Here is an 887,136-nt window from a genome sequence, read left to right as displayed (position 1 = left end):
TGGAATGGGAAGAAACCCTAATAACTGGTAAAATGGGATGAACCCTCTGCCAAGCATCTCATGGCGGTCTGCAGAGTATAGATGTAATGTAGAACATCTAAGCATCTACGCTGCGGACAGGTTTCTTTACCAGAAACATAACAAGGGGCAAAGGCAGGATTTCATTGCCTTATATTTGTTTTTGGTTTCTGTGTAAGGGATCTGCTTTGAAACTTTTATTCTATGATTTTTTTTCTTTCTTCAGTGGATACCAGGCAGTCTCGTCTCTAGACCCAGTGGCTCCCAGAACAGCTGATGTTGATTGCTGGAGACAGGCAGTCAGTGCCAGACTCATGGGCTGCTGTTCCAAATTTTCCGCAAGTCACTTCATCTATGCTACTTAATGTTATATAGCAAAATTGTTAGCATTTGTAACACCTAAAAGAGTTAGGCATCTAAGCTCAGCCCAAAGACGGAGGAACCCTTTCATGATATACTCACGTATTGATGAATTAAAGATCATAATGAAAGCTGAGGCTTATCAGTCTCTCCATTATGCCTTCGTATTTCCTCTAGATCAAACAAAAAGAAACACATTCTGATTTATAACTTCTTGAGCTCCATTACTAAATACAGCCAGATTATCAGGACAACTAGCCTCTGTCTGTCTTTTAGAATAGTGGGTGTTGTTATTCCCAGATGGCACACCTATTGTGCAAGAAGAAATTTGATGTTGCTGAAGCATGCCCACAGCTTATGGTTACAGGAGGCTGGTGGCATCACTACTCTCCCAATTCAGGAAACCTGTACCTAGTCAACAAAGACTGAGCTCCCTGGAGTATCCACCATTTGGCATCATCCAAGGAGCATGTGAGGCTTACCGAATGCCACAGACGCTGCAAGCATTACCACCCCTCCCCTCCCCTGTGCAAAAGTCTCACATTGCCATTTGAGTGATACATTTGAAACAGTTTTTACTTTTCTTTAATAAATGTCTCTGCATGTTTTAAAAAGGTGTTAATAAAATGACAGATTTCTTTACTGACACATACATTTGCAAAACATAAATTTCCATAGAAAATTTATTTACAGAATTGTAAGTCCAATAAACAAAGGAAATTTCAAATAAAATGTGTATTTATGTATGGAATATTGTTGATGACATCACAAAATTCTACATAAACCTGTCATTCAAAGTTGAATCTGAAACAGCTTCCATTTAATGCTTCATATAATTTTTTTCTGTCTTCAGAGGTTTCAGTACATTTTGTCTCATCACAGTTGTCCATCTCTTCTTCTTTAGCATTTGTTGTTGTACTGCTGGACAATGAAGAACATTTTTTGAAAAAATGAGACTTTTTGTCTGGTTCTACAGCAGCCAATCTCAGCTGTGTTTTTGCTGAAATATACAACAAAACTAAGATCAGCAATAACTACCAAAGTTTTCAAAATAAGATCTGGATAACAATTTACAACCTTGAAACATCTGGTATACGTATCTGCAATTAGAAAACATGCAGGAGCAACATTAATGGGTACAGCTGGAGCAACTGAAGACCCTAATAAACAGTGGAGTTGTTATCACACAGTTCACATCAAATTGCTAACTGACGAATTGGAACAATACAGTCGGAACCTGTTCCAATATATAGTGTGACATTTCTGTAGATTGTACTCTACAGCCTCCCTCCCTCTTGTGTCTTTTTTTTACTTCCATGGGATTTGGGGGTGGGGATACAGAATGTGCACACCCATGTGTGCATTTGGAAGACGTTAAAACATAACAAATACAAAGAAAGATTGCAAGTAAATGTAAACAGAAAAGAAAGGAAAATAATAGATCATAATTCTGGTTGGATGGAAAGAAATGACAGTGATAGGCTGAATATAAGCACTTTGTATGTGAAATGATACTTACAAAATAAGAGCCAATGTATTATGAAATATGCAAGCAGTGGACCGCAGTTGGAGACTCAACAGATTGTCAAGGAATAAAGATATAAACTGGCCCACATGACTTGAGTAAGTGTTAAAGTTCGGTATTTTCTTTCTACATGATATAGAGGCAAACCACTCAGAACTGACACATGTGAAAGAGAAAGACTTGGTAGACACAAGAAACCTACAAGAAATGATTGACTTCAAAGCATTTCTGTTTCTTTTATATGAGCTGCTGTATACTTTGTGTACAGAAAGAAAACGAAACCAAGGTAGAAGATATGGCATGATTTCAAAAAGTAATTGCCATGACTACTAATACATCTACCCCACTGTGACACAAGACAGACAATGCCTTCATGGAAAAATGTTTACAGTTGCTTATTGTACCCTGGCGTGCACCTCTTCATCCAAAGCAAATTGACAGCCACAAATGTCTTTTCTCAGGGCTCCAAAATACTGAAATTGCATGGGCAGAGAACAGGATTCTACGGAGGACGTGTAAGGACTTCCCAGCATAAATTTTGCAGTGTAGTTGAAACAACCTCAGCAAATGTGGACAGACCCACAGAAGTTTCACTGGGAAGCCCTTACACATCCCGCATACAGTTCTGATTTCTCCCCATGCAATTTCCACATTTTTGGAGACCTGAAGAAAGAGATTCATGGCCATCAATAAGCCAGATGATGAAGTGAATGCCTGGGTACAATCATGGTTCTGTAGGCAGCTTTAAACATTTTTCCATGAAGACATTGACCATCTTGTGTCACACTGGGGTAAATGTATTAACAGTTATGGTGTTTACTTTTGAAATAATAAATAGTTTACTTACTTTTTTCCATCTGTCTTGCCTTCATCTGACTGTCTCTTACATATGATGACGATGGTTGTAATGATACCTCATATTAACAAAATTGGTTGCCTGAGTAATCATCAATTCCTTAATATCATTTTTAGCAGACTGAAGTGTCAAAATGAAACTACTCAACTAGTGCAGAAACATACATGTCAAAAACTGAAATATATGCATTGTAACTGAGATTAAGAATAGTCTTCAGAAATATGAATTGTCATTAGCATGCAACCTCATGTTTTTATGAATGAGTGTTTCAAATTTCATTATTTTCTTTTTCCTACTATGGTGTGGTACTACCTAATGTATTTATCTAATGACTCTAGATTAGCTTACATAACAGAAAGTATAAAAAGGTTTTCTATGTTATAACGCAGAGGGCAAAACCTTAAATGTATGAGGGGAGTCCAATAAGCACTGCAACACTTTTTCTGAGAACAGTTTGGTTTTATTCAGGATTCCAATACACCATATTACTCCCCACTCTTTTGGCTACAAAATCTTATTTTCCAACATAATCTCTGTTCAATGTGAGGGCCTTGCACCACCTTACTGGCAGGGCCTGCATGCCTGCACGATACCCTTCTACTGGTCGATACCTGAACCAAAGTCTTGCTACATCATTAACCTCCCCATCACCCACATACTACTTCCAACAGAGTAAATCCATCATTAGGCCAAACAGATGGAAGTCTGAAGGTGCTGCAAGATCCGGGCTGTAGGGTGCACGAGGAAGAACAGTCCAATGAAGTTGTGTGAGCACCTCTCAACTGCGCAACCTTGTGTGAAGCCTTGCATTGTCATGGAGTAGTTCATTTGCATTTTTGTGGCAACAAACACACTGAACTCATTTCTTCAATTACCCGAGAGTAGCACAACACATTTCAGAGATGATTGTTGCAACCTGAGGGAGGACATCAGACAGAATAAAGCCTCCAGAGTCCCAGAAGACGGTCACCATGACTTTACCGGCTCAGGATGCAGTTTTGAACATTTTCTTCGGAGGAGAGGTGGTGTGTCACCAGTACACGGATTGCAGTTCTGTTTCTGGTTCGAAGGGATGAACCAATATTTCACTGCCTGTGACAATGTTCAAACAAAAAGGGTCACATGATCAGCCTCAAAACGTGCAAGCAATTCCACATAGATGGTCTTTTGTTGCTCTTTAAGGCTTTCTGTTAGGTGTCGAGGACCCAGCCAGGTACACACCTTTGAGCACCCCAACTGACGGACAAGTGTGTCAGCACTACCAACAGAAATGCCCAGCTGAGCATGTGATCCATCGATTACCTTGAATGAGAGTGTCTGCACATTCCAACATTACATAAGTCACAGCTGTGTGTGGCCAGCTGGCACACAGGAGATCTGACAGGTTTGTGTGACCTTGTTGCAATGATGAGGGACACAATGCACAATGACTCAAGAAGGTTTTGTTTACTGCCAGGTCTCCTTAAACACTCTGCAGGTACCTATGAATATTTTTGATGCTCTGGTTTTCTGCCAAAAGAAACTCAATGATAGCTTTCTGCTTGAATGCAACTCCATTACAGATGCCATCTTGAAGGCTAGTACTGCACTGCCACCTATAAGTCATGAAACTATAGGTGCTGAAGTGGCAATTCCCCAAAATGCCCAACAAAAAAATTTCGCGTTTTTTCAACCACAATTGGACCAGGAAAGAAAAGTGTTCATTACTTACTGAATGCCCCTCTTATATATGTCTCTAAATTGGGGGCTGAGTTACCTTCTCCAACATATTTCGCCTTGTCTGCTCCGCCCCAGGAAGAAACTAAAAGTTTCAAAAGCAGGATAGTGTCATGTACTTTTAAGTTTGACTGTTGGCAGTACCAAATATTTTGCCCCTGAAGCAATTCTGTCTTATTATTTGCACCTACTATGCTGTCATGTCCTTTCTAGGTATTACATTAATCTGATCGTTTCAAAGAACTTTAAAATATAGCACAACAGAAAGAAAGAGGTAACAATTTATAAAGCATGCAGTAAAATTTGCAAATTTTTTTTTTTCAAATGAGTTATTATGGTACTCATATTTAACATCCACTAAACAAATATTTTTGTCAATTACAATTTACACTGCTAATTCTACACAGTCTTTCATTTTACAATCCTTTCTGGCTGCAATCATAATTTTCAGAAGTCACCTTCTATCAGCCATTTATACTATATCAATTTTGCAGTTTCCCTTCACAGCAACTTGAAATTTTTGTATTTTCTCAAGTTCTACATTTCTTCTTAGGCCAATTTTTTGATAATCATCAAATTCAATTAAATCATTTATCTAAAGAATTCTTGAGTTTCCAATTCCTGGTTCTACCATAACACAACTTCTGCTACAAAGACAGACAACCACTTCACTTCACACAAGATTAGTGGTGTAAGCACTAATTAAAGTATATATCTAATTTTAAAAGCTATCATACTCTTGTTAAATTGCTTTTCCTCCTCCGACATTTTGACTCTGTAGTCACCAAATGTTGTCCTCATAACTTGGCGTTTTTTTATTAAAGGTGCAGTTTTGCTCTTTAGTACATTCAATGCGCGACTGGCATCTTGAGCTGGAACAAAAGTAATTTAGTTGTACTACCATAAAGCTACGCAACGTATGCGAGCTGCAAGCAACACTAAAGATTTATATATAATACTGTGATCACAGACACCTCTGCAGTCTTATGCAACACAAAAAGCAATTGGTTCTCAGCACACAAAACTTAAAATTTCCAAATTTGTGCCCTAACTGAACTCAAAAAGAGACTTCCTGCTTTTCATAAAAGTTGCTTTAACCATTAGTTTAACTGAGCATGACTCCACACCTGGCTCAAAAATTCATTGTTGCTGATGTTTCCAGCTACAATTTCTAAGCATTTTACCAAAGGTCCTACAACAGGTTACATGGAAATAACACCACTGGTGGAACGGAGTTGAGCAGGACTGTAATTTATTCAGCCACGAGGGATGAATAGCGCAAAGGAGATGAAATCAACGAAGATGTAATGATATGAAATATGTGACCACTGAAAACTGTTGCTGTGTCTCTATGCAGTACAAGCAGTCTTAACAATTAACCATAAATTGACATTTTTAAGCAAGAAGACTAATTCAATAATCTTACAAAATAAACGGGGAATGAGGAGAAGTGAAGCAGTGAAGCAATGCAAGGAGAACAAACCACAAAAACATAACAAGCACATCATGGCTACTCGTCATTATGAATTTCATCCAAAGTTACAGTATGCGCACAGTTTGGCCAGAAATAAAAGTGAGAGAAGTGGAAGCTCCAGATGGCTGTGTGTTTAGAATAAAATAGCAGTTTTTGTTGCAGGTTGGGCAAGGCATGAGCCATTTACATTGGAGTAGTTTCCAGGGAGCAGTTGGTGCATCAGAAAGAGTATGGAATGGTAATCTGATGGTTGTATCCCTCTGCAGAAACATTTTTTTTCCTTTTTATTTTTCAATTTTTACATTACTTACACTGAAAATAAACTGAATTAATGCTCAATATATTATATCTATTAATACGTTCACAACAGGCATTAAAACAACAGGAAAATTTAGGTTTGCAAATAAATTTCCAGGAAGGAATTGAGAGGTGTATACAAGAAAGTTGTATACAAAATTAGATACTTGCACTATTTTACTGTTGTGATTTATGCATGTTGGTTTGATATTCATAGTAAAAACAGGGGAAGAAATAATTTTCTCAGCACCTTACACATGTTATAATTACACCTAGTTCTTTTATAAGTACATAATTGTTTTAAAGTTTCTACAGAAAAATAAACTTGATTTACATTTATAATAGGTACTCTCTCAATGCACTGTTTGGCAGTGAACCATGTGTAACACATCATTTCACCAAATATCGGCAAGGATAGCTGATGTACAATGGAATGTACAGCCTCATGGGGATGCGTTTCCTTTTTCTCTCTCAATGAGATAAGAGCAGTTTTGAAACTTTTCTATCAAATTCTTTGCCTGACAATAACAAGAAACATCGTAAGGTTGCACTAGCAGAATGTATCTGGAGAGTGGGGGATCATTTTAATACTGGACAATGGCAATCCTTCACCATCTTAAATATCTAATCCCATGATTGTGGATTTGTTTGTTTTTGCCAAGAGTAAATTAATAGAGGAAATTCGCTCCCCTGCGTGTAAGAGTTCATTACATCAGTCAAAAGCTTTTTCTTTAAGACTGCTCTAAGTTTCCCAGATTGTGATAAGTAATGATGATAGTCCCATACTTTGCCACATAATCATCCACCATTGTTTGAATCTTCAGTCTAAAGGGCCAATACTCTCTTATTGGCATATGTAGACTGTTGGCAATAATTTTCCAGAAGGGTTACAGCATACTGCACTTTATACAAGTGGCTTACTTTGTTCATATACCGTCATTTCACAAGAACTACTTTTTCCTCTCAATGGTCCAGGATTTGGTTGTATGTCAATTGCTACTGGCAACCTGCAAAGAGAACATACAAATGTGAATATTTTGTTGTATGTGAGGTTAAAAAGAGTATTTCAACTGATGTCAATGAATGAGGATTCTCCACTTGCCTGTCTGATCGATGTTGATAACAAAATCCTTGTCATAACGGGGAGGGGGAGGGGGGGGGGTAAGAGCCTGAGCCCCACTCAAAACTTCTCTTCCCAGCAAGAGTTTCCTCTAGAGTGGCAATCTCTCTTAAATTTCCAAATTTCTGTTTGATGAATCTTATGCTTTTGTTTGACCTCTCTGATCATGTTTCTGAGGTTTTGAATTCCAAATCTAGAAACTCACTCACAGCAGCAAGTGCCCATTGTTGCAAGTTTCTTGTGGTGACTTGTTGGTTACAACTCTGCACTTCTACAAAGTTATCATATGTCCAGGTAACAACAGTGTTACATTTATCCTTTCAGGTTACATGATTTATAATGTGTTCTTCCCAAATTTTCAAATCTTGTGTATCTTCAACTGATGTTGTCCTTTCGCTTTTACATTCTCCAAATTTTGGGTGGGTTTTTGCAAGATTTTGTGACTGAATGGAACGAAATCTAGATTTTCTCATTTTTTTCCATCAGCGAGTCTTTTATACACACTTACAGCTATAGTTTAAGTGAAGTGACTCCGACAGAGGAATAATCCCTGTTCTCTTCTTTGGACCTGGAACCATTACTGGAGCCAACCGAAATGATCATCTCTTCAATTTGTTCTTCCAGCAGTCCATCATGAATCCATGTCTCCTCAACATACCTTCCTGGTATGGCTGACTACCCGAGACCACAAAACGTAATCAGTTTTTGTGGTTACATTTCAATTATTTAACTTGCTGATATTCTAGGAGATGATTGAGGTGTGAAGCTCCTGGTTTCAATTCTACATAATGTCAGGCAATTTGGACAAGTTTGCCAAAAAATAACATAGTCAAAACACACAAAATACTTTTAAAATAGGTTTAGTGCCCAAAACCTGATGTAAGGCTGATGCTAGACTGGCATGTACTAACTGCTGCCACGACTACTGTCACTAACGGTGTTATAAGATCCAACAATTACAGAAGCTTTCTACATATTGTTTAAATCGAGCATAACTGAACTTAAAATTTAAATTTATACACTTTCATAAAACTGGTTAAAGATTTTAGCTTTACCAATCATGACAATATCTATGATACACTTACTAGTTGAAAAATCTGTTTTCATATTAAAATTTCATGAAACAAGCATCGTTAATAATGCCTTAATCTTTTCTGTTAATTGCTTTTCAATTACAGTACAACTTTTGTTCCTAACATGAATCCTGCAGTCAGCTCTATCATAATTACTATTACTCTTCACTGTATTAATCCCACAAAGAATAATTTCAGCCTTCATGTTTACATTATGTTTAACATATTTTTGGATTGCAATACAATCTTCTTATAAATAGGTTGTAACTGAATATCACTGGTTTCATTTCATCATAATTTAACATGTTTTCATACATACATACATGTTACAATTTAAACTTCTGCATGCCCTTTGCATAAACAACACAGCATGATGGTATAGCAATTTCCGATATGTGTGGAATTGTATTCTTCATTTAACACTGTCTTATTCTGCTACATTACAACTAGTCCTGTAGGATAACATCTGCAATGGTTTCTTTTATCAGCTTTCAACCTCACTGAGCATAAGCTGCTTCTTGTTTCTTGCCCCATTATCTTTGACCTCGACCCTTTTATGCTCAATTACAAATTCCATTAACTCTACCTTATTCATTCCAGGTTCTATTTTATTCAATACAACAATTCTTTGTACTCAAAGTAAAATATCCACTTCCCTCGACTGTACTGTTAGAGCTTCCTTTATCACAAGAGAGTGGTATGGCACATTGTCCATCACTACTGTCAAATTCACAGGAATATTTTGCCACAGAGCACTAGAAAACCAGTCCATGAAAATTATAGCATTCATTTCCTCACAACAGTTACTTTGCTTCCTGAAGTGGACCAGTAATAAACAGAGCCAGTGTAAAGCACCATTAACCTGTCACCTTCTCCTAATGGTGCTTTCGTCATCACTTGTCCTGTGTGGTCCATCCACCCCTTGGTCAACATGAGACAAGCGTAAACCCATGTCTCATCCAACCACACCATGTCTTCGAATGAAATGCTCCTTGTGGCATGCAGATATTGGTACCTCGAGACCACTATATCATTTCTCTCAATGATAAACAACTGAGAGAAAAACTTTTCATGCAGTAAATTACGCTTGTGAAAACAATGCTGAAATGATGACCTACTCCTATTGAATAGCTCCACTCCTTTGGTGTTAAGAAGAAGTTTATTTAAAGAGGGTTATTCCTTATTCCACAAAATTTCACGATTGCAGCCTGATAACATCAACTTCATGCCATGATACTTCAGCTGACAATCACTCAATCATCTTCAGTTGAGTGTTCTGCTGGAGATCGTTAGTTCACATCACTACTTTTATACCAAAAATAGGTGTGACGATGCATATGCAAAGACAACCATTATATGAGTGACCTCTGTCAAGTTACTCTCCTTCTTCAAATATTGCTCCATCTATGGTGCACAGGCCACGAGAGTATTAAATTTATGATGGAATGGAGAAGGGTGGCTGTCTGCCATTTCTGGACATCTTGGAACCGGATCTAAAAGCACAACAGGATGGGGAGGGGGGGAGAAAGTAACTTGCAGTCACATAGGGGGGGGGGGCTACCATAAGGGGAGACTCTCCCCCTCCCCCCCCCCCCCCCAAGCCTGAAGTGGAGGACTGCTATAGTTTAGTGTAAAATCTACTCTTTAACACTTTGGTAGAGGCCATCTCATCATCCACAAGGATCGCAGATAGTGAGATAAACAGGCCTACACCTTGCCACAGACCAGCCAGCAGGTCACACTCAACAAGAAAATGTGCTATCGCCACTAAACTACAGCAGTTACAGTGAGGCGTATCCTCCCGACGCAGAAGGAACTGGCAGATTCATAGTTGGCAACACAATGGCATCTGTTTTGAGGGGCCTGGAAAGATGCATGCCACACCTTAGTGAAGATCTGAAGCCTCGGAAAGTAGCTTAACTTTCTGCTTATGCTTGTGAGACTTCAATTTCTGTGAAGATTTCCCCATTTTATCTTCAGTGTGGGAACCACTGGTGCTGCAGGTATAGGGGGCAAGGCAGCTGGCATTCCCTCCCCCAGCTCTAAGACCAGAGTCAGGACGTGTCGTGCAAGATCATGTCACCGCATAATGTATGGACAGTGACACACCAGTCACAAAATCTGAGACTATATCACTCAAATGAAGTCTTTCAAACTTTTTCTCTGCATCTAGGTATGACAGGCAGTCAAGTGTTTTATACTCTTGAATTTTCTTCTCCCTCTTGAACACTGAGCACTGCAGTGAATGAGGAAGGTGCAGTTCCAGAGAGTTGACGCATTGAGGGTGTTTGGTCACAAGGGCTGCTATCGTGGGATGCCCGTCCACATGCTCTACAGATAGCCTCATTAGAACAGTGGGAGGGTATGTGTCCGATACTTTGGCACCTAAAAAATCTCACTGGAGGAGGAAAATAAGGCCCAACATCACACCTATAAACAATGACCTTAACCTTCTCAGGAAAAATTTTACTTTCGGAGGCTATGACAAAAGCTCCATTGTCCACTCTATTAACCTTAGGCCCCTCCTGGATACAGAGAAGAAAATTGGACTCCATGCCATGGCAGATTATTACACAGCTCTTCATCAGCTTGTAGCATTAAGTCCAGATGCAAGAAACACCTCTAATTCTTACTGAGATTGTTATGAGAAGAGATGGTGACTGGTATATCTCCTCTCTTGACGCAGAACTGAAGCGCCAGTGATTGATCAGCAAAACTCCATTTCTGATCTTCTCTATTAGAGCAACCTCCCCAGACCAATCTTCAATATTCTCGAGAAAAACAATGGCTTCGTTGTAGCAAAAGATCCACAATCAGTTCAGGAAAAACCAAGAACTCTGCAAACTGTCCACTTCCTTTTCCGGTTACCTGACTCTTAATCTTGACGCAGAGTCAAAGATGCAAATGCCACAGGATAGTAAACCTCTACATTAAAATCACAATTACTCACTGTCCAGATGGCCATGTTGGCACAGCCACAAAATCCTTTTCCTCTGTATGCATCCAGCTCTACTTGATGCTTATTTGATTTACTACTTACCCAGCACCACCTGTTACTTTAAACCCACTCACATAAATACATGGAAACTGCTTCCAATTTTAAGATATGCTAATGGAGATGTAGATATTACTTCCCTATTATCTACTACTGATCGTTAATTATAGTGTCCCAAACACCAACAGTGCTCAAGAATGGGTTGCACTAGCATTCTACACTCCTGGAAATTGAAATAAGAACACCGTGAATTCATTGTCCCAGGAAGGGGAAACTTTATTGACACATTCCTGGGGTCAGATACATCACATGATCACACTGACAGAACCACAGGCACATAGACACAGGCAACAGAGCATGCACAATGTCGGCACTAGTACAGTGTATATCCACCTTTCGCAGCAATGCAGGCTGCTATTCTCCCATGGAGACGATCGTAGAGATGCTGGATGTAGTCCTGTGGAACGGCTTGCCATGCCATTTCCACCTGGCGCCTCAGTTGGACCAGCGTTCGTGCTGGACGTGCAGACCGCGTGAGACGACGCTTCATCCAGTCCCAAACATGCTCAATGGGGGACAGATCCGGAGATCTTGCTGGCCAGGGTAGTTGACTTACACCTTCTAGAGCACGTTGGGTGGCACGGGATACATGCGGACGTGCATTGTCCTGTTGGAACAGCAAGTTCCCTTGCCGGTCTAGGAATGGTAGAACGATGGGTTCGATGACGGTTTGGATGTACCGTGCACTATTCAGTGTCCCCTCGACGATCACCAGTGGTGTACGGCCAGTGTAGGAGATTGCTCCCCACACCATGATGCCGGGTGTTGGCCCTGTGTGCCTCGGTCGTATGCAGTCCTGATTGTGGCGCTCACCTGCACGGCGCCAAACACGCATACGACCATCATTGGCACCAAGGCAGAAGCGACTCTCATCGCTGAAGATGACACGTCTCCATTCGTCCCTCCATTCACGCCTATCGCGACACCACTGGAGGCGGGCTGCACGATGTTGGGGCGTGAGCGGAAGACGGCCTAACGGTGTGCGGGACCGTAGCCCAGCTTCATGGAGACGGTTGCGAATGGTCCTCGCTGATACCCCAGGAGCAACAGTGTCCCTAATTTGCTGGGAAGTGGCGGTGCGGTCCCCTACGGCACTGCGTAGGATCCTACGGTCTTGGCGTGCATCCGTGCGTCGCTGCGGTCCGGTCCCAGGTCGACGGGCACGTGCACCTTCCGCCAACCACTGGCGACAACATCGATGTACTGTGGAGACCTCACACCCCACGTGTTGAGCAATTCGGCGGTACGTCCACCCGGCCTCCCGCATGCCCACTATACGCCCTCGCTCAAAGTCCGTCAACTGCACATACGGTTCACGTCCACGCTGTCGCGGCATGCTACCAGTGTTAAAGACTGCGATGGAGCTCCGTATGCCACGGCAAACTGGCTGACACTGACGGCGGCGGTGCACAAATGCTGCGCAGCTAGCGCCATTCGACGGCCAACACCGCGGTTCCTGGTGTGTCCGCTGTGCCGTGCGTGTCATCATTGCTTGTACAGCCCTCTCGCAGTGTCCGGAGCAAGTATGGTGGGTCTGACACACCGGCGTCAATGTGTTCTTTTTTCCATTTCCAGAAGTGTATATGCTGTATCTTTTATGGCTGAGCTACACACACTCAAAATTCTCTCAACAAAATGAAGCCCAGCATTCCCCTTCACTACTACCAACCTCACATGCTCATTTCATTTCATATTGCTTTGCAAAATTACACCTAGATATTTAATCAATGTGACTGTGTCAAGCAATACCCTGCTAATGCTGTATTCAAACATTATAGGACAGTTTTTTTTCCTATTCATTCACATGCAATCACATTTTTTTTCTATATTTAGAACAAGCTGTCATTTAACACATCAACAAGGAATTCTAAGTCATCTTGTACACTCAACAATGACACCTTCCAGCACATCACAGCATAATCAGCAAACAACCATAAATTGCTGTTCCCCCTGTCTGCCAGATCATTTATGTATATAGAGAATAAGAGTGGTCATATGACACTTCCCTGGGCACTCTTGATGATACCCTCGTCTGTGATGAACACACGCATTCAAGTACAATGTGCTGGGTTCTATCACTTAAGAAGTCTTCGAGCCACTCACATATCTCGGAACCTGAACTGTATGCTTAGACCTTCATCAACAGTCTGCAGTGGGGCACCATATCAAATGCCTTGGGGAAATCTAGGAATATGGAATCCACCTGTTGCCCCCCATCCATGGTTTGTAGGATATCATGGCAGAAAAGGGCAAGCTGAGTTTTGGACAAGCAAAGCTTTCTAAATATGTGCTGATTTGTGGACAAAAAATTTTCCATCTCAAAGAAACTTATTATATTTGAACTCTGAATGTGTTCAAGAAATTTGCAGCAAACCAATGTTAAAGACATTGGTCTGTAATTATGCAGATCTGATCTTTTACCTTTCTTTTATATATGAGTTAGCAGCACTTTTTTTCAGTCTCTTGGGACTTTGCACTGGGTGGGAGATTCACGATAAATGCAAGAGAAGGAAGGGGTCAACACCACTGAGTATTCTCTGTAAAACCCAATTGGTATTCCATCTGGACCTGGTGACTTATTGGCTTGCAACTCTTTCAGCTGTTTCTCTATGCCAAGGATGTCAATTCAATTTCTGTCCTCCATGTGGGAGTCTGTACGACAATCAACCAACAGTATGTTTCATCATACAATGTATGATTTCATGGCTGGTACTGATATCACTTAGAACTTCAAGTCTGTTGCGCCATAGTCGATGTATATAACTTTCTCCTAACATTTCCTCCGCGACAGCAGGACACATCTTCAGAGGTAAAATGGTGAACTCGAGGGAGCATCGAATATAAAGTTATCCATAAACAAATTGGCAACAACTGGATTAAGAGGACTACCCATAGTACCGTGTCAGTTCGTTCATAAAATCATTATTGTACTGAAAATAGGTTGTGGTGAGGCAGAGTATGAATAACTCCACGACCTATTTTCAATACAATAATGATTTTTACGAACGGATTGATTGGGTAGCTATGGGCAGTCCCCTTACTCCAGCTGTTGCCAATTTGTTTATGAAGAAATCTGAACAGGTGTTATGGACTGCCAGAAAAAGACAGTCAGGTGGCACTTCTAGGTCAATGATACTTTAGTAGATGGACACATGGTGCAGAGTAATTGGGTGCATTCCTGGTACATCTCAACAGTACCAATCCAAAAATACAATTTGCTATGGAGACAGAACAAAAGCCAGCAGAATTTCTTGGATATGTCTGTTGTCAAACGAGGGGCTGATTAAAACCTTGGTAGATAGGATGCACAAAATTTCTGAACCGGCTTATCTAAAAGATGAGCTTGAAAATCTATGGTCGACATTCAAGAAGAATAGTTGTTCTAACAAGGTTATAGATAGAGCACTTAGCCCTAGGGAGAAAATCAGGATCAATGAGGAACGATGGCCACACAAAGGGAAAGTTTTCCTTCTGTTCATCAGCTTGATTACAGATTGTATTGGGAAAGTTTTGAGCAAATACATTCAGACGTATCACAAAGATAAAAGAATATTTAAGATCAGCAAAAGATATACAACATCCCTTGCCTACACCGGTTATATATAAAATTCCCTATAGTTGTCGACTGGTTTATATTGGCACCACAAAATAAAGTGTTAACACCCATCTCGTTGAACACAGGAGGAATAGCCACCTAGGATATACAGATACATCATCCACAATGGACCACCTTTACCAAGAGGATGATCTTGAAATAAAATTCACTGAGACGAGTGCCATATCAAAATCATTGCAATACCATGCACATGTGTAAAGAGAGGCTATTGAGATTTATAAACACCATAATAATTTTAAGAGAAAAGAGAAAGGTGTTAAATTAGACAAAATGTGGATGTCAACATTGCAACTTAAGAATGATGTCTCATTACTTTCAATTGAGAATGTTGGCAACAAGCAATAATCTTGTCGCTGACATCACATGATACACTGTGGTGCCCTCTAAACTGCCTGTATATTCGGCAATCCCTCGAGTTCTGGTTAAAGTTTGTGTACATTGACCACAGCCTACTAGTCCCAAAGTTTTAAGTGAAAATGCTATGTTTGCATGATCCTCCTGTGTAAATGATTTCTTAAACATGAAATTTAAAACTTCAGCTTTCCTTCTGTTGTCTTCTGTTGCCACCCCAGACTGTTTGAAGAGTCACTAAACAAAAACCTTTAACCTGGTTAGCGGTTTGTGATTTTAAGTATGACCAGAACTTTCTCGGGTTCTTCACAATATCTTTCACTAAGCTATGATGGTGAGAATTTCTACTAACTTTTGCCCATGAACATTTGCATTTCCTTTTTTGAACCAAGAGTGCAACAATCTCTGTTTCCTCAGCATTTTCCCAATGTGATTATTAAACTATGGAGGGTCCTTCCATCCTTAACCCACTTGGCACACACATCTCCAGAGCATGATTTACACTCAGTTCAAACGTTTCATATAATTCCCCTACATCTGTCATTGTTGTTGTTGTTGTTGTTGTTGTTGTTGTTGTTGTGGTCTTCAGTCCTGAGACTGGTTTGATGCAGCTCTCCATGCTACTCTATCCTGTGCAAGCTTCTTCATCTCCCAGTACCTACTGCAACCTACATCCTTCTGAATCTGCTTGGTGTATTCATCTCTTGGCCTACCTCTACGATTTTTACCCTCCTTGCTGCCCTCCAATGCTAAATTTGTGATCCCTTGATGCCTCAAAACATGTCCTACCAACCGATCCCTTCTTCTAGTCAAGTTGTGCCACAAACTTCTCTTCTCCCCAATCCTATTCAATACCTCCTCATTAGTTACGTGATCTACCCACCTTATCTTCAGCATTCTTCTGTAGCACCACATTTCGAAAGCTTCTATTCTCTTCTTGTCCAAACTAGTTATCGTCCATGTTTCACTTCCATACATGGCTACACTCCATACAAATACTTTCAGAAACGACTTCCTGACACTTAAATCTATACTCGATGTTAACAAATTTCTCTTCTTCAGAAACGATTTCCTTGCCATTGCCAGTCTACATTTTATATCCTCTCTACTTCGAACATCATCAGTTATTTTACTCCCTAAATAGCAAAACTCCTTTACTACTTTAAGTGTCCCATTTCCTAATCTAATTGCCTCAGCATCACCCGATTTAATTTGACTACATTCCATTATCCTCGTTTTGCTTTTGTTGATGTTCATCTTATATCCACCTTTAAAGACACTGTCCAATCCGTTCAACTGCTCTTCCAAGTCCTTTGCTGTCTCTGACAGAATTACAATGTCATCGGCGAACCTCAAAGTTTTTATCTCTTCTCCATGGATTTTAATACCTACTCCGAATTTTTCTTTTGTTTCCTTGCTCAATATACAGATTGAATAACATCGGGGAGAGGCTACAACCCTGTCTCACTCCTTTCCCAACCACTGTTTCCCTTTCATGCCCCTCGACTCTTATAACTGCCATCTGGTTTCTGTACAAATTGTAAATAGCCTTTCGCTCCCTGTATTTTACCCCTGCCACCTTCAGAATTTGAAAGAGAGCATTCCAGTTAACATTGTCAAAAGCTTTCTCTAAGTCTACAAATGCTAGAAACGTAGGTTTGCCTTTTCTTAATCTTTCTTCTAAGATAAGTCGTAAGGTTAGTATAGCCTCACGTGTTCCAACATTGCTACGGAATCCAAACTGATCTTCCCCGAGGTCCGCTTCTACCAGTTTTTCCATTCGTCTGTAAAGAATTAGTGTTAGTATTTTGCAGCTGTGACTTATTAAACTGATAGTTCGGTAATTTTCACATCTGTCAACACCTGCTTTCTTTGGGATTGGAATTATTATATTCTTCTTGAAGTCTGTGGGTATTTCGCCTGTCTCATACATCTTGCTCACCAGATGGTAGAGTTTTGTCATGACTGGCTCTCCCAAGGCCATCAGTAGTTCTAATGGAACGTTGTCTACTCCCGGGGCCTTGTTTTGACTCAGGTCTTTCAGTGCTCTGTCAAACTCTTCACGCAGTATCGTATCTCCCATTTCATCTTCATCTACATCCTCTTCCATTTCCATAATATTGTCCTCAAGTACATCGCCCTTGTATAGACCCTCTATATACTCCTTCCACCTTTCTGCTTTCCCTTCCTTGCTTAGAACTGGGTTGCCATCTGAGCTCTTGATATTCATACAAGTGGTTCTCTTCTCTCCAAAGGTCTCTTTAATTTTCCTATAGGCAGTATCTATCTTACCCCTAGTGAGACAAGCCTCTACATCCTTACATTTGTCCTCTAGCCATCCCTGCTTAGCCATTTTGCACTTCCTGTCGATCTCATTTTTGAGACGTTTGTATTCCTTTTTGCCTGCTTCATTTACTGCATTTTTATATTTTCTCCTTTCATCAATTAAATTCAATATTTCTTCTGTTACCCAAGGATTTCTATTAGCCCTCGTCTTTTTACCTACTTGATCCTCTGCTGCCTTCACTACTTCATCCCTCAGAGCTACCCATTCTTCTTCTACTGTATTTCTTTCCCCCATTCCTGTCAATTGTTCCCTTATGCTCTCTCTGAAACTCTCTACAACCTCTGGTTTATCCAGGTCCCATCTCCTTAAATTCCCACCTTTTTGCAGTTTCAATCTGCAGTTCATAACCAATAGATTGTGGTCAGAATCCACATCTTCCCCTGGAAATGTCTTACAATTTAAAACCTGGTTCCTAAATCTCTGTCTTACCATTATATAATCTATCTGATACCTTTTAGTATCTCCAGGATTCTTCCAGGTATACAACCTTCTTTTATGATTCTTGAACCAAGTGTTAGCTATGATTAAGTTATGCTCTGTGCAAAATTCTACAAGGCGGCTTCCTCTTTCATTTCTTTCCCCCAATCCATATTCACCTACTATGTTTCCTTCTCTCCCTTTTCCTACTGACGAATTCCAGTCAACCATGACTATTAAATTTTCGTCTCCCTTCACTATCTGAATAATTTCTTTTATCTCGTCATACATTTCCTCAATTTCTTTATCTTCAGAGCTAGTTGCCATATAAACTTGTACTACTGTAGTAGGCATGGGCTTTGTGTCTATCTTTTCCACAATAATGCGTTCACTATGCTGTTTGTAGCAGCTAACCCGCACTCCTATTTTTTTATTCATTATTAAACCTACTCCTGCATTACCCCTATTTGATTTTGTATTTATAACCCTGTAATCACCTGACCAAAAGTCTTGTTCCTCCTGCCACCGAACTTCACTAATTCCCACTATATCTAACTTTAACCTATCCATTTCCCTTTTTAAATTTTCTAACCTACCTGCCCGATAAAGGGATCTGACATTCCACGCTCCGATCCGTAGAACGCCAGTTTTCTTTCTCCTGATAACGACGTCCTCTTGAGTAGTCCCCGCCCGGAGATCCGAATGGGGGACTATTTTACCTCCGGAATATTTTACCCAAGAGGACGCCATTATCATTTAATCATATAGTAAAGCTGCATGTCCTCAGGAAAAATTACGGCTGTAGTTTCCCCTTGCTTTCAGCCGTTCGCAGTACCAGCACAGCAAGGCCGTTTTGGTTAATGTTACAAGGCCAGATCAGTCAATCATCCAGACTGTTGCCCCTGCAACTACTGAAAAGGCTGCTGCCCCTCTTCAGGAACCACATGTTTGTCTGGCCTCTCAACAGATACCCCTCCATTGTGGTTGCACCTACGGTACGGCCATCTGTATCGCTGAGGCACACAAGCCTCCCCACCAACGGCAAGGTCCATGGTTCATGGGGGGGACATCTGTCATATTAGACCTAAACGAAGTCAATTCATTTATCAAATGAGATGCTAGTAACTGCTTATCTGCTTCTTCTAGCACAAATACTCTCCTAGCTTTCTTGACAGATTGATTAGTTTTAGTAGCCATCATTGGTATGATGACAACTTGATCAGTAGTATCTTCTCTATACTGTCACCGCCATTAAAATTAGGCCTGTTTGTAGGTAGAAGTTCTAAAATATTTCCACCATCTGTGGGTTGTCTAACCAGTAGTTCAAGACAGCTTTCAGAAAACTGTGTTCAAATGTACTTCACAAGATTTTCCGTCCATATCACCTGCAGTGAATCTATAGATGTCCCAGCCAATACTCAATGTTCAGAAGATTAAAGTCACCTCCAACCAATACTGCATGATCTTGGGATTTTCGCGCTGCTGAGCGTAGACTTTCCTTCAATGATTCTACAATAATTTTAGCAGAACCTAACGGCTAGTAAATCATTTGATAATTAACTTGAGTTCACCTAAGCCTGCTACTTGTGTCCACTTAACTTCACAGTCAGACTCAATTTTGTCCTCAATAGACAGAATATTTTTGTTGACGGCAATGAACACTCACCCTCCTACAGCACCTAACTGTCTTTTCAATATACATTCCATAATTTGCTAAACATTTGAATAGTTCAATAATTTACTGTTAAAATTTTGACAGTTGAAGTGCCTATTTTGTACACTATCTGTTTCCACGCTATGCATATCAGAGGACCTAAAACTAGCGCCTAGTCTTTAAAAAAAAAAACCTTCGCATTCCACTACCTGAGTAGCAGCTTTCTTTGTGTAGAGCTTCCCTGACCAATCAAGAGCAGTTGTACAACTCTACACCCCACAACATAGGTCTGGAAATCTGCAGCCATGACAACCACAGACTCAACGGAGCCTCTGGTTTAGACTCTCCACTTGGCAGCAAACCAAAGGACCCTGATCAACTCTGGGTACGATGCTGCAAATTGTGAGCTTTGTTTGCACTGCCGACTACCGCACCCTGCCCCCTCCTTAGCCACAAGCACAGTGTCCTCCATGTCTGGATGAGGCCCCCCAGTAAACACACTGAGTGAATATTGGAACTTGGAGTAACAAGTGCAGTGAATTTGGAGTCCTGTGTTGGGTACACTGGAAGGTGCCCACACGCAAAAGAAGAGACACCTGAGGTACCTCACTGCTAGGGCCAGTTTATCCACTGCTGCCACACCCCGAGGCAGCAGCCTGCAGACTGTTGAATGTGGCCATAAGTATCTTCAGTTGTTCACAAACTGCAGCCAGCTGCTCCTGAGTCTGCATACAGCATGCACGCAACCTATCCGTCCTAGTACTACTAACTTGAGTATCAAACAATGAAAACAAATAGAAAAAGCTATTTATATGATTCACTAGTCTCCTGGTGCTTCACCAATGTAGGCTGGCAGCTGACTGGTTGTGATCAATGGTTATTGGCCATCTAACATGAATGACTACAGCACTATAGACCATGTGAGTGTAAACTTCATCTTTACAAAAATGTCTGGCAGATTTGCTGTTGAAACGTTTATGTCATCTGTAAACATGGTATATTTGCACTCAACACTATTCACAGCAGCAGGCAGATCATTATTAAAAATTAGAAACAAAGGACCCAATCCTGTGAGATTCCTTTACCAATAACACCGCAGTCTGAGACGACAGGTGGTCCTGATTCGTAATCCACAACTTCCATAATTACTTTCTGCTTCCTGTTAGATTTTGGCAGGTTACCTAATGAGCCCCTGATACAATACTGCTGGGCTTACTCTGATAGTAGCTGGTGAGCCACTCAACTGAAGGTATTGTAGTCAGATCACAGAAGACAGCCACTGGTGAACTGTCCTCCTTTATTGACTAAAATATCTTCAAAAATTTGAAGACTTACTGTTCAGTCAATGCTTTTTTTTAACCACATTGTTTTCTATACAAAATACTACGGCTTGTTCAGTCAATGCCTTTTTTTAAACCAAATTGTTCTTTATATAAAACACTTAAGTGTTCAAGGTTTTTGACAATCCTTGCATTCAACCATCTGTCAAATACTATTGAAGACACTAAGATGTGAAATCAAACTGTAATTGTTCATCTCTGAAGCACCCTCTTTTTTAAAAAAATAAAAAACGGTTTAAAAAAGGGAATAAACCTCAGTAGATTGCCAAGTCAACGAAGTGGCTCAGTATTAACATATTTGCTAGAGTATTGTTTCAGTTGCTTGCTTGAGGTATTGTCCAAGCTAGATTAAGGATAATTTTTTAATGACACAATGGTATTCTTAAGTTCTCTGGTTCTTATACATTGTCCAGTCACATTAATGTGACCAGCTGTCGAAAGCTAGAATAATCATCTTTCACAGTGCATACTGCTCTGTGACATGCAGGAAGAGAGTAAGTTAGGTTCTGGGAGGTGCAATAAGGATGTGGAGCCATGTCAACTCCAGCGCCATGGCCAGCTATGCAAGATTTCTCAGTTGGGGATCCATGGTATGAACAGCCTGATTGAGATGGTCCCACAGATTCTCGATTGGGTTTAAATGCGGTGAGTTTGTTGGCCAGGGAGTATAAAACTCATCCTGGTGCTGTCCAAACCATGCACATAAATTGTGGGCTGTGTCAAACTGCATTGTTCTGCTTGTAGATACCAAGGACAAAGAAACTGCATGTAGGGGTGGGCATGTGCCCAAGGATAGATGCATACTTCTGTTGATGCACTGTGCCTTACAGAATGATGAGATCACCCAGGGAATGCCATGAAAACATTCCCCAGATCATAACACTCCCTCCTCTGGCTTGGGCCCTTCCGACGATTGTTGCAGAATATTTGTTTTCATATGTTTCATGCCATACATGCCAACAGTCAGCTGTCTGACAGAGCACAAAACATTATTCATCTGAAAAGGCTGCCTGTCACCACTCAGTGGACCAGTGGATGTACAGTTGTGGTACTGGCATGCAAATTCAAGCCTTCGTCACTGATGAACAGCATTCAGCATAAGTGGATGAACCTGGTGCCTGCTGTGGAGGCACATACCCAGTAATGTCCACTGAATGATTTTTAAGTATAAACTGTTGGTAACCACTTGTTTCATCTGGTTGGTCAGTTGCTCAACAACCACATGTCTAATCGCTTGCAGACATCTCTGCAGCCGTCATTCAACCTTGCACCACAGTTACTCGGTGCCAGTTTTGGATAGTGCCATTTTTCCATGCACAGTACACTTTAACCATGGTAGCAAGCAACAGTCTACAAACTTAGCCGTTTCGGAAATGCTTCCACCCTAGGTCCAAAGGCCAATGATCATGCTACACCGAATTTCAGATAAATCGCTCCTTTTTGCATTACAAAAACTGCACTTTTTCTTACCCTCCCCCCCCCCCTTTCCTGACACGCTTTATATACCCTCCACTGCTAGCACTGCCAATTGCCATCTATGTGTGGTTATTGCACATTGACTTTAAACTGAGGTGATGGTCACATTAATGTGGAAAATAACATCATTTCAGTGCAGTGTTTAGATCTTGCTATTTGTTAAAATTGACCGCCTCACAAAGATTTGACTTACAACCTGTGTGTTCAGTGACACTTAGGAAGTGTTCATTGAAGATCCTGGGGGGGAGGGGGGGGGTTATCACTAATTATATATTGTTGTGGTTAATGACGATGTAGGAAGCCTTTAGGGGAGCAACACCTGTCTCACTTTTTATAACATTCCACATACCTTTGACGTTGTTAGTTGAATTATTGGTTATGCCCAACACACAGGGTTGGAAAGGTGACATGCCTTGAGAGTTAGTGAAGACAACAGATGTCAATAAAAATGAATGTTACCGAATCAGAGTGCTCTGTGGCATAGTCCAAAGTCTATGTTCAATCCATTTCACACACTTCTTGTTATAAAGGACAGACTACAAGGTAACTCAAAAAAGCTGTAATACATCATAGACAATAATATGACAAATATTTTGATAGATAACCTATTATGTTCATATATCATACATCAACAGTTTTTACCACATCTTTAACCATTCCTATATAACATTCACACAGCTTTTTAATTTTTTATTCTCTTATGTTCACAGAATGAGTGTTAACACAACACCCCCCCCCCTCTCTCTCTCTCTCTCTCTCTCTCTCTCTCTCTCTCTCTCTCTCTCTCTCTCTCTTACCTTGCCTTGGAGTCATTTTATCTGTATGAAGCACTGCCTCCAACTGGCGAATACACCAGTACAATTCTAACAAACTGCTGTGTCTGTTCACTGCTATCTTCTGCACTTGCAGCAATTTGGTCATTACCATTATGGATTGGTTTTGACCCATTTTTACCCTTGGAAGTATGACCCTATGAAAAAGACAGATCACATTTATTTATTTATCAAATAACACTTTATCATACACCCTATAAACATTCTCTCATACTGCAATGCCTATCACACAAGGATGTAGCTATACATACGTAAACAACAGTGTGTTAGTGTGTTATGTGAAGCATTTCCTCCAAATTTCCTTGTGACAGTTTATTGATGGTCACCATAAAATCCAACTGGACAAGTTGGTGCCTAATGATTAAATTTCATTAATAACACTTAAGATCAAATTCAACTAGATGTCTACACATTTTCTTTCTTTCTTAATTCGCTCCTGGTGAAGACCGAAGCAGTTCCACGAACTGCCGTCTCACAGTTGTCAACATTCTAATAACACACACACACACACACACACACACACACACACACACACGTATGTACTGGTGGTCAGTTTCTTGACACACACAGTACACAGCACTGTCCATTCAAAGTCGTTTGAAAATAAATAAATCAAAATTATAAGAATATGCCTGCCAGTTGAAGTGTCACTTCATGTGATGGCTAACATAGACATGGACCGAGGGATGACAGGGGTAAGTCATCACCCCAGCATTTGCTGTGCAGGGCACCCTCTTGTCCTGGAAATGAGAAATCATTTCCAAAGGCAGGAGAACCAGCTGATTTACAATGGCATAGGACATGGAAGGCAAGGGGAAACCACCATATTAAAGAAGTACGGTTATCCCAAGCATCAGCAGTAAACCATGCCAGTATCTTCCGTAAAATTTTCTGGAGATAAAATAGTCCCCCAATCAGATCTCCGGGTGGGGACTGCAAAAGATACAGACAAGGCGAAGAAAAAGAATCCCAATTTTAACATAGCAACTTGGAACATGAGAACGCTGCTCCAGTGTAGCAAATAAGAAAATCTAAAACTTGAAATGGAACGATTGGAAATCGATATCCTAGGCATATCGGAGATGAGATGGTCCCAACCAGGTGATTTCTGATCTGAAGAATACAGTCATTCACATTGGAACCGACCAAAATAGACCGGGAATGGGAGGAGTTGGAATAATTTTGAGGAAAAACTATGGCTCACGTGTCAAGGGATATGTGCAATACAACTCTTGAATAATGCTAGTCAAACTTGAAACTAAACCAAAGGACACTCTGATAATACAAATATACATACCAACATCCAAAGAAGTAGATGCAGTCATTGACGAAATATATGAAGAAATAAGTAATGCAATGAGAAATGTTAAGGGAGATGAGCATGACTGCCACTGGGGACTGGAATGCAATTGTGGGTGAAGAACCGGAGGAAGGAATTGTTGGCAAATATGGACTTTGACGAAGAAATGAAAGAGGAGATCGACTAATCGAGTTCTGCTCGAGGCACCAATTAGTTGTTGAAAACACACTTTTCCAACATCACAAACAAAGAAGATACACATGGAAGGCCCCTGGAAACCTGAGGAGACAACAGATTGATTACATTCTGGTGAAGGCACATTTTAGGAACCAGGTAAAAGATTGCAGGAGCTATCCATCTGCAGACATAGGCAGTGACCATAACCTGGCCCTCATGAAAAGTTCACTCAAATTTAAATGTTTGAAGAAGAAGCCAGTAAAACTTAAATGGGAACTAGAAAAACTGAAAACTGAGAGACTGGCAAAGCACTATGCTATTGAATGGATTACAACAGATATTATTGAGCCATTAGAAAACATGAGATTATACAAAAAAGACACCTGTTGAAAAAAAATGCACCTGTTGAACAAGGAAAAGCTGCATACAGAAGACTACGGAATTTAGTCAATAGGTAATCTAGGAAGGCAAAAGAAAATTTTCTTGAGGAAATATGCAGGGAAGTCTAAAAAAAATATGCAGAACAGAAGAAATGATTTAGCCTACAGAACAGCAAATAAATTTTGTAACAAACTTTAAACAACACTCTCAGCTACATTAGAAAATAAAGAGGGGAAAATGCTGTTTGGTGAAGAGATGGAAAGAATACACAAAGGAGTTGTATGCCAGAACACCTCTTTCGGAAAAAGTAATACAAAGAGAAGAGCAAGTAGACGAAGATGACAAGGGAGATGACATCTACATCTATATCCATACTCCGCAAGCCACCTGACAGTGTGTGGCAGAGGGTACCTTGAGTACCTCTATCGGTTCTCCCTTCTATTCCAGTCTCATATTGTTCGTGGAAAGAAGGATTGTCGGTATGCCTCTGTGTGGGCTCTAATCTCTCTGATTTTATCCTCATAGTCTCTTTGCGAGATATACGTAGGAGGGAGCAATATACTGCTTGACTCTTCGGTGAAGGTATGTTCTCGAAACTTCAACAAAAGCCCGTACCGAGCTACTGAGCGTCTCTCCTGCAGAGTCTTCCACTGGAGTTTACCTATCATCTCCGTAACGCTTCTGCGATTACTAAATGATCCTCTATCGAAGCGCGCTGCAAAAATAATTTGACAAAGCTCTAGAAGAACCACATGACAACAAACCAATGGGTATTGAAGATATCCCTGCAGAACTAATAAAGAATGCTGATGACAGCATGAAAATGATACTCCTTAAACTTTTAGGTCCATCTATAACACAGGAGAGATACCGACAGACTTCCAGAAATGCATCATTGTTCCTACAGCAAAGAAGGCAGCAGCTACAAAATGTGAACAGTACTGAACTTTAAGTCTAATATCACATGCGTGTGAAACTTGACAATGGGAAGAGAAGAGAGAAGATGGCTAAAGGCCCGGGAGATGTGGTACTATGGTATAGAAGGATGATGATGATGATCAGACAAAGTAACACATGAAGAGGTGCTTAGAAGAGTCTAGGAAACCAGATTTCGATGGAGGCACATCCAAACAAGAAGAGACAAACTTGTAGGGCACAGCCTACAACACAATAACATCGTTGGAATAATAGCAGAAGGAGCTATTGAGTGAAGGAATCAGCGGGAACAACCAAGGATATCATACATGCAACAGATCATGAATGACACTGAATGTAACACATACGTGGAAATGAAGAGGAAGGCAGACAAAAAGAGAGGAATGGTGCTCTGCTGCAAACCAAACTCAGGCTTGAACACTAAAAGAAGAAAGATGCAGCCTGTCAGTTCTCATCAACAAATGTCTTTACATAAATATTATACAACTTTCTCAGCGATACACATTACGGATATTAACATTCTGGGGTTCAAATTCACAGAACGCATACAGCTAACCCAGCTGCCTGCGCCACGCTATACGGGAACACTGGGTAGTCACAGTGGAAGCCAGTACAATGTTGCCTGGGTCCATTAACTGAAACGTTTCAACTACATTGTGATGTTTAGTACCAAAACACTCAATGCTTTGTATCGCATGTAGCTTCTCTATATATCAGATGAACTATACTGATCGATTAATATATGCTTTTACCTCCAACTCTTGAAATCTTCCGTCTCTAAGACATCGGCACCACATGCTGTTAAACCCTAACCTTCCTTCCTTTTTTCTTCAAATCTCACTTGCTAACCTATACAGAACTCAAGTACGAAAACATCACATTCACAGAACTCATACAGCTAACTCAGCTGCCTGCTCCACGCTATACGGTAACACTGAGTAGTCACAGTGGAAGCCAGTACAATGTTGCCTGGGTCCATTAACTGAAACGTTTCAACTACATTGTGATGTTTAGTTCTAAAACACTCAATGCTTTGTATCGCATGTAGCTTCTCTATATATCAGATGAACTATGCTGATCGATTAATATATGCTTTCACCTCCAAATCTTGAAATCTTCCGTCTCTAAGACATCGGCACCACATGCTGTTAAACCCTAATCTTCCTTCCTTTTTTCTTCAAATCTCACTTGCTAACCTATACAGAACTCAAGTACGAAAACATCACATTCACAACAGAACTCATACAGCTAACTCAGCTGCCTGCTCCACGCTATACGGGAACATTGAGTAGTCACAGTGGAAGCCAGTACAATGTTGCCTGGGTCCATTAACTGAAACGTTTCAACTACATTGTGATGTTTAGTTCTAAAACACTCAATGTTTTGTATCGCATGTAGCTTCTCTATATATCAGATGAACTATACTGATCGATTAATATATCCTTTCACCTCCAACTCGTGAAATCTTCCGTCTCTAAGACATCGGCATCCACGTGCTGTTAAACCCTAATCTTCCTTCCTTTTTTCTTCAAATCTCACTTGATAACCTATACAGAACTCAAGTACGAAAACATCACATTCACAGAACTCATACAGCTAACTCAGCTGCCTGCTCCACGCTATACAGGAACACTGAGTAGTCACAGTGGAAGCCAGTACAATGTTGCCTGGGTCCATTAACTGAAACGTTTCAACTACATTGTGATGTTTAGTTCTAAAACACTCAATGCTTTGTATCGCATGTAGCTTCTCTATATATCAGATGAACTATACTGATCGATTAATATATGCTTTCACCTCCAAATCTTGAAATCTTCCGTCTCTAAGACATCGGCACCACATGCTGTTAAACCCTAATCTTCCTTCCTTTTTTCTTCAAATCTCACTTGCTAACCTACACATAATTCAAGTACGAAAACATCAGAATAATCTACCAATACAAGCATACTTTTCTTGTCTGAGGCATTCTCGATTATAATGTTTTCCAATCACTTTCTTTCGGGCGATAGGCTTTATCGTCTGATATGTATGCTCTTTTTAGATCTACTTTGCACCTTAGTACACACACACACACACACACAAACCTAACCCCACACGTCGAATTGGTTGCAAACAATCCGCTTCACATTGAAGTCACTTAAAAACTGAGGAATGCATAGAAGCAGTGCCCCCTAGTAGCTGTGGTGCATAACCAGGTTAACTTGTGTCCGTAGAGTAAGTAGGTATTATGTTTGTAAAGGCGCGTTTACACTAAGATCGCAACATTGTACGGAACATTGTTCGTGGCTAGTAATGGACTACCGATGTTCGCAACATGGTGGCAACATGTTCGCAACAGAAAATCAATGTTCCGCGACTACGTCAGTACTCAGTAGAGATCAATGAAACATTGTTCGTGGCCTGCTATATGACTGCGCAGCGCTAGTGTTCGTTTGCTCTGATCTGGAGTGCAGTGGTGCGTAAATTTCACGTCCCTTCATTTTTATTTGAAATGCAGTGGTTACGAGACAAAATTTTCCAGTTGATATCGCTCTATGAGGCACGTTGCGAAGGTTACAAAAATACTAAAATCAAACATGATTCATCACTAAAAGTTGCTGCGGTGCTCGGCACCAGCAGCGGTGACGTGGACAAAAGAATTAAATCTCTCTTGTCTCAGTACCTACGAGAGAAAATAAAAATAGAGGAAAGTAAAAAAATCTGGATCTGGTACTGACACACTTTACCAAACGAAGTGGTTTGGATTTAAATATCTACGTTTCCTGGATGATATCCAGGAACCAAAGGAGACCCGGGACACAATTGAAGAGGTACACAAGGTTATACTTGCATATGATTAATTTTATTCTCTTGTACAACAATTTTAACTGTAATTATTTTGCCATGGAACAGCTCCTTGTGGGCTCACAAAGTAGTTGGCAAATTCGTCGCGAATTTCCTTGAATGTTTGAGAAGTTCTCCGAGGTAGATTTGGGAGTGCAGTAATGGAGGATGCATTAGCATCTTGTTTCCATGCCCCTGGAATGACTTCACCTGTTCGTTGACAAAAAGAATCTAAGCTTCCTGGTAATAACTTCTTGACTCCGAATTTCTTCTTAAAAAATTGTGCAGACACACTGCTGTCATTGTGATGGTTTGTGCCTTCTGTGGTTGTAATAGCATCGGTTTGCCGAAGACACGAAACACCAAAGCCATAATACCATATGTGTTTTCCACACTCATCCTTGCCCTTGACAATTTGTAGTTATAGACTCTCTCTTTCGAGCCTCTGTTGTGTCTATCTGGATACGGCTTCATGATGTTTTCCTGTAATGGCAAAGCATCATCTGCTGTGAATACGGAATACGTATGGTAGTGGCTTTGTCCCTCCATGTAAACACTCGTGACGTGGCACGTTCAGTTTGTTTTTGTGAATTAGCTCACTTATGGGGGCATTCTTGAAAACACCTCCATCAGAAATCCTCCCTTGGCAGCCAACGTCAGCATATAAAAAGTTGTAGTTGGCGTCAACAACAGCAAGCAACAATGCTAAACGATCCTTTATAGTTACAAAACTCGCTCCCACCAGCAACAGGGCACTTTAGAACAATGTGCTACCCATCAATTGCTCCCACGCAATCAGGGAAGTGGAGTGCCTGGCGGCACACTCTTTTGAACGCCATTTGTCTTCAGTAGCTGGCATCTGAAACAAGTAAATTTGGCATCAGATTTCGCAAGAGCTACCTCAACATGCAGCAGCTGAAACAGAGAAACCTGCAGAGAAACCTGCAGAGAAAGGTGAAGAGGACAACACACCACCTCCACAAAAACAGGCCAAGAGGGGGGTAGGGGGGGGGAGTGGAAGTAGCGACCCCATACTTAATGCAACAGAAATGTTGCATAATATTATGCAGCAGCAACATCAACGCCGACAACAACAGGACTCGGCAACAGATTCCGGAAAATTTGTTGTCACTAAATTGAAAGCGCTTCTGCCCTATGAAAGGGCAGTGTCTACAAAACAAATAAGTGATGTGCTGTACGAGGAAGAACTGAATGCTCTGAGGAAGCAGCAGCATACAATAATAAACACAGACGCAGCAAGATCATCAGCATCAACTTCAACTGCAGATTTCCCTGTCACATTCATTGGCAGCCTATCTGATTTGGATTCTGAAGAAATTATATTCATGGAATGATGCAAATACGTAAATGCTAATATAAAAATAAATATCTAATCAATTAAATACGTCGCAACGTGGCAAGAACAATGACACAACACAAAAAGGCAATATTTGAGAAAATACTTTTAAAGAATTATACTAAACTTATAATGAAGTAGTACAAGCTTCTTTTATATTTCAAGTAAGTATTTAATGGCAGTATATTCTGTTATATTACATACAAAAGTAAATGCTGTAATTGTATCCATATTTTTCAGTGAAATAAACTCAAAACTGCCATTTTCGAGTTGTATCAGTTTTCTTGCTGGGGCATGTGTTTCAGTGCTGTTAACATAGCTTAATTACCTTTACATAATCCTTCAACCAAAGCTTCACAAACTTCAGGAACTATTTGAGACATGGCTGGCTTTGAAAGTGGAATAAATATGCAAGACTTTGATAGGAGTCTCCTGATGCCAGAAAATGAAGAGTAACAGCAAGTCTTTGCTTCACAGGGATTGATTTTCTGAAATTTGTGTCTTTCTTTGAAACAGATGGTCCTATAATATAATTGTGTTTTAGTGACAGCTATGGTGCACTATTGTTGTTGCTCTGGATGTTAAAGAGTAGTATTTGAAGGGAAGACCAGTTACTTTTCATAGGTATGTACAAAAAATGTACTATTGTTGTCATGAGGCACTTTATACGTTGAAAAATATCGAGGCACGGTATTATAAGGCCTTGTATTGTAGAGATAATTTCAGCGATTTTATGGCCATATGTTTACAAGACAGGTGGTAGATAAATTGGGTCTAGTGAAGTAGGGGATACAACCTGTCAGTCACTTATAGATAATAATGTCTTCACTTTCAGCCAGAGATAAAAAAAACAGTTCTGTGTTCCAGATAAGTGCTGTCATTGTACATTAAAATAATTGAATGTGATTTCAAAAGAGATCGCTACATAGTGCTCAAAATATTCTTTATGTGCATTTATTTAAATAATTGGTTGTTTACAATTGATTCGGTACTTAATTCCATTCTTAGTGATATTGAGGTAATTTGGACTATTAGTTTCTTATTTTAGGACAATTTTTAGTATCTTATTTTCGTCTTTAGGTATGGATTTATCTGTTGCGATGAACCTGGATGATTTGAGAGAGGCTAGGGGCGTAAATATGTTGGCTACGATTTGTTTTTACCACTAGGAATATATATATATATATATATATATATATATATATATATATATATATATATATATATATATAAAGATCATGTGACTTACCGAACGAAAGCGCTGGCAGGTCGATAGACACACAAACAAACACAAACACACACACAAAATTCAAGCTTTCGCAACAAACTGTTGCCTCATCAGGAAAGAGGGAAGGAGAGGGAAAGACGAGAGGATGTGGGTTTTAAGGGAGAGGGTAAGGAGTCATTCCAATCCCGGGAGCGGAAAGACTTACCTTAGGGGGAAAAAAGGATGGGTATACACTCGCACACACACACATATCCATCCACACATATACAGACACAAGCAGACATCTCACAAGCAGACATATTTGAAGACAAACTCTTACTCTTTGTATATATATATATATATATATATATATATATATATATATATATATATCCTCTAAAAGATTGCACAAAGATTTATTAAAGTGCCAGAACTTAACATAAGATCAACAACAGAATAACTATATCTTTTTTAAAATTTCACAGATCTCTAATACAAAGACAAATACATCAAAGACACTTGCACACGTGTAACAGAAACAAATATGAACTTGTAATATTATTTACAATCCTTTAACACTCTCCAGCAATTTCATTTCATCACCAAATCAAGAATTTAACTCAGTCTTTATTTTCATTGGTTACTTCCATCCCAATCAAAGTTTTCATTTTTGATAGTTTCTTTGCTGATAAGCCCTTAGTAAGAATGTCACCTGCCTGATCTTGTGTTGACACATATTCAACATTGATCTTCTCATTGCCTAACTGTCATACATACTGATATCATGTTTCAATATGCTTAGAGCATTAATAGAATCCTTCCCCTTTGATTCATTTAATAGCACTTTGATTGTCAATGCGTAAAGTAGGAATTGAACTCTTTTTCAACAACTTCAATTTCTTTCAATAACAGATCAAGCCATACTAGATATTTACTTGCCTCATTGGCAGCAATAAATTCAGCTTCCATTGATGATTGTGCGACACATTTCTGTAGTTCACTTTTCCACATTCCTGGTCCACCTCAAAACTTCATTAAAATTCCACTTGTTGAACGTACAGTCAATTTTTCACCTGCACAATCAGCATCGCTATAACCTTCTATAGCAGAACTGTTCGTTTTCCTAAACTGAATTCCATCATTTATTGTATTCTTCAAATAGCGAAGAATTCGTTTAATTAATTTTAGGTGTGCTTCAGTAGGCGAATCTTGTGCTCTTGAAGCAACATTTACAGCATAAGCTAGATCAGGATGTGTCCCCAGTGTTAAATATGTGAGACTGCCTATAATTTCTCGGTAAGTGTCGATATCAGTAGCTGGTGGTGAATTACCAGGTATCCATCCAGGCTCAATTGGTAAAGATATTGGCTTTGAATCAGTCACATGATATCTGGCTAACACTCTTTTTACATATGCAGTCTGATTAATCTTCATACAATCATTAAATCTTTGGACTTGCAAGCCAAGATAACAATCAACTTCACCTACTACTATATCAAACTCTTCATGTAATTGTTTTGTGTAATTATGAACTGTTTCACCAGGTCCTATTATCAATCCCTCATCCACATGAAATAAAACGATTAAATTTTCATTAAAATACGTACAAGGATCAGCGCTACTCTCCTGAAAATTTGATTTCTTAAGGTATAACTTTAAACACTCATACCAACATTTTTCTGTTTGCTTCAGTCCATACAAGCTTCGGAGCAATCTTCAAACACAGCCTGTGCCATCATCATAACCTTGTGGTTGTTGCATGTAAATTTCTTCCTCCAGTTTACCATTCAAGAATGCTGTTTTAATGTCAAATTGTTTGATGTTTCAATTTCTTTGAACAGCAACACACAAGAGGGCTCTCAGAGTTTCAAACCTAGCCACAGGACTGAAAGTTTCAGAAAAATCAAGCCCTGGCCTTTGGCTAAACCCTTTTGCAACTAGCCTTGCTTTGTACCATAAAATGTCATTGCTATTATCCAGTTTAATTGCAAACACCCACCGATTTCCAATAGCCTTCTTTCCAGCTGGTAAATCAACTAATTTCCAAATACCAACCTTTTGATCCGAGTCCATTTCTTCATCCATTGCAGCTTTACAATTTTCTACATATGAGGATTTCACTGCTTCATCATGGTTCCTTGGACCTTCCCTCAGCATCATCATCTTGGGTCGCTCAGGTTCATCTAGGTAACGTATCGGCCTTCTAATTGTTTGTCCCTCAAAACTCGATGACCATCTGCATTTTCAGTCGCTTCTACATGATATTGATCATCCAGGCTTATAATATTTTCTTTTGGTATTTCGTCATCATTAGAATCAGATGGTTCTATATCATTCATAGTCGATATGTCAACTAATTTGGTAACATCACTCTTCAATGATTGTTTCAATTTTTCATCGTTGAATTTTACATCTCGGCTAACAATAACTGAATGCCTATCTGGAAGGTATACACGATAGCAACACTTATCATAACCAACTATATAACCTTTCAGAGATTTGGCATAAAATTTTCACCATTTCCGTGCTGGAATACAGACAAAACATTCTGTCCCAAATACTTTTAGATGATTCAACTGACTCTTCCCTCTCAAAAATAATTCTGTTGGTGTCTTTTCTTCAACCTTCGTAGGCACAGTTCGGTTCAGAGTATGAGTAGCTGCAAGTACAGCATCTCCCCGTAAAGCTTTTGGAATATGCTTTGCTGACTGAAGCCATGAACGTACCATTTTGCAGGTAATCCTAATTTCACGCTCAGCAACTCCATTTTGCTGTGGTGTATATGACACAGTCAAAGAATGTCTCAATTCAATTGACCCAGCATATCTTCTCACATCGTTATCGTTAAACTCCTTGCCACCATCAGTCTGCAGTTCTTTAATGGTACATTGAGCTTGTGTTTTCACCAACTCAATAAATACTGGCAACTTCTCCTTTAGATCATCATTTTTCAGTAAAAGATATGTCGCTCTGAAGCTTGAGAAGTCAGCTTTAAAAACAAGAAAATATCGATGGCCAGCTAAATCGTTTTCCTCCATTGGACCACAGACATCAGCGAAGATTAATTCACCTGGGCTAGTTGACTTGTTAACTCGTGAACCAAAAACTAGCCTATGACGTTTACCTAGCATACAACCTTCACATAATTCATTGTCTAACCTTACATTGATATCACGAGCAGTCAAAACTGATTGTACATGGTGTTTGGTCTGGTGCCCAAAACTTTCATGCCACAATTGAAGAGTATCAGAAGCTTCCTTTACTACACAGGACTTTCCTTGCTTAATAACTTTCACTGCCAAGCAATAAAGTCCATTCTTGCTTTTAGATAGAGCAATAACAATTGGAATATTATCTCTATAAAATGCAATATTTTACCATCTTTTTGATACTTTGATCAAGACCTTTTTCTCCGGCCTTTTTAACATAAAATAAATTACAGGCACCATCTGGACAACACCATACATCTTCAAAATATCGTCTAGTCCACTCTCTTCCATTAAAAGTTTCAACATCAATACGACCACTCCCAAATCCTTTGATATGCACATTATTTTTAGCACTGTACATTTTCTGTGGTACATCAAAAGGAGTGTATAAAACATACCAGTCTTGACGATTTGTGACGTGATGTGTCGTGCCACTATCAATATACTACTCGTCGCATTCTGATACATCTACATTTGTAGGTAAATTACATAGTTTCAATAAAGTTTCTTCTGGAATTTCTCGTGACAATGTTTTCACAGCTGATAGCATTGCAGAACCATCACCACCACCACTAGGACAGTTCTTGGAGATATGACCTTTGCTTTTGCATTTAAAACACACTATGCCCGTTTTGCAGTCTTTCGAAATGTGTCCAACTTACCACGTGAAAAACATTTCTTCACATCGCGGTTGCTTGAATTTTGCACCTTTTTCGCATTGCCCAATTTAATTTTGCTTCGTTGCTGTGTAGATACACTTCCCTTGGTTCTTGAAAACACTGCAGCAGCTACATTTGTTTCTTCTCTGTCTTGAATTCGCAGCTCATAATTCAAACTCCTATTCTGTAGTTTATGCCATGTTTTGTCAGCTTGTGGTAGATCATGTCAAGTTACGTAAATGTGATCAAATTCTTTTGGCAGTGTCTGAAGCAAATGTGCACACAAATCAGCTTCCACTGTTGGTTTACTTAGCATAGACATCTTTATTTCTACTTCGACAACTTTTGCTAAATAAACTTGCATACCGCCTGATCATTCCCATTCGACATTGTGAAACTTATGTCGCAACATGCGATATTTTCAGCAGATTCAATATCATAAACCTCGAGTAATTTATCCCAAACATCTTTTGCAGTTTCACATGTAGCTACTCGAAGTAGCGGTTTTGTTTCTAGTGACAAAACAAGACGTTTCTTCACTTTTGAATTCGCTTTCGTCCAAGCACTTAATTCCGTTACATAATCTTCAACATTTGTTTCTGGTTTCACAAAAGATCCGCATACAACATCGTAAAGAGCGTGACATTCCAAGACAGCCTTCATGAGAATACGCCAGGTTGCCCAATTTTCTTCGCCATTTAATTTTTCAACCTGTTGTTTTTCTTCAGTCATTATGTTTTGCCTTTATTTTCTCTTTAAGCTTAAAAACTCGTCGAATAACTTAGTAAAATGTCCTCAAAACGGGTGATCGCTTCACAAGCCGTCTGCTTGAATTACTCGATTCTGACACCATTAAACACATCTCAATTATATATCAAATCAATGCTAATCTCAACCACGCCCCTCTGCTACCATGTTAAGATAAAAATACATATATCCAACCTCTAAATAATTGCGCAAAGATTTGTTAAAGTGCCAGAACTTAACGCAAGATCAACAACAGAACAACTATATTTTTTCAAAACTTCACATTTCCCTAATACAAAAAACAAATAAATCAAAGATACTAGCACACGTGTAACAGAACCAAATATGAACTTGTAATATTATTTACGATCCTTTAACATTTACAAATGTGTGGTCTCGTTGCCAAGTATGTTCGATGTCGTAAGTGCAGCGAACATAGGCACCTCACAAGTGTACATCGTCGCCATACTCACGACTTATTCATATGGCGTTGCAGCAAAGATCGGTTGTGGCAGTCCATTAGATGAGGGGCATGGTTCGAAAAAGCTAAACTCGCCTTCAGAGACATTATGAAAATCCCGTACTATTGGCTGTGGCTGTGTGTCCATGAATGTCGTGTGAGTAAGCATACAGTTGTGGATTGGTACTCTTTTTGTAGGGAAGTTTGTGGGGAATACATGAAATATGGGGGGTGGGGGGGGGGGGTCGAATGTTATGGTCGAAATTAACAAGTCGCATTTTGGCAAAATGAAGTAGAACAGGGGGAAACTCCATTGGGATTATGGGTTTGGGGGGGGGGGTTGCATAGTTTCAGATCAAGAGTGTGATGATGTAGTATTTAAAGCACTACCCAATCGAAGGAAGGAAATTTTGGTCAGGTTAATTGAAGATCACGTTGCAGAGGGTGCCATTGTAATTTCAAATGGTTTTCCTTCGTATAGGGATTTAGGGGAATGGAGTTATCAGCATCTTGTAGTTAATCTCAGTATTGAGTTCAGACCATTATCCACAGGGGATTGCACAAATAGAATAGAGGGCTATTGGTCAGCTGTGAAATCTCTTGCAGGGAAGAGGAAACGCCAAATTTCCACACTTCAAAGTCACTTAGACGAATATTCATGGAGGTGTAGTATTCCCCAAAAATATTGCCCATTTTAATGTTTTGTTAAACGTGTTAGGCAAATGTACCATCTGAAAAATGTTAGCTAATTTCATATTAGGATATGGGGGGGGGGGGTGAATGTGTGTGTGTGTGTGTGAGTGAGTGTCTGTAAGTCTTTTCGTAATTTGTTGTGTATGTGGGTATGTGATTTTTGTTGATGTCTTTCTAGGCGAGCTTCGGTTCTTTTAAGAAGTTCCCATATGGTAAGTTCAGCTTTCCATTTTTTCCTTTTACTGCATTTGACTATTTTGACGTATTTCATTGTTGTATTACTCCATTACGTATGTTTCCGTGTACTCCAGTACGTAATAGATATTTCGCATCTGTCGTTCTTCTTTCATTTCCGAGCACTAGTATCAGTACTTTTTCGAATCTGTACTAGCAATATTAAAGGCGAAACGCCCGACACAACTAAAATTTGTATCCATTCTTCACTTGGCCTATATGTGAACTGGAGAGCAGGATACAAATGTTGTGTATAGCTATAGGCCTATAGCTCAACTAAACAATGTGATACTATTGTCACCGCTGTTTTCAAAACTACAACCTTCAGTCGATACTATTAGCATCGAAGGCGAAAAAAAAAACTGTACCCCATATTGAAGTATGGGATACAAATTCTATATGTGTCGTCTTATTGCCTCTTCGCATAGTTCAATTGAGGTACAGGTTGCAAATGTAACGTACTTCCATTTCCACGTTTTCTTTAGCAGTGTAAACATATTTAGGTCAACGGAAGTATGGGATACAAATATTATGCACCTAGCTCCTTCTGCCATCGGTAGTACTACTATCTACATAAGAACAGACTGTTAGTGGTAGCATAGACGAAAGAAACAACACATGGGAAATTTGTATCCCGTGCTTCACTTGACCTATATAGTTCAGTTGAACAACAGGATGTTAATGCTAACGAAAACGAAGAAATCGACGTATGCTAAACTTGTATCCTGTACCACAGTTAAGCAATACAGCTTGACTCAGGTTCGAGATACAACTCATATGTATCTGACGTAAGGTGTTGTATGCTACCAATCTTTCCATCCATTTTTCCCCTTCACTTTCCACAGAGATAATATGATTCAAACATACAATATCCTTAATGTGAAAATCCTACTTGCTTTGATATGTGTCAACCATACTTTTCATCTCTCGCATTCCTTTGTTTCTGAACAGTCTTGTCATCTCTTTCATCTGTGTAATAAATGCTCTCTGCCCAATTCTGACGACATTGGTCAAAGCCCATGGGTTGTATCCCCTGCTTCACTAGACCAGATAAAATAACAAGTTTGTATGAGTAGACTCCTAGTCAGTGTACACATAATGATTCTATGTTCATACGCAGATAAAATTTATACATGGTAGTGTGGTTAATTTCCTCAACTTCACGCAGGGTCTCAAACCCTTGTGTGTAACTAAGTATTTCTGCATGGGACAGATTCCTATACAGTGTTATTGTAATGTAATTAATTAGAACAGATTCGTCAATATGAATAAGCGCAGCAGAAAACAAAAAAAATATGTTGGTTGTCACTTTCTTTTTCATTCCAAAATTCGAGCACTGAATTGACATTTTTTTGTGTGTAATGTATGATTTTAGTTGTGTGATGAGATGGGGTAAGACTTTATAGAAGGGTAAATAAAGAAGGGTAAATAAAGAAAAATTGAAAATAATAATGGACAAGCATGTATTGGAAATCTCTTGCTGTATTTACTGTAACAATTTCATTATTGCAAACGCGCTATTTTTTGTGTCACTTTGGTGCCCTCTGCTTTGTTATTATAACGTGATTAATTACAAAAGAAACTCTACAATATGAATAACTGCAACAGAAAATGCAAACAAAATGTTACTGGCTGTCACTTCTTGTCCCATCACCAAAAAAACATGAATAAAGTGGATTCAGAGGTACGCTACTGTGAGGAAAAAGCAATACCATTGCTCTTCACATCTTTAAGCCAACTTTGGCTCCTGTTGTCAAATAGGTAAGATGTCTGTAGAATACATATACAATGTTCCATGGTACTTCTGAAGGTGATGTATCTGTATCAGCTGTGTAATAACACTGAAAATAGGCTACACACTAAACAGGCTAAAATGCACCATCCCAAAATCACATCACTTGAGCTGCAGCAGATCTCGTGAGCAGAATTCTCGTTCTGTGTACCTGAATGTTCACTCCATGGATTTTTGTAGTCTGCACTTGTATCCAGTGATCTTAATACGACGATCTCACTGATGTGCAACTATGGCACCAGGCATGGATATTTCACAAGCCTCCAGGGAAAGAAGCAAGCCATCTTTAAGTGGGAAATACGAATTTCATCTATTTTTGCGTGACACACAACACAAGTTTATTTTGATTATGTATTATCATTGAAAGATTTTATACACACACTAAAATTAAACACGTTTGCAAAAGGAAGGTGTTTAATTATATATATTGTATACATTCTTCTTCTCTACTGGTGACAGGAGCTGATTCCAAAACTGTGTTAATAAAGTCACTTTTTTTGTATTTCCTTAGCACTCAAGCCATTCCAGATAATTATTGTGAGAGTGCCAGAAAATATAACTTACCAAAAACAGAAAAAAGCTGAGTTCTATGCGAAGGGAAGCAAAGCATAAATTCAACTTCCTCAAAAGAAATAAATTGTCCTTGTTTCATACTGCAGACTACATTTTGCAGTTCAGTTACTCTTTGCTTCGATTTATTTTTCGAACATATATTTTTTTCTCTGTACCACTGTCTAAAATAAGGCCTGACAACATGCAATGATCTGTCTGCATAGATATCTGCGCAAATGTCCGTGAATGCAATAGATCACTGTAAATGCAGTACGTTCAAGCATCACAAGTTTCAATGTACTGCTTGTCCACCATCTGCCAGTGTAGAAAAGAAATTTCAGTGGGAAGCGACTACAGTTTCTTATATTAACCTCGAAGTTTGTTTCATATATTCAGAAATTGTGGAAATTATGATATGGTCTGTGTTTACAAACTGTGGTGCGAAAAACAAAATGCAAGCAAAATGTCAGAGGCAGAAAGACATCAAAATTGTTTACACAGTGGTTACTTAAGCAAAAGCTGTTTTCTCATATAAATTTACTTCATGGGTTGGAGTGCGAACTCGACGACTAGCGTAGTTATTTGAGGATGGATTTAAAAATGTATAACTATGTCTCAGTATCTTTCATTATCAGCTTAACACAATATTGTGACTGTACTCTTATTTAGAAGAAATATGGCTACTTTTTTTGCTGTACTGCGATATCTCACATTATATTATGGCATAGGACAATACTGAGTGAAAGTATGTTAGCAATCCTCTAGTACCAGATCGAATAGATTTCGTTAGTTTGTGATGAAGAATAAACAAAAAAATGTTCCATTTCCCAGTTTGCAATAGGGCCAATCACTCGTAATTTCTCTGTTATGGAATTATAGGCCGTCGCTGCATTCCCTGTGTTTCATTTACCACAAACATATTTGACTTCTACACATTTCAATATGTTTGGTAACGAGTCATATAGTCGCAACAGAATCTGAGTAGCACAGTCACCATATTGTAGTGTCTATGATACTAGACTGTTGCATGGAGGGTCGTGAGTTCAAAACTCACCTAAACTGTAAAATTTTAATTTGTATATTCGGTTTGAGTACATTCTAGAAGTATCCACAAATGTCAAGAAACATTGTACTGGAATGTTCTGTAACTGTATACAGAGTGTACATTTTAAGCTGACAAACCAGAATAACTCGAAAAACAAGCTTCACACGAAAATATGTGTAGCATCTAAAGTTGATTATTTTCGAGGGGGACATCTGCTGGTGCTAAAATTAGCCCACCACGCCGGCCCCCTGGGGATGGGGTGGGGAGCAACATTAAAAGTTCAAATGGGAACACCCATTTTTATTGTAAAATCAGATTCTACATAAAAAACAATGTACATTTTGTCTTAAACATTTGCTTTGACTCTTGGTGTTGACGCTGTAGTTCAATAAAATCCATGTTCTCATTTTTCCGTGGAAAATGGTTGGATAAATAAAAAAGACTTATTTACTTCGTAAATTTTTATTCGCTAAAACTAAAACTCTCCCTCTCTCCCCATAAGGTGGGGTTTGAGAGAGAGGAATTAGAGTTTTATAAATATTGACCCAAATATTAATTTTTTCTACAGATTCAGATAAGTTTTGTTTGTTTTGTGGTCAACACATTTGGTCTTTTGCATGAAGACATCTACTCGACAATTTGAAGTTTTCTTCACGATATTTCAAGTCAAATCAGTAAATGTGGAACATAAAAAATTCGTATGGCATACAGTACCTACATTATTTAACATTCTGATAAGCCACCACAAATGTAGCTGAAGGGAAAACCACACAAACGTGATAATAAAAAATCAAAATGAATAAAACCATTTCAAAACACAGTACACACCAGTTTCACAAACGCTGCTACACCAGGGTCACAAATGGCAAGAACCATCAACACATTCGCTTTTGAAGCATAAGTAATCACATTTATAAAAGTATTCGTGAATTACGAAGTCCAGTGAAGTTTGAATGTGTGGATCATTAGACACAGCCAAGTTTGTTACTTGTCAATAGATGTGCATATTATGATAAGAATGGACCACAACAGGAATATATACTTCTCGTGCATGAAATACGTGTTTATATTCTCTTCCTTTCAGCGGAAGAAGCTAATTATATGCATAATCGAAAGAATAAATTGTAGTTTACGTCACTGAACCAGTGAGATTCGGATGTTTTCACACATAACTCACTATCATTCATGTCTCTTCGTTATATACTAATGCCTGGAACGCAAAAATACAATAATCATTTGGTTGAGTAAGTGGAAAATAATTAGAAGCGAACAGTAATCTTAATGTTGACCTTCTCGCCACTAAGGGCGCTCATATTCTTCCACCAGTCAGATTCACTGGGGTGAAACTCATAAAGGAGCTTCTTGGTTCGTTGCCACGCCAGTTGGAGCATTGCAAGTTAATCAGTTCGCATCTATTTTCCTTATTGAGTGATTTAAGGTTTTCTGTAACTGTGTTTTGTTTCACAGTACACAGAAGGTCCTTTCACTGCATTGTTTTTTTATTTCTGTCTCATTCATGTATTGCACTCTAAATCGCATTGTAAATATGTTGCCTGTATTCTGTTTCGTTTCTGATCACAACCACAATACCTGTATTGTGGCAAGAAAATAATAACATATTTGTTTTATGTGAAACAAAAACTGGTTTCACTCCATGGTGTTCTGTGGCCTTATATTTGCTTCTTACAAATCCGCACGTGAAGTGCTTGATTTGAATGCATTGTGAGTATTCTAATGAACTGCTATGTCGCAAAGAAAAATTAATTAACTTGACCTTTGACTTTGACTCCGATAAGACAGGTACTGCATTTCAACTCTATTTTGATTTTTTTTGTCTAGATGCATAGACCTTAAAATTTTTTACCAGTCTATTATAAAAAGCTGTGAAAAAATTTTACTATAGATAAAATATGTTTTCTTCGTGGCTGCTGTAATGAGGGAATGGGTTAGGTACAGGATGAACTGGTGGTCGGAGGTATCCGTTTCTTCAGTTCTCAGAGAATGCCAGGCAAAGTCAAAGAAAACTGCTACAACGTGCGAAGAAAACTCCGTCTCTCGTGGCAGCTTAAGTACTATAGTCGCTGTACGATTTTCTGGAAACACTTTCAGAATGAGAAGGTTGAACAACAGTGACAGTATTATATCTTCTTACAAACAAACTGCTCGCTTAGGGAACGTCTTTAACACACAAGCTGACAGGCGAAATATCTCGCGTCGTTCGGACTGTGATAGTAGCAGATGCGCCCAGTAGTGTTAATTTGCGAAGAAATCACTCTGCACTGGATTGCTGAACACAATAATCGTTTTATGAAGGTCCAGGAATCCAACATCGAATAAAAGTTCGTAGGCAAGTTAAATTTTTTATTACTGATAATTGCGATTACATGTTGTATCTCCTCTCCACTACAAACTTATCTGACCCTCCAAAGAAAAACACAATGTTTAATCGGCATTTCTTATCCACAACAATTACCAAAGGCATAGATGTTATTATTTCACACCAAAGAGCATTGTCATCTCAAGTACAGTAGCACATCGTCACTGGTACTCGCAGCAAGAATATTAGAGTAATATTACATTTCTTAGGGACATTACCGTATATTGTTTTTCTTCTCTTTTATTCGCATTCGTTTCTGTACTTTCTCCCATTTTATGTAGAGCAGGGTGCGATTTGTGCTTTTTCCAGTGAGGGGGATCTCTTCGGGGGCTATTAGAATTATGTATGTTACTAGCTTGGACCGTGGTGTTACGCATGGTTAAACAGCTATTTATAAATAGATGTTAATGCTGAAACTCACTATTCACGCGTATGCACTATCAGAAAAGCCATACCTTGTTATATCTTTAAAAGTGCATTATAGCTAAAGATTATTTACAAAACCATCTACATACAGGTATACGAGGGGAATTCAAAAAGTAGAGGCACATTTGTGAAGAGCTGTACTTATTCTGATGATAGAAAACTGAAACATATTAATAGTATTAATAGTAAGACTTATTAAAAACTTTCAGTGTTCGGCTCCACAAATTTAAATTATATGTCAAGTTTTACTCCAGTGCATGTGAAATAAACATCCCAGGTTGGGACGCATAAACTAAAAACAGAGGAGGGGATGGTCTGATGCAGAGGGGGGGAAATCCCCCCCATCCCCCCTGCAAATCGCACACTGATGTAGAGCTCCATGTTAGTAGCATCTGCGTAACACTCGTTTCACAACACTTCCTGCAAATGTGGTATCATTTTGACGTCACACACAATATCGACAACTGCAGGAGCTGTTATCGACTTTTGCTAGCGTTCGTTTTGGTCATCTCTGACATACAAATGTATATTTCCCCAACCTGACATACATTCCATTTCAAAGAATTTTGCTCCATTAGGCCTACGCAGTCGGCCAATGAGGATAATCAGCCAATGAAAACAGTCTCAGAAGAGTGGCATACTTTATAGTGTGTAGTGGTTCATGTGGGTTAAATGTGAATAACTGTAGTGTTTTGCAAGATTTGCGGGAAGAATTTCGCCCACAGCCATGACTTACAGAAACATACGTGCACTTGCCACAGTGACGGTAAAGCAGAAAGAGGGACAAAAAAGAAATCACATGTGACGTCTCTCAAAACACACATGAAAACAGAACAGCAAAGTATTAATAGCTTTAAGAACATGCTTACCATGTCTCATGTTCCTTTGCTAAGCTCTCGTGCTCAATGTGCGAAGATTAATATGAATAATGGATTAGTTATTTTGCTTTATGAGAATTGCTTACCACAAATCTTGTTTCTTTATTAGATATCGTGTACAGAGTGCAACGGTTACATGTGCTCGAAATGGCAGGAATTAAGATCGTGTATGGAAAATTTACAAGAAAAAGAAATGGTGATAAAGCAAGTTTGTCTATGGCAGGTATGGAAACATTTACAGTGTGTTTTGTTGTATCTGTATTGGTTTGTATCTTCACAGTAGCAAAATGACACTGTGCTAAGCAATAAATCTATCTTTTACTTGCATCACATTCACAGAATCATAAACAGAGTCCCACTTATCAATCTAACTTAGTTCTCAGAGTATGCTACAGAGCAGTCTATCATCTCAATCAGTATTCCGTGGGGTGGTAAGGATCAATACCACACTCTAGTCATATTTTGTAGAAAAAAATAAAGATAAGAACCATAATTTTAGACTTTAGACTGACTGAGATGATAGACTGGTCTGTAGCGTACTCTGAGAACTAAGTTAGGTTGATAAATGGGACTCTGTTTATGATTCTGTGAATGTGATGCAAGTAAAAGATAGATTTATTGCTTAGCACAGTGTCATTTTGCTACTGTGAAGATACAAACCAATACCGATACAACAAAACACACTGTAAATGTTTCCATACCTGCCATAGACAAACTTGCTTTATCACCATTTCTTTTTCTTGTAAATTTTCCATACAGGATCTTAATTCCTGCCATTTCGAGCACATGTATCCTTTGCACTCTGTACACGACATCTAATAAAGAAACAAGATTTGTGGTAAGCAATTCTCATAAAGCAAAATAACTAATCCATTATTCATATTAATCTTCGCACATTGAGCACGAGAGCTTAGCATAGGAACATGAGCCATGGTAAGCATGTTCTCAAAGCTATTAATACTTTACTGTTCTGTTTTCATGTGTGTTTTGAGAGACGTCACATATGATTTCTTTTTTGTCTCTGGCCTGTCCATTCCCACAACTTAAATCCCATCAAGTATTATGGGGAGACACTTTACATCATGGCTGTATGGACCAATGACTGTCCAGCTGTTCTCTACCACAATGGTGGAGGAACGGAACTCCCTGCCACAAGAACTACTTACCAAATAAATGACCAATGTTGAAGCATGTTGCAGAGCAAACATGGCCGCCTGTAGTGTTCACACACCCCATTAAGAAACATGTGGTACACCTCTATGTATCGTATAAAACAAACGAATGTTGCTATTTGAAACATTCACCAAGCCTCTCTGTTATGACAATTTAATTAATACTAAGAAACATTATTTATCTTAAATAAAGATAACTGGAGATTAAGTTTTTGGAATTGCTCTCTGCATCGAGCTACAGGTGATTACATTTATTATGCACATAGTTAACATTCAAATTATCTTGCTTTAATAGTGCAATTGGTAGAAGCAAAGCAATGTTTCATCCAGAAATAAAATAATAATTGTATTTATGAAAAACTGAAATGAAAAAATTTTGGTACTTGTGGACAAGTCAATGTTTCATCAGTCTTCTTGTTAAAATTATTTGCAATGTAACTGTTTTTATGTACAATTATTGATACAATAAATGTGATAAGTTTTGTTAACAATGTGAAAATCGATTCTTGTTGTTTGATAAAGATGCTTTCAAGCTGTAATAAATAAACATTGACTGGAGACAATACACTGTCTAGTAGAGACTCCTGAGGAAAGCTAGCCCACATGTGCTAGTAACAAGGACTCCACAATACATTCTCCAAGGAATCTAATACTCTTTTGGCAGTGGTGGGGCCTGAGAATGGTTGTAATGTGCTGCCGAAGCTAGTCATGTGAGACAATAGACATTCTAAAGATACAGTTGTGGCGGTATTTTTTCTCATATAGCAATCATCAAGCACTTCCTTACCTCATTCAGATACTGAATAATAAACATCATACAGGTTGAAATCAAAACTGATGCCTTGGTGAGAGTTGATTTGAGCATTGTAGTAAATATAGGAAATAATGTTTCACTGATAGCATGTACCCAGTGAAAACATTTTGCAACAAAGAATGATACATTTGCAATTGTGAATGGTGCTTATATCTTCACCTGCTGTAGTATGTGGAGATGTAAACCTAATGTGCCATCAAGTCCTAATAAAGCGCAATGGTCCACGTCATATAAGACGGTGCTTCCATACATAGAGGTGGAGCAATTGGGAAGTATGGAGGGGATGAAATTTGCCTAAGCACTACAGCAGAAAGCAGGCAAACAAGGGCTGCGTTGCCAGACTGTGGCAGTGTTGAGAAGAATCAAATTCATTTGTGTACTGCACATCCTCTTACAAATTCAGATCTATGAGGAACATAATAAAGGCTGATTCGATCAGTCAACTCGATGGCAGAAATCTTAATTCAAATATTGACTCACTGTGTCAGATGCTCAGCAGCTTTATTCCATGTAAATGTCGGAAAGTAAGAACAACTGACGAACTTTTGTGAAAGTGTTAAGTACAGTTTCCACAAAAAGACGATTATCCAGCAACAAGGCCATAGAGACTGCATACAGTTTTTGTCATTTTGGTGCAATTGTAAATAAATTTGTAATACACAATCGCCTGTAGATAAAAACCGAGAATGAAATTCACAGGTTACAAATCTTTGACATCCAAGCTCTGCAACGTATCCCATAATGGGTAACAGCAGAGATGCAGTTGCAGATTTCAAAAAGCTGACTCAATTTTTCTACTTTCGTTTATTAATTTGTTATGGCATCATAGCTTTTAATAACTTTTCCTAAAGGAAGAAAGTGTTGTCATACAGAAACTTGTAACAAGGATAATCTTTAATGTCCACTCCAGAACTTTTTGAAGGCAGCTAATTAAACAGTTGTTTTCAACGATCAATTGAAATTCGAAAACAACAGTACGATAGCATTCATCATTACAATAAGAGGAAGAGAAATGCTTTACACTAATGAATGATCCATGATACTGGGCACAGAAATGAGTAAGGTATTTTGCAATAAAAATCTTTCACAACTTAATCATTGAAGTGAACAATCTAATAGGTATCGAAATTAACTTCAAACAGAAATTGAAACCATTATATTTGCTTGACAACTCGTTGTCCATAGAATTTTTTAAAAGTGTAAAATTTTATAATATGTTTATGTGGGTGTGTTTGAATGTAGTTAAATTCAAACTACTGTATGCAAAAAGGGATTATGTGGAGAAAATATTAATCCAAAAGACTACAATGTAAATGGTCAGTATGTTGTCATATGTTTCGCTAACAACCATCATTGTAAGTGTAATCTAACGCTTTCCACAGTACACTTAGGTACCACAACTGTTATCCATGGAACAACTAGACAACTTACACCATCTTCGAATAACTCAAGGGAATGCTGCCCTATAAGTACGTGGAAAACAACCGATATTTCGACAGGTAATCCTCCCTCTTATTTTAAGATATTTTCCAATTTGTGCCTTGAAAATGACAGGTTGTTACCTGTCAAAATATCAGAGTGTCTGTCAAATTAATCAGGCTACAATTTCGCGACTGCATAGTAAATACTTGGAAAGGCTTGAAGTTCACAACTGACGTAGAAACTAGTTGATTTGCCTTGGGCAATACATCGAAAATTATAGGTATGTCAATCATAAAAAGTTAATGTTAATATACCTCTTAGCATACAATTTCCCAATCAACAAAGGCTACGACGTTTTCATACACTACAAATACGACTGATGTTTTGAAACACAAAAATATTCTTTTTTAAATTATGAGTCTTTAAAAACAAGAACTATTATTACTGTACTCTGTTCCTGAGTCTATATCATAGTAATACCATCGTCACTGCTATCTGAGTCTGTGTCCAAACCATCTAACTACAAATTTACGATTATAGGTTCAAGGCTTCTATCCATCTTCAGCACCCATCAAAGTCATCTTCCTGAAGCTTTTGAATGTGCTGCACACAATCTGCTCAGGCGTAAGGAGATAGATTGTCTACTGCTCATACAAAAGCGATTCAGTGTCTGCTATCTTAAATGTTTTGTTCCTTTCTGCCACATAGCCTTTAACCTGTGCCCAAATTAATTCGATCGGTCTATACTGGCAGTGACACAGTGGTAAGTGCAAAACTGTGTGGCTATATTCACATGCAAGTAAGTCAAGATCATATGTTTTCTACCATGACTTGTTTAAATTAACAAGCTGCAGGAGCTCTACTTGGGTCTTGCAAATACTGTGCACAATATTTTTCTTTTTAAGCCAGAGCACAATATCCGCTTTCCTGGTGTTTGTACTCATTGTTTTCTATGTCAAAGCTAAGTGATTATTGCTATTGTCCGTTACAATGATAAGATTGTGGAGCCAGATGTGAAAAGAACTGTTAAGTGAACCACTTCTTGAAAGTGACAGCCTTCACTCCTGAATGGTAGTCACTGCTGTTTTTCTTACATCTAAAAACGAGTTTACTCTCAGGAATAAAACAAGAAGAAGAGAATGCAGAATAATTATTCGAGAACCTTTTCCTACAGGAATGTTAAAACCGCCACTACCATCATTCAGTTTCCAGCAGCTTTTCCTGGAAAGATTTTGATTCACCCATATTTCATCCAGGTAATATGCTGTTGAACTACCTTCTATTTTTCGTACATCTTTCTCAGGAATGTGGCTCGTGCTGCGGCTATGTCACTTTGTTCTATTAAAAATTTTCTCTCGTCATTACATTTAACATATTTGAAAGCAATGGTTTCCAAAATTATTTGCATTGACGAAGTGCTTCCTTTGAATCCAATTTTGTCATTCATAATTTGAGCAAGTTTTTGTGAAGTCGGATACTCACCATTCATATACATTTCAAAGATGAAGTGCCTTAAAAAATCGTTGTCAAAGCCATCTTTTGTGTTCCAGGTTTCGTGCATTTTCGACGCTTTCCAGATGACACGAAACTAACTTCTGCTGTCTTTTGTACAACTGTCACACTTTCATTTATAATTCGCTGTACAGTTCTCTTGTCTACAACACATGCTTCTGAAGTCCGTTTTTGTGTCCTCGAAATGTCAACGATGGTACCCCCACTTTCAGATTCACGTTTGAAGAAGCTGTAAGTGCAGTAAATAATCCCCCTCGCCGGTTTGTAAAGCACTTCATGTTCTTGCCGTCACCCGACGTATTTATTTGGAAATCGCACTAACATGTTTAAAGGTAGACGTTCACATCTATAAGGCAACAAGAAAATAACATCGATAACTGAATAAATAATACGCTTTTTCTGTGAACTAAATTGCGTTGTTGTGAAGTATGGCAGGAGAGCTTGCAGCTTGCAGGAGAGAAATTCTTGTATCTCTGGGCTAGCCACTCGGAAAGAGAATGAATCTTTTTGGTCGCCAGCGGTTCGTGGAGGGGGATGCGCAGAACAGCTGAATATTGGGACTCCTTCCTACGTGAAGTGCACTTTAGTGACACCTTATGACTGCTGGTTATGGTATTGTTTCACTATAGAACAAGTTTATGAAATCCGTACATATACACATGAAAAACCCGACTACTGCTCTTATTGATGTTGAGGACATAGCAAAAGTTCAGGGAAATAGTTCAGGGAAATGCCTACGAGCGACTACTGCTGTTTACTCAGCAGTTGGAAGAAATACAATATTCGAATTGAGGACTGTGACTGAACAAACCTCTTGCATGTAGTATCTAAAAGTGTATATTACATATAGTCATTTAGGATGGGAAAAAGCATGAACTACTTAATAAAAAGATGAGCAAATGTTATTACATATGAAGAACGTTTCAGAACTGCTGATTCAAACAGCAGTTAAGTGTTTGCTACACAAAACATGTTACTATTTGGCAAGCTGTACCGAAAATAATGTCTTAAAAGGACTGTAAAGTCAGACAGTGACTGAATTTGCCACGTCGGTACAGTGATGTATAAGAGTGAGGCTGTCTAAGTGCATATAAACCATTTGATGTGCTATCAAATTTGCTCATCATGGTGTTTTTTGGTGGTAATGACTATTGAGAAAAGCCTTGTTACTTGGAAATTGTGTAGTGTACATCATTCGCACAGATCCTATAAATCAGTTTACAGCAGTTCTACAAGACTATGATCATCTAGAGTCTGAAGGCTTAACCGATAATGCAGTAGGCACCATCACAATGTAATCTAACTTCTGGAACATTTCAATCAACTTCAGACATATGTTACTTCCTACTTGGAAAAACAATCAGTGGAATCTCTCTCTGGCTTTTCTGTGTGTTTGAAATTAAGGGGGGACGTGGACAAAATTGGTCAAAAATGATAAAAAAAATTTGCCACCAGATAGTTCTGTAGTATGTTAGGAATACTGTCTCCTATTTCCACAGATAAATTCGAACTACAAATGATAAAAAAGCTGTCTTGTTTCAATCACTGCACAGTGCCACGCCCATTTTTCTAGACGTCACTCTTCTTTTTTGCGATGTTTTATTACTGCCTGCTGTCATAAAAGAATCGGAAAAGTACAGAAAACTGTGGACCCGTTTACGTCGTGTTACATTTGCCTTCCAGTAGCTATCTTTGGCAACTATTATTGTTTGTCGTGCATAAATATAAACATTTCAGTTCTGCTGTTTGTGTGAGAATGACGACGCTGTTCAAGCTCTTTTTGTGTGATTTACCATTTAAAATGCCAAGATATAGTGGTAAAGTCTTTAAGGAAGTAGCTAAAGCCCGCCATTTACGCGTGACTAAACAGTTTCTACAAGTGAGTCAACATAATTCAGCGGAAGATAATTGTGGAACTAAGATGATGAGCAGTTCACAGAAGAAACTTGGAACTTGGGTAGTTTCGGTCCACTAAAGATGAAGTGAGTAGTGGTTTTAGGATAATTGATTTAGAAATTATATGAATGTGCTATTTCCGCCTCTCTCGTATTCACCACTAAACAATCAGCTTCTGAACGCCTTGGCAATAGAATGCAATATCAGTTTGTCAGCAGTAGTGATACAGGCAGTTTTCTTTAACAAAAATCTTCAGACAGAAGATAATGACCCTTTGACTTCTACAGATCTATGTGTTCCATGTGATAGTACGTGGATGAAAAGGGCCCACACCTCCCTACATGGTGTTTCATCAGTTATAAGTGTTGACACAGGGAAAGTTTTGGATTTGCAGGTGATGTCCAAATGTTGCTCTATTTGTGCACAGAGGAAGACGTTAGACAATAAGGAAGAAGAGAGACAATGGCAAATAAAACACAAAATAATCTGTAGCAAGAATTATGATGGTTCTAGTGGTGGCATGGAACCAGCAGGATTGAAATTAATATTTCATCGGGGTGAAATGAGGCATGGAGTTAGATATGTGAAATATCTGGGTAATGGAGATTCTAGTGCTTTCAAATCTGTTGTAGGAAGCAAGCCATATGGAAATGGATGCAACATTGAAAGTGTGTGGGGCGCATTCAGAAAAGGATGGGTGGGAGATTTCTGAAACTGAAACGAGAACAAACAGGTGTAAAACTCAAAGATGGAAAGCCACTGGATGGGCCACAACGCCTGACTGGCAAAGAGATACACAATTTTCAAATGCATTATGGCAAAGCAGTAAGGCAAAAGACTGGAGATATGAAGGCAATGCAGTCTTCCCGAAGCAGTCTTGAACACCATGAAGCCAACATTCCAAGTTCTAGCTCATCCATATTTGTTAAAGAAGTGTACCCATGGTGGAACACAAAACCCGAATGAGAACTTCAACAGTCTCATGTGGAAGAAATGCCCAAAAACAAAATTTAGCTCATCTACTCTTCTTAAAATTGCCACATATGATGCATGTCTGGTGTTTAATGATGGTAACATTGGAAGAATAAGGCCTTTTTGTGGACTAGGATTTGTTGCAAATTGCTTCTCCAAGAAGCTATTGAAGAAGATAGATACAGTGCGTGTTGCACATTGTGAACTGTCTGTGAAGGATATAGCCAAAAGGGCATGCAAGGAACATCAGATAAAAAGAAAACAGGTACACAAAGACCAGGAAGACCAAATGTATGGTTATGGTCAACATTAAGGTACTAGTTTATGGTATAAATCCTTGTACAATCTTATGTGCATTTCCCCAAACGTTCGGTTTCCAGTGTATAAGGAACATTTTCCTCTAAACCATTGGAGATAGAAAAGTGAAATTTTCTGCAGACTTTGTTCATAGTATAACACAACTTCTCATGGTACTAATTTTTTCCAAGCGTTTTTCTGTCAAAATTATTTACTTTACTGTGAAACTGAAATTGCTTTGTTTCATAAATATTATTTTTAAAAATAAATCATAATAGCTCTAAAACTGATATTAAAAAACTGTTCCACACATTTGCTTATCTGATTACTAAGAATTACCTACCACAATAGAAAAGTTGTAAGTAAAGTAATTATTGTGGGGATGTTCTTTTGTGATAGCGCGAAAATTTCCAACAATGCCATGATCAAATTTTTTGAGAAGAAAATTTGAAAAAAAATTCCAGAATGTAGCCCATAACATAATTACCTCACGTGCAGAATATGGTTCTGTTATCTTCCAAACACCAAAAACTGTGTTTCATTATACAAACACATCCATTTTCGTCTATGTCCCCCATTAAGCAGCACCATGAAATTGCCTAGTTATAATGTACTGTTCCAGCGTGCCGGCCGTGGTGGCCAAGCGGTTAAAGGCGCTACAGTCGGGAACCGCGCGGCCGCTACGTTCGCAGGTTCGAATCCTGCCTCGGGCATGGATGTGTGTGATGTCTTTAGGTTAGTTAGGTTTAAGTAGTTCTAAGTTCTAGGGGACTGATGACCTTTGAAGTTAAGTCCCATAGTGCTCAAAGCCATTTGAACCATTTGTTCCAGCGTAACCACAAGTGCTGGAACAAAGATGAAGAACGCAAGAGAAGAGAAGGCAGTGAAACAATGTCAGCCAATGGTGTGCTGATTAGGATCGCATTGCAGCAGCAGCGGCCTCTACAAAAGGAGAATATAAGCACCGCTCCTGCCAGCCTCAGCCACTCAGTAATCGTGTAGTTGTGGACCAGCATTCTCAGAACAGTTATTAGTGATCCACATCTATTGCTTGTTTGGATATTGTCTATAGCGAAGAAAATTACTGTTTGTATGGTGCCCATCGCTTGCGATAATTGTTGTAAATTAAATGCTAAGTATCGTCAGTGTACTTTATTGAAATAAAACTACTAATGTAATGAGAATACAGCAACCCTTAGGCACCCTATACGTGACGAGTGGGCAAGACCCCACGTGTACACCAATGAATTTAGTTTTATTCTTGTTGTGCATATGGATCCACCAAGTGATGTATCAACATGCTATTGCTTAGTCCTGTACATAGAGCAAATCAGCTTGCAATCTTGTGGTGTTACAGCAAATGGTTTGTAAATACTTACCTTAGTTTGTTACATTGTAACTGAATTGTGTCCTTTTGTCCACCTATTACACTTCTGTAGCTTCAATATGGTAGGTTCATTCCTGAGCACAAAATACCTTCTATTTTCGTTTCTCTGATCCTCTGGGGGCACATTTTGCATTATCATGTGAAGGCCTTCTTGCACATTTTGCATAGATAGATCTTTGACGTGTAGTGAGAACATTTGTACATTTACTGTGGGTAGTTCACATACTTTGCGATTGCAAACCCACACCATTTCAGATTTATTTTGCGAGGAGTAGCTTAAAATGATCTGTCTTATTGTAGAATAGGCTAACAAACACCCTTATGGTAAGGTAATTTTCTGAAACTAGACAATGTTCTGACACATCTGTGTATTCAGGTTGTTCACTTTCGGCATTTTTCATGTACAGTAGCTGCATTACTTACCAGTTTGTTATTTGCGTCAGAAGGGATTTTGCTTAGCCTATACTGGTACAAATGTTTTGTTTCTCAGTGTAAGGAAAAAACTTAAAAAGTCTTCTCAGACATTTGTGTGGTGAAGGGTACAGTATTTTTTATAACCTATGTACTTTTTCTTATACAAGATAACATCTGAGAATCTCAATGCTGAGTTCTCTGCCAACATGTTTAGAGCAAATCATGGCATAAGGTTTAGGTGAGAGAGCATTACAATACTTCTTTTTGTAATTAGAGCTACATAATGAAGACAGACTAAGTCTGCATAAATTGCCACCAGCTAATGTTTCCACGACAGTCATATTACCAAACTGTACACTGCAGTCTATAATAACTTTTATTTAAGTAGCAGGGTTCTTTCAATAGAATAATGTGACCATACTAATCGTCAGACATGGCATGAGGTCATTCTTTATGTTTTAAAATAACACACATCAGATTTTTGGCGTCTGGTAGAGGCTCATTATTGCTTCTAGAGCAATGTTTAAATGACAGCATCTTCAGCCACTGAAAAATTGTGTGTCATTAATTCCTGACTTTTGGTATAACATGTGACCTGTCATTAGCAAGCTTTCCATTTAAACTGAAAAAACTAAACATTACATGACTTTCCGGTGGAGCCAAGTGGGATCAAACAATCATAATGACAAAGGAGTGATACCCTTTGATTGCATGAAATCTTGCAGCTGCATACAGCTTCTGACATATGAAACTTCATCAGGTTTGATTCCAAGGGGATTTTTGTACTACACGTGAATTTGCTCCAAGTGGCCCCTCACTTCCAACAGAAAGTACTGTGACCTAGCAAGTATCATCACTGGGTCTCCTCTAGACGCAATTTCTGCCAACATGTCCTTATCCTTCGACCCACATATGATAGTTGTTACTTGATAGTCTGTTACTTAAATGTGCAACCAATTGCAAATTACAATAACCTGACAACAAAAACAAAAACTGAAGGCAGGCTTTTACTCGTCTGTAGGTAACTTATCGGTGGTGCACAGATAAATATAAAAAAAATGACATGTCAAGTTTTTGTAGTATGTAAGTTCTAGATCAGATTTATACATGCACACCTAGATTGGAACATGAAGCTATCCACTCTGTATGCCAAAAGCAGAAACCGGATCAGAGACAAAAAAGAGGCAGCACTGAAACATTGACCAAAGTTGTTTGTGCCCCAAGTACTGTAAAATTAATTTTACTTTTTCTTTTCTTCTATCGAACCTCAAAGTAGCTGATTGGAGGTGTAATCCACAAAAGACAGTATTCGACACACTTCTGAAGATTTAGGCTGTTCTACAGAAGATAACATGACACAGCACAGGTAAAGCTACCTGAAGCAGAATGGCACAGACTGTGGAACAGCGATTATAAGCCTAGTGATCATACTTTGTGAACTATAATTAATACAGTCACTGATTACTGACTGCTGCCTTCCCTTAGTTACAATATGCAGAACAGGGTTAGGCACAAAGCAGCAAAGCCCACTAATTTAAACTCTTACATTTGTCAACTGTTATCCCTAACAGGCACACATTGTTTAGCACTCTGTAGCCAAGTCTAGTGATTCTGTTATTTGTCAGATTTATAAAACAGCAAGAGGACTACACAAGGTTGAAATGCAACAATTAGGTGTACCAATGATATCTACTGCTACTGCAAAGTCTCGCAACTTTAGCAAGGAAACACAAAACTGCGTAAGTAACTCCATTGTTGCCCATAGTGCTACATCAAATCTTTACAAATGTGTTGCTACATCAGAAGGTAATATTCAACTGCATTTATGTGGAAATGTACACATTTTCAACATTTAATGTAGGGTCCACATACATTTATATGTTTTTTGCAAATAGCCATATTTTTCTTTTTTTGTTTTGTTTAGGGAATTATGATACTTTAGTTTTCACCACATCTCATGAACACTTTGTATATTATTATTATTATTTAATTTCAGTTATTGATTTACATCATCATGGATTTACATGGGAAAAACTACCAAATCTTCGTTTGGTAAAAATATTGAAATTTATTATGAAAAATATTTTGAACTGTCTTCAAATTTACAAAAGAAATCGTAGCCACTTTTGACAGAAAATCTGTACCAAGCCAGAAGAAATTATGGAAGTATGTTGAGTTGTGTAGTAGTGAAGAACAGTTTAGTGAATTAATTAATTTTTTTTCTATAAAGTGCCAGCCCATACGACTTGTGTTTAGAGATTGTTCTCCTTAATACTACCACACTGGACAAAGGAGAGAAGTAGACTGACAGCTGAATACATAAAATGGTAAAATTTTATTTGTGTCAACATAAGGAACATTTGGACAAGAATCAGTACAGTGAAAAATACACTAGGGATATGGGACCTAAAGTAAAGTAGGTGTGCATGATGTGTAGGCTATAACATTTTTATTTTGTTTGTTTCATATCAAATGTAGTCATATGATGTCATAAAACATCTAATAATGGTCAGTTTGGCAGTCCTCAGTGGTTTAGTCTGGATCTTGATAGGAACACTGCAGTAACTGTTTTGCAGCAATCATACCTGCTTATCTAAAAGAAAAAAACACAAATCTAGCGCAGATTACCTGGGATATACTATGTATAAGAGGTGTGGTAGTCATACTTCTTTATTTAAAAAAAACCTTGTTTTGTTTACATCCACTCTGCAGAGCTTAGAACATTAGTTATGGTTTGGTTTGATAAATATAAAAATTATGATGCAAACAAAGCTAGTTACATTGAGCTAAAGAGTGAATACAGATCAAAAATCAGGTTAGCAAAGTTTAAGGTCAATGACAATTACATTAGCAAGTCTCACAACAAGTGCAAAGCTGATTTGTGGAATGTTGCTAGGACTGAACTGGAGAGAAGCAAGAATTATAAAAATGATGATTGTAATGTTAATATCACACCAGATGAATTATGTGCCTATTTTGTTAATGCTTGTGACAGAAGTTCCTCCATTGTAACTGAGTCTAATAATAAATATAAACAGGACCTAAAGGATGTTTTCTCATTCCTACAACATTCTGAACACATTTCCTCTACACATGAGTGGAAAGGGTCTATTTAAGTAATACAATATATCAATTGCAACGTTAAGCAGCTCAAAAGCAGAAAACATTTCTGGTTTATCTAATTTTGTAATTTAAAAAGTAGGATACATAATTGCATATCAACTCTGTTTGCTTGTAAATTGGATATTTACTAGTGGTAAACACATAATAAATGACAGTAGTCACACAACTATACAAAAAAGGAGAGAAGTCATGTCCAAGCAAATATAGACCGGTTTCTATAATACCCATTTTATTGGAAGTAGCAGATTACTGTATGCAATTCCAAATCATTAGGCATCTATCTGACAACTACATTCTCAGAGATTCTCAGTATGGGTTCAGACCTGGCTTATCAACCATGAAAGCAGTGGAAAATATTATCTCTTTCACTTTGTCTACACTCAAATCGAAATGTTCTGTCAATGCAATACTTGTAGACCTGAATAAAGCTTTCAACTCTGTCAGCCACAGAATTTTATTCAAAAGACTCTTATGAGTTAAAAGGTGAAGTTCTCTGATTTCTCGTTATCTGAGTGAGAGAAGACAAATTTTACATTTTAACAAAAACGAACGAGACACTCTGGGTGTAGCACATCTACATCTACATCTACGTGATTATTCTGCTATTCACAATAAAGTGCCTGGCAGAGGGTTCAATGAACCACCTCCATGCTGTCTCTCTACCATTCCATTCTCGAACAGTACACGGGAAAAACGAGCACTTAAATTTTTCTGTGCGAGCTCTGATTTCTCTTATTTTATCGTGATGATCATTTCTCCCTATTTAGGTGGGTGCCAGCAGAATGTTTTCACAAACGAAGGAGAAAACTGCTGATTGAAATTTCATGAGAAGATCCCGTCGCAACGAAAAACGCCTTTGTTTTAATGATTGCCACTCCAATTCCCGTATCATATCTTTGATACTATCTCCCCTATTTCACGATAATACAAAACGAGCTGCCCTTCTTTGTACTTTTTCGATGTCATCCGTCAGTCCCACCTGATGCGGATCCCACACCGCACAGCAGTACTCCAGAATAGGGCGGACAAGCGTAGTGTAAGCAGTCTCTTTGGTAGACCTATTGCCCCTTCTAAGTATTCTGCCAATGAATCGTAGTGTTTGGTTTGCTCTACCCACAATATTATCTATGTGATCGTTCCAATTTAGGTTATTTGTAATTGTAATTTGTATTTGTAATCCCTAAGTATTTAGTTGAATTTATAGCCCTCAGATTTGTGTGACTTATCGCATAATCGAAATTTAGCTTATTTCTTTTAGTACTCATGTGAATAACTTCTCACTTTTCTCTACTCAGGGTCAGTTGCCACTTTTCGCACAATACAAATGTCTTATCTAAATCATTTTGCAAGTCGTTTCGATCATCTGATGACTTTACAAGACGGTAAATGACAGCATCATCTGCAAACAATCTAAAATGGCTACTCAGATTGTCTCCTATGTCGTTAATATAGATCAGGAACAATAGATGGCCTATAACACTTTCTTTGGGATCGCCGGATATTACTTCTGTTTTACTCGATGACTTTCCGTCTATTATTACGGACTATGACCTTTCTGACAGGAAATCACGAATCCAGTTGCACAACTGAGGCGATACTCCATAGGCGCGCAGTTTAGTTGGAAGACGCTTGTGAGGAATGGTGTCGAAAGCCTTCTGGAAATCTAAAAATATGGAATCAATTTGACATCCCCTGTCGATAGCATTTATTACTTCATGAGTATAAAGAGCTAGTTCTTTTCCACAAGTACTATATTTTCTGAATCTGTGCTTTCTATATGTCAATAAATCGTTTTCTTCGAGGTACTTCATAATGTTCGAATACAGTATATGTTCTAAAACCCTACTGCAAATCGACGTTAGTGATATAGGTCAGTAATTCAGCGGATTACTCCTACTTCCCTTTTTGAGTATTGGTGTGACTTGAGCAATTTTCCAGTTTTAGGTACGTATCTTTCTGTGAGCGAGTGGTTGTATATAATTACTAAATATGGAGCTATTTTATCAGCATACTCTGAGAGGAACCTGACTGGTATACAATCTGGACCGGAGGTCTTGCCTTTATTAAGTGATAAGCTGCTTTGTTACACCAAGGATATCTACTTCTGTGTTTCTCATCTTGGCAGTTGTTCTTGATTGGAATTCAGGAATATTTACATCGTCTTCTTTGGTGAAGGAGTTTCAAAAAACTGTTTTTAATATCTCTCCTTTAGTGGCACCAGTGACTTCACCGTTGTTATCGCGCAGTGAAGGTATTGATTGTGTCTTGCCACAGGTGTGCTTTGTTATGACCAGAATCTCTTTGGGTTTTCTGCCAAATTTCGAGACAGAATTTTATTGTGGATATTATTAAAAGCGTCTCGCATTGATGTACGCGACATATTTCGAACTTCTGCAAAACTTTGCCAATATTGGGGATTTTGCATTCTTTTAAATTTGGCATGCTTTTTTCGTTGCTTCTTCTACAACGATCTGACCCGTTTTGTGTACCATGGGGGACCAGTACTATCACTTACTAATTTATGTAGTATATATCTCTCAATTGCTGTTGATACTATCTCTTAGAAAACATTCCACAACTGTTCTACACTTACATGATCAGATCGGAGGGAGTGAAAACTGTCTCTTAAAAAAGCGTTAACAGCATTTTTATCAGCTCAGAGCCAGATATACTTTGCGTTTCTTTTTGATGGTTGTAGGTGTTACAGTATTCAGGAGCAACTGCCTTCTGGTCACTAATCCCTGTATTCGTCACAACTCTCACTATTTGTCCAGGATTATTTGTTGCTAAAAGGTCAAGTTTGCTTTCGCAACCATTTACGCTTTGAGTGGGCTCATGAACTAATTTTCTGAGAAAGCATTCAGTACAATTTCGGATGATGATTTTTGCCTGCCGCCGGCTTTAAACGTACATTTTTTCCAGCATATCGAGGGTAGATTGAAGTCACCACCGACTATAATTGTATGAGCGGGTTACTTATTTGAAATGAGACTCAAGTTTTCTTTGAACTGTTCAGCAACTATGTCTTCTGAGTCGGGGGGCCGGTAAAACGATCCAATTAATAGTTTAGTCCAATTGTCAGGTATAACCTCTACCCATACTATTTCACATGAACTATCTACTTCAATTTCGCTACAAGGCAAACTACCTCTGACAGCAATAAATACTCCACCATCAACTGTATTTAATCTTTTCTGAGCACTGTTAGATCGTCTGAAAAAATTTCGTCTGAACTTATTTCTGGCTTTATCCAGCTCTCTGTACCTACAACTATTTGAGCTTCAGTGCTTTCTGTTAGGGTTTGGATCTCTGGTTCTTCCCAACACAGCTTAGACAATTTACAACTACAATACCAATCGTTTCTGCAACTACCTTACGGTGTTTTACGTGCCCACTTTCTGACGGACGCTCCGCCTGTGGTTCCCTGAGACCCTCTAACCTAAAAAACCGCCCAGTCCCTTCCACACAGGCCCCGTTACCCGGGCAGCCGCCTCCTGTGTGTAGTGGACCCCTGATCTATTAAGCGGAACCCGGAAACCCACCACCCGATGCCACAAGTCAAGGAGCCTGCAGCCTACACTGTCACAGAACCACCTGAGCCTCTGATTCAGACCCTCCACTCGGCTCTGCAACAAAGGACCACAGTCGGTGCTATCGCCAATGCTGCAGATGTCGAGCTCCGCCTTAAGGGGCTCCGGAAAGGCTCAAAATCATGAAAAGTTCAATTTTTACTTTTTTGCGTTTCTGAATCTGCAGACTATTACCTTTTAATAGATATATAATTTATTCAATTCCGAAGACTACAACTATTTTTAAATTTTTTTTGAAATGTGTTCTACATGGGCGTGACCCACTGTGGCGCTGTTAAACTGCTGTCAAATGGTGTTATTATTAACGTCCGTGTTCATCAGGTACATTTTAGTGAAGTGAGATTAAGTATGTGTTGAGGCTAACATGTGATGGGTCAATATATATCGCTGGTGTGATTGTCGATTGTTTCATGTTTATTTACTCTGTCGTTATCTCGAAAATATTCGTAATTAATTCTGTTTCTTGAGTCTCTGTTTTGTTGAAGTATAATAATGAGTAAAAGTAAAGTTATTAGAAATCCTCTGAAGGCTTTTAAGAAAAGGAGAAATGTTGGAAAGCCAAAGGCATGTGTCATTACTGTAAACAATAAAGACGATGAAAATCCCCAACATAGCTTGTGTCCCAAAGAAGAAGACAGTTGGTGTAAATATAACAAAGGATTACTAACTGGTGAAGTGTACACTCATAAGCATAGTCTGCCTCATGCAATAATGGAGGTGATAAAACCTATTTTCAGAGACTTAGCAGCACCTGAACTGTTGAAAAAGTGTATTCATGGAAAAACTCAAAACCCCAATGAAAGTGTAAATAGTGTTATATGGTCGAGAATCCCCAAGACTGTATTTGTTGGAATAGAAACACTTCACTTTGGTGTGTATGATGCTGTTGCGACTTTCAATGATGGCAACATTGTAAGGTGCCAAGGTATTTAGAAATATGGGAATGAAGATAGGTTCTAACATGGTACGAGCGATGCTTGCTTTAGACAAGGATCACCTTCGGGCTGCAGACGGGGCTGTAAAGAGTCTAGAAATACAAGCAAGAGTATACAGGAGGAACAAGAGGAAGCTGGAGGAGGAGTTTGCAGAGGATGAAGATAATCCATCCTATGGACCTGGAATGCACTAAAAAGTTAATCCAATCTTTGTCGCTCGATTCCCAAAACTTTTATTTTCTCATACTAATTACATGTTTTCTAAGGATCTTCCAAACATATTTGTTTCAAACTTTCAGTAAATGTTACACAGTACCTTCTGCATAATTTAACACAGCCTTTTTCCAAAAAACTGTATATTTTTGAATATATAAATAAAAAATTGCAAAAAATGTTGTGAATTTTCATTACAATTGAAAAAAAATCATCTTTAATAACTGAACTAAAATTTTGTAAAATCCCTGTGTTAAGTTGTAGCCCATATTCCAATAAATAATCTGTAAAAAGTTCAACTTCCTACCTCTAATACGTTGTGAGGAAAGATGTAATTTATAAGCGTTATTTTAACATTGCAAGTATAGGGCGTTCCGGAGCCCCTTAATCTCGGAAGCAAGACTGGCAGTCTACTATTTCCGCTAGCCGCCCGAAACCAGACAGAATCTGCTCCGATCCAAAGCGACACACATCATTGGTACCGACATGAGCCACCACCTGCAGTTGGCTGCACCCTGTACTCTTCATGGCATCTGGAAACACCCTTTCCACATCCGGAATGACTCCTCCTGGAATGCACACAGAGTACACACTGGCTTCCTTCCCCGCCTTGGCAGCCATGTTCCTAAGAGGCCCCATTACGCGCCAAACGTTGGAGCTCCCAACTACCAGCAAACCCACCCTCTGTGAATGCCGAGACCTTGCGGGCCGAGAAGCTTCCTCTGGAACAGGGTAGACGACTGTATATGGCTCAGCGACATCGTCAGCCACAGAAAACGCCAGAAACCTGTTCGTCAAACGAACCGGGGAGGCCCTATGATCGGCCCCACAGACAGTTTTGCACTGCCTGCCAGACTTTGGAATGATCTCCCATTCGACCACAGGTGAGGGGTCAACCTCAGTGCAGGCAGTAACCGAAGAGGTCACAGCAGTGGAGCGATCGGAGGACACGTGGGATGTGCTCGACGTCCCTCGCATCCCCGCGTCCGATCCCCCACAGCGTCGCCCCTTGGCAGCAGCCTCAGGTTGTTTGACGGAAGCCAATGCAGCCTGAAGCTGTGAGCGAAGGGTCGCAAGGTCAGCTTGCATCTGTACACAACAATCACAGTTCCCATCCATTACTGCACATCTACTGTTTGAAGCTCGTAAAAATATGTAACAAGCGAACAGACAACTCGCCTTAGTAGTAGCAGGGACTAGCGGTGTGCTCTTGCTGACGGTCTAACTAACACTGAGCTGTTCTAACCAAACAAAGAAAAGCCTGCACGATACGAGAGTCGATACAACGGGTCGAATGCAGTGGCGCTACTGTACACTACACTGTTATTGAAATAAAAGTTTGTGCCTAGTAAGCACCTGAACACGCAAGAAATTACAAAAATAAACTAGGAACTACACAGATAACTGAAAATAAGTCGCTCCTGTTTGAAGCTCGTAAAAATATGTAAAAAGTGAAAGGTGTACTCGCCTTAGTAGTAGCAGGAATTAGCGATGCACTCTTGCTGACGGTCTGACTGATGGTCTAACTGATGAGGTGTTCCACGAGGTTCAATGATTGGACGCCTTGCTTTTCATAATTTGTATACACGATTTGTCCAATAAGATACCACATAAAGCCATATTAAATGCAGATTACACCACCTTTGTTCCAGTTGATATTTCCTCAGACACAATCAACCAGAAAGGTATAGAATAACTCAGAATATGGTTCAGAGCAATCGAATTACAAATTAACCATTCTAAAACAATAAATATTTCTTACAGTCTGTGTAACAATGACAACTGTGTTACCTCAGTTAAGCTTCTTGACATTTATCTTAATTCAAAATTCGCTTGCGAAACACACATTAACTATGTATGTGAAATTTAGCCTGAGACACCTATCTGCTAATTAAACTTTAGACTTGTGTGCCTTTTTTACAGCTACTCACATATGCAGTGCTGTTATGGGAAAAAAAGAATTTTTATTTGGCAGAAAATGACCATTAGGTTAGTTGCTGGAGTAAGAAACCATATATCATGCAGTGAATACCTTAAAGGGCTCAAAATACTGACAGTTGCCTCACTGCTTATTCTCAGCTGCTTGGTGCATATCAAGGAAAACCAAGACAGCCGTAAACTGTAACCATGATACACGTCAAAAGCAGATTATGCACTTCTTAGTTACTGCACTTAAAGAAACCCAAAATATTTAAACCTGCATAGGGATACAATGATTTAATACGTTACCACCTACAGCACACGTTGTATCACTGAATGTCTTCAGAAATATTACTAAAAAGTTCCTTGAACTAAACGCCTTCTATATGACAGAAGAATTTAAAATATGCAATAAAAATGATCTAATCTACTACAGCTGCTGTATGATATGACCACTATATTACTTGAGCTATTCCGAAAATTTGTTGCATCATACTTAGTGATTAACAAGTATCAAACATCTCTCATTAATATTTGTTAAAATATTTTTATCATTAAGTATATTGTGTTTATCATACTGTTTCTTCTTTTGTCATCTATAAAATTTTATGGTGAATCTTGTTTTTGTAAGGGTATGAATACTCATTTTGTATTTCATTAGTGCCAATGTTAATACTGCAATCACAGATTCGATGAATTCCACATTACTACATCAACAAACAGGAAATATTAAATGTGAAGATGAATCATGGCTTGAGGATAAAAGTAGACAAACACGCAAATTTCCACAGTTTGGCAAACTGTTGCGATTTGTGGCTTTTGCAATTACCACCATTCCAACCATTTACTGACATACAAATGTTTTGAAACGTCAGAGGTTAATTCACGCTGAAAGTTTTCATTTGTTGATGGTAACCTTGTTCTCATTGATTGACGGCACTGTCGAGCCTTATGTTTGACATGGAATGTATTTTTGGTCAAGAAAATAAGCGCATGTCTGTTGCATGGGTAACAGCTCACTCATATCCCTACCGGCAGAGATATACCACAGTCTAAGATAACAGTCGCGACACTCACAGCTATAAAAGTTGTTACCGTTAGACAACTGGAGCGACACTAGCGCTCTAAGCGGTTAGAAAGCAGAACTTCAGATGCGTCGTAAACACAATGTTTGTTTTACATTTCCTAAGTGATTTACGAAATATTTGAATTATTTTTTTGCCTCCAAGACTCTGTGTAATATCGTAAGACAGAGATGTCCAGTGGCAAGCTACAACACATTTGTGAAGAAACACTTGTGGTATTGGATAGAACTGCAGGTTACCACGTAGATATCAAAGAAATATAAACGCACAGATTCAAATGTAAGAAGCACAGACATGTACCTCTGTGCGCAAAAGAGATCGTCGTCCCATTTGTCATTCCATAGGCTTACTGTTTTTTAATCATTGTCACCTGTTGCCACTACTACGTCATTCATCTTTATCGTATTCTAAGTGGGACAAGCAACTGCCAAATCGCGGGAGAAATATGCAGTGTGTGTAAATCCCAAGTCCTCAAAACCAATAACACTTTCAGAAGTGCTCTCGTATGTTAAATCTGCCGTTACAGGCATTTCTTCCAATGACATAATCACTAGTTTATCGGTATCGGGAAAATGCTGTACCTTATGCTTTAAAAGGTGGAATATATTGTCACTTATCCCACATTTTATTTGCATGCCTTCCACATACCTCTGTAATGTATGCACTGATGGAAGCATAAAACATTCTGACAAAACCTGTATGCCTGAGTGCTGTAATGTAATAAATTTAGTGCAAACTGCTTATTTTCGTCTTTCCACCTTGCAGCACGTTTCTCCTTCAGTGGCATGATAATCTGACTTAACAACAAGTGAAGAGCATCTGTTTTTAAATATTGGAATCTTATAGTCAACAAAATTTGTTTGTCCTTCTCCACTTGATCATTCTGATACAGTTTCTGTTGCTGTCTGTACTTAAAATGATAGGCACTTCCCTCATCCCTTAATAGCTTTGCACGAAGTCTAGCGATCTGCACATCCTGACACTTCACACACTTTTGCAAGACATGAATAACTGCACTTAATCTAGCCACTTCATCGTCAAAGCAGGTCAGCTGACGATTCAGATGAATCTGGCACTGATATATTCACTAGTTCTTAAAAAGGAACATTAATCTTTAATACTCACGTAGTTTCCAAGCGAATCCTGACGATACGGTTTAGTAACCTGATGGTATATACCTCTCAGGGTCCTTAGGAGACCTACAAAAGACAGATGAGGTGTCTTTTTCTTGTTGTTGCTGCAATTTATTGCAGTACAAACGCTCACGTTTGTAAAAACAATTGTACAAACCAAAATAAACAACTACTATTCGCTTTCACGATCGCACCAAACTCAACAGTTTTACTTATTGGCCGCATGGCGCGCTGCTGGCGCTATAGGCAACAAAATTGAAGTGAAGTATCGCGCCTGTTATGTTACTGTGGATACACGAACTGGAAGTGCAGTTGGTTCGCAGGAACACTTATGAGACGAATGTTGTTAACAAAATATTTGTGACAAGGAAGAATGTAAATGTTACTGCTGCCCTTTTCACTCGCAGCAATTTAAACTGTCCTCTTAGTGTGCTCCCTGCCGCCATTGGATAAGCAGCTGCCAGCAGCAAGTCGTATACTCCTAGCTCACTTATTTGTTACATAGTTTAATTCTTAATTTCTTTGCGTGTTTTGGGTACTTGCATTGTTTAACTCATAAATTTCGGGCGTATTATAGTATTTGAGAGTTGTAGCATCGCGTTTTAGTACCTGAATAGTGTGAATTCGCTGTTTTTGTTTTTAACGGCCAGTGTTGGTTGGTCACAGCAAGTGTGCTCCCTGCTGACGTTGGATAAGCATCTGCAGCAGCAAATCGTATACTCCTAGTTCACTTATTTGTTGCATAGTTTCGTATAGGAGGTGTAATTTCGAGTTTCAGTTACTGTAATTGTAAATTCAGGCAGATTGTAGCACAGTCGTTAGGCATTTGTACAGGTTAGTTCATACATTCTTTGCGTGTTTCCCTTGCGTTATCTAGGCACAGACTCGTGTTTCGGATGAGGGCTGAGTTGGCATCCCTTTGTTCACAGCTGACTTCGGTCGCACAGCTTGAGGCTGTTGCCAATGGGCACCACTGTGGGGAGCCGGACTTGGGTATCACGGGGATGTCAACCTCGTCCCGTCTGTCCCCAGATCTGTCTGCCGCTATGGTTGCCCCAGTTGCTGCCTGCAGTGGGGCTGAGCCCTTGCCTGTGGTTGATTGTGAGGTCGTTCCAAGGCGTGGCAGGCTGCGAAAGGCGTCCCCGGAGGCTGATCTGAAAGCCTCCCCAGTGCGTCTGACAAACAGGTTTCGGGTACTGTCTCTGGCTGAGCCAGATGCAGCTGCCTGCCCTGTTTCAGAGGATGATTCTAAGCCTTCAAGGTCCAGCAATCGCAGAGGGTGGGCTTATTGGTAGTTGGGAGCTCCAATGTTAGGCGCGTAATGGATCCCCTTAGGGATATGGCGGCTAAGGAGGGGAAGAAATCCAGTGTGCAATCCGTGTGCATTCCGGGTGGAGTCATTCCTGATGTGAAAAGGGTCCTTCCCGCTGTCATGAAGAGCACAGGGTGCAGCCAGCAGCAGGTGGTGGCTCATGTCAGCACTGATGACATGTGTCGCTTTGGATCTGAGGAAATTCTCTCTGGTTTCCAACGGCTATCTGATTTGGTGAAGGCTGCCGGTCTTGCTTACGAGATGAAGGCAGAGCTCACCATCTGCAGCATTGTTGACAGAACTGACTGCGGACCTTTGGTGCAGAGCCGGGTGGAGGGTCTGAATCAGAGGCTCAGCCGGTTTTGCGACCGTGTTGGCTGCAGATTCCTTGACTTGCGCCATACGGTGGTGGGGTTTCGGGTTCCGCTGAATAGGTCAGGAGTTCACTACACCCAGCTGGCGGCTACACGGGTAGCGGAGGCTGTGTGGCGTGGACTGGACGGTTTTTTAGGTTAGAAGGCCTCGGGAAAGTACGGGGTGGGATGCAATCTCAAAGGGTGCATGGCAAATACAGGACGTGCTTGCATCAAGGAACAGTCGGAATTGTAGTTGTCAATTGTTGTAGTTGTGCTGGGAAAGTCCCTGAGCTTCAAGCGCTAATAGAAAGCACAGAAGCTGAAATCGTTATAGGTACAGAAAGCTGGCTAAAACCTGAAATAAGTTCTGCAGAAATTTTTACGAAGTCTCAGACGGTGTTCAGGAAAGATAGATTAGGCAGAATTGGTGGTGGAATGTTTGTGTCTGTCAGTAGTGGTTTATCTTGTAGTGAAGTCGAAGTAGATACTCTGTGCAAATTGGTATGGGTGGAGGTTATACTTAACAGCCGAACTAAGTTAATAATTGGCTCCTTCTACCGACCCCCAGACTCCGATGATATAGTTGCTGAACAGTTCAGTGAAAATTTGAGTCTCGTAACAAATAAATACCCCACTCATACGGTTATAGTTGGTGGGGACTTCAACCTTCCCTCGATATGTTGGCAAAAATACTTGTTCAAAACCGGTGGTAGGCAGAAAACATCTTCCGAGATTGTCCTAAATGCTTTCTCCGAAAATTATTTCGAGCAGTTAGTCCACGAACCCACGCGAATTGTAAATGGTTGCGAAAACACACTTGACCTCTTAGCCACAAACAATCCAGAGCTAATAGAGAGCATCATGACTGATACAGGGATTAGTGATCACAAGGTCGTTGTAGCTAGGCTCAATATCGTTTCTTCCAAATCCACCAGAAACAAACGCAAAATAATTTTATTTAAAAAAGCGGATGAAGTGTCACTAGAAGCCTCCCTAAGAGACAATCTCCATTCCTTCCGAACTGACTATGCAAATGTAGACGAGATGTGGCTCAAATTCAAAGATATAGTAGCAACAGCAATTGAGAGATTCATACGTCATAAATTGGTAAGAGATGGAACTGATTCCCCATGGTACACAAAACAGGTCCGAACGCTGTTGCAGAGGCAACGGAAAAAGCATGCGAAGTTCAGAAGAACGCGAAATCCCGAAGATTGGTTAAAATTTACAGACGCGCGAAATTTGGCACGGACTTCAATGCGAGATGCCTTTAATAGGTTCCACAACGAAACATTGTCTCGAAATTTGGTAGAAAATCCGAAGAAATTCTGGTCGTATGTAAAGTACACAAGCGGCAAGACGCAGTCAATACCTTCGCTGCACAGTGCCGATGGTACTGTTACCGACGACTGTGACGCTAAAGCGGAGTTACTGAACGCAGTTTTCCGAAATTCCTTCACCAGGGAAGATGAATGGAATATTCCAGAATTTGAAACACGATCAGCTGCTAGCACGAGTTTCTTAGAAGTTGATACCTTAGGGGTTGCGAAGCAACTCAAATCACTTGATACGGGCAAGTCTTCAGGTCCAGATTGTATACCGATTAGGTTCCTTTCGGATTACGCTGATACAATAGCTCCCTAATTAGCAATCATATACAACCGCTCGCTCACCGATAGATCTGTACCTACAGATTGGAAAATTGCGCAGGTCGCACCAGTGTTTAAGAAGGGTAATAGGAGTAATCCATGAAACTACAGACCTATATCATTGACGTCGGTTTGCAGTCGGGTTTTGGAGATATACTGTATTCAAACATTATGAATCATCTCGAAGGGAACGATCTATTGATACGTAATCAGTATGGTTTCAGAAAACTTCGTTCTTGTGCAACGCAGCTAGCTCTTTATTCGCACGAAGTAATGGCCGCTATCGACAGGGGATCTCAAGTTGATTCCGTATTTCTAGATTTCCTCACAAGCGACTTCTAATCAAGCTGCTGGCCTATGGGGTATCGTCTCAGTTGTGCTACTGGATTCGTGATTTCCTGTCAGGAAGGTCGCAGTTCGTAGTAATAGACAGCAAATCATCGAGTAAAACTGAAGTGATATCAGGTGTTCCCCGGGGAAGCGTCCTAGGACCTCTGCTGTTCCTGATCTATATAAATGACCTGGGTGACAATATGAGCAGTTCTCTTAGGTCGTTCACAGATGATGCTGTAATTTACCGTCTAGTAAGGTCATCCGAAGACCAGTATCAGTTGCAAAGCGACTTAGAAAAGATTGCTGTATGGTGTGGCAGGTGGCAGTTGACGCTAAATAACGAAAAGTGTGAGGTGATCCACATGAGTTCCAAAAGAAATTCGTTGGAATTCGATAACTCGATAAATAATACAATTCTCAAGGCTGTCAATTCAACTAAGTACCTGGGTGTAAAAATTACGAACAACTTCAGTTGGAAAGACCACATAGATAATATTGTGGGGAAGGCGAGCCAAAGGTTGCGTTTCATTGGCAGGACACTTAGAAGGTGCAACAAGTCCACTAAAGAGACAGCTTACACTACACTCGTTCGTCCTCTGTTAGAATATTGCTGCGCGGTGTAGGATCTTTACCAGGTGGGATTGACGGAGGACATCGAAAGGGTGCAAAAAAGGGCAGCTCGTTTTGTATTATCACGTATTAGGGGCGAGAGTGGGGCAGATATGTTACGCAAGTTGGGATGGAAGTCATTAAAGTAAAGACGTCTTTCGTCGTGGCGAGATCTATTTACGAAATTTCAGTCACCAACTTTCTCTTCCGAATGCGAAAATATTTTGTTGAGCCGAACCTACATAGGTAGGAATGATCATCAAAATAAAATAAGTGAAATCAGAGATCGAACAGAAAGGTTTAGGTGTTCGTTTTACCCGCGCGCTGTTCGGGAGTGAAATGGCAGGGAGATATTATGATATGTGGTTCGATGAACCCTCTGCCAAGCACTTAAATGTGAATTGCAGAGTAATCATGTAGATGTAGATGTAGATGTAGGTTCCTCCCCAACAACATACTCGGAAATCGCCACATATTCGGAAATAAAACACCAAATACTTATTTAAACTTCCGTTCTCTAATCAGACAGAAATGTTAAATAACAAGGAATATTACAGGAAACTGGCAATACTTTCATAAGAAAGGCCCAGAATGTGCTAACAACACTAGAAAAAGGTATTAGCATCTAGAGAGATACAAACCTACATCCTTCGATCCCAGAACCTGCGACCTCATCTATTACGTTACAGCCATGGTGGTAGAATAAGCCGAGATGGCGCTACAGACTTACGCTGTACGTTGTTTTGAAGCCAGTGGTCGGGGCCTGCCGCCATCTTCGATCCCCCAAAACATTAGCAGACGAGTGTTTACAATTGCTTCTTGTTCGTTATTTCTGTCGTGTGCACGCGATATTTGTTTCATATAGTAGCTAAATGTTACACTGTTTTAGTGAACAACACAGCATAAGGAACGCAACTTCAAACGTATTCGATACTGTAATACAACACGAAAATATGACGCTTATGGCCTCAGTACTGTAATTCCTTTTTGTTCATACACTTCGAATAATCGAGACGAGAAGTATGTGATATGAAAACAGTGATTTCGTAATCCATTTCTATTCACCTTCATTGTGTTTTGTGTCGATAATTGATAAAGCCAGAACTCCAAAAGCAATGATTGATAGTTTAAAGGCACCGATTTGTATTCGTTGCATTTTCAAGTCATATGCAAATTTTAAATGTTCAAGTTTGCAAGAAACTCACCTTATTTCCTTTGGTGTCCCATATATGTATTCAGGGATGATATAAACAAGCCAGCTGTCATGTCAACAAAGTGAAAGATTCGTTAAATTACGAAGGAAACTTAATTTAAGATTGTCAGGCACACTGTAGTTTACACATGTGCTTTGTTCTTAAATTGTACCTACCAAGTGACATTCAGTGTGGCAAATAACAGCAATTTACAGGGTGACACGACAACACAGTAATTAATGTAATGATCTAAGCCTGGTCTTAGCTAGGGAACTTTGATTTAACAAATAGGTAACTCGTTGAGTACTTATAATTTAACCACTGTAGCAGGTGTTCCACACATTATACTGAAGATTTAATTAACTATATGTAGTTACATTACTTTTATATTAAATTATTGCATTTTAAAACGTCAGTCCCCATTTTCAGGATATTTCTTACCAGGACTTTTCAGTTACTTGGGAGTAACCAAGCAATGAAAACCAAGGGTATTGCTCACCTCTAGAGAGCTCTTCGCGTTGGACTGATAGGAAATCTAAAGCCAAATCACAGAAATAAAACCATACTGTAAAACTTTACAGTGCATCAGAATTTCAAGTATATATAAGAAAATAGCGCTTAAATAAGTCCACTTACGAATGAAATGTGATTTGTTTAAACTTTAGACTACAATCAGAACGATTAGTTCACCTGTAAACGACGCAAGCCGGCATTTTTTATCAAAACACTTCACCACTACACGGAATCAAACCACCAGAAGCGAATGTTTTGGGGTAGCTAACATGGCGGATCTTCGCTTGGGCCGGCTTCAAGTTTGTAACGTCACGACAACTCCTCTTATTTTTACCTCCATGGCTACAGCCTATTCATATGATATATGGCTTATGTCTCACTATCATAGTACCTCTTAAAGGCTTCTATGATTGACATGTTATTAACTGACATTTAACGATAAGGGTGAAGTGTTTCCGACATATTTTCAATGCGCTGTCGTCTTGAAGTAGCATACTGCAAATTATATACGAAAAAAGCTAAATATGCGAAAGCAAATATGGCACCTGCCGAATCGACAGTCGATATTGCATGTGGCTTCGAAATGGCATCATGATTGCAGGAAGTGTTGTGAGATGAATCTTACCAGCAGCTTTTGACAGAACTGGTATTCAATATCGCGTCATGGAATAAACGTACTCCTGCTTTAAACAGTGTTACTTCTTGCCAGTGAGTGCCATCATTTCTCAGTGCATTGCAGAATTTGAATGTAGCTGTAGATGAGTATGTGTTGCAGTCTTAGCGAGTAGAGCAGTTGTAGTCAACATGGTCCCTAACGATCAGTACTGGGTGTATCAGCTTTCATGGAGGGCGGTAGGCAGTAGGGGTTCTAAAAAATTTTCATTATGTTTTGATGAAATTTTGACGTTAAGCATTTGGTAAATAATTATTATTACATGTTTTCATTTTCTGCAACTCTGCTTTATAAACTTAATAAAGCAAAGTTGTTTCCCTTCTTTTTAAGTCACAATTACTGTGGAGTTGGAGGGCAGTTAGGATATTTTACTGCTAATGGTAATACAGTAGTGGACAGCAGGGAAAAAAGTTGTCTACCCCTGGACCAGAGCGTTCTTCCTTTATATGCTAAAAATGCTACAGCAGTTATGCAAATGTGTTCACACATTATAACAGGTACTACAAACAAAACATTTTAGCAGAAATCAATGTATTAGAGTCATCCTCTCAATCTTATGAAAATTTCAGTGGTCTCCGTTCAGCACAAGAAAGTACAAAACAGGAATTCAAATAAAAATAATGTGGAGTATGAGCAATATACTTACAGTGCACTTAAATCGAGCAGTTACTCACAGATCCATAAGCAGTAACAAATAGACGTGAGTCCACAGGATAATATGCAAAGAGATCAGGTATTGTTTTGTATAAACCAGGAACAAATATGAAATCATTACCTCACAATAATGTAGTGTAGATGCAAAACTAAACAGAATACAAGCAACGTATTTACAATGTATCTTAAATACTGAAATACACACAAGATCATAATCAAGGACAGAATGCGATAAAACTAGCTTATGTGTCACGTCACGTCAGATGATTTTTTACGTTTTGACATCTGCTAAAGCGCAATTATTTCCACTTGATAATGGCCACATGGCTGACAATAAACATATTTAAAATCAGAAGAGAACCATGATGTCCTTTACGAAATGTTATATGGTTGCGAACTCCAACTATGTGAAATTAATCTTACTTTTTGATTGAGATTTCTTGAATATTCTACTCTGTGAAGTCACAAAAACGTTTCCAGTTACACACTTTACCACTAGACTATGAGACCCACCCATTAAGCATAAATGAAAAATATTATCATCTACTATTCTTACTTTGCAAAGCATATTTGAAGTTCACTGCCAGGTCACTATAAGCCATATTGTCATTCTCTGTTTTCATATTGTAACATGGGTTTTCCACTTCTTATAATTTGGCATTCTGTGGTGTCATGTCTGTGTAATTACGTAGAATGCTTCTATACCTTGTGACTGCACCATGAACAATTCAGTAACAAAATGGGATCACATGTAAGCATAGTAGTGAATCGCTCTATTGAAATTCTGAATCTAATTAATTTAAGCTGTATAGTGTGCGAAAAACAGTGATAAAAGGTGTTTGAATGACCAAGTGACACATGTGTGGGCTCACCTATCTTGTTTGACGAATTTAAATACGCCAAATCGGTGGTGTGAATGGGTTTAACATACTGTAACTGTCAAAAAACTGTGAACACGATATTCAGTGCTGGTTTGGAAGAATCTGTGGTACAAGGCCTCAAACCAGAAAATTATTTGCGGAATATTGCTGGGTGTATTCCTCAAAAAAGTAGAATCACTTTCAACTCCCTTGTTCTCAAGAAGCAAAGAAATAATCATGCTGGGCGATTTTAATGGAAATTTTTTTATCAGTAGTAATGATGGACTAGATTCTGAGAATATAATGAGGTCTTTTCATCTGAGAGTAATTGCTGAATTCCCCACAAACATACAAAAGGACTGGTTTGATTGACAATATTTTTGTAGACAATAACAGAATTGATAACATATGTGTAACACAGATCATAAATGGCCTTTCTGACCATGATGGGCAGCTGTTGAAAATAAATGATGTAAGCCCTGCTAAGAAGAGTAGTTTTATTAGTAGATATTTTAGACTAATCCACAGTTAGGATCTGGAAATCTTCAGTAGACATTTGCAGCAGTTGGAGTGGGACACAGTATACCATGTTAAAATGTCAATGGTAAATTTAATCTATTCCTGAATGGATTTGCTACTCTTTTTGAAGCTGTATTTCTTAAGATAATTTCAAAATGTACCAACTTGAGTGATTGCAAGAGACAATGGCGCACTAAGGAAATCAAAACATCCTTTAAAACACTCAAAAATTCTAACAATCTTCAGGATAGGAGGCACTACAAATTATATTGTGGTGTCCTAAGGAACATGTTTATTGAATATGAAATTTACAGTTCAAGTAATAAAATATAAATAATTTGGAAGGTGGTAAAAAGGGAGACTGGAATAATTTCAGAATATACAGAGAGTATCAAGATGTGTCGTAATGGCAGCATGGTAGAGGAAGGGAAATAGTTGCTAATGTTTTCACCAACAATTGTTTGACAGTAGCTGAGGAAATTGGTTGTAAATTGTCTGCGGATTGCAGCTACTAAACTTGGCACAAATGGACACAGGAACCCAACTAATCAATGTAGCTCAATGATATATCTGTATCTCAAACACACTATAAACAAGCATGCATGTACACAGAAATGATACAAAACAAACCGAAGTCAAAGATCTTCTCTTCCTACATCGAAGTTGTTCAGTTCACTGTCGATAGTCGCCACAGAGCCCTCCCTCCCCTTTCCCCAGCAGTGCAGAGCACAAGGATGAGGAGGGACTAAAAAGGCTGGTGTGGAGCCATGTAGGGTAATTTGGTGGTCGGCTGCTGAGGACCATGTGGGTTGCTCACGTGAGCAGCTGTGTCATGACACAGAAACTCATGGCTGGCTCCAAAGCTGGCACGGCTGGACCATTTCTCAGTGCCCGATGGAGGTTGATGGCATGAATACCTGTAACGACTTAGTCTCAGAGTCAAATTCGTCAGTCTGGAAAGGAAACAGTTGTCTCCATAGGGCGCTGAAGATCTTGGGAAGGTGTGAACAGCAGAACAGTAATGGGGAGGCAGTCGTCTCAGGCAATTCTGGCCATGATATTAGTGATGTGGGTTGTGGATGAGTCATCATGTGTGGGCAGTAGAGCAGCAAACATGAAGACTGCTGTCACAGAGTTGGATGGTGAGGTCCTCAACACGAAAGTCAGAGATGTTGGCGGTGAACACAGCAGCACTGCTTAAGGAGGGGGCAAAGAAGGTAAAGAACGCTCACATATCCCAATTACACCTTCCAGAGGGGAAGTGTCATGTGAAGAGGCAGTGTCCTGGCACACACTGGATGGAGTGTCACACCAGGTAGAGTCGTCATCACATAGGGAGGGGCTTTGTTACAAGTCAGTTCCACGACAGTGGTTGCCCAGGATCCAAGCAGGTTTTAGTCTCTTGATGAAAACTGCTTGGGATTTCCAGTTGAGTAAGATGCATGAACAGCGTCCTTGCATAAATTATGAATTGACAGTGAGCCAGTTCGTTTTCTATAAACACATGTGGCAGGGTGTGTGGTCATTGGGCTGGGGCATGTATGTTCACAGCGTGTGAGCAGACACACTAGACTAGGGCAGGGAGCTCGTCCCAGGGCATGAGCTTGGAATCTTCCACAAACTCGGTCATTAACACTAGGGTCTCGCTGTAGAGGATATCTGCATGAGAACCATTGAACTCATCTTTGTGAGCAGGGCGAATGCTGAGTAGGACCCATGGCAGGGCCTCTGACCAGGAAGCACCTTGGCACACTGAGCAGCTTCCAGTGTGTGGTAACAACATTCTAGAAGCCTGTTGCTCTATGGCATAATTCAGCGAGAAGTAAGGATTGAAACTGTTGTCCCTTGTCAGTGGTAATAGCCAAGGGATACTTGAAGTGCACAATCCACTTGGTGACACAATCACATGTAACCAGATCAATGCTGATGTCTGAAAGAGGTATGGTGCTGAGTCATGTGTTTACCTGATTAATGGCTGAAAAAATGTATCAATACATCTCAGATAGGGGAAATGGTACCACTATGTTGAGATGCACGTGTCAAAGGTGTCCCTTTGGCACGTCAGATTTGCCCAGTGGTGGTTGTATGTGACATCCGACTTTGCTTTGTTGACACAGAATGCAAGCAGAAGTCCATTTGTGACAGTGTTTCCTATGCCAGGCAAATGAAATTCTCTGTGAAGATAATGTCAAATTTGCCCAGTGGTGCTTGTATGTGACGTACAACCTTGCTTTGTTGACACAGAATGCAAGCAGAAGTCGGTTGTAGGTTTAAATCCTGCCTCGGATATGGATGTGTGTGATGTCCTTAGGTTAGTTAGGTTTAAGTAGTTCTAAGTTCTAGGGGACAGATGACCTCAGATGTGAAATCCCATAGTGCTCAGAGCCATTTTTTTGAGCAAGCCGAAGTCCATTTGTGACAGTCGTTTTTCATGCCAGGCCAAATGAAATTCTCTGTGAAGAGGTGTGTTGCAGCCTTGATGCCTGGCTGTGTGAGGTCATGGGTAGCTGAGAAAAGTGTCAGTCAGAGAGGGGCTGGGATGGGAAGCTGGTGACTGTCTATAGATGTATCACATAATATCATGTGAAGAGCCAAAAAAGGTGGCAGGACACCAAGGCCAACGTCGAGTTAGGTTCCTTTCACAGATTTTGGAGTTAAATATCATCTGTCTGTCGCCGTTCCAGCTCATACAAGTCCAAAGGGAAGTGATGGAGTTCATTCCGTTATGGAGCTCAATCTGGAAAGGTAATCTGCAACTATATTTTCTGTCCCTCAGATGTACTGAATGATGGTGGGATATTGGATAATCATGTCTATGTGATGGTATCTCCTCAGAGGAAGTTCCTGTGCTGGACTGTGAATGGCATCGGCAAGTAGCTTATGGTCTGTAAAAATCGTAACCATGTGCCCTTCAGTGTCGTCGCTGAAGTATCTGATGGCTTCATCAACCACAGGTAACTCACAGTCCTCAAGAAGGACCGTAGTGTTGGGTTGTATCACCGATGTGTTGTTGAAGAACAGTGCTGATTGAAGTGTCACTCGCATCAGCTGAGATGAAGATGCATGTCTCTGGGATCGGATGTACGAGCGTGATGGCATAAGTATGTTCAGTCTTGAGTGCGTTGAACACTTGAATTATTTCGTCAGATAACTGTACTTCTCGTTTCCCAGAGGTGTTTTTCTCAGCCGAAGTATCTGTGACTGGGGACTGGATGGAGGCGGCGTGGGGCAAAAGTCTGCAATAGAAAATGACGCAAATTAGGTTAAATCATGGGTAGAGGGTTACCACAGATGAAACTGATGCGATCAGAGGTTGGACGGACGTTGTCAGCGCTGAAGGTGCGATGGAGGAATGTTACAATCACATGGTCCAAATGTGATTTGTTGTCGTTAGTTTCTATGCCCGATCCTCGGCCAGATGATGCTCGTGTTCCAGAGTGGGAGAAGGTTATGATATCGTTAGTGTAGGCATTGGATCATGTGAAGTTGTACAACATACAGTCAGTGAACCTTTGCCATGTCTGGTAGCGTTTTTAGGCCCTAAGGCGTATAGTGGAACTCGAATCGGCAGAATGATGTAATGATTGCCACGTTAGCAATGTCGCCTTTGCATATATGGAGCTGAAGGTATGCTTTTTGGCAATCAAGAACGCCAAACACTCATGTCCCATTAAGTAGCTGGGTGAATTCCTGTATGTGGGGGAGAGGATAGTTGTCGATAATGGTGCGAGCATATAGTTTTTGATAGACACAACACAACTGGACCAAGCCAGTGTGCTTAGGCACAAGGTGAATGGGTGACTACCACTTACTTTCTGAGAGTGTATGATACCCTCATTTAAAAGGCATTAACAACCACTTTCGTGTGGTGTAGTTTTTTGGGCAGGAGGTGGTGAGCCTTGTGGCACATGGGAGGGTCTTCTGGCATAGTTATCCTGTGGCAGGTGCCATTAGTGATTGTGCCTAATTGCACATCTTGCACATACGGACAGTGAATACAGCTGCCATTGTGCGGGATGGAGGCACAGTCAGACAGTACACAGGGAAACAGAATGTCACTAACCTTGGTATGTGGATCCTGACGCCCCAGTAAGGGCGTGTTGGCTGAGGGAGGTGTTTCATAATCTGCAGTGCACTGGTGAGGTGGCAGTGTGTGCAGTGAGCATGCCACGTTTCTCCAACACAGTGTCAATCAGCTGTTTCAGCTTGACATTGCAAGCATGTGTAGGGTGTTAATCTTGGAGGGCTTCATCATATTCTCCACCAGTGGGGAAGTGAGATGAGCAGTCAGTCTAGAGCACTTGCAGAGGCAATGATGGGTGGAGCTAGGGACAGAAACTCCAAAAGATCTTGTGATGCATGGGGCAGTAGCATGGTGCAGTAAGCATGCCATCTGTAGGTCCAGGGATAGGCCAGAATGCTTGAGGATATCGATCCCCAGTATGATTCGCCGACATCAGCTACGCGGAAGTCCAAGTAAACTCCATCCCCAGCGTAAGCTCGACCAGAAATTCTGTTGCACAATGAATATTGATGGGGAATCTGTTGGCAGTGCATAAAGAGAGTTTCAGCCTGATGAAATTCAAGATGCAGAGTCTTCCACTAGATTTTGTGGCAGTGTCTGCTGACTGCTGATTGTGATGGTGCTGTGTGCAGTTGTCGCGAGCCTTCAGGCCTAGAGCTGCCCACATGCAGAGTTTGGGTAGGTGCATGAGGCCAACAGTTTCTCACTCTATTAGCAAATGTAACATGGAACCAGTAGAATGGGTATGCGGGTGGGGAGTGAGGCACTCTGCTGGAGGTGAGCTGCATGTTCTGGTGAAATAGCGGCACAAGTCATCGACAGTTGGGGATCTGGCGAAAGTAGTGCCTGATGTCGGCGGCTAGGTGGTTGTGGATTGCTCTGATATGCTGCGCCTGCTCTCAGTTGGCCCCTGCCACCCAAGTGTACCATAGGGGCCAGAGAGTGTCTATACTGGTGCCAACCTTGTCATCTGCTGGTGTACTGTAGGCGTGGGAATAATGGACCATCTAAAACCAATACCATTATTTTAGTTATGAATAAATGGTATTTCCCGGAATTGGTTGTAACAGATGTTTTCATTTTTAGCTAACAACCAGGTAGAAAACGGCATACCAATTTGCCACAGCAGCAGTGCTAGACTTTTTGGGTTTTAAATAAAACATTTTCAATAAATGAGTAATGTTCATTCGTAAGCTTCCCGCTGGCTTGAAGTATTGGATTACTGTAGAAATTGGGAAAAGTGATCAGCACTACTTTATTAACAACACCTACGGTAAGAAACTAGCAACAAACACATGACCTAAGAATCGATTCAGCATTTCAGAGAGAATAATGCATATGTTGCCATTAGAGGGTACTTGTGTATGTGCAGAGTGCAAAACTTGCCCAAACCCGGTCTGTACAGTAGTTTCTAGCTGCCGTTCTCGGGCATCAGTTTAATTGCAGAATGGCGCCATCTCTGGTTTCGAAGTATTTTACGAAGTGTGCTAACAACGAAACATAATCCTCCATTTGTTTTAAGGGATTAAAAATTGGAAAAGGTTCAAAATACTTGCAACGTCATACAAGGAAGAAACATCCACAGCGTTCTTTGGAAGAGAAAGTAAATTTGATTGATAGACACATAATTTTACTGAAATGCTATAAACTTGAGATTATAACTGAACCCTCAATTTTGTGATTGCTTCACAGTGAAAAATTCATATCATCCAAAAGCAATGATGCAAGAAGTCATCAACTTGTGATTTTTCGCTCTCACTATTGCCACGCCCATCTTCTTCACCGTCGCCACCTCTGCTGATGGCAATGAGACTAATTTCTGCTACAGCCTCACTCCCATATCGATCATGTTCTCCTACTCCTTCACGTTCATTAGAAATTTTCCATCTTTGTTTGAAGTCTAAGTTTATTACTGAAAGAAATGACAATAAAGGAAATCGAAATTTGGTTATTTCAGAAACTGGTTAATTTTGATTGGTTTTAAGAATCAGGTTAAACTGTGCACAAAAAGAACCATTGTATCTGGAAATCGGTTGTTTCAGAAATAACTGCCATCCATAGTGTACTTGCAATTAGGAGTAACAGTCTATGGCGAATAATTATGTGGGCCTGTTCTGCAAGCCAAAACTTAGTTTCCAATCGGTCTGATGAATGCAAGAGAAGCTAAAGCTGTAGTTCATGCAGACTTTTCACTATCTATGGTGTCTACATCTACATCTACATACAGGGTGTTACAAAAAGGTACGGCCAAACTTTCAGGAAACATTCCTCACACACAAATAAAGAAAAGAGGTTATGTGGACATGTGTTCGGAAACGCTTAATTTCCATGTTAGATCTCATTTTAGTTTCGTCAGTATGTACCGTACTTCCTCGATTCACCGCCAGTTGGCCCAATTGAAGGAACGTAATGTTGACTTCGGTGCTTGTGTTGACATGCGACTCATTGCTCTACAGTACTAGCATCAAGCACATCAGTACGTAGCACCAACAGGTTAATGTTCATCACGAACGTGGTTTTGCAGTCAGTGCAACGTTTACAAATGCGGAGTTGGCAGATGCCCATTTGATGTATGGATTAGCACGGGGCAATAGCCGTGGCGCGGTACGTTTGTATCGAGACAGATTTCCAGAACGAAGGTGTCCCGACAGGAAGACGTTCGAAGCAATTGATCGGCGTCTTACGGAGCACGGAACATTCCAGCCTATGACTCGCGACTGGGCAAGACCTAGGACGACGAGGACACCTGCAATGGACGAGGCAATTCTTCGTGCAGTTGACGATAACCCTAATGTCAGCGTCAGAGAAGTTGCTGCTGTACAAAGTAACGTTGACCACGTCACTGTATGGAGAGTGCTACGGGAGAACCAGCTGTTTCCGTACCATGTACAGCGTGTGCAGGCACTATCAGCAGCTGATTGGCCTCCACGGGTACACTTCTGCGAATGGTTCATCCAACAATGTGTCAATCCTCATTTCAGTGCAAATGTTCTCTTTACGGGTGAGGCTTCATTCCAACGTGATCAAATAGTAAATTTTCACAATCAACATGTGTGGGCTGACGAGAATCCGCACGCAATTGTACAATCACGTCATCAACACAGATTTTCTGTGAACGTTTGGGCAGGCATTGTTGGTGATGTCTTGATTGGGCCCCATGTTCTTCCACCTACGCTCAATGGAGCACGTTATCATGATTTCATACGGGATACTCTATCTGTGCTGCTAGAACATGTGCCTTTACAAGTACGACACAACATGTGGTTCATGCACGATGGAGCTCCTGCACATTTCAGTCGAAGTGTTCGTACACTTCTCTACAACAGATTCGGTGACCGATGGATTGGTAGAGGCGGACCAATTCCATGGCCTCCACGCCCTCCTGACCTCAACCCTCTTCACTTTCATTTATGGGGGCATTTGAAAGCTCTTGTCTACGCAACCCCGGCACCAAATGTAGAGACTCTTCGTGCTCGTATTGTGGAAGGCTGTGATACAATACGCCATTCTCCAGGGCTGCATCAGCGCATCAGGGATTCCATGCGATGGAGGGTGGACGCATGTATCCTCGCTAACGGAGGACATTTTGAACATTTCCTGTAACAAAGTGTTTGAAGTCACGCTGGTACGTTCTGTTGCTGTGTGTTTCCATTCCATGATTAATGTGATTTGAAGAGAAGTAATAAAATGAACTCTAACATGGAAAGTAAGCGTTTCCGGACACATGTTCACATAACATATTTTCTTTCCTTGTGTGTGAGGAATGTTTCCTGAAAGTTTGGCCGTACCTTTTTGTAACACCCTGTGTACTCCGCTAGCCACTAAGTGGTGTGTGGCGGAGGGCACTACTCGTTCCAAAGTCATATCCCCCGCCCCCTCTGTTCCACTAACCGATCGCGCGAGGGAAAAACGACTATCTGAACGCCTCAGTACGAGCTCTAATTTCCCTTATCTTTGAATGGTGATCATTGCGCGATATGAAAGTTGTTGGTAATAGTATACGCTCTACATCCTCGGCGAAGATCGGATTTTGGAATTTAGTGAGCAGCCCCTTCCGTTCAGCGCGTCGTCTATCTGCAGGTGTGTCCCACTTCAAACTTTCTGTGAGATTTGTAACGCTCTCGCGATGGCTAACTGTACCAGTCACGAATTTTGCCGCTCTTCTTTGGACCTTCTCAATCTCTTGGATGAGACCCAACTGGTAAGGGTCCCATACACTGCATCACTTCAGGATTCTACCAATAAACCGCAATCTAGAGTTTGCTTTACCCGTTACTTGTATAATCTGATCGTCCCATTTGAGATCATTTCGAATAGTCACACCCAGATTCTTGACGGATGTTACTGTTTTCAGAAACTGGGCATTTATTTTGTACTCGTACATTAATGGCGATTTTCGCTTTGTTATACGCAGTATGTTACTCTTACTAATATTGAGAGATAACTGCCAGTCATTACACCACGCATTTATTTTCTGCAAATCCTCATTAATTTGTTCAGAACTTTGGCATGATACTACTTTCCTGTGGACTACAGCATCATCGGCAAACAGTCTAATGCTGCTGTCAATATCATTAACCAGATAGTTTATGTAAATCGTGAAAAGCAGCGGACTCATTACGCTGGGCACATTTGATGTTACGCTTGTTTCTGTTGAAGTCTCCCCATTCAGGACGACATACTGCTCTCTGGCTGTTAGAAAACTTTCTATCCAACTGCATATGTCATCGGATAGACCGTAAGCGCGCACTTTTTGGAGCAAGCGACAGTGCGGAACTGAGTCGAACGCCTTTCAGAAGTCGAGGAATATGGCACCAACCTGGGAGCCGGTATCTAGAGCCTGTAGTATATCACGCACAAAGTGGGCCAGCTGTGTCTCGCATGACCTATGTTTCCTAAAAGCTTGCTGATTACTGCAGATTGGCCGGTAATTACGTGCATCCGATTTTCTACCCTTTTTATAGATTGCTATGACCTGGGCCTTCTTCTAGTCACGTGGAAATTTCCGCTGTTCCAATGATCTCGGATAAATTATTGATAAGAATGGTGCTATATTTGTAACATAGTCAACATAAACTCTTACGGGGGTACCGTCTGGGCCAGATGCCTTCCTGGCGTCTAAGGACCTTAACTGTTTTATAATCCCAGATACACTAAACACTACGTCAGCCATCCTTGCATTTGTTCGACAATTGAAAGGGGAAATGGTGCTGCAGTCCTCTACCGTAAACGAGTGTTTGAAAGCTAGATTTATAATTTCGGACTTCTGTTCATCATCATCCGTTACATTACCCTTACTGTCAGCAAAGAGAAGGTATTGAATTATTTGTAGCGTTCGTAGATTTTACGTACGACCAAAATTTTTTGGGGTTATTTTTAGAATCTGCATTTAAAATAATGCTTTCAAATGGTTTAAAAGAATCTCTCATTGACTTTTTGACAGCTGCTTTCATTTTGCATAATTTCTGTTTGTCAGTGGGGCAGAGACTACGTTTAAAACGACTGTGCAAAATTCTCTGTTTTCTCAGCAAGTTCGTTGAAACAAGGTGGATCCTTTCCCTCCCCTATATTTTTGCTAGGCACATATTCCTCTAGTATGTGGTAGACAATACCTTTAAATTCCGACCAAAGATGCTCAATATCTATGTGTCCCACGGAGAATGCTTGGAGCTGACTATGAAGATATTCATTAATGACACATTTATTTGCTTTCCCAAACAAGAAAACTCTACGCTGTTTCTTTGATTTTTTTGCAGCGTCCGCTGACATAGAAGCCACAACGACATTATGGTTGCTAATACCTTCTTCTAGATTAACTTCCTCAAAAAGATCAGGTCTGTTTGTCGTCAAGATACCTAATATGTTCCCATCTCGATTTGGTTTCCTAACCAATTTCTCAAGGCTGTATATTGAGAGCGCTCCTATAACAACTTCACACGAGTCTTTGCTTTTGCCCCCTGTGATAAACGTGTAATTTTCCCAGTCAGTGGACGCCAGATTAAAGTCTCCACCTATAACTAGTGGATAATTTGGATATTTATTTCCTATGTACTCGAGACTTTCCCAGAAACGTTCTGCGACGTTTGTTGAGGATGCTGGTGGTCTATAAAAACATCCTAATACAATGGTCACTCCTTGTCTGATTGACAGCTTTATCCAGACTACTTCACAGTCTGACCCAGTATCGATCTCAATTGCATTTAAACGGCTTTTAACTGCAATGAACACACCACCTTCCATAGCATCCGTCCTATCCTTCCTCAACATTGTCCAATTCGAGTTCAAAATTTCACTGCTATTTATGTCTGGTTTCAACCAGCTTTTGGTACCTAACACAATATTGGATTTACTATTGTATATTTTGGAGAGTAATTGGGGGATCTTGCTACAGACACATCGTCAATTTACTTACATGCGGCGCAGGCCAGTCCCGGCAGGCCGGAAGTGTGACGTTTATCGCTTCCCCCTCTTACTAGCAACGGTCGCCCGGTCAGCTGCGGCCTGCTTTTCAACTTCCAGTACTCCATCAATAGCCCGCACAGCGCTAAGTAATACTAGTAGCGCCGCGCTCCTAAGCGCAGAGTCCGCTCTCTTAAGGCGACGTGGTTATCGTCACCATTGTCTTTGAAAGCAATAGACATTGACCTTGCTGGCCAATTCAACAAACAACAGCTTATTAGTGGTCCAAATGTCTTTTGTGGACTGAGAATACAGTTCACATGTGATGTTAGTGCTGTCTTTGGAGGCAGTACATGGTTGACCTTGGCTGTTGTGTAGAGGAATCATGCAGGCTATGGTGGCCTTGAAGTTTTCCATGATGCAAACATTTTGGCTTGGAGGACTTGGAGTATAGTAGAGAGTACAGGATTACTAGCGTAGGTTCCCTGTGGCACGTTGGTTCCAGACAAGCTGTTTAATTTGTCTACAAGGACAAAGAAGAGATGTTGGGCATGAAGTCTTAAACCAGGTGTACATAGATGGCACCAAACTTGCAAGGTCTATCTTTAACCAATATACTCCTTCTGAATATCAAATGGTTCAAATGGCTCTGAGCACTATGCGACTTAACTTCTGAGGGCATCAGTCCCCTAGAACTTAGAACTACTTAAACCGAACTAACCTAAGGACATCACACACACCCATGCCCAAGGCAGGATTGGAACCTAGAACCTAGAACCGTTCGGCCACTCCAGCTGGCCCCTTGTTAATAATATGGGGGATTGCTTCAGCTGGTGGACACAACAGGTAGTCGATAATGACAGACTTTGCCATGGCATATTTATGGTGTGACGGAGGGTACATAAGTAAGTCATTTATGACATCAGCGGAATCATGGACATGGCTGACAAGGCAGACGAATTGGGCGTCATCACTCAGAATGCCATGTATGTCAAGGAAACCATCCACTAATGTGAACCATATACTGGAACTGCCCTTCTGCAACTGAGGTAGCTTCGAGGACTTAAGGTTCTCATCTCAAGTCAGAACTTGGTGCATAAGTATTGGCTGAGCCAACATAAGGTGAGAATGCAATGACATATCCACTATGGCAGGAGCCAGAACTGGATTGAGAGCACCATGAGGAGCGAGAAGCTGATGTGCTGTGTCGTCTGGGGTCTCAATGAGAAGGGTCAAGTGGTGACAGCAGGTGATGCAAGATGTGGTAGGTATGGGCACAAAGTCAACCAGTGATGGTAAGACAATGGTGGTTGTCAAATAGCAAGGTGGTAGATGTGCAAAAAACCAATTGGTTGGCCTAGCAGAGAATTGTCCATCTGCTGGGAGTGAACAACTGGCGGAGGTGCAGGCAGCACAGTGGTGAGACATTGCAAGGTGATACCTGGCTTGAGCGGGAGTCAATCATGGTCTTGTGTAGGTGGTGAAACTTGGAGACCAACGCACTGTCATGTGTATGCAAGTACAAGAGTGTATTTTTCTCACCACTGCATTCTAATGAAGATTAGGTTGGACACATGGTGCTAAGTAGAATATGAATTACATGTTCACTCCAACTGCCTCTTGCATCATTGATGGCACTTGTGCTTTGCAATCTTAGTCAGGTGTGTATACAGGAGAAACAGAATCCGATGTGCCACACAGTAGGGGATTCACTGTTTCAGTTAATGAACACTGAATAAGACACGAAACTGGTAATCACATAACGAAACAGACTTAGTGCCATCAATGTGCATTTCAGCTACTAAACTCGATGGAAACAGACGCAGAAACTCAGCTAGTCGATATACACTGACAGACAAAAAATCGCAACACCAAAAAATAATTTATATAATGAAAGGAAATTTCGGGAATAAATTTGTTTAGGTAACATATTTAAGTGATCAACATTGCAAGGTCACATGTTCATGTAAACGCAAGATAACACATTAAAAATGTGAAATTATGGTATATTAATAACTGGTGTAACTGCCAGAATGTGAATACAAATATGCGAATCTGCATGAATTATAAGGTACAGGTGCCAGGTGTCAGTTTTTGCCACACTCGGTCAGTCAATACAGGAACAGTTAATGCTCTTTGTGGATGACTCTGGAGTTGTCATCCGATGATGTCACCTGTGTACTAGACTGGAGATAGATCTGGTGATCGAGCAGGCCAAGGTAACATGTCGACACTGTGTGGAGCATGTTGGGTTATAACACCAGTATGTGAGCGAGCGTTACCTGTCCGAAAATATCGCCCAAAGCGCTGTTCCTGAATGGTCCAATCATGAGACCGATGCACAAATTTGCAGTCAGGGTCGTGGGATAACCACGACAGTGCCCTTGCTGCCATAAGAAATTACACCCCAGACCATAACTCCAGGTGTAGTCCCAATGTGTGTAGCATTCAGAAAAGTTGATTGGAGGCCCTCAATTGCCTTCCTCCTAACCAACTCACAGCCATCAATGGCAGCTATGCAAAACCCACTCTCATCAGAAAAGACAACGGACCTCTATCCTACCCTCTAATTAGCTGTTGTTTAATACCACTGAAGTCGCAAATACTGGTGGTTTGGGGTCAGTGGAATGCACTATACAGGGCCTCTGGCATGGAACTGTTCTTGAAGTAACGCATTTGTAACAGTTCGTTGCATCACTGTGGAGCCAGCTCCGGTTCAAATTGCCGCTGCCGATGCAGTGCGATGCACCAGAGCCATACATTGAATGCTATGATCTTCCCTCTCAATAGTGTCACGTTGCCATCTGGAGCCCGGTATTCTTGTGACCTTATATTCTCGTGACCACCGCTGCCAGTAATCATGTACAGCGGCTATATTCCTGCCAAATCATTTCGTAGTATCGCAGAAGGAACATCCAGTTTCTTGTAGCCCTATTACACGACGTCGTTTAAACTCAGTGAAGTGTTGATAATGCCGCCTTTGTCGCCTTAAGGGCATTCTTGATTAACATCAGATCACCACATCCAGTCTCAAAAGTAATTAACGCTAAAGATCGTTTAGCGTATACTTAAAGCAAACCTGATTTACAACTTCATAGCGGCGCTACTAGAGATACTATTATACGACTAGCGCGAAATTTGAATATACATCAGCTTTCAAATGTAGAAACATGCCTATCAATTTTCGTTTATGTCGCAGAACTCCTTTTTGGTGTTGCGGCTTTTCTCCATCAAGGTAAATCAGTTATATTTTCGTTTCTCAAACACACTACAAGCAAGTATGCACGAATACAAAAACAATCCAAAGGGAACCCAACTGAAGGATCTACACTTTCTAAGTCGAAGTTTCTCGGTTCACTGTAGATAGTCGTAACAGAAGTACGGTTGAGGCCTTGTACCTTCTACAAAATCAGCGCAGAACAAAATTAATTAGGTGCATGTATCCTATATCACAACGACTGAGATTCAGGAGGTAACGAGCCAAATGAAAAACAAAAATACCACTTTCGTGGACTATAAATTTATCAAAGTACTAAAACACTGCTACATATTTATTCTTAAAGTTATCTGTCTCATATTTAACGAGTCTTTTTGTCAAGGTATAGTCCCTAATAGTTTCAAATTCGCAATCGTTATATCACTGTTCAAAAAAGGCGATAAAGCTGAAATTTTCAGTTACTGGACAAATTTCATTGCTAGAAAGTCTTTCTAAGACCCTAGAGAAATGTATTCAAGAGAATTATAGCTCATCTCAATAAAAAATAACATCCTTAGCAAAAATCAATTTGGTTTCCTGCAGAATATTTGAACTGAAGAGGACATTTTCTCATTTTTCAACTAACTCTTCGAGTCCATAAACAATAAAATGTTATCAGTGGAATCATTTGTGATATGTCCAAAGCATTCGACTGTGTGGATCACAAAATTCTACTTATGAAGGCTGAGCGCTATGGTAAAACAGGGATTAGAGTCACTGGTGGTTGATTATCATGTGCTAATGTGCTACACCACACTATAAATATTTCACTAAAACTATGTCATTTCTCTTCGAATGCGACCGAAAATCTGTTTGAATAAGACTCAAATCACACAAAGATTACGTTATTTCTTTTTCTGGAAAGCAAATAAAATTAACGAGAACATGTTTTGTAGCGCCCTCTCTCTGATACCTAGAAACCAGTGTTAAGTGCTGAAATGATGGACAGCCATACTACAAGCAACTGTTTTCGACTGTGCATGCTCTGGTGTGACACCATCCCTTCTGGCTCTATGAGTGCTTCATTGTTCACAGCACCAGGTCAATATTTTTCTTTCAAATTAAATGTAATGTACTGCACAAGCATAGAGTATAAGGGGTCTTAGAGGCCAGGCTGCAGTAGCGTTTCTGTGGGTAAGTGATTAGCTGTTGTTACAGGTAATTTTTTGACCCAGTTTCGATCCTGCTGCTACCAATTTCTTCTTTTATTTCTTACAATATCAAACGATTCATTATAAAATTTGAATGCATGTATATAGGTCAATTTACACACCGGTTCATAAAATTAATATATTCACTTCAGTTATGATTACTACCCTTGTAAGGCAAAAGGCTGTAGATGAGTGTAAAATTTCTCTGCCTCGTGATGACTGGATGTTGTGTGCTGTCCTTAGGTTAGTTAGGTTTAAGTAGTTCTAAGTTCTAGGGGACTGATGACCGTAGATGTTAAGTCCCATAGTGCTCAGAGCCATTTGAACAATTTTTTTGAGTGTAAAAAAAAGCTTGTATAAGTGCAAATTTAGTATGAAGCTTGTTTTCTGTAGTGCGTACCACAGCAATGAATTTATTAATAGAAGGTGGCATTTTCCATTTGTACTGTATTAATTTGATTTTTTCGCGACCTGTTTCAACCTTCTAGGCCATTCTCAAGTGATTTTGTGGTTCTGGAATAGAATATTATGACTTACATATTGAAATATCACTTCTTCTCCCTTTTCCAGCACTATAACCCATGAAGGGCCTGGGCCTTGTCCAACACCTGTCTCCTCCAATCCTCTCTGACTTCACGAGCCTTCTCCAGTTCCGTACTCCAAATTTTCGCAGATCTGTCTCTATACAACCCAGCCATCACAATCTTTGTCTCCCGACTGAGGAGCTACTCTCTGACTTTGCAGTTCTTGGCTCTCGCTGTTCTTCCATTCTATGCACATGCCCCAACACTATAGCCTTCATGCTTCCACATCTACGGTTATTCGTTGGTTCTTATACAGGGTGTTACAAAAAGGTACGGCCAAACTTTCAGTAAACATTCCTCACACACAAATAAAGGAAAGATGTTATGTGGACATGTGTCCGGAAACGCTTAATTTCCATATTAGAGCTCATTTTAGTTTCGTCAGTATGTACTGTACTTCCTTGATTCACCGCCATGATTTCATACGGGATACTCTACCTGTGCTGCGTTCCTTCAATTGGGCCAACTGGTGGTGAATCGAGGAAGTACAGTACATAATGACGAAACTAAAATGAGATGTAACATGGAAATTAAGCGTTTCCGGACACATGTCCACATAACATCTGTTCTTTCTTTGTGTGTGAGGAATGTTTCCTGAAAGTTTGGCTGTACCTTTTTGTAACACCCTGTAGAGTTCGTACAGCTCTGAATTAATCCTAATTCGCGAAGCACTATTACCATATACTGCTCTGTGTATTTTGGATCCAAGGCATTTCTGATCTGTTGTGTTATTGTTCATGTTTCAGACCCATACATAACGACTGGTTTTATAATCATTTTGTGAACTATCGTCTTCAGCTGTCTTGAAATGTTAGAGGATGATAACATGTTAAGGAAGCTATAATAGCATATTTACCAGCAGCTATTCTTGCCTTTATATCTGTTGGTAACATCTTATCTTCTGTAATCATTTTTCCCAAATACTTAAATTGATTTACTTTTTCAAACCCTTTAAACTATTCAGTACCTCTCCATGTCTATTTGTTTCTGGTGTTGATCATTATTTTGTTTTTTCCTTATTTATGACCAGTGCATGTGCAACCCCTTCACGTTCCAAAACTACATAGGTATCCAGCAAATATTCTCTATTTCTCCTAAGCATAGCTATGTCATCCATAAATCCTTTATTTTGAGTTGTCCCATTGAAAACAGTACCATCTGGTTTGTTTGGTAGTTTTTGCATTACAGCCTCCAGATCTATGTTAGATAGTATCAGTGATGGATATTGTCCTTGCGTTGAAGATTGAAAACTATTGGAGAATTTGCCATTAGCATTTTCGAGTTTGTGTTGCTTAGGGTCATTTTCACAAGTGTTATTAGTTTTAAAGGCATCTCCAGCTCCCATAACACCTTAAAATGAGCTTTTCTATTCGCATGGTCATAAGCTCCTTTAAAATCCGCATACAGCTGATGCAGCGTTATATTTCAGTCATAATACTTTTCCTATAATAACTAAGAGTGAACATTTGATCTGTTATTGCTCTTTCCTTTCTGAAAACACACTGTTGTTCACCAATCGCAGCTTCTGCATATGGTCGCAATTTCTTTTCAGCCTCCTAACCGGTATTGTATTGTGCTATTCCTCTATGACTACTGCATTTTGTTCCACCACCCTTCTGATGTAGTTGTATAATGATGGATGTGTTTCAGTTTGATGGTTTTTATTCACTTCTCTAGATTTTCTGAACCGGTTCATGCTTTTTTTTTAAATATCTCAGTACCAAATACATGAAAATTTCACTTGGTATCTTATCTTTCCCCCCAACTTTGTAGTTCTTCAACGCCTTAACAGTTGCAAATACTTCTTCCAATGCTGGTTTCTCTTCATCATCATTGCTACCAACTTGTTCCACCTGTTCCTGTTCTTCAAATTTCTTGGTTTCCCCGGACTGCAATTCAATTTATATGTCATTATGTAACATTAATATATTCAATTTAGTTACACTTACTATTCCTGTTAGCCAAAAGACTATAAATGGTCATAAAAAAGCAAGTATACAAGCAAATTTAATGTGAAAGTTTTTTCCATAGTGCAATAAATTTATTATATGAATGCGGCTCTTTCAGTTTCACTGTATTAATTTTTATTGTTCACAACTAGTTTCAGCCTTCTAGACCATTTTCTAGTGACATTTGTGGTTCAGCAGGAGGAAACTGTGACTTACATATTAAAATGTCAATATCTTTAAATTTGTGTTTTCCATTCTTTTGGTTCACAAACACTATCTTGTTCGTTTGTCAGCTTCACATTTATAAAAGTATTGTAAATCAGCAGTTGCTGAACCAACAAGGCAACATTTATGAACAAAAACGAATAGAAAACATAAATTTAATGACACTAACATTTCAATTTGTAAAGTATAGTTTTCTACTGCAGATTGTAATTCACCCTTGTAAAAATTATTTTTTGTGTAATGATTCTGGACCAAACAGTCCATAAGTTAATATTTACATTACCTATACAAATAAACGAATGCATTGTCGTTAGTTTTTTCGAGAGAAGCTAGGAGGTTCCTGTCTGCCTGCTTTTGTTTTTTTCCATCCTCCTCTCATCATGTAAGCATTGTACTCTGTAGTTCTGTATAAATCACAATGTGTTAATTTTCAGACAAAATATCTCTGAATACTTTCTTCATACTGTCCACATATTTATGCTAACTTTAATGTACTAACAGTGTAGCTTTTCAGCCTTTTGTCGGAATGATGCAACATTTAGACATGACAAAGATCCGCCACTGACATGACTTTGCTACAAATTTTCAATATCTTTTTTTCTTTCACTTATTATACAACTCGAATCATCAGTTATTCTGAGCAGAAGTCTGTGAATTTCAACTAATTACACTGAATAGAATGATTATCAGATTGTAATATGCAATTTACATTTGAAAAGTCCATCAGTTCTCATGGTTGGTTGTGCTGCTTCCAACATCAGTCTGTGATAATTTCATCTCGCTGCTTCGGCATGTATAGAGAGCAGAGGTGGAAGCCAACCCACACTGACGACCACACCCATAATATTATTAAATAATGACTGTTGTATAAAATGATAATGTTTTGATTGTTCTAATTGTTAAGCTTCCTTTAATGGTTGCGCAATGGTTCAAAACATGATTTTATGGATACCAAAACCTGGCAATGAAAAATTAACAAGCCACAGCAGAATGAAAAACAAAATTAAACTAAGAGAGAATTTAGTATTGTGCTTTACTGCTTGATGTAATGAGTGCTAGACTTTGACTTTATGTTTTATAAATCTAACTATCTCAGCAGTATATTACTTTTCTATCTTTGTTATTCACTTACTTTCATACAGTGCAATACATTTAACAGTGCCAAATATAACAAAATTAGCTGATCCATGGTGTATGATCTTGATATATCTAACACATAATGGTGTGTTCCATTATTTAAGTGAATGCAATCAGTATTGTGGTCATTGAGCAGTGGTATTAATAGTGTCCATTGTCAGTTAATGTTATTTACTGGAAAAAAACGTTTATTTTATTATGGTCAAAACAGGTAAGAAACAAAAAAAATGACAGAAAGACATTCTGGGAACATCTCTTCTGTTGAAGAAAGTAATGGAGTAGAAATTAATTCTGACATGGAGAATATGAATGCTGCGGTGTGTAAAACTAATACATAATCTGAAACTGACACATTTCAATAAATATGCAGTAAACTACTAGTAATGATCAGGTTGCGAACACAATGATTTGACATTCAGCTGCCCCTGCATTCCTTCCAATACAAACTACTAGTGAACTTGATATTCAATGAATGTTGCAAAAAAGATTAACTAAATGACCACTCTGTAAATTAAAGGTGCAATGATTTCCAAGTTCGATGAAGTCTCAAAAATATCACAACAGAGATTTCAAACCCACATAGAGGTAGAAAACTCTGTAAATGATTTCTCTTTATTATCTTTAGCAAATCTTGAACAGCTGGATGAACATAACGTAGAAAATAATAGAAATGATTTCTTGATCCGACCTTCTGTCATCACAGAATTAACAGATGACTGCAGTAACACATCAAAATCTTAAAATTGCTTTTCTCCCTCGCCATCTGCAGACGATAATTTGTTCAGTGGAAGTGGAAACGTTGATGCAGTATCTGGAGTCAAATAGAATGCAAGTGACAGACTGCCACTAAATAAATTTATCAAGGATATGAACTGTGGCACTTTTGTGACGAAATTTAAGAGAATTTGTATAAAAAAGTTTTCAAAATGGCCATAAAACCTCACATCACTCATGAACACAATGTGAAGTGAGTTGAATTTTAATGCATTTAGTAAATGTTCTCACTTATGTCCATTACATAATGTGTATTCCAATGTCAGTAGTGTTTTAGTAGACACAATAGACTGTTATGAAATCAAGCACTATAGTAATATTCTATATGGAAATGTATTTTTTCACAGCCAGCCCTGTGATCTGTGGACAGTAATTTCATGTTATGATAACGTTGTACAGGACATCAGCCTTGTAACACACAACAAAAGGCAGAACTAGACAGTGTCCCATCACCTAATGTCATAAATCTAGGGACAGTAACGAAAGTTTCACATGTTTTCATGTCCCACAACATTTTGTTCAAACACAAATAGTTAAATATTCAGATCTGAAATGGTCTTCAAAGAGTTTTATTGCTAGACGATTCTGCAGCCATACAGGAACTAACTCAAGGCCCCATACGACCACAAAAAGAAAAATACACAATAGCAGGTGTCAGCTGGATTTTCACTCACATTATGACAAGTTAGCCATGTATTAGGTAATGTGTAAACAAGAAACGAAAACAATAGCAAAACGATTTGTCATGCTACATTCCGATGTGTAGCATACAGTGTAACCAATCTATGACTAGTAACATATAAATATCATTAAATGGGTACAGTATGACACATCATTAGCTTCAATCATAATCGTAAGGGGACACAGGTTAATATCAAGAAACACAATACACAGTATAGTTATCAGAGACGCCCTTGTGTTCTTATTGAGGTACAATGAAAAGATAGGTCTTTATGATGAGTTAACCTAAGAAAATACAAAATGTCATGGCCAAAAGGATGAAGTGACACAGGCCATAGTGGAAGCTATTGTAGGTGGTGCGCCAACCACAACTGTTATAGACATGTGCTCCGTAATATGTGCTGATCATACAATTTTTGTAAGAGGTTGAGGAAATTAGGCTCCTTCCCACGCTTCCTCTCCAGAAATGCCAAATCGTGATCGCAGTTGACGTTAAGTCATGTGGTTTTAGATGCAGGTTTTCATGACTGGGATTTCAGGCTGGGATATGGAGTGATGGAATGCCCATTCCTAGTAAATTATCGTTTCGTTACTAAGCGCCTGATGGGTGTAATTTTCTGATGGAGAAAGATGCAATAATCGATTCCTCCTTGGGAAGATGTTTCTTGACGCACAATGACATAAATATTGAACTACTTCTGGACAGACAAAAGTTAAATCACGATAAATACTGCAAGATCTATTGTATACAATTCTTAGCAATGATGATGCCCATAATGTTAGTCACCCCATAACAAATGATGAGGTGTCAGGCTTAAAGAAACTCATAGGCAATAAAGTGATTGAATCTACAGCAACTACAAAGGAACAACAAGGTAAATTATATGATTTATTACTATTTACTGGTATTTACACTTAAACTGTGTATTATTAAAGTCTACATTTACAATATGGAAGTTTGCCCCCCTCGATGTATTTTGGCACAACACATATTCCCTGGTCAAAGCGAGCAGCATTGAGAGATGAGATCAAACAAATGCTAGAATGGAACATAATTGGACCAGTTATATCACTGTAGTGTAGTCCATTGTTAGTGGCAACCAAACTTAATGGAAGTATTCGTCTCTTGTAAGACATACAAGCCCTAAAGACAATGATGGTACCTGTACACACAAGACATGAAAACCTTGATGAACAGTTACAAAAGTTCTATGGTGTAAAATATTTTACAAGTATTGATGTAAAAAGTTCATACTGGGAAAAAGTAAACCTAATGCCAGAATCTAGAACATAAACAGCCTTTATTTTTGCCACTATGAGTTACTAGTTTTGCTTCCTGCCTTTCGAGCTTAATGTTAGTTCTGGTGTGTTCATCACTGCCTCAGACACAGTACTGGGTCCAGAACTGCTAGAAAGTGTGATACTGTATGTGGACAACATTCTCAGACCAACAAATACTGTGGTAGAACATCTACATGTTCTAGAAAGAACACTGGAGAATTTTTCACGAGCAGGAATAATGGTAACATTACAAAAAAAAAACGAAGTTTGCAAGAGATTACATCAAATTTTTTGGCCATATAACACCATCACAGGGAAAGTGACCAGATCCTGATAAAATTAGCACAATCAAGAATCTCCCACACCCAAACACCAAAAAGCAATTAAAACCATTTTTAGGCATGTGTTCTTTCTTTCAGCGTTTCATTACAGACCAATCACTAAACAGCATAGCGTTACTATGGCTTTGGACACAGAAATGCACCAATGGTATTAGTGCACTCAAACAAGCATTATTAAATAAAGATATCTTCTGTCATCCTGACGTGCCCAAAGGTTTTTGTATCGCTATTGATGCCTCATACACAGGTTCTGGGCCATGTCTCTTTCATTGTGGTCAAGAACATGGTATGTATGAAGTAAAAATGATTAGCTTTGCAAGTAGAACACTCAATGAATGTGAACGTACTTATTTAGCTTCATAAATTAGGAACATAGCAATTGTGTTGGCATTCAAAAAAATGAGTTACTACATTTATGGCAGAAATATAGAAGTATATACCAATCACCAAGCTTTGAGTTTTTTGATATCATGTAGCTAATTACACCTATGTCTAATACAGTGGGTATTATCTTTAGAAGAATATTCGCTTGATGTACTTCACATAGCAGAAACAGAACTTTGTAACTGATGCATTGTCTAGACTTCCACTGGATCTAACATAAAATGTAGAAACTCTAAATCAAGTGATAGACTATTGCAGTTTACTCATTAATGACAAATACTACTGGAAATGCTATATTGACCTGTGTAGGAACATGAAAGAACTACAAGAAGCAGATCCATGTTGGCAAAGCAGATCCACATTGGCGAAAGGTGAGAACACAACTGAGACAGGATAATGCAAGCAGTTTGGAATAATGTTACACCCTATACAATAAAGTATTGTTCTACAGAAGGCATCCCAATGCAAATTCTTGGTGTGTCTGCATAACATCTGAAAGCATACATAAACTTATTTGGTATACAAGTCATGTCAAGGGATACTACAGTGCCACAAGGTGTATTAGGTAACTTAACTTCTTTTATTACTTTGCATATAGGTTACGAAAAGTGCATCGTTTACTAACCACTTGTGCCATCTGTTGGAAAGCAAAACCATAAACAAAGCTAGTAAGACTCAATTGCGCTCTATTTTGCCTAGCAAACCTCTTGAAATCGTAGCTGTTAATATTGCTAATCCATATACAATTGCCTGTGGAGGTATGAAATACATTATTGTCTTTATGTGACATTTATTTCCATGTGTGAAAAGTTATATGCTGCTAAGTCGCCTATGGCTGCAGTAATTATCGAAAACAACAGACGATGCATCTATAAATAGAGAGAGCTTTTGCAAGAAACTGGCATACAAATAAATTGAATATCACAGTTTAATACACAAGAAAATCCATGCAAACTAGTGTTCCAGGTATTATACAGGTTCACAGACCACTTATATATCTAATCAATGCACTCGCTGTGTGCAGTATCTCCATTTGTTTGAGCAGGAAGTGAACCATCTTCCTATTTATGATACACATTGCACTTCTGCAGATCCGATGTTGAATATCAAAGAAAGCAATGAGTCGATTGACCCTCTTCAAAAATTTCCAAAACAAGCAGAATCCTATGAAGAAAAGTTAAGATCCATGCTAACTGCACTCACTCTTCAAGCACATCTTAGAAAATCGCAGTATGACAAGAATATCAGAAACATGCAAAATTGTGAAATAGGTAATAATTTTTTACTCAGAACTCACAGCAGATCTTCACAGCTCAAACGAACAAACAGTAACTGGATGTTACTTAATGAAGAACAATATATCTTCACATGTATTTCACACCCAAGTTTTCATTTGCTCACAAATCCTAGAACCAATAAGATCTCAGATTTGTACCCTCATAAAGATTTGAAGACGCTTTAATGCACACAAAACCAGAGAATAAACATTATGAAACATAAGTACTTGCTACGAGAATATTCGTCGTACTGAATGAACTAAAACACATGAAACATCATGTAAACTGACTTTATTATGGAATGAAAATAACGTTTACAACATGCATATGTATCAGCAACACAGGATCTACACTAGCTGTAATCGTATATGCGTTTTATTTTGAAGTTGAAATGTGGTAGCACCAACTCACTTTTACCTATGGTTTTTCTATGTTTATTATACTGCTAAGTATTTAAACCTGTATGGATACAAGGTTACATGAAAATACATAATGTACTAGCCTCTTCTAAAAGTAAACATCAACACTACACTCACACAAAATACTACTAAGTAACATGACTGGTAGTATACTGCTGGTGCAAAGCTTTAAACTAAAGGTTTTTCCTCTGTTCCTTTTGGGTGAGCATCTGTTTGTTGTACTTGAATCATGTCTAATTGTAGGCACTCTGCTATTTTGCACTTACCTACATTAAGTGGTGACATGCTGTAGTGAGTTTCCTCTGAGCAGCCTTTGTGTGTATATAAGAAAGGAAATATTAGCTTCATGATGTATGAATCCTAACACAATTTCTAGAGCATATTCTTAAGGTTGAAAATAGCACAATCGAAATTTTTAAAAATATGTGACACATTAATGAAACAATGTAGTAAGTGACTGGGACAGATTATCTGTAAATATAAAAGCCTACAGTAAATAAGAAACATTATACGAAAGTATCTACACTTCTAATACAGTGAAAAACAAACTAGTGGCGTTTATATGATAAATAGTGACCAATGGTGTGCTGGGACAGAGAATCAGTGCGTTATGCTTAATCCTGATCCCTGATGGGGTTCTAAAGGAACTTTAGGACAAGTAAAAAGCATTTCTGCTAGCTACAAAGGTATGCACTTATCTTGTGGAAAAACTGAAGCTGCTTCCTCCAAGAAGGTATGCTACTGAGAGGGTGACATTGGTTTGCATTGCCCAGAGACTCAGATCACTTGTTCAACACAAACCATCACAGAGAAAACTGCACATGAGATAAACATGGTGCATCACATATGATGGTCATGGGTAAACTAAGCCACAGGTGCGTCTCCTGTAAAACGTGATTGTCGTTGAATGGCTGTGTGATGCAAGTTGTTCAACATTGAACATAGGTGCTAAATGCATATATGTGAACAAAACATGTACACGTAATATTCAGCTTAAGAATTTTATAGTTAAGCAGCATACAATAACGATAAAAGAAAGAAAAAACGAACATTCAATTTCGACTGGATTCAAGCTCTACTTTTGCATTTCATAATGTCCAAGTCTCCTCATTATTCTAAAATCAAATGAAAATAAATAATTTTTAGTGTCTGTAGCCAGTGGAACGAATCTGATAACTAATAAATCATTCACTTATTGGATTGTTCTCATCGAACATGTAAAATCTTATAGTTTGATTTTTTTCTTTTCTAAGAAGCGAATAACTGTTCACAATAAAGCAAAAAATTGTTTTTTAGTCATTCAGGGGGCATTGTAATACCCCTTTCCAAAAATTATTTTTTGTATAAAATTTTGTGTAATGTTTCCAGTCCATTAAATGAATTCGCAATTGCGAACGACGACCCAGGTGTCGTGATAAGCGGGAAATTCGGGTTCGAGTCCCGGAGATTGTTGAACATCCCCATAGCGCTCGTGCGCCGGCTAAACGATCCTGTGACGAAACGTGCCGCTCTTCGTCGGATTTTTTCTATCTGTTCTATCAGTCCTGCCTGGTAGGATCCCAGATAGATGAACATTACTCAAGAAACGGTCGAACAAGCGCCTTATAAGCCACCTTTTAAACTCAAGTCGGTTGATAAAGTTTTACTTTCAGAGTCATTAAACGCTTCTCTCATTGCTCGCCTTATGCTCAGTTTCGCCTCCTTCAGTTTTTGTTTGTCAGCTTGGTTTTTACTTCTCTTCAATTGGACATGAAGTCTCTTTGTTTATGTAGAGGTTTTCTAACACAACTCTTAAATAATGGTGGGTCTTTCCCATCCCTTTAGACCCTTGCTCAGAACATACTAGGGAATATTGCAAGATGACTTTGAAGTTTTTCCATTTGTTCTCCACATCTTCGTCCTTATCATCGAATATTTGATGCTGACTGCTCAGATACTCTGAAATTTGTATCCTGTCACTCTTACTAAATGAAAATATCTTCCTACCTTTTTTAACATACTTTGTAAGAATTTCATATGTGCTATCACAGCCTTAATGTCACTGATACCTTCATCTGTGTTAATTGTTTCGACAACTCCAGGTGTGTTTGTTGCCAGTAGGTCTAAGGAATTACCCTAACAAGTTGTTTCTGTAACTATCTGCTCAAAGTAATTTTCGGACAAGGCATCCAGGACAATGTCACACGAATCTCTGTCCCTGGCACCAGCATGACACTCACAATCTATATCTGACAAGTTGAAGTAACCCTCTGTTACAACAGCATGATCAGGAAAATTACTAACGATATTGTGCAAGTTTAGTTTGAAGCACTCTACCAGTAGAGCAACTGGTCCAAGCTGTCTATAAAAGCATCTGATAACCATTTTTGACCAATCTTTGATACTTGACTTCATCCAGATTAATTCACAATCGGTACCCGTAATAACATCGTTAGATTTTATCGAATTCTTTACTACAATAAACACGCTGCCATCATTGGCAGCTAACCTGTCCTTACAATAATTATTCCAATCTGAACTTAGGATTTCATTGTCATTAACATTCGATTTTCTGTTCCTAATACTATCTGTGCATCATAAGCTTCAGTAAGCAACACTAATTCAGATTGTGTTGGTGTTGTGGTCTTCAGTCCTGAGACTGGTTTGATGCAGCTCTCCATGCTACTCTATCCTGTGCAAGCTTCTTCATCTCCCACTACCTGCTGCAGCCTACATCCTCCTGAATCTGCTTAGTGTATTCATCTCTTGGTCTCCCTCTACGATTTATACCCTCCACACTGCCCTCCAGTACCAAATTGGTGATCCCTTGATGCCTCAGAACATGTCCTACCAACCGATCCCTTCTTCTAGTCAAGTTGTGCCACAAACTCCTCTTCTCCCCAATTCTATTCAGTACCTCCTCATTAGTTATGTGATCCACTCATATAATCTTCAGCATTCTTATGTAGCACCACATTTCGAAAGCTTCTATTCTCTTCTTGTCTAAACTATTTACTGTCCATGTTTCACTTCCATACATGGCTACACTCCATACAAATACTTTCAGAAACGACTTCCTGACACTTAAATCTATACTCGATGTTAACAAATTTCTCTTCTTCAGAAATGCTTTCCTTGCCATCCTCTCTGCTTCGACCATCATCAGTTATTTTGCTCCCCGAACAGCAAAACTCCTTTACTACTTTAAGTATCTCATTTCCTAATCTAATTCCCTCAGCATCACCCAATTTAATTCGACTACATTCCATTATCCTCGTTTTGATTATGTTGATGTTCATCTTATACCCTCCTTTCAAGACACTGTCCATTCCGTTCAACTGCTCTTCCAAGACCTTTGCTGTCTCTGAAAGACCTCAAAGTTTTTATTTCTTCTCCATGGATTTTAATACCTACTCCGATCTTTTCTTTTGTTTCCTTTACTGCTCGCTCAATATACAGATTGAATAGCATCGGGGAGAGGCTACAACCCTGTCTCACTCCCTTCCCAACCACTGCTTCCCTTTCATGTCCCTCGACTCTTATAACTGCCTTCTGGTTTCTGTACAAATTGTAAATAGCCTTTCGCTCCCTGTATTTTACCCCTGCCACCTTCAGAATTTGAACGAGAGTATTCCAGTCAACATTGTCAAAAGCTTTCTCTTAGTCGACAAATGCTAGAAACGTAGGTTTGCCTTTCCTTAATATTTCTTCTAAGATAAGTCGTAGGGTCAGTATTGCCTCACATGTTCCAACATTTCAACATTTCTACGGAATCCAAACTGATCTTCTCCGAGGTCGGCTTCTAGTAGTTTTTCCATTCGTCTGTAAAGAATTCGCGTTAGTATTTTGCAGCTGTGACTTATTAAACTGATAGTTCGGTAATTTTCACATCTGTCAACACCTGCTTTCTTTGGGATTGGAATTACTATATTTTTCTTGAAGTCTGAGGTTATTTCGCCTGTTTCATACATCTTGCTCACCAGATGGTAGAGTTTTGTCAGGACTGGCTCTCCCAAGGCCGTCAGTAGTTCCAATGGAATGTTGTCTACTCCCAGGGGCCTTGTTTCAACTCAGGTCTTTCAGTGCTCTGTCAAACTCTTCACGCGATATCTTATCTCCCATTTCATCTTCATCTACATCCTCTTCCATTTCCATAATATTGTCCTCAAGTACATCGCCCTTGTATCGACCCTCTACATACTCCTTCCACCTTTCTGCCTTCCCTTCTTTGCTTAGAACTGGGTTGCCATCTGAGCCCTTGATATTCATACAAGTGGCTCTCTTTTCTCCAAAGGTCTCTTTAATTTTTCTGTAGGCAGTATCTATCTTACCCCTAGTGAGATAAGCCTCTATATCCTTACTTTTTTCCTCTAGCCATCCCTGCTTAAGCATTTTGCACTTCCTGTCGATCTCATTTTTGAGACGTTTGTATTCCTTTTTGCCTGCTTCATTTACTGCATTTTTATATTTTCTCCTTTCATCAATTAAATTCAATATTTATTCTCTCACCCAAGGATTTCTACTAGCCCTCGTCTTTTTACCTACTTGATCCTCTGCTGCCTTCACTACTTCATTCCTCAAAGTTACCCATTCTTCTTCTACTATATTTCTTTCCTGCATTCCTGTCAATTGTTCCCTTATGGTCTCCCTGAAACTCTGTACAACCTCTGGTTTAGTCAGTTTATCCGGGTCCCATCTCCTTAAATTCCCACCTTTTTGCAGTTTCTTCAGTTTCAATCTGCAGTTCATAACCAATAGATTGTGGTCAGAATCCACATCTGCCCCTGGAAATGTCTCACAATTTATAATCTGGTTCCAAAATCTCTCTCTTACGATTAAATAATCGATCTGAAACCTGTCAGTATCTCCAGGGTTCTTCCATGTATACAACCTTCTTTCATGATTCTCAAACCAAGTGTTAGCTATGATTAAGTTATGCTCTGTGCAAAATTCTACCAGGTGGCTTCCTCTTTCATTTCTTAGCCCCAATCCATATTCACCTACTACATTTCCTTCTCTTCCTTTTCCTACTGTCGAAATCCAGTCACCCATGACTATTAAATTTTCGTCTCCCTTCACTACCTGAATAATTTCTTTTATCTCATCACACATTTCATCAATTTCTTCGTCATCTGCAGCGGTAGTTGGCATATAAACTTGTACTACAGTCGTAGGCGTGGGCTTTGTGTCTATCTTGGCCACAATAATGCGTTCACTATGCTGTTTATAGTAGCTTACCCCCACTCCTATTTTTTATTCATTATTAAACCTACTCCCGCTTTCCCCCTATCCCCTATTTGATTTTGTATTTATAACCCTTTATTCACCTGACCAAAAGTCTTGTCCCTCCTGCCACCGAACTTCACTAATTCCCACTATATCTAACTTTAACCTATCCATTTCCCTTTTTAAATTTTCTAACCTACCTGCTCGATTAAGGGATCTGACATTCCACGCTCTGATCCGTAGAACGCCAGTTTTCTTTCTCCTGATAAAGACATCCTCTTGAGTAGACGCCGCCCAGAGATCCGAATGGGGTCTATTTTACCTCCGGAATATTTTACCCAAGAGGACGCCATTATCATTTAATCATACAGTAAAGCTGCATGCCCTCGGGAAAAATTACGGCTGTAGTTTCCCCTTGCTTTCAGCCGTTCGCAGTACCACAACAGCAAGGCCGTTTTGGTTAGTGTTACAGGGCCAGATCAGTCAATCATCCAGACTGTTACCCCTGCAACTACTGAAAAGGTTGCTGCCCCTCTTCAGGAAGCACACGTTTGTCTGGCCTCTCAACAGATACCCCTCCGTTTGGTTGCACCTACGGTACAGCTATCTGTATCGTTGAGGCACGCAAGCCTCCCCACCACTGGCAAGGTCCATGGTTCATGGTGGGGGGGGGGGGGGGCACTAATTCAGATACTCCTACAATTTACTAAAATTGTATCGACCTTTTCTATCTCTGATCTGCTACAGAAAATATCCTCTGAGGACACTGTGACTGATTTATCAGGCAAATCGTCTTTGATCACAAGGGAGGGTTTCCGTAACCTACAAGAGCCCCATGTGCATGCCACAGCTGTTCCGCTACCTCGGTAGCCTCCTCTTCTGGGTATTGCACGCCTGACCTATTAAGGGGAACCCTGTAATTTTGCATCCGATAGTGGAGGTCGACAAATTCGCATCCGATACCATCGCAGAGTCACCAGAGCCTCTAGTTTAGACCTTCCACTGCCTTGCAAACCAGTGGACTATGATCAACCCCGGATACGATGCTACAAATAGATAGCTTAGTCTGCACCCTGGGTGTGATGCTAATTGCCTTCACGAAATCAGCCATCCGCTGAAAGGAGCCCTCAGAACCCAAGCGGCAGGCGTCATTCGTCCTGACATATGCCACTATATGCAGCCAGTTGCACCCAGTGCACTCGATAGCCGCTAGCAAGGCTTTTTCCACATCGTGGATGAGACCCCATGGAAAACTACCGAGTGCACACTAGCATTCTTTCCCGCCTTACCTGCGATTTCCCTGATATGCTCCATCGACCACCTGACACTGGAGCTCTGAATAACAATCATACCTACCCTTGGCACTTCTCTGGACTGGGCATGAAAATCGGCCTCTCGCCCAACAGGAGAGGCATGCTGTGCTGGCCCAGTGTTGTCATCAACACTGGGTAGCATCTCATACATGTTGCTAAGAAGCAGCGACGCCTGGGTCACCAGGGGATTCCAACAGCACACAAAGGTGTCGCAGGTCTCGTCACAAGCGCCCTTTGATGTCGCCACAGCTCAGAGCATTAGTTGGAAGCATGTCAACAGTAGCTGATGCAGGTTCCAGCTATTTACAGACAGCAGTCGATTCTCCTTGTACCCACTCACAACATGCACAGTCGGTAGCCATATCGTAGTGTGTAAAAACAGGTATAACATTTCAAGTGGCGCTACTGAGTGTAGATTGTATGCAGAATATAGCGAGGAGAACAAAGAAACACTAAAAACTGTTCTGCAGATCTTTCACTATACTTAGAGACGCCAAACTCTTAAACAGTAGATGTATCTACAGTTATCTGTTACTAGAAACTCTGGTTACCCAAAATCTACTACATGAGGTAAGTATGCAAACTAGAATTTCTTATGTAAACTATATGCTGTGTATCAGCACGAGATTTAAAATTAGTGGCTTGATGTGGAGGTTCTGGCGGCGGGAAAATTACATTAGGAAGCCGCTTTACGCAAGGATATGCACCAAGATTTATGCAAAAACAAAGACTTAGACTAATTTGCTAACCATTAATCAACACAGGTACACAGTAAAACACACAGGTATAGTTCACTTCTTTGCAGAAGTACGTGAAAAAAAAACAGAAACTAAATTAAATGACTGTGTATCAGATAATTTCTGCTGCTGCTACCACTGCTGGCACATCCACTCAGCTGAGCATCTGCCATTACACTAGCATGACTTTGTTACAAATTTTCAATACATATTTTTGAAAATGCGAAATACTTTATGAAATGTGTTTCATTTTAAGCACTACTACAAGAACTGAATATGGAGCATCGACATTTCACTTGTTAATAGAACGCTCTTTGTATGAATTAGAATGAAAATCTTAAATTTTGTCTTGTGACCGGTAATACTGCTATAATCAGATTATATTTGAACACATGGACCTCACTTTTCATGTATCTAGTTGTATACTGATTTAGACTGTAAACCTGATGACCATTTATGTATAGGTATGACAAAAATAATCAGACATGTTCTGCATCCTAGTGACAAATCTGTGTCATGGATACTTGGAAGCTGTAAATAAATAAGATAAAATAATAAATAGTGTGTGAAAGCCAAGCATTGTAAAATGATTCAGCTAAATCCGACATATATATATCTGAAGCTGTATTTTGCCTAAATTAGTCCTTTTTCATCAAAAAACTAAGATGGCACCTCTCGATGTGTCCATAATAAGGAAAGCATAAGGTGAACCTTGTTCGTGAAGTAAAGGATCGAAATTACTTCAAAGACTTAATCATTAGTTCCATCTATGTAAATACAGCCACTGTGATACTTTTTCAGCATTTCACCTTGAGTACTAACCATAATAATGAGAAGAAAGTTTTCACAAGAATAAATATCTTAGGCTGCTTACATCTTTTAGTCTGTAGAGCAACACAAACAGATTATGGCTGCTGTTGATCTCATTAACACTTTTTGTACATTAGTGTTACATGTGAATCTGAATTAGTGTATTACATATTATTATATAATTTCTTTAGACATATTCACTCTAACTTGGAAGCACATAGAGCTTCTCTTATTATGTTATATACTGTATGGAATTGTTTCCTTTTGGCAATGTCAAGTGCTAGTTTCTTCTGTATTTGTCAATCCTTAATGATTTACAACATTCTGATAACCCACATGTGTAGTCACACATATTGTATTTTGCATTTACCGCCTCCAGTCTTGGTTATTTCAATTCTGGCAAGATATACCACTTGTTCTTTGTTACTGGTTATGGGACATTATCTGCTCCATGTTATTACATTAAGTGACAACATGTTTCTTTCATTCTACTGGTTACGCTCACTGAAGTTCTAGAAAAATTAAAATGCAGTCTCTTTGATGTGATCGACACATCATGTTTTATGGCCAAATGATCGAAACAGAATTTCTTAGAAACAACTAAAACTAAATAACATTCTGTGAAGCACATGCGTTTCTTTCATTACATATTAAATTACCATCTTCATCATCTTATTTACCACATAAACTTTATGAATGTCTGGAAAAATTTTTCACCTTTAATTTTTGACTGACACATGTATTTTTTCTGGAAGTGTCTGTGATACATATTTTCTTAAATTATTTTTATAATCAAATCTTTTTTCTGCACTCTAAACATTAGGCATGTAGTCACTCAACAACACACTTCCTGCAAGAGATCTAGTCTGCAGAGCGATAGACACACATTAGGGGCTAGACACAAGTTGCAAGGTAGAGGCCCATACCCAGTGAAAACTGTCAGACACCTAACATTGCTTCAACACATTCTATGCATGTATTTCTGTTGGCACATTTTCCTACATGATGTTAACTAAAGTCATCAATGGAGCATTGATGTTTGAAGTTAATGTACTTAGTGAGTAATTGATCGAAGTGAAGGTGGAAGCAAATATATCTCGAATTTCTACAGCAATCATTTATGGCAATCAAATGAACTAATTACAAAATTTTGTAATAATATAAAATTATCACAGAGAATTGTCTGTAATTCACATGGTGATCCTTGGTATGGTGATCCTTGGTACTGTGTAATAATGTTGATTTTATAGACCCACTTCATAATTTGTTTGTAAGTGAATCGTTTGTGTCATGTGAGTAATTTGTGTGTAATTAAAAGTGTGTTGGTCAAATCTATTATTTTAATAACAGGTTATGGGCCAGGCAACATCGAAATGAAAGAAATATAATTTTGAAGAAGAAGACTGAAAAAATTCGATGTGGACTCACTGAAAGAATTTTTCATGAGTGGCAACATAAATCTTCTACAAGAAGCTTATCCACAAAGGGCGAGCCTCTGATACAAGGCGATAGCCATATAGTTTAACTTGCTACCTCTCTGACGCAGGGATAGGAATAAAACAAGTTTCGATTGGCAGTGAAAAAACTTATGGAATGGATGTGACAATTTAATTCTCCAGTTTTTTTCCAAGAAGACATCATTGGATAGGAAGCAATTTGTGCAGGAGGCATCACTTACATTACCAAACATCTCGTCGTCTCTCCCAGATTTGAAATGTGTCTGTCGGAGTTACTCTACAGCAAAGGGAAGGGACAGACGCTATGGATTGAAGGGGTATCACGCATCTCCCCCCCACCACCTATCCCTGGTTACACCTAGGGAAATACTGGCTGAGGGCATAGGTCTTTGGTGATGTGGCTAGTCTGCTCAGCAGAGTTTGAGGCACCATGACCTCAAGGGATGTATCATTGATCCAATCCCTTGGGATAGTGTTGACACTAATCAAAGGTGCTCCTCTCCTTCCTATTTGATTAGCAGTTCCCTTGTTAAGAGACAGTAAATGAGTCGATTTGACTATCGGGATCCTACCATAAACTGCTGCATGTAGATTTCGCTTCGCACTATCAAATCGACTGATCTTAATCGATGCGTGACACTGGTTTCAGGCCTCATTATTTCCTGTTTCTTTCATAGAGTTTAGGACTAGCTATAACCTTTCTTCTGTTCCTGTGATCATAGATTCCATGGTCGTAAGCTACACTGTTTGATTCAAGATTTGTGCCTCAACTTCGCCCACCTGTCTGTGCAAGGTTTCAGGAGCACTTGCGCGCTTGTGTACCCTGTCAGCTATGTTACTCACTTGCTATTCGGCACAGTCGGACCTACAATGTAAATTTCTTTGTATCTCGGCGTTTCCCAGCAGTCCTCTGTCGAACAGGTGGTTGTGGGCTTCCAGTTCCTCTTCTAATTAATTACCTAAAGATTTGAACTGAATCTCAATTCCTGCTTTCTGGGAATCCAGTTACTGATAAGTAATCTCGGTTTGAGAATTTACTTTCTGGTTGAAAACACTAGTATTCTGAACTTGGGAATCGAATTTCAGATTGAGAGTTTTAGCATGCTCAGCATTTTGTAAATACAGATGAGCTTCCATTTTATGTACCTGAGCCATCACTGTCTGCAAAAGACTGACGCTACCACTAGCGACTCACTGCGAGGCAAAACTTGCCTGTATGGGAGGTACAGCGAGAGGTGTTGTGGTCGGTATCGTAGTGGTAGTATCAACGACGGCGACGTCAACAACAGTAGAGACAGCTGTAGTGGCATCGGCGATAGTGTCGGTGGCCACGTCATCGGCCACAGTTGCAGCCGTCACGGCGTTGGTGGGGTCGCTAGGCGTTGCTGTGCGCCCTCAGATCTCTATGTGGCGGTTGGAGCCGTCGGAAAAAAGTCCACAACAGCTGCTTGGGCGTCACCATCCATGATGTTGTCCATTGTGGCATTGCTGGAGCTGGCAGACTAGTGTTGTTCTAACTGCTCATGTTGCAGCGCCATTCTATCGACTTTCGGCCTTAAGACTTCTCTCGTGGCTCTCGTTTTATTTCTCTATTGGTTGATGAATCTCCTCTGACTGTCGTTATCTCCACAAAATTCTGTGCCGATAGTGTCTGGCACTATCTGTAAACTTGGTTAAAGAATTTGTTTTGTCTGGCAGGATGCTGTATAATGCTGTCACTGTTGCTACCAGCCTCAGTTCTCAGGCTGAGTCGAACATCTAAGGAAATGCTTCAGCAGGGGGGCTGTAAATTTCACTTCCCACAGTGTGGTTAGTGAAAAGTGACCACCTGTCATTAATGTGGACTCAAAACAGGACCTGTAACCATTTCCCAAAGTTGTGCCTCCACACCTAAACTATCTCACACAGTGCTTGTGTCCTAGGTGACAGAAATGAAAAGAAATGTCCCAGTTTGTGAAAGAGATTAATATTAAGAGACCATTAGGATCTGAGATTAATTTTTGCTCCATGATAAGGCGTTGACTATGTCCCTACGAGGGACTTGCAGGGGCCACTGATTTGTATGGATACCGGGCAAAAGGTAATAAGGACTTGCAACATTAATAAACAAAATATCTAGAAGCTATAACAATTGATATGCATTCTGAAGTCAGAAAAAAAGCAAGATATAGAGCTACACAAAAAATAGCTGAGAAAACATTAGAGAGAGGACGCTGAACCATCAGAACCACGTTTAGACAACAAAAGGGGGAAGATGTCAATAAATGATTGACACTGCTACTGATCTGTGCTATCATGAAACTCTAACGACTGCCAGGCGAACGAAATGACGATCGAAATCGGCGATATTAGTAAACTCTGTACAAAGTTCTTGTAATGGAGAGTTGAATTTCAATACGGGATGGTTGTGAATGCCTGCAGTGAAGGTCAGGTCGCGGGGAAAGCAGCTACTCCTAGAAGATCTCACTGAATGGCTGAAGTGACAATAGACAGTCCTTTTAAATACTAGCTGGCGCGACACACCAGTATACCTATGGCCTCAAAAATAGTGCTAGTGTCAACCTGCTCAGTGGTGAAACGACTAGATCTGCCTGATGGGCCATATATAGACAGATAGCTTCCTTTTTTCCCAGAGATTTCCTTACCTGGAGCAGTCTCAAGCATAGAAACAGTGCATATCTCATTACCAAGTTGAATCTTTTTGAACGGTTGCCACCTTCTTGAACAAATTATCAACTCCCAAAATGATGGCAGCCTAAATCTCTTTTTTTCTATGAATTTTCTTTAATTTACATATCAAAGATATGCATTGTAGTTAATTGCAGCTTAAGAACTCTGAATAAAGACAAATTTAGACACTTTGACATAGTATTTAGTTTCTAGTAAGTTCGTTGTACAATTGATATTCAAGAACTGCAGCAAAAAATTTAATGTTTCTTCAATATATCACATACCTTTTATTGTATTGGGTATAGGACAAGTTAATTTTAATAAACAGAGAGAGAGAGAATAAGACATAAAGTCAGCATGAATTTCAATTTTCAAATATAAAAAGCCAAATAGTTTTAATTTAAATTTACAAATTAGAGCCATATCTTATAAATGATTTCTAACATAATTTGAATTTGATTTTTCATTGTATGAATGGTAATTTAAATGCATAAGTTACAGACTGTTTTTCACAGCTGAACGATTTTTTTACATAATAAAATCGAAGGTTCTTAAGAAATGTTCCAAGTTTATTTTGGAAGGAATTGTTATTTTCCTGTTGTTCTATTTAGTCATGTTGGTTATTTAATTATTTATCTGTTATAAATAAAACTGTTTCCTATTTAACGCTGTTGTAGACTGGATCCTGTGGATACTACTGATGGTTCTCATCATTTTTATTTTCCTACAATTGCCCAGTCTTGTTTACAGTAAACCCATATCCGAATAGGATGGATTTATAAATGTGAAGGTGATCGGATAAAAGGAAGGTAAGTTAGTCTCATTATATTTTCAGTGATGAATAATTATCTGCGCTTGTCTAATTTCTTCAAGTTACAAACTGTCTTGACTGCCTTTTGCTTTCCTTTTAGGGCCTTCTTTTCCTCATAACATTAATGCATGCCAAAGTAAATGAAAGGAAGTGTAGATACGATGTTTGAATTAGTTTTTACTTCTGGTACTTGGCTTATCATATGTAGGCTGTGGCAGGAGATTGAAAATTTCGTCTGAAGTGTTGTCACTTAACAGTACTATTTTAATGTTCTTTGTAACTGTATTCCTAGAAGTTCAGTTTCAGACCTGAACAATCTGTTGACATAATTCACTATTGCATCACATTATTGCAAAAATTGGGAAGAACAGGAATTCATGAAAGCAGTTTTTCTTTATTTGTTATTATCTTATTTTAATAAAAGTAGTCAATACTCAGAGGCATCGAAACGTCTACTACTTTTGACAAGGACCTTCTGTCTGCAGTTGTAGCTCAAATGATGATGCCACCCAAAAATATTTTTTTTCCTTTGTAATAAAAATGGTTACGGTGAGATAAATGTACTAAGCGATCTTAGATCATGTGAAATGACCAGTTCCTAAGTTGAAGAATCAAAATCCAAAAATCCACTAATGTATAGCTACACGAAAATATATAAATGTCAGCTTATATAAACACATAATGTAATCAGGATGATGATTATGGACTTCTTAAAAAGAGAAGCACTTCAATTCTGAAATGTATTTTTCAAAGATGATTTTGCACAAATAAATCGGCATACAATGATATTTTCTTTGCTACATGTCGTTAGAGGTAAATCTCTGTCTTTGGGCAGTTAGTAGTACGAGTTTGAAGTGTGAGGATGGAGTACGAGTTACCTGTGTTGTGTTAGCATGGTGGTCGATGTTGATTTGTGAAGGGAAATGACTCATAATATATCTATTCAACAATAGAAAGTCCACTAGTGTTCGTATTATTTAACAAAATGAAGTTGAGCATCCTCTATACCACTATACAAAGCTGCATTTCAGAAAGGACTGAACTTACAACTTATGACAAAGAAGAACTGTCTATTCAAATTCTACTGTTGGTATCTCTCTCTGTAGTGTAGTGTGCCAAGTGCTGTGAAAATGCGACCACTGCCCAGGTTATTAACTTACTTCAAAGCTAATAAATCAGTTTTTGGCTAGAAGAGGGTGGTGACGGTCAGACCTTTAACATAAATACTTAACATCATCTATGTAAAGACGAGACAATAGAGCCCATAAATCGAACGCTATTGTATACCACACTTAATTAGTGATTTATTGTACAATTTTTGATTGTCTTCTAATGTATTCTTTGATATCCCTATGCCTTAATATTGTTGTCTGCTGCCTGTCTTCTTGGTAAGGGTATATAAGCTGGTTTGGAATGTCTCTTACTCATTTTGGATTAATTTGTGATTCAGAAAGTCATTGTTGGTTGTGTTAAATGATTTTGATATGTTTGGTAAAAATACAGATGCTTAGTAAAAGATCATTACTGTGTTCTCTTCAGTCCAGATCTTTAAGAAAAGATTGTAAATAGTTCTACATAACTGACATGCAGATTCAAATTTTAAAAAAGCCATGAGATTTTTTGAGTTCTAAAATAAAAACTCTTGCTATTGCCTTCAAAAAAGCCACGAGACAAAATACTGTATCGTTGTCATTCACATTTTCAATTTTTTCCATTTTCAAAGAAGTATTTCATTGACTGATTTTAAGATACCAGGGAAGCTGCAATTTGGAAGTATGTGTTAATGATGTACGTCCATAGCGCTATTGAACTAAATGACTTCTATAGTGTTAAAATAAGCATCAACTGAACAGCTGCATTTCTAGTGTCTGGGTTTCTTGCGTTTTCTACCAGATGGGAATTTTTTTTTAAGCTTAGATTTCCCTGTGCCAATTCACAATCTTATCATCTTTCTGAAGGTTTTTCTCCAATTTTGCTGCAAATATAGTTATCATTAATATGTCTGTTGCCTATCATACTGTTGAATACTCGATTATATTTTTTCATTTACACATATGAGTCAAAATATCACGACCACCTGCTTAATAGCTTGTTTATCCATCTTTGGAACGTCATACATCACTGATTGTGCGTATCAGAGATCCAACAGTTTGTTGGTAGGTTTGTGAAGGTATGTATCATTAGATGTCTACACACAGATCATGTAATCAGTGTAAATATAGCGTCGCTCTTTTACGTTCGTGGTGATGGCGCCCGATAGCGACCCAGATGAGTTCCATAGCATTAACATCAAGCAAATTTGGTCGCCGAGTCATCAACGTGGGTTCACTATAATGCTCCTCAAGCACTGTAGCAAGGTTCTGATTCTGAGACAGGGACAATAATATTACTAAAAGTTGACATCGTTGGGGAAGACATCAAGCATGATGGGATGCAGATGGTTTTCAGGTGTTAGCTGGTACTACAACAGGTCCCATACAAGCGCAAGCGAATGTCTCTCATAGCATAACACTGCTCCCACCATCCTGCGTCAATGTCACGCTGCGCCTTTTGAGCCGCCATTTTCTTCGAAGAAGACGTTTCTGGAGGCGACCATCGAACAAGTGTAACAAAAATGTGATTTACATGAACAGCTGACACATTTCCATTGATCGACGGTCGAATCCCGATGGTCTCGTGCCCATTGCAATCGAAATTGATGATGTTGGTGTGTCAACTTCTAAACACCTAGGGAATGTCTGCCGCAAAGATCAACAATGTCTGATAAACGATGTGCTCTAATACACTTTTGCGTGCACCAGCATTGTACTCTTTCAGCAGAGATGACACAGATCATCATCTACCCAACTTTACAGAGCAGACAAGCCTCTAAGCCCCATGATCTATGAAGAGTCGTGGACATCCTACCATTTAGCATTTAGTGGTAGTTTCACTGTCCTTCTATCTCTTTTTGTAGATGCTCATGACAGTAGCAAATGATCATTTGACCAGCTTTGCCGTTTTCGAGATACTCGTTCAAAGGCTATATATAATATCAATTTGCCCTTTGTCAAAGTCACTTGTCTCAATGAGTTTCCCCATTTGCAGGCCATATCTTTCCTAGGACGATGCCCCATCTTTGACTGCTATGCTAACATACTATTGTTACTGCGTCACATGCCCACAATGCCACCAGTGGCAGCTAGTGTCGTGGTGGGCAGTGGTCATAATACTTTGGCTTATCAGTGTGTTTTCTGGTGCAGTTTTATTGATTTTGTGTAATTAGTGGCCGAAAATTTTCTTTCTGTCTGAAGCTATAATGCCTTTTGTCAGCCAACAGTTATTTATAATCATTTCAGTTCTCTAGTTTTGCTTTTGGAATGGTGTTTGAAACAGCACCAACACACATTTCAGAAGTCATCAAACATACTATCTACACTCCTGGAAATGGAAAAAAGAACACATTGACACCGGTGTGTCAGACCCACCATACTTGCTCCGGACACTGCGAGAGGGCTGTACAAGCAGTGATCACACGCATGGCACAGCGGGCACACCAGGAACCGCAGTGTTGGCCGTCGAATGGCGCTAGCTGCGCAGCATTTGTGCACCGCCGCCGTCAGTGTCAGCCAGTTTGCCGTGGCATACGGAGCTCCATCACAGTCTTTAACACTGGTAGCATGCCGCGACAGCGTGGACGTGAACCGTATGTGCAGTTGACGGACTTTGAGCGAGGGCGTATAGTGGGCATGCGGGAGGCCGGGTGGACGTACCGCCGAATTGCTCAACACGTGGGGCGTGAGGTCTCCACAGTACATCGATGTTGTCGCCAGTGGTCGGCGGAAGGTGCACGTGCCCATCGACCTGGGACCGGACCGCAGCGACGCACGGATGCACGCCAAGACCGTAGGATCCTACGCAGTGCCGTAGGGGACCGCACCGCCACTTCCCAGCAAATTAGGGACACTGTTGCTCCTGGGGTATCGGCGAGGACCATTCGCAACCGTCTCCATGAAGCTGGGCTACGGTCCCGCACACCGTTAGGCCGTCTTCCACTCACGCCCCAACATCGTGCAGCCCGCCTCCAGTGGTGTCGCGACAGGCGTGAATGGAGGGACGAATGGAGACGTGTCGTCTTCAGCGATGAGAGTCGCTTCTGCCTTGGTGCCAATGATGGTCGTATGCGTGTTTGGCGCCGTGCAGGTGAGCGCCACAATCAGGACTGCATACGACCGAGGCACACAGGGCCAATACCCGGCATCATGGTGTGGGGAGCGATCTCCTACACTGGCCGTACACCACTGGTGATCGTCGAGGGGACACTGAATAGTGCACGGTACATCCAAACCATCATCGAACCCATCGTTCTACCATTCCTAGACCGGCAAGGGAACTTGCTGTTCCAACAGGACAATGCACGTCCGCATGTATCCCGTGCCACCCAACGTGCTCTAGAAGGTGTAAGTCAACTACCCTGGCCAGCAAGATCTCCGGATCTGTCCCCCATTGAGCATGTTTGGGACTGGATGAAGCGTCGTCTCACTCGGTCTGCACGTCCAGCACGAACGCTGGTCCAACTGAGGCGCCAGGTGGAAATGGCATGGCAAGCCGTTCCACAGGACTACATCCAGCATCTCTACGATCGTCTCCATGGGAGAATAGCAGCCTGCATTGCTGCGAAAGGTGGATATACACTGTACTAGTGCCGACATTGTGCATGCTCTGTTGCCTGTGTCTATGTGCCTGTGGTTCTGTCAGTGTGATCATGTGATGTATCTGACCCCAGGAATGTGTCAATAAAGTTTCCCCTTCCTGGGACAATGAATTCACGGTGTTCTTATTTCAATTTCCAGGAGTGTACTTCAATTCTACAAAATACTTTTTTTTTTTATCTCAACAGCACAAATTAAATCATCTGATATTGTCATCAGTGATATTTCTATATTCAGTAATTTTGTTCTATGTCCCCCATTTTTCTGAACGTTTAGCTCAACTGACTGTAATTATGTTGTAGGGGCAATGTAATCCATAATTATCAAATAAATATCAAAGTTAATGACATATAAACTTTAAAAATTTCATTGTAGGTGATGAAATCTTTGAGCAATAATTCTAATTGGAGAGTTGACTGTTGGTATTAACACAAAATTATTGACTTTGCACAGTACATCAATTCTCTGGTCTGCATCCTTCAAGCAATTAACATTTAAATTTTTTTGATAAATTTAATGTGAAAATTCTATCACATTCAGAATTATTAAGCTGCTTCCAAAATTAATAATGAAGTTTTTCTAGATTCACGTGCAGACTTTTAGCAACTAAAATATGCGGACTTGAGGGCCTGTTTTCTAAAACTATGACAGTAGATACGAAAATGAAGACATGAGCATTTTATATCCAAATGTATGTGTTTCATCTACCAACGACAGAGAAATGTTTGTAAATGGCGGAAATTGAATTTTAATGATGAGCTATGGAAGTGCAATCTTCTTATGGTATGATGCAGTATGCAAGCCATTGCAACCACCATACAATGGACATTACTGTGTCGTCAGTAGAGAATACAAGACATTCAAAGTTGATGTTATGGGTATGCCAACCACCATCAGTGTCGACAGGCTTAAACCTAGTTTCCGCACACCCTACATTGGTACAGACTTATCTACCCACACCAAGAAATCGACAAATACTCTAGCCGCTGCATCACCCATTACTGCTCATCTGCAATGGACGTTGAAGGCAACCTCTAATGTGTCACAACAGCCTGTGCATGACCTGTTGTTACACGATCCAGACAAGAAGTCTGATTCAATAGAAAATATCGCTGACATTAAGGAGGGAGAGGTGAAATGCAGTGTTATGTGCTGTGTAATGCTATGCACAAGTGATAACTACTTTTAATGATTATCTTTAGCGCAGTCGCTGACTCATCTATTCCTTTTGTTTTTTATACGTTTTATTTTGTTGTTGAATGTGCTTTTTAACAGAGTGGTATGAGTTGCAGTTTAATTTTTATGACGCAGTTAAGGTAATTATCTATCTCTGCGACAACTGGTGACCCCAATGTGATCTCTACTGGCGCAGTATTTAATTGCGTGACAGTAAAGGTGCTACCGTTTTGGCAACAGGACCCTGTGCTGTGGTTTGCACAACTAGAAAGTCAGTTTGTGCTAGCGCATATAACTGTAGGCGACACAAAGTAAGCGTACAGTTATTTAGTTGCTGCAGTCAATGAAGACAGAGCCACAGAAGGGCAAGACATTGTGGCATCACCACCGAGCACTGAGCATTACTTAAGCATCAGGAACTCCCTGATTAATCGACTCTCGCAGTCTGAAGCGAAGATACTGGAGAAACGACTTCACGCTGAAGAACTAGGCGATTGCATCACATTGCAGCTATAAAGCCGACTGTAAGCATTAGGGAGCAACGCAATCAGTGATGGCATACTGTGGAATATATGGTTATCATGCCTACCACACGATGTGCAGAAGATATTAATGGTGAGCGCCAGCAATCTTGATTCTTGGTGCACTTGTGCAAACCATGGATGACATAGCAGAAATTTATCCATCTGCATGCATTGCACCACTCTACAAGCACAGGTTGCTGAGCTCACCATGCATTACGGACCCAGACTGCCAGTAACTGATCTCGTCGTCACTGCTCACTGGAAAGGTGCAGCTGCTTACCTTCATCAGCAAGAGCTTGTTGGTACCATTGACAGGACGGTTCTGAGGCATGGTACAGGGAAACTCAACAGAGAGTCAGTGACGATGGTCTCTGGCTCTCCAGATGGCAGCCATCGACTGTTTGTAATGGAACATGGCACAACGTTTTTGGTAGACACAGGTACTGACATGTCAGTCCATCCATCAGCCATATCGGAAGTCTGTTGACTGCCACCAACGGTTCTACAATCACAACATATGGTCGTGTCACATTAATGCTGAACTTAGGCATATAGTGTAAATTTGAATGGCAGTTCTTCATAGTGGACGTGACAAATCCATACTCGGAAAAAACTTTTTATCGTTTTATGAACTGCTGTCTGACCTCTGTCACCGACGCCTTCTTGACACTACTACCGACCTGCAAGGTAAGGTAGCGTGTGCCATGTGGAAGACACAACAACATGGATGATTACCAGTGATTCTCCGTTTATAGAGCTCGTCAGATGGTTCCCAGAGATCACATGGCAGACTCCCACACTATATTTTGACTACGCCTGGACCACTACTTCATGCTCTACCTCACCGTTTGACACCACAGAAACTGAAGATAGGTAAGTAGGAATTCTCGTCAATTCTTGCGCAAGGAATGTGCCGCCCATCGAGCAGTAGTTGGTAATCTCCACTTCACGTGGTTCCAAAAAAGAATAATGGGTGGCGTTCATGTGGCGATTATAGATGGCTAATTACCGGAACTAATCCAGATCGATATCCAGTACTGCATATCGAAGACTTTACATTCAGTGTGCACAGTACACACATCTGTTCTACACTGGACTTAGTTTGTGCATTCTACCAGATACCTATGACACGAGACGATAATTCTTAGACTGCACTCTGCACACTGTTTGGACTATTTAAATTTATCCAAATGGCTTTCGGACTCTGTAATGCTGCCCAAGCATTTCAACGATTCACGGTTGAAGTCACATGTGACTTAGACTTTTGTCATATGTGTACTGATGATGTCAGTCATGTGAAACTCGGATGTAGAACACCCATCACAATTACAACAGATACTCGCTCGTCTACATGTACGTGGCCTGCTCATCAACTCATCGCAGTGCATTTTTGGAGCAGCTGAAGTACAGTTCCTAGGTGTACTGTCAATGTGCAAGGCACACGCCACAGTAACAGAAATTAGAAGCTATACTTAATTTTCCACAGTCTACAACAGTAAAAGAAATACAACGATTTCTTGGTGAAATCAATTATTACCATTGATTTGTTCCCAATAATGCCCTCCAAGCTGCTCCATTGAACAAATTCTTGCATGGTTCACCAAACCCAAAGGACAAACTCCAGTGGAATAATGGGGCTGTACTGGCATTTACGCTGGAGACTACCATCACATCCTGTGCGCCCTGTTCCATAGCCACCTCTCGCCCTAATGGTCGACACGTCTGCCACAGCAATTAGTGCTGCATTGCAACAGCAAATAGACGAACACTGGCAGCCCTTAGACTTTTTCAGTAAAAGATTATCGCCATCTCAACAGTATTGGTCCACCTATGATCGTGAACTGTGTGCTGCTTATGCTGCTATCAAGAAATTTCGTCACATGTTGGAGGGACAGCAATTCACTCTCATCACAGATCACAAGCCACTAACATATGCTTTCCGCCAGTGTCCTGAGAAAGCGTCACCTCGACAGTTGGGACATGTCGACTATGTCGAACTGTTCACTACCAATATTGTTCACATTGACCGAGAACTGAACATGCCAGCTGACTGTCTCTCTCGGATTGAAGCAATCACTGATGCAGTTGGTTTTGAACCTCACTGCAGGGCAATAGTCAGATAGTGAGTTACGAGATTTGTTATCATACCATCGGGCCTACAACTCTGCGTGTTACACTGCCACCATCGACTGCGCTGCTGTATTGCAACATCTCCACTAGCAAATCGCGACCATTTGTGACCACTGGCTTTCGCCAACAGGTAATTGCCTCCTCCTATCACATGTCGCACCTTGGAGTACGACCTACTACCAGCATGGTGAAACAAGCTTTTGTCTGACCACATATGGACAAAGATTGCAAGCAATATGTGTGACAACGTGTGGCCTGTGAATGAAATAAAATTATCAGCACATTAGGTCACCTCTTGGCATGTTTCTTTCTCTGAATCATTGATTTGAACATGTCCATCTAGACCTTGTAGGATCTCTGCCTCCATCAGTAGGATACACCTACTGCTCTACAGCCACTGATCTTTTTACACTCTGGTCCAAGGATTTCCCTATCGGTGACGTTACCGCCGAAACTATCGCGATTGTGTTCTTCCAGAAATGGGTAGCTTGTTTTGGTGTGTCTCTAGGAATTACAACAGTCCAGGGAAACAATATGACTCATACCTGTTCAAAGCACCCGCTGGGTATTAAGTAGATTAGAGCTACATCTTACCACCCAGCATCGAATGGTTTAGTTGAAAGCATATACCACCAACTGAAAGTGTCGCTTTGATGTCACAACTCACAGTGGTGGATAGAGATGTTGCCCATGGTCTTCGTGGGTCCCTGTACATCGCTGAAAGAGGACTTCTAAGCCACGACTGCAGAACTTGTTTATGGCCAGCCGATAAGGCTGCCTGGCAAGTCTTCGCTGATGTGCCAAACGACTGCATTGACCCATCAGATTTTATACAAAACTGAGTACACACCAGCAACTACACCCTATTGCTCCAAGGGATCAGCAGACGCATCGCCCTTTTGTATCTGACAAGCTACAGGCGTGCCATCATGTCTTCGTATGGCATGATGTAGTATGGGGAATACAAGACATTCAAATTTGATGTGATGGGTATGCCAACCATTATCACTGCTTTCCACACACCCTGTGTTGGTACAGACTCATCTACACAAACTAAGGACTCGACAAATGCTCCAAACGCTCCACTGCCCATTACAGATCAGCTGCAATGGACGTCGCAGGCAACCTCTAATGTGCCATGAGTAGTCTGTGCATGACCCGTTGTCACCCAGTCCGGACGACTCGTCTGATTCAACAGAAAATATCTTTGACAGAAAGGAGGAAATGGTGAAGTGCAGTGTTATGTGCTGTGTAATGTTTTTCACAAGTGATAACTATTTTTAAGGACTATCTTTGGAGCAGTCACTGACTTATGTTTTCTGTTAATTTTTATAAATGTTTTATTCTGTTGTTGACTGTGCTTTTGATTAGAGTGGTGTGTGCTACAGTTTAGTTTTTATGTTGCAATAAAGCTGATTATCTAGTTCTGTAACATGTACTTCAAATGATGTTGTGTTGCTTTCCTAGAAATAAGTAATTATGGAGAATAGTTGAAAGCTAGAATGAGGTTTAACAACACTTTCCCACTTTACAGCATTTTTATTTACTTAGTTGAATACAAAGCCCATATTTTTGCATCATGTACACAAACAAATGGATCGAAACCTGTGCTTCCAAACCATACAATGAAGAATGAGAACAGATCCACCTCATGGCAGCTGCTGAATTTCTTGGGCAAAGATGCATGTGCTCAGCTTTGTTACTGAAAGAAGCCAAAGCAGTAGTCACCAGGTACACTTTCACAGTTTCTGTCTCATTTTCTGATTTGTGAGACGAAGCATTGTTTAATTTGTGGGTTAGGCGTATATGTGAGAAGTAACGTGTGAGTATGGTGTGGCAGCTGTTAAACTAAAAATTAGTTATTCAAAACGCAAAGACCAATGAATACTATTAGGTTCTAAAATCAGGGAAGACTGATGTGTGTGTGCAGATGATATTTACACATCAGCTGTTAGTTAGTTTGCCGAAGCAGACAGCATATTCATCTCCGAATGTTGTTTCTTTTGTAAAAGTGTTCGGGGCCCCTGATTTATATCTGCCTGAAATTTGTTTTCGGACATAACATTTGGGTTTCGTCTACCATGTATTTATCTTTAGTGACACCTCTAATGCCATAAACTGCGTTATAATGGTAATAGCCACCCATATTATTTCACCTGTGTGAACTGTAAATCAAGGTACCACTACAGGAAGCCACAAGCTATGACTTCACATTAGCTGCCTGTGTAAATCTGGTTCAAGTTAAATGACTTTAAACTATCTGACTCTAAGGTCAGGTGGTTGGTAGAATGTTCCCAGAGGTTGGTCGATTGGCCGGTGTAGTGGTGCAGGGATGAATCTGCAAGTTTTCATTGCTGTTTGAGGCTGGTCCTTAACACATTGCAGTCCGGCCATAGGGAATGCTGCAGTCCCTTAGAAGATGTAGACTTTTGCACCTTTTTTCAAGGCTCCTGGCCAAAAGATAATGAAGAAAAGCAAAACCTTTTAACTTATGTTTGTATTATCATCCTATATCTCAACATTTGTTTAAATTTTTTTGGAAGATATCACATATTTACAGAATCATTATATTTTGAAAATTAGAAGATTCAGAGATAGAAAAAAGTTTGTAATTGCAATAAATCGGAATTTATTATAGAATAAATGTACAAAACTATTTCATTGAAATTATACAAGTTTTTTCATTGAGCAAAATTTGTCTTTGTGTTATATTGCTTGAAATAGACAGGTAGACACAATCCTACATAACATTCTTCACACCACCATCTGGTCTCCCTTCTCACTCGTTTGCCAGTACTGTGTGCACCCTTCTCAGAGTAAACAATGCAGTATCTTGATGCATACTTCTGGCTTCTTGTCGATGGGATGTGAGTGGGGAAATACCTTGCTGTTAGCCTGTTTGCTGCTGAACCCTGCTTTTCATCTTCGTTGAAGGTTGGTTGGTTGGTTTGTGGGATTAAAGGGACCAGACTGCTACGGTCATTGGTCCCTTCGTTGAAGGCTTCACCTGATTTCTCGAGTATTTGTTTTCCCATGTTCACCATAAAACTAAACAAGCTGGTTCGTTTGTGAGAGGCTGAAGTTTCTTGTACAGAATGTAAGAATTGACCACACACATGATAAATACATGAAAAAGTACCATTTTCCACTATTTCATCGTTCGTTGTTGAATATAGTAGTAGGTCACTTGCTGATCTCCGTGATCAACACCAGTTTCATTTTCGTTACAATCAAGTATGAGATCGGGCTTCAGTTTTTCTATCATTCCAGCCACGGACTTTGTCTTTGTAAAACTACTTGTCATTCTATGTTTGGTAGAAAGGGCAAACACATCCCCAGTATCTTTCCAGTGAAGTGCTAGTATGGAATTTGTTCTCTTGAATGCTATTTCAGCTCTTCTTAGCTTATTCTGTTTGAATTCCTGTGGTAAGCCTCTTCTGTTACTCATTACTGTGCCAACAGCAGATGCGCCCTCATCAAACAATCTTTCAAATAATTTTACAGAAATATAAAACTGGTCCATGAACAGTGTATGACCCTTACGTACATAACTGTTGCACAAACGAGGCACCACTGAATCTGCACTGTTGTCTTTTTCACCTGCACGAGTGTACACTTCACAGTTCAGTACATATCCTGTTAGTGAATCACTTAGAATGAAAAACTTTATACCATACTGCTCAGTTTGTTCTTGATATATACTCGAAATCGAATTCTCCCTCTGAATGGACATAAACCTTCATCAACTGTAAGACTCTCGCCAGAATAAAAGCTATTCTTGGTTTCCAGTACAAAGTTATTAAAAAGAGGTCGGATTTTGTGTATAGGATCACGGTTTGGTTGACCACTTCGTACGTAATTATCCGTGTTATTCACGTGAAGCATAAAGTGAATTGACCTAAATCTGTATCTTTTTCATGATTTTTGCAGGTAAAGAGGAATCTAGCTTTAGCTCATTGCTCCATTAGTCCGTAACATTTGGTCAGTGACACAACCGAGAATGTAATTGTTATCCTTAAACACAATGACTGACCATTATAATTACCATCTATTTGAGAACTATTTTCAGTTTCAAACCCCTCATCGTCAATTTCAGATCCAGATTCTTCGAGCAGCCTCATAATTTCCTCTTCAGTCAAATTGTCCCCCATTTTACAACAAACGCTTGCGATAAAGAAAACTACAGAAGCACACTGCAAGGACGAATGAGCGGGAATTGTTTTGGCGCCTTTGACACCATCTAGCGGTCGTCCGATATACTACAAGAACGAAAAACTCAGCTCCAGACGTCATCGCACAGACGTAATTCACAGCAACCTGAAATAAAAATAAAGATTCTCCGAGCGCCGACTATTACGGCAATAAATGCGCGCTCGTAGTTTCTACGGGCAGCAACCGGAATGTGTTAATCGATAATTTTTCCCTGCCTTTAACCACGGCCGTCTAGATTTTACTTTCCAATAAGTGACGTACCTTGCCGGGCAAAGAGCACTTTCTGTCTTAATTGTTATTGAAATTCGATATTTTTCTTAGCTCAGACTCAGATGTTGTTTGACTACACATAAAAATCATTATGAAATAATAAAACCTACATTTAGACATCGGTGCGTTAGATTACTAGAGCCTCGTAAAGTTTACGATTGCAGTTGGTACCAGTTCACGGTTTCCGCCAATCTGGTATTGTCAATAGGGTGTATAAAAGTGGCCTTTTTGTAGTATATCTACTTAATATTTTGTATCTGACATACGACTGGAAACCTTATAATTGTAAATAACTAGTGATTAAAGTATGAGTTAGAACTTCCTTTTAATAAAACATGAAGTAGTAAAATTTATGATAGTTAAGTAGCAAGGTAACGTTATCCACACTAATGTTTTAAGGTGAAATATGCATCTAGATGTCCAGTATATAAGACAGTGCCTTATCTCGATCTGTGAGGCTGAAGAGCGGCGTAGTAAGCTGCTGCCAGCCCGCCCCCTTCGGGGGGAATTGAAATTCAATAAAGAAAAAAAAAAAAAAAAACTCGATCTGTTATTCTGAACAGATGATTGAGGCGAAGTTTTTAAGTTCATTCTGTGTTATCATCATTAGGTTATGAGATAAAATAAATTTAATCAACCTCCTTTGGCATCGTTTCGAAGTATCCCACCAAGGGCTTATTTAATACAGTATTTCTTTTTATAGTCGGTTCTTCATATACCAATACTTGACCATGCAACCACCAGGTGCTTCACAGTCGATGTAGCCAAAAGTATATCAGTACTTTTCACAGTGTGGAAATTATAGCCTTCGTCGATGGCACAAGAGCGCCATGAATAATACCTTTTGTTTCATTTCGACTTTGTTATATTAACATCAGCGATGTCAAAAATTCAGTTGCAATGTAAAAGAGCCAATGGTTTGTCTTAAATTCTCTCTTCGGCCAACTTTGTGCAATTATATACCGGTAATCCGGAACAACCGTCAGAAATGTTTACAGCTGTCGCACAGTATCACTGGTACCACAGAACTTCAACCACAGTCATCATACCTAGCCTAGCTGCCAAGCCAGAATACCATACATTGATTGGAATAAAGTTCTTATTATAGCTACACATTGAAATTTACGATACTACTCACTGCAGTGACAACGCTGACGACACCAGCTGAACATTGATTAAAACGTTTTGAAAGAATGTTAATACCAATGCCATAATAACATTATTTGCACGAATACTTTGACATTGTAGAATAATCGAAGCATATAAATTTTGTCCATTTTCAAATAGGTAGAGCCCATGTTTCCTAGCAAAAGTTACTGTAATACCAGGAGTTATTCGTCCCTTGTAGCCTACTTGCTTCTGGTTGATTTTGCCCTTGTTTGTTTGGGGAAAAATAAGACTTAAATGTGCAGTGAAAATATTTGTGAGAAAAAATTAAATTTGCCATTTATATTGTCTTATAATTCCATTATGTATTTCAGTAGGTGCAAGCACACTGCACCCCTTCCCCCCTATCTTTATCTCTATCTGTGTGTGTGTGTGTGTGTGTGTGTGTGTGTGTGTGTGTGTGTGTGTGTGTGAGAGAGAGAGAGAGAGAGAGAGAGAGAGAGAGAGAGAGATGTCTTGTATACAATGACTGTTACTAAAAAAATTGGAAAAGCGTGCCAGTGGATCACGAGCAGTATGGGATGCAATGTGGTCAAAGGAAAGGATTAAGATGACTTTTTAATGTCTAATTTGATTTATGAAAAAGACATGTGTTTACAGCAATAAACAACAGACAGTACATCTTATTCTGTCACTCATCATCCCCAATGTAGTCTTATTATGCAACATCTTTGTCTCATTGCATTCCATACCCATATCCATTACCTCGACAAAAATCTCAAGTTCATTCTTCTGGAGTTACCCACCACGTCTAACTCATTCATTCCATTGTAGTCAAGTCCGCTGCATTCTCATCAGCAACTCCAGTTACACAGTGCATGTTAACCTGTAATTATGCACTGCTTCATAAACACTTTTGCACCCTGAATATGTTAAATTTGTTTATATGTTTTTATTATGTTTCAAGGTCTTATGATGTTTGAAGACTAGGCTTTTGCTAACTGCATTGTCGTTTCCATACTGTAATCAGTTAATGGAGCTGTCATTTCTGTGTTCCTGTTAGTCCGACATGTTGTAATCATATGCCAATCTAAATATGTGTATTTCTAATCCATAACAAAAACAAATTAAACATAACTGTCCTTAATTCACTGCTTTTAATCTGTCTGAAGAAGAAATAACTCCCTTAACTTCTTTCACAGTGGACAATTGAGCTAATGCTAATAATGGCTTAAACAAAACATTACAGTCTCTTGTAAAGGATACTTTTATATAGATGGTGAAGAGTAAGATCTTTACAAAGGGCAAAGGGTTTAATACCCCAGTGAGACCTGTGCAGATATTTCTGACAATTACTGAAATACTGTGCTTAAATCGTTTAGGACACATAGATCAAGCTCGTAAAGGAATCTCCAGTTGTGAAAAGGTGCATAGGTGTCACAAATCTCTCATTGTAAATATAACACTCCTATGATTTGTTTCTCAATGTTGCATATTCAGTCAGAGTCAACAGATGTTCCCAGTTCTCAAATGATACTTCATTAAAAATTTTGAACTGTCCAGTACTGTTTGCAAACAGTTCACTAAATATTAATGCCACCATACAGTTCCCCACTTTTCAATATTGGGGTTGCTCATTGCCCTTTCCCTTTTTAAATGATGGTATGCCTCTTACTGCACTCACAATTTGGCCCACTCCATTGTGCTTGTGACCTGGAACCAGCTGTATGTCCATGAACACTTGGTATGGTCTTCGCTGCCTTATGTGGTTTTGTGCGATGCAGTGTGGTGCGATTCAGCATGTTGTATGGGTATGCTTTGTGGTTGAAGCTACTCACAACTGCATCTTTGAATCAGCCTTTAGCTTGTGTGGATTCCCACCTTCCTCCCAATGTGATTTTAGATGCTCCATTCATACATTCCATTTATCAGTTCATCTGCTCCCTTTGGCCCTTCATCCAATCATATTTGCCTCTCATAGCAGAAATTGCAACATTTTCTATCTGGACTGCAAGTAAATATGTTTGTTAACAGTCATGATTTTGGCTTGCTATGGCATGCTGAACTGACAGGTCTCTGTGAAGGAGTGATTATGCCTTGATGCACTATGATTATGAAAAATAATCTAATAACAGTTCAGCTGGAAAATTTTGTCATTTCTTTTGGTTTATTAAATAATACTTTTAATTAGGGGCTTCATAATTAAATCTGTCTCCTCACAGAAATACCAAACTTTGCTGTGTAATCAACAGGTATGCTATACTTCATTAGCTATCCTTCACTCAAAGTATTTTAACTAAACTCACTTCTTATTGCTGCCATTTATTCATGTATCACCTATTGTCTCAATGGCAGGCTTCACTAATCCACAAACCCACCACTTCATGTATTTCAAGAACCTTCTTCTTCTTCTTCTTCTTCTTCTTTTTTTTTCTTTTTTTTTCTTTTTTTTTAAAAAAAAGTGTAGGGATTGGCTGTGAGGATACAATTAATGTTGCATCCCTGTCTGCACAGAGGATATGTAAGGTTCCTGCTGGTGAAGTGCAGCTACTGCAAATGAGGTGCATGCCCTAGCTTCAGACTAATGGTTGATTTGCAGTTGTAGGTTTTCCCCTCATCTCTTGCAAAAGCAAATGATAGATATGCATCAGCAACAGTTGACTACGGTGACAAGACACATCTTTGGCTGCCCATTTTTTCTGCAGGATGCTAGTCACCTCTAAAATGTGTTCCTGGAATCTAAGCACAGCCATCACAATGATAACATCATATTGGATACTACACACCCCTTGTGCAGAAAATGAGTTTAACTATGAGTGGTGCTGGTGCTCTGTGATGTAATATCCCTGATGAATTACTGGTATTCAGTGTTATCCTGCCGCTCGATGCTGGACATCCTACATTTTTTTAACTTTCTCAACTACATTTAACTCAGCAAAAGTTTCAGTTATTTTTGAGCAACATTTTTTAATCTTCCATACTGTTGATCACACTAGTTTCTTTTGCAGCTGAGCCACTATTTATATTTCATTTTGTCATGTAGCACATGATTGTTAACCCCTAATGCTACATAACTGTTTTTGGACGTAGTATAAAGTCTCACCGCATGATCTGAAAAGCTATTACAGCAATCTCTCCCTTCTTCCACTCTCCTTCTGTTGCTTTCTGAAATAACTATGATCCTTTGTCTGTCTAATAGTCATAGTATGCTCTAGTATTCAAACTGTGAAAATATCAAATTTACTATCACAGTATTTCTTTTTCTTACACTATTTTTCTGTAGTAATGTCTTTGTTTTTCATTGGCTTTTAAAAATTTTATTTATAACTAGCAAACCCAGAAATTATTCACAGTTGCTAAATATATATTGGAACTGAATATATGTTCTGATCTCCTCACCCAACTCTCTGTGTCCATCCCCTCTCAGGTCTGTCTCCACCTCCTCCCCTCTCTGTCCATCACTTCCTCTTCCCCCCCCCCCCCCATATCAATTTACCAACCATCCCTCCACCTCCCCCCTCCCCCCATCCAACACCCACCCCTCTCTGCCCATTTCATCTTTCCCTTACTCACTGATCTTGAGCGGTGTTGATTGTCATGCACTATGAAACCTTGATTGGGAATTGAAATTGCATAAAATAAATGGATAAATCTGTTGGGATCATTGGTATATGTAGTATGAGAGACCTCACCAGCTGTTGGATCTGTGATGATAGTAGCTTAAATGGCAGTATTTCACATAGTTTTAATCTGCAAAGAGGTAGGATTACAAACTTTTGGATGATTCTGATAAGCCCTCAGCCATAAATACAGCTTAATTGTTTCCTGTTAAAACTATTTGTAAGGAAGAAAACATGCCAGCACACATTTGGGTGCCCAGTTTTTGTTTGAAATTATATGTAAGGAGGAGGGATGTATATGAGAGAAACAGTTTGTCTGATGGCTTATATGCCAAGCTATTGGAGTTAAAACTGACTTCAAGAAAGAAAATGAAATTGCACATTTTCACAGCACATCATACCACACTATTTTCTTTGTCACAGTCCGGTTTAAGAGAAAACCTGTACATTACTATTTAAAAAAAACATATAACCAATATCCGTCAATGTTTTGTTGTTTAAAACAGAAAATATGAGCAATGTTTATTAGAGTATTGTGTAAAAATTGGAAGTAATTAGGCGAAGAACTTCACGGGGTATTTGCTAACAACTTTTTCTTGTTGTCTGTCCAAATGTTTATTACAGTATAGTTTAAAAATTTGAAGTAAATTGGTCATGAAATTTTCAAGATGTTTGTTGACAACATTACTCCCATATATATTAAAAACAAATATGTAGCCTATGTTTTTCTAAATTTTTAATAGAGTATCATTTAAAAACTGGAAGTAAATTGCTAAAGAGATTTTCAATATTTTTGGTAACAATGTTAAGCATTGACTTATATATATATATATATATATATATATATATATATATATATATATATATATATATATATATATATATATAACAAAATAGGTTTTAAATGTAAATTTTTATACAGTATATATCAAAAATATTTAGCCTTTGTCCATCTGTAGGTTTATTACAGTATCATGTAAAAATTTGAAGTAAATTGTTGAAGAACTTTTGAGATGTTTACTAATAATGTTGCCCATTTATGTAGTACATATATACTTATATATTACATATACACTACTGGCCATTAAAATCGCTACACCAAGAAGAAATGCAGATGGTAAATGGGTATTCATTGGACAAATATATTATACTAGAACTGACGTGATTACATTTTCACGCAATTTGGGTGCATAGATCCTGAGAAATCAGTACCCAGAACAACCACCTCTGGCCATAATAATGGCCTTGATACGCCTGGGCTTTGAGTCAAACAGAGCTTGGATGGCGTTTACAGGTACTGGTGTCCATGAAGCATCAACACGATAGCACATCAAGAGTAGTGACTGGCGTATTGTGACGAGCCAGTTGCTCGGCCACCATTGACCAGACATTTTCAATTGGTGAGTGATCTGGAGAATGTGCTGGCCAGGGCAGCAGTCGAACATTTCTGTATCCAGAAAGGCCCGTACAGGACTTGCAACATGCGGTCGTGTATTATCCTGCTGAAATGTAGGGTTTCGCAGGGATCGAATGAAGGGTAGAGCCAAGGGTCGTAACACATCTGAAATGTAACGTCCACTGTTCAAAGTGCCGTCAATGCGAACAAGAGGTGACCGAAACGTGTAACCAATGGCACCTGATACCATCACGCCGGGTATGGCGATGACGAATACACGCTTCCAATGTGCGTTCACCGTGATGTCACCAAACACAGATGCGACCATCATGATGCTGTAAACAACCTGGATTCATCCGAAAAAATGGCGTTTTGCCATTCGTGCACCCAGGTTCGTCGTTTAGTACACTATCGCAGGCGCTCCTGTCTGTGATGCAGCGTCAAGGATAACCGCAGCCATGGTATCCAAGCTAATAGTCCATGCTGCTGCAAACGTCGTCGAACTCTTCGTGCAGATGGTTGTTGTCTTGCAAACGTCCCCAGCTGTTGACTCAGGGATTGAGACGTGGCTGCATGATCTGTTACAGCCATGCAGATAAGATGGTTGTCATCTCGACTGCTAGTGATACGAGGCTGCTGGGAGCCAGCACGGCATTCCATATTACCCTCCTGAACCCACCGATTCCATATTCTGCTAACAGTCATTAGATCTTGGCCAACGCGAGCAGCAATGTCGTGATACGATAAACCGCAATCGCGGTAGGCTACAATCCGACCTTTATCATAGTCGGAAATGTAATGGTACACATTTCTCCTCCTTACACGAGGCATCACAACAACGGCAATGCCGGTCAACTGCTGTTTGTGTATGAGAAATCGCTTGGAAACTTTCCTCTATCAGCGCGTTGTAGGTGTCGCCCCTGGCGCCAACCTTGTGTGAATGCTGTGAAAAGCTAATCATTTGCGTATCAGTTGAATTTTGCATCTGTAGCACGTCATCTTCCTGGTGTAGCAATTTTAATGGCCAGTAGTGTAGTTTTTAAAAATTCTAGCCTGTGGCCATCAGAACATTTATTAGAGTATCATGTAAAAACTGGAGGTAAATCGATCAAGTACTTTTTGAGATGTTTGGTAAAAACTTTAAACGATGACTTAGTCTTTATATAGTAGTATAGATTTTCTTCCACTTCTTTTATTTTATCCTGTCTGCAAGACATTGTGCCAGAATTTGCAGGTTTCAACGGGCAGTACCAAGCTTACATCCTCCCTGATTTAATTTTTTCACTGTGTCCACATAGAAAACATGTCAACCTCATCCCGTGTAATGAAGCTACAGATTTCAATTTTTCAGAATCGGCATTATCAGCATTCCATAGATGGTGGTTGTACTAAAATGGCATTATCACCATTCCATAGATGGTGGTTGTACTAAAATGAAGACTATTTCTACTGTACAAATTCATTAATTTATTCAGTCAATATTTTACAGATTGTCTTCTCTGAGACCTTTAACATTCATATAGTGTCTATAACAAAGAACAAGAAATTGTTATCTAGTTTACAATGGTTATAACATTTTTACAGTAATATATATATGATCTGAGAGATAGCTAGATTTCCTCCAGTCCACAGATTTTCTTACCAGGCTATTACCATGCTGCATGCAGTTACTGGCAATGAAGGTTAAACCACATTCACAGTCATTGGCTCCTTTGAGGTGGCTCTGGCTGCTAACTGCTGCAGTGGAACCCAGGAGTACCTTGAACATACAAACACCAACCAGTATAAGGTCTTATAATTGGCATGTAGCTTTCTAAATTCAGTCTCTTCCTCATATCAAGTTCAATATCACCTCCATTCATAAGGTTTCTAATGTGATACGCTGGTGATAATGTCCCTTCATTGTATTAATAACCTTAGTAGGTTACAGAATCAACACAGTAACATTATTTCTGATGCATATTATTTGTTTATAACAAGTTACTTTCAGTTAATGGAACCAAATGCAATAAGTGATCTTCAGTTAAATGCCATGCCAAATATTCTTTATTTGATCCTTCTCCCGTTAAATTTATCAGTGCATATTTAAATGATAAATTATTATGCAGGGCAGGGGGAGAAAACAATATCTAAAACACTTTAACAGTAAGTTATAAAATAAGGGAAAGGCAGTCAGTCACCTATAGCGGATCAGTGCATGCAGCACAGAAACACGTAACAGGAAACAGCATCCACACTAGCTTTTGAGCACAAGTTCTTTCTCTAAGAAAAGCACACACAACCACACCAACATCCAAATGCAACTTCCTGTGGTCACAGTAAGACTGATTATTGATGCTCGATTATTGAAAGCAGTTGCCCGAACTGATGGAAGTGGGTGAGGGTAGCAGGAAAGAGGCAGTTCTTTGGACAGATGACTTTGTGGCAGCATAACAAGATGATTAGATTAGATTAATACCTGTTCCATAGATCATGAATACGTCACTTCGTAATGATGTGGAACGTGTCAGGTTAATAAAAGATGTTTGTACAAGATATTACATTACACAAAATATTGCATGACACTAATGTTTAAGTTGGTTTTTTTCCCCTCCCTTAATTTATATCTAAAAATTCAGCCAATGAGTAGAAGGAGTTGTCATCTAGAAATTCTTCTAATTTAGTTTTAAATGTTGGTTGGCTATCTGTCAGGCTTTTGATGCTGTTTGGTAGGTGACCAAAGACTTTTGTGGCAGCATAATTTACCCCTTTCTGTGCCAAAGTCAGATTTAACCCTGCATAGTGAAGATCATCCTGTCTCCTGGTGTTATAGCTATGCACACTGCTATTACTTTTGAACTGGGTTGGATTATTAACAACAAATTTCATAAGTGAATATATATACTGTGAGAATCCCTAGATCCTTAAAAAGATGTCTGCAGGATGACCGTGGGTGGGCACCAGCAATTATTCTGATTACACGTTTTTGAGAAATGAATACTTTTCTACTCAACGATGAATTACCCCAGAATATGATGCCATACAAAAGGAGAGAATGAAAATAGGCGTGGTAAGCTAATTTACTGAGATGTATATCACCAAAATTTGCAATGACCCTAATAGCATACATAGCTGAACTCAGACGTTTCAGCAGACCATCAATGTGTTGCTTCCAGACCATCAGTGTGTTGCTGCCTCTCATCAATGGGCACACCTAAAAATTTTGAAAATTCTACCTTAGCTACAGACTTCTGTTCAAAGTCTATATTTATTACTAGAGTTGTGCCATTTACTGTATGGAACTGTATATACTGTGTTTTATCAAAATTTAAAGAGAGTCCGTTTGCTGAGAACCACTTAATAATTTTGTGAAAAACATCATTTACAATTACATCACTTAGTTCTTGGTTTTTGGATGTTATTACTATACTTGTATCATCAGCAAAAAGAACTAACTTTGCATCTTCATCAATGTGGAATGGTAAGTGATGAAAGGAGAATAGCATTTGACTCAGTACCATACCTATGCCTATTGTCAAAAATATTATCATGTGGGATATCAAGTAAAATTTGTGACTGGATTGAGGACTTTTTGTAGGGAGGGCGCAACATGTTATCTTGGATGGATAGTCTTCATCAGATGTAGAAGTAACTTTGGGTGTGCCCCAGGGAAATGTGTTGGGACCCTTGCTGTTAATGTAGTATATAAATGACCTGGCGAACAACATTAATGGTAACCCCAGAATTTTAGCAGGTGCTGCAGTTATCTACAATGAAGCTGCATAAATATTCAGCCACATATTGATAAGGTCTCAAAGTAGTGCGAAGATTAGAAACTTACTTTAAATCTTCAGAAATGTAAAAATGTGCACTTCACAAAATGAAAAACGTAGTATCCTATGACTATAATATCAATGAGTCACAGCTGGAATCAATCAACTCATACAAATACCTTCATGTGGCACTTTGTAGGGATATGAAATGGAATGATCACACAGGTTCAATCATGAGTAAAGCGGGTGTAGACTTCGGTTTATTAGTAAAATACAGGGGAAGTGCAATCAGTCTACTAAGAAGACTGCTTACAAATCACTCAAGTAACCAGTTCTAGAATACTGCTCAAGAGTGTGGGACCCATACCAAATAGGACTAATGGGGGATATTGAACATATACAGAGAGGGGCAGCACAAATGGTCACACATTTGTTTGATCAGTGGGAGTGTGTTACAGAGGTACTGAAGGAACTGAACTGGCTGATTCTTGAAGATTGACGTAAACTATCTGGAGGAAGTATATTAACAAAGTGTCAAGAACTGGCTTTAACCCTTGAGCAGGCGCGCCTATGTAAACAGTGCGCCAACCACAAATAACAATTATTTGTATCATTCCATTGTTGTTTTACAGTTGTGAGCCCACTTCTATTCCTTCATTATTGCTTCAGCTGACACAGTGATAAGCTATGATTTTATACATCCAAATGAGCAGCAGAAATATACACTGGTGTCCAAAATTAAAGCAACAAAAGGAAGCTTTGCAAGGTTGAGTTTATTTTGCCACAAAACAGTGTAAACAGGTGATAGTAAAGTATAAACAATATAGAGAATACAGAACGCAAATGACTGCAACATACATAATGATAGACAAAAATGTTCTTCATTTTTTCCAACTTAACGGATTTACAAACACACATTCCGACAACTGGTTAATGCACTCAGTACAGGGTGTGTGACCACCTCTGGTAGCAATACAGGCCTGATAATGATGGGGCATGCTGTGAATGATGTCATCATTATCAAGTTGAGGCAGTAATGCCCATTCTTCCTGCAGAGTTGCTTACAGTCTTGGAGAGTGATTGGTGGATGCTGACGTGATGCAAGCTATCTCCTTAGTACATCCCAGACACGCTCTAAGGGATTCAAATTGGGAGAGTGAACAGGCCATGCCATGCATGCAATATGTTTCGTTTTCAAGAAAACATCAACCACCCACGCTCTACGAGGTCGAGCATTATCATCCATTAATAATACATCAGGGCTGACAGCACCTCGCAACAGCCACTGATGAGATCACAAGATTTCTTCACGATACCTGACAGCAGTTAAACTTTGCTGATTCACCCATACAATTTCATGAAGAGTTCAAGTGGTGAACATAATCCCTGCACACACTATTAGTGATCCTCTTCAATGTCGGTCTCTTTCCACAATGTTTGATTCCCAAAAACTGGTGAACATAATCCCTGCACACACTATTAGTGATCCTCTTCAATCTCGGTCTCTTTCCACAATGTTTGATTCCCAAAACCTTGTTCCACATTTGCCCCAGATGCAAATCCATTGAGAATCAGTCTTCATACTAAATCGGGACTCACCTGTGAAAACAACATTGACCCACTGTTCGAATGTCCAGGTGGCTTGTTGATGACTCCACTCTAGGTATTCCCTTTGTGACGGCATTCTTCCTTTGTTGTCCTCAGTGTTAATGTACTGCCTGAAAAAATAGGGGGTGGAAGTGCAGTACTGTCCACTGTAAATGATGTAGCCGACAGGTACACATTTGTGTTTCACAGTTGTTTACTTTCACTTTTCACATCCCCCATATACACGTTTAATATGGCCAGTGCACTATTGTTTAACTTTCGATAAGCCTCATTAATAGTTTTCAGGCGAACATCCACATACTGCTATAATAGTTTACTGTTGAATATCTAAGAGCAATAAAAAACATAACCACAAAGTTCACAATTCTTGAAGAATAGAAAGGTACATATGGAGCAGACTGTGTCATAGTTTTAACTCACGGCCTAATTGAGTAACACTTATTTCACAGTTAAGTTGGAGCATTGTTGTTGTTCTAACCAACACAGGTTTCTCGTCTGAAACTCAGCCGTGGACTGACTGTCTCAGGACCAAAAATTGGGCCCTTATATATCCTCACGATAATAGGTGCTTAACTACACATTATTGAAGTTTAATTTACAGAAATTACTATTAAAACTTGACTCATTAAATTAACTGAATACATCGAAAAATTGGTTCTTTTTAATAGTTTCTTCTACTGCAAGACTTAAGCCAAATTATTTGCTTAAATCATGGAATTAACAAATATCGTTATGCAAACAATACTTTTGACAAAACTGTTAATTGCTTTGGAATTAATAAAGGACTGGTTCTGCTAACATGTTTCCGAATAGTGCCAAATAGATCATTTAAGAATACTATTATTTGTTCCTCCAAATGTTTATAATTAGTACAGAATTTATATTTGTTTATATGTCAACAATAGAATTTAAGTTATGAAACAATTACTGATTTCACCCAATAACAAAAGATACTAACTAGGCTTAATCAAAGTAAATTAGAAAACCAATTACATCCATAAAACTAATCACAAAATTAATCTGGTATTAACAATGAGGGCCAACGTTACTTTTTTATGAAAATGCAGGTTATATTCACTTACATATATTAATGATACTTAGTTAAAATTGAAAAAATGAATTTAAAGAGGTAGATGGCAAAACAAGAGGGGTAGTAAAATTATTTCAGCTTGCTTCATCACACCTGTGAAGACACATCAGAGGTAGACATACAGCATGTCTCTGACAATAAAGGCCACTGGGCTGAAGCCTTCTGCACACTGTTTGCCTTGATATGACACATCCAGTGGATGCTGCGAGCTCACATGTCAGTTGCAGTGCAGTACTAAGGTGGTAATGTCGTGTCCTTACAGCCAAATAACGGTCCTCTCTTCTGAAGTCATACGTGGTTGGCCCTGCCCTGGTCTTTTGCATACAATTTTGGTCTCTATAAACAGTCGCCACATCCGAGAAACAACAGAACGATTCACATTAAGCCATTGGGCCAAATCAGTTTGCGAGTGCCCTGCTTCCTTTGTTTCTATGGCCCTCCATGACAAAGAGTGTGGTAGGCATCTTCTCTGTGCCATCCTGCACCGTCCATGACTGTTCACACAATGATTGTGGATGTGGGGCTACTCGTAAACACTGCCTTGTTTCATAGGTGCCCTGATGTCATCATTGGCATGGTTGTCTATTGACAAGAATGCCATCTTCTGTGCAGAACATGATCGTACAGACATATGGTTGACAGTTTGTATGATTATATCGTGAATTGGACACAGGAAGGGTAAATAATGTTTTTTTGCTTTAATTTTGGCCACCAATGTAGAATAAACAGTGAGACAGGTGAGAAAAAATCAAAGATGCATGCAAGAAAATGACCCAGATACTGAGCTAGCAGCACAACCCCGTAATTAGTAATCAAATAAGTGTTGGTGTGAATCTGAAGCAACTGTGCTGTTTAATGTTCTAAGTGGGTCATTACTGTGGGGTAACACTTGAATGCAGCAACAAAGTGATACAATCAAAGTTAATTTTATTATTGTTTGATCAAACAGTTACTTAGCTCATATAGTATAAGTTTATTTTACCACTTTAATTAAACTAAGATTAAAATATGATTTTGCTCATACATGTTTACCTTTGTAACATTAAGACAGCTGTACATATGTGTGTATAATGTACACCACATGCCCACTCATGTTATGAAAATTGGTGTGCTCTCTCAAGGGTTAAACTATGACTGCAGGAGCACATTGCAACCCTCAATGTATCACTCACTTAGGGCTCTTGAGGATAAAATTAGAATAATTATTGAAAGCACAGAGGCATTCAAACAGTTATTTTTCCCGCATTCCATGCATGAATGAAATGGCAAGAAACCCTAATAACTCATACAAGTATAGATGAAGAGTAGAGTAGAACAAAAAAAAAGGTGTAGGGAGAGGGAGGGTGGAAGGAGAGAGAAAGGTGAAGATGGAGAAAGGAGGGGCGAGAGGAGGGAGAGGGGTTGTAAAGGGGTAAGATGGGAGATTGGGGGGGGGGGGGGTGAGAGAGAGAGACCGCAGGGGAGGGAAGGGGAGGAAGAGTGGTGGGGGAAGGCAGTTCACGGTCTGAGTGGAGTACTAGTAGTGTGGACAGAAGAGAGAAGGGAAAAGTTATGGTGCAGCAGTGGGAACAGGTTACTGAAGGGGGTTTGTGAGAGTGCTGGAGAGGCAGTTCCTATCTGCACAGTTCAGAAAAACTCGTGCTGGTAGTGAGTATCCAAATGACCAGCATAGTGAAACAGCTCTTAAAGACATTCGTGTTGTGCTGTGCAGCATGTTCGATGACTGGACAGTCAAGTTTGACACAGTTTTGCAGTGTCCGTTCATGGAAGTAGACAGTTGGTTACTTGTTATACCGACATAGAATGCTATACAATAATTGCAGCGTAACTGATTTAGCAGTCATCTGCTTTCCCGTATGGCTGTACCTTTTATTAGATACGAAATGCCTGTTATTGTACTATGGTTGGAGGTTGTGGGTCAGTGTATATGACAGGTCTGGCACCTGGGCCAATTACAAGGGAAAGGCAACCACTTATCTACACTATGTGATCACAAGTATCCGGACACCTGGCTGAATGTGCTTACAAGTTTGTGGTGCCCTCCAGCGGTAATGCTGGAATTCAATATAGTGTTGGCCCACTCTTAGCACTGATGACAGCTTCCACTCCCACAGGCATACGTTCAATAAGGTGCTGGAAGTTTTCTTGGGGAATGGAAGCCCATTCTTCATGGAGTGCTGCATTGAGGAGAGGTATTGATGTTGGTCGGTAAGGCCTCACATGAAGTCAGTGTTCCAAAACATCCCAAAGGTGCTCTATAGGATTCAGGTCAGGACTCTGTGCAGGCCAATCCATTACAGGGACATTATTGTTGTGTAACCACACTGCCAGAGGCCATGCATTATGAAAAGATGCTCAATCGTGTTGAAAGATGCAATTGCTATCCCTGAATTGCTCTTCAACAGTGGAAAGCAGCGTAGGCCTGTGCTGTGATAGTGCCACGCAAAACAACATGTGATGGGGTACAGGTTTGGGAGTAGGGTTGGAATAGGGATGAATAGTGATGTTCTGTAAGTTGGGTGGATGGCGCAACACTACTTTGCATGCTGTGGGTAGGATTTTAGGTAGGATATCTCCCATCTCCACGGACAATGAGAGGTAGTCTAAGCCCTGGAGGAGGATGTGGGTGAGCTTCTCATGGCCAGGGCAATACTGGATAATCAGAGGAGGGGTGCTCAGTGGCTCATTAATAGGTTTACAGGTATTAGAGGAACAAATGGTACTGGAGATTTGTTTATGGATGATCTGAGTAGAATATTATGTGTCAGTAAAGGACTTTGGTAAAGTTATCGGTATATTTCAACAACTCCAGCTTTCCACTGCAGATGCAGCATCCATAGGAAATGAGGCTGTAAGGAAGCGACATTTTGATATTGAGTGGGTTATAGCTGTCAGAGTAGAGGTGCTGCTGGTGGATGGTGTGCTCTAAAAGGATAGATAGATGTGTTTATGCAGCTATCAGAGACGTGGAGACCAATGTTTAAGAAGGTGGCTTGATGGTTCGAGAAGGACCAGGTGAAGCAAATAGGATAGGAATGAGTCCTCCAGATGGTCCATAAATAAGTTTGTATGGGATAGTGCATTGCAAGTGCCCAAGGCAGCATCTACATACATGTGACTACTCTGCTATTCACACTTAATTGACCAGTAGCTTCAAAGCACCATCAGACTATTTCTCTTCAATTACCCTGTCTAACAGGGTGTGGGAAAAATGAACACTTAAATATTTCTGTATGAGGTCTGATTTCTCTTATTTTATAATGAAGCTCACTTCTCCATATGTAGGTTGGCGACAGTAAAATTTTTTCACATTTGGGGGAGAAAGTTGGTGACTGAAATTTTGTGAAAAGATTATGATAGCCATCCCAACTTGCTTATCATCCATGTCACTCTCTCCCGATTTTGCAATAATACAAACTGAGCTGTCCTTCTTTGAACTTTTTTGATGTTCTCTGTCAGTCATATCTGTTAATGATTCCATATAGTACAGTAATACTCTAGCAGAGGATAAATAAGCATAATGTAGGCAGTCTCTTAGGAGACCTGTTGCATCTTCTTAGTGTTCTGCCAACAAAACGTAGTCTTTGGTTTGCCCTTCCAACAACATTATCTGTGTGATTGTTCCAACTTAAGTTGTTCTTAATTGTAATTTCTAGGTATTTAGCCAAACTGACAGCCTTTAAATTTATGTGATTTCTTGTGTAATCAAAATTTAATGGATTTCTTTTTGTACTCATATGGTTGGTTTTGGGGAAGGAGACCAGACAGCGTGGTCATCGGTCTCATCGGATTAGGGAAGGATGGGGAAGGAAGTCGGTCGTGCCCTTTCAGAGGAACCATCCCGGCATTTGCCTGGAGTGATTTAGGGAAATCACGGAAAACCTAAATCAGGATGGCCGGACGCGGGATTGAACCGTCGTCCTCCCGAATGCGAGTCCAGTGTCTAACCACTGCGCCACCTCGCTCGGTGTACTCATATGGATGAGACAATTGCCACTTTTCACACCATTCAAATATCTTGTCTAAATCACTTTGTAATTGGTTTTGATATTCTGATGACTATAGTTGATGATAAATTGCCACTTTTCACACCATTCAAATATCTTGTCTAAATCACTTTGTAATTGGTTTTGATATTCTGATGACTATAGTTGATGATAAATGACAGCATCATTTGCAAAGGATCTAACAGGGCTGCTAAGATTATCTCCTAAATCATGTATGTAGATTAGGAACAGCAGAGGGCCTACAACACTTCTTTGGGGAATGCCAGATAACACTTCTGTTTTACTCTATAATTTTTTATACTATGTATTGTGACCTTTCTGGGAGGAAATAATGGATCCAGTCACTGAGCTAAGCAATACTCCATAGGCATATAAGTTGATCAGAAGTCTCTTGTGAAGAACGGTGTCAAAATAAATATGGACGTCTAGAAATATGGAATCAATTTGAGATCCCCTGTCAATAGCACTCATTATTTTGTGTGATTAAAGAGTTAGTTGTGTTTCACAAGAACAATATTTTCAGAATCCTTGCTGACTGTATGTCAGTAGACCATTACCTTCAAAGAAATTTATAATGTTTAAATACGTATATGTTCCAGAATCGTACTGCATATTGATATTGGTGATATGAGTCTGTAATTCAGTGGATTATTTCTATTTCCTTCTTGCAACTCTCCAATCTTTTGTTATGGATCTTTTGTGAAGTGAATGGTTATATATGATTGCTAAGTATGGGGCTATTATATGAGAACACTTTGAAAGGAGCCTTATCAGTATGCTAGGTGGACTGGAAGACGTGTTTATTAAGTGGTGTAAGCTGCTTTACTACATCGAAGATATATTCTTCTAAGTTACTTGTGTTGGCACTTGTTCTCGATTCAAATTGTACAACGGATTTGTTTGTAGATGTGTCCTTTGAAAGTAAAAACATTGTGAGTCAGGATGTGGTTGGCAAGGAGGATTTGGAAAGAGGTGTTGGGTTTGGTATCAGGAGGATGTTGGGAAAGGTAGTGTTCCATGGAATGGTCATGGGGGATGTTGGTGTACAAGGACATCACCCACAGTGACCAACAAGGAGTATGGTGGTAATGGGACAGGTACTGTAGAGAGACAGTGGAGAAAGTGAGCAGTGCCTTCTATATAGAATGGGAGCTGTTGGCCAACAAAGGTGGAGGTTTGTTCTGTGGGAGCACTGTACGCAGCCACAGTTGGATGACCAGTCGGGAGACCTGTGGGATTGGGTGTGTGCAGTTTGGGGAGTTGTTGAAAGGTAAGAGTGCAGGAGGTTGCTGTTATGAGGAGGCAGATGGATTCAGGTGTCAGGAGCTGCTTAAGGACTTGTTGGACTTTTGTTTTGGGATCATGGTTATGTTTGTAGGCAGAAGTGTCAGAAAAGTGGCAGAGGCACTCAGCCACAAAGTCACTATGGTCATGACCACTGTGATGAATACTTTGTCTGTGGGAACGATGATAAGGTCTGCATTTTTTTCAGGTCACGTGTAGCAATATATCCCATAGAAGTGATGTTGAACAAAAATGCAGGCCGTATCATCCTTCCCGCAGACAAATGCTCCTGCTCAGTGATCATGAATCATAGTGACTACGTGACTGAGTGTATCTGCCATCTTTGATACTTTTGCATTCAAATGTTACAACCATGATCCCAACCCCGAAGTCCAACATGATCTCAGGCAGCTCTTCAAGACCGTAAGTCCATCCCAAAACCTGACAACTGAATATGTCTCTCTGCCCACACCATCAACTCCCAGCAGTCCTGCATTTTACCTACTTTCCAAACTCCACAAATCCAACCCCACAGATCTCCCTATTGGTCATCCCATTGTGGCTGGGTACAATGCTCCCATAGAAAGAACCTGTGCCTTCACTGTCCAACACCTCAAACTATTAACTGTAACTTCCCATTATACATTCAACACACTGCTCGAATCCTTCACAGTCTCTGCACAGTTTCTGTCCCATTACCACCAGGTCATTGGAAGTGATGTCCTTGTACACGAATCCATAGTCTAGACTATGCCCATAGTCTAGTGGCCATTGAACACTACCTTCCCCAACTTCCTGCTGATACCAAACCCACCTCTTTCCTAATTGTCCAAGCCAATCACATGCTGACCTATTCTTATTTCACCTTCAAAGGCCAAATCTACAAGCAAATCCATGGTTCTGCTATAGTATTCGTATAGCACCATCCTATGCCAACTTATTTATGGGCCATATGGAGGAATCCTTCATATCCACTCAACACCTAAACCATTTTGACTCGTTCAGGTTCATTGGTAACATTTTTCAAGATCTAGATTCATGGCAAAAACAACCTTTACTACATATTCCAACTCATCGAGCCACCTTCCTAGCTGTCAGTCTCCACCTCTCAAACAGCTCCATAAATAGGCCTGTCAATATTTGGTGCAACAACCACCAACAGCACCTCCACTTTGACATCTGTCACCTGCTCCATATAAAACATTTTTCATGATCTAGATTCATGGCAAAAACAACCTTTACTACATATTCCAACTCATCGAGCCACCTTCCTAGCTGTCAATCTCCACCTCTCAAACAGCTCCATAAATAGGCCTGTCAATATTAGGTGCATCAACCACCAACAGCGCCTCCACTTTGACATCTGTCACCTGTTCCATATAAAAAAAATCTCTTCCTTACAACCTCTCCATCCATGGACACTGCATCTGGAGTGGAAAATGGGAATTGTCGAAATATACTGATAACCTTATCAGAGCCTTTACTGACAGGCAGTATCCTTTCCAGATCATCCATAAACAAATCTGTGCAATTTGCTCCTTTGACATCAGTAAATCTGTTAACCAGCCACCGAACAGCACTCTTGTGATCACCTAGTATTACCCAGCCATGCAAAGCTCACCCACAACCCACATCCTTCATCATCCTCTCATCATGTCTTGAGATGAGGGATATCCTACCAATCTGCCACTCCTGCACCCTATAAATGATTCCCCTGCTGCAGTATATACCTTAACACACACAATTACATACAAACCCAAACGGATACTCATGTGGCCACAGAAAGCCTGACTGTTACAAGCAGTTGCCTCAGCTGATGAATGTGGGAAGGGGCTAGGGAAGGACACTTGAAGGGAGTAGCAGGGCACCCATGTGTGAGACCTGTCACATATGCCCATCCACCACCTCTTACTGCAGTCCAGACACAGGCACTTCCTACGTAATAAAAGGCGTGACAGTGTGTGAAAGCAGTCACGTTTTACGTCAACTATGCTGCAATTACTGTAAAGCATTCTATGTGGATGTGACAAATAACCAACTGTCTTCTCACATGAATGGACATTGTCAAACTGTGACAAACTTGACCATCCAGTTGCTGAACATGCTACACAGCATGACACAAATGACTTCAGCAGCTGCTTCACTATGTGGACAATTTGGATAATCACACAACTTTATCTGAACTATGCAGGTGGGAATTGTCTCTCAAGCATATCCCCACTCTCACAGTCCCCTTTGCCTAATTGTCTGCTAACCTGTTCCCATCATTGCCTCACCTTACCTTTCCCCTTCTCTCATCTGACCATACCACTCCTTTGCTTTTTCCATGGTGTCGTCTGACCAAAGACCTGTCTCTTTCCTGCTGCCCCCATCAAGTGTCCTTCACTAGCCCCTTCCCATGTCCGTCAGCTCGGGCAACTGCTTTTAACAGTCAGGCTTGCTGTGGCCACAAGAGTATGCGTTTGGGTTTGTATGTAATTGTGTAATTTATTTCGCTAAACGAAAAGATCTAGTGCTTGATGGCTAGTGTGAATGCTATTTTCTGTTACATGTTTCTGTGTTCCACGTATCAATTCACTGTGGGTATATACACTATGTGATCAAAAGTATCTGGACACCGCCAAAAACATACATTTTTCATATTAGGTGCGTTGTGCTGTCACCTACTGCTGGGTACTCCATATTAGCGACCTCAGTAGTCATTAAACATTGTGAGAGAGCAGAATGGGGTGCTCTGCAGAACTCACAGACTTTGGACATGGTCAGGTGGTTGGGTGTCACATGTGTCATACCTCTGTATGGGAGATTTCCACACTCCTAAACATCCCTAGGTCCACTGTTTCCAATGTGATAGTGAAGTGGAAACGTGAAGGGACATGTACAGCACAAAAGGTTACAGGCCAACAATTGAAGAGGGTCGTAATGTGTAATAGGCAGACGTCTATCCAGACCATCACACAGGAATTCCAAACTGCATCAGGATCCACTGCAAGTACTATAGCAGTTAGGCGGGAGGTGAGAAAACGTGGATTTCATGGTTGAGCAGCTGCTCATAAGCCTTACATCACGCCGGTAAATGCCAAACAACGCCTCAATTGGTGTAAGGAGCGCAAACATTGGATGACTGAACAGTGGAAAAACATTGTCTGGAGTGACGAATCACGGTACACAATGTGACGATCCGATGGCAGGGTGTGTGTATGGCGAATGCCCAGTGAACGTTATCATCCAGCATGTGTAGTGCCAACAGTAAAATTCGGAGGCGGTAGTGTTATGGTGTGGTCGTGTTTTTCATGGAGGGGGCTTGCATCACATGTTGTTTTGTGTGGCACTATCACAGCACAGGCCTACGCTGCTTTCCACTGTTGAAGAGCAATTCAGGGATAGCAATTGCATCTTTCAACACGATTGAGCATCTTTTCATAATGCATGGCCTCTGGCAGTGTGGTTACACAACAATAATGTCCCTGTAATGGATTGGCCTGCACAGAGTCCTGACCTGAATCCTATAGAGAACCTTTGGGATGTTTTGGAACACTGACTTCATGCGAGGCCTTACCGACCAACATCAATACCTCTCCTCAATGCAGCACTCCATGAAGAATGGGCTTCCATTCCCCAAGAAACCTTCCAGCACCTTATTGAATGTATGCCTGTGGGAGTGGAAGCTGTCATCAGTGCTAAGAGTGGGCCAACACTATATTGAATTCCAGCATTACCGCTGGAGGGCACCACAAATTTGTAAGCACATTCAGCCAGGTGTCCGGATACTTGTGATCACATAGTGTAGATAAGTGGTTGCCTTTCCCTTGTTTTACATGTTGCTCCATCCAGGAATTTTCAATATTGTTATTTAATGTTAAATTGTGTAGAGTTATTTATTTTTTAAGATGTCTAATGAATTGTGTTCCTCAAGCCTATGTGGAAATTTATTATCTTGCAGTTTTCAAAACTTCATATTGCATGGAGCTATGTTATGAACCTATTCCATTTGTCTCGTGAGATCCTGTTCATGTAGAATATAGCCAATAAAGTAATTAATGTATCTCAATATAAAACACTTTGTAAATCTTCATTTTCTCAGTAAATAAGTCTGTAAAAAAAAAAACCATACATCTATGATATTTTAATTTACATGAAGAAGAAGTTGCCAGAAGCAGTGCAGAGAAAACATTCATCACTAAAATACAAGAAGCAGTTGGCAGCTTTACTCATTAATGCATAGATTGATGAGATTGTTAATAGCTATGGAGTAGTGTGCTATTAATTATTTAATAATTTTCCTCCAGTTGTAGAAGATCTTCCTGGAAATTCATTTAGATATATCATCATTTATCTGACGTCTATTGCTTGACAAAGGTCTTTTCGAAACACTTCCATGCATATGTGCCCCCGTTTGTAATAAAGTCTACACCTGAATTGCCTTCCTCCTTTGTTCCTGTGTATTAAAACATGTCTTGATTTTAACTGTATTTGGTCTTCAAATTTTTGTCACCTATCTGATAACCTTACTATATCCCTTTTGACCTTATTTGATTCCCCGTCCAGCTACACTAACAAATCTTTGAATCTCTAAATTCTGCAGTTTGTTATCCCTAAATAAAAAATAATAGGAGTACTTGGGTTATTCAAGTCCATGATATTATCTATATAACTAAACTTTGTGAGGAATGTGCAGGGAGTGTAGTAACTTGGCATACCCCTTGATCAGAAGTCACTCAGCCTGAACAGTAAGGTAGGACATATGATCAGTATTCATTCTTGGCAGAGTTGTATTCACTGCAGTCTTAGCCCAATTTGAGTGCTTCTGAATCAGAGCGCCTAGTAGCTATACTGCTTATTTGAACTCTGTTAAAATGTCAGTAAACCCCTGGAGTCTTCAGTCAATATTGTCATTTGTTAGTCAATCAGTCTTTGTGTTGCCTATAACACATTTGGTCAAGAGGGGCACGTTTGGTCAAGAGGATAGCAAATGTGACTCATCATGCCGTCTAAAGTGTGGTGTTGGTGATGTGTGATCCCCATAAAGTAATCCATCGACATTGTTAGGTTATGGGTGCAAATAGCTGCATACCATAATTTCCTTGATTGGACATTGGGATCAAACTTGGTAGGCTCACTTTTTGAAGCACACTCGCATAACTGCTTTATTGTCCACACATTCTATTGGCAGAATTAATCAACTATGATGTAATGTTGCAATGTCAATATATTAAATGTGTTTTTACATACATGTCATAATGATAATAATAATAATAATTAGTATTACATCATTTGTTGTGTTTTCAGTCATTGTCAATATTGGTATCAATTAACTCGCAAAGGAAACTTTAAATTAATGATATTATCTACGTAACTAAACTTTGTGAGTAATGTGCAGGCAGTGCAGTAACTTGGTATACCCCATGACCTGAAGTCACTTGGCCAGAACAGTATGGTAAACAATATGATCAGTATTCATTCAGAGTTACATTCATTGCAGTCTTAGACCCAATTTGAGTCTGAGGAAACAGCTTAATGAGAATGTTTAACATAGACTAAAATAAATTTGGTCACATCTTCATTTATCTTCAAGATAACTACACTAAATGTCGTAAAGATATATAAAATAGCACAGTTGTTGATACTAAGAAATAATATTACATGTTTTATGTGAATTTATATATTTTCAGAAAACAGATGCATTAATGAACATCTTTTTCAAAAGTGGCTGGTTTTGTTATACTGCACTGTTGAGCAGTGGATATGTGTGTGAAGGGATCGGAGGAAGAATGTGTTAATCATCAATTTCACAAGGATTAGTTTTATGACATCATCTGTTGTGTTTTTGAATGCACCCATTACTGGTAACAAATAGTTCAGTTTTTACCATTAGAAAGAACTATCAACTGTATAAATTATTTTGTCTTATATGACGCTCTCATGAGCTTGCTCTTTCTAACAAGAACCCCTTCATATGCAGGCTTGTTGCCATAGCTTTCTAGACTTCTGTAGTTGGAATATATTTGAGCCAGTGTTCCTAAAAAACCATCCAAGACGAAAGCTTGTATGTGTCTACATGTGCCAATGCCATTAGCTTAATTTAAAAATCAGTATTTCGTTCAGTGGAATTTTCAGTACTTGGATTTTGGTCATTTCTGGGTCTGTTATGAATATTTTCTATAATTACTACATATTTGCATCAATTTTTTGAATATATTTGAATATACATATGGAAATAAAATTATAATGATTTTATTTTTGACTACGGCTTAATACTTGTATACTAAAAACAACCTTTAAATTATTGTAGATATACTTTATTTTTCAGTTAACAACTGATGCTAGAAGGCAGCAAATCACAGATGTATGTTGTAACAAGGTTTGCAAAGATTTTAGACACTATTGGCAGTAAGCTTGTTGCGGTGAGATTTCATTTTGTAATTTGTTTTTCGTTTCTTACCCTTGCTCCAAAATATGTCAGTAAAAGTGTTCAAAATTATGAGTGGTAAACTAATATTTTTTCATTTTGTATTTCATGAGGTGTTTTTAGGAAATGTAAACAAATTTCCAGTTGTCCTCAAATAATGGTTATTTCTATTGCTTCTGATGTAAAGTACTTTTGTTTCTTTTTTATGTTGTTTGTAGTGTGTCCAGAGCTGTTGCTGATTTATCAAAGTGGCAAAGCTGAAAAGAATCAATGTTCTGTTTTAAATGTATGTGGATGCCTCTGATTATCTGACCACTGTGCTACACTGAACAGCTTGCGCAGCATACTTTATGTATGCTACTATTTTCTGTTTTGCTCTTGTGTGATTTTATTTTGTGCACTGCTAGCTATGCTAACTTGTTTTTTCAAGAATAAATTTTTAAATCCATCTTCTTCAGTAAGTAACAATTTTTTGGATACACATTCTAGATACTGATGCATGCTTGCATCATTTGCCATGGTGTAGTGGTTATAATTACTGTTTGGCATGCGAGTCGTCAGTTTGATTCTGCCTTCTGCAAATATTTATGAGTTGATATTACTGATTTTTGTTAGTTCTTGTTTTTGACCCTGTACTTGAGTCCAGATTGTACATGACCACCAGATAACTCAGACATCAAAATCAGCTTGGTACCAATAAAGCTACACAAAATCTGTCACCTCCACAGGCAGAAACCTAAATACAAACAATATGTGGGAACAAGACACTATACTTGATGACTATAACAACATGTGACCACTTTATTTAACAAAACACATTTATTATGCTGGCCTGCCCCCCCTCCCTCCCCCTGCAGTGTGGGGCACGCAGGAGAAAATGAAGTGATCAGCTGTGTTGTGGTAGGTTCGTGAGGGAGACATGACAGCACCATTTCTCGAGGCTGGAGGCAGTGTGATGTTGTGGATGCCTGAGGCCATGTAGTCCCATAGCCAGTAGGAGAATTCAGAAGTCAGCCCAGTTGAGAGAGAGGGATTGTTGCGTCCCGTGCTGTAGAGGAAGGGTGCTTGTTGTCGATGGAAGCCGGGACGATGTACTTGTCAGTGTCATGCAGAAGCTGTAAGGAGCAGAGAAGAGTGAATTGGGTGGTTGCTGAATTTTTGAGCATATGTGGAGGACTGTGGAGAATGAAGAGGGTGTTGTCTCAGAGTTGGAGAGAGAGAGGGATTCTTGACGCAAAATGCAAATATGTCAACCATGAAGATCGCAGCACTGGGAGGAGAGTGAGTCAATGCTGGTATGGGGGCCACATTGGGAGAGCGCACATCATCCAGTAGGGAGTCCTCACACAGAACGTTGGTTTCAGCGGTTACAGAGGGAGAGCTGAACTTGGCTGACAGTTGGCTGCTGCATTTGGAGGAAAGCAAGTCCATGGATGACATTTCAAAATCGGATGTTGACAGAGGATCTTTGTCACAGGTCCAAGCAGGGTTACCTTGGTTAAGTGACACTCTGTTGTTTCCTGTTGAGGAGAATGTCCAAAGTGTTATTTGTTGGTCAAAGCACCTTGTGCAGGCTGGTGGAAGGAGGGTGTAATGCTGCCTTGACTGTGTCACCTCGCAGCATAATCAATCAGTATGTCATGATTGCAGGTGTTGACAATGTGCAAACGGATGCAGTCAACTAAGGCGAGGAGCTTGGCAGGGGAGAGGAGGTCAGAACCTTCGACACACTTGGCAGGGAGTATCAAAAGCTCACTGTATAAGCATTCAGCTAAGGAAGAGTTTTGGTTGTCTTTAAACGTTGTATGATGCCAGAAACAACAATGGAAGAACCTCTGAAAGGAGACACAGAGACACATGAAGGCCACTTTAAGTACCTGATGCCAATGCTTGACCAGTCCATTGCTCTGGTGTGGTATGTGGTCATGTGGAATTTGTTGACACTGCACAGGGCACATAACCTGGTAAAGAGGAATGACTTGAATTGTCTCCCGTGGTTGGTCATGATAGGAGAGGGCAACTGAAGCAGGAGAGCCATGTAGTGATGAAGGCTCATGCAACCAAATCAGCAGCCTCCATCCACCTGCTGGCATGATTGATGACTTAGAGTATGTACCTAAAACCACCCAAACGGAGATGAGGACCCATGAAGTCGAAGTGCGCATGGCAGAATTGTCCTTTCAGTATTTCAAATTGTCCTAGAGGGGCACGAGCATGATGACCAACCTTGTTACACTGGCGAGGTAAGTGTGTGTGCATCCAAGAGCAACATTTGGTTTTTACTCCAGGCCAAATGAAACATTCTGTCATGAGGTGCATGGTAGCCTTAATTCCTGGGTGTGTCAGGTCATAAATAACCAAAAAATCGTATTTCAGAGGGAGACTTGGACCAGGGGACGGAGAGTATGAAGAGGTATCCCACAGCACTGGATGTGAAGAGCTGGGAAGACAGTGGGATTCCACTGTTAGTGCAGACGTAGTATCTTGCTGCAAGTTTTGAACGCCTGGGTCATCCATCTGCTGGGGCACCAGTTCATCCAAGTCCAAGGGAGAAGAAATAGGATGCACACGTGACTTATAATTGGTGACAACGTTATTGCCCCCCCCCCCCCCCCCCCCTGCTGTAACAGACACCTGTGGTGTATTGACCAACAAGGTCCATATGACGGAACTGTCACGGGGGTAGATCATTGGCAGGGTTGCGGAGTGCATCAATCAGCAGTTTGTGATCATGAAGCTCCTGACTTCATATCCTTTAATGTCCTTGCAGAAGTATTCCAAGGCCTTTTGAATTGTGAGGAGTTCCTGACCGAATGCTGAACTCTTGCTTTGAGAAGGAAAGAGCTTCTTTGAGAAAAAATGGAGAGGTTAGTTGTATCACCGACACATTGCTGAAGAATGCCACTAATTGATTATGTAATTACTTCAATCATGATAGAGATGTGAGCATTATTAAATGGTTGAGATGATAAACCTTTGCCACGTCTGAGCAGTATTCTTGAGACCATATGGCATAAAGCAGTATTAAAACAAGCTGAACAGCATAAAGTTGTCTTTGTACATAGGGATCTGATGATACACTTTGCGACAGTCAGACACACTAAAAATCTGTGTATCTTTGAGTTGTTGAGCAAAGTCTTGTATGTGAGTATAGGGCAGTCGTCCATAATGGAACAAGCATTGAGCTTGTGATAGTCCCCACACAACCAGAACGAACCGTCCTTTGCTGAGTCTAGATGAATGGGCAATGTCAAGTTGCTATCTGATGGATGCACAATTTTGTTATTTAAGAGTTCACAAATGGCTGCTTTTGTGTGATGTATTTTCTTAGAGTTTAGGCGTTGAGCCTTGTAACAGCCTTCTGTAGTGGATAACCTATGGGAGGAATGTTTGTGATCATGCAAATGAGCAATTTGTGTAATGTTTGTGATCATGCAAATGAGCAATTTGTGTACGTGGGAGGAACACACGTGTCAGTATGAGATGGAAGTGCCTGATCTCATGAAACAGTCATAGTTTGAATGTCACTGACCTGTGATGTATGGAATGTAATTGGGGTGAGGGAGCAGTGGACACAGAGGCAGAAGCTGTAATGAAGCAGCTCCGAAATGATTAGGTCATTGTGCAGACAACATGCATCAGGTTGGCTGATGAGCAGTGGACACGGAGACAGAAGCTGTGACATGAAGCAGCTGTGACACAATTAGGTCATTGTCTGTGCAAAGAGCTTGCACCAGGTTGGCTGACACATCAGCAATCAGCTGATGAAGGATGTTGTTGTTGGAGCGGAAGGCACTGAGCTCACAGTGTTGAGTCATAAGCTCAGCTAGTGAGCTAACAAGGTTAACTGTCAAATGGAAGGGCTTGGAGGAAGTGTGAAAAAGGGGATCACAGTAAACCAACAGTGAGGGGGAAGAGGGGTGGGGGGTTCATACTGTACCAGCTATGGGGGAAGGTCGTATTGAACAGCGATGAGACGGGGGGGGGGGGGGGTGTCGTATTGAGCCAATGGTGAGGGGGAGGGGGGGTCCAAGGAACTGGGAATATGTGTGCCTATTGTGTGGGGGAGAAAGATGGCTGAATGCACGTCAGGAGAGAGACTGAAATGCTTAAGGAAATTGTTCCTGAGTACCAGACTGTCCACATCGGCAACATGGAAGGTCTGAGGGAATTGTAGGTTCAGTGCAAGCTGAAGGTGGAGGTCAGCAGCACTGTAGACAGCGATGTCGGAGTTGTTGGAAGCACAAAGAACTAGTGTCATTGTGAGAAGGCTCAAAGGAGTGCGGAGGGGGAATGACTGTGGCATCCTCCCTGTTACTAACAAGAGGTTGCTGGCAGAGTCCAACACATAGTCTGTCACTGGGAGGAGTTGCCATGTTGGACAACTGATGTGAGTAACAGAATCCTGTACTGTCGCTATGAGCTGTGGCCCCTAAAGTGGCCCACATGTTAAATTTGGGGAGATGTAGGAGGAATGACTAGTTGTCACTGAATCACCATACGTCATATGGTACCATCACTGTGGGCTGTGATGTAGTTAAGCCATCCAACGAGCTGTGTTAAAGGTCATTCGTGAAGTCGGGGGGGGGGGGGGGGTGCAGTAGAGGACAGAGCAGGAGGTGTGAGCAGCAGTCAACCAGGGGGCCGGGAGGTAGCTTGTTGAGCTGTAGCAGCTGGCGCATGATCTCGACCAGTTGGGCGCGGAGGTGATGCGCAGGAAGCACGAGCATTGTTAGTATCCTTACAGGTTGGCAATGAACCAACCATAGTGAGAAGTTGTCGGGGTTGGATGATACAATATGTCTGATCCATCAACCAATGTTTGGATTCCAATGTGTCATCGGAGTGTGAAAGTAACTGAACTTGCTGGCCGGCAGGAAGTTTGATGAGCCACAGTGTCCACAAGGTGACATCAGGTGTGTCCTCAGAACCAACGTGTGCTCGAGGGTACCTCCACAGCTGCGAAGGTGTTTTGTCTTGAAGTTGTACCTCATGGATGATGTAATGTATCACCTCATGACGGAGGGCATGGCATGTGCCCAGTGATGAGAGACTTTGCGGTGGTTTATTTATATTGAGTAGGCAGGATGAGAAGCAATCACTAATAAGGTCTGTATGATTGTGAACATGACTCATAAGACAAATAAAATGAGCTTCATAATTAATCATTCCCTGAATGTCTAAGATATTGTCCACCAAAGCAAACCATAGTTTTGGGCTCTCTTTCTACAGCTGGAGAGATTTTGGGAATCTGCCCACAGAAATGTGCTGCAAGAAGCAGGGTAGTCCATTGGCTGACAACTAGATGGCGAAGATGTAGATAGTTGAGGAGGGACACCATTGTCAGCAGAATTTTAATGAAGACTGCAGACGAGGTAGACAGAGGATCTGGTGCATCGTCTGAGGCCTGCATGAGGGGGGGTCGGTGGTCACTGTCCACACATCACACTGGCATGGCTGGCACATGAGGTAACCCACTGGTGCAGATGGGACAACTGTGGCTGCAGGGAAACGTTTCAAAAATTTTGTAGGAAACAGTTTGTATGAGTGAGTGGGACATGGTACTGCATGCGGATAAACAAAATTCACAGGCTGCTGAAGCAGTAAAGATGGAGGTGGCAGTGTGGCAAACTGGTACTGTGATGTAGCATCATGCTTCAAATTGTACAGCACACACTCTGGAGAGGGTGAATAAGCCTGGAAAAACACATAAGTACAAGTAGTTCCTGCCATGGTGGTGTCGGTCTGGTGAGTTTAGGCTCTGAAGCAACAGTATGAAGTGAATGTGCATGTGCACATGAATCTGGGTAGTGCAACAAAGGCAAAGTTTGTGCTTCACAGTCAAACTTCACTGTAGGAGCCAGCTATGAAGGGGTCAAGTCACAATGTGATACGCGATCCACTGTTTACAGGGGTTGGTGTGAAATCGGTAATACACAACCCATTTTTCGAAACTGAAAGAAACAAATTGGGGTCACTAATCTGGGAAAGAGGCACTATACACGGCGAATATGACATGCGACCACTGTATTTAACAAAATGTGTTTATTATGGTAAACTGATAATACATCGTAATTCATCGTGGTGAGAGAAAACAGACTTGAGTCCAAAACCATGATATCATCAAGCTTCGCATCAGTTTAGGCAGACTATCCAGAGTCAGTCCACAATCTACAGTCACCACAAATACATTCCTCTGACTATCTGTGTCGTTAAGGTAATATTGGACAGAAAAGCATCAGTGAGTCAAATACATATGAGACATCCATCACTGTTTTTGGGTGACGCTGGCCAGGCTCTGACTAAATGTATCAGAGATTTGACATATCCATAATTACAAAAGATAGATGACATCACTTGTCTTGCCATTGTCAACTTTTAGTGGTACAGCCCAGCAATGGTTCGAGAACAACAAGATAAACCTCAAGAGCTGGTCCAAATTTCAGGTGGAAATTAAGAAGACACTTTGGGACAATAGACAATAGGTAAGCATAGTTGAAGAACAACTGAAGAACATATACCATTGCCAGGGGTGATGACTTGGTCATATATACAGTGTGTTTTGGGGTGTGTCATACAGTAAATCCATAAAGACTAAAGCTGACAAAATTTCACGTCTGGTTGTCACAGAGGATGCTTGTTAATTACTGCTTTAGAAGAATGTCACCATCAAATCAATAGACTTCATCAAGTAGTGCCTACACTTTGACAAAATGCTCCAGAATAGGTTACACCTAAAGGTATTCAATACAGTTCCCAGTGTTGTACTCATGGCAGACCATCAGACCTTGCATTGATAATCTGGCAATTAATCAGAGAAGAAATACAAGAGTTTATGATGTCTCTTAATGCTGAACCAGATGGCCAGAAATAGCAGCACTGAATGCCGAATCCAACCAGGAGGAAGTAGCATCATTTGTTGAAAAAGTTGATCATCTGCACCAATCTCAACAAGGCAAACCAACAAAAGAGAGTTGGAAAACCTGTAATTATGCCACAATCATGAGATAAAGCCTAAATTCTCAGTGATTCAGATATACCTGACTCCCTTGCAAACTTGATCACTACATAGAGAAATAGAGAACAGAATACTGGTATTTTCCATTGTGGACATCTTGGACATGTCGTATAGTACTGTAGAAAAAGACATCAAACAGCAGAACAGTTCTGTACATGCCACTGAACTCTTATAAGTAAACAGTTGACCAATGAGATTAGGCTCACTGCCATATTCTAGCTGATGTTGCTCTCCATTGTGACAGTGTCATACCCCATCACCATACAAAGGTTTCAGCCACTCAGTCAGTCTCCAAAATTGGGAAAGCTAAATTAGGCAACTATCTATGGATGTGACATGGCCACAGATGAAAATCTTTCTTGTGTGATAACTGCTAAGAAGTTGGGAAATCAGATCGCTATCATCAATGATGACCAACCACTCTGGGCACTAGTCAACCAAGAGGCATCATTTTCTTTAATATTGGAGGCTTATCATTACCAGCTGAAGAAGGCTATATTCTGAGTCTTAGAGGTCATTGTGATGCAGATTGTAAATGAAAAATTTGTCCAACTAACAAGGATTCACGTTTGTGAGGATAATTATCAGTGAGAGAACAGAGAAGTCTAAACTGCAGAGGTCTGTTTGGTAGCAAAAAAAGAACTTAACCAACAGTTGATACCTGCATGCCTAAGATGATCATAACCATCACTAGTGGACACCAAGAACTCTATGTCACCAACTGCCATTAATAGCTGCAACTCATCCACAAGAGTATGTGCATAGGGACCACCAAACCAGTCCCAGAAGGTCAACTCAATGCTGTCAAAATGATATCTTGTGCTACACTATCATTACAGCCTACCCATGAGAGGAATGTACAGTCCAGCCACCAGTGGCTTGTCCATGGAAATTATTTGTGAGTCTTTTTTATTTATTTACTCGTCAAGTTCCGTAGGAGCAAATCTCCAAGGTCATGGAACGCGTCAGTACATGAAATTACAACATAAATGTAATAACAGATAAAAATAAATGTTCATGAACCTTAAAAAAGTCTGTCCATAAATTTAAGTAAACACTATCAGCAATACAATAAAAATCAGCTTAATTTTTCAAGGAACTCCTCTACAGAATAGAAGGAGTGACCCATGAGGAAACATCAGTTTCGATTTGAAAGTGCGTGGATTACTGCTAAGATTTTTGAATTCGAGTGGCAGCTTATTGAAAGTGGATGCAGCAGTATACTGCACACCTTTTTGCACAAGAGTTAAGGAAGTCCGATCCAGATGCAGGTTTGATTTCTGCTGAGTATTAACCAAGTGAAAGCTACTTATTCTTGGGAATAAACTAGTATTGGTAACAAGAAACGACAATAAGGAATATACGTATTGAGAGGCCAATATCAAAATACCCAGACTCATGAACAGAGGTCGACAAGAGGTTTGTGAACTAACACCACTTATTGCCCGAACCGCCCGTTTCTAAGCCAAAAATATCCTTTTAGAATGAGAAGAGTTACCCCAAAATATAATACCATACGACAAAAGCGAATGAAAATAAGCAAAGTAGACTGATTTTTGTGTTGAACGATCACTTACTTCTGATACCGTTCGAATACTAAAAATGGCAGTATTAAGTCTCTGAACAAGATCCTGAATGTGGGCTTTCCACAACAGCTTGCTATCTATCTGAACACCTAGAAATTTGAACTGTTCGGTTTCACTAATCATATGCCCATTCTGTGAAATTAAAATGTCACGTTTTTTTTTTTTTTTTTTTTGAATTGTGTGTTAGAAACTGTAAAAACTGAGTCTTACTGTGATTTAGCATTAGTTTATTTTCTACGAGCCATGAACTTAGGTCATGAACTGCACTATTTGAAACTGAGCCAATGTTGCACACAACATCCTTTACTACCAAGCTAGTGTCTTCAGCAAACAAATATTTTAGAGTTGCCCGTAATACTAGAGGGCATATCATTTATATAAATAAGGAACAAGAGTGGCTCCAACACTGATCCCTGGGGCACCCTCCACTTGACAGTTCCCCACTCAGACCCCACATTACAGCCGTTATCAACATTGTGAATAATGACCTTTTGCTGCCTGTTGCTAAAGTAAGAGGTGAACCAGTTGTGAGCTACCCCCTGTATTCCGTAATGGTCCAACTCCTGGAGCAATATTTTGTGATCAACACAATCAAATGCCTTAATTAAATCAAAAAATATGCCAAGCATTTGAAACTTTTTGTTTAAACCATCCAGTACCTCACAGAGAAAAGAGAATATAGCATTTTCAGTTGTTAAGCGACTTCTAAAGCCAAACTATACATTTGATAGCAAATCGTGTGATGTAAAATGATCAATTATCCTTACATGCAGAGCCTTTTCAATAACTTTTGCAAACACTGATGGCATAGAAATAGGTCTAAAATTTTATCTGCATTATCCCTTTCTTCCTTTTTATAAAGCGGCTTTACTACTGAGTACTTTAATTGCTCAGGAAACTGACAATTCCTAAAGGAAAAATTACAAATATGGCTAAATACAGGGCTAACATGTGCAGCACAGTACTTTAATATTCTGCTGGACACTCCATCATAACCATGAGAGGCCTTAGTCTTCAGTGATTTAATTATTGACTCATTCTCCCTCTTGTCTGTATCACAGAGGAGTATTTCAGACCTCAGTCTCGGAAAGGCATTTTCCAAGAAAGTTATATGATTTCCTGCAGAAACTAAATTTTTATTTAATTCACCAACTCAGTAAATGATTGTTAGATACTGTACATATATCTGATTTATCAGTAACAGAAATATTTTTACTGCAAACTGACTTTATATCATCGACCATGTGCTGCTGACCAGACACTTCCTTCACATCTGACCATATGGTTTTAATTTTATCCTGTGAATTAGCTATTCTATTTGCATACCACATACTCTTTGCCTTCATGATAACATTTTTAAGCACCTTACAATACTGTTTGTAATGGGCTACTGTAGCTTGATTGTGACTACTTCTAACATTTTGATATATTTCCCGCTTTGTTCTACATGATATCCTTATTCCACTAGTCAGCCACCCGGGCTGCCCATTACTGCTAGTACCCCATTTAGAATGTTCTAATGGAAAGCAACTCTCAAAGAGCATGAGAAATGTGTTAAGGAAGCATTGTATTTATCATCTATTTTATCTGCACTGTAAACATCCTGCCACTATTGTTCCTTGACAAGGTTTAAAAAACTCTCTATTGTTGTTGGATTAACTTTCCTACATAGTTTGTAATTAAACAAGACATTGGTTTGAGTACAAAAGCCTTTTAGTGTTAAAATTTGTGCATCGTGGTCTGAAAGGCCATATATGCTTTTACTAACAGAATGCCCATCTAGTAATGAAGAATGAAGAAAAATATTGTCTATGGCTGTGCTACTGTTTCCCTGCACCCTAGTTGGAAAGAAACACAGTTTTCATCAGATCATATGAATTTAGGAGATCTACCAACATACTTTTCTTGCACCATCATATACAAAATTTATATTGAAGTCATCACATATAGCTAGTTTCTGGTACTTCCTACAAAGTGAATCAAGAACCCTCTCTAGCTTGAGCAGAAATGCTCTGAAGTCAGAGTTAGGGGACCTATTAACAAAAACAATTAGAAGTTTAGTTTCATTAAATTCAACTACTGCTGCACAACATTCAAATATCTACTCAGTGCAGTGTCGTGATACGTCTATGGACTCAAATGGAGCACTGTTCTTTACGTACAGAGCCACTCCCCCGCCCCGCAAGGAATTCCTTGAGAAACAGCCAGCTAATCTGCAGCCTGGTAAAGGAAGCCTCTGAATTGTCAGATTATTTAAGTGGTGTTCTGATATACCAATAATATCATAGTCAACATCTATAAGCAGTTCACTAACTTTATCTCTAATACCTCTCATATTTTGATGAAATATGCTAATTCTTTCTCTACTTGGAAACATTACATCCTCGGAAGATGAGCCCTTAGTTAGAGGGACTTCCTTTAAGCAGGTATACCTATCAGCTGACTTCAATCTAAAAATGGTGCACCTCTAACACCAACTACTACAGGGATTTTTCCATGAGTGACACCACCACCCACTACACTGTCACCTATAAGCATAGCCAGCATCTCCTTCCCATACCTATTGAGGTGCAGGCCATGCCTCATAGGTTACAGTATGCTTGTTTGCCCACTGCTTGAATACTGCTCAGCAGAGTGGGATCCGTACCAGATAGGGTTGATAGAAGAGATAGAGAAGATCCAACGGAGAGCAGCGTGCTTCGTTACAGGATCATTTAGTAATCGTGAAAGCATTACGGAGATGATAGATAAACTCCAGTGGAAGACTCTGCAGGAGAGACGCTCAGTAGCTCGGTATGGGCTTTTGTTAAAGTTTCAAGAACATACCTTCACCGAAGAGTCAAGCAGTATATTGCTCCCTCCTACGTATATCTTGCAAAGAGACCACGAGGATAAAATCAGAGAGATTACAGCCCACACAGAAGCATACCGACAATCCTTCTTTCCACGAACAATACGAGACTGGAATAGAAGGGAGAACCAATAGAGGTACTCAAGGTACCATTCGCCACACACCGTCAGGTGGCTTGCAGAGTATGGATGTAGATGTAGATGTAGAAACCCGATCTACTGATAGACCCAACTGGCACCACTGAGATGTGACCCATGCCCTCTGCCATCAGCATCCTCCCCAGCCCCACGTTAATGTGCCTAAGAGCCGCATTAAGGTGCGGTGGATCATGGCGCTGAAACAGTTGCACAAAGTGCACGTTAGTGCCACCAGTTTGAGCAGCTATCTTTACGAGGTCACCACCTACATCATATTCCCCGACCCCATCGAGACTGTTCCCTGCTCCACCCACTATCACTACCTGATCCTCCTTTGTAAAATTCTTACATAACTCCCCTATGCTGTCAGTCACCTCAGCCAACCCTGCACTAGGCTTCACAATGCTGGTGACCTGGTACTCACTCCCCAACACTTCCTGAAACTACTGGCCCACACCTCTACCGCCGTGAGAACTACCTAGCAGCAGAACCTTCTTCTTTCTGCTAGACTTTGTGATTAACCTAGGCCTCCTAATTGTTGAGGACTGCTGCAAGTTCCCTACATCTACAGCTACACGAGGCTCCTCTCCATTCAACTCTGACAGTTGGTCATATCTATTGCATGTATGCAAAGTAAAACTGTCTGAATACCTATTCTTCCTAGCTGCCTTCTTGCCAACTGCTGGTTCCCATTCCCCACCGCCCTTCAGCCTCTTCAACCAATCTAGTTCCTCCTTTGCGCATTGTAACTGCACCTGAAGGGCACAGATCTTATGCTCCTGCTCCTTTATCAACTTATTTCTACTACAGATTCTGCATTCCCAGGAGAGGATCTCCCTAAAATGACTTCTGGCTTCCCCACTGCATTCCCCCAAATGACAATACTTTGAACAAATCCCACACCATAACCCACTACTCACAAACCTATGACAGAGCCCACATTTCTCACTCATGGTAAAATTTTACAGTTACTGAAAAAACTATGTGTCTACGTTACCAAAGTTCAGTTACACCAGTAGAACTATTTAAGAACCAACAATAATGGTATCAAAATTCTCTGCCTATTAAGAAAGCAGCTACACCACAGCTAATACCAATACCAACAAAATTTAACAAAATTATTAGCTAAAACCAGAAAATTCAAACGGCCACTGGAACACTAAGCAAAGTTAAAACACTGAAATATTTCACTAGAAACAATAATAAACGTCAGTTGAAAACTAAAGCACGAAATTTATTAAACGACTTCGATGCACAGAAAGCTCTAAAAAACCCAGCGAGTGAACGATTACAAAAGTTTATTATGTTGTTATTTCGCCACAAACAGCTGAAAACTATTAGATTTAATAACTGTATTACAGAGCACAAATAAGTTTGTCAGTACTTAGCTTTATAACCGCTACAGCTGCAGTGCACGCCGCAAAATGTAAATACCCTACTAAGGCGCGAGGCTTAGACAAACGACGCAAGCACACTCATGAATAATAGACCACTTGAGTCAGTAATACAGGAAGAAAGACTGAGATTAATGAAAATCCACTAATAAGTTACTTTTACAGCAAATATTAACACAAATAAACTTTAAAATAAGTAAATGAAGTCTAAAATTTTATAAAATATTAATGAGCAATTTCAACAGAAGTGCAGCACATGTGACGTCTTGGCTATTTTGCATCAGTTTTTAGATACATTGAAGTCTGAAGTGGAGACAAGACAAACCAAACAACTCAATGTGAAGTACCATATCAAACACTGGGGATCTTCCCCTATCTGTCAGTATACATACAGGTGAACAATGGGTAATACACAAGGAAGTGGAGAAGATATTGTAAAATGACATCTTTCAACTGTCAGGAAGTCCTTGGGACACTTAACCAATTGAAATGGGGTTTATATTGATCCATTAAAAGTAAACACACAAAAGATTTCAGTTATAAGGCACTGCCACTAACAGAATTTCTACAGGGAGACATAAGGAACAAGTAAGATTTCTCTGTATTATCAACAATGTACAGACATCTTCATCATTAGCAGTAGAATTGCACCTGTCCTATTGCCAGTAGCACAAGTGTGTAGTTCCATCTCTGCAGTATTGTGCAAAAGTTTTGGCATTTTGGATGAGAATGCTGAGACGGAACTACATACTGATGCTACTGTTTACAGGATAGATGCAGTTCTACTGCAGAACTGTAAAGAGTGATTGCATACTCCTCCAGAGTACTCGCCAACTCCAACAAGATACAACCTGTGACTGAGAAAGATTGCCTTGCAGTTGTCTGTGAAATCAGTAAGTTCTGAACTTATTTACATTGCAGACCATTCGCAGCTGTCAGTGGCCACCATTCTTTATACTGGTTGGCAGGCCTGGTGGATGCATAAGAACAGTTGGCAAGGATAAGTACTGAAGCATCAGGGATATGGAACCACAATAGCATAAAAAATTAGTGCAAACACAAGGATAGTAATTGCCTTTCATGGAATATGTTGGCAGAATATTTCACCACTGGTGATATCACAGTAATTAACTTTACGCCACAGGCAGATAAAGACTGCAGGACCCTAATTAATAATGTTTTCTTTGGTGAACCTCAGAGCAAGAAAATAACTATTTACCCAGTAACAAATACTCTCTGTCGTGTGGATACTCCTGAGTGGAAATAATTTAGAATAATTAATGACTTCAAGACAAATATTTTTAAGACTAGTTTACAAGACATGACCTATGAAATTTATGATGAACCAAATGCTAGCATAACATTTGATCTATTCCATGATAATTTCAAATCATAAATAGCTTCCCACATAAGCTAATCAGAAAGGACATTAAACAACCATAGACACTAGAGGGATTAAAATATCTCATGAAAGGAAAAGGCATATGTATCTGTTGGCAAGAAAAAGTAGATATTCTGCAGTAATTGCATGCTACAAAAGCTATTCAAAAATGCTAATAAAGCTTATTAAAAAAACAAGGAACATGCTAAAATGTTGAAACCCTTAATTTTGACAACAGACTTAATGCTATATGGAAGGAAATGCGAGTTGGTTCAACCAAGAACAGCATAATATCACTATTGAACTGAATGGAAGGACTATAAATGATCAGTCACAAGACATGTCTGAAAGAACAGACACCACACGTTCATATAATTGATTCACCTCAATGAGCAATGAATTTACAACCTTCAATGTGGATGCACATTTATGTTTGACCCCTAGCAGGAATCTAAAATTAGTGACATGGACAGGGACTGTGGATATGTGGCACTTTTTGAGAGCATACTGAGATAGTCTGTTGTTGTTGTTGTTGTTGTTGTTGTGGTCTTCAGTCCTGAGACTGGTTTGATTCAGCTCTCCATGCTACTCTATCCTGTGCAAGCCTCTTCATCTCCCAGTACCTACTGCAACCTACATCCTTCTGAATCTGCTTAGTGTATTCATCTCTTGGTCTCCCTCTACGATTTTTACCCTCCACGCTGCCCTCCAATACTAAATTGGTGATCCCTTGATGCCTCAGAACATGTCCTACCAACCGATCCCTTCTTCTGGTCAAGTTGTGCCACAAACTTCTCTTCTCCCCAATCCTATTCAATACTTCCTCATTAGTTATGTGGTCTACCCACCTTATCTTCAGCATTCTTCCGTAGCACCACATTTCGAAAGCTTCTATTCTCTTCTTGTCCAAACTGGTTATCGTCCATGTTTCACTTCCATACATGGCTACACTCCATACAAATACTTTCAGAAACGACTTCCTGACACTTAAATCTATACTCGATGTTAACAAATTTCTCTTCTTCAGAAACGATTTCCTTGCCATTGCTGGTCTACATTTTATATCCTCTCTACTTCGACCATCATCAGTTATTTTGCTCCCTAAATATCAAAACTCCTTTACTACTTTAAGTGTATCATTTCCTAATCTAATCCCCTCAGCATCACCCGACTTAATTCGACTACATTCCATTATCCTCGTTTTGCTTTTGTTGATGTTCATCTTATATCCTCCTTTCAAGACACTGTCCATTCCATTCAACTGCTCTTCCAAGTCCTTTGCTGTCTCCGACAGAATTACAATGTCATCGGTGAACCTCAAAGTTTTTACTTCTTCTCCATGAATTTTAATACCTACTCCGAATTTTTCTTTTGTTTCCTTTACTGCTTGCTCAATATACAGATTGAATAACATTGGGGAGAGGCTACAACCCTGTCTCACTCCCTTCCCAACCACTGCTTCTCTTTCATGCCCCTCGACTCTTATAACTGCCATCTGGTTTCTGTACAAATTGTAAATAGCCTTTCGCTCCCTGTATTTTACCCCTGCCACCTTCAGAACTTGAAAGAGAGTATTCCAGTTAACATTGTCAAAAGCTTTCTCTAAGTCTACAAATGCTAGAAACATAGGTTTGCCTTTTCTTAATCTTTCTTCTAAGATAAGTCGTAAGGTTAGTATTGCCTCACGTGCTCCAACATTTCTACGGAATCCAAACTGATCTTCCCCGAGGTCCGCTTCTACCAGTTTTTCCATTCGTCTGTAAAGAATTCGCGTTAGTATATTGCAGCTGTGACTTATTAAACTGATAGTTCGGTAATTTTCACATCTGTCAACACCTGCTTTCTTTGGGATTGGAATTATTATATTCTTCTTGAATTCTGAGGGTATTTTGCCTGTCTCATACATCTTGCTCACCAGATGGTAGAGTTTTGTCATGACTGGCTCTCCCAAGGCCATCAGTAGTTCTAATGGAATGTTGTCTACTCCCGGGGCCTTGTTTCGACTCAGGTCTTTCAGTGCTCTGTCAAACTCTTCATGCAGTATCTTATCTCCCATTTCATCTTCATCTACATCCTCTTCCATTTCCATAATATTGTCCTCAAGTACATCGCCCTTGTATAAACCCTCTATATACTCCTTCCACCTTTCTGGCTTCCCTTCTTTGCTTAGAACTGGGTTGCCATCTGAGCTCTTGATATTCATACAAGTTAGTCTGCATGTTTGTGATAAACACTGTATCTGAGTGGCACAGTGGTTAATGCAAGTGCCTGGTAAGCAGGAGGTCCTGGGTTCAAGTCCTGGTATGGTACACATTTTCACTCGTCGCCGATGATTCTCCATGCAGTCCCAATGTAGCTAATAACTTTAGTTCCCTTTCCTTTCTTTTCTCTCTCTCTCTCCACCTTTAATTTGCAAAATATTATACATTCATTCAAAAACAAAAGCTCATCTGATTTTGAAAGTGTTTCCAGTAGAATACCAAAGATTTGCACATACAGGGTGGTGCATGATAAGTCACCTGATTTGTTTCATGAATAACACATTTGTTGTTACAAGACTTGTAATTTATTGATGTATAAGTAAAGAATACAGCTTGGAAATACAACCTTATGAATCACTTGTCCAATATGACTGCCATTTTCATTTACAACTTCTTCAAGTTGCATACGTGCATTTGTGATGACTCTCCCACACAAATCTTCTGGAATGGCACGGCATAACTCCACAATGATGGCCCTAAGTTGCACTGCATTTTTGGGTTTTCTGTGGTACACCTTCTCTGTAAGGAACCCCCAAAGGAAGAAGCCATATGGGTTAAATGTTCAGGATGTGGGGCAGCCACATTTCTACTCCTGCATAATGTTCTGGAAATCTGTTTGACAATACCCTAAGGCCAAGTCTTTCATGTAGGAAATCAAGCACGGTGTTGGCAGTATGAGGTTGTGGCCCGTCCTGCATGAACCATTGTGTCTGCAATGGAAAACATGAGGCCATGAGTTGAGAAAAGAACTGGTTGCACAGCTTGTGTGAATAGTGTTCACGGGTTACTGTAGTGCTGATGATTCCAGGCTTGACATTGTGACCCACACGCACACTTTCCCCCTGTAGGTGTCTTTTGTGTGGATTATTCGCAGAGGTTCACTTGCGCAGAATCGAATGTTCTGTTTGTTCACAAAGCTGTTCACGTAAAAATAAGCTTCATCAGAAAACCATGTGTTGTGTAGCACTGCCTTTTGGTCTTAATCGATTGCCCACCTTGCAAACTGCAGTCTCCACTCCTTATCTCTCGCAGTAAGCTTATGCGCCACAGTCATCTTGTGTGGATACAAGTGAAGGTTTGATTGAAAAATTCTTTGTACAGATTGGCATGAAATTCCCATCTTGACACTGGCTCTTCTTGTTGATTTACTCAGACTATGAGTCAAAGCCACTCGAACTGCTTCAGTGTTTTGCAGCGAACATACGTTACATGCATGTGGCCACTGACGCTCTGAAACAGATCCAGTACTTTCAAATTTTTTATCTAATCTATGTATTGTCTGTGGGCTGGGAGCCCACCGTGTGCTGAAATGAACATGAAACTTTTCTGTGTCAATGTAATGCTGTTTATCACTGTGAACAGTAACACAATCTTTGTCTTTTGTGCGATGGTCAACTGTCCTTTGTCTGCCATGACAGCAAACTAAAATGGCAGGCTCACAACGGATGTGATGAACTCGCAATGACATCTGGTGTAATTTCCATGAACTGCATGAAGTTGAGTGCACAGCTTGAAAGCTATTGCCCCAATAGTATACTCGTAGGATCAAAATTCAATCTGGTGACTTATCATGCGCCACCCTGTATAAAAACCCTGGTCTAATCTAAAATATGTAATGTGTCACTAACTCAAGGCATTTTTTGAGAGAGACTGAAATATGCCATTGTCAAACCCCTATTTAAGACAGGTAATAGTAATGATGTCAATAACTATCGACTTGTTTCACAGCTGACATCATTCTCCAAAATTTTTGAGAAAGGGATGTATTCTAGAATAGAATCTCACCTTAGCAACAGTAATGTCCTCAGCAAATCACAGTTTGGGTTTCAGAAGGGTTGCTCTACTGAGAATACCATTTATACGTTCTCTCACCAAATTTAAATTAAATAATAAAATAGTGCCAATCGGTATTTTCTGCAATCTATCTAAGGCATTTGATTAGACAAATTAGTAAGTTGACATATTTGCTTATTTTCATTCAGTAATGTCATATGTAATAATGATCTGGGGTAACTCACCTTTAAGAAAGAAAATCTTTGTTGGTCTAAAACATGCTGTAAGAATAATTTGTGGTGCTCACCCATGATCATCTTGTAGACATGTTTGATTTTGAAATTGTGACTAGTGCTTCACAGTATATTTATTCCATTGCGAAGTTTGTTGTAAATAATCCACTACAGTTTAAAAGGAACAATTATGTACATAATTACAATACCAGCAGGTAAAATGAAATTCATTACTCTACTTTAGTGTTGTTTTCAGCATAAAAAGGGATGGACGATGCTGTAACTAAATTTTTGATCATTTACCCAGTGACAGACAGACATGGCCACTCTTCCAGTTCTGTAGAAGTATTTCTATTATTGTAATGTGTCAAAAATGGAGGATAGGAATTACTAACTCACATCTGTGTATTAAATAACTTATAGATGTTCAACATGTAGCTGTATTTATTAATTAATTTGCTTTGTGAATGTAAAACAGCTTGTTCCATATCATAAGATCTATCATGCAAAATTATCCATGAATCATGAAACTAACATACTAACTAACCAGTTATCACTGTGCGAACAAACATTGTAGATGAAGAAAGGGAAGATCCAGTATAATGAAAGACCATAGTGGCTTTACAGAAAAAAGAAGCCACCAAAGGAGAATTCAGTTAAATAGATTAGAAGTTCTACAAAATGAATCATGATCCAGGGAGTGAAAACAGTTTCTTTTACAGCCAGCCATACTCTCCAACATCAGGTCATCTGGGATTTTGTTGGGATCAGAATCAGGTAAATTGCCCAAGTCCCTACCAATTTTTCACACATTGTGTCAACTACTGTAGAGAATGTCAACTACAGAATCAAGTTCCTCAGTCTGTAAGGACCAATTTCGCCTGCAGTTGCTGTGTTTCACCAGACTGGAATTAATCTAATGGAGATATTTCAAAAGCTGACAAATGGGAATAAATGAACAGTAGTGTGCAGTGACTATCTCACCCACTGTGCTGTTTCCAAGGCTGCACAGACTTACAAAGCTCTGAAAAGTGCCAGATTTCTTATCAAAGACATAATTTTGATGAATGGAGCACTATGTGCAGTAATGTATGACCATGGAAAAAATGATTTAGTTTAATTTGGTGTTTTTACAATGTTACATCATCCACAGGATGACAACTGGCTACTACCTGAAGACAATGGCCACAAGGTATGCCTCAGTGTGTTGATATTGGACAGGGATACAAGGATAAAATACTGCCTGTTTGACTTTCACATACAACTCAGCAAAGCAAGATACTACAAATTGTATGTCATTTTTTGCGATCAGTAGGCTAAAATAACACTGGATATTATGTTCCTGTTTCAATCTGTTAATGCTCATAATGATTCCCTCAAACAGCTCATCACTAGAACTGAAGAAGCTTGACAGCTGGCACAAATACAGACCTTGGATGCCTATGATAAGGACTGCAAAAGTTATAATGCCAAACACAAATCTGTAAGCTACCACCAAGATGACCTAGTATGTATTTTTAAACCCATGCAGAAGATCAGGCTGTCAAAAAATTATTAAAAAGCATTGCTTTAGCCAGTAAAGAATCCTAAGTAGGTTGACAGGCATCACCTACAAAGTCAAAAATGGTGATCTTAGATCTAGGAAACAAATTTCCTTTGCGTGAAGTTCTATCATAGACCTAAGACACAGGTCAAAGATAAGGGCTTTCAAAACAAGAAACTTGAATATTTGCCCAACAAGTGAATTGACATGATGAAAGCAATTCCATTTAAATATCACAGTGACCATGAGAGTGTGACAAAATCACCAAAGCATGATAATCTTCCTATGCCATTATACAAAGGGCAAATGACTAGTTCCAGATCCAGAAAGCTGTAGCTCACTCCAAAACAGTAGGCCGATGTTCTGCCAGGAGGGCAATAAAAGTGTGTGCTGTATATCATCCACTGTGGTGTGGTGATTGTAGTCTCTGGCTGGTGAGTTACTGCCCACAGGTTTGATTCCTGTCTCCACGAATCATGATGGTTTGATTTCTGGAAGGTTCTGGGACCTAATGAAAAATTGTAATTTGCTGGCATACTCCATGTATGTATAAATAGGAGCACTCTCTTCTGAGGCAGGTGGTGCTGGGCTACATATACCGTGTGTGCTCTATAAATGTAGTTTCTTTGTGAAATGTTTTTTCTTGTTGATGACTCTGCTGTCGTAACTGGTACTTGATTCAGAATTTTGTGGGACATAGATACTGTATATTGATATACTTTCCTGTTAAACTTGCTACATTTTCTGTATTGTTTGTGAGCTTGTTTATTTGTACATAACTTATCAGTGAGGTTTTTGGTATAATCTGGATCTGCATCTATGTTCTGCAAACCACCGTGAGGTGCATGGCAGAGGGTATGTCCCATTGTACCAGTTATTAGGGTTTTTTCACATTGTATTCACATATGGAGTGCAGGAAGAATGTTTGTTTCAGTACCTCTGTGTGTGCAATAATCATTCAATTTTATCCTCACAATCACTGTATGAACGATGTGTAGGGGGTTGTAGAGTCATCATTTAAAGCTGGTTATTGAAACTTCATTACTAGACTTTTTCGGGATAATTTATGTCTATCTTAAAGAGCCTGCCAGTTCAGTTCCTTCAGTATCTCTGTGACACTTTCCCATTGGTCAAACAAACATCTGACTGTTCATGCTGCCTTTCTGTTTATATGTTCAATATCCCCCATTAGTTCAATTTGGATCCCACAGTATTGACCAATATTTTAGAAATGGTCACATGAATGATTTATAAGCAATTTCCTTTGTAGACTGATGGCACTTCCCCAGTATTCTACCAATAAACCGAAATCTACCACCTGCTTCACCCTCCAATGAGCCAAAGTGGTCATTCAATTTCATATCCCTGCAAAGTGTTACAATCAGATATTTGTACAGGTTAGCCAATTTCAACAGTCTCTTATTTATATCATAGTCATAGGATACAATGTTCTTTCGCTTTGTAAAGTGCACAATTTTACATTTTGGAACATTTAAAGCAAGTTGCCAATCTTTGGACCATTTTGAAATCTTATCAAGAGCTGACTGGATATTTGTACAGCTTCATTGTAGATAACTGCATCATCTGCAAAAATTCTGAAGTTACTATTAATGTTGTTTGCAAGGTCATTTATATACGACATGAACAGCAAGGGTCCCAACACACTTTCCTGGGACACACCTGAAGTTACTTCTACATATGACGATGATAAGATAACATGCTGCGTTCTCCCTACTAAATAGTCCTCAATCCAATCACAAATTTCACTTGATACCCCATATGATCATACTTTTGACAATAAACATAGGTGTAGTATTGAGTAAAATGCTTTTCAGAAATCAAAAAAATACTGCATCTATCTGAGTGCTTTGATCCAAAGCTTTCAGTATGTCATGTGAGAAAAGTGCAGGCTGGGTTTCACATGTTCAATGTGTTTGGAATCTATGCTGGTTGGCATCGAGGAGGTCATTCTGCTCAGGAAACCTTATTATGTTTGAGCTCAGGATATGTTCTAAGATAATACAACAAATCAGTGTTAGGGATATTGGGTGGTAGTTTTGTGGATCACTTCTACTACCCTTTATGTAGACAGGCATGACCTGTGCTTTATTCCAAGAACTGGGCAGCCTGGTTTTTGTTCACAGGATCTACAATAGATTATTGTTGGAAAGGGTGCTAACTCAGATGCAAATTCGGTATAAAATATTACAGGGATTCCATCAAGCCCTGGAGCTTTGTTTAATTTTATAGATTTCAGCTGTTTCTCAATACCACTGATGCCAATACCTGAATCATCTTTTCAGTGGTTGGAGAATGAAATTGGGGCCATTATTGTTGGTTTTCCTTTGTAAAAAGGTCCATTTGAAAACAGAGTTAAGCATTTCAGCTTTTGTTTTGCTATTCTCAGTTTCAGTTCCTGTCTTATTTGCTAGGGACTATTCTGCTATAGTATCCATCGAAGGCATCGCTCATTACTCACTTGACAGCCAAACACATTTCATTCAGCATATCCCTAACTACAGCCATATGTTTTGTTTTATACCTATTATGCAGTAATCTCTGTTTTCTTAGAAGTTTCGTTACAGTGACTTTATACCATGGAGGGTCGCATCCCATTATTGTTCTGCTGTGTACATATCTACCCAGTGCATGGTCAACTATTCTTTTAAACTTGAGCCATAGTTCCTCTACATGCACGTGCTGTGCACTGAAAGTTTCAAGTTTGTTAATGGGATAGGACACTACTGATTTTTTTATCTATACTTTGGTAATTGTTGTTGCCACAACCTTGTACTGGTTACTGATACCAGATTTGATGTGGTCATCCTCAAAGAGGTCAGTTCTATTTTTTGCCATTAGATCCAATATGTTTTCCTCATGAGTGGGGTTCCTGACTATCTATTCTTGGTAGTTTTCAGAGAAGGCATTTAGTAATGTTTCACAGGATGTGTTATCATGCCCACCACTAACAAAACAGTAATTTTGCCAGTTAATTGTTGGATGATTAAAGTTTCCACCGATTATTAGAGTATGACTTGGGATCTTACCACAAGTGAACTGAGATCTTCTCTAATGTTTTCACTCACATCACAAGATGAGTCTGGCAGATGACAAAAGGATCCAGTTATTAGTTTATTCCAACCCCTGATATTAAGTCTTGCCCAAACAGTCTCTTATGCCGCTTCAGTTTCTATCTTGGTGGATTTGAGTTTCTTGTGTACTGTGACAAATACACCAGCTCTATTTCCAATTTGCCTGTCCATTCGATATACATTCAGAGTGTCCCCAGAAATCTCACTGCTATCGATTTTGGGTTCCAACCAGCTTTCTGTACCTAGTATTATGTGGGCTTCACTACTTTTTAGGAGTGCTTCAAATTCTGGCACTTTGCTGTGAATGCTTTGGCAGTTAACCATTAGGATTTTAATACTCTGACCTGTGGGAGACCTTTCTTTTGATCTTACACTGATACTTCTGGGTTTCCTACAGCTATTGTTATCTAGATTGAGTGGAGAGTCACCTAATCTACAAACACCTTGTGTGCAAACCACACGCTGTCTGCTACCTGAGTAGCAGCCTCTGCTGTATAGTGTACATCTGACCTATTTTGGGGGACCCTACACTTTTCAACTCTATGGCACAAGTCCAGGAAGTCGCAGCCTAGCTTGTCATAGAACCTCCAAAGTCTCTGGTTGAATCCTTCCATTCAACTCAGAATCAAAGGCCATGATCAACTGTGTGGACAGTGAGCAAATTGTGAGCGTCATTGAAACTCCATGCATGAGGCTGATCTTCTCAACCTCCTCTGCCAGTTGCTGGAATGACCACAGTTTTCTGGTGGTTGTACCCTGTTCCCTCAGTGGCTGCTGGAACAGCCTTGTCAACATGTTGAATTAGGCTCCCAGTCATACACACCGAGTGCACCTGGCATTCTTTCCTGTCCCTTGCTGCCATTTCCTGAAGGAGTACCATCATTTACCATTTTTTAACTGCTAAAAATTAACAAACCCCTATCCTTCTGTGTTTACCTCCTCTTGACACCAGGCAAAATGGTTTTCCCCAAAACAGGTTAAGTGAGTTCCACTGGTTCAGTTTCAGTTTCAATGAAAGACAGCACCTCAAACTTGTTGGTTACAGAGATCAGTACAACACCATGAGTCCTACCTGGTCCCTCTTCACCCTGTACAGGGCACCTAAATGTACTGTTGACACACTACTCACAGTCAAGTGGACGAGTAATGACAGATTCTGTACTTTTTGCAGAGCAGACAGGATCCACAGGAGAGAATAGTACTTCAGGTACCTCTGGTACCAGCATCATAGATACATTATTCTCAGGAGCTCTTCCATCACACCAACTCATAGCAGCTGCCAATCATTTGACAGTTGTCAGGGCAATTTCCAGCTGTGTACAAACATCAACCACTTCATCCCATGTTCGAGAACAGTGTTCACAGTGGGCCGCATTTTGGGTGGTGCAATGTATTACAGGGCAGTGAACAATTAACTTCAAATTAAGTCTGCTGACTATCTTTTGAGCTGTTAAGCTAAACAGTTGCCCATTCCTTATAAGAATGGAAGCAAATACACAAAACAAGATTTATATTAAGGCAACAATAAAACCTGTGATAAAAATTACTAGTTTCCTAAAACATTTTAAGGCTAGTTATAATTGTTTGCAAACTCAAAAACAGTTAATTTACAATAACTGTGAATAAACATGGTTACTCCTCTTTAAGGGAAAACCAGATGTAATACAGTATGTTAGAATATCTGCTACAGTAACTAAATCACGAATGCCAATTTACTACATATTGCTCAAAATTATGCAAAGGACAATGGTGGCTTTGAAAATTCTCAAAAATGCATGTTTATTTGCGTTGATATAGAATAAAATTCAGGCTGATGTTTTCTTTGGCAGTAACTGTGAACCACAAACATTGATTTGCTATGAAATAAGTTACGTATCCAAAACACTCGTACTGATAAGTTAGGAAAATAAAGTTTTGTAAACGTGCAAAAATTCTCAAAAATAACCTGTTACTCACATAATTTCACAGTGAAATTAGGGAACAATTGTTCTGAACAAGAATAGACCTACTGTTCTCAAAAATTTTAAAAGATCACAATTAAGTTTAAGCCTACAATTGACAGTAACTGCACAAATTATTTCGCAGCACTCATGAATGCTCAAAATTTCACAGTATATCACAATACAAACAGCTATTGATGCTATCAGTGAGAGATTATGCAGAAGTGACATGAACAGTAAAATTTTGCAAGTCTAGAACTTCAGATCAGTACACAGTTCTCGTACACGCAGTCTCACACAAAGGAAAATTCCAAAGTTGGCTTTTATATATAAATAAATTTGTATTGCAGAGATTTTTTACGTAACTGTTTCTGTGCACACTTCTACACTGGCAAGACAAAGAAGAACCATTGATCTTTGCTGTTTTTTTACTATCATTTGTTCCCGTTGAAGGTAATTCTGTGTGAGGGGTAATGTAAATGCTCTTTGCAACATTTACGTAAAGGCAGAATATTTGTGTGTACTTAGGTGATGAGATTTGTTGCATATAGTGGTGTAAGTGGATGGTTACTGTGAATGTAGAGTATGTGTTATTGGTGTTCTTTACTGATTGTCAGAAAATAATTTGGTTGTTGTCTTCATGTGTAACTGGAAACTATTTTTATTTCTTTTAATATGTTGAATTCACAGAGTAACTGCTGTACTTCTTCTTGCTTCCATCAAACAAGAGTATTGTGTCATCAACTTATCTCTTATTACACAACATTCGAAGCAAGTGTGTTATCTTTATTGAAACACTTACTTTTTGAGCAATTTGTGAAGATTTCTGCAAGAAAATGAGGTGTACTACTTCACAGGGCTAGACCTTCCTTTTGCTTATAAATTTTATTATCAAAGACTACATAATTGTTCACATTAAGTTCTGTCACTGTCTGAGTTTTCAAAAGTCCTTGATATGTTGATATTGATTTAATCTTACAGTGTATGCTTTTTTATTGCAAAAGTTATTAATAAAAGGAAGGAGCAGACATGTTCCATAATTCATCTTGTTCATTATTGTTTGCATGAAAAACAATTTCCTAAAAAATGTTAGCTTCATGTGATCGCTTAAGGGCTGCTAAAATGAAACTGTGGCTCTTTTATGCATAGTTTCTTTTAAAGTAGATAGTTCTTTGGCTCAGTTTCTGAGGAAAGAGCCCTTGTGTCAGTTGTTTGGGTTTGTGTACTACCTGCTCAGGCTGAAGTATACTGACTTCGTACTGTCATACCATGAGTTTTTCCGTAATCCGTAAGTAATATAATTTCTGACAGAGGAAGGTGAATCGGAGTTATCAAGGTGAGGGTTACCCCTGCTCAGGAAAACATCATGTACAGTGCTTACATTATCTGCTGCTTTTTTAAAATTTATTGAGAAAATGTTAAAGCTCTGGCAGTGCCCTTAAAAAATTATATTCCGTCTGCACCACCTTTCACTTTGCTTTATTTATATATATATATATATATATATATATATATATATATATATATATATATATATATATATGATGGCTGTTAGGTTTGTTGATAAGCTACTGATGAACAAATAGTACTGAATCACTAGTGCTGTCCTTGTCCAGGGACATATCATTTATATTATGCTCAAAGTGAAAAAAATACAGTGTTTATAGGAAGATATTTTAGAAAATCAAGACTTATTTTACTTACAATGCTGAATAATTCTATGTACTTAATAGTCAATGTATTGTGAAATAGCAATGTATCCAAGTGAAAAGGAATATACAGTTGTTACTTAACTTTACAGATAATTATAATAAATATTCATTCTTGCATACAAAACTTAAGACATGAGAGAATGCCAATGACTTCTGTGAGGTCAAACTTAATGTTTCTCAAAAAAATCATAATGCTGTAGACTATAGCATCAAATTTAATATATTACTTGCACAGAAATTTTATTCTTCTTTCTTCATTTGCAAGCATGGAACCATTACAGAGAATCTATGATTGAAAACTGAAGTTAGATTTAACTGCTTTTCAGCATGTAACTTTCATTGACAAGGAGTACCACAACAGCATCTGAGTAGATATCTCATACCACGAATGCATGTGACCCTGCTTTATTTACAACTTTTAGAGCCTTATGAGTATTTCATGCCAACAAGCATTCCATGCATAACATATGTTAAATATAAGTTGCTTTTTATTTTCAGGTTCTTCAAAATGCTTTGTCTTGCCTGTTTAATAAAATCTAGTGAATTTTTAGGGACCTTGGAAAAATATAAACAACATAAATTAGTCTGAGGCATTAGAAGCTTCGTTGACTCAAAGAATAACAAAATGACCAAATGAGGGCAGCTTCCATTAAGAAAAAAGTCCAATGAAGTGTTTGCCTGATAACGGAGGCAGCACTGACCCACGTCATCCTGCACTGTGAGAATAAATACAATTACATATAAGGAACAAAGGTATATTTTAATTACAGAAAGCAGTAAAGAGAATTATTTACCATGTTGAAATGAACAGCTGCTTTCTTGTTGCTTTGTTTCTTATTTTGTTGAATACACAGTGTGTCTATATTTCAGCTCTGCAGATCATACTGACAACAATCAGTCTGAAAAGGTTACTTTGTCTTTCCAGATATTTACTTCACCTGGTAGAACTATAAGACATGTAGGTGAATGTTTCTATTGCTGGGGAAAAACAAATTACTGAAAAATTAGAGGTTTGAATACACTTTGAATCTAACAGAAATTACAGTGAATGTAAAGAAAAGCAAGGCTAAGTTTGAAACACTAGTTAAAATATCAATGATGACAATGAAAAAATTAAAAGGAGTTGAGAGCAACTAGAAAAAATTCTTTCCTGCCACACATTACATGATATCAAGAACAACATTTCTGAAATTTGATCCATAAAAGCAAAATAGTGCATAGAATTTTATTGCTGATTCTCGAGAAGATGTATTGCAACCAAAAAATAACCAGCTGCTGAATTCGAAAAAAGGTATTGTTAAGATGATAAATGAATTCACCAGTGAGAATGCAGGTGAAAGTACATTGTGAATGAATAACTGACTGGACAGTAAAAAAAATGATCAGTTATGGCATGCAGGGAATAGTATAATGTTTATTTTATTTCTGTATTTGTTTCACATTCTGGTGATCGATGTTGTGATTGTATGACAGGATATGGAATGTGTCAGTTTTACAAATTTGTTATGGTGTTATGTGAGTGGCACAATTATTCATATTTAAATATCTACAGCTTAGGTTCTAGGGCAGAAAAAATAAATTTTACTGTTAAATAAACATTACATACAATATATTATAGAAAAATAAATACATTTACAATAATAAACAAACAGCATCACAAATGAAAATCTTGGAATGTATCTGAGAGTTACAGGTACTATTCATTGTGGTTCAGGAACTTTGGTGTAATATAAAATGACGCTTGCTGCAGAAACTGCCATGAAGTTGGGTTTTTTAACAAGAGTCATCTACTAAACTCTTAATTTGTGAAGGGATGGCATTAAATATCTTACAACCACTGAAGTTGACCTTGCATACCATACTCAGGTTTGCATGCTCATACTGGATACTGGCTTTTCTTCTAGTACATGACTATTGATACACACTATTAAGCTTGAAAAGGGGCTTTTTTCCCTTGTGAAACACAGCAGGGAGAATATTTATATATATTCTGCAGTGGATGTGAAGATTTTGATTTCTTTAAATGTGTTTCTGTATGTGGCACTAGAGTGGACTCCACCCATGATTCATATGGTTCTTTTCTGTGCACATAGTGCTTTTCTAGAAAGTGGCTGATTTCCACAAAATATGATTCCATATGCCATAATAGTATGAAAATAACCATTTTAAGCTAATTTAATGGTTTCCATATTGCTATAAGAGCAGACAATGCATAAAGTGTAAGTTGCAGGATTCAGTCTTTTGCACAGGTTCAGGATGTGGTTTGACCAGTATAGTTTGCTATCAATTTGTAAGCCAGATGTTTTGAATTGTCCTCCGTAGCTATCTGCAGGTCACCTAGTTTTCCTCCTATTTCTTCATCTTATGAGATTGTAAAACTGGATATAGTTTGTTTTGCTGTAATTAACAGAAAGACTATTTATGTTAAACCAGTTCACAATATCCCTAAAAACCTTTTTAGTTGATCCATCAAGTTTGTCTAATGAATTATCAATAAGAAGCTTAGTGTCATCAGAAAAGATGATGAATTTACAATGATCTGTAAAAAGAGGTAGATCAGTAAAAAATAATAATGAAAAGTAGGGGGCTCAGATCTGAGTGCTGAGGCACTCTACATATGTTGGTACCCCATTCCAGTGATGCTGAGACATCTTCTCAACTATCCAGTGCAGCTTTGTTTTCTATTTGAAGGATATGAATAAAGTCACTTCCCTGCTGCACCACTTATTCCTACACACTTAGCTTTATGTGAAAGTATTTGGTGAGTGACACAGCAACACACTTTTGATAGGCCACAAAATATTCAATCATCTTCATCTTTCTACTGGTAGACCCTAGAATATTGGCGGCAAATGCAAATATTGCATCTCCTGTTAGTAACCCTTTCTGAAATGCAAACTGACTTTAGCTGATGATATTGTTTTCATTGAGGTGGTTAACAATCCTGGCATGCATTAATTTATTTAAAACCTTGGAAAAACTTGTCGGTATTGAGATTGGCTGATAGCTTGCAATATCTGCCTTATCTACCTTCTTATAGAGATGTTTCAAAACTGCATACTTAAGCCTTTCGGGAAATGTTCCTTGCTTAAGTGATGCATCAAAAATTTGGGAAAGGATTTTACTTATATGATTGCAGCAGTATTTTAATAATTTGCTATACAGTTTGTCAACTCCAGTAGAGTTTTTACTTTTCATAGATTTAATGACTCTTTCTATTTCTGAAATAGTGACTGTTGTTACTTTGATCTGTTGTACTGTGTAGGTACACTGGCTTGCAGAAAATTTGTGGCATGATTTATGGAGCCTTGTAATCCTATTTGTTCTGTTACTGTTAAAAAGTGTCTGTTGAATATGTGAGCAACTGTTTTTGGATCACTAACAACATTATCCTCATTTTTTATTTGGTTATTTTCATTGTAAAATTCACTTTTCCCTGTTTCCTTCTTTAAAAATTTCCAGATAGTCTTCACTTTATTGCTTGCGTTACAAATTTCTGCCTTCAAGAACATGTTTTTGATGCCTATATGGTATTGTTAAGAATTTTATTGTACAGTTTGTAATGCATAATCTTATTCAGATCATCCGGTCTCTTGGCTACTGCATAGAGCTCCCTTTTTGTTGTACAAGAAATTTTGATGCCATTAGTGAGCCAAAATCTATGACCTGATTTAAACAAATTTTCATTCACTAACTTTTTAGGAAATGTTTCTTCAAACAGAATTGCAGCCTGACTGATAAGTACATTAACTTCGGAGTTTACATCAATAGCATCATATACAGGAGACCAGTCCACATGCTGTAGTTGTTGATTAAAGTTTTCCATGGTATGTTTGTTATAATCCTGATGTTTTCTGATATGAAATTTACCTTTATTTGTACGTTTATTTGGCTTGTGGTTAGGAACTTTCCATCATGATCAGATAGGCCACTTATAATATGTTTCACAGTTAAATTATTGTATGCATCCTTATTTATAAATATGTTATCTGTTAAATTATTAGAAATGGCTGACTCTAGTTGGCCTGTCTAGTACTAATATTAAGCTGTAAGAGCATATCAGGTGTTCAGGATCTGTTCTGTTTCTGTTTTCTGTTAAGAAGTCCACATTAAAGTCACCCTTTACAAAGAATGATTTAGTTTTTCTAGACAGGCAAGACAAGAGTAATTCATTATGCCTCAGAAAAACATACAGATATCCAGCAGGTTCCCTGTCAATTGACAGCACAATAACTGTTGTACTATGTGCTGTTATCTTGATGCGACACACCTCAAAGTGCTGTTCCGTACAGTATTTGCTTAAATGTAGAGGTTTATATACTACATTATTTCTAACAAATATTGCAACACTCCCTTTCTCATACTAGATTTATAATAATGAACAGCTGAACAGAAGTTTTCAATCTATATGATATGGATCCTGTTCATGATATGATGTTCAGAGAAACACAGTATACCTGGTTCACTTCTATATTTTTCATCTTTTAGGTGTGTTAGCGGTTGCTCTATTTTATTCTTATATTTTGATGAACTAAAAAGTTTGAGACTTGGTCACTGCTGCATTTGTGTATTTATTTGGAGCAGTTTTTCCTCAGTAGACCATTTAGTCCTGCTTGACACACTGGAGGCCTATTTTGAATACATGAGACTGATGTTTCACATGGTTTTGAATGCTTTTCTCTCATGGGACTCATCATAAAAAATTCTGAGTTACCTTTCTGTTGTATATGGCACAAGTTGCTGCTTCTGCTGTGTGTTGTAATGTTTCATCTGCAGGTTTTGGTACTGATGGCACTGCTGTTTTTGAGGATGATGCTGCTTCTGCCAGTGGTGTTGTTGGTCCCACACATGGAATCATTGTTCATTTTCTCTGTGCATGCAATGATGTCATTTATTATTTTACATATGAGGTTCTTTCTTTCATAATTCAAATGAATTCCATGCCTGGTATGCTGGCACCTGTCCAATTTACCTATATCGAGGATTCTGCATTTTCTGAACAAAGAACACATTTTTTTATTATTATTATTTTAATGTTAGTTTGATGGAATGTACCCTGTCAGTCCAAAAAGTTTCAAGACTAGATTAATATAAACTGGAGAAAAGTTAACACGATGGCTTTAATGCTTCAGTTGTCCTACATCTTCTCCCCCACTTGAGTACAACACACAGAATGTCCATACAGTGAAACAGCTAGAAAAGTCCTTCTCTGGGATGTTCAGCATTGGGTTGATTGTCAGTTATTTTGCCAAAGTGTTAACCCTTCATGTGAATTTCTGCACTTTGCCATTTTGTAGTAGGTTCGTACTGAGAACACCAAGTCTCATCAACCCCCCAAGTCTCATCAACCACGATGATTTTTCCAGAAAAGAGTTGTCCATTTTTGCATTTCAGTCAAGTTGCAGAAAATATTCACACACTATTTATTTTGTTCAGGAATCAAGGTGTGTGGGACAAACTTTGCATACACTTTTCTCCACTTCAAAACATTCTGGACAATGGTTTGACAATTTGATTCAGAGATGTTGCTCCATATGTTTGATGATAGGACCTCATCAAATGAACAGGAATTTTGACCAAATAATAGCATCAAATTTTGTGTGATTATTATTCTGTTGCTAGATAGTTGACCAAGCACTGGATAAATATGTACCTACAACAGCTCACCATGGAAGTGACCCTCCATGGTATAGTCATTGTAAAGAAACTTCTAAAGAAACAATGACTACTGCATAATGGGCTTAAAAACAAAGCGTAGCACAGTAGCCAGAGAGATACTGAATGAATTGCATTTGCCCATGACACCTTCAATGACTTCCATAGCAGGATGTTGCTGACAGATCCCCCATGAAACTCAAAGAAATTCTGTCTCTGTGTAAAGCATATCAGTGACATCACACTTATTTTACAGGCCCTCATGGATGACACAGGAAGCAAAGTTTTTGGTAACAAAGCAAAAGCAGAAATACTGAACTCTGTCTTTAAATGTCCTCTACAATGGCAGATACAGGAGTACTGTCAAAGCAGTGTGAAGGCAAAATGAGTAATACAGATGTTAGTATCACTGACACAGAGAAATAGCTAAAATCAGTAAAATGAAATGAGGCTTCAGGAACCAATGGAATCCCTGTCAATTCTATAGAGAATCTACAGCTGAGTTGGTTCCTGTCATAATCATAATATACCACAGATCACTCAAACAAGAGACCGTGACCACTGCTTTGAAGAAAGCACAGGTCACACATGTCCACAATATAGATAGTAGAATTGGCCTGAAAAACTTATCCAATATAATTGATATCTTTTTGTTGTAGAATCTTAGAACTTAGTTTTAGGCCAAAAATAATGAGGCAGCTCAAACAGAACGACATTTTCCATGCCAACCAGCATGTATTACAAAAACGCTAGTCATAGTGTTCAACTTGTGCTGTTCTCAAATGGTACTGGAAGCTAAGGATTAAAAGTTATTAGGTGGACTCAGTGTTTCTTTACTCCCCGAAAAAATTGCACTAGTTCCACACTGACATTTATTAACAAAAATATTACCATGTGGGGTATCAAACAAAATTAGTGGCCAGATTGAGAATTTATTGGTTGGGAAAATGCAGACTGTCTTGGATTAGAGAGTTATTGACAGAAATACAAACAGGGATGCTCCAGGGTAGTGTATTAGAACTATTGATGTTTATGTTGTATATTAATGATGTAGAACATAATATTAATATCACCCTCAGACTTTTTGCAGGTGACACAGTTACCTGTTGTGAAATACTATTTGAAAAAAGCAGCACAAATGCCCAATCATATCTTGATAAGATTTCAGAGTGGTACAAAGATTGACAATTACTTTAAAAATTCAGGAATGCAAATTTGTGGATTCCACAAAATGCAGAGAAGGAATCCTTTGAGTACATCATCATTGGGTTACAATATTGGAATCAGTCATCTTATAAAAATTCGTGGGTGTAACAATTAGTGGGGATATGAAATGGAATGACCATATAGGCTCAGTTGTAGGCAAAGCAGTTGCAATACCTTAGATCATTAGTAGGATACCTGGAAAATGCAGTTAGTCTAAAAGGAGATCACTGACAAAAAACTCATTCAACACATCCTGGAGTACTGCTCAAGTGTGTGGAATCCATACCAACTAGGACTAGCAGAAGATATTAAACATATAGACAGAATGACAGCACAAATAGTGACAGGTTTGTGTGACTCGTAGGAGAGCACAGAAATCCTGAAAAACATTAATTGACAGATGCTAGAAGAGAGATGACAATTAGCTCACTTTAATTGTTCTCTGGGGTGCTTCTGATCCTGCCAGGCAGATGTAGTTATTATTTTGCAGTGAATACGCCTTTGCAGACAATACTCTGTGACTCCCCCCATGAACCATGGACCTTGCCGTTGGTTGGGAGGCTTGCGTGCCTCAGCGATAGAGATAGCCGTACCGTAGGTGCAACCACAACGGAGGGGTATCTGTTGAGAGGCCAGACAAATGTGTGGTTCCTGAAGAGGGGCAGCAGCCTTTTCAGTAGTTGCAAGGGCAACAGTCTGGATGATTGACTGATCTGGCCTTGTAACAATAACCAAAACAGCCTTGCTGAGCTGGTACTGTGAACGGCTGAAAGCAAGGGGAAACTACAGCCGTAATTTTTCCCGAGGGCATGCAGCTTTACTGTATGATCAAATGATGATGGTGTCCTCTTGGGTAAAATATTCCGGAGGTAAAATAGTCCCCCATTTGGATCTCCGGGCGGGGACTACTCAAGAGGATGTCGTTATCAGGAGAAAGAAAACTGGCGCTCTACGGATCGGAGCGTGGAATGTCAGATCCCTTAATCGGGCAGGTAGGTTAGAAAATTTAAAAATGGAAATGGATAGGTTAAAGTTAGATATAGTGGGAATTAGTGAAGTTCGGTGGCAGGAGGAACAAGACTTCTGGTCAGGTGACTACAGGGTTATAAACACAAAATCAAATAGGGGTAATGCAGGAGTAGGTTTAATAATGAATAGGAAAATAGGAGTGCAGGTAAGCTACTACAAACAGCATAGTGAACACATTATTGTGACCAAGATAGATACGAAGCCCACACCTACTACAGTAGTACAAGTTTATATGCCAACTAGCGCTGCAGATGACGAAGAAATTGAAGAAATGTATGATGAAATAAAAGACATTATTCAGATAGTGAAGGGAGACGAAAATTTAATAGTCATGGGTGACTGGAATTCGAGTGTAGGAAAAGGGAGAGAAGGAAACATAGTAGGTGAATATGGATTGGGGCTAAGAAATGAAAGAGGAAGCCGCCTGGTAGAATTTTGCACAGAGCACAACAATAATCATAGCTAACACTTGGTTTAAGAATCATGAAAGAAGGTTGTATACATGGAAGAACCCTGGAGATACTAAAAGGTATCAGATAGATTATATAATGGTAAGACAGATATTTAGGAACCAGGTTTTAAATTGTAAGACATTTCCAGGGGCAGATGTGGATTCTGACCACAATCTATTGGTTATGAACTGCAGATTGAAACTGAAGAAACTGCAAAAAGGTGGGAATTTAAGGAGATGGGACCTGGATAAACTGAAAGAACCAGAGGTTGTAGAGAGTTTCAGGGAGAGCATAAGGGAACAATTGACAGGAATGGGGGAAAGAAATACAGTAGAAGAAGAATGGGTAGCTCTGAGGGATGAAGTAGTGAAGGCAGCAGAGGATCAAGTAGGTAAAAAGACGAGGGCTAATAGAAATCCTTGGGTAACAGAAGAAATATTGAATTTAATTGATGAAAGGAGAAAATATAAAAATGCAGTAAATGAAGCAGGCAAAAAGGAATACAAACGTCTCAAAAATGAGATCGACAGGAAGTGCAAAATGCTTAAGCAGGGATGGCTAGAGGAAAAAAGTAAGGATATAGAGGCTTATCTCACTAGGGATAAGATAGATACTGCCTACAGAAAAATTAAAGAGACCTTTGGAGAAAAGAGAGCCACTTGTATGAATATCAAGGGCTCAGATGGCAACCCAGTTCTAAGCAAAGAAGGGAAGGCAGAAAGGTGGAAGGAGTATATAGAGGGTCGATACAAGGGCGATGTACTTGAGGACAATATTATGGAAATGGAAGAGGATGTAGATGAAGATGAAATGGGAGATAAGATACTGCGTGAAGAGTTTGACAGAGCACTGAAAGACCTGAGTTGAAACAAGGCCCCTGGGAGTAGACAACATTCCATTGGAACTACTGACGGCCTTGGGAGAGCCAAGCCTGACAAAACTCTACCATCTGGTGAGCAAGATGTATGAAACAGGCGAAATACCCTCAGACTTCAAGAAGAATATAATAATTCCAATCCCAAAGAAAGCAGGTGTTGACAGATGTGAAAATTACCGAACAATCAGTTTAATAAGCCACAGCTGCAAAATACTAACTCGAATTCTTTACAGACGAATGGAAAAACTAGTAGAAGCTGACCTCGGGGAAGATCAGTTTGGATTCCATAGAAACACTGGATCACGTGAGGCAATACTGACCTTACGACTTATCTTAGAAGAAAGAATAAGGAAAGGCAAACCTACGTTTCTAGCATTTGTAGACTTAGAGAAGGCTTTTGACAATGTTGACTGGAATACTCTCTTTCAAACTCTAAAGGTGGTAGGGGTAAAATACAGGGAGCGAAAGGCTATTTACAATTTGTACAGAAACCAGATGGCAGTTATAAGAGTCGAGGGACATGAAAGGGAAGCTGTGGTTGGGAAGGGAGTAAGACAGGGCTGTAGCCTCTCCCCGATGTTATTCAATCTGTATATTGAGCAAGCAGTAAAAGAAACAAAAGAAAAATTCGGAGTAGGTATTAAAATCCTTGGAGAAGAAATAAAAACTTTGAGGTACGCCGATGACATTGTGATTCTGTCAGAGACAGCAAAGGACTTGGAAGAGCAGTTGAATGGAATGGACAGTGTCTTGAAAGGAGGATATAAGATGAACATCAACAAAAGCAAAACGAGGATAATGGAATGTAGTCGAATTAAGTCGGGTGATGCTGAGGGAATTAGATTAGGAAATGAGACACTTAAAGTAGTAAAGGAGTTTTGCTATTTGGGGAGCAAAATAACTGATGATGGTCGAAGTAGAGAGGATATAAAATGTAGACTGGCAATGGCAAGGAAAGCATTTCTGAAGAAGAGAAATTTGTTATCATCGGGCATAGATTTAAGTATCAGAAAGTCATTTCTGAAAGTATTTGTATGGAGTGTAGCCATGTATGGAAGTGAAACATGGACGATAAATAGTTTGGACAAGAAGAGAATAGAAGCTTTCGAAATGTGGTGCTACAGAAGAATGCTGAAGATTAGATGGGTAGAACACATAACTAATGAGGAAGTATTGAATAGGATTGGGGAGAAGAGAAGTTTGTGGCACAACTTGACCAGAAGAAGGGATCGGTTGGTAGGACATGTTCTGAGGCATCAAGGGATCACCAATTTAGTATTGGAGGGCAGCGTGGAGGGTAAAAATCGTAGAGGGAGACCAAGAGATGAATACACTAAGCAGATTCAGAAGGATGTAGGTTGCAGTAGGTACTGGGAGATGAAGAGGCTTGCACAGGATAGAGTAGCATGGAAAGCTGCATCAAATCAGTCTCAGGACTGAAGACCACAACAACAACAACTCTGTGACTTCAATAAACTTAGTTCTGTGTGTCAAATGAATCAGAGCTGACAATTTTTCATCATGTACTCACTTAAAAATTGCGACAGTCAGAATACCTGCACAGAATCCTAGGATGAAACGTGCCATCATAAGGATCAGTTCACACTCAGAAATGGGATGGAAGATGGTAGGATGGAGGGACAGATCTACAATGTAACGTGCCATCAGAACCACGATGTGACTTTATTTTCTTGGTACACAAATCATTGTTTGTTGCAAAGGAGCAGTCAAGCACAAGAAACTAGATAGTGAATGCCAAACTCCTATTAATGTAATGTCAAGTTTAAATATAGCATCATCAATAAACTGATAAACACAATCAGTAATCAGGTTGGATTTTTATGTTCTGAGTAAACATAGTGGTAATAAAAACTGGAAAAGTTATTTTGTCGAATTTCAAAATGACCAGGTTTGACTACCTATGGCATAAGGCCAAATGCCTGCTTTGAGTGTATAGACATCTCTAGTAAACTCTTTATTACCCATGAACAAACATTGGAAGAAAAAATATAACATTTCCTTTATAATCTTTCTTTTTTGTTACAAAAAGCAATAATATGATAAAACAACAGTAAAATTTAAATTTCATAGTGAAAGTATTTGGATGGTTTCAAAGTAAAACCACTGGGTCTTCTGATGATTTTCATGGCTACATTTTTTTGTGAAATTTTATAAAAAAAGTTCTTTGTTTTCGTTAAACACAAATCAACATTGCATATTTCACACATTGATCTTGTGTGATGCGGTACTTTGGCAGTTGTACAGTGTGCACGTCTTTGAGATTGTCCTCTTTCTGGCATATGGGATGTATTGTCAAAACACTTAGCTGGTGCAATGAATGGCTTGAATCTGTTCTGCTCGATCTGAGACCTCTTGCGCTTAGGATATGATGAAGATGCTCCAACTAGACTGTCAGCTGCAGAGAATCTGAATTGCTTTGAGGATATTTGCTCATGACTGCAATGTTCCATATAAGTGATGAAGGATTGGTATAACAGTGACATCAAGAAAGTTCAGAAAATCCTGTGCCATCACTTTTTTCTTTTTCTATCGACCTCATAGACTGATTTTAACATGTCGGATTTGTCTGCAAGCCTCACGTAGGCTGTGAAACGCATTACAATATCTGGTCATAAAATTTCTACCTGGGAACCATCTTTACACTTCTGTGATGTAGTACTTACTTTTTCAATATTGTGGAAATTTGAAGGAAACTGTATTGGGTTGCGAGCTTTCCAAGCAATTGCTGAAATACCTTTGCTGCTACATTGAAACTGGAATTCTCCCCAGTTCTGAAGTAAGGTGTTTTACAACTCAGGAACCAAAGCACTTTTCTCTCCCCTGGCCTATTTTGCCACTATAGAGTTGATACTTGGAAACATAACCAGGCACATACTGCTTGAGGGTTGACCACCAGTGAAATAATCATTGATTCATCCACAGTAAATTGTTCTGTTGGCTTATAACTTACCGAGTACCTCTTGCTAAGTCAATCCAGCAATGGGCATATCTTGAGCAGCTTATTGTAGCCTCTCTCCCCCATGTGTATGCCATAGCAAACATGAAAAACTGTTCCGAGGCATGAGAACTGAAATGTAGTAATTACGGAGAGCTGGGTCTGAAGACCAGTAATCCCTATGTGAGGATATTTCTTGATACCAATTAATAAATTGATGGCAATTAATTCCTTCATTTCTCATTATCAGTTGGTCTGAAAGCTGTGGAAACTCCAAACTTTTGAGTTGCATACGTATTGGTTTGAAATATTAGACGGTCTAGTAAATCATTACCAAATAAGCAGCCAAATATGTCATTGGGGTTTGCTTTGTTAAAATGGATATTTGAACCATAATTATCTGAAATTCAATAGTTTCTTTTGCAAGCATCTCTTGCACCCATTCGATATGCTCCGTTAGTTTAGCATTTACATTACATACATCATCCTCACTTTCAACACAAACGTTTTCACAAACATCCCCTCCAAGTTAAACTACACGTTCTCTTCAGGTGGAATAAGTTGTGCTTGTTGATCAATTTCTTCTGATTCACTTTCAGTATGTGAAGCAGCTAATTCTGGATCACTTGGAGCTTCAGTAAGTATGTCTATTAGCATATCTGTGGTGAGGTTACAAGCTCTAAATCTCTGGTCTCCTCTGTGGTTTTCTATTCATGCTGACACTCTATAAAGAAAGAAAAAAAAGTCTGCATGTTGGTTTCAAGTATGGGTTCCATGCCCTGGCACTCAGCACAACACTACACTGAAAAGGTGGGCAACTTTCAACAACCACTTTTCTGCTGCAAGTAGTTATCAGCACTGATGCTAGGTGCCACCAGCAATCAGTGTGCAATGACTTCAAGATAAAAGTAGTTGGCCACAAACAGAAGCAAAGTAAAAATATGATTTCAGGCTGAAACCACTGGACCAGAAGGAGTTAAGATGCTCTGGATCCTGTTAATTGTTTTATTTTAGAATAATTATTCATTTAGACAAAATATGATTACTGCACATCAGAAATTACCTACAGTTACATCCAGTATTCTGCAAGAGAACATCCTCTGAAGTAAAAAATAATAAAAACAGCCTCACACTATGTGTCAAAATGAAAATTTGCCATCCACAACACGTTTCTCCTTGACAGCTCCTTCTATCCATAATTGGTTATTGTATAGGATCAAGTAAGTTATATGTTTGTTTCACCATCAAAGCCTCAAAACATATAATGTATAGTATGTGCTTGTACAAATTTTTAAATTTCAGATTGATGTGTGTAATTGATGTGCAAATGACATGTCTGAATTTATATTGTGTATTGTAAATAAGTCTAGGAGAGATGTAACCAATTAATTAACTGATTTTCCTGGATTTATTTATTTATTGGAGGGGGGGGGGGGGGGGGCAATGAGTACTCAAGGTATTTTTCTCAGGTACTTGTCTACATTCCGCACTTGTTTTGAATGTATATATAATTGGAAAGTGATTAATAAAGCATACTATTAGCCTTTTTTGAAATTTTAATTTATTTACATTGCACAGAAACAGTTCACTGTAGATTTTATAAAACAGCTTGTTTCTTCTGTTATGCATTAGAAAGGAAGTTATACCTTTTGGTCAATGCGAACATAATTTTCTTCAGTATGATATCTGTTTATATATGAAATAAATTTCAATGAAAACAATTTCATATATATGAATGAAAACTGAAATATCTACAGTTTGCGCTCTTCATTCTTAAGCAGTATTTCTACATCTACATCTACATGAATACTCTGAAATTCACTCATAAGAGCCCAACAGAGGATTCTTAGAAACACCTAACCAATTAAATGTTATCATGTTGACATTAATCAGAATGTAAAGTGATGCAACTGTTTTGGACAATCAAACTGTAGGAATGGACAATATGTCCTGCACTTCAGACATAAGTGTAGGCTGTGTATCTCAAACTATTCTGCCAAAATCAGATTACCCTATATATCACCACTCTCTGGGGACCTACTAATGTACTTTTAGGGAGAGGGGAAGGATTAAGGATGCATTAACAAACATGTAGTCTCTGTTATACTGATCTGGCTGTATAGTGATGTGATTTCAGTGGAAATAGAATAAGATGCAGGCAGATCCACATCAGAATTTAAATATGAAAGCTTACATTTAGATCTAGATGGAGGTTGTGTGCTTCTGAATGTTTTGGAAGTGGGAGCTGTATTTTTCGAAGGATGAGAGGAGAATACTGGCTGAAAGATATGTTTGTTTATATGATTAGTGTGGTAGTTACAGGAAAGGAAGATCTGGGAGAGAGGTAGTTGGTGTAGAAGGTAATGGATTCAGTGGTGGAGCAGGTACATCAGCAGACTCAATATCACATAAGGCTGGTGGAAATCCCTCATGAATTTAATCAATTGATTTAAGACTGACTTATTTCAAAAACTTTGTGTTACATCCAAATTTGTGAATGATACATTGCCAGCCTGCCTCTAACAGGATGGCCTCACAGTTTTTCCAGTTTGGTGAAATTAGATTCTGCTTGACGTGGGCTGATTCAGCTGAGCCAATCACTCAAAGGGATTTCAACAACCCTGGCAGCATTGCAAACTCACTAAAAGACATACTAGGTCATACAACTGCTGATGCCATTCACATTTCGTGACAAGGTGATTTTTAGCATGTGTACTGGTTCATACAGTAACCGACATTGTTTAGATGCTTCAGAATTGAGAATGAAGTATAAAAATTATTGATTGTAAAAAATTACAGAGTCTTCTGTAGTTATCTAACTGTAAATGAATTGTGCTGGTGCTCAATGTTTGGCAGTTCATCATGAAGAAAATGTTGCTACTCTGTGGGAATCCATATGCTTATATCAGCTTTTCACATAACTATCAGTGGTATTCTAATGTGATGTGTTCTCACGGATTAAGCATAAAAAATGAGACTGGTGCTGTTAGTTCTTAGACACTTTATGGAGCACTGTGCACATTCTTTCGATTGTTTTGCTGCACACGTTAGAGAAGGAAACTTTAAGATACAGTACTCCAGGTGTGCCACATGTACTGAACATATGTAGCAATTTAACTTTGGTTAGAAATTTTGTCAAATTTACAGAGCCACTGAAGATCTACAAGCCAATAAGCATCTGATGATACAGCAATATGTTATGATGAGTCCATATGTCTTACTGATCCAGTAAGTTTTTGTGTATGATTTAAAGTTTAGAACAAGATATATTATCTCCATTTTAAAGAAATATGTCTTGTGGTGAAATAAGTAAAATCATTCCTGGCAAAGAAACTTGAAACAAAACACAAACATTTGGTTGTGGTGTACCTTGAGCATTAATCTTGGGCATAAAAAACAATTGTTAATAGAAGAAACTGAGGTCCAACAATTTATATCTGATCGAAACTCTCAAAGAGACATTATATAAATATCTTCAAATGTGGAAGTTTTGGTGTTGCCAATAGATATTTATAAAAGTAAATAAAATTATCCTAGCTTTTGAAAATAGTAGTTCCTCCCTCAGGGATGAAAGAGGGATAGGTTGGAGAATATTAAAAAGGTCACTCAGATGCCAAGATGAAAAAAGTCCACCTGTTGTCAGGATAAGGAGAGACAAATATGAAATGGGGGGTGTCAGAGGGAACAGGTCAAAGAAAGTGCATTTGGTAAGCACAGAGCCAGTTTTATTCCAGAGATGATGAGGACGGAGTGACAAGTAACAGTAGACTAAAGTGATGAGAAATGAAATGAATAGAACAATTACAATGTAAGAGGAAAATGAGATTGTGGGGGGAATGAAGATGAAAAATGAAAATAATTAAAAAGGAAGTATAAAATAAAAAAAAGATGATGATAAAGAAACAGGAAGAGAGGTTTGTATATTAAAGGATGTGTAAGTCCAGGATGGTGTTGGAAATCCAAGAATTTGTTGAAGAAAAAAAAATCTAGTATAAAGTGGGAGGATCCAAATAGCCTCTATGGTGAAGCCAGAGCCCTTGAGTAATCAGGTACTGCCTTCAAACCTCTTATCAAATGCATCTCACCTTTGGACCTTTGGCTGACCAGCATCTCCAACTCATCACAAACCACCTTCCGTCCTACATATAAGACATCAACCACTTGCTGGAATCTCTCAAATCCATTCCTATTCCTCCAACACCTGGCACCTCCTTGTGGCTATCAATGTGACCTCGCTGTAGACAAATATCCCACACACATGGACTCACTATCTTTCCCAAGGTCCATTTGAAACTCTCCCTAAAACATTATTTGTTTTCACCACCCTAGCCAATTTTTATCTCTACTCATAACTGAGGACCAGGACTACAAACAAATCAGAGAGACTGCTATGTAATCTATGATGATCCTGTCAAGTACCAACCTTTTATATGTACCATATGAAAAAAGTATTCCTCACAGCCTACAAAGTGGCCCTTAGACTTCTTGCACATTTATCAATGACATCTTTGTGGTTTGGAATCATGGTGAAGAAAAAACCCCATTACTCCGTGCAACAGCTTTTCCCAACTCAAAGTCTTGTAGTCCTTACCCAGAGCCAAAGCCACCTTCCTTGACTTTGACCTCCATCTCATTTAAACCCACATCAAAATCTCAATCCATACAAAAGCAACCAATAAGAAACTATGTCTCCAATTTGGCAGCTGCTTCTCATTCCATATCAAATGATTCTTTCCCTACAGTTTAGGCACTCATGGCAAATGTATCTGCTCCACCACTGAATCCCTCAACTTCCGAACCAACCAACTCTCCAAGGTCTTCCTCTCCTGCAACTACCACGTAAACCTTATTTGCAGACAAATATTTCACCCAGTGACTAATACAGCTCCCACTTCCAAAAATCTCAAAAATACATGCCACCATCCAACCCTCTTGTCACCAAGAACTGACCAGGTATCGATACATTACTCAGTTAAGCCCTAAAAAGCAATCCTTTTTCACTGTTTCCCTCCCTACATGACTCATTTTCATCTTCTGTCACCTCCCTAGCCTCCATGACATCCTTGTCAAGGCGTATGAGATATGACATTCCCAGACCATAATCTCTGCGCCAACACTGTTATGCCTGCAGCAGTTCCCGCTGTAAAACCTGCCCCATGCACCCACCCACTTCTACGCACCCCAGCTCCATCACTGGTAAATTCCACTATTTAAAATATAAAGAAACTTGTGAAACAAGGTATGTTGTCTTCCGCAGCACACAGTTTAATATAGGAATGACCACCATTAAATTTGCTGAATATATGAATGGGTACTGAAGTACTGTCTGCCTTGGGGACACCCAGTATCTCATTGGTGAGCATGTTCTACAGTGTGACTCGTGATCCATGTACCTTATTACACCACATGGCCTCTCTGGATCCTTTCATCTGATAATGGTTTCCCTGGACTCAGCAAATGAGAACTTGTATTCCATGTATATAAACTGGCATGATTTATTTATTTTCTTTATCACTTTTTATTTTCTATCTTAGTGCTCCATCTCTAACCCCTTCCTGCCTCTCTGATTGCTTTTTATTCCAATCTCCACTTACTTCTACTTCTTAATTGCATTACTGATTTCTCTTCCCCATTAATCTATCTTTCCACCTCACTCACTCCTAATCACCTCTGGACCAAAACTGGCAAAGTGCTTAAAATAGCATACTACACACATCAAAAAAAGTTTTGCATCACCTTGGTTCCCAAAGTTCCAGAACCTGTATAGAAAACAAGAATAGAGATCAACATAAACATCATTTCTGCCCTTTTTATTGCTCATGAAAACCACACATTGCACGTTGTACCATCATACAGCGAGACCTTCAGAGGTGTTGGTCCAGATTGCTGCACAAACCGTTACCTCTAATATCCAGCAGCACGTCCTCTTGCATTGATGCATGCCTGTATTCATCGTGGCTTACTATCCACAAGTTCATCAGAGCACTGTTGGTCCAGATTGTCCCACTCCTAAATGACGGTTCTGCGTAGATGCCTCAGAGTGGTTGGTGGATCACGTTGTCCATAAACAGCCCTTTTCAATCTACCCCAGGCATGTTTGATAGGGTTCATGTCTTGAGAACATGCTGGTCACTCTAGTCGGGTGAAGTTGTTATCCTGAAGGAAGTCACTCACAAGATGTGCATGATGGTGGCACGAATTGTCGTCCATGAATACCTTGCCATATACTGTGATAATGTTGCAGTATCGGTCGGAGGATGACATTCATATATTGTACAGCCGTTACGGCGCCTTCCATGACCACCAGCGGCATATGTCAGCCCCACATAATGCCACCCCAAAACAGCAGGGAACCTTTACCTTGCTGCACCCGCTGGATAGTGTGTCTAAGGCATGTAGCCGGACTGGGTTGCCTCCAAACACGTCTCCAACGATTGTCTGGTTAAGGAAACATACGACACTCATCAATAAAGAGAACATGATACCAATCCTGAGCAGTCCATTGGGTTGGTGGAACCATCTGTACCACACTGCATGGTGTCGTGGTTGCTAAGATGGACGTCACTATGGATGTCGGGAGTGAAGTTGTGCATCATGTAGCCTATTGTGCACAATTTGAGCTGTAACATGACTTCCTGTTGCTGCACAAAAAGCATTATTCAACATGGTGGCATTGCTGTCAGGGTTCCTCTGAGCCATAATACGTAGGTAGTGGTCATCCACTGCAGCAGTAGCCCTTGGGAGGATTGAGCGAGGCGTGTCATTGACAGTTCCTGTCTCTCTGTATCTCCTCCATGTCCGAACAATATCACTTTGGTTCACTCCTTCCGGGCACAAAGTAACAATGTGTACACAGTCAGACTGCAGTATTGACTGTCTAGGTATGGTTGATCTACAGACAACACAAGCCGTGCACCTCCTTCCTGGTGGAATGACTGGAACTGATTGGCTGTCGGACCCCCTCCGTCTAATAGGCGCTGCCCATGCATGGTTGTTTACGTCTGAACAGTCAAAGGAACTGTGTCTGTGATACAGTATCCACAGTATCTTAAGGAGTTCTGGGAACTGGGGTTATGCAAAACTTTTTTTGATGTGTGTATCATTGACCATTTACCCACTCTGTCACCTCCCACTTCATCTTTGTTTCCCCTTAGCCTCACCACAGGTGATCCTCTCCCATCCTAGCATCTGAGTGACCTACTCTTCCTTTTTAATCATCCCCAACCTACCACTCTTTCCTCCCTGAGGAAGGAACGAATAGATCCAAAAGTTAGGATAATTTGATATAATGAACAATGGAAAATCCAGGATGGAATAACAATAATGTTATGAAATATTATGGTCCGGCCTTACAGGTCAGAGACAGTGGTTATGTGTGTACTAGTTGTACTTGCGTGAACGTGTGTATTTGCCCTATTTAGAAGAAAACCTTTTGGCTGAAAGCTCAGATGTGTAGCAGTCTTTTTGTTGTGCATGTCTGCGACTCAACATCTCCTGTGTGTGTGTGTGTGTGTGTGTGTGTGTGTGTGTGTTTTTGTTTGGTTGTTCTTCATATTTCATGTCTTGAAGGCACTTCAGTATTGCTCAGTTATTCTGTCTCATAATTTTCTGGGTTTTCCTTTTCATAAAATTAAGAGCATGCAAATAAACTATTTTAAACTTAAAAGTGTGCAAGTAATCAGAAAAACCATTCCAAAATTATTGATACAAAATAAAACATATCTAGTTTTGCATACAGTGTAAGTGGACACAAATAATTTGTTACTGTAATTATTAAAACTGATGTAACATGATAATCTGGTGACACACAATTTTCATGATAACTGCATAAAACATGTCCCATATTCTTGCAGATTATGTGTTCACAATATTTCACAGTATGTATGAAGAATTACATCAGCATTTACTTGATTGAAATATAAATTTTTTATGGAATTTTATTGTGTGAGATAATTTCAGAATTGCAAATGTTAAGAAATAAATGTAAGTCTGTTATTTGTTTTGAATATTTCAGCCAGTAGATCATGATTAATTGTAATTCAATCAGCTGGTTTTTAATTGAGATTGCACATCATGAAAAGTAGATTTGGAGATGGAACTTTAGAGGATGGCGCATGAGAGAACTTTTGTATATGTTTCAGGTTAAAAAAAAAAAATAGTCTGGTTATTACCTCAGATGAATGTAGTTTCAGTAGTTCAGGAAATGTTTCATATATAAAAGTGTACAATAAATAAGACATCTGTCTTATACATTATTATTTGGTAAAAACTCGAGTTTCATGTTCTATGTTCTAGTACTATTAACATGATGTTTATGTAAATTAGATAAATTTTCAGTTACTGATCATTTAATTTCTTGTATGGAAATGTGCCAGTACATATACTGAGATGAAAAAGTCAAGGGATAGCGATATGCACATATACTGGTGGTGACACTATTGTGTACATGGGGTATAAAAAAGTAGTGCACTTTTTTGTGTGTGGACTGGATACAAACACACCTCTATCACATAGTCTTGTAATCACTACAAGTAGAAGGCTGTGTTGTGGCCTAACGACAGATCTGCAGCTGTACATTAGCCAGGTTTGATGGGTTGCCAGCTCAGACTACCACAAGAGCTCACAGCTTGAGAAAGGCTGATGAAGCCACCCCATAAAAAAATAATGAGTCAGTGGCAGGGTGAGAGGGCAAGCAGTCCATAGTGCATAATTCTGTGACAAGTTGGCACAAACTGGCCTTAAATTACTGTGCAATATTGCATTAGCAGGGCTGTGATTTATGTGAAAAGGTTCCTGATGTAGGTGTGACCGCACAATGGGAATTAACATCTTTGAATGTGGAATGGTAGTTGGAGCTAGATGTATGGGACATTCCATTTTGAAAATTGTTAGGGAATTCAATATCCTGAGATCCACAGTGTCAAGAGTGTGTCGAGAATACTAATTTTCAGGCATTATCTCTCACCATGGACAGTGCTGTGGTTGATGACATTCACTTAAAGATCAAGAGCAGCAATATTTGTGTAGAGTTGTCAATGTCAACAGACAAGCAACACTGCATGAAATGAATGTGGAATGTACAACAAATGTATCCCTTAGGAGAGCATGGCAAAATTTGGTATTAACAGGCTATGGCAACATAAAACTGATGCGAGTGCCTTTGCTAACAGCACTACATTGTCTGCAGCACCTCTCCTAGACCCGTGGCCCTATCAGTTGGACCCTAGACAACATGAAAACTGTGGCCTGGTCAGATGAGTCCCAATTTTAGTTGGTAAGAGCTGATGGTAGGACTTGTGTGTGGTTTAGACTCCATGAAGCCATAGATCCAAGTTGTTAACAATGCATTGTGCAAACTGTGGTGGCTCCAAAATGGTGAGGGCCCTGTTTACATGAAATGGACTGGGTCCTCTGGTCCAACTGAACTCGTCATTGACTGGAAATGGCTATGTTTGGCAACTTGGAGACCATTTGCACCTATTCATAGACCTAATGTTCCCAAACAATGATGGAATTTTTATGGATGACAGTGTGCCATTCCACTGCACCACAGTTGTTCACGATTTGTTTGAAGAACGTTATGGACAATTCAGGCGAATGATTTGGTCACCCAGATTGCCCAACATGAATCCCATCAAACGTTTGTATGGGACATAATTGAGAGGTCAGCTCATGCAAAAAATGTTGCACTGGCAACACTTTTGCAATCATGTATGGCTGTAGAGTGAGCATGGCTCAATATTTCTGCAAGGTACTTCCAACACCTTGTTGAGTCAATACCATATGAGTTGCTGCACTGTGCTGGGCAAAAGGAGGTCCATCACAATAAAACTAGGTATCCTGTGACGTTTGTCACCGCAGTTATTAGCTACAGCAAAATGCTAATGCATCCTTACCCACCCAGATAACGAAGCATGTTTAAGTGCCCAGTTCCAGGACTTAGAGTGACATGTTGTCTCCAGATTGAATGTGCCATTTGGATTAACAACAGGTTCTAGTGTGCCGGCAAGCCTAGAAATGATGTTTAGGTGGTTTTCCATAGCCATTTAGGTAAATAACAGACCAGTTTCCAGGTCTCACCTCAGTTACATGATGTGCAAACAAAAACACTGTCTCATTTGGCCATGCAATATACACTATATGCAGATGAACTCCTCCCTGTGGAATGGGGAGTGAGATGGCAGTAGCTTAAAAACACCTTTGAGAGTGGTAACCCCTTCATAATAATCATCTATATACAGGTGTGGTTCTCCACAAAATCAGAGAAATACTGTACCAATCCTGACATGACATAAGCTAGATATAGGGCACCAGAATGAATGGATGGACTAAAGCATCCTTAGTTTATGTAATTCACTTGGTAATGTTACATAAAATGCTACGGAACTATAAGATGAAGATCAGGTGCCACAGTGCAAACACATATGTATCACGTAGTGTTTTAATTACTACAGGTGAACGGCTGTGTTGTGGCTTAACTGCAGCCCAGCAGCTGTACATTTGACTGCCACAAGGACTCATGGGTTGCAAAAGGCTGAAGGCCCCCCAGAACGTGACAATGAGTCAGTGGCAGGCTAGGATGGGCAAGCAGTCCATAGTGCTTAATTCTATGATATGTTGGCACTAACTGGCCTTAAATTAATGTTTTTATCTCAAGGCACATCACAATAATGATTTCAAACATAATTTTAAAAGTGGTTTTGGATCTCTTCAACTGTTTCCTTTGTATCTCATACATGAGATTTATGAAGACTGTGAAAACTAAATTGCAGTATATGTCAAAAAAACCATAAATGTATATTTTCAAATTCTCCATTCATAAACAGAAAGTACATCAGTGTTACCAAATGGTGTTGAATTTTACCCAGCAGTTATTACTGATTTCACAGATGTGCACTTTCAGACAGATTGGATTTACTTTGGTTATTGTGTATATTTTTTATTTTTTCTGCCATTCCAACTCTCCTTGAATCTAATTCTCAGCAGTATATTTGCTGCTTTTTTTTGTATGCCTTCCTGCAATCTGATCTACATGAAAATGAACCACAGCACGTTACTACACTGTATATTAGACACAATGTGTTTGATACATGGTAGCATGCTTTCTACTTCCTTTGACACTGGGATAATATTGACCAATATTTGTAAATTCCTCTATGGAGTGGAAGGAATCATCAGTTGTTCTTGAATCGTTCCTAGTGTGACAATGTTTGTGGGTTTTGGGCACTTTACAATGCTGTCAACAGGACCCTATTTCTATTGTCTATCATAATATTTTATATACTGAAAAAAATTGCCCAGTATTTTTATAGGTACATAATTTGCTCATTTCTGTGTCAGATGTAATCAAGTCATGATAGAGGACTTCACTATTTTACTTAGCATGATAAATTGCACTGCTGTTTTCAAATTGTAATTTATTGTGATAGTCCAGTTTAGTGAAGAGTAAATCTAAAGATCAATGTTAGAGCAAATTAAAATCAATATATTATGTATGACATTTTACAGTCTTTATTATTCTCCTCTCTAGAGACAGGGCATGAAAAATATGTACTAAATACATCTTGGGTATACTGTATTGTGTCCCTTTAAGTATGCACTTCACTACAATGGCGAATAATGCCAGACTGCATGAGAGAGTAAGTGTATTGCGAACAGTTGGCAGTGTGCTTAGAATCAAAATGGTGTAAATTAAAATATAAAAGTGATTTACTAAGTTTCAGCAACATACAATATTTACGACAAAAATATACCTTCTTATCTAGTTGTTGTGGGAGGTCTAAATATGCTCATCACAAATCAAATTACTATATTGGCTAGTGAAACATTCCACTGCCGAACAAAAATTCACTCTGGAAGAAAGAGTCATTCTGTAAACAATTTCTGGGTCATGGATTATCCACTTCTTCACTAAATCCTTTATTTCCTCAATGGGTGCTGGTCCACAAAGGTAGGAAGGCGAGCTTCTTTGAAGTTACTAACGTAGGAGAGAGGTATTGGTAGAATTGATGTGAACATGGTTCACAAGGCATGCCTCAGCCAGCAAAAGTACTGTCCACAAAAGGCAGAACTCGCGATTTCAATCCTGGTATGGCGCACATTTTTATTCTGTCAAGAAGTACCATAACATACACCCCATAGCAGTGTGGAATATTACTTCTAGCAGGAAGATTTACACTGAAAAGAAATTTTAGAAGGTGGCTAAGCCATTTCTCAGCCATATAATTTCTTCTATAGGGCTTGAGCAGCAAGGTATGTAGGAGAACTTCTGTGAGTAGGAAAGAGGAACTGGAGCAGCAAAAGTTGGTGTGAGTTGTTCCTGAATAGTTCAACTGGTAGAGCGACATCTGCTAATGGGAATGTTTGTGGTTTGGTTCCAATCCAGCACACAGTTTTATTTTGTCAGGAAGTCCCACTACTCTGTCTGTTGTCAGCTCTTAGTTGGCAGTGATCCTCTGACTGTTATGGGGCTTATAACCCAAAGAGACTTTATCAACCAATCTTTTGTGTAGGGTTGTGAGTTGTACTGCGGTTATACTCAAGTAACAGTGCGTAAAAAGCTATCAAACATAATAATCTCAGAAAATATTTGCAAGCATACAAACTTGCACTATGCATCTTCAGCTTCCTCTACCCTCTTGTAATGAATTACAAGGAGCATGATTTTTCTGTTCTGAAGATGGAAAGTCTGACAGTAAACAGCTTATTTTCATTGAAGCTCATATCCAAATTGGCGATGATTTTTAAGAGTTATATTAACCAAAAAACTAAAATCCTTAATTTTACAGTGTTTACGTAGGTGGCTTCTCCCATTTATCCTCTGTCATTGTAATTCAGTTTAGTTGATTCTTATGAAAAAAATTGATGCACAAAGAATTTAAACAGTTTCAGCAATATTGTGATATCTATGACAAACTTTTTTAAATCTTTTCTCTAATGGAACACTTGTGTTGTTATAGTGAAAATTCTACTATCAGAAGATGTTCTGTTGGTATGCACTAGATACAGATAATGCATTTTTGTTGGCTGTGGAAATAGCATGATCAGATATTGTATCATTTGGATATATTATAGCAGATTTTGTTACACGTTTTATCATAACGAACACAAAACTCACTTTATTTGTAACTATCGACAATATGTTAGAATGGCACAAACATCATTGTAGGCATTCTGCAGATTTGTGAAATGATGGAAACTTGTAATATTCTCAAACACATAAAAAAAAAAAAACATATTGATTAAATTAATTCTTTTAGTAAAAGAAAATTACATATATAGGGTACCACTTGCTTGAAGTTGAACAGAAAGTCTTTTTACTATATCTGATACTGTGTTTCTGAAACAATCCATACCAAACATTTCACTAGCTGCCATGCATTTATTTCTGAAGAGAAAGATGAAGCATCTCCGACTAGGAAGTAGTTTCATGGATAAAAGCATCCAAGGTGTCAGGTATCAATGGAATACAAGTTGTTATCACATTCTCCTTCCTAACAGTGTAGTTGTCATGATTACTAATGTATAATGCCTCCTGGTGTAAAGAGACATAATAGTTATAAGAAAGCCTGTGGTATTTTTTTATATTGGTAATGTGGTCACAGATTTTTTATTACTACTATCTTTAGGAACCTGTCACCTGTGAGCCAAGTATAAATAACTTTTGCTAAAAGAGTTTTGTGCTGTATGTTTCCACACACACCTCCACTTTACTATCCTGGCTGACTATATTGTGCCAGAACTGCAGAACAATTGGTGTGGGGATTTGTGTATGGTGGAATGGGGGAGGGGGGGGGGGGGGAGGAGAGAAAGGAGGTGTGGAGGGGTAGGCTGTTGGCTGGGAGGGAGAGGCAGCAAGTGGCACCAGTAAGCTCTTTCTGGTCGCTACCAGGGAAAGTGTGCACATTTCACAATGAGGAATAGGGTGGGAAGAGGAGATAGAACAGAGGAAGCAGTCATCTACATCTTCATCCATACTGCACATGTCACTGTGTGGTGCCTTGTGGAGAGCACGTGGGAACCAATCACTACCCCCCTCCTCCCCCTTTCTCTTCCTCTCGCTAATGGTCCACGGGAATAACAATTGTTGATAAGTCTCAGTGTGAGCTCGGAACTCTCTAATTTTACCTTCAAGATCTTTTTGCAAACAATTTGTAGCAGGAAGCAGTATATTGGCTGACTCTTTTAGGAACATACACAGTCTTTGTTTTAACAGTAACCCACTTGGTACACACCATACCTCTTTTGTAGCATCTGCCAGTAGACTTGGATGAGCATCTCTCTGAAGCTTTCATACTTACTAAATAAACCTCTAATGAAACATGCTGCATTTCTTTGGTTCTCCTCTATGTCCTCTACCATTCGTATCTGGTGTGGATCCCAGACTGATGAGCAGTATTCAAGTATTGGTGGAATGATGGTTTCATAAACTACTTACTTCACAGTTGGACTGCACTTCCTGAGTATTCTTCCAGTGAATCTTAGTCTAGCATATGTCTTCCCTGTGACTAGTTATGTTTGGTCTTTCCAATTTAAATCACTCCATATGGATACTCCTGTACATTTAATGGATGTGACTGCTTCCAGTGATCGTCTACAGTAACATAATTACACAACAAGGAATATTTCTGTCTATTTATGTACAATACAAGACATTTGTTTATGTTGAGGCTCAGTTGCCAGTTCCTGGATCAAGCTTTGATCCACTGCAAGTCTTACTGCAATTTGCTACAATTTTCTTGCATTGTGATTTCTCAACAGCACCATCTGCAAAAAGCTTCATGGAACTTCAGATGTTGTCCAGTAGGTTATGAAAAGTAATGGTCCAATAAGACTCCCTTGGGGTACTGATGTTACTTTTATGTCTGACTGTACTGAAACAATCTGGGCACCAGTATTTTCTGGCTTCTGGGTCTCATGGAGAAACAGAGTTAGCTGGGTTTCATGCAATTCTTGTTTGCAGAATCCATGCTGATTGCTACAGGGGAATTTTTCAGTCTCCGGAAATGTTATAATACACTCTAAGACAAAAAAAGATGATGCACCGAGAAGAAATTATCCAAAAGGGATGGAAATTGGCAGATGTGATGTACAGGGTGATTATAATTAAAGTTAAACTTTCAAAATGCTGTAGAAATAACACCACTGGTCAGAATGATGTCAAATTGCAACAGAATATCATTGGAGAAGGTGGAAAAGTATGACAGAAGAAGAAAAAAAGTGTGAAAATTGATCCATAGATGGCGCTGTATGTGTCAGAATACGTATACGAAAACACCTAACATGGGCACGACCCAAGAAAGTTGATATAAACATGCCAAGTACATGGCGTTTTCTTCTTTCGCGCCTGTGATGTTTGCCATGACTGTCTCAATGCAGGATCGTGCTCTGCTTTTTAAAGCTGTATAACAAGAATGACGACTGTGCGCATGTCACTCTGCAGAAGTTCTGGACACTGAAGGGTTTGAAAAAAGGCATTGGCCTGATGACTGCAGTGGGTCTTGAGAAAATGATTCGAAAAGACGGGTTCTTTTGGTGTGCAACCTGGTAGAGGGAGGAAATGAATTGATTCAACATCAGTGGAAGCAGTGGCCATAGCAGTGCAGGAGGAGATGAGTGGTGGTGTGCAAACATGTAGTGTATGGAGAATTGCCCAAACATTGGACATACCCGTGAGCGTGGTGCGATCAATTAATGCCAAGCTGAATAACTGCTTGCATAGGGGTCAGAGGTGAGCAATGTATTATTGACTTGCTCAGTTTGTGAAGCTCTTTCTCTTGAATGAATCATCTGTTTCTTCTTTTTTAGAATTCAGATGGGTCGGATTGTGAAGCAAATTCAACATGTTATCCTCGGCAGCATATTCCACCACTCGTTAGTCGACTCTGCTCTTGTCCGCAGTTTGACAGTGGCCATTCACTTGGATGGGCAGTGGTTGGTGGTCCTGTCTTCATAAAATGTGCTGCAGAAATTACTGTGGAGTTGGTATACAATATGAGTGCTTCAGCAGGGCTCCTGCCTCTGATAGGATAGGATAAGCCTACAGTGGGACTGGAGAAGGATGTATTAAGTTTTTGATTGTAGTGCATGGGTTTTGCACCTAGGTCTTCCACAGGGATACGATCCCTGTGTCAAGGGTTCATGAGTAGATACGGCATAAGGATGGACTAAGATGTTATGTAATGTCCTTCAAAAGGGCATTTTTTAGCATCATGCCAAGAAATGAGGAACATCCTAACCGCAACCTCTCCTACACCTTCCAGTGTGATATTCTAATGCGAACCCAACCTACAAGATATTTAGTCCATCCTTAGACCACATATACTCCCAAACCCTGGTCTCATGGGTTACATCCCTGTGAAAGATCCAAGCCAACTATGACCAAGAGAGAGGTGACCACTCATTGGCAGAACACATTGCTGAACGCAACATGCTCATTGTCAATGGCTGCTTCATTACCCATGACATGTGGATCCTTTTCCCCAACAACAGCTTCTCTGAATTACAAAAACTAGGGTATCCTTCTTCCTCTGTTTGATCTTCTCCTCCCAGTCCACATCTCCATATCACTTGTGCGCTGTGCATGACTTCCCCTGCCTGTAACTAGAATAGACTAACTGATGCCAAACTCTCCCAGCCATCAGTCACCCTTTCGTAACTTACTTCTTCCCCTTCCCCAGTTCCTTCCTTGAGTTGATTTGTAGTCACCACACTGTAATCAGCCAGTGACAATGTATCTGTGATCTCTCTCTCTCTCTCTCTCTCTCTCTCTCTCTCTCTCTCTCTCTCTCTCTCCCTCTACTACATGTATGTGTGTGTTTTAAGGATTCATCTGAAAACTAGCAAAGTTCTGAATTCTCAATCATGTTTATGTGCGCCTATCAATGACACAGCACCTCAACTATTCAGTGAAATGCTGCCTGTACTCCTACAATTATTTATAGTGGCCTGTTAATAAGTTTCTGTTTGAGGGCATTGCTGCTGTGTTTATGTAACTTAGCACAACTCCAATGTGAGTATATATGCACTGACATGTAGGTAGGGGATAAATGTGGAACTTGTGTCTTTTTGATGTACATATGGTAAATGTGGAAATGGGAACTGTGGCGACATGCTGTTATTCTTTTCTTGATTGGCAAAGGACAAAGGCCAGCAGACATCCAGTGGAGAATGAAGAATGTGTACAGGGCAGACTGTCTGCTGAAAAGTGTGTCGAAAACTTTCATTATGTAATGAGTGTTGCTACTCCGTGACTGTGCATGTACCCATATGCAATTGTGTAATGCAGGAACTACACCAACTCAATTGGGAGATGACACTCAGGCATCTGCCCTACAATCCTGATATCTCCCCACACAATTATCACAACTTTGGTCCCTTAAAAAAAGGCTCTGATGTTTGACGATTCCTGTCAGACGAGGATGTGTAGCAGGCGGTTATGGACTTCTTCATGCAGCAGGACATGGTGTTTTACCACATATGTATCTTCAACCTGTGCATTGGCGATTTTGCCTGATTGGCATACCAATTCTGGGCTGCACAGCCTTCAAACAGAAACTTTTTGATCATCCCTTATACATTCACTTTATATTAAATAGCAATTATGAAGCATAAATTTGCTAAACAAGCTGTTAATGTTGATCTCAAGAACAGGAACAAAGTAAAATGTTGAACATGTATCATGTGCAATAAATTTACTTTAATATATTATGCAAGAAGTAGCAGAAAAGTAGTACAAATGAATGTGGTGGTTATTTCAGAGGAGGCTTTCTGGTTGGCACATAGTCTACCTACAATAATTTATCCATTGTAAATGAAGTAATTATATGACAACTCTTAATTTTAGATTGTGTTGTGATAAGAGTAGCCAGTCACAACTACTGTAGCTTCATTTCTGTACATCACTAATTTCAGTCATTTCCAAATGACAGGACTGCATAATACCAGTCACAGTGTAAAGAAATTCATCTCTTTCAACACATGGCCGCTCCCTGTTATTCCATACAACCAGTCTGCCACAGTTTTAGTGAAGGAGATTCTGTAGTTTCTTAAAACTGGACAGGCTTTGTTCAAAACCCCAAAATATATATTCTATCATCAGGGGTACACACAAAAAAGAAACTTAAATCCATGTCTCTTAATTCTTCATACATTTCTCCAACACAGAATATGTAAAGCTAAAAAGTGTTCTCCAAAAGTGTGAATCTTCTGAATGTCACTACGTAGTAAGAATGAAAGTACTATATTCCCAAGAAATGTGTCTTAAATGTACATACACTTGGTTTCCCCTGTTGTAACCTTTTGCACTCAGCCCCTTTCTCTTTTGACAGATCCCAATCTAGGAACCATTATCAGCACAGAATAGTGCCTGACCATAATAGTTACATTTATAAAAGTTTTTCTTCAGATGAGAATATAGTACCCATTTCTGTGACCATCACAGAACTTTTACAATAAAGATAGCATAAGTATGTACCATAATTAACAATGTACGTAGATTAACACTAGTCAAAATTATATCTTAGAATACTGTACAGAAGTAGGCTTCTTCCTGGTAATGAATAAACTGTCCCATTCTGCATCCTTGAAGGGTTTCCAACTACATGAATCCAAATTAAATTGATCTAACCTGCTGCATTAAAATATGAAGACAAGACAATGAAATGTTGGATGTATATTACCAAAAATCACGCTGTGTCATACAAAAACATATGTCTGGTGATAATTCCATTTCCAATGGTTGCAGGTCAAAACCACGCTAACATGCTAGTTGGTACTATTTTCTGGTGGAAAGTTTTATTTCTTCAGGTAAACTGAAAGAAAGTGATTATGAAGAAGCACAATTAATAAAATCTCAATAGAAGGAAAGTAGTGGTCATAAATATAATGAAATAAAAATGCAATGGTTCCCTTTATTATTTATTAACTACTGTATTCAGAAAATGGGGAATAGGGATACTTTATATTTACTTTTGTCACTTCCATCACAGTTACATGTGTGTTTAGATGAAAGTGGTTTATACCCGATCATGCATCTGAAGGAGTAATATCTGCCTCATTTCATGGGGGTTATACTGTGTTTGCCTATTCAGTGATATGTGAAGACAACTCATGAACAACAATAAAGATTAAATATTAATTTAAGTGAACAAAGACATAATGAGAACAATATATAATGTTACAATTATCATCATAATTTGATGTGGAATGTAAGATTGGCACAGAAAAACTGATCATTTCTCAATTGAAACTATTACTATTATCAACATTAACGAAGTGTATAATGGGATCAGAGATGTCTTCACAAAAACCGACTTAAAATTCTTTCAAGATATTTTTGATGTAGGTTAAATGTAGGTCAGTCAAAAGTTTGTGAAAATTGTTAAAATGAGTCCCATTGTGTTTTATGGCAGGAATGCATTATACCTCAGACTGTGGTATGACCCCTCTAATATTAAGAGGAATTTACAAATTTAGTACAATAGTTGTGTGTCATCAAACACAAGTTTCCACTTCCTTAAAATATACTTAAATCTGAGCAATCTGAAACATTTGTTGTATTCATTATGCCGAAAGTGTCTCCTTTTTTCCTATAATTTCTGCCCATGTGCTGTATGATTTAAAGAATATTTAAAGAAAACTACACATAAATATTTCTATGTACTAATATGAAAAAAAGCAGTTCACTTCCCACTTCATGCCATGAGTGTTCAATGCTGATTCTTTGTCACAATCAGTACAACAAATTAAATGTTCAGTCTATCCATATTTCACTTGCAAAATATCTTGAAAGACATATTCTTTGTATAAATAACCATTTTTTAAAAAAATAATCACATTTTGGAACTTTGGTGTGATCAATATTCTATCCACTCATTGCAGATATTAACTTCCACAGAGAATAGGTGCATATGTGATGGGAGATGGTTGATTCGATACAAATCGAATGCATTCGACCGTCATTGACAGCCTTCCCTCGCTGCCAACAATATTTATTGCAGGTGGTCTTGTACCAACCTACCTGAGCTCGCTAGCGGAAAGCATTATAGTGTTAGTTGTCGTTTGTTTGTTTACGGTAGCGACGTGAGAGAGTTAGCGATAGCATCAGTGTTATACGCATTCCTTCAGTGATTATGGTTGAAGAAGTGTTAACATTTTGACATATCGTGCTTATTAACATATCCACTGCTACAATTTGCGTAATGCAGTAGCTACGAAATCTCTGTATGAAGGTATTTAGGCAGATGTGATAAATGGAATAGACGTTCAATAATGATTTTTTTCTTATATACACAAAATACAATATGAAAATGAAACAAAGGAGAAGAAACAATGTGAACTCTGTGTAAAGTGTTTTCAAGTTCTTAAACCCCACTAACATCGTCTGCTCTATCTGAACTGGTTTCTGACGATTCACTGGAGTCACCTGTGTCAACAATAAAATTGATGTTATCAATGCCAACTTCCCTAATACCATCGTTTGTCCAGTACTCCCTCTCCAATTGTTCCTCCTTACGACAAGTAGCCTGCCCAGTCATCTTCAGTGACTGACATAAGGGAATCGTCTGCAAGTTTAAGGAAATTTTCCGCAGACATGTCTCCAGTGACATTTTGTTCGCTGAACAATCTTTTTACTTTCGCCCACACAAGTTCGATTGCATTTAGGTCATTTATAGGGTGGCAAGCTTATCCTTCCTGTGACCTTTGCTTGCGTCCGATGTCTCGACAGCATAGAATTTATCTGCAGGCTTATGTAGCCGAATTAACGAGCGGAGAGCCTCCTTTCTCATGTTCTCGTCGCACTCAATTTTTTTTTCCCCCTCAGCCACTCGAGCATTTCCGCCTTGGAATCGTAGTATGTGGGAGGTTTTTCTAGCTGCCTACTGTGATAGGGCGCATTGTCTAACACAATAACTAAGTTAGGAGGAAGATTTGGAAATACCATTTCTTCAAACCACTTTTCAATATGGTAATCCCCTTTGCTGGATCTGGCAAAACTTGAACTCAGCTGCCGTCACAAAACCATTCGTAGAATCAACAGATACTACTATTAACCTTTTAGAAGCTCTTCCCCAAACTGTCACACCAACCATGCCTTTGATTTGCCAGCATTTGCCGCAAGTAAGATTGTCATCCAGCCAAGAATCGTCTGGGTAGAATATTTCGCTTCCTGCCTCCCTAATGGATTTGCTCTGTACAAGAAAACGTGATCTCCACTCCACAATGTCCTCATGTTTGAGTAGCAATGTCCTCTTGTTTTGAGACGTTTTTCACATGAAACCCATTGAATTCGAAATTGTTCTAAGCGAAGTACCACACCAGTTCCATCCTATCATTGATCTCAGAACTGGCATAGTTTCGTTATACTAGGAACAACTTTCTCCATTCCATAAAAGTCTCTTATTGTGTTACAAATGCCACGTTTGTCAAAATCATCCAGTCCCTTTTGAATGTTACTATGTCTTCTATTAAGGAAAGAAAGGAACACCTCTTCAAAACTTTGATCACATTGTACAGTGACTATTTCGAAATACAATACTGTACTTATACACAAAGTCACTGACGTGTAATCAATGACACATGAAAAGAAAATTAATATCAAACAGAGGATTCTACCGATGGACAGTGAAAAAGTAGACTACTAAATTAAACTAACCTTTTCTTCTTTGGTGTTCTTGGAGACTCGTCAGAATTAGTTTTCATAAATTTTACTATTCTCCTCATCGTAGACAGACGTCTTCCTGTGTACTTAGCAGCTCTCTTTCCTGACTGTGAAAGCGGGTAGAACAGTTTCTGCTGCTTTTTTTCCTCGTCGCAGGACTTGATGACATTAAGCACTATTTTACATGCTTGACTTCGTAACATTTTACTCCCTTTGAATTTAGTAGTGGAAGGAGTAGATAACTCCTCAGAAGGACCAGCATCATTCATTATTAAACAATTCTAAAAACAATATTTACCCACAACATAAAACTCCGATGCCGCTCCTCCCACCATCTTCAGTGCCGAGTGTCAACTTTTGTTTGCATGACTAATAGGTAGACTATAGCAGTTCTGGTACACACTGCATTGTTGCCAGATTTGTCCCTCCCTTATGACATCGTCAATGACATCATGCGCTATTGCCAGCTTTTCCTCTCACCTCTGATATTGGCCAATTATTGCCCTATATATCAGATGGTGGGAAATTCAAAAAATGGTAGGGAATTCAAAATACACACACACACACACACACACACACACTGTGTGTGTGTGTGTGTGTGTGTGTGTGTGTGTGTGTGTGTGTGTGTGTGTGTGTGTGTGTGTGTGTGTGTGTGATTTCTTTATTAGGCTGGTTGTTGCAAACAACCAGAACACAAAAAGTGCACACCCTTTTGTGAGTTATGTTTTTCGGTTTCAGTCACCTTTGGAACCAAAGTGAAGCCAATTTGGCAATTGGTAGATGATGTAGATGACCCTCCCAAGAGGAGCATTGGTACAGAAGATGAAATTTCATTTTAGTTAGCAACAGGTTACCCTGAAAATGAGGATCCAGCTATGAGATTTCACATTATTTAGCAACAAGTTACTCTGAGAATGAGGATCAAGCTGAGTTGCTCACATCATGGAGAGTATGTGAAAAAATGTTTCCAAAGTTCGTCAGATCAGCTCACTCTGTGCTTATGGTACCCGCAACAAATGCATCTACAGAAAGCAATTTTAGCTGATCAGGGCTGAGTGTCATTGCAGAAAGATCATTGAGCAGTCCACATAATGTTAATGACCTGCCAATTCTGCATAACTTTATTTGGTAAGGATTATTCTTCAGAAACTGTGTGATTTCCAAGAGTGCTTTATTTAGATGCTGCAGTTATGTTTCCTAACGAAAATTTGTGGTGCCTAATGCTTCATTATTTTTCTTTGTTTCTAGAAGTAGAAGAGTGATTCTAACACTAAGGCAGTTCCACTCAGCTAACTGCTGCTCAGAAATTGGTTTGCAAGCATATTATTTTCTGTAATTCAATTCAATAAATGTACACTTCAAAATACTGTGGTTTTATTTGTTTAAAGATCTGCATATAAACCATAACCTTTGTTTCAGGAGAAAGAATTCGACCAGCATAACATTAAAATAAAGCTCTAAATTTTCTGTTCTTACTACAGTGCTGAATTTCAGTATAGAGTTCTCATTGGTTATCCATGTATCTGTCTGACATCCTAGATACAGCATTTTATCTATTCACTTCATGAGTGAAAATCATAAAAGACAAACTTTGACTACAAGGCCTACCACAACAAAAAAAATATGAAAGGAAGGGGAACTGCATGTTTCCTTGTAACCCTAGCTTTTATATAATTTCCATCATTTACAGCATCTACACATGTTATAAGAGTGTTTGTGACACTAGTAACAATTACAGAATATATCTGCTCTGGATAGATTCTTGAAATTATATATCTTAATTTTCAAACAGCACAAATCAAACATACACTGGTGGAATTAAAGCACTGCTGTCTCATGGGAAGGAGTCCCTCATAATCACAGTAACTGTACTAGTGAATAGACTCATAGTAGGAATCACATAACAAAAAATGTGAATTAGTTATTCTCTCCCTATATATCTTAAGGCTTTTCAAACGGATGAAAGACGCATCACAGCACATGCAGAGGGCTGCATCAGTACTGCAAGCAGGCTGCACAGCTCAGTGTGGTGGTAAGTTGACAAGCTGGTTCGTCAGCTCACTGGCTTCAGTGAGGCAGTCTGTGCTCAGTTTGCCAGCCTAGTGAGCCAGATGGGCCTGTCCATGGACAGTACAGGACAGGCTGCAAAACATGGGCTGGGTGGGTTGAACTTAGCACCATGCATCACTCTACTGCTGAGTTTTCCCTGCACTCCAATGATATCATTGTGGAAGTAGGGCTGATGACATAAGTACATATTGGCAGGAAATTAAAAATTCAAGATGGTGCAGTGTCTTGTTGGAGCGAAATTAAAAAAAAATTCATGATGGCTGACCAGAGATACTGACACAGCTCTATGACATCTGAATCCAAGATGATGATTAAAGATGGGTGCCCAGCGTATTTGTGCTGCTCTGCAACATCAGAATCCAAGATGGTTGACCAAGGATACTTGCACAATCCGCATTGTTCTCAGATTTCCTGGGTTTTCCCCAGTCCCATCTGAGCCTGCATAGGCTGCTATTCACAGCCAGAACAACAGATTTTTGGTTCCTCTGCAAGTTCAAGCTTGCCTTTTAGAATGAGAGGAAATAATATTTCATTATTTGGCGATATGATAACTTTACTTCAACTGAAAAAGAATTACATTGTCATTTATGTATCTTATTCATAATATGCTCGGAACAGTGAGTTCAACCATCATAACTCTAACATATTTGTAAATACATATTCATGTGATGTTTATTTAGAAATATGTTGGAATTGTGATGGCTGGACTCACTGTTCCAAGTATATTAATAATAAGACATTTCTCAGTAGAACACTGTTCTAATAGCAAAACTTGAAGTTTACCACACCATATATATATATATATATATATATATATATATATATATATATATATATATATATATATATATATATATATATATATATATATATAACAGAGGGAAACATTCCACGTGGAAAAATATATCTAAAAAGAAAGATGATGAGACTTACCAAACAAAAGCGCTGGCAGGTCGATAGACACACAAACAAACACAAATATACACACAAAATTCAAGCTTTCGCAACAAACTGTTGCCTCATCAGGAAAGAGGGGAAGGAGAGGGAAAGACGAAAGGATGTGGGTTTTAAGGGAGAGGATAAGGAGTCATTCCAATCCCGGGAGCGGAAAGACTTACCTTAGGGGGAAAAAAGGACAGGTATACACTCGCACACACACCCATATCCATCCACACATACAGACACAAGCAGACATATTAAATATGTCTGCTTGTGTCTGTATGTGTGGATGGATATGGATGTGTGTGCGAGTGTATACCTGTCCTTTTTTCCCCCTAAGGTAAGTCTTTCCGCTCCCGGGATTGGAATGACTCCTTATCCTCTCCCTTAAAACCCACATCCTTTCGTCTTTCCCTCTCCTTCCCCTCCTTCCTGATGAGGCAACAGTTTGTTGCGAAAGCTTGAATTTTGTGTGTATATTTGTGTTTGTTTGTGTGTCAATCGACCTGCCAGCGCTTTTGTTTGGTAAGTCTCATCATCTTTCTTTATATATATATATATATATATATATATATATATATATATATATATATATATATATATATATATATATATATATATATATATATATATATATATATATTTATGATGCTCAGCTTACCTTCACTGTAGCTTTTTTCATTTAAGAGGCTGCATTTTAAGGAACTATAATCATTTAGGAAAGAAAGGACTGCAGAAGGTATTGGCTGTGGCCTATAGTAAAGGGCCAATTTGGGAACTTTTTTCTGATTTGAATATGGGAAACCACAGAAACCCACTTTCAAGGTTGACAGTGGATGGATTCGAACCACTTTGCCTCCTGAATCCAGGGATTTCTAGCTTAATGCCACAAGGTGCCAAGCTATCGAGCTCACAAAAGATGGAATTCTGATATCTCATGGTTTTCCTTTAACTGTACATGTTTCATCATCTGATAGTGTAAGTATACATGCATATTTTAAGATTTAATTGTGCAGGGAATTTCCAGATCCAGTTATTACAGTATTACAAGAGCGTAAATAGATTTTGGACATAAGGGAGGGGGGAAGCAGGGTGCATCAGCTCAGTCGAATTCCAGCAGCTTGCTGAAAAAATCTTTTGGAAGTGAACGAGCTGTAGAATGTGATATCATCATACACTCCTTCTGCACTTCACCCAAAGCCTTCCAATCATTCCATATCAGAACCAGTGTTCATAATTGAGCAATGCCCTAGTGGCCAGATTGGGCGATATTTTGCCAATACTGATAGAATTTTCAGCAAATTTTTAAAGAAATGCAGCGGTTGCCACTTGGGTGATATTTTTGTTGATTAATCCTGTTTTTGGACGGTATAGGAAAACTAATTGTAGTTTGGTGCACTGTTTTTAATTTAATATTATTTGTAATGATGTTTACTACTCCGCTGCATTGTGAAATATTGATATATTTCAACCACAAAGTTGTATCCATCTCCAAATAATGGCTCCAGTGCTAACATTAAAATCTTATAGACAGGTAATTAGTATATCACGGTAGTGCATACATATCTTTAAGTTATTATAAAGCTAGCAGATGAATCAAAATGATTTTCTTCTTCTTTATAGTTAGAAAACTATTCATAATTAGAAACTATCAGAACATCACACAGCACAAAAACAATAAATGGCAGCACTTATGTTATATTCAGCTGCAAGCAAGAACTGAACTGATTAACAAACTAACCAATGAATTCAAGTAGGAACAACAATGTACAATAGTTGGTTTTGGCTAAAGTAGGAAGAGGCAATATCAGATAGTGCTATTGATGTATTGGTAGTTTAAACCTAGCGATGGTTTTGCTGTCTACCACTAGTGCACATTCCGTTTTCGTCATATGACTGAAAATCAAAATATAAAGGCAATCAAAAAGTTTCCATTTGATGGCAGTACAGTCCAGAATTGGTATGCCACTCAGGCAAAATCGCCTTTAGCATAAAGGTAATCATCCCACAGGCGCACCAGGGTGAAGACACCTGTTTGGTAAAACACTGAGTCCTGCTGTGAGAAGAAGTCTGCAACTGCCTGCTGCACATCCATGTATAACAGGAATCGCTGACGCTTCAAGTCGTGATATTCGTGATGGAAGAGATCATGACTATGGCACGTCTTCCACTTGAGTTGGTGTAACTTCTGCATTACGACAATTGTGGTGTGGGGACTTGCAATATCATGAAGCAGTAACACCCCTTCACATCATTTCACAAGGTGCTTTTTGACAATCATGCTGCCCCAAACATGTTCTTCATTCTCCAATGGATGTTTGTTGTTTGTTCTTCATCAGCAAAGAGAAAAATAACAACACACTGGTCCTGTTTGGACACATTTGGTAGTAACTTTATCATTGTTCATATTTCTGCATTTACCACATGCACATTAGAAAGACAAAAATGCCACATTAAGCCGCTGCCACATGTCACTGCGTATATACCCACAACAGAGTCGCTCTGCATTGCATATAGGCTGGCAATGAGCTCAAATGGAAACTTTTTGATTGCCCCTTGTATTTTTCTACTCCACTACACAGTGACCAATTCGTTTGTAATTTCGTTTAGGTGACAATGCGATCTGGACTCCGCAGACTCTCACTTCAGCTCTTTGACACCACAATTTCAACAATTGTCACCCCAAGTTTGGATCTGCCTCTTTCTAAGTTTATGGTTACTTGCACTATGGTTAAACAAGTGACACCTATGCTGGGTTCAAATGGCTCTGAGCACTATGGGACTTAACTGCTGTGGTCATCAGTCCCCTAGAACTTAGAACTACTTAAACCTAACTAACCTAAGGACATCACACACATCCATGCCCGAGGCAGGATTCGAACCTGCGACCGTAGCGGTCGTGCGGTTCCAGACTGTAGCGCCTTTAACCGCTCGGCCACTCCGGCCGGCACCTATGGTGGGGTAGTAGATTGAAAAATCACACTCACCCTATGTATAAAATGGTGGGAAATTCACTTACCATAAGTTAAAATGATGTGAAGCCCTCTTTTAAAACTGTATGTCTCACTGATGCAACCTGTAGATTAGTCAAACACTTGCCACTGCTGTGTGTGTAGTAGGATAGGAAAAATTGGGAAAATCACATTTTTATTTAAACATATTTCACAGTGTGTTGGAGAGAGCCACATGTCGACAATTGACAACACATAATCACCACTGGCAATGAGACTTCACACACCACTTGACAACCACTCCACAATACACAGGAGTGCCACTAGCCCAGAGTCTGGTCATCCACAGCAGCAGCAGGCTCAGACAGATTAGCATCCACATTCGACGTCCTTCCATAGCAGTACCTTATTTGGATCTGGGTTCTCGTATTGTCCTGCATTTCTTTACCACCATCTGTGCTTGCGAATCCCTCCCCACTCACATTCACTCAGAATGGTACACTGTCACAATACCTTCCTCTGGTGTGTTGTGGCATGCAGGATTCTGCAGAAGCATGCCGAGAGTACACTATGGAACGATATGCTACTGTGAATCTACGTTTAATGAAGGATAGTGAAAATGGGAGATATCAATTCCTGGACAGAAGCATGTTATCATTCTCCCCTCACTGCATTTATGAGACCCTAAATCAATGTATATTATACTGATAACACTAAACTTTTCGTTGGAATCAGGAGATGTACGACTAAAATCAGCCAGTTTTCTACACAAAACACAAAAATTTGTCGGATATATGCTTCTACCATTGAACATGTACACGGAAGAACTGAACATAGTTACTCACTCAGCAAACTATGTGTGGTGCAACCACGCCACAGGTCTTAAGCGCTCCTGATTCACTATGTGTTTTACATTGTGTACATAACATCAGATGTCTCTGTAGGATTTCTATATGGATACAGATGACACACATACATTTAATCATTGAATATTCACTTCAGTTTCATGCAGAAATGAACGAATATTGCATCGAAATCAATGAAATGTGTACCTACAGCTGTGAATTTCATGTCAAGCCTGATCCATATCGATATGCTTTCATCTATATACAACATTTACGATCCTAGCAGGGTGTCTCCGATTTTGTTGGGTATCTGTTGTCTCGCTTACTCCATAAGCACTCCAAACAAACTTCTAGAGTTGATCGTACTATCATTACTTAATCTTTCAAGTACATCATGTTTACCTATTTAGTGATGATATACCTATCAATACTCTGCTAGTCTCTACAATGGTAACGTACACAGTCATTGCATATTTCAAATATGCTTTTGGTTTGAACCAGTGCCTACCATAAGCTATCATCTTGTCATTTGTCAAAGTTTGTTATCGATTGTACTTACAAAAACTGACTATTATCAATACTCACCTCACTGAGCAATGTGATGAGAGTGATGTCCTTGACAGAAGTAGAAGTGGAAGCCAAGAGGTTTTGAGGTTTGAACTTAACAGTATGCTGCTGATACTGTACTAATGTGATGAGCAGAACAGAACACTAGCTCACCTAAGTTCTATCTCACAATTACTGTCGAGCATATGGTTAGAGAAATGGGTGCATTTGACTCTCACACCAACATAGGATAATTCAGATGTTGTACCACGGACATACATCCTGCTGGAACACATAACACTGTTGATAATACTTAACTGCAAATGCCCTGCATCTCTAGACACATAAGACGACAGACATAGACAGGATACATTTCCAATAGATAACTAAATCATCTATGATGGAAGTGGGTGATATTGACAAAAAATTGTTGATAGTAAAAAATCTTTTATACAGCCTTAGCGTTGTATAATATTGATGACCACCTGCTGGGACTCAAAAATTGATGCCTAGTCATGGCTAGCAAGAGCAGTAAATCTTATAAATATAGAATAAAGGTTGTAATGCTGAATGATTCAAAAATACATTATCTGCTAAATGTAGCACCATATGATGGTAAACTGAAACCACCTTATCAAGGAAAAACAAAACATCATACAATGAAGGACCTTAGGCGATCCCATTTATGGTACCATCAGAAACTTAACAGTCCATAATTGGTCTTCATCAATGGCTCTGTTGCACCAAATACTTAAGAATTAAAATCATAATGGTAAGTACTGTTTGGTATAAGAAATGAGAATTACCACCATGTTTTACTTCGGAGGGGGCCAAGACGCATGTATGATGAACACAGACTACAGGCATGCTACAAGTGTGTCAAGCAAAAAATCTATAATAAGAAACCATTAGGTTATGGCAGACTGCAGAAAAATCTGTAATGTCTTTATTATTTCAGTAGATTTAACATTGTTTATCAATAATGGGATTGATATTATCGTCATAATTTGTTACAATGGTTCTTTGTCTTAGTTTTAATCTTGCATACTCAATAAGCTGAAAGTTTTTGTCCATTTGTATATATCTGTTCATTCTTACATTAATACGAATGCTAAAAATTTCTTTTCTTGTAAAAATGATAATAAAGTGGTTGACTTTCATTAAACTGCACCTGAGCTACAAGGAAGAAAACGTACAGTTCGTTTTAAAATTAGTATGTATTGGGATTTTATGTACCCCAGTGTTTCTATTATATTGTCATTTACATGAATGTTGTCCCAGGGTTATTAATGTAGTTGTAACGTGGTTTTACATTTAGGGTGCTGAAATTCATTTATACTGTGTGGTTATTATTACAGTGTTCTGACTGTTGCATTGCAGACTGATACATTGCAGAATGCTGAAACATTGTAGGTGTGGTCATCAATCATGCATTCATGGGATATCCTGCAAATATAATAATTACACTTTCTGCCACTAGGTGGAACTATGGCGCTGTAAGCAGTCAAAACGTTATGTAGGTGCAGGAAAAGGGGAGGAACGATCAAACAATATAACAATGGTTCTAGCACATGCTGCATTTATAACATAACATGCTCGACAGTTGCTCCAAGTATATCTGGTGCAATCAGAGTTCAATATAATTGTATGCTATCCTTCAGATCAGAAATATTCTGGATACATGCCTTGCATACACGATATTTCAGGTATCCCTACAACCAGAAGCCACATGGATTTGGGTTGGGGGATCTAGAAGGCCACACATCTTCAAATTGTATATGGATGAAGCAGTAGATGTTGTTGCACAACATATGGCGGAATATAACGCAATATGCTACAGTTCTTTGCATTCATGGCACAGTATAGCGTAAAATGTGCCTCATCCATCCAAAGAATATTCCCCTATCACATGTCATCCATCTTCATGCATGCCAAAAAGCGAAGTCATTATATTGTAGCCTTTCTTGGAGCTTCATCTGGTACAAGTTTTGTATCTTGTAGGGTACCATGTCCAGGTGGGGTATATGGTTTCATTACTGGGGAAGATTGCAACATTTATAAATTGGAACTAATCTAGACCTAAAGCTATGTTACAGATCAATCTGTCATCTCAACCAAGATTTCAGGAGGGGAGAACAGGGACAATAACACACTCTAACAAAACGCTTAAATACTGTATCTTCTTTCCATTTGATAATCAAATACTAAATAACATCGGGAGCTATTTCCAATATAAAATTTATAGGTAGCTAATTTATCTCCCAACATCACATTTCCTGACAGTTTACAATAGCAAATCATACTAAAAGACGCATTTTGGAGAGATCTTTAATGCGATGTATGTTAGCTTCGTTGCATGCTTATAGGTTTTGGTACTTTTTTTCCAAGCAGCAGACGTTTAATGTATTGTGTGCTCAAACCGTGGTGTTTATCAGATTACGTGACGAAACAGTGATGTTTCCATTGTCACTGATGTGCCGTGATTGGCTGAGCAACAGCCATGGAAATTTAAAAACATGTACAGCATATATTATTTACACTTGTTTATTACCAAAATATACATTTTAAGTGATATAGTGTGCACAACCACTCAGCTGCATTGTACATTGCCCTGTTAAAATTGCATGTATACTGTTGCCTGGATTCGCCTTGTTTTTGTTCGTTATTTGTGTTCACATCGAATCTGGGCGCACCACGTCGTTCACTTTCATCCTAACCTCATATTTCAAAATGTTACCTCATAACTTACACAATGAATACATACTGTGTTATTTTCGATTTTGTATTGTGCTGCTTTTATTCGCAAGAAAGTAAAACTCACTAAACTCATACATAACGCACAAAAAGGAACTTGCTATTAATGCATATTACCCACATTCAGCAAGCAAGGAAATTAAAGTACATCAGGGTATATATTTCAGGCACGAGGTAGATTTCGTGCGATTTTTCCTGTTATCATTAGAGAAACTCTCACTAGGTGGTGACACATTACCATCCCTAGTGCACTCTAGCAGAACATTTGCAAACTTATTCCAGCGATGTATAGAATAACCAATGACAGTAACAAAAAAACTGTCTAAAACACTATCAGGACAATAATACTAAATGTTGACTAAAGACGCATCAAAGAATAATATAGATATACAGAGACAGGGATTCAATAGCGAGGTTTCAGAAATTTTGTTCATTCCCTTTTGATGTAAGCAGTGGAACGTGAAAATTGTGTGCAGGTTGGTAGAACACCCTCATCTGGCAATCAGAGTGGCTAGACAATAGTCGTCAGAGGCTATTGCCAGAGGTCACACAGTAACATCACAGTCTAACATAACAGTCGCGACACTTCGCCTCTATTTTGTTGCCTACAGCGCCAGCAGCGCCCCAAGCGGCCGGTAGGTTGAACTGTGAGTTCGGCGCGATCGTAAAAGCGAATAGTGATTGTTTATTTTGATTTATACAATGGTTTTTACCATCGGGAGCGTTTGTAGCGCAATAAATTGCAGCAACAACAGGAAGAAGACACCACAGCTGGCTTTTTTAGGTTTCCTTAGGATCCTGGGAGGTATATACCATCATGTTACTAAACTGTATCGTCAGGATTCACTTGCAAACTGTATCTGTATAAATGATGAATGTTTCGTTTTAGGAGCAGAAAATGGCTAGTTAATAGCAGACGAGAAGACCTTATGAAGAAAGACCCATTTTACCTGTATAGTAATACTAGGTTTTGTTCACTACATTTCGAACAAAACCAGTTCGTGAACGCAGATAATAACAAACGCGTTTGGAATGCAGTACCCACACTGTTTGACATTCCAAATAAGCCCCCCCCCCCCCAACTGACGATGAAGAAGAAACTGCCACAAAGATTCGACAGTCAATCTAAAGCTGTAAAACAGTCCTATGACAGAGAAGTAGCCAGTTCGACTCTCCATGTATCAGTGCCAGATTTGTGTGAATCGTCAATACAGATCTGCTTTGACGATGAAGTGGTTAAATTAAGTGTAGCTGTTTGTGTCTTACAAAAGTGTATGAAGTGTTAGAATGTGCAGAAGCGAAACTATTATGGGACAAGGAAAGTGCCTACAGACACATTGTTTGATAATTATTCAAATATTTGGTTTTTCGTGAAATGTAATGTAATCAGCTCATTATAATGTTTTCAGCATATGTCTCCCACTATTTGCCAGTTTCTTGTCCCACTTAGAATAATATAAAAATGAAGGTCGTACTTGTGGCAACAGGCGACAATGACAAACACAGTAAGCCTACAGAACGATAAACTAGCTGTCGATCGCTTTTGCATGTAGAGGTTCATGTCTGTGCTTCTTACATGTGAGTCTATGTGTTTATATTCTTTTGATATCAACGTGGTAAGCTGAAATTCTGTCCAATGTCACAAGTGTTTCTTCACGAATGTGTTGTAGCTTGCCACTCTATTCCTGGTTTTTGTCCACACTTGCGCATATTTTAGAATCATTTTTAGAAACGTATATGCCTTCTGATACTACACAAACTCTTGGAGGCAAGAAAATATCTCGAATAATTAGGAAATTACGTAGGAAATGGATGCAAACAAACATTATGCTTACGACGCGTCTGACATTCACCTTACCTGCCACTTGGAGCGCTAGTGTCGCTCCATCTGTCAAATGGCAACAACTTTTACAGCAGTGAGTGTCGCGACTGTTATGTTAGACTGTGGTAACATTGACCGACAGCTTGGTCACAGTGCGTCCTATCTCATTTGTTAATTTATGACGGGACTGAAGAGGTTACATTAGGTTATGTTACGTTAGAATCTATTCTATACATGAAGCAGGTTACATTTTACCTTCCAAGAATGGGACGGGTACCACAACACCTCTGTGCTTGGAGATAAGTGCTGCAGTGTGGGGTTGGCTATTATAAGATCCATGTAAACAAGCTGTATCCATCTTGAAACGAATGTGGCGAGTACTGTACAGTCTGTTATCAGTTACTGGAATTACAAGACAAAGTTTTGTGAATATATGAGATGAAGGGAAAAACACCATAGCACAAAAGTTAAAAACGCTTTCACTTTGTGACACTGCTTTCCTTCTCTCACCAGAGATGATCACCACCACCTTAGAAACTAGCGTGTGTTACGAAAATACATTATTTCAGTGATACTATATCCTTTCCACTTCTGGACCAAAGAGTATTTTGGAGTAAAAATTACAGGTTGAAAACCAAGAATCTAATTTCACAGTATTCCCCAACCAAATTCTACATAAATACAATGAACACAAAATGACCAACAAAGATAAGTTATGTAAAAACTTAGAGAATTCTAAGAAAAGGAATTTTTAATTTAATTAAAAAAAATTTTAAAATTTGTTCATGTTTAATAACATGAATAGGTCGATCTTTGTTTCTTATTTTATGTCGATAAATAAAATATAAATGTACAATTTCTTCTAACTTACCATCATAATATATAAAGAATTTAATATATCAATCTGAAAGAGTAATTCTATATTTTTCATAAAAAACTTTTTCACCAAATTTAGTTGTTAAAATTTCAGCATTTGAAATAACAACATTTATTTTTTTTAAATACTGATAATTTAGTTAATACTTCTGAACAACTATTACTAAAATAGTTAAGTTCAATTAATTAAAATGTTTCATTTTTAAGAAACTAAAGTTTTCAGTTTCTATTTTCTCTATTTCTCAGAAAATATTTCATAAGGAAATGGAAACATGAAGTTAAAAGGTCTTTAACTTTTTCTAATTTTTCATTGATATATTTAATTAAAAATTTCCAGTAAGAATTGTGTGTTGTTTCATAAGTTAAATTCTTTCTACCATACATAATAACATTTGCAATTGTATCATTTGCGATATTTTCATTAAAGACTGCACATCATTTCATTGTTGTTTTATAGTAGTTAAACATTCGTTCCTCTGGTGATATTAATTACATAATTGGATAATTTTGAATGAAATTGAATGGACTTGCATTTAGATCATTATTTAACTTATGTCATTCTTTTAAAATCTCTAAAAGAATCATAAGCTTTTAAGAAGTTATTTGGCGGCTCAAGTTTCCATAATTATTGAAGAACAACTACCATTTTTAACATAGATATTTTGTAATGTAACATAATTGAATAAAGAAGAATCAAGTAATTGATTATTTTTTCGATTACATTGCAAAACAACACAAATACAGTGAGGCATAAAAATTCAACAGAATTATAATAATTCATAATATGTAGTTCAAAATTCCTTTTTGTCTGCAAACCAGCAAATTAAATTGTTTGAATTTCGAAGAAATAAATTGAAAATTTTGGATTTTTAAGTCTTTCTTGTTCTAATTTTAGTGAATATTCTGGCAGATACTTAACAAAGGAACAAGAATTTCCATACTTTTTTTAAACGTTTTACCTTCTTTTGGAGGAGAGAAATATCATTTTCTGTAGTCCAACAAAGAATTAAAACTTCTTGAACTTTTCTCGAAGTCCAGGTAATAATTACAGTGAAATCACCTTATTATATACTTTCTTCATAGTTTCTTTTAAAAGGCCAAACAATTCTAATGGATAAAGAACTTCATTATGTTTAGTTTTAATTTTTCCATTGCATATATATATTCTTCCACATTTAATACATTTGAAAGGGAAGAAGTACATCAAATAAGATTTGAAGAAGAAGTAAATGGAAGTCCGATTCTGGATAAATATTATTTCCTCTTTTAATAGTAATAACACAAACAATTTTAAAATTAGTTTAATATTTGATTTAAAACAAATGCACAAAAATCAGTTCCATCCGTGTGACTAACATGAAAAATCAAGTGAAGATATCAAAAATTTGAATGAATCCAGACGCCACCAATATGAATAGCAATTTCTATTTCCTAGTTATTAAGTTTATAATAATTTTTTTCTCATTGACATGAAATGAGTAAAACTTTCTATATGGTTCATGGTTTACTAAGGAAAAAATTTATTAATTCATTTCTAAAACAACTATTACATAAGAAAAATTAAAATCAATTAAATTATAATCTTCATCAGTTATAGTTATTTTATATTTTCAATAATATCGAAAATTGGAATTTTTTAGGATGATTTACTTCATAAATTTTTGGAGCAACAAATTCAGAATTAGGTTTAAAGGAAGCAACAAAATAGGTTACTCTATGAAAATGATCATTCTGTTTAGTAAACGTTCCATCAGCCAAATTAAATTGACATTAATTAATTCAAATGGAATGATTGCAGGAACATCTTCGGCAATTGTTTCTTTATCGTATTCTATAATTTGATTATTAAATCCTGAAATGTGACCGACAGAATTTTATTGACCACAAATAATTTTTTATCACTTTCAATGACAATTCTATTTAATATTTTATCTTCTTTAAAAAGAATATTTAGATATTTCAAATGAATAAAGTTTTTTAGGTTTTTCAAACTATATCAACCAACAGCAATTTCTATTGCTTCTTCATCACAGTAAAGTTCATTATTTTTCGATGTAACATTTGGAGTTAAAAACGTTTGAATAAAAACCAAGTAGTGAAATACATCTATAAGTTTCTCTTATTTGAACAGTTAACCGTTTTTTCAGAAAAGAAGAATTATTACTCAATTTAAATAATCTACTAATTGCAAGTAACAGCCAAATGCTTAAGAAAACATACAACAGAACGTGCAGCCCAAGCAATAATAGCAATACAGGACATCATTATTAATTTTTTAAATACTTTTAGGCAAGGAGATACAAATTACAATCATATTACCATGAAATTATTGGTGGTGATTTGAAGTATACTGAATTCAAAGAAATTACCGTAAATGTTGGACTAAAAATCAATTTATTATGGCAGATATGACAATAAACTTAATGAAGGTAAATAATGAGAAGATACTAAGAATTTTTTAAACATTAGACATAAACATTAAATATAAATGTTTAATGCAAACATTAATCATAAACATAAATGTTAAACATTAAAATGTTGAATGCAAATGTTTAACACAAAATAAAAATGATTATCACATTTTTATTTTAATAAATGTTCGCAAAATACGATCCAAAATTGTATAAAAAGTCAAACGAAATAAAAAAGTAAATCAACAATTAAAAGAATACTTTAAGAAGTGGAAAAAAACAACCGAGAACAGAATAGTTTGAAAATAAATATCAACCAGTTATCGATACAACAAGAAAAATTAAACAAAGAATTGAAAGTTTAGGTGAGAAAGTTTGAAAAGCAATTGAAGTAAATAGAGAAGCTAGAGAACAAATGGTTGCTTACAATACACATTATTTAGCAGAAATTAGTAATATTCAACTTTTAAACAACATGAAAGTCCACAGTTCGACAGTACTTTAAGTGAATCAAAACCCAATAGTTTCTTGGGGTATTATGAGAAAGAAAGAAAATAAAGAAGAGAAAATGTTAATAATTAAATATCAGTGATTCAATGTTATTATTTGTTAATCATATTGAAGACAATGTTTTTGGATTGAGACCTGGTGGACAATTTGAATTTCTTCGAAAATTACCAGGAGAATTCAATGGTGATAAATTAAAAATTGGTTGAAAAGAATATTAATCAAGAGATGGATTAACGCAACTTTTAATTAGGAAACAATTAACTATGGATGATTTAGGAACAGAATATGATCCTCTTGAAGTACAAAATCATACAAGAATTTTATTCGATTCAAATGGTGTATGGAGATTTATATGAAAATGATGGTAAAGCTTTATTAAAAAATATTCAGAAAAACTGGTTGAATGTATCTGGATGAATAACACTTGTGAATTAATTGATGGATTAATAGTAATTCATGGTGAAGCATTAACAGGACATAAAAATTATCATAATGAAAAAGTTGGAATAATTAGAATGTTAACAAATAAATTTAGTTATTTTATTATAAATGATCAAAAAGAAATTTCTTATTTGATTAGATTTTTGAGTAATATACCACATACATTTTGGAAAAGTGAAAAACATGGGAAAGGATTAGTGAATCCCTTGATTAACAAATTACCACCTGAAATACAATTAAAATACAATTATACGGTTATAATTGTGGTAGTCCATCAACCAAATTAGAAGAAAGATTAGCTAGAAATAATAGTTGAATAATCCTTTAGATGAAAAATGTAAGGAACATGGTATTTTTTATTGAGGTAATAAAGGATTTGAAAAAAGACATGAAGCTGCAAAAGAATTACGATTATTTGCAAAAGAAAAAATGTATGCAAATCGTTCTTCATTAGGAGAAAAAATAGCTGCAATTCCAGTTAGAGGAACTATGTATGGAAAACGAACAATAGGAGTGGGTTTAATGTTGATAAAAAAGGAAGGGGTTTATAAATATTCTTTAATAATTTTTAATCTATATAAGTTAACACTTTTGGATTGGATGTACTCCGTTACCTAGTGGAATGACTAAAGCAAAATCAACTAAACTTAAACTCAATAAACAAACAATTATATGTTATTGAATCGTTTTTAACAGATATTGAAAAAAGAAAGAGAAAAAAGTTGGAAGATTACTTCTTTCATTAACTATTCCTGCTGTCAAAAATATTGTTGAATATTTATCGAACAAAAAAGAAACAAAACATGAAGATGGTTTCTTACCATTATTATTAGCTGCATCACTTTATTTACCAACAATTAGCTTACTTGCTGATGGGATTGCAGCAACTGCAAATGCAGTTATAAGTGAGAAAAAGGTGATAAAGAGTTAGAAGAACGAAACAGGCATAATTTATAAATGGAAAAGAAAGGAAAAAGAGTAAAAATGTTTCAAAGAATAATCACAGATTTTAATAATCCTTTATCTATTTTTGACATAGAACAATCAGTTACATAATTAAAAATTAACCATTTTCATGGCGTTTTTATGACAGATGCATTATCTAATTAATCAAACCTTTTAGAATCTGGGATAGTAAATTTAAATACTTCTTATGATGTTTGAACTCACTGGATGTTATCATAAAAATAAAGATATAATATATGTATCTCATTCATATGGTGAAAATATTCATAAACAACTAGCAAACTATGTGGGTAAAAATATTTTCTCCACAATAGCGAGAGAATACAAAATTTCGATTAAGTAATTTGTGGACAATTGCATTTATTTGTTTTAAAACGATTACACATTAATTATACATTTAATAATAATTAAAATTTACTGAATGGACATTTTTGGAAATAAGTTCAATAACAATTTAGGAAAAAAAAATTTTCAATCATTCGATCCAAAAATTATTAATGAATAGATTTCAGTTTCATTCAATCATCAGTTGACTCAAAAATAGTTAATGTAATTAAATAAAATCTGAAAACTCAAATAATATTTTTAAAGTAGCTTAATTTTATTTTAATTTTAATAGTAAAAGAATAGTTAATATCAATGATCCACTTGATTATTTGGATGCAGTTAGTAAAAGATATTTGGAAACAATGCTTTTACAATATAAAAAAAGTGTGAACGAGTTAACTATTTCTCAAAATCATTATAAAAGAACGATATTGAGTAAATTTTGTCAGATTATTTCATTAACACAGATTTATCTCCATACTTAAAAGTATTCAAAAACTTAATTATAAAGTACATGATAAACAAATTAGAGAATTCACTTTTATGACCAGTCGTAAAAAAATTTCACAATTTCAATGAATATGATTTTATCCTTAAAAATGTTCTTGATGTTGGTGAAAACATAAACAGCACTTTAACATTTGGTTATTTTGATATTTCAATGAGTATTGTTAACAAACTGTATAAAATAACTCCTGAAATTCAAGAAAAAAAATAGTTATGCGATCTAATTTTCTAATTTTTTACATTTTTCTGTCAAATCTGATCCAGATTTTGTAAAGATAATTGTATTTGGTGAAATACTTTAATTATTTTTTATCAACACAAATGAAGAATGATAATCACATTTACTGTCTGAAGTGCAGAAAGATTTCCTAAAACATTTAATCTTCATACACTAACAAACAAAAATGGAAAACAGAGAATTGAGGGAATTTGTTCAATTTGAATAACAAAAAGATTAAATTTGTAAAAAAATATTTCAGGTGAAGGTCTAAATATACGTGAACTAATTATTAATGATTTACACAAACCATTGTAATAAAAATTTTAAAGAAAAAAATGTAATTTCTGATTTAGTTAAAACGGATTCTGGTAATCTGAAAGGAATTTCGAAATAAAATAGATGATATAAATATTTATTAAGTGTTATAGATAGTTTTTCGAAATTTGTTTGGGATATTCCAGTTAAAGATAAAAGATGCAAAAATGTACTATATTCTTTAAAAAAATATTTGAGTTGAGAAAACAAAAAAGGTTGCAAACAGATAATGCAAAGTATTTTATAATGAAGAATTTCAAATATTATTGGAAACATTAATTATTATTACTGAATTATATGCGTTTTTATTGAAAGATTTAACAGAACATTGAAAGAAACAACGTGTTAGGAATGTACCCTTCAAGGAAATTATATATGGGTTGACTTAGTTACTAAATTAATTGATTAATATCAGTATACAAAACATTCAACTATAGAAAAGCAACAGAAAGATGTAAATAAAGAAACTGAAACAAACTTATTGGAAACGGTTTATGAAAAAAATATTGAACCTAAATATAAAATTGGCGATAAAGTAAGAATAAGTAAACATAAAGGAAAATTTTCATCAGAAATTTTCGATATTGAAGATTGTATTTATTCAAATCCAACCACATATAAATGGTAATATTTAAACCGTGAACAAATAAAAGGAAATTTTTATGAAAAAGATCTTGTTGATGTTTACCTTGTTGAAAAAGTTTTAAATAAGGAAGTTAATAAAGTAATAATTCACACAATAGGTGGGTAAATAAAAGTAATATAATTTTTTAAAATGTTGATAAATAAGTTCTGTATATAAAGGAGTTAGATAACATAACTTCAGACATGTTTTGTATGGAATATAATTTTCATTATGATTTTTGTTTCATTAAAGTAGATAGAGTTCATTTTGATATTCAAATAAAAGTTAACAAAGACGATTTATTTTCAAAATCATTGGGGATTTTAAGTTTGAGTTGTCAGAATCATATGATTTTAATAAATTTCGTTTATTAGATGCATAACAAAATCTTCATGAATGTCATTTTATATTTTCTTACGAAAAAAGTACTTCTAAATTTAGTTTTATATTCTAAGTTACATTCATTACTTTATTTACATCTTCACGCAGTAGTTCTGGTGAATATTCATCCAAAGTATTGAAATAATTTCGGTAGCAAACAATTCTTATAGTTTCTTTCATTCGATTATATAAATTTACTGAATTTGGTACATATTTAATTATTAAAAATTCTTCACAATATAAATGTTAGTTTCTGATAATATCTGTTTGATTTTGCGCATTTTAATTCTGTTTGAATAACATAATATTAATAATTAATATCATGTAATCTTAAAATAACAAAAGGAGCTCTAAAATTTTGATCACTTAATTTAGGAGCGACATGTTATAATAATGTATTTACTTTTCTATTTCTTTTCTTTCCTATTACAATTGCATCATGAATTACTTCTCTGAAATCTTCTAAATTTTCATCTTTGTCTTTGTGTAAATTTTTTAAGGGAGTTATTTGTTATATATACATTTCTTTTACTTCTTCCATAATTATATGTTCTCTGTGTTTTTGAATTGATGGTAAAACTTCTTGAGTATCTCATTTTTGAATTTGTTCTGCTTTTATCTTATCTAGATTTTAAAATTAAACAATAAAGACCTCCTTCATTGTAACAAAGTTATTTTTAATTTCCTTTCCAAACCTCCAAATTGGAGTTGTTTACCTTTTCTAATGTAATGTAATGTAATGTAATCAAAAGTTTTGCATGTTTTATCCATTTTTTATATTCTAAAAGTTTAACAATATCTTTTGCTTTATACTATGTAGCAGCTGCATGAGGCATCTGTTCTCCATGTTAGGAGTGGCTCTAAAATGCTTGGTGACAGGGTATGTGACTATCCGTCCGTAAAAATTATGTCACATGTTTATGGAAATGTTGTCTTCTGGATCCAGTACAAAGGCTAGGGCGTCCCCTGTAGGTGATGCATGTTGGCATGGCCCCGTCAGTGTGAGAAATATGCAAGGATTACTGTTGCACAGGTAGGGACATCTAAACAAGCTGGCCCTAACATCCCGTCTTGCACCACTCAATGTCGGCACCATGACTGGACGGTACAATGAACTATCTACAGCCCTTGAAACCCGACACATAGACACCTGTGCAGTGCAAGAAACATGGTGTAGTGGAAACAAATCGTATGACTTTGGATGCAGTTACAAGCTGATGTATAAGGGCAAATGCGGATTAACTAGTGGCGTTGGCATTATAGTGTCATCCAAGTTTGACGATAATATCTCTGAAGTGCAAAGATATGATGATCGCGTGATGAAGACTGTGTACACACAGATGGCAGAAAAATCCACTTTTTCAGTGCCTACGCTCCACAAACTAACCAAGCAGCTTCCATCACGGACGCCTTTTGGAGGACAGTTGATGCAAAGACTGCTGAAGTACCCCCCAAAGATTACATCACCATCGCTGGTGATCTGAATGGGCATGTACGGTGCAGAAAGGAAGAACATAACGCTCACGGTAGGCATGGATTCGGAGAAAAGAATGACGACAGTCAGCGTATCCTCAATTTCTCAGAATCTCATAACTTGGCAATTGCGAACACATGGTTCAAAAAGTGTGACTCACATCTAATCACGTATTTCAGTGGCACTAACGCCACGCAGATCGACTACATCCTCGTGAGACGCCATGAACTCAAAGATGTGCTTGATGCAAAGGTCATCCCCTATGAAACAGTTGCGACACAACACCGTACATTGATCTGTAAGCTATGAACCAAGTTGCCAACAAAGAAGCACATAGATCGCACAGGACCTGTGAGAATCAAATGGTGGAAATTCAAGAATAAGGAAGCTGACATCATAGCACGAATTACTTTGTCACCAATTACCACAGTTGAAGAAAGCTGGGAGAAAGTGAAAGAATCTGCTCACGAAGCTGCACATGCAAGTCTTGGGACAACACAACCAGGACGACAGGAATCGATAGAGATACATGGCTTTGGAATGAGACCGTCAAAGTCGTGGTACACACAAAGAAACCATTATATCTTGAGTTTCTTGACGATAAAACACTGGAGCGATGGAATGCATACAGAAGACCCGAAGAGATGCAAAACAGGCTATAGCAGCAACCAAATCCTCACGTTATGCTGATCTATACGCAAAACTTCACACACGTGAAGGAGAGCGGGACTTACATATACTCGCTAAAGCAAGACATCACAATTCAGAAGACGTTCATCGGTTCTATGGAGTCAGTGATGGGACCAGTAATCTGCTAGTTGACTGGAAGAGGGCCAGAGAACGATGGTGCAGCTACTTCAAGAAGATCTCAACAGAACAGTTCCCCCATCCACCAATACCCACTGGCAATGCTGTTGAAGGGCCCATAAGAGAAATTGCAGTCGAAGAGGTCAAGACTGCATTGAGGAAAATGAAGCTTGGGAAAGCCACTGGCCCAGATGACCTTCCAGCGGAGTTATGGTGTTCCCATCATTGGTAGGCAGCTGAATGGTTAACGGAACTCTTCAACAAGATCACTGATGAGGGACAAACATCAAATGATTGGCAGCAGAGCATCACCGTGCCTGTCTTTAAGAAGAAGGGGAATCCTGCTGAGCGCACCGACTACCGTCCAATTCGACTTCTCTGCCATGCCATGAAAATCTTTGAGCGTGTTCTGGACCAAAGGATCCATGAGATCACACAGATTTCCAGAAACCAAGCTGGATTTCTGAAGAACTGCAGCACAACTTACGTGATTCACGCTGCAGGACTGTTAGTCAAGAAACATCATGAGAAAGCCAAGTTCCTGCATCTAGCATTCCTGGATCTCGAAAAGGCCTTTGATCGGGTGCCACACAATCTCATCTGGCTAGCACTTCGACAGCATGATGTGCCAGAGAAGCTTTTTAACAGGGTGCACTTACTTTATACACAGCCGAGAAGTTATGTCCATACAACCTCAGGACTATCCAAGGACTTCCCCATCACAATCGGCGTCCATGAAGATTCTGCATTATCACCACTTCTGTTCATTCTCGTAATGGACAGTGTGACAGCGGACCTGCACTGGCCATTACCATGGACCCTACTTTATGCTGATGACGTGACGCTGGCAGTAGAAAACAAGCTTGATCTGCAGAGCCCAACTCAAGAATAGAGTGACCAGTTTGCGCAACACGGTTTGCGCCTTAATTTGAAGAAAACCGAGTACATGACATCAGACAGACATGAAATGGGAACCATTATGATTAATGGTCAAGATCTGACCCATGTGAGTAAGTTTAAGTACCTTGGTTCCACAATCACCGTTGATGGCCGGCTCACCGAAGCGGTCCACACCAGAACTCAGGCAGCCTGGATGAAGTGGCGAACAACAACCGGAGTCACCTGCGACCACAGGATGAAAGATTAATTTAAAATCATGAATATATCGCACTGTCATCCAACCAGTCGCTTTGTATGGTTGTGAGTGCTGGCCCACTACAGTTGAGACAGAACGCTGTCTAAGTGTAATGGAAACTAAGATGCTAAGGTGGACAGCGGGCCTCACTAAGTTAGATCACGTTTCTAATGACAGCATTAGGAAACAGTTTGGTGTTGCACCGATCCAACACAAGTTGCGTGAGAGTCGTCTTTGATGGTTTGGGCATGTTCTACGGGCCAGTGATGACTCTATTGCCAAGGCGGGTTACACACTTGAAGTCGTCGACAGTAGACCCAAAGGACGACCTTAGCAACGTTGGGCTGATACAATTCATAAAGACCTTGAATGCATGAACATCCACCCAGATGCAGCATGTTATAGAGCGAAATGGAGACAATGGAACCATGTAGCAAACCCTACATGCACGCGAGACAAACGCTGAAGGAAAATAAGACTCTGTTTTATATAGATAGCGTCTTTCAAATCATGTTCCTATAGATTTTAAAAACATTTTGAAATTTGTTCCTTAAATTTTGTATCATGTCTTTTTCTACATCGTAATTCTTTTGGCTGAACAATGGGACATTGCACTGTTGGCAACCCACCCCTCACCCATATGGTGGCAAGGAGATGAAACTACAATAAAGAAAAAAAATTTGTCAATTGTCTGTTCTCACGTGAAACTAAATATTTTATAAATGTGTCATACATAGATCACCGACGCAACTATAACTAATGCAACAGCAATTACGATATGCAAAGTGTACCGGTGTTAAGTGAGTAGTTTTAACTTCTTACTCTGATAGTATTGTTATAACATGCAACTAAAAATAGCCATAGGCCTAAACTGGCCAGTAATGGTACGTAATACGTGATGAAATAAAGGTCATCTGACGTAAAGGATTTGACGGCAAATGATGGAAAATTAAAATCTTTTTATCACCTAAATTTTTTGTTGTTGATGTTGTGGTCTTCAGTCCTGAGACTGGTTTGATGCAGCTCTCCATGCTACTCTATCCTATGCAAGCTTCTTCATCTCCCAGTACCTACTGCAGCCTAGATACTTCTGAATCTGCTTAGTGTATTCATCTCTTGGTCTCCCTCTACGATTTTTACCCTCCACCCTGCCCTCCAGTACTAAATTGGTGATCCCTTGATGCCTCAGAACATGTCCTACCAACCGATCCCTTCTTCTAGTCAGGTTATGCCACAAACTCCTCTTCTTCCCAATTCTATTCAGTACCTCCTCACTAGTTATGTGATCTACCCATCTAATCTTCAGCATTCTTCTTTAGCACCACAGATCGAAAGCTTCTATTCTCTTCTTGTCTAAACTATTTATCGTCCATGTTTCACTTGCATACATGGCTACACTCCATACAAATGCTTTCAGAAACGACTTCCTGACACTTAAATCTATACTCGATGTTAACAAATTTCTATTCTTCAGAAACGCTTACCTTGCCATTGCCAGTCTACATTTTATATCCTCTCTACTTCGACCATCATCAGCTATTTTGCTCCCCAAATAGCAAAACTCCTTCACTACTTTAAGTGTCTGATTTCCTAATCTAATTCCCTCAGCATCACCCGATTTAATTCGACTACATTCCATTATCCTCGTTCTGCTTTGTTGATGTTCATCTTATACCCTCCTTTCAAGACATTGTCTATTCCGTTCAACTGCTCTTCCAAGTCCTTTGCTGTCTCTGACAGAATTACAATGTCATCGGCGAACCTCAAAGTTTTTATTTCTTCTCCATGGATTTTAATACCTACTCCGAATTTTTCTTTTGTTTCCTTTACTGCATGCTCAATATACAGATTGAATAACATTGGGGAGAGGCTACAACCCTGTCTCACTCCCTTGCCCACCACTGCTTCCCTTTCATGCCCCTCGACTCTTATAACTGCCATCTGGTTTCTGTACAAATTGTAAATAGCCTTTCGCTCCCTTTATTTTACCCCTGCCTCCTTTAGAATTTGAAAGAGAGTATTCCAGTCAACATTGTCAAAAGCTTTCTCTGAGTCTACAAATGCTAGAAACGTAGGTTTGCCTTTCCTTAGTCTTTCTTCTAAGATAAGTCGTAGGGTCAGTATTGCCTCACGTGTTCCAACATTTCTACAGAATCCAAACTGATCTTCCAAAAGGTCGGCTTCTACCAGTTTTTCCATTCGTCTGTAAAGAATTCGCGTTAGTATTTTGCAGCTGTGACTTACTAAACTGATAGTTCGGTAATTTTCTCAGTTATCAACACCTTCTTTCTTTGGGATTGGAATTATTATATTCTTCTTGAAGTCTGAGAGTATTTCGCCTGTCTCATACATCTTGCTCACCAGGTGGTAGAGTTTTGTCAGGACTGGCTCCCCCAAGGCTGTCAGTAGTTCTAATGGAATGTTGTCTACTCCCGGGGCCTTGGTTCCACTCAGGTCTTTCAATGTCCTGTCAAACTCTTCACGCAGTATCGTACCTCCCATTTCATCTTCATCTACATCCTCTTCCATTTCCATAATATTGTCCTCAAGTACATCGCCCTTGTATGGACCCTCTGTATACTCCTTCCACCTTTCTGCTTTCCCTTCTTTGCTTAGAACTGGGTTTCCATCTGAGCTCTTGATATTCATACAAGTGGTTCTCTTTTCTCCAAAGGTCTCTCTAATTTTCCTGTAGGCAGTATCTATCATACCCCTAGTGAGATAAGCCTCTACATCCTTACATTTGTCCTCTAGCCATCCCTGCTTACCCATTTTGCACTTCCTGTCGATCTCATTTTTGAGACGTTTGTATTCCTTTTTGCCTGCTTCATTTACTGCGTTTTTATATTTTCTCCTTTCATCAATTAAATTCAATATTTCTTCTGTTACCCAAGGATTTCTACTAGCCCTCGTCTTTTTACCTATTTGATCCTCTGCTGCCTTCACTACTTTATCCCTCAGAGCTGCCCATTCTTCTTCAGCTGTATTTCTTTCCCCCACTCTTGTCAATTTTTCCGTTGTGCTCTCCCTGAAACTCTGTACACTCTCTGGTTTAGTCAGTTTATCCAGGTCCCATCTCCTTAAATTCCCACCTTTTTGCAGTTTCTTCAGTTTTAATCTACAGTTCATAACCAATAGATTGTGGTCAGGGTCCCCTGGAAATGTCTTACAATTTAAAACCTGGTTCCTAAATCTCTGTCTTACCATTACATATTCTATCCGAAACCTGTCAGTATCTCCAGGATTCTTCCATGTATACAACCTTCTTTTATGATTCTTGAACCAAATGTTAACTATGATTAAGTTATGCTCTGTGCAAAATTCTACCAGACGGCTTCCTCTTTCATTTTGTACCCCCAATCCATATTCACCTACTATGATTCCTTCTCTCCCTTTGCCTACTCTCGAATTCCAGTCACCCATGGCTATTAAATTTTCGTCTTCCTTCACTACCTGAATAATTTCTTTTATCTCATCATACATTTCATCAATTTTTTCATCATCTGCAGAGCTAGTTGGCATATAAACTTGTACTACTGTAGTAGGCGTGGGCTTCGTGTCTATCTTGGCCACAATAATGCGTTCACTATGCTGCTTGTAGTAGCTTACGTGCATTCTTATTTTCTTATTCATTATTAAACCTACTCCTGCATTACCCCTATTTGATTTTGTATTTATAACACTGTATTCACCTGACTAAAAGTCTTGTTCCTCCTGCCACCGAACTTCACTAATTCCCACTATATCTCACTTTAACCTATCCATTTCCCTTTTTAAATTTTCTATCCTACCTGCCTGATTAAGGGATCTGACATTCCACTACTGTTTCCCTTTCATGCCCTCGACTCACACTAACTGCCATCTGTTTTCTGTACAATTTGTAAATAACCTTTCATTCCCTGTATTTTATCCCTGTTGCCTTCAGAATTTCAATGAATGTATTCCAGTCAACATTTTTAAAAGCTTTCCGTAAATCTACAAATTCTATAATTGTAGGTTTGCTTTCTTCAGTCTATCTTCTAAAAGAAGTCGTTCCTACATTTATCCGGAATCCAAACCGATCTTCCCCGAGTTTTTTCATTCTTCTGTAAACAATTCGACTGAGTACTTCACAACCATGAGTTATTAAACTGAAGGTTCGGTAATATTCACACCTGCCAGCACATACCTTCTTTGGAACTGGGATTATTACATTCTTCTTGAAGTCTAATGTTATTTCCACTGTCTCACTTATCTTGCACACCAAGTGGGACAGTTTTGATGTGGCTGGCTGTCGTGGAGTGCTCAGTAATTCTAAACGAATGTCTTCTACACTCGGGGCCTTATTTCGACTTAGCTCTTTCAGTTCTCTTTCAAATTCTTCTCGCATTAACGTATATCAACTTCATCTACTTACCCTTCTCTTTCTATGGTTGTGTTTCAAATTCGTTTCCCTTCTATCGCAGTTCTATGTATTCCTTCCACCTTTAAGCTTACCCTTTTTTGCTTTGTTCTGGTTTGCCATTAGAGCTCTAGTGCCACTGCTACACATGTTAAGTGCGTATGCACTATCGCTATGTAAGCCACTCACGTAAGGTATGAACTATTACAAATTACATGATCACCACCAGCCCAAGTCCTTCTTTATGCAGTAAAGGTCAGACTGAAATGGAAAATTTTGTGTGACTACACAATGAAAATAAAAGGCTTTAAATTAATCCACTCAAGTTATCCAAAATCAAGTAATCACACGATAAGGTATGTAGCAAATAAATAAAACTGGATTGTGCACTCCAGTGGTGAGGATTCCCTCCCAGATTACGTTTCATTGCTATCATCGCCACCTTGTGCAGCTTGTAAAAACAACACTGAGATATTTTGAAAAAACATAAGCTTTCGTCCCACTATATTTTGCAATGAAGGTGACTATTTGGTAAGTCAGAAAGAAAACGGCGGGACATATGATATTAGTTTTCAATGATAACATTTATTTCTCAATTCACACTTGAGAAGCAAGGTGGAACGTTCTACCTCAATAGCCGGTTGGTGCCTGAGCATAAAACAAGTGACCAGGTCAACTTAAAATAACGCTCAGGTTGGATTCACACAAGACGATAAAGATCGCAGAGAAGTTAACTATCAACATAAGCTTACAATACAGGAAAGTGATTTATATCGACTGAAACAGTTTTACTCATATAAGTATATGGTACAGGAATTGGTGCCCACAATATATGACGAAACGGAAAGGACACATGGGTGAATAAATCACTGATCGAGCACACCTTAAGCAAAACAGAGAAAGATCAAGAAATCACTCAATAAAGAGTACAGGATTACACAGGTTAGATTATATCTTGAAGAACATCCAACAGATCAACGAGGCTTGGGCAGCTGGGTCACGCAACACTTGGCCCCCAGAAACAAAAGGGGTAAATAAAATATCCCAAAACTATAAAAGTATAGATTCTCAATTAAAAAGTTAGATGCCGGTCATTCAGTCTGATTAGGATCACGTGGTGTAATACAGAAACCTGAGCTGACGACTCACTGAACGAGGAATACGTGACTCAGATGTAAGTAATCACAGGTGGAAATCGGTGTATCTAAGCACACTATAATATGCGGCAGGAAAAGATCGATGAATTAGAATAGAAAGAAACACACGCACACGAACACACAATTATTTTCACACGAACACAAGGTAAAGATCGCTCTAACTTGGCCTACTCATTACGCGGAGAACACTCCACACCACAGTGTTCCAAAGGAACAGAGCAAACCCAGAATACTGAACAAATCGAATTCCCTAACATTAGCGAAGCATTATTTTTTTAACTGAACACATCCTGGAAAAAAAAACATAAAACCCCTCCGTCAGGCTGAAGAACTTACACACTCACAACGACATTAAAGTAGCGAGTTGGCGCTTCAGAACTACGAACCGAACTCACCAAAGCCAGCAGCAGATTGCCTCCTCAGCGGTAGCTCCCAGAGAAACACGCAAGTGAAATGGAAAAGACCAGATGGGTCGTTTCAACCACCAACATAACAAACAGTCAAGGCGCACACACACACACACACACACCACACACACACACACACACACACACACACACACGGGGGATAGACCTCTTTGCCCAGGTAAGGAACATTAAGTTGATTACCCTGTACCATCAGCAGCCGGAAAGCATGCCTTGTAAACCCGAAAAGACACAAATACTCTCTCAGTCATTCACACAAAAGACAAGGTAGAGGAGGAAACACGATAATATAGGATGTTATTCCACAAATATGGACATGGACTACATGGGATAGGTGATTAAATTACACAGTATATAAAAACTCTGAGGCAGAGCACAAGCTGCTTGCACCAAAAATGCCGTATAATTATTGATTTTATTTCAATCCAACTGCTCAGTCTTTCTAGGTCAGTTTGAAGAAGTACACCGGGTATAAGCGGTGCAGAAAATGAGACGGGAAAAAATTAAAATTGGTCAAATGTATTATGAAATGATTCTATAGAGACGTTTCAGTTCATGAAGTTTGTCTTTTAGTTTCCTGTAGGCAGTATCTGTCTTTCCTCTCTTTATACACGTTTCTACATTCTTGCATTTCTCGTCTAGCCATCCTGCTTTGGTATTTTGCCTGCCTCTAGACTTGTAGGCACTTAATGAAGTGACTCCTTCGAGTCTCAACAAGAATTTGACCAAAACAATTACAAATGACAAACCTAAGAACTCACTTGTTGAGCCAGCGTTCTGGGAATCAAAATCCAGAAGTCTTTTAGAATAAAGAAAAACTAATTGGACCTAACTGCACATGCTGATGATCTCCTTCTATCTGTCACTCGCAACAAGAAACAGTAATCAAGAAACGAACGTGGAAGTTCTACTGGATGCAGTTCAGGGATGTTTCAGACTACGAAAACTGTCTATTACACCTCAAAAGTCTACCTATATAATGTTGAAAGGCAGATTAATATACAACCATTATCCACAACGTACTTAGTTTCCTTACTCTCGCCGTCATTTTTAGGCAAGGAGAGGCATGCTACAGAGTGGCGCGGCAACAGTGGTCGTAGGAAATGTGGACAGGAGCAGAAATGATTAGTGAATAAATTAACATAACAAACAGATGATCTGCTTAACTTGTATTCCTCCAAGTGAACAAAGACTCATTACAAATAAGCAGCAAGAACTAGAGTCCAGCCCATATAAAAGCAAATGGGACGAGACTCGCTGTCCTACGCATGAACGAAGGGTCGTAGCGTACCAGCTCCAAGTGCAGACGCCCCATGTTGTGGAGCTCGTAGTCCGGAGCCCGTGGAGGCGCGGTTCAGTGGGCGTGGTCGGCCCGAACTCGTGCGACCGCTGTCGCCGTCGAACGGAACTTCCAGTTCCATTACCAACTTAACGACGCCCATGGGGTGGTATCGATACGAGATACCACAATTTCCACTGTATCTAACTTCAATCCCTTCATTTCTATTTACAAGTTAGCTAATCTACCTGCTCGCTTAAGGTACCTAACAGTGCATAATCCGAGCTATACAACGCCAGGTTTTCCCTTTTTCTGAAGATGATATTCATTTTATTAGTCACCATCTGGAGATCCAAATAGAGGACTGCTTTAAATCCAGAATATTTTATCCAAGACGGTGCCATATGGTTGTAATGTAATAAAATAAAAATTATTTCTGACTCTTTTTCTTTGCTATCAGTGTAATGTAATAGAATGAATACGAGCCGTGACCTATATAAAAAAGAAACACATATTAATGCAATGGGTCAGCATAAAAGAGAAATAACTAATGTAGGAATATTATTAACAGAGTAATATGTTGTTTAATTTAGTCCGACGTGTATAAGCACTCAGTAAACTAGCTCAGTTCTCAGGGTAGTTACGTAATCGTCCATAATTAATTGTCCTTTTCTTATTTACCCAACACTACAGATATTATTCCAGGCTCGTGAGAAATCGTGTGCTTATTGCACCAGAGAATATTTGCCAAGCCTGCTCGATGTACACTACTGCAATACGTAGCTTAACATCGTGGTTTCGTCTTGATTCCCCAATATAAGATAACAAGAGTAGCATCTACAAATGAAATCCTATAATGGAACTGGAATCCTGTGACCAGACCTTTTCTGCCTGGGTTGTTATCTCGTCAGATAAAGAAAATCTGTAAGTAAAATTGTTAAATTATTAGTAGCTGCCTCCGGTGTCGTGGGATCTGAAATAAGGTTAATTGTCCTAACCGACGGCACGTCTCGTAGATGAGCTAAAAGAAAAATGTTAAAGATGTTTCTAAGATGGCGCCTAACAATGAAAATTCTTTGTTAAGGCCCATACCTACTTAAGACAATCCAGGTATCAGACTACCAATTGATTGACCACATACACAAATTCTTTTGAAAAAATAACCATTGTATTTTTCGGGTATTAAGTACAACTTACATTATCAGCTGGTACAGCAAGATGAGCTTTACACAAGAACGTCCTCTTAGGTCGGAATCCAAGCAGATAAGATAAGTGAAAGACAAAGGAAAGATAGTTCATGCATATAAGCGCAAGAGTCCGTGGAATAACATGTCCATTGTAGTTCTATCTCTTCTTCTTTGGCGTACTTGTCGATTATTTATAAAATTCATCGTAATATTTCGTTTACATTTTTTTAAACCCAAGTCCACCCAGGAGAAACAGTACATGGTACAGCTGCATTCCCTTGGATAATATAACAACAGCTGTAGCTGCTTTTTACTTTCAGCTATGCCACAGTACCAACATTACAAAAACATTTTGGTCTATTTCGGTGTTATTCATCTTCGTGTATAGATGATAATTCACTAAGCTGTTTCATTGATGGTATATAGTTCAAATGTAAAGTAGTTTGTTTTCTCTTTTTGGGGGGAGGGGGTTTGGGGGGGGGGAGTAGGAGACAAGCATGAGACTTCGATTACTCTATGTTTGACATTCACACTGGACGCAAGCAAAGGACTGGTATACTTTGTGCTTACAGTGGATTATGAATTGGTCCTGTGGTGTGCTGACTTCGACATCAGTGCAGTTGTCGAAAGAGCTGTTTCTAATAATTTGTTTCTTTGTACGTAGCACCACTGGTTTTCGATGTGGTCTTGGATCACTTTATGTACTTCATTGTTTTGGTTGAGTTAGACTGTCGCAAACGCATGTGAAATTGAAACTGCATAATTTCGAAATCGTTCATGTGAATGAAACAGGGTGAATAAAAGAGCTGAAAGGATCATCCAACGACATTATATTAATGACTACTGAAAAGGCTGGCTGCCTCTCTTCGAGAAACATACTTTAGTCTGACTTCTCCACATATTAAGCTACTCAAGGCATCCCCCTTCCGTAAGGTTGGTGGTCCGTGCAGAGAAAGAGAGGCTAGACAATATATGTGCAGGCAATAATAACATTAGCATCCAAAAATGACAATCTACGAGTGTATTACGGTAAACTTGTCTCAACCCTTCTGTTATACTGCGGAAGGTCACAGCGAAAACCGTACGTTGAGGGATGATAATGAGGCCACAGGTCTGACTTATTTCACGACTGCATTATTTTGGCTCTTAATTAAACGTTCAGGTGTTTTTCTCACTAACAGTCACTACAATTTGTACGAAATGATAGAGAATTATATTTAATATTTTCGTGATTTAATATGGATAAAACTACTTGAAGTGTTTTGTAGATAACGGAACTGATTACATATGTAGTATGTTATCGATACATATAAGGATTTGCACCCATCTAATAGGGCACTGTTGGGGATCAGGGTTGTACATGCAGTTCATTCTTAGGGAATAAAGATGCAAGTAGCAGGTGGCATGGATACAAGCTCAAGTGCAGACATCTTCTGACATAGTCATTTAAGAAATTCACTTCTACAGAACTTACATTTCTCTCTAATGCTAAGGGGATTATGTTGCAACAAGTATTTCCTCAGAATGAGTAGCAGGTAGCTATAACATAAACTTATTTTGAATACTTGCAGAACATTCAGGGAAGGTGTTAGCTACGGAATCAAACAACTAGAAGACCGGCCTGTAAGCGTAACTAAGGGGTACTGTGTTGAAAAATTATCACAAAAATATCTTTATGTTTATTTTCCTCAAATAAATGTTAGTCACGATGTAGAAGATGCGCTGTGTGATATAAATAAGACTCTTACCAACTATAATCTAAACAGTATTACTATGCATGGTGCCACGATAGCTTTAAAGCCATTGCTGATGAAATATTCAGTGAAATGTTAACCGCTGCAGCACAACCAAGCAGACAGAATGAGACTTTAAGAAACTGCTGACACAATTAATTTGTCAGAAGGTCAAGGGAAAAAGTAAATATTTAATTACTAGATCAGTAGTTACTGGCAGTAGAAATTGCTTATGCAGAACAGCATAGACGGCGGAGTTTCACGAGAAGAATGCCTGCTTGTCAACACTTGCGTAGAGATCGTAGATAATGACTTACGGAGTCACACGTGCAGGGCTATCGGAGCGCTATGTGGTCGGTACAGTCAGCAGCGTCGCAGAACATCTGAATAATCTTGCCACGCAGGAGCGTATCGGACAACCTGAAAATGTAAAAACTGTTGGCGAGATAACACTGCAGAGAAAACAAAAAACCCTTTAACGCCCTTATCATATGGACAGTGTTTTATAAACTGCTGAGTCGCTGACATCAGTGATGTCCGATATGTAAAAATCCACTACTGCTTATCTGCTTGCAGCCGACACTTGTGAGTCGTCTTTAAGAATGAGAAACTGACGTGCGCAGGGAGATAAAACGTTTTCATGCCCACTGCAGGTTAGTTACGCTATATGGATTTGAGTTATTCGCGGCGATGGAACTTGGCATCATATTCCATTTGTTGACCATCACCTCATCGCAGCCATACAGTTATGCGTTGGCTGGAAAAAACGGATCTGCAAAGGATCCAGAGGATCGCCCAGAATTGAGAGATCGTAGGAGAATACGCGAAGGAACTTGCCCCCTACTTGCAGCGGTGTACCGTAGGTCTCTAGAAGAGCGTAGCGTTCCAAAGGATTGGAAAAGGGCACAGGTCATCCCCGTTTTCAAGAGGGACGTCGAACAGATGTGCAGAACTATAGACCTATATCTCTAACGTCGATCAGTTGTAGAATTTTGGAACACGTATTATGTTCGAGTATAATGACTTTTCTGGAGACTAGAAACCTACTGTGTAGGAATCAGCATGGGTTTCGAAAAAGACGGTCGTGTGAAACCCAGCTCGCGCTATTCGTCCACGAGAGTCAGAGGGCCATAGACACGGGTTCCTAGGTAGATGCCGTGTTTCTTGACTTCCGCACGGCGTTCGGTACAGTTACCCACAGTCGTTTAATGAACAAAGTAAGAGCACATGGACTATCAGACCAATTGTGTGATTGGATTGAAGAGTTCCTAGATAACAGAATGCAGCATTTCATTCTCAATGGCGAGAAGTCTTCCGAAGTAAGAGTGATTTCAGGTGTGCCGCAGGGGAGTGTCATAGGACCGTTGCTATTCACAATATACATAAATCACCTTGAGGGTGACATCGGAAGTTCACTGAGGCTTTTTGCGGATGATACAGTAGTATATCGAGAGGCTGTAACAATGGAAAATTGTACTGAAATGCAGAAGGATCTGCAACGAATTGACGCATGTTGCAGGGAATGGCAATGGAATCTCAATGTAGACAAGTGTAATGTGCTGCGAATACATAGAAAGAAAGATCCTTTATCATTTAGTTACAATATACTCGTAGCAGGTCAGCAACTGGAAGCAGTTAATTCCATAAATTATCTGGGAGTAGGCATTAGGAGTGATTTAAAATGAAATGATCATGTAAATTTGATCGTCGGTAAAGCAGATGCCAGACTGAGATTCATTGGAAGAACCCTAAGGAAATGCAATCCGAAAACAAAGGAAGTAGGTTACAGTACACTTGTTCGCCCACTGCTTGAATATTGCTCACCAGTGTGGGATCCGTACCAGAAAGGGTTGATAGAAGAGATAGAGAAGATCCAACGGAGAGCATCGCGCTTCGATACAGGATCATTTAGTAATCGCGAAAGTGTTATGGAGATGATAGATGAACTCCAGTGGAAGACTCTACAGGAGAGACGCTCAGTAGCTCGGTACGGGCTTTTGTTGAAGTTTCGAGAACATAACTTCACCGAGGGGTCAAGCAGCATATTGCTCCCTCCTACGTATATCTCGCGAAGAGACCATGAGGATAAAACCAGAGAGATTAGAGCCCACACAGAGGCATACCGACAATCTTTCTTTCCACGAACAATACGAGACTGGAATAGAAGGGAGAACCGACAGAGGCACTCAAAGTACCTTCCGCCACACACTGTCAGGTGGCTTGCGGAGTATGGATGTAGATGTAGATGTAGATTGACAAAAATCGAAACGAGATTGATTCCCCGTCGTTCTATGAAAACATTCAGACCTATTGCGCAGCGTCTGTAAACTCGCTTCAGCGCGCTGTGAGTGCGAGTGAGGAACTTTCTTGTGAGTAATCTTCACACCACCTGAGAGTATGTGTGTTTGTTTGGAGATTATGGACGCTCAGTACCGAGGCTGTCAGCGTCCTTACACATATAAAAAGAAATGAGTGTGGAGAATATGACTAAAATTGTTGTCACACAGTGAGAAGGAAGCGTATAAAATGACAGTCATTCACTCACTCTCACATCAGTTTCTTTGATCTAGATTATCACTCTCTCTCACTCGCCTTAAGACAACAGAGAAAGAATGAAAAGTGCTATATATGGGATTAAAACAGAAATAAAACCATGGAGGAGCTAAAAGAAAAGCATGGGGAAACGTGACTGGCTGACCACTTACAAAAAAATTGGGAGAGCCAGTCATCCTGTTAACACACTAAGAATATATCCCTGAAATAGAACCTTAAAATTCACACCACATTCGTTTGAACGTTACTTAAAACAGAGGGCAGATCTATTGGTAAATCTTCTAGTGCCCTTCAGTCGGAAAACAAAAAAAGTTTAATAAAATATAGTGCTCTGTGATCTGTACGCCACAAGCACGACACATTGGAAGGTCCTCTCGCCAGAACAAGAAGGCATGCATCATAGGGGTGTGGCCTATGCGAAGAGGAGTAAGGAGGACCTCGTCTCGCCGATGTGGCAGGAAGGAGGTACGCCTTGTACGCGTCGTGGACTTTATTAGACGGAGCTTATCGTCTTTCACTTCCAGTCCCTCATCCTCCCATCGATGCAACACACTGTATTTCAACAGCGAGGCTATAGCGTGCAGGGGGATAGAACACTGAAATGACTGAGGATCGCGACAAGCGTTCTTGGCTGCCAGATCGACTCTTTCGTTCCCTGCAACACTCATGTGTCCTGGTATCCAGCACAGGGACATCTCCTTCCCGAGTCGCTGTAGTTGGAGGAGGGTGGCCAGGACATTCTTGCCTGCTTTATCTGCTACGTACAAGCGCTGCAGGGAACGAAGGGCACTCAGAGAATCGGAGCAGATTAGCACTTAAAGAGCTTCTCATCTGCTCTAGTGCCCGGAAGATCACATATAATTCCGCAAAGAAAAGAGTCAGGTCTCGAGGCAATCGGACCTTGAGGACACGTTCTCGCGAACAACAGAGCAACCAACGGAGTCCCCCTATTTAGACCCATCCATGCGGACAGCTACATAATTAATTGTCATGCTCATTTCAAATGTCAGAAATTATCGCATTAAAAGCAGAAACAGCTCCTGTAGCGAACCAAATCTAAAATTACACTGGGCCTCGGCAGTAACCATGGTGGCAAGTGGTTAAAACCCTGGATTTGGGATTTGTAAATGCTACGCACCAAGTGACTCCAGCACGCACTGCACGTGGATCCCAAAAGGCGTTGTAGCTCGTGAATAGTTGGAGAAAAGGCGTTCCAGATGTGGAAAAGTAACAGTATGATATGCGCGTGAAGTCGGAGCTGTGAACAACTTACATGCTTGACGCATGATGAGGAGCTGCCGTCGGATGGTGAGTGGTGATTCTGCAATCTCAGCACACAGACTGGGTAAGGGGCTGGTCCTGTAAGCACCTGTGGCTGGCCTAATCCTCTTATCTAGATCTACACCCATACTCCGCAAGCCACCTGACTGTGTGTGGCGGAGGGTACCTTGAGTACCGCTATCGGTTCTCCCTTCTATTCCAGTCTCGTATTGTTCGTGGAAAGAAAGATTGTCGGTATGCCTCTGTGTGTGCTCTAACCTCTCTGATTTTATCCTCATGGTCTCTGCTTGACCCCTCGGTGAAGTTATGTTCTCGAAACTTCAACAAAAGCCCATACCGCGCTACTGAGCGTCTCTCTTGCAGTCTCCCACAGGAGGTTATCTATCATCTCCGTAACGCTTTCGCGATTACTAAATGATCCTGTAACGAAGCGCGCTGCTCTCCGTTGGATCTTCTCTCTCTCTTCTATCAACCCTATCTGGTACGGCCCCACACCGGTGAATATCGACAATAATCTTCAGGTAAGAAGGCCTCAGATATATACACTGTGCATCTATATACTAGACGTGAATGCACAAAAGCCCCATAAAACTGGAGCAGACGTGGCGTGTCTGCTTCCCAAGATCTGTGACTAAGATACTCGCATTCGGGAGGACGACGGTTCAATCCCGCGTCCGGCCATCCTGATTTAGGTTTTCCGTGATTTCCCTAAATCACTCCAGGCAAATGCCGGGATGGTTCCTCTGAAAGGGCACGGCCGACTTCCTTCCCCATCCTTCCCTAATCCGATGAGACCGATGACCACGCTGTCTGGTCTCCTTCCCCAAAACCAACCAACCAACCAACCAACTAAGATACTTAAAGACATTCAGTGCCTTCTGGGTTCTGGCTTTCAGGTCTCTGAGGCGTGGTACCACGATAGTTTGGAGTCAAAAATGAAGCCCAGACACCTTAATGAGTCTTTAAAATGCAGAATGGTGTCCCTCATACGCAAGTCAGGTAAATTAAAACTACAACTAGAATGATGGAACTTAACGCACACACACTCATCTGCAGAAAACTGAAAACCCATCTTCACAGCTCAGTACAGTTTAAGATGAACAGAAAACAGCAAAATTGTTCACAAATAAGGAGCACTGTACAGGACCCCTTACCGTAGATGTGATACTGTTAATGGCTGTGACAAAGAGGGTAACAGCCACAACACTACCCTGAGGAACACCATTCTACTGATCAAAACGATCTGACAGCAAGTCACCAACTCAAGACCAAAAGCTCTCAGACATGAGGGACCACATGAAAACGGACAGGTGCCCATGAAAGACCCATTGATGGAGCTTCACGAGAATACTGTTTATCCAAATAATGTCATTTGTCTTACTGATATCGAAGAATATACCGAGACAGTGATGTTTAAATAGGAAAGCCTGCTGAATAGCCACTTTTAGCAGGGTCAGGTTGTTGAAAGTGGACCGAAATCTCAGGAACCCACACTGACATCCGCTAAGGAGTTGCTTGGTCTCTAACAGCCAGACCAGGCGACGGTTAGCCATTCACTCCAAGGTCTTCCTACGCAGTTTGTTAAGGCGACGCTATGATAACTACTGGGAGACGTGCAGTCCTTTTCTGGTCTGAGGAGAGGTATCAGAATTGCCTTTCTCTAGCACTTGGGAAAGTTGCTTGTCTGCCATAGAAGATTAAAACATTCGAGGAGAATTTCCTTTGACGCTGCTGGAAAATGTCGAAGCATGCAGTATCGAATTTGGTCGTGAGCAGATGCAGTATCACGAGTCTCTGACAGTGCCAATTCCAGCTCCCATATGGATAAAGTGTAGTTGTAAGACTCAGAATTGTGTGATTCAAAGTCCATCTCGCTCCTCTCTGCAGTTGCACGGTACATACGAAACGCCAGATCCTGGCCGGAATTGGCTGTAGTTGCTGCAAAATGCTCTGCCATCGTCTTAGCGATATATCTGGGCGTTGTTTGGAGACATCCCTATTTCAGCACTGCTGCTACTGGTAAATGACTGTGGGAAAATCCTTCGCATAACTTATCATACTTTTGTAGAACAAGTGGAACGGTTGAGTCCAGGAATGCTTGCCATAACCTTTTCTTGCTCTCCTTAATCACGCGTCGAGCACTGGTTCTCGCAACTCGAAAATGTGAGATTTTCTGCTGTCGGGCAGCATTTAAACCATTGAAGGATCACACATGTGATCCAGATTGCTGAAGAGCATTCATAAGTCCACCAAAGTACAGATTGTTTCCTAAGGTGATCTGAGGACTCTGGTATCGACAGGACAGTGGCATGATGGATCACTCATGTGATGTGGTCTACCCATTCCTGTAGGCTGTCGCAGTGTTCAACACAGGCAGATAGCTGAACAGTGTGCACTTAGCCCTACTCACCATCCATTTCGGTGTCGCCTCTTTTCCATCAATCCTCCATCTAGTAGGTGGATCCATAGTAGAAAGTAGTCGCTGGAATGAAGGTCATGAGTTATTTCCCTCTGAGCTGAGTCCACAAGGGTGAAAGAGCAGAAAGAGATGGCAGCTGCTGAGAATGACCCAATAGGAGCTGAGGAATGAGTGTGTCTACCTGTGTTGATGCACAGCCCCTGAGACATCATATGATGTTCTCCAAGACTCGATTTCTTGGGCAAGTATAGTTTGAGCCCCATAATATATTACCAACATTGAAATCACCCAGTAGGAGAAACGGGCAGGGGAGTTGTTCAATAAGACCTGCAAGAACCTCAGAGTCTACTGCATCCTGCGGAGGTAAGTACAGGGAGCATATAGTGAGTGATCTTTTGACCCACAAGAACTGCAACAGCTACTGCTTGTAGGTCAGTAACCAAAGAGAGAGCAACATCTTCGTAGGATCTTTCCCCAGTCAGGTCATCCCTCCAGTGGAGGTGGAGGGGGGGGGGGGGTATAGCCCTGTAGCATAGAGGTGTCAATGGCTTTGAAATGTTTTCCTATAAACACAAGCACAGGGACTGTGCCTGTGCCAGGAATTTCAGTTCCTCCAAATGAGTCCTGAACCCAGTCACAATCCACTGTAGCATGGGAGGCATTTATCATTTATCATGGGGGGTTTCACTTTCACCTTGTCTTTCTGCCGGGGTGGGGAGCCCACAACAAGTGGAGGGCCAACCTTGGGACAAGATGGTTGCCCTGGGCTGACGTCAAATTCTATTGACTCTGAAACAGAAGCAGCAGAACCTTCATGCTGAGCGACATCAACGTGGTCAAAGGTCTACCGCCTGTTTTCGTCTGTGGTGGAAGGTTCCCATTTGCGTTTTTGGTCTAAGAGGCTTTGTGGGAAGCAGCAGCAGAACTCCGCAATAGTGGCAACTGTGGCTTTATGGTATATGATGTTCTCAGGAGGGCTATGGGCACTGAAACAACTGCAGCTTGACAAGTGCACTGACAAACGCAGTTACTAGTCCTTGCACAAGCAAGCTCCATTGCGTAAAAGCATTGGCTGTCGAAACAGGCTTCTTAAAGGTTGAAGCAAAAGATGTAGTGAATGTGGAAGGCTGCATGGCCTTACAGATGTTCTTCGTCTCTTCAGTGTTTCGATGTCTTAATCTTCTGAATCTCCCTTTCTTCAAGGACGACACAGCAGTCCCTACTCCAGACAGGTTGATATCCAGAGCAATTTACATACTTCGCAGGAGAGGAGCAACCAACCTCATTGTGGGTGGTCTAGCCACATTTGCCATAAGTGGCTTCAACCTTATATCCTAAAGGGGTGTGCCCAAAATGCAGGAGTGTAAAACACAACATTGGGTTGGAGACATAGGATCATAAACACAGGCGAAGGAAACCTGCCTTTTATGCTCTGGGAGTTTCGCACTACTGAAGGTAAGGATGAAGGAGTGACATTTTATTAGATCGCTATTCACCCTTTTCAATACATTTTGCACGTCAATGACCCGTTTTGAGCTCACTCATGTTTCAGTTTCTCCTTGGAAATATTTTGAGATCCCTACACGATACAACACCTTTGCTATAGTTCAATATTTTGTGGAGTTCCGTTTCTACGGAATATTCTCCAAGGCATTTAGCTTTCAGGAGGTTTGTCGCTTGTTGTGAACTACCAGTTTCAACCAATAGTGTTCCATATGCAATCACTTGACGGATTTCAGTGTACCTGCAATACCCTCCAAACCTTCTTCAATATAAAAAGGCAAAACCTTCTCAAAACAGCCCTCTTTCCGTTTCACCATCAAAAACACATTCTGACTGACAGCACGAGTTCTGTGACTATTCAGTGACAAATTCTGTGTAAGTTCTGAGTCTGAAGGACTGGGTCCACAAGTTCTCTTGATAGACTGGGTGTTGGTAACCTGCCAATGTTCCATCCATTCCGCTGAGAGGAGAAAGAGAAAACTTTGAGCGTTCCATCTCGGTCCCACGAGCAGCTAGGGAGCTAGGGAAATAAAAGTCCACCTAGGCAGAGCCTTGCGTGCCTAGCTAAGCCTTGAACAACTGAGATTCAGCAGGTTCCGCAGATGTTGCTCACTAACGACTGTTCGATGTCAACAGCCATGCGTCTCATTGGTAAGCAGCACACCTCGAGATTGAGAGGTTTTTAATAGAGGTTTTTGTATCATCCTCGCGATCTGCGCGGTCAAGTCAAGATTTCTATTCCCAGTGCCACATAATATTCCACTGCCACGCCGCAAGGTGATTGCTGAAGCGTGTGCAGAGCTTACAGTGACAACGGACTGCCGGTGCATACCAGTACCCATCTCAGGAACTCTGAGTCGCCAAGCACGTGCCCAATAAACGATTGCTGAGATCCTGAGGGCCACATCGGCTGAGATAAGTGCCATATCATAAGAGCAAAATCTGAAACAGCAATGGAATGAGTGGCGTCTCTATAAGCCTACACAGAAGTAGATACTACGACAGAATCCTATCGTATGTGTTAGACGACGATTAGACGAGTGTTTTGGCCGCATACAGCGTTGTTTCTGTGGCATGTTCGAAAATAATGTTGGACAAGGTGTTTAAGGATGATAAACAACCATTAGAACGAAAACAATACATTTTATGAAAATGAACATTCACCCACCCATCAACTTAATATCGCACACACACACACACATGTTTCTGTGTGCATTTCGTGTCCCCACCTCTCTCTGTATGAGGGTACGTCCAGCACCGTCGAACTTCATGCTTTTGATAGACCATATATTATAGTGGGGGGGGGGGGGGGATGTGGGGGGCGGCATAATGCTACGTGGGCGTACCGACCTCCAAATCTTTGAATACGATACATTCACAAGCGAACGTTATTTTGATGCTATATTACTTCCCCGTGTGTGTCTTTTTCAGGAGCCCATTCGGCCCTGACTTCCTTTTATGGATGACAATGTACGACTGCATTGAAGTGCATAGGTGGAGGAGCTCTTAGAACGATACGATATTCGGTGAATGGACTGGCCTGCCCGTTCTCCCAACATAAATCCCATCGAGCACGTGTTGAATGCTATGGGGAAACGTTCTGCATCACGTCCAGGTGCACCAACGACCATCCAGCATTTGTCAGCCACGCTGGTAGGGGAATGGAACGCCCTACCACAAGAACTCCTTACCGATCTTGTGGCCAGCGTAGTACCTACCATGTTGCAGAGCATGTACTGCTGCCCGTTGTGACCACACTCCCGATAAACATTTTCCCGCCTTTTGTAATGTCCAGGGAGCCATCATGAATTGCAGTGACTTCACTGTAATTGTTGTCTTTGAATAAAACTGTCGTTTCTTTTCGTCTCATTGAGTGTTTCTTTCAGTTATTTTCTGTCCTATACTGTGGCAGTTCTTTCTATGTACGGTTCAAATGTTTCTATGTATGGTACAAGTTTCGTCGAGATATGTTACTTGACAGAGACATATCAAGCGAAAGTTATTTCCGTCCTTAAGTTTCGTAATCAGTTTATTTTGTTATTATTATTGTTACTGGTGGCGGCAACAGAAATATTTATTCAAATTGTTTCTACATGCACACAAATGGGACTTAGAAGCATATTATACCAGGGGAAAGACAGATACTGCCTACACGAAAATTAAAGAGGCCTTTGGGGAAAATAGAAGCAGCTGTAAATATCAAGAGCTCAGATGGTAAACCGATCCTATGCAAAGAAGGGAAAGCTGAAAGGTGGAAGGAGTATATAGAGGGTCTATACAAGGGAGATGAACTTGAAAGCAATATTATAGAAAGGGAAGTGGACGTTGATGAAGATGAGATGGGAGATATGATATTGTGAGAAGAATTTGACAAATTTGTGAAAGATCTAAGTCGAAACAAGGCCCCAGGAGTAGACAACATTCCGTCAGAACCACTGACTGCCTTGGAAGAGTCAGCGAGGACACAACTCTTCCATCTGGTGTGCAAAATGTATGAGACAGGCAAAATACCCTAAAATTTCAAGAAGAATGTGACAATTGTAGCTCCAAAGAAAACAGTCGCTGACTGGTGTCAAAATTACCGAACTCTCAGCTTAATAAGTGATGTTTACAAAATACTAACACGAATTCCTCAAAGAAGAATGGAAAAACTGGTAGAAGCAGACCTCAGGGAAGTTCAGATTGGATTCGGGAGGATTGTAGAAACACACGAGGCATTACTGACCCTACGACTTATCGTAGAAGATAGATTAAGGAAAGACAAACCTAAGTTTGTAGCATTTGTAGAGTTAGAGAAAGCTTTTGACAATGTTGGCTGGAACACTCTCTTTGAAATTCTGGAGGTAGCAGGAGTAAAGGCTATTTACAACTTGTACAGGAACCAGTCGGCATAATAAGTGTCGAGGGGTGTGAAAGGGAAGCAGTGGTTGAGAAGGGAGTGACAAAGGGTTGTAGCCTATCCCCAATGTTATTCAATTTGTACACTGAACAAGAAGTAATGGAAACCAAAGAAAAATTTGGAGTAGGAATTAAAATTCAGGAAGAAGAAATAAAAAACTTTGAGGTTTGCAGATGATACAGAACCAGTCGCCATAATAAGTGTCGAGGGGTATGAAAGGGAATCAGTGGTTGAGAAGGGAGTGACAAAGGGTTGTAGCCTATCCCCGATGTTATTCAATTTGTACACTGAACAAGAAGTAATGGAAACCAAAGAAAAATTTGGAGTAGGAATTAAAATTCAGGGAGAAGAAATAAAAAACTTTGAGGTTTGCAGATAATACAGAATTCTGCCAGAGACAACAAAGAACTTGTAAGAGCAAGAAACTTCCTGGCAGATAAAAACTGTGTGCCGGACCGAGACTCGAACTCGGGACCTTAGCCGTTCGCGGGCAAGTGCTCTACCAACTTTTTTTATTATTTTTTTTTATTTTTTTTATTTTTTTTACTTTTGCCTTTCGCGGGCAAGTGCTATACCATCTTTTTTTTTTTTTTTTTCATACGAAAATGTGTACCGGGCACGGTTCGCAACCGAATTTCCCGCTTATCGCAAGCGGACGCTTTAACCGCTTTTTTTTTGGGGGGGGGGGTTTATTTATTTATTTTATATGAAGGAAGGTAGGAGAAACAGAAACCTTTATTATTCACAAAATAAACATAGTACGTCCTGCCACATGATAACTTTTCTGGAAGGATCCTCGCTGCCGTCCTACCATGCAGCATGAAATAACAACAAAATCGAAGTGGGGCCACCTCCGGCACCCTAAAGAAAAGTATGTTGGATATGAAAACAAAATTTGAAATACATCCATTTGATAACTGTGTAAGCGTGAGTTTTTCGTAGGTCGCATAGTGTTCTTAGTCGATCACTTTAACTTGGTCGGTTTCACAACGACAGCACCGCCGCTCATCTTTGCGCACCCGGCACACCCCAGGTATATGGCGGGTCCGCAAAAACCGTTACTAGGAAATTGGCATACCAATCCTTGTACTTTTGTAGCCGTAATAGTGTTGTGTGTCCATCTTGCAAGTATTGCCAGTAATCCAGGACGTGGAGTAAGTTCGTACGTGAGTCTCTATAGATGTAATGGACCGTCATACCTGTGATCCACGCCACCGCGTTCGTCTGATGACGCGGAAAATACGTTTCCTCTGGAAAAAATACTGTGTCAGAAGAGACTGCTGTATAGATAGTGCGCCGCATGAACGCTATTATCTTTCTTGCGAGAGTCCAGACAGCCAATGCCTCGCCGCAGACCAGCCGATGGGCGTCCGTATCCAGCACGCCGCATTGCTGACACAAGGGCGAATCCGCCAAATGGATTGCGTACTTTCTATCGTTTGTAGGGTATTTTCGGTTGACGACAATGTACCATGTTGATCTGACTGATGTAGGTAGGTGGGGGTGGTGGACCGTGCGCCACACCACGTGCCAATTAACAGCTGGATGTTTGCGTTCCACCCTATTCCGGGTGATCTGTCGAAGAAGCAGATGGTACACGTCCTTCGATGTCGACTGTCGGGTCGTCGGTAAACGCTCTCCAACGTAACTGTGTTCCACGATGAACGTGCGCACATACGTTAAAGGGGGCGATATATGGCCGACACTGACTGGAGGAAGATGTGATGTTGGTACGAGTTCTTCGATGATCGTCCCCGTAAGCGAGTGGTTCCTGTTGCGCCACCGTTTGAGCATAGTACCAATAAACATGGCACGCGCCTTTTCGTGCACGTTCACTAAACCAACGCCCCCCTCTCGCACTGGGAGGGTAAGCGTGTTGTACTGTACCTTAAAGAGTTGTCCCAGGCACACGTAGTACCCAAAAGCCGCCTGAATCCTCATAGCCATCGTTCGCGTCAAGGGGAGAAGGTGTGTCAGGTGGCACATCATGGGCACAAGATAAAGGTTGACGTGTAACACTCGCTGCAGCATATCCATCGACCGTAGGGCGTTTAGTCGTACTGCCGTGCGGACTCTGAGTAACAGTCTTCGGTAGTTGTCCGCAGCCGTTCCCGCTGTCTCTTTATGAAAGGTGATACCCAAACAGCGGAGGGTTTCCACCGCAGGTAAGGGCCCTTCCGTTCCCGGTTCTAGTCCACGCCCCACATGCATGAATTGTGATTTTCGGTAGTTGACCACACTTCCAGCTGCCATCCCATACGTCTGTAGCCAATCCAGTGCTGTTTGAGTCTCCCTCTCATTCCGCACGAGGAACACAATATCATCCGCGTATGCTCTGCATTTGAATGATAAATGCCGTGGGGAGATCCCGGTAAGACGGCGGCGAAGGCCTGCGAGGCACGGTTCTAAGGCGATCGCATAAAGGAGGATCGACGAGGGGCAACCCTGTCTCACTGATCTTAAGATCGTAAAATACTCAGTTCTCCCTCCGTTGACCACCATCGCTGATCTGGCGCCGTGCAACAGCCGCATCACAGCATTGGTCAGTAATGGCGAGACGCCCATCCTGTTCATCACCGCCGCGAGGTACACATGATCCACGCGATCAAAAGCATGATCGAAATCTACAGCAACCATCGCCCCCCGGAGGCGGCATGCAGCCGCGACGGCGACGACGTCACGATAGTCTCCCAAGGCTGTGTGGATATTACTGATGCCGCCAAGACAAGTCTGATCGGCATGTATTCGATGCTCCAGCGACTTTTTGATACGACTTCCCAGGATGCGCATGAAGATCTTGTAGTCACTATTAAGGAGGGTCAAGGGGCGATAATCACAAGGCCGTTTGCCACCACGGGGCTTCGGTATCGGTATAATGAGCCCTTCCGTGAATTGAATGTGAACCGGTACTTCTTGCCGCAGAAGCTCATTAAACATACATAGCCACATCGGTGTCATAATGGTCACGAAGGCACGGTAAAATTCCAACTGAGCTACCCAAGCACGACTCACGGCCCGTCCTCACAGCTTTACTTCCTTGTAAGAGCAGTTAAACGGAATGGACAGTGTTCTGGAAAGAGGTATAAGATGAACACATAGTTCACTACAAAAGGATGTAATGTACTTTGGAAGTTTTCCCAATGAAGTCCCTGAGTAGCACCTTGAACAAGAAAGTAATATTATGTAGTAAGTCCCTGGAACCTAAATTCAGGAACCAAGTTACCGGCTTGGGAACCTGAATGAAGAAACCCACTTACGAGTGGTACTGCGTGACCCTGTGGCGACCAGATTGCTGATTCATGTTCTTCGACGGGTAGTGACAAAGCCACCATGGACCAGCAAAATATAGTGAGATATTACTCGCCAATTTAAAAATAGAAACCAAATACAACGAAACCCGGATAACAGGTTGCTGCAACGTACCTGTAGCTTGTTGGCGTGGTACAGTCTCTCAAATTTGTCTGTCATTTTCTGGTACTGTTAGCGCACATAGGAAAATCGAACGAGATTTTCTGGATACTTGAAAATATGCTCTTTTCAACTGTGATTAGTTTGAAATTAATTACTGAAAACAAATTACCTAAAAGCAAATTGAAAGTGATCTATTTTTGTAATTCTAACGGAAATCAAATTTTAACTGATATTGTAGAAATTTGGAAAGCAGTACGTGAAAGATATGTTGTTTTGGAAAAAAACTATATGTTGCTGAGTTGTTGTTGTCCAAAGTTTCACGTTTGTAATGCCTTTAATCCACGATCTATAAGAAGCCAAAGTTAAAACTTTATTCGCAGCGCGACTTTTAAGACTACTTTGTGTCACTTTACGTAGCATTGCTAGCCCGTGTTGGAAGTTAAACCCACTGTTATGCGGCGGCTTGAAACACGTTGTTTCTAATGAAACTAGCTTTGAAACTTTAATAGAAAACTGTATTTGTAAAAGGTGTGTCACATGTACCCAATTTTCACCGTTCCGCAATACAACTGTAATTTCAATAAATTTTGTAAATTATCTGAAAACAGTTGGTGAATCAAATTTTGTGCCCCACCGCCTAGTGCTACCGAGCTATTGCGTATTAAGTTTCGTGCTCCGCATGTGTTTACCAGATATAAGAACCGAAGTTTATATATTTCTCGGGCCGTGATTTTCGCACCCAAATTTGATTAAAATTTTAGCATTGTTCTTCCGCGATGGATAATCAAATGCACTTTTTTGCGGTTAAATCGTATCCTTTCTAATGATGCCAGTTTGGAGAGTGCTTAAGAACCTAGTTTTTTGCAAAATCAGATCGAATATACCCCATTTTCGACCATTTTACAAAGTCTTCGACTTTCCACTTAATTTATTCAATATTGGAAAGTGTTACATAAATGAAATTTTCTATTTGAGAACCATGTGTTGTTAGGTTACTACACGGTAAGTTTCACATTCGTCATACCTTTAGTCCCTGATATACAAGGAACCAAACTTTGACATTTTTTCTGGCGCCGATTATTTCGGTCGATTTTGCTTAAAATTTTGTGGCTAAATATCGCTCGCAAAATACTTTTCATTGTTACTATTAAGAGAACGCGCAAAGCTGTACAGGACGGCCAACTTTAATTTCTTTCAAGGAACTATGTCCCAGGTATTACAGCTCAAATTCCCCGGAAATTCGCGCTCGCTCTGCGCAATGTTATGCACGTAATCAAGCAAATGAGTATATCTCGTCCAGTATTGATTCGACTAACGTTAAATTTTACTAATGTTCATTGGAGACATGCGAGAATGTCCATATAAAATTCCGTCGAAATCTGAGATGACTGAACAGAGAGCCATAGGTGAGTTAACGTGGAATTACCCAAGTAGCTGTGCTCGCATTCGGTGGAAAGGGTGGGTGGCGAGGGGTGAGGGAGAGGGAGGGTTTAACATCCCGTCCGGTCCGCTTGATTTAGGTTTTCCTTGGTTTCCATAAATCGATTACCGTAAATACCGGGATGGTTCCTTTTAAAATGAGACGCATCTCTCTCTTCTCCACCTTTTCTAAAGCCAAGCTTACTGTATGTTTCATCTCCTGTGAATACGTACTTGTCGAAGCCTGATCTTCTATCCTTCTAGATGTGGTGCATCATCAACAGTTTCCTTTCTGTCCGAAAGGTATGCGAATCAGTCCTAAACGCATTTCTGTTCGAGACTTTTCTTCCATACTTACACCAAAATTCCAACTGTATCCGCGACTTGTGACAAACCTTGACGATTATGCGCTGCACCATTAACTGGACATCGAGAAGCACCTTGTAGAACACCTTCCATTAAAATGTGTGGTAAGCAACAAGCACAGACATTAAGGGGGCGCTAATGCTATAAGAAAAGATGGGAGACATAAGTTTAGCTTCCTGTCGGTAACGAGGACGGACAGAGCACTTGGTCTTATTGCGCAAGCAGACGGAGAAGGAAATTGGGTATGTCCTTTTCAAAGGAATCATCGTGGCAGTCGTCTGAATTGACTGAGGCAAACCATGGGAATCCTACATGTAAATAGCCGAGCGGTTTGTGGACACTGCTCTTTTCAAATTCAAGTCAACTGTCCTAACCACTGCACACCTAGAGTGTGAAGTCACACACACGGGGCAGTACTTTACACAAAGTTGCCTCGAGGTGATCTGAATGAAGCACTTGATAGACAGATCACATGAAACTTATGATAAGTTCAATATGCGACTGTAGTTGTTTTATCCTCACGGACAACAAATGTTTTGCAAGTTGGCACGTCTCGGACATTTGCAGATTATTTGGCTCGTTTTCGTACGCAGAACATTACAGCGCCACTTAAATTCTATGCTAGTTAAAATCTCATTTAAAGCAAAAGTAAACAACTGCATCTACAATACAAAAACTAAATCAATTTACAGATGTATTTCTGTGAATTGGTTCATTTTTTTCCAGCATCGAGTATCCTAGCTGCTGTTATTAAGATGTGTTCGATTTCCTCAGTCTTTTTGTCGCACATAATTTGCACTTCACACTAATCCCAACTCCCGTAATCGAATCCCAGCAATGAAAGTTCGCTAATTTCAGACTTGTCGCTCATTCGATACCATTTTTGCTACTTCGGCCTTTATTTGCGCTTCTCGTACTTTCTCGTACTTTCAAAGTATAGCGTAAGTGACTCGTCATGTATATACACTGAAGCACCAAAGAAACTGGTATAGGCATGCGTATTCAAATACACAGATTTGTAAAACAGGCAGAATACGGCGCTGTGGTCGACAACAACTATGTAAGACAACGAGTGTCTGGCGCAGTTGTTAGATTGGTTACTGCTGCTACGATGGCAGGTTATCAAGATTTAAGTGAATTTCAACGTGGTGTTATAGTCGGCGCACGAGCGATGGGACACAGCATCTCCGAGGTAGCGGTAAGGGAGAGGATTCTCCCGTGCGACCGTTTCACGAGTGTACCATGAATATAAGGAAATAGGTAAAACGTCAGATCTCCGACTTTGCTGCGGCCAGAAAAAGATCTCACAAGAACGGGACCAACAACTAATGGAGAGAATCGTTCAACTTGACAGAACTGCAACCCTTCCGCAAATTGCTGCAGACTTCAACGCTGGGCCATCAACAAATGTCAGCGTGCGAATCATTCAACGGAACATCATCGATATGGGCTTTCGGAGCCGAAGGCGCATTCGTTTACCTTTGATAACTACACGACACAAAGCTTTACACCTCGCCTGGGCCCGTCAACGCTGACCTTCGACTGTTGATGACTGGCAACATGTTGCCTGGTCGGACGAATCTCGTTTAACATTGTATCGATCGGATGGACGTGTGCGGGTATGGAGACAACCTCATGAATTCATGGACCCTGCATGTCAGCAGGGGACTGTTCAAGGTGGTGGAGGCTCTGTAATGGTGTGAGGCGTCTGCAGTTGGAGTGATACGGGACCCTTGATGCGTCTGGAAACGATTCTGACAGGCGGCACGTACGTAAGCATCCTGTCTAAAAATGGCTCTGAGCACTATGGGACTTAACTACTGAGGTCATCAGTCCCCTACAACTTAGAACTACGTAAATCTAACTAACCTAAGGACATCACACACATCCATGCCCGAGGCAGGATTCGAACCTGCGACCGTAGCGGCCACGCGGTTCCAAACTGACGAGCTTAGAACCGCACGGCCACATCGGCCGGCAGCATCCTGTCTGATCACCTGCATCCATTCATGTTCATTGTGCATTCCGACAGACTTGGGCAATTCCAGCAGGACAATGCGACACCCACACGTCCAGAATTGCTACAGAGTGGCTCTAGGAACACTCTTATGAGTTTGAACACTTCCGCTGGCCAGCAAACTCCCCAGATGTGAACGTTATTGGACATATCTGGGAAGCCTTGCAAGGTGCTGCTCAGAAGAGATCTCCACTTGCTCGAACTCCTTCGGATTTATGGACAGCCCTGCAAGGTTCATGGTGTCGGTTCCCTCCAGCACTACTTCAGACATTAGTCGAGTCCATGCCATGCCGTGTTGCGGCTCTTCTGCGTGCTCGCGCTGGCCCTACACAATACTAGGCAGGTGTACCAGTTTCTTTGGCTCTTCAGTGCACTTTTGTCTTACCACAATTCTTCGCAAGCAAATGGCAAATGGTCAGATTAAAACAGTTGTGGCGGTATTCTCAAAATATTTTGACATTTCTTGATTTAGGTTTTCGTGTGTTTTGGATATGCACTATTTCCTTCTCCACCCTTCCCCACCCTGAGAAAATGCGTTATTTCCAAGCAAGCCGACCGAAAGCCACATGATTGTTGTTCTGCTTTACTAAATTCAATAAGACTGCTGGTGGACGTGGAGATTAAAGTTGGTAATGTAATTTTCTGTCATCTTCTGACTGGTCTGATGCGACCCGTCGCTGCTTCCTCTCCTGTGCCAACCTCTTCATCTTAGAGTTGCCCCTGCACCCAACGTCCTCAGTTATTTGGTGGATGCAGGTTATAAGAAAAAATGTATGGCCAAACTCTCAGGAAACATTTTTAACACATAGAGGAAGAAACTATATTATATGGACATGGGTCCGGAAACGCTTTACTTCCGTGTTAGAGCTCAATTTCTACAACTCTTCAACACATTAGTCATCTGCTTTGAAACGAAGCTTTATCCACGCGGAGCACGTTTGATCTAAAGTGAGAGTTGACTCATGTGGATGAAGCATTCGAAGAAGTGCACCGACTAATAACCTCAGCAGTTGAGTCCCATAGTGCTCAGAGCCAAGAAGTGCACCCGTGCGGAAAAATCAGTTGCCGATAGTTCCTGCAGACTTTGTTCATGGAATGGATACAGCAGGTTATCATGTTGCACTCTCCAGATAGCCATGTAGTCAACGTTACTTGCTACAACTGTCTTACTCTAACACTAGGGTTGTCGTCCAATTGGAGGAAGAATTTTCTCCATCAGTTGTGGTGTCCGTCATAGATCTCTCCCAGTCTCAAGTAGTAAACTCAACCATCCCACGCTCCCTAAGATGACGACCAACTGCCTCAAACGTCCTCCTATCGGGCCACTGTTCAGGAAATCTCTCCAGAAACAAAAGTCGTGCGCCCCGGCCATCACCATCCACTAATCAGCACAGCAAATGTGTATCTACCAACTCGTGATCAGAGTACATTTCTATTGCGCTGTACCGGAAACCAAGTCCGTGATGAATATTAAACAGCTGATATTATGCGCTTGCACAGTCTGTGATGAACATCAAACAGTTGATGCCACGCGCTTGATGCTAGTAGAGCAATGAAGTGAGTCACATGTCAGCATTCTCTTCACTCGCGGGAACAATAAATAATGCCGGTGAACCTAAGAATTACAACTTGTGGTACGTTCTCGCAGAACGTAACAAGGAAGATATTTAAAATATTTCATGTACGTTTCATGCAAAACATGTACGTTTTGTTTCTGTGTACTTCCCATGAATAATGAGATTATGAGGGTAACGAGAATATCAGCTCTAACATGGAAATAAAGCGTTTCCGGATCATGTCTATGCAACACATTTATTCCTCTACGTATGAGGAATGTTTCCTGAAAATTTGACCCTAACTTTTTATTACACCTTTTACAACCCAATCTCTGACTTCTGCTGCAGATATTACCCTCTGCAGCTGCCCCTTGTACCGTGAAGCTATTCCCTGATCCCAGTGTTCTCCATATGTCTCTTTTCTGGCCGAATCTGCAGAGAACCTCCTCACTTCTTACCTTAGCTATCCAATTGCTTCTCTACGTCCTCCTCCAGTACCTCGTTTCAAACGCTCCGATGCTCTTCCTTTCCGATTGTCGAACTGTCCATGGTTAACGTCCATACAGTACCGTACTCGAGACGTACATTCTCAGAAATTTCTTCCTCAGGTCAAGGCCGATGCCTGATGCTACAAGACTTCTTTTTGTGCCCCTTTTTGCCTGTGCTACTTTGCCTTTTATGTCCTTCTTTGTTCGTCCGTCATTTGTTATTTTGCTTCCGAGGTAGCAGATGTCCTTCTTAAAATCTTACTTGTCGTCACTAATTTTGATGTTAAGCTCCTCTTTAAGCTCATTTCTGCTGCTTCTCATTACCTGCGTCCTTCTCGATTTACCCTTATTCATATTCTGTAGTCATTAGGCTGTTGAAAATGGTTCAAATGGCTCTGAGCACTATGGGACTTAACATCTGAGGTCGTCAGTCCCATAGACTTAGAACTACTTAAACCTAACTAACCTAAGGACATCACACACATCCATGCCCGAGGCAGGATTCGAACCCGCGACCGTAGCAGCCGCTTGATTCCTGACCGAAACGCCTAGAACCGCTCGACCACAGAAGCCGGCTAGGCTGTTCAATTCATCCAACATGTCCCGTAAGTCTTCTTCACTTTCACCAGAGGTAGCAAAGTTATCGATAAATCTTATCTTGTTACTGTTTTTCTCTGAATTTTAATCCCACTCCTGCGCCTTGCTTTAATTTCCATCATTGCTTTTCGATGCACAAACTGATCAGTAGGGTCAAAAGACTAAATCTCTGTTTTAGATTTTTTTCAATCCGAGCACATCGGTCTTGGTCCTCTAGTCTTATTGTTCGCTCTTGTATTTCGTAGATAGTGTATATCACCTGTCTTACCAATTTTTCTGAGAATTTTGAACATATTGAGCATATTACATTGTCGAACGCTTTTTCTAGAGCGACAAATCTTATGAATATATCCGGATATTTCTTACATCTTGTTTCCATTATCAAGCACAACGTCAGAAATGCCTTTCTGGCACCTTTAATTTCCCTAAAGCCAAACTGATAGTCATCTAACAGATCCTCAATTTTCTTTTCCAATGTTCTCTGTATTACTCTTGGAAACAAATTCGCTGAATGCGAATATCTTGGCATCATCTGTATCGGGCACAGATGTGCCACCTATTAGTGACATACGAAAATATGTGTCGGTTTGGGACTCGAACCACGATTTCCCTTATCAATGTATAGTAGTAGATATGAAAGTGTTGTGATGTAAGAGCAGTCGGTTAAGAAGAGCGAGAAGCTCGTACACAATTGCTTATTCCGTGTGTGTCTTAGACGACTGTCTACTTGCGATCGTTAACAGCAAACCTCTCGCTCATCACAGGACTTCTATCTCACGTGTGATGAAACGTGATCATTCTGTTTCGATATATTCCTCTAAACGAAGGAAGATTGATGCGATGTACTCCATTCCCCCCTCGCATCTTGGATATAAAATCGAGACTTCAGTTCCATAACTAAGATGATTCTAAGTTAGCAATAGGTGTTTGTGAGGCACTGCAATCCCTGTGTATACATTTCCTTGACAGACGGCCTGTTTACAGAGTTACTGGCGGCATGACGTGTCAAACGCCGCTGCTATGCGTTATCTTTTTCCTTGTAAGTGCTATTCTCCGTTACTAACGATCATTTTATATAGGACTGCCGTGGGCATAGTATAATTTCTGAACCGTGATCGGATGTGAACAGTGGACGCTATACGTCTCTGGAAAGCTATATTTTGCAAGTATCACACATAACCGATGTTTTAAGGAAGTAGTTTTTCCATTTTACAGCTTGTTAACATATTTTATCATAGGGAAACCTGCAAGAAGGATGTATGCCATGCACAGGCAATATATTTCTTACATTGGAATATTAACAGCGTTGCATTCCACTCGACTAATAGGTCAGAAACAAGCGATTTAACATTACAGCTTGTTTTAAGTGCAGAACCGTGTAGCCTTAGGAGTGCGTGTGTTTATGTTCTCTCTTACCAATACTCTCCTAGTATCGATTCCAGACGCTAGAACAATACTTTAGAATTGATAGCGTAGTTGATTTACATAAAATTCTTCAACTCTATCTGTCTAGAGTTCCATCAAGCATAAAAACCACTCGTTTCTTGTTTTTCTTAACCGTCTGCTATTACATCACAACACTGTCAAATCTACTACTATACATTGATAAGGGGTGCTAACCTCCTCGACATGAGCGCATCTTGAGAAATCTTGTGCACTTGGATGGGTGCGGACTCGGCAAACCCCATTCATTCACAAGACGCGGAATATAGCGGACTACTCCTGGTCTGCCGCAGATTAAACTGGTAATGGTGCTGCAGGGTGAGTTGGCCAATGACAGTGTGAGGGCATCTTATAGTCTCTAACTTTATCCTAAGAATGTAAGAAACCCCATCCGCATAGAGACAGACCGTAAAATATGCACAATGCTCGAGGTGTTAGAAATATGTAGATCACTGTCTGATATACTATGATGATGCACATGTTTGAGAATTAACAATGAATGAACTTACTGCACAGTCATCTATCTACATTCGCAATGGTACTCGCAAAATAGAGGAGCGGCGGTTTTGCGATGATACTGATATTGGGAAGCATGCTGTCACATCATTGGTCGGTATTGAAATTGCTGTGTCATTGTTGAAATTGTTCGCGCCATCAACTGTGATGCTTATTATTACAGTACATCGACGGTGTCTTTTCCATCCCATCTGTCCATTGGTAAGCTGTTGATTACCACATAATGATTGACTGACATCGTTTGTTTGAGATGGAGAAAGAGCCTTGGTGGAGGGACAACACCTTCTGGTCATGACTACTAGCACTGAAACAGTGATCACATACATGACTGCAATGTGAGGAATCAATCGAAATGGAACACAGTCATCAGCTATCCTGCTACTGTGACAAATTACTTTAAATATAGAGGTCGTCAATCACTTGCGGATAGCAGTTTGGAAACGCTCCACAACACCACAAAACTCTTCCAATTTCCTTATGTTGTGACTGTCTTTTATTTAAAATTATCCAGTGTGTGTGTGTGTGTGTGTGTGTGTTGTGGTAGCAGTAGCAACGACATGATTTACACCATGCAACGTCTAGTTTTCTGTGAGAGGCAATGGATGAGAACGTGTTGATGTCACTTTTGAGCCTGACACAGACCTTGAAGTCATGGCGGTAAAACAAAATGTATGACAGTGTACAAAGTGTGTTACAGCAGAAAAGAAAAACAATGTTTCAAACAACGACACAGGGAGCCTCGCTTGCGACTGACAGTATAGTCTTTGGGATATGGCCATCCTCCTACAGTATGGGCATTGACACTTCACACTGGTCTGTGCAATGGATCAATACCTGTATATTTAATAGGATCGCCACATGTGCTCGATGCCAGCATGCAGATGGTAATTGTTTTTTATATATAGTAGGAGAGAGATGCGGTAAAAATCTTATCAAGTTCTCTATCACATGAAGTTAGCAGAGCTTTTATAGTTCGTAATTTTCTCTGTTGGATGGTATGGAATAACGGTGATAGAATGTTGGGGTGATAGACGTGATTTGACCTTGAGGGATGCGGAACTACTTCGGACTACAGTACCTGTATGATGTTGAGTCTTCCTAATTTTTCCGATACGAAACACCATCATAATGTTTGTACTGTCTTTATACTAGCTCGTGTTGCAGGAGCGGATTTCCTTGGGCGCTGACCTTACACATCGTACACTGGTAGTGGAACGATGACAACATGTTCCCATTTCCATCAACTGGTCAAAACACGGTCCTGTCACACTAACTCATCTTAACCTGTATCTACACGAGCTGCAGAATGTGGTGGATATGGCTCTCTCCAACTTCTGCACAGTTCTGACTTAAATTGGAACGATCACATGTGCAAAGCTGCAGTGTGGCAGCACAGAGTCTGAGGGGCAGTTGCAAGATGAGTAGGGACTATCTAAAATTTTGCTGTAGCAGGTAGGTTCGAAAAAAGCGACTCGTCTCGAGATATGAGAGTGTCAGAAATATGATTCACTAGTGGCTGTAATCATTAAAAGCCTTCTCCATAGGATGCAACTCAGGTGCACGGTTGAACGGAAAGAATTGATTCCAAATCACAGACAGCATTTCTACCGGAAAGCATAGCAGTAGAGATCTGAAAAGCTAGGGTACATTTCTTATGGCCTCAATCTGCACACCATCTACTGTTTGTGATCTTTCTCAATCAACCATTGCCTATAACCCAGTGGATATATCGCAGAACCTCTGACCTGGCATCGAGAGAGAATGCATTACAAATACTGGAGAAATATCTAGCAGCAGCATGGGGAATCGCAAAAACTGGCTTCATACTGTGTTCCTTAGCCAAATCACTTTCTAAATTCGCTGATTTTATTATGAGCTTATACCCGTCAGCGACGTGTAACCGCACTGTTAATCTGATAATATACACCCCGACGATCACCATCTATATTCAGCGTCGTGGTATTTGTGTGGAATAACCACTTCATTCGGAGGTAATGCCATACCTCGATTTATAAGGCTTGTATAGTTTTTAACATGGACATTGTTAGCGATACCTGTGAGCACCTGTAGAACTAAGACAGCTTGTGATAGTAACATGGTCGCTGCGATCGTGTTTTTAAAATCTGGCTGTTTGTAAGATGATTACTCCTCTCTTTCTAAGACACAGTGGTACCACTCGCAAGGAAAACTTATGAGAGATGTCCACCAATCGGTGATTTTCGCTCAGTATTGTTTCGTATCGCCAGCAATCAGTTATTGTCGAAATATTATACCAAGTTTATAAAGTATGTAAGTATGTGTGTGTGTGTGTGTGTGTGTGTGTTCCGACATGTGCAAAGAAAATGACTATACCCAGTAATAAGGGAGGTATGGATTTGATGTGGAATACTGCGATAGCAAAAGGAATGGAAGCCTTTTTTTTCTTTTACTTGCAAAAGTGTGTCAAGTTATAAGAATGGTACAGATATTTCTATTTCCAGAGCCACAGCCGTCAGCATGGGGTATTTCTGATACTTAGCTTATTGTTGAACATACTCCAATTGAGACTGCAATTGTAACATTTAATTGTAAGTATAGCGATCAAACATAGGACCCCGGTTCCCAGATCTCCTGAAGATAGACGCTGACTGTGGATATTGTATCACAACACACAGTCCATTTGAGTGTTCAGAGATGTCAGTAAACCAGCCCAAAGACGTAAACAACCATGCATGAGCAGCGCCTATAAGACGGAGGGGGCCCGACAGCCGATCAGTTTCAGTCATTCCACCAGGAAGGAGGTACACGGCACGTATTACCTGTACTTCAATCATGCCTAGACAGTCATTACCGAGGTTCGATCGCATCCGCATTGTTACTCTCTGCCAGGAAGAGCTCTCAACAAGGGGAGTGTCCATGCACCTCGGAGAGAACCAAAGTGATGTTGAAACTTCCTGCCAGATTAAAACTGTGTGCCCGACCGAGACTCGAACTCGGGACCTTTGCCTTTCGCGGGCAAGTGCTCTACCAACTGAGCTACCGAAGCACGACTCACGCCCGGTACTCACAGCTTTACTTTTCTGCCAGGACCTCGTCTCCTACCTTCCAAACTTTACAGAAGCTCTCCTGCGAACCTTGCAGAACTAGCACTCCTGAAAGAAAGGATATTGCGGAGACATGGCTTAGCCACAGCCTGGGGGATGTTTCCAGAATGAGATTTTCCCTCTGCAGTGGAGTGTGCGCTGATATGAAACTTCCTGGCAGATTAAAACTGTGTGCCCGACCGAGACTCGAACTCGGGAACTCCCGAGTTCGAGTCTCGGTCGGACACACAGTTTTAATCTGCCAGGAAGTTTCATATCAGCGCACACTCCGCTGCAGAGTGAAAATCTCATTCTGCAAAGTGATGTTGTTCGGACATGGAGGAGATACAGAGAGACAGGAACTGTTCATGACATGCCTCGCTCAGGCTGTGCAGGGGCTACTACTGCAGTTGATGACCGCTACCTACGGATTATGGCTCAGAGGAACCCTGACAGCAACGTCACCATATTGAATAATGCTTTTCATGCAGCCACAGGACGTTGTGTTACGACTCAAACTGTACGCAGTAGGCTACATGATGCGCAACTTCACTCCCGACGTCCATGGCGATGTCCATCTTTGCAACCACAACATCCTGCAGTGCGATGCAGATGGGCCCAACTACATGCTGAATGGACTGCTCAGGACTGGCATCACGTTCTCTTCATAGATGAGTGTCACATATGCCTTCAACCAGACAATCGTTGGGGACGTGTTTGGAGGCAACCCAGTAAGGCTGAACGCCTCAGACACACTGTCCAGCGAGTGCAGCAAGGTGGAGATTCCCTGCTATTTTGGGGTGGCATTATGTGGGGCTGACGTGCGCCACTGGTGGTCATGTAAGGCGCCGTAATGGTTGTACGATGTATGAGTGCTATCCTCTGACTGCAATCATATCGGCAGCATATTGGCGAGGCATTCGTCTTCATGGATGATAATTCGCGCATCCATCGCGCACATCTTGTGAATGACTTCCTTCAGGATAATGAGATCGCTCAAATAGAGTGGCCAGCATGTCCTCCAGACATGAACCCTATCGAACATGCCTGGGGTAGATTCAAAAGGGCTGCTTATGGACGACGTGACCCACCAACCACTCTGAGGGAACTACGCCGAATCGCCGTTGAGGAGTGGGACAATCTGGACCAACAGTGCCTTGATGAACTTGTGGATAGTATGCCACGACGAATACGCGCATGCATCACTGCAAGAGGAGGTGCTACTGGGTATTGGAGGTACTGGTGTGTACAGTAATCTGGACCACCACCTCTGAAGGTCTCGCTGTATGATGGTACAACATGCAATGTGCGGTTTTCATAAACAATAAAAAGGGCGGAAATGATGTTTATGTTGATATCTATTCCAATTTTCTGTACAGCTTCCCGAACTCTCGGAACCGAGATGATGCAAAACTTCCTTTTACCTGTATATGTATATATGTAACTGGTTTCCTGGGACAATTCTGTCTGATGTGCGAGGAGTACGTGGCAGCGGCGGCATGTGGGAGGAACGATCCACGTTTCCAGCTAACGGCAGGAGCCGTCCGAATGGAAAGACTGGTTGGGGTACAGGAATGTAGCTGATTTATCAGTGTCGTCCTCTAGACGGCCGAATAATGAACCAATACTCAGTATGTGTTGGACAGCTTTCGTGATCGCATGTGTTACCTGTGGAAATTTGAGAAGATTCAATATGGATGTGTGTTTGTGCTGGACCATTATTCCTTCCATGTAAATTATCCGGTAGAGTGCTTCTGCACATTTCCCACCTTTATTTGGTTGAGAGAACATCGATTGTGGTGTGTGCATCTAGCAAGTGAAAGACGGGTGGAAGACACATTTGCTGGTTCTCTAGACATGAGAAGCACCTTTGTTAACTTTGTAAATTATGGGGATGATTTGGAATCTGTTATATCACCGACATTGGTATTCGCGAGTGGAAATATCAGTTTCCTCTACTTTTTTCGAGTTTTCACATAAAGATCCTTACAGACGGGATAAGTTTCTAGTTACTCCGTGGTTTACTGACTGCTGCACCTTGCTACAGTTTTGGGTTTCTAGAGAAATAATTTCCGATCTATATCTTCGGGATTATTAAGTGCAAGCGATACTGCTAAACAAGCGATATTGCTATGTGCTTGATATTGAGAAGTATCGCATAAATGGTATAATTTTCTGGCAAACCATGTGAAAATACAGTACATTTGTACTTGTAATCCCAGAGTGTAGAAAGCGAGCAAATCGATATGGTATGTGGTGATATACAGCTAGGTTGGAGATCGGTTTCAAGCTGAAATATTCAAGCTTCCGTCATCAGTGGCAGAGCAGTGTAATTGAGGAACTGTCTTCCTGTATTAGACGATCTGTAGACCACTTTTGCAAGGTTTATCTGTCAGAGCAGTATGGCGATCTGTGCAACATAGTTTTGCTGCTGAAAGTTTCGTCTGCAGAAAAAAACGCAGTCAGTGCTCCCACACCATCAGCATCAGTAATTTGGTGGATGAATCAGTAAGAGCCAATCAGAATGCTCCATTCATTCACAAGACATCCTTTGTGCTGGGACGTAGGAGCCTATACAAACTGGTTCTAACAAGATGGTTGCAAGGTATCTACAGCGGGGTGCTGTCCCTCATCCGCCATTGTGGCGTTAGGACACATCCAGCAGCTGTAAGACACCAAAAATTCCAGCCTTCTCTTCTGCAGGACAGTGAATCCAATTCTGTTTTCTTAATTATTCTCGTTTTCCGTCTGTGCTTAGACATTGCTCTCTTTTCAAACAACAAGATTGCTTTTGTGATTAACGGTGTTTTTGTAAGCGTGCACATACATGATAATGGCTTTTAGTAGTGAGAATGTTTACAGTTTTTCTGAGACGTTTGTTGAAAGCAGGACTTCACGATCTCCAGGAAGGGTAGCACGGGATGCCTCGTTAGGACCATCGGGAAGAACCCATTCGGTGTTATTCTGGACTATTTTCGTAAACAGGTCCTGTTTAGGGCAAGAATTTCCATGTGGACAAGTTGAGACATCACGGAAGCTCCTGCAAAAACAAAAGCGACCGTTAAATGTTACAGTGACACTTTACGATTTCCTAGAGGTAGACTTGGCTCTTATTTATGTAGACATGTGACGTCAGTATAACACTGACAACCTGCGCCTGCAAGGGTTAGCCGCTATGCAAACATCTCGCTCAGCGCTTGACCCGCAACTCTGAAAGCTATACGTCAGCCACGGTAAACAGGTGTGCGACCAGATGCATCTCGCACATGGGAGAGGCTGTCCCGTTAGGATTGCTAGGAAGAATGCATCCGGTCATCATTCTGCCTTGGAACTCTGTAGGGAACAGTTTGCTCATACGTCACGGTCGAATTTCTTAACAACAGTTCGAAAGCTGTTTTACTTGAAACAAGTGTTTGTGCACTGCACTATTTCGGTTGGTTAAGAGTTGTGAACGTGTTTGCATAGTGTAATACATGCATTATTTTTCATAATTTTACATGTGGTGAATGTGTCTGGGCATCGTTGACCTGTATTATTTCGGTAATTTACGAATAGTTTGCAGGTCTGTGGGCTATGCAATGCGTTATTCCGACAGTTTACAATTAGTGAGCGTGTTTGCAGATCGTTACACATGCATTATTTTGGCAATTTACGAGTTGTTTTCGTATCTGTACATCAGGGTACAACATTATTTTGATAATTTACGAGTAGTTTGTACGTCTGCAGGCTATTTATTGTGACCCAAAGCACGTCAGGCGAGTGTTTTGTATTGGTGTAATAAAAATAAACTACGTGAAATCGGTCGCTAAATAAATTGTTCCAACTTACCACCGAAAATAAAGTACACTCCTCCATCTCTCCAGCACGTGGACACAGACTGAGTCCTTTTCCCGCCATTTTTCCCCAGACCTCCAAAGGACATCAGCGCCCTCTTGTGGCAGTACTGTGTACTAGGTCAGTTGGACTTCAGCCCTCATGGTGAACACACTCGATGGAGCTACTGCCTATGACGAATCAAATTGTTTAAATAAACACTGCATGCAAAATAAACACTTATCTCCATCCTATCTAGCAGCCCAGCAAAGATTAAGTCCTTTTCCCACCAATTACAAGGATGAGGTGCTGGTTGGATGACTTAGGTTGGTGGAGGTAGCCCAAGTGACCTGTTTTCAAAAACCTAGTACACAGTACTGCCACAAGAAGGCGCTGATGTCCTTTGGAGGTCTGGGGAAAAATGGCGGGAAAAGGACTCAGTCTGTGTCCACGTGCTGGAGAGATGGAGGAGTGTACTTTATTTTCGGTGGTAAGTTGGAACAATTTATTTAGCGACCGATTTCACGTAGTTTATTTTTATTACACCAATACAAAACACTCGCCTGACGTTCTTTGGGTCACAATAAATAGCCTGCAGACGTACAAACTACTCGTAAATTATCAAAATAATGTTGTACCCTGATGTACAGATACGAAAACAACTCGTAAATTGCCAAAATAATGCATGTACAACGATCTGCAAACACGCTCACTAATTGTAAACTGTCGAAATAATGCATTGCATAGCCCACAGACCTGCAAACTATTCGTAAATTACCGAAATAATACAGGTCAACGATGCCCAGACACATTCACCACATGTAAAATTATGAAAAATAGTGCATGTATTACACTATGCAAACACGTTCACAACTCTTAACCAACCGAAATAATGCAGTGCACAAACACTTATTTCAAGTAAAACAGCTTTCGAACTGTTGTTAAGAAATTCGACCGTGACGAATGAGCAAACTGTTCCCTACAGAGTTCCAAGGCAGAATGATGACCGGATGCATTCTTCCTAGCAATCCTAACGGGACAGCCTCTCCCACGTGCGAGATGCATCTGGTCGCACACCTGTTTACCGTGGCTGACGTATAGCTTTCAAGGTTGCGGGTCAAGCGCTGAGCGAGATGTTTGCATAGCGGCTAACCCTTGCAGGCGCAGGTTGTCAGTGTTATACTGACGTCACATGTCTACATAAATAAGAGCCAAGTCTACCTCTAGGAAATCGTAAAGTGTCACTGTAACATTTAACGGTCGCTTTTGTTTTTGTAGGAGCTTCCGTGATGTCTCAACTTGTCCACATGGAAATTCTTGCCCTAAACAGGACCTGTTTACGAAAATAGTCCAGAATAACACCGAATGGGTTCTTCCCGATGGTCCTAACGAGGCATCCCGTGCTACCCTTCCTGGAGATCGTGAAGTCCTGCTTTCAACAAACGTCTCAGAAAAACTGTAAACATTCTCACTACTAAAAGCCATTATCATGTATGTGCACGCTTACAAAAACACCGTTAATCACAAAAGCAATCTTGTAGTTTGAAAAGAGAGCAATGTCTAAGCACAGACGGAAAACGAGAACAATTAAGAAAACAGAATTGGATTCACTGTCCTGCAGAAGAGAAGGCTGGAATTTTTGGTGTCTTACAGCTGCTGGATGTGTCCTAACGCCACAATGGCGGATGAGGGACAGCACCCCGCTGTAGATACCTTGCAACCATCTTGTTAGAACCAGTTTGTATAGGCTCCTATGTCCCAGCACAAAGGATGTCTTGTGAATGAATGGAGCATTCTGATTGGCTCTTACTGATTCATCCACCAAATTACTGATGCTGATGGTGTGGGAGCACTGACTGCGTTTTTTTCTGCAGACGAAACTTTCAGCAGCAAAACTATGTTGCACAGATCGCCATACTGCTCTGACAGATAAACCTTGCAAAAGTGGTCTACAGATCGTCTAATACAGGAAGACAGTTCCTCAATTACACTGCTCTGCCACTGATGACGGAAGCTTGAATATTTCAGCTTGAAACCGATCTCCAACCTAGCTGTATATCACCACATACCATATCGATGTAGTAAACACGCAATTCGTATCCTACGGCACACAAAATCATCACTTCTGCATCCTGCATATAGTTTGCGAACACCAGACACTCGTACATACATGGCGAAGACTTTTGTACAAAGGTTGGGTCGGTTCCCCTCGGCACAAAGGCGTCATGTTTGTGGCCCCGACATGCTTGCTCGCTTTCTACACTCTGGGATTACAAGAACAAATGTACACTCCTGGAAATTGAAATAAGAACACCGTGAATTCATTGTCCCAGGAAGGGGAAACTTTATTGACACATTCCTGGGGTCAGATACATCACATGATCACACTGACAGAACCACAGGCACATAGACACAGGCAACAGAGCATGCACAATGTCGGCACTAGTACAGTGTATATCCACCTTTCGCAGCAATGCAGGCTGCTATTCTCCCATGGAGACGATCGTAGAGATGCTGGATGTAGTCCTGTGGAACGGCTTGCCATGCCATTTCCACCTGGCGGCTCAGTTGGACCAGCGTTCGTGCTGGACGTGCAGACCGCGTGAGACGACGCTTAATCCAGTCCCAAACATGCTCAATGGGGGACAGATCCGGAGATCTTGCTGGCCAGGGTAGTTGACGTACAGCTTCTAGAGCACGTTGGGTGGCACGGGATACATGCGGACGTGCATTGTCCTGTTGGAACAGCAAGTTCCCTTGCCGGTCTAGGAATGGTAGAACGATGGGTTCGATGACGGTTTGGATGTACCGTGCACTATTCAGTGTCCCCTCGACGATCACCAGTGGTGTATGGCCAGTGTAGGAGATCGCTCCCCACACCATGATGCCGGGTGTTGGCCCTGTGTGCCTCGGTCGTATGCAGTCCTGATTGTGGCGCTCACCTGCACGGCGCCAAACACGCATACGACCATCATTGGCACCATGGCAGAAGCGACTCTCATCGCTGAAGACGACACGTCTCCATTCGTCCCTCCATTCACGCCTGTCGCGACACCACTGGAGGCGGGCTGCACGATGTTGGGGCATGAGCGGAAGACAGCCTAACGGTGTGCGGGACTGTAGCCCAGCTTCATGGAGACGGTTGCGAATGGTCCTCGCCGATACCCCAGGAGCAACAGTGTCCCTAATTTGCTGGGAAGTGGCGGTGCGGTCCCCTACGGCACTGCGTAGGATCCTACGGTCTTGGCGTGCATCCGTGCGTCACTGCGGTCCGGTCCCAGGTCGACGGGCACATGCACCTTCCGCCGACCACTGGCGACAACATCGATGTACTGTGGAGACCTCATGCCCCACGTGTTGAGCAATTCGGCGGTACGTCCACCCGGCCTCCCGCATGCCCACTATACGCCCTCGCTCAAAGTCCGTCAACTGCACATACGGTTCACGTCCACGCTGTCGCGGCATGCTACCAGTGTTAAAGACTGCGATGGAGCTCCGTATGCCACGGCAAACTGGCTGACACTGACGGCGGCGGTGCACAAATGCTGCGCAGCTAGCGCCATTCGACGGCCAACACCGCGGTTCCTGGTGTGTCCGCTGTGCCGTGCGTGTGATCATTGCTTGTACAGCCCTCTCGCAGTGTCCGGAGCAAGTATGGTGGGTCTGACACACCGGTGTCAATGTGTTCTTTCTTCCATTTCCAGGAGTGTATTTTCACATGGTTTGCCAGAAAATTATACCATTTATGCGATACTTCTCAATATCAAGCACATAGCAATATTGCTTGTTTAGCAGTATCGCTTGTACTTAATAATCCCGAAGATATAGATCGGAAATTATTTCTCTAGAAACCCAAAACTGTAGCAAGGTGCAGCAGTCAGTAAACCACGGAGTAACTAGAAACTTATCCCGTCTGTAAGGATCTTTATGTGAAAACTCGAAAAAAGTAGAGGAAACTGATATTTCCACTCGCGAATACCAATGTCGGTGATATAACAGATTCCAAATCATCCCCATAATTTACAAAGTTAACAAAGGTGCTTCTCATGTCTAGAGAACCAGCAAATGTGTCTTCCACCCGTCTTTCACTTGCTAGATGCACACACCACAATCGATGTTCTCTCAACCAAATAAAGGTGGGAAATGTGCAGAAGCACTCTACCGGATAATTTACATGGAAGGAATAATGGTCCAGCACAAACACACATCCATATTGAATCTTCTCAAATTTCCACAGGTAACACATGCGATCACGAAAGCTGTCCAACACATACTGAGTATTGGTTCATTATTCGGCCGTCTAGAGGACGACACTGATAAATCAGCTACATTCCTGTACCCCAACCAGTCTTTCCATTCGGACGGCTCCTGCCGTTAGCTGGAAACGTGGATCGTTCCTCCCACATGCCGCCGCTGCCACGTACTCCTCGCACATCAGACAGAATTGTCCCAGGAAACCAGTTACATATATACATATACAGGTAAAAGGAAGTTTTGCATCATCTCGGTTCCGAGAGTTCGGGAAGCTGTACAGAAAATTGGAATAGATATCAACATAAACATCATTTCCGCCCTTTTTATTGTTTATGAAAACCGCACATTGCATGTTGTACCATCATACAGCGAGACCTTCAGAGGTGGTGGTCCAGATTACTGTACACACCAGTACCTCCAATACCCAGTAGCACCTCCTCTTGCAGTGATGCATGCGCGTATTCGTCGTGGCATACTATCCACAAGTTCATCAAGGCACTGTTGGTCCAGATTGTCCCACTCCTCAACGGCGATTCGGCGTAGTTCCCTCAGAGTGGTTGGTGGGTCACGTCGTCCATAAGCAGCCCTTTTGAATCTACCCCAGGCATGTTCGATAGGGTTCATGTCTGGAGGACATGCTGGCCACTCTATTTGAGCGATCTCATTATCCTGAAGGAAGTCATTCACAAGATGTGCGCGATGGATGCGCGAATTATCATCCATGAAGAAGAATGCCTCGCCAATATGCTGCCGATATGGTTGCAGTCAGAGGATAGCACTCATACATCGTACAGCCATTACGGCGCCTTACATGACCACCAGTGGCGCACGTCAGCCCCACATAATGCCACCCCAAAATAGCAGGGAATCTCCACCTTGCTGCACTCGCTGGACAGTGTGTCTGAGGCGTTCAGCCTTACTGGGTTGCCTCCAAACACGTCCCCAACGATTGTCTGGTTGAAGGCATATGTGACACTCATCTATGAAGAGAACGTGATGCCAGTTGGACTTCAGCCCTCATGGTGAACACACTCGATGGAGCTACTGCCTATGACAAATCAAATTGTTTAAATAAACACTGCATGCTAAATAAACACTTATCTCCATCCTATCTAGCAGCCCAGCAAAGATTAAGTCCTTATCCCACCAATTACAAGGATGAGGTGCTGGTTGGATGACTTAGGTTGGTGGAGGTAGCCCAAGTGACCTGTTTTCAAAAAAATGGTTCAAATGGCTCTGAGCACTATGGGACTCAACAGCTGAGGCCGTAAGTCCCCTAGAACTTAGAACTATTTAAACCTAACCAACCTAAAGACATCACACACATCCATGCCTGAGGCAGGATTCGAACCTGCGACCGTAGCAGCAGCGTGGTTCCAGACTGAAGCGCCTAGAACCGCTCGGCCACACAGGCCGGCGACCTATTTTCCTGCCACTTTCTTAGGTTAGTGGAGATAGCCCAAGTGACCTTTTTTCCGTCAAAATTTGAACTTTCCACCATTTTCTTGGGGAAGGAGGGTAGGGGAGGGGTTAGGTTAGTGCAGGAAGCCCAAGTAACTATTTTGCCGCCAAAATTTGAAGTTCCCTCCGTGATGTGATTACGACAATGCCACATTTATCGCTGCCAACTTGGATCCACCATCTTGAATAAATTTGGCAACAATGCAACGTTAGGTGGTGCTCTCTTCGCCCTACCATTGATACATAGTATTAACCCGATATTTAGAAGTCCCTTGTACTGCTACTTGGCTACCTTGAGATACTTCATAGGTGATGAGGCATTTGTTTATCTTAAGAGAATTCGAAAGTGAGTAGGCTTCCTGTGACAAAGGTAGAGCATGCTGTTAGCACTCCGTCATGAGATAAAAATAAGTTTAATATTCTAGTCCTGTTGGTTGGTTGGTTGTTTTGGGGGAAGGGACCAAACAGCATGGTCATCAGTCCCAGCAGATTAGGAAGGATAGGGAAGGAAATCAGCCGCGCTCTTTGAAAGGAACCATCCAGGCATTTGCCTGAAGCGATTTAGAAAATCACAGAAAACCTAAATCAGGATGGCCAGACGCGGGTTTGAGCCATCGTCCTAGCGAATGCGAGTCCATTGTGCTAGCCACTGCGCCACCTCGCTCGATCTAGTCTTGTGAAGCAGGATTTAACAGATATTAAGCCGATAAGAACAGATCTTATATTTGACGAGGAAATAGAGTCTATAGCATAGTGTTGATCAGTATTTAACGTTACATATTCGTTGTGAATTTCTTTTGTCTTCGAAAATAACATGCATAAAAGGGAGGAATCTACATTTTGCGTGAGAAATTCGAGATGTATGGGCAACAACATCCCTGTCACGGATTGCGTAAAGTGGATTTTCTTAAACTGGGGAGTCTATGTCAGGGTTGGAATTGCAGTTAGAACTCTATGACCAAGCCATGCCGGCTTGTCTCGCAGTGTGCTAGGAGTTAGCTATGCCAGTCTGCATCCAGTGGCAGGCGTTGTCACGAGGGCTCGGCCGACTGCAAGCTTCTCACGACCAGGCACATGCAAAGAAAGGCTCCAGCCAGTCGGCTCTTCAGGCAAACAATATGCTCGGTATATGGTGCTGGACTAGACTGGAAGTGACTGGTCAGTTCTTTTTTTCGTCTTGGTGGTGGTGGTGGTGGTTAGTGTTTAACGTCCCGTCGACAACGAGGTCATTAGAGACGGAGCGCAAGCTCGGGTTAGGGAAGGATTGGGAAGGAAATCGGCCGTGCCCTTTCAAAGGAACCATCCCGGCATTTGCCTGAAACGATTTAGGGAAATCACGGAAAACCTAAATCAGCATGGCCGGAGACGGGATTTTTCGTCTTGAGGTGCCATGTTCAAGTAAGATAACGAGCATCACACTTGTAAAATGTATCATACTTCTGTTGGGTAAGAAGCCACTTGTGACTCGTAAATAGGTATAAGTGTGCTTCATTCCTCAGTGCTGTTACTATATGACTCCAGTATATATAAGGAGATTGGATTTACAGCAGCACTTCACACGGCTAGTATCAATCAGTAAGTGTAAATACGACAACTAGTGTGATTGTTGCTGCTCTTCTTATAACATTGAATAGTATGGGCAACTCTCGTATGCTTCACATTTGTGTTTCTGTGTAGTTTAATGTACCTTCGACAGTTCTTCCATGTCTGTGCGTGTTCATCGTTATCTTCATCGACCTTCGTTGCCATCACTGATGCTGAGGGCGCCTCTGCAGACTTCGTCACCTATCTATCAACTGGTAACTTCACCGCCATCATGCTTTCTCGAACCACTACCACCGTTTGCACCTGCCCCTCCCAATCCCCTACTATCATCACTTAGAGCACTTTCACCTTCCATCCGGCCTATTCCCTTCTCCCAGTACTCTCCTCTCCACGTATGTCATTCTCCATAGCTACCTATTCAGATCCAGGATGAGGACCAGCATTGTCCGGTACAGCTACAACACAGGACTTGCCATCACCATATGTCGACCACCTGCGCCATCACCAGCAACTCCGCCAGATGTTTCTACAATAGGTTTCTGGACTGTGGTACCCACTTCACCCACACACCCTTACAAACAATCCTGTCACCTGTTACCGCCAGTTCTGCCCATCACACCCTCCTTACCCGCAAGAAGACCACCAAATGCCTCAACTCTGACGCTGCCCCCACCCCTGATCCCAAAAACCGCTTAAACAAACGGAAATGCTAGAATTCATGGACTGCCAGGACATCTCAGCTGCCACTACCTCTACAACTCTGCGTACTTCCTTCTCTCCCATCCTGACTCCAGCTTTCTCAAATCCAAAGCTCTCCTTTTCGAAATCAGAAAATATATTCGCTCCTTACCCACTGCTTAGATCATCCCTAGAAGAGACTCCGTCCTCATCAAATCCCTGATCCAGAATTCCATACCAAATTCCTCCAGAAGATCCCCGGTGTCACTTTCAGTCACTATGCAACCTAGCACCCTTTCTACAATCACCCGGACCAAGCAACCACAACCTCTTAACTGCTCCCCAACCCTAACTGCTGTGATCAAGGGGATCGACCCTGAGATCACAATGGAGGAGATAGAGTCTGAGCTCAACTCCCATACTGACCTCGAAGTTTGGAAAGTGCTCTATATCTTTAATGTTTCGGGTCCAACCTTCAAAGACCGCATCTTCACCAAATCCCCATCCACAATCGACAACTCTCCACCATAGGACCCTGGTCCACAAACAACGACAAACTGAAACTTCCTGGCAGATTAAAACTGTGTGCCCGACTGAGACTCGAACTCGGGACCTTTGCCTTTCATGGGCAAGTGCTCTACCATCTGAGCTACCGAAGCACGACTCACGCCCGGTCCTCACAGCTTTACTTCTGCCAGTATCTCGTCTCCTACCTTCCTAACGACACACTGTTGAACCATCCAAATCCCATCCTCCATCCTACCGCTGCCAAAGATGCCTAATGTATAATGACCACCTAACCAATGACTCCAATAACCTTCCCAACTGCCCCCACTGTAAATCCCAATGTAATACCCTCACTTTCCCTCCCTCATGTAATACTGTTAACCTGCCCCACCTGGCCTATTCTTCCAAGCGCAAGGCTCAACCTCCACCTTCCAGACCTGGGCTGATTGTTCCCACAAACCTATTGACAGCCCCACCCACCCCAGAAACTCTCCCTGCCACGTCCCACAACTCAAGACATCATCTTATTTATGACCATAGTTCTTCAAAACATTCACCTTTTCCAGAAGCCACACAACCTACACCAAATTTCACTTGTTGCCCACTCTGTCTTTCACCTTAATACCCAAGCCACCTATTCCCACAACTAGGACAGTTTTCTTTTCACCTGTCTCGTCACCCTTGTTTAAATCCACCCAAGCCACCCATCCTCCTACCCCTTCTCTCCCTAAATCATGGTGTGACAGCAGTATAATTTCCTATTTCACAATATCCGCTCCTTTTCAGCCAAGAAACACCTCTTATTACACACCCTCTCCCAACACCGTGTTGATACCTTCATCCTGAATGAAACCTTTCGCTAACCTCATCATAATATCCACACTTCACCATACAGCCTCCACTGAGGTGGAGTTGCTATTGACCACACAAGAACCTCCCCTTTCAGCTGCAAACCCTCTACAACAATCCTACTGAACACCTTATTCTCACTCTCTTCCTCACAGGCAGAACTATTAACCATGCCACTATCTATACCGGACCACATCATCCCATCCCATATGTCTTCCTCACCCACATAGACAACACCTTTTCCTCCTACACTATTGCTGCTGACCTGAATGTCCACAGCTCGTCCCATGCCATGCTGAACTCTGGCATAGTTCTTCCCCCTTCATGGTGATACAGTCCCTATTCCACTACATACACACCCTGAAAGCAGTTCCATTTCTGATTTTATCCTCACCTCTCCTAACCTCCTTGGGGGTATTACTGCAGCAGTCCTCCACGCCATTGGAAGCAACCATCTCCCTATCCCACACACCATTCCCTACACTGCACACCCCATCCATGGAGCCACTCCTCCTGCCCCTCCCAAACAAATCCAGGACTACTCCCATACCAAATGGGATGCTGAACTCGGAAGCCATCCCTTATCCTTCCACGACCCCCATGACATGCACCATGCTGCCAACTTCCTGCATCAGACCTTGCCAAACGCCGTAACTCACCATATTCCGACGAAACCCATCGACCTAGGCTGCCCCACACTCCCTTCACATGCTCTCCTACTCCTCCATGAATACTGTCGCCTTTACCAAACCTTCCTGCAGACATGTCCGAGACACACTTACATGCCACCGACAACTACAATGACACATCTGAAATCTGCTGACTGCAAATAAAGGTGGCATTTGGCGCCAGACATGCATAAGCCTCGACGCCACACTGCCCATAAACTCCTCCACATACTGGAAGGTATTTACCACCTTGTTGGCAACAACCTTGCTCCATTCTACACCCTCCTGCATGATAATCGCTCTCTCCCTGATAACTTAAGCAAAGCCAACCACTTTGCGTCCTACTTCTCTGACACCTTTACCATCCCAGATGACCCACACTTCGATTAGTCTTTATTCCTGACAGTCCACAAGCGTACCAGTACTTCACTGCTGCCACTCACTTCTAACTTTCAGTACCTCAGCAACATCCCACAGACAGGACTGAGTACTCCAATAACAACACAGACATTCAACAGATACTCCATCACAAATGGAAAACGTGTCCTGGTTACAACTTTGTCACTGCTGTAGACACCTAAAAGAACGTCTGCTATCCTCCCTAGAAATCCTACCCATCCTTTCGAATATAATCCTTCACACAGATTTCTATCCTGAACCGTGAGACCACTCAAATCGTCCTCTTCCTCAAACCTAATAAACGTGCCATAGACACTTCTTTCTTACCATCCCATCAGCCTCGCCTATGTGTGTAGCAAGGTCCTTTAGTCCATTCCAACGTAACCATGAAAACCTACACCTACCAATTCCTGTCCATCAGTGTGGGTCCTGTTCCAACTTTTCCTCTGATGACGAACACCTGTACCTTACTCATCTCCTCTTCCACCAAATCAATAACTGTAGATCCGCCATTTTCGTCTTTCTAGATCTTGAGAAAGCTTACGACTGTGTATGGCATTCTAGGCTCTTCTTTGAGCTCCAGACCTATGCCCTTCCCATAAATTATGTCGCCTCATCGTCTCCTTTCTCTCTAACTGATCATCTTATGTCATTGTCAACAACACCAACTCCCGTATTTTCCATCCCACTGCAGCTGTTCCCCCAGGTTCTGTCCTATCACTTCTGCTGTATGTCCTCTACACTGCTGATATGCCTAAGCTCCATCCTCCTGTTCATCTCCTCCAGTATACCGATGACACTGCCTTCCTCGCCCTCTACTCTACCCTCCAGAAATCCCAACGATCATTCATTCCAGCTTCACCTCAATTAGTTCATTTCACCATGCAACCAGTGGCTCCTCAAAATCAATCCTAGCAAAACACACGCTTAATTATATGCTGAACCACCAGTAGCTTCTGCCCCACGGCATTTACATTACAATTTATGGCTGTCCTATCCAGTTAACAGTCAGGAACCACGCCGCTGCTATAATCGCAGGTTCGAATCCTGCCTTGGGCATGGATGTGTGTGCTATCCTTAGGTTAGTTAGGTTTAAGTAGTTCTAAGTCTAGCGAACTGATGATCTCAGATGTTAAGTCCCTTAGTGCTTAGAGCTATTTGAACCCATTTTTATCCAGCTAACTAACACACTAAAATACCTTGGACTAATGCTTGACCGCTGACTGACATGGAAGTCCCATCTACTAACCATTCAATAGGAAGCCCACAATAGATTAAAATTACTAAAACTGCTAACTGGCCAAACATGGGACTTGTACCCTTCCATATTTCTCCACTCCTACAAATCCCTATTCCAACCCATCCTCTGCTATGTCAATGTGCCATGATATCCTCCCTCCTTGTATCATGACATACAGATCCTTGAACACCATGCACTGCACCTAGAATTTTGAATTCACTTACTGTCCTCCACCTGCATCCTCTACCAATGAATAAAATTTCCCTCCTTGCTATTGCATTTTCAACATCTAGGAGTATCCTACATTACCCACAAACTTGACACCACTCACCCCTTAGTTTGCCCCCTGCTCACTAGTCTACCACCACATTCCTCCAATGCTACACCTCCACACTCCACACCCTCCACATCGTCTCTCAATGGAACTTTAATCGCCTTCTCTTACCTGACCATGAAATTCATCCTGCTATATACCCAGCCTACCAGATGTAAATGAACCTATCCAATCCCCTCCAATCAGGACTCCCTTCCTCTCAACTCCTCACCACTGACATCCTAAGCTTTGGACCAGTACGGTATCCCTATTCACTCTCCCAAATTCTTCTTCTATCCATCTGCCTGGACAGACACCCTCTTAAACACTACTCCAACCGCTACATCCCCTTCATACCCCTCTTCCTTACAGTCCAGGCCAACTCATAACTTCAAACTGGCTTTTTACTACTTTTGCCTCTCTGTCTTTTATCTTTCGAGAAACATTTTGTTGCCCTTTCATCTGCATCAGTCTTTTAATTCATCAACTACTCCGCCTTTTATACTATGTTATGTACCTGAATCTATGTCTTTTTATTATGTCAGACATTCATTTGTCAATTTGACATGGCCAATTTTATACTCTGTTTTAAACTTTTTCTCTCGCGTGGATGAAAAGCAGTGACTTGTATCTGCTGACAGCCCATCTCCTCCCATATAGGGTGCGGAAAATGAAATGACAATAATGAAGAAAAAATATAGCAGCACTGGAACAGTGAATCTCTGTTCCGATATTATTACCCATTCTTACGTCCCTCCCAGCAGCTATTCACTTGTAATCGGTAAGAGGCTAGTCCCTTGCAATTCAGTTATAGTGCTCTTATCACCCATCCTCCCCACATAGGGCTATTGACTAGACTATTATCGAAAATATATTCTCTACAACCACCAGTTATTGATGAGACAGGCTAGAGATACTGTCTAGCACTCGACTATAGTCTGGGAGACGAGTCTTTGGTATTGACAGCTCGGTAGCGTCTTTCCGTTGCCTAGCGACCGCAAGCAGGCAGCCAATGACGGCCTGACTTTGAGCGGGTAGCAAGGGCCACGTTGCCGCTCTGAAACCCGGTCGCGCGCGCTTAAGAAACTTACCAGTGTCTCGCGTGCAGGTGGTGCGGTCGTTCGTCGTTTGTCTGAAGTTGAATTCGCAGTTTATTTCGTTTTTGTTGTTTTTAGTGTTTCGTTGTAAACAATGTCTAGAGCAGCGGGTAGTACCAGCCCAACACAAGAAGTGAAACGGAGGAAGAAAAGTGTGCTACACACCCAGGCCCCTGAATTCGTGTGCTCTGTGAGGGATTACTTTGAGAAAGAAAAGGACAAAGGTGGGCCCTTAATTCCTGTTGTTCAGGTTGTGAAGAGAACTGCAGCAGCATTGAAAATAAGTAAGAACACTGTTGAAAAGATAGGGAAAGAACAGTATAGTGTAGATTGTGACGAGAGTGGCACAACAAAGCTGCACACACCAGGAAAGAAGCGACCGAGAAATAATCAGGTGACAGCTTTGGACGATTTTCAGAAAGACGCTATTCGTCGTCATATATACAGCTATTATAAGAGAAAGGAACATCCCACTCTATCTAAATTACAGGTGTCGCTTCAGAAAGACGATCTTTTTAAAGGGAGCAAATTTTCATTGCGTACAGTGTTGAAAGACATAGGCTTCAGCTATTCACTGTTTAACGGACGCAAAATATTAATGGAAAGGACAGATGTAGTTGCATGGCGGTGCAGATTTCTGCGCAGGATCATGGGTGTGGAATTCGAAAATATAGTGTGGTTAGATGAAAATTGGGGCAATGCCAGCCATTCTTTACGTAGAGGCTGGAATGATGGAACGCCCGAGGGGACAATGGCAGTGCCTGTTGGCAAAGGAGGGCGTATTATTGTCTTACATGCAGGAACATCGAAAGGTTTTGTGCCAAACTGCTTGAAAATGTTTCGGTCAAAAAAGACGGGAGATTACCATGAAGAAATGAACAGTGTAGTATTTCAAGAATGGTTCGAGACATCGCTTATGACGAATCTGACAAGTCCATCAGTGACTGTTATGGACAATGCACCTTATCATTCCGTTGTTCACGATAAGGCACCAACCTTGGCAACAAAAAAAAGACGATATCATTCAGTGGTTGAAACGGCGAAAAGTTATTTCAGAGAAGATTTAAGGAAGGCGGAACTGCTCGAAATTGTGGCACAAAAGAAACCCCAATTTCCAACATATGTAATTGACGAGATTGCTAAAAGGCACGGGCATGAAATCGTTCGGCTTCCTCCATACCACTGTCACTTCAATGCAATTGAAGGAGTGTGGGCGCAGATAAAAAATTACGTTGCTGCAAACAATAAAAAATTCACGATCTCTGAAGTGGAAACTCTCCTTCCAGCAGCTATCAATAAAGTGACAAGCGAGACGTGGGCTAAAATTGTAAACAGCACTGCAAGTGCCATCAGAGAGGCGGCCAAAACCGAAGGGGTTGTGGAAGAATGCATCGAAAATTTAATTATGCATCTGGGAGAGAGCAGTGATAGTTCGAGTAGTGCTGAGGAAGACAATGTCAAATCAGATTCTGACAGTGATGTGAGTGGTGTTTTTCCATTACAGTAACTACAACGTATTCAGGAATGTAAGGAGGGAGTTTGCTATCGATCTACAACCAGATCATCATATTGTGAGTACTTTCTTCAGATTATAACTCTTAATACACTGACCAATTATTCTGTAGCTTGTAGTAGAACAAATTAATAATGCTAATGCTTAACAATGGTAACCAAAACTGCTAATGTTCAACAACTTGCGAAAATAGTTTTCATTTCAGTTGTGAAGTTTAACAAATAACTTTATTATGTTTCAGCATCTAAGATACTTGTACTAAATAGCTCTTATCAGTTTTCGAGTTAATATATTTCAAGCATCAACTTTAAATAAATTCACGCGTACCAATACGACTTGTATTTTGTCTCGCTTTTATTTCTGCTGCTAGAGAATGCGTGTAGCAGACAAGGCGCCGCGTGCTGTGAGCCACGTTCGGCAACAGCGCCGTCTGCCCGCCGGAACTGTCAGTACCAATCACTCGTCTCACGGACTATAATGGCAACTACCCCTCCCCATCTCCCATGCTTCACAACCAGAAGAAAAAAAATTGAATTCTCTTGTTGACTTTTTAATTACCAATTTTTGAAGTACCCTCCAATAGGAGGCGGGGAGTTAGACTGCGCCAATATTCAGAGTCGTCAATATTGGGTTGTGACATCATAATAAGACTGTGCCAATATTCCAAAGATGATGAAATGAAGATAGTATCCTACATCCCTCCCATCAGTGACATGCAAATTGAATTTTTATAAATAATGACTATATTATGATTATTAATTATTATTATATCATCTGCAATACATGTAATTACATTTGAATTTACCACAAAAGTTGGATTTTCCACTGATTCTGAATTCCCCCCCCCCTGGAGGAGGAGGGGAAGTAATTAATTGACCAATTTAATGAATTAGTCAATTAATCTGATATTAAGAATGCGCCAGAACCTCATTGTGTACCTGTACTGCCATCTGATTTCAATTTCGTGTCATGTGTTTCTTCCAGTCTAACTCCTCAGCACAGACTGAGCAAATTTTTCCACCAGTTTCTTCTGGGATGGGTGGGGGTGGAGATGGGAAGAGGTTATTAATTTATCCATTCAATTAATTAATCAATTTCATAACAAAACTGGAATGTTGCCATATCTGCACCAGTGGGAAGATTGGTGAAGGGTCCTCCATCTTGAATAAATTTGGCAACAGTGTAGAGAGGCGTAAAGAAACATTACCAATCTACTATCCGGTACCTGCACAACAAAATACATGCACGTTTACATGCTTGTATTCAACATCCTGGCGGTTACACAGGTACCAATGTATCAGCATTCCACATTTGCAATACCTTATCTCGCACTTACATTAACCTGTGATCCTGCAGTGTTGATCGCTGAAATACGTAACCTGGACAAGTATTCCAGAAATTTCATTACTCTTCACTAATTATTTTTTGGTGCTGCGATTTTTTGCCGTCAGTGTATTTTTCACCTAAACTTACAATTTCTCCATTTTGATGAGCGCTTTCAAAATGCAGTCCATCTATAATAATCCATTGAGTGGAACACAAATGCAGTTAATAGCCAAGAGACACAAACACCTGCAAACATCGTTCGACTAAATCACAGTGAGAGTTTTACCGTAAGCATAACAGTTGGGAAACAAGGTAACCGATTACGAAACACAGCCGACGCGTGTTGCCAAAATGACAATTTCCTCTGCAATCTAATTATAAATCAAACAATACGAGTTAAATTCGATAAATGTAATGCAAAACCACAATGAGTCGAGAGCGGAGGAACTACTCACTGTATATTAAAACTGAAAAAAAAACAACATTTTCGGGATATATACGAAACCGTTAATACCATTGAATTGATAGAAGTGTTGTTTCAAACCGTTTAAAACCTTCTAACAAGGGACAAAAATGGTTCAAATGGCTCTGAGCACTATGGGACTCAACTGCTGTGGTCATCAGTCCCCTAGAACTTAGAACTACTAAAACCTAACTAACCTAAGGACATCACACACATCCATACCCGAGGCAGGATTCGAACCTGCGACCGTAGCAGTCGCACGGTTCCGGACTGCGCGCCTAGAACCGCGAGACCACCGCGGCCGGCAACAAGGGACACCTTTGACCTCTAACACTCGGGATCGCGCAAAACCATGCTTACACTAACACTCTGTCATAAAACAACAATGTCTTGTGTCGTTTCCATGCAAAACTCTGCACTAGTCTGCTAGAGCCATCAGCCGGTGGCACGTTGTACAATAATAACATGAACGATTTACGTGAGTGGTGTAGCTGCAGTACGAATGTCTCTCTTGGAGTGTTCGCTTGCTGCCTATTGTGTAAACTGTGTACAGTGATATCATGAAGAGAAAATATCCTATGAATGTGGTCTAGATATTAGGGACTATTTTGCCACGTGCTGAATATAGAAATGAAATCGGAGTCGAAGTTAGAGAGTTCGCAGATATACACTACTGGCCATTAAAATTGCTACACCAAGAAGAAATACAGATGATAAACGGGTATTCATTGGACAAATATATTATACCAGAACTGACATGTGATTACATTTTCACGCAATTTGTGTGCATAGGTCTTGAGAAATCAGTACCCAGAACAGCCACCTCTGGCCGTAATAACGGCCTTGATACGCCTGGGCATTGAGTCAAACAGAGCTTGGATGGCTGCCCGTGCAGCTTCAACACGATACCACAGTTCATCAAGAGGCATTGTGACGAGCCAGTTGCTCGGGCACCATTGACCACACGTTTTCTATTGGTGAGAGATCTGGAGAATGTGCTGGCCAGTGCAGCAGTCGAACGTTTTCTGTATCCAGAAAGGCCCGTACAGGACCTGCAACATGCGGTCGTGCATTATCCTGCTGAAATGTAGGCTTTCGCAGGGATCGAATGAAGGGTAGAGCCACAAGTCGTAACACATCTGAAATGTAACGTCCACTGTTCAAAGTGCCGTCAATGCGAATAAGAGGTGGCCGAGACGTGTAACCAATGGCACCCCATACCATCACGCCGGGTGATACGCCAGTATGGCGATGACGAATACACGCTTCCAATGTGCATTCACCGCGATGTCGCCAAACACGGATGCGACCATCATGATGCTGTAAACAGAACCTGGATTCATCCGAAAAAATGACGTTTTGCCATTCGTGCACCCAGGTTCGTCATTGAGTACACCATCGCAGGCACTCCAGTCTGTGATGCAGCGTCTCCGAGCTGATAGTCCATGCTGCTGCAAACGTCGTCGAACTGTTCGTGCAGATGGTTGTTGCCTTGCAAACGTCCCCATCTGTTGACTCAGGGATCGAGCCGTGGCTGCACAATCCGTTACAGCCATGCGGATAAGGTGCCTGTCATCTCGACTGCTAGTGATACGAGGCCGTTGGGATCCAGCACGGTGGTCCGTATTACCCTCTTGAACCCACCGATTCCGTATTCTGCTAACAGTGATTGGATCTCGACCAACACGAGCAGCAATGTCGCGATACGATAAACCGCAATCCAAGACCACCTACAATAAATCAGACCTTAAGGCAGATATCGATAGTTGACAATATGGCGGCAATCGTGGGGGGAAACAAACTAGCGTGCTTGTGTTTCCATAACGCGTGTGTGTAACATTGTGTACGTGACGTTCAAGAGAAGCGAAAGCATTTATTACTAGCTGTTATTTATGCTATATGCTGTGAATGTCGTCAAAAGTGCTACGCTAGTATTTATTTTCTGTATTCTGTAGTAAGTTCAGCATAATTTAAAGTGTAAACTGTTCTTGCGATGGGTCGTAGTTGTTGTGTACCAGGATGTAAATCCAATTACGGCAAAACATACGATACCTCAACATTTAAGTTTCCCAAGGAAACAGCATTGAGGAACAAATGGATGAAACTAATTCATAGAGATAATTTTGAAGTGAACGATAAAGCTGTGGTGTGCATTAAGCATTTTGAACCTAAGTTTGTGGTTAGGGAAGACATTTTTCCTGTGGAAAATAGTGAACCAATACGTGAGCCACGAAAAATACCAAAACTAACAAATGATGCATTTCCAACCATCTTTCCTAATCAACCTTCTTATCACACAGTACCAGTTCCTAAGCAAAGGAAGAATCCTGAAGATCGTGTTCAACAGCTACTGGAACATGATGAATGTAGTTTCAGTAAGTGGTGCGAAAATGACAATATACCTGACTTTCAGCATTTTAAAAGCGAAGTGCAGAAAAGGAATGTTTGTCCATTTACAATTTTAGTAAAGCATGACTACGTATCTTTCATTAAATTAAAGGATGATTCAGTCAGTGATGTGCCATTAGTTTCAGTGTGCTTCAAGATATCAAGTTCCTTGGAAGTAAAAGTGTTTCACAAAAATGTGTGTTTGCCTACGGAAACCTTGAAATGGATATTACAGTCTGGGGAGGAAGAGAACTTGAAATGTGACAAGTGGACGAAATTTGACAATCTGGTGAGTCACCTAAATGGTTTCACAGATAACTCTACTGGCACCATTGACAAGATTATAATTTTAGTCAATGTTCTCCAACAAGCACTAAAAGCTGCTAGTGATTTTGACGCTGAAATAGCACCTAAAATAGAATTTGTTTTGGAGCAATTACAACTCGCAATAACAAAGCAAAGTAGATGTTCTCCTGAGCTTTTGATATGGGCAGCAACCATTTGCTTTTCATTTCCTGGTGCCTACCATCACTTGAGAAAAACAAATGTATTAACATTACCTCATACTGTCTATTTAAGGCAGTTTCTATGCAGAATGGGTCCAAATAAACTTTGTATTGGTCCATCACAGGTAGCTTTTTTGAGGGAAAAAAATAAATTTCTTCAGGGAAGTGACAAGGTAATTTCAGTGATGCTAGATGAAGTTTATGTTAATTCAAAATTCTCTTATAAGGCAGGAAAGATACTTGGTGTTGCTGAGAATACTTCAGATACTACAACAGCAGGTACATTGCAGGTTTTCATGGCATCATCTTTACATTCTGATTATAAAGAAGTGATAGCTCTCTTTCCTGTAAAAAATGTTAATTCTGATACTCTACTGAAAATGACAATTGATGTATTGAAGTTAATGCATGAGCTTCAGTATGATGTTGTATGCCTGGTAACAGATAACCATAGCACTAATAGCAAAATGTATCAGCTTATGTGTGGTGGCACTTTACAGCCGTGTATTACAAATCCAGTCGCTCCATCCAAATTTCTCTTTCTTCTGTTTGACAATGTGCACTTGCTTAAGTGTATCAGAAATAACTGGTTGAATGCAAAAAATGAATCCTTCATAATGCCAAATATTGAGGATACATTTGCTTTCATCAATACCTTTCTACACAGTGATGAAGGGAATGCTGCACGTGAACATACTGTCAGTGAAGCAAAGTTTTCAGATTTGAGGAACCTGTTTCATTCTGAGAAAAATAAACTGTTGAAACTTGCCCCAAAGCTAGTGAGAAAGGCAGTATATCCAACTTCTATTGAGAGACAGAATGTTACCCTTGCACTCAGTGTTTTTGATTCTAAAAATGTGGCAGCACTAGAAATTTTGAAAAGTCAGGGGATTGAGATTTCTGATGGCACTATTCAGTTTTTGAAATTAATCATTAAATGGTGGACAGTTTCTAATGTACAGCATCCCATGAAAGGCAAATACACATCAGATGATAATTCTAGCCCAATGACTGGACCTACTGACTCCAAACTTGTGTTTCTTGAAAATTTGAAACCATTTCTTGATATCTGGCATGCATTGCCGACTCATGTAAAATTAACCAATGAAACATACACTGCTTTCTCTCACACACTTGCAACAACAGTTCAGTTATGCAGATACATTTTTAACACTTACAACTGGTCCTATATTCTTACAGCAAAATTACAAACTGATGCTTTGGAAGCAAGATTTGGAGCTTATAGAAGGCTAAGTGGCTGCACATATAATGTTTCAGTTGAGCAAATCTTAGAATCTGAGAGGAAACTGAAAGTAATAAGTCTACTAACGCTCAGATCTACTAAACACGGTGAATTTACATGAAATGATTTTGCAGCAAAAGTAAATGACAGCATAAAAAACCAAAAGTATGAAAATTTAGATAAATTAGAACCTGCTCTAGAGGAACTAGCAAACATTCCCATGATGGATGAAGACTTGAAAGTCTTGGTTTGTATTGCTAGCTACACCAGCAAAACAGTGCTTGAGAAGCTGCAAAAAGGTGGAAAATGTTCAGGCTGTGAAGAAATGTTGCAGACACAGGACGAAATTTTGTTGCAGTGTGAAACCAAAGAACTCCTTTCCTATTTCAACCAACTGAATCGTGGGGGATTGAAGTGTCCTTCTTCTATAATGATTTCCTTGTGTTGTAATATATATAAACTTTTTCAAGTTCTGATTAGCAGCACATATGAACCCGAATTCCTAAAACTTGAAAATCAGAGAGATGCAGTACTTGCCTTAGGAACTGAATTGTGTGAAAATGCCGTTGGTAACCTCAGTGATGTGTGCAAATGTGGCATTCCTTTAAAGACAATAATCAAGAAAAGTAATAAAGTACTTTCAAATATTTTTATTAACAATTACACAAAACTGTTGAATGAAAAGTGTGTTTCAAAGGAAATTGCTCGAACACTAGTCAAACAAAAAAAGAGGAACTCATGAAGACATTGCAGCAAAAATAACAAAACGCAAAGTGGCCAATCTGAGCAGCAAATAAATCCAACAGGTACTCAAAATCAAACACTTCTACACATATTACGTAATGACAGTGACTAGAATTAACTGCATATTGTTTAATACAATTTTGTGCTTTAGTTACACGCTTCATTTATTATTGCTATGTAGCTTCTATTGTGCAAATTATTATTAGTGTCCAAATATGCCATTTACATGTGTTTTGTAGTAGTTTTTTGGATTTGATTTTGAGTTGCATCTCATAATTTTACTTCGTCATAGTTCTTATTACGTAATTTGTGGCTTTTGTGACAACTTTTTATTTAAGTTTGAAGATAGAAAAATACATAACAATACATTTCTTACGCAATTTAGAATCTACTTTCCATTTATGAAGTTTGTAAATTATTCGTATTAGGGTAGTGCTGAAATACTTGGCCTAAGACGGCCGCCATCTTGGTTTTTGTGTGTTGTGGTCCGATGTATTGTAGGTGGTCTTGCCGCAATCGCGATAGTCTACAATGCGACTTTTATCAAAGACGGAAACGTGATGGTACGCATTTCTCCTCCTTACACGAGGCATCACAACAACGTTTCACCAGGCAACGCCGGTCAACTGCTGTTTGTGTATGAGAAATCGGTTGGAAACTTTCCTCATATCAGCACGTTTTAGGTTCGCCAACCTGGTGTGAATGCTCTGAAAAGCTAATCATTTGCATATCACAGCATCATCTTCCTGTCCGTTAAAATTCGCGTCTGTAGCACGTCATCTTCGTGGTGTAGCAATTTTAATGGTCAGTAGTGTATTATATAACATAATAATTCTGAAATATAATGGGAATGACACAAAAATACGCAACGTTACGCTGGATAGATATATTGATTTGGAAGGACATGAAGAACCTGAACCTGAAGGTGGCTGTTCAGGCAGTACACGGTGCTCATCTCCACAGCAAGGGGAATAGTCGAAGTGAGTACGAGCTATCTTCAATCAATCAGTCGAGGCCCAGCGCACTAGAAAATATTAATGACAGAGCACTAGAGAACACTTACGACACAATCGTGGCTTCAATTGCTGTAGCAAACAAATAAGACGGCATAAATGCATAAAAAGTAAATGAAACTGCAGTTTAATCCTAAATTAAGGCACTAGCAAAAGGCGACAATTAGCCCGTTTCAGAGGAAACAGACTGTGGCAAATAAACACTGTAAAAGAGCATTTAATATCGTAATTTGATAAAGCAAGGTCATATGGATCTACAGTTCGCTATTGGCATCTGCAAATGTTGGCGCTAGAAGCATTTAAAATGGTTGGCTTGGACAATTTCAGAGTGTGATTCCTTTTATCGTAATCTCAAGGCTGAATATGGCATTTCATCCAGGCATATTACTACTTTTGTACACTTAAGGACAAAGAAGACGATAACAGTATACGTCAGAAGGCACAACAGTTTGTGGAGGAAGTGAACATGTTTATGACAGAGGAGGGTGTGGAGAAAGGAAATGTTTGAAATAGTGACCAGAGTCAGTTCCAGTATGAAATGTCTGCATCATCACCACTGCCTCATAGAGGAGAGAAAACTACAGACAATGTGTTGCAGTCTGTCCGTAGCTCTACTCACAGCTTTTGATGTGGCTTGTTGAAACTCATAAAAATGACTGTTCGTATGACTGTAGGTGCCACAATCTACGACACCTACAATACATGTATGAGTACTGGGCTCTAGATTTACTCAACAGAAATGTGCTCAAATGTGTGTGAAATCTTATGGGACTTAACTGCTAAGGTCACCAGTCCCTAAGCTTACAACTACTTAGCCTAAATTATCCTAAGGACAAACACACACACCCATGCCCGAGGGAGGACTCGAACCTCCGCCGGGACCAGCCGCACAGTCAATGAGACTTTGTCGTCTTTCTTCCAAGGATACTCATTTATGTTCCCCGTTCATTTTTGTTACATTTTTGTGTGAGCTACAGTTATGTTACGATCGCAGTAAAGCGTTTCTGAATTTTGCGATGTCTACTGGGATGCCTACCCGATAAAGACTTCAAACTTTGGAAAAACAATGTGGAGTTGGTCGCCCTAGCACCTTCTTTGCTATTTCCTTTACAGGTGCACTGAGTTTCCTGGGACTCTTCAAACAAAACAAAGTCTTCTATTCGCCTGCCAAATAACTGATTTCAAGCGATCGTTTCTTAGTATTACCCCTAAATACAGTACTTATACGATATGACGTGCTGAAGACGACTAATCCTCTAATCAGATACTATCGATATCTTTCTTTTTATTATAGGTATTATTTTGCATTCATCCACATCCATGACAATTACTGAAAATTTAGTTGAAACGTTTCTGCGTTTATTTACGATCATCCAACTAAGATATTTTGCTATACACAACAACTTTGTCAGCGAACAGTCTTACAGTGCTACTGAGCCTGTCTGGTGAGTCGTGTACGTACGTATAACGACAACATTAAAGGTCGTAATGCACCTCCTTGCGGCACATTCGAAGCTATAAGGAGCGGTCAAAAACTTTCCGTTCGAGGGCTTTTCTGCAATGTACACGCAACATTGCGCGACTCCGATGCGGGTATATAAGCATCAACATGTAGGCAAGAGATTATTGTAGCATTCGTGTCTTTCTGATGTGAGTGCAGTAAATGCGGAAACGTGAATTAAGGCGGCATTATTACCAAATACATCCAAACAAGACCAACGTACTGTTGCTCTTCTCTTGGCTGCCGAAGGCCTAACACCGGTAGACATCCATCGGAGAATGAAGAAAGTGTACTGGGCAGCAAGTCTGTCGAAAATCACGGCAGCGGAGTGGTGCACCAGGTTCCGTGCTGGTCGCGATTCGAAACAAGACACCGGTCGATCTGGCAAGCCAGCTTCGTACATTACGGACCAACACAAGTGGGAGGCACTCGAACATCCACCCTGTAGGAAGGAAACTGCTGGGGGCCGGAGAAAAACATGGAAACACCAAAAACACAACACATTACTACGTCTAATACGACACAGGAAAACGGCTGGCATTCAAAACAGCTTTCAGTCGTTTCGGAATGGATAAATAGGGTTTTCAAGGGAATCTTATACCATTCTTCCAGCAAGTTAGTGGCAAGTAGACCATAAAGGCTTGTACCACGAGCGGGAGTACAAATGGGTGGGGTGGTACCTTTGAACTGTGTCGTTTTGGACTGTTGCTTGACCGTGCGCCCTGTCCACTCCTCGTACCTGATAATCCCGCGGCGGTCGTACTGTTCTGCTCCACACTGCTGCTGGCTTGCCTGAAATTATCTATCGAATTATGCAAGGGGGTTTAGGGGAGCCTCTCAACGTTAAAACTCAACACTATTCGGCGTCTGGAATGAACAACTATATTCTGAGACGATTAAAGGATATCGCAGGTTGCACTGTTTACACTCTAAATCGTCAATGTTTATCGCAATTAACAATCTTGATGATTAACAATCCAAAATATCATCTAACGATCGTACGCGTAACCGACACGACGCGGGTGATTGTTGATGATGCGGAAGCCGAATAATCGAACGAAAGTTCTTACGCTCGTCACACATACAGATATCTGGTAATAGTCCTCCTTGTCACTAGTAATGGTAAAACACTGTTGGTAAAGTTAATTTTTCAGTTCTCAGTTCTCACTTGTACGAGCGTGCGCGTAACCGTCGCGGCGCGGCTGATTGTTGATAATGCGGAAACGCGATGATCGAACGCACATCCTCACGCTCGCTACAAGACACTGGCAATTGGCTGCACTCTTTTATGGTAATTAATTTTTACTGATTCACATCAGTTCATTCCGGGAGACCGAACACGGCGCGGATGATCGAAGCTGTGCGACGCGCAACGAGAGGATACATAAATACGTCATTGACGGCACTGCTCATTTTCAATTACTTCTTGACGCACTTTCTTCTGAAAAATTTCCATATACCATCACTTTACTATAATAGCACTTGTAGCAACACTTCAACTTCCATACCAACAATGCCTCTCACACGTAGAGCTGCACACTACACAACATAACAGTTCTGTGTCCCGCGCTCGACTCTCTAGACGCGGCTGCCCGCAAAGATACTCCACAACTAAGCCAGCGATATGACAATACGCTTACAGGCTCAATAGTATTGAGATCTGTTGACTGTGATGGCCCAGGGAGCTGCGACAATTCATCCTCGTGTTCACAAAACCAATCCTGGACGATGCGAGTTGTGCGAACAAGGCCCTGTCGTCTTGTAACACAGCACCACCACTGGCGAACGAATATTGAACCATTTGATGGATCTGATCAGTCAAAATGGTCATCTTATCTTTGGCAGTAATGCGACCATGCAGAGTAACCATGTGGCCTATGCAGTACCACGACATGGCTGCCGAAATCATCACCGGACCGCCGTCAGTTTTCATTCTTGGGACATAAAGTTGGAAACAGTGTGAAGCACGACTCAACCGACCAAATGACTTTCTTCCATTGCTCCATAGGCCAGGATCTATGGCTTTGCCGCCACGTTATCCTGTTATGGGCATTTACATCACTGATGTGTGGTTTCGGAAATCCAGCCCTCCCCGAAATTCCCAGCTTACGAAGCTCCCTTCGGACTGTTTCAACGCTGACAGGATTCGCAAGTGTGACATTCAGTTCTGCAGTGACTTTTGCAGTTGTCACCTTGTTATCTTTCGTCACAATCCTCTTTAATTACCGTCTGTCAAGACCACGCAACACACACTTTCGTGCGCGTAGTGACTTAGCGGATGATGTTTTCCCGCTTTCCCTGCATTCGGTATAAAGCTTCGATACGTTGGTTCTTGAAACACTTTGTCTACCTTGGCTACGTGCTCACCCACCTTACGAACACCAGCATTTTATCTACATCTACATCCATACTTCGCAAGCCACCTGACTGTGTGTGGTGGAGGGTACCTTGGTACCTCTATCGGTTCTCCCTTCTATTCCAGTCTCGTATTGTTCGTGGGAAGAAGGATTGTCGGTATGCCTCTGTGTGAGCTCTAATCTCTCTGATTTTATCCTCGTGGTCTCTTCGCGAGATATACGTAGGAGGGAGCAATATACTGCTTGACTCCTCGGTGAAGGTGTGTTCTCGAAACTTCAACAAAAGCCCGTACCGACCTACTGAGCGTCTCTCCTGCAGAGTCTTCCACTGGAGTTTATCTATCATCTCTGTATCGCTTTCGCGATTACTAAATGATCCTGTAACGAAGCGCGCTGCTATCCGTTGGATTTCTGTATCTCTTTTATCAACCCTATCTGTTACGGATCCCACACTGCTGAGCAGTATTCAAGCAATGGGCGAACAAGCGTACTGTAATCCACTTCCTTTGTTTTCAGATTGCATTTCCTTAGGATTCTTCCAATGAATCTCAGTCTGGCATCTGCTTTACCGACGATCAACTTCTTATGATCATTCCATTTTAAATCACTCCTAATGCGTACTGCCAGATAATTTATGGAATTAACTGCTTCCAGTTGCTGACCTGCTATATTGTAGCAAAATGATAAGGGATCTTTCTTTCTATGTATTCGCAGCACATTAGACTTGTCTACATTGAGATCCAATTGCCAATCCCTGCACCATGCGTCAATTTGCTGCATATCCTCCTGCATTTCAGTACAATTTTCCATTGTTACAACCTCTCGATATACCACAGCACCATCCGCTAAAAGCCTCAGTGAACTTCCGATGTCATCCACAAGGTCATTTATGTATATTGTGAATATCAACGGTCCTACGACACTCTCCTGCGGCACACCTGAAATCACTGTTATTTCGGAAGACTTCCCTCCATTGAGAAAGACATGCTGCGTTCTAGGAACTCTTCAATCCAATCACACAATTGGTCTGATAGTCCATATGCTCTTACTTTGTTCATTAAACGGCTGTGGGGAACTGTATCGAACGCCTTGCGGAAGTCAAGAAACACGGCATCTACCTGGGATGGCCCTCTGAGTCTCGTGGACGAATAGTGCGAGCTGGGTTTCACACGATCGTCTTTTTCGAAACCCATGCTGATTCCTACAGAGTAGATTTCTAGTCTCCAGAGAAGTCATTATACTCGAACATAATACGTGTTATCCACGTTCGAATCCACATTAGCTCCGAAGTAACGCCCTCACAACTGCACAGAAGCCTGTCTGACCACGACTGACACCTGCAACAAACTGAGGCCACTGCGCAGGCGCCGTTCCTGGTCAAATACAACAGCGCCACCTCCAGGCCTGGCTAGAATCTGCACCTAAATCGCTTGTTTCCAAAAGAGGCCGACTCACGATTGACAAAACATTCAGGAGGAGGAAAAAATATTCAACCCCAATTGCTTAGTAATTTAAGGGCGAGTTACTTTCTGTCATGTGAAACTGTTCATTTGCTGGACTATATAAGACTATAATTACCTTGTCTGAAAAATAGTTGAAGCTGCTATGTGACTTTTGTCACATGGAATTATCCCCTCGTAGCAATAAATAAGGAAACAATTAACTTCTAAGGTACCTTTTTTAAATTATACGAAAGCAAGAAATTACAATTAATGAATAACAGTATCCTGAGGGCAATAAATGTAATACAAAGTAAATATGTCTGTCCTGAGGTTACTATTATACAGAAGAAAACACTATTACTGTACACAAACGTGTCGTACACTTTCTCAGTGATTTTGAACATAAACCACTGAATGTAAGTTATATTAACGTTATAGCTCTTACGTATTCAGAAAACTACCATACGTTCAGGTAAACACCTGGAGTTGCCCCTATTAGAAAAAGTTGCGTGCTACAATCCGCTGTGTAGAAGCAATAAGGCAATGACGGAGTCCAGATTTAGTTCCTATCGATTCGTATACGGTTCAGTAAACCGAAACTGACAAAAGTAAGCGATTCATTTATGTTTAGGCATGCATTTCTAGCGTCGGTTCCAAATTTTTGTTCAACCTCCGAATAGTGGTATCATAAGTGCCTTCTGCCTCGCGCTGTAAGGTGGCTTGCAGAGTTTGGACGTAAATGAATGTGTTGTGAATTTTCCTGAGAGTGTTTACACTTATTGGCCAGAGACTTAGTTGCTGAGCAAGAGGCAATTCAGAAGATTACTCGCTCAGGAGCTGAACTTCCGGAGGAGAAGTAGGGGTAAGTTTGGGATGAAATGCGTGTGAAATCACACCAGGAGAGAATGGTGAAGTAAACGAGGCAACTGTAGATAAAACTGAAACGAAGCATCTACTCTCCTACAGACACCTGCTGAATATGAGTGAAAGCAGATGGGTGGGAAGAGTATTACAAATGGGGTCCCCCATAGAGAAGGAAATGAGTCAACCCAGTAGCTGGCATGCCGACAGATATTCGGTTCAAATGGCTCTGAGTACTATGGGACTTAACATCTATCATCAGTCTCCTAGAACTTAGAACTACTTAAACCTAACTAAGGACACCGCACACATCCATGCCCGAGTCAGGATTCGAACCTGCGACCGTAGCGGTCCCGCGGTTCCGGACGGAAGCGCCTAGAACTGCTCGGTCACCGCAGCCGGCTACAGATAAACGAGATGCAACCACTATAAGAGAATACCCAGAAAAGAAGCGACCAGCTATAGAAATCAAGAGATAACAACGTCTGAAGCTACTCTAATGTGTAACGGTCGTTCATTGTTTCATCTACAGTCACATAATAGTATCACACTTCTTTGACTTACATTTATTTATAAACACAATTTTAAAATGTTCTTCCTCACCCGTTTTTTCATCTGGAGTCAACAAAAGTAGTATCCATCGCCGCACTTGCTTTGTACATGCGTGTTCATGTTGTACCCATCTCAAAAATCTGCACAGGTTGGTGTATACGTTAGGCAATAACTTGCTTCTTTTCTGAGTCATAGTTTAGTACGCAAGTCGTATTCTTGGCTACTCAGTTTTAATGTAAATGCCCCGAGAATACGAACTCCATAACCATTCATAGTATTCAAATTTTTGTTATTTGAATGCCTCAAAAAACATTTCAGAGTCTTTTCTCTGTATACAGGTAATATTTAACTAACAAAATTCATTTTTCTATTTCGTCTGCTTCAGGTTTGTCACCGTAACTTGCATGATTTTCTGCCTAAAAAAAATGCCTGTAGTTCTTGCTATTCTGGATTTTTAGAATATGATGAAATATTCCTTCAACACTTATGATACAGACTTATTGAGTAGAAACCACTTCTGACTATTGAAAGAAACGTTTATTTTCTACTGGTATTTTTTTAAATCCACAGCGGCAGTAAGTGTAGACATTTACTTCACAGCTACTGTAACCAACGAAGTAACGAGCAATGCAAAGAAGATGCGTTACCCTGGAACCTTGAAAACTTAAAGAGCGAATAGCTGCTCCCCAGTGGTGTGAGATGTTAAGCACTGTCTCGCTGCGCTGGATAGAGTACGTACCTACAAACGACAGCGTCGATACTGCTAACCAATATTGCGAAGCAATAGTTTTCTTGCAGCAGTCAACCGGTATACAATAACACTGACCAGCACACTTGGAACGGGACAGTCCTCACTGATAATTGGGGGCGAAGTCCGCGGGTATCACTTGTAAGTGGTGCGGTGGGAACGTCGCCGGGAACGTCAGAAAATCGAACCGTGCCCTGTTTAGGAACCCGCCATACAACGACACAGTTATGTCGCACTGTAATTGTACTGGTAAAGTCTGGAGTAAAGAAACAAGATACAAAATCTAGTTTGCAATGAACTCCCGTGATATCAGTGTATTCTATAGGTCATCTTTTGTATATGCGAGTTATAATGTCAAAACTGCAAATCTGTGTGTCTGGAAATTACAGGCAGAAACTACAAAACTAGATATCAAGAACACACAAGAAGCTGGAGATATTAATAGCCAATCTACCTTTCCTGGTAATCTAATAAGCATGTGCATGAACCATCTAACACGGAATAGGATAGGAAAACAGTTAGAATGAATAAGTACAACAGAAAATGCTGATTTCAAAGGTATACTTTCACATACAAATAGCTCTGGCGATGAACAAAAATGTATTAAATGACCACAACAACACAAATAAGAATTCACTGATCATGTCAGCCACTAAAACAACAACAAAAAGACATAGAACATAACCATACTGAATAATTACTTAATGCTACACAAAGAAACAACACACACACACACACACACACACACACACACACACACACACGAACATCGAACTACATACAGGCAACAAAAACACAAACAAAAGAAGAACAGACAACACACAGTTACAGATGGTAAGGTTAGATATAGTAAACACACAGCCAACACAACCAGTGAACAGTGAAAGCGAGGAGATCAGGTGAAATGTTTCGAAAATTGTCACAAATCGAAAATTCTGGTGCACAGGGATCAACATAGTACAACACGAGGCCTGCACATATTTATATCTATACTACTATAAAAGGCAATTCGTTGTTTCTATTACTAAAAATCTCGGAAAGAAAGCATCGATTTACTTCAAGTTTTGACACGATACTCCAATGAACATTGGGACAGACATAGGATACATATAACTCACAGACTTCGAACGTGGTCAGGTGATTGGGTGTTACTTGTGTCACACGTCCGTAAGCGAGATTTCCACACGCCCAAACATCCCTTGGTCCACTGTTTCCGATGTGACAGTGAAGTGGGAACGTGAAGGGACACGTACAGCACAAAAGCGTACAGGCCGACCTCGTCTGTGGACTGACAGAGACCGCCGACAATTGAAGACGGTCGTAATGTGTAACTGGCAGACATCTATCCAGACCGTCACAAACGGATTCCAAACTGCATCACGATCCACTGCAAGTACTATGACAGTTAGGCAGAAGGTGAGAAAACTCGGATTTCATAATCGAGCGACTGCTCATAAACCACACATCACGCCGGTAAAAGCCAAACGACACCTCGCTTGGTGTAAGGAGTGTAAATATTGGACGTCTGAACAGTGAAAAACGTTGTGTAGATTGATGAATCACGCTACACAATGTGGCGATCCGATGGCAGGGTGTGGGTATGGCGAATGACCGGCGAACGCCATATGTGAGCGTGTGCAGTGCCAACAGTAAAATTCGGAGGTGGTGGTGCTATGGTGTGGTCGTGTTTTTCATGGAGGGGACTTGCACCCCTTGTTGTTTTGCGTGGAAATATCACAGCACAGGCCTACATTGATTTTTTAAGCACCTTCTTGCTTCCCATTGTAGAAGAGCAATTCGGGGACGGCGATTGCATCTTTCAACACGACTACTGCACGGCCCGTGGCGGAGTGGTTACGTGACAATAGCATCCTTGTAATGGACTGGCCTGCACAGAGTCCTGACCTGAATCGTACAGAACACCTTTGGGATGTTTTGGAACGCCGATTTCTTGCCAGGCCTCACCGACCGACATCGATTCTTCCCCTCACTGCAGCACTCCGTGAAGAAAGGGTTGCCATTCCCCAAGAAACCTTCCAGCAGCTGATTGAACTTATGCCTGCGAGAGTGAAAACTGTCATCAAGGCTAAGGGTGGGCCAACACCATATTGAAATCCAGCGTTACCGATCGAGGGCGCTACGAACTTGTAGGTCATTTACAGCCATGTTTCCGGATACCTTTGATCACATGCTGTAGATAGGCATATCTTTATTTACTTAATTAGGATACTCCTAAGCTGACGTTTGCCAAAGACATCCTCATTCTGGATGAGGTACTTTCGCTGAGGTTAATCCCTTCCAACTCTCCAATCAACACTCGTCTTGTATTCTTGTTTCGTCTATCTCCTCTCGTTCATCCAATCTATATGTCCAAACCATCTCAGCAAACCTTTGTCTATACTTGACACCTCATCTTCTTTCATTCCACAACGCTCCCTAAAATTGACCTTATAAGCGATATTTAACGTCTTAAGTCTTAGTAAAGCTGTAGATATGTTGAGTAAAACTTGATATCACACACAACAACGATTCTATTTATTAACAAAAGTAAATTGTAAGACATGTGTAAAACTAAATCATTACAGTGACTGACGTTTGTATGTCGTTAATTTTAGGCACGACTCCAGGTTCTCATCAATAACACGACTTCTCAGCTTACTCTTCACGAGGTTCATGTTTGGAAACGATTGTTCGCATGAATACGTAGACCCGAATAAGGAAAGAACAGCAAACATTAATTTTTGCGGTTGATTGTGAGTCAGGAATACTATCCTTCGTGTTGAACACTAAGATGTATTCAATAATTATTGATAACATTTCTCGTGGAGGAGAGCGGTCTGGCTAAAAGTACTTTAACAATGGACACAAATAGCCTCGACAAGAAAAACATTTACTTTGATGGTAACCGGTTTTGATCTGTTTTTGATCGCCCTCAGACACTCATACCATGATGGTAGGCGGTGGTGGTATGACGTTCATGGAGTTACAACACCCGACCCACTCACCGCCACAACATACCATCGTGGTATGAGGGTCTGAGACTGACTGACCGAAACCAGTTACCATCACACTAAATGTTTTTACGGTCGAGACTATTTGTATCCATTTCTAAAGTATGATGTCTTCGCTTCAGAGCACTCACCCAAAGATTATTACACAACAGCTAACCATGCAAAAATACGATTTAGAAAACCAGTCATACTAACTTACTATTAATTGTTATTACACAAGATTACATATCTGTGTAACGCTCATTGTCTGTTTCACTTATTTCCGACTCGGAATTACTATTAAAACGATTTCCAAATGATCCCTGCTACAATCAGGTTACAAGAGTCGTGGGATAGTGATATGGTCATAAATACAGATGGTGATAGTATCACGTACATAAGGTATACAAGGGCAATGTATTGGCGGATCTGTTATTTGTACTTAGATGATTCATGTGAAAGCGTCGCCGACGTGATTATGGACACACGACAGAAATTAACAGACTTTGAACGCGGAATGGTAGTTGGAACTAGACACATGAGACATTCCATTTCGGGAATCGTTAAGGAATTCAATATTCTGAAATCTAGTTCAAATGGTTCAAATGGCTTTGAGCACTATGGGGCTTAACACTTGAGCTCATCAGTCCCCTAGAACTTAGAACTACTTAAACCTAACTAACATAAGGACATCACACACATCCATGCCCGAGGCAGGATTCGAACCTGCGACCGTAGCAGTCGCGTGGTTCCGGACTGAACCACCTAGAATCGAACGGCCACCGCGGACGGCTGAAATCTAGTCTCTAAAGTGTGCCATCAATGCCAAATTTCAGGACAACACAGTGGCCGGCAGCATTAACTTAACAACCAAGAGCAATGGCGTGTTAACAGACAAGCAGCACTGTATGAAATAACCGCAGACATCAGTGCGGGACGTGCGACGACCGTAGCCGTTAGGACAGTGCGCCGACATCTGGCGTTAAAGCAACTGGAATCACTCAACAGAGGAAAGTCCACTGGACCTGACTGGGTACCAATTCGATTCTACACAGAGTACGCGAAAGAACTTGCCCCCCTTCTAACACCCGCGTTCCGCAAGTCTCTAGAGGAACGGAAGGTTACAAATGATTGGAAAACAGCACAGATAATCCCAGTCTTCAAGAAGGGTCGTCGAGCAGATGCGCAAAACTATAGATCTATATCTCTGACATCGATCTGCTGTAGAATTTTAGAACACGTTTTTTGCTTGCGTACCATGTCATTTCTGGAAACCCAGAATCTATTCAGTAGGAATCAACATGGATCCGGAAACAGCGATCGTGTGAGATCCAACTCGCTTTATTTGTTCATGAGACCCAGAAAATAGAAAATAAAGGCTCCCAGGTAGACACCAGTTTCCTTGACTTCCGGAAGGCATTCGATACAGTTGCGCACTGTTGCCTGATAAACAAAGTGAGCGTCTATGAAATATCAGACCAGCTGTGTGGCTGGAAGAGTTTTTAGCAAACAGAACACAGCACGTTGTTCTCAATGGAGAGACGTCTACAGACGTTAAAGTAACCTCTGGCGTGCCACAGGGGAGTGTTATGGGACCATTACTTTTCACAATATATATAAATGGCCTAGTAGATAGTGTCGGAAGTCCCATGCGATGATGCTGTAGTATACAGAGAAGTTGCAGCATTAGAAAATCGTAGCGAAATGCAGGAAGATCTGCAGTGGATAGGCACTTCCTGCAGGGAGTGGCAACTGACCATTAACATAGACAAATGTAATGTATTGCGAATACATAGAAGGAAGGATCCTTTATTGTATGATTATATGATAGCGGAACAAACACTGGTAGCAGTTACTTCTGTAAAATATCTGGGAGTATGCGTGCGGAACGATTTGAAGTGGAATGATCATATAAAATTAATTGTTGGTAAGGCGGGTACCAGGTTGAGATTCATTGGGAGAGTCCTTCAAAAATGTAGTCCATCAACAAAGGAGGTGGCTTACAAAACACTCGTTCGACCTATACTTGAGTATTGCTCATCAGTGTGGGATCCGTACCAGATCGGGTTGACGGAGGAGATAGGGAAGATCCAAAGAAGATCGGCGCGTTTCGTCACAGGGTTATTTGGTAAGCATGATGGCGTTACGGAGATATTTAGCAAACTCAAGTGGCAGACTCTACAAGAGAGGCGCTCTGCATCGCGGGTGTAGCTTGCTCGCCAGGTTTCGAGAGGGTGCGTTTCTGGATGAGGTATCAACTATATTGCTTCCCCCTACTTATACCTCCCGAGGAGACCACGAATGTAAAATTATAGGGATTCGAGCGCGCACGGAGGCTTTCCGACAGTCGTTCTTCCCGCGAACCATACGCGACTGGAACAGAAAAGGGAGGTAATGACAGTGGCACGTAAAGTGCCCTCTGCCACACACCGTTGGGTGGCTTGCAGAGTATAAATGTAGATGTAGAATGCGCTATGGCAGCAGACGACCGATGCACCGATGCGAGTGCCTTTGCTAACAGCACATCATCTGTAGCGCCTCTCACGTGCTCGAGGCCACATCGGTTGGTCACTAGACGACTGCAAAACTGTGGCCTGATCAGATAAGTCCCGATTTCAGTTGGTAAGAGATAATGGTAATGTCCGAGTGTGGCGCAAACCACACGAAGCCATGGACCCAAGTTGTCAACGAAGCACTGTGCAAGTTGGTTGTGGCTCCATAATGTTGTGGGCTGTATTTACATGGATCACTGGCTGGAAATGGTAATGTTCTGCTACTTAGAGACCATCTGCAACCATTCATAGAGTTCATGTTCCCAAACAACGATGGAATTTTTGTGGATGACAATGTGTCATGTCACTGGGCCACGTAGTATTCGGGACGATCTGAGTGAATGGTTTGGCCACTCAGGTTGAACAACATGAATCCCATCGAACATTATGGAACATTATCGAGAGGTCAGTTGGTGCACAAAATTCTGCGTCGGCAACACTTTCGCTATTATGGACGGCTGTAGAGGCAGCACGGCTATATATTTTTGCAGGGAAGTTCCAACAACTTGAGTGCGTGCCCGCTAAGTTGCTGCACGACGCCGGGCGAAACGAGGCGCGACACGATATTAGGAGGTATCCCATGACGGCTGTCACCTCAGTGTAGTTCATTAATACATAAATATTTTTTGTCGCCCTATCTGACGCTTTTTAACACACTTCGGGAGAAACTGTTCCACACTGTTCAACAGAATAAATATTCCATGAGGTGCGTCATTCTGCGTCTATTTGGTCGCGTTAAAATTATCCTAGGCGCCTTACTTCGAAAAATTACCCACCACCCACTTTCGCAGACGTCGTCATAAACAGCAAAAGCCGGCGCGGATGTAAGCGAGTACACTTTGTCCACGGCTGTATAGCGCTACTTCTTCAAAATGGACTGGCGCGAACCGTAAACCGACATCTGTGCATGACCTAAGAAATTTCGAACGCACTGTACTTCATGGAAGAGCCACAATGAAGGGGCCAAAGAGCGTCGCGTGGTTCGCGAGCCGCCGTTTGCCGACCACTGGGAATACCAATAGAGAAGGCTCAAGATCAGGGAGAGGTGGTAAGAGGTAGTGGACAAGGAGGAGGGGGGGGCAGGAAGTGGACATCGAGAGGGGAAAGGAGGAGATGAGCAGGAGGAGGAAATGGAGAGAGAGAAGAGGGAGCTGGGGATGGGCAGAGACAGGGCGATGAGGTGATGGACAAGAAGAGGGGGGGAGGAGAAGGAGGAGGAGACAGACTAAAAGAGGGGGAGGAGGAAATGGACAGAGAGAGGGCGAAGAAGGAGATTAGGTTGGTTCAAATGGCTCTGAGCACTTTGGGACACAACTGCTGAGGTCATTAGTCCCCTATAACTTAGAACTAGTTAAACCTAACTAACCTAAGGACATCACAAACATCCATGCCCGAGGCAGGATTCGAACCTGCAACCATAGCGGTCTTGCGGTTCCAGACTGCAGCGCCTTTAACCGCACGGCCACTTCGGCCGGCAAGGAGATTAGGATGTACATCCAATAACCGTAAGTATTTAGCAATTGCAAAGCATTGTCATCATCGCTAGTGGGTTCATATAACAGCAAATTGTAAGTAGAACCAAACAGTAATTTCACCCAGGACTGGGTCGAAAACATTTTTCTACATAAGCGATTTATCTTTTAGCGTAACCCCCCCCCTCCCTCCCTTTCCCCCGTCTTCCCACAAACACTTTCACCTGTGTCACTTTTCACTACTAATCCTGATGTGCATTGTATATAAATCTTGCAATTGAATGCCCATGGCACCCATCTGAGTCTGACCACCAAATGGCCACGATTTATGACTCGTCCTCTATAAAAATTTTACATTTATTGCGCCTCTCACACCCGTCTTAGCTTGTCGCTCCAAACGGCGCTTGTGTCACTCCGACCCTAAGCAAACCCTGAGTATTGGAACAACAGGGTTACAATGCTCAAAGTACCGTTATCCAAGATGGCGGCAATGACGTCATCCAAGATGGCGACCATGATGGCAGCTGATGACACAAGTAGTATTTTCCAAGATATCGGAATTTGGCGTGAAGTTTGAGTTTTGGCGGGAAAGTGCCACGCCCCCTATCCCAGAAAAATGATGGGAAGTTCACATTCCAAGAGGATAATGCATCACACAACCAGTTATCTCTACTAACCAAAGAAAATCACGGGAAGATAGCTCACTTGGGCTACCTCCACTAACCTAAGCCAACCGACCGCCACCTCTTCCTACAAACTTCCACCAAGTTTGAATTCTGCCAGTAAGAAAGCTCACTTGGGGTTTCGCTACTAAGCAAAGATAATCGTGAGAAGATAGCTCACTTGGCCTACCTCCAATAACCTAAGTCACCCGACCACCACTTCCTCCTAGAAACTGGCGCCAAGGTTGAATTTTGGCGCTAAACAAAGGTCACTTGGGGCTTAGCTGGTAAGCTAAGAAAATGGCGCGAAAGAAATGACACTTGTACTAATCTTGATCCCCACCTCATCCTAAGTACTCGCCAGCGAGAAGGACTTGTCTTTATTATTAAACCAATTTCTTGCAGATGTGCTCGCTACTGGGTCCAAAGCCCAGCTGACTTCGTACACATCGCCACCACCAGAGGGCGCTCTCTTAGCTAACGTAATCCAAGATGGCGGCATCCAGTGTGTTCACCACCAGATGCAGACTCCAACTGCCTTGGTACATTTCGTCACAGCCAGAGGGCACTACCGTGACGTCAGATGATGGCGCAAGTAGCGTAATCCAAGATGGTTGCATACATTTTGTTCGCCATGCAGCCTAGTACATATTGCAAGCACCAGAGGGCACTACCGTAATGTCAGCTGATGATGCAAGTACCATTATTCAAGATAGCTGCACACATTTTGTTCGCCATGTGCTCTAGGACACAGCCACTGCACGATCCCATTATGTAATCCAAGATCGTCGCTCAGAGTACGTCAAACACATGTCATCCCTGTAGTCAAGTGCTGAAAGAGAGAGATGCTGTAATACTTCCTCTCTCACGAATCTATAATGGCGTTTGCTGCACGTGAAGAGCCCGCGAGCGCCACAGCGAGTCATCTGGAAGTATGCTAGCGAATGTAAATGAACACATGTGACACCCATATCGTGCATCTAACTTATCATTTACCTAAGTACTTAATTCCAATTCAATTTTAATTGTAGTACATATATGAATCTACGATTTCCATATTCAAATATCAAATGAGAATATTCCCACTTATCCCTCTAGGAGCACAGTGTTCATTCCTGACGTATCACCCTCCACCCCTAGAATGCTGCACTCCCATTGGCTACTGCATTAGTCACGTGATTCTACGCCTTAGAACGCCAGATGGTGGTCTGTAGAGGGAAAATGGCGCGAAAATGACTCAAGCTGCGCTGGGCTGCTGGGGAGAGTAAGGAAGGAGTGCATTCTATTTATTTTTGAACATTTTATTTAGGGATGGAGTACATTTATCACACTGATACAAAAGACACGCCTGCACATGCTTGGGGCCATCTCACAGAGCCCACAGACCTGCAAACTACTTGTAAATAACGCTCTCCAGACACGCAAACAACTTCTAAATTAGCCAAATAATTTCAGTACACACTTGCAGATTACTCCTAAATAATGCAGCACAGTGATGTGTAAACATGCTCAGTACTTGTAAACTGTCCAAACAGCACATGGCGCAGCCTACAGGCCCGCTCGCAAAATAATGCAATCAACTCGCGCAAGCACTGCCCCCCCCCCCCCCTGCCCCCTCACCCTGTCCACCAGACCGCAAAGTGATGCAGCTGTCAGCTGTCAAACCACTCACAGGCCGCCGATCAGGTCCCACAAGCATGAGGAGGCCACATCCCTCTCATGCTTCATTTCTGAGAAATTCCTATCCAGACACGTGTTCATCTAGACACAAGTCCTGGCGCGACCATCGAGGAACCAACGCCGCCGAAAGCAGGTGAAACTAGCATCTTGGAGCCACTGATGACGCGATCGGATTGGAGCGAAGACTTGTTTACAGACTGCAGACGTTCCGAACTTCGCTGCGCGCGTGGGTTTGTCGCTACTCTCACTCTAACTGCGGTACGGCGAAGACGCTGCAGAAATCCATTCCTGAATAGCACAAGCTGCTTTCTCTTAACGATTCTAACAGACCATGCCTGACGTGTGGTTGGCACTTCACCGCACGTAGCTACTTACCATTGCAAGCTCATATAGCAACGTTCTGAGTGTTATACTGAAGCCGCATTACTATCTAAAATAATAGCCACGTCGTACTCTAGTAAATTGCATAGTCCCCCAGAAATACTTAATGTGCGCTTTTGTAGGAGTTGTGTTGTCTCAGCTTGTATGCACGGGAAGTTCTTGCCCTAACAGAACCTCTTTACGAAAATAACGCACAATAACGTCGAATGGCGGCTACCTCACGGACCTAACGTGGTACCTACTCCATCACATGCTACCCTTCCTGCTCTCAACATACACAAATGTTCTCACCACTATGTAGATGCTCCTATATTCCAGCACAAAGGATGTGAATGAATAGAGCATTATGATTGGCTATTATCGAACTTACTCGCCGAATTACTGACACCGCCGATATCGAACCACTGTCCACCTTTTTTCTTTCTGCAGACGAGACTTTCAGCGGTTATTTTACACAGATCGCCATATTGCACTGACAATTAAATCATACAAACTACCATACATACCGTCAAATACAGAAAGACTTACAATAGGACACACAGTCATCCTCCCTATTCTTGCCACAACATAAACCATAGTAACTTTACAATGCAATATATACACATTTTACACAACATAAGCCACAAAAACTTTACAATACAATATATATATATATACACATTTTACACAAACAGTGCAGTTATCTTTTATATCTGTACAGCACCCAAAAAAATTATCGTATGCCTACACTCACACAGGCTATATAACATGATGCTCCCCAGTCCTAGGAAAGCACCATCCACCTTTTCTTTCTTTCTACAGACGTGACATTAAGGTGCAATAAACTATTTTACACTGATCGCCGTATTGCACCGACAACTAAACCTTGTGAAGTGCCATGCATATCGTGAAATATGTAAAGACAACTACTCATTTACACTGTCCTCCCACTTATGCCAGGAGCTTGAATATTAGTGCGTTAAACTGATATCCAGCTCAGCAATATATCATTGTGCACCGTGTCGATGTAGTAAACATACAATTGGTTTTCTATGCCATACAAAATCACCCCTTTTACATCAGAACGCCGTCAGTGTATCGAAGTCACTCTCAGAACTGATGTGCAAAGTCAGGCTCATTTCCCCCTCGGTGCAAACGCACTACTGTTTTTGGTCCGGACCTGCCTGCTTGTTTGCATTTCTACACCCATCTCCAGACTCCGAGATTACATGAACACAAGTATTTCCGTATCGTCTGCCATAATATTATATCATTTTCCCTGTACTTCTCAATATCAAGCACACAGCAGTTGCCACACGATCGCTCATGCAGCTTAGTTCCAAAGATATAGACCTGAAATTATTTCTCTACAAACCCGAAACTTTAGCTATGTGGAGCGTGCTCTAGATAACTGAGTAACTAGAAACGAACAGATCTAAAATGATATTTCTACCTGCGAATACCGATCTTGCTGATGTAACAGATTCCAAATCATGCCTATAATTTAGAAGCCAACTAAGGTCTTTCCCATGTCTAGAGAACAGGCAAACATGTCTTCCACATGCCAGATGCACACACCATAATCGATCTTCTCTCAACTAAATAAGGACCCAAATGTGCACTGCAGCATTATAGTGCTATACAAGTACTGTATTACATTAAGTCTGTCTTTTTCAAATGCAGCATTTCTGAGGAGAGGGTTCAGCTTCACAATATGAGGAGCCACTTTCTAGAGCACATATTGAAATGTACTCTCATCCAGTCCCAAAGGGATTTACAAGCGACTTTATGTCCTCAACTTGCAGCTGCCGTAACAAATTGTATTGTATATCTTTCACATCTCACTGTGAAGTCCACGGCTTCACCCAAGTATGTTTCCTTTCCTTCTGCTTATCTTGCAAATGCAATGACAATGCAATTGCAGTGCATGCAACTGCAGACAAGGTATAATTTTACTTACGGCATCAGTGGCGTAGTGTGTTGATGCTGGCAACGACAATTCATTGCTGGGAATTCGTTTCACCATGAAGTAAATAATTAAATATGTTCTTGCTCTATGGTTGACAGATTCTTGTATGTACCCTTGCCCACTCAGTAAATTAGTTATACTCATAAAATGAACATTTCATAAAGAAACATTTGCATTATATGAAGATGGTGTTGCCAACATCAGCACACTACACCACTGATGCTGTACGTAAAATTGAACTGCAGAGAATAGTATTAAGTAGTCATCAGTCCGACGAAATATTTGATGACAGTGTAATATCCCCTTTTGCGCCATGTCAAAGAAAATTTGATAGTATAATACCAGCCTAAGCTCCATCTATTAACACGGCGCCATGGTTGCCAACTAGAAAATCACTTTGTTGCGAGCATCCGAATACAACTAGCAATTTTTAATGCGACACACTTGAGATTGTTTTATAGATTGACAGATGCACAACAATAGTGTAAACTGCAATAATAGAGTCGTCACAAAAACCAGATGTTATACAGAGACTGTATAGTATCGGAAAGTACAGTATAAGCTTACTATTACGGCAGTGGTGATAGTCATACAGAAGATTGGTAGTAGGAGTAGTACTCATTTTTTTCCTGAAATTACACGACTTCTGCCGAACTAGGGGACAACTGGACAAGAATTGTCGCATGTCACTTGGGAATCCCGAAACACATCACTCCTCATACTGTATAGGCTATACTACCATATTACTGAGTTTCTAATTATTTTGAGAACTGGTAACATGAGTGAAAGAAAAAAGAAAATCATTACTATCGCTGAAAAGCTACGAATTTTGAGAGTTGTGAAGATAAACAGTAATCGAAAGCGAGTGGATATTGCCAAGGAATTTCGAATTTCTGCACCTACTTTAAATTCTATAGTAGCTAAGGCAAAGGAAATTGAAGATAAGTGCATGTGTGTTCGGAATTTCTTCTAGTAAGCGGACACACATTCAGAGTGGGAAATACGAAGTCATGGAAGACTGTTTGTTGCAGTGGTTCAGGCAATGTAGAACAGAAGGCATTCTTTTTTGCAGTACAATGCTTTGTAAAAAAGCAAATGAATTTGCAATTTGACTTGGTGTGGAAAATTTCAGTGCTTCATCAGGTTGGCTGCACAAATTGACGGTAAGACACGGCATCAGCTGTCAGAATGTATGTGGCAAAAGCAAAAGTGTCAATCCCGAGACTGCACGAGATTGGAAGGAAACCCATTTGAAAGAAATGACATCTCAATATCCTCCTAAAAACATTTTCAATGCAGATGAGACGGGCTTGTTTTACAATGTAATGCCTCACCGCACAATGGCATTCAAAGGTGAGAACTGCCATGGAGGAAAACTAAGTAAACAATGTGTAACAGTGCTGTTATGTTCTAACAGTGATGTCTACATCTACATTTATACTCCCCAAACCACCCAATGGTGTGTGGCGGAGGGCACTTTACGTGCCACTGTCATTACCTCCCTCTCCTGTTCCAGTCACGTATGGTTCGCAGGAAGAACAACTGCCAGAAAGCCTCTGTGCGAGCTCAAATCTCTCTAATTTTACATTCATGATCTCCTCAGGAGGTATAAGTAAGGGGAAGCAATATATTCGATACCTCATCCAGAAACGCACCCTCTCGAAACCTGGCGAGCAAGCTACACCGCAATGCAGAGCACCTCTCTTGCAGAGTCTGCCACTTGAGTTTGCTAAATATCTCCGTAACGCCATCATGCTTACCAAATAACCCTGTGACGAAACACGTCACTCTTCTTTGGATCTTCTCTATCTTCTCTGTCAACCCGACCTGGTACGGATCCCGCACTGATGAGCAATATTCAAGTATAGGTAGAACGAGTGTTTTGTAAGCCACCTCCTTTGTTGATGGACTACATTTTCTGAGGACTCTCCCAATAAATGTCAACCTGGCACCCCCCTTACCAACAACTAATTTTATATGATCATTCCACTTGAAATCGTTCCGTATGCATACTCCCAGATATTTTACAGAAGTAACTGCTACCAGTGTCTGTTCTGCTATCATATTATCATACAATAAAGGATCCTTCTTTCTGTGTATTCACAATACATTACATTTGTCTATATTAAGGGTCTGTTGCCACTCCCTGCACCAAGTGCCTATTCGCTGCAGATCTTCCTGCATTTTGCTGCAATTTTCTAATGCTGCAACTACTCTGTTTACTACAGCACCATCTGCAAAAAGCTGCATGGAACTTCCGACACTATCTACTAGGTCATTTATATATATTGTGAAAAGCAATGGTCCCAAAGCACTCCCCTGTGGCACGCCAGAGGTTACTTTAACGTCTGTAGACATCTCTCCATTGAGAACAACATGCTGTGTTCTGTTTGCTAAAAACTCTTTCAGCCACACAGCTGGTCTGATATTCCATAGACTCTCACTTTGTTTATCAGGCAACAGTGCGCAACTGCATCGAATGCCTTCCGGAAGTCAAGGAAACTGGTGTCTACCTGAGAGCCTGTATCTACTATTTTCTGGGTCTCATGAACAGATAAAGCGAGTTGGGTCTCACACGATCACTGTTTCCGGATCCATGTTGATTCCTACTGAATAGATTCTGGGTTTTCAGAAATGACATGATACGCGAGCAAAAAACATGTCCTAAAATTCTACAACATATTGATGTCAGAGATATAGGCCTATAGTTTTGCGCATCTGCTCGACGACCCTTCTTGAAAACTGGAACTACCTGTGCTCTTTTCCAATCATTTGGAACCTTCCGTTCCTCTAGACTTGTGTTGCGGTACATGGCTGTTAGAAGGGGGCAAGTTCTTTCGCATACTCCGTGTAGAATCAAATTGGTATCCCATCATGTCCAGTGGACTTTCCTCTGTTGAGTGATTTCAGTTGCTTTTCTATTCAGTGGACACTGATTTCAATGTCAGCCATTTTTTCATTCGTGCAAGGATTTAGAGAAGGAACTGCAGTGCGATCTTCCTCTGTGAAACAGCTTTGGAAGAAGGTGTTAGGTATTTCAGCTTTACGCGTGTCATCCTCTGTTTCAATGCCATTATCATCCCAGAGTGTCTGAATATGCTGTTTCGATCTACTTACTGATTTAACTTAAGACCATGATGGGAGTGAGAAGCTCCCCCCCACCCCGCCCTCCCAGCCCCCAATTACGATCGAGAAATTTGCCAAGCCCCATTGCTTTAAGAACATTGTCACGTTTCCCACAAAATACACTAGTAACAAGAAATCGTGGATTACGACAAAAGTTTTCAAAAGCTGATATGTTGATGCGAAAACGGGTGCAGCAGGCTGGAAGATTTTATTGTTCGTAGACAGGTGTGCAGCACATCCTCTCCTTACTTCCATTTGAGAAATGTGACAGTGGAATTCTTTCCAGCAAATTGCACGTGTGAGCTCCATTCACTTGACCTTGGAGTAATACATAATTTCAAGTTGCATTATCACAAAATGCTCGTGCAGCATGCAGGTGTGTACACATCGAAAAAAAGGAAGAAATGAAAATAAACATTTTTACAGGTAAGATTTTTACTTGCCATTTATTTCATATTGTGCTACTGGAGTCAAGGAACACTTTGAGAAATTATTAATGAATTTGTTTCTTCTGACAGGCAATGCACTACGTTGCAGCTTCATGGCACAGAGTTTCAGATGATACCATTTGGAACTGTTTCCGAAAAGCCGGATTTGGAAATGAAGTCCATAATCATGGTGGAAATGATCATACTGACGATATTTCACTTAAAGATGAAGAATGGAATCGACTTGAAGAGCAGGCATCATTTGAGGATTATGTGAATATGATGAAAACCTCATCACTACAGAACCCTTGACTATCACTGAGATAGTTCATAGTGCATCGTGGGACCTGGATGAGGAAGAAACTGATGATGAAGATGATACAGAAGAGCCTGAGCATTCCTCCATGACGTTTAACGATCCAGTAAATGCATTAGAAATAATTAAACAATTTGTGATGCACCACAATGTTTATGTCGAAATAATGACAGAGTTATCCAGTTTTGAGGGTACAGTGTATGCTATTGCCGCATCAAAGAAGAAAACAAGCAAAAATTACAGAGTTTTTTACAAAATGACTTATCTTCTGTGTAGAAGTTTACATTTTTCTTTGTATCTTTGTTAAGTATGGTATCTAGTAAGCCTATATAATGTTTTGTATAATGTAACTTTTTATTTACTGGATTTTTCATTTGTTTTTACCAATTAATTTGATAGTATGGTGCTATATTTCAAATATACGTTTTTCACACTTGTACATTTTTTCTGTAGTCCATTGAAAAATGTATAAACATAGTTTTACTGTACTTATAATACTAACAAGTCATTGCTTACTGCACAAAGTTACTGTGATCTCTTTTTCACTTCTTAATTATATTAGCTAGTTATTCTAGTTTTCTCACCCCCAAAACACAGAGAAATAGTGTCCCCAGTTGTGATAATCACAGCTCACCTGATGATGAAAGCAGTATGCTGGGGATGAACTGTGACTGCTCTGTGACTACAACATGTTGAAAAACTGTGCCGGGCTGCCACTGGACTGCCAACAAATACCCAGTATCTCATGACTGACAAGTGTCATGACAGTGTGCCCTGTTGAGCAGCTGAAAGGATGTCTATTGGCTGCTATAAACTTGTCACTCTTCCTCTATAAACCAGCCGAGAATTCTTCCATATTGTAACACAAAACTGACATGGATAACTTGTGTTCATATTTTCTCACACATACACAACAATTTAACGGTGTACCCAGTTATTATAGTCAACCATACGATGTATCATTTTCTTTTGTGAAGTTTCTTCTTTTCTTTTAAAAGTACATCAGATATCTTCTTCTTTTGCATATTAACAATTTCTTCAGAGACACTGAATAACATGTGCTCTACTATAGACACTGTTCTCCTGTAACTATTTGCTGTTGTTGCCCCTGGGAACACATATTTCTTGAATATTACTCATTATGTTTCTTCTTCTTACCTTTTTTATGTCTCTTTCTCTTGCCTTTACTCAGGTCTGTCACAGTCACCATATAACATGTTTCTACTGCTTGCAGGGAGACATTGAACCTACCAGTTATTTACATCCTTCCGGAATAGCACACAACTTTTGTAAAATCAATTTGTTCTTTAATATCTTCTAGATACTACAATTGCCCATAAATTTATCTTTTAGAGCTGGTCCTAATAGTCAGTCCCAGCTAACAATCTTCTTCACTGTGTTTGGATCCTCTTCTCTGAAGATTTCATCAGTCAGCCGGAAAAACAGTTTCTCTTCTCTAACTGCATAAATCACTCATAACCAGAATTCCTTCATTTCAGCCATATATTCTAAAGATTACACTTGATACAATGAACATCAAAAATAGTAAAAAAAAAACTATTGCTGAAGGTAGACCTAGAAGGAGGTCACAGTAACCATGGCTGAAATGTTGGTTTCACCAGTAATAGTTCTGTTCTATATGGCATGATACAATACCCAGAAAACTTTTATGTCAAAGTGTGATGTAACTTCTTGCAACGTCTCAAGCAACTACATATCACAGAATATCATACTGACCAGTTTTGATGGAGTATCCCTGTTCACCAAGGTGCCACTGAAAGACTTACTGAAACTGACTGCAGAGGAATTTGACAATGCTCTGTTGAACCTGTTCAGGCATATAGTGACCTCAACTTATTTTCTGTGTGGGGCCAATACTGCAAGCAGACAGAAGGTGTAGCCATGCGCATCCCAGTGTTTGTCAATACGTTCGTGGAGATACTTGGAGAGGCAGTAGAGACAGTTAGATACAAACCTGTATGCTTCTTCAGGTATGTGGAACTTCTTCAGGTATGTGGGTGATGTGTTTTTGATCTGGCCTCACGGTAGGGAATGGCTCGATGAGGATCTGGAATATCTTAAATCATTTCATCCAAATGCTGGATTCACCATGGAACTAGAAAAGGACTGTCAGTTGCCATTTCTGGATGTACTTGTCAGAAAGAAAACAGATGTGTTATTTGGCAACAGTGTCTATCACGAAACTACATACACTGATTTATACCTGCTAGCCACCAACTGTCATAACCCAGTTCAGAAGAATGGAGTTCTCAAGATATTGGTCCACAGGGCACACATCCTGTTGGACTTAGATAGGTGGTGGTGGTTAGTGTTTAACGTCCCGTCGACAACGAGGTCATTAGAGACGGAGCGCAAGCTCGGTTTTAGGAAAGGAAATCGGCTGTGCCCTTTCAAAGGAACCATCCCGGCATTTGCCTGAAACGATTTAGGGAAATCACGGAAAACCTAAATCAGGATGGCCGGAGACGGGATTGAACCGTCGTCCTCCCGAATGCGAGTCCAGTGTGCTAACCACTGCGCCACCTCGCTCGGTGGACTTAGATACTTAAGCAGTGGAAATGGAGCTTCTACGATTAGTGTTCTGCAAGAATAGATACATAATATCAAGTTCGTGTTTAGTCCACCTACCAATAAGTGAACTACTGAGAAATGTGAAACATGACCTGGTACTAAGACAACCAAAAATTTATACAACTTTACCCACATAGCAAGTTATACATTGGCAAAACAACTACAACAGTGGACATTAGATGTAAAGAACGTCAGAGGCACGCTGCACTAAGACAGGCAACTAAATCAGCTATTGCCCAAAACTGTCCGGAACTCAATCATTCCATGAGCTACAATGAAACGAATGTGCTGGCACTGACCTCCATGTAGTGGGACAGGGTTATAAGAGAATCTATAGAGATAAAGGTGGTGGAAAACATCATGAATCATGACACTGGGTACCAACTCAGTAGAATCTGGGATCCAGCACCAGAGTTTCTGAAAATGGGGGCAGCATCAGGACTCCACAAAAAGAAGAATGAGAGCATGGGACAAGGGAACGAACCACGGACAGAACCAGACCAAGATGGAACATCACAGGACACTTCCAGCAGGAACAGACTGCAGAGGCAACACTTAGAACTGCACCAAAGCAAAAACAGAACACCAGCACATGTATGGATACAAAAAGGGAATGCCAAACGACACTTCTGGTGGGACCGGACTGAAGACACAATGCCTGGAACTGACCATGGAGGGGAAGGCCATAGGTACAAATACTGCACATGTCCCACTTGATAAGCAGGCTCAGGTAGCACCTGATGAAGATAATAAGTCACATCAAAATGTTATGCAGTCTCTGTCCCACAGATCAAAAATAGGATTATCAGTGCATTCACCAGAGCTCCTGGGAAATTTTTTTGTAACAACAGATTGCTGAAAAGTAATACCTCCGAATTTTTTATGTGAAAAATCTTAAAGCTTTTTTTAAATAGAACAAATGTTAATAACATTTCGCATATTTACTCTTCATGTCTACATATTTATTTCTCAACATAAGTCATCCTGACAATGAACATGTTTTTCCCAATGAGAGCCCAGTTTGTTAACACTGTCTACTGTAGAATGTTTGACTTCATTGACATAGCCACAATCTCACCTCTGCTAGCAATGTTTCACCACTGTCAAAGTGAAGTCCTCGAAGCTGTTCTTTAAGTTTTGAAAACAGATGAAACTTGGATGGGGACAGGTTGGGACTGTAGAGAGGATGATTGATGCCAGTGAACCCAAGGTGTTGGATTGTTGCACATGTCACAGATGTTTCACTTGCAGATGAATCTTCAAATTTGAAACTCAATCATAGCATGCTGTTTCTCATGCACCACCATAGTCACATTACACTTCACCATATTATACACTACAGTTTGAAGCCCTCTAGTGGCACAGGACTGCAAATATTAAGACATGAAGAATAAGGAAGTAGAACGCTAATAACATTTGTTTTATTTATAAAGCTGTATGAGTTTTCACATAAAAAATTCAAAGGCATTATTTTTCAGCATGCCTTCATACTATTTTTTCCATCACCTTTGCATCAACATTCTTGCATCCTTACATGAAGGAAACTTTTAGGATTTTATAACAATTGTATATCACCTAAGCAGGTATCATATAGGTAAAAGCATCTCATACAAGGTGTGATTTGAAAGTTTTAAGAATGGGCTTGTAATTGTACAATGGTGGTACTTACATGCTACTGATGCATCTCCTCCAAAATAGTCCCCTTCTGACTGAACACACCGATTCCAACAGTGTTTCCACTTTTGGAAACATTCCTGGAGATTTTTTTTTCCTTATGTGTGTTAAGGATGCTCTCCGAATTTGCCTGAATGTCTTCAATTGAGTCAAATTGCTTCCCTTACAGTGAAAATTTCAGTTTAGGAAACAGGTAGAAGTCCGCAGGGACCAAATCAGGGGAATGTGGCAGTTGTGGCAGCACAGGAATTTTGAATTTGGTCAAAAATTCAACGATGGAGAAGGCATGATGAGCCGGAGCATTGTCATAGTGTAGCACCCAACTCCTGTCTTTCCACAATGCAGGCCTTTTCTTCCGCACCTTGTCATGCAAACGCTCAAGGACACATTTATAATATTCCTGGTTAATTGTCTGTCTTCCAGAGGTAAATTCACGATGCACAATACCCATAGAATTGAAGAAAATCTCCAACAGTCTACACCTTCGACTGACTTTACCGTGCTTTTTTCGGTTGTGGTGAACCTGGAGTCTTCCACTGCGAAGACTGCACTTTAGTTTCAGGATCATATCCATATGCCTATGCTTCATCACCTGTAATTACCCTATTCAACAAATCTGGATAATTTTTAGTCCAATTAATCAGTTCTTGGCACACTTCAAGTTGGTATTGTCTCTGGTCACTTGACAACACTTTTAGAATGAATTTTGCAGACATTTGACACATGTTCAGATCTTCAGTTAAAATTGACTGAACTGCATAGAAACTTAAATAAGTTCATCAGCCATGTCCCTGATTGTAAATCTATGATCAGAGCATACTAAGTCACGAACTTTCACAACAGTTTCATTCGTTTTTGAGGTGGAAGGACAGCCGGACTGTGGTTCATCTTCAAATGATTCACAGCCATTTTTAAATCTGTTGGACCAGACAAAAACATTTGACTGGCTCATACAATTATCTACAAAAGCTGTTTTTAATAGTTCATAAGTCTCAGAAGCTGATTTCCTTGTTTTACAACAAAATTTCACACAAAGTCATTGCTCCGTTTTCATGTCCATCTTCACGCAGACAGAATCCAGCAACAAGCCCTAACAGAATCGCACTCAACCAGCTACCACAACGAATTGAATAAAGGAAATGCTGTTTCCTATCAGAGGGCTTACAAGGACAAGGCAATGACTCACTCTCCACCCTCTGTGTACCCGCCTACCGAACCAGTAAGCAGTAGTGGATCAATTCTTAAAACTTTTCAATCACATCTCGTATTTACTACAAAAATGAAACTCTTTGAAGTTCTGAAGGTAGAAGGGGTAAAATATTGGGACTGAAAGGCTATTTACAACTTGTACAGAAACCATACGGCAATTATAAGAGTCAGGGGCATGAAAGGGAAGCAGTGGATGAGAAGAAAGTGAGACAGGGTTGGAGTCTATCCCCATTGTTACTCAGTCTGTACATTGAGCAAGTGGTAAAGAAAAGCAAAGAAAAATTTAGAGAAGGAATTAAAGTTTAGGGAGAAGAAATAAAATCTTTGAGGTTTGCGAATGACATTCTTGCACGAGCAGATGAACAAAATGAACAGCGTCTTGAAAGGAGGATATAAGATGAATGTCAACAAAAGCAAAAGCAAGAATAGTGGAATGTAATTTAATTAAGTCAGGCGTTGCTGAGGAAATTAGATGAGGAAACAAGACACAAAAAGTAGTAGATGAAATTTTCTGTTTGGGCAGCAAACTAACTGATGATGGCTACAGTAGAGAGGATATCAAATGTAGACTGGTAATGGGACGAAAAGCGCTTCTGAAGAAATTTTAACATATAATATATAGATTTATGTCTTGGAAAGTCATCGGTAAAGGTATTTGACTGGAGTGCAGCCATGTACAGAAGTGAAACACAGATGGTAAACAGTTTAGACAACAAGAGAATAGAGCCTTTTGAAATGTGATACTACAGAAGGATGCTGAAGATTACATGGGTAGATCATGTAACTAATGAGGAGGTACTGAAAAGAACAATTTTTGGTACAACTTGACTAAATAAAGGGATCGGTTGATAGTAAACATTCTGAGGCACCGAGGGATCACCAGTTTAATATTGGAGGGAAATGTGGGGGGTAAAAATTGTACAAGGAGAATAAAAGAGAATACAGTAAGCAGATTCAGAAGGATGTAGGTTGCATTAATTATTCACAGACTAAGAGGACAGAGTAGTGTGAAGAGCTGCATCATATCAGCGTTTGGACTGAAGACGGCAATAACAACGAGGACATGTGATCATCTGGATACCACCCTATGACATCACGTTCTGTTGGTCTTAGGGCAGTGTAGGCCAAGTAATTTATTGAACTTCAAATTGCTTTCTTGTAATGAACCAACTGCCAATCTTAAAAATATACAGGGTGTTAAAAAGCATTCCATATATTTATAGCTGATAGTATGGACCAAAACAAGAAAAATTGACCAGTAAACATGGTCTCGAAATGTATACCTTAAGAGCTATGAGCACTTGTTCATCTTCACTACAGTGAAAAACATCTCTTTCACTGCAAGCTCTTTGCTATTACAAACAAGCTTCAGAACACAGTAAACTAATGAAAACACATTCTGTTGCAGTTAAACAGCAGAGCTTCTAACGTAATCTGCTTGATTTTATACACGACTTGCACTTTTGAGCCATCAGTTAAGAACCTGCCCCATATAGTGTCCAGTCATAGCAAGGCATGTTTCTGTCTGAAGTCTTAGGAAAGCATACAGACTTTGAAAAATTCCAAATTGGTATTGGGTGAGCTCATATGCATTGGCCGGGATGGCACCTGTTGTAGCAGGACAGGCAAGTCGTTTGATAGGAAATGAAGATACCTTGCACCAGTCAACCTATTTGGGACTATGTAAGGTGCTATTAATCTATTGTCAATAAATCCTGCTCACATATTTGCTGAAAATCGGCACTGATGCCTTGTTTCTTCTACTGTTTGTGGATCTGCATCAGCCCACATATGTTGGTTATGAAAATTGACAATCCCATCTCACATGAAACTAGCCTTGTCTGCGAATAGTATCTTTGTTGTAAAAACACACCGTATCTTTGCAACAGCCATTGAATAAAGTGCTTTCTGTCACACTGATTTTGTGCCTAAAGGGACTGTATATGCTGTATATGACATGGGCATAGCAACTGCTCACGAAGCACTGTGCAAGCTAAGAGAAAGACTAAACCTGACAGATGCTGAAACTGTACATACCCTACTTGCAGGACCCTCTTCCACTCATTGCAATAGTCATTCCTCTACAACAGTATGAGTGGTGTGTGGTCTGTCACAGTCCACCATTGTTGGAGCTATAGAGCCAGGAATAATAGGCCTCCATTATACTGGTAAGTGCAAAAATAAAACTACAATGTAAAATCTTCTAAAAAATGTTTTAAAACAAAAACTGGTTCCAAAAGAACTAATACTTGTGCCACAGTTATCCAGATCTGTGAACATAATTTACAGTACCAACTTTAACACATGTTTACTACATGCTGTATCCATGGACCACAAAAGAGGAATGTGTTACCATTTGTTTCCTTTAGGTCATTCTTAATAGCAAAGAGCTTGCAGTAGAAAAGGTGCATTTGACAATAGGGATGATGAGCAAGTGCTCATAGCTCTTAAGGTATGCATATTTGAGCCAATGTTTCCTCGGCATTTTTTCTTGTTTTGGTGCATACTATCACCTCACAAAATATGGGATACTTTTTTCACATTAGCATATTTATAACTAATTTTGTTCTTTTAGGAGAGAAGTTTGTTACACCAAAAGTCAATTGGAAATTGTACCCCATTTACATTGAAGTACACTCAGTTGCTACATATGTTGCATTCCTTGAACACATATCATTGTTTACAGTGACTGTCATTCAACATAGAGAATTTTAAGCATTTAACACTTTTGGATCATCAGTATATCTGTAACCATGGATAACTGATCCCACTGTATTACTGTTTGACCTATATGCAGGGAAATGGTGCTCTTGAAGTTACAGTTTTTAAATGTTTTGAATGATGTATTAATTTTGAAAGGAATCTCCAATGCAACACAACTGTAGTCTAATGCATAACCTAAAATGGACAGGCTAGAGAATTGTTTTTATTATTCTAAACATACACATAAGAATTGTTATAAATGTGATGCTGCAGCATCAGCGACATGGTTGGCTAGTTCCATACCCAAATATCAACATATGGCAATGCAGTATTGGAGATGCATTTCTGAATTAGTACTTAATTCAAAGAATTAAAAATTATACTCTCAAAGGATCACTTGCCTGATCCTGACTCTAATCACCACAAATGACTACTTTGAAATAATGGGTGACCTAGTCATACTGTGATGCATTAAAATTTTACACCTATTTTTTTTGGGAAGGAGTCCTGACATCATACAAAACTGTAAAACACAAACCACACTCACATCACCATCATTTCAAATAGAGTGCAGGTAATGAGGGAAACCCAGGTCTACTCTCAGGTTGTCATATAGCCTTTTCAGTCCCAGTGATAAAATTTTAAAAAAGTTTTTGTAATTTGTTTTCTTGTTGTTACACACAGTTACATTCTAAATTACAAAGTTTATTTTCATTTTTTTCTAAAATATTTAAGGTCTGCAAAAGTTTGCTTCAGGTCTTAACCAATAGAAGAAAAAAATATTAAAGTTGTACTTGTGTGTGTGTGTGTGTGTGTGTGTGTGTGTGTGTGTGCGCGCGCGCGCGCGCGCCCGTTAATGGCCGAAAGCTATGATTGTGTGAACTTTTTATTGTGCTAGTCGCGGCTAAGCACCTCTGCTATATGCTGAGTAGCAACTTTCCTTCTCTTATATTGTTACATTCCATTCTGCATTTTCCATTGTATGATTATAACACATTAAGATTTTTATTCATGAAAATTTAAACATTTTCTTAAGTACACACAAATATATATTTCACTTCTTGTCTATGGTTTTTGTGCATAGCTACATTTAGAGGCTTTCAAAAGATTGTAAATGGCACTATAAGCCAAGTGTGGTGTGATCTAGTGGCAAACATTGAAACTACACATCCTGCATGAATGTGTGACACAAGTCACAAGTTGGTAAAAATCATTTATTAGTTTTACAATGTGAATTTTGGAAGTCCACATATGTCTATCCATGTACTGAAGAGGATAAAACACATTCAGTTAAATTTGTAGTATCAACAATGGTGTTCCACATCTGTGACACACTGGTGACTCCTTGTGACAGTAGAGAAAGCCATGCATCAACAGGTGCTGTCCCACTCTCCCACTCTGAGAACTGACTTTTCCTTTGCTTTTCTCTCTCTCTCTCTCTCTCTCTCTCTCTCTCTCTATCTCTCTCTCTCTCTCTCTCCCCCCCCCTTCCTCTCCAAAAATACTTTAATAATAGTTACAGTACAATTTTCAACATAACACAGACATAGTCTCATCCAGTAACATACAAAAAATGTACTTGTTATTTGGTTTATTCTAGAATTTTCACTTTTTTCTTACCAAATAATTAGCACTGCTATCTTTCACAGGCTAGAGCTACAGCATCATCACTATGTTTGATTGTGATCGTCGTCGTCGTCTTCTTCTTCTCTTCCTCCTCCTCCTTTATTTAGAGCGTAGTCATTATTTTTAGCATATTGCCAAAGCCGACCAGATATTTGGCATATTTGTTGATTTTTCAGTGTTAATTTTTAATGTATGATAAATAGTTGTAGTATGATGTTGCTCTGTGATTCATTATATGTGATGCAATACATTCAAGCATCCACCAGCTCAGATAGCTGTGCACATTAAAGCACCACTTCTGGGACAGGAAGGGGTGCCGGACCCGGAATGAAACTGCCTGGCAGATTAACGCCAAGGGTTAGTGTGCTGGGCAGTTTCCCACATCTCACTACATGAATACTGGATTGGTAACCAAGTTCCATCTCAGTTACACAATTTGTAAACAGTTAGAAAACTTTTGCTTACTTTCACAAGAATAACACCACGAGCACACAGTTGGGGTACACTCGTCTTCAGTCTGACTTTAGAAGTATTTTGTGGAGTTTTTCTCTGTTCAGGAATTTCTCGTTGACAATGATGTACCATTCAGATCCCACTGCCAATGCTAGGTGAACATATCTCCAGATGATGTTCCATTTCAGTCAATAAGATTTTTCTTCTTTTTTTCAAATGGTTCAGTCAAACTGTAAAAATTTATTTTAAACATGTTGCCTTTCAATAAGACCTTGGAAAAGGGTCACTGGGTGTTGCTGCCCAGTACATCTGGGATAAGCAATATGTGCTCCATGTATTGTAGTTTACTTGCTATTAAAATATCTATCATCTTCAACTTTTGAAGTAAGTCCAGTTCCCTGTCAGAGTGAATTTTCAAGTGGCTCTTACTTTGTTTAGTAACTATCTCAAAGCATAGGTAATCATCTGAGCTGGAATTGCATTTAGGTAACACAGTTGTTTTCTTTGTACTGAGCTTGGCTCCTGTCACTGTTGTGAAGTCTCTGAGAATATGTGCCAACTTCGAGAGAGAGGGACTTCAGGTGCTGATATAGTTACACAGAAGTTTGCATCCATTGTGCAAGACATTTTGATGTTATGGAGTGTTAAACATTGCATCTGTGGTGCTATGTTAACCAAAAACAGTTCGACAGCAATACCATACATGTCTACTGACAGTGGACACCCTTGCCTCAGGGATTGACCAGTAGAAGAAACATCTTTGCTCAAGTGCTCATTCAGTAAGATCTCTGGCCTAGTGCTCGTGATGATGACCCATTTCCTGGAGTATCTGTAATAGGTAATTTGTGGATGGCATGGTCAAAAACTGTTTCAAGACCATGAATAGTAAGCTACCTTTGATTTTACTTTCTGCAGCTGTGCAGAAACAGGGTGGAATTATAATGCTTCAACCGGGTATGTCACATTTATGATACATCTCAAAGCTCTTTTCAAAAACAGATTTCATCCTCCATTTCACCACTCAGGTCTGTGATAGACTTCATTGTCTCCACATTCTTGGTAAAATGCATGGAAAGGTCATCAGGACCCATTGATTTTCCTCTCTGTGCCTTGAAAATTGCTAATTTGATTTCATCATGCTGAAAAGGTTGTTCATGAATAATTCTGTTTTCCTGTGTGAGATTCTTCTGAAATATGTTGTTTAGCCATGCATTTGTAGTTACTTGTTGGTTAAGATCACAGAAGTAGCATACACATAAGACATTATTTCATGTTGTGTACCTAATAGTGTCTGGAAAGGTCACTGTCAGTCATCATGGCATTGCACCATCATACTGAATGTAAAATATGGTAGAGGGACACAGTTTCAACTCCGCACGTCTTTCAGTTTTGATCTAAGAATAATGCATATTTGTAATTTTAACTTTGCACAAGGGTTGTTCGGAAAGTATGGTCTGATTTCTTATAAACCTTAAATCAACACAGATTTTTCAAAAAGCTGTTTTTATTTATCCCCTTTCATGTTTCTCTATTTTTCTGCCAGAATTTCCCCATTTGCTTAAATATTTGTCATAATGTTCTGCAAACTTTTGTATCCAGCTACATCATAGACATCTGCTGCCTCTGAGAATAACCAGTCTTTAACTGCTTCTTTCACCTACTCATCTGTTGTGAAGTGCTTGTTGCTGAGAAACTCCTAGTGGAACAAGTGAAAATTGCTCAGTGCCAAGTCTGTACTGACATGATCAGATTTTGGGCCTGAATGGCAGATTGGGGCCTGCATTGTCATGCAGCCAGAGAACTCCAGACATCAGAATGCCAGGTCACTTATTCTGTATTACAAGTCGAAGACAAGCCAAGGTAGCACAGTAAGCGGATGTTTTTGCTGCACAAACTCGACAAACAAAACTCTATGTCTATTCAAAATCACGGCTGTGATAACATTGTGTGCTGAGATTGTCTGCTTGCCTTTGTCTTTGACTGGTGATGTCATGTGGTGCCACTCCACCAACTGATGTTTAGACTCTGGGCCATGTGAGAAACTCACATCTGATGCCCTGTGACAATGTTCTCTAAAAATTGATCACCTTCCGTGTGATATTGGCCCAAAAACTCAAGAGCACAAGCTGTTCTTTCCATTTTGCGTTTCTGGGAACCCAACATGTACACAATTTGCAAAATTTCAACTTTTCAGAGGCTATTTTGTGCAAAGTTGTTTTACACACATTCAGAAATTCCAATGCTGAAGTTGAGGTTTTGAATTGCTAGTCTTCACAAAGCTTTTTGTTCATGAGTTTGATAAAATCTTCTGAGATTATTGATGGTTGATCTGATTGCAGTTCGTCGTGGACATTTTCCCTTCCGTCCTTGAAAGTTCTCACCCAATGATACATTTCAGTGCCACTCATCGCATTGGAGACAAACACCTCACTTATTTGCAATGAATTTCAGCTGCTGTAACATTCCTTTCTGCCCAATACATATGGCATCGTTTGATAAGCAAGGTGTGCCAGGAGTCTAAGCACACACACATTTCAACATTCGCACGACATTCAATTAACTACAGCATTTCGGATATTACTTTTCAAATAACTCTTGTATTTTTTTGATCCTGCAGTATCAGCATTAAGGATGTTTCAACTTTGACATCATTTTCAAAGACATCGATAATAAAATTCCACTGTTATTGCCAAACCAGTACAAATTAATGTATATTACCTGGTAGTTTTTTCCAAGTGTCTGCTGGGTGTAACCCGTGTGAGGTGTTCTAGCTCAGTGCACTTTTCAGATTTCAAATTTTGTCCTTACTTTGAATGACACAGTTGAAACTGTTGCCAATAAATAATCCATCATTGCAGTTTGCAGGTAATTCTAAAATATCTGTGTGGAAAAAGGCTGCTCAATGTTGATGGTTTTGGCCTCTGGACAGTGCGCAGGATTTAAAACCTGAACACTGTTAATGTTCACACATGATTGTACTATTTAAAAGACATAAAACATTGTGATGGGGAATATTATCACCAAATAAAATGTTGGTTTCAGTTTTATCCTTTTTATGGAGATAAAGGATGTGGCAGTATCCACGTACGTAAAAATATTGTCAAACCTCTTGAAGAAATACCACGTGTACATCAGTCCCATACAATAAATCCCTAAAGCATCCAAATTTGGTTTCAGATGAGATACAGTTTGTGTTGAGTGTGGTTATATTAAAGGTTTGCTGGTTGTCCATAATTCTTGCTATCATCATGAGTTATTGCTACATTGTCAAAATATTCTGATCTTGATGTTTCCACACATTGCCCTGTTGTGGTGCTCAGTCTCAGTCTCATCAGAAAGGGCTACTCCTTCAGCTCATGATCGTAAGGAGGTAAGTCATGGTTGCACTGGAAGTTTCACAGGCCACTACTTATTACTCCTCATTTCCAGCTAGTTAAACTCCCACCGAAACATGGGCTTCAGGCTTCCAGGTCACGTACATGGTAATAGCCTGTAGGGGGACCAAAGAGTGAGCAGGAAGTGGAAGGGAGCAAGCTCTCTTGGCGGCCGCAACAAGGAATTCATTTTCCTAGATACCTATTTGTCCTGGAACCTAGCAGATAATTATTTCCTTGTCATACCTTTGGACGAGGAGGAGACAGTCCTGGATTTTTTGTACCATCCTATCCACTGGATACACCTAACCAATAGCAAGAAGGGCACTGGTAATCTGAGCAGATGTGGAATTTCTTGTCACAGTGGCATCCCATCTGCTCCAGTGCCATCAGGATAGCAAACAATTCCCCATAGTAAGTGGAAAACTGCTCTATGAGCCCTATTCTGAGGACAAATTTGGGGAATAAGATGGAGCAGCCTAAGAAGTCTGCCTCCTTACACCCATCATTGTAAATACTAATAAAATTTGGATGGCAATTTAAAAATCTTGTAAAATTTTGTTTTAAAAATATAATCTGGGTACAATTCTTCCTGTAACCATCAAATCCAGCAATGAACCTTGGCCTCTTTAAGAGCCATGGGGATCCCCTATTTCCCCCCCTGGCCTCGGCCATAATGCCCTCCACCTGCAAAAACTTGAGATTCTCCCTCACACAAATAAAAAATGGCCTCACTGCCCATGGACCGTTACAGAACAGATGCTCCATTGGGATTGAGCAAAGGACATGGCTGCTGGCAATTTTGGAGCTGGCAGAACCCTGTAGTCTTGGTGTACCATGGGGAGAAGACTTCTAATAGACAAATGCTCACCAGCGTCTGAACAGAACCTAGCAGCTGGATACATGTGACCAGTCCCCTGTTGGCAGCCAATACTGTCCTGATGAGCCACTTAGAGCATTTTGAGGTATGAAGGCCTGGCTGATCTACAAGTCTGGCATCCACATTCAAGCCAGGATCACATGAAGACTTCATAAAAATTGAGCAGACGTGCCTTGTTGGTTCCCCAAGACCTATGATTCAGGAATTTGAGCATTTTTAAATGTCTGAGGCATTGTAATTTCAGTTCTTTTAAGATCTGGCAGTCACATTAGTCATACATCAAAAGTGAGGCCCTAATATTACACCTTTTTCTCAAAAATGAGAACAGTGCTTCCAGTTTTAAAGTGGATAAATTAAAAAGCAAGCGAGAGCAATTAACATCAACACAGTATTCTCCCACGAGAACTTAATACCTATAGTATTTGCCCAGTCCTCCAATTATCTGTCAAATGCAATTGTCAAGTAGCTGTTCCAAGGTTGGAGTGTGCATAAAAGATGGTGAAGCCCTCCATGAATAATAAACATTGTATGAAAATCCTTACTGTGGACGTAATACTGCTGATCATAATGGCAAATGCCATTATACTTAAAACTCACCCTTGAAGGCCACCATTTTCCTGCTTAAAACGGAGAGAGGGTACATTCTCAACTCAGTACCAAAAAAATGTTTTTTGTACTAAGAACTGTACGAAAATGGGGAGACACCACAGAATACCAACTTGTAGAGTTGCAACAAAATATTATGCCTCCAGGTAGTATCATAGGTCTTTTCCAAATAGAGCATATCGACATGTTGCTTATGTAGGAAAGCTACCCGAATCATTGTTTGGAGCAGAGTCACACTGAAAGCAAAGTGGTAGTGATGTGGCTTTGAAAATCCATGCTAGGCACTGACTGACCATGTGCTCCAGTGTCTTACCTATGCGACTCATGAAACTAACACTACAACAATGCTCATAAACAGCTAACTGGCTGTAAAGCATCCAGCCAGCCTCTCCGGACAGCCACATGTTGGCTTCCTTTCAGGATCTGCCCTATTTGGCAGATGGATCCCTGTAGGCTAGTGGTCACTAATACGAAGGCTGTCACTCACCTCCCACAGAATATTGTCTGCAAGGGCAAGTGAGTTGAAGGAGAGATCTATGGCAAAAGATAGACCTGTAGCAGTGATTCACTGAGTAGCTTTACCCCTGTTTTTCAGCGTAATGCTTTCAGTTTGTGTGAAATTCTTATTCACTAAAGCCCTGATGCAAGTGCTGTTGGTTCCAAATAGGATGCTTTGTGCATTAAAATCTTCTAAGAGAAGAAAAGGAAGGGGCAATTCAGCAAAGAGTTATTTGAGGATCTCACCATCAATGGGTTCATGGAGAGGCAGGTACATAGAGTACACCGTGACAGTAACAAGAGCCTTTATCCTGACGTCCATTGTTTGTAGCATTGTGGTTAAGGGCACAGGCGAGGAGTGGAATGTGCCCTTTATGAACACTCCTAGCCCACCTTTCACCTTGTCACCAATAAGGACATCTTTCCTGTGGAGTACAGGAACATCACTATTTTTAAAACCAGTCTCTCTAATGTAGAAGCAAAAAGGTCTGTCCTGTATGGGTAGTCTCAATTCCTCCAAATGGGTCTTGTATCCATTCATATTGCACTTAAGTATGGAAGCCATTCTAACTTAAGTATGGTTTTAATTTGGCCCTATCTTTGTTATGGCCATGAGGCACCGGTAGAGCAAAGGGGAGTGGAGAGGCTGCCTGGATCTGGTGACATGACATCCAACTCAAATGATATCTGACAGGGCTCAGGACAGCTTTTGACCTGAATGACCCGTCCCTTTCCTTACCCTTTTACCTTCAAAGTTGGTGGGGAAAGTGAAAGTTGAAAAGCACTCTGTCTTTGCAAATGCCTTCTCCACAAACGTTGTTGAAGCGATGCTTTGTGATTTTGTCGTGGCTGCCTGGCTTGCTGTATCTTTATTCCATTTGCTTTCACAGGTGCAAGTCCTGATGGTGAGTAATATTTCACTGAGAGTTGCATTGTTAGCTGCAAGAAGCAAAAGAATGCTTTGTTGGTGCTGCACATTTTAGCACTTTTGACCAAGATAAACTAACACAGCAGTGTTGTTCTTCAGCATGTCAGTGTAGAAGTGTACACAGAATCAGCTAAATGAAAAATCCACGCAATATGCACATTTGTTTATATATAAAAGCTGGCTCTGCAATTACCCTTTGCGTGACACCGCCTGTACGAGAACTATTCCAATTTGAAATTCTAGATTCTGTTATTTTACTGTTCACGTAACTTTTGCACAGTCTTTCACTGACTGTATCAATATCCGTTTGTACTGTGATATATTGTGAAATTTCAAACATTTGCAAGTGCTGCAATAAACTCTTACTGTTATTCTCAATTATAGGCTTAAACTTAATTGTGCTCTCTTAAATTTTTTGAGAACAGCATGCCTATCCTTGTTCAAAACAATTGTTCTCTAATTTCAATAAACAATTATGTGAGAAATAGGTTATTTCCCAAAATTTTTGGTTGCTTACAAAACTTTACTTTCGTAAGTTACCAGTACGAGTGTTTTGCTTATGTAATGTATTTCGTAGCAAATCAGCATTTGTGGTTCACAGTTCTGCCAAAGAATACATAACCCCTGAAATTCATTGTATATCAATGCAAATATATGTGTTTTTGAGAATTTCTGGAAACTACCATTGTCCTTTGCATAATCTACAAACAATCTGTAGTAAAATGGGCGTTTGTGATTTAATTCTGTAGCAGATATTCTCACTAACATATTGTGTTACATCTAGTTTTCTCTTAAAGAGGTGTAGCCCCATATATTACCTGCATTTATCATAAATTAAACCTGTATTCAAGTTTTCAAACAAACATAATTAACCTCAACAAGTTTTAGGAAACTAGTAATTTTTACCACAGGTTTTTGTATTGCCTTAACAGAAATCTGGTTTGTGTATTTGCTTCAATTCCTCTACAGAACAAGCAACTTTTTAGCTCAACAGATTAAGAGCTAATCAGCTGGCTTAATTTAAAGTTATTTTTTTCACTTCCTTGTAATACATTGCAACAGCCAAAATGCAGTCCCACTGTGAATGCTGTTCTCAAACACAGGATGAGTTGGGTGATGTTTGTATGCAGCTTGGAAATTTCCCTGACTACTGTCAAACAATTGGCAGCTACTGTGAATCTGTGGGTTGGAAGAGAGCTCTCTAGAGTTATATATTTGTGATACCTGCACAAGAGGTGCCTCAAGTACTACTCGCCCCTGTGGATCCTGTCTACTCTGCAGAAAACACAGGATTGTCATTACTCATCCACTTGACTGCGAGTGGCATGTCAATGATAGCTCCCGCACAGGGTGAGCGGGGACCAAGGACGACTCGGGGCATTGTACTGATCCCACCAACCAACAAGTTTGAGGTGCTGTCTCTCACTGAAACTGAAACTGTACAATGGAACTCGCTTCATCAGTTCTGGGGAAACCCGTTTTGTCTGGTGTCAGGAGGAAGCATCACCAAAGGGTAGGGAGGAAGGGGCGGGGGTGTCTGTTAATCGTCAGAAGTTCAATTGTATGGCAAATCATGGTACCCTTGAGGGAGATGGCAGCAAGGGACAGGAAGTGATACCAGGTGCACTCACTCAGTGTGTGTGCTGTGTATGTCTGGGGGCCTCATTCAACATGTTGAAGAGGCTATTCCAGCAGCTACTGAGAGAACAGGGTTCAACCAACTGCAGATTGTGGCATATGATGGAATAAATTATGCCTGTTGTCTGGGCTCCAAAGTCGTACTTGGGTCATTCCAGTGATTGGCAGAGGAGGTTGAGATGACCAGCCTTGTGCATGGAGTTTCAACAAAGCTCACAATTTGCATCATTGTCCCCAGAACTGATCTTGGCTCTTTGGTTCTCAGTTGAATGGAAGGACTGAAACAAGGACTTCCAAGGTTCTGTGACAAGCTCGGCTGTGACTTCTTGGACTTCCGCCACAGGGTTGACAACTGTAGGGTCCCCCCCCTACATACGAAGGGTGTGCACTACACATCAGAGGTTGCTACTCAGGTAGCTGACTGTATGTAGCATACGCACAACGGTTTTTTAGATTAGGTGACTCTCCATCCAATCAAGATAACAACAGCTTTAGGAAACTGGGTGGTCTTTGTGTAAGATCAAAATAAATGCCTTCAACAGGTGAGAGCATTAAAATCCTAATGATAAACTGCCGAAGCATTTGCAACTAAGTACCAGTGTTTTAATCGCTTCTGAAAAGCAATGAAGCTCACATAATACTAAATGATTAATGGAAAATCTCATATAAAGATGTGAAGCAAATACTAACAAAGAGATAGAGGGACTGGCCAGTACTTACCTCAGCTCAGTACAGCCGATAGATACACAAAACAGAACAGAACAGAAAATTTACGTATCCTAGCTTTCGGAACTTTGTTCCTTCGTCAGGGAGGAGAGGGGAGGGGGGGGGGGGCGGAAGTGGATTCAGTTACTCACAACCCATGTTATGGAGCAACAGGGGAAAGGTAAACAGGGAGGGTAGCAAAGATGGAGGCATGGGTGTCAGAGGGAAGCCAAAGATATTCTACTGTAAGTACTGTGCCAGCTTCAAACCAAAGAGGATGCATACAGAAGTAAATAGGTATATAGTATAAAGATAAACACAACTATGTAGGATGTGCAGTGAAGGCATGTCAGCTGATAAATGACATGTGTTGTTTCACATGTTGACCTACCTTGAATTACATTGGTATGATGACAACTAAACTAGCTGAGCGCATGAATGGGCACAGATGAACTGTCCGCCTAGGAGATGTCCAGTACCCAGTAGCAGAGTATGCCCTCCAGCATAATTCTCGGGACCTAGGAACCAGCTACACCGTACGTGCCATTTGGCTTCTCTCACCCAACACCAGTCCCTCGGAACTGCAGAGATTGGAACTTGCACTCCAACTTATCCTTTCATCCCGCCATCCCCCTAGACTGAACCTACGTTAACCAACCTCACTCCCATTTACTCTTCAGTCTTCTCTTCTTTCCCTTTCCTCTTTAGCCATTCACGCTTCTTTTCATCCTACATAGTTGTGTTTATCTTTATACTATATACCTCTTTACTTCTGTACGCATCCTCTTTGCTTTGAAGCTGGCACAGTACTTACAGTAGAATATCTTTGGCTTCCCTCTGACACCTATGCGTCAATCTTTGCTACCCTCCCTGTTTACTTTTCCCCTGTTGCTTCATAACCTGGGTTATGAGTAACTGAATCCACTTTCCCTTCTACCCCATTTTTCCCCACTCTCCTCCCTGACGAAAGAACAAAGTTCTGAAAGCTAGGATACGTAAATTTTTTGTTCTGCTTTGTGTATCTATCGCCTGCACTGAGCTGAGGTAAGTACTGGCCAGCCCCTCTATCTCTTTGTTCATATAATACCAAGTACAGAAAGCTGGTTGAAACCTGAAACTGATAGCAGTGGAATTTTTGGGGAAAATTTAAGTGTATGTCAAAAGGGTATGCAAATGGGAAATGGAGGTAGTGCATTAGTAGACAAGAAACTCAAATCCACCAAGATAAAAATTGAAGCTGCATGTGAGATTGATGGGGCAAGGCTAAGTATCAGGGATGGCCACAAAATAATAATTGGATCCTTCTGTCACCTGCCATGACTCGTCTCTTGATGTAACTGAAAACATTAGGGAAAACCTTAGTTCACTTGTACAAAAAAGTTCACCAACCATACTGTAATCATCAGTGGAAACTTTCATCATTGGTGGAAACTTCAATCATCCAGAAATTAATCTAGAAAATAATTGTTTTGTTAGTGATGGGCATGATAAGACATCCTGTGGAACATTACTAAATGTCTTCTCTGCAAATTATCTAGAACAGATAGTTAGGAACCCCACTCATGATGGAAACATATTGGATTTATTGGCACCAAATAGACATGACCTCTTTGAGGATGTCCACATCAAAAATGATATCAGTGACCATGACATGGTTGTGCAACAATGATTACCAAAGTACAACTGAAACAAGCACAAAGATATGTGTGTTCAGTAAAGTAGATTTTAAAAAATCAGTAGTGTCACATCTTCATGTGGAACTTGAAACTTTTAGCACAGGGCAGGAGCATGTAAAGGAACTATGGCTCAAATTTAAAAGAATAGTTGACCAGGCACTGGATAGATGTGTGCCCAGTAGAACAGTCCATAGCAGAAGGGAATCACAACATACAGTCACTATAAAGAAACTTTAAGGAAACAGAGATTACTGCATAACAGGTGTAAAACAAATTGCAGTGCTATAAATAGACAGATGTCAATGAAACGTGTGTGGCTGCCAAGAGGGTAGTGCGTGATGCCTTCGATAATTACCGTAGCACAATATTGTCAAATTATCTTTCACTGAACCCAAGGAAATTCTGTCATGTGTAAAGACTGTTAGTGTCCAGTCCCTAGTGAACAATACAGGAACAGAATCATTGTACTATTGAAAAGATAGATGAATGAATGAATGAAGTATTAGTGTACGTGGTGTTGAGAAACAGCTGAAATCATTAAAACTGAACAAAGTTCCAGGGCCTTATGGAATCCCTTTCAGATTCTATACTGAATTTGTGGCTGACTTACCTCCTTTTCTAACTGGAATCTATTGTAATTCCCTTGAACAAAAGACAAAACCGAATTCTTGGGAAAAGAAGCACAGGTCACACCCATCTACAAGAAGGACAATAGAAGTGATTCACAAAACAACCATACAATATCCTTGACATCGATTTGTTCTAGAATGTTAGAACATATTCTGAGCTCGACCATAATTAGGTATCTTGAACAGAATGCTCTCCTAACGCCAACCGGCATGGATTCCAAAAACATCGATCATGTGAAACACAACTCGCACTTTTCCCATGTGACATACTGAAAGCTTTCGATCAAGGCAGTCAGGTAGATGCAGTATTTCTTGATTTCTGAAAAGCATTTGACTCAATAACACACCTATGTTTGTTGTCAAAAGTTTGATCATGTCGGATATCAAGTGAAATTTGTGACTGGATTTGAGGATTTTTTGGTAGGGAGGATGCAGCACATTATCTTGGATGGAGTGTCATTGTCAGCTGTAGAAGTAGCTATGGTTGTGCTCCAGGGAAGTGTGTTGGGACCCTTGCTGTTCATGTAGTATATTAGTGACCTGGTAGACAATATTAACAGTAACATCAGGCTTTTTGCAGACGATGCAGTTATCTATAATGAAAGACTAACTGAAAGAAGCTGCATAAATATGCAGTCACATCTTCACAAGATTACAAAGTGATGCAAAGATTGGCACCTTGCTTCAAGTATTCGGAAATGTGAAATTGTGCACTTCACAAAATGAAAAAACATAATATCCTATGACTACAACATCAATGAGTCACTGTTGGAATCGGCCAACTCATACAAATACCTTGGCGTAACACTGTGTAGGGATATTAAATAGGATTATCACATAGGCTCCGTTGTGAGTGAAGTCGGTAGTAGACTAATTTACTGGTAGAATATTGGGGAAGTGCAACCAGTCTATGAAGGAGACTGCTTACAAATCACTCGTGCGACCAATCCCAGAATATTGCTCAAGTGCGTGGGACCCATACCAAATAGGACTAACCGGGAATATTGAATGTATACACAGAAGGGCAGTTCAAATGCTCACAGGTTTTTTTAAACTGTGAGGGAGTGTCACAGAGATACTGAAGAAATTGAACTGGAAGACTCTTGAAGGCACACATCAACTATCGTTTCAAGTTAAATGGTGACTCTAGGAACATCCTAAAATCTCCTACATATCGCTCACATAGTGATCTTATGGATAAGATTAGAATAATTACTAACACACAGTGGCATTCAATCAATCATTCTTCCCACGCTCCATACATGAATGGAATGGGAAGAAACCCTAATAACTGGTAAAATGGGATGAACCCTCTGCCAAGCATCTCATGGCGGTCTGCAGAGTATAGATGTAATGTAGAACATCTAAGCATCTACGCTGCGGACAGGTTTCTTTACCAGAAACATAACAAGGGGCAAAGGCAGGATTTCATCGCCTTATATTTGTTTTTGGGTTCTGTGTAAGGGATCTGCTTTGAAACTTTTATTCTATGATTTTTTTTCTTTCTTCAGTGGATACCAGGCAGTCTCGTCTCTAGACCCAGTGGCTACCAGAACAGCTGATGTTGATTGCTGGAGACAGGCAGTCAGTGCCAGACTCATGGGCTGCTGTTCCAAATTTTCCGCATGTCACTTCATCTATGCTACTTAATGTTATATAGCAAAATTGTTAGCATTTGTAACACCTAAAAGAGTTAGGCATCTAAGCTCAGCCCAAAGACGGAGGAACCCTTTCATGATATACTCACGTATTGATGAATTAAAGATCATAATGAAAGCTGAGGCTTATCAGTCTCTCCATTATGCCTTCGTATTTCCTCTAGATCAAACAAAAAGAAACACATTCTGATTTATAACTTCTTGAGCTCCATTACTAAATACAGCCAGATTATCAGGACAACTAGCCTCTGTCTGTCTTTTAGAATAGTGGGTGTTGTTATTCCCAGATGACACACCTATTCTGCAAGAAGAAATTTGATGTTGCTGAAGCATGCCCACAGCTTATGGTTACAGGAGGCTGGTGGCATCAATACTCTCCAAATTCAGGAAACCTGTACCTAGTCGACAAAGACTGAGCTCCCTGCAGTATCCACCATTTGGCATCATCCAAGGAGCATGTGAGGCTTACTGAATGCCACAGATGCTGCGAGCATTACCACCCCTCCCCTCCCCTCCCCAGTGCAAAAGTCTAACATTGCCATTTGAGTGATACATTTGAAACAGTTTTTACTTTTCTTTAATAAATGTCTCTGCATGTTTTAAAAAGGTGTTAATAAAATGACATATTTCTTTACCGACACATACATTTGTCAAAACATAAATTTCCATAGAAAATTTATTTACAGAATTGGAAGTCCAATAAACAAAGGAAATTTCAAATAAAATGTGTATTTATGTATGGAATATTGTTGATGACATCACAAAATTCTACATAAACCTGTCATTCAAAGTTGAATCTGAAACAACTGCCATTTAATGCTTCATATAATTTTTTTTCTGTCTTCAGAGGTTTCAGTACATTTTGTCTCATCACAGTTGTCCATCTCTTCTTCTTTAGCATTTGTTGTTGTACTGCTGGCCAATGAAGAACATTTTTTGAAAAAATGAGACTTTTTGTCTGGTTCTACGGCAGCCAATCTCAGCTGTGTTTTTGCTGAAATATACAACAAAACTAAGATCAGCAATAACTACCAAAGTTTTCAAAATAAGATCTGGATAACAATTTACAACCTTGAAACATCTGGTATACGTATCTGCAATTAGAAAACATGCAGGAGCAACATTAATGGGTACAGCTGGAGCAACTGAAGACCCTAATAAACAGTGGAGTTGTTATCACACAGTTCACATCAAATTGCTAACTGACGAATTGGAACAATACAGTGGGAACCTGTTCCAATATATAGTGTGACATTTCTGTAGATTGTACTCTACAGCCTCCCTCCCTCTTGTGTCTTTTTTTTACTTCCATGGGATTTGGGGGTGGGGATACAGAATGTGCACACCCATGTGTGCATTTGGAAGACGTTAAAACATAACAAATACAAAGAAAGATTGCAAGTAAATGTAAACAGAAAAGAAAGGAAAATAATAGATCATAATTCTGGTTGGATGGAAAGAAATGACAGTGATAGGCTGAATATCAGCACTTTGTATGTGGAATGATACTTACAAAATAAGAGCCAATGTATTATGAAATATGCAAGCAGTGGACCGCAGTTGGAGACTCAACAGATTGCCAAGGAATAAAGATATAAACTGGCCCACATGACTTGAGTAAGTGTTGAAGTTCGGTATTTTCTTTCTACATGATATAGAGGCAAACCACTCAGAACTGACACATGTGACAGAGAAAGACTTGGTAGACACAAGAAACCTACAAGAAATGATTGACTTCAAAGCATTTCTGTTTCTTTTATATGAGCTGCTGTATACTTTGTGTACAGAAAGAAAACGAAACCAAGGTAGAAGATATGGCATGATTTCAAAAAGTAATTGCCATGACTACTAATACATCTACCCCACTGTGACACAAGACAGTCAATGCCTTCATGGAAAAATGTTTACAGTTGCTTATTGTACCCTGGCGTGCACCTCTTCATCCGAAGCAAATTGACAGCCACAAATGTCTTTTCTCAGGGCTCCAAAATACTGAAATTGCATGGGCAGAGAACAGGATTCTACGGAGGACGCGTAAGGACTTCCCAGCATAAATTTTGCAGTGTAGTCGAAACAACCTCAGCAAATGTGGACAGACCCACAGAAGTTTCACTGGGAAGCCCTTACACATCCCGCATACAGTTCCGATTTCTCCCCATGCAATTTCCACATTTTTGGAGACCTGAAGAAATAGATTCATGGCCATCAATAAGCCAGATGATGAAGTGAATGCCTGGGTACAATCATGGTTCTGTAGGCAGCTTTAAACATTTTTCCATGAAGACATTGACCATCTTGTGTCACACTGGGGTAAATGTATTAACAGTTATGGTGTTTACTTTTGAAATAATAAATAGTTTACTTACTTTTTTCCATCTGTCTTGACTTCATCTGACTGCCTCTTACATATGAGGACGATGGTTGTAACGATACCTCATATTAACATAATTTGTTGCCCGAGTAATCATCAATTCCTTAATATCATTTTTAGCAGACTGAAGTGTCAAAATGAAACTACTCAACTAGTGTAGAAACATACACGTCAAAAACTGAAATATATGCATTGTAACTGAGATTAAGAATAGTCTTCAGAAATATGAATTGTCATTAGCATGCAACCTCATGTTTTTATGAATGAGTGTTTCAAATTTCATTATTTTATTTTTCCTACTATGGTGTGGTACTACCTAATGTATTTATCTAATGACACTAGATTAGCTTACATAACAGAAAGTATAAAAAGGTTTTCTATGTTATAACGCAGAGGGCAAAACCTTAAATGTATGAGGGGAGTCCAATAAGCACTGCAACACTTTTTCTGAGAACAGTTTGGTTTTATTCAGGATTCCAATACACCATATTACTCCCCACTCTTTTGGCTACAAAATCTTATTTTTCAACATAATCTCTGTTCAATGTGAGGGCCTTGCACCACCTTACTGGCAGGGCCTGCATGCCTGCACGATACCCTTCTACTGGTCGATACCTGAACCAAAGTCTTGCTACATCATTAACCTCCCCATCACCCACATACTACTTCCAACAGAGTAAATCCATCATTAGGCCAAACAGATGGAAGTCTGAAGGTGCTGCAAGATCCGGGCTGTAGGGTGCACGAGGAAGAACAGTCCAATGAAGTTGTGTGAGCACCTCTCAACTGCGCAACCTTGTGTGAAGCCTTGCATTGTCATGGAGTAGTTCATTTGCATTTTTATGGCAACAAACACACTGAACTCATTTCTTCAATTACTCGAGAGTAGCACAACACATTTCAGAGATGATTGTTGCAACCTGAGGGAGGACATCAGACAGAATAAAGCCTCCAGAGTCCCAGAAGATGGTCACCATGACTTTACCGGCTCAGGATGCAGTTTTGAACATTTTCTTCGGAGGAGAGGTGGTGTGTCACCAGTACACGGATTGCAGTTCTGTTTCTGGTTCGAAGGGATGAACCAATATTTCACTGCCTGTGACAATGTTCAAACAAAAAGGGTCATGATCAGCCTCAAAACGTGCAAGCAGTTCCACATAGATGGTCTTTTGTTGCTCTTTAAGGCTTTCTGTTAGGTGTCGAGGACCCAGCCAGGTACACACCTTTGAACACCCCAACTGACGGACAAGTGTGTCAGCACTACCAACAGAAATGCCCAGCTGAGCATGTGATCCATCGATTATCTTGAATGAGAGTGTCTGCACATTCCAACATTACATAAGTCACAGCTGTGTGTGGTCAGCTGGCACACAGGAGATCTGACAGGTTTGTGTGACCTTGTTGCAATGATGAGACACACAATGCACAATGACTCAAGAAGGTTTTGTTTACTGCCAGGTCTCCTTAAACACTCTGCAGGTACCTATGAATATTTTCGATGCTCTGGTTTTCTGCCAAAAGAAACTCAATGATAGCTTTCTGCTTGAATGCAACTCCATTACAGATGCCATCTTGAAGGCTAGTACTGCACTGCCACCTATAAGTCATGAAACTATAGGTGCTGAAGTGGCAATTCCCCAAAATGCCCAACAAAAAATTTCGCGTTTTTTCAACCACAATTGGGCCAGGAAAGAAAAGTGTTCATTACTTACTGAATGCCCCTCTTATATATGTCTCTAAATTGGGGGCTGAGTTACCTTCTCCAACATATTTCGCCTTGCCTGCTCCGCCCCAGGAAGAAACTAAAAGTTTCAAAAGCAGGATAGTGTCATGTACTTTTAAGTTTGACTGTTGGCAGTACCAAATATTTTGCCCCTGAAGCAATTCTGTCTTATTATTTGCACCTACTATGCTGTCATGTCCTTTCTAGGTATTACATTAATCTGATGGTTTCAAAGAACTTTAAAATATAGCACAACAGAAAGAAAGAGGTAACAATTTCTAAAGCATGCAGTACAATTTGCAAATTTTTTTTTCTCAAATGAGTTATTACGGTACTCATATTTAACATCCACTAAACAAATATTTTTGTCAATTACAATTTACACTGCTAATTCTACACAGTCTTTCATTTTACAATCCTTTCTGGCTGCAATCATAATTTTCAGAAGTCACCTTCTATCAGCCATTTATACTATATCAATTTTGCAGTTTCCCTTCACAGCAACTTGAAATTTTTGTATTTTCTCAAGTTCTACATTTCTTCTTAGGCCAATTTTTTGATAATCATCAAATTCAAATAAATCATTTATCTAAAGAATTCTTGAGTTTCCAATTCCTGGTTCTACCATAACACAACTTCTGCTACAAAGACAGACAACCACTTCACTTCACACAAGATTAGTGGTGTAAGCACTAATTAAAGTATATATCTAATTTTAAAAGCTATCATACTCTTGTTAAATTGCTTTTCCTCCTCCGACATTTTGACTCTGTAGTCACCAAATGTTGTCCTCATAACTTGGCGTTTTTTTATTAAAGGTGCAGTTTTGCTCTTTAGTACATTCAATGCGCGACTGGCATCTTGAGCTGGAACAAAAGTAATTTAGTTGTACTACCATAAAGCTACGCAACGTATGCGAGCTGCAAGCAACACTAAAGATTTATATATAATACTGTGATCACAGACACCTCTGCAGTCTTATGCAACACAAAAAGCAATTGGTTCTCAGCACACAAAACTTAAAATTTCCAAATTTGTGCCCTAACTGAACTCAAAAAGAGACTTCCTGCTTTTCATAAAAGTTGCTTTAACCATTAGTTTAACTGAGCATGACTCCACACCTGGCTCAAAAATTAATTGTTGCTGATGTTTCCAGCTACAATTTCTAAGCATTCTACCAAAGGTCCTACAACAGGTTACATGGAAATAACACCACTGGTGGAACGGAGTTGAGCAGGACTGTAATTTATTCAGCCACGAGGGATGAATAGCGCAAAGGAGATGAAATCAACGAAGATGTAATGATATGAAATATGTGACCACTGATAACTGTTGCTGTGTGTCTATGCAGTACAAGCAGTCTTAACAATTAACCATAAATTGACATTTTTAAGCAAGAAGACTAATTCAATAATCTTACAAAATAAACGGGGAATGAGGAGAAGTGAAGCAGTGAAGCAATGCAAGGAGAACAAACCACAAAAACATAACAAGCACATCATGGCTACTCGTCATTACGAATTTCATCCAAAGTTACAGTATGCGCACAGTTTGGCCAGAAATAAAAGTGAGAGAAGTGGAAGCTCCAGATGGCTGTGTGTTTAGAATAAAATAGCAGTTTTTGTTGCAGGTTGGGCAAGGCATGAGCCATTTACATTGGAGTAGTTTCCAGGGAGCAGTTGGTGCATCAGAAAGAGTATGGAATGGTAATCTGATGGTTGTATCCCTCTGCAGAAACATTTTTTTCCTTTTTATTTTTCAATTTTTACATTACTTACACTGAAAATAAACTGAATTAATGCTCAATATATTATATCTATTAATATGTTCACAACAGGCATTAAAAGAACAGGAAAATTTAGGTTTGCAAATAAATTTCCAGGAAGGGATTGAGAGGTGTACACGAGAAAGTTGTATACAAAATTAGATACTTGCACTATTTTACTGTTGTGATTTATGCATGTTGGTATGATATTCATAGTAAAAACAGGGGAAGAAATAATTTTCTCAGCACCTTACACATGTTATAATTACACCTAGTTCTTTTATAAGTACATAATTGTTTTAAAGTTTCTACAGAAAAATAAACTTGATTTACATTTATAATAGGTACTCTCTCAATGCACTGTTTGGCAGTGAACCATGTGTAACACATCATTTCACCAAATATCGGCAAGGATAGCTGATGTACAATGGAATGTACAGCCTCATGGGGATGCGATTTCTTTTTCTCTCTCAATGAGATAAGAGCAGTTTTGAAACTTTTCTATCAAATTCTTTGCATGACAATAACAAGAAACATCATAAGGTTGCACTAGCAGAATGTATCTGGAGAGTGGGGGATCATTTTAATACTGGACAATGGCAATCCTTCACCATCTTAAATATCTAATCCCATGATTGTGGATTTGTTTGTTTTTGCCAAGAGTAAATTAATAGAGGAAATTCGCTCCCCTGCGTGTAAGAGTTCATTACATCAGTCAAAAGCTTTTTCTTTAAGACTGCTCTAAGTTTCCCAGATTGTGATAAGTAATGATGATAGTCCCATACTTTGCCACATAATCATTCACCATTGTTTGAATCTTCAGTCTAAAGGGCCAATACTCTCTTATTGGCATATGTAGACTGTTGGCAATAATTTTCCAGAAGGGTTACAGCATACTGCACTTTATACAAGTGGCTTACTTTGTTCATATACCGTCATTTCACAAGAACTACTTTTTCCTCTCAATGGTCCAGGATTTGGTTATATGTCAATTGCTACTGGCAACCTGCAATACAAATGTGAATATTTTGTTGTATGTGAGGTTAAAAAGAGTATTTCAACTGATGTCAATGAATGAGGATTCTCCACTTGCCTGTCTGATCGATGTTGATAACAAAATTCTTGTCATAACGGGGAGGGGGGGGGGGGGGTAAGAGCCCGAGCCCCACTCAAAACTTCTCTTCCCAGCAAGAGTTTCCTCTAGAGTGGCAGTCTCTCTTAAATTTCCAAATTTCTGTTTGATGAATCTTATGCTTTTGTTTGACCTCTCTGATCATGTTTCTGAGGTTTTGAATTCCAAATCTAGAAACTCACTCACAGCAGCAAGTGCCCATTGTTGCAAGTTTCTTGTGGTGACTTGTTGGTTACAACTCTGCACTTCTACAAAGTTATCATATGTCCAGGTAACAACAGTGTTACATTTATCCTTTCAGGTTACATGATTTATAATGTGTTCTTCCCAAATTTTCAAATCTTGTGTATCTTCAACTGATGTTGTCCTTTCGCTTTTACATTCTCCAAATTTTGGGTGGGTTTTTGCAAGATTTTGTGACTGAATGGAACGAAATCTAGATTTTCTCATTTTTTTCCATCAGCGAGTCTTTTATACACACTTACAGCTATAGTTTAAGTGAAGTGACTCCGACAGAGGAATAATCCCTGTTCTCTTCTTTGGACCTGGAACCATTACTGGAGCCAACCGAAATGATCAGCTCTTCAATTTGTTCTTCCAGCAGTCCATCATGAATCCATGTCTCCTCAACATACCTTCCTGGTATGGCTGACTACCCGAGACCACAAAACGTAATCAGTTTTTGTGGTTTCATTTCAATTATTTAACTTGCTGATATTCTAGGAGATGATTGAGGTGTGAAGCTCCTGGTTTCAATTCTACATAATGTCAGGCTATTTGGACAAGTTTGCCAAAAAATAACAGTCAAAACACACAAAATACTTTTAAAATAGGTTTAGTGCCCAAAACCTGATGTAAGGCTGATGCTAGACTGGCATGTACTAACTGCTGCCACGACTACTGTCACTAACGGTGTTATAAGATCGAACAATTACAGAAGCTTTCTACATATTGTTTAAATCGAGCATAACTGAACTTAAAATTTAAATTTATACACTTTCATAAAACTGGTTAAAGATTTTAGCTTTACCAATCATGACAATATCTATGATACACTTACTAGTAGAAAAATCTGTTTTCATATTAAAATTTCATGAAACAAGCATCGTTAATAATGCCTTAATCTTTTCCGTTAATTGCTTTTCAATTACAGTACAACTTTTGTTCCTAACATGAATCCTGCAGTCAGCTCTATCATAATTACTATTACTCTTCACTGTATTAATCCCACAAAGAATAATTTCAGCCTTCATGTTTACATTATGTTTAACATATTTTTGGATTGCAATACAATCTTCTTATAAATAGGTTGTAACTGAATATCACTGGTTTCATTTCATCATAAGTTAACACGTTTTCGTACATACATTAAGCTAGCAATGTTACAATTTAAACTTCTGCATGCCCTTTGCATAAACAACACAGCATGATGGTATAGCAATTTCCGATATGTGTGGAATTGTATTCTTCATTTAACACTGTCTTATTCTGCTACATTACAACTAGTCCTGTAGGATAACATCTGCAATGGTTTCTTTTATCAGCTTTCAACCTCACTGAGCATAAGCTGCTTCTTGTTTCTTGCCCCATTATCTTTGACCTCGACCCTTTTATGCTCAATTACAAATTCCATTAACTCTACCTTATTCATTCCAGGTTCTATTTTATTCAATACAACAATTCTTTGTACTCAAAGTAAAATATCCACTTCCCTCGACTGTACTGTTAGAGCTCCCTTTATCACAAGAGAGTGGTATGGCACATTGTCCATCACTACTGTCAAAACCACAGGAATATTTTGCCACAGAACACTAGAAAACCAGTCCATGAAAATTATAGCATTCATTTCCTCACAACAGTCACTTTGCTTCCTGAAGTGGACCAGTAATAAACAGAGCCAGTGTAAAGCACCATTAACCTGTCACCTTCTCCTAATGGTGCTTTCGTCATTACTTGTCCTGTGTGGTCCATCCACCCCTTGGTCAACATGAGACAAGCGTAAACCCATGTCTCATCCAACCACACCATGTCTTCGAATGAAATGCTCCTTGTGGCATGCAGATATTGGTACCTCGAGACCAGAATATCATTTCTCTCAATGATAAACAACTGAGACAAAAACTTTTCATGCAGTAAATTACGCTTGTGAAAACAATCCTGAAATGATGACCTACTCCTATTGAATAGCTCCACTCCTTTGGTGTTGAGAAGAAGTTTATTTAAAGAGGGTTATTCCTAATTCCACAAAATTTCACGATTGTAGCCTGATAACATTAACTTCATGCCATGATACTTCAGCTGACAATCACTCAATCATCTTCAGTTGAGTGTTCTGCTGGAGATCGTTAGTTCACATCACTACTTTTATACCAAAAATAGGTGTGAAGATGCATATGCAAAGACAGCCACTATATGAGTGACCTCTGTCAAGTTACTCTCCTTCTTCAAATATTGCTCCATCTATGGCGTGCAGGCCACGAGAGTATTAAATTTATGATGGAGTGGAGAAGGGTGGCTGTCTGCCATTTCTGGACATCTTGGAACCGGATCTAAAAGCACAACAGGATGGGGAGGGGGGGAGAAAGTAACTTGCAGTCACATGGGGGGTGGGGAGAAAGTAACTTGCAGTCACATAAGGGGGGGGGGGTGCCTACCATAAGGGGAGACTCTCCTCCCCCCCCCCCCCCCCAGCCCTGAAGTGGAGGACTGCTATAGTTTAGTGTAAAATCTGCTCTCCGTCAGAAAATTTAACACTTTGGTAGAGGCCATCTCATCATCCACAAGGATCGCAGATAGTGAGATAAACAGGCCTACACCTTGCCACAGACCAGCCAGCAGGTCACACTCAACAAGCATACAGCATGCACGCAACCTATCCGTCCTAGTACTACTAACTTGAGTATCAAACAATGAAAACAAATAGAAAAAGCTATTTATATGATTCACTAGTCTCCTGGTGCTTCCCCAATGTAGACTGGCAGCTGACTGGTTGTGATCAATGGTTATTGGCCATCTAACATGAATGACTACAGCACTATAGACCATGTGAGTGTAAACTTCATCTTTACAAAAATGTCTGGCAGATTTGCTGTTGAAACGTTGATGTCATCTGTAAACATGGTATATTTGCACTCAACACTATTCACAGCAGCAGGCAGATCATTATTAAAAATTAGAAACAAAGGACCCAATCCTGTGAGATTCCTTTACCAATAACACCGCAGTCTGAGACGACAGGTGGTCCTGATTCGTAATCCACAACTTCCATAATTACTTTCTGTTTCCTGTTAGATTTTGGCAGGTTACCTAATGAGCCCCTGATACAATACTGCTGGGCTTACTCTGATAGTAGCTGGTGAGCCACTCAACTGAAGGTATTGTAGTCAGATCACAGAAGACAGCCACTGGTGAACTGTCCTCCTTTATTGACTAAAATATCTTCAAAAATTTGAAGACTTACTGTTCAGTCAATGCTTTTTTTTAACCACATTGTTTTCTATACAAAATACTACGGCTTGTTCAGTCAATGCCTTTTTTTAAACCAAATTGTTCTTTATATAAAACACTTAAGTGTTCAAGGTTTTTGACAATCCTTGCATTCAACCATCTGTCAAATACTATTGAAGACACTAAGATGTGAAATCAAACTGTAATTGTTCATCTCTGAAGCACCCTCTTTTTTAAAAAAATAAAAAACGGTTTAAAAAAGGGAATAAACCTCAGTAGATTGCCAAGTCAATGAAGTGGCTCAGTATTAACATATTTGCTAGAGTATTGTTTCAGTTGCTTGCTTGAGGTATTGTCCAAGCTAGATTAAGGATAATTTTTTAATGACACAATGGTATTCTTAAGTTCTCTGGTTCTTATACATTGTCCAGTCACAATATGACCAGCTGTCGAAAGCTAGAATAATCATCTTTCACAGTGCATACTGCTCTGTGACATGCAGGAAGAGAGTCAGTGAGGTTCTGGGAGGTGCAATAAGGATGTGGAGCCATGTCAACTCCAGCGCCATGGCCAGCTATGCACGATTTCTCAGTTGGGGATCCATGGTATGAACAGCCTGATTGAGATGGTCCCACAGATTCTCGATTGGGTTTAAATGCGGTGAGTTTGTTGGCCAGGGAGTATAAAACTCATCCTGGTGCTGTCCAAACCATGCACATAAGTTGTGGGCTGTGTCAAACTGCATTGTTCTGCTTGTAGATACCAAGGACAAAGAAACTGCATGTAGGGGTGGGCATGTGCCCAAGGATAGATGCATACTTCTGTTGATGCACTGTGCCTTACAGAATGATGAGATCACCCAGGGAATGCCATGAAAACATTCCCCAGATCATAACACTCCCTCCTCTGGCTTGGGCCCTTCCGACGATTGTTGCAGAATATTTGTTTTCATATGTTTCATGCCATACATGCCAACAGTCAGCTGTCTGACAGAGCACAAAACATTATTCATCTGAAAAGGCTGCCTGTCACCACTCAGTGGACCAGTGGATGTACAGTTGTGGTACTGGCATGCAAATTCAAGCCTTCGTCACTGATGAACAGCATTCAGCATAAGTGGATGAACCTGGTGCCTGCTGTGGAGGCACATACCCAGTAATGTCCACTGAATGATTTTTAAGTATAAACTGTTGGTAACCACTTGTTTCATCTGGTTGGTCAGTTGCTCAACAACCACATGTCTAATCGCTTGCAGACATCTCTGCAGCCGTCATTCAACCTTGCACCACAGTTACTCAGTGCCAGTTTTGGATAGTGCCATTTTTCCATGCACAGTACACTTTAACCATGGTAGCAAGCAACAGTCTACAAACTTAGCCGTTTCGGAAATGCTTCCACCCTAGGTCCAAAGGCCAATGATCATGCTACACCGAATTTCAGATAAATCGCTCCTTTTTGCATTACAAAAACTGCACTTTTTCTTACCCTCCCCCCCCCCTTTCCTGACATGCTTTATATACCCTCCACTGCTAGCACTGCCAATTGCCATCTATGTGTGGTTATTGCACATTGACTTTAAACTGAGGTGATGGTCACATTAATGTAGAAAATAACATCATTTCAGCGCAGTGTTTAGATCTTGCTATTTGTTAAAATTGACCGCCTCACAAAGATTTGACTTACAACCTGTGTGTTCAGTGACACTTAGGAAGTGTTCATTGAAGATCCTGGGGGGGGAGGGGGGGGTTATCACTAATTATATATTGTTGTGGTTAATGACGATGTAGGAAGCCTTTAGGGGAGCAACACCTGTCTCACTTTTTATAACATTCCACATACCTTTGACGTTGTTAGTTGAATTATTGGTTATGCCCAACACATAGGGTTGGAAAGGTGACATGCCTTGAGAGTTAGTGAAGACAACAGATGTCAATAAAAATGAATGTTACCGAATCAGAGTGCTCTGTGGCATAGTCCAAAGTCTATGTTCAATCCATTTCACACACTTCTTGTTATAAAGGACAGACTACAAGGTAACTATAAAAGCTGTAATACATCATAGACAATAATATGACAAATATTTTGATAGATAACCTATTATGTTCATATATCATACATCAACTATGGGGAAGGAAGGGCGCAGCTACTCAATTTTTACCACATCTTTAACCATTCCTATATAACCTTCACACGGCTTTTTAATTTTTTTATTCTCTTATGTTCACAGAATGAGTGTTAACACCCCCCCCCCCTCTCTCTCTCTCTCTCTCTCTTACCTTGCCTTGGAGTCATTTTATCTGTATGAAGCACTGCCTCCAACTGGCGAATACACCAGTACAATTCTAACTGAAACTGCTGTGTCTGTTCACTGCTATCTTCTGCACTTGCAGCAATTTGGTCATTACCATTATGGATTGGTTTTGACCCATTTTTACCCTTGGAAGTATGACCCTATGAAAAAGACAGATCACATTTATTTATTTATCAAATAACACTTTATCATACACCCTATAAACATTCTCTCATACTGCAATGCCTATCACACAAGGATGTAGCTATACATACGTAAACAACAGTGTGTTAGTGTGTTATGTGAAGCATTTCCTCCAAATTTCCTTGTGACAGTTTATTGATGGTCACCATAAAATCCAACTGGACAAGTTGGTGCCTAATGATTAAATTTCATTAATAACACTTAAGATCAAATTCAACTAGATGTCTTCACATTTTCTTTCTTTCTTAATTCACTCCTGGTGAATACCGAAGCAGTTCCACTGTGCTGTCTCACAGTTGTCAACATTCTAATAACACACACACACACACACACACACACACACACACACACACACACACACACACACACACACACACACACACACACACGCGCGTATGTACTGGTGGTCAGTTTCTTGACACACACAGTACACAGCACTGTCCATTCAAAGTCGTTTGAAAATAAATAAATCAAAATTATAAGAATATGCCTGCCAGTTGAAGTGTCACTTCATGTAATGGCTAACATAGACATGGACCGAGGGATGACAGGGATAAGTCATCACCCCAGCATTTGCTGTGCAGGGCACCCTCTTGTCCTGGAAATGAGAAATCATTTCCAAAGGCAGGAGAACCAGCTGATTTACAATGGCATAGGACATGGAAGGCAAGGGGAAACCACCATATTAAAGAAGTACGGTTATCCCAAGCATCAGCAGTAAACCATGCCAGTATCTTCCGTAAAATTTTCTGGAGATAAAATAGTCCCCCCGTCAGATCTCCGGGTGGGGACTGTAAAAGATACAGACAAGGCGAAGAAAAAGAATCCCAATTTTAACATAGCAACTTGGAACATGAGAACGCTGCTCCAGTGTAGCAAATAAGAAAATCTAAAACTTGAAATGGAACGATTGGAAATCGATATCCTAGGCATATCGGAGATGAGATGGTCCCAACCAGGTGATTTCTGGTCTGAAGAATACAGTCATTCACATTGGAACCGACCAAAATAGACCGGGAATGGGAGGAGTTGGAATAATTTTGAGGAAAAACTATGGCTCACGTGTCAAGGGATATGTGCAATACAACTCTTGAATAATGCTAGTCAAACTTGAAACTAAACCAAAGGACACCCTGATAATACAAATATACATGCCAACATCCAAAGAAGTAGATGCAGTCATTGACGAAATATATGAAGAAATAAGTAATGCAATGAGAAATGTTAAGGGAGATGAGCATGACTGCCACTGGGGACTGGAATGCAATTGTGGGTGAAGAACCGGAGGAAGGAATTGTTGGCAAATATGGACTTTGACGAAGAAATGAAAGAGGAGATCGACTAATCGAGTTCTGCTCGAGGCACCAATTAGTTGTTGAAAACACACTTTTCCAACATCACAAACAAAGAAGATACACATGGAAGGCCCCTGGAAACCTGAGGAGACAACAGATTGATTACATTCTGGTGAAGGCACATTTTAGGAACCAGGTAAAAGATTGCAGGAGCTATCCATCTGCAGACATAGGCAGTGACCATAACCTGGCCCTCATGAAAAGTTCACTCAAATTTAAATGTTTGAAGAAGAAGCCAGTAAAACTTAAATGGGAACTAGAAAAACTGAAAACTGAGAGACTGGCAAAGCACTATGCTATTGAATGGATTACAACAGATATTATTGAGCCATTAGAAAACATGAGATTATACAAAAAAAGGCACCTGTTGAAAAAAAATGCACCTGTTGAACAAGGAAAAGCTGCATACAGAAGACTACGGAATTTAGTCAATAGGTAATCTAGGAAGGCAAAAGAAAATTTTCTTGAGGAAATATGCAGGGAAGTCTAAAAAAATATGCAGAACAGAAGAAATGATTTAGCCTACAGAACAGCAAATAAATTTTGTAACAAATTTTAAACAACACTCTCAGCTACATTAGAAAATAAAGAGGGGAAAATGCTGTTTGGTGAAGAGATGGAAAGAATACACAAAGGAGTTGTAGGCCAGAACACCTCTTTCGGAAAAAGTAATACAAAGAGAAGAGCAAGTAGACGAAGATGACAAGGGAGATGACATCCACATCTACATCCATACTCCGCAAGCCACCTGACAGTGTGTGGCGGAGGGTACCTTGAGTACCTCTATCGGTTCTCCCTTCTATTCCAGTCTCGTATTGTTCGTGGAAAGAAGGATTGTCGGTATGCCTCTGTGTGGGCTCTAATCTCTCTGATTTTATCCTCATAGTCTCTTCGCGAGATATACGTAGGAGGGAGCAATACACTGCTTGACTCTTCGGTGAAGGTATGTTCTCGAAACTTCAACAAAAGCCCGTACCGAGCTACTGAGCGTCTCTCCTGCAGAGTCTTCCACTGGAGTTTACCTATCATCTCCGTAACGCTTCTGCGATTACTAAATGATCCTCTATCGAAGCGCGCTGCAAAAATAATTTGACAAAGCTCTAGAAGAACCACATGACAACAAACCAATGGGTATTGAAGATATCCCTGCAGAACTAATAAAGAATGCTGATGACAGCATGAAAATGATACTCCTTAAACTTTTAGGTCCATCTATAACACAGGAGAGATACCGACAGACTTCCAGAAATGCATCATTGTTCCTATAGCAAAGAAGGCAGCAGCTACAAAATGTGAACAGTACTGAACTTTAATATCACATGCTTGTGAAACTTGACAATGGGAAGAGAAGAGAGAAGATGGCTAAAGGCCCGGGAGATGTGGTACTATGGTATAGAAGGATGATGATGATGATCAGACAAAGTAACACATGAAGAAGTGCTTAGAAGAGTCTAGGAAACCAGATTTCGGTGGAGGCACATCCAAACAAGAAGAGACAAACTTGTAGGGCACATCCTACAACACAATAACATCGTTGGAATAATAGCAGAAGGAGCTATTGAGGGAAGGAATCAGCGGGAACGACCAAGGATATCATACATGCAACAGATCATGAATGACACTGAATGTAACACATACGTGGAAATGAAGAGGAAGGCAGACAAAAGAGAGGAATGGTGCTCTGCTGCAAACCAAACTCAGGCTTGAACACTAAAAGAAGAAAGATGCAGCCTGTCAGTTCTCATCAACAAATGTCTTTACATAAATATTATACAACTTTCTCAGCGATCACATTACGGATATTAACATTCTGGGGTTCAAATTCACAGAACGCATACAGCTAACCCAGCTGCCTGCGCCACACTATACGGGAACACTGAGTAGTCACAGTGGAAGCCAGTACAATGTTGCCTGGGTCCATTAACTGAAACGTTTCAACTACATTGTGATGTTTAGTACTAAAACACTCAATGCTTTGTATCGCATGTAGCTTCTCTATATATCAGATGAACTATACTGATCGATTAATATATGCTTTTACCTCCAACTCTTGAAATCTTCCGTCTCTAAGACATCGGCACCACATGCTGTTAAACCCTAATCTTCCTTCCTTTTTTCTTCAAATCTCACTTGCTAACCTATACAGAACTCAAGTACGAAAACATCACATTCACAGAACTCATACAGCTAACTCAGCTGCCTGCTCCACGCTATACGGTAACACTGAGTAGTCACAGTGGAAGCCAGTACAATGTTGCCTGGGTCCATTAACTGAAACGTTTCAACTACATTGTGATGTTTAGCTCTAAAACACTCAATGTTTTGTATCGCATGTAGCTTCTCTATATATCAGATGAACTATACTGATCGATTAATATATGCTTTCACCTCCAACTCGTGAAATCTTCCGTCTCTAAGACATCGGCACCACATGCTGTTAAACCCTAATCTTCCTTCCTTTTTTCTTCAAATCTCACTTGCTAACCTACACATAATTCAAGCACGAAAACATCAGAATAATCTACCAATACAAGCGTACTTTTCTTGTATGAGGCATTCTCGATTATAATGTTTTCCAATCACTTTCTTTCGGGCGATAGGCTTTATCGTCTGATATGTATGCTCTTCTTAGATCTACTTTGCACCTTAGTACACACACACACACACACACACACAAACCTAACCCCACACGTCGAATTGGTTGCAAACAATCCGCTTCACATCGAAGTCACTTAAAAACTGAGGAATGCATAGAAGCAGTGCCCCCTAGTAGCTGTGGTGCATAACCAGGTTAACTTGTGTCCGTAGAGTAAGTAGGTATTGTGTTTGTAAAGGCGCGTTTACACTAAGATCGCAACATTGTACGGAACATTGTTCGTGGCTAGTAATGGACTACCGATGTTCGCAACATGGTGGCAACATGTTCGCAACAGAAAATCAATGTTCCGCGACTACGTCAGTAGAGATCAATGAAACATTGTTCGTGGCCTGCTATGACTGCGCAGCGCTAGTGTTCGTTTGCTCTGATCTGGAGTGCAGTGGTGCGTTAATTTCACGTCCCTTCATTTTTATTTGAAATGCAGTGGTTACGAGACAAAATTTTCCAGTTGATATCGCTCTATGAGGCACGTTGCGAAGGTTACAAAAATACTAAAATCAAACATGATTCATCACTAAAAGTTGCTGCAGTGCTCGGCACCAGCAGCAGTGACGTGGACAAAAGAATTAAATCTCTCTTGTCTCAGTACCGACGAGAGAAAATAAAAATAGAGGAAAGTAAAAAAATCTGGATCTGGTACTGACACACTTTACCAAACGAAGTGGTTTGGATTTAAATATCTACGTTTCCTGGATGATATCCAGGAACCAAAGGAGACCCGGGACACAATTGAAGAGGTACACAAGGTTATACTTGCATATGATTAATTTTATTCTCTTGTACAACAATTTTAACTGTAATTATTTTGCCATGGAACAGCTCCTTGTGGGCTCACAAAGTAGTTGGCAAATTCGTCGCGAATTTCCTTGAATGTTTGAGAAGTTCTCCGAGGTAGATTTGGGAGTGCAGTAATGGAGGATGCATTAGCATCTTGTTTCCATGCCCCTGGAATGACTTCACCTGTTCGTTGACAAAAAGAATCTAAGCTTCCTGGTAATAACTTCTTGACTCCGAATTTCTTCTTAAAAAATTGTGCAGACACACTGCTGTCATTGTGATGGTTTGTGCCTTCTGTGGTTGTAATAGCATCGGTTTGCCGAAGACACGAAACACCAAAGCCATAATACCATATGTGTTTTCCACACTCATCCTTGCCCTTGACAATTTGTAGTTATAGACTCTTTCGAGCCTCTGTTGTGTCTATCTGGATACGGCTTCATGATGTTTTCCTGTAATGGCAAAGCATCATCTGCTGTGAATACGGAATACGTATGGTAGTGGCTTTGTCCCTCCATGTAAACACTCGTGACGTGGCACGTTTAGTTTGTTTTTGTGAATTAGCTCACTTATGGCGGCATTCTTGAAAACACCTCCATCAGAAATCCTCCCTTGGCAGCCAACGTCAGCATATAAAAAGTTGTAGTTGGCGTCAACAACAGCAAGCAACAATGCTAAACGATCCTTTATAGTTACAAAACTCGCTCCCACTAGCAACAGGGCACTTGAGAACAATGTGCTTCCCATCAATTGCTCCCACGCAATCAGGGAAGTGGAGTGCCTGGCGACACACTCTTTTGAACGCCATTCGTCTTCAGTAGCTGGCATCTGAAACAAGTAAATTTGGCATCAGATTTCGCAAGAGCTACCTCAACATGCAGCAGCTGAAACAGGGAAATCTGCAGAGAAAGGTGAAGAGGACAGCACACCACCTCCACAAAAACAGGCCAAGAGGGGGGTAAGGGGGGGGGGGAGTGGAAGTAGCGACCCCATACTTAATGCAACAGAAATGTTGCATAATATTATGCAGCAGCAACATCAACGCCGACAACAACAGGACTCGGCAACAGATTCCGGAAAATTTGTTGTCACTAAATTGAAAGCGCTTCTGCCCTATGAAAGGGCAGTGTCTACAAAACAAATAAGTGATGTGCTGTACGAGGAAGAACTGAATGCTCTGAGGAAGTAGCAGCATACAATAATAAACACAGACGCAGCAAGATCATCAGCATCAACTTCAACTGCAGATTTCCCTCTCACATTCATTGGCAGCCTATCTGATTTGGATTCTGAAGAAATTATATTCATGGAATGATGCAAATACGTAAATGCTAATATAAAAATAAATATCTAATCAATTAAATACGTCGCAACGAGGCAAGAACAATGACAACACAAAAAGGCAATATTTGAGAAAATACTTTTAAAGAATTATACTAAACTTATAATGAAGTAGTACAAGCTTCTTTTATATTTCAAGTAAGTATTTAATGGCAGAATATTCTGTTATATTACATACAAAAGTAAATACTGTAATTGTATCCATATTTTTCAGTGAAATAAACTCAAAACTGCCATTTTCGAGTTGTGTCAGTTTTCTTGCTGGGGCATGTGTTTCAGTACTGTTAACATAGCTTAATTACCTTTACATAATCCTTCAACCAAAGCTTCACAAACTTCCGGAACTATTTGAGACATGGCTGGCTTTGAAAGTGGAATAAATATGCAAGACTTTGATAGGAGTCTCCTGATGCCAGAAAATGAAGAGTAACAGCAAGTCTTTGCTTCACAGGGATTGATTTTCTGAAATTTGTGTCTTTCTTTGAAACAGATGGTCCTATAATATAATTGTGTTTTAGTGACAGCTATGGTGCACTATTGTTGTTGCTCTGGATGTTAAAGAGTAGTATTTGAAGGGAAGACCAGTTACTTTTCATAGGTATGTACAAAAAATGTACTATTGCTGTCATGAGGCACTTTATATGTTGAAAAATATCGAGGCACGGTATTATAAGGCCTTGTATTGTAGAGATAATTTCAGCGATTTTATGGGCATATGTTTACAAGACAGGTGGTAGATAAATTGGGTCTAGTGAAGTAGGGGATACAACCTGTCAGTCACTTATAGATAATAATGTCTTCACTTTGAGCCATAGATAAAAAAACAGTTCTGTGTTCCAGATAAGTGCTATCATTGTACATTAAAATAATTGAATGTGATTTCAAAAGAGATCGCTACATAGTGCTCAAAATATTCTTTATGTGCATTTATTTAAATAATTGGTTGTTTGCAATTGATTCGGTGCTTAATTCCATTCTTAGTGATATTGAGGTAATTTGGACTATTAGTTTCTTATTTTAGGACAATTTTTAGTATCTTATTTTCGTCTTTAGGTATGGATTTATCTGTTGCGATGAACCTGGATGATATGAGAGAGGCTAGGGGCGTAAACATGTTGGCTACGATTTGTTTTTACCACTAGGAATATATATATATATATATATATATATATATATATATATATATATATATATATATATATATATATATATATATATCCTCTAATAGATTGCACAAAGATTTATTAAAGTGCCAGAACTTAACATAAGATCAACAACAGAATAACTATATATTTTTTAAAATTTCACAGAACTCTAACACAAAGACAAATACATCAAAGACACTTACACACATGTAACAGAAACAAACATGAACTTGTAATATTATTTACAATCCTTTAACACTCTCCAGCAATTTCATTTCATTACCAAATCAAGAATTTAACTCAGTCTTTATTTTCATTGGTTACTTCCATCCCAATCAAAGTTTTCATTTTTGATAGTTTCTTTGCTGATAAGCCTTTAGTAAGAATGTCACCTGCCTGATCTTGTGTTGACACATATTCAACATTGATCTTCTCATTGCCTAACTGTCATACATACTGATATCATGTTTCAATATGCTTAGAGCATTAATAGAATCCTTCCCCTTTGATTCATTTAATAGCACTTTGATTGTCAATGCGTAAAGTAGGAATTGAACTCTTTTTCAACAACTTCAATTTCTTTCAATAACAGATCGAGCCATACTAGATATTTACTTGCCTCATTGGCAGCAATAAATTCAGCTTCCATTGATGATTGTGCGACACATTTCTGTAGTTCACTTTTCCACATTCCTGGTCCACCTCAAAACTTCATTAAAATTCCACTTGTTGAACGTACAGTCAATTTTTCACCTGCACAATCAGCATCGCTATAACCTTCTATAGCAGAACTGTTCGTTTTCCTAAACTGAATTCCATCATTTATTGTATTCTTCAAATAGCGAAGAATTCGTTTAATTAATTTTAGGTGTGATTCAGTAGGCGAATCTTGTGCTCTTGAAGCAACATTTACAGCATAAGCTAGATCTGGATGTGTCCCCAGTGTTAAATATGTGAGACTGCCTATAATTTCTCGGTAAATGTTGATATCAGTAGCTGGTGGTGAATTACCAGGTATCCATCCAGGCTCAATTGGTAATGATATTGGCTTTGCATCAGTCACATGATATCTGGCTAACACTCTTTTTACATATGCAGTCTGATTAATCTTCATACAATCATTAAATATTTGGACTTGCAAGCCAAGATAACAAATTCTTCATGTAATTGTTTTGTGTAATTATGAACTGTTTCACCAGGTCCTATTATCAATCCCTCATCCACATGAAATAAAACGATTAAATTTTCATTAAAATACATACAAGGATCAGCACTACTCTCCTGCAAATTTGATTTCTTAAGGTATAACTTTAAACACTCATACCAACATTTTGCTGCTTGCTTCAGTCCATACAAGCTTCAGAGCAATCTTCAAACACAGCCTGTGCCATCATCATAACCTTGTGGTTGTTGCATGTAAATTTCTTCCTCCAGTTTACCATTCAAGAATGCTGTTTTAATGTCAAATTGTTTGATGTTTCAATTTCTTTGAACATCAACACACAAGAGGGCTCTCAGAGTTTCAAACCTAGCCACACGGCTGAAAGTTTCAGAAAAATCAAGCCCTGGCCTTTGGCTAAACCCTTTTGCAACTAGCCTTGCTTTGTACCATAAAATGTCATTGCTATTATCCAATTTAATTGTAAACACCCACCGATTTCCAATAGCCTTCCTTCCAGCTGGTAAATCAACTAATTTGCAAATACCAACCTTTTGATTCGAGTCCATTTCTTCATCCATTGCAGCTTTACAATTTTCTACATGTGAGGATTTCACTGCTTCATCATGGTTCCTTGGACCTTCCCTCAGCATCATCATCTTGGGTCGCTCAGGTTCATCTAGGTAACGTATCGGCCTTCTAATTGTTTGTCCCTCAAAACTCGATGACCATCTGCATTTTCAGTCGCTTCTACATGATATTGATCATCCAGGCTTATAATATTTTCTTTTGATATTTCGTCATCATTAGAATCAGATGGTTCTATATCATTCATAGTCGATATGTCAACTAATTTGGTAACATCACTCTTCAATGATTGTTTCAATTTTTCATCATTGAATTTTACATCTCGGCTAACAATAACTGAATGCCTATCTGGAAGGTATACACGATAGCAATACTTATCATAACCAACTATATAACCTTTCAGAGATTTGGCATAAAATTTTCACCATTTCCGTTCTGGAATCCAGACAAAACATTCTGTCCCAAATACTTTTAGATGATTAACCTGACTCTTCCCTCTCAAAAATAATTCTGTTGGTGTCTTTTCTTCAACCTTCGTAGGCACAGTTCGGTTCAGAGTATGAGTAGCTGCAAGTACAGCTTCTCCCCGTAAAGCTTTTGGAATATGCTTTGCTGACTGAAGCCATGAACGTACCATTTCGCAGGTAATCCTAATTTCACGCTCAGCAACTCCATTTTGCTGTGTTGTATATGACACAGTCAAAGAATGTCTCAATCCAATTGACCCAGCATATCTTCTCACATCATTATCGTCAAACTCCTTGCCACCATCAGTCTGCAGTTCTTTAATGGTACATTGAGCTTGTGTTTTCACCAACTCAATAAATACTGGCAACTTCTCCTTTAGATCATCATTTTTCAGTAAAAGATATGTCGCTCTGAAGCTTGAGAAGTCAGCTTTAAAAACAAGAAAATATCGATGGCCAGCTAAATCGTTTTCCTCCATTGGACCACAGACATCAGCGAAGATTAATTCACCTGGGCTAGTTGACTTGTTAACTCGTGAACCAAAAACTAGCCTATGACGTTTACCTAGCATACAACCTTCACATAATTCATTGTCTAACCTTACATTGATATCACGAGCAGTCAAAACTGATTGTACATGGTGTTTGGTCTGGTGCCCAAAACTTTCATGCCACAATTGAAGAGTATCAGAAGCTTCCTTTACTACACAGGACTTTCCTTGCTTAATAACTTTCACTGCCAAGCAATAAAGTACATTCTTGCTTTTAGATAGAGCAATAGCAATTGGAATATTGTCTCTATAAAATGACAATATTTTACCATCTTTTTGATACTTTGATCAAGACCTTTTTCTCTGGCCTTTTTAACATAAAATAAATTACAGGCACCATCTGGACAACACCATACATCTTCAAAATATCGTCTAGTCCACTCTCTTCCATTAAAAGTTTCAACATCAATACGACCACCCCCAAATGCTTTGATATGCACATTATTTTTAGCACTGTACATTTTCTGTGGTACATCAGAAGGAGTGTATAAAACGTACCAGTCTTGACGATTTGTGACGTGATGTGTCGCGCCACTATCAATATACTACTCGTCGCATTCTGATACATCTACATTTGTAGGTAAATTACATAGTTTCAATAAAGTTTCTTCTGGAATTTCTCGTGACAATGTTTTCACAGCTGATAGCATTGCAGAACCATCACCACCACCACTAGGACAGTTCTTGGAGATATGACCTTTGCTTTTGCATTTAAAACACACTATGCCCGTTTTGCAGTCTTTCGAAATGTGTCCAACTTACCACGTGAAAAACATTTCTTCACATCGCGGTTGCTTGAATTTTGCACCTTTTTCGCATTGCCCAATTTAATTTTGCTTCGTTGCTGTGTAGATACACTTCCCTTGGTTCTTGAAAATATTGCAGCAGCTACATTTGTTTCTTCTCTGTCTTGAATTCGCAGCTCATAATTCAAACACCTATTCTGTAGTTTATGCCATGTTTTGTCAGCTTGTGGTAGATCATGTCAAGTTACGTAAATGTGATGAAATTCTTTTGGCAGTGTCTGAAGCAAATGTGCACACAAATCAGCTTCCACTGTTGGTTTACTTAGCATAGACATCTTTATTTCTACTTCGACAAATTTTGCTAAATAAACTTGCATACCGCCTGATCATTCCCATTCGACATTGTGAAACTTATGTCGCAACATGCGATATTTTCAGCAGATTCAATATCATAAACCTCGAGTAATTTATCCCAAACATCTTTTGCAGTTTCACATGTAGCTACTCGAAGTAGCGGTTTTGTTTCTAGTGACAAAACAAGACGTTTCTTCGCTTTTGAATTCGCTTTCGTCCAAGCACTTAATTTCGTTACATAATCTTCAACATTTGTTTCTGGTTTCACAAAAGATCCGCATACAACATCGTAAAGAGCGTGACATTCCAAGACAGCCTTCATGAGAATACGCCAGGTTGCCCAATTTTCTTCGCCATTTAATTTTTCAACCTGTTGTTTTTCTTCAGTCATTATGTTTTGCCTTTATTTTCTCTTTAAGCTTAAAAACTCGTCGAATAACTTAGTAAAATGTCCTCAAAAGTGGTGATCGCGTCACAAGCCGTCTGCTTGAATTACTCGATTCTGACACCATTAAACACGTCTCAATTATATATCAAATCAATGCTAATCTCAACCACGCCCCTCTGCTACCATGTTAAGATAAAAATACATATATCCAACCTCTAAATAATTGCGCAAAGATTTATTAAAGTGCCAGAACTTAACGCAAGATCAACAACAGAACAACTATATTTTTTCAAAACTTCACATTTCCCTAATACAAAAAACAAATAAATCAAAGATACTAGCACACATGTAACAGAACCAAATATGAACTTGTAATATTATTTACGATCCTTTAACATTTTCAAATGTGTGGTCTCATTGCCAAGTATGTTCGATGTCGTAAGTGCAGCGAACATAGGCACCTCACAAGTGTACATCGTCGCCATACTCACGACTTATTCATATGGCGTTGCAGCAAAGATCGGTTGTGGCAGTCCATTAGATGAGGGGCATGGTTCGAAAAAGCTAAACTCGCCTTCAGAGACATTATGAAAATCCCGTACTATTGGCTGTGGCTGTGTGTCCATGAATGTCGTGTGAGTAAGCATACATTTGTGGATTGGTACTCTTTTTGTAGGGAAGTTTGTGGGGAATACATGAAATATGGGGGGTGGGGGGGGGGCGAATGTTATGGTCGAAATTAACAAGTCGCATTTTGGCAAAATGAAGTAGAACAGGGGGGAAACTCCATTGGGATTATGGGTGTGGGGGGGTTGCATAGTTTCAGATCAAGAGTGTGATGATGTAGTATTTAAAGCACTACCCAATCGAAGGAAGGAAATTTTGGTCAGGTTAATTGAAGATCACGTTGCAGAGGGTGCCATTGTAATTTCAGATGGTTTTCCCTCATATAGGGATTTAGGGGAAAGGAGTTATCAGCATCTCGTAGTTAATCTCAGTATTGAGTTCAGACCATTATCCACAGGGGATTGCACAAATAGAATAGACGGTTATTGGTCAGCTGTGAAATCTCTTGCAAGGAGGAGGAAACGCCAAATTTCCACACTTCAAAGTCACTTAGACGAATATTCATGGAGGTGTAGTATTCCCCAAACATATTGCCCATTTTAATGTTTTGTTAAACGTGTTAGGCAAATGTACCATCTGAAAAATGTTAGCTAATTTCATATTAGGATATGGGGGGGTGAATGTGTGTGTGTGTGTGTGTGTGTGTGTGTGTGTGTGAGTGAGTGTCTGTAAGTCTTTTCGTAATTTGTTGTGTATGTGGGTATGTGATTTTTGTTGATGTCTTTCTAGGCGAGCTTTGGTTCTTTTAAGAAGTTCCCATATGGTAAGTTCAGCTTTCCATTTTTTTCTTTTACTGCATTTGACTATTTTGACGTATTTCATTGTTGTATTACTCCATTACGTACGTTTCTGTGTACTCCAGTACGTAATAGATATTTCGCATCTGTCATTCTTCTTTCATTTCCGAGCACTAGTATCAGTACTTTTTCGAATCTGTACTAGCAATATTAAAGGCGAAACGCCCGACACAACTAAAATTTGTATCCATCCTTCACTTGGCCTATATGTGAACTGGAGAGCAGGATACAAATGTTGTGTATAGCTATAGGCCTATAGCTCAACTAAACAATGTGGTACTATTGTCACTGCTGTTTTCAAAACTACAACCTTCAGTCGATACTATTAGCATCGAAGGCGAAAAAAAAACTGTACCCCATATTGAAGTATGGAATACAAATTCTATATGTGTCGTCTTATTGCCTCTTCGCATAGTTCAATTGAGGTACAGGTTGCAAATGTAACGTACTTCCATTTCCACGTTTTCTTTAGCAGTGTAAACATATTTAGGTCAACGGAAGTATGGGATACAAATATTATGCACCTAGCTCCTTCTGCCATCGGTAGTACTACTATCTACATAAGAACAGACTGTTAGTGGTAGCATAGACGAAAGAAACAACACATGGGAAATTTTTATCCCGTGCTTCACTTGACCTATATAGTTCAGTTGAACAACAGGATGTTAATACTAACGAAAACGAAGAAATCGACATATGCTAAACTTGTATCCTGTACCACAGTTAAGCAATACAGCTTGACTCAGGTTCGAGATACAACTCATATGTATCTGACGTAAGGTATTGTATGCTACCAATCTTTCCATCCATTTTTCCCCTTCACTTTCCACAGAAATAATATGATTCAAACATACAATATCCTTAATGTGAAAATCCTACATGCTTTGATATGTGTCAACCATACTTTTCATCTCTCGCATTCCTTTGTTTCTGAACAGTCTTGTCATCTCTTTCATCTGTGTAATAAATGCTCTCTGCCCAATTCTGACGACATTGGTCAAAGCCCATGGGTTGTATCCCCTGCTTCACTAGACCAGATAAAATAACAAGTTTGTATGAGTAGACTCCTAGTCAGTGTACACATAATGATTCTATGTTCATACGCAGATAAAATTTATACATGGTAGTGTGGTTAATTTCCTCAACTTCACGCAGGGTCTCAAACCCTTGTTTGTAACTAAGTATTTCTGCATGGGACAGATTCCTATACAGTGTTATTGTAATGTAATTAATTTGAACAGATTCGTCAATATGAATTAGCGCAGCAGAAAACAAAAAAAATATGTTGGTTGTCACTTTCTTTTTCATTCCAAAATTCGAGCACTGAATTGACATTTTTTTTGTGCGTAATGTATGATTTTAGTTTTGTGATGAGATGGGGTAAGACGTTATAGAAGGGTAAATAAAGAAGGGTAAATAAAGAAAAATTGAAAATAATAATGGACAAGCATGTATTGGAAATCTCTTACTGTATTTACTGTAACAATTTCATAATTGCAAACGCGCTATTTTTTGTGTCACTTTGGTGCCTCTGCTTTGTTATTATAACGTGATTAATTACAAAAGAAACTCTACAATATGAATAACTGCAACAGAAAATGCAAACAAAATGTTGCTGACTGTCACTTCTTGTCCCATCACCGAAAAAAACATGAATAAAGTGGATTCAGAGGTACGCTACTGTGAGGAAAAGCAATACCATTGCTCTTCACATCTTTAAGCCAACTTTGGTTCCTGTTGTCAAATAGGTAAGATGTCTGTAGAATACATATACAATGTTCCATGGTACTTCTGAAGGTGATGTATCTGTATCAGCGGTGTAATAACACTGAAAATAGGCTACACACTAAACAGGCTAAAATGCACCATCCCAAAATCACATCACTGAGCTGCAGCAGATCTCGTGAGCAGAATTCTCGTTCTGTGTACCTGAATGTTCACTCCATGGATTTTTGTAGTCTGCACTTGTATCCAGTGATCTTAATACGACGATCTCACTGATGTGCAACTATGGCACCAGGCTTGGATATTTCACAAGCCTCCAGGAAAAGAAGCAAGTCATCTTTAAGTGGGAAATACGAATTTCATCTATTTTTGCGTGACACACAACACAAGTTCAATTTGATTATGTATTATCATTGAAAGATTTTATACACACACTAAAATTAAACACGTTTGCAAAAGGAAGGTGTTTAATTATATATATTGTATACATTCTTCTTCTCTACTGGTGACAGGAGCTGATTCCAAAACTGTGTTAATAAAGTCACTTCTTTTTGTATTTCCTTATCACTCAAGCCATTCCAGATAATTATTGTGAGAATGCCAGAAAATATAACTTACCAAAAACAGAAAAAAGCTGAGTTCTATGCGAAGGGAAGCAAAGCATAAATTCAACTTCCTCAAAAGAAATAAATTGTCCTTCTTGTTTCATACTGCAGACTACATTTTGCAGTTCAGTTACTCTTAGCTTCGATTTATTTTTCGAACATATATTTTTTTCTCTGTACCACTGTCTAAAATAAGGCCTGTCCACATGCAATGATCTGTCTGCATAGATATCTGCGCAAATGTCCGTGAATGCAATAGATCACTGTAAATGCAGTATGTTCAAGCATCACAAGTTTCAATGTACTGCTTGTCCACCATCTGCCAGTGTAGAAAAGAAATTTCAGTGGGAAGCGACTACAGTTTCTTATATTAACCTCGAAGTTTGTTTCATATATTCAGAAATTGTGGAAATTATGATATGGTCTGTGTTTACAAATTGTGGTGCGAAAAACAAAATGCAAGCAAAATGTCAGAGGCAGAAAGACATCAAAATTGTTTACACAGTGGTTACTTAAGCAAAAGCTGTTTTCTCATATAAATTTACTTCATGGGTTGGAGTGCGAACTCGACGACTAGCGTAGTTATTTGAGGATGGATTTAAAAATGTATAATTATGTTTTGACGCTCATATGGCAAAAAACTTGTATGAGAAAAGCAAGTTCTCCACATTAGCCAGAGACATGGGCATTAAAATTACTGGCAATAGGAGCTAAAAGCTAGAATTTTTAACTGCAGTTTCGAAACAAGCATTTACTGAAATCATATCCAACACACGTGAGCTTTTTACGCCATCCTGAAGAATGAGTTGATGAAGCGAGTAAAGTACTATAGCTTAGTTCTGACAAGCTATGAATCATATTTATACAGTTTTAGATGTGTCTGAGGTACTGCATGCTTTTCGGAGTTACATAGGTGACCAAATCAGCTTTCAGTTTATTTAGAAGTCAACATTTCAATTCTTCACATGAAATCTACCAGCAACTTTTGCACCAGAATATAAAATTGTATTCTGTACTGTAGACAGGGATTCATAGCATATCTGGAAATTTTTACTCGTAGTATTGTGCTACTGATTTCTGGTTCAGCTCTAAAGCACTCTTGTTATGAACCACAGATTATATTAGGAAGCAAAAGAAGTGTAGTAATAACTATGTCTCAGTATCTTTCATTATCAGCTTAACACAATATTGTGACTGTACACTTATTTAGAAGAAATATGGCTACTTTTTTTGCTGTACTGCGATATCTCACATTATATTATGGCATAGGACAATACTGAGTGAAAGTATGTTAGCAATCCTCTAGTACCAGATCGAATAGATTTCGTTAGTTTGTGATGAAGAATAAACAAAAAAATGTTCCATTTCCCAGTTTGCAATAGGGCCAATCACTCGTAATTTACCACAAACATATTTGACTTCTACACATTTCAATATGTTTGGTAACGAATCATATAGTCGCAACAGAATCTGAGTAGCACAGTCACCATATTGTAGTGTCTATGATACTAGACTGTTGCATGGAGGGTCGTGAGTTCAAAACTCACCTAAACTGTAAAATTTTAATTTGTATATTCGGTTTGAGTACATTCTAGAAGTATCCACAAATGTCAAGAAACATTGTACTGGAATGTTCTGTAACTGTATACAGAGTGTACATTTTAAGCTGACAAACCAGAATAACTCGAAAAACAAGCTTCACACGAAAATATGTGTAGCATCTAAAGTTGATTATTTTCGAGGGGGACATCTGCTGGTGCTAAAATTAGCCCACCACCCCGGCCCCCTGGGGATGGGGTGGGGAGCAACTTTAAAAGTTCAAATGGGAACACCCATTTTTATTGTAAAATCAGATTCTACATAAAAAACAATGTACATTTTGTCCTAAACATTTGCTTTGACTCTTGGTGTTGGCGCTGTAGTTCAATAAAATACATGTTCTCATTTTTCCGTGGAAAATGGTTAGATAAATAAAAAATACTGATTTACTTCGTAAATTTTTATTCGCTAAAACTAAAACTCTCCCTATCTCCCCATAAGGTGGGGTTTGAGAGAGAGGAATTAGAGTTTTATAAATGTTGACCCAAATATTAATTTTTTCTACAGATTCAGATAAGTTTTGTTTGTTTTGTGGTCAACACATTTGGTCTTTTGCATAAAGACATCTACTCGACAATTTGAAGTTTTCTTCACGATATTTCAAGTCAAATCAGTAAATGTGGAACATAAAAAATTCGTATGGCATACAATACCTACATTATTTAACATTCTGATAAGCCACCACAAATGTAGCTGAAGGGAAAACCACACAAACGTGATAATAAAAAATCAAAATGAATAAAACCATTTGAAAACACAGTACACACCAGTTTCACAAACGCTGCTACACCAGGGTCACAAATGGCAAGAACCATCAACACATTCGCTTTTGAAACATAAGTAATCACATTTATAAAAGTATTCGTGAATTACGAAGTCCAGTGAAGTTTAAGAATGTGTGGATCATTAGACACAGCCAAGTTTGTTACTTGTCAATAGACGTGCATATCGTGATAAGAATGGACCACAACAGGAATATATACTTCTCGTGCATGAAATACGTGTTTATATTCTCTTCCTTTCAGCGGAAGAAGCTAATTATATGCATAATCGAAAGAATAAATTGTAGTTTACGTCACTGAACCAGTGAGATTCGGATGTTTTCACACATAACTCACTATCATTCATGTCTCTTCGTTATATACTAATGCCTGGAACGCAAAAATACAATAATCATTTGGTTGAGTAAGTGGAAAATAATTGGAAGCGAACAGTAATCTTAATGTTGACCTTCTCGCCACTAAGGGCGCTCATATTCTTCCACCAGTCAGATTCACTGGGGTGAAACTCATAAAGGAGCTTCTTGGTTCGTTGCCACGCCAGTTGGAGCATTGCAAGTTAATCAGTTCGCATCTATTTTCCTTATTGAGTGATTTAAGGTTTTCTGTAACTGTCTTTTGTTTCACAGTACACAGAAGGTCCTTTCACTGCATTGTTTTTTTATTTCTGTCTCATTCATGTATTGCACTCTAAATCGCATTGTAAATATGTTGCCTGTATTCTGTTTCGTTTCTGATCACAACCACAATACCTGTATTGTGGCAAGCAAATAATAACATATTTGTTTTATGTGAAACAAAAACTGGTTTCACTCCACGGTGTTCTGTGGCCTTATATTTGCTTCTTACAAATCCGCACGTGAAGTGCTTGATTTGAATGCATTGTGAGTATTCTAATGAACTGATATGTCGCAAAGAAAAATTAATTAACTTGACCTTTGACTTTGACTCCGATAAGACAGGTACTGCATTTCAACTCTCTTTTGATTTTTTTTGTCTAGATGCATAGACCTTAAAATTTTTTACCAGTCTATTATAAAAAGCTGTGAAAAAATTTTACTATAGATAAAATATGTTTTCTTCGTGACTGCTGTAACGAGGGAATTGGTTAGGTACAGGATGAACTGGTGGTCGGAGGTATCCGTTTCTTCAGTTCTCAGAGTATGCCAGGCAAGGTCAGAGAAAACTGCACAACGTGCGAAGAAAACTCCGTCTCTCGTGGCAGCTTAAGTACTATAGTCGCTGTACGATTTTCTGGAAACACTTTCAGAATGAGAAGGTTGAACAACAGTGACAGTATTATATCTTCTTACAAACAAACTGGTCGCTTAGGGAACGTCTTTAACACACAAGCTGACAGGCGAAATATCTCGCGGCGTTCGGACTGTGATAGTAGCAGATTCGCCCAGTAGTGTTAATTTGCGAAGAAATCACTCTGCACTGGATTGCTGAACACAATAATCGTTTTATGAAGGTCCAGGAATCCAACATCGAATAAAAGTTCATAGGCAAGTTAAATTTTTTATTACTGATAATTGCGATTACATGTTGTATCTCCTCTCCACTGCAAACTTATCTGACCCTCCAAAGAAAAACACAATGTTTAATCGGCATTTCTTATCTACAACAATTACAAAAGGCATAGATGTTATTTTTTCACACCAAAGAGCATTGTCATCTCAATTACAGTAGCACATCGTCACTGGTACTCGCAGCCAGAATATTAGAGTAATATTACATTTCTTAGGGACATTACAGTATATTGTTTTTCTTCTCTTTTATTCGCATTCGTTTCTGTACTTTCTCTCATTTTATGTAGAGCAGGGTGCGATTTGTGCTTTTTCCAGTCTATCATCTCAGTCAGTATTCCGTGGGGTGGTAGGGATCAATACCACACTGTAGTCATATTTTGTAGAAAAAAATAAAGATAAGAACCATAATTTTAGACTTTAGACTGACTGAGATGATAGACTGGTCTGTAGCGTACTCTGAGAACTAAGTTAGGTTGATAAATGGGACTCTGTTTATGATTCTGTGAATGTGATGCAAGTAAAAGATAGATTTATTGCTTAACACAGTGTCATTTTGCTACTGTGAAGATACAAACCAATACCGATACAACAAAACACACTGTAAATGTTTCCATACCTGCCATAGACAAACTTGCTTTATCACCATTTCTTTTTCTTGTAAATTTTCCATACAGGATCTTAATTCCTGCCATTTCGAGCACATGTATCCTTTGCACTCTGTACACGACATCTAATAAAGAAACAAGATTTGTGGTAAGCAATTCTCATAAAGCAAAATAACTAATCCATTATTCATATTAATCTTCGCACATTGAGCACGAGAGCTTAGCAAAGGAACATGAGACATGGTAAGCATGTTCTTAAAGCTATTAATACTTTACTGTTCTGTTTTCATGTGTGTTTTGAGAGACGTCACATATGATTTCTTTTTTGTCTCTGGCCTGTCCATTCCCACAACTTAAATCCCATCAAGTATTATGGGGAGACACTTTACATCATGGCTGTATGCACCAATGACTGTCCAGCTGTTCTCAACCACAATGGTGGAGGAACGGAACTCCCTGCCACAAGAACTACTTACCAAATAAATGACCAATGTTGAAGCATGTTGCAGAGCAAACATGGCCGCCTGTAGTGTTCACACACCCCATTAAGAAACATGTGGTACACCTCTATGTATCGTATAAAACAAACGAATGTTGCTATTTGAAACATTCACCAAGCCTCTCTGTTATGACAATTTAATTAATGCTAAGAAACATTATTTATCTTAAATAAAGATAACTGGAGATTAAGTTTTTGTAATTGCTTTCTGCATCGAGCTACAGGTGATTACATTTATTATGCACATAGTTAACATTCAAATTATCTTGCTTTAATAGTGCAATTGGTAGAAGCAAAGCAATGTTTCATCCAGAAATAAAATAATAATTGTATTTATGAAAAACTGAAATGAAAAAATTTTGGTACTTGTGGGCAAGTCAATGTTTCATCAGTCTTCTTGTTAAAATTATTTGCAGTGTAACTGTTTTTATGTACAATTATTGATACAATAAATGTGACAAGTTTTGTTAACAATGTGAAAATCGATTCTTCTTGTTTGATAAAGATGCTTTCAAGCTGTACTAAATAAACATTGACTGGAGACAATACATTGTCTAGTAGAGACTCCTGAGGAAAGCTAGCCCACATGTGCTAGTAACAAGGACTCCACAATACATTCTCCAAGGAATCTAATACTCTTTTGGCAGTGGTGGGGCCTGAGAATGGTTGTAATGTGCTGCCGAAGCTAGTCATGTGAGACAATAGACATTCTAAAGATACAGTTGTGGCGGTATTTTTTCTCATATAGCAATCATCAAGCACCTCCTTACCTCATTCAGATACTGAATAATAAACATCATACAGGTTGAAATCAAAACTGATGCCTTGGTGAGAGTTGATTTGAGCATTGTAGTAAATATAGGAAATAATGTTTCACTGATAGCATGTACCCAGTGAAAACATTTTGCAACAAAGAATGATACATTTGCAATAGTGAATGGTGCTTATATCTTCACCTGCTGTAGTATGTGGAGATGTAAACCTAATGTGCCATCAAGTCCTAATAAAGCGCAATGGTCCACGTCATATAAGACGGTGCTTCCATACATGGAGGTGGAGCAATTGGGAAGTATGGAGGGGATGAAATATGCCTAAGCACTACAGGAGAAAGCAGGCAAACAAGGTCTGCGTTGCCAGACTGTGGCAGTGTTGAGAAGAATCAAATTCATTTGTGTACTGCACATCCTCTTACAAATTCAGATCTATGAGGAACATAATAAAGGCTGATTCGATAAGTCAACTCGATGGCAGAAATCTTAATTCAAATATTGACTCACTGTGTCAGATGCTCAGCAGCTTTATTCCATGTAAATGTCGGAAAGTAAGAACAACTGACGAACTTTTGTGAAAGTGTTAAGTACAGTTTCCACAAAAAGACGATTATCCAGCAACAAGGCCATAGAGACTGCATACAGTTTTTGTCATTTTGGTGCAATTGTAAATAAATTTGTAATACACAATCGCCTGTAGATAAAAACCGAGAATGAAATTCACAGGTTACAAATCTTTGACATCCAAGCTCTGCAACATATCCCATAATGGGTAACAGCAGAGATGCAGTTGCAGATTTCAAAAAGCTGACTCAATTTTTCTACTTTCGTTTATTAATTTGTTATGGCATCATAGCTTTTAATAACTTTTCCTAAAGGAAGAAAGTGTTGTCATACAGAAACTTGTAACAAGGATAATCTTTAATGTCCACTCCAGAACTTTTTGAAGGCAGCTAATTAAACAGTTGTTTTCAACGATCAATTGAAATTCGAAAACAACAGTACGATAGCATTCATCATTACAATAAGAGGAAGAGAAATGCTTTACACTAATGAATGATCCATGATACTGGGCACAGAAATGAGTAAGGTATTTTGCAATAAAAATCTTTCACAACTTAATCATTGAAGTGAACAATCTAATAGGTATCGAAATTAACTTCAAACAGAAATTGAAACCATTATATTTGCTTGACAACTCGTTGTCCATAGAATTTTTTAAAAGTGTAAAATTTTATAATATGTTTATGTGGGTGTGTTTGAATGTAGTTAAATTCAAACTACTGTATGCAAAAAGGGATTATGTGGAGAAAATATTAATCCAAAAGACTACAATGTAAATGGTCAGTATGTTGTCATATGTTTCGCTAACAACCATCATTGTAAGTGTAAACTAACGCTTTCCACAGTACACTTAGGTACCACAACTGTTATCCATGGAACAACCAGACAACTTACACCATCTTCGAATAACTCAAGGGAATGCTGCCCTATAAGTACGTGGAAAACAACCGATATTTCGACAGGTAATCCTCCCTCTTATTTTAAGATATTTTCCAATTTGTGCCTTGAAAATGACAGGTTGTTACCTGTCAAAATATCAGAGTGTCTGTCAAATTAATCAGGCTACAATTTCGCGACTGCATAGTAAACGCTTGGAAAGGCTTGAAGTTCACAACTGACGTAGAAACTAGTTGATTTGCCTTGGGCAATACATCGAAAATTATAGGTATGTCAATCATAAAAAGTTAATGTTAATATACTTCTTAGCATACAATTTCCCAATCAACAAAGGCTACGACGTTTTCATATACTACAAATACGACTGATGTTTTGAAACACAAAAATATTTTTTTTAAATTATGAGTCTTTAAAAACAAGAACTATTATTACTGTACTTTGTTCCTGAGTCTATATCATAGTAATACCATCGTCACTGCTATCTGAGTTTGTGTCCAAACCATCTAACTACAAATTTACGATTATAGGTTCAAGGCTTCTATCCATCTTCAGCACCCATCAAATTCATCTTCCTGAAGCTTTTGAATGTGCTGCACACAATCTGTTCAGGCTTAAGGAGATAGGTTGTCTACTGCTCATACAATAGCGATTCAGTGTCTGCTATCTTAAATGTTTTGTTCCTTTCTGCCACATAGCCTTTAACCTGTGCCCAAATTAATTCGATCGGTCTATACTGGCAGTGACACAGTGGTAAGTGCAAAACTGTGTGGCTATATTCACATGCAAGTAAGTCAAGATCGTATGTTTTCTACCATGACTTGTTTAAATTAACAAGCTGCAGGAGCTCTACTTGGGTCTTGCAAATACTGTGCACAATATTTTTCTTTTTAAGCCAGAGCACAATATGCGCTTTCCTGGTGTTTGTACTCAGTGTTTTCTATGTCAAAGCTAAGTGATTATTGCTATTGTCCGTTACAATGATAAGATTGTGGAGCCAGATGTGAAAAGAACTGTTAAGTGAACCACTTCTTGAAAGTGACAGCATTCACTCCTGAATGGTAGTCACTGCTGTTTTTCTTACATCTAAAAACGAGTTTACTCTCAGGAATAAAACAAGAAGAAGAGAATGCAGAATAATTATTCGAGAACCTTTTCCTACAGCAATGTTAAAACCGCCACTACCATCATTCAGTTTCCAGCAGCTTTTCCTGGAAAGATTTTGATTCACCCATATTTCATCCAGGTTATATGCTGTTGAACTACCTTCTATTTTTCGTAAATCTTTCTCAGGAATGTGGCTCGTGCTGCGGCTATGTCACTTTGTTCTATTAAAAATTTTCTCTCGTCATTACATTTAACATATTTGAAAGCAATGGTTTCCAAAATTATTTGCATTGACGAAGTGCTTCCTTTGAATCCAATTTTGTCATTCATAATTTGAGCAAGTTTTTGTGAAGTCGGATACTCACCATTCATATACATTTCAAAGATGAAGTGCCTTAAAAAATCGTTGTCAAAGCCATCTTTTGTGTTCCAGGTTTCGTGCATTTTCGACGCTTTCCAGATGACACGAAACTAACTTCTGCTGTCTTTTGTACAACTGTCACACATTCATTTATAATTCGCTGTACAGTTCTCTTGTCTACAACACATGCTTCTGAAGTCCGTTTTTGTGTCCTCGAAATGTCAACGATGGTACCCCCACTTTCAGATTCACGTTTGAAGAAGCTGTAAGTGCAGTAAATAATCCCCCTCGCCGGTTTGTAAAGCACTTCATGTTCTTGCCGTCACCCGACGTATTTATTTGGAAATCGCCCTAACATGTTTAAAGGTAGAAAAAACACATCTATAAGGCAACAAGAAAATAACACCGATAATTGAATAAATAATACGCTTGTTCTGTGAACTAAATTGCATTGTTGTGAAGTATGGCAGGAGAGCTTGCAGCTTGCAGGAGAGAAATTCTTGTATCTCTGGGCTAGCCACTCGGAAAGAGAATGAATCTTTTTGGTCGCCAGCGGTTCGTGGAGGGGGATGCGCAGAACAGCTGAATATTGGGACTCCTTCCTACGTGAAGTGCACTTTAGTGACACCTTATGACTGCTGGTTAAGGTATTGTTTCACTATAGAACAAGTTTATGAAATCCGTACATATACACATGAAAAACCCGACTACTGGTCTTATTGATGTTGAGGACATAGCAAAAGTTCAGGGAAATAGTTCAGGGAAATGCCTACGAGCGACTACTGCTGTTTACTCAGCAGTTGGAAGCAATACAATATTCGAATTGAGGACTGTGACTGAACAAACCTCTTGCATGTAGTATCTAAAAGTGTATATTACATATAGTCATTTAGGATGGGAAAAAGCATGAACTACTTAATAAAAAGATGAGCAAATGTTATTACATATGAAGAACGTTTCAGAACTGCTGATTCAAACAGCAGTTAAGTGTTTGCTACACAAAACATGTTACTATTTGGCAAGCTGTACTGAAAATATTGTCTTAAAAGGACTGTAAAGTCAGACAGTGACTGAATTTGCCACGTTGGTACAGTGATGTATAAGAGTGAGGCTGTCTAAGTGCATATAAACCGTTTGATGTGCTATCAAATTTGCTCATCATGGTGTTTTTTGGTGGTAATGACTATTGAGAAAAGCCTTGTTACTTGGAAATTGTGTAGTGTACATCATTCGCACAGATCCTATAAATCAGTTTACAGCAGTTCTACAAGACTATGATCATCTAGAGTCTGAAGGCTTAACCGATAATGCAGTAGGCACCATCACAATGTAATCTAACTTCTGGAACATTTCAATCAACTTCAGACATATGTTAGTTCCTACTTGGAAAAACAATCAGTGGAACCTCTCTCTGTCTTTTCTGTGTGTTTGAAATTATGGGGGGACGTGGACAAAATTGGTCAAAAATGATAAAAAAATTTGCCACCAGATAGTTCTGTAGTATGTTAGGAATACTGTCTCCTATTTCTACAGATAAATTCGAACTACAAATGATAAAAAAGCTGTCTTGTTTCAATCACTGCACAGTGCCACGCCCATTTTTCTAGACGTCACTCTTCTTTTTTGCGATGTTTTATTACTGCCTGCTGTCATAAAAGAATCGGAAAAGTACAGAACACTGTGGACCCGTTTACGTCGTGTTACATTTGCCTTCCAGTAGCTATCTTTGGCAACTATTATTGTTTGTCGTGCATAAATATAAACATTTCAGTTCTGCTGTTTGTGAGAGAATGACGACTCTGTTCAAGCTCTTTTTGTGTGATTTACCATTTAAAATGCCAAGATATAGTGGTAAAGTCTTCAACGAAGTAGCTAAAGCCCGCCATTTACGCGTGACTAAACAGTTTCTACAAGTGAGTCAACATAATAAAGCGGAAGATAATTGTGGAACTAAGATGATGAGCAGTTCACAGAAGAAACTTGGAACTTGGGTAGTTTCGGTCCACTAAAGATGAAGTGAATAGTGGTTTTAGGATAATTGATTTAGAAATTATATGAATGTGCTATTTCCGCCTCTCTCGTATTCACCACTAAACAATCAGCTTCTGAACGCCTTGGCAATAGAATGCAATATCAGTTTGTCAGCAGTAGTGATACATGCAGTTTTCTTTAACAAAAATCTTCAGACAGAAGATAATGACCCTTTGACTTCTACAGATCTATGTGTTCCATGTGATAGTACGTGGATGAAAAGGGCCCACACCTCCCTACATGGTGTTTCATCAGTTATAAGTGTTGACACAGGGAAAGTTTTGGATTTGCAGGTGATGTCCAAATGTTGCTCTATTTGTGCACAGAGGAAGACGTTAGACAATAAGGAAGAAGAGAGACAATGGCAAATAATACACAAAATAATCTGCAGCAAGAATTATGATGGTTCTAGTGGTGGCATGGAACCAGCAGGATTGAAATTAATATTTCATCGGGGTGAAATGAGGCACGGAGTTAGATATGTGAAATATCTGGGTAATGGAGATTCTAGTGCTTTCAAATCTGTTGTAGAAAGCAAGCCATATGGAAATGGATGCAACGTTGAAAAGTTGGAGTGTGTGGGGCGCATTCAGAAAAGGATGGGTGGGAGATTTCTGAAACTGAAACGAGAACAAACAGGCGTAAAACTCAAAGATGGAAAGCCACTGGATGGGCCACAACGCCTGACTGGCAAAGAGATACACAATTTTCAAATGCATTATGGCAAAGCAGTAAGGCAAAAGACTGGAGATATGAAGGCAATGCAGAAGGCAGTATGGGCAATACTTTTTCACATGTTGTAAACTGATGAGAAACCAGTAAATGAATTGTGTGAGGCAAAAGCAGCAAACAAAACCTATTCACATAAACACAGTCTTCCCGAAGCAGTCTTGAACACCATGAAGCCAACATTCCAAGTTCTAGCTCATCCATATTTGTTAAAGAAATGTACCCATGGTGGAACACAAAACCCGAATGAGAACTTCAACAGTCTCATGTGGAAGAAATGCCCAAAAACAAAATTTAGCTCATCTACTCTTCTTAAAATTGCCACATATGATGCATGTCTGGTGTTTAATGATGGTAACATTGGAAGAATAAGGCCTTTTTGTGGACTAGGATTTGTTGCAAATTGCTTCTCCAAGAAGCTATTGAAGAAGATAGATACAGTGCGTGTAGCACATTGTGAACTGTCTGTGAAGGATATAGCCAAAAGGGCATGCAAGGAACATCAGATAAAAAGAAAACAGGTACACGAAGACCAGGAAGACCAAATGTATGGTTATGGTCAACATTAAGGTACTAGTTTATGGTATAAATCCTTGTACAATCTTATGTGCATTTCCCCAAACGTTCGGTTTCCAGTGTATAAGGAACATTTTCCTCTAAACCATTGGAGATAGAAAAGTGAAATTTTCTGCAGACTTTGTTCATAGTATAACACAACTTCCCATGGTACTAATTTTTTCCAAGCGTTTTTCTGTCAAAATTATTTACTTTACTGTGAAACTGAAATTGCTTTGTTTCATAAATATTATTTTTAAAAATAAATCATAATAGCTCTAAAACTGATATTAAAAAACTATTCCACACATTTGTTTATCTGATTACTAAGAATTACCTACCACAATACAATAGTTGTAAGTAAAGTAATTATTGTGGAGATGTTCTTTTGTGATAGCGCGAAAATTTCCAACAATGCCATGATCAAATTTTTTGAGAAGAAAATTTGAAAAAAAATTCCAGAATGTAGCCCATAACATAATTACCTCACGTGCAGAATATGGTTCTGTTATCTTCCAAACACCAAAAACTGTGTTTCATTATACAAACACATCCATTTTCTTCTATGTCCCCCATTAAGCAGCACCATGTAATTGCCTAGTTATAATGTACTGTTCCAGCGTGCCGGCCGTGATGGCCAAGCGGTTAAAGGCGCTACAGTCTGGAACCGCGCGGCCGCTACGGTCGCAGGTTCGAATCCTGCCTCGGGCATGGATGTGTGTGATGTCCTTAGGTTAGTTAGGTTTAAGTAGTTCTAAGTTCTAGGGGACTGATGACCTTTGAAGTTAAGTCCCATAGTGCTCAGAGCCATTTGAACCATTTGTTCCAGCGTAACCACAAGTGCTGGAACAAAGATGAAGAACGCAAGAGAAGAGAAGGCAGTGAAACAATGTCAGCCAATGGTGTGCTGATTAGGATCGCATTGCAGCAGTAGCGGCCTCTACAAAAGGAGAATATAAGCGGCGCTCCTGCCAGCCTCAGCCACTCAGTAATCGTGTAGTTGTGGACCAGCATTCTCAGAACAGTTATTAGTGATCCACATCTATTGCTTGTTTGGATATTGTCTATAGCGAAGAAAATTACTGTTTGTATGGTGCCCATTGCTTGCGATAATTGTTGTAAATTAAATGCTAAGTATCTTCAGTGTACTTTATTGAAATAAAACTACTAATGTAATGAGAATACAGCAACCCTTAGGCACCCTATATGTGACGAGTGGGCATGACCCCACGTGTACACCACTGAATTTAGTTTTTTTCTTGTTGTGCATATGGATCCACCAAGTGATATATCAACATGCTATTGCTTAGTCCTGTACATAGAGCAAATCAGCTTGCAATCTTGTGGTGTTACAGCAAATGGTTTGTAAATACTTACCTTAGTTTGTTACATTGTAACTGAATTGTGTCCTTTTGTCCACCTATTACACTTCTGTAGCTTCAATATGGTAGGTTCATTCCTGAGCACAAAATACCTTCTATTTTCGTTTCTCTGATCCTCTGGGGGCACATTTTGCATTATCATGTGAACGCCTTCTTGCACATTTTGCATAGATAGATCTTTGACGTGTAGTGAGAACATCTGTACATTTACTGTGGGTAGTTCACATACTTTGCAATTGCAAACCCACACCATTTCAGATTTATTTTGCGAGGAGTAGCTTAAAATGATCTGTCTTATTGTAGAATAGGCTAACAAACACCTTTATGGTAAGGTAATTTTCTGAAACTAGACAATGTTCTGACACATCTGTGTATTCAGGTTGTTCACTTTCGGCATTTTTCATGTACAGTAGCTGCATTACTTACCAGTTTGTTATTTGCGTCAGAAGGGATTTTGCTTAGCCTATACTGGTACAAATGTTTTGTTTCTCAGTGTAAGGAAAAAACTTAAAAAGTCTTCTCAGACATTTGTGTGGTGAAGGGTAAAGTATTTTTTATAACCTATGTACTTTTTCTTATACAAGATAACATCTGAGAATCTCAATGCTGAGTTCTCTGCCAACATGTTTAGAGCAAATCATGGCATAAGGTTTAGGTGAGAGAGCATTACAATACTTCTTTTTGTAATTAGAGCTACATAATGAAGACAGACTAAGTCTGCATAAATTGCCACCAGCTAATGTTTCCACGACAATTACCAAACTGTACACTGCAGTCTATAATAACTTTTATTTAAGTAGCAGGGTTCTTTCAATAGAATAATGTGACCATACTAATCGTCAGACATGGCATGAGGTCATTCTTTATGTTTTAAAATAACACACATCAGATTTTTGGCGTCTGGTAGAGGCTCATTATTGCTTCTAGAGCAATGTTTAAATGACAGCATCTTCAGCCACTGAAAAATTGTGTGTCATTAATTCCTGACTTTTGGTATAACATGTGACCTGTCATTAGCAAGCTTTCCATTTAAACTGAAAAAACTAAACATTACATGGCTTTCCAGTGGAGCCACGTGGGATCAAACAATCATAATGACAAAGGAGTGATACCCTTTGATTGCATGAAATCTTGCAGCTGCATACAGATTCTGACATATGAAACTTCATCAGGTTTGATTCCAAGGGGATTTTTGTACTACACATGAATCTGCTCCAAGTGGCCCCTCACTTCCAACAGAAAGTACTGTGACCTAGCAAGTATCATCACTGGGTCTCCTCTAGACGCAATTTCTGCCAACATGTCCTTATCCTTCCACCCACATATGATAGTTGTTACTTGATAGTCTGTTACTTAAAGGTGCAACCAATTGCAAATTACAAGAACCTGACAACAAAAACAAAAACTGAAGGCAGGCTTTTACTCGTCTGTAGGTAACTTATCTGTGGTGCACAGATAAATATAAATAAATTACATCTCAAGTTTTTGTAGTATGTAAGTTCTAGATCAGATTTATACATGCGCACCTAGATTGGAACATGAAGCTATCCACTCTGTATGCCAAAAGCAGGAACCGGATCAGAGACAAAAAAGAGGCAGCACTGAAACATTGACCAAAGTTGTTTGTGCCCCAAGTACTGTAAAATTAATTTTACTTTTTCTTTTCTTCTATCGAACCTCAAAGTAGCTGATTGGAGGTGTAATCCACAAAAGACAGTATTCGACACACTTCTGAAGATTTAGGCTGTTCTACAGAAGATAACATGACACAGCACAGGTAAAGCTACCTGAAGCAGAATGGCACAGACTGTGGAACAGCGATTATAAGCCTAGTGATCATACTTTGTTAAGTATAATTAATACAGTCACTGATTAGTGACTGCTGCCTTCCCTTAGTTACAATATGCAGAACAGGGTTAGGCACAAAGCAGCAAAACCCACTAATTTAAACTCTTACATTCCTCAACTGTTATCCCTAACAGGCACACATTGTTTAGCACTCTGTAGCCAAGTCTAGTGATTCTGTTATTTGTCAGATTTATAAAACAGCAAGAGGACTACACAAGGTTGAAATGCAACAATTAGGTGTACCAATGATATCTACTGCTACTGCAAAGTCTCACAACTTTAGCAAGGAAACACAAAACTGCGTAAGTAACTCCATTGTTGCCCATAGTGCTACATCAAATCTTTACAAATGTGTTGCTACATCAGAAGGTAACATTCAACTGCATTTATGTGGAAATGTACACATTTTCAACATTTAATGTAGGGTCCACATACATTTATATGTTTTTTGCAAATAGCCATATTTTTCTTTTTTTGTTTTGTTTAGGGAATTATGATACTTTAGTTTTCACCACATCTCATGAACACTTTGTATATTATTATTATTATTATTATTTAATTTCAGTTATTGATTTACATCATCATGGATTTACATGGGAAAAACTACCAAATCTTCGTTTGGTAAAAATATTGAAATTTATGATGAAAAATATTTTGAACTGTCTTCAAATTTACAAAAGAAATCGTAGCCACTTTTGACAGAAAATCTGTACCAAGCCAGAAGAAATTATGGAAGTATGTTGAGTTGTGTAGTAGTGAAAAACAGTTTAGTGAATTAATTAATTTTTTTTCTATAAAGTGCCAGCCTATACCACTTGTGTTTAGAGATTTTTCTCCTTAATACTACCAATCTGGACAAAGGAGAGAAGTAGACTGACAGCTGAACACATAAAATGGTAAAATTTTATTTGTGTCAACATAAGGAACATTTGGACAAGAATCAGTACAGTGAAAAATACACTAGGGATATGGGACCTAAAGTAAAGTAGGTGTGCATGATGTGTAGGCTATAACATTTTTATTTTGTTTGTTTCATATCAAATGTAGTCATATGATGTCATAAAACATCTAATAATGGTCAATTTGGCAGTCCTCAGTGGTTTAGTCTGGATCTTGATAGGAACACTGCAGTCACTGTTTTGCAGCAATCATACCTGCTTATCTAAAAGAAAAAAAAAACACAAATCTAGCGCAGATTACCTGGGATATACTATGTATAAGAGGTGTGGTAGTCATACTTCTTTATTTAAAAAAAACTTGTTTTGTTTACATCCACTCTGCAGAGCTTAGAACATTAGTTATGGTTTGGTTTGATAAATATAAAAATTATGATGCAAACAAAGCTAGTTACATTGAGCTAAAGAGTGAATACAGATCAAAAATCAGGTTAGCAAAGTGTAAGGCCAAAGGCAATTACATTAGCAAGTCTCGCAACAAGTGCAAAGCTGCTTGGTGGAATGTTGCTAGGACTGAACTGGAGAGAAGCAAGAATTATAAAAATGATGATTGTACTGTTAATATCACACCAGATGAATTATGTGCCTATTTTGTTAATGCTTGTGACAGAAGTTCCTCCATTGTAACTGAGTCTAATAATAAATATAAACAGGACCTAAAGGATGTTTTCTCATTCCTACAACATTCTGAACACATTTCCTCTACACATGAGTGGAAAGGGTCTATTTAAGTAATACAATATATCAATTGCAACGTTAAGCAGCTCAAAAGCAGAAAACATTTCTGGTTTATCTAATTTTGTAATTTAAAAAGTAGGATACATAATTGCATATCAACTCTGTTTGCTTGTAAATTGGATATTTACTAGTGGTGAACACATAATAAATGACAGTAGTCACACAACTATACAAAAAAGGAGATAAGTCATGTCCAAGTAAATATAGACCGGTTTCTATAATACCCATTTTATTGGAAGTAGCAGATTACTGTATGCAATTCCAAATCATTAGGCATCTATCTGACAACTACATTCTCAGAGATTCTCAGTATGGGTTCAGACCTGGCTTATCAACCATGAAACCAGTGGAAAATATTATCTCTTTCACTTTGTCTACACTCAAATCGAAATGTTCTGTCAATGCAATACTTGTAGACCTGAATAAAGCTTTCAGCTCTGTCAGTCACAGAATTTTATTCAAAAGACTCTTATGAGTTAAAAGGTGAAGTTCTCTGATTTCTCGTTATCTGAGTGAGAGAAGACAAATTTTACATTTTAACAAAAACGAACGAGACACTCTGGGTGTAGCACATCTACATCTACATCTACGTGATTATTCTGCTATTCACAATAAAGTGCCTGGCAGAGGGTTCAATGAACCACCTCCATGCTGTCTCTCTACCATTCCATTCTCGAACAGTACACGGGAAAAACGAGCACTTAAATTTTTCTGTGCGAGCTCTGATTTCTCTTATTTTATCGTGATGATCATTTCTCCCTATTTAGGTGGGTGCCAGCAGAATGTTTTCACAAACGAAGGAGAAAACTGCTGATTGAAATTTCATGAGAAAATCCCGTCGCAACGAAAAACGCCTTTGTTTTAATGATTGCCACTCCAATTCACGTATCATATCTATGATACTATCTCCCCTATTTCACGATAATACAAAACGAGCTGCCCTTCTTTGTACTTTTTCGATGTCATCCGTCAGTCCCACCTGATGCGGATCCCACGCCGCACAGCAGTACTCCAGAATAGGGAGGACAAGCGTAGTGTAAGCAGTCTCTTTGGTAGACCTATTGCCCCTTCTAAGTATTCTGCCAATGAATCGTAGTGTTTGGTTTGCTCTACCCACAATATTATCTATGTGATCGTTCCAATTTAGGTTATTTGTAAATGTAATTTGTATTTGTAATCCCTAAGTATTTAGTTGAATTTATAGCCCTCAGATTTGTGTGACTTATCGCATAATCGAAATTTAGCTTATTTCTTTTAGTACTCATGTGAATAACTTCTCACTTTTCTCTACTCAGGGTCAGTTGCCACTTTTCGCACAATACAAATGTCTTATCTAAATCATTTTGCAAGTCGTTTCGATCATCTGATGACTTTACAAGACGGTAAATGACAGCATCATCTGCAAACAATCTAAGATGGCTACTCAGATTGTCTCCTATGTCGTTAATATACAGTAGATCAGGAACAATAGATGGCGTATAACACTTTCTTGGGGATCGCCGGATATTACTTCTGTTTTACTCGATGACTTTCCGTCTATTATTACGGACTATGAGCTTTCTGACAGGAAATCACGAATCCAGTTGCACAACTGAGGCGATACTCCATAGGCGCGCAGTTTAGTTGGAAGACGCTTGTGAGGAATGGTGTCGAAAGCCTTCTGGAAATCTAAAAATATGGAATCAATTTGACATCCCCTGTCGATAGCATTTATTACTTCATGAGTATAAAGAGCTAGTTCTTTTCCACAAGTACTATATTTTCTGAATCTGTGCTGACTATATGTCAATAAATCGTTTTCTTCGAGGTACTTCATAATGTTCGAATACAGTATATGTTCTAAAACCCTACTGCAAATCGACGTTAGTGATATAGGTCAGTAATTCAGCGGATTACTCCTACTTCCCTTTTTGAGTATTGGTGTGACTTGAGCAATTTTCCAGTTTTAGGTACGTATCTTTCTGTGAGCGAGTGGTTGTATATAATTACTAAATATGGAGCTATTTTATCAGCATACTCTGAGAGGAACCTGACTGGTATACAATCTGGACCGGAGGTCTTGCCTTTATTAAGTGATAAGCTGCTTTGTTACACCAAGGATATCTACTTCTGTGTTTCTCATCTTGGCAGTTGTTCTTGATTGGAATTCAGGAATATTTACATCGTCTTCTTTGGTGAAGGAGTTTCAAAAAACTGTTTTTAATATCTCTCCTTTAGTGGCACCAGTGACTTCACCGTTGTTATCGCGCAGTGAAGGTATTGATTGTGTCTTGCCACAGGTGTGCTTTGTTATGACCAGAATCTCTTTGGGTTTTCTGCCAAATTTCGAGACAGAATTTTATTGTGGATATTATTAAAAGCGTCTCGCATTGATGTACGCGACATATTTCGAACTTTTGCAAAACTTTGCCCATATTGGGGATTTTGCGTTCTTTTAAATTTGGCATGCTTTTTTCGTTGCTTCTTCTACAACGATCTGACCCGTTTTGTGTACCATGGGGGACCAGTACTATCACTTACTAATTTATGTAGTATATATCTCTCAATTGCTGTTGATACTATCTCTTAGAAAACATTCCACAACTGTTCTACACTTACATGATCAGATCGGAGGGAGTGAAAACTGTCTCTTAAAAAAGCGTTAACAGCATTTTTATCAGCTCAGAGCCAGATATACTTTGCGTTTCTTTTTGATGGTTGTAGGTGTTACAGTATTCAGGAGCAACTGCCTTCTGGTCACTAATCCCTGTATTCGTCACAACTCTCACTATTTGTCCAGGATTATTTGTTGCTAAAAGGTCAAGTTTGTTTTCGCAACCATTTACGCTTTGAGTGGGCTCATGAACTAATTTTCTGAGAAAGCATTCAGTACAATTTCGGATGATGATTTTTGCCTGCCGCCGGCTTTAAACGTACATTTTTTCCAGCATATCGAGGGTAGATTGAAGTCACCACCGACTATAATTGTATGAGCGGGTTACTTATTTGAAATGAGACTCAAGTTTTCTTTGAACTGTTCAGCAACTATGTCTTCTGAGTCGGGGGGCCGGTAAAACGATCCAATTAATAGTTTAGTCCAATTGTCAGGTGTAACCTCTACCCATACTATTTCACATGAACTATCTACTTCAATTTCGCTACAAGGCAAACTACCTCTGACAGCAATAAATACTCCACCATCAACTGTATTTAATCTTTTCTGAGCACTGTTAGATCGTCTGAAAAAATTTCGTCTGAACTTATTTCTGGCTTTATCCAGCTCTCTGTACCTACAACTATTTGAGCTTCAGTGCTTTCTGTTAGGGTTTGGATCTCTGGTTCTTCCCAACACAGCTTAGACAATTTACAACTACAATACCAATCGTTTCTGCAACTACCTTACGGTGTTTTACGTGCCCACTTTCTGACGGACGCTCCGCCTGTGGTTCCCTGAGACCCTCTAACCTAAAAAACCGCCCAGTCCCTTCCACACAGGCCCCGTTACCCGGGCAGCCGCCTCCTGTGTGTAGTGGACCCCTGATCTATTAAGCGGAACCCGGAAACCCACCACCCGATGCCACAAGTCAAGGAGCCTGCAGCCTACACTGTCACAGAACCACCTGAGCCTCTGATTCAGACCCTCCACTCGGCTCTGCAACAAAGGACCACAGTCGGTGCTATCGCCAATGCTGCAGATGTCGAGCTCCGCCTTAAGGGGCTCCGGAAAGGCTCAAAATCATGAAAAGTTCAATTTTTACTTTTTTGCGTTTCTGAATCTGCAGACTATTACCTTTTAATAGATATATAATTTATTCAATTCCGAAGACTACAACTATTTTTAAATTTTTTTTGAAATGTGTTCTACATGGGCGTGACCCACTGTGGCGCTGTTAAACTGCTGTCAAATGGTGTTATTATTAACGTCCGTGTTCATCAGGTACATTTTAGTGAAGTGAGATTAAGTATGTGTTGAGGCTAACATGTGATGGGTCAATATATATCGCTGGTGTGATTGTCGATTGTTTCATGTTTATTTACTCTGTCGTTATCTCGAAAATATTCGTAATTAATTCTGTTTCTTGAGTCTCTGTTTTGTTGAAGTATAATAATGAGTAAAAGTAAAGTTATTAGAAATCCTCTGAAGGCTTTTAAGAAAAGGAGAAATGTTGGAAAGCCAAAGGCATGTGTCATTACTGTAAACAATAAAGACGATGAAAATCCCCAACATAGCTTGTGTCCCAAAGAAGAAGACAGTTGGTGTAAATATAACAAAGGATTACTAACTGGTGAAGTGTACACTCATAAGCATAGTCTGCCTCATGCAATAATGGAGGTGATAAAACCTATTTTCAGAGACTTAGCAGCACCTGAACTGTTGAAAAAGTGTATTCACGGAAAAACTCAAAACCCCAATGAAAGTGTAAATAGTGTTATATGGTCGAGAATCCCCAAGACTGTATTTGTTGGAATAGAAACACTTCACTTTGGTGTGTATGATGCTGTTGCGACTTTCAATGATGGCAACATTGTAAGGTGCCAAGGTATTTAGAAATATGGGAATGAAGATAGGTTCTAACATGGTACGAGCGATGCTTGCTTTAGACAAGGATCACCTTCGGGCTGCAGACGGGGCTGTAAAGAGTCTAGAAATACAAGCAAGAGTATACAGGAGGAACAAGAGGAAGCTGGAGGAGGAGTTTGCAGAGGATGAAGATAATCCATCCTATGGACCTGGAATGCACTAAAAAGTTAATCCAATCTTTGTCGCTCGATTCCCAAAACTTTTATTTTCTCATACTAATTACATGTTTTCTAAGGATCTTCCAAACATATTTGTTTCAAACTTTCAGTAAATGTTACACAGTACCTTCTGCATAATTTAACACAGCCTTTTTCCAAAAAACTGTATATTTTTGAATATATAAATAAAAAATTGCAAAAAATGTTGTGAATTTTCATTACAATTGAAAAAAAATCATCTTTAATAACTGAACTAAAATTTTGTAAAATCCCTGTGTTAAGTTGTAGCCCATATTCCAATAAATAATCTGTAAAAAGTTCAACTTCCTACCTCTAATACGTTGTGAGGAAAGATGTAATTTATAAGCGTTATTTTAACATTGCAAGTATAGGGCGTTCCGGAGCCCCTTAATCTCGGAAGCAAGACTGGCAGTCTACTATTTCCGCTAGCCACCCGAAACCAGACAGAATCTGCTCCGATCCAAAGCGACACACATCATTGGTACCGACATGAGCCACCACCTGCAGTTGGCTGCACCCTGTACTCTTCATGGCATCTGGAAACACCCTTTCCACATCCGGAATGACTCCTCCTGGAATGCACACAGAGTACACACTGGCTTCCTTCCCCGCCTTGGCAGCCATGTTCCTAAGAGGCCCCATTACGCGCCAAACGTTGGAGCTCCCAACTACCAGCAAACCCACCCTCTGTGAATGCCGAGACCTTGCGGGCCGAGAAGCTTCCTCTGGAACAGGGTAGACGACTGTATATGGCTCAGCGACATCGTCAGCCACAGAAAACGCCAGAAACCTGTTCGTCAAACGAACCGGGGAGGCCCTATGATCGGCCCCACAGACAGTTTTGCACTGCCTGCCAGACTTTGGAATGATCTCCCATTCGACCACAGGTGAGGGGTCAACCTCAGTGCAGGCAGTAACCGAAGAGGTTAGTTGCTGGAGTAAGAAACCATATATCATGCAGTGAATACCTTAAAGGGCTCAAAATACTGACAGTTGCCTCACTGCTTATTCTCAGCTGCTTGGTGCATATCAAGGAAAACCAAGACAGCCGTAAACTGTAACCATGATACACGTCAAAAGCAGATTATGCACTTCTTAGTTACTGCACTTAAAGAAACCCAAAATATTTAAACCTGCATAGGGATACAATGATTTAATACGTTACCACCTACAGCACACGTTGTATCACTGAATGTCTTCAGAAATATTACTAAAAAGTTCCTTGAACTAAACGCCTTCTATATGACAGAAGAATTTAAAATATGCAATAAAAATGATCTAATCTACTACAGCTGCTGTATGATATGACCACTATATTACTTGAGCTATTCCGAAAATTTGTTGCATCATACTTAGTGATTAACAAGTATCAAACATCTCTCATTAATATTTGTTAAAATATTTTTATCATTAAGTATATTGTGTTTATCATACTGTTTCTTCTTTTGTCATCTATAAAATTTTATGGTGAATCTTGTTTTTGTAAGGGTATGAATACTCATTTTGTATTTCATTAGTGCCAATGTTAATACTGCAATCACAGATTCGATGAATTCCACATTACTACATCAACAAACAGGAAATATTAAATGTGAAGATGAATCATGGCTTGAGGATAAAAGTAGACAAACACGCAAATTTCCACAGTTTGGCAAACTGTTGCGATTTGTGGCTTTTGCAATTACCACCATTCCAACCATTTACTGACATACAAATGTTTTGAAACGTCAGAGGTTAATTCACGCTGAAAGTTTTCATTTGTTGATGGTAACCTTGTTCTCATTGATTGACGGCACTGTCGAGCCTTATGTTTGACATGGAATGTATTTTTGGTCAAGAAAATAAGCGCATGTCTGTTGCATGGGCAACGGCTCACTCATATCCCTACCGGCAGAGATATACCACAGTCTAAGATAACAGTCGCGACACTCACAGCTATAAAAGTTGTTACCGTTAGACAACTGGAGCGACACTAGCGCTCTAAGCGGTTAGAAAGCAGAACTTCAGATGCGTCGTAAACACAATGTTTGTTTTACATTTCCTAAGTGATTTACGAAATATTTGAATTATTTTTTTGCCTCCAAGACTCTGTGTAATATCGTAAGACAGAGATGTCCAGTGGCAAGCTACAACACATTTGTGAAGAAACACTTGTGGTATTGGATAGAACTGCAGGTTACCACGTAGATATCAAAGAAATATAAACGCACAGATTCAAATGTAAGAAGCACAGACATGTACCTCTGTGCGCAAAAGAGATCGTCGTCCCATTTGTCATTCCATAGGCTTACTGTTTTTTAATCATTGTCACCTGTTGCCACTACTACGTCATTCATCTTTATCGTATTCTAAGTGGGACAAGCAACTGCCAAATCGCGGGAGAAATATGCAGTGTGTGTAAATCCCAAGTCCTCAAAACCAATAACACTTTCAGAAGTGCTCTCATATGTTAAATCTGCCGTTACAGGCATTTCTTCCAGTGACATATTCACTAGTTTATCGGTATCGGGAAAATGCTGTACCTTATGCTTTAAAAGGTGGAATATATTGTCACTTATCCCACATTTTATTTGCATGCCTTCCACATACCTCTGTAATGTATGCACTGATGGAAGCATAAAACATTCTGACAAAACCTGTATGCCTGAGTGCTGTAATGTAATAAATTTAGTGCAAACTGCTTATTTTCGTCTTTCCACCTTGCAGCACGTTTCTCCTTCAGTGGCATGATAATCTGACTTAACAACAAGTGAAGAGCATCTGTTTTTAAATATTGTAATCTTATAGTCAACAAAATTTGTTTGTCCTTCTCTACTTGATCATTCTGATACAGTTTCTGTTGCTGTCTGTACTTAAAATGATAGGCACTTTCCTCGTCCCTTAATAGCTTTGCACGAAGTCTAGCGATCTGCACATCCTGACACTTCACACACTTTTGCAAGACATGAATAACTGCACTTAATCTAGCCACTTCATCGTCAAAGCAGGTCAGCTGACGATTCAGATGAATCTGGCACTGATATATTCACTAGTTCTTAAAAAGGAACATTAATCATTAATACTCACGTAGTTTCCAAGCGAATCCTGACGATACGGTTTAGTAACCTGATGGTATATACCTCTCAGGGTCCTTAGGAGACCTACAAAAGACAGATGAGGTGTCTTCTACTTGTTGTTGCTGCAATTTATTGCACTACAAACGCTCACGTTTGTAAAAACAATTGTACAAACCAAAATAAACAACTACTATTCGCTTTCACGATCGCACCAAACTCAACAGTTTTACTTATTGGCCGCATGGCGCGCTGCTGGCGCTATAGGCAACAAAATTGAAGTGAAGTATCGCGCCTGTTATGTTACTGTGGATACACGAACTGGAAGTGCAGTTGGTTCGCAGGAACACTTATGAGACGAATGTTGTTAACAAAATATTTGTGACAAGGAAGAATGTAAATGTTACTGCTGCCCTTTTCACTCGCAGCAATTTAAACTGTCCTCTTAGTGTGCTCCCTGCCACCATTGGATAAGCAGCTGCCAGCAGCAAGTCGTATACTCCTAGCTCACTTATTTGTTACATAGTTTAATTCTTAATTTCTTTGCGTGTTTTGGGAACTTGCATTGTTTAATTCATAAATTTCGGGCATATTATAGTATTTGAGAGTTGTAGCATCGCGTTTTAGTACCTGAATAGTGTGAATTCGCTGTTTTTGTTTTGAACGGCCAGTGTTGGTTGGTCACAGCAAGTGTGCTCCCTGCTGACGTTGGATAAGCATCTGCCAGCAGCAAGTCGTATACTCCTAGTTCACTTATTTGTTGCATAGTTTCGTATAGGAGGTGTAATTTCGAGTTTTAGTTACTGTAATTGTAAATTCGGGCAGATTGTAGCACAGTCGTTAGGCATTTGTACAGGTTAGTTCATACATTCTTTGCGTGTTTCCCTTGCGTTATCTAGGCACAGACTCGTGTTTCGGATGAGGGCTGAGTTGGCATCCCTTTGTTCGCAGCTGACTTCGGTCGCACAGCTTGAGGCTGTTGCCAATGGGCACCACTGTGGGGAGTCAGACTTGGGTATCACGGGGATGTCAACCTCGTCCCGTCTGTCCCCAGATCGGTCTGCCACTATGGTTGCCCCAGTTGCTGCCTGCAGTGGGGCTGAGCCCTTGCGTGTGGTTGATTGTGAGGTCGTTCCAAGGCGTGGCAGGCTGCGAAAGGCGTCCCCTTAGGCTGATCTGAAAGCCTCCCCGGTGCGTCTGACAAACAGGTTTCGGGTACTGTCTCTGGCTGAGCCAGATGCAGCTGCCTGCCCTGTTTCAGAGGATGATTCTAAGTCTTCAAGGTCCAGCAATCGCAGAGGGTGGGCTTATTGGTAGCTGGGAGCTCCAATGTTAGGTGCATAATGGATCCCCTTAGGGATATGGCGGCTAAGGAGGGGAAGAAATCCAGTGTGCAATCCGTGTGCATTCCGGGTGGAGTCATTCCTGATGTGAAAAGGGTCCTTCCCGCTGTCATGAAGAGCACAGGGTGCAGCCAGCTGCAGGTGGTGGCTCATGTCGGCACTGATGAAATGTGTCGCTTTGGATCTGAGGAAATTCTCTCTGGATTCCAACGGCTATCTGATTTGGTGAAGGCTGCCGGTCTTGCTTACGAGATGAAGGCAGAGCTCACCATCTGCAGCATCGTTGACAGAACCGACTGCGGACCTTTGGTGCAGAGCCGGGTGGAGGGTCTGAATCAGAGGCTCAGCCGGTTTTGCGACCGTGTTGGCTGCAGATTCCTTGACTTGCGCCATACGGTGGTGGGGTTTCGGGTTCCGCTGAATAGGTCAGGATTCACTACACCCAGCTGGCGGCTACACGGGTAGCGGAGGCTGTGTGGCGTGGACTGGACGGTTTTTTAGGTTAGAAGGCCTCGGGAAAGTACGGGGTGGGATGCAATCTCAAAGGGTGCATGGCAAATACAGGACGTGCTTGCATCAAGGAACAGTCGGAATTGTAGTTGTCAATTGTTGTAGTTGTGCTGGGAAAGTCCCTGAGCTTCAAGCGCTAATAGAAAGCACAGAAGCTGAAATCGTTATAGGTACAGAAAGCTGGCTAAAACCTGAAATAAGTGCTGCAGAAATTTTTACGAAGTCTCAGACGGTGTTCAGGAAAGACAGATTAGGCAGAATTGGTGGTGGAATGTTTGTGTCTGTCAGTAGTGGTTTATCTTGTAGTGAAGTCGAAGTAGATACTCTGTGCGAATTGGTATGGGTGGAGGTTATACTTAACAGCCGAACTAAGTTAATAATTGGCTCCTTCTACCGACCCCCAGACTCCGATGATATAGTTGCTGAACAGTTCAGTGAAAATTTGAGTCTCGTAACAAATAAATACCCCACTCATACGGTTATAGTTGGTTGGGACTTCAACCTTCCCTCGATATGTTGGCAAAAATACTTGTTTAAAACCGGTGGTAGGCAGAAAACATCTTCCGAGATTGTCCTAAATGCTTTCTCCGAAAATTATTTCGAGCAGTTAGTCCACGAACCCACGCGAATTGTAAATGGTTGCGAAAACACACTTGACCTCTTAGCCACAAACAATCCAGAGCTAATAGAGAGCATCATGACTGATACAGGGATTAGTGATCACAAGGTCGTTGTAGCTAGGCTCAATATCGTTTCTTCCAAATCCACCAGAAACAAACGCAAAATAATTTTATTTTAAAAAGCGGATGAAGTGTCACTAGAAGCCTCCCTAAGAGACAATCTCCATTCCTTCCGAACTGACTATGCAAATGTAGACGAGATGTTGCTCAAATTCAAAGATATAGTAGCAACAGCAATTGAGAGATTCATACGTCATAAATTGGTAAGAGATGGAACTGATTCCCCATGGTACACAAAACAGGTCCGAACGCTGTTGCAGAGGCAACGGAAAAAGCATGCGAAGTTCAGAAGAACGCGAAATCCCGAAGATTGGTTAAAATTTACAGACGCGCGAAATTTGGCACGGACTTCAATGCGAGATGCCTTTAATAGGTTCCACAACGAAACATTGTCTCGAAATTTGGTAGAAAATCCGAAGAAATTCTGGTCGTATGTAAAGTACACAAGCGGCAAGACGCAGTCAATACCTTCGCTGCACAGTGCCGATGGTACTGTTACCGACGACTGTGACGCTAAAGCGGAGTTACTGAACGCAGTTTTCCGAAATTCCTTCACCAGGGAAGATGAATGGAATATTCCAGAATTTGAAACACGATCAGCTGCTAGCATGAGTTTCTTAGAAGTTGATACCTTAGGGGTTGCGAAGCAACTCAAATCACTTGATACGGGCAAGTCTTCAGGTCTAGATTGTATACCGATTAGGTTCCTTTCAGATTACGCTGATACAATAGCTCCCTACTTAGCAATCATATACAACCGCTCGCTCACCGATAGATCTGTACCTACAGATTGGAAAATTGCGCAGGTCGCACCAGTGTTTAAGAAGGGTAATAGGAGTAATCCATGAAACTACAGACCTATATCATTGACGTCGGTTTGCAGTCGGGTTTTGGAGATATACTGTATTCAAACATTATGAATCATCTCGAAGGGAACGATCTATTGATTCGTAATCAGTATGGTTTCAGAAAACATCGTTCTTGTGCAATGCAGCTAGCTCTTTATTCGCACGAAGTAATGGCCTCTATCGACAGGGGATCTCAAGTTGATTCCGTATTTCTAGATTTCCTCACAAGCGACTTCTAATCAAGCTGCTGGCCTATGGGGTATCGTCTCAGTTGTGCTACTGGATTCGTGATTTCCTGTCAGGAAGGTCGCAGTTCGTAGTAATAGACAGCAAATCATCGAGTAAAACTGAAGTGATATCAGGTGTTCCCCGGGGAAGCGTCCTAGGACCTCTGCTGTTCCTGATCTATATAAATGACCTGGGTGACAATATGAGCAGTTCTCTTAGGTCGTTCACAGATGATGCTGTAATTTACCGTCTAGTAAGGTCATCCGAAGACCAGTATCAGTTGCAAAGCGACTTAGAAAAGATTGCTGAATGGTGTGGCAGGTGGCAGTTGATGCTAAATAACGAAAAGTGTGAGGTGATCCACATGAATTCCAAAAGAAATTCGTTGGAATTCGATAACTCGATAAATAATACAATTCTCAAGGCTGTCAATTCAACTAAGTACCTGGGTGTAAAAATTACGAACAACTTCAGTTGGAAAGACCACATAGATAATATTGTGGGGAAGGCGAGCCAAAGGTTGCGTTTCATTGGCAGGACACTTAGAAGATGCAACAAGTCCACTAAAGAGACAGCTTACACTACACTCGTTCGTCCTCTGTTAGAATATTGCTGCGCGGTGTGGGATCTTTACCAGGTGGGATTGACGGATGACATCGAAAGGGTGCAAAAAAGGGCAGCTCGTTTTGTATTATCACGTATTAGGGGCGAGAGTGTGGCAGATATGTTACGCAAGTTGGGATGGAAGTCATTAAAGTAAAGACGTCTTTCGTCGTGGCGAGATCTATTTACGAAATTTCAGTCACCAACTTTCTCTTCCGAATGCGAAAATATTTTGTTGAGCCGAACCTACATAGGTAGGAATGATCATCAAAATAAAATAAGTGAAATCAGAGATCGAACAGAAAGGTTTAGGTGTTCGTTTTACCCGCACGCTGTTCGGGAGTGGAATGGCAGGGAGATATTATTATATGTGGTTCGATGAACCCTCTGCCAAGCACTTAAATGTGAATTGCAGAGTAATCATGTAGATGTAGATGTAGATGTAGGTTCCTCCCCAACCACATACTCGGAAATCGCCACATATTCGGAAATAAAACACCAAATTCTTATTTAAACTTCCGTTCTCTAATCAGACAGAAATGTTAAATAACAAGGAATATTACAGGAAACTGGCAATACTTTCATAAGAAAGGCCCAGAATGTGCTAACAACACTAGAAAAAGGTATTAGCATCTAGAGAGATACAAACCTACATCCTTCGATCCCAGAACCTGCGACCTCATCTATTACGTTACAGCCATGGTGGTAGAATAAGGCGAGATGGCGCTACAGACTTACGCTGTACGTTGTTTTGAAGCCAGTGGTCGGGGCCTGCCGCCATCTTCGATCCCCCAAAACATTAGCAGACGAGTGTTTACAATTGCTTCTTGTTCGTTATTTCTGTCGTGTGCACGCGATATTTGTTTCATATAGTAGCTAAATGTTACACTGTTTTAGTGAACAACACAGCATAAGGAACGCAACTTCAAACGTATTCGATACTGTAATACAACACGAAAATATGACGCTTATGGCCTCAGTACTGTAATTCCTTTTTGTTCATACACTTCGAATAATCGAGACGAGAAGTATGTGATATGAAAACAGTGATTTCGTAATCCATTTCTATTCACCTTCGTTGTGTTTTGTGTCGATAATTGATAAAGCCAGAACTCCAAAAGCAATGATTGATAGTTTAAAGGCACCGATTTGTATTCGTTGCATTTTCAAGTCACATGCAAATTTTAAATGTTCAAGTTTGCAAGAAACTCACCTTATTTCCTTTGGTGTCCCATATATGTATTCAGGGATGATATAAACAAGCCAGCTGTCATGTCAACAAAGTGAAAGATTCGTTAAATTACGAAGGAAAAGAACTTAATTTAAGATTGTCAGGCACACTGTAGTTTACACATGTGCTTTGTTCTTAAATTGTACCTACCAAGTGACATTCAGTGTGGCAAAAACAGCAATTTACAGGGTGACACGACAACACAGTAATTAATGTAATGATCTAAGCCTGGTCTTATATAGGGAACTTTGATTTAACAAATAGGTAACTCGTTGAGTACTTATAATTTAACCACTGTAACAGGTGTTCCACACATTATACTGAAGATTTAATTAACTATATGTAGTTACATTACTTTTATATTAAATTATTGCATTTTAAAACGTCAGTCCCCATTTCCAGGATATTTCTTACCAGGACTTTTCAGTTACTTGGGAGGAACCAAGCAATGAAAACCAAGGGTATTGCTCACCTCTAGAGAGCTCTTCGCGTTGGACTGATAGGAAATCTAAAGCCAAATCACAGAAATAAAACCATACTGTAAAACTTTACAGTGCATCAGAATTTCAAGTATATATAAGAAAATAGCGCTTAAATAAGTCCACTTACGAATGAAATGTGATTTGTTTAAACTTTAGACTACAATCAGAACGATTAGTTCACCTGTAAACGACGCAAGCCGGCATATTTTATCAAAACACTTCACCACTACACGGAATCAAACCACCAGAAGAGAATGTTTTGGGGTAGCTAACATGGCGGATCTTCGCTTGGGCCGGCTTCAAGTTTGTAACGTCACGACAACTCCTCTTATTTTTACCTCCATGCCTACAGCCTATTCGTATGATATATGGCTTATGTCTCACTATCATAGTACCTCTTAAAGGCTTCTATGATTGACATGTTATTAACTGACATTTAACGATAAGGGTGAAGTGTTTCCGACATATTTTCAATGCGCTGTCGTCTTGAAGTAGCATACTGCAAATTATATAGGAAAAAAGCTAAATATGCGAAAGCAAATATGGCACCTGCCGAATCGACAGTCGATATTGCATGTGGCTTCGAAATGGCATCATAATTGCAGGAAGTGTTGTGAGATGAATCTTACCAGCAGCTTTTGACAGAACTGGTATTCAATATCGCGTCATGGAATAAACGTACTCCTGCCTTAAACAGTGTTACTTCTTGCCAGTGAGTGCCATCATTTCTCAGTGCTTTGCAGAATTTGAATGTAGCTGTAGATGAGTATGTGTTGCAGTCTTAGCGAATAGAGCAGTTGTAGTCAACATGGTCCCTAACGATCAGTACTCGGTGTATCAGCTTTCATGGAGGGCGGTAGGCAGTAGGGGTTCTAAAAATTTTTCATTATGTTTTGATGAAATTTTGACGTTAAGCATTTGGTAAATAATTATTATTACATGTTTTCATTTTCTGCAACTCTGCTTTATAAACTTAATAAAGCAAAGTTGTTTCCCTTCTTTTTAAGTCACAATTACTGTGGAGTTGGAGGGCAGTTAGGATATTTTACTGCTAATGGTAATACAGTAGTGGACAGCAGGGAAAAAAAGTTGTCTACCCCTGGACCAGAGCGTTCTTCCTTTATATGCTAAAAATGCTACAGCAGTTATGCAAATGTGTTCACACATTATAACAGGTACTACAAACAAAACATTTTAGCAGAAATCAATGTATTAGAGTCATCCTCTCAATCTTATGAAAATTTCAGTGGTCTCCATTCAGCACAAGAAAGTACAAAACAGGAATTCAAATAAAAATAATGTGGAGTATGAGCAATATACTTACAGTGCACTTAAATCGAGCAGTTACTCATAGATCCATAAGCAGTAACAAATAGACATGAGTCCACAGGATAATATGCAAAGAGATCAGGTATTGTTTTGTATAAACCAGGAACAAATATGAAATCATTACCTCCCAATAATGTAGTGTAGATGCAAAACCAAACAGAATACAAGCAACGTATTTACAATGTATCTTAAATACTGAAATACACACAAGATCATAATCAAGGACAGAATGCGATAAAACTAGCTTATGTGTCACGTCACGTCAGATGATTTTTTACGTTTTGACATCTGCTAAAGCGCAATTATTTCCACTTGATAATGGCCACATGGCCGACAATAAACATATTTAACAGTCAGAAGAGAACCATGATGTCCTTTACAAAATGTTATATGGTTGCGAACTCCAACTATGTGAAATTAATCTTACTTTTTGATTGAGATTTCTTGAATATACTACTCTGTGAAGTCACAAAAACGTTTCCAGTTACACACTTTACCACTAGACTATGAGACCCACTCATTAAGCATAAATGAAAAATATTATCATCTACTATTCTTACTTTGCAAAGCATATTTGAAGTTCACTGCCAGGTCACTATAAGCCATACTGTCATTCTCTGTTTTCATATTGTAACATGGGTTTTCCAGTTCTTATAATTTGGCATTCTGTGGTGTCATGTCTGTGTAATTACGTAGAATGTTTCTATACCTGCACCATGAACAATTCAGTAACAAAATGGGATCACATGTAAGCATAGTAGTGAATCGCTCTATTGAAATTCTGAATCTAATTAATTTAAGCTGTATAGTGTGCGAAAAACAGTGATAAAAGGTGTTTGAATGACCAAGTGACACATGTGTGGGCTCACCTATCTTGTTTGACGAATTTAAATACGCCAAATCGGTGGTGTGAATGGGTTTAACATACTGTAACTGTCAAAAAACTGTGAACACGATATTCAGTGCTGATTTGGAAGAATCTGTGGTACAAGGCCTCAAACCAGAAAATTATTTGCGGAATATTGCTGGGTGTATTCCTCAAAAAAGTAGAATCACTTTCAACTCCCTTGTTCTCAAGAAGCAAAGAAATAATCATGCTGGGCGATTTTAATGGAAATTTTTTTATCAGTAGTAATGATAGACTGTAAGTAGGCTGTTTAGGTTTTTTTATTGGTAACGCCACCTCTGTATGAAAATCACTGGCTGTGTGTGTGCAGTCTGTGGCTGCTTTGCATTGTTGTAATACTCGCCATTGTAGTGTTAGGCAGCTGGCTGTGAACAGCGCGTAGCGTTGCGCAGTTGGAGGTGAGCCGCCAGCAGTGGCAGATGTGGGGAGAGAGATGGCAGAATTTTGAAATTTGTCATGAACTCCTATATATATATATATATATATATATATATATATATATATATATATATATGATGATATCAAGGTAAATACATTGTTTGTTCTCTATTAATATCTTTCATTTGCTAACTATCCCTATCAGTAGTTAGTGCCTTCCATAGTTTGAATCTTTTATTTAGCTGGCAGTAGTGACGCTCGCTGTATTGCAGTAGCTTGAGTAGCGAAGATTTTTGAGATTTTTGTGAGGTAAGTGATTTGTGAAAGGTATAGTTTAATGTTAGTCAGGGCCATTATTTCGTAGGGTTATTGAAAGTCAGATTGCGTTGCGCTAAAAAAAATTGTGTGTCAGTTTAAGCACAGTAGTGTACTATTATTGAAAGGGGACGTTTCATACTTTTGTTTATCATGAGGTAAGTACATTGACTTCTGCAGAACTTAGCTTTCGGAGGACGATAACTACGAGACTTCCACAGAGATTATCTTACAACATGACGCACAGTTTAGCGCTACAGGACACGTATTTGAGTGATTAATTTTGTACTTAAAACATTTATTTTTAAAGATTTTTGAATTGCAAAGAAAGTTTTCCGTGATACATTTCATTCCATTGCTGTAATCTGTAACACCTGAGGGCATAATTACATTAATCCTCATGGGGGTACACGCCTACTTTGTGTACCATGTGTTTGGCACGCACAAGGAGCCCTAGCTAATATGGTATTTGCTTACACAACTTTACACATCGGTACCATATTTCTCCAACACAAAATACACAGCTATCTGATCATTTAACTGAGAGAGACAAACTTTTTTACCACATCAGTGACAGATGTTTACGCAATTTCACAGTTGGGTAACTTCACACTTACGATATTGTATTTCGTCTGTACTTTGTGAACTGTTCATACTTTTTCGTAACCATTGTGATACTATGAGAGCTTTGAATGATGTATTTGGTAAGGGAGCATGATTTTAAAGTACGTTTGAGGCAGATGACACTTTTGACATGAGCAGAGAATTTTTTTATGTTTTGAAATTATTGGAGGAAGCTACGACGATTTTGAGATTTGACTGAGGTGTTATGATGTTATTTTTACGACGACGATGTATATTATGCTGTTGCGGTATGTTTATGATCAATAAGATGATGCTATATAAGGAATGTGATTACGTGTTTATATGTATATGAATAATGAATAGAAGGTAGGGACTCTGACTGGTGAAAAAGGATGTTGTAAACCGAGAATCGTACTTTAAGAGTTATGAAATGTGTGTAAATGCGTGAATGTATCACAATGCCGGCGAAAATTTTTTGGACACTGTTATATTCATACGATTTTGTTTCTACAGATTTGTAACGCAAATTCTTGACCTATGAAATTTTTATATGAGACTGTCGCTGTAGCGAAAACTGCTGTCGTAAATATTTCGTTAAGAAAGGTAAGTGAGCGTGACGTAATTCGTTGTGAGCGGCCAGGTGTGCCAGCCGCCTTGAGAAAATGCCATTAGGTGGTAGAAAAAAAAAGGGAGGCCATTATCCTCGCTATTGACATTCCTTTGTAGAAAGCATCGTAAATACGACACGCTAATAATAACTTGGAAACATTCTTACAACTGCACACCTGATTAGGACAAGTGTCTTTCTACGAGAGTTGGGAGAATTTCTACTAACTTATGAAATGTCACATGACTATTGAATGATATTTTTATGCTTTGGTTTGCGTAATTGCTTATTCCATTTGATATCTGGTTTCCAGCTGTCTTGCAGCATTGGTTTCATAAAATAAAATTAAATGCATTTGCTAATGTGAACACTTTCTGTCAACAGATCTATTAAATAATTACTTTATGATCCACATTCTTCGAAAAAGGAGCTCTTGGAATGGAAAGAACAATAAGAAGAACTGCATACTTAATTTTCTTTTCAACTACTTGGTAATTTTTTTGGGAGAGTAAGTTATCGTGATGCATCACTCTAGTGTTAAGATGTGACATAGGTATTAGACATGGCCATTTTTAGTGTAATATTTTTCCTGCTTGGGCTATGTCATGTTTAGAGATAAGTTTTTTTTTGCTGCTGCTGTTTGCCAGGCATAGTGCTACTGAATTTTAATTTGTGTTACTCTGCTAAGCCAGATTTATTTTTCTTGTTTGCTGCTCATTGCCTTATGTTAGTTGTAATTTATGTTGCTTGCTTCGCCATTTGTATTTTTGATCATTGCTGTTTGTGTTAATTGTTTTGTGCTACTGCATTGCCTCATCCCTTAGTTTAGCATCTGAGCTCAGTAGATTTAAGTTGGCTTAAGAGGGGGTAGACTATATAAGAAACTAACTATGATGAATTGGAAGCAATGCATTGACAAGGTATATAAAAAAGATTTGGGCCAAAATGAGTATTGTACAATGAGCCATAATTATTTTGAAAGAAATATGGTTAGAATACAGAAAACAGGTATAGATAGGACTTTTTGGAAATAGTGAGGAACGAAGGGAGATCTCCGAGAAGTAAAGAAAGTTTTGTTTGCAAAATACTGCAGTAAAAGAAACCCTGTCCTTTCCTTGTGTTATCCCACTATGTGTTTGTGTTCCCTTGTGTATTTATGTTTTTCCTGTATTTATATGTTTATCTGATAAGACTTATGTTGTAGAATTTTTCTAATACTAAGCTACATTCACTATGATGAGGAATACTGTTATCCTCAAATATAATTGGTATTAATAATATGTTATTTACCTTGTAAATATGCTTAGACATTATTTATTCTGTTTTGTTTTAATGCTCATGTGTGAAGTTGGTGTTTCAATAATTATTCTGATCTTTTATGTATGTACTCATGTCATAATTCCTGTAACACTGATGTATATGTTATTTCGATTTTTTTGTAAAGCCTGCATTACAAATGTTATCTGTATTGTTATGTTCTTTAATGATGTTTTCTGTATCTTTGTAATTGTATTCTCATGTTATAAAATTGTAATTGACACAAGTTCATCAAATTAAGTAACTTGTAAGTTACATTTCACTGCACACGTTTCTGTTGGTCATAGTATATGGACAATATGTGAGAAGTAGGGACTGTTAGTGTTTGCACGTGTGTTAATAATTCAGAAAGGGACTGGATAACAGCATTGCTGGTTCTAAGGACAATTCCAAAAACTTTGTGAGTGCACAAGTGGTGGTTATGGACTTGCTATATTAGCCGCAAGACTCTTCAATGGTGATTGTGCACCTGCACAGTCACAACAGATGGCTGCTGGCAATCTCTACAAGGACTGCAGTGGGTCTGCACCTCTGGTGGCCCACCAGTACCGTAATCTCTACAAGGACTACAGTGGGTCTGCGTCTTTGCTAACTCACCAGTACCATTATTTCTACAAGGACTGCAGTGGGTCTGCGCCTCTGGTGGCCCACCAATACCGTAATCTCTACCAGGACTACAGTGGGTCTGCTCTGTGATGACCTACCTATCAATAGTCTTCAACACTTCGAATGACTCTGTTGTGGGTTTGCTCTGTTGTGGCCCATTACCTGTCTGCATGTTGAGAGTCAGCACTGTCTTTCCGTTGGAATGACAACGCTACTTCTTCAAGACTGCATGGAAATCCACTACTTCCGTGTGCATTTTCTTTTACTGCTCAGAATTTGAGCAGTGTAGTGTTAGGCAGCTGGCTGTGAACAGCGCGTAGCGTTGCGCAGTTGGAGGTGAGCCGCCAGCAGTGGCGGATGTGGGGAGAGAGTTGGCGGAATTTTGAAATTTGTCATGAACTGTTATATATATATATATGATATCAAGGTAAATACATTGTTTGTTCTCTATTAATATCTTTCATTTGCTAACTATCCCTATCAGTAGTTAGTGCCTTCCATAGTTTGAATCTTTTATTTAGCTGGCAGTAGTGACGCTCGCTGTATTGCAGTAGCTTGAGTAGCGAAGATTTTTGTGAGGTAAGTGATTTGTGAAAGGTATAGTTTAATGTTAGTCAGGGCCATTATTTCGTAGGGTTATTGAAAGTCAGATTGCATTGCGCTAAAAAAATATTGTGTGTCAGTTTAAGCACAGTAGTGTACTATTATTGAAAGGGGACGTTTCAAGACTAGATTCTGAGAATATAATGAGTTCTTTTCATCTGAGAGTAATTGCTGAATTCCCCACAAACATACAAAAGGACTGGTTTGATTGACAATATTTTTGTAGACAATAACAGAATTGATAACATATGTGTAACACAGATCATAAATGGTCTTTCTGACCATGATGGGCAGCTGTTGAAAATAAATTATGTAAGCCCTGCTAAGAAGAGTAGTTTTATTAGTAGATATTTTAGACTAATCCACAGTTAGGATCTGGAAATCTTCAGTAGACATTTGCAGCAGTTGGAGTGGGACACAGTATACCATGTTAAAATGTCAATGGTAAATTTAATCTATTCCTGAATGGATTTGCTACTCTTTTTGAAGCTGTATTTCTTAAGATAATTTCAAAACGTACCAACTTGAGTGATTGCAAGAGACAATGGCGCACTAAGGGAATCAAAACATCCTTTAAAACACTCAAAAATTCTAACAATCTTCAGGATAGGAGGCACTACAAATTATATTGTGGTGTCCTAAGGAACATGTTTATTGAATATGAAATTTACAGTTCAAGTAATAAAATATAAATAATTTGGAAGGTGGTAAAAAGGGAGACTGGAATAATTTCAGAATATACAGAGAGTATCAAGATGTGTCGTAATGGCAGCATGGTAGAGGAAGGGAAATAGTTGCTAATGTTTTCAACAACAATTGTTTGACAGTAGCTGAGGAAATTGGTTGTAAATTGTCTGCGGATTGCAGCTACTAAACTTGGCACAAATGGACACAGCAACCCAACTAATCAATGTAGCTCAATGATATATCTGTATCTCAAACACACTATAAACAAGCATGCATGTACACAGAAATGATACAAAACAAACCGAAGTCAAAGATCTTCTCTTCCTACATCGAAGTTGTTCAGTTCACTGTCGATAGTCGCCACAGAGCCCTCCCTCCCCTTTCCCCAGCAGTGCAGAGCACAAGGATGAGGAGGGACTAAAAAGGCTGGTGTGGAGCCATGTAGGGTAATTTGGTGGTCGGCTGCTGAGGACCATGTGGGTTGCTCACGTGAGCAGCTGTGTCATGACACAGAAACTCATGGCTGGCTCCAAAGCTGGCACGGCTGGACCATTTCTCAGTGCCCGATGGAGGTTGATGGCATGAATACCTGTAACGACTTAGTCTCAGAGTCAAATTCGTCAGTCTGGAAAGGAAACAGTTGTCTCCATAGGGCGCTGAAGATCTTGGGAAGGTGTGAACAGCAGAACAGTAATGGGGAGGCAGTCGTCTCTGGCAATTCTGGCCATGATATTAGTGATGTGGGTTGTGGATGAGTCATCATGTGTGGGCAGTAGAGCAGCAAACATGAAGACTGCTGTCACAGAGTTGGATGGTGAGGTCCTCAACACGAAAGTCAGAGATGTTGGCGGTGAACACAGCAGCACTGCGTAAGGAGGGGGCAAAGAAGGTAAAGAACGCTCACATATCCCAATTACACCTTCCAGAGGGGAAGTGTCATGTGAAGAGGCAGTGTCCTGGCACACACTGGATGGAGTGTCACACCAGGTAGAGTCGTCATCAAATAGGGAGGGGCTTTGTTACAAGTCAGTTCCACGACAGTGGTGGTAGTCGAGGAGGGCTGGTTGCCCAGGATCCAAGCAGGTTTTAGTCTCTTGATGAAAACTGCTTGGGATTTCCAGTTGAGTAAGATGCATGAACAGCGTCCTTGCATAAATTATGAATTCACAGTGAGCCAGTTCGTTTTCTATAAACACATGTGGCAGGGTGTGTGGTCATTGGGCTGGGGCATGTATGTTCACAGCGTGTGAGCAGACACACTAGACTAGGGCAGGGAGCTCGTCCCAGGGCATGAGCTTGGAATCTTCCACAAACTCGGTCATTAACACTAGGGTCTCGCTGTAGAGGATATCTGCATGAGAACCATTGAACTCATCTTTGTGAGCAGGGCAAATGCTGAGTAGGACCCACGGCAGGGCCTCTGACCAGGAACCACCTTGGCACACTGAGCAGCTTCCAGTGTGTGGTAACAACATTCTAGAAGCCTGTTGCTCTATGGCATAATTCAGCGAGAAGTAAGGATTGAAACTGTTGTCCCTTGTCAGTGGTAATAGCCAAGGGATACTTGAAGTGCACAATCCACTTGGTGACACAATCACATGTAACCAGATCAATGCTGATGTCTGAAAGAGGTATGGTGCTGAGCCATGTGTTTACCTGATTAATGGCTGAAAAAATGTATCAATACATCTCAGATAGGGGAAATGGTACCACTATGTTGAGATGCACGTGTCAAAGGTGTCCCTTTGGCACGTCAGATTTGCCCAGTGGTGGTTGAATGTGACGTCCGACTTTGCTTTGTTGACACAGAATGCAAGCAGAAGTCCATTTGTGACAGTCGTTTCCTATGCCAGGCAAATGAAATTCTCTGTGAAGATAATGTCAAATTTGCCCAGTGGTGGTTGTATGTGACGTACAACCTTGCTTTGTTGACACAGAATGCAAGCAGAAGTCGGTTGTAGGTTTAAATCCTGCCTCGGATATGGATGTGTGTGATGTCCTTAGGTTAGTTAGGTTTAAGTAGTTCTAAGTTCTAGGGGACAGATGACCTCAGATCTGAAGTCCCATAGTGCTCAGAGCCATTTTTTTGAGCAAGCCGAAGTCCATTTGTGACAGTCGTTTTTCATGCCAGGCCAAATGAAATTCTCTGTGAAGAGGTGTGTTGCAGCCTTGATGCCTGGCTGTGTGAGGTCATGGGTAGCTGAGAAAAGTGTCAGTCAGAGAGGGGCTGGGATGGGAAGCTGGTGACTGTCTATAGATGTATCACATAATATCATGTGAAGAGCCAAAAAAGGTGGCAGGACACCAAGGCCAACGTCGAGTTAGGTTCCTTTCACAGATTTTGGAGTTAAATATCATCTGTCTGTCGCCGTTCCAGCTCATACAAGTCCAAAGGGAAGTGATGGAGTTCATTCCGTTATGGAGCTCAATCTGGAAAGGTAATCTGCAACCATATTTTCTGTCCCTCAGATGTACTGAATGATGGTGGGATATTGGATAATCATTTCTATGTGATGGTATCTCCTCAGAGGAAGTTCCTGTGCTGGACTGTGAATGGCATCGGCAAGTAGCTTATGGTCTGTAAAAATCGTAACCATGTGCCCTTCAGTGTCGTCGCTGAAGTATCTGATGGCTTCATAAACCACAGGTAACTCACAGTCCTCAAGAAGGACCGTAGTGTTGGGTTGTATCACCGATGTGTTGTTGAAGAACAGTGCTGATTGAATTGTCACTCGCATCAGCTGAGATGAAGATGCATGTCTCTGGGATCGGATGTGCGAGCGTGATGGCATAAGTATGTTCAGTCTTGAGTGCGTTGAACACTTGAATTATTTCGTCAGATAACTGTACTTCTCGTTTCCCAGAAGTGTTTTTCTCAGCCGAAGTATCTGTGACTGGGGACTGGATGGAGGCGGCGTGGGGCAAAAGTCTGCAATAGAAAATGACGCAAATTAGCTTAAGTCATGGGTAGAGGGTTACCACAGATGAAACTGATGCGATCAGAGGTTGGACGGACGTTTTCAGCGCTGAAGGTGCGATGGAGGAATGTTACAATCACATGGTCCAAATGTGATTTGTTGTCGTTAGTTTCTATGCCCGATCCTCGGCCAGATGATGCTCGTGTTCCAGAGTGGGAGAAGGTTATGATATCGTTAGTGTAGGCATTGCATCATGTGAAGTTGTACAAGATACAGTCAGTGAACCTTTGCCATGTCTGGTAGCGTTTTTACGCCCTAAGGCGTATAGTGGAACTCGAATCGGCAGAATGATGTAATGATTGCCACGTTAGCAATGTCGCCTTTGCATATATGGAACTGAAGGTATGCTTTTTGGCAATCAAGAACGCCAAACACTCATGTCCCATTAAGTAGCTGGGTGAATTCCTGTATGTGGGGGAGAGGATAGTTGTCGATAATGGTGCGAGCATATAGTTTTCGATAGACACAACACAACTGGACCAAGCCATTGTGCTTAGGCACAAGGTGAATGGGTGACTACCACTTACTTTCTGAGAGTGTATGATACCCTCATTTAAAAGGCATTAACAACCACTTTCGTGTGGTGTAGTTTTTTGGGCAGGAGGTGGTGAGCCTTGTGGCACATGGGAGGGTCTTCTGGCATAGTTATCCTGTGGCAGGTGCCATTAGTGATTGTGCCTAATTGCACATCTTGCACATACGAACAGTGAATACAGCTGCCATTGTGCGGGATGGAGGCACAGTCAGACAGTACACAGGGAAACAGAATGTCACTAACCTTGGTATGTGGATCCTGACGCCCCAGTAAGGGCGTGTCGGCTGAGGGAGGTGTTTCATAATCTGCAGTGCACTGGTGAGGTGGCAGTGTGTGCAGTGAGCATGCCACGTTTCTCCAACACAGTGTCAATCAGCTGTTTCAGCTTGACATTGCAAGCATGTGTAGGGTGTTAATCTTGGAGGGCTTCATCATATTCTCCACCAGTGGGGAAGTGAGGTGAGCAGTCAGTCTAGAGCACTTGCAGAGGCAATGATGGGTGGAGCTAGGGACAGAAGCTCCAAATGATCTTGTGATGCATGGGGCAGTAGCATGGTGCAGTAAGCATGCCGTCTGTAGGTCCAGGGATAGGGCAGAATGCTTGAGGATATCGATCCCCAGTATGATTCGCCGACATCGGCAACGCGGAAGTCCAAGTAAACTCCATCCCCAGCGTAAGCTCGACCAGAAATTCTGTTGCACAATGAATATTGATGGGGAATCTGTTGGCAGTGCATAAAGAGAGTTTCAGCCTGATGAAATTCAAGATGCAGAGTCTTCCACTAGATTTTGTGGCAGTGTCTGCTGACTGCTGATTGTGATGGTGCTGTGTGCAGTTGTCGCGAGCCTTCAGGCCTAGAGCTGCCCACGTGCAGAGTTTGGGTAGGTGCATGAGGCCAACAGTTTCTCACTCTATTAGCAAATGTAACATGGAACCAGTAGAATGGGTATGCGGGTGGGGAGTGAGGCACTCTGCTGGAGGTGAGCTGCATGTTCTGGTGAAATAGCGGCACAAGTCATCGACAGTTGGGGATCTGGCGAAAGTAGTGCCTGATGTCGGCTGCTAGGTGGTTGTGGATTGCTCTGATATGCCGCACCTGCTCTCAGTTGGCCCCTGCCACCCAAGTGTACCATAGGGGCCAGAGAGTGTCTATACTGGTGCCAACCTTGTCATCTGCTGGTGTACTGTAGGCGTGGCAATAATGGACCATCTAAAACCAATACCATTATTTTAGTTATGAATAAACGGTATTTCCCGGAATTGGTTGTAACAGATGTTTTCATTTTTAGCTAACAACCAGGTAGAAAACGGCATACCAATTTGCCACAGCAGCAGTGCTAGACTTTTTGGGTTTTAAATAAAACATTTTCAATAAATGAGTAATGTTCATTCGTAAGCTTCCCGTTGGCTTGAAGTATTGGATTACTGTAGAAATTGGGAAAAGTGATCAGCAATACTTTATTAACAACACCTATGGTAAGAAACTAGCAACAAACACATGACCTAAGAATCGATTCAGCATTTCAGAGAGAATAATGCATATGTTGCCATTAGAGGGTACTTGTGTATGTGCAGAGTGCAAAACTTGCCCAAACCCGGTCTGTACAGTAGTTTCTAGCTGCCGTTCTCGGGCATCAGTTTAATTGCAGAATGGCGCCATCTCTGTTTCGAAGTATTTTACGAAGTGTGCTAACAACGAAACATAATCCTCCATTTGTTTTAAGGGATTAAAAATTGGAAAAGGTTCAAAATACTTGCAACGTCATACAAGGAAGAAACATCCACAGCGTTCTTTGGAAGAGAAAGTAAATTTGATTGATAGACACATAATTTTACTGAAATGCTATAAACTTGAGATTATAACTGAACCCTCAATTTTGTGATTGCTTCACAGTGAAAAATTCATATCATCCAAAAGCAATGATGCAAGAAGTCATCAACTTGTGATTTTTCGCTCTCACTATTGCCACGCCCATCTTCTTCACCGTCGCCACCTCTGCTGATGGCAATGAGACTAATTTCTGCTACAGCCTCACTCCCATATCGATCATGTTCTCCTACTCCTTCACGTTCATTAGAAATTTTCCATCTTTGTTTGAAGTCTAAGTTTATTACTGAAAGAAATGACAATAAAGGAAATCGAAATTTGGTTATTTCAGAAACTGGTTAATTTTGATTGGTTTTAAGAATCAGGTTAAACTGTGCACAAAAAGAACCATTGTACCTGGAAATCGGTTGTTTCAGAAATAACTGCCATTCATAGTGTACTTGCAATTAGGAGTAACAGTCTATGGCGAATAATTATGTGGACCTGTTCTGCAAGCCAAAACTTAGTTTCCAATCGGTCTGATGAATGCAAGAGAAGCTAAAGCTGTAGTTCATGCAGACTTTTCACTATCTATGGTGTCTACATCTACATCTACATACAGGGTGTTACAAAAAGGTACGGCCAAACTTTCAGGAAACATTCCTCACACACAAATAAAGAAAAGAGGTTATGTGGACATGTGTCCGGAAACGCTTAATTTCCATGTTAGATCTCATTTTAGTTTCGTCAGTATGTACCGTACTTCCTCGATTCACCGCCAGTTGGCCCAATTGAAGGAACGTAATGTTGACTTCGGTGCTTGTGTTGACATGCGACTCATTGCTCTACAGTACTAGCATCAAGCACATCAGTACGTAGCACCAACAGGTTAGTGTTCATCACGAACGTGGTTTTGCAGTCAGTGCAACGTTTACAAATGCGGAGTTGGCAGATGCCCATTTGATGTATGGATTAGCACGGGGCAATAGCCGTGGCGCGGTACGTTTGTATCGAGACAGATTTCCAGAACGAAGGTGTCCCGATAGGAAGACGTTCGAAGCAATTGATCGGCGTCTTAGGGAGCACGGAATATTCCAGCCTATGACTCGCGACTGGGCAAGACCTAGGACGACGAGGACACCTGCAATGGACGAGGCAATTCTTCGTGCAGTTGACGATAACCCTAATGTCAGCGTCAGAGAAGTTGCTGCTGTACAAAGTAACGTTGACCACGTCACTGTATGGAGAGTGCTACGGGAGAACCAGCTGTTTCCGTACCATGTACAGCGTGTGCAGGCACTATCAGCAGCTGATTGGCCTCCACGGGTACACTTCTGCGAATGGTTCATCCAACAATGTGTCAATTCTCATTTCAGTGCAAATGTTCTCTTTACGGGTGAGGCTTCATTCCAACGTGATCAAATTGTAAATTTTCACAATCAACATGTGTGGGCTGACGAGAATCCGCACGCAATTGTACAATCACGTCATCAACACAGATTTTCTGTGAACGTTTGGGCAGGCATTGTTGGTGATGTCTTGATTGGGCCCCATGTTCTTCCACCTACGCTCAATGGAGCACGTTATCATGATTTCATACGGGATACTCTATCTGTGCTGCTAGAACATGTGCCTTTACAAGTACGACACAACATGTGGTTCATGCACGATGGAGCTCCTGCACATTTCAGTCGAAGTGTTCGTACACTTCTCAACAACAGATTCGGTGACCGATGGATTGGTAGAGGCGGACCAATTCCATGGCCTCCACGCTCTCCTGACCTCAACCCTCTTGACTTTCATTTATGGGGGCATTTGAAAGCTCTTGTCTACGCAACCCCGGCACCAAATGTAGAGACTCTTCGTGCTCGTATTGTGGACGGCTGTGATACAATACGCCATTCTCCAGGGCTGCATCAGCGCATCAGGGATTCCATGCGATGGAGGGTGGACGCATGTATCCTCGCTAACGGAGGACATTTTGAACATTTCCTGTAACAAAGTGTTTGAAGTCACGCTGGTACGTTCTGTTGCTGTGTGTTTCCATTCCATGATTAATGTGATTTGAAGAGAAGTAATAAAATGAACTCTAACATGGAAAGTAAGCGTTTCCGGACACATGTCCACATAAAATATTTTCTTTCCTTGTGTGTGAGGAATGTTTCCTGAAAGTTTGGCCATACCTTTTTGTAACACCCTGTGTACTCCGCTAGCCACTAAGTGGTGTGTGGCGGAGGGCACTATTCGTTCCAAAGTCATATCCCCCGCCCCCTCTGTTCCACTAACCGATCGCGCGAGGGAAAAACGACTATCTGAACGCCTCAGTACGAGCTCTAATTTCCCTTATCTTTGAATGGTGATCATTGCGCGATATGAAAGTTGTTGGTAATTGTATACGCTCTACATCCTCGGCGAAGATCGGATTTTGGAATTTAGTGAGCAGCCCCTTCCGTTCAGCGCGTCGTCTATCTGCAGGTGTGTCCCACTTCAAACTTTCTGTGAGATTTGTAACGCTCTCGCGATGGCTAACTGTACCAGTCACGAATTTTGCCGCTCTTCTTTGGACCTTCTCAATCTCTTGGATGAGACCCAACTGGTAAGGGTCCCATACACTGCATCACTTCAGGATTCTACCAATAAACCACAATCTAGAGTTTGCTTTACCCGTTACTTGTATAATCTGATCGTCCCATTTGAGATCATTTCGAATAGTCACACCCAGATTCTTGACAGATGTTACTGTTTCCAGAAACTGGGCATTTATTTTGTACTCGTACATTAATGGCGATTTTCGCTTTGTTATACGCAGTATGTTACTCTTACTAATATTGAGAGATAACTGCCAGTCATTACACCACGCATTTATTTTCTGCAAATCCTCATTAATTTGTTCAGAACTTTGGCATGATACTACTTTCCTGTAGACTACAGCATCATCGGCAAACAGTCTAATGCCGCTGTCAATATCATTAACCAGATAGTTTATGTAAATCGTAAAAAGCAGCGGACTCATTACGCTGGGCACATTTGATGTTACGCTTGTTTCTGTTGAAGTCTCCCCATTCAGGACGACATACTGCTCTCTGGCTGTTAGAAAACTTTCTATCCAACTGCATATGTCATCGGATAGACCGTAAGCGCGCACTTTTTGGAGCAAGCGACAGTGCGGAACTGAGTCGAACGCCTTTCAGAAGTCGAGGAATATGGCACCAACCTGGGAGCCGGTATCTAGAGCCTATAGTATATCACGCACAAAGTGGGCCAGCTGTGTCTCGCATGACCTATGTTTCCTAAAAGCTTGCTGATTACTGCAGATTGGCCGGTAATTACGTGCATCCGATTTTCTACCCTTTTTATAGATTGCTATGACCTGGGCCTTCTTCTAGTCACGTGGAAATTTCCGCTGTTCCAATGATCTCGGATAAATTATGGATAAGAATGGTGCTATATTTGTAACATAGTCAACATAAACTCTTACGGGTGTACCGTCTGGGCCAGATGCCTTCCTGGCGTCTAAGGACCTTAACTGTTTTATAATCCCAGATACACTAAACACTACGTCAGTCATCCTTGCATTTGTTCGACAATTGAAAGGGGAAATGGTGCTGCAGTCCTCTACCGTAAACGAGTGTTTGAAAGCTAGATTTATAATTTCGGACTTCTGTTCATCATCATCCGTTACATTACCCTTACTGTCAGCAAAGAGAAGGTATTGAATTATTTGTAGCGTTCGTAGATTTTACGTACGACCAAAATTTTTTGGGGTTATTTTTAGAATCTGCATTTAAAATAATGCTTTCAAATGGTTTAAAAGAATCTCTCATTGACTTTTTGACAGCTGCTTTCATTTTGCATAATTTCTGTTTGTCAGTGGGGCAGAGACTACGTTTAAAACGACTGTGCAAAATTCTCTGTTTTCTCAGCAAGTTCGTTGAAACAAGGTGGATCCTTTCCCTCCCCTATATTTTTGCTAGGCACATATTCCTCTAGTATGTGGTAGACAATACCTTTAAATTCCGACCAAAGATGCTCAATATCTATGTGTCCCACGGAGAATGCTTGGAGCTGACTATGAAGATATTCATTAATGACACATTTATTTGCTTTCCCAAACAAGAAAACTCTACGCTGTTTCTTTGATTTTTTTGCAGCGTTCGCTGACGTAGAAGCCACGACATTATGGTTGCTAATACCTTCTTCTAGATTAACTTCCTCAAAAAGATCAGGTCTGTTTGTCGCCAAGATACCTAATATGTTCCCATCTCGATTTGGTTTCCTAACCAATTTCTCAAGGCTGTATATTGAGAGCGCTCCTATAACAACTTCACACGAGTCTTTGCTTCTGCCCCCTGTGATAAACGTGTAATTTTCCCAGTCAGTGGAAGACAGATTAACGTCTCCACCTATAACTAGTGGATAATTTGGATATTTATTTCCTATGTACTCGAGACTTTCCCAGAAACGTTCTGCGACGTTTGTTGAGGATGCTGGTGGTCTATAAAAACATCCTAATACAATGGTCACTCCTTGTCTGATTGACAGCTTTATCCAGACTACTTCACAGTCTGACCCAGTATCGATCTCAATTGCATTTAAACGGCTTTTAACTGCAATGAACACACCACCTTCCATAGCATCAGTCCTATCCTTCCTCAACATTGTCCAATTCGAGTTCAAAATTTCACTGCTATTTATGTCTGGTTTCAACCAGCTTTTGGTACCTAACACAATATTGGATTTACTATTGTTTATTTCGGAGAGTAATTGGGGGATCTTGCTACAGACACATCGTCAATTTACTTACATGCGGCGCAGGCCAGTCCCGGCAGGCCGGAAGTGTGACGTTTATCGCTTCCCCCTCTTACGAGCAACGCTCGCCCGGCCAGCTGCGGCCTGCTTTTCAACTTCCGGTACTCCATCAATAGCCCGCGCAGCGCTAAGTAATACTAGTAGCGCCGCGCTCCTAAGCGCAGAGTCCGCTCTCTTAAGGCGACGTGGTTATCGTCACCATTGTCTTTGAAAGCAATAGACATTGACCTTGCTGGCCAATTCAACAAACAGCAGCTTATTAGTGGTCCAAATGTCTTTTGTGGACTGAGAATACAGTTCACATGTGATGTTAGTGCTGTCTTTGGAGGCAGTACATGGTTGACCTTGGCTGTTGTGTAGAGGAATCATGCAGGCTATGGTGGCCTTGAAGTTTTCCATGATGCAAACATTTTGGCTTGGAGGACTTGAGTATAGTAGAGAGTACAGGATTACTAGCGAAGGTTCCCTATGGCACGTTGGTTCCAGACAAGCTGTTTAATTTGTCTACAAGGAGAAGGAAGAGATGTTGGGCACGAAGTCTTAAACCAGGTGTACATAGATGGCACCAAACTTGCAAGGTCTATCTTTAACCAATATACTCCTTCTGAATATCAAATGGTTCAAATGGCTCTGAGCACTATGCGACTTAACTTCTGAGAGCATCAGTCCCCTAGAACTTAGAACTACTTAAACCGAACTAACCTAAGGACATCACACACACCCATGCCCAAGGCAGGATTGGAACCTAGAACCTAGAACCGTTCGGCCACTCCAGCCGGCCCCTTGTGAATAATATGGGGGATTGCTTCAGCTGGTGGACACAACAGGTAGTCGATAATGACAGACTTTGCCATGGCATATTTATGGTGTGACGGAGGGTACATAAGTAAGTCATTTATGACATCAGCGGAATCATGGACATGGCTGACAAGGCAGACGAATTGGGCGTCATCACTCAGAATGCCATGTATGTCAAGGAAACTGTCCACTAATGTGAACCATATATTGGAACTGCCCTTCTGCAACTGAGGTAGCTTCGAGGACTTGAGGTTCTCATCTCAAGTCAGAACTTGGTGCATAAGTATTGGTTGAGCCAACATAAGGTGAGAATGCAATGACATATCCACTATGGCAGGAGCCAGAACTGGATTGAGAGCACCATGAGGAGCGAGAAGCTGATGTGCTGTGTCGTCTGGGGTCTCAATGAGAAGGGTCAAGTGGTGACAGCAGGTGATGCAAGATGTGGTAGGTATGGGCACAAAGTCAACCAGTGAGGGTAAGACAATGGTGGTTGTCAAATAGCAAGGTGGTAGGTAGATGTGCAAAAAACCGATTGGTTGGCCTAGCAGAGAATTGTCCATCTGCTGGGAGTGAACAACTGGCGGAGGTGCAGGCAGCACAGTGGTGAGACATTGCAAGGTGATACCTGGCTTGAGCGGGAGTCAATCATGGTCTTGTGTAGGTGGTGAAACTTGGAGACCAACGCACTGTCATGTGTAAGCAAGTACAAGAGTGTATTTTTCTCACCACTGCATTCTAATGAAGATTAGGTTGGACACATGGTGCTCAGTAGAATATGAATTACATGTTCACTCCAACTGCCTCTTGCATCATTGATGGCACTTGTGCTTTGCAATCTTAGTCAGGTGTGTCTACAGGAGAAACAGAATCCGATGTGCCACACAGTAGGGGATTCACTGTTTCAGTTAATGAACACTGAATAAGACACGAAACTGGTAATCACATAACGAAACAGACTTAGTGCCATCAATGTGCATTTCAGCTACTAAACTCGATGGAAACAGACGCAGAACCTCAGCTAGTCGATATACACTGACAGACAAAAAATCGCAACACCAAAAAATAATTTATTTAATGTAAGGAAATTTCGGGAATAAATTTGTTTAGGTAACATATTTAAGTGATCAACATTGCAAGGTCACATGTTCATGTAAACGCAAGATAACCCATTAAAAATGTGAAATTATGGTATATTAATAACTGGTGTAACTGCCAGAATGTGAATACAAATATGCGAATCTGCATGAATTATAAGGTACAGGTGCCAGATGTCAGTTTTTGCCACACTCGGTCAGTCAATACAGGAACAGTTAATGCTCTTTGTGGATGACTCTGGAGTTGTCATCCGATGATGTCACCTGTGTACTAGACTGGAGATAGATCTGGTGATCGAGCAGGCCAAGGTAACATGTCGACACCGTGTGGAGCATGTTGGGTTATAAAACCAGTATGTGGGCGAGCGTTACCTGTCCGAAAATATCGCCCAAAGCGCTGTTCCTGAATGGTCCAATCATGAGACCGATGCACAAATTTGCAGTCAGGGTCGTGGGATAACCACGAGAGTACCCTTGCTGCCATAAGAAATTACACCCCAGACCATAACTCCAGGTGTAGTCCCAACGTGTGTAGCATTCAGAAAAGTTGATTGGAGGCCCTCAATTGCCTTCCTCCTAACCAACTCACAGCCATCAATGGCAGCTATGCAAAACCCACTCTCATCAGAAAAGACAACGGACCTCTATCCTACCCTCTAATTAGCTGTTGTTTAATACCACTGAAGTCGCAAATACTGGTGGTTTGGGGTCAGTGGAATGCACTCTACAGGGCCTCTGGCATGCAACTGTTCTTGAAGTAACGCATTTGTAACAGTTCGTTGCATCACTGTGGAGCCAGCTCCGGTTCAAATTGCCGCTGCCGATGCAGTGCGATGCACCAGAGCCATACATTGAATGCTATGATCTTCCCTCTTAATAGTGTCACGTTGCCATCTGGAGCCCGGTATTCTTGTGACCATATATTCTCGTGACCACCGCTGCCAGGAATCATGTACAGCGGCTATATTCCTGCCAAATCATTTCGTAGTATCGCAGAAGGAACATCCAGTTTCTTGTAGCCCTATTCCACGACGTCGTTTAAACTCAGTGAAGTGTTGATAATGCCGCCTTTGTCGCCTTAAGGGCATTCTTGATTAACATCAGATCACCACATCCAGTCTCAAAAGTAATTAACGCTAAAGATCGTTTAGCGTATACTTAAAGCAAACCTGATTTACAACTTCATAGCGGCGCTACTAGAGATACTATTATACGACTAGCGCGAAATTTGAATATACATCAGCTTTCAAATGTAGAAACATGCCTATCAATTTTCGTTTATGTCGCAGAACTCCTTTTTGGTGTTGCGGCTTTTCTCCATCAAGGTAAATCAGTTATTTTTTCGTTTCTCAAACACACTACAAGCAAGTATGCACGAATACAAAAACAATCCAAAGGGAACCCAACTGAAAGATCTACACTTTCTAAGTCGAAGTTTCTCGGCTCACTGTAGATAGTCGTAACAGATATACGGTTGAGGCCTTGTACCTTCTACAAAAATCAGCGCAGAACAAAATTAATTAGGTGCATGTACCCTATATCACAACTACTGAGATTCAGGAGGTAACGAGCCAAATGAAAAACAAAAATACCACTTTCGTGGACAATAAATTTATCAAAGTACTAAAACACTGCTACATATTTATTCTTAAAGTTATCTGTCTCATATTTAACGAGTCTTTTTGTCAAGGTATAGTCCCTAACAGTTTCAAATTCGCAATCGTTATATCACTGTTCAAAAAAGGCGATAAAGCTGAAATTTTCAGTTACTGGCCAAATTTCATTGCTAGAAAGTCTTTCTAAGACCCTAGAGAAATGTATTCAAGAGAATTATAGCTCATCTCAATAAAACATAACATCCTTAGCAAAAATCAGTTTGGTTTCCTGCAGAATATTTGAACTGAAGAGGACATTTTCTCATTTTTCCACTAACTTTCGAGTCCATAAACAATAAAATGTTATCGGTGGAATCATTTCTCATATATCCAAAGCATTCGACTGTGTGGATCACAAAATTCTACTTATGAAGGCTGAGCGCTATGGTAAAACAGGGATTAGAATCACTGGTGGTTGATTATCATGTGCTAATGTGCTACATCACACTATAAATATTTCACTAAAACTATGTCATTTCTCTTCGAATGCGACCGAAAATCTGTTTGAATGTGACTCAAATCACACAAAGATTACGTTATTTCTTTTTCTGGAAAGCAAATAAAATTAACGAGAACATGTTTTGTAGCGCCCTCTCTCTGATACCTAGAAACCAGTGTTAAGTGCTGAAATGATGGACAGCCATACTACAAGCAACTGTTTTCGACTGTGCATGCTCTGGTGTGACACCATCCCTTCTGGCTCTATGAGTGCTTCATTGTTCACAGCACCAGGTCAATATTTTTCTTTCAAATTAAATGTAATGTACTGCACAAGCATAGAGTATAAGGGGTCTTAGACGCCAGGCTGCAGTAGCGTTTCTGTGGGCAAGTGATTAGCTGTTGTTACAGGTAATTTTTTGACCCATTTTCGATCCTGCTGCTACCAAGTTCTTCTTTTATTTCTTACAATATCAAACGATTCATTATAAAATTTGAATGCATGTATATAGGTCAATTTACACACCAGTTCATAAAATTAATATATTCACTTCAGTTATGATTACTACCCTTGTAAGTCAAAAGGCTGTAAATGAGTGTAAAATTTCTCTGCCTCGTGATGACTGGGTGTTGTGTGCTGTCCTTAGGTTAGTTAGGTTTAAGTAGTTCTAAGTTCTAGGGGACTGAAGACCGTAGATGTTAAGTCCCCATAGTGCTCAGAGCCATTTGAACCATTTTTTGAGTGTAAAAAAAAAGCGTGTATAAGTGCAAATTTAGTATGAAGCTTGCTTTCTGTAGTGCGTACCACAGCAATGAATTTATTAATAGAAGGTGGCATTTTCCATTTGTACTGTATTAATTTGATTTTTTCGCGACCTGTTTCAACCTTCTAGGCCATTCTCTAGTGATTTTGTGGTTCTGGAATAGAATATTACGACTTACATATTGAAATATCACTTCTTCTCCCTTTTCCAGCACTATAACCCATGAAGGGCCTGGGCCTTGTCCAATACCTGTCTCCTCCAATCCTCTCTGACTTCACGAGCCTTCTCCAGTTCCGTACTCCAAATTTTCGCAGATCTGTCTCTATACAACCCAGCCATCACAATCTTTGTCTCCCGACTGAGGAGCTACTCTCTGACTTTGCAGTTCTTGGCTCTCGCTGTTCTTCCATTCTATGCACATGCCCCAACACTATAACCTTCATGCTTCCACATCTACCGTTATTCGTTGGTTCTTATACAGGGTGTTACAAAAAGGTACGGCCAAACTTTCAGGAAACATTCCTCACACACAAATAAAGTAAAGATGTTATGTGGACATGTGTCCGGAAATGCTTGATTTCCATATTAGAGCTCATTTTAGTTTCGTCAGTATGTACTGTACTTCCTTGATTCACCGCCATGATTTCATACAGGATACTCTACCTGTGCTGCGTTCCTTCAATTGGACCAACTGGTGGTGAATCGAGGAAGTACAGTACATAATGACGAAACTAAAATGAGATGTAACATGGAAATTAAGCGTTTCCGGACACATGTCCACATAACATCTGTTCTTTCTTTGTGTGTGAGGAATGTTTCCTGAAAGTTTGGCTGTACCTTTTTGTAACACCCTGTAGAGTTCGTACAGCTCTGAATTAATTCTAATTCGTGAAGCACTATTACCATATACTGCTCTGTGTATTTTGGATCGTACGTTGCGTTCCCATGGATCCAAGGCATTTCTGATCTGTTGCGTTATTGTTCATGTTTCAGACCCATACATAACGACTGGTTTTATAATCATTTTGTGAACTATCGTCTTCAGCTGTCTTGAAATGTTAGAGGATGATAACATGTTAAGGAAGCTATAATAGCATATTTACCAGCAGCTATTCTTGCCTTTATATCTGTTGTAACATCTTATCTTCTGTAATCATTTTTCCCAAATACTTAAATTGATTTACTTTTTCAAACCCTTTAAACTATTCAGTACCTCTCCATGTCTATTTGTTTCTGGTGTTGATCATTATTTTGTTTTTTCCTTATTTATGACCAGTGCATGTGCAACCCCTTCACGTTCCAAAACTACATAGGTATCCAGCAAATATTCTCTATTTCTCCTAAGCATAGCTATGTCATCCATAAATCCTTTATTTTGAGTTGTCCCATTGAAAACAGTACCATCTGGTTTGTTTGGTAGTTTTTGCATTACAGCCTCCAGATCTATGTTAAATAGTGTCAGTGATGGATATTGTCCTTGCGTTGAAGATTGAAAACTATTGGAGTATTTGCCATTAGCATTTTGGAGTTTGTGTTGCTTAGTTTTAAAGGCATCTCCGGCTCCCATAACACCTTAAAATGAGCTTTTCTATTTGCATGGTCATAAGCTCCTTTAAAATCCGCATACAGCTGATGCAGCGTTATATTTCAGTCATAATACTTTTCCTATAATAACTAAGAGCGAACATTTGATCTGTTATTGCACTTTCCTTTCTGAAAACACACTGTTGTTCATCAATCGCAGCTTCTGCATATGGTCGTAATTTCTTTTCAGCCTCCTAGCCGGTATTGTATTGTGCTATTCCTCTATGACTACTGCATTTTGTTCCACCACCCTTCTGATTTAGTTGTATAATGATGGATGTGTTTCAGTTTGATGGTTTTTATTCACTTCTCTAGATTTTCTGAACCGGTTCATGCTTTTTTTTAAATATCTCAGTACCAAATACATGAAAATTTCACTTGGTATCTTATCTTTCCCCCCCAACTTTGTAGTTCTTCAACGCCTTAACAGTTGCAAATACTTCTTCCAATGCTGGTTTCTCTTCATCATCATTGCTACCAACTTGTTCCACCTGTTCCTGTTCTTCAAATTTCTTGGTTTCCCCGGACTGCAATTCAATTTATATGTCATTATGTAACATTAATATATTCAATTTAGTTACACTTACTATTTCTGTTAGCCGAAAGACTATAAATGGTCATAAAAAAGCAAGTATACAAGCAAATTTAATGTGAAAGTTTTTTCCATAGTGCAATAAATTTATTATATGAATGCGGCTCTTTCAGTTTCACTGTATTAATTTTTATTGTTCACAACTAGTTTCAGCCTTCTAGACCATTTTCTAGTGACATTTGTGGTTCAGCAGGAGGAAACTGTGACTTACATATTAAAATGTCAATATCTTTAAATTTGTGTTTTCCATTCTTTTGGTTCACAAACACTATCTTGTTCGTTTGTCGGCTTCACATTTATAAAAGTATTGTAAATCAGCAGTTGCTGAACCAACAAGGCAACATTTATGAACAAAAACGAATAGAAAACATAAATTTAATGACACTAACATTTCAATTTGTAAAGTATAGTTTTCTACTGCAGATTGTAATTCACCCTTGTAAAAATTATTTTTTGTGTAATGATTCTGGACCAAACAGTCCATAAGTTAATATTTACATTACCTATACAAATAAACGAATGCATTGTCGTTAGTTTTTTCGAGAGAAGCTAGGAGGTTCCTGTCTGCCTGCTTTTGTTTTTTTCCATCCTCCTCTCATCATGTAAGCATTGTACTCTGTAGTTCTGTATAAATCACAATGTGTTAATTTTCAGACAAAATATCTCTGAATACTTTCTTCATACTGTCCACATATTTATGCTAACTTTAATGTACTAACAGTGTAGCTTTTCAGCCTTTTGACGGAATGATGCAACATTTAGACATGACAAAGATCCGCCACTGACATGACTTTGCTACAAATTTTCAATATCTTTTTTTCTTTCGCTTATTATACAACTCGAATCATCAGTTATTCTGAGCAGAAGTCTGTGAATTTCAACTAATTACACTGAATAGAATGATTATCAGATTGTAATATGCAATTTACATTTGAAAAGTCCATCAGTTCTCATGGTTGGTTGTGCTGCTTCCAACATCAGTCTGTGATAATTTCATCTCGCTGCTTCGGCATGTATAGAGAGCAGAGGTGGAAGCCAACCCACACTGACGACCACACCCATAATATTATTAAATAATGACTGTTGTATAAAATGATAATGTTTTGATTGTTCTAATTGTTTATCTTCCTTTAATGGTTGCGCAATGGCTCAAAACATCATTGTATGGATACCAAAACCTGGCAATGAAAAATTAACAAGCCACAGCAGAATGAAAAACAAAATTAAACTAAGAGAGAATTTAGTATTGTGCTTTACTGCTTGATGTAATGAGTGCTAGACTTTGACTTTATGTTTTATAAATCTAACTATCTCAGCAGTATATTACTTTTCTATCTTAGTTATTCACTTACTTTCATACAGTGCAATACATTTAACAGTGCCAAATATAACAAAATTAGCTGATCCATGATGTATGATCTTGATATATCTAACACATAATGGTGTGTTCCATTATTTAAGTGAATGCACTCAGTATTGTGGTCATTGAGCAGTGGTATTAATAGTGTCCATTGTCAGTTAATGTTATTTACTGGAAAAAAACGTTTATTTTATTATGGTCAAAACAGGTAAGAAACAAAAAAATGACAGAAAGACATTCTGGGAACATCTCTTCTGTTGAAGAAAGTAATGGAGTAGAAATTAATTCTGACATGGAGAATATGAATGCTGCGGTGTGTAAAACTAATACATAATCTGAAACTGACACATTTCAATAAATATGCAGTAAACTACTAGTAATGATCAGGTTGCGAACACAATGATTTGACATTCAGCTGCCCCTGCATTCCTTCCAATACAAACTACTAGTGAACTTGATATTCAATGAATGTTGCAAAAAAGATTAACTAAATGACCACTCTGTATATTAAAGGTGCAATGATTTCCAAGTTCGATGAAGTCTCAAAAATATCACAACAGAGATTTCAAACCCACATAGAGGTAGAAAACTCTATAAATGATTTCTCTTTATTATCTTTAGCAAATCTTGATCAGCTGGATGAACATAACGTAGAAAATAATAGAAATGATTTCTTGATCCGACCTACTGTCATCGCAGAATTAACAGATGACTGCAGTAACACATCAAAATCTTAAAATTGCTTTTCTCCCTCGCCATCTGCAGACGATAATTTGTTCAGTGGAAGTGAAAACGTTGATGCAGTATCTGGAGTCAAATAGAATGCAAGTGACAGACTGCCACTAAATAAATTTATCAAGGATATGAACTGTGGCACTTTTGTGACGAAATTTAAGATAATTTGTATAAAAAAGTTTTCAAAATGGCCATAAAACCTCACATCACTCATGAACACAATGTGAAGTGGGCTGAATTTTAATGCATTTAGTAAATGTTCTCACTTATGTCCATTACATAATGTGTATTCCAATGTCAGTAGTGTTTCAGTAGACACAATAGACTGTTATGAAATCAAGCACTATAGTAATATTCTATATGGAAATGTATTTTTTCACAGCCAGCCCTGTGATCTGTGGACAGTAATTTCATGTTATGATAACGTTGTACAGGACATCAGCCTTGTAACACACAACAAAAGGCAGAACTAGAGAGTGTCCCATCACCTAATGTCATAAATCTAGGGACAGTAACGAAAGTTTCACATGTTTTCATGTCACACAACATTTTGTTCAAACACAAATAGTTAAATATTCAGATCTGAAATGGTCTTCAAAGAGCTTTATTGCTAGACGATTTTGCAGCCATACAGGAACTAACTCAAGGCCCATACGACCACAAAAAGAAAAATACACAATAGCAGGTGTCAGCTGGATTTCCACTCACATTATGACAAGTTAGCCATGTATTAGGTAATGTGTAAACAAGAAACGAAAACAATAGCAAAACGATTTGTCATGCTACATTCCGATGTGTAGCAGACAGTGTAACCAGTCTATGACTAGTAACATATAAACATCATTAAATGGGTACAGTATGACACATCATTAGCTTCAATCATAATCGTAAGGGGGCACAGGTTAATATCAGGAACCACAATACACAGTATAGTTATCAGAGACACCCTTGTGTTCTTATTGAGGTACAATGAAAAGATAGGTCTTTATGATGAGCTAACCTAAGAAAATACAAAATGCCATGGCCAAAAGGATGAAGTGACACAGGCCATAGTGGAAGCTATTGTAGGTGGTGCACCAACCACAACTGTTATAGACATGTGGTCCGTAATATGTGCTGATCATACAATTTTTGTAAGAGGTTGAGGAAATGAGGCTCCTTCCCACGCTTTCCTCTCCAGAAATGCCAAATCGTGATCGCAGTTGACGTTAAGTCATGTGGTTTTAGATGCAGGTTTTCATGACTGGGATTTCAGGCTGGGATATGGAGTGATGGAATGCCCATTCCTAGTAAATTATCGTTTCGTTACTAAGTGCCTGATGGGTGTAATTTTCTGATGGAGAAAGATGCAATAATCGATTCCTCCTTGGGAAGATGTTTCTTGACGCACAATGACATAAATATTGAACTACTTCTGGACAGACAAAAGTTAAATCACGATAAATACTGCAAGATCTATTGTATACAATTCTTAGCAATGATGATGCCCATAATGTTAGTCACCCCATAACAAATGATGAGGTGTCAGGCTTAAAGAAACTCATAGGCAATAAAGTGATTGAATCTACAGCAACTACAAAGGAACAGCAAGGTAAATTATATGATTTATTACTATTTACAGGTATTTACACTTAAACTGTGTATTATTAAAGTCTACATTTACAATATGGAAGTTTGCCCCCCTGGATGTATTTTGGCACAACACATATTCCCTGGTCAAAGCGAGCAGCATTGAGAGATGAGATCAAAGAAATGCTAGAATGGAACATAATTGGACCAGTTATATCACTGTAGTGTAGTCCATTGTTAGTGGCAACCAAACTAAATGGAAGTATTCGTCTCTTGTAAGACATACAAGCCCTAAAGACAATGATGGTACCTGTACACACAAGACATGAAAACCTTGATGAACAGTTACAAAAGTTCTATGTTGTAAAATATTTTACAAGTATTGATGTAAAAAGTTCATACTGGGAAAAAATAAACCTAATGCCAGAATCTAGAACATAAACAGCTTTTATTTTTGGCACTATGAGTTACTAGTTTTGCTTCCTGCCTTTCGAGCTTAATGTTAGTTCTGGTGTGTTCATCACTGCCTCAGACACAGTACTGGGTCCAGAACTGCTAGAAAGTGTGATACTGTATGTGGACAACATTCTCAGACCAACAAATACTGTGGTAGAACATCTACATGTTCTAGAAAGAACACTGGAGAATTTTTCACAAGCAGGAATAATGGTAACATTACAAAAAAACGAAGTTTGCAAGAGATTACATGAAATTTTTTGGCCATATAACACCATCACAGGGAAAGTGACCAGATCCTGATAAAATTAGCACAATCAAGAATCTCCCACATCCAAACACCAAAAAGCAATTAAAACCATTTTTAGGCCTGTGTTCTTTCTTTCAGCGTTTCATTACAGACCAATCACTAAACAGCATAGCGTTACTATGGCTTTGGACACAGAAATGCACCAATGGTATTAGTACACTCAAACAAGCATTATTAAATAAAGATATCTTGTGTCATCCTGACGTGCCCAAAGATTTTTGTATCGCTATTGATGCCTCATACACAGGTTCTGGGCCATGTCTCTTTCATTGTGGTCAAGAACAAGGTATGTATGAAGTAAAAATGATTAGCTTTGCAAGTAGAACACTCAATGAATGTGAACGTACTTATTTAGCTTCATCAATTAGGAACATAGCAATTGTGTTGGCATTCAAAAAAATGAGTTACTACATTCATGGCAGAAATATAGAAGTATATACCAATCACCAAGCTTCGAGTTTTTTGATATCATGTAGCTAATTACACCAATGTCTAATACAGTGGGTATTATCTTTAGAAGAATATTCGCTTGATGTACTTCACATAGCAGAAACAGAACATTGTAACTGATGCATTGTCTAGACTTCCACTGGATCTAACATAAAATGTAGAAACTCTAAATCAAGTGATAGACTATTGCAGTTTACTCATGAATGACAAATACTACTGGAAATGCTATATTGACCTGTGTAGGAACATGAAAGAACTACAAGAAGCAGATCCATGTTGGCAAAGCAGATCCACATTGGCGAAAGGTGAGAACACAACTGAGACAGGATAATGCAAGCAGTTTGGAATAATGTTACACCCTATACAATAAAGTATTGTTCTACAGAAGGCATCCCAATGCAAATTCTTGGTGTGTCTGCATAACATCTGAAAGCATACACAAACTTATTTGGTATACAAGTCATGTCAAGGGATACTACACTGCCACAAGGTGTATTAGGTAACTTAACTTCTTTTATTACTTTGCATATAGGTTACGAAAAGTGCATCGTTTACTAACCACTTGTGTCATCTGTCGGAAAGCAAAACCATAAACAAAGCTAGTAAGACTCAATTGCGCTCTATTTTGCCTAGCAAACCTCTTGAAATCGTAGCTGTTAATATTGCTAATCCATATACAATTGCCTGTGGAGGTATGAAATACATTATTGTCTTTATGTGACATTTATTTCCATGTGTGTAAAGTTATATGCTGCTAAGTCGCCTATGGCTGCAGTAATTATCGAAAGCAACAGACGATGCATCTATAAATAGAGAGAGCTTTTGCAAGAAACTGGCATACAAATAAATTGAATATCACAGTTTAATACACAAGAAAATCCATGCAAACTAGTGTTCCAGGTATTATACAGGTTCACAGACCACTTATATATCTAATCAATGCACTCGCTGTGTGCAGTATCTCCATTTGTTTGAGCAGGAAGTGAACCATCTTCCTATTTATGATACACATTGCACTTCTGCAGATCCGATGTTGAATATCAAAGAAAGCAATGAGTCGATTGACCCTCTTCAAAAATTTCCAAAACAAGCAGAATCCTATGTAGAAAAGTTAAGATCCATGCTAACTGCACTCACTCTTCAAGCACATCTTAGAAAATCGCAGTATGACAAGAATATCAGAAACATGCAAAATTGTGAAATAGGTAATAATTTTTTACTCAGAACTCACAGCAGATCTTCACAGCTCAAACGAACAAACAGTAACTGGATGTTACTTAATGAAGAACAATATATCTTCACATGTATTTCACACCCAAGTTTTCATTTGCTCACAAATCCTAGAACCAATAAGATCTAAGATTTGTACCCTCATAAAGATTTGAAGACGCTTTAATGCACACAAAACCAGAGAATAAACATTATGAAACATAAGTACTTGCTACGAGAATATTCGTCGTACTGAATGAACTAAAACACATGAAACATCATGTAAACTGACTTTATTACGGAATGAAAATAACGTTTACAACATGCATATGTATCAGCAACACAGGATCTACACTAGCTGTAATCGTATATGCGTTTTATTTTGAAGTTGAAATGTGGTAGCACCAACTCATTTTTACCTATGGTTTTTCTATGTTTATTATACTGATAAGTATTTTAACCTGTATGGATACAAGGTTACATGAAAATACTAGCCTCTTCTAAAAGTAAACATCAACACTACACTCACACAAAATACTACTAAGTAACATGACTGGTAGTATACTGCTGGTGTAAAGCTTTAAACTAAAGGTTTTTCCTCTGCTCCTTTTGGGTGAGCATCTGTTTGTTGTACTTGAATCATGTCTAATTGTAGGCACTCTGCTATTTTGCACTTACCTACATTAGGTGGTGACATGCTGTAGTGAGTTTCCTCTGAGCAGCCTTTGTGTGTATATAAGAAAGGAAATATTAGCTTCATGATGTATGAATCCTAACACAATTTCTAGAGCATATTCTTAAGGTTGAAAATAGCACAATCGAAATTTTTAAAAATATGTGACACATTAATGAAACAATGTAGTAAGTGACTGGGACAGATTATCTGTAAATATAAAAGCCTACAGTAAATAAGAAACATTATACGAAAGTATCTACACTTCTAATACAGTGAAAAACAAACTAGTGGCGTTTATATGATAAATAGTGACCAATGGTGTGCTGGGACAGAGAATCAGTGCGTTATGCTTAATCCTGATCCCTGATGGGGTTCTAAAGGAACTTTAGGACAAGTAAAAAGCATTTCTGCTAGCTACAAAGGTATGCACTTATCTTGTGGAAAAACTGAAGCTGCTTCCTCCAAGAAGGTATGCTACTGAGAGGGTGACATTGGTTTGCATTGCCCAGAGACTCAGATCACTTGTTCAACACAAACCATCACAGAGAAAACTGCACATGAGATAAACATGGTGCATCACATATGATGGTCATGGGTAAACTAAGCCACAGGTGCGTCTCCTGTAAAACGTGATTGTCGTTGAATGGCTGTGTGATGCAAGTTGTTCAACATTGAACATAGGTGCTAAATGCATATATGTGAACAAAACATGTACACGTAATATTCAGCTTAAGAATTTTATAGTTAAGCAGCATACAATAACGATAAAAGAAAGAAAAAACGAACATTCAATTTCGACTGGATTCAAGCTCTACTTTTGCATTTCATAATGTCCAAGTCTCCTCAATATTCTAAAATCAAATGAAAATAAATAATTTTTAGTGTCTGTAGCCAGTGGAACGAATCTGATAACTAATAAATCATTCACTTATTGGATTGTTCTCATCGAACATGTAAAATCTTATAGTTTGATTTTTTTCTTTTCTAAGAAGCGAATAACTGTTCACAATAAAGCAAAAAATTGTTTTTTAGTCATTCAGGGGGCCTTTCCAAAAATTATTTTTTGTATAAAATTTTGTGTAATGTTTCCAGTCCATTAAATGAATTCGCAATTGCGAACGACGACCCAGGTGTCGTGATAAGCGGGAAATTCGGGTTCGAGTCCCGGAGATTGTTGAACATCCCCATAGCGCTCGTGCGCCGGCTAAACGTTCCTGTGACGAAACGTGCCGCTCTTCGTCGGATTTTTTCTATCTGTTCTATCAGTCCTGCCTGGTAGGATCCCAGATAGATGAACATTTCTCAAGAAACGGTCGAACAAGCGCCTTATAAGCCACCTTTTACATTTTCAACTCAGGTCGGTTGATAAAGTTTTACTTTCAGAGTCATTAAACGCTTCTCTCATTGCTCGCCTAATGCTCAGTTTCGCCTCCTTCAGCTTTTGTTTGTCAGCTTGGTTTTTACTTCTCTTCAATTGGACATGAAGTCTCTTTGTTTATGTAGAGGTTTTCTAACACAACTCTTAAATAATGGTGGGTCTTTCCCATCCCTTTAGACCCTTGCTCAGAACATACTAGGGAATATTGCAAGATGACTTTGAAGTTTTTCCATTTGTTCTCCACATCTTCGTCCTTATCATCGAATATTTGATGCTGACTGCTCAGATACTCTGAAATTTGTATCCTGTCACTCTTGCTAAATGAAAATATCTTCCTAACTTTTTTAACAATCTTTGTAAGAATTTCATATGTGCTATCACAGCCTTAATGTCACTGATACATTAATCTGTGTTAATTGTTTCGACAAGTCCAGGTGTGTTTGTTGCCAGGAGGTCTAAGGAATTACCCTAACAAGTTGTTTCTGTAACTATCTGCTCAAAGTAATTTTCGGACAAGGCATCCAGGACAATGTCACACGAATCTCTGTCCCTGGCACCAGCATGACACTCACAATCTATATCTGACAAGTTGAAGTAACCCTCTGTTACAAAAGCATGATCAGGAATATTACTAACGATATTGTGCAAGTTTAGTTTGAAGCACTCTACCAGTAGAGCAACTGGTCCAAGCTGTCTATAAAGGCATCTGATAACCATTTTTGACCAATCTTTGATACTTGACTTCATTCAGATTAATTCACAATCGGTACCCGTAATAACATCGTTAGATTTTATCGAATTCTTTACTACAATAAACACGCTGCCATCATTGGCAGCTAACCTGTCCTTACAATAATTATTCCAATCTGAACTTAGGATTTCATTGTCATTAACATTCGATTTTCTGTTCCTAATACTATCTGTGCATCATAAGCTTCAGTAAGCAACACTAATTCAGATTGTGTTGGTGTTGTGGTCTTCAGTCCTGAGACTGGTTTAATGCAGCTCTCCATGTTACTCTATCCTGTGCAAGCTTCTTCATCTCCCACTACCTGCTGCAGCCTACATCCTCCTGAATCTGCTTAGTGTATTCATCTCTTGGTCTCCCTCTACGATTTATACCCTCCACACTGCCCTCCAGTGCCAAATTGGTGATCCCTTGATGCCTCAGAACATGTCCTACCAACCGATCCCTTCTTCTAGTCAAGCTGTGCCACAGACTCCTCTTCTCCCCAATTCTATTCAGTACCTCCTCATTAGTTATGTGATCCACTCATATAATTTTCAGCATTCTTATGTAGCACCACATTTCGAAAGCTTCTATTCTCTTCTTGTCTAAACTATTTACCGTCCATGTTTCACTTCCATACATGGCTACACTCCATACAAATACTTTCAGAAACGACTTCCTGACACTTAAATCTATACTCGATGTTAACAAATTTCTCTTCTTCAGAAATGCTTTCCTTGCCATCCTCTCTACTTCGACCATCATCAGTTATTTTGCTCCCCAAACAGCAAAACTCCTTTACTACTTTAAGTATCTCATTTCCTAATCTAATTCCCTCAGCATCACCTTTGACTACATTCCATTATCCTCGTTTTGCTTTTGTTGATGTTCATCTTATACCCTCCTTTCAAGACACTGTCCATTCCGTTCAACTGCTCTTCCAAGTCCTTTGCTGTCTCTGAAAGACCTCAAAGTTTTTATTTCTTCTCCATGGATTTTAATACCTACTCCGATCTTTTCTTTTGTTTCCTTTACTGCTCGCTCAATATACAGATTGAATAGCATCGGGGAGAGGCTACAACCCTGTCTCACTCCCTTCCAAACCACTGCTTCCATTTCATGTCCCTCGACTCTTATAACTGCCATCTGGTTTCTGTACAAATTGTAAATAGCCTTTCGCTCCCTGTATTTTACCCCTGCCACCTTCAGAATTTGAACGAGAGTATTCCAGTCAACATTGTCAAAAGCTTTCTCTAAGTCGACAAATGCTAGAAACGTACGTTTGCCTTTCCTTAATATTTCTTCTAAGATAAGTCGTAGGGTCAGTATTGCCTCACATGTTCCAACATTTCAACATTTCTACGGAATCCAAACTGATCTTCGCCGAGGTCGGCTTCTAGTAGTTTTTCCATTCGTCTGTAAAGAATTCGCGTTAGTATTTTGCAGCTGTGACTTATTAAACTGATAGTTCGGTAATTTTCACATCTGTCAACACTTGCTTTCTTTGGGATTGGAATTACTATATTTTTCTTGAAGTCTGAGGTTATTTCGCCTGTTTCATACATCTTGCTCACCAGATGGTAGAGTTTTGTCAGGACTGGCTCTCCCAAGGCCGTCAGTAGTTCCAATGGAATGTTGTCTACTCCCAGGGGCCTTGTTTCAACTCAGGTCTTTCAGTGCTCTGTCAAACTCTTCACGCAATATCTTATCTCCCATTTCATCTTCATCTACATCCTCTTCCATTTCCATAATATTGTCCTCAAGTACACCGCCCTTGTATCGACCCTCTATATACTCCTTCCACCTTTCTGCCTTCCCTTCTTTGCTTAGAACTGGGTTGCCATCTGAGCCCTTGATATTCATACAAGTGGCTCTCTTTTCTCCAAAGGTCTCTTTAATTTTTCTGTAGGCAGTATCTATCTTACCCCTAGTGAGATAAGCCTCTATATCCTTACTTTTTTCCTCTAGCCATCCCTGCTTAAGCATTTTGCACTTCCTGTCGATCTCATTTTTGAGACGTTTGTATTCCTTTTTGCCTGCTTCATTTACTGCATTTTTATATTTTCTCCTTTCATCAATTAAATTCAATATTTCTTCTGTTACCCAAGGATTTCTATTAGCCCTCGTCTTTTTACCTACTTGATCCTCTGCTGCCTTCACTACTTCATCCCTCAGAGCTACCCATTCTTCTTCTACTGTATTTCTTTCCCCCATTCCTGTCAATTGTTCCCTTATGCTCTCCCTGAAACTCTCTACAACCTCTGGTTCTTTCAGTTTATCCAGGTCCCATCTCCTTAAATTCCCACCTTTTTGCAGTTTCTTCAGTTTCAATCTGCAGTTCATAACCAATAGATTGTGGTCAGAATCCACATCTGCCCCTGGAAATGTCTCACAATTTATAATCTGGTTCCTAAATCTCTCTCTTACGATTAAATAATCGATCTGAAACCTGTCAGTATCTCCAGGGTTCTTCCATGTATACAACCTTCTTTCATGATTCTTAAACCAAGTGTTAGCTATGATTAAGTTATGCTCTGTGCAAAATTCTACCAGGTGGCTTCCTCTTTCATTTCTTAGCCCCAATCCATATTCACCTACTACATTTTCTTCTCTTCCTTTTCCTACTGTCGAAATCCAGTCACACATGACTATTAAATTTTCGTCTCCCTTCACTATCTGAATAATTTCTTTTATCTTATCACACATTTCATCAATTTCTTCATCATCTACAGAGCTAGTCGGCATATAAACTTGTACTACTGTAGTAGGTGTGGGCTTCGTGTCTATCTTGGCCACAATAATGCGTTCACTATGCTGTTTATAGTAGCTTACCCCCACTCCTATTTTTTATTCATTATTAAACCTACTCCTGCATTACCCCTATCCCCTATTTGATTTTGTATTTATAACCCTGTAATCACCTGACCAAAAGTCTTGTTCCTCCTGCCACCGAACTTCACTAATTCCCACTATATCTAACTTTAACCTATCCATTTCCCTTTTTAAATTTTCTAACCTACCTGCCCGATTAAGGGATCTGACATTCCACGCTCTGATCCGTAGAACGCCAGTTTTCTTTCTCCTGATAACGACATCCTCTTGAGTAGACGCCGCCCAGAGATCCGAATGGGGTCTATTTTACCTCCGGAATATTTTACCCAAGAGGACGCCATTATCATTTAATCATACAGTAAAGCTGCATGCCCTCGGTAAAAATTACGGCTGTAGTTTCCCCTTGCTTTCAGCCGTTCGCAGTACCACAACAGCAAGGCCGTTTTGGTTAGTGTTACAGGGCCAGATCAGTCAATCATCCAGACTGTTACCCCTGCAACTACTGAAAAGGCTGCTGCCCCTCTTCAGGAACCACACGTTTGTCTGGCCTCTCAACAGATACCCCTCCGTTTTGGTTTCACCTACGGTACAGCTATCTGTATCGTTGAGGCACGCAAGTCTCCCCACCACTGGCAAGGTCCATGGTTCATGGTGGGGGGGGGGGGTACTAATTCAGATACTCCTACAATTTACTAAAATTGTATCGACCTTTTCTATCTCTGATCTGCTACAGAAAATATCCTCTGAGGACTCTGTGACTGATTTATCAGGCAAATCGTCTTTGATCACAAGGGAGGGTTTCCGTAACCTACAAGAGCCCCATGTGCATGCCATAGCTATTCCGCTACCTCGGTAGCCTCCTCTTCTGGGTATTGCACGCCTGGCCTATTAAGGGGAACCCTGTAATTTTGCATCCGATAGTGGAGATCGACAAATTCGCATCCGATACCATCGCAGAGTCACCAGAGCCTCTAGTTTAGACCTTCCACTGTTTTGCAAACCAGAGGACTATGATCAACCCCGGATACGATGCTACAAATAGATAGCTTAGTCTGCACCCTGGGTGTGATGCTAATTGCCTTCACCAAATCAGCCATCCGCTGAAAGGAGCCCTCAGAACCCAAGCGGCAGGCGTCATTCGTCCTGACATATGCCACTATATGCAGCCAGTTGCACCCAGTGCACTCGATAGCCGCTAGCAAGGCTTTTTCCACATCATGGATGAGACCCCATGGAAAACTACTGAGTGCACACTAGCATTCTTTCCCGCCTTACCTGCGATTTCCCTGATATGCTCCATCGACCACCTGACACTGGAGCTCTGAATAACAATCATACCTACCCTTGGCACTTCTCTGGACTGGGCATGAAAATCGGCCTCTCGTCCAACAGGAGAGGCATGCTGTGCTGGCCCAGTGTTGTCATCAACACTGGGTAGCACCTCATACATGTTGCTAAGAAGCAGCGACGCCTGGGTCACCAGGGGATTCCAACAGCACACAAAGGTGTCGCAAGTCTCGTCACAAGCGCCCTTTGATGTCGCCACAGCTCAGAGCATTAGTTGGAAGCATGTCAACAGTAGCTGATGCAGGTTCCAGCTATTTACAGACAGCAGTCGATTCTCCTTGTACCCACTCACAACATGCACAGTCGGTAGCCATATCGTAGTGTGTAAAAACAGGTATAACATTTCAAGTGGCGCTACTGAGTGTAGATTGTATGCAGAATATAACGAGGAGAACAAAGAAACACTAAAAACTGTTCTGCAAATCTTTCACTGTACTTAGAGACGCCAAACTCTTAAACAGTAGATTTATCTACAGTTATCTGTTACTAGAAACTCTGGTTACCCAAAATCTACTACATGAGGTAAGTATGCAAACTAGAATTTCTTATGTAAACTATATGCTGTGTATCAGCACGAGATTTAAAATTAGTGGCTTGATGTGGAGGTTCTGGCGGCGGGAAAATTACATTAGGAAGCCGCTTTACACAAGGATATGCAGCAAGATTTATGCAAAAACAAAGACTTAGACTAATTTGCTAACCATTAATCAACACAGGTACACAGTAAAACACACAGGTATAGTTCACTTCTTTGCAGAAGTACGTGAAAAAAAAAACAGAAACTAAATTAAATGACTGTGTATCAGATAATTTCTGCTGCTGCTACCACTGCTGGCACATCCACTCAGCTGAGCATCTGCCATTACACTAGCATGACTTTGTTACAAATTTTCAATACATATTTTTGAAAATGCGAAATACTTTATGAGATGTGTTTCATTTTAAGCACTACTACAAGAACTGAATATGGAGCATCGACATTTCACTTGTTAATAGAACGCTCTTTGTATGAATTAGAATGAAAATCTTAAATTTTGTCTTTTGACCGGTAATACTACTATAATCAGATTATATTTGAACACATGGACCTCACTTTTCATGTATCTAGTTGTATACTGATTTAGACTGTAAACCTGATGACCATTTATGTATAGTTATGACAAAAATAATCAGACATGTTCTGCATCCTAGTGACAAATCTGTGTCATGGATACTTGGAAGCTGTAAATAAATAAGATAAAATAATAAATAGTGTGTGAAGGCCAAGCATTGTAAAATGATTCAGCTAAATCCGACATATATATATCTGAAGCTGTATTTTGCCTAAATTAGTCCTTTTTCATCAAAAAACTAAGATGGCACCTCTCGATGTGTCCATAATAAGGAAAGCATAAGGTGAACCTTGTTCGTGAAGTAAAGGATCGAAATTACTTCAAAGACTTAATCATTTGTTCCATCTATGTAAATACAGCCACTGTGATACTTTTTCAGCATTTCACCTTGAGTACTAACCATAATAATGAGAAGAAAGTTTTCACAAGAATAAATATCTTAGGCTGCTTACATCTTTTAGTCTGTAGAGCAACACAAACAGATTATGGCTGCTGTTGATCTCATTAACACTTTTTGTACATTAGTGTTACATGTGAATCTGACTTAGTGTATTACATATTATTATATAATTTCTTTAGACATATTCACTCTAACTTGGAAGCACATAGAGCTTCTCTTATTATGTTATATACTGTATGGAATTGTTTCCTTTTGGCAATGTCAAGTGCTAGTTTCTTCTGTATTTGTCAATCCTTAATGATTTACAACATTCTGATAACCCACATGTGTAGTCACACATATTGTATTTTGCATTTGCCACCTCCAGTCTTGGTTATTTCAATTCTGGCAAGATATACCACTTGTTCTTTGTTACTGGTTATGGGACATTATCTGCTCCATGTTATTACATTAAGTGACAACATGTTTCTTTCATTCTACTGGTTACGCTCACTGAACTTCTAGAAAAATTAAAATGCAGTCTCTTTGATGTGATCGACACATCATGTTTTATGGCCAAATGATCGAAACAGAATTTCTTAGAAACAACTAAAACTAAATAACATTCTGTGAAGCACATGCGTTTCTTTCATTACATATTAAATTACCATCTTCATCATCTTATTTACCACATAAACTTTATGAATGTCTGGAAAAATTTTTCACCTTTAATTTTTGACTGACACATGTAATTTTTCTGGAAGTGTCTGTAATACATATTTTCTTAAATTATTTTTATAATCAAATCTTTTTTCTGCACTCTAAACATTAGGCATGTAGTCACTCAACAACACACTCCCTGCAAGAGATCTAGTCTGCAGAGTGATAGACACACATTAGGGGCTAGACACAAGTTGCAAGGTAGAGGCCCATACCCAGTGAAAACTGTCAGACACCTAACATTGCTTCAACACATTCTATGCATGTATTTCTGTTGGCACATTTTCCTACATGATGTTAACTAAAGTCATCAATGGAGCATTGATGTTTCAAGTTAATGTACTTAGTGAGTAATTGATCGAAGTGAAGGTGGAAGCAAATATATCTCGAATTTCTACAGCAATCATTTATGGCAATCAAATGAACTAATTAGAAAATTTTGTAATAATACAAAATTATCACAGAGAATTGTCTGTAATTCACATGGTGATCCTTGGTATGGTGATCCTTGGTACTGTGTAATAATGTTGATTTTATAGACCCACTTCATAATTTGTTTGTAAGTGAATCGTTTGTGTCATGTGAGTAATTTGTGTGTAATTAAAAGTGTGTTGGTCAAATCTATTATTTTAATAACAGGTTATGGGCCAGGCAACATCGAAATGAAAGAAATATAATTTTGAAGAAGAAGACTGAAAAAATGCGATGTGGACTCACTGAAAGAATTTTTCATGAGTGGCAACATGAATCTTCTATAAGAAGCTTATCCACAAAGGGCGAGCCTCTGATACAAGGCGATAGCCATATAGTTTAACTTGCTACCTCTCTGACGCAGGGATAGGAATAAAACAAGTTTCGATTGCCAGTGGAAAAACTTATGGAATGGATGTGACAATTTAATTCTCCAGTTTTTTTCCAAGAAGACATCATTGGATAGGAAGGAATTTGTGCAGGAGGCATCACTTACATTACCAAACATCTCGTTGTCTCTCCCAGATTTGAAATGTGTCTGTCGGAGTTACTCTACAGCAAAGGGAAGGGACAGAGGCTATGGATTGAAGGGGTATCCCGCATCTCCCCCCCCCCCCCACCTACCCCTGGTTACACCTAGGGAAATACTGGCTGAGGGCATAGGTCTTTGGTGATGTGGCTAGTCTGCTCAGCAGAGTTTGAGGCACCATGACCTCAAGGGATGTATCATTGATCCAATCCCTTGGGATAGTGTTGACACTAATCAAAGGTGCTCCTCTGCTTCCTATTTGATTAGCAGTTCCCTTGTTAAGAGACAGCAAATGAGTCGATTTGACTATCGGGATCCTACCATAAACTGCTGCATGTAGATTTCGCTTCGCACTATCAAATCGACTGATCTTAATCGATGCGTGACACTGGTTTCAGGCCTCATTATTTACTGTTTCTTTCATAGAGTTTAGGACTAGCTATAACCTTTCTTCTGTTCCTGTGATCATAGATTCCATGGTCGTAAGCTACACTGTTTGATTCAAGATTTGTGCCTCAACTTCGCCCAGCTGTCTGTGCAAGGTTTCAGGAGCACTTGCGTGCTTGTGTACCCTGTCATCTATGTTACTCACTTGCTATTCGGCACAGTCGGACCTACAATGTAAATTTCTTTGTATCTCGGCGTTTCCCAGCAGTCCTCTGTCGAACAGGTGGTTGTGGGCTTCTAGTTCCTCTTCTAATTCGTTACCTAAAGATTTGAACTGAATCTCAATTCCTGCTTTCTGGGAATCCAGTTACTGATAAGTAATCTCGGTTTGAGAATTTACTTTCTGGTTGAAAACACTAGTATTCTGAACTTGGGAATCGAATTTCAGATTGAGAGTTTTAGCAAGCTCAGCATTTTGTAAATACAGAAGAGCTTCCATTTTATGTACCTGAGCCATCACTGTCTGCAAAAGACTGACGCTACCACTAGCGACTCACTGCGAGGCAAAACTTGCCTGTATGGGAGGTACAGTGAGAGGTGTTGTGGTCGGTATCGTAGTGGTAGTATCAACGACGGCGACGTCAACAACAATAGAGACAGCTGTAGTGGCATTGGCGATAGTGTCGGTGGCCACGTCATCGGCCACAGTTGCAGCCGTCACGGCGTTGGTGGGGTCGCTAGGCGTTGCTGTGCGCCCTCAGATCTCTATATGGCGGTTGGAGCCGTCTGAAAAAAGTCCACAACAGCTGCTTGGGCGTCACCATCCATGCTGTTGTCCATTGTGGCATTGCTGGAGCTGGCAGACTAGTGTTGTTCTAACTGCTCATGTTGCAGCGCCATTCTATCGACTTTCGGCCTTAAGACTTCTCTCGTGGCTCTCGTTTTATTTCTCTATTGGTTGATGAATCTCCTCTGACTGTCGTTCTCTCCCCAAATTCTGTGGCGATAGTGTCTGGCACTATCTGTAAACTTGGTTAAAGAATTTGTTTTGTCTGGCAGGATGCTGTATAATACTGTCACTGTTGCTACCAGCCTCAGTTCTCAGGCTGAGTCGAACATCTAAGGAAATGCTTCAGCAGGGGGGCTGTAAATTTCACTTCCCACAGTGTGGTTAGTGAAAAGTGACCACCTGTCATTAATGTGGACTCAAAACAGGACCTGTAACCATTTCCCAAATTTGTGCCTCCACACCTAAACTATCTAACACAGTGCTTGTGTCCTAGGTGACAGAAATGAAAAGAAATGTCCCAGTTTGTGAAAGAGATTAATATTAAGAGACCATTAGGATCTGAGATTAATTTTTGCTTCATGATAAGGCGTTGACTATGTCCCTACGAGGGACTTGCAGGGGCCACTGATTTGTATGGATACCGGGCAAAAGGTAATAAGGACTTGCAACATTAATAAACAAAATATCTAGAAGCTATAACAATTGATATGCATTCTGAAGTCAGAAAAAAAGCAAGATATTATTTAACCGAGAGCAGCATCCACAGACAGAAACACAATAATGAAACTACATAAATAATTAATAGTGAACTAGAGCTACACAAAAAATAGCTGAGAAAACATTAGAGAGAGGACGCTGAACCATCAGAACCACGTTTAGACAACAAAAGGGGGAAGATGTCAATAAATGATTGACACTGCTACTGATCTGTGCTATCATGAAACTCTAACGACTGCCAGGCGAACGAAATGACGATCGAAATCGGCGATATTAGTAAACTCTGTTCAAAGTTCTTGTAATGGAGAGTTGAATTTCACTACGGGATGGTTGTGAATGCCTGCAGTGAAGGTCAGGTCGCGGGGAAAGCAGCTACTCCTAGAAGATCTCACTGAATGGCTGAAGTGACAATAGACGGTCCTTTTAAATACTAGCTGGCGCGACACACCAGTATGCCTATGGCCTCAAAAATAGTGCTAGTGTCAACCTGCTCGGTGGTGAAACGAATAGATCTGCCTGATGGGCCATATATAGACAGATAGCTTCCTTTTTTCCCAGAGATTTCCTTACCTGGAGCAGTCTCAAGCATAGAAACAGTGCATATCTCATTACCAAGTTGAATCTTTTTGAACGGTTGCCACCTTCTTGAACAAATTATCAACTCCCAAAATGATGGCAGCCTAAATCTCTTTTTTTCTATGAATTTTCTTTAATTCACATATCAAAGATATGCATTGTAGTTAATTGCAGCTTAAGAACTCTGAATGAAGACAAATTTAGACACTTTGACATAGTATATTAGTTTCTAGTCAGTTCGTTGTACAACTGATATTCAAGAACTGCAGCAAAAAATTTAATGTTTGTTCAATATATCACATACCTTTTATTGTATTGGGTATAGGACAAGTTAATTTTGATAAATAGAGAGAGAGAGAATAAGACATAAAGTCAGCATGAATTTCAATTTTCAAATATAAAAAGCCAAATAGTTTTAATTTAAATTTACAAATTAGAGCCATATCTTATAAATGATTTCTAACATAATTTGAATTTGATTTTTCATTGTATGAATGGTAATTTAAATGCATAAGTTACAGACTGTTTTTCACAGCTGAACGATTTTTTTACATAATAAAATCGAAGGTTCTTAAGAAATGTTCCAAGTTTATTTTGGAAGGAATTGTTATTTTCCTGTTGTTCTATTTAGTTATGTTGGTTATTTAATTATTTATCTGTTATAAATAAAACTGTTTCCTATTTAATGCTGTTGTAGACTGGATCCTGTGGATACTACTGATGGTTCTCATCATTTTTATTTTCTTACAATTGCCCAGTCTTGTTTACAGTAAACCCATATCCGAATAGGATGGATTTATAAATGTGAAGGTGATCGGATAAAAGGAAGGTAAGTTAGTCTCATTATATTTTCAGTGATGAATAATTATCTGCACTTGTCTAATTTCTTCACGTTACAAACTGTCTTCACTGCCTTTTGCTTTCCTTTTAGGGCCTTCTTTACCTCATAACATTAATGCATGCCAAAGTAAATGAAAGGAAGTGTAGATACAATGTTTGAATTAGTTTTTACTTCTGGTACTTGGCTTATCATATGTAGGCTGTGGCAGGAGATTGAAAATTTCGTCTGAATTGTTGTCACTAACAGTACTATTTTAATGTTCTTTGTAACTGTATTCCTAGAAGTTCAGTTTCAGACCTGAACAATCTGTTGACATAATTCACTATTGCATCACATTATTGCAAAAATGGGGAAGAACAGGAATTCATGAAAGCAGTTTTTCTTTATTTGTTATTATCTTATTCTAATAAAAGTAGTCAATACTCAGAGGCATCGAAACGTCTACTACTTTTGACAAGGACCTTCTGTCTGCAGTTGTAGCTAAAATGATGATGCCATCCAAAAATATTTTTTTCCTTTGTAATAAAAATGGTTATGGTGAGATAAATGTACTAAGCGATCTTAGATCATGTGAAATGACCAGTTCCTAAGTTGAAGAATCAAAATCCAAAAATCCACTAATGTATAGCTACACGAAAATATGTATATGTCAGCTTATATAAACACATAATGTAATCAGGATGATGATTATGGACTTCTTAAAAAGAGAAGCACTTTAATTCTGAAATGTATTTTCCAAAGATGATTTTGCACAAATAAATCGGCATACAATGATATTTTCTTCGCTACATGTCGTTAGAGGTAAATCTCTGTCTTTGGGCAGTTAGTAGTACGAGTTTGAAGTGTGAGGATGGAGTACGAGTTACCTGTGTTGTGTTAGCATGGTGGTCGATGTTGATTTGTGAAGGGAAATGACTCATAATATATCTATTCAACAATAGAAAGTCCACTAGTGTTCGTATTATTTAACAAAATGAAGTTGAGCATCCTCTATACCACTATACAAAGCTGCATTTTAGAAAGGACTGAACTTACAACTTATGACAAAGAAGAACTGTCTATTCAAATTCTACTGTTGGTATCTCTCTCTGTAGTGTAGTGTGCCAAGTGCTGTGAAAATGCGACCACTGCCCAGGTTATTAACTTACTTCAAAGTTAATAAATCAGTTTTTGGCTAGAAGAGGGTGGTGACGGTCAGACCTTTAACATAAATACTTAACATCATCTATGTAAAGACGAGACAATAGAGCCCATAAATCGAACGCTATTGTATACCACACTTAATTAGTGATTTATTGTACAATTTTTGATTGTCTTCTAATGTATTCTTTGATATCCCTATGCCTTAATATTGTTGTCTGCTGCCTGTCTTCTTGGTAAGGGTATATAAGCTGGTTTGGAATGTCTCTTACTCATTTTGGATTAATTTGTGATTCAGAAAGTCATTGTTGGTTGTGTTAAATGATTTTGATATGTTTGGTAAAAATACAGATGCTTAGTAAAAGATCATTACTGTGTTCTCTTCAGTCCAGATCTTTAAGAAAAGATTGTAAATAGTTCTACATAACTGACATGCAGATTCAAATTTTAAAAAAGCCATGAGATTTTTTGAGTTCTAAAATAAAAACCCTTGCTATTGCCTTCAAAAAAGCCACGAGACACAATACTGTATCGTTGTCATTCACATTTTCAATTTTTTCCATTTTCAAAGAAGTATTTCATTGACTGATTTTAAGATACCAGGGAAGCTGCTATTTGGAAGTATGTGTTAATGATGTCCGTCCATAGTGCTATTGAACTAAATGACTTCTATAGTGTTAAAATAAGCATCAACTGAACAGCTGCATTTCTAGTGTCTGGGTTTCTTGCGTTTTCTACCAGATGGGAATTTTTTTTTAAGCTTAGATTTCCCTGTGCCAATTCACAATCTTATCATCTTTCTGAAGGTTTTTCTCCAATTTTGCTGCAAATATAGTTATCATTAATATGTCTGTTGCCTATCATACTGTTGAATACTCGATTATATTTTTTCATTTACACATATGAGTCAAAATATCACGACCACCTGCTTAATAGCTTGTTTATCCATCTTTGGAACGTCATACATCACTGATTGTGCGTATCAGAGATCCAACAGTTTGTTGGTAGGTTTGTGAAGGTATGTATCATTAGATGTCTACACACAGATCATGTAATTAGTGTAAATATAGCGTCGCTCTTTTACGTTCGTGGTGATGGCGCCCGATAGCGACCCAGATGAGTTCCATAGCATTAACATCAAGCAAATTTGGTCGCCGAGTCATCAACGTGGGTTCACTATAATGCTCCTCAAGCACTGTAGCAAGGTTCTGATTCTGAGACAGGGACAATAATATTACTAAAAGTTGACATCGTTGGGGAAGACATCAAGCATGATGGGATGCAGATGGTTTTCAGGTGTTAGCTGGTACTACAACAGGTCCCATACAAGCGCAAGCGAATGTCTCTCATAGCATAACACTGCTCCCACCATCCTGCGTCAATGTCACGCTGCGCCTTTCGAGCCGCCATTTTCTTCGAAGAAGACGTTTCTGGAGACGACCATCGAACAAGTGTAACAAAAATGTGATTTACATGAACAGCTGACACATTTCCATTGATCGACGGTCGAATCCCGATGGTCTCGTGCCCATTGCAATCGAAATTGATGATGTTGGTGTGTCAACTTCTAAACACCTAGGGAATGTCTGCCGCAAAGCTCAACAATGTCTGATAAACGATGTGCTCTGATACACTTTTGCGTGCACCAGCATTGTACTCTTTCAGCAGAGATGACACAGATCATCATCTCCCCCACTTTACAGAGCAGACAAGCCTCTAAGCCCCATGTTCTATGAAGAGTCGTGGACATCCTACCATTTAGCATTTAGTGGTAGTTTCACTGTCCTTCTATCTCTTTTTGTAGATGCTCATGACAGTAGCAAATGATCATTTGACCAGCTTTGCCGTTTTCGAGATACTCGTTCAAAGGCTATATATAATATCAATTTGCCCTTTGTCAAAGTCACTTGTCTCAATGAGTTTCCCCATTTGCAGCCCATATCTTTGCTAGGACGATGCCCCATCGTTGACTGCTATGCTAACATACTATTGTTACTGTGTCACATGCCCACAATGCCACCAGTGGCAGCTAGTGTCATGGTGGGCAGTGGTCATAATATTTTGACTTATCAGTGTGTTTTCTGGTGCAGTTTTATTGATTTTGTGTAATTAGTGGCCGAAAATTTTCTTTCTGTCTGAAGCTATAATGCCTTTTGTCAGCCAGCAGTTATTTATAATCATTTCAGTTCTCCAGTTTTGCTTTTGGAATGGTGTTTGAAACAGCTCCAACACACATTTCAGAAGTCATCAAACATACTATCTACTTCAATTCTACGAAATACTTATTTTTTTTTATCTCAACAGCACAAATTAAATCATCTGATATTGTCATCAGTGATATTTCTATATTCAGTAATTGTGTTCTATGTCCCCCATATTTCTGAACGTTTAGCTCAACCGACTGTAATTATGTTGTAGGGGCAATGTAATCCATAATTATCAAATAAATATCAAAGTTAATGACATATAAACTTTAAAAATTTCATTGTAGGTGATGAAATCTTTGAGCAATAATTCTAATTGGAGAGTTGACTGTTGGTATTAACACAAAATTATTGACTTTGCACAGTACATCAATTCTCTGGTCTGCATCCTTCAAGCAATTAACATTTAAATTTTTTTGATAAATTTAATGTGAAAATTCTATCACATTCAGAATTATTAAGCTGCTTCCAAAATTAATAATGAAGTTTTTCTAGATTCACGTGCAGACTTTTAGCAACTAAAATATGCGGACTTGAGGGCCTGTTTTCTAAAACTATGACAGTAGATATGAAAATGAAGACATGAGCATTTTATATCCAAATGTATGTGTTTCATCTACCAACGACAGAGAAATGTTTGTAAATGGCGGAAATTGAATTTTAATGATGAGCTATGGAAGTGCAATCTTCTTATGGTATGATGCAGTATGCAAGCCATTGCAACCACCATACAATGGACATTACTGTGTCATCAGTAGAGAATACAAGACATTCAAAGTTGATGTTATGGGTATGCCAACCACCATCAGTGTCGACAGGCTTAAAGCTAGTTTCCGCACACCCTACATTGGTACAGACTTATCTACCCACACCAAGAAATCGACAAATACTCTAGCCGCTGCATCACCCATTACTGCTCATCTGCAATGGACGTTGAAGGCAACCTCTAATGTGTCACAACAGCCTGTGCATGACCTGTTGTTACACGATCCAGACAAGAAGTCTGATTCAATAGAAAATATCGCTGACATTAAGGAGGGAGAGGTGAAATGCAGTGTTATGTGCTGTGTAATGCTATGCACAAGTGATAACTACTTTTAATGATTATCTTTAGCGCAGTCGCTGACTCATGTATTCCTTTTGTTTTTTATATGTTTTATTTTGTTGTTGAATGTGCTTTTTAACAGAGTGGTATGAGTTGCAGTTTAATTTTTATGACGCAGTTAAGGTAATTATCTATCTCTGCGACAACTGGTGACCCCAATGTGATCTCTACTGGCGCAGTATTTAATTGCGTGACAGTAAAGGTGCTACCGTTTTGGCAACAGGACCCTGTGCTGTGGTTTGCACAACTAGAAAGTCAGTTTGTGCTAGCGCATATAACTGTAGGCGACACAAAGTAAGCGTACAGTTATTTAGTTGCTGCAGTCAATGAAGACAGAGCCACAGAAGGGCAAGACATTGTGGCATCACCACCGAGCACTGAGCATTACTTAAGCATCAGGAACTCCCTGATTAATCGACTCTCGCAGTCTGAAGCGAAGATACTGGAGAAACGACTTCACGCTGAAGAACTAGGCGATTGCATCACATTGCAGCTATAAAGCCGACTGTAAGCATTAGGGAGCAACGCAATCAGTGATGGCATACTGTGGAATATATGGTTATCATGCCTACCACACGATGTGCAGAAGATATTAATGGTGAGCGCCAGCAATCTTGATTCTTGGTGCACTTGTGCAAACCATGGATGACATAGCAGAAATTTATCCATCCGCATGCATTGCACCACTCTACAAGCACAGGTTGCTGAGCTCACCATGCATTACGGACCCAGACTGCCAGTAACTGATCTCGTCGTCACTGCTCACTGGAAAGGTGCAGCTGCTTACCTTCATCAGCAAGAGCTTGTTGGTACCATTGACAGGACGGTTCTGAGGCATGGTACAGGGAAACTCAACAGAGAGTCAGTGACGATGGTCTCTGGCTCTCCAGATGGCAGCCATCGACTATTTGTAATGGAACATGGCACAACGTTTTTGGTAGACACAGGTACTGACATGTCAGTCCATCCATCAGCCATATCGGAAGTCTGTTGACTGCCACCAACGGTTCTACAATCACAACATATGGTTGTGTCACATTAATGCTGAACTTAGGCATATAGTGTAAATTTGAATGGCAGTTCTTCATAGTGGACGTGACAAATCCACACTCGGAAAAAACTTTTTATCGTTTTATGAACTGCTGTCTGACCTCTGTCACCGACGCCTTCTTGACACTACTACCGACCTGCAAGGTAAGGTAGCGTGTGCCATGTGGAAGACACAACAACATGGATGATTACCAGTGATTCTCCGTTTATAGAGCTCCTCAGATGGTTCCCAGAGATCACATGGCAGACTCCCACACTATATTTTGACTACGCCTGGACCACTACTTCATGCTCTACCTCACCGTTTGACACCACAGAAACTGAAGATAGGTAAGTAGGAATTCTCGTCAATTCTTGCGCAAGGAATGTGCCGCCCATCGAGCAGTAGTTGGTAATCTCCACTTCACGTGGTTCCAAAAAAGAATAATGGGTGGCGTTCATGTGGCGATTATAGATGGCTAATTACCGGAACTAATCCAGATCGATATCCAGTACTGCATATCGAAGACTTTACATTCAGTGTCCACAGTAAACACGTCTGTTCTACACTGGACTTAGTTTGTGCATTCTACCAGATACCTATGACACGAGACGATAATTCTTAGACTGCACTCTGCACACTGTTTGGACTATTTAAATTTATCCAAATGGCTTTCGGACTCTGCAATGCTGCCCAAGCATTTCAACGATTCACGGTTGAAGTCACATGTGACTTAGACTTTTGTCATATGTGTACTGATGATGTCAGTCATGTGAAACTCGGATGTAGAACACCCATCACAATTACAACAGATACTCGCTCGTCTACATGTACGTGGCCTGCTCATCAACTCATCGCAGTGCATTTTTGGAGCAGCTGAAGTACAGTTCCTAGGTGTACTGTCAATGTGCAAGGCACACGCCACAGTAACAGAAATTAGAAGCTATACTTAATTTTCCACAGTCTACAACAGTAAAAGAAATACAACGATTTCTTGGTGAAATCAATTATTACCATTGATTTGTTCCCAATAATGCCCTCCAAGCTGCTCCATTGAACAAATTCTTGCATGGTTCACCAAACCCAAAGGACAAACTCCAGTGGAATAATGGGGCTGTATTGGCATTTACGCTGGAGACTACCATCACATCCTGTGCGCCCTGTTCCATAGCCACATCTCGCCCTAATGGTCGACACGTCTGCCACAGCAATTAGTGCTGCATTGCAACAGCAAATAGACGATAACTGGCTGCCCTTAGACTTTTTCAGTAAAAGATTATCGCCATCTCAACAGTATTGGTCCACCTAAGATCGTGAACTGTGTGCTGCTTATGCTGCTATCAAGAAATTTCGTCACATGTTGGAGGGACAGCAACTCACTCTCATCACAGATCACAAGCCACTAACATATGCTTTCCGCCAGCGTCCTGAGAAAGCGTCACCTCGACAGTTGGGACATGTCGACTATGTCGAACTGTTCACTACCAATATTGTTCACATTGACCGAGAACTGAACATGCCAGCTGACTGTCTCTCTCGGATTGAAGCAATCACTGATGCAGTTGGTTTTGAACCTCACTGCAGGGCAATAGTCAGATAGTGAGTTACGAGATTTGTTATCACACCATCGGGCCTACAACTCTGCGTGTTACACTGCCACCATCGACTGCGCTGCTGTATTGCAACATCTCCACTAGCAAATCGCGACCATTTGTGACCACTGGCTTTCGCCAACAGGTAATCGCCTGCTCATATCACATGTCGCACCTTGGAGTACGACCTACTACCAGCATGGTGAAACAAGCTTTTGTCTGACCACATATGGACAAAGATTGCAAGCAATATGTGTGACAACGTGTGGCCTGTGAATGAAATAAAATTATCAGCACATTAGGTCACCTCTTGGCATGTTTCTTTCTCTGAATCATTGATTTGAACATGTCCATCTAGACCTTGTATGATCTCTGCCTCCATCAGTAGGATACACCTACTGCTCTACAGCCACTGATCTTTTTACACTCTGGTCCAAGGATTTCCCTATCGGCGACGTTACCGCCGAAACTATCGCGATTGTGTTCTTCCAGAAATGGGTAGCTTGTTTTGGTGTGTCTCTAGGGACAGTCCAGGGAAACAATATGACTCATACCTGTTCAAAGCACCCACTGGGTATTAAGTAGATTAGAGCTACATCTTACCACCCAGCATCGAATGGTTTAGTTGAAAGCATATATCACCAACTGAAAGTGTCGCTTTGATGTCACAACTCACAGTGGTGGATAGAGATGTTGCCCATGGTCTTCGTGGGTCCCTGTACATCGCTGAAAGAGGACTTATAAGCCACGACTGCAGAACTTGTTTATGGCCAGCCGATAAGGCTGCCTGGCAAGTCTTCGCTGATGTGCCAAATGACTGCATTGACCCATCAGATTTTATACAAAACTGAGTACACACCAGCAACTACACCCTATTGCTCCAAGGGATCAGCAGACGCATCGCCCTTTTGTATCTGACAAGCTACAGGCGTGCCATCATGTCTTCGTATGGCATGATGTAGTATGGGGAATACAAGACATTCAAATTTGATGTGATGGGTATGCCAACCATTATCACTGCTTTCCACACACCCTGTGTTGGTACAGACTCATCTACACAAACTAAGGACTCGACAAATGCTCCAAACGCTCCACTGCCCATTACAGATCAGCTGCAATGGACGTCGGAGGCAACCTCTAATGTGCCATGAGTAGTCTGTGCATGACCCGTTGTCACCCAGTCCGGACGACTCGTCTGATTCAACAGAAAATATCTTTGACAGAAAGGAGGAAATGGTGAAGTGCAGTGTTATGTGCTGTGTAATGTTTTTCACAAGTGATAACTATTTTTAAGGACTATCTTTGGAGCAGTCACTGACTTATGTTTTCTGTTAATTTTTATAAATGTTTTATTCTGTTGTTGACTGTGCTTTTGATTAGAGTGGTGTGTGCTACAGTTTAGTTTTTATGTTGCAATAAAGCTGATTATCTAGTTCTGTAACATGTACTTCAAATGATGTTGTGTTGCTTTCCTAGAAATAAGTAATTATGGAGAATAGTTGAAAGCTAGAATGAGGTTTAACAACACTTTCCCACTTTACAGCATTTTTATTTACTTAGTTGAATACAAAGCCCATATTTTTGCATCATGTACACAAACAAATGGATCGAAACCTGTGCTTCCAAACCATACAATGAAGAATGAGAACAGATCCACCTCATGGCAGCTGCTGAATTTCTTGGGCAAAGATGCATGTGCTCAGCTTTGTTACTGAAAGAAGCCAAAGCAGTAGTCACCAGGTACACTTTCACAGTTTCTGTCTCATTTTCTGATTTGTGAGACGAAGCATTGTTTAATTTGTGGGTTAGGCGTATATGTGAGAAGTAACGTGTGAGTATGGTGTGGCAGCTGTTAAACTAAAAATTAGTTATTCAAAACGCAAAGACCAATGAATACTATTAAGTTCTAAAATCAGGGAAGACTGATGTGTGTGTGCAGATGATATTTACACATCAGCTGTTAGTTAGTTTGCCGAAGCAGACAGCATATTCATCTCCGAATGTTGTTTCTTTTGTAAAAGTGTTCGGGGCCCCTGATTTATATCTGCCTGAAATTTGTTTTCAGACATAACATTTGGGTTTCGTCTACCTTGTATTTATCTTTAGTGACACCTCTAATGCCATAAACTGCGTTATAATGGTAATAGCCACCCATATTATTTCACCTGTGTGAACTGTAAATCAAGGTACCACTACAGGAAGCCACAAGCTATGACTTCACATTAGCTGCCTGTGTAAATCTGGTTCAAGTTAAATGACTTTAAACTTTCTGACTCTAAGGTCAGCTGGTTGGTAGAATGTTCCCAGAGGTTGGTCGATTGGCCGGTGTAGTGGTGCAGGGATGAATCTGCAAGTTTTCATTGCTGTTTGAGGCTGGTCCTTAACACATTGCAGTCCGGCCATAGGGAATGCTGCAGTCCCTTAGAAGATGTAGACTTTTGCACCTTTTTTCAAGGCTCCTGGCCAAAAGATAATGAAGAAAAGCAAAACCTTTTAACTTATGTTTGTATTATCATCCTATATCTCAACATTTGTTTAAATTTTTTTGGAAGATATCACATATTTACAGAATCATTATATTTTGAAAATTAGAAGATTCAGAGATAGAAAAAAGTTTGTAATTGCAATAAATCGGAATTTATTATAGAATAAATGTACAAAACTATTTCATTGAAATTATACAAGTCTTTTCATTGAGCAAAATTTGTCTTTGTGTTATATTGCTTGAAATAGACAGGTAGACACAATCCTACATAACATTCTTCACACCACCATCTGGTCTCCCTTCTCACTCGTTTGCCAGTACTGTGTGCACCCTTCTCAGAGTAAGCAATGCAGTATCTTGATGCATACTTCTGGCTTCTTGTCGATGGGATGTGAGTGGGGAAATACCTTGCTGTTAGCCTGTTTGCTGCTGAACCCTGCTTTTCATCTTCGTTGAAGGTTGGTTGGTTGGTTTGTGGGATTAAAGGGACCAGACTGCTACGGTCATCGGTCCCTTCGGTGAAGGCTTCACCTGATTTCTCGAGTATTTGTTTTCCCATGTTCACCATAAAACTAAACAAGCTGGTTCGTTTGTGAGAGGCTGAAGTTTCTTGTACAGAATGTAAGAATTGACCACACACATGATAAATACATGAAAAAGTACCATTTTCCACTATTTCATCGTTCGTTGTTGAATATAGTAGTAGGTCACTTGCTGATCTCCGTGATCAACACCAGTTTCATTTTCGTTATAATCAAGTATGAGATCGGGCTTCAGTTTTTCTATCATTCCAGCCTCGGACTTTGTCTTTGTAAAACTACTTGTCATTCTATGTTTGGTAGAAAGGGCAAACACATCCCCAGTATCTTTCCAGTGAAGTGCTAGTACGGAATTTGTTCTCTTGAATGCTATTTCAGCTCTTCTTAGCTTATTCTGTTTGAATTCCTGTGGTAAGCCTCTTCTGTTACTCATTACTGTGCCAACAGCAGATGCGCCCAGATGCTCTTCGAGCAGCCTCATAATTTCCTCTTCAGTCAAATTGTCCCCCATTTTACAACAAACGCTTGCGATAAAGAGAACTACAGAAGCACACTGCAAGGACGAATGAGCGGGAATTGTTTTGGTTGCCTTTGACACCATCTAGCGGTCGTCCGATATACTACAAGTACGAAAAACTCAGCTCCAGACGTCATCGCACAGACGTAATTCACAGCAACCTGAAATAAAAATCAAGATTCTCCAAGCACCAACTATTACGGCAATAAATGCGCGCTCGTAGTTTTTACGGGCAGCAACCGGAATGTGTTAATCGATAATTTTTCCCTGCCTTTAACCACGGCCGTCTAGATTTTACTTTCCAATAAGTGACGTACCTTGCCGGGCAAAGAGCACTGTCTGTCTTAATTGTTATTGAAATTCGATATTTTTCTTAGCTCAGACTCAGATGTTGTTTGACTACACATAAAGATCATTATGAAATAATAAAACCTACATTTAGACATCGGTGCGTTAGATTACTAGAGCCTCGTAAAGTTTACGATTGCAGTTGGTACCAGTTCACGGTTTCCGCCAATCTGGTATTGTCAATAGGGTGTATAAAAGTGGCCTTTTTGTAGTACATCTACATATTTTGTATTTGACATACGATTGGAAACCTTATAATTGTAAATAACTAGTGATTAAAGTATGAGTTAGAACTTCCTTTTAATAAAACATGAAGTAGTAAAATTTATGATAGTTAAGTAGCAAGGTAACGTTATCCACACTAATGTTTTAAGGTGAAATATGCATCTAGATGTCCAGTATATAAGACAGTGCCTTATCTCGATCTGTTATTCTGAACTGATGATTGAGGCGAAGTTTTGAAGTTCATTCTGTGTTATCATCATTAGGTTATGAGATAAAATAAATTTAATCAACCTCCTTTGGCATCGTTTCAAAGTATTCCACCAAGGGCTTATTTAATACAGTATTTCTTTTTGTAGTCGGTTCTTCATATACCAATACTTGACCATGCAACCACCAGGTGCTTCACAGTCGATGTAGCCAAAAGTATATCAGTACTTTTCACAGTGTGGAAATTATAGCCTTCGTCGATGGCACAAGAGCGCCATGAATAATACCTTTTGTTTCATTTCGACTTTGTTATATTAACATCAGCGATGTCAAAAATTCAGTTGCAATGTAAAAGAGCCAATGGTTTGTCTTAAATTCTCTCTTCGGCCAACTTTGTGCAATTATATACCGGTAATCCGGAACAACCGTCAGAAATGTTTACAGCTGTCGCACAGTATCACTGGTACCACAGAACTTCAACCACAGTCATCATACCTAGCTGCCAAGCCAGAATACCATACATTGATTGGAATAAAGTTCTTATTATAGCTACACATTGAAATTTACGATACTACTCACTGCAGTGACAACGCTGACGACACCAGCTGAACATTGATTAAAACGTTTTGAAAGAATGTTAATACCAATGCCATAATAACATTATTTGCACGAATACTTTGACATTGTAGAATAATCGAAGCATATAAATTTTGTCCATTTTCAAATAGGTAGAGCCCACGTTTCCTAGCAAAAGTTACTGTAATACCAGGAGTTATTCGTCCCTTGTAGCCTACTTGCTTCTGGTTGATTTTGCCCTTGTTTGTTTGGGGAAAAATAAGACTTAAATGTGCAGTGAAAATATTTGTGAGAAAAAATTAAATTTGCCGTTTATATTGTCTTATAATTCCATTCTGTATTTCAGTAGGTGCAAGCACACTGCACCCCTCCCCACTCTCTTTATCTCTATCTCTCTCTCTCTCTCTGTGTGTGTGTGTGTGTGTGTGTGTGTGTGTGTGTGTGTGTGTGTGAGAGAGAGAGAGAGAGAGAGAGAGAGAGAGAGAGAGATATCTTGTATACAATGACTGTTACTAAAAAAATTAGAAAAGCGTGCCAGTGGATCACGAGCAGTATGGGATGCAATGTGGTCAAAGGAAAGGATTAAGATGACTTTTTAGTGTCTAATTTGATTTATGAAAAAGACATGTGTTTACAGCAATAAACAACAGACAGTACATCTTATTCTGTCACTCATCATCCCCAATGTAGTCTTATTATGCAACATCTTTGTCTCATTGCATTCCATACCCATATCCATTACCTCGACAAAAATCTCAAGTTCATTCTTCTGGTGTTACCCACCACGTCTAACTCATTCATTCCATTGTAGTCAAGTCAGCTGCATTCTCATCAGCAACTCCAGTTACACAGTGCATGTTAACCTGTAATTATGCACTGCTTCATAAACACTTTTGCACCCTGAATATGTTAAATTTGTTTATATGTTTTTATTATGTTTCAAGGTCTTATGATGTTTGAAGACTAGGCTTTTGCTAACTGCATTGTCGTTTCCATACTGTAATCAGTTAATGGAGCTGTCATTTCTGTGTTCCTGTTAGTCCGACATGTTGTAATCATATGCCAATCTAAATATGTGTATTTCTAATCCATAACAAAAACAAATTAAACATAACTGTCCTTAATTCACTGCTTTTAATCTGTCTGAAGAAGAAATAACTCCCTTAACTTCTTTCACAGCGGACAATTGAGCTAATGCTAATAATGGCTTAAACAAAACATTACAGTCTCTTGTAAAGGATACTTTTATATAGATGGTGAAGAGTAAGATCTTTACAAAGGGCAAAGGGTTTAATACCCCAGTGACACCTGTGCAGATATTTCTGACAATTACTGAAATACTGTGCTTAAATCGTTTAGGACACATAGATCAAGCTCGTAAAGGAATCTCCAGTTGTGAAAAGGTGCATAGGTGTCACAAATCTCTCATTGCAAATATAACACTCCTATGATTTGTTTCTCAATGTTGCATATTCAGTCAGAGTCAACAGATGTTCCAAGTTCTCAAATGATACTTCATTAAAAATTTTGAACTGTCCAGTACTGTTTGCAAACAGTTCACTAAATATTAATGCCACCATACAGTTCCCCACTTTTCAATATTGGGGTTGCTCATTGCCCTTTCCCTTTTTAAATGATGGTATGCCTCTTACTGCACTCACAATTTGGCCCACTCCATTGTGCTTGTGACCTGGAACCAGCTGTATGTCCATGAACACTTGGTATGGTCTTCGCTGCCTTATGTGGTTTTGTGCGATGCAGTGTGGTGCGATTCAGCATGTTGTATGGGTATGCTTTGTGGTTGAAGCTACTCACAACTGCATCTTTGAATCAGCCTTTAGCTTGTGTGGATTCCCACCTTCCTCCCAATGTGATTTTAGATGCTCCATTCATACATTCCATTTATCAGTTCATCTGCTCCCTTTGGCCCTTCATCCAATCATATTTGCCTCTCATAGCAGAAATTGCAACATTTTCTATCTGGACTGCAAGTAAATATGTTTGTTTACAGTCATGATTTTGGCTTGCTATGGCATGCTGAACTGACAGGTTTCTGTGAAGGAGTGATTATGCCTTGATGCACTATGATTATGAAAAATAATCTAATAACAGTTCAGCTGGAAAATTTTGTCATTTCTTTTGGTTTATTAAATAATACTTTTAATTAGGGGCTTCATAATTAAATCTGTCTCCTCACAGAAATACCAAACTTTGCTGTGTAATCAACAGGTATGCTATACTTCATTAGCTATCCTTCACTCAAAGTATTTTAACTAAACTCACTTCTTATTGCTGCCATTTATTCATGTATCACCTATTGTCTCAATGGCAGGCTTCACTAATCCACAAACCCACCACTTCATGTATTTCAAGAACCTTCTTCTTCTTCTTTTTTTTTTTCTTCTTTTTAAAAAAAAAGTGTAGGGATTGGCTGTGAGGATACAATTAATGTTGCATCCCTGTCTGCACAGAGGATATGTAAGGTTCCTGCTGGTGAAGTGCAGCTATTGCAAATGAGGTGCATGCACTAGCTTCAGACTAATGGTTGATTTGCAGTTGTAGGTTTTCCCCTCATCTCTTGGAAAAGCAAATGATAGATATGCATCAGCAACAGTTGACTACGGTGACAAGACACATCTTTGGCTGCCCATTTTTTCTGCAGGATGCTAGTCACCTCTAAAATGTGTTCCAGGAATCGAAGCACAGCCATCACAATGATAACATCATATTGGATACTACACACCCCTTGTGCAGAAAATGAGTTTAACTATGAGTGGTGCTGGTGCTCTGTGATGTAATATCCCTGATGAATTACTGGTATTCAGTGTTATCCTGCCGCTCGATGCTGGACATCCTACATTTTTTTAACTTTCTCAACTACATTTAACTCAGCAAAAGTTTCAGTTATTTTTAAGCAACATTTTTTAATCTTCCATACTGTTGATCACACTAGTTTCTTTTGCAGCTGAGCCACTATTTATACTTCATTTTGTCATGTAGCACATGATTGTTAACCCCTAATGCTACATAACTGTTTTTGGACGTAGTATAAAGTCTCACCGCATGATCTGAAAAGCTATTACAGCAATCTCTCCCTTCTTCCACTCTCCTTCTGTTGCTTTCTGAAATAACTATGCTCCTTTGTCTGTCTAATAGTCATAGTATGCTCTAGTATTCAAACTGTGAAAATATCAAATTTACTATCACAGTATTTCTTTTTCTTACACTATTTTTCTGTAGTAATGTCTTTGTTTTTCATTGGCTTTTAAAAATTTTATTTATAACTAGCAAACCCAGAAATTATTCACAGTTGCTAAATATATATTGGAACTGAATATATGTTCTGATCTCCTCGCCCACCTCTCTGTGTCCATCCCCTCTCAGGTCTGTCTCCACCTCCTCCCCTCTCTGTCCATCACTTCCTCTCCCCCCCCCCCCCCCATATCAATTTACCAACCATCCCCCCACCTCCCCCCTCCCCCCATCCAACACCCACCCCTCTCTGCCCATTTCATCTTTCCCTTACTCACAGATCTTGAGCGTTGTTGATTGTCATGCACTATGAAACCTTGATTGGGAATTGAAATTGCATAAAATAAATGGATAAATCTGTTGGGATCATTGGTATATGTAGTATGAGAGACCTCACCAGCTGTTGGATCTGTGATGATAGTAGCTTAAATGACAGTATTTCACATAGTTTTAATCTGCAAAGAGGTAGGATTACAAACTTTTGGATGATTCAGATAAGCCCTCAGCCATAAATACAGCTTAATTGTTTCCTGTTAAAACCATTTGTAAGGAAGAAAACATGCCAGCACACAGTTGGGTGCCCAGTTTTTGTTTAAAATTATATGTAAGGAGAAGGGATGTATATGAGAGAAACAGTTTGTCTGATGGTTTATATGCCAAGCTATTGGAGTTAAAACTGACTTCAAGAAAGAAAATGAAATTGCACATTTTCACAGCACAGCATACCACACTATTTTCTTTGTCGCAGTCCGGTTTAAGAGAAAACCTGTACATTACTATTTAAAAAAACATATAACCAATATCCGTCTGAATGTTTTGTTGTTTAAAACAGAAAATATGACCAATGTTTATTAGAGTATTGTGTAAAAATTGGAAGTAATTAGGCCAAGAACTTCACGAGGTATTTGCTAACAACTTTTTCTTGTTGTCTTTCCAAATGTTTATTACAGTATAGTTTAAAAATTTGAAGTAAATTGGTCATGAAATTTTCAAGATGTTTGTTGACAACATTACTCCCATATATATTAAAAACAAATATGTAGCCTATGTTTTTCTGAATTTTTAATAGAGTATCATTTAAAAACTGGAAGTAAATTGCTCAAGAGATTTTCAAGATTTTTGGTAACAATGTTAAGCATTGACTTATCTTTATATATATAACAAAATAGGTTTTAAATGTAAATTTTTATACAGTATATATCAAAAATATTTAGCCTTTGTCCGTCTGTATGTTTATTACAGTATCATGTAAAAATTTGAAGTAAATTGTTGAAGAACTTTTTGAGATTATTACTAATAATGTTGCCCATTTATGTAGTACATGTATACTTATATATTACATATACACTACTGGCCATTAAAATTGCTACACCAAGAAGAAATGCAGATGGGAAATGGGTATTCATTGGACAAATATATTATACCAGAACTGACGTGATTACATTTTCACGCAATTTGGGTGCATAGATCCTGAAAAATTAGTACCCAGAACAACCACCTCTGGCCGTAATAACGGCCTTGATACGCCTGGGCTTTGAGTCAAACAGAGCTTGGATGGCGTTTACAGGTACTGGTGCCCATGAAGCATCAACACGATACCACATCAAGAGTAGTGACTGACGTATTGTGACGAGCCAGTTGCTCGGCCGCCATTGACCAGACATTTTCAATTGGTGAGTGATCTGGAGAATGTGCTGGCCAGGGCAGCAGTCGAACATTTCTGTATCCAGAAAGGCCCGTACAGGACTTGCAACATGCGGTCGTGTATTATCCTGCTGAAATGTAGGGTTTCGCAGGGATCGAATGAAGGGTAGAGCCAAGGGTCGTAACACATCTGAAATGTAACGTCCACTGTTCAAAGTGCCGTCAATGCGAACAAGAGGTGACCGAAACGTGTAACCAATGGCACCTGATACCATCACGCCGGGTATGGCGATGACGAATACACGCTTCCAATGTGCGTTCACCGTGATGTCACCAAACACAGATGCGACCATCATGATGCTGTAAACAACCTGGATTCATCCGAAAAAATGGCGTTTTGCCATTCGTGCACCCAGGTTCGTCGTTTAGTACACTATCGCAGGCGCTCCTGTCTGTGATGCAGCGTCAAGGATAACCGCAGCCATGGTATCCAAGCTAATAGTCCATGCTGCTGCAAACGTCGTCGAACTCTTCGTGCAGATGGTTGTTTTCTTGCAAACGTCCCCAGCTGTTGACTCAGGGATTGAGACGTGGCTGCATGATCTGTTACAGCCATGCAGATAAGATGGTTGTCATCTCGACTGCTAGTGATACGAGGCTGCTGGGAGCCAGCACGGCATTCCATATTACCCTCCTGAACCCACCGATTCCATATTCTGCTAACAGTCATTAGATCTTGGCCAACGCGAGCAGCAATGTCGTGATACGATAAACCGCAATCGCGGTAGGCTACAATCCGACCTTTATCATAGTCGGAAATGTAATGGTACACATTTCTCCTCCTTACACGAGGCATCACAACAACGGCAATGCCGGTCAACTGTTGTTTGTGTATGAGAAATCGCTTGGAAACTTTCCTCTATCAGCGCGTTGTAGGTGTCGCCCCTGGCGCCAACCTTGTGTGAATGCTGTGAAAAGCTAATCATTTGCGTATCAGTTGAATTTTGCATCTGTAGCACGTCATCTTCCTGGTGTAGCAATGTTAATGGCCAGTAGTGTAGTTTTTAAAAATTCTAGCCTGTGGCCATCAGAACATTTATTAGAGTATCATGTAAAAACTGGAGGTAAATCGATCAAGTACTTTTTGAGATGTTTGGTAAAAACTTTAAACGATGACTTAGTCTTTATATAGTAGTATAGATTTTCTTCCACTTCTTTTATTTTATCCTGTCTGCAAGACATTGTGCCAGAATTTGCGGGTTTCAACGGGCAGTACCAAGCTTACATCCTCCCTGATTTAATTTTTTCACTGTGTCCACATAGAAAACATGTCAACCTCATCCCGTGTAATGAAGCTACAGATTTCAATTTTTCAGAATCGGCATTATCACCATTCCATAGATGGTGGTTGTACTAAAATGGCATTATCACCATTCCATAGATGGTGGTTGTACTAAAATGAAGACTATTTCTACTGTACAAATTCATTAATTTATTCAGTCAATATTTTACAGATTGTCTTCTCTGAGACCTTTAACATTCATATAGTGTCTATAACAAAGAACAAGAAATTGTTATCTAGTTTACAATGGTTATAACATTTTTACAGTAATATATATATGATCTGAGAGATAGCTAGATTTCCTCTAGTCCACAGATTTTCTTACCAGGCTATTACCATGCTGCATGCAGTTACTGGCAATGAAGGTTAAACCACATTCACAGTCATTGGCTCCTTTGAGGTGGCTCTGGCTGCTAACTGCTGCAGTGGAACCCAGGAGTACCTTGAACATACAAACACCAACCAGTATAAGGTCTTATAATTGGCATGTAGCTTTCTAAATTCAGTCTCTTCCTCATATCAAGTTCAATATCACCTCCATTCATAGGGTTTCTAATGTGATATGCTGGTGATAATGTCCCTTCATCGTATTAATAACCTTAGTAGGTTACAGAATCAACACAGTAACATTATTTCTGATGCATATTATTTGTTTATAACAAGTTACTTTCAGTTAATGGAACCAAATGCAATAAGTGATCTTCATTTAAAGGCCATGCCAAATATTCTTTATTTGATCCTTCTCCTGTTAAATTTATCAGTGCATATTTAAATGATAAATTATTATGCAGGGCAGGGGGAGAAAACAATATCTAAAACACTTTAACAGTAAGTTATAAAATAAGGGAAAGGCAGTCGGTCACCTATAGCGGATCAGTGCATGCAGCACAGAAACACGTAACAGGAAACAGCATCCACACTAGCTTTTGAGCACAAGTTCTTTCTCTAAGAAAAGCACACACAACCACACCGACATCCAAATGCAACTTCCTGTGTGCACAGTAAGACTGATTATTGATGCTCGATTATTGAAAGCAGTTGCCTGAACTGATGGAAGTGGGTGAGGGTAGCAGGAAAGAGGCAGTTCTTTGGACAGATGACTTTGTGGCAGCATAACAAGATGATTAGATTAGATTAATACCTGTTCCATAGATCATGAATACGTCACTTCGTAATGATGTGGAATGTGTCAGGTTAATAAAAGATGTTTGTACAAGATATTACATTACACAAAATATTGCATGACACTAATGTTTAAGTTGTTTTTTTTTCCCCTCCCTTAATTTATATCTAAAAATTCAGCCAATGAGTAGAAGGAGTTGTCATCTAGAAATTCTTCTAATTTATTTTTAAATGTTGGTTGGCTATCTGTCAGGCTTTTGATGCTGTTTGGTAGGTGACCAAAGACTTTTGTGGTAGCATAATTTACCCCTTTCTGTGCCAAAGTCAGATTTAACCCTGCATAGTGAAGATCATCCTGTCTCCTGGTATTATAGCTATGCACACTGCTATTCCTTTTGAACTGGGTTGGATTATTAACAACAAATTTCATAAATGAATATATATACTGTGAGAATCCCTAGATCCTTAAAAAGATGTCTGCAGGATGACCGTGGGTGGGCACCAGCAATTATTCTGATTACACGTTTTTGAGCAATGAATACTTTTCTACTCAATGATGAATTACCCCAGAATATGATGCCATACGAAAGGAGAGAATGAAAATAGGCGTGGTGAGCTAATTTACTGAGATGTATATTACCAAAATTTGCAATGACCCTAATAGCATACATAGCTGAACTCAGACGTTTCAGCAGACCATCAATGTGTTGCTTCCAGACCATCAATGTGTTGCTGCCTCTCATCAATGGACACACCTAAAAATTTTGAAAATTCTACCTTAGCTACAGACTTCTGTTCAAAGTCTATATTTATTACTGGAGTTGTGCCATTTACTGTATGGAACTGTATATACTGTGTTTTATCAAAATTTAAAGAGTCCGTTTGCTGAGAACCACTTAATAATTTTGTGAAAAACATCATTTACAATTACATCACTTAGTTCTTGGTTTTTGGATGTTATTACTATACTTGTATCATCAGCAAAAAGAACTAACTTTGCATCTTCATCAATGTGGAATGGTAAGTGATGAAAGGAGAATAGCATTTGACTCAGTACCATACCTATGCCTATTGTCAAAAATATTATCAGGTGGGATATCAAGTAAAATTTGTGACTGGATTGAGGACTTTTCGTAGGGAGGGCGCAACATGTTATCTTGGATGTATAGTCTTCATCAGATGTAGAAGTAACTTTGGGTGTGCCCCAGGGAAATGTGTTGGGACCCTTGCTGTTAATGTTGTATATAAATGACCTTGTGAACAACATTAATAGTAACCCCAGAATTTTAGCAGGTGCTGCAGTTATCTACAATGAAGCTGCATAAATATTCAGCCACATATTGATAAGGTCTCAAAGTAGTGCGAAGATTGGAAACTTACTTTAAATCTTCAGAAATGTAAAAATGTGCACTTCACAAAATGAAAAATGTAGTATCCTATGACTATAATATCAATGAGTCACAGCTGGAATCAATCAACTCATACAAATACCTTCATGTGGCACTTTGTAGGGATATGAAATGGAATGATCACACAGGTTCAATCATGAGTAAAGCGGGTGTAGACTTCGGTTTATTAGTAAAATACAGGGGAAGTGCAATCAGTCTACTAAGAAGACTGCTTACAAATCACTCAAGTAACCAGTTCTAGAATACTGCTCAAGAGTGTGGGACCCATACCAAATAGGACTAATGGGGGATATTGAACATATACAGAGAGGGGCAGCACAAATGGTCACACGTTTGTTTGATCAGTGGGAGTGTGTTACAGAGATACTGAAGGAACTGAACTGGCTGATTCTTGAAGATTGACGTAAACTATCTGGAGGAAGTATATTAACAAAGTTTGAAGAACTGGCTTTAACCCTTGAGCGGGTGCGCCTATGTAAACAGTGCGCCAACCACAAATAACAATTATTTGTATCATTCCATTGTTGTTTTACAGTTGTGAGCCCACTTCTATTCCTTCATTATTGCTTCAGCTGACACAGTGATAAGCTATGATTTTATACACTGGTGTCCAAAATTAAAGCAACAAAAGGAAGCTTTGCAAGGTTGAGTTTATTTTGCCACAAAACAGTGTAAACATGTGATAGTAAAGTATAAACAATATAGAGAATACAGAACGCAAATGACTGCAACATACATAATGATAGACAAAAAATGTTCTTCATTTTTTCCAACTTAACGGATTTACAAACACACATTCTGACAACTGGTTAATGCACTCAGTACAGGGTGTGTGACCACCTCTGGTAGCAATACAGGCCTGATAATGATGGGGCATGCTGTGAATGATGTCATCATTATCAAGTTGAGGCAGTAATGCCCATTCTTCCTGCAGAGTTGCTTACAGTCTTGGAGAGTGATTGGTGGATGCTGATGTGATGCAAGCTATCTCCTTAGTACATCCCAGACACGCTCTAAGGGATTCAAATTGGGAGAGTGAACAGGCCATGCCATGCATGCAATATGTTTCGTTTTCAAGAAAACATCAACCACCCACGCTCTACGAGGTCGAGCATTATCATCCATTAATAGTACATCAGGGCTGACAGCACCTCGCAACAGCCACTGATGAGATCACAAGATTTCTTCACGATACCTGACAGCAGTTAAACTTTGCTGATTCACCCGTACAATTTCATGAAGAGTTCAAGTGGTGAACATAATCCCTGCACACACTATTAGTGATCCTCTTCAATGTCGGTCTCTTTCCACAATGTTTGATTCCCAAAAACTGGTGAACATAATCCCTGCACACACTATTAGTGATCCTCTTCAATCTCGGTCTCTTTCCACAATGTTTGATTCCCAAAACCTTGTTCCACATTTGCCCCAGATGCAAATCCATTGAGAATCAGTCTTCATACTAAATCGGGACTCACCTGTGAAAACAACATTGACCCACTGTTCGAATGTCCAGGTGGCTTGTTGATGACTCCACTCTAGGTATTCCCTTTGTGATGGCGTTCTTCCTTTGTTGTCCTCAGTGTTAATGTACTGCCTGAAAAAATAGGGGGTGGAAGTGCAGTACTGTCCACTGTAAATGATGTAGCCGACAGGTACACATTTGTGTTTCACATTTGTTTACTTTCACTTTTCACATCCCCCCATATACACATTTAATATGGCCAGTGCACTATTGTTTAACTTTCGATAAGCCTCATTAATAGTTTTCAGGCGAACATCCACATACTGCTACAATAGTTTACTGTTGAATATCTAAGAGCAATAAAAAACATAACCACAAAGTTCACAATTCTTGAAGAATAGAAAGGTACGTATGGAGCAGACTGTGTCATAGTTTTAACTCACGGCCTAATTGAGTAACACTTATTTCACAGTTAAGTTGAAGCATTGTTGTTGTTCTAACCAACACAGGTTTCTCGTCTGAAACTCGGCCATGGACTGACTGTCTCAGGACCAAAAATTGGGCCCTTATATATCCTCACGATAATAGGTGCTTAACTACACATTATTGAAGTTTAATTTACAGAAATTACAATTAAAACTTGACTCATTAAATTAACTGAATACATCGAAAAATTGGTTCTTTTTAATAGTTTCTTCTACTACAAGACTTAAGCCAAATTATTTGCTTAAATCATGGAATTAACAAATATCGTTATGCAAACAATACTTTTGACAAAACTGTTAATTGCTTTGGAATTAATAAAGGACTGGTTCTGCTAACATGTTTCCGAATAGTGCCAAATAGATCATTTAAGAATACTATTATTTGTTCCTCCAAATGTTTATAATTAGTACAGAATTTATATTTGTTTATATGTCAACAATAGAATTTAAGTTATGAAACAATTACTGATTTCACCCAATAACAAAAGATACTAACTAGGCTTAATCAAAGTAAATTAGAAAACCAATTACATCCATAAAACTAATCACAAAATTAATCTGGTATTAACAATGAGGGCCAACATTACTCTTTTATGAAAATGCAGGTTATATTCACTTACATATGTTAATGATACTTAGTTAAAATTGAAAAAATGAATTTAAAGAGGTAGATGGCAAAACAAGAGGGGTAGTAAAATTATTTCAGCTTGCTTCATCACACCTGTGAAGACACATCAGAGGTAGACATACAGCATGTCTCTGACAATAAAGGCCACTGGGCTGAAGCCTTCTGCACACTGTTTGCCTTGATATGACACATCCAGTGGATGCTGCGAGCTCACATGTCAGTTGCAGTGCAGTACTAAGGTGGTAATGTCGTGTCCTTACAGCCAAATAACGGTCCTCTCTTCTGAAGTCATACGTGGTTGGCCCTGCCCTGGTCTTTTGCATACAATTTTGGTCTCTATAAACAGTCGCCACATCCGAGAAACAACAGAACGATTCACATTAAGCCATTGGGCCAAATCAGTTTGCGAGTGCCCTGCTTCCTTTGTTTCTATGGCCCTCCATGACAAAGAGTGTGGTAGGCATCTTCTCTGTGCCATCCTGCACCGTCCATGACTGTTCACACAATGATTGTGGATGTGGGGCTACTCGTAAACACTGCCTTGTTTCATAGGTGCCCTGATGTCATCATTGGCATGGTTGTCTATTGACAAGAATGCCATCTTCTGTGCAGAACATGATCATACAGACATATGGTTGACAGTTTGTATGATTATATCGTGAATTGGACACAGGAAGGGTAAATAATGTTTTTTTGCTTTAATTTTGGCCACCAGTGTAGAATAAACAGTGAGACAGGTGAGAAAAAATCAAAGATGTATGCAAGAAAATGACCCAGATACTGAGCTAGCAGCACAACCCCGTAATTAGTAATCAAATAAGTGTTGGTGTGAATCTGAAGCAACTGTGCTGTTTAATGTTCTAAGTGGGTCATTACTGTGGGGTAACACTTGAATGCAGCAACAAAGTGATACAATCAAAGTTAATTTTATTATTGTTTGATCAAACAGTTACTTAGCTCATATAGTATAAGTTTATTTTACCACTTTAATTAAACTAAGATTAAAATATGATTTTGCTCATACATGTTTACCTTTGTAACATTAAGACAGCTGTACATATGTGTGTATAATGTACACCACATGCCCACTCATGTTATGAAAATTGGTGTGCTCTCTCAAGGGTTAAACTATGACTGCAGGAGCACACTGCAACCCTCAATGTATCACTCACTTAGGGCTCTTGAGGATAAAATTAGAATAATTATTGAAAGCACAGAGGCATTCAAACAGTTATTTTTCCCACATTCCATGCATGAATGAAATGGCAAGAAACCCTAATAACTCATACAAGTATAGATGTAGAGTAGAGTAGAACAAAAAAAAAGGTGTAGGGAGAGGGAGGGTGGAAGGAGAGAGAAAGGTGAAGATGGAGAAAGGAGGGGAGAGAGGAGGGAGAGGGGTTGTAAAGGGGTAAGATGGGAGATTGGGGGGGGGGGGTGAGAGAGAGAGACCGCAGGGGAGGGAAGGGGAGGAAGAGTGGTGGGGGAAGGCAGTTCACGGTCTGAGTGGAGTACTAGTAGTGTGGACAGAAGAGAGAAGGGAAAAGTTATGGTGCAGCAGTGGGAACAGGTTACTGAAGGGGGTTTGTGAGAGTGCTGGAGAGGCAGTTCCTATCTGCACAGTTCAGAAAAACTCGTGCTGGTAGTGAGTATCCAAATGACCAGCATAGTGAAACAGCTCTTAAAGACATTCGTGTTGTGCTGTGCAGCATGTTCGATGACTGGACAGTCAAGTTTGACACAGTTTTGCAGTGTCCGTTCATGGAAGTAGACAGTTGGTTACTTGTTATACTGACATAGAATGCTATACAATAATTGCAGCGTAACTGATTTAGCAGTCATCTGCTTTCCCGTATGGCTGTACCTTTTATTAGATACGAAATGCCTGTTATTGTACTATGGTTGGAGGTTGTGGGTCAGTGTATATGACAGGTCTGGCACCTGGGCCAATTACAAGGGAAAGGCAACCACTTATCTACACTATGTGATCACAAGTATCCGGACACCTGGCTGAATGTGCTTCCAAGTTTGTGGTGCCCTCCAGCGGTAATGCTGGAATTCAATATAGTGTTGGCCCACTCTTAGCACTGATGACAGCTTCCACTCCCACAGGCATACATTCAATAAGGTGCTGGAAGGTTTCTTGGGGATTGGAAGCCCATTCTTCATGGAGTGCTGCATTGAGGAGAGGTATTGATGTTGGTCGGTAAGGCCTCACATGAAGTCAGTGTTCCAAAACATCCCAAAGGTGCTCTATAGGATTCAGGTCAGGACTCTGTGCAGGCCAATCCATTACAGGGACATTATTGTTGTGTAACCACACTGCCAGAGGCCATGCATTATGAAAAGATGCTCAATCGTGTTGAAAGATGCAATTGCTATCCCTGAATTGCTCTTCAACAGTGGAAAGCAGCGTAGGCCTGTGCTGTGATAGTGCCACGCAAAACAACATGTGATGGGGTACAGGTTTGGGAGTAGGGTTGGAATAGGGATGAATAGTAATGTTCTGTAAGTTGGGTGGATGGCGCAACACTACTTTGCATGCTGTGGGTAGGATTTTAGGTAGGATATCTCCCATCTCCACGGACAATGAGAGGTAGTCTAAGCCCTGGAGGAGGATGTGGGTGAGCTTCTCAAGGCCAGGGCAATACTGGATAATCAGAGAAGGGGTGCTCAGTGGCTTGTTAATAGGTTTACAGGTATTAGAGGAACAGATGGTACTGGAGAATTGTTTATGGATGATCTGAGTAGAATATTATGTGTCAGTAAAGGACTTTGGTAAAGTTATCGGTATATTTCAACAACTCTAGCTTTCCACTGCAGATGCAGCATCCATAGGAAATGAGGCTGTAAGGAAGCGATATTTTGATATTGAGTGGGTTATAGCTGTCAGAGTAGAGGTGCTGCTGGTGGATGGTGTGCTCTAAAAGGACAGATAGATGTGTTTATGCAGCTATCAGAGACGTGGAGACCAATGTTTAAGAAGGTGGCTTGATGGTTCGAGAAGGACCAGGTGAAGCAAATAGGATAGGAATGAGTCCTCCAGATGGTCCATAAATAAGTTTGTATGGGATATTGCATTGCAAGTGCCCAAGGCAGCATCTACATACATGTGACTACTGTGCTATTCACACTTAATTGACCAGTAGCTTCGAAGCACCATCAGACTATTTCTCTTCAATTACCGTGTCTAACAGGGTGTGGGAAAAATGAACACTTAAATATTTCTGTATGAGGTCTGATTTCTCTTATTTTATAATGAAGCTCACTTCTCCATATGTAGGTTGGCGACAGTAAAATTTTTTCACATTTGGGGGAGAAAGTTGGTGACTGAAATTTTGTGAAAAGATTATGATTGCCATCCCAACTTGCTTATCATCCATGTCACTCTCTCCCGATTTTGCAATAATACAAACTGAGCTGCCCTTCTTTGAACTTTTTTGATGTTCTCTGTCAGTCATATCTGTTAATGATTCCATATAGTACAGTAATACTCTAGCAGAGGATAAATAAGCATAATGTAGGCAGTCTCTTAGGAGACCTGTTGCATCTTCTTAGTGTTCTGCCAACAAAACGTAGTCTTTGGTTTGCCCTTCCAACAACATTATCTGTGTGATTGTTCCAACTTAAGTTGTTCTTAATTGTAATTTCTAGGTATTTAGCCAAATTGACAGCCTTTAAATTTATGTGATTTCTTGTGTAATCAAAATTTAATGGATTTCTTTTTGTACTCATATGGATGAGACAATTGCCACTTTTCACACCATTCAAATATCTTGTCTAAATCACTTTGTAATTGGTTTTGATATTCTGATGACTATAGTTGATGATAAATGACAGCATCATTTGCAAAGGATCTAACAGGGCTGCTAAGATTATATCCTAAATCATGTATGTAGATTAGGAACAGCAGAGGGCCTACAACACTTCTTTGGGGAATGCCAGATAACACTTCTGTTTTACTCTATAATTTTTTATCAATTACTATGTATTGTGACCTTTCTGGGAGGAAATAATGGATCCAGTCACTGAGCTAAGCAATACTCCATAGGCATATAAGTTGATCAGAAGTCTCTTGTGAAGAACGGTGTCAAAATAAATATGGACATCTAGAAATATGGAATCAATTTGAGATCCCCTGTCAATAGCACTCATTATTTTGTGTGATTAAAGAGTTAGTTGTGTTTCACAAGAACAATATTTTCAGAATCCTTGCTGACTGTATGTCAGTAGACCATTACCTTCAAAGAAATTTATAATGTTTAAATACGTATATGTTCCAGAATCGTACTGCATATTGATGTTGGTGATATGAGTCTGTAATTCAGTGGATTATTTCTATTTCCTTCTTGCAACTCTCCAATCTTTTGTTATGGATCTTTTGTGAAGTGAATGGTTATATATGATTGCTAAGTATGGGACTATTATATGAGAACACTTTGAAAGGAGCCTTATCAGTATGCTAGGTGGACTGGAAGACTTGTGTTTATTAAGTGGTGTAAGCTGCTTTACTACATCGAAGATATATTCTTCTAAGTTACTTGTGTTGGCACTTGTTCTCGATTCAAATTGTACAACGGATTTGTTTGTAGATGTGTCCTTTGAAAGTAAAAACATTGTGAGTCAGGATGTGGTTGGCAAGGAGGATTTGGAAAGAGGTGTTGGGTTTGGTATCAGGAGGATGTTGGGAAAGGTAGTGTTCCATGGAATGGTCATGGGGGATGTTGGTGTACAAGGACATCACCCACAGTGACCAACAAGGAGTCTGGTGGTAATGGGACAGGTACTGTAGAGAGACAGTGGAGAAAGTGAGCAGTGCCTTCTATATAGAATGGGAGCTGTTGGCCAACAAAGGCGGAGGTTTGTTCTGTGGGAGCACTGTACGCAGCCACAGTTGGATGACCAGTCGGGAGACCTGTGGGATTGGGTGTGTGGAGTTTGGGGAGTTGTTGAAAGGTAAGAGTGCAGGAGGTTGCTGGTATGAGGAGGCAGATGGATTCAGGTGTCAGGAGCTGCTTAAGGACTTGTTGGACTTTTGTTTTGGGATCATGGTTATGTTTGTAGGCAGAAGTGTCAGAAAAGTGGCAGAGGCACTCAGCCACAAAGTCACTATGGTCATGACCACTGTGGTGAATACTTTGTCTGTGGGAACGATGATAAGGTCTGCATTTTTTTCAGGTCATGTGTAGCAATATGTCCCATAGGAGTGATGTTGAACAAAAATGCAGGCCGTGTCATCCTTCCCGCAGACAAATGCTCCTGCTCAGTGATCATGAATCATAGTGACTACGTGACTGAATGTATCTGCCATCTTTGATACTTTTGCATTCAAATGTTACAACCATGATCCCAACCCCGAAGTCCAACATGATCTCAGGCAGCTCTTCAAGACCGTAAGTCCATCCCAAAACCTGACAACTGAATATGTCTCTCTGCCCACACCATCAACTCCCAGCAGTCCTGCATTTTACCTACTTTCCAAACTCCACAAATCCAACCCCACAGATCTCCCTATTGGTCATCCCATTGTGGCCGGGTACAATGCTCTCATAGAAAGAACCTGTGCCTTCACTGTCCAACACCTCAAACTATTAACTGTAACTTCCCATTATACATTCAACACACTGCTCGAATCCTTCACAGTCTCTGCACAGTTTCTGTCCCATTACCACCAGGTCATTGGAAGTGATGTCCTTGTACACGAATCCATAGTCTAGACTATGCCCATAGTCTAGTGGCCATTGAACACTACCTTCCCCAACTTCCTGCTGATACCAAACCCACCTCTTTCCTAATTGTCCAAGCCAATCACATGCTGACCTATTCTTATTTCACCTTCAAAGGCCAAATCTACAAGCAAATCCATGGTTCTGCTATAGTATTCGTGCAGCACCATCCTATGCCAACTTATTTATGGGCCATATGGAGGAATCCTTCATATCCACTCAACACCTAAACCATTTTGACTCGTTCAGGTTCATTGGTAACATTTTTCAAGATCTAGATTCATGGCAAAAACAACCTTTACTACATATTCCAACTCATCGAGCCACCTTCCTAGCTGTCAGTCTCCACCTCTCAAACAGCTCCATAAATAGGCCTGTCAATATTTGGTGCAACAACCACCAACAGCACCTCCACTTTGACATCTGTCACCTGCTCCATATAAAACATTTTTTATGATCTAGATTCATGGCAAAAACAACCTTTACTACATATTCCAACTCATCGAGCCACCTTCCTAGCTGTCAATCTGCACCTCTCAAACAGCTCCATAAATACGCCTGTCAATATTAGGTGCATCAACCACCAACAGCGCCTCCACTTTGACATCTGTCACCTGTTCCATATAAAAAAAATCTCTTCCTTACAACCTCTCCATCCATGGACACTGCATCTGGAGTGGAAAATGGGAATTGTCGAAATATACTGATAACCTTATCAGAGCCTTTACTGACAGGCAGTATCCTTTCCAGATCATCCATAAACAAATCTGTGCAATTTGCTCCTTTGACATCAGTAAATCTGTTAACCAGCCACCGAACAGCACTCTTGTGATCACCTAGTATTACCCAGCCATGCAAAGCTCACCCACAACCCACATCCTTCATCATCCTCTCATCATGTCTTGAGATGAGGGATATCCTACCAATCTGCCACTCCTGCACCCTATAAATGATTCCCCTGCTGCAGTATATACCTTAACACACACAATTACATACAAACCCAAACGGATACTCCTGTGGCCACAGAAAGCCTGACTGTTACAAGCAGTTGCCTCAGCTGATGAATGTGAGAAGGGGCTAGGGAAGGACACTTGAAGGGAGTAGCAGGGCACCCATGTGTGAGACCTGTCACATATGCCCATCCACCACCTCTTACTGCAGTCCAGACACAGGCACTTCCTACGTAATAAAAGGCATGACAGTGTGTGAAAGCAGTCACGTTTTACGTCAACTATGCTGCAATTACTGTAAAGCATTCTATGTGGATGTGACAAATAACCAACTGTCTTCTCACATGAATGGACATTGTCAAACTGTGACAAACTTGACCATCCAGTTGCTGAACATGCTACACAGCATGACACAAATGACTTCAGCAGCTGCTTCACTATGTGGACAATTTGGATAATCACACAACTTTATCTGAACTATGCAGGTGGGAATTGTCTCTCAAGCATATCCCCACTCTCACAGTCCCCTTTGCCTAATTGTCTGCTAACCTGTTCCCATTGCCTCACCTTACCTTTCCCCTTCTCTCATCTGACCATACCACTCCTTTGCTTTCCAGATTGTGTACTTCATTCTCCTACCACTCTTGCCCACCCCCACCCCCAAATTCTCTCCCTCCCTCCCTCCCTCTCTCTCTCTCTCTCTCTCTCTCTCTCTGTCCCACGTCCCCCTCTCTCCCTTGCTCCCTTCCTCCTCTCTCATCTCCTCTGCTACCTTTTCAACACTATCTTTTCTCTCGTGTTTCCATGGTGTCGTCTGACAAAAGACCTGTCTCTTTCCTGCTGCCCCCATCAAGTGTCCTTCACTAGCCCCTTCCCATGTCCGTCAGCTCGGGCAACTGCTTTTAACAGTCAGGCTTGCTGTGGCCAAAAGAGTATGCGTTTGGGTTTGTATGTAATTGTGTAATTTATTTCGCTAAACGAAAAGATCTAGTGCTTGATGGCTAGTGTGAATGCTATTTTCTGTTACATGTTTCTGTGTTCCACGTATCAATTCACTGTGGGTATATACACTATGTGATCAAAAGTATCTGGACACCGCCAAAAACATACATTTTTCATATTAGGTGCGTTGTGCTGTCACCTACTGCTGGGTACTCCATATCAGCGACCTCAGTAGTCATTAGACATTGTGAGAGAGCAGAATGGGGTGCTCTGCAGAACTCACAGACTTTGTACATGGTCAGGTGGTTGGGTGTCACATGTGTCATACCTCTGTATGGGAGATTTCCACACTCCTAAACATCCCTAGGTCCACTGTTTCCAATGTGATAGTGAAGTGGAAACGTGAAGGGACATGTACAGCACAAAAGGTTACAGGCCAACAATTGAAGAGGGTCGTAATGTGTAATAGGCAGACGTCTATCCAGACCATCACACAGGAATTCCAAACTGCATCAGGATCCACTGCAAGTACTATAGCAGTTAGGCGGGAGGTGAGAAAACGTGGATTTCATGGTTGAGCAGCTGCTCATAAGCCTTACATCACGCCGGTAAATGCCAAACAACGCCTCAATTGGTGTAAGGAGCGCAAACATTGGATGACTGAACAGTGGAAAAACATTGTCTGGAGTGACGAATCACGGTACACAATGTGGCGATCCGATAGCAGGCTGTGGGTATGGCGAATGCCCAGTGAACGTTATCATCCAGCATGTGTAGTGCCAACAGTAAAATTCGGAGGCGGTAGTGTTATGGTGTGGTCGTGTTTTTCATGGAGGGGGCTTGCATCACATGTTGTTTTGCGTGGCACTATCACAGCACAGGCCTACGCTGCTTTCCACTGTTGAAGAGCAATTCAGGGATAGCAATTGCATCTTTCAACACGATTGAGCATCTTTTCATAATGCATGGCCTCTGGCAGTGTGGTTACACAACAATAATGTCCCTGTAATGGATTGGCCTGCACAGAGTCCTGACCTGAATCCTATAGAGCACCTTTGGGATGTTTTGGAACACTGACTTCATGCGAGGCCTTACCGACCAACATCAATACCTCTCCTCAATGCAGCACTCCATGAAGAATGGGCTTCCATTCCCCAAGAAACCTTCCAGCACCTTATTGAACATATGCCTGTGGGAGTGGAAGCTGTCATCAGTGCTAAGAGTGGGCCAACACTATATTGAATTCCAGCATTACCGCTGGAGGGCACCACAAACTTGGAAGCACATTCAGCCAGGTGTCCGGATACTTGTGATCACATAGTGTAGATAAGTGGTTGCCTTTCCCTTGTTTTACATGTTGCTCCATCCAGGAATTTTCAATATTGTTATTTAATGTTAAATTGTGTAGAGTTATTTATTTTTTAAGATGTCTAATGAATTGTGTTCCTCAAGCCTATGTGGAAATTTATTATCTTGCAGTTTTCAAAACTTCATATTGCATGGAGCTATGTTATGAACCTATTCCATTTGTCTCGTGAGATCCTGTTCATGTAGAATGTAGCCAATAAAGTAATTAATGTATCTCAATATAAAACATTTTGTAAATCTTCATTTTCTCAGTAAATAAGTCTGTAAAAAAAAAACCATACATCTATGATATTTTAATTTACATGAAGAAGAAGTTGCCAGAAGCAGTGCAGAGAAAACATTCATCACTAAAATACAAGAAGCAGTTGGCAGCTTTACTCATTAATGCATAGATTGATGAGATTGTTAATAGCTATGGAGTAGTGTGCTATTAATTATTTAATAATTTTCCTCCAGTTGTAGAAGATCTTCCTGGAAATTCATTTAGATATATCATCATTTATCTGACGTCTATTGCTTGACAAAGGTCTTTTCGAAACACTTCCATGCATATGTGTCCTCGTTTGCAATAAAGTCTACACCTGAATTGCCTTCCTCCTTTGTTCCTGTGTATTAAAACATGTCTTGATTTTAACTGTATTTGGTCTTCAAATTTTTGTCACCTATCTGATAACCTTACTATATCCCTTTTGACCTTATTTAATTCCCCGTCCAGCTACACTAACAAATCTTTGAATCTCTAAATTCTGCAGTTTGTTATCCCTAAATAAAAAATAATAGGAGTACTTGGGTTATTCAAGTCCATGATATTATCTATATAACTAAACTTTGTGAGGAATGTGCAGGGAGTGTAGTAACTTGGCATACCCCTTGATCAGAAGTCACTCAGCCTGAACAGTAAGGTAGGACATATGATCAGTATTCATTCTTGGCAGAGTTGTATTCACTGCAGTCTTAGCCCAATTTGAGTGCTTCTGAATCAGAGAGCCTAGTAGCTATACTGCTTATTTGAACTCTGTTAAAATGTCAGTAAACCCCTGGAGTCTTCAGTCAATATTGTCATTTGTTAGTCAATCAGTCTTTGTGTTGCCTATAACACATTTGGTCAAGAGGGGCACGTTTGGTCAAGAGGATAGCAAATGTGACTCATCATGCCGTCTAAAGTGTGGTGTTGGTGATGTGTGATCCCCATAAAGTAATCCATCGACATTGTTAGGTTATGGGTGCAAATAGCTGCATACCATAATTTCCTTGATTGGACATTGGGATCAAACTTGGTAGGCTCACTTTTTGAAGCACACTCGCATAACTGCTTTATTGTCCACACATTCTATTGGCATAATTAATCAACTATGATGTAATGTTGTAATGTCAATATATTACATGTGTTTTTACATACATGTCATAATGATAATAATAATAATAATAATAATAATAATAATTAGTATTACATCATTTGTTGTGTTTTCAGTCATTGTCAATATTGGTATCAATTAACTCGCAAAGGAAACTTTAAATTAATGATATTATCTACATAACTAAACTTTGTGAGTAATGTGCAGGCAGTGTAGTAACTTGGTATACCCCATGACCTGAAGTCACTTGACCAGAACAGCATGGTAAACAATATGATCAGTATTCATTCAGAGTTACATTCATTGCAGTCTTAGACCCAATTTGAGTGCTTCTGAATCAATAAAATGATCTGAGGAAACAGCTTAATGAGAATGTTTAACATAGACTAAAATAAATTTGGTCACATCTTCATTTATCTTCAAGATAACTACACCAAATGTCGTAAAGATATATAAAATAGCACAGTTGTTGATACTAAGAAATAATATTACATGTTTTATGTGAATTTATGTATTTTCAGAAAACAGATGCATTAATGAACATCTTTTTCAAAAGTGGCTGGTTTTGTTATACTGCACTGTTGAGCAGTGGATATGTGTGTGAAGGGATCGGAGGAAGAATGTGTTAATCATCAATTTCACAAGGATTAGTTTTATGACATCATCTGTTGTGTTTTTGAATGCACCCATTACTGGTAACAAATAGTTCAGTTTTTACCATTAGAAAGAACTATCAACTGTATAAATTATTTTGTCTTATATGACGCTCTCATGAGCTTGCTCTTTCTAACAAGAACCCCTTCATATGCAGGCTTGTTGCCATAGCTTTCTAGACTTCTGTAGTTGGAATATATTTGAGCCAGTGTTCCTAAAAAACCATCCAAGACGAAAGCTTGTATGTGTCTACATGTGCCAATGCCATTAGCTTAATTTAAAAATCAGTATTTCGTTCAGTGGAATTTTCAGTACTTGGATTTTGGTCATTTCTGGGTCTGTTATGAATATTTTCTATAATTACTACATATTTGCATCAATTTTTTTGAATATATTTGAATATACACATGGAAATAAAATTATAATGATTTTATTTTCGGCTACGGCTTAATACTTGTATACTAAAAACAACCTTTAAATTATTGTAGATATACTTTATTTTTCAGTTAACAACTGATGCTAGAAGGCAGCAAATCACAGATGTATGTTGTAACAAGGTTTGCAAAGATTTTAGACACTATTGGCAGTAAGCTTGTTGCGGTGAGATTTCATTTTGTAATTTGTTTTTCGTTTCTTTCCCCTTGCTCCAAAATATGTCAGTAAATGTGTTCAAAATTATGAGTGGTAAACTAATATTTTTTCATTTTGTATTTCATGAGGTGTTTTTAGGAAATGTAAACAAATTTCCAGTTGTCCTCAAATAATGGTTATTTCTATTGCTTCTGATGTAAAGTACTTTTGTTTCTTTTTTATGTTGTTTGTAGTGTGTCCAGAGCTGTTGCTGATTTATCAAAGTGGCAAAGCTGAAAAGCATCAATGTTCTGTTTTAAATGTATGTGGATGCCTCTGATTATCTGACCACTGTGCTACACTGAACAGCTTGCGCAGCATACTTTATGTATGCTACTATTTTCTGTTTTGCTCTTGTGTGATTTTATTTTGTGCACTGCTAGCTATGCTAACTTGTTTTTTCAAGAATAAATTTTTAAATCCGTCTTCTTCAGTAAGTAACAATTTTTTGGATACACATTCTAGATACTGATGCATGCTTGCATCATTTGCCATGGTGTAGTGGTTATAATTACTGTTTGGCATGCGAGTCGTCAGTTTGATTCTGCCTTCTGCAAATATTTATGAGTTGATATTACTGATTTTTGTTAGTTCTTGTTTTTGACCCTGTACTTGAGTCCAGATTGTACATGACCACCAGATAACTCAGACATCAGAATCAGCTTGGTACCAATAAAGCTACACAAAATCTGTCACCTCCACAGGCAGAAACCTAAATACAAACAATATGTGGGAACAAGACACTATACTTGATGACTATAACAACATGTGACCACTTTATTTAACAAAACACATTTATTATGCTGGCCTGCCCCCCTCCCTCCCCCTGCAGTGTGGGGCACGCAGGAGAAAATGAAGTGATCGGCTGTGTTGTGGTAGGTTCGTGAGGGAGACATGACAGCACCATTTCTCGAGGCTGGAGGCAGTGTGATGTTGTGGATGCCTGAGGCCATGTAGTCCCATAGCCAGTAGGAGAATTCAGAAGTCAGCCCAGTTGAGAGAGAGGGATTGTTGTGTCCCGTGCTGTAGAGGAAGGGTGCTTGTTGTCGATGGAAGCCGGGACGATGTACTTGTCAGTGTCATGCAGAAGCTGTAAGGAGCAGAGAAGAGTGAATTGGGTGGTTGCTGAATTTTTGAGCATATGTGGAGGACTGTGGAGAATGAAGAGGGTGTTGTCTCAGAGTTGGAGAGAGAGAGGGATTCTTGACGCAAAATGCAAATATGTCAACCATGAAGATCGCAGCACTGGGAGAAGAGTGAGTCAATGCTGGTATGGAGGCCACATTGGGAGAGCACACATCGTCCAGTAGGGAGTCCTCACACAGAACGTTGGTTTCAGCATTTACAGAGGGAGAGGTGAACTTGGCTGACAGTTGGCTGCTGCATTTGGAGGAAAGCAAGTCCATGGATGACATTTCAAAATCGGATGTTGACAGAGGATCTTTGTCACAGGTCCAAGCAGGGTTATCTTGGTTAAGTGACAGTCTGTTGTTTCCTGTTGAGGAGAATGTCCAAAGTGTTATTTGTTGGTCAAAGCACCTCGTGCAGGCTGGTGGAAGGAGGGTGTAATGCTGCCTTGACTGTGTCACCTCGCAGCATAATCAATCAGTATGTTATGATTGCAGGTGTTGACAATGTGCAAACGGATGCAGTCAACTAAGGCGAGGAGCTTGGCAGGGGAGAGGAGGTCAGAACCTTCGACACACTTGGCAGGGAGTATCAAAAGCTCACTGTATAAGCATTCAGCTAAGGAAGAGTTTTGGTTGTCTTTAAACGTTGTATGATGCCAGAAACAACAATGGAAGAACCTCTGAAAGGAGACACAGAGACACATGATGCCAATGCTTGACCAGTCCATTGCTCTGGTGTGGTATGTGGTCATGTGGAATTTGTTGACACTGCACAGGGCACATCACCTGGTAAAGGGGAATGACTTGAATTGTCTGCCGTGGTTGGTCATGATAGGAGAGGGCAACTGAAACAGGAGAGCCATGTAGTGATGAAGGCTCATGCAACCAAATCAGCAGCCTCCATCCACCTGCTGGCATGATTGATGACTTAGAGTATGTACCTAAAACCACCCAAACGGAGATGAGGACCCATGAAGTCGAAGTGCGCATGGCAGAATTGTCCTTTCAGTATTTCAAATTGTCCTAGAGGGGCACGAGCATGATGACCAACCTTGTTACACTGGCAAGGTAAGTGTGTGTGCATCCAAGAGCAACATTCGGTTTTTACTCCAGGCCAAATGAAACATTCTGTCATGAGGTGCATGGTAGCCTTAATTCCTGGGTGTGTCAGGTCATAAATAACCAAAAAATCGTATTTCAGAGGGAGACTTGGACCAGGGGACGGAGAGTATGAAGAGGTATCCCACAGCACTGGATGTGAAGAGCTGGGAAGACAGTGGGATTCCACTGTTAGTGCAGACGTAGTATCTTGCTGCAAGTTTTGAACGCCTGGGTCATCCATCTATCCATCTGCTGGGGCACCAGTTCATCCAAGTCCAAGGGAGAAGAAATAGGATGCACACGTGACTTATAATTGGTGACAACGTTATTGCCCCCCCCCCCCCCCCCCCCTGCTGTAACAGACACCTGTGGTGTATTGACCAACAAGGTCCATATGACGGAACTGTCACGGGGGTAGATCATTGGCAGGGTTGCGGAATGCATCAATCAGCAGTTTGTGATCATGAAGCTCCTGACTTCATATCCTTTAATGTCCTTGCAGAAGTATTCCAAGGCCTTTTGAATTGTGAGGAGTTCCTGACCGAATGCTGAACTCGTGCTTTGAGAAGGAAAGAGCTTCTTTGAAAAAAAATGGAGAGGTTAGTTGTATCACCGACACATTGCTGAAGAATGCCACTAATTGATTATGCAATTACTTCAATCATGATAGAGATGTGAGCATTATTAAATGGTTGAGACGATAAACCTTTGCCACGTCTGAGCAGTATTCTTGAGACCATATGGCATAAAGCAGTATTAAAACAAGCTGAACAGCATAATGTTGTCTTTGTACATAGGGATCTGATGATACACTTTGCGACAGTCAGACACACTAAAAATCTGTGTAGCTTTGAGTTGTTGAGCAAAGTCTTGTATGTGAGTATAGGGCAGTCGTCCATAATGGAACAAGCATTGAGCTTGTGATAGTCCCCACACAACCAGAACGAACCGTCCTTCGCTGAGTCTAGATGAATGGGCAACGTCAAGTTGCTATCTGATGGATGCACAATTTTGTTATTTAAGAGTTCACAAATGGCTGCTTTTGTGTGATGTATTTTCTTAGAGTTTAGGCGTTGAGCCTTGTAACAGCCTTCTGTAGTGGATAACCTATGGGAGGAATGTTTGTGATCATGCAAATGAGCAATTTGTGTAATGTTTGTGATCATGCAAATGAGCAATTTGTGTACGTGGGAGGAACACACATGTCAGTATGAGATGGAAGTGCCTGATCTCATGAAACAGTCATAGTTTGAATGTCACTGACCTGTGATGTATGAAATGTAATTGGGGTGAGGGAGCAGTGGACACAGAGGCAGAAGCTGTAATGAAGCAGCTCTGAAATGATTAGGTCATTGTGCAAACAACATGCATCAGGTTGGCTGATGAGCAGTGGACACGGAGACAGAAGCTGTGACATGAAGCAGCTGTGACACAATTAGGTCATTGTCTGTGCAAAGAGCTTGCACCAGGTTGGCTGACACATCAGCAATCAGCTGATGAAGGATGTTGTTGTTGGAGCGGAAGGCACTGAGCTCACAGTGCTGAGTCATAAGCTCAGCTAGTGAGCTAATGAGGTTAACTGTCAAATGGAAGGGCTTGGAGGAAGTGCGAAAAAGGGGATCACAGTAAACCAACAGTGAGGGTGAAGGGGGGTGGGGGGTTCATACTGTACCAGCTATGGGGGAAGGTCGTATTGAACAGCGATGAGACGGGGGGGTGTCGTATTGAGCCAGTGGTGAGGGGGAGGGGGGTCCAAGGAACTGGGAATATGTGTGCCTATTGTGTGGGGGAGAAAGATGGCTGAATGCAAGTCAGGAGAGAGACTGAAATGCTTAAGGAAATTGTTCCTGAGTACCAGGCTGTCCACATCGGCAACATGGAAGGTCGGAGGGAATTGTAGGTTCAGTGTAAGCTGAAGGTGGAGGTCAGCAGCACTGTAGACAGCGATGTCGGAGTTGTTGGAAGCACAAAGAACTAGTGTCATTGTGAGAAGGCTCAAAGGAGTGTGGAGGGGGAATGACTGTGGCATCCTCCCTGTTACTAACAAGAGGTTGCTGGCAGAGTCCAACACATAGTCTGTCACTGGGAGGAGTTGCCATGTTGGACAACTGATGTGAGTAACAGAATCCTGTACTGACGCTATGAGCCGTGGCCCCTAAAGTGGCCCACATGTTAAATTTGGGGAGATGTAGGAGGAATGACTAGTTGTCACTGAATCACCATAGGTCACATGGTACCATCACTGTGGGCTGTGATGTAGTTAAGCCATCCAACGAGCTGTGTTAAAGGTCATTCGTGAAGTCAGGGGGGGGGGGGGTGCAGTAGAGGACAGAGCAGGAGGTGTGAGCAGCAGTCAACCAGGTGGCTGGGAGGTAGCTTGTTGAGCTGTAGCAGCTGGCGCATGATCTCGACCAGTTGGGCGCGGAGGTGATGCGCAGGCAGCAGGAGCATTGTTAGTATCCTTACAGGTTGGCAATGAACCAACCATAGTGAGAAGTTGTCGGGGTTGGATGATACAATATGTCTGATCCATCAACCAATGTTTGGATTCCAATGTGTCATCGGAGTGTGAAAGTAACTGAACTTGCTGGCCGGCAGGAAGTTTGATGAGCCACAGTGTCCACAAGGTGACATCAGGTGTGTCCTCAGAACCAACATGTGCTCGAGGGTACCTCCACAGCTGCGAAGGTGTTTTGTCTTGAAGTTGTACCTCATGGATGATGTAATGTATCACCTCATGACGGAGGGCATGACATGTGCCTAGTGATGAGAGACTTTGCGGTGGTTTATTTATATTGAGTAGGCAGGATGAGAAGCAATCACTAATAAGGTCTGTATGATTGTGAACATGACTCATAAGACAAATAAAATGAGCTTCATAATTAATTATTCCCTGAATGTCTAAGATATTGTCCACCAAAGCAAACCATAGTTTTGGGCTCTCTTTCTACAGCTGGAGAGTTTTTGGGAATCTGCCCACAGAAATGTGCTGCAAGAAGCAGGGTAGTCCATTGGCTGACAACTAGATGGCGAAGATGTAGATAGTTGAGGAGGGACACCATTGTCAGCAGAATTTTAATGAAGACTGCAGACGAGGTAGACAGAGGATCTGGTGCGTCGTCTGAGGCCTGCATGAGGGGGGGTCGGTGGTCACTGTCCATGCATCACACTGGCATGGCTGGCACATGAGGTAACCCACTGGTGCAGATGGGACAACTGTGGCTGCAGGGAAACGGTTCAAAAATTTTGTAGGAAACAGTTTGTATGAGTGAGTGGGACATGGTACTGCATGCAGATAAACAAAATTCACAGGCTGCTGAAGCAGTAAAGATGGAGGTGGCAGTGTGGCAAACTGGTACTGTGATGTGGCATCATGCTTCAAATTGTACAGCACACACTCTGGAGAGGGTGAATAAGCCTGGAAAAACACACAAGTACAAGTAGTTCCTGCCATGGTGGTGTCGGTCTGGTGAGTTTACGCTCTGAAGCAACAGTATGAAGTGAATGTGCATGTGCACATGAATCTGGGTAGTGCGACAAAGGCAAAGTTTGTGCTTCACAGTCAAACTTCACTGTAGGAGCCAGCTATGAAGGGGTCAAGTCACAATGTGATAAGCGATCCACTTTTTACAGGGGTTGGTGTGAAATCGGTAATACACAACCCGTTTTTCGAAACTGAAAGAAACAAATTGGGGTCACTAATCTGGGAAAGAGGCACTATACACGGTGAATATGACATTCGACCACTGTATTTAACAAAATGTGTTTATTATGGTAAACTGATAGTACATCGTAATTCACTCACAGTGGTGAGAGAAAACAGACTGAGTCCAAAACCATGATATCATCAAGCTTCGCATCAGTTTAGGCAGACTATCCAGAGTCAGTCCACAATCTACAGTCACCACAAATACATTCCTCTGACTACCTGTGTCGTTAAGGTAATATTCGACAGAAAAGCATCAGTGAGTCAAATACATATGAGACATCCATCACTGTTTTTGGGTGACGCTGGCCAGGCTCTGACTAAATGTATCAGAGATTTGACATATCCATAATTACAAAAGATAGATGACATCACTTGTCTTGCCATTGTCAACTTTTAGTGGTACAGCCCAGCAATGGTTTGAGAACAAGATAAACCTCAAGAGCTGGTCCAAATTTCAGGTGGAAATTAAGAAGACACTTTGGGACAATAGACAGTAGGTAAGCATAGTTGAAGAACAACTGAAGAACATATACCACTGCCAGGGGTGATGACTTGGTCATATATACAGTGTGTTTTGGGGTGTGTCATACAGTAAATCCATAAAGACTAAAGCTGACAAAATTTCACGTCTGGTTGTCACAGAGGATGCTTGTCAATTACTGCTTTAGAAGAATGTCACCATCAAATCAATAGACTTCATCAAGTAGTGCCTACACTTTGACAAAATGCTCCAGAATAGGTTACACCTAAAGGTATTCAATACAGTTCCCAGTGTTGTACTCATGGCAGACCATCAGACCTTGCATTGATAATCTGGCAATTAATCAGAGAAGAAATACAAGAGTTTATGATGTCTCTTAATGCTGAACCAGATGGCCAGAAATAGCAGCACTGAATGCCGAATCCAACCAGGAGGAAGTAGCATCATTTGTTGAAAAAGTTGATCATCTGCACCAATCTCAACAAGGCAAACCAACAAAAGAGAGTTGGAAAACCTGTAATTATGCCACAATCATCAGATAAAGCCTAAATTCTCAGTGATTCACATATACCTGACTCCCTTGCAAACTTGATCACTACATAGAGAAATAGAGAACAGAATACTGGTATTTTCCATTGTGGACATCTTGGACATGTCATATAGTACTGTAGAAAAAGACATCAAACAGCAGAACAGTTCTGTACATGCCACTGAACTCTTATAAGTAAACAGTTGACCAATGAGATTAGGCTCACTGCCATATTCTAGCTGATGTTGCTCTCCATTGTGACAGTGTCATACCCCATCACCATACAAAGGTTTCAGCCACTCAGTCAGTCTCCAAAATTGGGAAAGCTAAATTAGGCGACTATCTATGGATGTGACATGGCCACAGATGAAAATCTTTCTTGTGTGATAACTGCTAAGAAGTTGGGAAATCAGATCGCTATCATCAATGATGACCAACCACTCTGGGCACTAGTCAACCAAGAGGCATCATTTTCTTTAATATTGGAGGCTTATCATTACCAGCTGAAGAAGGCTATATTCTGAGTCTTAGAGGTCATTGTGATGCAGATTGTAAATGAAAAATTTGTCCAACTAACAAGAATTCACGTTTGTGAGGATAATTATCAGTGAGAGAACAGAGAAGTCTAAACTGCAGAGGTCTGTTTGGTAGCAAAAAAAGAACTTAACCAACAGTTGATACCTGCATGCCTAAGATGATCATAACCATCACTAGTGGACACCAAGAACTCTATGTCACCAACTGCCATTAATAGCTGCAACTCATCCACAAGAGTATGTGCATAGGGACCACCAAACCAGTCCCAGAAGGTCATCTCAATGCTGTCAAAATGATATCTTGTGCTACACTATCATTACAGCGTACCCATGAGAGGAATGTACAGTCCAGCCACCAGTGGCTTGTCCATGGAAAGTATTTGTGAGTCTTTTTTATTTATTTACTCGTCAAGTTCCGTAGGAGCAAATCTCCAAGGTCATGGAACGCGTCAGTACATGAAATTACAACATAAATGTAATAACAGATAAAAATAAATGTTCATGAACCTTAAAAAAGTCAGTCCATAAATTTAAGTAAACACTATCAGCAATACAATAAAAATCAGCTTAATTTTTCAAGGAACTCCTCTACAGAATAGAAGGAGTGACCCATGAGGAAACATCAGTTTTGATTTGAAAGTGCGTGGATTACTGCTAAGATTTTTGAATTCGAGTGGCAGCTTATTGAAAGTGGATGCAGCAGTATACTGCACACCTTTTTGCACAAGAGTTAAGGAAGTCCGATCCAGATGCAGGTTTGATTTCTGCTGAGTATTAACCGAGTGAAAGCTACTTATTCTTGGGAATAAACTAGTATTGGTAACAAGAAACGACAATAAGGAATATACGTATTGAGAGGCCAATGTCAAAATACCCAGACTCATGAACAGAGGTCGACAAGAGGTTTGTGAGCTAACACCACTTATTGCCCGAACCACCCGTTTCTAAGCCAAAAATATCCTTTTAGAATGAGAAGAGTTACCCCAAAATATAATACCATACGACAATAGCGAATGAAAATAAGCAAAGTAGACTGATTTTTGTGTTGAACGATCACTTACTTCTGATACCGTTCGAATAGTAAAAATGGCAGTATTAAGTCTCTGAACAAGATCCTGAATGTGGGCTTTCCACAACAGCTTGCTATCTATCTGAACACCTAGAAATTTGAACTGTTCGGTTTCACTAATCATATGCCCATTCTGTGAAATTAAAATGTCAGGTTTTTTTTTTGAATTGTGTGTTAGAAACTGTAAAAACTGAGTCTTACTGTGATTTAGCATTAGTTTATTTTCTACGAGCCATGAACTTAGGTCATGAACTGCACTATTTGAAACTGAGCCAATGTTGCACACAACATCCTTTACTACCAAGCTAGTGTCTTCAGCAAACAAATATTTTAGAGTTGCCTGTAATACTAGAGGGCATATCATTTATATAAATAAGGAACAAGAGTGGCTCCAACACTGATCCCTGGGGCACCCTCCACTTAACAGTTCCCCACTCAGACCCCATATTACAGCCGTTATCAACATTGTGAATAATGACCTTTTGCTGCCTGTTGCTAAAGTAAGAGGTGAACCAATTGTGAGCTACCCCCTGTATTCCGTAATGGTCCAACTCCTGGAGCAATATTTTGTGATCAACACAATCAAATGCCTTAGTTAAATCAAAAAATATGCCAAGCATTTGAAACTTTTTGTTTAAACCATCCAGTACCTCACAGAGAAAAGAGAATATAGCATTTTCAGTTGTTAAGCGACTTCTAAAGCCAAACTATACATTTGATAGCAAATCGTGTGATGTAAAATGATCAATTATCCTTACATGCAGAGCCTTTTCAATAACTTTTGCAAACACTGATGGCATAGAAATAGGTCTAAAATTTTATCTGCATTATCCCTTTCTTCCTTTTTATAAAGCGGCTTTACTACTGAGTACTTTAATTGCTCATGAAACTGACAATTCCTAAAGGAAAAATTACAAATATGGCTAAATACAGGGCTAACATGTGCAGCACAGTACTTTAATATTCTGCTGGACACTCCATCATAACCATGAGAGTCCTTAGTCTTCAGTGATTTAATTATTGACTCAATCTCCCTCTTGTCTGTATCACAGAGGAGTATTTCAGACCTCAGTCTCGGAAAGGCATTTTCCAAGAAAGTTATATGATTTCCTGCAGAAACTAAATTTTTATTTAATTCACCAACTCAGTAAAAGATTGTTAGATACTGTACATATATCTGATTTATCAGTAACAGAAATATTTTTACTGCAAACTGACTTTATATCATCGACCATGTGCTGCTGACCAGACACTTCCTTCACATCTGACCATATGGTTTTAATTTTATCCTGTGAATTAGCTATTCTATTTGCACACCACATACTCTTTGCCTTCATGATAACATTTTTAAGCACCTTACAATACTGTTTGTAATGGGCTACTGTAGCTTGATTGTGACTACTTCTAACATTTTGTTATATTTCCCGCTTTGTTCTACATGATATCCTTATTCCACTAGTCAGCCACCCGGGCTGCCCATTACTGCTAGTACCCCATTTAGAATGTTCTAATGGAAAGCAACTCTCAAAGAGCATGAGAAATGTGTTAAGGAAGCATTGTATTTATAATCTATTTTATCTGCACTATAAACATCCTGCCACTATTGTTCCTTGACAAGGTTTAAAAAACTCTCTATTGTTGTTGGATTAACTTTCCTACATAGTTTGTAATTAAACATGACATTGGTTTGAGTACAAAAGCCTTTTAGTGTTAAAATTTGTGCATCATGGTCTGAAAGGCCATACATGCTTTTACTAACAGAATGCCCATCTAGTAATGGAGAATGAAGAAAAATATTGTCTATGGCTGTGCTACTGTTTTCCTGCACCCTAGTTGGAAAAAAAACACAGTTTTCATCAGATCATATGAATTTAGGAGATCTACCAACATACTTTTCTTGCATCATCATATACAAAATTTATATTGAAGTCATCACATATAGCTAGTTTCTGGTACTTCCTACAAAGTGAATCAAGAACCCTCTCTAGCTTGAGCAGAAATGCTCTGAAGTCAGAGTTAGGGGACCTATTAACAAAAACAATTAGAAGTTTAGTTTCATTAAATTCAACTACTGCTGCACAACATTCAAATATCTACTCAGTGCAGTGTCGTGATACGTCTATGGACTCAAATGGAGCACTGTTCTTTACGTACAGAGCCACTCCCCCGCCCCGCAAGGAATTCCTTGAGAAACAGCCAGCTAATCTGCAGCCTGGTAAAGGAAGCCTCTGAATTGTCAGATTATTTAAGTGGTGTTCTGATATACCAATAATATCATAGTCAACATCTATACGCAGTTCACTAACTTTATCTCTAATCCCTCTCATATTTTGATGAAATATGCTAATTCTTTCTCTACTTGGAAACATTACATCCTCGGAAGATGAGCCCTTAGTTAGAGGGACTTCCTTTAAGCAGGTATACCTATCAGCTGACTTCAATCTAAAAATGGTGCACCTCTAACACCAACTACTACAGGGATTTTTCCATGAGTGACACCACCACCCACTACACTGTCACCTATAAGCATAGCCAGCATCTCCTTCCCATACCTATTGAGGTGCAGGCCATGCCTCGTAGGTTACAGTATGCTTGTTCGCCCACTGCTTGAATACTGCTCAGCAGAGTGGGATCCATACCAGATAGGGTTGATAGAAGAGATAGAGAAGATCCAACGGAGAGCAGTGCGCTTCGTTACAGGATCATTTAGTAATCGTGAAAGCGTTACGGAGATGATAGATAAACTCCAGTGGAAGACTCTGCAGGAGAGACGCTCAGTAGCTCGGTATGGGCTTTTGTTAAAGTTTCAAGAACATACCTTCACCGAAGAGTCAAGCAGTATATTGCTCCCTCCTACGTATATCTTGCAAAGAGACCATGAGGATAAAATCAGAGAGATTAGAGCCCACACAGAAGCATACCGACAATCCTTCTTTCCATGAACAATACGAGACTGGAATAGAAGGGAGAACCAATAGAGGTACTCAAGGTACCATTCGCCACACACCGTCAGGTGGCTTGCAGAGTATGGATGTAGATGTAGATGTAGAAACCCGATCTACTGATAGACCCAACTGGCACCACTGAGATGTGACCCATGCCCTCTGCCATCAGCATCCTCCCGAGCCCCACGTTAATGCGCCTAAGAGCCGCATTAAGGTGCGGTGGATCATGGCACTGAAACAGTTGCACAAAGTACACGTTAGTGCCACCAGTTTGAGCAGCTATCTTTACGAGGTCACCACCTACATCATATTCCCCGACCCCATCGAGACTGTTCCCTGCTCCACCCACTATCACTACCTGATCCTCCTTTGTAAAATTCTTACATAACTCCCCTATGCTGTCAGTCACCTCAGCCAACCCTGCACTAGGCTTCACAATGCTGGTGACCTGGTACTCACTCCCCAACACTTCCTGCAACTACTGGCCCACACCTCTACTGCTGTGAGAACTACCTAGCAGCAGAACCTTCTTCTTTCTGCTAGACTTTGTGATTAACCTAGGCCTCCTAATTGTTGAGGACTGCTGCAAGTTCCCTACATCTACAGCTACACGAGGCTCCTCTCCATTCAACTCTGACAGTTGGTCATATCTATTGCATGTATGCAAAGTAAAACTGTCTGAATACCTCTTCTTCCTAGCTGCCTTCTTGCCAACTGCTAGTTCCCATTCCCCACCGCCCTTCAGCCTCTTCAACCAATCTAGTTCCTCCTTTGCGCATTGTAACTGCACCTGAAGGGCACAGATCTTATGCTCCTGCTCCTTTATCAACTTATTTCTACTACAGATTCTGCATTCCCAGGAGAGGATCTCCCTAAAATGACTTCTGGCTTCCCCACTGCATTCCCCCCCATGACAATACTTTGAACAAATCCCACACCATAACCCACTACTCACAAACCTATGACAGAGCCCACACTTCTCACTCATGGTAAAATTTTACAGTTACTGAAAAAACTATGTGTCTACGTTACCAGAGTTCAGTTACACCAGTAGAACTATTTAAGAACCAACAATAATAGTATCAAAATTCTCTGCCTATTACTACTCGTATTAATACTACTACACCACAGCTAATACCAATACCAACAAAATTTAACAAAATTATTAGCTAAAACCAGAAAATTCAAACGGCCACTGGAACACTAAGCAAAGTTAAAACACTGAAATATTTCACTAGAAACAATAATAAACGTCAGTTGAAAACTAAAGCACGAAATTTATTAAACGACTTCGATGCACAGAAAGCTCTAAAAAACCCAGAGAGTGAACGATTACAAAAGTTTATTATGTTGTTATTTCGCCACAAACAGCTGAAAACTATTAGATTTAATAACTGTATTACAGAGCACAAATAAGTTTGTCAGTACTTAGCTTTATAACCGCTACAGCTGCAGTGCACGCCGCAAAATGTAAATACCCTACTGAGGCGCGAGGCTTAGACAAACGACGCAAGCACACTCATGAATAATAGACCACTTGAGTCAGTAATACAGGAAGAAAGACTGAGATTAATGAAAATCCACTAATAAGTTACTTTTACAGCAAATATTAACACAAATAAACTTTAAAATAAGTAAATGAAGTCTAAAATTTTATAAAATATTAATGAGCAATTTCAACAGAAGTGCAGCACATGTGACGTCTTGGCTATTTTGCATCAGTTTTTAGATACATTGAAGTCTGAAGTGGAGACAAGACAAACCAAACAACTCAATGTGAAGTACCATATCAAACACTGGGGATCTTCCTCTATCTGTCAGTATACATACAGCTGAACAATGGGTAATACAGAAGGAAGTGGAGAAGATATTGTAAAATGACATCTTTCAACTGTCAGGAAGTCCTTGGGACACTTAACCAATTGAAATGGGGTTTATATTGATCCATTAAAAGTAAACACACAAAAGATTTCAGTTATAAGGCACTGCCACTAACAGAATTTCTACAGGGAGACATAAGGAACAAGTAAGATTTCTCTGTATTATCAACAATGTACAGACATCTTCATCATTAGCAGTAGAATTGCACCTGTCCTATTGCCAGTAGCACAAGTGTGTAGTTCCATCTCTGCAGTATTGTGCAAAAGTTTTGGCATTTTGGATGAGAATGCTGAGACGGAACTACATACTGATGCTACTGTTTACAGGATAGATGCAGTTCTACTGCAGAACTGTAAAGAGTGATTGCATACTCCTCCAGAGTACTCGCCAACTCCAACAAGATACAATCTGTGACTGAGAAAGATTGCCTTGCAGTTGTCTGTGAAATCAGTAAGTTCTGAACTTATTTACATTGCAGATCATTCACAGCTGTCAGTGGCCACCATTCTTTATACTGGTTGGCAGGCCTGGTGGATGCATAAGAACAGTTGGCAAGGATAAGTACTGAAGCATCAGGGATATGGAACCACAATAGCATAAAAAATTAGTGCAAACACAAGGATAGTAATTGCCTTTCATGGAATCTGTTGGCAGAATATTTCACCACTGGTGATATCACAGTAATTAACTTTACACCACAGGCAGATAAAGACCGCAGGACCCTAATTAATAATGTTTTCTTTGGTGAACCTCAGAGCAAGAAAATAACTATTTACCCAGTAACAAATACTCTCTGTCGTGTGGATACTCCTGAGTGGAAATAATTTAGAATAATTAATGACTTCAAGACAAATATTTTTAAGACTAGTTTACAAGACATGACCTATGAAATTTATGATGAACCAAATGCTAGCATAACATTTGATCTATTTCACGATAATTTCAAATCATAAATAGCTTCCCACATAAGCTAATCAGAAAGGACATTAAACAACCATAGACACTAGAGGGATTAAAATGTCTCATGAAAGGAAAAGGCATATGTATCTGTTGGCAAGAAAAAGTAGATATTCTGCAGTAATTGCATGCTACAAAAGCTATTCAAAAATGCTAATAAAGCTTATTAAAAAAACAAGGAACATGCTAAAATGTTGAAACCCTTAATTTTGACAACAGACTTAATGCTATATGGAAGGAAATGCGAGTTGGTTCAACCAAGAACAGCATAATATCACTATTGAACTGAATGGAAGGACTATAAATGATCAGTCACAAGACATGTCTGAAAGAACAGACACCACACGTTCATATAATTGATTCACCTCAATGAGCAATCAATTTACAACCTTCAATGCCGATGCACATTTATGTTTGACCCCTAGCAGGAATCTAAAATTAGTGACATGGACAGGGACTGTGGATATGTGGCAATTTTTGAGAGCATACTGAGATGGTCTGTTGTTGTTGTTGTTGTGGTCTTCAGTCCTGAGACTGGTTTGATGCAGCTCTCCATGCTACTCTATCCTGTGCAAGCCTCTTCATCTCCCAGTACCTACTGCAACCTACATCCTTCTGAATCTGCTTAGTGTATTCATCTCTTGGTCTCCCTCTACGATTTTTACCCTCCACGCTGCCCTCCAATACTAAATTGGTGATCCCTTGATGCCTCAGAACATGTCCTACCAACCGATCTCTTCTTCTGGTCAAGTTGTGCCACAAACTTCTCTTCTCCCCAATCCTATTCAATACTTCCTCATTAGTTATGTGGTCTACCCACCTTATCTTCAGCATTCTTCCGTAGCACCACATTTCGAAAGCTTCTATTCTCTTCTTGTCCAAACTGGTTATCGTCCATGTTTCACTTCCATACATGGCTACACTCCATACAAATACTTTCAGAAACGACTTCCTGACACTTAAATCTATACTCGATGTTAACAAATTTCTCTTCTTCAGAAACAATTTCCTTGCCATTGCCAGTCTACATTTTATATCCTCTCTACTTCGACCATCATCAGTTATTTTGCTCCCTAAATAGCAAAACTCCTTTATTACTTTAAGTGTCTCATTTCCTAATCTAATCCCCTCAGCATCACCCAACTTAATTCGACTACATTCCATTATCCTCGTTTTGCTTTTGTTGATGTTCATCTTATATCCTCCTTTCAAGACACTGTCCATTCCATTCAACTGCTCTTCCAAGTCCTTTGCTGTCTCTGACAGAATTACAATGTCATCGGCGAACCTCAAAGTTTTTACTTCTTCTCCATGAATTTTAATACCTACTCCAAATTTTTCTTTTGTTTCCTTTACTGCTTGCTCAATATACAGATTGAATAACATTGGGGAGAGGCTACAACCCTGTCTCACTCCTTTCCCAACCACTGCTTCTCTTTCATGCCCCTCGACTCTTATAACTGCCATCTTGTTTCTGTACAAATTGTAAATAGCCTTTCGCTCCCTGTATTTTACCCCTGCCACCTTCAGAACTTGAAAGAGAGTATTCCAGTTAACATTGTCAAAAGCTTTCTCTAAGTCTACAAATGCTAGAAACATAGGTTTGCCTTTTCTTAATCTTTCTTCTAAGATAAGTTGTAAGGTTAGTATTGCCTCACGTGATCCAACATTTCTACGAAATCCAAACTGATCTTCCCCGAGGTCCACTTCTACCAGTTTTTCCATTTGTCTGTAAAGAATTCGCGTTAGTATATTGCAGCTGTGACTTATTAAACTGATAGTTCGTTAATTTTCACATCTGTCAACACCTGCTTTCTTTGGGATTGGAATTATTATATTCTTCTTGAAGTCTGAGGGTATTTCGCCTGTTTCATACATCTTGCTCACCAGATGGTAGAGTTTTGTCATGACTGGCTCTCCTAAGGCCATCAGTAGTTCTAATGGAATGTTGTCTACTCCCGGGGCCTTGTTTCGACTCAGGTCTTTCAGTGCTCTGTCAAACTCTTCATGCAGTATCTTATCTCCCATTTCATCTTCATCTACATCCTCTTCCATTTCCATAATATTGTCCTCAAGTACATCGCCCTTGTATAAACCCTCTATATACTCCTTCCACCTTTCTGCCTTCCCTTCTTTGCTTAGAACTGGGTTGCCATCTGAGCTCTTGATATTCATACAAGTTAGTCTGCATGTTTGTGATAAACACTGTATCCGAGTGGCACAGTGGTTAATGCAAGTGCCTGGTAAGCAGGAGGTCCTGGGTTCAAGTCCTGGTATGGTACACATTTTCACTCGTCGCCGATGATTCTCCATGCAGTCCCAATGTAGCTAATAACTTTAGTTCCCTTTCCTTTCTTTTCTCTCTCTCTCTCTCTCTCTCCACCTTTAATTTGCAAAATATTATACATTCATTCAAAAACAAAAGCTCATCTGATTTTGAAAGTGTTTCCAGTAGAATACCAAAGATTTGCACATACAGGGTGGTGCATGATAAGTCACCTGATTTGTTTCATGAATAACACATTTGTTGTTACAAGACTTGTAATTTATTGATGTATAAGTAAAGAATACAGCTTGGAAATACAACCTTATGAATCACTTGTCCAATATGACTGCCATTTTCATTTACAACTTCTTCAAGTTGCATACGTGCATTTGTGATGACTCTCCCACACAAATCTTCTGGAATGGCACGGCATAACTCCACAATGATTGCCCTAAGTTGCACTGCATTTTTGGGTTTTCTGTGGTACACCTTCTCTGTAAGGAACCCCCAAAGGAAGAAGCCATATGGGTTAAATGTTCAGGATGTGGGGCAGCCACATTTCTACTCCTGCATAATGTTCTGGAAATCTGTTTGACAATACCCTAAGGCCAAGTCTTTCATGTAGGAAATCAAGCACGGTGTTGGCAGTATGAGGTTGTGGCCCATCCTGCATGAACCATTGTGTCTGCAATGGAAGACATGAGGCCATGAGTTGAGGAAAGAACTGGTTGCACAGCTTGTGTGAATGGTGTTCACGGGTTACTGTAGTGCTGATGATTCCAGGCTTGACATTGTGACCCACAAGCACACTTTCCCCCTTGTAGGTGTCTTTTGTGTGGATTATTCGCAGAGGTTCACTTGCACAGAATCGAATGTTCTGTTTGTTCACAAAGCTGTTCACGTAAAAATAAGCTTCATCAGAAAACCATGTGTTGTGTAGCACTGCCTTTTGGTCTTAATCGATTGCCCACCTTGCAAACTGCAGTTTCCACTCCTTATCTCTCGCAGTAAGCTTACGCGCCACAGTCATCTTGTGTGGATACAAGTGAAGGTTTGATTGAAAAATTCTTTGTACAGATTGGCATGAAATTCCCATCTTGGCACTGGCTCTTCTTGTTGATTTACTCAGACTATGAGTCAAAGCCACTCGAACTGCTTCAGTGTTTCGCAGCGAACATACGTTACATGCATGTGGCCACTGACGCTCTGAAACAGATCCAGTACTTTCAAATTTTTGATCTAATCTATGTATTGTCTGTGGGCTGGGAGCCCACCGTGTGCTGAAATGAACATGAAACTTTTCTGTGTCAATGTAATGCTGTTTATCACTGTGAACAGTAACACAATCTTTGTCTTTTGTGCGATGGTCAACTGTCCTTTGTCTGCCATGACAGCAAACTAAAATGGCAGGCTCACAACGGATGTGATGAACTCGCAATGACATCTGGTGTAATTTCCATGAACTGCATGAAGTTGAGTGCACAGCTTGAAAGCTATTGCCCCAATAGTATACTTGTAGGATCAAAATTCAATCTGGTGACTTATCATGCGCCACCCTGTATAAAAACCCTGGTCTAATCTAAAATATGTAATGTGTCACTAACTCAAGGCATTTTTTGAGAGAGACTGAAATATGCCATTGTCAAACCCCTATTTGAGACAGGTAATAGGAATGATGTCAATAACTATCGACTTGTTTCACAGCTGACATCATTCTCCAAAATTTTTGAGAAAGGGATGTATTCTAGAATAGAATCTCACCTTAGCAACAGTAATGTCTTCAGCAAATCACAGTTTGGGTTTCAGAAGGGTTGCTCTACTGAGAATACCATTTATACGTTCTCTCACCAAATTTAAATTAAATAATAAAATAGTGCCAATTGGTATTTTCTGCAATCTATCTAAGGCATTTGATTAGACAAATTAGTAAGTTGACATATTTGCTTATTTCCATTCAGTAATGTCATATGTAATAATGATCTGGGATAACTCACCTTTAAGAAAGAAAATCTTCGTTGGTCTAAAACATGCTGTAAGAATAATTTGTGGTGCTCACCCATGATCATCTTGTAGACATGTTTGATTTTGAAATTGTGACTAGTGCTTCACAGTATATTTATTCCATTGCGAAGTTTGTTGTAAATAATCCACTACAGTTTAAAAGGAACAATTATGTACATAATTACAATACCAGCAGGTAAAATGAAATTCATTACTCTACTTTAGTGCTGTTTTCAGCATAAAAAGGGATGGACGATGCTGTAACTAAATTTTTGATCATTTACCCAGTGACAGACAGACATGACCACTCTTCCAGTTCTGTAGAAGTATTTCTATTATTGTAATGTGTAAAAAATGGAGGATAGGAATTACTAACTCACATCTGTGTATTAAATAACTTATAGATGTTCAACATGTAGCTGTATTTATTAATTAATTTGCTCTGTGAATGTAAAACAGCTTGTTCCATATCATAAGATCTATCATGCAAAATTATCCATGGATCATGAAACTAACATACTAACTAACCAGTTATCACTGTGCGAACAAACATTGTAGATGAAGAAAGGGAAGATCCAGTATAATGAAAGACCATAGTGGCTTTACAGAAAAAAGAAGCCACCAAAGGAGAATTCAGTTAAATAGATTAGAAGTTCTACAAAATGAATCATGATCCAGGGAGTGAAAACAGTTTCTTTTACAGCCAGCCATACTCTCCAACATCAGGTCATATGGGATTTTGTTGGGATCAGAATCAGGTAAATTGCCCAAGTCCCTACCAATTTTTCACACATTGTGTCAACTACTGTAGAGGATGTCAACTACAGAATCAAGTTCCTCAGTCTGTAAGGACCAATTTCGCCTGCAGTTGCTGTGTTTCACCAGACTGGAATTAATCTAATGGAGATATTTCAAAAGCTGACAAATGGGAATAAATGAACAGTAGTGTGCAGTGACTATCTCACCCACTGTGCTGTTTCCAAGGCTGCACAGACTTACAAAGCTCTGAAAAGTGCCAGATTTCTTATCAAAGACATAATTTTGATGAATGGAGCACTATGTGCAGTAATGTATGACCATGGAAAAAATGATTTAGTTTAATTTGGTGTTTTTACAATGTTACATCATCCACAGGATGACAACTGGCTACTACCTGAAGACAATGGCCACAAGGTATGCCTCAGTGTGTTGATATTGGACAGGGATACTAGGATAAAATACTGCCTGTTTGACTTTCACATACAACTCAGCAAAGCAAGATACTACAAATTGTATGTCATTTTTTGTGATCAGTAGGCTAAAATAACACTGGATATTATGTTCCTGTTTCAATCTGTTAATGCTCATAATGATTCCCTCAAACAGCTCATCACTAGAACTGAAGAAGCTTGACAGCTGGCACAAATACAGACCTTGGATGCCTATGATAAGGACTGCAAAAGTTATAATGCCAAACACAAATCTGTAAGCTACCACCAAGATGACATAGTATGTATTTTGAAACCCATGCAGAAGATCAGGCTGTCAAAAAATTATTAAAAAGCATTGCTTTAGCCAGTAAAGAATCCTAAGTAGGTTGACAGGCATCACCTACAAAGTCAAAAATGGTGATCTTAGATCTAGGAAACAAATTTCCTTTGCGTGAAGTTCTATCATAGACCTAAGACACAGGTCAAAGATAAGGGCTTTCAAAACAAGAAACTTGAATATTTGCCCAACAAATGAATTGACATGATGAAAGCAATTCCATTTAAATATCACAGTGACCATGAGAGTGTGACAAAATCACCAAAGCATGATAATCTTCCTATGCCATTATACAAAGGGCAAATGACTAGTTCCAGATCCAGAAAGCTGTAGCTCACTCCAAAACAGTAGGCCGATGTTCTGCCAGGAGGGCAATAAAAGTGTGTGCTGTATATCATCCACTGTGGTGTGGTGATTGTAGTCTCTGGCTGGTGAGTTACTGCCCACAGGTTTGATTCCTGTCTCCACGAATCATGATGGTTTGATTTCTGGAAGGTTCTGGGACCTAATGAAAAATTGTAATTTGCTGGCATACTCCATGTATGTATAAATAGGAGCACTCTCTTCTGAGGCAGGTGGTGCTGGGCTACATATACCGTGTGTGCTCTATAAATGTAGTTTCTTTGTGAAATGTTTTTTCTTGTTGATGACTCTGCTGTCGTAACTGGTACTTGATTCAGAATTTTGTGGGACATAGATACTGTATATTGATATACTTTCCTGTTAAACTTGCTACATTTTCTGTATTGTTTGTGAGCTTGTTTATTTGTACATAACTTATCAGTGAGGTTTTTGGTATAATCTGGATCTGCATCTATGTTCTGCAAACCACCGTGAGGTGCATGGCAGAGGGTATGTCCCATTGTACCAGTTATTAGGGTTTTTTCACATTGTATTCACATATGGAGTGCAGGAAGAATGTTTGTTTCAGTACCTCTGTGTGTGCAATAATCATTCAATTTTATCCTCACAATCACTGTATGAACGATATTTAGGGGGTTGTAGAGTCATCATTTAAAGCTGGTTATTGAAACTTCATTACTAGACTTTTTCGGGATAATTTATGTCTATCTTAAAGAGCCTGCCAGTTCAGTTCCTTCAGTATCTCTGTGACACTTTCCCATTGGTCAAACAAACATCTGACTGTTCATGCTGCCTTTCTGTTTATATGTTCAATATCCCCCATTAGTTCAATTTGGATCCCACAGTATTGACCAATATTTTAGAAATGGTCACATGAATGATTTATAAGCAATTTCCTTTGTAGACTGATGGCACTTCCCCAGTATTCTACCAATAAACCGAAATCTACCACCTGCTTCACCCTCCAATGAGCCAAAGTGGTCATTCAATTTCATATCCCTGCAAAGTGTTACAATCAGATATTTGTACAGGTTAGCCAATTTCAACAGTCTCACATTTATATCATAGTCATAGGATACAATGTTCTTTCACTTTGTAAAGTGCACAATTTTACATTTTGGAACATTTAAAGCAAGTTGCCAATCTTTGGACCATTTTGAAATCTTATCAAGAGCTGACTGGATATTTGTACAGCTTCATTGTAGATAACTGCATCATCTGCAAAAATTCTGAAGTTACTATTAATGTTGTTTGCAAGGTCATTTATATACCACATGAACAGCAAGGGTCCCAACACACTTTCCTGGGACACACCTGAAGTTACTTCTACATATGACGATGATAAGATAACATGCTGCGTTCTCCCTACTAAATAGTCCTCAATCCAATCACAAATTTCACTTGATACCCCATATGATCATACTTTTGACAATAAACATAGGTGTAGTATTGAGTAAAATGCTTTTCAGGAATCAAAAAAATACTGCATCTATCTGAGTGCTTTGATCCAAAGCTTTCAGTATGTCATGTGAGAAAAGTGCAGGCTGGGTTTCACATGTTCAATGTGTTTGGAATCTATGCTGGTTGGCATCAAGGAGGTCATTCTGCTCAGGAAACCTTATTATGTTTGAGCTCAGGATATGTTCTAAGATAATACAACAAATCAGTGTTAGGGATATTGGGTGGTAGTTTTGTGGATCACTTCTACTACCCTTTATGTAGACAGGCATGACCTGTGCTTTATTCCAAGAACTGGGCAGCCTGGTTTTTGTTCACAGGATCTACAATAGATTATTGTTGGAAAGGGTGCTAACTCAGATGCAAATTCGGTATAAAATATTACAGGGATTCCATCAAGCCCTGGAGCTTTGTTTAGTTTTATAGATTTCAGCTGTTTCTCAATACCACTGATGCCAATACCTGAATCATCTTTTCAGTGGTAGGAGAATGAAATTGGGGCCATTATTGTTGGTTTTCCTTTGTAAAAAGGTCCATTTGAAAACAGAGTTAAGCATTTCAGCTTTTGTTTTGCTATTCTCAGTTTCAGTTCCTGTCTTATTTGCTAGGGACTATTCTGCTATAGTATCCATCGAAGGCATCGCTCATTACTCACTTGACAGCCAAACACATTTCATTCAGCATATCCCTAACTACAGCCATATGTTTTGTTTTATACCTATTATGCAGTAATCTCTATTTTCTTAGAAGTTTCGTTACAGTGACTTTATACCATGGAGGGTCGCATCCCATTATTGTTCTACTGTGTACATATCTACCCAGTGCATGGTCAACTATTCTTTTAAACTTGAGCCATAGTTCCTCTACATGCACGTGCTGTGCACTGAAAGTTTCAAGTTTGTCAATGGGATAGGACACTACTGATTTTTTTATCTATACTTTGGTAATTGTTGTTGCCACAACCTTGTACTGGTTACTGATACCAGATTTGATGTGGTCATCCTCAAAGAGGTCAGTTCTATTTTTTGCCATTAGATCCAATATATTTTCCTCATGAGTGGGGTTCCTGACTATCTATTCTTGGTAGTTTTCAGAGAAGGCATTTAGTAATGTTTCACAGGATGTGTTATCATGCCCACCACTAACAAAACAGTAATTTTGCCAGTTAATTGTTGGATGATTAAAGTTTCCACCGATTATTAGAGTATGATTGGGGATCTTACGTACAAGTGAACTGAGATCTTCTCTCATGTTTTCACTCACATCACAAGATGAGTCTGGCAGATGACAAAAGGATCCAGTTATTAGTTTATTCCCACCCCTGATATTAAGTCTTGCCCAAACAGTCTCTTATGCCGCTTCAGTTTCTATCTTGGTGGATTTGAGTTTCTTGTGTACTGTGACAAATACACCAGCTCTACTTCCAATTTGCCTGTCCATTCGATATACATTCAGGGTGTCCCCAGAAATCTCACTGCTATCGATTTTGGGTTCCAACCAGCTTTCTGTACCTAGTATTATGTGAGCTTCACTACTTTTTAGGAGTGCTTCAAATTCTGGCACTTTGCTGTGAATGCTTTGGCAGTTAACTATTAGGATTTTAATACTCTGACCTGTGGGAGACCTTTCTTTTGATCTTACACTGATACTTCTGGGTTTCCTACAGCTATTGTTATCTAGATTGAGTGGAGAGTCACCTAATCTACAAACACCTTGTGTGCAAACCACACGCTGTCTGCTACCTGAGTAGCAGCCTCTGCTGTATAGTGTACATCTGACCTATTTTGGGGGACCCTACACTTTTCAACTCTATGGCACAAGTCCAGGAAGTCGCAGCCTAGCTTGTCACAGAACCTCCAAAGTCTCTGGTTGAATCCTTCCATTCAACTCAGAATCAAAGACCATGATCAACTGTGTGGACAGTGAGCAAATTGTGAGCGTCATTGAAACTCCATGCATGAGGCTGATCTTCTCAACCTCCTCTGCCAGTTGCTGGAATGACCACAGTTTTCTGGTAGTTGTACCCTGTTCCCTCAGTGGCTGCTGGAACAGCCTTGTCAACATGTTGAATTAGGCTCCCAGTCATACACACCGAGTGCACCTGGCATTCTTTCCTGTCCCTTGCTGCCATTTCCTGAAGGAGTACCATCATTTACCATTTTTTAACTGCTAAAAATTAACAAACCCCTATCCTTTTGTGTTTACCTCCTCTTGACACCAGGCAAAATGGTTTTCCCCATCACAGGTTAAGTGAGTTCCACTGGCTCAGTTTCAGTTTCAATGAAAGACAGCATCTCAAACTTGTTGGTTACAGAGATCGGTACAACACCATGAGTCTTACCTGGTCCCTCTTCACCCTGTACAGGGCACCTAAATGTACTGTTGACACACTACTCACAGTCAAGTGGACGAGTAATGACAGATTCTGTACTTTTTGCAGAGCAGACAGGATCCACAGGAGAGAATAGTACTTCAGGTACCTCTGGTACCAGCATCATAGATACATTATTCTCAGGAGCTCTTCCATCACACCAACTCATAGCAGCTGCCAATCATTTGACAGTTGTCAGGGCAATTTCCAGCTGTGTACAAACATCAACCACTTCATCCCATGTTCGAGAACAGTGTTCACAGTGGGCCGCATTTTGGGTGGTGCAATGTATTACAGGGCAGCGAACAATTAACTTCAAATTAAGTCTGCTGACTATCTTTTGAGCTGTTAAGCTAAACAGTTGCCCATTCCTTATAAGAATGGAAGCAAATACACAAAACAAGATTTATATTAAGGCAACAATAAAACCTGTGATAAAAATTACTAGTTTCCTAAAACATTTTAAGGCTAGTTATAATTGTTTGCAAACTCAAAAACATTAATTTACAATAACTGTGAATAAACATGGTTACTCCTCTTTAAGGGAAAACCAGATGTAATACAGTATGTTAGAATATCTGCTACAGTAACTAAATCACGAATGCCAATTTACTACATATTGCTCAAAATTATGCAAAGGACAATGGTAGCTTTGAAAATACTCAAAAATGCACGTTTATTTGCGTTGATATAGAATAAAATTCAGGCTGATGTTTTCTTTGGCAGTAACTGTGAACCACAAACATTGATTTGCTATGAAATAAGTTACGTATCCAAAACACTCGTACTGATAAGTTAGGAAAATAAAGTTTTGTAAACGTGCAAAAATTCTCAAAAATAACCTGTTACTCACATAATTTCACAGTGAAATTAGGGAACAATTGTTCTGAACAAGAATAGGCCTACTGTTCTCAGAAATTTTAAAAGATCACAATTAAGTTTAAGCCTAAAATTGACAGTAACTGCACAAATTATTTCGCAGTACTCATGAATGCTCAAAATTTCACAGTATATCACAATACAAACAGCTATTGATGCTATCAGTGAGAGATTATGCAGAATGACGTGAACAGTAAAATTTTGCAAGTCTAGAACTTCAGATCAGTACACAGTTCTCGTACACGCAGTCTCACACAAAGGAAAATTCCAAAGTTGGCTTTTATATATAAATAAATTTGTATTGCAGAGATTTTTTACGTAACTGTTTCTGTGCACACTTCTACACTGGCATGACAAAGAAGAACCATTGATCTTTGCTGTTTTTTTACTATCATTTGTTCCCGTTGAAGGTAATTCTGTGTGAGGGGTAATGTAAATGCTCTTTGCAACATTGATGTAAAGGCAGAATATTTTTGTGTACTTAGGTGATGAGATTTGTTGCATATAGTGGTGTAAGTGGATGGTTACTGTGAATGTAGAGTATGTGTTATTGGTTTTCTTTACTGATTGTCAGAAAATAATTTGGTTGTTGTCTTCATGTGTAGCTGGAAACTATTTTTATTTCTTTTAATATGTTGAATTCACAGAGTAACTGCTGTACTTCTTCTTGCTTCCATCAAACAAGAGTATTGTGTCATTAACTTATCTCTTATTACACAACATTCGAATCAAGTGTGTTATCTTTATTGAAACACTTACTTTTTGAGCAATTTGTGAAGATTTCTGCAAGAAAATGAGGTGTACTACTTCACAGGGCTAGACCTTCCTTTTGCTTATAAATTTTATTATCAAAGACTACATAATTGTTCACATTAAGTTCTGTCACTGTCTGAGTTTTCAAAAGTCCTTGATATGTTGATATTGATTTAATCTTACAGTGTATGCTTTTTTATTGCAAAAGTTATTAATAAAAGGAAGGAGCAGACATGTTCCATAATTTATCTTGTTCATTATTGTTTGCATGAAAAACAATTTCCTAAAAAATGTTAGCTTCATGTGATCGCTTAAGGGCTGCTAAAATGAAACTGTGGCTCTTTTATGCATAGTTTCTTTTAAAGTAGATAGTTCTTTGGCTCAGTTTCTGAGGAAAGAGCCCTTGTGTCAGTTGTTTGGGTTTGTGTACTACCTGCTCAGGCTGAAGTATACTGACTTCGTACTGTCATACCATGAGTTTTTCCGTAATCAGTAAGTAATATAATTTCTGACAGAGGAAGGTGAATCAGAGTTATCAAGGTGAGGGTTACCCCTGCTCAGGGAAACATCATGTACAGTGCTTACATTATCTGCTGCTTTTTTAAAATTTATTGAGAAAATGTTAAAGCTCTGGCAGTGCCCTTAAAAAATTATATTCCGTCTGCACCACCTTTGACTTTGCTGTTTTTTTTTTTTTTGTATATATGATGGCTGTTAGGTTTGTTGATAAGCTGCTGATGAACAAATAGTACTGAATCACTAGTGCTGTCCTTGTCCAGGTACATATCATTTACATTATGCTCAAAGTGAAAAAAATACAGTGTTTATAGGAAGATATTTTAGAAAATCAAGACTTATTTTACTTACAATGCTGAATAATTCTATGTACTTAATAGTCAATGTATTGTGAAATAGCAATGTATCCAAGTGAAAAGGAATATACAGTTGTTACTTAATTTTACAGATAATTATAATAAATATTCATTCTTGCATACAAAACTTAAGACATGAGAGAATGCCAATGACTTTTGTGAGGTCAAACTTAATGTTTCTCAAAAAAATCATAATGCTGTAGACTATAGAATCAAATTTAATATATTACTTGCACAGAAATTTTATTCTTCTTTCTTCATTTGCAAGCATGGAACCATTACATAGAATCTATGATTGAAAACTGAAGTTAGATTTAACTGCTTTTCAGCATGTAACTTTCATTGACAAGGAGTACCACAACAGCATCTGAGTAGGTATCTCATACCACGAATGCATGTGACCCTGCTTTATTTACAACTTTTAGAGCCTTATGAGTATTTCATGCCAACAAGCATTCCATGCATAACATATGTTAAATATAAGTTGCTTTTTATTTTCAGGTTCTTCAAAATGCTTTGTCTTGCCTGTTTAATAAAATCTAGTGAATTTTTAGGGACCTTGGAAAAATATAAACAACATAAATTAGTCTGAGGCATTAGAAGCTTCGTTGACTCAAAGAATAACAAAATGACCAAATGAGGGCAGCTTCCATTAAGAAAAAAGTCCAATGAAGTGTTTGCCTGATAACGGAGGCAGCACTGACCCACGTCATCCTACACTGTGAGAATAAATACAATTACATATAAGGAACAAAGGTATATTTTAATTACAGAAAGCAGTAAAGAGAATTATTTACCATGTTGAAATGAACAGCTGCTTTCTTGTTGCTTTGTTTCTTATTTTGTTGAATACACAGTGTGTCTATATTTCAGCTCTGCAGATCATACTGACAACAATCAGTCTGAAAAGGTTACTTTGTCTTTCCAGATATTTACTTCACCTGGTAGAACTATAAGACATGTAGGTGAATGTTTCTGTTGCTGGGGAAAAACAAATTACTGAAAAATTAGAGGTTTGAATACACTTTGAATCTAACAGAAATTACAGTGAATGTAAAGAAAAGCAAGGCTAAGTTTGAAACACTAGTTAAAATATCAATGATGACAATGAAAAAATTAAAAGGAGTTGAGAGCAACTAGAAAAAATTCTTTCCTGCCACACATTACATGATATCAAGAACAACATTTCTGAAATTTGATCCATAAAAGCAAAATAGTGCATAGAATTTTATTGCTGATTCTCGAGAAGATGTATTGCAACCAAAAAACAACCAGCTGCTGAATTCGAAAAAAGGTATTGTTAAGATGATAAATGAATTCACCAGTAGAGAATGCAGGTGAAAGTACATTGTGAATGAATAACTGACTGGACAGTAAAAAAATGATCAGTTATGGCATGCAGGGAATAGTATAATGTTTATTTTATTTCTGTATTTGTTTCACATTCTGGTGATCGATGTTGTGATTGTATGACAGGATATGGAATGTGTCAGTTTTACAAATTTGTTATGGTGTTATGTGAGTGGCACAATTATTCATATTTAAATATCTACAGCTTAGGTTCTAGGGCAGAAAAAATAAATTTTACTGTTAAATAAACATTACATAAAATATATTATAGAAAAATAAATACATTTACAATAATAAACAAACAGCATCACAAATGAAAATCTTGGAATGTATCTGAGAGTTACAGGTACTATTCATTGTGGTTCAGGAACTTTGGTGTAATATAAAATGACGCTTGCTGCAGAAACTGCCATGAAGTTGGGTTTTTTAACAAGAGTCATCTACTAAACTCTTAATTTGTGAAGGGATGGCATTAAATATCTTACAGCCACTGAAGTTGACCTTGCATACCATACTCAGGTTTGCATGCTCATACTGGATACTGACTTTTCTTCTAGTACATGACTATTGATACACACTATTAAGCTTGAAAAGGGGCTTTTTCCCCTTGTGAAACACAGCAGGGAGAATATTTATATATATTCTGCAGTGGATGTGAAGATTTTGATTTCTTTAAATGTGTTTCTGTATGTGGCACTAGAGTGGACTCCACCCATGATTCATATGGTTCTTTTCTGTGCACATAGTGCTTTTCTAGAAAGTGGCTGATTTCCACAAAATATGATTCCATATGCCATAATAGTATGAAAATAACCATTTTAAGCTAATTTAATGGTTTCCATATTGCTATAAGAGCAGACAATGCATAAAGTGTAAGTTGCAGGATTCAGTCTTTTGCACAGGTTCAGGATGTGGTTTGACCAGTATAGTTTGCTATCAATTTGTAAGCCAGATGTTTTGAATTGTCCTCCGTAGCTATCTGCAGGTCACCTAGTTTTCCTCCTATTTCTTCATCTTATGAGATTGTAAAACTGGATATAGTTTGTTTTGCTGTAATTAACAGAAAGACTATTTATGTTAAACCAGTTCACAATATCCCTAAAAACCTTTTTAGCTGATCCATCAAGTTTGTCTAATTAATTATCAATAAGAAGCTTAGTGTCATCAGAAAAGATGATGAATTTACAATGATCTGTAAAAAGAGGTAGATCAGTAAAAAATAATAATGAAAAGTAGGGGGCTCTGATCTGAGTGCTGAGGCACTCTACATATGTTGGTACCCCATTCTAGTGATGCTGAGACATCTTCTCAACTATCCAGTGCAGCTTTGTTTGCTATTTGAAGGATATGAATAAAGTCACTTCCCTGCTGCACCACTTATTCCTACACATTTAGCTTTATGTGAAAGTATTTGGTGAGTGACACAGCAAAACACTTTTGATAGGCCACAAAATATTCCAATCATCTTCATCTTTCTACTGGTAGGCCCTAGAATATTGGCGGCAAATGCAAATATTGCATCTCCTGTTGGTAACCCTTTCTGAAATGCAAACTGACTTTAGCTGATGATATTGTTTTCATTGAGGTGGTTAACAATCCTGGCATGCATTAATTTATTTAAAACCTTGGAAAAACTTGTCGGTATTGGGATTGGCTGATAGCTTGCAATATCTGCCTTATCTACCTTCTTATAGAGATGTTTCAAAACTGCATACTTAAGCCTTTCGGGATATGTTCCTTGCTTAAGTGATGCATCAAAAATTTGGGAAAGGATTTTACTTATATGATTGCAGCAGTATTTTAATAATTTGCTATACAGTTTGTCAACTCCAGTAGAGTTTTTACTTTTCATAGATTTAATGACTCTTTCTATTTCTGAAATAGTGACTGTTGTTACTTTGATCTGTTGTACTGTGTAGGTACACTGGCTTGCAGAAAATTTGTGGCATGATTTATGGAGCCTTGTAATCCTATTTGTTCTGTTACTGTTAAAAAGTGTCTGTTGAATATGTGAGCAACTGTTTTTGGATCACTAACAACATTATCTTCATTTTTTATTTGGTTATTTTCATTGTAAAATTCACTTTTCCCTGTTTCCTTCTTTAAAAATTTCCAGATAGTCTTCACTTTATTGCTTGCGTTACAAATTTCTGCCTTCAAGAACATGTTTTTGATGCTTATATGGTTTTGTTAAGAATTTTATTGTACAATTTGTAATGCATAATCTTATTCAGATCATCCGGTCTCTTGGCTACTGCATAGAGCTCCCTTTTTGTTGTACAAGAAATTTTGATGCCATTAGTGAGCCAAAATCTATGACCTGATTTAAACAAATTTTCATTCACTAACTTTTTAGGAAATGTTTCTTCAAACAGAATTGCAGCCTGACTGATAAGTACATTAACTTCGGAGTTTACATCAATAGCATCGTATACAGGAGACCAGTCCACATGCTGTAGTTGTTGATTAAAGTTTTCCATGGTATGTTTGTTATAATCCTGATGTTTTCCGATATGAAATTTACCTTTATTTGTACGTTTATTTGGCTTGTGGTTAGGAACTTTCCATCATGATCAGATAGGCCACTTATAATATGTTTCACAGTTAAATTATTGTATGCATCCTTATTTATAAATATGTTATCTGTTAAATTATTAGAAATGGCTGACTCTAGTTGGCCTGTCTAGTACTAATATTAAGTTGTAAGAGCATATCAGGTGTTCAGATCTGTTCTGTTTCTGTTTTCTGTTAAGAAGTCCACATTAAAGTCACCCTTTACAAAGAATGATTTAGTTTTTCTAGAAAGGCAAGACAAGAGTAATTCATTATGCCTCAGAAAAACATACAGATATCCAGCAGGTTCCCTGTCAATTGACAGCACAATAACTGTTGTACTATGTGCTGTTATCTTGATGCGACACACCTCAAAGTGCTGTTCCGTACAGTATTTGCTTAAATGTAGAGGTTTATATACTACATTATTTCTAACAAATATTGCAACACTCCCTTTCTCATACTAGATTTATAATAATTAACAGCTGAACAGAAGTTTTCAATCTATATGATATGGATCCTGTTCATGATATGATGTTCAGAGAAACACAGTATACCTGGTTCACTTCTATATTTTTCATCTTTTAGGTGTGTTAGCGGTTGCTCTATTTTATTCTTATATTTTGATGAACTAAAAAGTTTGAGACTTGGTCACTGCTGCATTTGTGTATTTATTTGGAGCAGTTTTTCCTCAATAGACCATTTAGTCCTGCTTGACGCACTGGAGGCCTATTTTGAATACATGAGACTGATGTTTCACATGGTTTTGAATGCTTTTCTCTTATGGGACTCATCATAAAAAATTCTGAGTTACCTTTCTGTTGTATATGGCACAAGTTGCTGCTTCTGCTGTGTGTTGTAATGTTTCATCTGCAGGTTTTGGTACTGATGGCACTGCTGTTTTTGAGGATGATGCTGCTTCTGCCAGTGGTGTTGTTGGTCCCACACATGGAATCATTGTTCATCTTCTCTGTGCATGCAATGATGTCATTTATTATTTTACATATGAGGTTCTTTCTTTCATAATTCAAATGCATTCCATGCCTGGTATGCTGGCACCTGTCCAATTTACCTATATCGAGGATGCTGCATTTTCTGAACAAAGAACTCATTTTTTTATTATTATTATTTTAATGTTAGTTTGATGGAATGTACCCTGTCAGTCCAAAAAGTTTCAAGACTAGATTAATATAAACTGGAGAAAAGTTAACACGATGGCTTTAATGCTTCAGTTGTTCTACATCTTCTCCCCCACTTGAGTACAACACACAGAACGTCCATACAGTGAAACAGCCAGAAAAGTCCTTCTCTGGGATGTTCAGCATTGGGTTGATTGTCAGTTATTTTGCCAAAGTGTTAACCCTTCATGTGAATTTCTGCACTTTGCCATTTTGTAGTAGGTGCGTACTGAGAACACCAAGTCTCATCAACCCACCAAGTCTCATCAACCACGATGATTTTTCCAGAAAAGAGTTGTCCATTTTTGCATTTCAGTCAAGTTGCAGAAAATATTCACACACTATTTATTTTGTTCAGGAATCAAGGTGTGTGGGACAAACTTTGCATACACTTTTCTCCACTTCAAAACATTCTGGACAATGGTTTGACAATTTGATTCAGAGATGTTGCTCCATATGTTTGCTGATAGGACCTCATCAAATGAACAGGAATTTTGACCAAATAACTGCATCAAATTTTGTGTGATTATTATTCTGTTGCTAGATAGTTGACCAAGCACTGGATAAATATGTACCTACAACAGCTCACCATGGAAGTGACCCTCCATGGTATAGTCATTGTAAAGAAACTTCTAAAGAAACAATGACTACTGCATAATGGGCTTAAAACAAAGCGTAGCACAGTAGCCAGAGAGATACTGAATGAATTGCATTTGCCCATGACACCTTCAATGACTTCCATAGCAGGATGTTGCTGACAGATCCCCCATGAAACTCAAAGAAATTCTGTCTCTGTGTAAAGCATATCAGTGACATCACACTTATTTTACAGGCCCTCATGGATGACACAGGAACCAAAGTTTTTGGTAACAAAGCAAAAGCAGAAATACTGAACTCTGTCTTTAAATGTCCTTTACAATGGCAGATACAGGAGTACTGTCAAAGCAGTGTGAAGGCAAAATGAGTAATGCAGATGTTAGTATCACTGACACAGAGAAATAGCTAAAATCACTAAAATGAAATGAGACTTCAGGAACCAATGGAATCCCTGTCAATTCTATAGAGAATCTACAGCTGAGTTGGTTCCTGTCATAATCATAATATACCACAGATCACTCAAACAAGAGACTGTGACCACTGCTTTGAAGAAAGCACAGGTCACACATGTCCACAATATAGATAGTAGAATTGGCCTGAAAAACTTATCCAATATAATTGATATCTTTTTGTTCTAGAATCTTAGAACTTAGTTTTAGGCCAAAAATAATGAGGCAGCTCAAACAGAACGACATTTTCCATGCCAACCAGCATGTATTACAAAAACGCTAGTCATAGTGTTCAACTTGTGCTGTTCTCAAATGGTTCTGGAAGCTAAGGATTAAAAGTTATTAGGTGGACTCAGTGTTTCTTTACTCCCCAAAAAAATTGCACTAGTTCCACACTGACATTTATTAACAAAAATATTACCATGTGGGGTATCAAACAAAATTAGTGGCCAGATTGAGAATTTATTGGTTGGGAAAATGCAGACTGTCTTGGATTAGAGAGTTATTGACAGAAATACAAACAGGGATGCTCCAGGGTAGTGTATTAGAACTATTGATGTTTATGTTGTATATTAATGATGTAGAACATAATATTAATATCACCCTCAGACTTTTTGCAGGTGACACAGTTACCTGTTGTGAAATACTATTTGAAAAAAGCAGCACAAATGCCCAATCATATCTTGATAAGATTTCAGAGTGGTACAAAGATTGACAATTACTTTAAAAATTCAGGAATGCAAATTTGTGGATTCCACAAAATGCAGAGAAGGAATCCTTTGAGTACATCATCATTGGGTTACAATATTGGAATCAGTCATCTTATAAAAATTTGTGGGTGTAACAATTTGTGGGGATATGAAATGGAATGACCACATAGGCTCAGTTGTAGGCAAAGCAGTTGCAATACCTTAGATCATTAGTAGGATACCTGGAAAATGCAGTTAGTCTAAAAGGAGATCACTGACAAAAAACTCATTCAACACATCCTGGAGTACTGCTCAAGTGTGTGGAATCCATACCAACTAGGACTAGCAGAAGATATTAAACATATAGACAGAATGACAGCACAAATAGTGACAGGTTTGTGTGACTCGTAGGAGAGCACAGAAACCCTGAAAAGCATTAATTGACAGATGCTAGAAGAGAGATGACAATTAGCTCACTTTAATTGTTCTCTGGGGTGCTTCTGATCCTACCAGGCAGATGTAGTTATTATTTTGCAGTGAATACACCTTTGCAGACAATACTCTGTGACTCCCCCCATGAACCATGGACCTTGCCGTTGGTTGGGAGGCTTGCGTGCCTCAGCGATAGAGACAGGCGTACCGTAGGTGCAACCACAACGGAGGGGTATCTGTTGAGAGGCCAGACAAACGTGTGGTTCCTGAAGAGGGGCAGCAGCCTTTTCAGTAGTTGCAAGGGCAACAGTCTGGATGATTGACTGATCTGGCCTTGTAACAATAACCAAAACAGCCTTGCTGAGCTGGTACTGCGAACGGCTGAAAGCAAGGGGAAACTACAGCCGTAATTTTTCCCGAGGGCATGCAGCTTTACTGTATGATCAAATGATGATGGCGTCCTCTTGGGTAAAATATTCCGGAGGTAAAATAGTCCCCCATTCGGATCTCCGGGCGGGGACTACTCAAGAGGATGTCGTTATCAGGAGAAAGAAAACTGGCGTTCTACGGATCGGAGCGTGGAATGTCAGATCCCTTAATCGGGCAGGTAGGTTAGAAAATTTAAAAACAGAAATGGATAGGTTAAAGTTAGATATAGTGGGAATTAGTGAAGTTCGGTGGCAGGAGGAACAAGACTTCTGGTCAGGTGATTACAGGGTTATAAACACAAAATCAAATAGGGGTAATGCAGGAGTAGGTTTAATAATCAATAGGAAAATAGGAATGCGGGTAAGCTACTACAAACAGCATAGTGAACACATTATTGTGACCAAGATAGATACGAAGCCCACACCTACTACAGTAGTACAAGTTTATATGCCAACTAGCGCTGCAGATGACGAAGAAATTGAAGAAATGAATGATGAAATAAAAGAAATTATTCAGACAGTGAAGGGAGACGAAAATTTAATAGTCATGGGTGACTGGAATTCGAGTGTAGGAAAAGGGAGAGAAGGAAACATAGTAGGTGAATATGGATTGGGGCTAAGAAATGAAAGAGGAAGCCGCCTGGTAGAATTTTGCACAGAGCACAACAATAATCATAGCTAACACTTGGTTTAAGAATCATGAAAGAAGGTTGTATACATGGAAGAACCCTGGAGATACTAAAAGGTATCAGATAGATTATTTAAAGGTAAGACAGATATTTAGGAACCAGGTTTTAAATTGTAAGACATTTCCAGGGGCAGATGTGGATTTTGACCACAATCTATTGGTTATGAACTGCAGATTGAAACTGAAGAAACTGCAAAAAGGTGGGAATTTAAGGAGATGGGACCTGGATAAACTGAAAGAACCAGAGGTTGAAGAGAGTTTCAGGGAGAGCATAAGGGAACAATTGACAGGAATGGGGGAAAGAAATACAGTAGAATAAGAATGGGTAGCTCTGAGGGATGAAGTAGTGAAGGCAGCAGACGATCAAGTAGGTAAAAAGACGAGGGCTAATAGAAATCCTTGGGTAACAGAAGAAATATTGAATTTAATTGATGAAAGGAGAAAATATAAAAATGCAGTAAATGAAGCAGGCAAAAAGGAATACAAACGTCTCAAAAATGAGATCGACAGGAAGTGCAAAATGCTTAAGCAGGGATGGCTAGAGGAAAAAAGTAAGGATATAGAGGCTTATCTCACTAGGGGTAAGATAGATACTGCCTACAGAAAAATTAAAGAGACCTTTGGAGAAAAGAGAGCCACTTGTATGAATATCAAGGGCTCAGATGGCAACCCAGTTCCAAGCAAAGGAGGGAAGGCAGAAAGGTGGAAGGAGTATATAGAGGGTCGATACAAGGGCGATGTACTTGAGGACAATATTATGGAAATGGAAGAGGATGTAGATGAAGATGAAATGGGAGATAAGATACTGCGTGAAGAGTTTGACAGAGCACTGAAAGACCTGAGTTGAAACAAGGCCCCTGGGAGTAGACAACATTCCATTGGAACTACTGACGGCCTTGGGAGAGCCAGTCCTGACAAAACTCTACCATCTGGTGAGCAAGATGTATGAAACAGGCGAAATACCCTCAGACTTCAAGAAGAATATAATAATTCCAATCCCAAAGAAAGCAGGTGTTGACAGATGTGAAAATTACCGAACAATCAGTTTAATAAGCCACAGCTGCAAAATACTAACTCGAATTCTTTACAGATGAATGGAAAAACTAGTAGAAGCCGACCTCGGGGAAGATCAGTTTGGATTCCATAGAAACACTGGATCACGTGAGGCAATACTGACCTTACGACTTATCTTAGAAGAAAGAATAAGGAAAGGCAAACCTACGTTTCTAGTATTTGTAGACTTAGAGAAACTTTTGACAATGTTGACTGGAATACTCTCTTTCAAACTCTAAAGGTGTCAGGGGTAAAATACAGGGAGCGGCAGGCTATTTACAATTTATACAGAAACCAGATGGCAGTTATAAGAGTCGAGGGACATGAAAGGGAAGCTGTGGTTGGGAAGGGAGTAAGACAGGGTTGTAGCCTCTCCCCGATGTTATTCAATCTGTATATTGAGCAAGCAGTAAAGGAAACAAAAGAAAAATTCGGAGTAGGTATTAAAATCCATGGAGAAGAAATAAAAACTTTGAGGTTCGCCGATGACATTGTGATTCTGTCAGAGACAGCAAAGGACTTGGAAGAGCAGTTGAATGGAATGGACAGTGTCTTGAAAGGAGGATATAAGATGAACATCAACAAAAGCAAAACGAGGATAATGGAATGTAGTTGAATTAAGTCGGGTGATGCTGAGGGAATGAGATTAGGAAATGAGACACTTAAAGTAGTAAAGGAGTTTTGCTATTTGGGGAGCAAAATAACTGATTATGGTCGAAGTAGAGAGGATATAAAATGTAGACTGGCAATGGCAAGGAAAGCATTTCTGAAGAAGAGAAATTTGTTATCATCGAGCATAGATTTAAGTATCAGGAAGTCATTTCTGAAAGTATTTGTATGGAGTGTAGCCATGTATGGAAGTGAAACATGGACGATAAATAGTTTGGACAAGAAGAGAATAGAAGCTTTCGAAATGTGGTGCTACAGAAGAATGCTGAAGATTAGATGGGTAGAACACATAACTAATGAGGAAGTATTGAATAGGATTGGGGAGAAGAGAAGTTTGTGGCACAACTTGACCAGAAGAAGGGATCGGTTGGTAGGACATGTTCTGAGGCATCAAGGGATCACCAATTTACTATTGGAGGGCAGCGTGGAGGGTAAAAATCGTAGAGGGAGACCAAGAGATGAATACACTAAGCAGATTCAGAAGGATGTAGGTTGCAGTAGGTACTGGGAGATGAAGAGGCTTGCACAGGATAGAGTAGCATGGAAAGCTGCATCAAATCAGTCTCAGGACTGAAGACCACAACAACAACAACTCTGTGACTTCAATAAACTTAGTTCTGTGTGTCAAATGTATCAGAGCTGACAATTTTTCATCATGTACTCACTTAAAAATTGCGACAGTCAGAATACCTGCACAGAATCCTAGGATGAAACGTGCCATCATAAGGATCAGTTCACACTCAGAAATGGCATGGAAGATGGTAGGATGGAGGGACAGATCTACAATGTAACGTGCCATCAGAACCACGATGTGACTTTATTTTCTTGGTACACAAATCATTGTTTGTTGCAAAGGAGCAGTCAAGCACAAGAAACTAGATAGTGAATGCCAAACTCCTATTAATGTAATGTCAAGTTTAAATATAGCATCATCAATAAACTGATAAACACAATCAGTAATCAGGTTGGATTTTTATGTTCTGAGTAAACATAGTGGTAATAAAAACTGGAAAAGTTATTTTGTCGAATTTCAAAATGACCAGGTTTGACTACCTATGGCATAAGGCCAAATGCCTGCTTTGAGTGTATAGACATCTCTAGTAAACTCTTTATTACCCATGAACAAACATTGGAAGAAAAAATATAACATTTCCTTTATAATCTTTCTTTTTTGTTACAAAAAGCAATAATATGATAAAACAACAGTGAAAAGAGTAAGAAGACATCCATGGTGGGACAATGAATGTGATGAGAACCTGGAGAAGAGACAGAAATTGTGGCAGAAATGGAACTCCACAAAAGATCCTCAAGATCTTGACAATTTTAAAATCCAGAGAAGAGAAACAGCTAAGCTTTTCCGTAATAAAAAAAGAAGACAATTTCAGGATAACCTAGAACAGATTGAGGAAGACTTTAAAAGAAATAATTCTAGAGATTTCTACAAAACTTTTAGAAAACAGCTAACCAAATACCAATCCCCAAATTTATGTTTTAAAGATGAAGAGAACAAGCTAGGTTTGACAAACAAGACTAATTGTGAAATATTAGCAAAATATTTCGAGAATCTACTAAATTGTGAACCCCCCAAAGATAAAATGAGTTTTGAAAACCACCGAAATACTGATACCGAGTCAAAACCTCCAGACGCTGAAGAAATAAAACACATAATACACAGTCTAAAAAACAATAAAGCCCCAGGTGAAGACTCCATAGTACCAGAAATCCTAAAAATAATGGATACCAACCTCCCACAAGTTTTGGAACATATGTTTAAGAAGATCTGGGACGAAGAAAGAATTCCTGAAGACTGGCAGTGTGCCCTGATACACCCACTACACAAAAAGGGGGATAAGATGAATGTTAATAATTATAGAGGGATCTCGCTACTACCAGTAGGATACAAAATTTTGTCGAGGAAATTACTTCAAATCATGGAGCCAGTTCTGGATAAAAAAAATAGGTGAATATCAAGCAGGTTTTAGACAAGGTAGATCCTGTGTTGAACAAATATTTAACCTGAAAACACTAATTCGTTACAGAATCTCAAGAGGCCAGAGATTTGCAATAGTATTTGTAGATTTCAAAAAAGCATACGACTCGGTAGATAGAGAAACACTACTGAAAGTATTGGAAGAATTTGGGGTCGATAAGAAAACAATTCAAATTATCAAACAGACGCTAACAAACAGTAAGGCCAAAGTTAAATTTATGGGTGAAATTTCAAGGAAGTTCGAAATTAAAACAGGTGTTAGACAAGGTGATGGTTTATCCCCAATCCTCTTCAACTGCGTACTGGAAAAGATATTGAGAATATGGAAAGAAGAACTCAAAGGCACCAAGAATGACATCAGAATTGGAACAAAAAAAGAAAAAATAGAAGTGGACTGTTTAGCTTTTGCAGACGATCTGGCAATAATTACAGAAAACGAAGAAATAGCTCAGAATTACTTGGAGAAACTACAAGAAGTTTCGGCCAGAGCTGGACTGCAGATTTCATTTGAAAAAACCGTGTATATGTCTAATCATAGAAATAACAAGAAGAATCTTATTACTAAATACGGCAATATTAAGAGAGTAGAAAAATTTAAGTATTTAGGTGAAATAATCCAAGTGAATGGTTTAGACAAGAGTGCAAACCAGGCGAGAGCAAGGAAAATGGAATTTGCTTTTCAAAAAACCAAAGACATATATAACAAAAAAAAACATTTCGATTCAAGCTAAATTAAGACATTATAAAACTGTCATTAGACCAGAATGCCTGTATGCATCGGAGTGCCTAACTCTTAACAAAAAGGGGGAAATAGAAAACATGGAAAGGAAAGAAAGGAAAATTTTGAGAAAAATATTAGGACCGAGAAAGATTGGAGAAGAGTACAAGCTAAAGAGTAATAAGGAAACATACAAAACTATTGAGAAAGTGAGTGATGCAATGCGTAAACGCAGACTAACGTTTTATGGTCACCTGTCGAGGATGGATGGAAACAGACTAACAAGAAAAGTGTTTGAACATAGTAACAGGAACGAAAAAACCAACAATAAATGGATACAGATGGTGAAAAAGGATTTGGCCTATTTTAATGTCACCCGTGAGTCAATCAGGGACAGGAAAAAGTTTAGACAAATAGTGAACGAAATTAAGTGTTTTCCAGAAGAAACGAAACTAAAGAATAATAACAGGAAATGGTCGGAAGAGCGGAGGAGGAACCATTCGAAAATGATGAGGAAATATTGGGAAGAGAGAAAAAAGATCAAAAAGCCGGGCAAGTGAATTGTTGAACGTGGTCCAAAGATGGCCGAAATCGAAAGAAGAAGAAGAAGAACAGTAAAATTTAAATTTCATAGTGAAAGTATTTGGATGGTTTCAAAGTAAAACCACTGGCTCTTCTGATGATTTTCATGGCTACATTTTTTTGTGAAATTTTATAAAAAAGTTCTTTGTTTTCGTTAAACACAAATCAACATTGCATATTTCACACATTGATCTTGTGTGATGCGGTACTTTGGCAGTTGTACAGTGTGCACGTCTTTGAGATTGTCCTCTTTCTGGCATATGGGATGTATTGTCAAAACACTTAGCTGGTGCAATGAATGGCTTGAATCTGTTCTGCTCGATCTGAGACCTCTTGCACTTAGGATATGATGAAGATGCTCCAACTAGACTGTCAGCTGCAGAGAATCTGAATTGCTTTGAGGATATTTGCTCATGACTGCAATGTTCCATATAAGTGATGAAGGATTGGTATAACAGTGACATCAAGAAAGTTCAGAAAATCCTGTGCCATCACTTTTTGCTTTTTATATCGATCTCATAGACTGAATTTAACATGTCGGATTTGTCTGCAAGCCTCACGTAGGCTGTGAAACGCATTACAATATCTGGTCATAAAATTTCTACCTGGGAACCATCTTTACACTTCTGAGATGTAGTACTTACTTTTTCAATATTGTGGAAATTTGAAGGAAACTGTATTGGGTTGCGAGCTTTCCAAGCAATTGCTGAAATACCTTTGCTGCTACATTGAAACTGGAATTCTCCCCAGTTCTGAAGTAAGGTGTTTTACAACTCAGGAACCAAAGCACTTTTCTCTCCCCTGGCCTATTTTGCCACTATAGAGTTGATACTTGGAAACATAACCAGGCACATACTGCTTGAGGGTTGACCACCAGTGAAATAATCATTGATTCATCCACAGTAAATTGTTCTGTTGGCTTATAACTTACCGAGTACCTCTTGCTAAGTCAATCCAGCAATGGGCATATCTTGAGCAGCTTATTGTAGCCTTTCTCCCCCATGTGTATGCCATAGCAAACATGAAAACCTGTTCCGAGGCATGAGAACTGAAATGTAGTAATTACGGAGAGCTGGGTCTGAAGACCAGTAATCCCTATGTGAGGATATTTCTTGATACCAATTAATAAATTGATGGCAATTAATTCCTTCATTTCTCATTATCAGTTGGTCTGAAAGCTGTGGAAACTCCAAACTTTTGAGTTGCATATGTATTGGTTTGAAATATTAGACGGTCTAGTAAATCATTACCAAATAAGCAGCCAAATATGTCATTGGGGTTTGCTTTGTTAAAATGGATATTTGAACCATAATTATCTGAAATTCAATAGTTTCTTTTGCAGGCATCTCTTGCACCCATTCGATATGCTCCGTTAGTTTAGCATTTACATTACATACATCATCCTCACTTTCAACACAAACGTTTTCACAAACATCCCCTCCAAGTTAAACTACACGTCCTCTTCAGGTGGAATAAGTTGTGCTTGTTGATCAATTTCTTCTGATTCACTTTCAGTATGTGAAGCAGCTAATTCTGGATCACTTGGAGTTTCAGTAAGTATGTCTATTAGCATATCTGTGGTGAGGTTACAAGCTCTAAATCTCTGGTCTTCTCTGTGGTTTTCTATTCATGCTGACACTCTATAAAGAAAGGAAAAAAAGTCTGCATGTTGGTTTCAAGTATGGGTTCCATGCCCTGGCACTCAGCACAACACTACACTGAAAAGGTGGGCAACTTTCAACAACCACTTTTCTGCTGCAAGTAGTTATCAGCACTGATGCTAGGTGCCACCAGCAATCAGTGTGCAATGACTTCAAGATAAAAGTAGTTGGCTACAAACAGAAGCAAAGTAAAAATATGATTTCAGGCTGAAACCACTGGACCAGAAGGAGTTAAGATGTTCTGGATCCAGTTAATTGTTTTATTTTAGAATAATTATTCATTTAGACAAAATATGATTACTGCACATCAGAAATTACCTACAGTTACATCCAGTATTCTGCAAGAGAACATCCTCTGAAGTAAAAAATAATAAAAACAGCCTCGCACTATGTGTCAAAATGAAAATTTGCCATCCACAACACGTTTCTCCTTGACAGCTCCTTCTATCCATAATTGGTTATTGTATAGGATCAAGTAATAGTTTGTTTCACCATCAAAGCCTCAAAACATATAATGTATAGTATGTGCTTGTACAAATTTTTAAATTTCAGATTGATGTGTGTAATTGATGTGCAAATGACATGTCTGAATTTATATTGTGTATTGTAAATAAGTCTAGGAGAGATGTAACCAATTAATTAACTGATTTTCCTGGATTTATTTATTTATTGGAGGGGGGGGGGGGGCAATGAGTACTCAAGGTTTTTTTCTCAGGTACTTGTCTACATTCCGCACTTGTTTTGAATGTATATATAATTGGAAAGTGATTAATAAAGCATACTATTAGCCTTTTTTGAAATTTTAATTTATTTACATTGCACAGAAACAGTTCACTGTAGATTTTATAAAACAGCTTGTTTCTTCTGTTATGCATTAGAAAGGAAGTTATACCTTTTGGTCAATGCGAACATAATTTTCTTCAGTATGATATCTGTTTATATATGAAATAAATTTCAATGAAAACAATTTCATATATATGAATGAAAACTGAAATATCTACAGTTTGCGCTCTTCATTCTTAAGCAGTATTTCTACATCTACATCTACATGAATACTCTGCAATTCACTCATAAGAGCCCAACAGAAGATTCTTAGAAACACCTAACCAATTAAATGTTATCATGTTGACATTAATCAGAATGTAAAGTGATGCAACTGTTTTGGACAATCAAACTGTAGGAATGGACAATATGTCCTGCACTTCAGACATAAGTGTAGGCTGTGTATTTCAAACTATTCTGCCAAAATCAGATTACCTTATATATCACCACTCTCTGGGGACCTACTAATGTACTTTTAGGGAGAGGGGAAGGATGAAGGATGCATTAACAAACATGTAGTCTCTGTTATACTGATCTGGCTGTATAGTGATGTGATTTCAGTGGAAATAGAATAAGATGCAGGCAGATCCACATCAGAATTTAAATATGAAAGCTTACATTTAGATCTAGATGGAGGTTGTGTGCTTCTGAATGTTTTGGAAGTGGGAGCTGTATTTTTCGAAGGATGAGAGGAGAATACTGGCTGAAAGATATGTTTGTTTATATGATTAGTGTGGTAGTTACAGGAAAGGAAGATCTGGGAGAGAGGTAGTTGGTGTAGAAGGTAATGGATTCAGTGGTGGAGCAGGTACATCAGCAGACTCAATATCACATAAGGCTGGTGGATATCCCTCATGAATTTAATCAATTAATTAATTAATCAATTGATTTAAGACTGACTTATTTCAAAAACTTTGTGTTACATGCAAATTTGTGAATGATACATTGCCAGCCTGCCTCTAACAGGATGGCCTCACAGTTTTTCCAGTTTGGTGAAATTAGATTCTGCTTGACGTGGGCTGATTCAGCTGAGCCAATCACTCAAAGGGATTTCAACAACCCTGGCAGCATTGCAAACTCACTAAAAGGCATACTAGGTCATACAACTGCTGATGCCATTCACATTTCGTGACAAGGTGATTTTTAGCATGTGTACTGGTTCATACAGTAACCGACATTGTTTAGATGCTTGAGAATTGAGAATGAAGTATAAAAATTATTGATTGTAAAAAATTACAGAGTTTTCTGTAGTTATCTAACTGTAAATGAACTGTGCTGGTGCTCAATGTTTGGCAGTTCATCATGAAGAAAATGTTGCTACTCTGTGGGAATCCATATGCTTATATCAGCTTTTCACATAACTATCAGTGGTATTCTAATGTGATGTGTTCTCACGGATTAAGCATAAAAAATGAGAGTGGTGCTGTTAGTTCTTAGACACTTTATGGAGCACTGTGCACATTCTTTCGATTGTTTTGCTGCACACATTAGAGAAGGAAACTTTAAGATACAGTACTCCAGGTGTGCCACATGTACTGAACATATGTAGCAATTTAACTTTGGTTAGAAATTTTGTCAAATTTACAGAGCCACTGAAGATCTACAAGCCAATAAGCATCTGATGATACAGCAATATGTTATGATGAGTCCATATGTCTTACTGATCCAGTAAGTTTTTGTGTGTGATTTAAAGTTTAGGAACAAGATATATTATCTCCATTTTAAAGAAATATGTCTTGTGGTGAAATAAGTAAAATCATTCCTGGCAAAGAAACTTGAAACAAAACACAAACATTTGGTTGTGGTGTACCTTGAGCATTAATCTTGGGCATAAAAAACAATTGTTAATAAAAGAAACTGAGGTCCAACAATTTATATCTGATCGAAACTCTCAAAGAGACATTATATAAATATCTTCAAATGTGGAAGTTTTGGTGTTGCCAATAGATATTTATAAAAGTAAATAAAATTATCCTAGCTTTTGAAAATAGTAGTTCCTCCCTCAGGGATGAAAGAGGGATAGGTTGGAGAATATTAAAAAGGTCACTCAGATGCCAAGATGAAAAAAGTCCACCTGTTGTCAGGATAAGGAGAGAAAAATATGAAATGGGGGGTGTCAGAGGGAACAGGTCAAAGAAAGTGCATTTGGTAAGCACAGAGCCAGTTTTATTCCAGAGATGATGAGGACAGAGTGACAAGTAACAGTAGACTAAAGTGATGAGAAATGAAATGAATAGAACAATTACAATGTAAGAGGAAAATGAGATTGTGGGGGGAATGAAGATGAAAAATGAAAATAAAGAAAATAATTAAAAAGGAAGTATAAAATAAAAAAAAGATGATGATAAAGAAACAGGAAGAGAGGTTTGTATATTAAAGGATGTGTAAGTCCAGGATGGTGTTGGAAATCCAAGAATTTGTTGAAGAAAAAAGAAATCTAGTATCAAGTGGGAGGATCCAAATAGCCTCTATGGTGAAGCCAGAGCCCTTGAGTAATCAGGTACTGCCTTCAAACCTCTTATCAAATTCATCTCACCTTTGGACCTTTGGCTGACCAGCATCTCCAACTCATCACAAAGCACCTTCCGTCCTACATATAAGACATCAACCACTTGCTGGAATCTCTCAAATCCATTCCTATTCCTCCACCACCTGACACCTCCTTGTGGCTATCAATGTGACCTCGCAGTAGACAAATATCCCACACACATGGACTCACTATCTTTCCCAAGGCCCATTTGAAACTCTCCCTAAAACATTATTTGTTTTCACCACCCTAGCCAATTTTTATCTGTACTCATAACTGAGGACCAGGACTACAAACAAATCAGAGAGACTGCTATGTAATCTATGATGATCCTGTCAAGTACCAACCTTTTATATGTACCATATGAAAAAAGTATTCCTCACAGCCTACAAAGTGGCCCTTAGACTTCTTGCAGATTTATCAATGACATCTTTGTGGTTTGGACTCATGGTGAAGAAAAAACCCCATTACTCCGTGCAACAGCTTTTCCCAACTCAAAGTCTTGTAGTCCTTACCCAGAGCCAAAGCCACCTTCCTTGACTTTGACCTCCATCTCATTTAAACCCACATCAAAATCTCAATCCATACAAAAGCAACCAATAAGAAACTATGTCTCCAATTTGGCAGCTGCTTCTCATTCCATATCAAATGATTCTTTCCCTACAGTTTAGGCACTCATGGCAAATGTATCTGCTCCACCACTGAATCCCTCAACTTCCGAACCAACCAACTCTCCAAGGTCTTCCTCTCCTGCAACTACCACGTAAACCTTATTTGCAGACAAATATTTCACCCAGTGACTAATACAGCTCCCACTTCCAAAAATCTCAAAAATACATGCCACCATCCAACCCTCTTGTCACCAAGAACTGACCAGGTATCGATACATTACTCAGTTAAGCCCTAAAAAGCAATCCTTTTTCACTGTTTCCCTCCCTACATGACTCATTTTCATCTTCTGTCACCTCCCTAGCCTCCATGACATCCTTGTCAAGGCGTATGAGATATGACATTCCCAGACCATAATCTCTGCGCCAACACTGTTATGCCTGCAGCAGTTCCCGCTGTAAAACCTGCCCCATGCACCCACCCACTTCTACGCACCCCAGCTCCATCACTGGTAAATTCCACTATTTAAAATATAAAGAAACTTGTGAAACAAGGTATGTTGTCTTCCGCAGCACACAGTTTAATATAGGAATGACCACCATTAAATTTGCTGAATATATGAATGGGTACTGAAGTACTGTCTGCCTTGGGGACACCCAGTATCTCATTGGTGAGCATGTTCTACAGTGTGACTCGTGATCCATGTACCTTATTACACCACATGGCCTCTCTGGATCCTTTCATCTGATAATGGTTTCCCTGGACTCAGCAAATGAGAACTTGTATTCCATGTATATAAACTGGCATGATTTATTTATTTTCTTTATCACTTTTTATTTTTTATCTTAGTGCTCCATCTCTAACCCCTTCCTGCCTCTCTGATTGCTTTTTATTCCAATCTCCACTTACTTCTACTTCTTAATTGCATTACTGATTTCTCTTCCCCATTAATCTATCTTTCCACCTCACTCACTCCTAATCACCTCTGGACCAAAACTGGCAAAGTGCTTAAAATAGCATACTACACACATCAAAAAAAGTTTTGCATCACCTTGGTTCCCAAAGTTCCGGAACCTGTATAGAAAACAAGAATAGAGATCAACATAAACATCATTTCTGCCCTTTTTATTGCTCATGAAAACCACACATTGCACATTGTACCATCATACAGCGAGACCTTCAGAGGTGTTGGTCCAGATTGCTGCACAAATCGTTACCTCTAATATCCAGCAGCACATCCTCTTGCATTGATGCATGCCTGTATTCATCGTGGCTTACTATCCACAAGTTCATCAGAGCACTGTTGGTCCAGATTGTCCCACTCCTAAATGGCGGTTCTGCGTGGATCCCTCAGAGTGGTTGGTGGATCACATTGTCCATAAACAGCCCTTTTCAATCTACACCAGGCATGTTTGATAGGGTTCATGTCTCGAGAACATGCTGGTCACTCTAGTCGGGTGATGTTGTTATCCTGAAGGAAGTAACTCACAAGATGTACATGATGGTGGCACGAATTGTCGTCCATGAATACCTTGCCAATATACTGTGATAATGTTGCAGTATCGGTCGGAGGATGACATTCATATATTGTACAGCCGTTACGGCGCCTTCCATGACCACCAGCGGCATATGTCAGCCCCACATAATGCCACCCCAAAACAGCAGGGAACATTTACCTTGCTGCACCCGCTGGACAGTGTGTCTAAGGCATGTAGCCGGACTGGGTTGCCTCCAAACACATCTCCGACGATTGTCTGGTTAAGGAAACATACGACACTCATCAATAAAGAGAACATGATGCCAATCCTGAGCAGTCCATTGGGTTGGTGGAACCATCTGTACCACACTGCATGGTGTCGTGGTTGCTAAGATGGATGTCACTATGGATGTCGGGAGAGAAGTTGTGCATCATGTAGCCTATTGTGCACAATTTGAGCTGTAACATGACTTCCTGTTGCTGCACAAAAAGCATTATTCAACATGGTGGCATTGCTTTCAGGGTTCCTCCGAGCCATAATACGTAGGTAGTGGTCATCCACTGCAGCAGTAGCCCTTGGGAGGATTGAGCGAGGCGTGTCATTGACAGTTCCTGTCTCTCTGTATCTCCTCCATGTCCGAACAATATCACTTTGGTTCACTCCTTCCGGGCACAAAGTAACAATGTGTACACAGTCAGACTGCAGTATTGACTGTCTAGGTATGGTTGATCTACAGACAACACAAGCCGTGCACCTCCTTCCTGGTGGAATGACTGGAACTGATTGGCTGTCGGACCCCCTCCATCTAATAGGTGCTGCCCATGCATGGTTGTTTACGTCTGAACAGTCAAAGGGACTGTGTCTGTGATACAGTATCCACAGTATCTTCAGGAGTTCTGGGAACTGGGGTTATGCAAAACTTTTTTTGATGTGTGTATCATTGACCATTTACCCACTCTGTCACCTCCCACTTCATCTTTGTTTCCCCTTAGCCTCACCACAGGTGATCCTCTCCCATCCTAGCATCTGAGTGACCTACTCTTCCTTCTTAATCATCCCCAACCTACCACTCTTTCCTCCCTGAGGAAGGAACGAATAGATCCAAAAGTTAGGATAATTTGATATAATGAACAATGGAAAATCCAGGATGGAATAACAATAATGTTATGAAATATTATGGTCCGGCCTTACTGGTCAGAGACAGTGGTTATGTGTGTACTAGTTGTACTTGCGTGAACGTGTGTATTTGCCCTATTTAGAAGAAAACCTTTTGGCTGAAAGCTCAGATGTGTAGCAGTCTTTTTGCTGTGCAAGTCTGCCACTCAACATCTCCTGTGTGTGTTTGTGTGTGTGTGTGTTTGTTTGGTTGTTCTTCATATTTCATGTCTTGAAGGCACTTCAGTATTGCTCAGTTATTCTGTCTCATAATTTTCTGGGTTTTCCTTTTGATAAAATTAAGAGCATGCAAATAAACTATTTTAAACTTAAAAGTGTGCAAGTAATCAGAAAAACCATTCCAAAATTATTGATACAAAATAAAACATATCTATTTTTGCATACAGTGTAAGTGGACACAAATAATTTGTTACTGTAATTATTAAAACTGATGTAACATGATAATCTGGTGACACACAATTTTCATGATAACTGCATAAAACATGTCCCATATTCTTGCAGATTATGTGTTCACAATATTTCACAGTATGTATGAAGAATTACATCAGCATTTACTTGATTGAAATATAAATTTTTTATGGAATTTTATTGTGTGAGATAATTTCAGAATTGCAAATGTTAAGAAATAAATGTAAGTCTGTTATTTGTTTTGAATATTTCAGCCAGTAGATCATGATTAATTGTAATTCAATCAGCTGGTTTTTAATTGAGATTGCACATCATGAAAAGTAGATTTGGAGATGGAACTTTAGAGGATGGCGCATGAGAGAACTTTTGTATGTGTTTCAGGTTAAAAAAAAAATAGTCTGGTTATTACCTCAGATGAATGTAGTTTCAGTAGTTCAGGAAATGTTTCATATATAAAAGTGTACAATAAATAAGACATCTGTCTTATACATTATTATTTGGTAAAAACTCGAGTTCATGTTCTATGTTCTAGTACTATTAACATGATGTTTATGTAAATTAGATAAATTTTCAGTTACTGATCATTTAATTTCTTGTATGGAAATGTGCCAGTACATATACTGAGATGAAAAAGTCAAGGGATAGCGATATGCACATATACTGGTGGTGACACTATTGTGTACATGGGGTATAAAAAAGTAGTGCACTTTTTTGTGTGTGGACTGGATACAAACACACCTCTATCACATAGTCTTGTAATCACTACAAGTAGAAGGCTGTGTTGTGGCCTAACGACAGATCTGCAGCTGTACATTAGCCAGGTTTGATGGGTTGCCAGCTCAGACTACCACAAGAGCTCACAGCTTGAGAAAGGCTGAAGCCACCCCATAAAAAAATAATGAGTCAGTGGCAGGGTGAGAGGGCAAGCAGTCCATAGTGCATAATTCTGTGACAAGTTGGCACAAACTGGCCTTAAATTACTGTGCAATATTGCATTAGCAGGGCTGTGATTTATACAGTGTAAGTGGACACAAATAATTTGTTACTGTAATTATTAAAACTGATGTAACATGATAATCTGGTGACACACAATTTTCATGATAACTGCATAAAACATGTCCCATATTCTTGCAGATTATGTGTTCACAATATTTCACAGTATGTATGAAGAATTACATCAGCATTTACTTGATTGAAATATAAATTTTTTATGGAATTTTATTGTGTGAGATAATTTCAGAATTGCAAATGTAGGTGTGACCGCACAATGGGAATTAACATCTTTGAATGTGGAATGGTAGTTGGAGCCAGATGTATGGGACATTCCATTTTGAAAATTGTTAGGGAATTCAATATCCTGAGATCCACAGTGTCAAGAGTGTGTCGAGAATACTAATTTTCAGGCATTATCTCTCACCATGGACAGTGCTGTGGTTGATGACATTCACTTAGAGATCAAGAGCAGCAATATTTGTGTAGAGTTGTCAATGTCAACAGACAAGCAACACTGCATGAAATGAATGTGGAATGTACAACAAATGTATCCCTTAGGAGAGCATGGCAAAATTTGGTATTAACAGGCTATGGCAACATACAACTGATGCGAGTGCCTTTGCTAACAGCACTACATTGTCTGCAGCACCTCTCCTAGACCCGTGGCCCTATCAGTTGGACCCTAGACAACATGAAAACTGTGGCCTGGTCAGATGAGTCCCAATTTTAGTTGGTAAGAGCTGATGGTAGGACTTGTGTGTGGTTTAGACTCCATGAAGCCATAGATCCAAGTTGTTAACAATGCATTGTGCAAACTGTGGTGGCTCCAAAATGGTGAGGGCCCTGTTTACATGAAATGGACTGGGTCCTCTGGTCCAACTGAACTCGTCATTGACTGGAAATGGCTATGTTTGGCAACTTGGAGACCATTTGCACGCATTCATAGACCTAATGTTCCCAAACAATGATGGAATTTTTATGGATGACAGTGTGCCATTCCACCACACCACAGTTGTTCACGATTTGTTTGAAGAACGTTCTGGACAATTCAGGCGAATGATTTGGTCACCCAGATTGCCCAACATGAATCCCATCAAACGTTTGTATGGGACATAATTGAGAGGTCAGCTCATGCAAAAAATCTTGCACTGGCAACACTTTTGCAATCATGTATGGCTGTAGAGCGAGCATGGCTCAATATTTCTGCAAGGTACTTCCAACACCTTGTTGAGTCAATACCATATGAGTTGCTGCACTGTGCTGGGCAAAAGGAGGTCCATCACAATAAAACTAGGTATCCTGTGACGTTTGTCACCGCAGTTATTAGCTACAGCAAAATGCTAATGCATCCTTACCCACCCAGATAACGAAGCATGTTTAAGTGCCCAGTTCCAGGACTTAGAGTGACATGTTGTCTCCAGATTGAATGTGCCATTTGGATTAACAACAGGTTCTAGTGTGCCGGCAAGCCTAGAAATGATGTTTAGGTGGTTTTCCATAGCCATTTAGGTAAATAACAGACCAGTTTCCAGGTCTCACCTCAGTTATATGATGTGCAAACAAAAACACTGTCTCATTTGGCCATGCAATATACACTATATGCAGATGAACTCCTCCCTGTGGAATGGGGAGTGAGATGGCAGTAGCTTAAAAACACCTTTGAGAGTGGTAACCCCTTCATAATAATCATCTATATACAGGTGTGGTTCTCCACAAAATCAGAGAAATACTGTACCAATCCTGACATGACATAAGCTAGATATAGGGCACCAGAATGAATGGATGGACTAAAGCATCCTTAGTTTATGTAATTCACTTGGTAATGTTACATAAAATGCTACGGAACTATAAGATGAAGATCAGGTGCCACAGTGCAAACACATATGTATCACGTAGTGTTTTAATCACTACAGGTGAACGGCTGTGTTGTGGCTTAACTGCAGCCCAGCAGCTGTACATTTGACTGCCACAAGGACTCATGGGTTGCGAAAGGCTGAAGGCCCCCCAGAACGTGACAATGAGTCAGTGGCAGGCTAGGATGGGCAAGCAGTCCATAGTGCATAATTCTATGATATGTTGGCACTAACTGGCCTTAAATTAATGTTTTTATCTCAAGGCACATCACAATAATGATTTCAAACATAATTTTAAAAGTGGTTTTGGATCTCTTCAATTGTTTCCTTTGTATCTCATACATGAGATTTATGAAGACTGAAAACTAAATTGCAGTATATGTCAAAAAAACCATAAATGTATATTTTCAAATTCTCCATTCATAAATAGAAAGTACATCAGTGTTACCAAATGGTGTTGAATTTTACCCAGCAGTTATTACTGATTTCACAGATGTGCACTTTCAGACAGATTGGATTTACTTTGGTTATTGTTTATATTTTTTATTTTTTCTGTCATTCCAACTCTCCTTGAATCTAATTCTGAGCAGTATATTTGCTGCTTTTTTTTGTATGCCTTCCTGCAATCTGATCTACACGAAAATGAACCACAGCACGTTACTACACTGTATATTAGACACAATGTGTTTGATACATGGTAGCATGCTTTCTACTTCCTTTGACACTGGGATAATATTGACCAATATTTGTAAATTCCTCTATGGAGTGGAAGGAATCATCAGTTGTTCTTGAATCGTTCCTAGTGTGACAATGTTTGTGGGTTTTGGACACTTTACAATGCTGTCAACAGGACCCTATTTCTATTGTCTCTCATAATATTTTATATACTGAAAAAAATTGCCCAGTATTTTTATAGGTACATAATTTGCTCATTTCTGTGTCAGATGTAATCAAGTCTTGATAGAGGACTTCACTATTTTACTTAGCATGATAAATTGCACTGCTGTTTTCAAATTGTAATTTATTGTGATAGTCCAGTTTAGTGAAGAGTAAATCTAAAGATCAATGTTAGAGCAAATTAAAATCAATATATTATGTATGACATTTTACAGTCTTTATTATTCTCCTCTCTAGAGACAGGGCATGAAAAATATGTACTAAATACATCTTGGGTATACTGTATTGTGTCCCTTTAAGTATGCACTTCACTACAATGGTGAATAATGCCAGACTGCATGAGAGAGTAAGTGTATTGCGAACAGTTGGCAGTGTGCTTAGAATCAAAATGGTGTAAATTAAAATATAAAAGTGATTTACTAAGTTTCAGCAACATACAATATTTACGACAAAAATATACCTTCTTATCTAGTTGTTGTGGGAGGTCTAAATATGCTCATCACAAATCTGCAGAATGCCTACAATGATGTTTGTGCCATTCTAACATATTGTCGATAGTTACAAATAAAGTGAGTTTTGTGTTCGTTATGATAAAACGTGTAACAAAATCTGCTATAATATATCCAACATTCCACTGCCGATCAAAAATTCACTCTGGAAGAAAGAGTCATTCTGTAAACAATTTCTGGGCCATGGATTATCCACTTCTTCACTAAATCCTTTATTTCCTCAATGGGTGCTGGTCCACAAAGGTAGGAAGGCGAGCTTCTTTGAAGTTACTAAAGTAGGAGAGAGGTATTGGTAGAATTGATGTGAAGATGGTTCACAAGGCATGCCTCAGCCAGCAAAAGTACTGTCCACAAAAGGCAAAACTCGCGAGTTCAATCCTGGTATGGCGCACATTTTTATTCTGTCAAGAAGTACCATAACATACACCCCACAGCAGTGTGGAATATTACTTCTAGCAGGAAGATTTACACTGAAAAGAAATTTTAGAAGGTGGCTAAGCCATTTCTCAGCCATATAATTTCCTCTATAGGGCTTGAGCAGCAAGGTATGTAGGAGAACTTCTGTGAGTAGGAAAGAGGAACTGGAGCAGCAAAAGTTGGTGTGAGTTGTTCCTGAATAGTTCAACTGGTAGAGCAACATCTGCTAAAGGGAATGTTTGTGGTTTGGTTCCAATCCAGCACACAGTTTTATTTTGTCAGGAAGTCCCACTACTCTGTCTGTTGTCAGCTCTTAGTTGGCAGTGATCCTCTGACTGTTATGGGGCTTATAACCCAAAGAGACTTTATCAACCAATCTTTTGTGTAGAGTTGTGAGTTGTACTGCGGTTATACTCAAGTAACAGTGCGTAAAAAGCTATCAAACATAATAATCTCAGAAAATATTTGCAAGCATACAAACTTGCACTATGCATCTTCAGCTTCCTCTACCCTCTTGTAACGAATTACAAGGAGCATGTTTTTTCTGTTCTGAAGATGAGTTGGTGGAAAGTCTGACAGTAAACAGCTCATTTTCATTGAAGCTCATATCCAATTTGGTGATGATTTTTAAGAGTTATATTAACCAAAAAACTAAAATCCTTAATTTTACAGTGTTTACATAGGTGGCTTCTCCCATTTATCCTCTGTCATTGTAATTCAGTTTAGGTGATTCTTATGAAAAAAATTGATGCACAAAGAATTTAAACAGTTTCAGCAATATTGTGATATCTATGACATAAACTTTTTTAAATCTTTTCTCTAATGGAACACTTGTGTTGTTATAGTGAAAATTCTACTATCAGAAGATGTTCTGTTGGTATGCACTAGATACAGATAATGCATTTTTGTTGGCTGTGGAAATAGCATGATCAGATATTGTATAATTTGGATATATTATAGCAGATTTTGTTACACATTTTATCATAATGAACACAAAACTCACTTTATTTGTAACTATCGACAATATGTTAGAATGGCACAAACATCATTGTAGGCATTCTGCAGATTTGTGAAATGATGGAAACTTGTAATATTCTCAAACACATAAAAAAAAAAACATATTGATTAAATTAATTCTTTTAGAAAAAGAAAATTACATATATAGGGTACCACTTGCTTGAAGTTGAACAGAAAGTCTTTTTACTATATCTGATACTGTGTTTCTGAAACAATCCATACCAAACATTTCACTAGCTGCCATGCATTTATTTCTGAAGAGAAAGATGAAGCATCTCCGACTAGGAAGTAGTTTCATGGATAAAAGCATCCAAGGTGTCAGGTATCAATGGAATACAAGTTGTTATCACATTCTCCTTCCTAACAGTGTAGTTGTCATGATTACTAATGTATAATGCCTCCTGATGTAAAGAGACATAATAGTTATAAGAAAGCCTGTGGTATTTTTTTTATATTGGTAATGTGGTCACAGATTTTTTATTACTACTATCTTTAGGAACCTGTCACCTGTGAGCCAAGTATAAATAACTTTTGCTAAAAGAGTTTTGTGCTGTATGTTTCCACACACACCTCCACTTTACTATCCTGGCTGACTATATTGTGCCAGAACTGCAGAACAATTGGTGTGGGGATTTGTGTATGGTGGAATGGGGGAGGGGGGGGGGGGGAGGAGAGAAAGGAGGTGTGGAGGGGTAGGCTGTTGGCTGGGAGGGAGAGGCAGCAAGTGGCACCAGTAAGCTCTTTCTGGTCGCTACCAGGGAAAGTTGTGCACATTTCACAATGAGGAATGGGGTGGGAAGAGGAGATAGAACAGAGGAAGCAGTCATCTACATCTTCATCCATACTGCACATGTCACTGTGTGGTGCCTTGTGGAGAGCACGTGGGAACCAATCACTACCCCCCTCCTCCCCCTTTCTCTTCCTCTCGCTAATGGTCCACGGGAATAACAATTGTTGATAAGTCTCAGTGTGAGTTCGGAACTCTCTAATTTTACCTTCAAGATCTTTTTGCAAACAATTTGTAGCAGGAAGCAGTATATTGGTTGACTCTTTTAGGAACATACACAGTCTTTGTTTTAACAGTAACCCACTTGGTACGCACCATACCTCTTTTGTAGCATCTGCCAGTAGACTTGGATGAGCATCTCTCTGAAGCTTTCATACTTACTAAATAAACCTCTAATGAAACATGCTGCGTTTCTTTGGTTCTCCTCTATGTCCTCTACCATTCGTATCTGGTGTGGATCCCAGACTGATGAGCAGTATTCAAGTATTGGTGGAATGATGGTTTCATAAACTACTTACTTCACAGTTGGACTGCACTTCCTGAGTATTCTTCCAGTGAATCTTAGTCTAGCATATGTCTTCCCTGTGACTAGTTATGTTTGGTCTTTCCAATTTAAATCACTCCATATGGATACTCCTGTACATTTAATGGATGTGACTGCTTCCAGTGATCGTCTACAGTAACATAATTACACAACAAGGAATATTTCTGTCTATTTATGTACAATACAAGACATTTGTTTATGTTGAGGCTCAGTTGCCAGTTCCTGGATCAAGCTTTGATCCACTGCAAGTCTTACTGCAATTTGCTACAATTTTCTTGCATTGTGATTTCTCAACAGCACCATCTGCAAAAAGCTTCATGGAACTTCAGATGTTGTCCAGTAGGTTATGAAAAGTAATGGTCCAATAAGACTCCCTTGGGGTACTGATGTTACTTTTATGTCTGACTGTACTGAAACAATCTGGGCACCAGTATTTACTGGCTTCTGGGTCTCATGGAGAAACAGAGTTAGCTGGGTTTCATGCAATTCTTGTTTGCAGAATCCATGCTGATTGCTACAGGGGAATTTTTCAGTCTCCAGAAATGTTATAATACACTCTAAGACAAAAAAAGATGATGCACCGAGAAGAAATTATCCAAAAGGGATGGAAATTGGCAGATGTGATGTACAGGGTGATTATAATTAAAGTTAAACTTTCAAAATGCTGTAGAAATAACACCACTGGTCAGAATGATGTCAAATTGCAACAGAATATCATTGGAGAAGGTGGAAAAGTATGACAGAAGAAGAAAAAAAGTGTGAAAATTGATCCATAGATGGCACTGTATGTGTCAGAATACGTATACGAAAACACCTAACATGGGCATGACCCATTGAAGTTGATATAAACATGCCAAGTACATGGCGTTTTCTTCTTTCGCGCCTGTGATGTTCGCCATGACTGTCTCAATGCAGGATCGTGCTCTGCTTTTTAAAGCTGTATAACAAGAATGACGACTGTGCGCATGTCACTCTGCAGAAGTTCTGGACACTGAAGGGTTTGAAAAAAGGCATTGGCCTGATGACTGCAGTGGGTCTTGAGAAAATGATTCGAAAAGACGGGTTCTTTTGGTGTGCAACCTGGTAGAGGGAGGAAATGAATTGATTCAACATCAGTGGAAGCAGTGGCCATAGCAGTGCAGGAGGAGATGAGTGGTGGTGTGCAAACATGTAGTGTATGGAGAATTGCCCAAACATTGGACATACCCGTGAGCGTGGTGCGATCAATTAATGCCAAGCTGAATAACTGCTTGCATAGGGGTCAGAGGTGAGCAATGAATTATTGACTTGCTCAGTTTGTGAAGCTCTTTCTCTTGAATGAATCATCTGTTTCTTCTTTTTTAGAATTCAGATGGGTCGGATTGTGAAGCAAATTCAACATGTTATCCTCGGCAGCATATTCCACCACTCGTTAGTCAACTCTGCTCTTGTCCGCAGTTTGACAGTGGCCGTTCCCTTGGATGGGCAGTGGTTGGCGGTCATGTCTTCATAAAATGTGGTGTAGAAATTACTGTGGAGTTGGTATACAATATGAGTGCTTCAGAAGGGCTCCTGCCTCTGATAGGATAGGATAAGCCTACAGTGGGACCGGAGAAGGATGTATTAAGTTTTTGAGTGTAGTGCATGGGTTTTGCACCTAGGTCTTCCACAGGGATACGATCCCTGTGTCAAGGGTTCGTGAGTAGATACGGCATAAGGATGGACTAAGATGTTATGTAATGTCCTTCAAAAGGGCATTTTTTAGCATCATGCCAAGAAATGAGGAACATCCTAACTGCAATCTCTCCTACACCTTCCAGTGTGATATTCTAATGCGAACCCAACCTACAAGATATTTAGTCCATCCTTAGACCACATATACTCCCAAACCCTGGTCTCATGGGTTACATCCCTGTGAAAGATCCAAGCCAACTATGACCAAGAGAGAGGTGACCACTCATTGGCAGAACACATTGCTGAACGCAACATGCTCATTGTCAATGGCTGCTTCATTACCCATGACATGTGGATCCTTTTCCCCAACAACAGCTTCTCTGAATTACAAAAACTAGGGTCTCCTTCTTCCTCTGTTTGATCTTCTCCTCCCAGTCCACATCTCCATATCACTTGTGTGCTGTGCATGACTTCCCCTGCCTGTAACTAGAATAGACTAACTGATGCCAAACTCTCCCAGCCATCAGTCACCCTTTCGTAACTTACTTCTTCCCCTTCCCCAGCTCCTTCCTTGAGTTGATTTGTAGTCACCACACTGTAATCAGCCAGTGACAATGTATCTGTGATCTCTCTCTCTCTCTCTCTCTCTCTCTCTCTCTCTCTCTCTCCCTCTACTACATGTATGTGTCTGTTTTAAGGATTCATCTGAAAACTAGCAAAGTTCTGAATTCTCAATCATGTTTATGTGCACCTATCAATGACACAGCACCTCAACTATTCAGTGAAATGCTGCCTGTACTCCTACAATTATTTATAGTGGCCTGTTAATAAGTTTCTGTTTGAGGGCATTGCTGCTGTGTTTATGTAACTTAGCACAACTCCAATGTGAGTATATATGCACTGACATGTAGGTAGGGGATAAATGTGGAACTTGTGTCTTTTTGACGTACATATGGTAAATGTGGAAATGGGAACTGTGGCGACATGCTGTTATTCTTTTCTTGATTGCCAAAGGACAAAGGCCAGCAGACATCCAGTGGAGAATGAAGAATGTGTACAGGGCAGACTGTCTGCTGAAAAGTGTGTTGAAAACTTTCATTGTGTAATGAGTGTTGCTACTCCGTGACTGTGCATGTACCCATATATGCAATTGTGTAATGCAGAAACTACGCCAACTCAATTGGGAGATGACACTCGGGCATCTGCCCTACAATCCTGAAATCTCTCCACACAATTATCACAACTTTGGTCCCTTAAAAAAAGGCTCTGATGTTTGACGATTCCTGTCAGACGAGGATGTGCAGCAGGCGGTTATGGACTTCTTCATGCAGCAGGACATGGTGTTTTACCACATATGTATCTTCAACCTGTGCATTGGCGATTTTGCCTGATTGGCATACCAATTCTGGGCTGCACAGCCTTCAAACAGAAACTTTTTGATCATCCCTTATATATTCACTTTATATTAAATAGCAATTATGAAGCATAAATTTGCTAAACAAGCTGTTAATGTTGATCTCAAGAACAGGAACAAAGTAAAATGTTGAACATGTATCATGTGCAATAAATTTACTTTAATATATTATGCAAGAAGTAGCAGAAAAGTAGTACAAATGAATGTGGTGGTTATTTCAGTGGAGGCTTTCTGGTTGGCACATAGTCTACCTACAATAATTTATCCATTGTAAATGAAGTAATTATATGAAAACTCTTAATTTTAGATTGTGTTGTGATAAGAGTAGCCAGTCACAACTACTGTAGCTTCATTTCTGTACATCACTAATTTCAGTCATTTCCAAATGACAGGACTGCATAATACCAGTCACAGTGTACAGAAATTCATCTCTTTCAACACATGGCCGCTCCCTGTTATTCCATACAACCAGTCTGCCACAGTTTTAGTGAAGGAGATTCTGTAGTTTCTTAAAACTGGACAGACTTTGTTCAAAACCCCAAAATATACACTCCTGGAAATGGAAAAAAGAACACATTGACACCGGTGTGTCAGACCCACCATACTTGCTCAGGACACTGCGAGAGGGCTGTATAAGCAATGATCACACGCACGGCACAGCGGACACACCAGGAACCGCGGTGTTGGCCGTCGAATGGTGCTAGCTGCGCAGCATTTGTGCACCGCCGCCGTCAGTGTCAGCCAGTTTGCCGTGGCATACGGAGCTCCATCGCAGTCTTTAACACTGGTAGCATGCCACGACAGCGTGGACATGAACCGTATGTGCAGTTGACGGACTTTGAGCGAGGGCGTATAGTGGGCATGCGGGAGGCCGGGTGGATGTACCGCCGAATTGCTCAACACGTGGGGCGTGAGGTCTCCACAGTGCATCGATGTTGTCACCAGTGGTCGGCGGAAGGTGCACGTGCCCGTCGACCTGGGACCGGACCGCAGCGACGCACGGATGCACGCCAAGACCGTAGGATCCTACGGAGTGCCGTAGGGGTCCGCACCGCCACTTCCCAGCAACTTAGGGACACTGTTGCTCCTGGGGTATCGGCGAGGACCATTCGCAACCGTCTCCATGAAGCTGGGCTACGGTCCCGCACACCATTAGGCCGTCTTCGGCTCACGCCCCAACATCGTGCAGCCCCCCTCCAGTGGTGTCGCGACAGGCGTGAATGGAGGGACGAATGGAGACGTGTCGTCTTCAGCGATGAGAGTCGCTTCTGCCTTGGTGCCAATGATGGTCGTATGCATGTTTGGCGCCGTGCAGGTGAGCGCCACAATCAGGACTGCATATGACCGAGGCACACAGGGCCAACACCCGGCATCATGGTGTGGGGAGTGATCTCCTACACTGGCCGTACACCACTGGTGATCGTTGAGGGGACACTGAATAGTGCACGGTACATCCAAACCGTCATCGAACCCATCGTTCTACCATTCCTAGACCGGCAAGGGAACTTGCTGTTCCAACAGGACAATGCACGTCCGCATGTATCCCGTGCCACCCAACGTGCTCTAGAAGGTGTAAGTCAACTACCCTGGCCAGCAAGATCTCCGGATCTGTCCCCCATTGAGCATGTTTGGGACTGGATGAAGCGTCGTCTCACGCGGTCTGCACGTCCAGCATGAACGCTGGTCCAACTGAGGCGCCAGGTGGAAATGGCATGGCAAGCCGTTCCACAGGACTACATCCAGCATCTCTATGATCGTCTCCATGGGAGAATAGCAGCCTGCATTGCTGCGAAAGGTAGATATACACTGTACTAGTGCCGACATTGTGCATGCTCTGTTGCCTGTGTCTATGTGCCTGTGGTTCTGTCAGTGTGATCATGTGATGTATCTGACCCCAGGAATGTGTCAATAAAGTTTCCCCTTCCTGGGACAATGAATTCACGGTGTTCTTATTTCAATTTCCAGGAGTGTATATTCTATCATCAGGGGTACACACAAAAAAGAAACTTAAATCCATGTCTCTTAATTCTTCATACATTTCTCCAACACAGAATATGTAAAGCTACCAAGTGTTCTCCAAAAGTGTGAATCTTCTGAATGTCACTACGTAGTAAGAATGAAAGTACTATATTCCCAAGAAATGTGTCTTAAATGTACATACACTTGGTTTCCCCTGTTGCAACCTTTTGCACTCAGCCCCTTTCTCTTTTGACAGATCCCAATCTAGGAACCATTATCAGCACAGAATAGTGCCTGACCATAATAGTTACATTTATAAAAGTTTTTCTTCAGATGAGAAGATAGTACCCATTTCTGTGATGATCACAGAACATTTACAATAAAGATAGCATAAGTATGTACCATAATTAACAATGTACGTAGATTAACACTAGTCAAAATTGTATCTTAGAATACTGTACAGAAGTAGGCTTCTTCCTGGTAATGAATAAACTGTCCCATTCTGCATCCTTGAAGGGTTTCCAAGTACATGAATCCAAATTAAATTGATCTAACCTGCTGCATTAAAATATGAAGACAAGACAATGAAATGTTGGATGTATATTACCAAAAATCACGCTGTGTCATACAAAAACATATGTCTGGTGATAATTCCATTTCCAATGGTTGCAGGTCAAAACCACGCTAACATGCTAGTTGGTACTATTTTCTGGTGGAAAGTTTTATTTCTTCAGGTAAACTGAAAGAAAGTGATTATGAAGAGGCACAATTAATAAAATCTCAATAGAAGGAAAGTAGTGGTCATAAATATAATGAAATAAAAATGCAATGGTTCTCTTTATTATTTATTAACTACTGTATTCAGAAAATGGGGAATAGGGATACTTTATATTTACTTTTGTCACTTCCATCACAGTTACATGTGTGTTTAGATGAAAGTGGTTTATACCCGATCATGCATCTGAAGGAGTAATATCTGCCTCATTTCATGGGGTTAGACTGTGTTTACCTATTCAGTGATATGTGAAGACAACTCATGAACAACAATAAAGATTAAATATTAATTTAAGTGAACAAAGACATAATGAGAACAATATATAATGTTACAATTATCATCATAATTTGATGTGGAATGTAAGATTGGCACAGAAAAACTGATCATTTCTCAATTGAAACTATTACTATTATCAACATTAACGAAGTGTATAATGGGATCAGAGATGTCTTCACAAAAACCGACTTAAAATTCTTTCAAAATATTTTTGATGTAGGTTAAATGTAGGTCAGTCAAAAGTTTGTGAAAATTGTTAAAATGAGTTCCATTGTGTTTTATGGCAGGAATGCATTATACCTCAGACTGTGGTATGACCCCTCTAATATTAAGAGGAATTTACAAATTTAGTACAATAGTTGTGCGTCATCAAACACAAGTTTCCACTTCCTTAAAATATACTTAAATCTGAGCAATCTGAAACATTTGTTGTATTCATTATGCCGAAAGTGCCTCCTTTTTTCCTATAATTTCTGCCCACGTGCTGTATGATTTAAAGAATATTTAAAGAAAACTACACACAAATATTTCTATGTACTAATATGAAAAAAAGCAGTTCACTTCCCACTTCATGCCATGAGTGTTCAATGCTGATTCTTTGGCACAATCAGTACAACAAATTAAATGTTCAGTCTATCCATATTTCACATGCAAAATATCTTGAAAGACATATTCTTTGTATAAATAACCATTTTTTAAAAAATAATCACATTTTGGAACTTTGGTGTGAGCAATATTCTATCCACTCATTGCAGATATTAACTTCCACAGAGAATAGGTGCGTATGTGATGGGAATGGTTGATTCGATACAAATCAAATGCATTCGACTGTCATTGACAGCCTTCCCTCGCTGCCAACAATATTTATTGCAGGTGGTCTTGTACCAACCTACCTGAGCTCGCTAGCGGAAAGCATTATAGTGTTAGTTGTCGTTTGTTTGTTTACGGTAGCGACGTGAGAGAGTTAGCGATAGCATCAGTGTTATACGCATTCCTTCAGTGATTATGGTTGAAGAAGTGTTAACATTTTGACATATCGTGCTTATTAACATATCCACTGCTACAATTTGCGTAATGCAGTAGCTACGAAATCTCTGTATGAAGGTATTTAGGCAGATGTGATAAATGGAATAGACGTTCAATAGTGATTTTTTACTTATATTCTTATATACACAAAATACAATATGAAAATGAAACAAAGGAGAAGAAACAATGTGAACTCTGTGTAAAGTGTTTTCAAGTTCTTAAACCCCACTATCATCGTCTGCTCTATCTGAACTGGTTTCTGACGATTCACTGGAGTCACCTGTGTCAACAATAAAATTGATGTTATCAATGCCAACTTCCCTAATACCATCGTTTGTCCAGTACTCCCTCTCCAATTGTTCCTCCTTACGACAAGTAGCCTGCCCAGTCATCTTCAGTGACTGACATAAGGGAATTGTCTGCAAGTTTAAGGAAATTTTCCGCAGACATGTCTCCAGTGACATTTTGTTCGCTGAACAATCTTTTTACTTTCGCCCACACAAGTTCGATTGCATTTAGGTCATTTGTAGGGTGGCAAGCTTATCCTTCCTGTGACCTTTGCTTGCGTCCAATGTGTCGACAGCATAGCATTTATCTGCAGGCTTATGTAGCCGAATTAACGAGCGGAGAGCCTCCTTTCTCATGTTCTCGTCGCACTCAATTTTTTTTTTCCCCCTCAGCCACTCGAGCATTTCCGCCTTTGAATCGTAGTATGTGGGAGGTTTTTCTAGCTGCCTACTGTGATAGGGCGCATTGTCTAACACAATAACTAAGTTAGGAGGAAGATTTGGAAATACCATTTCTTCAAACCACTTTTCAATATGGTAATCCCCTTTGCTGGATCTGGCAAAACTTGAACTCAGCTGCCCGCACAAAACCGTTCGTAGAATCAACAGATACTACTATTAATCTTTTAGAAGCTCTTCGCCAAACTGTCACACCAACCATGTCTTTGATTTGCCAGCATTTGCCGCAAGTAAGATTGTCATCCAGCCAAGAATCGTCTGGGTAGAATATTTCGCTTCCTGCCTCCCTAATGGATTTGCTCTGTACAAGAAAACGTGATCTCCACTCCACAATGTCCTCATGTTTGAGTAGCAATGTCCTCTTGTTTTGAGACGTTTTTCACATGAAACCCATTGAATTTGAAATTGTTCTAAGCGAAGTACCACACCAGTTCCATCCTATCATTGATCTCAGAACTGGCATAGTTTCGTTATACTAGGAACAACTTTCTCCATTCCATAAAAGTCTCTTATTGTGTTACAAATGCCACGTTTGTCAAAATCATCCAGTCCCTTTTGAATGTTACTATGTCTTCTATTAAGGAAAGAAAGGAACACCTCTTCAAAACTTTGATCACATTGTACAGTGACTATTTCGAAATACAATACTGTACTTATACACAAAGTCACTGACGTGTAATCAATGACACATGAAAAGAAAATTATAATCAAACAGAGGGTTCTACCGATGGACAGTGAAAAAGTAGACTACTAAATTAAACTAACCTTTTCTTCTTTGGTGTTCTTGGAGACTCGTCAGAATTAGTTTTCATAAATTTTACTACTCTCCTCATCCTAGACAGACGTCTTCCTGTGTACTTAGCAGCTCTCTTCCCTGACTGTGAAAGCGGGTAGAACAGTTTCTGCTGCTTTTTTTCCTCGTTGCAGGACTTGATGACATTAAGCACTATTTTACACGCTTGACTTCGTAACATTTTACTCCCTTTGCATTTAGTAGTGGAAGGAGTAGATAACTTCTCAGAAGGACCAGCATCATTTATTATTAAACAATTCTAAAAACAATATTTACCCACAACATAAAACTCAACACACCAAAGGCAACACAGACTAACAAAAATACCACAGCATCTTTGTTAGACCAAGGTTGGCAGGTATCCAAAACAAGTGCATATCAGATCAAAGTTGTACACTGTCTTTCAACTTTGGTCGATGCCGCTCCTCCCACCATCTTCAGTGCCGAGTGTCAACTTTTGTTTGCATGACTAATAGGTAGACTATAGCAGTTCTGGTACACACTGCATTGTTGCCAGATTTGTCCCTCCCTTATGACATCGTCAATGACATCATCAATGACATCATGCGCTATTGCCAGCTTTTCCTCTCACCTCTGATATTGGCCAATTATTGCCCTACATATCAGATGGAATTCCACACACAGACACACACACATGTGTGTGTGTGTGTGTGTGTGTGTGTGTGTGTGTGAGAGAGAGAGAGAGAGAGAGAGAGAGAGAGATGTCTTTATTAGGCTGGTTGTTGCAAACAACCAGAACACAAAAAGTGCACACCCTTTTGTGAGTTATGTTTTTTCGGTTTCAGTCTCCTTTGGAACCAAAGTGAAGCCAATTTGACAATTGGTAGATGATGTAGATGACCCTCCCAAGAGGAGCATTGGTACAGAAGATGAAATTTCATTTTAGTTAGCAACAGGTTACCCTGAAAATGAGGATCCAGCTATGAGATTTCACATTATTTAGCAACAAGTTACTCTGAGAATGAGGATCAAGCTGAGTTGCTCACATCATAGAGAGTATGTGAATAAATGTTTCCAAAGTTCGTCAGATCAGCTCACTCTGTTCTTATGGTACCCGCAACAAATGCATCTACAGAAAGCAATTTTAGCTGATCAGGGCTGAGTGTAATTGCAGAAAGATCATTGAGCAGTCCACATAATGTTAATGACCTGCCAATTCTGCATAACTTTATTTGGTAAGGATTATTCTTCAGAAACTGTGTGGTTTCCAAGAGTGCTTTATTTAGATGCTGCAGTTATGTTTCCTAACGAAAATTTGTGGTGCCTAATGCTTCATTATTTTTCTTTGTTTCTAGAAGTAGAAGAGTGATTCTAACACTAAGGCAGTTCCACTCAGCTAACTGCTGCTCAGAAATTGGTTTGCAAGCATATTATTTTCTGTAATTCAATTCAATAAATGTACACTTCAAAATACTGTGGTTTTATTTGTTTAAAGATCTGCATATAAACCATAACCTTTGTTTCAGGAGAAAGAATTCGACCAGCAGAACATTAAAATAAAGCTCTAAATTTTCTGTTCTTACTACAGTGCTGAATTTCAGTATAGAGTTCTCATTGGTTATCCATGTATCTGTTTGACATCCTAGATACAGCATTTTATCTATTCACTTCATGAGTGAAAATCATAAAAGACAAACTTTGACTACAAGGCCTACCACAACAAAAAAAATATGAAAGGAAGGGGAACTGCATGTTTCCTTGTAACCCTAGCTTTTATATAATTTCCATCATTTACAGCATCTACACATGTTATAAGAGTGTTTGTGACACTAGTAACAATTGCAGAATATATCTGCTCTGGATAGATTCATGAAATTATATATCTTAATTTTCAAACAGCACAAATCAAACATACACTGGTGGAATTAAAGCACTGCTGTCTCATGGGAAGGAGTCCCTCATAATCACAGTAACTGTACTAGTGAATAGACTCATAGTAGGAATCACATAACAAAAAATGTGAATTAGTTATTCTCTCCCTATATATCTTAAGGCTTTTCAAACGGATGAAAGACGCATCACAGCACATGCAGAGGGCTGCATCAGTACTGCAAGCAGGCTGCACAGCTCAGTGGGGTGGTAAGTGGACAAGCTGGTTCATCAGCTCACTGGCTTTAGTGTGGCAGTCTGTGCTCAGCTTGCCAGCCCAGTGAGCCAGATGGGCCTGTCCATGGACAGTACAGGACAGGCTGCAAAACATGGGCTGGGTGGGTTGAACTTAGCACCATGCATCACTCTACTGCTGAGTTTTCCCTGCACTCCAATGATATCATTGTGGAAGTAGGGCTGATGACATAAGTACAGATTGGCAGGAAATTAAAAATTCAAGATGGTGCAGTGTCTTGCTGGAGCGAAATTAAAAAAAAATTCATGATGGCTGACCAGAGATACTGACACAGCTCTATGACATCTGAATCCAAGATGATGATTAAAGATGGGTGCCCAGCGATATTTGTGCTGCTCTGCAACATCAGAATCCAAGATGGTTGACCAAGGATACTTGCACAATCCGCATTGTTCTCAGATTTCCTGGGTTTTCCCCAGTCCCATCTGAGCCTGCATAGGCTGCTATTCACAGCCAGGACAACAGATTTTTGGTTCCTCTGCAAGTTCAAGCTTGCCTTTTAGAATGAGAGGAAATAATATTTCATTATTTGGCGATATGATAACTTTACTTCAACTGAAAAATAATTACATTGTCATTTATGTATCTTATTCATAATATGCTCGGAACAGTGAGTTCAACCGTCATAACTCTAACATATTTGTAAATACATATTCATGTGATGTTTATTTAGAAATATGTTGGAATTGTGATGGCTGGACTCACTGTTCCAAGTATATTAATAATAAGACATTTCTCAGTAGAACACCGTTCTAATAGCAAAACTTGTTGAAGTTTACCACAACATATATATATATATATATATATATATATATATATATATATATATATATATATATATATATATAATGCTCAGCTTACCTTCACTGTAGCTTTTTTCATTTAAGAGGCTGCATTTTAAGGAACTATAATCATTTAGGAAAGAAAGGACTGCAGAAGGTATTGGCTGTGGCCTATAGTAAAGGGCCAATTTGGGAACTTTTTTCTGATTTGAATATGGGAAACCACAGAAACCCACTTTCAAGGTTGACAGTGGATGGATTCGAACCACTTTGCCTCCTGAATCCAGGGATTTCTAGCTTAATGCCACAAGGTGCCACACTATCGATCTCACAAAAGATGGAATTCTGATATCTCATGGTTTTCCTTTAACTGTACAAGTTTCATCATCTGATAGTGTAAGTATACATGCATATTTTAAGATTTAATTGTGCAGGGAATTTCCAGATCTAGTTATTACAGTATTACAAGAGCGTAAATAGATTTTGGACGTAAGGGAGGGGGGAAGCAGGGTGCATCAGCTCAGTTGAATTCCAGCACCTTGCTGAAAAAATCTTTTGGAAGTGAACGAGCTGTAGAATGTGATATCATCATACACTCCTTCTGCACTCCACCCAAAGCCTTCCCATCATTCCATATCAGAACCAGTGTTCATAATTGAGCAATGCCCTAGTGGCCAGATCGGGCGATATTTTGCCAATACTGATAGAATTTTCAGCAAATTTTTAAAGAAATGCAGCGGTTGCCACTTGGGTGATATTTTTGTTGATTAATCCTGTTTTTGGACGGCATAGGAAAACTAATTGTTGTTTGGTGCACTGTTTTTAATTTAATATTATTTGTAATGATGTTTACTACTCCGCTGCATTGTGAAATATTGATATATTTCAACCACAAAGTTGTATCCATCTCCAAATAATGGCTCCAGTGCTAACATTAAAATCCTATAGACAGGTAATTAGAATATCATGGTAGTGCATACATATCTTTAAGTTATTATAAAGCTAGCAGATGAATCAAAATGATTTTCTTCTTCTTTATAGTTAGAAACTTATTCATAATTAGAAACTATCAGAACATCACACAGCACAAAAACAATAAATGGCAGCACTTATGTTATATTCAGCTGCAAGCAAGAACTGAACTGATTAACAAACTAACCAATGAATTCAAGTAGGAACAACAATGTACAATAGTTGGTTTTGGCTAAAGTAGGAAGAGGTAATATCAGATAGTGCTATTGATGTATTGGTAGTTTAAACCTAGCGATGGTTTTGCTGTCTACCACTAGTGCACATTCCGTTTTCGTCATATGACTGAAAATCAAAATATAGAGGCAATCAAAAAGTTTCCATTTGATGGCAGTACAGTCCAGAATTGGTATGCCACTCAGGCAAAATCGCCTTTAGCATAGCACCAGGGTGAAGACACCTGTTTGGTAAAACACTGAGTCCTGCTGTGAGAAGAAGTCTGCAACTGCCTGCTGCACATCCATGTATAACAGGAATCGTTGACGCTTCAAGTCGTGATATTCGTGATGGACGAGATCATGACTATGGCACGTCTTCCACTTGAGTTGGTGTAACTTCTGCATTACGACAATTGTGGTGTGGGGACTTGCAATATCATGAAGCAGTAACACCCCTTCACATCATTTCACAAGGTGCTTTTTGACAATCATGCTGCCCCAAACATGTTCTTCATTCTCCAATGGATGTTTGTTGTTTGTTCTTCATCAGAAAAGAGAAAAATAACAACACACTGGTCCTGTTTGGACGCATTTGGTAGTAACTTTATCATTGTTCATATTTCTGCATTTACCATATGCACATTAGAAAGACAAAAATGCCACATTAAGCCGCTGCCACATGTCACTGCGTATATACCCACAACAGAGTCGCTCTGCATTGCATATAGGCTGGCAATGAGCTCAAATGGAAACTTTTTGATTGCCCCTTGTATTTTTCTACTCCACTACACAGTGACCAATTCGTTTGTAATTTCGTTTAGGTGACAATGCGATCTGGACTCCGCAGACTCTCACTTCAGCTCTTTGACACCACAATTTCAACAATTGTCACCCCAAGTTTGGATATGCCTCTTTCTAAGTTTATGGTTACTTGCACTATGGTTAAACAAGTGACACCTATGCTGGGGTAGTAGATTGAAAAATCTCACTCACCCTATGTATAAAATGGTGGGAAATTCACTTACCATAAGTAAAAATGATGTGAAGCCCTCTTTTAAAACTGTATGTCTCACTGATGCAACCTGTAGATTAGTCAAACACTTGCCACTGCTGTGTGTGTAGTAGGATAGGACAAATTGGGAGAATCACATTTTTATTTAAACATATTTCACAATGTGTTGGAGAGAGCCACATGTCGACAATTGACAACACCTAATCACCACTGGCAATGAGACTTCACACACCACTTGACAACCACTCCACAATACACAGGAGTGCCACTAGCCCAGAGTCTGGTCATCCACAGCAGCAGCAGGCTCAGACAGATTAGCATCCACATTCGACGTCCTTCCATAGCAGCACCTTATTTGGATCTGGGTTCTCGTATTGTCCTGCATTTCTTTACCACCATCTGTGCTTGCGAATCCCTCCCCACTCACATTCACTCAGAATGGTACACTGTCACAATACCTTCCTCTGGTGTGTTGTGGCATGCAGGATTCTGCAGAAGCATGCCGAGAGTACACTATGGAACGATATGCTACTGTGAATCTACATTTCATGAAGGATAGTGAAAATGGGAGATATCAATTCCTGGACAGAAGCATGTTATCATTCTCCCCTCACTGCATTTATGAGACCCTAAATCAATGTATATTATACTGATAACACTAAACTTTTCGTTGGAATCAGGAGATGTACAACTAAAATCAGCCAGTTTTCTACACAAATCACAAAAATTTGTCGGATATATCCTTCTACCATTGAACATGTACACGGAAGAACTGAACATAGTTACTCACTCAGCAAACTATGTGTGGTGCAACCACGCCACAGGTCTTAAGCGTTCCTGATTCACTATGTGTTTTACATTGTGTACAAAACATCAGACGTCTCCGTAGGATTTCTATATGGAGACAGATGACACACATACATTTAATCATTGAATATTCACTTCAGTTTCATGCAGAAATGAACGAATATTGCATCGAAATCAATGAAATGTGTACCTACAGCTGTGAATTTCATGTCAAGCCTGATCCATATCGATATGCTTTCATCTATATACAACATTTACGATCCTAGCAGGGTGTCTCTGATTTTGTTGGGTATCTGTTGTCTCGCTTACTCCATAAGCACTCCAAACAAACCTCTAGAGTTGATCGTACTATCATTACTTAATCTTTCAAGTACATCATGTTTACCTATTTAGTGATGATATACCTATCAATACTCTGCTAGTATCTACAATGGTAATGTACACAGTCATTGCATATTTCAAATATGCTTTTGGTTTGAACCAGTGCCTACCATAAGCTATCATCTTGTCATTTGTCAAAGTTTGTTATCGATTGTACTTACAAAAACTGACTATTATCAATACTCACCTCACTGAGCAATGTGATGAGAGTGATGTCCTTGACAGAAGTAGAAGTGCAAGCCAAGAGGTTTTGAGGTTTGAACTTAACAGTATGCTGCTGATACTGTACTAATGTGATGAGCAGAACAGAACACTAGCTCACCTAAGTTCTATCTCACAATTACTGTCGAGCATATGGTTAGAGAAATGGGTGCATTTGACTCTCACACCAACATAGGATGATTCAGATGTTGTACCACGGACATACATCCTGCTGGAACACATAACACTGTTGATAATACTTAACTGCAAATGCCCTGCATCTCCAGACACGTAAGACGACAGACATAGACAGGATACATTTCCAATAGATAACTAAATCATCTATGATGGAAGTGGGTGATATTGACAAAAATTGTTGATAGTAAAAAATCTTTTATACAGCCTTAGCGTTGTATAATATAGATGACCACCTGCTGGGACTCAAAAATTGATGCCTAGTCATGGCTAGCAAGAGAAGTAAATCTTATAAATATAGAATAAAGGTTGTAATGCTGAATGATTCAAAAATATATTATCTGCTAAATGTAGCACCATATGCTGGTAAACTGAAACCACCTTATCAAGGAAAAACAAAACATCATACAATGTAAGGACCTTAGGCGATCCCATTTATGGTACCATCAGAAACTTAACAGTCCATAATTGGTCTTCATCAATGGCTCTGTTGCACCAAATACTTAAGAATTCAAATCATAATGGTAAGTACTGTTTGGTATAAGAAATGAGAATTACCACCATATTTTACTTCGGAGGGGGCCAAGATGCATGTATGATGAACACAGACTACAGGCATGCTACAAGTGTGTCAAGCAAAAAATCTATAATAAGAAACCATTAGGTTATGGCAGACTGCAGAAAAATCTGTAATGTCTTTATTATTTCAGTAGATTTAACATTGTTTATCAATAATGGGATTGATATTATCGTCATAATTTGTTACAATGGTTCTTTGTCTTAGTTTTAATCTTGCATACTCAATAAGCTGAAAGTTTTTGTCCATTTGTATATATCTGTTCATTCTTACATTAATACGAATGCTAAAAATTTCTTTTCTTGTGAAAATGATAATAAAGTGGTTGACTTTCATTAAACTGCACCTGAGCTACAAGGAAGAAAACGTACAAAATGGCTCTGAGCGCTATGGGACTCAACTGCTGAGGTCATTAGTCCCCTGGAACTTAGAACTAGTTAAACCTAACTAACCTAAGGACATCACAAACATCCATGCCCGAGGCAGGATTCGAACCTGCGACCGTAGCGGTCTTGCGGTTCCAGACTGCAGCGCCTTTAACCGCACGGCTACTTCGGCCGGCAAGAAAACGTACAGTTCGTTTTAAAATTAGTATGTATTGGGATTTTATGTACCCCAGTGTTTCTATTATATTGTCATTTACATGAATGTTGTCCCACGGTTATTAATGTAGTTGTAACGTGGTTTTACATTTAGGGTGCTGAAATTCATTTATACTGTATGGTTATTATTACAGTGTTCTGACTGTTGCATTGCAGACTGATACATTGCAGGATGCTGAAACATTGTAGGTGTGGTCATCAATCGTGCATTCATGGGATATCCTGCAAATATAATAATTACACTTTCTGCCACTAGGTGGAACTATGGCGCTGTAAGCAGTCAAAACTTTATGTAGGTGCAGGAAAAAGGGAGGAACGATCAAACGATATAACAATGGTTCTAGCACATGCTGCATTTATAACATAACATGCTCGACAGTTGCTCCCAGTATATCTGGTGCAATCAGAGTTCAATATAATTGTATGCTATCCTTCAGATCAGAAATATTCTGGATACATGCCTTGCATACACGATATTTCAGGTATCCCTACAACCAGAAGCCACATGGATTTGGGTTGGGGGATCTAGGCCACACATCTTCAAATTGTATATGGATGATGCAGTAGATGTTGTTGCACAACATATGGCGGAATATAACGCAATATGCTACAGTTCTTTGCATTCATGGCACAGTATAGTGTAAAATGTGCCTCGTCCATCCAAAGAATATCCCCCTGTCACATGTCATCCATCTTCATGCATGCCAAAAAGCGAAGTCATTATATTGTAGCCTTTCTTGGGGCTTCATCTGGTACAAATTTTGTATCTTGTAGGGTACCATGTCCAGGTGAGGTATATGGTTTCATTACTGGGGAAGATTGCAACATTTATAAATTGGAACTAATCTAGACCTAAAGCTATGTTACAGATCGATCTGTCATCTCAACCAAGATTTCAGGAGGGGAGAACAGGGACAATAACACACTCTAACAAAACGTTTAAATACTGTATCTTCTTTCCATTTGATAATCAAATACTAAATAACATTGGGAGCTATTTCCAATATAAAATTTATAGGTAGCTTATTTATCTCCCAACATCACATTTCCTGACAGTTTACCACAGCAAATCATACTAAAAGACGCATTTTGGAGAGATCTTTAATGCGATGTATGTTAGCTTCGTTGCGTGCTTATAGGTTTTGGTATTTTTTTTCCAAGCAGCAGACGTTTAATGTGTTGTGTGCTCAAACCGTGGTGTTTATCAGATTACGTGACGAAACAGTGATGTTTCCATTGTCACTGATGTGCCGTGATTGGCTGAGCAACAGCCATGGAAATTTAAAAACATGTACAGCAAATATTATTTACACTTGTTTATTACCAAAATATACATTTTAAGTGATATAGTGCGCACAACCACTCAGCTGCATTGTACATTGCCCTGTTAAAATTGCATGTATACTGTTGCCTGGATTCACATTGTTTTTGTTCGTTATTCGTGTTCACATCGAATCTGGGCGCACCACGTTCGTTCACTTTCCTCCTAACCTCATATTTCAAAATGTTACCTCATAACTTACACAATGAATACATACTGTGTTATTTTCGATTTTGTATTATGCTGCTTTTATTCGTAAGAAAGTAAAACTCACTAAACTCATACATAACGCACAAAAAGGAACTTGCTATTAATGCATATTACCCACATTCAGCAAGCAAGGAAATTAAAGTACATCAGGGTATATATTTCAGGTACGAGGTAGATTTCGTGCGACTTTTCCTGTTATCATTAGAGAAACTCTCACTAGGTGGTGACACATTACCATCCCTAGTGCACTCTAGCGGAACATTTGCAAACTTATTCCAGCGATGTATAGAATAACCAATGACAGTAACAAAAAAACTGTCTAAAACACTATCAGGACAATAATACTAAATGTTGACTAAAGACGCATCAAAGAATAATATAGATATACAGAGACAGGGATTCAATAGCGAGGTTTCAGAAATTTTGTTCATTCCCTTTTGATGTAAGCAGTGGAACGTGAAAATTGTGTGCAGGTTGGTAGAACACCCTCATCTGGCAATCAGAGTGGCTAGACAATAGTCGTCAGAGGCTATTGCCAGAGGTCACACAGTAACATTGGCCGACAGCTTGGTCACAGTGCGTCCTATCTCATTTGTTAATTTATGACGGGACTGAAGAGGTTACATTAGATTATGTTACGTTAGAATTTATTCTATACATGAAGCAGGTTACATTTTACCTTCCAAGAATGGGACGGATACCACAACACCTCTGTGCTTGGAGATAAGTGCTGCAGTGTGGTGTTGGCTATTATAAGATCCATGTAAACAAGCTGTATCCATCTCGAAACGAATGTGGCGAGTACTGTACAGTCTGTTATCAGTTACTGGAATTACAAGACAAAGTTTTGTGAATATATGAGATGAAGGGAAAAACACCATAGCACAAAAGTTAAAAACGCTTTAACTTTGTGACACTGCTTTCCTTCTCTCACCAGAGATGATCATCAGTAGGGACCACCACCTTAGAAACTAGTGTCTATTATGAAAATATGTTATTTCAGTGATACTATATCCTTTCCACTTCTGGACCAAAGAGTATTTTGGAGTAAAAATTACAGGTTGAAAACCAAGAATCTAATTTCACAGTATTCCCCAACCAAATTCTACATAAATACAATGAACACAAAATGACCAACAAAGATAAGTTATGTAAAAACTTAGAGAATTCTAAGAAAAGGAATTTTTAATTTAATTTAAAAAAATTTAAAAATTTGTTCATGTTTAATAACATGAATAGGTCGATCTTTGTTTCTTATTTTACCTCGATAAATAAAATATAAATTTACAATTTCTTCTAACTTACCATCATAATATATAAAGAATTTAATATATCAATCTGAAAGAGTAATTTTATATTTTTCATCCAAAAAAAATGAAACTTTATCACCAAATTTAGTTGTTAAAATTTCAGCATTTGAAATAACAACATTTATTTTTTTAAAATACTGATAATTTAGTGAATACTTCTGAACAACTATTACTAAAATAGTTAAGTTCAATTAATTAAAATGTTTCATTTTCAAGAAACTAAAGTTTTCAGTTTCTATTTTCTCTATTTCTCAGAAAATATTTCATAAGGAGATGGAAACATTAAGTTAAAAGGTCTTTAACTTTTTCTAATTTTTCATTGATATATTTAATTAAAAATTTCCAGTAAGAATTTGTGTTGTTTCATAAGTTAAATTCTTTCTACCATACATAATAACATTTGCAATTTATCATTTGCGATATTTTCATTAAAGACTGCACATCATTTCATTGTTGTTTTATAGTAGTTAAACATTCGTTCCTCTGGTGATATTAATTACATAATTGGTTAATTTTGAATGAAATTGAATGGACTTGCATTTAGATCATTATTTAACTTATGTCATTCTTTTAAAATCTCTAAAAGAATCATAAGCTTTTAAGAAGTTATTTGGCGGCTCAAGTTTCCATAATTATTGAAGAACAACTACCATTTTTAACATAGATATTTTGTAATGTAACATAATTGAATAAAGAAGAATCAAGTAATTGATTATTTTTTCGATTACTTTGCAAAACAACACAAATAAAGTGAGGCATAAAAATTCAACAGGATTATAATAATTCATAATATGTAGTTCAAAATTCCTTTTTGTCTGTAAACCAGCAAATTAAATTGTTTGAATTTCGAAGAAATAAATTGAAAATTTTGGATTTTTAAGTCTTTCTTGTTCTAATTTTAGTGAATATTCTGGCAGATACTTAACAAAGGAACAAGAATTTCCATACTTTTTTTAAAGTTTTACCTTCTTTTGGAGGAGAGAAATATCATTTTCTGTAGTCCAACAAAGAATTAAAACTTCTTGAACTTTTCTCGAAGTCCAGGTAATAATTACAGTGAAATCACCTTACTATATACTTTCTTCATAGTTTCTTTTAAAAGGCCAAACAGTTCTAATGGATAAAGAACTTCATTATGTTTAGTTTTAATTTTTCCATTGCATATATACATTCTTCCACATTTAATAAATTTGAAAGGGAAGAAGTACATCAAATAAGATTTGAAGAAGAAGTAAATGGAAGTTCGATTCTGGATAAATATTATTTCCTCTTTTAATAGTAATAACATCAAACAATTTTAAAATACAGTAATGAATTAGTTTAATATTTGATTTAAAACATATGCTCGAAAATCAGTTCCATCTGTGTGACTAACATGAAAATAAAGTGAAGATATCAAAAATTTGAATGAATCCAACCGCCACCAATATGAATAGTAATTTCTATTTCCTAGTTATTAAGTTTATAATAATTTTTTTCTCATTGACATGAAATGAGTAAAACTTTCTATATGGTTCATGGTTTACTACGGAAAAAAATTTTTAATTCATTTCTAAAACAACTATTACATAAGAAAAATTAAAATCAGTTAAATTATAATCTTCATCAGTTATAGTTATTTTATATTTTCAATAATATCGAAAATTGGAATTTTTTAGGATGATTTAGTTCATAAATTATTGGAGCAACAAATTCAGAATTAGGTTTATAGGAAGCAACAAAATAGGTTACTCTATGAAAATGATCATTCTGTTTAGTAAACATTCCATCAGCCAAAATAAAATTTACATTAATTAATTCAAATGGAATGATTGCAGGAACATCTTCGGCAATTGTTTCTTTATCGTATTCTATAATTTGATTATTAAATCCTGAAATGTGACCAATAGAATTTTATTGACCACAAATAATTTTTTATCACTTTCAATGACAATTCTATTTAATATTGTATCTTCTTTAAAAAGAATATTTAGATATTTCAAATGAATAAAGTTTTTTAGGTTTTTCAAACTATATCAACCAACAGCAATTTCTATTGCTTCTTCATCACAGTAAAGATCATTATTTTTCGATGTAACATTTGGAGTTAAAAACGTTTGAATAAAAACCAACTAGTGAAATACATCTATAAATTTCTCTTATTTGAACAGTTAACCGTTTTTTCGGAAAAGAAGAATTATTACTCAATTTAAATAATCTACTAATTGCAAGTAACAGCCAAATGCTTAAGAAAACATACAACAGAACGTGCAGCCCAAGCAATAATAGCAATACAGGACATCATTATTAATTTTTTAAATACTTTTAGGCAAGATGATACAAATTACAATCATATTTATCATGAAATTGTTGGTGGTGATTTGAAGTATACTGAATTCAAAGAAATTACCGTAAATGTTGGACTAAAAATCAATTTATTATGGCAGATATGACAATAAACTTAATGAAGGTAAATAATGAGAAGATTCTAAGAATTTTTTAAACATTAGACATAAACATTAAATATAAATGTTTAATGCAAACATTAAACATAAACATAAATGTTAAACATTAAAATGTTGAATGCAAATGTTTAACACAAAATAAAAATGATTATCACATTTTTATTTTAATAAATGTTCGCAAAATACGATTGTATAAAAAGTCAAACGAAATAAAAAAGTAAATCAACAATTAAAAGAATACTTTAAGAAGTGGAAAAAAAAACAACCGAGAACAGAATAGTTTGAAAATAAATATCAACCAGTTATCGATACAACAAAAAAATTAAACAAAGAATTGAAAGTTTAGGTGAGAAAGTTTGAAAAGCAATTGAAGTAAATAGAGAAGCTAGAAAACAAGTGGTTGCTTAAAATACACATTATTTAGCAGAAATTAGTAATATTCAACTTTTAAACAATATGAAAGTCCACAGTTCGACAGTACTTTAAGTGAATCAAAACCCAATAGTTTCTTAGGGTATTATGAGAAAGAAAGAAAATATAGAAGAGAAAATGTTAATAATTAAATATCAGTGATTCAATGTTATTATTTGTTAATCATAGTGAAGACAATGTTTTTGGATTGAGACCTGGTGGACAATTTGAATTTCTTGGAAAATTACCAAGAGAATTCAATGGTGATAAATTAAAAATTGGTGGAAAAGAATATTAATCAAGAGATGGATTAACGCAACTTTTAATTAGGAAACAATTAACTATGGATGATTTAGGAACAGAATATGATCCTCTTGAAGTACAAAATCATACAAGAATTTTATTCGATTCAAATGGTGTATGGAGATTTATATGAAAATGATGGTAAAGCTTTATTAAAAAATATTCAGAAAAACTGGTTGAATGTATCTGGATGAATAACACTTGTGAATTAATTGATGGATTAATAGTAATTCATGGTGAAGCATTAACAGGACATAAAAATTATCATAATGAAAAAGTAGGAATAATTAGAATGTTAACAAATAAATTTAGTTGTTTTATTATAAATGATCAAAAAGAAATTTCTTATTTGATTAGATTTTTGAGTAATATACCACATACGATTTGGAAAAGTGAAAAACATGGGAAAGGATTAGTGAATCCCTTGATTAACAAATTACCACCTGAAATACAATTAAAATACAATTATACGGTTATAATTGTGGTAGTCCATCAACCAAATTAGAAGAAAGATTAGCTAGAAATAATAGTTGAATAATCCTTTAGATGAAAAATGTAAGGAACATGGTATTTTTTATTGAGGTAATAAATGATTTGAAAAAAGACATGAAGCTGCCATTGAATTACGATTATTTGCAAAAGAAAAAATGTATGCAAATCGTTCTTCATTAGGAGAAAAAATAGCTGCAATTCCAGTTAGAGGAACTATGTATGGAAAACGAACAATAGGAATGGGTTTAATGTTGATCAAAAAGGAAGGGGTTTATAAATATTCTTTAATAATTTTTAATCTATATAAGTTAACACTTTTGGATTGGATGTACTCCATTACCTAGTGGAATAACTAAAGCAAAATCAACTAAACTTAAACTCAATAAACAAACAATTATATGTTATTGAATCGTTTTTAACAGATATTCAAAAAAGAAAGAGAAAAAAGTTGGAAGATTACTTCTTTCATTAACTACTCCTGCTGTCAAAAATATTGTTGAATATTTATCGAACAAAAAAGAAACAAAACATGAAGATGGTTTCTTACCATTATTATTAGCTGCATCACTTTATTTACCAACAATTAGCTTACTTGCTGATGGAATTGCAGCAACTGCAAATGCAGTTATAAGTGAGAAAAAGGTGATAAAGAGTTAGAAGAACGAAACAGGATTAATTTATATATGGAAAAGAAAGGAAAAAGAGTAAAAATGTTTCAAAGAATAATCACAGATTTTAATAATCCTTTATCTATTTTTGACATAGAACGATCAGTTACATAATTAAAAATTAATCATTTTCATGACGTTTTTATGACAGATGCATTATCTAAATAATCAAACCTTATAGAATCTGGGATAGTAAATTTAAATACTTCTTATGATGTTTGAACCCACTGGATGTTATCATAAAAATAAAGATATAAAATATGTATCTCATTCATATGGTGAAAATATTCATAAACAACTAGCAAACTATGTGGGTAAAAATATTTTCTCCACAATAGCGAGAGAATACAAAATTTCGATTAAGTAATTTGTGGACAATTGCATTTATTTGTTTTAAAACGATTACACATTAATTATACATTTAATAATAATTAAAATTTACTGAATGGACATTTTTGGAAATAAGTTCAATAACAATTTAGGAAAAAAATTTTCAATCATTTGATCCAAAAATTATTAATGAATAGATTTCAGTTTCATTCATTCATCAGTTGACTCAAAAATAGTTAATGTAATTAAATAAAATCTGAAAATTCAAATAATATTTTTAAAATAGCTTAATTTTATTTTAATTTTAATAGTAAAAGAATAGTTAATATCAATGATCCACTTGATTATTTGGATGCAGTTAGTAAAAGATATTTGGAAACAATGCTTTTAAAATCCAAACAATGTGTAAACGAGTTAACTATTTCTCAAAATCATTATAAAAGAACGATATTGAGTAAATTTTTTATGATTATTTCATTAACACAGATTTATCTCCATACTTAAAAGTATTCAAAAACTTAATTATAAAGTACATGATAAACAAATTAGAGAATTCACTTTTATGACCAGTCGTAAAAAAATTTCACAATTTCAATGAATATGATTTTATCCTTAAAAATGTTCTTGATGTTGGTGAAAACATAAACAGCACTTTAACATTTGGTGATTTTGATATTTCAATGAGTATTGTTAACAAACTGTATAAAATAACTCCTGAAATTCAAGAAAAAAATAGTTAAGCGATCAAATTTTCTAATTTTTTACATTTTTCTGTCAAATCTGTTCCAGATTTTGTAAAGATAATTGTATTTGGTGAAATACTTTAATTATTTTTTATCAATACAAATGAAGAATGATAATCACATTTACTGTCTGAAGTGCAGAAAGATTTCCTAAAACATTTAATCTTCATACACTAACAAACAAAAATGGAAAACAGAGAATTGAGGGAATTTGTTCAATTTGAATTACAAAAACATTAAATTTGTAAAAAAAATATTTCAGGTGAAGGTCTAAATATATGTGAACTAATTATTAACGATTTACACAAACCATTGTAATAAAAATTTAAAAGAAAAAAATGTAATTTCTGATTTAGTTAAAATGGATTCTGGTAATCTGAAAGGAATTTCGAAATAAAATAGATGATATAAATATTTATTAAGTGTTATAGATAGTTATTCGAAATTTGCTTGGGATATTCCAGTTAAAGATAAAAGATGTAAAAATGTACTATATTCTTTAAAAAAATATTTGAGTCGAGAAAACAAAAAAGGTTGCAAACAGATAATGCAAAGTATTTTATAATGAAGAATTTCAAATATTATTGAAAACATTAATTATTATTACTGAATTATATGCGTTTTTTATTGAAAGATTTAACAGAGCATTGAAAGAAACAACATGTTAGGAACGTACCCTTCAAGGAAATTATATATGGGTTGACTTAGTTTCTAAATTAATTGATTAATATCAGTATACAAAACATTCAACTATAGAAAAGCAACAGAAAGATGTAAATAAAGAAACTGAAACAAACTTATTGGAAACGGTTTATGAAAAAAATTGCTAGATACTGAACCTAAATGCAAAATTGGCGATAAAGTAAGAATAAGTAAACATAAAGGAAAATTTTCAACAGAAATTTTCGATATTGAAGATTGTATTTATTCAAATCCAACCACATATAAATGGAAATATTTAAACCGTGAACAAATAAAAGGAAATTTTTATGAAAAGAGCTACTGAAAACCAATCTTCTTGATGTTTACCTTGTTGAAAAAGTTTTAAATAAGGAAGTTAATAAAGTAATAATTAACGTATAGGTGGGTAAATAAAAGTAATATAATTTTTTAAAATGTTGATAAATAAGTTCTATATATAAAGGAGTTAGATAACATAACTTCAGACATGTTTTGTATGGAATATAATTTTCATTATGATTTTTGTTTCATTAAAGTAGATAGAGTTCATTTTGATATTCAAATAAAAGTTAACAAAGACGATTTATTTTCAAAATCATTGGGGATTTTAAGTTTGAGTTGTCAGAATCATATGATTTTAATAAATTTCGTTTATTAGATGCATAACAAAATCTTCATGAATGTCATTTTATATTTTCTTACGAAAAAAGTACTTCTAAATTTAGTTTTATATTCTAAGTTACATTCATTACTTTATTTACATCTTCACGCGGTAGTTCTGGTGAATATTCATCCAAAGTATTGAAATAATTTCGGTAGCAAACGATTCTTATAGTTTCTTTCATTCGATTATATAAATTTACTGAATTTGGTACATATTTAATTATTAAAAATTCTTCACAATTTAAATGTTAGTTTCTGATAATATCTGTTTGATTTTGCGCATTTTAATTCTGTTTGAATAACATAATATTAATAATTAATATCATGTAATCTTAAAATAACAAAAATAGCTCTAAAATTTTGATCACTTAATTTAGGAGCGACATGTTATAATAATGTATTTACTTTTCTATTTCTTTTCTTTCCTATTACAACTGCATCATGAATTACTTCTCTGAAATCTTCTAAATTTTCATCTCTGTCTTTGTGTAAATTTTTTAAGGGAGTTATTTGTTATATATACATTTCTTTTACTTCTTCCATAATTATATGTCTCTGTGTTTTTGAATTGATGGTAAAACTTCTTGAGTATGTCATGTTTGAAATTGTTCTGCTTTTATCTTATCTAGATTTTAAAATTAAACAATAAAGACCTCCTTCATTGTAACGAAGTTATTTTTAATTTCCTTTCCAAACCTCCAAATTGGAGTTGTTTACCTTTTCTAATGTAATAGTATTTTCATAATCAAAAGCTTTGCATGTTTTATCCATTCTAAAAGTTTAACAATATCTTTTGCTTTATACTATGTAGCAGCTGCATGAGGCATCTGTTCTCCATGTTAGGAGTGGCTTTTCCTCCTGCTGGCAGTAGCTCTAAAATGCTTGGTGACAGGGTATGTGACTATCCGTCCGTAAAAATTATGTCACATGTTTATGGAAATGTTGTCTTCTGGATCCAGTACAAAGGCTAGGGCGTCCCCTGTAGGTGATGCATGTTGGCATGGCCCCGTCAGTGTGAGAAATATGCAAGGATTACTGTTGCACAGGTAGGGACTTCTAAACAAGCTGGCCCTAACATCCCGTCTTGCACCACTCAACGTTGGCACCATGACTGGACGGTACAATGAACTATCTACAGCCCTTGAAACCCGACACATAGACACCTGTGCAGTGCAAGAAACATGGTGTAGTGGAAACAAATCGTATGACTTTGGATGCAGTTACAAGCTGATGTATAAGGGCAAATGCGGATTAACTAGTGGCGTTGGCATTATAGTGTCATCCAAGTTTGACGATAATATCTCTGAAGTGCAAAGATATGATGATCGCGTGATGAAGACTGTGTACACACAGATGGCAGAAAAATCCACTTTTTCAGTGCCTACGCTCCACAAACTAACCAAGCAGCTTCCATCAAGGACGCCTTTTGGAGGACAGTTGATGCAAAGACTGCTGAAGTACCCCCCAAAGATTACATCACCATCACTGGTGATCTGAATGGGCATGTACGGTGCAGAAAGGAAGAACATAACGCTCACGGTAGGCATGGATTCGGAGAAAAGAATGACGACAATCAGCGTATCCTCAATTTCTCAGAATCTCATAACTTGGCAATTGCGAACACATGGTTCAAAAAGCGTGACTCACATTTAATCACGTATTTCAGTGGCACTAACGCCACGCAGATCGACTACATCCTCATGAGACGCCATGAACTCAAAATGTGCTTGATGCAAAGGTCATCCCCCATGAAACAGTTGCGACACAACACCGTCCATTGATCTGTAAGCTATGAACCAAGTTGCCAACAAAGAAGCACATAGATCGCACAGGACCTGTGAGAATCAAATGGTGGAAATTCAAGAATAAGGAAGCCGACATCATAGCACGAATTACTTTGTCACCAATTACCACGGTTGAAGAAAGCTGGGAGAAAGTGAAAGAGTCTGCTCACGAAGCTGCACATGCAAGTCTTGGGACAACACAACCAGGACGACAGGAATCGATAGAGATACATGGCTTAGGAATGAGACCGTCACAGTCGTGGTACACACAAAGAAACCATTATATCTTGAGTTTCTTGATGATAAAACACTAGAGCGATGGAATGCATACAGAAGACCCGAAGAGATGCAAAACAGGCTATAGCAGCAACCAAATCCTCACGTTATGCTGATCTATACGCGAAACTTCACACACATGAAGGAGAGCGGGACTTACATATACTCGCTAAAGCAAGACATCACAATTCAGAAGACGTTCATCGGTTCTATGGAGTCAGTGATGGGACCAGTAATCTGCTAGTTGACTGGAAGAAGGCCAGAGAACGATGGTGCAGCTACTTCAAGAAGATCTCAACAGAACAGTTCCCCCATCCACCAATACCCACCGGCAATGCTGTTGAAGGACCCATAAGAGAAATTGCAGTCGAAGAGGTCAAGACTGCATTGAGGAAAATGAAGCTTGGGAAAGCCACTGGCCCAGATGACCTTCCAGCGGAGTTATGGTGTTCCCATCATTGGTAGGCAGCTGAATGGTTAACGGAACTCTTCAACAAGATCACTGATGAGGGACAAACATCAAATGATTGGCAGCAGAGCATCACCATGCCTGTCTTTAAGAAGAAGGGGAATCCTGCTGAGCGCACCGACTACCGTCCAATTCGACTTCTCTGCCATGCCATGAAAATCTTTGAGCGTGTTATGGACCAAAGGATCCATGAGATCACACAGATTTCCAGAAACCAAGCTGGATTTCTGAAGAACTGCAGCACAACTTACGTGATTCACGCTGCAGGACTGTTAGTCAAGAAACATCATGAGAAAGCCAAGTTGCTGCATCTAGCACTCCTGGATCTCGAAAAGGCCTTTGATCGGGTGCCACACAATCTCATCTGGCTAGCACTTCGACAGCATGATGTGCCAGAGAAGCTTTTTAACAGGGTGCACTTACTTTATACACAGCCGAGAAGTTATGTCCATACAACCTCAGGACTATCCAAGGACTTCCCCATCACAATCGGCGTCCATGAAGATTCTGCATTATCACCACTTCTGTTCATTCTCGTAATGGACAGTGTGACAGCGGACCTGCACTGGCCATTACCATGGACCCTACTTTATGCTGATGACGTGACGCTGGCAGTAGAAAACAAGCTTGATCTGCAGAGCCCAACTCAAGAATAGAGTGACCAGTTTGCACAACACGGTTTGCGCCTTAATTTGAAGAAAACCGAGTACATGACATCAGACAGACATGAAATGGGAACCATTATGATTAATGGTCAAGATCTGACCCATGTGAGTAAGTTTAAGTACCTTGGTTCCACAATCACTGTTGATGGCCGACTCACCGAAGCGGTCCACACCAGAACTCAGGCAGCCTGGATGAAGTGGCGAACAACAACCGGAGTCACCTGCGACCGCAGGATGAAAGATTAATTTAAAATCATGAATATATCGCACTGTCATCCAACCAGTCGCTTTGTATGGTTGTGAGTGCTGGCCCACTACAGTTGAGACAGAACGCTGTCTAAGTGTAATGGAAACTAAGATGCTAAGGTGGACAGCGGGCCTCACTAAGTTAGATCACGTTTCTAATGACAGAATTAGGAAACAGTTTGGTGTTGCACCGATCCAACACAAGATGCGTGAGAGTCGTCTTTGATGGTTTGGGCATGTTTTACGGGCCAGTGATGACTCTATTGCCAAGGCGGGTTACACACTTGAGGTCGTCGACAGTAGACCCAAAGGACGACCTTAGCAACGTTGGGCTGATACAATTCATAAAGACCTTGAATGCATGAACATCCACCCAGATGCAGCATGTTATAGAGCGAAATGGAGACAATGGAACCATGTAGCGAACCCCACCTGCACGTGAGACAAACGCTGAAGGAAAATAAGACTCTGTTTTATATAGATAGCGTCTTTCAAATCATGTTCCTATAGATTTTAAAAACATTTTGAAATTTGTTCCTTAAATTTTGTATCATGTCTTTTTCTATATCGTAATTCTTTTGGCTGAACAATGGGACATTGCACTGTTGGCAACCCACCCCTCACCCATATGGTGGGAGGGAGATGAAACTACAATAAAGAAAAAAAATTTGTCAATTGTCTGTTCTCACGTGAAACTAAATATTTTATAAATGTGTCATACATAGATCACCGACGCAACTATAACTAATGCAACAGCAATTACGATATGCAAAGTGTACCGGTGTTAAGTGAGTAGTTTTAACTTCTTACTCTGATAGTATTGTTATAACATGCAACTAAAAATAGCCATAGGCCTAAACTGGCCAGTAATGGTACGTAATACGTGATGAAATAAAGGTCATCTGACGTAAAGGATTTGACGGCAAATGATGGAAAATTAAAATCTTTTTATCACCTAAATTTTGTGTTGTTGATGTTGTGGTCTTCAGTCCTGAGACTGGTTTGATGCAGCTCTCCATGCTACTCTATCCTATGCAAGCTTCTTCATCTCCCAGTACCTACTGCAGCCTAGATCCTTCTGAATCTGCTTAGTGTATTCATCTCTTGGTCTCCCTCTACGATTTTTACCCTCCACCCTGCCCTCCAGTACTAAATTGGTGATCCCTTGATGCCTCAGAACATGTCCTACCAACCGATCCCTTCTTCTAGTCAGGTTATGCCACAAACTCCTCTTCTTCCCAATTCTATTCAGTACCTCCTCACTAGTTATGTGATCTACCCATCTAATCTTCAGCATTCTTCTTTAGCACCACAGATCGAAAGCTTCTATTCTCTTCTTGTCTAAACTATTTATCGTCCATGTTTCACTTGCATACATGGCTACACTCCATACAAATGCTTTCAGAAACGACTTCCTGACACTTAAATCTATACTCGATGTTAAAAAATTTCTATTCTTCGGAAACGCTTACCTTGCCATTGCCAGTCTACATTTTATATCCTCTCTACTTCGACCATCATCAGCTATTTTGCTCCCCAAATAGCAAAACTCCTTTACTACTTTAAGTGTCTCATTTCCTAATCTAATCTCCGTCAGCATCACCCGATTTAATTCGACTACATTCCATTATCCTCGTTCTGCTTTGTTGATGTTCATCTCATACCCTCCTTTCAAGACATTGTCCATTCCGTTCAACTGCTCTTCCAAGTCCTTTGCTGTCTCTGACAGAATTACAATGTCATCGGCGAACCTCAAAGTTTTTATTTCTTCTCCATGGATTTTAATACCAACTCCGAATTTTTCTTTTGTTTCCTTTACTGCATGCTCAATGTACAGATTGAATAACATTGGGGAGAGGCTACAACCCTGTCTCACTCCCTTCCCCACCACTGCTTCCCTTTCATGCCCCTCGACTCTTATAACTGCCATCTGGTTTCTGTACAAATTGTAAATAGCCTTTCGCTCCCTTTATTTTACCCCTGCCTCCTTTAGAATTTGAAAGAGAGTATTCCAGTCAACATTGTCAAAAGCTTTCTCTGAGTCTACAAATGCTAGAAACGTAGGTTTGCCTTTCCTTAGTCTTTCTTCTAAGATAAGTCGTAGGGTCAGTATTGCCTCAAGTGTTCCAACATTTCTACATTTCTACAGAATCCAAACTGATCTTCCAAAAGGTCGACTTCTACCAGTTTTTCCATTCGTCTGTAAAGAATTCGCGTTAGTATTTTGCAGCTGTGACTTACTAAACTAATAGTTCGGTAATTTTCTTAGTTGTCAACACCTTCTTTCTTTGGGATTGGAATTATTATATTCTTCTTGAAGTCTGAGAGTATTTCGCCTGTCTCATACATCTTGCTCACCAGGTGGTAGAGTTTTGTCAGGACTGGCTCCCCCAAGGCTGTCAGTAGTTCTCTTGGAATGTTGTCTACTCCCGGGGCCTTGGTTCCACTCAGGTCTTTCAATGTCCTGTCAAACTCTTCACGCAGTATCGTACCTCCCATTTCATCTTCATCTACATCCTCTTCCATTTCCATAATATTGTCCTCAAGTACATCGCCCTTGTATAGACCCTCTGTATACTCCTTCCACCTTTCTGCTTTCCCTTCTTTGCTTAGAACTGGGTTTCCATCTGAGCTCTTGATATTCATACAAGTGGTTCTCTTTTCTCCAAAGGTCTCTCTAATTTTCCTGTAGGCAGTATCTATCATACCCCTAGTGAGATAAGCCTCTACATCCTTACATTTGTCCTCTAGCCATCCCTGCTTAAGAATTTTGCACTTCCTGTCGATCTCATTTTTGAGACGTTTGTATTCCTTTTTGCCTGCTTCGTTTACTGCGTTTTTATATTTTCTCCTTTCATCAATTAAATTCAATATTTCTTCTGTTACCCAAGGATTTCTATTAGCCCTCGTCTTTTTACCTATTTGATCCTCTGCTGCCTTCACTACTTTATTCCTCAGAGCTGCCCATTCTTCTTCAGCTGTATTTCTTTCCCCCACTCTTGTCAATTTTTCCGTTGTGCTCTCCCTGAAACTCTGTACACTCTCTGGTTTAGTCAGTTTATCCAGGTCCCATCTCCTTAAATTCCCACCTTTTTGCAGTTTCTTCAGTTTTAATCTACAGTTCATAACCAATAGATCGTGGTCAGGGTCCCCTGGAAATGTCTTATAATTTATAACCTGGTTCCTAAATCTCTGTCTTACCATTACATATTCTATCCGAAACCTGTCAGTATCTCCAGGATTCTTCCATGTATACAACCTTCTTTTATGATTCTTGAACCAAATGTTAACTATGATTAAGTTATGCTCTGTGCAAAATTCTACCAGACGGCTTCCTCTTTCATTTTGTACCCCCAATCCATATTCACCTACTATGATTCCTTCTCTCCCTTTGCCTACTCTCGAATTCCAGTCACCCATGGCTATTAAATTTTCGTCTTCCTTCACTACCTGAATAATTTCTTTTATCTCATCATACATTTCATCAGTTTCTCCATCATCTGCAGAGCTAGTTGGCATATAAACTTGAACTGTAGTAGGCGTGGGCTTCGTGTCTATCTTGGCCACAATAATGCGTTCACTATGCTGCTTGTAGTAGCTTACGTGCATTCTTATTTTCTTATTCATTATTAAACCTACTCCTGCATTACCCCTATTTGATTTTGTATTTATAACACTGTATTCACCTGACTAAAAGTCTTGTTCCTCCTGCCACCGAACTTCACTAATTCCCACTATATCTCACTTTAACCTATCCATTTCCCTTTTTAAATTTTCTATCCTACCTGCCCGATTAAGGGATCTGACATTCCACTACTGTTTCCCTTTCATGCCCCTCGACTCACACTAACTGCCATCTGTTTTCTGTACAATTTGTAAATAACCCTTCAATCCCTGTATTTTATCCCTGTTGCCTTCAGAATTTCAATGAATGTATTCCAGTCAACATTTTTAAAAGCTTTCCGTAAATCTACAAATTCTATAATTGTAGGTTTGCTTTCTTCAGTCTATCTTCTAAAAGAAGTCGTTCCTACATTTATCCGGAATCCAAACCGATCTTCCCCGAGTTTTTTCATTCTTCTGTAAACAATTCGACTGAGTACTTCACAACCATGAGTTATTAAACTGAAGGTTCGGTAATATTCACACCTGCCAGCACATACCTTCTTTGGAACTGGGATTATTACATTCTTCTTGAAGTCTAATGTTATTTCCACTGTCTCACTTATCTTGCACACCAAGTGGGACAGTTTTGATGTGGCTGGCTGTCGTGGAGTGCTCAGTAATTCTAAACGAATGTCTTCTACACTCGAGGCCTTATTTCGACTTAGCTCTTTCAGTTCTCTTTCAAATTCTTCTCGCATTAACGTATATCAACTTCATCTACTTACCCTTCTCTTTCTATGGTTGTGTTTCAAATTCGTTTTCCTTTTATCGCACTTCTATGTATTCCTTCCACCTTTAAGCTTACCCTTTTTTGCTTTGTTCTGGTTTGCCATTAGAGCTCTAGTGCCACTGCTACACATGTTAAGTGCGTATGCACTATCGCTATGTAAGCCACTCACGTAAGGTATGAACTATTACAAATTACAAGATCACCACCAGCCCCACCAGCCCAAGTCCTTCTTTACGCAGTAAAGGTCAGACTGAAATGGAAAATTTTGTGTGACTACACAATGAAAATAAAAGGCTTTAAATTAATCCACTCAAGTTATCCAAAATCAAGTAATCACACGATAAGGTATGTAGCAAATAAATAAAACTGGATTGTGCACTCCAGTGGTGAGGATTCCCTCCCAGATTACGTTTCATTGCTATCATCGCCACCTTGTGCAGCTTGTAAAAACAACACTGAGATATTTTGAAAAAACATAAGCTTTCGTCCCACTATATTTTGCAATGAAGGTGACTATTTGGTAAGTCAGAAAGAAAACGGCGGGACATATGATATTAGTTTTCAATGATAACATTTATTTCTCAATTCACACTTGAGAAGCAAGGTGGAACGTTCTACCTCAACAGCCGGTTGGTGCCTGAGCATAAAACAAGTGACCAGGTCAACTTAAAATAACGCTCAGGTTGGATTCACACAAGACGATAAAGATCGCAGAGAAGTTAACTATCAACATAAGCTTACAATACAGGAAAGTGATTTATATCGACTGAAACAGTTTTACTCATATAAGTATATGGTACAGGAATTGGTGCCCACAATATATGACGAAACGGAAAGGACACATGGGTGAATAAATCACTGATCGAGCACACCTTAAGCAAAACAGAGAAAGATCAGGAAATCACTCAATAAAGAGTACAGGATTACACAGGTTAGATTATATCTTGAAGAACATCCAACAGATCAACGAGGCTTGGGCAGCTGGGTCACGCAACACTTGGCCCCCAGAAACAAAAGGGGTAAATAAAATATCCCAAAACTATAAAAGTATAGATTCTCAAATAAAAAGTTAGATGCCGGTCATTCAGTCTGATTAGGATCACGTGGTGTAATACAGAAACCTGAGCTGACGACTCACTGAACGAGGAATACGTGACTCAGATGTAAGTAATCACAGGTGGAAATCGGTGTATCTAAGCACACTATAATATGCGGCAGGAAAAGATCGATGAATTAGAATAGAAAGAAACACACGCACACGAACACACAATTATTTTCACACGAACACAAGGTAAAGATCGCTCTAACTTGGCCTACTCATTACGCGGAGAACACTCCACACCACAGTGTTCCAAAGGAACAGAGCAAACCCAGAATACTGAACAAATCGAATTCCCTAACATTAGCGAAGCATTATTTTTTTAACTGAACACATCCTGGAAAAAAAACATAAAACCCTTCCGTCAGGCTGAAGAACTTACACACTCACAACGACATTAAAGTAGCGAGTTGGCGCTTCAGAACTACGAACCGAACTCACCAAAGCCAGCAGCAGATTGCCTCCTCAGCGGTAGCTCCCAGAAAAACACGCAAGTGAAATGGAAAAGACCAGATGGGTCGTTTCAACCACCAACATAACAAACAGTCAAGGCGCACACACACACACACACACACACACACACACACACACACTCACACACGGGGGATAGATCTCTTTGCCCAGGTAAGGAACATTAAGTTGATTACCCTGTACCATCAGCAGCCGGAAAGCATGCCTTGTAAACCCGAAAAGACACAAATACTCTCTCAGTCATTCACACAAAAGACAAGGTAGAGGAGGAAACACGATAATATAGGATGTTATTCCACAAATATGGACATGGACTACATGGGATAGGTGATTAAATTACACAGTATATAAAAACTCTGAGGCAGAGCACAAGCTGCTTGCACCAAAATGCCGTATAATTATTGATTTTATTTCAATCCAACTGCTCAGTCTTTCTAGGTCAGTTTAAAGAAGTACATCGGGGATAAGCGGTGCAGAAAATGAGACGGGAAAAAATTAAAATTGGTCAAATGTATTATGAAATGATTCTATAGAGACGTTTCAGTTCATGAAGTTTGTCTTTTAGTTTCCTGTAGGCAGTATCTGTCTTTCCTCTCTTTATACACGTTTCTACATTCTTGCATTTCTCGTCTAGCCATCCTGCTTTGGTATTTTGCCTGCCTCTAGACTTGTAGGCACATAATGAAGTGACTCCTTCGAGTCTCAACAAGAATTTGACCAAAACAATTACAAATGACAAACCTAAGAACTCACTTGTTGAGCCAGCGTTCTGGGAATCAAAATCCAGAAGTCCTTTAGAATAAAGAAAAACTAATTGGACCTAACTGCACATGCTGATGATCTCCTTCTATCTGTCACTCGCAACAAGAAACAGTAATCAAGAAACGAACGTGGAAGTTCTACTGGATGCAGTTCAGGGATGTTTCAGACTACGAAAACTGTCTATTACACCTCAAAAGTCTACCTATATAATGTTGAAAGGCAGATTAATATAATTATCCACAACGTACTTAGTTTCCTTACTCTCGCCGTCATTTTTAGGCAAGGAGAGGCATGCTACAGAGTGGCGCGGCAACAGTGGTCGTAGGAAATGTGGACAGGAGCAGAAATGATTAGTGAATAAATTAACATAACAAACAGATGATCTGCTTAACTTGTATTCCTCCAAGTGAACAAAGACTCATTACAAATAAGCAGCAAGAACTAGAGTCCAGCCCATATAAAAGCAAATGGGACGAGACTCGCTGTCCTACGCATGAACGAAGGGTCGTAGCGAACCAGCTCCAAGTGCAGACGCCCCATGTTGTGGAGGCGCGGTTCCGTGGGCGTGGTCTGCCCGAACTCGTGCGACCGCTGTCGCCGTCGAACGGAACTTCCAGTTCCATTACCAACTTAACGACGCCCATGGGGTGGTATCGATACGAGATACCACAATTTCCACTGTATCTAACTTCAATCCCTTCATTTCTATTTACAAGTTAGCTAATCTACCTGCTCGCTTAAGGTACCTAACAGTGCATAATCCGAGCTATACAACGCCAGGTTTTCCCTTTTTCTGAAGATGATATTCATTTTATTAGTCACCATCTGGAGATCCAAATAGAGGACTGCTTTAAATCCAGAATATTTTATCTAAGACGGTGCCATATGGTTGTAATGCAATAAAATAAAAATTATTTGTGACTCTTTTTCTTTGCTATCAGTGTAATATAATAGAATGAATACGAGCCGTGACCTACATAAAAAAGAAACACATATTAATGCAATGGGTCAGCATAAAAGAGAAATAACTAATGTAGGAATATTATTAACAGAGTAATATGTTGTTTAATTTAGCCTGACGTGTATAAGCACTCAGTAAACTAGCTCAGTTCTCAGGGTAGTTACGTAATCGTCCATAATTAATTGTCCTTTTCTTATTTACCCAACACTACAGATATTATTCCAGGCTCGTGAGAAATCGTGTGCTTATTGCACCAGAGAATATTTGCCAAGCCTGCTCGATGTACACTACTGCAATACGTAGCTTAAGATCGTGGTTTCGTCTTCATTCCCCAACATAAGATAACAAGAGTAGCATCTACAAATGAAATCCTATAATGGAACTGGAATCCTGTGACCAGACCTTTTCTGCCTGGGTTGTTGTTGTGGTCTTCAGTCCTGAGACTGGTTTGATGCAGCTCTCCATGCTACTCTATCCTGTGCAAGCTTCTTCATCTCCCAGTACCTACTGCAACCTACATCCTTCTGAATCTGCTTAGTGTATTGATCTCTTGGTCTCCCTCTACGATTTTTACCCTCCACGCTGCCCTCCAATGCTAAATTTGTGATCCCTTGATGCCTCAAAACATGTCCTACCAACCGATCCCTTCTTCTAGTCAAGTTGTGCCACAAACTTCTCTTCTCCCCAATCCTATTCAATACCTCCTCATTAGTTACGTGATCTACCCACCTTATCTTCAGCATTCTTCTGTAGCACTACATTTCGAAAGCTTCTATTCTCTTCTTGTCCAAACTGGTTATCGTCCATGTTTCACTTCCATACATGGCTACACTCCATACAAATACTTTCAGAAACGACTTCCTGACACTTAAATCTATACTAGATGTTAACAAATTTCTCTTCTTCAGAAACGATTTCCTTGCCATTGCCAGTCTACATTTTATATCCTCTCTACTTCGACCATCATCAGTTATTTTACTCCCTAAATAGCATAACTCCTTTACTACTTTAAGTGTCTCATTTCCTAATCTAATCTCCGTCAGCATCACCCGATTTAATTTGACTACATTCCATTATCCTCGTTTTGCTTTTGTTGATGTTCATCTTATATCCTCCTTTCAAGACACTGTCCATTCCGTTCAACTGGGTTGTTATCTCGTCAGATAAAGAAAATCTGTAAGTAAAGTTGTTAAATTATTAGTAGCTGCCTCCGGTGTCGTGGGATCTGAAATAAGGTTAATTGTCCTAACCGACGGCACGTCTCGTAGATGAGCTAAAAGAAAAATGTTAAAGATGTTTCTAAGATGGCGCCTAACAATGAAAATTCTTTGTTAAGGCCCATACCTACTTAAGACAATCCAGGTATCAGACTACCAATTGATTGACCACATACACAAATTCTTTTGAAAAAATAACCATTGTATTTTTCGGGTATTAAGTACAACTTACATTATCAGCTGGTGCAGCAAGATGAGCTTTACACAAGAACGTCCTCTTAGGTCGGAATCCAAGCAGATAAGATAAGTGAAAGACAAAGGAAAGATAGTTCATGTATATAAGCGCAAGAGTCCGTGGAATAACATGTCCATTGTAGTTCTATCTCTTCTTCTTTGGCGTACTTGTCGATTATTTATAAAATTTATCGTAATATTTCGTTTACATTTTTTTAAACCCAAGTCCACCCAGGAGAAACAGTACATGGTACAGCTGCATTCCCTTAGATAATATAACAACAGCTGTAGCTGTTTTTACTTTCAGCTATGCCACAGTACCAACATTACAAAAACATTTTGGTCTATTTCGGTGTTATTCATCTTCGTGTATAGATGATAATTCACTAAGCTGTTTCATTGATGGTATATAGTTCAAATGTAAAGTAGTGTGTTTTCTCCTTTTTTTTTTGGGGGGGGGGGGTAGGAGACAAGCATGAGACTTCGATTACTCTATGTTTGACATTCACACTAGACGCAAGCAAAGGACTGGTATACTTTGTGCTTACAGTGGATTATGTATTGGTCCTGTAGTGTGCTGACTTCGACATCAGTGCAGTTGTCGAAAGAGCTGTTTCTAATAATTTGTTTCTTTGTACGTAGCACCACTGGTTTTCGATGTGGTCTTGGATCACTTTATGTACTTCATTGTTTTGGTTGAGTTAGACTGTCGCAAACGCATGTGAAATTGAAACTGCATAATTTCGAAATCGTTCGTGTGAATGAAACAGGGTGAATAAAAGAGCTGAAAGGATCATCCAACGACATTATATTAATGACTACTGAAAAGGCTGGCTGCCTCTCTTCGAGAAACATACTTTAGTCTGACTTCTCCACATATTAAGCTACTCAAGGCATCCCCCTTCCGTAAGGTTGGTGGTCCGTGCGGAGAAAGAGGGGCTAGACAATATATGTGCAGGCAATAATAACATTAGCATCCAAAAATGACAATCTACGAGTGTATTACGGTAAACTTGTCTCAACCCTTCTGTTACACTGCGGAAGGTCACAGCGAAAACCGTACGTTGAGGGATGATAATGAGGCCACAGGTCTGACTTATTTCACGACTGCATTATTTTGGCTCTTAATTAAACGTTCAGGTGTTTTTCTTACTAACAGTCACTACAATTTGTACGAAATGATAGAGAATTATATTTAATATTTTCGTGATTTAATATGGATAAAACTACTTGAAGTGTTTTGTAGATAACGGAACTGATCACATATGTAGTATGTTATCGATACATATAGGGATTTGCACCCATCTAATAGGGCACTGTTGAAGATCAGGGTTGTACATGCAGTTCATTCTTAGGGAATAAAGATGCAAGTAGCAGGTGGCATGGATACAAGCTCAAGTGCAGACATCTTCTGACATAGTCATTTAAGAAATTCACTTCTACAGAACTTACATTTCTCTCTAATGCTAGGGGGATTATGTTGCAACAAGTATTTCCTCAGAATGAGTAGCAGGTAGCTATAACATAAACTTATTTTGAATACTTGCAGAACATTCAGGGAAGGTGTTAGCTACGGAATCAAACAACTGGAAGACCGGCCTGTAAGCGTAACTAAGGGGTACTGTGTTGAAAAATTATCACAAAAATATCTTTATGTTTATTTTCCTCAAATAAATGTTAGTCACGATGTAGAAGATGCGCTGTGTGATATAAATAAGACTCTTACCAACTATAATCTAAACAGTATTACTATGCATGGTGCCACGATAGCTTTAAAGCCATTGCTGATGAAATATTCAGTGAAATGTTACCCGCTGCAGCACAACCAAGCAGACAGAATGAGACTTTAAGAAACTGCTGACACAATTAATTTGTCAGAAGGTCAAGGGAAAAAGTAAATATTTAATTACTAGATCAGTAGTTACTGGCAGTAGAAATTGCTTATACAGAACAGCATAGACGGCGGAGTTTCACGAGAAGAATGCCTGCTTGTCAACACTTGCGTAGAGATCGTAGATAATGACTTACGGAGTCACACGTGCAGGGCTATCGGAGCGCTATGTGGTCGGTACAGTCAGCAGCGTCGCAGAACATATGAATAATCTTGCCACGCAGGAGCGTATCGGACAACCTGAAAATGTAAAAACTGTTGGCGAGATAACACTGCAGAGAAAACAAAAAACCCTTTAACGCCCTTATCATATGGACAGTGTTTTATAAACTGCTGAGTCGCTGACATCAGTGATGTCCGATATGTAAAAATCCACTACTGCTTATCTGCTTGCAGCCGACACTTGTGAGTCGTCTTTAAGAATGAGAAACTGACGTGCGCAGGGAGATAAAACGTTTTCATGCCCACTGCAGGTTAGTTACGCTATATGGATTTGAGTTATTCGCGGCGATGGAACTTGGCATCATATTCCATTTGTTGACCATCACCTCATCGCAGCCATACAGTTATGCGTTGACTGGAAAAAACGGATCTGCAAAGGATCCAGAGGATCGCCCAGAATTGAGAGATCGTAGGAGAATACGCGAAGGAACTTGCCCCCTTCTTGCAGCGGTGTACCGTAGGTCTCTAGAAGAGCGTAGCGTTCCAAAGGATTGGAAAAGGGCACAGGTCATCCCCGTTTTCAAGAGGGACGTCGAACAGATGTGCAGAACTATAGACCTATATCTCTAACGTCGATCAGTTGTAGAATTTTGGAACACGTATTATGTTCGAGTATAATGACTTTTCTGGAGACTAGAAACCTACTGTGTAGGAATCAGCATGGGTTTCGAAAAAGACGGTCGTGTGAAACCCAGCTCGCGCTATTCGTCCACGAGAGTCAGAGGGCCATAGACACGGGTTCCTAGGTAGATGCCGTGTTTCTTGACTTCCGCACGGCGTTCGGTAAAGTTACCCACAGTCGTTTAATGAACAAAGTAAGAGCACATGGACTATCAGACCAATTGTGTGATTGGATTGAAGAGTTCCTAGATAACAGAATGCAGCATTTCATTTTCAATGGCGAGAAGTCTTCCGAAGTAAGAGTGATTTGAGGTGTGCCGCAGGGGAGTGTCATAGGACCGTTGCTATTCACAATATACATAAATCACCTTGTGGGTGACATCGGAAGTTCACTGAGGCTTTTTGCGGATGATACAGTAGTATATCGAGAGGCTGTAACAATGGAAAATTGTACTGAAATGCAGAAGGATCTGCAACGAATTGACGCATGGTGCAGGGAATGGCAATGGAATCTCAATGTAGACAGGTGTAATGTGCTGCGAATACATAGAAAGGAAGATCCTTTATCATTTAGTTACAATATACTCGTATCAGGTCAGCAACTGGAAGCAGTTAATTCCATAAATTATCTGGGAGTAGGCATTAGGAGTGATTTAAAATGAAATGATCATGTAAATTTGATCGTCGGTAAAGCAGATGCCAGACTGAGATTCATTGGAAGAATCCTAAGGAAATGCAATCCGAAAACAAAGGAAGTAGGTTACAGTACACTTGTTCGCCCACTGCTTGAATATTGCTCACCAGTGTGGGATCCGTACCAGAAAGGGTTGATAGAAGAGATAGAGAAGATCCAACGGAGAGCATCGCGCTTCGTTACAGGATCATTTAGTAATCGCGAAAGTGTTATGGAGATGATAGATAAACTCCAGTGGAAGACTCTACAGGAGAGACGCTCAGTAGATCGGTACGAGCTTTTGTTGAAGTTTCGAGAACATAACTTCACCGAGGGGTCAAGCAGCATATTGCTCCCTCCTACGTATATCTCGCGAAGAGACCATGAGGATAAAACCAGAGAGATTAGAGACCACACAGAGGCATACCGACAATCTTTCTTTCCACGAACAATACGAGACTGGAATAGAAGGGAGAACCGACAGAGGCACTCAAAGTACCTTCCGCCACACACCGTCAGGTGGCTTGCGGAGTATGGATGTAGATGTAGATTGACAAAAATCGAAACGAGATTGATTCCCCATCGTTCTATGAAAACATTCAGACCTATTGCGCAGCGTCTGTAAACTCGCTTCAGCGCGCTGTGAGTGCGAGTGAGGAACTTTCTTGTGAGTAATCTTCACACCACCTGAGAGTATGTGTGTTTGTTTGGAGCTTATGGACGCTCAGTACCGAGGCTGTCAGCCTCCTTACACATATTAAAAGAAATGAGTGTGGAGAATATGACTAAAATTGTTGTCACACAGTGAGGAGGAAGCGTATAAAATGACAGTCATTCACTCACTCTCACATCAGTTTCTTTGATCTAGATTATCACTCTCTCTCACTCGCCTTAAGACAACAGAGAAAGAATGAAAAGTGCTATATATGGGATTAAAACAGAAATAAAACCATGGAGGAGCTAAAAGAAAAGCATGGGGAAACGTGACTGGCTGACCACTTACAAAAAAATTGGGAGAGCCAGTCATCCTGTTAACACACTAAGAATATATCCCTGAAATGGAACCTTAAAACTCACACCACATTCGTTTGAACGTTACTTAAAACAGAGGGCAGATCTATTGGTAAATCTTCTAGTGCCCTTCAGTCGGAAAACAAAGTATAGTGCTCAGTGATCTGTACGCCACAAGCACGACACATTGGAAGGTCCTCTCGCCAGAACAAGAAGGCATGCATCATAGGGGTGTGGCCTATGAGAAGATGAGTAAGGAGGACCTCGTCTCGCCGATGTGGCAGGAAGGAGGTACGCCTTGTACGCGTCGTGGACTTTATTAAACGGAGCTTATTGTCTTTCACTTCCAGTCCCTCATCCTCCCATCGATGCAACACACTGTATTTCAACAGCGAGGCTATAGCGTGCAGGGGGATAGAACACTGAAATGACTGAGGATCGCGACAAGCGTTCTTGGCTGCCAGATCGACTCTTTCGTTCCCTGCAACACTCATGTGTCCTGGTATCCAGCACAGGGACATCTCCTTCCCGAGTCGCTGTAGTTGGAGGAGGGTGGCCAGGACATTCTTGCCTGCTTTATCTGCTACGTACAAGCGCTGCAGGGAACGAAGGGCACTCAGAGAATCGGAGCAGATTAGCACTTAAAGAGCTTCTCATCTGCTCTAGTGCCCGGAAGATCACATATAATTCCGCAAAGAAAAGAGTCAGGTCTCGAGGCAATCGGACCTTGAGGACACGTTCTGGCGAACAACAGAGCAACCAATGGAGTCCCCCTGTTTAGACCCATCCATGCGGACAGCTACATAATTGTCATGGTCATTTCAAATGTCAGAAATTATCGCATTAAAAGCAGAAACAGCTCCTGTAGCGAACCAAATCTAATGAGTAGCAGGTAGCTATAACATAAACTTATTTTGAATACTTGCAGAACATTCAGGGAAGGTGTTAGCTACGGAATCAAACAACTGGAAGACCGGCCTGTAAGCGTAACTAAGGGGTACTGTTTGAAAAATTATCACAAAAATATATTTATGTTTAGACCCATCCATGCGGACAGCTACATAATTGTCATGCTCATTTCAAATGTCAGAAATTATCGCATTAAAAGCAGAAACAGCTCCTGTAGCGAACCAAATCTAAAATTACACTGGGCCTCGGCAGTAACCATGGTGGCAAGTGGTTAAACCCCTGGATTTGGGATTTGTAAATGCTACGCACCAAGTGACTCCAGCACGCACTGCACGTGGATCCCAAAAGGCGTTGTAGCTCGTGAATAGTTGGATAAAAGGCGTTCCAGATGTGGAAAAGTAACAGTATGATATGCGCGTGAAGTCGGAGCTGTGAACAACTTACATGCTTGACGCATGATGAGGAGCTGCCGTCGGATGGTGAGTGGTGATTCTGCAATCTCAGCACACAGACTGGGTAAGGGGCTGGTCCTGTAAGCACCTGTGGCTGGCCTAATCCTCTTATCTAGATCTACACCCATACTCCGCAAGCCACCTGACTGTGTGTGGCGGAGGGTACCTTGAGTACCGCTATCGGTTCTCCCTTCTATTCCAGTCTCGTATTGTTCGTGGAAAGAAAGATTGTCGGTATGCCTCAGTGTGTGCTCTAACCTCTCTGATTTTATCCTCATGGTCTCTTCGCGAGATATACGTAGGAGGGAGCAATATGCTGCTTGACCTCTCGGTGAAGTTATGTTCTCGAAACTTCAACAAAAGCCCATACCGCGCTACTGAGCGTCTCTCTTGCAGTCTCCCACAGGAGGTTATCTATCATCTCCGTAACGCTTTCGCGATTACTAAATGATCCTGTAACGAAGCGCGCTGCTCTCCATTGGATCTTCTCTCTCTCTCTTCTATCAACCCTATCTGGTACGGCCCCACACCGGTGAATATCGACAATAATCTTCAGGTAAGAAGGCCTCAGCTATATACACTGTACATCTATATACTAGACGTGAATGCACAAAAGCCCCATAAAACTGGAGCAGACGTGGCGTGTCTGCTTCCCAAGATCTGTGACTAAGACACTTAAAGACATTCAGTGCCTTCTGGGTTCTGGCTTTCAGGTCTCTGAGGTGTGGTACCACGATAGTTTGGAGTCAAAAATGAAGCCCAGACACCTTAATGAGTCTTTAAAATGCAGAATGGTGTCCCTCATACGCAAGTCAGGTAAATTAAAACTACAACTAGAATGATGGAACTTAACGCACACACACTCATCTGCAGAAAACTGAAAACCCATCTTCACAGCTCAGTACAGTTTAAGATGAACAGAAAACAGCAAAATTGTTCACAAATAAGGAGCACTGTACAGGACCCCTTGCCGTAGATGTGATACTGTTAATGGCTGTGACAAAGAGGGTAACAGCCACAACACTGCCCTGAGGAACACCATTCTACTGATCAAAACGATCTGACAGCAAGTCACCAACTCAAGACCAAAAGCTCTCAGACATGAGGGACCACATGAAAACGGACAGGTGCCCATGAAAGACCCATTGATGGAGCTTCACGAGAATACTGTTTATCCAAATAATGTCATATGTCTTACTGATATCGAAGAATATACCGAGACAGTGATGTTTACATAGGAAAGCCTGCTGAATAGCCACTTTTAGCAGGGTCAGGTTGTTGACAGTGGACCGAAATCTCAGGAACCCACACTGACATCCGCTAAGGAGTTGCTTGGTCTCTAACAGCCAGACCAGGCGACGGTTAGCCATTCACTCCAAGGTCTTCCTACACAGTTTGTTAAGGCGACGCTATGATAACTACTGGGAGACGTGCAGTCCTTTTCTTGTCTGAGGAGAGGTATCAGAATTGCCTTTCTCTAGCACTTGGGAAAGTTGCTTGTCTGCCATAGAAGATTAAAACATTCGAGGAGAATTTCCTTTGACGCTGCTGGAAAATGTCGAAGCATGCAGTATCGAATTTGGTCGTGAGCAGATGCAGTATCACGAGTCTCAGACAGTGCCAATTCCAGCTCCCATATGGATAAAGTGTAGTTGTAAGACTCAGAATTGTGTGATTCAAAGTCCATCTCGCTCCTCTCTGCAGTTGCACGGTACATACGAAACGCCAGATCCTGGCCGGAATTGGCTGTAGTTGCTGTAAAATGGTCTGCCATCGTCTTAGCGATATATCTGGGCGTTGTTTGGAGACATCCCTATTTCAGCACTGCTGCTACTGGTAAATGACTGTGGGAAAATCCTCCGCATAACTTATCATACTTTTGTAGAACAAGTGGAACGGTTGAGTCCAGGAATGCTTGCCATAACCTTTTCTTGCTCTCCTTAATCACGCGTCGAGCACTGGTTCTCGCAACTCGAAAATCTGTGAGATTTTCTGCTGTCGGGCAGCATTTAAACCATTGAAGGACCGCACATGTGATCCAGATTGCTGAAGAGCATTCATAAGTCCACCAAAGTACAGATTGCTTCCTAAGGTGATCTGAGGACTCTGGTATCGACAGGACAGTGGCATGATGGATCACTCATGTGATGTGGTCTACCCATTCCTGTAGGCTGTCGCAGTGTTCAACACAGGCAGATAGCTGAACAGTGCGCACTTAGCCCTACTCACCATCCATTTCGGTGTCACCTCTTTTCCATCAGTCCTCCATCTAGTAGGTGGATCCATAGTAGAAAGGAGTCGCTGGAATGAAGGTCATGAGTTATTTCCCTCTGAGCTGAGTCCACAAGGGTGAAAGAGCAGAAAGAGATGGCAGCTGCTGAGAATGACCCAATAGGAGCTGAGGAATGAGTGTGTCTACCTGTGTTGATGCACAGCCCCTGAGACATCATATGATGTTCTCCAAGACTCGATTTCTTGGGCAAGTATAGTTTGAGCCCCATAATATATTACCAACATTGAAATCACCCAGTAGGAGAAACGGTCAGGGGAGTTGTTCAATAAGACCTGCAAGAACCTCAGAGTCTACTGCATCCTGCGAAGGTAAGTACAGGGAGCATATAGTGAGTGATCTTTTGACCCATAAGAACTGCAACAGCTACTGCTTGTAGGTCAGTAACCAAAGAGAGAGCAACATCTCCGTAGGATCTTTCCCCAGTCAGGTCATGCCTCCAGTGGAGTTGGAGGGGGGTGGGGGGGTATAGCCCTGTAGCATAGAGGTGTCAATGGCTTTGAAATGTTTTCCTATAAACACAAGCACAGGGGCTGTGCCTGTGCCAGGAATTTCAGTTCCTCCAAATGAGTCCTGAACCCAGTCACAATCCACTGTAGCATGGGAGGCATTTATCATTTATCATGGGGGGTTTCACTTTCACCTTGTCTTTCTGCCGGGATGGGAAGCCCACAACAAGTGGAGGGCCAACCTTGGGACAAGATGGTTGCCCTGGGCTGACGTCAAATTCTATTGACTCTGAAACAGAAGCAGCAGAACCTTCATGTTGAACGACATCAACGTGGTCAAAGGTCTACTGCCTGTTTTCGTCTGTGGTGGAAGGTTCCCATTTGCTTTTTTGGTCTGAGAGGCTTTGTGGGAAGCAGCAGCAGAACTCCGCAATAGTGGCAACTGTGGCTTTACGGTATATGATGTTCTCAGGGGGGCTATGGGCACTGAAACAACTGCAGCTTGACAGGTACACTGACAAACGCAGTTACTAGTCCTTGCACAAGCAAGCTCCATTGCGTAAAAGCATTGGCTGTCGAAACAGGCTTCTTAAAGGTCGAAGCAATAGATGTAGTGAATGTGGAAGGCTGCATGGCCTTACAGATGTTCTTCGTCTCTTCAGGATGGATGTGTTTCGATGTCTTAATCTTCTGTATTTCCCTTTCTTCAAGGACGACACAGCAGTCCCTACTCCAGACAGGTTGATATCCAGAGCAATTTACATACTTCGCAGGAGAGGAGCAACCAACCTCATTGTGGGTGGTCTAGCCACATTTGCCGTAAGTGGCTTCAACCTTATATCCTAAAGGGGTGTGCCCAAAATGCAGGAGTGTAAAACAGCACATTGGGTTGGAGACATAGGATCATAAACATAGGCGAAGGAAACCTGCCTTGTTATGCTCTGGGAGTTTCGCACTACTGAAGGTAAGGATGAAGGAGTGACATTTTATTAGATCGCTATTCACCCTTTTCAATACATTTTGCACGTCGACGACCCGTTTTGAGCTCACTCATGTTTCAGTTTCTCCTTGGAAATATTTATGAGATCCCTACACGATACAACACCTTTGCTATAGTTCAATATTTTGTGGAGTTCCGTTTCTACGGAATATTCTCCAAGGCATTTAGCTTTCAGGAGGTTTGTCGCTTGTTGGGAACTACCAGTTTCAACCAATAGTGTTCCATATGCAATCACTTGACGGATTTCAGTGTACCTGCAATACCCTCCAAACCTTCTTCAATATAAAAAGGCAAAACCTTCTCAAAACAGCCCTCTTTCCGTTTCACCATCAAAAACACATTCTGACTGACAGCACGAGTTCTGTGACTATTCAGTGACAAATTCTGTGTAAGTTCTGAGTCTGAAGGACTGGGTCCACAAGTTCTCTTGATAGACTGGGTGTTGGTAACCTGCTAATGTTCCATCCATTCCGCTGAGAGGAGAAAGAGAAAACTTTGAGCGTTCCATCTCGGTCCCACGAGCAGCTAGGGAGCTAGGGAAATAAAAGTCCACCTAGACAGAGCCTTGCGTGCCTAGCTAAGCCTTGAACAACTGAGATTCAGCAGGTTCCGCAGATGTTGCTCACTAACGACTATTCGATGTCAACAGCCATGCGTCTCATTGGTAAGCAGCACACCTCGAGATTGAGAGGTTTTTAATAGAGGTTTTTGTATCATCCTCGCGATCTGCGCGGTCAAGTCAAGATTTCTATTCCCAGTGCCACATAATATTCCACTGCCACGCCGCAAGGTGATTTCTGAAGCGTGTGCAGAGCTTACAGTGACAACGGACTGCCGGTGCATGCCAGTACCCATCTCAGGAACTCTGAGTCGCCAAGCACGTGCCCAATAAACGATTGCTGAGATCCTGAGGGCCACATCGGCTGAGATAAGTGCCATATCATAAGAGCAAAATCTGAAACAGCAATGGAATGAGTGGCGTCTCTATAAGCCTACACAGAAGTAGATACTACGACAGAATCCTATCGTATGTGTTAGACGACGATTAGACGAGTGTTTTGGCCGCACACAGCGTTGTTTCTGTGGCATGTTCGAAAATAATGTCGGACAAGGTGTTTGAGGATGATAAACAACCATTAGAACGAAAACAATACATTTTATGAAAATGAACATTCACCCACCCATCAACTTAATCTCTCAAACACACACACATGTTTCTGTGTGCATTTCGTGTCCCCACCTCTCTCTGTATGAGGGTACGTCCAGCACCGTCGAACTTCATGCTTTTGATAGACCATATATTATAGTGGGGGGGGGGGGGGATGTGGGGGGCGGCATAATGCTACGTGGGCGTACCGACCTCCAAATCTGTGAATACGATACATTCACAAGCGAACGTTATTTTGATGCTATATTACTTCCCCGCGTGTGTCTTTTTCAGGAGCCCATTCGGCCCTGACTTCCTTTTATGGATGACAATGTACGACTGCATTGAAGTGCATAGGTGGAGGAGCTCGTAGAACGATACGATATTCGGTGAATGGACTGGCCTGCCCGTTCTCCCAACATAAATCCCATCGAGCACGTGTTGAATGCTATGGGGAAACGTTCTGCATCACGTCCAGGTGCACCAACGACCATCCAGCATTTGTCAGCCACGCTGGTAGGGGAATGGAACGCCCTACCACAAGAACTCCTTACCGATCTTGTGGCCAGCGTAGTACCTACCATGTTGCAGAGCATGTACTGCTGCCCGTTGTGACCACACTCCCGATAAACATTTTCCCGCCTTTTGTAATGTCCAGGGAGCCATCATGAATTGCAGTGACTTCACTGTAATTGTTGTCTTTGAATAAAACTGTCGTTTCTTTTCGTCTCATTGAGTGTTTCTTTCAGTTATTTTCTGTACTATACTGTGGCAGTTCTTTCTATGAACGGTTCAAATGTTTCTATGTATGGTACAAGTTTCGTCGGGATATGTTACTTGACAGAGACATATCACGCGAAAGTTACTTCCGTCCTTAAGTTTCGTAATCAGTTTATTTTGTTATTATTATTGTTATTGGTGGCGGCAACAAAAATATTTATTCAAATTGTTTCTACATGCAGACAAATGGAAGGACTTAGAAGCATATTATACCAGGGGAAAGATAGATACTGCCTACACGAAAATTAAAGAGGCCTTTGGGGAAAATAGAAGCAGCTGTAAATATCAAGAGCTCAGATGGTAAACCGATCCTATGCAAAGAAGGGAAAGCTGAAAGGTGGAAGGAGTATATAGAGGGTCTATACAAGGGAGATGAACTTGAAAGCAATATTATAGAAAGGGAAGTGGACGTAGATGAAGATGAGATGGGAGATATGATATTGCGAGAAGAATTTGACAAATCTGTGAAAGATCTAATTCGAAACAAGGCCCCAGGAGTAGACAACATTCCGTCAGAACCACTGACTGCCTTGGAAGAGTCAGCGAGGACACAACTCTTCCATCTGGTGTGCAAAATGTATGAGACAGGCAAAATACCCTAAAATATCAAGAAGAATGTGACAATTGTAGCTCCAAAGAAAACAGTCGCTGACAGGTGTCAAAATTACCGAACTCTCAGTTTAATAAGTGATGTTTGCAAAATACTAACACGAATTCCTCAAAGAAGAATGGAAAAACTGGGAGAAGCAGACCTCAGGGAAGTTCAGATTGGATTCGGGAGGATTGTAGGAACACACGAGGCATTACTGACCCTACGACTTATCGTAGAAAATAGATTAAGGAAAGACAAACCTAAGTTTGTAGCATTTGTAGAGTTAGAGAAAGCTTTTGACAATGTTGGCTGGAACACTCTCTTTGAAATTCTGGAGGTAGCAGGAGTAAAGGCTATTTACAACTTGTACAGGAACCAGTCGGCATAATAAGTGTCGAGGGGTGTGAAAGGGAATCAGTGGTTGAGAAGGGAGTGACAAAGGGTTGTAGCCTATCCCCGATGTTATTCAATTTGTACACTGAACAAGAAGTAATGGAAACCAAAGAAAAATTTGGAGTAGGAATTAAAATTCAGGAAGAAGAAATAAAAAACTTTGAGGTTTGCAGATGATACAGAACCAGTCGGCATAATAAGTGTCGAGGGGTATGAAAGGGAATCAGTGGTTGAGAAGGGAGTGACAAAGGGTTGTAGCCTATCCCCGATGTTATTCAATTTGTACACTGAACAAGAAGTAATGGAAACCAAAGAAAAATTTGGAGTAGGAATTAAAATTCAGGGAGAAGAAATAAAAAACTTTGAGGTTTGCAGATAATACAGAATTCTGCCAGAGACAACAAAGAACTTGTAAGAGAAAGAAACTTCCTGGCAGATAAAAACTGTGTGCCGGACCGAGACTCGAACTCGGGACCTTTGCCGTTCGCGGGCAAGTGCTCTACCAAGTGAGCTACCCAAGCACGACTCACGGCCCGTCCTCACAGCTTTACTTCCTTGTAAGAGCAGTTAAACGGAATGGACAGTGTTCTGGAAAGAGGATATAAGATGAACACATAGTTCACTACAAAAGGATGTAATGTACTTTGGAAGTTTTCCCAATGAAGTCCCTGAGTAGCACCTTGAACAAAAAAGTAATATTATGTAGTAAGTCCTTGGAACCTAAATTCAGGAACCAAGTTACCGGCTTGGGAACCTGAATGAAGAAACCCACTTACGAGTGGTACTGCGTGACCCTGTGGCGACCAGATTGCTGATTCATGTTCTTCGACGGGTAGTGACAAAGCCACCATGGACCAGCAAAATATAGTGAGATATTACTCGCCAATTTAAAAATAGAAACCAAATACAACGAAACCCGGATAACAGGTTGCTGTAACGTACCTGTAGTTTGTTGGCGTGGTACAGTCTCTCAAATTTGTCTGTCATTTTCTGGTACTGTTAGCGCACATAGGAAAATCGAACGAGATTTTCCGGATACTTGAAAATATGCTCTTTTCAACTGTGATTAGTTTGAAATTAATTACTGAAAACAAATTACCTAAAAGCAAATTGAAAGTGATCTATTTTTGTAATTCTAACGGAAATCAAATTTTAACTGATATTGTAGAAATTTGGAAAGCAGTACGTGAAAGATATGTTGTTTTGGAAAAAAACTATATGTTGCTGAGTTGTTGTTGTCCAAAGTTTCACGTTTGTAATGCCTTTAATCCACGATCTATAAGAAGCCAAAGTTAAAACTTTATTCGTAGCGCGACTTTTCAGACTACTTTGTGTCACTTTACGTAGCATTGCTAGCCCGTGTTGGAAGTTAAACCTACTGTTATGCGGCGGCTTGAAACACGTTGTTTCTAATGAAACTAGCTTTGAAACTTTAATAGAAAACTGTATTTGTAAAAGGTGTGTCACATGTACCCAATCTTCACCGTTCCGCAATACAACTGTAATTTCAATAAATTTTGTACATTATCTGAAAACAGTTGGTGAATCAAATTTTGTGCCCCACCGCCTAGTGATACCGAGCTATTGCGTATTAAGTTTCGTGCTCCGCATGTGTTTACCAGATATAAGAACCGAAGTTTATATATTTCTCGGGCCGTGATTTTCGCACCCAAATTTGATTAAAATTTTAGCATTGTTCTTCCGCGATGGATAATCAAATGCACTTTTTTGCGGTTAAATCGTATCCTTTCTAATGATGCCAGTTTGGAGAGTGCTTAAGAACTTAGTTTTTTGCAAAATCAGATCGAATATACCCCATTTTCGACCATTTTACAAAGTCTTCGACTTTCCACTTAATTTATTCAATATTGGAAAGTGTTACATAAATGAAATTTTCTATTTGAGAACCATGTGTTGTTAGGTTACTACACGGTAAGTTTCACATTCGTCATACCTTTAGTCCCTGATATACAAGGAACCAAACTTTGACATTTTTTCTGGCGCCGATTATTTCGGTCGATTTTGCTTAAAATTTTGTGGCTAAATATCGCTCGCAAAATACTTTTCATTGTTACTATTAATAGAACGCGCAAAGCTGTACAGGACGGCCAACTTTAATTTCTTTCAAGGAACTATGTCCCAGGTATTACAGCTCAAATTCCCCGGAAATTCGCGCTCGCTCTGCGCAATGTTATGCACGTAATCAAGCAAATGAGTATATCTCGTCCAGTATTGATTCGACTAACGTTAAATTTTACTAATGTTCATTGGAGACATGCGAGAATGTCCATATAAAATTCCGTCGAAATCTGAGATGACTGAACAGAGAGCCATAGGTGAGTTAACGTGGAATTACCCAAGTAGCTGCGCTCGCATTCGGTGGAAAGGGAGGGCGGCGAGGGAGAGGGAGAGGGAGGGTTTAACATCCCGTCCGGTCCGCTTGATTTAGGTTTTCCTTGGTTTCCATAAATCGATTACCGTAAATACCGGGATGGTTCCTTTTAAAATGAGACGCATCTCTCTCTTCTCCACCTTTTCTAAAGCCAAACTTACTGTATGTTCCATCTCCTGTGAATACGTACTTGTCGAAGCTTGATCTTCTATCCTTCTAGATGTGGTGCATCATCAACAGTTTCCTTTCTGTCCGAAAGGTATTCAAATCAGTCCTAAACGCATTTCTGTTCGAGACTTTTCTTCCATACTTACACCAAAATTCCAACTGTATCAAAAATGGCTCTGAGCACAATGGGACTCAACTGCTGTGGTTATCAGTCCCCTAGAACTTAGAACTGCTTAAACCTAACTAACCTAAGGACATCACACACATCCATGCCCGAGGCAGGATTCGAACCTGCGACCGTAGCAGTCACACGGTTCCGGACTGCGCGCCTAGAACCGCGAGACCACCGCGGCCGGCTCCAACTGTATCCGCGACTTGTGACAAACCTTGACGATTATGCGCTGCACCATTAACTGGACATCGAGAAGCACCTTGTAGAACACCTTCCATTAAAATGTGTGGTAAGCAACAAGCACAGACATTAAGAGGGCGCTAATGTTATAAGAAAAGATGGGAGACATAAGTTTAGCTTCCTGTCGGTAACGAGGACGGACAGAGCACTTGGTCTTATTGGACAAGCAGACGGAGAAGGAAATTGGGTATGTCCTTTTCAAAGGAATCATCGTGGCAGTCGTCTGAATTGACTGAGGTAAACCATGGGAATCCTACATGTAAATAGCCGAGCGGTTTGTGGACACTGCTCTTTTCAAATTCAAGTCAACTGTCCTAACCACTGCACACCTAGAGTGTGAAGCCACACACACGGGGCAGTACTTTACACAAAGTTGCCTCGAGGTGATCTGAATGAAGCACTTGACAGACAGATCACATGAAACTTATGATAAGTTCAATATGCGACTGTAGTTGTTTTATCCTCACGGACAACAAATGTTTTGCAAGTTGGCACGTCTCGGACATTTGCAGATTATTTGGCTCGTTTTCGTACGCAGAACATTACAGCACCACTTAAATTCTATGCTAGTTAAAATCTCATTTAAAGCAAAAGAAAACAACTGCATCTACAATACAAAAACTAAATCAATTTACAAATGTAATTCTGTGAATTGGTTCATTTTTTTCCAGCATCGAGTATCCTAGCTGCTGTTATTAAGATGTGTTCGATTTCCTCAGACTTTTTGTCGCACATAATTTGCACTTCACACTAATCCCAACTCCCGTAATCGAATCCCAGCAATGAAAGTTCGCTAATTTCAGACTTGTCGCTCATTCGATACCATTTTTGCTACTTCGGCCTTTATTTGCGCTTCTCGTACTTTCTCGTACTTTCAAAGTATAGCGTAAGTGACTCGTCATGTATATACACTGAAGCACCAAAGAAACTGGTATAGGCATGCGTATTCAAATACACAGATTTGTAAAACAGGCAGAATACAGCGCTGTGGTCGACAACAACTATGTAAGACAACGAGTGTCTGGCGCAGTTGTTAGATTGGTTACTGCTGCTACGATGGCAGGTTATCAAGATTAAAGTGAATTTGAACGTGGTGTTATAGTCGGCGCACGAGCGATGGGACACAGCATCTCCGAGGTAGCGGTAAGGGAGAGGATTCTCCCGTGCGACCATTTCACAAGTGTACCATGAATATAAGGAAATAGGTAAAACGTCAGATCTCCGACTTTGCTGCGGCCAGAAAAAGATCTCACAAGAACGGGACCAACAACTAATGGAGAGAATCGTTCAACCGACGAAACATCATCGATATGGGCTTTCGGAGCCGAAGGCGCATTCGTTTACCTTTGATAACTACACGACACAAAGCTTTACACCTCGCCTGGGCCCGTCAACGCTGACCTTCGACTGTTGATGACTGGCAACATGTTGCCTGGTCGGACGAATCTCGTTTAACATTGTATCGATCGGATGGACGTGTGCGGGTATGGAGACAACCTCATGAATTCATGGACCCTGCATGTCAGCAGGGGACTGTTCAAGGTGGTGGAGGCTCTGTAATGGTGTGAGGCGTCTGCAGTTGGAGTGATACGGGACCCTTGATGCGTCTGGAAACGATTCTGACAGGCGGCACGTACGTAAGCATCCTGTCTAAAAATGGCTCTGAGCACTATGGGACTTAACTACTGAGGTCATCAGTCCCCTACAACTTAGAACTACGTAAATCTAACTAACCTAAGGACATCACACACATCCATGCCCGAGGCAGGATTCGAACCTGCGACCGTAGCGGTCACGCGGTTCCAAACTGACGAGCTTAGAACCGCACGGCCACATCGGCCGGCAGCATCCTGTCTGATCACCTGCATCCATTCATGTTCATTGTGCATTCCGACAGACTTGGGCAATTCCAGCAGGACAATGCGACACCCACACGTCCAGAATTGCTACAGAGTGGCTCTAGGAACACTCTTATGAGTTTGAACACTTCCGCTGGCCAGCAAACTCCCCAGATGTGAACGTTATTGGACATATCTGGGATGCCTTGCAAGGTGCTGTTCAGAAGAGATCTCCACTTGCTCGAACTCCTTCGGATTTATGGACAGCCCTGCAAAGTTCATGGTGTCGGTTCCCTCCAGCACTACTTCAGACATTAGTCAAGTCCATGCCATGCCGTGTTGCGGTTCTTCTGCGTGCTCGCGCTGGCCCTACACAATATTAGGCAGGTGTACCAGTTTCTTTGGCTCTTCAGTGCACTTTTGTCTTACGACAATTCTTCGCAAGCAAATGGCAAATGGTCAGATTAAAACAGTTGTGGCGGTATTCTCAAAATATTTTGACATTTCTTGATTTAGGTGGTGGTGGTGGTTTCGGGGAAGGAGACCAGACAGCGAGGTCATCGGTCTCATCGGATTAGGGAAGGATGGTGAAGGAATTCGGCCGTGCCCTTTCAGAGGAACCATCCCGGCATTTGCCTGGAGTGATTTAGGGAAATCACGGAAAACCTAAATCAGGATGGCCGAACGCGGGATTGAACCGTCGTCCTCCCGAATGCGAGTCCAGTGTCTAACCACTGCGCCACCTCGCTCGGTCTCTTGATTTAGGTTTTCGTGGGTTTTGGATATGCACTATTTCCTTCTCCACCCTTCCCCACCCTGAGAAAATGCGTTATTTCCAAGCAAGCCGACCGAAAGCCACATGATTGTTGTTCTGCTTTACTAAATTCAATAAGACTGCTGGTTGACGTGGAGATTAAATTTGGTAATGTAATTTTCTGTCATCTTCTGACTGGTCTGATGCGACCCGTCGCTGCTTCCTCTCCTGTGCCAACCTCTTCATCTTAGAGTTGCCCCTGCACCCAAGGTCCTCAGTTATTTGGTGGATGCAGGTTGGCCGGCCGCGGTGGTCTAGCGGTTCTGGCGCTGCAGTCCGGAGCCGCGGGACTGCTACGGTCGCGGGTTCGAATCCTGCCTCTGGCATGGGTGTGTGTGATGTCCTTAGGTTAGTTAGGTTTAAGTAGTTCTAAGTTCTAGGGGACTTATGACCTAAGATGTTGAGTCCCATAGTGCTCAGAGCCATTTGAACCATTTTTGATGCAGGTTGTAACAAAACATGTATGGCCAAACTCTCAGGAAACATTTTTAACACATAGAGGAAGAAACTATATTATATGGACATGGGTCCGGAAACGCTTTACTTCCGTGTTAGAGCTCAATTTCTACAACTCTTCAACACATTAGTCATCTGCTTTGAAACGAAGCTTTATCCACGCGGAGCACGTTTGATCTAAAGTGAGAGTTGACTCATGTGGATGAAGCATTCGAAGAAGTGCACCCGTGCGGAAAAATCAGTTGCCGATAGTTCCTGCAGACTTTGTTCATGGAATGGATACAGCAGGTTATCATATTGCACTCTCCAGATAGCCATGTAGTCAACGTTACTTGCTACAACTGTCTTACTCTGACACTAGGGTTGTCGTCCAATTGGAGGAAGAATTTTCTCCACCAGTTGTGGTGTCCGTCATAGATCTCTCCCAGTCTCAAGTAGTAAACTCAACCATCCCAGGCTCCCTAAGATGACGACCAACTGCCTCAAACGTCCTCCTATCGGGCCACTGTTCAGGAAACAAACGTCGTGCGCCCCGGCCATCACCATCCACTAATCAGCACAGCAAACGTGTATCTACCAACTCGTGATCAGAGTACATTTCTATTGCGCTGTACCGGAAACCAAGTCCGTGATGAATATTAAACAGCTGATATTATGCGCTTGCACAGTCTGTGATGAACATCAAACAGTTGATGCCACGCGCTTGATGCTAGTAGAGCAATGAAGTGAGTCACATGTCAGCATTCTCTTCACTCGCGGGAACAATAAATAATACCGGTGAACCTAAGAATTACAACTTGTGGTAAGTTCTCGCAGAACGTAACAAGGAAGATATTTAAAATATTTTATGTACGTTTCATGCAAAACATGTACGTTTTGTTTCTGTGTACTTCCCATGAATAATGAGATTATGAGGGTAACGAGAATATCAGCTCTAACATGGAAATAAAGCGTTTCCGGATCATGTCTATGCAACACATTTATTCCTCTACGTATGAGGAATGTTTCCTGAAAATTTGACCCTAACTTTTTATTACATCTTTTACAACCCAATCTCTGACTTCTGCTGCAGATATTACCCTCTGCAGCTGCCCCTTGTACCGTGAAGCTATTCCCTGATCCCAGTGTTCTCCATATGTCTCTTTTCTGGCCGAATCTGCAGAGAACCTCCTCACTTCTTACCTTAGCTATCCACTTACTTCTCTACGTCCTCCTCCAGTACCTCGTTTCAAACGCTCCGATGCTCTTCCTTTCCCATTGTCCAACAGTCCATGGTTAACGTCCATACAGTACCGTACTCGAGACGTACATTCTCAGAAATTTCTTCCTCAGGTCAAGGCCGATGCCTGATGCTACAAGACTTCTTTTTGTGCCCCTTTTTGCCTGTGCTACTTTGCCTTTTATGTCCTTCTTTGTTCGTCCGTCATTTGTTATTTTGCTTCCGAGGTAGCAGATGTCCTTCATAAAATCTTACTTGTCGTCACTAATTTTGATGTTAAGCTCCTCTTTAAGCTCATTCCTGCTGCTTCTCATTACCTGCGTCCTTCTCGATTTACCCTTATTCATATTCTGTAGTCATTAGGCTGTTGAAAATGGTTCAAATGGCTCTGAGCACTATGGGACTTAACATCTGAGGTCGTCAGTCCCCTAGACTTAGAACTACTTAAACCTAACTAACCTAAGGACATCACACACATCCATGCCCGAGGCAGGATTCGAACCTGCGACCGTAGCAGCCGCTTGATTCCTGACCGAAACGCCTAGAACCGCTCGACCACAGAAGCCGGCTAGGCTGTTCATTTCATCCAACATGTCCCGTAAGTCTTCTTCACTTTCACCAGAGGTAGCAAAGTTATCGATAAATCTTATCTTGTTACTGTTTTTCTCTGAATTTTAATCCCACTCCTGCGCCTTGCTTTAATTTCCATCATTGCTTTTCGATGCACAAACTGATCAGTAGGGTCAAAAGACTAAATCTCTGTTTTAGATTTTTTTCAATCCGAGCACATCGGTCTTGGTCCTCTAGTCTTATTGTTCGCTCTTGTATTTCGTAGATAGTGTATATCACCTGTCTTACCAATTTTTCTGAGAATTTTGAACATATTGAGCATATTACATTGTCGAACGCTTTTTCTAGAGCGACAAATCTTATGAATATATCCGGATATTTCTTACATCTTGTTTCCATTATCAAGCACAACGTCAGAAATGCCTTTCTGGCACCTTTAATTTCCCTAAAGCCAAACTGATAGTCATCTAACAGATCCTCAATTTTCTTTTCCAATGTTCTCTGTATTACTCTTGGAAACAAATTCGCTGAATGCGAATATCTTGGCATCATCTGTATCGGGCACAGATGTGCCACCTATTAGTGACATACGAAAATATGTGTCGGTTTGGGACTCGAACCACGATTTCCCTTATCAATGTATAGTAGTAGATATGAAAGTGTTGTGATGTAAGAGCAGTCGGTTAAGAAGCTCGTACACAATTGCTTATTCGGCGTGTGTCTTAGACGACTGTCTACTTGCGATCGTTAACAGCAAACCTCTCGCTCATCACAGGACTTCTATCTCACGTGTGATGAAACGTGATCATTCTGTTTCGATATATTCCTCTAAACGAAGGAAGATTGATGCGATGTACTCCATTCCCCCCTCGCATCTTGGATATAAAATCGAGACTTCAGTTCCATAACTAAGATGATTCTAACAAGGGAACCTCCCCATCGCACCCCCCTCAGATTTAGTTATAAGTTGGCACAGTGGATAGGCCTTGAAAAACTGAAAACAGATCAATTGAGAAAACAAGAAGAAGTTGTGTGGAACTGTGAAAAAATAAGCAAAATATACAAACTGAGTAGTTCATGGGAAGATACGGAACGTCAAGGAGACTGGTAACGCAGGAGCGCCGTGGTCTCGTTGTAACGTGAGCAGCTGCGGAATGAAAGGTCGTCGGTTCAGATCTTCCATCGAGTGAAACGTTTAATTTTTTATTTTCAGTTTATGTGACAAACTCTTATGTTTTCATCACTTTTTGGGAGTGATTATCACATCCACAAGAAAACCTAAATCGGGCAAGGTAGAAGAATTTTTTTACCCATTCGCTAAGTATACAAGTTAGGTGGGTCGACAACATATTCCTGTCATGTGACGCACATGCCGTCACCAGTGTCGTATAGAATATATCAGATGTGTTTTCCTGTGGAGGAATCGGTTGACCTATGACCTTGCGATCAAATGTTTTCGGTTCCCATTGGAGAGGCACGTCCTTTCGTCTACTAATCGCACGGTTTTGCGATGCGGTCGTAAAACACAGACACTAAACTTATTACAGTGACCAAAGACGTCAATGAACGAACGGACAGATAATAACTATGCAAAAATAAAGAAATTAAAATTTCACTCGAGGGAAGACTTGAACCAAGGACCTCTCGTTCAGCAGCTGCTCACGCTACCACGGGACCACTACGCTCCTTCCCTCATTTTGTACATGATGTTGCCTATACGACCCATGGACTACTCTGTTTGTATATTTTGCTTATTTTTTCACAGTTCCACACAACTTCTTCCTGTTTTCTCAATTGATCTGTGTTCAGTTTATCAAGGCCTATCCACTGTGCCAACTTATAAATAAATCTGAGGGGGGTGCGATGGGGAGGTTCCCTTGTAAGTTAGCAATAGCTGTTTGTGAGGCACTGCAATCCCTGTGTATACATTTCCTTGACAGACGGCCTGTTTACAGAGTTAGTGGCGGCATAACGTGTCAAACGCAGCTGCTATGCGTTATCTTTTTCCTTGTAAGTGCTATTCTCCGTTACTAACGATCATTTTATATAGGACTGCCGTGGGCATAGTATAATTTCTGAACCGTGATCGGATGTAAACAGTGGACGCTATACGTCTCTGGAAAGCTATATTTTGCAAGTATCACACATAACCGATGTTTTAAGGAAGTAGTTTTTCCATTTTACAGTTTGTTAACATATTTTATCACAGGGAAACCTGCAAGAAGGATGTATGCCATGCACAGGCAATATATTTCTTACATTGGAATATTAACAGCGTTGCGAAACTCGACTAATAGGTCAGAAACAAGCGATTTAACATTACAGCTTGTTTTAAGTGCAGAACCGTGTAGCCTTAGGAGTGCGTGTGTTTATGTTCTCTCTTACCAATACTCTCCTAGTATCGATTCCAGACGCTAGAACAATACTTTAGAATTGATAGCGTAGTTGATTTACATAAAATTCTTCAACTCTATCTGTCTAGAGTTCCATCAAGCATAAAAACCACTCGTTTCTTGTTTTTCTTAACCGTCTGCTATTACATCACAACACTGTCAAATCTACTACTATACATTGATAAGGGGTGCTAACCTCCTCGACATGAGCGCATCTTGAGAAATCTTGTGCACTTGGATGGGTGCGGACTCGGCAAACTCCATTCATTCACAAGACGCGGAATATAGCGGACTACTACTGGTCTGCTGCAGATTAAACTGGTAATGGTGCTGCAGGGTGAGCTGGCCAATGACAGTGTGAGGGCATCTTATAGTCTCTAACTTTATCCTAAGAATGTAAGAAACCCCATCCGCATAGAGACAGACCGTAAAATATGCACAATGCTCGAGGTGTTAGAAATATGTAGATCACTGTCTGATATACTTTGATGATGCACATGTTTGAGAATTAACAATGAATGAACTTACTGCACAGTCATCTATCTACATTCGCAATGGTACTCGCAAAATAGAGGAGCGGCGGTTTTGCGATGATACTGATATTGGGAAGCATGCTGTCACATCATTGGTCGGTGTTGAAATTGCTGTGTCATTGTTGAAATTGTTCGCGCCATCAACTGTGATGCTTATTATTACAGTACATCGACGGTGTCTTTTCCATCCCATCTGTCCATTGGTAAGCTGTTGATTACCACATAATGATTGACTGACATCGTTTGTTTGAGATGGAGAAAGAGCCTTGGTGGAGGGACAACACCTTCTGGGCATGACTACTAGCACTGAAACAGTGATCACATACATGACTGCAATGTGAGGAATCAATCGAAATGGAACACAGTCATCAGCTATCCTGCTACTGTGACAAATTACTTTAAATATAGAGGTCGTCAATCACTTGCGGATAGCAGTTTGGAAACGCTCCACAACACCACAAAACTCTTCCAATTTCCTTATGTTGTGACTGTCTTTTATTTAAAATTATCCAGTGTGTGTGTGTGTGTGTGTGTGTGTGTGTGTGTGTGTGTGTGTGTGTGTGTGTGTTGTGGTAGCAGTAGCAACATTATGACTTACACCATGCAACGTCTAGTTTTCTGTGAGAGGCAATGGATGAGAACGTGTTGATGTCACTTTAGAGCCTGACACAGACCTTGAAGTCATGGCGGTAAAACAAAATGTATGACAGTGTACAAAGTGTGTTTCAGCAGAAAAGAAAAACAATGTTTCAAACAACGACACAGGGAGCCTCGCTTGCGACTGACAGTATAGTCTTTGGGATATGGCCATCCTCCTACAGTATGGACATTGACACTTCACACTGGTCTGTGCAATGGATCAATACCTGTATATTTAATAGTATCGCCACATGTGCACGATGCCAGCATGCAGATGGTAATTGTTTTTTATATATAGTAGGAGAGAGATGCGGTAAAAATCTTATCAAGTTCTCTATCACATGAAGTTAGCAGAGCTTTTATAGTTCGTAATTTTCTCTGTTGGATGGTATGGAATAACGGTGATAGACTGTTGGGGTGATAGACGTGATTTGACCTTGAGGGAAGCGGAACTACTTCGGACTACAGTACCTGTATGATGTTGAGTCTTCCTAATTTTTCCGATACGAAACACCATCATAATGTTTGTACTGTCTTTATACTAGCTCGTGTTGCAGGAGCGGGTTTCCTTGGGCGCTGACCTTACACATCGTACACTGGTAGTGGAACGATGACAACATGTTCCCATTTCCATCAACTGGTCAAAATACGGTCCTGTCACACTAACTCATCTTAACCTGTTTCTACACGAGCTGCAGAATGTGGTGGATATGGCTCTCTCCAACTTCTGCACAGTTCTGACTTAAATTAGAACGATCACAAGTGCAAAGCTGCAGTGTGGCAGCACAGAGTCTGAGGGGCAGTTGCAAGATGAGTAGGGACTAACTAAAATTTTGCTGTAGCAGATAGGTTCGAAAAAAGCGACTCGTCTCGAGATATGAGAGTGTCAGAAATATGATTCACTAGTGGCTGTAATCATTAAAAGCTTTCTCCATAGGATCCAACTCAGATGCACGGTTGAACGGAAAGAATTGATTCCAAATCACAGACAGCATTTCTACCGGAAAGCATAGCAGTAGAGATCTGAAAAGCTACGGTACATTTCTTATGGCCTCAATCTGCACACCATCTACTGTTTGTGATCTTTCTCAATCAACCATTGCCTATAACCCAGTGGATATATTGCAGAACCTCTGACCTGGCATCGAGAGAGAATGCATTACAAATACTGGAGAAATATCTAGCAGCGGCATGGAGAATTGCAAAAACTGGCTTCATACTGTGTTCCTTAGCCAAATCACTTTCTAAATTCGCTGATTTTATTATGAGCTTATACCCGTCAGCGACGTGTAACCGCACTGTTAATCTGATAATATACACCCCGACGATCACCATCTATATTCAGCGTCGTGGTATTTGTGTGGAATAACCACTTCATTCGGAGGTAATGCCATACCTCGATTTATAAGGCTTGTATAGTTTTTAACATGGACATTGTTAGCGATACCTGTGAGCACCTGTAGAACTAAGACAGCTTGTGATAGTAACATGGTCGCTGCGATCGTGTTTTTAAAATCTGGCTGTTTGTAAGATGATTACTCCTCTCTTTCTAAGACACAGTGGTACCACTCGCAAGGAAAACTTATGAGAGATGTCCACCAATCGGTGATTTTCGCTCAGTATTGTTTCGTATCGCCAGCAATCAGTTATTGTCGAAATATTATACCAAGTTTATAAAGTATGTAAGTATGTGTGTGCGTGTGTGTGTGTGTGTGTGTGTGTGTGTGTGTGTGTGTGTGTGTGTGCCGACATGTGCAAAGAAAATGACTATACCCAGTCATAAGGGAGGTATGGATTTGATGTGGAATACTGCGATAGCAAAGGGAATGGAAGCCTTTTTTTTCTTTTACTTGCAAAAGTGTGTCAAGTTATAAGAATGGTACACATATTTCTATTTCCAGAGCCACAGCCGTCAGCATGGGGTATTTCTGATACTTAGCTTATTGTTGAACGTAATCCAATTGAGACTGCAATTGTAACATTTAATTGTAAGTATAGCGATCAAACATAGGACCCCGGTTCCCAGATCTCCTGAAGATAGACGCTGACTGTGGATATTGTATCACAACACACAGTCCATTTGAGTGTTCAGAGATGTCAGTAAACCAGCCCAAAGACGTAAACAACCATGCATGAGCAGCGCCTATAAGACGGAGAGGGCCCGACAGCCGATCAGTTTCATTCATTCCACCAGGAAGGAGGTACACGGCACGTATTACCTGTACTTCAAACATGCCTAGACAGTCATTACCGAGGTTCGATCGCATCCGCATTGTTACTCTCTGCCAGGAAGAGCTCTCAACAAGGGGAGTGTCCATGCGCCTCGGAGAGAACCAAAGTGATGTTGTTCGGACATGGAGGAGATACAGAGAGACAGGAACTGTTCATGACATGCCTCGCTCAGGCTGTGCAGGGGCTACTACTGCAGTTGATGACCGCTACCTACGGATTATGGCTCAGAGGAACCCTGACAGCAACGTCACCATATTGAATAATGCTTTTCATGCAGCCACAGGACGTTGTGTTACGACTCAAACTGTACGCAGTAGACTACATGATGCGCAACTTCACTCCCGACGTCCATGGCGAGGTCCATCTTTGCAACCACAACATCCTGCAGTGCGATACAGATGGGCCCAACTACATGCTGAATGGACTGCTCAGGACTGGCATCACGTTCTCTTCATAGATGAGTGTCACATATGCCTTCAACCAGACAATCGTTGGGGACGTGTTTGGAGGCAACCCAGTAAGGCTGAACGCCTCAGACACACTGTTCAGCGAGTGCAGCAAGGTGGAGATTCCCTGCTATTTTGGGGTGGCATTATGTGGGGCTGACGTGCGCCACTGGTGGTCATGTAAGGCGCCGTAATGGCTGTACGATATATGAGTGCTATCCTCTGACTGCAACCATATCGGCAGCATATTGGCGAGGCATTCGTCTTCATGGATGATAATTCGCGCATCCATCGCGCACATCTTGTGAATGACTTCCTTCAGGATAATGAGATCGCTCAAATAGAGTGGCCAGCATGTCCTCCAGACATGAACCCTATCGAACATGCCTGGGGTAGATTCAAAAGGGCTGTTTATGGACGACGTGACCCACCAACCACTCTGAGGGAACTACGCCGAATCGCCGTTGAGGAGTGGGACAATCTGGACCAACAGTGCCTTGATGAACTTGTGGATAGTATGCCACGACGAATACACGCATGCATCACTGCAAGAGGAGGTGCTACTGGGTATTAGAGGTACTGGTGTGTACAGCAATCTGGACCACCGCCTCTGAAGGTCTCGCTGTATGATGGTACAACATGCAATGTGCGGTTTTCATAAACAATAAAAAGGGCGGAAATGATGTTTATGTTGATATCTATTCCAATATTCTGTACAGCTTCCGGAACTCTCGGAACCGAGATGATGCAAAACTTCCTTTTACCTGTATGTGTATATATGTAACTGGTTTCCAGGGACAATTCTGTGTGATGTGCGAGGAGTACGTGGCAGCGGCGGCATGTGGGAGGAATGATCCACGTTCCCAGCTAACGGCAGGAGCCGTCCGAATGGAAAGACTGGTTGGGGTACAGGAATGTAGCTGATTTATCAGTGTCGTCCTCTAGACGGCCGAATAGTGAACCAATACTCAGTATGTGTTGGACAGCTTTCGTGATCGCATGTGTTACCTGTGGAAATTTGAGAAGATTCAATATGGATGTGTGTTTGTGCTGGACCATTATTCCTTCCATGTAAATTGTCCGGTAGAGTGCTTCTGCACATTTCCCACCTTTATTTGGTTGAGAGAACATCGATTGTGGTGTGTGCATCTAGCAAGTGAAAGACTGGTGGAAGACACATTTGCTGGTTCTCTAGACATGAGAAGCACCTTTGTTAACTTTGTAAATTATGGGGATGATTTGGAATCTGTTATATCACCGACATTGGTATTCGCGAGTGGAAATATCAGTTTCCTCTACTTTTTTCGAGTTTTCACATAAAGATCCTTGCAGACGGGATAAGTTTCTAGTTACTCAGTGGTTTACTGACTGCTGCACCTTGCTACAGTTTTGGGTTTCTAGAGAAATAATTTCCGATCTATATCTTCGGGATTATTAAGTGCAAGCGATACTGCTAAACAAGCGATATTGCTATGTGCTTGATATTGAGAAGTATCGCATAAATGGTATAATTTTCTGGCAAACCATGTGAAAATACATTTGTTCTTGTAATCACAGAGTGTAGAAAGCGAGCAAACATCTCGGGGCCAGAAACATGACGCCTTTGCGCCGAGGGGAACCGACCCAACCTTTGTACAAAAGTCTTCGCCATGTATGTACGAGTGTCTGGTGTTCGCTAACTATATGCAGGATGCAGAAGTGATGATTTTGTGTGCCGTAGGATACGAATTGCGTGTTTACTACATTGATATGGTATGTGGTGATATACAGCTAGGTTGGAGATCGGTTTCAAGCTGAAATATTCCAGCTTCCGTCATCAGTGGCAGAGCAGTGTAATTGAGGAACTGTCTTCCTGTATTAGACGATCTGTAGACCACTTTTGCAAGGTTTAACTGTCAGAGCAGTATGGCGATCTGTACAACATAGTTTTGCTGCTGAAAGTTTCGTCTGCAGAAAAAAACGCAGTCAGTGCTCCCACACCATCAGCATCAGTAATTTGTTGGATGAATCTGTAAGAGCCAATCAGAATGCTCCATTCATTTACAAGACATCCTTTGTGCTGGGACATAGGAGCCTATACAAACTGGTTCTAACAAGATGGTTGCAAGGTATCTACAGCGGGGTGCTGTCCCTCATCCGCCATTGTGGCATTAGGACATCTCCAGCAGCTGTAAGACACCAAAAATTCCAACCTTCTCTTCTGCAGGACAGTGAATCCAATTCTGTTTTCTTAATTGTTCTCGTTTTCCGTCTGTGCTTAGACATTGCTCTCTTTTCAAACAACAAGAATGCTTTTGTGATTAACGGTGTTTTTGTAAGCGTGCACATACATGATAATGGCTTATAGTAGTGAGAATGTTTACAGTTTTTCTGAGACGTTTGTTGAAAGCAGGACTTCACGATCTCCAGGATGGGTAGCACGGGATGCCTCGTTAGGACCATCGGGAAGAACCCATTCGGTATTATTCTGGACTATTTTCGTAAACAGGTCCTGTTTAGGGCAAGAATTTCCATGTGGACAAGTTGAGACATCACGGAAGTTCCTACAAAAACAAAAGCGACCGTTAAATGTTACTGTGACACTTTACGATTTCCTAGAGGTAGACTTGACTCTTATTTATGTAGACATGTGACGTCAGTATAACACTGACAACCTGCGCCTGCAAGGGTTAGCCGCTATGCAAACATCTCGCTCAGCGCTTGACCCGCAACTCTGAAAGCTATACGTCAGCCACGGTAAACAGGTGTGCGACCAGATGCATCTCGCACGTGGGAGAGGCTGTCCCGTTAGGATTGCTAGGAAGAATGCATCCGGTCATCATTCTGCCTTGGAACTCTGTAGGGAACAGTTTGCTCATTCGTCACGGTCGAATTTCTTAACGACAGTTCGAAAGCTGTTTTACTTGAAATAAGTGTTTGTGCACTGCATTATTTCGGTTGGTTAAGTGTTGTGAACGTGTTTGCATAGTGTAATACATGCATTATTTTTCATAATTTTACATGTGGTGAATGTGTCTGGGCATCGTTGACCTGTATTATTTCAGTAATTTACGAATAGTTTGCAGGTCTGTGGGCTATGCAATGCATTATTTCGACAGTTTACAATTAGTGAGCGTGTTTGCAGATCGTTATACATGCATTATTTTGGCAATTTACGAGTTGTTTTCGTATCTGTACATCAGGGTACAACATTATTTTCATAATTAACGAGTAGTTTGTAGGTCTGCAGGCTATTTATTGTGACCTGAAGCACGTCAGGCGAGTGTTTTGTAATGCTGTAATAAAAATAAACTACGTGAAATCGGTCGCTAAATAAATTGTTCCAACTTACCACCGAAAATAAAGTACACTCCTCCATCTTTCCAGCAGCTGGACACAGACTGAGTCCTTTTCCCGCCATTTTTCCCCAGACCTCCAAAGGACATCAACGCCCTCTTGTGGCAGTATTGTGTACTAGGTCAGTTGGACTTCGGCCCTCATGGTGAACACACTCGATGGAGCTACTGCCTATGACGAATGAAATTGTTTAAATAAAAACTGCATGCAAAATAAACACTTGCCTCCATCCTATCTAGCAGCCCAGCAAAGATTAAGTCCTTTTCCCACCAATTCCAAGGATGAGGTGCTGGTTGGATGACTTAGGTTAGTGGAGGTAGCCCAAGTGACCTGTTTTCAAAAAAGTGCTTCAAATGGCTCTGAGCACTATGGGACTCAACAGCTGAGGCCATAAGTCCCCTAGAACTTAGAACTACTTAAACCTAACTAACCTAAAGACATCACACACATCCATGCCCGAGGCAGGATTCGAACCTGCAACCGTAGCAGCAGCGTGGTTCCAGACTGAAGCGTCTAGAACCGCTCCGGCCACACAGGCCGGCGACCTATTTTCCTGCCACTTTCTTAGGTTAGTGGAGATAGCCCAAGTGACCTTTTTTCAGTCAAAATTTGAACTTTCCACCATTTTCTTGGGGAAGAAGAGTAGGGGAGGGGTTAGGTTAGTGGAGGAAGCCCAACTAACTATTTTGCCGCCAAAATTTGAAGTTTCCTCCGTGATGTCATTACGACAATGCCACATTTATCGCTGCCAACTTGGATCCACCATCTTGAATAAATTTGGCAACAATGCAACGTTAGGTGGTGCTCTCTTCGCCCTACCATTGATACATAGAATTAACCTGATATTTAGAAGTCCCTTGTACTGCTACTTGGCTACCTTGAGATACTTCATAGGTGATGAGGCATTTATTTATCTTAAGAGAATTCGAAAGTGAGTAGGCTTCCTGTGACAAAGGTAGAGCATGCTGTTAGCACTCCGTCATGAGATAAAAATAAGTTTAATATTCTAGTCCTGTTGGTTGGTTGGTTGTTTTGGGGGAAGGGACCAAACAGCATGGTCATCAGTCCCAGCAGATTAGGAAGGATAGGGAAGGAGATCGGCCGCGCTCTTTGAAAGGAACCATCCAGGCATTTGCCTGAAGCGATTTAGAAAATCACAGAAAACCTAAATCAGGATGGCCAGACGCGGGTTTGAGCCATCGTCCTAGCGAATGCGAGTCCATTGTGCTAGCCACTGCGCCACCTCGCTCGATCTAGTCTTGTGAAGCAGGATTTAACAGATATTAAGCCGATAAGAACAGATCTTATATTGGACGAGGAAATAGAGTCTATAGCATAGCGTTGATCAGTATTTAACGTTACATAATCGTTGTGAATTTCTTCTGTCTTCGAAAATAACATGCATAAAAGGGAGGAATCTACATTTTGCGTGAGAAATTCGAGATGTATGGGCAATAACATCCCTGTCACGGATTGCGTAAAGTGGATTTTCTTAAACTGGGGAGTCTATGTCAGGGTTGGAATTGCCGTTAAAACTCTATGACCAAGCCATGCCAGCTTGTCTCGCAGTGTGCTAGGAGTTAGCTATGCCAGTCTGCATCCAGTGGCAGGCGTTGTCACGAGGGCTCGGCCGACTGGAAGATTCTCACGACCAGGCACATGCAAAGAAAGGCTCCAGCCACTCGGCTCTTCAGGCAAACAATACGCTCGGTAGATGGTGCTGGACTAGACTGGAAGTGACTGGTCAGTTTTTTTTTTTTTTTTTCGTCTTGAGGTGCCATGTTCAAGTAAGATAACGAGCATCACACTCGTAAAATGTATCATACTTCTGTTGGGTAAGAAGCCATTTGTGACTCGTAAATAGGTATAAGTGTGCTTCATCCCTCAGTGCTGTTACTATATGACTCCAGTATATATAAGGAGATTGGATTTTCAGCAGCACTTCACACGGCTAGTATCAATCGGTAAGTGTAAATACGACAACTAGTGTGATTGTTGCTGCTCTTCTTATAACATTGAATAGTATGGGTAACTCTCGTATGCTTTACATTTGTGTTTCTGTGTAGTTTATTGTACCTTCGACAGTTCTTCCATGTCTGTGCATGTTCATCGTTATCTTCATCGACCTTCGTTGCCATCACTGATGCTGAGGGCGCCTCTGCAGACTTCGTCACCTATCTATCAACTGGTAACTTCACCGCCATCATGCTTTCTCGAACCACTACCACCGTTTGCACCTGCCCCTCCCAATCCCCTACTATCATCACTTAGAGCACCTTCACCTTCCATCCGGCCTATTCCCTTCTCCCAGTACTCTCCTCTCCAGGTATGTCATTCTCCATAGCTACCTATTCAGATCCAGGATGAGGACCAGCATTGTCCGGTACAGCTACAACAGGACTTGCCATCACCATATGTTGACCACCTGCGCCATAACCAGCAACTCCGCCAGATGTTTCTACAATAGGTTCCTGGACTGTGGTACCCACTTCACCCACACACTCTTACAAACAATCCTGTCACCTGTTACCACCAGTTCTGCCCATCACACCCTCCTTACCCACAAGAAGACCACCAAATGCCTCAACTCTGACGCTGCCCCCACCCCTGATCCCAAAAACCGCTTAAACAAACAGAAATGCTAGAATTCATGGACTGCCAGGACATCTCAGCTGCTACTACCTCTACAACTCTGCATACTTCCTTCTCTCCCATCCTGACTCCAGCTTTCTCAAATCCAAAGCTCTCCTTTTCGAAATCAGAAAATATATTCGCTCCTTACCCACTGCTCAGATCATCCCTAGAAGAGATTCCGTCCTCATCAAATCCCTGATCCAGAATTCCACACCAAATTCCTCCAGAAAATCCCCGGTGTCACTTTCAGTCGCTATGCAACCTAGCACCCTTTCTACAATCACCCGGACCAAGCAACCACAACTTCTTAACTGCTCCCCAACCCTAACTGCTGTGATCAAGGGGATCGACCCTGAGACCACAATGGAGGAGATAGAGTCTGAGCTCAACTCCCGTACTGACCTCGAAGTTTGGAAAGTGCTCTATATCTTTAATGTTTCGGGTCCAACCTTCAAAGACCGAATCTTCACCAAATCCCCATCCTCAATCGACACCTCTCCACCATAGGACCCTGGTCCACAAACAACGACACACTGAAACTTCCTGGCAGATTAAAACTGTGTGCCCGACTGAGACTCGAACTCGGGACCTTTGCCTTTCACGGGCAAGTGCTCTACCATCTGAGCTACCGAAGCACGACTCACGCCCGGTCCTCACAGCTTTACTTCTGACAGTATCTCGTCTCCTACCTTCCAAACGACACACTGTTGAACCATCCAAATCCCATCCTCCATCCTACCACTGCCAAAGATGCCTAATGTATAATGACCACCTAACCAATGACTCCAATAACCTTCCCAACTGCCCCCACTGTAAATCCCACTATTTTCTTACGCAATGTAATACCCTCACTTTCCCTCCCTCATGTAATACTGTTAACCTGCCCCACCTGGCCTATTCTTCCAAGTGCAAGGCTCAGCCTCCACCTTCCAGACCTGGGCTGATTGTTCCCACAAACCTATTGACAGCCCCGCCCACCCCAGCAACTCTCCCTGCCACGTCCCACAACTGAAGACATCATCTTATTTATGACCATAGTTCTTCAAAACATTCACCTTTTCCAGAAGCCACACAACCTAAACCAAATTTCACTTGTTGCCCACTCTGTCTTTCACCTTAATACCCAAACCACCTATTCCCGCAACTAGGACAGCTTTCTTTTCACCTGTCTCGTCACCCTTGTTTAAATCCACCCAAGCCACCCATCCTCCTACCCCTTCTCTCCCTAAATCATGGTGTGACAGCAGTATAATATCCTATTTCACAATATCCGCTCCTTTTCAGCCAAGAAACACCTCTTATTACACACCCTCTCCCAACACCGTGTTGATACCTTCATCCTGAATGAAACCTTTCGCTAACCTCATCATAATATCCACACTTCACCATACAGCCTCCACTGAGGTGGAGTTGCTATTGACCACACAAGAACCTCCCCTTTCAGCTGCAAACCCTCTACAACAGTCCTACTGAACACCTTATTCTCACTCTCTTCCTCACAGGCAGAACTATTAACCATGCCACTATCTATACCGGACCACATCATCCCATCCCATATGTCTTCCTCACCCACATAGACAACACCTTTTCCTCCTACATTATTGCTGCTGACCTGAATGTCCACAGCTCGTCCCATGCCATGCTGAACTCTGGCATAGTTCTTCCCCCTTCATGGTGATACAGGCCCTATTCCACTACATACACACCCTGAAAGCAGTTCCATTTCTGATTTTATCCTCACCTCTCCTAACCTCCTTGGGGGTATTACTGCAGCAGTCCTCCACGCCATTGGAAGCAACCATCTCCCTATCCCACACACCATTCCCTACACTGCACACCCCATCCATGGAGCCACTCCTCCTGCCCCTCCCAAACAAATCCAGGACTACTCCCATACCAAATGGGATGCTGAACTCGGAAGCCATCCCTTATCCTTCCACGACCCCCATGACATGCACCATGCTGCCAACTTCCTGCATCAGACCTTGCCAAACGCCGTAACTCACCATATTCCGACGAAACCCATCGACCTAGGCTACCCCACACTCCCTTCACATGCTCTCCTACTCCTCCATGAATACTGTCGCCTTTACCAAACCTTCCTGCAGACATGTCCGAGACACACTTACATGCCACCGACAACTACAATGACACATCTGAAATCTGCTGACTGCAAATAAAGGTGGCATTTGGCGCCAGACATGCATAAGCCTCGACGCCACACTGCCCATAAACTCCTCCACATACTGGAAGGCATTTACCACCTTGTTGGCAGCAACCTTGCTCCATTCTACACCCTCCTGCATGATAATCGCTCTCTCCCTGATAACCTAAGCAAAGCCAACCACTTTGCGTCCTACTTCTCTGACACCTTTACCATCCCAGATGACCCACTCTTCGATTAGTCTTTATTCCTGACAGTCCACAAGCGTACCAGTACTTCACTGCTGCCACTCACTTCTAACTTTCAGTACTTCAGCAACATCCGACAGACAGGACTCAGTACTCCAATAACAACACAGACATTCAACAGATACTCCATCACAAATGGAACACGTGTCCTGGTTACAACTTTGTCACTTCTGTAGACACCTATAAGAACGTCTGCTATCCTTCCTAGAAATCCTGCCCATCCTTTCGAATATAATCCTTCACACAGATTTCTATCCTGAACCGTGAGACCACTCAAATCGTCCTCTTTCTCAAACCTAATAAACCTGCCATAGACACTTCTTTCTTACCATCCCATCAGCCTCGCCTATGTGTGTAGCAAGGTCCTTTAATCCATTCCAACGTAACCATGAAAACCTACACCTACCAATTCCTGTCCATCAGTGTGGCTCCTGTTCCAACTTTTCCTCTGATGACGAACACCTATACCTTACTCATCTCCTCTTCCACCAAATCAATAACTGTAGATCCGCCATTTTCGTCTTTCTAGATCTTGAGAAAGCTTACGACTGTGTATGGCATTCTAGGCTCTTCTTTGAGCTCCAGACCTATGCCCTTCCCATAAATTATGTCGCCTCATCGTCTCCTTTCTCTCTAACTGATCATCTTATGTCATTGTCAACAACACCAACTCCCCTATTTTCCATCCCACTGCAGCTGTTCCCCCAGGTTCTGTCCTATCACTTCTGCTGTATGTCCTCTACACTGCTGATATGCCTAAGCTCCATCCTCCTGTTCATCTCCTCCAGTATACCGATGACACTGCCTTCCTCGCCCACTACTCTACCCTCCAGAAATCCCAACGATCATTCATTCCACCTTCACCTCAATTAGTTCATTTCACCATGCAACCAGTGGCTCCTCAAAATCAATCCTAGCAAAACACACGCTTAATTATATGCTGAACCACCAGTAGCTTCTGCCCCACGACATTTACATTACAATTTATAGCTGTCCTATCCAGTTAACAGTCAGGAACCACGCCGCTGCTATGGTCGCAGGTTCGAATCCTGCCTTGGGCATGGATGTGTGTGCTATCCTTAGGTTAGTTAGGTTTAAGTAGTTCTAAGTCTAGCGAACTGATGACCTCAGATGTTAAGTCCCTTAGTGCTTAGAGCTATTTGAACCCATTTTTATCCAGTTAACTAACACACTAAAATACCTTGGACTAATGCTTGACCGCTGACTGACATGGAAGCCCACAATAGATTAAAATTACTAAAACTGCTAACTCGCCAAACTTGGGACTTGTACCCTTCCATATTTCTCCACTCCTACAAATCCCTATTCCAGCCCATCCTCTGCTATGTCAATGTGCCATGATATCCTCCCTCCTTTTATCATGACATACAGAACACCATGCACTGCACCTAGAATTCTGAATTCACTTACTGTCCTCCACCTGCATCCTCTACCAATGAATAAAATTTCCCTCCTTGCTATTGCATCTTCAACATCTATGAGTATCCTACATTACCCACAAACTTGACACCACTCACCCCTTAGTTTGCCCCCTGCTCACTAGTCTACCACCACATTCCTCCAATGCTACACCTCCACACTCCACACCCTCCACATCCTCTCTCAATGGAACTTTAATCGCCTTCTCTTACCTGACCATGAAATTCATCCTGCTATATACCCAGCCTACCAGATGTAAATGAACCTATCCAATCCCCTCCAATCAGGACTCCCTTCCTCTCAACTCCTCACCACTGACATCCTAAGCTTTGGACCAGTATGGTATCCATATTCACTCTCCCAAATTCTTCTTCTATCCTCTTAAACACTACTCCAACCGCTACAACCCCTGCATACCCCTCTTCCTTACAGTCTAGGCCAACTCATAACTTCAAACTGGCTTTTTACTACTTTTAACTTATGCTTTTGTCTCTCTGTCTTTTATCTTTCAAGAAACATTTTGTTGCCCTTTCATCTGCATCAGTCTTTTAATTCATCAACTACTCCGCCTTTTATACAATGTTGTGTACCTGAATCTATGTCTTTTTATTATGTCAGACATTCATTTGTCAATCTGACATGACCAATTTTATACTCTGTTTTAAACTTTTTCTCTCGTGTGGATGAAAAGCAGTGACTTATATCTGCTGACAGCCCATCTCCTCCCATATAGGGCGCGGAAAATGAAATGACAATAACGAAGAAAAAATATAGCAGCACTGGAACAGTGAGTCTCTGTTCTGATACTGTTACCCATTCTTACGTCCCTCCCAGCAGCTATTCACTTGTAATCGGTAAGAGGCTAGTCCCTTGCAATTCAGTGATAGTGCTCTTATCACCCATCCTCCCCACATAGGGCTATTGACTAGACTATTATCGAAAATATATTCTCTACAACCACCAGTTATTGATGAGACAGGCTAGAGATACTCTCTAGCACTAGACTAACGGCAACTACCCCTCCCCATCTCCCATGCTTCACAACCAGCAGAAAAAAAATTGAATTCTCTTGTTGACTTTTTAATTACCAATTTTTGAAGTACCCTCCAATAGGAGGCGGGGAGTTAGACTGCGCCAATATTCTGAGTCGTCAATATTGGGTCGTGACATCATAATAAGACTGTGCCAATATTCCAAAGATGATGAAATGAAGATAGTATCCTACATCCCTCCCATCAGTGACATGCAAATTGAATTTTTATAAATAATGACTATATTATGATTATTAATTATTATTATATCATCTGCAATAAATGTAATTACATTTGAATTTACCACGAAAAGTTGGATTTTCCACTGATTCTGAATCCCCCCCCCAGGAGGAGGGGGGCAAGTAATTAAATGACCAATTTAATGAATTAGTCAATTAATCTGATATTAAGTGTGTAGTGTAGCTGCAGTACTCTCTTGGAGTGTTCGCTTGCTGTCTATTGTGTAAACTGTGTACAGTGATATCATGAAGAGAAAATATCCTATGAATGTGGTCTAGATATTAGGGACTATTTTGCCACGTGCTGAATATAGAAATGAAATCGGAGTCGAAGTTAGAGAGTTCGCGGATATACACTACTGGCCATTAAAATTGCTACACCAAGAAGAAATACAGATGATAAACGGGTATTCATTGGACAAATGTATTATACTAGAACTGACATGCGATTAAATTTTCACGCAATTTGTGTGCATAGGTCTTGAGAAATCAGTACCCAGAACAGCCACCTCTGGCCGTAATAACGGCCTTGACACGCCTGGGCATTGAGTCAAACAGAGCTTGGATGGCTGCCCATGCAGCTTCAACATGATACCACAGTTCATCAAGAGGCATTGTGACGAGCCAGTTGCTCGGGCACCATTGACCACACGTTTTCTATTGGTGAGAGATCTGGAGAATGTGCTGGCCAGTGCAGCAGTCGAACGTTTTCTGTATCCAGAAAGGCCCGTACAGGACCTGCAACATGCGGTCGTGCATTATCCTGCTGAAATGTAGGCTTTCGCAGGGATCGAATGAAGGGTAGAGCCACAAGTTGTAACACATCTGAAATGTAACGTCCACTGTTCAAAGTGTCGTCAATGCCAATAACAGGTGACCGAGACGTGTAACCAATGGCACCCCATACCATCACGCCGGGTGATACGCCAGTATGGCGATGACGAATACACGCTTCCAATGTGCATTCACCGCGATGTCGTCAAACACGGATGCGACCATCATGATGCTGTAAACAGAACCTGGATTCATCCGAAAAAATGAGGTTTTGCCATTCGTGCACCCAGGTTCGTCATTGAGTACACCATCGCAGCCACTCCAGTCTGTGATGCAGCGTCTCCGAGCTGATAGTCCATGCTGCTGCAAACGTCGTCGAACTGTTCGTGCAGATGGTTGTTGCCTTGCAAACGTCCCCATCTGTTGACTCAGGGATCGAGCCGTGGCTGCACAATCCGTTACAGCCATGTGGATAAGATGCCTGTCATCTCGACTGCTAGTGATACGAGGCCGTTGGGCTCCAGCACGGCGGTCCGTATTACCCTCTTGAACCCACCGATTCCATATTCTGCTAACAGTCATTGGATCTCGACCAACGTGAGCAGCAATGTCACGATACGATAAACCGCAATCCAAGACCACCTACAATAAATCAGACCTTAAGGCAGATATCGATAGTTGACAATATGGCGGCAATCGTGGGGGAAACAAACCAGCGTGCTTGTGTTTCCATAACGCGTGTGTGTAACATTGTATACGTGACGTTCAAGAGAAGCGAAAGCATTTATTACTAGCTGTTATTTATGCCATATGCTGTGAATGTCGTCAAAAGTGCTACGCTAGTATTTATTTTCTATATTCTGTAGTAAGTTCAGCATAATTTAAAGTGTAAACTTTTCTTGCGATGGGTCATAGCTGTTGTGTACCAGGATGTAAATCCAATTACGGCAAAACATACGATACCTCAACATTTAAGTTTCCCAAAGAAACAGCATTGAGGAACAAATGGATGAAACTAATTCATAGAGATAATTTTGAAGTGAACGATAAAGCTGTGGTGTGCATTAAGCATTTTGAACCTAAGTTTGTGGTTAGGGAAGACATTTTTCCTGTGGAAAATAATGAACCAATACGTGTGCCACGAAAAATACCAAAACTAACAAATGATGCACTTCCAACCATCTTTCCTAATCAACCTTCTTATCACACAGTACCAGTTTCTAAGCAAAGGATGAATCTTGAAGATCGTGTTCAACAGCTACCGGAACGTGATGAATGTAGTTTCAGTAAGTGGTGCGAAAATGACAATATACCTGACTTTCAGCATTTTAAGAGCGAAGTGCAGAAAAGGAATGTTTGTCCATTTACAATTTTAGTAAAGAATGACTATGTATCTTTCATTAAATTAAAGGATGATTCAGTCAGTGATGTGCCATTAGTTTCAGTGTGCTTCAAGATATCAAGTTCCTTGGAAGTAAAAGTGTTTCACAAAAATGTGTGTTTGCCTACGGAAACCTTGAAATGGATACTACAGTCTGGGGAGGAAGAGAACTTGAAATGTGACAAGTGGACGAAATTTGATAATCTGGTGAGTCACCTAAATGGTTGCACAGATAACTCTACTGGCACCATTGACAAGATTATAATTTTAGTCAATGTTCTCAAACAAGCACTAAAAGCTGGTAGTGATTTTGACGCTGAAATAGCACCTAAAATAGAATTTGTTTTGGAGCAATTACAACTCGCAATAACAAAGCAAAGTAGATATTCTCCTGAGCTTTTGATATGGGCAGCAACCATATGCTTTTCATTTCCTGGTGCTTACCATCAATTGAGAAAAACAAATGTATTAACATTACCTCATCCTGTCTATTTAAGGCAGTTTCTATGCAAAATGGGTCCAAATAAACCTTGTATTGGTCCATCACAGGTAGCTTTTTTGAGGGAAAAAAAATAAATTTCTTCAGGGAAGTGACAAGGTAATTTCAGTGATGCTAGATGAAGTTTATGTTAATTCAAAATTCTCTTATAAGGCAGGAAAGATACTTGGTGTTGCTAAGAATACTTCAGATACTACAACAGCAGGTACAATGCAGGTTTTCATGGCATCATCTTTACATTCTGATTATAAAGAAGTGATAGCTCTCTTTCCAGTAAAAAATGTTAATTCTGATACTCTGCTGAAAATGACAATTGATGTATTGAAGTTAATGCATGAGCTTCAGTATGATGTAACAGATAACCATAGCACTAATAGAAAAATGTATCAGCTTATGTGTGGTGGCACTTTACAGCCGTGTATTACAAATCCAGTCGCTCCATCCAAATTTCTCTTTCTTCTGTTTGACAATGTGCACTTGCTTAAGTGTATCAGAAATAACTGGTTAAATGCAAAAAATGAATCCTTCATAATGCCAAATATTGAGGATACATTTGCTTTCATCAATACCTTTCTACACAGTGATGAAGGGAATGCTGCACGTGAATATACTGTCAGTGAAGCAAAGTTTTCAGATTTGAGGAACCTGTTTCATTCTGAGAAAAATAAACTGTTGAAACTTACCCCGAAGCTAGTGAGAAAGGCAGTATATCCAACTTCTATTGAGAGACAGAATGTTACCCTTGTTCTCAGTGTTTTTGATTCTAAAAATGTGGCAGCACTAGAAATTTTGAAAAGTCAGGGGATTGAGATTTCTGATGGCACTATTCAGTTTTTGAAATTATTCATTAAATGGTGGACAGTTTCTAATGTACAGCATCCCATGAAAGGCAAATACACATCAGATGATAATTCTAGCCCAATCACTGGACCTACTGACTCCAAACTTGTGTTTCTTGAAAATTTGAAAACATTTCTTGATATCTGGCATGCATTGCCGACTCATGTAAAATTAACCAATGAAACATACACTGCTTTCTCTCACACACTTGCAACAACAGTTCAGTTATGCAGATACATTTTTAACACTTACAACTGGTCCTATATTCTTACAGCAAAATTACAAACTGATGCTTTGGAAGCAAGATTTGGAGCTTATAGAAGACTAAGTGGCTGCACATATAATGTTTCAGTTGAGCAAATCTTGGAATCTGAGAGGAAACTGAAAGTAATAAGTCTACTAAAGCTCAGATCTACTAAACATGGTGAATTTACATGAAATGATTTTGCAGCAAAAGTAAATTACAGCATAAAAAACCAAAAGTATGAAAATTTAGATAAATTAGAACCTGCTCTAGAGGAACTAGCAAACATTCCCATGATGGATGAAGACTTGAAAGTCTTGGTTTGTATTGCTAGCTACACCAGCAAAACAGTGCTTGAGAAGCTGCAAAAAGGTGGAAAATGTTCAGGCTGTGAAGAAATGTTGCAGACACAGGATGAAATTTTGTTGCAGTGTGAAACCAAAGAACTCCTTTCCTATTTCAACCAACTGAATCGTGGGAGATTGAAGTGTCCTTCTTCTATATTGATTTCCTTGTGTTGTAATATATATATAAACTTTTTCAAGTGATGATTAGCAGCACATATGAACCCGAATTCCTAAAACTTGAAAATCAGAGAGATGCAGTACTTGCCTTAGGAACTGAATTGTGTGAAAATGCCGTTAGTAACCTCAGTGATGTGTGCAAATGTGGCATTCCTTTAAAGACAATAATCAAGAAAAGTATTAAAGTGCTTTCAAATATTTTTATTAATAATTACACAAAACTGTTGAATGAAAAGTGTGTTTCAAAGGAAATTGCTCGAAGGAAATTGCTCGAACACTAGTCAAACAAAAAAGAGGAACTCATGAAGACATTGCAGCAAAAATAACAAAACGCAAAGTGGCCAAGCTGAGCAGCAAATAAATCCAACAGGTACTCAAAATCAAACACTTCTAACATATTACGTAATGACAGTGACTAGAATTAACTGCATATTGTTTAATACAATTTTGTGCTTTAGTTACACGCTTCATTTATTATTGCTATGTAGCTTCTATTGTGAAAATTATTATTAGTGTCCAAATATGGCATTTACATGTGTTTTGTAGTAGTTTTTTGGATTTGATTTTTGAGTTGCTTCTCATAATTTTACTTCGTCATAGTTCTTATTACGTAATTTGTCGCTTTTGTGACAACTTTTTATTTAAGTTTGACGATAGAAAAATACATAACAATACATTTCTTACGCAATTTAGAATCTACTTTCCATTTATGAAGTTTGTAAATTATTCGTATTAGGGTAGTGCTGAAATACTTGGCCTAAGACGGCCGCCATCTTGGTTTTTGTGTTGTGGTCTGATGTATTGTAGGTGGTCTTGCCGCAATCGCGATAGTATACAATGCGACCTTTATCAAAGACGGAAACGTGATGGTACGCATTTCTCCTCCTTACACGAGGCATCACAACAACGTTTCACCAGACAACGCCGGTCAACTGCTGTTTATGTATGAGAAATCGGTTGGAAACTTTCCTCATATCAGCACGTTTTAGGTTCGCCAACCTGGTGTGAATACTCTGAAAAGCTAATCATTTGCATATCACAGCATCATCTTCCTGTCCGTTAAAATTCGCGTCTGTAGCACGTCATCTTCGTGGTGTAGCAATTTTAATGGTCAGTAGTGTATTATATAACATAATAATTCTGAAATATAATGGGAATGACACAAAAATACGCAACGTTACGCTGGATAGATATACTGATTTGGAAGGACAGGAAGAACCTGAACCTGAAGGTGGCTGTTCAGGCAGTACACGGTGCTCATCTCCACAGCAAGGGGAATAGTCGAAGTGAGTACGAGCTATCTTCAATCAATCAGTCGAGGCCCAGCGTACTAGAAAATATTAATGACGGAGCACTAGAGAACACTTACGACACAATCGTGGCATCAATTGCTGTAGCAAACAAATAAGACGGCATAAATGCATAAAAAGTAAATGAAACTGCAGTTTAATCCTAAATTAAGGCACTAGCAAAAGGCGACAATTAGCCCGTTTCAGAGGAAACAGACTGTGACAAATAAACACTGTAAAAGAGCATTTAATATCGTAATTTGATAAAGCAAGGTCATATGGATCTACAGTTCGCTATTGGCATCTGCAAATGTTAGCGCTAGAAGCATTTAAAATGGTTGGCTTGGACAATTTCAGAGTGTGATTCCTTTTATCGTAATCTCAAGGCTGAATATGGCATTTCATCCAGGCATATTACTACTTTTGTACACTTAAGGACAAAGAAGACGATAACAGTATACGTCAGAAGGCACAACAGTTTGTGGAGGAAGTGAACATGTTTATGACAGAGCAGGGTGTGGAGAAAGGAAATGTTTGAAATAGTGACCAGAGTCAGTTCCAGTATGAAATGTCTGCATCATCACCACTGCCTCATAGAGGAGAGAAAACTACAGACAATGTGTTGCAGTCTGTCCGTAGCCCTACTCACAGCTACCCAATTGATGTGGCTTGTTAAAACTCATAAAAATGACTGTTCGTATGCTGTAAGTGCCACAATCTACGACACCTACAATACATGTCCGAGTACTGGGCTCTAAATTTACTCAACAGAAATGTGCTCAAATGTGTGTGAAATCTTATGGGACTTAACTGCTAAGGTCACCAGTCCCTAAGCTTACAACTACTTAGCCTAAATTATCCTAAGGACAAACACACACACCCATGCCCGAGGGAGGACTCGAACCTCCGCCGGGACCAGCCGCACAGTCAATGAGACTTTGTCGTCTTTCTTCCAAGGATACTCATTTATGTTCCCCGTTCATTTTTGTTACATTTTTGTGTGAGCTACAGTTATGTTACGATCGCAGTAAAGCGTTTCTGAATTTTGCGATGTCTACTGGGATGCCTACCCGATAAAGACTTCAAACTTTGGAAAAACAATGTGGAGTTGGTCGCCCTAGCACCTTCTTTGCTATTTCCTTTACAGGTGCACTGAGTTTTCCGGGACTCTTCAAACAAAACAAAGTCTTCTATTCGCCTGCCAAATAACTGATTTCAAGCGATCGTTTCTTAGTATTACCCCTAAATACAGTACTTATAAGATATGACGTGCTGAAGACGACTAATCCTCTAATCAGATACTATCGATATCTTTCTTTTTATTATAGGTATTATTTTGCATTCATCCACATCCATGACAATTACTGAAAATTTAGTTCAAACGTTTCTGCGTTTATTTACGATCATCCAACTACGATATTTTGCTATACACAACAACTTTGTCAGCGAACAGTCTTACAAGTGCTACTGAGCCTGTCTGGTGAGTCGTGTACGTACGTATAACGACAACATTAAAGGTCGTAATGCACCTCCTTGGGGCACATTCGAAGCTATAAGGAGCGGACAAAAACTTTCCGTTCGAGGGCTTTTCTGCAATGTACACGCAACATTGCGCGACTCCGATGCGGGTATATAAGCATCAACATGTAGGCAAGAGATTATTGTAGCATTCGTGTCTTTCTGATGTGAGTGCAGTAAATGCGGAAACGTGAATTAAGGCGGCATTATTACCAAATACATCCAAACAAGACCAACGTACTGTTGCTCTTCTCTTGGCTGCCGAAGGCCTAACACCGGTAGACATCCATCGGAGAATGAAGAAAGTATACTGGGCAGCAAGTCTGTCGAAAATCACGGCAGCGGAGTGGTGCACCAGGTTCCGTGCTGGTCGCGATTCGAAACAAGACACCGGTCGATCTGGCAAGCCAGCTTCGTACATTACGGACCAACACAAGTGGGAGGCACTCGAACATCCACCCTGTAGGAAGGAAACTGCTGGGGGCCGGAGAAAAACATGGAAACACCAAAAACACAACACATTACTACGTCTAATACGACACAGGAAAACGGCTGGCATTCAAAACAGCTTTCAGTCGTTTCGGAATGGATAAATAGGGTTTTCAAGGGAATCTTATACCATTCTTCCAGCAAGTTAGTGGCAAGTAGACCATAAAGGCTTGTACCACGAGCGGGAGTACAAATGGGTGGGGTGGTACCTTTGAACTGTGTCGTTTTGGACTGTTGCTTGACCGTGCGCCCTGTCCACTCCTCGTACCTGATAATCCCGCGGCGGTCGTACTGTTCTGCTCCACACTGCTGCTGGCTTGCCTGAAATTATCTATCGAATTATGCAAGCGGGTTTAGGGGAGCCACTCAACGTTAAAACACAACACTATTCGGCGTCTGGAATGAACATCTATATTCTGAGACGATTAAAGGAAATCGCAGGTTGCACTGTTTACACTCTAAATCGTAAATGTTTATCGCAATTAACAATCCTGATGATTAACAGTCCAAAATATCATCTAATGAACGTACGCGTAACCGACACGACGCGGGTGATTGTTGATGATGCGGAAGCCGAATAATCGAACGAAAGTTCTTACGCTCGTCACACATACAGATATCTGGTAATAGTCCTCCTTGTCACTAGTAATGGTAAAACACTGTTGGTACAGTTAATTTTTCAGTTCTCAGTTCTCACTTGTACGAGCGTGCGCGTAACCGTCGCGGCGCGGCTGATTGTTGATAATGCGGAAAAGCGATGATCGAACGCACGTCCTCACGCTCGCTACAAGACACTGGCAATTGGCTGCACTCTTTTATGGTAACTAATTTTTACTGATTCACATCAGTTCATTCCGGGAGACCGAACACGGCGCGGATGATCGAAGCTGTGCGACGCGCAACGAGAGGATACATAAATACGTCATTGACGGCACTGCTCATTTTCAATTACTTCTTGACGCACTTTCTTCTGAAAAATTTCCATATACCATCACTTTACTATAATAGCACTTGTAGCAACACTTCAACTTCCATACCAACAATGCCTCTCACACGCAGAGCTGCACACTACACAACATAACAGTTCCGTGTCCCGCGCTCCACTCTCTAGACGCGGCTGCCCGCAAAGATACTCCACAACTAAGCCAGCGATATGACAATACGCTTACAGGCTCAATAGTATTGAGATCTGTTGACTGTGATGGCCTAGGGAGCTGCGACAATTCATCCTCGTGTTCACAAAACCAATCCTGGACGATGCGAGTTGTGCGAACAAGACCCTGTCGTCTTGTAACACAGCAACACCACTGGCGAACAAATATTGAACCATTTGCTGGATCTGATCAGCCAAAATGGTCATCTTTGGCAGTAATGCGACCATGCAGAGTAACCATGTGGCCTATGCAGTACCACGACATGGCTGCCGAAATCATCACCGGACCGCCGTCAGTTTTCATTCTTGGGACATAAAGTTGGAAACAGTGTGAAGCACGACTCAACCGACCAAATGACTTTCTTCCATTGCTCCATAGGCCAGGACCTATGGCTTTGCCGCCACGTTATCCTGTTATGGGCATTTACATCACTGATGTGTGGTTTCGGAAATCCAGCCCTCCCCGAAATTCCCAGCTTACGAAGCTCCCTTCGGACTGTTTCGACGCTGACAGGATTCGCAAGTGTGACATTCAGTTCTGCAGTGACTTTTGCAGTTGTCACCTTGTTATTTTTCGTCACAATCCTCTTTAATTACCGTCTGTCAAGACCACGCAACACACACTTTCGTGCGCGTAGTGACTTTGCGGATGATGTTTTCCCGCTTTCCCTGCATTCGGTATAAAGCTTCGATACGTTGGCTCTTGAAACACTTTGTCTACCTTGGCTACGTGCCCACCCACCTTACGAACACCAGCATTTTATCTACATCTACATCTACATCCATACTCCGCAAGACACCTGACTGTGTGTGGTGGAGGGTATCTTGAGTACCTCTATCGGTTCTCGCTCCTATTCCAGTCTCGTATTGTTCGTGGAAAGAAGGATTGTCGGTATGTCTCTGTGTGGGCTCTAATCTCTCTGATTTTATCCTCATGGTCTCTTCGCGAGATATACGTAGGAGGGAGCAATATACTGCTTGACTCCTCGGTGAAGGTGTGTTCTCGAAACTTCAACAAAAGCCCGTACCGACCTACTGAGCGTCTCTCCTGCAGAGTCTTCCACTGGAGTTTATCTATCATCTCTGTATCGCTTTCGCGATTACTAAATGATCCTGTAACGAAGCGCGCTGCTATCCGTTGGATTTCTGTATCTCTTTTATCAACCCTATCTGTTACGGATCCCACACTGCTGAGCAGTATTCAAGCAATGGGCGAACAAGCGTACTGTAACCCACTTCCTTTGTTTTCAGATTGCATTTCCTTAGGATTCTTCCAATGAATCTCAGTCTGGCATCTGCTTTACCGACGATCAACTTCATATGATCATTCCATTTTAAATCACTCCTAATGCGTACTGCCAGATAATTTATGGAATTAACTGCTTCCAGTTGCTGACCTGCTATATTGTAGCTAAATGATAAGGGATCTTTCTTTCTATGTATTCGCAGCACATTAGACTTGTCTACATTGAGATCCAATTGCCATTCCCTGCACCATGCGTCAATTCGCTGCAGATCCTCCTGCATTTCAGTACAATTTTCCATTGTTACAACCTCTCGATATACCAAAGCACCATCCGCTAAAAGCCTCAGTGAACTTCCGATGTCATCCACAAGGTCATTTATGTATATTGTGAATATCAACGGTCCTACGACACTCTCCTGCGGCACACCTGAAATCACTGTTCAAATGGTTCAAATGGCTCTGAGCACTATGGGACTCAACTGCTGTGGTCATAAGTCCCCTAGAACTTAGAACTACTTAAACCTAACTAACCTAAGGACAGCACACAACACCCAGCCATCACGAGGCAGAGAAAATCCCTGACCCCGCCGGGAATCGAACCCGGGAACCCGGGTGTGGGAAGCGAGAACGCTACCGCACGACCACGAGATGCGGGCGAAATCACTGTTATTTCGGAAGACTTCTCTCCATTGAGAATGACATGCTGCGTTCTAGGAACTCTTCAATCCAATCACACAATTGGTCTGATAGTCCATATGCTCTTACTTTGTTCATTAAACGGCTGTGGGGAACTGTATCGAACGCCTTGCGGAAGTCAAGAAACACGGCATCTACCTGGGATGGCCCTCTGAGCCTCGTCGACGAATAGTGCGAGCTGGGTTTCACTCGATCGTCTGTTTCGAAACCCATGCTGATTCCTACAGAGTAGATTTCTAGTCTCCAGAGAAGTCATTATACTCGAACATAATACGTGTTATCCACGTTCGAATCCACATTAGCTCCGAAGTAACGCCCTCACAACTGCACAGAAGCCTGTCTGACCACGACTGACACCTGCAACAAACTGAGGCCACTGCGCAGGCGCCGTTCCTGGTCAAATACAACAGCGCCACCTCCAGGCCTGGCTAGAATCTGCACCTAAATCGCTCGTTTCCAAAAGAGGCCGACTCACGATTGACAAAACATTCAGGAGGAGGAAAAAATATTCAACCCCAATTGCTTAGTAATTTAAGGGCGAGTTTCTTTCTGTCATGTGAAACTGTTCATTTGCTGGACTATATAAGGCTTTAATTACCTTGTCTGAAAAATAGTTGAAGCTGCTATGGTGACTTTTGTCACATGGAATTATCCCCTCATAGCAATAAATAAGGAAACAATTAACTTCTAAGGTACATTTTTTAAATTATACGAAAGCAAGAAATTACAATTAATGAATAACAGTATTCTGAGGGCAATAAATGTAATACAAAGTAAATATGTCTGTCCTGAGATTACTATTATACAGAAGAAACCACTATTACTGTACACAAACGTGTCGTACACTTTCTCAATGATTTTGAACATAAACCACTGAATGTAAGTTATATTAACGTTATAGCTCTTACGTATTCAGAAAACTACCATACGTTCAGGTAAAAACACCTGGAGTTGCCCCTATTAGAAAAAGTTGCGTGCTACAATCCGCTGTGTAGAAGCAATAAGGCAATGACGGAGTCCAGATTTAGTTCCTATCGATTCGTATACGGTTCAGTAAACCGAAACTGACAAAAGTAAGCGATTCATTTATGTTTAGGCATGCATTTCTAGCGCCGGTTCCAAATTTTTGTTCAACCTCCGAATAGTGGTATCATAAGTGCCCTCTGCCTCACGCTGTAAGATGGCTTGCAGAGTTTGGACGTAAATGAATGTGTAGTGATTTTTCCTGAGAGTGTTTACACTTATTGGCCAGAGACTTAGTTGCTGAGCAAGAGGCAATTCGGAAGATTGCTGAACTTCCGGAGGAGAAGTTGGGGTAAGTTTGGGATGAAATGCGTGTGAAATCACACCAGGAGAGAATGGTGAAGTAAACGAGGCAACTGTAGATAAAACTGAAACGAAGCATCTACTCTCCTACAGACACCTGCTGAATATGAGTGAAAGCAGATGGGTAGGAAGAGTATTACAAATGGGGTGCCCCATAGAGAAGGAAATGAGTCAACCCAGTAGCTGGCATGCCGACAGATATTCGGTTCAAATGGCTCTGAGTACTATGGGACTTAACATGTGTCATCAGTCCCCTAGAACTTAGAACTACTTAAACCTAAATAAGGGCACCGCACACATCCATGCCCGAGTCAGGATTCGAACCTGCGACCGTAGCGGTCCCGCGGTTCCAGACGGAAGCGCCTAGAACCGCTCGGTCACCGCGGCCGGCTACAGATAAACGGGATGCAACCACTATAAAAGGATACCCAGAAAAGAAGCGACCAGCTATAGAAATCAAGAGATAACAACGTCTGAAGCTACTCTAATGAATAACGGTCGTTCATTGTTTCATCTACAGTCACATAATAGTATCACACTTCTTTGACTTACATTTATTTATAAACACAATTTTAAAATGTTCTTCCTCGCCCGTTTTTTCATCTGGAGTCAACAAAAGTAGTATCCATCGCCGCACTTGCTTTGTACATGCGTGTTCATGTTGTACCCATCTCAAAAATCTGCACAGGTTGGTGTATACGTTAGGCAATAACTTGCTTCTTTTCTGTGTCATAGTTTAGTACGCAAGTCGTATCCTTGGCTACTCAGTTTTAATGTAAATTCCCCGAGAATACGAACTCCATAACCATTCATAGTATTCAAATTTTTGTTATTTGAATGCCTCACAAAACATTTCAGAGTCTTTTCTCTGTATACAGGTAATATTTAACTAACAAAATTCATTTTTCTATTTCGTCTGCTTCAGGTTTGTCACCGTAACTTGCATGATTTTCTGCCTGAAAAAAATGCCTGTAGTTCTTGCTATTCTGGATTTTTAGAATATGATGAAATATTCCTTCAACACTTATGATACAAACTTATTGAGTAGAAACAACTTCTGATTATTGAAAGAAACGTTTATTTTCTACTGGTATTTTTTTAAATCCACAGCGGCAGTAAGTGTTGACATTTACTTCACAGCTACTGTAACCAACGAAGTAACGAGCAATGCAAAGAAGATGCGTTACCCTGGAACCTTGAAAACTTAAAGAGCGAATAGCTGCTCCCCAGTGGTGTGAGATGTTAAGCACTGTCTCGCTGCGCTGGATAGAGTACGTACCTACAAACGACAGCGTCGATACTGCTAACCAATATTGCGAAGCAATAGTTTTCTTGCAGCTGTCAACCGGTATACAATAACACTGACCAGCACACTTGGAACGGGACAGTCCTCACTGATAACTGGGGGCGAAGTCCGCGGGCATCACGTGTAAGTGGTGCGGTGGGAACGTCGCCGGGAACGTCAGAAAATCGAACCGTGCCCTGTTTAGGAACCCGCCATACAACGACACAGTTATGTCGCACTGTAATTGTACTGGTAAAGTCTGGAGTAAAGAAACAAGATACAAAATCTAGTTTGCAATGAACTCCCGTGATATCAATGTATTCTATAGGTCATCTTTTGTATATGCGAGTTAGAATGTCAAAACTGCAAATCTGTGTGTCTGGAAATTATAGGCATAAACTACAAAACTAGATATCAAGAACACACAAGAAGCTGGAGATATTAATAGCCAATCTACCTTTCCTGGTAATCTAATAAGCATGTGCATGAACCATCTAACATGGAATAGGATAGGAAAGCAGTTAGAATGAATAAGTACAACAGAAAATACTGATTTCAAAGGTATACTTTCACATACAAATAGCTCTGGCGATGAACAAAAATATATTAAATGACCACAACAACACAAATAAGAATTCACTGATCATGTCAGCCACTAAAACAACAACAAAAAGACATAGAACATAACCATACTGAATAATTACTTAATGCTACACAAAGAAACAACACGCGCACGCACGCGCGCGCGCACACACACACACACACAAACGAACATCGAACTACATACAGGCAACAAAAACACAAGGCCGGCCGCGGTGGTCTAGCGGTTCTAGGCGCTCAGTCCGGAACCGCGCGACTGCTACGGTCGCAGGTTCGAATCCTGCCTCGGGCATGGATGTGTGTGATGTCCTTAGGTTAGTTAGGTTTAAGTAGTTCTACGTTCTAGGGGACTGATGACCACGGATGTTAAGTCTCATAGTGCTCAGAGCCATTTGAGCCATTTGAACCAAAAACACAAACAAAAGAAGAACAGACAACACACAGTTACAGATGGTAAGGTTAGATATAGTAAACACACAGCCAACACAACCATTGAACAGTTAAAGCGAGGAGATCAGGTGAAATGTTTCGAAAATTGTCACAAATCGAATATTCTGGTGCACAGGGATCAACATAGTACAACACGAGGCCTGCACATATTTATATCTATACTACTATAAAAGGCAATTCGTTGTTTCTATTACTAAAAATCTCGGAAAGAAAGCATCGATTTACTTCAAGTTTTGACACGATACTCCAATGAACATTGGGACAGACATAGGATACATATAACTCACAGACTTCGAACGTGGTCAGGTGATTGGGTGTTACTTGTGTCACACGTCCGTAAGCGAGATTTCCACACGCCCAAACATCCCTTGGTCCACTGTTTCCGATGTGACAGTGAAGTGGGAACGTGAAGGGACACGTACAGCACAAAAGCGTACAGGCCGACCTCGTCTGTGGACTGACAGAGACCGCCGACAATTGAAGACGGTCGTAATGTGTAATTGGCAGACATCTATCCAGACCGTTACAAACGAATTCCAAACTGCATCACGATCCACTGCAAGTACTATGACAGTTAGGCAGAAGGTGAGAAAACTCGGATTTCTTAATCGAGCGGCTGCTCATAAACCACACATCACGCCGGTAAAAGCCAAACGACACCTCGCTTGGTGTAAGGAGTGTAAATATTGGACGACTGAACAGTGAAAAAACGTTGTGTAGATTGATGAATCACGCTACACAATGTGGCGATCCGATGGCAGGATGTGGGTATGGCGAATGACCGGCGAACGTCATATGTGAGCGTGTGCAGTGCCAACAGTAAAATTCGGAGGTGGTGGTGCTATGGTGTGGTCGTGTTTTTCGTGGAGGGGACTTGCACCCCTTGTTGTTTTGCGTGGAAATATCACAGCACAGGCCTACATTGATGTTTTAAGCACCTTCTTGCTTCCCATTGTAGAAGAGCAATTCGGGGACGGCGATTGCATCTTTCAACACGATCGAGCGCCTGTTCATACTGCACGGCCCGTGGCGGAGTGGTTACGTGACAATAGCATCCTTGTAATGGACTGGCCTGCACAGAGTCCTGACCTGAATCGTACAGAACAGCTTTGGGATGTTTTGGAACGCCGATTTCTTGCCAGGCCTCACCGACCGACATCGATTCTTCCCCTCAGTGCAGCACTCCGTGAAGAAAGGGTTGCCATTCCCCAAGAAACCTTCCAGCACCTGATTGAACTTATGCCTGCGAGAGTGAAAACTGTCATCAAGGCTAAGGGTGGGCCAACACCATATTGAAATCCAGCGTTACCGATCGAGGGCGCTACGAACTTGTAAGTCATTTACAGCCATGTTTCCGGATACCTTTGATCACATGCTGTAGATAGGCATACCTTTATTTACTTAATGAGGATACTCCTAAGCTGACCTTTGCCAAAGACATCCTCATTCTGGATGAGGTACTTTCGCTGAGGTCAATCCCTTCCAACTCCCTCAAACACTCGTATTCTTGTTTCGTCTATCTCCTCTCGTTCATCCAATCTATATGTCCAAACCATCTCAGCAAATCTTTGTCTATACTTGACATCTCATCTTCTTTCATTCCACAACGCTCCCTAAAATTGACCTTATAAGCGATATTTAACGTCTTAAGTCTTAGTAAAGCTGTAGATATGTTGAGTAAAACTTGATATCACACACAACAACGATTCTATTTATTAACAAAAGTAAATTGTAAGACATGCGTAAAACTATATCATTACAGTGACTGACGTTTGTATGTCGTTAATTTTAGGCACGACTCCAGGTTCTCATCAATAACACGACTTCTCAGCTTACTCTTCACGAGGTTCATGTTTGGAAATGATTGTTCACATGAATACGTAGACCCGAATAAGGAAAGAACAGCAAACATTAATTTTTGCGGTTGATTGTGAGTCAGGAATACTATCCTTCGTGTTGAACACTAAGATGTATTCAATAATAATTATTGATAACATTTCTCGTGGAGGAGAGCGGTCTGGCTAAAAGTACTTTAACAATGGACACAAATAGCTTCCCCCTACTTATACCTCCCGAGGAGATCACAAATGTAAAATTAGAGAGATTCGAGCGCGCACGGAGCCTTTCCGACAGTCGTTCTTCCCGCGAACCATACGCGACTGGAACAGAAAAGGGAGGTAATGACAGTGGCACGTAAAGTGCCCTCCGCCACACACCGTTGGGTGGCTTGCGAAGTATAAATGTAGATGTAGAATGCGCTATGGCAGCAGACGACCGATGCGAGTGCCTTTGCTAACAGCACATCATCTGTAGCGCCTCTCACGTGCTCGTGGCCACATCGGTTGGTCACTAGACGACTGCAAAACTGTGGCCTGATCAGATGAGTCGCGACTTCAGTTGGTAAGAGATAATGGTAGTGTCCGAGTGTGGCGCAAACCACACGAAGCCATGGACCCAAGTTGTCAACGAAGCACTGTGCAAGTTGGTTGTGGCTCCATAATGTTGTGGGCTGTATTTACATGGATCACTGGCTGGAAATGGTTATGTTCTGCTACTTAGAGACCATCTGCAACCATTCATAAAGTTCATGTTCCCAAACAACGATGGAATTTTTGTGGATGACAATGTGTCATGTCCCTGGGCCACGTAATATTCGGGACGATCTGAGTGAATGGTTTGGCCACTCAGGTCGTCCAACATGAATCCCATCGAACATTATGGAACATTATAGAGAGGTCAGTTGGTGCACAAAATTCTGCGTCGGCAACACTTTCGCTATTATGGACGGCTGTAGAAGCAGCACGGCTATATCTTTTTGCAGGGAAGTTTCAACAACTTGAGTGCGTGCCCGCTGAGATGCTGCACGACACCGGGCGAAACGAGGCGCGACACGATATTAGGAAGTATCCCATGACGGCTGTCACCTCAGTGTAGTTCATTAATACATAAACTTTTTTTGTCGCCCTATCTGACGCTTTTTAACACACTTCGGGAGAAACTGTTCCACACTGTTCAACAGAATAAATATTCCTTGAGGTGCGTCATTCTGCGTCTATTTGGTCGCGTTAAAATTATCCTAGGCGCCTTACTTCGAAAAATTACCCACCACCCACTTTCGCAGACGTCGTCATAAACAGCAAAAGCCGGCGCGGATGTAAGCGAGTACACTTTGTCCACGGCTGTATAGCGCTACTTCTTCAAAATGGACTGGCGCGAACCGTAAACCGACATCGGTGCATGACCTAAGAAATTTCGAACGCACTGTACTTCATGGAAGAGCCACAATGAAGGGGCCAAAGAGCGTCGCGTGGTTCGCGAGCCGCCGTTTGCCGACCACTGGGAGTAGCAATAGAGATGGATCAAGATCAGGGAGAGGTGGTAAGAGGTAGTGGACAAGGAGGAGGGGGGGGGGCAGAAAGTGGACATCGAGAGGGGAAAGGAGGAGATGAGCAGGAGGAGGAAATGGAGAGAGAGAAGAGGGAGCTGGGGTTGGGCAGAGACAGGACGATGAGGTGATGGACAAGAAGAGGGGGGGAGGAGAAGGAGGAGGAGACAGACTAAAAGAGGGGGAGGAGGAAATGGACAGAGAGAGGGCGAAGAAGGAGATTAGGATGTACATCCAATAACCATAAGTATTTAGCAATTGCAAAGCATTGTCATCATCGCTAGCGGGTTCATATAACAGCAAATTGTAAGTAGAACCAAACAGTAATTTCACCCAGGACTGGGTCGAAAATATTTTTCTACATAAGCGATTTATCTTTTAGCGTAACCCCCCCCCCCTCCCTCCCTTTCCACCGTCTTCCCGCAAACACTTTCACCTGTGTCACTTTTCACTACTAATCCTGATATGCATTGTATATAAATCTTGCAATTGAATGCCCATGGCACACGTCTGAGTCTGACCACCAAATGGCCACAATTTATGACTCGTCCTCTATAAAAATCTTACATTTATTGCACCTCTCGCACCCATCCGCACCCATCTTAGCTTGTCGCCTCAAGCGGCACTTGTGTCACTCCGACCCTAAGCAAACCCTGAGTATTGGAGCAACAGGGGTACAATGCTCAAAGTACCGTTATCCAAGATGGCGGCAATGACGTCATCCAAGATGGCGACCATGATGGCAGCTGATGACACAAGTAGTATTTTCCAAGATATCAGAATTTGGCGTGAAGTTTGAATTTTGGCGGCAAAGTGCCACGCCCCCTATCCCAGAAAAATGATGGGAAGTTCACATTCCAAGAGGATAATGCATCACACAACCAGTTATCTCTACTAACCAAAGAAAATCACGGGAAGATAGCTCACTTGGGCTACCTCCACTAACCTAAGCCAACCGACCGCCACCTCTTCCTACAAACTTCCACCAAGTTTGAATTCTGCCAGTAAGAAAGCTCACTTGGGGTTTCGCTACTAAGCAAAGATAATCGTGAGAAGATAGCTCACTTGGCCTACCTCCAATAACCTAAGTCACCCGACCACCACTTCCTCCTAGAAACTGGCGCCAAGGTTGAATTTTGGCGCTAAACAAAGGTCACTTGGGGCTTAGCTGATAAGCTAAGAAAATGGCGCGAAAGAAATGACACTTGTACTAATCTTGATCCCCACCTCATCCTAAGTACTCGCCAGCGAGAAGGACTTGTCTTTATTATTAAACCAATTTTATGCAGATGTGCTCGCTACTGGGTCCAAAGCCCAGCTGACTTCATACACATCGCCACCACCAGAGGGCGCTCTCATAGCTGACGTAATCCAAGATGGCGGCATCCAGTGTGTTCACCACCAGATGCAGACTCCAAGTGCCTTCATTTCGTCACAGCCAGAGGGCACTACCGTGACATCAGATGATGGCGCAAGTACCGTAATCCAAGATGGTTGCATACATTTTGTTCGCCATGCGGCCTAGTACATATTGCAAGCACCAGAGGGGACTACCGTAATGTCAGCTAATGATGCAAGTACCATTATTCAAGATAGCTGCACACATTTTGTTCGCCATGTGGTCTAGGACACAGCCACTGCACGATCCCATTATGTAATCCAAGATCGTCGCTCAGAGTACGTCAAACACACGTCATCCCTGTAGTCAAGTGCTGAAAGAGAGAGATGCTGTAATACTTCCTCTCTCACGAATCTATAATGGCGTTTGCTGCACGTGAAGAGACCGCGAGCGCCACAGCGAGTCATCTGGAAGTATGCTAGCGAATGTAAATGAACACATGTGACACCCATATCGTGCATCTAACTTATCATTTACCTAAGTACTTAATTCCAATTCAATTTTAATTGTAGTACATATATGAATCTACGATTTCCATATTCAAATATCAAATGAGAATTTTCCCACCTTCCCTCTAAGAGCGCAGTGTTCATTCATGACGTATCACCCTCCACCCCTAGAATGCTGCACTCCCATTGGCTACTGCATTAGTCACGTGATTCTACGCCTTAGAACCCCAGATGGTGGTCTGTAGAGGGAAAATAGCGCGAAAATGACTCAAGCTGCGCTGGGCTGCTGGGGAGAGTAAGGACGGAGTGCATTCTATTTGTTTTTGAACATTTTATTTAGGGATGGAGTACATTTATCACACTGATACAAAAGACACGCTCGCACATGCTTGGGACCATCTCACAGAGCCCACAGACCTGCAAACTACTTGTAAATAACGCTCTCCAGACACGCAAACAACTTCTAAATTAGCCAAATAATTTCAGTACACACTTGCAGACTACTCCTAAATAATGCAGCACAGTGATGTGTAAACATGCTCAGTACTTGTAAACTGTACAAACAGCACATGGCGCAGCCTACAGGCCCGCTCGCAAAATAATGCAATCAACTCGCGCAAGCACTGCCCCCCCCCCCCCCCACACCCTGTCCACCAGACCGCAAAGTGACGCAGCTGTCAGCTGTCAAACCACTCACAGGCCGCCGATCAGGTCCCACAAGCATGACGAGGCCACATCCCTCTCATGCTTCATTTCTGAGAAATTCCTATCCAAACACGTGTTCATCTAGACAGAAGTCCTGGCGCGAGCATCGAGTAACCAACGCCGCCGAAAGCAGGTGAAAGTAGCATCTTGGAGCCACTGATGACGCGATCGGATGGGAGCGAAGACTTGTTTACAGACTGCAGACGTTCCAAACTTCGCCGCGCGCGTGTGTTTGTCGCTACTCTCACTCTAACTGCGGTACGGCGAAGACGCTGCAGAAATCCATTCCTGAATAGCACAAGCTGCATTCTCTTTAACGGTTCTAACAGACCATGCCTGACGTGTGGTTGGCGCTTCGCCGCACGTAGCTACTACCCATTGCAAGCACATATAGCAACGTTCTGAGTGTTATACTGAAGCCGCGTTGCTATCTAAAATAATAGCCACGTCGTACTCTAGTAAATTGCATAGTCCCCCAGAAATACTTAATGTGCGCTTTTGTAGGAGTTCTGTTGTCTCAGCTTATATGCACGGGAAGTTCTTGCCCTAACAGAACCTCTTTACGAAAATAACGCACAATAACGTCGAATGCAGTCTTCCTCACGGACCTAACGTGATACCTACTCCATCACATGCTACCCTTCCTGCTCTCAACATACACAAATGTTCTCACCACTATGTAGATGCTCCTACGTATATTCCAGCACAAAGGATGTGAATGAATAGAGCATTATGATTGGCTATTATCGAACTTACTCGCCGAATTACTGACACCGCCGATATCGAACCACTGTCCACCTTTTTTCTTTCTGCAGACGAGACTTTTAGCGGTTATTTTACACAGATCGCCATATTGCACTGACAATTAAATCATACAAACTACCATACATACCGTCAAATACAGAAAGACTCTTACAATAGGACACACAGTCATCCTCCCTACTCTTGCCACAACATAAACCATAGTAACTTTACAATGCAATTCATACACATTTTACACACCATAAGCCACAAAAACTTTACGATACAATATATATACACATTTTACATAAACAGTGAAGTTATCTTTTATATCTGTACAGCACTCCGTCTTCAGGCCGCAAGCGGCCCATCGGGACCATCCGACCGCCGTATCATCCTCAGGTGAGGATGCGGATAGGAGGGGCGTGTGGTCAGCACACCGCTCTCCCGGCCGTTATGATGGTTTTCTTTGACCGGAGCCGCTACTATTCGGTCGAGTAGCTTCTCAATTGGCATCACGAGGCTGAGTGCACCCCGAAAAATGGCAACAGCGCATGGCAGGTGGATGGTCACCCATCCAAGTGCTGGCCACACCCGACAGCGCTTAACTTCGGTGATCTCACGGGAACCGGTGTATCCACTGTGGCAAGACCGTTGCCATATCTGTACAGCACCCAAAAAAATTATCGTATGCCTGCACTCACACAGGCTATATAACATGATGCTCCCCAGTCCTAGGAAAGCACCATCCACCTTTTCTTTCTTTCTACAGACGTGACATTCAGCTGCAATAAACTATTTTACACTGATCGCCGTATTGCACCGACAACTAAACCTTGTGAAGTGCCATACATATCGTGAAATATGTAAAGACAACTACTCATTTACACTGTCCTCCCACTTATGCCAGGAGCTTGAATATTAGTGCGTTAAACTGATATCCAGCTCAGCAATATATCACTGTGCACCGTGTCGATGTAGTAAACATACAATTGGTATCCTATGCCATACAAAATCACCCCTTTTACATCAGAACGCCGTCAGTGAATCGAAGTCACTCTCAGAACTGATGTGCAAAGACAGGCTCATTTCCCCCTCGGTACAAACGCACTACTGTTTTTGGTCCGGACCTGCCTGCTTGTTTGCATTTCTACACCCATCTCCAGACTCCTAGATTACATGAACACAAGTATTTCCGTATCGTCTGCCATAATATTATATCATTTTCCCTGTACTTCTCAATATCAAGCACACAGCAGTTGCCACACGATCGCTCATGCAGCTTAGTTCCAAAGATATAGACCTGAAATTATTTCTCTACAAACCCGAAACTTTAGCTACGTGGAGCGTGCTCTAGATAACTGAGTAACTAGAAACGAACAGATCTAAAATGATATTTCTACCTGCGAATACCGATCTTGCTGATGTAACAGATTCCAAATCATGCCTATAATTTAGAAGCCAACTAAGGTCTTTCCCATGTCTAGAGAACAGGCAAACATGTCTTCCACATGACAGATGCACACACCACAATCGATCTTCTCTCAACTAAATAAGGACCCAAATGTGCAGAAGCAGTCAACCGAACAATACACATGGCAGGGAATAACAGTCAGGGCCAATGCACTATCTTCTCAAATTTCCACTTGATCACGAATGCCAACCCATAAATACCTAGTATTAGTTCTTTATTCGATCGTCTAGAGTCGTCAAAGTTAACTCATATACATTCCTACACTTCAACAGGCCTCTGCATCCGGATAACTGCTGCCGTTAACAGGGAATGTGAATCATTCCCACCACAGCTCATGCGTGCACGGAAGTATTCCAGAAAACTGGTCACATACACTACTGGCCATTAAAATTGCTACACCAAGAAGAAATGCAGATGATAAATGGGTATTCATTGGACAAATATATCATACTAGAACTGACATGTGATTACATTTTCGTGCAATTTGGGTGCATAGATCCTGAGAAATCAGTACCTAGAACAACCACCTCTGGCCTTAATAACGGCCTTGATATGCCTGAGCATTGAGTCAAACATAGCTTGGATGGTGTGTACAGGTACAGCTGCCCATGCAACTTCAACACGGTACCACAGTTCATCAAGAGTAGTGACTGGCGTATTGTGATGAGCCAGTTGCTCGGCCGTCATTGACCAGACGTTTTCAATTGGTGAGAGATCTGGAGAATGTGCTGGTCAGAGCAGCAGTACCTGCAACGTGCGGTCGTGCATATCCTACTGAAATGTAGGGTTTCGCAGGGATCGAATGAAGGGTAGAGCCACGGGTCGTAACACATCTGAAATGTAGCGTCCACTGTTCAAAGTGCCGTCAACGTACATAAGAGGTGACAGAGATGTGTAACCAATGGCACCCCATACCATCACACCGGGTGATACACCAGTATTGTGATGTGGATACACGCTTCCAATGTGCATTCACTGCGATATCACCAAACACGGATGCGACCATCATGATGCTGTAAACAGAACCTGGATTCATCCAAAAAAATGGCGTTTTGCCATTCGTGCACCCAGGTTCATCATTGAGTACACCATCACAGGCGCTCCTGTCTGTAATGCAGCGTCAAGGGTAACCGCATCCATGCGGATAAGATGCCTGTCATCTCAACTGCTAATGATACGAGGCCATTGAGATCCAGCACGGCGTTCCGTATTACCCTCCTGAACCCACCAATTCCATATTCTGCAAACAGTCATTGGATCTTGACCAACGTGAGCATCAATGTCGCGATACGATAAACTGCAATCACGATAGGCTATAATCCGACCGTTATTAAAGTCGGAAACATGATGGTACGCATTTCTCCTCCTTACACGAGGCATCACAACAACGTTTCACCAGGCAACGCCGGTCAACTACTGTTTGTGTATCAGAAATAGGTTGGAAACTTTCCTCATGTCAGCACGTTGTAGGTGTCGCCAACCTTGTGTGAATGCTCTGAAAAGCTAATCATATGCATATAACAGCATCTTCTTCCTGTCGGTTAAATTTCGCGTCTGTAGCACGTCATATTCGTGGCGTAGCAATTTTAATGGCCAATAGTGTATATGTTTTATCATTATACTTACAAATAAATGTTACGATCGCGGTCTCATTTAAATGGCATTCGACATGTGAAAATTAAAGTTATTCCATCAAAAACTCTGTAAACAGCACTTCTGTCGGGCAAATGTGTACACGGGGATTGCAACATCTCACAAGCTCCTATTGCTAACTTAGTTATGACGCTGAAGTATGAATTTTACACCCAAGGTGAGATGGCGGGATGGACTAGAGATCTGAGAAGCTAGTGTACATTTTTCTTCTTACAGCCTCAATCGGCACATCATCTACCACTACTGTTTCTGTTTCTTTCAATCAGCCATCGCCTATAACTCAGAGGATATATGGCAGAACCTCTCATATGGTATCGAGACAGAATGTGGTAGAAATACTATAGAATTAAATAGTTGCGCAAATACCGCTTACATACCACGTTAATTGGCTGAATCACTTTCAAAATGGGGTAATTTTATCACAAGGTTGCATCGTGAGCTGGTAATACACATTCCTACGATCACCATCATGGTATTTGTCCGGTAAAAACCACCTCATTCACAGGTAATCTCGTACCTCGATTCGTAAAGTGGGTATAGCTTTTAACATGGATACTTGTGTGCACTTGTAGAACCAAGATCGCTTGTGACAGTTACTGACGGTAGTTATTGCGATCGGGTTTTTCTTTAAAATCTAGCCGATTACGTCTCTCTTTCTAGGACAGGGTGGTAGGACTCGTAAGAAAAAGCCTAAGAGACATGCACAGATCGAAGATTTTCGGTCAGTGTATCGCAGGCAATCATCTACTGATGAAGTATGATACTTAGTAGTAGTAGGGAATGGGTGATATGTTAGTGTTTGAGCATAAGGTTTATAAGGTATGCGTTTGTGTAAAGGAAATGACTATGTCCAGTCGTAAGGAGGATACAGATTATTGCTATTTCCAGAGCCACTGCCGACACTTCGCTCATTGTCTAGTGCCGTTCAATTGAGACCGCTATTCTAACATTTAATTTTAAGTATAATGATAAAAATATATGTGACCAGTTTTCTGGAATAATTCCGTGTATGGATGAGCTGTGGTGGGAATGATTCCCGTTCCCCATTAACGGCAGCAGTTGTCCGAATGCAGAGGCCTGTTGAAGTGTAGGAATGTATATGAGTTAACTTTGACGTCTCTAGACGATCGAATAGAGAACTAATACTAGATATGTATTGGGTGTCATTCCTGATCAAGTGGAAATTTGAGAAGATGGTGCATTTGCCATGCCTGTTATTCCCTCCCATGTAAATTGTTCGGTTGACTGCTTCTGCACATTTGGGTCCTTATTTAGTTGAGAGAAGATCGATTATGGTGTGTGCATCTGGCATGTGGAAGACATGTTTGCCTGTTCTCTAGACATGGGAAAGACCTTAGTTGGCTTCTAAATTATAGGCATGATTTGGAATCTGTTACATCAGCAAGATCGGTATTCGCAGGTAGAAATATCATTTTAGATCTGTTCGTTTCTAGTTACTCAGTTATCTAGAGCACGCTCCACGTAGCTAAAGTTTCGGGTTTGTAGAGAAATAATTTCAGGTCTATATCTTTGGAACTGAGCTGCATGAGCGATCGTGTGGCAACTGCTGTGTGCTTGATATTGAGAAGTACAGGGAAAATGATATAATATTATGGCAGACGATACGGAAATACTTGTGTTCATGTAATCTCGGAGTCTGGAGGTGGGTGTAGAAATGCAAACAAGCAGGCAGGTCCGGACCAAAAACAGTAGTGCGTTTGTACCGAGGGGGAAATGAGCCTGTCTTTGCACATCAGTTCTGAGAGTGACTTCGATTCACTGACGGCGTTCTGATGTAAAAGGGGTGATTTTGTATGGCATAGGATACCAATTGTATGTTTACTACATCGACACGGTGCACAGTGATATATTGCTGAGCTGGATATCAGTTTAACGCACTAATATTCAAGCTCCTGGCATAAGTGGGAGGACAGTGTAAATGAGTAGTTGTCTTTACATATTTCACGATATGTATGGCACTTCACAAGGTTTAGTTGTCGGTGCAATACGGCGATCAGTGTAAAATAGTTTATTGCAGCTGAATGCCACGTCTGTAGAAAGAAAGAAAAGGTGGATGGTGCTTTCCTAGGACTGGGGAGCATCATGTTATATAGCCTGTGTGAGTGTAGGCATACGATAATTTTTTTGGGTGCTGTACAGATATAAAAGATAACTGCACTGTTTGTGTAAAATGTGTATATATATTGTATCGTAAAGTTTTTGTGGCTTATGTTGTGTAAAATGTGTATATATTGCATTGTAAAGTTACTATGGTTTATGTTATGGCAAGAGTAGAGAGGATGATTGTGTCTTATTGTTAGAGTCTTTCCGTATTTGACGATAGGTATGGTAGTTTGTATGATTTAATTGTCAGTGCAATATGGCGATCTGTGTAAAATAACCGCTAAAAGTCTCGTCTGCAGAGGGAAAAAAGGTGGACAGTGGTTCGATATCGGAGGTATCAGTAATTCGGAGGGTAAATTCGATAATAGCCAATCATAATGCTCTATTCATTCACATCCTTTGTGCTGGGATATAGGAGCATCTACATAGTGGTGAGAACATTTGTGTATGTTGAGAGCAGGAAGGGCAGCACGTGATGGAGTGGATACCATGTTAGTTCCACGAGGAAGACTGCATTCGACGTTATTGTGCGTTATTTTCGTAAAGAGGTTCTGTTAGGGCAAGAACTTCCGTGCATACAAACTGAGACAACACGACAACTCCTACAAAAGCGCACATTAAGTATTTCTGGGGGACTACACAATTTATTAGAGTAGGACTTGGTTATTATTTTAGATAGCAATGTGGCTTCAGTAGAACACTCATTGGCGAATGTGACAGCGCGCACATCCCTGGATGGTCGCGCCAGGACCTGTATCTAGGTGAACACGTATTTGGATAGGAATTTCTCAGAAATTAAGTATGAGAGGGATGTGGCCGCCTCATGCTTATGGAACCTGTGCGGGGGCCTGTGAGTGGTTTGACAACTGACGGCTGCGTCACTTTGCGGTCCAGTGGACAGGGTGTGGTTGGGGGGGGGGGGGGGCGGTGCTTGTGCTAGTTGATTGCATTATTTTGCGAGTGGGCCTGTAGACTGTGCCATGTGCTATTTGGACAGTTTACGAGAAATGAGAGTGTTTACACATCATTGTGCAGCATTATTTAGGAGTAATCTGCTAGTGTGTACTGAAATTATTTGGTTAATTTAGGAGTTGTTTGCGTGTCTGGAGAGCGTTATTCACAAGTAGTTTGCAGGTCTGTGGGCTGTGTGAGATGGCCCCAAGCATGTGAGAGCATGTGTTTTGTATCAGTGTGATAAATGTACTCCATCCCTAAATAAAATGTTCAAAAAAAAAAAATAGAATGCACTCCTTCCTTACTCTCCCCAGCAGCCCAGCGCAGCCTGAGTCATTTTCGCGCCATTTTCCCTTTACATACCACCATATGGGGTTCTAACACGTAGAATCACGTGACTAATGCAGTATCCAATGGGAGTGCAGCAATCCAGGGGTGGAGGGTGCTACATCATGAATGAACACTGCGCTCCTAGTGGGAAATTGTGAAAATTCTCATTTCATAATTGAATATGCAAATCATACATTCATTTATGGAATATGATTATAATTGAATTGGAATTAAGTACTTGGATAATTGATATGTTAGATGCACGACGTGGATGTCACACATGTTTAGTTACATTTGCTAGCATACTTCCAGATGACTAGCTGTGGCACTCGCAGGCTCTACACGCGCAGCAAACGCTGTTATGGACACATGAGAGAGATAGCATTACAGCATCTCTCTCTTTCAGCGCTTGACTACAGAGGTGACGTGTGTTTGACGTACTCCGAGCAACGATCTTGGATTACTTAATGCGACTGTGTAGTGGCTGTGTCCTAGAGCACATGGTGAACAAAATGTGTGCAGCTATCTTGAATAACGGTACTTGCATTAGCAGCTGACATTACAGTAGCGCCCTCTGGTGCTGGCAATATGTACTAGGCCACGTGGCGAAAAAAATGTATGCAGTCATATTGGATTACGGTACTTTGGAGTCGTACCCTGTTGCTCCAATACTACCGTGATTTGTAGTGCCCTCTGGCGGCGACGAAATGTACTAAGTCCAGATCTCGTGGTGAACACGCTGGATGCCGCCATCTAGGATTATGTCAGAGATATGAGTGCCCTCTGGTGGTGGCGATGTGTATGAAGTCAGCTGGGCTATGGACCCAGTGGCGAGCACATCTGCATTTAATTGGCTGAATAATAAAGACAAGTCCTTTTCGCCGAGCTATCTTCCCGCGATTTTCTTTGCTTAGTAGAGATAACGGGGTTGTGATCCATTGTCCTGTTGGAATTTGAACTTCCTGCCATTTTTCCTGGGGAGCGGAGTTTGGCACTTTCCCGCCAAAATTGAAACTTCGCGCCAAATTCCTCCATCTTGGATAACGATACTTGCGTCATCAGCTGACGTCATGGCCGCTATCTTGGCTGATGTCATCGCCGTCGTCTTGGATGACGGTACTTTGGAGTAGTACCCTGTTGCTCCAATACTACCGTGATTTAACCTCGCACAACTTGTGCTGCAAAAAGTTATTTTTCGCCCAACGACAACAAAAAACTATATAGTTATAATTCTGCATTTATTACACCATGCAATTGTCATATACAGAAAACAAACACTGCTGGATAAAAATTAGTACATCCTTTTAGAGGTTTCCAATTCACTCAAGATTTATTGTTGCAACAGTTCATATGTAGTACATGGAATGATTTCATTTACAGATCAGTAGCACAAGCGGTTGTGAGATACCGTATATTGACCCACGATGAAACACCCATACTGGTACGTGGTGTAGCCTCACGGGCGGCAACGTAATCACTGACTCTGGTATCCAGTCGATGCTACAGATGATTAATACTGTCCGATACGTTATGCCAACCCTGCTCGACCTGTTTATGTAGTTCTGTAAGAGTTGTCGGTTGACGAGTCGCAAGAGTCAGTTCTCGTCTCTTTATATCCCACATGTGCTCGGTTGGAGACAGGCTAGGAGATTGGGCTGGATAGGGTAGTTGCTGCACGTCTTGCACAGCACGCCGAGTTTCACGGGTAGTGTGTGGGCGAGCATTATCGCGTTAGAATAACATATCATCTTCCTCTTGCAAGCACGGCAAAAGAACAGATTTAGCAACATTTTGCACGAACCGAGCGCTGGTTAGCGACCCCTCCAGAAACACCAAAGCTGAACGAGAGCTGCAGCTTATCGCACCCCAGATGACGAGGCCTGGGGTAGGGGCTGTGTGTCTTGGATGAATGCACCCAATGAGATAGCGTTCACCAGGTCTACGTCGTATGCACAAACAACCATGACTTTCGTGCAGGAAGAATGTGCTTTCATCGCTGAAGACCATGGCACGCCGTTTTATCTTCCAAGTGATCCTCTAACGGCATCAGTCAAACGGTACACATCGATGCTGCGGCATGAGTGGAAGACGGGTTAGATTTGCGTGAGCCCGTGCTATTAATCAGTTCGCAACAATTCGTGTTGACACATCTGGGTTCACATGCCCCCTTATCTGTGCTGTTGTAGCTGTGCGATCTGCCACTGCTGCCCTTACAGTACAATGATACTGGAGGGCGTCTGTGCTGCATGGACATCCAGAACGTCGTCTACAGTTGTGAGAAAGTTGGCATGATCACCGATACCAGCATCATTACACAACTGACGCAACACATCCATCTTGTGTGGCAGTTCTCTGAAAGGACTCTCACACCATTCGGAAGGTCTTAATTTGACCCCTTTCAAATCCGCTTAGTTGGGGGTAGGAAGTACGAGTGGGTGTCCATGGCTTGCCTGCTTGCTTCAAAAGTTTGCACGACACTGAGCCTTCTGGCTGTGAACCCTCGCTCTTAAATAATAGATATAGATGGCACTCTGGTAGCTGTTGGTGGACGATGTTGAAAACAATATCAGTGCATCTACTACCCCACAGGTAGCACATGCCGTCATCGGATTAAAATCGATGTCGTCTTTCCAGTTTTTTTTTTTTTCAGTGTACATTCCAGTCCACTGAAAACTCATAACATAAACAGAACCCAATGCGTATGGAACAAAACAAGCGGCCTTTCATGAAGTTGGAAAAACGGATCACATCTTCGAAATAAAGAAGAGTGGTTTGTAGGGTTTGTGAAAACATGTATCTAGGAACGATAAAGGAAAAGGAAACTGTCGCATGACATTATTGGCTGGTAAACCCTCAGAGATAAATTCTGGCGTTTAATTGGAAAGGATTTCCTTCTTCCTCGTAAAATGGCTCATTTTCTCGTGGTTTGTGAGTTTGTGTGTAACTCGTCACCTGTTGAGTGTCGATGACTGTGATGGCTGTATGTTGTTATGTTTGTGTTATATGATGATTATGATGATGATGATGATGTTGATGATGAGAGAAGAGGGCAGGTGATACTCAATGTTGCCACATAGCCTAATTCTTTCCAGTAGTACCAAGAGGACCACCAAGGTTATAGTTCCCATTCAATTGGCGTTAGTGATAGGAACAAACGAATGAAAGCAATCAATTGGAAACTACTCATTCGGTTGAACTTGTATGTATCGGCTGATTATTCATTCTTTTGAGTGAAACCAGTCTGTAGGAGCAACCGAGTGAAAAAAAAATCAATTCAGTCGATTGCAGCTTTGCGTATAAGGTTATTATTCAACCATTTCTTTCGAGTGAAAGAAGTCTATGGGAGCAGCCGAATAAAAACAATCGTTGCTGTCGCCTGATTCATGGCGCATTCACTTTTGAGCGTGGACATTCGACCGTTTTGGTACTGTTAAATCGTTATTGCTGACAGCACTCTAATCATCTGTCATCACTGTTATTGTCGTTCCGATATTTGCTTTTTACTGAGTGCCAGTACGTAGCTTTTAGTTCAGTTTTTCGTCTTTGTTTATGAATAGGCGTTCTCTTAACAGTGAACTTTCAGTTCAGATCAAAATGTTGCATTGGAAAGAATCTTGTGGATGGATAAAAGATGATCCTCAAGATAAATTCAGTGCAATATCCAACAGTTTGTTCGTAGGTTTGTGGCGTTAGATGTCTACGCACAGCTCATGTAGTTCGCCTAAATAACGGGTCTCGATTTGTGTATGCGGTGATGGCTCCCAACAGCGACCCAGATGGATTCCATAAGATTTACATCAGGCGAATTTGGTCGCCGAGACATCAACCTGAGTTCACTATAAAGCTCCTCAAACCACTGGAGTATGGTCCTGGTTCCGAGGCACGGACAATTATACTGCTGAAACATGACATCACCATCGGGGAAGGCTTCAACCATGAAGGGATGCAGGTGGTTCTCAGCTGTCAGCGTGTCTTCGGTTACTACCACAGGTCCCATACAAACGCAGAAGAACATCTCCCATATCATAACACCGCTTCCATCAGCCACCATCCATGGTGCGCTGCACGTTTCGAGCCGCGTTCACCTCGATGACGGCGTTTATGGAGACGAACATCGACATAATGTAGCAAAAATGTGATTCACCCAAAGATTCGACACGTTTTCTTTGGATGACGGTCAAGTCCCGATGGTCCCATGCCCACTGCAATCGTAACTGACGATATAGTTGTGTCAATGTATGAACACATAGGGGTGGTCTGCTGCAGACCTCCATATTCAACAATGTAGAACGAGCAGTGTCCTCCAAAACACTTGTGCGTGTACAAGTGTTGTGCTCTTTGGCAGGCATGCCGCAGGTCAGTATCTGTCCTACTTACCAGGACTGTCAAGCCTCCGTACCCCACGTTCTGTGAAGAGTCGTGAACGTTCAAGCATTTAGCGCAGAGTGGTAGTTTCACTGTCCTTCTAGTTCTTTCCGTCAAGGCTCACGATAGTAGCTCGTGAACATTCGACCAGCTTTGCCGTTTTCGAGATACTCGTTCACAGATTCTGCGCAGTAATAACCTGCAGTTTGTCAAAGTCGCTTATCTCAATGGATTTCCCCATTTGCAACCCAAATCTTCGCTAGGGTGAGTCCCCATCTGTGTCTGCTCCACATGTCCGCAACACCACCAGGCGGCATCCACCGTTCCGGTGATGTTTTAGCGTTTCAGTGTACAGTATCTGCAAGGGTGGTTCACATACGGAAAATATAGTAATTATTACAGAAATCCGAAGAAAATTAACAGAAGATGGCAAATATTTGTCGCAGAAAAGAAATTTCCGAGAAGTGACAATATACACTTAAAAAGTAACTGATTAAGTCACGAAACAATTAAACGTATTTTATTTTACATGTTTTCTATTCACGTCACCTCGGATTTACCGAAACAGAATTGTCGGCGATGAGTGTACACCAGCGGAAAGAGGTAGAGCTACAATAAATTTAAATAAATAAGTAACTGTTCATTTATTTAAACACAAATTTATAATCCCCGACCCCTCCCCCCCCCATCCCCCAGTTATTAACCTTTTAAAACCAACCGAAAATCTATATTTAAAGCCAGTTGGACGAAAAATTTGTATCAAACAAATAAATTCAGAAATTTTGAAAATACCTTAATTTTAGAAAAATACTTTTTATTCACCTCTCCTTAAAATAACACACTATATTTGTCATTAAAAAAAGTTGACATCCGTAATCATGGTGCAAGTATAACCGAATAGGCTAAAAACTGTATAAGTGAAATGACTCAAACTCAGAGGCTGAGTGAAAACAGTCACTCAGTTATTCAATGTTGAGTGTAACCATTCAAGGGTGAGTGGAAAACATTCGTATAGCTGACGTGAACACGGAAACTGGTTTCATTTGGTTGTTTCTTTCAAATGAAAAATCCAATTGAACGAAAAATCAATCAACTAGCCAATCTATTGTTAAAACCAGTCGGTTGTTCTATCACCAGCTGGAGGCTCACCATCAAATGTTTCATGCCCTCTCTGCATGACACACTGTGGAGCCTTTGAATTCATTCCATGAAACTGATGCAAACTGCGTGCCACCACCTCTCTCCCTCAACGATTCGAACCATCTACCTGGAAATCGAATGCCACTGCCCAGCTGCAGCAGTCATGTAGGTGGTTGCTGGGAACAATGTTGCGGTGTTACACAGCAATATAAAGGTGGAAGTACTGCATTTAGACACCATGACAACTACAATATATTCCAACATAACACAACGGAATACCTACTGAGTACGGATGACACGTTTATTGGTTTGTTACATATGGTACGAGCAGACAGTCATGCAAACAAACTCTGAATACTTTAACTGAAAACTGTCTCCGGCAACTTGATTGACAACTCACGTTATGGAAATATGTTAGACCTCATAGCCACATATAGGCCCGTACTTATCAACAGTGTTGGGATCTAGAGTGAGATTAGCGATCATGATTTCATCATGGCCTTATATCAGTTAACAAAAACATCAAGAAGGCTAAGAGGATTTTTCTGTTGGAATGTTTTAACAAGAAATTGTTAGGATTCTATTTAGACTACGGAGTGATGTATTTAGTTCCATCTGGACATAGAGGAATTATGAAACCTGATCCAGAGTAGATTTGTACAATCAAAGATCATCCAGAACCTCAGAATATAAGGCAGTTAAGGTCATTCCTAGGATTAGTGGGGTTTGACCATCTTTATGTTTATGGTCAACTTATGAATGATTGACATTTGTTAAAACTTCTTAAGCAAAGATCAAACTGTGTTTGCAGAAAAGAGGAATCAGAAGCTTGTAATGACATTAAGTTAGCTTTAGTAAATGCACCTATTTTGAAACATCTGTGTATTGATAAACCATTTAAATTTAGTACTGATGCTTTGAAATGTGGAGTTGCTTGAGTACTACTTCAGGGTGAATGATATCCTACTATAAAAGCACATAATACACTAGTGATTGCCAGTAGAGCTATGATCAAATGTGAATTGAATTATACAGCAACAGAAAAAGAATTATTAGCCGCAGTAAACAAAAATTCCAAGCTTTGATCTGTGGAATCAAAATAGAGGTATATACTGATCATCAAGCTCTAGTGTTTCTCATGGAAAGTCGCTTATTAAATAGAAGGCATATGTGGTGGGCGTTATTCTTACAGAAGTACCAGACTCAAATTAACTACATTAAGAGTTCACAAAATGTGATTCCTCATGTACTATCATGTCTTCCATTGGGGCTGAATCATGTGATACGGACAGAAGATCCTGGAGGTACTTCCTGTATATATTTTTTAACATTAAACTACACTAACAACAAAGTGTGGAGCTTAGCTTTACACATAAAGAAGGACGCAACCGATGATCCATATTTAAAAGGTAAGTGGTTAATGATCAAACCAGGTTCAACCATAGATGAAAGAAAATTGGAATGGATGACTCATAAAGATGCATTATTCTGGAAAGAGAAGAAAATAAGGTTCAAATGGAAACTTTGTATAGCTGTCACGTTAGAATTAGACCTCATTACATTTATTCTCAAGGGGTATGGACACTTTGGGGTATGGAATTGCCTAAAGCATATAGTAAAATTCTATTATTTTAAGTACTTAAGTAGAAAAGTACTAACAACAGCAAAGAACTGTGAAGTGTGCCAAAGGATAAAGGCCAACAATCGAGATTAGTATACAAGTTGTAGCCTATAATACATAAGAAACTTCATGACCTTACTGTAGTAGACTTTTTTGGTAAACTTCCAGCAGGCAGGGAGGAGTAACATACATACTTGTGCTAGTAGAGTGTTAGTCCAAATATGTTAAGCAATACCCTATCAAACATGCAAATTCTGAGTCAGTAACATACTGTCTGAGAGTATACGAGGCCTGTTCAAGGAATTCTGGCACTCTGTCCTCAAAATTTTTCTATGCTTACATTTTACTTATTGTGCATAATCTCCTTTGAAATACGCTCCTCCACAATTAATATACTGCTACCTATGCCAGTTACACTTCCAGAAGTAGTCTTGGTATGCCTCTTCCTGGACTGCATAAAGTGCCACCTGTGAATTTTTTTTTTAATCATTTATCATTGCAAATCTTTATCCATTCAATGAGGTTTTCAATTTTGGAAATAAAAAAAAGTGCATATGCCAATCTGGAGAGTACAGAGGATGAATCAGCACAGTGATTTCATTTCTTGTGCACTAGTCATGAACCAACAGGGATGAATATGCGGGTGCCTTATCATGATGCAAGAGCCATGAATTGTCTCACCACATTTCAAGCTGTTTCCTTCCTGCATTTTCTCGCAGGCATTGCAACACGCCCTGATAGTACCATCGATTAACAGTTTGTCTCTATGGCACAAATTCAAGATGAACTAGACCTTCAAAGTCAAAGAAAACTATCAGCATGGCTTTGACTTTGACCTGATCTGACAAGCTTTTTTTGGCTTGGTGAAGTTTTCCCCAACTGATTGGTCTCAACATCATAACCGTAGACGCACATCTCACCAGAAGTTATGATACTCTTAAGAAATATCTCATTCTCATTTGAGTGATCCAAAAGCTGTTCACAGATTGCGAGACGAATGTCTTTCTGGTCTTGACTCATTAGCTGTGGGACAAACTTGGTGGCAACATGATGCATTTCAAGATCCTGTGTCAGGATTTCATGACATGATTCAGCTGAAGTGTTAAATTCTTTTGCAATCTCTCAGACAGTCACTCTTCAATTGGTATGCACTATTTCATTGACACTTCTGACATGAGTGTTGTTGGTATGTCGAAGAGTGTCCTGAACAAGGGTCATCTTTAACTTTCATCCAGTCACTTTTAATCCATGTGAACCACTTGTAACATCGAGTATGTCTTAAGCACTCATCACTGTAGACTTTCTGCATCATTTGGTGTGTCTCTGTAAAGTTTTTCTTGAGTTTCATGCAAAATTTAATGCAGACTCGTTGCTCCTCTAACTCTGCCATCTTGAAATTTGTGAACTGTGCGACACAACATTCTACTCAATACAGCACTGAACAATAACTAACAGACATACAACAATAAAACTTCCAGCAGTTACACATTAAACACTGGCTTGTGCAGAGATGCACACTAAATTTCCCTCCAGCATACTAGAGGTAAGAAATTGTGAATGTTCCAGAATGTTTCGAACAGAACTCACATGTTATAGATGTGGGAAAGCTCTGCAGATTACTGACTGATAATGGCCCATGATTCACCAGTCAGGCATTTAAAGAATTTTTAGCCTGGGAATAAGTAAAACTATGGCTATTTCCAAACATAACCCACAATTAACCCTGGTAAATGAATAATAAAGGACATTTGGCATCATTGTAGGAGATACTGTCCCACAAAACATATATCTTGGGCACAATTAATCCCCGAATTTCAGGTATGGTTAAATAACCTACGAAACTTGACTACAGGAGTATCACCTGTGGAGGTAATGGATAAACCGTCCATAGGAAAATAGTTATTAGACTTTTTAAGTGGCACAAAGAAGAAGAAATAACTACAGAAGAAGTACAGATGTGAGCTGAGGATCATTTACAATATAGTGTCCAACAACATCTGTGGCAACTGAACAACCTTATCCAGGTACCAGAATTACAAATTGGTGATTTAGTTTTAAATTGTGATCATCATTTAAGATCAAATACTAAAAAACAGGTAAGTAGATTATTTTATAAATATGTGGTACCATATCGAGTAAATAAGATAACACATCCTAGATCAGTGTTCTTAGTAAAGCCAGAAAATGGTAAAGAAAAAGAATTATATAATGCGGAAATGGTGCAATTATTTCAGCCCAAACTACAACTAGCTAATGTTCATTAATATGATATCACTATAACTAATTTTAAGTGTTATTTGTTTAGAATCAGTATATCACTCAAATAACATAAAAGTAATCATCGATAAGTTTTCTTGATGATACATGTAGGAAAACAGATGACACGGAGCTAACAAGGAGGATTAAAAAGAGATCAGGAAAGATGTAGGCTGTTCATGTTTTTTGGAGGGAGGATTACTCTAAATGATCTCCTTTTTGTATGAAAAATAGATGACATGCTAACACTGAAGAGGTACAGAGGTCACTGTCACATGAGGTAAAAAAGAGAACATAGTCAGGAAAAGTATGATTGACAGCGAAAAGGTAAAAAGGGGATGTGCCGTGGAAATAGTTTGAAGTATATGAAAAGGACAAAGAGGAGGCCTGAACAAAGTAGACCGCAAAGTGACAGGAAGTCAGAAATGTCTGGTGGATGATCTCTCAGAAGGAAGGTTGGACAGTATTGAGTTTTGAATGGAAACAGTACTTGAGTACTCATTATTATGGTAAAGTAGGGATGCGATGTAACTTGTTAACATAATGTTGACGGTTGTGTTGAGTAGGTTATCCCATAGATGGGAACCAATAGCAGGTTTGGATGGACCAATATGAGGGTTGACCCCAACAATATTTTTGTTGATGAGAGAAGGCGGTAGAGGAGTACCTCACATCATATTTTGAATAAAGAAGAATAGAGTACTGGTCCATGGAAGGGTGGAGGAAAGAATAAATTAAAAGGAAATAAAAGGGCAAACGCCTAAAATAAGATGAAATTTCCTCTAGACTTGAAGAATGAAAAGCAAAAATAATAAATAATTTTATCTTACTTGACAGTTCCGAGATTCATTAGTGGAATACTGCCATGTTCTGGGATTTGTTCCTTATAGTGTGGTACTTTAAGAAAATCTGTAAAGAAGTGCTAAGGTACAAGCACATTTCTGAGTTCTAGAAATAAGTGATAGGCCAAGTATAACATGTATTTGTTCGAAATCTGGAGCCAAGAAAAGAATGAAAATCAAGTTGGTAAGGAAACCATAAAATTGTATAATTAAGAACCTGTGTAAAAGACTGGATTCTTTATTAATCATACTAATTTTAAATCGTAGAAGTAATTACTCACAAAATCTTAAATTTTAGCTATACTATTACAAATGCTCTGTGTGTCCACTAGCAGCAGCATCAACAACATATAGATGGTAGCTTAATTCGTCATAAACTTTATACACTGTATCTGCTTTTACAAAAGTTATGGCAGCTATTATTCTGTTCTTCACATCTCCTATGACATTAGGTAAAGTGGAGATGAATGCATTTTCCTTCACATGTTTCCACAAGAAAAGAATCGAAAGGGGCCGTGCCTGGCAATCTTGGAAGCCAAGAATGCAAGGCAGTGTCTCAGGGTCCCATGCACCCTATTCACCACTGAGACAGTGTGCCGATGAGAAACTGATGTCTGTTGGTGAGCCAGTGTGGTGAGCTTCATACTGTTGGAAAAGAAAGCCATTGGAGTCTTCCTGAAGTTGTGGAAAAAGCCAATTTACTTCTGCAGCTTTTGAATATAGCTCTTTCCACCATGCCATCAGATGTCCAAGGTCGACTTGGACTTCATAATTATTACTGTCCAAAATCAGCTCATTCTTTTTGAGGCAACCTGTTTGTTGGAAGGATATATCTGAAACAATGAAGTATATATTAGATAATAAGAAATTTCTTCATTGTTAATGTAGAAATCATATAAGGGGTTGCAGTTTGCTTGGTATCTTCCATTTGAATCAGGGAGTATGTAGTGTAACATGACATTTCATGAGGAAATGCCATTGTACACTCTTAGGATCTTTGACAAATGGAAGATATTCACATAAATAGAGAGAGAAAGAGTCTTAGGTTTATGTTAAGAGCACTCAAGTGGAGCTAGGCTCCTGTTTATGCAGAGTCAAGAGTATGTTCAGGAGTTGCTCCTCTGTGGACATGAGTGGTGAATGGATGTTTCCATTTGCTGTGCTGGATGTGTTATTCCATGCAGCCGTTGATGAAAGGTTTTATGGCTGTCCACCAAAGAACAGCGAAAGACACTGTATTAGCAACGAATGTGATGTAAAATAAAATGAAATTGCCTCACATTTTAGTGTATGAACCAAAGAGAAGGAGCCTTGCGCTTACTGTAAAGTGCATTGTATCAAGCACTATTTTTGAAATATATGGCTCAAATGAGGGAACTGGGACTAGCTTTTCCTCCAGCTGATACACATAATCTTCAGAGAAGAGGAGCCAAGCACGGCAAACAAAACTGATAGCTGGGACTGACTATTAGGACCAGCTCTACAAGATAAATTTAAAGGCAACAGTAGTATCCAGAAGATATTAACAACCAAACTGGTTTTACAAAACTTGTGTGCTACTACTCTAGGAGGACGTAAGTAAATGGTAGGTTCTACATCTCCCTGTGAGCACTAGGAACATGCCAATATTTACGGTGAGTAGCAATATATCCTCTTCATAATTGGTGGTAGCAAAACTCAGTATTACAAAAACTGACACTATGGTCTTTCCAACAAGATATGGAGTGCAATGTGAAAAGGTGGTGACTATACTTAAATTAGTGAAAATGAGTGAGAAATATCTAATAATCTCAACAAATCGGTGCATTAAAAAGTGTTTCTATTCAGTGTAATCATACAAAAAGCACATACAGAAAATAAGGTGACAATGGTACATTACAATCAAGAAATAGCATGTATCATATAAGCCAAACATTGTAGTAGTCACACAACATGGACAAAAAGAAAATCAAATGGAGGTCTACAATCTGAAGAATTATGCAGATGTAATCAGTTTTTGCAGCACATTACATAATGATGGTGGAGTTCATTTCTTCTAGCCACAAATGAATTAAGTCCCTCCAAAATATCATAAAATGTGCTAGAATAGTGAGATTTGAAGCTATAGCAGAGAGAGAAAAAAAACACCACCATGGAAAACACTGCATGGAAGTCATGTGTTGTGGATTTGAACATAGACTACAGGAAACTCTAAGACGTAACGGACTTCCTGCATGTTTTAAGGCTAAATAGATAGAAAATAGATAAACCCACCAGAGCAACTAAACATAGTAAAACTATGATTGATCACCTACCAGACTATTTTGTTATCATGATACACATTAACACAAAGACTGCTGGAAATTAGCAGAAGTTATGGGAGAAAAGGAGCAGATAAACTTACAAAAGTTAATTTTATCTTTCTTTCACTATTACTATTATTATTATTGTTATTGTTGTTGTTGTTATTTCAGATGCCCTGTCAGGAAACAACCACTGCGGTATATAATACTTTGTACAAAATAAAAAAAGAAAGGTTACTACAGTTTCGTCAGAGAAACAAAGGCATTTTCATTAAGACAGCTGTCCGCCCCCGGTAGTTGAGTAGTCAGGGTGACAGAATGCCAATCCTAAGGGCCTGGGTTCGATTCCTGTCTGGGTTGAAGATTTTCTCTGCTCAGGGGCTGGGTGTTATGTTGTCCTGATCATCATCATTTCTTCCCCATAGATGCGCAAGTTGCCGAAGTGGCGTCAAATCAAAAGACTTGCACCCAGCAAATGGTCTACCCGACGGGAGGCCCTAGTCACATGACATTAAGACAGCTGCAGATAAAGGAGAGATTACTGAAAAGACCCATGATCCTTCATACATGATGAGAGAGGAAAAGTGACAAAATTGACAGACCTGCCCACTGAAAGATGGTAAAAATGATGTAGATTCTATTAAAATATCAAACGCCTTTAACACATACTATATAACTGCAGCATAGGAATGATAAAACAAAATAAAACAGTCAAAGAAAGTATAATGACAAAAATCCCATGTACAAACCAAACCAATGTATTCATCCCGGCAACTGATACAGAAGTTCAAAACCTAATAAAGAAAGTTAAAGTCAAACGTTCATCTGGCTTAGATGCAATTATATCACACCTATAAAGGAGTGTAGGAATAGCATACTAAAACTATTAACATGTGAGCTGAATGCTGCAATAGAGGAGGATTACAGTTTCACTAAAAGCAAATGAAGTGAAACCAACTTTTAACAAACGAAACTGAGGTGAGTTAGGGAATTACAAGCCAATATCATTATTCCCAGTTTTTCAAAGGTAAATGAAATGATAATGAAGAGTAGACTTGTAAGGTTTATAAATAAATTTTAAATTCTGCACCCATAGCAACATGGTTTTAGAGAAGGGAAACCAACAATAATGGCATCAACAGATTTAGTTTGTAGGAATGTTTCCTTACCTAAATTACGGGTTGATTACCAAATGCTAGATTGGTTGGTTGGTTGGTTTAAAGGCGGGAGAAGGAACCAAACTACGAGTTCATCGGTCCCTTGTTCCTAATGAAACAATGCCACAAATGTGAGAATAAAATGAACGAATCATATAGCACAAAACGGAAAGAAAGGAAAAGCCACAAGAACGAAGGGAAGGCAATGAACACTAAAAGGAACAGAAGAGAGTAAAGCATGAAAGCAGATTACAGTGGCTGGCCAACCACGAGAATAAAAAGAGAAAGCCCGCCACTCTGCAACACATTAAAACCTCCACCCTAAAACCACTAGGGTGGAGGACACAGAGGGACATAGGACATGCACTAAAAACTGCATAGAAGTATGAAACCCACTCTCACGGATAAAACGTAAAACTAAAGCTGCTGTGGAGGCATTGTTGCCCAACACTGAAGGCAGAGTGCTGGGAAAGTTAAAAGTATGCCGCAGAGCGGCTAAAAGTGGGCAGTCCAGCAAGAGGTGGACGACTGCCATTTTGGAGCCACAGTGACACTGAGGTGGGTCCTCGTGACGGAGTAAGTAACCATGCGTTAGCCACGTATGTCCGATGCAGAGCCGGCAGAGGACAACTGATTTCCTGTGAGAGGCCTGCATAGAAGACTTCCACACATTCATGGTCACCTTAACGACACACAGTTTGTTGTGCATGCTGTTATGCCATTTCCCAAACCTGGAAAACCCTGCGGTGTAAGACAGAACATAGGCCAGCTTCGGAGTTGCCTATCTCCAGAAGTGGTTTCTGCGTCACCTGTTTGGCCAGCCTGTCATCAAGTTCATTTCCAGGGATTCCAATGTGTCCTGGGGTCCACACAAACACCACGGAATGGCAGGACTGTTCCAGGGCATAGATGGACTCCTTCCTGAATGGACGCTACCAAAGGGTGGCGAAGGTAGCACTGGTCGATAGCTTGTAGGCTGCTCAATGAGTCAGCACACAGGAGAAATGACTCGCCAGGGCATGAGTGGATGTACTCAAGATCAAGGGCATAGATGGACTCCTGAATGGACGCTACCAGAGGGTGGCGAGGGTAGCACTGGTCGATAGCTTGTAGGCTGCTCAATGAGTCAGTACACGGGAGAAATGACTCGCCAGGGCATGAGTGGATGTACTCAAGAGCACGAAATATGGCCGCCAGCTCTGCTGTGAAAACACTGCAGCCAACTGGCAAGGAGTGCTGCTCAATGAGCATATGTGAAGCCTGTGTGACCCTCAGCCATTGATCCATCAGTGTAAACCACTTCAGGGGCCCAGAACACATCAAGAATCGAGAGGAAGTGACAGCAGAGAGAGAAAAGGGAACTGCACGTGAACCGCAATCATTAGCCATGATCTTGGCTGCCGATGTGGGAGATGGACTGCTGCGAGCAGGAAAAGGAGATGGTTATTCAGATGCTCAGAGGAACTATGAATGTGTGCTGCATAACTGGAGAGCAGTTGCGGACGTCTGATCTGTAGTGGAGGGACACCAGCCTCCATCAGTATGCTGGTCACTGGACACGTCCTAAAAGCTCCTGTCACTAAACAAACCCCACAGTGGTGCACAGGGTTGAGTAAATGCAATGCTGAAGGTGCTGCCAAACTACAAACCACACTCCCATAGTCAATTCGGGATAGGACAAGGGCTCTGTAGAGCTGCAGCAGCATGCAGCGATGTGCACCCCAATTGATGTTGCTCAGGCAACGGAGGGCTTTGAGGTGCTGCCAGCACTTCCGCTTAAGCTGACAAAGATGAGGGAGCCAAGTCAATCGAGTGTCAAAAACCGGTCCTAGAAATTGATATGTCTCCACTACAGTGAGTGGATCGTCATTAAGGTAAAGTGTGGATTCCGGATGAACGGTACGACGACGACAGAAGTGCATGACACACGACTTTGCGGCTGAAAACTGGAAGCCGTGGGCTAGAGCCCATGATTGTGCCTTGTGGATGGCTCCCTGGAGGCGCCTCTCAGCAACAACAGTACTGGAGCAGCAGTACGAAATGCAGAAGTCATCTGCATACAGAGAAGATGAGATGGAGGGCCCAACAGCTGCTGCTAGACCATTATTGGCCACTAAAAATAGAGAAACACTCAATACACAGCCCTGCGGGACTCCATTCTCCTGGATATGGATGGAACTATGGGAGTCACCAACTTGCATACGGAAAGTATGGAGTGACAGAAAGTTTTGGATAAAAATTGGGAGTGGTTCCCAGAGAACCCACTCATACAATGTGGCAAGGATATGATGTTGTCAAGTCGTGTCATATGCTTTACGTAAGTCAAAAAAGATGGCAATCAGGTGTTGCCGTCTGGAAAAGGCTGTTCGGATGACAGACTCGAAGGACACAAGATGATCAGTGGTAGAGCGACCCTGGCGGAAGCCACACTGACATGGAGCCAGCAAGCCACATAACTCCAGGACCCAACCCAACCACCGACATACCATACATTCGAGCAGCTTACAAAGAACATTGGTGAGACTGATGAGCCGATAGTTATCCATATCAAGCGGGTTTTTACCAGGTCTCAGCACCGGAATGATGGTGCTCTCCTGCCATTGAGATGGAAAGACGTCATCACACCAGTGACCTGCAGAAGAAAATTGGCTTTTTCCACAACTTCAGGAAGACTACAATGGCTTTCTTTTCCAACAGTATGAAGCTCACCACACTGGCTCACCAACAGACACCAGTTTCTCATCGGCACACTGTCTCAATGGTGAATAGGGTGCATGGGACCCTGAGACACTGCCTTGCATTCTTGGCTTCCAAGATTGCCAGGCACGACCCCTTTCGATTCTTTTCTTGCAAAAAGATGTGAAGGAAAATGCATTCATCTCCACTTTACCTAATGGCATAGAAGATGTGAAAAACAGATTAATAGCTGCCATAACTTTTGTAAAAGCAGATACAGTGTATAAAGTTTATGACGAATTAAGCTACCATCTATATCTTGTTGATGGTGCTGCTGGTGGACACACAGAGCATTTGTAATAGTATAGCTAAAATTTAAGATTTTGTGAGTAATTACTTCTACCATTTAATATTAGTATGATTAATAAAGAATCCAGTCTTTTACACAGGTTCTTAATTATACAATTTTATGGTTTCCTTACCAACTTGATTTTCATTCTTTTCTTGGCTCCAGATTTCGAACAAATACATGTTATACTTGGCCTATCACTTATTTCTAGAACTCAGAAATGTGCTTGTACCTTAGCACTTCTTTACAGATTTTTTTAAAGTACCATACTATAAGGATCAAATCCCAGAACAAGGCAGTATTCCACTAATGAATCTCGGAACTGTCGAGTCAGATAAAATTATTTATTATTTGTGCTTTTCATTCTTCAAGTCTAGAGGAAATTTCATCTTATTTTAGGCGTTTGAACTTTTATTTCCTTTTAATTTATTCTTTCTATTTATTCAAAATATGATGTGATGTACTCCTCTACCGCCTTCTCTCATCAACAAAAATATTGTTGGGGTCAACCCTCATATTGGTCCATCCAAACCTGCTATTGGTTCCCATCTATGGGATAACCTACTCAACACAACCGTCAACATTATGTTAACAAGTTACATCGCATCCCTACTTTACCATAATAATGAGTACTCAAGTACTGTTTCCATTCAAAACTCAATACTGTCCAACCTTCCTTCTGAGAGATCATCCACCAGACATTTCTGACTTCCTGTCACTTTGCGGTCTACTTTGTTCAGGCCTCCTCTTTGTCCTTTTCATATACTTCAAACTATTTCCACGGCACATCCCCTTTTTACCTTTTCGATGTCAATCATACTTTTCCTGACTATGTTCTCTTTTTTACCTCATGTGACAGTGACCTCTGTACCTCTTCAGTGTTAGCATGTCATCTATTTTTCATACAAAAAGGAGATCATTTAGAGTAATCCTCCCTCCAAAAAACATGAACAGCCTACATCTTTCCTGATCTCTTTTTAATCCTCCTTGTTAGCTCCGTGTCATCTGTTTTCCTACATGTATCATCAAGAAAACTTATCGATGATTACTTTTATGTTATTTGAGTGATATACTGATTCTAAACAAATAACACTTAAAATTAGTTATAGTGATATCATATTAATGAACATTAGCTAGTTATAGTTTGGGCTGAAATCATTTCACCATTTCCGCATTATATAATTCTTTTTCTTTACCATTTTCTGGCTTTACTAAGAACACTGATCTAGGATGTGTTATCTTATTTACTCGATATGGTACCACATATTTATAAAATAATCTACTTACCTGTTTTTTTAGTATTTGATCTTAAATGATGATCACAATTTAAAACTAAATCACCAATTTGTAATTCTGGTACCTGGATAAGGTTGTTCAGTTGCCACAGATGTTGTTGGACACTATATTGTAAATGATCCTCAGCTCACATCTGTACTTCTTCTGTAGTTATTTCTTCTTCTTTGTGCCACTTAAAAAGTCTAATAACTATTTTCCTATGGACGGTTTATCCATTACCTCCACAGGTGATACTCCTGTAGTCAAGTTTCGTAGGTTATTTAACCATACCTGAAATTCGGGGATTAATTGTGCCCAAGATATATGTTTTGTGGGACAGTATCTCCTACAATGATGCCAAATGTCCTTTATTATTCATTTACCAGGGTTAATTGTGGGTTATGTTTGGAAATAGCCATAGTTTTACTTATTCCCAGGCTAAAAATTCTTTAAATGCCTGACTGGTGAATCATGGGCCATTATCAGTCAGTAATCTGCAGAGCTTTCCCACATCTATAACATGTGAGTTCTGTTCGAAACATTCTGGAACATTCACAATTTCTTACCTCTAGTATGCTGGAGGGAAATTTAGTGTGCATCTCTGCACAAGCCAGTGTTTAATGTGTAACTGCTGGAAGTTTTATTGTTGTATGTCTGTTAGTTATTGTTCAGTGCTGTATTGAGTAGAATGTTGTGTCGCACAGTTCACAAATTTCAAGATGGCAGAGTTAGAGGAGCAACGAGTCTGCATTAAATTTTGCATGAAACTCAAGAAAAACTTTACAGAGACACACCAAATGATGCAGAAAGTCTACAGTGATGAGTGCTTAAGACATACTCGATGTTACAAGTGGTTCACATGGATTAAAAGTGACTGGATGAAAGTTAAAGATGACCCTTGTTCAGGACACTCTTCGACATACCAACAACACTCATGTCAGAAGTGTCAATGAAATAGTGCATACCAATTGAAGAGTGACTGTCTGAGAGATTGCAAAAGAATTTAACACTTCAGCTGAATCATGTCATGAAATCCTGACACAGGATCTTGAAATGCATCATGTTGCCACCAAGTTTGTCCCACAGCTAATGAGTCAAGACCAGAAAGACATTCGTCTCGCAATCTGTGAACAGCTTTTGGATCACTCAAATGAGAATGAGATATTTCTTAAGAGTATCATAACTTCTGGTGAGATGTGCGTCTACGGTTATGATGTTGAGACCAATCAGTTGGGGAAAACTTCACCAAGCCAAAAAAAGCTTGTCAGATCAGGTCAAAGTCAAAGCCATGCTGATAGTTTTCTTTGACTTTGAAGGTCTAGTTCATCTTGAATTTGTGCCATAGAGACAAACTGTTAATCGATGGTACTATCAGGGCGTGTTGCAATGCCTGCGAGAAAATGCAGGAAGGAAACAGCTTGAAATGTGGTGAGACAATTCATGGCTCTTGCATCATGATAAGGCACCCGCATATTCATCCCTGTTGGTTCATGACTAGTGCACAAGAAATGAAATCACTGTGCTGATTCATCCTCTGTACTCTCCAGATTGGCCCTATGCACTTTTTTTTATTTCCAAAATTGAAAACCTCATTGAATGGATAAAGATTTGCAATGATAAATGATTAAAAAAAAATTCACAGGTGGCACTTTATGCAGTCCAGGAAGAGGCATACCAAGACTACTTCTGGAAGTGTAACTGGCATAGGTAGCAGTATATTAATTGTGGAGGAGCGTATTTCAAAGGAGATTATGCACAATACGTAAAATGTAAGCATAGAAAAATTTTGAGGACAGAGTGCCAGAATTCCTTGAACAGGCCTCGTATACTCTCAGACAGTATGTTACTGACTCAGAATTTGCATGTTTGATAGGGTATTGCTTAACATATTTGGACTAACACTCTACTAGCACAAGTATGTATGTTACTCCTCCCTGCCTGCTGGAAGTTTACCAAAAAAGTCTACTACAGTAAGGTCATGAAGTTTCTTATGTATTATAGGCTACAACTTGTATACTAATCTCGATTGTTGGCCTTTATCCTTTGGCACACTTCACAGTTCTTTGCTGTTGTTAGTACTTTTCTACTTAAGTACTTAAAATAATAGAATTTTACTATATGCTTTAGGCAATTCCATACCCCAAAGTGTCCATACCCCTTGAGAATAAATGTAATGAGGTCTAATTCTAACGTGACAGCTATACAAAGTTTCCATTTGAACCTTATTTTCTTCTCTTTCCAGAATAATGCATCTTTATGAGTCATCCATTCCAATTTTCTTTCATCTATGGTTGAACCTGGTTTGATCATTAACCACTTACATTTTAAATATGGATCATCGGTTGCGTCCTTCTTTATGTGTAAAGCTAAGCTCCACACTTTGTTGTTAGTGTAGTTTAATGAAGGGGATACGGAATCACCTATCCCCGCAATGTTAATATATGCCTACTATAGGGAACATTTTCTCACAAACTACTGGAGACAGAGAGGTAAAAATTTTACTGTATGTGCATTCATATGTTACAACAATACTGAAACAACAGTTTATTGTCAAAGTATTTTCTTACAGAGATATTGTACATTTATTTTTAAGTAAATTTTTTCCATCGCTTTTTACTAGACTATCACCCCTAAGTCTTTTGTAAATCAAGTAATTAAAAAATCGTTGTTTCAGTATGTAATAGGGACCTATGTCACTACGTCATAAAAATTTCAGACTTCTAGGTTGACCAGTACCTGAGATAATGTTCCTAGATGAAGTAAAAAGTAAACTTACGGGAAACGGAGAAAGAAGATTAAAACATTCCTGATCCGTAGCTAATACCCCCTTCACAGTCTTCATAATCATCTTCAAGTCTTCTTTTGGCACCCCTCTGCACCTGTCTTGCTTTTTTCACTAATGTCTTGATTATATTATCAGCATGCCTTAGTCTGTGCTGATCTAAAAAGAACATAGCACGTACCGTACGGGAACCAACACACATACCCAACTTTTGAAGGACCTGGCATTTAGTTATATTTCCAAGATTGAAGGTTGCCACAGCATCATACACACTAAAATGTAGTGTATTAATTCCGACAAACACTGTTTTTGGGAGACGATGCCATATCACACTATTCAAGCACTCGTTGGGGTTCTGCGTTTTTCCGTGAAGACATTTCATCAGAAGACTTCTGTCAGCCAGATCTCTGAAAATGGGCTTTATTTCTGCCATGATGGCTGATGGTAGACTGGTGGTGAATGTATTTCTCTCCTGTTGTTAGTCCCCTATTGTATTTACACCAGCTGTTTTCACCTTTGGGGCACAAACCATGTTGTGGATGCTCATCCGTGGATGCGGTGTGGAAATATAAAGCCCATATAGCTCTCCTCATTTCTTCAAGATTGCCTGTATTTTGCCTGATTGCAAGGCCATAGCAGTTCTGAATGTGGTCTATTATGGAATCAGTCAATCTTCCTCTGCCATCCAAGGTTTTCCCATCATCTAGTTTCTTCCCTTTCATAACTGATTTTAACCTTCTCAGCCTGGCACCCATTCTCTTCTGCACATGTCCTATACATTCAAGTTTGCTTATATTTACACTGTTCCCATATGGTTTGCTTTCCAAAACTTCTTTGAATGCTTTAGAGTCACCATCTCCCAGATATTTGACATAGCGAACATTATACCACTGTGAAGAGCGATGAAAAATTTTCTTCACCCCAGCAACCTCCATGCCACCACTACTACCATAATAATTAGCAATACAGTCATCACTGTGTTCATTTTTCAGCCTGCCTGTGCACCTACAGTATTTAGACATTATTGCAACATCAATAACCTTGCCAGTATCAACACTAGTTGCTGTTACAACACCATTGTTGGAGGTGTGGCCCCTTTTCTGCCACGTGCCATCAAACGCCACTGTGAGGTCACGACTGCCGTCATTTTCTTCCACTGCTTCTTCCACAGCAACCTGCATTGACTTCTGTGCTACATCTTCAACTGCAGATCCTAGTACATAATTGTAAGCTTCAAACTTTGAAGGTGCACTTGGAAGATTTAGAACACCACATAGCATATCACCAGCTGCTTTGCCCTTACCAATTGCTCGCAATCCATAAACTAACCTAATATTTACACTATAAAGTTCAGTTTTCTTGTATCCATTATTTACAGTTACTGAAACCGAACTTGGAAACTTACAGCTGTATTTACAAACACTGCATATTAAATTAAACTGGGCAGCCAGGCCAACATGGGATTCTACTTTCAGAGAAACGTTTCCATGACATTTTTTGCAGCACAAACTGTTTTCAAGAGCTTCACACAATATATTCGTATCAATGAGTTCAAAAACTTCATTCCCTCTATCAAGTAAATTATATTTCTCTTCCAAATCTCTTAGTTTTTTATGAGAAGCACTGTTTTCATTTGGTGTAAGTTCGTTCGGCAAATCAGTAATAAGTGGATTCACATTTTCCAACAGTGATGATGATGAACTGCTTTGCTTTGCTAATGAATCATTATTTCTTTTCTTTTGCCAGTTCACACGCTTTTTAAATACTTTTGCTTTAGCTCTAGGCATTTTCACTGCGAAAAATGAAGCACTAAATACGAAATAACTCAACAACAACTACTTTCTTATATCACACTGTTTACAAAACAGTCCCGCCACAAAGTCAAAGAGTAACTTGAGGAAACCAGAGAGAAACATTTTCGGGCAACTAGTGTATAAATAGTCGCTGGAAACCGGGATATTTGAATTCATGTCACTTTAAAGGTACTGCCAAAAAGTTCATGGTCAGCCACGAGAGACGTGTATAACTAAAGCGCAATACCCGATCTCACAAATATATAAAAATAAAATAGTTATAATTGTAGTAGAGCTATGTATGATACGTCATTTTAAAGAGGAAACATGGCAGAATATAATACGCCAATAAAAAAAAATTCGATTTTTTAACCCAAAATCCGATTCCGTATCCCCTTAAAAAACATATACAGGAAGTACCTCCAGGATCTTCTGTCCGTATCACATGATTCAGCCCCAATGGAAGACATGATAGTACATGAGGAATCACATTTTGTGAACTCTTAATGTAGTTAATTTGAGTCTGGTACTTCTGTAAGAATAACACCCACCACATATGCCTTCTATTTAATAAGCGACTTTCCATGAGAAACACTAGAGCTTGATGATCAGTATGTACCTCTATTTTGGTTCCACAGATCAAAGCTTGGAATTTTTGTTTACTGCGGCTAATAATTCTTTTTCTGTTGCTGTATAATTCAATTCACATTTGATCATAGCTCTACTGGCAATCACTAGTGTATTATGTGCTTTTATAGTAGGATATCATTCACCCTGAAGTAGTACACAAGCAACTCCACATTTCAAAGCATCAGTACTAAATTTAAATGGTTTATCAATACACAGATGTTTCAAAATAGGTGCATTTACTAAAGCTAACTTAATGTCATTACAAGCTTCTGGTTCCTCGTTTCTGCAAACACAGTTTGATCTTTGCTTAAGAAGTTTTAACAAATGTCAATCATTCATAAGTTGACCATAAACATAAAGATGGTCAAACCCCACTAATCCTAGGAATGACCTTAACTGCCTTATATACTGAGGTTCTGGACAATCTTTGATTGTACAAATCCACTCTGGATCAGGTTTCATTACATTTATCCCTTCCAGACATTAAAAATGATGGTTCTTCACTGCTGAAATGTGACTTAATTGTAATAGATTTTTTGTGAAACCTCTTCAAATTTTTTGTAAGTAGAGTACAATGTTCCTTGTAAGTTTTGAATACCAGCAATATGTCGTTCACATAGATGATTAGATCTTGTACGAGTTCCTTTCCTAACACTGCATTTAACGCTTTAATGAATACTGATACTGATACGTTCATACCAAATGGCAAAAACTTAAATTGACAGGACTTACTTTTGTACAAAAATGCTGTTTTTTTCCTAGAAGCTACAGCACGTTTTACCTGTCAGTATCCCACAGTCAAGTCCATTGGACTAAAATATCACACTCGATCGAATTTTGCTAAAATTTCATCAGAACTAATTAGTCTATCTCTTTCCATTTCTATGTGATCGTTTCGTATTCAAGCATCGAGCCCTAAATGGATTCCTCCTGCAGCTTAAAATACCACCAACAATGGATTATTGTAAATGCTAGGGCTATGTTCCACAATATTATTTTCGATCAATTTATCTATTTCTGCTAACACTGCTGAGAATACACTCAAGGGCAATAGGTATTGTTTACAAAAAGAGGTGTCTTGTCCTTTATCCCAAAACTACGTATGTAATCTCCTTGTGCATGTGATTTATCTGATAACTTTTTCAGATTGTATCATTATCTTACATAAATCTACTGTCTGAGAATGGGTTAACAAATCTGATTCACAAGCTTTCATTTTAATCTGTTTCCTCAATGCCTCTAGGGGACTAGTTGTATTTTCTGAAGTCATTGTCTGTAAATGGTGATTAAATGCAATTCGTAACTCTCTCTGTCCACCAGTTCTTAAATGTTATCATATAGTTATGGTTATTGTATGCACACCTCAACTCTTTATACCCTTAAGAAGTTAAGTAGGGTGTACATCACTATTGGTTTTAAATTTTGGAAAGTGCTTCTATAGACTGCCTTTCTTCCAATAATGTACTAGTGACACGAGATTGTACCATGCACTTATTTTCTTTAAGTTCTTTGCATGTTTTACCCAACTCATCCAATAATTGTTTACACTCTTTGTTCTGTTGAATAGTCTCTTCCCTGAAAAGTTTAACACTACTCAGACTTTTTTGCCTTCTCCTGAAATTTTCCTCCATACTAGTAATCATCTCATGTGAAAAAATATTATCCTGACTTTCACACCTCTGTTCTAGTAGTTTGATACATCCCTTTGCTTTTGTGATTTGATCCCTAACAATTTCATATTCCTTTTTCACAAACTCATGGACACTGCCTATGTTCGTATGCAGTTCTTTAATATGTTCATGTACCTCCATACTCACCAAGTCACAATGCTCTACAATTTCAGTTGAATCTCCTCTTACAAAGCAGTGAGTATACTATCTATCACATGTTTTAGATGACTGCAGAACTTCAGGAGCTTCTTGAATATTCAGTTCTCTTAATTTACTGTTATTCCTTTCTAAGTTGATTATACTGTTATGCATTTTTGATAGTTCATTACTGATCTTATCATTACTGTCCCATATTTGTGATAGTTCATTACTAATATTATCATTACTGTCTTTCATTTTCTTTTTAATGTTATCCTCTTGGCTCTTAAACATTGCCACCAATTCTTATTAACAGTCATCACCTTTTCAAATTTCATAGGTAAAGTTGTCACATCTATTCCTTGTGCATCCATGGTCATTTTCCTAGTCAGCACAGACATATGCTGTTTATTGTACCTCTAATTACAGTAAAACTTCATAACTTCATTTACACGTTTTTCAATTCTACCTTTTACTCACTTATAGTCTTTTTTTGTGTCCCAGCGAAATATCAACAGTGTGCACAAGTTTTGATGCAGTGTTTCAGAGTGGGTTGCAGGGAAGTGGACTATTAAGGCCAATATTAGACTATTATAAAACTTGATAGTGTAATAAGGAACTTTGCCAAAGTTAGGCATTGGTCAAATTTTCTTTGATCAAATCTAGCGCCTCGCCTTAGATTTGATCAAAGGAAGCATTCGTCTTATGTTTACTGCATGGAGATATCAACCACTTCAAGCGCTAGCATCACTGCAGCTGTCCGACACACAATGTGTATCAATATGACTCCCAAATTTACATGGTGCGTTGCATATATAACAAAACTGATAGAAGTATTTGAGGCAGATGAAGCACTGTGTAGCTTACATCCTGAATACAAAAACAGAATAAAAAGTGAGAGCAATAAAAAATTGCGGATGCTGTTAGCCATGAAGTATGGTCAGGATATATATATATATATATATATATATATATACAATCCCCCATATATATATATATATATATATATATATATATATATATATATATATATAGAGAGAGAGAGAGAGAGAGAGAGAGAGAGAGAGAGAGAGAGAGAGAGAGAGAGAGAGAGAGAGAGAGATCACGTGGGTGCTTTCACACGTGGCTCTGCCTTTGATTGTGTACACCTTCCGGGTTACAGGACTGGAGTAGGTGGTAGTGGGAGGGTGCATGGGACAGGTTTTACACCTCTCAATCCTTCTTAAAAAACCTTAATCCTACTCCCAACATCACCACTGCTGAAGCCCAGGCTATCCGTGATCTGAAGGCTGACCGGTCCATCGTCATTCTTCCGGTGGACAAGGGTTCCATGACCGTGGTTCTCGATCGTCGGGAGTATGTGGCTGAGGGACTGCGTCAGCTTTCAGACAACACCACATACAAAATTTGCCAAGGTAATCCCATTCCTGATGTCCAGGCGGAGCTTCAAGGAATCCTCAGAACCTTAGGCTCCCTACAAAACCTTTCACCTGACTCCATCAACCTCCTGACCCCACCGACACCCCGCACCCCTACCTTCTACCTAATATTCACAAACCCAATCATCCCGGCCGCCCCATTGTAGCTGGGTACCAAGCCCCCACAGAACGTATCTCTGCCTACGTAGATCAACACCTTCAACCCGTTACATGCAGTCTCCCATCCTTCATCGAAAACACCAACCACTTTCTCGAACGCCTGGAATCCTTACCCAATCCGTTACCCCCGGAAACCATCCTTGTAACCATTGATGCCACTTCCTTGTACACAAATATCCCACACGTCCAGGGCCTCGCTGCAATGGAGCACTTCCTTTCACGCCAATCACCTGCCACCCTACCTAAAACCTCTTTCTTCATTACCTTAGCCAGCTTCATCCTGACCCACAACTTCTTCACTTTTGAAGACCAGACATACCAACAATTAAAGGGAACAGCCATGGGTAGCAGGATGGCCCCTTCGTATGCCAACCTATTCATGGGTCGCTTAGAGGAAGCCTTCTTGGTTACCCAGGCCTGCCAACCCAAAGTTTGGTACAGATTTATTGATGACATCTTCATGATCTGGACTCACAGTGAAGAAGAACTCCAGAATTTCCTCTCCAACCTCAACTCCTTTGGTTCCATCAGATTCACCTGCTCCCACTCCAAATCCCATGCCACTTTCCTTGATGTTGACCTCCACCTGTCCAATGGCCAGCTTCACACGTCCGTCCACATCAAACCCACCAACAAGCAACAGTACCTCCATTATGACAGCTGCCACCCATTCCACATCAAACGGTCCCTTCCCTACAGCCTAGGTCTTCGTGGCAAACGAATCTGCTCCAGTCCAGAATCCCTGAACCATTACACCAAAAACCTGACAACAGCTTTCGCATCCCGCAACTACCCTCCCGACCTGGTACAGAAGCAAATAACCAGAGCCACTTCCTCATCCTCTCAAACTCAGAACCTCCCACAGAAGAACCACAAAAGTGCCCCACTTGTGACAGGATACTTTCCGGGACTGGATCAGACTCTGAATGTGGCTCTCCAGCAGGGATACGACTTCCTCAAATCCTGCCCTGAAATGAGATCCATCCTTCATGAAATCCTCCCCACTCCACCAAGATTGTCTTTCCGCCGTCCACCTAACCTTCGTAACCTCTTAGTTCATCCCTATGAAATCCCCAAACCACCTTCCCTACCCTCTGGCTCCTACCCTTGTAACTGCCCCCGGTGTAAAACCTGTCCCATGCACCCTCCCACCACCACCTACTCCAGTCCTGTAACCCGGAAGGTGTACACGATCAAAGGCAGAGCCACGTGTGAAAGCACCCACGTGATCTACCAACTGACCTGCCTACACTGTGACGCATTCTATGTGGGAATGACCAGCAACAAACTGTCCATTCGCATGAATGGACACAGGCAGACAGTGTTTGTTGGTAATGAGGATCACCCTGTGGCTAAACATGCCTTGGTGCACGGCCAGCACATCTTGGCACAGTGTTACACCGTCCGGGTTATCTGAATACTTCCCACTAACACCAACCTGTCAGAACTCCGGAGATGGGAACTTGCTCTTCAATATATCCTCTCTTCCCGTTATCCACCAGGCCTCAATCTCCGCTAATTTCAAGTTGCCGCCACTCATACCTCACCTGTCATTCAACAACATCTTTGCCTCTGCACTTCCGCCTCGACTGACATCTCTGCCCAAACTCTTTGCCTCTGTATATGTCTGCTTGTGTCTGTATATGTGTGGATGGATAAGTGTGTGTGTGCAAGTGTATACCCATCCTTTTTTCCCCCTAAGGTAAGTCTTTCCGCTCCCGGGATTGGAATGACTCCTTACCCTCTCCCTTAAAACCCAAATCCTTTCGTCTTTCCCTCTCCTTCCCTCTTTCCTGACGAGGCAACCGTTGGTTGCGAAAGCTAGAATTTTGTGTGTATGTTTGTGTGTCTATCAACGTGCCAGCACTTTCGTTTGGTAAGTCACTTCATCTTTGTTTATATATATATATATATATATATATATATATATATATATATATATATATATATCTAAAAAGAAAGATGTTGAGACTTACCAAACAAAAGCGCTGGCAGGTCGATAGACACACAAAATATATATATATATATATATATATATATATATATATATATATATATACTTTCCTGATGAAGCAACCGTTTGTTGCGTTATATATATATGTAAAAATCTACAACTTCTGTGGAAATAAAAATTTTTCATGACTGGTGTATGTATTAAATTTATTTGCCTTTGCATTTTCCTCCTTCAGTGCAACATGAATAGCTTCAAACGTTTGTGGTATTATTTTCGTCAATGTGCACTGCAGCGTTAGAGCGCTATACCAACTTGCAGCTCCCATAACAAATTGTATTGTATATCTTTCACATCTCACTGTGAAGTCCACGGCTTCACCCAAGTATGTTTCCTTTCCTTCTGCTTATCTTGCAAATGCAATGACAATGCAATTGCAGTGCATGCAACTGCAGACAAGGTATAATTTTACTTATGGCATCAGTGGCGTAGTGTGTTGATGCTGGCAATGACAATTCATTGCTGGGAATTCATTTCACCATGAAGTAAATAATTAAATCTGTTCTTGCTCTATGGTTGACAGATTCTTGTATGTACCCTTGCCCACTCAGTAAATTAGTTATAGTCATAAAATAAACATTTCATAAAGAAACATTTGCATTATATGAAGATGGTGTTGCCAACATCAGCACACTACACCGCTGATGCTGTAAGTAAAATTGAACTGCAGAGAATAGTATTAAGTAGTCATCAGTCCGACGAAATATTTGATGACAGTGTAATATCCCCTTTTGCGCCATGTCAAAGAAAATTTGATAGTATAATACCAGCCTAAGCTCCATCTATTAACACGGCGCCGTGGTTGCCAACTAGAAAATTACTTTGTTGCGAGCATCCGAATACAACTAGCAATTTTTAATGCGACACACTTGAGATTGTTTTATAGTTTGACAGATGCACAACAATAGTGTAAACTGCAATAATAGAGTCGTCACAAAAACCAGATGTTATACAGAGACTGTACAGTATCGGAAAGTACAGTATAAGCTTACTATTACGGCAGTGCTGATAGTCATACAGAAGATTGGTAGTAGGAGTAGTACTCATTTGTTTTCCTGAAATTACACGACTTCTGCCGAACTAGGGCACAACTGGACAAGAATTGTTGCATGTCACTCAGGAATCCCGAAACACATCACTCCTCATACTGTATAGGCTATACTACCATATTACTGTGTTTCTAATTATTTTGAGAACTGGTAACATGAGTGGAAGAAAAAAGAAAATTATTACTATCGCTGAAAAGCTACGAATTTTGAGAGTTGTGAAGATAAACAGTAATCGAAAGCGAGTGGATATTGCCAAGGAATTTCGAATTTCTGCACCTACTTTAAATTCTATAGTAGCTAAGGCAAAGGAAATTGAAGATAAGTGCATGTGTGTTGGGAATTTCTTCTAGTAAGCGGACACACATTCAGAGTGGGAAATACGAAGTCATGGAAGACTGTTTGTTGCAGTGGTTCAGGCAATGTAGAACAGAAGGCATTCTTTTTTGCAGTACAATGCTTTCTAAAAATGCAAAAGAATTTGCAATTTGACTTGGTGTGGAAAATTTCAGTGCTTCATCAGGTTGGCTGCACAAATTGACGGTAAGACACGGCATCAGCTGTCAGAATGTATGTGGCAAAAGCAAAAGTGTCAATCCCGAGACTGCACGAGATTGGAAGGAAACCCATTTGAAAGAAATGACATCTCAATATGCTCCTAAAAACATTTTCAATGCAGATGAGACAGGCTTGTTTTACAATGTAATGCCTCACCGCACGATGGCATTCAAAGGTGAGAACAGCCATGGAGGAAAACTAAGTAAACAATGTGTAACAGTGCTGTTATGTGCTAACAGTGATGTCTACATCTACATCTACATTTATACTCCCCAAGCCACCCAACGGTGTGTGGCGGAGGGCACTTTACGTGCCACTGTCATTACCTCCCTTTCCTGTTCCAGTCGCGTATGGTTCGCAGGAAGAACAACTGCCAGAAAGCCTCCGTGCGAGCTCGAATCTCTCTAATTTTACATTCATGATCTCCTTGGGAGGTATAAGTAGGGGGAAGCAATATATTCGATACCTCATCCAGAAACGCACCCTCTCGAAACCTGGTGAGCAAGCTACACCGCGATGCAGAGCATCTCTCTTGCAGAGTCTGCCACTTGAGTTTCCTAAATATCTCCGTAACGCCATCACGCTTACCAAATAACCCTGTGACAAAACACGCCACTCTTCTTTGGATCTTCTCTATCTCCTCTGTCAACCCGACCTGGTACGGATCCCACACTGATGAGCAATATTCAAGTATAGGTAGAACGAGTGTTTTGTAAGCCACCTCCTTTGTTGATGGACTACATTTTCTGAGGACTCTCCCAATAAATGTCAACCTGGCACCCTCCTTACCAACAACTAATTTTATATGATCATTCCACTTCAAATCGTTCCGTATGCATACTCCCAGATATTTTACAGAAGTAACTGCTACCAGTGTCTGTTCTGCTATCATATTATCATACAATAAAGGATCCTTCTTTCTGTGTATTCACAATACATTACATTTGTCGATATTAAGGGTATGTTGCCACTCCCTGCACCAAGTGCCTATTCGCTGCAGATCTTCCTGCATTTTCCTGCAATTTTCTAATGCTGCAACTTCTCTGTTTACTACAGCATCATCTGCAAAAAGCTGCATGGAACTTCCGACACTATCTACTAGGTCATTTATATATATTGTGAAAAGCAATGGTCCCATAACACTCCCCTGTGGCACGCCAGAGGTTACTTTAATGTCTGTAGACATCTCTCCATTGAGAGCAACATGCTGTGTTCTGTTTGCTAAAAACTCTTCCAGCCACACAGCTGGTCTGATATTCCATAGACACTCACTTTGTTTATCAGGCAACAGTGCGCAACTGCATCGAATGCCTTCCGGAAGTCAAGGAAACTGGTGTCTACCTGAGAGCCTGTATCTGCTATTTTCTGGGTCTCATGAACAAATAAAGCGAGTTGGGTCTCACACGATCACTGTTTCTGGAATCCATGTTGATTCCTACAGAGTAGATTCTGGGTTTTCAGAAATGACATGATACGCGAGCAAAAAACATGTTCTAATATTCTACAACATATTGATGTCAGAGATATAGGCCTATAGTTTTGCGCATCTGCTCGACGACCCTTCTTGAAAACTGGAACTACCTGTGCTCTTTTCCAATCATTTGGAACCTTCCGTTCCTCTAGACTTGTGTTGCAGTACATGGCTGTTAGAAGGGGGGCAAGTTCTTTAGCATACTCTGTGTAGAATCAAATTGGTATCCCATCATGTCCAGTGGACTTTCCACTGTTTAGTGATTTCAGTTGCTTTTCTATTCAGTGGACACTGATTTCGATGTCAGCCATTTTTTCGTTCGTGCGAGGATTTAGAGAAGGAACTGCAGTGCGATCTTCCTCTGTGAAACAGCTTTGGAAAACGGTGTTTAGTATTTCAGCTTTACGCGTGTCATCCTCTGTTTCAATGCCATTATCATCCCAGAGTGTCTGAATATGCTGTTTCGATCCACTTACTGATTTAACGATCGAGAAATTTGCCAAGCCCCATTGCTTTAAGAACATTGTCACGTTTCCCACAAAATACACTAGTAACAAGAAATCGTGGATTACGACAAAAGTTTTCAAAAGCTGATGTGTTGATGCGAAAACGGGTGCAGCAGGCTGGAAGATTTTATGGTTCGTAGACAGGTGTGCAGCACATCCTCTTCTTACTTCCATTTGAGAAATGTGACAGAGGAATTCTTTCCAGCAAATTGCACGTGTGAGCTCCATTCACTCGACCTTGGAGTAATACATAATTTCAAGTTGCATTATCACAAAATGCTCGTGCAGCATGCAGGTGTGTACACGTCAAAAAAAAGGAAGAAATGAAAATAAACATTTTTACAGGTAAGATTTTTACTTGCCATTTATTTCATATTGTGCTACTGGAGTCAAAGAACACTTTGAGAAATTATTAATGAATTTGTTTCTTCTGACAGGCAATGCACTACGTTGCAGCTTCATGGCACAGAGTTTCAGACGATACCATTTCGAACTGTTTCCGAAAAGCCGGATTTGGAAATGAAGTCCATAATCATGGTGGAAATGATCATACTGACGATATTTCACTTAAAGCTGAAGTATGGAATCGACTTAAAGAGCAGGCATCATTTGAGGATTATGTGAATATGATGAAAACCTCATCACTACAGAACCCTTGACTATCACTGAGATAGTTCATAGTGCATCGTGGGACCTGGATGAGGAAGAAACTGATGATGAAGATGATACAGAAGAGCCTGAGCATTCCTCCATGACGTTTAACGATCCAGTAAATGCATTAGAAATAATTAAACAATTTGTGATGCACCACAATGTTTATGTCGAAATAATGACAGAGTTATCCAGTTTTGAGGGTACAGTGTTTGCTATTGCCGCATCAAAGAAGAAAACAAGCAAAAATTACAGACTTTTTTACAAAATGACATATCTTCTGTGTAGAAGTTTACATTTTTCTTTGTATCTTTGTTAAGTATGGTATCTAGTAAGCCTATATAATGTTTTGTATAATGTAACTTTTTATTTACTGGATTTTTCATTTGTTTTTACCAATTAATTTGATAGTATGGTGCTATATTTCAAATATACGTTTTTCACACTTGTACGTTTTTTCTGTAGTCCATTGAAAAATGTATAAACATAGTTTTACTGTACTTATAATACTAACAAGTCATTGCTTACTGCACAAAGTTACTGTGATCTCTTTTTCACTTCTTAATTATACTAGCTAGTTATTCTAGTTTTCTAACCCCCAAAACAAAGAGAAATAGTGTTCCCAGTTGTGATAATCACAGCTCACCTGATGATGAAAGCAGTATGCTGGGGATGAACTGTGACTGCTCTGTGACTACAACATGTTGAAAAACTGTGCCGGGCTGCCACTGGACTGCCAACAAATACCCAGTATCTCATGACTGACAAGTGTCATGACAATGTGCCCTGTTGAGCAGCTGAAAGGATGTCTATTGGCTGCTACAAACTTGTCACTCTTCCTCTATAAACCAGCCGAGAATTCTTCCATATCGTAACACAAAACTGACATGGATAACTTGTGTTCATATTTTCTCACACATACACAACAATTTAACAGTGTACCCAGTTATTATAGTCAACCATACGATGTATCATTTTCTTTTGTGAAGTTTCTTCTTTTCTTTTAAAAGTACATCAGATATCTTCTTCTTTTGCATATTAACAATTTCTTCAGTGACACTGAATAACATGTGCTCTCCTATAGACACTGTTCTCCTGTAACTATTTGCTGTTGTTGCCCCTGGGAACACATATTTCTTGAATATTACTCATTATGTTTCTTCTTCTTACCTTTTTTATGTCTCTTTCTCTTGCCTTTACTCAGGTCTGTCACAGTCACCATATAACATGTTTCTACTGCTTGCAGGGAGACATTGAACCTACCAGTTATTTACATCCTTCCGGAATAGCACACAACTTTTGTAAAATCAATTTGGTTTTTAATATCTTCTAGATACTACAATTGCCCATAAATTTATCTTTTGGAGCTGGTCCTAATAGTCAGTCCCAGCTAACAATCTTCTTCACTGTGTTTGGATCCTCTTCTCTGAAGATATCATCAGTCAGCCGGAAAAACAGTTTCTCTTCTCTAACTGCATAAATCATTCATAACCAGAATTCCTTCATTTCAGCCATATATTCTAAAGATTACACTTGATACAATACACATCAAAAATAGTAAAAAAAAACTATTGCTGAAGGTAGACCTAGAAGGAGGTCACAGTAAACATGTCTGAAATGTTGGTTTCTCCAGTAATAGTTGTGTTCTATATGGCATGATACAATACCCAGAAAACTTTTATGTCAAAGTGTGATGTAACTTCTTGCAACGTCTCAAGCAACTACATATCACAGAATATCATACTGACCAGTTTTGATGGAGTATCCCTGTTCACCAGGGTGCCACTGAAAGACTTACTGAAACTGACTGCAGAGGAATTTGACAATGCTCTGTTGAACCTGTTCAGGCATACAGTGACCTCAACTTATTTTCTGTGTGGGGCCAATACTGCAAGCAGACAGAAGGTGTAGCCATGGGCATCCCAGTGTTTGTCAATACGTTCGTGGAGATACTTGGAGAGGCATTAGAGACAGTTAGATACAAACCTGTATGCTTCTTCAGGTATGTGGGTGATGTGTTTTTGATCTGGCCTCACGGTAGGGAATGGCTCGATGAGGATCTGGAATACCTTAAATCATTTCATCCAAATGCTGGATTCACCATGGAACTAGAAAAGGACTGTCAGTTGCCATTTCTGGATGTACTTGTCAGAAAGAAAGCAGATGATGGCAACAGTGTCCATCACGAAACTACATACACTGATTTATACCTGCTAGCCACCAACTGTCATAACCCAGTTCAGAAGAATGGAGTTCTGAAGACATTGGTCCACAGGGCACACACCCTGTTGGACTTAGATACTTTAGCAGTGGAAATAGAGCTTCTACGATTAGTGTTCTGCAAGAATAGATACATAATATCAAGTTCGTGTTTAGTCCACCTACCAATAAGTGAACTACTGAGAAATGTGAAACATGACCTGGGACTAAGACAACCAAAAATTTATACAACTTTACCCACATAGCAAGTTATACATTGGCAAAACAACTACAACAGTGGACATTAGATGTAAAGAACGTCAGAGGCACGCTGCACTAAGACAGGCAACTAAATCAGCTATTGCCCAAAAGTGTCCAGAACTCAATCATTCCATGAACTACAATGAAACGAAGGTGCTGGCACTGACCTCCATGTAGTGGGACAGGATTATAAGAGAATCTATAGAGATAAAGGTGGTGGAAAACATCATGAATCATGACACTGGGTACCAACTCAGTAGAATCTGGGATCCAGCACCAGAGTTTCTGAAAATGGGGGCAGCATCAGGACTCCACAAAAAGAAGAACTGAGAGCATGGGACAAGGGAACGAACCACGGACAGAACCAGACCAAGATGGAACATCACAGGACACTTCCAGCAGGAACAGACTGCAGAAGCAACACTTAGAACTGCACCAAAGCAAAAACAGAACACCAGCACATGTATGGATACAAAAAGGGAATGCCGAACGACACTTCTGGTGGGACCGGACTGAAGACACAATGCCTGGAACTGACCATGGAGGGGAAGGCCATAGGTACAAATACTGCACATGTCCCACTTGATAAGCAGGCTCAGGTAGCACCTGATGAAGATAATAAGTCACATCAAAATGTTATGCAGTCTCTGTCCCACAGATCAAAAATAGGATTATCAGTGCATTCACCAGAGCTCCTGGGAAATTTTTTTGTAACAACAGATTGCTGAAAAGTAATAGCTCCGAATTTTTTATGTGAAAAATCTTAAAGCTTTTTTTAAATAGAACAAATGTTAATAACATTTCGCATATTTACTCTTCATGTCTACATATTTATTTCTCAACATAAGTCATCCTGACAATGAACATGTTTTTCCCAACGAGAGCCCAGTTTGTTAACACTGTCTACTGTAGAATGTTTGACTTCATTGACATAGCCACAATCTCACCTCTGCTAGCAATGTTTCACCACTGTCAAAGTGAAGTCCTTGAAGCTGTTCTTAAAGTTTTGAAAACAGATGAAACTTGGATGGGGACAGGTTGGGACTGTAGAGAGGATGATTGATGCCAGTGAACCCAAGGTGTTGGATTGTTGCACATGTCACAGATGTTTCACTTGCAGATGAATCTTCAAATTTGAAACTCAATCATAGCATGCTGTTTCTCATGCACCACCATAGTCACATTACACTTCACCACTACAGTTTGAAGCCCTCTAGTGGCACAGGACTGCAAATATTAAGACATGAAGAATAAAGAAGTAGAACGCTAATAACATTTGTTTTATTTATAAAGCTGTATGAGTTTTCACATAAAAAATTCAAAGGCATTATTTTTCAGCATGCCTTCATACTATTTTTTCCATTACCTTTGCATCAACATTCTAGCATCCTTACATGAAGGAATCTTTTAGTATTTTATAACAATTGTATATCACCTAAGCAGGTATCATACAGGTAAAAGCATCTCATACAAGGTGTGATTGGAAAGTTTTAAGAATGGGCTTGTAATTGTACAATGGTAGTACTTACATGCTACTGATGCATCTCCTTCAAAATAGTCCCCTTCTGACTGAACACACCGATTCCAACAGTGTTTCCACTTTTGGAAACATTCCTGGAGATTTTTTTTTTCCTTATGTGTGTTAAGGATGCTCTCCGAATTTGCCTGAATGTCTTCAATTGAGTCAAATTGCTTCCCTTACAGTGAAAATTTCAGTTTAGGAAACAGGTAGAAGTCCGCAGGGACCAAATCAGGGGAATATGGCAGTTGTGGCAGCACAGGAATTTTGAATTTGGTCAAAAATTCAACGATGGAGAAGGCATGATGAGCCAGAGCATTGTCATAGCGTAGCACCCAACTCCTGTCTTTCCACAATGCAGGCCTTTTCTTCCGCACCTTGTCATGCAAACGCTCAAGGACACATTTATAATATTCCTGGTTAATTGTCTGTCTTCCAGAGGTAAATTCACGATCCACAATACCCATAGAATTGAAGAAAATCTCCAACAGTCTTCACCTTCGACTGACTTCACCGTGCTTTTTTCGGTTGTGGTGAACCTGGAGTCTTCCACTGCGAAGACTGCACTTTAGTTTCAGGATCATATCCATATGCCTATGCTTCATCACCTGTAATTACCCTATTCAACAAATCTGGATAATTTTTAGTCCAATTAATCAGTTCTTGGCACACTTCAAGTTGGTATTGTCTCTGGTCACTTGACAACACTTTTAGAATGAATTTTGCAGACATTTGACACATGTTCAGATCTTCAGTTAAAATTGACTGAACTGCATAGAAACTTAAATAAGTTCATCAGCCATCTCCCTGATTGTAAGTCTATGATCAGAGCATACTAAGTCACGAACTTTCACAACAGTTTCATTCGTTTTTGAGGTGGAAGGACAGCCGGACTGTGGTTCATCTTCAAATGATTCACAGCCATTTTTAAATCTGTTGAACCAGACAAAAACATTTGACTGATCATACAATTATCTACAAAAGCTGTTTTTAATAGTTCATAAGTCTCAGAAGCTGATTTCCTTGTTTTACAACAAAATTTCACACAAAGTCATTGCTCCGTTTTCATGTCCATTTTCACGCAGACAGAATCCACCAACAAGCCCTAACAGAATCGCACTCAACCAGCTGCCACAACGAATTGAATAAAGGAAATGCTGTTTCCTATCAGAGGGCTTACAAGGACAAGGCAATGACTCACTCCCCACCCTCTGTGTACCCGCCTGCCAAACCAGTAAGCAGTAGTGGATCCATTCTTAAAACTTTCCAATCACATCTCGTATTTACTACAAAAATGAAATTCTTTGAAGTTCTGAAGGTAGAAGGGGTAAAATATTGGGACTGAAAGGCTATTTACAACTTGTACAGAAACCATACGGCAATTATAAGAGTCAGGGGCATGAAAGGGAAGCAGTGGATGAGAAGAAAGTGAGACAGGGTTGAGGTCTATCCCCATTGTTACTCAATCTGTACATTGAGCAAGTGGTAAAGAAAAGCGAAGAAAAATTTAGAGAAGGAATTAAAGTTTAGGGAGAAGAAATAAAATCTTTAAGGTTTGCGAATGACATTCTTGCACGAGCAGCTGAACAAAATGAACAGCGTCTTGAAAGGAGGATATAAGATGAATGTCAACAAAAGCAAAAGCAAGAATAGTGGAATGTAATTTAATTAAGTCAGGCGATGCTGAGGAAATTAGATGAGGAAACAAGACACAAAAAGTAGTAGATGAAATTTTCTGTTTGGGCAGCAAACTAACTGATGATGGCTACAGTAGAGAGGATATCAAATGTAGACTGGTAATGGGATGAAAAGCACTTCTGAAGAAATTTTAACATATAATATATAGATTTATGTCTTGGAAAGTCATCGGTAAAGGTATTTGACTGGAGTGCAGCCATGTACAGAAGTGAAACACAGATGGTAAACAGTTTAGACAACAAGAGAATAAAGCCTTTTGAAATGTAATACTACAGAAGGATGCTGAAGATTACATGGGTAGATCATGTAACTAATGAGGAGGTACTGAAAAGAACAATTTTTGGTACAACTTGACTGAAAACGGGATCGGTTGATAGTAAACATTCTGAGGCACCGAGGGATCACCAATTTAATATTGGAGGGAAATGTGGGGGGTAAAAATTGTACAAGGAGAATAAAAGAGAATACAGTAAGCAGATTCAGAAGGATGTAGGTTGCATTAATTATTCACAGACTAAGAGGACAGAGTAGTGTGAAGAGCTGCATCATATCAGCGTTTGGACTGAAGACGGCAATAACAACGAGGACATGTGATCATCTGGATACCACCCTATGACATCACGTTCTGTTGGTCTTAGGGCAGTGTAGGCCAAGTAATTTATTGAACTTCAAATTACTTTTTTGTAATGAACCAAGGCCCAATCTTAAAAATATACAGGGTGTTAAAAAGCATTCCATATATTTATAGCTGATAGTATGGACCAAAACAAGAAAAAATTGACCAGTAACCATGGTCTCAAAATGTATACCTTAAGAGCTATGAGCACTTGTTCATCTTCACTACAGTGAAAAACATCTCTTTCACTGCAAGCTCTTTGCTATTACAAACAAGCTTCAGAACACAGTAAACTAATGAAAACACATTCTGTTGCAGTGAAACAGCAGAGCTTCTAACGTAATCTGCTTGATTTTATACACGACTTGCACTTTTGAGCCATCAGTTAAGAACCTGCCCCATATGGTGTCCAGTCATAGCAAGGCATGTTTCTGTCTGAAGTCTTAGGAAAGCATACACACTTTGAAAAATTCCAAATTGGTACTGGACGTGCTCATATGCATTGGCCGGGATGGCACCTGTTGTAGCAGGACAGGCAAGTCGTTTGATAGGAAATGAAGATACCTTGCACCAGTCAACCTATTTGGGACTATGTAGGGTGCTATTAATCTGTTGTCAATAATTCCTGCTCATATATTTGCTGAAAATCAGCACTGATGCATTGTTTCTTCTACTGTTTGTGGATCTGCATCAGCCCACACATATTGGTTATGAAAATTGACAATCCCATCTCACATGAAACTAGCCCTGTCTGCGAATAGTATCTTTGTTGTAAAAACACACCATATCTTTGCAACAGCCATTGACTGAAGTGCTTTCTGTCACACTGATTTTGTGCCTAAAGGGACTGTATATGCTGTATATGACATGGGCATAGCAACTGCTCACGAAGCACTGTGCAAGCTAAGAGAAAGACTAAACCTGACAGATGCTGAAACTGTACATATCCTACTTGCAGGACCCTCTTCCACTCATTGCAATAGTCATTCCTCTACAACAGTATGAGTGGTGCGAGGTCTGTCACAGTCCACCATTGTTGGAGCTATAGAGCCAGGAATAATAGGCCTCCATTATACTGGTAAGTGCAAAAATAAAACTACAATGTAAAATCTTCTAAAAAACGTTTTAAAACGAAAACTGGTTCCAAAAGAACTAATACTTGTGCCACAGTTATCCAGATCTGTGAACATAATTTACAGTACCAACTTTAACACATGTTTACTACATGCTGTATCCATGGACCACAAAAGAGGAATGTGTTACCATTTGTTTTCTTTAGGTCATTCTTAATAGCAAAGAGCTTGCAGTAGAAAAGGTGCATTTGACAATAGGGATCATGAGCAAGTGCTCATAGCTCTTAAGGTATGCGTATTTGAGCCAATGTTTCCTTGGCATTTTTTCTTGTTTTGGTGCATACTATCACCTCACAAAATATGGAATACTTTTTTCACATTAGCATATTTATAACTAATTTTGTTCTTTTAGGAGAGAAGTTTGTTACACCAAAAGTCAATTGGAAATTGTACCCCATTTACATTGAAGTACACTCAGTTGCTACATATGTTGCATTCCTTGAACACATATCATTGTTTACAGTGACTGTCATTCAACATAGAGAATTTTAAGCATTTAACACTTTTGGATCATCAGTGTATCTGTAACCATGGATAACTGATCCCACTGTATTACTGTTTGACCTATATGCAGGGAAATGGTGCTCTTGAAGTTACAGTTTTTAAATGTTTTGAATGATGTATTAATTTTGAAAGGAATCTCCAACACAACACAACTGTAGTCTAATGCATAACCTAAAATGGACAGGCTAGAGAATTGTTTTTATTATTCTAAACATACACATAAGAATTGTTATAAATGTGATGCTGCAGCATCAGCGACATGGTTGGCTAGTTCCATACCCAAATATCAACATATGGCAATGCAGTATTGGAGATGCATTTCTGAATTAGTACTTAATTCAAAGAATTAAAAATTATACTCTGAAAGGATCACTTACCTGATCCTGACTCTAATCACCACAAATGACTACTTTGAAATAATGGGTGACCTAGTCATTCTGTGATGCATTAAAATATTACATCTAATTTTTTGGGAAGGAGTCCTGACATCATACAAAACTGTAAAACACAAACCACACTCACATCACCATCATTTCCAATAGAGTGCAGGTAATGAGGGAAACCCAGGTCTACTCTCAGGTTGTCATATAGCCTTTTCAGTCCCAGTGATAACATTTTGAAAAAGTTTTTGTAATTTGTTTTCTTGTTGTTACACACAGTTACATTCTAAATTACAAAGTTTATTTTCATTTTTTTCTAAAATATTTAAGGTCTGCAAAAGTTTGCTTCAGGTCTTAACCAATAGAAGAAAAAAATATTAAAGTTGTACTTGTGTGTGTGTGTGTGTGTGTGTGTGTGTGTGTGTGTGTGTGTGTGTGTGTGTGTGTGTGTGTGTACGCGCGCGCGCGTTAATGGCCGAAAGCTATGATTGTGTGAACTTTTTATTGTGCTAGTCGCGGCTAAGCACCTCTGCTATATGCTGAGTAGCAACTTTCCTTCTCTTATATTGTTACATTCCATTCTGCATTTTCCATTGTATGATTATAACACATTAAGATTTTTATTCATGAAAATTTAAACACTTTCTTAAGTACACACAAATATATATTTCACTTCTTGTCTATGGTTCTTGTGCATGAAGTAGATCCTTCATAGCTACATTTAGAGGCTTTCAAAAGATTGTAAATGGCACTGTAAGCCAAGTGTGGTGTGATCTAGTGGTAAACATTGAAACTACACATCCTGCATGAATGTGTGACACAAGTCACAAGTTGGTAAAAATCATTTATTAGTTTTACAATGTGAATTTTGGAAGTCCACATATGTCTATCCATGTACTGAAGAGGATAAAACACATTCAGTTAAACTTGTAGTATCAACAATGGTGTTCCACATCTGTGACACACTGGTGACTCCTTGTGACAGTAGAGAAAGCCATGCATCAACAGGTGCTGTCCCACTCTCCCACCCTGAGAACTGACTTTTCCTTTGCTTTTCTCTCTCTCTCTCTCTCTCTCTCTCTCTCTCTCTCTCTCTCTCTCTCTCTCCCCCCCCCCCCCCTTCCTCTCCAAAAATACTTTAATAATAAAAAAATGGTTCAAATGGCTCTGAGCACTATGGCACTCAACTGCTGAGGTCATAAGTCCCCTAGAACTACTTAAACCTAACTAACCTAAGGACAACACACACATCCATGACCCAGGCAGGATTCGAACCTGCGACCGTAGCGGTCGCGTGGTTCCAGACTGTAGCGCCAGAACCGCTCGGCCACCACCGGCCGGCCTTTAATAACAGTTACAGTACAATTTTCAACATAACACAGACTTAGTCTCATCCAGTAACATACAAAAAATGTACTTGTTATTTGGTTTATTCTAGAATTTTCACTTTTTTCTTACCAAATAATTAGCACTGCTATCTTTCACAGGCTAGAGCTACAGCATCATCACTATGTTTGATTGTGATCGTCGTCGTCGTCTTCTTCTTCTTCTCTTTCTCCTCCTCCTCCTTTATTTAGAGTGTAGTCATTATTTTTAGCATATTGCCAAAGCCGACCAGATATTTAGCATATTTGTTGATTTTTCAGTGTTAATTTTTAATGTATGATAAATAGTTGTAGTATGATGTTGCTCTGTGATTCATTATATATGATGCAATACATTCAAGCATCCACCAGCTCAGATAGCTGTGCACATTAAAGCACCACTTCTGGGACAGGAAGGGGTGCCGGACCTGGAATGAAACTGCCTGGCAGATTAACGCCAAGGGTTAGTGTGCTGGGCAGTTTCCCACATCTCACTACGTGAATACTGGATTGGTAACCAAGTTCCATCTCAGTTACACAATTTGTAAACAGTTAGAAAACTTTTGCTTACTTTCACAAGAATAACACTACGAGCACACAGTTGGGGTACACTCATTCTGTCCCCAAGGTTATGGGGTGGTGACATGACGAACATCCAGCCGCCTCTTACCTTAACCATGCCAACCCTGTGCTGAAGTGGGACAAAGGCACAAAACAATGTAGTGGTACTACATTCAAGCATTCAGATTGCAGTGTTATTCATTGTTCTCAGGTATTTGAGTATCTCCAGTCGATTCAGTTATACCTACATTTACAGGTGTTAACCTGTCGATCAGTGCCAATTTCTGACAGAGGAAAATTCACAATCATCTGATGACCACAAGTAATGTATTGACATTGCTAGATTATAATGTGGTCTTCAGTCTGACTTTAGAAGTATTTTGTGGAGTTTTTCTCTGTTCAGGAATTTCTCGTTGACAATGATGTACCATTTAGATCCCACTGCCAATGCTAGGTGAACATATCTCCAGATGATGTTCCATTTCAGTCAATAAGATTTTTCTTCTTTTTTTCAAATGGTTCAGTCAAACTGTAAAAATTTATTTTAAACATGTTGCCTTTCAATAAGACCTTGGAAAAGGGTCACTGGGTGTTGCTGCCCAGTACATCTGGGATAAGCAATGTGTGCCCCATGTATTATAGTTTACTTGCTATTAAAATATCTATCATCTTCAACTTTTGAAGTAAGTCCAGTTCCCTGTCAGAGTGGATTTTCAAGTGGCTCTTACTTTGTTTAGTAACTATCTCAAAGCATAGGTAATCATCTGAGCTGGAATTGCATTTAGGTAACATAGTTGTTTTCTTTGTACTGAGCTTGGCTCCTGTCACTGTTGTGAAGTCTCTGAGAATATGTGCCAACTTCGAAAGAGAGGGACTTCAGGTGCTGATATAGTTACACAGAAGTTTGCATCCATTGTGCAAGACATTTTGATGTTATGGAGTGTTAAACATTGCATCTGTGGTGCTATGTTAACCAAAAACAGTTCGACAGCAATACCATACATGGCTACTGACAGTGGACACCCTTGCCTCAGGGATTGACCAGTAGAAGAAACATCTTTGCTCAAGTGCTCATTCAGTAAGATCTCTGGCCTAGTGCTCGGGATGATGACCCATTTCCTGGAGTATCTGTAATAGGTAATTTTGTGGATGGCATGGTCAAAAACTTTTTCAAGACCATGGATAGTAAGTTACCTTTGATTTTACTTTCTGCAGCTGTGCAGAAACAGGGTGGAATTATAATGCTTCAACCGGGTATGTCACATTTATGATAAATCTCAAAGCTCTTTTCAAAAACAGATTTCATCCTCCATTTCACCACTCAAGTTATTATTTTGACATTGAGGTCTGTGATAGACTTCATTGTCTCCACATTCTGGTAAAATGCATGGAAAGGTCATCAGGACCCATTGATTTTCCTCTCTGTGCCTTGAAAATTGCTAATTTGATTTCATCATGCTGAAAAGGTTGTTCATGAATAATTCTGTTTTCCTGTGTGAGATTCTTCTGAAATATGTTGTTTAGCTATGCATTGGTAGTTACTTGTTGGTTAAGATCACAGAAGTAGCATACACATAAGACATTATTTCATGTTGTGTACCTCATAGTGTCTGGAAAGGTCACTGTCAGTCATCATGGCATTGCACCATAATACTGAATGTAAAATATGGTAGAGGGACACAGTTTCAACTCCGCACATGTCTTTCAGTTTTGATCGAAGAATAATGCATATTTGTAATTTTAGCTTTGCACAAGGGTTGTTCGGAAAGTATGGTCTGATTTCTTATAAACCTTAAATCAACACAGATTTTTCAAAAAGCTGTTTTTATTTATCCCCTTTCATGTTTCTCTATTTTTCTGCCAGAATTTCCCCATTTGCTTAAATATTTGTCATAATGTTCTGCAAACTTTTGTATCCAGCTACATCATAGACATCTGCTGCCTCTGAGAATAACCAGTCTTTAACTGCTTCTTTCACCTACTCATCTGTTGTGAAGTGCTTGTTGCTGAGAAACTCCTAGTGGAACAAGTGAAAATTGCTCAGTGCCAAGTCTGTACTGACATGATCAGATTTAGGGTGTGAAGGGCAGATTGGGGCCTGCATTGTCATGCAGCAAGAGAACTCCAGACATCAGAACGCCAGGTCACTTATTCTGTATTACAAGTCGAAGACAAGCCAAGGTAGCACAGTAAGCGGATGTTTTTGCTGCACAAACTCGACAAACAAAACTATGTCTATCCCAAATCACGGCTGTGATAACATTGTGTGCTGAGATTGTCTGCTTGCCTTTGTCTTTGACTGGTGATGTCATGTGGTGCCACTCCACCAACTGATGTTTAGACTCTGGGCCATGTGAGAAACTCACATTTGATGCCCTGTGACAATGTTCTCTAAAAATTGATCACCTTCCGTACGATATTGGCCCAAAAACTCAAGAGCACAAGCTGTTCTTTCCATTTTGCGTTTCTGGGAACCCAACATGTACACAATTTGCAAAATTTCAACTTTTCAGAGGCTATTTTGTGTAAAGTTGTTTTACACACATTCAGAAATTCCAATGCTGAAGTTGAGGTTTTGAATTGCTAGTCTTCACAAAGCTTTTTGTTCATGAGTTTGATAAAATCTTCCGAGATTATTGATGGTTGATCTGATTGCAGTTCGTCATGGACATTTTCCCTTCCGTCCTTGAAAGTTCTCACCCACTGATACATTTCAGTGCCACTAATCACATTGGAGACAAACACCTCACTTATTTGCAATGCATTTCAGCTGCTGTAACATTCCTTTCTACCCAATACATATGGCATCATTTGATAAGCAAGGTGTGCCAGGAGTCTAAGGGCACACACATTTCAACATTAGCATGACATTCAATTAACTACAGCATTTCGGATATTACTTTTCAAATAACTCTTGTATTTTTTTGATCCTGCAGTATCAGCATTAAGGATGTTTCAACTTTGACATCATTTTCAAAGACATCGATAATAAAATTCCACTGTTATTGCCAAACCAGCACAAATTAATGTATATTACCTGGTAGTTTTTTCCAAGTGTGTGCTGGGTGTAACCCGTGTGAGGTGTTCTAGTTCAGTGCACTTTTCAGATTTCAAATTTTGTCCTTACTTTGAATGACACAGTTGAAACTGTTGCCAATAAATAATCCATCATTGCAGTTTGCAGGTAATTCTAAAATATCTGTGTGGAAAAAGGCTGCTCAATGTTGATGGTTTTGGCCTCTGGACAGTGCGCAGGATTTAAAACCTGAACACTGTTAATGTTCACACATGATTGTACTATTTAAAAGACATAAAACATTGTGATGGGGAATATTATCACCAAATAAAATGTTGGTTTCAGTTTTATCCTTTTTATGGAGATAAAGGATGTGGCAGTATCCACGTACGTAAAAATATTGTCAAACCTCTTGAAGAAATGCCACGTGTACATCAGTTCCATACAATAAATCCCTAAAGCATCCAAATTTGGTTTCAGATGAGATACAGTTTCTGTTGAGTGAGGTTATATTAAAGGTTTGCTGGTTGTCCATAATTCTTGCTATCATCATGAGTTATTGCTACATTGTCAAAATATTCTGATCTTGATGTTTCCGCACATTGCCCTGTTGCGGTGCTCAGTCTCAGTCTCATCAGAAAGGGCTACTCCTTCAGCTCATGATCGTAAGGAGGTAAGTCATGGTTGCACTGGAAGTTTCACTGGCCACTACTTATTACTCCTCATTTCCAGCTAGTTAAACTCCCACCGAAACATGGGCTTCAGGCTTCCAGGTCACGTACATGGTAATAGCCTGTAGGGGGACCAAAGAGTGAGCAGGAAGTGGAAGGGAGCAAGCTCTCTTGGCGGCCGCAACAAGGAATTCATTTTCCTAGATACCTATTTGTCCTGGAACCTAGCAGATAATTATTTCCTTGTCATACCTTTGGACGAGGAGGAGACAGTCCTGGATTTTTTGTACCATCCTATCCACTGGATACACCTAACCAATAGCAAGAAGGGCACTGGTAATCTGAGCAGATGTGGAATTTCTTGTCACAGTGGCATCCCATCTGCTCCAGTGCCATCAGGATAGCAAACAATTCCCCATAGTAAGTGGAAAACTGCTCTAGGAGCCCTATTCTGAGGACAAATTTGGGGAATAAGATGGAGCAGCCTAAGAAGTCTGCCTCCTTACACCCATCATTGTAAATACTAATAAAATTTGGATGGCAATTTAAAAATCTTGTAAAATTTTGTTTTAAAAATGTAATCTGGGTACAATTCTTCCTGTAACCATCAAATCCAGCAATGAACCTTGGCCTCTTTAAGAGCCATGGGGATCCCCTATTCCCCCCCCCCCCCCTGGCCTTGGCCATAATGCCCTCCACCTGCAAAAACTTGAGATTCTCCCTCACACAAATAAAAAATGGCCTCACTGCCCATGGACAGTTACAGAACAGATGCTCCATTGGGACTGAGCAAAGGACATGGCTGCTGGCAATTTTGGAGCTGGCAGAACCCTGTAGTCTTGGTGTACCATGGGGAGAAGACTTCTAATAGACAAATGCTCACCAGCGTCTGAACAGAACCTAGCAGCTGGATACATGTGACCAGCCCCCTGTTGGCAGCCAATACCGTCGTGATGAGCCACTTAGAGCATTTTGAGGTATGAAGGCCTGGCTGATCTACAAGTCTAGCATCCACATTCAAGCCAGGATCACATGAAGACTTTATAAAACTTGAGCAGACGTGCCTTGTTGGTTCCCCAAGACCTATGATTCAGGAATTTGAGAATTTTTAAATGTCTGAGGCATTGTAATTTCAGTTCTTTTAAGATCTGGCAGTCACATCAGTCATACATCAAAAGTGAGGCCCTAATATTACACATTTTTCTCAAAAATGAGAATAGTGCTTCCAGTTTTAAAGTGGATAAATTAAAAAGCAAGCGAGAGCAATTAACATCAACACAGTATTCTCCCACGAGAACTTAATACCTATAGTATTTGCCCAGTCCTCCAATTATCTGTCAAATGCAATTGTCAAGTAGCTGTTCCAAGGTTGGAGTGTGCATAAAAGATGGTGAAGCCCTCCATGAATAATAAACATTGTATGAAAATCCTTACTGTGGACGTAATACTGCTGATCATAATGGCAAATGCCATTATACTTAAAACTCACCCTTGAAGGCCACCATTTTCCTGCTTAAAACGGAGAGAGGGGACATTCTCGACTCAGTACCAAAAAAATGTTTTTTGTACTAAGAACTGTACGAAAATGGGGAGACACCACAGAATACCAACTTGTAGAGTTGCAACAAAATATTATGCCTCCAGGTAGTATCATAGGTCTTTTCCAAATAGAGCATACCGACATGTTGCTTATGTAGGAAAGCTACCCGAATCATTGTTTGGAGCAGAGTCACACTGAAAGCAAAGTGGTAGTGGCGTGGCTTTGAAAATCCATGCTAGGCACTGACTGACCATATGCTCCAGTGTCTTACCTATGCGACTCATGAAACTAACACTACAACAATGCTCATAAACAGCTAATTGGCTGTAAAGCATCCAGCCAGCCTCTCCGGACAGCCACATGTTGGCTTCCTTTCAGGATCTGCTCTATTTGGCAGATGGATCCGTGTAGGCTAGTGGTCACTAATACAAAGGCTGTCACTCACCTCCCACAGAATATTGTCTGCAAGGGCAAGTGAGTTGAAGGAGAGATCTATGGCAATAGATAGACCTGTAGCAGTGATTCAATGAGTAGCTTTACCCCTGTTTATCAGCATAATGCTTTCAGTTTGTGTGAAATTCTTATTCACTAAAGCCCTGATGCAAGTGCTGTTGGTTCCAAATAGGATGCTTTGTGCATTAAAATCTTCTAAGAGAAGAAAAGGAAGGGGCAATTCAGCAAAGAGTTATTTGAGGATCTCACCATCAATGGGTTCATGGAGAGGCAGGTACACAGCGTACACCGTGACAGTAACAAGAGCCTTTATCCTGATGTCCATTGTTTGTAGCATTGTGGTTAAGGGCACAGGCGAGGAGTGGAATGTGCCCTTTATGACCACTCCTAGCCCACCTTTCACCTTGTCACCAATAAGGACATCTTTCCTGTGGAGTACAGGAACATCACTATTTTTAAAACCAGTCTCTTTAATGTAGAAGCAAAAAGGTCTGTCCTGTATGGGGAGTCTCAATTCCTCCAAATGGGTCTTGTATCCATTCATATTGCACTTAAGTATGGAAGCCATTCTAACTTAAGTATGGTTTTAATTTGGCCCTATCTTTGTTATGGCCATGAGGCACTGGTAGAGCAAAGGGGAGTGGAGAGGCTGCCTGGATCTGGTGACATGACATCCAACTCAAATGATATCTGACAGGGCTCAGGACAGCTTTTGACCTGAATGACCCGTCCCTTTCCTTACCCTTTTACCTTCAAAGTTGGTGGGGAAAGTGAAAGTTGAAAAGCACTCTGGTTTTGCAAATGCCTTCTCCACAAACGTTGTTGAAGCGATGCTTTGTGATTTTGTCGTGTCTGCCTGGCTTGCTGTATCTTTATTCCATTTGCTTTCACAGGTGCAAGTCCTGATGGTGAGTAATATTTCACTGAGAGTTGCATTGTTAGCTGCAAGAAGCAAAAGAATGCTTTGTTGGTGCTGCACATTTTAGCACTTTTGACCAAGATAAACTCACACAGCAGTGTTGTTCTTCGGCATGCCAGTGTAGAAGTGTACACAGAATCAGCTAAATGAAAAATCCACGCAATATGCACATTTGTTTATATATAAAAGCTGGCTCTGCAATTACCCTTTGCGTGACACCGCCTATACGAGAACTATTCCAATTTGAAATTCTAGATTCCGTTATTTTACTGTTCACGTAACTTTTGCAGTGTCTTTCACTGACTGTATCAATATCCGTTTGTACTGTGATATATTGTGAAATTTCAAACATTTGCAAGTGCTGCAATAAACTCTTACTGTTATTCTCAATTATAGGCTTAAACTTAATTGTGCTCTCTTAAATTTTTTGAGAACAGCAGGCCTATCCTTGTTCAAAACAATTGTTCTCTAATTTCAATGAACAATTATGTGAGAAATAGGTTATTTCCCAAAATTTTTGGTTGCTTACAAAACTTTACTTTCATAAGTTACCAGTATGAGTATTTTGCTTATGTAATTTATTTCGTAGCAAATCAGCATTTGTGGTTCACAGTTCTGCCAAAGAATACATAACCCCTGAAATTCATTGTATGTCAATGTAAATATACGTGTTTTGAGAATTTCTGGAAACTACCATTGTCCTTTGCATAATCTATAAACAATCTGAAGTAAAATGGGCATTTGTGATTTAATTCTGTAGCAGATATTCTCACTAACATATTGTGTTACATCTAGTTTTCTCTTAAAGAGGTGTAGCCCCATATATTATCTGCATTTATCATAAATTAAACCTGTATTCAAGTTTTCAAACAACCATAATTAACCTCAACAAGTTTTAGGAAACTAGTAATTTTTACCACAGGTTTTTGTATTGCCTTAACAGAAATCTGGTTTGTGTATTTGCTTCAATTCCTGTAGAGAACAAGCAACTTTTTAGCTCAACAGATTAAGAGATAATCAGCTGGTTTAATTTAAAGTTATTTTTTTCACTTCCTTGTAATACATTGCAACAGCCAAAATGCAGTCCCACTGTGAATGCTGTTCTCAAACACAGGATGAGTTGGGTGATGTTTGTATGCAGCTTGGAAATTTCCCTGACTACTGTCAAACAATTGGCAGCTACTGTGAATCTGTGGGTTGGAAGAGAGCTCTCTAGAGTTATATATTTGTGATACCTGCACAAGAGGTGCCTCAAGTACTACTCGCCCCTGTGGATCCTGTCTACTCTGCAGAAAACACAGGATTGTCATTATTCATCCACTTGACTGCGAGTGGCATGTCAATGATAGCTCCCATACAGGGTGAGCGGGGACCAAGGACGACTCGGGGCATTGTACTGATCCCACCAACCAACAAGTTTGAGGTGCTGTCTCTCACTGAAACTGTACAATGGAACTCGCTTCATCAGTTCTGGGGAAACCCATTTTGTCTGGTGTCAGGAGGAAGCATCACCAAAGAGTAGGGAGGAAGGGGCAGGGGTGTCTGTTAATCGTCAGAAGTTCAATTGTACGACAAATCATGGTACCCTTGAGGGAGATGGCAGCAAGGGACAGGAAGTGATACCAGGTGCACTCACTCAGTGTGTGTGCTGTGTATGTCTGGGGGCCTCATTCAACATGTTGAAGAGGCTATTCCAGCAGCTACTGAGAGAACAGGGTTCAACCAACTGCAGATTGTGGCATATGATGGAATAAATTATGCCTGTGTCTGGGCTCCAAAGTCGTACTTGGGTCATTCCAGTGATTGGCAGAGGAGGTTGAGATGACCAGCCTTGTGCATGGAGTTTCAACAAAGCTCACAATTTGCATCATTGTCCCCAGAACTGATCTTGGCTCTTTGGTTCTCAGTTGAATGGAAGGACCGAAACAAAGACTTCAAAGGTTCTGGTGACAAGCTCGGCTGTGACTTCTTGGACTTGCGCCACAGGGTTGACAACTGTAGGGTCCCCCTACATACGAAGGGCGTGCACTACACATCAGAGGTTGCTACTCTGGTAGCTGACTGTATGTAGCATACGCACAAGGGTTTTTTAGATTAGGCGACTCTCCATCCAATCGAGATAACAACAGCTTTAGGAAACTGGGTGGTCTTTGTGTAAGACCAAAATAAATGCTTTCAACAGGTGAGAGCATTAAAATCCTAATGATAAACTGCCGAAGCATTTGCAACTAAGTACCAGTGTTTTAATCGCTTCTGAAAAGCAATGAAGCTCACATAATACTAAATGATTAATGGAAAATCTAATATAAAGATGTGAAACAAATACTAACAAAGAGATAGAGGGGCTGGCCAGTACTTACCTCAGCTCAGTACAGCCGATAGATACACAAAACAGAACAGAACAGAACAGAAAATTTACGTATCCTAGCTTTCGGAACTTTGTTCCTTCGTCAGGGAGGAGAGGGGAGGGGGGGGGGGGGGGGAAGTGGATTCAGTTACTCACAACCCATGTTATGGAGCAACAGGGGAAAGGTAAACAGGGAGAGTAGCAAATATGGAGGCATGGGTGTCAGAGGGAAGCCAAAGATATTCTACTGTAAGTATTGTGCCAGCTTCAAACCACAGAGGATGCATACAGAAGTAAATAGGTATATAGTATAAAGATAAACACAACTATGTAGGATGTGCAGTGCAGGCATGTCAGCTGATAAATGACGTGTTGTTTCACATGTGGACCTGCCTTGAATTACATTGGTATGACGACAACTAAACTAGCTGAGCGCATGAATGGGCACAGATGAACTGTCCGCCTAGGAGATGTCCAGTACCCAGTAGCAGAGCATGCCCTCCAGCATAATTCTCGGGACCTAGGAACCTGCTACACCGTACGTGCCATTTGGCTTCTCTCACCCAACACCAGTCCCTCGGAACTGCAGAGATTGGAACTTGCACTCCAACTTATCCTTTCATCCCGTCATCCCCTGGACTGAACCTATGTTAACCAACCTCACTCCCATTTACTCTTCAGTCTTCTCTTCTTTCCCTTTCCTCTTTAGCCATTCACACTTCTTTTCATCCTACATAGTTGTGTTTATCTTTATACTATATACCTCTTTACTTCTGTACGCATCCTCTTTGGTTTGAAGATGGCACAGTACTTACAGTAGAATATCTTTGGCTTCCCTCTGACACCTATGCATCAATCTTTGCTACCCTCCATGTTTACTTTTCCCCTGTTGCTTCATAACCTGGGTTATGAGTAACTGAATCCACTTTCCCTTCTACCCCTTTTTCCCCACTCTCCTCCCTGACAAAGGAACAAAGTTCTGAACGCTAGGATACGTAAATTTTTTGTTCTGCTTTGTGTATCTATCGCCTGTACTGAGCTGAGGTAAGTACTGGCCAGCCCCTCTATCTCTTTGTTCATATAATACTAAGTACAGAAAGCTGGTTGAAACCTGAAACTGATAGCAGTGGAATTTTTGGGGAAAATTTAAGTGTATGTCAAAAGGGTATGCAAATGGGAAATGGAGGTAGTGCATTAGTAGACAAGAAACTCAAATCCACCAAGATAAAAATTGAAGCTGCATGTGAGATTGATGGGGCAAGGCTAAGTATCAGGGATGGCCACAAAATAATAATTGGATCCTTCTGTCACCTGCCATGACTCGTCTCTTGATGTAACTGAAAACATTACGGAAAACCTTAGTTCACTTGTACAAAAAAGTTCACCAACCATACTGTAATCATCAGTGGAAACTTTAATCATTGGTGGAAACTTCAATCATCCAGAAATTAATCTAGAAAATAATTGTTTTGTTAGTGATGGGCATGATAAGACATCCTGTGGAACATTACTAAATGTCTTCTCTGCAAATTATCTAGAACAGATAGTTAGGAACCCCACTCATGATGGAAACATATTGGATTTATTGGCACCAAATAGACATGACCTTTTTGAGGATGTCCACATCAAAAATGATATCAGTGACCATGACATGGTTGTGCAACAATGATTACCAAAGTACAACTGAAACAAGCACAAAGATATGTGTGTTCAGTAAAGTAGATTTTAAAAAATCAGTAGTGTCACATCTTCATGTGGAACTTGAAACTTTTAGCACAGGGCAGGGGCATGTAAAGGAACTATGGCTCAAATTTAAAAGAATAGTTGACCAGGCACTGGATAGATGTGTGCCCAGTAGAACAGTCCATAGCAGAAGGGAATCACAACATACAGTCACTATAAATAAACTTTAAGGAAACAGAGATTACTGCATAACAGGTGTAAAACAAATTGCAGTGCTATAAATAGACAGATGTGAATGAAACGTGTGTGGCTGCCAAGAGGGTAATGCGTGATGCCTTCGATGATTACCGTAGCACAATATTGTCAACTTATCTTTCACTGAACCCAAGGAAATTCTGTCATGTGTAAAGACTGTTAGTGTCCAGTCCCTAGTGAACAATACAGGAACAGAATCATTGTACTATTGAAAAGATAGATGAATGAATGAATGAAGTATTAGTGTACGTGGTGTTGAGAAACAGCTGAAATCATTAAAACTGAACAAAGTTCCAGGGCCTTATGGAATCCCTTTCAGATTCTATACTGAATTTGTGGCTGACTTACCTCCTTTTCTAACTGGAATCTACTGTAATTCCCTTGAACAAAAGACAAAACCGAATTCTTGGGAAAAAAAGCACAGGTCACACCCATCTACAAGAAGGACAATAGAAGTGATTCACAAAACAACCATACAATATCCTTGACATAGATTTGTTCTAGAATGTTAGAACATATTCTGAGCTCGACCATAATTAGGTATCTTGAACAGAATGCTCTCCTAACGCCAACCGGCATGGATTCCAAAAACATCGATCATGTGAAACCCAACTCGCACTTTTCCCATGTGACATACTGAAAGCTTTCAATCAAGGCAATCAGGTAGATGCAGTATTTCTTTACTTCTGAAAAGCATTTGACTCAATAACACACCTATGTTTGTTGTCAAAAGTTTGATCATGTCGGATATCAAGTGGAATTTGTGACTGGATTTGAGGATTTTTTGGTAGGGAGGACGCAGCGCATTATCTTGGATGGAGTGTCATTGTCAGCTGTAGAAGTAGCTATGGTTGTGCTCCAGGGAAGTGTGTTGGGACCCTTGCTGTTCATGTAGTATATTAGTGACCTGGTAGACAATATTAACAGTAACATCAGGCTTTTTGCAGACGATGCAGTTATCTACAGGGTGGTCCAAAAGTCCGGAAACACCCTGATAAAATTCAAATGGAGTAGCAAACAAGGAAACAGAGTCCCTACACACGAGGAACGGGAAGGGGGAAACTTTATAGGCTATGCCACCAACATGGCGGCCATCTTGAAAGCCGCCATCTTGGATTCAACTCCAAAATTTCATATGGGAATGTGGTCATGTGACATATCAAACAGATAGAGAATTTCACCAGAAAAACAATGCCGTTGTTATTTTAAACATAGCTTTATTCATTCTCGGGTTATAGCCAATTACTTGCGGCAGCAGTGGGACGCTCGGCAGTGTGAGTATTACGTACTGAGAAGTCAGAAAATGGAGTCTGAAACGGTGCAAAGTGACTATCCCATGCCTGATATATTACATGTGTTTAACTGTTAGTTTTCATTTAATCATGATAGCGTTTTAATCATTGTTTCTTTATTTACAGGTTACAAAATGTCCTTAACACATGAAGAACGCATTGAAATCATCTTGATATCAGGAGAAAGAAGCACACGGGTCTTTGCTGACGATTTCAACAGTCGTCACCCAACCAGACAGCCCATCACTCACAGCGCAGTTGCCAAGCTTTTGGCCAAATTCCAAGCAACAGGTTCTGTCGCAGATAAACCTAAGGCTGGAAGACCAAAATCTGCCACCGATGAAGCAACAACAGTGAGAGTGTTGGCATCATTTAGCAGGAGTCCGCAACGGAGTACTCGTCGCCTATCACAAGAATGTGGGGTTAGCCGTACCTCCATACTGCGAATTTTATCACAGCACAAATGGCACCCGTACAAAATTCAGCTTCTCCAACACCTGAACGAGGATGACCCAGACCGTCGGGTACAGTTCGCAGAATGGGTGACACAGCAGTTGCAGATAAACCCACGTTTCCCCTATCAGGTGCTGTTCAGTGATGAAACCAATTTCTTTATCAATGGTGAAGTGAACAAGCAGAATCACAGATACTGGTCCGACACTAATCCACACTGGATTGATGATTCCAAAACGGTCGACTCACAAAAAGTGATGGTCTGGTGTGGTTTGTGGGGTACCAAAGTCGTTGGACCATTTTTTATTGATGGTACGTTAACCGCCAACGGTTATCTGAGGTTATTGAATGAAGAAGTGTTTCCCTCGTTGTTAACGGAGGACGGGACATTTCCGGAATTCTTCCAGCATGATGGAGCCCCACCACATTATGGGCACAATATTCGAGCATACCTGGATGTGCAGTTTTCCCCAAAAGTGGATTGGTCGTAGGGGTGCTGTGGAGTGGCCACCACGTTCACCAGATTTGACTCATTTGGATTTTTATCTTTGGGGTCATGTCAAAGCACTGGTTTATTCTGTGAAAATACAGGATTTGCATCATCTAAAGCAGCGCATTGTTGATGCGTGTGGTCAAATTCAGCCAGATGGTCAAAGTTCATCAGGACTGGGTTCGGAGGATGGCATTAACAATTCAACATAATGGACAATATATCGAGCCATTACTATGACTGTTGGTGGTCTCACGGGACTGTGTAACATCGGCGTAATGTCTCTTCGGCACATAACACACATGCTGCCGAGCGTCCCACCGCTGCCACATGTAACTTGCTATAACCCGAGGATGAATAAAGCTATGTTTAAAATAACAACGGCATTGTTTTTCTGGTGAAATTCTCTATCTGTTTGATATGTCACATGACCACATTCCCATTTAAAATTTTGGAGTTGAATCCAAGATGGCGGCTTTCAAGATGGCCGCCATGTTGGTGGCATAGCCTATAAAGTTTCCCCCTTCCCGTTCCTCGTGTGTAGGGACTCTGTTTCCTTGTTTGCTACTCCATTTGAATTTTATCAGGGTGTTTCCGGACTTTTGGACCACCCTGTATAATGAAAGACTAACTGAAAGAAGCTGCATAAATATGCAGTCACATCTTCACAAGATTACAAAGTGATGCAAAGATTGGCACCTTGCTTCAAGTATTCGGAAATGTGAAACTGTGCACTTCACAAAATGAAAAAACATAATATCCTATGACTACAACATCAATGAGTCACTGTTGGAATCGGCCAACTCATACAAATACCTTGGCGTAACACTGTGTAGGGATATTAAATAGGATTATCACATAGGCTCCGTTGTGGGTGAAGTCGGTAGTAGACTTTAATTTACTGGTAGAATATTGGGGAAGTGCAACCAGTCTATGAAGGAGCTTGCTTACAAATCACTCGTGCGACCAATCCCAGAATATTGCTCAATAGGACTAACCGGGAATATTGAATGTATACACAGAAGGGCAGTTCAAATGCTCACAGGTTTTTTTAAACTGTGAGGGAGTGTCACAGAGATACTGAAGGAATTTAACTGGAAGACTCTTGAAGGCACACATCAACTATCGTTTCAAGTTAAATGGTGACTCTAGGAACATCCTAAAATCTCCTACATATCGCTCACATAGTGATCTTATGGATAAGATTAGAATAATTACTAACACACAGTGGCATTCAATCAATCATTCTTCCCACGCTCCATACGTGAATGGAATGGGAAGAAACCCTAATAACTGGTAAAATGGGATGAACCCTCTGCCAAGCATCTCATGGCGGTCTGCAGAGTATAGATGTAATGTAGAACATCTAAGCATCTACGCTGCGGACAGGTTTCTTTACCAGAAACATAACAAGGGGCAAAGGCAGGATTTCATCGCCTTATATTTGTTTTTGGTTTCTGTGTAAGGGATCTGCTTTGAAACTTTTATTCTATGATTTTTTTTCTTTCTTCAGTGGATACCAGGCAGTCTCGTCTCTAGACCCAGTGGCTCCCAGAACAGCTGATGTTGATTGCTGGAGACAGGCAGTCAGTGCCAGACTCAGGGGCTGCTGTTCCAAATGTTCCGCAAGTCACTTCATCTATGCTACTTAATGTTATATAGCAAAATTGTTAGCATTTGTAACACCTAAAAGAGTTAGGCATCTAAGCTCAGCCCAAAGACGGAGGAACCCTTTCATGATATACTCACGTATTGATGAATTAAAGATCATAATGAAAGCTGAGGCTTATCAGTCTCTCCATTATGCCTTCGTATTTCCTCTAGATCAAACAAAAAGAAACACATTCTGATTTATAACTTCTTGAGCTCCATTACTAAATACAGCCAGATTATCAGGACAACTAGCCTCTGTCTGTCTTTTAGAATAGTGGGTGTTGTTATTCCCAGATGACACACCTATTCTGCAAGAAGAAATTTGATGTTGCTGAAGCATGCCCACAGCTTATGGTTACAGGAGGCTGGTGGCATCAATACTCTCCAAATTCAGGAAACCTGTACCAAGTCGACAAAGACTGAGCTCCCTGCAGTATCCACCATTTGGCATCATCCAAGGAGCATGTGAGGCTTACTGAATGCCACAGATGCTGCGAGCATTACCACCCCTCCCCTCCCCTCCCCAGTGCAAAAGTCTCACATTGCCATTTGAGTGATACACTTGAAACAGTTTTTACTTTTCTTTAATAAATGTCTCTGCATGTTTTAAAAAGGTGTTAATAAAATGACAGATTTCTTTACTGACACATACATTTGTCAAAACATAAATTTCCATAGAAAATTTATTTACAGAATTGGAAGTCCAATAAACAAAGGAAATTTCAAATAAAATGTGTATTTATGTATGGAATATTGTTGATGACATCACAAAATTCTACATAAACCTGTCATTCAAAGTTGAATCTGAAACAGCTTCCATTTAATGCTTCATATAATTTTTTTCTGTCTTCAGAGGTTTCAGTACATTTTGTCTCATCACAGTTGTCCATCTCTTCTTCTTTAGCATTTGTTGTTGTACTGCTGGCCAATGAAGAACATTTTTTGAAAAAATGAGACTTTTTGTCTGGTTCTACAGCTGCCAATCTCAGATGTGTTTTTGCTGAAATATACAACAAAACTAAGATCAGCAATAACTACCAAAGTTTTCAAAATAAGATCTGGATAACAATTTACAACCTTGAAACATCTGGTATACGTATCTGCAATTAGAAAACATGCAGGAGCAACATTAATGGGTACAGCTGGAGCAACTGAAGACCCTAATAAACAGTGGAGTTGTTATCACACAGTTCACATCAAATTGCTAACTGACGAATTGGAACAATACAGTGGGAACCTGTTCCAATATATAGTGTGACATTTCTGTAGATTGTACTCTACAGCCTCCCTCCCTCTTGTGTCTTTTTTTTACTTCCATGGGATTTGGGGGTGGGGATACAGAATGTGCACACCCATGTGTGCATTTGGAAGACGTTAAAACATAACAAATACAAAGAAAGATTGCAAGTAAATGTAAACAGAAAAGAAAGGAAAATAATAGATCATAATTCTGGTTGGATGGAAAGAAATGACAGTGATAGGCTGAATATCAGCACTTTGAATGTGGAATGATACTTACAAAATAAGAGCCAATGTATTATGAAATATGCAAGCAGTGGACCGCAGTTAGAGACTCAACAGATTGTCAAGGAATAAAGATATAAACTGGCCCACATGACTTGAGTAAGTGTTGAAGTTCGGTATTTTCTTTCTACATGATATAGAGGCAAACCACTCAGAACTGACACATGTGACAGAGAAAGACTTGGTAGACACAAGAAACCTACAAGAAATGATTGACTTCAAAGCATTTCTGTTTCTTTTATATGAGCTGCTGTATACTTTGTGTACAGAAAGAAAACGAAACCAAGGTAGAAGATATGGCATGATTTCAAAAAGTAATTGCCATGACTACTAATACATCTACCCCACTGTGACACAAGACAGTCAATGCCTTCATGGAAAAATGTTTACAGTTGCTTATTGTACCCTGGCGTGCACCTCTTCATCCGAAGCAAATTGACAGCCACAAATGTCTTTTCTCAGGGCTCCAAAATACTGAAATTGCATGGGCAGAGAACAGGATTCTACGGAGGACGCGTAAGGACTTCCCAGCATAAATTTTGCAGTGTAGTCGAAACAACCTCAGCAAATGTGGACAGACCCACAGAAGTTTCACTGGGAAGCCCTTACACATCCCGCATACAGTTCTGATTTCTCCCCATGCAATTTCCACATTTTTGGAGACCTGAAGAAAGAGATTCATGGCCATCAATAAGCCAGATGATGAAGTGAATGCCTGGGTACAATCATGGTTCTGTAGGCAGCTTTAAACATTTTTCCATGAAGACATTGACCATCTTGTGTCTCACTGGGGTAAATGTATTAACAGTTATGGTGTTTACTTTTGAAATAATAACTAGTTTACTTACTTTTTTCCATCTGTCTTGACTTCATCTGACTGTCTCTTACATATGATGACGATGGTTGTAACGATACCTCATATTAACATAATTTGTTGCCTGAGTAATCATCAATTCCTTAATATCATTTTTAGCAGACTGAAGTGTCAAAATGAAACTACTCAACTAGTGTAGAAACATACACGTCAAAAACTGAAATATATGCATTGAAACTGAGATTAAGAATAGTCTTCAGAAATATGTATTGTCATTAGCATGCAACCTCATGTTTTTATGAATGAGTGTTTCAAATTTCATTATTTTCTTTTTCCTACTATGGTGTGGCACTACCTAATGTATTTATCTAATGACTCTAGATTAGCTTACATAACAGAAAGTATAAAAAGGTTTTCTATGTTATAACTCAGAGGGCAAAACCTTAAATGTATGAGGGGAGTCCAATAAGTACTGCAACACTTTTTTCTGAGAACAGTTTGGTTTTATTCAGGATTCCAATACACCATATTACTCCCCACTCTTTTGGCTACAAAATCTTATTTTTCAACATAATCTCTGTTCAATGAGATGGCCTTGCACCACCTTACTGGCAGGGCCTGTATGCCAGCACAATACCCTTCTACTGGTCGATACCTGAACCAAAGTCTTGCTACACCATTAACCTCCCCATCACCCACATACTACTTCCAACATAGTAAATCCATCATTAGGCCAAACAGATGGAAGTATGAAGGTGCTGCAAGATCCGGGCTGTAGGGTGCACGAGGAAGAGCAGTCCAATGAAGTTGTGTGAGCACCTCTCAACTGCGCAACCTTGTGTGAAGCCTTGCATTGTCATGGAGTAGTTCATTTGCATTTTTGTGGCAACAAACACACTGAACTCATTTCTTCAATTACCCGAGAGTAGCACAACACATTTCAGAGATGATTGTTGCAACCTGAGGGAGGACATCAGACAGAATAAAGCCTCCAGAGTCCCAGAAGACGGTCACCATGACTTTACCGGCTCAGGATGCAGTTTTGAACATTTTCTTCGGAGGAGAGGTGGTGTGTCACCAGTACACGGATTGCAGTTCTGTTTCTGGTTCGAAGGGATGAACCAATATTTCACTGCCTGTGACAATGTTCAAACAAAAAGGGTCATGATCAGCCTCAAAACGTGCAAGCAGTTCCACATAGATGGTCTTTTGTTGCTCTCTAAGGCTTTCTGTTAGGTGTCGAGGACCCAGCCAGGTACACACCTTTGAGCACCCCAACTGACGGACAAGTGTGTCAGCACTACCAACAGAAATGCCCAGCTGAGCATGTGATCCATCGATTACCTTGAATGAGAGTGTCTGCACATTCCAACATTACATAAGTCACAGCTGTGTGTGGCCAGCTGGCACACAGGAGATCTGACAGGTTTGTGTGACCTTGTTGCAATGATGAGACACACAATGCACAATGACTCAAGAAGGTTTTGTTTACTGCCAGGTCTCCTTAAACACTCTGCAGGTACCTATGAATATTTTCGATGCTCTGGTTTTCTGCCAAAAGAAACTCAATGACAGCTTTCTGCTTGAATGCAACTCCATTACAGATACCATCTTGAAGGCTAGTACTGCACTGCCACCTATAAGTCATGAAACTATAGGTGCTGAAGTGGCAATTCCCCAAAATGCCCAACAAAAAATTTCGCATTTTTTCAACCACAATTGGACCAGAAAAGAAAAGTGTTCATTACTTACTGAATGCCCCTCTTATATATGTCTCTAAATTGGGGGCTGAGTTACCTTCTCCAACATATTTCGCCTTGCCTGCTCCGCCCCAGGAAGAAACTAAAAGTTTCAAAAGCAGGATAGTGTCATGTACTTTTAAGTTTGACTGTTGGCAGTACCAAATATTTTGCCCCTGAAGCAATTCTGTCTTATTATTTGCACCTACTATGCTGTCATGTCCTTTCTAGGTATTACATTAATCTGATGGTTTCAAAGCACTTTAAAATATAGCACAACAGAAAGAAAGAGGTAACAATTTCTAAAGCATGCAGTAAAATTTACAAATTTTTTTTTTCAAATGAGTTATTATGGTACTCATATTTAACATCCACTAAACAAATATTTTTGTCAGTTACAATTTGCACTGCTAATTCTACACAGTCTTTCATTTTATAATTCTTTCTGGCTGCAATCATAATTTTCAGAAGTCACCTTCTATCAGCCATTTATCCTATATCAATTTTGCAGTTTCCCTTCACAGCAACTTGAAATTTTTGTATTTTCTCAAGTTCTACATTTCTTCTTAGGCCAATTTTTTGATAATCATCAAATTCAATTAAATCATTTATCTAAAGAATTCTTGAGTTTCCAATTCCTGGTTCTACCATAACACAACTTCTGCTACAAAGACAGACAACCACTTCACTTCACACAAGATTAGTGGTGTAAGCACTAATTAAAGTACATATCTAATTTTAAAAGTTATCATACTCTTGTTAAATTGCTTTTCCTCCTCCGACATTTTGACTCTGTAGTCACCAAATGTTGTCCTCATAACTTGGCGTTTTTTTTATTAAAGGTGCAATTTTGCTCTTTAGCACATTCAATGCGCGACTGGCATCTTGAGCTGGAACAAAAGTAATTTAGCTGTACTACCATAAAGCTACGCAACGTATGCGAGCTGCAAGCAACACTAAAGATTTATATATAATACTGTGATCACAGACACCTCTGCAGTCTTATCCAACACAAAAAGCAATTGGTTCTCAGCACACAAAACTTAAAATTTCCAAATTTGTGCCCTAACTGAACTCAAAAAGAGACTTCCTGCTTTTCATAAAAGTTGCTTTAACCATTAGTTTAACTGAGCATGACTCCACACCTGGCTCAAAAATTCATTGTTGCTGATGTTTCCAGCTACAATTTCTAAGCATTCTACCAAAGGTCCTACAACAGGTTACATGGAAATAACACCACTGGTGGAACGGAGTTGAGCAGGACTGTAATTTATTCAGCCATGAGGGATGAATAGCGCAAAGGAGATGAAATCAACGAAGATGTAATGATATGAAATATGTGACCACTGAAAACTGTTGCTGTGTCTCTATGCAGTACAAGCAGTCTTAACAATTAACCATAAATTGACATTTTTAAGCAAGAAGACTAATTCAATAATCTTACAAAAGAAACGGGGAATGAGGAGAAGTGAAGCAATGCAAGGAGGACAAACCACAAAAACATAACAAGCACATCATGGCTACTCGTCATTACGAATTTCATCCAAAGTTAGGTATGCGCACAGCTTGGCCAGAAATAAAAGTGAGAGAAGTGGAAGCTCCAGATGGCTGTGTGTTTAGAATAAAATAGCAGTTTTTGTTGCAGGTTGGGCAAGGCATGAGCCATTTACATTGGAGTAGTTTCCAGGGAGCAGTTGGTGCGTCAGAAAGAGTATGGAATGGTAATCTGAGGGTTGTATCCCTCTGCAGAAACATTTTTTCCTTTTTATTTTTCAATTTTTACATTACTTACACTGAAAATAAACTGAATTAATGCTCAATATATTATATCTATTAATATGTTCACAACAGGCATTAAAAGAACAGGAAAATTTAGGTTTGCAAATAAATTTCCAGGAAGGGATTGAAAGGTGTACACGAGAAAGTTGTATACAAAATTAGATACTTGCACTATTTTACTGTTGTGATTTACGCATGTTGGTATGATATTCATAGTAAAAACAGGGGAAGAAATAATTTTCTCAGCACCTTACACATGTTATAATTACACCTAGTTCTTTTATAAGTACATAATTGTTTTAAAGTTTCTACAGAAAAATAAACTTGATTTACATTTATAATAGGTACTCTCTCAATGCACTGTTTGGCAGTGAACCATGTGTAACACATCATTTCACCAAATATCGGCACGGATAGCTGATGTACAATGGAATGTACAGCCTCATGGGGATGTGATTTCTTTTTCTCTCTCAATGAGATAAGAGCAGTTTTGAAACTTTTCTATCAAATTCTTTGCATGACGATAACAAGAAACATCATAAGGTTGCACTAGCAGAATGTATCTGGAGAGTGGGGGATCATTTTAATACTGGACAATGGCAATCTTTCACCATCTTAAATATCTAATCCCATGATTGTGGATTTGTTTGTTTTTGCCAAGAGTAAATTAATAGAGGAAATTCGTTCCCCTGCGTGTAAGAGTTCATTACATCAGTCAAAAGCTTTTTCTTTAAGACTGCTGTAAGTTTCCCAGATTGTGATAAGTAATGATGATAGTCCCATACTTTGCCACATAATCATTCACCATTGTTTGAATCTTCAGTCTAAAGGGCCAATACTCTCTTATTGGCATATGTAGACTGTTGGCAATAATTTTCCAGAAGGGTTACAGCATACTGCACTTTATACAAGTGGCTTACTTTGTTCATATACCATCATTTCACAAGAACTACTTTTTCCTCTCAATGGTCCAGGATTTGGTTATATGTCAATTTCTACTGGCAACCTGCAATACAAATGTGAATATTTTGTTGTATGTGAGGTTAAAAAGAGTATTTCAACTGATGTCAATGAATGAGGATTCTCCACTTGCCTGTCTGATCGATGTTGATAACAAAATCCTTGTCATAACGGGGAGGGGGAGGGGGGGGGGGTAAGAGCCTGAGCCCCACTCAAAACTTCTCTTCCCAGCAAGAGTTTCCTCTAGAGTGGCAGTCTCTCTTAAATTTCCAAATTTCTGTTTGATGAATCTTATGCTTTTGTTTGACCTCTCTGATCATGTTTCTGAGGTTTTGAATTCCAAATCTAGAAACTCACTCACAGCAGCAAGTGCCCATTGTTGCAAGTTTCTTGTGGTGACTTGTTGGTTACAACTCTGCACTTCTACAAAGTTATCATATGTCCAGGTAACAACAGTGTTACATTTATCCTTTCAGGTTACATGATTTATAATGTGTTCTTCCCAAATTTTCAAATCTTGTGTATCTTCAACTGATGTTGTCCTTTCGCTTTTACATTCTCCAAATTTTGGGTGGGATTTTGCAAGATTTTGTGACTGAATGGAACGAAATCTAGATTTCGTCATTTTTTTCCATCAGTGAGTCTTTTATACACACTTACAGCTATAGTTTAAGTGAAGTGACTCCGACAGAGGAATAATCCCTGTTCTCTTCTTTGGACCTGGAACCATTACTGGAGCCAACCGAAATGATCATCTCTTCAATTTGTTCTTCCAGCAGTCCATCATGAATCCATGTCTCCTCAACATACCTTCCTGGTATGGCTGACTACCCAAGACCACAAAACGTAATCAGTTTTTGTGGTTTCATTTCAATTATTTAACTTGCTGATATTCTAGGAAATGATTGAGGTGTGAAGCTCCTGGTTTCAATTCTAAATAATGTCAGGCTATTTGGACAAGTTTGCCAAAAAATAACATAGTCAAAACACACAAAATACTTTTAAAATAGGTTTAGTGCCCAAAACCTGATGTAAGGCTGATGCTAGACTGACATGTACTAACTGCTGCCATGACTACTGTCACTAACGGTGTTATAAGATCGAACAATTACAGAAGCGTTCTACATATTGTTTAAATCGAGCATAACTGAACTTAAAATTTAAATTTATACACTTTCATAAAACTGGTTAAAGATTTTAGCTTTACCAATCATGACAATATCTATGATACACTTACTAGTTGAAAAATCTGTTTTCATATTAAAATTTCATGAAACAAGCATCATTAATAATGCCTTAATCTTTTCTGTTAATTGCTTTTCAATTACAGTACAACTTTTGTTCCTAACATGAATCCTGCAGTCAGCTCTATCATAATTACTATTACTCTTCACTGTATTAATCCCACAAAGAATAATTTCAGCCTTCATGTTTACATTATGTTTAACATATTTTTGGATTGCAATACAATCTTCTTATAAATAGGTTGTAACTGAATATCACTGGTTTCATTTCATCATAAGTTAACACGTTTTCGTACATACATTAAGCTAGCAATGTTACAATTTAAACTTCTGCATGCCCTTTGCATAAACAACACAGCATGATGGTATAGCAATTTCCGATATGTGTGGAATTGTATTCTTCATTTAACACTGTCTTATTCTGCTACATTACAACTAGTCCTGTAGGATAACATCTGCAATGGTTTCTTTTATCAGAATTTCAACCTCATTGAGCATAAGCTGCTTCTTGTTTCTTGCCCCATTATCTTTGACCTCGACCCTTTTATGCTCAATTACAAATTCCATTAACTCTACCTTATTCATTCCAGGTTCTATTTTATTCAATACAACAATTCTTTGTACTCAAAGTAAAATATCCACTTCCCTCGACTGTACTGTTAGAGCTTCCTTTATCACAAGAGAGTGGTATGGCACATTGTCCATCACTACTGTCAAATTCACAGGAATATTTTGCCACAGAACACTAGAAAACCAGTCCATGAAAATTATAGCATTCATTTGCTCACAACAGTCACTTTGCTTCCTGAAGTGGACCAGTAATAAACAGAGCCAGTGTAAAGCACCATTAACCTGTCACCTTCTCCTAATGGTGCTTTCGTCATTACTTGTCCTGTGTGGTCCATCCACCCCTTGGTCAACATGAGACAAGCGTAAACCCATGTCTCATCCAACCACACCATGTCTTCGAATGAAATGCTCCTTGTGGCATGCAGATATTGGTACCTCGAGACCAGAATATCATTTCTCTCAATGATAAACAACTGAGACAAAAACTTTTCATGCAGTAAATTACGCTTGTGAAAACAATCCTGAAATGATGACCTACTCCTATTGAATAGCTCCACTCCTTTGGTGTTGAGAAGAAGTTTATTTAAAGAGGGTTATTCCTAATTCCACAAAATTTCACGATTGTAGCCTGATAACATTAACTTCATGCCATGATACTTCAGCTGACAATCACTCAATCATCTTCAGTTGAGTGTTCTGCTGGAGATCGTTAGTTCACATCACTACTTTTATACCAAAAATAGGTGTGAAGATGCATATGCAAAGACAGCCACTATATGAGTGACCTCTGTCAAGTTACTCTCCTTCTTCAAATATTGCTCCATCTATGATGCGCAGGCCACAAGAGTATTAAATTTATGATGGAGTGGAGAAGGGTGGCTGTCTGCCATTTCTGGACATCTTGGAACCGGATCTAAAAGCACAACAGGATGGGGAGGGGGGGAGAAAGTAACTTGCAGTCACAGGGGGGGTGGGGAGAAAGTAACTTGCAGTCACATAAGGGGGGGGGGTGTGCCTACCATAGGGGAAGACTCTCCTCCCCTCCCCCCCCCCCCCCCCCCCCCAGCCCTGAAGTGGAGGACTGCTATAGTTTAGTGTAAAATCTGCTCTCCCTCAGAAAATGTAACACTTTGGTAGAGGCCATCTCATCATCCACAAAGATCGCAGATAGTGAGATAAACAGGCCTACACCTTCCCACAGACCAGCCAGCAGGTCACACTCAACAAGAAAATGTGCTATTGCCACTAAACTACAGCAGTTACAGTGAGGCGTATCCTCCTGACGCAGAAGGAACTGGCCGATTCATAGTTGGCAACACAATGGCATCTGTTTTGAGGGGCCTGGAAAGATGCGTGCCACACCTTAGTGAAGATCTGAAGCCTCGGAAATTAGCTTAACTTTCTGCTTATGCTTGTCAGACTTCAATTTCTGTGAAGATTTCCCCATTTTCTCTTCAGTGTGGGAACCACTGGTGCTGCAGGCATAGGGGGCAAGGCAGCTGGCATTCCCTCCCCCAGCTCTAAGACCAGAGTCAGGACGTGTCGTGCAAGATCATGTCACCGCATAATGTATGGACAGTGACACACCAGTCACAAAATCTGAGACTATATCACTCAAATGAAGTCTTTCAAACTTTTTCTCTCCATCTAGGTATGACAGGCAGTCAAGTGTTTTATACTCTTGAATTTTCTTCTCCCTCTTGAACACGGAGCACTGCAGTGAATGAGGAAGGTGCAGTTCCAGAGAGTTGACGCATTGAGGGAGTTTGGCCACAAGGGCTGCTATCGTGGGATGCCCGTCCACATGCTCTACAGATAGCCTCATTAGAACAGTGGGAGGGTATGTGTCCGATACTTTGGCACCTAAAAAATCTCACTGGAGGAGGAAAATAAGGCCCAACATCACACCTATAAACAATGACCTTAACCTTCTCAGGAAAAATGTTACTTTCGGAGGCTATGACAAAAGCTCCATTGTCCACTCTATTAACCTTAGACCCCTCCTGAATACAGAGAAGAAAATTGGACTCCATGCCATGGCAGATTATTACACAGCTCTTCATCAGCTTGTAGCATTAAGTCCAGATGCAAGAAACACCTCGAATTCTTACTGAGATTGTTATGAGAAGAGATGGTGACTGGTATATCTCCTCTCTTGACGCAAAACTGAAGCGCCAGTGATTGATCAGCAAAACTCCATTTCTGATCTTCTCTATTAAAGCAACCTCCCCAGACCAATCTTCAATATTCTCAAGAAAAACAATGGCTGTGTTGTAGCGAAAGATCCACCATCAGTTCAGGAAAAACCAAGAACTCTGCAAACTGTCCACTTCCTTTTCCGGTTACCTGACTCTTTAATCTTGAGGCAGAGTCAAAGATGCAAATGCCACAGGATAGTAAACCTCTGCATTAAAATCACAATTACTCACTGTCCAGATGGCCATGTTGGCACAGCCACAAAATCCTTTTCCTCTGTATGCATCCAGCTCTACTTGATGCTTATTTGATTTACTACTTACCCAGCACCACCTGTTACTTTAAACCCACTCACAGAAATACATGGAAACTGCTTCGAATTTTAAGATACGCTAATGGAGATGTAGATATTACTTCCCTATTATCTACTACTGATCGTTAATTATAGTGTCCCAAACACCAACAGTGCTCAAGAGTGGGTTGCACTAGCATTCTATATGCTGTATCTTTTATGGCTGAGCTACACACACTCAAAATTCTAACAAAATGAAGCCCAGCATTCTCCTTCACTACTACCAACTTGACATGCTCATTTCATTTCATATTGCTTTGCAAAATTACACGTAGATATTTAATCAATGTGACTGTGTCAAGCAATACCCTGCTAATGCTGTATTCAAACATTATAGCACAGTTTTTTTCCTATTCATTCACATGAAATCACTTTTTTTTCTATATTTAGAACGAGCTGTCATTCAACACATCAACAAGGAATTCTAAGTCATCTTGTACACTCAACAATGACACCTTCCAGCACATCACAGCATAATCAGCAAGCAGCCATAAATTGCTGTTCCCTCTGTCTGCCACATCATTTATGTATATAGAGAATAAGAGTGGTCGTATAACACTTCCCTGAGCACTCTTGATGATACCCTCGTCTGTGATGAACACACGCATTCAAGTACAATGTGCTGGGTTCTATCACTTAAGAAGTCTTCGAGCCACTCACATATCTCGGAACCTGAACTGTATGCTTAGACCTTCATCAACAGTCTGCAGTGGGGCACCATATCAAATGCCTTGGGGAAATCTATGAATATGGAATCCACCTGCTGTCCCCCATCCATGGTTTGTAGGATATCATGGCAGAAAAGGGCAAGCTGAGTTTTGGACAAGCAAAGCTTTCTAAATATGTGCTGATTTGTGGACAAAAAATTTTCCATCTCAAAGAAACTTATTATATTTGAACTCTGAATGTGTTCAAGAAATTTGCAGCAAACCAATGTTAAAGACATTGGTCTGTAATTATGCAGATCTGAACTTTTACCTTTCTTTTATATAGGAGTTAGCAGCACTTTTTTTCAGTCTCTTGGGACTTTGCACTGGGTGGGAGATTCACGATAAATGCAAGAGAAGGAAGGGGTCAACACCACTGAGTATTCTCTGTAAAACCCAATTGGTATTCCATCTGGACCTGGTGACTTATTGGCTTGCAACTCTTTCAGCTGTTTCTCTATGCCAAGGATGCCAATTTCTGTCCTCCACGTGAAAGTCTGTACGACAATCAACCAACAGTATGTTTCATCATACAATGTATGATTTCATGGCTGGTACTGATATCACTTAAAACTTCCAAGCTGTTACGCCATAGTCGATGTATATAACTTTCTCCTAACATTTCCTCCGCGACAGCAGGACACATCTTCAGAGGTAAAATGGTGAACTCGAGGGAGCATCGAATATAAAGTTATCCATAAACAAATTGGCAACAGCTGGATTAAGAGGACTACCCATAGTACCGTGTCAGTCCGTTCATAAAATCATTATTGTACTGAAAATAGGTTGTGGTGAGGCAGAGTATGAATAACTCCACGACCTATTTTCAATACAATAATGATTTTTACGAACGGATTGATTGGGTAGCTATGGGCAGTCCCCTTACTCCAGCTGTTGCCAATTTGTTTATGAAGAAATTGGAACAACAGGTGTTATCGACTGCCAGAAAAAGACAGTCAGGTGGCACTTCTATGTCAATGATACTTCAGTAGATGGACACATGGTGCAGAGTAATTGGATGCATTCATGGTACATCTCAACAGTACCAATCCAAAAATACAATTTGCTATGGAGACAGAACAAAAGCCAGCAGAATTTCTTGGATATGTCTGTTGTCAAATGAGGGGATTGGACATTGGGCCACATACAGAAAAGCCACACATATTGAATGTTACCTGCATAAAGATTCTAACCACCACTCCAGACAAAAAACGGGGATGATTAAAACCTTGGTAGATAGGATGCACAAAATTTCTGAACCGGCTTACCTAAAAGATGAGCTTGAAAATCTATGGTCGACATTCAAGAAGAATAGTTGTTCTAACAAGGTTATAGATAGAGCACTTCACCCTATGGAGAAAATCAGGATCAATGAGGAATGATGGCCACCCAAAGGGAAAGTTTTCCTTCTGTTCATCAGCTTCATTACAGATTGTATTGGGAAAGTTTTGAGCAAATACATTCAGACGTACCACGAATATAAAAGAATATTCAAGATCAGCAAAAGATATACAACATCCCTTGCCTACACCGGCTATATATAAAATTCCCAATAGTTGTCGACTGGTTTATATCGGCACCACAAAATAAAGTGTTAACACCCATCTCGTTGAACACAGGAGGAATAGCCACCTAGGATATACAGATACATCATCCACAATGGACCACCTTTACCAAGAGGATGATCTTGAAATAAAATTCACTGAGACGAGTGCCATATCAAAATAATTGCATTACCATGCACATGTGTAAAGAGAGGCTATTGAGATTTATAAACATCATAATAATTTTAAGAGAAAAGAGAAAGGTGTTAAATTAGACAAAATGTGGATGTCAACATTGCAACTTAAGAATGATGTCTCATTACTTTCAATTGAGAATGTTGGCAACACAAGCAATAATCTTGTCACCGACATCACATGATACACTGTGGTGCCCTCTAAACTGCCTGTATATTCGGCAATCCCTCGAGTTCTGGTTAAAGTTTGTGTACATTGACCACAGCCTACTAGTCCCAAAGTTTTAAGTGAAAATGCTATGTTTGCATGATCCTCCTGTGTAAATGATTTCTTAAACATGAAATTTAAAACTTCAGCTTTCCTTCTGTTGTCTTCTGTTGCCACCCCAGACTGTTTGAAGAGTCACTAAACAAAAACCTTTAACCTGGTTAGCGATTTGTGATTTTAAGTATGACCAGAACTTTCTTGGGTTCTTCACAATATCTTTCACTAAGCTATGATGGTGAAAGCTGTTATATGCTTCACGCACTGAACTTATTAAGGAAGCATGAATTTCTACTAACTTTTGCCCATGAACATTTGCATTTCCTTTTTTGAACCAAGAGTGCAACAATCTCTGTTTCTTCAGCATTTTCCCAATGTGATTATTAAACTATGGAGGGTCCTTCCATCCTTAACCCACTTGGCACACACATCTCCAGAGCAAGATTTACAATCAGTTCAAACGTTTCATATAATTCCCCTACATCTGTCATATTAGACCTAAACGAAGTCAATTCATTTATCAAATGAGATGCTAGTAACTGCTTATCTGCTTCTTCTTGCACAAATACTCTCCTAGCTTTCTTGACAGATTGATTAGTTTTAGTAGCCATCATTGGTATGATGACAACTCCATCAGTAATCTCTTCTCTATACTGTCACCACCATTAAGATTAGGCCTGTTTGTAGGTACAAGTTCTAAAATATTTCCACCATCTGTGGGTTGTCTAACCAGTAGTTCAAGACAGCTTTCAGAAAACTGTGTTCAAATGTACTTCACAAGATTTTCCGTCCATATCACCTGCAGTGAATCTATAGATGTCCCAGTCAATACTCAATGTTCCGAAGATTAAAGTCACCTCCAACTAATACTGCATGATCTTGGCATTTTCGCGCTGCTGAGCGTAGACTTTCCTTCAATGATTCTACAATAATTTTAGCAGAACCAACTGGCTAGTAAATCATTTGATAATTAACTTGAGTTCACCTAAGCCTGCTACTTGTGTCCACTTAACTTCACAGTCAGACTCAATTTTGTCCCCAACAGACAGAATATTTTTGTTGACGGCAATGAACCCTCACCCTCCTACAGCACCTAACTGTCTTTTCAATATACATTCCATAATTTGCTAAACATTTGAATAGTTCAATAATTTACTGTTAACATTTTGACAGTTGAAGTGCCTATTTTGTACACTATCAGTTTCCACGCTATGCATATCAGAGGACCTAAAACTAGCGCCTAGTCTTAAAAAAAAAAAAAAAAAAAAAAAAAAAAAAAAAAAAAAAAAAAAAAAAAAACCTTCGCACTCCACTACCTGAGTAGTAGCTTTCTTTGTGTAGAGCTTCCCTGACCAATCAAGAGCAGTTGTACAACTCTACACCCCACAACATAGGTCTGGAAATCTGCAGCCATGACAACCACAGACTCAACGGAGCCTCTGGTTTAGACTCTCCACTCGGCAGCAAACCAAAGGATCCTGATCAACTCTGGGTACGATGCTGCAAATTGTGAGCTTTGTTTGCACTGCCAACTACCGCACCCTGCCCCCTCCTTAGCCACAAGCACAGTGTCCTCCACGTCTGGATGAGGCCCCCCAGTAAACACACTGAGTGAATATTGGAACTTGGAGTAACAAGTGCAGTGAATGTGGAGTCCTGTGTTGGGTACACTGGAAGGTGCCCACACGCAAAAGAAGAGACATCTGAGGTACCCCACTGCTAGGGCCAGTTTATCCACTGCTGCCACACCCCGAGGCAGCAGCCTGCAGACTGTTGAATGTGGCCATAAGTATCTTCAGTTGTTCACAAACTGCAGCCAGCTGCTCCTGAGTCTGCATACAGCATGCACGCAACCTATCCGTCCTAGTACTACTAACTTGAGTATCAAACAATGAAAAGAAATAGAGAAAGCTATTTATATGATTCACTAGTCTCCTGGTGCTTCCCCAATGTAGACTGGCAGCTGACTGGTTGTGATCAATGGTTATTGGCCATCTAACATGAATGACTACAGCACTATAGACCACATGAGTGTAAACTTCATCTTTACTAAAATGTCTGGCAGATTTGCTGTTGAAACGTTGATGTCATCTGTAAACATGGTATATTTGCACTCAACACTATTCACAGCAGCAGGCAGATCATTATTAAAAATTAGAAACAAAGGACCCAATCCTGTGAGATTCCTTTACCAATAACACCGCAGTCTGAGACGACAGGTGGTCCTGATTCGTAATCCACAACTTCCATAATTACTTTCTGCTTCCTGTTAGATTTTGGCAGGTTACCTAATGAGCCCCTGATACAATACTGCTGGGCTTACTCTGATAGTAGCTGGTGAGCCACTCAACTGAAGGTATTGTAGTCAGATCACAGAAGACAGCCACTGGTGAACTGTCCTCCTTTATTGACTAAAATATCTTCAAAAATTTGAAGACTTACTGTTCAGTCAATGCTTTTTTTAACCAAATTGTTTTCTATATAAAATACTACTGCTTGTTCAGTCAATGCCTTTTTTTAAACCAAATTGTTCTTTATATAAAATACTTAAGTGTTCAAGGTTTTTGACAATCCTTGCATTCAACCATCTGTCAAATACTATTGAAGACACTGTAAGATGTGAAATCAAACTGTAATTGTTCATCTCTGAAGCACCCTTTTCTTAAAAAAAAAAATAAAAAACGGTTTAAAAGTGGGAATAAACCTCAGTCGATTGCCAAGTCAACGAAGTGGCTCAGTATTAACATATTTGCTAGAGTATTGTTTCAGTTGCTTGCTTGAGGTATTATCCAAGCTAGATTAAGGATAATTTTTTAATGACACAATGGTATTCTTAAGTTCTCTGGTTCTTATACATTGTCCAGTCACAATGTGACCAGCTGTCGAAAGCTAGAATAATCATCTTTCACAGTGCATACTGCTCTGTGACATGCAGGAAGAGAGTCAGTGAGGTTCTGGGAGGTGCAATAAGGATGTGGAGCCATGTCAACTCCAGCGCCATGGCCAGCTATGCAAGATTTCTCAGTTGGGGATCCATTGTATGAACAGCCTGATTGAGATGGTCCCACAGATTCTCGATTGGGCTTAAATGCGGTGAGTTTGTTGGCCATGGAGTATAAAACTCATCCTGGTGCTGTCCAAACCATGCACATAAATTTTGGGCTGTGTCAAACTGCATTGTTCGGCTTGTAGATACCAAGGACAAAGAAACTGCATGTAGGGGTGGGCATGTGCCCAAGGATAGATGCATACTTCTGTTGATGCACTGTGCCTTACAGAATGATGAGATCACCCAGGGAATGCCATGAAAACATTCCCCAGATCATAACACTCCCTCCTTTGGCTTGGGCCCTTCCGACGATTGTTGCAGAATATTTGTTTTCATATGTTTCATGCCATACATGCCAACAGTCAGCTGTCTGACAGAGCACAAAACATTATTCATCTGAAAAGGCTGCCTGTCACCACTCAGTGGACCAGTGGATGTACAGTTGTGGTACTGGCATGCAAATTCAAGCCTTCGTCACTGATGAACAGCATTCAGCATAAGTGGATGAACCTGGTGCCTGCTGTGTAGGCACATACCCAGTAATGTCCACTGAATGATTTTTAAGTATAAACTGTTGGTAACCACTTGTTTCATCTGGTTGGTCAGTTGCTCAACAACCACATGTCTAATCGCTTGCAGACATCTCTGCAGCCGTCATTCAACCTTGCACCACAGTTACTCGGTGCCAGTTTTGGATAGTGCCATTTTTCCATGCACAGTACACTTTAACCATGGTAGCAAGCAACAGTCTACAAACTTAGCCGTTTCGGAAATGCTTCCACCCTAGGTCCAAAGGCCAATGATCATGCCACACCGAATTTCAGATAAATCGCTCCTTTTTGCATTACACAAACTGCACTTTTTCTTACCCTCCCCCCCCCCTTTCCTGACACGCTTTATATACCCTTCACTGTTAGCACTGCCAATTGCCATCTATGTGTGGTTATTGCACAGTGACTTTAAACTGAGGTGATGGTCACAATGTAGAAAATAAATCATTTCAGTGTAGTGTTTAGATCTTGCTATTTGTTAAAACTGACCGTCTCACAAAGATTTGACTTACAACCTGTGTGTTCAGTGACACTTAGGAAGTGTTCATTGAAGATCTTGGGAGGGGCGGGGGGGGGTTTATCACTAATTATATATTGTTGTGGTTAATGACGATGTAGGAAGCCTTTAGGGGAGCAACACCTGTCTCACTTTTTATAACATTCCACATACCTTTGACGTTGTTAGTTGAATTATTGGTTATGCCCAACACACAGGGTTGGAAAGGTGACATGCCTTGAGGGTTAGTGAAGACAACAGATGTCAATAAAAATGAATGTTACCGAATCAGAGTGCTCTGTGGCATAGTCCAAAGTCTATGTTCAATCCATTTCACACACTTCTTGTTATAAAGGACAGACTACAAGGTAACTCAAAAAAGCTGTAATACATCATAGACAATAATATGACAAATATTTTGATAGATAACCTATTATGTTCATATATCATACATCAACAATTTTTACCACATCTTTAACCATTCCTATATAACCTTCACACAGCTTTTTAATTTTTTTATTCTCTTATGTTCACAGAATGAGTGTTAACACCCCCCCCCCTCTCCCTCTCTCTCTTACCTTGCCTTGGAGTCATTTTATCTGTATGAAGCACTGCCTCCAACTGGCGAATACACCAGTACAATTCTAACTGAAACTGCTGTGTCTGTTCACTGCTATCTTCTGCACTTGGAGAAATTTGGTCATTACCATTATGGATTGGTTTTGATCCATTTTTACCCTTGGAAGTATGACCCTATGAAAAAGACAGATCACATTATTTATTTATCAAATAACACTATCATACAACCTATAAACATTCTATCATACTGCAATGCCTATCACACAAGGATGTAGCTATACATACGTAAACAACAGTGTGTTAGTGTGTTATGTGAAGCATTTCCTCCAAATTTCCTTGTGACAGTTTATTGATGGTCACCATAAAATCCAACTGGACAAGTTGGTGCCTAATGATTAAATTTCATTAATAACACTTAAGATCAAATTCAACTAGATGTCTTCACATTTTCTTTCTTTCTTAATTCACTCCTGGTGAATACCGAAGCAGTTCCACTGTGCTGTCTCACAGTTGTCAACATTCTAATAACACACACACACACACACACACACACACACACACACACACACACGTATGTACTGGTGGTCAGTTTCTTGACACACACAGTACACAGCACTGTCCATTCAAAGTCGTTTGAAAATAAATAAATCAAAATTATAAGAATATGCCTGCCAGTTGAAGTGTCACTTCATGTAATGGCTAACATAGACATGGACCGAGGGATGACAGGGATAAGTCATCACCCCAGCATTTGCTGTGCAGGGCACCCTCTTGTCCTGGAAATGAGAAATCATTTCCAAAGGCAGGAGAACCAGCTGATTTACAATGGCATAGGACATGGAAGGCAAGGGGAAACCACCATATTAAAGAAGTACGGTTATCCCAAGCATCAGCAGTAAACCATGCCAGTATCTTCCGTAAAATTTTCTGGAGATAAAATAGTCCCCCCGTCAGATCTCCGGGTGGGGACTGCAAAAGATACAGACAAGGCGAAGAAAAAGAATCCCAATTTTAACATAGCAACTTGGAACATGAGAACGCTGCTTCAGTGTAGCAAATAAGAAAATCTAAAACTTGAAATGGAACGATTGGAAATTGATATCCTAGGCATATCTGAGAGGAGATGGCCCCAACCAGGTGATTTCTGGTCTGAAGAATACAGTCATTCACATTGGAACCGACCAAAATAGACCGGAAATGGGAGGAGTTGGAATAATTTTGAGGAAAAACTATGGCTCACTTGTCAAGGGATATGTGCAATATAACTCTTGAATAATGCTAGTCAAACTTGAAACTAAACCAAAGGACACTCTGATAATACAAATATACATGCCAACATCCAAAGAAGAAGATGCAGTCATTGATGAAATATATGAAGAAATAAGTAATGCAATGAGAAATGTTAAGGGAGATGAGCACATGACTGCCACTGGGGACTGGAATGCGATTGTGGGTGAAGAACCGGAGGAAGGAATTGTTGGCAAATATGGACTTTGACGAAGAAATGAAAGAGGAGATCGACTAATCGACTTCTGCTCAAGGCACCAATTAGTTGTTGCAAACACACTTTTCCCACATCACAAACAAAGAAGATACACATGGAAGGCCCCTGGAGACCTGAGGAGACAACAGATTGATTACATTCTAGTGAAAGCACATTTTAGGAACCAGGTAAAAGATTGCAGGAGCTATCCATCTGCAGACATAGGCAGTGACCATAACCTGGCCCTGATGAAAAGTTCACTCAGATTTAAATGTTTGAAGAAGAAGCCAGTAAAACTTAAATGGGAACTAGAAAAACTGAAAACTGAGAGACTGGCAAAGCACTATGCTATTGAATGGATTACAACAGATATTATTGAGCCATTAGAAAACATGAGATTATACAAAAAAGGCACCTGTTGACAAAAAATGCACCTGTTGAACAAGGAAAAGCTGCATACACAAGACTACGGAATTTAGTCAATAGGTAATCTAGGAAGGCAAAAGAAAATTTTCTTGAGGAAATATGCAGGGAAGTCTAAAAAAATATGCAGAACGGAAGAACTGATTTAGCCTACAGAACAGCAAATAAATTTTGTAACAAACTTAAAACAACACTCTCAGCTACATTAGAAAATAAAGAGGGGAAAACGCTGTTTGGTGAAGAGATTGAAAGAATACACAAAGGAGTTGTAGAACACCTCTTTCGGAAAAAGTAATACAAAGAGAAGAGCAAGTAGACGAAGATGACAAGGGAGATGACATCTACATCTATATCCATACTCCGCAAGCCACCTGACAGTGTGTGGCAGAGGGTACCTTGAGTACCTCTATCGGTTCTCCCTTCTATTCCAGTCTCATATTATTCGTGGAAAGAAGGATTGTCGGTATGCCTCTGTGTGGGCTCTAATCTCTCTGATTTTATCCTCATAGTCTCTTTGCGAGATATACGTAGGAGGGAGCAATATACTGCTTGACTCTTCGGTGAAGGTATGTTCTCGAAATTTCAACAAAAGCCCGTACCAAGCTACTGAGCGTCTCTCCTGCAGTCTTCCACTGGAGTTTACCTATCATCTCCGTAACGCTTTTGCGATTACTAAATGATCCTCTATCGAAGCGCGCTGCAAAAATAATTTGACAAAGCTCTAAAAGAACCACATGACAACAAACCAACGGGTATTGAAGATATCCCTGCAGAACTAATAAAGAATGCTGATGACAGCATGAAAAGGATACTCCTTAAACTTTTAGGTCCATCTATAACACAGGAGAGATACAGACAGACTTCCAGAAATGCATCATTGTTCCTATAGCAAAGAAGGCAGCAGCTACAAAATGTGAACAGTACTGAACTTTAATATCACATGCTTGTGAAACTTGACAATGGGAAGAGAAGAGAGAAGATGGCTAAAGGCCCGGGAGATGTGGTACTATGGTATAGAAGGATGATGATGATGATCAGACAAAGTAACACATGAAGAAGTGCTTAGAAGAGTCTAGGAAACCAGATTTCGGTGGAGGCACATCCAAACAAGAAGAGACAAACTTGTAGGGCACATCCTACAACACAATAACATCGTTGGAATAATAGCAGAAGGAGCTATTGAGGGAAGGAATCAGCGGGAACGACCAAGGATATCATACATGCAACAGATCATGAATGACACTGAATGTAACATATACGTAGAAATAGCAGAAGGAGCTATTGAGGGAAGGAATCAGCGGGAGTGACCAAGGATATCATACATGCAACAGATCATGAATGACACTGAATGTAACATATACGTAGAAATGAAGAGGAAGGCAGAGAAAAGAGAGGAATGGTGCTCTGCTGCAAACCAAACTCAGGCTTGAACACTAAAAGAAGAAAGATGCAGCCTGTCAGTTCTCATCAACAAATGTCTTTACATAAATATTACACAACTTTCTCAATGATACACATTACGGATATTAACATTCTGGGGTTCAAATTCAAATAACGCATACAGCTAACTCAGCTGCCTGCGCCACGCTATACGGGAACACTGAGTAGTCACAGTGGAAGGCAGTACAATGTTGCCTGGGTCCATTAACTGAAACATTTCAACTACATTGTGATGTTTAGAACCAAAATACTCAATGCTTTGTATCGCATGTAGCTTCTCTATATATTAGATGAACTATACTGATCGATTAATATATGCTTTTACCTCCAACTCTTGAAATCTTCCGTCTCTAAGACATCGGCATCCACGTGCTGTTAAACCCTAATCTTCCTTCCTTTTTTCTTCAAATCTCACTTGCTAACCTGTAAATAACTCAAGTACGAAAACATCACATTCACAGAACGCATACAGCTAACTCAGCTGCCTGCGCCACGCTATACGGGAACACTGAGTAGTCACAGTGGAAGGCAGTACAATATTGCCTGGGTCCATTAACTGAAACATTTCAACTACATTGTGATGTTTAGTTCTAAAACACTCAATGCTTTGTATCGCATGTAGCTTCTCTATATATCAGATGAACTATACTGATCGATTAATATATCCTTTCACCTCCAACTCGTGAAATCTTCCGTCTCTAAGACATCGATATCGACGTGCCGTTAAACCCTAATCTTCCTTCCTTTTTTCTTCAAATCTCACTTGCTAACCTACACATAATTCAAGTACGAAAACATCAGAATAATCTACCAATACAAGCGTACTTTTCTTGTCTGAGGCATTCTCGATTATAATGTTTTCCAATCACTTTCTTTCGGGCGATAGGCTTTATCCTCTGATATGTATGCTCTTTTTAGATCTACTTTGCACCTTAGTACACACACACAAACCTAACCCCACACGTCTTCTCATTGAAGTCACTTAAAAAACTGAGGAATGCATAGAAGCAGTGCCCCCTAGTAGCTGTGGTGCATAACCAGGTTAACTTGTGTCCGTAGAGTAAGTTGGTATTGTTTGTAAAGGCGCGTTTACACTAAGATCGTAACATTGTACGGAACATTGTTCGTGGCTACTGGCTAGTAATGGACTACCGATGTTCGCAACATGGTGGCAACATGTTCGCAACAGAAAATCAATGTTCCGCTACTACGTCGGTAGAGATCAATGAAACATTGTTCGTGGCCTGCTATGACTGCGCAGCGCTAGTGTTCGTTTGCTCTGATCTGGAGTGCAGTGGTGCGTTAATTTCACGTCCCTTCATTTTTATTTGAAATGCAGTGGTTACGAGACAAAATTTTCCAGTTGATATCGCTCTATGAGGAACGTTGCGAAGGTTACAAAAATACTAAAATCAAACATGATTCATCACTAAAAGCTGCTGCGGTGCTCGGCACCAGCAGCAGTGACGCGGACAAAAGAATTAAATCTCTCTTGTCTCAGTACCGACGAGAGGAAATAAAAATAGAGGAAAGTAAAAAAATGTGGATCTGGTACTGACACACTTTACGAAACGAAGTGGTTTGGATTTAAATATCTACGTTTCCTGGATGATATCCAGGAAACAAAGGAGACCCGGGACACAATTGAAGAGGCACATAAGGTTATACTTGTATATGATTAATTTTGTTCTCTTGTACAACAATTTTAACTGTAATTATTTTGCCATGGAACAGCTCCTTGTGAGCTCACAAAGTAGTTGGCAAATTCGTCGCGAATTTCCTTGAATGTTTGAGAAGTTCTCCGAGGTAGATTTGGGAGTGCAGTAATGGAGGATGCATTAGCATCTTGTTTCCATGCCCCTGGAATGACTTCACCTGTTCGTTGACAAAAAGAATCTAAGCTTCCTGGTAATAACTTCTTGACTCCGAATTTCTTCTTAAAAAATTGTGCAGACACACTGCTGTCATTGTGATGGTTTGTGCCTTCTGTGGTTGTAATAGCATCGGTTTGCCGAAGACACGAAACACCAAAGCCATAATACCATATGTGTTTTCCACACTCATCCTTGCCCTTGACAATTTGTAGTTATAGAATCTCTCTTTCGAGCCTCTGTTGTGACTATCTGGATGTGGCTTCATGATATTTTCCTGTAATGGAAAAGCATCATCTGCTGTGAATACGGAATACGTATGGTAGTGACTTTGTCCCTCCATGTAAACACTCGTGACGTGGGACGTTCAGTTTGTTTTTGTGAATTAGCTCACTTATGGAGGCATTCTTGAAAACACCTCCATCAGAAATCCTCCCTTGGCAGACAACGTCAGCATATAAAAAGTTGTAGTTGGCGTCAACAACAGCAAGCAACAATGCTAAACGATCCTTTATAGTTACAAAACTCGCTCCCACCAGCAACAGGGCACTTTAGAACAATGTGCTTCCCATCAATTGCTCCCACGCAATCAGGGAAGTGGAGTGCCTGGCGGCACACTCTTTTGAACGCCATTCGTCTTCAGTAGCTGGCATCTGAAACAAGTAAATTTGGCATCAGATTTCGCAAGAGCTACCTCAACATGCAGCAGCTGAAACAGAGAAACCTGCAGAGAAAGGTGAAGAGGACAGCACACCACCTCCACAAAAACAGGCCAAGAGGGGGATAAGGGGGGGGGGGGGATGGAAGAAGCGACCCCATACTTAACGCAACAGAAATGTTGCATAATATTATGCAGCAGCAACATCAACGCCGACAACAACAGGACTCGGCAACAGATTCTGGAAAATTTGTTGTCACTAAATTGAAAGCGCTTCCGCCCTATGAAAGGGCGGTGTCTACAAAACAAATAAGTGATATGCTGTACGAGGAAGAACTGAATGCTCTGAGGAAGCAGCAGCATACAATAATAAACACAGACGCAGCAGGATCATCAGCATCAACTTCAACTGCAGATTTCCCTGTCACATTCATTGGCAGCATATCTGATTTGGATTCTGAAGAAATTATATTCATGGAATGATGCAAATATGTAAATGCTAATATAAAAATAAATATCTAATCAATTAAATACGTCACAACGTGGCAAGAACAGTGACACAACTCAAAAATGCAATATTTGAGAAAATACTTTTAAAGAATTATACTAAACTTATAATGAAGTAGTACAAGCTTCATTTATATTTCAAGTAAGTATTCAGTGAAATAAACTCAAAACTGCCATTTTCGAGTTGTGTCAGTTTTCTTGCTGGGGTATGTGTTTCAGTGCTGTTAACATAGCTTAATTACCTTTACATAATCCTTCAACCAAAGCTTCACAAACTTCCGGAACTATCTGAGACATGGCTGGCTTTGAAAGTGGAATAAATATGCAAGACTTTGATAGGAGTCTCCTGATGCCAGAAAATGAAGAGTAACAGCAAGTCTTTTCTTCACAGGGATTGATTTTCTGAAATTTGTGTCTTTCTTTGAAACAGATGGTCCTATAATATAATTGTGTTTTAGTGACAGCTATGGTGCACTATTGTCGTTGCTCTGGATGTTAAAGAGTAGTATTTGAAGGGAAGACCAGTTACTTTTCATAGGTATGTACAAAAAATGTACTATTGTTGTCATGAGGCACTTTATATGTTGAAAAATATCGAGGTACGGTATTATAAGGTCTTGTATTGCAGAGATAATTTCAGCGATTTTATGGCCATATGTTTACAAGACAGGTGGTAGATAAATTGGGTCTAGTGAAGCAGGGGATACAACTTGTCAGTCACTTATAGATAATAATGTCTTCACTTTCAGCCATAGATAAAAAAACAGTTCTGTGTTCCAGATAAGTGCTATCATTGTACATTAAAATAATTGAATGTGATTTCAAAAGAGATCGCTACATAGCTCAAAATATTCTTCATGTGCATTTATTTAAATAATTGGTTGTTTTCAATTGATTCGGTACTTAATTCCATTCTTAGGGATATTGAGGTAATTTGGACTATTAGTTTCTTATTTTAGGACAATTTTTAGTATCTTATTTTCGTCTTTAGGTATGGATTTATCTGTTGCGATGAACCTGGATGATTTGAGAGAGGCTAGGGGCGTAAACATGTTGGCTATGATTTGTTTTTTACCATTAGGAATATATATATATATATATATATATATATATATATATATATATATATATAAAACCTCTAAAATATTGCACAAAGATTTATTAAAGTGCCGGAACTTAACATAAGATCAACAACAGAATAACTATATATTTTTTAAAACTTCACAGATCTCTAATACAAAGACAAATACATCAAAGATACTTGCACACATGTAACAGAAACAAATATGAACTTGTAATATTATTTACAATCCTTTAACACTCTCCAGCAATTTCATATTTCATTTCATCACCAAATCAAGAATTTAACTCAGTCTTTATTTTCATTGATTACTTCCATCCCAATCAAAGTTTTCATTTTTGATAGTTTCTTTGCTGATAAGCCCTTAGTAAGAATGTCAGCTGCCTGATCTTGTGTTGACACATATTCGACATTGATCTTCTCATTGCCTAACTGTCGTACATACTGATATCATGTTTCAATATGCTTAGAGCATTCATAGATTCCTTCCCCTTTGATACATTTAATAGCACTTTGATTGTCAATGCGTAAAGTAGGAATTGAACTCTTTTTCAACAACTTCAATTTCTTCCAATAACAGATCAAGCCATACTAGAGATTTACTTGCCTCATTGGCAGCAATAAATTCAGCTTCCATTGATGATTGTGCGACACATTTCTGTAGTTCACTTTTCCACATTCCTGGTCCACCTCAAAACTTCATTAAAATTCCACTTGTTGAACGTACAGTCAATTTTTCACCTGCACAATCAGCATCGCTATAGCCTTCTATAGCAGAACTGTTCGTTTTCCTAAACTGAATTCCATCATTTATTGTATTCTTCAAATAGCGAAGAATTCGTTTAATTAATTTTAGGTGTGCTTCAGTAGGCGAATCTTGTGCTCTTGAAGCAACATTTACAGCATAAGCTAGATCTGGATGTGTCCCCAGTGTTAAATATGTGAGACTGCCTATATTTTCTCGGTAAGTGTCGATATCAGTAGCTGGTGGTGAATTACCAGGTATCCATCCAGGCTCAATTGGTAATGATATTGGCTTTGTATCAGTCACATGATATCTGGCTAACACTCATTTACATATGCAGTCTGATTAATCTTCATACAATCATTAAATCTTTGGACTTGCAAGCCAAGATAACAATCCACTTCACCTACTACTATATCAAACTCTTCATGTAATTGTTTTGTGTAATTATGAACTGTTTCACCAGGTCCTATTATCAATCCCTCATCCACATGAAATAAAACGATTAAATTTTCATTAAAATACATACAAGGATCAGCGCTACTCTCATGCAAATTTGATTTCTTAAGGTATAACTTTAAACACTTATACCAACATTTTGCTGCTTGCTTCAGTCCATACAAGTTTCGGAGCAATCTTCAAACACGGTCTGTGCCATCATCATAACCTTGTGGTTGTTGCATGTAAATTTCTTCCTCCAGTTTACCATTCAAGAATGCTGTTTTAATGTCAAATTGTTTGATGTTTCAATTTCTTTGAACAGCAACACACAAGAGGACTCTCAGAGTTTCAAACCTAGCCACAGGACTGAAAGTTTCAGAAAAATCAAGCCCTGGCCTTTGGCTAAACCCTTTTGCAACTAGCCTTGCTTTGTACCATAAAATGTCATTGTTATTATCCAATTTAATTGCAAACACCCACCGATTTCCAATAGCCTTCCTTCCAGCTGGTAAATCAACTAATTTCCAAATACCAACCTTTTGATGCGAGTCCATTTCTTCATCCATTGCAGCTTTACAATTTTCTACATCTGAGGATTTCACTGCTTCATCATGGTTCCTTGGACCTTCCCTCAGCATCATCCTCTTGGGTCGCTCATGTTCATCTAGGTAACGTATCGGCCTTCTAATTGTTTGTCCCTCAAAACTCGATGACCATCTGCATTTTCAGTCGCTTCTACATGATATTGATCATCCAGGCTTATAATATTTTCTTTTGATATTTCGTCATCATTAGAATCAGATGGTTCTATATCATTCATAGTCGATATGTCAACTAATTTGGTAACATCACTCTTCAATGATTGTTTCAATTTTTCATCGTTGAATTTTACATCTCGGCTAACAATAACTGAATGCCTATCTGGAAGGTATACATAATAGCAACACTTATCATAACCAACTATATAAGCTTTCAGAGATTTGGCATAAAATTTTCACCATTTCCGTGCTGGAATCCAGACAAAACATTCTGTCCCAAATACTTTTAGATGATTAAACTGACTCTTCCCTCTCAAAAATAATTCTGTTGGTGTCTTTTCTTCAACCTTCGTAGGCACAGTTCGGTTCAGAGTATGAGTAGCTGCAAGTACAGCTTCTCCCAGTAAAGCTTTTGGAATATGCTTTGCTGACTGAAGCCATGAACGTACCATTTTGCAGGTAATCCTAATTTCACGCTCAGCAACTCCATTTTGCTGTGGTGTATATGACACAGTCAAAGAATGTCTCAATCCAACTGACCCAGCATATCTTCTCACATCGTTACTGTCAAACTCCTTCCCACCATCGGTCTGCAGTTCTTTAATGGTACATTGAGCTTGTGTTTTCACCAACTCAACAAATGCTGGCAACTTCTCCTTTACATCATCATTTTTCAGTAAAAGATATGTCGCTCTGAAGCTTGAGAAGTCAGCTTTAAAAACAAGAAAATATCGATGGCCAGCTAAATCTTTTTCGTCCATTGGACTACAGACATCAGCGAAGATTAATTCACCTGGGCTAGTTGACTTGTTAACTCGTGAACCAAAAACTAGCCTATGACGTTTACCTAGCATACAACCTTCACATAATTCATTGTCTAACCTTACATTGATATCACGAGCAGTTGAAACTGATTGTACATGGTGTTTGGTCTGGTGCCCAAAACTTTCATGCCACAATTGAAGAGTATCAGAAGCTTCCTTTACTACACAGGACTTTCCTTGGTTAATGACTTTCACTGCCAAGCAATAAAGTTCATTCTTGCTTTTAGATAGAGCAATAACGATTGGAATATTGTCTCTATAAAATGACTATATTTTACCATCTTTTTGATACTTTGATCAAGACCTTTTTCTCCGGCCTTTTTAACATAAAATAAATTACAGGCACCATCTGGACAACACCATACATCTTCAAAATATCGTCTAGTCCACTCTCTTCCATTAAAAGTTTCAACATCAATACGACCACCCCCAAATGCTTTGATATGCACATTATTTTTAGCACTGTACATTTTCTGTGGTACATCAAAAGGAGTGTATAAAACATACCAGTCTTGACGATTTGTGACGTGATGTGTCGCGCCACTATCAATATACTACTCGTCACATTCTGATACATCTACATTTGTAGGTAAATTACATAGTTTCAATAAAGTTTCTTCTGGAATTTCTCGTGACAATGTTTTCACAGCTGATAGCATTGCAGAACCATCACCACCACCACTAGGACAGTTCCTGGAGATATTATGACCTTTGCTTTTGCATTTAAAACACACTATGCCCGTTTTGCAGTCTTTCGAAATGTGTCCAATCTTACCACGTGAAAAACATTTCTTCACATCGCGGTTGCTTGAATTTTGCACCTTTTTCGCATTGTCCAATTTAATTTTGCTTCGTTGCTGTGCAGATACACTTCCCTTGGTTCTTGAAAACATTGCAGCAGCTACATTTGTTTCTTCTCTGTCTTGAATTCGCAGCTCATAATTCAAACACCTATTCTGTAGTTTATGCCATGTTTTGTCAGCTTGTGGTAGATCCTGTCAAGTTACGTAAATGTGATCAAATTCTTTTGGCAGTGTCTGAAGCAAATGTGCACACAAATCAGCTTCCACTGTTGGTTTATTTAGCATAGACATCTTTATTTCTACTTCGTCAAATTTTGCTAAATAAACTTGCATACCGCCTGACCATTCCCATTCGATATTGTGAAACTTATGTCGCAACAAGCGATATTTTCAGCAGATTCAATATCATAAACCTCGAGTAATTTATCCCAAACATCTTTTGCAGTTTCACATGTAGCTACTCGAAGTAGCGGTTTTGTTTCTAGTGACAAAACAAGACGTTTCTTCGCTTTTGAATTCGCTTTCGTCCAAGCACTTAATTTCGTTACATAATCTTTACATTTGTTTCCGGTTTCAAAAAAGATCCGCATACAACATCGTAAAGAGCGTGACATTCCAAGACAGCCTTCATGAGAATACGCCAGGTTGCCCAATTTTCTTCGCCATTTAATTTTTCAACCTGTTGTTTTTCTTCAGTCATAATGTTTTGCCTTTATTTTCTCTTTAAGCTTACAAACACGTCGAATAACTTCGTAAACTGTTCTCAAAAAGGGTGATCGCGTCACAAGCCGTCTGCTTGAATTACTCGATTCTGACACCATTAAACACGTCTCAATTATATATCAAATCAATGCTAATCTCAACCACGCTCCTCTGCTACCATGTTAAGATAAAAATACATATATCCAACCTCTAAATAATTGCGCAAAGATTTATTAAAGTGCCAGAACTTAACGCAAGATCAACAACAGAACAACTATATTTTTTCAAAACTTCACATTTCCCTAATACAAAAAACAAATAAATCAAAGATACTAGCACACATGTAACAGAACCAAATATGAACTTGTAATATTATTTACGATCCTTTAAGATTTACAAATGTATGGTCTCGTTCCGAGTATGTTCGATGTCGTAAGTGCAGTGAACATAGGCACCTCACAAGTGTACATCGTCGCCATACTCACGAGTTATTCATACGGCGTTGCAGCAAAGATCGGTTGTGGCAGTCCATTAGACGAGGGGCATGGTTTGAAAAAGCTAAGCTCGCCTTCAGAGACATTATGAAAATCCCGTACTATTGGCTGTGGCTATGTGTCCATGAATGTCGTGTGAGTAAGCATACAGTTGTGGATTGGTACTCTTCTTGTAGGGAAGTTTGTGGGGAATACACGAAATATGGGGGCCATGGGGGGTGGGGGCGAATGTTATGGTCGAAATTAGCAAGTCGCATTTTGGCAAAATGAAGCAGAACAGGGGGACAGGGGGGAAACTCCATTGGGATTATGGGTTTGGGGGGGGGGGTTGCATAGTTTCAGATCAAGAGTGTGATGATGTAGTATTTAAAGCACTACCCAATCGAAGGAAGGAAATTTTGGTCAGGTTAATTGAAGATCACGTTGCAGAGGGTGCCATTGTAATTTCAGATGGTTTTCCTTCATATAGGGATTTAGGGGAAAGGAGTTATCAGCATCTTGTAGTTAATCTCAGTATTGAGTTCAGACCATTATCCACAGGGGATTGCACAAATAGAATAGAGGGCTATTGGTCAGCTGTGAAATCTCTTGCAGGGAAGAGGAAACGCCAAATTTCCACACTTCAAAGTCACTTAGATGAATATTCATGGAGGTGTAGTATTCCCCAAAAATATTGCCCATTTTAATGTTTTGTTAAACGTGTTAGGCAAATGTATCATCTGAAAAATGTTAGCTAATTTCATATTAGGATATGGGGGGGGTGAATGTGTGTGTATGCGTGTGTGTGTGTGTGTGTGTGTGTGTGTGTGTGTGTGTGAGTGAGTGTCTGTAAGTCTTTTCGTAATGTATTGTGTATGTGGGTATGTGATTTTTGTTGATGTCTTTCTAGGCGAGCTTCGGTTCTTTTAAGAAGTTCCCATATGGTAAGTTCAGCTTTCCATTTTTTTCTTTTACTGCATTTGACTATTTTGACGTATTTCATTGTTGTATTACTCCATTACGTATGTTTTCATGTACTCCAGTACATAATAGATATTTCGCATCTGTCGTTCGTCTTTCGTTTCCGAGCAGTAGTATCTGTACTTTTTCGAATCTGTACTAGCAATATTAAAGGCGAAACGCCCGACACAACTAAAATTTGTATCCAATCCTTCACTTGGCCTATATGTGAACTGGAGAGCATGATACAAATGTTGTGTATAGCTATAGGCCTATAGCTCAACTAAACAATGTGATACTATTGTCACTGCCGTTTTCAAAACTACAGCCTTCAGTCGATACTATCAGCATAGAAGGCGAAAAAAAAAACTGTACTCCATAGTGAAGTATGGGATACAAATTCTATATGTGTCGTCTTATTGCCTCTTCGCATAGTTCAATTGAGGTACAGGTTGCAAATGTAACGTACTTCCATTTCCACGTTTTCTTTAGCAGTGTAAACATATTTAGGTCAACGGAAGTATGGGATACAAATATTATGCACCTAGCTCCTTCTGCCATCGGTAGTACTACTATCTACATAAGAACAGACTGTTAGTGGTAGCATAGACGAAAGAAACAACACATGGGAAAATTGTATCCCATGCTTCACTTGACCTATATAGTTCAGCTGAACAACAGGATGTCAATACTAACGAAAACGAAGAAATCGACGTAAGCTAAACTTGTATCCTGTACTACAGTTAAGCAATACAGCTTGACTGAGGTTCGAGATACAACTCATATGTATCTGACGTAAGGAATTGTATGCTACCAATCTTTCCATCCATTTTCCCCTTCACTTTCCACAGAAATAATATGATTCAAACATACAATATCCTTAATGTGAAAATCCTACTTGCCTTGATATGTGTCAACTATACTTTTCATCTCTCGTATTCCTTTGTTTCTGAACAGTCTTGTCAGCTCTTTCATCTGTGTAATAAATGCTCTCTGGCCAATTCTGACGACATTGGTCAAAGCCCATGGGTTGTATCCCCTGCTTCACTAGACCCGATAAAATAACAAGTTTGTATGAGTACACTCCTAGTTAGTGTACACATAATGATTCTATGTTCATACGCAGATAAAATTTATACATGGTAGTGTGGTTAATTTCCTCAACTTCATGCAGGGTCTCAAACCCTTGTATGTAACTATTTCTGCATGGAACAGATTCCTATACAGCGTTATTGTAACGTAATTAATTAGAACAGATTCGTCAATATGAATTAGCGCAGCAGAAAACAAAAAAAATATGTTGGTTGTCACTTTCTTTTTCATTCCAAAATTCGAGCACTGAATTGATATTTTTTTGTGTGTAATGTATGATTTTAATTCTGTGATGAGATGGGGTAAGACACTATAGAAGGGTAAATAAATAAGGGTAAATAAAGAAAAATTGAAAATAATAATGGACAAGCATGTATTGGAAATCTCTTGCTGTATTTACTGTAACAATTTCATAATTGCAAATGCGCTATTTTCTGTGTCACTTTGGTGCCCTCTGCTTTGTTATTATAACGTGATTAATTACAAAAGAAACTCTACAATATGAATAACTGCAACAGAAAATGCAAACAAAATGTTACTGTCTGTCACTTCTTGTCCCATCACCGAAAAAACATGAATAAAGTGGATTCAGAGGTACGCTACTGTGAGGAAAAATACAATTGCTCTTCACATCTTTAAGCCAACTTTGTTTCCTGTTGTAAAATAGGTAAGATGTCTGTAGAATAGATATACAATGTTCCATGGTACTTCTGAAGGTGATGTATCTGTATCAGCGGTGTAATAACACTGAAAATAGGCTACACGCTAAACAGGCTAAAATGCACCATCCCAAAATCACATCACTTGAGCTGCAGCAGATCTCGTGAGCAGAATTCTCGTTCTGTGTACCTGAATGTTCACTCCATGGATTTTTGTAGTCTGCACTTGTATCCAGTGATCTTAATACAACGATTTCACTGATGTGCAACTATGGCTCCAGGAATGGATATTTCACAAGCCTCCAGGGAAAGAAGCAAGCCATCTTTAAGTGGGAAATACGAATTTCATCTATTTTTGCGCGACACACAACACAAGTTTAATTTGATTATGTATTATCATTGAAAGATTTTATACACACACTAAAAGTAAACACGTTTGCAAAAGGAAGGTGTTTAATTATATATATTGTATAAATTCTTCTTCTCTACTGGTGACAGGAGCTGATTCCAAAACTGTGTTAATAAAGTCACTTCTTTTTGTATTTCCTTATCACTCGAGCCATTCCAGATAATTATTGTGAGAGTGCCAGAAAATATAACTTACCAAAAACAGAAAAAAGCTGAGTTCTATGCGAAGGGAAGCAAAGCATAAATTCAACTTCCTCAAAAGAAATAAATTGTCCTTCTTGTTCCATACTGCACACTACATTTTCCAGTTCAGTTACTCTTTGCTTCGATTTATTTTTCGAACATATATTTTTTTCTCTGTACCACTGTCTAAAATAAGGCCTGACAACATGCAATGATCTGACTGCATAGATATCTGTGCAAATGTCTGTGAATCTAATAGATCACTGTAAATGCAGTATGTTCAAGCATTACAAGTTTCAATGTACTGCTTGTCCACCATCTGCCAGTGTAGAAAAGAAATTTCAGATGGAAGCGACTACAGTTTCGTATATTAACCTCGAAGTTTGTTTCATATATTCAGAAAATGTGGAAATTATGATATGGTCTGTGTTTACAAACTGTGGTGCGAAAAACAAAATGCAATCAAAATGTCAGAGGCAGAAAGACATCAAAATTGTTTACACAGTGGTTACTTAAGCAAAAGCTGTTTTCTCATATCAGTTTACTTCATGGGTTGGAGTGCGAACTCGACGACTAGCATAGTTATTTGAGGATGGATTTAGAAATGTATAATTATGTTTTGACGCTCATATGGCAAAAAACTTGTATGAGAAAAGCAAGTTCTCCACATTAGCCAGAGACATGGGCATTAAAATTACTGGCAATAGGAGCTAAAAGCTAGAATTTTTAACTGCAGTTTCGAAACAAGCATTTGCTGAAATCATATCCAACACACGTGAGCTTTTTACGCCATCCTGAAGAATGAGTTGATGAAGCGAGTAAAGTACTATAGCTCAGTTCTGACAAGCTATGAATCATATTCATACAGTTTTAGATGTGTCTGAGGTACTGCATGCTTTTTGGAGTTACATAGGTGACCAAATCAGCTTTCAGTTTATTTAGAAGTCAACATTTTCAATTCTTCACATGAAATCTACCAGCAACTTTTGCACCAGAATATAAAATTGTATTCTGTACTGTAGACAGGGATTCATGGCATATCTGGAAATTTTTACTCGTAGTATTGTGCTAGTGATTTCTGGTTCAGCTCTAAAGCACTCTTGTTATGAACCACAGATTATATTAGGAAGCAAAAGAAGTGTAGTAATAACTATGTTTGTGAAGACACTGTCTCAGTATCTTTCATTATCAGCTTAACACAATATTGTGACTGTACTCTTATTTAGAAGAAATATGGCTACTTTTTTCGCTGTACTGCGATATCTCACATTATATTATGGCATAGGACAATACTGAGTGAAAGTATGTTAGCAATCCTCTAGTACCAGATCGAATAGATTTCGTTAGTTTGTAATGAAGAGTAAACAAAAAAATGTTCCATTTCCCAGTTTGCAATAGGGCCAATCACTCGTAATTTCTCTGTTATGGAATTATAGGCCGTCGCTGCATTCACTGTGTTTCATTTACCACAAACATATTTGACTTCTACACATTTCAATATGTTTGGTAACGAATCATATAGTCGCAACAGAATCTGAGTAGCACAGTCACCATATTGTAGTGTCTATGATACTAGACTGTTGCATGGAGGGTCGTGAGTTCTAAACTCACCTGAACTGTAAAATTTTAATTTGTATATTCGGTTTGAGTACATTCTAGAAGTATCCACAAATGTCAAGAAACATTGTACTGGAATTTTCTGTAACTGTATACAGCGTGTACATTTTAAGCTGACAAACCAGAATAACTCGAAAAACAAGCTTCACACGAAAATATGTGTTGCATCTAAAGTTGATTATTTTCGAGGGAGACATTTGCTGGTGCTAAAATTAGCCCACCACCCCCATTTTTATTGTAAAATCAGATTCTACATAAAAAAACTATGTACATTTTGTCTTAAACATTCGCTTTGACTCTTGGTGTTGGCGCTGTAGTTCAATAAAATCTATGTTCTCATTTTTCCGTGGAAAATGGTTACAGATAAATAAAAAATACTTATTTACTTCGTAAATTTTTATTCGCTAAAACTAAAACTCTCGCTCTCTCCCCATAAGGTGGGGTTTGAGAGAGAGGAATTAGAGTTTTACAAATGTTGACCCAAATACTAATTTTTTCTACAGATTCAGATAAGTTTTGTTTGTTTTTTGGTCAACAGATTTGGTCTTTTGCATAAAGACATCTACTCGATAATTTGAAGTTTTCTTTACGATATTTCAAGTCAAATCAGTAAATGTGGAACATAAAAATTTCGTATGGCATACAATACCTACATTATTTAACATTCTGATAAGCCAGCACAACTGTAGCTGAAGGGAAAACCACACAAACGTGATAATAAAAAATCAAAATGAATAAAACCATTTCAAAACACAAAAGGCACCAGTTTCACAAACGCTGCTACACCAGGGTCACAAATGGCAAGAACCATCAACACATTCGCTTTTGAAGCATAAGTAATCACATTTATAAAAGTATTCGTGAATTACGAAGTCCAGTGAAGTTTAAGAATGTGTGAATCATTAGACACAGCCAAGTTTGTTACTTGTCAATAGTCGTGCATATCATGATAAGAATGGACCACAACAGAAATATATACTTCTCGTGCATGAAATACGTGTTTATATGCTCTTCCTTTCAGCGGAAGAAGCTAATTATATGCATAATCGAAAGAATAAATTGTAGTTTACGTCACTGAACCAGTGAGATTCGGATGTTTTCACACATAACTCACTATCATTCATGTCTCTTAGTTATATACTAATGCCTGGAACGCAAAAATATAATAATCATTTGGTTGAGTAAGTGGAAAATAATTAGAAGCGAACAGTAATCTTAATGTTGACCTTCTCGCCACTAAGGGCGCTCATATTCTTCCACCAGTCAGATTCACTGGGGCGAAACTCATAAAGGAGCTTCTTGGTTCGTTGCCACGCCAGTTGGAGCATTGCAAGTTAATCAGTTCGCATCTGTTTTCCTTATTGAGTGATTTAAGGTTTTCTGTAACTGTCTTTTGTTTCACAGTACACAGAAGTCCTTTCACTGCATTGTTTTTTTTATTTCTGTCTCATTCATGTATTGCACTCTAAATCGCATTGTAAATATGTTGCCTGTATTCTGTTTCGTTTCTGATCACAACCACAATACCTGTATTGTGGGAAGCAAATAATCACACATTTGTTTTATGTGAAACAAAAACTGGTTTCACTCCATAGTGTTCTGTGGCCTTATATTTACTTCTTACAAATCCGCATGTGAAGTGCTTGATTTGAATGCATTGTGAGTATTCTAATGAACTGCTACGTCGCAAAGAAAAATTAATTAACTTGACCTTTGACTTTGACTGCGATAAGACAGGTACTGCATTTCAACTCTATTTTGATTTTTTTTGTCTAGATGCATAGACCTTAAAATTTTTACCAGTCTATTATAAGAAGCTGTGAAAAAATTTTACTATAGATAAAATATGTTTTCTTCGTGGCTGCTGTTACGAGGGAATGGGTTAGGTACAGGATGAACTGGCGGTCGGAGGTATCCGTTTCTTCAGTTCTCAGAGAATGCCAGGCAAAGTCAAAGAAAACTGCTACAACGTGCGAAGAAAACTCCGCCTCTCGTGACAGCTTAAGTACTATAGTCGCTGTACAATTTTCTGGAAACACTTTCAGAATGAGAAGGTTGAACAACAGTGGCAGTATTATATCTTCTTACAAACAAACTGGTCGCTTAGGGAACGTCTTTAACACACAAGTTGACAGGCGAAATATTTCGCGTCGTTCGGACTGTGATAGTAGCAGATGCGCCCAGTAGTGTTAATTTGCGAAGAAATCACTCTGCACTGGATTGCTGAACACAATAATCGTTTTATGAAGGTCCAGGAATCCAACATCGAATAAAATTTCGTAGGCAAGTTAAATTTTTTATTACTGATAATTGCGATTACATGTTGTATCTCCTCTCCACTGCAAACTTATCTGACCCTCCAAAGAAAAACACAATGTTTAATCGGCATTTCTTATCTACAACAATTACAAAAGGCATAGATGCTATTTTTTCACACCAAAGAGCATTGTCATCTCAATTACAGTAGCACATCGTCACTGGTACTCGCATCCAGAATATTAGAGTAATATTACATTTCTTATGGACATTACAGTATATTGTTTTTCTTCTCTTTTATTCGTATTCATTTCTGTACTTTCTCCCATTTTATGTAGAGTAGGGTGCGATTTGTGTTTTTACCAGTGGGGGGGGATGTCTTCGGGGGCTATTAGAATTATGTATGTTACTAGCTTGGACCGTGGCGTTACGCATGGTTAAACAGCTATTTATAAATAGATGTGAATGCTGAAACTCACTATTCACGCGTATGCACTATCAGAAAAGCCATCCCTTGTTGTATCTTTAAAAGTGCATTATAGGTAAAGCTTATTTACAAAACCATCTACATACAGGTATATGAGGGGAATTCAAAAAGTAGCGGCACATTTGTGAAGAGCTGTACTTATTCTGATGATAGAAAACTGAAACATATTAATAGTATTAATAGTAAGACTTATTAAAAACTTTCAGTGTTCGGCTCCACAAATTTAAATTATATGTAAAGTTTTACTCCAGTGCGTGGGAAATAAACATCCCAGGTTGGGACGCATAAACTAAAACCAGAGGAGGGGATGGTCTGATGTAGAGGGGGGGAAATCCCCCCCATCCCCCCCTGCAAATCGCACACTGATGTAGAGTTCCATGTTAGTAGCATCTGCGTAAGACTCGTTTCACAACACTTCCTGCAAATGTGGTATCATTTTGACATCACACACAATATCGACAACTGCAGGAGCTGTTATCGACTTTTGCTAGCGTTCGTTTTGGTCATCTCTGACATAGAAATGTATATTTCCCCGACCTGACATACATTCCATTTCAAAGAATTTTGCTCCATTAGGCCTAAGCAGTCGGCCAATGAGGATACAGGTGACAATCAGCCAATGAAAACAGTCTCAGAAGAGTGGCATACTTTATAGTGTGTAGTGGTTCATGTGGGTTAAATGTGAATAACTGCAGTGTTTTGCAAGATTTGCAGGAAGAATTTCGCCCACAGCCATGACTTACAGAAACATACGTGCACTTGCCACAGTGACAGTAAAGCAGAAAGAGGGACAAAAAAGAAATCACATGTGACGTCTCTCAAAACACACATGAAAATAGAACAGTAAACTATTAATAGCTTTAAGAACATGCTTACCATGTCTCATGTTCCTTTGTTAAGCTCTCATGCTCAATGTGCGAAGATTAATATGAATAATGGATTAGTTATTTTGCTTTATGAGAATTGCTTACCACAAATCTTGTTTCTTTATTAGATGTCGAGTACAGAGTGCAAAGGTTACATGTGCTCGAAATGGCAGGAATTAAGATCCTGTATGGAAAATTTACAAGAAAAAGAAATGGTGATAAAGCAAGTTTGTCTATGGCAGGTATGGAAACATTTACAGTGTGTTTTGTTGTATCTGTATTGGTTTGTATCTTCACAGTAGGAAAATGACACTGTGCTAAGCAATAAATCTATCTTTTACCTGCATCACATTCACAGAATCATAAACAGAGTCCCACTTATCAACCTAACTTAGTTCTCAGAGTACGCTACAGACCAGTCTATCATCTCAGTCAGTCTAAAGTCTAAAATTATGGTTCTTATCTTTATTTTTTTCTACAAAATATGGCTAGATTGTGGTATTGATCCCTACCACCCCACAGAATACTGACTGAGATGATAGACTGGTCTGTAGCGTACTCTGAGAACTAAGTTAGGTTGATAAGTGGGACTCTGTTTATGATTCTGTGAATGTGATGCAAGTAAAAGATAGATTTATTGCTTAGCACAGTGTCATTTTCCTACTGTGAAGATACAAACCAATACAGATACAACAAAACACACTGTAAATGTTTCCATACCTGCCATAGACAAACTTGCTTTATCACCATTTCTTTTTCTTGTAAATTTTCCATACAGGATCTTAATTCCTGCCATTTCGAGCACATGTAACCTTTGCACTCTGTACACGACATCTAATAAAGAAACAAGATTTGTGGTAAGCAATTCTCATAAAGCAAAATAACTAATCCATTATTCACATTAATCTTCGCACATTGAGCACGAGAGCTTAACAAAGGAACATGAGACATGGTAAGCATGTTCTTAAAGCTATTAATAGTTTACTGTTCTATTTTCATGTGTATTTTGAGAGACATCACATGTGATTTCTTTTTTGTCCCTGGCCTGTCCATTCCCACAACTTAAATCCCATCAAGTATTATGGGGAGACACTTTACATCATGGCTGTATGCACCAATGACTGTCCAGCTGTTCTCAACCACAATGGTGGAGGAACGGAACTCCCTGCCACAAGAACTACTTACCAAATAAATTACCAATGTTGAAGCATGTTGCAGAGCAAACATGGCCACCTGTAGTATTCACACACCCCATTAAGAAACATGTGGTACACCTCTATATATTGTATAAAACAAACGAATGTTGCTATTTGAAACATTCACCAAGCCTCTCTGTTATGACAATTTAATTAATACTAATAAACATTATTTATCTTAAATAAAGATAACTGGAGATTAGGTTTTTGGAATCGCTCTCTGCATTGAGCTACAGGTGATTACATTTATTATGCACATAGTTAACATTCAAATTGTTGTTGTTGTTGTGGTCTTCAGTCCTGAGACTGGTTTGATGCAGCTCTCCATGCTACTCTATCCTGTGCAAGCTTCTTCATCTCCCAGTACCTACTGCAACCTACATCCTTCTGAATCTGCTTAGTGTATTGATCTCTTGGTCTCCCTCTACGATTTTTACCCTCCACGCTGCCCTCCAATGCTAAATTTGTGATCCCTTGATGCCTCAAAACATGTCCTACCAACCGATCCCTTCTTCTAGTCAAGTTGTGCCACAAACTTCTCTTCTCCCCAATCCTATCCAATACCTCCTCATTAGTTATGTGATCTACCCACCTTATCCTCAGCATTCTTCTGTAGCACCACATTTCGAAAGCTTCTATTCTCTTCTTGTCCAAACTGGTTATCGTCCATGTTTCACTTCCATACATGGCTACACTCCATACAAATACTTCCAAAAACGACTTCCTGACACTTAAATCTATACTCGATTTTAACAAATTTCTCTTCTTCAGAAACGCTTTCCTTCCCATTGCCAGTCTACATTTTATATCCTCTCTACTTCGACCATCATCAGTTATTTTACTCCCTAAATAGCAAAACTCCTTTACTACTTTAAGTGTCTCATTTCCTAATTTAATCCCCTCAGCATCACCCGATTTAATTTGACTACATTCCATTATCCTCGTTTTGTTTTTGTTGATGTTCATCTTATATCCTCCTTTCAAGACTCTGTCCATTCCGTTCAACTGCTCTTCCAAGTCCTTTGCTGTCTCTGACAGAATTACAATGTCATCGGCGAACCTCAAAGTTTTTACTTCTTCTCCATGAATTTTAATACCTACTCCGAATTTTTCTTTTGTTTCCTTTACTGCTTGCTCAATATACAGATTGAATAACATCGGGGAGAGGCTACAACCCTGTCTCACTCCTTTCTCAACCACTGCTTCCCTTTCATGCCCCTCGACTCTTATAACTGCCATCTGGTTTCTGTACAAATTGTAAATAGCCTTTCGCTCCCTGTATTTTACCCCTGCCACCTTCAGAATTTGAAAGAGAGTATTCCAGTTAACATTGTCAAAAGCTTTCTCTAAGTCTACAAATGCTAGAAACGTAGGTTTGCCTTTTCTTAATCTTTCTTCTAAGATAAGTCGTAAGGTTAGTATTGCCTCACGTGTTCCAACATTTCTACGGAATCCAAACTGATCTTCCCCGAGGTCCGCTTCTACCAGTTTTTCCATTCGTCTGTAAAGAATTCGCGTTAGTATTTTGCAGCTGTGACTTATTAAACTGATAGTTCGGTAATTTTCACATCTGTCAACACTTGCTTTCTTTGGGATTGGAATTATTATATTCTTCTTGAAGTCTGTGGGTATTTCGCCTGTCTCATACATCTTGCTCACCAGATGGTAGAGTTTTGTCATGACTGGCTCTCCCAAGGCCATCAGTAGTTCTAATGGAATGTTGTCTACTCCCGGGGCCTTGTTTCGACTCAGGTCTTTCAGTGCTCTGTCAAACTCTTCACGCAGTATCTTATCTCCCATTTCATCTTCATCTACATCCTCTTCCATTTCCATAATACTGTCCTCAAGTACATCGCCCTTGTATAAACCCTCTATATACTCCTTCCACATTTCTGCCTTCCCTCCTTTGCTTAGAACTGGGTTGCCATCTGAGCTCTTGATATTCATACAAGTGGTTCTCTTCTCTCCAAAGGTCTCTTTAATTTTCCTGTAGGCAGTATCTATCTTACCCCTAGTGAGACAAGCCTCTACATCCTTACATTTGTCCTCTAGCCATCCCTGCTTAGCCATTTTGCACTTTCTGTCGATCTCATTTTTGAGACGTTTGTATTCCCTTTTGCCTGCTTCATTTATTGCATTTTTATATTTTCTCCTTTCATCAATTAAATTCAATATTTCTTCTGTTAGCCAAGGATTTCTATTAGCCCTCGTCTTTTTACCTACTTGATCCTCTGCTGCCTTCACTACTTCATCCCTCAGAGCTACCCATTCTTCTTCTACTGTATTTCTTTCCCCCATTCCTGTCAATTGTTCCCTTATGCTCTCCCTGAAACTCTCTACAACCTCTGGTTCTTTCACTTTATCAGGTCCCATCTCCTTAAATTCCCACCTTTTTGCAGTTTCTTCAGTTTCAATCTGCAGTTCATAACCAATAGATTGTGGTCAGAATCCACATCTGCCCCTGGAAATGTCTTACAATTTAAAACCTGGTTCCTAAATCTCTGTCTTACCATTATATAATCTATCTGATACCTATTAGTATCTCCAGGATTCTTCCAGGTATACAACCTTCTTTTATGATTCTTGAACCAAGTGTTAGCTATGATTAAGTTATGCTCTGTGCAAAATTCTACAAGGCGGCTTCCTCTTTCATTTCTTCCCCCCAATCCATATTCACCTACTATGTTTCCTTCTCTCCCTTTTCCTACTGACGAATTCCAGTCACCCATGACTATTAAATTTTCGTCTCCCTTCACTACCTGAATAATTTCTTTCATCTCGTCATACATTTCATCAATTTCTTCATCATCTGCAGAGCTAGTTGGCATATAAACTTGTACTACTGTAGTAGGCATGGCCTTTGTGTCTATCTTGGCCACAATAATGCGTTATCTTGTTTTAATAGTGCAATTGGTAGAAGCAAAGCAATGTTTCATCCAGAAATAAAATAATAATTGTATTTATGAAAAACTGAAATGAAAAAATTTTGGTACTTGTGGACAAGTCAATGTTTCATCAGTCTTCTTGTTAAAATTATTTGCAATGTAACTGTTTTATGTACAATTATTGATACAATAAATGTGATAACTTTTGTTAACAATGTGAAAATCGATTCTTGTTGTTTGATAAAGATGCTTTCAAGCTGTACTTAATAAACATTGACTGGAGACAATACATTGTCTAGTAGAGACTCCTGAGGAAAGCTAGCCCACATGTGCTAGTAACAAGGACTCCACAATACATTCTCCAAGGAATCTAATACTCTTTTGGCAGTGGTGGGGCCTGAGAATGGTTGTAACGTGCTGCCGAAGTTAGTCATGTGAGACAATAGACATTCTAAAGATACAGTTGTGGCGGTATTTTTTCTCATATAGCAATCATCAAGCACCTCCTTACCTCATTCAGATACTGAATAATAAACATCATACAGGTTGAAATCAAAACTGATGCCTTGGTGAGAGTTGATTTGAGCATTGTAGTAAATATAGGAAATAATGTTTCACTGATAGCATGTACCCAGTGAAAACATTTTGCAACAAAGAATGATACATTTGCAATAGTGAATGGTGCTTATATCTTCACCTGCTGTAGTATGTGGAGATGTAAACCTAATGTGCCATCAAGTCCTAATAAAGCGCAATGGTCCATGTCATATAAGACAGTGCTTCAGTACATAGAGGTGGAGCAATTGGGAAGTATGGAGGGGATGAAATTTGCATAAGCACTACAGCAGAAAGCAGGCTAACAAGGTCTGCATTGCCAGACTGTGGCAGTGTTGAGAAGAATCAAATTCATTTGTGTACTGCACATCCTCTTACACATTCAGATCTATGAGGAACATGATAAAGGCTGATTCGATCAGTCAACTCGATGACAGAAATCTTAATTCAAATATTGACTCGCTGTGTCAGATGCTCAGCAGCTTTATTCCATGTAAATGTCGGAAGGTAAGAACAACTGACGAACTTTTGTGAAAGTGTTAAGTACAGTTTCCACAAAAAGACGATTATCCAGCAACAAGGCCATAGAGACTGCATACAGTTTTTGTCATTTTGGTGCAATTGTAAATAAATTTGTAATACACAATCGCCTGTAGATAAAAACCGAGAATGAAATTCACAGGTTACAAATCTTTAACATCCGAGCTCTGCAACGTATCCCATAATGGGTAACAGCAGAGATGCAGCTGCAGATTTCAAAAAGCTGACTCCATTTTTCTACTTTCGTTTATTAATTTGTTATGGCATCATAGCTTTTAATAACTTTTCCTAAAGGAAGAAAGTGTTGTCATACAGAAACTTGTAACAAGGATATTCTTTAATGTCCACTCCAGAACTTTTTGAAGGTAGCTCTTTAAACAGTTGTTTTCAACGATCAATTGAAATTCGAAAACAACAGTACGATAGCATTCATCATTACAATAAGAGGAAGAGAAATTCTTTACACTAATGAATGATCCATGATACTGGGCACAGAAATGAGTAAGGTGTTTTGCAATAAAAATCTTTCACAACTTAATCATTGAAGTGAACAATCTAATAGGTATCGAAATTAACTTCAAACAGAAATTGAAACCATTATATTTGCTTGACAACTCCTTGTCCATAGAATTTTTTAAAAGTGTAAAATTTTATAATGTGTTTATGTGGGTGTGTTTGAATGTAGTTAAATTCAAATCACTGTATGCAAAAAGGGATTATGGGGAGAAAAGATTAATCCAAAAGACTACAATGTAAATGGTCAGTATGTTGTCATATGTTCGCTAACAACCATCATTGTGAGTGTAAACTAACACTTTCCACAGTACAGTTAGGTACCACAACTGTTATCCATGGAACAACCAGACAACTTACACCATCTTCGAATAACTCAAGGGAATGCTGCCCTATAAGTACGTGGAAAACAACCGATATTTCGACAGGTAATCCTCCCTCTTATTTTAAGATCTTTTCCAGTTTGTGCCTTGAAAATTACAGGTTGTTACCTGTCAAAATATCAGAGTGTCTGTCAAATTAATCAGGCTACAATTTCGTGACTGCATAGTAAACGCTGGGAAAGGCTTGAAGTTCACAACTGACGTAGAAACTGGTTGATTCGCCTTGGGCAATACATCGAAAATTATAGGTATGTCAATCATAAAAAGTTAATGTTTATATACTTCTTAGCATACAATTTCCCAATCAACAAAAGCTACGACGATTTCATATAGCCCGCATCTCGTGGTCGTGCGGTAGCGTTCTCGCTTCCCACGCCCGGGTTCCCGGGTTCGATTCCCGGCGGGGTCAGGGATTTTCTCTGCCTCGTGATGGCTGGGTGTTGTGTGTTGTCCTTAGGTTAGTTAGGTTTAAGTAGTTCTAAGTTCTAGGGGTCTTATGACCACAGCAGTTGAGTCCCATAGTGCTCAGAGTCATTTGAATTTGATTTCATATACTACAAATACGACTGATGTTTTGAAACACAAAAATATTTTTTTTAAATTATGAGTCTTTAAAAACAAGAACTATTATTACTGTGCTTTGTTCCTGAGTTTATATCATAGTAATACCATCGTCACTGCTATCTGAGTCTGTGTCCAAACCATCTAACTACAAATTTACGATTATAGGTTCAAGGCTTCCATCCATCTTCAGCACCCATCAAAGTCATCTTCCTGAAGCTTTTCAATGTGCTGCACACAGTCTGCTCAGGCTTAAGGAGATAGGTTGTCTACTGCTCATACAAAAACGATTCAGTGTCTGCTATCTTAAATGTTTTGTTCCTTTCTGCCACATAGCCTTTAAACTGTGCCCAAATTAATTCGATCGGTCTATACTGGCAGTGACACAGTGGTAAGTGCAAAACTGTGTGGCCATATTCACATGCAAGTAAGTCAAGATCGTATGTTTTCCACCATGACTTGTTTAAATTAACAAGCTGCAGGAATTCTACTTGGGTCTTGCAAATACTGTGCACAATATTTTTCTTTTTAAGCCAGAGCACAATACCCGCTTTCCTGGTGTTTGTACTCAGTGTTTTCTATGTCAAAGCTAAGTGATTACTGCTATTGTCCGTTACTATGACAGATTGTGGAGCCAGATGTGAAAAGAACTGTTAAGTGAACCACTTCTTGAAAGTGACAGCCTTCACTCCTGAATGGTAGTCACTGCTGTTTTTCTTACATCTAAAAACGAGTTTACTCTCAGGAATAAAACAAGAAGAAGAGAATGCAGAATAATTATTCGAGAACCTTTTCCTGCAGGAATGTTAAAACCGCCACTACCATCATTCAGTTTCCAGCAGCTTGTCCTGGAAAGATTTTGATTCACCCATATTTCATCCAGGTAATATGCTGTTGAACTACCTTCTATTTTTCGTACATATTTCTCAGGAATGTGGCTCGTGCTGCGGCTATGTCACTTTGTTATATTAAAAATTTTCTCTCGTCATTACATTTAACATATTTGAAAGCAATGGTTTCCAACATTATTTGCATTGATGAAGTGCTTCCTTTTTGTGAAGTCGGATACTCCCCATTCATATACATTTCAAAGATGAAGTGCCTTAAAAAATCCTTGTCAAAGCCATCTTTTTGTGTTCCAGGTTTCGTGCATTTTCGACGCTTTCCAGATGACACGAAACTAACTTCTGCTGTCTTTTGTACAACTGTCACACTTTCCTTTATAATTCGCTGTACAGTTCTCTTGTCTACAACACATGCTTCTGAAGTCCGTTTTTGTGTCCTCGAAATGTCAACGATGGTACCCCCACTTTCAGATTCACGTTTGAAGAAGCTGTAAGTGCAGTAAATAATCCCCCTCGCCGGTTTGTAAAGCACTTCATGTTCTTGCCGTCACCCGACGTATTTATTTGGAAATCGCACTAACATGTTTAAAGGTAGACGTTCACATCTATAAGGCAACAAGAAAATAACACCGATAATTGAATAAATAATACGCTTGTTCTGTGAACTAAATTGCATTGTTGTGAAGTATGGCAACAGTGCAGCTTGCAGGAGAGAAATTCTTGTATCTCTGGGCTAGCCACTCGGAAAGAGAATGAATCTTTTTGGTCGCCAGCGGTTCGTGGAGGGGGATGCGCAGAACAGCTGAATATTAGGACTCCTTCCTACGTGAAGTGCACTTTAGTGACACCTTATGAGGGAAGTGCCTACAAGCGACTACTGCTGTTTACTCAGCAGTTGGAAGCAATACAATATTCGAATTGAGGACTGTGACTGAACAAACCTCTTGCATGTAGTATCTAAAAGTGTATATTACATATAGTCATTTAGGATGGGAAAAAGCATGAACTACTTAATAAAAAGATGAGCAAATGTTATTACATATGAAGAACGTTTCAGAACTGCTGATTCAAACAGCAGTTAAGTGTTTGCTACACAAAACATGTTACTATTTGGCAAGCTGTACTGAAAATATTGTCTTAAAAGGACTGTAAAGTCAGACAGTGACTGAATTTGCCACGTTGGTACAGTGATGCATAAGAGTGGGGCTGTCTAAGTGCATATAAACCGTTTGATGTGCTATCAAATTTGCTCATCATGGTGTTTTTTGGTGGTAATGACTGTTGAGAAAAGCCTTGTTACTTGGAAATTGTGTAGTGTAGTACATCATTCGCACAGATCCTATAAATCGGTTTTCAGCAGTTCTACAAGACTATGATCATCTAGAGTCTGAAGGCTTAACCGATAATGCAGTAGGCACCATCACAACGTAATCTAACTTCTGGAACATTTCAATCAACTTCAGACATATGTTACTTCCTACTTGCAAAAACAATCAGTGGAATCTCTCTCTGTCTTTTCTGTGTGTTTGAAATTAAGGGGGAACGTGGACAAAATTGGTCAAAAATGATAAAAAAAAATTTGCCACCAGATAGTTCTGTATAGAGCTCTGCATTTCGATGAAGACATCCGCTCGAGCATTTCCCATTTCGTGCCGCTGCTCGACGGCTGGGAAAGGCCCAGGCTGCGATACGGCTGTGGCCGTCTAATGCGCCATGTGGCCGGTTGTGCTCCACCTCTCGGTTATCGGTTGGACGGTCGAGCACTGCCGGACGCTCGAGCGTACTCACAATCTCGGCCGGTGACAGTACAACCGCCGCACGCTCTACAGTGCCGAATCGCATTAGAAACCGTGTGTAAACGCAGTTGACGACCTGGCCTTGAGCAGCGCAGACAGCGTTATGGATAAACCAAGTAGAGGTCGTAAACGTTCCATTCATGAAACGAAGAGAAGTATTATGGAGAGAATTAGCAGCGGCTCATTAGTCCTGAAGAAGAAAGACATGTCGGAAGAGGAGGTGACAAGTGAAGCTTGGAAATCGTTTACACTTGTAGTGGATCCTGTCACGCAGGCTTCTGCTGGTTTCGTGCAATGTACCACATGTGATACCATACTTCCGTACCAGTCTAGCACAACAGGTATGATTCGGCACTGCAAAAGTAAATGCGGGGCAGAAGTCCACCGGCCACTTGCAGTACCGAGTAGCATAAAGAAAGTTGTTGTTGATAGGTTGATCGATATGAGTGTGATAGATTTGCTACCGTTAAATACTTGTAGTAAGATTGGCTTCAAGCATTGTTCGCAGGAGCTCATCAATGTTGACGCCACTTACGGCAAAGTCAGTATAGAAGATGTTCTTCCGCACCCTACCGCTGTATCGCGGCATATTAAAGAAAAGGCAGACAAAATACGGGAGACAATGGTGCCCAAGCTAATATGTGCCTTAAAGAACAAAATGTGCGCTTTAGACGCTGATTTGTGGTCTGATAACTACAGGAAGAGAAATTTTTTGACTGTGACGTCGCATTATGTGAATGATGAGTGGCAGCTAGAAACGCTTGTTTTGATAACAGCCGAGTTTCCGGACGTACCTAAGACAGGAGAGAACATACGGCACGAAATCGAAGAGCGGATGCTTGAGTCAGGAAATAACAAGAATGATCCTACGAAATGTTACTTTGTCACCGACCAAGGAGCTAATATGAAGAAAGCACTTGAGTCTTACGACCGTTTGTCTTGTTTTGACCACTGCTTGATGACTGTGCTTCGTCATACATTTCAAGAGACGTTTTTAGAAGACGAAACCCCTGAAATCCTGTCGTGTCTACTATCAGCAAGAGCTATAGTAGGCTATTTGAAGAGATCTGGTCACTCGGGGCGTCTGCGGCACTCTGTGAAGCAAGAAGCTGTAACTCGGTGGAACAGTATACTGTTCATGCTCAATTCCGTCATATGTCAAATCGACGATATTCGAGATCTACTAGAATCCCAGGGGCAATCGACACTCTTAGAAACCTTCCAAGAAGGGTGCGTACGAGACGTTGTCGCTTTTCTAACCCCCTTTAAAGAAGCAAGTTTGGATTTGGAAACTGCAAAGGTAACAATGCTGGAACGTGTGCTGCCGTGGTACAAGAGTCTGGAACATCACTTCCCGGGTTCGATTCCAGGCGGGGTCAGGGATTTTCTCTGCCTCGTGATGACTGGGTGTTGTGTGCTGTCCTTAGGTTAGTTAGGTTTAAGTAGTTCTAAGTTCTAGGGGACTGATGACCATAGATGTTAAGTCCCATAGTGCTCAGAGCCATTTGAACCATTTTTTTTTTTGTAACATCACTGTGAACCAATAGACAGTGACAACGAGGTAAGAACACTTTCTATAGGTTACGATCCTTTATACAACTGTTGAATTATCAGAATGGCTCTGAGCACTATGGGACTTAACTACTGTGGTCATCAGTCCCCTAGAACTTAGAACTACTTAAACCTAACTAACCTAAGGACATCACACACATCCATGCCCAAGGCAGGATTCGAACCTGCGACTGTAGCGGTCACGCGGTTCCAAACTGTAGCGCCTAGAACCGCACGGCCACTCCGGCCGGCCCGAATTATCAGAGTGCAGTTATGTATATTGGGTTTCCTTTTCAGCTCATGGCGAAAATAAAAAGGAGAGCAGCATACTTCATCACAGAGAAGTGCAAAATTGAGACTATCCTTACGTTGCCACGATTCTATGGCCATCACGGCGTCATTTGAAGAAACTCACAGCAGACGAAAAGCAAGCCGGGTATGCTGAAGTTCGACGATTGTACTCGGAACTGCCCATAAATTCACTGAAACCAATTAGTAAACGAACGTTTGTTTGTCTAATCTGCCATCTTTCGTTAGATCAACATTTATTACGTCTACAATGTGATATTTGGGAAAGGTTTCGCAGCTTAAACATTCCACAATGCGTTTTGATGTAATTTGTGCGATATATATAAAATGTCACCGTAAATATAGTCTTTTTGGTAACCAGTAATTCTAACTACGGTGTATACATATTGGAAGGTGACAGGAATATCTTACGGATGTTTTCATTCATGTTTAGAGTCCATTCAAGCAAACAGTGGCCAAGTTCTTCCCATGAAAAAGTCGAGGATGGACTGGAGTTCAGATGAGGATGACGAAGATGGACACACAGTTACTACCAATGAACTCGACAGGTACCTTTCGCTCTCCAAATCCGACTGTAGCTGTGCCGAAGAAAAAATTTTGCAGTGGTGGAAAACGCACGCGGGGCTATTTCCAAGGCAGTCGGTAGTAGCCAGAAGAGTTCTCTGTATTCCTGCCACCAGTGCTGCCAGCGAGAGAAATTTTAGCCAGGCCGGTCACCTGCTGTCCAGCAAAAGATCGTGCCTGGTATCAGACAAGGTGGATAATCTCTTATTGATCCATCACAATTACGTAAGTATTCACAACATACCACGTAATCACAAGGAAGGAAACATTCGTCAAACTCTATAAATGTATGATTCCACTTTCATTGACTTCACAGGGAGAAGTTCAAACCGCCAGCTGTAGTAATAGCTCCAGGAACAAAAATGACACCTGTGTATCAGGGAGCACCAATGACGAAAAACGAACTGTATAGTCATGATTCACTTGTAACGTTATTTACAGGTCATAATTTGTTCAGAAATTAACGTTTGTACAACAAAATTTCGTGAGTATTACTTTTAACTCCGTCATTACTTCCCGATCCTGCATTCAATGTTAGTACAACGTATACGTGGCCGAGTTTGGAGATACGCTACACATAGTCCATGATTAGACTACTGTGTTCCCATTTGTCTACCAAACGGAACAAAATACTAAATACAGACATTACAGTTTTTAACGTTACAATTACTGGAATACATGATAACCTCAAAGGCGAAACTCCAGTAGTCTGCAAAATATTAACAAACATCAAATGTAACATATACAAGTGTATTATTTATGTCATAGAACTGGTAGTAAACAACGAAAGACATTTGTAAAAGAAATAAGTGAGTGGTTAACGTGAAGCGGTGGTCTCTGATCTCAAGGAGTGTGACGAAGCACCGCTCGCTGGCACTGAGGCCACCGGTTACTGGCGACCGGCCGAGCGTTTGGCGCACTCGGCCGAGCGCTGGCGATCGGCTGCCCACAGCCGGCGGAAGAGGACGCTCGGCCGCGTACTCCCGAGAGCCAGGGGGTCGAGCGGGACTCGCCGGTAAAAATCGGAGATAATGCAGACCTCTAGTTCTGTAGTATGTTAGAAATACTGTCTCCTATTTCCACAGATAAATTCGAACTACAAATGATAAAAGAGCTGTCTTGTTTCAATCACTGCACAGTGCCACGCCCATTTTTCTAGACGTCACTCTTCTTTTTTGCGATGTTTTATTACTGCCTGCTGTCATAAAAGAATCGGAAAAGTACAGAACACTGTGGACCCGTTTACGTCGTGTTACATTTGCCTTCCAGTAGCTATCTTTGGCAACTATTATTGTTTGTCGTGCATAAATATAAACATTTCAGTTCTGCTGTTTGTGTGAGAATGACGACTCTGTTCAAGCTCTTTTTGTGTGATTTACCATTTAAAATGCCAAGATATAGTGGTAAAGTCTTTAAGGAAGTAGCTAAAGCCCGCCATTTACGCGTGACTAAACAGTTTCTACAAGTGAGTCAACATAATTCAGCGGAAGATAATTGTGGAGCTAAGATGATGAGCAGTTCACAGAAGAAACTTGGAACTTGGGTAGTTTCAGTCCACTAAAGATGAAGTGAATAGTGGTTTTAGGATAATTGATTTAGAAATTATATGAATGTGCTATTTCCGCCTCTCTCATATTCACCACTAAACAATCACCTTCTGAACGCCTTGGCAATAGAATGCAATATCAGTTTGTCAGCAGTAGTGATACAGGCAGTTTTCTTTAACAAAAATCTTCAGACAGAAGATAATGACCCTTTGACTTCTACAGATCTATGTGTTCCATGTGATAGTACGTGGATGAAAAGGGCCCACACCTCCCTACATGGTGTTTCATCAGTTATAAGTGTTGACACAGGGAAAGTTTTGGATTTGCAGGTGATGTCCAAATGTTGCTCTATTTGTGCACAGAGGAAGACGTTAGACAATAAGGAAGAAGAGAGACAATGGCAAATAAAACACAAAATAATCTGTAGCAAGAATTATGATGGTTCTAGTGGTGGCATGGAACCAGCAGGATTGAAATTAATATTTCATCGGGGTGAAATGAGGCATGGAGTTAGATATGTGAAATATCTGGGTAATGGAGATTCTAGTGCTTTCAAATCTGTTGTAGGAAGCAAGCCATATGGAAATGGATGCAACATTGAAAGTGTGTGGGGCGCATTCAGAAAAGGATGGGTGGGAGATTTCTGAAACTGAAACGAGAACAAACAGGTGTAAAACTCAAAGATGGAAAGCCACTGGATGGGCCACAACGCCTGACTGGCAGAGAGATACACAATTTTCAAATGCATTATGGCAAAGCAGTAAGGCAAGAGACTGGAGATATGAAGGCAATGCAGAAGGCAGTATGGGCAATACTTTTTCACACGTAAACTGATGAGAAGCCAGTAAATGAATTGTGTGAGGCAAAAGCAGAAAACAAAACCTATTCACATAAACACAGTCTTCCCGGAGTAGTCTTGAACACCATGAAGCCAACATTCCAGTTTCTAGCTCATCCATATTTGTTAAAGAAATGTACCCATGGTGGAACACAAAACCCGAATGAGAACTTCAACAGTCTTATGTGGAAGAAATGCCCAAAAACAAAATTTAGCTCATCTACTCTTCTTAAAATTGACACATATGATGCATGTCTGGTGTTTAATGATGGTAACATTGGAAGACTAAGGCCTTTTTGTGGACTAGGATTTGTTGCAAATTGCTTCTCCAAGAAGCTATTGAAGAAGATGGATACAGTGCGTGTTGCACATTGTGAACTGTCTGTGAAGGATATAGCCAAAAGGGCATGCAAGGAACATCAGATAAAAAGAAAACAGGTACACGAAGAGCAGGAAGACCAAATGTATGGTTATGGTCAACATTAAGGTACTAGTTTATGGTATAAATCCTTGTACAATGTTATGTGCATTTCCCCAAACTTTCGGTTTCCAGTGTATAAGGAACATTTTCCTCTAAACCATTGGAGATAGAAAAGTGAAATTTTCTGCAGACTTTGTTCATAGTATAACACAACTTCCCGTGGTACTAATTTTTTCCAAGCGTTTTTCTGTCAAAATTATTTACTTTACTGTGAAACTGAAATTGCTTTGTTTCATAAAAATTATTTTTAAAAATAAATCATAATAGCTCTAAAACTGATATTAAAAAGCTGTTCAACACATTTGCTTATGTGATTACTAAGAATTACCTACCACAATAGAAAAGTTGTAAGTAAAGTAATTATTGTGGAGATGTTCTTTTATGATAGCACGAAAATTTCCAACAAAGCCATGATCAAATTTTTTGAGAAGAAAATTTGAAAAAAAAAATTCCAGAACGTAGCCCATAACATAATTACCTCATGTGCAGAATTTGGTTCTGTTATCTTCCAAACACCAAAAACTGTGTTTCATTATACAAACACATCCATTTTCTTCTATGTCTCGCATTAAGCAGCACCATGTAATTGCTTAGTTATAATGTACTGTTCCAGCGTAACCACAAGTGCTGGAACAAAGATGAAGAACGCAAGAGAAGAGAAGGCAGTGAAACAATGTCAGCCAATGGTGTGCTGATTAGGATCGCATTGCAGAAGTAGCGGCCTCTACAAAAGGAGAATATAAGCGCCGCTCCTGCCAGCCTCAGCCACTCAGTAATCGCGCAGTTATAGACCAGCATTCTCAGAACAGTTATTAGTGATCCACATCTATTGCTTGTTTGGATATTGTCTATAGCGAAGAACATTACTGTTTGTATGGTGCCCATCGCTTGCGATAATTGTTGTAAATTAAATGCTAAGTATCGTCATTGTACTTTATTGAAATAAAACTACTAATGTAATGAGAATACAGCAACCCTTAGGCACCCTATACGTGACGAGTGGGCAAGACCCCACGTGTACACCACTGAATTTAGTTTTATTCTTGTTGTGCATATGGATCCACCAAGTGATATATCAACATGCTATTGCTTAGTCCTGTACATAGAGCAAATCAGCTTGCAATCTTGTGGTGTTACAGCAAATGGTTTGTAAATACTTACCTTAGTTTGTTACATTGTAACTGAATTGTGTCCTTTTGTCCACCTATTACACTTCTGTAGCTTCAATATGGTAGGTTCATTCCTGAGCACAAAATACCTTCTATTTTCGTTTCTCTGATCCTCTGGGGGCACATTTTGCATTATCATGTGAACGCCTTCTTGCACATTTTGCATAGATAGATCTTTGACGTGTAGTGAGAACATCTATACATTTACTGTGGGTAGTTCACATACTTTGCAATTGCAAACCCACACCATTTCAGATTTATTTTGCGAGGAGTAGCTTAAAATGATCTGTCTTATTGTAGAATAGGCTAGCAAACACCTTTATGGTAAGGTAATTTTCTGAAACTAGACAATGTTCTGACACATCTGTCTATTCAGGTTGTTCACTTTCGGCATTTTTCATGTACAGTAGCTGCATTACTTATCAGTTTGTTATTTGCGTCAGAAGGGATTTTGCTTAGCCTATACTGGTACAAATGTTTTGTTTCTCAGTGTAAGGAAAAAACTTAAATAGTCTTCTCAGACATTTGTGTGGTGAAGGATACAGTATTTTTTATAACCTATGTACTTTTTCTTATACAAGATAAGATCTGAGAATCTCAATGCTGAGTTCTCTGCCGACATGTTTAGAGCAAATCATGGCATAAGGTTTAGGTGAGAGAGCATTACAATACTTCTTTTTGTAATTAGAGCTACATAATGAAGACAGACTAAGTCTGCATAAATTGCCACCAGCTAATGTTTCCACGACAGTCATATTACCAAACTGTACACTGCAGTCTATAAAAACTTTTATTTAAGTAGCAGGGTTCTTTCAATAGAATAGAATTTACATCATCAGACATGGCATGAGGTCATTCTTTATGTTTTAAAATAACACACATCAGATTTTTGGCGTCTGGTAGAGGCTCATTATTGCTTCTAGAGCAATGTTTAAATAACAGCATCTTCAGCCACTGAGAAAATTGTGTGTCATTAATTTCTGACTTTTGGTATAACATGTGACCTGTCATTAGCAAGCTTTCCATTTCAACTGAAAAAACTAAACATTACATGACTTTCCAGTGGAGCCACGTGGGATCAAACAATCATAATGACAAAGCAGTGATACCGTTTGATTGCATGAAATCTTGCAGCTGCATACAGCTTCTGACATATGAAACTTCATCAGGTTTGATTCCAACAGAAAGTACTGTGACCTAGCAAGTATCATCACTGGGTCTCCTCTAGACGCAATTTCTGCCAACATGTCCTTATCCTTCCACCCACATATGATAGTTGTTACTTGATAGTCTGTTACTTAAATGTGCAACCAATTGCAAATTACAAGAACCTGACAACAAAAACAAAAACTGAAGGCAGGCTTTTACTCGTCTGTGGGTAACTTATCTGTGGTGCACAGATAAATATAAAAAAGACATCTCAAGTTTTTGTAGTATGTAACTTCTAGATCAGATTTATACATGCACAACTAGATTGGAACATGAAGCTATCCACTCTGTATGCCAAAAGCAGGAACCGGATCAGAGACAAAAAAGAGGCAGCAATGAAACATTGAACAAAGTTGTTTGTGCCCCAAGTACTGTAAAATTGATTTTAATTTTTCTTTTCTTCTATCGAACCTCAAAGTAACTGATTGGGGGTGTAATCCACAAAAGACAGTATTCGACACACTTCTGAAGATTTAGCCTGTTCTACAGAAGATAACATGACACAGCACAGGTAAAGCTACCTGAAGCAGAATGGCACAGACTGTGGAACAGCGATTATAAGCCTAGTGATCATACTTTGTGAAGTATAATTAATACAGTCACTGATTAGTGACTGCTGCCTTCCCTTATTTACAATATGCAGAACAGGGTTAGGCACAAAGCAGCAAAACCCACTAATTTAAATTCTTACATTCCTCAACTGTTATCCCTAACAGGCACACGTTGTTTAGCACTCTGTAGTCAAGGCTAGTGATTCTGTTATTTGTCAGATTTATAAAACAGCAAGAAGACTACACAAGGTTGAAATGCAACAATTAGGTGTACCAATGATATCTACTGCTACTGCAAAGCCTCACAACTTTAGCAAGGAAACACAAAACTGCGTAAGTAACTCCATTGTTGCCCATAGTGCTACATCAAATCTTTACAAATGTGTTGCTACATCAGAAGGTAACATTCAACTGCACTTATGTGGAGATGTACACATTTTCAACATTTAATGTAGTGTCCACATACATTTATATGTTTTTTGCAAATAGACATATTTTTCTTTTTTTGTTTTGTTTTGGGAATTATGATACTTTAGTTTTCACCACATCTCATGAACACTTTGTATATTATTATTATTATTTAATTTCAGTTATTGATTTACATCATCATGAATTTACATGGGAAAAACTACCAAATCTTCGTTTGGTAAAAATATTGAATTTTATGATGAAAAATATTTTGAACTGTCTTCAAATTTACAAAAGAAATCATAGCCACTTTTGACAGAAAATCTGTACCAAGCCAGAAGAAATTATGGAAGTATGTTGAGTTGTGTAGTAGTGAAGAACAGTTTAGTGAATTAATTAATTTTTTTTCTATAAAGTGCCAGCCCATACCACTTGTGTTAAGAGATTGTTCTCCTTAATACTACCACACTGGACAAAGGAGAGAAGTAGACTGACAGCTGAATACATAAAATGGTAAAATTTTATTTGTGTCAACATAAGGAACATTTGGACAAGAATCAGTACAGTGAAAAATACATTAGGGATATGGGACCTAAAGTAAAGTAGGTGTGCATGATATGTAGGCTATAACATTTTTATTTTGTTTGTTTCATATCAAATGTAGTCATATGATGTCATAAAACTGATCTAATAATGGTCAATTTGGCAGTCCTCAGTGGTTTAGTCTGGATCTTGATAGGAACACTGCAGTCACTGTTTTGCAGCAATCATACCTGCTTATCTAAAAGAAAAAAAACACAAATCTAGCGCAGATTACCTGGGCTATACTATGTATAAGAGGTGTGGTAGTCATACTTCTTTATTTAAAAAAAACCTTTTTTTGTTTACATCCACTCTGCAGAGCTTAGAACATTAGTTATGGATTAGTTTGATAAATATAAAAATTATGATGCAGACAAAGATAGTTACATTGAGCTAAAGAGTGAATACAGATTAAAAATCAGGTTAGCAAAGTGTAAGGCCAATGACAATTACATTAGCAAGTCCCACAACAAGTGCAAAGCTGCTTGGTGGAATGTTGCTAGGACTGAACTGGAGAGAAGCAAGAATTATAAAAATGATGATTGTAATGTTAATATCACACCAGATGAATTATGTGCCTATTTTGTTAATGCTTGTGACAGAAGTTCCTCCAATGTAACTGAGTCTAATAATAAATATAAACAGGACCTAAAGGATGTTTTCTCATTCCTACAACATTCTGAACACATTTCCTCTACACATGAGTGGAAAGTGTCTATTTAAGTAATACAATAAATCAATTGCAACGTTATGCAGCTCAAAAGCAGAAAACATTTCTGGTTTATCTAATTTTGTAATTTAAAAAGTAGGATACATAATTGCATATCAACTCTGTTTGCTTGTAAATTGGATATTTACTAGTGGTAAACACATAAAAAATGACAGTAGTCACATAACTATACAAAAAAGGAGATAAGTCATGTCCAAGTAAATATAGACCAGTTTCTATAATACCCATTTTATTGGAAGTAGCAGATTAGGCATCTATCTGACAACTACATTCTCAGAAATTCTCAGTATGGATTCAGACCTGGCTTATCAACCATGAAAGCAGTGGAAAATATTATCTCTTTCACTTTGTCTACACTCAAATCGAAATGTTCTGTCAATGCGATACTTGTAGACCTGAATAAAGCTTTCAACTCTGTCAGCCACAGAATTTTATTAAAAAGACTCTTATGAGTTAAAAGGTGAAGTTCTCTGATTTCTCGTTATCTGAGTAAGAGAAGACAAATTTTACATTTTAACAAAAACGAACCAGACACTCTGGGTGTAACACATCTACATCTACGTGATTATTCTGCTATTCACAATAAAGTGCCTGGCAGAGGGTTCAATGAACCACCTCCATGCTGTCTCTCTACCATTCCATTCTCGAACAGTACACGGGAAAAACGAGCACTTAAATTTTTCTGTGTGAGCTCTGATTTCTCTTATTTTATCGTGATGATCATTTCTCCCTATTTAAGTGGGTGCCAGCAGAATGTTTTCGCAAACGAAGGACAAAACTGCTGATTGAAATTTCATGAGAAGATCCCGTCGCAACGAAAAACGCCTTTGTTTTAATGATTGCCACTCCAATTCACGTATCATGTCTATGATACTATCTCCCCTATTTCACGATAATACAAAACGAGCTGCCCTTCTTTGTACTTTTTCGATGTCATCTGTCAGTCCCACCTGATGCGGATCCCACACCGCACAGCAGTACTCCAGAATAGAGAGGACAAGCGTAGTGTAAGCAGTCTCTTTGGTAGACCTATTGCCCCTTCTAAGTATTCTGCCAATGAATCATAGTGTTTGGTTTGCTCTACCCACAATATTATCTATGTGATCGTTCCAATTTAGGTTATTTGTAATTGTAATTTGTATTGGTAATCCCTAAGTATTTAGTTGAATTTATAGCCCTCAGATTTGTGTGACTTATCACATAATCGAAATTTAGCTTATTTCTTTTAGTACTCATGTGAATAACTTCTCATTTTTCTCTACTCAGGGTCAGTTGCCACTTTTCGCACAATACAAATGTCTTATCTAAATCATTTTGCAAGTCGTTTCGATCATCTGATGACTTTACAAGACAGTAAATGACAGCATCATCTGCAAACAATCTAAGATGGCTACTCAGATTGTCTCCTATGTCGTTAATACAGATCAGGAACAATAGATGGCCTATAACACTTTCTTGGGGATCGCCGGATATTACTTCTGTTTTACTCGATGACTTTCCGTCTATTATTGCGGACTATGACCTTTCTGACAGGAAATCACGAATCCAGTTGCACAACTGAGGCGATACTCCGTAGGTGCGCAGTTTAGTTGGAAGACGCTTGTGAGGAATGGTGTCGAAAGCCTTTTGTAAATCTAAAAATATGGAATCAATTTGACATCCCCTGTCGATAGCACTTATTACTTCATGAGTATAAAGAGCTAGTTCTGTTCCTCAAGTACGATATTTTCTGAATCTGTGCTGACTATATGTCAATAAATCGTTTTCTTCGAGGTACTTCATAATGTTCGAATACAGTATATGTTCTAAAACCCTACTGCAAATCGACGTTAGTGATATAGGTCTGTAATTCAGCGGATTACTCCTATTTCCCTTTTTGAGTATTGGTGTGACTTGAGCAATTTTCCAGTTTTAGGTACGTATCTTTCTGTGAGCGAGTGGTTGTATATAATTACTAAATATGGAGCTATTTTATCAGCATACTCTGAGAGGAACCTGACTGGTATACAATCTGGACCGGAGGTCTTGCCTTTATTAAGTGATAAGCTGCTTTATTACACCAAGGATATCTACTTCTCTGTTTCTCATCTTGGCAGTTGATCTTGATTGGAATTCAGGAATATTTACATCGTCTTCTTTTTTGAAGGAGTTTCAAAAAACCGTTTTTAATAACTCTGCTTTAGTGGCACCAGTGACTTCACCATTGTTATCGCGCAATGAAGGTATTGATTGTGTCTTGCCACAGGTGTGCTTTGTTACGACCAGAATCTGTTGGGTTTTCTGCCAGATTTCGAGACAGAATTTCATTGTGGATATTATTAAAAGCATCTCGCATTGAAGTACGCGACATATTTCGAACTTCTGCAAAACTTTGCCAATCTTGGGGATTTTGCGTTCTTTTAAATTTGGCATGCTTTTTTCGTTGCTTCTTCCTCAACGATCTGACCCGTTTTGTGTACCATGGGGGACCAGTACCATCACTTATTAATTTATGTGGTATACATCTCTCAATTACTGTTGATACTATCTCTTAGAAAACATTGCACAACTTTTCTACACTTACATGATCAGATCGGAGGGAGTGAAGCCTGTCTCTTAAAAAAGCGTTAAGAGCATTTTTATCAGCTCAGGGCCAGATATACTTTGCGTTTCTTTTTGATGGTTGTTGGTGACAGTATTCAGCCTAGGAGAAACTGCCTTCTGGTCACTAATCCCCGTATTCGTCACAACTCTCACTATTTGTCCAGGATTATTTGTTGCTAAAAGGTCAAGTTTGCTTTCGCAACCATTTACGCTTCTAGTGGGCTCACGAACTAATTTTCTGAGAAAGCATTCAGTACAATTTCGGATGATGGTTTTTGCCTGCCGCCGGCTTTAAACGTACATTTTTTCCAGCATATCGAGGGTAGATTGAAGTCACCACCGACTATAATTGTATGAGCGGGTTACTTACTTGAAATGAGACTCAAGTTTTCTTTGGACTGTTCAGCAACTATGTCTTCTGAGTCGGGGGGGGGGGGGGGGCGGTAAAACGATCCAATTAATAGTTTAGTCCGATTCTCAGGTATAACCTCTACCCATACTATTTCACATGAACTATCTACTTCAATTTCGCTACAAGGCAAACTACCTCTGACAGCAATAAATACTCCACCATCAACTGTATTTAATCTTTCTGAGCACTGTTAGATCATCTGAAAAAATTTCGTCTGAACTTATTTCCGGCTTTATCCAGCTCTTTGTACCTACAACTATTTGAGCTTCAGTGCTTTCTGTTAGGTTTTGGATCTCTGGTTCTTTCCCAACACAGCTACGACAATTTACAACTACAATACCGATCGTTTCTGCAACTACCTTACAGGTGTTTTACGTGCCCACTTTCTGACAGACGCTCCGTCTGTGGTTCCCTGAGACCCTCTAACCTAAAAAACCGCCCAGTCCCTTCCACACAGGCCCCGTTACCCGGGCAGCCGCCTCCTGTGTGTAGAGGACTCCTGACCTATTAAGCGGAACCCGGAAACCCACCACCTGATGCCACAAGTCAAGGAGCCTGCAGCCTACGCTGTCACAGAACTGCCTGAGCCTCTGATTCAGACCCTCCACTCGGCTCTGCAACAAAGGACCACAGTCGGTTCTATCGCCAATGCTGCAGATGGCGAGCTCCGCCTTAATCTCGGAAGCAAGACTGGCAGTCTACCATTTCCGCTAGCCGCCCGAAACCAGACAGAATCTGCTCCGATCCAAAGCAACACACATCATTGGTATCGACATGAGCCACCACCTGCAGTTGGCTGCACCCTGTACTCTTCATGGCATCTGGAAGCACCCTTTCCACATCCGGAATGACTCCTCCTGGAATGCACACAGAGTACACACTGGCTTCCTTCCCCGCCTTGGCAGCCATGTTCCTAAGAGGCCCCATTACGCGCCTAACGTTGGAGCTCCCAACTACCAGCAAACCCACCCTCTGTGAATGCCGAGACCTTTGCGGGCCGAGAAGCTTCCTCTGGAACAGGGTAGGCGACTGTATATGCCTCAGCGACATCGTCAGCCACAGATAACGCCCGAAACCTGTTCGTCAAACGAACCGGGGAGGCCCTATGATCGGCCCCACAGAAAGTTTTTCACTGCCTGCCAGACTTTGGAATGATCTCCCATTCGACCACAGCTGAGGGATCAACCTCAGTGCAGGCAGTAACCGGAGAGGTCACAGCAGTGGAGCGATCGGAGGACACGTGGGACGTGCTCGACGACCCTCGCATCCCCGCGTCCCATCCCCCACAGCGTCGCCCCTTGGCAGCAGCCTCAGGCTGTTTGACGGAAGCCAATGCAGCCTGAAGCTGTGAGCGAAGGGTCACAAGGTCAGCTTGCATCTGTACACAACAATCACAGTTCCTATCCATTACTGCACATCTACTGTTTGAAGCTCGTAAAAATATGTAACAAGCGAACAGACAACTCACCTTAGTAGTAGCAGGGACTAGCGGTGTGCTCTTGCTGACGGTCTAACTAACACTGAGCTGTTCTAACCAAACAAAGAAAAGCCTGCACGATACGAGAGTCGATACAACGGGTCGAATGCAGTGGCGCTACTGTACACTACACTGTTATTGAAATAAAAGGTTGTGCCTAGTAAGCACTTGAACACGCAAGAAATTTCAAAAATAAAGTAGGAACTACACAGATAACTGAAAATAAGTCGCTCCTGTTTGAAGCTCGTAAAAATATGTAAAAAGTGAAAGGTGTACTCGCCTTAGTAGTAGCAGGAATTAGCGATGCGCTCTTGCTGACGGTCTGACTGATGGTCTAACTGATGAGGTGTTCCACGAGGTTCAATGATTGGACGCCTTGCTTTTCATAATATGTATACATGATTTGTCCAATAAGATACCACATAAAGCCATATTAAATGCAGATTACACCACCTTTGTTCCAGCTGATATTTCCTCAGACACAATCAACCAGAAAGGTATAGGATAACTCAGAATATGGTTCAGAGCAATCGAATTACAAATTAACCATTCTAAAACAATAAATATTTCTTACAGTCTGTGTAACAATGAAAACTGTGTTACCTCAGTTAAGCTTCTTGACATTTATCTTAATTCAAAATTCGCTTGCGAAACACACACTAACTGTGTATGTGAAATTTAGCCTGAGTCACCTATCTGCTAATTATACTTTAGACTTGTGTGCCTTTTTTTTACAGCTACTCACATATGCAGTGCTGTTATGGGAAAAAAAGAATTTTTATTTGGCAGAAAATGACCATTAGGTTAGTTGCTGGAGTAAGAAACCATATATAATGCAGTGAATACCTTCAAGGGCTCAAAATACTGACAGTTGCCTCACTGCTTATTCTCAGCTGCTTGGTGCATATCAAGGACAACCAAGACAGCCGTAAACTGTAACCATGATACACGTCAAAAGCAGATTATGCACTTCTTAGTTACTGCACTTAAAGAAAGCCAAAATATTTAAACCTGCATAGGGATACAATGATTTAATACGTTACCACCTACAGCACACATTGCATCACTGAATGTCTTCAGAAATATTATTAAAAGGTGCCTTGAACTAAACGCCTTCTATATGACAAAAAAATTTAAGATATGCAATAAAAATGATCTAATCTACTACAGCTGCTGTATGATATGACCATATATTACTTGAGCTATTCCGAAAATTTGTTGTATCATACTTAGTGATTAACAAGTATCAAACATCTCCCATTAATATTTGTTAAAATATTTTTATCAGTAAGTATATTGTGTTTATCATACTGTTTCTTCCTTTGTCATCTATAAAATTTTATGGCGAATCTTGTTTTTGTAAGGGTATGAATACTCATTTTGTATTTCATTAGTGCCAATGTTAACACTGCAATCACAGATTCGATGAATTCCACATTACTACATCAACAAACAGGAAATATTAAATGTGAAGATGAATCATGGTTTGAGGGTAAAAGGAGACAAACACGCAAATTTCCACAGTTTGGCAAACTGTTGCGATTTGTGGCTTTTGCAATTCCCAGCGGTTTCATGGTGTATATTTATTTTGTTTCCCCAACCATTTACTGACACACAAATGTTTTGAAACGTCAGAGGTTAATTCGCACTGAAAGTTTTCATTGGTTGATGGTAACCTTGTTCTCATTGATTGACTGCACTTTCGAGCCTTATGTTTGACATGGAATGTATTTTTGGTCAAGGAAATAAGCGCATGTCTGTTGCATGGGTAACAGCTCACTCATATCCCTACCGGCAGAGATATACCACAGTCTAAGATAACAGTCGCGACACTCACTGCTATAAAAGTTGTTACCGTTAGACAACTGGAGCGACACTAGCGCTCTAAGCGGTTAGAAAGCAGAACTTCAGATGCGTCGTAAACACAATGTTTGTTTTACATTTCCTACGTGATTTACGAAATATTTGAATTATTTTTTTGCCTCCAAGACTCTGTGTAATATCGTAAGACAGAGATGTCCAGTGGCAAGCTACAACACATTTGTGAAGAAACACTTGTGGTATTGGATAGAACTGCAGGTTACCACGTAGATATCAAAGAAATATAAACGCACAGATTCAAATGTAAGAAGCACGGACATGTACCTCTGTGCGCAAAAGAGATCGTCGTCCCATTTGTCATGCCATAGGCTTACTGTTTTTTAATCATTGTCACCTGTTGCCACTAGTACGTCATTCATCTTTATCGTATTCTAAGTGGGACAAGCAACTGCCAAATCGTGGGAGAAATATGCAGTGTGTGTAAATCCCAAGTCCTCAAAACCAATAACACTTTCAGAAGTGCTCTCATATGTTAAATTTGCCATTAAAGGCATTTCTTCCAATGACATATTCACTAGTTTATCGGTATTGGGAAAATGCTGTACCTTATGCTTTAAAAGGTGGAATATATTGTCACTTATCCCACATTTTATTTGCATACCTCTGTAATGTATGCACTGATGGAAGCATAAAACATTCTGACAAAACCTGTATGCCTGAGTGCTGTAATGTAATAAATTTAGTGCAAACTGCTTATTTTCGTCTTTCCACCTTGCAGCACATTTCTCCTTCAGTGGCAGGATAATCTGACTTAACAACAAGTGAAGAGCATCTGTTTTTAAATATTGGAATCTTATAGTAAACAAAATTTGTTTGTCCTTCTCTACTTGATCATTCTGTTACAGTTTCTGTTGCTGTTTGTACTTAAAATGATAGGAACTTTCCTCGTCCCTTAATAACTTTGCACGAAGTCTAGCGATCTACACATCCTGACACTTCACACACTTTTGCAAGACATGAATAACTGCACTTAATCTAGCCACTTCATCGTCAAAGCAGGTCTGCTGACGATTCAGATGAATCTGGCACTGACATATTCACTAGTTCTTAAAAAGGAACATTAATCATTAATACTCACGTAGTTTCCAAGCGAATCCTGACGATACGGTTTAGTAACCTGATGGTATATACCTCTCAGGGTCCTTAGGAGACCTACAAAAGACAGATGAGGTGTCTTCTTCTTGTTGTTGCTGCAATTTATTGCACTACAAACGCTCACGTTTGTAAAAACAATTGTACAAACCAAAATAAACAACTACTATTCGCTTTCACGATCGCACCAAACTCAACAGTTTTACTTACTGGCCGCATGGCGCGCTGCTGGCGCTATAGGCAAAAAAATTGAAATGAAGTATCGCGCCTTTTATGTTACTGTGGATACACGAACTGGAAGTGCAGTTGGTTCGCAGGAACACTTATGAGACGAATGTTGTTAACAAAATGTTTGTGACAAGGAAGAATGTAAATGTTACTGCTGCCCTTTTCACTCGCAGCAATTTAAACTGTCCTCTTAGTGTGCTCCCTGCCGCCATTGGATAAGCAGCTGCCAGCAGCAAGTCGTATACTCCTAGCTCACTTATTTGTTACATAGTTTAATTCTTAATTTCTTTGCGTGTTTTGGGTACTTGCATTGTTTAATTCATAAATTTCGGGCGTATTATAGTTTTTGAGAGTTGTAGCATCGCGTTTTAGTACCTGAATAGTGTGAATTCGCATAGTCGTTTGTCTTCTGTTTTTGTTTTGAACGGCCAGTGTTGGTTGGTCACAGCAAGTGTGCTCCCTGCTGATGTTGGATAAGCATCTGCCAGCAGCAAGTCGTATACTCCTAGCTCACTTATTTGTTGCGTAGTTTCGTATAGGAGGTGTAATTTCGAGTTTTAGTTACTGTAATTGTAAATTCAGGCAGATTGTAGCACAGTCGTTAGGCATTTGTACAGGTTAGTTCACACATTCTTTGCGTGTTTCCCTTGCGTTATCTAGGCACAGACTCGTGTTTCGTATGAGGGCTGAGTTGGCATCCCTTTGCTCACAGCTGCAGGCGGCGCTGACTTTGGTCGCACAGCTTGAGGCTGTTGCCAATGGGCACCACTGTGGGGAGCCGGACTTGGGTATCACGGGGATGTCAACCTCGTACCGTCTGTCCCCAGATTGGTCTGCCGCTATGGTTGCTCCAGTTGCTGCCTGCAGTGGAGCTGAGCCCTTGCCTGTGGTTGATTGTGAGGTCGTTCCAAGGCGTGGCAGGCTGCAAAAGGCGTCCCCGGAGGCTGATCAGAAAGCCTCCCCGGTGCGTCTGACAAACAGGTTTTGGGTACTGTCTCTGGCTGAGCCAGATGCAGCTGCCTGCCCTGTTTCAGAGGATGATTCTAAGCCTTCAAGGTCCAGCAATCGCAGAGGGTGGGCTTATTGGTAGTTGGGAGCTCCAATGTTAGGCGCGTAATGGGTCCCCTTAGGGATATGGCGGCTAAGGAGGGGAAGAAATCCAGTGTGCAATCTGTGTGCATTCTGGGTGGAGTCATTCCTGATGTGAAAAGGGTCCTTCCCGATGCCATGAAGAGCACAGGGTGCAGCCAGCTGCAGGTGGTGGCTCATGTCGGCACCAATGACATGTGTCGCTTTGGATCTGAGGAAATTCTCTCTGGATTCCAGCGGCTATCTGATTTGGTGAAGGCTGCCTGTCTTGCTTACGAGATGAAGGCAGAGCTCACCATCTGCAACATCGTTGACAGAACCGACTGCGGATCTTTGGTGCAGAGCCGGGTGGAGGGTCTGAATCACAGGCTCAGCTGGTTTGGCGACCGTGTTGGCTGCAGATTCCTTGACTTCGGGTTGCGCTGAATAGGTCAGGAGTTCACTACACTCAGCTGGCGGCTACACGGGTAGCGGAGGCTGTGTGGCGTGGACTGGACGGTTTTTTAGGTTAGAAGGCCTCGGGAAAGTACGGGGTGAGATGCAATCTCAAAGGGTGCATGGCAAATACAGGACGTGCTTGGATCAAGGAACAGTCGGAATTGTAGTTGTCAATTGTTGTAGTTGTGTTGGGAAAGTCCCTGAGCTTCAAGCGCTAATAGAAAACACAGAAGCTGAAATCGTTATAGGTACAGAAAGCTGGCTAAAACCTGAAATAAGTTCTGCAGAAATTTTTACGAAGTCTCAGACGGTGTTCAGGAAAGATAGATTAGGCAGGATTGGTGGTGGAATGTTTGTGTCTGTCAGTAGTGGTTTATCTTGTAGTGAAGTCGAAGTAGATACTCTGTGCGAATTGGTATGGGTGGAGGTTATACTTAACAGCCGAACTAAGTTAATAATTGGCTCCTTCTACCGATCCCCAGACTCCGATGATATAGTTGCTGAACAGTTCAGCGAAAATTTGAGTCTCGTAACAAATAAATACCCCACTCATACGGTTATAGTTGGTGGGGACTTCAACCTTCTCTCGATATGTTGGCAAAAATACTTCTTCAAAACCGGTGGTAGGCGGAAAACATCTTCCGAGATTGTCCTAAATGCTTTCTCCGAAAATTATTTCAAGCAGTTAGTCCACGAACCCACGCGAATTGTAAATGGTTGCGAAAACACACTTGACCTCTTAGTCACAAACAATCCAGAGCTAATAGAGAGCATCATGACTGATACAGGGATTAGTGATCACAACGTCGTTTTAGCTAGGCTCAATATCGTTTCTTCCATATCCACCAGAAACAAACGCAAAATAATTTTATTTAAAAAAGCGGATGAAGTGTCACTAGAAGCCTCCCTAAGAGACAATCTCCATTCCTTCCGAACTGACTATGCAAATGTAGACGAGATGTGGCTCAAATACAAAGATATAGTAGCAACAGCAATTGAGAGATTCATACGTCATAAATTGGTAAGAGATGGAACTGATTCCCCATGGTACACAAAACAGGTCCGAACGCTGTTGCAGAGGCAACGGAAAAAGCATGCGAAGTTCAGAAGAACGCGAAATCCCGAAGATTGGGTAAAATTTACAGACGCGCGAAATTTGGCACGGACTTCAATGCGGGATGCCTTTAATACGTTCCACAACGAAACATTGTCTCGAAATTTGGTAGAAATCCGAAGAAATTCTGGTCGTATGTAAAGCACACAAGCGGCAACACACAGTCAATACCTTCGCTGCACAGTGCCGATGGTACTGTTACCGACGACAGTGACGCTAAAGCGGAGTTACTGAACGCAGTTTTCCGAAATTCCTTCACCAGGGAAGATGAATGGAATATTCCAGAATTTGAAACACGAACAGCTGCTAGCACGAGTTTCTTAGAAGTAGATACCTTAGGGGTTGCGAAGCAACTCAAATCACTTGATACGGGCAAGTCTTCAGGTCCAGATTGTATACCAATTAGGTTCCTTTCAGATTACGCTGATACAATAGCTCCCTACTTAGCAATCATATATAACCGCTCGCTCACCGATAGATCTGTACCTACAGATTGGAAAATTGCGCAGGTCGCACCAGTGTTTAAGAATGGTAATAGGAGTAATCCATCAAACTACAGACCTATATCATTGACGTCGGTTTGCAGTCGGGTTTTGGAGATATACTGTATTCAAACATTATGAATCATCTCGAAGGGAACGAGCTATTGATACGTAATCAGTATGGTTTCAGAAAACATCGTTCTTGTGCAACGCAGCTAGCTCTTCATTCGCACGAAGTAATGGCCGCTATCGACAGGGGATCTCAAGTTGATTCCGTATTTCTAGGTTTCCGGAAAGCTTTTGACACCGTTCCTCACAAGCGACTTCTAATCAAGCTGCTGGCCTATGGGGTATCGTCTCAGTTGTGCGACTGGATTCGTGATTTCCTGTCAGGAAGGTCGCAGTTCGTAGTAATAGACAGCAAATCATCGAGTAAAACTGAAGTGATATCAGGTGTTCCCCGGGGAAGCGTCCTAGGACCTCTGCTGTTCCTGATCTATATAAATGACCTGGGTGACAATGTGAGCAGTTCTCTTAGGTCGTTCACAGATGATGCTGTAATTTACCGTCTAGTAAGGTCATCCGAAGACCAGTATCAGTTGCAAAGCGACTTAGAAAAGATTGCTGTATGGTGTGGCAGGTGGCAGTTGACGCTAAATAACGAAAAGTGTGAGGTGATCCACATGAGTTCCAAAAGAAATCCGTTGGAATTCGATTACTTGATAAATAGTACAATTCTCAAGGCTGTCAATTCAACTAAGTACCTGGGTGTTAAAATTACGAACAACTTCAGTTGGAAAGACCACATAGATAATATTCGTTCCAAAGTCATATCCCCACCCCCTCTGTTCCACTAGCCGATCGCGCGAAGGAAAAACGACTGTCTGAACGCCTCAGTACGAGCTCTAATTTCCCTTATCTTTGAATGGTGATCATTGCACGATATGAAAGTTGTTGGTAATAGTATACGCTCTACATCCTCGGCGAAGATCGGATTTTGGAATTTAGTGAGCAGCCGCTTCCGTTTAGCGCGTCGTCTATCTGCAGGTGTGTCCCACTTCAAACTTTCTGTGAGATTTGTAACGCTCTCGCGATGGCTAACTGTACCAGTCACGAATTTTGCCGCTCTTCTTTGGACCTTCTCAATCTCTTGGATGAGACCCAACTGGTAAGGGTCCCATACACTGCATCACTTCAGGATTCTACCAATAAACCGCAATCTAGAGTTTGCTTTACCCGTTACTTGTATAATCTGATCGTCCCATTTGAGATCATTTCGAATAGTCACACCCAGATTCTTGACGGATGTTACCGTTTCCAGAAACTGGGCATTTATTTTGTACTCGTACATTAATGGCAATTTTCGCTTTGTTATACGCAGTAGGTTACACTTACTAATATTGAGAGATAACTGCAAGTCATTGCACCACTCATTTATTTTCTGCAAATCCTCATTAATTTGTTCAGAACTTTGGCATGATACTACTTTCCTGTAGACTACAGCATCATCGGCAAACAGTCTAATGCCGCTGTCAATATCATTAACCAGATAGTTTATGTAAATCGTAAAAAGCAGCGGACTCATTACGCTGGGCACATTTGATGTTACGCTTGTTTCTGTTGAAGTCTCCCCATTCAGGACGACATACTGCTCTCTGGCTGTTAGAAAACTTTCTATCCAACTGCATATGTCATCGGATAGCCGGTAAGCGCGCACTTTTTGGAGCAAGCGACAGTGCGGAACTGAGTCGAACGCCTTTCAGAAGTCGAGGAATATGGCACCAACCTGGGAGCCGGTATCTAGAGCCTGTAGTATATCACGCACAAAGTGGGCCAGCTGTGTCTCGCATGACCTATGTTTCCTAAAAGCTTGCTGATTACTGCAGATTGGCCGGTAATTACGTGCATCCGATTTTCTACCCTTTTTATAGATTGCTATGACCTGGGCCTTCTTCTAGTCAAGTGGAAATATCCGCTGTTCCAATGATCTCGGATAAATTATGGATAAGAATGGTGCTATATTTGTAACATAGTCAACATAAACTCTTACGGGGGTACCGTCTGGGCCAGATGCCTTCCTGGCGTCTAAGGATCTTAACTGTTTTACAGTCCCAGATACACTAAACACGTCAGCCATCCTTGCATTTGTTCGACAATTGAAAGGGGGAATGGTGCTGCAGTCCTCTACCGTAAATGAGTGTTTGAAAGCTAGATTTATAATTTCGGACTTCTGTTCATCATCATCCGTTACATTACCCTTACTGTCAGCAAAGAGGAGGTATTGAATTATTTGTAGCGTTCGTAGATTTTACGTACGACCAAAATTATTTGGGGTTATTTTTAGAATCTGCATTTAAAATAATGCTTTCAAATGGTTTAAAAGAATCTCTCATTGACTTTTTGACAGCTGCTTTCATTTTGCATAATTTCTGTTTGTCAGTCGGGCAGAGACTACGTTTAAAACGACTGTGCAAAATTCTCTGTTTCCTCAGCAAGTTCGTTGAAACAAGGTGGATCCTTTCCCTCCACTGTATTTTTGCTAGGCACATATTCCTCTAGTATGTGGTAGACAATACCTTTAAATTCCGACCAAAGATGCTCAATATCTACGTGTCCCACGGAGAATGCTTGGAGCTGACTATGAAGATATTCATTAATGACACATTTATTTGATTTCCCAAACAAGAAAACTCTACGCTGTTTCTTTGATTTTTTTGCAGCGTCCGCTGACGTAGAAGCCACAACGACATTATGGTTGCTAATACCTTCTTCTAGATTAACTTCCTCAAAAAGATCAGGTCTGTTTGTCGCCAAGATACCTAATATGTTCCCATCTCGATTTGGTTTTCTAACCAATTTCTCAAGGCTGTATATTGAGAGCGCTCCTATAACAACTTCACACGAGTCTTTGCTTCTGCCCCCTGTGATAAACGTGTAATTTTCCCAGTCAGTGGAAGACAGATTAAAGTCTCCACCTATAACTAGTGGATAATTTGGATATTTATTTCCTATGTACTCGAGACTTTCCCAGAAACGTTCTGCGACGTTTGTTGAGGATGATGGTGGTCTATAAAAACATCCTAATACAATGATCACTCCTTGTCTGATTGGCAGCTTTATCCAGACTACTTCACAGTCTGACCCAGTATCGATCTCAACTGCATTTAAACGGCTTTTAACTGCAATGAACACACCACCTTCCATAGCATCAGTCCTATCCTTCCTCAACATTGTCCAATTCGAGTTCAAAATTTCACTGCTATTTATGTCTGGTTTCAACCAGCTTTTGGTACCTAATACAATATTGGATTTACTACTGTTTATTTCGGAGAGTAATTGGGGGATCTTGCTACAGACACATCGTCAATTGACTTACATGCGGCGCAGGCCAGTCCCGGCAGGCCGGAAGTGTGAAGTTTATCGCTTCCCCCTCTTACGAGCAACGGTCGCCCGGCCAGCTGCGGCCTGCTTTTCAACTTCCGGTACTCCATCAATAGCCCGCGCAGCGCTAAATAATACTAGTAGCGCCGCGCTCCTAAGCGCAGAGTCCGCTCTCTTAAGGCGACGTGGTTATCGTCACCGTTGTCTTTGAAAGCTATAGACATTGACCTTGCTGGCCAATTCAACAAACAGCAGCTTATTAGTGGTCCAAATGTCTTTTGTGGACTGAGAATACAGTTCACATGTGATGTTAGTGCTGTCTTTGGAGGCAGTACATGGTTGACCTTGGTTGTTGTGTAGAGGAACCATGCAGGCTATGGTGGCCTTGAAGTTTTCCATGATGCAAACATTTTGGCTTGGAGGACTTGGAGTATAGTAGAGAGTACAGGATTACTAGCGAAGGTTCCCTATGGCACGTTGGTTCCAGACAAGCTGTTTAATTTGTCTACAAGGAGAAAGAAGAGATGTTGGGCATGAAGTCTTAAACCAGGTGTACATAGATGGCACCAAACTTGCAAGGTCTATCTTTAACCAATATACTCCTTGTGAGTATCAAATGGTTCAAATGGCTCTGAGCACTATGTGACTTAACTTCTGAGGGCATCAGTCCCCTAGAACTTAGAACTACTTAAACCAAACTAACCTAAGGACATCACACACACCCATGCCCGAGGCAGGATTGGAACCTAGAACCTAGAACCATTCAGCCACTCCGGCCGGCCCCTTGTGAATAATATGGGGGATTGCTTCAGCTGTTGGACACAACAGGTAGTCGATAATAACAGACTTTGCCATGGCATATTTATGGTGTGACGGAGGGTACATAAGTAAGTCATTTATGACATCAGTGGAATCATGGACATGGCTGACAAGGCAGACGAATTGGGCGTCATCACTCTGAATGCCATGTATGTCAAGGAAACTGTCCACGAATGTGAACCATATATTGGAACTGCCCTTCTGCAACTGAGGTAGCTTCGAGGACTTGAGGTTCTCATCTCAAGTCAGAACTTGGTGCATAAGTATTGGCTGAGCCAACATAAGGTGAGAATGCAATGACATATCCACTATGGCAGGAGCCAGAATTGGATTGAGAGCACCATGAGGAGCGAGAAGCTGATGTGCTGTGTCGTCTGGGGTCTCAATGAGAAGGGTCAAGTGGTGACAGCAGGTGATGCAAGATGTGGTAGGTATGGGCACAAAGTCAACCAGTGAGGGTAAGACAATGGTGGTTGTCAAATAGCAAGGTGGTAGATGTACAAAAAACGAATTGGTTGGCCTAGCAGAGAATTGTCCATCTGCTGGGAGTGAACAACTGGCGGAGGTGCAGGCAGTACAGTGGTGAGATATTGCAAGGTGATACCTGGCTTGAACGGGAGTCAATCGTGGTCTTGTGTAGGTGGTGAAACTTGGAGACCAACGCACTGTCATGTGTATGCAAGTACAAGAGTGTATTTTTCTCACCACTGCATTCTAATGAAGATTAGGTTGGACACATGGTGCTCAGCAGAATATGAACTACATGTTCACTCCAGCTGCCTCTTGCATCATTGATGGCACTTGTGCTTTGCAATCTTAGTCAGGTGTGTACGAGGTGCGGCTAGAAAAAAACCGGACTGATGCTGGAAAAAACATTTATTTACAATTATTTACAATTTCATGTTATCTCCTTCAATGTACTCTCCTCCTCGGTCTCTACACCGCTCCATACGAATTTTCCACTGTTCATACCAATGCTGCAGATCATTTTCGGTAAGTCCATACATTACTTCCGTCGCTTTTCTTTTACTGCTTCAACAGTCTCAAATCTAGTTCCTTTCAAAGCTGACTTGACTTTAGGGAAAAGAAAAAAGTCACAGGGGGCCAAATCAGGTGAGTAGGGTAGATGATCTAAGATGGGAATGTTGTGTTTTGCCAAAAACGTCTTCACTGACAACGCACTGTGAGCTGGGGCATTGTCTTGGTGAAGGATCCATGACTTTTTTCTCCACAAATCGTTCCGTTTTCTCCGTACTCGCTCACGTAGGGTAGCCAGGACGCTAATGTAGTAATGCTGATTCACTGTTTGTCCCTCTGGTACCCAATCAATGTGCACAATCCCTTTGATGTCAAAAAAAAAAACAATCATCATTGCCTTGAATTTCGATTTTGACATTCGTGCTTTTTTTTGTCGTGGAGAACCAGGAGTTTTCCAATGCATCGATTGGCGTTTAGTTTCGGGATCGTAAGTAAAATACCACGATTCATCGCAAGTAATAACATTTTGTAAGAAGGTGGGATCACTTTCAATGTTCTTTCTGTACACTCAACATTTTCCGACACACAGACAAAACGTCAACTACTTAAAACAGACGCCACGGGCAGACTGAGTGCAGGAGGCAGATGAAACTCGAGCAGTAGGCGGAGCGAGAGTCACGTGACAGGCCACGCGACATTCAGCCTTATTGCATTCGTTTTATTGTTTCACCAGTACTAGTCCGGTTTTTTTCTAGCCACACCTCGTATACTGGAGAAACAGAATCCGATGTGCCACACAGTAGGGGATTCACTGTTTCAGTTAATGAACACTGAATAAGACACGAAACTGGTAATCACATAACGAAACAGACTTAGTGCCATCAATGTGCATTTCAGCTACTAAACTCGATGGAAATAGACGCAGAAACTCAGCTAGTCGATATACACCGACAGACAAAAAATCGCAACACCAAAAAATAATTTATATAATGTAAGGAAATTTCGGGAATAAATTTGTTTAGGTAACATATTTAAGTGATCAACATTGCAAGGTCACATGTTCATGTAAACGCAAGATAACCCATTAAAAATGTGAAATTATGGTATATTAATAACTGGTGTAACTGTCAGAATGTGAATACAAATATGCGAATGTGCATGAATTATGTGGTACAGGTGCCAGATGTTAGTTTTTGCCACACTCGGTCAGTCAATACAGGAACAGTTAATGCTCTTTGTGGATGACTCTGGAGTTGTCATCCGATGATGTCACCTGTGTACTAGACTGGAGATAGATCTGGTGATCGAGCAGGCCAAGGTAACATGTCGACACTGTGTGGAGCATGTTGGGTTATAACACCAGTATGTGGGCGAGCGTTACCTGTCCGAAAATATCGCCCAAAGCGCTGCTCCTGAATGGTCCAATCATGAGACTGATGCACAAATTTGCAGTCAGGGTCGTGGGATAACCACGACAGTGCCCTTGCTGCCATAAGAAATTACACCCCAGACCATAACTCCAGGTGTAGTCCCAACGTGTGTAGCATTCAGAAAAGTTGATTGGAGGCCCTCAATTGCCTTCCTCCTAACCAACTCACAGCCATCAATGGCAGCTATGCAAAACCCACTCTCATCAGAAAAGTCAACGGACCTCTATCCTACACTCTAATTAGCTGTTGTTTAATACCACTGAAGTCGCAAATACTGGTGGTTTGGGGTCAGTGGAATGCACTCTACAGGGCCTCTGGCATGCAACTGTTCTTGAAGTAACGCATTTGTAACAGTTCGTTGCATCACTGTGGAGCCAGCTCCGGTTCAAATTGCCGCTGCCGATGCAGTGCGATGCACCAGAGCCATACATTGAATGCTATGATCTTCCCTCTCAATAGTGTCACGTTGCCATCTGGAGCCCGGTATTCTTGTGACCATATATTCTCGTGACCACCGCTGCCAGGAATCATGTACAGCGGCTATATTCCTGCCAAATCATTTCGTAGTATCGCAGAAGGAACATCCAGTTTCTTGTAGCCCTATTACACGACGTCGTTTATACTCAGTGAAGTGTTGATAATGCCGCCTTTGTCGCCTTAAAGGCATTCTTGATTAACATCAGATCACCACATCCAGTCTCAAAAGTAATTAACGCTAAAGATCGTTTAGCGTATACTTAAAGCAAACCTGATTTACAACTTCATTGCGGCGCTACTAGAGATACTATTATACGACTAGCGCGAAATTTGAATATACATCAGCTTTCAAATGTAGAAACATGCCTATCAATTTTCGTTTATGTCGCAGAACTCCTTTTTGGTGTTGCGGCTTTTCTCCATCAAGGTAAATCAGTTATTTTTTCGTTTCTCAAACACACTACAAGCAAGTATGCACGAATACAAAAACAATCCAAAGGAACCCAACTGAAAGATCTACACTTTCTAAGTCGATGTTTCTCGGCTCACTGTAGATAGTCGTAACAGAAGTACGGTTGAGGCCTTGTACCTTCTACAAAAATCAGCGCAGAACAAAATTAATTAGGTGCATGTACCCTATATCACAACTACTGAGATTCAGGAGGTAACGAGCCAATTGAAAAACAAAAATACCACTTTCGTGGACAATAAATTTATCAAAGTACTAAAACACTGCTACATATTTATTCTTAAAGTTATCTGTCTCATATTTAACGAGTCTTTTTGTCAAGGTATAGTCCCTAATAGTTTCAAATTCGCAATCGTTATATCACTGTTCAAAAAAGGCGGTAAAGCTGAAATTTTCAGTTACTGGTCAAATTTCATTGCTAGAAAGTCTTTCTAAGACCCTAGAGAAATGTATTCAAGAAAATTATAGCTCATCTCAATAAAAAATAACATCCTTAGCAAAAATCAATTTGGTTTCCTGCAGAATATTTGAACTGAAGAGTACATTTTCTCATTTTTCAACTAACTCTTCGAGTTCATAAACAATAAAATGTTATCAGTGGAATCATTTGTGATATATCCAAAGCATTCGACTGTGTGGATCACAAAATTCTATTTATGAAGGCTGAGCGCTATGGTAAAACAGGGATTCGAGTCACTGGTGGTTGATTATCATGTGCTAATGTGCTACATCACACTATAAATATTTCACTAAAACTATGTCATTTCTCTTCGACTCAAATCACACAAAGATTACGTTATTTCTTTTTCTGGAAAGCAAATAAAATTAACGAGAACATGTTTTGTAGCGCCCTCTCTCTGATACCTAGAAACCAGTGTCAAGTGCTGAAATGATGGACAGCCATACTACAAGCAACTGTTTTCGACTGTGCATGCTCTTGTGTGACACCATCCCTTCTGGCTCTATGAGTGCTTCATTGTTCACAGCACCAGGTCAATATTTTTCTTTCAAATTAAATGTAATGTACTGCACAAGCATAGAGTATAAGGGGTCTTCGACGCCAGGCTGCAGTAGCGTTTCTGTGGGCAAGTGATTAGCTGTTGTTACAGGTAATTTTTTGACCCAGTTTCGATCCTGCTGCTACCAAGTTCTTCTTTTATTTCTTACAATATCAAACGATTCATTATAAAATTTGAATGCATGTATATAGGTCAATTTACACACCGGTTCATAAAATTAATATATTCACTTCAGTTATGATTACTACCCTTGTAAGTCAAAAGGCTGTAGATGAGTGTAAAATTTCTCTGCCTCGTGATGACTGGGTGTTGTGTGCTGTCCTTAGGTTAGTTAGGTTTAAGTAGTTCTAAGTTCTAGGGGACTGATGACCGTAGATGTTACGTCCCATAGTGCTCAGAGCCATTTGAACCATTTTTTTTAGTGTAAAAAAAAGCGTGTATAAGTGCTACTCTCTGACTTTGCAGTTCTAGGCTCTCGCTGTTCTTCCATTCTATGCACATGCCCCAACACTATAGCCTTCATGCTTCCACATCTACGGTTATTCATTGGTTCTTGTTTTCTGTAGTGCGTACCACAGCAATGAATTTATTAATAGAAGGTGGCATTTTCCATTTGTACTGTATTTATTTTATTTTTTCGCGACCTGTTTCAACCTTCTAGGCCATTCTCAAGTGATTTTGTGGTTCTGGAATAGAATATTATGACTTACATATTGAAATATCACTTCTTCTCCCTTTTCCAGCACTACAACCCATGAAGGGCCTGGGCCTTGTCCAACACCTGTCTCCTCCAATCCTCTCTGACTTCACGAGCCTTCTCCAGTTCTGTACTCCAAATTTTCGCAGATCTGTCTCTATACAACCCAGCCATCACAATCTTTGTCTCCCGACTGAGAAGCTACTCTCTGACTTTACAGTTCTTGGCTCTCGCTGTTCTTCCATTCTATGCACTTGCCCCAACACTATAGCCTTCATGCTTCCACATCTATGGTTATTCGTTGGTTCTTATACAGGGTGTTACAAAAAGGTACGGCCAAACTTTCAGGAAACATTCCTCACACACAAATAAAGGAAAGATGTTATGTGGACATGTATCCGGAAACGCTTAATTTCCATATTAGAGCTCATTTTAGTTTCGTCAGTATGTACTGTACTTCCTTGATTCACCGCCATGATTTCATACGGGATACTCTACCTGTGCTGCGTTCCTTCAATTGGGCCAACTGGCGGTGAATCGAGGAAGTACAGTACATACTGACGAAACTAAAATGAGATTTAACATGGAAATTAAGCATTTACGGACACATGTCCACATAACATCTGTTCTTTCTTTGTGTATGAGGAATGTTTCCTGAAAGTTTGGCCATACCTTTTTGTAACACCCTGTAGAGTTCGTACAGCTCTGAATTAATCCTAATTCGCGAAGCACTATTATGATTATATGATAACGGAACAAACACTGGTAGCAGTTACTTCTGTAAAATATCTGGGAGTATGCGTGCGGAACGATTTGAAGTGGAATGATCATATAAAATTAATTGTTGGTAAGGCGGGTACCAGGTTGAGATTCATTGGGAGAGTGCTTAGAAAATGTAGTCCAGCAACAAAGGAGGTGGCTTACAAAACACTCGTTCGACCTATACTTGAGTATTGCTCATCAGTGTGGGATCCGTACCAGATCGGGTTGACGGAGGAGATAGAGAAGATCCAAAGAAGAGCGGCGCGTTTCGTCACAGGGTTATTTGGTAACCGTGATAGCGTTACGGAGATGTTTAATAAACTCAAGTGGCAGACTCTGCAAGAGAGGCGCTCTGCATCGCGGTGTAGCTTGCTCGCCAGGTTTCGAGAGGGTGCGTTTCTGGATGAGGTATCGAGTATATTGCTTCCCCCTACTTATACCTCCCGAGGAGATCACGAATGTAAAATTAGAGAGATTAGAGCGCGCACGGAGGCATTCAGACAGTCGTTCTTCCCGCGAACCATACGCGACTGGAACAAGAAAGGGAGGTAATGACAGTGGCATGTAAGGTGCCCTCCGCCACACACCGTTGGGTGGCTTGCGGAGTATGAATGTAGATGTAGATGTAGATGTACCATATACTGCTCTGTGTATTTTGGATCGTACATTGCGTTCCCATGGATCCAAGGCATTTCTGATCTGTTGTGTTATTGTCCATGTTTCAAACCCATACATAACGACTGGTTTTATAATCATTTTGTGAACTATCGTCTTCAGCTGTCTTGAAATGTTAGAGGATGATAACATGTTAAGGAAGCTATAATAGCATATTTACCAGCAGCTATTCTTGCCTTTATATATGTTGGTAACATCTTATCTTCTGTAATCGTTTTTTACAAATACTTAAATTGATTTACTTTTTCAAAACCTTTAAACTATTCAGTACCTCTCCACGTCTATTTGTTTCTGGTGTTGATCATTATTTTGTTTTTTCCTTACTTATGACCAGTGCATGTGCAACCCCTTCACGTTCCAAAACTACATAGGTATCCAGCAAATATTCTCTATTTCTCCTAAGCATAGCTATGTCATCCATAAATCCTTTATTTTGAGTTGTCCCATTGAAAACAGTACCATCTGGTTTGTTTGGCAGTTTTTGCATTACAGCCTCCAGGCCTACGTTAAATAGTGTCAGTGATGGATATTGTCCTTGCGTTGAAGATTGAAAACTATTGGAGTATTTTCCATTAGCATTTTGGAGTTTGTGTTGCTTAGGGTCATTTTCACAAGTGTTATTAGTTTTAAAGGCATCTCCAGCTCCCATAACACCTTAAAATGAGCTTTTCTATTTGCATGGTCATAAGCTCCTTTAAAATCCGCATACAGCTGATGCAGCATTATATTTCAGTCATAACACTTTTCCTATAATAACTAAGAGCGAACATTTAATCTGTTATTGCTCTTTCCTTTCTGAAAACACACTGTTGTTCACCAATCATAGCTTCTGCATATGGTCATAATTTCTTTTCAGCCTCCTAGCCGGTATTGTATTGTGCTATTCCTCTATGACTACTGCATTATGTTCCACCACCCTTCTGATGTAGTTGTATAATGATGGATGTGTTTCAGTTTCATGGTTTTTATTCACTTCTCTATATTTTCTGAAACGGTTCCTGCTTTTTTTTAAATATCTCAGTACCAAATACATGAAAATTTCACTTGGTATCTTACCTTTCCCCCCCAACTTTGTAGTTCTTCAACGCCTTAACAGTTGCAAATACTTCTTCCAATGCTGGTTTCTCTTCATCATCATTGCTACCAACTTGTTCCACCTGTTCCTGTTCTTCAAATTTCTTGGTTTCCCCGGACTGCAATAGCTCTTTAAATACAATTTATATGTCATTATGTAACATTAATATATTCAATCTAGTTACACTTACTATTCCTGTTAGCCAAAAGACTATAAATGGTCATAAAAAAGCAAGTATACAAGCAAATTTAATGTGAAAGTTTTTTCTATAATGCAATAAATTTATTATATGAATGTGGCTCTTTCGGTTTCACTGTATTAATTTTTATTGTTCACAACTAGTTTCAGCCTTCTAGACCATTTTCAAGTGACATTTGTGGTTCAGCAGGAGGAAACTGTGACTTACATATTAAAATGTCAATATCTTTAAATTTGTGTTTTCCATTCTTTTGGTTCACAAACACTATCTTGTTCGTTTGTCGGCTTCACATTTATAAAAGTATTGTAAATCAGCAGTCGCTGAACCAACAAGACAACATTTATGATCAAAAACGAATAGAAAACATAAATTTAATGACACTAACATTTCAATTTGTAAAGTATAGTTTTCTACTGCAGATTGTAATTCACCCTTGTAAAAATTATTTTTTGTGTAATGATTCTGGACCAAACAGTCCATAAGTTAATATTTACATTACCTATACAAATAAACGAATGCAGTGTCGTTAGTTTTTTCGAGGGAAGCTAGGAGGTTCCTGTCTGCCTGCTTTTGTCTTTTGCCATCCTGCTCTCATCATGTAAGCGTTGTACTCTGTAGTTCTGTATAAATCACAATGTGTTAATTTTCAGACGAAATATGTCTGAATACTTTCTTCATACTATCCACATATTTATGCTAACTTTAATGTACTAACAGTGTAGCTTTTCAGCCTTTTGTCGGAATGATGCGACATTTAGACATGACAAAGATCCGCCACTGACATGACTTTGCTACAAATTTTCAATATTTTCTTTTCTTTCGCTTATTATACAACTCGAATCATCAGTTATTCTGAGCAGAAGTCTGTGAATTTCAACTAATTACACTGAATAGAGTGATTATCAGATTGTAATATGCAATTTACATTTGAAAAGTCCATCAGTTCTCATGGTTGGTTGCGCTGCTTCCAACATCAGTCTGCGATAATTTCATCTCGCTGCTTCAGCATGTATAGAGAGCAGAGGTGGAAGCCAACCCACACTGACGACCACACCCATAATATTATTAAATAATGACTGTTATATAAAATGATAATGTTTTGGTTGTTCTAATTGTTTATCTTCCTTTAATGGTTGCGCAATTGCTCAAAACATCATTGTATGGATACCAAAACCTGGCAATGAAAAATTAACAAGCCACAGCAGAATGAAAAACAAAATTAAACTAAGAGAGAATTTAGTATTGTGCTTTACTGCTTGATGTAATGAGTGCTAGACTTTGACTTTATGTTTTATAAATCTAACTATCTCAGCAGTATATTACTTTTCTATCTTAGTTATTCACTTACTTTCATACAGTGCAATACATTTAACAGTGCCAAATATAACAAAATTAGCTGATCCATGGTGTATGATCTTGATATATCTAACACATAATGGTGTGTTCCATTATTTAAGTGAATGCAATCAGTATTGTGGTCATTGAGCAGTGGTATTAATAGTGTCCATTGTCAGTTAATGTTATTTACTGAAAAAAAAACGTTTATTGTATTATGGTCAAAACAGGTAAGAAACAAAAAAATGACAGAAAGACATTCTGGGAACATCTCTTCTGTTGAAGAAAGTAATAGAGTAGAAATTAATTCTGACATGGAGAATATGAATGCTGCGGTGTGTAAAACTAATACATAATCTGAAACTGACACATTTCAGTAAATATGCAGTAAATTACTAGTAATGATCAGGTTGCGAACACAATGATTTGACATTCAGCTGCCCCTGCATTCCTTCCAATACAAACTACTAGTGAACTTGATATTCAACAAATGTTGCAAAAAAGATTAACTAAATGACCACTCTGTATATTAAAGGTGCAATGATTTCCAAGTTCGATGAAGTCTCAAAAATATCACAACAGAGATTTCAAACCCACATAGAGGTAGAAAACTCTATAAATGATTTCTCTTTATTATCTTTAGCAAATCTTGAACATCTGGATGAACATAACGTAGAAAATAATAGAAATGACTTCTTGATCCGACCTTCTGTCATCGCAGAATTAACAGATGACTGCAGTAACACGTCAAAATCTTAAAATTGCTTTTCTCCCTCGCCATCTGCAGACGATAATTTGTTCAGTGGAAGTGGAAACGTTGATGCAGTATCTGGAGTCAAATAGAATGCAAGTGACAGACTGCCACTAAATAAATTTATCAAGGATATGAACTGTGGCACTTTTGTGACGAAATTTAAGAGAATTTGTATAAAAAAGTTTTCAAAATGGCCATAAAACCTCACATCACTCATGAACACAATGTGAAGTGAGTTGAATTTTAATGCATTTAGTAAATGTTCTCACTTATGTCCATTACATAATGTGTATTCCAATGTCAGTAGTGTCTTAGTAGACACAATAGACAGTTATGAAATCAAGCACTATAGTAATATTCTATATGGAAATGTATTTTTTCACAGCCAGCCCTGTGATCTGTGGACAGTAATTTCATGTTATTATAACGTTGTACAGGACATCAGCCTTGTAACACACAACAAAAGGCAGAACTAGACAGTGTCCCATCACCTAATGTCATAAATCTAGGGACAGTAACGAAAGTTTCACATGTTTTCATGTCCCACAACATTTTTTTCAAACACAAATAGTTAAATATTCAGATCTGAAATGGTCTTCAAAGAGTTTTATTGCTAGACGATTTTGCAGCCATACAGGAACTAACTCAAGGCCCATACGACCACAAAAATAAAAATACACAATAGCAGGTGTCAGCTGGATTTCCACTCACATTATGACAAGTTAGCCATGTATTAGGTATTGTGTAAACAAGAAACGAAAACAATAGCAAAACGATTTGTCATGCTACATTCCGATGTGTAGCAGACAGTGTAACCAATCTATGACTAGTAACATATAAACATCACTAAATGGGTACAGTATGACACATCATTAGCTTCAATCATAATCGTAAGGTGGTGCAGGTTAATATCAAGAACCACAATACATAATATAGTAATCAGACACCCTTGTGTTCTTATTGAGGTACAATGAAAAGATAGGTCTTTATGATGAGTTAAACTAAGAAAATACAAAATGTCATGGTCAAAAGGATGAAGTGATACAGGCCATAGTGGAAGCTATTGTAGGTGGTCTACCAAACACAACTGTTATAGACATGTGGTCAGTAATATGTGCTGATCATAAAATTTTTATAAGAGGTTGAGGAAATTAGGCTCCTTCCCACGCTTTCCTCTCCAGAAATGCCAAATCGTGATCGCAGTTGACGTTAAGTCATGTGGTTTTAGATGCAGGTTTTCATGACTGGGATTTCAGGCTGGGATATGGAGTGATAGAATGCCCATTCCTAGTAAATTATCGTTTCGTTACTGAGTGCCTGATGGGTGTAATTTTCTGATGGAGAAAGATGCAATAATCGATTCCTCCTTGGGAAGATGTTTCTTGACGCACAATGACATAAATATTGAACTACTTCTGGACAGACAAAAGTTAAATCGCGATAAATACTGCAAGATCTATTGTATACAATTCTTAGCAATGATGATGCCCATAATGTTAGTCACCCCATAACAAATGATGAGGTGTCAGGCTTAAAGAAACTCATATGCAATAAAGTGATTGAATCTACAGCAACTACAAAGGAACAACAAGGTAAATTATATGATTTATTACTATTTACAGGTATTTACACTTAAACTGTGTATTATTAAAGTCTAAATTTACAATATGGAAGTTTGCCCCCCTTGATGTATTTTGGCACAACACATATATTATTCCCTGGTCAAAGCGAGCAGCATTGAGAGATGAGATCAAACAAATGCTAGAATGGAACATAATTGGACCAGTTATATCACTGTAGTGTAGTCCATTGTTAGTGGCAACCAAACTTAATGGAAGTATTTGTCTCATGTAAGACATACAAGCCCTAAAGAAAATGATGGTACCTGTACACAAAAGACCTGAAAACCTTGATGAACAGTTACAAAAGTTCTATGGTGTCAAATATTTTACAAGTATTGATGTAAAAAGTTCATACTGGGAAATAATAAACCTATGCCAGAATCTAGAACATAAACAGCCTTTATTTTTGGCACTATGAGTTAACAGTTTTGCTTCCTGCCTTTCGAGCTTAATGTTAGTTCTGGTGTGTTCATCATTGCCTCAGACACAGTACTGGGTCCAGAACTGCTAGAAAGTTTGATACTGTATGTGGACAACATTCTCAGACCAACAAATACTGTGGTAGAACATCTACATGTTCTAGAAAGAACACTGGAGAATTTTTCACAAGTGGGAATAATGGTAACATTACAAAAAAAACGAAGTTTGCAAGAGATTACATCAAATTTTTTGGCCATATAACACCATCACAGGGAAAGTGACCAGATCCTGATAAAATTAGCACAATCAAGAATCTCCCACATCCAAACACCAAAAAGCAATTAAAACCATTTTTTGGCCTGTGTTCTTTCTTTCAGCGTTTCATTCCAGACCAATCACTAAACAGCATAGCGTTACTATGGCTTTGGACATAGAAATGCACCAATGGTATTAGTGCACTCAAACAAGCATTATTAAATCCTGACGTGCCCAAAGATTTTTGTATCGCTATTGATGCCTCATACACAGGTTCTGGGCCATGTCTCTTTCATAGTGGTCAAGAACAAGGTATGTATGAAGTAAAAATGATTAGCTTTGCAAGTAGAACACTCAATGAATGCGAACGTACTTATTTAGCTTCATGAATTAGGAACATAGCAATTGTGTTGGCATTCAAAAAAATGAGTTACTACATTTATGGCAGAAATATAGAAGTATATACCAATCACCAAGCTTTGAGTTTTTTGATGTCATGTAGCTAATTACACCTATGTCTAATACAGTGGGTATTATCTTTAGAAGAATATTCGCTTGATGTACTTCACATAGCAGAAACAGAACATTGTAACTGATGCATTGTCTAGACTTCCACTGGATCTAACATAAAATGTAGAAACTCTAAATCAAGTGATAGACTATTGCAGTTTACTCATGAATGACAAATACTACTGGAAATGCTATATTGACCTGTGTAGGAACATGAAAGAACTACAAGAAAGCAGATCCACATTGGCGAAAGGTGAGAACGCAACTGAGACAGGATAATGCAAGCAGTTTGGAATAATGTTACACCCTATACAATAAAGTATTGTTCTACAGAAGGCATCCCAATGCAAATTCTTGGTGTGTCTGCATAACATCTGAAAGCATACATAAACTTATTTGGTATACAAGTCATGTCAAGGGATACTACAGTGCCACAAGGTGTATTAGGTAACTTAACTTCTTTTATTACTTTGCATATAGGTTACGAAAAGTGCATCGATTACTAACCACTTGTGTCATCTGTCGGAAAGCAAAACCATAAACAAAGCTAGTAAGACTCAATTGCACTCTATTTCGCCAAGCAAACCTCTTGAAATCGTAGCTGTTAATATTCCTAATCCATATACAATTGCCTGTGGAGGTATGAAATACATTATTGTCTTTATGTGACATTTATTTCCATGTGTGTAAAGTTATATGCTGCTAAGTCACCTATGGCTGCAGTAATTATCGAAAGCAACAGACGATGCATCTATAAATAGAGAGAGCTTTTGCAAGAAACTGGCATACAAATAAATTGAATATCACAGTTTAATACACAAGAAAATCCATGCAAACTAGTGTTCCACGTATTATACAGGTTCACAGACCACTTATATATCTAATCAATGCACTCGCTGTGTGCAGTATCTCCATTTGTTTGAGCAGGAAGTGAACCATCTTCCTATTTATGATACACATTGCACTTCTGCAGATCCGATGTTGAATATCAAAGAAAGCAATGAGTCGATTGACCCTCTTCAAAAATTTCCAAAACAAGCAGAATCCTATGAAGAAAAGTTAAGATCCGTGCTAACTGCACTCACTCTTCAAGCACATCTTAGAAAATCGCAGTATGACAAGAATATCAGAAACATGCAAAATTGTGAAATAGGTAATAATTTTTTACTCAGAACTCACAGCAGATCTTCACAGCTCAAACGAACAAACAGTAACACGTGACTGTGGAACTGCGTGCAACGGTCTTGAAACTGCATTTGAAATGTGCAACGCTGGACTCGAAATAAGTGTGAGGGAAGAACTGCAAAGTGACTTAAGTAAAGCTAGACAATATGCAGAAATGCTGAAAAGTTTGATCGACTATATGGACCTTCCCACAGATACGCAAACAGGCAAACGAGAGTGTGTATATACTAGGCCTAAGAAAATCTCTCGACCTGTCATAAATACCAATGTTTTTCGTGTTCCACTAATGAATAAATACGATGTTCTAAGTGCAGACAGCTCAGAATCACGGACAAAAAATCTCAGTGTAACAGGTAACTGCTCGGAAAGATCTGTTACCATCAAATACTATTAAACGAAAAAATCGTGTGAGAGCAACTTGTAATAAAACTGAACACGAGACAAAAAAGGAAACAGAGAAGAAGAAGGAAGAAATATACATATTATCGACGAGTCATGGCAAGGGACTGGCTACAATCATGTCTGATATGCAGTCCGAATATAAAGTGATTGGAATTTCGAAACCTGGTGCTCCTCTACGAGAAGTGCTGAAAAACTGTGAAAGTTTCGTGAAAAGCGACGTTAACTGTGTCATAATCGGAGGGGGAAACGATGTCTATAAAAATGAAAGCAGCCTTGCTGTAAGAACACTGAAAGAATCGCTAGGAAAAATTTCACAGGCGAAGGTATTTGTTGTAAACATTCCCTACAGACACGACTTAACGGAAGACTCGTGTGTAAACAAAGAAATCATCGCGACAAATCGGAAATTCAGGAAGATTTGTAGCGATTTTGTGCACACAACTTTCATTGAAGCAACGAGTTCAGTAAGAGAGCATTTTACTAGACATGGACTGCACAGAAACAACCTAGGCAAGAAAGTGCTGGCCAAAGAAATTCTCCAGGTGATAAAGACAGCAGGAGTGGATGCCTATGTAAAAATAGCACTACCTGCAACAGGTTTTCTGCCAATGACAACAGAAAAGAAAAGTGCACCAACAGCATATGAGGAAGAAACATCTGCAGATACACCCTACGACGAAAAAATTACAACTGTGCAAACATGTAAAGCGTCACAGTCACCAGTGGCATTATCAGTAGCAGCAGTGGAAAAGGAAGTAACAGTAGCCTCAACAGCAGAAGTTTCACCAGCAACAGTAACCATATTGCCTCTAAAAGGAGAAATGAGAATTGCAGCAGGAGAAGCAGCATCAAGTATTACGTGTAGACGGAAAACTGCACCTCCTGTCCGTCTAAATGATTTTTTAGTGGAAGGCAGCAAGATGAAGCAGCCCAGGAGATAAGTAGTGTAACAAATTTCATAACACCTCACCAAAACGTTCAATCTAAAATAAACAACAATTATGATCTTAAAATTTGCTATCTGAATGTTCAAGGACTAATAGATAAAGAATTTATTGTAAACAGTTTTGGGCTAGATAACAAATTTGATATTTTCTGTCTGAGTGAACATTGGGTTACTGAGAGTGTACTTACAGTTGTCAAACTTGATAACTATAATGTAGCAAATAGTTACTGTAGAAAACTGCATATAAGAGGTGGTGTGGCAATATATATTAATCAGTCATTCAGCTGCTCCATTGTTAAGTTGGACCTAGATTATTTATGTGAGGAACAGAACTTTGAAGCCACTGGTATAGTTATGGACAGTCTTAAGTTAGTAACAGTATCCCTTTACAGGTCACCTAAGGGTATCATCAATGTATTTCTAGAAAAATTGGACATGCTGTTAGATGCACTAAGAGGGACCAGATGGTTGCATTATGACATAGTAATTGGTGGAGATCTGAATGCAGATTTTGATATAACAACACATAAACGTACTGTGACTGAGTTGAAAAACCTTATAAGACAGTGCAATTTGCACTCAATCAATAACAGGCCCACAAGAGATAAAGCATGTCTTGACAATATTTTTGTCAACTTTAAAACTACAGAAGAGTCATGTGCTGTTACAGCGTTTCCATTTTCAGATCATGACTCTGTATCTTTAAACTATACAAGTAGGTTCTGTGTTGATAATAGTAATATTCCTAAGCCTGTCCCAAAAGTTATAATCACCAGGCCTGTCACAGATGACAAAATTGTTCAGCTCTGTAAGTCCCTTGCTGAGAGAGACTGGTTCAACCAATGTCATGGTGACACAAGTTATAGTCTTAGTGCTGATTTGTCAGCGAAACTATTATTTGAGAGATTTTTTAAAACATTTCTGACACAATTTAATGACAATATCCCCATAAAGAAATGCAAATTAACTGACAAAGGCTTTACAAACAGGGCTACAAACAGACAAAATTCATGGTTCACCAAACAATTATCAAGTATGAAAAACCAAGTTATGGTGTTCCACAATATATGTAGGAATCAGAAAACAGAACATGCCAGATTAGCCTATATAAAATGCAGGAATGAGTATAAAAAAGCCATCGTGGAAGCCAAAAAAGCACATAATTTCAATACCATTGATAATTCCACAAATAAGTGCAAAGCTGCATGGAAATTAATAAATGGTGTTGCTAAAGATGTAAGAAGCAAAAAAATTAATATAAGTCCCCAAAAATTCAATGATTTCTTTATTAAATCTGTTGAAAATGTAGGAAATACTATAATCAAACCTGATATCAGTTCATCAGAGTTACTTTCTAAAAATGTTTGCAGAACACCAACAGACACAGATACGTTTATGTTCTCCGAGGTCTCACCTAGTCATGTCCTAAGCATTGTAAAACGGATGAAATCTTCAGACAGTGTACATATATATGACATATCCTGTAATTTACTAAAGAAAGTAATAGACTATATTGTGTACCCCTTAACATTCTGTATAAATAAATGCATATCTGAAGGATATTTTCCCAAAGAACTCAAAGTGGCTAGGGTAATTCCAATATATAAAAAGGGAGATATGGACTCACCTTGCAGTTACAGACCAATCTCCATAGTCCCAGCTTTTTCTAAAATACTGGAATGTGTAATTTACCAACAGCTGTCTGTCTATTTTGAAAAATTAGGAATAATTAGTGAATCTCAGTATGGTTTTAGGAAAAAGTTGTCTACTGTGGATGCTATAGACTTTGTAGTCAAATACTTACATCAAGTGTTTGAGGATAAGGGCTATGCTCAACTCACATTTTGTGATCCAAGCAAAGCTTTTGACTGTGTAAAGCATAAGCCACTCCTACAAAAACTGGAATTCTATGGGATTAGACATAACAGCCTTAAATTAATAAAATCATATCTTCAGAATCGTAAGCAAGTTGTTTGTGTAGGGAGAGAAATGTCGAGTATAGAGCAAGTCAAGGTTACGTGTTCCGCAGGGATCTGTGCTGGGCCCCTTTTTGTTCCTGATAATGATAAATGATCTGCTGTCATTTATCAAGTCCACCACTGTGTTGTATGCAGATGATACAACATTTCTTCATGCTAGTGAGGATTTCAATAGCCTTAAAACTTGTGCAGCAAAGACAATTGACCAAGCATCCTATTGGTTCAAGGCAAATGGATTCCTGCTGAATGAAAACAAAACACAGCAGATGGTCTGTAGTCTTAGAGACAAGCTTCTGTCAGATGATCCAAGTTATGTCAAATTTTTGGGGGTATACATTGATGATAAATTATCTTGGGGTCAACATGTACAATATATTAGTGGTAAATTGTCAAGTGTTATTTACCTGTTAAGGCGACTTATGGATTGTGTTCCTGAAAAATATGTTAGAACATCCTATTTTTCATTCTTTCAGAGTATAATATCATATGGAATTATTTTGTGGGGGAACTCTAGCTGTGTACATGACATATTAATACTGCAAAAAAAGCTATTAAGATAATTACTGGTTCTGCATATAAGGCACACTGTAAACCATTGTTCTGTGAACAGAAAATCATGACTGTTATAAACTTGTACATATACTATGTTCTAATTTATACGATGAAGAAATTTCCAGAAACAAAAACCAGAGAAAATGTACACAGCCACAATACAAGAAGGAACAGGTGCCTCTATATTCCTTACCACAGGTTGTCAAAGTCACTCAACAGCTACGAAATCATGGGGTACAAATTATTTAATAATCTTCCTCAATCTGTTCAAGAATTACCTGAACAATTATTCAAACAAACAATTCATGACTGGCTAGTCCTCCACCCATTCTATGACATAAGAGAATTTATCAACTGTAATATAATACTATAATGTTAACAAGAAACCTGTTGTTTCTTTCAAACTATTATTGTATTTTAGTATGTATATGACGTTGTCTATTGCTGTAATGGCCGAATGACAATAAAATTATTATTATTATTATTATTATTATTATTATTATTATTGTTGTTACTTAATGAAGAACAATATATCTTCACATGTATTTCACACCCAAGTTTTCATTTGCTCACAAATCCTAGAACCAATAAGATCTAAGATTTGTACCCTCATAAAGATTTGAAGACGCTTTAATGCACACAAAACCAGAGAATAAACATTATGAAACATAAGTACTTGCTACGAGAATATTCGTCATACTGAATGAACTAAAACACATGAAACATCATGTAAACTGACTTTATTATGGAATGAAAATAACGTTTGCAACATGCATATGTATCAGCAACACAGGATCTACACTAGCTGTAATCGTATATGCGTTTTATTTTGAAGTTGATATGTGGTAGCACCAACTCACTTTTACCTATGGTTTTTCTATGTTTATTATACTGCTAAGTATTTTAACCTGTATGGATACAAGGTTACATGAAAATACATAATGTACTAGCCTCTGATAAAAGTAAACATCAACACTACACTCACACAAAATACTACTAAGTAACATGACTGGTAGTATACTGCTGGTGCAAAGCTTTAAGCTAAAGGCTTTTCCTCTGCTCCTTTTGGGTGAGCATCTGTTTGTTGTATTTGAATCATGTCTAATTGTAGGCACTCTGCTATTTTGCACTTACCTACATTAGGTGGTGACATGCTGTAGTGAGTTTCCTCTGAGCAGCCTTTGTGTGTATATAAGAAAGGAAATATTAGCTTCATGATGTATGAATCCTAACCCAATTTCTAGAGCATATTCTTAAGGTTGAAAATAGCACAATCGAAATTTTTAAAAATATGACACATTAATGAAACAATTTAGTAAGTGACTGGGACAGATTATCTATAAATATAAAAGCCCACAGTAAATAAGAAACATTATACGTATGTATCTACACTTCTAATACAGTGAAAAACAAACTAGTGGCGTTTATATGATAAATAGTGACCAATGGTGTGCTGGGACAGAGAATCAGTGCGTCATGCATAATCCTGATCCCTGATGGGGTTCTAAAGGAACTTTAGGACAAGTAAAAAGCATTCTGATAGCTACAAAGGTATGCACTTATCTTGTGGAAAAACTGAAGCTGCTTCCTCCAAGAAGGTATGCTACTGAGAGGGTGACATTGGTTTGCATTGCCCAGAGACTCAGATCACTTGTTCAACACAAACCATCACAGAGAAAACTGCACATGAGATAAACATGGTGCATCACATATGATGGTCATGGGTAAACTAAGCCACAGGTGCGCCTCCTGTAAAACGTGATTGTCGTTGAATGGCTGTGTGATGCAAGTTGTTCAACATTGAACATAGATGCTAAATGCATATATGTGAACAAAACATGTACACGTAATATTCAGCTTAAGAATTTTATAGTTAAGCAGCATACAATAACGATAAAAGAAAGAAAAAACGAACATTCAATTTCGACTATATTCAAGCTCTACTTTTGCATTTCATAATGTCCAAGTCTCCTCAATATTCTATAATCAAATGAAAATAAATAATTTTTAGTGTCTGTAGCCAGTGCAAGGAATCTGATAACTAATAAATCATTCACTTATTGGATTGTTCTCATCGAACATGTAAAATCTTATAGTTTGATTTTTTTCTTTTCTAAGAAGCCAATAACTGTTCACAATAAAGCAAAAAATTGTTTTTTAGTCATTCAGGGGTCATTGTAATACCCCTTCCCAAAAATTATTTTTTCTATAAAATTTTGTGTAATGTTTCCAGTCCATTAAATGAATTCGCAATTGCGAATGACAACCCAGGTGTCGTGATAAGCGGGAAATTCGGGTTCGAGTCCCGGAGATTGTTGAACATCCCCATAGCGCTCGTGCGCCGGCTAAACGATCCTGTGACGAAACGTGCCGCTCTTCGTCGGATCTTTTCTATCTCTTCTATCAGTTCTGCCTGGTAGGATCCCAAATACACTCCTGGAAATGGAAAAAAGAACACATTGACACCGGTGTGTCAGACCCACCATACTTGCTCCGGACACTGCGAGAGGGCTGTACAAGCAATGATCACACGCACGGCACAGCGGACACACCAGGACCCGCGGTGTTGGCCGTCGAATGGCGCTAGCTGCGCAGCATTTGTGCACTGCCGCCGTCAGTGTCAGCCAGTTTGCCGTGGCATACGGAGCTCCATCGCAGTCTTTAACACTGGTAGCATGCCGCGACAGCGTGGACGTGAACCGTATGTGCAGTTGACGGACTTTGAGCGAGGGCGTATAGTGGGCATGCGGGAGGCCGGGTGGACGTACCGCCGAATTGCTCAACACGTGGGGCGTGAGGTCTCCACAGTACATCGATGTTGTCGCCAGTGGTCGGCGGAAGGTGCACGTGCCCGTCGACCTGGGACCGGACCGTAGCGACGCACGGATGCACGCCAAGACCGTAGGATCCTACGCAGTGCCGTAGGGAACCGCACCGCCACTTCCCAGCAAATTAGGGACACTGTTGCTCCTGGGGTATCGGCGAGGACCATTCGCAACCGTCTGCATGAAGCTGGGCTACGGTCCCGCACACCGTTAGGCCGTCTTCCGCTCACGCCCCAACATCGTGCAGCCTGCCTCCAGTGGTGTCGCGACAGGCGTGAATGGAGGGACGAATGGAGACGTGTGGTCTTCAGCGATGAGAGTCGCTTCTGCCTTGGTGCCAATGATGGTCGTATGCGTGTTTGGCGCTGTGCAGGTGAGCGCCACAATCAGGACTGCATACGACCGAGGCACACAGGGCCAACACCCGGCATCATGGTGTGGGGAGCGATCTCCTACACTGGCCGTACACCACTGGTGATCGTCGAGGGGACACTGAATAGTGTACGGTACATCCAAACCGTCATCGAACCCATCGTTCTACCATTCCTAGACCGGCTAGGGAACTTGCTGTTCCAACAGGACAATGCACGTCCGCATGTATCCCGTGCCACCCAACGTGCTCTAGAAGGTGTAAGTCAACTACCCTGGCCAGCAAGATCTCCGGATCTGTCCCCCATTGAGCATGTTTGGGACTGGATGAAGCGTCGTCTCACGCAGTCTGCACGTCCAGCACGAACGCTAGTGCAACTGAGGCGCCAGGTGGAAATGGCATGGCAAGCCGTTCCACAGGACTACATCCAGCATCTCTACGATCGTCTCCATGGGAGAATAGCAGCCTGCATTGCTGCGAAAGGTGGATATACACTGTACTAGTGCCGACATCGTGCATGCTCTGTTGCCTGTGTCTATGTGCCTGTGGTTCTGTCAGTGTGATCATGTGATGTATCTGACCCCAGGAATGTGTCAATAAAGTTTCCCCTTCCTGGGACAATGAATTCACGGTGTTCTTATTTCAATTTCCAGGAGTGTAGATGAACATTACTCAAGAAACGGTCGAACAAGCGCCTTATAAGCCACCTTTTACATTTTCAACTCAGGTCGGTTGATAAAGTTTTACTTTCAGAGTCATTAAACGCTTCTCTCATTGCTCGCCTTATGCTCATTTTCGCCTCCTTCAGTTTTTGTTTGTCAGCTTGGTTTTTACTTCTCTTCAATTGGACATGAAGTCTCTTTGTTTATGTAGAGGTTTTCTAACACAACTCTTAAATAATGGTGGGTCTTTCCCATCCCTTTAGACCCTTGCTCAGAACATACTAGGAAATATTGCAAGATGACTTTGAAGTTTTTCCATTTGTTCTCCACATCTTCGTCCTTATCATCGAATATTTGATGCTGACTGCTCAGATACTCTGAAATTTGTATCCTGTCACTCTTGCTAAATGAAAATATCTTCCTACCTTTTTTAACATTCTTTGTAAGAATTTCATATGTGCTATCACAGCCTTAATGTCACTGATACCTTCATCTGTGTTAATTGTTTCAACAAGTCCAGGTCTGTTTGTTGCCAGGAGGTCTAAGGAATTACCCTAACAGGTTGTTTCTGTAACTATCTGCTCAAAGTAATTTTCGGACAAGGCATCCAGGACAATGTCACACGAATCTCTGTCTCTGGCACCAGCATGACACTCACAATCTATATCTGACAAGTTGAAGTAACCCTCTGTTACAACAGCATAATCAGGAAAATTACTAACGATATTGTGCAAGTTTAGTTTGAAGCTCTCTACCAGAGTAGCAACTGGTCCAAGCTGTCTATAAAAGCATTTGATAACCATTTTTGACCAATCTTTGATACTTGACTTCATCCAGATTAATTCACAATCGGGACCCGTAATAACATCGTTAGATTTTATCGAATTCTATACCACAATAAACATGCTGCCATCATTGGCAGCTAACCTGTCCTTACAATAATTATTCCAATCTGAACTTAGGATTTCATTGTCATTAACATTCGATTTTCTGTTCCTAATACTATCTGTGCATCATAAGCTTCAGTAAGCAACACTAATTCAGATTGTGTTGGTGTTGTGGTCTTCAGTCCTGAGACTGGTTTGATGCAGCTCTCCATGCTACTCTATCCTGTGCAAGCTTCTTCATCTCCCACTACCTGCTGCAGCCTACATCCTTCTGAATCTGCTTAGTGTATTCATCTCTTGGTCTCCCTCTACGATTTATACCCTCCACGCTGCCCTCCAGTACCAAATTGGTGATCCCTTGATGCCTCAGAACATGTCATACCAACCGATCCCTTCTTCTAGTCAAGTTGTGCCACAAACTCCTCTTCTCCCCAATTCTATTCAATACCTCCTCATTAGTTATGTGATCTACTCATCTAATCTTCAGCATTCTTATGTAGCACCACATTTCGAAAGCTTCTATTCTCTACTTGTCTAAACTATTTACCGTCCATGTTTCACTTCCATACATGTCTACACTCCATACAAATACTTTCAGAAACGACTTCCTGACACTTAAATCTATACTCGATGTTAACAAATTTCTCTTCTTCAGAAACGCTTTCCTCGCCATCCTCTCTACTTCGACCATCATCAGTTATTTTGCTCCCCAAACAGCAAAACTCCTTTACTACTTTAAGTATCTCATTTCCTAATCTAATTCCCTCAGCATCACCCAATTTAATTCGACTACATTCCATTATCCTCGTTTTGCTTATGTTGATGTTCATCTTATACCCTCCTTTCAAGACACTGTCCATTCTGTTCAACTGCTCTTCCAAGTCCTTTGCTGCCTCTGAAAGACCTCAAAGTTTTTATTTCTTCTCCATGGATTTTAATACCTACTACGAACTTTTCTTTTGTTTCCTTTACTGCTTGCTCAATATACAGTTTGAATAACATCGGGGAGAGGCTACAATCCTGTCTCACTCCCTTCCCAACCACTGCTTCCCTTTCATGTCCCTCGACTCTTATAACTGCCTTCTGGTTTCTGTACAAATTGTAAATAGCCTTTCGCTCCCTGTATTTTACGCTTGCCACCTTCAGAATTTGAACGAGAGTATTCCAGTCAACATTGTCAAAAGCTTTATCTAAGTCGACAAATGCTATAAACGTAGGTTTGCCTTTCCTTAATATTTCTTCTAAGATAAGTCGTAGGGTCAGTATTGCCTCACATGTTCCAACATTTCAACATTTCTACAGAATCAAAACTGATCTTCTCCGAGGTCGGCTTCTAGTAGTTTTTCCATTTGTCTGTAAAGAATTCGCGTTAGTATTTTGCAGCTGTGACTTATTAAACTGATAGTTCGGTAATTTTCACATCTGTCAACACTTGCTTTCTTTGGGATTGGAATTACTATATATTTCTTGAAGTCTGAGGGAATTTCGCCTGTCTCATACATCTTGCTCACCAGATGGTAGAGTTTTGTTAGGCCTGGCTCTCCCAAGGCTGTCAGTACTTCTAATGGAATGTTGTCTACTCCCAGGGCCTTGTTTCGACTTAGGTCTTTCAGTGCTCTGTCAAACACTTCACGCAGTATCGTATCTCCCATTTCATCTTCATCTACTTTCTCTTTCACTTCCATAATATTGTCCTCAAGAACGTCGCCCCTGTATAGACCCTCTATATACTCCTTCCACCTATCTGTTTTCCCTTCTTTGCTTAGAACTGGGTTTCCATCTGAGCACTTGATATTCATGCTAGTGGTTCTCTTTTCTCCAAAGGTCTCTTTAATTTTCCTGTGGGCAATATCTATCTTATCCCTCGTGAGATAAGCCTCTACATCCTTACATTTGTCCTCTAGCCATCCCTGCTTAGTCATTTTGCACTTCCTGTCGATCCCATTTTTCAGATGTTTGTATTCCTTTTTGCCTGATGCACTTACTGCATTTTTGTATTTTCTCCTTTCATCAATTAAATTCAGTATCTCTTCTGTTACCCAAGGATTTCTACTAGCCCTCGTCTTTTTACCTACTTGATCCTCTGCTGCCTTCACTATTTCATTCCTCAAAGCTACCCATTCTTCTTCTACTGTATTTCTTTCCCCCATTCCTGTCAATTGTTCCCTTACGCTCTCTCTGAAACTCTGTACAACCTCTGGTTCATTCAGTTTATCCAGGACCCATCTCCTTAAATTCCCACCTTTTTGCAGTTTCTTCATTTTTAATCTAAGTTCATAACCAATAGATTGTGGTCAGAGTCCACATCTGCCCCTGGAAATGTCTCACAATTTATAATCTGGTTCCTAAATCTCTGTCTTACGATTAAATAATCTATCTGAAACCTGTCAGTATCTCCAGGGTTCTTCCATGTATACAACCTTCTTTCGTGATTCTTGAACCAAGTGTTAGCTATGATTAAGTTATCCTCTGTGCAAAATTCTACCAGGCTTCCTCTTTCATTTCTTCCCCCCAATCCATATTCACCTACTACGTTTCCTTCTCTTCCTTTTCGCTGGCCGAAGTGGCCGTGCGGTTAAAGGCGCTGCAGTCTGGAACCGCAAGACCGCTACGGTCGCAGGTTCGAATCCTGCCTCGGGCATGGATGTTTGTGATGTCCTTAGGTTAGTTAGGTTTAACTAGTTCTAAGTTCTAGGGGACTAATGACCTCAGCAGTTGAGTCCCATAGTGCTCAGAGCCATTTGAACCATTTTCTTCCTTTTCCTACTGTCGAAATCCAGTCACCCATGACTATTAAATTTTCGTCTCCCTTCACTACCTGAATAATTTCTTTTATCTCATCACATATTTCATCAATTTCTTCATCATCTGCAGAGCTAGTTGGCATATAAACTTGTACTACTGTCGTAGGCGTGGGCTTCGTGTCTATCTTGGCCACAATAATGTGTTCACTATGCTGTTTATAGTAGCTTACCCACACTCCTATTTTTTATTCATTATTAAACCTACTCCTGCATTACCCCTATCCCCTATTTGATTTTGTATTTATAACCCTGTATTCACCTGACCAAATGTCTTGTTCCTCCTGCCACCGAACTTCACTAATTCCCACTATATCTAACTTTAACCTATCCATTTCCCTTTTTAAATTTTCTAACCTACCTGCCCGATTAAGGGATCTGACATTCCACGCTCTGATCTGTAGAACGCCAGTTTTCTTTCTCCTGATAACAATGTCCTCTTGAGTAGTCCCGCCTGGAGATCCAAATGGGGTCTATTTTACCTACGGAATATTTTACCCAAGAGGACGCCATTATCATTTAATCATACAGTAAAGCTGCATGCCCTCGGGAAAAATTACGGTTGTAGTTTCCCCTTGCTTTCAGCCATTCACAGTACCACAACAGCAAGGCCGTTTTGGTTAGTGTTACAGGGCCAGATCAGTCAATCATACAGACTGTTACCCCTGCAACTACTGAAAAGGCTGCTGCCCCTCTTCAGGAACCACACGTTTGTCTGGCCTCTCAACAGATACCCCTCCGTTTTGGTTGCACCTACGGTACAGCTATCTGTATCGTTGAGGCACGCAAGCCTCCCCACCACTGGCAAGGTCCATGGTTCATGGTGGGGGGGGGGGGACTAATTCAGATACTCCTACAATTTACTAAAATTGTATCGACCTTTTCTATCTCTGATCTGCTACAGCAAATATCCTCTGAGGACACTGTGACTGATTTATCAGGCAAATCGTCTTTGATCACAAGGGAGGGTATCCGTAACCTACAAGAGCCCCATGTGCATGCCACAGCTATTCCGCTACCTCGGTAGCCTCCTCTTCTGGGTACTGCACGCCTGACCTATTAAGGGGAACCCTATAATTTTGCATCCGATAGTGGAGATCGACAAATTCGCATCCGATACCATCGCAGAGTCACCTGAGCCTCTAGTTTAGACCTTCCACTCCTTTGCAAACCAGAGGACTATGATCAACCCCGGATACGATGCTACAAATAGATAGCTTAGTCTGCCCCCTGGGTGTGATGCTAATTGCCTTCACCAAATCAGCCATCCGCTGAAAGGAGCCCTCAGAACCCAAGCGGCAGGCGTCATTCGTCCCGACATATGCCACTATATGCAGCTGGTTGCACCCAGTGCACTCGAAAGCCGCTAGCAAGGCTTTTTCCACATCATGGATGAGACCCCATGCGTTTCTTTCATTACATATTAAATTACCATCCTCATCATCTTATTTACCACATAAACTTTATGAATGTCTGGAGAATATTTTCACCTTTAATTTTAGACTGACACATGTAATTTTTCTGGAAGTCTCTGTAATACATATTTTCTTAAATTATTTTTATAATCAAATCTTTTTTCTGCACTCTAAACATTAGGCATGTAGTCACTCAACAACACACTTCCTGCAAGAGATCTAGTCTGCAGAGCGATAGACACACATTAGGGGCTAGACAAAAGTTGCAAGGTAGAGGCCCATACCCAGTGAAAACTGTCAGACACCTAACATTGCTTCAACACATTCTATGTATGTATTTCTGTTGGCACATTTTCCTACATGGTGTTAACTAAAGTCATCAATGGAGCATTGATGTTTGAAGTTAATGTGCTTAGTGAGTAATTGATGGAAGTGAAGGTGGAAGCAAATATATCTCGAATTTCTACAGCAATCATTTATAGCAATCAAATGAACTAATTACAAAATTTTGTAATAATATAAAATTATCACAGAGAATTGTCTGTAATTCACATGGTGATCCTTGGTATGGTGATCCTTGGTACTGTGTAATAATGTTGATTTTATAGACCCACTCCATAATATGTTTGTAAGTGAATCGTTTGTGTCATGTGAGTAATTTGTGTGTAATTAAAAGTGTGTTGGTCAAATCTATTATTTTAATAACAGGTTATGGGCCAGGCATCATCAAAATGAAAGAAATATAATTTTGAAGAAGAAGACTGAAAAAATTCGACGTGGACTCACTGAAAGAATTTTTCATGAGTGGCAACATGAATCTTCTATAAGAAGCTTACCCACAAAGGGTGAGCCTCTGATACAAGGCGATAGCCATATAGTTTAACTTGCTACCTCTCTGACGCAGGGATAGGAATAAAACAAGTTTCGATTGCCAGTGAAAAAACTTATGGGATGGATGTGACAATTTAATTCTCCAGTTTTTTTCCAAGAAGACATCATTGGATGGGAAGGAATTTGTGCAGGAGACATCACTTACATTACCAAAGATCTCGTCGTCTCTCCCAGATTTGAAATGTGACTCCACACCTAAACTATTTAACACAGTACTTGTGTCCTAGCTGACAGAAATGAAAAGAAATGTCCCAGTTTGTGAAAGAGATTAGTATTAAGAGACCATTAGGATCTGAGATTAATTTCTGCTCCATGATAAGGCGTTGACTATGTCCCTACGAGGGACTTGCAGGGGTCACTGATTTGTATGGATACCGGGCAAAAGGTAATAAGGATTTGCAACATTAATAAACAAAATATCTAGAGGCTATAACAATTGATATGCATTCTGAAGTCAGAAAAAAAGCAGGATATTATTTAACCGAGAGCAGCATCCATAGACAGAAACACAATAATGAAACTACATAAATAATTAATAGTGAACTAGAGCTACACAAAAAATAGCTGAGAAAACATTAGAGAGAGGACGCTGAACCATCAGAACCACGTTTAGACAACAAAAGGGGGAAGATGTCAATAAATGATTGACACTGCTACTGATCTGTGCTATCGTGAAACTCTAGCGACTGCCAGGAGAACGAAATGACGATCGAAATCGCCGATATTAGTAAACTCTGTTCAAAGTTCTCGTAATGGAGAGTTGAATTTCACTACGGGATGGTTGTGAATGCCTGCAGTGAAGGTCAGGTCGTGGGGAAAGCAGCTACTCCTAGAAGATCTCACTGAATGGCTGAAGTGACAATAGACAGTCCTTTTAAATACTAGCTGGCGCGACACACCAGTATACCTATGGCCTCAAAAATAGTGCTAGTGTCAACCTGCTCGGTGGTGAAACGACTAGATCTGCCTGATGGGCCATATATAGACAGATAGCTTCCTTTTTTCCCAGAGATTTCCTTACCTGGATCAGTCTCAAGCATAGAAACAATGCATATCTCATTACCAAGTTGAATCTTTATGAACGGTTGCCACCTTCTTGAACAAATTATCAACTCCCAAAATGATGGCAGCCTAAATCTCTTTTTTTCTATGAATTTTCTTTAATTCACATATCAAAGATATGCATTGTAGTTAATTGCAGCTTAAGAACTCTGAATGAAGACAAATTTAGACACTTTGACATAGTATATTAGTTTCTAGTCAGTTCGTTGTACAACTGATATTCAAGAACTGCAGCAAAAAATTTAATGTTTGTTCAATATATCACATACCTTTTATTGTATTGGGTATAGGACAAGTTAATTTTGATAAACAGAGAGAGAGAGAATAAGACATAAAGTCAGCATGAATTTCAATTTTCAAATATAAAAAGCCAAATAGTTTTAATTTAATTTTACAAATTAGAGCCATATCTTATAAATGATTTCTAACATAATTTGAATTTGATTTTTCATTGTATAAATGGTAATTTAAATGCATACGTTACAGACTGTTTTTCACAGCTGAACGATTTTTTTACATAATAAATGTTCCAAGTTTATTTTGGAAGGAATTGTTATTTTCCTGTTGTTCTATTTAGTTATGTTGGTTATTTAATTATTTATCTGTTATGAATAAAACTGTTTCCTATTTAATGCTGTTGTAGACTGGATCCTGTGGATACTACTGACGGTTCTTACCATTTTTATTTTCTTACAATTGCCCAGTCTTGTTTACAGTAAACCTGTATCCGAATAGGATGGATTTATAAATGTGAAGGTAATCGGGTACAAGGAAGGTAAGTTAGTCTCATTATATTTTCAGTGATGAATAATTATCTGCACTTGTCTAATTTCTTCAAGTTACAAACTCTCTTGACTGCCTTTTGCTTTCCTTTTAGGGCCTTCTTTTCCTCATAACATTAATGCATGCCAAAGTAAATGAGAGGAAGTGTAGATACGATGTTTGAATTAGTTTTTACTTCTGGTACTTGGCTTATCATATGTAGGCTGTGGCAGGAGATTGAAAATTTCGTCTGTAGTGTTGTCACTTAACAGTACTATTTTAATTTTCTTTGTAACTGTATTCCTAGCAGTTCAGTTTCAGACCTGAACAATCTGTTGACATAATTCACTATTGCATCACATTATTGCAAAAATGGGGAAGAACAGGAATTCATGAAAGCAGTTTTTCTTTATTTGTTATTATCTTATTCTAATAAAAGTAGTCAATACTCAGAGGCATCGAAACGTCTACTACTTTTGACAAGGACCTTCTGTCTGCAGTTGTAGCTAAAATGATGATGCCACCCGAAAATATTTTTTTTCCTTTGTAATAAAAATGGTTATGGTGAGATAAATGTACTAAGCGATCTTAGATCATGTGAAATGACCAGTTCCCAAGTTGAAGAATCAAAATCCAAAAATCCACTAATGTATAGCTATACGAAAATATATAAATGTCAGCTTATATAAACACATAATGTAATCAGGATGATGATTATGGACTTCTTAAAAAGAGAAGCAGTAATAACAAATTATTTGAACTTTTAATTCTGAAATGTATTTTTCAAAGATGATTTTGCACAAATAAATCGGCATACGATGATATTTTCTTCGCTACATGTTGTTAGAGGTAAATCTCTGTCTTTGGGCAGTTAGTAGTACGAGTTTGAAGTGTGAGGATGGAGTACAAGTTACCTGTGTTGTGTTAGCATGGTGGTCGATGTTGATTTGTATTGTGAAGGGAAATGACTCATAATATATCTATTCAACAATAGAAAGTCCACTAGTGTTCGTATTATTTAACAAAATGAAGCTGAGCATCCTCTAGACCACTATACAAAGCTGCATTTCAGAAAGGACTGAACTTACAACGTATGACAAAGAAGAACTGTCTATTCAAATTCTACTGTTGGTATCTCTCTCTGTAGTGTGCCACTACTTCAGTGTGCCAAGTGCTGTGAAAATGCGACCACTGCCCAGGTTATTAACTTACTTCAAAGTTAATAAATCAGTTTTTGGCTAGAAGAGGGTGGTGATGGTCAGACCTTTAACATAAATACTTAACATCATCTATGTAAAGACGAGACAATAGAGCCCATAAATCGAACGCTATTGTATACCACACTTAATTAGTGATTTATTGTACAATTTTTGATTGTCTTCTAATGTATTCTTTGACATCCCTATGCCTTAATATTGTTGTCTGCTGCCTGTCTTCTTGGTAAGGGTATATAAGCTGGTTTGGAATGTCTCTTACTCATTTTGGATTAATTTGTGATTCAGAAAGTCATTGTTGGTTGTGTTAAATGGTTTTGATATGTTTGGTAAAAATACAGATGCTTGGTAAAAGATCATTACTGTGTTCTCTTCAGTCCAGATCTTTAAGAAAAGATTGTAAATAGTTCTACATAACTGACATGCAGATTCAAATTTTAAAAAAGCCATGAGATTTTTTGAGTTCTAAAATAAAAACTCTTGCTATTGCCTTCAAAAAAGCCACGAGACAAAATACTGTATCGTTGTCATTCACATTTTCAATTTTTTCCATTTTCAAATAAGTATTTCATTGACTGATTTTAAGATACCAGGGAAGTTGCAATTTGGAAATATGTGTTAATGATGGACGTCCATAGCGCTATTGAACTAAATGACTTCTATAGCGTTAAAATAAGCATCAACTGAACAGCTGCATTTCTAGTGTCTGGGTTTCTTGCGTTTTCTACCAGATGGGAATTTTTTTTTAAGCTTAGATTTCCCTGTGCCAATTCACAATCTTATCATCTTTCTGAAGGTTTTTCTCCAATTTTGCTGCAAATATAGTTATCATTAATATGTCTGTTGCCTATCATACTGTTGAATACTCGATTATATTTTTTTATTTACACATATGAGTCAAAATATCACGACCACCTGCTTAATAGCTTGTTTATCCATCTTTGGAACGTCATACATCACTGATTGTGCGTATCAGAGATCCAACAGTTTGTTGGTAGGTTTGTGAAGGTATGTATCATTAGATGTCTACACACAGATCATGTAATTAGTGTAAATAAAGCGTCGCTCTTTTACGTTCGTGGTGATGGCGCCCGATAGTGACCCAGATGAGTTCCATAGCATTAACATCAAGCAAATTTGGTCTCCGAGTCATCAACGTGGGTTCACTGTAATGCTCCTCAAGCACTGTAGCAAGGTTCTGATTCTGAGACATGGACAATAATATTACTAAAAGTTGACATCGTTGGGGAAGACATCAAGCATGATGGGATGCAGACGGTTTGCAGGTGTTAGCTGGTACTACAACAGGTCCCATACAAGCGCAAGCGAATGTCTCTCATAGCATAACACTGCTCCCACCATCCTGCGTCAATGTCACGCTGCGCCTTTCGAGCCGCCATTTTCTTCGAAGACGACGTTTCTGGAGACGACCATCGAACAAGTGTAACAAAAATGTGATTTACATGAACAGCTGACACATTTCCATTGATCGACAGTCGAAATTGATGATGTTGTTGTGTCAACTTCTAAACACCTAGGGGCTGTCTGCCGCAGAGCTCAACAATGTCTGATAAACGATGTGCTCTGATACACTTTTGCGTGCACCAGCATTGTACTCTTTCAGCAGAGATGACACAGATCATCATCTACCCCACGTTACAGAGCAGACAAGCCTCTAAGCCCCATGTTCTATGAAGAGTTGTGGACATCCTACCATTTAGCATTTAGTGGTAGTTTCACTGTCCTTCTATCTCTTTTTGTAGATGCTCATGGCAGTAGCAAATGAACATATGACCAGCTTTGCCGTTTTCGAGATACTCGTTCAAAGGCTATATATAATATCAATTTGCCCTTTGTCAAAGTCACTTGTCTCAATGAGTTTCCCCATTTTCAGCCCATATCTTTGCTAGGACGATGCTCCATCTTTGACTGCTATGCTTACATACTATTGTTACTGCGTCACATGCCCACAATGCCACCAGTGGCATCCAGTGTTGTGGTGGGCAGTGGTCATAATATTTTGGCTTATCAGTGTGTTTTCTGGTGCAGTTTTATTGATTTTATGTAATTAGTGGCCGAAAATTTTCTTTGTCTGAAGCTATAATGCCTTTTGTCAGCCAGCAGTTATTTATAACCATTTCAGTTCTCCAGTTTTGCTTTGGGAATGGTGTTTGAAACAGCACCAACACACATTTCAGAAGTCATCAAACATACTATCTACTTCAATTCTACGAAATACTTGTTATTTTATCTCAACAGCACAAATTAAATCATCTGATATTGTCATCAGTGATATTTCTATATTCAGTAATTGTGTTCTATGTCCCCCATTTTTCTGAACGTTTAGCTCAACTGACTGTAATTATGTTGTAGGGACAATGTAATCCATAATTATCAAGTAAATATCAAAGTTAATGACATATAAACTTTAAAAATTTCATTGTAGGCGATGAAATCTTTGAGCAATAATTCTAATTGGAGAGTTGACTGTTGGTATTAACACAAAATTATTGACTTTGCACAGTACTTCAATTCTCTGGTCTGCATCCTTCAAGCAATTAACATTTAAATTTTTTTGATAAATTTAATGTGAAAATTCTATCACATTCAGAATTATTAAGCTGCTTCCAAAATTAATAATGTAGTTTTTCTAGATTCACGTGGAGACTTTTAGCAACTAAAATATGCGGACTTGAGGGCCTGTTTTCTAAAACTATGACAGTAGATAATAAAATGGAGATATGAGCATTTTATATCCAAATGTATGAGTTTCATCTACCAACGACAGAGAAATGTTTTTAAATGGCGGAAATTGAATTTTAATGATGAGCTATGGAAGTGCAATCTTCTTATGGTATGGTGCAGTATGCAAGCCATTGCAACCACCATACAATGGACGTTACTGTGTCATCAGTAGAGAATACAAGACATTCAAAGTTGATGTTATGGGTATGACAACCACCATCAGTGTCGACAGGCTTAAACCTAGTTTCCGCACACCCTACATTGGTACAGACTTATCTACCCACACCAAGAAATCGACAAATACTCTAGCCGCTGCATCACCCATTACTGCTCATCTGCAATGGACGTTGAAGGCAACCTATAATGTGTCACAACAGCCTGTGCATGACCTGTTGTTACACGATCCAGACAAGAAGTCTGATTCAACAGAAAATATCGCTGACAATAAGGAGGGAGAGGTGAAATGCAGTGTTATGTGCTGTGTAATGCTATGCACAAGTGATAACTACTTTTAATGATTATCTTTTGCGCAGTCGCTGACTCATGTATTCCTTTTGTTTTTTTATACGTTTTATTTTGTTGTTGAATGTGCTTTTTAACAGAGTGGTATGAGTTGCAGTTTAATTTTTATGTCGCAGTTAAGGTAATTATCTATCTCTGCAACAACTGGTGACCCCAATGTGATCTCTACTGGCGCAGTATTTAAATGCGTGACAGTAAAGGTGCTACCGTTTTGGCAACAGGACCCTGTGCTGTGGTTTATACAACTAGAAAGTCAGTTTGTGCTAGCACATATAACTGTAGGCGACACAAAGTAAGCGTACAGTTATTTAGTTGCTGCAGTCAATGAAGATAGAGCCACAGAAGAGAAAGACATTGTGGCATCACCACCGAGCACTGAGCATTACTTAAGCATCAGGAACTCCCTGATTAACCGACTCTCGCAGTCTGAAGCGAAGATACTGGAGTAACGACTCCACGCTGAAGATCTAGGCGATTGCATCACTTTGTAGCTATAAAGCCGACTGTAAGCATTAGGGAACAACACAATCAGTGATGACATACTGTGGAATATATGGTTATCATGCCTACCACACGATGTGCAGAAGATATTAATGGTGAGCGCCAGCAATCTTGATTCTTGGTGCACTTGTGCAAACCATGGATGACATAGCAGAAATTTATCCATCCGCATGCATTGCACCACTCTACAAGCACAGGTTGCTGAGCTCACCATGCATTACGGACCCAGACTGCCAGTAACTGATCTCGTCGTCACTGCTCACTGGAAAGGTGCAGCTGCTTACCTTCATCAGCAAGAGCTTGTTGGTATCATTGACAGGACGGTTCTGAGGCACGGTACAGGGAAACTCAGCAGAGAGTCAGTGACGATGGTCTCCGGCTCTCCAGATGGCAGCCATCGACTGTTTGTAATGGAACATGGCACAACGTTTTTGGTAGACACAGGTACTGACATGTCAGTCCATCCATCAGCCATATCGAAAGTCTGTTGACTGCCACCAATGGTTCTACAATCACAACATATGGTCGTGCGTGTCACATTACTGCTGAACTTAGGCATATAGTGTAAATTTGAATGGTAGTTCTTCATAGTGGACGTGACACATCCATACTCGGAGAAAACTTTTTATCGTTTTATGAACTGCTGTCTGACCTCTGTCACCAACGCCTTCTTGACACTACTACCGACCTGCAAGGTAAGGTAGCGTGTGCCATGTGGAAGACACAACAACATGTGTGATTACCAGTGATTCTCCGTTTATAGAGCTCCTCAGATGGTTCCCAGAGATCACATGGCAGACTCCCACACTATATTTTGACTACGCCTGGACCACTACTTCATGCTCTACCTCACCGTTTGACACCCCAGAAACTGAAGATAGGTAAGTAGGAATTCTCGTCAATTCTTGCGCAAGGAATGTGCCGCCCATCGAGCAGTAGTTAAAAATCTCCACTTCACGTGGTTCCAAAAAAGAATAATGGGTGGCGTTCATGTGGCGATTATAGATGGCTAATTACCGGAACTAATCCAGATCAATATCCAGTACTGCATATCGAAGATTTACATTCAGTGTCCACAGTAAACACGTCTGTTCTACACTGGACTTAGTTTGTGCATTCAACCAGATACCTATGACGCGAGACGATAATTCTTAGAGTGCACTCTGCACACTGTTTGGACTATTTAAATTTATCCAAATGGCTTTCGGACTCTGTAATGCTGCCCAAGCATTTCAACGATTCATGGTTGAAGTCACATGTGACTTAGACTTTTGTCATATGTGTACTGATGATGTCAGTCATGTGAAACTCGGATGTAGAACACCCATCACGATTACAACAGATACTCGCTCGTCTACATGTACGTGGCCTGCTCATCAACTCATCACAGTACATTTTTGGAGCAGCTGAAGTACAGTTCCTAGGTGTACTGTCAATGTGCAAGGCACACGCCACAGTAACAGAAATTAGAAGCTATACTTAATTTTCCACAGTCTACAACAGTAAAAGAAATACAACGATTTCTTGGTGAAATCAATTTTTACCATTGATTTGTTCCCAATAATGCCCTCCAAGCTGCTCCACTGAACAAATTCTTTCATGGTTCACCAAACCCAAAGGACAAACTCCAGTGGAATAATGGGGCTGTATTGGCATTTACCAAGCTGGAGACTACCATCACATCCTGTGCGCCCTGTTCCATAGCCACCTCTCGCCCTAATGGTCGACACATCTGCCACAGCAATTGGTGCTGCATTACAACAGCAAATAGACGAACACTGGCTGCCCTTAGACTTTTTCAGTAAAAGATTATCACCATCTCAACAATATTGGTCCACCTATGCTCGTGAACTGTGTGCTGCTTTTGCTGCTATCAAGAAATATCGTCACATGTTGGAGGGACAGCAGTTCACCCTCATCACAGATCACAAGCCACCAACATATGCTTTCCGCCAGCGTCCTGAGAAAGCGTCACCTCGACAGTTGGGACATGTCGACTATGTCGAACTGTTCACTACCAATATTGTTCACATTGACCGTGAACTGAACATGCCAGCTGACTGTCTCTCTCGGATTGAAGCAATCACTGATGCAGTTGGTTTTGAATCTCACTGCAGGGCAATAGTCAGATAGTGAGTTACGAGATTTGTTATCACACCATCGGGCCTACAACTCTGCGTGTTACACTGCCACCATCGACTGCGCTGCTGTATTGCAACATCTCCACTAGCAAATCGCGACCATTTGTGACCACTGGCTTTCGCCAACAGGTAATCGCCTCCTCATATCACATGTCGCACCTTGGAGTACGACCTACTACCAGCATGGTGAAACAAGCTTTTGTCTGACCACATATGGACAAAGATTGCAAGCAATATGTGTGACAACGTGTGGCCTGTGAATGAAATAAAATTATCAGCACATTAGGTCACCTCTTGGCAAGTTTCTTTCTCTGAATCATTGATTTGAACATGTCCATCTAGACATTGTAGGATCTCTGCCTCCATCAGCAGGATACACCTACTGCTCTACAGCCACTGATCTTTTTACACGCTGGTCCAAGGATTTCCCTATCGGCGACGTTACCGCCGAAACTATCGCGATTGTGTTCTTCCAGAAATGGATAGCTCGTTTTGGTGTGTCTCTAGGAATTACAACAGTCCAGGGAAACAATATGACTCATACCTGTTCAAAGCACCCGCTGGGTATTAAGTAGATTAGAGCTACATCTTACCACCCAGCATTGAATGGTTTAGTTGAAAGCATATACCACCAACTGAAAGTGTCGCTTTGATGTCACAACTCACAGTGGTGGACAGAGAAGTTGCCCATGGTCTTCCTGGGTCTTTGTACATCGCTGAAAGAGGACTTCCAAGCCACGACTGCAGAACTTGTTTATGGCCAGCCGATAAGGCTGCCTGGCAAGACTTTGCTGATGTGCCAAACGACTGCATTGACTCATCAGATTTTATACAAAACTGAGTACACACCAGCAACTACACCCTATTGCTCCAAGGGATCAGCAGACCCATCGCCCTTTTGTATCTGACAAGCTACAGGCGTGCCATCATGTCTTCGTATGGCATGATGTAGTATGTAAGCCACTACAATGGACATTACCATGTCATCAATGGGGAATACAAGACATTCAAATTTGATGTGATGGGTATGCCAACCATTATCACTGTTGACAGGCTTAAGCCTGCTTTCCACACACCCTGTGTTGGTACAGACTCATCTACACAAACCAAGCAATCGACAAATGCTCCAAACACTCCACTGCCCATTACAGATCAGCTGCAATGGACGTCACAGGCAACCTCTAATGTGCCATGAGTAGTCTGTGCATGACCCGTTGTCACCCAGTCCGGACGACTCGTCTGATTCAACAGAAAATATCTTTGACAGAAAGGAGGAAATGGTGAAGTGCAGTGTTATGTGCTGTGTAATGTTTTTCACAAGTGATAACTATTTTTAAGGACTATCTTTGGAGCAGTCACTGACATATGTTTTCTGTTAATTTTTATAAATGTTTTATTCTGTTGTTGACTGTGCTTTTGATTAGAGTTGTGTGTGCTACAGTTTAGTTTTTATGTTGCAATAAAGCTGATTATCTAGTTCCGTAACATGTACATCAAATGATGTTGTGTAGCTTTCCTAGAAATAAGAAATTATGGAGAATAGTTGAAAGCTAGAATGAGGTTTAACAACACTTTCCCACTTTACAACATTTTTATTTACTTAGTTGAATACAAAGCCCATATTTTTGCATCATGTACACAAACAAATGAATCGAAACCTGTGCTTCCAAACCATACAATGAAGAATGAGAACAGATCCACCTCATGGCAGCTGCTGAATTTCTTGGGCAAAGGTGCATGTGCTCAGCTTTGTTACTGAGAGAAGCCAAAGCAGTAGTCACCAGGTACACTTTCACAGTTTATGTCTCATTTCTGATTTGTGAGACGAAGCATTGTTTCATTTGTGGGTTAGGCGTATATGTGAGAAGTTACATGTGAGTATGGTGTGGCAGCTGTTAAACTAAAAATTAGTTATTCAAAACGCAAAGACCAATGAATACTATTAGGCTCTAAAATCAGGGAAGACTGATGTGTGTGTGCAGATGATATTTACACATCAGCTGTTAGTTAGTTTGCCGAAGCAGACAGCATATTCATCTCCGAATGTTGTTTCTTTTGTAAAAGTGTTCGGGGCCCCTGATTTATATCTGCCTGAAATTTGTTTTCGGACATAACATTTGGGTTTCGTCTACCTTGTATTTATCTTTAGTGACACCTCTAATGCCATAAACTGCGTTATAATGGTAATAGCCACCCATATTATTTCACCTGTGTGAACTGTAAATCAAGGTACCACTACAGGAAGCCACAAGCTATGACTTCACATTAGCTGCCTGTGTAAACCTGGTTCAAGTTAAATGACTTTAAACTTTCTGACTCTAAGGTCAGGTGGTTGATAGAATGTTTCCAGAGGTTGGTCGATTGGCCGGTGTAGTGGTACAGGGATACATCTGCAAGTTTTCATTGCTGTTTGAGGCTGGTCCTTAACACATTGCAGTCCGGCCACAGGGAATGCTGCAGTCCCTTAGAAGATGTAGACTTTTGCACCTTTTTTCAAGGCTCCTGGCCAAAAGATAATGAAGAAAAGCAAAACCTTTTAACTTATGTTTGTATTATCATCCTATATCTCAACATTGGTTTAAATTTTTTTGGAAGATATCACATATTTACAGAATCATTATATTTTGAAAATTAGAAGATTCAGAGATAGAAAAAAGTTTGTAATTGCAATAAATCGGAATTTATTATAAAATAAATGTACAAAACTATTTCATTGAAATTATACAAGTCTTTTCATTGAGCAAAATTTGTCTTTGTGTTATATTGTTTGAAACAGACAGGTAGACACAATCCTACATTACATTCTTCACACCACCATCTGGTCTCCCTTCTCACTCGTTTTCCAGTACTGTATGCACCCTTCTCAGAGTAAACAATGCAGTATCTTGATGCATACTTCTGGCTTGTTGTCGATGGGATGTGAGTGGGGAAATACCTTGCTTTTAGCCTGTTTGCTGCTGAACCCTGCTTTTCATCTTCGTTGAAGGTTGGTTGGTTAGTTTGTGGGATTAAAGGGACCAGACCGCTACGGTCATCGGTCCCTTCGTTGAAGGCTTCACCTGATTTCTCGAGTATTTATTTTCCCACGTTCACCATAAAACTAAACAAGCTGGTTCGTTTGTGAGAGGCTGAAGTTTCTTGTACAGAATGTAAGAATTGACCACACACATGATAAATACATGAAAAAATACCATTTTCCACTATTTCATCGTTCGTTGTTGAATATAGTAGTAGGTCACTTGCTGATCTCCATGATCAACACCAGTTTCATTTTCATTATAATCAAGTATGAGATCGAGCTTCAGTTTTTCTACCATTCCAGCCTCGGATTTTGTCTTTGTAAAACTACTTGTCATTCTATGTTTGGTAGACAGGGCAAACACATCCCCAGTATCTTTCCAGTGAAGTGCTAGTGTGGAATTTGTTCTCTTGAATGCTATTTCAGCTCTTCTTAGCTTATTCTGTTTGAATTCCTGTGGTAAGCCTCTTCTGTTACTCATTACTGTGCCAACAGCAGATGCGCCCTCATCAAACAATCTTTCAAATAATTTTACAGAAATATAAAACTGGTCCATGTACAGTGTATCACCCTTACGTACATAACTGTTGCACAAACGAGGCACCACTGAATCTGCACTGTTGTCTTTTTCACCTGCACCAGTGTACACTTAACAGTTCAGTACATATCCCGTTACTGAATCACTTAGAATGAAAAATTTTATACCATACCTGCTCAGTTTGTTCTTGACATATACTCGAAATCGAATTCTCCCTCTGAATGGACATAAACCTTCATCAACTGTGAGCCTCTCGCCAGAATAAAAGCTATTCTTGGTTTCCAGTACAAAGTTATTAAAAAGAGGTCGGATTTTGTGTATAGGATCACGGTTTGGTTGACCACTTCGTACGTAATTATCCGTGTTATTCACGTGAAGCATAAAGTGAATTGACCTAAATCTGTCTCTTTTTCACGATTTTTGCAGGTAAAGAGGAATCTAGCTTTATCTCATTGCTCCAGTAGTCCGTAACATTTGGTCAGTGACACAACCGAGAATATAATTGTTATCCTTAAACACAATGACTGACCATTATAATTACCATCTATATGAGAACTATTTTCAGTTTCAAACCCCTCATCGTCAATTTGAGATCCAGATTCTTCGAGCAGCCTCAGAATTTCCTCTTCAGTCAAATTGTCCCCCATTTTACAACAAACGCTTGCGATAAAGAGAACTACAGAAGCACACTGCAAGGACGAATGAGCGGGAATTGTTTTGGCGCCTTTGACACCATCTAGCGGTCATCCGATATACTACAAGAACGAAAAACTCAGCTCCAGACGTCATCGCACAGACGTAATTCACAGCAACCTGAAATAAAAATAAAGATTCTCCGAGCGCCGACTATTACGGCAATAAATGCGCGCTCATAGTTTCTACAGGCAGCAACCGGAATGTGTTAATCGATAATTTTTCCCTTCCTTTAACCACGGCCGTCTAGATTTTACTTTCCAATAAGTAACATACCTTGCCGAGCAAAGAGCACATTCTGTCTTAATTGTTATTGAAATTCGATATTTTTCTTAGCTCAGACTCAGATGGTGTTTGACTACACATAAAAATCATTATGAAATAATAAAACCTACATTTAGACATCGGTGTGCTAGATTACTAGAGCCTCGTAAAGTTTACGATTGCAGTTGGTACCAGTTCACGGTTCCCGCCAATCTGGTATTGTCAATAGGGTGTATAAAAGTGGCCTTTTGTAGTATATCTACTTATTTTGTTTCTGACATACGATTGGGAACCTTATCATTGTAAATAACTAGTGATTAAAGTATAAGTCAGGACTTCCTTTTAATAAAACATGAAGTAGTAAAATTTATGATAGTTAAGTAGCAAGGTAACGTTATCCACACTAATGTTTTAGGGTGAAATATGTATCTAGATGTCCAGTATATAAGACAGTGCCTTATCTCGATCTGTTATTCTGAACTGATGATTGAGGCGAAGTTTTTAAGTTCATTCTGTGTTATCATCATTAGGTTATGAGGTAAAATAAATTTAATCAACCTCCTTTGGCATCGTTTCAAAGTATTCCACCAAGGGCTTATTTAATACAGTATTTCTTTTTGTAGTCGGTTCTTCATATACCAATACTTGACCATGCAACCACCAGGTGCTTCACAGTCGATGTAGCCAAAAGTATATCAGTACTTTTCACAGTGTGGAAATTATAGCCTTCGTCGATGGCACAAGAGCGCCATGAATAATACCTTTTGTTTCATTTCGACTTTGTTATATTAACATCAGCGATGTCAAAAATTCAGTTGCAATGTAAAAGAGCCAATGGTTTGTCTTAAATTCTCTCTTCGGCCAACTTTGTGCAATTATTTACCGGTAATCCGGAACAACCGTCAGAAATGTTTACAGCTGTCTCACAGTATCACTGGTACCACAAAACGTCAACCACAGTCATCATTCCTAGCTGCCAATCCAGAATACCATACATTGATTGGAATGAAGTTCTTATTATAGCTACACATCGAAATTTACGATACTACTCACTGCAGTGACAACGCTGACGACACCAGCTGAACATTGATTAAAACGTTTTGAAAGAATGTTAATACCAGTGCCATAATAACATTATTTGCACGAATACTTTGACATTGTAGGAGAATAATCGAAGCGTATAAATTTTGTCCATTTTCAAGTAGGTAGAGCCCACGTTTCCTAGCAAAAGTTACTGTAATACCAGGAGTTATTCGTCCCTTGTAGCCTACTTGCTTCTGGTTGATTTTGCCCTTGTTTGTTTGGGGAAAAATAAGACTTAAATGTGCAGTGAAAATATTTGTGAGAAAAAATAAAATTTTCCATTTATATTGTCTTATAATTCCATTCTGTATCTCAGTAGGTGCAAGCACACTGCATCCCTTCCCCCCTCTCTTTATCTCTATCTCTATGTGTGTGTATGTGTGTGTGTGTGTGAGAGAGAGAGAGAGAGAGAGAGAGAGAGAGAGAGAGAGAGAGATGTCTTGTATACAATGACTGTTACTAAAAAAATTAGAAAAGCGTGCCAGTGGATCACGAGCAGTATGGGATGCAATGTGGTCAAAGGAAAGGATTAAGATGACTTTTTAGTGTCTATTTTGATTTATGAAAAAGACGTGTTTACAGCAATAAACAACAGACAGTACATCTTATTCTGTCACTCATCATCGCCTTATTATGCAACATCTTTGTCTCATTGCATTCCATACCCATATCCATTACCTCGACAAAAATCTCAAGTTCATTCTTCTGGTGTTACCCACCACGTCTAACCCATTCATTCCATTGTAGTCAAGTCCGCTGCATTCTCATCAGCAACTCCAGTTACACAGTGCATGTTAACCTGTAATTATGCACTGCTTCATAAACACTTTTGCACCCTGTATATGTTAAATTTGTTTATATGTTTTTATTATGTTTCAAGGTCTTATGATGTTTGAAGACTAGGCTTTTGCTAACTGCATTGTCGTTTCCATACTGTAATCAGTTAATGGAGCTGTCATTTCTTTGTTCCTGTTAGTCCGACATGTTGTAATCATATGCCAATTTAAATATGTGTATTTCTAATCCATAACAAAAACAAATTAAACATAACTGTCCTTAATTCACTGCTTTTAATCTGTCTGAAGAAGAAATAACTCCCTTAACTTCTTTCACAGTGGACAATTGAGCTAATGCTAATAATGGCTTAAACAAAACATTACAGTCTCTTGTAAAGGATACTTTTATATAGATGATGAAGAGTAACATCTTTACAAAGGGCAAAGGGTTTAATACCCCAGTGAGACCTGTGCAGATATTTCTGACAGTTACTGAAACACTGTGCTTAAATCGTTTAGGACACATAGACCAAGCTCGTAAAGGAATCTCCAGTTGTGAAAAGGTGCATAGGTGTCACAAATCTCTCATTGCAAATATAGCACTCCTATGATTTGTTTCTCAATGTTGCATATTCAGTCAGAGTCAACAGATGTTCCGAGTTCTCAAATGATACTTCATTAAAAATTTTGAACTGTCCAGTACTGTCTGCAAACAGTTCACTAAATATTAATGCCACCATACAGTTCCCCACTTTTCAATATTGGGGTTGCTCATTGCCCTTTCCCTTTTTAAATGATGGTATGCCTCGTACTGCACTCACAATTTGGCCCATTCTATTGTGCTTGTGACCTGGAAACAGCTGTATGTCCATGAACACTTGGTATGGTCTTCGCTGCCTTATGTGGTTTTGTGCGATGCAGTGTGGTGCGATTCAGCATGTTGTATGGGTATGCTTTGTGGTTGAAGCTACTCACAACTGCATCTTTGAATCAGCCTTTAGCTTGTGTGGATTCCCACCTTCCTCCCAATGTGATTTTAGATGCTCCATTCATACATTCCATTTATCAGTTCATCTGCTCCCTTTGGCCCTTCATCCAATCATATTTGCCTCTCATAGCAGAAATTGCAACATTTTCTATCTGGACTGCAAGTAAATATGTTTGTTTACAGTCATGATTTTGGCTTGCTATGGCATGCTGAACTGACAGGTTTCTGTGAAGGAGTGATTATGCCTTGATGCACTATGATTATGAAAAATAATCTAATAACAGTTCAGCTGGAAAATTTTGTCATTTCTTTTGGTTTATTAAATAATACTTTTAATTAGGGGCTTCATAATTAAATCTGTCTCCTCACAGAAATACCAAACTTTGCTGTGTAATCAACAGGTATGCTACACTTCATTAGCTATACTTCACTCAAAGTATTTTAACTAAACTCACTTCTTATTGCTGCCATTTATTCATGTATCACCTACTGTCTCAATGGCAGGCTTCACTAATCCACAAAACCACCATTCCATGTATTTCAAGAAGGTGGTTGGTTTTTTTTTTTTTTTTTTTTTTTTTTTGAAGTGTAGGGATTGGCTGTGAGGATACAATTAATGTTGCATCCCTGTCTGCACAGAGGATATGTAAGGTTCCTGCTGGTGAAGTGCAGCTACTGCAAATGAGGTGCATGCCCTAGCTTCAGACTAATGGTTGATTTGCAGTTGTATGTTTTCCCCTCATCTCTTGGAAAAGCAAATGATAGATATGCATCAGCAACAGTTGACGATAGTGACAAGACACATCTTTGGCTGCCCATTTTTTCTGCAGGATGCTAGTCACCTCTAAAATGTGTTCCAGGAATCTAAGCACAGCCATCACAATGATAACATCATATTGGATACTACACACCCCTTGTGCAGAAAATGAGTTTAACTATGAGTGGTGCTGGTGCTCTGTGATGTAATATCCCTGATGAATTACTGGTATTCAGTGTTATCCTGCCGCTCGATGCTGGACATCCTACATTTTTTTAACTTTCTCAACTACATTTAACTCAGCAAAAGTTTCAGTTATTTTTAAGCAACATTTTTTAATCTTCCATACTGTTGATCACACTAGTTTCTTTTGCAGCTGAGCCACTATTTATACTTCATTTTGTCATGTAGCACATGATTGTTAACCCCTAATGCTACATAACTGTTTTTGGACGTAGTATAAAGTCTCACCGCATGATCTGAAAAGCTATTACAGCAATCTCTCCCTTCTTCCACTCTCCTTCTGTTGCTTTCTGAAATAACTATGCTCCTTTGTCTGTCTAATAGTCATAGTATGCTCTAGTATTCAAACTGTGAAAATATCAAATTTACTATCACAGTATTTCTTTTTCTTACACTATTTTTCTGTAGTAATGTCTTTGTTTTTCATTGGCTTTTAAAAATTTTATTTATAACTAGCAAACCCAGAAATTATTCACAGTTGCTAAATATATATTGGAACTGAATATATGTTCTGATCTCCTCGCCCACCTCTCTGTGTCCATCCCCTCTCAGGTCTGTCTCCACCTCCTCCCCTCTCTGTCCATCACTTCCTCTCCCCCCCCCCCCCATATCAATTTACCAACCATCCCCCCACCTCCCCCCTCCCCCCATCCAACACCCACCCCTCTCTGCCCATTTCATCTTTCCCTTACTCACAGATCTTGAGCGTTGTTGATTGTCATGCACTATGAAACCTTGATTGGGAATTGAAATTGCATAAAATAAATGGATAAATCTGTTGGGATCATTGGTATATGTAGTATGAGAGATCTCACCAGCTGTTGGATCTGTGATGATAGTAGCTTAAATGACAGTATTTCACATAGTTTTAATCTGCAAAGAGGTAGGATTACAAACTTTTGGATGATTCAGATAAGCCCTCAGCCATAAATACAGCTTAATTGTTTCCTGTTAAAACCATTTGTAAGGAAGAAAACATGCCAGCACACAGTTGGGTGCCCAGTTTTTGTTTAAAATTATATGTAAGGAGAAGGGATGTATATGAGAGAAACAGTTTGTCTGATGGTTTATATGCCAAGCTATTGGAGTTAAAACTGACTTCAAGAAAGAAAATGAAATCGCACATTTTCACAGCACAGCATACCACACTATTTTCTTTGTCGCAGCCCAGTTTAAGAGAAAACCTGTACATTACTATTTAAAAAAACATATAACCAATATCCGTCTGAATGTTTTGTTGTTTAAAACAGAAAATATGACCAATGTTTATTAGAGTATTGTGTAAAAATTGGAAGTAATTAGGCCAAGAACTTCACGAGGTATTTGCTAACAACTTTTTCTTGTTGTCTGTCCAAATGTTTATTACAGTATAGTTTAAAAATTTGAAGTAAATTGGTCATGAAATTTTCAAGATGTTTGTTGACAACATTACTCCCATATATATTAAAAACAAATATGTAGCCTATGTTTTTCTAAATTTTTAATAGAGTATCATTTAAAAACTGGAAGTAAATCGCTCAAGAGATTTTCAAGATTTTTGGTAACAATGTTAAGCATTGACTTATCTTTATATATATAACAAAATAGGTTTTAAATGTAAATTTTTATACAGTATATATCAAAAATATTTAGCCTTTGTCCGTCTGTAGGTTTATTACAGTATCATGTAAAAATTTGAAGTAAATTGTTGAAGAACTTTTTGAGATTATTACTAATAATGTTGCCAATTTATGTAGTACATATATACTTATATATTACATATACACTACTGGCCATTAAAATTGCTACACCAAGAAGAAATGCAGATGGGAAATGGGTATTCATTGGACAAATATATTATACTAGAACTGACGTGATTACATTTTCACGCAATTTGGGTGCATAGATCCTGAGAAATTAGTACCCAGAACAACCACCTCTGGCCGTAATAATGGCCTTGATACGCCTGGGCTTTGAGTCAAACAGAGCTTGGATGGCGTTTACAGGTACTGGTGCCCATGAAGCATCAACACGATACCACATCAAGAGTAGTGACTGACGTATTGTGACGAGCCAGTTGCTCGGCCGCCATTGACCAGACATTTTCAATTGGTGAGTGATCTGGAGAATGTGCTGGCCAGGGCAGCAGTCTAACATTTCTGTATCCAGAAAGGCCCGTACAGGACTTGCAACATGCGGTCGTGTATTATCCTGCTGAAATGTGGGGTTTCGCAGGGATCGAATGAAGGGTAGAGCCAAGGGTCGTAACACATCTGAAATGTAACGTCCACTGTTCAAAGTGCCGTCAATGCGAACAAGAGGTGACCGAAATGTGTAACCAATGGCACCTGATACCATCACGCCGGGTATGGCGATGACGAATACACGCTTCCAATGTGCGTTCACCGTGATGTCACCAAACACAGATGCGACCATCATGATGCTGTAAACAACCTGGATTCATCCGAAAAAATGGCGTTTTGCCATTCGTGCACCCAGGTTCGTCGTTTAGTACACTATCGCAGGCGCTCCTGTCTGTGATGCAGCGTCAAGGATAACCGCAGCCATGGTATCCAAGCTAATAGTCCATGCTGCTGCAAACGTCGTCGAACTCTTCGTGCAGATGGTTGTTGTCTTGCAAACGTCCCCAGCTGTTGACTCAGGGATTGAGACGTGGCTGCATGATCTGTTACAGCCATGCAGATAAGATGGTTGTCATCTCGACTGCTAGTGATACGAGGCTGCTGGGAGCCAGCACGGCATTCCATATTACCCTCCTGAACCCACCGATTCCATATTCTGCTAACAGTCATTAGATCTTGGCCAACGCGAGCAGCAGTGTCGTGATACGATAAACCGCAATCGCGGTAGGCTACAATCCGACCTTTATCATAGTCGGAAATGTAATGGTACACATTTCTCCTCCTTACACGAGGCATCACAACAACGGCAATGCCAGTCAACTGCTGTTTGTGTATGAGAAATCGCTTGGAAACTTTCCTCTATCAGCGCATTGTAGGTGTCGCCCCTGGCGCCAACCTTGTGTGAATGCTGTGAAAAGCTAATCATTTGCGTATCAGTTGAATTTTGCATCTGTAGCACGTCATCTTCGTGGTGTAGCAATTTTAATTGCCAGTAGTGTAGTTTTTAAAAATTCTAGCCTGTGGCCATCCGAACATTTATTAGAGTATCATGTAAAAACTGGAGGTAAATCGATCAAGTACTTTTTGAGATGTTTGGTAAAAACTTTAAACGATGACTTAGTCTTTATATAGTAGTATAGATTTTCTTCCACTTCTTTTATTTTATCCTGTCTGCAAGACATTGTGCCAGAATTTGCGGGTTTCAACGGGCAGTACCAAGCTTACATCCTCCCTGATTTAATTTTTTCACTGTGTCCACATAGAAAACATGTCAACCTCATCCCGTGTAATGAAGCTACAGATTTCAATTTTTCAGAATCGGCATTATCAGCATTCCATAGATGGTGGTTGTACTAAAATGGCATTATCACCATTCCATAGATGGTGGTTGTACTAAAATGAAGACTATTTGTACTGTACAAATTCATTAATTTATTCAGTCAATATTTTACAGATTGTCTTCTCTGAGACCTTTAACATTCATATAGTGTCTATAACAAAGAACAAGAAATTGTTATCTAGTTTACAATGGTTATAACATTTTTACAGTAATATATATATGATCTGAGAGATAGCTAGATTTCCTCTAGTCCACAGATTTTCTTACCAGGCTATTACCATGCTGCATGCAGTTACTGGCAATGAAGGTTAAACCACATTCACAGTCATTGGCTCCTTTGAGGTGGCTCTGGCTGCTAACTGCTGCAGTGGAACCCAGGAGTACCTTGAACATACAAACACCAACCAGTATAAGGTCTTATAATTGGCATGTAGCTTTCTAAATTCAGTCTCTTCCTCATATCAAGTTCAATATCACCTCCATTCATAGGGTTTCTAATGTGATATGCTGGTGATAATGTCCCTTCATCGTATTAATAACCTTAGTAGGTTACAGAATCAACACAGTAACATTATTTCTGATGCATATTATTTGTTTATAACAAGTTACTTTCAGTTAATGGAACCAAATGCAATAAGTGATCTTCATTTAAATGCCATGCCAAATATTCTTTATTTGATCCTTCTCCTGTTAAATTTATCAGTGCATATTTAAATGATAAATTATTATGCAGGGCAGGGGGAGTAAACAATATCTAAAACACTTTAACAGTAAGTTATAAAATAAGGGAAAGGCAGTCGGTCACCTATAGCGGATCAGTGCATGCAGCACAGAAACACGTAACAGGAAACAGCATCCGCACTAGCTTTTGAGCACAAGTTCTTTCTCTAAGAAAAGCACACACAACCACACCGACATCCAAATGCAACTTCCTGTGTGCACAGTAAGACTGATTATTGATGCTCGATTATTGAAAGCAGTTGCCTGAACTGATGGAAGTGGGTGAGGGTAGCAGGAAAGAGGCAGTTCTTTGGACAGATGACTTTGTGGCAGCATAACAAGATGATTAGATTAGATTAATACCTGTTCCATAGATCATGAATACGTCACTTCGTAATGATGTGGAACGTGTCAGGTTAATAAAAGATGTTTGTACAAGATATTACATTACACAAAATATTGCATGACACTAATGTTTAAGTTGGTTTTTTTTCCCCTCCCTTAATTTATATCTAAAAATTCAGCCAATGAGTAGAAGGAGTTGTCATCTAGAAATTCTTCTAATTTATTTTTAAATGTTGGTTGGCTATCTGTCAGGCTTTTGATGCTGTTTGGTAGGTGACCAAAGACTTTTGTGGTAGCATAATTTACCCCTTTCTGTGCCAAAGTCAGATTTAACCCTGCATAGTGAAGATCATCCTGTCTCCTGGTATTATAGCTATGCACACTGCTATTACTTTTGAACTGGGTTGGATTATTAACAACAAATTTCATAAATGAATATATATACTGTGAGAATCCCTAGATCCTTAAAAAGATGTCTGCAGGATGACCGTGGGTGGGCACCAGCAATTATTCTGATTACACGTTTTTGAGCAATGAATACTTTTCTACTCAATGATGAATTACCCCAGAATATGATGCCATACGAAAGGAGAGAATGAAAATAGGCGTGGTGAGCTAATTTACTGAGATGTATATTACCAAAATTTGCAATGACCCTAATAGCATACATAGCTGAACTCAGACGTTTCAGCAGACCATCAATGTGTTGCTTCCAGACCATCAATGTGTTGCTGCCTCTCATCAATGGACACACCTAAAAATTTTGAAAATTCTACCTTAGCTACAGACTTCTGTTCAAAGTCTATATTTATTACTGGAGTTGTGCCATTTACTGTATGGAACTGTATATACTGTGTTTTATCAAAATTTAAAGAGTCCGTTTGCTGAGAACCACTTAATAATTTTGTGAAAAACATCATTTACAATTACATCACTTAGTTCTTGGTTTTTGGATGTTATTACTATACTTGTATCATCAGCAAAAAGAACTAACTTTGCATCTTCATCAATGTGGAATGGTAAGTGATGAAAGGAGAATAGCATTTGACTCAGTACCATACCTATGCCTATTGTCAAAAATATTATCATGTGGGATATCAAGTAAAATTTGTGACTGGATTGAGGACTTTTCGTAGGGAGGGCGCAACATGTTATCTTGGATGTATAGTCTTCATCAGATGTAGAAGTAACTTTGGGTGTGCCCCAGGGAAATGTGTTGGGACCCTTGCTGTTAATGTTGTATATAAATGACCTTGCGAACAACATTAATAGTAACCCCAGAATTTTAGCAGGTGCTGCAGTTATCTACAATGAAGCTGCATAAATATTCAGCCACATATTGATAAGGTCTCAAAGTAGTGCGAAGATTGGAAACTTACTTTAAATCTTCAGAAATGTAAAAATGTGCACTTCACAAAATGAAAAATGTAGTATCCTATGACTATAATATCAATGAGTCACAGCTGGAATCAATCAACTCATACAAATTACGTGCATGTGGCACTTTGTAGGGATATGAAATGGAATGATCACACAGGTTCAATCATGAGTAAAGCGGGTGTAGACTTTGGTTTATTAGTAAAATACAGGGGAAGTGCAATCAGTCTACTAAGAAGACTGCTTACAAATCACTCATGTAACCAGATCTAGAATACTGCTCAAGAGTGTGGGACCCATACCAAATAGGACTAATGGGGGATATTGAACATATACAGAGAGGGGCAGCACAAATGGTCACACGTTTGTTTGATCAGTGGGAGTGTGTTACAGAGATACTGAAGGAACTGAACTGGCTGATTCTTGAAGATTGAGGAAGTATATTAACAAAGTTTGAAGAACTGGCTTTAACCCTTGAGTGGGTGCGCCTATGTAAACAGTGCGCCAACCACAAATAACAATTATTTGTATCATTCCATTGTTGTTTTACAGTTGTGAGCCCACTTCTATTCCTTCATTATTGCTTCAGCTGACACAGTGATAAGCTATGATTTTATACATCCAAATGAGCAGCAGAAATATACACTGGTGTCCAAAATTAAAGCAACAAAAGGAAGCTTTGCAAGGTTGAGTTTATTTTGCCACAAAACAGTGTAAACAGGTGATAGTAAAGTATAAACAATATAGAGAATACAGAACGCAAATGACTGCAACATACATAATGATAGACAAAAATGTTCTTCATTTTTTCCAACTTAACGGATTTACAAACACACATTCCGACAACTGGTTAATGCACTCAGTACAGGGTGTGTGACCACCTCTGGTAGCAATACAGGCCTGATAATGATGGGGCATGCTGTGAATGATGTCATCATTATCAAGTTGAGGCAGTAATGCCCATTCTTCCTGCAGAGTTGCTTACAGTCTTGGAGAGTGATTGGTGGATGCTGATGTGATGCAAGCTATCTCCTTAGTACATCCCAGACACGCTCTAAGGGATTCAAATTGGGAGAGTGAACAGGCCATGCCATGCATGCAATATGTTTCGTTTTCAAGAAAACATCAACCACCCACGCTCTACGAGGTCAAGCATTATCATCCATTAATAGTACATCAGGGCCCACAGCACCTCCCAACAGCCACTGATGGGATCACAAGATTTCTTCACGATACCTGACAGCAGTTAAACTTTGCTGATTCACCCGTACAATTTCATGAAGAGTTCAAGTGGTGAACATAATCCCTGCACACACTATTAGTGATCCTCTTCAATCTCGGTCTCTTTCCACAATGTTTGATTCCCAAAAACTGGTGAACATAATCCCTGCACACACTATTAGTGATCCTCTTCAATCTTGGTCTCTTTCCACAATGTTTGATTCCCAAAACCTTGTTCCACATTTGCCCCAAATGCAAATCCATTGAGAAGCAGTCTTCATACTAAATCGGGACTCACCTGTGAAAACAACATTGGCCCACTGTTCGAAAGTCCAGGTGGCTTGTTGATGACTCCACTCTAGGTATTCCCTTTGTGACGGCGTTCTTCCTTTGTTGTCCTCAGTGTTAATGTACTGCCTGAAAAAATAGGGGGTGGAAGTGCAGTACTGTCCACTGTAAATGATGTAGCCGACAGGTACACATTTGTGTTTCACAGTTGTTTACTTTCACTTTTCACATCCCCCCATATACACGTTTAATATGGCCAGTGCACTATTGTTTAACTTTCGATAAGCCTCATTAATAGTTTTCAGGCGAACATCCACATACTGCTACAATAGTTTACTGTTGAATATCTAAGAGCAATAAAAAACATAACCACAAAGTTCACAATTCTTGAAGAATAGAAAGGTACATATGGAGCAGACTCTGTCATAGTTTTAACTCACGGCCTAATTGAGTAACACTTATTTCACAGTTAAGTTGGAGCATTGTTGTTGTTCTAACCAACACAGGTTTCTCGTCTGAAACTCGGCCGTGGACTGACTGTCTCAGGACCAAAAATTGGGCCCTTATATATCCTCACGATAATAGGTGCTTAACTACACATTATTGAAGTTTAATTTACAGAAATTACAATTAAAACTTGACTCATTAAATTAACTGAATACATCGAAAAATTGGTTCTTTTTAATAGTTTCTTCTACTACAAGACTTAAGCCAAATTATTTGCTTAAATCATGAAATTAACAAATATTGTTATGCAAACAATACTTTTGACAAAACTGTTAATTGCTTTGGAATTAATAAAGGACTGGTTCTGCTAACATGTTTCCGAATAGTGCCAAATAGATCATTTAAGAATACTATTATTTGTTCCTCCAAATGTTTATAATTAGTACAGAATTTATATTTGTTTATATGTCAACAATAGAATTTAAGTTATGAAACAATTACTGATTTCACCCAATAACAAAAGATACTAACTAGGCTTAATCAAAGTAAATTAGAAAACCAATTACATCCATAAAACTAATCACAAAATTAGATCTGGTATTAACAATGAGGGCCAACGTTACTCTTTTATGAAAATGCAGGTTATATTCACTTACTTATGTTAATGATAATTAGTTAAAATTGAAAAAATGAATTTAAAGAGGTAGATGGCAAAACAAGAGGGGTAGTAAAATTATTCCAGCTTGCTTCATCACACCTGTGAAGATGCATCAGAGGTAGACATACAGCATGTCTCTGACAATAAAGGCCACTGGGCTGAAGCCTTCTGCACACTGTTTGCCTTGATATGACACATCCAGTGGATGCTGCTAGCTCACATGTCAGTTGCAGTGCAGTACTAAGGTGGTAATGTCGTGTCCTTACAGCCAAATAACGGTCCTCTCTTCTGAAGTCATACGTGGTTGGCCCTGCCCTGGTCTTTTGCATACAATTTTGGTCTCTTATAAACAGTCGCCACATCCGAGAAACAACAGAACGATTCACATTAAGCCATTGGGCCAAATCAGTTTGCGAGTGCCCTGCTTCCTTTGTTTCTATGGCCCTCCATGACAAAGAGTGTTGTAGGCATCTTCTCTGTGCCATCCTGCACCGTCCATGACTGTTCACACAATGATTGTGGATGTGGGGCTACTCGTAAACATTGCCTTGTTTCATAGGTGCCCTGACGTCATCATTGGCACAGTTGTCTACTGACGAGAATGCTATCTTCTGTGCAGAACATGATCGTACAGACATATGGTTGACAGTTTGTATGATTATATTGTGAATTGGACACAGGAAGGGTAAATAATGTTTTTTTTGCTTTAATTTTGGCCACCAGTGTAGAATAAACAGTGAGACAGGTGAGAAAAAATCAAAGATGCATGCAAGAAAATGACCCAGATACTGAGCTACCAGCACAACCCCGTAATTAGTAATCAAATAAGTGTTGGTGTGAATCTGAAGCAACTGTGCTGTTTAATGTTCTAAGTGGGTCATTACTGTGGGGTAACACTTGAATGCAGCAACAGAGTGATACAATGAAAGTTAATTTTATTATTGTTTGATCAAACAGTTACTTAGCTCATATAGTATAAGTTTATTTTACCACTTTAATTAAACTAAGATTAAAATATGATTTTGCTCATACATGTTTACCTTTGTAACATTAAGACAGCTGTACATATGTGTGTATAATGTATATGTGTGTATAATGTACACCACATGCCCACTCATGTTATGAAAATTGGTGTGCTCTCTCAAGGGTTAAATTATGACTGCAGGAGCACACTGCAACCCTCAATGTATCACTCACTTAGGGCTCTTGAGGATAAAATTAGAATAATTATTGAAAGCACAGAGGCATTCAAACAGTTATTTTTCCCGCATTCCATGCATGAATGAAATGGCAAGAAACCCTAATAACTCATACAAGTATAGATGTAGAGTAGAGTAGAACAAAAAAAAAGGTGTAGGGAGAGGGAGGGTGGAAGGAGAGAGAAAGGTGAAGATGGAGAAAGGAGGGGAGAGAGGAGGGAGAGGGGTTGTAAAGGGGTAAGATGGGAGATTTGGGGGGGGGGGTGAGAGAGAGAGACCGCAGGGGAGGGAAGGGGAGGAAGAGTGGTGGGGGAAGGCAGTTCACGGTCTGAGTGGAGTACTAGTGGTGTGGACAGAAGAGAGAAGGGAAAAGTTATGGTTCAGCAGTGGGAACAGGTTACTGAAGGGGGTTTGTGAGAGTGCTGTAGAGACAGTTCCTATCTGCACAGTTCAGAAAAACTCATGCTGGTAGTTAGTATCCAAATGACCAGCATAGTGAAACAGCTCTTAAAGACATTCGTGTTGTGCTGTGCAGCATGTTCGATGACTGGACAGTCAAGTTTGACACAGTTTTGCAGTGTCCGTTCATGGAAGTAGACAGTTGGTTACTTGTTATACCGACATAGAATGCTATACAATAATTGCAGCGTAACTGATTTAGCAGTCATCTGCTTTCCCGTATGGCTGTACCTTTTATTAGATACGAAATGCCTGTTATTGTACTATGGTTGGAGGTGGTGGGTCAGTGTATATGACAGGTCTGGCACCTGGGCCAATTACAAGGGAATGACACATGGGGTACAGGTTTGGGAGTAGGGTTGGAATAGGGATGAATAGTGATGTTCTGTAAGTTGGGTGGATGGCGCAACACTACTTTGCATGCTGTGGGTAGGATTTTAGGTAGGATATCTCCCATCTCCACGGACAATGAGAGGTAGTCTAAGCCCTGGAGGAGGATGTGGGTGAGCTTCTCAAGGCCAGGGCGATACTGGATAATCAGAGGAGGGGTGCTCAGTGGCTCATTAATAGGTTTACAGGTATTAGAGGAACAGATGGTACTGGAGATTTGTTTATGGATGATCTGGGTAGAATATTATGTGTCAGTAAAGGACTTTGATAAAGTTATCGGTATATTTCAACAACTCTAGCTTTCCACTGCAGATGCAGCATCCATTGGAAATGAGGCTGTAAGGAAGTGACATTTTGATATTGAGTGGGTGATAGCTGTCAGAGTAGAGGTGCTGCTGGTGGATTGGATGGTGTGCTCTAAAAGGACAGATAGATGTGTTTATGCAGCTATCAGAGACGTGGAGACCAATGTTTAAGAAGGTGGCTTGATGGTTCGAGAAGGACCAGGTGAAGCAAATAGGATAGGAATGAGTCCTCCAGATGGTCCATAAATAAGTTTGTATGGGATAGTGCATTGCAAGTGCCCAAGGCAGCATCTGCATACATGTGACTACTCTGCTATTCACACTTAATTGGCCAGTAGAGGGTTCTTCGAAGCACCATCAGACTATTTCTCTTCAATTACCCTGTCTAACAGGGTGTGGGAAAAATGAACACTTAAAAATTTCTGTATGAGGTCTGATTTCTCTTATTTTATAATGAAGCTCACTTCTCCATATGTAGGTTGGCGACAGTAAAATTTTTTCACATTTGGGGTAGAAAGTTGGTGACTGAAATTTTGTGAAAAGATTATGATTGCCATCCCAACTTGCTTATCATCCATGTCACTCTCTCCCGATTTTGCAATAATACAAACTGAGCTGCCCTTCTTTGAACTTTTTTGATGTTCTCTGTCAGTCATATCTGTTAATGATTCCATATAGTGCAGTAATACTCTAGCAGAGGATAAATAAGCATAATGTAGGCAGTCTCTTAGGAGACCTGTTGCATCTTCTTAGTGTTCTGCCAACAAAACGTAGTCTTTGGTTTGCCCTTCCAACAATATTATCTGTGTGATTGTTCCAACTTAAGTTGTTCTTAATTGTAATTTCTAGGTATTTAGCCAAATTGACAGCCTTTAAATTTATGTGATTTCTTGTGTAATCAAAATTTAATGGATTTCTTTTTGTACTCATATGGATGAGACAATTGCCACTTTTCACACCATTCAAATATCTTGTTTAAATCACTTTGTGATTGGTTTTGATATTCTGATGACTATAGTTGATGATAAATGACAGCATCATTTGCAAAGGATCTAACAGGGCTGCTCAGATTATCTCCTAAATCATGTATGTAGATTAGGAACAGCAGAGGGCCTACAACACTTGTTTGGGGAATGCCAGATAACACTTCTGTTTTACTCTATAATTTTTTATCAATTACTATGTGTTGTGACCTTTCTGGGAGGAAATAATGGATCCAGTCACTGAGCTAAGCAATACTCCATAGGCATATAAGTTGATCAGAAGTCTCTTGTGAAGAACGCTGTCAAAATAAATATGGACATCTAGAAATATGGAATCAATTTGAGATCCCCTGTCAATAGCACTCATTATTTTGTGTGATTAAAGAGTCAGTTGTGTTTCACAAGAACGATATTTTCAGAATCCTTGCTGACTGTATGTCAGTAGACCATTACCTTCAAAGAAATTTATAATGTTTAAATACGTATATGTTCCAGAATCGTACTGCATATTGATGTTGGTGATATGAGTCTGTTATTCAGTGGATTATTTCTATTTCCTTCTTGCAACTCTCCAATCTTTTGTTATGGATCTTTTGTGAAGTGAATGGTTATATATGATTGCTAAGTATGGGGCTATTATATGAGCACACTTTGAAAGGAACCTTATCAGTATGCTAGGTGGACTGGAAGACTTGTGTTTATTAAGTGGTGTAAGCTGCTTTACTACATCGAAGATATATTCTTCTAAGTTACTTGTGTTGGCAGTTGTTCTCGATTCAAATTGTACAACGGATTTGTTTGTAGATGTGTCCTTTGAAAGTAAAAACATTGTGAGTCAGGATGTGGTTGGCAAGGAGGATTTGGAAAGAGGTGTTGGGTTTGGTATCAGGAGGATGTTGGGAAAGGTAGTGTTCCATGGAATGGTCATGGGGGATGTTGGTGTACAAGGGCATCACCCACAGTGACCAACAAGGAGTCTGGTGGTAATGGGACAGGTACTGTAGAGAGACAGTGGAGAAAGTGAGCAGTGCCTTCTATATAGAATGGGAGCTGTTGGCCAACAAAGGTGGAGGTTTGTTCTGTGGGAGCACTGTACGCAGCCACAGTTGGATGACCAGTCGGGAGACCTGTGGGATTGGGTGTGTGGAGTTTGGGGAGTTGTTGAAAGGTAAGAGTGCAGGAGGTTGCTGGTATGAGGAGGCAGATGGATTCAGGTGTCAGGAGCTGCTTAAGGACTTGTTGGACTTTTGTTTTGGGATCATGGTTATGTTTGTAGGCAGAAGTGTCAGAAAAGTGGCAGAGGCACTCAGCCACAAAGTCACTATGGTCATGACCACTGTGATGAATACTTTGTCTGTGGGAACGATGATAAGGTCTGCATTTTTTTCAGGTCACGTGTAGCAATATGTCCCATAGAAGTGATGCTGAACAAAAATGCAGGCCGTATCATCCTTCCCGCAGACAAATGCTCCTGCTCAGTGATCATGAATCATAGTGACTACGTGACTGAGTGTATCTGCCATCTTTGATACTTTTGCATTCAAATGTTACAACCATGATCCCATCCCAGAAGTCCAACATGATCTCAGGCAGCTCTTCAAGACCGTAAGTCCATCCCAAAACCTGACAACTGAATATGTCTCTCTCCCCACACCATCAACCCCCAGCAGTCCTGCATTTTACCTACTTTCCAAACTCCACAAATCCAACCCCACAGATCTCCCTATTGGTCATCCCATTGTGGCCGGGTACAATGCTCCCATAGAAAGAACCTGTGCCTTCACTGTCCAACACCTCAAACTATTAACTGTAACTCCCCATTATACATTCAACACACTGCTCGAATCCTTCACAGTCTCTCCACAGTTTCTGTCCCATTACCACCAGGTCATTGGAAGTGATGTCCTTGTACACGAATCCATAGTCTAGACTATGCCCATAGTCTAGTGGCCATTGAACACTACCTTCCCCAACTTCCTGCTGATACCAAACCCACCTCTTTCCTAATTGTCCAAGCCAATCACATGCTGACCTATTCTTATTTCACTTTCAAAGGCCAAATCTACAAGCAAATCCATGGTTCTGCGATAGTATTCGTATAGCACCATCCTATGCCAACTTATTTATGGGCCATATGGAGGAATCCTTCATATCCACTCAACACCTAAACCCTTTTGACTCGTTCAGGTTCATTGGTAACATTTTTCATGATCTAGATTCATGGCAAAAACAACCTTTACTACATATTCCAACTCATTGAGCCACCTTCCTAGCTGTCACTCTCCACCTCTCAAATAGCTCCATAAATAGGCCTGTCAATATTTGGTGCAACAACCACCAACAGCACCTCCACTTTGACATCTGTCACCTGCTCCATATAAAACATTTTTCATGATCTAGATTCATGGCAAAAACAACCTTTACTACATATTCCAACTCATCGAGCCACCTTCCTAGCTGTCATTCTCCACCTCTCAAACAGCTCCATAAATACGCCTGTCAATATTAGGTGCATCAACCACCAACAGCGCCTCCACTTTGACATCTGTCACCTGTTCCATATAAAAAAATCTCTTCCTTACAGCCTCTCCATCCATGGACACTGCATCTGGAGTGGAAAATTGGAATTGTCGAAATATACTGATAACCTTATCAGAGCCTTTACTGACAGGCAGTATCCTTTCCAGATCATCCATAAACAAATCTGTGCAATTTGCCCCTTTGACATCAGTAAATCTGTTAACCAGCCACCGAACAGCACTCTTGTGATCACCTAGTATTACCCAGCCATGCAAAGCTCACCCACAACCCACATCCTTCATCATCCTCTCATCATGTCTTGAGATGAGGGATATCCTACCAATCTGCCACTCCTGCACCCTATAAATGATTCCCCTGCTGCAGTATATACGTTAACACACACAATTACATACAAACCCAAACGGATACTCCTGTGGCCACAGAAAGGCTGACTGTTACAAGCAGTTGCCTCAGCTGATGAATGTGAGAAGGGGCTAGGGAAGGACACTTGAAGGGAGTAGCAGGGCACCCATGTGTGAGACCTGTCACATATGGCCATCCACCACCTCTTACTGCAGTCCAGTCACAGGCACTTCCTACATAATAAAAGGCATGACAGTGTGTGAAAGCAGTCACGTTTTATGTCAACTATGCTGCAATTACTGTAAAGCATTCTATGTGGATGTGACAAATAACCAACTGTCTTCTCACATGAATGGACATTGTCAAACTGTGACAAACTTGACCATCCAGTTGCTGAACATGCTACACAGCATGACACAAATGACTTCAGCAGCTGCTTCACTATGTGGACAATTTGGATAATCACACAACTTTATCTGAACTACGCAGGTGGGAATTGTCTCTCAAGCATATCCCCACTTTCACAGTCCCCTTTCCCTAATTGTCTGCTAACCTGTTCCCATTGCCTCACCTTACCTTTCCCCTTCTCTCATCTGACCATACCACTCCTTTGCTTTCCAGATTGTGTACTTCATTCTCCTACCACTCTTGCCCACCCCCACCCCCAAATTCTCTCCCTCCCTCCCTCACTCTCTCTCTCTCTCTCTCTCTCTCTCTCTCTCTCTCTCTCTCTCTCTCTCTCTCTCTGTCCCACGTCCCCCTCTCTCCCTTGCTCCCTTCCTCCTCTCTCATCTCCTCTGCTACCTTTTCAACACTATCTTTTCTCTCGTGTTTCCATGGTGTCGTCTGACCAAAGACCTGTCTCTTTCCTGCTGCCCCCATCAAGTGTCCTTCACTAGCCCCTTCCCATGTCTGTCAGCTCGGGCAACTGCTTTTAACAGTCAGGCTTGCTGTGGCCACAAGAGTATGCGTTTGGGTTTGTATGTAATTGTGTAATTTATTTCGCTAAACGAAAAGATCTAGTGCTTGATGGCTAGTGTGAATGCTATTTTCTGTTACATATTTCTGTGTTCCACGCATCAATTCACTGTGGGTATATACACTATGTGATCAAAAGTATCTGGACACCGCCAAAAACATACATTTTTCATATTAGGTGCGTTGTGCTGTCACCTACTGCTGGGTACTCTATATCAGCGACCTCAGTAGTCATTAGACATTGTGAGAGAGCAGAATGGGGTGCTCTGCAGAACTCGCAGACTTTGGACATGGTCAGGTGGTTGGGTGTCACATGTGTCATACGTCTGTATGGGAGATTTCCACACTCCTAAACATCCCTAGGTCCACTGTTTCCGATGTGATAGTGAAGTGGAAACGTGAAGGGACATGTACAGCGCAAAAGGTTACAGGCCAACAATTGAAGAGGGTCGTAATGTGTAATAGGCAGACGTCTATCCAGACCATCACAGGAATTCCAGACTGCATCAGGATCCACTGCAAGTACTATGGCAGTTAGGCGGGAGGTGAGAAAACGTGGATTTCATGGTTGAGCAGCTGCTCATAAGCCACACATCACGCCGGTAAATGCCAAACAACGCCTCAATTGGTGTAAGGAGTGCAAACATTGGATGACTGAACAGTGGAAAAACATTGTCTGGAGTGACAAATCACAGTACACAATGTGGCAATCTGATGGCAGGGTGTGGGTATGGCGAATGCCCAGTGAACGTTATCATCCAGCATGTGTAGTGCCAACAGTAAAATTCGAAGGCGGTAGTGTTATGGTGTGGTCGTGTTTTTCATGGAGGGGGCTTGCATCACATGTTGTTTTGCGTGGCACTATCACAGCACAGGCCTATGCTGCTTTCCACTGTTGAAGAGCAATTCAGGGATAGCAATTGCATCTTTCAACACGACTGAGCATCTTTTCATAATGCATGGCCTCTGGCAGTGTGGTTACACAACACTAACGTCCCGGTAAAGGATTGGCCTGCACAGAGTCCTGACCTGAATCCTATAGAGCACCTTTGGGATGTTTTGGAACACTGACTTCATGCGAGGCCTTATCGACCGACATCAATACCTCTCCTCAATGCGGCACTCCATGAAGAATGGGCTGCCATTCCCCAAGAAACCTTCCAGCACCTTATTTAACGTATGCCTGTGGGAGTGGAAGCTGTCATCAGTGCTAAGAGTGGGCCAACACTATATTGAATTCCAGCATTACCGCTGGAGGGCACCACAAACTTGTAAGCACATTCAGCCAGGTGTCCGGATACTTGTGATCACATAGTGTAGATAAGTGGTTGCCTTTCCCTTGTTTTACATGTTGCTCCATCCAGGAATTTTCAGTATTGTTATTTAATGTTAAATTGTGTAGAGTTATTTATTTTTTAAGATGTCTAATGAATTGTGTTCCTCAAGCCTATGTGGAAATTTATTATCTTGCAGTTTTCAACACTTCATATTGCATGGAGCTATGTTATGAACCTATTCCATTTCTCTCGTGAGATCCTGTTCATGTAGAATATAGCCAATAAAGTAATTAATGTATCTCAATATAAAACACTTTGTAAATCTTCATTTTCTCAGTAAATAAGTCTGTAAAAAAAAACATAAATCCATGATATTTTAATTTACATGAAGAAGAAGTTGCCAGAAGCAGTGCAGAGAAAACATTCATCACTAAAATACAAGAAGCAGTTGGCAACTTTACTCATTAATGCATAGATTGATGAGATTGTTAATAGCTATGGAGTAGTGTGCTATTAATTATTTAATAATTTTCCTCCAGTTGTAGAAGATCTTCCTGGAAATTCATTTAGATATATCATCATTTATCTGATGTCTATTGCTTGACAAAGGTCTTTTCGAAACACTTCCATGCGTATGTGTCCTCGTTTGCAATAAAGTCTACACCTGAATTTCCTTCCTCCTTTGTTCCTGTGTATTAAAACATGTCTTGATTTTAATTGTATTTGGTCTTCAAATTTTTGTCACCTATCTGATAACCTTACTATATCCCTTTTGACCTTATTTAATTCCCCGTCCAGCTACACTAACAAATCCTTGAATCTCTAAATTCTGCAGTTTGTTATCCCTAAATAAAAAAATAATAGGAGTACTTGGGTTATTCAAGTCCATGATATTATCTATATAACTAAACTTTGTGAGGAATGTGCAGGGAGTGTAGTAACTTGGCATACCCCTTGATCAGAAGTCACTCGGCCTGAACAGTAAGGTAGGACATATGATCAGTATTCATTCTTGGCAGAGTTGTATTCACTGCAGTCTTAGCCCAATTTGAGTGCTTCTGAATCAGAGAGCCTAGTAGCTATACTGCTTATTTGAACTCTGTTAAAATGTCAGTAAAGCCCTGGAGTCTTCAGTCAATATTGTCATTTGTTAGTCAATCAGTCTTTGTGTTGCCTATAACACGTTTGGTCAAGAGGGGCACGTTTGGTCAAGAGGATAGCAAATGTGACTCACCATGCTGTCTAAAGTGTGGTGTTGGTGATGTGTGATCCCCATAAAGTAATCCATCGACATTGTTAGGTTATGGGTGCAAATAGCTGCATACCATAATTTCCTTGATTGGACATTGGGATCAAACTTGGTAGGCTCACTTTTTGAAGCACACTCGCATAACTGCTTTATTGTCCACATATCCTATTGGCAGAATTAATCAACTATGATGTAATGTTGTAATGTCAATATATTACATGTGTTTTTACATACATGTCATAATAATAATAATAATAATTAGTATTACATCATTTGTTGTGTTTTCAGTCATTGTCAATATTGGTATCAATTAACTCGCAAAGGAAACTTTAAATTAATGATATTATCTATATAACTAAACTTTGTGAGTAATGTGCAAGCAGCGTAGTAACTTGGTATACCCCATGACCTGAAGTCACTTGGCCAGAACAGTATGGTAAACAATATGATCAGTATTCATTCAGAGTTACATTCATTGCAGTCTTAGACACAATTTGAGTGCTTCTGAATCAATAAAATGATCTGAGGAAACAGCTTAATGAGAATGTTTAACATAGACTAAAATAAATTTGGTCACATCTTCATTTATCTTCAAGATAACTACACCAAATGTCGTAAAGATATATAAAATAGCACAGTTGTTGATACTAAGAAATAATATTACATGTTTTATGTGAATTTATGTATTTTCAGAAAACAGATGCATTAATGAACATCTTTTTCAAAAGTGGCTGGTTTTGTTATACTGCACTGTTGAGCAGTGGATATGTGTGTGAAGGGATTGGAGGAAGAATGTGTTAATCATCAATTTCACAAGGATTAGTTTTATGACATCATCTGTTGTGTTTTTGAATGCACCCATTACTGGTAACAAATAGTTCAGTTTTTACCATTAGAAAGAACTATCAACAGTATAAATTATTTTGTCTTATATGACGCTCTCATGAGCTTGCTCTTTCTAACAAGAACCCCTTCATATGCAGGCTTGCTGCCATAGCTTTCTAGACTTCTGTAGTTGGAATATATTTGAGCCAGTGTTCCTAAAAAACCATCCAAGACAAAAGCTTGTATGTGTATACATGTGCCAATGCCATTAGCTTAATTTAAAAATCAGTTTTTCGTTCAGTGGAATTTTCAGTACTTGGATTTTGGTCATTTCTGGGTCTGTTGTGAATATTTTCTATAATTACTACATATTTGCATCAATTTTTTGAATATATTTGAATATACACATGGAAATAAAATTATAATGATTTTATTTTCGGCTACGGCTTAATACTTGTATACTCAAACAACCTTTAAATTATTGTAGATATACTTTATTTTTCAGTTAACAACTGATGCTAGAAGGCAGCAAATCACAGATGTATGTTGTAACAAGGTTTGCAAAGATTTTAGACACTATTGGCAGTAAGCTTGTTGCGGTGAGATTTCATTTTGTAATTTGTTTTTCGTTTCTTTCCCCTTGCTCCAAAATATGTCAGTAAAAGTGTTCAAAATTATGAGTGGTAAACTAATATTTTTCCATTTTGTATTTCATGAGGTGTTTTTAGGAAATGTAAACAAATTTCCAGTTGTCCTCAAATAATGGTTATTTCTATTGCTTCTGATGTAAAGTACTTTTGTTTCTTTTTTATGTTATTTGTAGTGTGTCCAGAGCTGTTGCTGATTTATCAAAGTGGCAAAGCTGAAAAGCATCAATGTTCTGTTTTAAATGTATGTGGATGCCTCTGATTATCTGACCACTGTGCTACACTGAACAGCTTGCGCAGCATACTTTATGTATGCTACTATTTTCTGTTTTGCTCTTGTGTGATTTTATTTTGAGCACTGCTAGCTATGCTAACTTGTTTTTTCAAGAATAAATTTTTAAATCCGTCTTCTTCAGTAAGTAACAATTTTTTGGATACACATTCTAGATACTGATGCATGCTTGCATCATTTGCCATGGTGTAGTGGTTATAATTACTGTTTGGCATGCGAGTCGTCAGTTTGATTCTGCCTTCTGCAAATATTTGTGAGTTGATATTACTGATTTTTGTTAGTTCTTGTTTTTGACCCTGTACTTGAGTCCAGATTGTACATGACCACCAGATAACTCAGACATCAGAATCAGCTTGGTACCAATAAAGCTACACAAAATCTGTCACCTCCACAGGCAGAAACCTAAATACAAACAATATGTGGGAACAAGACACTATACTTTTGATGACTATAACAACATGTGACCACTTCATTTAACAAAACACATTTATTATGCTGGCATGCCCCCCTCCCTCCCCCTACAGTGTGGGGCACGCAGGAGAAAATGAAGTGATCAGCTGTGTTGTGGTAGGTTCGTGAGGGAGACATGACAGCACCATTTCTCGAGGCTGGAGGCAGTGTGATGTTGTGGATGCCTGAGGCCATGTAGTCCCATAGCCAGTAGGAGAATTCAGAAGTCAGCCCAGTTGAGAGAGAGGGATTGTTGCGTCCCGTGCTGTAGAGGAAGGGTGCTTGTTGTCGATGGAAGCCGGGACGTTGTACTTGTCAGTGTCATGCAGAAGCTGTAAGGAGCAGAGAAGAGTGAATTGGGTGGTTGCTGAATTTTTGAGCATATGTGGAGGACTGTGGAGAATGAAGAGGGTGTTGTCTCAGAGTTGGAGAGAGAGAGAGGGATTCTTGACGCAAAATGCAAATATGTCAACCATGAAGATCGCAACACTGGGAGGAGAGTGAGTCAACGCTGGTATGGGGGCCACATTGGGAGAGCACACATAGTCCAGTAGGGAGTCCTCACACAGAACGTTGGTTTCAGCGGTTACAGAGGGAGAGGTGAACTTGGCTGACAGTTGGCTGCTGCATTTGGAGGAAAGCAAGTCCATGGATGACATTTCAAAATCGGATGTTGAAAGAGGATCTTTGTCACAGGTCCAAGCAGGGTTACCTTGGTTAAGTGACAGTCTGTTGTTTCCTGTTGAGGAGAATGTCCAAAGTGTTATTTGTTGGTCAAAGCACCTTGTGCAGGCTGGTGGAAGGAGGGTGTAATGCTGCCTTGACTGTGTCACCTCGCAGCATAATCAATCAGTATGTCATGATTGCAGGTGTTGACAATGTGCAAACGGATGCAGTCAACTAAGGCGAGGAGCTTGGCAGGGGAGAGGAGGTCAGAACCTTCGACACACTTGGCAGGGAGTATCGACAGCTCACTGTATAAGCATTCAGCTAAGGAAGAGTTTTGGTTGTCTTTAAACGTTGTATGATGCCAGAAACAACAATGGAAGAACCTCTGAAAGGAGACACAGAGACACATGAAGGCCACTTTAAGTACCTGATGCCAATGCTTGACCAGTCCATTGCTCTGGTGTGGTATGTGGTCATGTGGAATTTGTTGACACTGCACAGGGCACATAACCTGGTAAAGGGGAATGACTTGAATTGTCTCCCGTGGTTGGTCATGATAGGAGAGGGCAACTGAAGCAGGAGAGCCATGTAGTGATGAAGGCTCATGCAACCAAATCAGCAGCCTCCATCCACCTGCTGGCATGATTGATGACTTAGAGTATGTACCTAAAACCACCCAAACGGAGATGAGGACCCATGAAGTCGAAGTGCGCATGGCAGAATTGTCCTTTCAGTATTTCAAATTGTCCTAGAGGGGCACGAGCATGATGACCAACCTTGTTACACTGGCAAGGTAAGTGTGTGTGCATCCAAGAGCAACATTTGGTTTTTACTCCAGGCCAAATGAAACATTCTGTCATGAGGTGCATGGTAGCCTTAATTCCTGGGTGTGTCAGGTCATAAATAACCAAAAAATCGTATTTCAGAGGGAGACTTGGACCAGGGGATGGAGAGTATGAAGAGGTATCCCACAGCACTGGATGTGAAGAGCTGGGAAGACAGTGGGATTCCACTGTTAGTGCAGACGTAGTATCTTGCTGCAAGTTTTGAACGCCTGGTTCATCCATCTGCTGGGGCACCAGTTCATCCAAGTCCAAGGGAGAAGAAATAGGATGCACACGTGACTTATAATTGGTGACAACGTTATTGCCCCCCCCCCCCCCCCTGCTGTAACAGACACCTGTGGTGTATTGACCAACAAGGTCCATATGACGGAACTGTCACGGGGGTAGATCATTGGCAGGGTTGCGGAATGCATCAATCAGCAGTTTGTGATCATGAAGCTCCTGACTTCATATCCTTTAATGTCCTTGCAGAAGTATTCCAAGGCCTTTTGAATTGTGAGGAGTTCCTGACCGAATGCTGAACTCGTGCTTTGAGAAGGAAAGAGCTTCTTTGAAAAAAAATGGAGAGGTTAGTTGTATCACCGACACATTGCTGAAGAATGCCACTAATTGATAATGCAATTACTTCAATCATGATAGAGATGTGAGCATTATTAAATGGTTGAGACGATAAACCTTTGCCACGTCTGAGCAGTATTCTTGAGACCATATGGCATAAAGCAGTATTAAAACAAGCTGAACAGCATAATGTTGTCTTTGTACATAGGGATCTGATGATACACTTTGCGACAGTCAGACACACTAAAAATCTGTGTAGCTTTGAGTTGTTGAGCAAAGTCTTGTATGTGAGTATAGGGCAGTCGTCCATAATGGAACAAGCATTGAGCTTGTGATAGTCCCCACACAACCAGAACGAACCGTCCTTCGCTGAGTCTAGATGAATGGGCAACGTCAAGTTGCTATCTGATGGATGCACAATTTTGTTATTTAAGAGTTCACAAATGGCTGCTTTTGTGTGATGTATTTTCTTAGAGTTTAGGCGTTGAGCCTTGTAACAGCCTTCTGTAGTGGATAACCTATGGGAGGAATGTTTGTGATCATGCAAATGAGCAATTTGTGTAATGTTTGTGATCATGCAAATGAGCAATTTGTGTACGTGGGAGGAACACACATGTCAGTATGAGATGGAAGTGCCTGATCTCATGAAACAGTCATAGTTTGAATGTCACTGACCTGTGATGTATGAAATGTAATTGGGGTGAGGGAGCAGTGGACACAGAGGCAGAAGCTGTAATGAAGCAGCTCTGAAATGATTAGGTCATTGTGCAAACAACATGCATCAGGTTGGCTGATGAGCAGTGGACACGGAGACAGAAGCTGTGACATGAAGCAGCTGTGACACAATTAGGTCATTGTCTGTGCAAAGAGCTTGCACCAGGTTGGCTGACACATCAGCAATCAGCTGATGAAGGATGTTGTTGTTGGAGCGGAAGGCACTGAGCTCACAGTGCTGAGTCATAAGCTCAGCTAGTGAGCTAACGAGGTTAACTGTCAAATGGAAGGGCTTGGAGGAAGTGCGAAAAAGGGGATCACAGTAAACCAACAGTGAGGGTGAAGGGGGGTGGGGGGTTCATACTGTACCAGCTATGGGGGAAGGTCGTATTGAACAGCGATGAGACGGGGGGGTGTCGTATTGAGCCAGTGGTGAGGGGGAGGGGGGTCCAAGGAACTGGGAATATGTGTGCCTATTGTGTGGGGGAGAAAGATGGCTGAATGCAAGTCAGGAGAGAGACTGAAATGCTTAAGGAAATTGTTCCTGAGTACCAGGCTGTCCACATCGGCAACATGGAAGGTCTGAGGGAATTGTAGGTTCAGTGTAAGCTGAAGGTGGAGGTCAGCAGCACTGTAGACAGCGATGTCGGAGTTGTTGGAAGCACAAAGAACTAGTGTCATTGTGAGAAGGCTCAAAGGAGTGTGGAGGGGGAATGACTGTGGCATCCTCCCTGTTACTAACAAGAGGTTGCTGGCAGAGTCCAACACATAGTCTGTCACTGGGAGGAGTTGCCATGTTGGACAACTGATGTGAGTAACAGAATCCTGTACTGACGCTATGAGCCGTGGCCCCTAAAGTGGCCCACATGTTAAATTTGGGGAGATGTAGGAGGAATGACTAGTTGTCACTGAATCACCATAGGTCACATGGTACCATCACTGTGGGCTGTGATGTAGTTAAGCCATCCAACGAGCTGTGTTAAAGGTCATTCGTGAAGTCAGGGGGGGGGGGGTGCAGTAGAGGACAGAGCAGGAGGTGTGAGCAGCAGTCAACCAGGTGGCTGGGAGGTAGCTTGTTGAGCTGTAGCAGCTGGCGCATGATCTCGACCAGTTGGGTGCGGAGGTGATGCGCAGGCAGCAGGAGCATTGTTAGTATCCTTACAGGTTGGCAATGAACCAACCATAGTGAGAAGTTGTCGGGGTTGGATGATACAATATGTCTGATCCATCAACCAATGTTTGGATTCCAATGTGTCATCGGAGTGTGAAAGTAACTGAACTTGCTGGCCGGCAGGAAGTTTGATGAGCCACAGTGTCCACAAGGTGACATCAGGTGTGTCCTCAGAACCAACGTGTGCTCGAGGGTACCTCCACAGCTGCGAAGGTGTTTTGTCTTGAAGTTGTACCTCATGGATGATGTAATGTATCACCTCATGACGGAGGGCATGACATGTGCCTAGTGATGAGAGACTTTGCGGTGGTTTATTTATATTGAGTAGGCAGGATGAGAAGCAATCACTAATAAGGTCTGTATGATTGTGAACATGACTCATAAGACAAATAAAATGAGCTTCATAATTAATTATTCCCTGAATGTCTAAGATATTGTCCACCAAAGCAAACCATAGTTTTGGGCTCTCTTTCTACAGCTGGAGAGTTTTTGGGAATCTGCCCACAGAAATGTGCTGCAAGAAGCAGGGTAGTCCATTGGCTGACAACTAGATGGCGAAGATGTAGATAGTTGAGGAGGGACACCATTGTCAGCAGAATTTTAATGAAGACTGCAGACGAGGTAGACAGAGGATCTGGTGCGTCGTCTGAGGCCTGCATGAGGGGGGGTCGGTGGTCACTGTCCATGCATCACACTGGCATGGCTGGCACATGAGGTAACCCACTGGTGCAGATGGGACAACTGTGGCTGCAGGGAAACGGTTCAAAAATTTTGTAGGAAACAGTTTGTATGAGTGAGTGGGACATGGTACTGCATGCAGATAAACAAAATTCACAGGCTGCTGAAGCAGTAAAGATGGAGGTGGCAGTGTGGCAAACTGGTACTGTGATGTGGCATCATGCTTCAAATTGTACAGCACACACTCTGGAGAGGGTGAATAAGCCTGGAAAAACACACAAGTACAAGTAGTTCCTGCCATGGTGGTGTCGGTCTGGTGAGTTTACGCTCTGAAGCAACAGTATGAAGTGAATGTGCATGTGCACATGAATCTGGGTAGTGCGACAAAGGCAAAGTTTGTGCTTCACAGTCAAACTTCACTGTAGGAGCCAGCTATGAAGGGGTCAAGTCACAATGTGATAAGCGATCCACTTTTTACAGGGGTTGGTGTGAAATCGGTAATACACAACCCGTTTTTCGAAACTGAAAGAAACAAATTGGGGTCACTAATCTGGGAAAGAGGCACTATACACGGTGAATATGACATGCGACCACTGTATTTAACAAAATGTGTTTATTATGGTAAACTGATAGTACATCGTAATTCACTCACAGTGGTGAGAGAAAACAGACTGAGTCCAAAACCATGATATCATCAAGCTTCGCATCAGTTTAGGCAGACTATCCAGAGTCAGTCCACAATCTACAGTCACCACAAATACATTCCTCTGACTACCTGTGTCGTTAAGGTAATATTCGACAGAAAAGCATCAGTGAGTCAAATACATATGAGACATCCATCACTGTTTTTGGGTGACGCTGGCCAGGCTCTGACTAAATGTATCAGAGATTTGACATATCCATAATTACAAAAGATAGATGACATCACTTGTCTTGCCATTGTCAACTTTTAGTGGTACAGCCCAGCAATGGTTTGAGAACAAGATAAACCTCAAGAGCTGGTCCAAATTTCAGGTGGAAATTAAGAAGACACTTTGGGACAATAGACAGTAGGTAAGCATAGTTGAAGAACAACTGAAGAACATATACCATTGCCAGGGGTGATGACTTGGTCATATATACAGTGTGTTTTGGGGTGTGTCATACAGTAAATCCATAAAGACTAAAGCAACAAAATTTCACATCTGGTTGTCACAGAGGATGCTTGTCAATTACTGCTTTAGAAGAATGTCACCATCAAATCAATAGACTTCATCAAGTAGTGCCTACACTTTGACAAAATGCTCCAGAATAGGTTACACCTAAAGATATTCAATACAGTTCCCAGTGTTGTACTCATGGCAGACCATCAGACCTTGCTTTGCTAATCTGGCAATTAATCAGAGAAGAAATACAAGAGTTTATGATGTCTCTTAATGCTGAACCAGATGGCCAGAAATGGCAGCACTGAATGCTGAATCCAAGCAGGAGGAAGTAGCATCATTTGTTGAAAAAGTTGATCATCTGCACCAATCTCAACAAGGCAAACCAACAAAAGAGAGTTGGAAAACCTTTAATTATGCCACAATCATCAGATAAAGCCTAAATTCTCAGTGATTCAGATATACCTGACTCCCTTGCAAACTTGATCACTACATAGAGAAATAGAGAACAGAATACTGGTATTTTCCATTGTGGACATCTTGGACATGTCATATAGTACTGTAGAAAAAGACACCAAACAGCAGAACAGTTCTGTACATGCCACTGAACTCTTATAAGTAAACAGTTGACCAATGAGATTAGGCTCACTGCCATATTCTAGTTGATGTTGCTCTCCATTGTGACAGTGTCATACCCCATCACCATACAAAGGTTTCAGCCACTCAGTCAGTCTCCAAAATTGGGAAAGCTAAATTAGGCGACTATCGATGGATGTGACATGGCCACAGATGAAAATCTTTCTTGTGTGATAACTGCTAAGAAGTTGGGAAATCAGATCGCTATCATCAATGATGACCAACCACTCTGGGCACTAGTCAACCAAGAGGCATCATTTTCTTTAATATTGGAGGCTTATCATTACCAGCTGAAGAAGGCTATATTCTGAGTCTTAGAGGTCATTGTGATGCAGATTGTAAATGAAAAATTTGTCCAACTAACAAGAATTCACATTTGTGAGGATAATTATCAGTGAGAGAACAGAGAAGTCTAAACTGCAGAGGTCTGTTTGGTAGCAAAAAAAGAACTTAACCAACAGTTGATACCTGCATGCCTAAGATGATCATAACCATCACTAGTGGACACCAAGAACTCTATGTCACCAACTGCCATTAATAGCTGCAACTCATCCACAAGAGTATGTGCATAGGGACCACCAAACCAGTCCCAGAAGGTCAACTCAATGCTGTCAAAATGATATCTTGTGCTACACTATCATTACAGACTACCCATGAGAGAAATGTACAGTCCAGCCACCAGTGGCTTGTCCATGGAAAGTATTTGTGAGTCTTTTTTATTTATTTACTCGTCAAGTTCCGTAGGAGCAAATCTCCAAGGTCATGGAACGCGTCAGTACATGAAATTACAACATAAATGTAATAACAGATAAAAATAAATGTTCATGAACCTTAAAAAAGTCAGTCCATAAATTTAAGTAAACACTATCAGCAATACAATAAAAATCAGATTAATTTTTCAAGGAACTCCTCTACAGAATAGAAGGAGTGACCCATGAGGAAACTCATCAGTTTCGATTTGAAAGTGCGTGGATTACTGCTAAGATTTTTGAATTCGAGTGGCAGCTTATTGAAAGTGGATGCACACCTTTTTGCACAAGAGTTAAGGAAGTCCGATCCAGATGCAGGTTTGATTTCTGCTGAGTATTAACCGAGTGAAAGCTACTTATTCTTGGGAATAAACTAGTATTGGTAACAAGAAACGACAATAAGGAATATACGTATTGAGAGGCCAATGTCAAAATACCCAGACTCATGAACAGAGGTCAACAAGAGGTTTGTGAACTAACACCACTTATTGCCCAAACCGCCCGTTTCTAAGCCAAAAATATCCTTTTAGAATGAGAAGAGTTACCCCAAAATATAATGCCATACGACAATAGCGAATGAAAATAAGCAAAGTAGACTGATTTTCGTGTTGAACGATCACTTTCTTCTGATACCGTTCGAATACTAAAAATGGCAGTATTAAGTCTCTGAACAAGATCCTGAATGTGGGCTTTCCACAACAGCTTGCTATCTATCTGAAGACCTAGAAATTTGAACTGTTCGGTTTCACTAATCATATGCCCATTCTGTGAAATTAAAATGTCAGGTTTTTTTTTTTTTAATTGTGTGTTAGAAACTGTAAAAACTGAGTCTTACTGTGATTTAGCATTAGTTTATTTTCTACGAGCCATGAACTTAGGTCATGAACTGCACTATTTGAAACTGAGCCAATGTTGCACACAACATCCTTTACTACCAAGCTAGTGTCTTCAGCAAACAAATATTTTAGAGTTGCCCGTAATACTAGAGGGCATATCATTTATATAAATAAGGAACAAGAGTGGCTCCAACACTGATCCCTGGGGCACCCTCCACTTGACAGTTCCCCACTCAGACCCCACATTACGGCCGTTATCAACATTGTGAATAATGACCTTTTGCTGCCTGTTGCTAAAGTAAGAGGTGAACCAATTGTGAGCTACTCCCTGTATTCCGTAATGGTCCAACTCCTGGAGCAATATTTTGTGATCAACACAATCAAATGCCTTAGTTAAATCAAAAAGTATGCCAAGCATTTGAAACTTTTTGTTTAAACCATCCAGCACCTCACAGAGAAAAGAGAATATAGCATTTTCAGTTGTTAAGCGACTTCTAAAGCCAAACTATACATTTGATAGCAAATCGTGTGATGTAAAATTATCAATTATCCTTACATGCAGAGCCTTTTCAATAACTTTTGCAAACACTGATGGCATAGAAATAGGTCTAAAATTATCTGCATTATCCCTTTCTTCCTTTTTATAAAGCGGCTTTACTACTGAGTACTTTAATTGCTCAGGAAACTGACAATTCCTAAAGGAAAAATTACAAATATGGCTAAATACAGGGCTAACATGTGCAGCACAGTACTTTAATATTCTGCTGGACACTCCATCATAACCATGAGAGTCCTTAGTCTTCAGTGCTTTAATTATTGACTCAATCTTCCTCTTGTCTGTATCACAGAGGAGTATTTCAGACCTCAGTCTCGGAAAGGCATTTTCCAAGAAAGTTATATGATTTCCTGCAGAAACTAAATTTTTATTTAATTCACCAACTCAGTAAATGATAGTTAGATACTGTACACATATCTGATTTATCAGTAACAGAAATATTTTTACTGCAAACTGACTTTATATCATCGACCATGTGCTGCTGACCAGACACTTCCTTCACATCTGACCATATGGTTTTAATTTTATCCTGTGAATTAGCTATTCTATTTGCATACCACATACTCTTTGCCTTCATGATAACATTTTTAAGCACCTTACAATACTGTTTGTAATGGGCTACTGTAGCTTGATTGTGACTACTTCTAACATTTTGATATATTTCCCGCTTTGTTCTACATGATATCCTTATTCCACTAGTCAGCCACCCGGGCTGCCCATTACTGCTAGTACCCCATTTAGAATGTTCTAATGGAAAGCAACTCTCAAAGAGCATGAGAAATGTGTTAAGGAAGCATTGTATTTATCATCTGTTTTATCTGCACTATAAACATCCTGCCACTATTGTTCCTTGACAAGGTTTAAAAAACTCTCTATTGTTGTTGGATTAACTTTCCTACATAGTTTGTAATTAAACATGACATTGGTTTGAGTACAAAAGCCTTTTAGTGTTAAAATTTGTGCATCATGGTCTGAAAGGCCATTCATGCTTTTACTAACAGAATGCCCATCTAGTAATGAAGAATGAAGAAAAATATTGTCTATGGCTGTGCTACTGTTTCCCTGCACCCTAGTTGGAAAAAAAACACAGTTTTCATCAGATCATATGAATTTAGGAGATCTACCAACATACTTTTCTTGCACCATCATATACAAAATTTATATTGAAGTCATCACATATAGCTAGTTTCTGGTACTTCCTACAAAGTGAATCAAGAACCCTCTCTAGCTTGAGCAGAAATGCTCTGAAGTCAGAGTTAGGGGACCTATTAACAAAAACAATTAGAAGTTTAGTTTCATTAAATTCAACTACTGCTGCACAACATTCAAATATCTACTCAGTGCAGTGTCGTGATACGTCTATGGACTCAAATGGAGCACTGTTCTTTATGTACAGAGCCACTCCCCCGCCCCGCAAGGAATTCCTTGAGAAACAGCCAGCTAATCTGCAGCCTGGTAAAGGAAGCCTCTGAATTGTCAGATTATTTAAGTGGTGTTCTGATATACCAATAATATCATAGTCAACATCTATAAGCAGTTCACTAACTTTATCTCTAATACCTCTCATATTTTGATGAAATATGCTAATTCTTTCTCTACTTGGAAACATTACATCCTCGGAAGATGAGCCCTTAGTTAGAGGGACTTCCTTTAAGCAGGTATACCTATCAGCTGACTTCAATCTAAAAATGGTGCACCTCTAACACCAACTACTACAGGGATTTTTCCATGAGTGACACCACCACCCACTACACTGTCACCTATAAGCATAGCCAGCATCTCCTTCCCATACCTATTCAGGTGCAGGCCATGCCTCGTGGGTTACAGTACGCTTGTTCGCCCACTGCTGGAATACTGCTCAGCAGTGTGGGATCCATACCAGATAGGGTTGATAGAAGAGATAGAGAAGATCCAACGGAGAGCAGCGCACTTCGTTACAGGATCATTTAGTAATCGTGAAAGCGTTACGGAGATGATAGATAAACTCCAGTGGAAGACTCTGCAGGAGAGACGCTCAGTAGCTCGGTATGGGCTTTTGTTAAAGTTTCAAGAACATACCTTCACCGAAGAGTCAAGCAGTATATTGCTCCCTCCTACGTATATCTTGCAAAGAGACCATGAGGATAAAATCAGAGAGATTACAGCCCACACAGAAGCATACCGACAATCCTTCTTTCCACGAACAATACGAGACTGGAATAGAAGGGAGAACCAATAGAGGTACTCAAGGTACCCTCCGCCACACACCGTCAGGTGGCTTGCGGAGTATGGATGTAGATGTAGATGTAGAAACCCGATCTACTGATAGACCCAACTGGCACCACTGAGATGTGACCCATGCCCTCTGCCATCAGCATCCTCCACAGCCCCACGTTAATGCGCCTAAGAGCCGTATTAAGGTGCGGTGGATCATGGCGCTGAAACAGTTGCACAAAGTGCACATTAATGCCACCAGTTTGAGTAGCTATCTTTACGAGGTCACCACCTACATCATATTCCCCGACCCCATCGAGACTGTTCCCTGCTCCACTCACTATCACTACCTGATCCTCCTTTGTAAAATTCTTACATAACTCCCCTATGCTGTCAGTCACCTGAGCCAACCCTGCACTAGGCTTCACAATGCTGGTGACCTGGTACTCACTCCCCAACACTTCCTGCAACTACTGGCCCACACCTCTACCGCCGTGAGAACTACCTAGCAGCAGAACCTTCTTCTTTCTGCTAGACTTTGTGATTAACCTAGGCCTCCTAATTGTTGAGGACTGCTGCAAGTTCCCTACATCTACAGCTACACGAGGCTCCTCTCCATTCAACTCTGACAGTTGGTCATATCTATTGCATGTATGCAAAGTAAAACTGTCTGAATACCTCTTCTTCCTAGCTGCCTTCTTGCCAACTGCTAGTTCCCATTCCCCACCGCCCTTCAGCCTCTTCAACCAATCTAGTTCCTCCTTTGCGCATTGTAACTGCACCTGAAGGGCACAGATCTTATGCTCCTGCTCCTTTATCAACTTATTTCTACTACAGATTCTGCATTCCCAGGAGAGGATCTCACTAAAATGACTTCTGGCTTCCCCACTGCATTCCCCCCAATGACAATACTTTGAACAAATCCCACACCATAACCCACTACTCACAAACCTATGACATACTCACAAACCTATGACAGAGCCCACACTTCTCACTCATGGTAAAATTTTACAGTTACTGAAAAAACTATGTGTCTACATTACCAAAGTTCAGTTACACCAGTAGAACTATTTAAGAACCAACAATAATGGTATCAAAATTCTCTGCCTATTAAGAAAGCAACTACTCGTATTAATACTACTACACCACAGCTAATACCAATACCAACAAAATTTAACAAAATTATTAGCTAAAACCAGAAAATTCAAAAGGCCTCTGGAACACTAAGCAAAGTTAAAACACTGAAATATTTCACTAGAAACAATAATAAACGTCAGTTGAAAACTAAAGCACGAAATTTATTAAACGACTTCGATGCACAGAAAGCTCTAAAAAACCCAGCGAGTGAATGATTACAAAAGTTTATTATGTTGTTATTTCGCCACAAACAGCTGAAAACTATTAGATTTAATAACTGTATTACAGAGCACAAATAAGTTTGTCAGTACTTAGCTTTATAACCGCTACAGCTGCAGTGCACGCCGCAAAATGTAAATACCCTACTGAGGCGCGAGGCTTAGACAAACGACGCAAGCACACTCATGAATAATAGACCACTTGAGTCAGTAATACAGGAAGAAAGACTGAGATTAATGAAAATCCACTAATAAGTTACTTTTACAGCAAATATTAACACAAATAAACTTTAAAATAAGTAAATGAAGTCTAAAATTTTATAAAATATTAACGAGCAATTTCAACAGAAGTGCAGCACATGTGACGTCTTGGCTATTTTGCACCAGTTTTTAGATACATTGAAGTCTGTAGTGGAGACAAGACAAACCAAACAACTCAATGTGAAGTACCATATCAAACACTGGGGATCTTCCCCTATCTGTCAGTATACATACAGCTGAACAACGGGTAATACAGAAGGAAGTGGAGAAGATATTGTAAAATGACATCTTTCAACTGTCAGGAAGTCCTTGGGACACTTAACCAATTGAAATGGGGTTTATATTGATCCATTAAAAGTAAACACACAAAAGATTTCGGTTATAAGGCACTGCCACTAACAGAATTTCTACAGGGAGACATAAGGAACAAGTAAGATTTCTCTGTATTATCAACAATGTACAGACATCTTCATCATTAGCAGTAGAATTGCATCTGTCCTATTGCCAGTAGCACAAGTGTGTAGTTCCATCTCTGCAGTATTGTGCAAAAGTTTTGGCATTTTGGATGAGAATGCTGAGACGGAACTACATACTGATGCTACTGTTTACAGGATAGATGCAGTTCTACTGCAGAACTGTAAAGAGTGATTGCATATTCCTCCAGAGTACTCGCCAACTCCAACAAGATACAATCTGTGACTGAGAAAGATTGCCTTGCAGTTGTCTGTGAAATCAGTAAGTTCTGAACTTATTTACATTGCAGACCATTCGCAGCTGTCAGTGGCCACCATTCTTTATACTGGTTGGCAGGCCTGGTGGATGCATAAGAACAGTTGACAAGGATAAGTACTGAAGCATCAGGGATATGGAATCACAGTAGCATAAAAAATTAGTGCAAACACAAGGATAGTAATTGCCTTTCATGGAATCTGTTGGCAGAATATTTCACCACTGGTGATATCACAGTAATTAACTTTACACCACAGGCAGATAAAGACTGCAGGACCCTAATTAATAATGTTTTCTTTGGTGAACCTCAGAGCAAGAAAATAACTATTTACCCAGTAACAAATACTCTCTGTCGTGTGGATACTCCTGAGTGGAAATAATTTAAAATAATTAATGACTTCAAGACAAATATTTTTAAGAATAGTTTACAAGACATGACCCATGAAATTTATGATGAACCAAATGCTAGCGTAACATTTGATCTATTCCATGATAATTTCATATCATAGATAGCTTCCCACATAAGCTAATCAGAAAGGACATTAAACAACCATAGACACTAGAGGGATTAAAATATCTCATGAAAGGAAAAGGCATATGTATCTGTTGGCAAGAAAAAGTAGATATCCTGCAGTAATTGCATGCTACAAAATCTATTCAAAAATGCTAATAAAGCTTATTAAAAAAACAAGGAACATGCTAAAATGTTGAAACCCTTAATTTTGACAACAGACTTAATGCTATATGGAAGGAAATGCGAGATGGTTCAACCAAGCACAGAACAGGATAATATCACTATTGAACTGAATGGAAGGACTATAAATGATCAGTCACAAGACATGTCTGAAAGAACAGACACCACACGTTCATATAATTGATTCACCTCAATGAGCAATGAATTTACAACCTTCAATGCGGATGCACATTTATGTTTGACCCCTAGCAGGAATCTAAAATTAGTGACATGGACAGGGACTGTGGATATGTGGCACTTTTTGAGGGCATACTGAGATAGTCTGCACGTTTGTGATAAACACTGTGTCTGAGTGGCACAGTGGTTAATGCAACTGCCTGGTAAGCAGGAGGTCCTGGGTTCAAGTCCTGGTATGGTACACATTTTCACTTGTCGCCGATGATTCTCCATGCAGTCCCAATGTAGCTAATAACTTTAGTTCCCTTTCCTTTCTTTTCTCTCTCTCTCTCCACCTTTAATTTGCAAAATATTATACATTCATTCAAAAACAAAAGCTCATCTGTTGTTACAAGACTTGTAATTTATTGATGTATAAGTAAAGAATACAGCTTGGAAATACAACCTTATGAATCACTTGTCCAATATGACTGCCATTTTCATTTACAACTTCTTCAAGTTGCATACGTGCATTTGTGATGACTCTCCCACACAAATCTTCTGGAATGGCACGGCATACCTCCACAATGATGGCCCTAAGTTGCACTGCATTTTTGGGTTTTCTGTGGTACACCTTCTCTGTAAGGAACCCCCAAAGGAAGAAGCCATATGGGTTAAATGTTCAGGATGTGGGGCAGCCACATTTCTACTCCTACATAATGTTCTGGAAATCTGTTTGACAATACCCTAAGGCCAAGTCTTTCATGTAGGAAATCAAGCACGTTGTTGGCAGTATGAGGTTGTGGCCCATCCTGCATGAACCATTGTGTCTGCAATGGAAGACATGAGGCCATGAGTTGAGGAAAGAACTGGTTGCACAGCTTGTGTGAATAGTGTTCACGGGTTACTGTAGTGCTGATGATTCCAGGCTTGACATTGTGACCCACACGCACACTTTCCCCCTGTAGGTGTCTTTTGTGTGGATTATTCGCAGAGGTTCACATGCGCAGAATCGAATGTTCTGTTTGTTCACAAAGCTGTTCACGTAAAAATAAGCTTCATCAGAAAACCATGTGTTGTGTAGCACTGCCTTTTGGTCTTAATCGATTGCCCACCTTGCAAACTGCAGTCTCCACTCCTTATCTCTCGCAGTAAGCTTATGCGCCACAGTCATCTTGTGTGGATACAAGTGAAGGTTTGATTGAAAAATTCTTTGTACAGATTGGCATGAAATTCCCATTTTGGCGCTGGCTCTTCTTGTTGATTTACCCAGACTATGAGTCAAAGCCACTCGAACTGCTTCAATGTTTCGCAGCGAACATATGTTACATGCATGTGGCCACTGACGCTCTGAAACAGATCCAGTACTTTCGAATTTTTTATCTAATCTATGTATTGTCTGTGGGCTGGGAGCCCACCGTGTGCTGAAATGAACATGAAACTTTTCTGTGTCAATGTAATGCTGTTTATCACTGTGAACAGTAACACAATCTTTGTCTTTTGTGCGATGGTCAACTGTCCTTTGTCTGCCATGACAGCAAACTAAAATGGCAGGCTCACAACGGATGCGATGAACTCGCAATGACATCTGGTGTAATTTCCATGAACTGCATGAAGTTGAGCACACAGCTTGAAAGCTATTGCCCCAATAGTATACTTGTAGGATCAAAATTCAATCTGGTGACTTATCATGCGCCACCCTGTATAAAAACCCTGGTCTAATCTAAAATATGTAATGTGTCACTAACTCAAGGCATTTTTTGAGAGAGACTGAAATATGCCATTGTCAAACCCCTATTTGAGACAGGTAATAGGAATGATGTCAATAACTATCGACTTGTTTCACAGCTGACATCATTCTCCAAAATTTTTGAGAAAGGGATGTATTCTAGAATAGAATCTCACCTTAGCAACAGTAATGTCTTCAGCAAATCACAGTTTTGGTTTCAGAAGGGTTGCTCTACTGAGAATACCATTTATACATTCTCTCACCAAATTTAAATTAAATAATAAAATAGTGCCAATTGGTATTTTCTGCAATCTATCTAAGGCATTTGATTAGACAAATTAGTAAGTTGACATATTTGCTTATTTTCATTCAGTAATGTCATATGTAATAATGATCTGGGGTAACTCGCCTTTAAGAAAGAAAATCTTTGTTGGTCTAAAACATGCTGTAAGAATAATTTGTGGTGCTCACCCATGATCATCTTGTAGACATATTTGATTTTGAGCCCGCATCTCGTGGTCGTGCGGTAGCGTTCTCGCTTCCCACGCCCGGGTTCCCGGGTTCGATTCCCGGCGGGGTCAGGGATTTTCTCTGCCTCGTGATGGCTGGGTGTTGTGTGATGTCCTTAGGTTAGTTAGGTTTAAGTAGTTCTAAGTTCTAGGGGACTGATGACCATAGCTGTTAAGTCCCATAGTGCTCAGAGCCATTTGAACCATTTTTGATTTTGAAATTGTGACTAGTGCTTCACAGTATATTTATTCCATTGCGAAGTTTGTTGTAAATAATCCACTACAGTTTAAAAGGAACAATTATGTGCATAATTACAATACCAGCAGGTAAAATGAAATTCATTACTCTACTTTAGCATTGTTTTCAGCATAAAAAGGGATGGACGATGCTGTAACTAAATTTTTGATCATTTACCCAGTGACAGACAGACATGACCACTCTTCCAGTTCTGTAGAAGAATTTCTATTATTGTAATGTGTAAAAAATGGAGGATAGGAATTACTAACTCACATCTGTGTATTAAATAACTTATAGATGTTCAACATGTAGCTGTATTTATCAATTAATTTGCTTTGTGAATGTAAAACAGCTTGTTCCATATCGTAAGATCTATCATGCAAAATTATCCATGGATCATGAAACTAACATACTAACTAACCAGTTATCACTGTGCGAACAAACATTGTAGATGAAGAAAGGGAAGATCCAGTATAATGAAAGACCATAGTGGCTTTACAGAAAAAAGAAGCCACCAAAGGAGAATTCAGTTAAATAGATTAGAAGTTCTACAAAATGAATCATGATCCAGGGAGTGAAAACAGTTTCTTTTACAGCCAGCCATACTCTCCAACATCAGGTCATATGGGATTTTGTTGGGATCAGAATCAGGTAAATTGCCCAAGTCCCTACCAATTTTTCACACATTGTGTCAACTACTGTAGAGGATGTCAACTACAGAATCAAGTTCCTCAGTCTGTAAGGACCAATTTCGCCTGCAGTTGCTGTGTTTCACCAGACTGGAATTAATCTAATGGAGATATTTCAAAAGCTGACAAATGGGAATAAATGAACAGTAGTGTGCAGTGACTATCTCACCCACTGTGCTGTTTCCAAGGCTGCACAGACTTACAAAGCTCTGAAAAGTGCCAGATTTCTTATCAAAGACATAATTTTGATGCATGGAGCACTATGTGCAGTAATGTATGACCATGGAAAAAATGATTTAGTTTAATTTGGTGTTTTTACAATGTTACATCATCCACAGGATGACAACTGGCTACTACCTGAAGACAATGGCCACAAGGTATGCCTCAGTGTGTTGATATTGGACAGGGATACTAGGATAAAATACTGCCTGTTTGACTTTCACATACAACTCAGCAAAGCAAGATACTACAAATTGTAGGTCATTTTTTGTGATCAGTAGGCTAAAATAACACTGGATATTATGTTCCTGTTTCAATCTGTTAATGCTCATAATGATTCCCTCAAACAGCTCATCACTAGAACTGAAGAAGCTTGACAGCTGGCACAAATGCAGACCTTGGATGCCTATGATAAGGACTGCAAAAGTTATAATGCCAAACACAAATCTGTAAGCTACCACCAAGGTGACCTAGTATGTATTTTTAAACCCATGCAGAAGATCAGGCTGTCAAAAAATTATTAAAAAGCATTGCTTTAGCCAGTAAAGGATCCTAAGTAGGTTGACAGGCATCACCTACAAAGTCAAAAATGGTGATCTTAGATCTAGGAAACAAATTTCCTTTGCGTGAAGTTCTATCATAGACCTAAGACACAGGTCAAAGATAAGGGCTTTCAAAACAAGAAACTTGAATATTTGCCCAACAAATGAATTGACATGATGAAAGCAATTCCATTTAAATATCACAGTGACCACGAGAGTGTGACAAAATCACCAAAGCATGATAATCTTCCTATGCCATTATACAAAGGGCAAATGACTAGTTCCAGATCCAGAAAGCTGTAGCTCACTCCAAAACAGTAGGCCGATGTTCTGCCAGGAGGGCAATAAAAGTGTGTGCTGTATATCATCCACTGTGGTGTGGTGATTGTAGTCTCTGGCTGGTGAGTTACTGCCCACAGGTTTGATTCCTGTCTCCACGAATCATGATGGTTTGATTTCTGGAAGGTTCTGGGACCTAATGAAAAATTGTAATTTGCTGGCATACTCCATGTATGTATAAATAGGAGCACTCTCTTCTGAGGCAGGTGGTGCTGGGCTACATATACCGTGTGTGCACTATAAATGTAGTTTCTTTGTGAAATGTTTTTTCTTGTTGATGACTCTGCTGTCGTAACTGGTACTTGATTCAGAATTTTGTGGGACATAGATACTGTATATTGATATACTTTCCTCTTAAACTTGCTACATTTTCTGTATTGGTTGTGAGCTTGTTTATTTGTACATAACTTATCAGTGAGGTTTTTGGTATAATCTGGATCTGCGTCTATGTTCTGCAAACCACCGTGAGGTGCATGGCAGAGGGTATGTCCCATTGTACCAGTTATTAGGGTTTTTTTCACATTGTATTCACATATGAAGTGCAGGAAGAATGTTTGTTTCAGTACCTCTGTGTGTGCAATAATCATTCAATTTTACCCTCACAATCACTGTATGAACGATATGTAGGGGGTTGTAGAGTCATCATTTAAAGCTGGTTATTGAAACTTCATTTCTAGACTTTTTCGGGATAATTTATGTCTATCTTAAAGAGCCTGCCAGTTCAGTTCCTTCAGTATCTCTGTGACACTTTCCCATTGGTCAAACAAACATCTGACTGTTCATGCTGCCTTTCTGTTTATATGTTCAATATCCCCCATTAGTTCAATTTGGATCCCACAGTATTGAGCAATATTTTAGAAATGGTCACATGAATGATTTATAAGCAATTTCCTTTGTAGACTGATGGCACTTCCCCAGTATTCTACCAATAAACCGAAATCTACCACCTGCTTTACCCTCCAATGAGCCAAAGTGGTCATTCAATTTCATATCCCTGCAAAGTGTTACAATCAGATATTTGTACGGGTTAGCCGATTTCAACAGTCTCACATTTATATCATAGTCATAGGATACAATGTTCTTTCGCTTTGTAAAGTGCACAATTTTACATTTTGGAACATTTAAAGCAAGTTGCCAATCTTTGGACCATTTTGAAATCTTATCAAGAGCTGACTGGATATTTGTACAGCTTCATTGTAGATAACTGCATCATCTGCAAAAATTCTGAAGTTACTATTAATGTTGTTTGCAAGGTCATTTATATACGACATGAACAGCAAGGGTCCCAACACACTTTCCTGGGACACACCTGAAGTTACTTCTACATCTGACAATGATAAGATAACATGCTGCGTTCTCCCTACTAAATAGTCCTCAATCCAATCACAAATTTCACTTGATACCCCATATGATCATACTTTTGACAATAAACATAGGTGTAGTATTGAGTAAAATGCTTTTCAGAAATCAAAAAAATATTGCATCTATCTGAGTGCTTTGATCCAAAGCTTTCAGTATGTCATGTGAGAAAAGTGCAGGCTGGGTTTCACATGTTCAATGTGTTTGGAATCTATGCTGGTTGGCATCGAGGAGGTCATTCTGCTCAGGAAACCTTATTATGTTTGAGCTCAGAATATGTTCTAAGATAATACAACAAATCAGTGTTAGGGATATTGGGTGGTAGTTTTGTGGATCACTTCTACTACACTTTATGTAGACAGGCATGACCTGTGCTTTATTCCAAGAACTGGGCAGCCTGGTTTTTGTTCACGGGATCTACAATAGATTATTGTTGGAAAGGGTGCTAACTCAGATGCAAATTCGGTATAAAATATTACAGGGATTCCATCAAGCCCTGGGGCTTTGTTTAATTTTATAGATTTCAGCTGTTTCTCAATACCACTGATGCCAATACCTGAATCATCTTTTCAGTGGTTGGAGAATGAAATTGGGGCCATTATTGTTGGTTTTCCTTTGTAAAAAGGTCCATTTGAAAACAGAGTTAAGCATTTCAGCTTTTGTTTTGCTATTCTCAGTTTCAGTTCCTGTCTTATTTGCTAGGGACTATTCTGCTATAGTATCCATCGAAGGTGTCGCTCATTACTCACTTGACAGCCAAACACATTTCATTCAGCATATCCCTATCTACAGCCATATGTTTTGTTTTATACCTATTATGCAGTAATCTCTGTTTTCTTAGAAGTTTCGTTACAGTGACTTTATACCATGGAGGGTCGCATCCCATTATTGTTCTACTGTGTACATATCTACCCAGTGCATGGTCAACTATTCTTTTAAACTTGAGCCATAGTTCCTCTACATGCACGTGCTGTGCACTGAAAGTTTCAAGTTTGTCAATGGGATAGGACACTACTGATTTTTTTATCTATATTTTGGTAATTGTTGTTGCCACAACCTTGTACTGGTTACTGATACCAGATTTGATGTGGTCATCCTCAAAGAGGTCAGTTCTATTTTTTGCCATTAGATCCAATATATTTTCCTCATGAGTGGGGTTCCTGACTATCTATTCTTGGTAGTTTTCAGAGAAGGCATTTAGTAATGTTTCACAGGATGTGTTATCATGCCCACCACTAACAAAACAGTAATTTTGCCAGTTAATTGTTGGATGATTAAAGTTTCTACCGATTATTAGAGTATGATTGGGGATCTTACGTACAAGTGAACTGAGATCTTCTCTAATGTTTTCAGTCACATCACAAGATGAGTCTGGCAGATGACAAAAGGATCCAGTTATTAGTTTATTCCCACCCCTGATATTAAGTCTTGCCCAAACAGTCTCTTATGCCGCTTCAGTTTCTATCTTGGTGGATTTGAGTTTCTTGTGTACTGTGACAAATACACCAGCTCTATTTCCAATTTGACTGTCCATTCGATATACATTCAGAGTGTCCCCAGAAATCTCACTGCTATCGATTTTGGGTTCCAACCAGCTTTCTGTACCTAGTATTATGTGAGCTTCACTACTTTTTAGGAGTGCTTCAAATTCTGGCACTTTGTTGTGAATGCTTTGGCAGTTAACTATTAGGATTTTAATACTCTGACCTGTGGGAGACCTTTCTTTTGATCTTACACTGATACTTCTGGGTTTCCTACAGCTATTGTTATCTAGATTGAGTGGAGAGTCACCTAATCTACAAACACCTTGTGTGCAAACCACACGCTGTCAGCTACCTGAGTAGCAGCCTCTGCTGTATAGTGTACATCTGACCTATTTTGGGGGACCCTACACTTTTCAACTCTATGGCACAAGTCCAGGAAGTCGCAGCCTAGCTTGTCATAGAACCTCCAAAGTCTCTGGTTGAATCCTTCCATTCAACTCAGAATCAAAGGCCATGATCAACTGTGTGGACAGTGAGCAAATTGTGAGCTTCATTGAAACTCCATGCGTGAGGCTGGTCTTCTCAACCTCCTCTGCCAGTTGCTGGAATGACCACAGTTTTCTGGTGGTTGTACCCTGTTCCCTCAGTGGCTGCTGGATCAGCCTTGTCAACATGTTGAATTAGGCTCCCAGTCATACACACCGAGTGCACCTGGCATTCTTTCCTGTCCCTTGCTGCCATTTCCTGAAGGAGTACCATCATTTACCATTTTTTAACTGCTAAAAATTAACAAACCCCTATCCTTTTGTGTTTACCTCCTCTTGACACCAGGCAAAATGGTTTTCCCCAAAACAGGTTAAGTGAGTTCCACTGGCTCAGTTTCAGTTTCAATGAAAGACAGCACCTCAAACGTGTTGGTTACAAAGATCGGTACAACACCATGAGTCCTACCTGGTCCCTCTTCACCCTGTACAGGGCACCTAAATGTACTGTTGACACACTACTCACAGTCAAGTGGACGAGTAATGACAGATTCTGTACTTTTTGCAGAGTAGACAGGATCCACAGGAGAGAATAGTACTTCAGGTACCTCTGGTACCAGCATCATAGATACATTATTCTCAGGAGCTCTTCCATCACACCAACTCATAGCAGCTGCCAATCATTTTACAGTTGTCAGGGCAATTTCCAGCTGTGTACAAACATCAACCACTTCATCCCATGTTCGAGAACAGTGTTCACAGTGGGCCGCATTTTGGGTGGAGCAATGTATTACAGGGCAGTGAACAATTAACTTCAAATTAAGTCTGCTGACTATCTTTTGAGCTGTTAAGCTAAAAAGTTGCCCATTCCTTATAAGAATGGAAGCAAATACACAAAACAAGATTTATATTAAGGCAACAATAAAACCTGTGATAAAAATTACTAGTTTCCTAAAACATTTTAAGGCTAGTTATAATTGTTTGCAAACTCAAAAACTGTTAATTTACAATAACTGTGAATAAACATGGTTACTCCTCTTTAAGTGAAAACCAGATGTAATACAGTATGTTAGAATATCTGCTACAGTAACTAAATCACGAATGCCAATTTACTACATATTGCTCAAAATTATGCAAAGGACAATGGTAGCTTTGAAAATTCTCAAAAATGCATGTTTATTTGCGTTGATATAGAATAAAATTCAGGCTGATGTTTTCTTTGGCAGTAACTGTGAACAACAAACATTGATTTGCTATGAAATAAGTTACGTATCCAAAACACTCATACTGATAAGTTAGGAAAATAAAGTTTTGTAAACGTGCAAAAATTCTCAAAAATAACCTGTTACTCACATAATTTCACAGTGAAATTAGGGAACAATTGTTCTGAACAAGAATAGGCCTACTGTTCTCAAAAATTTTAAAAGATCACAATTAAGTTTAAGCCTACAATTGACAGTAACTGCACAAATTATTTCGCAGCACTCATGAATGCTCAAAATTTCACAGTATATCACAATACAAACAGCTATTGATGCTATCAGTGAGAGATTATGCAGAAGTGACGTGAACAGTAAAATTTTGCAAGTCTAGAACTTCAGATCAGTACACAGTTCTCGTACACGCAGTCTCACACAAAGGAAAATTCCAAAGTTGGCTTTTATATATAAATAAATTTGTATTGCAGAGATTTTTTACGTAACTGTTTCTGTGCACACTTCTACACTGGCATGACAAAGAAGAACCATTGATCTTTGCTGTTTTTTTACTATCATTTGTTCCCGTTGAAGGTAATTCTGTGTGAGGGGTAATGTAAATGCTCTTTGCAACATTGATGTAAAGGCAGAATATTTGTGTGTACTTAGGTGATGAGATTTGTTGCATATAGTGGTGTAAGTGGATGGTTACTGTGAATGTAGAGTATGTGTTATTGGTGTTCTTTACTGATTGTCAGAAAATAATTTGGTTGTTGTCTTCATGTGTAACTGGAAACTATTTTTATTTCTTTTAATATGTTGAATTCACAGAGTAACTGCTGTACTTCTTCTTGCTTCCATCAAACAAGAGTATTGTGTCATTAACTTATCTCTTATTACACAACATTCTAAGCAAGTGTGTTATCTTTATTGAAACACTTACTTTTGAGCAATTTGTGAAGATTTCTGCAAGAAAATGAGGTGTACTACTTCACAGGGCTAGACCTTCCTTTTGCTTATAAATTTTATTATCAAAGACTACATAATTGTTCACATTAAGTTCTGTCACTGTCTGAGTTTTCAAAAGTCCTTGATATGTTGATATTGATTTAATCTTACAGTGTATGCTTTTTTATTGCAAAAGTTATTAATAAAAGGAAGGAGCAGACATGTTCCATAATGTATCTTGTTCATTATTGTTTGCATGAAAAACAATTTCCTAAAAAATGTTAGCTTCATGTGATCGCTTAAGGGCTGCTAAAATGAAACTGTGGCTCTTTTATGCATAGTTTCTTTTAAAGTAGATAGTTCTTTGGCTCAGTTTCTGAGGAAAGAGCCCTTGTGTCAGTTGTTTGGGTTTGTGTACTACCTGCTCAGGCTGAAGTATACTGACTTCGTACTGTCATACCATGAGTTTTTCCGTAATCCGTAAGTAATATAATTTCTGACAGAGGAAGGTGAATCGGAGTTATCAAGGTGAGAGTTACCCCTGCTCAGGAAAACATCATGTACAGTGCTTACATTATCTGCTGCTTTTTTAAAATTTATTGAGAAAATGTTAAAGCTCTGGCAGTGCCCTTAAAAAATTATATTCCGTCTGCACCACCTTTCACTTTGCTTTATATATATATATATATATATATATATATATATATATATATATATATATATATATATATATATATATATATATATAAAAAGAAAGATGATGAGACTTACCAAACAAAAGCGCTGGCAGGTCGATAGACACACAAACAAACACAAATATACACACAAAATTCAAGCTTTCGCAACAAACTGTTGCCTCATCAGGAAAGAGGGAAGGAGAGGGAAAGACGAAAGGATGTGGGTTTTAAGGGAGAGGGTAAGGAGTCATTCCAATCCCGGGAGCGGAAAGACTTACCTTAGGGGGAAAAAAGGACAGGTATACACTCGCACACACACACATATCCATCCACACATACAGACACAGAGTTGTGTCTGTATGTGTGGATGGATATGTGTGTGTGTGCGAGTGTATACCTGTCCTTTTTTCCCCCTAAGGTAAGTCTTTCCGCTCCCGGGATTGGAATGACTCCTTACCCTCTCCCTTAAAACCCACATCCTTTCGTCTTTCCCTCTCCTTCCCTCTTTCCTGATGAGGCAACAGTTTGTTGCGAAAGCTTGAATTTTGTGTGTATATTTGTGTTTGTTTGTGTGTCTATCGACCTGCCAGCGCTTTTGTTTGGTAAGTCTCATCATCTTTCTTTTTAGATATATATTTTTTCCACGTGGAATGTTTCCCTCTGTTTTATATATATATATATATATATATATATATATATATATATATATATCTAAAAAGAAAGATGATGAGACTTACCAAACAAAAGCGCTGGCAGGTCGATAGACACACAAACAAACACAAATATACACACAAAATTCAAGCTTTCGCAACAAACTGTTGCCTCATCAGGAAAGAGGGAAGGAGAGGGAAAGACGAAAGGATGTGGGTTTTAAGGGAGAGGGTAAGGAGTCATTCCAATCCCTGGAGCGGAAAGACTTACCTTAGGGGGAAAAAAGGACAGGTATACAATCGCGCACACACACACATATCCATCCATCGCGCGATTGTATACCTGTCCTTTTTTCCCCCTAAGGTAAGTCTTTCCGCTCCAGGGATTGGAATGACTCCTTACCCTCTCCCTTAAAACCCACATCCTTTCGTCTTTCCCTCTCCTTCCCTCTTTCCTGATGAGGCAACAGTTTGTTGCGAAAGCTTGAATTTTGTGTGTATATTTGTGTTTGTTTGTGTGTCTATCGACCTGCCAGCGCTTTTGTTTGGTAAGTCTCATCATCTTTCTTTTTAGATATATTTTTTCCACGTGGAATGTTTCCCTCTGTTATATATATATATGATGGCTGTTAGGTTTGTTGATAAGCTGCTGATGAACAAATAGTACTGAATCACTAGTGCTGTCCTTGTCCAGGGACATATCATTTATATTATGCTCAAAGTGAAAAAAATACAGTGTTTATAGGAAGATATTTTAGAAAATCAAGACTTATTTTACTTACAATGCTGAATAATTCTATGTACTTAATAGTCACTGTATTGTGAAATAGCAATGTATCCAAGTGAAAAGGAATATACAGTTGTTACTTAACTTTACAGATAATTATAATAAATATTCATTCTTGCATACAAAACTTAAGACATGAGAGAATGCCAATGACTTTTGTGAGGTCAAACTTAATGTTTCTCAAAAAAATCATAATGCTGTAGACTATAGAATCAAATTTAATATATTACTTGCACAGAAATTTTATTCTTCTTTCTTCATTTGCAAGCATGGAACCATTACAGAGAATCTATGATTGAAAACTGAAGTTAGATTTAACTGCTTTTCAGCATGTAACTTTCATTGACAAGGAGTACCACAACAGCATCTGAGTAGGTATCTCATACCACGACTGCATGTGACCCTGCTTTATTTACAACTTTTAGAGCCTTATGAGTATTTCATGCCAACAAGCATTCCATGCATAACATATGTTAAATATAAGTTGCTTTTTATTTTCAGGTTCTTCAAAATGCTTTGTCTTGCCTGTTTAATAAAATCTAGTGAATTTTTAGGGACCTTGGAAAAATATAAACAACATAAATTAGTCTGAGGCATTAGAAGCTTCGTTGACTCAAAGAATAACAAAATGACCAAATGAGGGCAGCTTCCATTAAGAAAAAAGTCCAATGAAGTGTTTGCCTGATAACGGAGGCAGCACTGACCCACATCATCCTGCACTGTGAGAATAAATACAATTACATATAAGGAACAAAGGTATATTTTAATTACAGAAAGCAGTAAAGAGAATTATTTACCATGTTGAAATGAACAGCTGCTTTCTTGTTGCTTTGTTTCTTATTTTGTTGAATACACAGTGTGTCTATATTTCAGCTCTGCAGATCATACTGACAACAATCAGTCTGAAAAGGTTACTTTGTCTTTCCAGATATTTACTTCACCTGGTAGAACTATAAGACATGTAGGTGAATGTTTCTGCTGCTGGGGAAAAACAAATTACTGAAAAATTAGAGGTTTGAATACACTTTGAATCTAACAGAAATTACAGTGAATGTAAAGAAAAGCAAGGCTAAGTTTGAAACACTAGTTAAAATATCAATGATGACAAAGAAAAAATTAAAAGGAGTTGAGAGCAACCAGAAAAAATTCTTTCCTGCCACACATTACATGATATCAAGAACAACATTTCTGAAATTTGATCCATAAAAGCAAAATAGTGAATAGAATTTTATTGCTGATTCTCGAGAAGATGTATTGCAACCAAAAAATAACCAGCTGCTGAATTCGAAAAAAGGTATTGTTAAGATGATAAATGAATTCACCAGTAGAGAATGCAGGTGAAAGTACATTGTGAATGAATAACTGACTGGACAGTAAAAAAATGATCAGTTATGGCATGCAGGGAATAGAATAATGTTTATTTTATTTCTGTATTTGTTTCACATTCTGGTGATCGATGTTGTGATTGTATGACAGGATATGGAATGTGTCAGTTTTACAAATTTGTTATGGTGTTATGTGAGTGGCACAATTATTCATATTTAAATATCTACAGCTTAGGTTCTAGGGCAGAAAAAATAAATTTTACTGTTAAATAAACATTACATAAAATATATTATAGAAAAATAAATACATTTACAATAATAAACAAACAGTATCACAAATGAAAATCTTGGAATGTATCTGAGAGTTACAGGTACTATTCATCGTGGTTCAGGAACTTTGGTGTAATATAAAATGACCCTTGCTGCAGAAACTGCCATGAAGTTGGGTTTTTTAACAAGAGTCATCTACTAAACTCTTAATTTGTGAAGGGATGGCATTAAATATCTTACAGCCACTGAAGTTGACCTTGCATACCATACTCAGGTTTGCATGCTCATACTGGATACTGGCTTTTCTTCTAGTACATGACTATTGATACACACTATTAAGCTTGAAAAGGGGCTTTTTTCCCTTGTGAAACACAGCAGGGAGAATATGTATATATATTCTGCAGTGGATGTGAAGATTTTGATTTCTTTAAATGTGTTTCTGTATGTGGCACTAGGGTGGACTCCACCCATGATTCATATGGTTCTTTTCTGTGCACATAGTGCTTTTCTAGAAAGTGGCTGATTTCCACAAAATATGATTCCATATGCCATAATAGCATGAAAATAACCATTTTAAGCTAATTTAATGGTTTCCATATTGCTATAAGAGCAGACAATGCATAAAGTGTAAGTTGCAGGATTCAGTCTTTTGCACAGGTTCAGGATGTGGTTTGACCAGTATAGTTTGCTATCAATTTGTAAGCCAGATGTTTTGAATTGTCCGTAGCTATCTGCAGGTCACCTAGTTTTCCTCCTATTTCTTCATCTTATGAGATTGTAAAACTGGATATAGTTTGTTTTGCTGTAATTAACAGAAAGACTATTTATGTTAAACCAGTTCACAATATCCCTAAAAACCTTTTTAGCTGATCCATCAAGTTTGTCTAATGAATTATCAATAAGAAGCTTAGTGTCATCAGCAAAGATGATGAATTTACAGTGATCTGTACAAAGTGGTAGATCAGTAAAAAATAATAATGAAAAGTAGGGGGCTCAGATCTGAGTGCTGAGGCACTCTACATATGTTGGTACCCCATTCCAATGATGCTGAGACATCTTCTCAACTATTCAGTGCAGCTTTGTTTTCTGTTTGAAGGATATGAATAAAGTCACTTCCCTGCTGCACCACTTATTCCTACACATTTAGCTTTATGTGAAAGTATTTGGCGAGTAACACAGCAAAACACTTTTGATAGGCCACAAAATATTCCAATCATCTTCATCTTTCTACTGGTAGACCCTAGAATATTGGCGGCAAATGCAAATATTGCATCTCCTGTTAGTAACCCTTTCTGAAATGCAAACTGACTTTAGCTGATGATATTGTTTTCATTGAGGTGGTTAACAATCCTGGCATGCATTAATTTATTTAAAACCTTGGAAAAACTTGTCAGTATTGAGATTGGCTGATACCTTGCAATATCTGCCTTATCTACCTTCTTATAGAGATGTTTCAAAACTGCATACTTAAGCCTTTCGGGAAATGTTCCTTGCTTAAGTGATGCATCAAAAATTTGGGAAAGGATTTTACTTATATGATTGCAGCAGTATTTTAATAATTTGCTATACAGTTTGTCAACTCCAGTAGAGTTTTTACTTTTCATAGATTTAATGACTCTTTCTATTTCTGAAATAGTGACTGTTGTTACTCTGATCTGTTGTACTGTGTAGGTACACTGGCTTGCAGAAAATTTGTGGCATGATTTATGGAGCCTTGTAATCCTATTTGTTCTGTTACTGTTAAAAAGTGTCTGTTGAATATGTGAGCAACTGTTTTTGGATCACTAACAACATTATCCTCATTTTTTATTTGGTTATTTTCATTGTAAAATTCACTTTTCCCTGTTTCCTTCTTTAAAAATTTCCAGATAGTCTTCACTTTATTGCTTGCGTTACAAATTTCTGCCTTCAAGAACATGTTTTTGATGCCTATATGGTTTTGTTAAGAATTTTATTGTACAATTTGTAATGCATAATCTTATTCAGATCATCTGGTCTCTTGGCTACTGCATAGAGCTCCCTTTTTGTTGTACAAGAAATTTTGATGCCATTAGTGAGCCAAAATCTATGACCTGATTTAAACAAATTTTCATTCACTAACTTTTTAGGAAATGTTTCTTCAAACAGAATTGCAGCCTGACTGATAAGTACATTAACTTCGGAGTTTACATCAATAGCATCGTATACAGGAGACCAGTCCACATGCTGTAGTTGTTGATTAAAGTTTTCCATGGTATGTTTGTTATAATCCTGATGTTTTCTGATATGAAATGTACCTTTATTTGTACGTTTATTTGGCTTGTGATTAGGAACTTTCCATCATGATCAGATAGGCCACTTATAATATGTTTCACAGTTAAATTATTGTATGCATCCTTATTTATAGATATGTTATCTATTAAATTATTAGAAATGGCTGACTCTAGTTGGCCTGTCTAGTACTAATATTAAGTTGTAAGAGCATATCAGGTGTTCAGGATCTGTTCTGTTTCTGTTTTCTGTTAAGAAGTCCACGTTAAAGTCACCCTTTACAAAGACTGAATGAGTTTTTCTAGAAAGGCAAGACAAGAGTAATTCATTATGCCTCAGAAAAACATACAGATATCCAGCAGGTTCCCTGTCAATTGACAGCACAATAACTGTTGTACTATGTGCTGTTATCTTGATGCGACACACCTCAAAGTGCTGTTCCGTACAGTATTTGCTTAAATGTAGAGGTTTATATACTACATTATTTCTAACAAATATTGCAACACTCCCTTTCTCATACTAGATTTATAATAATTAACAGCTGAACAGAAGTTTTCAATCTATATGATATGGATCCTGTTCATGATATGATGTTCAGAGAAACACAGTATACCTGGTTCACTTCTATATTTTTCATCTTTTAGGTGTGTTAGCGGTTGCTCTATTTTATTCTTATATTTTGATGAACTAAAAAGTTTGAGACTTGGTCACTGCTGCATTTGTGTATTTATTTGCAGCAGTTTTTCCTCAATAGACCATTTAGTCCTGCTTGACACACTGGAGGCCTATTTTGAATACATGAGACTGATGTTTCACATGGTTTTGAATGCTTTTCTCTCATGGGACTCATCATAAAAAATGCTGAGTTACCTTTCTGTTGTATATGGCTTCTGCTGTGTGTTGTAATGTTTCATCTGCAGGTTTTGGTACTGATGGCACTGCTGTTTTTGAGGATGATGCTGCTTCTGCCAGTGGTGTTGTTGGTCCCACACATGGAATCATTGTTCATCTTCTCTGTGCATGCAATGATGTCATTTATTATTTTACATATGAGGTTCTTTCTTTCATAATTCAAATGCATTCCATGCCTGGTATGCTGGCACCTGTCCAATTTACCTATATCGAGGATGCTGCATTTTCTGAACAAAGAACTCATTTTTTTATTATTATTATTTTAATGTTAGTTTGATGGAATGTACCCTGTCAGTCCAAAAAGTTTCAAGACTAGATTAATATAAACTGGAGAAAAGTTAACACGATGGCTTTAATGCTTCAGTTGTTCTACATCTTCTCCCCCACTTGAGTACAACACACAGAACGTCCATACAGTGAAACAGCCAGAAAAGTCCTTCTCTGGGATGTTCAGCATTGGGTTGATTGTCAGTTATTTTGCCAAAGTGTTAACCCTTCATGTGAATTTCTGCACTTTGCCATTTTGTAGTAGGTGCGTACTGAGAACACCAAGTCTCATCAACCCACCAAGTCTCATCAACCACGATGATTTTTCCAGAAAAGAGTTGTCCATTTTTGCATTTCAGTCAAGTTGCAGAAAATATTCACACACTATTTATTTTGTTCAGGAATCAAGGTGTGTGGGACAAACTTTGCATACACTTTTCTCCACTTCAAAACATTCTGGACAATGGTTTGACAATTTGATTCAGAGATGTTGCTCCATATGTTTGCTGATAGGACCTCATCAAATGAACAGGAATTTTGACCAAATAACTGCATCAAATTTTGTGTGATTATTATTCTGTTGCTAGATAGTTGACCAAGCACTGGATAAATATGTACCTACAACAGCTCACCATGGAAGTGACCCTCCATGGTATAGTCATTGTAAAGAAACTTCTAAAGAAACAATGACTACTGCATAATGGGCTTAAAACAAAGCGTAGCACAGTAGCCAGAGAGATACTGAATGAATTGCATTTGCCCATGACACCTTCAATGACTTCCATAGCAGGATGTTGCTGACAGATCCCCCATGAAACTCAAAGAAATTCTGTCTCTGTGTAAAGCATATCAGTGACATCACACTTATTTTACAGGCCCTCATGGATGACACAGGAACCAAAGTTTTTGGTAACAAAGCAAAAGCAGAAATACTGAACTCTGTCTTTAAATGTCCTTTACAATGGCAGATACAGGAGTACTGTCAAAGCAGTGTGAAGGCAAAATGAGTAATGCAGATGTTAGTATCACTGACACAGAGAAATAGCTAAAATCACTAAAATGAAATGAGACTTCAGGAACCAATGGAATCCCTGTCAATTCTATAGAGAATCTACAGCTGAGTTGGTTCCTGTCATAATCATAATATACCACAGATCACTCAAACAAGAGACTGTGACCACTGCTTTGAAGAAAGCACAGGTCACACATGTCCACAATATAGATAGTAGAATTGGCCTGAAAAACTTATCCAATATAATTGATATCTTTTTGTTCTAGAATCTTAGAACTTAGTTTTAGGCCAAAAATAATGAGGCAGCTCAAACAGAACGACATTTTCCATGCCAACCAGCATGTATTACAAAAACGCTAGTCATAGTGTTCAACTTGTGCTGTTCTCAAATGGTTCTGGAAGCTAAGGATTAAAAGTTATTAGGTGGACTCAGTGTTTCTTTACTCCCCGAAAAAATTGCACTAGTTCCACACTGACATTTATTAACAAAAATATTACCATGTGGGGTATCAAACAAAATTAGTGGCCAGATTGAGAATTTATTGGTTGGGAAAGTGCAGACTGTCTTGGATTAGAGAGTTATTGACAGAAATACAAACAGGGATGCTCCAGGGTAGTGTATTAGAACTATTGATGTTTATGTTGTATATTAATGATGTAGAACATAATATTAATATCACCCTCAGACTTTTTGCAGGTGACACAGTTACCTGTTGTGAAATATTATTTGAAAAAAGCAGCACAAATGCCCAATCATATCTTGATAAGATTTCAGAGTGGTACAAAGATTGACAATTACTTTAAAAATTCAGGAATGCAAATTTGTGGATTCCACAAAATGCAGAGAAGGAATCCTTTGAGTACATCATCATTGGGTTACAATATTGGAATCAGTCATCTTATAAAAATTCGTGGGTGTAACAATTTGTGGGGATATGAAATGGAATGACCACATAGGCTCAGTTGTAGGCAAAGCAGTTGCAATACCTTAGATCATTAGTAGGATACCTGGAAAATGCAGTTAGTCTAAAAGGAGATCACTGACAAAAAACTCATTCAACACATCCTGGAGTACTGCTCAAGTGTGTGGAATCTATACCAACTAGGACTAGCAGAAGATATTAAACATATAGACAGAATGACAGCACAAATAGTGACAGGTTTGTGTGACTCGTAGGAGAGCACAGAAATCCTGAAAAACGTTAATTGACAGATGCTAGAAGAGAGATGACAATTAGCTCACTTTAATTGTTCTCTGGGGTGCTTCTGAGCCTGCCAGGCAGATGTAGTTATTATTTTGCGGTGAATACACCTTTACAGACAATACTCTGTGACTCCCCCCCCCCCCCATGAACCATAGACCTTGCCGTTGGTGGGGAGGCTTGCGTGCCTCAGCGATACAGATAGCCGTACCGTAGGTGCAACCACAACGGAGGGGTATCTGTTGAGAGACCAGACAAACGTGTGGTTCCTGAAGAGGGGCAGCAGCCTTTTCAGTAGTTGCAAGGGCAACAGTCTGGATGATTGACTGATCTGGCCTTGTAACAATAACCAAAATGGTCTTGCTGTGCTGGTACTGCGAACGGCTGAAAGCAAGGGGAAACTACAGCCGTAATTTTTCCCGAGGGCATGCAGCTTTACTGTATGATTAAATGATGATGGCGTCCTCTTGGGTAAAATATTCCGGAGGTAAAATTACGGAGAGCTGGGTCTGAAGACCAGTAATCCCTATGTGAGGATATTTCTTGATACCAATTAATAAATTGATGGCAATTAATTCCTTCATTTCTCATTATCAGTTGGTCTGAAAGCTGTGGAAACTCCAAACTTTTGAGTTGCATACATATTGGTTTGAAATATTAGATGGTCTAGTAAATCATTACCAAATAAGCAGCCAAATATGTCATTGGGGTTTGCTTTGTTAAAATGGATATTTGAACCATAATTATCTGAAATTCAATAGTTTCTTTTGCAAGCACTCTTGCACCCATTCGATATGCTCCGTTAGTTTAGCATTTACATTACATACATCATCGTCACTTTCAACACAAACATTTTCACAAACATCCCCTCCAAGTTAAACTACACGTCCTCTTCAGGTGGAATAAGTTGTGCTTGTTGATCAATTTCTTCTGATTCACTTTCAGTATGTGAAGCAGCTAATTCTGGATCACTTGGAGTTTCAGTATGTCTATTAGCATATCTGTGCTGAGGTTACAAGCTCTAAATCTCTGGTCTCCTCTGTGGTTTTCTATTCATGCTGACAGTCTATAAAGAAAGAAAAAAAAGTCTGCATGTTGGTTTCAAGTATGGGTTCCACGCCCTGGCACTCAGCACAACACTACACTGAAAAGGTGGGCAACTTTCAACAACCACTTTTCTGCTGCAAGTAGTTATCAGCACTGATGCTAGGTGCCACCAGCAATCAGTGTGCAATGACTTCAAGATAAAAGTAGTTGGCCACAAACAGAAGCAAAGTAAAAATATGATTTCAGGCTGAAACCACTGGGCCAGAAGGAGTTAAGATGCTCTGGAACCTGTTAATTGTTTTATTTTAGAATAATTATTCATTTAGACAAAATATGATTACTGCACATCAGAAATTACCTACAGTTACATCCAGTATTCTGCAAGAGAACATCTTCTGAAGTAAAAAATAATAAAAACAGCCTCACACTATGTGTCAAAATGAAAATTTGCCATCCACAACACATGTTTCTCCTTGACAGCTCCTTCTATCTATAATTGGTTATTGTATAGGATCAAGTAAGTTATATGTTTGTTTCACCATAAAAGCCTCAATACATCTAATGTATAGTATGTGCTTGCACAAATTTTTAAATTTCAGATTGATGTGTGTAATTGATGTGCAAATGATATGTCTGAATTTATAATGTGTATTGTAAATAAGTCTAGGAGAGATGTAACAAATTAATTAACTGATTTTCCTGGATTTATTTATTTATTGGAGGAGGGGGGGGGGGGTCAATGAGTACTCAAGGTATTTTTCTCAGGTACTTGTCTACATTCCGCACTTGTTTTGAATGTATATATAATTGGAAAGTGATTAATAAAGCATAATATTAGCCTTTTTTGAAATTTTAATTTATTTACATTGCACAGAAACAGTTCACTGTAGATTTTATAAAACAGCTTGTTTCTTCTGTTATGCATTAGAAAGGAAATTATACCTTTTGGTCAATGCGAACATAATTTTCTTCAGTATGATATCTGTTTATATATGAAATAAATTTCAATGAAAACAATTTCATATACACTCCTGGAAATTGAAATAAGAACACCGTGAATTCATTGTCCCAGGAAGGGGAAACTTTATTGACACATTCCTGTGGTCAGATACACCACATGATCACACTGACAGAACCACAGGCACATAGACACAGGCAACAGAGCATGCACAATGTCGGCACTAGTACAGTGTATATCCACCTTTCGCAGCAATGCAGGCTGCTATTCTCCCATGGAGACGATCGTAGAGATGCTGGATGTAGTCCTGTGGAACGGCTTGCCATGCCATTTCCACCTGGCGCCTCAGTTGGACCAGCGTTCGTGCTGGACGTGCAGACCGCGTGAGACGACGCTTCATCCAGTCCCAAACATGCTCAATGGGGGACAGATCCGGAGATCTTGCTGGCCAGGGTAGTTGACTTACACCTTCTAGAGCACGTTGGGTGGCACGGGATACATGCGGACGTGCATTGTCCTGTTGGAACAGCAAGTTCCCTTGCCGGTCTAGGAATGGTAGAACGATGGGTTCGATGACGGTTTGGATGTACCGTGCACTATTCAGTGTCCCCTCGACGATTACCAGTGGTGTACGGCCAGTGTAGGAGATCGCTCCCCACACCATGATGCCGGGTGTTGGCCCTGTGTGCCTCGGTCGTATGCAGTCCTGATTGTGGCGCTCACCTGCACGGCGCCAAACACGCATACGACCATCATTGGCACCAAGGCAGAAGCGACTCTCATCGCTGAAGACGACACGTCTCCATTCGTCCCTCCATTCACGCCTGTCGCGACACCACTGGAGGCGGGCTGCACGATGTTGGGGCGTGAGCGGAAGACGGCCTAACGGTGTGCGGGACCGTAGCCCAGCTTCATGGAGACGGTTGCGAATGGTCCTCGCCGATACCCCAGGAGCAACAGTGTCCCTAATTTGCTGGGAAGTGGCGGTGCGGTCCCCTACGGCACTGCGTAGGATCCTACGGTCTTGGCGTGCATCCGTGCGTCGCTGCGGTCCGGTCCCAGGTCGACGGGCACGTGCACCTTCCGCCGACCACTGGCGACAACATCGATGTACCGTGGAGACCTCACGCCCCACGTGTTGAGCAATTCGGCGGTACGTCCACCCGGCCTCCCGCATGCCCACTATACGCCCTCGCTCAAAGTCCGTCAACTGCACATACGGTTCACGTCCACGCTGTCGCGGCATGCTACCAGTGTTAAAGACTGCGATGGAGCTCCGTATGCCACAGTAAACTGGCTGACACTGACGGCGGCGGTGCACAAATGCTGCGCAGCTAGCGCCATTCGACGGCCAACACCGCGGTTCCTGGTATGTCCGCTGTGCCGTGCCTGTGATCATTGCTTGTACAGCCCTCTCGCAGTGTCCGGAGCAAGTATGGTGGGTCTGACACACCGGTGTCAATGTGTTCTTTTTTCCATTTCCAGGAGTGTATATGAATGAAAACTGAAATATCTACAGTTTGCGCTCTCCATTCTTAAGCAGTATTTCTACATCTACATCTACATGAATACTCTGCAATTCACTCATAAGAGCCCAACAGAGGATTCTTAGAAACACCTAACCAATTAAATGTTATCATGTTGACATTAATCAGAATATAAAGTGATGCAACTGTTTTGGACAATCAAACTGTAGGAATGGACAATATGTCCTGCACTTCAGACATAAGTGTAGTCTGTGTATTTCAAACTATTCTGCCAAAATCAGATTACCTTATATATCACCACTCTCTGGGGACCTACTAATGTACTTTTAGGGAGAGGGGAAGGATGAAGGATGCATTAACAAACATGTAGTCTCTGTTATACTGATCTGGCTGTATAATGATGTGATTTCAGTGGAAATAGAATAAGATGCAGGCAGACCCACATCAGAATTTAAATATGAAAGCTTACATTTAGATCTAGATGGAGGTTGTGTGTTTCTGAATGTTTTGGAAGTGGGAGCTGTATTTTTCGAAGGATGAGAGGAGAATACTGGCTGAAAGATATGTTTGTTTATATGATTAGTGTGGTAGTTACAGGAAAGGAAGATCTGGGAGAGAGGTAGTTGGTGTAGAAGGTAATGGATTCAGTAGTGGAGCAGGTACATCAGCAGACTCAATATCACATAAGGCTGGTGGAAATCCCTCATGAATTTAATCAATTAATTAATTAATCAATTGATTTAAGACTGACTTATTTCAAAAACTTTGTGTTACATGCAAATTTGTGAATGATACATTGCCAGCCTGCCTCTAACAGGATGGCCTCACAGTTTTTCCAGTTTGGTGAAATTAGATTCTGCTTGACGTGGGCTGATTCAGCTGAGCCAATCACTCAAAGGGATTTCAACAACCCTGGCAGCATTGCAAACTCACTAAAAGACATACTAGGTCATACAACTGCTGATGCCATTCACATTTTGTGACAAGGTGATTTTTAGCATGTGTACTGGTTCATACAGTAACCGACATTGTTTAGATGCTTCAGAATTGAGAATGAAGTATAAAAATTATTGATTGTAAAAAATTACAGAGTTTTCTGTAGTTATCTAACTGTAAATGAACTGTGCTGGTGCTCAATGTTTGGCAGTTCATCATGAAGAAAATGTTGCTACTCTGGGAATCCATATGCTTATATCAGCTTTTCACATAACTATCAGTGGTATTCTAATGTGATGTGTTCTCACGGATTAAGCATAAAAAATGAGACTGGTGCTGTTAGTTCTTAGACACTTTATGGAGCGCTGTGCACATTCTTTTGATTGTTTTGCTGCACACGTTAGAGAAGGAAACTTTAAGATACAGTACTCCAGGTGTGCCACATGTACTGAACATATGTAGCAATTTAACTTTGGTTAGAAATTTTGTCAAATTTACAGAGCCACTGAAGATCTACAAGCCAATAAGCATCTGATGATACGGCAATATGTTATGATGAGTCCATATATCTTACTGATCCAGTAAGTTTTTGTGTGTGATTTAAAGTTTAGGAACAAGATATATTATCTCCATTTTAAAGAAATACGTCTTGTGGTGAAATAAGTAAAATCATTCCTGGCAAAGAAACTTCAAACAAAACACAAACATTTGGTTGTGGTGTACCTTGAGCATTAATCTTGGGCATAAAAAAACAATTGTTAATAAAAGAAACTGAGGTCCAACAATTTATATCTGATCGAAACTCTCAAAGAGACATTATATAAATATCTTCAAATGTGGAAGTTTTGGTGTTGCCAATAGATATTTATAAAAGTAAATAAAATTATCCTAGCTTTTGAAAATAGTAGTTCCTCCCTCAGGGATGAAAGAGGGATAGGTTGGAGAATATTAAAAAGGTCACTCAGATGCCAAGATGAAAAAAGTCCACCTGTTGTCGGGATAAGGAGAGACAAATATGAAATGGGGGGTGTCAGAGGGAACAGGTCAAAGAAAGTGCATTTGGTAAGCACAGAGCCAGTTTTATTCCAGAGATGATGAGGACAGAGTGACAAGTAACAGTAGACTAAAGTGATGAGAAATGAAATGAATAGAACAATTACAATGTAAGAGGAAAATGAGATTGCGGGGGGAATGAAGATGAAAAGTGAAAATAAAGAAAATAATTAAAAAGGAAGTATAAAATAAAAAAAGATGATGATAAAGAAACAGAAAGAGAGGTTTGTATATTAAAGGATGTGTAAGTCCAGGATGGTGTTGGAAATCCAAGAATTTGTTGAAGAAAAAAAAATCAAGTATCAAGTGGGAGGATCCAAATAGCCTCTATGGTGAAGCCAGAGCCCTTGAGTAATCAGGTACTGCCTTCAAACCTCTTATCAAATGCATCTCACCTTTGGACCTTTGGCTGACCAGCATCTCCAACTCATCACAAAGCACCTTCCGTCCTACATATAAGACGTCAACTACTTGCTGGAATCTCTCAAATCCATTCCTATTCCTCCACCACCTAGCACCTCCTTGTGGCTATCAATGTGATCTCGCTGTAGACAAATATCCCACACACATGGACTCACTATCTTTCCCAAGGCCCATTTGAAACTCTCCCTAAAACATTATTTGTTTTCACCACCCTAGCCAATTTTTATCTGTACTCATAACTGAGGACGAGGACTACAAACAAATCAGAGAGACTGCTATGTAATCTATGATGATCCTGTCAAGTACCAACCTTTTATATGTACCATATGAAAAAAGTATTCCTCACAGCCTACAAAGTGGCCCTTAGACTTCTTGCAGATTTATCAATGACATCTTTGTGGTTTGGACTCATGGTGAAGAAAAAACCCCATTACTCCGTGCAACAGCTTTTCCCAACTCAAAGTCTTGTAGTCCTTACCCAGAGCCAAAGCCACCTTCCTTGACTTTGACCTCCATCTCATTTAAACCCACATCAAAATCTCAATCCATACAAAAGCAACCAATAAGAAACTATGTCTCCAATTTGGCAGCTGCTTCTCATTCCATATCAAATGATTCTTTCCCTACAGTTTAGGCACTCATGGCAAATGTATCTGCTCCACCACTGAATCCCTCAACTTCCGAACCAACCAACTCTCCAAGGTCTTCCTCTCCTGCAACTACCACGTAAACCTTATTTGCAGACAAATATTTCACCCAGTGACTAATACAGCTCCCACTTCCAAAAATCTCAAAAATACATGCCACCATCCAACCCTCTTGTCACCAAGAACTGAGCAGGTATCGATACATTACTCAGTTAAGCCCTAAAAAGCAATCCTTTTTCACTGTTTCCCTCCCTACATGACTCATTTTCATCTTCTGTCACCTCCCTTGCCTCCATGACATCCTAGTCAAGGCGTATGAGATATGACATTCCCAGACCATAATCTCTGCACCAACACTGTTATGCCTGCAGCAGTTCCCGCTGTAAAACCTGCCCCATGCACCCACCCACTTCTACGCACCCCAGCTCCATCACTGGTAAATTCCACTATTTAAAATGTAAAGAAACTTGTGAAACAAGGTATGTTGTCTTCCGCAGCACACAGTTTTATATAGGAATGACCACCATTAAATTTGCTGAATATATGAATGGGTACTGAAGTACTGTCTGCCTTGGGGACACCCAGTATCTCATTGGTGAGCATGTTCTACAGTGTGACTCGTGATCCATGTACCTTATTACACCACATGGCCTCTCTGGATCCTTTCATCTGATAATGGTTTCCCTGGACTCAGCAAATGAGAACTTGTATTCCATGTATATAAACTGGCATGATTTATTTATTTTCTTTATCACTTTTTATTTTTTATCTTAGTGCTCCATCTCTACCCCTTCCTGCCTCTCTGATTGCTTTTTATTCCAATCTCCTCTTACTTCTACTTCTTAATTGCATTACTTCCCCATTAATCTATCTTTCCACCTCACTCACTCCTAATCACCTCTGGACCAAAACTGGCAAAGTGCTTAAAATAGCATACTACACACATCAAAAAAAGTTTTGCATCACCTTGGTTCCCAAAGTTCCGGAACCTGTATAGAAAACTGGAATAGAGATCAACATAAACATCATTTCTGCTCTTTTTATTGCTCATGAAAACCACACATTGCATGTTGTACCATCATACAGCGAGACCTTCAGAGGTGTTGGTCCAGATTGCTGCACAAACCGTTACCTCTAATATCCAGCAGCACATCCTCTTGCATTGATGCATGCCTGTATTCATCGTGGCTTACTATCCACAAGTTCATCAAAGCACTGTTGGTCCAGATTGTCCCACTCCTAAATGGCGGTTCTGCGTAGATCCCTCAGAGTGGTTGGTGGATCACGTTGTCCATAAACAGCCCTTTTCAATCTACCCCAGGCATGTCTGATAGGGTTCATGTCTGGAGAACATACTGGTCACTCTAGTCGGGCGATGTTGTTATCCTGAAGGAAGTCATTCACAAGATGTGCATGATGGTGGCACGAATTGTCGTCCATGAAGACGAATGCCTTGCCAATATACTGTGATAATGTTGCATTATCGGTTGGAGGATGACATTCATATATTGTACAGCCGTCACGGCGCCTTCCATGACCACCAGCGGCATATGTAAGCCCCACATAATGCCACCCCAAAACAGCAGGGAACCTTTACCTTGCTGCACCCGCTGGACAGTGTGTCTAAGGCATGTAGCCGGACAGGGTTGCCTCCAAACACGTCTCCGACGATTGTCTGGTTAAGGAAACATACGACACTCATCAATAAAGAGAACATGATGCAAATCCTGAGCAGTCCATTGGGTTGGTGGAACCATCTGTACCACACTGCATGGTGTCGTGGTTGCTAAGATGGACGTCACTATGGATGTCGGGAGTGAAGTTGTGCATCATGTAGCCTATTGTGCACAATTTGAGCCGTAACATGACTTCCTGTTGCTGCACAAAAACCATTATTCAACATGGTGGCATTGCTGTCAGGGTTCCTCCGAGCCATAATACGTAGGTAGTGGTCATCCACTGCAGCAGTAGCCCTTGGGAGGATTGAGCGAGGCGTGTCATTGACAGTTCCTGTCTCTCTGTATCTCCTCCATATTCGAACAATATCACTTTGGTTCACTCCTTCCGGGCACAAAGTAACAATGTGTACACAGTCAGACTGCAGTATTGACTGTCTAGGTATGGTTGATCTACAGACAACACAAGCCGTGCACCTCCTTCCTGGTGGAATGACTGGAACTGATTGGCTGTCGGACTCCCTCCGTCTAATAGGCGCTGCCCATGCATGGTTGTTTACGTCTTTATCTCTGAACAGTCAAAGGGACTGTGTCTGTGATACAGTATCCACAGTATCTTCAGGAGTTCTGGGAACTGGGGTTATGCAAAACTTTTTTTGATGTGTGTATCATTGACCATTTACCCACTCTGTCACCTCCCACTTCATCTTTGTTTCCCCTTGTCCTCACCACAGGTGATCCTCTCCCATCCTAGCATCTGAGTGACCTACCCTTCCTTTTTAATCATCCCAAACCTACCACTCTTTCCTCCCTGAGGAAGGAGCGAATAGATCCAAAAGTTAGGATAATTTGATATAATGAACAATGGAAAATCCAGGATGGGATAACAATAATGTTATGAAATATTATGGTCCGGCCTTACAGGTCAGAGACAGTGGTTATGTGTGTACTAGTTGTACTTGCGTGAACGTGTGTATTTGCCCTATTTAGAAGAAAACCTTTTGGCTGAAAGCTCAGATGTGTAGCAGTCTTTTTGTTGTGCATGTCTGCGACTCAATATCTCCTGTGTGTGTTTGTGTGTGTGTGTGTGTGTGTTTGTTTGGTTGTTCTTCATATTTCATGCCTTGAAGGCACTTCAGTATTGCTCAGTTATTCTGTCTCATAATTTTCTGGGTTTTCCTTTTGTTAAAATTAAGAGCATGCAAATAAACTATTTTAAACTTAAAAATGTGCAAGTAATCAGAAAAACCATTCCAAAATTATTGATACAAAATAAAACATATCTAGTTTTGCATACAGTGTAAGTGGACACAAATAATTTGTTACTGTAATTATTAAAATTGATGTAACATGATAATCTGGTGACACAATTTTCATTATAACTGCATAAAACATGTCCCATATTCTTGCAGATTATGTGTTCACAATATTTCACAGTATGTATGAAGAATTACATCAGCATTTACTTGATTGAAATATAAATTTTTTATGGAATTTTATTGTGTGAGATAATTTCAGAATTGCAAATGTTAAGAAATAAGTGTAAGTCTGTTATTTGTTTTGAATATTTCAGCCAGTAGATCATGATTAATTGTAATTCAATCAGCTAGTTTTTAATTTAGATTGCACATCATGAAGAGTAGATTTGGAGATGGATCTTTAGAGGATGGCGCATGAGAGAACTTTTGTAAATGTTTCAGGTTAAAAAAAAAAAATAGTCTGGTTATTACCTCAGGTGAATGTAGTTTCAGTAGTTCAGGAAATGTTTCATATATAAAAGTGTACAATAAATAAGACATCTGTCTTATACATTATTATTTGGTAAAAACTTGAGTTTCATGTTCTATGTTCTAGTACTATTAACATGATGTTTATGTAAATTAGATAAATTTTCAGTTACTGATCATTTAATTTCTTGTATGGAAATGTGCCAGTACATATACTGAGATGAAAAAGTCAAGGGATAGCGATATGCACATATACTGGTGGTGACACTATTGTGTACATGGGGTATAAAAAGGTAGTGCACTTTTTTGTGTGTGGACAGGATACAAACACACCTCTATCACATAGTCTTGTAATCACTACAAGTAGAAGGCTCTGTTGTGGCCTAACGACAGATCTGCAGCTGTACATTGGCCAGGTTTGATGGGTTGCCAGCTCAGACTACCACAAGAGCTCACAGCTTGAGAAAGGCTGATGAAGCCACCCCATAAAAAAATAATGAGTCAGTGGCAGGGTGAGAGGGCAAGCAGTCCATAGTGCATAATTCTGTGACAATTTGGCACAAACTGGCCTTAAATTACTGTGCAATATTGCATTAGCAGGGCTGTGATTTATGTGAAAAGGTTCCTGACGTAGGTGTGACCGCACAATGGGAATTAACATCTTTGAATGTGGAATGGTAGTTGGAGCTAGATGTATGGGACATTCCATTTTGAAAATTGTTAGGGAATTCAATATCCTGAGATCCACAGTGTCAAGAGTGTGTCGAGAATACTAATTTTCAGGCATTATCTCTCACCATGGACAGTGCTGTGGTTGATGACATTCACTTAAAGATCAAGAGCAGCAATATTTGTGTAGAGTTGTCAATGTCAACAGACAAGCAACACTGCATGAAATGAATGTGGAATGTACAACAAATGTATCCCTTAGGAGAGCATGGCAAAATTTGGTATTAACAGGCTATGGCAACATACAACTGATGCGAGTGCCTTTGCTAACAGCACTACATTGTCTGCAGCACCTCTCCTAGACCCGTGGCCCTATCAGTTGGACCCTAGACAACATGAAAACTGTGGCCTGGTCAGATGAGTCCCAATTTTAGTTGGTAAGAGCTGATGGTAGGACTTGTGTGTGGTTTAGACTCCATGAAGCCATAGATCCAAGTTGTTAACAATGCATTGTGCAAACTGTGGTGGCTCCAAAATGGTGAGGGCCCTGTTTACATGAAATGGACTGGGTCCTCTGGTCCAACTGAACTCGTCATTGACTGGAAATGGCTATGTTTGGCAACTTTGAGACCATTTGCACCCATTCATAGACCTAATGTTCCCAAACAATGATGGAATTTTTATGGATGACAGTGTGCCATTCCACCGCACCACAGTTGTTCACGATTTGTTTGAAGAACGTTCTGGACAATTCAGGCGAATGATTTGGTCACCCAGATTGCCCAACATGAATCCCATCAAACGTTTGTATGGGACATAATTGAGAGGTCAGCTCATGCAAAAAATCTTGCACTGGCAACACTTTTGCAATCATGTATGGCTGTAGAGCGAGCATGGCTCAATATTTCTGCAAGGTACTTCCAACACCTTGTTGAGTCAATACCATATGAGTTGCTGCACTGTGCTGGGCAAAAGGAGGTCCATCACAATAAAACTAGGTATCCTGTGACGTTTGTCACCGCAGTGTATTATGCTACAGCAAAATGCTAATGCATCCTTACCCACCCAGATAACGAAGCATGTTTAAGTGCCCAGTTCCAGGACTTAGAGTGACATGTTGTCTCCAGATTGAATGTGCCATTTGGATTAACAACAGGTTCTAGTGTGCCGGCAAGCCTAGAAATGATGTTTAGGTGGTTTTCCATAGCCAGTTAGGTAAATAACAGACCATTTTCCAGGTCTCACCTCAGTTACATGATGTGCAAACAAAAACACTGTCTCATTTGACCATGCAATATACACTATATGCAGATGAACTCCTCCCTGTGGAATGGGGAGTGAGATGGCAGTAGCTTGAAAACACCTTTGAGAGTGGTAACCCCTTCATAATAATCATCTATATACAGGTGTGGTTCTCCACAAAATCAGAGAAATACTGTACCAATCCTGACATGACATAAGCTAGATATAGGGCACCAGAATGAATGGATGGACTAAAGCATCCTTAGTTTATGTAATTCACTTGGTAATGTTACATAAAATGCTACGGAACTATAAGATGAAGATCAGGTGCCACAGTGCAAACACATATGTATCACGTAGTGTTTTAATCACTACGGGTGAACGGCTGTGTTGTGGCTTAACTGCAGCCCAGCAGCTGTACATTTGACTGCCACAAGGACTCATGGGTTGCGAAAGGCTGAAGGCCCCCCAGAACGTGACAATGAGTCAGTGGCAGGCTAGGATGGGCAAGCAGTCCATAGTGCATAATTCTGTGATATGTTGGCACTAACTGGCCTTAAATTAATGTTTTTATCTCAAGGCACATCACAATAATGATTTCAAACATAATTTTAAAAGTGGTTTTGGATCTCTTCAACTGTTTCCTTTGTATCTCATACATGAGATTTATGAAGACTGTGAAAACTAAATTGCAGTATATGTCAAAAAAAACATAAATGTATATTTTCAAATTCTCCATTCATAAATAGAAAGTACATCAGTGTTACCAAATGGTGTTGAATTTTACCCAGCAGTTATTACTGATTTCACAGATGTGCACTTTCAGACAGATTGGATTTACTTTGGTTATTGTTTATATTTTTTATTTTTTCTGTCATTCCAACTCTCCTTGAATCTAAACCCATACTCACTTTCTCAATTCTGAGCAGTATATTTGCTGCTTTATTTTTTGTATGCCTTCCTGCAATCTGATCTACACGAAAATGAACCACAGCACGTTACTACACTGTATATTAGACACAATGTGTTTGATACATGGTAGCATGCTTTCTACTTCCTTTGACACTGGGATAATATTGACCAATATTTGTAAATTCCTCTATGGAGTGGAAGGAATCATCAGTTGTTCTTGAATCGTTCCTAGTGTGACAATGTTTGTGGGTTTTGGGCACTTTATAATGCTGTCAACAGGACCCTATTTCTATTGTCTATCATAATATTTTATATACTGAAAAAAATTGCCCAGTATTTGTATAGGTACATAATTTGCTCATTTCTGTGTCAGATGTAATCAAGTCATGATAGAGGACTTCACTATTTTACTTAGCATGATAAATTGCACTGCTGTTTTCAAATTTTAATTTATTGTGATAGTCCAGCTTAGTGAAGAGTAAATCTAAAGATCAATGTTAGAGCAAATTAAAATCAATATATTATGTATGACATTTTACAGTCTTTATTATTCTCCTCTCTAGAGACAGGGCATGAAAAATATGTACTAAATACATCTTGGGCATACTGTATTGTGTCCCTTTAAGTATGCACTTCACTACAATGGCGAATAATGCCAGACTGCATGAGAGAGTAAGTGTATTGCGAACAGTTGGCAGTGTGCTTAGAATCAAAATGGTGTAAATTAAAAGGTAAAAGTGATTTACTAAGTTTCAGCAACATACAATATTTACGACACAAATATACCTTCTTATCTAGTTGTTGTGGGAGGACTAAATATGCTCATCACAAATCAAATTACTATATTGGCTAGTGAAACATTCCACTGCAGATCAAAAATTCACTCTGGAAGAAAGAGTCATTCTGTAAACAATTTCTGGGCCATGGATTATCCACTTCTTCACTAAATCCTTTATTTCCTCAATGGATGCTGGTCCACAAAGGTAGGAAGGCGAGCTTCTTTGAAGTTACTAAAGTAGGAGAGAGGTATTGGTAGAATTGATGGTGGTTAGACACTGGACTCGCATTCGGGAGGACTACGGTTCAATCCCACGTCCGGCCATCCTGATTTAGGTTTTCCGTGATTTCCCTAAATCGCTCCAGGCAAATGCCGGGATGGTTCTTTTCAAAGGGCACGGCCGACTTCCTTCCCCATCCTTCCCTAATCTGATGAGACCGATGACCTCGCTGTCTGGTCTCCTTCCCCCAACAAACCAACCAACCAACCTAGAATTGATGTGAAGATGGTTCACAAGGCATGCCTCAGCCAACAAAAGTACTGTCCACAAAAGGCAAAACTCGCGAGTTCAATCCTGGTATGGCACACATTTTTATTCTGTCAAGAAGTACCATAACATACACCCCACAGCAGTGTGGAATATTACTTCTAGCAGGAAGATTTGCACTGAAAAGAAATTTTAGAAGGTGGCTAAGCCATTTCTCAGCCATATAATTTCTTCTATAGGGCTTGAGCAGCAAGGTATGTAGGAGAACTTCTGTGAGTAGGAGAGAGGAACTGGAGCAGCAAAAGTTGGTGTGAGTTGTTCCTGAATAGTTCAACTGGTAGAGCGACATCTGCTAAAGGGAATGTTTGTGGTTTGGTTCCAATCCAGCACACAGTTTTATTTTGTCAGGAAGTCCCACTACTCTGTCTGTTGTCAGCTCTTAGTTGGCAGTGATCCTCTGACTGTTATGGGGCTTATAACCCAAAGAGACTTTATCAACCAATCTTTTGTGTAGGGTTGTGAGTTGTACTGTGGTTATACTCAAGTAACAGTGCATAAAAAGCTATCAAACATAATAATCTCAGAAAATATTTGCAAGCATACAAACTTGCACTATGCATCTTCAGCTTCCTCTACCCTCTTGTAACGAATTACAAGGAGCATGATTTTTCTGTTCTGAAGATGAGTTGGTGGAAAGTCTGACAGTAAACAGCTCATTTTCATTGAAGCTCATATCCAATTTGGTGATGATTTTTAAGAGTTATATTAACCAAAAAACTAAAATCCTTAATTTTACAGTGTTTACATAGGTGGCTTCTCCCATTTATCCTCTGTCATTGTAATTCAGTTTAGGTGATTCTTATGAAAAAAATTGATGCACAAAGAATTTAAACAGTTTCAGCAATATTATGATATCTATGACATAAACTTTTTTAAATCTTTTCTCTAATGGAACACTTGTGTTGTTATAGTGAAAATTCTACTATCAGAAGATGTTCTGTTGGTATGCACTAGATACAGATAATGCATTTTTGTTGGCTGTGGAAATAGCATGATCAGATATTGTATCATTTGGATATATTATAGCAGATTTTGTTACACGTTTTATCATAACGAACACAAAACTCACTTTATTTGTAACCATCGACAATATGTTAGAATGGCACAAACATCATTGTAGGCATTCTGCAGATTTGTGAAATGATGGAAACTTGTAATATTCTCAAACACATAAAAAATAATCATATTGATTAAATAAATTTTTTTAGAAAAAGAAAATTACGTATGTAGGGTACCACTTGCTTGAAGTTGAACAGAAAGTCTTTTTACTATATCTGATACTGTGTTTCTGAAACAATCCATACCAAACATTTCACTAGCTGCCATGCATTTATTTCTAAAGAGAAAGATGAAGCATCTCCGACTAGGAAGTAGTGTCATGGATAAAAGCATCCAAGGTGTCAGGTATCAATGGAATACAAGTTGTTATCACATTCTCCTTCCTAACAGTGTAGTTGTCATGATTACTAATGTATAATGCCTCCTGATGTAAAGAGACATAATAGTTATAAGAAAGCCTGTGGTATTTTTTTATATTGGTAATGTGGTCACAGATTTTTTATTACTACTATCGTTAGGAACCTGTCACCTGTGAGCCAAGTATAAATAACTTTTGCTAAAAGAGTTTTGTGCTGTATGTTTCCACACACACCTCCACTTTACTATCCTGGCTGACTATATTGTGCCAGAACTGCAGAACAATTGGTGTGGGGATTTGTGTATGGTGGAATGGGGGAGGGGGGGGAGGAGAGAAAGGAGGTGTGGAGGGGAAGGCTGTTGGCTGGGAGGGAGAGGCAGCAAGTGGCACCAGTAAGCTCTTTCTGGTTGCTACCAGGGAAAGTTATGCACATTTCACAATGAGGAATGGGGTGGGAAGAGGAGATAGAACAGAGGAAGCAGTCATCTACATCTTCATCCATACTGCACATGTCACTGTGTGGTGCCTTGTGGAGAGCACGTGGGAACCAATCACTACCCCCCTCCTTCCCCTTTCTCTTCCTCTCGCTAATGGTCCACGGGAATAACAATTGTTGATAAGTCTCAGTGTGAGCTCGGAACTCTCTAATTTTACCTTCAAGATCTTTTTGCAAACAATTTGTAGCAGGAAGCAGTATATTGGCTGACTCTTTTAGGAATATACACAGTCATTGTTTTAACAGTAACCCACTTGGTACGCACCATACCTCTTTTGTAGCATCTGCCAGTAGACTTGGATGAGCATCTCTCTGAAGCTTTCATACTTACTAAATAAACCTCTAATGAAACATGCTGCGTTTCTTTGGTTCTCCTCTATGTCCTCTACCATTCGTATCTGGTGTGGATCCCAGACTGATGAGCAGTATTCAAGTATTGGTGGAATGATGGTTTCATAAACTACTTACTTCACAGTTGGACTGCACTTCCTGAGTATTCTTCCAGTGAATCTTAGTCTAGCATATGTCTTCCCTGTGACTAGTTATGTTTGGTCTTTCCAATTTAAATCACTCCATATGGATACTCCTGTACATTTAATGGATGTGACTGCTTCCAGTGATCGTCTACAATAACATAATTACACAACAAGGAATATTTCTGTCTATTTATGTACAATACAAGACATTTGTTTATGTTGAGGCTCAGTTGCCAGTTCCTGGATCAAGCTTTGATCCACTGCAAGTCTTACTGCAATTTGCTACAATTTTTTTGCATTGTGATTTCTCAACAGCACCATCTGCAAAAAGCTTCATGGAACCTCAGATGTTGTCCAGTAGGTTATGAAAAGTAATGGTCCAATAAGACTCCCTTGGGGTACTGATGTTACTTTTATGTCTGACTGTACTGAAACAATCTGGGCACCAGTATTTACTGGCTTCTGGGTCTCATGGAGAAACAGAGTTAGCTGGGTTTCATGCAATTATTGTTTGCAGAATCCATGCTGATTGCTACAGGGGAATTTTTCAGTCTCCGGAAACGTTATAATACACTCTAAGACAAAAAAAGATGATGCACCGAGAAGAAATTATCCAAAAGGGATGGAAATTGGCAGATGTGATGTACAGGGTGATTATAATTAAAGTTAAACTTTCAAAATGCTGTAGAAATAACACCACTGGTCAGAATGATGTCAAATTGCAACAGAATATCATTGGAGAAGGTGGAAAAGTATGACAGAAGAAAAAAAAAAAGTGTGAAAATTGATCAATAGATGGCGCTGTATGTGTCAGAATACGTATGTGAAAACACCTAACATGGGCACGACCCATTGAAGTTGATATAAACATGCCAAGTACATGGCGTTTTCTTCTTTCGCGTCTGTGATGTTCGCCATGAGTGTCTCAATGCAGGATCGTGCTCTGCTTTTTAAAGCTGTATAACAAGAATGATGACTGTGCGCATGTCACTCTGCAGAAGTTCTGGACACGGAAGGGTTTGAAAAAAGGCATTGGCCTGATGACTGCAGTGGGTCTTGAGAAAATGATTCAAAAAGACGGGTTCTTTTGGTGTGCAACCTGGTAGAGGGAGGAAATGAATTGATTCAACATCAGTGGAAGCAGTGGCCATAGCAGTGCAGGAGGAGATGAGTGGTGGTGTGCAAACATGAAGTGTATGGAGAATTGCCCAAACATTGGACATACCCGTGAGCGTGGTGCGATCAATTAATGCCAAGCTGAATAACTGCTTGCATAGGGGTCAGAGGTGAGCAATGTATTATTGACTTGCTCAGTTTGTGAAGCTCTTTCTCTTGAATGAATCATCTGTTTCTTCTTTTTTAGAATTCAGATGGGTCGGATTGTGAAGCAAATTCAACATGTTATCCTCGGCAGCATATTCCACCACTCGTTAGTCGACTCTGCTCTTGTCCGCAGTTTGACAGTGGCCATTCACTTGGATGGGCAGTGGTTGGTGGTCCTGTCTTCATAAAATGTGCTGTAGAAATTACTGTGGAGTTGGTATACAATATGAGTGCTTCAGCAGGGCTCCTGCCTCTGATAGGATAGGATAAGCCTACAGTGGGACTGGAGAAGGATGTATTAAGTTTTTGAGTGTAGTGCATGGGTTTTGCACCTAGGTCTTCCACAGGGATACGATCCCTGTGTCAAGGGTTTGTGAGTAGATACGGCATAAGGATGGACTAAGATGTTATGTAATGTCCTTCAAAAGGGCATTTTTTAGCATCATGCCAAGAAATGAGGAACATCCTAACCGCAACCTCTCCTACACCTTCCAGTGTGATATTCTAATGCGAACCCAACCTACAAGATATTTAGTCCATCCTTAGACCACATATACTCCCAAACCCTGGTCTCATGGGTTACATCCCTGTGAAAGATCCAAGCCAACTATGACCAAGAGAGAGGTGACCACTCATTGGCAGAACACATTGCTGAACACAACATGCTCATTGTCAATGGCTGCTTCATTACCCATGACATGTGGATCCTTTTCCCCAACAACAGCTTCTCTGAATTACAAAAACTAGGGTCTCCTTCTTCCTCTGTTTGATCTTCTCCTCCCAGTCCACATCTCCATATCACTTGTGTGCTGTGCATGACTTCCCCTGCCTGTAACTAGAATAGACTAACTGATGCCAAACTCTCCCAGCCATCAGTCACCCTTTCGTAACTTACTTCTTCCCCTTCTCCAGCTCCTTCCTTGAGTTGATTTGTAGTCACCACGCTGTAATCAGCCAGTGACAATGTATCTGTGATCTCTCTCTCTCTCTCTCTCTCTCTCTCTCTCTCTCTCTCTCTCTCTCTCCTCCCTCTCCCTCTACTACATGTATGTGTGTGTTTTAAGGATTCATCTGAAAACTAGCAAAGTTCTGAATTCTCAATCATGTTTATGTGCACCTATCAATGACACAGCACCTCAACTATTCAGTGAAATGCTGCCTGTACTCCTACAATTATTTATAGTGGCCTGTTAATAAGTTTCTGTTTGAGGGCATTGCTGCTGTGTTTATGTAACATAGCACAACTCCAAT

The 887,136-nt window shown here is 39.8% G+C and overlaps 1 protein-coding gene across 11 annotated transcripts; it reads right to left on the bottom strand.

The window, feature by feature from the left end:
- Positions 1-1,043: 1,043 nt before the first annotated feature.
- LOC126236763 (UPF0488 protein CG14286-like) lies at positions 1,044-719,284 on the bottom strand. 11 transcript variants are annotated; one of them, XM_049946324.1, is made up of 5 exons: positions 357,180-357,488; positions 27,422-28,216; positions 23,493-23,665; positions 5,213-5,347; positions 1,044-1,378 (listed from the first exon to the last, which is right to left on the bottom strand). In XM_049946324.1, the coding sequence occupies exons 3-5, from the start codon at positions 23,641-23,643 to the stop codon at positions 1,167-1,169; spliced, it is 498 nt and encodes a 165-aa protein (XP_049802281.1). In that variant the 5' UTR covers positions 23,644-23,665; positions 27,422-28,216; positions 357,180-357,488; the 3' UTR covers positions 1,044-1,166. The 11 variants fall into 11 exon arrangements, 10 of the variants coding, with proteins under 10 accessions (XP_049802281.1, XP_049802278.1, XP_049802277.1 ...); XM_049946321.1 differs by lacking the exons at positions 5,213-5,347; positions 23,493-23,665; positions 27,422-28,216; positions 357,180-357,488 and adding exons at positions 345,580-345,714; positions 714,742-714,916; positions 718,914-719,284; XM_049946320.1 differs by lacking the exons at positions 5,213-5,347; positions 23,493-23,665; positions 27,422-28,216; positions 357,180-357,488 and adding exons at positions 345,580-345,714; positions 353,469-353,643; positions 718,914-719,269.
- Positions 719,285-887,136: the final 167,852 nt, after the last annotated feature.

Source organism: Schistocerca nitens, chromosome 2 (genome assembly GCF_023898315.1).
Source record: "Schistocerca nitens isolate TAMUIC-IGC-003100 chromosome 2, iqSchNite1.1, whole genome shotgun sequence".
Lineage (NCBI taxonomy): Eukaryota > Metazoa > Arthropoda > Insecta > Orthoptera > Acrididae > Schistocerca > Schistocerca nitens.
Note: the sequence above shows the minus strand (reverse complement) of the source record. Positions and strands in the feature narration are given on the sequence as shown.

Coding starts and splice junctions, on each gene's coding strand:
- LOC126236763 (XM_049946318.1), bottom strand. CDS start 357,127: ATGTGGTGCCGATGTCTTAGAGACGGAAGATTTCAAGAGTTGGAG. Junction 5,348..353,468: donor TAAAATGACTCCAAGGCAAG/GTAAGAGAGAGA, acceptor CTTTTGTTCCAG/CTCAAGATGCCAGTCGCGCA. Junction 1,379..5,212: donor GGAAAAGCAATTTAACAAGA/GTATGATAGCTT, acceptor TGTATATTTCAG/CAAAAACACAGCTGAGATTG.